At 46.1% G+C, this 1153433-nt stretch overlaps 8 protein-coding genes and 3 pseudogenes across 16 annotated transcripts; 5 read left to right on the top strand and 6 right to left on the bottom strand.

Annotated features, from left to right (window-relative positions):
• Positions 1 to 26438: 26438 nt before the first annotated feature.
• LOC121048697 lies at positions 26439 to 38975 on the bottom strand. Its single transcript, XM_040505330.2, has 2 exons — positions 38207 to 38975; positions 26439 to 26536 (listed from the first exon to the last, which is right to left on the bottom strand). Exons 1-2 carry the CDS (start codon positions 38973 to 38975, stop codon positions 26439 to 26441), a joined length of 867 nt encoding a protein of 288 aa, XP_040361264.2.
• An 80727-nt stretch (positions 38976 to 119702) lies between these two features.
• Positions 119703 to 120469, top strand: LOC115330668 (the record flags this gene model as incomplete). Its single annotated transcript, XM_042292897.1, has 2 exons — positions 119703 to 120344; positions 120458 to 120469. Coding segments are annotated over 2 exons (654 nt in total), but the record flags the coding sequence as incomplete, so codon positions are not given.
• Positions 120470 to 173498: 53029 nt separating this feature from the next.
• On the top strand, positions 173499 to 173933 carry LOC120850126. The gene has a single exon (XM_040222495.1). The coding sequence runs from the start codon at positions 173499 to 173501 to the stop codon at positions 173931 to 173933; it is 435 nt and encodes a 144-aa protein (XP_040078429.1).
• A 28521-nt stretch (positions 173934 to 202454) lies between these two features.
• On the bottom strand, positions 202455 to 298551 carry LOC8043092 (abasic site processing protein HMCES). Of its 2 annotated transcripts, XM_040222284.2 has the most exons (9): positions 298398 to 298551; positions 290009 to 290146; positions 279948 to 280187; positions 268644 to 268839; positions 260784 to 260858; positions 251041 to 251103; positions 240088 to 240197; positions 214462 to 214551; positions 202455 to 202801 (listed from the first exon to the last, which is right to left on the bottom strand). In XM_040222284.2, exons 1-9 carry the CDS (start codon positions 298415 to 298417, stop codon positions 202612 to 202614), a joined length of 1122 nt encoding a protein of 373 aa, XP_040078218.1. In that variant the 5' UTR covers positions 298418 to 298551; the 3' UTR covers positions 202455 to 202611. The 2 variants fall into 2 exon arrangements, with proteins under 2 accessions (XP_040078218.1, XP_029835742.2); XM_029979882.4 differs by lacking the exons at positions 202455 to 202801; positions 214462 to 214551 and adding an exon at positions 232229 to 233889 and having other exon boundaries at positions 298398 to 298532.
• Positions 298552 to 298900: 349 nt separating this feature from the next.
• LOC8043093 lies at positions 298901 to 299556 on the top strand. Its single transcript, XM_002416016.5, has one exon. It carries the CDS (start codon positions 298913 to 298915, stop codon positions 299297 to 299299), a length of 387 nt encoding a protein of 128 aa, XP_002416061.2. The 5' UTR covers positions 298901 to 298912; the 3' UTR covers positions 299300 to 299556.
• Positions 299557 to 312970: 13414 nt separating this feature from the next.
• On the bottom strand, positions 312971 to 414856 carry LOC8027314 (E3 ubiquitin-protein ligase UHRF1). The gene is made up of 16 exons (XM_040222278.3): positions 414516 to 414856; positions 393454 to 393576; positions 370246 to 370299; positions 369943 to 369996; positions 361934 to 362106; positions 359362 to 359574; positions 354521 to 354642; positions 350063 to 350249; positions 345831 to 346062; positions 341101 to 341205; positions 330819 to 330925; positions 325745 to 325907; positions 324209 to 324346; positions 320863 to 320950; positions 319167 to 319414; positions 312971 to 313623 (listed from the first exon to the last, which is right to left on the bottom strand). Exons 1-16 carry the CDS (start codon positions 414666 to 414668, stop codon positions 313477 to 313479), a joined length of 2307 nt encoding a protein of 768 aa, XP_040078212.1. The 5' UTR covers positions 414669 to 414856; the 3' UTR covers positions 312971 to 313476.
• A 7063-nt stretch (positions 414857 to 421919) lies between these two features.
• Positions 421920 to 426705, top strand: LOC121048695 (annotated as a pseudogene).
• Positions 426706 to 516188: 89483 nt separating this feature from the next.
• LOC8043509 (inactive dipeptidyl peptidase 10) lies at positions 516189 to 1062970 on the bottom strand. Of its 7 annotated transcripts, none has more exons than XM_040222260.1 (16): positions 1062559 to 1062886; positions 647655 to 647769; positions 633080 to 633112; positions 630372 to 630470; positions 570243 to 570337; positions 563393 to 563467; positions 563102 to 563154; positions 557605 to 557683; positions 555156 to 555553; positions 547300 to 547650; positions 543746 to 543972; positions 537163 to 537261; positions 528511 to 528781; positions 522106 to 522446; positions 521205 to 521278; positions 516189 to 520882 (listed from the first exon to the last, which is right to left on the bottom strand). In XM_040222260.1, the coding sequence occupies exons 1-16, from the start codon at positions 1062589 to 1062591 to the stop codon at positions 520739 to 520741; spliced, it is 2487 nt and encodes an 828-aa protein (XP_040078194.1). In that variant the 5' UTR covers positions 1062592 to 1062886; the 3' UTR covers positions 516189 to 520738. The 7 variants fall into 7 exon arrangements, with proteins under 7 accessions (XP_040078194.1, XP_040078199.1, XP_040361044.1 ...); XM_040222265.3 differs by lacking the exon at positions 1062559 to 1062886 and adding an exon at positions 986584 to 986934; XM_040505110.1 differs by lacking the exon at positions 633080 to 633112 and having other exon boundaries at positions 630372 to 630467; positions 1062559 to 1062970.
• LOC120849943 (piggyBac transposable element-derived protein 4-like) lies at positions 596811 to 599252 on the top strand. Of its 2 annotated transcripts, none has more exons than XM_040222271.1 (2): positions 596811 to 597082; positions 597323 to 599252. In XM_040222271.1, exon 2 carries the CDS (start codon positions 597424 to 597426, stop codon positions 599113 to 599115), a length of 1692 nt encoding a protein of 563 aa, XP_040078205.1. In that variant the 5' UTR covers positions 596811 to 597082; positions 597323 to 597423; the 3' UTR covers positions 599116 to 599252. The 2 variants fall into 2 exon arrangements, with proteins under 2 accessions (XP_040078205.1, XP_040078201.1); XM_040222267.1 differs by having other exon boundaries at positions 597021 to 597070.
• Positions 1062971 to 1069162: 6192 nt separating the features above from the next.
• Positions 1069163 to 1073331, bottom strand: LOC115329795 (annotated as a pseudogene).
• A 345-nt stretch (positions 1073332 to 1073676) lies between these two features.
• Positions 1073677 to 1074877, bottom strand: LOC115329796 (annotated as a pseudogene).
• Between the last annotated feature and the right edge of the window lie 78556 nt (positions 1074878 to 1153433).

The raw sequence follows: 1153433 nt of genomic DNA, 5'->3' as shown, positions 1-1153433 counted from the left end.
AACGTCCGCTTCTTCGGAGACCGCTTCAGGTAGAGCAGTTAAACTCAAGTCGACTGAAGAGTTATCTTCTGAGTTTTCTGCAAAAGTTGTCGCTGGCCTTCTGCGCAGCTGGTCAACATGGCGACGCCAAGATCGTCTATCTTCGGTTTCAATCCTATAGGATAGTGGACCGGTCACGGCTGTGACTACTCCAGGGGTCCACTTGGCACCGGACAAGTGATCTCTTGCATAAACGTTTTCACCTACTGTAAATAGTCATGTCTTCTTCCCTTCCTGGAGAAACTTGTCCTCTTGTTTCCATGATGAATGGAACTGAGAATCTGGATGCAGGTGATCTAATGCTATTTTCAGACGTCGGTTCATCAATAGTTCCGCAGGACTCCTGCCCGTTGAGGAATGTGGCAGTGTATGTTGGACGGAACAAAAATCGCGCCAAATCGACGTTTACGTCGCCTGAATTTATGTGAGTGAGTGCCTCCTTGGTTTCTCTCACCATTCGTTCGGCCTGGCCATTCGATGAAGGGTGGTAAGGTGCCACTGCCACGTGTCGAATCTGGTTGCGGCTTGTGAATTCCTTGAATTCGTCCGAAACGAAGGCTGTGCCATTATCACTGACAATGACGTCTGGCACTCCGTGCACGGCAAACAACATCCTCAGTTTTTGTACGACGGCTGAGGAAGACGTAGAATTCATAATAAATACATCGAGCCATTTCGAGAATGAATCGACCACGATGAGAAAGATCCTTCCCTTGAAAGGTCCCGCAAAGTCAATGTGTAGACGTGACCAGGGATGTTACGTCGTCTCCCAGGGATGCACTGGTGCCCGTGACATTGATGGTCCGTGTTCTTGGCATGCGGAGCAGCTTGCAGCCTTTTCTTCAATGTCATGGTCGATGCCAGGCCACCAGACTGTACTCCTCGCTAGTGCCTTCATCCTTACAATGCCTGGATGGGCTGTGCGTAAGACGTCGAGTACAGTGGATTGTGCCACTTCGGGAATAACAAGCCGGTTTCCCCAAATGATGCATCCCTTATAAGTTGATAGTTCATCTTTCCTAGTTGTATAGGGATTAAACTGTTCGTGTTGCTTGTCATCTGGCCACCCATGCATGATCCAGCGCTGGACTCGCGCAAGCACGGAATCTTTTCTCGTGGATGCTGCAATTTTCTCGGAGCTCCAAGGCTGTTCTGGAGCGGTCTCTAGCATCCATACGTCTGTGACTGGAATGTCGTCCAGCTTTGTTGCAGGTATAGGCAGTCGACTGAGTGCATCACCGTTTCCTATCTTGCTTCCCGGATGGTACTGCAGATCGTAGTGGTATGCGGCTATCATTAGACCCCACCTGAGAACTCTTGGTGACACCATAGCTGTAATGTCCTTGTGCGGACTCAGCAATCCTAGCAGAGGCTTATGATCTGTGATTATGGTCACCGGGCGGCCATAGATGTACTGGTGAAACATTTTGATACCATATATGATCGCCAGGGCGTCACGATCAGTTTGCGAGTAATTTCGCTCAGCCTTGCTTAGGGTTCTGGACCCGTAAGCTATTGGTGACTCTTGCCCAGAGTCGGCCACGTGACTCAAGACAGCTCCAAGACCATAAGGCGAAGCATCGCAGGTCAATAATAAAGGCTTGCTGATATCGTAGTGACCCAGAACTGCCGTTGACTTGAGCAGTTCTTTCGCCTTGCGATAAGCCTCAGCTTCGAGGACGGTCCATGTCCAGCTCGCCCCCTTATCCAGCAGTCTGTACAACGGCTCCAAGGTGTGAGCAGCTCCCTTGAGGAAACGATGGTAGAAGTTAAGCAAGCCCAGGAATGACTGCAGTTCCGGTTTGTTCTTGGGCTCTGGAGCTTCATGAATGGCCTTGAGCTTGTCTTCAGTTGGTCGCACCCCGTCCTTGTCAATCCTGAATCCCAAAAACACGACTTGCATTGTGTTGAACGTACATTTTTCCTAGGCGTAACCCGTCTTCCTTGAATCGCTGCAGCACAGCTCGCAGGCGTCTATCGTGCTGTTCTTTGGATTCTCCGCCGATAAGGATGTCATCTAAAAAAATTAGTACTCCTTCAATTCCGGCAAGTGACTCCTCCATATAACACTAGAAGATCGCTACGGCGACGGAGACTCCAAATGGAGGACGGTTAACCTTGAAAAGTCCCTTGTGCGTCGTGATGGTGAAAAGCTTTGCTGACTCATCATCGACGGTCAACTGCTGGTAGGCCTGTGCAATGTCAAGCTGTGTAAAGCGACGGCAACCCGCTAAGTTGCTCAGGAGTTGCTCTGGCGTGGGCAATGGGTAAGATTCCCACTTCACTGCCTTGTTTACGGTACTTTTATAGTCTCCGCAAATCCACAATTCACCACTCTTTTTCAGGATTGGAACTATCGGTGTAGCCCAATTTGAGTGTTTTACAGGTTCAAGGATTCCCTGCTGGACCAACTTTTCTAGTTCTTGCTCCACCTTCGGATGTATTGCATAGGGAACTTGCCTTGACTTGCCGAACTTAGGTGCAGCAGATCTGTCGACCTCCACACGGATGGGTGGTCCCCGACTCTTTTTCAGACCAGCGTCGAAGATTTCCTTGAACTCCTCCAGGAATCCGCTACCCTCCTGGGTGTTCCTGAGTTGATGGGCACCTGTGAGGCCGATTCCTAGATGTTTGAACCAGTTTCGTCTAAGAAGGCTTGCGTACTCTCCCTTGACCACCAGAAGTGGCAGAGTTGCCGACCTTTCTTTGTGTTTAACCTCCACGAGTACTCTTCCTAGGACGGTAACAGGCTCCTTCGTATATGTGCGTAGCGCAACAGTAGATGGTTTCAGCCTCTGATTTGGAATATGAAGTCGTGCCATTGTTATCCTGCTTATGACAGAGAACATGCATCCTGAGTCAACCTCCATCGCTGTTGGCTGTCCGTCGATGTCGACGTCTACGAGGATAGCAGGTTTGTTGGACGAGAGGTTGTACAGCTCGTACGTCTTGGTGGTATCACCGTCTAAAAGATCAGCTTGCGCCGTCCCCCGTCTTGCTCTTGGAGGACTTTTCTTAGCCTTCTTTTGAAGACAGGCTTTGACAATATGCCCTTTGCGGCCACAGAACAGGCATGTGGTGCTCTTGAAGTGGCAATCCTGTGGAGAGTGTGCCCCGTTGCATCGATAGCACACGGAAGTCGCTTGCTTCGTTTCAGGCTTCGCATGATGTTGCGCAGGCGGTGACGGTCCAGGTCCATCTTTAGCCACGCTGTGGATTTGGCTGACGTCCTTAGGCGTAGTCCTAATCTCCATGGCATTGTTCTTCGCATATTCCGCTGCTATTGCCAACTTCTCCGCTTGAGCCAACATAAGCTCGGCTTCGCTCAGCAGACGTCGTTGCAAGGCCTCATCTTTAACTCCACAGACAATCTGGTCGCGCAAACTGCTGTCGAGGGCGACTCCGAAGTTGCAGGTAACTGGAATACGGCGTAAGTCCGCGATGAACGTAGCCATGGGTTCGTCGCTGTGCTGTGTCCGCTTATGAAACTTAAAACGTTCCACGATCTCCGAGGGCTTTTGTGCAAAGTGATTTCCCAACTTCTTAATGATGTCAGCGTAGTCTGTCCCTGAAGGTGTCGTTGGCGCGCAGACGGAATGCAGTATTGCATAGGTCTCGGCTCCGCAAACGCTTCAGAACACGACTCGCTTCATCTTGGGTGTATCGATCCCATGGCTTCAAAGTGGAATTCCAGCCGTTGAAGGTATAATGGCCATGTCTCCGGCTTACCTGCCTGGAAAGCTTCAAATGTCAGCGATGTCCTTTCAACCATGATGAGTTGCCGGAGTCTCGCCCGCTTTTTCCGATTTCCTCGTCGCCAAATTTGTTATGTACATTTAATTACATTGAAGCTATGTACGTATATACAGGTCAGGTTCGGGACAGTACATGATGGACTGGCGGTTCGATCAGCGGTCCGAACTGCACGAGCACGAGCACTCACAAACCTTGTCACTCGTCGTCTTCTTCCATTGACGCGAAGGTAAGCTTGCAGTCGCGCCTAGCAAGGTATTCCGCTACCCCCAGGATACCAAGAGCCAGAAACTCACCCGTCTGATACCTGCGCCCCCATGCAGCTAGATAACGACTTTACCAGAGGCGAACTAGATTACGCGCTACGGAAGTGCACGAAGTGCAGCGCTCCTGAACCTGATGGAGTGACATACCAGGCACTGCGAAACTTAGATAAGAGTCACCATGCCGCCCTCCTGGAGGCACTAACCAAGGTGTGGCGCACCGCAGAACTCCCGGCTGTCTGGGAAGTCTCCCATGTGATTCCGATCCCGAAGCCTGGTAAACCTCACGCGTTGCTCTCATCGTACAGGCCTATCGCCTTGACAAGTTGCGTCGGTAAACTCCTTGAACGCCTCGTTTTTCGCCGTCTCACGTGGCAACTTGGCACCAACAAGACACTTCCTGACCAACTGTCTGGTTTCAGGACACATCGCTCTAAGGTCGACGCCATAGGAGAAGTAGCAACATCTTTTGAAGAAGCGCGGGCTGCTGGGAAAACGATGTACTGTGCCTTCTTGGACATCCACAAGGCTTTTGACGCTCTGCCTCATGCCACCATCCTCCACCAACTCACTCTCTTCGGGATCGCAGGTAGAGCTTACGCTTACATCTGTGCATTTCTTCAAAACAGGACCCTTATTGTAAACGTCCGGGGAACAACAAGTGCCCCAAGATATGTGACCCAAGGAGTACCGCAGGGAAGCGTGATATGTCCTTTTCTTTTCAATTTGGCAATGGCGTCACTACCTGCTGTGCTTCCGCCAATGACATATCCACTTACGCCACGGACAAGCATCGCCATTTATGCGGATGATGTCGCAATTTGGACGGTTGGGTTAAGCAACCAGGCACAGATGACAGGGCAAATTCTTCAGTTTGCTTTGGATAAAACAGCAAAAGAAATTTCTTGTCTTGGACTGACATTATCTGCTTCAAAGACCGCTCTCCTCTACACCAACAGGAGCAGGCGACAGACCGGCAAAATTACACTCGACGGCGTAGAAATCGCAAGGAGTAGGTCCCACCTCTACCTGGGCCTTTTAATCGATGACCTCGCGACATGGCGGCCGGCAGTGAAAAGACTTTTAGGACAGTGTCGACAGCTCCTGGGCGTTCTCTGGAGTTTCCGTGCATACGGCCAGAGAGGTATCCCACCGGATTGTTTGCTGACACTCTACAAAGGTCTTCTCCAATCGAAGCTCCTATATGCACTACCATTCGTCAATATCAGGCGACCACAGCTAGACGCGCTCGAACGTTTTCACCGTGTCGCTTTACGACTCTGTTCGGGACTTCCCCCACACGCGAAAAACGTGGCAACGCTCACGGAGGCACAAGAAGAGCCAATCATCCTACGAGAGGAAAGAGTGGCAATGCATTCCCTAGTGCGAATGCACACGACCCCGTCGGCACAGTACATTCTTGCCAACCTGCTGAAACGACCATCGTCGCATCTTGGTCAACTATAGCTGCACAATTTCAGCGTAACATCGGAAGCCCTGGAATTTTACATTCTTCACGTCCCCCACACTCCACACGCCCACCACTAGACGTGCGTGAAACACTTCCAGACCTGCTTCGGAAAAAAGATATTCACCCAACTGTCGCCCGCACAGCTGTCGCAGTGGCTCTCGAAAATGAACACGTTGAACATCTTGAGGTCTACACAGACGGCTCAGTTGACACGAAGAAAGGAACTGCAACCGCGGCATACACGATCCCCGCAATATCAACTGAAAGTGCGGTTCTCTTAAACATCGAGACGTCCTCTACAACAACGTCCTGCAATCGGTAAGGCTGTGATTCTAACCGATTCCCGAAGTGCGCTAGTTCACATCGCCAACCCCGAGCACGCTCCCTTGATCGCCCAGGAGGCTGCACACATAGCAACAAAGCTAGAGGACAACGGTTGGAGACTGGTATTTCAGTGGGTGCCATCCCACAGCGGAATTCTTGGAAATGAACGTGCAGATACCCTGGCAACAAGGGCACATAGCATCTCGACTACCACGCGCAACCTGCGACGCTTCCACGAGGCGCGCCTTCTCATCGCACGCGATCTCAGGAAAAGACACCCTGATCCCGGGACAGCCAATGGAGAAGGTCCTGTACCAGTCCCAACCTCTAAACTGACGCGGAAAGACGCAACGCTTTTGCGTCGTCTCCGAACTAATAGCGCGTTCACGATGAAGACATTGCATCGCTTTGGAAGGATGTCTCAGAGAGGCAGTGCTGACTGCACTGCGTGCGGGGAGGTTGAAGACATCGATCACATACTATGGCAGTGCCCGGAATACGAGAAAGCACGGAAAACATTACTAGCTTCAGTAAGGATGACAGGGGCACAGGTGTCCACAACAATGTTGGGAGCGATTGAGCGACTGTTGGCACTTGTGCGTTTTATCGAACGATTACTTTGAACCATGTTTTAGCCGTGTGTTAGCAACGCTTTGCCCCCCCCCCCCCCTCCCTCTACTCTACAAATGATTTCATTGGCGCTTTCCCCTAGTCACTGCCAAAATATTTTATTCAACCCATCTCAATCCACATCTTTCCTTCCCTCTCCCCTTTTGCTATGCGAGTCTTTTCTGCCTGGAGAATAACATTTCGCATAGCCATTAAACCCCCTTTCCCGTTTTATACACCACATCCCCCCGCGCCTAGCAGGCGCACATCTTACAGTCGACTTCTCATTTTTTTTTGTTATATTCTGGACAGTTAAGTCTGCATTCTTGTCGTAAATCGTTTACCGGTCTGTTGCGCCTCAGTGTGGCAATCTTAACTTCCGTAAAACTACCCCTTTTGTTTGAAGATTTTTTGGCGGAAACTCCAGGAAACAAAAAGCGCCTTTGGGAAGGCGAGGGGGAAACCTTGATTGTACGAACTTTGGGCTGAAATATCAGTCACAATCGGCAAAAAAGCGCTGTTTTTTTCACGAGCTCTACCAAAGTCACTGTAGCTAATCGGAGCTAGCAACATCATTTGGTTGTTCGAAAGAATGTTCACGTTTGCTCGTGCCACGTCCACGCCACTTCGCACCGAAAAACTCGGAAAATGGCGGTATTCAAAAATGAATCTGAGACAATGAGCACAAGATACTCAAAAATGTAATTAAAATAGAGTGTCAAATACTCTTGATCAAAAGTATTTGCAAGATACCAAGATACTTCAAAAAGTAATTGAAATACAGTATCTTAAGTAGGGTATTTGAGACAGGCACAAGCCTCTATATACCCAATTCCCACGGCAGCGTAAAGAGACCTTTATCTTAGGTTTTTTAGCTGAAGGTAATGAAGTAAAAGCCGTTCTGAATCACACGATAAATAAATGGAGCAGTTAGAGCTGATGTCGATTGCATTCCTGCTGAACCGCGAAAGGGGCACGTGATTAACAATTAGTCCTCGAAATAAATTCGACGCGCAGTTTTTGATTATGGTGTGTATGTGCAATATCACATTTAAAACCTGAATATTATGTGTGTTTGCCTTTGCGGCACTTTATTTTTTCTTTCTTCAAAATCTAGGGGCGTATCTAAATGAGCCTTGCTTTAAAAAGTCCGACCGTATGGCCACACTCGCTCTAAATAAACTGCGTTGACGAGTTTCCATTGCGAGGCGGGAGACCTTTTTCTGTTTAGCGGCTCCATTTTTTTTCCGTAAAGTTCTCACTGAAGCAGCTAAATAGTGCCCGGAAGAAATGAACCACGTTGGAGTCTCACGGTTACGCCAGTCATGCCATCGAAAGAGTTGGACGACGACGAGGATAAAAGGTCCTGGGCGGGAGAGTCGGACGACTCATCGACAACCCCGAAAACGAGCTCGCAGTGGTCCATCGCGTTCGGGTTCGCAGCAGACATTGTTTTCCACGTGCCGTCACTGCTACCTGCTAGCTGGAGTATGCGTTCCTTGTTAATGTATTATTTAATGACATTTATGTTCATAATCATTTCATAATTTTCTATTTGTATATATTCAACTTTTTTTTACAATGCAATAAACAAGATATATTTATATATCTGTGATTTTTCTTTTGGCTTCGTGGATCCGAGGCTACTCCCTGTGGCTATAAAGGGAGCTTGGCGAGCTCCGTTTAACACAGGACCTCCCTTAGCAAAAGGGACCTTATGAGCCGTGTGATTAGGATCTCCATCTCCCTTTATTACAGGTGCCTGTGCCAAAGGTGCCTGTAGTAAAGGGAGCTGGAGATCGTGATCACATGGCGCAAAATCACAGACATTTAAATATATCTTCTTCGGTGTATTATAACAAATTGAATACATATAAGTATAAATTTATGAAATTATTGTGAACACAAATGTGATAAAATAATACATTAATGAGGAACGCATACTCCAGCTAACAGGTAGCAGCGGCGGAGCGTGGCAAGAAATGCGTTTGTCTCTTCTCTCTTCCCTCTTCACTGTTTCTTTCTATTTGTGCGCAATATTAACCATGTTCAAAGAAATTTCTGCTACGAACCCGACCGCGATGAACCACTGCGAGCTCTTTTTCGAGGTTGTGGACGGGTCGTCCAACTCTCCCGCCCAGGACCCTTCATCCTCGTCGTCGTCCTTCACTTTCGATTGCGTGACTGGCGTAACCGTAAGACTCCGACATGGTTCTCTTCTGTCGGACACTATTCAGTCTCCAGTGAGAACTTTCCGGAAAAATGGAGCTGCTAAACAGAAAAAGGTCGCCCTCCTCGCAATGGAAACTGGTAAACGCAGATGATTTAGAGCCAGTGTGGCCAGACGGGTCGAACGTTTTAAAGCAATGCTCATTTAGGTGCGCCCTTAGACTTAGAAAAAAATAAAAATAAAGCGCCGCAAAAGCATTCACAAATAATATTTAGGTTTTAAATGTGATATTTCGCACACAATAATCAAAAACTGGGCGTCAAACCGATTTCGATGAATAATTGTTTATCACGTGCTCCTCTCGCAGTTTAGCAGGAATACAATCGACATATTTCTAACTGCTCCGTTCATTTATCGTGTGATGAAGAACGCCATTTACTACAGGTACGTTCAGCTAAGGGACCTAAGCTAAAGGTACCTTTACGCTGCCGTGTGAATTGGGTATTAGTCTTGACTCGATCGGCTGGACATCGATGGCACACGCTAGCAGACAGCGCACCAACTTCCTCAGGAGCCGAAGTACACGATTTTCCTTTCATGAAGAAGGAGAGAAAGAAAGAGAGATTGTAGGTGTATTTTAGAGAGATTGGTTGTCGTTACGAAGGTTCTATGTACACTCTAAAAAAAGTCAGTTCGAAAAAGAACTTTTTGGAGTTCTTCGGCTTGTCCATATTTTGCACCCTAAAAGGTTCTTTTAAGCACCTTATAAAAAAGTTATTCACGAAGAACCTTTAAGGAGTTCTTTTAAGTTTTCTTTTCAATAAAACAATTCTTCGTGAGGAACTTTTAAAAAGTTCTTTTCAGCCCTTCTCTCGCTAAAACAGTTCTTGGTGAAGAACCGCTTAACAGTTCTTTTAAGTTCTCTTTTGAATGGAACAGTTCTTCGTGAGGAACGTTTAAAAAGTTCTTTCCAGCGCTTCTGTCGCTAAAACAGTTATTTTTAGTTCACTCTTGGATGAAACAATTTTCCATCAAGTAACTTTGAAAGGTTCTTATAAGTTCTTTTTTAATTAACCAGTTAATAATATGAAGAACTTTTATTGAGTTATTTTAGGGCCTAAGGAAATAAGTTCTAAATAACCTTTCAAGGGAACTTTTATGTTGGGTGTGCGGATAACCCCCTCGGTTCAAGAAGAGCAGCGATATTTCTAGGTTCAACACTGCAATGAAAATCATTGTGTATAGTGGACTTGTTCAATCTAGAAATATGGCTGCGCTATTTGAACCAAGGGGTATTCGCACACCCCAACAGTAAAGTTCCCTTGAAAGGTTATTTAGAACTGTTATTTCCTTAGACCCTAAAAGAACTCAATAAAGGTTTTTCATGATTAACTGGTCAATTGAAAGAGCTTATAAGAAGCTTCCAAAGGTATTTGATGAAAATTATTCCATCCGAGAGAGAACTAAAAAAAAACTACGAAGGATTTTATTTCAACCACTACTTGCTCACCCCTAACTTTTAAGTTACTTTTCACCGAGAGAGCTTTCTATTATGAACCTTTTCAATGAAAGGTTTTTTGGCAAAGACCACTTTCGAGTTAACTTGAATAACTTATTCGCAAAAAGCGACTTGGGCAGCAATTTTAGGTGTACAGTAGCTCTTCTGTAAACCGATCTTTATCGACGGTCTCGAACTGTTCAAAGAGGCAATATACATCACCTAGACGTTTTGTAAACGTCAACAGACGCGCGAAACAGGCTTTGAACGACAAGGCTCCTTTTCTGGGGCACTACATCTACTGCAGAACAGCTGGCTTGGATGGGTAATCAAGTACACATTCATCATTGATACTCTTGTCAAGACCAAGTATGAGGTATAGGGAATAGAGGTAGAAGAAACAAAAGAGATGCCCTGCAATGTCCAACCTGTCAATGGTGAAATGAAGACAGGATACAGCGGTTCACAAAAAAAAACATACTGACGTTTATTGAACATGACTAGATTGAAACTTAGCACATGAGTAGTATGCTTCTCTGCCTAAAATATAGATCAAATAAAACACGGCCTAGTGGAACGTCATACTTCACAGATTCATTACACATACTGAAAAACTTTCAATGATATTTTCCTGGAACTCCGAAGGCTTTCAAAGAGTGTGCAATGAGTGTGCAAAATGTAACTCCGAGAACTTCCAAACCGTCTGCAATGACTGTGTGCAAAATGTAACGGAAACAAAACTATTCATACAACCAAAATTCTTGAGCGCTGGGTAGGAACATTCCTAAAGATCTAGGACCTCCTTTCAAAGCATAATTTTGCTTTTAGTCTTTGAAAACTATAATTTGTTGCCAATTAGCCACTTTTTAGTACCTCATATATCTATAAGCAAATGGACACAAAAAACTAATTTTTCAAAATGGCCACCGTCAGACCCTGGAGGAAGAAAAAATAAGATGTTTACCGAGAGCTTCTTTCTCAAGTACAATTTGGGGGGGGGGGGGGGGCAGTTTTTGCTTTATAACTCTGCCTCGGTAAAAAGTTATTCGAGAAATTCTCACAGCTTAAACGGTGGGAATAGCGCACACAAGGAAAAACACTGGAGAATGAACAGCAAACAGCGCTAACTTGCAAAGAAAAGTGTATTATCAAGTCAGTGGAATATATACGCCAGCAAACAGTACATAGAAATAAAATATACTCAAAAACCTCATGAATCACTTTCAGGCATTTCTGAAATTGGACAGTTTTAACCTTAAGAAAAGAGTTGCACCTTGCACCTTGGCAGTCCTTGGACAGGTTTCTTCAAACCCCTTCAGTTGTCGAATGTAGTCAGAAGAAGGGTGAAACTTCATTATCCGCTAAAGTAGGCCATCCGTTGCCTGTTCCATTTTTGCTTGTACACTTGAAATGCTGCTGGTCCCCTTCATGAGATCCAGCTCCTGTTGTAGCTGGAAGGTAAATTTTTCTCGGTTTGGTTAACAGAGCAAGGCGTTATTATTTAATTAAGGCCAACCAGCATTAAAGTTACACCCTACTGTGGAAAATATTACAAATGCTAGTTTAAAAGCCCATCAAGCTATAGCTTTGATGAGATCAAATATATTCAACTGCTTGTGAATACCCTAGAGGACTTCCATGAGACACTGAAATTTTGGCCTTGAGAAAATGGAGACAACGTTCTAGATGTCTGATTTCATATGTGGCACATTAGCGAGCTCATATCTATTATTTGACCACTAACAAAAGAAAACAAAAACTGACTTGAAAAAACTTCAAAACCCTTTCTTGTTGAGGTATGCTTTATGGATAAAAATGCTATCTTTGTGGACGAGGCAACCACTCAGGTGTGGAAGCAGGAAAAAGGGTATTGCGGCAAAACAAGACTTCTGGCCCCTTCCTTCTCATGATGCCCCTCTCCAACCACACACTGCGAGGGCGCATGGCACTAACAGGTGTTAAACCCAGACAAAGAGCACAACGGCACTGCAAGTAGGCAGCTGCAAACCAGATTGTTAGCTGAATTTAGACAGTGCCTAAGTCTCTTAGTACCCTTTTTAGGTTTGAAGTAACTCAAAACCAGACAAAACTGATGCACCATTCAGGCTGTCTATTGCTTTGAAAGTTTAGTGGAAAAGGCATTGGAATTACCACTTTGGGAATGCAGAGGGCCGGGTACAGCTAAATAACATTAGTGGTGGTCTTGCCAGCGATGTCTACCCTCCTTGCCTGTGCCGTCTGTGCCATCATTTGAAGTAAGAGCTTCACATCTGGTGCAGCCTTGGAGCATTCAGTAGCCATAATCTCTACGTGGTCTGCACAGTTGTTGGTACCTTCTCCTACGTCATGATGTGGAACCTGAAAAAAAAAAGTTAGTGCCATGCACACAATATGAGATTTGAAAAACAAAGTTGTGTACCAGACGAACTCCAGCAAGCCTTATTTTATGTTATGTAAAAAATTGTAATTTAAACAGTGGGTGCACGGCTCCATACTTATCAAGTTAAATGCACTCTATATTTTAGCTATAATAAGGCAGTTCAATGCAACAAAAGAGATTTAACCGAGAGACAACCAGAGAGTATTTGATATACCTGACAAGCCGTGCAACTGTGACTTTTACAGATTACATTTACAGCAATGTGATTCGTTTGAGTCAGTCTGGAGCACCTGTTGCAGTAGTCAGAAGTCCATTTAGGAGTAGCCAAAAGTACGTTTAGGAGCAGCTAAAAGATGTATTGGCATGTAAGCAAAAACTTCGTCTTTATCCTTACCACTGTGAATATCATCATACGGTTAATGTGTTGGCATGCTCAACTAAAACCCTATATCTACTTTGCCCTCCCACTCCTGTGCAACCTTTTTTTAACATCAATTGCTTGATAAGTTTGATTCTCTCGAACAAAGCACTATCTGATTAGTTGCACATAGAAGCACCAGACATGGCAACAACAGTCTGAGTGATGATTGATAGTATGAACTGCTGTGAATGGTTGTTTTAGGTACGGAATTAAAAGTAAAGTTAACAGTATGTACCACTAAAATAAAATAATGTAAAAATAGAAACATTTTGAGTGCTCGAAGTGATGTTTTGTTACAGTTCTAAAGGTTATAATAAAACAAAGATTTCGTCATTTGATTGTGAATATCAATGTCGTATATTTAAGACTTCATAACAAGAATCTGCACGCGAACAATAAATATGCTTTTTAAAAACAATCAAGCCGAATTTGGTAAGCTCATTCCCAAGCTTCTAACCATTCCTCTGGACGGGCAACTGAAAACTGTATATAATTCCTCTCACTTTGGCAAAATGTAACAGGCTAGGCACTTTGAAGCATATGGTGCAGCAATTACATAACTACATTTAGCTGAATAACTATTTAAGAACAGTTCCCGCTTCCAGGTTAGTTTCATTTCTTTTAATTGCATCAGAACCAGGTTATAACAAACTTACCATGGTCCTTTTGTATTTTTGAATACAGCCACTGCGTTAATGTTCTTCCTTTCGCTTTCGCCCACCACCTTTACCATAGTTTTCCTTGTTTTGCTGAACTTCTGGCAGATGCATAAAAAGCAACCTTTCTTTTTTCATTTTGTTAATAAGGCTGTGTCGCAGTGAATCTTACCGTGAGACTGATGAGTAGCAAGCCTGTTACAATGCAGATAATGAACTTCGATACAAGCATTTCAATTGTCAGAATGAAAACAAGTTCTTGTAAATCTTACGCAGCGTCCAGTGCAGTCGGCCAGGAAGGTGTATGCCGCTTGGAGGACACGCATGACATCATCTAGCTAAGACCGACTTGGCGTTCTGGAAAGAAAAAAACAACAAATGTTAGCCTCTATTTTAAGATATATAAGTGAGGACTTCAAATGCTGCTACTTTCGGAGTTTTGCTCAGAATGTCGTCTGCCAACGCAGCGACCAACTTTGTTCGTGCTTCATTTCGCTGTGGTTGAAAGAACAGTTCACTCTTTTCACCCAGCCTCTGTAACAGTAGCGGGGAAAATTCTGGGAGAGTATATCTCTGTGGCCATACATTCCTCACAACCTCTGTAGACCAAACTGAGGCTGCTGTGTTACTAGCACGAGGGTCCAGGCAAGCTGAAAGATAACAATGTAATTAGTGCATCTTGAATTTCACAAATGGAACGCAAATTTCCAATTGAGTAATGTGCCCTACCTTTCTTTTATGTCTCCTTTTAGCTGTTCAATCAGTTTTAGCAGTTTGACTCGCAGTTTCATAGCAGGGAGCAACTGCTCAATCATTCACACTGACAAGTTTAGTAACGTCTCCCCATCAACCTCTTCTGCATAAAAGAAGATAAAATATTGCACATACAGTATATATCATACATATATGGTATATATGTTAATGACAGAAGTTATACCACATTTTTCTACCCTTTTATTCTGATGGTGTACCCAAATATAGTATAAAGAGAGGAAAGATTGGGGGGGGGGGGACAACCATAAAGCAGTGGCATGCATCACCCCCACACTGCTTCCATTTTCTGGTTCCGCAGCTCCTCCCTCGGCATGTTTATGTTTCATGTGCTTTCTGAAGCTCTCAAATTCAATAAAATATCGTCCAGACAGACAGCACTCACCCAACTTGCAAACAGAATTAGAGTCCGAGTTACCATGAGCTATTTGGACATGATTTATCAGATGACTCCCGATGTGGTAGCACTGCGAAAACTTTGAAGACTCGTATCCGCTCATGCTGAAATCGCGCAAACGACGACAAATCTCACCAATCGCCGAAAGACCCGGAAGCACTTCCTCGCTCACAAAACATGTCCAAATATCCACACTGCACTACAAGTTTCATAACAAAATTTTCGCGTGCACATGAAAGTATGGAAGGATAGCGCCATCGAGACCCTGATCAGCCACCGCTACCGGCGTTACCGGCACTCAACTTGGAAACTGAAAACGCGAGACGAAACCGACGCCACCAACCAACACAAACAAAGAGGACAGAGCATTTTGCTTACCTTCGAATCTCTGGGCCAACTCTCCAAGGTTTTTGCTTTGTCAACCAATCTGACACGTCCTGGGGCTTCCATCTAGACACATCTGTATGTTCTCGCACCGTGACCACATCCATTGAATGCCGCCGACAGATCCAGGTCGAGACAGTAAACACCGAACCCCGAATTGTTGGTCACCGTTACTTTCGCCTTTACAGAATCTCACGCAGGCAAACGGCGCGGCGCAGCGGCACTCCTTCGCGCGCAACCGCTTCTTCAAAAAAAAAAAAAAAGTTATGAAGAATTTTTTTTTTCGGCAAACGTTCTTCATCGCCCGGTCGCCTTTCTGGTGCGCCAGGGGGCGACACTGTTTGAACGAAAACAGTTCTTCGCGAGGTGAAAGAGTTCTTGGGGCGGCGAAGAACCTTTCAAGAACGGATTTTTTTTAGAGTGTAGAGTTATTGCATGCTGGCCAACCATGCTGCCGGTGTGTCGTTCGCCTTTCACTGCTAACTTCTTCCTCATCGTTTCGTAGCACTGAACTTCGTCGTCCTCTTTCGCACTGAGAAGAAATCTTTAACGAGGCTTGTCTTAACTGCAGGACGCCAAACATTTATTAATTTTCCAAACACGGGTTAATTTAGTTTTACCTTACAGATTATTTGTACCACGAGAAACGAAAAGTGTATCTCAAACTCAAATGTATTCCACGCTGCATCACGGAAACCCGGCTGTAAGCGTACTCGGCTCCCCCTTTTTCATAATTGTTTTCCACGTAAGTGACTTATAGAAACTACAACCAGTAGGTGACCCGAGCTGCCACCCTAAAATAAAACACAGAGCTACCGCTCATCCGGCCCTCGTGATACTTAGATAGGTACTTGTACGTATCTAGTAAGGAAGGGCGGTTAACTTTCTCCAGCGGTTAAAGTGAACCAGCTTCGAGCACACGGGCCCCTGGGGGGGGGGGGGGGGGGGGGGGGGGGGGGGGTCTTTTTCGTTCAGATGCCGCATTACGGTGCCGATGTTCTAACCCCCTCTTTTGCCTCATGTTCTCGGGCTCAAAATACAACTGCAAGAGATCCTTCCATGTCAGTGGGATGGATGTTGACGATACAAAGTCCACGAAAAACAGAACTGCCGGGGGCCAGCCCCGGGGGGGGGGGGACCTGGGTTTTAAATATTTTATTGTGTGATTAAAAACCTATAAAGTAATGTTGTTGTTTTATTTCACGTAAATTTTATTATAGCTCGATGATGCACGTGCACTCGTCTCCGGCACAGAAGCCTCCCTTGTCATAGTTCTTTCTGCAGTAGCTGAAGCAGCCCCTGGAGTCATCAGGACAGTCGGCGTAGGGATCTGCGAGCGCCGCATTGTGGTGTTTATAAAAAGACTGATAGTCCTGAAACCGCTGCTTAATAAAGCGCACTCAAAAATTTTTCAGGTAAAGTACACAGACCAGTGGTGTAGGCGTTACCGAAGGAAGTAACCAAAACGTTACTCGGTACTTGGAAATAAAATGAACGCTGTTACCGGCCTACATTATCTCAAAATAAAATGACCGCGTTACAGCTACCACTACCGATAATAAGTAACGCACGTCACATTTGTGTTACTTTTAAGTTATGAAACAACAGGTTTTTGACACTGAGACAAAGCGCGTGGGTGCTATGGTTTTTCTAAAGTTACAGTGTCTGCGTGGAGAAAAAAATAAGTAAAATTTTGATGTATGTGGGATGACTGCAAGAATTCCTGACTTGCCGCCTAGAAATATATAAAAAAGTGAAGTTTTTTTTTTTTTTAACTCCTTGAAAAGATCTAACAAATAACGCTACTACGTTACCCGTTACTCGAAACGAGCAACCCATGTACGCTATCCGTTATTGTTAAAAACACAACGAGAACGTTACTACGTAACCGAACAAAGTAACCCGCTAACGCAACCACCGAGTAAAACATAGCCTAAACATTATGCACTTCAAGCAAAAATATATTGGGTTAAACTGCAGGAGACACGATGCACCCTCAGAGCAATGGGCAAGTGCTCTTTAAGCTTCATTTAATCCGATTTCCGCTTTTTATCGCCATATATATATATATATATAACGGGCATGGGGGGCGGGAGGCCAAAGGCGTGGGTATATAACTGAGAAGAAAAACCTTTAGTGAAAACAGCAACAACGGACGATTTAATCTTCGACGTTTCGGCCGGAGTCCGGCCTTCGTCAGGAAGAACTTTTACAGATGAACGCGGGTGGTATTTATACAATGCTATGGTCGAGTTCAAGTTTCAAAAACGGATATACATATATATACATATATGGTGTTTCAGAGAACGCAGGCCAAATCGCTCCTGCGAAAACTACTCATCGCAACAAAAAAAGGCTTGTCGCGTTGTGGTCCTGGGCCGGGGGCCCATTTTGGAAAATTATTAAAGTCCGGGATAATTAAGTTGTTAATTATTTTTGCGTAATTAACTTTTTTAATATTGTGTTTAAGACCATGGTTTACATTTGAAAATTGCTCAGCATCATCGAAAAACACTAAATCAATAAATTGCAGAACGATAGAAGGCACGCGAAGAATTTTACGGCTTTCTTAAAAAACGCACAAAATTGACGGGTTTTTAAGTTTTGGTTTGCTATCGGAACGCATCTCAGCCCCGGCGGCGCCGCGCCCCGTGGAGAAATAGTGCAACCAGCCTCTGCTGCGTCGCACGATGACAGTTTTCTTTCTTGCCAGCGGTTCACTTGTTCTTGATAGGTTGAGAACGCTGATTCGCGTGAATGACCGTGACTGCCTGCTTATATGTGGCTCCAGGTGACGATGACCTCGGCCTAAACGACGAGCAATGTGATTGATCAAGCCGCTTGTCTATCCGTTTTTCTGAGGTCAGCAATGGCGGTTTTCTTTTTATTTGCCAGTTTCAGAGAGAGCCTCCTCGCTCTGGTTAATTAATGTTGAAGTAACTGTTCAACCAATTTGGTGGATGGAAGCTTCAGCTACTTTCGATGTCACGGGCACCGTTCCCCGCACCGTTCAATTTTGCTGAGTATATGACCGTTTCTAAAATAACTGCGCTTTTCACGAAACACAATACGAGGCTCTGTATGTTTAATAAAACCTGTTTAATCGCGAGGTTGCAGAGGAGAGCTAAAAAATATCGCAGCAAACACCTAACTTCAAGCTGGCTAAAATAAATAAAGAAATATCGCAAATTTTCTCGTGTAATGGGTTTTTATTTGTACTTAAAATTACGCCCGTCAGTGCTTGTTTGGAAGGGCAAGATTGTAAAATTAATTAAATTTTACGCGCGCATACATAACTTTTGTAAGCAATAGTTCGTTTACGGCGTTTACAATTATGCCTATGGGCTACTCTTAAACCAAAATGTTGACTGTATACCTAGCAGTAGGAATAACACGTATGCGCACCTTGCAACGCCGGTACACATGTAAACGTCCGAAAGTATATTGTCGCCTCTGGATTAAGCTCCGAGTTAACAAAAATTTGTATTTTTTCTTCGTGATTTTGAGCTGCGGTGTAGCTCGAAGGCAGATGTCGGTGCAAGTAAGCCAATATGAGGTAAGACTTACCGATACCCGAATCCCCAGCTTTAACGTCGCTCGGTTTGTCTTGAGCATCAGAAGGTGTGACATGGAGAACTGTGAACGAGAAAAAGAGAGAACGAGAAAGTGTGCGTGCGTGCGTGCATGCTGGAGATATTGCCGCGGGCGCAGCTGACCAAGCAGGCAGCGCGCCCATGGCGTTACGGTTATCACGCTTGTCTTCCACGCAGAAAGCCAGGGTTCGACTCCTGGCCACGGGGACGCATTTTTGTTGACTCTAACGTAATATTCTGGTAAATTCGAGAACCATGTTGCTTGTTCGAGGTCAGAATGTTCAAAAAGCTGAACCTTGTACGCCGATTATTACAGAAACCCACGCGTGTACTACAGGGTGAAACAAGGAGACGGCAGGCTCTTTAAATCGACCGGAAAATTCGGTTTCGAAACCTATCGCGCTACGACTTTGTGCAGCGTTGCCCACAGATGGTGCATTTTTTTTTTTGTAAAATTTGCAAAGAGCGAACTTACCTGAGGAAAACGTAAAGAAAGAAAAAGGCTTAGCTCCTATGGAAACGCAGCGACGCCACCGGTCTTCAAAAAGCACGGCGCCGTTTCGCACTCCTGTGCGAAACGGCGCCGTGCTTTTTGAAGATGGCGCAACGAACGCCGCCAACGAACGAGCATACGACGCCGAGAGCCACCGTCTTTAGAAGACAATCTTTTCGACTCAAAAGCGGCGCGCGTTCCGCAGGCGGCGACAGGCGCGGTAACAACAAGGAACTGCAGTTCCTTGTCTCCTAAATACGCCGGCTCTCGGCGTCGTCTGTTCGTTCGTTGGGGGCAGTTGGCGTCGTGACCGCTTGCGCCATCTCTTGTCTCCCGTGCGAAACGGCGCCGTGTTGTTTGACGACCGGTGGCGTCGCTCCGTTTCCATAGGAGCTAAGCCTTTTTCTTTCTTTACTTTTTCCCCAGGTAAGTTCGCTCTTTGCAAATTTTACAAAAAAAATGCACCATCTGTGGGCAACGCTGCACAAAGTCGTAGCGCGATAGGTTAAGAAACCAAATTTTCCGGTCGATTTAAAGAGCCTGCCGTCTCCTTGTTTCACCCGGTACATAAGGGGCTCCGCGTGGCGAGCCGCAGTCAGTTTCGCCCCAGCGTTCGACTCTGCTGTCACGCCAACCTCGACGCCCGCGACCCTCTGTTCTCTTCTGTTTCATTTTTATTTTGGGGCACAAGTTCGCCCCATTAAACGTTTAGTTTCTTCAGCTATTATCGCCTCATCAATTATCATTCGTGACATTTTGGTGGAAGTGCGGGGTATTTGCATTTCCTGCCCGTGAACCGTACCCCTCCGAAAGCACGCCGGCCAAGTGACGTGCTCAGCCCCGAAAGGCTATCCTTCGCAAGAGACCAAACGAAGGCCCGGTGAAGTCGCCGTAACCAAGGCCTAGCGCCGAAACTCGGACCCCTTCCGCAGACATCAAAGAAAAAACATCGCGACGATGACCACTCCACCCGTCGTTGTGCTGCCCGTCGCCCCCCGATCGCCGATGCCCTTTCATGGCGAAACCTATGAAGACATCGAGAACTGGACCCTTCACTATGAGCGCGTGGCTCGCCACAACGAATGGAACGTCGAGCAACGCCTCAAGAACCTATACTTCTCGCTGCAAGGCACCGCGAGGCACTGGCTTGAAAACCACGAGGCTTCGCTCACTTCGTGTGATATCTGCACCACCTAGTTGAAGCGAACTTTCTCGAACCAACAGCGGCGACAGAAGGCGGAGGACCTGCTCCAGACGCGGACTCAAGCCCCCGACGAAAGCGTGACAAGCTTCGTTGAAAACGTGCTACGACTGTGTACACGCGCCGACCCAGAAGCCACCGAGGAGAAGAAGTTGCGCTTCCTCATTAGGGGCGTCAAGAGCGAAATCTTCGGTGGCCTTGTCCGCAGCCCCCCGACGACGGTAGACGGCTTCGTGGCCGAGGCGACCAACATCGAGCAAGCGCTGTCGGCCAGAGATGGGCACTATCAACGACTCGCCAGTGTGTCAACGGTTCCGGCTGTCTCATCACCTCACTCCGATGTCGATTGTGTCGGTATCAAACACCTGCGGCAGATGATCCGCGACGTCGTCCGGGATGAGCTCAAAAAGCTACTGCCGGCTCCCAACCTCCCGGATTCGCTCTCGATTGCCGAGGTGGTTCGAGAGGAAGTACAGCGAGCTTTCCAGCCGGACACTCCCATCATCGTTCCAGCTCCCGAAGAACTGGCGCTGAGCTACGCCGCAATGGCCCGACGACACATGCCTGTTGCGCCGCAGCCGCGACGTGAGCCTTCAGCACCGAGGCAACCGCCGTACGTCCACCCAGAGCAACCTGCGCCGAGGAAGACGGACGTCTGGAGGACCGCCGACCTACGCCCGCTGTGTTACCACTGCGGGGAAGCTAACCATGTGTACCGGCGATGCCCCTACCGGCGGATCAGGCTTCGCGGGTTTGCGCCGGACGCGCGAGAAGCGGAGAACGACCGCGAGACATCGAAGAATATCTGCATCGAGCACCATCTCCAGCGCCCGCTCCCTCCCGAGGATGCCGGTCGCCCTCACCACGACGCCCCGCTTCACCGATGCACAGGCCCCGCCGTGAAAACCTGTCGCCCCTCGCCCCTCGTCGGGGAAACTAAGCGCGGAACCCCTGGAGGTGGTGTTGCCGAAGATAACCGACGCAAACATCCTTCACGAACGTCGGAGGGCCCCTACGCTAACGACGCCGCACGCAAAAACGACGCTTCTGCGACGGTAAAGAATAACCTAAACGTCGTTATCGACGGCCACGACGCGTCGGCCCTCGTCGACACCGGAGCAGACAACTCCGTCCTGAGTGGGAGGCTCTCCCAACGCCTTCGTAAAGTTACGACGCCATGGGATGGTCCACAGATACGAACTGCCGGTGGGCACCTCATCACACCAGTCGGGAGGTGCACCGCTCGCGTCGAGATTTACGGTGAAACATGCCCGGTGAAGTTCATTGTTCTACGAGATTGTGCAAGAGACGTTATACTCGGCATGGACTTTCTCTTCGAATGCGGCGCCGTCATCGACCTGGAAGCCAACCAGCTGACACTGCGGAAACCTTTTATGACGTACGGGGATCAGGAAACAACGTCGGCCGCCTCAGCCACAGTGACATCCGAGCACGTGAACTTGCCACCGCGCTCGAGAGTGCTGGTGCCCATCGGAATCCAAACAGCAATTTACGGAGACGCCCTGCTGGAAGGAAATGTTCCACTGGTCCTAAGCAGAGGAATCGGTGTCGCCAGAGGCGTAACAAAGCTCCAAGATGGACGCACAGGTCCTTGTAACGAACTTCCGACAAGGGGCTCAGCACTTCGTCAGAAGACAAAATGAAGAGCTCCAGTTTTCTTTCTACAGAAAACCGACACATACTGGACGTTATCTCCATTTCTATTCCAATCACCCAGCCTGTCACAAGACATCAGTGGTCAGAACACTCTTATCTAGGTCAAAAAATATCTGCTCATCCGAAGCTGACCGTAAAAAAGACGAACACACCATCTTCGCCGACCTACAACATAACGGTTATACAAGCAGCTTCATCCGCTGCATTGCGCGTGATCAAGCCCGAGATCGCCGACACCTGCAACTCCCAGCAAGTACACAGACCCGTCGTACCTCACGCATCAGCGTTCCTTACATAAAAGATACAAGCGAGGCGCTGGCACGTGTACTGGCCAAAGAAGGGATCCAGGTGGCCCACAAGCCGATGTCTATGCTTGGAAGACTCATGCCCCGTCCAAAGGATCGCCCGCCTAAGGAAAAAGCACAAGGCGTCGTTTATAAAATTCCATCCGCGAACTGTCCGGTCACATACATCGGGGAAACGAAGAACTTTCGGGAGAGAATCCGCCAGCATATGAACGATGTTCGAAAGTTTGACCATGAACGAAGCGTCGTAGCCGAGCACTGCGACGTCAAGGACCACAAAATTGACTTTGCCAACACCAGCATCCTGGCTGTTGAGACCAATCCCGGACATAGACTTTTTATTGAATCTTGGCACATACAAACAACGCCAAAAAACATAAATAGATCCCTCGGCACTCTGCCGACCGGCTACGTGAACGGACTTCGCCACCTCACTGATGCTAAAACGATAGACACTGCCGTAGAAGAAGAAGAAAACAGATTACTGCTCCTCAACGGCCATAGCCGCAGTCAACCCCTGAAGAAGAGACCGCGCTGGTCTCGAAACGTAGGGTTTTGCCTTTATACGAGGATTTGGTTGGTGTATATTTTATTTTTTATTAACCTTGCAAAAGGTACCACCGTGGGACACATCGAGGAGCTCCAGGACACAGCCGCAATCGCCGGAATCTCTGAAGACTCCCCTTCATCGCAACACGAGACAGCGTCATCCTCAGAGCTCGACATCGACCCAATCCTCCCCCCTCCCCCACCGGCGACAGCTGACGGACCTCCTCGACGAGTGCTGTGAGTGCTTTGCCCCGTCATCAAGGGTGCGCCAAACGACGGTTGCGAAACATCGAATTGTTACTGATGACAACGCACTTCCTGTGCATCGGCCACCGTACTGAGTTTCCGTGAAAGAAAGGGAAATCATCCAGAAGCAAGTTCAGGAAATGCTTGATGACGACATCGTCCAACCCTCAAACAGTCCGTGGGCTTCCCGTAATCCTGGTGAAGAAGAAAGACGGAACCCTGAAATTCTGCGTGGACTATCGCCGGCTAAACGCCGTAACAAGAAAGAACGTCTATCTGCTGCCCCGCATCGACGATACCTTGGATCGGCTGCGCCATGCCCGTTACTTTTCGTCGATGGACTTGAAGAGCGAAGAACAGGTACTGGCAGAGAGAGGTCGACGAACGAGATCGCAAGAAGACGGCCTTCGTCACGCCGGACGGACTGTATGAATTTAAAGTAATGCCGTTCGGACTGTGCACAGCGCCAACAACCTTCCAGCGCTATATGGACACCGTCCTTTTCGGCTTGAAATGGCAGAGCTGTCTCGTGTACCTCGACAACGTTGTGGTGTTCGCAAGCGAAATCGGCGAGCACCTGAGACGACTGCGATCCGTGCTGCAGGCTATCAAGACTTCTGGGTTGACAATCAAGCCTTCCAAGTGTCGGCTCGCCTATGGTGAGCTGAAATTCTTGGGACACGTTGTGAGCGCTCAGGGTGTAAGCCCTGGTCCTCCAAAGACGTCCGCTGTCGCCAAATTCCAGAAACCATCAAACAAGAAGGCCGTCCGAAGGTTCCTTGGGCTGTGCGCCTACTACAGACGTTTCGTTCGTGACTTTGCACACATTTCTGCACCGCTGACGGATCTGACGAAGGACGACGTGCAGTTTTAGTGGGGAAAGGAGCAAGAACAAGCGCTCGACGAACTCAAGCCAAGGCTCCAGTCGCCCGCTATCCTCGGGCATTTTGACCAATCTGCGGAGACAGAAATCCACACGGACGCCAGCAATACCGGTCTCGGTGACTCGTTCAGTGACAAGAAGGAGCAGTGAGAGTAATCGCTTACGCAACCCGGGCGCTGTTTAAGGCAGAACAAAATTATTCAACGACTGACAAGGAATGTCTTGCAGTCGTCTGGGCGATAACCAAGTTCCGTCCGCACTTGTACGGGATCCCGTTCCGCGTGGTCACCGACCACGACGCCCTCTGCTGGCTCGCCAACCTCAAGTACCCGTCAGGACGCCTCGCCCGCTGGAGCCTTCGACTGCAAGAATTCTACGTCACCATTGTGCATAAACCCGGCCGCAAGCATAATGACGCTGACTGTTTGTCTAGGGCTCCAGTCGAACCTCCAGTCTCCGGCGCCGACGACGATGACGACGCCCGTTTTTTAGGCGCAGTTAACGCTACCGACTTGAGGGTACTGCAACGCGACGTCACGGAACTCCGCTCCGTGATCGACCACCTCGAAAGTCAAGGAGGCTCTATCCCACGGGTCTTTTCTCGGGACCTAACGAGCTTTGTCCCGCGGCGAGGCGTGCTCTTCAAAAAGAATTTCGGAACCAGTGAAACTCCCTGGCTACTGGTTGTTCCTACCAGCCTCCGAGAAGAGATTTTTCAAGCGTGCCACGACGACCCAACGGCCGGCTATCTCGGCTATACAGCAGGGCCCTTGCCGGGATTCGTGACAAGTACTACGGGCCAAAACTCCTGAAGACTGTTCATCTGTACACACGGTAATGTCACGAGTGCCAACGGCGTAAGACAACTCCGACGAGACCTGCGGGATTCCTGCAGCCGATATTGGCCCCTACTATGCCTTTCCAACAAATTGGAATGGATTTGCTTGGGCCCTTCCAGTCATCAACGTCGGGGAACCGCTGGATAGTCGTTGCCACGAATTACCTTACCCGGTACGCGGAGACGAAAGCCCTTCCGTCGGGGACAGCGGTGGAAGTCGCCAAGTTTTTCGTCGAGTCTATTCTCTTTCGACATGGCGCCCCCAAAGTCTTGATAACCAACCGAGGGTCATCGTTCCTGGCCCAGCTCACGCAAGAGATCCTTCGGCTCAGCCACACCAGCCATCGTCGGACCACCGCGTACCATCCGCAGACCAACGGGGTAACGGAGCGGCTCAACAAGACGATCGCCGACATGAGCTCTATGTACGTCGACGTAAAGCACAAGACGTGGGACGAGGTATTACCATACATCACGTTCGCCTACAACACCGCAGCTCAAGAAATAAACCGGGTTTACACCATTCGAGCAGGTGCATAGCAGAAAATAGACGACCATGCTGGACGCGATGCTGCCCCATGAGCCTGTGGATGACGGATGCGAAGATGCCCATGCGGTGAGTCAGAGAGCAGAAGAGGCACGCCAACTAGCCCGCCTTCGAATGCACGATCAACAGCGTGTCGATGCTCGCCGGTACAATCTTCGTCGCCGCGCCGTCCACTTCCAGCCCGGAAACAGAGTGTGGGTGTGGACACCGATTCGTCGTCGCGGACTCAGCGAAGAACTGCAGAAGCGCTACTTTAGGCCTTACAAGATCATCCGACGCCTCGGAGATCTGAACTACGAAGTTCTTACCGACGGAACACGACCATCAACGAGACGTCAGCCGCAACTCGAGGTGGTGCACGTCGTCCGGCTGAAGCCGTATTACGAACGACAGTACTTTCCACCCTCGTCACCGAGTGAACTGTGAACTGTGGCTCGCGATTCTGCTGTCCTTAAGTTTTGGATTGTTTGTTTTTTTTTCGTTTTGTGCTGCATCGGGACGATGCACTTTTTTTAAAGGGGGCAATAATGCCGCGTGCGCAGCCGACGAAGTAGGGAGCGCGCCCGTGGCATAACGATTATCGCGCTTGTCTTCCACGCAGAAAGCCAGGGTTTGATTCCTGGCCACGGGGACGCATTTTTGTTGACTCTAACGTAATGTTCTGGTAAATTCGAGAACCGTGTTGCTTGTTCGAGGTCAGGATGGTTCTACGTGCCGAAACTTCTACGCCGATTATTCTAGAAGCCCACGCGTGTACATAAGGGGCTCCGCGTGGCGAGCCGCAGTCAGTTTCGCCCCAGCGTTCGACTCTGCCGTCACGCCGACCTCAATGCCCCCGACGGTCTGTTCTCTTCTGTTCCATTTTTATTTTTTATGCACAAGTTCGGGCCACCATTAAACGTTTAGTTTCTTCAGCTATTATCGCCTCATCAATTGTCATTCGTGATAATATATAGATATATGAAAAATATTACTGTCTAACGTAATGAGTCGCGTTGGAGGCATTCAACTCACCCGTGGCGAACACAACGATCAGGGCTGTTAGAAACATTTTTATTAATTTAGGCTCTGAAAATAAGAAGTAAAGAATTAGGAAAAAGCTTGAACCGCAGTTATGCTGCATGATTTATTTAGTTTTCAATTATTGCACATGCTGAGATTATATGAAATCTAATCAGATGTCGGTCTAAGGGCTGTGAGTGCGTGTTTCTTTACCGATTTCTCTACATCTCTCTATACACAACATTACCTATATTTTTATCTCTAAGTTATCTTTAAGAGAATAAAGTTTGATTTTCGGGCACAGGTACAATCGAACTCACGTACGACAAATGTATCAAGAATACACTTTTCCATGTAAAACTTCCGAATTATAAAAACTCCCAAATGCGGGCGTCATACGCATATATGTCTTCCCTGGACATGAGGGATTATATTCAACAAAGTGGAGATTTGGGCCAGTTGGTTCATTGCAAACAAAAATCGCCGAAAAAATACACGGACACAGACGAAGGGAAACAGCGCCTTGTCCTGTTTCCCTTCGTCTGTGTCTCTGTATTTTTCGGCGCTTTTTGTCTGAATTTAGTTCAAAGAAAAAGGTTAATGCGATTGAAAACTTTTGCTCTTTTTATATCATACGTTTCTTCTTTTTTTTTTTCCACAACCAAAATGAATTATCATGAATACACGTAATACCTGCTTTTGACAATGAACGCTCAATGTTTATAGGCCCAGTATGTCTCAAGGACGGTACAGGGGCAACGTGCAAGAACCAGATATCTGAAAAAGCACACTGTGGTTGCTGCATTGAGTAAATAAAGTATGACTTCTCAAATTAGCTTTAAAGCAAAGGCCTGGTGAGAGGCAAGTACTTGTAAAATGACAGTACATTTAACTCTAAAACGCAAGAACAACACTCGTAAGTAATTCATTATAACTAACGGAATTACTTGTAATTCATGATTTTTTAGAAACTTAGTGTTCAATCCACTAATTTTCTAAAAATATCTTTTGTAATGTAATTTCATTACGTTTAGGGGAAGAAATTACTGAACTTGCTTGAAAAACAATCGGACTGCATCAAGCCCCCAAAAAAGCAGAAAACTAATGGCCCATGAAACCGTCGCGAGGGGTTCGTGAGGAGTAGGATAGTGGTGCATAAATCCGCCAGCCCGCGCCCCCCCCCCCCCCCCCCCCCCAATTTTCCACCCCCTTCGCCTTGCCCCTCAAAAACAATCTGCGTTATTTTTTTTTGTCACTCGAATCCGTTCGTTGCTTGTTGGTGTTTCTGCCCACACGCGCCCGCCCCGCAAAGTAGTAGTACTAAGCGTTGTAGGTTAAACATAAGGGCCACCGGAAACAGTTTGTTCTGGCAGCTCACTGTCGACAGTGCTGTAAAAGATAAATACTGGCTGGGTAAACCGGCTATGTACCTTGTGCCAAGTGACTTCGCACTAATGAATAGGCGTAGGCAGAAACACGACGGGTGAGATGAAAGCAGTTCCTGGGAACAGGAAACATGTGGCATCAGCCCTGCTCGTCACTTTCGACAGCAGGCAAGAATGAGCTGGCACGGGAGCACGACGAAAACGGCTTGGGATTTCAAAGCTGCACCTATATTCTTAGAAACTGGAATGCTAGGGTCCTCGTCAGCGAATTGTGCCGGCGGGGACTTAGACCGAAATTATAGGAAAAGAGAAACAGCCCGAGTTTTCTGCGAATAAGCAGTGGCTGACATGAGCACTGAAGTTGAGACTGCGTAAGGCAAGTGTAAACGCGTGAGTCATAGAAACCTACTGATCACTGACAATGGTATTTTCTGAGAATTTCTAAACGGCAAAGTCAATACAACTAAAAGCTTGGGCATTAATATTTCGTGCGAAGTTTTCATTATGATAAGTTTGGCGATAAAGACAGAAGATCAGGTCGGTCATTCGGTCGGATGACAACCTTCATCAAGCAGGAGTCTACTAAATTTATCCCTAAAGCAAGTACCGAATTTTGCGCTCACAGCCACTCATTTTTAGTGGTCAACCAGCCATTATTCGGGCAACACGAAGGAACAATTATAAATCACTTCTTCAAGGGAATCGTGTTCTTTAGTTTTCCGATGCCGAACTAGGATTATTTCTAATGGCATACGTGCCTCCACCGCCCAAATGGATTTTTTGCGTGTTTATGTGATTCAATTCTTTCCCGGTTGGACAGCGCAAGACTCGTTTATCTCGACACATGCTTGACTAGTTCACAAAATTAACCTTCAGTAAAGGGTAGATGTACACAGAGTATTTTATATGCAGTTTATTTTGAATGGGGCAAAATCTTTCGCCCCTCAGACACTCAATAGACATTGTATATATATTGCGTGTTTCTATGGAGTAACGCTAAAAGTAATCCAGAAATGTAACGAACTAATTAATCGATTGCACTTACGGTAATTTATAACGGTAATTCATTACATTTTAGGCCAAGTAATTCTACTTTTAATTATTCACCTTTTAGGTGTTTCAGCACAAACCTGGCACCCCTACCGCGTTAAAAAAAAAAAGAAAACAGGAGGCGATGCATGATTTATTTCAACACTTCTTGAAGAAAAAAAAACCGAGATGGAGGGGAATTTCGACTTATTTTTATCCCGTGAATCTAAATATAACGTTCGTTTTGCTCGAAGATGTAACTAAACGCGACAAAAGACGAAACATCTCCGACCAGTTGTGACGTCGTAGTAGGATCTTTGGGCCGCCGAGAGCATGTCGCTCGCGTGGGCAGCGCATGCGATTACAAGCTTGCCAGGTATATTATCCCGCACTGTCACCAGTCATGACTTTAGTCGTGACCACGGTGTAAGATACACTCTTAAGGTGACGACACGGCGGGGCTGAACGCGCGGCGGGAGGAATCAGATAGTGTTCGTTGGACGGGCATCCGACAGGCTGCATCATTCCGCTGCCACCGTGCCCGCGGCTGACAGTGTCGCCGGCGGTCAAACGGCGAAACTGTGTGAGAGCGGAAAAAAAAAATGATCTCGTTGCCATAACACCCCGGTACACCGTGGTCTTTCTGCACGTGCGATAACCTCGCTGGAGCTCTGCGCGTGTGGTACATGAGGCGGCACGAGCCGTCTTGTACGTGCCCACGGGTCGACGAGTCACCTGCCGGCGCCGCTTGAAACCATAGTGAGAGAGAGTGAAGAGCGAACGTTATCGAGCACCGTCGCGAGGAGCGCGCCAAATACTTTACTAGGAGGAATACCTTCCACTCTGCCCATTTGCATTAGACAGAACGCCTACAGCGCCGAATGACGGAGGAAAGGTCCCCGTCAGTCCACGCGCAAGTGCACGTGGATGTTCGCGGCGGCCGCGGCGGTGTCGTCTCCGATTCCACCTAAAATTCCACCTAAAGCTGCTTCATGTTTCAAAGTAGCGCAAAGTGCGTCGATGCACGAGGCACGTGGAACGTGCAACCTTTGGGAAGATCATGGCGGCACAGCGCAGCAAAGTATTTAGCGCACCCCTGAGCTAGAGTTTAGACGCCATGTTATTCTTAGAAGTGGCGTGCGGCACGTGTCTCGCGCATTTCCACAACAATTAATTTGGTATGCAGAACGGTCAATATCACCATTTACCGCCCGATAGCCGAGACCTCCCCCACGATAAATGGCTCTCGCCAGGCCCAGAAAACCTGTCCGCGCTGAGAGGATTGGAATGTATTCCCCCCAGTAAAGTATTTGAGCGCGCTGTCTTCACCTGAAGAGTATTATCTTACACCGTGGTCGTGACATCTCTCTCTCTCTCTCTGACCTTTTTGAAAATAGCAAGAGTGCGCGTGCACAGCTTTAACAGGCGCTGGGGATACGTGAGAACGCAGATTCCGAAAATCCTAAAATGACATCACGCTCTGGGAAGGAGGGGTTTCAGGGGTACTTTAAAAATTAATATCTGCAGTTTCCATGCACCAAACTTTTAAAAAATAAAATAATCTCGATATTCGTGATCCTGAAAGCCAAATGAAGACAATTTAAGTTTTTTTTCCTCAAATACAAAACCACTTCAGTTTCCCTTTAAGTGGCCCCACAGTTATCTCTCGCTTTTTGGGTGACTACAAGCAGAAATTTCAGGTCCGTAAATGACGCTAGCTCAAACGACGCCGCTGTTTGGAGCTTAATAAAACCAGAGACACGGAAAGGGCGCACACAACACTATCTCAGTCAGCTCAGTAATTTCTCACTGAGACGGTGTGGTGTAGGTCCGTTTCGTTTCCGTGTCACCGATTTCATTCTGTTGCCTACTATTCACCAGCTTAACTGCGCCCTCAATCTTATTTCTGTTAGGAACCTTGTTGGCGTCGGAGTGGTTCACCTCGTTGTAAGAGCGTCAAGTATTTTTACGCCGGAATGAATATCTTTAGCACATAAATAACTCGAAAAGCTAAAATTAAGAAATGCACTCACGTAGTATCGCAGAAAGCCCGTTTGTTGTCGTCGTCGTCTTCTTTGTTTGGAGCTCCGGCATGGTAATACGTAATTGTGAGAATTGGCCCCGCCATCGCCGTGAATGGACACGGGAACGCGACTGACTTTCTTTTTCTTTTCTGTGCGTGTTTCCGTTTGCACGTGTGCCCCTGTGTGTGGGTGGACTGGCGGCGCTCGTGCGGGCTGGCGCGGGGGATTTTTGAGAAAAGAGGAAAAAAGAGCACGTGGGGTGACCTTTTGAAGGATTCGGAAAATAGCTCCGCTTGTAAATAGCGGTGTTGGGTAAAGTATGTGTAAAAGGTACTTCAAGTAAAGTACAAAGTAAATGAGACGAGATGTACTTGAAGTAAAGTACTATAAATACAATGTACTTTAAATGTAAAGTGCAAGTATTTTAACGCAATCTTTCATGATGTCCTTTAATTCTCCTATAGACGATTGCAAGCTGGGCGACTGGCCGCCGCCATGTCTGTGCTCGAGCAGGCACGCCCGTGCGATTACGAGCTTGCCAAAGCTACGTTCACCCGCGCGTTGCACGCTCATGCACGCATGGGGCACCACTTGTGGCGCCATGCTTGCAATTGTCTATACAGTGATTTTTAGCTGGTATGCATTGCCGAGGGGTAATCAGGGGTCACGACCTATTTTCAAAAATAGCGGCAAATATTCGATAAAGTCAAGTGGCCACAGAGTAGTTATTTTCAGGAATGGAGCAAAATTCAGAAGTCCCTCTTCTGAATTGGGCGCCGCTTGCACTGAATTGTTGTACCGATGACGTCAGCCCCGTATCCTCCGCAAGCAATCCTCTCAGAAAAGAGTGTGCTCTCTTTAATGAAACAAAAACAAAAAACAGTGAGTGTGAAAGTGAGCTGCTGATAATTATTCATAACGTGACACCTGAGATTGGGGTGCGAAAAAAATAAAGGGACTTTCAAGTCAAAGAAAAAGAAAAAAGAGAATGTCCCAAAACATAGTTACGTTCTCCGCTGTTGTGTTTCTTCGACTTGAAAGTTTAATTGTTCCGCACCACAGTTTCAGGTGCTAGATTATGATTAATTTTGATCTCCTGATATTTTAAACCTCCTCGCTTGCGCTGAACGACCGAGAAGTCGCCAGAGTTCAAATAGGTACGGGGAAGCTGCCCCCAGAACAAGCGGAGCGATGCATCGTCTGCTCACCTCCCTGGTGAGAGTAGAATATCCCTCCCAGTATTTCTTCGGAGTTGACAAAGCATCATTTCGTGATACAAATTTAACAAAACCAAATTTGGGAATGTACTATGAGGTCGGAAATGGTACTTTCCTCGAAAAGTACCAGAAAAAAAAAACTTTAAGTAAAGTACAAGTACATACTCAGAGAATGTACTTCAAGTAAAGTACAAGTTTTCTAAACCTACTTGAAGTAGTACTTTAACTAGAATGTACTTAAAGTACTTCCCAACACAGATAAACAAACGCGTCTTTTCTTTTTCCCTCCCCGCGGAGTCCTGTCTGGTTTACTCTTCCGTCAGCGACCATCAGCTGCCTCCGTCTTCGGGCCCCGGCGCAATCTCAAAGAAAGAACATCTTTACTGGCGCAGTCGACAGGATTGCGTCAGCGGAACCCGACGGCGTGATCTTCACTGCGGAATCGGCGGACAGCGACTTGACGCGGCATTGGTGGAGCCTTCTAAAGAAAATACTGGACCACCGAGCTCCTTGAAGATTGGACCACCGAGCTTCTACGTGGTGGCAGAGCTACCTCTTACCCGATGCCGTCCCACTCCAGCGAGGAACGCCTGAGTCTACAGCTCGGACATCATTTTCGTGCATCACCATTCTGAGGAGCGGGCTGCGTCTGTGATCCAGCGGCAGTCGTTGACCTTACGGTAAGGTGATTGTTTGACTTGTGCCCGCCATGGATTCAGAGAGCGAAGAGCGGCAGATGCCGGTTCTAACGCCAGAGCAGGATAAGGTTCGGAATAGGGATGTTGACGAGCCAGGTGAATCGTCACTTTCGAGTGGATTAGTGGCAAACTCGCAGACACAAGGGGATGGGAACGGAGGATTCCGATCAGACAGCTTAATCGAAAAGGAGATAGGACTAGTGAAGGAGAGAGAACGGCTAATACGTCTCGAGCTAGAGCTAGTTTGGTGGCGTAGAAAACGTCTTCGAGACATATGAAGTCCTTGAGCGGCTTAGAGGAAATCTTGTGCGACCTTATTTCGCGGGGAGCATGCGTGCACTAGTGAATAGGCTGAACATGGGTGAGAGAAGTGGGTATGGTGGTGGCCAAAGAACGGGTCTTGTTAGAGCTCGGACTGTCGCGAGCTGAGATCTGGAGGCCCTTTATTGAAACCACCACTTCTCTCAAGGAAAAACACGAGAACCCAAGGCAGGGCATCATACCTGAAAATTATCGGTTGAAGTGTTTTAAATGCAAGGAATTGGGGCACCTTTCCCGCGAATATCCCCGGACGAAGACTCCAGACGAAGAACTTCTGTTTCACAAGAAAAGAGTAGACGCCGAGAATGTCACTGTGGAGGAAGATTCCAGCCTTGAGCCGGACAAGGTGACGACCGAGGTGGGCAAGACCGACGGTGACAACTTGGACCACCAAGGTCAGAAGAGGCCTGACCCATCGGTCCGCGAGGCGCCTCAGATTCTGTTACAGGCCGACAACACGAAGCGGTCGTCGAAGAACAATCGCAGCTGCGTGTCTGTGCAGGCGGACGTTGACGACAGAAATGAGTTGAACGTCCAGCATGCCTGGAGGACGTCCCAGCGAGCCGACGTCGACGACGTCGGCTCGCTGGGACGTCCTCCAGGCATGCTGAACGTCGACGACGTTCAGCAGTGAACGTGAACGTCGACGACGAAGAATAACCGAATATCTTGCTTTGGTGGCAAACGTTCGGGCAAGCTGATGACGACCACGGCAAGGACGTGGGTGTCGACAAGAAGTCAGACATCTTGTTAGGACGGCTGACGTCACAGCGGGCCGGTGAAGATGTCAGGGAAAGCGGGGACAGCGACGCGAGGACGCCGTCTTCGAGATGAAGTCGTCCCAGAATATAGCTAGGACGCCGATGAAGACACGATCACCTGCCAGCCGGCCACGTGTGAGAGAGCTGGGAGGTGCAGAAGACATCGACAACGACGACCGCCTGCGAGGCTTATTCCTGATTCGTAAGTCAGGACAGAGTATAAACTGTCGTCGCTCTTGCGCTGGGATATTCCGGAACCGGCTATGCACCGTCCGATTCAAGCCCCGTCGAAATCTGGATGGCTTGAATAACCTGTCGGCAAAGAGGCCGAGGCTAGGAGGCTAGATGCTGCGCTAGTTTGAGCACGAGATTTCTCACTCCTTTGAAGCCTTGGCGGGCACAGTAAGAATCACTTTACTATAGTCGGTTAAAAGCTAAGAAAAAACCGGAAATGCCTCTCAGAGGAAAATGTAATCCTACGCCGAGAAACGCCAGCCAATTGTTTTCATGACGTCACGATTCTGTGGACCAATCGCGATCCTTTTGAAAAAAAAAAAAGCTCAACATGGCTGCTGGCCTTAGCAACGCGATGCTATAGTAGTAATAGTAATAGTAATCTTTAATAACTAATTCTTAGAGTCAGGATCAAGTTCCAGGTCTTGTCAAAGCCTCAAGGGCTTGTGGGACTAGACCCAGCAGTTGCAGCAAGCTTATTGAAAATGTTCACATTGTCACGTACACACACTCACACACACACACGTACAAACACGAATCACACACCGATGACATGTTCTGCTCCAGGCGCAAGTTCACATTTCTGTCGGTCTTGAAAAAGTTCAGGAAAACACGTAGTCTCATCAGAAAATAAACGCACACATACGCAAATACAGTAGCCCGAGAATACAATGAAGACCGTAGTCGTATCGGAAGCAGGAGCAAACTGCCAAGGCCAACTTATTTCCTAAAAAAAAAAAAAAAAAAAAAGGACGCGCGCGTTTTTTTGCAGTATTGTTTTTCTAAGGAAAAAAGAAGCATTTTATACTTTCCAAAAAGAAAAGAATGAAAGATATGCGCAGTCACAGTTACTTTGAAAACTTACTTACACGATTAGTTTCATAAAAAAAAGTTTTTCATGTTTTTTATATTTTCATTAAGAAAAAAAGAAAAAAAAATCCTAGTGAGGTACAAAATATTTCTTACAATCACGTTTTTAATGATAGCTCAAAACGTGTAAACAAAAAAGTGAACTGAGAAGATTACCTTATAAAACTAAGGTAGAAAAAAAGAAGATGGATGGTCACTGTTTTCGCACATCCGAGAACATGCTTCTCAGACATTTTTTCAACATTTTGTTTGAGTTAATGGAAAGCAGAGATTCTGGAAGACCATTAAAAATTTTCGGGACATAAAATGTGCGCAGACTTTCACCATAGTGAGTTCTCACCCTAGGAGTGACGAAACGTGGAACAGATCTGAGTTCACGAGATGGAGTAGACGCGAGTTTGAAATCACTTTCCCAGAAATGGCGCCAAACGACAGTTTGAAGGAAAAGCGAGTAAAAAGACGGCAACTCAAGTGAAATGAAGAGGTTAGCATTGGATGAAAAGTCGCTGTTGTATGCGACACTTTTTAGAATCCCTTTTAAAACTCGGTCAATTCTTAAATGCCAGGATAGTGAACAATTGAAAAAGACAGTTATGCCGTACCTTAGTACGCTGTAAGCTAAGGCGTGCATTATGTTCCTTCTAACTGACAATGGTATAAAACCTTTAATGTGGTACATCATGCACGACACGCTCCTCAACCGTTGACATACGTAAGACATATGAGTGTCCCATGTAAGATCACAATCAAAGTGAATACCTAAGTACTTTACTGAACTAACATATTCGACAGGTCTACAATTACAACATGGACAATTGGAGCTGTGAAGGAATAGTGGAAAAGTCAAACTGACATTTTTTAAAGGATTACGGAAGCAGATCAGTTTTGTTTTCGAAGCATTTACACGTAGCTTGTTTGCCGAAAACCAGTCAATAATTTTGGTTGCGTCTGCCTGAAGCATTTCCATAGCACTCTGGTAAACTAGGTGCCGAGAAAACAAAAGAGTGTCGTCCGCATATTGAAAAATTGTTGAATTTGTCGTTGCCGCAGAAATGTCATTTACGTAGAGGTTGAATAGTAAAGGAGAAAGAATGGAGCCCTGGGGAACTCCAGAAGTAAGGAAAACTTGAGAGCTGCGGACATTGTCTACTGAAACAACCTGTGTACGATTTGAAAGAAAACTCTTGAGCAATGTATGAAATGGTCCCCGAAAGCCGATTCTATAGAGTTTGTCTAAGAGGATGTTGTGGTTCACGGTGTCAAACGCTTTGGCTACATCAACGAAGAGGGCACACACATACATGTTATCGTCGAAGGAAGAGTGCACAATATCTGAGAATTTCTCAAGGAGATTAGTTGTACTACGACCAGCAACAAACCCGTATTGACTTGGCGAGATTAAATTGTATTTGTCGAGAAAACCGGACATAACAATAAAAATATGTTTTTCTAATATCTGTGAAATACAAGATAGTATTGAGATTGGCCTGTAGGATGACACTTGGTTTTGTGCGCCACCTTTGAAAAGAGGAACAACTATGGCCTGTTTTAGGTCATCAGGCACATTACCAGTTTCTATAACATTATTTATAAGAACGAGGAGCACGCTTTTTAAAGAGTCATAATTCCGACACAAGTCTCTAACTGTAAGGCCGTCTACACCCGCCGACCTGAATCGCTTAAATCCAAACAGGTAGGACCGCAACTCAGCTTCTGAGAGAGAAGGAAGGAAAGCAGATTCATAGTGAAACGGAGTTCCGGGTGTCGAATCCACCGCGCTATTAATTGGCACAGTAATAGAGTTAGCGAAAAAATTATTAAACGCGTTGACAGTAGTCGCCATATCAGTCCCAAAGTGTTTGCGTAATGTCTCAGTTACGTTCTTTTTTAGATAGCCACGAAGCTCATTGACGACCGTCCAAGTTTTCCTGGAGTCCGAACGAGCGTCCGATATTTTTTTAGCGAAATAGGTTCTCTTCGTTGACCGAATGAGGGCATTGACTCGATTTCTTTGCATCTTACATTCTAGTTCGAGAGAGGCATTGTTGGGGGACCTCCGAAACTTCTTCCACAGTTTTTCTTTGTGACTTATAGCTTCAAGAATATCTTGGGTGAGCCAGGGCAGTGAGGGCTTGCGTTTTTTAACATATACAACGGTCTTCGATAACTCCCGGAAATTTCTAAGGATGTCTACAAACATTGAGTACAGGTTCGTGCTGTTAACCGAGGATAGGAATTCATTCCAATCATATTCTTTAATTAGTCGATCAAAAGTGTTGAAGTCAACCCGCTCTAAACGACACGCACCTTCGAAATTATTACCTTTTCTGGAGGGAAAAACACATTTACATGCGACAAAATAATGATCTGCAAGCTTTTGTAAAATGACAGCGGAGTGTATGGAAGCATCTGGAGCTCGTACGTTTACATGATCTAGGCAGGATGATACAAGATTTTCATTTAATACTTCTTCGCGGGTCGCACTCTGAATGGTAGGTATGATTCCATGCTCGGCAAGTAGTGATAAATAATCACAAACACAATTTTTGGAAGTTTTCAGGGTGTCAATGTTGATATCTCCCACCAAATATAAATGTGCTTCACTAGACAATTCTCTCAAATTTTCCCTCAGCTCCTCTAAGAAGCCAGAGCAGTTGGACGAAGGAGGTCGGTAAAGAGCAAGCAAGCAAACCGCATAGTTAGAATTAAAAACCTTTAGCATCAAGCTCTCCGAGTGTTGAAATGTAACATCAGTTTGAGTTGTTGACCATGAGTTCTTTATAAATACGCCGATTCCTCCTCCTCTAGTAATTGGCCGTGTATAAAAGAAATTTTGAAATCCTAAAATATTAAACTGTGAGAGATGATCAGCACTGACATTGATTTCTGTTAGCACAATTGCATCAATTTGGTCCCGCATTTGATCAACAACTGTCTTAAATTCATCCCAGTATTTTCGAATACTGCGAATGTTTATGTGTAAGACCATGAAAGAGTCGGTTGAAGAAGAAGAAAACGAGCTATTAAACGAGAGAAAATCGGCGTACTGTAAAAAACTAGCCATGTCGGTTATGTGATTAGGTCCAGGTCACTTCTCTGCTGAATCCGTACCGGAGAAGCGCCCTCATCTTTTTTGGCATAAATTCGAGCATTTTTGACCCACACAAATTTGTAACCGCGTTCTTTTCCAAGAGTACGTGCCTGCCAGAAAAGTTCTCTGTTGGTCTGAGTTAAGCTGTCGTTGAAATACAGTCTTTCGGGTGGATTGTCACGAGAAAATTGCCTGAGCTTGCTGCGAGCTTGCATCCATTTGTCTTTAGTGGCTACAGATGTAAACTTGACCAAAATAGGTGGTTTTATAGATCGTTTGCCTGGTAGCCTGAAAACCGACACGACATCAGCTGGTTGATGTCCCGGAATTCCTAGCTTGTCTGCCAGCCCCGCTAAGATGGAAGGGAGAGCCTCGTCGGGTTTGACGGTCATTCCATGAATTTCCATAATATGTTGGCGACCGCGTTGGTCAGCGTCGTTCATCTCGGTTTGGAGGCTTTGGATAGTATGTGCCTGTTCGCAAACCGTGTCCTTTAGTGAAGCCACTTCCGTACGCAGCTCGTTCATGTCGGTCGCATGAGCAGACACCGTGGCGAGGAGGCTATCGTATTTCTTTCCTAGGAAGGAAATGGAAGTTTGAACCTCCTCCACAGTCACGTTCATGCGATCTATGGTAGGCTTGAGGAGCAAGAGCTCATTCACCTTTGCGGGAAGCTCGAGCAGTAAATTTACGCTAGCCTTCAGAGAAAGTATTGAATCTAGCTTTTCGTTGATGGTCAGGATTTGCGCCGCGAGTGTCGTGGTTTCGCAGGACAAAATCGAGTCAGAGCTAGCATCGACCCCGTCTATATCAGCACGACTGTTCTTAGAACGGCAAACTTTGCACCTCCATTTTTCTTTTTTGTCGGGGCTCATGGCAGTAAACGTGGACTCAGCAATGCCGGAACACGTTTTCCCGAGATGATAGTTATGCTCGCAAACTGAGCATGTCATCAGTCTACCATCAGGCAAAATGCCTTTTTGGCAAGCGTCGCAAACAAAGGACATAATCGTCGAATTAAATGGCATTAAAATAACTAGAAAAAATTTAAGTGCTGTAAGCGCACCTAGGCAGGTTACACCAGCGAAACAGTATATCAAGAGCAGCTTGGCACGGTCACCGAGAAAATGGAACTCCTCAAAGCACTGATGGTCGGTTACCGGCAAGGCTCGTCCGTGGATGTTCGCTGATTGGCCCAGGGTTGATGTTGAGTCGCAGAAAGTCGCCGAACGTCACGGATGGGCATATAGTTTCTCGTGACAATTATTCTGCTTTTTTGCACCGTGTTTTACGTGCCCGAGGTTAAGCCACGAAATCTTGATGGTATCGGCTTGCGTTTGCAGCAGTTTTTGCGCGACAACGTGAGAATCCAGCGACGCTATCGCCAACGAAAATTTCGAAGCGGGCGCCAGGCTTAGCACTGCTGAGAGGTATGTTAGACGGTATGTTAGACAGTATCTTGGACAGAAAATTAATTGTGAAGACGGTACATTGGACATGACTTTCTTTCTTTCTTTACTAAACAGCTATTTCGTTGACAAAAACGTATTCTAACTTATCTAAATGTCCTGATTGAATTAAATAAATATTGTAGTAGTTTAAGACAGGTTTCCTGGAGGAAGAAAAAGCAACGTTGCTAGCGAACTACTTTCTCGACGGCGGAGGCACTTCAGATGGGCGCAATGCGCTTGTGGGTGGAGCTAAAAGATTGTTCTTAGGTTGCATCCGACTATAGCATGTGATTGGCATATTGGTGTAAATTTCTTCTATAGTTTGGATTCTTACGGGTTGAGTCACAAACTCTGTGAAACGTGTGACTGATACGCGTACGCTTTGAGTTTAGATGTTATATATTATTTATGACATTTCGGGTCTAAAAAATATACTTAGTCGGGAGTAGTCGGGAGGTGTGAGAATCGGCCCCGCCGTCGCCGTGAATGGACGCGGGAGCGGGACTCAGTTTCTTTTTCTTTTCTGTGCGTGTTTGCATATGCACGTGTGCCCCTGTGTGTGGGTCAACTGGCGGCGCTCGTGCGGGTTGGCGCGGGGGACTTTTGAGAAAAGAAGAAACAAGGGCACGTGGGGTAACCTTTTGAAGGATTCGGAAAATAGCTCCGCTTGTAAATAGACGCGTCTTTTCTTTTTCCCTATCCGCGGAGTCCTGCCTGGTTTATCCTTCCGTCAGCGACCATCAGCTGCCTCCGTCGTCGGGTCACGGCGCAATCTCAAAGAAAGAACCTCTTTACTGTAATACTGAAAACAAAACTCAAGACAAAAAGGGGAAGCACCAGAGCGCTAATTTTTGTATCCCTCCTTTTTAATTGTTTAATATGATTGTTTATTGTAGGCTCACAGGCGCGTAGTCTCATATTATTGTTATTTACCATCACGTAACTTTACGTAACAATTAAGAAAAAGACGAAAGTGCACGTGCGTAGCTTTCATCAGGCACTTGAGGCATGACAAAGCACGAGTACTTGTAGCCCGTAATGTAGATATTAGAGTTTTAGTAGACCTAGGGTGCCTTCATGTGCGCTTTGCTTAGGGTGGAGACATCTGGCCATTTTGTTCCCACTTTTACATTTATTTTTTGTTCAGAAGCGCGTGAAAGAGCGTGTCCCTGCACCTCGTCTGTGGCGCTGACTGTGCTATGGCGACATTTTGTTTTCGTTAATTTCTTTGTATTTTCCCCGAGAGCGCGTGCTGTCGGCATCGGGTACTACTAAGGGCGGCATCACTCTAAACAGAAGGTCATTGAGGCACCTTAAGTAGACCGTACGCTCTGGAGAGAGAGATTTGGAGCAGAGCCGTATATGTAGAGAGTTTGGTCAATGGGAGGTGCGGGCAGAGCCAGGGCGTGCACCAGATTCGTAAAGAGGGCCTGGCATGCTCTCTTGACCAACCAGAAGCCGAAAAGAATCCCCTAGCGGTGGTAGCGAGAAACCGTTCTGATCAAAGGTCTATGTTCGTAAATGGTTTTAATAAACGCGTAAGAGTGAAGTGTAGTAACTCTTTGTGGTTGAAAATAAGGTGCACGTGTTGTTTTGATTATGATCATGTATAAAGATGTAAGAAACGATTGCGCCGCTCAACTCTGTTTTGCTCGGACAGAGTGTGACCGCTCGGACGGCAGATTCCCGGCCCTCGGCGCTTGGCGTACGGACTATGTCGATCGTTCCGCTAGTCGCACTCTTCCACCATCATTTTGGATGAGCGTGATTGAAACATCACGTGTACCATATTTTCAGTCATCGAGAGTTACTCTAATGCAGTTATCATGTTTGTTTCTCGCGACCACCACCAGGGTATTATTTCCGGCGTCTGGTTGGTCAGATTCGAATTTCTGAAGACGCCCTGGAACACGCCCAGCCCGCTTTCGGCCAATGACGCCTCCTCATTTGTCTCCTATACTTCCCAACGAATGGCCAAACTCTCTACATATACGGCTCTGATTTGGAGTACGGAACCAGCTGAACTTACAGAAAAAAAGTGTGAGGAAAGAGGGACCAGCGGGCGCCTGCTCAATCCATGCTACGAAATTATGGCACGAGCTTCCGCTAGGAAAGCATAACTCTAGAATACGGTCTACTAAAAGTCTCTATTAATCGCTACTGCAGACATTCGCTCGCCCTCTCGCGGACGAACGAAGAACCAGAGGAGCGGGGACGGCGGCGGAAACGGTGGAAAGGACAGTCGGCTTCGGAGCTGCTGTTACCGCATAGTTCAGGTGGCGTGCTCGTGCATCATGAAGCTTTAACAGAAAAATCGACTGTGCTAAAATAGGAATTATTATTTTTTTATTATTTTTTTATTTCCCAATACTATTATTCCCAAACATGGAATATAATAGGATTGGCACAATAATGAAGCACTATACAAGATGCTTGCAATATAAGTGTAGGCCCCCGCCACCAGAATGCCGCGAAAGAAACTCTGAGCTACAATTGATAGCAGTGTGTCGGCAAGTATACACATAGCAGTACATGAACAATTACATAAGAGATTATCTTGCAGACAGTAGCAAATATGACACAAGAGTTTTAACAGTGGAACGCCTTTGACAGTGAGGCGCCGATTGCAAAAAGAAAATCATATTTATTCAGTTGATAACAGTTTCTCGAGAAACGAGGAAACACACTCACAGTTGACTATATCTCGAGGTAGTTTGTTCCAATCGGATACAGTACGCGGAAAAAAGAGTACTTAAACGCATCTACCCGAGAGTGACATTCAATAATTGTTTTCGGGTGTGTGAATCGAGTGTTTGGTCCTTTGGGAAAAAACGATATTTATCTTGAGGTATTCTTATGGCTTCATTCACGATTAGATAAAGCATTTTTAACCGGGCTATCTTTCTTCTGGATGACAGCGATGTTAAATCCGTTTGAAGCATTATTTTGATGGTGAGTTCTTTCTTCCGAATTTGTTAAAGATAAACCTAAGAGCTTTTCTCTGAATCATCTCTAGTTTGTTTACGTTCTTTTGTGGGAAAGGGTCCCAAACGACGCTGGCATATTCAAGAATTGGTCGGATTAAAGTTTTATAAGCAAGCAATTTTGTAGAAGGCGGTGCACCCGGCAAGGTTCGTTTCAGAAACCATAACTTACTGTTGGCTCTCTTTACGATGTAATCAATGTGAAGTTCCCATTTAAGTTCAGAAGAAAAAATGACACCTAGATATTTGAAGATTGTTACCTTGTTTAGTTTGTGACCAGATAACTCATAATTGAAGTCAAGGGGGAGTTTCTTACGTGAAGTGGTCATACACACACATTTGTTTTCATTTAATGTCATTTGCCAATCGCTGCACCACTTGTAAATTTTGTTTAGGTTATTGTTTAGTGCTATCTGGTCGTTGCGCGATTTTACTTTAGAATATAAGACACAGTCATCTGCGAACAATTTTATGCAAACATTTATGTCGGTAATTATATCATTGATGAATATTAAAAACAACATGGGTGCCAGAACTGTCCCTTGAGGTACTCCCGAGGTTACGGGCGATGTAACTGAAGCTTTATTGTTGTATGTTACGAACTGTTGCCTTCCCTTTAGGTAGTGTTCAAACCATTTCAATAATGAGTCAGATTTAAGAACAACGTTTAATTTAGCGAGAGGTTTGTCGTGGGAAACCTTGTCGAATGCCTTCGCGAAGTCTAGAAATATGATATCTACTTGAGAACGTTTATTTATACACTCACTAAATTCATGTGTTGTTTCCAGTAGTTGCGTTACGGTTGAAAGGCCTTTTCTGAAACCATGTTGTTCTTTAGTTAATAACGAGTGGATTTCGAGATGATTAGTAATATGTGAGCATATGATATGTTCTAGAATTTTGCAACACTGTGACGTTAATGAAATTGGTCTATAGTTCGCAACGTCTGTTTCATTTCCGGATTTAAAGATAGCAACGATTCTCGAAACCTTCCAATCATCAGGCAGGCACCCGAGCAATAAAGATTGTTGAAAAATAATGCGAAGGTATTTAGAGATCCACTCCGCGTAGCGTTTTAGGAATGCTGTGGGAATCAAGTCGGGACCGGGGCTTTTCTTTTCATCAAGGTTTAGAAAAAGAGCCAGTATACCTTCTTCAGAAATGTGCAGCTCGGCAATCCTTGGAATATGATCTAAACTTTCGATTGGTGGCAACGAACGATTATCAGAGGTAAAGACTGATACAAAGTTACTATTTGGAGCCTCTGCAATAAGAGACGCTTCTTGGGTGAAATTACCGTGAATTAAAAAGTTATTTGATATTTTCCGTTTAGGTTGAAGGTATCTCCAGAATTTTTTTGGCGAGGATGACAAAAAGGTTGGTAGTGTATAGCTGTAGTATGTTGACTTTGCTGAGGACACCATTTCTTTATGGGTTTGGTTCAATTTGCAAAGAAGTTGTTTATTTGCCAGGGAAGGGTTCCTCTTTGTGTTTTTCCGTAGCCGGGAAATTTTGCGGCCGATATGAATGATCTCACGTGTGATCCGTGTGATCCAGGGGTTCTTCTTGTTTATTTTTTTTTTGTGTTTCGTTGGAACATATTTAGCAACGCAATTCTCAATTATTCCTTTAAATGAGTTCCACAAGTCGTTCATGCACACATTCTGAGTTTCTGAAAGCTGCCGAAATGAATCGAGGGAGAGTTCTAGGTGATCTAATATAGAAACGTCGTCCGCATTAAGAAAGTCATAAACGGGAACAGTACGTGTCGAGTTACGGTACGTCATGTTTAATGGAAGAGAAACGACCACCATCATATGGTCGCTAACACCATCGCAAACATCAGTGGTACTATTTTCAAAGAAGTCGTGGCTCACAAGAACAAGATCCAGTATAAATTGTGAAGAACCCTAAAGTCTTGTGGGTTCATATAGGATTTGATCGAGATCAAAAGTGAAAGCGATATCAAGTAGCGCTTCTGAACTTTCGCCCTCACTCGATCCCGCATGTAGTGCTCTCCAATCGATGTGGGCCAAGTTAAAATCGCCAGCAAGAATTACTTTATTGTGGTTTTTAACGTGAAGCAGAAGGTATTCTTTTATGTCTTCCAAAAAAGTAATGTCAGCGTTTGGGGGACGATAAATTCCACCAACTATTACGCGCATATTGTTAATTTGAATAGTGCACCATACTGATTCATTGTTTTCGATATCGTCCAACCGAACATATTGAATGCCAGATCTTATCACAATGGCAACGCCTCCCCCCCTGCTCGCTCTATCGTTTCTTAGTATGTTATAGTTTGGTGGGATTATTTCACTGTCATTTATCGAGGGATGGAGCCAAGATTCAGTAATAACAACCAGGTCTGGTTTTCTAGTAAGGAGAATATGTTCTAATTCAGCAGTTTTATTAACAATACTTCTTGCGCTCAGGTTAATCAAGTGTAGGTTCGAATGTTCATTCTTTAAATGTCATCGCCCTGAAGATGCTGATAATTCCGACAATCTGTATCTCTCCCCTCGAACTTCGTCCCATGCGTACGTAACTTTGCTTATTATCATCTTGTCCAACCTGAGTTTGATTCGTTCGCCTCTCGATCGTTCAGTCTCAGCGCTTTCCCAAAGACATTGGCGGACGTTTTGAACGCGTTTCGAGAAGTCTTCACTTATTTTGATGCTAGTGTTCTTTAGTTTGTGACAATTTTTGAGTATAAGCATTTTTTTCCTGAAGTCAACGAGTTTTAGTATCACAGGCCGAGTCTTACCCTCCAGTTTTTTTCCCAATCTGCGCAGGCGCTCAATTCTACTAATAGTAATTCCAAGCGTGTCTTTAAACACAGTGTTTTGAACAGCTTCAAGTAAGCTATTTTCGTTTTCACCGTCGGGCTCACTGATTCCACGTATAATGATGTTGTTTCGGCGGCCTCTGTTTTCCAGATCGTCCAGCTTTGTTGTAAGTGTGTGTATAGTTCTTTCAAGTGCTACCACTGTGGTTTCGCATACAAGAGTTTTTGCTTCTATTACATTTATTTTTTCGAGTTTTTCTTCCACTGTGCTTAGCCTTGTGTTGAGAGCAGCGATTGAGCCTTCAGTTTTCCTAAGGTTTTCCTTGATTTTATTGATATCATCTGCTACACTTTTTTGTGATTCCATTATTTTAGCAAACATCTCTTCTACTGTGGGACCGGGGTTGAGTTCGATGTCCCCACACTGAATTAAAGAGTTATACAAAGAGGATAAACTTTCACGAAACGCAGTACTCAGGGTTTGTTGGCTCGGAAACAGCAGCAGACAAAGGTCGTTGCTTCGATAAGAATGACAATGAGAATTTGGACCAACCTGCACCAAAAAGAAGAGCAGTGCTTCAGCAGACATGCTCTGGCTGCTGTCGTCCGGCCAACTGAGGAGAACGGGCGCTTGGTTCTTCTTTATATCTCCTAAGGATGGCTGCGTTGATGACGTCGGAGATGCAGACGTAAGGAGTCCTCCAATGGTGACCCCCGGTGGGTCTGCATGAGGCAGTTGTGCTTCGTCATGCTGTCTTCTGGCGTTCCACGAGGATTCCGGAGCGGTAGCAAAGCACGTGTCGCCGGTGTTGATCGTGCTTCGTTGATCGTGACACAGCAGGGAGACCCACTGCACCAAAAAGAAGAGCAGTGCTTTAGCAGACATGCTCTGGCTGCTGTCGTCCGGCCAACTCTGTTCCCCTTCGCAACTTCCTTAAGTCCACGTGCTCATTTTCCTATCGCAAGTCAACATCTCCGTCATAAGAGATCTTATCCTGCCCTGACAGCTTCGTATGTGTAGTCTAATAAATTAATTTTAGAATACTGAGCTGCGTCAGCGAGCAGGCGCGCATGAAATCCTGGAGAATATATCCCCCGTCTCTTCCGTGCCATCTTCGAACTAGCGCCCAGCCATCTATAGGGCGTTGGATTGGCGAATAGGGGCGGGGGAGTTCCTTGTATTTACCATTATTAAGAATTGGCGGCTACGTTCATCAATTCATAATAGACCTCTTGCAAAATCAAAGCGATCTTAAATGGCGTACTGCTGCGCAAAGCATCTTGGATACCTCCCCACAGGCGGCACCTGCGTGAGTAGGTGTTTAGTCAGTGGTGCCACCACGGACCCCGAGCTACACGCGTTCACCCGCCCAGGTGTGGCCGTTCGTGGCTTTCCCATGTCCGGGGGAAAGGGTATCCTGGGGTGCAATGTTGCGCTTTTTGGACTCCCAGGAGATTAGGGAGAAGGAAGTGACGTCAACCACACAGCAAACGCAGATTGGATGTTGATTTCGTTTTCTTCTGTCAACATCCAATCTGCGTTTGCTGTGTCGTTGACGTCACTACCTTCTCCCTAGCCTCCTGGGAGTCCAAAAAGCGCAACATAGCACCCCTGGTGACTCAGCCTTACCTGAGGTAGGTTTGGACCCTTCGGGGAGGGACCTCCAGGTGGGGCGATACACTACTTCGGACTCCGCTTCTCGTACACGGGAGTCCTGAGAAGGCCCGGCCAGGATCGTTCAGTCAGTCGCCTCTCTTCACCTCTACTATCTTTGCCTTTTCTCTCCTCCTCTTCTTTCCACTTTCGCCTTCTTTGGCGGCAAAAGCTAACCTTGGGTGGCGATGGACCTCTGTCTGGAGTCTGGACCCACACTTTGGGTGTAGTTTCCCGGCAGCACTGTTAGAGTAACGTCTTCAGCGAAGCCGTTTTTGTACGGTGCGTTACCTAACCCCTTCTTCGGTTCCGTGGAGGTCGGTGCACCGCGGATCCCGAACATCCTTGCCTTTTTATGGCTTCTTGTGCTAAAGCGACGCCTCAAAAGGGGCTGCCCCGCTCCTCTTACTTTCGAAAAAGCTAGCCGTAAAACTATACTTGATTACTTGATTTCTTGTAGTTCATTCAACAAGTGACACTGTGCAATTGTCTAAAGTATATCTCTTTTTTACTGGAAAGCACTTAGAACGAGTGATAAAAAAACGCTATAAATAAAAAATAAAAATAAAAACTAGCCGGAGACCTTTTTGTTGAGATAGAAAATAAACCATAGAGAACATCACTCCTGAAGATGACAAGCCTGGGAGATTAGCAGGTTGCTGTGACTCCCCATTGTACCCTGAACACTGTTTGCGGTGTCATCTCTGAACATGACCTTTTCGAATGCAGTGAAGATGAGATCTTCGAAGGTCGTCGCAAGAGTGCTGTTGTAGCTGTTTAACGGATCATTTTCAAACGTGATGCACAAGAGGAACCAACTCGACATCTGATACACTTGAATTTCATGCTCTTCTGCCCACCGGGAAGCCAGGGTACTTAAACAGCAGAGACCGCCCTTTCATTCAAAATCCTCACCTGTGTTTTCACTGCCAATGTTTTGAGCATGGTTTCCAAAAATGCGGTGGCCGAGATACGTGTAAAAAGTGTGGTGGTACTGGCTACGAAGTGTACATCTGTGAAAACGAACCCAAGAGTGCAAACTGCAGTGGAACACACCAAGCTTTCTTTCGCTCATGCTCTAACTGGAAAGAGAAAAAAGAAGTACTGGCTTTTAAAGTGAAACTCAACTTTAGCTACAGGCAGCAAAACAACAACTTGCCTTTCAGGCAAGGGGCTCTTATGCCCGGCAGTGCGGAGGGGACCCCCACTGTCTACGGCATCCGTGGAGACACAGACTTCCCCGGAAGATCTGTCCTCCCCAAAAGGGTCCGCTTTTAAACGTCTCAAGGTTGAACACACTTTGTCACCTTCATGCTCTAAGAAGGGTGATGTGCCCTGCAAGGAGGCTACCACACCTTCCAAAGTTCCAGATGTGCCATGAGTGACACTTGCTGCCCCTTGTGGCCGGGGTCAAGGGCTCCCTCCGTGTACCCCCGCAGCAATTCGAAGCCCGGCCGGATAGAAAAACCTCCCCTGCCCAAGGGTCCAAAGCTCTCGACGGACGAAAAAAATGGACGAGAGCCTACCACTTTCTGAAGATTACCCGTATCTTCCTGGAGCAGAGCCTTTTTCTTTGGTCTCATATGAGGTTGTAAGACGACCAAAGGACACTGCTAGAAAAAAAAACAAGTCCACGTATTGAGGGAGCAAAAGTCCCCTAAATTTATTTTATTGTTTCACTAACCGAAGAGGGAAAACACCGAATCGACATTCCGGTACCAAAGTCTCATTGCTGATATGAGACAGAGTAAAAACGTTGGCTGCAAAAACCACTATTGGTGGTTGTCTATGAATTGCGATAGCACTCGTCATGAGACTCATGACGCAGCTCACTGTGAATACGACGACACATATTGTGAGGAAACAATTTATTTCATGAATGGTTTACGATGCAATCATTGACGTCAGCGCGAGTGCAACCCGCCACTTTGAAATTCAGTGATTGCTTCGTCTCTGTGTGATCGTTTAATCTTTTGTCTCTGTGTAATCGTTTAATGTTCAAGCTCTTTCCCCATCATCATTGCAGCTTCGTGTGTGTGTCTTGTCCTGTCTCTGTGTAATCGTTTAATATTCAAGCTGTTTCATTGCCTTCATTGAACATGTATCAAATATACTCCATCCCACAAGTGTCAGCAGTAAAGATAAAGGCGGTTGAACTTAGCTTAGTAGAATGTTTTTGTTTGTACGATAACTTCATCACAGGAGGCTCTTCCAACCCACGCCCTCGTGCCCATGCCCTTCTCTGCACTGCAGATGTTTGTGAGATGGAGTAGAATTCAACCATAGGCTCCTCTATACTCACAAAGCCTGGCAGTTCGACGACGGAGCCATACATTGCCCGGTCGCAGATTTGGAGCGAGAGGATCTAGTAACACAGAGCTTTTCTCGCAGAGCTTTTGCAGTGACGAGGGCCCGAAACATGATTTACAAACCCGACAAGAAACGAAGCGGTAGCGCGAAAAACGCGAGGGGCCCGAGCGGACATTCCATCGCTCCGGAGAAGTGTGCTTCGGCGTCTCGCCGCAGCGGGGCTCCCGTCACGAGGCTCCTCCTCTTATCCCTTGACTACCGCTCTACCTTTTCAATAGACCTATTGCTATATTACCCAAGCATCAAAGAGAATGCAGGGATTGGTGTTCCACGCGCCACACGCACACGCCTTCCCCGTATAAAAGATTCGAAGTAAATAACCGAAATGAAGCGTTGACGAACGGGCGTGCAAGATGCCATTGGTTTTAGGTATTTGCTTTAGAAACGTTACTACTGCTGATGCCATCACGTCTGGCGCGTGGAACACCAATCCCTGCATTGTCCTTGATGCTTGGGTAATATAGCAATAGATCTATAGACCGATTTCACTAAAAGTTCGGCACATGCGTGATGTCACCACAACTGTAGTTCACAGGAGGCAGACGGCCGTGCGTGCGAGGGAATGTGCCGTCTCGTGCTCTACACGCGCAGCGCTCCAGCGATGTTGTCGCACGTGCAGGAAGACTAAAGTTCCCTCGATGAATGCGGCAGCGGTGGCGTAGTCAAACAGGCTGATGAGATTGGTCTATTTCGGCGGCTGCTTCTCGTAGCGATCTGCCAGGCTTTGTCAGTATATAGGAGGCTATGCTTAACTATAAACTGCGCTTCGATGGCGTTCGAATTTTCGTTGCTTCTTTGTATTTTCCACGTGCTCTCGCGTTCCGCACCAGAGCAGGCACGCTTCTACATGTGTGACAGTGTGAGGAGCTGTAGTTTGTGCTGGCCAAAAAAGTCCTAACAAGTACCTTTTCGCAGCGCCCCATGTGCAACGCAGAAGGCCTAGACTCCTTTCATCACTAAGTTGACAGGGCGGTGGAAGCTGCGGGTTTGTCAAACCATAGCCTCCTCTATATTCACAATGCCTGGCAGTTCGACGACGGAGCCATGGAGTGCACGGTCGCAGATTTGAAGCGTGGAGACGTGGTAGCACAAAGCATCAAAGAGCCATATCTCGGGGAACCTGGACGTCAGCGCGCAGCTTTTTCAGCGGCGAGGACCCGAAACACACTTGTTTGCTCGAGAGAAGTGTGTTTTGGCGTCTCGCCGCAGCAGGGCACCAGTCACGTGGCTCTACTATCATTCGTTGTCTGCCTCTCCACCTTTTCAATTTCGGAGGCCGCTTCTCGTGCCGATCTGCCAGGCCATAGAGTTATTATAGTGTACGCTAGAGGTTCAAGTGGCGCTGTGCTGACGCAAATTGAAGCAGACAGCAACCAGTCGAAAATTGACTTCCGGTAATGCATTTCTATGGGAAAAAGTGAGTGCATTTTCTCCCTGCACACAATCATAAGAGCAAATATCCCAAATAATTCGTACGTACTAGGTAGTTTGGAACATTTCTCAGTCAGGCCGACGAAAGAGTTGGTCAGTTACGGCGTTTTTCTCTTGAATTCATCGCACTAAAAACGGTGCTAAAACGGCTTCGTACTTGTATTTATGTGCACTGTCGGACACTGTTAGCGCGAACGCGGCGTCGGAGATTTCCAGCATGGGGGATATGCATGTCAAACGAACAAAGGACATCTGGAAAATCAAGAGCCACGGCAAGAACTACGCAGCAACACCGGATCAGTAACTCGCAGTGCCTGTACGATCAAAATAAATTGAAGGCCACTTAATCTATTCCAATTTTAAATAAGTGAGTACCGCTTTATTCTTTCTGTCCTGAGCGAAGCTGCGTGTTCTACGTTCAAAATATCACCCGCGCGCTAGACATCTTTGAGAACAAGTGCGCGACAAAAGCTGCCCGGCAGAGAAAACAATACGAAGAGACACCTTTCATATCCCACGGACTTTATTCTCTACGTTGAAGGTTTTTATCCGCTCATGCAATAGGGGATTATTATCATATGGTGACAGGACTGGCATATTATCAATATACAAGCGTCACCGGAATGCTGGCGAGCCTTGAACGTACTCTATATTCGTTTCGGTCGTATTTTTGCTTTGAATCGTCGCTTGTTTGTACACACCTGCTGCGCAACACACGTTTGGGACTGAAATGCAGCGAAGTTAAACATCGCTCACTGATGAAGAAAAATGCGCTAACTAAAGCAATTACACTTTTACAATGTTAATTAAGACACATACTATTCGGTACGACCAAAATAACCAAAGTGTTTCATGTTATTTTCCTGCGGAGAGACTAAATGCACGCGCGTTTTCTTATAGGAATGCACAGGAGCACCGCAAAAGTAGATTTGTTGCTGTCTGCTTCAATTTGCGTCACGGAAGTCGCATAGACACTAGCGCCAGTTGAACCTCTAGCGTACATTATAATAACTCTATGTGCCAGGAATTGTCATTATGTAGGAGGCTATGGTCAAACCCACGACCGGCTTTACAGCGGCGACCAGGTCACTCGATGCAGCGCGAGCGCGCCGTATTTGCTTTTGCTTATTTAGTACTTTCTCTAGTTCGCTGAACCGCCACCGCGCTTTCTGGCGCTATAGCTTTACAAACTAGCAGACGCTTTCGCGTGTGTATTTGTGTGTCCGCTCCACGAGCGGCGACGTTTTGAGGATAATCGGCTGCATTTTGAGGACTTTTCTCATCATTACTGCGATTGTGCGTTTGATAAAGCGCTAGAAACTGATCTAGATAGCATTCTACTCTGGTCAAAAGACAACAAACTTCTTCTAAACTTAAAACAAGTGCACCACCATCCGCATCACTGCCTCGCGCAAACCTTCGACGCCTCCAACACTTTTCCTGAAACGAGTGGAGATCCCAAAAACAACGCATATCCACATCCTAGCTGTCATCATCGACCAATATTTCGATTTCCATCGCTATGTCCAAAACGTTGTTTCCGGGGAAAGGTGACTCTTTGGCTTCGTTATTCGGTCCACAAAAAGAGCCAGTCCCGATGTAACCAGATTGCTGTTCACAGCACTGGTGTTGCCCATCATGGAGTTTTGCTGCTCGGTGTGGGATTCGGCAACCAGACAACTTGTTCCCTCCCTCGAGTCGGTGCAACGTCGCGCTTTCTACCTTATTATGAGGCGCGAACTTGGCCCCTGAACACCATCTTATCGAACACTGTACCTCCTCCGTTCAGTCAGCAGGGACCCGCTTCAACATCGACGTCAAGTAGCGACCACGCGGCTCCCCACTTTTCTGCGACCGGACTCCCCGCTTCTTTTTGTCTCCTCCCTGCGGCGTAATCGCGCTGGTGGACTGCAGCCCCTTTTAACCCGTACGCTTCGTCACTAGAACTCCTTCGCAGCCCGTGCAGTGCAACTTTGAAATCCCCCCTCCCCCCCCCCCCCCCCCCACGCCAGTCACCAGTTCACCACCAATCGACAGTGTCTCACTTCGAACATTCCCCAAGAGCGTCAGGGCCCACCTGCGGAGCATCTAACTCGATCTTTTATTCCGATCACGGGAGTGGGCTCCAGCAGGCGGACTAGATGCGCCATCCTGTACACTCGTACACCCTACTGATGCTTAGCTCACAATACTAACTATTCTGCTCGAGAAAACTATAATATAATGACTCATTTTAGCCTATTCTATGTACACTATGTGCTAGCATTAGCGCCTGCCTATTAAAGGCGACAAAAATCATCTGAAAGCAACGTTATTTCCACACGCTCCCATTGCCTCCCAGGAACCGCTGCGCTCTTGGTGTTGAGCTAGGGCGGCGCCTAGCGGAACACTCGGTCCCTCCAAGCCGTTCACGTAATATTTTTCGGCCCGCGCGCTCCCATAGGGACACGCGGAGCAACCTGGTCGCCTCTAATAAAGCCGGCCGTGGTCAAACCTATCAAACGCCTTTTTTTCATCACTTTACTCCGCCCTCGGCGCGTGGGTAGGGAGCCAAGATTTTAGAGAGGGTCCGTCTCAAACCATGGGTAGTGTTTGCAATAGAATGGCGGACGCCTCTTGCATAGGTTGGCCATAAGTGCGCATGCGCTGCGCTGTCGTTTAGCGAGGAGGAAAACGGGCGAAAAGAGTGAGACGCTTGCAGACGAAGAACGCGTTCGTCACCTCCTCGCAGCTTGTATTGCAAATGCGGTCCCTAAACCACATGACCCTGATCGACCAGCTGAAAACTGTGATAAAGGCATTATACGGGGGGTACGGGCGAGAGCGCAGTCACGTGGCGATCAATCGGCGACTGATTTGCTTAACGAGCACATAGCTTCCACTGGCCCGTCAACTTAGGGATGAACGGAATATAGACATTTTCAGCGCTTATCACCCGGCATAAAATGCTGAGTCACTGAGATCTGGACGCATATGCGGCATCTGATCTACAGCACAACGGAGCTACAGCGTCTTTTTAGCGCTTTTAACGATGGTTCACTACAGTCAACACCAACTAGCCCAAGAGCAAGTTCTTCTGCAGCTCATGCTCAGAAGGCGTTCCCCAGCCCAGCAGACAAAGAAGGCAGCACGCAGAAGACGATCTTTGGAAAGGCCTATAACAACTGTCGCTCTACAAATGGTTGGCTCTCCCCTAAAGAAAGCTGTGATCACCGGCCCAGCGGCCTGCTTGAGAATGTAACGTGACCGCAGTTCTTTAATAATGACCGCCTCCTTGAAAGCTCGCACCAAGCAGCAACACCGCTTAGTAATCCGGTTTTCCAGTGCAGTGGGCGAAAAGCCCGGATATAGCCATTGTAGGATGTTGAAGCAGTATGGAATCGCCTGTATGTCACTTCGACAGGTGTACATTTGTACAAAACGTTTCAAGTCGAAAAGTCAAGTCTGATCGATGCTCCTCGCTCCGGTCGGGCTCACACATCGACGACGCCGCACTCACTATCAGAAATGGGACGGCTTGGACATAAAACCGCCGTATTCATATCAATGAAATGGCCGAAGAATTGGACATTAGTAGTGGTTCGGTGCACTACATTATTTATGATATTCTATATCGAGATGACTCCGATTTCTTGGTATCGAGATGACTCCAATTTCTTTGTTCTTTCCCAATATACTACCCTTTATCAAAACCGCGTTTGTGGGCGTGGCGGTGGTGTTTCGATACTGACTGCTAGTGATGACTTTGAAGTTGTTCCAGAGTATACATGCCTTACAGATGACTATGAAATATTGTCTCTTGAACAAAACCAATTTATGTTTTTTGTTGTCGATCGTCCACCCAGCGGAAATGTCAACCTTTTTCTTGCTTTTTTAGATAAACTGTTGTGCCACGCCAATGAATGCAAGTACTTTATTTTTGTTCGCGGTGACTTAAATATAAATTTGCTGCACGATACTCCAAGCGCCTCGGAGTTACTGATACTACTAACGGCCAATAACTTTTTTTATGTTATAAACCACCCCACGCGCACTACATTGTTTACATCTACATTAATTGATCTATTTATTGCAAATTTTGACAAGGAAAAGGTCAGGGCTGGTGTAGTAAGTTCTGATGTTAGCAATCATTTGCCCATATTTATGCTAGTCGATACAGCACGAGAAGTATGTAAACGCAATTCAGATACTGTGACTGTTCAAAACATTCCTCAAGCTACTCTAGATACATTTAGGCAGAAATTAATGACTACAGATTGGGCCGATGTATTCCACTCTGATGACGTGGAAAGCGCATACAACACGTTTATTAAAAAGTTTAAGCAGCGTTATTCTGACCGTTTTCCAGATAAAACCATTAAACTTGCCAGAAAGGGACGAAAGCCATGGATGACCCCTACACTTTTTAAAAAGACACGTAGGAAATATCAACTTTATCAAATATTTCTTGTAACTCGTGAAAAAACGGCACTTGAACAATTAAAAAATATAGAAATCAATTAACTAGGGAAACTAGAAAATCGACAAAGCTCTATTACTCTAATTTATTTGATGTGGAGTGCCTAAAGAAAGCCGATTTATTATGGAAACATATAAACAGGGTTCTTAATATGTCCTATAAATAAAAAAAAAATTGAAAACAAACTATAACGGCGCAATATTGAGTGGTTCGAAATCGGCAACTGCATTTAACAGCGATTTCGTGAATATAGCTAATAGTTCTTACAATCCTGAAGCGTCAGATCAGATTAGGTCAATCTCGGAATCACTGTTTATCTACCCTACAGATGAAACTAAGGTTTGTTCTTTTATTTTTCTTAATAATAATCACAGCCGTGATGCCGATGACTTGCAAATTAAACATATAAAGTATGTGATAGATATCATTGCTTCATGTCTAACACACATATTCAACCTCGCAATATCATCTGGCACTTTTCCCCAAAAAAAAATGCAAACTGCAAAAGCTTTAGCGTTGTTTAAAGCAGGTAACAAAATGAACTAGGGAACTACCGTCCTATATCTATACTTCCTGTGTTCTCAAAAAGTCTCGAAAAAATAATTCACGCTCGTCTTGTTAATTTTTGTGATAAGCAATCTATAATTACTGATTGTCAATTCGGATTTCAAAAGAATAGGTCAACCGAGACAGCGTTATTGGTTCAAAAAGTAGAAATACTTAAAATTTTCAAAAAAAACCTTAACGCTTGGGATATTTCTAGACTTCAGCAAAGCGTTTGACTGTATAAATCATTCCATTTTGTTAGATAAACTACCCAAGTAGCACAGAAACATTTGAAGGAGATTCCAAGCACATTTGCAAGAACATTTGCAACGTTCTCGGTACGTTTGCGAATGTATCTGAGAACGTTCTCTAAATGCTCTTAGAGCGTAGCATAGAGATTTATCCATCACATCTGGAGAACATTCTCCACGAAATGTTTGCAGAACGTTGAAAGAACATTGAATAAACATTCACAACATTCTAAGAATGTTTCGAAAAGCAGACTAATGTTTGCAGAACATTCTCAGAACAGTAAATCAACATTCATGAAATAATGCGTATGGTAGTTCCAGGTATCTATTCTGAAGAAAAGAAAAACCACAATTGGCCGAATGCAGACTAAGACGTCAGCAAAGGATGTATCATCGACGGAAGTAAGAGGAATGTCAGAACTTCAATTTAGACGGAGAGCGCTATGATTTCAGGTTTCCACGGAACACCATCGAACTTGTTGTTCACAAGGTAATGACGTCACGAAAGGTAACCAAACGAGGGCGCCACCGAAACATCTCGCCGCAGCACCAATGAGCCACACTACATATATGTCATACATGGGTAAATGTAATTTAATTACAATTACAATTACTTTGCTTCAAAAGTAGTTTAACTACAATTACAATTACTACTACGTGAAAAGTAATAAATTACAATTACAAATTACTTTTAAGAAGTAATGCAATGACTTTACAATTACTTATTTCTAAGGGCGACCCGACCTGGGCCATATAACTTTAAACGAGTTTGATAGAATGCAACGTATTTGTTCATTCCTTACTCTGATGTTCACGTATTGTACTTTCTTTTGTCAATTTCGTTAAATTCATGATAGAACTTGACAGTATGGGGAAATTAAGTGCTATGTTCTTATATTTTTAATAAATAATAAAAAACTAGTTCATATGCTGGAAGACGCCAGGTCGCTAAAGAAAAAACTTGGGTTGCCAAATTTTTGTTAGCCAGGCAAATAAAAATGTGACAGTTAGTATCATATGAATATTTTACAAGTGTTAATGTAAAAGTCAAATCCACACACTCTGATACGACCACATTCACATACAAATGTCATAGAATTGTAAATTATCTACATTGAGTTGAAATTATAATGGCTCAGAAATATATAAGTACCGAATCGGGGCTCCCGAATCATTAGTGACAATATTCACAGGTGCGAGGTCTGTCTCCAGAGTGCTTATGGAAATAATATCCGAAGTAAAACCAACAGGAAATAAACTTGAAGATAATACAAAGATATCCACATATGCGACAGTGCTGGAAGAGGGACGTAAAAAAACTGGCAAAAAAATAAGGAAAAATAACTTCATAGACCATTAATATTCTCAACCTCGCTGAAATCTGAAGCTCTTTTTTGTTCTTTCTCATTATGTTGGCATGGTTAAGCTATTGTTTTTTTTCTCGCACCGCAGGCGGCGCTACACGGCACCGGTGAGGTAGGCTCCAAAAAAGATTATCTCTCAGCCCGTAGCGTAAGCAACAAAACAACAAACAATCCGACGCTATCAATGTTGTGCGTGTGTGTCAGTTTGTGCCTGTGTGTGTGTTTCACTTTCAGAGTGGTTCCGTCGGGGTCGTTTGAGATCTTTGCAATTACTGACGCTCGAAAGTAATTAAATTACAATCCTTTCAGCCAAAAGTAATTAATTACAATTACAAATTACCAAGAAAAGTCATTAAATTACAGTAATTGAATTACAATAATTGAATTACTACCCAAGTATGGATGTGGTAAAGCTCCTCGCAGGGCGATCAATATTTTTTAATCGAAAGATATTAGAGAGTTTTAGAATAGGGGCCCCCAAAGAAATAGGGGCTCACCACTGCGCATGCGCACAACCCAAACTCTGTTTGGGGCTTTGGGTTGGCGCTTGGGCCCCTTGCGTCGGCAAACATGGCGGCGCCCTCTCCGCTCGCTTCGGAGCAAATTCGTCATGGTCGCTGCAGTATTAGCCCATTTCAATGCCAATGAATAGTGCAACCGGCTTTCGCTTTGCTTTATCTCGCTCAAATGACAAAGAATAAGCGGTGGGCTCGGCCCATTTTAAAGATCGTCGCCGATTCTTGCCATTTCTAAGCCTAAACATACGCGGTAACCGTTGACATGGCAACGTATTGCTACTCCGTGGCTCCGAGTAGATTTCGTTCGTGGCACGATACCTGCAGCTTGAAAACAAGTATTTCAAGGCTTTAAAGTCGCTCCAGCTTGATCTAAATAGTTCAGCTGCTCGCAGAGTATCCGCGCTCGCGTTCGTCTCAGTTTTGGCATTGTTGAAGGCTTAAATCTTCGGCTGCAGATGGTCAAAGCGCACACGAACGCCCAAAACCTTTGAGAGGGAGCCATGCTTAAAACAGCGCGCAAGCACAGGAGGAAGAAAATAGAACACAGGAAAGAGAGCTTACTTCCAACTTATGTATTGTGAAAGAAAGAGAAAGAGGATGCTTCAGACATGAAGCCAACGCGCACCCACAAGGTAAAAAGAAGAAGGAATAAAAACAGATACCTTACTAAGTTGCAGTAGAAAAGGAGAAAACTGGCATTATAAGGTCACGACGAAAAAAAGAGGAGAAAAAAGAAAGAAAAACTACAACGTGGGTGTAAGTGTAACGTGGGCTTCATATCTGAAGCTTCGTCTTTCTCTTTCTTTTACAATACATAAGTTGGGAGTCGGCGCCCCTTCCTGTGTTTTGTTATCTTCCTCCTGTGCTTGTGTGCTGTTTAGGTATGTCTTCTAAGTACCAGCTAGCTCAACTCTCTATGTTACTACGAGAACAAGCACCAAATTAGAGCGCTACGGATTGGATTGTTCCGGCTACACCCGAAGCGGGATGGCCGAACGAGTCAAGGCCGATCCAAGGCCAGAAGAAAATGGCGGAAGAGAAGGCTCCCGCGCGCGTTCGCTCTCGATGAACGATATAATTTATGTGCTACGCGAAGTGTACGCCACTAACCCATTCCAGGATTCCAGGAAATGGACTTCATTTGCCGAAAGGGTCTCCGAAGCAATCGGAAGAAATTTCTCCACGCGGGCCATCCGCGACCGGGTCGACCTGCTGCTGGCACAGTTTCATACGAAGCACAAATTTCCCGGTGACTTTTCGTAACGTAACGTAAAAAAAAAAAAAAAAAAAAAAAAAAAAAAAAAAAAACGGGTTGTGTGAACGAGCTTTTAGCCACGGAGTAGCAGTACTTTACCATGCATGTCAACAGTTACGACGTATGTTTAGGCTTAGGAACGGCCAGAATCAGGTACGATCTTTAAAATGGGGCGAGCCAACCAGTCATTCCTTGTGACTTGGGCGAGATAAAGCAAAGCGAAAGCCGGTTGCACTATTTATCGGCAATGAAATTGGCTAATACTGCAGTGACCATGACAAATTTGCTCCGAAGCGAGCTAAAAGGGCGTCGCCATGTTTGCCGGCACAACCCGGCCCCAAGCAATATACCCTTTCCGGAATTCAGTCGGGCCACTTTGATCACTATCATCATCATCTGAAAACGGCATATGTGCTATACTAATGGCGGTCTTCTGTTTACTGATGAAGGAAGAAGTTTAAGATGCTTCTGAGCAGATGATTCGAGGCCTATACATTCTAGGTGTTAGCGCGACGTGAAGCAGGAATTGGAAGCAAGAGCTGCGTAAGCGTTCATTTCTAACTCAGTCCCAGTCAATCTGTTAGTAGCACTCAATCGGCTTCAAAGCCTCTTGATGTATAGGACTCTATCAATGCGTCTATGTGGGCTGGCGCTTCGTTCCGACTGGCTGCATTTGTTTCGCCATCGACACTAAAAGAGATTGAAAAATAATTGTAGTGAAGTGAACATTCTCGTTTACCGTTGACCTTTAAGTGACGGTGCCCCATTAAATACTGCAGACCACAGGCTCATTGCCGCCATTAGTATAGTAAAAGATAAACTGCCATTTAAATCACCAGATGGCACTGAATTCCGGAAAGGGTGTACCCCACGCTATTTCTCGAATTTCACGTTGAGGGCGCGCGCCAACCCAAAACCCCCAACGGAGTTTGGGTTCTGCGCATCCGCAGTGCTGAGCCCCTATTTTTTGGGGGCCCCAAAGCTTTGGGACCCCCTATTATAAAACTCCCTATAACTGTCGTGGTGCTTCAGCTACAGGATGAGCTAAAAGCAAGCTACACCTACCAGCGTCGTGCCTGTGACCGGGAAATGGCCCGTTGAGTTCGCAGATAATTCCACTGGCGCACATGATAGCCTGGTATTTCAGGGCGTGCACTCTCTTGTGACCAGAGAGGTAAATCTTCTGATTCAGAGACGGTCGGCAAATGGGTCTTGCTGTGCCGTTCCAACTGGTGTTACCCTCCCTATTATTTGAACCGCAAGCCACAATAAAGTGTCGTTTCAGCGCAAATGTTTTGCGCTTTAAAAATATTTTACTGTTAAGAAGTTCGCTCGTTGTCCACAATGGCGCTGCATGCGAAAAAGGCGAGCGTGCCGCGTTGCGTCGCCACAAACCCTATTCTATAAGCACGCTGCGTGAGGTGTGGTTGCGTTGGGTACCCCAAAGCGTTGGGTTCCCCAAAGCGTTGGGGCCCCCTATTCTAAAAAACTCTATTGTTATGGCAGAAGGCAATTCGAAGGCTTTGTTTCGTCATGTTCGCCGTCAGCCTTTAATGGCGTCCATTTTCTCACTGGCACACTCTAATCTTCTTCTTTCCTCCTGTATTTACAAGTCTTCGTCTTGCACAACACTCTTTACGGTGTGAGTCTTCGTCTTGCACAACACTCTTTACGGTGTGAGTCTTCGTCTTGCACAACACTGCACCCCTCCCTGTAGAGGCTCTCGTCCCGAGGCCCGCATAAGTGTTCACTTAGTGTGGTATGGTGCGAGACGATCCAAATGGACTGTCTGAGGTTTATGGTTGTTAACATGGCGGATCCGGTAGACAACATTGTTCAGTTTCTTGATGATCTCGTAGGGGCCATCCCAGTTTCGATGTAGTTTGGGACTGCGACCTTTGGTTCCTAGTTGGTTTGTATAGCCACACCAAATCTCCAGGTTCCAGTTGGTGGCTGGATGCGCTTCGATTGTAGCGAGTCTCTCTGCATGGCTGCTGCTGAGTTGTAAACGCCTTCGTGCGAAGTCATGGACACATTCCAATTTCTTGCGTAAATGGAGAGCGTGGTCTAAGTGAACATTTTCACGTGTTGCCTCCCGTGGTGGTGGCGCCGGAGTACCGAACATAATGTCCGCTGGTATTCTTAGCTCTCTCCCCATGAGCAACATTGATGGTGTGTACCCTGTTGCTGCGTGAACAGCTGAACGGCAGGCAAGTAAAAAGAGGGGAATCAGTTCGTCCCAGTTGTCCTGGTGCTCGTTGACGAAGAGAGATAGGTATTGCTTAAAGGGATTGTCCGGTCAAAACCGAAAGTACTTAAGTTTTCGCCCGCGTTACGTCGAGGGAGCCTTCATGTAGACAAACAACATTTTTATTTTGATATATGATTTCCCGTTATTAACTAAACCTTTCATGAGCGTATGTACGAAACTGCACCCCGAATTTCGCCAGTGTCATTGGCTGACATCCGTAGCTGCTGCGTGACGCCACAAAACGCAAAGGTTTGTCGGATGGTCGGGATAACAAGCGTTGGTCGATGAATGTCTTGTATTTTGTTTCGAATTATATAGTCTCCTAGGTCAGTTGTTCTCAAATGGGGGTCCGCGAAAGCCTTCTAGGGGTCCCCGAAGCTCTGCCTCATCAGTCAAACCCGGCAATATATTTTTTTTTTCAGGTTGAAAAGAAATGCTTCTTTTCGGGCGAGTTTTTTCGTGTGAACGTCAATAAGAGAGGTCTACCTCACACTAGCCTTTTGCTATATCCCTTTATTAAATTATTATTATATTTAACCTATACCTTTCCTTTCCTCTCACCACGAACGGCATCCTCCATTATCTCCGCCGATTTAGAAGGGGTCCGCGAAACATCGATGGTTGAGAACCATTGTCCAAGGCTGTACCTTACTGAAATGCGGTTCTTTATTTTGCAGTTCCCAAGCGTGTGCCAAAAGAGTCACGCCTTTTAGCAGGACATTACTCTAAAACAGCCATAAGCTTCGAGCAAACGTATGCCGTTTCGCGCAAACACAACTGCGACGGCCACCGATCGAATTAGGAGCGCTTGCAAAGCAAAGGATGCAGATTTCGCCTCTGAAGCGGCAACTGTAGGTACACGAGGCGGTATGTGGGTGCACATATCGGTGGATCCGCTGGATCGTTGATGAGGCTGCGGGTCTTTCCCTCAGAGGCAAGGACCACGGGTCGATGACAACCGGCGAATCGTTCAAATGCATGCCGTCACTTGACTTGGACGAGCTTGGTGAATCGTAGCCACGCTCTATTTGCACATGCGTGTCAAACAGAATTTGGCTGCACGCGTGCTAAATACAACTTCTCGACAACTTCTGGTATCGTTTCCAGATGGTCTAGCTGTTGGTTTCGGTTTCGCTACATAGACAAATTGATTGATCCGATTTGGGCGAGGAGTGGATAGACGTAGTTTAATATCGTTGGCACAGCATCACACGTCAGCTTACGAGCCTTCTGTCCGCTTAAAGCTCAGCTCGTAGCTCTCTTCTGTGAGATGATTGCTGCATAAGCGGGATCTCGATCTTGTCGAAAACCTAGTCCCTACGCACGGCGACGATCCATTCTGCTCGTCACTGCACGTCTCGCGGAAAAGTGTGAAACGTCATATCTTGGCTCGCATTTGCTGCCTGGTGGTTGTGGCACCGAACCGCGCAACAAAAATCTCACCCAACCACGAAATAAGTCGAGCAGAACAACAAGAACGAAGCACGTTGAGGCGTTCACTCGCGGGTAAACGACGAGACAGAAATTCTCGCTTTGTGTTGTGTGACGTCAGAGCTCCCATGTTGCCACCGAAAACAGCGTTTACGCTAAGTGCGATTGGAGCAGTATAAATTTAATTACTCATGCAGAGGGGCATATAAAATTCAGATATTGCGCGCACGATGCGTCTCGAGGCAATAACAAAGATATTCAATTGTTTTCTCAAATACAAAATTTGACCGGACAATCCCTTTAAGGGTCCGGTTGAGCCTCTCCACCATACCGTTCGACTGTGGATGTAATGGTGTTGTTCTAGTTTTCTTTATGCCAAGTGCTGTGCACAAATTCTTGAAGGTCTGCGACTCAAAAGTGCGTCCCTGATCAGAATGGATTTCTAGGGGCACTCCGTACCTCGATACGATGTCTGTAAGCAAGATTCGAGTGATGGTTGCTGCGTCGTATTTACGAACAGGGAAAGCTTCTGGCCACTTTGTGAAGTAGTCTGCAATTACTATTAGATACCGATTTCCTTCTCTTGTTTCTGGTAGTGGCCCTACAACGTCAATGGCTACTCGCTCAAACGGCACGCTAAAGTTGTATGTTCTCATCTGTCCTCGGCAACGAGAGGGAGGTCCTTTGCGCGATGTGCAGTGGTCACAACCTCTGCACCATTCGCGCACGTCACGGCTGGCGCCAACCCAGTAGAATCTTTCACGCACTCTCTGTAGAGTTTTGTGTACCCCAAAATGTCCGCCGGTAGGACTGTCATGGAGTTCCTGCAGCACAGTTTTGACTCGCACTTGAGGCAGGACAAGTTGAAGGGAAACGTTAACTCCATCGTTGTTTTCCCAGCAGCGAAACAGCAGGCCGTTTTGTATGAGGAGAGAATCCCATTGAACCCAGTAGGCTTTGACGACATGGTTGTGTGGTGCAACCAGGTACCAATCCGGCCTTTCGCCTTCTTGCTTCCGCTGTATAACAAGCCGAATATTGTCGTCCTCTCTTTGAAGCGTACGCAAGGTTTCGTCACTCCAGTCAGTGGGATCATTATCGGTTGATGGACGCGTGATCACCGCCTGTCGCGTGACCGTTGACTGAGACGGTGGATCCGTGCTGTTGAGGTCGGAGTGCGCTTCAGCATCAAGGCACGGGTAGCAATCTTTTCGTGAGCAAGGCCTTAGCGAGAGTGCATCGGCGTTCATGTGTTTCCTACCAGCTCGGTGTTGGACATTAAATCGGTACTGTTGTAAACGCTCCAACCACCTTACAACTTGTCCTTCAGGGTTCTTAAAATTCAAAAGCCAGGTGAGGGACGCGTGATCGGTCCTTAAGAGGAAGTGCTCGCCGTACAGATAATGGTGGAAATGTCCTACAGCTTTAACTACGGCCAACAGTTCCTTTCTTGTGACGCGGTAGTTTAGTTCTGCTTTCTTTAATACCTGACTGTAGTACGCAATTACCCGTTCAGTTCCATCCTCTAACTGTGACAAGACTGCACCCACACCAACGTTACTTGCGTCCGTGTCCAGGACGAACTGACGATTCGGATGGGGAAATCCGAGAATAGGAGGTGAAGTAAGGGTATTCTTGAGTTGAAGAAAAGCCTCCTCAGCTTGCATGTTCCAGTGAAATTTCGTGTTCTGTTCTGTCAACGTATAGAGTGGTTTGGCCACGGTAGCAAAGTTCTTGACAAAACGTCGGTAGTAGGTTCATAGGCCTAAGAAACTCTTGAGTTCACGATGACTGTGTGGTTGGGGCCAGTTTCGAATACAGTCCGTCCTTGTCGGGGTCTGTCTCCATCCCATTCTCAGAGACAATGTGGCCTAAGTACCAAACTCTTCTGCAATAGCGAGCATTTTTTGGGAATCAATTTTAGGTTCGCTTGTCTTAGGCGCTCAAAGACGTCTGACAGATGATGAGGAGCAGCTTCAAAAGTCTTTCCGTCCACCAATATGTCATCAAGGTATACGAGACACACATTGAGGGGCAAGCCTTGAAGAACCTTGTCCATGAGGCGCTCGAAAGTCGCTGGCGCGTTGCAAAGGCCAAATGGCATTACCTTGAATTGCCACAAACCATCGCCTGTGGTAAACACTGTCTTCTCACGGTCTGAGGGTTCTACCTCAACTTGCCACTAGCCGCTCCTGAGATCAAGCGTATAAAACCAGGAGGCACCGGCCATTTCATCAAATGTGTCGTTGATCCTAGGAAGAGGGTAGGAGTCCTTTTTCGTGACGTTGTTCAGTCTGCGATAATCCACACAAAACCTCGTGTTCCCATCTTTCTTCTTTACCAATACTACAGGTGAGACCCATGGACTAGATGAGGGCTCATTGATGTCCTGTTTTCGCATATCCTGGATTATTTCAGTGACCTCATTCCTCTTAGCGAGCGGAATTCTCCGAGGTGCCTGCTTGATCGGAATAGCGTCATCAGTATCTATGTGGTGGTGAGCAGCACTCGTGCGCCCGATCTCTGATGGGGAGCAAGCGAAGACATCTCTGTAGACGTTGATTAAATTCAAAAGGGACTCTTGTTGCGGTTGGCTGAAGTGCTGCTTGGAGCGGTCTGCTAGTTCCAGCAAAGACATTGGCAGCCCATCTTGCTTCACGTTGGTACTTTCTCTTCTCAGGCTTCTAAGGCTCACAGCGTGGGACCAAGTCGCCATTCGACAACCTTTCTTGATGTTTATCGCTTTATCTGTTAGGTTGGCAATACGGATAGGGACGCGCTCATTGCTGAAATTCACAAGTGTTTTTCCGACAATGACACCTGGTATGTTGTCACAAGCCTCATCTCATTCAGCGACCGCGATACCTTCAGAACAGCAATTGCCATCAGTTGTCCAAACGATGGTTTCACACTGCGGGGAAACAACAGTTGACTTCGAACAGATTAGGAATCCACCCTTATTTTTCAAGAGCGCTCATCTGCTGCACAGGATGATGCTTTCCTCGCTCAGATTTAGTGTCTGATTCTTTAGATCCATCGAGCAACCGCGTTCCTTCAGAAAGTCGAGGCCCAGGATACATTCTTCAAATATATCAGCGACATAAGTCACGTGTGAAAATTCTTGACTGCCAAAACGGAACATGAGCTTTGATGACGCCGTGACTGGTGCTATAGTGCTATATCGCCTGTGGCTGTACGGAGGGAGCATTCAGCGAGACGTCTGTACGATTCTAGAGATCCCTTTATTCGGTTGAATATATCAGGTCTCACTAGGGTGACGTTTGCCCCAGTGTCCACAAGCATACTACATGCAATACCCTCGAGATGCCCATCTACGAAATGTCCGTCTTTGTCGGCCCGGAATTTATGCACCTGGAATGCAGTTACCGGCTCCTTAGTTTTATGTTCAGCCGAGTTTTGGCCGGTAAGCTCGGCTGACACTAGTTTTCCGTCAAAGAGTCCTCGTTTCCTTGCAGCCGTGTCTCGGTACCATGCCAGTTACAATAGCGCTGTAGGTGACCTTGTCTGCCACAACTCCAGCATGTGGGTGGGGATCTACGACGCGCAAGTGCCACCGATGTCTTGCACTCGTGCCGCAGAGTAGGCTGACGAGATGGCGGGGCGGGTGGGAACTCAACGGCGGCAGATACACGACGGGTAGCTCTGACAGCTCCCCTGGCCACTTCCACCTCCATGGCTCGCGCAACAGCATCGCGCATGCAACCAGGTGACGAAAGCCGCACGAACTGTTGTACCTCAGAGTCAGAAATAGCATCCGCGAAGTGCCCAGCTGCAACCAAATCAAGTGTTGAGGCTGCATAACCTTCATGGGCATGCCGTGCCAGTCTTTCGATGTCTGTCGCGAGTTCTGCCAGGGACTCATTCTTTTGTTGTACACGTGTACGGAGCGTAGCGTGGTATAGTCGCCCCAGATGCTTGTCACTGAAGCGTCCCTGCAGAGCATTCACGAGAGAGTTGTAGTCTCTCTGTATAGTTGCGGGTAGATTTCGTAGTATTTCCAGTGCTGCCCCTCGATGTGCTGACGCCAAGAAAGCTCCTCGTGAATTATTTTTCTATCCATTTATGTCTGCCACTCAGTCGAAGTGCGTCCGGAAGGTACCCCAGGGGTTGCGTCCATCGTATGTGTCAAGTTTGACGATCATCTTTGGGGAGATTTGGCCCTGTATTTCTTGCTGCTGGCTTGCTCCCACAGGGGAAGTCCTTTGCTGCGACGACAGGGGATCTGTTACGACTGCGTGGTCCCCGACATGGTCGATGGGTGAGGTCCGGGAACCGCTGCTGTCATCAGGCATAGTTCCGGCGGCCTCACCAGACGATGGCACTGCTGGCATTACGCCTTGAGATCCCGAAAGCAGCGGTGAAGCTTAAGGTTCACTATGAGTTTGGAGTCGAGCGGCCACCTCTCGTCGCAATTCGGCGAAGGCTTCCCGATGCTCTTCCCGATGGCGAGTGTGTTCTTCGTGGAGACTGTCTAGTGACTCCTTCAAAGCGTTGATGGCTTCCAAAACCTGGTGCTGATTCCCCTGGGCAGTGCTTCGGGTTTCCATGACCCCACTCCTGACACCAATTGTTATGGCAGAAGGCAATTCGAAGGTTTTGTTTCGTCAGGTTCGCCGTCAGCCTTTAATGGCGTCCATTCTCTCACTGGCACACTCTAATCTTCTTCTTTCTTCCTGTATTTACAGGTCTTCGTCTTGCACAACACTCTTTACGGTATGATTCTTCGTCTTGCACAATATTTTACAAGGTGCAGGAACAAGATTCTCGCTTTCCTAGCGCATTAGCCTGAGCATGCACTAACGACAATTTACTCCTATCTGACACTTGTCAACTTATTTCATTCAAAATGTGCTGCATACATAATCGATTACTCACTCCGAGCTTAAGAACAGATACACATGGAATCCCATATTCAACTGCAGGATATAGCAGTTTTCAGAACTCTGAACCCCCATGATAAAAATCGGGTCTATTCAAAACTGCACCTCTACATACGCAGTGAGTGCCAAGTTCATTATCAAGTTTTGAAAACCATTGCTTTTCACCTACACCTTATATCACATTCCTCGGTAGACTCATATAAGATAAAACTGATCCATTATGCTAAGTTTCCAGAAACTCCGCTTAATTTGCATATTTTTGGCACAAAGTGGCATATAGTGGATGGTGTTTCGAACCACAGGCTGCGTGAGAGCTCCGTAAAGTTGGCTTCACCTGCGAAAATTCTAGGCATGTTTGCAAGCGAACATTCAAAGAATGTTGCGCATATGAATGTTCGAAGGCGAATGTTCCGAGAACATTGTGGTCACGAATGTTCGCCAACGAACGTTCCTAGAATGTTGAGCAGCTTACCTTGAAGGGAATGTTCGCATACGAGCGTTTCTAGTACGTTCCGAATGGTGTTTTAACGTCCCTTCAACATTCAGAACACCCAGGGAATGTTCGCACGACATTGGGTGCTACGTGGGTATATGCTTACGGCATTCGTGATCTTCCCCATGCACTAATCAAATCTTATTTAGAATATCGTACTCCGTTTGTGCAAATTAATAATGAGAAATCAATTCCATTAACCATATCAGCTGGAGTGCCCCAAGGAAGTATTCTAGGACCACTTGTTTTTCTGTTATATGTTAATGATATTGTGAACATTGATTCAAACTGAAAATATATAATCTATGCGAATGACACGAGTATATATTTTTCTGATATATCCAAAGAGTGCCTCATAAATAAAGCTAACGCATTTCTTTCAAAGTTAAAAGTATAGCCTCAGTCCAATTGTCTGAATATAAATACTTAAAAAACAAAAGCAATAATGTTTCGCCCACGCGGTTCAAGTAACCGAGTTTATACTCATCTTAATTTCGGGTCTTCAAACATTGAATTTGTAAATAGCGTAAAAACTCTCGGAGTCATTTTTTCCGAAGACATGCTCTGGACCAATCACGTGAAATATCTCTGCTCTAAATTAGGCAAAGCTGCAGGAATTGTAAATAAGCATAGGCACTTCCTTCCAACCAGCGTAAAAAAAGGTTTTGTACAATTCCTTATTTAATTCTCATTTACGTTACTGCACCCTTATCTGGGGTAATGCGTCTTTCTCAAACTTACATATAATACACATTGCAAAAAAAGTGCTAAGAATAACAGGTAATGTTCCCTAGATACATCATACGGGTTCACTGTTCAAATCATACAAGATTATCAATATACACCAAATCTATAACTATCGTTTAACGATGGTCTATAAATATACGGCATTTGATTTAAAAGAAAAAAGCGATTATTATTCATCGAGAAATCACCAGCCCTGGCAAATTCCGAAATGTAGGACCAACTATGGAAAACGAAAAATAATTTATGTCTTACCGTCTATTCTGAGCAAATATTTTCTTAAAAACATAGATCTTGTGCAATTGTCAAACAGCCAGATATTCAATTTGTTCATTTGATTTTCTCTTTTTTGACCACTGTATTATATGTACTCCGTCGTAGCTGCTGATCGGAGGGCCCGGAGCCTCGTCAAGCTGCATTTCTGCAGCTTTTTCTCCGGCCTCCCATTCACCGCTTGTATTTCTGGTGAAAAATAAACTTCGTATCGTACCGTATCGTATAGTACAACAAAGTGTCCACCAGGTGAGTACCAAAAGGGGGGATCGATGGCCGAGTGGGCTAAAGCGCACACCCAGCTCGACGCGCCTGGAGCGAAAGCTCGCGCTGCAGAACCCAGGGATCCCGGGTTCGAGCCCCACCCCTGCCCGTTTCGATCTGGATGAGCATCGTACCGGCGTGCGGTCGTGTACCGCTATTCCGTGGTGCACGTTAAATACCCCGGGCTAGCGGTTGTACAGCACTGGCTAAATTGCTCATCTACAGCGTGTGACTCGTCGCAACTTTAATGGCTGACCAACTACACGCTGTATAAATATCCCCATAACCCAATTTTTTTTGAGTACCAAAACAACTTAAGCCAGACATAAAGGAGCACCGTGTGGGTGTGGGCGAATTGCTTTTAATCTTATTAGAAATAAATTGCGGTTACTTTTTTCACTCTTCCTCGTAGTACACTTCATGTTCTACCCCTTCTATATATCTCAGGACACGACGGTCGATGCTAGAGGCTTTCTATGGAAATACAATCCGGATATGTCTCGACCTGCCGACGAATCAAAGAAAATATTTGCTGCGGGTGATTGCCCTATTTAGCAACAGGCAAACAAAAGGCTCTCTGTCAAATATTCAGACTATATGCCATCGATTCTGCACAACGACCAGTTAAACGAGGTTGGTGCAAAGGGGTGCAAACCTCCCTGGGCGCCGTCAGCTGATCCTAGACCGTGCTGCCCGCACCGCCTCCACTTCGTAAATACAACTGACTAAAATTATCGGCAGAAGCAGTGGAGCTACCTCGGCGACGAACATTTGGGGGACGCTTAAGCTTCGCCTTTAAGGGTGGAACCATAGAGTAATATACACAAGGTAAAGAGCGGACACTGCCATAGGTCCCAGCGGCCCAGATAGACCAGTGACAGGTAGAGCTCCTAGCGGGCGGCATTAAGCATAATCTGATTCCGGTTCCGGTCAAGTTAGTTTTGGTTTCGGTTTGGGCGTTTCTGCTCTGGTTCTCCTGTACCCTTCTCTCTTTCTTTCCTCCCCGCCTCGCTCCTCGCTCGGCTCTCGGGAGCTCCTGGACTCCCGAAGCCGGTGTTTTTTGGTGTTCTTTTTTTCTAATACTGACGCACTTTTATTTTAATTTTTACAATAGAATCCGTGCAAAATGCGCCAAACGGTATTTCAACTTACTTCACGAAACAGAGGTGTATTTCTTGTTCTTTTCCTATTGCAAAAAAACATTGAAGTTACACAATCGCCAGATTGACTCCTGGCTGGTGGAGCATTTTGGGGTCAACAACAGTAAGTGGTTCTAAAACATTTTATTGGACCACATATATGTATACAGGATTTACTTGAGAAGTTCTGTATGTTTTATACGAAACAGATGCTCACAAAACTAAATTAATATGAAGGAGTTCGGAATATCGTACACTTCGTAATGGATTCTTAGCGGAACCAAGTTAACAAAACCTTTCCACAGAGAACATGCTGAATGATCAATTCACTTTCACGTCGACTCGGGCACGGGAAGTAAGTGCAGAAATAAATAAGAGATCGATATCATTACCAGTCATAAGAGTATAATAAGAGTGCGATCGAAGCACAGACCGGATAGTACAAATTCCCAATTTTCGGCTAATATAAAAAACACCAATTTGCATAGCCTCAAACTTACTGCAGGCAAGTTATTACGAAACAATGAGAGCTCTATTCGAAGTTTGACTAGATTCAACGTCTCTGAACATTCCCCTAAATTTTCATGAAAGAAGTATGGCTTCAGAAAAAAGCGGCTAAACAACTATGGACCGCGCATACAAAAGTTGATACATGTTATTTCGAATATTTTTAGCCTCTATTCACTATTTTTTATAGAAATTATGTAGAAAGTGAATAAATATTTTTGTTAGGGAGCCGTGATACACATTTGCTGGAAAAGGGGGAAACAAATGTTAGGAGTGCAAGCAGCACCGCCCAATTAATAAGTAATTTCTGTTTTTGGTTTGGCAACTGCCTCCGTTAATACCCTATTAACAGTTAAACATGTATAGTTGCTTACCAGCCACTGAATAGTGCAACCGAACTTGTCCCAGTTCCGGTTAAGTAATCGAACATGCCAACACAACCGTATTCTGCAAAACATTTTGAAAAGCATTTCGTGGCACTCCTCCGAGCAAAGGCTCAAACCACCCAGACCTCAATGTGTGCGATACAAGGCAGCATACACTCCTCGAACGTGTGCCACACTTTCTTTTATAGGAAGAAAGTGATTTTCTAGTTACTGAATGAAGTTAAAGGCAGCCTGTGATGGTACTACTAAGTCCCCGAAGAGTTTTCCTGGCACGTGGCACGCATTAAGCACAAGAAAGTGCTGGTGAGGCGGGGTCAAGTTATCAGACTCATCCCATAGCAGCTGAGAACAGCCACAGCTGTGGGTTGTCTGTTCAAGCACAAACTTTATGAAATAGCCCCAAACGTAATAAGTGGACGAGTCATCAATCACGTTAGACTTGATGTCTGATGCCAGCTCAGAAATATCCTCTAGTGGCGGGAAGTTATCAATTGGAAGACATTCCACATTGTCGGAAATGTAACTTTCATGATGCTAAGATATTGGCAACTCCTTGAGGAGGTCAACCTTGTCATCCTCTACGTTTACATTGTTCGACAGTTTGAACAGTTTCTTTATCCCTCTGTGTTTTAGTCCTAAGGTGAACTGATGCACATTTGAGTTTGTGTTGCAGCCCAGCATTTGTGCTCCAAAAAGTTTATCAAGTTGGTCTTGCTGCAGTAAAAACTTAAAGTCATGACTGTTTGAAAGCTCATCCCAGAGCATGAGGACACTTTTTATAGCAACGTGCCACCATATGATGGCTTGTGGTTGCCTCCTACTTTGGAACTGCCATGCTGAAATCCATCCGAGTTGCTGGTGAAGGAAATCGAGTATTTTAGATTCTCCCTTCAGAAAGGCATGACGCAACTTCTGCACTGTCTTCTTGAATTGTGAGCTATTTAGACAATCAAATTGTATGTACCTGCTATCACAGAAATAGGCTGTAGCCATGGCTGCCTCAGGAAGCTGCTTGGCATAAACAAGGGATATGATTGCAAGGAAGAGTGCGGCACTCAGTACCTATGCGGCACGATTTACTTCCATGTTACTGAAAGGTTTTTAAAAAATGTGTCCCTCAGTAAGTTTTGGAGCCAATTGCAAGCTCATCTCATGGGTAGAACAATAAAGTTCAACAATATGGGACCACTCAATGACCTCATATCAAATGCAAAGTTTGTGTGATTGGAGATTGCTCTTGGTTGTTTTGGGGAGGCGCGGGACATCAAAGATAAAGTAAACATATTCGTTGTCAAACTTCAAAAAATGGTTTATCAACACACACACCAAGTTGGTTGGCCAAGCTTACGTTCGAAGCCCCCTAATGAGAGACCACAGCCTTTACTGTGAAGCCAACGGTCTTAGGCTCCCGAATGAGAGAACTGAGGAGATTGCGTTTAACAGAAGTTGTTGGAGTGTGCCCAACAGTGTATGCAAATGACCAAGCCCACCCCACCTCCTGGAAATTCCAGAGAGCACAACAACCAAGGCTCTATCTGCGATGTTATAGATCCGTTCAACACCGTCATATGTAAATCCAGTGCAGGGTTGTGATTTAAGTTCTTTTTTAAAACAATCTCATCGAAAATCACGATGCACAAACGATCAAGGGCAGCCCGACAGCCCGGCGGGAACAACAGGGCGAGAAACTCAAACCGATCGGCTCCACAAATTCACGCCAAGCATGCGAGCACGCGGGCTGTCATGCGTCACCTTGTTTGATGCAAAGTCGACCGAACATGATGCAGCAGAGAGCACAGACGGGCGGCACGCACGACACGGGCGAATGACGAACGGACGAGCAGAGGCCAAGCAGAATGATGCATGCAGAGGCGACGGCGTGCCGGCAGGCAGGCCATGGCGGGCGCCATTCATCACGTGGTTTTTGTGGCATATTTGATTAACACTATTTAGTCGTTTTAAATACTTTAAATAATTCTTGAGCATAACAATTTAAAAAATGAATACTTCTCGTAGAAAGAGTTCTAATTAATATTAACCAAATTACAGAAAAGCGCCACGTAGCGGAGGGCATTAAACGCACTATTTGGGCCGCGAATCGGCTTCTGTGTCCTCTCTTTACGTTTACTATATTACTCTATGGTGGAACGCCTTACCCAAACATCGCTCGTTCTAGGGCTGTCAACACGGAAAATCAGAATTTCCCTAGCGGAGGCCTGAAATGTCCCTATTTCTGCCGAAATTTCTCTCGCTTGTCCAAATATTTGTATTATACTAAATATTCGTTGTTTTCTGCATCACTTCCAGTTTTACGATGAGAGATGTATTATATAGCCTTTACGCCTCGCGCTGTACGTTTCGCAGAAATGAGTTTATCGGGGCCAAAACCGCGGCCAAAGCAAATCTGGCGAGGGAAAGTCTTACCGGGAGATTTAAACAGACGAATGAAACCCTATCTTTACCTTAGGCGATATGCACGTCGTCAGAACATGGTACTGCTTTAATAACTTATTTTGCGGTTTTTATAATAGTCAGTCCAAAACAGAAGGTTTAACATCAAATTTACGGAACACGACAAACTGTAAGCATTATTTTTGTGCACGGCACTTAACAGAATATTATTAGTCAGGGTAACTCTGTATCATGGACATGATAAGTGTGTATCTCCAGTCATCGCAGTATTTCTTCGTGTACTCAAGCTTTCTTTTTCGAGAAGGCGCAGCAGCGCTCACGGACGCTTAGAGTTGGCTGGTCCCTGCCCCGATAGTTTTCACGAGGGCGATGAAAACTGATTTTTGGCGAAAATGGTTGTCCGAGTGCTCCTCAGTGTTGCCAGATGGTCGTACAACGAACCGTACAACGGATGCAGGGAATAACCCAAATGTAGCAAAAGCCACTTAAATTCGATGATATCTCGAAAAAAAAAATCATAATTGACTCATGAACTTCCAGATATATACGGTGCCCAAAACTTTCCCTCAAACTAGCAAGATTTCCCTTATTCCCACATAGACCTGAATATTACCTTAATCTGGGAAATTTCCCTCGGGTTGGCAGCCCTGGACCGTTCCCAAGCCGTGTAAACGTCTCTCCGTGGCCTAGTCAGGGGCGTGTTTGCTCGCAACCGAGGGGTTGCGGATTCGAATCCCACTTAAAATTCTTCCAATTTTTTTTTCTTTTAAGGCAAATCAATTACTTCATAAAATTAAATTATTTGAGGCATGCGGTGACCTTTAATTTGCATTCCATGTCATGTTTTAATCACTTGCATTCCACGCATGACGTCACGTTTCACGTGAGCGTTGTGGGCTATTTGAAATTCCCGCGCGAGGTCATGTCGCTCTGACGTCATCACCCTATCGACAAATCAGGATTTTTTCGTCACGTCGCCACCGACGCCGGCTTTTCTGCGACACGAGCTGCTTAACGCTAAAACACTAAATGTTGCAGAGTTAGTGACCGGTAATATTGGCAACGAGGCAGTCAGCACCTACGGAGATGTGCTTCACGTTTACGCAGGGGACGTCAAGTAAGGCGATTCGCCCATAGCAGCATACATAATCCCTGATATGGACTCAAGCTGTAAGGATGGAGTCGGTATCTTCTGCAGCTCAATAACAGCAGATCTAATAGCTGCGTGACTATTGTATTTTCGGAGGTGGTGGCCGGTGTTGGCCCGAGGTGGTTGTCCGAGAGGTGCTGTCGGGTACCGGCGCAGGTCTGCATAAATGGCCTTGAATGCCGTTGGTGGCGATGTCTTGCCTTGTCAATGTCGGGAAAGGAGCGGCAGCCGCTGCTGCAACCGTCGTCGTGGCCGGGGAGTAGACGTCGGGCTCATCCCTCAAAGGGTGACCCGGTAACGGCGGGGGCCCGCGTCTGCGCGGGCCCCGCCGAGGGCGAGAAAGGACACCGCTGACTGCCGACTTGTTTATTCCGAATCCCAGGGCCAACTGTTCCAAAGCGACACTAGCAAGCACGAGCTGAGCACGCGACACTGCGTGTGGGGCACGCGCTTCTCTGGTTCAGAATTCGCGCCGTACGACCGCTCAACTCAGAATACTACATTCTCCCTTCCTTATTAATTTTTTTTTTAACACAAACATAATGGGAGAATAAAAAGCCAAACAAAGAACACAAAGAACTATGAAGCAAGCCCCTATTCCCCTTTCTTAATATTTTAACATTTTCTAAAACAAAAGCTAAGTACTACAAAAACACGACTCTGGTTTCGTAATGAAGACCCAAGAAGTAAAAAATCAAGTCCGGTGAAAAGGAAGTGTCATTTCGATAGGTTCACTCCAATTTGAAGAAAACGCCGGCTCATGCATGCGCATGTTAGTTCGTTGAAAATGTTGAAGCGTTATTGTTCTCAAAACTTTGTTACTTTGATTGTCGAACTCAAAACTCCTTTCAAAAATTAAGCCTATTCCTGGCACCACTCGTCTTGGACGCAAGAGGTGCTAATTCTTCCGCATACGGCAGTGCCAAGGAACGTAGCTGCTCACCAGCAAAAGCGAAGCACAACGCAAGGTGATTTGTCCGAAATCTCTTGGCGCGTGCGGGCGTTCTCTTTCTCTGAAGTTGTGTCGTGAAAGTCATATGCAGCAGAATACCCAGGCTTTGCAGGGGAACCAGGCGCTGCAGGAACATGAGATGCAGCAGAAAACCGGGCCTCACGTGAAGACCAGGCGCTGCACTCTCTCATCTCGGCGAAGTGTCAATAAAGACGGGTGGCCATCTTTCAAACAGTCATGTCGGGAGGCAGGAGCTTGCGGCCATCTTGGGCACTGACTTGGATCGGCGTCGGAGCATCACGACGATAAAAAAAAACAGCTTGAGCATAATTACGCTACACTTCTGAATCCTCCGGACCTCAGCCTTGAGCGTACAACACAAAAACAAATCTCGATTTGAAGAAAGTCCACGTCATCGCAGGGCGGACGGGATGAAGAAAAAAATTGCTGCCTCTGAAGGCCAGCTGCTCGGACAGGGCTTATTTCTCGCCTGGAACATTGATTAAGGAACGCGCTGCGTCCAAAAAAAAAAAAACGAGTAAAGCTAAAAAAAAAAATGAACTCGGCGTTCGAAACGTTAGGCGTACAGGAGTTCCGAGACGCTCTGGTTCGGAGAAACGAGTACAACCTGGCTCGAAGTAGGCCGCACGAAAATAAACAGACAAAAGGAGAAAAACCAAACGCTAGCTCGACTGGCCCGAACAGTCATAACGAAACGCCGCGGCTGCGAAGAAAGAAACGTCCAAGATGCGCCGGTTCATGCCAACTATGCGACCGGGACGCAGTGCTTGCCTTAAAACTGTCGTTGCCCTTTTGGAATCCCATCCTCGTCGCCATATTGTATTTTCGGAGGTGGTGGCCGGTGTTGGCCCGAGGTGGTTGTCCGAGAGGTGCTGTCGGGTACCGGCGCAGGTCTGCATAAATGGCCTTGAATGCCGTTGGTGGCGATGTCTTGCCTTGTCAATGTCGGGAAAGGAGCGGCAGCCGCTGCTGCAACCGTCGTCGTGGCCGGGGAGTAGACGTCGGGCTCATCCCTCAAAGGGTGACCCGGTAACGGCGGGGGCCCGCGTCTGCGCGGGCCCCGCCGAGGGCGAGAAAGGACACCGCTGACTGCCGACTTGTTTATTCCGAATCCCAGGGCCAACTGTTCCAGAGCGACACTAGCAAGCACGAGCTGAGCACGCGACACTGCGTGTGGGGCACGCGCTTCTCTGGTTCAGAATTCGCGCCGTACGACCGCTCAACTCAGAATACTACAGTGACTTGCCCTAAAAGAACTGCCAGGGCACTTTTATTTACTGTATCTCAGACTATTTATTGACTCGAATAGCGCACTAACGGCACCGGCTACACTAAAAGAACTAGTCTTCCGGCAAAAATTTTCCTAATCTATCACAAAAGGCAACCTATACGGTGATCAAAATTTACTTTAAATTACCATCCCACGTAGGAATAGTATGAAAAGGCAGACGATCTTGCGTGAACAGCACAAAAAAGATACCTTCTCAATACTTTTCCTACACAAGCACAACTGCTAAAACTCTTTGATGTATCCAGCACCGAAGAAAAGCCGACCTTGAGCAGCCGTGATTCCTTTTATGGGATGTTAATTGGTCATCTTATTTTAATACAAAAACTCGGCATGTACAGCTCAGCGTGACAAACAACCCAAACAAGTGTTAATTGGTCACCGAAAATGAGGACTAGCGTGCGCCATAAAAGCTTTGTCGACTACGGAAACGCATCGGTATAAAATATTCTTGGAAATGCAAGGTGAAGGAATACTTTAGTTTCTCAATAAAATTGAGACATCTCCCATTCAATTTTTAGGAACTCCGTTCAAATTTCGAGCTGAACTGAGCAAGCAGTGACTTTTGTTTTGTTCCAAAACTTGCTCGAGTGAATCCGAATTACTCCCGCGGGTCATATTACGTCGCAGCACAGACAGAAGAAGGATCAGTGGGTGCGGGTAGTTTTTGGAGTGCCAGGGTACAAACATTTTCTTGTAAAATGGCGGTAGGTAAACTTTAGGAAAGCCAAATTACAGTGGAAATTTCTAGCCTGACTAAAAATTAAGCAAGACTGAAACGTTCAGCCTAATTAATAAACTTAGGCCGAACCGAAAATTAAGCTGAATTTAAGCGTCTTGTGAAATTGAAACTTCTAGCCAAATTGAAGCTTCAGTCAAAATGACACTGCAAGCGGATCAGGATGATACCGTACCCAGCGACCAGTGATTGGTGTGCCCTTCCTTGCGTTTCATTCTTCTTTGTAAATTCACGCTTAAGTTCCCTTCCACAAAAGACATTTCAGTTCTTAAAAATAATACAAGGACTGACGCCATTTGTCCAGCACCGCGTTTATAAAACAAAAAGGTGGATGCATCAACAGAATTACACGATACCCACGTGCCCGAACTAATGCCACGTTTTAAAAGTACTAATTTAAAACGTAGTAAAAGTAAGTAATTTCATTTTACTACATTTTTTTTTGTAAATAATCCTAGCTGTAGCTATATGCGTTGTAAATGAGTCAGCTGTAAATGTATATTATTCGTGCTCAGGTTAGCATAGGTAACTATAATAATTACATTCCAAGCGTGTTTACAGGTTATCCACAATTCGACAGCGTTATATACATTTGAGGAAAGGAGTGCAACGAGCAGCTGAACAGCGCTTCTCTCCAGGGTTCACAGAATCTATCTTTCTGCGTTTCGCCAATTTGTGAGGGCACGACGAGCAGTCCCGACGTGAGTGCGTAAGACGTCCTTATCCCTCTCGCGCCAATAATTACGGCGCTCCGAGCCGCACGGTGCTTTTCTTCCGTCTCGGTGACAGCTCGGTAATTTGGAGAAGGGGGCAGTATGCGCCAAAATCCGAAAGTGTTGCAACAGCGCTCCGCGTGGTCGGCGAGGCCCTCCCGCGCCTTCGACGCACGAACACGCTTCCTCGTGACTTGTTCAACTAGGCCTCGCGGTACGAGGGCTGCGTGGAGCATCCCTCCTGTCAATCAACGCGCGGTTCCCGACGCCCGTGTTTGCAAATGCCTAAATTGTAGGTTAGCCCATCTACAGCGGATGACGCTGATGCTACCCGCACGCGCGTGCACAAACGGGGACTTGGTGATGTTTGCGATCGGAACGGGAAATGGAGGGTTGCGCAACGCCGTGTCCGACTCTGTGTTTACCCGCGCACGCCCCGTGGAGAGGGTCCGACCTCGCGGATCTGTGATTTGGGGGACGGAGTGGCTGTTTTGTTCCGGAGCTCGGTTCTCGTCTCTGTTATGTGTCTGGGTGTGTCTTCGTGATTACAAGGCTGAGCTGCCCAACGCTGACTCTCCGAACGGTTGACTAGGCTTCTGTGCAGCCCTGATCTCAGGTATCAGGCCGGCTCTCGAGCCGCGAAACCTGGTAGTTTAGAAGAGGGGCGCATGTTCGACTAGCTTGGCAAAATATATGCCTCTTTGTTTTAATTTTTATTTCCAAACGCGTGGTGTTTTGTAAGAATCAAGTCGTTTTTTTTTTCTTTCTTTCAATGCTCAGCAACTTTATTCAAGTAATTAATTATTTAGCCTAAAGAACTATTGGGCTTGGAAGTTGCCGTCACAAAATTTCTAGAAAATTGGAAGAAAAAAAAAATACCGCGGTTAAGTGAGATATCTTGACCAAATAAAAAAATGTTTTCAAAATAAAGCTGTGTCTTTTGTTAGTCCCGTGGCCAAAGGGATTTTGTGTCCACCGATCGTGTTTCCATAGAGAAAGAATCATTGAGAAGCACAAAAGCACTCATGAAAAGTCCAGTCGCCACATATTCAACTTAAACATTAAAGTTCCGATGAAGAACATTTTAAATACAGTCAAACTAATCCTCTAAATATTAGGGTCCGCATTGATTGTTCAAGTTTGGGTAAAAATAATTAACAAATTACACCAGATATCGCAGACGTGCTCGAAGCGCTTCTATTGCAGCGTGTATAGAATTTAGGCAAGTTCCGCCGTCTACAGCTTGTTAGACACTAAATTATTTTTATAACTCTCCAATTTCATCCGTCGTAAAGCACTTTTGTCAAAGCACAAAGAGGTGACGGCCTCCTCCTCTTAAAGCGGTACTCCGGCGATTTTTTCGTGCTACACCAACTAACTATATTTTCGGAATCACCGGCCTTTCCCTTTTTTTGGTATTCTATTTAGTATCGCGAAATTCAGAATAGTCATTGTGAAATCGGCAGGTAAACATGATGCCAAAATGAACATTCCAATAATTCTGCGGTTTTCAGTGCCGTGACCCTAGGGGGAAGGCAGACATGCAGGTTGCGCGGGGTGTCTAAAATGTGACTGTGCCGAGCATTTGTGTCGTGCTGCTGCCCGGGTGCCAGAGCGAGCTTCCAAAGCATCCATTTGACAAAATGAGACTGCTTGTAATCAGTTGGGAATAAAGTCTACAGTTCAAAGAGTGAACCTCGGCCTGCCGCCGACTTCACTTTTTCAATGTTGTTAAAGAGAAGTTCACTTTAAAAAAAAAAACGGTGAGGACGAAAATTGTAAATTCGTGAACTTGGGTTCTTCGTCCACAGGTTGCACAGATTAATTTCCGCAGTTGCTTGGCCAAAGTCTAAAAATATTCGCACCGCCCTTATTAAGTGTTTCAAACGCTTGATGTTTTATTTTTATGAATCTTCTAAGCAATTGCTAAAATATAGACTGGCTTATGAGAGCAAAACATAAATAATATATTTCTTCAAAAATATAAAAATAACAAACTGCCTCTTAAAATGAGCCGAATGGAGGCCCCGCCGCACACCACCAAAACATTTAAAGGGGCGGTGCAACGATTTTCGGACTTTGTCCAATTCATTGCGGGGATTAATTTGTGTCACCCATGGAAGAAAGAACAGAAAAACGTATTTTCTTGAGCGAACTAACTTTTATCTGAAAAAAATGAAACAAATCGAAGGTCAAAGTGCCCCTCAACTCTCACGTCGTCTATAGAGTGACGTACTCAGGGAGACCACCCGGTTTCCCGTTGGGTTCTCTCTTCAGAGACCCCAGACGCTTTCTCCGTGATTGTCGACTTGTCAAAGATTAATATGTCGAAGGTGGCGGCAAGCGACCGACACAAAAGACGGTGCGCACGGGGCTGACTGCGAGTGTTGCAGCGTAAGGAGCGTTTTTTTTTGTTTTTTCTTTACTTCAGTGTGTTCCCCAGAGACGTGTCATCGTAGTCCCCTTGACCGCCACACGCGACTGCAAATCAGCAAAAATTTTTTTTTTTTTTTTTTTTTTGCGATTAAGCAGCGGGCTCCAAAGTTCCCAGGGACGTCACAGATGGGGCGGCCGGCTTATGAGATACGTCAGCGCCATTACCAGGTACTTACATAGTTTCGGTTTCGGAATCGTTGCGTTGGCTGCGTCGCTATGGCGTTTGCAGCGCGCACACTGCACGTTCTTTTCTTCTGGTGTACGGTCGCCGTCGCAGTGGTGAAGTCATGCCGATTTGTGCAATGTTCGGCTGCCGAAGCAGAAGCAAGTAATCTACACAGCAGAGTAACGCAGAGCCAAATGTAGGGCTGCACCGTTTGCCAAAGGTGATAACGCGACCGTGTCACGTGTGTGCGTACAAAGCTGCTGTCCGAGAAACGCCGAAACCTCTGGCCTGCTCGCATACATCTGAAGGATCTTAGGGGTATTCACACGAGGGAGAAATCCCGGGGATTTATCCACGGCACGCGCATCCCGCGACGAAAACGTCAGGCTTTGCGATGTGCAAAAGCCTCGCGTTTTCGTCTCGTGATGCGCGCGCGCCGGGGAGAAATCCCCGGGATTTCTCCCTCGTGTGAATACCCTTAACAACCTTAACAACCTGTCTTAATTACCGGTAAGAAATACGTTGCTTTACTGTGCGTGGATTGCTGGAATTGTTGTGTGTATGTTTATACAGCCAGAAGTTAGTCTGCCTCAGTGGGCGTCTGGTGGCTCAGCTGTAGATGAGCAATTTAGCCAGTCCGGTACAACTGCTAACCTGTGGTCTTTAACGTGCACCACGCAGTAGTGATACGCGGCCGCACGCCGGTACGATGCTCATCCAGATCGAAACGGGCAGGGGTGGGGATAGAACCCAGGATGTTGGGTTCTGCAGCGCGAGCTTTCGCTCCACATGCTACGAGCTGGTTTGCGCTAGACCACTTGGCAACCGAGCCCCCTGGATTGCTGATGGTTTCTGTTTGCACGGTGCACCCTATACATATTGCCCTAGCGGCCGAGGCAATGTTTGGTGTCTGGTAGCATCATGCTGCAGGTATTTGTTTTTACCTTTCTCGCAGCGTTTCTGTAATTGTGTGGTGTTTGTAGCACACTTGTGTCGATGGTGTTGCGGGGGCGGTAGGGATATGAAGGGAAAGATCAGTGCCAAAAGGAAAGGAGGGGAACGACGTTTCGATCAAACGGTCTTCTTCAGGTAGAGTAAAAGGGGAGATGACAGATCAGAATATAAATATACCGTATATACAAAAGGCATAGGTAACACGTAACAGATGTGACGTTGTGGAGTCAGAGAGGGAGGAGGAAAGGTCGACAAGTAAGGTGCAAGAGGTTTGAAGTCAACAAGTTGAGGAATTCGGGTGGGGGGGAAGCTTATAGCTCCCACGTGACCAACCAAATTATCAAAAGAAAAAAAATAGAGCGAGAAAGAGAGAGAGGAGTTGACAAAAAGGGAATGTCTAACAGCTGAAAGAAAGTTTCTTGTTTAAACCGGAAGGAAATTCCGTCTTTAAGTTAAAAATTAATATGTTTTCTTCCTTTTTCCGTGAGGTGGATGTATGAAAGCCTGTTGACGCATACTCGCATGTTGAGCTCAGAATAATTAGTAGAGGAGAAGTGTTTAGATCCGTGTGTGGAGAGGTCATGTTTAAGTTGGCCCGCTCTTTCTAGCGTGACAAGACTGCGGTGTTTTTTGAAGCGCTCGTGGAATCGGCGGTCAGTTTGACCGATATATAATAAGGTTGGACAGAGTGTGCAAGAAATGATGTATATCAGACTGGAAGATTTACAGGTGTGATTGTCAGGGATTGTCATTACCGAGTTGTGAGGAGAGTTCACCAAGCTAAGATGCTGCGAATTTTAATGCGGCAAGTACGGGCACATCTCTTCGTTTGCAGACAAACCTTCGGCTCTTCGGCTCTCGTAAAGACGCGCGTTTTATTGTCTGCCAACTCGTCTCGCTCAGTACGACGATGCGCTTCCATGGGAGACTTATCGCTGTCAGACTCTTCACCCATCAACTCCTGAAATAGTTATAGGCATCCAGGGTCTTGAAGGCCTTCATCTGTTGCAGCAAGACATAGTTTGTCTACAATACCAGGTAGTTAATTATGTCCAAGTGCGTCCATGGCTGGCATAACGTCTGCATCCGGATCGACGCCGTCGCACATTTTCACTTTAGACTGATACCGAGCCCGTGTGGGGCCCACGAGCTCTTCGAAATACGAAGCGCAACACTCATGGCGAATGGCTTTCACCATCGCGCTGTACGGGCGATAAAGATTCCGTAGCGAAGTCGCAATCGAGCGGTGCACATGCGGCGGTGGCAGCCTCCGCGTCTGCTGCTCAGTACCTGGTAATGGCGGCCGGCGGGTGAGAGTAAAGGAAGTGACGTCATACGAGAACAATGTATAGCAGTTTTTCAGGGCAAGGTGATGCGTTTTTTGTCACTTGTGCCTAATAAACAATATAAAAATACAAGCTGCAAATTCTTTTAACATTAAAATCGTTCACTACCCCTAAACTATAGGACAATTTATTTGATTTTTACAACTTAATGCTTAAATTGGCACGAACATAACTGACACAAGAAGCTCTTCACTGCAACATCGTTTTTTGTTTGTTTCGAGACATACAACAACCAAAGGGTAACAAGCACGGGGCACGCCAGCTATGCTTGCACTATCTAATAATGTTAAAGCATTCAAGTTGTCGGGAGTTGCCTGAGGCTTGTTTTCCTCCGTTGCCTTCGACAAATAGGTTGCCTGGATTCCTTTGACCAGATTTGAGCACGACCAATTTCTTTTGTTCGTTATACAGACCTCCCCTACACGCTCTACAGGCAGGTAGAGCATGGCTACATGAGTTACTTCATCCGACAGCATCTTTAATATGACAATAATTTAAGGGTGTCATTAAGTTCACCGCTTAAGTCATAAAGACTTGAACAGAACATACGAGGCAGTTCGCGTGCACTACTTAAGTGCAGCCCTCACGTCTTCGGCATTCCATTTTCCTCTCGGGCGGGGATCAGGGGGTGCCAATATATTGCTATTTTTGTGGTCGGAACGTGTGCAATCAAGTGAGTTCTTATGGAAGCCTCGTGTTATCAGCACTTCGCGGATTGAGTAAAAACCGCGTCGTGCAGTGGCATCTCCCGTTTTCACGTCGAAAACACTAGACAGGTGTCCTTTGAGTCATTATTTTAAACTTGTCTACTCTTCAAGTGCGTTACACCTCTTTTGGTGACGAAGGGCTACTCTTCATGCCTCGAGAACACTCAAATATTTCAATAATTTTGTGAAGCCCCCCCCCCCCCCCCCCCCGTCTTTTTTTCCCCCAACTTCTTTTCCGTCGTCTTTTTTTACGCGTCCTCCTTTTGTGTCTTCCTGGAAGATGTTGTATGGCTTTTTGATTCGAAATTACAGAAAAAGCTTACGGCAGTACGTTGGTCACACCTAGCTATGAGCTTGGCTAAAAATTCGCTAAAATTCGGGGTTATCGGAGGTTATTTTTGCTATTTTCCCAATTCTCTCAAATTCGAAGTTTATTCTACTGTGTACTCGAATTATAAAAAATTCCAAAACAAACTAAATAAAGTCCGTGTGCTATGACTTCTAACGCTTTATCAGCAACACTGATTCCACGTCGGCTTTGCAGGGGCAGAGAGTTAGCGAAGGTGTGGACTAAAAGGGGGCAAAGGGTGGGCATGTCTAACTCGGGCTGCCCATGCGGCGCCCCCGTACATCACACGCCGCCTCTTTGGGGGCAAGGTTAGCGTAACATCGGTGTTGGCCTCAAGGAATCAAAGGGTGGGCATTCCCAACTTGGACTGCCTGTGTAATTTCAAAGATGGCATTTTCAGCTGGTATTGTAAATTTTGAGCGCACGTTCATAAAAGATCCGTTTAATCTGTACCAAATCACTTAGGATTGTAAATGAAGGCGTGAGAAAGAAATATTTGGATTGCAAAACTTTATTTCTAGCTTACTACTCGGCCTTTATATAGAAAAGGCCGCTATAGACCGTTTTATCGTGGGTAGCGCCATTTTGAGAGCGAGGGGGAAGAGGGGAAAAGGCTATTTGCGCTTTCCCACTTGCTGGTTCATTAAAAAGAGCGAAAGTCCTGGATGAGAGGCTTCGCCGGTGTTGGGTGTACGCATTGCCCGAACTTCGCTCGCGCTTTCTTCTCTGTTTTAATTTCCAAACTTAATTAGAGACACCGGATTGGATGGCGACAGTCCCCTGGTCATCGGGACACCATCGCTCAAATATAGGGTGCACAAATAACGACAGAAAGCATCCAATACTGACCGAGGACCTATGTAGCTTCCACGGAATTCGGCAAGTGCGGCTGCAATGTCTTGACTAGGGTGCCTCCATGTGCGCTCTGCTTAGGGTGGAGACAACTCGCCATTTTGGTCCCACAAGTTTATCTTTCTTTTTTGTTCAGAAGCGCGTGAAAGAGCGTGTCCCTGCACGCGTTTGTGGCGCTGACTGTGCTATGGCGACATTTTGTTTTCGTTGATTTCTTTGTATTTTCCCCGTGAGCGCGTGCTGTCGGCATCGGGTGCTACAAAGGGTGGCATCACCCTAAACAGAAGGACATCGAGGCACCCTAGTCTTGACGCTCCATCGTTTTCCACATGACACCGATCTCCGGTGGCAGTTGGTTGCGTCCGTAGACCGAAAATAATTTTCCCCAGCACCATCCTCTCGGCTGTGTTGGGAACATTTTGTGAATGGGGAGCGCACTGAACGCGGTACCACCGATGAACATGGGGCACGCTCGCAAGGTGCGTCCAAGCTTTTCTCGTGGTAATTGCTGACTCATCTTCTAACTTTTTGTAAGTAAATATATATTTTATTGATATTTTGAAGTGGTGACAGTCACTTGATTTTATCATCTACAACGCTTAGGTGAAGGATCATTTCCGCCGCCGAATGTGGCTGGAAATTGTCGAAAAGTTAGTTCAATCGGTTTTTCTGAATCGCGATCTCCTGCGCGATACCAGAGAGTCGTGAACCTATGTTAACCGTAACAACGCCACCAGATTATTCTTATTTTCAAGATTAGTACATAATGTAGCTGTAAAGAAAGGAAAAAACGGCAGCTCACTCCGGCTTGAAGGTGTTTATAAACGTTTTATTTGAGGGTCCCGTGTCGACGAGCATGTCTTTTGTCGAGAACTGAAAACAACGAAGTCGAGGTGGGCGTATTGCCGGAGCGAGTCGATCAATGGTTCAACGATTCGAAATTGATGCATGAACATGTTTCAACTTTCAGTGACAGAAATTGAAGGTTACTCTCCAGCTCCTAATTTTGAAAATAAGAATCTAGTCGCGTTGTGACGGTCAACACTAAATATTTTAGTTTAGTTTTAGTAGACCGTTTTCATTTCCCGCTCCGCTCTGACGGTGCCAAACTGCGCATGCGCGCCCTGCTTCGCCGGAATGGATAACGGAGGTCCAAAAACGCGTTTTAGTAGAGCGTTTTTCTTCAGCGTAAGAGCGTTTTGAGCGGGTTCGAAAAATTTGCTTGCGTAGCAGCAAAAGTGGACGTTTATAGTACTAGTAAGATAAAAAAACCTAAGCGTTAACATCAAGAGAGTGAAAGGGAGTGTGTTTGTAGAGGTAGTAAAAACGAAGGCGACAATAATAAACACAAAAGAGTAGGCACACATCCGAAAAAATATTAAGCTATAAAATATAAATATAATCGTTCCACCTTGTGTGCGAGTGAAGCAAATCATGTTGCTCTAAACGGTACTTGCACTGCACGAGCGCGCGTGCTGGTGAAGGACGCTGAAAGGTTGGCATTCGCTCTTGTAGCTTCTGCTCCACTCAAATTAAAAATGAAACAGATTTACTTATTCCAAGTACAAAAATGAAAGAAAAGGACGAAGTTTGCGCATTGCGAGTACATTCTTCTGCGAAGCACGAGTACAGTGTTGCTCAAGGCTAGCAAGGCATCTGCACGATGAATCCCCGCTGTTCTCAAGGAAAGAGACTTCTACTAACTAGATTAAGCTGGCGAGACATCGAATCTATGATTTGTATCCCTCGTGCCATCAAGCGCCGAAGCTTCCTTTCCGAACGCGGTTTGCTGGATATTTCCAACGTAGAAGAGAAACTCTTTAGGAGGCTAACCCGCTTAAAGAAGGACCTGGCTGCTCTGCAAGCGGGCCTCTATAACCCAGCACCCGACAGATCGGCGCATGGTGTTGCCAATCTGGCGAGATGCTTTGCATGGTTCTTTGTCGACTGGCCTATCCCAACCCTCTGTTCGTACTTGGATGGGCGTTCGGACGGAACTAGTCGGTGTTCTTCAGTTTTGTGAACCTCATCATGGGTCACATCAACGAGAGGTTCGGCCACCTGCTCGCTGACATGAACAAACATAGGTGGTTGACCCTGCGAAACAGGAGCTGTGCTCACAGGTGAGACCCTGCATGGTTTGCGTAAATTTCGCGTTTCCATTGTTTCTAGTACAGCTGCTCTGTCTGGTAAAAAGTTAATTTTTTCTATACGCCAATAATTTGAGTCTTTACTTTTGTTTGGGCACAAAAAAAAGAACGACAACAACAACAAGGTGTACATGGGCAATGTCAGGACAAGTCACGGCGAGCGCGTTTGTTACCTGTGAGTTTTCACTTTTATGAGCCCTCTATGTTCTACCTTACGCTCTGCAAGAAGCATAGTCCCCATCGCGCATGCGTGGCCCGCTCTGAGTTGGAACGTATAGTTAGCGGAGTGAGCGTGCGCTCCGCTTCACAAGTTGTAGAGCGGACTGCCCTCAGCGTCCTTAGCGTGATCGCCTGGATCTCAAGCTGGCTGCACTTACTCAATACGCGTCGATGTTTTTCACCGTGACCTCAGCTTGAAAGAGGCCGTATCAAGAAGTAAAGCGTACGCCCCGCGCGTGAAAAGTAAAGCACTCGATTTGAGTTCTATGTAACACAAAACAGCACAATTAAACGAAGTGAACGAGTATGACTTTGCAACCAGCACGGCGTCGATAAAGTGGTCGCGTTTTTTTTGGATGATCTATGACTATGCAGTCAGATGTACGGGAGCGCGTGCTTGAACGCCGATTATACCTGTGCACGTGCCCTCCTGTCGAAAATGCCACTGAAAGCTCACCCCGAGCATAGCGCTCGCAAGCTGCACCAAAGAAACCATTCATCTCAACTTTATTTATTCACATTCGCTCGTAACTTTTGAATTGTTTAAATTTCTTCCGGAAATGTTCGCCTATGATTTCCTTGGTAGATGTAGAAAATAATAGAGGCTTGAATGCAGCCCTTTTAAAAGAATAGAATAAGGCGGCCTCGAAGAATAGCGGCACCCATGGTGCCGCTATTCTTCGAGGCCGCCTTATTTTGGCCAAGTACCAAGGGAGCAAGAGAGCTGCGTCATTGTTTGTCGCGGATGCGAGTCTAAATGTATCAGACACGAATGCTGCGTCAAGACTGGATATGAAATCGGTTCTAGTCAGAAGTCTCGCACTAAAAGCGATGCCCAAAATGTGGCGACCGAATATGTTGCCAGGTGGTGTTTTGAAAAGAGTTACCAATAACAGTCGAAGGAATATTCCACGTCAAGTTTTTGTCTGGTGAAAACCAGACAGGCATAAACAATGCAAAATTTTGCAAACAGAACCACGGACTTCTAAGCAATAGTGGTAGATTAGAACGCTTTTCAGAAGTTTCGTTTTGAATTGCGGCGTAGCGGCCTCGCATGCACAGTTTGACGGCCTCAAAGTTTATCGGAATTAAGGAACAACTATATATATATATATATATATATATATATACATATCTTTTTTTTTATTTACGATACACAGTTTTTCACAACCCTACAATGGCAATACGCTTTATCTTAAAGGGGTACTCCACCGATTTTTTGAGCTACCTCAACTAACTATATTTTCTGACTCCCCGGCCTATACTCTCTCCGGTATGCTATTTAGAATCGCGAAATTCATAATAGTTATTGCGAAATCTGCAAATGAAAATGATGCAAAAACCAACATTCAAATATACGCGCGCTTTACGGGGCCGTGACGTCAGTGGCAGGCAGGCTTGCCAGTGGAGCAAGCAGCCAAAAAATAGAATATGCCAATCATTTGTTCCGTGCTGGAGCGCGGGTAGTGCAGCGAGCTTCCCAAGCATTCATTTGACACCATAAAACTGCTTCGAATCAGTTTAAAACAAAATCTACAGCCCAAAGACTGAACCCCTGCCTTCCACTGACGTCACTTTTTCATTGTTGCCAGTAGAGACTTCGAGCTTGAAAAACACGATGAGGACCAAAACTGTAAATTCAATAACTTCGCGAAAAAACAATATTTTGACCTAATATTTGGGATGCTATTTTCGCGATGTTTGTTGGTTAGTTTAGCAAAATTTCAAGCAAATCGGAGACAATGAAAAAATCGGTGGAGTAGCCCTTTAAGAGGAGTAACAAGTCCCATATCACATGTTTTGGTAGTGTTTAGATACTGCCGTGTTGTAAAAGTGCATTTTTGTTCTTTTTATTAGGCTGTCAAGGACAAGGGAGCACACCTGGGCAACTGTTGGTTTTTTTTTTGACCGCACAGCATGCCCATATGCCGTCCATCAAAGAATCAGAAGAGGACCACAAGAGGGTGCTCGTCGTGATGCACCAGGCAGTGATGTGCGCAGACGGCATAATTTGTCAGCTGGACGAACCCTACAAAGATCATGGGCATGTCGTTTTTTATGTTTAATATTAGAATGCATAAAATTATCACAGTAAATCATTTTCAAGCTTTCGTACTGAGCGAAATACCTGTCCAACTAGGTTGAAAGGCATCTAGAAATACTGTAATAAAAAAAATATTTACCAACGACTCCCATTTTACTTCTCAAATGTGCGTTTGAATATTGCTTCTAACCAAATTACAGTGTTACTGTTGAATTCCGCATGGTAAAAGTAGCCTGTGTTGCGTGGCCTTCTATTGCAAGAAAAGACCGTAGCGCGTGTGAGGCAGAAACTAGGCAGGAGCTTAAGCTGAAAAACGCACTTTCATAGACACACAGAAGAAATAAAAAGAAGCGTATAGTCAAGCAAAATGTTTTCATGTCACCCCCCCCCCCCCCCCCCCCCCCAAAGGCAGATACATACACTGCGCTCCACTGTTATTACGAACACGAAAAAAATCGTTTTTATTTGCAGTTTATTTCTTTGACAGCTATTGAAAAAGCTGGAAATTTGTCGCTCAGATTAGTGCCCCAAACGAGCGCTTTATTCCACACCAATAGGCAAATGTCAGCCCCTCGAATTTAAGGTGAAAAATAAAAACAGGATGTTAAATGCTCCCGCTAACAGTGTCGCGCAGTGTACATAAACACCAAGGCACCCTATCACAAACCGAAGCATACGAAGAAGAAAAGACTAATTTCATTGGGAAAAAACAAGCAGAGATATAAATGGAGCACTCGCTTTCGCTAATTTTCACTGTCTTGCTGCCTGAAGTAACCAAACAAAATATCTGTCCGTTTGCCGACCGCTTTAGTCTTTGGTCTTTAACCTTTAATTTTTGGCTCTGGAGAGCCGCGGCACCGTGGAAAGCAGCAGCCCGGACCACCGAGGCCCGCGGTGCCGCGTCTAGGGAACATGGTAATTGTTATGTACATTTAATTACATTGAAGCTATGTAAATATATACAGGTCAGGTTCGGGACAGTACATGATGGACTGGCGGTTCGATCAGCGGTCCGAACTGCACGAACACGAGCACTCACAAACCTTATCACTCCTCGTCTTCTTCCATTGACGCGAAGGTACGCTCGCAGTCGCGCCTAGCAGGCGCATATCTTACACTCCTCCCTACTAGACTAAGGCACATAGTCGTTAAGATAAGTAGGGCGGCGTGTTGCTCTTTGAGGTCTCGAAGAGTTGCTAGGGAAAACTGTTGTCGAACCAGCTGGTTGGACTGCTGGTGTGGCATCGGCCCTAACGTCAGCTTCTTCGGAGACCGCTTCAGGTAGAGCAGTTAAACTCAAGTCGACTGAAGAGTTATCTTCTGAGTTTTCTGCAGAAGTTGTCGCTGGCCTTCTGCGCAGCTGGTCAACATGGCGACGCCAAGATCGTCCATCTTCGGTGTCAATCCTATAGGATAGTGGACCGGTCACGACTGTGACTACTCCAGGGGTCCACTTGGCACCGGACAAGTAATTTCTTGTATAAACGTTTTCACCTACTGTAAATAGTCGTGTCTTCTTCCCTTCCTGGAGAAACTTGTCCTCTTGTTTCCATGATGAATGGAACTGAGAATCTGGATGCAGGCGATCTAATGCTGTTTTCAGACGTCGGTTCATCAATAGTTCCGCAGGACTCCTGCCCGTTGAGGAATGTGGCAGTGTATATTGACGGAACAAAAATCGCGCCAAATCGACGTTTACGTCGCCTGAATTTATGTGAGTGAGTGCCTCCTTGGTTTTTCTCGCCATTCGTTCGGCCTGGCCATTCGATGAAGGGTGGCAAGGTGCCACTGCCACGTGTCGAATCTGGTTGCGGCTTGTAAATTCCTTGAATTCGGCCGAAACGAAGGCTGTGCCATTATCACTGACAATGACGTCTGGCACTCCATGTACGGCAAACAACATCCTCAGTTTCTGTACGACGGCTGAGGAAGACATAGAATTCATAATAAATACAAAAGGTCCCGCAAAGTCAATGTGTAGACGTGACCAGGGATGTTGCGTTGTCTCCCAAGGATGCACTGGTGCCCGTGGCATTGATGGTCTGTGTTCTTGGCATGCGGAGCAACTTGCAGCCTTTTCTTCAATGTCATGGTCGATGCCAGGCCACCAGACTGTACTCCTCGCTAGTGCCTTCATCCTTACAATGCCTGGATGGGCTGTGTGTGAGACGTCGAGTACAGTGGATTGTGCCACTTTGGGAATAACAAGCCGGCTTCCCCAAATTATGCATCCCTTATAAGTTGATGGTTGATCTTTCCTAGTTGTATAGGGTTTGAACTGTTCGTGCTGCTTGCCATCTGGCCACCCATGCATGATCCAGCGCTGGACTCGCGCAAGCACGGAATCTTTTCTTGTGGATGCTGCAATTTTCTCGGAGTTCCAAGGCTGTTCTGGAGCGGTCTCTAGCATCCATACGTCTGCGACTGGAATGTCGTCCAGCTCTGTTGCAGGTATAGGCAGTCGACTGAGTGCATCAGCGTTTCCTATCTTGCTTCCCGGACGGTACTGCAGATCGTAGTGGTATGCGGCTAGCATTAGACTCCACCTGAGAACTCTTGGTGACACCATAGCTGGAATTTCCTTGTGCGGACTCAGCAATCCTTGCAGAGGCTTGTGATCTGTGATTATATATATGGTCACCGGGCGGCCATAGATGTACTGGTGAAACTTTTTGACACCATATATGATCGTCAGGGCCTCACGATCAGTTTGCGAGTAATTTCGCTCAGCCTTGCTTAGGGTTCTGGACCCGTAAGCTATTGGTGACTCTTGCCCAGAGTCGGCCACGTGACTCAAGACAGCTCCAAGACCATAAGGCGAAGCATCGCAGGTCAATAATAAAGGCTTGCTGACATCGTAGTGAGCCAGAACTGCCGTTGACTTGAGGAGTTCTTTCGCCTTGCGATAAGCCTCAGCTTCGAGGACGGTCCATGTCCAGCTCGCCCCCTTATCCAGCAGTCTGTACAACGGCTCCAAGGTGTGAGCAGCTCCCTTGAGGAAACGATGGTAGAAGTTAAGCAAGCCCAGGAATGACTGTAGTTCCTGTTTGTTCTTTGGCTCTGGAGCTTCATGAATGGCCTTGACCTTGTCTTCAGTTGGTCGCACGCCCTCCTTGTCAATCCTGAATCCCAAGAACACGACTTGCATTGTGTTGAACGTACATTTTGCCTTGATAAGGCGTAACCCGTCTTCCTTGAATCGCTGCAGCACAGCTCGCAGGTGTCTATCGTGCTGTTCTTTTGGATTCTCCGCCGATACGGATGTCATCTAGGAAAATTAGTACTCCTTCAATTCCGGCAAGTAACTCCCCCATATAACGCTGGAAGATCGCTACGGCGACGGATACTCCAAATGGAAGACGGTTAACCTTGAAAAGTCCCTTGTGCGTCGTGATGGTGAAAAGCTTTGCTGACTCATCATCGACGGTCAACTGCTGGTAGGCCTGTGCAAGATCAAGCTGTGTGTAAAGCGACGGCAACCCGCTAAGTTGCTCAGGAGTTGCTCTGGCGTGGGCAATGGGTAAGATCCCCACTTCACAGCCTTGTTTACGGTACTTTTATAGTCACCGTAAATCCGCAATTCACCACTGTTTTTCAGGATTGGAACTATCGGTGTAGCCCAATTTGAGTGTTTTACAGGTTCAAGGATTCCCTGCTGAACCAACTTCTCTAGTTCTTGCTCCACCTTTGGACGCATCGCATAGGGAACTTGCCTTGACTTGCAGAACTTAGGTGTATCTGTCGACCTCCACACGGATGGGTGGTCCCCGACTTTTTCCCAGACCAGCGTCGAAGATTTCCTTGAACTCCTCCAGGAATCCGCTACCCTCCTGGGTGTTCCTAAGTTGATGGACACCTGTGAGGCCGATTCCTAGATTCTTGAACCAGTTTCGTCCAAGAAGGCTTGCGTACTCTCCCTTGACCACCAGAAGTGGCAGAGTTGCCTACCTTTCTTTGTGTTTAACTTCCACGAGTACTCTTCCTAGGTCGATAACAGGCTCCTTCGTATATGTGCGTAGCGCAACAGTAGATGGTTTCAGCCTCTGATTTGGAATATGAAGTCGTGCCATTGTTCTCCTGCTTACGACAGAGAACATGCATCATGAGTCAACCTCCATCGCTGTTGGCTGTCCGTCGATGTTGACGTCTACGAGGATAGCAGGTTCGTTGAACGAGAGGTTGTACAGCTCGTACGTCTTGGTGGTATCGCCGTCTAAAAGATCAGCTTGCGCCGTCCCCCGTCTTGCTCTTGGAGGACTTTTCTTAGCCTTCTTTTGAAGACAGGCTTTGACAATATGCCCTTTGCGGCCACAGAACAGGCATGTGGCGTTCTTGAAGTGGCAATTCTGTGGACAGTGTGAGCCGTTGCATCGATAGCACACGGAAGTCGCTTGCTTGGTTTCAGGCTTCGCATGATGTTGTGCAGGCGGTGACGGTCCAGGTCCATCTTTAGCCACGCTGTGGATTTGGCTGACGTCCTTAGGCGTAGTCCCAACCTCCATGGCATTGTTCTTCGCACATTCCGCTGCTATTGCCAACTTTTACGCTTGAGCCAACGTAAGCTCGGCTTCGCTCAGCAGACGTCGTTGCAAGGCCTCATCTTTAACTCCACAGACAATCTGGTCGCGCAAGCTGCTGTCGAAGGCGTCTCCGAAGTTGCAGGTAACTGCAATACGGCGTAAATCCGTGATGAACGCAGCCATGGGTTCGTCGCTGTGCTTTGCCCGCTTATGAAACTTAAAGCGTTCCACGATCTCGGAGGGCTTTGGTGCAAAGTGATTTCTCAACTTCTTAATGATGTCAGCGTAGTCCGCCTCTGAAGGTGTCGTTGGCGCGCAGAGGGAATGCAGTATTGCATAGGTCTCGGCTCCGCACACGCTGCAGAACACGGCTCGCTTCATCTTGGGTGTATCGATCCCATGGGATTCAAAGTGGAATTCCAGCCGTTGAAGGTATAATGGCCATGTCTCCGGCTTACCTGCCTGAAAAGCTTCAAATGTCAGCGATGTCCTTTCAACCATGGCGAGTTGCCAGAGTCTCGCCCGCTTTTTCCGATTTCCTCGTCGCCAAATTTTTTATGTACAATTCATTACATTGAAGTTATGTACATATATACAGGACAGGTTCGGGACAGTACATGATGGACTGGCGGTTCGATCAGCGGTGCGAACTGCACGAACACGAGCACTCCCAAACCTTGTCACTCATCGTCTTCTTCCATTGACGCGAAGGTATACGCTCGCAGTCGCGCCTAGCAGGCGCATGTCTTTCAGTAATGTGATGAGTATATACGTGCAAGATGACGACGACATGGGTTGTTGGTATTGGGGAGGGTGGCAGTCCGATTCGCAGAAGTCCAGACTTCGTGGAGGCGGGTTGTGCGGGTGAGCAGCGAGCCATGAGACTCTGGCACGCCGTTCGATCAGTGCGTGAGGCAGCACCAGGAACATAATGGCGCTATTGCTCACTGGGGTCCACTGGGGTCAAAGAATCATGCTCCAAGGAGGTAGTCCAGCCGAAGTAGAAGCTGCCGCCTCCGAAGAACCGAGGCCCAGGGCTCAGATTGAGACACCGCCGTCTCCCGGTGTGTCATCTTCTCAATCTCGTCGTCGTCATCTCGCATAGAAAAATCGAGCCCGCTGGCTTAGACAAGGCGGCACCTGTTCCCACCGTTCAGAGGCCGTGAAAGGATTGCGGCCAGCGATTTCTCGAAGCAGCCAGAGGTTCTTGACCACCGTGAAACGTTTTCTGGAGGACGCCTTTTCAAACAAAGTCTGCGCAGCCATCTTAGTGCAGCGAGGTTCATAACGGTCAAGCGCGCTCCCAAGCATGATTTCAAATAGCGAGCACCCACCTTTCCAGAAAAACACCATCTAGTAAACCTTTACTGAGAGTGGAACGTACTTCTTAAAATGGCGACGATAGCGGAGCTGACGCTACACGCTCAAATCCCAGAGCGGGTCGCGCATGCGCGATGGCGACTCCGCTTTCCATAGAGCGGAGCGGGAAAGCGAAAACGGTTTACTAAAACTCTCTAATATTGGGTCCTCAGTTTGCCGTCTTCCACTCTAACTGTGTACGAGTACAGTTTAGCCTGTGTAGTACTGTTACATAGACTGCAATAAATGGTATTTAGATGCTGTATTATTTTTATAGCTGTTATTGTAAGATGTATGTCGAGTCCCAGCAGGGGGCAATGGTACACGAATATACAAATGTCCACATTCCAGTCTTTGTTATATATCTCACATATTATCACTAACTATGGCCAGGAATCCGAGACATTCGCTTTAGTTCCATTGCTCGACGACACATGGCGTCCAAGCCCGAGGGGAATTAAAGACTTCTATCCTGGGAAAAGTGGCGCCATTCATTTTTGTCGAAATTCTGAAGGCACGTGCTGCGCGCCACTGCTGGGAACAACACGGCGTCTGAAATCTAGCTCAGTGGTGCGTTGTGCCGCCATGATCCTCGAAGGGCTGCAGGTTGCACGTGTCTCCTTCATCGGCGCACTTTGCGCTACTTTTAAAACTTGATGGGGCTTTAAAAGGGGGGGGGGGGGGGGGTGCAGCGATTTTAAGATTAAAGGAATTTGCATCTCGTCATTTTTACGTTGTTCACAGCCGCGAGTGGCAGCCGAAGGAACTACAGCGAAAGGCTTACGTGACCTCGCTCAGCTCTAAGCTGCAGCGTAACGCCCGCTAATGTCAGCAGCGAAAGGGAGAGTAAGCGTTCTCCGAGAGAGCATTCGGGAAGCTACACGGCACCCCGAATTATGTCACTAGGTGGGGGACCAAGTGGACCCTGAAGACTGGGAGTGAGTGGAGGGGTGCCAGAAATGCCAATGTTTATCTCTTTTTTTTTTTTTTTTTACACAACAACTAGGACACGCAGGCGAAATCGGTTTTCTGTACTTTACTTTAGAAGTGTCAGAGGGTAACTTCCACAAATGTTTAACCGAAGTCCTGAAATCGTTGCACCCCCCCCCCCTTTTTTTTTAAGCGAAACACGTTTCCAATTTACTATCTGCCTTTTCTTTCCGCCTTCTCCGCGGCTCCGCCAAGCTTCGGATCCGAAGAGAAGGCATCATGTAATATCGCAAGGGCGAACTATGCTAAAGACGGCTCGGGACCTCGGAACCTTCCAAGCTCAGAGCTGAGCGCGCATAGCGCAGAAGCGCTAAATGTTCACTTGCTTCGCGCGCTTGAAATACGAATTCGCTCCTGCGGCCAGTGCGCATTTTAGAGCGAAAAATATACACCATAGAGAATTTCGTCTTATGTACGAGCGAAGTTGAAGCTAGAAGCGCGAGCCGAACGCGCTGGGTGTTCCTACCTCGCACGCCCGCTCGTGCAGGAATTGTTTCACAAAACATGGTTGCGCGTGTAGCTTCAGCTTCGCTCGGCCATAAGGTAAAAACTTCAGTGTACTAGAATTCGAGATAGTCTTGGGAGCGGAGCGGCTCGTGTGAGGCGCGTGGTGTAGATCGCGATAGGTGTTGACACCGGCGCATCGACAGTAATGTCAGTATGATGGTGGTTGTGCGCGTGCACCACGTGCACCTGCACGTGCGGCGGAACGTGCGGACTGCAGCAATACCACCTAAAAGACAAGGCCTGCGCATGACGTTTTGTTAGTAGATCCCCGACCCGCCCCAAGCGGCAAACACCCCGAAGCTTGACGAGAGTAGGGGCCGCGTCGCAACTACGCCGCATTCACTTGCGGCCGCAGCTGTGTGCGTGACTGCTGAGCGCGAGCTGATAGCGAGCTTCCAGTGCATTTGCGACGTGCACGCGAACGCTCCCTCGGCCAGGAGCGCGAGCTAGCACGCGTTCCTGGCTTTGAGACGCGCATTTCTAGCGCGCGCGCTCGTTCTGCGGTAGAGCGTTTCGAAGCAGCTACCCGGGGTATAAACAGCGCCTTCGAAAATGGCGTCCAGTGTCAGCGTCCAGCGTCCAACGAAGGGCTTTTCAGCCCTTCGCGCAGCAGTAAGGCAATTTCGCTCATGCATTTGACGCTCCACGTGAACGTCTAACTTCATCATATGCTATTTGCAAGAGACACTCGGCGTGAGCATCTGTTTCATTATCTGTTAAACTAACCACTGAAGCAGGCGATGGAGCAGACGATGTAGCAGACGATGTTGCTCATCTGGGCTAGCTAGGGGGCGCTGAGGGGATCTACTAGTGATGACGTTTAGAGGAGGAAACGCGCAGGCCTTGTGTTCTAGGTGGTATTGACTGCAGTGACTTTCTGCAGTCCTATTGACTACAGCGCCGCGATTGCTGTCTACGCGCGCAGCCTCACATGCTTCCATTTTCGAGCCGCGCCGGTCCAGACACTATATTCTAGTACACTATAGTAAAACGATGCTAAGGGTGCTTTAATGTGCAGGCGTCTGTTTGAGGCTGGGCTTTCTCAGTGTTATTTTTGGAGTGTGCTAGACAGGGTCTTCTGGATCGAACTGAAGTTCGTCTTACCTAAGCGTTGACTATGTTTATCCATGCATGGTAAAGGCGCAAGCCACTAGCGCAAGCTAGTTGCTTTGGGTCACTCGTCGGTGGCTAAGCGAGCGCTCGTGCAGCGAGGGCCAGTCGGGGAGGCAAATTGTACCTGCTCACACGTGCACAGATTTTGGAGTTAGCCCATGCTGAGATTGGAGGGATCGGTGGCCGACTTCTTCGCCCATGTAATAAAAAGGAAAAAAGGAAAATAAAAAAACGGAGATCGGTGGCTGAGTGTGCTAGAGCACACCAGCTCGGAGTACATGGAGCGAAAGCTCGCGCTGCAGAACCCATGATCATGGGTTAAATCCCCACCCCTCTCCGTTTAGATCTGGATGAGTATCGTACCGGCCTGCGGTCGTTCATCAATACTGCGTGATGCACGTTAAAGACTCAAGGCTAGCGGTTGTACTGCACTGGCTACATTTATCATCTACAGCTGGAAGACGCGTCGCCCGTTGAAGGAGACCGAGTTCTAAGCTGTATAAACATACATACACCCCAATTTGTTTGCCATGCTAGGATGAGGCGAATTATAGCTTTGGCCGTGAAACGGTGGCATAATCGTGTCAGCTATATATTTGTCTGTTTGTAAACAAGTTCACAACTGCCCACTATTGGCAAACCCCTGCGCGTTTTCGGTTTTCATCTTCGTTTAATTATTTTTTTGCGTCCTTTCGTTTCCTGTGGAGCTCGAAACGCAAGTACGTTCAATAAAGGTATAATCCGTAACGCGAAACACGCTTTGCATTGCAGATGAACAAATAAATACATCACCGGAAGTCTACTGGGGCATGAAGCACTCTGGCGCTCTCATAATATAAACTCATGCCGAGCGCGCGGTGAATAATCGGCATTAGGTGGTACTAGAGCCACTCGATATGGCAGCGTAGCTGCCAGAGTAGCGCCACGCTTTTCCCTGTGCCGCCTCTCACCGCGATTGGTCACACGCGGTACCATAGCAACGAGCCGAGCTGGCTCGGTTCCTTAGCAACCGAGTGACTATTCGTCACGTGACCTCGCAAGAACCGTGATGTCATCGGTAAGATGGCAGCGCCCAGACCGGGTGGATTCGAGTTTGTTCGGTGCGCGGTAGTCGTAATGTGCCGCTGCTTGCCGACGATTTCGGACTTCTTCGTGCTCTCTGACGCAGGTATAACGTGAAGATCTGTAAAAATGTGACTTTGTACCTTTTCTGTGCAAGATCGCTCTGGATGTTAGCACCTGTGTGACAGCATCAGTCATATCGCCGTATCGGTGCTCATATTCCTGGATGTGTTCGAGGATCGATAAGACATTTTGCATGCAATTTTCGCACACTCTTAGCCTTGTTTGAACGTTGGAATGTCTGAGAATCAATGCGAAGTGTATGCGTCGCATGTTGGACCTTGGGAAGTTGTTTCAGCCCCAGGTAACCGCGTAATCACAAACTTTTAGCGAGGAAGCTCCTGCGATCTTTGCGTTTTGTGCTAACCAACGATCTTACGATATAGCTTTTAGAATAACATTTTCGCATTTTCTAGCTTCCTTTGAATGTTGGAATTTCTGCAAATCGAAACGAAAGGTATACGTCGTGTGTAGGGCTTAGGGGAAGTTGTCTCAGCCCTCGGTCACCGAATAATCACAGCAACTTTAAGCGAGGAAGCGCCTGCGACCTTTAACCTTTTGTACTAATCGACAATTTTACAAATTGACAGTTCTGAAGATTTTGATATAACATGCTTTTTTAGCAATAGCTTGCATTTGATCGCAGTGTTTTGTTTTTTTAAGTGACAAGCTGGCGTTTGCTCAAATGACGTATATGAAATTTAATAGTGTGTGATGATGCAAGAATGCATCATCACACACTATTAAATGTATATGCTCAGAGGTGTGTTCGTCTTTGTAATTAACAAGTTACAGCCAATTATTTTTTACGAGTGCAATGTTTATTTTCTGTAGCTGGGCCCGTTTTGTACTCATTAATGTCCGTGTGCTATGATGCTATCATCAAGTGTGCATGGTTCTAAATATCCTCTTTGGAATGCCTACAAAAGCCAAAATGACGTCAGCCGACCCCAGCTCATGCATTTGACACGAAAACTGCGTCCCTCGGACGTATGGGCTCGTCAACAATCAATTCGTCAATGGATACAACTCGTCTTCTTTTGCCCCAGCCCCCCAGACCCTTTTTTGTGTCTGAAATAAAAGATACATACATACATACATATTTGAATTCCCGTTCGTGGCCAATGAGTGCACATGAGAGCACTTGCGAATGACAAGTTCTATGGTGTGCTTAAAAAGCACGGTGGAAGCTTGGGGTCATCGCACCGGTGCGCTAGCATGTCACGACCGCGTGATTCACTGTTCTCTTTTGAGTTGAAGATTAAAGCTCAGGAGAAGAAGTTAAAGAATCATTTCATCGCTCCTTTAACACGGGTATGCGTGCTACACCAGATAAAAATATTGACATTTTGCATGCCGGTAAACTTCAGGACGATCACTTGGCCTGTCGGCAAGAACCCCTCATATCCGGCGTCCGTCTCCTTTGATAGCGTTACAATCCTCTGTAGACCACCGTGCTGTCCTTCTTGGTTTAACCCCGTCGACTGTTCATCGCCCAAAACGAGGGTGACACCGTCGTCGACGTCGCTCCCCGCCAGTCGGTGAGATAATCACATCTTGAATGAATGATTGGGCCTTGAAGAGGTATGGTGCTAAGAATACATTCTCTTTCTATGGGGCAGTCGAGCAGCAGTCGTCCTGTCGTGGGCAATCGTCCTGTCGTGGCCGGCGTAATCGGATTTTGTTTCATAGGAGCGAAGCCCGAAAGTACAAGGACGGTACGTTCGTCCCACGAAGCCGCCGCCATCCCGGCGGTGCGGAAGACCACTCGCCTTGTCCGTGCACGCTGCAAATCGTCTTATTTCACTGAAGAACAGGCACCGCTCCTCCAGAGGCCCGTGCCGTACCACCATGCAAAGCGTCTTTTAGGTCTTTTACCACTTTTCAATTAACGAATGGAGATATCAACTAGATACCGGTTGCCGCCCGGTGTCGCTAGCAGTACGGTTACCATAGAAACCCCCCAGGCCCAAAATGGAGATCACTATAGGCGCTTCTGACATCGTGTATCTAGATAATTTTGCGTCGTGTCGCTACTCTGGCAGCTACGCTGCCATATAGAGTGGCTCTAGGTGGTACCAAGGGTTGAACCATACCGAGAAGGCCAGCAGGAGAAGCCCCGCCTCTAGCTCGCGCTTGTCACTCTCTGTGACAAGCAGTGTTGCGAAATGGGCACCCCCATTCCATTCCAATTCCATTCCGGGGAATTAGATTTTTCAATAATTCAATACCTTTCAACTCCTAGGAATGGGGACACTGGGCCCATTCCCACTCCCGGAATGGCTGAATCGTTTCATTCCATTCCTATAATTCCTAAACGTAAAAATTGAAGCTTGATAGCTACACTGTGTTGCCGGCATAAGCGCCATAAAGTTGACATTATCAAATGCATAGACAGTTGCAAAAAAAAAAAAGCAAAACGCCTAAGAAAAGCCCTGATTATACTATGCGGAGCGCTGGTGGCACAAAGTGTTTGTTTAAACTGTACTGCAAATATTGAGAAAGCCCCTTGATATGTCGATACTCGTTTAAAACATCAGTCTTTCGACCACGTGACCCGCAACAAACAGCAAAACTTAAATGCACTAACTGTTTTGCATTTGTTTTCTAGGACATACGCCACCAGCGTGTTTCTTTGGTAAGACTATAAAAATATCCAGTTCGTGCGTGGCGCAGAAATAAGCTATATTACAATATTCTTCAAATACCGGCACAGCAACACGGCTAGTACGCTGCTGGAAGCGACTCCATGCACAGTGGCAAAAACACATCCTCTGAAAAAGTGCAACCTCTACGGCGCAGCAGGAGAGACGGTATAGACCATGTCACGACCCTTTCTGACCCTTTCTGTAGGTCTAGTCAGTTCGGTCACGCGACAAGAGCGGCGACGACAATCTACTTCACCTTACGATGGACCGCAACAGACAGCACGAGAGCCATCGAAACCAATCCAGTGCCTTCTAAGTGTCGCATGACCCTGGGGCGCAGCAACGCGCCGTGTGTGTAGTCCCCCTCACGGTGCTGGATTGCCTGGGGTGACTTCTAGCGTCCGCAGCGATCCATCACAAGGTGAAACGGAGTAGGCAGAGTCTAAAATCAAAGGAAATGAGCGGGAATCCGCTAGCTTGCTTGTAACCCTAACCCACTTGTATGTAAAACATATAACACACAACACAAGCATCGGAACAAAGACCAAGTAAAAGGCGGACTTACACGTAAAAATGCAGTATAAAAAGACAAGCGTCGGAGCAAAGCGCAAGAGGAGAAGAGAGAAGTGAATCTCGCTTTGTTATCATGCCGAAGCAAACCCAGATTTCGCACTTCAAAGGAACGCGCGCGAAAGAACGTGGAAGGCAGCAGGGTTGGCCGCCAGCTAAACAACGCTCCCCGAACCATAAGATAACAATAACTGATCATCTTTCGGCGGCCCGCGAGTCAACAAGTTATCAGAGCTCTGCGAGTTATGAGTCGTCCCCCGCTTCCATATCTCAGTCTGCGCGCGCGTGAATTCTCCATGCCTTCGTTTATTTTGGTGGTGCTTGGTTTCTTCTTTCGCTCGCTCTCGTGTAACGCCAGTAGAGCCCGTCGCCTGCGCGAAAGGCGCCACCCGCCCCCCCCCCCCCCCCTCCCACCTCTCCTCTTTGCTTTGACGCTTGTTTCTTGTATTGCATTTCTTGCGTAAAAGTCAGTTATAGTGCCGCGAGCGCAGCTGACCAAGAAGGCAGCGCGCTCGTGGTCTAACGGTTATCGCGCGTGGTTTCCACGCAGAAAGTCAGGGTTCGATTCCTGGCAGCGGAGGCGCATTTTCGTTGATTCTGTAAAGCAATGTTCTGGTAAATTCGAGAACCATGTTGCTTGTTCGAAGTCAGAATGTTCTATACGCCGAACCTTCTACGCCGATTATTCCAGAAGCCTACACGTGTACATAAGGCGCTCCGCGTGGCGATCTGCAGTCAGTCTCGCCTCTGCGCTCGATCCTGCGGTTTCGCCGACATCGACGCCCGCGACGCTCCGCTGTTATCTTCTGTTTCCTTTTTATTTCTTGGGCACAAGTTCGCCCCATTAAACGTTTTAGTTTCCTCAGTTGCTCTTTGTTTCCTCTTTTGTTCCTTCGTGACATTTTTGTGGAGGTGCTGGGCACCGCATGCCCGTGCAGCGTTCCCCTCCAAGGGCCCGCAGTGCAAGTCCGATTCCAAGCCCGGTGAGGAGACCACTCTACGAGGAACCTACAACTCGGACCAGCCGCCGCACCAAGGGAGAGGATCCAGAGTACGGTTCGCTGCTGGACAAGCCCAAGCCGAACAAGACGACGATGGCCAACCAGCCGCAGACCCCCGCCGCTTCTGCCGTCGTCTACCTGCCTGTCGCTCCTCGGACACCGGCTCCCTTCCACGGCGAAAGCCACGAAGACATCGATGACTGGGTTCAACCGTACGAACGAGTGGCCCGTCATAACGGGTGGACACCAGAACAGTGCCTTCAAAATGCTTACTTTGCCTTGGAAGCAACCGCCCGGAACTGGTTCGAGAACCACGAAGCATCGATCACCTCCTGGGAGCAACTCAAGGCTGAGTTGCGAAGAACATTCTCGAACCAACAACGAAGAGAACACGCGGAAGAGCTTCTTCAAACGAGGATCCAAGGACCCAACGAGAGCGTCGTTAGCTTCGTGGAGGATGTCCTGCGACTCAGCAACCGCGCCGATCCTCAAGCCTCCGAAGCAAAGAAGCTGAGAAGTCTGATGCGAGGTGTCAAGGACAACATCTTCGGCGGCCTTGTGCGAGCCCCGCCAATCACAGTCGAAGGATTCATCATGGAGGGAACAAACATTGAACGTGCCCTTCAAGCACGGGCCTCCCATTACCAGCGACTTCCCGGCGTCGCTGCCCTCTCGACTTCCAGCTGCAACAGCCCGGACCTCCGCGAGATTATCCGGGACGTCGTGCGGGAGGAAATCAGGAAGCTGCTACCTGCTGCCACAAACCCGGCTACGCCCTCAGTCGCCGAGATTGTCCGGGAAGAACTGCAGCAGGCGCTACAGCCAGAAGTTCTCGCCTGCGCCGCTCCTGAACCACCGAAGCTGAGCTACGCCGCAGCTACCCGACGACCACCGCCCCCTGCTCACCCGTATACGGCGCCACCTCGACGTGAACCTCAAGCGCCGCAGTATTCCCGACGCCACGAAGATCGGGCGTACTTCCGCCCAGAACAAGCTGCGCCACGAAGAACCGACGTGTGGAGGACGGCCGATCGACGCCCGCTGTGTTATCACTGCGTTGAAGCCGGCCACATTTACCGTCGATGCCCCTACCGACAACTGGGGCTGCGCGGGTTCCACCCGAACGACCCGCGCCCAAGGTACGACGAACGCCCTCGTGACATCGAGGAGTACCTCCGACGTTCACCATCTTCAACGCTGCTCCGCCGTGAGTCCCGCTCACCGTCGCCCAGACGTTCAGCGTCTCCAGCGCCACGACCCCGCCGAGAGAGCCTGTCGCCCTTGCGTCGCCGGGAAAACTAAGTGCGGCAACGCCTGGAGATGGCGTTGCCGAAGACGACCGAAGTAAAGAGCCTCCAAGAACGCCGGAGCGCTCCCACTCTCTCGACGCTACGCATCACAACGACGTCCCTGCATCGGTGTCCAACAACCTAAACATCATTATCGACGGCCACGACGCATCGGCACTCGTGGACACCGGAGCAGACTACTCAGTCTTGAGTGGGAGGCTCTCTCGCCGCCTGCGAAAAGTGACAACGCCGTGGGAAGGCCCTCAAATACGAACCGCCGGTGGGCACCTCATCACACCAGTCGGGCGATGCACTGCTCGCGTCGAGATCCACGGTGAGACGTGCCCTGTGAAGTTCGTCGTTCTGCAACACTGTTCCAGGGACGTTATCTTCGGAATGGACTTCCTATGCGAGTATGGCGCCGTCATCGACCTCGGAGCAAACCGGTTGACGCTACGAAAACCTGTTTCACCACCGGAGGAACCCATAGCGACGTCGTCTGCGGTCCGAGTCCTCGCAAGCCACGTGAACTTACCGCCGCGGTCGAGTGTTTTCGTACCCGTCGGGATCACCGAAGCTTTCTGCGGCGACGTTCTGCTCGAAGGAAGCCTCCAGTTGCTTCTTGGAAGAGGAATAGGCGTCGCAAGGGGAGTAGCTGAACTTCATGTTGGGCGGACTGTGGCCCTTGTGACGAACTTCCGAAACGAAACGCAGCACCTTACGAAAGCTGCAGCCGTGGGCCACGTAGAGGAACTCCGAAACCCCGCCGAAATCGCCGCGATTACTGACGAATCCTCGCCGCCTCAGCAAGACAGTACGTCACCAGCGCAGCTCGAAATTGACCCTAAGCTTTCGGGCCCGAAACGACGACAGCTCAGTGACCTCCTCACCGAATACCGCGACTGCTTTGCCACGTCGTCAAAAGTGCGCCAAACCACCGTTGCGAAGCACCGCATCGTTACCGAGGACGACGCGCGGCCTGTGCATCGGTCACCGTACAGAGTCTCCGCTAAAGAAAGGGAGGTGATCCAGGAGCAAGTTCAAGAGATGCTGAACGACGACATAATCCAACCTTCAAGCAGTCCCTGGGCCTCTCCAGTCGTACTGGTTAAGAAGAAGGACGGAACGCTTAGGTTCTGCGTGGACTACCGGCAGCTGAACGCGGTGACGTAAAAAGACGTCTTTCCACTCCCCCGCATCGACGACACGTTAGACCGGCTGCGCCACTCCCGATACTTTTCATCGATGGACCTGAAGAGCGGCTACTGGCAGATCGAAGTCGACGAACGGGACCGAGAGAAGACAGCTTTCGTCACGCCAGATGGGCTGTACGAGTTCAAGGTGATGCCCTTCGGACTGTGCACGGCGCCAGCAACTTTTCAGCGTGTCATGGACACCGTACTGGCAGGACTGAAGTGGCAGAGCTGTCTCGTCTGCCTCGACGACGTCGTAGTGTTTTCCAGCGACTTCGACGAGCACCTGCGACGACTACGAGCTGTTCTCCAAGCCATACGAACCGCCGAACTCAACCTGAAGCCGTCAAAGTGTCGGTTCGCCTATGACGAGCTGAAGTTCCTAGGTCACGTGGTCAGTAACGGAGGCGTTCGCCCCGACCCAGAGAAGACTCACGCCGTCGCAGCATTTCCAGCGCCGGCAGACAAGAAGGCCGTGCGAAGGTTTCTTGGGCTATGTGCCTACTATCGGCGCTTCGTTCGGGATTTCGCAAGGATTTCCGCACCGCTCACAGACCTCACAAAGGACGCCGAGAAGTTCGCATGGGCCGAGGAGCAGCAGCAGGCATTCGACGAACTGACGCGACGACTGCAGACTCCTCCTGTGCTAGGACATTTCGATCAAAATGCGGAAACCGAAATTCACACAGACGCAAGTTACGCTGGACTTGGCGCGGTACTGGGAACAAGTTCCGGGAAAGAAAGGCCTATTGCTTTTGCATCCAGGCGTCTAACCGCAGCTGAAAAAAACTACAGCCGACTAGATAAAGGGGCCCTGGCCGTAATATACGGAGTGACAAAGTTAACCAATTCGTGTGGGGTCGACAATTCGACATTTGCACAGACCACAAGCCATTGCTGGGTCTTCTAGGACATGATCGGGGAATCCCACAACAGTGCTCTCCTCGAGTGCTTCGATGGGCATTAATGTTGAGCGCTTACTGCTATTGACTGGTATATCGACCAAAGGTCAATCTAGGAAATGCGGATGGGCTGAGTCGGCTGCCACTGCCTGGATCCTCGTTCAAGGACCACGTGGCTGGGGAAGTGTTCATGCTGGAAAGGACGTTTCCGTCGTTGTTGTCGGCAGCAGCGGTAGCACAGGCTACAAATAAGGACCTTATAGTGTCGACAGTACGAGAGGCTTTGTGGTCTGGGAAGCGTCTGCCGGCATCTGCTGATTGGAGGACGTTCTCATGTCAACCAGAGGAATGTTCAGTGCAGGACGGCTGTGTATTGTGGGGTCGCCGAATAGTAGTACCAACATCACTAAGGCCCGCGGTTTTGAGCGTGCAACATGAGACACATTCGGGTATTGAGAAAATGAAAATGGTCGCTCGGAGCCATGTTTGGTGGCCAGGCATAGACGAGGCTATTGAAAACAAAGTAAATGGTTGTACCATATGCCAAGTTCACCGGCGGGCACCGAGGTCGGTGCAACAAACACCATGGCCATTTCCGGAAAATGCATGGTCACGTCTACATGTTGACTTTAAAGGGCCGTTTCAGGGCATCTATTTCTTGGTGCTAGTTGATGCAATCTCCAAGTGGGTGGAAGTGCACCGGGTGCCCTTACCATCGGCTAAAGCCACAGTGGAGTGCTTGAGATCAATCTTTGCCACGCACGGCCTACCTTATGTGGTCGTCAGTGATAACGGCCCGGCGTTCGTCAGTGCGGAATTCAAAGAATTCCTGGCAAGAAATGGAGTTCGTGCTATCACAAGCAGCTACAGCAGAAGGAGCGAGCGGACAAATCTGCAAGAAGAGACGGATTACCACAGCCTGGTAATCGTGTCTGGGCTCGAAATTTCAGACCAGAAGATCGTTGGGTCCCTGCGATAGCTGAGCATCCCACCAGTGTTGCGGAGTTGCCACTGCGGAGTTGGAATGATTCCGGAATCATTCCGCATTTTCGCGACCCCGGAATGGAATGGAAATGGAATGGCGGCAGCGTTCAGGGGAATGGAATGGGAATGGAATTAGATGCCTTTGGCCCGGAATGGAATGGGAATGGAATGAACCAGATATTTGTATTTTTTTTTTTTTTACGTTCAGCTATACCGAGCCAGTCAGGGAGTCGGTTGTTCAGTAATCAAATTAGCGGGAAACTGCGAACCCGCGTAAGGCCCTAAGACTTATACAAAAAAAAATGCAATACAAAAAACAAGCGTCAAAGCAAAGAACAGAGGGGGGAGGGGGGGGGGCGGTGGCGCCTTTCATCAGTGAAGTTCAGCACATATCCGATTGCGTCTGCGCCTGTAATATTGCACGGCTCAAGGGTACACCATCAGCCGACGTGAACGTGACCCGCTGCTCTGGTGATCCGATACCCAGGAAGGAGGCCAGACGTGGTCTCGCTGTGCGGACCCAGACTTCGTACACCTGCGACTTGTCTCGAGCGCGCAGTTTCTCGGAGAGCTCGCACCTGTGCCGGCCATCTCAGGTCGCAATCCACGAGGTCTCTGTTTGAACGATGCTAGGCGAAACTTGAAGACTGCCATTCATGCGTTGGAGGCGGAGAGTCAGCAGGAAGGACCGTCACAACAGGGATGCCACCGTATCGATTTTTCAACCGTAACAGAAGATAAGACATGTGCTTCAGTTTTCTCGAAAATTTCAAATGCAACTGCCTCCATGGTTTTCAACGAGGTCACCTACAACGAAAGCACGTATTGTCCTTTCATACAGCAGCGTGGGTAAAGTTTCATGTTCAAAGCAACACCTTGAACATGAAAAAAAAAAAACTTCCTCTTCAAACTTAAAGCCTCATCTTAGTTTGCGTCTAAAGAAATTTAAAGAATGGATTGCATTATCAGATTTACATTTCTGCCCTCCCTAATATGTATTCTTGTATTTGCATTTCCAAAGACGTTCTGCCTCTTTTTGAAATGTATTTCCGCTACGTATCGCGATACATTTTTACAGATATATTTCAGACTTAAGAATCAGTATCTTAGCAACTATTTTCATCTATCCCAGCATTTTTGTTTCCAAGTACATTTTTGAATATTTCTGCCCAACCCTGCAACGTAATGCAGCTGTCAAGTGACACTTTTAATGTCTAAGAATTAGAGGAATGGAATGGAACGATTCAGCCATTCCAGGAGTGGGAATGGGCCCAGTGTCCCCATTCCTAGGAGTTGAAAGGAATTGAATTATCGAAAACTCTAATTCCCCGGAATGGAATTGGAATGGAATGGGGGTGCCCATTCCGCAACACTGCATCCCACCAGTGCATCGTCGGCACGAGTGATGCTGGAACAGGGCGGCACCTGGAATCGCCACGGGGATCACCTGAGGCAACGAACACCAGTCCCACCACAAGACGCCTTGGATGTGCAGCAGCCATTGGAGAGTGCACAAGACAACATGGATGTGCAGCCACCATTGGAGAGTGTAGTGAACATGCCTCTTAGACAACAAACTTTCATGCGGCCCGAAGACAGCGTAGCTAGGCAGACGCCATTAGGCAGTGTGGTAAACCTACCTAGTGAGCGTGTGCGTGACATGGGTGGTTCTTGTGAGTCTAGAGCTAATATACAGACCCCAAGTGCGGTGCGGGAACGCTCAGGACAGGATGTGCAGGCGGAACCTGTCAGAAATGAGACTTTGAGACGTTCAACTAGACAGTGCAGACCTCCGATACGGTACTCTCCTTGATTGACACTGTGAGTTGAGGGGGAGGAGTGTGACAGTTGTAACAAGGGAGCTGCAGGTGACTAGGGCGGTAGCCGCACGTGAAGGGACTAGCTGGTGCAGAGCCAGAAGAAGAGAAGGACGACGGGGCTACGAGGGGCTTAGAAAGTGCTGCTGTTCCGGCGAGCTATAAACCATATTTTGTTATCTTAACACAGCTAAACTAGCTTGGCCATTTCAATTTAAAAAAAAAAACACCCTTGTCACTGATTAACAGGCTTGCATGTCTCTCACGCGTTTAGAGTCTCTTTACGCCCAACTTCAGTCTTCATGTCAGCCACGGCTTAAAGGGATACGGAAACGAAATGACGCGAGCTCGAGCTCTCTACCCCTCGCACGCGGCTTCAAGGCATTCAGCTCTCCACCACTGAGCCCAGACAAAACACCAAGCCTGAACCTACCGTACATCTATCCTCTGACGCCGTCGCACCAACCGGGCCAACAAGGAAGAATGGAGGCCCCCTGTCCCCCGCTCCTGTTCCCTAAAACCTTTCACCGCAGCATCTCTTAATGCAAAAAAGTGAAATAAACGTTTCTACCTACCTACCTACCCCTCGTTTCAAAGCAGGCCAGCGACAAGCGCAATGCGTATCGCGTTCGTTGCGTCAATAGTTCATGCACGGCCAAGGGTACTGTCAAATACTTTAGTACTGTTGTCGCGAGCATTCCCTCTTGGTGGCGTCAACGTGACCCTAAAGGCCTGTTCACACATGCAATGGTGCGCAACAAGCATAGCGCTGACCTCGAGCTAAGCGCGTGCTGATAGGAGCGTTCACCAGCTTTGTTTCGCACCGTCAACACTGTTGCTCATGACTGACGATAAGCAGCTCACAACACGTAAGCAGCGCTACATCAGTGTTTCGCTGCATGTGAAAACCGGCCTTTAAGCTGAGACTAAAAGACTAAAAGCGCCTCTTTCAGTGCGAGCTCGCTCGCTTTCGCAGTGCTTTGGTTGCGCCTGCCTGCGCGTTCACACTTGTGTCAACAAGGGCAGAAAGTTCGCGCTGAAGTCGGAGCTTCTAGTCTCAGCTTAAAGGGGTCATGAAACGATTTTCGCACTTCTTCCTCCTTAGCTTTAATCCTCAACTGAAATGCGAATTGTGAAATCACGTCGCCGTGACATTCTTCGGCACCGGTGCGATGACTCCTAGCTTCCACCGTGCTTTTTATGCACACCATAGAACTTGTCATTCCCCAGTGACGATAAGTTCCGTCAGGGCACTCATTGGCCACGAATGCGAATCTGAATATTCGTCGGCGGATTTACTGTTGACGAGCGCATACGTCCGAGTGACGCAGTTCTCGTGTCCAATGCTGAGCCGTGAGCTGGGCTCGGCTGACGTCAGCTTGGCACCGCTGACGCGCTTTGGGAACCGCGGATGTATCATAGTGAAAAGGCGGGGAGCTTTCGAGAGAAAGAAGGTACAAAATAGTCCGCTATGTTTTCAAATGTTAGCACCGAAAAGCTGGCTGTTGACTTTCTACCCTCTTTTTTTTTTTTTTTGCCAACTAAACGATATGCGATTAGTAAAGTCCCAATTTGAAATCATTTATTCCAGCCCAAAATTCCTTTCATGGTCCATTTAAAGGTGAACAAAGCATAGTAGTAATATCCGAGGACTTTCAGTGCCCATACATAGCTTGCCACCGCAGAAGTAGTAACTTGAGGAAACTAGTAAGTAGAAATAACCGTCAGGACTCAGCAATGGCGCAACCTCCAGCCTATGGATGTGAGGTCTTTACTGGGTGCCATATTTGAGCGAGCTATTCACAGCCCTCCGTGGGGTGCTGGGGTATGGTTGGGCTGGCAGAGGTCCCCACGTCCTCAGATCAAGCTTCTACCTAACGTCTGCAAAGAATGGTGATCTTGATGGTGTGGAATGCCCATTGCAAAAGCATGCACTGTGGAAGCTTTAACATTATACTAAGATATTGAGGTGGGCTAGTTGGATATGCATGATGTAAAAATTAAATAGCGCAAAGGTTAGACAAAGGACAAAGGACAGAACATGTAGAGAGAGAGAAAATCGTTTTATTAAAATAATAATGAAATTCGGAGAGGGTTAGTCTAGCCGATTAGCTGACATTGTTCGCTCCGAGAAAGGAAAAAAAATGTTAAAAGAATAGATGAAGAGTGCAAAGAAAGAGAAGAATAAAGAGAAAGGTGAGAGGTGTAAAGTTATTCATCACGAAAGCACTTTCGTATGTTCATAACTTTAGAAAATGCTCTGCTTCTTATAGTTGACCTTGTAGCCCAGTGGCTTGAAGGAAGGTCAGGAATATCCTTTGAAGTAATTTCCTCCGAGCTCGGGTACCAGAAGGGAAAATAATGCTTGCAATGTCTTCCACGACGAAGTGATGTCTTTTTAACTGTGATGCGAGGTCTTTCCTTTCCTTTTCAAATTTCTGGCAGTCTTCTAGGATATGGTTAATATCTTCGGTAACACCGCATACGTTACAGGTGTCTGTATCGCGTTTTTTCCAGCGGTGAAGTAATTTTCCTGTACGCGCACTTCCTGTACGTAGGCGGAAGAGAAGTGTGGCTTCTGCTCGTTGAAGACTTCCTGTTAGACAGGTTTGGATAGGGGAGGAGTGCGCTATTGATAAATCACAGATGTGTTCATTTATAATTTGGTAATATTTTCTGGGATCATCTTGCGTCTTGATGCTAATAGGAAGATTGTGTGCGTTGGAGGCAAGTTGGTCTGCCTTTTCGTTTCCATGTAATCCGACATGAGCCGGTACCCACTGAAATGAAATTTCGAAACCCTCTTCTTCTAGTGATCTTGAAATTGATTTGGTCGCCATTACTACTTGTGACATTTGTCGAGACCTTTGGAGCTGTTGAAGTGCAGCACGAGAATCCGTTAGGAGAATAACTGCCTGTGGTGTTAAGTTTTTTATCATGTGAAGGGCTTCTAGGATTGCATGCATTTCAGCTGTTGTTGATGACACAAACTCATCTAGTCGCCCACTCCATTCGAGCTGTAAAGTAGGCGCATAGTAGGCGGAAGTGCTACTTCTTCGACTTCGATTTACTGATCCGTCCGTGTACACCTCCAGGTGGTTGGCGTATCTTCTCGAAATGTATTCATTAGTTTTTAGTTTTATGACAGTTGAGTTGGCGCTGAACTTGTTGTGTATACCGGGAATGCGGCACTTACATTTCGGGCAGTAAACGTTCCAGGGGGGAGCTGATAAAGAGTTGTCTTTGTCTTGCAGTAACTCTGGTGTCCATCCAAGATGTTGAAGAGTTTGCGTAGAAATAAAAAAGCGAGAGTGTTGCCTGATTCGAAGTCGGCGTAGGAGGCACCTTCCTGCAGACGTAGTGGACAAACGAATTTGTTGGGAAAGAAGGCATTTGGTAGCCATGAGGGGTAAAGTCAGAGCTCGGGCTTCTCGATATACATTTTCGTTCCTCGTTGATCTGGGCACTCCTAGGCAAGTACGCAGGCCTTGTCGATGTATGCGCTCTAGAGTTTGAGAGTCTGTCGGCGATAATCTAATGAAAGGTAATGAATATAGAATACGACTGACAACAAGGGATGAATGGAGACGTATCATAGAGTTTGGCGAGTTTCCCCATGATTGTCCTGCCACTCTACGAATGGCATTTCTTGCTGTCATCGTTGATTTTATCACGTTAGTGGCTTGCGCATGCCAGTTGAGGCGGGAGTTCAGTGTGATTCCCAAGAATTTGTGCTGTCGAACACGGCGCAGGGGGACGTTATAAATAGTCAAAGTAATTTTTGTGCTTCGCCGGTTTTTTCCAGGAAAAAGTATGAACGCAGTTTTCTCTTGTGAGAACTGCAGACCACAATCAAGTAGATAATTGCTCGCTCCCGTAATGGCTGCTTGGGCGGCGTTTCGAAGACCATGATGTCGATGTGCTGAGACCCATATGCAAATGTCATCTGCGTACAGTGATATATTGATGGGGAGAGTGTACTTTGGGAGGGATGTTGGTAGCCTGGCCAAAACGATGTTAAAAAGGATTGGCGAGAGTACGCTTCCTTGTGGTAGTCCTTGAGCACAGCTGCGAGATGTACTAAAAGACGCGCCTAGTCTAACCTTGAAGGTTCGATTCGTGAGGATGCCTTGTACAAACGCCTGGACTTTTTCCGTGATGCCGATGGCTGTCAACCTTTCAAGAACAACTGCTGGATCAACGTTATCATATGCCTTTTTAATGTCAAAAAATACCGCTAATGTCGATTTGTTGTCGTGGTGATTCTGTTCAATTGAACTTAATAGATCTACAATGCCGTCTTGAGAGGATAGCCCACGCCTGAATCCTGTCATCTCGTGTGGTAATAAGTGATTGGTTTCAAGCCACCAGGTGAGTCGAGCGTGTATCATTCTTTCCATGAGCTTCATAACACAAGATGTAAGTGAGATGGGTCGGTAGGACGATGGCGCGTCGCGTGGTTTACCAGGCTTGTGGATTGGAATTACCCAAGCTGTTTTCCAATTTTCTGGTATATCATTTGTTTCCCATGTATAGTTAAGAAACTTGAGAAGTTCTTGTAGGCGTCCATTTGGTATATTTTGCAGCATCTGGTTTGTTATTCCATCCGGTCCTGGAGCGCTTTTTCGTTTACTCTCTTTTAAAGCCGATAGTAGTTCTTCGATGTTGAAGGGAGCATCTAATGGGGACGATGTAGTCACAGCGTCATACGTCCTGACTGTCTTGTTATCGATTAAAGAAAATTGGTCTGCAAATTGTTCTGCGGCGTCCTCTAGACTTGTGCCCAACCGAAACGCCATCGATGCGTGTGATAGGTGGAGATCTCGTTTGCCCATGAAAACATCAAGGATTCGCCAAATTTGGGTTCCAGGTTTATTTGCATCTGCTGATGCACAGTTGTCGTCCCAGTGTTTACGCTTTGTTTTTTTCGCATATCGTGTTGTTGCTGCATTGATTCTGTTTAGATCGGTTTTGTTTGCGCTGGAATACTTCCTTTGGAGTTTTAGTTGGGCCTGTCTTCTTGCTGCATCAAGATTGAGCAACGTGAGATCAGGCTCTGGGTAGTGCTCTGGGAGCTTTATCTTGATGGTGGCCTGATTTGCGCTGGTCAAGACTGCTTGTAATATGGGTTCTGATGATTTTTCCATATGTGCTCGAAATGAATCCCAGTGAGTAACATATCGAATACGCTGTTTAGTTCCACGGAATCCATGCAGATCTAAAAATATCGGATAATGGTCGCTGTTCATGGTATCAGGGTTTCTCGTCCAATTTACGCATAGGTCTGTGGAATGAGCAGTGATGTCGATGGCGCTATACGTATCAGGAGGACGAAAAAAGGTCGGACTGCCGTCGTTTGCAACAGCGAGGTCGCACTCTTCAAAGCATTTTGCCAACGCCCGGCCACGAGTATCGTCTCTGCTAGCTCCCCAAAGGCTGTGGTGTGCGTTCCAATCTCCGCAAAGTAAGATTGGGTCCTCACAGCGCTGGCAAATTTCTTTTACGACTTCAGAAATCTTGATTCCACTCTTTCCAGCACGGACATATATGGATGCCACACACAAACTCCGTCCGGTCAACATGACACGTGCTGCTACCAGTTCAATATCTTGGGTGCACAAATCGCTCGTGTCAATCTGGTGTTGTGGAAGAGCTTTTCGAATATAAAGGGCTGCACTCCCGTCAGGAAAACCGCTCATGGTTGGATTTTTGTAGCAATAATACCCAGAAATGCTGCGGTTATTGGGGAGACCCGCCTCACTTAATGCAAGTATCGGAATAGGGAAGTGTTCTAAGTACAAAGAAAGCTCCGCATGACGATTTTTCAGCCCGGCACAGTTCCACTGCATGAGAATCGGTATATTTCGTCGTTTTATTGCTTTTCGTTGCGGCTGACACTTTGAAGTGTCAATCATGGCTCTGGTCGAAGTTTCGTGTCATTTCTGTAATGGCCGGTTGGAAAAACATGATTGCTTGTAATATGGTCTTGAAATTACCTGACGGTAGGTTGGCAATGAGGTTTGGTAAAACAGAAAATATTAGACTAACTAAATCCCCGATTTTTGAATTCTGAGAAGGTCTTTTTCCAGTGACGATGTCGCTGTATGATCTCTTTCCTCTGGTATTAGTCTTTGAGGTGGCGGTAGTGTCGGTGTCAGCATCTTTTGAGTAATGTGCTTCCACTTCTTGTTCTTTCTCGGAAGAGGTCTGCTTTTTTCCCTCTTTTGTCCCAGCAGCTTTGGCTTTCTTCTTTTTCGCAGTGTCATTCGGAGCCTTAACCCTTGGATTCCTCTCCGCGGTGATTTTGTCATCTTGGCTTGTGGCCTTTAAGCGTGGTGCATCACGTTCCACCTCTGTGCAATCCGCATTTTTGAAAAATTTGGGGCCTCTGATAAAACTCTTCTTCTTCGCTAGAGCTTGAAGTCGAGTTTTGCAGTTGACATAATCGGCTGGATGGTCTCCGCCGCAGTTCGCGCATTTGACGGGTGATTCGCCATTGCAGTCCTTGGTGGCATGTGTTCCTCCACATCTCTTGCAGATCGCGGTGGCACTGCAGTATTTTGCCACATGGCCCAAAGCTTGGCAGTTGAAGCATCTTGGGGGCGCTTCGACATAGTCAGTTACTTCATGTCGTGTGAAGCCGAGATTAACCTTGGCAGGGCGTTCTGTGTTAGGGCGAAAAGTGATCACCACTTTATCTGTCGGCCGCACTGTTTCGTCTGGTTTGCCGTTGCGTTGGTATAGGCGCCGTGCTGCAATGACTCCTACTGGTTCGAGGAATTCAGTCATCTCTGAGTTTGAGTACCAGTCAGGCACTCCTTTGATCAGCCCATTGTTTTGCATATACGCTTTCGGGATGGTGGCCTGAACTAGGATCTCTCCCAGGCAGCGCACCTTCAGGAGCCTGTTGACCGTCGCCGGCTCTGCTACGTCAACGAGTAGACCTCCCCTGGCTGTAAATCGATGGCGTACGAAGGGTGCGCCTGCAGCTGCCCTGACTTCGTCATTTAGCTTGAGCGGGTTTAGCTGCTGTAATCTTCTCCCTTCTTGCGTTGGAGTGAACAGCACAGGTATGCCTGTTGTCCTTTTACGGCGATGTTAGACTAGGATGAATCCCTCGTTGTCTCCCTCTGCTTGGGATGCGTCCATTGAATCGCAGTTGCTGAGGAGCAGTTTGGCTGGTGTGGACTCTTGTGATGTGGAGTCGTCGGTTTTGTCAAATCGTCGCTTAACAGAGGCGTGGGGTCGCTGACTTGGCGGGATAATATGGTAAGCGTGGTCTTTCTCAGCGGTCTCTTCAGTTAGAACCACTGGTTCGATGGCGTCCATTTGGTCAGCCTCCGCGGAGGCCATAGCTGGCCTTGTAGGCACCCAGGTTGCCCCGGTACCTGATGTTCTCCAAGAAGAAGAGTCTAGTTTTGAGACCGTGACCCAAGAAGTGGTGAAAACCGTCGGTGCGGCGTGAAAAACGTCCCAAAACCAGGAGCGGTTTGTAAAACACAAACGGGGTGGGTGACACTTCTTTTTCCTCGACAGAACATGTAGACAGGACAAGCGCTAACTCACAACTGGCGTTTTAATAGAAAAGAAGAGAAGGAAGCAGCATAGAAATACGCCGAACAAGGAAGAAAAAGATTTATAATAAAAGGAAAAGTGAAAGGTATATACAAGAATGAATAAAAGAAAAGAGAAGAAAATGAGAGAAAGGGGAGCTGCGTAACTAAATTAATTCCTGGGAATATATTGAAATTAGGAAAAGGCTGTAGCTTAAAGAAAGAAGAAGTTGAGAAGACTAGAAGTTCCCGCTGAATCAACCTCAAGTTGGCCACCGAAGGTAAGTTAATTCTTTTTCAGTTAAAGCCACTGAAGGTGCACTCACACAGGCTAAAGCCCCTCGATGTGTTTGCGTTCGTCTTGCAAGTAGCGTCAAATGCGCGAGTGCGGGAGGCCCGTGTCTCGAGCGGCCCTTGGGAGCAAATGGCGGCGCAGCACTGAAATGAGCGGGCCTTGGAAGCGAATGGCGGCGGAGCACCCGCTCATGGCACGTGTCTCGAGCGCTTCCACAACAATGGTTGGCGGTACTTGTAAAAAACGCTTTTATCAAGGGGCTTTAACACAGGCGTCTTCCTTGTCTTTGATGGTTAAGGCCTCGTAGATTTCTCTTGAAGTTTTATCGCGGAACCGTCGTAGGATTTTCGTTTTTGTCAGGATCGGTAGGCATTTACAGTCTCTAACATGTACTGCGAGATGTCCCGCTGGAGTTGAATTGAGTGAGGAGGCGTGTTCCCGCAACCTGGTGTTGACGCAGCGGCCTGTCTGCCCGACGTATATCTTGCCACAAGTGAACGGTATTTCATATATTACCTGGCTTTGGCAAGGTACATATAATTGCTTGTGTTTGACGGTGCACGGTACTTCTCGATCTTGCGGATTATTTATCTTTGGACATAGCTTCTTGAGCTTGTTAGGTGCAGAAAATATGACAGGGATGCTATATCTAGACGCCACCTTTTACAGGTTATGCGACACCTGGTGGATATAGGGTATCACTGCAGGACGCTGTCTTGGGGGTTTTGTATTTTCCTTTCCCTTTCGAGGGCGGATCATTCTTTCAACTGCCTCACACAAGATGGTATTTGAATAGCCAGAAGTCGCAAGCCGTTGTAATTGCTCTTCAAAGCTCTGTCCCGCTTTGTGTTCGCACGGGACAGAGCTTTGAAGAGCAATTACAACGGCTTGCGACTTCTGGCTATTCAAATACCATCTTGTGTGAGGCAGTTGAAAGAATGATCCGCCCTCGAAAGGGAAAGGAAAATACAAAACCCCCAAGACAGCGTCCTGCAGTGATACCCTATATCCACCAGGTGTCGCATAACCTGAAAAAGGTGGCGTCTAGATATAGCATCCCTGTCATATTTTCTGCACCTAACAAGCTCAAGAAGCTATGTCCAAAGATAAATAATCCGCAAGATCGAGAAGTACCGTGCACCGTGTAGTGATCTGTGATAAGTGATTTTGCCACCAGATGGCGCAACGTGTGTTCTGTTTAGTATGCTTTGATGGTGAGTTTATCGGGTTGTCTTATCTTGTTGTTATGTGTGTTTATGCATCTATGATGTCACGTGACATATGTTAATAAAAGAGCCGCCGTCCGTCAGCGACGTCAGAGAACTACGGGACACCCAGCAGGCAACATGTCTTTGTCTCATTCTTCGTAAGCCCCGAACGCGCGGGACCGCGGCTTCCTGCCCGGCCACATCATGTGAGTGCTGTTAGCGTCCTCTCCTTTCGTACCGCCGTGTAGAGGAGATTACTACAAATTTTGGCGACGAGGTGGTTAACCGTAGTTCTCTCCGCGTCTCGGTGCACTGGCCGTGAGAGCCGACGCGATTTTTTTTTTTCTTCTTCGATCCATTTCGTTTTACTTGGAACACGTTCCATGGCTAGTCAGAATGGGCCCTGACAGCTGCTTCCCTTCAGCATGCGTCTCGTGACAACGTAAGATGTGAGTTTGCACTGTTTTTGCATCGTTTCCTACAACCTTCTACAACATATATATAATGGATAATGGAACGCAGCCTCCTGTAGCTGCCGGCACGTCAGCGCTCGCGCCGGTTCCATCACCGCCCGACTTCTTGCCAGTTCCGGGCAAGCCCGAACGTGCATGGCCAGCGTGGAAACGTGCTTTCTTGATGTTCCTTGAGGCGTCCGGCTTGGACAGTGTTGCGCCTAGTCGAAAAAAGGCGATCTTGTTTTCCATGCTTGGGGCTGAGGGCCAGAGAATTGTTGACGCTTTTCAGCTCGATGAGACTCCCGCTTCCGAGGAAGGCGATGTTTTTGAAGTCTTTTTGAGTGCTATCGAGAAGCACTTTGAGTTTTCTGGGTGTATCGCGCTGGAACGCCAAAAGCTTCGCGCTCGCGTCCAACGCCCGGGAGAAACCGTCTCGGAGTACTTGACCGCTCTGCGACGCCAAGGGTCTTTTTGTTCTTATGGAGACGCTTTGGAAGAGAGGCTTGCTGAGGTCTTTTTGGAGGGGTTGGACTCTAAGCGGGTCCAAGACCGCATCCTTCGAGAGTGTGTGGGGACGGGGGTACCCACTTTAACCCGTGTCGTTCAGCTCGCGCTGCAGTACGAGCAACTTGCGCGCACCACAGAAAGCTTCCACCTGCGAGCTCCCAGTGCTAGCGGTGCGGCGCCGGCAGCCGTTGAGCGCGTCTTTGCGCACGTGCCCATTGGAACGCCGGACGTCCAAGATGGAGGTCCATGGCCGGCTCCTTCCCGAAGTTGGTGGCAAGATGGCCGGTCCGGCGTCACTTCCAGTCACGTGCCCCGGACTTTACAACACCACCCACCCCAGCGTCTGCGCTACCCTCCTCCTTCAAGGCACGGAGATGAAGGAGTCGGTGTTCCCTGCAACTTCTGTGGTCGACGCGGCCACAACCGCAACGAGTGTCCAGCGTCTGGTGTGGCATGTTTTTTGTGTGGAAAGACGGGCCACTTTGCGGTGGTTTGTCGGAGTCGCCGCCCACCGTCGGTGGCCTTCGTCAGTGACCCGCGGCGAACGTCATTCCCGAGCCGTGGCCAGGGCTCCGGCCGTTACTTCGCCGCCCGACCGTTTTCACGGAATGTGCCGTCAGGAGGTAACGATCCTGTGAACATTGTTGGGCCATCCCTGGTGCCGGAGATGCTGCCGAGCGTCCCCGTTGAGTCGGCCGAGCAAGCAGCAAGAGGTGTTTATCGTCGGGATGCCTTCATGGCCGACATCAAGGTAAATACAACCCCTCTTCGTCTCCTTGTCGACACTGGCTCTTTTGTGTCCATTCTGAATGAACGAAAGTTTAATGAAGTACAACGGAGTTCCGACATTCGACTATGTCCGCCCTCGAAAACTCTTGTTCACTACATGCAAGACACTATCCCTGTGCTTGGATGCTTCACCGCTCAAGTTGTTTTTAAGGATCGTTATGCACCGTTGGAGTTTTTTGTCACCCGGACTGGACGATCGCTACTTGGCGTCGACGCCGTCCGAGCGTTGCGCATGAGATTATCAGGAGATGAAAATGATTATGTTTGTTCGCATGTTGATGCAGCTCAGGGAGGAGGAGTTCCACGGCAGTATGTGAAGTCGGCGGTCCCCCTGCAGCGACGGCCGTTCACCATCACGTCCTGCCAAAACCGCCAACCGGCCGGATCCAGAGATGCAAGGTCCCGGTCATCTTCTTTTGTACCTTCGGGTGCCAACGTGTCTACATCGTCATCGGTCTCGGAAGAGACCACTCCGAAAGTTCCCGCGGACTTTGACCACGATTCGTCGACAGCCGCGATTCCGCGACGCCATCCTGAGAGCCATGGGCTCCATCAACCACATCTTCCTGAAAACACAAGTCCTGAGAATACAAGCCATGAAATCACAGCACAACTGCTACACCATGAAAATACAAATGCATCTCAAGTTTCAAGTCCTTTTCTTCCAGATCAGTCCAAGTTGCCCAAAGGCTTCGAAGAATTTGAACATCTCTTTAGTCCAGGTTTGGGTTTGGTCAAGAATTCCACCCATACTATCAAGCAGCGTTGCAACGTGCCACCGGTACAGTCCAAGCTGCGCCGTCTTCCGATGACCCTGAGGGATGCTGTCTCGGAAGAGATTTTCAGACTAGAGAGAGAAGGTGTGATCGAGAGAGTGGATGCCTCCGAGTGGGTTTCACCTATCGTCGTCGTTCGGCGGACTGACGGACGTATCCGGATGTGTGTTGACCTCCGTGCGCCAAATCAAGCGGTAGTCATCGATTCTTTCCCGCTACCCCACATCGATGAACTACTGGGTTCCTTGCGTGGTGCCAGTTGCTTCTCCAAGCTGGACCTGGCGTCCGCTTACCACCAAGTTCGTCTCGACCCGGTGAGTCGTGATCTCACTGCTTTTATCACGCATGAGGGACTGTTCAGATTCAAGCGCGTTTGTTTCGGGTTGGCTTCGGCACCTGCAGCGTTTCAAAACATCATGTCAAAAATCCTGAAGGATTGCAAAGGAGTCCAGTTTTACCTTGATGATATAATAGTCTACGGTGCTACGCAGGCAGAACACGACGAGAATCTGCGTCAGGTCCTCTCTTGTATCTCCCGAGTCGGGATGAAGCTAAATCGTAAAGGTGTTTTTCGAGTTACAGAACTTTCGTTTCTGGGACACCATCTTTCCGCGGAAGGACTAGCACCCCTTTCCGCTAAGGTAGATGCAGTCCTGAATTTTGAAACCCCTACCGAACCAGCAAAGCTGAAAGCATTTCTGGGACTTGTTGAATATTACAGTAAATTTATCCCTCATTGCTCAACTGTCGTAGAGCCCATGCGTCGTCTTCTCCGTAAAGGAGTTCGCTTTCACGGGTCCCCGGAAGCCGAGGCCAGTTTCCAAAATGTAAAGGCTTCCATAAAAAGTGCTCCGATTTTGTCGATGTTTGATCCAACACTTCCTATCATTTTGGCTACGGATGCATCTAACTATGGTCTTGGGGCCGTGTTACAACAACAGTACGGAAGTCAACTGCGTCCTGTCGCTTTCGCTTCGCGCTCGTTGACTGATGCCGAGCGGAGGTATTCAACAGGTGAAAAGGAGGCGCTGGCCTGTTTGTGGGCCTGTGAGAGGTGGCATGTGTATCTGTGGAGTCGGTCCTTTGTGATACGAACAGACCACCAAGCTCTAGTCGCCCTGCTTTCTAGCAAGGGGTCTGGGATCCGCCCTTTGAGGATCACCCGGTGGACAGCCAGACTGCTTAATTATAATTTCACTATTGAATATCAGAAGGGATATGCGAACCTGGTTGCCGATGCTTTTTCACGGCTACCCGTTAACGACACGGAGAATGGTATGGAATTTACCGAGGAGGTCGTTTCTCTTATCACAGTCCCCATGTCCAAACTCGCATTTCAACAGGCTACGGCTAATGACGCTATCCTTCCATCTGTAATCCGGTACACTACCACGTCCTGGCCGGAGGGTAATGACATCCACACCGACTTGCGACCGTTCTTTCAAGTGCGTGAGCAACTTTCACTGTATGAAGGTATCTTGTATCGTGGAGAAAGGCTCGTGCCGCCATCAACACTCCGTGACAACATCATCCATCTTGCACACGAGACACACCAAGGAATATCACGAACAACAAGCCTCATACGTGAACACTATTGGTGTTCACGTTCACGTTCACGTTCACTAACCAGGAGATCAAAACAAAAGTGGAAAATTGTACGGTGTGTCATTCGACTGATAAACCTGTAAAGGCCGCACCCGCTCCGTTGCAGCCCATAAAGTTCCCCGACCAGCCTTGGGAAAAACTTGCTGTCGATATCGTAGGCCCTATCGACAGGGCGCCACAGAGTCAACGGTTTTTCATTGTCTTGATAGATTATCATTCGAAGTGGCCTGAGGTGCAGTCTGCCGCAGCAGTAACGTCTTCAACTGTCATTTCCTTTTTGAGAAATGTGTTTGCTCATGAAGGACTTCCCTGTGAGCTTGTTACAGACAACGGGGTACAGTTTATGTCCAAAGAATTTCAAGACTTCCTTCGTGAAAATGGCATAAAACATTTGAAAACGTCCTTGTATCATCCACAATGTAACGGTCAGGTGGAGAGATTTAACCGTGTTCTCAAGACGTGCCTTCAGGCAGCTAGAGTTCAAGGCCGTCCTCTTATAGACGCTGTTCGAGACCATCTCGAAGCGTACCGCCGTACGGTACATCCTGCGACGGGGTTTGCCCCTTCACTTTTATTGCATGGCCGGATCCACCGGTCTAAACTAAACCTCCAAGGGATGCCTACAAGGCAGCTTCCTGATTTCGTTTTACAACAACGTGCTCTTCTTCCCGAGAGGGTTCAAAGTTATCAACAAAACATGAAGTCATATTGGGATCACCGGAAGGCTGCCAAACGGCCACAGTTCTCCGCCGGTCAAGCCGTGCGCGTGTTCAAGCCCACACATCGTGGCAAACTTCAATCAAGGTATACACAGTCGAAAAGGGTTGAAGCCCAGCTGGGATCAGCCACGTACAGGCTCGATGATGGAAGGACCTGGAATGCCAGTAAATTGACGAAGGCGTCTGCACGGCCTCGTGAGGGAGATTCCGACATCTACTCGGACGAGGAAGATTTTCGTGAACTCTCCAATAGTATTCCTTCACTTCCACTTCCAAATGTCCTCGCACCATATATAGATCAAAATGATAGTATTCCACACAGTATACCTGAAAGTCATACAGTTCCTGATCCGGGGCCACTGCTCGTCCCCGGTGCTTTTGACCCTGGGCCTCGTCAATCCCCACTGGCTGGCGAGTCTGGGCCGACGCCTGGGCAACCTGGATGTTCCTGGTGGCCCGACACCGAGCCTCCGGCTGCGCTCGGAGATTCCGTGCAGCCTGCTTCCCCAGAGGAACCAAGTCCTGGCGAACCAAGTGGGGCTCCCCAGCAGGTGGACGTACCCTGTGACCCAGTGGTTGTGCAGTGCGACCCTTCAAGCCGTGATTTTTTTTTTTCGTATCCCAGCCGTCAGTGACTTTGGCAACCCCATTGGCTACTAGTACTCCCCTACGACCACAACGAAAGAAACGTCTCCCAGCAAAGTTGAAAGACTATGTCATGTCTTTCATTTCTTCAGATGACTCAAATATGGAAAGTGAACAGAATTCATTTATCGACATTGTTTAACGCATAGTTGTTGTTTTGGAGACTGTTTGGAGTTCCCGTGTGGAGTGTAGTCTTCAGGTCCAAGAGCTTGTTTTTGGAGATGTCTTTCCATGTGTTTCTTATATTCCTCCAAATGTCTTCAATGAGTCTTTGTTTTGCATCCTTACATAACACTATGTCATAGCATGTAATAATGAAAATGCTTTAGGTATCCTTGGCCAAGGTAAAAAGACGTCCATGACAAACACCAACTCTTGACAACACCTAACCACTAACAATTACTAACATACACTACACCTGTGTCATGGACATCAAAACAGGAAAACAAAGGCAAACAAACTTCAGTCCAGATCTGTAGCAACTCGAGGTAGGCTATAGGGAATCGGAGACTGTGTTTGTATCTCATGTAGAAACTGTCTATGGTTTTTGTCATACTGTGGTGACATGGATGAAAAGAGCTACGGTACTGCTCAGCGTCGACCAGACGATCTGCCGTCTCATTGCCAGGAACGCCGCTGTGAGCCGATACCCGGTTCCATATGTTACAATTTTTTTAACAGACAAGGGGAGAGCGTTGTCTTTATTGTGGTGAAATTCGAATTGTGTTTTGTGCTTTGTTTCCCTCCGTTTCTTTTAAAAAATTTTAAGGAGGGCAGTGTGTAGTGATCTGTGATAAGTGATTTTGCCACCAGATGGCGCAACGTGTGTTCTGTTTAGTATGCTTTGATGGTGAGTTTATCGGGTTGTCTTATCTTGTTGTTATGTGTGTTTATGCATCTATGATGTCACGTGACATATGTTAATAAAAGAGCCGCCGTCCGTCAGCGACGTCAGAGAACTACGGGACACCCAGCAGGCAACATGTCTTTGTCTCATTCTTCGTAAGCCCCGAACGCGCGGGGCCGCGGCTTCCTACCCGGCCACATCATGTGAGTGCTGTTAGCGTCCTCTCCTTTCGTACCGCCGTGTAGAGGAGATTACTACACCTTGTTTCCAGTAGTAAATTCAATCTCCTGAAAACCCATTCCTAAATCATCTAAAAAATCCATAATCTATATTAGATAATTCATGGTCACTAAGTTCAGTGTCTGAGTCATTGCCACCATCATCAATAGAGATACCAAAGTCTTTAAACTTGCTGGGAAGTCTTTTCTGACGCGTTGGTCGACCTCGTATGGATGAGGTTCTGTGGGTGGCTCGGAAACTGTGCGTGGTGTGTGAAATTCAGTGGTGACTTTTGCCATAGACTCTTACAGTGGAGGCATGGATGACGGTGTAGTGGAGCGAGACTCCAAAGGACCACTCGTCCTCGGCAATGGGTAAATGATAAGCTCGGCATGGGGGTCTGGGAAAGCTGCCAGGTCGAAGACGGGCCGTTGAACAGGAACAACAGCCTGACCATGAGCAGGCTGTTCAGGCTCGGACGAAGGACCAGGCACAGGCACCAGAACAGGCCTGGGAGTAGATTCAGGAATCGGAGACCTTGGCACAGTAGCGTGGCCAGGCTGCATGGAATGCTCGGGGTCTACAGCGAGACACGGATCATGAGGAACAGGAGACACGACCGCGGCAGGGTGGCAGGACTCCTCAGAGTGCCCCAAGTCCACCGAGGGACCATGGTTAAGACCAGTGGCATCTGTTGCAGGATACTCGAGCGCAGCAGGAGAAGCCGGCTCTTTGGGAGAACCCAGCGCTGCGTGGCGAGGTTCACCTACCGTACGTGCAGCAGAGGAACCGGGTCTCACCAAGAGACCATGACGCTGCACCTGCACTGGAGGCGCTGAAGTAGTTTCAGAGATATGTGCAGGTGCAGGAACCGCAGGAACCGTAGTAGGTATATGTATACCGCCTTCATCATCATCATCCCAGTCTTGGTCAGGAACTTGTATCGGTGGCAGCTGCGTTTTGTCTTTGTGAGCTTCGCTGTGTTCCATCTTCGCCCATCAGCTAGTCGATATGTGGAAGGTTTAAGTTGTCCGCACCCGTGTATACGAGTGCCGACGCGTCGTGGCCGTCGATAACAACGTTGAGGTTTTGGATACCGTTGCGGAATCGTCGCTCCGATGCATGGCGTCGGTCGAGTGGGAGGTCTCCGGCGTTCTTGGAGGCTGTTTACGTCGTCGGTGTACGGCAGCTTTACCTTCAAAGGTTTCCCTGCTTAGTTTTCCCGGCGGGATATGGGAGACAGGCGTTCTCGGCGGGACCCATGGACATGTGATGTAGGACATCGGAGTGAAGGCGAGCGAGCTCCTCGCGATGAAGCGGGCGTACGAGACGGTGGACGGCGAAAATACTCGTCGATGTCTCGTAGGCATTCAACCCACCGTGGGCGCGGGTCGTTCGGGTCGAACGCGCGCAGGCCAAGTTGTCGGTACGGGTGTCAGCGATAAATGTGGTCCGCCTCCCCGCAGTGGTAGCACAACGGGCGTCCGTCGGCCGTCCTCCACACATCGATCCTCCTGGGTGCTAATCGTTCCGAGCGGACGTACTGGACCCGTTCTTCGCAACGTCGGGAGTACTGCGGTGCTGGATGCTCATGGCGTGGAGGCGCCACATACGAGCGAGCAGGTGGAGGTCATCGGAGGGTTACTGCGGCTTAGAACAGCGTCGGTTCCTCGGGGGCTGGCACGTCGACGGGAACCCACGCTGTTCCCCTGCACTTCGTCGCGTACGATCTCGGCGACTGACATCGATGCCGGGTGCTCAGCAGCGGGGAGCAGCTTTCGGAGCTCCTCTCGTACGACGTCCCGGATTATCTCGCGTACGTCCGATGTAGTAAAGCCCAGCTAGGTAGCAGCATGGCGACTAGGGTGCCTGCATGTCTGTCTGTCTCAGGGTGAAGACATTCATTGTTGCCCTGAATGACCCTGCGCGTGGCGCTCTCGCGCACTCGGTGCGTGACTTGGGCGGCAAAATGGCGTCTATGCATTAGCCAAAGCTAAGCGCTCGAGCTGAGTGACATCAGATTGCGCGCACTTCAAAATGCACAAAAAAACGATTGGGCGGAAAAGTGGCTGAGATGTCACCACTCAAGCAAAAGCGCGCGTGTGTATGAAGGCACTCTAATGGCGACGAGAATGCAACGACGCCTGGTAGTCGCTGGTAGTTGGAGGCTGTGCCTGGACAGCACGTGTAGATATTTGTGGCATCAGTAAAGGATTGTTCAACAGTTGACGGTGGCTAGCGTACAAGGCCTCCAAATATGTTCTCCTTTACGCCGCGCATGAGAACCTTCAGCTTCTTTTCTTCCGTCACGTGAGGGGCAGCGCGTGTGCTCAGACGTAGGACGTTTTCAACGTAGCTCGTGACGGCTTCATTGGGGCCCTCCCTACTGAAAAAAACCATTTGGCGCCCATATGAAAATAAACGGGTCCATACCGGTAACCGTTTAACCATACTGGTCACCAGTTTGTCAAAGGGGTCGCCCGTATGGCTCAAAGGGGTCCCCCGTATGAGCCATAACGGTCACCTATTTGGCAAACGGGTCGCTCGTCTGGGCAAATGGGCGACTCGTTTGGGCAAAGTTGTCGCGCGTTTACTCAAACCGGCGACCATGTTGGAAACTGCACCGGTTTAATCAAACGGCTCTCCGGAGCCCGTTTGATATTGAACGTACAGATCGGCGGCGTGGGCACGCCTAGCGTTTCAGCCGTGGCAGCCAATGTTTTCCGGAAAGCTGGGAGCGCCGGTTCATCGATTTCAGATCGTCCGCGTAATGCAAGTAATTATATATCTCAATTGCGCTGATTTTCGATTATACTGCAACTAAAACTAACACCTTTTTTTTTTGTGTTACGTAAACGCGCGACGTTGGTGAGCCGATATTTTTGACAGACCTTCAATACTTTGTCCATCTTTGTTGCCTCAATTTACTTATTCAGCTCGAATCTCTCTCGCAGAAGACGCGACCGCGTGAAAGAATGTATGTCTAGACTCCGTTTCACTTTAATTCAAGACGCAGCGAAGGTAGCACGCGTACACGCGGCTGCAAGAACATCGAGCATTGCGAGAGCACGCCCGCCGTTGCAGCCCTCAAACTACAAGCTTGCGCTGAGTTCTTTCTTCGCTCGGGCGCAATTCGAGCTTCTGGCAGTCCCGCCGCCATTTCCAAAGTTCGAGCGCGCGCGCGCGCGCGCGTTTGTTCTTCGGGACTACAAAAACGCATCTCCCTGGAATGCCTGGGGAGAGGGAGAGGGGCTGTCCCGGTGGTCCCAGCGCCTTGACCTCGCCCCCTCCCTCCTCTCTTGTCACCCCTGTCACGTGACCCACAGCAGCGCGCGAGCTACACGCTGATAAGCATAGAGATCCGGAAGGGCGCGCCTTGCAGCCGCTTTTTTCTTTGTCTGCTTGTTGTCAGTTGCTGCTCGAAGTTCGCTCGTTCTACCTGCTTCAATCTGTCGCCTAACCCTGCGGTCTTATTGGGATGTCTCTCGACAACGTATTGGATGTGCACCAAAGCTATCGGTGTTCGAAAAGACCCACGTGTATGTCGGCAACGAGCGATTCTTCAAAGAAGTCGCAAATTCTCGCGGTTTGGTTGGGTTCGGCAAATGACAGCTTGTGCGCCGCATCGTGTTGAAACTTCCAAGGAGCCGTTCCCTCTCGTTTGTGTTTGTGTGGTTGTCCTGCTTTGACCGTGTCGACAAATATCACGGATTACCTCTTTCAAGTCCGCTATTGTTATGGTAAGTGCACTGCAACCTACGTGTTGGCAACGATTGACCGTTCTTCTACGTGTACTCTTCTTAATTATCTAAAGAATTATGCAGCGCCTATTCGCGCGGCAGCCAGGAGAATAATTTCCCCGAAAGTCTACTTGTATAGTGTTCACAGATCGCTTGCACGTTTGTACTTGTCTACAGAAGAGGTAATAAACTTCGAGGAGAATTGAAAACAATCTTTTGTGTCGGTTTTCCTGTCCACTTACAAGCACCTCCGCGAGTGCAGTTGTTCTACGTGTTTTCTCCATGTTATAAATACGTTTATGAGTTTCGGGACGTCTTGAATATGTTTAAGATAACCAACCTCCCAGACGATACCCATTTAGGGCTAGCGCATAATTTGCCATTTCGAAGGGCACGTTCAAACGTGTGGTCACGTGCCATGTCGAACGGGTACTCGTACCATACGGCACCCGTATCAAACGGGCACCTGTATCAAACGGGTACCGTTTCGAACGGGTACCGTTTCCAAACGGGTACCCGTATCCCATAATCACGTTTGATCCAAACGGATCGACAGGTTTGATTTCAAACGGGCGACCAGTTTGCCACCCGTTTGAATTTCAAATGGTTTTTTTCAGTAGGGTGTGTCCTCGTTAAAAGATGATCCTCGGCTCTCTCCCGTCGGTGCTGGCTGGCGAACGTCCGTCGAAGTTATTCTTTCAGGTGGTCCCATGACGTAAGAGAAGCCTCATGATTCTAAACCCAGTGCTTCGCAGTTCCCTCTAAGGAAAATTAGAGGTTTTTCTGGCACTGTTCAGCTGTCCATCCGTCGTAGCGTGCAACGCGCTCGTAGTGTTGGATCCAGTCCTCGACGTATTCGTAAATATCGCCGTGGAAGGGCGTCGGTGTACGAGGAGCGACGGGCAGGTACACAACGGGGGCGGAGGGAGAGATCTGCGACGACTGGCTGCTCATCGTCGGCTTCGTCGACTGGTGGGTCTTCTCCGGCAGTAGCCCAAATTCTGGGCGCAAACCTTGAACACGGCGGCTTTCTCGGGTCGCGGTGGTTTCCACTGACGGTCTTCTTGAGCCGGAGACTGGGCTGGCGCTGCGAGACCACGGAGGGGTACGTTTGATGGGCTGCGGTACACAGCACCTCCACCAGAAATGTCACGAATGACAGACGAAGATGCAAGCGAAAACGGAATGAACTAAAGATTTAATGGGTTGAACTTGTGCCAGAAACGAAAAAAATAACAGACGTCGAGAATGCAGCACCGAGCGTCGACGGCGGCAGCAGCAAGCGACGGAACGTCGCCGTAACAGCTGCCTATCGCGAGAGAGAATCAGTGAATGAATCGGGAATATGGCGCGCGGCTCTTTATCTACTATGCTTCTCATCCCGAATATTCTACCTAGAATGTTTGGGAAAGAGATAGGGCGAGGCTGACTAGGCGAGGTCATTCTGGCCTCCTTATTGTTTACGCTCGAGGTAAGAGCGTAAGGGAATCTTCTTGATGTACGGAGGAGCGTATCTTCTCGATCATGCACGCGGCCATATAGAGCCTACTTCAGTTTCAGCATGTAGCTGTACGAGACAACACAATAACAATGAAATAATAAGGCAGCGCCAGGGCCTCCTCGTAGACCTCCGTAGAACGAAGCGGAACGCCAAGGCTGAATATGCCTTTTCATCATGGCCTAGCCCTAGAGCCTTAGATGACCGATCAGAATCATCCAATTGTTATTAAAAAAACAAAGTATTGTTGAGATATTTATGCGTTTATTTTAACATTTTACGTGTCTAATAGTGCTTTCTTTACCCATCGTTATTTCCCACGTTTCCGAGTGACACGAATTTTTCCCGTGTGGCACCATGGCCTTCGAAATTCTTGGCGCGCGAAGCTCTAAAGTGGCCCTTTCAAACGCTCGGTGGCCCAGTTGTTCTACAGCGTCTCCAGAGCTCCGCAAAGTAGGACGAGTTCGGGGTCACACCAATATCAAAAAGGTAAAATTTGTGCACGCGGCAAAGAACAGCATGAAAACAAAAACACTGCCAACCCTAGGACACGAGCGGTGTGGCATCTTAACTGCCTAAAAGCGCTGGAACGCCCCGGCTTGGCGGGCTTTTGTTTCAGTTTCTAGTAAGCCGTCCCTGGTCATCTGCAGCAAGGTCATCTGCAGTAACTTCTTCTGCAGCAAGCAGCAAGTATAATTCCCCCAAACGACCGGATTTTCATCTTCCACCCAGGAAACATATACGACTCCCTGCGTGACAGGAGGCCGAAGCGAGCAGACAGGATTAATAAAGTCGGCTCCAGAAACTACTATTGTTGGCTGCCAATTAAATGCAATAGCATTCGTCATGTTGACCTCCTTTTTTTTGTTACGAGGCCATGGACGACGTCAGGAATGGCGTGTAAAACGACTTTGAAAACGACGTCCTAGAGTCCATCGTGAAGAACTACGTCTAGGAGGACCTCAAGGACGACGCCTAGGACGAACTGAAAGACGACATCTAGGACAACGTCTAGTGCCTAGAGCTCTAGAGGTTGATGTGAGATCACGTGACGTCAATTATCCCGCTAATTTTAGCGGGGAAACTGAACAGATTTGTAGGTCCCGTGACGTCAGCTCACATGATATCAAATTTCCCGCTAAATTTAGTGTGAAAACTGAATTGATGTATAGGTCATGTGACGTGAATTTTTCCGTTAAATTTAACGGGGAAACTTAATTGGTTTGTAGGTCCCGGAACGTCAGGTCACGCGACATCAAATCAAGACACATGTGCACTCATGTAGTTTCTGTTGCGAAAGTTGAAGATATTGCCGCGCGCAGGGTCACGAACTTGTAGAAGATTCTTGTTTATTCTTGCTGCGGACATACCTTCTATCGTTTATCCCTGCTTCTGTTGTTCTAGAAAGTGCGCGTTCATTCTCGCCCCGAGCGCGCTACGCTCGAACCTTCTCCGCCGAATCTTCGAGATAGTGACTCACTATAGATAAGAGGCCACCCGCCACCTTGCTGAGTCAGTTTCGCCTCAGCGTTCGATCTCGCTGCTTCGCCGCCTTCGACGCCCGCGACGCTCTGTTGTTATCTTTCTATTTCCTTTTATTTTCGGACACAAGTTCGCCCCATTAAACGTTCAGTTTACTCGGTCATTCGCCGCCTCGTCACTTGTCATCCGTGACATTCTGGTGGAGGTGCGGGGTACCGCATGTCCGTGCAGCGCAGCCCTCCGAGTTCCCGCAGTACAAGTCCGAACCCAAGCTCCCGAGGACCCAACGGAGACCAGATCGAGACTCGATCAAGTCGCCGCACCCAAGGGCTACACCCGGAATACGGACTTCTACCACCCAGGACCAGGCAGCCGACGATGGCCAACCAGTCGCAGACGCAGGCCGCTTCTGCTGTGATCTACCTGCCCGTCGCACCACGGACGGCTGCTCCGTTCCACGGCGAACTCCACGAAGACGTCGAAGATTGGATCGACCAATTCGAACGCGTCGCCCGCCACAATGGCTGGACCAACGAGCAACGGCTGCAAAACGTGTATTTCTCGCTCGAGGGGACTGCCAGGTGCTGGTGCAAAAACCACGAGTCTTCATTGACATCCTGGGACATTTTCAAGAGCCAGCTGAAGGCGACATTTGTGAACCAGCACCGCCGAGAGAGAGCCGAAGACTTACTGCGTACCAGGACTCAAGGCCACAACGAGAGCATCACCGGCTTCGTGGAAGACGTTCTGCGCCTGAGCGCCCGCGCCAACCCTCAGGCTACAGAAGAGAAGAAGGTTAGAATTCTCATGCGGGGCGTGAAAGAAAACATCTTCGGCGGCCTTGTTCGTGACCCTCCGACAACTGTCGAAGGTTTTGTCACCGAGGCGACTAACATCGATAACTTTCAGGGCGCCGAAATACACAAGGACAAGATACAAGAAAGGAGACGTGAACAAGGCGCACTCGCAACTAGCGTTTATGAAAAAACCACTCTCTTATATACTCATGGAAAACAACACAGTCATACTACACAGTTATACTACACAGTCATCCTACACAGTCATACTACACAGTCATACTACACAGTCATACTACGTCCGGTGTAGCCCCCTTCGTAGAAAAGTGTGCTCTTTTGCCGATAGTGACACAGACGTGTCACTAATGCAGTCCTTGCCCTTTTCTTTTATTTCGAAGGCCTCGTGCAGCTCCCTCGATATCCGATCGGCGTATCTGGCCAAAAACCTCCTGTCACTAAATGACGGTGTGCAGGAGCAACGGCTGCAGTGCGTGGCGAGGTGTCCCGACGGGGTAGCCCGTGTAGCCGCAGCATGTTCGCGGGCGCGATCATTAAAGCATCTGCCCGTTTGGCCAATGTACGATGATCCGCATGACATGGGGATTTCGTATATGACGCCCGTAGCACATTCCGTGTACCTGTTGCGGTGCTTCGTATTGCATTAGACTGGCAATCTGGGCTAGTTGATTCATGATAACTTTCAGGGCGCCGAAAATACACAAGGACAAGATACAAGAAAGGAGACGTGAACAATGCGCACTCGCAACTAGCGTTTATGAAAAAACCACTCTCTTATATACTCATGGAAAACAACACAGTCATACTACACAGTCATACTACACAGTCATCCTACACAGTCATACTACACAGTCATACTACGTCCGGTGTAGCCCCCTTCGTAGAAAAGTGTGCTCTTTTGCCGATAGTGACACAGACGTGTCACTAATGCAGTCCTTGCCCTTTTCTTTTATTTCGAAGGCCTCGTGCAGCTCCCTCGATATCCGATATGATATGTATGATATGTGATATGTATCTTGTCCTTGTGTATTTTCGGCGCCCTGAAAGTTATCATGAACCAACTAGCCCAGATTGCCATTCTAAAGACTAACATCCAGCGTGCCCTGCAAGCCCGAGCCAGTCACTACCATCGACCACCCGGCCTCGCTGCCCTTGCGCCGTCTAGCTTCGACCTCGGCTCCAGTCTCCCAGACATTCGCGAGGTAATTCGAGACGTCGTCCGAGAAGAGCTCAGGAAGCTCCAGCCTGCTGCCAACCAACCGGCTTCGCTATCAATAGCCGAAGTTGTCCGCGAAGAAGTTCAGCGGGCAATCCAACCGGAGGCTCCTGCTACCGTAGCGGCACCAGAGGAGCCCGCTGTGAGCTACGCCGCAATGCTCCGCCGAGCACCATCAGCACCGCGTCCGTACATGGCGCCTCCCCGACGTGTGCTTCCAGAGCCGCAGCATCCCCGACGCCAGGAAGATTGGGCGCACGTTCGTCCAGAACAAGTTGCGCCAAGAAAGACCGACGTGTGGAGGACGGCTGATCGACGCCCGTTGTGCTACCACTGCGGGGAAGCCGACCATATCTACCGACGATGCCCCTACCGCCAGCTGGGCCTACGAGGGTTCGCGCCCACCGACCCTCGACCACGTCTTGGAGAGCGACCTCGGGACATCGAGGACTACCTCCGCCGCTCTTCATCTCTTGAGTCGTCTCCCCGCCGAGTATTCCGTTCGCCATCTCCTCGACGCTCGCCATCGCCCTTCCGCCGGTCTCGCCGAGACAGCCTGTCACCGATCGCGTCCCGTGGGGAAAACTAGTTGCGGCAATGCCGGGAGGTGGTGTTGCCGAAGACGAACCATGCCAAGATCCTCGAAGATCGTCGGAGCTCTCCCACTCTAACGCTACAACGCCCCGAAACGACGTTTCTGTAACAGTGTCGAATAACCTCAACGTTATCATCGACGGCCACGACGCGACAGCACTCGTCGACACCGGAGCGGATTACTCCGTTTTGAGTGGGAGACTTTCTCGTCGCCTTCGGGAAGTTACGACGTCGTGGGATGGACCACAGATACGAACCGCCGGCGGACACCTCATCACGCCTGTCGGCAGGTGCACTGCTCGCGTTGAGATCTACGGTGAAACCTGCCCTGTCAAGTTCGTCGTTCTGCAAGACTGTTCGAGAGACGTCATTCTCGGAATGGACTTTTTGTGCGAATACGGCGCCATCATCGACCTTGGGGAGAACAAGCTGACGCTTCGGAAACCTGTTCCCTCGGCGGAAGATCCCAAAGCGACTTTAGCTGCAGTGCGAGTCCTTACCAGCCATGTAAACCTCCTGCCGCTGTCCAGTGTCTTTGTTCCCGTCGGGACCGACGAAGCCACCTGCGGGATAGCACTGCTGGAAGGAAGCGTCCAACTTCTCCTTAGACGAGGGATTGGTATTGCAAGAGGCGTAACCGAGCTCCAGGACGGGCGTACCGCAGCCCTTGTCACCAACTTCCGGCAAGAGTCGCAGCACCTTACAAAGGGCACAGCTGTGGGCTACGTCGAGGAAATTCAGGACTCGGCCGCCATCGCCGTGATCTCAGAAGACGCCTCTCCGACGCACCACAAGGGAACCACGCCATCAAAGCTCGACATCGACCCATCCCTCCCAGCCCCACAACGACGGCAGCTGACTGACGTTCTCGCTGAGTTCAGTGAGTGCTTCGCCACATCGTCAAGGCTACGCCAAACAGCGGTTGCGAAGCATCGAATTGTTACTGACGATGACGTGCCCCCTATTCATCAGTCGCCGTACCGAGTTTCGGTGAAGGAGAGGGAAACCATCCAGAAACAAGTTCAAGAAATGCTTGACGACGATATTATCCAGCCTTCAAGCAGTACGTGGGCCCCTCCAGTCGTGCTGGTGAAGAAGAAGGACGGAACCTTTAGGTTCTGCGTGGACTACAGGCGGCTGAACGCTGTTACAAAGAAAGACGTCTATCCGCTTCCCCGCATAGATGACGCCCTCGACCGTTTACGCCACACCCGATACTTTTCGTCGATGGACTTGAAGAGTGGCTACTGGCAGATTGAGGTCGATGAACGGGACCGCGAGAAGACTGCCTTTGTCACACCCGATAGACTTTACGAGTTCAAGGTGATGCCCTTCGGACTCTGTACGGCGCCGGCGACTTTCCAGCGGGTCATGGATACCGTACTAACGGGACTGAAGTGGCAGAGCTGCCTCGTTTACCTGGATGACGTCGTCGTTTTTTCGCACGACTTCGACGAGCACTTGAAACGGCTTAGGGCCGTGCTCCAAGCCATCAAGACCGCAGGGCTCACACTCAAGCCAACGAAGTGCCGCTTCGCCTACGGCGAACTTAAGTTCCTTGGTCATGTCGTTAGTAGCGAAGGAGTACGCCCTGACCCCGCGAAGACATTCGCCGTAGCCGAATTCCCTCGACCATCGGACAAGAAGGCCATCCGCAGATTCCTGGGGCTGTGCGCGTACTACAGACGCTTCGTTCAAGATTTCGCAAACATTTCGGCGCCCCTCACACATCTTACGAAAGACGCCGTGAAGTTTCACTGGGCAGAAGAACAAGAACGGGCGTTCGACGAACTGAAACGAAGACTTCAGACACCTCCGATCCTCGGACATTTCGACCAGCACGCCGAAACCGAAATTCACACGGACGCAAGTAACTCCGGACTTGGTGCGGTATTGGTACAGCTACAGGAAGGCACGGAGCGAGTCATTGCCTACGCAAGTCGGACACTGTCAAAGGCGGAGAAAATTACTCCACGACGGAAAAAGAATGTCTCGCGGTTGTATGGGCAATCACAAAGTTTCGTCCGTACATAGACGGGAACCCGTTCCGGGTGGTCACAGACCACCACTCGCTCTGTTGGCTTGCAAACCTCAAAGACCCTTCAGGACGCCTGGCTCGATGGAGTCTTCGACTGCAAGAATTTGACATGACCGTAGTCTACAAGTCAGGACGGAAACATAGCGACGCCGACTGCTTGTCCAGAGCCCCCGTCAAAACGTCAGACTGTACCGACGTGGATGACGACGAGTGTTTCCTAGGTGCCGTGGACACCAACGACATGGCAGGACTTCAACGAGACGATCCGGAGCTCCGCGCCCTGATTGAGCATCTAGAAGGACGAGGAAGTACCGTTCCTCGTGTCTTTTCACGAGTCCTGCCGACCTTCGCTATTCGAAGAGGTGTACTTTATAAGAAAAATTTTGGAACCAGTAATTCGCCGTGGCTTCTGGTAGTCCCCACACGCCTTCGAGAAGAAATTTTTCAAGCCTGCTACGACGACCCAACTTCAGGACACCTCGGTTACAGCCGAACACTAGCCCGAATACGTGAAAAATACTACTGGCCCAAGCTGCCGAAGACCGTCCATCTCTACACGCGATCGTGCCATGAGTGCCAGCGACGCAAGGAACCGCCGTCAAAGCCAGCAGGTCGCCTTCAGCCGATTCCCCCACCAACCAAACCGTTCCAGCAAATTGGAATGGATTTACTGGGCCCTTTTCCACCGTCGACCTTGGGAAACCGCTGGATAATCGTTGCCACAGATTATCTTACGCGTTACGCCGAGACGAAAGCCCTTCCGTCGGGGACTGCTGTCGAAGTCGCGAAGTTCTTCATCGAGTCCATCGTCCTCCGGCATGGCGCCCCCGAAGTCATGATCACAGACCGAGGGTCATCGTTCATGGCGCAGTTGACCCAGGAGATACTTCGTCTAAGCCTGACGGACCACCGTCGGACAACTGCATACCATCCGCAGACAAACGGGTTGACGGAGCGGCTCAACAAGACCATCGCTGACATGATCTCCATGTACGTCGACGTGGAGCACAAGACATGGGACGAGCGATTGCCGTACGTCACATTTGCCTACAATACGGCCGCACAAGAGACCACAAGAGTGACGCCCTTCCAGCTGGTGTATGGCCGGAAGGTGACGACTATGCTTGACTCTATGTTGCCGCACGATCCAGTCGACGACGGAAGCGATGACGCCCAGGTGGTTGCTCAACGGGCACAAGAGGTCCGCCAGCTAGCAAGACTACAAATTCAAGACCAGCAACATGTCGACGCCGGCTGATACAATCTTCGCCGGCGTGACGCCCACTATCAACCCGGAGACCGGGTATGGGTGTGGACACCAATACGGCGCCGCGGTCTCAGCGAGAAGCTTCTCAAGCGCTACTTTGTACCCTACAAGGTGCTTCGCCGTCTCGGGGACTTAAACTATGACGTGCTTCCCGACGGAACTCGACCATCAAGACGACTTCGACCGCGACCCGATGTAGTCCACGTCGTACGCCTCAAGCCATATTACGAACGATAGAACTTCGGACTCTCGTCAAACCGTGAACTGTGTCTCGCGATTCTACTGTCCTTTTGTTGTGAATTTGGTGTTTTCGGCTTGTGCTGCATCGGGACGATGCGCTTTTAAAGGGGGGGATAATGCCGCGCGCAGGGTCACGAGCTTGTAGAAGATTCTTGTTTATTCTTGCTGCGGACATACCTTCTATTATTTATCCCCGCTTCTGTTGTTCTAGAAAGTGCGCGTTCATTCTCGCCCCGACCGCGCTACGCTCGAACCTTCTCCGCCGAATCTTCGAGATAGTGACTCACTTTAGATAAGAGGCCACCCGCAACCTTGCCGAGTCAGTTTCGCCTCAGCGTTCGATCTCGCTGCTTCGCCGCCTTCGACGCCCGCGACGCTCTGTTGTTATCTTTCTATTTCCTTTTATTTTCGGGCACAAGTTCGCCCCATTGAACGTTCAGTTTACTCGGTCATTCGCCGCCTCGTCACTTGTCATCCGTGACACTATGCTTGTATACACCAACTCATGTTTACAAACAAACCGGAGCGCCCGGAGCGCCCCAAGCGGACGCCATCGGCGCCGCGCATGCGCGATGGGGGTGTGGGCAAGAAGCTCGCCATCGCCCATAAACAAACCATTGAAATGCGATGTTGTCGGCGTCGGTGTGAGTCCCCGCGCCCTTTCTGGCGTTGGAATTGTTGATTCTACGTCCTCTTAACGATGTCTGACTACTTGAGCATCGTCAGCTAAATTACCGAGGCTCGTTACACTGCAAAACTTCGCGTGAATCATCTGACATGCGGCGATTCATTCCGCGTGGACGCCGCAGAATGTACGCTAAAGCCTGATTCACATGATGAGATTTCGCTCGCAATTTTCAGTAGCGACGTCGCTCGGACTGCAAAAGCGTGAACCGAGATGGTCGACGTCGATACTGAAAATCGCGAGCAAAATCTAACCAAGTGAATCAGGCATAACAAGTCGGTGATGGCCACTGGTAACAATGATCAACATCTCCTTGTGTCTACTGTTTACGTCCAACCTGCTTACCAACCTTCAAACTTTAGTCTTTTGAGGCCTGCACTTACTTCTTATCGCAAGTACTGGGCCCACGTTTGGTCTACAGGCCGGTGTCCTCTAAAAGAGCAGACGACAAGCAGAAACGTTTGAAAGAGCAGACGACAGTTCGAACGATGAGGCGGCCGTTTGAACTTGAAGACGCACTTAACGTAGTCCGCAGGTGGTCCGTACAACTTGACGATTTTGCGGCGCTCATTTCGGAACAAAACAAATAAATTTGATGACCAGAAGTATCCGTGAATTCAACCCAAAATGCTTCCCGCCCAAGCAATCGTGGTCCGACGGCGTCTGGTTTTCCCTTTTCACGGCATATACTCACGTTCTTGGACAAACCGAGCGCATAAAAACTGACGTTCAAATCTTTCTCGGCACTTTTGGTACAGCCCCAGTAGCAGCATTTTGACGAGAAGGCAGGTTTTTGTCGGGTTCCTTTCAAAACAAAGCAGGAATACACGTCTGGCATGGGCACTTCCGCCCACAGCCCCGGACCGGAAGTGCGTCCGACGCGCCACCACCGCGGCGTGGCGTAACAGAGATGAGTTCGTGTATAGAACTTGGGCTGTTTTCTATTGGAAAAAAAAATAAAGCGATCGTTGAGGAATGTGACCCCTGTACTAAATGTCGGTAAATAAATTGTGTTCGTAGAAAAACAACGCTTTAACAACAAATGTGACTGCGCTAAAAGGCCGTCATTATCCCTAAAGGTTGGCTTCAAAATAACTAAAAAGTAAACAAGTAAATATAAAAAAAAAATATAAAAAAGGTCGTAAGCGAAGCTAAGCAAAAGTTTAAAATACGCAACCGAAACTAACGTTAATCGAAATCGAATCTAACTTAGGGCCTCTGCCTACTGCTACGCGTCCTACCTATTCTATAACAATCTGGGCCTCTGGGGCCCATGGCAGTGTCCACTCTTTACGTTTGCTATATTACTCTACGCTAGCGCCAGTTGAACCTCTAGCGTACATCATAATAACTCTACGGTGGCACAGAAACACATGACATTCGGTGGGCTGAAGTGCGCTTGGTTCAACTGCTCTAAATTACCCCGTCCGACAGGGGTATAAGGTCTTGTAGCATGGGACACCCTTATTCTTTGAAGGGTGTAAAATGGTGTAGAAAAACGGTACTGGCGGTGTGCAGTGCGGTGATGCAAAATATTTCGAACAGCTTTATCAGGGGTTGTTTTAACGGTTATGTTGAATAATTACTGCCTGTAGTAATGCTTTTGCTGTAACATAAATTTCTGGCATCCCGAAATGAGTACCTTCCAATTGTCTACCATATAAGGTTCCGGTTTCGTACCTTGGCACTTGTTGTTTCGCTGTTGTTTTTATGGCGTTCTATCTAGAAAGAGCTGATAGTCCTCGAAACGGCTGATTTACAATGATTTTTAAACTTCTTTCTCCCTAGCTTTCCTCAACACAAAAGCGAAATGAAAAATCACGTCGTGATATAGTATTTCATCGGACGCAATCAGAAGTGATGTGAAGTGCCGTCACGGCGCTCATTGGCCACGAACGCGAATCCAAATATTCGTCGACGGGTTGCTTGTTGTCGAGTGCACACAACGACTTACTGCGGTCCTGACCAGTGGCGTAGGCAGAGGGGAAGTTTAGGGGGTTGAACCCCTCCAAAAAAAAAAAATCCTGGCTACGCCACTGGTCTTCACCTGCCCACAGAGGAGTGTCAACGCGTACCTTGTAGTGCAAGCCGCGGCCGCAGCACTTCGTCACGCTATGATTTCGCGGCGCTACACAAAGGTATTTTTGTTTCTTAAGGTATCCGCATATCAATCGAAGGCACGCAAGGCGCGGCGGCGTTATCTGGGGGTGGGTTTAAGGAGGGGTGGGGGAAGGGGATGGCAGATTCATAAGATGTGATGGTCATCTGGGCGGTGTAGGGGCTGGATCTTGCAGCGGCTGGACCTTCAGTGAGTAGACATCGTGGAAGGTGAATTCCGGCAAAGGTGAGAGTATTGCATGTTACTACAACCACCATTTGGCACATATTAAAATAACACGGCTCTCGTTGCTGCTGTTCCACTATGGTAGGACGAGGAGCGCTCATCACACAGCGACCAGCCGGAGCTTCGTCGAGGACCACAGACCCTTCCGGACAGGGCTTCCGACTGGAGGCGACTGCCTCTCACACCTGGGCGGAATCGGCCGCTCTCCGGAAAAGGCGCGCTGTCTGCACTCAGCCCGGGGGCCCCCAGCGCGCTGCTCCGCACGTCCAGAGCTCGGTAATGGCACGGCGGAGTAGCGCCTATGTAAATCGGCGCTCCATTAAGATGAACGCCGCTCATCCGGCGGCGGACCAGTTACCGCGTCGGTGGGTGCACCTCCTCCTCTTCAGCGGCGGGGTCGAACAACTTGCCCCGTCCCTCGGCGTGCTGTCCGAATCCCATTTCAATTTTAATGACGTAATAACAGACTCACCCGCTCGGAGAAAAAAAAAAGAAAGAAAAAAAAAAGAGCTGCCCAGCCTGTCCGGAGGAGGTTCCGCCCTTACCGGGGGAGAGGCTCCTCGTCCTCCTCAGAGCGGGCCGAGCCGAGCCAGGCGAGCGGCGCGGCGGGGCGCTTGAAAGCCGCCGAGGTTCCCGTGGCTGCTTGTTTCGCGCGCTCACGTTGTTGTTGTTTCTGGTGTGGCTTGTTTGTGCCACGTTTTTTCGGCGCTGTTTCGGTGCGGCCGTGCGGGGCGCGCTGTTTCTTTCCCTCGCGCGCCTCGCGTCCTCCCCCCGCCGCTTTTGCTCGGCGGGAGCCCTCCCGCTGGCCAAAACGAATCGGCATTCTTGGGATACCGCGACTTGTTCTGGAACCGTCTCAGATGGAGGGAATGATTAGTTTTTGAGTGAAAAGGGGCCGGCCACCCGTCTGACCAGTCTGCCATATGCCATTGCTCGCTCCCCGGGCCGCCTCGCATGTTCCCCGACCCATCCTTCCCTCCATCTCGCGCTGCGGGCCGTGCATGCGTGCGTGCGTGAGTGATGCGCGGACCCCTCCCGTGGTTTCCTCCTTTCTACTTTTTTGTGTTGGAGATGCGGTTGCTGATGCTGTTCTTGTACGAGTTCGCAGCCGCGAACGTACACGCTCTCCGGCATCTGTTGGAGCTGCGAGCGGTGGCTACGCTCTTTTCGAGGGCCCGCAGCACCGCGTTCGGTTTCGAACGTGCGCGCGCGGTCGGATGTCCGGCTAGATCGCGGGATACGGGATCGACGGTCGGGGCCGTAATAACAGTGTGATCTCGCTCGTGAGCCTGAGCACTTTCGAGTGTTTTTCTCAACGAGTTTAGCTGAAAAGAGACGAATTCTGGTAAGGGCAAATGTTTGATAAACTCACGTACGACCAAGAAACACGGGGAGAATTTCGATATTCATACTTTGCTCACAGTGATCGAACAGCCAACAGTAGGGAATCCATAACTCTCGCGTGGCGCTCGGGCTATTAAAGCCGAGGCCATTTCAGGCCCAAGCAGGCTGAATGAGAAGAGTGATGGAAGAAAAACAATTGTCATGGCGTGCCGCGAACAAGAAAACAAAAAAAGAAAAAAAGAGAGGTCATTCGTGTGCCACTATCAACGAGAATAGAAATTGCTATAGGTATATAAAATTATACTGCGACCTTAAGATGAGTTTATAATATCTGATAAGTATAGAAAGTTTCTTTACTGTGTACCTCTCATTTTTCCGTGAGAAATCTGCTTGAGAAGCCAAAAATAGGATCGTAATAATAATATTAATAATAATGCACGTATTTGATCACACAAAAAAAATCTGGGTGACAAGAGCTTGAGGGGCACAACTCTTTAATAATACATCCCATATATCCGTAACTTTTGAAATCAGTTGTAGAACGATGCACCGTTGTCTTGCAACGATGGAAATCTAACGTTTTTTTTTTTTCGAAAAGTTCGCGATTACAAGTAGTTAAACTGTTTTTTTGATCGTACATTAAAATTTTGCTACGCCTCTAGTTGAGCACGGTGTGCAAGCACCGGTGATAGTGACACGTCGCATGCGTGGACGCATTGAAGTTGACGATATATCTATGTTTTCTAAAGGTTTCCTCAATACAGTTGTAAGTTTGCGCTCGTGTTCGCTTCTCTTTCTTGTGTCCGTGTTTTTTGCGCAAAACCATGTATCCAAACATAAGAAAAATGCTAGGAATGTAAGTTTATGCGCCGCACGCTCTCGTCTTCCCCGCATAAAAGATTTGAAGTAAATAATAAAAATAAGGCGCTGACAAACGCGCGTCCAAGATGAAAAATTTTTCCAGGCTTTTGCTTTAGAACAGTTACTGCAGACGCAAGCATATGCAGCGCGTGCAACTATACACTCCCGGTATGTACCTTGGTGCTTGATTAATTTATCAAAAGGTATAGACCTTTGCAAAAATCGCCTTCTGCGCGCTGCCATCTTTGTCTGCTGAGGTGTGCAACGCTTTCTAAGCATGGGCTGTTGCTCTGCTGTGCGGTATATCAGACGCTGCGCATGCGTCCACAGCTCAGTGACTCAGCATTTTTCGCCCAGTGATAAGCGATGGAAAGGTCTATATAGACCACTGGTCACAACACTTCTCCGGAACGCTATATGGGAGAGCTTGGTGCGCGACCACGCGCGGCGCTGGCGCCAACGAGACGGTACAGCTATTGGGCAGGAGATCGAACTATAAGGAGCGCTTTATCGAGGTTGTTGTCCCCACAGCCCGGTGTTTACTAACACAGCATAACAAGGAAATTGAACCTCGTCACGCACGGCCTGGACACGAGCGCTTCGCTCTGACCAGTGCTTTGGTCGCACGAGAAGCGGTCTTCGAATCGTCATCTTCGATATCGCTGATCAAAAACAAACAAGAAAATTCGGTTTGTTGTCCCCACAGCTGAAGCGTGCCGCTAGAAGCATGACTGTTCGATCTCCTCCCCAATTGCCAGCGGCCAGTCTAGCAAGCACCACTGGGAGTCTGGCAATTAGGAAATGTGTCAGAATGTCGAATTCCCTCCGAACGAGCCACATATCAATCGCAGTGGTCATCGCACTCCAGTGTTGTACACGTTCCTCAAAAAGAGGAACGAAAGGTCGTTCCTCGTTCCTTCAGCTTTTTGGAACGCGTTCCCGTTACAAGTTCCATCTGAGAGAAAGGAACTCGTTCCCGTTACTGTTTAAAAAATGTAACGTATCGTTCCTTATACGTTACATTTCTATTTTTGCTAATTACCATATATAATTAGATCAAACAAAGTTTTTTTTTTATCTCTCCCATCAAATGGCAACATACAAATTTGAATGTCGTGATGGAAGGACACTACGAGACAAAAAAAGCAAAGCAAAGCTGAAGCAAGGTTCTATTTGTTGATTTATTCATCTTTAAAAATCCCAGCGTTTTACCATATTCGTGTTTCTGGTGAGCGATTCAGACGAGCCAAATGTATTGTTAGCCGGGAAATAGGAGCGGGGTCAATTTTATTATTATTTATTAGAGGGTTACCCCACGTTGCACGAGCGTTTTACAATCTTCCACGTTTCAATCTAACAAAGTCCCTTGTCGGAACTTAATAAGAGTTGCTTTTCGATGTTGCTGTCCGCAAGACGTGCCCGCTTTTTTGTCAGCACTTCGTTGGCAACGCTAAACAACCTTTCCACCGAAGCACTTGAAGGCACTGCCGTATTGTACTTGAGGAAAAGGCGGTGCAATCCCTCGAAGCTCTTCATCTGCGACAGCGGGTGGTCGACTGGCACCAGCAGGTACCGCGACAGTTCGTCTTGTGCTTCGGGATGAAGGGTCTGTTGCCCGAACAAGAAAAAATCTTCTGGTGTTGAGGAGACGGCAAAATCTGCCATGGCACCTGAGGTCACCGAAGCTAGCTGTCTTGAGGTAGTTGGACGCTTGGTCACGCATAGAACCATCTTCAATCCACGAGAGCTTGAACCTTGGAATTTAGCATCTGGAGATCACCAGCTCTCTCTTTCCTTTCAAGTGTCCAAACCTGTGATTCCGGACAATTAATTAGACGGGAAACATTTTGAAACACATATTCTGTTTCGCTTACCTCTTCTCAATGCCGGTGAGAACTGAATTTGCGAGGGGACCGCAATATGCAAGTCCTTTCATGGCCTCGTACTTCATTCGTTTTTCAAGGATGGCCAGGGTAGGAAGCAGATAACCAACTGATGAACATGTGCTCCTGTCGCTGAAGGACGTCCAGCGCACAGGAGAGTGGCTTCATGACCTTTTGCGTGATGAACAGTGGAGGGATGCACAATTTCAAAACTCAAGGAAAACATACAAAATACTAACAAAATACCAATATTATCAAACATGCAATATATCGGGACCAACTACTTAGACAATACACTTTCGGCTCGAAAGCCGGCTTTTTCGGCCCCAAAACCGCAAGTTCACGATCGAGTATTCCGGGGTGCTCCCACTTCCTTTTAAATGATCCCATGCAGTGACGACATGGTGCACGAAGTATTTACAAAGTTCTAGGACATATAAGGCACATATTTATAAATAAATTTTACATTTTATGGAACGCAATGCTTTATGACTAGTGTGGGTTTAATGTTGGCACCGTAATCTAAAAAGAAAAAAATAGCAAGACATGTGCACTGGAGTTTCTACGCCATCTAGCTTGGTCGCGCGCGGGGCTCAGTTTATAAACTAGCGGTGTATCAGCGTTCGGATAGAAAATCGAGTTGGAAGATGCAATTAATGCAGATGCCCTGATATATAGGTGACGTTTCTCAGCGTCTACTTTCAGAGGTACTAAAGACAGGCAAGTAGATGCTGCTATCCAAAGATAGCTGCATATGTAGGTTCGCCTGTGTATTTTATAATAAGTGATCAAAATAAAAATAAATTGTAATACCAGCGATATGTTTTACTTATCACACACGTTCCTCTGAAATCGGTGATGAATGAAAGAGGCGTCACTTACATTGCAGTATTCTTCCATAAACTTGTACTCTGTTGGCCGATTGAAAACCTGCGGTTTCAGGTTGCAGAGATGCCGGTCCAGGTCCTTCCCTTCCTCGTGCAGCTTGAGGAGATGTTCCATGGCGTCGTGGAGGGAGTTCCATCTTGTTGTGTTCGGTCGTTGGAGATCAGGGGTTTCCCCAGGAATTGAAATCAGGGGGGGTGTCTAAATTTTGTTTGGGGGGTTAAAGGGGGGGGGGGGGGCATTGCGAATACAGGAGTCGTTGTGGATTAAGGGGGTGCCTTCGGAAAAACGAGGGGGGGTCCTAACCCCCCCTAGGGGGGTCTAGGGAAATCCCTGTTGGAGATAAACACCACAATGACTCTTGATTAAGTCAGCTGCGACGTTCGATTGCCCCTGCTTGCTCCACAGCGCTGCACACTTTCTAAGCACGGATTTTGCGATTCTAGAGTACTGGGCGTCAAGCTCAGCAGCAGCGGCATCTACAGTCGCCACCAAGTTCAATGTGTGCGCTGCACACCTGACGTGCGGAGGTAGTACACAGTCGAATTCGTCAGATGCGTCGAGAATGTCTGCGAGTTCTGATGGTCGCGCCTCACATTTGTCGTGTGTTTCGTTGGTCTCATTTTCGCCGAAAACCCTGAAATGTAAAAGAAAAATAAAACAAGTTGAAGTCCGTATACTAGTACAAAGTAAAAAGTAGCATAACTTTTTATTATCAGGCGATCAGTTTTTAAAGATTTACCTGAATGGCCTTTACGAAGTTCGACACATTGTCTGTAACCACAGAGGTTACTTTGCCCTGGATGTTGTACTCCTCAAACACCGAAGACAATACCTCCGCCAGCTTGTCGTACGTCGCGCGACCGATTACACGCCGGAATGCGAGCGCAGCTGTTTTTCTCTCAAGAGTGCATGGATTCAACCACAAGGCAACAACGCCAATGAAGCTCCTGTAAGAATAGATCAAACAGATTATATACGTCATACACTCACTCCAATAATGATAATACACTATGAAATAAAACACACCTATGAAAGCTTGACCAAAGGTCGGCAGAAACAGAGACGTGATCCACGCTGATCAATTCCAGCGAAAGCTTCTGCTTCATGTCTTCAAAGCGTGCATCAATCCGATCGGTCAACATTCGCCGAGAGAGTGTTTTCCTGGCTGGAGCGAGACTTTCCACAAGATCTTTAAACGCATTTCCTTCGACAATGGAGAACGCGTGCAGGCCCTCCACAACAAACGTCGTGACGAGTTGGTCCAGCTTCTGTTGAAAGACAGGCTGCTTTCCGGAGAACTCCAAACGAGGCTGTTTTTCAGGCTCTTTAGCCGAGGATGTCTCCTCGCCGAGACGTTTCCGCCCCCCTCTTTTCATTAGGCTCTCATATTCCTCGAGCTTGTGAAGATGAGCTCTCTGAAAAAACAGTAAGAAATGATGCTACAAGATGGCTGCTCAATTTATACAGGCTATTATTGAACCCCGGCCAATATAACGCACCGCACCGCACAAAACAAAAAAGTTAATGATGTATGGGATTTTGCGAATTGAACTATTCATAAGGTTACATAGCGCTCGGGATCAGCAAGTTTCAATCAGACACATCAAGGTTACCACCAAAAAAAAGAAAAAAAAGAAAACGGAATTACCTTATTTTAGTAAAATGTTAATCTCGTCATTTCGTGCAAACTTTCCGGTGCACGGATGTTCTGTTCTACGTTTAGGATCCCCCATATTTGAGTAGATATGGTGGTAAATACATGAATCGGTAACAACTGACGTTATCCAGGAGAACCTGATGCTTTAAAAGGGAAAGGAAAGTCTGCACAGCCCAGGCAACAACCCTTTCGCAAGAGCAACGTTCAAAACGTACTTACGCGTTTGAAAATCTAGAACTGGCGAAAACGATACGTGACATGAATGCAAAATAACAAACCATTAACCTAGTCACGGAATGCAGAACTCCCTAGAGTTGCCGAGCATGAAAGAAAAATAAATGAACCTTACCTGGACATGTTTCTTTAAGTTGGCAGCAGATGTCTTAGATGCTCCGATCGTCTTGCTTGACGGTGCACAAGTCAAGCATTGGTATGTTATGTTGCCATTGCCCTTGTCTTGGACAGGTTTGAACATTGTTGACAGCGATGGCCAGGGACAGTCGACTTGGACGTCGGCACTCATTGTGGGAGTTTTCACTTAACCACAGGAGACAGAAGGAGGTCCGTTGATGCACTTCCAAGAATGCACGTCCTTCCACAACTCCCGGGCGCGTATAGTTGCGTCCTCGTGGAGTAAACGCATAGGCGAATCCGGGATCCCTGATTGGCCTTTTTTGAGGCACGTCACAAACGCGCGCTCGCCGACAGCTACCGCTGACTAACACACGTTCCCCCTAGTTTACGCGGTAGAGAGGAAGGGGGGGGGGGGGGGGTTCGCGCCATGGCTAAACGCGCGCCCGTGTTTCGCGCGTAAAAGATGCCGCCTGCTACATAGAGATGCCGCTTCGAGAGATTTGCTTGCTGGCTTTACACGGCCCAACGCTTAGCACTCCACCACGCAGTGTTGGGGTTTGCATTGGACGCCAAACCTAACTGTTGTTTCCCGCCAAATATCGTCAGCCGCACCGCTCGTGTCACTTTGTAAAGTGCCGCCAGAGAGTTCTGCCGCGTAGCGGCGTGAACGCGATTGGCCTTTTTGAAGGATTTCAGAAGTACGCGCCTTGCCGACAACTAGACATGCTACGGCGGGGTCTTCTTTTCTGGATAACACACAATCCAGAGATGCCGCCTCGAGAGATTTGTTTGTTGGCATGGCCCGACGCTTTTAGCGCTCCACCACGCGGTGCTAGGTTTGTATTCGCCGCCAAACCTAACTGTTGCTTACCGCCAAATGTCTTCAGCCGCACCGCTCGTGTCACCTTGTAATGTGCTGCCGCAGATTCTCGCCGCGGAGCTGCGTGAACGCGATTGCCCTTTTTTGAGGCACATTGTGCGCCCCGCCGACAGCAAGACATGCTATGGCGGCGGCTTCTTTTCTGACTAAAACACGCTGCCCCTGGTTTAGGCGGTAGAGAGAGGAGAGGGGGCTCGCGGGGCATGGGTCAACGCGCGCCTGTGTTTCGAGCGCACAAAGATACCGCCCTTTAGACGACCCTTTCGCGCTCGTCGTAGCTCGCCTGCACCCGACTGCTACCAAGCGAGGACGCCGCAACATAAAGCCTAGAATAAGTAACAAAAACATTATCGCGATCCTGCTCTTGGTAAGTATATTGTTGAAATACTTTTTAGAGTTTCGTCCTTAGGAACAAAATAAAAAATACTCCACTGGACAAAAAAGAAAAAAAAGGAACGCCGTTCCCTTTTCCGTTCCCGTAAAAATGTAACGAGTTCCTGTTCCAGTTCCACCAATGAAAAATGAAACGGCGGCGTTCCTTCGTTCCTCCTAAAAGGAACGCGTTCCACGAACGCCGTTTTTGGAAAGCCGTTCCGTACAACACTGTCGCACTCACTGGCAGCGTTTGCCGTTAATGTAAACAAATTCGGCTCTGTACGCTCAATCGACTGCTTAAGCTTTCATGTGTGCAACGACCTCCGAAAAATTACTTTTTATTCCTTTTTCTTGTTTCAACGTGACTTTCCAAAAAACCCCATCATCACCAAACTTCAGCAACGCGAGCAGCACCATCAACTAGAGTCACTGTGAACCCGTATGATCAGTTGCCTGGCTCTTTTTTTGCTCGCAAATGCATCGGTTTTTTCCTCGTTTTCTTTTTTTTTTTTTTTTTTAACAAAAAGAAAAAAAGAACGCTTACTTGGAAGTTCCGCTTTCTTGCTAGAGATGAATAAAAAATTACCGGTGCTCGCACACAGTGCTCAACTGAAGGCGTAACAAAATTTCAGTGTACGAGAGAAAAAAAAAGTTTAACTACTTGTAATCGCGAACTTGCAGTGGAGGGGCCAAGCGAGAACGCCGCTTCAAAGGGGTCGTGAAACGTTTTCCCGAAATTCTGAGCTATATGTCTATCTGGAATCCTTGTCCTTTATTACATAGACCATGTTCATTGTTTCGATCGCTCCGATTCATTTTGATGGCGTAAAAAAGATCATTTCAGTTTTTCGGCGAACTTCCCCCTCAGTACTACAAACACATCACGATAAGTAATCAACAGGAAATTGTGGTTGTTTGCGCAAGATGGCGACGTAAACTTGACTCAATCGGCGCAACCACAGCGTCACATTGCTCCAACAGAGTCCATATCACAAGAGCGAATGACATTTTAGCGAACGGCAACATTTGAGCGAATGGTCGTTTTAGCGAATAACGGGGGCGCGCGTTAACCCATCCGTCGCGCTGCGCTTTACGCCGCTTCGCGGCGACAGTCTGCGGCAACTCATTACAAAAATATGAACTCATTTGGCCCACCCGAAAACGCCGCTTCGCGGCGTCCGACTATTCGCTAAAGTGTCGTTCGATGAAACGTGGGCGTTCGCTAAAATGTCATTCGATCAAGTGAGTGCCTCCCGCTCCAACAGCGGTGCCATAATGAAATCACGCATCCAAGTCAGCGGGGCTGTGTTCCAAATCTTACCTAAATGGATCCGAGTTACTCCCGCGGGTCGTGTCACGGGACAACACAGATCGAAAAACGCCAGACGCGAGTTTATTTTTAAAACCGCAAGGTACAATACCCTTAAAAGGGCCCTGCAATCCTTTTTAAGCGTCTACCTTTTTTGCGGTTTTCACATCTCTTGTGGTTCCGGCAACCCAGCGGGCACGGTGAAAGTAAGTAAATATCAGTGCGTCATATTTTAACCGGACGACGCGGAAGCCTCCTCCACATACGGGGAGCGCCCCGTGATACCGAACGCGCGCGGCTTGTGACGACTTCGTGACGTTGTCGGTCCTGGCCAGCTCCTGCCTTATGACTGGTCAGAACCGCTAAAAGCTTTTTTTAGTCGAAATACAAAATATGAATGGCGCGAACCATTTCAACTATTTATGAAAGTAGTTTTTGTTCAGTATTTTGGATCAGAAAAGGAACAAATGCAGTTTTTAAAGTAGGGAAGCAAGAAATGACTCGTCGACATACCCGCCACCAAGCGGTGCAAAAGGCGGCGCATATTAGAAACGGGTAGAGCCACTACTTATTTAGTGGCACTAGAAAGGGGTACTGGGATCAGGCGCCGACGCGCGCCTCGCATTGCTGTGTAGCGGCGAGCGTCGAAAGGTCCCGGATGTATGCGGCGGCGCTGCGGTCATATGGGCTGGAGGATCCAACCGGTTCCGAGCGTTCCGAAGGCTTTCGGCGAGCAGGTTTGGCTTGCGGCTGGGCCGCTTGGCAGCGCGGAGTGGCTCCCGTTCTGAACTGATCTTTACCCCGTGTTTGCTGTCGTTTGTGGCCAATGAAGTGTCATGCCGAATTAGTGTTTAGTCGCGCAGCCTATCCAGCACATGCTTTAATGGCACCCTCTCGAGCCGTCGACACGGAGTGCGACAGCCGTGACCGCTCGCTGAGCTCACTACCCCTCCTCTAGTACACGGCTACCCAAGCCAGGACCAGGAACGTCATGACGGAGGTTTTTTTGTTTTTGTTTTTTTCCTTGTTTTTGTAATTTTAGTCTGCATATAACTTTTATAATAAAGCGAAATTCGAGAAAAGTTTTACTAAGTTACTACGTTCAGTGCGCTCAGGTTCGGTGGAAATTAAAAACCAATCAAAAAGACGTTGCAGGGCCCCTCTAAGGTTCGTTCACACACCTACGTAAGTTCGACCGAGTGCGACTACAACGGCCGGGTTGCTATGGCAACAGCTGCGTCAGCTCCAACAAAACGGGGTAAAACCCCGTTTTGTTTGAGCTGATGCTCTAACTCACTCGAAGAACGAGTTGCGAAAACCCAAGCTATAGCAGAGGCTTTCCAGCACGCCTCAACCAAAGCGCCTGCAAACAACACACACTTTGCCATTGTCACCGACTCCAAGCAAGTAATACGCAAACTTCAAAACCAAGACACCCACCCCTACTCGATCAACCTCATCAGGGACTCCATTCACTCCCGGTCGGCGCATCTTCTATCTGGACCCCTGGGCACGGGACCCTTGCAGGCAACCTGCGGGCTAATGCATTCTCCCGAGCAGACTATACGCCGGGACCTGCAATCCCATAGCCCACCCGGTACTCCCCCCAAATGCAACGAAAGATCTCCCACCGGAACAGAATCCGACTTCTCGACCAACTATGCGTCAATAGACAAACCCTTCCTGTTGCACACTGCTCGCTATCTTGACAAGACGCCACCACCATCCTGAGAGTCCAGACAATCACCCTACCCTCCCCCTTTTTGATTATTATTTTCGACGTAATCCTGGCCTGCCCATCTGCTCACATTGTGAAGGTCTCCCGAGCTATGCACACATCTAGTGGTCTTTCCCAACAGCGGTCCCCTTCCCTCCTAGTCTTCCATCCCGACCCCATCTTCCTGGAAGGAGTGGTTCGCTCCCTCATTAGACCTGCAAGACGTCAATTTTTAAACCCTCCTCGAACACATCAAGGCAACCCAAGGAACCCCCACCCTGAACGATTCACGTCAAAAAGAGTAACCAGATTGAAAACAACTCTCTTCTCTAATAAAGACGTTTATTATTTACCTCTTCTCCGTTAAGCATGAAGGGGCGGGGTTGGGCAAACACGCTAAAAAACGCATTTGGGAATATGTATTTTAAAACCAAAATACAGACACTGAGATACATTTTTTTTTTATGCAACAGGATATTTCTGAGCACACGTAAAGGAGCGGCAAAGTATCCCGTAATACCCCCCCCCCCCCCTAGAGATACATAAATACATACAAAAATACTGGATTTTTTTCATCCGATACAATTTTTTCTAAAAACAAGGGCCGCGAAAGCTACACAAATGTGGCCTATGCAAAAGAGTTATACTTCGTTATACGGCCAGGCAGACATTACGTTCAAGAGAGAATGCAAGTAAACGATTACTAATTTACGGAAATTCACTCATTACTTTTTTTTAATTAGACGTTTTAGGGCACATGCTTATGTCTAAGAAATGGAGGCAATCAATGTTGAAGGTCAGCCAAGTTCTTAAAAATCTTGAATCAAGCACGCAGTTGGAGCTATTCAATGTCAAATTTTGTTTTGGAGAACTGCCAGATAACGGAAACCAAACGCGCGATGCCCACCGGAAGGACAACCCTCGTTTGACGCCGGCTGGGTCACGTGTTAATGACGAAATTCGCGTCACTATTATGCGTTATAGCGCGCCGTGCTGAATGCAGTCGGTGTTCCGTTGCTGCAGAAAACCAAAGTGATATATTGTCGCTTTAGTTAATTTTCTTCCGAACGCTTTTGTTCACGAACCCCACTGCAATGTTTTTTTAGAACTATCAGTTCACAATCTTCGCGAAAGGGAAGAAGAAGCCGGTCACCGGTACCTACTGTTCGATCGCTCCCGATTTGAACCACCCAGAGACCTGAATTTCTCGCCCCTCAGAGGTGGGACCAGCGTCAAACGACTCCTTTTGAGGAACGGAACCCGTTGAGACCACTTAAGGTTCTGTAAGTCCTCCCCTTCCAAAAATTATCGAGCATCGGGGCTACGAAGCGACCCCCGCCTTGGTAACCCTCAGGGTTTCTTTCTGGAGGTCGCTCTACTAATAATCGCCGCCCGATCGGTATGCGCTCCGCTTGTCACCCAGGGAGTGACATAACACAACCAGAAGACAGCGAATGGGTTTACTGTACCTCCCGGTTGCCCGTCGTCGAGAGCCGGCAGTCCGGGCCCGCCGACCCTTGTTGTCGCCCGTCGATCAGAGCTCGCAGTCGGTGTCCGTGTCCAGGCCTGCAGATCGCCCTTCCCACGCCAGCGCTGCGTAGGCTGGCTGTCCCGGGCTATCACTGCCCGAGTCTCGCTGCGGAACCACCTCGGGATCGTCGTGGCCTAGGCCAGATGGCCAGGGCTCGCCGTTTCCACCGGTCCGGACTTCGAACCTCGCTGGTGGACAGCTCCGGGGTTCGCCATGGGCCAGGCCAGGCAGCCCGGCCCCGTCGTCCCTGTCCAGCTCCAGCCACGCTCAGCACGCACTGTCTCGCGCCAGCTCGTGACTTCTCCGCCGACCGCCTGTAACGTGCCCTCTGCCTCGTCTTTCACCCTCGGCTCTCACACTCTCCCCCCCTCAAGGCCCGGACTTCGGGGGACTTCATGGGCCTCAGGGAGCCACTGGGCTTCATGGGCGGCCGCTGTTGCTGTTGCCGGAGTGGCCACGTTGCAGCGTCCGAAAGCGGCGTAGGTGGTGGTGGGACCCTCGGCGTCGGTCTTTCTTGGTGCCGGCATCAGCTGGCTCGTCTAGCGAAGCCGGCAGACAATGCCGACTTGTCCGTCGCTCGCTGTCCCACTCACCACGATGCAGCAGGGGGAGTGCTCTTAGCTGGTCCGGCCGACACGGACGGACCTGCCCCGTTCCGCTTAGAGGTCGCAGCGGGCTTAGAACTGCCCGCCTGAAACGTTTGTCAGGCCGAACAACTGTCAGCCACCCTGAGCACTTGGGAAAAAGAATGGGCCCGTCTTCCCTCCCAATGGGCTTCCTGGGTTACGCCGTCTATGGCCGTCTTTCCAGGAAGCTATTCTGCGCAGAAAAAAAGCGTTAAAACGATACAAAACGAACAAATACTCTGCCTCAGATTGTGGCAGTGGCCATAGCCTCCACCGCCAAATTGCTTTCCAACGGGTTCGTGTACCATGCGGCTAACTCGGCGAATCCGCATTCCAGAGCTCGCTCCTGGGTCGCCAGGAACAGGGGATTTCCTGTGTCCTCCCGCAACCTCATGTTATACGTCTTTCCTATCGCGACGACGGTAGTATCCTTTCAAGTAAGCGATGTGAACTGGGCAAGCCTCCTCGTTTGTATCTCGCTGAGTAAGCCTAGAAGTAAGACACGACGCTCGCGTCTTTATACCTCGGGTGCTCTTCTCACCTCGGAGCAAGCGATGCGGCAAAACCACTGGCTGCGTTGCTCAACGCGTGTGTTTCCTTCAGAACAGGTAACGATGGTGTAAACCTAGTCCATATTTTGAGCAAGCAAAGGGATCCAAAGCCTGTGGCGAGATAGCCATATAACATACTCGCGTTCCGCAACGGCTACATATACCATTTGCTACTTGATGTAAGCGTCAGCGTCCCGTTCTGTCCACGTGCATACGAGCTCTAGGGACTGATCGGTCCTCGGAGGGGGCGGCAGCTCAGCGAGCCAGCCCGCTTGAATCGTTCACGCCTTAAAGGGGTACTCCGCCGATTTCTTCATGGTCCCCGATTTGCTTGAAATTTTGCTAAACTCGCCAAACAACATCGCCAAAATAGTATCCCAAATATTAGGTCAAAATAATTTTTTTCACGAAGTTATTGAATTTACAATTTTGGTCCTCACCGTGTTTTTCAAACTGAAAGTCTCTACTGGCAACAATGAAAAAGTGACGTCAGTGGAAGTGCAGGGGTTCACTCTTTGGACTGTAGAATTTGTTCCCAACTCATTCGAAGCAGTTTCATGGAGTCAAATGAATGCTTTGGAAGCTCGCTCCAGTCCCCGAGCTCCAACACGGGACAAATGATTGGCATATTCTATTTTTTAGACTGCTCGCCCGACTGGCAAGCTTACCTTCCACTGACGTCACGGCCCTGAAAAGGGCGGGTATATTTGAATGTTTGTTTTTGCATCATTTTCATTTGCCGATTTCGCAATAACTATTATGAATTTCACGATACTAAATAGCATACCAGAAAGGGTAAAGACCGGGGAGTCAGAAAATATAGTTAGTTGAGGTAGCTCAAAAATCGGCGGAGTACCCCTTTAAGGCAAGCTAGACAGCTACAAGCCACCCAAATGTCTACAGCCTCATCCCCGGCCAGGTCGTGACGCGATAACTTATTAAAAGTCTTGTTGTCACTGCCGGAACCGGCCAGAGTGAAGTCGTGAAAGAATCATATAAATCATTTCGTAGCTTTCTTGGAACGACCGCCCTCAAGGGAAAGTCGTCACTCTGCCCTTCGTCCATTGTTGGAATGACGCGAAGCAACTAGCCGTCTTGGCCCAGCAGTTACAAATCATAGCGCTCATTAAAGGGATACTTCAACGAAATTTGAAATATTCCCGTCGTGTTCAAAAATAGGTTGAATATGATCCACAATATCCGTAAATGACAATCGCACGTTTGTATTTTGAGCCTGGTGGCTGTATTTTTCGTTACAAACGGCCCACTCTGGCAAGCGCTCGGAGAAGGCCCAGCGGAGACCACGTGACATCCAACGCAATCGTGACGTAGGTCGTCTCAAGACGAGCAAAGCTACGGCGAGGCTGACGTCGAGAGGATGGCCTAGTCGTTCCAGCCACCGAAGCGGCTGCTTTTGTACAAATTTTGAGTGACGGGTTAATCTTCTATAATCTTGTAGGGGGACAATAGCGACTTCTGTGACACACAAAAGGCATTCTCGGGAAGAGGGGAGTTCCACCTGCCCCTCTTCTCTCGTCGTGGCCGGAGGCGAGACAACCTCCGTCACTAGCTGTCAAGGTTCCTAGACGGGCATTACAAGCGAGGCGTTAGCGACATCCACCCGGTGCTCTTTGCTAATCGTTTAATTCATTTTAAAATTGCTTTTCGTGACTTTTTGAACAAGATATTGGTATGTTCGATGCGATGTTGCTCCTTTGTACACATATAGACCAAAAGATGAGCGCGGAAATTTCGTTGTAGTATCCCTTTAACCCGCCTGCCAGCGTTCCCGGTGTCAACCGCAATTTCCGCCAGTTTACCCGACACCCGCTGACAATCTCGTCCACCAATGTTCCCGGTGGCAACTGCTATTCCCGCAGTCTTTCCGACACTGACAAAAACCCACCTGCACCCCGGGCCTCGACAAGCGCTTACTTGCCTACCGCATCACCTCAAGCGTAAATCTTAAATCTGCAACGAGTCCTGGCTGCTTCCCCTCCTGCCAGCGAACATGCCGTCCCTCTCCTCTGCCTCCAAAGACAACTTTCTTACATCTTAACCACGCTCCTCGTCTTCCCCCCGGTTGCATCTCCTCCTGCCAACCACTATTCTGGGATGCCCGAGAAAGCGCGTCCGCAACCTCGTCATTTGAGCCCTTTAAGTACTCGATTCGAGGCGACACCTGCTGAGCTCTGCTGTGAGACAAGTCGCCAAAATTCCAACATACTTTGTCTCAACCGGCATCGTTAGCGTTAGTGAACAACCCTCTCAACGAATACGTGGGACTCCCTGGGGATGACTAGAAAGACTAGAAGCAGAGGCATACCGAACGGGCCCCACGTTGGATGCGCTATTTTAATGTGGGGTTCCTTTTGGAGGTTGCTCTACTAATAATCGCCGCCCGATCGGTATACGCTCGGCCCGTCACCCAGGGAGTGACATAACACAACGAGAAGACGGCGACTGGGTTTACTGTACCTCCCGGTTGCCCGTCGTCGAGAGCCGGCAGTCCAGGCACGCCGACCCTTGTTGTCACCCGCCGATCAGAGCTCGCAGTCGGAGTCCGTGTCCAGGTCTGCGGATCGCCCTTCCCACCCCAGCGCTGCGTAGGCTGGCTGTCCCGGGCTATCACTGCCTGAGTCTCGCTGCGGAACCACCCCGGGATCGTCGTGGCCTAGGCCAGATGGCCAGGGCTCGCCGCTTCCATCGGTGCGGACTTCGAACCTCGCTGGTGGACCGCTCCGGGGTTCGCCATGGGCCAGGTCAGGCAGCCCGGCCCCGTCGTTCCTGCCCAGCTCCAGCCTCGCTCAGCACGCACTGTCTCGCGCCAGCCGGTGACTTTTCCGCCAACCGCCTGTCACGTGCCCTCTGCCTCGTCTTTTACCCTCGGCTCCCGCAACCCTAAGGCGTGCACGGAGGCCACGTCACACAACATGCCGCGGTGCGACCAGCGGGGCTCGACCTACTTCCCGCTACCCCTTTAAGCCAACTAAGGACCCGCGAGAGGGCGGCGACGGGCCTTCCGACCCCAATGACGAGCGCTACGACGGAAGCCCCGCACCCGCAGACTGGCGAAACTGAAGCGGCAGGCGCGACCGATCCCGGTGAAAGCCTCGGCCTGAGCGACAGCGCTGCACCTCCCAGAAGCGATTCCCCTCGTCATCAACACGAGGGGGAAAATCAATGTTCCTGGACACATCAGCTAAGATTAGCAACTGTACCGTAGCCGACAAGATGGCGGTCTCTAGACCTTTGCAAAAATTGCCTTCTGCGCACTGCAATCTTTGTCTGCTGGGCTCTGAAATGCCTTCTGAGCATGCGCTGTTGCTGTGCGGCATGTCAGACGCTGCGCATACGTCCACAGCTTAGTGACTCAGCATTTTTCGTTCGGGTGATGAGCGATGCACAGGTCTATAGACGTTTCCTGTTTCCTGTCGTTCTCATTCACGTGGGTTCCGTATCTAGTATGCGGGGCGAAAACATAATAAAACATTTCAACCTGGAATATGCCATAAATTATAGGTGAGGCAAAACAAGAATGTGTGACAATCAAGGCATTTTTCGTAAACACCTTCAAGCGGCGTGGAGATATCAAAACGATGTTTTACCGCATACTAGAAGTGACGACATTCAAGATTGCTGCGTTCTTGTGGGAAAGGCGTATAGCTGGGAATCGCACGACGGGCAACATGGTGCCTACCGGGTATCCCCGTCAAGGAACGGGGGTACCCGCCGCCGAGACAGCCCATGCCGCCATGAGGATTCGCCGAGAGCAAATCTGGTCGTCGTGAGTGCCCCGAACATAGATTCCTCTGCCTGTATACAACAGATTTCAGCGCATTTGACACCAATTAGTACGAAGTTACGTAGACACGAGTTGTCGGGAACCTGGAAGTCCCCGACAACTCGTGCAGGGGCATCATGTCTGGTGTTGAACTCGAAACCCAGCCAACGGCCGAGGAACTGACTGAAAACCTACGCGCCTCCGGAATCCACATTCCCTATGCCCAGATTATGAGACAAACCAACACCATTATCCTCAACTTCGAAGGCACCACGCTACGTGTATCTATCGGACGGGGCACTGTTGGCAGGGGTATTCCCCTACCAAAAGTGCCCGCCCAGGCAGCAGGTGTGGGGTGTGTGCTTAGGCTTAGGACACCGCACCGACGTCTGCCCACAACCAGAACAAAACCACTGTACTGCGTGCGGCGCACCCGGCGGAGCCTTGGAATACCGTGAAGCCTACTGCGTTAACGGCGGAGTCGAACAACCGACCCTCAATGCCCGGGTCGTCAAAGGGACCCCTACAACAAGGGACACGTCGCGCGGTAACAGCGGAAGAAAGAGCAGCAACAACGAACTCCACCATCTCTGCCCCCACCGCTATCACACACTGCCTCGGTGAGCCACCACTGGCAGGAACTGCCTACACTCTTAGAAAAAAGGGTATGGATAGTCCTCCCTTAGGGGAGGAACGGTCTTGTAACCTATGTTCCTTTAAAAAGGGTGAAACTTTCGTCCCTGAAGCAGGGGAGCAAAGTTCCTCCGTCGTTTGCATCTCAATATGGCGGCCCCGAATAGAGCAAATCGAGCCCAATAAGGCTTGTCGAGGACGCTACGTCTCTTGTACGGGACGAGAGGAGCAGCAAATAAAAGCGTAACACGAGCTTTCCGCGAACTGTGTTTATTTCCGAAGCCAGATTCCCCCCACAGGTACAGAAACTTGCGTTTCGAAAGCAGTTACTCAGTCTTCTCGTCGACAGCACTGCGATGTTAAGCGGAGACAACCGATACCCAGTTACTTCGCGCACTTTGCGTATTACCTTTGATGTTCCTCGAGTCACAATTCCTTCGTCAACCGCACATCACGGAGAACGGCAAACTCAATTCGCGAAACCAAAAGCCGCTCTCGAAAGAACAAACTCGAAGCCGGTGTTTATCGCGTAGCGTGAAGGAAGGTTAAATCGCTAGCCACCAGATGGCGGGGTCAAACAGAGTAATTGCAAGTAGCTAGGCTAGGTGGTGCTAGGTACCGCCCAATTCATGTTCTACAAAAAATAACTTGATTTCCTCAGGCCACTGTTGCGCTTGGGGATCCTCTAGTATACACACATTACGCTTATGAGAAGCATCAGGTGAACATACATTGAGCATATAGACGGCGCACACAAATATAAATACAACGGAACACCACACCAACCCGAACACTACACCCGTGCTCCGAGTTTTCGTCTTTCATACTGGTCGTTTTGAACGTACGGAATTTTTCGGTGACTGAATAAGCAATAAAAAATATTCCCAGCATGTTGATTTTTTTCCAGCAATGCCATACCTCTGAGAGTATCTTGAATGGCTCAGGGGATTAATCTCTTATTAAAAAGCAAACGCTCGATCATGCCGTAATTATTTGAAAGCCAATAAATCAAGCCGCTCCAATGCGGTTCAAAGCCATGAGTTTGTTTCCCCGCACGGCACGTCGTAGCCTGTATTTCTATTGTAGTGTTTGTTTCTCTATTTGTGTCGTTCGCGCAAAGCTGCAATTGCTGTGTTGAATTCATCTCTGTAGAGCGGATATTCACTCAGCTGGAAGTGATGCTTCACGGGCTGAGAAATCGCTTTTCGATCAACTTGAATGCAGTCAAGGCCGCGACTTGCGGCAGGTGTTAAGTGTACGGAGCTACGCCGTGGCGAGTCCGAAAACTTCTAGCGCTCATCCCAGCGCGCCATTTGGAGGGTAGTTTCTCCAGGAACTGTAGTATATTTAAAGAGCAAAATAAAGGGTAGCTTTTTTTTCGATTTTACCTACTATTGTTTTTTAAATGCTAAAATTCCACACTGTAAATATACGTACTTTCCGTCACGATTTCGTACTGTTGTCCTTTCCCCAGAGCGCAATCGCTCTCGGGGACAAGACAATTCCGACAGTCACATTGGCCACTGTACGATAGGAGCTTATACTGTTCAGACCAGCGTTCCAACATGACTATCCGCACGTTGATCGATTGCACGTAATCCCTCAAGTGGTATTAAACTTTTTAATGCAAAGCGGAATGTCAACCTGCGACACTCCGCCCCCTCTGATAACGGCCCGACCAGCGGCATCAATGCCCGACAGTTTACGATATCATCTTCTTGTTACACCACTGACACGCGAACACACGGTCACATCGGCGATAATTCCAGTCTTCTGTTCACAACCCACAACACTGCCACCACGATGTTGCAGCTATGTTGCTGACACGCACAAATACAGAACCACGTTGAACACCGGTTGCACTCGGCATCGGAAAACAGAACCGAACTCAGCACGGAAGGCACCCAGGCAGCAGACAGCAAAACCTGCCTGTCTTGGACGCAGTTCCTGCGGTTTCCATGCATAACGTCGAAAACGTCGACACAGTTCCGCGTGGTTTCGCTATATACTCTAGCTGCTGTAGCTCCGTGCCGCGCGAGTCCCGCAATCCGGAGACGTCCATAACCCAGTGTACGTGGCGCTGCTGGCACTGCTCCGGAACTTTGCTGTTTCTAGCGGCTTCATTTGCTCGTTCGATAAAATTAGTGATAAAAACGTCAATGCAACGGAAATGTTCTGCACGTTTAGACTAGAAGACGGAATTACAGGCGGCCTTCGCTGCCGCTGAAGCTCAATCAACTCAACAGCTATTTATTAAACAACGTGCGCGACCTGCTAGAAAAACGAAACCGAAAGGAGATGAGTCGGGAGGGCGAAAGCTTTCTCCCGTCTCAAGAAAGAAGGAGAAAAACGTTTCGTTCATCCCCTTTTCTCGTGTCCGCTTGGAGGCGCGTCAGTAGAAGGGAGGAAGACGCGCCATTGCTACTTTTTTCCTCCATTTTTTCTTAGAGTGTAGCTACAACCGCGAGAACCCCGATACACCATCCTGACTACACCATCCCCGCTAACGTGGAAGAGAAGGAATATGATCGCAGTAGCTCAGGTCCTCCAACGGGACACCCGGGCCACACCAAAACGAACGCTACCCCAAAAAAGAACGGCGACACGCGTATACCAAGCGACAATGCCAACCAGAACAAAACCCAGACCCCAACCAGATCGCGGAGCAAACAGAGACAGCATTAATAGCTACGCCGGGCGGACCATCAAAAGGAACCACAGAACAACACCCCTGAGACTGGACACAAGGGCGTAAAAGCGAGCTTGGCAGCGCGGGCTCCTAACTTTTCTTACTCCCTCTGTCCCGCGTGCGTCCCTCCCTTGCAATACAGTGAACGCATTAAGTCCGCGCTCCTTTACTCCTACTCCGACGCTCCAAGTTTCATACTCCGAGCGCAGCAACTAAACGGCGCATGGCGTACAGGAGCGCGACACACCGAAACTACCGAAGAGCCGCACGAGCTCCTTCCGACCGCACGGTTATGACGAATACGGCATCTCCTGAATATGGGTGGGAGAAGCCGAAATTATTTCGAAGATAAATTCATTAGGCCCGTGTGGAGCGGCGGTGTGTAAAGTAAAAGGTACGGCGACGTAATAAAGTTTCTACCGACGTTTTAATATTTCTGAAAGGTTTGAAGACTCGCTTCGAGCATATATATGGAAAGTTACCTTGGCCGATCTATTTATTGACCATGCATATGCATGCTGTTCATATTGAAATTAAAGAACACATTCTTGAACCCGCTTGTCGACGCAGGAAACCCTCAAACTTGTCAAATATTTCGTTGTTCCGTCTTGCAAGGCGAGACGGAAGCTACGCCGATACCGGCACACCGTCGTTCAATAGATAGCACGTCAATTCGTTTTCAGGTGATATGCATGAACAAACCTTTCCCGTAACGCTAACCGATATGTTTCGGCTCTCCAATCAAAGTATCTTGATTCGCTGGGTTAAGCATTCCAAAAACAGCATCGGATTAACTGTCTTCTCAACTTTTCTGACGTGGTGCTGTCGGTACGCTACCCTTCGATAGGTGAATTCATTTTCAGGCGAGATGCATGAACAAACCTTCCCGCAATGCTAAGTGATGCTTCGGCTTACCAGGTCCGACTGTCTTCTCGACAACTCCTCTGTCGCCGAGCTATCGGCACGCTCGTTCGATAGATCAATTCGTTTTCAGGAAAGACGCATCAACAAACCTTTTCCTCGACGCTGACTGATGTTTCGGCTCTCTAATCGAAGTATCTTTATTCGCTGGCTTAAGCATTATAAAAGGGGCAGGGGTTTCAATGACTCATCTCAAATCATTTTGTCGCTGTGCTATCCGCACATTACCGTTTGATAGATGAATCCGTTTTCAGGCGAGATGCATGAACAAACCTTTTCCGGAACGCCAATTGCTGTCTTGGCTTTCAAATAAGATCGTTTTTATCTGCTGGATTAAGTACTAATCAACTGAAAAGGGGCAGAGGTCCGGCTACGCCTTTCGTCTCGACCGCCTCAACAGCAGCGCAGCCATCTAGTTTGTTTACGTGACGTCACGGAGCGCGAAGAAGTCACTCGCGCTCCGAGGAATAGTCGGTGCACGGAGGGCGTGCTCGAGTGTCAGTCTCCTGTTCGTTTAGTGAAAGGAGCGCCAAACTCTCGCGCTCCGGAGCACGGACTTAACGCGCCCACAAACGCGACTATCGCGGAGAGAAAACACCGCCAAAACCTCCCCCCCCCCCCCCCCTAAAACCGTTCACGCAACCGACACACCGGCAACCGAAGGGTCAAAATAAAACACCCCCGCGAATACCCTTCATCGATACGTCCAATCCCTGCAAAAAATTCATGAAGAAAATAAAAAAAAGACACCAAGGAAGATTTTGAACGCTTCCGACAAGAACTTAGAGCTGAGGCCACGCGGCTCATTAAAAAGCTAGGCGAAACGCTCCAAAAACAAGCACGCGATGAGCTGCATACTCTCATAACAGAGGTACTTAAATTAGGGTAAGGGCTATCAATCAATTAAAAATAATATGCCTCTATCGATACCGCCTGGGAAGGCACAACCGGTTTAAAGCCAATTTGAAATAAAAGATAAAGGGGTGCCAAGTCCACCAAATGTAATTTTTGAAAATTAAAAACCAATTGAAGGGAAGAAGAAAACTAAGGGCGTTAAAGCGATACCCTAACTAAGGGAGCGAGCTTGATCAACAACTTGTAGTATGTTTGTACTCTTTTTGCTTTGTTTTTTTTTAATATCGTAATTTTTTCTTGTTCCTTGTGCTTGTACTTGGGTTTTTCTTTTCTTGTATTTGGTCTTGTCCTTTACTTGTTTCTGTAAAAAATAGAAGTTTAATAATGTTAAAAATAATTTTTTTTTCTTTTTTTTTCGGTTTTGTTTGAGGAGTGTCCTCTTTTGAAATTGAAATCATGTAGGTGAAGTACAACCTTTATTTTTTAAGGTAAGAAGTAATAGAATTAGCATATGTAGACTATTTTACTGGGTTTTTCTTTCAGCTTGTGTGTGTTTCCTTATTATTTTTAAGACAGTAAAGAACTATAAGACAAAATCAATTTAAAAAAAACGAAAACCAAAGAAAACTTTATGTATAGGTATGTACATGTATTATTTCATACATTTTTACATTTATTGTTCTTCAGAAGAGGAATAGTTGCTATTTTTCAAGATGTCTTTGGTGCGTCCTTTCATGTTTCCAGGGTATTTATATTTATTTTCTTTTTCTTTCTATTTTTCTTCTATTTTCTAGACAGATTAGAAGGGCAGGTTTTCGTTTTGTCCATGGCCTTTTTCATATCTCCCTAACAGTCTTTTGAGGCGACCGGCCTTTCAGGCGCGGCGGGAGTGGGCACCTCCCAGGTCTGTAGCCTACTCCCAGGTGGGACATTGATATCCACCCCCCCCCCCCCCCCCCGCTCTAGACTCTTCCCCAAAATTATGTTTCGTTAAATTCAATTTTAGATGTTTCGTTGCTTTTGTCTTGGTTTTTTTTTTTTTTTTTTTCCTCTTGAAGGGGTATTGGCGATTCAGTTAGAGGTTGTCGTTTACCTCTTTTCTTCTTTTGGGGGGCATTAGGGAGTAACCTGGTCTCCTCCCCCCTGTGTTTCTCTCACGGTCTTTTGAGACCAACGGCCTTTCTGGTGCGGTAGGAGTGGGCACCTCCCAGGTCTGTAGCCTACTCCCAGGTGGGACATTGATATCCCCCTCCCCCGCTCTAGACTCTTCCCCAAAATTATGTTTCGTTAAATTCAATTTTAGATGTTTCGTTGCTTTTGTCTTGGTTTTTTTTTTTTTTTTCCTCTTGAAGGGGTATTGGCGATTCAGTTAGAGGTTGTCGTTTACTTCTTTTCTTCTTTTGGGGGGCATTAGGGAGTAACCTGGCCTCCTCCCCCCTGTGTTTCTCTCACGGTCTTTTGAGACCAACGGCCTTCCTGGTGCGGTAGGAGTGGGCACCTCCCAGGACTGTGCCATGCTCCCAGGTGGGATACTTATGTCCCCTTCCGCACTCTGGTCTCTTCCCCGTGTGTATTTTATATAATTCTTTGATGTTGTCTGGTTCTTGCCTTGTTTCCTTGTTGCTGATGTTGTTGTTGTTTTTGTTTGGGGTATTTATCGTTTAGTTAGAGGTTGCTTTTTACCTCCTTTCTTCTTAATTTTTTTCTGGGATCGAGGAGTAGCCTGGACTCCTCTCCTAGCAGAGCGTTGCTAGGCCGGAACTGAAGCGTAAGTCTTGTAGGTCTCGTTGTTCTGTCTTCATTTTATTTTTATTCTTTTCCGTAGTTGTGTTTTTTGTTTTGTTTTCTTTTTTATATAAAAATGCATTTTGAGAAGTTTGTGTAAAATACATTTATATTATTTTACTCTTTTTAAACCTGGGGTATGATAGGAGCCACCGTCTCCACCATCCTGGTTAGAATTCTCTTAAACTTTTCATTGCTACAAAGTTTTCTTTTATTTTCTATATTTAAAATTTGACTATTCAAGTTTTTAAGTTATTGTCTACATATATCTGTGTATGGGCATTCTGCATAGTAATGCAAAAAGTCTATAACATTTTTTTCCACAAGGACAGTCTAAATGCTGTATTTTACCAAATTTGAAAAAATAATGCAAAAAGTCTATAGCATTTTTTTCCACAAGGACAGTCTGAATGCCGAATTTGAAAAAATAATAAGGAAAGCGTTCATGGTTAGTGATTACTTGTGTTAGAAAATAATCTGAAAGAACATAATCTGGTATAGCATTTATGTTTGGAATCTATTGAAAAAGATGTGTATCTTTACCATTAGTTTGCCATTGTTCCATTCTGCATTTTTTAGTTTAGACATATTTTGTCTTATATACTTCTTTGAATACTTGCAAGAGAGGGACTCTTCATGTACTCGAGCTTCATTTGTTAGTTTGTCGGCGATGTCATTGCTGTAATTTTCACTATGGCTTTTAAAACGATATAAACATATTATATGTTTTTCTGTTAATTGTTTTAGTATTTGCTTAATTTCGTTTACCTTAGTATTATTATTTATTGGGTTGTCCAGGGCTCATAAAGAGGATAAACTGTCTGTTATTATACTAACCGTATACTTTCCCTCTAATGTTTTAATGTATATAAGTGCTTTATATCTTGCGATTAGTTCTGCATCGTAGATTGTAGCATTATCTGTTAATTTATAGTTTCAAAAAGTTGGTATTTCTTTGTTTGGTTTTAGTCCCACAAATACAGCACCAACAGTGTTGTTGCATACGGATCCATCTGTATATATATCTATGTAGGTGTTAATATTTCTCTCAGTGAACTTGGTAAATGAATTTCGTAGTAATTTGGCGGGATGAATAGCTTTTAGATCTACCGGAATATCTACTTCTTGATACATTATTGTATCTTCAGCAATGGTCAGATGTTTTTGTAGGTTATAAAGAGAAAAAATAGCTATTTCTTTTTCTAAGACTGAGTGGTTTGGAGTTAGATTTGCTAGTATATTAAGGCTTATGCTACTCACTGTGCGGAAGCCTTTTGTTATTTTTAGCAAAGGAATTCATTGGATGGCAGTAAGTTTTCTTCTTTGATAAGAGTTTTTTTATATATATATAATATACGGGACCTGCGTATGTAATCATTTTTTCTATAGATTAATTTACGAAAGATATAATTTACGAGAGTTGGTTGGAGTAAAACCCCAATTTAGACCTCAAAAGTTGCCTAATGCTAATGTAGTTAGTGTAACTTTGCGTTTTATATAACTAAGGTGTGGTAAAAAAGATAATTGACTATCAAAAATAATTCCTAAGAGTCAATTTTTTTGTAATTCTAATGGGTGTATTGCCTAGTTTTATTATTGGTGGTCTTTTTTATATGCATTTCCAAGAAGTAAAACCTGTGATTTTAGAGGGTTAAATCCTACTTTATATTTTATACTCCAAGTGTCGATTATATTCAGAATTTTCCTAGCTCTAACTTCAAATTCCCTTCTCGTCTGCCCCTTGACTAAAATCGTCACGTCGTCAGCGAATGCTCGAATATGCACTCCCTCAGGAAATGTTTCTGTAAGGAGGGTTGAAACCAAAGCATTCCAAATTAAAGGGCTTAAAGGTGAGCCTTGGGGGCATCCCATAGTCATGATCATATTTATGTTTTCTTTAGTTAACGTGTATACTACAGGTCTATTGTAAAATATTTCTTTTAGGAGAAAATAGATGTTACTAGGTTGTTTGACATTTTTGAAGTAAAGAATAATAAAAGGTAGCCATATGGAGTTAAAATCATTTGATATGTCCAAAGATATCAAAATACATTTTTGTTTTCTTGTTGGTAGCGAAGCATTTTTTCTTTAAGATTATATAAAGCTGTAGTTGAAGATTTTCCATGTGTGAATCCGTATTGTAGTGAATGGTGTAAATTATTGTGATGTAAAAAGTAATAGATTCTATTTCTCATCTGTTTCTCGAGAATATGACCAAATATAGAGGAAATACATATAGGCCTATAACTTCTAGGTTCGGTAGTTAACTGATCTTTTTTTGTATTAATATGACTCTTGATGTTTTCCAAATATTTGGATAATAGCTAAATCTTAAACATGCATTGAATATATTTTGGGACTAGTATCTTATGGTTATTAACTATTGCTTTGACAACATTTGTAGTGGCTTTATCTGTGCCCAGTGAAATTCGGGGAGCGAGCTGTGTTATTATTAAATTAAGTTCTGTTTCAGTGAAAGAAAGGTACGTCACCTTCTGTGTTAGTTCCTTCATTTAGTAGAGACAAGGTAGTTTTTTTGTTCTTCTGGGTATGTTTCTATTTTATCCTCTGGGAAGTGATACTCTAAGATGAGTTGTATGGATTCTTCTAGTGTTTGTGTTTCAATTCCATTAGAGTCAGTGATAGGAGAAATTAATATAGGATGTTTCATTTTCTTAGTTGCTATTTTGTATGGTGTATTAAATAAATTTATATATGATACCTCTGTGCAGAAGTTGTGCTAAGATGTCGTTTTTGCTTCTTTTACGTGTTTTTATAATCATGTAATGCAGTTTTGTATCTTACCTCTGGCATATGTCTTGTATTATTTTTACATCTTTGGTATCTTTTACGTAGAGCGCCTACTTTCTTCCGTTCTAATTCTAAATCTTCATTCCATCATGTTAGTGTTTTGAAATGTTTCACTATTTTTGAAATGTTTCACTACTTTACATATAATTGATCTAATATATATATATATTAGTTTTTTCTTTAGTTGTAATAGATGATATTTTAGTTTGAACATCCATCTGTCATCTCTGATGTGTTCAAGTAATTTTATTTCGCCTTTTTTCTTGTAAGTCGTTTTGCTGACATCATGGGTTCGGCGAAACAAGTTGTGAGGATATATTTATGATGGATGTTTACAATCTCCCAATAATATATATCTGAGAAAAGTAAGTCATTGGTTAAGGTTAGATCAATGTAACTATTGCCATTTGTTGAGGAATAAGTTGGACCTTGATCACTGCTATTTATAATGAAAATTGAATGATTTATTGCGAATTGGGCGAGAATATCTTCTGAACTGTCTGAGGATCCTCCCCCTCATGCCTGGTATTTAGCGTTAAAATCCTCAGATGGCTGTTGGTAGATTCTCACGTGTTGTGAGGATCTCTTCTATTGTGTGCAGCATGTTTGTAATATCTTCTGTTGGAGATTTATATATATTAATGATTCTTATTTTGTTTTTATTGTACGTGAAATTATATCTCGGGTTATTGTTTCAGGAAAAAGATCAACTTCCTTGTCCCGTACAATCATTGCTGTGCCTGGTTGTTCAGTGTATTGTATAATGTGGTCTTTTAAACGAAATCCAATTATTTTATTTTTAAAACAATAGGGTTCCTGTATTGCAATTATATTAGGTTGGATTTTGTCTACGGTGATTTTTCGATGTTCTGTAGTTAAAATTGAATGATTTGGGTTTATTTGCAAAATGTGTAACGTTGCAGTCATGTCTGTATAGTAAAGGTGTTCCCTCTTTTTTTTTTTTTAGTGGTATGTGATTTTTGTTTGCAACCCCTCCACTTGGGCGAGGCAGCTTGGACACTGTTGCCAGAGCGGCGAATGTGTAAGGTTTCGCTTTGCAAATATGGCGTTATCTGTACAACTTATGCATCTTTTTATCTGCTCTTGACAGTTTTCCCCCAGATGGTCTCTGCTACAATTGTGGCATCGAGGAGATGCCGTGCAACATGCCAACAAGTGGTCAAAACGCATTTTTTGCAAAAGGTTATATAGAGGTTTTCCTCAAAAGGACACGAAGTCCAGTCAAGGAAGACCCTTCCTTTTCCCTGCAACTCCCTGAACATCCCCGGGCTGAGCTCGAAGATGACTGTGGCCAGCACGTTGCGGTTCGCAAACGTCCGCATAATCTGTGTCTCCTGAGCCTCCTCGATCGTTCCTGTCAGTTTTTTTTTTTTTTTTAGCAGTTTTTCTTTTAGTTGTTCAGAATCAGCTGTCACGATTCCCCCAACCCTAACTTGCGTGTTTCGTCTGAAAGGGGTTTTTACTTTTAGTTCTTCTTTCAGTTGTGGTCTCCCATTAATTGATTTTTCCAGGTTGGTGATTCCTTCCTTGGAAGTACTCAAAATCAGCGCTCCTTTCTTAATAGTCCGAAACTCGGGTGTAATAAGGGCCAACTCTTCAGGGAGGATCGCCGACCTCAGGGTGATTATTACTTGCAGTAGGTTCTTCCCCTTTTGCGATGTCTTTGGGAATACCAGAAGTGCTGCTTTTTTCTGGCTCGCACCTCTTGTTTTCAGGTGTTGTTATTGTCCGTCTTATTTGATTGCTAGTTTGTACTTTATTTGTGTTTTTAGTCACATCAGCATAGCCTCGAGGCGGCTGGAGTGCTCGCTCATTTAGCCTCCCCTGCAAATATGCATTACGTTCGATTAGATCGATAGCGATGTTAGTTAAGTTTTGAACACTTAGTGCCAGAGCCTCGATCTATTCTTTAGTCATTAGTGCTGGCAGTGGGGTAACAGCCTTTATGCACTCCATCTGTGCCTTCCCCAGTCTGTCCCGGAACGACCCCCAAACGGTCGCCCGCGAAGGCCCCTGCGGAAGCACCCGCGGGAACACCCGCAGCAGCACCCGCTAGCACCCGCGGCAGGACCCGCGGAAGCCCCTCCCCCCTCCCCCCTGGAAGCACCCGCAGCGGTCCCCCCAAGCACCTCAGATAGGGCCGGCTCAGGTTGTGTTGTCACCATTGATTCATCTATTTCGTTTGTTGCGTCATTATTGTTTGTCTTTTCCAGATCATCTTCTTGCAAGTTTGTTTGTTTGTTTTTTTGGAAAGGGGGGGGGGGGGGGGCATTCGCTTTCGCGGCCCTTTTCTTCTCCTTTTTCCTTTTCCGTCGCTGACTCTCCATGGAGTCTGCAGAGCATTCGGAAGAGCTGTTTTCTTCTTCTTTTTCTGGTCGTCTTATTAAGGATTTCGAGTTAGGTGTGGAGTTTGTCATTTCGAAAATCAAGTGGTTATTGCATTGACTAATTTTAAAGGAATTAAAATGCTCGCGCCTAAATACAATCACTGTCACGTATTTGTATGTCCCGACAATCTAAAGGGTGTCTTTACCTCTTTTTTGGAGTTTGCGAGTCAAGCAATACAATTTTTCCGGTGTCTACCCCCGCGTGGTTTGAAGCGTCCAAGCTCCCCTAGTAGCAAGAACAACACTCGCGCGGGTGTTAGAGAGCTCAAGGTTGCTAAACTATTTGAATCTGATGGTATATATTTATTAAAGTCACTGGATCCTGGGAAAGTAACGCCAAGCTCCGCGTGTGGTCGCCATCTTGGTCCATGAAATGAGCAATTCCTCCTTGACCCCTTCGTTCTTAGTGAGCCTATCTAGATTCGCTGGTGACGGGTAGCTTTATTGAGTCGTTTTTTGTATACCGAGATTTTGCTAACTACACACCGGCGAAACAGGCGTACACGTTCGTACCACCACCAGTTGCTGTGTCGGTGCTTGGAGGCACTGAAAAATAAGTTTACTGTCTTGAAATGCGCAAGAAGAACAATATAATTGTAAGAGATCCATGGAGATGGGCCTGATTAATAAGTTGATCGCATACGAAGTGCCAAAGACTCTTATATTGAAGAGGAACGCTTCCAGTACGATGATGCTCCATGGTGATCTTGGCGCGACTGGTTTAGAACGACCCCCCGGAAGCTTCGAAGATTTAAATGGACCAAGATGGCGATTTCCATGGCAACGTAGGCCGATTAGCCAATCGCCTTGCGAGGTTTGGGTCGTCTGTATGTTAGTATCCGTTTGTGTCCGGCTAGCAGGTAGGGAAGGCAATGGTGCTACTTCCCTAGGATCCAGTGACTTTAATATTTATAAAATGGGCTTGCCCCGCCCCCCCCCCCCCCGCTACCTTTTCAAGATAGCAGTTCGGAACGCAGTCGGTTCTATCAGACTTTTAGAATAATTTAGGTATTCTAATAAGTTATGTAATTAGTATCAAACTGATCGCTATGTATTTAGGAATCTAATCGAATGCTTGGAATAATTCAAAGAAATCCAATAGTAGAAAAATAGCCAGAATGATACAGAGCTTACTGTTCGATTATCTAGATGGGATCGTCTACTTCCTCCACCCTTCATAACAGAGGTACTACGGGATCTACGGCAGGAGATCAGGAAGGTACAACACCAAGTAATGCAGCAAATTGCGCAGCAGCTCCCCCAACTAGTCTGGGCCACCATCAGCGACCTCCGACGCAATTCCCGCAACCAGAGCAAGACCCCTATCCTACAAATCGACGCACACAGCGAGCACGACTTCCGCGAAACAAGATGGGTGCACCCGTACCATCGCCCAGTCCCTGAACCCACTTCCGCCTCGTCTCCCACCACGCAAGTCAACGTCCCTAAAAACCAACACCACCATGAAGACGGGCAGTAATCAACAAAACACAAACCGTCCCGATTCGTGCCCCTCGCACTCTCTCCCACACAAGCAACAACTCAATCACATCTCCAACCAGACCCCGCACTGAAACCAACCCACAATTTCAATGAACACGATAAATAAGTCACCCAACAGTAGCTTTTGGCAAACACAAACCACAAACAACGCGAATTCAATACGAGTGTGGCAGTGGAACGTCAGGGAGTATCGCCGCAAGAGCGGTAGCCTAACACAGTTCATCGCCACACAGGAACACAAACCAGACGCCGTGTCACTACAGGAAGTGGATTGCGTACCTGCCCTGTCGGGCTACTTTGCGTTGAGACCGGAGCTGGCGGAAGTGGAGGACAAACCTCGCGTCTGCACACTCGTAGCAAAACATATCCCGGTAATTGCACGCACACTCAATAGCCCAGTGCCGCATGTCTTCCTCGAGTTCCTGCCACGGGGGAGTTTCTACTAAACGTTTATAGCCCTCCGAGCAGACCGCGAGACGTGTTCGACGACCTCTTCCGGGACGCGATACGGGCCGCCCGCTAGATGACTGACGACCTCGTGATGGTGGGCGACTTCAATGCAACGCACCCCACGCTCGGCTATGCCAAGACCACAATAAAGAGGAGACGGCTGATGGACGCCATCGATGTCCACGGGCTGACTCTCCGAAACGAGCCCGACCAACCAAATCGGATAGGTACCAGTGTTAGCCGCGGCACTTGTCCGGTCCTCACGCTCGCTAGAATGCACGACGAGTGCACTTGGACGAACCTCGGGGAGAGCCTGGGTTCGGACCACCTCATTCTCGCGACCCAGGTGCCCGTCGCGCTCAACAGCAAGCGGAGCCGGCCGCAACGGCTGGTGAACTGGCACACGTTCCGTCATATCAGCACGACTACATCAACCGCGGACCATACGATCAACAACGACGACGCGCTCGACCAGTGGGTCCAACGGCTACAGGCAAAGAGACGTTGAACGGGCGACCAAAAAGGTCTACGCTACCGACAAGGCACCCATTATCGACCCCCGCCTTCTCCATCTCTGGGAGGCACGTCGCGGTCTGACGAGGAAGTAAAGAAGAAAAAAAAAACACAACCGCGAACTCTGTGCGCGTGTCCCTCGCCTCACACAAGAGGCCGAACAATACGCCGAAGAGCTAACCCCAGCCAATTTGCACACACTTTGTGACCAGCTGCAGGGCACACTGGGCACGAAGAAAACGAGCTTGCTGCGCGTATTGCTCGATCCTTACTACGTCTCGGATCGAGTCGAGCAAGGCCACACTAAACTCCTCCGCTCTCTCCCGAAAAACGCGACCGGCGACCAGCTCTGGACGTAGCGCAGAGACCGCTTCGTCGCGGTCAGACCTCGCCCAGCATACGCTCCGTACCCACATGAGGACAGCGACACACCGTACCCCCTCGACGCGGACATCATCGAGCAGGAGGTCGGGAACGCGCTCCAAAACAACTCGCGTAGCAACGCCCCGGGCGACGACGGCGTCACGTACAGGCTCCTAAAAAGCCTTGACGATGGCTCCATCACGGCTCTCATACCATACTTCCAACTCCGCGTCGTCGAAGCGACGAGACATCACGCTCCTTCCCAAACCGGACAGACCTCTGTCGCTCCAAAACCCCCGCTCCATCTCCCTCACCTAGTGCATCTGTAAACGCATGGAGCACGTGGTGCAACGCCGGCTTCAGCCGCACCTAGAGTCAACGGGCTTTTTCCCAGACTCTATGTTTGTCTTCCGGCCGAACCTCTCCACCCAAGACGTCCTCCTACAACTTAAAGGAGACGTCCTCGACTACACTGGCACGGCCTAGACCAGGGCGGTGCTGGCTCTTGAGTGAGTCTTGACCTCAAGGGCGCTTTAGACAACGTGCCGCACGACGCATATTTCGACGGCTTGTCCCGCGCACGGTGCGGGAGGCGGACGTACAATTACGTGCGTTCGCTCCTCGCGGTCCGAACCGCCCCCCTCGGCCTTCAAGACCAACGACCTGACCTCATCCCAGTCACGGATAGGGGCACCACCCAGGGTACCAGCCTCTAACGTACCCACCCCGTTCAACATCGCGATGGCAGGGCTCCCCACAATACTCAACGCGATCCCAGGCGTCTACCACGCGCTCTACGCGGACGACATCAGCGCCTGGATGAAGAGCTGCTCAGGCGGCGAGGTCCAGGACGCGCCGCGGGAAGCAGCAGAGGCTACCCAACGGTACGCCCGAGCGGCCGCCCTGTTATGCTCAGTGGTCCAGTAAGAGCTTTTATTGATCCGTGGTACAGCCCGGACCAAGATCAACGAGAATATTGAGGTGTCTATTGAAGGCGAACCCGGTCCCGATAGTGGAACGCCTCCAGAATCCTGGGTCTCCAACTGCAACGAGACGGGAATTAGCCACGTACACCATCCAGGTACTGCGCAAGCAGTTCCGACAGAAGACAGATAGCTCACTTGATCCGCCGAGTCACCAACAAGCGCAAGGGGTCTCAAGAAAAGCAACAGCGTCAAGATAGTCCCGGCGCTCCTCCTGAGCCGCCTTATTTATCACCCCCTTCCACAACTTCCGCCGCCGCGACGTCAAAGCGATGGACGCCACGCTCCGCACAGCAGCCAAGGCAGCAGTCGGCCTCACGCAACACGCGTCTACAGAACGCCTCCTTCAATTAGGCCTCCAGAACACGGTCGATGAACTCGTTGAGGTACAGCAGACCGGGCAGAGGAGCCGGCTCTGTCGCACGACGACCGGCATGGCCCTCCTCCCCCGCCTTGGCTACCGAGTCCCGACCACACTACTCGAAGCGGGACGGCAGTAGTTCGCACCACCGACTATCGCAGCAAAGGTACGGGTCGATGCCCACCCCAAGAACATGCATCCGCAGGCGCACGCAGGTAGGCGACTCACGCGCGTCCGCTATCTCCGCAGACGCTATCACCACTACCCGGACGCCCTGTAGACGGACACGGCGTCGTACACCTCGCCCTGAGGTTGCCGCTGCGTCGCAGTGTGTGACTCAAACGGCTGCAACGGAACCGTCACCTCGCTTCGTGGCGCCTCCCACCTGCGCGGAGGCCGAGGAGACCGCAATAGCACTGGCGGCATCGACCACACACGACACCCAAACTTTGATTCGGACACGACCACGGTCACCACCCTGACTGACTCACAGGCCGCGTGCAAGGCCTGGGCTGGAGGCCTGCTCTCCCCCTGAAGCGAAAAAGAAAAAACTCTCCCCATTAGGCTACAACAAACTACCGCTGGTACGGATTGTATGGACCCCCGGCCATGCTTCCCTTCCAGGCAGCGAGGCGGCAGACGCCTTAGCCCGAGACGCGACTCTTCGGGCATTGCCTCGAGAAGGACTACATGACTGGAATCTTGACGACCAAGAGAGGGATTCGACTAGCGACCCACTTAACGCCCCCCCCCCCCCCCCCCCCCATAGATACGCACACCCAGGTTACTGAGCACTAGCGCATGTTGCGCAGAACCTAACCCCCTCCCCACAAATCCCTCATACAACAAGACGCGACAGACTGGAGGAAACTTCAGATCATCTTTTTTCCTATCCTCCTCCACGTTCACCGCTTCTTCCCCGACCGATACCAGTGCGAAGGCCCGGGCTGTCACTCCCCTTTACCATTGCACCTGGGCCTGCCATACTCCGGTCGAAGTGGGGATCCGGCCCATTTACAATGCATCTCAATCCTCTTGGGAGGCCGCTCCCCTCGCTTCATAGCCCTATGCTGCTCGATCGAGCTAGATGGGTAGCTCAAGCCTGCGGGGCCCTGGACGAGGGGAACCGACCACGAGGCTCAATGACACACACCCCATCTAAATAAAGTGTGTCCATTCCATTCCACTTCACGAAAGAGCAGCGTTCGAAATCGGTTTTTCTGTTGCCTACACGCGAGCAGGTGCGGGCGAATAGCGTTATTAACGCTACCGGCGTAAACGCCTCCATGAACAACGAAGAAGGAACATTTTCAAACGGCGCTCTTTTGCGCCGATTTTTGGAGCAAACGTTGTGTTTACCTTAGAAATTTTGATACAATTTCTTTCCACCGCAGGTAATCTGCACTTAACGTTCACTGATTCCGCACCCTATGTACAGTGAACGGGCTGATATAAAGCCCCTCGATGTGTTTGCGTTTGTCTTGCAAGTTGCGTGAAATGTGCCAGTGCACGAGGCCCGTGTCTCGAACGGCCCTTGGAAGAAGATGGCGGCGCAGTACTTGGAGAGGGGGGGGGGGGGGGGGGTTGTATATGACGGGAAAGGGGGATTATCGCTTAACGCCTATGCAGACTGTTATCCTCCAGGCAGGGGAATAACTCGCAGAGGCAAAGGGGAGGGGGAAAGAAAGATGTGGGAGGAGGTGATTTGGCTAACTATTTCGCCGCGAATGCGGAAGCACGCCAATCAAAATATCTGCAGGGGGAAAAGCAAAAAGGGGGAGGTAGTGCGTTGGTAGATGTCGTTAATAGCCGATTCACACGACGGACTGATCCGCGGACGGATTGATCACGTGATGACATATCCGCGGTTCATCCGTCTCCCAAGCGCATCCACACGAGGGAGACGACGAGCAGACGCCAGCGAGGACGGACCGATCCAGCTCGCCACCCCACACACAGTACCGCGAAACTCCAACATCGCACCGTGGCACCGTTGTCCAAGAGAGAAATCGACGTTTGCTACCGCGATTGAGAATCGTACGCTGCTGTTACGCACAGATCGAGACAAAACACCGGGGCAGGCTTCGCACCAAGCGCCACTAACTTTACTAACCCAAAGCATGACAGTGACACAGGCATGGTCCTGCTCGAGAAAGCCTCGGCGTAGACGCGACGAAGTTCTGGGCTCGCGGAGGGGCGTTTGGAGATGCCTTCACGCACTCCACGCTCGTGCACAACACTCAAGCACACCACATTCACGACTTACAAGAGAGGTCTTGCTCGGCGAAATCCTGATCGGACGTGCAAGAATTACCGCGGCGTGCTAGACAAATTTTGACGGGAGCTTCTTGACACGGACCCGGAGGAGTACCGAAACCTGCGTCGCGTCAGCCAGACAAGTTTCTGAAGTTTCTTTCACTCGTGGAACCAAGAATCGCGCGTCAAAATGAACCAACAACGCACAAAACAAAACGATGCGCCATTTTGTTTTGAACGCCCAGAAGCAAAAAACCAAAAAAACAATGTACCGTTGCCAGACTAAACGCTTTCCAAGTCAATCTGCCGCCAAACGTCCGCGAGTGAAAAAGGCGCTCGACTTTATCAGTCCGCGCCTCCGCGGACGAGGCGCGGAACGCAGGAATCGGTGACGTGCCGGTCACGTTGTACACGGTCCGCGGATGAAAATCGCGATTCGGTCCGTCGTGTGAATCGGCTATAAGGCCATGCGAAGAGGTCCCCAGTCAAGAAATGGGAGACGGTACATCCAAAGCGTCTGTCACGCTTGTCTGTCACACATTCGTTCACACAGGTACAGAGCAGTCGGCGCTACTGCTGTCCCATGGCTGGCACCGCTATCACTTGTCACATGTTCATGAACTTTCACCTCGCAGGTAACCACAAGAAGACATTTCATCGGCTGCCGACTTGTTATTGCGTTAAAGACGGTCCGAAAGGTTTGTCTGATAAAAAAAATCTAGTAATGCTCGAAACATTAGCCTCGCTTGTTGCCTGGTGACTGTTGGGATTAATAATCCCTTAGGTGTAGTCACGTGTACGCATATCGTCCGAATTGATGCCATGAGTGTTTTCCGGGCATCGTCGTATTCTGAGCGATGCCAAAAGATGTGGTCAATGTCTTCTACATCTTCGCATGAAGTGCAGTCGGAACTGCTACCTTGATAGGCCCTTCCAAAGCGGTGTAATGTTTTCTTTGTGAAGACGCTATTTGTTCAGTCTATGCAAAAGCGTCGCGCCTCTCCGTGCCAATTTGGCGTCTGGGACTGGTATAAATCTTAGTCCCTTAGCTGCTTCGGGGTCTGAATGCCGCCTTCTGAGGTCCCGCGCATAAAGAAGGTGTGCCTCATGGAATCGGCGCAAGCCGCATGTAGCTGTCGGGAAGTTATGTGCCCCTGCTGTCAGGGTATCTGCGCCCACATTGCCACGAATTCCAGAGTGGGACGGAACCCACTGAAATACGAGTCTCCATCCGCCGTCCTCCAGCTCTCTTACTAGGTGCGCAGTCTATCAGGGGCCGTTCTCGTTATCGGCTATGTGATGCAGTGCACTGCAAGAATCCGTTAAGATAACGGCCTTTCCAGCCACAAGATGTTCCTGTAGAGACTTGAGTGCCAGAAGAATCGCGACCGTCTCAGCTTTCGTAGACGACTTCTCAATGTTCAGGAGAACCGCTTTCTCAGCTGTCAGAGCGGGGATTATGTAAACCGCGGTTGCAGTTCCCCTTTTCACGTCTTCTGAGCCATCAGTGTACATTTCAAGATGTTCAACGCATTCGTCTTCGAGAGCCATGGTAACAGCAGTGTGAACAACAGTTGGGTGAAGATCTTTCTTTCTGTGAAGGTCTGGCAATGATTCACGTACATTCAGTGGTGGGCACGTGGAGTGTGGAGGGTAGAGTCTTCCGGGGCTTCCAATGTTGCGTTGAAACTGTGCTGCTTAGTTGACCAAGCTTTGTTGACGGTCGTGTGAAGAAAATGGAGTTCCTTCATTTTGCCGATGGAATTGTGTGCATTCGCGTTATGGAATGCATCGCCGCTCTTTCAGCTCGAAGAGAGGGGGAGAGAGAGAAAACCTTTATTTTCGCTCCGAGTCCGGAGCTCCTTCAGCTCGAAGAGAGACTAGCTGCTTTTGTGCCTCCATTAGCGTCTCCGCATTTTTAGAGTATGGTGGAAGTCCCAAGCATAGTCGTAGTGCAATTTAATGAAAACGTTCAAGGGCGTCTAGTGTGTGCTATAGAACGACGACAAAACGAATCCCATAAAAAACCTTCGACTTAATGAGGCCCTTGTAGAGCGTTAGTAAACCATCCGGTTGAATACCTTGCTGGCCGTACGCCCGTAAACTGCGGAGGACGCCTAATAGCTGTCGGCACTGCCCGAGAAGCAGACTTGTGCTCGTTACTTGAAAAATGGAATGGATTACAATTACTAATTATCGAGCCTCAAATGCAGCGGATTGCAGTTACAAATTACTTTCGCTGTAAAGTAACGGATTACTTTACTCATTACGTTACACATTACTTTCACGTCACTTTTTTCGTACACGATTCCTTATCCAGAAAACAATAAATACAATTTTGACATTTTTCAAAAAATGTCTGCAGCACTACTTTCGGCGTAAAACTTTGGGTGCGTAGAACATTCGGAACCCGATCAGACGAGAATTTTCTCGAACTTACGAGACGGCCAAGCTGAAAAAATTAATAAAAGGACAGTCAGTTGCCTCGAATCGAACCTAGATCTTCCGCACGACAGTCAAGCGTGGTTACCACTCGGTCACGCGCTTTTTTTTTTTCTTTTTTATTGTCTGTTTGGACAAGAGAATACAAAAGTAATCACAATGTTAAAATCACATGCACGACGTGGGGTGCGCGAGCATGAAAGTTTAAAATTCCTTCACATTCTCCAGAACATCAAGAATGGACACCCAATCAGGAGGGCAGATCATTGTGGCGTACACCAATTTCAGTCTGTGGACACTTTCTATAAAATACGACCGTACAGGGCGCGCGTTAACATCAGCGTGCCGCACAGCCATTCTGCTCTGCCATATTGCATGCAGGCCCAAGAGCATGACCAAATCTACAGGGATAGCATCATGTTTTGCTACAGGAAGGAACCTTATGCCGTGCGGCGATAGGGCCAAGTCTTTTTTAAGAGTTCGCTGGAGAACATCCCAAAAAAGAAAGGCATCCCAGCAGTCTAAGAATACATGTTCCACAGTTTCAGGCTTTTTGCACAGAAAGCAGTGAACACCCCATGGTACAAAAATATTTTTCTGTTCGAGCCAAGTTTTCACTGGAAGCGCGTTTGTGTGTAGCTGAAAGAAAAATGTTTTTATGGAAGGCTGGACGACCATTTTTTTAACCCTGCACAAAATATCATGTCCGGGGCCTGCATGGAACATAGAACGATACACTGGTTCGGGAAAAACACTTTCAATAATGTCACGCGGTAAACGCTTGCGCGTGACAGTAGACAAATATTCCATGGAAAAACGGACACACAAAAAACGGTACGCGTCTACCACTTCGCTCAGAAAACTACCAATTCTACGCTGTTGGTGACAATACGTGGAAATGACAAAAGAAGGAATTTCCTCTGGCAGTCTTGTCTGAATGATAGTGCGAAGAAAAGGATTACTTTGGTCCCTAAGAAACATAAAACGCGAAACTATTTGCTTGATGAACACATGTGATAATGAAAGCCCTCCTTTACTCACGCGACGAAACAGATTATCGCGACATATTCTTTCCCACCCGGACCGCCAGATGAACACAGCAAAGATACGATGTAGTTTTTGCATGTTTACTCGAGCGCATGCCAAAACTTGAAGAACGTACCAAAATTTAGCTACTAAAAAAATATTACAAACAGTGGCGCGCGTAAAGATAGACATCTCCCACCCTCCCCATTTACCAGCCTTCTCGTGCGTTTCCTTAACTACCGTCGACCAATAAGCGTTAGACCTTTTGTAATGTTGTAGTGGAACACCCAGATATTTAGGCGGGATGGTCAGAAAATTTATGTCCTGAAAAACGTCGGGTTTCGTGGCCCATGTACCGTGCCAGAGGCCACAACACTTCTGCCAGTTAACTGCCGCTCCGGTCAGTTCACAGAACGATTTCACCTCCCGCGCAGCTTCGGCAATACTACTCTTATCTTTACAAAATAGAGCAACATCATCTGCGTACGACAAAAGTTTGACCTCGATATTATGAAAGGAAAAACCAATAATCTTACTATTTTTTATTACTTTTCTACAAAACGGCTCCAAATAAATACTAAATAACAATGGAGATAAAGGGCATCCTTGCTTAACTGATGAGTTAACCCCAATACGGGTGGTTGGCTTACCGTTGATTATAAGCTGTGTAGTGCACCCCGTGTATGCCATTTGAACAAAGCTAATTAGAAGTTCGCCTACTCGTACATACTCTAATATTTTGTAAAGTACCTGATGCTGCACACGGTCAAATGCCTTCTTCAGATCAATCTGGAGCATGGCAACCTGGTCTAGATCTTCATCGCAAAGCTCTAATATACTCCTCGCGACGTGAACATTTGTTAAAATGGACCTCCCTTTAATTCCACATGTCTGATGGTCCCCTACGATTTCACTTATGACGTTTTGCAATCGGCGGGCTAATACTTTCATTAATATTTTATAGTCGACATTGCCAAGTGCTATAGGCCTGTAATTCTTTATATTTTTTAGCTTGTATTCGTCATCCTCCTTGGGGATAAGTACCGTATGCGTGTTCATAAATGACGGTGGTAATTGCTTCGTCTCGTATGCCTCGGTTATTACTGCGTGAAGGTGCTTAATGGCGACATGTTTATATTTCTTATAAAAAGCTGCAGTCAAACCGTCAGGACCCGGAGATTTCTTTGCCGGCAGTTCGTCAATCGCTTTCTCGATCTCGGCCACGCTTATTGGCTCTTCCAGTCGCTCCTTTATCTCGTCGCTTAGCCGCGGCATCACCGCAAGATAATCAGCGAGCTGAGAGTCACTCCCGTGCCTTTTGTGCGCGAAGAGGTTGCGATAATACTCAGTAAATGCCTTTTCTATGACATCGGGACGACTGCTCAGCAATCCACCGTGTTCTATTTCTACAATTTGTTTCTTTTTCACATATTTCGCCTCGGCGCTTAATGCCCGTTTGGTTGGTTGTTCACCAAGAATGTATTTCTCAGCGCGAGCACGTATCAGAGTCCCTTTATATTTTTCTGTTTCTAATTGCGCAATATTGTCCTTGACTTGCTTAAGCAGGGCCTCAAACCCTCCCGGATTTTCGCTCTCGAGGTGACATAGTCTACGGAGGTCGTCCCTTAGTAGCCTTTCCTCGGCCCTCTTCCAATAGGCAAGCGTGGCGGAACGTTCCATAGCACATAATTTCACCTCGCGTTTAAACCACTCCCATCGCTCGCTCGCGCTGACACTTACATTCAGCATCCTGCTGATTAAGTTATCCACCATCTCATTAAACAATTCATCTTCGAGGAGGTTGTTGTTAAGTTTCCACAGATCCGATGTGAGCGAGCCCACGTCGTATAGCACGAGCCCCCCTCGATGGGCCCCACGGTCTCCCCACCGCAAGACCGCAACGCCAAACCACCAGCTCACCGCACACACTATACTTCCCAAGCCTTTCCCTCTCGCCCGTACGCTCTCGCCACCGCCATCTCAAGTGTCTCCCCTCCGCATTCCCAGACAACTCTCCCTCGCCTTCTTCGCTGTGTTTTCGTGCCGTGCCCACCGCTTACTTCGCTTTGTGTGACAGACCGCCTTCGCCTCTAGCCCTCTTAACATGTAATCCTCTAAGCTCTTCAATAAAGTCCCTAATCATCACTTCTACGCCTTGCCTCAGCCCTGCCATGCCTCACATCTGGCGCAGTCGACCTCAAGAACTTTAAACTAGCTTTCTAGTATTTTTAAAAGTCTTTCTCGCCCTTGAAACTTGCCGACTCGCCCACTCGCCTCAACCAGCCAACGCCCTGTTCGCCTCTTCTCCCGTCCGCCATGCCGCTCATCAACTGGGAGGAAGCCACTGCCGCAGAGCTCTCCGGCTTCACAGCGGATCTCATCCGTGAAGAACTCGGTCGACGCCAATTGGACAATACTGGCAACAAAGAGGAAATTATTGAGCGTCTTCTAATCAACATCGCCGAGACAAAGCCGCTACCCGAAGCCAACGCCCATGGAGTTCTTCCGTCCGACCCCACTTCAGCGGGGCAGCCAGGCACATCAACCATGCCTACCTTCACAGCCGATCCCGTCCTCAATATGCAGTTGTTGACTGCATACCTACAACAAAGCCTCCATATCCCGGCAAGATCCGTAAACGTGACAACCCTTCCGGATTTGTCTTCTACGATCTCCACGTTCAGCGGAGACGGAGGAATTTCCGCTCGCCGATGGCTGGAAGACCTCGAGCGCACCCAACAACTTGCCTCGTGGGAGCCCTCAACCCTGCTAGCCATCGCGCTGGGAAAACTCCGAGGACCAGCCGCCGATTGGAAAGTCACAACCGGGAAGCAATTCAAGACCTGGCCCGAATGGAAAGAAGCCTTCCAGGCACAATTCGGCGAACAGCTGTCCCTCATTCAGTGGCAGACACGAGTGGCCGCTCGACAACAAGCACAGGGTGAGAGCCTCGTCAATTACACGCTCGCGAAGCTCAAGATCATCGCGAGGTGTCCCGTCACCCTAACCGACCAACAGCGACTCGAGTACGTGATTCAGGGTCTCCGCGATAGGCAAATCGCCACCGCCATCGCGGTTCAGCGTCCAAGCACCGTGCCACTCTTCATGACCATCGTCACGGATCTTGACCGCACCCTGGATCACAATCGAAGCCCTACGACGCCCCCTGCGCCCGGAGCTTCCGCCGCTCCAAACCTGCCCTCGCCTCGACCGCGCCCATCACAGCCTTTCGCCGCCGCGCCCGCGCCTCTAATAAGCCCCGGCACATCGTCAGTCCCGCAGCCCCAGCGACCGCAACGAATCTCGACGCTTCCAGTTGAGCAACAAAATGCTCGATATCGGGACATTGAAGCGAGAAATGGAGCTCCAGCCTTTCGCTCAGGACAGGACTTGGCAACAGCCATTTGTTACAACTGCCAAAACCCTGGCCATCTCGCCAACAAATGCCCCCTGCCTCGAAAATCACGAACCCCAAATCAGGTCACCCCAAGCACACAGCTTAAAGGGCTACTCCACCGATTTTTTCATTGTCTCCGATTTGCTTGAAATTTTGCTAAACTACCTAACAAACATCGCGAAAATAGTATCCCAAATATTAGGTCAAAATATTGTTTTTTCGCGAAGTTATTGAATTTAGAGTTTTGGTCCTCACCGTGTTTTTCAAGCTCGAAGTCTCTACTGGCAACAATGAAAAAGTGACGTCAGTGGAAGGCAGGGGTTCACTCTTTGGGCTGTAGATTTTGTTTTAAACTGATTCGAAACAGTTTCATGGTGTCAAATGAATACTTGGGAAGCTCGCTGCAGTACCCGCGCTCCAGCACGGAACAAATGATTGGCATATTCTATTTTTTGGCTGCTTGCTCGACTGGCAAGCCTGCCTGCCACTGACGTCACGGCCCTGAAAAGCGCGCGTATATTTGAATGTTGGTTTTTGCATCATTTTCATTTGCCGATTTCGCAATAACTATTATGAATTTCGCGATTCTAAATAGCATACCGGAGAGAGTAAAGGCCGGGGAGTCAGAAAATATAGTTAGTTGAGGTAGCTCAAAAAATCGGTGGAGTACCCCTTTAACGCCACAGCCTTCAGCACCTATTCCCCTGAAGAACTCCCCGGCTCTAAATTCGCATGCATGATCGTCCCCGTCACAGTCGCTGGCGTGGGCCCGGTCGATGCATTTCCCGACAGCGGTTCGAAGATGAGCATAATTTCTTTGCGTCTCGTCAGCCACCTGAACTTGCTCCCCTGGAGTAAACCCCCGCTCGTGGTGGTTGGAGGAGGTTCTGTGACCCCGATTGGCTCCGTTTGCATTCGCATCTCCGTCGGACCCATATCCGGACTGGTGGAAGCAGCAGTTTTACCCCAAAACGCCTTGCCATTGATCTTGGGGGAGGACTGGTTCTGTGCGTCACAAGTGGAGCTGCTCGTCCGCCCTCCACTTCCATCGCAGCTTCGCCACCCAGGCAACAACATCATCATCGACTGCCAGGAAAGGCTATTGCCGCGAATGGCCAACGCAGTCTTGCTCGAGAACTCCGCCCTGAGTAAGTCTCGCATGCCCTGTGCTCCTGACGGACTGCAGACTTCCCCAATCTTCCCAGAAGAACAGCCAGCATGGTCACTGTTAGGATTAACTGCCATGCACATTACGCCTTGCCAAGAACCACAGACCAGTGCGATTCTGCCCCAGCCGGCGGTAATCGGCACGCAGCTGCTCCCCGACGAACGCAATCGAGTTCAAGCCATTCTCGAGCGACACGCACTACTCTTCGCCACCAGTGACCATGACCTCGGGCTCTATGACAAGGTAGAGCATACCATCGACCTTGTGCAAGGTGCACAGCCCTACAGCCGTCAGCCGTATCGTTGCACTTCCGACGACCGTTCGTTCATTGAAGAGCAAACAGCGCAGCTCCTTCAAAAGGGAATAATCGTACCGTCGATTGGACCATGGGGATTTCCCGTTGTAGTCGTGACTCGCGAGAACAAGAAGCGCCTTTGCGTAAATTATATACCGCTCAACAAGCTGACCATCAGCGTCGTCCAGCCCCTTCCCCTCGCAGATGATCTCATGAACGACGTTGCCGGATGTTGCTTGTTTGCGTCCCTAGACCTCAAGTGTGCCTATTGGCAAATCGGCCTCCGCCCGCAGGATCAAGACAAAACCGCTTTTGTGACGCATCAGGGAGCCTACAAGTGGACCAGAATGCCATTTGGCTTGAAAAATGCCCCTGCAACCTTCCAGAGGACAATGAACACCATCTTTGAAAGCCTCAAGCCACGTCATCCAAAATGCGGCGCAAGAGTCTACCTCGACGATGTCCTGCTTTTCGCAACGAGCTTCGCCGAGTTCTTGGATCTGCTTGAGGAAGTTCTGACCCCCTTATTGCACAGCGGACTCAAAGTGTCTCTCACCAAGTGCAAGTTTGGAGTCGAATCGATCAGATTCTTGGGATTCATCCTGTCTTCGCAAGGCAAGCTTCCGGACCCCGCGAAAGTGGAGGCCCTGAATCGGATCCCCACGCCTCAGACTCCGAAAGCCGTTCTGTCATGGGTCCAAACAGCTGGATTTTATCGTCGGTTCATCAAGGACTTCGCCAAAGTCACCGCTCCACTTCAGTCGATCATCCGTTCGGGACTGTTCGAGTGGACGCCCGCGTGCGAATCTGCCTTCCAAAAAATTCGCCACAGCCTCACCTCAGCCCCAATCTTGGCGTACTTCGACCCCACAGCACCCACTACGCTGGCCACCGATGCATCTGGGTTTGGCCTTGGTGCTGTACTCACGCAGATGCAGAACGGAAGAGAAGTCGTCATTGAATATGCAAGCCGCACGCTCTCGACCCACGAGCAACCGCTTCACAGCAATGTGTGGGAGTGCATAGCTGTCCACTGGGCAATTACCCAAAAATTTCGCCAGTACCTCATCGGCCTGAAGTTTTGCCTCATCACAGACAACTGGACAGTCGCCTGCCTGACGTCGAGCCTGAAGCCCTCGCGGCGCTTCACTGGCATGCTCATGGACCTTACAGAGTTTGACTTCACGGTGCAACACCGGCCCGGACGTCAGAACGTGGTAGCAGACATGCTATCTCGCCTTTCTTGTGCTACAGTCACACCTACCACTGCGCTTGCTGACATGCAAAGAGAAGACAGTGACTGCTCCGTCATTCGCCAACAACTCACCTCGAGCGGTGATGCCAACGACGAGTACCTCGTCTTAGACGACGTCCTCTACCGCCGCCTTTCCGCTGACCTCAGTGTCATCGTAGTGCCGGCCAAAATGCGTCAACACGTCTTGGAACTTTGTCATGACGGCAGCGGACACATGGACCTCACTAGAACCCTCGCCAAGGTCGAGTGCCGCTACTGGTGGCCACGTATGTCAGCGACCGTCTCGCAATACGTCGAGTCATGCCTCACTTGCCAGCTGAACAACAGGCCTACAACGAAATCGGTCGGACTCATGGGCTCCATGCCAACCACCGAACAGCCTTTCAGCATAATCGCAATGGATCACATATCTATGTGCTCAGCCGACAGTTCCAAGTACATTCTAAATGTTATCGACTTCGCTACTCGGTACATCGTCCCTGCCGCAGTAGCAACAACGTCGGCATCGGAAGTCATACGCCACCTCCACGAAGTACTCCATGTGTATGGCGCCCCTGACCACTGCCTGACTGACCATGGACGTGCGTTTGAGTCCAGGCAGTTCCTGCGCTTCATGGCCCATCATGGAGTCACTATGCACTATTCAGTGGCTTACAGAGCAGCCAGCAATGGCCTCGTTGAGAGGAACAACGCTACCCTCGTCGCCGTGCTAAGAAAGCTTTGTGGCGCTCAGCCGGAAACATGGGAAGGGAAGCTTACGCAGGCTGCCTTCGCAGTGAACACTGCATTCAACGCGTCGTTGCAGTTTTCGCCCTTCGAGCTTCTCTACGGCTATACGCCCAAGCTCCCGCGCCAACGACATTGCCCTGTAAACACAACCAGCCTTGAGGATCGTCTCCTCAACCTCTGCGCGACTAGGTCGCAGGCTTCCGCCAACGCGGAGAGTGCAAGAGATGGTCGTTGCCAGCGGTACAACCGCACACATCGCGAGCAACAGCACTTTCATCCCGGACAGCTTGTTTGGTTACGCCGCCAAGAGCCTGTCACAACCACCTGCGAGAAGATGGCACCCCGTTTTAAAGGGCCCTACCAGATTCTCGAACTGAAGACGCCGACAACGTATCTTGTACAGCGTGTCTCGTACAGCGACGACGGCGTGTCGCGAACGGCAACAGACACGAAAGTCGCCCACGCAAGCCAGATCAAGCCGTTTCATCACCCGTACGTCGACGAAACCCTGCTCGAGCCCTCAGGAGAATCTCCGCCCGACAGCCAAGACGTACTCCACGAACGGGACAGTCAAATGGTTTCCCCCGCGCATCCCGAGGATACGCAAAACGACTCCCACCTAACAAGCCCCGACTCCATTGACCCAGTCGCGGAAGATCAAACGCCTCTAGCGCGCTCAGACCGTGCTCGAAGGCCTCCTTCCTGGCTTCGAGACTTTTTGAGTGACTAATGCTCTCCCAAGTGGACTTGGACAGCTTTGGGAGGGGTGGGATGTGAGCGAGCCCACGTCGTATAGCACGAGCCCCCCTCGATGGGCCCCACGGTCTCCCCACCGCAAGACCGCAACGCCAAACCACCAGCTCACCGCACACACTATGCTTCCCAAGCCTTTCCCTCTCGCCCGTACGCTCTCGCCACCGCCATCTCAAGTGTCTCCCCTCCGCATTCCCAGACAACTCTCCCTCGCCTTCTTCGCTGTGTTTTCGTGCCGTGCCCACCGCTTACTTCGCTTTGTGTGACAGACCGCCTTCGCCTCTAGCCCTCTTAACATGTAATCCTCTAAGCTCTTCAATAAAGTCCCTAATTATCACTTCTACGCCTTGCCTCAGCCCTGCCATGCCTCACACCCAACAGAAACTAGATTTCATCTTTTTCCCTCCCACAACAAAAGACACCAGTGCGTGGTCAGAAAAATAAGCTGGCAACACATTATAATCATCAAATCCAGTTAAAACACAAACTTCAAAACCGTGCAAAAACGGCGTCAGCAGGAGTGCGGTCTCTTCCTCGCCTTCTACCTTGGTCTTCTGAATCGCGAGGACGTCAATGCCATTGTCGATTAGGAGCCTTTTCACGTGGTATTGTTTACGTCGCGAGGCAAAGCCTCGGATGTTGAGCGTTGCTACCTTCAGCTTATCGACAAGGTTAGGCGTCCTCGCGGCTCATGGACTCGCATACTCTAGAGACCCTCACCATATGACTCAGTGCAGCGTCAGCCGGTCGGCTTGTCTGGACCTCTGGGATCGGGCGCAGGGCTTGGTGATGGCTTTAGCGTCGGTTTTCGCCTCTGGGGCACCGTCTTCGCTGGCGGCTCCGAGAAGCTCGAGACACTGCTGCCCTTGGACGAATCTGGGTCCTGCTGTAGTGGCCGCTTTACGGCCAGCGCGCCGGCGTCAGCCATGTGGACCTCGTTGGTTTGCTGCGCCTCAGTTTCCTTCGTTGGCGTCGTCTTGCTTGGCGGCACTGTCACCTCGTCCTTGCTCGAAGTAGCCTCCTTAGGCGTTGTTGCGGTCACTTTGAACGGCGGTGTGCCAGTCGACGTCTGTGGACGCTCTGACGCGGGTCGGACAGCGTCACTCTTTGCCATGCCATCCGATGCCTCGCTGGCGGTAGCCACCCCCTCGTTTGCCGCCTCCGCATCTGCCTCGTCCATGACGAGCTCGGCGTTAGCTTCGCTCCCACCGGGGCCTGTGGCGGTTGCGTACGTCCTCACGCAGTGATCTGCGTCATGACCGAACCGCTTGCAGCTTTCACACTTTGGCACCCGGCACTCACGGCGGATGTGACCGGTCCGCTGGCAACGCAAGCAGAGTGGTGCCCTGCCCGGAGCCACAACTAGCGCCAACCCTCCGGCGATCTTCAGCTGATGAGGCAGGTCATCTAGGCTGACTCCGGGCTTGAGCCGAATGACGGCAGTACGCGTCATCGACCCGCAGCCGGTCACGCCCTGCACCCGCCACTTCTCAGTCCCGACCTCGATGACCTTGCCATAAGGTGAAAGGGCGACCCTCACCTCGTCGTCGGGGACGTGGAAAAGCAGCCAGTGCAGCTTGAGCCGGACGTCTCGGTTGCCTGGATCGATGACTAGGCAGCGCTTCCCCTTCACGACCAGGTCGCCCGCCGCGAGAGCTCTCCGTTTCCCCTCCGATGACTTGAAAGTCACGGCCCAGACGTGGTTCATTTGGTACGCCCCCAAGGCAAGAACCTCGGGGAGCAATACCAGTTGGGCCAGGGTGTCACGGAAGTCCTCGACGCGGTACGGGCGCCCACGGACGTCGGCATGCAGAAAAACGGTGTTCAACACCGCAGGGCCAGTCGGCAGTGGAGGCAGGATTATCTGGTAGTCCGATGTGTCAGCGTCATGCCTATCACTGCGGCCCGGCTGTGCCGCTATCGCCGCTCCGGAGGAGCTCATGATTCGTCGTCCGCTCACTTCGAGTGCCGGAAGAAGAATCCTCGGTCACGCACGCGCTCGCCCGCCGACGCGCGTGGCGATTTCGGACTGCATGTGCGAAATATCTGCAAATAAAAATCAAACCTATTCACAAGAAGATGTTTAGAAAAGTCGGACACAATAGTGAAGAAAATGATCTTGATAACTATATGCAGACAGATTTACGAGTTTTGTGCTTTAGTAATAAATTGAAGTATGCCATAATATTTTTAACCAATAAACATAAAATAGAAACAGTTAAGGAAAAATCTTTACGGCCGAGCAAGATATATGTAGAACCACATATAAAAACGAAATATGGAGAGGCAACAAGAAAATACTACGTGCCTAAACTTTTTAACGAACTGCCCAATGATATAACTCAATGTAAAAACACGCACAAAAAAAGACAACTAAAAATATGATGAATGAGGAGAAAAAAGAAAAGGTAACTAAAAGGCAACACATTATAAAAAAAATCAAAATCAACGAAGCGGACCACCCCTCCGACCGTGTTTAGTATTATAGATATTTTGTTTATTGTGATTTGTTCTACTTTAGATTATAAATAAATGTTCAAATTTTTTGTTTGCTTCTGGTTTAAACTCTTAAAACAAAGTTCAATATGTATACTATAACAATGAAACTACTGGGCATGCCAGAGCCACAAATTTCATTTTAACATGAATGTGTGTTGTGGGATTTCCCTTGCTGCTACCCGTCTCGGAGAATGACACAGCACGCCGGTTCAACAGCACGTAAACATTTAATGAGCGCTATCGCCTGCGCCGCGATCCCAACAGCCCCCGCGCATCCGCTGCGACGGCCTTCTATCAGCGGCGGAGCGCCGCTCGCGTGGCCAGTTGCCCTTGGCCCCCCCGTGGTCAAGATGACCACTTATGATTGTCGGAGGGGCAGCCTGGGCCAACCGCTTGGAATCGTCAGGTTGCCCACAGTGTTTACCTGAGTGTACCTGCCGCGCCCCACGCACAAGCCTTATTGACTTACGTTGGCACAGGTTGTAACATGTTAATAACTGGAAATAAAATGTATGTATGTATGTATGTATGTATGTATGTATGTATGTACGTATGTATGTATGTATGTATGTATCTCGCCCTTACAGTTTATTTCAGGTGAAAATGTCTCCTAAGGTTTGCCTTCATACAGGTGTACTCGTCCATGTCTGCGTGGTAAAAGCGTTGTACTTATACTTTTATCTGTTTGCCAAAATTTAAAGGGAAGTTAAAGAGGTTCTTAAGAAAAACACGAGTTAGAGGTAAATTCTACGTTATTTCTATCCCGTGAGTCTAGATACCACGTTCGTTTTCTCTTAAGATGGAACTAAACGCGAGAAAACACGAAAAACCTCCGACCAGTCGTTATGTCATAAAAAGATCTTTAGGCCACGAAGCGGGTGTCTCTCGTGTGCGCAGCGCGTGCAATTGCAAGCTTGCCAGGTTTTCACCGCGCTGACACCAGTCGTGATGTCCTTTTCTGACCTTTTTGAAAACAGCAAGAGTCCGCGTGCATAGCTTTGATAGAGCGTAGATTCCGAAAACTCCTTTTTCGACGTCACGTTCCGGGAAGGAGGGGCTTCAGCGGTACTTTGAAAACGATTTTCTCCAGCCTTCGTGCACCACGTTGAAAAACAATCTCAATATTCGTGATCCTGGAGGCTTATAAAGACGATTGAAGTGTTTTTACTCAAATACAAAATCGCTTCAACTCCCCTTCAACCTATTAGCCGGTTATAAAAAATCAATCGCGATTAAAGCATTAATCGATTAATCGATCAAACGCCAAGCCCTAAACATGACGTACCAAATTTGTTTATGAGCATGATAAAAGTAAGCATCTGACAAGAAACAAAAATTCCGAGGACACCTGAGCACTTCTTATGAGTTGTGAATGCGAAAGCATAAATGTCGTTCTTCCGCTCCCTTAGTTCGTCTGCGGCGTAGTGGCGTGGACGGCCGACGGCCGAGCGCGCGCTCTCGTGAAGTGGCCGCGCCGCGTTGAGCTCGGCCGTACAGCCTCTGCGGAGTCTGCCCGGGCGGGCTCTGAGTGCGCTGCGCTGCCATGCTGCACTCCATGGCTGGTGGCATTTTTTTTTTGGAACTACGCTGCACGACAGCCAAAGGGAGCCTCGTTCCTTGATGACGCGCGCCAGCCAATGGGAGCCTATCCATCAGAAATCGGCTTCACTTTGCTCTATTGGTAAAGGGGATTTTAGGTGCCTTTTGGTGCGGCTTGAAAGCTGATGACGTCGGTTCGCTCCGTGGGACAGTTAATGTTTTTGCGTAAATAAGCCGAGAAAGATTTAAGCCTACTGTTCCCTATTTCCATTTGATGCACCGAGCTCTGCTGTAGTAATTTTTATGTTTTCAACTTGGCCACATATAACATATTTGGCAATAAATAAATAAATAAATAAATAAATATATATATATATATATATATATATATATATATATATATATATATATATATATATATATATATATATATATATATATATATATATATATATATATATATATATATATATATCAGGGTGTCGAACCGGAACCGAACCGGTATTTTTTCCGGATCTGAACCCGAACCCGAACCGTTATATTGTTATCGCGATAAACCCGAACCGGAACTGAACCGGAAAAAAAATAACGGTTACCGGCTCATGTCAAAACGGTTCGGCCACGCGCTGTTGACAATGAATGTGCTATCAATGCCATTTGCTTTTTAAGTGCCGTCAACTGACACACACCTCGCTTGCATATTTTTCTTGAAAAGACGGTAAGAGTGCAGGCGAGCTGGTGGTAGCTAATCATGTCTTATTACACCTGAGACTGAGGTGGAAGAAATCGGAAGAACTTTCAGAAGAAGGAACAGACACAGAGAACGTTCTCTGTGTCTGTTCCTTCTACTGAAAGTTCTTCCGATTTCTTCCACCGCAGTCTCAGGTGTAATAAGACATTTTTCTTCTCCACTCAGTCTTAGGAATATAAACGCTGCATCCATGAATCTTGACAAACGCTGCATCCATGAATCTTGACATAGGAACCAGTATTGCGCTGGTCGCGGCTTGCACGGCAGAAAAAAAATTAAAAGGCTGTGCAAAAAAAAAAAAAAAAATCGCGTCACGGGATTTCATTTTCCTACAATCTCGTAAATCCTAAATGCTGCTGTGTGCTCATTTCATAACACGTTTCTAGAACGCGCGAGTTCTTGAAGCTTGCTTCCATCGGAATGAGAAAAGAAAAGGCTGTGGAGTTTGATAATAAAGCATCCGGTTTCGTATAGGCCCTTAAAAGCTAACATATTTGTGAGACAGCGAACTCTTCTATTTTAATATTCTGTATCTTGTTTAATGAAAACTTCTTTAAGGGTCTAATTTGAGTTAGCGAAGGCTAGTTCAAATAAAGAAAGCTGTATTTTCTCCCCACTGTTCCTTCAATTGCTTACACGCCGAGGTGGCGGGATAGTTAGCGAGTTCTACTTGTAAGTGGGTTTGTAAGGAGGTCGCGGATTTTACAGCTACTGCGTCGGACCCAATTAGATGAAGTCCGAATGCGTAAACGTCGGTGAGGTAACCTTTGAGTGAACATAAAGAAACCATTCCTGGCAGAAATCCCTGAGCCTTACACGACGATGTATCCCGTTTCGTATGTGCTGATTTCAGATGTTTTATCTGTAATATATTTTGATGTTGCAATTTGTCATTTATAATTTCCGAACCGGTTCGCGAACCGGTTCAGCGCCCCAAACCGGTTCGCGAACCGGTTCGCGGATCGAATTAATCGAACCGGAACTGAACCGGAACAAAATAAATTTACCTGAACCTGAACCGTACCCGAACCCGTATTTTTTTCGGTTCGACACACTGATATATATATATACATAGGGTGATTTCAGATAAGATCGACCAAAGGATGGCTAGTCGACATTTTCAAATCAACTGATGTTTTTATATGTTATTGTCTAGTGTCTGGTATGAACGAATCCAAACTTAGTTTTGACTAGAAAAAATACTTGGGGACAGGAAAAATCGTAAGGCATGAGGTGGTGGACAGTTGCATTAACGCGCACTGATGGAGGGGGCCCGTTTGAGAGTGAATAACTAAAGCGATAACATTAGGAGAACTCTAATACGTTTTAGGCGCAAACTATGGGTATAGCTTGCTTGTAATATAAAGTAATCATATTTATTTAAAATTTATTTATTTTTCTAAAAATTGACAAACATGCCTGCTCGAACGACAAATGGCAAACTTTGGAGGTCTGTATCTCATGAAATAATTTAATCATTATGATATAATTTGCAGATATTATTCTACTAATATATAGCTAATATTTAAAAAATATCTAAGGTATCTGTGTGATACAATAGTTAGGATATATTTAGTCAAACATGGAAAAAAAATCAAACAAAAAAAAATTCCGATACGAATAAAAAAAAAACACCACCCTCGATTTTTTTTTAATTTAGGTAACCTGTTATACTCTATTTCGGCATTCATTTCCATTAAAAACATGTTGCATCATTTTATTGAGAAAGAAGATACAACTCCCCAAAGTAGGGTCCTTTTTCAAAGCCTACACTTAGCAGTGTTTTATACAAGAACTGACTCTGAGTTCCAGTTTCATGAAACCAACACACATCTTTTATATATTTTTATTCAGATGAGGCCAATGATAACTAAAGAAATCGTTCACACACTTAAATTAAGAAGAAACTACTGTGTACAAAGAGGTATCATATTACGGACTAGTGATCCGAGAAAAGATCATGCAGCCATCGGCCACTAGGAACTTTGTTTACTTTATTCTCCTGCGACACTATATGCTATTCCCTCTTCCGCTCTACCTTCATCTCTCTCTCTCTCTCATATATATCCCTGATATATATCCAGAACAAAAACAGTTCAAGCATTCCCTTTCTGCGTGGTAGTGTTCTGTGGCTAGCAAAAATCATTTCCTCGCTAAGCTCACGATTATGGCAAAATAGTTGCCGGAAACCGCAGACGACACTCGTCACTAGTTCTGGCAAAACGGCCGATACAATCTTTTTTTCGCATTTCCCCGCTCGCTGTCAAGGACAAGGGGGTTCGCTTCAACCAGCAAAACATGGCCGCCGACGCCTGTTTACTGAGCAGTCATGCCTGTCGCCATCTCACTCGCTGGCGTCACGGGCGATAATATCAGGCACAAAGGGGCACACCAACCGGCAGCATTATCCCCAAATACTCGAGCCTCGCGTAAATACATAGAGTGTAAACGCTGTCGCCATGTTATCGTAGTAAGACCGCCCCCCTCCCCTCCCCCAACGGGGGACTGCAGTACGCGACGGCGTACTGCAGTCCCCCGTTGGGGACTGCAGTACGCCGTCGCGTACTGCAGTCCCCAACGGTACGCGACATCGCGGGCTCCGAATTTTCCCATAGTTCTACTCCACGGGCATTTCTCGAAACGCTTGATATTGTGTACGCCCGCCCGGAAGGATTTCAGGCGCCTAGTTAAGATAAGGCGGTTCTCCGCGGCAAAAGGAAGCAATTTCACAAAAGCTTAAAAGCGGCGGCGACGCGTGTGCGGTGAACGCTTGTAGTTTTGGTGTAGACAGGGTGTGTGTGTTCTCGTTGTTGACACCAGCCGGCGATAAGGCACTGCAGGCGGTAGCTCAGTACAGCAAGGGCTAATCCGAGTGACCATCAACGTAACCCCACCGCCAACCCCTCGCGAACCGGTCGCCGACATGGCTCAGGCTGTGTCATGAACCACGTGGTAGAAGCTCGGGTGCTTTCATATCAGCGCGTGGAGGGACGACAGTGCGATTCCGGAAAGTCTTTTTCGAAGGCCGCTGACCACAATTTTTTGTCTGGAGACTTTCCCTCTTTCTTCCTTTGACGTGGCCAATCAAGCTTTGCCGACAGCCTCAGTTGTGACCTCTCTTTTCAAATGTACGTTTGCAGTGAGTGAGCTCCTCAGCCTCGGACTTGTCACTTGTGCACCCAGTAGTTCTTTCACTTGGCAATTATATGCCATCAGTTGGGGTTTAATTTCTATTATTTATGTATACATTATGAAGACGTCCTGGAGCTCCGAACGAGTGTTTTGTGCAGATTACTTTTGCAAACACAAAAAGACTATACCAAAGCAGCGGAATTTTCGAAGTGTTGGCGAGTTGGACCTAAACTCGTTGAAGCAAATTCTTCCGCCTGACTGTTCCACCAAAGTGAGTGCGACGGACTACCTGTGCTACCATTGCTTCATGCACATCACTAAGGAGATCTCGATGCGAAGCTCAGAGCAGTGCCCTGACATATTTGTGCCAGCTGAAGAAGCAATTGAAGATCTAAATCGCAGCATACTACCTACAGATGTGTCGCCGCTGAGACAACCAAGCGTCGTAAGAAGTCGGGACAGGCCTGCCTATGTCAAGAGAAAGCAGACAGAACTGGAGCAGGTTGCCGTCAAGAATATACGCTCAAGGCTACGTATTGCGTACGACAGGGACGCACCATCGGGGTCGTCCGAACCAACATGCTCCACATGCACTGAGTGGGTGGACAACTTTCGGCAGGCCTTTGAAACCGCCACCTCTCTCCGGGAACGTTGTCAACTGCTTACACTCCTGCCGTCAACACTGACGAAGAATGAGGTTCAAAAGATGATTCCACAGGCCTCAATGTACCTCATCAGTAAATCCCGAAAACTCAAGGAAAAGCATGGCGTGTAGTATGAGCCGGATCCTTACACGAGGTGCAAGGTGAGCCCTGAGAACCTGTCTGCTGCCCTAGAGTACTTCACGAAAGACGAGCTACAATGTTCGCGCCAAAGTCCCAATCAGAAGGACGTCATCTCTGTCATGCTCAACGGAGAGAAAACGTTCGTGCCAAAGCGCTTCATGACACGCTCAATACGAGAGGCCTTCCGTATATAAAAAGACAAGCATCCCGATTCCGGCGTTGGGCTAACGAAATTTTATTCGTTGCGCCCTAGATGCGTCCACACCAGGAAGTGTGCGTTTGTGTGCGCTGCGCCAATTATTATCTTTGTATTGCCGCTCTAGAGAACGTTACAGGCTCAACATTCAACACTGGTGAAATGAACTCGGCATTTCTGTGCGACCCAGCAACAGAACTGTGCCTTCAAGGAGACTGTGATCACTGCCCAAAAGGCCAGTTTCTTACACTCCAGGAACTTGATATCCCGGAGGATGAAGAGATTGTGCTTGACACATGGGAGTCCGGCGACCTTGTGAAAAAAACTTTGGAACCTGAGACTTTCCTAAAAGTCATCCAAGTGACGGTTGGAAGTTGAGTACTTCACAACCATATCCGGCAAACGCAAGGTAAAGCGATCTACGATGAAAAACAGTGCATGCAACGCGGGAGCATTGTCTTTCATTTTGACTTTGCTGAAAACTGGACCATCGTGCTTCCTGACGAAGTGCAAGCATATCACTGGACAAAAAAACAAGTTTCGATATTTACATGTGTAGTGACGACAAGAAAATCTACAAACAGCTTTGCCATCATCAGTGAGGACCTGTGTCACGACGCCGCTCACGCTTGCTTGGCTCTAGAAAAAGTGAAGGAGTGGGTTGAAGACAACGTTGCGGTATACTCGTACGTGACGTACGTAAGTGACGGCGCCGCCAGTCATTTCAAGAATCGCTACCAGCTTCACCAATTTGCAAAGGACGATTGCCCACAAGCCCAGTGGTTATTTTCTGCATCTGGACATGGGAAAAATGCATCTGACGGAGTTGGCGGACTCGTGAAGCACCAGGCCACGCTGAACAACCTGAGAGAACGTTCAGTAAGCGCAATTCAGACGGCCAGGACAATGGTGAGCGTTCTATCAAAGAAATTGAAAGGCGTGCATCTTGTATATCTGGACGAAAATGAGGTTGTTCGGTATCGTGAACAAAAAAGAAGAAGAGTGGCTGACGGTGCGCGCCTTCCCTGGCATTCAGTCTTGGCACGCGTGGCGGCTCAGCAAGTCATCAACAGAAGGGACCTGTGACGTATATGTAGCACGGACAGTCGGATCTGCTTGGAAGCAACTTTATTAAATGGGTACAGCGAGGAAAACCTTAGCGTAAAGTGCCGAATTTGATTTCCCAAGGACTGCTCATTTTGAATGCAGGGACATCTTATTTATCACATTTTTCTTCACGGGGTATTTAACCTACTGTTTTTGTTGGTGGTTACTAATAATTTTTATCTGATCACTATAAAAAAAATCCCAAAATGTTATCCTTGAGCAGGATAAAATATATCGGCTTGCCACGATTCATTCATACACCGAGAGCATCGAAGCTGCTCCAGTTAGGCACTATGGCATCCGTCACCTGAAATTGTTTGTAATCGTAAATACACAGCCAACCTAAATATCTTACTATTATATCTTTGTTTTTGTGTGTGGAAGTAAAGTTATTTATTTTACTCTAGATGTAAAATATACCGGAAGGTACAACTTCACACTGCATCATCTTTTCTCAAATCATTAGTCTCTAATATGATACCACTTTGTACGCTTATGTAAAATGCTGTATATAGTTTCTCCTCCCTTTTACTTTGTAACCGATCGCTCTTTTTATCAATGACCTCATCTGAATAAATGTATATAAAAGATTTGTGCAAGTTTCATGAAACTGGAACTCAGAGTCACTTCTTGTATAGGACACTGCTAAGTGTAGGCTTTGAAAAAGGACCCTACTTTGGGGAGTTGTTTCTTCTTTCACAGTGCAATGATGCAACATCTTTTTAATAGAAATGAATGCCGAAATAGAGTATAACAGGGTACCCAAATTTAAAAAAAATCGAAGGTGGTGTTTTTTTTTTTATTCGCATTAGAATTTTTCTTTGTTTGATTTTTTTCCCATGTTTGCCTAAATATATTGTAACTATTGTGTCACTCAGATACCTTATTTATTTTTTCAATAATAGCCATATATTAGTAAAATAATGTCTGCAAGTTATGTAATAATGATTAAATTATTTCATGAGATACAGATTTCCAAAGTTTGCCATTTGTCGTTCGAGCAGGCATGTTTGGCAATTTTTAGAAAACTAAATAAATTTTTAATAAATATTATTACTTTATATTACAAGCAAGTTGTACCCATAGTTTGTTTGTAAAAAGTTTTAAAATTCTCCTAATTTTATTGTTTTAATTATTCACTTTCAAACTTGCCCCCTCCATCAGTGCGCGTTATTGCAACTGTCCACCTCTCCCTGCCTTACGATTTTTCTTGTCTCCAAATTTTTTTTTCTGGTCAAAACTAAGTGTGGATTCGTTTATACCAGACACTAGACAATGTCATATAAAAACATCAGTTGATTTAAAAATGTCGACCAGCCACCCTTTGGTCGATCTTATCTGAAATCACCATATATATATATATATATATATATATATATATATATATATATATATATATATATATATATATATATATATATATATATATATATATATATATATATAAAGAACCTTGATTCTTTGATTCATTGGATTAAGTACGGTTCATTCATTTGCACATATTCGTTCATATCCTCCTCGGAGACCACGTACGATGGTGTGAAGTGCCCGTGTTGTATACTCAATAACGTGGCTCTTGATTCTCGCAGATGATGATGATACCGTGTCCCTAAAGCTTATAAACAAAGAATACTACATGTACACGGGGCGAAACAAACAGTGGGAGGATTTCTGGAGCACAAACGAGCACGTATCACGTGACACTAAGCGTCGTACCGCGTTCCACGCGGCGGCGTGTGTTTCCAGAACACCTCCGATTGGATACATTTCGTTTCTTGTGCATTAATAAGACAGGTTGGAAACGCCAGAAAGTTAAGGTGGAGTGGTGTAGTGGTTAGCCCGACCGGACATTGGGAGGCCCAGAGTTCAAACCCTGGCTCCGCCAATTTTTAGCTTTCGGCGGGTTCCTGGAAACTTTGATTCTTTGATTCATTGGATTAAGTACGGTTCATTCATCTGCACATATTCGTTCATATATATATATATATATACATATATTGTGGCGCGCATGGAATTTGTTCCGGCACCTCGCAATAACGTGAGTTCTCGGCGGCGTTTTGACCTTGCGTCAGTGACGTAGGCAGAGGGGGGTTCGGGGTACATGTGTTTCGCGCTTAAAGCGCGAAACACATGTACGACGAAACCGTCCGATCCGACGTCCGACCACGCAATACGACGGTCGGAGGCGAGGGTTTTCAACGCCCTCCGATGCTACGAAAACCCTCGCCCCCCAGGTTCATTCCGGCAGTCCACACGTCGGATCGCAAGGTTTCGTCGTACATGTGTTTCGCGCTTTAACAAGAAAGTTGAACAAGGGCTTGCGATTGACAAGACGCCCGATTTGTCCCGACGCCAAAGTATTTGCCAATCCGATCGTCGGCTTTCCCAGCATTGCTCTTCGTCGCTTCTTTGGTCCGCTTGCTTGCTCGTTGCGCCTGGTTGGTTTTTTTGTAGCGGAGCTGTTAAGGGCTAGTGTCCCCAGAGTCGTGCCCGGTACCAAACAACTGCCGATACCCGTGGTCGACACAACCCTCTGGTTGCTGCCGTCGCTCATAGATGGCGGTAGCTGTCCAGAGTGTTGTGTTTGGCGGTTGTCTGCTTGCCGCCGTCGCTCACAGATGGCGGCAACCTTTCCAGCCTCGGCAACCAGACAACTGGTTGCTGCCGTCACTCATAGATGGCAGCAACAATTCTTCGGAGGAAGAAGGACGGGAACGGAACGAGCGGCGATGCGCGCAGCAGTGCGAACCCTACCGAAAAATCCGGTATAACTTTTCGCTATCCGGATTATGGAACCGGAAATATATCTGGATGCTATCCGGATTCTCTCTGGAATTTAGGTTTTCAGAAATTATTCCTTTGTCTGCAATCTGGATTTCGGGTTTCCAGAAACTAATTTCCGGTTCCATAATCCGGATAGTGAAGTTATACCGGATTTTTCGGTAGGGAATGGTTCCGCAACCGCCGCGAGGCCGCTATCGCCCAAATTTCCACTGCGCCGAGCGCTTCAGATTTCCTTGCGAAAGAAGAGCAGATCGTTCGCCTGGAAAGCCACCACCGAGAACAGAAGCTACTAGCTCCGCTGCTCTTCCTTCTTCACCAGAGTGGAAAGGCTAAAAGTTTTTCTATTTTCTTGTAAACTTTTTTTTTGCACTGTATGCTGATTGGCGGTGTTGATAGTGCATATACAAGTAACGGGCTTTGCTATAGTAAAACATTCTCTCATGAGCATTTTTGTATAAAACAATAAAACTAATTTGAGTTTTGAGTTTTATCTATCCCTTGTGCAGCCGTGCTAGATACGCACAGAAAAATGGACGTTTTTGTTTCCGCTGTTTTTAGCCTTGTGCTCACCCACCGAGACGTGCCCCACCCCACTTTTTTATCAATTTCAGGCGGCAGGGGGGTGAGCGATGACTCGGGATATTACGTACCTTATTCTCCAGCTCTCTACCCAATAACTTGAAGGAAGAGCTAACAACAAGTAACAATTTATTTCAAATGGGATTGCAAGGATGCAGCCTCATGAGCACCCTCTCAAGTGTCCAAACAAAAGGGATTTTCGGAAAAAGAATAAATACAGAGACCTGACATTTACGCCAAAAGCTGAATTTTAGAAACGTGCTTCCGTCCGTTTCAGTCCCTCTTCCGGGAGCCGCTTCGGGAGCGTGACCTTGAGGACCCGCGATGTTCGGATTTTAAACGGCGAGGCGACCGTGACTTTGAACGTGACCTTGAACGCCCCTGGGAGCCCCGGCCAGAGGGAGACTTGGAGCGTTTCCTCGAAGGACCTGGCGATCTGGACCGCGGGGAGCGACTTCTTGACCTGTAGGGACGTGCAATTTATTTAGGCTTGGAAAGGCCCCTTTGGTATCACCCATAAAAACCATAAAACAACCATAAAATTTATAATACTGGTAAATTAACTCGCAGTAATTCAAAGTCTCTTTATTTTGACTTTCGGTTGATTTGAAGGAGGGGTGCGGCCCCGGAACTAACACATTCATATATTATTTATTTATTTGACAATACTGTTAGCCCTCTCTTGAGGACTATTACAGGGAGGGTCCAGATGACTGAAACAGATATGCAAGAATGCAAGAAAAATACATAGTCTGCAATAAATAGGAAAAGGGCTCACGATAATTCGAAACATAACCCCTGGGACTCGTTAATTCAAAAGATTCTTTTTTGTGCATGAGAAGTCCGGCAACTCTGGGAGCATGAAGAAACCTCGCCAGCATACTGCTGTACTGAAAAGACTGTTTAGAATTCGAACTGGTTGCAATGTGGTCGACCTGTTCAGATTACATGGTATTATGGGATATGGGTACCAGCTCGATATGCACATCCATTTGATACGGGTACCCGTGTGATATGGGCACCCATTTGATAGAGGCATCCATTTGATACGGTACCCTTTTGAAGAGGCCACCTGGGTACGAGCAGTCTTGGGCAGAAAAACCCTGTTGCAGGTTAAAAAAAGCAGGACAAGCCTCATCTAACTTACTTTTTTCGGTGAATTTTAACTGTACTGTGTTACGGCTTAGTGGAGATAGTAACCCTATAACAGGGTTAGTATTTTTAGAAGTAACTGTAAAAAGTAATGTTGTGACAGTTACTTTCCAGATTGCGGCTCAAAACTATTCCCAACACGACCACTAAATCGTCTTACAACTCGTGAGAAAGGACACCTTAACAAACTGCCAAAACATTGCCTGGCGCAAGAAAAGAAAAGGAGGAAAAGGAAAAGAAAAACCTAAATTTTGTGTAACCCCGCTTGGCCAAGCTGGTCCCGCCACCGAGGGGAACAAGTACAAGAATGTAGCAGGGCGTTTTCAGATAAGATCGAACAACCATGTCTATAGTCAGTTACAGGTTAAGAAGGTAGCGGCAAATGCCCCTCAAAGGGAATCGGATATCCCTCCGCCACCTCCGCATCCAATAGTGTCCCACCGTTTCCGTGACGTCGCGGCCAACGCGCGAGTAGGGTCTTGCCTTTCTGTACATATTTGTTTTATCTTTCGACTTTTACTTAGCATTGTGGAAGCCACGAGAGGGAGATTAGAGTTCCCCCCACCGACGGAAACAAAAACGACCTTCGGGGATTAGCTTCCCCCCCGATGGATACAAAGGCTGCTTTCAGGGGCTCGGTTCCCTCTTCGATGAATACAAAGGTCGCTTCCTTAAAAAGTGGGATCGGAGACAAGTGGGAATCCATTGAAGCGGAACAAGGAGCGTTTCCAGTGAACTCTTCTTTCGACTGCGGAGAGATTTGAAACGGGCTCATCACACTTGTGGGAGGAGCTTCTCCTACCTTCTTGACTTGTAACCGACTATAGTAACCATTTTTTATTTCGATGAAAAAAAAATATATTTTCCTGGCTCCGTGCCCAGAAAAATAAAACCAATCCTTCTATTGAAAAACGAAAACAAAAAGGCTTTCCGAAAACAATTTGTAAGCACCCTCTCAGTCACGTGCGCGTTTTGCGTATTGCGCAATGTTGGCATTTCAGGCAGCTTCCCCCAACAAATACTGTTCTGGCTACAGGTCTAGAGATATTTGCCGACAAATTAGGCATAAAAAGTATTGACAAAAAGTATTATTCACTGAGTATTAGGGTCGTCATTTTGAGAAACAAAATCGCAAATACAGCACATTGCGCAATAACGCTCTGCATTAAAGATTTTTTTTCCTCCGTAATTATAAAAGCTAAGGTCTTCAAACTGTGCCAGTACCAGTGTCCGCGCCAATTCCAGGGCGCCGCCATGTTTATCTACGCTCGCGCCACTACGCGGAGAGAACTGGCAGGCAGGAGGGGGGGGGGGGGGGGGGGGGGGGGGCTGCGTTGGCGGCGTTGCTTTGGGGAGCTGGATGCGGCAGGCTGTCCGAATTCACCGGCACATCGTGAACGATGTCTTCACCAGAAGCCTCCGCGACCCGTTCTTCAAGAGATAAGATGTCGTGAACATTCGAGAACTCATCTCGATGGAAAAAACAAGAGAAAACCTTTCTTGTCTTAAATGTTCTCGGTGTCTGCTGACCCTTGACATCCGCGAAGCCTCCGCGACCCGTTCTTCAAGAGATAAGATGTCGTGAACATTCGAGAACTCATCTCGATGGAAAAAACAAGAGAAAACCTTTCTTGTCTTAAATGTTCTCGGTGTCTGCTGACCCTTGACATCCGCGTTTCAGTCCGGGTTCATTGCGTAGTAAATATTTCGCTACCGCTTTCTTGTAGCTTTCAAATGCTTGATTGTTGGCTTCTTGTATACGACATTACATTCGTGGCACGTTTGAGACCGATTTTCGCGATCTGCTTGCCTTTCTGCGGCAGCGCGGCTCTGCCGAGCCTAAATAAGTGGGAGGCGTTCACTTGATCGAACGCCGTTTTAGCGAATGAAAACGAGACCACGACGTTTCATCGAATGACTAGCGAATGGGTCTAGTTACATAGACAGCTCGGATTAGCTTTCTTTTGTAATGTGGCATCTTGTCTGCCGCTGCGAAGCGGCGTAAACGAGGGCTCCGAATATGTTAGGACGCGTCCCCCCCCCCCCCCCCCCCCCCTGCCCACACACACACAAACACACACTGCGAGCGTCTGGGTTTGAAACTATTAATTGCCAGTTCTAAAGGATGGTACTTACTTGAAGTGGGAGCTGGAATTCTACGAGGTACCAGGAGACACTTACTATCGGGCAACGAGGCACGGTGCCTGTGGGGGCGGAGTCTAGGAACGCTACTGATTAATATTGTGACAGGCGATCAGTTATGATAGCAGACGAAACTTCGACTCGTTTGTTCAGAAGTTCGCGGTGATATTTTATTAGCCCTCGTTACAGCACACCAAGGATCTTAGGCAGTGAAATTCACATCACGCAGGCTCGTCCGTCGTAGTCAGATGAGCGCAGTCGACGATGAGGTGTAATGAGCTACTAAGCTTCACAAGGAAAATGCGCGTGAGAAAGAGTTTTGAGGAAGTCCAAAACACCGATCCAGCAGACGCACGTACGTACGTTTACTCCGGACTTCATGAACCCGACGGCGCAAGATCAAAGAGCACCGCCGCCATCGCCACCCGGTTTTCTCTGCACTTTGCGCGACGACGGCACTGCAACGGAGGGCACTCGCCTCGGCGTTAACAATCCGCGAAATAGATTAATTTCCCACTCTTGAAGCCATTCCAAATGATAAATGAAAATACCTCGGCGTTGTTGAACATCTCTGACGACACAACCAACACAACTGTGCCGCTGGCTGCGTGAGCCTGACGCAACTGTGCCGAGCGCCTGCTTGGCACCGTTGTTTCTCGTGAAGGCCTGCTTATTTGTAGTTGAGACGATGATTCCACAGTTTTCGTGGTGCTTGCAATAACTTCGAAGGGCAGGGGAACCTTCTCACGTGGACGTTGAAGACACTCAACACCGGAGCCACCAAAGCAATCGCACGAACCGTCGCCATGTTTGCATCTTCTTCGTCACTCGCGGCGCGGTCAACTCGTCGCGAGATGTTTTCTGGCTCGGCTAGATGGAAACCAACAGCGGCAAAGTGGCGTATGAACACACGGCTCTCACATTACGGGCACTATACTCACATACAGCGGTAAACAGGACCGATGCCGGCGAAACGGCAGTCGGCACACCAGCGAAGAAGCCCTCAACGGGAAGCGGCGGGCCAAGCCGACGCAGCCCCCCCTCCCCGTGAGCGTCTGGGTTCGAGATTATTGTTCGCTTTTGCTCCTTGCGGTCGAGGCTAAAAAGAGCACTTCCGGACAAAAGTCTATAGTTGGGTAAAGTATGTGTAAAAGGTACTTCAAGTAAAGTACAAAGTAAATGAGACGATGTACTTGAAGTAAAGTAGTAAGTACCCTGGGTGCAATGTACTTGAAGTAAATTACTATAAATACAATGTACTTTAAAAGTGAAGTACAAGTACTTTAACACAATCTTTCATGATGTCCTTTAATTCCCCTATAGAGTGATTTTTAACTGGTATGCATTGCCCAGGGGTAATAAGGGGTCATGACTTATTTTCAAAAACAGCGGCAAATATTTGATAAAGTCAAGTGGCCAGAGAGTAGTAGTTATTTTCAGGAATAGAGCCAAATTCAGAAGTCCCTCTTCTGAATTGGGTGCTGCTTGCACTGGATTGTTGCACCCATGACGTCAGCCCCATAGCTTCCGCAAGCAATCCTCCCAGAAAGGAGTGTGCTCTCCTTAATGAAAAAAAAAACAAACAACAAAACAGTGAGTGTGAAAGTGAGCTGGTAATAATTATTCATAATGTGACACCTGAGATTGGGGTGCGAAAAACTTAAGGAACTTTCAGGTAGAAGGAAAAGAAAAAAGAGGATGTCTCAAAACATTGCGACGTTCTCCTCTGTTGCCCTTTTCTTCGACTTGAAAGTTTAATGGTTCCGCACCACAGTTTCAGGTGCTAGATTATGATTAATTTTGCTCTCCTAATATATTAAACCTCCTCGCTTGCACTGAACGACCAAGAGGTAGACAGAGTTCAAATAGGTACGGGGAAGCCGCCCCCAGAACAAGCGGAGCGATTCATCGTCTGCTCACATCTCTGGTGAGAGTAGAATATCCCTGGTAGGTATAAGGTTGAAAAGCACAAACAGCTAGGGACAATAGAAAATAACACAAACGACAGGGACAAGGCGATATACCTACCATGGACCAACTAGCCCAAACCAAAGTTTTAAAGGGGTACGGAAACAAAAATTTAAATATTCAGATTTCGTTCGTAAATGAGTCAAGCATGACGGATAATAACCGTAAATGATAATCGCACGTTTGTATTTTGAACGATTGGTTATATTTTTCGTTCCAAACGGCGCACTCGAGCAAGCGCTCGAAGAGAAGCGAACGGAGAGCGCCATGCGTCATGGGATATCCGGCGCAAACAAAAACAGAAAGAAAAGATACCCCGCGTTCGTGACGTAGCAAGGCTGGCGTGATTATGAGCTTTGCCCTTGGTGGCGTTGTCAGCGTTGCGGTGGTGTCAATAGCGTCAGCGCGTTACAACCGAGCCGTTCGAAGTACCCGTGGGGTGACGAGCGTGTGGCTGGCCCAAGGAGCACGTAGCTTCCACAACACTGTCAGCTTAGGGCTGAACGAGGTGGGGAAAGCAACTTTTGTTCGAGTTTTGAGCGACGGGCTAATCTTCTAGGGGGAGAATGGCTGTGTCCGGTTGCACGAACGAGGGTCCGAGAAAGAGGGGAGTCCTTCCTTTCCGTCTTCTTGGACCGTTTGGTACAATGCGCGACTTGTGAGTTGAGGAGGAAAGCTAAGAAGGGAAATGTTGAAATGCCAAAGAGCGGCGCTGCTCCGAAGGAATCTGCTACGTCACGACTACATAGCAGATTCCACAACGTTGCTAGACAACCTCCCAAATAGGATCCGCATGCATCCACCAGGTGCACACTGAAGATTGTTTATTTAGCTTTAAAATTAGTTTTCTTGTGCTTTTCAACGGAAGACTGGTGTTTTTGAGGTTAGGGTGCAACATGCAACACATTAAAGCCAGAAAATGAGCACTGAAATTTCGCTTCCCTACCCCTTTAATGATAATATCCCTCCCAGTATTTCTTCGGAGTTGACAAAGCATCATTTCATGATACAAATCTTCAAGTAAAGTACAAGTTTCCTAAACCTACTTGAAATAGTACTTTAAGTAGAATGTACTTAAAGTACTTCCAACACTGCCCGTATATAGTATATCATTGTATGAAATATTGTTGTCCTGGTTAGCGGGAGAAATTTACAAGACTTCCTCACACATGGGCATTTAACTAAATATGCATTATTTTGAAAATCATTTTTTAAAAAAAAGGCCATCTTTAATATTTTTCAGATTTTCAGAAATTAAACTTTATAATATGTACTAACAGAACCTGCAAAAGCATAATGCAATATTTGTGTGGTTTTAAAGTTATAAAGCGAGAAATATGGCGAAATTGACGTAACGCGGCTGCCATAAATGGGGCCATGCACATACGCAATCTTCACAATTTTATTAATATTAAAAAGCGTAAAAATGCTACGTGGTGGCCAGGAAAAGACAAATTAGCAGCACAGAGGTGGACGGTAGTATTAAAGGTAAAATTCCTAATACATTTTCATACAGCTGACCCAAAATGCCCATGGGCCAGAGCGATCGAGAGGTGCCACCCTATAACATGCTTCGCGGTGCCCGTTTCAACAGCCGGCGTGTAGCGTCCCCGTCTATGTGACGTAAAGGAAGCAACCGTAGTGACTTTGCAAACAGATCAGCCTACAACCTTGGAGGTAACATGATATAGGAAGTAGGGCGCGGCAGAACCTGAACCTGCGCCGCCTGTGGGCGCTAATACAGATCCGCCGCCATGGAGGACCGCACAACGCAAAAAAAAAAAGATTATGCAAAAAAAAATCACTTCTGATTAAGATTGTCTGTACTGGCCATTTTCATATAGGATCGAACGACTATGTCAGGTCTACATTTTTTTAATTTTTACCAAAAGATATATTTATTGCTGTGCACCTGGAAAAACATATTCAAACTTTTTTTGCGGAAAATAAAATTTTTCTTGAGGAACAAAAATCACAAAGTCGCTGTCGGTATATGCATACATTTTTGCGACCTGCTTGAAACCATCCCTTTGGATATTTATAAAAAAAAAAACTTGTAGACTTAGGTTTAATATTTTTTATGCAGAGATTGCACATAAAATAAAAGAGTTAAACATGCAATTCGGAGCTTTTGTGAATCTGGATCTTAAAGGGATACTTCAACAAAATTTGAAATATTCCCGTCGTGTTCAAAAATAGGTTGAATATGATCCACAATATCTGTAAATGTCAATCGCACGTTTGTATTTTGATCCTGGTGGCTGTATTTTTCGTTATAAACGGCCCACTCTGGCAAGCGCTCGGAGAAGGCCCAGCTTAGAGCATGTGACATCCAACGCAATCGTGACGTAGGTCGTCTCAAGACGAGCAAAGCTACGGCGAGGCTGACGTCGAGAGGATGGCCTAGTCGTTCCAGCCACCGAAGCGGCTGCTTTTGTACAAATTTTGAGTGACGGGTTAATCTTCTATAATCTTCTAGGGGGACAATAGCGACTTCTGCGACACACAAAAGGGATTCTCGGGAAGAGGGGAGTTCCTCCTTCCCCCCTTCTCTCGTCGTGGCCGGAGACGAGACAACCTCCGTCACTAGCTGTCAAGGTTCCTAGACGAGCTTTACAAACGAGGCGTTAGCGACATCCACCAGGTGCTCTTTGCTAATCGTTTAATTCGTTTTAAAATTCCTTTTCGAGACTTTTTTAACAAGATATTGGTATGTTCCATGTGATACTGCTTTTTTTAACACATATAGACCAAAAAATGAGCGCCGAAATTTCGTTGTAGTATCCCTTTAAAAGACTGGAAATTTAAATTTCGTAACATGATTTGGACGTTTGTTCAATATTCGCATAAATTGTCACTGAAGTTGAAAACGATAACCTTTTTAAAAACATACACTGAAACGTAGCCAAGTTACCGATTTTGCAATAATTGGAAAATCACTTTAAAATGAAGGCCATCTTAATTTTTCCTCTGCTCTTCACAGACCAAGGCCATAATCTGTCCTATCAGGCCCTTCAAAAATGCTTTGCAATATTTTCGTATTCTTGAATTTACAGAGTGCTAAATATACAGAATTGCCGTAACGGGAGTAGAGAAAGATAGGACTTTACCGATTTCGGACAAGGGCCAGGAAGGGGTAAAAAAATGTATGAAGTCTGTGAAGAGAAAGCACTATGACAGGAGAAAGCACTATGACAGGTGAGTTCGAAGCACAATTCAACAATTTAAATACAGACTTCATGGATCAGTGAACTTCGGAGCCTACCCTTCGTAGGGAGGCTGGGCTGCTGACGACCAGGTTAAAATAGTGGTAAGAAAGAACACACGTGTAAAGTGGTACAATTAAAACAAATTTATGAATCAAGATCCTCTGCGCACATTCGGCGCTTGTCGCAAGCATTTTTTCTGCCGGACGCTGACCTGAGTCGGTCACGGGGCTCTCCTGGCACTCCGAAGAGGAACATTTTTTCCCCGTTTTGCCTGTAGCAATCACTGTTCATTTCTTCTCAGTGGCACCGCAAGCTTGCGACCTTGATCTGATTTTCACAGCCATAGGAGACTTTACTTTCAAAGATACATCTTTTCTGTGCCTACTGTTCTTGCTAAAGCAGCTGTGGTTGCGAAATGTCGGACCGTATACACTGCCACAATTGACAGGACTGAATTCCACGCACAACAGGAACAGAGTTCCTGTTGTGAAAGCAAAGGAACAGAGTTCCTTTGCTTTCATGTCCCTGAACGCTTTGACGTCAGCTTTCGGGAGGTGGATTGGTTTCACATTCGGCAGTTTAGTGTTCAGTGGGGCAACCATCTCTGACGCCGACTTGATCACCGACGTGGTGAGCCGTCGGAGGTTGTAAAATGCTGCCTTGTGCTTGACATGACCCCCGATTCCACCGCAGGCACTCTTGCCATGTCCAGTTGTGGAAAAAATCCACGTCGCAGACGTGTCCTTGTTGCTCTGCAGCTTGTGTAGTTAAAGTGGCTTGCTGCACCATCACTGACATAGGTCACATGAGTATTCCCAAATTGGATTTCACAATTTTCCAAACAGTTCTCATATAAATTAAGTTACAAACAATCTCATTCAATCGCAATGCTTTCTTTTTTTTAAGTATATATATATATATTTTTTTGTTGCGTTGTGTGGCCCTCCACGGCAGCGGATCTATTGACACTGACAGGCGGCTCAGGTTCAGGTTCTGCCGTGCCCTACCTCCTATATCATGTTGCCGCCAAGATTGTAGGCTGACCTTTTTGCAAAGTCGCTCCGGTTGCTTCCTTTACGTGGCATAGACGGAGACGCTATACGCCGGCTGTTGAAACAGGCACTTCGAAGCATGCTACAGGGTGGCGCCCCTTGATTGCTTTGGCCCAGGGGCATTTTTGGGTCGGCTGTACGAAAATGTATTGGGAATTTTCCCTTCAAAACTACCATCCACCTCTGTGCTGCCAGTGTGTTTTTCCTGACCACCCCAAAGCATTTTTACTTTTTAATAATAATGAAATTGTGAAGAATCTGTATGTGAACGGCCCCATTTATGGCAACCGCGTTAGCCTCAATTTGGCCATATTTTTTGCTTTAAAACTTCAAAGCCACACAAATATTGCAATGTGTTTTTGCAGATGCTGTTTGTACATATTATAAACATTAATTTCGGAGAGTTCAAAGAATATTAAAGATGGCCTTTTTTTTTTAAATGATTTTTAAAATAATGCATATTTAGTTAAATGCCCCTGTGTGAGCAATTTTTGTAAATTTCTCTTGCTAACCAGGGCAACAATATTTCATACACACATTAACTATATACAGGGCAACACACGGGCAAAGTTTAAAGACCTTAGCTTTTATAGATACAAAGAAAAAAAAACTTTAACCTAGAGCGTTATTGTGCAATGTGCCATATTTGCGATTTTGTTTCCCAAAATAACGATACTCTTTGATTAATACTTTTTGGCAATCTTTCCTGTTAAGTTTGTAGAAATCCTGCTTATTAGTTAAGGTGATTTTTGTTAGGAAAGTTTATCTTTCCGGAGTTGCGTCGGCATTGTTTTTTTTTTTAGCTTTCTATGTTTGTGTCGGCGGGGCCAGAGCGGCTGCGATGCGGGAGCGGTTCCCCCCGCGGTCGTTAAGAAGCGTCTCGGGTTTCGGCAGCCTGCTCGGACCGGGAGCGGGACAGCCCGCGCCTGGAGAGGCTTGTAGCTTTTAGCCGAATGTGCCTGTACATAGAGGGTTTTGCCGCTTATTGTCAAATTGTCGCTTTTTACCCGATGTAATAATTTAGCTGTTGGCGCCAGCCCGTCTGCTTAAAATGCAGGGGTTGATTCTAGAAAGAATTTGGATTTGGCGGTTGAAAGTGACAGGCTGACAGCTCGCCGACCATTGGAGAACAGTGTACCACGTGGGAGTGGTGAAATTTGAAGGGATTGGTTGGACCCTGAGGGGAAAGGAGGCCCCTACGAGGCTACAAAAGGATCCCCGAGAGGGATCCTGGAAGATTGGCTTCGATTCGATTTTGGGAGACTGGGAACAAAAGTACGGGGTTTAATTTTGGGATTTTAACTCACTGTTGAGGTGTTTTGTTTCATAATAAACATGGTCACACTGGCCACTGTAAAGCCAACCAACGTCGCAATGTGTTCAGCGGGATCGAAAAACCTTTAGTATTTTTTTTTTTATTATCAACTTCCCGGGGGCTGTCATCGGGCGAGCACCGTACGTCATCGGTCGTCACCATCCAGACCAGGAAGCGCCCATCCCCATACCACCAGGTCCAGGCCCTCCCTCGGAAAGTTGACTCTTCCTATGCCTAATTTGTCAATAAATATTTCTAGACCCGTAGCCAGAAGTTTCTTGGGGGAAGCCGCCCGAAAGGCCAACATCACGCGGTTCGCAAAACGCGCACGTGACTGAGAGGCGTGCCTACAAATTGTTTTTGCAAAGACAAAGTTTTTTCTTTCCAAAACAAGGATTGGCTTTATTTTTCTGGGCATTGAGCCAGCAAAATATTTTTTTTTCATCAAAATTAAAAATGGTTTACAGACATGGTTGCTCGATCTTATCTGAAAACACCCTTATCTTATTTACTTACATGTATTTTGAAGTTCTACAAATTTAATGTATTTTCTTGTTTCATTATTTTCCTCCCAAAATAGCACCATAGTCAATGTTGTGAAGACTCTAGAAAATTCTCTCCAGGTCTTTCTTGTTTCTCAAAATCTATGAAGTTGCATGTTATCAAGTGCCGTGAGCTGTGACGTCCCGGCAAAGATGCCTCCCAATGAAATTGAGCACTTGTGAAGTTATGGATCCTCCCACGTGGCCATGTCACAATGAACGGCCTTCGTATGTCTGACCAGCATAGACAGACTGGTCCCAAATGTTAGTCCCCATGACACTTGATAATGTGGATGCTTGGGCTAGTTGGTAATTCATGCTTGGATGGAACAGCGCAGATATACAGTCACACTCACAGGCACACAAGAAGGAAACAGACTCGCAGCACTGTCTAACAACTCAGTCCTATATTTCTTCTTCCTCAAATCTTCAACTTCTTCGGCGAAGGAGAAGTTGAAGATTTGAGGACGAAGAAATATAGGGCTGAGTTGTTAGTCAGCGTTGCGAGTCTGTTTCCTTCTTGTGTGCCTGCGAGTGTGACTGTATATCCACGCTGTTCCATCCAAGCATGAATCCCCATGACACAGTACAGCCCACATCCCTTCCCAAAATGCGAAGCCTCACAGCGGGCTGTGAATGAATAAATGGCTACCACTTTTGGGGACACCCACGCATTAGTACGTCAGGTTCGTCCGGGGACAGGAAGTGGGAAAACGGGAAGGACCCTACTAGTTTAAGCTCACCTCTTGAGTTCCTTTGCCGCCTTGGTGACCGACTTGGGAGAGTTCTTGAGCCACTGCTCCAGGGAGGTCTGCTTCTCTTTCTTCACAGCACTTCTCGGGTGAAGACGGCCAAACATGCAAAAGTGAGCATGGATCTCAGCACTGGAAGATCACAAACACAAACTGGAGGAAACTGTCACACAGATTGGGGAGAGTTGTTTAAAAGTTTAGGGAGAGCGGCATAAAACGTGGGTTTTCAAACGGGTGTATCTCGAAACAACCCATTCTTATTTGAACCCTTCTCGTTTGAACAAATTCGCAAAACTCCCTTCTCGTTTTAACCTTTCGCGTTTCGACCCTTTCTTATTTATACCCGTCTCATTTGAACCCATTCTCATTTGAACCCTTCTCGTCTGAACCCATTCGCAAAACACCCTTCGCGTTTTAACCTTTCGCGTTTCGACCCTTTCTCATTTGAACCCGTTGTCATTTGAACACCGTAGTGAGGTATAGAAAGAAAGAAAAACAGTTGAAGGATGAAGGTTGAAGATGAAGCGAAGCGGCACCATCTCTTGCATAGCACATGAAACAATTTTCCTTATGCCTGCGTGCCATACCGAGTCTGTTGACGTAGCTACGCGGTCACATGGTGACGTGGTTTCAAAAGTGCTAGCGCAGATTCGGTACTTCATTTCTCTTCTGTCACTGTATGTCGTTAAGATGTCGTCGTTTGGAGCGGATGGATCATTGTGCTAGTCGTGTGTTATTGCTTGTAATGGCCAATTCGGATGGTCATTTTCCCTGAAAAAAAGTTTTCCCATATCTTCGGCAAGGGCGTTCGCGTGGTCAAAGGCTGGCGGGTGCAAGCTTTTCGGGTTGCGCTTCTCAGTCGTGTACCGGCAATTTACCAGCAGAAGTTTTCCCGAGCTCCAAAAGGTCGGGCAGCTTGTCTGCCAGACTGTATCCGGTATCATCACATCCGAATCGGGATTGGGAACCAAATGAAACAATGCTCGTTGAGGCGGCAAATAGTGGGTTCGAGTGGCGAACGAAGCCATCGAGACAGGCACCCTTTTGTGCTCCGAGACAAGATAGCAAAAACAACGAAGAGAAAGATAATTTATGTTTCAAAGAAAGTCAACATTTTTGGAAGAATTTATCCAGCCTGAGCAAGGTATGTTTGCTCTGAGACACAGGCTGCATCATACATCACTTTATTTTACAACTCTGTAATAACAAGGTATTACACCGCTGAAAAAAAAAGTATGCATATACTTCGTTTCACCTTATGTGCGAGCGAAGGCAAAGCTGGAAGCGCGAGCACGGAAGCTCCGTGCGTTCAGGCTTTGCTCGAGCGCGCGAGCTGTGGAGAAACGCAAAAAGCGCTGGTCTCGCGCTTCTAGCTTTGGCTTCGCTCGCAGACAAGGTGAAACGAAGTGTAGTGATGCAATTTGAAACTTGAACACGCATTACAATTTCAAGGAGGGTGGGTGCAATGAGAAGACTGAGGATTCCAAAAAAGGTACTAGAGAGTTTGAGTAGATCGTTTCGATACCCCCGACAGCCCCAATAACGATACTATGCATGCGCAAGGGAGGCGGTGGCAGAGTATCGGGTATCGTTATCGGAGTCATGGGAACGATCTACAAAAACTCTCTACTAACAGTAAACAGAGTATGGAAAGCGACGCTGGCAAGCCTCCGTGGCAACAGTTAATCGAAAATCCAAACGAAGTTTATTGAAATTTGACGCGCGTGCGGGCAGCACCACACTGATTTATACATCTGCCCTTTCATTGATTTTATGTTTTAATATTCTGTCAGCTGTACGGACTGTGGTAATGCCAATATTTTGAGAAGTTTTGTGAAGCCGCTTCTGTTTACACACATCTCAAAGAGTCGTAATTTATGTTGTTGGCGTATGCAGCGTGCTCATGGTACCATAGAATGATCAAAGAAGTTAACAGAGCTCACTCGCGACCCAGTCAAATGAAAACGCCAGTTCATTGTGCTTTGCATTCGGGTGGAGACGTGATGCGCCGCTGGCGCGTTTTTGGTCGCCGGTGCCACAGGCAAGGGCTCGAAGGCAATTAATTACCCGAATTCGCCATAAATACCACAGAAAGATTGGGAAATCATGATGTTGGATTAATTTGGGTTCGAAATGAGAGAAGTTAAAATGAGAAAAGTCTTTCTGACAATGGTCAAAACCAGAAAGTATGTTTTGAGAAAATTTGAAATGACAAAGGTTAAAATGAGAAAAGTCGTTTTGAGAAGGGTCAAAACCCGAAAGTTTGTTTTGAGAACGGTTTAAATGAGAAAGGGAGAAACGCGAAAGTTGTTTTGCGCTGGGTTGAAATGAGAAGGTAAAAATGAGAAGGTAGAAATGCGAACGGCTTCAAATGAGAACCACCCTTTTAAACTGGGTTCCCAGGAACACAGAGGTTTTCCAGAGTACCCTCATGGGCTCCCCGAGCTCCCAAATTTTTTCGACCATCCCTGTCCAAAGTGTTTGCCCAGTTTAGACACGCTTCGAGCAGATCTAAGTGACTTGTAGATGCAGAGCAATGAGCCGAACGCTCCCTAGTATGTGCATTTTGCAGAGCGCGTTTGTCTGCTTCTTTTGCAGGGATCGTGGTGACGTCACAACTCCGAGCTTTGATAGGCTCTCAATGAAGGATAGTGGGTAGACCTCAAGGCAGCTTGCCCCTTTGAGGTCTCCCCACTATCCTTCAATCAGAGCCAATCAGAGTTTGGCCTCTTCCTGACGGCACCGCAACTCCTGTGCAAGAAGCAGACGACTTGCTCTCCCCATTGTTTGCAAGCTCTGCAGGATCCTGATCTGCTTCAATGCATAAATTCCGAGACTGGGCGGGGTTCCTTGGCTATCATTTGAGGTAGGTAAAGGTTTCTCGAGATGGAAAAGTTTGACAACTCCTGGTGCAAAGAATGTGGAAGAACGTGTTAAGTTCCAGTCGAGAGCCAATCGAGTTGCACGAGCGAGACCCTGTGCCACCGAGGATTCTGTCGAGCCCGACGTCCACTTGCTGTTTCGCTCAAATTGCTTTTATGATGTGCATGGGCCAGGTGGAGACACTTAGCCCCCAGTTTAGGTAAACACCTGACAACTGTAAACAAGTCTGTTTCTGTGTCCCTGGTTTCTGGACATCCAGGCAAAGACTTATGTTTAAAGGTCCCAGCTTTTGGGTCAAGGGGCAGATCTGCGGAACTTTGGGGGGCAACAGACTGCTGCGAGAAAGAAAGGCTTCTATGCGTTGTGAGAGAACGGAATGTAAACTGGAAGTAAAAAGAAATATTGTTTGCGAGTGCTACTTTCAGTAGTGTCGGACTGATTTGTGGAAACTGTATCCAGTCTATTCGCTTCACATTTTCTTTCAAATTTAATCGTGTCCATGTATTGTACATCTCCACCTCTCCTCACTGTCGATGCCCTCTATTAGCTCAGAGGCTTATTGCTAAAGCTCCGCAACAACTGGCATTTTCAGCTAAACACTCAAACAGTAATGTGGTAAGCTGTCCCCTTTGACAGAACATGCAGTAGAACCTCATCAATACGTTTTTCAGGGAATGGGAAAAATATAACGCAAGATCCGGGAAAATGTAAGAAAGAAGAACGCCATTCGGGGGGTGACAGATAGAATTTATTTTATGCCAAGATTCGTAGGTGTGAACTTAAACACATTAAAAAAAAAACTAGTAATTTCCACCTGGTGCTTTGGGTGACTAAAATGTGGGTGAGCAACGAAGTCCTGGGATTGCGGAGGGGCGTCGGCCAATGCCCTCGTCGGTTCGTCCCCACAAAGTCAAGCACAACTCTTCAGTACACCAAAACTGCAAAAAAAGGTCTTGCTGGAACTCGGGCTGTAGTACGCGTGCAGGAGATAGCGGCGTGCTGGACGAGTTTTGACAGAAGCTTCTTTACATGGTTTCGGAGAAATACCAGAACCTGCAGCGAGTCAGATGGGCGAAGTTCTTGCAGCTTCTCTCATGTGTGTAACCAAGAACTGTGCAACAACAAAGACCAGCAAACTAACAAAAACAAAACACAATGCTCTTAAAAAGAAAACCAAAAATTCCATTGCCAGATTAAATGTATTTGAAGCGTGGTTTAAAGTAAAAAAATCCGCGAGTGAAAAGGCGCTCAGCTTTTTCGGATTGCGTTTTTCACCGATCTTGAGAACATAATCTTTGTGCGCGCAACAATGCTGGAGGGCATCTTGTTGACCACTATAGGTGATGTGGCTGTAAACCTGGCTTGGAATCGACGAAGGTCTTGAAGAAAGCAAAATATAAAACTGAGACAGAGATTATTGAGGCGTTTTTCATCAAAAAGAAAGATGGCAATTGTGTTGGCACACCACCTATCTATTTACTTAAAAAAGAATTGATGTTTCCAGATGGCTCTCTGCAGGAGTGGTGATTGGTTGTGATGCAGGTCGGGCAGAAGAGTGTGTGTATGTGCGATGATGACTTCAAATAAAATTCAGTTGAGGGTTAGCACCTGTCCTGTTGTGTTCATGTCTTGTTAGTCATCATTATGTTTGCACTTTTTAAACCTTTTATTTAGGGGTTTGCGAATACTTAAATTTATGAATACGAACCGAATAGTAAGTTCTCAAATAGTTCGATTCGCGAATTGAATCGTAAGTATTCGGTTACCCGAATATTCAATATATTCGGCGAGCCTGGTTGGGGGGGGGGGGGGGGGGGGGGATATGCAAAGCACATTTTAGTTCTACTGTTCCATCATGGCCTAGCGAACAGGCTCTTGATACAAAAAAGTTTGAAGGACACAAACCCGATAGCACGCAGGTTTTCTTGTGGTCGTCACACAGTCGAATCGTGAAACTAAACTAAAACAGATATTTGTTTGCGCCATTTGCAGAGGCTGCACCACGTCTCATTTCCTTCACAAGCCGAAGTTGTAGATACACTTGACAGGGATCGACGACCGAAATTTGCGAGCACAAAATTAGAGCACATCAACGCAAACCGCGAAACCGCGCACCACGGCGTGCTCTAGTTGCCGCGTGGTGGGCGCTGGTCGGCGCGTGGTAGGTGCTTGTCAGCGCAGGCAGCACTTTCACCACCTCTCAGCCGTAGAACCAACCAATTTCTCTCCTACACTGTCTGCGTCGTCTATCTGCGGCTCTGTCTGCATCATTTTGCTGGGTGATCCGAAACCAGGTTGACCAAGTCCCTCACGATCGGAAACCAAGCCGACGTTTTCTGCTCCCAACGTTCATCTGCGTTATCTGTCGGAAAACGTGGTCCACCGGACCTGCTTTCGGTCAGGGGCAACATGACTGAGCGAACGAAAAGTGCCATCTGTAAACATTTCGTAAAGAACTCGACCCAAGAGGCGACGTGCAAATGGTGTGAAACGAAATTTCGAACGGCACCGAGCACGACAACACCACTTGTGAACCATCTCAAGAACAAGCATTTTTCTTGCACAGTGCGTTTTCGAGAGACAGCGAGAAGCAAGAAAGACTGCACAGTCGCTCATCAAAAGTGCGCTGAAGTTGGGCAAGGGCCTACCGCAGTGCGAGGGAACAGCGATAACCACCAGGATTGCCCGAACGCTGGCGCTCGACCTTCAGCTGTACAGCTGTGTAGAAAATTGAGGTTTCAAAGAGCTGACGAACCACATGCAGCCGTTGTACAAGATACCCAACCGCATGACGTTTTTGAGGGCAATCATCCCGGGGTTATACAGAGACACCATCAAGGCTGTCAAGGAGAGAATACATGCTGACTTCCAGGAAGGCATAGAGTCAATCTCGTTTACAAGTGACATATGAACATCGAGGTCTAACCAAAGTTACATCAGCCTCACCTGCCACTACTTAACTTGCAACTTCGAGATGAAAAGCTTTGCGTTGGACAACCGGCATATGATCGAGAGCCACACTGCTTGCAACATTCTAGAGCACCTGCAAGTAATGATAGATAACTGGGAGCTGCCTATGCAGAAAGTGCTAGTGTATGTGGGGACAGACAATGCACAAAATTTTAGTGCAGCCCTTAGAGGCATTTTTTTGCGTCCCAATGCAGGGTATGGGCCACACACTGCAACTAGCTATAAAAGATGCCAAGGAAGAAACAGCAGGAGTTCTCACCGTTCTCAAGTGTCGCGCTATTGTTGGTCATTATAAACACAGCGTCCAGGCTGCGGCAAGACTGCAGGATTGCCAACGACGGATGGAGCTATCCGTTTTGTAACTTATTCAAGACGTTGAAACAAGGTGGAGCAGTGAGCATGACATGCCTTCGCGTCTTCTGCAGCTGAAAGAAGCAATCTGTTTAGAGCTTGCCACCTCTGAGACACACCCAACCTGACACCACAGGAGTGAAGAGCAGTGGCTGGGCTCGTCAAAGCCCTTGAATCAATTGCGTCGGTGACCATAGACCTTAGTTGCCAGAAGTATGCAACTTCCTCGCCAGTAGTACCATTTCTCTATGGAACACAAATGGTCCTGAAAGACTGCATAGCAGCAGATGATGACACCTCAGCGTTTGCAAGAAACTTGCTGAAGAGCATGAGGACAAAGTTTCCAGGGCAGAACGAGCAAAAGGAGTATGTGTTGGCCACTGCCTGTGAGCCAAGGTTTAAGAACTTCTTTTGTGCTCAGACGTTGCAGGAAACAAGGCCCTTGGAGCTTGCAAGAACTGAGTTGCAGAGCTCTCCAGGAGCAGCATCAAGTGACTGTACTGAACCGTCAATGCGTACAGCTCACAAAGAGCGCATCAGCAGTATCTGGGACAGCATTGAGAAGCTGGCAATGTCATCAGAAAGAAGACACTCCTCCCAAACAGCCAACATCGAGGAGTTTCAGCGGTACCTTCGAGAGCCCACTTGCAGTAAGGACCCTCTAACATTCTGGAAAGAAACAGGCAAGCAACACTCCCCAGGACTGTGCTAGATGGCCATGAAGTACATGGGCAGTTCAGCAATGAGTGTACCTAGCAAAAATTGTTTTCGACGGCTGGCAACATTGCTAGGACCCAGAAGAACAAATTGACCCCTGACAGCAGCTGCTTTTCATGCATGAGAACTTATAAATATTTGAGCTCCAGTTAAATGAATTTGTTATTCAATATTCGCTTCAATATTCAGCCTTTTCTCCTTGATTCGATATTCGATTCAAGACTCACTATTCGGTATCCGCACACCCCTACTTTCAATTGATGTTATTTGAATACAGACGTGCCGGCAGGAGCGACAGGTTTTGGATGAATACAATAAAAAGTATTAAATAAATAAAAACAAAAAATAACTATGAATAAAATAAAGTAAAATAAAAATACAAACTAAAATTTAAATAAATACTTAACAAAACAAAATAACTAAATAACAAAACAAAAACAAAATACATGCAAATACAAAAATTAATTAAGAAACACATAAAAAGAACAAAAAATCTAGCACAAACCACACAGGGAGTGTGGTTTGTTCTATGCTTCCTGGTCTTTGTCAGCACGATTAAGCTTCTCTTTATTTATTTTAGAGTATTACCCTCTTTTTCACCCAGCACTATACCGTGGGCTCGCGATAATTCAAACTCGGATATTTCATACTACCGGTTATTTCAAACAAATTTCAAAATTTTGGTTGGCCCGCTATGTTTTTAGTCTATTCATAAGCTGCTTAATTCAAAAGGCATTTTCGTGTAATTAACACTTTTTTGTTCTTGCGGCCCCGATAAGTGTGCTTCTTTCCGAGCACCAGTGCACTGCAGAGAGGCAACACCCGCAGAGCTTGCTCCCGCCGGTGTTGCTTCTTCGTAGTGCACCGGTGCTCGGTGAGAAGTACACTCAACGGGGCTCAAGCAGGGCACCACGAGCTACGAAAACTGGCACCCCGCGGAAATTTTCATTGCAACTTGAGCGGACGCTGTGACGCAGTGGCATGGCAGAGGCCCACGTCACAGCGTCCGCACCAGTTGCTGTGAAAACTGCCGCGTGGTGCCAGTTTTCATCGCTCATTTGTCCCCTGTTTAATAGTTCACATTATATAACTTCTTGGCCTGATGAAGAAAATTTTGTTTTGAGTTGTCATATCCTGTCTAAACAGTCCACGATAAACAACATTTTTGAGGGATAAATAAACTTATGTCACACTTCACAAATGCTCATGTGTGGCAAACCTGCTTATGATCAGTAGGCCTATGTAGATGAAATCATTAAACATCTGCTTTCTATGAACAGCCATTCATACGGCAAATCACAATTTTATCTTGCATCATATTTAGATGAATTTCTGATAATTCAAACAAAATTTGTGACTTCCTGGGCCCATTTGCTCGAACCGCTAACCGCAGTTAGCATGAGCCACAGTCCCTTGTAGGTACCAAAAGTACCTACTACGAAACTTCAAGGCCGCAGCCTGCGCCACCTTGTGCTCGACAAAAAGAAATAGTTATTTTTTTATATGATACAATGTTTGCTTCATGGGAACAGTTTTTGGCTGAATCTAGTTTTCACTTGCAAGAAACATTTGCACAATTAAAAAGAAAAAGGATAGTTTCTTTTTTGCATCAAAATTCTTTCTTACAAAGTGTGGAAGCGTAGACAAAACACCTAGTCGAAGTGCTTTGCAGTTTGCTGTTCCTGCAAAGTGAGTGCGTCGACCGTCGCTTCCTAGCCTGGCAATGCCGTATGTGCCGTGCCGTTATTCGTGCTGATGCAGGCCATAGAGATTGCCCAGAGGGAGAGGCGTCCACTGTACCTCTGTTTCCTCGACATCAGCAAGGCCTATGACCCAGTCGACCATGAGAAGCTGTGGAGGCAACTAGCAAAGCGGGGGCTCGGAGGGGAGTGGATCAACCTGCTGAAGAAAACCTACAGGGAGACGACTGTGCTGGCACAGTGGCAAGAAGAGATCACTCATCCAGTAGCCATCACCAAGGTCTGAGACAGGGATGCCCACTGTCGCCACTGCTGTTTATGCTCTACATAGCGGGCTTCAAAGAGACTGCAAGACTGCGCCGAGGGCTTCACCCTGGAATATACAAAGGCGGGAACCAGTAGAGAAGAAAAAATCTTTGGGCTAATCTATGCCAACGATATCATCCTGATGGCAGACTCCCTGGAAAGCCTGCAGGCCCTTATAAACGAGTGCAACACAATGGGGGCGGCACTGGGGCTGAGTTTCAGTGCTAAGAAGTCAGCATTGATAGGCGTCGGGGATAGAGGAGACACCAAGGCTGATGACCTGAAAATCCAGAGGGAACAAGTACCGTGGTTATCACAATACAAGTACCTGGGATCCATATACAGGAGGGCCAAAACTACCTTGGAAGACCATAAGACCAGGCTCCAGGCTAAGAGGATATCGACTGCCAGAGCCCTCTGGGGTTACAACCGTTTCAAGATCTCCCGAGCGGTGTGGAAGATGGTAGCAGTGCCAAGCCAAGCCTGTATATGGAGTGCCAAAGGTTGACACTCCATATTCAGGAGTGCCAACCTTTCAAAATGGAGTTTTGTGCCTGTCGTCCTGCACGCGTGAGTGCCTAGAGGTGCACCAGAGAGAAGTGGGACGGGCGGCACTGAGAACCAGCCGAGGAACACCTAACGAGGCAATGCAGAGAGACATGGGGTGGTCCAGCTTCGATACTAGAGGGGCCCGGTCCAAGCTGGGCTTCGAACGACGCCTCTGCCAAATGCAGGAACGGCAGTGGGCAAGACAGGCTTTCAAATACATCCACCTCAAGAGCCTATCGACTAGGTGGGTGCTATGGACACGCCAGCTGGCCCTCCGGTATCGCATAAACAGCCCTCTCCTCTACCCGACTTCAGAACAACAACTGGAAAACATCTGCACGAGAGTTGCCGAGACCAAGACTCAACGATGGGCAGAGAAGGCGGGACAGAAGCCAGCACTTGCCCTGTATACCAGGGAAAAACAGGAAGTGAGGAAGATAGAATTCATGGACAATGGCAGGGGCAGTGGACTTCTGTTCGACGCCCGAGGAGGCATGCTGCGAACGCGCATGCTTCGGGTAAAGTACACAGACACCGACGTGCGATGTACCCTGTGCACATAGGGGGCCGAAGAAACACTGCAGCACGTAATCCTGCTGGAGTGCACGGGCCTGCAGCCGGAGGTGCCGTGCAACGGAGGCATGGCGGTGGCGCTGAGCTTCCGGGAAATGGATGAGGAGGGCAACGACAGAGGCAACGACGGCGCCGACAGTACCGTAGGCCTGCGGCCTATACCGGTGGTGGAATGGACAAAAAGAAGACTGCAACACTGGTGGAAGAAAAACCAAGAAGAAAATAACAAATAATCTTGGCTAGATCCAGTACACTGGGATCCCCCAATACAAAGGGGTTAGCCGTGTTAAATACGAGATGTAGACAATAGAAGGTTGCCTAATCGGTTTATCCTGGGGCTACGTTCCTAGCCTGGTGTTTGTCTGCTCGTGCCGCGTGGCTCTCAAGCGCTCGGTGCAAGCGCAGCCGATGGTCACGAGCCGATGGGCGCCAGCTTGCCAGCCACTACCATAACAAGCCGCATATACAAATCCTAATCCAGTCGCGTGCGCGGCGTTTGTTTGTACAACCGGTTTCGCCTCGTTGCACGCAACGGTTTCTCACTCTCGCTTATCCGAGTTCTCCTGTCTGCGTATTCTGCCCTTTGACCGACCTACCCGCCGACCGACCATGGACTGACTGATAAGATTTGCGGACCGATTTCCGACTTTGCTGCCGGGCAGAATGTCCAATGCAAGGAATCGCCGACACAGAAGAGACCGCACGTATGCAGCGGCAATGATGAGATGACAACGTGTACTGCAGGACCGCCTGAACCTTTTTGAGGATTTCGACGAGGATAGGCTGCAGCAACAGTTTCGATTTGGAGGTGCGGGCATAATGTTTCTCACCGACAGATTGCGTCCGCACTTGGAGGGCCCTACACGTCGCAGCCGCGCCTTCTCTGCAGAGCAGCAAGTGATCATCACCTTGTAGTTTTACGGAACTGGGAACTTTCTGATTACAGCAGGCGAGCACATCCGCGTGCATGTGTCAAGTGCTTTGCGGGCTGTGAGGCAGGTCACTGAAGCACTGGCTTGTCGAGCACAAGACTTCATACAGTAAGGTTCCCTTTTTCCCCTTTTAGCTGTAGCATGCCAGCCGTATTAAAACAAAGTAAATACACTAAAAATATATCTTAATTGCTGGCGATAGGGATGTTTTGCAGATTGTCTTTTTATGGCAGTAAATTATTCTACCTACTCATAACTATAAACCCCTCCCCCAATAGAAAAAAAATTATTACAGCCGTAAACAACCTACTTGTCCGACCTGGAAAGGGCCCGCACACGCCCTTTTCCTGAGAGACCTCAGAAAGTGGCCTATCTGCACTTTTGCTAAGGACTTGCACCGAATGACAATCACTTTATAGGTCTTGGTAACTGAACAAAAATAATAAAAGGGACACTATGAAAACATGTAAACTTCACTATTGAATAGGTGCTACAGTCGAGCCCGGTTATATCACACCCGGGTATTTAGAATTATTGCTTATATCGAACAGTCCAAACATCCCCTTGAAAATCACATGTAATAGTATAGGAGCGTTGTCTTTTTGTATCGAATCCCATGGGCTCCCATGGCGGGGACACTCGATATAGCAAACTAAGCACTAAGCACGGCGGCCCTTCGCTTCTCTTCAGGTCAGATTGCGCCCGCAGAGCACAAGCACAAGCTTGCGTTGCCCGGCTGGCAGACTGCCAAGCCAGCATACGTGCACGGTATCCCCGGGATACTCAAAAAAAAAACAGTTGTAAAAAAAAAAGTGGAGGATGGCAAAAGCAAAGGTAAGGGCACGCGCGTGCGAAGGTAGGGCAGGGAGTGCTCCTTAACCCCAAAATAAAATACGGCAAAAAAAAAAAAAGTCTTCCTCAAGTCGAGTTGTCGACAACGGTTGAGCAATCAAACTTTGAACGCCTTATCTTCGTTTACCTTTCGCCGCTTTTGCTTTGCGCGTTTTTTTTATCTGCCTTTTTTTTTGTTGCTTGAATTTAGTGAGGTTTCCTTTTTGTTTTAACTTTGTTCTATGGATCGAGTGTTTTTTGTTTGTTTTTATACGACTTGCTTTTTCCGTTCTTTCATTTTTTTTAATTCGTGTTTTGTCGCTGGTGATAGGCGGAAGTCGAGGGCGTAAACGATTGCAAACATTGTGGCATAAACGCGGCGGTGTTTGTGATCTTTACCAGCTAAGCTCTACAGTATTTAGCGACCTTTAGTGGCTCTATTTGGTAAGGTCCCGTTTGTCGCGGCCTTCGGTATTAGCAGAGAAGCGCGGAAATTTCAACTGGAGCTCAAGTGAACATATTTTTGTATATCAAATTATCGATATATCAAACTATTTTACGATCCCCTTTGAATTCAATATATCCAAGTTCGACTGTACTGAGGCACTTTACTGCTACCACATACTTGAAGGGCACAGCCAAAGTCCTTAGCATTCCTCATTAAAAAGGTGTTCATGAGCATTGTAGCTGTATGTTTGCTATATGTGGTTTAATTGCTGAAGGGATCAACGATGCAGATGTCCTGACGTAGCGGTCGGTTCAGCCTTGCAGCAGAGGTTCTGCGACATGGCCAGTTTTCCTTTAGTCGTGGGTGCTATTGACGGTACCCATGCTCGGATCCAGGAACCCCATGTGCACGAGGAGGCGTACGTCAACCGCCATGGGTACCATTCTATCAACATACATGTGGTCGTTGATGCCTCTTCTCGCATTCGCAACGTGGTTGGTAGGTGGCCTGGGTGCACCCACGACTCTCGGAGTTTACTGAGAGCACCTTGGCAGTCAAGATGGCCAGTGGAGACTACGACGGCCTGCTGCTTGGTGACAGCGGCTACTCCTGTCAACCACGGCTGATGACGCCCTTCCTGTCGTTGTCATCGGCAGCAGAGGTCACATACAATGCAGCACGCACGACGACAAGAAGCATTGTTGAACGTAAATCTAGGCCATATATTGTGAAGGGCACAGAGATCTTAGTGCAAGGCATTTGGAGACGACTAGCTGTCCCGACGTAATTGTGCAACACGTGCATGCTCCTTACGTCTTCTGCTGTTCTTTGTAACATAAAAATATTCATACAAATTTTGATATTTATCTATTGAAGCATAAGATACCGTGGTTTCATGTAAGCAAGATGAAAGTACCAATATCCTGAGATTAAGAATTAATATGGCTTATAATAGTTGCCAAGGTTTCTGCGGTTTCAGTTTTTATTTTTCTGGAATCGGCATACTTTTTTCGGTAGTTATTGTGAGAACAAAATTTTCAGTTTTTCTAGATGAATGTTTTTAGAGTAGAAAGCTTACTGCATTTTTCTGGTCAATATGTATAGACCGTAAAATCCCGAGAGATAGCTCACCTAAAATCGAGAGCAAATAGGGTGAAAATATGGAGTGGGCGAACTTTCGGTGTATAATCAAGAAAAGTTTAAAAAATTAAATTTTTATGTCATGTGTCCCTTCCAAGCTTGTTATGGTGGCGAGGGGCAACGAAGCAAAGATGACTGTACTTCCCAGCTAGCAATGTTCGCTTATATCCCGCAATAGATAACTAGCTGCATTTAAGTCGAGGTCATCGTTGATCCCAACACTACGATTACTAGGAGTGGGCTATCTTTCGGTGCTTAAAAAAATATAGCAAATCAAGCCAAAATAGGGGTGGGCTATCTTTTGGGGGTGGGGCACCTCTCGGGATTCGACGGTAGTTACACTTTTTTTTCAAGCAGGTTTGTCGAGAATGCAGTAGATTAGGTTCATATCTGAGTTATTTGTCAGGCAACAACACTTGCGGACATGGCAAACATAGCCTTGGTTAAACATGGGCCCTGACAACAAATTCTAGATCGCGAAATTCGCAAACGTAATTCTTGGCACGCTTTTTTGTTCCTCACATTTGGAGGACTATCAAAGCTGCTTTCCTCTAACGAGATAGAAGCTTGAGAGGGGCTGTTTAAACAGCTTTGGGTTTTTTATGCCCCCTACAATAGGAACAGATTGACATTCCATTCCTCTTAGAATGGCTTGACAAACAATGAAAACACTCCAAATCCGGCCAATAGACAACCACAGCGAACTTGGTGGACAAAGACTGAATCACGAAAGGAACGCCGATTGCATCTACAACAAACCCAAATACTTCCTAAAGTGTGCTGCCAACAGAATAGTTCGAAGCCACGGGGATAAGATAGTTCACTACTCGGTCACCTGCTTCAATACTCTGTCTACTCGATCACCACTTTGTCACATGCTCCTATAATTGTCTAAAGTACTGGCCATTTAGGTTTAAAACCAAATTTTCAAAACTTACTTTACCACACTTTATTGGGTTTTATCGCTTGAAACTGAAAATGCAGAACCTCAGTTATGTCTTAGGCCCAGGACTTGCAATAATGGGGAAAAGTACTAAACTCGACTATGGTGCCAGTGCTATGCAAGACAAGGACAGAAGGTGATATTTTGTTAATTGGCTGAAAAGGAGCACTAATGGCAATGAAATTTTTCCTAGACAAAACAGTGGAAGTAACACTGTGCCGTGGAAGTTTCATGTGTCTACTTGTTTAAATGTCAGTTTCGGGCTGGTTAACAGGAACTAACTAAACGTGCTAGATATGTATGTACTCATAGTGAGTGCACAAGTACAGCTAAGCTCATGTGTGCTGGGATGCCTGTGAGCCACAAATAGCGGCACATTGCTGCAAGTCACAAACGATTGTGTGTTGCTGACAGTCTCGACCGATTGGCCAAGAGTACATGTCCTAGCGTGACCTATTCTTCTCTCATCGATGGATTTAAGAGTAGTGCCAAGGCATCATTTTGGACAATGTTGATGTTGAGCATGCAATAACAAGTTTCCACAAATAGTATCTATACATGCCACTGTACACGCCATTCACAACTGATGATGAGTCGCCAGAACCTCGAACGTTCAGGCAAATTTTGCTTGAGATTCCGTCGTGAAAGCGCCATAAAATCCTCTACTGAAACTTTTGCCGTATACGTCAAGGAGCTTCCATCTAAGCCAGAAATGGCGGCGCGTGGACCACTAACTAGTAATAGGAACATGAGCGGCACAATCAAAGGCTAGGAGCACTTGGATAAGTCATTATATTAAGCGCTTTATGTCTTACATCTCCAAGGCTTGCAAGAGGGATTCTTATTGATCAATGACAAGTGTAGATGGGTTGGGCTACCATGGACATCTATTCCTAGATAATGGAAGGGGAAAGCCACAGCCAGACAAGAACCTAGTTCTTTTTCTATTTTCACTCTGTCTCACAAGTAAAATGTACAATGAAATTTTAATGGTACTGTATTTGTTGCAGTATAAAGCTTAGGTACAAGGTAATTCTTACAGCGTCAGCAGTAATCAGGTAGCAGACAACTCTAACATATTGGCCTGTGCATGTGCAGGTGCTTGCTTGGAAACATATTCAAGAACCCTTTGAAGAGAGCGCTTGAATAAAGCTGCACTTTGCTTGTTGCTTTCTATAAAACACATTGCACAGGCTAACGTGACCCCGAATGTGAACGTAGCGTAAAAACAATTCAGAATGAAAATAAAATGGTATGCATAATGCCCAGCTTTCAATATTCTGGAGCAATGGGCTGGAAAAATTAGAAAGTGTGATATCAGGCCCCGCAGTCAATTTGTAATTCGAATTCAGTTGTAAATCTGTCCTTGTTCTGCGTCATCCTCTTGATTATTTGCGTTCCACGCTGTTGCCTGATTTTGCAATTGGGTTTCTGGGAAGGAATAACATGTGGTCTTGATCCATGCGCTCTGTACAGGACAATAGGCCAACTCAAGCGCAGGTTTCACTGCCTTCACGCTGAGCTAAGAATGGCTCCAGAACGGTGCTGCGACATTATTGTTGCATGCTGCGCCCTCCACAACCTGGCCAAGAGGTACCCTTGCAGGACACCCATGGCCACCATCCCCGCTGAGGTTCCCGTTGAGCCCGTAGCAGCCAACCGTGCTGAGAGCAACGAGGCCCGAGACTTCATTGTCGACCATTTCTTCGTCTAAATGTAAGTGTCTGGATAGGTATCTTCAGGCTGTCAATTTCTAATGCAAGATGCTTTGTTAAACACCGATGTGACCGTGGCTATCGTTTTCATCCTTTATCAGGCTTTGCAGATAATTATAAGAAAATTATGTCAGATAGTTGTCTAACTAGATCAAATAATTGCTTTAACCAATGTCTATTGTTTCGCTACTTAAACATCAATTGCAATTTTGGAAACTGCAACAGTTAGGGGCTCAACCTTGCTGTGCAGTTAGCAAGAAGCTAACAGCTTTAAAATAACAATTTAATTTTATTTTAATCTTTTTGTTGTATGATCTAACTGGATGCGAGATTATCATAAGTTCTACTCAAAATAACCCATAAAGGAGTGTAATACATGTGACAATGCTGAAAGCATGTTACCAACATGACGATGACAGTCCAACAACGCGTATATCACTCTTGCACACATCAATTTGGGTAGTGCTTGCAGAAGTCCCAGATAGGTAGAGTTTCGAAATTTGGGTGATAGAAATGTAAAGAATGATTGCTGGAGATCCCACTATACCAGTCGCTTCCACAGCACTACATGTAAATTGCAGCATGGGCCACAAAATAAGTAAAAAAATGTTTTTCTTAATTCCTGCATTATTGTTGCAAAGGCTTTGATAGCATCAAATGTGTCACTTGGGGCACTTATAATTAGCTTGTTGGAAACAGTGTGCTAAAAAAAATCCCTGCCGAAGCCATTGGTCAAACGGGAGTGCAGTGCAAAGTCCAACACTCCTGCAAGTGCACACCGCAGCTCAACCCACCTGCTTGTTACTGCTTTGGTCTCCTCCCCATCAACTCCTGCACACTCTCGCAGAGCTACAGGCGTAAGCACTCATGGGCTCTCTTAAACTAACATATTTTGAATTTGATTTCCGAAGTTCATAACAATGCACTTTTCAAACTTCAGACTAATGACCCGAGGGATGCTTCTTCAAATTTGTGCCCTTCTTCGCAATCTCTGGTGCTCTCTTTTTATACTGTCATTATTTCTTGTAATACACTTCAAACACCGATGGATGCTTTATGGGAAGCGCTGAAGTCAGCCCTATAACAGACTATGAGTGCAAAGTTTATAGTGAGGCAACTGAAGAAGAGAGTTATTTTCCCATTCAATATCTACAAACTGAGAGTATTGAATAGGTACAGGAGCATGAATAGGAGAGTGTAGTGAAAGTGACGTCCATTTGATACCAATTTCAAAGCTATCAGTACATATTATATATACTACCCCATAGAATGTTCACATTGCACTGCATACTCATGGTTACTAGTCATAACACCTTTCACAGATTCTTCCAACCTGCAAAGCTTTTCTGTTATTTTTCACAAACCTCCTAGGGTTAGTTCATATTTTCTTCATCCTGACTGGCATGATAACATCATTTGCAAAACACTTATTTCTAGTAGGCAGTGTCCAGAGAGGAGCTCTATTGTACATACTACAAGCAACAAGTAGATTTCAGCTCTAAAAAAATATTTTTCCCATCAATACTTAAAAAACAAGGTAAGCGGTGACGATTCAAAGTAATAAGAGCCGAAGACTCGGGGCCACAAAAAAGGTGACAGATGCAACATAATGATGTAGTGTGGTGTTTGATCCCTTTTTCTGTTCCCAAGTTTCGGGATCTTATTGGTATGAACTTTTTGTACATAGGCAGCATGCACTTCATAGGTCGCAGGAGCATATCCAAGCTGAAAGAGCCTTTATTTTACAAGCACAAGGAATATTTGCAGATGCAAGTCAGAGATTGTCTGTGGTCCACTCATCAGTTATTGAGACCTTTACTTAAAAGACAGACACTCAACCTTGGTCTTCTGTCGGGAGGCTAATAGTCTTGGCGACCTCCTCTCCCAAAATGTGACGGGGAGCCGCGTTATGGAAGGGAAACATGCGAGAGGATATAAGAGAAAAGAAATTATACAACCGCCTTTGAGCTTAACTTGCATTTTTATTTTAGACATCCATGCGAAATATATGCCGCCTACGAGGCGTCAAAAGCCTGGGTGCCACACTGCCAGTATGATCCTGTGTTGCTTACTTAACCACAGCGTAAAATATTACGATCACAACAACCACGCTGGTCTAGTGTGGTGATAGTTAACGAAAAGGAAAAAGGTGTGCGCGATCTGCCCTTGTAGACAGCCTGCATGAAATAAATAAAGAGTCAAGCATACCGTGTTTGCACGATTCTAACGCGCCTCTGATTTTTACACGGAGGCAAATTTAGCTCCCAGATATTGAAAAATTTAATTGGTGCCCAATTGTACCGTGCACCTAAAATACTGGACTTTGAACACATACCTCATAGAACCAATTTTAGGAAACGCACGCCCAATACGCAAAAATAATTACCGCGCACCAGTCGCCGCTGTCAAAATCTGGCTATGGTTCTTCGCTGTCCACAGACCGCAGAAGGTCTTCCTTGCTTTCGTCTACAACATTTGAGGTGCCGTGCTTCTTGCGCTTGTACAAGTGTGCAACCGTCGCGTACTAGAGGGACGTCTTCCAAACAACACTTCGCGAGCTCGTCGGGTCGCTGGGATTGCGAGGCCACCCAGTATCGCTCCGTTGTTATCGTTTCCTGCCAGTGTGATGATGCTTCGTTCAAATAAAGCCTCCTAGTGGAATTTAGCTATTTTGTTTTTCCATCTTAAAACGGTAGACACGAGTCCGTAAAGGCAAAAGAATGCGCGATACGGATACGAAAATGGCGAATGTAAACGAACGGTCACGAAGGCGATTGGGCTAGCTGCCTTATACCGAGTACTGCGTTTTTCTTTTCAGTTTTGGTTTTCAATTTTGATTGTAATGCGCATGCAATTTTAGGCACCAATTTTGGCGAAAAAAAGTGCGCGTTAGAATCGTGCAAACACAATATATAGTTCAGAAAAAACACAAAATATGTATAAAACTCAATCACAAAAAATGCAAGTAGATTATTACATGAGTTAATCTTGCCCTAATTGTCTTTTTATCAGTTCAATTTGCAGCTGTGCTCGAGTAGTTTCAAGTCTAACGAGTTCTCTTTTCTCCCTGAGCACTTCCTCGCCTAAAGCATAGAAACTCCGTGCAGCATTTGCTGCAGCGAGGGTTGCGTTTGCAGCCTGTATGGCACCATTTCTATACTTTCCCTCAAGGTGTATGTTCTCATCCTCCAAATCCAGCTGTCGCTTGGCCCTTCTCTGGTACTGCTGTGCAGCCTCACAGGTCCAGCGTTGATTGTGCTGCACAACAGGAGAAGCCGGAGTTCTCTGCGCTGCGGCATCTTCAACTGTACTGCTGCCAGATGACGAGGGTGACAGCGACGTCGCCCTTTCCGTGCAGCTGCTGTTGTGACACACACATGAACAGGAAATTGTTTGAAGTTAATGCATACGCCTTTACAACAATTGTCAGCAAACTTAAAATGCTAAGCCGCTGGGCTGTGGATGGTAGCCCGAGGTACAACATCGTCTTGCGTAAAGTTAATGCTCAGGACGTGTTCCGAGCATGTGCAGTGAGGAAAATGGCAGCTCACAGAGGGCTTTTGTGTGGCAGGGGTACACTTGTAAATTTCAGCCTAACTTGGCAAACTGCAAGGGCTACAGCTCCAGAGAGCTGCTCAGAGCACTGAAGCAAAGGATTGTGACAAGACACCATACTGGTGCACGTCCTCTGTGACATGATTCTCTCCGTCCTCTATCTCTCCGAGTGATGGATGAGGGCTGCAGTGCATGACGTTTTTGACATCACCCTGGATCAGGGTACATCAATGTATGGGAGAACTGAGCACGATGCGTGGCAAGCTTAATCCAAATGTGACAGCAACACTTGTCATAATTTTACCACATATGTTGGCGGTCGAACAGACTGGAGTGCCTAACCCCACAACTTCTTTTCATTGGCAGTTGGTAGAGTCGCCATACAGACATTTGTATAAGATTTAAAACAAATAGATGTGGCACACTCACACCAACTGTCATCTGTGATTATTGTGTACTGAAGCACTGTCCGGCTAACTGGGACATTGATACTTTTTCAGATTTTGTTGGCACAGATCAGCATTGAATAAGTCATTGGTGCATTCTCACCTTAACCTCACCAAAAAGAATGGATTTTGGCTACGTTAGCGTGCATGTACGAAGGTCGTGCAAAAACACCTCCACTGACAGTGGAAAAATTTGGGATATTGAGTGATCTCATTTTGAGGAAAATGGGTGATCTCAATTTGAGTGAGACTAACATAACTTTGTTGATTATGATGTAAATATTCCTTTGTAATTTTGGGGCACAGATAGTTTAAAACTGTGAGTTTTACTGCATTTACCCTAATACCGTAAAATACCGTAAGGACACCCATCCGAAATGAAGAGATAAATTGGGAAAAACATGGGGTGGGCTATCTTTGGGGAGGCCACAGCAAAACTTTATCAAAAATTAATGATAAGCGCTGGGGCACCGGCTACAAACCACGTGACGCGGGAACTGATACCGCAGATCGTGGATGCAGCAGATTCAAGTTTCATGGTGCAATAAAGACGCGGGAACCCGCTACAATCTTGCCTGTCACGGAAACAAATACCGCAGACCGTGGACACAACAGAATCGCATTTTACGATGCAATATAGATGCGGGAAAAACTCGCGTGTTACGCAAGCCGATATTGTGCGCAGATCGCAGATAAAAACGCGGGAACCTGCTATGAACTTGCTTCTCGGACACACCGGTACCACCGATCGCGCCCTTGATGCGCGATTCCTGTCGGACATCGCTTGACGTCCAGCAAGAATCAAGGGGTGGGCGATGTTTCGGAATTTTTATGTTACAGATATTTAGCCAGAAAAACGGGATGGGCGATCTCTCGGGGGAGGGCGCTTTTACGGGATTTTACAGTAAGTGGTTCTATTGGCACTTTTTCAGCAGTGCAGAAATGGCTAAAAATGCGAAGGTGGTGTCCTTCTGCTGTGCTCTGTTCTCTAAGGGAAAAGTTTTGACTCGTGCTCCTAATATTGTCATTTTGCTTCATGAAGTTGGTCTCCATGTAAGGGCACGCAGCAGTAGTGTTATGCAACTGACATGTTCGCTTTGAGATGGAAAACCCATGTACTGCTTTTTTTGGTTTGACAGCAAACTCACTTTTGCAGCTTTGTTTACTACAGCTGTCTGTCTGAAATTTCAAGGAGGGGGGGGGTTCTGAAGCCCCCCTGCCCTTGTTCCCACGCTACTCGCCTACATACATTTTTCTTTTGTGTTTATTTGAATGATAGTGTTTACATTGTTTACGGCGGTAAAGACGTTTTTGGCAAGCAATATTTGGAAATAATTTTGAGAAATGACACAGGCCCACTGCATGAAACAAGACCCAAGGTGCTTTGGGGCTATTTCTGTGTAAGTACCACTGAGTTGAAACTTGTGCGAGGAAGAGCTAATTAATCTCCAGGCTTGCCCTTTGATCATATTGAGCGAAATGCTAGTTGTTGGGCATTGAATGGGGTCTTCGGGAATCGGCTGAGATATTTGACCCAAAACTTTGCGAGGCTATATCGTTCTCCAATAAATTTGTACAGTGCACCCAAAATTTGCAATAAAGATTTTACACATACTGCTTTTCTGTTTCGGTAGGGCAAATATTGGAACTTACCTGTCCGTTGGTCATGTTCTTTGTACAATCTGTACAAAGTTTGGCACTTTTTAAGTAATTTTCTCTATGCTTCTCGAAGTTGCGTCACTGAATGCGGAATTTAGTGGCGGCAGGTCATGCAATTGTCAACTTGGTCCCAGGCGCGTCTTTTGGTTTTAGTAGTCACGGTAGGGTCGAATTTCCGCTGGATTTGATATTTTAGAGTTTCAACTTCCCGGATTAATTCTAATTTTTCATCTAGGGTCCAATTCTTTTGACGCAGCAGTGCGGTCCCCTTTGAGGTAGTCACTCGGTTCATTTTCGTTTGCAGAAGAAGCATGATTGTCTGCAACCTTGGTTTATTTATCTACACAATCACAACAACATTCCTGCTAACCGTAAAATAAATTTTAAGAAACAATGCAAAATAACAAACTAGTGCATATCCAACAACTTCAGTCTTGTTTATTTCTCGGTTCTAGAACTTTTGCAGACGGCACAACGGAGTTGATTCGGAAACTCTGCATGTACCGGCTGTCTTGGGGGGCGAGTGAATTGAACGATTGGCAGGTCCCTGGTCTTCTATGGACGGTGTAACATTTCACTGAATCCAGAGAAAGTTCTGCTACTCATCAATAAATATCCATTGTGCCGTTGAGCCGCTGTCCACCGTTTATCTGCAGAACAGTTGATGCTGCAGTTGCACTGTAAGCACAATACGAGGATTTTGTACAAAATGGACACCGTGAACAGAAATTTTCCCGGCGTGACTACTTTCGATAAACCGCAATCGCTGCTCAAAAGGCAACTCTCCGTAATTCTTGCTTTCAATAAACATATTCTGATACTGGTCCTGCTCAAAGTTAGTTTCATAGCACTCAACATAATGTGTGTATGAGGCTGGCCTCATCACAACCCTATCGCGAAATGTTTTGGTACTCACCGTAAAACACTTGTCGTACTTGGCTGTCATGTTCCTTGGAACACGTTCCATATTTTGGCGCTGTTATGCATGATTCTTGCTATGCTTCAATGAGGCCGATACGAAGCTTCGACAAATCGGTGACTCCGAGCCATTGTACTACATTCACCGGTCATTTAGATTGTCGACGGGATGCTGCCGTCGACTTCAGTCGCAGTCCCCTCGAATTGTCAGTTTCTTTAAGGCACAAAAAGAATACTTCTACACTCTTAACTTAGAACACGGAACCTACCGTATTTGCACGAATATAACGCGACCACGAATATAACGCGAGGGCAGTTTTTGATGCCCCCAAAAAGAAAAAAAAATATTATTACTATTATAACGCGAACCGATGCCGCGTCAATTTCTCGCACTCGGGGGCATAGCAGAAGTGAAAAGTCAATGGAAATAGAAGAAATATCAGTTTATGTTTTGACTGCACTCATCCTCACTGCTCAGGTCCTTCCGTTTACAATCCACTTGGCGACTACGCAGGTATGCAGCAGCACGGCACCTGCTTGTCTGGTAGTTTTCTTCCGTGGGAGCTCCTCGGCAGCCCACAATCCAAACAAGGCGCGGAAGCAGAAGCACCAACACACAAACACCAGACCACTCTTGAGCAGAAACTAAACAATGCGCTGGCAGAAAAAAGACTGCTGAACCCGATACACGATCACACTTCTTGTTCTGATCCCTCTTCGTAAACAAATGCCTCGTGTTGCACGATTGGGTAAACGCGGTCTTGGCTTGGCTTGTGTTGACTTGACTTGGCCCGGCTTGGCTTGGCTCGAATTGGCCAGTGCCCGCATTCCCGTATGGCGCGCGCGCGTGCGGCGTGCGCGCGTTGTAAGAACACAAAAGCGATAAAAATGCTTTTTTATGTTTTCTATTCGCCCCTTCACGTGGCCCAATGGCTAGAAAATGCCCCTCCACACCCCCACTTCTTTTTCCATTGGATCTTTTGCATTGAGCCGGAGGGATGACTTTCTCCTCTGGCTTTCTCCAGACTCTCGCGCCTCGTGGCTGAACTCGATTCCGAATATAACGCGAGGTGCGTTTTGGAGCCCGTAATTTCGGAAAAAAACTCGCGTTATATTCGTGCAAATACGGTAAATCATCGCTCTGAAGACAAACACCAATGCGACCGCGAACGTGGAAACTGTGTATGCCTCAGCCATTTTGTCAAACGAAGAGGCGGGGCCTTGCGAGGCTCCCCGCATCCCTACCGAGCCGGTCACGTGATTTCAAAAGCCCTCTCCCAGGTACTGCGGTTAACTTCAGCTGCGGTTAGCGCTTAACCGCGCTTCCAGCAAACCGGCCTGGAGTTTGAATTAATGAGAGTCTACTGTATTAGCCTAGATAAAAGTTCCAAGTATTTCTGTCATGTTGGGCCAAGCTTCAAAGTCGTAATCATTGTTTCTGGGATTAGAAGGTAGACTGATTATACAATGTTTTTGCGTGGTCCCATGAAAGTGGTAGGTATGATGGGAGTTCCACTGTATACACTTTACACAAGCATACTGACAGCAGTGTGAAACAAGTATGCGTGCACTCAATGCCACTGAGTCTGATCAGATGATTCAAGTGAAGAGGGCTCAGTGTAAATTTCTGTAATAAAAATTTATTTTTAATTCATTCATTGTTGCTACATCATTTTAAGAATACAAGCCCACTATATGCTTTTGTCTCTCCTTTGCAAAGCTTTTCTGATATAGCTGAGGGAGACACAGTGCTGATGAAGCAGTAGTGATCACCCCAGAGGGGCTACAATTGAAAGCAGTTCATGGACTAGGTAAATGCGAGAGTTGTGCGAGCACTTGACTTAAAGGGACACTGACAGGGTATTTATGCTCGCTGAGATTTTTAGTTGTATGTGACATATGAGAACCCAACTACCCAGAACAGAATTTGCGGTTCAAAACTCGGTTTCTTTCCGCGCGAAAACCGCCGATCGAGAACTGGCCGGTTTGAGTCGCACTCACTCTCTGCTACGTGATCACAGGCCATTTTCTAAGCTTTAGACACAACCACCAAATTTAATCAAGGTCGTGGGTCATTGAAGGCTCACAACTCAATATTAAAAATATAAAAAAATTGAAACCCATTTTTTGTGGCTTTTAAAAAGCTGGAAATATGTTGATTGAAAAAAAGTTGCACAGAGAACCGGAAACATTTTGTGCATTGTAAATCTCAACATGGCGTCGTTTTGCGTATCGTGGGACTTGCGGGGCCGCTGGATGGCGATGGCAGTGGACGACAGGAGTGGGACCTCTACTTCAAAACCGTCGTTTGTGGTACCGGCGAATTCTGTCTTCCTTTGAAAGAAATTTTGGACCGATCAAAATCGGTATTTATTCCGTACGAAACGCCCGACCACCAAGCCGATTTGCAGGAAGACGTCATTGACCCGTCGCCCCCTTCTCGTGGCTGAAGACATCGCTGGCGCAAACGTCAAGCACGAAGTGCGTACTTCGTGTTGAAAATGCACGCGTACGATTTTTTAACTAGGTGTGAATGTGGCCAATGCATGGTGCTGTCCGACTTCGAGCCGGTAGTGCTTTTGCTAGAGGGAAATCAGCAGCTAACTTTCCAACCTACAGTCGACCAGCTGCATTACCATGAAGAGTTCCTCCAGTAGCCCCAAAACCATAATAAATCACCTGGCAAAAAATGAAAAAACTTTTTGGGGGCTGTCGGTGTCCCTTTAAGCACGGCTATGACCGATGCCTTCGCGGACGTTTAGCTTGTGGCCCTTGTCCAATCGCTGTGGTGACGGGACTAGCCGAACCCAGAAGCCCCCATGAAAAGCAGACATAATCTGTTTTGTAAAAGTGCCTATGGGGAAGCGGATCCGTTTTTTGTCATACAGCAACAGATATGCTTTGTGAGGATCATCCAATCTGTCGCAGCAAGAGCTTGCTCTGCTGAAACAATTCAGACACGCCTTGTGAGGAAGACTCACGTCTTTGAGATGGGCAGGACACACTTGACGCTATTGTTGGTGACTTTGCCGACCTCCGAGGAAACGGGGTGCCACTCGAGGTCTTTGGGGCAGTGCACCGACCGTGTCAGCTGAAATGACAACAAATAATGCGATGGTGTACAGGCTGCGTTACGACGGCAATTGTTCCAAACATCGTCCCAAGAAATGCTTTACAAAAGTGAAATGCACAAATACCGTGTTTGCACGATTCTATCGCACACATTTTCGCCAAAATCGGTGCCCGAAACTACATGCACGTTACAATCGAAACCAAAAACCGAAACTCAAGAAAAATGCAATGCTCGGCCATCGTGACTGATGTTTACGTTTGCCATTTTGGTATCCGTATCATGCGCATTCTCGTGTCTACGGACTTGTGTCTGTCGTTTTAAGATGGAAAAATAAAAATAAATTCCACTCGGAGGTTTTATTTAAACGAAAGGCCATCACGCTGGGGGAAAAAAAGATAACAATGGAACAGCACTGCGTGGCCTCGCAATCCCAACCACCAACAAGCTCGCAAAGTGTTATGAAAGACGACCCTGCCTGAGGCGACGGCTGCACACTTGTACATGCACAAGCACGGCAGTTAAAACGCTTTAGATAAAAGCCAGTATTACTACCTCTGGACAGCGAAGAACCATCGTTGGACTCTTACAACAGCGACTAGAGTGCATGGCATTTATTTTTGTTTTGGCGTGCGTTTCATAAAATCTGCTCTATGAGGTATGTGGTCAATCTTCATTAATTTAAGTGCGCGGTAGAATCGGCAGCAATTTACTTTTGGTTATCTGAAAGCTAAATCTGCCTGCGCATTAGAATTGGGGGCGCGTTAGAATCGTGCAAACACGGTAAATAAAAAACAAATAAAATATGCACATAAAGCAGAACATAGAAAGCGAGTTACTTGAGAAAAGAATCAAAGCTGAATTGAATACACAGTTATATCTTGCTGATATGGACCCTATTATGTCCACTGTATGAACTAAAATTTTCAGGGATGATCCGGGCGAGTATAAAAACAACTCACATAAAATTGTGAGTGTGGCAGTGGCTCAATATGTTCAGAGGTTTAGATTCACTGCAGCCAGATGCGTACAAGTTAAAGGGGGTCATGCAACGAAATCGGGTTGCAATGTTCATGACTCTGCAGAAGCATACTGGTCGTATTCTGGACCAAGTATACTCACAGAGACCGCCACTGATTCAGAAGCTTCTTTGTCGCAGTGAAATCGCGGGGATGAAAGGGGACTATTTCTTTCAGTGTTGCCTTCGCAAAGCTTGACGACGTAACTGTGGGATTGAAACCACCCGCCTGACGACAGTTCAGTGCAACTCATGAATTGGAAATAAGAACTGTGTAAGAACTCGACTTCGACCCGTAACAATTACTGCCTCGGAGGACACTTGGGTAGTGGCTAGTGTCCAACCACAGCGGGGATGAGAATTGCTGAACTCTAACAATGCCTGGAGCTCAGCACACATTTTCTACTTTGCCGACCATAGCGCGTGGCTGTGATTAACGTTGGCGGCATAGGATAGGCAAAAGGCCATGTGGCCGCTTGTCTTGGCTCTGAGTTGAGGGGATGAACGATGCTCATATTTCTCGAATATTCGGTGACTGTCATTACCTAGAAAGAAAAGCTGAGGCAAGTTTATTCAGTTATTAACGTTAGAGAGTGATTCCAAGTAGCGTCGAGACCAGTTACCGTATTTACTTGTATAATGAACTCACTTTTTCCCCGAAAAATTGACACATATTTGGGGGGAGGGGGGTTCATAACACGGGGTAAAATTTTGGTACAGGTTCGTCTGGCGTCGTACTACGCTCGAGGAAGAGAAGGAAAGAAGGAGGGAGAGGAGAAGGAAAGAAGGAGGGAGAGGAGGAAAGGAGAAGGGGTTGAGGAGGAAACTGGGGGAGGGCCCCTGAAAAATTTGTTGGGGAAAAAAAGGAGTTGCAGTCGGGGAGGTCCCCCGGCGATTTTTTTGTGGGTATAGTTTGTTGTGGGGAAGCAGACAATGACTTTCAGAAGCACAAGAGCAATGAGCGTGCGATGTGCGCTCTTCATATTGGGACTATTTCTCAGGTTTTCAAGAACGTACTAGATTAATGGTTTTGATTTCGTAGAGCTGCTTTCTTAGCATTTGGAATTGGGGTTATTTTGTTATTGTATTTCACAACGTGAATTTTAGCTTTTTTTCGGGACTGGGTCAATCCTGGGTAAAAATTTGTTTCCCAAACTTATTTTAAAGGGGCTGTTCGTATACCGCTTACAAATCGCCACGTTGCGCTGTTAGCATTTGGAATTTGGGTTGCATTTCACAACGTGAATTATAGTGTTTTTTTTCGGGACTGAGCCAATCCTGGGTAAAAATTTTTCTCCCAAACTTATTTGACAGGGACTGTCACCATTCCGCTTACAAATCGCCACGGTGCGCTGAGCCAAGGGTATGAAATATATTAACCCAATTAATTATCTGTAACAATAAGCGACCAGCGTTTAGTCAAACATCCAGAAACAGAGTTTCTAAATCTGCTAAAACGCCCTAAGCAAGTGAAAAAAAATATATCGCATTCCAAATCGTCTGCTTCCCAAACAAAAAAAGTACCCACAACAAATCGCCAAAGGACGTCCCCAACCCCATTTTTTTTTTTTTTTTTCACAACAAACTTTTAGGGGGCTTTTTCCCAGTTTCCTTCTCACCCCCTCCTCCTCTCTCTATTCCCCCTCTCCTTCCTTCCTTCCTCCTCTCCGATCTTCCTCTTCCTCCTTCTTTCCTCCTCCTCCTCGAGGAAAGTGCGACGCCAGACGAATCTGTACCAAAATTTTTGCATTTACACACTTTCTGCAAATGTTATATTAGTTGCCAATATGACACGGCAAGGTACTGTGGCACGTCTCCAGTGGTGGAGGCGCACCCAGGGCTGGTCGGGGGCACGCCACAATAACCATGCTTTATAAATTGCAAACCTTTTAGGGCGCTTTCAGGGTGCCTTTTGCCGAAGGAAAAGCGCCCTACAAGCTCACTCAGCACAAAAAGCAACACAATTACAACCGTTCTTAGGCGACATATATTGCTAGTATCCAGCGGGCACGCTCAGGTATAATCCGTGACTACGCGTATAAGAAGTTGTAGGAGTCGCTTGAGTATTTGATCGTTTCCTGGGAACTGAGGTAATCGACCTTCAACCGCTCGGATGGGGGCACCCCGACGGCTCGCCCCGAGGATAGGGGGATGAGCGGCTTGAGCCTTTTTTAATCTTTGGCCCGGGAAGGAGACAGACATTCTTGCCTGTCTCCGCGAGGTAGTGGCACCCTCCCCGGCTTTGTCGTTACGGCGCGTTCCCAGTGACGGCTTGTCTGGTCGGGAGACTGCTACAGCAAGGTTTTAGTGAGGAGGGGCGCCGGCCTGGGTCCATTTGGACTCCATTACGCTTTACTCGCTAACTTCGAAGGACACGGCGTTAATTTGTTTTGACGCGGCGAAGTGGAGGGTCTTTTCTCCGTAAACTAGTAAAGTATCACCCCGATTGGAGAGTTCCCCAAGTGGTTTAGCATTGTTTCTCTTCTTAGAAAAGGGAAATAACGAGTTCTGTTGCCTCTCTGTGATTGGTGGAGGACCCGCCGGCACTGGGGCCAATAGAATTGTATAATCGTCCTGATTGGACAGGCCTTGTGTCAGCGGGGAGTTTTCTCGTCCGCGCTGGCGAGGGAACGTTGAGTTTGAACAAGCCCGCGCGCGGAGCAAGTTATCTCCCGTGGTCCGCCGGTCCGCGTAGCTTTGTCGCGAGCGACGAGCAGTTTCTTTGAGCCTCACCGTGCGCGGTGGGCACTTTGCGCCGAGGCGCGGTTTTTTCTTGTATTTCTACTGCCGTCAGCGGACAGTAGAGTTCTGTAACCAAGTTTGCTGTTGACGTTTTAATATATTTGTTTTTATCAATCGTTGCTCTCGATTTTGAGCGTCTTTCTTCGAGGCTCCGCCACCACCAACAAGCACCGAAGCGACCATCCAGCGCGGCAGTCCACGATCACCCGGCCCTGACCTACGACTTCTAGGAAGGACCGGGACAAAACAACCTGGTGACCCTCAGGGAGGGGCACATTCTTTACTGGCGCAGTCGACAGGATCGTGGACATTGTCAACCGCCTGGAAAGGTTCCAGACGCCTGGGTTGGTGCGGAAAGCGGTGGTGTAAATCGGAAGGAGCCCAGGACCAGCCGAGACAACGAGGAGCGGTCCACAAGCAGCCTGGTACAGCAAGGCACGGCTACGAGCACGCCTGTGTCCGACAGCGGTGGAAGCCAAGAAGCGGACGTCGCGTGGGGCCATCGGCGCCGGTGACCTGCGGGTTCGGCGTCATCGACAACTGCCGTGGGCCTGGGGCCTTCAATGGTGACAAAAGATTCAAGCCGGCGGACGTCAGCGGCTGCAATCGACGCCAGTGGCCTGCGGGGTTGGCGACATCCGATGCGACTGCGCGGACTCTACAGCACCGCCAGGTAAGTGGTCGTTTTCCCTTCCGTCGCCGGCTGACACCCGCGTACTTAGCTGCATGGCGACGTATAACTGGCCCATTGGGGAGAGCCTCAGTAACGGAGGCGACGAATGGTCGGATGGGGAAGCGATTCCGGTGAGTGTTCAGATAGTCCTCGTGAGGAAAAGAACGAAGGAGCTAGACCTGCAGATACAACTCGCAGAGCTCCGGGCGGAGGAGCGGAGGACAAGAGCTCGGCTTCTGGAGGAGCACCGTGAAGAGTTGCAGATTAATGCAGCGGAGGGCGCGGAGCCCGAGGCTCACTGCGTGAGCGAAACAGAACCGGACGCACGGGGCGACCCGGAGACTGCCATGGGGTCCGGGGCCGATTGTGCCGTACAAAAGCCGGATACTGCCATGGAGTCCGAGGGTGATCGCGCTGTCCAGGAACCGGAGACTGCCGGGGGTTCCGAGGCCGATCGTACCGTACAAGGACCGGAGACTGCGGTGGGGTCTGATGCCGACCGCAGTGTCGAGGAACAGGACACTGCCGGGGGGTCCGAGGCTGACCGCGCTGTCCAGGAACCGAACACTGCCAGGGGTTCCGAGGCTAATCGCGCTGTCCAGGAGCCGGAGATTTTCATGGAGTCCGAGGGCGGTCGCGCTGTTCAGGGCCCGGACACTACCGTGGAGTCCAGGGTCGATCGTGCCGTGTAGGGACCAGAAACCACCATGAGGTTCGAGGCCGATCAGGCCACGCGCGAACGAGGGTTCTCCTGCGTCCGGGCAGCTAGAAGGGAGGAGCTCCCGGAGAACCAGGGGTTGGATCCGGCGCTGGGGAGACTAGCGAATGTGGAGGTCGCGAGGGGGGCTGCTGCAGTTGTTCACATCGCTCAGATTGGACTTCGGTGTCCCTACGACGGGCCTAGTGGGGACGGTGTGACACGACAGGTGCCACCAAGTGGGCGGCGCGGAGAGGTGCCGGTGCAGGCGCACGAATCGCCGTGGGGCGACCACCTCGGAGCTAGGAATGAGATGGCGCGCCAGAGGGGCAGAGCTGGTTTAGACCGAGGTGTCCGCGAAGCGAGCACCAAGCACATTTCCGTGTCGAGACCGAGCCGGGCACGCCTTCGAGGGCGTATAGGAAGCTCTGGAGAGCATCGCAATTCCGGCGGCACCCGACATAGCTGTTCGAGAATGGGGCGATTGTATGGTAGCAGGGGAGCGTTTTCTCCCGCTTATGCACGTGGTGTCAGTGGGTGTGCATGTGGGAAGGCGATCACTGCCACGGCAACATGAACATTTGCATGGAAACAATTTTCCGAACAATACTGTGCCACATTTTTGGCTGGTTGCTTAATTTATTTTGGGATCCGGAAATGTTTCATGTGATGTTGTTTTTGCTTTTTTTTGTTGTTTGTTTGTTCTGTGGAAGCTACTGGTTGCGACCTGTTAGCTGTAGAGTGTGGCAGAGTTTCGTGCTGCGTCGCATATTCTTTGTGAGCCTTTTTTTTATTGCTGTAATCCTTTTTGCGCGTTTGTTTTCGGCGCGAGTGGGACGGCTGTACAAAAGTACGGCTGATGCTCAGGATATTTTTTTTTTAGCGTATGTGTTTTGTTGTTGTTCCCTTGCCGTCGTTTTCCGTACGGGGTTTTGCTTGAGTTGAAGTGTTTTTCTTTTTATCTTTCTTTTAATGGTGTCGCGACTGTTCTGTTATAATAACTGCTGGCCAGTCCAGAAGTCCTGGCACAGTTTTCAGGGTGGGCGTGTAGGAGTCGCTTGAGTATTTGATCGTTTCCTGGGAACTGAGGTAATCGACCTTCAACCGCTCGGATGGGGGCACCCCGACGGCTCGCCCCGAGGATAGGGGGATGAGCGGCTTGAGCCTTTTTTAATCTTTGGCCCGGGAAGGAGACAGACATTCTTGCCTGTCTCCGCGAGGTAGTGGCACCCTCCCCGGCTTTGTCGTCACGGCGCGTTCCCAGTGACGGCTTGTCTGGTCGGGAGACTGCTACAGCAAGGTTTTAGCGAGGAGGGGCGCCGGCCTGGGTCCATTTGGACTCCATTACGCTTTACTCGCTAACTTCGAAGGACACGGCGTTAATTTGTTTTGACGCGGCGAAGTGGAGGGTCTTTTCTCCGTAAAGTAGTAAAGTATCGCCCCGATTGGAGAGTTCCCCAAGTGGTTTAGCATTGTTTCTCTTCTTAGAAAAGGGAAATAACGAGTTCCGTGGCCTCTCTGTGATTGGTGGAGGACCAGCCGGCACTGGGGCCAATAGAATTGTATAATCGTCCTGATTGGACAGGCCTTGTGTCAGCGGGGAGTTTTCTCGTCCGCGCTGGCGAGGAAACGTTGAGTTTGAACAAGCCCGCGCGCGGAGCAAGTTATCTCCCGCGGTCCGCCGGTCCGCGTAGCTTTGTCGCGAGCGACGAGCAGTTTCTTTGAGCCTCACCGTGCGCGGTGGGCACTTTGCGCCGAGGCGCGGTTTTTTCTTGTATTTCTACTGCCGTCAGCGGACAGTAGAGTTCTGTAACCAAGTTTGCTGTTGATGTTTTAAGGGGGGACATGGGCCTAAATTTTAAATTTTTTTGGAAACATTCATTTTTTAATTTTGAGGTTTTCAGTTTTAGAAACTAATTATACACCCTTACACCAAATTTGATAACCATATGCCAAATAGTTACGTTGATATAAAATATTTTCAACACATTGTGAGGCAGTAACAAAGTAAAGGAGTTCAATGTTTGAATGCATTTTTCTCAGTTCCACTTTTTGCTGCAAATTTCATATGAAGGAATCTTTTGTTCGAAGGTGAAAGTATTCTGATACCACAATCAAGATGTTTCTGAACTGAAATTTACTCAGGAATCGGGCTATCTACTTTATTTTGTTTTAGGTTGAAGTCCTCAGTGATAAAAAACCAAGTTTTCAAAAATTGACAGAGGACAGATATGCATCTCATAGTTTGAGGTAATAACTCTTCCTGAAATATTTACATTTAAGTTATTAAAACTAGATAGCCCAAGGTCCCATATCCCCCACTTTATATTCAAGCAGTCAAAATGATGCTTAATAGCTTGATTTGCATATCATAGATTTCTTAATGAAAAGCGACACATCATGTTATGAAGGTATGTAAATTTGTCCTAGAGAGCTGAAAGTTAGCACGGTACACCTACATCTGAAGCTAAATCTCCCCTGCAAATTTCATTCCAATCACTTGAGTAGTTAAAAAGTTTGAGCTCTAGCCAGTGTCCCCCCTTAATATATTTGTTTTTATCAATCGTTGCTCTCGATTTTGAGCGTCTTTCTTCGAGGCTCCGCCACCACCAACAAGCACCGAAGCGACCATCCAGCGCGGCAGTCCACGATCACCCGGCCCTGACCTACGACTTCTAGGAAGGACCGGGACAAAACAACCTGGCGACCCTCAGGGAGGGGCACATTCTTTACTGAAGTCGTACGAAGTCCAACTGCCGACTGCCAAAGTCCACTCGCGCGGATCAAGTTTCGTTCATGGAGAGGCTACCAAACATTCTCAGCCTACAGCGCAGCATGCACCTCACTGTGCCGTTCTGTTCTGGAGTGAATAAATGCATTTACCCGGAGTATGTGAAATTAGGCCTAACCACTTTCACGATTTCACTGTCCGAAAGCAGACCACAGACAACAGCTTGATTGTTGACATCAATGCCTTCCGATAGGAGAAGAATGTCCGGGGCTCAGCAATTGCTCGACCCAAGCTTCGTCAAGTGTGCACGACACTCGGTTTCACGGTTAATCACTTCCGTAACTACCGCAACTATGCACTTGAGGCCGTAACGTGAGCCACTGTGATGTGAGCAGCCTGGCTTGACTTGGCCTGACTGCTTGGCGGCAAAAGAAAACTTGCTTGGTGGCTTGCTAAATTGGACGCAACTCGAGACTCGCGGATCCGAAAATTGGAGGTGTGTTGATTACGGGAGGGAAAAAAAAAAAGTCAAAATATTGATGCCCGTTGTGGGGGGTGCGTATATTATGCTAGTGCGTTCATTATGCGAGTAAATACGGTATAACGAAGTCGACGTGAATCGGAAATCACTTCGCTATATCCGGTATTTCGTTATAACTGGCTTTGGTTAACGAAGTGCAAAAGGGAATGGGAAATCGTGATCGCTTCGCTGTAGCCGCTATTTTGTAGTGGCCGACTTCGTTATAACCGGTCTTGACAGTAGTATTTAGCGAAAATAGAAAAATTGTTTCATGATTCTTTTAAGAAAGTGCCAGAGGCTCCTCCCACACCTCTATTACTACCAGCCACCATTCCTCGACCATGCGCAAACAGACCACTACTGAGGCTACAATGTATTGGTATGCTGTACCGATGTCCCATAAGTAACCTGTCAAGGTTACTGTCTTTCCTAGTTGGTCGAAGGAGTGATTCAATGCTGAGGCTGGTATTTGCTGGGGTTTATTTGGCATGCTCTTAACCTGTATCCAAATGCCGTAAAATTACGTAAGGGCACCCTAAGAGATAACCCATCCCGTTTTTCTAGCTAAACATTTGTAACATAAAAATTCAGAAACATCGCTCACCCGTCAAATATCATGCGAGGTGCAACAGGAATCACATCAACCGCGCAATCTGTGGTACCAGTATGTGTGACAAGCGGGTTCGCAGCGGATTCCCGGGTTTTTGTCCGCGATCTGCGCGCACAATATCGGCTCCTGAGAGATGCAAGTTCGTAGAGAGTTCCCGTGTTTTTTTCCCATGATCAGCGCACGTGATATCGGTGTGGCACGCGAGCTGGCAGCCGGTTTTTGTGTTTACCGCACTGTGAAACTCGAATCTGCTCTATCTATAGACTGCAAGATCCTTTCCCAAGACACAGGAGCTAGTAGTGAATTTTCGCGTGTTTATTGCGTTGTGAAATGCTAATTTGCCGTGTCTGCGATCTGCTATATGAGTTTTCATGTCACGTGGTTTGTAGTGGGCGCCCATTGTGTTTATGACAATTGATTATCTCTTCATTGTTTTTCCGTAAAACAAAAAAGTAACATTACTTTTTTAAAGCAATAGCTTTATAGGGCCAACCAAGCTCAGTTGCTGTGTAAGCACAAAATGTGCAGGTCAGTCAGTCCCATAACCACCAAACGATCTTGAAAAAAAAAAAAAACAGCAACCGCTGCCAGGGATTCAACCCTGGTCACCTGTGTGAAAGCCGAGTGCGCTGCTGACTGAGCTATGAACCCAGCACACAGGAATGGGAGGAGCAGATGCAGGTGGTGCGAGAAAGTGCAGAGAGGAGAGGGGTGAAAAGGAGAAGAGAGGAGCAGAAACAGGTGGTGTAGAAAGAGTGCACGAAATGAGAAGTGGAAAGGGCAGGAAAGTGTGTTTCCCCTGTTTTGGTCACCCAGAACATTCAACACAAAGGCCCTGTATCCAAGTGGTGCTGAGGGGAAATGCATGTGTAACATGAAATCGATTAATATTCCCCTAAAAAATTCATAATACCAATACTGTTTGCATCGTGGGGCCCAGAATTGCTTAGTTAAACAGAAATATTTGTTAAACAGGAATTTGTTGTATTAGTCAGAGAAACACATTAAACGCATAGGAGATTGGCCGGGACTTTATTATAGTTCATTAAACGGGCGTTTTCATAGTTAAGGTATTCATAAAGGCATTTGACTGTGCCACTATAGCAACAGTATTATTTTTACATCTGGGAACACATGACTGAAACATAGTTACTCGGTAGCAGGAACATGGCCATGACTACAAAGAGGTGTTTCTGGTATCGCTGTTTGAGCAGCTTTTCTCTGTTACGCTAAACACACACACACTTTTAGGATGCGTTTAGTTATTGAAAATGCTTTTGGGTCGCCTTGGTCTTTGTGTCTTCGTGCCCAAATTCAAGGTATTCAGGATCTATGTCCTTCAAGAGAAACTGTGTGGCAGTACTTTGGTCATACCTGACAGAATCGCCATATGCAGAGTATATTTTTGGGTCGTAAATGTTGGTGCAATGGTTTATGTACCAAGACTCGTTCTGTGACCTCCAATAAGAATGCAACTGATCATCGCTGTGGTCACATGATCGCTTACGCCAGCCAATGGAAGCGATCATAAGGATAAGAATTTTGCATCTCGCTTTTGAGTGTCACAGATGCATCTTACGTTTTCGGAAGTTATCTTCGCCAAAAGCACATTTTATGTACAAAATGCCTGAATAAAAGAGTGAGATGGCAGACCTCTTTAGAATTGGCTGCTGGTTCAAAATCTTACAATTTTCAATGCCCCTCTCAAATATGATAGGATCATACATAAGTGCTCCTCAAGTGGTAAGGAGATTGTGAACTAATCACAGTCTCCCCTACGCATGAAATCTCTTTTCCTGGGTACATTACCATCTCAGAAAAATGTACACTAGATGGACATAACATTCCAAGCACCATAGTCAAAGGAACCAACCTTTTCAAAACTGTTGTTCGGGTCCAACCATTCAGCAACGGCATCTTCTCCACTCAAGATGACCTGTGAGACACCACATCCAAAAATAGCCACCACATTAATATGACTTAAAGTGGTCTTTGCCAAGTGGCAAGACCATTAACAGTTTTTGTGCCAGTGTTAGTGGTCTTGGCCATAACACTAAATCTCGCGTTTCCCAGTCTATATTTACTAATGCGATAACATTATTAAGCTATTACTCAAGATTTTCAGCTATATGGGCATACTGCTTACCAGTCACGGACACAGGTTCCCTGCTAAATTTAGCCAAAGAATTGGCGTCACAACCTATGCACCAATTCAGGTTCCGAGCTAAATCTGGCGGGAAAATTGATGCGTTGCACCACATCACAGGACCTACAGATAAATTCAGGATCTCCGCTAAATTTAGCAGAAAAATTAGCGCCACGATTTATGCACCAATTCAGTTTCCCCGCTAAATTTAGCGAGGAAACCTAAAGAAGCTTTTTGTAAGCTCACAGTTTTGCCGTTTTGAGCTTTTATTTGTGTGTACGACTACTTTGGGCCCACGTTTGATGTCATAACAAGATTTAAAACACCAACCAACTGGCAGTTTTCAATAAAACGCGAGCAAGCACACTGTCCGTGCCCTGTCGCACAATGCACAAGACTCAAAAGGCATGGAAAAAAATATAGCTTCATACGTCAGTTTTTGGTTTCCTGGCGATTTTTATACTAGTATTATAAGGAAATACTGGTATTTTAAAGGTATTTTTTGACACCTAGAAGCCCAATGTCATATCTTTATCTTAAAGAGGCACTGACAGGTCAAACTCATATTTTGTTTTGTTTTTAGTACGAAACGATTGAAAACGATGCCTGGACATTACCCTAAAAATTCGAAACTAGAGAACTCAGTATTTGTGAAGAAAAAAAAACAATTGCCCAAAGCTGATTTTAAAGTTCCCACGCGATCCGCACCAGTGCAGTGATGTCAAAGATTGATTTGTCCCGCAATTCGAGGTTTTCTCACGCCTCCGAACTGTTCCAACCCGAATAGTCGCATTTGCCCGCATCCCGCGATCAACCCGTCTTCTTTGTGCCTGCTGCCTATCGCCGTGAGCAGACGACGCTTCACTTTCGAGTTTAAAGGAGCTGTGCAACGATATTCAGTTGGAATGCTTTTCACTATACACGAGCTTACTGGCACTAGTGGGAGTCAAGGATACTCGCACGCAACTCTGCTGGCCAAGAAACTCCTTTGTTGCGGTGTAATTTCAAGAACAAAAGCGATCATTTTCATTCAATCTCTCTTTTGCAAAATTTCATGACGTAACGTGGGGATCGCAGTACACCCATATGACGATATTTGAATGCTGTTCATAGATTGGACCCGAGCATTGCGTGGGCACTTGATTTGGGCTCGTGATAATTGCCAGCTCGAGAAGCATTCGGGTAGGGGCCCGTGTCCAATCGCTGCAACGACGACAATAGCCGAGCCATAACAATATCTGGAACTCAGCGCGTGCCCTGTGCTTTGCCAACCCCAGCGCGTGGCTATGATCTACATTGGCGGCATATAATCGGCTCCAGATCACGTGGCCGCTTGTTCTGGCTGCGAGTTGAGGGGGTGAACGCTGCTCGTTTTAGATGCGGAGCATCTCTTGCTCGGGTCTATGTCCCGCGGCGTCGTAGTCCGCACTCACACTACGCATGCGCAACTCTCCTCCTTCCCTCTCTCCAACAGCTGCGCGTTACTCTCTCCGCTCTCTCTCTCTACCAGCTGCAAGCACTTCGCGTGCGTTCGCTTCTACTCACACCGCGTGCGCATGCGCAACTCTCCTCCTCTAGTCTCCTCTCCTTCAAGTGTGAATATAAGCAGCGGTAGCGCGCTGCGCGCGTTCAAGGGGAGGAAGCGGCCGAGTGGGCTAACGCGTCTCAGCTCGGAGCGTGGAGCGAAAGCCTGCGCTGGGAACCTCCTGGGTTCAATCCCCGCCGCCCCCGCCCGTTTCTATCTGGATGAGTTTCGTACCGGCACGCGTTCGTGTGATCACTACTGCGTTGGCTAAATTTCTCATCTACGGCTAAGAGACCGATTACCCGTTGAGGCGCATCTCCATCAAGGCTGTATAAACATAAAGAGCAAACCAATTTTCTGCGCGTGTTCAGTTCACCGCTGTTGACTCCACTCCGTTCTTCCGATAAAGTGTGATGGAAGCAACAGTCCCGTCAGTTAGTGGGTTGGCGCAAGCAAGCGTCAGCACCACCCCACAAACTAACAGCAACGCTACGTCCACTGAAGACAAAGCTGCGCAGCGAAGGGCACGCGACGCTGAGCGCAAACGCTTGAAGCGAGTGGCAGACCCTGAACTACGGCAACGAGAAGCGGCGTCCATTCGTCAACGTCGAGTGGCGGATGCTGAACTACGACAACGTGAAGCAGCGGCGGTTCGAGAACGTCGAGCAGCAGAACCTGAGGTTCAGGACCGTGAAGTTCAACGTAAACGTACGAAATGAATGGCGGAACCCGACCTTCGAGAACGGGAAGCCGCGTTGGTTCGTGAACGTCGAGCAGCAGAACCTGAGGTTCAGGACCGTGAAGTTCAAAGTAAACATACGAAGCGAGCGGCGGAACCCGACCTTCGAGAACGGGAAGCCGCGTGTAAACGTCAACAACGAGAGGCTGCTAATAACGATCCGCGATGCTCCGCATCACCCCATGGTTCCCCTCAGGAAGATGGTGTAATTTTTTTTCTTTAATTTTTTCTGGGACTTATATTGCGTGGGGTGAAAAACGAACGCGTGTTTCATAGGTCATTAATGTCACGGATCCATTCTAAGAGGTATTTGCACAAAGTACAAAAATTGTTGCATCGCCCCTTTAAAGTTCTTTTAGGGCCCTTTCAGCAATCTCAAATTCTTTGAAACAGCGCCAAGAACGGAGAGGATGCGCAGTGGACTTTTGTGAGCAATGTGAGGGGACACGTTGCGCTGGTTCTAGTGCAAAAGGCTGCCCCAGCAGAGTCACAAATGAAACTACGGTGCACAGAGACCAAACCCAGTTGTTTTGACCATTTGACTACAGTAAAACCTCGTTATAACAAACTTGAAGAAGTGATCGTAATTATTTCGTTATAACCATTAGTTTGTTATAGCCAATGTCCATTTCTTCCCTATTAGCATGCAAGGGGAATTATGATTGCTTTGTTATATCCATTAGTTTGTTATATCCCATTTTGTTATAACGAGGTTTTACTGTATTTCCTTCTTGAAGTCTGAGGGGTCATCCGGCACCGAAAAGAGAACTTCGTCCGATTCCCCGACTCCCTGGTTATCCTCAGTGCTACACATGCCGAGCACCGTTATGTTTTCCGAGGGAGGATAAAAAGCCAGGAGACGACATCATTTCCAGACTTCGATTTTCAATATTTCTAAATAAGGGGTCTAGTGCGTTTGCAATAGCATTAAGAAACATGTTTTATGAATGCTGTTATTCAATATTATAGAAATGTTGCTTACAAAGCTTCTAAATTTCATAATCGATTATGTCACAAATAAAAATAAGTGAGGAGGTGAGAAGACAGAGAGAAAAACAATAAAAATGAAAAGGAACACGTGCGTGTGAAAAGCATTTTTTTTTTTTGCGTTGCGGTATTTTTTGCGTGTCTATGACTACAACTTGCATCATTTTAGACAAAAAAAAACCTTCAGGGTGTCAGTGTGTCTTTAAGGGGAGACACCCCCTGGAAGGGTCAACTTTTGAGCCCATGGCTTAAAATTAATGAAATTCACAGGGTAGGCTGGTGGTCACGCTAGAGGGTGCATAACAAAATTTCAGGTTTGTCGGTCAAGTGGGAAGGAAATTAGGGCAGCTTCTATCAGCCACACCCCTACATTGTTTAGTTAATCTATTGTCGGAAAACTATCACAATATTCAAGATTTTTATTTGCTAGATATGTAGCAGAATGCCTAGGAGGCACGCCTATGGAAAGTTTTTTGTAAAATGTCATTGATTTCTATCAATTTTCTCTTCTGCAAAATCGGTCAACTTTTTGGTCTTCTGTGTCTCCGATAAAATGTCAACATTTTTTATAAAAGACATCTGTAAAGTGACAAACAAACTCCATAGGCGCATTCCTTATTAAATTTCAGTCAGGAAAAGTGAAGAACAAGCCTTCCCTGTATTGCCATTATCAAACGATAGATTGACTAAAATTTCAATTTAACCAAAAAGTGGAACAGAGAAAAATCTGTTCAATGTGCTCCAAACCCTATCTTTTCATTAGCTTCGGTGGACAGAAAATAATTTATAAAAAATTAACTATGCAGTGTAAAAACTAGTGAAAATTTCTGGGAATACTTTCTGGGTGTAGATGGATGTAAATATGTAATTTTTCAAAATCAATGTTTTTTGCAGAATTTTTTTTTCTCTGGGTAGTGTCATCCTGCTGAACAAGAGTCTGTGTAGCCACCCCCTTGAAAAAAGAGGCCGTGCTTGTAGCCTAGCAGGTGCTATTGCCAATCCGGTTGATTTACACGAGGAAGACAAGCAAATATTTAGACGATGCAATGCTCAGTTCAAAAGAAAATAGACTACTGCAAAATGTGTGAACACATTATATGAGCAGAGCTCTTTTGCTAACGGAAAGGAGTCGACGATGTGAAACTATAATTGTAGTGCTCGAGGCACGGAAACGGGGCATCGCAGCTGTGGGATGCTTGCAGGCTGCGTCCCATACAGTGACGGGCCGCTTGTCTGAGCCCCTGCTAATTACCATTGTTTTATTGAATTCTGAGATGAAACAGACAGAGCCTAATTTATTTATCTAGAGCCTAACTGTAGTCTTAAGTTTAAGTGACGAAGGAAAAAACATATTGAAGAAAAAGTATAAATAAATAGCAACTTTTATTTTAAAAAATCACCGCCAAAACTTTTATTGATACCAGATAAAGACTGGATATAGTATTTTAGCTCTCATTAATTTTGATGCAGTATAGTAGACGATCAGTATTTGTACCCGAAACATATTACAATAGTATAACATATAAACAGTATAATTTCAACTGCAAGTAAATCCCTTAGTTATCTGCAACGTACCTTAAAATTCGCTCCTCCTCACTTAAAACTGCTCCCTATAGAACACTCATCCGCCCCAAACTACAATATGCCGCAGCGATATGGGATCCATACCAAAATTATCTTATCGAAAACTTGGAAGCCATTCAGAATCGGGCTGTAAGATTCGTATAGTCCGACTATTCGTCTTTTACTAGCGTCACCCAACTAAAGAAACATGCAGCTCTGCCTTTGCTAAATCACCGTCGAAGAGTTGCCCGAATGTCAGTGTTTCACCAATATTATCACACATTGTCACCGAACCCTTACATCACGCTCCGTTCGCACTTTTCAAGTCGCATTAATAACACCCAACAAGTGTCATATCCTTGCCCAAACACAGATTGATTTGCGAATTCCTTTTTTATTAAAACAGTCAAAGATTGGAACGATCTTCCTGAAAACATAGTACAGCTTAGGGACTAGGATAAATTTAAAGAAGCTCTTATAGTGCTAGATGAGTCATAGTTTCATAGTGATGAAATTCATGCGTGCATTTGTGTGCTCTCCCTGTCTTTCTTGATATAGATGTGCTCTTTTTGTATTCTTTTGTATTTTGTCCACAGGTTTTTGGAATTTTTGCTGCTTTGCTGTATAATGCCCACCCTTCATGTAATACCCCCCCTCCCGGGGCTTTTGAGAAAAATAAAATAAATAAAATAAATAAATAAATAACTGGGGTTCTGCATCTGGGGACTTTATATTTGGGGTATTGCTATTTCTCAGTTTACTTTCCTTTTATAAATATGGAGTTCATTGGCTTCATGTTATCGAGAGCGAAATTATAAATGTTTCGAGGTTGTATAGCTTCTAAGCTCACATATACTCATTTTGGAGTTATCTAGCTTTGTCACTCTTCACATTTTGAATTTTAGTAAATGAAAGTAATCGGGGATACTAAAATATCATGGAGAAAGTAGGCACGTGTGTAGTTTGTGAATCAGATCTTTAAAGTGGATTTTGCTATTTTATTCAAAAATGGGGAAACATTGCATAGCTTGCTTGCCTTTTGCATTTGCTTCTCTTAATAATACGAATGAAGCCCGTCTTCTTGTATTTTGACAGTATACAAATGGGCATTTGAAAGAATTTTTCAGTTCCTATTGTATAGCCATACTGCCAAACCTGATCCATTATTTAATGACCGATGGCCCTTCTATCAGCGATAAACCATTGGTTCTCGAAATGTTCATGCCCGTTTGCCATTCACGAGAATTCTGCGTCTGGGCAGCGGGAATTAAATCGAGGGTTATCATAATAGTACTTCTGGAGGGACTTCTTACATAAGCTCTTAGAGCTGTAGACTTAAGAATGTTTATGGCAACATTTGTTTGAAAATGTATGAGCCTAATATGTTGCAGAAATGTCGCTGAAATGTGTTGGTTGGGACGCAAGAATATACAAGCACCTTGTTCATCTTTGGCCATTACGTATTTCCGCAGATTGCGAGGAATATTTTTCACTCTGAGACCCACCCCTCTTTAATTAAAGGGCAACTCCGCTTCATTTTTGATATTTAGAAAACTATGTAGCCCTCTTCAGTATCATATAGGAAGACCCCATGTCAAATATTACGATCTAATTCCGTCTATATATTTAATAAACTGGCCAGCGAACCTTCAAGCGAGCCAAGTCGCCGAAATCTGCCAACTCTAGCGTGCGGCGCGAGGCGCAATCATCAGCGCAGTCAATGCCACGGAGTTGGAGCGGCCAACGTTGAACCACTACGTCAGAGGCATGCATACTCCATTCTCACGTTTTGCTTGTTTTTACTTTTCAGAGCGAAATTTAACGATGACGTCATGAGTTTCTCCTCCCGGTGTTGGCTGACGGGGCGTTCACGTGATCACCGCTGCCCTGCGCGCTTATCGGTCTGTTTCTCCGCTCCCCTTCTCCTCTTTCGTCTTCTCCCCTCTCCCCCGGGCCATCACCGTCCACGCCACGCGAAGCAACCTGCCCACGTCCAAAAAAAAAAAAAAAAAAAGGACCTGCGTGCGTCGCGTGTTTTGTTTCTCGCTCCCTCCCGAACGTCACAAGACCACGTGGTTCGACGTGAGGTGCCCATGACTGTGACGACCCGAGACCAATGTTGCCTGACGCAACCGAAGTTTCGGTTTCGGTATCTGCTGATGTTTAAATTAGGATTACACAAATATTATTCCACATTTCGCGAATCCGAAGACGTAGAGTTGTTGAGTATTACTTTGGGAATGTGAATCACATGGAAGCCTAAATTTTTCGAAATTGAGCGGAGTTGCCCTTTAAGAAGTTAAAAGAACGTCGGGTGAAAACTTTTTGCCCTGTCAAGAGGAAATCCTGCCGACGCCCAAGCCTCTGACTCGTGATTCTGGTGCATATGCAATGGATTTTGTTGATGAAAGTGGCCGTAGTAAGTAAGGATAATGTTCTTTACTTGGATTTAAGTTTTGATAGTGGCAGTGAGTCGAACCATTCTGGGCCATCAACATGTACTTGTCAGTATGTTTCGTTTTGTGCCCAAAGCACTTATTGGCTCCGTGAGCTCCTGCAGAGATACTGGTCGTGTACTGAATGCATCATTTTTCATCTGCAGGGTGTCAACACCATAAAGACGTGATTTTATGCCATCACCCGCAAACCGAGTGGAGTTTTCTTAGAAAAGACGAAGATCTCGACCTCGGCAAGTACTACGGAGTAACAAGACACGCTTTGGTTGGAGCTTCGGGGAATGGTAGGCCTACGGTCATTACGGAGGTTAACTTTTATTTCTGCAGAACAAAAAGTTCTGCAAAGGAGGCTTTTCAAACTTGTAGGATTTGTATCTAGAAGGGTAAGATACAAAATAAATATTTGTAATTCTCTGTACTACTAATTCTTTGCAAGGCACATTGAATTAAAAATATAACTTTTGTGTTGGATTCACAAAATTTTGCATTACATTTTTGTTTCTTGTGGTACGTTTTAAATACCTTTCTTGACATTTCCATTGTTGAAAACATAATTCCTTTAGCTACATTTTGATATTCTTTGGTACACCGAGTAGTGTAATTTGCAGCTAAACAATTGTTTTACAGAGACGACCTCACAATTGCATATTTTCCTGGGGTAAAGAAAGATGCTGTTTAATTTCTATAATGTTCAATGTAAATGAACTTGCCCAGTTCTAAACTTTATAACTAATAAAAATATTTCTGTCCCGAATTCTATAACGGATATCTATTTTTCTTAGAAGACAACTTGCGCGCCACGTGTACTGAGAGCTTTCACTTTGATGGCCCTAATTCTCAAAGAGATGTGCATAATATGTCTTTTACCTCCACATTGATAATTGATATTTTTTAGTTTAAAGTAAAAGTAAATATTTTATGTTTTTACATGTGTTTCAGCTGAATTTCAGTTTTATTTCAGGTCGTCTGAGCTGTTTCAAAGCAATGTACAGCATGATCATTCTGCATGTTTGGAATTTGATATTTATATTCAAGCATAATGACGAGTAGGCATGCAAGGCATAAAAAACATTTACTAGTCATGTGAAAATGGTGGATTTTGAGTTTGAAGCGAATTTAAAGCAAATAGCGGTTTTAGCCAAATATTTTCTCATCAAATACTGCATAGTTTCTCCAAACCTTTCACTACCGCATCATGCTTAAACGAAAACCGAACTGAACTCATGAGGGTTGTTCCTGAGCTTCGAATTGTCCACTTTAAGCCCAGTTAATTTTAATATAACTATATGAACTGTGGCATGTAAACGACAACTTCGTCACAGCTATCCTAATCAAGGGGATTTCTAAATTTGCTTGCTATATGAAAATATTTTCTTCAATTTCAAATTTGACGGAAAAAAAGAAAACAAGAACAAATGACGAACAAGGGTTGTCAAGACATTGCTGCCTTGTACATAATCATGGCCAGTTAGCCCTCTTAAATGCACTTCCCACCGAGCACCTGTGCACTGCGGAGAAGCAATACCTGCGAAGTCCACAAGCTCCGTGGGTGTGGCTTCCTTGCAGTGCACAGGTGGTTGGTGAGAAGCGCAATCAATGGGGCTAACCCGCTGCGATGAACACTACAAAAAGTATGAATAATACAGTTCATAAAGTAGTAAGCTGGGCGAGTTGGTAAACGTTGAACATGATCAAAAAACTTTCAGCCTTTCCACTGTGGTGAAGAAGGAAGACCAGAGAAGTTGTACTATGGTGGGAATGAAGTAATGGCCGGTCTCAAGTTGGCAAGCCATAGTGGAAAGGCCCCAAACGTTGCCGCCATCTATGAGCGACGGCAGCAACTGGTTGTCTGGTTGCCGCCGTCGCTCATAGATGGCGGTAGCTGTCCAGAGTTCTGTGTCATCATTTGTTTGCTGACGGAAACGATCCTGGGAAAGCTTGCCCTTAATAACTCCGCTGTAAAATCGCACACAAAGGGACAAGGATAAACGAAGAAGGAACAGAAAACACAGACAGGCGCGTTCATCTCGAAGCGAATATCGTATAGCGTATTTTTCGAAATTACTATTCGAGAATTTGAATATTCGCACTACCCTATTAGAGTGGTACACTTGTTAAGTGCATGCAATCACTTCCTCGAAATTAGGAGTTCTTTTCTTTAGGTACCTAGAAAATTCTAACAGCGTTGAGGTTCACTCACAGGCACTCGGTCGTGAAGCCACTGCAGGTACTTTGGCGAGTTCATTGTGAGAATTGTGAAGCTGTACAGATCCTCCTGTAAGAAAATAAAAAAATAGGAGTTGTGTTGATCATGATTTTCTGCAAAGTTTAGCACAAGGGTCCCGAGTGGACAACATGTACAATATGCGACATTGTTAGTGCGAACATGACGTCGGCACTTTTCCCCATCCTACTTCGAAAGGGTATTAGTGGGCATTCAATTTTACCAATTAGGTAAGTGCTTCAAATCAGCACTTTTCACCACTCTGGCAGTTTTTATGACAGCCCCTACATTCTCAGAGAAGCACACCAAAAAAAATGTTGGTTGCCTATTTGCACTAACACTGCGTTCAGTATACTAGAATAATTATCGCACACTACTGGTCCCACTTGAAAAGTGGTAACAACATACAGAGGCACTAATGAATTGTCAGAACTAACACAAAGTTGGGATACACTCATTACATGGGTTTTAAGTTAAAAGTGCATTCGTTAGGGGAAGTCCTATTGATATTTTCAGCTACCTAGACCAGGAGTTCTCAAAACTGGGTTCCGCAAACTGGTCTCATGGGTTCCGCAAGCACCCAAAATGCGGTGCCCCCCCTTGTTTAATCATCCAAACACTCACATGCCTGCTTGCTGCTCCGTCAAAAGGTGCGCTTATCTGCAGTACACTAGACCGCTCATCGCACAAACGCTACTAATTTTGTGCCTGCAGCATACGAAGCAGACCTGTCCATTCTGCTGTGTGCACGTGCGCTGCCGCACCATCTCGTGCCGCTGTTTTACGACCGCGTCAAGAGAGTGCGCTGCGGATTCCACAAGCGTTTACGTTTGTGCTTGAGTTGCTTCTCAGTTAATAACAGAAGAGTGCCAGGCACGCGCAGGGTGGTAGGAGGCAGGAAGCACCTTGCGAAAAGCAGACGACCCTGCTCGCGCGCTTTTCTGGAGCAGTTTAGTTTAACTTCACTCTCGGCAGATTTACTTTCAACGCAAGATGAGCAAGAAAGCTAAACCAAGAGCATACTTAGACAGTTATCTTCAGTAAGTATTTATAGAAGCTGGAGGAAATCCCCAGTACATTATTTGCATCAAAGTTTTCGCCAATAGCTTCATGAATCAAGCGAAGCTTTCGCATCATCTCGCAGCAAACCACCCAGTATACAAGGACAGTACAACGGGCCTCTTTTCGAAGAAAAAATACTAGCTGGAAGCGCAGAGGTCGAAGTTCAAGTGGTCGAGGTTCAAGTTCCACCAGGTTCGACTTTTTCAAACTTCTTGTGAAAAGTTCGCCAAAGGTTCGACTCAGGTTTGACTGCTATGCGAATGCGCGACAGGCTGGCTAGTTGGCTTCGAATTGGATGGTGATGGCTAAGGGATGAATTAAGGGCAGCACTGATTGGTTATTTCAATTAATACAGTACAAAAAATTAAGTTATTAACTTCTTCAGTGATTAGAATTAGTTTCTTTTAATTGCAACTGTTCATAAAATTAAAATAACCCATTGCATAAAAAAAACATTCCCCGAATCTAAACATGCTTGTATAAAGGTCTGGCCACACTGTTCACGAAGTCGAACCGGTCAAATCTGGTTGAAAGTTTGGAGGCTCGTCGAACCGGTTCAAACCAGTTGAACCCAAAAAGTTCAACCTAAAAATCCGGTCCGACAAAAGTTTGCGACACCCCTAATATTCACCCAGAGAGGTGAGAAAATTTAGCAAGCATTTGAAATGAGAGTTTTGACATCAGCATTTTTGGTTTTTGTTTTAGGAGTCAACACCATTGTTGAACAAAATGAAGGCAACATACTTGCTCAGCTACCGGATTGCAAAGCAACTGAAGCCTCACATGATTTGCGAGGATCTGATCATGTCTTGCATTCAAGATGTAATCAGGACTGGGATCTGAGAGGAGCACTTAAAGAAGGTGCTCCAGGAACCGTGCTCGAATGACACTGTTGGCCGACAGATTCATGAAATGGTGTTGGACGTGGAGAGCCAAGTGATCAAGTGCACCAGAAACTCCCCGAAGTTTGCGATTGCCGTAGACAAGAGTTGTGACATTTCTGGTAGTCCTCAACTGGTGCGTGAGGTACCTCTCAGACGGTGCGATTGTGCAGGAGTTTCTTTCTTGTCTTGTAGTTAAAACTACCACCACGGGAAAGGACATATTGTCACGAATGAAGGTGACGAGAGGACGAACAGTGAACTGAAAATAAAGGTTTAATCAATGAACTTGTGCCAAACAAAAAGGTAAAGAATGAGCGTCAAGGCAGCAGAAAAGCGGTCGGCGATTTAGCAGCAAAACAGCAAGCGAGAGCGAGACTGACTCGACAAGGTCGCGGGCAGCTGCTTACCTACAGTGCGTCACTATCTTGAAAGTTCGGCAAAGAAGGTTTGAGCGTCGCACGCTCAGGGCCAGGATGAACTGGCACTTTCGAGGACAAGAAAGCAGGACGAAAGTTACAACCGGAACCAAAATAAACGTGAATATTCTAGAAGTCAGTGACCGAGCGTCGTTTGCTGAACCCTGAGCGCGGCATTATCCCCCCCTTAAAAAGCGCATCGACCCGATGCAGTGCGAAAGCAAAACAAAAACAGCTAAAAACAAAAAAAGTATGGTGAGACGAAATACAAATGCAGCCCCACATTCCTAACGTGCGTAGAACAACTTGAGTCAAACTATGTGGACCACTTCGGGTCGTGGCTGGCGGCGTTCCGAGGGTCGGGTTCCGTCGGGGAGCACCTCGTAGTTCAAGTCCCCAAGGCGGCGAATCACCTTGTAGGGTCCAAAGTAGCGTACTTAACAGTTTCTCGCTAAGGCCGCGGCGGCAAATGGGCGTCCACACCCACACACTGTCTCCGGGCTGGAACTCCACATCGTGGCGCCGAAGGTTGTAACGGCCAGCATCGACACATTGCTGGTCCTTTAAGCGAAGGCGGGCTAGCTGGCATACCTCTTCTGCTCGTTGGGTGACCAGCTGGGCGTCATCGGTGCCGTCATCCGTCGGGTCGTGGGGCAGCATGGCGTCGAGCATCTTCGTCACCTTTCGTTAATGCACCAGTTGAAAAGGTGTAACCCCAGTGGTTTCTTGAACCGCCGTGTTGTAAGCAAACGAGACGTAGGGCAACACCTAATCCCACATCTTGTGTTCCACTTCCACATACATCGAGATCATGTCAACGATGATCTTGTTTAGTTGCTCCGTCAGGTTTTTGGTCTGCGGCAGTCTTGGGCACGTTACCAGTAAAAAGTAACAGTGTTACAGTTACCTATGGGGAAAAACTAACTCTGTTGCAGTTACAGTTATCGGTTTCAAAAAGTAACGTGTTACAGTTTGTGGGATTTCCCTTGCTGCTACCCGTCTCGGAGAATGACACAGCACACCAGTTCAACAACACGTAAACATTTAATGACCGCTATCGCCTGCGCCGCGATCCCAACCGCCCCCGCGCATCCGCTGCGACGACCTTTTATCAGCGGCGGAGTGCCGCTCGCGTGGCCAGTTGCCCTTGGCCCCCTCGTGGTCAAGATGACCACTTATGATTGTCGGAGGGGCGGCCTGGGCCAACCGCTTGGAATCGCCAGGTTGCCCACAAGTTACAGTTACTGCAAAAACAGTAACCATCATTCGCCATTTCAGCATTTAGATGTGCATAATTTATTTGCAATAATTGTTATAACCTAGAATCAACCGTTTTTCAAAATTGTCATCGGCACGTGTCAGTGAACGTTTTGGTTTATATTTCACTCCGAAACGAATGAGGACAGAGATAGTCACATAATTACCTTACGGGATATACTTGGAAGCAGGCCTAAACATAGCAGGTCAAACAGCTTCGAAAGAATAAAGGGGGAAAGGAGAATTAACTTCTGGTGCTTTACGAGTCTACGGCGACCACCCCGGCGTCTATGTCCGAAACGCCAACTGTAGAAGTCGTGTTCACTCGAGCGGCTCTGACGAGAGCAAATAAGTTAAACAAGCGCCAGTTTTCTGCACAATATGGGGACCGCTTCCTTGGAAACTAATAGGGAAGAGGAAACGGCGAACGGCTGGGTGTAAAAACGACAGCACGGACACAGCCCAGACGGAATACTCGGAGACGTATCACACGACAACCGACACCCGCAGATGGTCCCCACGAAAGAAGAGTGAGCCAAAGTCGGTGAAACAGACATTAGGGAATTGTAGTAAACCGTTTTTCTCCTCCGCTACAGTATGCGCGAAGAAAACTCCGCAGCTGCGTATGCGCGCCGCCAGCTTTCTCTGCATAGTTCAAGGTCTTGTGGCGGATTACGGAGCGCTATCCGGGTGCTTAGCAGGCTGCGGAAACGGTCTACTACAATTCCGCATTGTTTGCCGCCCCTACCACCGCAGGCGCCGCTTCCTTTATCTCTCAGTTTCGTGCTGACTCGTTCTTCGTCCATTCTCGGTCGTGGGCTAAACCAGCCAATTTTTTGTTTGTTTATCGTGTGACCACGCTTCTCTTTATTATTTTTTTTTTGTCATCGAGGAGCTTGGAGAAAAATATTTCAAGATGGAAATTTTTTCATGCCCGCGGTAGTGGGTTCTAATTTATATGGTAAAAAAAAAGTAACTGTAACGGCCTAAACAGTTACAGTTACCCAATAAAAAGTAACAGTGCTACAGTTACAAGTTACCAGTATTAAAGAGTAACGCGTTACAGGCAAAAGTTACCGGAAAAAGTGACTAGTTGCCGGTAACGCGTTACTAGTAACTAGTTACTGCCCAAGACTGGTCTGCGGGTGGTATGCCGTGGTCCGGCGGTGGTCGGTGTGGCTCAGGCGGAGTATCTCGTGTCAGTTGTGCCATGAACGAGGAGCCTCGGTCCGGAATCAGGACTTAAGGAGTGTTGTGTCGGTGGACAATACACCAACTCATGTTTACAAACAAACCGGAGCGCCCCTAGCGGACGCCACCGGCGCCGCGCATGCGCGGTGGGGGTGTGGGCAAGAAGCTTGCCGTCGCCCATAAACAAACCATTGAACTGTGATGTTGTCGGCGTCGGTGTGTCCCCCTGCTCTCTTTCGCGTTCGAATTGTTGATTCTACGTCTTCCTGGCGATGTCTGACTACTTGAGTGGCGTCAGCGAAATTACCGATGCTCGTTACACCGCGAAACTTCGTGTGAATGATGTGTGAATGATGTCACATGTGGCGATTCATTCCGCGGGGACGCCGCAATATGTACGCTAAAACCTGATTCGCATGATGAGATTTCGCTCGCAATTTTCAGTCGCGACGCCTCTCAGGCTGCAAAAGCGTGAACCGTAGCTGAGATAGTCGACGTTGATACTGAAAATCGCAAGCAAAATCGGACCAAGTCAATTAGGCATAGCAAGTCAGTGATAGTCACTGGTAACAATGATCAACATCCCCTTGTATTTACTGTTTACATCGAGCCTGCTTACCAACCTTCAAACGTAAGTCTTTTGAGGCCTGCACTTACTTCTTATCGCAAGTACCCGGCTAACATTTCGTCTACGGGCCGGCGTCGTCTAAGAGAGCAGACGACAAGCAGAAACGTTTGAAAGAGCAGACGACAGTTCGAACGATAAGGCGCTCGCTTGAACTTGAAGACGCACTGAACGTAGTCCGCAGGTGGTCCGCACAACTTGACGGTTTTCTGGCGTTCATGTTGGAACAAAACAAATAAATCTGTTGACCAGAAGTATTTGTGAATTCAACCCAAGGTGCTTCCCGTTCAAGCAATCGTTGTCCGACGGCGTCTGCTTTTCCCTTTTTACGGCACATATCGAGATTCTCGGACGAACCGAGCACGTGAAAACTGACCTTCAAACCTTTCTCGACTCTTTTGGTACGGCCCCAGTCACGGCGTTTTGACGAGAAGGCAGGTTTTTGTCTGGTTCCCTTCAAAACAACGCAGGAATACACGTCTGGCATGGGGACTTCCGCCCACAGCCCCAGACCGGAAGTGCGACGGACGCGCCACCACCGCGCCGTGACGTCACAGAGATGAGTTGGTGTATAGACTCAACGAAGAACTTGGCTATTTCCACGGCGGTTCTTGACGGGAGTGCTTTTGTCTCGGCGTACCTGGTGAGATAATCAGGTGCCACGATTATCGAACGGTTTCCCTGTGTCGACGGCAAGAAAGGTCCAAGGAGATGCATTTCAATCTGCTGGAACGGTCACGTCAAGCCACGTCGAGTTGCTGTACCCAAAGTTTTCTTTCTAGAGAATATCTCGTCGGACAGCGATTCTTGGCAGGGCACGTGAGAAGGCTCGGGGAATAGTATCCCCTCGTCCCTCCAAGTGATCGATTAGTGCGCGAAGTTCAGGATCGTCCCGTTGAAGCGCTGCCATACCGTTAACGCTCACTGCGCCAAGAAAGCGATCGTCGTCGTAGTCTACTTTGGCACATCCAGTAACTGACTTGACGGGGGCTCTGGATGGGCAGTCGGCATCGCTGTGTTTTCGGCCTGACTTGTGGACCACGGTCACGTCATACTCTTGCAGTCGTAGGCTCCATCAAAAGAGGCATTCCGATGGGTCCTTCAGGCTCGCTAACCAGCACGCATAGCGAGTGCTGGTTGGAGACCACTCGAAAAGGACTCCCGTATAAGTACGGGCGGAATTTCGTGATGGCCCAGACGAAGGCCAGACATTCCTTCTCGGTCGTCGAGTAATTGTGTTCCGTGTTCGACAGCGTCCGACAAGCGTATGCGATCATGCGCTCTGCACCCTTTTGTCGTTGGACCAGTACCGCTCCGAGTCCTGTATTGCTGGCGTCCATGTGAACTTCCGTTTCGGCTGATTGGTCGAAGTGGCCGAAAATCAGTGGTGAGTGGAGCCGTCGCTTTAGCTCGTCAAATGTCTGTTGTTGTTCTCCACCCCATTCGAAGTTCATGGCATCTTTCGTGAGGTGCGTGAGCATTAGGTTGTTTAGAGAAAATGGTGACCTAACCTGACTAACCTAGCCTAATGCTAACCTAACCTAACCTAAACTAATATACAGACAATGCACGTTAGCGTGCATAGTCTGTACTTAGTGTCTAGTCTGAATGTAAAAAATTAATATACACAGTACACCTTGACGAATGCCTGCTGTATTAGCTCACAAAGGAGCTCCCTGATTTTTTCTAGACCGGAGGGAGGAAAATGAAACGTGTTTGACCACTCATCCACACTCCGTCTCATAGCCCATACTTTTCAACAAGCACCGAGCATGGGCTAAATGCTAGTGGAAGAGTGAGTCGTAGAAATTGCTGCCACCCACATTGGACATGGTTCAAACCCATCAGCTCCAAAACATGCCAAGCTCTCCGATTGCTGTTCAGGTTGGCAAACACCCTTTCTCGCAATGTTTCGGAGGTTGAGACGCTGCAAGATTTCAGTTTTTCTACGAGATACATCTTTTTCCTCCTCTCATTCGGGAATGTGTTCATGAATACTGATTTTGCCACTTCTTACGATTTATAGGTAACTCACAAACTTCTTAGCTAAGTTGCTACAGCGCAGAAAACTTCTCGTGAATCTCGCTTCCGATTTTTACTTCGATCTCTTCTAGCACGAAATAAAAGGTAGAAACATGCCACCAGAAAACAACCACACATAATGCCCTTAAGCACTTCAGTGAGAGACTATTTGATAGAAGGAACATGGCAGGGAGGTCCTTCAAATTGTCCCGCCTCCAAGTGGACCTTCGATAACACTTGGGCAGCTCGTGAGCCCCCAGCGTGCACGCGCAGCCAAAGCACGCCGAAAAGCAACGAGAGAAGCCCGAAAGAGACACCCTGACATTTTTATCCCGCTGGCGACTACAGTCCAGACCCCTGCCAATTATCTAAAACCTACCTCACACGTGGAGACATCAAAGAGGCCCGCCATGGTGAGGAGCCTGGGCCCTGCCCACTGGCCGCCCTGCATGAGCTGATGGGCGTCCGAGATGTCGTCCCAGGTGCGGACGGCCATCGAGACCGCCTTGGGCTGGCGGAAGTAGACCAGGTAGGGCTGTCGAGACGTCTTGTCTTCCTTGTGCCACTCGAAGAACCTAAAGAGACGACAGAGGCCCACCCGGGTCACTCGGGTTAAGCAAACATTTCCAGAGAAAGGACATAGTATGACGTTCTAGCCAATATTCTCTTTCAAAACTACTTCTTTAATGTTATCCAGCTTTCCCTTATCATTATTTATTTATACCTTTTTTAAGTGACCTAAATGTTTTTTTGTTTTTTTTTCAACGAGTTTTAATCCCCTAGTATCGCAGGTCAAATTTCAAAAGTTTATTATGCAAAAACCGGTATATTTCTGTGTGCACATGAACCTTGTTAGAATTGTGCACATGCACGAAGCATCTTGCACTTCCACATACGCGTTAAGCGTCCTACATCCTCTGGGGTTGCGCGTAAAGAAAAATAGTAAATTAGGGCAGTCCTGTAGATGTTTTTGCGCCGGAACACCAAGTACGGTACAACCACCCTATCCGAGGTTGCAAACTGCCTGGAGGAGTCGCAGTCACCACCACCATTCAAATCATTGTCGTCATTGAATTCACTTGAAGAGCCGAGTTCAGCAACAAAGTCACCATCATCTTCGCATGACGAGCAAGAGTCAACTTCTTCCCAATCGCTTGAGCTTTCTTCAGCAATCACTTTTCTTTTTCGCGATGAAGTTCCACATGCTCCATTGGCTAGCGACACCTTTTTTAAATGACTGTTGCCAGAGTATCTTTTCATTTATCCTACCAATGGTGGCGAAAACAAAATATGTTAACTAGAACAAGTGCTGCCATCTATGATCAGTGCCGCAAACCATTCGGACGAGTGTAGCTTGTCCATGGAATTGAGGGCTACCCAAAAAGCCACTGGACGAGCTGAGCTGGTCGGCGGAATTTTTAGCCCGAAAGCCGCCGATGAGCTCAGCTCACCTAAGCCACTTGAGGGGTTAAATACACAGACCTTTCCTCTACTTTCTCCCTTTGTTTGAATTTGCACCTTTTCCCTTTTTTCGTGCATATTAAGACGTCGGGTGAGAGCTAGCACTTGTCCTGTCTACTCATGCTACACTCCAATTCAGCTTAAAATGAAGGGTGGAAGGCGCTACGAGTTATTGAAGCCAAATTATTCGCCAAGAGCAATTTACGCGGCATTCGTGCAGCGACACGCAGTGCGCGAGGTCACGGATGATTCCCTCTCCACAATGGATTGGCTCCAATGGCTCGTAGTATTCACCACAGTACAACTTAAGGTGAAACAGAGCATAGCCTTTGTCCATAGCCCGCCTGGCAGCCATAAAAAGGGAGCAAGAGAAAGGCCACAAAAGCAGTGCTAGAAAAAGTGCAGTGGCACTTTTCCGATACCAAACAGACTGTATGCCCTCCAGACCAGTGTTGTAGAATAAGCAACTCTCCATTGCATTTCAATTCCATTCCTTTCAACTCCTCAGAATGGAGACACTGGCCCATTTCCACTCCAGGAATTGCCAAACTCCACCATTCCATTTTTTGTAACTTCTGAGGGTGAAAAAATAGGCATTGATAGCTACGTTGCACTACTAAAAAAAGCAGCATAAAGCTGCTGACGTTATTAAATGCAGAGAGGACTACAGAAGTATGCAAAAAGCTACCTTAAAGCACTCGTTCTACTCATACCTCAGCAAACCTCACTCATGAGGGCCCTCACTCACCCTCACCTTCACAGGTGAGGTGAGGGTGAGTGAGTTTCCAAACCAGGAAAACTCATGAGTGTGAGGGTGAGTGAGGGCCGTGAGGGCTGTGAGGACCATGAGTGCGTGAGGGCCATGAGTGCGTGAGGGCCATGAGTGCGTGAGGGCGGTGAGTGCGTGAGGGGCGTGAGGGGTGTGAGGGCCACGAGTGCGTGAGGGGCGTGAGGGCAGTGAGTGCGCGAGGCCCCTTTAATTTCGGACGGAGCAACTTTCTCAACAATTTTGGTGTTGCTGGCAAGTTGTTCCCTAGCTCTCCCAAGATGGACACGAATTGCTGAGATTGGGTCCGGCTCGAAACAAGCGAGCAACTCGGAGCAATTCGAAGACGTTTGAAGCAGCTGCATCCAATCAGGGACGCAATATTTTCATGTGATACCTCGGGCCGGTGATGATGACAACAAAAGACCTGGTTCTGGCTTGAAATTGATCGGTTTTGGAAATAAACTGTTTTAGAAAGATGCATTAGTATTCTCAACAAGATTTAAATGCATAAAAACACCTTTATAGCGTGCAATTGTGTGTCTAAATAGTGCAAGAAAAATAAAATTTCATGATGATGATGGCAAATTGCAGCAATTGGTTGCTGCGTGTGAACGCGGGCGGCCCATGTTGCTGGTGTTGTGCCGTCAAGTTTTTGGGCGAAATTGCCCCGTCTGAAGCGGACCTGAGTGGTGTGAGGGGTATGAGTGCGTGAGTGTGTGAGGTCCATAGGGGCGTGAGGGCTATGAGTGCACAAGGGTCGTGAGTGCGTAAGGTGCGTGAGCCGGGCCACGAGTGCGTGAGGGACGTGAGGGGTATGAGGGCCATGAGTGGCGTGAGGGCCACGAGTGTGTGAGGGCCGTGAAAGTGGTGAGGGGCGTGAGGGCCATGAGTGCACGAGAGGTATGGGTGCGCGAGTGTGTGAGGGGCGTGAGGGTCGTGAGGTTCAGTGAGGGTGAGTGAAGGGCTGAAGGTGACTGTGACTGTTATGGTGAGTGAGGGGCTTAGGTGAGTGTGACTGTGAGGGTGAGGGTGAGCGAGGGGCTTAGGTGAGTGTGGCTGTGAGGGTGAGCCGACCTCCGATTCTACTATGCCGAATGGGTGATCGCAAAAAGCATTTCGTGGTACTTGGTGTCACTGCAAAATACAATTCCATGATCAAGTGTAAACGGCTTGCAACAGACACAAAAGTTTAGAAACCACATATACTATTACAGATACATGGTCAGCATGTTGTTTGTTTGATAGGCCTTAAAAATGCCTAGCTTGTGTGTGGCACAGGAAGACTCTATCATGCTCTTTGCTTCAAATACTTGCACAATATGTAGCACTCCTAGTGCACTGTCGGAAGCGACGCCATGTATACCTGCCCCAAATCTCCATGCACTGCGGCAAGACAGGAAAAACCACTGAAAAAGGGCAATCGGTATATGGCCCCAGCACAAGGGACTGTAGCACCATATTATGGAACCGGCCTTGAAAAGTAAACTTTTATGTTTGCTGTACGTTTTTTGCGATTCCCCAACATATTCAATCCAATTCTTCATTTGCGTTCCAAGCAAACACTAGAAGATTGGCTGAATAAGGGTTCAGAAGCCTTGCATTTTTTTTCCAGTTCAGTTCTGGTTCAGTGATGCTTTCGAAATAATGGTTTAATTACCGTTATTTCATTTCAGGTTCTTTTCAGGTCACTGCGGATATCAATGTGATCAGCCCGCCTCCTGTATTACAATTTCAAAGTGAAATACTTCCGAGGCAGTGACAACAAGGTGGCAGATGTTCTATCAAAGTTGCCATCGCCTGCTGGTCGTGAGGAAGAGGAGGAAATTGTGTCGTTGATGTCATCCTGTATCACGAAGCAAGAACTGCAAGAGGCCATGCACAGAGACCAGATATTGCAGCTGGTGATGAACGTATATTTCCACAAAGTGGTCAGACAGGAGTGGCTTGGATTGCAGCCTACTTCCGTTCTTTCGGGTGCGAGATGAGTTGGCTGTGGTGGACAGTTGCTGTTGCGTGAAGAACACCTGGTCATCCCCGAGTCGTTAATGGGCACCACAACCGATCTGGCACATGAGACCCATCCGGGTGTCAGGACTAAGCAGAGACTCTGCAAAAGGTATCGGCGGCCGAGTCTTGATCATCAGGTGGAGCAAGCCATCAGGAACTGCTGCGAGTGCCAGTCCGCAGATAAATCTGCCAAACCGATGACTGCACCACTTCAGCCGATACCGCTGCCAGAACGGGCCTGGCAGAAGCTGGCAGTGGACATTGTGGGGCCAATGACAAGAACTAAAAACAGACACGAGTATGCTATAACTACGGTGGACTTTTATTCAAAATGGCCAAAGGTGCGCTTTGCATCGGTGGCGACGTCACAGACTGTGATAAACTTCTTACCTTCTACGTTCAGCAGGAAGCGCTACCCGGATGAAGGGTTGATGGATCACGGATCACAGCTCATGTCAGCGACCTTCGAGGACTTCCTGAGGAAATGTCAAATTCGTCATTGCTGCTCGTCTGTCTACTACCCTCAATGCAACGGACAAGTGGAATGGTTCAACAAAGGCTTTAAGGAATTCATTCAACTAACAGCTCTGGAGCATTGACCTCTTGAAGTAGCCACCATTGAGTACCTGAGCATGTACAGGTGCACGCCTCATGCCACTATGCGTGTGCCGCCAGCTCTGTTGCTGCATGGTCGTATTCCTCAATCCTGGTTGGATGTTGTGGGCTTCCCATCGTTCAAGTTCTTTGTGAACCCTGTCCCAGAAATGGCCAACCTTCGAGCACAACTGCAGCAAGAGGGGGGCCAAGGTGCCTATCTTCAAGCCTGGCGACTTTGTCAGGGTCCGCAAGCCCAACATATTAAAGAAGGGGGCATCGGGATACACATAGCTTATGCTTATCAGGGACACACATGAGCCAGGTTCCTATAGTCTGGCCAACAACCGCACTTGGAACGCCTCCAAGCTGGCGGCCTCTGGTGAAGTGGGAGAGCATGTCTGCAGCTTCACAGCAGATGCCCACAACACTCGAGTTGGCTGATGCGGCCGCATTTGTGTCAGTTCCAGTGGCTCCGAAGGACACACAGGGTCAAGGCAACACAAGATCGACCAGATGTCCATCGTAGCGGAGAAGAGCTGCGTGGCTCCAAGGTTTTGTTAACACCATTTTACTTCCTGATCTTGAGTTCCTTGTTTTTGTATGTCAGAAAGAGAAGTTGCGTCACCAACATTGGGTAACATCTGTATATAGCCATACCATCAAAGTAAACAACAATTTCGTTCTGTTACTCAATCGTGTTGTGTCTGCTTCTTTATGGTTGAGTAGTTGAGTATACAATACTACTTGAACCACTAGGTGCATTGACAACAAGCAAAACTGCCCACACTTGCACGCAAGACTAGCAAAATACATAAAAACTAAAACAAGGCTTTGACGTGCAGTTGTCAATGTTTCGGGCTGATTTTACAAATCATTGCTGTCGGAACTAGAATCTGATGATCCAACATCCTACTGTAACTCACTCATGCTAGTGTCATCAACAAATCGACAGCACACGCGCTCGAAGCACGAGATTTCAAAGACCTCTGGGGAGGCGCATCACGCAATGAAGACTCCGCGTTTGCATTGAGGGAGCTGTGAATCTGAACACAATAAATCGCCATCTAGTGGAAAAAAAAAACTACAGTCAAATGTCTACCTATGCGCTCCCTGCAGGAACTATAGGGGGCACTTTGAAAACGCGCATAGCACCACTAGCGGAGGAGCTGGCGTTCGACAGTGAGGCGCGTTCAGCAGCCTGCGGCGCCTTTTCGCATGCGAAGCTGTGGCGGCGGAAGCGCGCACGAACGGAAGTTTTGCTTTTTGAGCCGATACGTTGAGGGTGACGTTGCATGACGACTGGGGAGACCTTAGAAGGACATCTAGCTGTTCTCCGCTTCTTATATTGAGTTTGACTCGTTAATAGGGGTCCTTTCTCTAGTTGCGGTCAAAAAGGGGGTTGGAGCAATTTTCCGAAAGGCAAGATGGCCGCCACCATAACTGCTCTGTGGAAATTTTGTTTGGCTCGTCGCTGTAAACATAGGACTACTGGGACGATGATATTTGGAAGCCAGTGAGATTTTCACTAAAGGAAAGTGTGGAGACTTTACAGGTAGGAAGGGCCAGTGGACTGCACTTCCAATTGGAACAACTTTATGAAAGGTGGTTAAAAAGCCGAGAAAACAAAGTTGTTGGCCAACACACGGTTTGGCTGTCAAAGGCTTTTGCGGTCAGCTGTTGAGTAATAACCTGGTTGTGCAAGTTGCCGATTTTCGGCATACAGGTATACTTGGACATGACCGTAACTTGACACAACACTTATTATACCAAAAGGGGTAGCATAGCAAAACCAGGTGGAAATTTAGTTTGGATGGCGTAACTGAATGGGAACCGTTTCTGACCATCAAAGGCTGTCAAGAGAATACCACTCATCTTGAGATGTGCACACTTTACAGGTAGGAAGGGACCAGTGGACAGGTACTTCTATTTCAAAACAACTTTACAATAAATAACACCAAAGCCGAGAGAAAAAAAAATTGTCGCCTACAGGACTTGGGATGTCGGCATTTCCACATCCAAAAGGACACTGATCAAAAAAAGAAAGCACACTACATAAACTTCCACACTCAAACGTCGATTCTCCAGTGATTCCGAGTTTCATTGTAATTTTCCTTAGATTCATATTTGTCCCTTTTTGTATACGGTCCGAATCTTCCTTCATGAAGTTTAGACTGCATGCCATACTGGTCCGGAAATATCAAAGACACATACGATGGGGACGAAACTTCTTTGGAGGGCATTCCTCCAGCGAAATTGGCACTGCATACCCGCGAGTGTGGGATGACATTTCAGATCGTCCCATCGACTCTAACATATGTGTGCGTTACTGGTACGAAAACAAACGCAGAGCCCAACACGGCGGTGTAGAATATGTCAGAAGTGCCGACACAGTGGCAGGCATGATCGGGAGACCAAATTTCTCGCATCGTGCGGCACAGGTCCATTGTTGTCGCTGTCCCACAAAACATCAGCGAGTTGAAAAACTGGGAACCTTTATCCCCCCCGAGATACAACTCATAACTATTGAAGCACTTAACGATGCAGAAGGTCATGCTGTCAACCCAGCACAACCGCACCGCTACGAATTCAATGCCTACCAATGTATACAGTGTGGTTTCGTTTCGCTGGGCACTGCCTACCTTCGGTAACGGCCGCACGGAGTGTATATAACGAATGCCAATACTAACTAAAGAAAATAAAGTCCCAGCCAATCTCTTATGTGTTTCTCTGACTACAACAAATTCCTGTTTAAGGAGGGACATGGGCCTAAATTTTAAATTTTTTTGGAAACATTCATTTTTTAATTTTGAGGTTTTCAGTTTTAGAAACTAATTATACACCCTTACACCAAATTTGATAACCATATGCCAAATAGTTACGTTGATATAAAATATTTTCAACACATTGTGAGGCAGTAACAAAGTAAAGGAGTTCAATGTTTGAATGCATTTTTCTCAGTTCCACTTTTTGCTGCAAATTTCATATGAAGGAATCTTTTGTTCGAAGGTGAAAGTATTCTGATACCACAATCAAGATGTTTCTGAACTGAAATTTACTCAGGAATCGGGCTATCTACTTTATTTTGTTTTAGGTTGAAGTCCTCAGTGATAAAAAACCAAGTTTTCAAAAATTGACAGAGGACAGATATGCATCTCATAGTTTGAGGTAATAACTCTTCCTGAAATATTTACATTTAAGTTATTAAAACTAGATAGCCCAAGGTCCCATATCCCCCACTTTATATTCAAGCAGTCAAAATGATGCTTAATAGCTTGATTTGCATATCATAGATTTCTTAATGAAAAGCGACACATCATGTTATGAAGGTATGTAAATTTGTCCTAGAGAGCTGAAAGTTAGCACGGTACACCTACATCTGAAGCTAAATCTCCCCTGCAAATTTCATTCCAATCACTTGAGTAGTTAAAAAGTTTGAGCTCTAGCCAGTGTCCCCCCTTAACAAATCAATTTCATCGCCCCATGAAGTAAAAATGTCCGGTATTATGAATTTTCTGGGTAAAAAGTAATTGATTTTCTATAAATTGTCATTCTCAAGTGACGCGCATGAAGAGAAATACTGCCGTGTCGCACTTTCTCGGCTTTGGGTATCAAAAATTTGTTAGTGTACAACTTTGTGCCTAGATGGCGCCATGTGACTATGTTGCCACGCCGTCTAGACACACAGTATCCCTACTAACAAGTTAGTCGGACCAAAAACCAAGAACTCGCAGCATGGCAGTAGCGGAAGCAGCGCGGCTATGGTGCCTGGAGCGCGTCTCCGACCGGCGTGTTTACCGCATCCAAAAATGTGTTCCCTCCATGTCCGACTGACGACGTCATAAAAGCGTCACGCTGTCGCTGGCCACGATGCTGGCGGCATCACAGCAGTGGAGGTAGATGTGGCAGACGCCCGTCCTGCTGTGGGTTGCCTTCCAGCTTAACAGACAATGGAAACTTCAGCAGGCAGGAGTTGGGATGCCGTGACAAAAGCGACACACCCGTTTGCTCGTGCTTTTTGCTGTAACTTTCACGACCAGCCGCCAGGATAGCGACATCCGACAGCATGACACTCCGGTTTCTGCGACATCATTCGTTGCCACTTCAGGACCACTATCGATGCATGGGAGGACTAGGAAGCTGAACACACCATTTTGAGATGCGTCTCAGGAATCGTAACGAGTCAAAGGTGGCGCCGCCGCCCCCACAGCGTGTCACCGTGCCCGCTAGTGTGTACTTTTGTTTCGTTTGTGCCATTGATTATGCACCACTTTACTTCAAGATAAGTGTTTTTTCAACGTTCCGTCCGGCCAATGCCTGCACTCGTTTTCTTGTTTTGTGTGTACGTCAGCGGCAAACGAGAGTATACAAAAAAAAAAGTACTTTCATCGGCAGTCGCAACTTTTTTTATGCTGTCTCAGTATTTGTTAGACCGATGCGACGATCTTCGTCAGGATCCAAGATTCCCAATATTGCTCCATCGGACACCCAAATTGTTCTGCCTTGGAGCGATATTATGCAATAGACCCTTTGCGAAAATCCCAAAAGCCCGCATGCGCCGCGCAACGAATAATGGGAGTCCTCGGTACACCCCTCCCAACATCTCTCCTCCCACTATCACGCGGCATATGCGAGCAGGCGCAGGTTACCACGGCAACAATGTTTGAGGAGCCGAGTCGGACGAGCGACGAGCCAACGGCTGCCCCTTTCTCATCCCTCTCCTTTGTACCGGCTCTGTCGTCTGCTGCACCAACGCTTTGTCGAGCCTGGTCGAAACCTGCCACGGTTGCAATGCATAATAAGTGGATTCGGTGACACTTCAATACATGAAGGTAAGTTACGACGAATAACGTACAGTCGAGTCCACTTATAACGATACAGTTTATAACAATATATCGGTTATAACGATGAACAACGATGGCACCGTCCACTTTTATATGCTTTCAATGGTAAAATAAACCGCTTATTACGATGCTCCAGGGCTGCGATATCGGATATAGCGATTGATTCCGGTTACAGCGTGCGCCAAAAATGCCAGCCGCCGGCTCTCCGCGGCATGCTGCGCTCCGCGCCACGCATCCCTTCCACCCCTCAGAAAACGAGTCGACTGCGCCGCTTACTAGGAAGGAAGCGAGAGGAGGAGCAGCTTTCCTTCCGAACTCCCCTCACGGAGCCGCCGCTTTGGCCTCGTCCGCGTGCCCGGTCGCGCCACCTCGCTCGCTCGCTCGCCTGTTGTGTGCTCGCTGCATTGACTATCTTTCTCCGACGGGGCGTCATGGCCGATCCGCCTGCAGCGCATTCTACGCAAGATCGGGTCTGGACGACTTCCTTCATGCAGACGATGTTGTGGAAACGTCCGAGTGCCTCAGTGATGAGGCGATCGTCGCGCGTGTACGTGCTGCGGACAGCGGTGAGACCGACGACGCGGTTGAGGAGCCTACCCAGGTACTGTCATCGCAGGAGGAACAGTGGATGATACAATCCCTCCGGAACTTTGTTTTCGCGAAGGACCTCCCGCTAAGCTACGTGGAGCGCCTAGATGCCCTAGAAAAAGATGTGCGTCAGCTTCGCGTGAAGCAATCAAAGCTGACAGACTATGGCTTTTCTGCAAACAAGTAGTTGCACTTGCACTACCTTACTTGCCTGCAAATAAAATGTTTTGATCTCTCTCTTGTCTTTTTTTTCTCAACCCGTTTATAACAATTATCGGTTATAACGATGGCATTTTCTTGGCACTTGGATATTGTTATAAGTGGACTAGACTGTATTCAAATAAGTTCACCGGTCACGATGCCTTTACGCTGCCAACGACGTACGACTCGGCGGATGGGCGGGATGGCAGATGGCTGCTAACGGCAGCTGCTGGGATGCGCACGCAGTCGCGGAGGCGCAACGAGAAAGCGCATGATCTGTACCGAGAACTCCCAAAATTCTGCTGTCGTGGCACTGTACGTTTTGCAACAGGTCTATTGAGGAAATGATCTGTGACTCTACCAGTGACGCCAAAATCTAAACGAAATCAGTAGAGCCGCACAGAAAGAAACGCAACCCCCTTCCTGTGCTGGAAAGATCTGAAAAAGAGCTGTCAGCTCAGTTTTGTGCTTCTCCCCATCCTTGCTGTCGCTTGCCGAGTGCATGGTCAATTCTGCCGTACAGCCATGTGCGGCTGTATGCTGCCGCGCCCACTCTTACACCATGTAGTGACTATACATGCAATTGAGAACAGCGCAGCCACTTCAAGAGCCTCCTACGAATGACCTGTGGCAGCGCAAAGCCATCGCCCGATGCAAGAGCACAAATTCGGTTTCGTGTGATCGATTTTTCACACTTAACTACTCCAAAGAAGTTATCTGTACAACGAAAAATTTCACCAGTCGCCACGACTTCATTATAAAGTCCTTTGAAATTATACAGAAACCGAAACTAGTCTAATCTAACCACCAGATGTCATAACTTGTCCAGACACACATCGGAGGCTTTGCAATGGGGCCTGCAAATCGTCACTCGTGGGTGAACTATTTTGACGGGCATGGTACGGAGAGTTAAGGAGGCCACTGAAGGGCACATTTTGATGGTTTTACGAATACGTAAGACCAACAGTTTCACGAGACATCACATGACACTGCAGTATCACAGTACATCACAGAAGACCTAGAAATGCTACACATTTAGAGCATCTTTTATGATGACGTAACGGTGACACTAAAAATCTTTGAGGCTACATCCGCAGACATAAAAACCCTAAAAGCTGGCCCTATAAATGCTAAGCATTTAATATCCTGATGATGTCTCGTATGACCTAGAAATGAAAAAACCCGATAAGACACGTTGCAAGGACGGCGGAACACAGACCCCTCTGCGGGCACTACGCAGCGCCGCCCGGCGGCGATGGCTCCCTTGAAACTGCGGCGCTCCATACACTCCTCCACCCGGCAGTTGACCGTGTTGAAGAGGAAGTTGCGGGGGTCGCTGGTGTGCCACGAGGGGACCAGGCCCCAGCGCATGGAGGTCATGATGACACCTTCGTCCACCCCCTTCTCCTTCTTGACCCTCTTATCACCGGGGGCCAGGCAGCTGTTGAGCAGAACCGGGCTGCACAAACCACAGAAGGAACACAAAGACGGAGTTTAGCAGAGCATTGCAATCGTCTGTGCCAGGCTGTATCTCATCATCTGAGAAGATCCAGAGCCACGTGGGTGAGCCGTACTAGTATTTATCTTTGCAGACAGACAACCTTAGCACTGGTAATATGTGGGTAGACCTGTAGCTAGCTGCTGCATTTGTCTCCACTGCACTCATTGAACAAGTTTGAATGCGAAACCCGAAGGTAGGACGCTGGTGTTCCACGAGCGCAGTGGAGAGAAAGACAGCAAGCTTTAGGTCTATCCACTAATCATTCCAACTAGAGCTCGGCGTTCTGATGTCCCCTCTCCTTTCCTCCCCTCCCTGAGCTTCTCGGAGCATACTTTTCTCCCCATCAGGGCATCAGGGCACTTGTCTCCTCCTCTCATTAGAGAGTTTCAGTAGATCGTTCCGATACCCCCGATAGCCCCGATAACGATACTATGCAAGCGCAAGGGGGGCGGTGGCGGAGTGTCAGGTATCGTTATCGGAGTCATGGGAACGATCTACTAAAACTCTCTACTTTCTTTTCACTTCTCTACGTCCTTCTCACATGCTAAGCGTCTAAGTGGCTTATAACCCCCAAACCTTAAAGGGACACTGACACCCCCCAAAATTTGTTTTTTATGTTTGGCCAGGCGATTCATTATTGTGTCAGAAGACTACCCAATCAATATTTTGCCACAGTGTCACATATATTTTTAATAAAGTAAAAAAACACAGCTGCTCGAAACCGAAACTGAATTGGGGAGGAAGAAGAAATATAGAGGAGGAGAAAATTACCAGAAGTCACATGGCTGTGCAGTTTTTTTTTTTTTTAATTAACGTATTTGCAACATTTTAGAAGCCAGAAAAAATGGGTGCCTTATTTTCACTCTATTTTTAGTATTGAGTGTGTGCCTTCGATGATCCACGACTCTGACTGACTTTGGTGGTTGTGTCTAAATGATAGAAAATGGCTCGTGACCGCGGAAAAGAGTGTGAGCGCGACTCAAAACGGCCAGCTCTCGATCGGTGGTTTTCGGGCGAAAAGAAAACAAATTTTAAGCCGTAAATTGTGTTTTGGGTAGTTGGGCTCTCATATGTCATGTACAAATAAAAACCTTGGCGAGCATAAATACCCTGTCAGTGTCCCTTTAACAGCTGGGATTAGTCACACAAGCGATAGCTATTGCTTGGCTTGGCCAATGACACTGCTCCATCTTTTTTTCTTTTTTTTGTGGATTGCTCTTTCGGCTATTCTGTGACAAGCTCACAAGTTTCTTCTCGGGAAGGACCACGCTCCAATCATCCCTAGGCTGACAGCACGGTGGAAGTGACAGGCTTGTTGGACCAGTCCTACATTTATCCTTAGCCATGTGATTACGCTCCCGCCTACAGACCTTTGCGAAATTCGCCTTTTGCACGCTGCCATCTTTGTCTGCTGGGCTGTGGAACGCCTTCTAAGCATGCGCTGTTCCTCTGCTCTGCGGTATATCAGACGCATGTGTCCACAGCTCAGTGACTCAGCATTTTAGAGCACAGCTCTTAGGCGCCCGTTTTTTGGGCTCAGCGGTGTTGGCGTAACCATGCGCGTTGCATTATGGGACGTCACAGTCTCCCCGCTAAATTTTGCGGGAAACTTAACCCACTAAATTCAGCGGGAAAATTCGCCCGCTAAATTTGGTGGTGAAATTTTTGCAAAATTTCCCACTAAATTAAGCGGTAAAATTTTTGCTAAATGGGAGGTGAGGAGGAGATAAGGAGGGGAGGGTACGGAGGGGTATACCCTCCCCTCTGTACCCTCCCCTTCTCCTACTCAAGAGCTGTGCTTTAATTTTGCATTACAGAGAATTGTAAACATCTCATTCTTTCATTCGGGTGATAAGGGATGCAAAGGTCTACGTGAATCAACAAGGTTGAGGGCTTAGAGCGATAAACTGGTATCCCATTCACCAGGCAAAAGTGACCCCCCTTGGCTGCTGCCATGTTGTACAATTTTGAGCACTAGACACGTGACTGTACCAAATCCTGAGGCACTTAAGCAATACTAAGTTGAGATTTGTATTGCGATTGCTGTAAAAAACATAATATACTATTTTTTCAATACTGTTAGCCCAAGAGATCAGCGTCTAGCTTTGATAAAAACCCAAAATACAGCACCACAGCTGACGGCATCTAGCGGAGGCATTGCAAAGCTGCCCGAGTTGTTATCGTAAAAGCATATTTTGAACTTAAAACAAATAAAACATTACTTATCTCGTCGGAACTATTATTAAAGATCAATAAGCCATCATTTGTGCGCGGTACTTTGCTAAAATGTAGACGTAAAACTACAAGGTCACGTGTTTAGAGGCCAAAAATGTGCAACATGGCGGCGGCCAATTGGGGGTCACTTTCAGCTGCCAGTTTATCGCTCTAAGGCCCTCTACCTCATTGATGTGAATGCACAGAGAGCGATGTCAGGTGATAAAAGGGAAGATGCTGATTGGTCCAGCGAGCATGTAACTCCCCCGCAATGTCAGCTCCAGGCTAGACAGTCTTTTCTTTTTTTATCGGGCCAGCAGCGTTGAGTTGCTGATTGTGTACTCTTATTATTTTTATTATGTACCAAGCGAAGTTTTAGTGGCACGGGGTATGTTCAAGAGTGCAGATGTGTCACCAACGATGACGACAACTAATGTCTTTGTAAGACATTTTTTCGCTTATTGAGCGGTGTGTCTGAGATCAGACACACCGCTCAATGGTGAGGTGATGGACAAGGAGAATGCATGGCGGTGCGTCTGAGATCAGACGCGCGAGGCTTACTACGCAAATAAAAGTTTTAAGTTTTGGTTCGTTACCTGGTCGTCTCCCTCGGCAACACACAAACGACACTACAAGTCTGGCGACGAGAATGGGATGCCGGGGAAGACCGCAAGAAGATCCAGCTCGACAGAACGTCTATAGAAGACGCCAAAAGAGACCCGAGAGCAAGATCACGCCGGTCGAGAGCTGAACAAAGAAGCTGCCCTAAAACCATGGACCTTCGCGTCCCGAGCATTCCTCCGTTCGATCCGCATGCTGATCCAACTTCTGTGTCTCAGCGCTGAATGCAATGGCATGCAAGATTCGAGAATTATCTCATCACCTCCCACGTCACGAACTACGAAAGAAAGCGTGCACTGTCGCTGCACCTCGCGGGAGAAGCCGTTCACGACATTTTCATCACGCTCCCGAACACGGGCACTCTTTACGAGACCGCGGTTGAGAAACTGAAAGCTCACTTCGTGCCAAAGAAGAACGCAGTTTTCGAGAGATATCTGTTTCGGCAAGCGAAGCAAGAGCCGGCAGAGACTATCAACCAGTTTCATGTGCATCTGCGGCAACTAGCCCTAACGTGCGAGTTCGCCGACGTGGACGGAGAAGTCCTGTCACAGATTACAGAAGGCACTGCGTCGACGAAACTGAGAAGAAACGCGCTCCGTGAACCGGACATGAAACTGGAGCAGCTATTGCTCGAAGGGCGCAGCTTCGAAAACGCCGAGAGACAAGCCGCCGACATAGAGAGAAAAGTGTTGGTGCCGGTGAACAGGATACACCAAAGAAGAAACCGTGGCCCCGGAAAACTCTGAAAAAAGAAGTCCCCCAGACGAAGACATGCACGTGTTGCGGGAGAGGTTGGCCACACGACGGAGGCAAGGAGAAGTGTCCAGCATGGGGGTCAACTTGCCACAACTGGAACAAGAAAAACCACTTTGCCAAGATGTGCAGATCGCGCAAACAAGAGCAAGTCAGAACGGTTCAAGAACTGGAACCAACTCGGAGCGAAGACATTTCCGAAGAACTGTACTACGTGCAGCAGAAACAGTCCAAGATCCCCAGCGTGACTGTAGAAACGGAAGGAGTCAAGATCGAAGTCTATGTGGACTCAGGAGCTGGAGTTGACGTAATGGGAGAAACAACTTGGAGGGACAAGCTTAAAGCACCTTTGGAAAAGACCGACATCCGCCTAGTGCCCTACGGAATGAAGCAACCTCTTCCAGTGGTTGGGGTGTTCAAAGCCAAGATGAAAGCTCGAAAGACCACCACCCACACGAGTGTCCACGTCATCAAGGGACATCATGCATCCCTTCTGAGTTACCAGACAGCAACAAGTTTGGGTCTCATTCAAGTGCTCAATAGCATTGAAGAAAAGTCCCAAGTTGATCTTGTCAAGGAGTTCCCCAGCCTCTCCGCTGGATTGGGAAAACTACAGAATTTCCAGGTCAAGCTCCAGATAAAGGAAGATGACAAACCAGTCGCTCGCCCACACAGAAGAATTCCGTTCAAGATGCGAAAAGGAGTTGAAGACGAGCTAAAGAGACTAGAAGAACTGGACATTATTGAGCCAGTCGTAGTACCAAAGCAGAACAACCCCCAAGCGGTGAGGATGTGCGTGGACATGAGAGAGCCCAACGTTGCAATAGAACGAGAGAGGCATATCATGCCTACGGTCGAAGATGTCATTGGTATCCTGAATGGAGCCAAGTACTTCACAAAACTTGACCTGAATGAGGGCTACCATCAGTTGGAGCTCAATGAATCATCAAGGCAGATAACCACGTTCTCAACACACAAAGGACTCAGAAGATACAAGAGACTTCCCTTCGAAGTAAACTCTGCTGCAGAAATCTTTCAAGACGTCATGCGACAAGTTCTTCCTGATGAAGAGGGCATAATCAACATCAGTGATGACATTTTGGTGTTGGGGCGAACAGTAGAAGAACACGACAACAGACTTCGCCTGATTCTAAAGGCCCTCCAGGATGCGGGACTGACCCTCAATGGCAAGAAGTGTGTGATCGGTGCAAGCACTCTAAAGTTCTTTGGACATGCGTTTTCAGCATCGGGCATCACTGTGGACCCAGCCAAGGTAGAAGCAGTCATTCGGATGGCCCCGCTGAGCAATCCATTTGAGGTCCGAAGCCTATTGGGTATGGTAAACTACAGCAGCAGGTTCATTCCAAGACTAGCGCAAATGGCCGAACCTCTTCGAGCACTGACTCATGCCAAGAACGTCTTCAAATGGACCAAAGAGCACCAAGAGGCTCTAGACAAGATCAAGATGGAAATGGCTGCCAGCCATTCGCTCGACTACTATGACGACACCAAAGAGACACATCTCATCACAGATGCCGGTCCAACTGGACTGGGTGCCATGCTTACTCAAGAATCAAGAAAGGGTAAGCTCAGCATTTTGGCCTACTACAGCCGAGCACTCACGCCGACAGAACAACGATATCCCCAGATCGACAAAGAGATGTTGGCAATAGTATCAGCAGTGGAACATTTCAGGGTGTACCTAGCGGGAGGAGTCTTCACAATCAAGACAGACCACAAGCCCCTAGCCTCCATCCTCCAGAATCCAAGTGCGAAACTGTCAGCCAGGTTGGAACGACTGAATCTGAGACTGCAGCAGTACAGCTACAAGGTGAAACACACCCCTGGAAAGGACAACCCCACGAACTACTTGTCAAGACACGTCCGAGACTCTGACTTGGAGTCCAAAGAAAGCAGAGCCACTCGAGAATATGTTTGCTACGTGTGCACCACGGCTGTGCCAAAAGCGATGACAATGGAAGAGGTGGAGAAGGCCTATGATGAAGACCCACTAATGCAGAAACTGAAGAACGCCATCCTAGAAGAGGATAAAAAGGCGTCAGACAAGATGTGGGGAGAAGAGATGCTAAGGCCTTTCGTTCACATCTGTCAAGAGCTCACTGTCACTGACAACGATGTCATCCTGAGAGGCACGAGACTAATACTCCCAGAGGCTCTACATCTGAAAGCGATAGAAATCGCTCACAGAGGACACCAAGATGTCGTGAAGACTAAGCAGCTCATTCGAGAGAAAAACTGGTTCCCTGGGTGGGATAAGAAAGTAGAATCTGTGGTGAAGAACTGCCGAGCCTGTCAGAGCACAGTGTCGAAAGAGAAGCCACCACCACCCAAAATGACGGATCTTCCTGCTGGTCCTTGGCAGGCGTTGGCAGCAGACTTTGCAGGTCCCTTTCAAGGAGGAAAGTATCTCCTGGTCGTAGTGGATGAATACTCACGGTTTCCTCTGGTGACGACGCTGCCATCTCTGAACACTGAAGGAGTAATGTCAAAAATGCAAGAAATGTTTTCCGTCCACGGCCTGCCGCTGAGCATCAAGACTGACAATGGACTGCCGTTCTTCAGTCAAGACTTTGCCAATTTCATGGCCGAAAACGGAATAAAACACCATAGGGTGACACCACTGTGGCCACAGGCTAACGGGGAAGCGGAAAGGTTCATCAAAAACATCAAGAAGACTGTCAAGGCAGCGACAGTTGAGGGGAAAAAGTGGGAACCTGAACTGCAAAAGTACCTGTTGAACTACAGGGCGACGCCACAGGGGACGACAGGTCTCTCTCCAGCAGAACTACTCTACGGGCGGAAAATGAAAACGAAACTCCCTGAAGTCACCGCCACAACGAATGATGGCCAAGTGAGAGAAAGAGATCAGCTCAAGAAGGAACAGATGAAGCTGTATGCCGACCGGAAACGCCACGCTGTGCCTCATAACCTTCAAAATGGAGATCTCGTGCTACTAAAACGGCCCGTGACTCTAACACTTGAGTCCCAATATGACTCAGACCCTTATACGATTACTCGTGTGCAAGGGACAGCTATAACTGCACAAAGAGGTGGCAAGAGAACGATTCGAAACTCGTCATTCTTCAAAAAGATCGAGAAGACTTCTGAAGTTGCAACTGACGATGACTTTGACAATCCAATTAGAGACCATATGCCCACAGATCAAGATGATCGACACGCTGACACGAACGCTCCTGGCGACTCCATTGGTCCGCTTGAAGCAACCCCTCAAGCTCCAGAGAGACGACTGCCGGTCCGATCAACAAGGAACACGAGACCACCCCAGTTAAAGGATTACGCAGTGGGCTTTCGCTGAGAAGGTTTTTTTTTTTAAAAGGCAAGAGAGGAAATGTGGTGTCCAAGAACCAGATGGCGCCACATCCCCGCTGTCCGGCATGCGTTAGAAGAGCCCCAAAGGCGAGGGGGTGACAGACGGGGAGAATGCATGGCGGCGCGTCGGAGATCGGACGCACGAGGCTTACGACGTAAAATAAAGTTTTAAGTTTTGGTTCGTTACCTGGTCGTCTCCCTCGGCAACACACAAACGACACTACAAGCGGTTCTGAGAGGACACCTCTGTGTCTCTGAGAGGCACAGCAGAGCTTTCATGGTAATGGCACTTAGTGAATCATCTTCAATTTCAGCATTTGCTTCTTTTAAAAAAGGGTCGAACGTAAGAGTTTCAGTAGATGCCTCAGGTACCTCCAATAGTGATATGATGCATGTGCTACAGCTTCGGCAGAGTATTGGGTATCGTTATCGGAGTCATCGGGACAATCCACTAAAACTCTATCGTCATGCCAACCTCAGCCAGAAACGATTAAGCTGATGCTGTGCCACATTCTGCTACTTTAACATGTGTATTATTTTGGGTTACCGTCACACATTCTTTTCTTCAATAAGAACACAGAATAAAGGCTCAGAGACCTCAATATTTGTTGTACTGTGAACAACTTTACTTGTGCGGCCACAGAATTTCATGGATTTCGCTAAATATGAATTTCGAGAATATTAAGTAGACACATCATTTTACGTTTGGAAGTGGTTCGGTATGTACTCTCTATGACGAAGCGATGTATTCGCGTGATCAATTTTAACACAGAATGTGTTTATGGGCTGGATTTCACAGAAAAGTGTAATGCATGAGCATGATGAAAAAGTGTTACTCGCACGTCAAGGCAACCTGAAGAATGCATAGCCTATAGCAGGCAGAGTATAAGCATTTAAAGCATATAGAAGGCATAATTAGTCATAACTCATAGATGACCATAACTAGGAACAAACAATCGAAACTAGAGGGATTCGCCAAGGTGCTCAGCGGGAATCGAACCAGGACCATGAAATCTCCAGTCTGACATCTTTACTTGGTGTCGCAAGTAGGAGAGGAACGATAGCACAAGTAACTGAACTAGGATGACTTGATGCCAACGGTCGCCTGTAGTAGCATGCGTCTTTCCGTGTAGATTGATAATTCGCGCAGCATACTCAGTCTGTAGGCGACCATCGGAGGCAACTTATAATTAGCATTCTTAATCAGCCGTCGACCGGTGGTGCCGGGTCATACTTAGTATGCAGGCTACAGGCACTGGTGGGTTATACTTAGTCCAGCACTAATAGGCTATGTACAACAACAAAACATACATTCACCCTCCCAAGTGGCACATTCCCTGTGTGCATGTGCAGTTCGCGTGCACATCTTGCTTTTCAAGGATTGCACTGTTTAGACTGGAAACCTGATAAGTCGCCTTGTCTTTGTAATTATCATTCATTCCTGTCTGCGTACTGAGTGGCGTGACGTGAAGTAATGAAAAGGCATCTTCGGAGCGGCTCAGAACAGCTGCAACGCAAGTGTTTGAAACGCTCTCAACATACAAATGGTGGCTGAGAGTATAGCCAGCCTCAGTGCCCTCGTCTAGTTTTGGAATGCCACTAATAGATGACACAAAATTTGTAGAAAAGTCTTGCAGCCGACTGCGCGAAACCATTGCACATCAGAAAAATGGTAACACGTGACTTCAGGGGGGAGATGAGGGTTCTTAAAAACTTTTCCTAATTTATTAACGTATCTCGCAGACAAAAAAGCACACTGTGTGGGTTTCAGCGTGCAGACATTGCCTTTCTTGCTTTAGCTCACTTCTCTTAACCAACTTTATTTCGCGGCAGATTTTTCACGTACCGGGGTCCCTCTCAAAAGAAGGCCTTCCGAGAGAAACCTAGGCAATCAATTCTTCGACACAGCAGTCTTTGAGCTAGAGGGATTTTTGTAGTAGCGTATTAAACAAGAACAGGAATGTTGATGAACATGCAGCGGTCCTTACGTTTCAGTTTAGAAAGCGAAATATCTGCAGCGACGTGGCGATGGCAACACCCGACGTCGTGCGACCACGGTGACTGGCAGGCAGGGACCAAATATAGTTTTCCCATGGCCGTTGGTTTGAGGAGCGAGTGCTTGAATTCACAAAGTAACTCCCGCCGCACAAAAACGTGGTTTTGTTTCGCAGCTTGACGGCATGGCTAGTCGTACCCAGAAGGCTATCGTCGGAGCGTCTGCACACGCCTGCGCCTATCGTTGAACTTTGTTTTTTTTTAAAGACGCGAGACAATGAGAGCGCAAAACGAGAGACGGCGGGAAAAACCACGCAAGGGGGGGGGGGGGGGGGTACCGGATGAACGATTGATGCAAGGTACTTCGTGTCGGGCGGCCGCTTGCGCCACCTAGCTCACGAGTGCTTAATTACGGTACTCAGTATAGTTTCAGTTTTGAAAGGCAACCAAAATCGGTCTTTGGCACAGCCTTGGCACAGATTACCCATATTTTGGCAAAATGTAGCAGGATGTAGCAGGGTTAGCCCCTTGGCGCAGTTTGGCGCAATTGGCGCAGCAATCACATCACTGAAATAGCTAGAGAAGGAATTTAGCAATCATGTTTTCTGGGGGAGGTACTCTGAACTGTAGATATTTCAAAATTGTGATTTTTACCAAATTTAAAATTACCTAATTAACTGCTGTTGAAGCTCCTATCAATGAAGCAATAAAAAGAATTTCCCAATGCAAGTGGCACAATTTCCAAGGGTGGGCTATTTTCCTGCACTTACTCTAAAGAAAAAATTAAAGGGAAAGCTGGTCTTTCGAATACAAGCTACTTCCCGGGATATCAGCAGGGCACTCACTGGTACGTCCGTGGAGAAATGTTGTAGGAGGGCTTATATTTGCCCTGGCTGTTGAGGTCGACCCACTTCGGACACCGGTACTGGCCGGTGGCGTCTTGGTACTGGCAGGCATGTTGCAGGCAGCCCTTGTTCAGGGCACTGGGGTTGGCATGCAAACAGAAAGAAAGCAATTCAACCCATTTGTGCAAAGGGGGGGAAGGCAACTTACTCCTTGCTGGTACCTTCTTGTCAGATTTATTAGAAAACCTGCATGGTTTTGCACAATTAATTAGGTCTGAATGAACCACACTCAACTTTCTTGATTTGGCCGTGAAAACTATTTGAATGGTGACATGTTTCAGAATGCCTACTGTGCTAGTCCTGACAAGAGCTGCGATGACGTGAAAAGCCAAACTCTAACAATGCCCGAGGCGCAGCATGTGCCTTGTGCATTGCCAACCCCAGCACATCAGTATGATGGAAGTTGAAGGGGTGAAAGCTCTTGGTTTTCGTCCAATTTTTTCTACAACTGCTAGTGGGTAGAGAAAAAACGAATGCACATTTCATAGGTTATGAATGCCAAGGATTTATTCGAAGGGGTATTTACACTCGACGTCAACTTTTCTGAGAAACAATGCCAAGGCTAGAATAAATTTTCGCATTGCTCGGCTGCTGTCAAAGCTACTTGCACGAGTCCATGGCTTCCCCTTTGCACGAGTGTGCGTGAGGACTAGACACAAGATGTGATAGTGCAGCGGCCCTTTGAAAACTACACTGGCCTTGACAACACTGCAGAAAAAAAAAATTTCATGCCCCCTCAACAGCAGTTGTAACAGAATGATTCATGATGTTCAGAGCTCAAGTGTATGACTGAAGCTGCTAAGGCATAGTGGTCTCAAGACTTATCCGGCAATATACTTCAGTGGGTTTTTGGTAGAAAAAGCCCCAAGAATGCAATGAAAATCCTTAGGAGCCACAAAAACGTTTTAATAAGTGCCCTTCTTTAAAACATCACCTACAGCAGTTTGGCTTTTGAATGAGCATGAAGTAAATATGATAAACCGCTATAACCATAGAAGTTTTGAAAAATATTTTGGATGATACGAACGCTGGAGATGCCCTGCTTTGCATTTTAGTTATGTCTGTAAGGTTCCTATGTAAATGAGACTTGTGCATCCAACCTCTACCACAGGAGGTATGTTGTAGAGAAGTACCAGCATCATGTCACATGCGGTTCATTTATACACGTTTGCAAATCCTGTCTCAGGCACCACCATCTTCCTCAGTGGGGTGCGCTTGAGCTCGGCCATAGTCCAATTACGACGCCTTTGCAAGGCTTTGTAATGAGATCATGACGCGTCCAAGCACACCCCAACCGAGCAAGATGGCAGCACCCTGAAACCGGACTTGCAAACAAATATGCATTGTAAAAAAACGCTGAAACATTTTTTTTTTTTTTTTTTAAGTAGTATATTGTAATTATTTAAGTACCCTAGAAATATAGGAACAGGCCCCTATGGGCATGTTTTCATTCTTGAAGCTGTAACGAATAACCTAATGGAAAAAAAAGTGTATTAGCATTATTAAAGTAACAAACTAAATCTCCAGATTTGTAGAGGTTGTCCCTTTATAGCATCGAATTCCAAAGGCATCAAACACTGTAAGAATCGTAAAACACACAAGGAATTGCTTGCATACAAACAGGGTACACAACTGTTACATTCAGCTACATGTTTATACATCTGAGTAATGGTCCTTATCTCTTATACAATGTATAGTCTGCCCGATATAACACAGGCCACAATCAAAGGGCACCTTCTACACAATTCCTGACACACTACACATCTCTTTCCTTGTGATTCTTCACACAACCCGCATTTCTTCAAACTAATCCAGGCCTTTGCTGCAAGGATAGAAAGAATGCACCGAAACTTCCTCTTCATTTTAATAGCTTCCACTCAAAGCATGCAAATGTGGGAATAATTCGGAATCTTGTCAATGTAGAAGTTCAAAAGTCCTGTTTTCATTCAATTAGTTCATCTCTTAATCCTCTTGTACAGCGATTCAGAACTGCAAGTTATCCTGGGGAGTATATCATCTGGTGTCCCCCACAAAAAAGCTTAAGGTACACTAAGCACTTCTTAAGAGTTGTGAATGCGAAAACATAGAAGCCCCTCTGACGATGTGGAGGCTAGAGGCGGCGCCATGTTCATCAGCGTTGAGACGAGCAGAAGCACCGGCGACGATCTGGATGCTAGAGGCGGCGAAACGATAAGAAGCACCGCTGACGATATGGATGATGGAGACTACACCATGTTGGTTGGCGGCGAGACGAGCAGAAGCCTCCGAGCACGCGCCAACATGTCCGTTTTAACCGGCACGGGGCCCGTAGTGGCATGGGGTTGTGGTGGTTAGTTTTATCAGCGCCCTGGTGGCACGGACACACAGCGCCATCTGGCGGCGGTCGTTGAAACTGACGCACGCAGCGACCAATGGGAGCCTCGTCGCCGCACGCCAGCCAATGGGACTTTTGGGATCAGGGAAACTAGGTGCCGTTTTCGCGCTTCAAACTGATGACGTCGGCTCGCTTCATGGGAAAGTTAATTCTTTCGCATTAAAAGGTACCTAAAGTTGAAAAAAGGACTAGACCTAGGAAGGGAGTAGTCCTTTATTATTTTCACAGAATGTCCCACAGCATCAGAGCACTAGCCAACAGGTTTAATGTTTGCGCTTCCTTTTGCATAGATCATAGGCTGAGCCATATGACCTTTGCTTCAACAAATACAGGTTGTGTGAAGAGACACAAAGAAGAAGATATGGAGCGTGTGTGTCTGGAATTGTGTACAAGATACCCTTTGATTGTGGCCTGTGTTATATTGGGCAAACTAGAAGTATAACCGACCGCTTATCAGAACACAAACTTTGTATAAAAAATAAGGACCAATATTCAGAAATGTATAAACATGTAGCTGAACATAACAATAGACCTTTTGTATAATTACCCAAGCGTCAAAAAGAATGCCGAAACGTAGGTACACGCGCTGCGCGTTCTGGCTTCTTCGGCTCTATCTGTTTGAAAGCAAAAATCTAAAACAAATAGCCCTTCGCACGCGTGTTCTACGGGCGTTTTTTTTTGTTATTTACTTCGAATCTTTACTCTGCGGAGTGCAAGTTCGTCTGCTTTTTGCACAGGGGTTGGGATAAAGTTAACATCAAGCTTTCATTGGCAGAATGAAAAAAAACAGTGAGTAGACCTCAAGGCATCTAGCATTGAGGTCTACCCACTATCTTTCAACTCAAAGCCAATCAGAACTTGGCATTGTTCTGATGTCACCATAACTCCCGTGCAAGAGCAGATGAATTGCTCTCCATATTGGGAAGGCGAGCATGTACAGTGCGTGTACCTACGTTACCGACATTTTCTTTGATGCTTGGGTAATTTAGCGGAAGGTCAATCATATACTGCTGTAAGGTTTAACTTCGATAGAACTGTAAGAAAAAAAATTATCACAAGCACTTAATAAAAGAATCATAAATAAAACTAAAACAGAGGAATGTTAACAACCCTCCATTTTGTATAGGCTCTGACTACGACAGTTTCTTGGGGTTTGAATGGGGGTGACCTTGAAGGTTATTTGTTGAAGTAATAGGGGAACTATGGCAATGGCAGAACGTGTAAGGCGTTTGTTGTTCCTGCTCTGACTGAGTCTCACAGATATCGTTCTCGCACATTCTTTCTCAACGGCGTCCATTATGAACTCTCCAGGCACCTGATCAATGGAACAACAGCGTACCAAACTGCTCTGGACGCCCATTTTGCTCTTCAATTACAACCTCCCACCCACACCGGTTCGGTGGCAAGACCTACAAGGCGGTTAGATGCTGTTGGCTCCTTCTGCTTGCTGGGGACGTTGCACGAAATCCTGGCACCCCCCCCCCCCCACCTGTGCCCGCTGCTCAAAGGGTGTCTACGGTACCGTGGCAGCATTACAGCACCACCTATGTGACAGGTGGCATCACCGTAAGTGCAAGCTCCTGTCACTCAGGTCATATCGGCGTATGTCAGTTGCCGCAGTTCGACAAGGTGCTCTCTTCTTTGCCCGAAGCTGATGATGACATCTCGCCACCCCAGTATGGGACACCCCAGTGCACCCTGGAGGACACTCGGCAACGACCCACTGGCGCTCGTAACCCCACTGCGAGCAACTGCTTCAGCAAGTCCGTTACGTTTTGATACACCAATTGCCATAGTGTGAAGAACAAACTGACCGATCTCAAACTTGCCTCAACGGCTCTTCCCGATAGTACTGGGTTTCTTCTCAGAGAGATACGGTTAGACGACGGTGTTCGCGACGCCGAGCTCTTCGGCCAGGCACTCGTCACAGTTCACTAGCGTGATCGTCCATCTCACGGTGGTGGCGTGCTCAATGCCGTGCCGCTCGGTCTCCCGGCAGTCAGATGGGACAACCTCGAGCACCCAAAGTTAGGAGCGATTTTTCTGGAGCTTCATCACCCGAAGGGTAGCGCTCTCCTCGACTGTGCCTACTGTCCACCATCCACCCGGATTATTGCCTACGAGCTACTTGATGCGTCCATCACGAAGGCGTTTACAAAGTCCTATAGGGAGGTGTTTCTGTTTGGAGACTTTAACAGCCACATCGAGTGGTGGAGTTCCGACGCTGCCGCCCCCTTTGGCACAGCTGGCAACACTCTATTGCGCCTGGTGTCAATATCAGGGCTTTCCCAGATCTTCCGCTCTCCCACCTACATCCCAAACTACAGTTTCCTCGACCTTGTATTTGTGTCACGCCCATCCCAGTATTTTATGCAATGTCTACTCTGGTTTGTCTGGGAGTGACCACCTGGCCATTGAGTTCACTTGCGCTCTGGGTCTATTCCGCAGAGGTCACTTCGCTTGTGCCATATGGAAGTTCCACCAGACAGACCAAGATCACATGAACTAACTCGCTCACCTTGCCCCCATGGTGCATGACCACAATGGGCGACAACTGTTTAGCTAACATGGACCTCTGGTGTGATTTGGCACATGCCATTAAGTTGGAGTGTACGCCCCGCATTTCTAGCCGAAGGGGACGTGCTCGTGCCCCTAGGATCACTAAGGATCACATTCATGTTGCTTGTCAAAAGAGAGCTCTTTTCAAGAGCACTGAACAGTCTGCAGTTCACTGAGACACTCGCGTGGGCTAAGGAACTTCAGCATTCCCTTAAAGCTGCCCTGCATGCTGACGAGGTTGCATTTGCCAAGTGTATTGCTCTATGTGCACGTAAGGAACCAAGAGATTTTTGGTGTTATGTCAGTCAGCAAACTATTCAATACAACCCATCTTTCACATCAAATGAAGGTTGTCACCCTCCCTGGGGAGATTGCCAACATGTTTGGGAGCCAGTTTGCTTCCGTTCCCGGCCCTACCTCTGCCCCCGTTTTACTTTGTGACCACGGAGTCGGGGTTGGTTTGCTTCCCAACCCTGATGGTGTCCCGTGTATTTCACTCACCCCGTGACCTGAAGGAGGCCCTTTGTTGTATCAAACCATCCTGCTCAGCTGTTCCTGACGGTATTCCTCCCATCCTACTCAAGATGATCCAACCTCACATTCCCCTGTCCCTTCTCGCCATTTATCAGTCTCTTCTGGACAACTGTCTTTCCTGATAGCTGGTAGCAGGCCCTAGTCACTCAGGTTTTTCAAGGGAAAAGGCAAGTCACCCAGCAACCTAACCAGCTACTGCCCAATGTCAGTTACTTCAATTCTGTACCGTATCCTAGAATGTATGGTCAACAATCACCTACTCTCTCACCGGGATCGTGTCCAGCTACTGCCTTCGTCGCAGCACGGGTTCTGGTACTTCTGCTCCTGTGAGACTGCCCTGGCCACCGTCCCCCATTACATAACCGACAACATAGATGGTCTTGTCCCCACCGACATTGTCCAGTTGGACTTCCGCAACCCCTTCAACACCCTGGATCACGCCTGTATCACCAGGAAGCTGTTCGCCTGTGGGGTGGGCAGTGGCCTATTGCACTGCGTTACTGCCTTCCTAACCGGTCGCAGTTTTAGGGTGACATACGGGGGCTCGGCGTTTCACACTTTCATTGTTCTTTCGAGGGTTCCTCAACCTGCATGTCCAGGATATTCCCCAGTCAGATAGGGTCCTTACAGTCCAATATGCAGATGACACTACGCTGGCTATGGGTGTTCACTCTGCCGTCGACATTGCCATCCTGCAGACTCACCTGGACAAGGTGGCTCTCTGGTCCACGAGTAATAATAGTCTCGGTCACGGCAAGTGCACTGTGATGCAGTTTAGCTCAGCTAGGAACAATGATCTTCCACACCACTTCCTTGGAGGCTTTCTTGTTCCACCCGTACAGGTGCTAAAAATTCTAGGCATTTCTTTCACGCCAACTCTCAATTTTGGTCATCATGTGGCTAGGGTCATTGGTAAGGCTCACAGTTTACTGGGCTTTGTGTAAAGATTCTCTCAGCATTTTGGACGGCATACCCTCAAGACTCTGTACAGTGCCCTAGCACTTCCTCAACTGTAATACTGCTCCTTTATCTGGAGCCCCCACCAAATGCAACACATGAAAAGGCTTAAAGGGGGTTCGGCGCCATGCGACTCGTATGCTGGTCGGTCAGGACCAGTCACTGGACTATGAGGAGCGGCTGCGGTCGATTGGCGCAAGTCCGCCTCCTCGTTGTCGCCTTTAGTCAGCTCATACTTAGCCTCGGTGTCGCGCATCTTCAGCCGAATAGGCCTTCCTCTCCCTGTCCGTGTTCGCACCCGGTGACATAAGGCCTCCCTTTTCCCTTCAGCAATGAGTGCATACTTGTCCTTGCCGGGAAACGTGTGCCCACCCTTGCCCGGCTCTGGTGACGACCTCTGCAACTTCAGTCGGAGCGTGATGCGCACCCTCCGTACACTCTAGAGTCGCTCGATTGGGAACCTTAAAGGCTGGTTCACACATTCGCGCCAAATGCGCAGCGTTGCGTTGCACTGTGTGGCACAGCGCATTCGGCGTGAATGTTTGGGCCAGCCTTAACTCGCTAGTCTCAGGGCCGTACTTTGTCCTTCATGTCTTCTTTGTTCATCTGTGTCTAAAACAATGAATTGTTGTTTGTTTGTTTGTTTTGTGTCTACTTACTCATTAATTCGCTCATGGGGAGTTGGCTTGCAGGCACTTTAGCATACGGGTTTCATGACCTTTCTGGCAGCCGTGCAAGCTTCTTGTGTTCTACTTTCTTTTGCAAATAAAGATTTATTGATCGATTGAGTGCCATGGTCTTTTGTGTTTGTGTTACTGAACAAAGCTGTTCTGGTGTAGGATGAGGTTGTAGCGTTCATTTAGCAGGAGTTTTAGAGGTAAGAGAAGAGGTGGTTGTCGTGACATCTTTTATGTTCTTATGATGATCTCTTAAAGCCCATTCGTTGTGACTCCTTTGAACCTAGTGCCTTTAAACCTCTTAAAATCACACTGACACCATTCATACATTGACCCTGGAACAGCATTTTACCAGAGTGAAGGTTTGGCGGTATTTGCGAGGTCAAAATGTACATACTACTCGAGAAATGCTAGTTTATAACATCTACAAATTTTTCAAGCCAAGAAAAAAGAATGAACTGTGTTTGAGACCTTTTAGTGCGTCTGTCGTTTTTATCCGCAGTCACGGGGTTTTGGTAAAGCTAAATATTCAGCAGCTTGTTTGCGGTCAGCAATGGGACGTGCGCAGTTGTCCGGATGTGGGTACGGGAGAAGACGTGTTTTAAGCCATGTTTTCAATAAAAGTCGTAAGCCGAGTTTGAGACGTGTGTCCTGTCCCCATCCTTTTCGTCGTCTCCGGTCTTAACGATGTGCAACCTAAACCAGCTGCCTGCTTACTAGCTTTATTTATCATCAACTTACATTCAGTTCAGTTAAATCACTTTAGTGTTGCGATTCCGCCTCCAGCGTAATGCTGCGCACTCTGCGCGAGTTTGCGGGCCGCCCTTATTTTGCGAGTCCAATGGTCTTTTTTTGTCCTTCCTGTATTATTTGCTCGTCTGCGTCTAAAACGTCAAACTGTTGTGTGTCGTGTTTTGTTTTGTGTCTCCTTATTAACTCGCGGAAAGTTGGCTGGCAGGCGCCCCAGCGTACGGGTTTGTAATCTTTCTGCCAGCCGCGCACGCTTCCCGTGTTCTTCTATTTCGTGAAAATAAAGATTGATTGATTGATCTAACATGGTTTCTGCGTTCATGCCGTGGCTCTCTCGAACCCTGCAGTCCCTAAATTGATTTTCAAATCAAAACAGCGCCCGTTCGAACGGGCAGTGAAACCAAAACCTGCTTGGAGCTGTGCCACGACATTTGACCGAAAAGATTTCTTAACAACTGAAGTAGAAAGCATTACAAACCATGCCATTCGGCCGCACATGACGACGTTCTTCCGGGCTTGGGTGAAACGGCCGAGTAGAGGTAAATTTTGCTGCCTATCCTGGGACGATCATTATCCGCGGGCCGCGCGGGCTTCGAAGGTGGCGGAAGAGGATGAAGGAGGAGAGGGTGGGCGTGTGAAGCCCATAGATAGGGTATGAAGTGTACATACAAATAGGTGGATAAACGTTGAAGTGGTCAAAAGTATCAGGGCGGACTGCTGCGCCATCTAAACTTGTTTTATACGTTTAAACTAAAAATCTTTGAAGACATAAATAAAGGTTTAGGGTAAATGAGACAATTTCATGTGATTATATTATGTACAGTAGAGCAAATTTCAGCGGTTTTAACCATAAACTCCGAAAACAGTAAGCAGTAACAAAATCGTCGATGAAAATTTGATGCTAGGTGCTGCTAGATGGCACAAGCTGCCGCCTGTTACAAGGGTCGCTGACAGGTACTGGCGGCGCTGTCGGCGCTCGTATGAAAAAACAATATGGCGACTGCTTCGGCGGATTCGGTCCCCGCCGACGCCGTCGACAAAGAAGAGGCCGTCGATGCGGAGGTGACCGATGAACTCGCGGAGCCCGCAGAGCCCGAGACGCTGGAGGGGCGCGCCGCCGTTATCCAGGAGAAACTAGACGCGACGTACCGGCAGATTGTGTTCCTTGACCAACAGATCCGCGACCTGAAGCGACTCTACAGGCGAGCCGAGCAAAACAACAAGTACGCCTTCCGCTACAACATCCGCATGAAGATGTCCATCGCCAGCGGGATCAAAATGATGTTCTACCACTACGCCAACACCAAGGTAACCGAGCTGGAGCGCATCACGGCTCAGATGGAACGGTCGACGGCCAGCGACACCTCGGACGGCGTCTAAACGTCGCCGATTCCTCCGGCTCTGTCACGTCGTCCCGGCGGAGACACCTAAATGTTCTCTATTGTTCGTGAATGCCAGGAGTGTGAATGTCTCGGAACCTTTGTGCGAGTATCCCCCTCCAGCACCCGTCTGAACGAAATTCCTCTGCACCGATAGAGGGGGCGGCTATGTAGATAAAAAGCCCCTCGACTTGTTTTGAGTTTCAAGGGACTTTAGATAATAAATGTGGAATTCAGCTCGCCCATGCTGAAAACCTAGCCCCGTGCCTTTTTTGGTCTCGCCATGCTCTTCATGTGAAACTAACCTAGCAGCTCCCCAGTGAATTAAATGGAAAGAAAAAAAAAAAAGTACTTCAGCTTTGTGTGGAAAAGAATATGAAGGATGCATGCTGATCCACTGGGCAACCTCAACAAGGTGGGGCATGTACTACATGTTGGCAGGGTAGCTGAAAAAGCACTGTCATTGGTTGAAACGGCAGAAAGAAAAGCATGCGAGTGCATCTATGCTTTGTTTCAGCGTAACTTGATGGGGCAAATGCAGGGCACCCGCAAGCCCATTGGAGTGGAGGAGCGAAGCATGCAACACCATTTGCGGATGGAGTTTACTTCGACAGTATGTTGTTGAGTTGCCTCACTCTGATGCCAAGATTGGCTTGTCGGGCTGTAGCTTTCATTCAACAAATTACACAGAAAGCAATATTACTAGAACAACTCAGCTGGGGAATTCCCATAGACGCCTTGCTTGGAGAACTGGCTCCAGCACATACTCTAGCACCGAGCTAGATTCTATTGCACCGCTGCCCTCTCTGCCAGTGACCATTTGGGGAACTACACTCAGACTTGTTCAAGTTACTAAAAACAAGTAAGGAAGTGCATTTTCATTGCACCTGGCTAAATTGTAACTAATTACAATTACCCTTCCATAAAAGTAAGTGACCATTGCCAGAAAAAATAATATGTTACTTTATTGGCATTACTTTCTAACTTGCTGTACTAGGGTAAGACGCAAAAACAAGTTATGGAAGAGTTTCTTTTTGCCACCAGTCACACTTGTGACCTTGAGCAACAGCTAGCTCTCGAAAGTCTAAGTGAAGATATCGTCCGCCGTGCTGAACACCCTTTCAAATGAGGCACTCACGAATGCCTGGTGCACTGCCTTGCATGCTTCTTGGGAAAAATGGAACAGCTCTCTGCCCTGGTGAAAGCGAAGGCATTGTTCTTACAGCCGGTGTTCGACACTTTTAGAATTGCATCGTGAAAGCTATAAAAATTGTAATGAAGATAATGAAACCTCAAATAAAGTCAGTGCATCTGAATTTATTATATAAACATAACTTAGCTGGCAAATATCGCCAAACTGCAGTACAGGAAAATAGCAAGACACGGCAATTGCACATAATTAAATTATAGATTATGTTTTCATATCGATCTTCCATTAGCTTTGAATGGGTACCGGACATTTCATTGAACACCGTTTTATCGAATACGCAGGCATTTCATAGGGTGCCATTTCATAAAATTTCATTTCACCTAATTTTGGAGCAATACTCACTTCTGAATTGTTTTCACCCTGCTGTCAAAGCATGGTCACTTTTCCCAAAAAAGTTTGTGAGCAGCAGCAAAGGGTTAATTTTCTACGTTCCAAGCGGGCTCTGTAAAATAATTATAACTAAACAGAGACTGATATAAGACTTTTGTCGATATAAAAAGAAGAAGATCAAAGGGCAGGGGCTCGCCCTAGGGGAGCCACCGAGTCAGTAAAAAAAAAAGGTTCCCAACCAAGTCAGTTGTCCTGTCTTTCACAAATCGACCTCACAAGGTCACCGGCAAAGTCATCCGTCGACGAATAGAGCGCTTCAATGTGCAACAATTAATGGTACAAGAAACCCGGGACCTTTGGACGTGAGGAATCAACGTGAGGATGGATCGGCTGAAGACGAAGCGGAGTATTATGCACCAACAAGCTCAACTACAGCCCGTTACGAAGCGTAGGGTTCGACGGAGCCAAAACATGAAGATAATTACCGATATCACGACTGCGCTCCAGTCAGCAACCCTTGACATCAACATCCTCAAGAACCTACGAGACAGGCTTATCGCCGGCAACGAGGAACTTCGCAAGGTCAACGAAGAGACTGAGCCGCTAATCACCGATGCCAACCTTGAAGTGGACTATGTTGCTGTGGCAGACTACGAAGATCAAGTAGCAAGAGCCCTCAGCGAGGTACGCAACAAAATCGAGCGTCAACCGGCAGCACCAGCCATTTACCATGTGGGAGACGACGGTGACAGAGTCATACCCCAGGCCATGGGCATGAAACTCCCTAAACTACAACTACTTCAGTATCAAGGTGAGCTTACCCTCTGGCAGCCCTTCTGGGAGCAATTTCAAACTGCCGTTCACCGTAACACCAGACTCACGGAAATTCCAATATCTACGCTCCCTGCTGAGTAGGCCAGCCGCCAGTGCTATTTCCGGGCTACAAGCAATGGCAGAGTGCTACAAGGACGCCATAGAAATACTATCCGAATACTTCGAGAACAAGCAACGCATTCAGCGCGAGTACCTCGAAAGACCATGAAGCCTACCAATGGTGAAGTCAGATCGAGATGTACAAGGACTACGGAATATTTACGACCACGTCCAGACCAACATTCGTGGCATGTGTGCCCTAGGCGTTTCGAGTGCGACATAGTACTCTACTACGATGGTGGACATACTCCTGTCCAACCTCCCAACCAATATAGTGGTCGAGTACCATAGACTCAAAAGATACGGGATAGAGCTTGGAGTTCCAATCAATGGGAGAGAAAGAGCCGGAATGACTGACACTGGACAACTGTTAGACAACGTCTCGCCTTTGTCAACAGATGCAGGTGAGGAGTTGGAGAGACTCTTGCATTTTATGCGCGTGGAGATAGAGAGCAGAGAACAGTCATCAGCACTCGAGCGAAGGCCGACAACCGTGCCAACAGTGGCTCATAATCGGAGGCAAGGCGCCAATCCACCATCAACGTTGGTGTTGCACACTAGCAGAACGGACAACACTGCTTCTTTGCAACTACTGAACTCACTGTACCGGTGATTGCCCATCGGATATCACAGTACCATAGAACGCCGCGCATCCGCCCATACCACACTAAGCACCCATTCCCAAATTTGTACGATCTGAGAAAGTATGCACACTACGTTTAAAAGTAAAATTGATGATTGGACGAGCGCCCATCCCCCATTTTTTCGCGATTATCTCTAAATCTTAAGTGGGCGCTTGCCCGGTATTTTTGCGGTAGATGAGAAAAAGAAAATGCTAGCGCAAAACATGAGATGCTTTCGTTGCACGAAGCGAGGTCACCGACCAAAAGATTGCCGAAGTCAACAGAGATGTACCGGATGCGGGGGAAGACATGTCACCTCAATGTGTAACCCTGCATGGGAGGCTTTATCAACGGTTCGGGAGACTGCCAACGTTCTTACCGCAGGTAGTACCACGACAGAACAGACTTCGACCGTCCTATTACAAACGTTCCGAAGCTGGGTTAGAACCAGCCTGAACCGAGCTTACATCCGCAGCATTATATATGCTGCGGATGTAAGCTGATAAAAGCCAAAAAACTTTTATCAGGGAAGACTTGGCTAGGAAGCTTAATTTGAAGGTTGTCGGAGAACGGATCATGCAACTCGACACCTTTGCTTGCAGTGACTCGAACAGGTGTAAGCAGAAGTTCGCCGTAGTTAGAATCCGAATTAGGGGCCAATATAAGACAACAGATCATGTCTTAGAAGCAGTGGTCGTGCCTTTCATCTGCCAAAACATCATAGAAACTCCAGTAGAGCACACATTTCTCAAGACTATCCCAGGAGGCATCGCCGACAAGTTGATGTCTCCATCGACTCAAGTGGAAGCGGGCATAAGCCTTCTAATTGGAGCGGACCAGATGTGGAAATTGTTGACCGACGAGACACGCTGCTCATCTTCCAACACCGGGCTAGTAGCCATCGCAACGACTTTGGGATGGACCTTTCGGGGTCCGACGAACACAGTGAGTGTCTTATCAAATAGTACCACAAACTTGATGGTGTGCGTGTTGAGTGTGGGACGGGCTGACGAAGAAGATGATGCAACGTTAAAACATTTTGGGGAACTAGAGAGCATTGGAATCGTGGATGAACCTATGGATAAGAAACAACAGGAAGAAAAGGTGTTTGAGCAATTCAAGGAAAACATCAGACAAAAGAACGGTCGGTACAAGGTCGCATTGGGCCATGGAAGGAGACAAAAACAACCCTTGGAGATAATTACATGATTGCCAACACCAGACTCCGAAGTCTAGTGCGCTGTCTCACACAAGATGGCTCTATCACCCAGTATGACAAAGCAATACGTAGTTACTTTACAGATGGACACGCCAAAGAGATAGAAGAAAATGCATCAATCTACAGGCACGTTTATTACATGCCTCATCGAGCAGTAATTCGAGTTAACTCGGAGTCAACTAGACTTAAGAGTAGTATTCGACGCATCTTCCCTTGCAGCAAACACCGGATCTCTCAATGTTCACCTTGAAAAAGGTCCAACGATCAACACGGAGCTTTTGCCCGTCCTACTTAAATTTCGAATGCAGAAGGAGCAGACATACCTACAGGGCGTTTTTACCAATAGTAATCTCGGAGCGTGACAGGGACGCTTTCCGATTTCTTTGGTTTGAAAATACACCCAAACCCAACGAGCCACTGCCTAACATGAAGGAGTGGTGCATGACGAGGGTTCCTTTTGGAACAACTGCCAGTCCCTTCCTACCCGGGCCTACGATACAGCACCACTTGCAAAACGTGAGTGGGCCGAACAACGACATCGCAACTATTTTACTCCGATCCTTTTACGTGGACGACCTGCTAACTAGAGCAGTGAACATCAAGGAGGTGCAGCGACTCGCCGACGGAGCACTAACTTTACTGAGGGAGGCAGGCATGGAACTGCAAAAGTGGAACACCAATTCTTCTCAACTCCAGAAACTCTTTGATCAAAGAGCGGATAACGTCGATCATTCATCCGAGAATAAGCCAATTAAATACCCCGAGGTCACCAAGATATTGGGATTGGTGTGGGATAAAAATGGCGGATGCCTTCAAGTTCTCTGCTGATCATCTCTTGGAGATACTTTCTACAAATTTTAACACTAAGCGCTCCGTACTTGCCTCGGCTAGGATCTTCGATCCTTTCGGTTTCCTCTCGCCGTATGTCATAAGAGTAAAAATTTTATTCCTACGTATGTGGCAATGCGGACTTCGATGGGATGAGGTTCTGACAGAGGCTCCATTGCAAAAGTGGAAATTCTTGTGCGCCGATTTAACGGAATTACCACAAATCACGACGCCGAAATATCTGCTGGGTGTCGAAGGTGAAAGCGAGCTGGAAACTCACATCTTCACCGACGCTAGCCCTCTGGCGTATGGTACCTGCACATATCTCCGTGTAGTGAACAGAAAAGCAGAAGTCAGCGCGAATCTGATATTTGCTAAGGCTAGAGTTGCTCCACTGAGGACGCTAACCCTTCCACGACTAGAAGTGATGGGAGCGCTATTGGGAGCATGCATTGCTACATATCTTGCATTCGCGCAAAAAACCTCTAGACTACATATCTTCGTAGCTCATTGTTAGGCCACACCGTTACATTATGGTACTGGACAGATTCTACGATAACACTAGGCTGGATTAAGGGATTGACAATCGAGTGGCAACCCTTTGTGCGCAATAGAGTGACAGAAATACAAGCACTCAGTGATCCGTCCAGTTGGCACCACTGCCCAGGTTACGATAACCCAGCCGACGCTCTCACTAGAGGGAAGACTCCCTATAGTGCATGCAGCTAGGGACTCAACAGGTATGGTGGTCAGGGCCGGAATGGCTTGCCCTTGAACAGCGAAACTGGCCAGTTAGTACACCTTTAGAGAACCTTGACGACATCGATGGGGAGAGAGAGCAGCAAACCGAAATGCTGCCGACTGTTGTACCTGTACAAACTGCGCTTTTGACGCTAGAAATTTCAGCAGCTACACCAAGATGTTGCGGGTAACTGCTTGGGTTAAAAGATTTGTGCACAAATGTCGCCAGAAGAATGAGTCAGCTGAACTACCACTGACTACACAAGAGATTACGGATGCGGAACTTTTTTGGATTAAAACACGCTCAAAAGGAATGCTTCGATAAGGATGATACAAGAAATAATACAAAGTGGGAGAATTGCTACAAGATCTAAAATAAGTGATCTACAGCCGTTTCTTGATGAAACCGGGAGATCATATATGCGCATACAAGGCAGACTTCATCAAGCTACCTTGACGAAAGACGTAAGACACCCATCCTTTTATCAGGAGACCACCCGTACACTAAGCTGCTGGTCACTGCAACGCACTACAGAACAGTACACGGAGGCCTGCAGGCCACATTGACAGAACTATGTGAAAGATTTTGGCTGCCAGGAGCACGAAGAGTTGTGAAGAAGATCCTCATTCAATGCGGGACCTGTTGGCGGTTCAGCGCAAAGCCAGCCACAGCTCCAGTAGCTCCACTACCACGGGACAGGGTGGAAGTGGGACACCCATTTCAGGTTGTAGGAGTCGACTTCGCAGGGCCGTTATTTGCCAGCTCAAAGGGACAATGTGCTAAAACATACATTGCTCTCTTCACTTAATTGTGAGACTACCCACGCAAAACACCTCGAGCTAGTATCCTCTACGACCACTGCATCGTTTCTCTTGGCTTTGAGGAGATTCGTGGCTAGAAGAGGCATTCCGACCACAACTTATAGAGACAATGCATTAACATTTAAAAGATCAGCGAAGGATCTGAAAGCCCTATGGGAGGCTGTTCACAGTACCGGACCCCAAGACTTCTGCAGTACCGACCAAATAACCTGGAAGTTCATTGTAGAGCAGGCCACCTGGTGCGGCGGCTGGTGGGAAAGAATGGTGCGATTGGTGAAAACGTGCATCAGGAAAGTTCTTGGACGACAAAGTCTGTCTTTTGAAGAGCTATACCTACCGTACTGACCGACATCGAAGCAGTGATCAACTCTAGACCCTTGACCTACTCATGGGACGATTGACAACCCCGGAGCTGCCATACCCGGTCGCATCATCGAGAGATGCGCTTTCACGACGGTGGCAATATCGACAGAAGCTCATGAACAATTTCTGGGTACGCTGGAAGAAAGAATACCTCCTAGAGCTTCAATCAGCTAGCACACCTAGCAACACCTCTTAACAGCCGACCGCCGAAAATCGGAGACGTGGCACTCCTGCACGACGACATTGCCCCGAGACATCTGTGGACTTGGGTTAGTGTCATTGATGTATTACCTGGAAGAGATGGAAATGTGAGGGCATGTACCATAAAGCTGCCATCCGGCTCAGTGACACGAGGACCAGTACAACTGCTGTACTCAATGGAAGCCATTTGAACTTCAATGTATTTTCCTCGCGTTGTGGGGGCGGGGAGGATATATGTAAAATAATTCTAACTAAACAGAGACTGACATTAGACTCAATTGTCGGTATACAAAGAAGAAGATCAAAGGGCAGGGGTTCACGCTAGGGGAGCCATTGAGTCAGTAAAAAAATAAGAAAATTCACTACCAAGTCGGTTGCCGTCTTTCACAAATCGACCTCCCAAGGTCAACAGCAAAGTCATCCGGCAACGAAGAGAGTGCTTCAATGTGCAACAGGCTCTGCTCGTAAACGTCAAAAATAAAGCCTCTACTGCCGCTCACAATTTTTTCTGTCTGTTACTCTCTTGGTGAAGAATTGCTCATTACTTTGGACCAAAAATAGTTTGTTTACTGAATCATAAAACATAAAGCTGGAGTGGGTCTGCGACCTAACGTTTCCAGGCAAGATAAGTGGCTGTACCCACCACATACATTGCTCCCTATTTGTTATAGCATGCAAGGTATATCCGGAAGGGAACATAACTAGTTAGCTGCCGGCTTTTTATTTTGTGTTGATATATTTACTTTTGTTTTCATTCTATACTAGGAGAACAGCTTAATTCCTAAGAACATTGGTTGAAAAGCTGGCAGGTTCACAGTTCTGCCGATTACAAAAAATTAGCAGAGGGGAGACACATCTTTTTTGCTGTTTCGTGCGACGTATCATTACTTCAAGGATGCCTTCGTACTTGAAACAAAACACGTCTCTCCAAGGAAGAAGGTACATCCTTGAAGGGACATACCTTTGTCATTGTACCCGATGATCACAAATCAGTAGCTGTAAAAATAAATTGGAATGGCAGGTGCAACAGAGAAAATCAAGGTTCTCATTAGTTCCCCTCTTTGCAGAAAAAAGGTCTGCTATCCTTCTGGTGTTACAGTAAAAATATTTCCTAAATCAAAAATTTCTACTGTTCAACTAAGCGGCATTCGATGAAATGGTATTCAATAAAATGGCGTTTGATGAAATGGCATTCAATGAAACGGCGTTCGATGAAATGGCGTTCGATGAAATGGCATTCAATGAAATGTCCGGACTCAGCTCTTAACAAATGGCGTGCCTCGGTTAAAGGGGCCCTGCAATCGTATTGAAGCGTCTACCTTTTTTTGCGGTTTTCACGTCTCTTGGGAGTTTGGGCAAGCCAGCGGGCACGGAGAGAGCAACTAGATATTAGTGCATCATATTTTAACCGGACGACGCGGAAACCTCCTTCACCTACGGGGGCGGGGGCGACCTGCGGTGCCGGAAACGCGCAAAGTGTGAAGTCTTTGGTCTTTGGCTTACTACTCGTCAGAGCCACTAAAAGCTTCTTTTTAGTCGAAATACAAAATATAAGTGGCGCAAACTGTTTCAAATACTTATAAAAGTAGTCTTTGTTCAGTATTTTAGATCAGAAAAGAATCAAATGCAGTTTATAAAGTACGACAACAAGAAATGACCCGTCGACATACCCGTCACCAAGTGTAATTTCAATAAAATTTAACCTTACAAAAAAACGAAATATAGGAACAATATTTTTGTTGGTTTTATATTCCCGCTCTTTTTCCCCGTTAATGAACACGTAAAGCAACGCATTACAATCCTTCCTTTACGTAAACAAGTAAGGAAATCACTCTACAAGCGCTTTGTAAAATTTGTAATTATTCCCTTACAAAATTACTGATAAATGTAAGGGATTGAAAGTAATTTCGTTGGTTGTAACAGATTACATACAGGTCTGACTACACATACCAGAACGGAAAAGATGGTACTGTTGCACAGACTTGTGCCTATCTCAAATACTCTATTCAAGATACTGTATCTTAAATACGTTTTGGAGTATCTTGCAAATACTTTTGATGAATAGTATTTAAAACTCTCTTTTAATTACAATTCCGAGTATCTTGTACTCATTATCTTAAATACATTTTTGACATTCCGCCATTTTCCGAGTTTTTCGGTATGAAGTGGGGTGGGCGTGGCACGAGCAAACGTGAACATTCTTACAAGCAACCGAATCCTGTTGCTAGCTCCGATTAGCTACGGTGACTTTAAGTGAGCTCGTGAAAATATAGCTTTTTTGCCGACTGTGGCTCATATTTCAACCCAAAGTTCGTACAATGAAGGTTCTCCCCTTGCCTTCCCAAAGGTGCCTTTTGTTTCTATAGTTTCCCCCCCAAAAAATCCTCAAACCAAAGGTGTGGTTTTACGGAAGTAAAGATGCCACCCGGAGGCACAAGCAGACAGGGAAACGACCTACGAGAACAATGCAGACTTAAGCGTCAAGAAACAACAAATAGAAGAAAATGAGAAGTGGACACACACAAAAAAGTAGGCATTTTTGTTTTGCTTTTTGTATATTCGACCCCTAAAGCAAAACATCGTTTTTTTTCTTTTTTTGTGTTGTCAATCCGGCACTTATTGCTCTCGCGAACACTGTCTGCAAGGGAACATTGATAAGCAGAGAACAGTACAGGAAACAAACTGCGAGCTGGACGACCTTCAAAATCCCAAAAAAGCGCCCCCCAACGCTGAGTGCCTTTCTGAACGCAACCTACTTAAAGGTGCGACCACTGCCGTGGCTATTATGTGGGTTGTCTTTGTTATCCATTCACACATATCCGTGTCCCAAGTTCGTTTATAGTGAATATGGATTGTAGTAAAACGATGCGTCTAAGGTGCGCCGCAGGATGCGATATTCAGCGATGTCACTATTGGCGAAGCGCTCAGACCCGTCTGTCACCCCCCCACACCTCGGTGTTTACCCAGCGCAAGGCCTACGCACATGGCCACAGGCCTTGTGGACATGTTCGTGTCATCTTTTTTTAATAGCGCGCGGGTCCTAGTGTAATGAAAAAAATACCAACAATTAGTGGAGTGACGTTAAGTGCCGGATCTCCCCCAAAAGCAGTCGTCAGAGGATGCGAACTTGAACCACTTGGGCTTTTGTGCTGAGCTGGGCACCCTGCATGCTGCATTGTTCATGCAGGCCGGAATGGTAACAAAAGAGCCCCTCCTCCCCCTCATCGGAGAACACAAACTCCAGCCGAGCGCCGATGCCAGGTTCGGTTAAGTCAGCCGAGCGCTGAGCCATTGTATTTGTTGTCCCCATCCATCTAGTTCTAAAGTTAACCGATTGGGGCACCACGGTCTGATCTCCTCCCCAACAGCTAAAGTGACCTCCTTCTTGTTGTCCCAGACATGTTTTGTAACATCTATCAGTGATATTGCCACGTGCGTTGACCAGCGTGGCCGAATGGTCACTGCGCTTGGCTCTCGCGCGGAGGCTCCAAGTTCGATACCAGAAAGTGGACTTCTCTTTTATTTATTCCTTCAACTTGACATTCTGGCAAGTTCGAGAATTTTGTCGTCTGATTGAGTTACGAATGTTCTACGCGCTGATCTTTCTACGCCGAATGTTACAGAAACCCACGCGGGTACAAAAGGTGCACAGAGTGGCGGTCCGGAGTCAGTCTTGCCCCAGCGGTCGATCCTGCTCTTTCGTCGACATCGACGCTAGCCTTTCCCTTTTGTTTTGGGAACAAGTTCGCCCCATTAAACGTTTAGTTTCTTTAGTTATTCGCCGCCTCATCATTTATCATTCGTGACAATATTTTGCTCTTTATAGTCGGACTGCATAAAATAGCCCTACGATAATTTTTTTTTCCACTTTGTGTTGCTGCGTGCTAATAAACCATTCTGGTAACTCAGATTTGCGTAGCTCCATAATTGTCGTTGTCAACGACGTCGATACAAATTAAGCAATGCGGAAGTACCTTCAAAAGTAACTGAAATGCATTTCGAAGTATTTGTACTCTACTCAAGATACTTTACAGTGAAAGTAACTTGAGTAGTACTTTAAATACTTTAATAATAATAATATCTTTATTCAACCCTGGAGGGTTGCGGCACCACAGAAAGGCCATTGGCCTATACCTGAGGCCTGTGGTGCCGCACTACTACATATTGTGAAAAAGAAACAAATAAATAAATAAATATGACAATGAAGCATGCAAGGTTTTTTCCCATAGAAGATCACTGCTGAAGGAAGTCCGATGCCTCCTTGCACCAGGCTTTAAGGTCCTCCTTCTCCTGGGGTGGACAGTCGGTCAGCGTCTTTGGCAGCGAGCGCCAGAGGGTTACACACTTCACCAAGACAGAGTTCTGGTGACGCACAGTGCGTCACCAGAACTTTATGACGCAGGTATTTAGTAACTTGACTTAACTTTTATAGAGTATTTTGTCCAACACTGCAGTTGCACCACGCTACGGCTTCCAGCCTTCTTGCAAACTGTCCAATCCAGAAAGTCACAAAAGCAGCTTAAAAATAAAACAGTTTTTCCCGTGTCTGCAAAGTGAGCTTTTACTGCCCCCTTGTCAAGACTGATCATGTGCCACCAATTAATCAACAAACCAACCTGAACGCCAAGGGGTGGCATTGTAAACCAAACCTGGCTCACAGTGGCTTCATTCCAGTGAACGCGAGGGGTCCCTATTTCGAGGTTCCCCACCGAGTTCTGGTAACATAGCTGGTACAAAGGATGTACAGCCTTGGAGGGGCGACTGATGCTTCGCTGAGAGGCCACTAGGAGGATCCTTTTCGAATAGTTCTCCCGGGAAATCTGATTAATTGGTCGGACCAGAATGCTAGTGTGTCCGTCTAGAGAAGCTCGCATACATTACAATCACAATCCCGAACATTGCTACAACAGGGCTGGGCTGGAAATGCAGAAATGTAGCAGCATTAGAAGGCAAGGCGAATAATGACCATTCAGCCTGGCAGCTTTCATAGCCGACAAGCCTTTTGTCATTAGTGGAATGAACATTTATTAAAAACGCATCTATTAAAGAAGAGATATTACTTGGCTTCCTCAGCTGCATAAAATGAAAGCTTAATGGGACAAGGAAGAGAAAACTTTATAGTTGAAGAAAGAAGTTCCCGTTTAAGTAGAATTGCACAGCAAGAAGTCAAGGATGCATCAAATCTGAATAAACAGTGAAGGTCTTTCTGACCCTTCCCTAAATGCACAAAATGCACTAGAACCAAATTATGGAACTACCTAAAATAAAGAGATAAATGGTGAAAAACATGGCGTGGGCTAATTGATACCGGAGACTGCTGAAGCCCCAAATTCGTGTTTCAGGTGGCGAGCGCAGCAGATTTTTTGTTTCATGGTGCGAAGGACCTGCGGAAACTCGACGAGACTCGCATCTCACAGGAATGAATTTCATAAATTGCAGACGCAGCAGATTCAAGTTTTATGGTGTAATAAACATGCGGGAACCCACTACAAACTTGCCTGTCTCAGGAACCGATATTGCGCATGCAGATAGCAGACAGAAACACAGGAATCCGCTACAAATTCGTATGTTACGAAAGCAAATATCGCGAACGCAGCAGAATCATATTTTATGATGCAATATACACGTGGGACCAACTCACATAAAATCAAATATGCGCAAGCAGATCGCGGACAAAAATGTGGGAATCTGCTAAACTTTATGTCACGGGAATGGATGCCGCAAATTGTTGCCGCAGCAGATTTGCATTTCCCGTTGCAACATACACGTGGGAAAAAACTCGCATGTTACGGGAACCGATATTGCGTGCACAGGTTGCAGACAAAAACGCAGGTACCCGCAATGAATTCGCTTGTCAGTTGTGCCGGTACAGCAAAATGCACAGTTGATGCGATTCCCGTCGGACATCGCATGACGTCCGACAAGAATTGGGGGGTGGGCAATGTTTCGGAAGTTTTATGTTACAGATATTTAGCCAGAAAAATGGGGTGGGCAATCTCTCAGGGGCGGGCATTCTCTCGGAACTTTACGGTAGACAGCATGTGGTGAGGAAATTGCTTACACATGGCACTTCCATATAGCACATGGTATCCAAGGGCATTCCACAGAGGTGGCCAACATATCACTGAGAAGTTTGGCTCTGGAATAACCACGCTAGTAGAATAATGGCTGTCATTCTGGTGTTTATTGGAGATACCCTGAATTTTCAAATGCTGCAACCTTTCCACCTTGCATTCACTTCCCTCGTAAGAAGTGCCTAAGAAACCTAGTCTGATGCTTTTGCTGCAAGTCAAACAACAGGCATTGAGGTTCTAATTTATAAATATGCTGCAGCAGTCTTTGTCAAGAGTTCTTGAGTAAAACCTAAAACCCAATTATCTAAAATAAAAACACTGAAGGAAGTAAAGCTGCATTAGGGATAACTTTGTTCAGATTCACAGCAAATCACAGCCAACTCACAAAAACTAACAATTGGAATGAGCGAATTTGCAGAACTTGCATATCAAAACACAAGTAGCCTGGACACAAAGATACTACTACTTGGGATTTCGTTTCACATAACTAGAAACGCCACAAAATAGTTGTCTCATCACTATGGAAAATTAATCAAAATATGCATGACTCTTTGATGGTTGAACAGAACATATAAGAAAATGTTTAAACACAAAAAGAAACTAAATGTTTGGAAGAAAGCTTACTTTTCCCCACCCAGGTAAATCACGCTAACAAACGCAATTGCTTGTCACAATTGTTCCACACATAAGACGCCATGGTGCACATATTCATCTGTGATACACTAACAAAAAAAGGACCACTTGTAACACAGAACTGGGAGCACGACCGTAAGAGTCACATTTCAAAGTTCGGCCCAGAAACATGGCGGCCAGTGCCAAGGACACACGTGAAGCTCATCGGCCATTTTCATAGCCAGGAAACAGCGCCTGCAGCACTCCACTAAGCGTCGTGTTCACTTTGAGTTCGTAGTCCTTGCCAAGGTCTTTGCGACAGGTTGGGCAGCAGAACACTTCTGCCTTGAAGGATCTCTTAAGGCATCCCTGAAAAAAGATGGATATTTAATGAGCAATTGCGAGAGATTGCTGTGCCAGCTTAAACCCAAACACGATGAGATTTGCAACAGGTTCACAGTGCTACACTCGGCGACAACTTTTCTTGGCAATGCAGTAGAAAGGAAGAGCCCACGCACAGCTTTATTCAGCGCTCGAAACAGGAGAGAGAATGCATGCCTGTACCCTCCACTGCATTGCCAAGAAAAGTTGTCAAGTGTAGTACGCCGGTGCACTCTATGAGGTACTAGGAAGTCTTAGAACATGGGAGTGCAATTCCAGGGGCCCATAATGGGGCTCACCCCGCGTGTGCGCCAAACCCAAATTGCATTTTGGGTTTGGGTTCGCACTAACCCCTAATGGAGAATTTGGAGAGAAATGGTGTTGGCGAATACGGGTGTGCCCTATCAAGCTTGCTTTAGAACAAATCTATCATGGTCACCACATTATTAGGCAAGTGGCGACCTCATGCGGTCAAGGCTCCCAGCAAGCAGCCATACAGTAAGCAGCAGACGGAGCACGCAGCAGGCAGGGCACGCAACACCGCCTGGTGTAAAGAGTGGGCACGTCAATCGGGTCCGAGGGTCATGTTTCATGCCCTCCGTGCGCAGCCACCTTTGGACGGAGAATAAAACTTAGAATCGTTTCAATACACGAGGGAGTTGGACTGTTATCATCGTCCTTAGCTTAGAACACATACCCACAGGCATAGTCTTGTGCGAATAGTGCATTTTGAGTTCGAAGCGAATTCGAAGCGAATAGTGGTTTTGGCCGAATATTTTCGATTCGAATATCGAATAGTTTTTCCACGCCTTTCACTACCATTGACGAAAACCCAGCTAAACTTGTGAAGGTTGTTCCACTTCTTCATTTATAAGCTAAGTTTAATCTATCTATATTTATGAACTGTGACCTCAGAAGGTCTGGTATCTTGGGATGGCAAGTAAACGACGAATGTGACATGAAATGAATCCTGTAGAGATGGCCAACTATACCCAATGAAGTTAATTTACAAATCTTGCTATATAAAATATTCTTTCTTTAATCTCGAGTTAAAAAAGAATGAATCGTGCATGATGAACGCAGGTTGTAAGGGCATCTCTGCCTAACATAGGTAGTATACTCTTGCATAACAGTTTAATTTTAAAACTTTTACTGCAATGTAGATATACACATTCACAGAGTTTTCATTTATTTTCAAATACAGTCGGCACAGGTGCACCATACCGCTTTGAATGTACGCTTCACTTCCAAGCATGCAATTACAATATTCATACTTTTCAAAGTTTACCGCGGCGGGTTACCCCGTTGAGTGCGCTTCTTACCAAGCACCGGTGCGCTGCGGAGAAGCAACACCCGCGAAGCTCGCTTTCGCGGGTATTGCTTCTCCGCAGCGCACCGGTGCTTGGTAAGAAGCGCACTCAACGGGGCCAACCCGCGGCAATCAACACTTCGAAAAACACGAATAGTGCAGTTCTTCTCGAAGCGAATATCGAATAGTGTATTATTCGGAACTACTAATTGAAATTTCGAATATTCGCACAACCCAACACAGGCACATTCATCTGTAATGAATGGTGCATCAGGGGATCGGTGGCCGAGTGTGTTAGCGCACCTTGGCTCAAAGCACAAAAAGCAGAAGCTCGCGCCGCAAAACCCAGGGATCCTGGGGTCAATCCACACCCCTGCGCATTTGGATCTGGATGAGCGTCATACCAGCATGTGGTCGTTTATCGTCACTCAGTGATGCACGTTAAAGACCCCAGGCTAGCAGACATACTGCACTGGCTAAATTTCTCCTCTACGGCGTAAACCAGCGTTGTGCACCTCAGAGGCAGACTGACCTTACGCCGCATAAATATGAACATCAAATTTGGTTTTGAATGGTGCAGCAGGCTTCCAATTTGCCTTGCCTCGCCTAACCCACCGACTACCGTGCACGGCACGAGCTTCCACGCCATCCAAACAACTTCTGTATCCTTACATTTAGTCTCTGCACAACCGTTTGGCTCGTATAATAAGCTTTTACGGTGAAAATAAAAAAGGAAAAAGAAGGAACATGTTTTCTTACATACTTGAAGACTTTGTGCCAGTTGATAAGTTGCTGAGGAAGGGCAGTTACATACTATTTTGTATGGTATGAAAAATCTCGAAGCACTCGGGCATGTGGAGAATGGAGTATTGAAATGAAACATGTGGCAAAATGCGGCATTTTGAGTTTAGCGCCACCTGTATTTAAATCTTCCAACATAATTAATTGAATAATTTGCCAACATATTCTGGCACTTGTCAGTTTTGCTTCGTAAAAAATTGGATACCTTTGGTGTAAACATTCCAACTATCAAAAAATGTGCAGTTATCGTTCGTGATTGTACAAGCCGCCAGAACGGGTTAAATTCTGCATTTGCATTTTTCTGGAGGCGTGCATGCAGCCGAGTTTGAAAAAATCCTTGTACCAAGCTAAGCCCTCATTTGATTTGTCTTGTCGCGGTGCGAAACGCAACAATAACGCCGTCAACAGGCGTAAATTATTTTACAGCGCTGTTTATGGCTGGGGTTCCGTGGATTTTTCGTTTGCAGTGACTAAAAGCTTTACGCTCGCACCGCCCACACACGCTCGCCTTTCCTGTAAAAAAGATTCAAAGTAAATAGCCAAAATAAAATTGGATGAACGTGCATGCAAGATGCCATTTGTTTTAGGCTTTTGCTTTAGAACAGTTACTACTGCAGAAGCTGGCACGTGCGGTGCATACAGTCAAACCAGTTTATAACGAAAAGCAGGAAATGCTAGGATCAGTTGAATATAGTAGCAAGTAGTTCGATATAGCAAAAAACATTTACAAACAACTTCCAAGATGAGTTTGCTGTAAGGTGAAGACCTTCTCTTTCTTTCTCATCTCTTCACTGCCGCCTTGTAACAATGCGCTGGGATGTTTATTTTTGTTTTGTTTTTTTGCATGCATGCAGTTTGTTCTTTTAGCTTATCTCTACTTCTGAATCGCTTCTCTTTGTGGGCAAACACTTTGGGATCAAAAGATTTTTTTTTTTCTTTTCTGTGCGTGCATGCAGAGTGTATTTTTTTACCTTCCTCTTCTTCTAAATCGCTTCTGTTTGCTCAATTTCATTCGTAACTTGAGCTTCTAAAAATTTCTTTCTTTCCTACTTCTTTTTTGGGGGAAGGGACAGGCTAGAAGACGATTCTTTGCGAGTTTTTGGAAGCCTTCCCTGGGAGAAAGAGTTTGATATAGCCAATATGTTGTTTGTTATAAAACATACTTGTTACATGCATTTTTATTTAAATGTTCCGAGAGTTCGATATCGACAATAATTCGCTGTACGTGGGTTCTTTCTAAATGGGTTTCACTGTAGAAAACCATTTCCTGCATTCTCCTTGATGCTTGGACAATTTAGCAGTAGGTCTATTCAGTAGATAAGTTATCAATAGGCACCATTTTCAAGATCAGCAGACTCTCAGGCAGATAATAAAGGTTTCTCAAAGATTTGCCGCTCTGCGACCCACTCGCACCGCCCTCTTTTTGTCGTCGTTCCAAGCACTTGGTGCCTAGTTTCCTTTCCTTCCGCTCTCCCAGGGTGGCGGTCCCGTGTTGTGTGCTAAACAGCTTCACTTATCATCCACCTTCACAAGGTGGAATGGCTCACAATTTTTTTTTCTAAAACTGCCTATGCAGAGAGCAAGTCGGCTGCTTTTTGCGCAGGAGTGGCGGTGACGTCAGGAAGACGCCGAGCTCCGATTGGCTCCGATTTAAAGATAGTGAGTAGACCTCAAGTCAAGCTGCCTCGAGGTCTACCCACTATCCTTCATTCAGAACCAATGAGAGTTCGGCGTTCTTACGTCACCACAACTCCTGCAAAAGAAGCAGACAAACTTTTCTTCAATTCCTTTTTAATGTCTTACGGTAAAATACTGAGCTGTCGCAATCAGCGGATGCCTTCACTTTCAATAAAAGCGAAAGACATATTAACTTTCTATCCCAGAAAACTTCTGACCCCCCACTGAGCTAACCGAGGCGTTCCTCCAGCGGCAGACGTTTCTCTGAGAAGCCAGTGCAAAGTGATAAAGCTTTATGTGCATCCGCCGATGTGAAGCAAGCTTGACAAGAGCAGTGCGGCTGCTTCGGAAACTAGGATTTCAGCCAGACCCTAAGCTATTCCTATATCGTTCTGACAGATCAAACAAGGGCCAAGCAAGAGCCGGCCCCACCATGTGCCCCGGCTGTCTCGAAACTAACAAGCGCCCATTCCCATTTCTTGTGATTAACTCCAACTTGGGATTTTATGGTGTACATATTGTGAGAGATCTGCTGAGTGAGCAGTCTAGCTCATCCTTGGTGCACTGGTGTTTGGCACTCCAGCTACAGATCAAACTGCTTGAATGGATTGTTGTACGACTCAACATATACGCTGCCAAATTACCTGGCACACAAACAGAGTCAAGCAGCAAAACTATAGCTCTAGATTGAAATGCTTTCCCCGCTATTACACCCATGAAAGCCGGTCTCGTTGAACTCCCATAGGAATATCTGTACACTAAAATGCCTTTGTAATTGACTCTGCTGAACCAGCTAAAGCTTTCTTTGTACAAATTCCTTCATTATAAGGGCCGAGTGCAAAAAATAGAACATAGAAATTGATTGCGAGCCATCATGCAGTGTTGCACCGGCTCGACATAGGGGCCGTTTTTGAGTGGTTCTGTTGCTTAGATTATGGCATTAGGGGAGGGAAGCCGCAGCTCAATGAGAACACTCTCGTCGTAGACCACTGATCTAGACCGGAAGCGGGCAGATTTAGCCGGGAACTTTGGGCTGCATTTCTGCACATCTGGTTCATTTACGGTAGATTCACCGAGCCATCTCTAATCTTCAGAGAAAAAATCTCAGTGCATTTAACTCCAACTGTAAAGTGCCGAGCCGCAGCCTGTAATCGGAAAAAAAAAAAAAAAATGGGTTAAAAATTTGGCAGTATCCAAAAAAAGCTTTGTAAGTGATCACATCTAAACACATCAGTTGAAAATTCACAGACACACCAGTCTCTTCAGTAAATCTAACAGGCCTTCTGCCAAGATGCCCACGCATGAAGGAGAATGCTCAGAGCATAAATATACACAAGCTGCGTGCTACCTACTCGAAAGATTTAAATTAAACACTGAACTAAGGCTTTGACAAAGACACATGCAAAGAGCCATTCGTTTTAGATTTTTTTGCATTTAGGAGTCACTAGTTAGTCCTTAAGAAGAGTCACTAATTATTGGCTGTACTAACAGGACTGCAGCGGAACGGGCATCCGCCACATCTGCCGTCGCTGCTGCGAGGCCGCCAAGATCGCAGCCCACGACGACCCGACGTGTCTACGTCGTCAAGAGACCTCGTTTTAGGATGCAGTGAATGCGCCAGTCGAAGAGACGTTCCGGGCACCTTAGTCTTATGCAGGCTGTTCCCGGCATTTCTTTCAGTGGCACGGATGGCGCCACACGCCCTGCGGTAAGGCCCAGCCCGGGAAGGACTTGTCCGACGTACCTGGCACAGGTTGTGGGAGCAGGGCGTGGTGACCGGCAGGTAGGCGAGCTCCTGGCAGCAGACGCAGGTGAAGAGCTCCTGCACCCGGTCGAGGAATGCCTGGCGCCCCTTGCCCAGGGTCAGGCACTCCTGCCACAGCCGCTCGTTGCAGGCGTCCGCCCGCACTTGCTTGGCCAGGGGGGCCTCCAGGGAGAAGCTGGCCGCACGCTGCTTCTTGGGGGTCGGAGACGACGCCTCCGATGCGCCCCCTGCAATGCCGTACCCTAGAGTCACGGAGTGTCTCCAGAGCACCGCGTTCCATGGCGTCTGCTTTACCAGAAGTTAGAACTAATCGGCTTCCACGTTAGAGGATATCGGAAGCAGACATGGCAAATGTCAACCATATACAGTAGAACCTCGATAATTCTATCTCGGTTTATTCAGAGTCCCAGATAATTTGCAAAATTTCCACGGTCCCGTGACTTCTCATGAAAATATGACCGGATAATATGAGTACTCCATGCATGCCTACCCGGTTAATTCGTCGATTTAGTCTTCCAGGTTCAATTTTTAGTCGCTAGGTGGCACCAGTTGGCATCCAGATTCGGCAGCAAAAACAAAGATGGCGCGCGTCTTCGCTGATCCGTTTCCTGTTTGCTGGTTCATGCGCTTAGTAGTAGTCCCTTTGTATTTTTTCGGCTTGGGCTGGGGGGGGCATTGGGCAGGCTAGTCACTCTTGCCTCAAATGGAGTTCATAATCGGTGTCAGTGCTCGGTATTCTTGGCGCCACGCCGCTGTGGTTCGGGTCGTTACTGAACCACAAGTCAGCGATTTAAACAGTGACGAGAGTCGGCGACAAGCGACGGAGATTTCTCACTGTCGCTCGTCACGTCGCTCAGCGCTTTGGTCGCTTGCTCCCGTCGCTTTCATGATGCTCCCGACGCTTTCACCCTTGATGAAGCATTGTTAAATAAAAACAAACATTGACAAACGCGAGAACCCGCCCCTTCGTATTGCATTTGTCGCTCGCAATGTTTCTGCTGTGATACGCCTTTGCACAGATGTTCTCTGGCGCTACGAGGCAGCACCATCAAAAACAACTCTGACATAATTGTGTATTTGGATTGATAGTGCCAACAAGAGACATTCCATTTAGAAATCGCATCGCACCGAAAATCCCTAAATACGAAATGCACAAAAGGTCAAATAAGATCCTTCAATAAAACAGAGTGCTGGTAGTGATACAAGATAAAGTCTACCTCTTTCGAAAACCTTCTGACCCGTCCCGTTGTTCCTCCTCAATTCCGAGGGAAGGAGACACTGCCAGCCAACTCAATCGTATTCCCTCCTTTTTAGATAGAAGATTCAAAGAAAGTCTGAGCAAAAGATAAAACTCTTTTCATCATTATCCATAAAAAAAAAAAATTTCTTTTGGAATTTTTGTAAACATTTGTACTTCTTGCCATTACACGAGAAACTTCAAGGGACATGGGGAGCATTTGAAGCCAATGCAATGTTGTATGAGCATCATGTGACCTTTGGGAGGGGTGCAGTGATGCGCGGGATTGGCTAGGATGGCTTGAAGGATCCACTGCGGTTTAACGCAAGGTAAAACTAAGTGTAGCAGAAATTATCCCTCTAAACTGGGACACTCTGGCTGAATGTCCCAGCACCCCCTGCAGGCGCCAGAGGGGGTAGCACCAACGGAAGCACTTACCTCGGGAGCGCTTTCCCTTCTTGGCAGGAACTTCATTCTCCGAGTTGTGTTCTTCCCCATTCTGAGGCTCTTGGTACCCCTCGGGATACTGCAACACACAGACCTTCCTTAGCTCCAGAGACACTAAACGGGCAGTCACAGTACAATCTCAATGACGCGGTCACGGTTCATCCGAATTCCAAGATGATACAATTTTTTTTTTAGAAACCTCGACTGAAAAGTTTTATTTGCAATGCGTTACATTTTGGGATAGTGCGAATGCTCTCTTGGGCCGCGGCTGACGATGCGAATACAAGCGCCGCGCTCAAAGTAGTAAGGTCCCTGAATTTTAAAAAATATCGAGGGACAATGAGGTAAACAACACTGTGGCGTTTCCGTCGCTCAGGTGGCAGTAAAAATAATTAATGAAAGAACACCTTGATATTCCATTCTACAACCTGAGACCACATTCCATTAAGCCACAAACAACTCCTTTGCGCAGCCGAGGTAGTCGCGCTTCTAGCTGCCGCGGCGTGAAAAACTGACTGCCACAGGGCCACAGTTGCCGCGGCTAGAGAGATACGGTCAATGGGAGGCACGGGCAGAGACGGGCGCGCACCAGACTCGGAAAGAGGACTTGGCACGCTCTCTTGACCAACCAGAAGCCGAAAAGAATCCCCTAGTGGTGGTAGCGAGAAACAGTTCTGATCAAAGGTATATCTTCACATATAATTTGGATAAGCGCGTAAGTGTAGTTACTCTTTGTGGTTGAAAGTAGGGTGCACGTGATGTTTTGATCATGATCATGCAGAAAGTTGTAAGAAACGAATGCGCCGCTCAACTCTGTTTTGCTCGGACAGAGTGCGACCGCTCGGACGGCAGATTCCCAGCCCTCGGCGCTTGGTGTAAGGATTATGTCGATCGTTCCGCTAGTCGCACTCTTCCACCATCATTCTGGATGAGCGTGATCGAAACATCACGTGCACCATATTTTCAATCACTGAGAGTTACTCCGATGCAGTTATCAGGTTTGTTTCTCACGACCACTGCCAGGGTATTATTTCCGGCTTCTGGTTGGTCACATTCGAATTTCTGAAGACTCCTTGGAACACGCCCAGCCCGCTTTAGGCCAATGGCGCCTCCTGATTTGTCTCCTATACTTCCCAACGAATGGCCAAACTCTCTACATATATGGCTCTGTGCAAGCCCTAACCGAGGCTCTTTAGCCTGGAGGCAGTGCAATATTGGTGGTATTGCACAGCCTCTGGGATCGAAGTAAGTTTCTCACCCAGAGACATCTGTTCTTAACGAAGCTGTATGCATATTTTATTAGAAATTTTATTGCACATATGAAAACACATTAAAAAAAACTTTTCACATAAAAATTACATATTCTTAAAAAACTGAAAAAATTTTGTATTTTTACCTTTTGTTCTGAAATTTAGTGTTGTATCTTCTATATAAAGCACGCTTAAATTAACAATATTATCGTTTTTAAATAGGCTTAGATAAGAGCTTTCATTAGACGTTTCTAATCCCTTACATATTTGTACATCGAAACCTACTTCGATTCAAACTTGGCCCGTTATTGTCAAATGTGCAAGATTCAAGAATTTTTATTTCATAAAATCAAATAAAAACACATTTCTAAAGAACTGGAACCCATGTATACAAAGTTTTAAAAAGCGTATGCACAGGAAAAAACATTTTTAAAACATGATGGATGGAAAAAGATGTTATAATATAAATTTTTATGACATTGTCAAGAAATTTTTCTTAGAGCTATATTTATTTGTAGTTGGCGCCCACGGCAGCTGCCACTAGTCACGTGGTAGACCTGTGCGCCATTGCGCTGTGCCGCTGCTGCCGCAAGATACGCTGGAGCCGTTCAGCGCCGCCGCTGAAGTCCCCAGAACACCCCCGCTGCCACCGTACGCTGAGCATGGCATGCCGCCGGCTGAAGGCGTTTCTCCATGTTGTCGCGAAAAGAAAGCAATCTGGAGGTCGCCGCCATCAATTTCTGACTGGTGCACAGGTCTATCATGTGGTGCTTGCACTTTTTCGCCATCTTTCTATGGTCTCTAAAAGTTACTTATTAATCATCATTTTTTTTTTGTTGAGCCCATAGGAAGCTCCTGAAAAAGTGCAAGCACCACAACCATAGCAGCCATTTTTCCACAGGGTCCCGCGGGAGCCAACTAAAAATTCGTTTCGTGCCATAAATATAGCTCTAAATTTTTTTCCCCATTTTTAAATGATTTTGTTGATACCCTTTTTCCAATTAAGCTGTTTAAAAGAAACCTCTTTTCCTTTGCATATGTTTTATAAAGCAGCAATAAAAGCTATCATTGTTGTGAAAGAAATAACCTAAACGTGGCAAGACTCCAAAATGTGTCACTCGTGAAAACTGCAAAAATGGCGAGACCTGCCTTCTGCCCTTTCAAGACCCAAAACTTAAGAACAAAAATATTTTTGCAGTTTTAATTTGCACTTTTGTTCTAGTCGCAAAGTTTCCGTCAACATGCACAATTTGAGATGAAATCATCCCTATATACTCTCATTCATGGCGCCAGAAAGGCAGCACTACACTTTCTTCCCAAGCATATGTGGAAAAAAAAATGCCACCATAGAAAAAGGCATGTTAGTGGGCTTCAAACTTAAAAAAAAAAAAAAAAAGACTGGCATAGAATTTAATAATATTTCAATTAAGAATCTCTTTAGTGATACTGCACCCACAAAAAAGAAAGGTGAAGGTTTTTCCTTCGCTGTGATGCATCAGTGGATATTAACTATGCCTGTGTACAGAAAATAGAAAAGCAGCTTCCTGGACACTGTCACTTATCGGTGAAATGTTGGCAGGGCTAGCATAGCACCCACTGTACCGTAAACTGAACTGCTGATCGGAGAGGTGTGAAGAGGGCCACACCCTCTAGAAAACAAGGCCATAGCTAAGGATTATCCGTGTCGCCAAGCGGAGGCCAGAGCGGGGCATAGACTGGACAAAAGTGCTGCATCAGTGTTACACCTGGGGCCCATGTTCTAACCAACCCAGCACTGTCAAACAGAAGGGAAGAGGAGAAAAGTCTGTTTGTCTTCCCTATAGTTTTCACCCCCCCCCCCCCCTTTTTTTTACAGCATCAGAGAAACCATGCTGCTACTGTTGCCAACGTAGCGGCAAAAAGTTTATGCAAAGTATGTGGATGGGGAAGAGAAAAAAACTTAAAACAATGAGTGTTCAACTAACTCTTGGCAGTGAGTGCACTGGCAAACCACTGGGCTTTTATGCACCTAGTTTTGGAACCTAGGATTTATTACAAACTCTGTACGAGCAGCCGAACCATCGAAGCCACAGAGAAATGGCCCCCACCTGCATTGTGAGGCCCAGCTCCTCTATGTGCTTCTTGCCAGCGGAAGTCCAAGGGGGAGGGGTGGGGTCGTCCCTCCGGAGCAGGAAACGCCAGACAATGAACCCGGACTTGCCTTTCTCTGGCCAGTACTTCACCACCTGCGCACACGACGGCCGTTGGCTTCGCTGGACTCGTGCTCCTTCGTTCGTACACCGCCACATAGACCTCGTCCGAGTCCACCTTTCCTCAAACGAGGCCTCCGCGTCTGCTTTTCCGTCAAACCTTCGGATGTACAACCGTAGCGATTTCGATGGGAAAGTAGTTAACTAAGAGGTACCGAAAAGACTGAAAACCCGAACACTGGGATTTATTCCAGAATGGTGAGCCGCACTGAGCTTCAGAGTCGGCCACCATTTGTACCAGAGCGTCACCCGTGCTTTGTTGTTTTCAGTCTTGGACAAAAATGACCATGATTAGCTCTCTGTGTGCTCTGCAGGAAAGTGGACGGTCGGGCTTTATTCATAACCAGGGCAAACAATAACTCTAAAAATAGACGAAGGGAAGTCAGTTTACCTCGAAATGACATCCTATGTCTTGCTTCCAGAAAGACAATTTGGAAGATACTACGGATGCTAGGCAATGGCCTTTAGCGTAGATAATGCAGTAGCCATTATACGAGTGACTGCCAGCTTATAAAATCGAGAACAAAAAAAGTCGCCCCTTCGCAGTACTAGCATGGCAAAGGTAGCAGCAACACAGAATGTGGTGTGTCAGTGTTGAGAAACGGTGCATAGATGTGTAGACCGGATGGCGAGAACCGTCCCTGTGTTATGCAAAGTATGTGTGTGAGCGTTCCTTGGATGTCTTACTTGTGGGCGCCATCTTTTGCGGTTGCAGCGTAACTGTGACTTTCTCGCAGCCTGTTGAAGTGTGAGATGCAGTAGACGGAACGTGCGGTAAACAGAACAACTAGAACGCGGCAGCACAGAGCAGAGCTCTGGCACCAGCTTAAAGAAAGAGCCACCAAACACTCAGAAACCCATTGCAACAAGGAACTATTTTTTTGTCTGCTTTTTTTGCGTTCTTTTTCTCTGGGGAAGCCCAGAGCGCACTCGTTTTAAGGAGCAAAGCGCCGCTGTATGTCTGACCATGTGATATTTTACCCCTGCTGTGAGTACCACGGAGGCACTCGAGGAAGAGGTTTGGCTGGCACTCGTATCCAATCAGTGAACTGAGAGACGCATCAGTGCTCCGCTGGCAGTCGGCCTGTCGACTTCTAATGCCTGGTACCTCACCGGATATGGTTAGGTACCAGCCACATAAAATATTCTGCATTAAAACACAATGTATTTCATGGGAGTTGGAGAAGTGCATAAAGGAGCTTTTTAGTGCGCAAATTTCATTAAATTGAGGTTTGAATGCTTTAAAAAGGCAAAGTTTTCTTCAGAGTTCACAGTGAGCAGGTCCAGCTGTTATTGAGACTGAAATTAGCTGGTGTACTAGTTTTGCTACCAGCCCAATTACTGCCACAACCCGATTGAAGATTGACGGCCCACCTTGTAGATGCCGTCGTAGCGGCAGCCTTCTTCTGGGCAGTACTTGGAATGCTTGCGTCCCTTGTAGCTTCGCAGGACTCGCACGGGCTTCCCGGCCCGCCAGTCCTTGGCTTCTGCGCCGTCCTTGGCATTTAACTCAGCCGCACAATTGCGCGCCAGTGACCTGCGCAACACGAGGCCCACAAGCTTGCGTCATCATCAAACAAGATCAGGCAGTAATTCAGCACTTGCTCGTTTCAAGGAAAAACACACCCTAGGAATGGCGATCTTTTAAAAAAATCTCACGCTTTTGGAAAATAGGCGGATCAGCTTTCAGAACTTGTAAAGGATGCTGTCCAAAAGTTTTATTGCTCTAAGTAAAGTATTTACTCCGAAAAAAAGAATTTTCAACGTGCTGGCAGCCGTGCGTGTGTGTTGATGATGCATTTGATCACACAAATTAACTATTTTCAAAGCGCGCTCCCTCCATGTTTTTTAGGATTAGCGTGGACAGGAACCCCTGTTGGAATAAGCATCTCACCCTCTTTCATTCTGTTCAGAGCATTGTTTGTGATATTGTGCTCACAGACCGTAAAACACTGTAGAAAACATGTCTGCGCACGCTCTTATTGGTCACGTTGGCGAAACAAAGAGCTCCATCTCGCTAGGACGAGCCACATGACGTTATAACGGTCTCCTAGCGTGTGATTTCGGTCAGTCGTTCCGTTCACTAGTTGCTCTATGTGCCCTCGACAGACGATCCCAAATCCGATGATCCCGAGAAGCAGCTAGGCCTAACCGAAAGCGAAGAGCTCGACGACTACCGCTTGCTTGACGTGTCCAGCATCAAAGCATTTGTGAGTGCTTTGTTGTGCCCTTAGTGCACGGTATCTTTTCTCGAACTGTCAGAGACCGGGAAGTGCGTCCACCTTACATTTGTTGTCCTGTGGCCAACCTGTAGCACGAGATGTGAAACAAAGAGAGCTTCAATGCCTTGGTGTGGAAGAGGTGCCCCAAGGTGGAGTTTGCCTCCCGTGGAGCTTTGCCGAGGCACTCGCAGTCCTTGAGTTTAACCTGGGGACTCAAAGAATCGAGGAAGCTTTGTCGGAAATGGGCACCCAGCCAACGAGCCACTAATGGTGAATTCCACTCATAGATTCGGAGCACTTTACAAAATTCGCGAGGGAGGCAAAATTCCGCTTCGTGGGACCCGCTCCGAATCGACGAGCGGAGGATAAACTCGCATTCTTAGAGCGACCTCCCCTACACCCCTCCCCACCGCTTCCCCCTCCGCCGTTTAAAATGGCCGCTGATCGAACTTGACAAGCCCACCAACGCCTCAGCCGACTGATCTTTCAGACGCAGAAATAACACGAGACACCAGGCCGGGCAAAGTAATACGTACTATGGCACTCATGTTGCAAATAACGAAGACGTCCACATTCGGCACCGTCGCATACCTTTCGGCTGCGTCGAAGCGGCAGGGGACGGACAGCGATTGCCAGCAGTGGAGTTCAGATTTCTGGTACGACTTTAATAAACACAGAGGTAACAAACCATCACTTGCACGGTTTGCCTAATCTCTTCTTGCTTTATTGCACAGGAAAATGCCGGCAGAATGCAGTGTAAAAAGGTAAACAATCATTGGCTGCAGAATGAACAGGCCTAACCTTGCGTCTGCCTCCGGCTTTTCTGTCGCTCTTTTTCTCGTTCTTCCTCTCACGATCACAGATGTCAGCGCTTACGATTTACCACGCCCCACAGTCCTGGCTTTGTATCCCTGATCTACGCGAGGTGGAAGCGTTCAAGCCGTCACAATCCCACGTAAACAACCGACGCACCCGAACAGATCAAACTCGACGACCCAACCGTGGCCCGACTGGCCCGCCAACCTCGCCGCGCATGTGCACTGCAGATTTAGAAGGAAATGGCGAAGGCGCTCTGTCTACTTCCGGAAAGATCTGTGAAATCCCGCAGAGCAAGTTCGGCAGGGTTTGAGGCGCTCCGTGGAGCGGGCGTTGCGAGAGATCTACGAGGGAAAAATGACCAGCTCGAGCCAGATCTGCGAGCGGAATATGAGCGCTCCAATTTGAGCGCTTTTGGAGCGCTCAAGATTTGCGAGCGGAATTCACCATAAGCATCGTACGGAGAGAGGGCCACCAGGACGAAGGTTGCGAAGGCCCAAGTGAAAGTGCTCGAATCCTCCAAAATGCCCTAAAAAAAAAAAAAAAAAAAAAAAAAGAAGAAGAAGAAGAAAGATAGAAGCCAAGGCTAAGGCACAGAGGGACTATGCAAAGGAAGGATTGACATCTGTCACTGGAGCACTTTAGATGAAATGGCAAGCCCCATCTAAAGTAAAACACTGTGGGAGCTTTCAAACGAGTTTTCTTGGCTTCATGTTCTCACCATTTTTTCACAGCTCAAACTATCGTTCCACAAGTTTAGCACCCCCATGTCTAATGCATGACTTTTCTGGCGTAAAATTTGTCGGAGAACTCGGCTATGTGCTTACGTTTTGCAAATTATTATTTGTTCACACAAAAATTTTGACTCTTGCAAATCAAAAAGAATGAAAAATTGATACCATTATTGAAAGTTCCTTTTTACGTGAAATATGGCCTTAAAAATTATTTCAAGCCTACTACCGATTAGTTTAGCCATTCAGTGTTATATCCCAGCAAAAAATTGTGGCATTTTATTCATATTTTGCAACGATAGTTTTTTCCCTCGGCACTGCTAAATGTACATTTTTTTTTTTTCAACAAAAAAGGCTGTAACTTGTCAGAAAATAGACCTTTTTTGTTAGAAGTTGGTGTACTCTCCCAAGTTTTCATGCTTGATTGACCTGGCAGAAATACTTAAAAGTAGACCCTCCAAGGGAGTGCCTCCCCTTAAAGGGTTACTACTGTTCTTTTCCTTGATTTTGTGGTTACCATGGGTTTTAGTGAAGGAAGTGTCCCTGAATTACGAGGTGTCAGTTTTTTTTTTTTTTTTTTGATGCCTCGTATAGCTTAGTAGATATCTCATCTCAAAGTTTTGTTTAGGGGTCTACAATGAAATCAAAACTACCAGCTCAAGCATATGGTAACCCTTGTGATCAGCTGCATGGCCATCATGCGACGCAAAGCTCATACTGCAATACAGCAAAACATGAGACTGGTTCCGATCAGTCAAGTCAAGAACGGTTCCGATCAGTCAAGTAAGGTGCTACGGCTGTTTTACTGCGTTGCTTCGTAGACATCGAACATCTGTAGTTGCCGGCCAAAAAGCGAGTTCTCCACAATGAACGCAGGCCCAGCACAGGCTAAGAATGAGCCACCACTTATCCCCTGAGAAGAACTACAAACTTAGTGGTATGCAATGCACGTTGCAGAAGCACCGTGGAAGCTAATCGTAAGCTCGTGCTGAGCAGGAACGGACTAAACTAAGACCGCCAGTGAATGCCATCTTCGGCACTACGACACGCTTGAGCCAGCAGGGAGTTGAATGATGAAAATTCCTTATTTGGAAAGGGCTGTCTCCTAGGCCTAATGGGGGGAGTGGGGGGAGGGGGAGGAGATCACATACGACAGTCGATGCCCGCGGCACTTGCAAACCTCCGCGGGGAGAGCAGTGTGTCCAGGGTCTGGTCATCATTACCTGGAGTGGTCCACTCGAGGAAAGTCTGAACGTGTCGCGGGAGGTGCTGCTGCCGGAGATTCTGGTAGCCAGGACAGTCCCACAGCATGTGCTCAACGGTCAGGCGGGCACCCATTGTACACGATGAACACGATACAGCGGGCGCAACCTCTTCGTCCAAGTCAGAGTTCTTTCCGATAAGTCCGCTATTGGGCTAGTATGTCCTCAATTAGCGCAGCCCCTGCGCGGGCCTTGTGGATTAGAACCCGAGCTCCACGTGGCAAGCTTGGCGGCAGCGGGAGATCGTTCGCCGGAACTTGCTCCTTAAGGGTATGTCTTCGTTCTGGCTTGGCTGCACCAAAGCGGGCGGTCGGATGGGGGTCGTAGGGTGCGGGAAGGGCCTGGAGCGCCGGGACGAAGCGTTTGTTTCCTTCTTGCTTACCAAAGCGTGCGTGGCTTCGTTGCCGACGTTCGCTGTGTGTCCCGGTACCCAGTCCACCCTCACCTCCACGCCGTAGTGTCTGAGGAGCATTGAGCTCATGGTCTTGATGTCGCAGGCAAGTGTGCCCATCCTGGGGGTGTTGCCAAGGCGCCTAATCGCCTCTCTGCTGTGGGGGTAGACAACCATACGTTCTCCCGCCTGGCGTGGTCCTTGACGTGCCTCTTCGTGCACCTTGTGGGCCGCACACAGTATCGCAGACAGTTCAAGCAAGGAGTTATTAACCTTCATTCGCAATCAATGAGGAGCACTTCCAAACTACGGCCGCTAAAACATAACATAACAAGCAGAAATCATCCGCTAGGACGGCTGAAAACGCAGCAGAAAAACATGGCGAAAGAAGCGGCGGTACAAACAAGTTACCTCCTTGAGAACAAAAGTAGCAGCATGACATCGAGGCACAAGGTTGCTTGACAAATAGCAAACTTGCTGAGTGTCCACTGAGAAGCTGGTGATAGCATTTTTAATACTGGTTTCAAAGTGGATCGCGGTTTTTCATTAGTGTAATATTTTGGCAGTGCTTGCATTTACCGTAATATCCGGAGATATATAGCCCGCCTAAAATCGATAGCAAATCAGAAGAAAATAAGGGGTGAGCTAACTTTCAATGTGCCATAAAAAAAGGTGAAAAAATTTTAGTTTCAGATTTTGTGACCCTCGAATCTTGCGATCGCAGAAAGGGGCGATGAAGCAAAAACCACTGTCTTTCCGACTCAGCAATGTTCGCTTATTTCTCACCATGGTTAAGTAACACTGTTTTTGCCCAGGTCACCATTGGCCAGGGCCCAGCAATTAGTAAAAATGGGCTATCTTATGGGGGTGGGGCATCTCGGTATATTACAAGATCTGCAGGATTGGCTCCGTCTCCAACACGCGCTCATTGCCTTCTGTCGGGCTTCGGCCATCCTTCTGCGGACGTGATCTTAAGCGGCCCCAGAGTATCCCTGGTGTTTCCACCAAGCAGGCTGGCTCGCTCACTTGTTGTACTTGGTGAGCTCCTGGTTGCAAGACTGCTCGGCTGTACGCTTGTTGCCCGAAAGGTCGCGGCCCCCGCTCCCCGTGTAGAGGAACTCGTCGCCATCATCCTGTATACAAAGACAACGAGAAATAAATAAAATAAAATAAACTCAACCAGAACCCCAAAATCGCCATTTTAGGGGAGAGCTGAAATCTGTCACGAATGATGTCAGTTTTAGACAAGGCAATGGAAGCTGGAACAGTTTTACACTCTATCGGGTAAGCACATTGCACAGGATTACTTTTGATTAATGAAAAGGCAGTGAGTGCGCAGGCAGGCTAGCTGGTGGTAGTTAATCATGATGTTTAAAACCCAAGACTGTGGTGGGAGAAAAAATAGAAAACTTTAAAGTCGAAGGAAAAAGGCGCAGGAGAAGACGTCTTTTTCGGTATTAGTTTGTGGATAACGAGAGGTTTTCTGCATCCTGGCAGTGCAGGCTCTCCAGACCTAGCTGCCTGCTACAGTGTAGACCGCATATAACGTATGTCGCGGGAGTCGCGAAAATCCGCACTATAAGCGGTACCGCACTATAACCAAAACATCAATTTTTCAGGCCAAAATACATGCCATGAGACAACTTACACTTGTGAAAAGAATTTATTTTATGTTAAATGAAAAATAAAGCTTAGTTTGAGGAAAGTCTTTATTTCACCTGACTAGTACAGTTCTGTCTCAAGTTTGTTACACATTTTGAAAGAAATAGCAGCTTTTGCCTGGCGCAGCCTTTTAACGGCGTCGCGGGTTGCGGACGGACGTTGAGAGCGTTCAGGATTGCTAACCCTAATCACTTTTCTCCGGAGGTGAAAACGCGTGAAAATTCGCATCCTTCACACGGTACGCGCCAGTAATACCTTGAACTTGAGCGCACGCATGAAATGCGCCAAATAAGAAATCCGGGCGATGTTCGAGGACACAAATGCTTAGAAATCACCACTGTAGTCGAAGTAAACAAACACGACGACACAGGCGTTTCTGCCGTCTTGAGAGCGCCGCCACGACATCGCCGCACGAGTAGGTGGATCTTCCCTTCTAGCACGTGCTGGGTTATCATAGCGACACACAACGAAAATTCACAGTCAAGGATAGCGCTTTTACGCGGAACGATGAGATGAACGCCGTCTACGACGACGATCACAACCGACGCCGTGCTTGCGGATAGAAGCAGCCGGCCCGCGACCGGCATGTAACGCGCGCAACACTTCTCCTCGACCTGCGATTGGTCTGTCGCTGTGGTTGTTTGTTTCCAACGCAGCGGAGGGACGCATGCACGTGAACGACACGTGCGTGCGTCCCTCCGTCGCTATGGCAACTGAAGCCTTTCGCTTCTTCGAGCAACTCGGCTGTGGAGCAACTGCCACGCGAGTGCCGCTTGCTGCTCCCGCCGTCAGCGCCGTTATCTAGTGTCGCACAGGGAAGCGTGCTCGCTGCTCCGGTCGTCGGCGCGGCCGGCGGGCTGTGCCAGAAACCGCACTATAACCGGTATTTCCCTTCGCGCGCCTGCATTTTAAGCGGTATGTAATTACATAGAGTTCTATGGGAGACGAACCGGTGGTTTAAAAAAACCGCGCTATACCCGGTCCTGCACTATAAGCGGTTACATTGTAAGTGGTCTATACTGTATATAGGAATACTATAAGCAAATTCATCGCTAGCTCAAAAAATCCCTCTTTGTTGGAACCTCTGTTGATTGAACTCTTTCCGTACCACACCCATTGGCCATCAATCCCCCGTGATCAATGGATTTCGCGCACTGCCAGGCTTCAAATTCGGCGCCTTGAACACACTGCGCCATCTCGTGAATAGCCGAAGAACTACAGCTTCAATTTTGATTTTGTTTTATGCTCTCTCCCAGGCTGGTGAGTTATCAGAAATAAATCTTTGCATTGATGGCACCTGTCAAACATGGCATCCTGGTGTCATTAGGGATTGCTACAAAAATAGCCTCATCGCACCATATAGCTACTTTTGCTGCTTGTTTTTTGGACGACAGCGGCAGTGAGGACTGTGGATGATGTCGGATCAATTGACTTGAGCTCCTGCAGCAACATTTCATTTCCGAGCTGCAGAATATCGACGGGTGCTCATTGGAGATTGTCATCCGACGCTACGAGCTGATGGACCAATCTGACAGCGACATAAGTGTGCCATTACGGTGTTTGCCGTGTTTCTGTACCTGTTTTATAACCGCTGAACCAATCATGAACAAAAAAAGCCTGATGACTCGCGTTCTTGATGCTGCTTGATGCGTCTGGACTTAAGCTGAAACAAAGTATAGGCTGTCCTGAGCCAGGGTACACATTTTTTGTGTGCTGCAAGCCATAAAAATACCAGCAGAGGAGTAGCCAGAGCAGTGCTATGAAGAATCAAGGTCTTGTGCAAAAACAAAAGTGTTCTTGAAGACATGCACCCCCGCATGACAGCGTCTTTGAAAGGCATGACGCCACAGATGCACATGTTCCGACAGACGAAAAAGACAGTATCAGCTGGAGCTTTCTAACTTACAGAAGTGATAGTGGTGTGTATTGGACACACTCTGTACTTTAGGACTTTTAAAAGTCATAGTATGATTTAATACAGCCAGGAATGATTAAACTTCTTGTCCTCATTTTTGCACAAATCCAGAGTTCAGTATTTGAATTGAACTTTTTTCAGACATAAATATAAACCTTATTTTCATGTAAAAAGCAGTTTATTGGCCGCACTTTGATGTATCATATTTAGCAACGTGTTTCTTAAAATAAAATCTTTTTACGTCTCTTAAAAATCACCACTTTTCTCCGTAATACGCAAAAAGTTACTGAGCACCCCTTGAAAACATTAAGATTTTATTTGCCTCATTGCAGTCCTGCCGTTTTTGAGTTCACAGCTGGCAGTTATAAAGGATTGTGCTAGGGCCACGAATATCATCTGCAAATGTATAAAACTGGAGTGCAAAGGGCAAAGCAGGAGCATATGTCCTGTGCATTTCACTCTGTTGAGCTTTACTTTTGCCTTTACCGAGCACACGGAACTGTCTCCTCTATACTCTATTTTCTCACAATATTATAAAATACAGTCGCCGGCCAATTATTCGGACTTGGAGGGGACCCCTGAAATGGTCCGAATAATCAAGCAGTCCGAAAAGTCGGTAGATGAAAAAACTTGCCTTTATTACGCCTAAGCAGGCTTCAAAAATCCGTCCATAGCGGTTTGCTTCATGTTACGCCTGCTCGCGATCATGTCTGCTTGCATTTGCGCGAGCATTGTGTTCCCGTTGTAGACATTCAACAGCAATGTTAATCCGTTCGTAATGTCCGCTGTCAATGGTTGCGGGCGGTAGTCGTCGTCAGAGCCTCATTTTCTGCTGATATGAGGAACGAGATGAGAGGCTCAAATCCACGAGTGCAAAATGTCAACTGGCGATGCGAAAGCGAAAGGAAACAAAGCAAAATAATAATAATGATGATGGTGATGACGTGCAGCTAAAAGGAAAAAAAGGGCTAGCATAGCGTCACCGAGCGGTAGGACTCAGGAGTACAGTGTAGACCGCATATAACGTATGTCGCGGGAGTCACGAAAATCCGCACTACAGTACAGACCACTTACAACGTAACCGCTTATAGTGCAGGACCGGGCATAACGCGGCTTTTCTAATCCACCGGTTCGCCTCCCATAGAACTCCATGTAATTACATACCGCTTAAAATGCAGGCATGCGAAGGGAAATTCCGATTATAGTGCGGTTTCAGAAACAGCCCGCCGACCGCGCCAACTGGCGCAGCGAGCACGCTTCTTTGTGCGACACTAGATAACCAAGATAACGGCGCACAACGCTGGCCGCAAGCGGAACTCGCGGGGCGAGGAGGTTGCTCGAAGAAGCGGGGAGAAGCGAAGAGAGAAGCTTCAGTTGCCATAGCGACGGAGGGACGCACGCATGTGTCGTTCACGTGCGTGCGTCGCTCCGCGGGGTTGGAAACCGCAACGACAGACCAATCGCAAGTCGAGAAGTGTTCGCGCTCGTTGCATGCCGGTCCGCGGGGCGACTTCTTCAATCCGCAAACATGGCGTCGGTTGTGATCGTCGACGTAGACGGCGTGGTGGAAGCTTATCATTCCGCGTAAAAGCGCTATCCTTGACTGTGAATTTTCGTTGTGCGTCGCTATGATAACCCAGCACGTTCTAAAGGGAAGATCCACCTACTCGTGCGGCGATGTCATGGCAGCACTCTCAAGACAGCAAAAACGCCCGTGTCATCGTGTTTGTTTACTTTGACTACAGTGGTGCTTTCTAAGCATTTGTGTTTTCGAACATCGCCCAGATTTCTTATTTGGAGCATTTCATGACTGTGCTCAAGTTGAAGGTATTACTGGCGCGTACCGTATAAAGGATGCGATTTTTCACGCGTTTTCATTGCCGGAGAAAAGTGATTAGGGTTAGCAATCCTGAACGCTTGCAACGTCCGTCCGCAACTTGCGACACGCCAAAAATAAAATATGAGATAACTATACTGCTAGGACCCATTGTATATTCCTATAATCCTGCTAAATTTGTTATGAAAATGGCACGGTAATTTTGTGGATAAATCGATTTATATGCAGGTCCTTCGGAGGGGCGGATCCGAGCGGAGCTGGAGGTTGGCCATGTAGCCAGCCTCCAGCGCGGTGTCTCGTTGCACGCACTCACAGACTTGGCTCTCTTGGCGTCTCGAGCCTCAGCTTCCTCGTTTACCTTCCATGTTTCGAGCATGCGGTCTGTGACGACTACGACGTCGCTCGCCTTGTCGAAGTGTTCGACATTGAGCGCAGCATCGATGAGAGCGATTGCTATCAAGAGCTGTTGGAAGCTGTGCATTTTGACTGCGAACTGCTGGCGACCAGCTCCAGTGACGACGAGTTACGGACGAACTTGCCGCGGTCACCGTCGTCCGGGAATATTTCGCAGGCGCATGCAGGGTGGAAGGTCAACAAGCCGGGGGCGAGAGCAAGAATAACGCTCGGGTTGCCGAGTTGAGTGAGCGGTTTTAATCGTGCCGCGGCGAGGAGAGTTTGGGGGATCATGGGGGCGCCTAGAATGAGAGAGCGTTTATGGTCACGTGGTTTATGGACACCATGGTGTGACTAACTTGGGCAGTGTTGCCTGGTCGCCAGATGAAAATGATGAAAATTCGTAAATTGAATATTGCAATTACCAGAGCTCTAAAAATCGCGTAACTTAGTGTATAAACTAAGTAGCCTATGAGCATTTTATTTCAAGAATAATCTATCCGTTTAATTTTCGTGCCATAACCCCTTTAAAAGGCTGCACCAGGCAAAAGCCGCTCATTTCTTTCAAAATGCATGACACGCTTGAGAGAGAAGTGTACTAGTCTGGTGAAATAAAGACTTTCCTCAAACTAAGTTTTATTTTTCATCTAATATAAAATAAATTGTTTTACAAAGGTAAGTTGTCTCATGGCATGTACTTTGGCCTGAAAAATTGATGTTTTGGTTATAGCGCGGTACCGCTTATAGTGCGGATTTTCGCGACTCCCGCGACATACGTTATATGCAGTCTACACTTAAAAGCGGTACCGTGCTATAACCAAAACATAAATTTTTCAGGCCAAAATACATGCCATGAAACAACTTACCTTTGTAAAAGAATTTATTTTATGTTAGATGAAAAATAAAGCTTAGTTTGAGGAAAGTCTTTATTTCACCAGACTAGTAAAGTTCTGTCTCAAGTGTGTCACACATTTTGAAAGAAATGAGCGGCTTTTGCCTGGCGCAGCCTTTTAACGGCGTCGCGGGTTGCGGACGGACGTTGCGAGCGTTCAGGATTGCTAACCCCAATCACTTTTCTCCGGTGATGAAAACGCGTAAAAATTTTCATCTTTCATACGGTACGCGCCAGTAATACCTTCAACTTGAGCACACGCATGAAATGCGCCAAATAAGAAATCCTGGCGATGTTCGAGGACACAAATGCTTAGAAATCACCACTGTAGTCGAAGTAAACAAACACAACGACACGGGCGTTTCTGCTGTCTTGAGAGTGCCGCCACGACATCGCCACACGAGTAGGTGGATCTTCCCTTCTAGTACGTGATGGGTTATGATAGCGACACACAACGAAAATTCACAGTCAAGGATAGCGCTTTTAGGCGGAACGATGAGTTTCCACCACGCTGTCTACGACGACAATCACAACCGACGCCATGTTTGCGGATAGAAGCAGCCGGCCCGTGACCGGCATGCAACGCGCGTGAACACTTCTCCTCGACCTACGATTGGTCTGTTGTTGCGGTTGTTTTCCAACGCAGCGGAGGGACACACGCACGTGAACGACACGTGCGTGCGTCCCTCCGTCGCTATGGCAACTGAAGCCTCTCTCTTCGCTTCTCCCCGCTTCTTCGAGCAACCTCCTTGCCCCTCGAGTGCCGCTTGCGGCTAGCGCCGTCAGCGCCGTTATCTTGTGTCGCACAGGGAAGCATGCTCGCAGCGCCGGTCGTTCCAGAAACCGCACTATAACCGGTATTTCCCTTCGCACGCCCGCATTTTAAGCGGTATGCAGTGATGTGATTGGCCTAAGCCATTTTGGAGCACCTTTCGGAGCAGCCAAAACAGTGTTTTGGAGCAGCAAATGTGGCTTTTGGAGCAGCCAAGACAGTGTTTCGGAGCAGCAAAAGTGGCTTTTGGAGCAGATATTCTTAGAAGAATAAAAATATTCGTTTTAAGTGTGCTTTGACTTCTGTAGTATTCTAATGTGACGTGTTGTGACGAAATTGATGGTATGCTGCGCTGCGTAGTTACGCGGAAGAAGCACTGTTTTTTCCGCGCAACTACGCAGCGCAGCATACCATCAATGTCAAACCAACTAGCCCAACTCCAAGCATTATGTGACGAAAGTTCCTGCTTGTGTTTTTACTAGTGATGGACCGAATCTGCCGAACTTCAGATTCGGCAAGTTCGGCAAATGCCGAACTTATGCAGGAAAGTTCGGCAAAGATTCGGCAAAAATTCGGCAAATGACTTCGCACGCGCGAGAACGCGACGGAGCCTTGGATTGCAAATGGACGCCGTGCAGTCGTGCGGTTAGGCAGTGCAGTACAACCAGCGGTTACGGCGCGGTGCGGGGTAGGCAACACGGTAACTGTGCGTTTGTGAGCGACAGAGTGAGCGAGTGTGCTTCTCTTCAATATCTCCTGCCTCAAGAATAGAAGATCGATCAGCAATTTACGCAGTCCACTGCGCAAGTGACAAATGATGCGGTGCATTCTGAAACATTGGCCGAAAATTATTTTAAAGCCCTCTTCGCAATTATAACAATTTTGTTTTCGGCTCAGGAGTAGTGTGTTCTAAAACAAAATAATATTGCTTTTCAATTAGTGTTATTTCGCGATTTTCATGTATCTGCATAAAACTAAACACGGAACTATAATGCTCTACGTTGCACATCCGACATTCACTCTCCCTATCTTCCGAAACGTTCGTGTGTGTCCTAGCTAACACCAGGAACATGCATTTTAAAGGTTAAAAACGAGACGTTGCGAATATGGGACGCACGCTTTCATGAGAATCTGACGTCAAGTGACTCAAATCCAAGAACATGCATATTTACAATATTATTATTCTCTCTTCTGGTAAAGGCTAAGCAACCGTTGCATTCGTTTTCGCGCACAAAACAGTGACTCCCAGAGAAAGGAAGAACGCAGCGTTACTGCCTGCATTTTAGCAATTTACACACACATGCAGGCTTGCGCTGATCATGCCTCAAAACCGAAACTCTCGTAAGCCGATTCGTGACTCCGCCACGCTCGCTTCTACCTAACCTCGTTGTCACGCCTCTTCTGCAAGGAGTCACTAAAATTGCTAGTAAACACACAAAAACGACATCAATACAATTATCTTGTCGAATATCACCTTATTTAGTAATAACTATGTCAATATGCATTACATGTTGCATTTAAGTTAAGAAAAAAAAAACATAAAACCTTTTTTTCGCCAGAAAAGAAACGAAATATCAACGAGTCTGGTAACAATGTATTTCTGCCGAATCTTTGCCGAATCTTTAGAAACGTTCGGCAAAAGTTCGGCTTTGCCGAATCCCAAGGTTCGGCGCCGAACTTTCGATTCGGCAAAAGTTCGGCCCATCACTAGTTTTTACTGCTGAGACATCCCAGAAGTGTACAGTGCTGCAGGCGTTGCCGAGCATATCCGAAAAAAAAAACCGCTTGCCACCGTTTTACTGGTTCCCGGCGAACCAGAGTTTCGTCTAAAAAAAATGGATTGCAAGCGTCCCGGCTGCTGCCTCTGCCGTGCAATCAAGTTCACGAACACGTGAGGGCAACTTCAGAAGGCTTGCAGTTGCGCGTGCATCGTCGCGCAAGCGGAGACAACGGCTGTTCGATCGAAACCGAAACCATGTCGCTCTGCTACGTCGCCAACTGATTCCCGAAATTGTATGCAAAATGAAACTGTCGAGCATACGACGAAGAACATGCCAGCCACACGTTCTAGTCAGGCAGGCAAACAAGGTACAAGCTAAACACATAAAAAAAGCAAAAAAGAACCAGAACGCATCGACGTAACACATCGCAAGCCAGGGTCAGAAAGTTTTCGGAGCGCTTTTTGCAACGACTGAAGTCGAGACAAACAAGGGCGCTGTGCGGGTTCAGCGTGCATACATTGCCTTCTTTGTTTTAGCTCACTTCGCTTCACCAACTTTCTTTCGCGGCAGATTTTTCACGTAACCGGAATCCCTCTCGGAAGAAAGCCCACCGAGAGAAACAGGTAAGCAAAACTTCGACACAGCAGTCTTTGAGTTAAAGAGGGATTTTTGTAGTAATGTATGATTAAAAGGACAGGAAATGTTGATGAAAATACGGTGGTACTTAGTTTCATTTTAGAAAGCGTCATATCTGCAGCGACGTGGGGACGGCAACACCCGACGTCGCGCGAACACGCTGACTGGAAGGCAGGGACCAAATATAGTTTTCTCAGGACTGTTGCTTTCAGGAGCGAGTGCTTCAGTTCACAAACTAACTTCCGCCGCGCAAAAACGCGGTTTCGTTTCACAGCATGACGGCATGGCGGGAACCCGGTACGTCCCCAAGGGGGTACCCGCGTCCATTGTTGAAAATATATTAAAAAAAAAAAAAGACGCGAGACGAGATCCACGGGACGACGAGAGCGCGAAACGCCAGATGGCGGGAAAACCATGCAGGACCGGATGGACAATTGATGTAGGGTACTTGTGTCGGGCGGCCGCTTGCGCCACGTAACACACGCAAGCTCAATACGGTGCGCTGTTTAGTTTCGGTTTTGAAAGGCGAACGAAGTTGTTTTTTTTTGTTTGTTTTTTTTGGCGCAGGCTTGGCGCAGATTACCCATATTTTGGCAAAATGTAGCAGGATGTAGCAGGGTTAGCCCTTTGGCGCAGTTTGGCGCAATTGGCGCAGCAATCACATCACTGGGTATGTAATTACATGGAGTTCTATGGGAGGCGAACCGGTGGTTTAAAAAAAACTGCGTTATACCCGGTCCTGCACTATAAGCGGTTACGTTGTAAGTGGTCTATAGTGTACTCAAGTTGCGCTGCCAAGCCAAGCCAATCCATCTGCAGCCAACATAGAATTCAAAATGGCCGCTTCTCGGTGGTGTTTCCCGCTGATCGCTCGCAACAATTTTGTCCGAACAATCTAACTTTCGGACTTCAAGCTGTCCGAAACGTTGGTCGTAAATTTACACTACTTCTTCTAAGTCACGGTTTCTTTTTTAGGTTTGAATTATCGAAATCGTCCGAATTATCCGAGTCCGAAAAATCGGTCGGCGACTGTACTCTCTCTTAATAGTCACGCAATTCAAGAAATCTTGAGATATTGAGCCACCATTTTTATTATAAGTTATAATAGTAGAATTCAGTTCATATTGTTTTATATAATATTCCTTTTGTTAAGGGGACACTGCACTCCCCAAAAACATATTTTCGCAAACATAGGGGTTGTGGGGTAAGTGGGAGAAGATAGTGTCTATGACAGGACAAAGAAGAGGGATTTGGAGACATCAGGGCTCTCTGGCTCGAAGCACATTGCCACGAAGCTGCAATACATGCCAAAATGTATGTATAACACGCACCCCTACAGTATGGTATTTGGTAAAATATGATATTTGATAACTTCTCTACATGGACTCGTGAGCTGCACTGCTTTGTCCAGGAATCGAACAAGCCAAACAGAAAGTACGGAGGACAAAGGTCTTCACACAGGGTTCAGGCGGGCACTCACGGCGTCGTCTTCGTAGCCCCCGGAGAGCACGATGGAGTACGCTCCATCGGACTCCCTACCGTGGATGCCGCCAACGGGAGGACGATGACAGCCAGACTCCGACACCTGCACAGTCCAAGCTCCATCGTTGTTGTTTTTTTCCCACATATTTAAGTTCATTAATGCTAAAGAAATGGTAGAGGTTTGAGTACCTTGAATGCATTTTTCTTCAATCCACTTTTTGGCAAAAATCACCTTAATACAACTATTGTTTTAGTATGAAACTATCGAGAGACTTAAAGGGGCGGTGCAACAATTTGCGGACTTTGGCTAATTAATTGCGGGAATTCATCCCGGCCACATATAAAACGAAGGACCGAAAACTATTCTTTCCTGCTTGCCCTAGTTTTCATTAAAAAAAAAACAAAAAAAAATTGGTATCTCTGGCACCCCTCAACTCGACATTGAAGCAGCACCAGCTTCGCCTGTGACGTCATTCGGAGTGGCGTTGGTTTCCGGTAGGGTGCTTCTGGCTTCCGTTTCCCCAGCGCTCGCCGGGCTCGCCGGGCTCGCCGCTCTCCCGCCGATTCCCGACCAACATGGCGGCATGGGCGGATGGCCTGAGCGAGGTCGAGCGCAAGATGCTTGCGTATAGTAAGTCTTGGACTTGTGCGGCGGGCAGTCAACGCGGCAAGCAGTCCAAGTCGAAGTCGAGGTCGAGACACCAGGAACAATAATGATACCACGATACTACGAACCACGACCAACGCACTCCGTCGAGCGAGAGAAAGACAAAACGTTCGGCTTGCTCGTGTAGCCGCCGTAGGCGCCTCGGGCGTTGATGGATGACGGCGACGGCAGGTTTTGTTGACTTGCAGGTAGATGGCGCCACAAATAATTCATACCCTTTTAGCGGCAATATTAGGCTTCTGAAGCGTTTCTGCATGCCTAAACAACAAGATTTTTTTAAACTTAACCTTAAATCAAGCTTACAATTGCCTAACACTATCACTTAAAGGGGCGGTGCAACAATTTGCGGACTTTGGCTAATTAATTGCGGGAATTGATCCCGGCCACATATAAAACGAAGGACCGAAAACTATTCTTTCCTGCTTGCCCTAGTTTTCATTAAAAAAAATAAAAGAAATTGGTATCTCTGGCACCCCTCAACTCAACATTGAAGCGGCACCAGCTTCGCCTGTGACGTCATTCGGAATGGCGTTGGTTTCCGGTTGGGTTCTTCTGGCTTCCGTTTCCCCAGCGCTCGCCGGCTCGCCGCCAAGGAGGATGGAAGGGTAGGAGAGGGCATGACGTCGGCCGCATAGCCTCCACAAGCCATGCTCCCTTGACGCCTCGCCTCTTTCTCATTTTCCTCTTTACTCTCCTCACTTACCATGCCAACGTGACCACATCACGTGACCGTAGCTAGCCTTCGTCTTGCTGTGGGGTACTAGAATACACCACAGTCTAGCCTTCAGTCTGATAAAACCTACCGGACGGAGCGCGCGCAAGCCTGCAAGGAGTCCTTCCAGAATCAACCATCCACCTCACACGTGACATGTCACGCGCACCAATCACCAGAGAGATCTGCGGTCACGCTGGGCACAAAATCGCTTAAACGTTTTATGACTAGGCTTCACCAATATTGCAACATGCCCCCTCCTAGTACTTCTAACCTCCTTGCTCGCCGCTCTCCCGCCGATTCCCGACTAACATGGCGGCATGGGCGGACGCAGGGCGGACGGCCTAAGCGACGTCGAGCGCAAGATGCTTGCGACGCGGCGGGCAGTCGAAGTCGAAGTCGAGGTCGAGACACCAGGAACAATAACGATACCACGATACTACGGACCACGACCAACGCACTCCGTCGAGCGAGGGAAAGACAAAACGTCCGGGTTGCTCGTGTAGCCGCTGTAGGCGCCTCGGGCGTCGACGGATGACGGCGACGGCAAGTTTTGTTGACTTTCGGTAGATGGCGCCACAAATAATTCATACCCTTTTAGCGGCAATATTAGGCTTTTTAAAGCGTTTCTGCATGCCTAAAGAACAAGACTTTTTAAACTTAACCTTAAATCAAGCTTACAATTGCCTAACACTATCACTTACAAAAACCACTCCGAATGACGTCACACCACAGGTTCCATTTGCGGCCACCATGTGGCCGCAGGTTGGGAAAAAAAGTGTTTTTTATTTTACGATTACGCAGCGAAATAAAGGTATTTTGGGGTATGGTGGCACTTTTTCTCTTACTTATGCCGAAGTAAACAATATAAAAAATACAAGCTGCACATTCGTTCAGTGTTAAAATCATTGCACCGCCCCTTTAAAGAACCACTCCGAATGACGTCCCACCACAGGTTCCATTTGCGGCCACCATGTGGCCGCAGGTTGGGAAAAAAAGTGTTTTTTATTTTGCGATTAAGCAGCGAAATTGAGGTATTTTGGGATATGGTGGCACTTTTTCTCTTACTTATGCCGAAGTAAACAATATAAAAAATACAAGCTGCACATTCGTTCAGTGTTAAAATCATTGCGCCGCCCCTTTAAAGGGAAACTGAAGCAGTTCTGTATTTGAGGAAAAACACATAAATCGTCTTCATTTGGCCTCCAGGACCACAAATATTGAGATTGTTTTTTCATTTGGTGCACAAGGGCTGCAGAAATAAATTTTTAAAGTACCGCCGAAGACCCTTTTTTCCGGGGCATGATGTCATACTAGGAGTTTTCGGAATCCCTGCTCTCGAGCAACTTCAGCGCCTGTTAAAGCTATGCACGCGCACTCTGCTATTTTCACAAAGGTCAAAAAGAGACGTCACAACTGGTGTCATTGCGGGAAATATACCTGGCAATGAAGAAAAGAATACCTGGAGAAGGGGAACAAGAGGCACAAAGGTTTGTTGTGCGAGAGCGTTCCTCCAAAGATATAAAAAAGACAAAATTCCGGTATCTTCTCCTCCTCCTCCTCTCCGTGCCCATCCCCCTCTTCCCTTCTTTTTCCAAAAAGGCACCGCCGGCACTCGGGGCTCCTTGTAACAGTAACGTGTCGAATGACACAGGGTAGACCCCCACCTTCTGCCGTGCGCGCATAGCTGCGGGCAGGGCCACATGGCTCACGCTTCTCTCACCCACCACCCTCCCTCTCTACCTCCCCGACGTCCCCCGTCGAGCTTCAGGAGGCGAAGTCAAGCCAGTAAACGTTTTGTAGAAAGTCTAAAGCCTGTGTTGTTCGTTTGTCTTCAATGTCCCTCCTTCGTTATCGTAAACTACAAAAATTGTTATTTTTTTTTTTTTTTTTTTTCATAGCAGTCAAAAGTAAATGTTAGCAATATGGCGATACTTCTTCCAAAACAGGTTTGGGTCCTGAAACACGAACTTAGGAAGTTTGAAAAGAGCGGCTAAACCTAAGTGTTTTGGATAGCTTTACATTGTGTCAAAGTGTTACCAGGCCACAGGGGTGAGCCCGGTGAATGTTGCACCTTTTCGAAATAAAAATCCTAATAGACTGCACCAAATAACAAGAAATTTACCGTATTTGTATAATATAAAACGAGTTTATTTTTCTAAATTACGTGCTCCAAAACACACCTTTACAATATATTCAGAATCGAACTTGGCCACAAGACGCGCGAGTGGGGAAAAAGCTGTTCTTTTAACTGAATGCCCGAAACCAGACGTCCCGTTTTGGCCAGGAAAGTACCGTTTTAAAACAATAAAACAGTGTAAAAAAACTGACGATGGGTCACTTGTCCGACTCCGGAACAATGTGCTCATTGTGACACAATTTCACTTTTGTATCCCCCCCCTTAAATCAAAGTGTCCTGTTTCTACCCCGAGGAATATGGGCACCCTACCGGAGATTGAGTGTGAAAAGATATGGGGGTGCAGGAAGTTATTAGTTACTGCGCCGGCCACATAAAGCAAGGACTAGAGAATGTTGAAAGCATTTTGTCGTTTTCATGTTTCTACAATGCACACGGCCTCAAAAACTCCGGGAGGTGCAGGACACTAGTTAGTCCAAGCCAAGCCAGGCCGAATTGACACAAGCCAAGCCAAAACCGCTGGCCGTGTTTACGCGATCATGAAACAAGTGTTTGTTTATACGGAGGGACAATAGCATGGGCGAGAGCAACGGATTGTGCATCGTCTTCAGAAGTTCTTGTTCTGCCTGCGCATTTTTTTTGTTTCTGCTCGAGTGTTCTGGCATTTCTGCATTGGTGCTTCCGCTTTGTGCACTTGGAAAACCAACTTGCAGACAAGGAGCTCACGTCGAATTAAAAGAAAATATGAGACAAGCATATCTTTTAAAAGGCAAATGCAACAGTGAGAAGGAGCTGGGCAGCAACAATGAGTGTAGTAAGAAAGAACACAATATCTTCCCAATTTTTGTCCCCCTTTTCACTTCTGCTATGCACTCGAGTGTGGTAACTTTATGTTTGCGTCTAATTAGTAATAACTTCTTTTGTTGCGTTGTATTTGTGCCAATACAGTAGTATAAACCTTTCATTCAGAAAAATAAACGTCAGTCAGCAACTTCCTACCATTTTGAGTGTGTGTACATGGGCCACGTAGGACGAAGAGGTTTTTATTTCAGAATCGCTATTCGTGAGCGCCACATTCCACCAATTCTGCTTTGCTGGCATCGCCGGCTTTGCAGACGAAGCCGGAGATGGTGACTCGGGTATACAGGCTTCTCCTCTCCCTCTCACGCGATGGCCTAATTGGGCGTTTAAGGAACAAATAAGTCATCTCGCCTGCAGCCTGAACTTCCAGCAGGAGCCCACGGGGATGTTGGGCAGGGGCCCGTAGTGGTTGGGGGGCACCAGGGTGCATTCCTTGGTGCGCCCCGCACAGGCCATGCCCCGTCCCCAGTCCCTGGCCGCCTTGGGGGCCGCAGACGGCAGCTTGGCCTTGCGCTTCGAGTCCTTCAGCCCCTCCCCGGGCTGCACCACCTCCGACGTGTCGGTCTTGCACTCCGGGCAGAACCTGGGACCCCCAAACTCCCATTTAGACGGGTTTCCCCCGACCGCATTGGCGAGGCCACGCTCCGTTTGCTGCTAAGCCGATGGTGCGGTGGAAGCCACGTGCTCTTTCGTTGCCCGACCCTGCTTTCTGCACGTGGCTATGCGCAGAGAGCACAATCGTGTTGTGCAAGATCGATGGTTAACTGGTTTATGTGGCAGATAGCTTCCACCAGACTGTCAGCACAGTGAATATCCAAGTTTGGCGGAGGAAGCCCATGTAACGCCGCCGATAACGAGAAACAATCACGTTCCATCGTAGGTTCTGCATTCCTCGGTTCAAAGAAAGAATGACAGTAATGTATGAAACATCGAACGATGCATCTAATGATCACCGACTTATTTTCGGTGAAACTGTACCGATATGTCAAGAAGTTGTTCTGGCGTATTCCGAACACATGACGTGGCAATAGCATAAAAAGAACATTTATTTGCAAATTTCCGGGACTCACGCAAGGGTTTGCCCAAGGTACCTAAAGCTTGCTTGACTTTGCTAAACCACGATTTCTTCGTTTTTTTAAATAAGTTTAACTTTTTGTTTTTTTATGGTAAAATAAGTAAATGGTGGAATAGGTAAAATCTTTTTGCTGTAATGAGTTTCTAGGTAATGCTAAGCTAAATATAAGATAACTTAATGTCACAAGTCATTGCCCCCACCACTGCCTGGAATTCATAAAAAAAAAAGGGAAGTGAACAATGTCTCTATGTCCACTAAAAAAACATCCAGACAAAGCTAGAAAACAGTTTTGTGTACACATCTAGCGTGGCTAGAAAGAAGTACAGTCGCCAATCGATGCTTTGGATGGCAGAATTTTGGACATGCTCGATTATCCTGACAATTTTACGGAACCGCCACTCACCCCATAGAGTTAATGTATAACGGCGACTAAAAATCCGGACAATGTACACCTCGTCGCAAAATTTTTCTCACTTTTTAGCGGCGACCATTCTGCCAAAGCGAACCAAATCGCTGCCACATTTTTTTCGGTTTGGACTGCAGCCTCGACACCGCTTTCTATATATGTTTTATGCCAGAAGGCGCTGTCCCCGCGATACAGAAGCTGGACTGATGCTATAATCGAAATCATTGCCTCTTTTTTGGGTTATTGAGGTTGATTTGAGTGGCACTTTTGTTTTGTCCTGTTCATGGAGGGAATGCAGTCGTCTAAAGGTGTGGACACTGTCTGCTGCCATTCTGCACATGTCTCCTGCCAACGTTTCGCAGCGTCAAATTGCGCCGACTGCACGTTCGGCCTCATTATCTGCATGAACGTTCGACTCAGACTTTCGTTTTGCGCTGTGTATCTGGGAAGCCCGTCAAATCCACGGAGAGATTGTGGTCTCTCTGTGGATTTGCCGCTGTTCTTTCATATTTTCGTGTATGCACAATTTGGCCGTCGCTGTCATGACATGCGAGAAGTTCACGAACGTGGACAGTGCACTCCGCGCAGGCCATCATCCAGCCATCCAACGCCGACCGCCAAAACGCAAAACAATGTGATTGCAAAGAGGCGAAAGGCACGTTCAGCAAGCTATAGACCCGTCCCTGCAGCCATTTAGTATATGAAGAGCCAATACAGAAATTTTTTGGTTGAATCCACTTTCTCGGACTGCTCGTTTGTTCTGACTTTTTAAAGATCCCGATCGAATCCAAATAATTGGTCAGTGACTGTACAGTGAACTCAAAACGGTCGCGAAACAATGTTGTACTATCGCACTAAATCTGATGCTTGTGTACACACGATGAACAGCCCCGACACGTTTCGTATTCTCACACTGCCGATAGACTGCCGTAAACCTGAGCCAGCACATATTTGCTAGTGAAGCTGGATGCACATCATGTACACTCATTAAGTCGTTCCCGACACTGCACAGATCGCGCCACTCTGCGCTCGCTCCTTGGGGTTCCATTCCGCAGGTGCCCGCTTGGGTAACTCATTCACCTTATCAGAAATGCATTCAGGGGGGCAACCGAGTAATACCAATAAAGAATCGAGAATTCTAATAATCACGCATACGACATATAAGGGCTCGGGAGTGTGACTGGAAGGGGAAAGGTAACGCCCCATTCGCACGCCCTTATTCCAAAGGCAAGACTGACACCTTGGAAGGAACCCCCCTCTTTCTCCCCTCCTCCCAGCTATTACTCTCGTTATTTAAATTGAAAAAATGAAATTAATGTTTCTCGGCGCGCGGTTCCTTTAAATTACCCGTATTTCGATAAAAAGTAGAAAGTAGAACAGTGAGTGCCACAATACAGTTCAGTGAAAATGCAAGAGTGTTTGGATCACTACACGGGCGACCCGTTCCTCGCAAATCGAGAGTTAATCCAGAACTAATCATCTAGGCGACAAATCCGGGTGCTTTCTAAATCCAGTCTCCACGAAATCGAGTTCCGTCTCCCCAGGATCCCGACGGTTGGTCCCTCCTACGACCAACCGCCGCGACCGTGACGGCATGACACGGTGGTCTCTGTGACGTAGTCCGTAGCCACTCCTGGACCACTTCTAATGCGTGGGCAGTATAGTTAAGCGTGCTAGAGCATGTTGCGCCTTCTCGCGACCACTCACGACGAGAGAACGCCGGGTGGCCCCGGGAGCACTCTCGATCCACGTATATATTTTCATACATACGCATCATTCTTTCAATGTGGGCTTGAAATACTTCCGACAGTGTTACCGAGTGTTTCTCGTCGAGTAGAATTCATCTCCCAAATGCAGCAAAAGTTAGATGGAGGTCAAAGGAATTTCAGGGCAACCCACAGATGGTGCCAGCACGTTCCCGGAGCAGTTACGAGCGAGCGCGACGCACTCAGGCGCACTAAGCACAAATGTATGAATGAGCTTAGATGTCAGATCCAGTAAAAGATGCAGGGTAGAAAATAATAATCAAAATTTAGACCGTAACGTAAATCACAATTTAAATCGGCCCTATTTAACTATCAGGCTCTAAATCAAACCTTTTTCAAAAAAATAACCCAAAAACATTTTGTTTATTTATAGTTTCTCTACTATTATTTCACCATTTCTCTATCTCTACATGCATTTGTTTCTATAGTATTTAAATCAAACTTTCGCTGCGCAAAAAATGACTATAGTGGGCTGAACACGACAAAAAGTGGTGATCTTCTGAGCAAAACAGCGTAATTTTTTCTTCTTCCACGTTCCACTTTATTCTTTGATTATGTAATGTCCCTTTGCAAACAAATCAGAATGCGAAAGAAAAAATAAAAAGTAACTCCTTATGCGAGCTAATCGAAACACGAGAAAAGCAAATAAATGGTGTTAGGTCATAAATGAAGAGGATGGGACAACACTCGTGTAATTCTCCTCTAACACCAAACTTTACCAGCACGTGTCATTTCCAGGAGCACATAAAATGTTTTCACAAACTAAAAAAACTAAGCTGCCTTCGTTTTGGTATGGCGAGGCCTCCATAAATAAAGGCATTAACTAAGCTACGCTTCGAAAGTCCATATTTACAATAATTCTTTCTTCCGCATTGCTTTTAATGATTGGACAAATTGATTAATTAATCTGTTACATTTAGAAATACACATAGTGATAAAGAAACACTTTTTTTGTGGCTACAACAATTTAAATCAAATAAATCTAATTTACTCGCTTAAAAAAAGAAGAGAGATTTCTTTTTTTACTTTTGGTTTACTATTAATTTTGCTTTATGCATCAGAACTGGTCCCAAAGTAGCGACAATGGGCCTCACAGAAGCCAGCGTGTCATGTTGTCCGACGTCGCAATTCTGGCGGTCGATCACAGAAATGCCGGTAAAAAAAGCGAGCAGACGCCTGTCTCGCGTCTGCCTCAGTTCCCATCTCGTGTCTGGTCGGAGAGCAAGATCCGCAGCAGAACGGGCATCCACCTCTGCCGCTGCGCCACCCCGGTGCGTCACATCTAGACGTCTAAGCGCGTCGGTCCAGGACGGGACCCAGGAAACACCCGACCCACCAGGTGTCCTCCTGCGGCAGCTCCTCCAGGGGCGGGTCCAGACAGCCGAGGTGGAAGGCCCTGTCGCACTCGTCACACAGCAGCTGCCTGCTGGGGTCCTCCTTGCCCCCGCACCGGCAGCAGGCGCAGTGGCGGCACTTGCGCTCGGGCCGATCCCCGCAGTGGGTGCAGTCCGGCTGCAGGCGACCTGCCACACGCGCGCGTCCTCGGAGTTGCTGAACGAGCTACGCTCTAGGGCTTCTCAATCTCGAGGAACCCACATCTGCCTTGCACAGTTGATACGGCAACGGTTTTCTTTTTCGGAGTAGGGACGGTCGAAACTCGTGCTCTAGGATAACGACGGTTCGGCCATTTGGGTATGTAGAATCAATGTCGGCAGTTGTCACCAGCTTTTGCAAAATTGCCCGACGGAAGGTGCTAGAAGTGTTCTCCGTCGTCCCGCTTGCTCGAAAGGTTCGCAACACAGTCGCACGACGTCGCATTAATTTACATACCCCGCATGTACCGTTTAAAAGATTGCATTTCACAACTCTAACTGTCGCAAACGATACCTGCACAGCTGCAAGCTTGAGGGTAGCAGCATCCACATACTGCCAAAAAAAAAAATCAGCTGGACGAATGATTGTATTGGCGGCGTCAGACGACAGGGAAATGCCAATACTCAGCGCGTAGCTTTCCAGTGACTCTTGCTAAAGTCATTGATGGGACAACAAGTGCAGGGCACGCACTTTGCAATTCTTCGCCATTCTCGTTGGCTGCGGAGCAAGAATGACGTGCTCGGGACTTGCCATGCCCTGCATTTCTTAAAGCATCGGCAACCGTGGAGAATGTTGTCTGGGGACCGAAACTACCAAGCTTCATTCCAAAACCAAGTCGTGGTACTGCAGTCGACGGCTTCAAAATGGCAGCCCCGTGCAATTTGATTAAATGGGAACACACAGTTAGGCCGGCATTCTCACTTCGCAAGCTAGGTTACAGGTTATCTGATAGAGGAAGATGTCAGCAAAATCCGACCATCCCCTGATTGGCCGTAAATAGGGTTCTGTGATTTCGGAGTTTGTTCTCGTAAAATTCAGGGCGTGCTATTTTAACCCATTCGCTACCAAAGCCAGCGAGTTGCTGGGCTGCATGAATTTGTTGTAAAGAGCCATTCATAGATGGCGCGCTATGTAGACTTGAGGTAGTGTAGTTAGATACATTGGCAACAGATGGCGAGGGTCGTTCTGTTCGCTGTGTTTGTTTGAGCTAGTTCTTTTGCATGTCGTCTTTCCCACTCGATCGCTGCCCGCTTGGAGACGATGGCAGCGTCCAGTGTATGGTGTGGCCTTTGTTACAATGAAATTATAGATATCCTCTTCGACAGTGATGACGACAGGACTTCTGGTGAGGATGGTGAGTTTTCAGAGCGTTCTGTCGATGATGGAAGCGATTCCGACAGCAGTTCTGAGTCCAAATCACGACAAGAGCGCACTGGCTGTGCAACGCCTAAGCGACCAAGGATGAAGTGCTTCGAGATCTTTCACACAAGGAACAATCTGTGAGGGCCTATTGATTTAAAGACTTGAACAAACCACTTAAGTATGTAAATAAACATATTTTCTTGTTTTCTGCAACGAGGTTTACTGTAAAAGTACAAGGAAAACAGTCACGCCTTGTGTGGCCCTGTTTTAGGGGAAATACATGCGGTACGGAAGGCCCGGCAGCTTGCGACACGTGTGGTAGCAAATGGGTTAAGGTAATTTCTTGCCATATGTTCATTTCTGCTAAATTAATGATCCACTGAAATTCAGTTTAATTTTACAACTTCTTGCTTTTCTGAAATTATAAATAACAATAAAAAAAATAATAAGGCCACAATTGTGTGTGTAAATGCAAAGCCCCAACTGTTAAAAAAGAAACTTGGACACTATATCTAGATATGGTTTCCTCCAGCTAGATGTGGCAGTGTGATTGAAGATAACGGTTATATCATCAGACATTGATTATTCAAAACCAACAAGTTTCTGGGAAAGCTTTTCATCTTTCTGAGGTTCTAGGTTCCTTCCATGGAATACCAAAGCCATGTTCCTTTAAAGCTGCTTTGAGGTTCAGAGACCTTGTGGACGACATAAGTTCCATTTTTTCCTGCAGCCGACTTGTCTGCAAAGGAGTCTTGCAGCCTTTAAAAGCCGAGAGAAGCATTTAATCTCAAGACTGTGGTCTCTTGCTTCTCACCAGATCTAGGGCAACCAACATTGCCAGTCATTTGAAGCAGTACTGGCAGCGGAAAAATTGTTTGAATGTGAATTATATGTATTTTCAAAGGAAGAGACAAAGGACAGCGAGTGTGCCATACTGGCTCCGCATGCTTGATCTCCCTTGATTTCTCCTGTGTTTCACGACAATGTGGTATTGTCCGCCATTCTACAGCAATGTCACCAAAGCAAATGTGCCATGCACTAGGATACAGAGTTGGAAAGACTGGAACAAAGAGGTAAGGAAGGTGGTACCGATGCTGGGCAAGGTTTGATTTGATCGAACAGACACTCCCCTCAGATGACATCACTGCTCCAAGTTCATTTGAAAGAAAAAACTGCCCCAATTGCTGTTCATTTCGTGGCACTGAACATGGTTTATGAGTTTCAAATCATTCTTTCACTCTTTTGCAGTTCTAGCAGTTAGAACTGCTAATTTAGTCGACACTGCTAAGAACAAGAAGCACTAGTAGCTAAAACTGCACATTCATATTACATGATAAGCAGTTTCCAGCGGTAAAAAACTGCATTGAAGAAAACGATGAAATATGCTTTAGAAATTCGAGCGGAGTAAGTGTGGAATCTTTTTTAGAGTTACTAGAATGCTATCTTACCTCAACCTTTGTGTCCTTTGGGGATGGCGTTTATGTTCAAAGGCGAGGCATATGTATCGGTTCCCGTGTTGCGCCAGTGCTTTGCGATATATTTTTGGCTGAATGTGATAAGAGAATACGCAATGATATTGAAAAAATGGGGAAGTTCACAATCTGTCGGTATGTCGATGATTTCTTGGTGCTTGCCCCTAAGTCCGTTACTGTTACCATGGACTTAATCAGCGATGTGCTGGAATGTTTTAACTTGAATTCACACGGATTGACGTTCACCCATGAAACTATGACGAGGGGAAGGCTTCAGTTTTTGGATTTGAGCCTCAACTTCGAAGGTGACCATGTTTGTTGGAAATATGAGCCGCGAACTAAGAAAGGGGTTCTGCCCTTCAATTCTGCGCAATCCAAACTCGTAAAAAGGGGAACAGCATTGTGCCTAATGAGAGCCTCCCTTGCAAAATCATGCCACCATGTCGCGGATGAAAGCTTCCTCACGCAGGTGAATCGTCTAAAACGAGGAGGGTACCCCGATCGCTTCTTGGTGGAAGTAGCGGATAACCTTGTTTCCAAGATGAAGAGAAAAGATGATGATCATATTCCTTCCAGACAACTAACAAGACCGGCGGTGATTCCTTATATTCATAACCTTTCGCACAATCTAAAAAAAGTGGCGGCTCATTTTGAAGTGCCAGTGGTGTTTTCAGCGCCGCACAAGCTGTCTCACTTGTGTTCAAAAATAAACAACAAAAAGGGAGAGGGTAAGGTGTGTCAAAAGAAACACGCTAATCAATACGTGGAGTGTGCAACGTCAGTGGTGTATAACATACCATTGAGTTGCGGGAAATCGTATGTCGGCCAAACGGGGCGTTGCATAAATGAAAGGGCCAGAGAACATGCCTGGTCAGTCAAACAGTCCCCGTCGGGCAATCTTGCGGTGCATTGTGATAGGTGCCCATGTGGCCCGGAATTGGAAAAAACAACAGTTCTGGGCAGATACGAAAACAAAACAGCGCGAGAAATACACGAGGCATTCCGCATAAGAGAGCAAGGGGTGAGTCTGTGTATTAGTGCGCCGTCACTGCACTTAACTGATAAAGAGTTTTTCTTTTTAAGCCAACACCCTGATAGACGGTATTAATAGTCAATGTTGTTTTCAATAAACCTTCAGTTGTGAGTGCGCTTCGTCTCTGTCCCCTTCTTCGTCCTTGTTCATTCGGCGCTTTCCATTCAATCATATTACGGAACTGTGCGCTAATATTTGAGACCAGAAAAACAATGTGCAGATGTCACGACTCATTTTTGCTGCCACACAGAGAGTGATGCTAACGAAAACACCGTCACCACTCTCTGGTGGCAACATTGTCAATGCGAGATGACAGCCGAACGCACAACTTGAGAATACCCAGTCACGATTACAGTCCCTTATTAACACACCACAACTCCACTCAAAAAAAGGTCCAGCAGGTGTGAATTATTCCCTGGGCTTTTGGAGTTTGTTCAAGATAATGCTCTGGTAAGCAATAATTTTTTTATGACTGCTAAATTACCACCCACACCAAATTAACAGAAAAGATTGAAGGCAATGCTTCACAGAGAAAGTAGACAAAGGTACTCACGCTTGACGGGCGACTCGGGAAGCTTGTCGCATTCCTCAGAGGTGATGGTAGGATGCCCCTCGATGGCGAAGAGCTCGTCGCAGAACTTTAGGCGACAGTTGTTGAGAGGTGTTCTACTTGCCCTGCATTTATTCCCCGTGTCACGACAGAATGTTGTAAAGGCATTTGTTATTAGCTTTATCGAATGGCATGTGTGTGGCTTAAGAAGAACATTTCCCACAGCAACGCAACAAGAATTTCAGTGCTCGAGCCTGTTGCATCAGCAAATGCACATTTCCAAAGAAAAGATACTGATACTAGCACACTGCAACAAAATATGCACAACTTTGCGCTCACATATTTCCATGTTATGTAGAAGCATTACATGTAGTTAGCCAATGAAGCCTGGTCGGGCAAGTAAAACCACGCTCATAAAATGTTTCCCTCGTATTTTTACCGACGAGTAGGACCACACTCGCACTGATGTATTCGACAACTTGCACACCATGCAAGTTGTCCAATAACTTTGGCTGGTAAAGCTTCCATAAGTTTGGGTTTAACCAGAAAATTTCCATATTTCAAATCACAATTACAAAAAAAAATTGCAAATGGCCACATAATGTGTGCTGCGATTGACAGCGGCAGCTGCTGCATTGTGGAAAGACACGTTGAAGGAGATTTATCTTCAACCAGTGTGCTGTACAATGTTTGCAATGGGTCCTTTGCTTTCAGTGGAATTGATGTAGGAGACGTGTGTGAGGAGATATGCGTTTTGGAAGAACAATTGCGTGAGATGTTGCATGTGTTAAAAATAACGGAGACACACTTTTTTTTTTTTTGGCTGAAACGTTTTTTTAGGACGGGGGTGACTGCGCTTGCAATGGAAGAAGCAAAAGTAGTTACGCAAGCTGTTCTGTAGAGGCGCGGAGAGTATACAAGAACAGAACCTAGGCGGCGGCAGTGGGAAGGCATTCTTACGGGATTTTACAGTAGTGTTTTGCAACACGAGCAACGTCCCAACCAAAAATTAAAAAGTAAAAACACAACATGTGTACCGGAGCACCATTTACGGCGCTGTAACGTCCAGGCATTCCCATGCGTTAGTGCATTCACCCGAGTGTCTTGTAATCACTAACGCTCAATGCACGACGGGTGCCACGATTTATGTAAGTAGGCAAACAGAAACACATACCGATGGAATCGACCTGCCTGGCTCCGCCGCCGACAGTGATCGGTTCCGTTATGCGCTAACAATGATGACAGTTGTGTTGACTTTGTAGCGCTCAAGTTCGTAGCAGTCAACAAAGGCGGTCATGCATGCCGGCCTCAACATTTGGGCGCGTTTAAATCGTGTTAGCGTCGACATATCACTGGACGGACACGAACCCCGGACAGGCAGTGGCGGAAAGGCCGCCTCTGTTTGTTATTAAAAATGCACGTGCTCCGAACCATGCCGAGCTCTCCGATTGGTTGTTCGTGCTGCCAAAGACGCTGTCGCAGGGATGGAACTTGTGAAATGTACTTGGGAGCAGCCATGGGAGCAGCTGAAACAGCTGTTTTGGAGCAGGTTGGGAGCAGCTAAAACTATAATCTGGAGCAGGCTAGGAGCAGCTCAGGTAAGTTTTCATTGCACTTCAGCTTGTGTCTTAGACAAGCACGGGAGCAATTTCAATCGTGCTTAGCAGCACAAATGAACATGAGTGGTTAGAGACCTAAGTTGATGGGATAACAGTGTATCAGATCTGAAAACTTGAAACGTTGCGAGCCTTAATGAAAACCAAAAAGCAAGTACCATATGTTCTTGAAGATAGTGTCCTTGATATTTTCTGAGTGGCTTTCAGCTGCTCAAAATGGAAACCAGCACTGCTTATTGCACAACCCCCACATGCTCGACATAGTAATTATATCTGCGCACCACGTGACGTGCGTAGGCAACGGACGTGCAGTTGCACGGAGAAACAGAGCAACAAATTTCGAGTTTATTTTATTGTGCACCTCAATATCGAAACAGCAGACTACGATTAACGGAGTTCTCGTATTCGAAGCGATAACCTTGAGCAAGGTTAAAGTATGCCGAGTAGATCTAGTGCTCGTGTGAGAGCTGCTGGCCGGCAAAGTTTCGGATCGGACTGCGTTTCAGTTTTATCAAATTACGATTTATCTTGCGGGAATGCGGTTCCAACTTCTAAGGATGAAGTACGAAAAACTTTCAGACTTTCCACTCTCGTGAAGAAAGAAGACCAGCGAAGCTGTACTATGGTAGAAATTTAGTATTTAGAAATGTAAGGATTAATGTTTGATTGGGAAAATGGTTATGTGACAACCGTACTTTCCCCGGTTGTCTTTGTTATACCCCGTCATCCGCCGAAGGCTCATGAACGGGAGTCGAGGCGCCACTAGTCGTTCCTCTACCACGTTCAACCTCGGTAGGTGCTCCGGTACGGGTGGGTACCTGTAGCCGTTCACGGTCGCGAACCGGGGCACCGTGCCTTTGGGCAGGGAATCTCGGCACGTCCTGCACGCCGGTTCTTTGTAAACGTCCGCCGACTCGATACACTGCCGCAACGCGCACGCATCCATTTCCCGCTTCTTCTTGTCCAACTCGCCGCCGATCGTGGATACGTCTCCGGCGAACCTGAGTCGGTCGCACACGGCGCACGTGACGCCAAACGGGTTCTCCACGAACTCCCTCCGGAAACTCGCCGTCGCAACCGGGAACTGTTCAGCCGGCGTGGAGTGCTGTCGTCGCCGGGCCTCGCGCTTGCATTTGGCCTCCGTGGCACGATTATCGTCTGATGTAAATTAGAACTGATGTTCTAATTTACATCAGACATCACTGGTTCTTTTTACATCGTCTGATGTAAAAAGAACCAGTGATGTAAATTGCGCCCGCCGGCGCAATTTACATCACTGGTTCTGTTCTCGGCGGCGGCTTTCCAGGCGAGCGATGTGCTCTTCTTTCGCAAGGGAGTCTGAAGCGGTGGACGCAGTGGAAGTTGATGCGACAGCGGCTTCCCGTCGGTTGTGGACTCACTCGCGCTGCTGCGTACGTCGCCGCTCCTGCCGCTCTTTCCCCGAAATGGAGCGCGGCCGACCCATCCTGAGTCCAAACCGAAATTGACAAGAGCGTAGGAAACAGCGCGCAAAACAGACGAGGACGAAGAAACATACGTGACGAGCGCTGCGTTCGTCACATGTCTTTTACAGCGGAGCAGTTAAGGGCTAGGTTCCCCAGGATTGTGTCCGGTATGTCGACACAAACCTAACTGAACAGCTACCGCCACCTATAAGCGATGGCGGCAAGCACACAACCAGTATGGTTTCTGCCGTCGCTCGTAGATGGCGGCAACCTTTCCAGCTATCATGGAAGAATTGATAGTTGGGCGCATTGGTGGGAATTCATCGTAAGAAACAGCGCGAAAAACAGACGACGACGAAGAAGAAGCACACGTAACGAGCCGCCGAGAACAGAACCAGCGATGTAAAGGGCGCCGGCGGGCCAACGCCACGGACGACAACTGCACTCCACGCCGGCTGAACAGTTCCCGGGTGCGACGGAGTGGTTCCGGAGGGAGTTCGTAAAGAGCCCGTTTGGCATCACGTGCACCGTGTGCGACCGACTCTGGTTCGCCGGAGACGTATCCACGATCGGCGGCGTGTCAGACGAGAAGAAGCGGGAATTAAGCGCTTGAGCGTTGCGGCAGTGTATCGAGTACAGCTCCACTGGTCTTCCTTTCTTCTTCGTCCTAGTCTGTTTTTTGTGCTGTTTCCTACGATGAATTCCCACCAACGCACCCAAGTATCCATTCTTCTATGATAACTGCAAAGGTTGCCGCCATCTACGAGCAACGACGGCAACCAGACTGGTTGTGTGCTTGCCGCAGTCGCTTATAGATGGTGGTAGCTGTCCAGAGGTTTGTGTAGTTTGTGTTGACAGAATTTTGGTACCGGACACAATTCTGGGGAACCTAGCCCTTAACAGCTCCGCTGTAAAAACAATATTTTGCTCATTTGTTTTCAACTGACTGGCGTCCGGATCCCGGGCCGCAGAGCCTCAGGCAATCTGACGCTTAAGGACTCGACCTCACCTCGGCCAACTTGCTTAACCGCTGATGGTTGAAGAATAACAATCCAGTTGCAGGTGGTGTAGCGCTTGGAATCCGACCCTTGAGATTTTTCGCGCACTTCCGACTCGGGATACACAGGGAGAATAAACAGAACAAAGGTTTGCAAGGCCGACCAAGCTAAACGCGCTCATTGTTGCCAATCGAGTCAATATAAACTGAAACCAAGACAAAATACAATTTTTTTGGCGCATATTGTCGCGAACTATTGGCTATGGCACAGTTTCCGCAACATGGCGCAGGATGGCGTAGACAAATGCCTCTGGAGCGAAATGGTGCAAATGGCGCAGCCGTTCCACCACTGCATCGCCATAGCAACACCACCGGAAGTTCTAGTTTTTCCGTACGAGAACGTTGCTTTCCTCCTCTCACCTAAGAACGCGTTCGTGAATACCAATTTCTCCTCGTCATACAGTGTACTTAACTTACCATCTTGTTAGCTAAGTTGTCGTAAATAAGGAAGCTCTTCGTGAATCTGGCCTCTGGATCTTTATATAAAGTTGCAAGAAATGATTTTTCATCCTCCAGCAATGTTAAAACAATCCGCGACCGAGGAGAACAACATCGCCCGATCTTCGAGACACTGCATCCTCGGGAAGTCGCATCTTTTAATCGCGACCGTCGCCAGTTTTGCTAGCTCTTCACCAAGCACCAAGACGGCGGCACCCATAAGAAAACCGGGAAAGGAAGTGCGGACACTCGTAGCTCGTTTGGCGGCTCTAGGCGAGGCGCGCTCACCCGACATAGACGGTGGCCGACAGCTCCCTGGTAGTGCGGGTGGCCCTCTTGGCGGTCACCTCGCAGTCGTACCAGAAGCCCAGCTCATCGGGATCCTCCACATTGTAGTTGGCCATCAGCGCATCCCCCACGGATACGTCAGCAAAGGGAATCAGTCGCCGAGCACGGGGACGGATGCTGCTCAGCGGCACGGTCACCCTCTCGTCCTCGTAGCTGCAATGTCCACGGGGAAGGTGCTGCCATTTCGATCCACTCGTGGGCTGTTTTTGTACGAAATGCGTTTTTTTTAGGAGGAACTGAGGAATGCCAGTGTTCCATCTTTTTTGCGGGGAATCATTTTTTTCTGTTTATCGGCAATTTTACTTGAATTTAATAGCAATTTAGGCTCTTTATCATCGGTTATTTCATTCTCCGACTTTGAGGAAGGGGGAAGCATCAGAGAGACAGTCAAAAACAAAGAACCGGAACAAATGTGATCACGGCAACTCAACACATTGTTTGATGTGGATATTTTCACTTGCTCGCTTTATTTAATCCACAGATTATCCGGCACAATATTTTGTTAAAATTCGCAAATTTAACATTCAAGTAACAACACCTTCAAATCTTAGCAATGTAATGGGAATGCGTCTCCTGAACTTGATACGAGAACTCGTTCCAGGGTTAAAGTGGAACGAGAATCGAGCTTTCATTTCTGTTTTGGAGGACAGTGTATGGAAGCCCTAATCTACACGGCGGGACCGAGGGACCAGGGCATTACCACCCGCTGCGATTGGTCGGCGGTATGCAGCTGGCCAATCGCAGTGGGCAGCAATGTCCCAGACCCTTGGTCCCGCCCTGTAGATTAGGGTCCCAGCACTGTTCTTCGCACGCTGCTCAGGAACACAATTGCACACTTGCACGGTTCCCCATTCGTGCACTGTCAATTTGCCATCAAAATACACCTCATTTCTGTTGCATTTTTTTTTACGCTTGGACTGTCAATTTCTGCTGAAGTTTCACATTGAACTTTCAATGAATAATCAATATTCGCGCATTAGTTTATGCATCGAAATAATTACGGTTTCAGCGCTTTTTTTTCCAGAGGGGATTTACCGAACTGGTCACAATCCTGTAATTACATATAGATTACCATAAAATCCCGTAAGGGTGCCCATCCAAAATGAAGAAATTAATGGTGGAGAACGTGAGGTGGGCTATTATAAGGATGAAACAGAAAACTTTCATCAAAAATTAATAATAAACACGGGGGCACCCGCTGCAAACTAAGCAACACGGGAACTGAAAGCGCAAATCACAGACATGGCAAATTTGCATTTCACAATGTGATAAACACGGGGGAATTCGATATGAACTCCTGTGTCAGCGGAAAGGATACCGCAGACAGCAGGTGCAGCAGATTCGTGTTTCACGGTGCGAAAAACACATGGAAGCTGGCTACGAACTCATCTGTCACAAGAGGAGAACCGATATTGCGCGCACAGATCACGGACAAAAACAAACCCGCTGCGAACTCGCTTGTCACAGGTACCGGTACCGCAGATCGTGCGGTACCGGTACATGTGACCGACTGGAATTGGGGATGAGCAATGTTTCTCAATTTTTATGTTACGGGTATTTAGAAAGAAAAACGGGATGGTAATCCCTCGGGGGAGGGAGACCTTACGTGGTTTTATGGTAGTTATATTTCTGCAGAGCTGTAAGAGTACCTCTTACAGCTCTGCATTAATAGCTGAGGCATCAAAGAAAGCATAAAAGCTCAGAGAAAAGTAATCTAAAACAAAATAGCCATGTTCCAAAATTTACCTACAATCTCGTTCAAGAGCAAGTTTTGCACTTCACTGTTTGAAAACCCACCAGTGTTCATCGTTACTCTATGTGCATTGTGACGCAATGTGATTTACCGGAATAACTTGAATCCGCTCATTAAGATTCCGAACGCAGTCAAAATGACACCCTGTTATATTAAAGTTTGACTCATATTTTAGGAAAGAAAAATTAAGAGAATAATCCGGAATGTCGAGAAGGGGTAAATTCGAGTCTCAGCAGCACACAGAGAGCTCAAAATGTGAAGCCTTGTCTGTCTTATGAAGTTATGTCTGTCTTATGAAATTATGAAGTATATTAAAAGATGGTTGTAATTTATGAAATGAGGCTTACAAAACAGCTGAATTATCACAAAAAGAAACAGCCTTATTGCTTGTAAAATGTGGAGTGAAATGTATATCAGTATTCAAGCACAGCAGATACAGTCGTTACGAGCTTGCCATAACTTTTCTCTACAGCAACCATAACTTTTCTTTACAGCAAAGCTGATTTTAGGTAAACTGGTAAGGCTATACAGCTATTTCAGATACTAAAGAAACAAAAAATACAAAGAAAGTAAAGATCTTTTTTTCGTTTGTATGAATTGCACGTTCGACTGTACTACCTCTGATTGGCAGAGCCATAATGGCTGGGGACAGTTAAAGACGCTCGTGTGAAGCTGACCCTCACTTTGTCGGGTTACTGATTTCTTGAAGCCATTTTATGCTTTGAAATCTCGTTCGTGCAGATTAGAGTGGGAACACACTCATCGAATTGTATGCAGTAGAGGACGTCGTCGTCGTCTTCGGCAGTGCGCCGCGATGCAGACTCTTCCGGGGTCGGCTCTGGCTCAGTAGACTCCTTCCTCACAATGTTGATGATCTTTGCCTCAAACCAGGCACCATGCGTCGAATTGAGCACATCCACCAAACCTCCAACCTGCGAGGCAATAGATAGTAATAATATTTGTAAAAGGAGTTTTTAAGGGGAAAGCCTCCAGTGGACGCTTGACAAGCCTTTAGCCCCATACACCGACAGCTGCAGCCTCACAAAAAAAAAAAGCCACCTGAAGTTCATAGGAAAACTGGGGTGGGTCATGTCTCGATGGGTAAGCACAAAAAGTTTAGAAAAAGCTAAAAAAAAAAAAAAGCCTCTTTCTTTGTAAGTATCTAGCACGGCTGCACAAGAAGTACATTTAACTCAAAACTCGAATTGATTTCATTGTTTTAAAAAAGAAATGCTCACAAACGAAGGGTTTTGTTGTCCCTCAGAGGCAACATTTTGACGATGTTGCACAAAGGTCGTCCGGGATGATGCGAATGAAAATGTTGTCCAGGTGTCACGTCTGGCGCCCTCGTCAAGCGCAACATGTAGTGAAAGAAGGTGTCACGTGTCAGATGGTCTCAAAATGCTCTGCCTAAAGTACCTTTGTTGTCGTGGGGTTGGCCAGCACGTAGATGGGAGAGAGTGCATCTAGACCAGGGGTGGCCAGGCTGACCAGTCCTAAGAGCCGCAAACGAAACCACGAAACTTCTAAGAGCCACGGAGGGGGGGGGGCGCAAGTTTAAATTTTGTTGAGAGCCTGACTGTACGTATGAGTGCACAAGGCTGTACGACAGTACGTATGGAGGTATAAAGCTGCCAAACCGCGAGCCGTACTTCATTCTGCCTGAAATCCCTTCTTTTTTTCCTGGGGAAATGTGTGTTGAGGGGGGGGGGGGGGGGGGGGTTCCCTTACAAGGGATCCGCGAGCCGCACCTGGACCAGCAAAGAGTCGCATGCGGCTCGCGAGCCGCGGTTTGGCCACCCCTGATCTAGACTATGCATACTGAAATCAGCAATGGTTTCTTGTGCTTGTGGATGCTCATTCTAAATGAATTGAAGAGTTTGTGATGAACAGTATCAGTAGTGAGAAGACCATGGAAAAACTGCGTGGTGCATTAGCTGCATACAGGCTAGCTGAAGCTGTGGTAACTGACAACAGACTTCAATTCACATCAAGGATTTTGAACTGCTTTCGACTAGGAATGAGATGCAACACAGCAAGTCTCTGCCTTACCATCACGCCTCCAATGGCAGCGTAGAACGCTCCGTCCAGACCGTAAAAAAGCTTTGCTCAAACAAGTGATAGAACAGCAGAGAAGCGGTCATGCGAAGTCTCTGCAACATCGCAATGACCAGCCCTGTTTAGTTACAGGAACACACCCACCGGGACAACAGACGAAACTCCTGCCCGGCTGCTTCTGTCATGGAGGCCCAGAACAGGACTGAGTTTTTTGCATCCCGACATCGAGCAACAAATGAAAAAAAAACTCAAGCGAACCAAGGAGTCCACGGACTAGAACCGAGGGACCTGGAGAGAGTTCTCTGAAGGTGACCAAGTTATAATAAAGGGCCTACAAGCTGGCGATTCCAAATCGCTGACGGGCACAGTAAGCAAGCATGTGAACGCCGCTACGTATCTGGTTCGTGTAGAGGAGGAAGAGCGGAACCTTCATGCTGACTACCTGCAAGCGAGATCATTTCAGGCTGATCTGAGGACACCCAACCTACTGGAGCCGTCTTCAGTAGGCATGGGCGAATAGAAGATTTTGGGTCCGAATCGAATTCGAAGCGAATAGGGATATTGGCCGAATAATTTCGAATTGAATAGTTCGAATAGTACAAGCAACAAATACCACAAGATATGTTTAAACTATAGTTTTATATTTGCCCTTATTTGGCATTAAAAGTACTGTAATTATTCATTTCAAGTGCATTGAGTTCGGGAGCAAGAAATGGTCAAAATGGTCGCAAGCTTGCACCACCTGGCCGGAAATCCAAGCCAGAGTAAGTCAAACCCGTTTATATAGAACTCGCAAGAAAACGTCTACCAGTTCGATATAGCGGGTAATTCAATATAAAAGTTTAAATGAATTTGACTCTCGAAAATCCACTTTCTGCTGAAATAGTGCACAATGAAGTAGTCTTGCATCTTCTGCTGCTTTTTCTTCATTGCATCCACGATAACAATATTTTTCTACCATATCGACGGACTCCAAAATGCTGAGGCCGCTGCCTTCTATATTCGCGCATTAGCGCCGAACTATGCCAAGAGCACGGAGCACGTCCGAGCGGGAGCACCTTCTCCTACAGAGCGCCGTTTTGCTCTGCAAGTTGGCTTTCCCCTACAACAATGTGGCTGCCTTGGGGGAAGCCAGCTAGCAAAACATGCTGGCTTTTTTTTTTTTTTTTTTTTTTTTTTTCCTGGGTGGTTGTGTTAATTGCTTGGAAGAAAAAAAAATACTCTCTTTTGCGGACAGGGCGGGAAGAGGGAGCACGGAGCGCCCTCTCTCCGCTAGCTATATTTTCTCTTCTAATCAACGCAACTGCCCGGGAAAAAAAAAAAAAGCCAGCGTGCTTTGCAAGTTGGTTTTCTCCCAATGCGGCCGCTCGCGTTGGGGGAAAGCCAGCTTGCAGAGCAAAACGGCGCTCTTGGCAGTTCGATATATCGGTAGCGGCTGCTATTTTTGTTCGATGCAACCATAGTTTTTGCTATATATTATCACTGTAACATTACTGTGCACAAAAAATGTTCGATATAAGGAATGATTCGATGTAAACGGGTTCAATATAGTCGGGTTTGACTGTATTTAGAAAGGTTGAATAATCCTATATTGTCGAATAATTCAATATTGTAAAATACTTAAATTCGATTCGAAGCGAATGCCGCATAGAACAGAATTCGATTGGCTATTCGTAATAACCGAATATTCGCCCATCCCTAGTCTTCAGGCTTCAAGACCGACACGCTACAACTGGCAATGACCCGTCACCAGCAGGGAATGGAGCAGTGACATCACGGACGCTGCCTAACCCAGACTCCAGCCTGCCCAGCACTGTGACTGTTGGTCCCAGTGCTCCACTGTCAGACAACGGGACCTCCAGACCAGAAGCTCCACCGGCTTCTCTGATCCTGCGCACAGCACGGCCAAGCCCACCTCCAAAGCGCTACAAGCCGAAGACTCCCCCTGCAGAGGGGAGTGTATTGTGTCATTGTGGCCAAGCCAAAAGCCATGTGTCGGTGAACTGTGACGTCACTCTTTGCCGTAGATAGCACGGCTGCTATCAGTATAAGCAGCAGCCGCGAGTGGGACCTATGGGCTTGCTATGTTCTTGGAAGCATGGAATAAGTCCGCAACAAGCTAAATTGAGTTCTTCCCTGAAGGATAAAAGAACTTCAATGAACTTCCCTGACCAGTAGAAAAGGGAGAGATTCTGGAAACTGCAAATGTAATAGTAAATAAAGACACACAACAATTTAAAGTAATAAACTAAAATTCTAAGATCCAGAAGTAGAATGCTGACGAGCTGTGTTTGTGCGATTACAAAGAGCTACTGTTGCCTGTTGGGATTATCCTCCATTTGTCTCACACATGTGCTGCTGTGAAAATGGGCTTCACTGTCAATAAAGAGTGTCCTGTGGGAGATGTTATGGAAGAATTTCTGACGGTACAATATGGCGTGTCAGCAGCGAAATGGCATGGCCAAGGATTATCTTGTGCACGGGATCGTGCAAATGATTCATGGTACTAACACAAAGTGGAAAGAGCTACGAAATAAAGGCAAGAAATGGTGGACTCATTAGAAACAGAGAGTCGGTGCTCTTGTAAACGGGCTCTTCAACAAAACGAATGGCTCAGCAATGAGGCCGAATCTGAGGTTTTTTGTGTTCAGAAGAAAGATGACTTTCTGAAACAGAATGCAACATTTCAATCTTAGGAAAAACCTATCTTCCTTGGTTGATAGCTGAGGAACCCCTCAGTAAAGCAGCGCAGTGCCTACAGATCTTGTAAACAGTAATGCACATGCCGCAAAGTGTACGACATGTCATTATACATCAACGGATGACTCAGATCTTCCAATGGAGTGCCTGAAACGGAAGGAAACTTCGCTTAGGGGCGGGGACGGCCGAAGAAATGTGAGAGCTCAGGGAACTCAAGAGGGTACTCTGGGCGACCGCTGGGTTCAAAACCCATTTTGAGGACCCACGCACTAGCGAATTAGTAGGCAGTATACTTTCCGGTTTTAACAAAAAAAACGTCGATAAACATCTGCCGAAGTGGAAAATAAATAATCGGTTAAAACCGAAAAATACAAGGTTTCGAGATATTTTCGTATAAGCAGCAGTTGTTTTTTGTCACCGAAAAAGTCCTATGTACACATTCCTTAAACTCATTAACTCTTTCTTAACAGTGGAGGTGTTAAGGGTTAGTTTCCCCAGGATCGTGTCCCCCGCAAAAAATTGTCGACACAAAACTCTGGGCAGCTACCGCCATCTATGAGCGAAGGCGGCAACCAGACAACCGATTTACCGGCCTCGCTCATAGATGGCGGCAACCTTTCTAGCTTTTCCACTCTGGTTTTCACTAAAGTGGAAAGGCTGAATTTCTCTAGGCGTCGTCCTTGACGAAGTCCTTGATGTTGTCCTCGAGGTTGTTCTTGAGGTCGTCCTAGAAGTCATCCTTGAAGTCGTCCTAGAAGTCGTCCTTGAGGTCGTCCTTGAGGTCGTCCTTGAGGTCGTCCTCGAGATCGTCCTAGAAGTCGTTCTCGAGGTCGTTCTAAACGTCGTCCTCGAGGTCGTGCTAGATGTCGTCCCTGAGGTTGTCCTACACATCGTCCTTGATGTCGTCCTTGAGGTCATCCTAGAAGTCATCTTTGAGGTCGTCCTAGACGTCGTCCTTGAGGTCGTCCTAGACGTCGTCCTTGAGGTCGTCCTAGACGTCAACCTCCAAGTGTCGTCCCTGAGGTCGTCTAAGAAGTCGTCCTTGAAGTCGTCCCACCATAGTACAGCTTCGCTGGTCTTCCTTCTTCACCAGAGTGGAAAGGCTGAAAGTTTTTTTCTTTTTTTAACGGTTGTCGCTTTAGGTTTTTTAAGGTCTAAAAGTAATTGAGGTTTGTTTTTGTCAGTGCTGGTTTCTTTGACCTTCAGTTTATGTCCCCAAAAGTTTGTCCTCATTGTGCCCTTTTGTAGATTGCCTCACTGAAGGTTGCCCTACGTCTTTGTGGACCCTAGTTGAGTGGTTTAAAGTATCTTTCATGTTGTTTGAATAGAAGCGAGTCTCGGAAGCTGCATTCACCAGACTGGCCAGTACTCTCCCAAGCGCCTTTGGACATTTTGGGTCTTCCCCTGTTCAGCACAAATGTAGAGTGTGTGTTGTCGAAATTGCGCATAGTCAACAGGAAGGAGCAGGCGGGAATAGCAGATGCGAACCTTGGAATGTGTGCGTGCATATATTACAATAATGAAGTGTGAACAACATAAAAGTAGAACAGTCTTGATTGCTCGTTTTTATTCGCAATCTTTTCCCGTCGATAAAAGCCGTTTTAAGCATCTGCACAAGACGATTCACCAAAATGTGCCAATACATTGGAAATAAACACCGAAAAACATCCGCTGATTTTTTACATAAATAAACAACGGAAAGTATACGACCTATTTATTAGTATTTTGTATTTGCATCGTGAATTTTAATCCGCTGTTTTACAGTTGCTGCAGTAAATTTACCTGCACCTGTCGCAATGGCTGCAAAATGCCATATTCGATTTACGAGTGCAGCTCATCTGAAAGCATAACCGGAATTACATTGCCCTGCACTCTCCTGCACCGGAGCGGGTAAATCGAATGAGCTGAGAGTGAATGATTATTGTATATCATACTTCAGAAACTGCTTTCATTCACTAAACCTTGTTGCACACTGCCTTCTCGACAGTTCTGTAGCTAGGGTGTGTTGGCGTCTTATTTGCGTGTGTTCAGTGCTCCTGAAACCTAACCCAGTTTGAAAAGACCTCAAGCACCTTGAATAAAGTATGCTGCTGTTTTTAACTCTTTCGAGGTCAATTTTTCCAAAACATCCGGCAAAAGGGTATTGTTTTTTCCAATGGCATAGTAAGAAGCATACGTCAATGCGCAAGTTTTTCAGTTATCTAATGGCAGCAGAGCATCTGCAAACGGTCCAGATTGAGAAACATCGGACGTAAATATTGAAGGCGAGTTTTTCCAACAAGGTTCATTTTGCCACATCCCCCCAATATATTTCAGTGGTCTCATACTCTGAACAGGATGTATTTGACAGAGCTTCTCCATAGAATGACGAGTTCTCATTGTCCGAATTCAATTCAACCACCGCTGGAGCAGCCAGTTTGGAGTGTCTAATTTTGCAACTATAAATAGCCTCAGCAAAGCAAAACATGATAGAAATAAAAGAAGTACAGTTTGTGTGCACGCATTCTTTTACAGTTAATTCAACAGCCGCACATGTCAGAAGACCTGATTATGGAAATGTTAAAACAGCCGTGAAGCCTGAAACTCAAACAAAGAGCTGATCCTGAGAAATATACTAGCTGAGAAGTGGAGTGAATTGAGAGCATTACTCAGGGGTGGAACTCATGAAATGTACTTGGGAGCAGCCACGGGAGCAGCTGAAACAGCTGTTTTGGAGCAGGTTGGGAGCAGCTAAAACCACATTCTGGAGCAGGCTAGGAACAGCTCAGATCAGTGTTCATTGCACTTCAGGTTGTGTCTTAGACGAGCATGGGAGCGATTTCAATTGTGCTTAGCAGCACAGATGAACATGAGTGGTTAGGGACCTAGGTTGATAGGATAACAGTGTAACAGATGCAAAAACTTGAAACTTAGTGAGCCGTAATGAGAACCGAAAAGCAAGTACCATATGTTACTGAAGGCAGTGTCCTTGATATTTTCTGAGTGGCTTTCAGCTGCTCAAAATGCAAGCCAGCACAGCTTATCGCACAACCCACACGTGCTCGGCATAGTAATTATATGTGCCAACCACTTGACGTGCGTAAGCAACGGACGTGCAGCTGCGCAGATGAACAGGGCAACAAATTTCGAGTTTATCCTATTGTGCAACTGAATATCGAAGCAGCAGACTACGATTAACGGAGTTATCATATTCTAAGCGATAAGCAGGAGCAAGGTGAAAGTACGCTGAGCAGATCTACTGCTCGCGTGAGAGCTGCTGGCCGGCAAGGTTTCGGATCGGACCGCGTTTCAGTTCTATCAAATCACAATTTATCTCGCGGGAATGCGGTTCCAACTTCTAATGATGAAGTACTAAAAGGGATCTTTGGCTCCTTTGTTTTCAACTGGTTGACGTCCGGATCCCGAGCCGCAGGGCCTCAGACAATCTGATGCTCAACGACTCGACCTCACATCGGCCGACTTACTTAACCACTGATGTTTGAAGAATAACAATCCAGTTGCAGGTGGTGTAGAGCTTGGAATCCGACTCCCCAGTTTTTTTAGCGTGCTTCCGACTCAGGATACACAGGGAGAATAAACAGAACAAAGGATTGCAAGGCCGACCAAACTAAATGCGCTCATTGTTGCCAATCAAGTAGATAAAAACCGAAACCAAGACAATTTTTTTTTTTTGCGCACGTTTTGCGTTTTGGTGCATAATGGCGCGAGGAATTGGCTGTGGCACAGTTTCCGCAACATGGCGCGGGATGGCGCAGACAAGTGCGTGTGGCGCAAAATGGCGCAGACGTTCCACCCGATTACTGTAAATCCTTAATGTTTGCGAGCACTTAATTTTCGCAAATTGAAAAATTTGCGAAATTTAAGGGCACACAAAAATTTCGGTTTTTAAGAGTTTCAATACAGGCGTCTGGAATGTCCTTCATGACCAATTCGCGAAAAATACGGGCCGCGAAAATAAAAGGTTTTACAGTACGTGGCTTTGAGATTGAATCATTGCATGCACATGGTACCTTGTAGTATTTGCTCCTCGCTCCAGACGATCCTGCAACAGCATTTTCAGGCTCCTGCAGAAAGAGACCAAACGCATGCACTCAGAGGATAGCAGTTGTGCACAAGTCAAAACACACACACACCAACAACTTTAAGTACAAGAATCAATGAAAATTAATACTTCAAGCAGCCCAAACTATAGCTCTGGATATGGAAACATTAAAACAGCTACGGAAGCTGAAAACTCCTGAAAGATAGACTCGCAGTGAACTGGAGTGAATTGAGAGCATTATGTGGCTTTGAAATTGAAACACTGCACATACCTTGTTGCATTCTCTCCCTGCTCCAGACGATCCTGCAACAGCGTTTTCAGGCTCCTGCAGGAAGAGACCAAATGCATGTGCTTAGAGGATAGCAGGGGCACACAATTCAGTACCACAAACATCCTTGAAATTGCGGTACAGCAACGACTGTCATGCTCGTGTTCATTCATTGCAATTACTTTTATTTCATTTACAGAAAACCCTGCATTGCCAAAGCATGACAGCAGGAGGAGTGGATTTTACAGTCGCATTATTACATGAAAACACCAAATTAATATGTATCAACAAAAGCACATCAAAATTATGGCTGGCACAAATCATCAGCACACAGCAACAGCCACAAAAGTATATCAATTATGCTCTGATGATTCCAACAAGGAATGCACTATCAGTTGATGCCATATCTGCCGGCAAATCATTCTTCTCCAGTAGATTTTTTTTTTATTTATTTACAAAGAAGCCTGCATCACCGTGAGGCATTTGAGCAAAAAGTGGATTTACAAACATTTAAACAAAAACAATGGAAGATTTATTAAAATGTATAGAACTAATATAAAAAAGTATTATTAAAACATCATTAGAATAAGATATCTCCCTCTCTCTCTCTCTCTCTCTCTATATATATATATATATATATATATATCAGTGTGTCGAACCGAAAAAAATACGGGTTCGGTTAAGGTTCAGGTTCAGGTAAATTTATTTCGTTCCGGTTCAGTTCCGGTTCGATTAATTCGATCCGCGAACCGGTTCGGGGCGCTGAACCGGTTTGCGAACCGGTTCGGAAATTATAAATGACAAATTGCAACATCAAAATAAATTACAAATAAAACATCTGAAATCAGCACATACGAAACGGGACACATCGTAGTGTAAGGCTCAGGGATTTCTACCAGGAATGGTTTCTTTATGTGCACTCAAAGGTTACCTCACCGACGCATTCGGACTTCATCTAATTGGGTCCGACGCAGTAGCTGTAAAATCCGCGACCTCCTTACAAACCCACTTACAAGTAGAACTCGCTAACTATCCCGCCACCTCGGCGTGTAAGCAATTGAAGGAACAGTGAGGAGAAAATACAGCTTTCTTTATGTGAACTAGCCTTCGGTAACTCAAATTAGACCCTTAAAGAAGTTTTCATTAAACAAGATACGGAATATGAAAAACACTTCACCGAACGCAACGCCAGAAGGACGTAATAGGATAAATATTAAAATAGAAGAGTTCGCTGTCTCACAAATATGTTAGCTTCTAAGTGCCTATAAGAAACCGGATGCATTATTATCGAACTCCACAGCCTTTTCTTTTCTCATTCCGATGGAAGCAAGCTTCAAGAACTCGCGCGTTCTAGAAACGTGTTATGAAATGAGCACACAGCAGCATTTACGATTTACGAGATTGTAGGAAAATAAAATCCCGTGACGCGATTTTTTATTTTTTTTTTGCACAGCTTTCCAATTTTCTTTTTTCCGTGCAAGCCGCGACCAGCGCAATACTGGTTCCTATGCCAAGATTCATGGATGCAGCGTTTGTCAAGATTCATAAATGCAGCGTTTATATTCCTAAAACTGAGTGGAGAAGAAAAATATGTAAGCGAGGTGTGTGTCAGTTGACGGCACTTAAAAAACAAATGGCATTGATAGCACATTCATTGTCAACAGCGCGTGGCCGAACCGTTTTGACATGAGCCGGTAACCGTTATTTTTTTTCCGGTTCAGTTCCGGTTCGGGTTCATCGCAATAACAATATAACGGTTCGGGTTCAGTTCCAGAAAAAGTACCGGTTCGGTTCCAGTTTTCGGTTCGGTTCCGGTTCGACACCCTGATATATATATATTTATATACCTATATATATATAGTTCACGTGATGTCACATTACGTGACCTAGGTGTGTAAACCAAAAACAACTGTGTAACCAATTTTGGCAACTAGTCTTGAGGAAGGCCTGTCTCAGGCCGAAACGTCGACTCACTAATTGCTTTAAAACACCAACAATGCTCCGAAGTGTGACTTCATTTCTTTACACTCTTCGGCATCCTACGCTATATTTAGAGAAAAAGAGAGAGAGAGAGTGATTATTCAATATTTTACATCGAAGTTAGGGGAAGGGAACTCTCTACCTTCTTCCTTTACTATATAGTAGATATATCTGTGATGTGATTGGCTTAATCCATTTTGGAGCACTTTTCGGAGCATCCAAAACAGTGTTTCGGAGCAGCAAATGTGGCTTTTGGAGCAACCAAAACAGTGTTTTCGAGCAGCAAAAATGGCTTTGGGAGCAGCCAATACAGTGTTTCGGAACAGCAAAAGTGGCTTTTGGAGCCGATATTCTTAGAAAAATAAAAATAGTTGTTTTAGGTGCTGTATAAACGAAGGGCACTTTGTGTTGTGTTCTGATATGACATGTTGTGACGGAACTTGCTGCTTGTGTTTTTGCTGCTGAGACATCCCAAAAGTGTACAGTGCTGTAGGCATCGCCGAGCAATTCCGAAAAACCGCTTGCCACCGTTTCACTGGTTCCCGACGTGCCAGATTTTCATCAAAACTAAGCAAACGTAAAACAATGAATTGCAAGTGTCCCGGCTGGTGCCTCTGTTGTGCAGTCATGTTCACATGCACGTGAGGGCAACTTCGGCAGGCTTGCAGTTGTCGTCGCGCAAGCGGAGACAATGGCTGTTCGATTGAAACTACGGTGAGGGTCTCAGACTACTGAAGCATACTCAGTGTGTGTTCAAGAGCACATAAAACAAACTGATGATGATGACTCTTCCAGGTTATGCATAGATAGCATAACACCACAGTACTTTAGATATGAGCTAACTTTAATTACTTCATTATTAAGCATCCATACAGAAGTAATAGGGCTCTTTGTTCGTAAATCTAGTGGGAATGCACTTTTAAATGTTTAAAACCATTCTCCATTTGTCACAAACATCAGCAATTTTGTTAATATCACTCTAAAATATCAATATTTGTGGAATCATTGATTGTTCTATAAATAATGCAGTCATCTCGAAACAGCAGTTATATTATTCATGTAGATCACGGAAAGCAGAGGACCCAGAACAGATCCCTGGGAATATTGGAAGTGAAATTGACATAATCAAAATTTTTACCATTAACAACAATGAATTGCATTTTCCCACTTAGATACTCCCTCAACCAAGCCAATATGTTGCCATCAAGTGACAATGAGTTAAGTTCATAAAATAACAATTCATAGTCCACAAAGCCAAAAGCTTTCCTGAAATCTAGAAACAAACAGCCCACATCGTTACCAGAATCACTGGCACCAGAAATGAAGTAAAAAACATCAACAGAGACAGTACTACAAGATGCTCTAGAATGTAATCCGTGGTGACTGTGTTGTCAGTCTCACAAACTCAGATCTCAGGCCAGCATCCGTCGAGAACCAGCCATTTAATAAGAATGTCTCGAGCTTCCCCCCTCTTAGTTGTCTTCTTTCCCACCCTGCGATAACCATAGCTCCTAGCACAATGGTCTCGGATAAGAAAGCGTTCTACATTCAGGTGAGCAATGAGGTTACTATAAATCACACGTTACATGAGATTGCAGCTTACGAACATTAAAGAAACTGGCCTATACTTTTCCACACAGTTTTTAGCTCCCAACTTGTGTTCCGGCACCACATTTGTCATTTTTAATTCTGTTGGAAGCTTTTGATCTCTTAATGATTTATTAAAGAGCGCATGTAAATAGTTTGCCATATCCTCCGAACAGCTGTTCAATGTAATAGTAGAAGTCTTATCTAGTCCAGTTGATTTCTACACATCGAATTCTCACAATAACAAAGCTATTCCATTATATGTTGTTTCTATCGGCGATATAACGCATTTCATCACTGGTTGTGCATTTGGGAAAAAGTCAGTGGTAGTAGGTTTAAGAAATGCAGATTAAAAAAAGATAACTGAGACCAGCAGTCTTCATCTTTTCATCAGAGATACGTTGGTTATTTATTAATATCTTGGAAAAACAATAACTTCGAACAGACATTTCACAATCACCTTATACAGGGTGTCTAATATAAGACAGAAAACCTTCAGGAAAAAAAGAACACTGGAAATAAAAATATCATTCCTGCAAAATAACGTTATCGGCCACGGCGGCTGTCAGGGCAAGAGTATAAAGAAACAATTAGTGGCTCAATTAACTAAAATGTTCTAATTAATTTTTCAAGAGTTCCTTTTAGCTGGCATATTTTAATTGGAGATCTGCAACCTGTCATTATTATAAGTCAGATCAGTTGTTAGATTTTAGGAAAACAATCCTACTTCGAGTTGTGTCATGGCAAATTTTGACAGCTGCGGCAGTACAAAATCGAAACGAAAAGGATAAGAGCGTAACAAGCTCGAAAACACCGCCCTCGAAGGCGAAGCAGTGTGCAGCAGCACATGACCAAAAGTTTTCAATCCTTGCATGATAGACTCGCGGCCTGCTACCGCAACGGCCTCACTGTCGCAGGTTTAACTGAACAGGTATTGCGTGTCGGACATTAGCGGCGCTCCCAAAAGCGCTCAAATTTATTGATTTCATCAAAGGGGGGACCCGCCGACAGAAACAGGGCTCACCCGCGGGCCGTGGAAGCCTAAATCGCTGCGAAGGTCCCGATGGCTGCGTATACTAAGTGGGGTCTCCCCCTAATGTACGTTGTTCGCGTATTGTGGAACACACTCCCGCCCCGCGGAACAAGAGGGCCTGTCACTTTTCACGTGGCGAGTTCCAGCGGGTACAGCAGTTGCACTGGACGTCTAAGGATCGTTCCGTTGGGAAGGCGCACCAAACACGAGCGCACATGACCGTCCCGTCCCCTTTGCACCCCCTCAATTCGCCTTACTCTCCACTGTATTCGCGGTGCCTTTTCCTCATGCACCAAGACCACATCTCCGTCTTTCAGGCTGTTGATCTGCGTCTCTGTCGATTGGTGCGCTGAGCGTAATTGCAGCAGATACTCTTTTTTCCACCTTCTCCAAAATCTGTCCATCACTTTATGACGATGCCGCCAACGTCTGGAGAGTTCACCCTTTGTTGACTCTCCTATTCTGTCTAGGCTTTTTGACGGCAAGGTTGTCGGTCGCCTGCCCGACAGGAAGTGCGCCGGAGTCAAGATCGGTTGGTCTGGCAGATCGTCGTGGATTGTTGCCAGTGGTCGGGACTTCACGACGGCCTCTACCTAGTGCAAAATAGTGGTCAATTCTTCAAAGCCGAGCCGATTTTTTCCGAGTATGATGCACAGGCTTCGCTTGACGGTTTGAACCATCCGTTCCCAGAAGCCGCCCACCACGCTGCTCTTTCGGCAATGAATTTCCATTTGATTCGATCTTGTGAACAATGATCTTGAAATCGATCACTTCTCAAGATCGGCCAAATACCGGACAGGTCCTTCGAGACTCTTTTAAACGTAAGAGCATTGTCTGAATAGATGACACCGGGCAGTCCTCTTCGGGCAGTGAAGCGCTGGAAAGCCATGATGAAGGCCTCTGTCGATAGGCTAGAGACCAGCTCCAGATGCACAGCTTGAGTTACCGCACAGGTGAAAAGCGCGATGTACGACTTCTCGTCAGAATTAGCAGTCTTCACCATTAGCAGACCAGCGAAGTCGATGCCGACCACCTCAAAAGGGTCCGCCTGATTCACGCGATCCTGCGGCAACGGTGCAGTTGGAGCAGTAGCCGGTTTCAGTCGACCGAGTCGACAAGCGTTGCACCGATTTATGATCTTTTTGGTCAGCTGTCGCGCCTGTGGTACCCAGTAGCGCTCACGGACTTGGCTTAAAGTATCTTGAAGCCCGCCGTGCAGTGTTCGCTGATGACAGTCTCGCACCAGCAGCTCTGTGAAATGGTGTTCGGGTGGGAGCAGGAGCGGGTGCCTGACTTCGACCGTCTCGTTCAGCTGCTGAAGTCATCCCCCGACGCGCAAAAGCTGATCAGGGTCGATGAACGGGGTGAGGGAGACGAGACTGGATCGGCTATCCAGTTTCTTGTCCTTGATTAGCACTGTCAGTTCTTGTGGATAAGCCTCTTGTTGCGTTCTTGCGATCCACCAAGTCTCAGCTCGTCCCAGTTCTTCAGCCGTCAGTGGTCCTTTCCGCTGACCGCGTTGCTCTCTGCAGTTCTTGGCAAATCGCATAATCCATGCCGTAATCCTGAGGACTTGTTCCAGTGTGTCGTACCGCTCCAGTTCCAACAGCGGTGCAGTTGTCTCGGTCGTAGTCTGCAACGCATGATATTCCCGCTTTTCTTCCTCTTCAACCAGGGAACCCGGAACGTCCTCGAAGATGGTGAAGTTTGGCCACGCCTTTTCAGCCTTGACAAGCCAAGTTGGACCCCTCCACCATAGTTCACTTGTTTGAAGGTCTTCCGCGCTGATTCCCCGCATCATCAAATCCGCAGGATTTTCCAGCCCAGGGCAATGTTTCCATGTGGAAGGCCCCTCTCCAGCCTGTATGTCGATCACTCGGTTTGCCACGAATGGTTTCCATTTTGCCGCCGACCCTCGAATCCAGTGGAGCGTGATCATGCTGTCTGTCCAGTAGAACACCTCTTGAATGTTCATGACCTCCCCGAGGTACTGGCCTACTCGTCTTCCAATCACCGCCGCCATCAGCTCGAGTCGAGGGAGTGTCAGTCGCTTTATAGGCGCCACATGACATTTTGAGAACACCAAGTTTACCTCGACCGTCCCTTCTTTTCCTTCCACTCTCAGATAGGCACAGGTGCCGTACGCCACCGGACTTGCGCCACAGAAGATATGTAGTTGTAGAGAACTCACAATCTCTCTTGGCTCCTTCATGACGCAGCGACGAATCAGCACCGTCTGAATCTGCGGGAGTTCGGCACTCCATCGTCGCCATTCCACTAGCAGCTCGTCGGTCAAATCGTCGTCCCAGCCGAGCCCGCATTCCCAGATTCGCTGGAACAAAACCTTCACTCGTATCACGAAAGGTGCCAGGAGTCCCAACGGGTCGAAAACTCTAGCCGCCGCATGGAGCACATAGCGCTTCGTCCTTCCGCTGCACGTAACGAAGTTGAGTACCCTCTCCACTGGAACAGCCAGCGTGTCCGTGTCCCGTCGCCATAACAGCCCAAGCACTCCCTTCGGCTCCGAAAAGGCGGATGTCGTCGAACCCCCATCAAACGAATTTTGCAGCTCTGTAGCGTTGGTATTCATGTTACAAGGCGCAAAAACACGGACACAAGAGAGAAAGAGACAAACAGGCGCCTGTTTGTCTCTTTCTCTCTTGTGTCCGTGTTTTTGCGCCTTGTAACATGAATACCAACGTTTACCAACTAGCCCAACTACAAGTTCTTCTACTGTAGCGTTGGTTGACCATTTTCGTAGTTTCATCCCTGCATCTGCTAATATCCGAATGGCTTGGTCCTGTAGTAGCGCTGCTTCTTCGATCGTTGAGGCCCCAACCAGCAAGTCGTCGACGTAAAACGACTTTCGAAGCAGCTCTGCAGTTGATTTGAGGTCTCCATTTACGCCAATTAGGTGATGCACAAGCGTGGCGGTCAACAGAAAAGGGCTGGCAGAAGTCCCAAACGGCACTCTAGTCATTCTCTATTCCTCGACGCGTGATTCTGAACTCTCTGTCATCGGATCTCTCTGAGCCCATAGGAAGCGGAGTGCGTCTCTATCTTGTGGTCGGACACCGATCGGGTGCATACGAAAGCGCACCAAGATCCCGACGAGGTGTGCGTTCAGGTTCGGTCCCTTGTCCAGGTGTTCGTTAAGTGAAGCAGCTCCAGGTAGATGTGAAGAAGCATCGAAGACGACTCATAGTTTTGTTGTCTCCGATTCGTTCCGAATGACCGGTTGGTGCGGCATGTAATACGTCCGGTAGCGTGACGACTCGGCGTCTGGAGAGTTTGTTGGAACCCTCTCAGCGTGTCCTGCTGTTATGTAGCTGCCGATGGCGTTGTCATACTCAATCGAGAGTGATTCATTCCATGAAAGTCTTTTCGTCAAACGCCCGAGACGTTTCAACGCCAGCGTACTGTTTTCTTTCAGGTTTCCGGTGCTGGCTTTCCATGGCAAGCCTACCTCGTACCGTCCATCAACTTTCTTGATTGTCTCGCTGAACTCGGTCAGTACCTCGTTGTGCTCCTCTGTCTTGCTAAATGGCCGATCAGCGATGCCGATGCTTTCCAGCTCCCAAAACCCGCGCAGCACGTCTCCGACGTCCTCCTTCTCCGCGGGTCCGACCCTCAAAATGCACACCATGCTGTTGGCGTTGCCGGTGAGAGAGTTGTGGTGGGACACGGGGCCCTGAAAGGTCCACCCAAAAATGGTGCTGATGGCAACCAGTTTTTGATTTTCTTCGCACCGCAGCACTTGGTCTCCGGTGACCCTCCACAGCTGATCGGATCTGACTAGCAGAGATATGCCTTCCTCCGCCGGAACTCCAGGAAACAGGAGCGCATCCGCAATGCGGCGTCCGTCTTCCTTTACTCGGCAAACAAACACGTGATCGGCGGGTACCCGACCGACGTCTCTGTAAATGAAGGATACCTCGACAGCCTCGACAACGCATTCTTCTTGGCCGTACTGACTGCGCAGTCGTACCTCGACCAGCCGTCGTCGTTGTGGTCGTGTCGAGCAGTGGCCAAATGTATTCAGTCAGAGGCTGGTTTCTCCTAGAACCTTGAGGCCGAGCTTGCGCGAAACATCCTCTCGGATAAAGGTACGTTGACTGCCTCCGTCGACGATGGCCCGCACGTAGCCGCGTCGTTCCCCCTCTACCGCCCAGGCCCAGAATGTCTGAAGCAGGACTTCGGAATCCAATAGATCGGCGGCAGCACTTTGGACGCTAGTCAGCGGGGCATCTCGATCCGGTTTTCTCAGCGCGGGCTTCCAGTCGGGGTCACACATTGATGTAGCATGCCGACCGGAACATCTTCCGCATGACACTTTCCGCCGACACTCTCTTGCTCGGTGCCCCCCCAGTGTGCATCGGAAGCATCGGGAGCCTTCTGCCAGCTTTCTTTTCTTTAGGTCGAGTTTGAGGTCAGAAGTGCATAGTTCGGCTGAATGTTTGGTTGAGCCACAAAAGAAGCACTGGCCAGTGACGCCTGCGTGCAACAGTGCCGCAGCTGGCATTCTTGATCCATCGATCCTAGTCTTCCGCGTTGGGTCATACCGCTCGGCCACGTACCCGGCTCTCTCTCTGCTCTCGACCTCGACACGAAGAAATCCAAGAATCTCGGCGAGCTCACCTTCGGCATCGGCGGATTGCAACGGCGAGGGACAGATCCGTGCAGATGAGAGCGAGTCAATTGAGTGGCCGGCGTTTTGTCTTGTTGCATTCAGCGACGTTGGATCTCTCTCCGACGTCCCGGACGCCCAGTAGGCGGTGTTGCCCGACTGCCACCGGTGGTAGTCCAGCACAATCTCCTTCGGCAGGGCCCTGAGAAGAATGTCCGACATCATTGTGCAGTAAGTTGACGATCCCATGCCGAGACCTCTTAGCCCTCGGATGTTGGTCTGCACATGGTCGTAGATCCTCCTCAGCCCCCTTGTGTCCTTCGCGGACGCCACCGGCGGCAGAGATCGGAGCTTCGCCAGGTGATCTTGCTCAATTCTTAGCCTGTCGCCGAACCGCTGCGTCAGGATGTGGACGGCATCGTCGTAGCAGGCCTCCGTGGCCTGAAGTCCTGCGATTGCGGCAGCAACTGGTCCGGTGACGAGTGTGCGAAGGTAGTGGAACTTTTCCGATCGTGTGATGCTGTCGTTGTTGTGAACAGCACCACTGAACTGTTCCCAAAAGCTCTGCCAACCGCTGACATCTCCGTTGAAGGTCAGGAGTCGCAACTTCGGGAGCTTCACTCCGCTTGTCCTGTTGGAAGGAGGTACTGAAGCTGTCGCCGATGTGGTCTCGTTCAAGGGCGTCGGCGTTGCCAGTTCCTTTTGTTGTAGCGATGCAATCCTGCAGCCCAGTAGCGCTAGAACTCGGGTGGCGTCGTCGTCGTATTCGGATACAGTCGTGTATTCCGTGACGAGATCCTCTAGTGGCACTTGGTCCTCGATCTCTGCATTTAGAGACCTGAGCGTCTGGTTGCACGCGTTGATTCGTTCTCGCCAGGCAGTCACCGTGGCCAGATCCGCTGTCTCCAGTCCCGCCGACGCCTCGCTGATGAGTCTTGTGGTTTGCTTCCGTTTGATTCCACGTTTTCCTTTAAGCCGCTCCATCGTTTGCCGTTCACGAACACGCAAACAGCTCTTTCACAGCGTTCCAGTGAGGCGGTCACAAAGATCAAAACCGCTCACCTCGTTTGATGTTCTTTCCCGGGTTTCGGCACCATAGTTTCTGTGGCAGAAGCTGCGCGCGGTTCTGTACTAATTAAACGAATTCACAAATAAACAAGACAACTATATTAGATCAACTCGATTACAGAAATATGCTATACACAGTCATTGTTCAGGTCAGCGTCGCCACGATCTTGTCTGTTCGAGTTCCTCCGTTCAACTGACGCCACACTCATCTCCCCCCCACACACACAGACACTCGCCTAAGCCCTCCCGTCCCGAAACCTGTCCCCCACTTCCCCCCGGCTCCTCCTCAGCGGGCCCCCTCCGCCGCCAGAGCGTCTGGCTCGCAGCTGCAAGTCATCAAAGGGGGGACCCGCCGACCGCGAAGAAACAGGGCTCACCCGCGGGCCGTGGAAGCGTAAATCGCTGCGAAGGTCCCGATGGCTGCGTATAAGTGGGGTCTCTCCCTAATGTACGTTGTTCGCGTATTGTGGAACAGCAGATCCCCAAGGGGTCCCCGACACATCCATGTTTGAGAACCACTGATCTAGTATAGCACTCTTTACATGTTCTTCTTACTTAAACAGCTCGGTGGCAAGTCAGTACAAACCAAGAATATAGCATCAAACACGTAAGCCTATTTTCGGCCGATATTGGGGCAAGCCGTCTATGCTTCTTTGTGGAGGGCACAACGTGCCTGGGAGTTTCCGCACTTTGTTGCAATTAGCTTTTACAGTGAAACATCGTTAATTCAACCCCCGCTAATTCGGAAATTCTGATAATTTGAACTGCCGATCCGGTCCCGTCAAACATATGTATTAGTCAATGGCAGCAAACGCTCATTAATTCGGAGGGAATGCGGCTCACTACGGTTAATTCGGACGAATTCGGCAGGTGGCGTTAGCTACTGTCCGTTCCAAAGGGTGTGACAGCTATCCATCCGAGGTGCACACGTGGTTTTTCCGATTTTCCCATGGTTCTTCGCACTTCCGGTTCTTCATGTTTCGCACCTGTGTTTCACACCAGTTTTGCTCTGGATTGCCGTGCTTCAGCGCGTTACTCTCCTAACATGGAAGCGGCAGAAGCATAGCTGCAACTGAAAAAGGGTAGCACAAGTGACCGACGATCGGAATGGCAAAATTGCGACACGCGGGGCTATTGTTCCCGAGCATGGCAATAGCAAGAGTGACAGTCACGTTTTATGCCTCAACGCGGGGATCCTAAAGCCCGCCATTTTAACAGCTATCTTATCCCTTAATTTTTCGCTAGCCACATCCGCATTGAAAAATGCAACGTGACTGGCACTCTCGCTGTCGGCGCGCTCGGGTGAAATAGCGCCGGGTGTCGCGATTTCGCCGCTCCGATTACTGGTTAGTTGTGCTACTCGTTTTCCGTTGCAGCTGTGCTAGGCTAAGAATTTAGCTACGAAAGTGGAAATACTGAGGGCCTTGAAGGACGGCGTCTCTCGACAAGTGATGGAAAGTTGCGACGTCAAGAGAAGCAGTTTGGCCACGTACATTAAAATTGTGGCCGACATCCTACGGGCTTTCGAAAACGAGAAGTTAGGCGAAAAGAAAGCGGCCTTGGAAGGTGGTGCACCAGAAACTAGAAGAGGTCTTGCTGTGCTATATTGTCAGCGTACGGGATGCGTAGCTCCGACAGTGCGAGCGCGGTGGAGCACCTGACCGCGCTAAGGAAAGTTGCAGTCTCCGCCCAAGTGTCGTCCAGAAAGCAGGCGGTAATAACGGATTTCTTCTCAAAATAAAGGTATGTCACAGGGAAACGTTTTCGCGCAGTTTTCTTTGTCCTTTCGATATTTCGACTTCCGGATAATTCGGACATTTTTTCCGGTCCCATGAGATCCGAATTAACGAGGTTTTACTGTATTTTCAATTTCTTCTGGAGGCAAACATGGCAATGGTGAAGCTTTTGCTCCGAAAGCACCTTCCATACCGACAGACAGGCCGAGAGCATATATCGTGAGGACTCAGACCTTTTGGTTCAAGGATGAGACGAGCAGCACTTGTCAAATTCACATGACACACTGCTCTGCCTTTGGGGGTGGTCTTCTTCGGGTTCATAGTGCTCGTGTTACTGCAGTTTCGGTTTCGCACTGCCGCAGCTGTCAAAATTTGCCGTGACATAACTCGAAGTAAAAAAAGAAAAAAAAAAATTCTGCAAAAAAAGTTGATTTTGAAGAATGCCATATTTACATCCATCAACATCTACAGAGTATTTACAAAAAGTTGTGTGTTTACACATCATAGTTATTTTTTAATAATTTTTTTCGGGGGTCAACCAATGCTGAAGAAAGAGTAGAGGTTTGAGCACTTTGAACACAATTTTTCCTGTTTCACTTTTTTGGCATAAATTTTACTTTAGGTAACCTATCGTTTGGCAGTGGGACAAAGGGAAAGGTTCACTGATTGTTTTTCTTAAGTGGAATTTAATGGGCAGTGCAGCTGTGGCATTGTTTTTTTTTTTTTTTTTTACTCTTTGGATGTCTTTTAAAATATGTTAAGATTTTGTCGACAAGATAAAAGGGAAGAAATCTATTTGATTTTTCGGCATCATGTTAGCATAAAATAAATTACTTTTTGGAAACTGTTTTTACAGTTGCACTCTCTAGGCATTTTTTTGCATATCTAGTGAAGAAAAATGTTAGTTATTACATTAGTTTTATAATGATAGTTTTCCTAAACAATGTCAGTGTGTTCCGAAAAAAAAAACTAATTTATTTTGCAATTTATGAACACAGATGCAACTTTGCACTACATTCTGCCTCGTAAGTGCCAGTATATACTGTAAATTTCATTCATATGAAGCCAAAGGTTTAAAAGTTGACCCTTTTGGGTAGTGTCCTCGCTTAAAACATGCCAGCTAAAAGGAACAGTTAAAAACTGAATAAACAGGTTTTAGTTAATTAAGCCACTAATTGCTTGTTTATATTTGTGCCCCGACGCCCGCCGTGGTGAACATTATTTTGCAGAAATAATATTTTTATTTCCAGTGTCCTTTTTTCTTTAATATTTTCCGTCTTAGAAGAAACACCGTGTACTTTGGCCCTTTTTCCATCTCCGTTCAATTGTTTGTATTTGTTAAATAATTGAACCACTCCTCCCCATAATGCCCTAGGGCCCTAAGGAAATAATAAATAATATAACATAAAATTTGGGAAATCTTGAGTCTCCAAATGCTTTGACTTTACTACTTTTGCAAAACTCAACAAATTTGTGCGAAGAAAGAGGTGCAAAACTGGCTATAAAAACCATAATAGCAATGCAGGGTTCTATATCCCTCTTTGTGTGTTTTGGTAAGGCTTGGTAACATTTTTGGTTAGAGTAAGGATCCAAACTTATCTGCACATTCAGAAGCTAAAGGCAAGACACCCCAGCAGTATGCAAAAGACAATGTGCAGGCAAGCTTAAAATTTCCAGATTTCCTTGGCACGGTCTACATCCTAGCAAAGGTAGTACCTGAAACTTTCCCCGACTTTCCAAAGGTCAATAAACCTGACATTTTAATGTGAAGCGCAGGTTTGTCTGTTTCCTGCACAGGGCTTGCAATGATGTCAGAAAGCTGAGCTCTTATTGGCTGATTGAAAAAAAAATAGTGGGTAGGCCTAAAAAGCATCTAGCATTGAGGTCTACCCACTATTCTTTCAATCAAAGCCAATTGGAGCTTGGCGTCGTTCTGACGTCACCGCGACTCCCACGCAAGAAGCAGACGACTTGCTCAACGCATACACAGTCAATGGGCAGCCTAGTTACCTGCAGCTGGCACAATCATAAACCCGGCGAGTGAGCAGAAATGCCCGACGATAAGAAATAGTCACCGACAATACCACCAAGGCCAAATCCCTTGACGTGTTTGTCTTGCAAGTAGCGTCAAATGTGCCAATGCACGAGGTGCAAGCCTCATGCTCCAATTAGAAGTGAATGGTGGAGCAGCACTGATATGAGCGGCCCTAGGAAGGGAATAGCGGCGCAGCACCCGCTCGTGGCATGTATCATGCGTGTTGGGGGAACAATGGTTGGAGGTACTTGAAAAAAAAATGCCAAGCATGAATTTTTAAGGGGCTTCAGGCCAAGTGAGTGTGTAACAGGGAAGGCCTGAAGTACTATCTAACAACAGAAAGCTGAACCATGACCAGGCCTAATGCTGGTGCTCGAAATGTCCAGCCATTGTACAACTCCCGTTGCACGTCCCCACCAACTGCCAAACCAGCATGTCGATGATGAGTCAATGCCGACAGCATCACTCATTTCTGAGTGAACAAGCGGCATTCGCCAACAAAAGCGGAAAGGGGGTACGACCGGACCGGCCCGTTTAACCTGGCCTCCAATTGACTATTGCGTCTAGGTGATCACTTTAGAGTGACTGGATAATCATGGAGAATGCTCTAAACAGGCACTTCCTGGCTGCCCAAATACTAGTGTAATGCAGTTACGTCTTTTCAGTTGGTCAGTAATCTCATTGCTCTCTCAGGTACGTAGAAGTCGACACGAAACTCAGCGCCCGGTCAAGAAAAAGTTGTCCGGTCGACATTTGCCGGTTAAATCACTTCTGTGTGTCGAGGACAAAAATTGGACGCCGGCTGAACTGTTATATTTGCGGGCCAAGCCTGGTCGCAGCTCAGCTTCCACCAGTTGGACAGCACTGCAGGTTCCCCCCGCTAGGCGCTCGCTTCGCCTTCATTGTCATCAATTGTCATGAATGACAATTGATGAGGTGATGAAATTTGAAGTAAACTAAACATTTACAGTGATGTGATTGGCCAAAGCCATTTTGGAGCACCTTTTGGAGCAGCCAAAACAGTGTTTTGGATGGCCTGTAGCTGAGCCGGTTGGTTATCCATGCTTACTGATTACCAGCTGAACGTTAGGAAAGCGACGAAGAGAGAGAGAAAGAAAGAAACACACTGCTGGACTATCAACCCTTTTTTTTATATACACTTCCTTTTCCTCAACCCAATCCTTAAAAGGGTAGCTTCTTCTTCTTCTTTCAAAGCTTATACTGAAACTTCCTTTTTCTTCTCACAGACCGTGGTGTTCTCCACCTCTTCGACTTTCCCCATCCCAAAGGGTAGCTTCTACTACTTCAGTCGGAGCTTAGACAGAAACTTCCTTTTTTTCTCACGATCCGTGGAGTTTTTGTCTTCTTCGACTTTCGGATCTTGAAAAATGTCTTTCTTTTTGTCTTTTATATTTCCGGTGGTGTCACCCTCGTTTTTTTCTCGGTCGGATCTTGGAGTCACAGGGTCCCAACTTGGTTTATCCGAGGTGCCGCTCTCTTCAGATACATTTTTTCTTTGGGCAAGAGCGCAATGGAGGCAACACTGACGCATTCTCCCTCCCCCTCCTCAATGGCCAACGCCTCAAGGAGCTCCCTTCCAAGCTGCTTTCGGTGTTTTGCTAAAACGGTGACGCTTGTGAAATCAGGAGCACATTTGCAGGCCCGACAATGTGCCGAGAGGTGGCCCGCCGACGTTAGTGCGGTCACAGAGGCTGCATGTTCTCTGGTGCGGTCGTTGATGCACCTCCCCGTCTGTCCTATGTAGCTTTTGCCACATGACATAGGGATCTTGTAAACCACTCCTTTTTCGCATCGGGCGTAGGGTGTTCGATGCGCAGTGCTGCAGGTCGTCGTCCCGTTCTGGGCGGTTTTCCGGTTCACCCTACGGCACATGGCGTAGGCCTTGTTGGGGGCGGAGCACACAACGTGGACGCCTTGTCGGCCGGCGATCTTTTTTAATCGATGAGTAATGCCGTGAACATACGGGACCACTGCGAAAGGCGTTGGGGGCTTCTTTTGAGTTGTTTGATTCTTCTCAGGATTTTGACGTACTTGCCTACAAAGCTTTTCACATACCGGTACGAGGAGGGTACTCGAGTACCCAGAATCCTGGAGTCGACCCAGCTGTCCTTGAAAGCAGCGCCCCACCTTATGAGGGCAGGACTTCTGTAGCGCCGAGGCTAAAGCTCTGGTGGCCAACCCCCGTTTTACGTTTTTGGAATGTTCCGAGGTACACGGAAGGAACCCCTTACATGAACGGGGTTCATAACTCCAGCACACGTGGGAAGGTTGAAACTCCAATGAGAGGTCTAAAAACCGTATGGAATTGTTGACGGGAAGTTCATGGGTAAAAGCCAATCCGTGGCAGCTATGTTCGAAGCTGCGCATGACCACGTCTAAGCACCCGTTACTCTCCTCATCTGCATCAGAGTTGCTTAGTATGAGGAAGTCGTCAACATACCGAAAGATGGCCTCGATGCGTTGATCCTTTAACTGGTGTTGAATGTTCCTCCCGCACGCTGCTAGGAATAAATCGCTCAAGTAGGGGGCCACTCGAGACCCGATGCACACACCGCTTCTTTGTAAAAATAGCTGATCCTGGTGTGACACCACCGTTGCAGAAAGATATGCCGTCAGGAGCTCCAAGAAGCTGTCAAGGTTCATCCCTGTTGAATTTTGAAACCCTTGAAGACCCTGCTCCTCTATGGTTTCTCGGAGGACCTTGAGGAGAGCCGCATGGGGAATGGAATAGTAGAGGTCTTGGATGTCCAAGGAAAAACCTGATACAATATCAGAACCCTTCTCCTGAAGAAGGCGAATCACTGCCTCGGAGTTTGGTATCCGGAAAGGATCCTTTACTTCAACTTGTGATAGGTTTTTCGCCAACCAAAGTGAAACTTGCTCTTGCCAGGTGTGTTGCTCTGAGACAATCGGATCGTGAGAAAAAAAAGGAAGTTTCTGTCTAAGCTCCGACTGAAGTAGTAGAAGCTACCCTTTGGGATGGGAAAAGTCGAAGAGGTGGAGAACACCACGGTCTGTGAGAAGAAAAAGGAAGTTTCAGTATAAGCTATAAGCTTTGAAAGAAGAAGAAGAAGCTACCCTTTTAAGGATTGGGTTGAGGAAAAGGAAGTGTATATAAAAAAAAGGGTTGATAGTCCAGCAGTGTGTTTCTTTCTCTCTCTCTTCGTCGCTTTCCTAACGTTCAGCTGGTAATCAGTAAGCATGGATAACCAACCGGCTCAGCTACAGGCCATCACTACTTACCTTTCTAGTTCTCTGAGCGCAGTTTTTCCTTATTTTCACCTCCTCACCCCGCGGGAACTTTGTCAGCTCATTGCCACCAACACCTGCCGAGCGAGGTTGCTCGCCCGCAGCATTAGAAAGAAGATTCTTCTTGACGAGGTACGGTTCTTCTTCGGCTACATTGCACCATCAGCAGGTCATGCCCAGCGGGTCTCGAAGATCGTGAAGTCCGAGGCCTGGCGGCAAGTTCGAATTCTGACTGATTTTCTGAGGGCCAAGTGCCTCAGTTATAACGCCTTTTCATTCCACATGAACGTAGCAAGGTCCCCCACAGAGCACCTGTGGAAGATTTATTTTCTCCCAATTTGGAAACACCATCTCGCGCGAAGGGTTAGAACAGAACCCAAAAGCACGCCACTCCAGATCATCGGAGATGTGTCCCTTTCAGCATCAGCCCGGAGGGTGCTTGAGCAGGGTCCGAAGTTCGCCCTTCCACCAAGGCTAAGTGATATCGATAAGGTCCTAATGGTACGAGAAATCGCATCTAAGGCGCCTCAGGAAGCAACCTCACAAATCATCAACGAGGGTCTTGAGTGCTTGGCAGGCATAAAGAGCTTGAGACCTCCACGGATGAGTTTTGCCTCAACGGTGGAGGAATTGCGTCGCAAGGACCTTCGATTGTGTCTCTCGGACAAGGAGGGAGGGTTTGTAGTTCTGGACTCTGGGTCGTATGGAGACAGAGCAACAAAAACTTTAGCCAAGAACTTCAAACAAGTGATTCAAGTTCAAGTCAAACCAGCAAAACGAGCCATACTCAAGATACTCGAAAAAGAACAAAGCCGTGGGCTAGTGACAAAAATCAGAGGAGCCCAACGAGGGGACCTAAGTGTGTTCTTCTCGGCAAAGACACATAAAGAAGGGGTCCCTTTTCGTGCCATTGTCTCAGAGCAACACACCTGGCAAGAGCAAGTTTCACTTTGGTTGGCGAAAAACCTATCACAAGTTGAAGTAAAGGATCCTTTCCGGATACCAAACTCCGAGGCAGTGATTCGCCTTCTTCAGGAGAAGGGTTCTGATATTGTATCAGGTTTTTCCTTGGACATCCAAGACCTCTACTATTCCATTCCCCATGCGGCTCTCCTCAAGGTCCTCCGAGAAACCATAGAGGAGCAGGGTCTTCAAGGGTTTCAAAATTCAACAGGGATGAACCTTGACAGCTTCTTGGAGCTCCTGACGGCATATCTTTCTGCAACGGTGGTGTCACACCAGGATCAGCTATTTTTACAAAGAAGCGGTGTGTGCATCGGGTCTCGAGTGGCCCCCTACTTGAGCGATTTATTCCTAGCAGCGTGCGGGAGGAACATTCAACACCAGTTAAAGGATCAACGCATCGAGGCCATCTTTCGGTATGTTGACGACTTCCTCATACTAAGCAACTCTGATGCAGATGAGGAGAGTAACGGGTGCTTAGACGTGGTCATGCGCAGCTTCGAACATAGCTGCCACGGATTGGCTTTTACCCATGAACTTCCCGTCAACAATTCCATACGGTTTTTAGACCTCTCATTGGAGTTTCAACCTTCCCACGTGTGCTGGAGTTATGAACCCCGTTCATGTAAGGGGTTCCTTCCGTGTACCTCGGAACATTCCAAAAACGTAAAACGGGGGTTGGCCACCAGAGCTTTAGCCTCGGCGCTACAGAAGTCCTGCCCTCATAAGGTGGGGCGCTGCTTTCAAGGACAGCTGGGTCGACTCCAGGATTCTGGGTACTCGAGTACCCTCCTCGTACCGGTATGTGAAAAGCTTTGTAGGCAAGTACGTCAAAATCCTGAGAAGAATCAAACAACTCAAAAGAAGCCCCCAACGCCTTTCGCAGTGGTCCCGTATGTTCACGGCATTACTCATCGATTAAAAAAGATCGCCGGCCGACAAGGCGTCCACGTTGTGTGCTCCGCCCCCAACAAGGCCTACGCCATGTGCCGTAGGGTGAACCGGAAAACCGCCCAGAACGGGACGACGACCTGCAGCACTGCGCATCGAACACCCTACGCCCGATGCGAAAAAGGAGTGGTTTACAAGATCCCTATGTCATGTGGCAAAAGCTACATAGGACAGACGGGGAGGTGCATCAACGACCGCACCAGAGAACATGCAGCCTCTGTGACCGCACTAACGTCGGCGGGCCACCTCTCGGCACATTGTCGGGCCTGCAAATGTGCTCCTGATTTCACAAGCGTCACCGTTTTAGCAAAACACCGAAAGCAGCTTGGAAGGGAGCTCCTTGAGGCGTTGGCCATTGAGGAGGGGGAGGGAGAATGCGTCAGTGTTGCCTCCATTGCGCTCTTGCCCAAAGAAAAAATGTATCTGAAGAGAGCGGCACCTCGGATAAACCAAGTTGGGACCCTGTGACTCCAAGATCCGACCGAGAAAAAAACGAGGGTGACACCACCGGAAATATAAAAGACAAAAAGAAAGACATTTTTCAAGATCCGAAAGTCGAAGAAGACAAAAACTCCACGGATCGTGAGAAAAAAAGGAAGTTTCTGTCTAAGCTCCGACTGAAGTAGTAGAAGCTACCCTTTGGGATGGGGAAAGTCGAAGAGGTGGAGAACACCACGGTCTGTGAGAAGAAAAAGGAAGTTTCAGTATAAGCTTTGAAAGAAGAAGAAGAAGCTACCCTTTTAAGGATTGGGTTGAGGAAAAGGAAGTGTATATAAAAAAAAAGGGTTGATAGTCCAGCAGTGTGTTTCTTTCTCTCTCTCTTCGTCGCTTTCCTAACGTTCAGCTGGTAATCAGTAAGCAGTGTTTTGGAGCAGCAAATGTGGCCTTTGGAGCAGCAAAAGTGGCTTTTGGAGCAGCCAAAACAGTGCTTCGGAGCAGAAAAAGTGACTTTTGGAGCATATATTCTTAGAAAAATAAATATTTGTTTTAAGTGCTGGACAAACGAAGGGCACTATGTGTTGTGTTGTGATGTGACGTGTTGGGGCGGAACTCGCTGCTTGTGTTTTTGCTGCTGAGACATCCCACAAGTATACAGTGCTGTAGGTGTTACTAGAGCCCTATATAGCTCCTACGGAACAGAGTAGCGCAGTCTTTTGATCCGCGTGTATTGCCGACAACATGGCCGACAGAGCAGCTCCGCAGCTCGGCGCGAGTCACGTGGTACTCAGGGTTCCAGGAGGCGGCCCGCCCTATGGGAGAACACATGGAGATCGACGCAACACGGCTGATTAAAAAGTAAACGCCAAGTTCACACTTTTCGAAACTAGTCTGTCGTGAAGTTGGTAAAGCACTAAACACTTTATCAAAGTTTTCATATTATCCGATGCGTGTGAAAATTTTGAGAAGGCAATTTCCAAGGCAATGGCGTTTGAAGCAGGCGATTTTTGTGCGCAGCGGAGAGGAACTTTCTGGGTTGGCCGGAGCGGGTCACGGGGACGGTGCGACGTCGCCGCGTCGTCTGTTGCATGATGCCGTTCAGGCAATTAAAAAAAAAAAAGTTACGTCCTTACATGGCACGCAACTTAGCGCAAATTATTCTAAAATGTTCCTTTATTATGTCAAAAACTATTGACGTTCCGTTCATCCCCCCGATATTGAAGAAACAATGATTTTCTCACGTTCCCCATGCATTTCTGATCGGAGTTGGAGCCCCCGGGCGTTCGCCGCTAGTCGCCGGGAGATGGCGTTCTAGATTGCGCTACTCTGCTCCGAAGGAGCTATATAGTGCTCTAAGCGTTGCCAAACAATTCCAAAAAAAAAAAAAAAAAAAAAAAAAAACACTTGCTATTGTTTTACTAGTTCCCGACGTGGCAGATTTTTATAAAAAGTAAGCAAATGTAAAACAATGAATTGCAAGCGTCCCGGCTGGTGCCTCTCGTGCAATCATGTTCACATGCACGTGAAGGCAACTTCGGCAGGTTTGCAGTTACACGTGCTTCGTCGCACGAGCGGAGACAACGGCTGTTCGATCGAAACCGAAACCCTGCCACTCCGCTCCGTCGTCAACTGGCTCCCAAAATAGTATGCAAAATGTAACTGTCCAGCATACGACAATAAACAGTTCAGCGGCGCGTGCTTGCCAGGCCGGCAGGCGAGGTACAGGCTAAATGCACAGAAAAAAAGAACCTGAGCGTATCGATGCAAGACATTGCGAATCAGAGTCAAAAAGTTCTTGGACCGCTTTGTGCAACGACTGAACTCGACACAAACAAGCGCGGTGTGCGGGTTCAGCGGGCAGACTTCTTTGCTTTAGTTCACTTCTCGTCATCAACTTTTTTCGCGGCAGATTTTTCACGTACCGGGGTCCCTCTCGAAAGAAAGCTTATCGAGAGAAACTTAGGTAATCAAAACTTCGCCAAGCAGTCATTGAGTTGAAGAGAGATCTTTATAGCAGCGTATGATTTAAACAAGAGCAGGAATGTCGATGTGTTTCAGTTTAGAAAGCGCCATATCTGCAGCGACGTGGGGACGGCAACACACGACGTCGCGCAACCACGGCGACTGTGGTCGCGGGAGCGCTTCAGCTCACAAAGTAACTCTCGCCGCGCAAGTAACTCTCGCCGCGCGGCATGTCTGGCAGTCGGCACACTAACATCGGAGCGTCCGCACATGCCCGCGTCTATCGCTAAAAAAAATAAATAAAAAAAGTAAAAAAGACACGAGGCGAGATTCCCGAGACGACGAGAGCGTGAAACGCGAGACGACGTGAAAAATCATGCAAGACCGAATAGACGATTGATGCAGGGTACTTTGTGTCCGGCGGCGTCTTTTGTGCCACCAAGCTCATGCATGCTCAGTTACGGTTCTTCTTAGTTTAGTTTCGTTTTTGAAAGGCGACCAAAATTGATCCTTTGGCGCACGCTTGGCGCAGATTAGCCATATTTTGGCGAAATGTAGCAGGATGTAGCAGGGTTAGCCCCTTGGCGCAGTTTGGCGCAATTGGCGCAGCAATCACATCACTGCATTTAATGGGGTGAAGTTGTGTCCAAAATAAAATAGAAAAAGGCTAGCGTAGCAGGCGTTGATGGCGGCGAAACAGCAGGATGGAAAGCTGGGGCGAGACAGACTATGGCTCGCCACGTGGAGCCCCTTATGTGCACGCAAGGGCTTCTGGAACCATCAGTGTAGATGGTTCAGTGCGTAGAATATTCTAACCTTGAATAGGCTGCAGGGTTCTTGAATTTGCCAGAACGCAACATTTACAGAAACAACAAAAAGGTGCATTCGCAGCCAGGAATCAAACCTCAGATCTTTGCGTGGGAGCCGAGCTCGATAACCGCTTGGCCACGGGCGCGCTGCCTACTTGGCCAGCTGCGCCCGCAGCAATATCATTGCCAACTACAGATGGAAGCCAAGATACATTCATTCGTGAATTATTTATTATATATTAAACGATGATGTACCATTGCAGAGTAACAATATATACTGTAAACGATTTATTGTTCGCGGGCTCAATATTTCGTGTTTTTGGTCAAGGCTGAAGTTTTGAAATAACTTGCGGGTTCTAATTTTCGCGACGCGGTGGAATCTCAATATAGATTCCAATGTGTTTACATTTTACCAGAATTGTTCGCGGGACCTATTTATTGCAAATTGTAGACGATTTGCAAAAATTAGGTCCCTGGGAAAATTAAGTTGTTTACAATATGCTGTAAAATGTAACAATGCAAAAGAATGACAGTCACTAAAGCAATCACTAGATTAAATGATCTATTGCCATTAACAGATAATATGTTTAATTTTAAGACGTACAAAAGACTTGTAACATAACTGATAATGGCAGTTACTACAACGAAAAATACTGTATAAACATGACGACAAACAAACATTAAAACAGTTCCACTAATTCAAAAAAATAATAATTGGGGAAGATATAGCCAGATGCTGATTTTCAGCTCACCTGTTTGGGCTGTTCCTCCTTAGGTACAGGGGCAGCCGGTTCTGGAAGCGCCTGCCTGGCCAGCAGTTGGATGATGTCGTTGAGGCCCACATCGTAGTCGAACAGTGTGTAGCCATCTTCCAACTGAAACAGATAGCTAAATGTGTCACCAATCCACTTATGCCCTCAACATAACTACTTAAAGACAAATGGAGACATTTTCGAAAAATAATGGTTGCCTCGTCTTCAGGGGGCTCAGTGTGTTCAGCTATTTTTTTCAACACTCCACTAAGGATATTTCTTTTCATTTGCATACAAAAACTTACAAGGGCTGCTAAAGGTTAAACTGAAACTTCTCAGTAAAATCCGAGAAACAGCAGGTGCAACATCACTGCTGCTCATGGCATGGGCGACTGGCAACAGACATGCAGAATGCCTGCTACCGGTATGATAAATTCATTCAGTGGGTAACACAGGGGAGGCGGGGTCATTATAGAAACAGCACAAATTTTTGCTTGGGTTGGTGTGCGCGTGGTTTTCAGATTTCCTAAATCTGTCAGTAATTGCCGCTGGCTGCGATTAGCAATACTTTGGTATTCCACGAGTGAAATGGGTCCGGGCTAGAGAATATGCCCTTGTGTTGGTCTTACATCTACACATAATTTAAAATAAACAGAAAATACCAATGCTCTAACGGTATAGCTAGGCTGCAGACTTTCCGGTTTTACAGTAAAATGGCTAAGTGGGCTAGTTCGTACATGTTTAGCTGGGAAAGAACCTCGAAAATATGTGGACACAAGAAAGAAAGGACAGGACCAAGCGTTTGGTCCTGTCCCTTCTTTGTTGTGCCCACACATTTTTTAGGTGCTTTTCAAGTTTCCGGTTTTAACTGAAAAAAACAAAACAAAAAAACTAATAGACATCTGCCAGTTTCAACAATACAAAATCAGATGAACGGAAGTACAGCGATTTCTGGAAATTTTCACTCTGAACGAAAACTACTCTCTGTTCAGAACTTTCACATTCTTAGATACTAGTAGGATCCGTAATTCTACTCAAAATCAAGCACCTTGCAACCTCCCCTTCAGGAATCACTGACCTTGGAGGACAGTGTCAGGAGAGTTAGGTCAGTCAGTTGGTCATCACGGATGGCCACAACGTCTTTGCTCTATTCACGTCAGAACTAGACAACGGTGCTTGAAACTATGGGGATTGTGCAACACCTGAAAGGGTTGCCCCGCTCCGCCTCGGCAGCTTGTTGGCAGTGCCACCAACGACAGAGTATGCGGTATGTCGCAAGAAACGTTACATTGTTATAAAATGTGGCTAGTAAAGTGCTGCCCGCTCCGTGGACAGCACTTTCTTGATCTCGCGCCGGAGTAAATGTTCCACATCTTGACATCAAAAACCTCCCCGCAACCATTGTTGCTCTCTGTGTCCATATGTCACTCAACCCGCAGAAGTTGTTCGAAGCTCAGGTTGAATCGTGTCCCCCGCAGTTGCAAGCGGCAAGGTCAGCAACGTGTTTTTCTCTTATCTGCACCGAAAATGCTTCTGCAAATAACTTGTGCATTTGACGGTCCAGAAACTATTACGGGACGACATACACCAGTGCCAGTGATTTTACATGAGAAGTATTCTTCGCTCCGCAATCATCAGATTGCTCTTCACTCGCTGGCGGATCGAGTGGACATCATGGAAATGAGATGATTGCATCTGTTTTTGCTATCACACAAAAGGGGTTTGTGTTCTCAATTTCCATCCGTAGCACAAATGAAGGAAGCACCGAATGTTGCCTCAAACATTTTTTATAGTTGGGTGGCCACTAGACCTACTGCTTATGCAAAATGCTTCTGCTAGAAATCGTGCCATGGCGACACTGTCTTGTTGCACGCTTCCAATACCAGTGGTTGTTACCAGTTGAATCTTGCTCAAGAAGCAAGAGCAACTTAAGCTCAAAATTGTGGAAACAATTAGCCTGAGAGCACTTTGATTTTTGTCAGCTCACGGAGCAGAACGGCAGCAGCATAAGAATAGAAAAGCCCCGGGCAATTATCTCAAAGCGGCGATGCAAACCTTTTTTGTACTTTGTGCAAATACCGCTTAGAATGAATCCCCAATGTTAATGACCCATGAAACATGCATTTGTTTTTGACCACACGCAATAAAAGTTGCGGAAACTTTTTTTTTTTAACGAGCAGCGTTTAATTCTTTAGCTTGCAGCCAGAACAAGCTGCCACGTGATCTGCAGCCGATAATATGCCGCCAATGTTGATCATAGCCACGCGTTGGGGTTGGCAAAGCACAGGACACGCACTGACTTCCAGACATTGTTATGGTTCGGCTGTTGTCGTCATTGCAGCAATTGAACACAGGCCACTACCCGGATGCTTGTCGAGCTACTGATTATCACGAGCTCGAATCGAGTGCTAACGCAATGCTCGGGTCCAATTCTATGAGGCATATTCAAATATCACTGGGGGGTACTGCAACCCCCCCGCCACGTCAAGTTTTGCAAAGGAAAGAATGAAAGAAAACGCTCGCTTTTGTCCTTGAAATTATACCGCAACAAAGGAGTTTCTTGGTCAATGGCGTTGCGTGCAAGTATACTTGGTACCAATAGTGCCAGTAAGCTCGTGTAAAGTGAAAAAACCTTCCAAGCGAATATCGTTGCATGGCCCCTTTAAAGACCCAGACTCTGAACTATGACTTGTTTGTCATTTGCAGACACTGTCGCATTATTTATTTATTCCCTTAATCCCATCGCCTGATGGCATTACAGTGGGGGGATGCATACAACTAGATTATATGCAACAGCAGAACAAGAAAAATTAGCATCTCAGAAACCACACATGCATACACCTAAAAATGTGTAAATCTTTAATTATTTGTCTTTTTAAATGTGTATGCATGTTTTTTTCCACTCCTGCGATGACCTCATCAGGGTCGCAGTATTTTGAGATAAATAAATGAAATATATAAATAAATAAAAAGCACAAACAAAGGACACTAAAAAACAAAAGAAACATCACAATGCCATTAAAAAAGCTGCACTGTAAGATGCAGCTTTTCTTGCATCTTTCAGAGCTTTTTTAAAGCAGCAAAAAATGCTGCACCTTACAATACGGCTTTTTTTCGCAGCTTTGACCTCATGCTGCTGCGGTGGCGCTGTTGTAGGCGTGGTGCATGTATGGTGCCCAGACCTTGAGTTGGAAAACGCGGACTCGTTTGTAAACAGTGTGTTGGTCTATTGTAAAGGTGGTTCAGTCACTCACACTGGTGCGTGATAGATAGCATTACGGCTTCTGGCGTTCCACTACGACATGTTGCATGGACCTCAGTTGCCATAGACACAACCTAGCTGTGAGTGGTCATAATGTACTTGCTCACACCCAAGTGCCTGAACCAGCCTTAAGTATGAAGCATTATAAGGCTGTGTTCAGATTTGCTTTTCAATGGCTGTAAAAGAGTGCCACAAACTCAGTCAAATTTGCGCTTTGTTTTTATTAGTGCTAGTGGACAAGGGTTACCAAAATTGATGTAAGCGTGCTATCACCATTGAGAAGTCGATGTAGGGTACTCCCAATGTAACTCTTTATATAAAAAAGCGAGGTATCACAAGACACGAAAATCTGCATTTTCTAGACCTCGTACCTCCAAAAAGACAACATGCTTTGTGACAAACGTTTTATTTGTGATGGCACTTCCGGACAATCTTTCCCTGTGTAAACATTTAGCGTCTAGATGGCTTTGCTTTCCCTCTGCCGTGATTGCAATTTAGCTGTCCAAGAATTCGATCTAGTACAAAAAAACTTATTTAATAAAAATATTCCGAGTTCCACACAGTTTCAAGGTGTTTATTGGCACAGCTTCCACACAGCGGAGTGCCTGAGGCAGCCAAAAAGGCAGAAGCCCGTACAACCAAGTGCTGGTTGCATCCTCGGGAAGGGCAATCAACAATACGGATCGTTGGACATGAAAAAAAAAGCAACACTTCGCAACAAAGAAATCTTGACCAAGCATGCTAAAGAAAAAGGAACCATGTGCTAGCAAATTTCTACAGAGCAGTTGCACGCTTCTTAACAAGTGCATGCAGAAAAAAAATAATTATCGCACTTGTACATTTTAAGTAGCGCACTCCGAAATGCTCTCAAAACTTAATTAATTGTGCAGCACTGGGGCCTGATGGTAAAATTGGTGTGAAACAATGCCACGGAGCTGGAAACCTGGTTGAATGGACCTTTTCCACATACCGACGGCACCAGGCGGTGGCTGCACGAACTAAAAATCGAGGAAGTGACCTACCTGCGCTACCAATCGATAATGGGAGCTACGCTACCAGTTTCTTCGTTTTCTGAGCAGCGGCGCCTGCCCAACGCGACTTTAAAGAGGAGCATCCATGGCGTCCACCAAAACGTTGTGTTTTCCTTTCCGCCGACGTTCTTTTTTTGTGTAACACAATTATATATATGCTGCAGTTACGTGTTCTACTCGCTGATATACAGCCTCCTTCCGAATTTCCTCGATTTTTCGTTCCGACTTCCGCCGCTTGGCATCAGGCGCTCGCGCGTGCGCAGAACGCTTCTCGGAAAAGGTCTATTGTGATGGCTAAACCGCACTGAGTTCCCACAGTTGCCAGATGAAAACAAAACTCTTCCAAAAATATATTCATTCACGGATAAATGGTTTGGGGCAGTTTTTTTCTTTGGGTTCAGCAAGACACAAACAAGTGAGAATTTAGCAAAATGGTGTAGTTGGACCACTCCTGCTTGTATGATAATACAAACTGTGTCAGCGAGGGGCTGACGGAACACAGTTAAAGGGGCCCTGCAAGGACTTTCAGGGTGTCTAGCAAATTATTATTTTGAAACTCCCCCACTTTTCCAAATTTTCCCTGACAATTTCAGGTGAGATTCCCCAACCACTCTAGCGGCACTTAAATATTTAAGACCATTACAACACAAGGAGTTGAGCATTAAGCACTGTGATGATAATTTTGCACGGGCTTAATTCTACTTGCATATTCCGAAATATGCAGGTTTGTTCAGTCTGAATTAAGCAAGCACTTTCTTGCCGCCGACATCGTCAGTGAAGAGGCCATTTCCGGAAGAACAATGAAAACACGACGCTCAACATGGCAGCATGGCCACATGGCCGCCAGATGCCAAGGAGGTTAGAAGTACTAGGAGAGGGCACGTTGCAATATTAATGAAGCCTAGTCATAAAAAGTTTAAACGATGTTGTGGCCAACGTGACCGTAGATCTCTCTGGTAATTGGTGCACGTGACATGTCACGTGTGAGATGGATGGTCGATTGTACAAGGACTCCTTGCAGGCTTGCGCGCGCTCCGTCCGGTAGGTTTGATCAGATCGAAGGCTAGACTGTGGTGTATTCTAGTACCCCATAGCTAGACGAAGGCTAGCTACGGTCATGTGATGTGATCACGTTGGCATGGTAAGTGAGGAGAGTAAGGGGGAAAATGAGAAAGAGGCGTGGCGTCAAGGGAGTGTGGCTTGTGGAGGCTACGCAGCTGCCGTCATGCCCTCTCCTACCCTTCTATCCTCCTTGGCCAGATGCACACTTTCGGTTACTTTCGGCTTGGATTGGATTGGGGTCTGCGGCTTTTCCATTTGTTACTAAATCGGGTAGCCTTAGCTGGATCTAGCCTAGTGTCGCGCCCTCAATCCAATCCAATCCAAGGCTTGGACTGTTCTATTTCCATCGGGTAGCACACTCTACATCGGGTGAGCAGAGCCCGCGCTTCGCTCTAAGCAGAATTTATCGCCTATTTCTCTGCCCCCCAGTCCTCAAGTCTTTGCTCAGGGCACAGAATGGCCTTTCCGGCTCATTTTCCCCGACTAGGCTCGTTTTTTGACAATAACCCTGACAATTCCTGGTCGCAATACACTCAGACTTATTTTACTGGTTTTTAATTTGCACCGAACCTGAGCGCACAGAACGTAGTAACTTAATTAAGCTTTTCTTTTCTCGAATTTCACTTTATTTTAAAAGTTATAGGCAAATTAAGATTACAAAAAAGGGGCAACAAATAACCTCCTTCACGACGTCCTTGGTTGCTTGAGTGGCCGTGAACTAGAGGAGGGGAGTGAGCTCAGCGAACGCTCACGACTGCCGCACTCCGTGTCGACGGCGCGAGAGGGTGCTACTAAAGCATGTTCTGGATAGGCTGTATGCAGCGGGCAGCCAGAGCGGCTCTCATTGCATTTGCTTCGCAAGTAAACACTGATTCGGCATGACACTTCATTGGCCACAAACGACAGCAAACACGGGGTAAAGATCAGTTCAGAACGGGATCCACTTCGCGCTGCCATACCACAAAACGGCTAAACCGCAAGACAAAGCTGCTCGCCGAAGGCCTTCGGAACGCTCGGAGCCAGTCGGATCCTCCAGTCGATACGACCGCAGTGCCGCCGCGTACATCCGGGACCTTTCCGTGTCGGTGCCTGATCCCACCACCCCTTTCTAGTAGGCGCCGCCTTTTCCACCGCTTGGGGGTGGGTATGCCAACGGGTCTTTCTTTTTTCCGTACTTTATAATAAACTGCATTTGTTTCTTTCCCGATTTAAAATACTGAACAAAAACTACTTTTATAAATAATTGAAACGGTTCACACCACTTATACTTTGTATTTCGACTAAAAAGAAGCCTTTAGCGGCTCTGACCAGTAGTAAGCCCAGGACCAGAGACGTCCCATATCGCGCGCTTTCGGTACTGCAGGTGGCCCCGTCGGTGAAGGAGGTTTCCGTGTCGTCCGGTTAAAATATGATGCACTGATATTTAGTTACTCTCTCCATGCCCGCAGGCTTACCCGAACCCCAAGAGACGTGGAAACCACAAAAAAGGTGGACGCTTAAATATGATTGCAGGGCCCCTTTAAAGGAGCTGTGCAACAGTTTCAGTGCTTTGCTAATATAATTTGGGAGTTAGTGTCTCGACCTTTCTGAAGTAAAGAGCAAAAAACCGCTTTTGCCTACATGCCCTAGGTTTTATTTTAAAAATGGACAAAGATTGAGCTTTTCGGCAGCTCTCAATTCCTTCACCGTCTTCCAAGTCATGTCCGTAGTGACGTCGATGGGGTAGGGGCGGGGTTCCCGTGAGCCATCAGTGAGCAGCGAGAACTCATCCGCTTGCGACCGCGTGATCACGTGCTGGCGGGCGCAGCGCGAAGAATATGGTGAAAGGAAGAAAGTATCATCCGGGTCCAACCATACCGATCACTATCCGGCTCTGTCCTCCTCCCCCTCAGCTTCTGGCGGCTGTTCGCGGTAGCAGATAGAGCGGAGGGTTTTGTGGGCCTAGGATAGATAGCGCCGCTAAAACTCTGTATAATAAAAGTTTTGCCGATGATACCAGGTTTGTGACGCATTTATATTTATGTTGGCTCGACAAGATTTATAGAAAAGTTACCTTTTATCGAGCAGGAATTCGCACAACTTGCTATCTTTCTACAAGACCCCCCATTGACGTCACGCTGTGTGTTTCTCATGGCCGCCGCTCGTGGCTGCAGGTCGGGGAATATTCTAATTTTTGCCTCGCGATTACGCGGCGGAATCGCAACATTTTGAAGGAAGGAGGTGTGTTTTCTGTCCTTTGTGACAAGGTGAACAATGTCAAAAATAGAAGATGCCAATTCTTTCAACGTTGAAATCGTTGCACAACTCCTTTGGATGTGATTGACCCGAGTCATTTTGTAGCAGCAGAAAGTCCATTGTGGAGCTACAAAAAGTACTTTTGAAGCACATGCACACACTTCACTTTTATTCATACCACAGTGAATATATATGTTAAAATTCGTGTGTTGGCCTATCCAACTAAAAAACATGCATACTTTGCCTTCACACTTCTGTGCTACGGTACGCTTGATTTCCTCAAACAAAGAACTAGTAATGAAGCAATGGTGAGGGTGCAGGCTAGCTGGTGTAAATTGAGCGTAGTTGTAACCCGAGACTGGGGATACGGACAAGGGACAAAACACAGAACGACAGGGACGAAGTCTCAAACGCAGCTACAAACTTTATTTCACAGGACAAACATATATGTCACTCGCCACCCTCGTCCCCCTCTTTTTCCCTTCCTTTTCCCAAAACTCCACCCCTTCCCTCTTCCTTTTCCCAAGCCCCCGTACATTCCAGTCAAAAACAATTTTGATGGCGCCAACTCCAAGTTGCCGACAGATCCCGTGTCAACAGCCCACACCGCGACATCCCGAGGTCACTCCGGCTCTCCCAAACACAGTCGCAAAGACGCCGACAGAACCCCTGTCCCCCCACACACACCGTGAAACCCCGAGGTCATCCCGGTTCTCTCAAACCAGTCAGCCGCAAAAATTTTTCGGCTTCCGAACTTAAGTGGACGGACGTGTGACTGATGCATTCGGGAGACGTCTTTATTCTAATGGTCTCTCTCACTAATCTTTTCATGTCGTTGTTTTCTTTTTCTACAATCTTTACGTCTCCCCAGGCTGGAGTGCAGTCGGCACATTCATTCAAATGTTTAGCTATTTCCGAATTCGTATCATTGTTTTTTACATTTCTTTTATGTTCCGATAATCTGTCATTCACACATCTTTTGGTTTGACCTACATAAATGACACCACATTTCATTGGTATCTCGTACACTACACCGATCGCGCATACTGTAGACTTCTCTCTGTGCGCCCTTTTACACTGGTTGGGTGTTCTCAAAAATGGGGTCAACCGGTCCAATCTGAAATCCCTCTCAAAAACTACGTCGGCGCCGAACTTCTTTGCGCACGCCTTTAAAGGGGCGGTGCAATGATTTTAACACTGAACGAATGTGCAACTTGTATTTTTGATATTGTTTACTTCGGCATAAGAGAAAAAGTACCACCATACCCCAAAATACCTCTATTTCGCTGCGTAATCGTAAAATAAAAAACGCTTTTTTTCCCAACCTGCGGCCACATGGTGGCCGCAAATGGAACCTGGGGTGTGACGTCATTCGGAGTGGTTTATGTGAGTGATAGTGTTAGGCAATTCTAAGCTTGATTTAAAGTTAAGTTTAAAAAATCTTGTTGTTTAGGCATGCAAAAACGCTTCAAAAGCCTAATATTGCCGCTAAAAGGGTATGAATTATTTGTGGCGCCATCTACCGCAAGTCAACAAAACCTGCCGTCGCCGTCATCCGTCGACGCCCGAGGCGCCTACGGCGGCTACACGAGCAACCCGGACGTTTTGTCTTTCCCTCGCTCGACGGAGTGCGTTGGTCGTGGTCCGTAGTATCGTTATTGTTCCTGGTGTCTCGACTTCGACTGCCCGCCGCGTCGCAAGCATCTTGCGCTCGACGTCGCTCAGGCCGTCCGCCCATGCCGCCATGTTGGTCGGGAATCGGCGGGAGAGCGGCGAGCCTGGCGAGCCGGCGAGCGCTGGGGAAACGGAAGCCAGAAGAACCCAACCGGAAACCAACGCCACTCCGAATGACGTCACAGGCGAAGCTGGTGCTGCTTCAATGTTGAGTTGAGGGGTGCCTAGAGATATAAATTTTTTTCATTTTTTTTAATGAAAACTAGGGCAAGTACGAAACAATGGTTTTCGGTCCTTCGTTTCATATGTGGCCGGGATCAATTCCCGCAATTAATTAGCGAAAGTTCGCAAATTGTTGCACCGCCCCTTTAAGTTGTGTGAGATGTCATGGTGGTACGGGATAACCGCCCAACGACCCCGCCGGGGCTCTAGACTTCCTTTATTTCCCGAAACTATCTTTTTTATCTGTCCAATTATGCTATCACCCGAAAACCCAGCATTCCTCAGTCCACACATCTGCTTCTCCACTGCCTTACTAACGTAGTGTGTGCAAGATCGGTTTAAGGCATTGCCTAATAATGATCTAATAATGCCGCATTTAACTGTCCTGGAGTGGCAACTCGAGCGCGGCAGGATAGGTTTCGGCATGAGTTTTCCGTACTCCCAGCATATACCATTTTTCACGTGAATCTGCAAAGACTGGTTTGAGAGAACCGGGATGACCTCGGGGTTTCACGGTGTGTGTGGGGGGACAGGGGTTCTGTCGGCGTCTTTGCGACTGTGTTTGGGAGAGCCGGAGTGACCTCGGGATGTCGCGGTGTGGGCTGTTGACACGGGATCTGTCGGCAACTTGGAGTTGGCGCCATCAAAATTGTTTTTGACTGGAATGTACGGGGGCTTGGGAAAAGGAAGAGGGAAGGGGTGGAGTTTTGGGAAAAGGAAGGGAAAAAGAGGGGGACGAGGGTGGCGAGTGACATATATGTTTGTCCTGTGAAATAAAGTTTGTAGCTGCGTTTGAGACTTCGTCCCTGTCGTTCTGTGTTTTGTCCCTTGTCCGTATCCCCAGTCTCGGGTTACAACTATGCTCAAAGAACTAGTTATGCAATAAAACTTTGGTTGGGGCTAGTTGGTTCCTATCGATTAAAAGGATATAAGGCGCAAACAAACAGGACGAAAAAAGACACACGTACGACACGGGCAGGCGCCATGCGAACAAACAGGACGAAGAAAGACACACATACGACACGTCCGTGTCGTACGTGTGTCTTTTTTCGTCCTGTTTGTTCGCGCCTTTTAACCTTTAAAGAACTAGTTGTTCAGTTGCATATAGAAGCACTAGGCATGGCAACAAGATGCTGATCAATGAAGGACAGCACGGACTGCTGTGAATGGTCATTTTAGGTACAAAACATAATGTAAAGCAAATAGTATATTCCACTAAAATAATGTTAGAATAAGCTTGAGCACAGAAATTGATGTATAAGTCCAAGTTCTAGAGGTGGTTGTAATAAAACTAAAATTCTCAATCCAGATTTAAAAACAAAAAAATAGTTTTTGTCATTAAATTATTCAAATCAAGTACCTTTTGTACGTAGAATCTCATAAAAACAGAGATCGGCATGAGAACGATAGGTAAGCCTTCTTAAAACAATCCAGCCAAAGTCCTTAAAGGGCCCATGAAACGAATTTTGGGCTGGTATAAATCACTTTATATTGAGATTTTACTAATAGCACATCGTTCAGTGGGCCAAAAGAAAAAAGGTAGAAAGTCAAAAGCCTGACTTTCAGTGCGAAAATCTGAAAACACAGCGGACTATTTCGAACCTCCTCCCCTTCGTAAGCTCTCTGCCTTTTCACTGCGATACATCCGCGGTTCCCAAAGCGCGTCACCTGGTCCAAATGCACGTCACATGATACCGGACATCCCTTATTCCCTTCCCCCCTAAGCTGACATTGTGGTGGAAGCTATACGCTTGCCCGACCAATCAGTCGCCTCCCTTTCATCACCTGACCTTATTCTCTGCGTGTGGGTATGCACAAGAGAGCGTGATTATGTGGCAAAAGTGTAGCTGGCCCAACGAGCAAGTAGCTTCCCCAGCACTGTCAGCTTCAGGGTGAACGGGGTGGGGAAAGCAACTTTTGTCTGAATTTTGAGCGACGAGCTAATCGTCTAGGGTGACAATATCTCTGTCCGGGTATACAAACGAGATTCCGAGCAAGAGGGGTCTCCCCTCTTTTCGTCTTCTTGAACTGTTTGGTAGATGCATGGTAATAAAACCCGAGACTCAGGAACACAGAAGGGGACAAACACAACACAACGTCTCAACTAGAATGCGCGATTTATGAGTTGAGTAGGAAGGCTAAACAGGAAAAGTTGGAAAAGCGTTTCATGACCCCTTGAAGGCTATTCTCAAGCTCCCCTACTGCTTCATTTAATTGAGTTTTCATTTATTCTACCGACTGTACCTTGAATGGATAAAACATATATAAAGGTGACAAATAAAGAATGAAGTTCAAATAAAAATAAACCTAGGGAGCAGTTCATATAAATTTTCTTGCAAGTACCCTCGCTAAGTCCAGAATTTGAAAAAGATATCGGCGGAATAGGGCAATCTACCATAAATAATAGCCGCGGTTTAATTCAGAAATTTTTACTGCAACTAAGTTACATTAACACTCACGAAGTTGCTTTTTAATTATACCCAATGTTTCACGTTTCACATCCCGCTCTGGGGAAATGCTTTCCCTTTAGCACTCCGATGCACTGCGGCAAAGTAAGATAAGCAAAAATTTCCATGTTTACTTTGCGGTTGCCGCTTCACCGCAGTACAAGAGCATGGTGAGAAACATACTCAACAAAGCTAACTTACATGCAAGAGCAGACTAGGAATATAAGGGATATTGAGAAAATTCCGAGTACTGCCAGTGTTTGACACTCACAGTGAGATCAAATAGAATAGTATGTTATTCGCACCTAAAACCAAAAGTCCTCAAAATTCGCACAAGCCTGCCACAACAATCCGGACTTAAGTGGAGCCCGAGCCATATTTTCAGTATTCATAAAGGGAAATAAAGTTTTGTTGCAATGTTGGAGCAAGTTCCTCACAGTTGGGCTAAATGTCGCTGGATGTAGCAGGGTAAGCCCTGCACACTTTGAATAAGCATGACTTGGGCTAAACACTTTTTGACTGCACTCTAGACACGTATAAATAAACACAAGAAAATATGTCAGTTTGTGAAACATTTGGGTCTTCTCTTTAATAATTCAGCCCTACCTAAAGCCATTAGGGCCTAGAACTGCCTTCCTGAGGATGTCCTTGCCATCACTGATTTCAACATATTCCGGGATCACTTAATAAACCTTTTTGAATAACGCCTTCGCCTTCTCCGACCAGTGATCCTCGTGATTTCGAGTGACACAATAGTGTCACTCTAAATGACCGTAGTTTCCTGTGCTAAAGCCAATTTTGTGGGGTTTTTTTTGTTTTTCTTCTGGAGTCGTGAACATTCACAAATGTCTACTAAATTACTTGTGTTTTTGGTAGTTTGATAATTTAGACCCATGTTACAGATTAAAAAAACAGGGCACAGGATGGCCAAAAAAAAAAACACTTTTTGTGTCGTCAAATTATGAGGTGCTCAGGGGTGGAACTCATGAAATGTACTTGGGAGCAGCCACGGGAGCAGCTGAAACAGCTGTTTTGGAGCAGGTTGGGAGCAGCTAAAACTACATTCTGGAGCAGGCTAGGTGCAGCTCAAATCAGTTTTCATTGCACTTCAGCTTGCATCTTAGACGAGCATGGGAGCAATTTCAATTGTGCTTAGCAGCACAGATGAACATGAGTGGTTAGGGAATAAGTAGATGGGATAACAGTGTAACGGATGCGAAAACTTGGCCTTAGTGAGAACCGAAAAGCAAGCACCATATGTATCCAAAGGTAGTGTCCTTGATATTTTCTGAGTGGCTTTCAGCTGCTTAAAATACAAACCAGCACTGCTTATAGCACAACCCACACATGCTCGACATAGTAATTATATGTGCGAACCACGTGACTTGGTAAGCAACGGATGTGCAGTTGCGCAGAGGAACAGGGCAACAAATTTCGAGTTTATCCTATTGTACAACTCAATATCAAAGCAGTAGACTACGATTAACGAAGTTATCAGAGTCTACGATAACTTTGAAGCCATACCTAAAGCCTTAGGTACCTAGGTATGGCTGGATTCGAAGCGATGAGCCGGAGCAAGATTTAAAGTATGCCGAGCAGATCTACTGCTCGCGTGAGAGCTGCTGGCCGGCAGGGTTTCGGATCGGACCGCGTTTCAGTTCAATCAAATTACGATTTATCTTGCAGGAATGCGGTTCCAACTTCTAATGATGAAGCACTGAAAGGAATCTTTTGCTAATGTGCTTTCAACTGGCTGACTTCGGGAACCCGGGCCGCAGAGCCTCAGGCAATCCGAGGCTTCACAACTCAACCTCACCTCGGCTGACTTGCTTAACCGTTTATGGTTGAAGAATAAGAATCCAGTCGCAGGTGATGTAGCGCTTGGAATCCGACCCCCAAGTTTTTTCCCGTGCTTCCGACTTGTTATACACAGGAAATAAACGGAACAAAAAATTGCAAGACCGACCAAGCTAAATGCGCTCATTGTTGTCAATTGAGCCAATAATAACCGAAACCAAGACAAAATATAACTTTTTTTTGGCAGCTGTGCGATTTGGAGCAGAATGGTGCAAGGTATTGGCTGTGGCGCAGTTTCCGCAAAATGGTGCAGGATGGCGCAGACAAATGCATCTGGCGCAAAAAGGCGCAAATGGTGCAGCCGTTCCACTCCTGGGTGCTGGAGAATACTGGCCTTCTGTGTTAAAGGGATGCTGAGCCGAAATCTGTATTTCACAAAACACGGCACGGCGGCAGAAGCGTGCAACGGGATGCTTCAAACACCAAAACATCTCATACAGCAATATCTTAAACGGATGACCATATTTTTCTAAAAAAAAAAGGGGGCGCATTTGACACGTATGTTGACGTCCTGTTTCTCCGAGAAGAGTCGAGAAGGAGAGGAAACAGCCTTGTATCATCTCCGCCTCGCAGCCTTGAGGAGTCAAAGCGAAAAGAGGACAAAACGAGATAGGTTTACAACATGCGCCTCGTTCAATCTCGACCTTTTTTTCCAAAAATACGCCCGTCCGTTCGAGATATTGCCTTGAGAGAGGTGTTATAGGGATATTCAGAGTCCCGCCAACCGGTCCTGCATTGAATCCTGAAATTCAAACTTCGGTTCACCATCCCTTTAAGTCCTTATATCAAGCTCTTTCGTTTCCGTTTCATGCATTGAAAAGCTTGCGGAAAGCGCCTCAGCACACACCTCGCATTGCTGCGCAGCATTATTCTTCTCCAGCATAAAGGACGCCTGCTTTCATTGCCGTCACCACGGCAACGAACGCTGAATTACTTTTCGGATGGCGCCTGTATCACTAGGGAGCGAGCTAACCCACCCCCCCACCTGCGTTCACGGCGCTTCGTGCTGACAGTCTGGCGACTGCTCATTACAAAACTATTAAACTTTGGCTAGCAGACGGCATTCGGGAAATGGTGTCAGCTGTTGCTGGCTTCACGCTGTGGTACCAGGCACGCTTGTATTTATTCGGCGTTCGTTGCCTTGGTGACAGTGATGAAAGCAGACGGCCTCTATGGTGCGGAAAAACACTGCAAAGCAGCGGTACAAGCTGCGCTGACGTGCTCCCCGCATGCTGTTCAATGGGCGGAACGCAAACAAAAAGTTTGAAATAAGGACTTAATGCAGAAGGCTAATTTTCTCCAGCAGCTCATAATTTGACAAGCCTTGCACGAAATTAAAACTTGTGTTTGGGCGAGTTGGTTCATACTGATTTAAAAGGTTAAAAAGCGCAACACCACAAGGACAATAAAGACACGAAGACGACAGGACGGGCGCTAACTCACAACTGATTTTATTAGAAACAACACTGTCACTTTTATACACAAGATCGTATGCCAAACCCACACTGCAACCAATCACCACTCTCACAAGCAACTATCTAGAAACATTACTTCTTTCTGAAGCAAAAAGAGAGAAGGCGCGCTAACGCATTTGGCTGAAACAAAATTTTTAAAGAAATCAAAAGATAAGACCGAGAGAGAGATTATAGAGGCGTTTTATATCAAAAAGAAAGATGACAAATGCGTTAGCGCGCCTTCTCTCTTTTTGCTTCAGAAAGAAGTAATGTTTCTAGATAGTTGCTTGTGAGAGTGGTGATTGGTTGCAGTGTGGGTTTGGCATACGATCTTGTGTATAAAAGTGACAGTGTTGTTTCTAATAAAATCAGTTGTGAGTTAGCGCCCGTCCTGTCGTCTTCGTGTCTTTATTGTGAGGTAATTATTGTGAGGTAATTCACCTCTCGTATCGGTTTGGCCGACACGAGGGAAGAGGAAGAAGTGAATAAAGGGCTTTTCGCGTGCCTGACTCCATGTTGAAAGCTTGCCCTTTTCCCACATCGAACATGGTGTCAGAAGTGGGATCGGAATACTACCTGTTTTAACCCGTCAGCTCGCGAAGCAACCGGCTCCTCTTCAGACGCCGAAGCGACCGCTAAAGCAGCTGCTACGGGCAATATCTCGGGTCAAGCTCAAGGTACGAAATCGGACACCAGGTACGCCATGGCATCGTTCCAGATAGATCCGCCTGAGCCTTTTTCCTTCGCCACTCCTAATGAATGGCCCTCATGGAAGAAACGTTTTCTTCGGTACCGCACAGCCTCTGGATTGCAAGATGCAGCCGAAGAAAGACAAGTTGACACGCTCGTCTATTTGATGGGCACTCAAGCAGAAGATATCTTCAACACTTTCAAGCTAAGTACAGAAAATGCCAAGAAGTTCGATGTCGTGCTAGCCCACTACGAAGCCTACTTTTTTCCAAAACGCAACATAATCTATGAAAGAGCACGATTCAACACCCGAACTCAAGGGGAGAGTGAATCAGTGGAGGAATTTTCAACGGCCCTGCACACGTTAGCCGACACGTGCAACTTCGGCGAACTCAGAGAAGAACTAATCAGAGACCGCTTGGTAGTAGGCCTGCAGGACAAGAAAGTTTCAGAAAAGCTACAGTTGGACTCTTCGTTAGACTTGATGAAGGCGCTCATGATCGCCCGTCAACATGAAACAGTTCGAATACAACAGAAAGAGCTACGTCCCACAGAAAGCCCAGAGTCAGTACACCAGGTTCGCACTAGCAGATCATTTACAGTGCCACAAAAGGCTGCGGTCGTTTGGGATAGGACTTTGTCAAAACGTCACCAGCATGACGCCAAAAATCCAGAACGATCCTGCACCTGGTGCGGACATGCAACACACTCTCGGGCAAGTTGTCCAGCAAAAGACGCGGTGTGCAGAGGTTGTGGAAAAAGAGGACACTTTATGACAGTTTGTCGGTCGACGTCTTCTCTCAGAAATGTCACCGAGCAAGAAGAAGGATTTTTCTCAAAGGGACATTTGATGACGGCCTCAGGTCCAGCTACCCAAACAAGAAACGACGGTCAAGAGCCAGGATTCCTCGGCACAACGTCAAACACCCAAACTTCAAAGTGGGAACTAATGATACTGGTTGAGAACCACCCAGTACTATTCAAGGTAGACACCGGGGCAGACGAAACAGTAGTCCCCGAAGACCTTTTTAGGAGTCTCTTCAAAGACCCTACTCTAAACCCGCCGAGGCGCCAGCTTCAGGGGCCCGACGGAAGACGACTTCACGTCTTGGGCGTCGTAAACCTGAACCTCTCATTCAAAAACTACACGAACGAAGAGGAAGTTTACGTCCTCCGAGGCCTCAAAACACCGCTTCTTGGAAGGCCAGCTATAGAAAAGCTCAAGGTTCTCTCAGAGATTTGCCAGGTGCGGAGCCTCTGCCCCGAGGAGGAGTTTCCCTGTCTTTTTGAAGGGCTCGGCACTATGAAAGGAGACTACGAGATAAAGCTAGCACCTGATGCAACGGCCTTTGCCCTGACATCGCCTCGCAGGGTGCCCCTGCCTCTTTTCAACAAGACAAAGATGGAGCTGGAGAGGATGCAACAACTCGGAGTAATTTCACCAGTGACAGAACCAGTGGCGTGGTGTGCACCGATGGTAGTGGTTCCTAAGCCCTCAGGAGCCATACGTATCTGCGTTGACTTTACGCAACTGAACAAGTACGTCCAGAGGGAATGGCATCCGATTCCATCTGTAGAACACACTTTGGGAATGCTCCAGAAAGCAACCGTTTTCTCGAAGATTGACGCCAACTCAGGGTTTTGGCAAATACCTTTAAGCGAGGACAGTAAAACCCTGACGACCTTTATAACACCTTTTGGCAGGTTCTGTTTTAACAGGCTGCCGTTCGGAATTTCTTCGGCGCCAGAACATTTTCAAAGGAGGATGGCCGATGTTCTTTTAGGGCTGGAAGGAGTTGCATGCCATATGGACGACGTCCTAATCTGGGGGTCCACACAAGATCAACACGATGGTCGTCTAAGAACAGTACTGGAGCGCCTCACTCAAGCTGGGATCACGCTAAACAAAGAGAAATGTCTCTTCAGCGTTACGAAGATTTCCTTTTTAGGACACCTGATCGAGAACAATCTGGTTCGTCCGGATCCAGCAAAGCTGTCTGCTATTCTGCAAATGCCAAGTCCCACATCAAAAAAGGAGTTACGCCGCATCATGGGAATGGCTACGTATCTTGCACGTTTTGTCCCCAATGGTGCACAGGTCTTGGAACCACTGTCATCGATGTTAAGCACAAAACATGAATTTGTGTGGAACCAACCCCAACAGCTTGCATTTGACCAGTGGAAAGCTATGCTTTCTTCAGACCCAGTTTTGGGTATCTACGATCTCATGAAAGAAACCGTTGTAAGTGCAGACGCATCAGCATACGGACTAGGTGCTGTCTTGCGCCAGAAGGAGGGACAGCGGTTCAAGGTAATTGCCTACGCGTCAAGGCTTATGACAGAGACCGAACGTCGATATGCACAAATAGAAAAAGAAGGCTTATCACTCGTGTGGGCCGGTGAAAAGTTTCGAGACTACCTCGTAGGAAGAGTCTTCACTCTCGAAACTGATCACAAGCCTCTCATCTCACTTTTTGGGTCCAAAGCACTCGATGACTTGACACCAAGGTTACAAAGAATGCGCATGCGACTCATGCGTTTCACGTATGCCATCGTCTACGTCCCCGGCAAGGATCTAACGGCAGCCGACGCTCTGTCAAGGTCTCCTATTTCACAATCGGAACCTTTCGACCTCGAAAATGAGATCGATGGCTACATCAAACACATTGTCTCCTCTATGCCGCTGACATCATACAGTGTTCAGCAGGTCGCCAGTGAACAACAGAAAGACGGAGTATGCGCGCGGCTTCGTCAACTCATTCTAACAGGGTGGCCAAGAAGAAGAGATCTCGAGCAGGAGCTCAAACCCTATTGGGAAGATAAAGACAACATCTCACTCGTTGACGACGTAATAGTTCGTACCTCTAGAGTGATAATCCCTGAGAAAATGCGCGACACCGTCCTTCGCCAACTTCATGAAGGTCATTTCGGGATAGACAAATGCAAAGGACGAGCAAGGGATTCTGTTTGGTGGCCTGGAATTGACTCTGATATTGAGCGGCTCATCAAAAACTGTCACGTATGCCTCAAACAGAGTGTCAACCGCAAAATGCCTCTTCTGCAAACAGAATTCCCACAGCGTCCCTGGGAAAGAATAGCGATGGATTTGTTCTTCTGGGACGGAGCCTGGTGGCTAATCATAACTGACTATTTTTCACGGTACCCAGAACTGGTCCGCCTTGGTGGTCTCTCATCGGGAACTGTGATCACCCATTGCAAGTCTATTTTTGCGAGGCATGGGATACCGGACGTGGTGGTATCCGACAACGGACCCCAGTTCGCTAATCGCGAATTTGATGAATTCGCAAAGGATTATGGTTTTCGCCACATCACTTCCAGTCCAAGGTACCCTCAAAGCAATGGAATGGCAGAAGCCGTGGTCAAAATAATAAAGTCGTCTCTGAAGAAAACAGAAGACCCGTACAAGACCCTACTCGCTTATAGAACGAGTCCATTGAAAAATGGATACAGTCCGGCAGAACTTCTGATGGGCAGGAGGTTACGAACAAATCTCCCAGTCTCGTCTAGCCGCCTCGTTCCCTGCCTTCCAGATCTCAACGTCAGAAAATTTGAAATGACTCAGCGACGAAAACAAAAAGAAGACTTCGACCACCGGCATGGCGTCCGAGACTTAGTCGACTTGGACGAAGGAACTGACGTGTGGGTAGTCGACCTGCAACGACAAGGAGTCGTCCAAAGCAGTGCAAATGAACCCAGATCATACTGGATCGACACTGACGCCGGAGACTCTATCCGCAGAAACAGAACACACCTGATTCCCTTACCCAGTCAGGCTTCTGGATCAGAACTACAGGTACCCGAGAATGTGCAAGAAGACGGTGCTGATTCACCAGAGGCTGGGCCTCATTGCGCCGATGGCGGCCACGCTCACACAAAAAGTGGAAGATGTGTTCGAGCACCAAAGAGGTATCAAGAACAATGAACGATGCAGGTGTGACTTAGAGGGAGAAAGGTGTGAGTGTTTGTTGTGAGACTTAGGAGGGGAGATGTGTGATTGGTTGTTGGTGTGAGACTTAGTAGGGGAGATGTGTGAGGTAATTCACCTCTCGTATCGGTTTGGCCGACACGAGGGAAGAGGAAGAAGTGAATAAAGGGCTTTTTGCGTGCCTGACTCCATGTTGAAAGCTTGCCCTTTTCCCACATCGAACAAGAGAAGGCGCGCTAACGCATTTGGCTGAAACAAAATTTTTAAAGAAATCAAAAGATAAGACCGAGAGAGAGATTATAGAGGCGTTTTATATCAAAAAGAAAGATGACAAATGCGTTAGCGCGCCTTCTCTCTTTTTGCTTCAGAAAGAAGTAATGTTTCTAGATAGTTGCTTGTGAGAGTGGTGATTGGTTGCAGTGTGGGTTTGGCATACGATCTTGTGTATAAAAGTGACAGTGTTGTTTCTAATAAAATCAGTTGTGAGTTAGCGCCCGTCCTGTCGTCTTCGTGTCTTTATTGTCCTTGTGGTGTTGCGCTTTTTAACCTTTTAAAACTTGCACGAAACACATGCCTTTAGACCCGAACCTGGAGACAGCCTTTTTTTACAACACGGGTCTAAAATATCAATGTGCCGTCGGTGTTTTGTATCTGCCCGGTTGGCACAACATGTACGTGCCTGACGTGTACATGCACAGTATTTTTCCCTGCTCACCGGCACACAAAGCCGCACCATGAGCTAAGAAGCGCAATATATACTATCTCTACCATTTACTGACGTGTCCCTCTCAGTTTTCATATTTCATGTCATTTCTATTATCCGCTTCCATGTCCATGTCACATTTTGAGTGATCACTTGAACAGCTCCCAGTTGCGTAATATGCAGCAATGAGCCTTTAAAAGCCACAGACGATGACAACCCGTCTGGCGGGTGCCGTGCTAGCCCGGGTTCTCTAATGTGCAACATACAGCGCGAGTGCGAACTCCATACGGGGCCAGATTATTAAGCGAGCTTGCTCTTTGTGTTAACACGCACAGACACCGACACCCCTAAAAGGGGGTGAAGCCTGAAAAAATTAAAACCAACAACAAAGGAAACAGCCTGCCGAATAGCGAGAGGTGCCGACATGACCTCCTCGCGCAACCGAGCTAATCTCAAAGTGCCGTAGAGAAAGCCTTCACCTGTTTTCCCCTGTAGAAGAGCCTCTGCAGCGGAGTGTCCACTTCAAAATCGTCCCGAACGCGAAGTCGAAGCTCCTCGATCTTTGTGAGCTTGGACAGCCCGTCGATCCGCGAGGACTTGGCGCCGTCCATCGTTCGCACCTGGATCCACATCTTGGCCGCAGAACTCGCCGAGTCTTTGAGGAGGACAGACAAGGAGGAGATACTGATACGCGGCACGTTACGTGCTCACTAATGAACTTACGAGCGCTGACAACGAGTTGCGGAAAATGCTGACAGCTAGTTTCGGTAATTTCGGCGCCAAAACTTTCCCTTTTGCCGCTATTCGATACAATGTTGCTATCTTTAGCTATCTCATTGGACTAAAAGTAGCGCCACTACCGCGTCCAAAATCAGTCCAAACAATGACTGCACGTAAATGAAGAACAGATATAAATGTCCTAATAATATAGACATGTGTATATTAAATAAGTATAAATATTGTAATCTATAAACCTGGTTTGCGAGCATTCAAAATCCAAATGAAGACGAGACTTCAGAGCCAATCCGTAAGTCAAATAAGCCACGGCACCCTCGGCGGATTTTTTGAAACGTTGGGTTGGCGTTGTTGACTTTAGCGAGACAAAATTCTTACCCACTGTGTTCTTACAAGCTTATTTATGCCGTCCGTATCATCAGAGCCCTCTGCCAATATACAACTAGTGAGCTACGTCGGATGGTAAGCGAGCTTTCTTTTCTCCGTGTTATGACGAAGGCGCAACGTCCAAAACCACGTGATTCAGTGACCCGTCGGCACGCGGATCCGGCATGTAGGTAGGGTCACGCACTTTCGTTTCATGGACTATGGACACGAACTCCAGACATAGCGGCACACCAATAAATCGGCCGTTCATTTTATATTTCGGCCTACATTACTTCAGTGGCGACGAGCGAAGGATCCACGACGGCTACGGAAGAGAATCGTGAACGCATGGCGACTTTCCATAGTCTGCCGCAGTGCAACTGGACCAGGCACGTAGCCAGGATTTTGATTCGAGGGGGGGGGGGGGGGGGCGCCGCCCATGACAAAATGCTGTACAAGGGAGAGGGGGGAGAGAAGGCCCCAGCAATATAAAATATTTCGGGGGCGGGGGGGGGGGGGGCATGCCCCCCCCCCCCCCCCCTCCCTTGGATACGTGCCTGAACTGGACACTGGGGCCCCAGTGTCGATCTTTACGTGGCCCACCCATATCAAACATCGGGACAACTGGCCAAAGTTGCACGAGACGTCACTACAGCTTTCCTCCTTCTTGGGAAAACAATTTGCGAGGGCGACTGGAAGTTCAAGTTTCCTTCCAAGGTCAGACCAAAGCATGTTCACTGATCGTCCTGGGGTGTCCAGGTCCGAATTTGTGTGGGTGGGATCTCATCCAGGCGTTTCATTCGGAGGAAGTGCCCATCTAGAACGTTAACATTTATCCAGGTGAACCTTATGTTCCTGTATGCCCGAAAGACAACTTCAACATCCGAGGATTACTCGCGGAACTTTCGGAGTTATTCGAGCCGGGCCTGTGGTTCATCAACGAACCACCCGTTAGGCTACAAGTGCGGGAAGATGCATCGCTGCTTTTTCTCAAGGCTCGCAAAGTGCCCTACGCGCTGCGCACTAAGGCGGACGAAGAACTCGATATACGCTGGTGAGCGTTGGAGTCTTCTCGCCCGTTACTAGTTCAGAGTGGGCTGCACGTTTCGTTCCCGTGATTATTGAAAGCGGGATCATCAGGCTGTGTGGCAATATTAAAGTCGCCTTGAGCTCCGCGTGCAGGCAAGAGCAGTGCCTGCTGCCCATAATTTAAGACAATTTCGCCAACCTGAAACCGGAAAAGTCTTCAATACCTATTAGTAAAAAAAAAAGAAAGAAAAAAAAATTCCCAAGTGCGCAGGCGAGCTGGTGATAGCTAATTGTTTAACACCGTCGACCTGAAAGATCCCTACAACGAGCTCCCACTGACAACGCCAGGCAGCTAAATGTGGTGAAGACGCAGAAAGGCCTGTTCTGTTCTGAAGTCCTCTGGGGTCACCTCTGGCCTGCGATTTTCCAGCGTTGAATGTAAGTATTCCTACAGGGACGTTGTCGTCGCAGATAACAGAGGAAACAGCGACTTACTACGAAAGGTTCCACAGAAACTCCGTGAGTTCCGGTTAAGCTGAACCCAGGAAAGTGAACATTCCGACAGGCCGCGGTAGATTTATCTGGACACCGCATCGACGCAAGAGGTTTGCATTTCAAGAGAGAGAACATTGACGCGGTTCTTCAGATACCTCGTCCGAGGTGCGACGCCGAGTTTGGATCATCCCTGAGACTCGTGTCGTACTATACCAATACCACAGGTTCTTGCCGAGAATTGCAACCATGCACCTTGTCGGTTTTCTATGTTCTCCTCAACAAGGGTGTCCCTTGGAAGTGAAATAGAAAAGAGGAACAATCTTTCATTCGGGTGAAGGACTTCCTAGAAAAGGACGACTTAATGTCTCACTACGATCTTAAGACGCCCATGTATCTTGAGTGTGGCGCGTCTCCTTGAGGCATCGGCCACAAGGAGACGCGTCTTTGTTGTATCATCGAGTTGACGGCGCAGATCGGCCTATCGGATTCAGATCCCGCGTCTGTCGGCGGCAGAAAAGGACGGCTTGCAGCTCGAGCGGGAAGCCCTCGCTCTGGTTTTTGGTGTTACCAAGTTTCGCGAGCACCTTCTAAATCAAAGGTTTGCGCTGTTAACCGACCATAAACCCCTGGTTTGACTGTTTCACCCTGATAACGCAATACTAGCGATGGCGGTAGCGAGAGTTAAACGTACGTTGGACACTGTTGCTCAGCGCGTACGCCTATCAAGATAATGCAATAAATGCAGAGGTGCAAGCGAGCTGGACAAGAATGACGAAAATAATACTTGGGAAAGGGAAACAAGGGGGACAAAGGACAAACACAACTAGGTGACTGGTGCGCGACCCAAAAAATCCGCCCGGTCCATGGTATCGAACTAGGGACCTCTCCATTTCCAGTGGAGCGCTCTACCAACTAAACTAACCAGAAGTTAGACGTCAGTACACCAAGCAGGTTTTATCAGCTGCCACCAGTCTAACACTAACTAGGATGAACGGCCTGCATTTTAAGGTTATGATGATAACGCAATTAATGGAAAGGTGCAAGCGAGCTGGACAAGAATTACGAAAATAATTCCTGGAGAAGGGGAACAAGGGGACAAAGGTGTTAGACTGGTGGCAGCTGACAAAAGCCGTTTCCAAGGAGGAACCCTTGCCTGCCATGTACATAGCTTTCACGGACTTCACTGACGGGGCTTCTGAAATATTTCGACGCCATCACCAGGTACTGACATAGTTTCGGTTTCGGGCCAACGCTGGCAACGCTGGCCGCTGCGGCATCGTTTTCGGGGCGCGTTTCTTTCGTGTTTTGTGCACTTGCGGTCATAGTACAATGTACTAGAATACTTTGGTAGTGTTGGGACCGGAGGGGCTCGCCTGAAGCGCGTGGTATTGATCGCCACAGGTGTCGACACCGGTGCGTTATCCAGAAGGTGTGCGCATGCGCGGCTGCACACGCGAAAATATGAATCTTTGGTACCGCTTTGGGTACAATTAGGTAGTACAATGTACTATAGAATACTTGGGTAGTGTTGGGACCGGAGCGGCTCGGCAACGGGAGCTCGTGAGGGCGCGTGTATTGACAGTTCGCAACGGCGCTGTAGTCGAGTAATACGGAAAAAATCGCGCAGCCCGCCTTTTTTTTTCACTTTGAGCGGTGCACGTGTCGGTACCACGATTTTATACACTCCGTTTCACCTTATGTTGTACCGTAGTGAAGGCTGGAAGCGCGAGCTCATAACGTTGGCAGTAGAGTCACTAAATGAGCTAAATAAGCGTAGCTTATTTAGTGGCACTAGTTGGCAGCTGCCCTTGGTGCACGAGAGCTTGTGCCGCCGAGATGTGCCCTAGAGCAAAGAGCTCACGCTTGTAGCCTTTCCTGCGGTACGACGGGTACGACACAAGGTGAAACAGAGTATAGTTCCGTGTGTTTTTCACTTCGAGCGGTGCGCGTGTCAGGGCCACGATTTCATAGTTCCGTGTGTTCGATCGTAATATGCTTGAATCTTGTGTTCTGATTTTGCGGATGGTGAACGCGTAAGGGTAGTGCCGAAATGCCGTCGGCGAAACAGCGACAGGTCCCGATAGGGACTGCTGCTTTCAAGCGACAAGTCCCGATAGGAACGACGGGCTTGGCTCCGAATCTTCTGCTCTGGGCGATCGCTGCGTCATCGTCGAGCCTGTCGTGCCCCTCATCAGCGAGTCTTCGTTTGTGTCGACATCGGTGACGTCCCATCACGTGGTTCGCCTGAAAGCTACAAGAGCGCCAGCGACACCGGACTCTCTCAGTGGGCTTGGCGGCAGCACAACCGGCAGCATGCTCAGCAACCCATTTTGTTTCCTGGTACAGGTCGTATCAGTTCTACTCGGACACCAAACGGCATCGTATGGCTGCTTTCAAGCGACAAGTCCCGATAGGAACGACGGGCTTGGCTCCGAATCTTCTGCTCTGGGCGATCGCTGCGTCATCGTCGGGCCTATCGTGCCCCTCATCAGCGAGTCTTGGTTTGTGTCGACATCGGTGACGTCCCATCACGTGGTTCGCCTGAAAGCTACAAGAGCGCCAGCGACACCGGACTCTCTCAGTGGGCTTGGCGGCAGCACAACCGGCAGCATGCTCAGCAACCATTTTGTTTCCTGGTACAGGTCGTATCAGTTCTACTCGGACACCAAACGGCATCGTATGGCTGCTTTCAAGCGACAAGTCCCGATAGGAACGACGGGCTTGGCTCCGAATCTTCTGCTCTGGGCGATCGCTGCGTCATCGTCGAGCCTGTCGTGCCCCTCATCAGCGAGTCTTGGTTTGTGTCGACATCGGTGTCGTCCCATCACGTGGTTCGCCTGAAAGCTACAAGAGCGCCAGCGACACCGCACTCTCTCAGTGGGCTTGGCGGCAGCACAACCGGCAGCATGCTCAGCAACCCATTTTGTTTCCTGGTACAGGTCGTATCAGTTCTACTCGGACACCAAACGGCATCGTATGGCTGCTTTCAAGCGACAAGTCCCGATAGGAACGACGGGCTTGGCTCCGAATCTTCTGCTCTGGGCGATCGCTGCGTCATCGTCGAGCCTGTCGTGCCCCTCATCAGCGAGTCTTGGTTTGTGTCGACATCGGTGACGTCCCATCACGTGGTTCACCTGAAAGCTACAAGAGCGCCAGCGACACCGGACTCTCTCAGTGGGCTTGGCGGCAGCACAACCGGCAGCATGCTCAGCAACCCATTTTGTTTCCTGGTACAGGTCGTATCAGTTCTACTCGGATACCAAACGGCATCGTATGGCTGCTTTCAAGCGACAAGTCCCGATAGGAATGACGGGCTTGGCTCCGAATCTTCTGCTCTGGGCGATCGCTGCGTCATCGTCGAGCCTGTCGTGCCCCTCATCAGCGAGTCTTGGTTTGTGTCGACATCGGTGTCGTCCCATCACGTGGTTCGCCTGAAAGCTACAAGAGCGCCAGCGACACCGCACTCTCTCAGTGGGCTTGGCGGCAGCACAACCGGCAGCATGCTCAGCAACCCATTTTGTTTCCTGGTACAGGTCGTATCAGTTCTACTCGGATACCAAACGGGATCGTATGGCTGCTTTCAAGCGACAAGTCCCGATAGGAACGACGGGCTTGGCTCCGAATCTTCTGCTCTGGGCGATCGCTGCGTCATCGTCGAGCCTGTCGTGCCCCTCATCAGCGAGTCTTGGTTTGTGTCGACATCGGTGTCGTCCCATCACGTGGTTCGCCTGAAAGCTACAAGAGCGCCAGCGACACCGCACTCTCTCAGTGGGCTTGGCGGCAGCACAACCGGCAGCATGCCCAGCAACCCATTTTGTTTCCTGGTACAGGTCGTATCAGTTCTACTCGGATACCAAACGGCATCGTATGGCTGCTTTCAAGCGACAAGTCCCGATAGGAATGACGGGCTTGGCTCCGAATCTTCTGCTCTGGGCGATCGCTGCGTCATCGTCGAGCCTGTCGTGCCCCTCATCAGCGAGTCTTCGTTTGTGTCGACATCGGTGACGTCCCATCACGTGGTTCGCCTGAAAGCTACAAGAGCGCCAGCGACACCGCACTCTCTCAGTGGGCTTGGCGGCAGCACAACCGGCAGCATGCTCAGCAACCCATTTTGTTTCCTGGTACAGGTCGTATCAGTTCTACTCGGATACCAAACGGCATCGTATGGCTGCTTTCAAGCGACAAGTCCCGATAGGAACGACGGGCTTGGCTCCGAATCTTCTGCTCTGGGCGATCGCTGCGTCATCGTCGAGCCTGTCGTGCCCCTCATCAGCGAGTCTTGGTTTGTGTCGACATCGGTGTCGTCCCATCACGTGGTTCGCCTGAAAGCTACAAGAGCGCCAGCGACACCGCACTCTCTCAGTGGGCTTGGCGGCAGCACAACCGGCAGCATGCTCAGCAACCCATTTTGTTTCCTGGTACAGGTCGTATCAGTTCTACTCGGATACCAAACGGCATCGTATGGCTGCTTTCAAGCGACAAGTCCCGATAGGAACGACGGGCTTGGCTCTGAATCTTCTGCTCTGGGCGATCGCTGCGTCATCGTCGAGCCTGTCGTGCCCCTCATCAGCGAGTCTTGGTTTGTGTCGACATCGGTGACGTCCCATCACGTGGTTCGCCTGAAAGCTACAAGAGCGCCAGCGACACCGCACTCTCTCAGTGGGCTTGGCGGCAGCACAACCGGCAGCATGCTCAGCAACCCATTTTGTTTCCTGGTACAGGTCGTGTCAGTTCTACTCGGATACCAAACGGCATCGTATGGCTGCTTTCAAGCGACAAGTCCCGACAGGAATGACGGGCTTGGCTCCGAATCTTCTGCTCTGGGCGATCGCTGCGTCATCGTCGAGCCTGTCGTGCCCCTCATCAGCGAGTCTTCGTTTGTGTCGACATCGGTGACGTCCCATCACGTGGTTCGCCTGAAAGCTACAAGAGCGCCAGCGACACCGCACTCTCTCAGTGGGCTTGGCGGCAGCACAACCGGCAGCATGCTCAGCAACCCATTTTGTTTCCTGGTACAGGTCGTATCAGTTCTACTCGGATACCAAACGGCATCGTATGGCTGCTTTCAAGCGACAAGTCCCGATAGGAACGACGGGCTTGGCTCCGGATCTTCTGCTCTGGGCGATCGCTGCGTCATCGTCGAGCCTGTCGTGCCCCTCATCAGCGAGTCTTGGTTTTTGTCGACATCGGTGACGTCCCATCACGTGGTTCACCTGAAAGCTACAAGAGCGCCAGCGACACCGGACTCTCTTAGTGGGCTTGGCAGCAGCACAACCGGCAGCATGCTCAGCAACCCATTTTGTTTCCTGGTACAGGTCGTATCAGTTCTACTCGGATACCAAACGGCATCGTATGGCTGCTTTCAAGCGACAAATCCCGATAGGAACGACGGGCTTGGCTCCGAATCTTCTGCTCTGGGCGATCGCTGCGTCATCGTCGAGCCTGTCGTGCCCCTCATCAGCGAGTCTTCGTTTGTGTCGACATCGGTGACGTCCCATCACGTGGTTCGCCTGAAAGCTACAAGAGCGCCAGCGACACCGGACTCTCTCAGTGGGCTTGGCGGCAGCACAACCGGCAGCATGCTCAGCAACCCATTTTGTTTCCTGGTGCAGGTCGTATCAGTTCTACTCGGACACCAAACGGCATCGTATGGCTGCTTTCAAGCGACAAGTCCCGGTAGGAACGACGGGCTTGGCTCCGAATCTTCTGCTCTGGGCGATCGCTGCGTCATCGTCGAGCCTGTCGTGCCCCTCATCAGCGAGTCTTCGTTTGTGTCGACATCGGTGACGTCCCATCACGTGGTTCGCCTGAAAGCTACAAGAGCGCCCGCGACACCGGACTCTCTCAGTGGGCTTGGCGGCAGCACAACCGGCAGCATGCTCAGCAACCCATTTTGTTTCCTGGTACAGGTCGTATCAGTTCTACTCGGACACCAAACGGCATCGTATGGCTGCTTTCAAGCGACAAGTCCCGATAGGAACGACGGGCTTCGCTCCGAATGTTCTGCTCTGGGCGATCGCTGCGTCATCGTCGAGCCTGTCGTGCCCCTCATCAGCGAGTCTTGGTTTTTGTCGACATCGCTGACGTCCCATCACGTGGTTCACCTGAAAGCTACAAGAGCGCCAGCGACACCGGACTCTCTTAGTGGGCTTGGCGGCAGCACAACCGGCAGCATGCTCAGCAACCCATTTTGTTTCCTGGTACAGGTCGTATCAGTTCTACTCGGATACCAAACGGCATCGTATGGCTGCTTTCAAGCGACAAATCCCGATAGGAACGACGGGCTTGGCTCCGAATCTTCTGCTCTGGGCGATCGCTGCGTCATCGTCGAGCCTGTCGTGCCCCTCATCAGCGAGTCTTGGTTTGTGTCGACATCGGTGTCGTCCCATCACGTGGTTCGCCTGAAAGCTACAAGAGCGCCAGCGACACCGGACTCTCTCAGTGGGCTTGGCGGCAGCACAACCGGCAGCATGCTCAGCCCCCCATTTTGTTTCCTGGTACAGGTCGTATCAGTTCTACTCGGACACCAAACGGCATCGTATGGCTGCTTTCAAGCGACAAGTCCCGATAGGAACGACGGGCTTCGCTCCGAATCTTCTGCTCTGGGCGATCGCTGCGTCATCGTCGAGCCTGTCGTGCCCCTCATCAGCGAGTCTTGGTTTTTGTCGACATCGGTGACGTCCCATCACGTGGTTCACCTGAAAGCTACAAGAGCGCCAGCGACACCGGACTCTCTTAGTGGGCTTGGCAGCAGCACAACCGGCAGCATGCTCAGCAACCCATTTTGTTTCCTGGTACAGGTCGTATCAGTTCTACTCGGATACCAAACGGCATCGTATGGCTGCTTTCAAGCGACAAATCCCGATAGGAACGACGGGCTTGGCTCCGAATCTTCTGCTCTGGGCGATCGCTGCGTCATCGTCGAGCCTGTCGTGCCCCTCATCAGCGAGTCTTCGTTTGTGTCGACATCGGTGACGTCCCATCACGTGGTTGGCCTGAAAGCTACAAGAGCGCCAGCGACACCGGACTCTCTCAGTGGGCTTGGATGCAGCACAACCGGCAGCATGCTCAGCAACCCATTTTGTTTCCTGGTACAGATCGTATCAGTTCTACTCGGATACCAAACGGCATCGTATGTCTGCTTTCAAGCGACAAGTCCCGATAGGAACGACGGGCTTGGCTCCGAATCTTCTGCTCTGGGCGATCGCTGCGTCATCGTCGAGCCTGTCGTGCCCCTCATCAGCGAGTCTTGGTTTGTGTCGACATCGGTTTCGTCCCATCACGTGGTTCGCCTGAAAGCTACAAGAGCGCCAGCGACACCGGACTCTCTCAGTGGGCTTGGCGGCAGCACAACCGGCAGCATGCTCAGGAACCCATTTTGTTTCCTGGTACAGGTCGTATCAGTTCTACTCGGATACCAAACGGCATCGTATGGCTGCTTTCAAGCGACAAGTCCCGATAGGAACGACGGGCTTGGCTCCGAATCTTCTGCTCTGGGCGATCGCTGCGTCTTCGTCGAGCCTGTCGTGCCCCTCATCAGCGAGTCTTCGTTTGTGTCGACATCGGTGACGTCCCATCACGTGGTTCGCCTGAAAGCTACAAGAGCGCCAGCGACACCGGACTCTCTCAGTGGGCTTGGCGGCAGCACAACCGGCAGCATGCTCAGCAACCCATTTTGTTTCCTGGTACAGGTCGTATCAGTTCTACTCGGACACCAAACGGCATCGTATGGCTGCTTTCAAGCGACAAGTCCCGATATAAACGACGGGCTTGGCTCCGAATCTTCTGCTCTGGGCGATCGCTGCGTCATCGTCGAGCCTGTCGTGCCCCTCATCAGCGAGTCTTCGTTTGTGTCGACATCGGTGACGTCCCATCACGTGGTTCGCCTGAAAGCTACAAGAGCGCCAGCGACACCGGACTCTCTCAGTGGGCTTGGCGGCAGCACAACCGGCAGCATGCTCAGCAACCCATTTTGTTTCCTGGTGCAGGTCGTATCAGTTCTACTCGGACACCAAACGGCATCGTATGGCTGCTTTCAAGCGACAAGTCCCGGTAGGAACGACGGGCTTGGCTCCGAATCTTCTGCTCTGGGCGATCGCTGCGTCATCGTCGAGCCTGTCGTGCCCCTCATCAGCGAGTCTTCGTTTGTGTCGACATCGGTGACGTCCCATCACGTGGTTCGCCTGAAAGCTACAAGAGCGCCAGCGACACCGGACTCTCTCAGTGGGCTTGGCGGCAGCACAACCGGCAGCATGCTCAGCAACCCATTTTGTTTCCTGGTACAAGTCGTATCAGTTCTACTCGGACACCAAACGGCATCGTATGGCTGCTTTCAAGCGACAAGCCCCGATATAAACGACGGGCTTGGCTCCGAATCTTCTGCTCTGGGCGATCGCTGCGTCATCGTCGAGCCTGTCGTGCCCCTCATCAGCGAGTCTTCGTTTGTGTCGACATCGGTGACGTCCCATCACGTGGTTCGCCTGAAAGCTACAAGAGCGCCAGCGACACCGGACTCTCTCAGTGGGCTTGGCGGCAGCACAACCGGCAGCATGCTCAGCAACCCATTTTGTTTCCTGGTACAGGTCGTATCAGTTCTACTCGGACACCAAACGGCATCGTATGGCTGCTTTCAAGCGACAAGTCCCGATATAAACGACGGGCTTGGCTCCGAATCTTCTGCTCTGGGCGATCGCTGCGTCATCGTCGAGCCTGTCGTGCCCCTCATCTTCGAGTCTTCGTTTGTGTCGACATCGGTGACGTCCCATCACGTGGTTCACCTGAAAGCTACAAGAGCGCCAGCGACACCGGACTCTCTCAGTGAACTTGGCGGCAGCACAACCGGCAGCATGCTCAGAAACCCATTTTGTTTCCTGGTACAGGTCGTATCAGTTCTACTCGGACACCAAACGGCATCGTATGGCTGCTTTCAAGCGACAAGTCCCGATAGGAACGACGGGCTTGACTCCGAATCTTCTGCTCTGGGCGATCGCTGCGTCATCGTCGAGCCTGTCGTGCCCCTCATCAGCGAGTCTTCGTTTGTGTCGACATCGGATGACGTCCCATCAAGTGGTTCACCTGAAAGCTACAAGAGCGCCAGCGACACCGGACTCTCTCAGTGGGCTTGGCGGCAGCACAACCGGCAGCATGCTCAGCAACCCATTTTGTTTCCTGGTACAGGTTAGTGAATATTTACCTTGTGGTGGTTATCGAAGTGATAACCGTTTTTTAGTGCTGCTGCCTTGCCAACCTGGCCAACTTACTGTAAAACGTTTGATAAATTTTGCTACTTCTGTTATTTTTTGGCCGCGAAATTTGTTGGTCTGTGGTGATGTGGAGGCAAATCCAGGGCCCACCGACAGAGAGCTTTTGTTGGAACTTCTTGCCGGCCAGAGCAAGATGAATGATACTGTTCTAAATGTTCTTGCCTCTCAAGATGAAATTAACAAAAAAATGACTGCGTTAACTGAACGAATTGATGGGCTGGAGCGACAGGTAACCGGTTTAAACACGGTGACCAAGGAAATAAGACATGGAAGCAGCAGTATCAGGATTTGACGCACAATTATCTTCACTCAATGCTAAAGTGGATGATTTAGAAAACAGAAGCCGCAGAAATAATTTGATAATTTATGGTATATACGAGTCTAATACTGAGACTGTTGAAGAGCTTGAAGAGAAGGTAAAAAACGAGGTTTTTCTACAAAAACTAGGAATAACAATCACCGGAATTGAGAGATGCCATAGGCTTGGCCGAAAAGTTGAAAACAAGCCCCGTCCAACTATCCTCAAGTTCATCGATTACCGGGAAAAATTAGCAATATTAAGGTCATCTTATAAATTAAAAGGCACTAAGGTATCAATATCTGAGGATTTCTCAATCAGAGTTCGCGAAATTGGAAGCAATTATGGAAAAGTGCGGCTAAAGAGAAAGAAAACGGAGCAAAAGTTGAACTAGTTTATGATAAGCTGAATGTGGACGGTATGCTGTTTGGATGGGATGAAGGGAAGGGTTCACGCTCCAAGATAAGCAAAACAGATAAATGACGGTGTAGAAGTGCTTCTCGGTCATTGCGCTTGTTGAATGTCAATTGTAGAAGCGTCCTTAACAAGGCCACAGAGTTGGAAGGAATTTTGCTCTGTCATGATCCTGATATCGCCGTTCTGACTGGGACTTGGTTAAATGCTACGATATATGACAGTGAATTTGTCCCTGCTGGGCTACAGTGCACTCAGGAAAGACCGTGGTAGTAAGGGTGGTGGTGTCTGTATTCTTTTTAAGAACTTCCTAAATATAGTGAGCATGCCTGAAATACCTGATACCGAATGTATTTTTTGCAAAGCGTACGATGGTAAATGTAAATACATTATTGGGGCATTTTATAGACCCCCTGCATGTTCTACGGCTGTTCTTGATAATTTAGAAATGTATCTTGATACACATGTGAAGCCTGGCGATCGAGTTATTTTGGTAGGAGATTTTAATTTGGCAAACGTTGACTGGTTAAATTTTTCACTGAAACATCAAAATGATAAGTTAGGCGAAGCAATGTTAGACATGGCCTTTAAATTTGACTTACTGCAGGTCGTCGAGGATTTCAGGAGAATCCAAGGAAACTCTGCATCTATAGTTGACCTTGTTTTTTTTAAGCGGTACAATTTCGTCTAAATCTAGATGTGAAGTAATCCCTGGTATTTCTGATCACAAAGCAGTATTGTTAACCTTAGAAGATGTTTCTGTAAATAGAAAAACAAAGTCGAAGTGTTATCCAAATTTTTCTCGTGCAGATGATGTCTCTATTATAGATATGCTTTCATTTAATTTAGACGATTTCGTAAACAGTACTGGTAATGTAAATGATCTTTGGAATTTGTTTAAAGTTATTGTAAGTGAATGTATTGACCGTTTTATGCCAGTAATTGTAAAAAAAGTAGAATGAAAAGAACCCCTGGATTTCTAGAAAGGCCTTACAGTTAAAAAGACAATTGAAACGATTGAAAAAGAAAATGAAAACAAGCGCCGACTCGTGTGGACTGACTGAAAAATTTCTTGATCTTTCTTTGCAACTTAAAACCCAAGTTACAGTTGATAAAAGTCGGTATTTCGGCGAATCTTTGCCAAACTTCATATCTACTTCACCGGAGAAATTTTGGCGATTAATATCTCCACATTCTACAGATTGTGAGGTTTTCGAAATTGGTGGTAGCTTAACCCATGAAGAAAAAATAATTTCAAACGCATTTAATAAACATTTTAAATCGGTATTTACTCAAGACGATGATGTGTTACCAAATTTTGACGCTGACTATCTGCCTATGCCTGATATTGTAATTAGTGAATGTGGTATATTGAATATGCTTTTGAAATTGGGTGTAAAAAAATCCCCTGGGCCTTATGGTATCCCCAACGCATTTTTGTCCAGGTATGCTGAATGGGTCTCAAAATATTTGTTTGTTCTGTTTTCACGATCGCTGTCCGAAGGTCAGGTTCCAGACGACGGGAGAACGGCCAGAGTCAAACCATTTCATAAGAACGGAAACAAGCACTGCATTCAAAATTACCGTCCAATTTCATTGACTTCAACTACCTGTAAACTTCTTGAACATATAATATATAATCATTTATCAAAATTCCTAGACGAACACATCTTGACTAAAAATCGGCATGGATTTCGAAAAGGTTTTTCAACATGTACTCAATTAATTGAAACTGTTCACGATTTCTCGTGGGCAATAAACAATAGAAAACAAATTGATGCTATTTTTATGGATTTTTCGAAGGCATTCGATAAGGTCTCGCACAAAAAGTTACTATACAAATTGAAAAAATATGTAAGAACACACAGTTAGTTAAATGGATTTCAGCATACCTTTCAAATCGTCGACAATTTGTAGTTTATGGTGAATATTGCTCTGAACGACTTTCGGTTGACTCTGGCGTTCCCCAGGGCTCTGTGCTCGGACCTCTCCTTTTCTTGTTGTTTATTAATGATATAGTAAGATGTTCCGGTAAAAATCAGGTTATACGCTGATGATTGTATAATTTACTCAGAAATAGCTAGTACTTCCGACCAGCTATTGTTGAATAGAGCGTTTTGAAAAATCAGGGAATGGTGTACGCAGTGGCAAATGACTGTTAACTTTGAAAAAACTGTATTTATGAGAATTACTCACAAAAGAAATCCTTTGAAATTTGTTTACAATACTAATAATATTCTTCTATCTGAAGTAACACAATATAAATACCTTGGACTATGGATCACTCATAATCTTACTTGGACAAAACAGCTTGATTACGTAACATCAAATGCTCTTCGAAAGTTATTCTTTCTTAGAAGGACTCTAAGACTTTCTACCCCTTCCTTGCGTCTTCTAACATATAAAGCCATAGTCTTGCCAACATTAGATTACGCGGCTATCATTTGGGATCCCTTCACCAAACTAAACATTAACAAGCTGGATCGTGTGCAGAAAAAGGCAGTTCGCTACATTTACTATAGCTTTGGACGTACCTCTATAATCGAACTTTTAACCAGAGCTAACTTAAAGTCATTATCTCTCAGAAATCAGCATTCTCGACTAAAATTTTTGTATCAATTAATAAACGGACATTATAGGATAGATCTGTCCCACTTAATAAACTTCTCATCAGGCTACGCTACTCGACAGAGGCATGTGCTAACAATAACTCCTTTTCGATCGCATAATAATTGCTTCAAGTACTCTTTTTTTCCCGTGAACAGTAACTGATTGGAATAGCCTTTCTGAAAGTGTCGTTATGCAGCCATCATTGTCTTTATTTGAATCCCTTCTAAACTAGTTTTATACCTCTGAAAAATATTTGTTCTTTTGTTTCTGCGACTTGTTTGCTATTTTGTATGCCTGCATGTCTTGTCAATCAAGTGTATACCCACCTTCTAAAATCCCTTTCAGGGATTGCAGTATCAATAAATAAATTAAATAAACAAATAAAGGAGTGAAAACGGCCTCCCTTTTCGGCGTTCCAAAGGATAGAGCCAAAAGAGATCTTTGGGAGAAGAATCTGCAGCGATCGGAAAGCGTCTTGTAGAAACAAGCACTGTCTGCGAGGTGCACTTCGAAACTACGTCCACATCATCGGCGGAAAGGAAGTGAGGATCCTTCGTGGACACCTAGCGCTTACGCCAGACGCGGTACCGACTCTGCTTCCAAGTGTACCCCAGGACCTCAGTGGTGACCCTCCCGCAGGATGACACGAAAGGAAGCGGAAGGCAAGTCCACCAAAGCCCAGCGTTGCAGAGCGTTCGGGGCTCGCTCGGAAAACTGATCCGTTGTCAAAGTGGTGAACAGCAAAGCTCCTGCCGTGATTCCACAAGGCATCGATCGCGACGCACTAGGCTCCCTGAATAGGCCAACTTTCTACTGGGCTGTTCACAAGTTCAGCAACTTCCACGGTGTTGCTTATTTGGAGACTGCTCTTGAGCGGAAGTCTAACAAGATCAGCATCGAAAGCGTGGTGTTCATTTGTTTTGACAACTTACCTGAGGTGGTATGCCAAGTATACCTTCAGGCTCATGTATGCGCTGCACATTGTAACCATGTATTTCAATGCCGTGCTGTGAGCTATTACAACTTTTACCTTGCCTTATTTACGTGTGCTGTCGTTTCCTGCTCTAAATAAAGTGAAATAGTTGCTTGCTTTCTTCTTTGAATCTTATAAACCATTACTTTTTCAGCCCACGTTGTCTCAGTTTTTGGACGTAAGTTCAATGTTAAAAAACGTGATAAAAATTGTCACGGCTTATAAAAAAATCGTAAGGGTGCAGGCAAGCTGGTGAATATTAACCATGTTTAATTAACCTGAGACTGGGGTAGAGAAGAAACATCCAAACGTAGAAGGGACAGAAAATAGACAGGGCGACGTCTCAAACTCACCTAACTGGTTTATTTAGTCCACTTCCTTATATAGTCTCAATCTCAAGGCCATCTCCACCAACACAAAAGGACGAAGTCTATACAGTTCAAGCGTCACAGTCTCCACCACACAATGCAAGAACGTTGACAACCTTTACAGGTCGACGCGATAAGGCATCATCCATTGACCTTCAAACTTGAACAAATAGGATCTCTTCCCCTACTATTCCACACACAGTTCATACTTCTGAATCATAACTCGCCCTCTCCACATCAAAAAAAAAAAAGAACACACGCACACACTGAAACGGTAGTTGGGCCAATACACGTAAGAACCACACAAAGCAAAAAAATCACAAGCAGGTCGCACTTCAAACAACTTAAATAAAAAAAAAATTACATTTTTAGAAAGCCTTTTGAATTGCTTCCAAACTGTAGTGAAGCCTGACTTATGCAGTTGCCTAGAGACTTTATCCGCACTGTCTCCCTTACTACTCTATTTACATCATTCTTCTCTTTGTGTATTATTTCCGTCTCCTACCAGAGCGCCGTGCAGTTGTTACATTCATGAATATGTTTTGCTATTTCCGAGTTTTTGCATTGTTCTTTACATTTCTTTTATGTTCGTTTAATCTATCATTTATGCAGCGTGACGTCTGTCCTACATACTTAAATCCACACTCCAATGGTATCTCATACACAACACCAGTCTCGCAACAAACCGACTTTTCCCGATGAGCCTTTTTGCACTCACTCACACCTGTTTGAAATGGCGTCAGTTTACTTAATCTAAAATCTGAACACAGGTGTGAGTGAGTGCAAAAAGGTGATAATATTAAGGGATGAGTAAACTTTTGATTTGGGCGGAATGTAACAAAGTGGTCTCATAGACGAAAATAATTGTCCGTTTTGTGCTTTATTTTGAGTCCTCGAAGGCACCAATTTTATTGCGAGATGCTTCAATTCGTGAAGCGCTGTACGTGGGGCCTTCTTCCTCTCTGAAAAAAGTAGTGTTCAAACAAGACGTTAGATGGATTCCTCTTTGTACCCTGTACTCCATTTTATAGATGATTTGTTCAATAAGCATATGAGAACGTATAGAAATTATGTAATGGTGTGCAGGGTTGTAAAAGTTAGTTAAAATATACATAAGATACAGTTGCAGTTACTCATACGAAAAGGTATACCTAGGTATGCTTGCTTAAAAATGTACCTAGGTAGAGGTACAGTTAATTCCAAGATATTTTCTTTATTTATTTTCCCCAAATTTGTCAGAATATATTAGAAGGAAAGCTTTTTATACTAAGGATACCCACAAAAACGAGCTCGATAAGTGTGCTTTATTAGTGTCAATGCAATGGCCACATGGGGGTTGAGTCCTCATGTGCCTTATTCCCACGCTACAAATGGTTCACTGAGGCCACAGCTTCCACTGTTTACCACGTCACGCCGAAACTCGCTTGTTAACGTTTTTGCCCTCAAAGCTGGCGCTGACGTCGACGGGCCCAGAGACGTCGGCCGCATGAAGAAACGCATGAGTCGAGTGCATATGCACCTCACCTTCGCGACGTCGAGCGAAAGGCTTCAAGCTTCATCGTTTTTTATTTCTTCTTTCGTTAGTCAGAAGAAAAATCAGCTTTTCTTTCTGAACTTTTTTAGTATTGATTGCAAAATTTGTGTCGGATTGATTGAGTGGAAACTGTATCATATACGTGATGCTACATTACTTTCCGATTATAATTATAATTTACTTTTAATTATATTTTATATTCTATTTATGGCAGAAGAGAGACACGACCAGGACAAGATACAGACAACAGAAACTGCGCACATCTTTCGAGTTATCTTCTCCCTTGTATAGCTGTCAGAGGAGCTTCAAACACGCAATGAAGTCGATTTCGGTTTGAGATGAAGGAAGCAAGTCGTTATTTTTCCTAAACGGAGTTCCGAAGCGATTTGATAAATTGGTGTTGCTAGCACGGCATCGCTAATCCATCGTTCACTCAAATGAACACCGCCATTCGTTAAAGTGTCGTTTGCTAAAACGTCGTTCGATCAAGTCAGTAGGGACTTGTAGTAGACCGTTTTTCTCCTCCACTACGGTATCCGCCAAGTAAACGCCGCAGCTGCGCAGCCGCGCCGCCAGCCTTATCTGCATGGTTCAACATCTTGTGGCGGATTACGGAGCGCTATCCGGGTGCTTAGCGGGCAGCGGAAACGGTCTACTACAATTCCCCAATGCCTCCCAGGTCGTGTCCAACTCAACATTAATCACGGCGCATGGTAGTGTGTTAAAACTTCAAGATTTATAGTTTCTACCAATTTGACGAATTGAATAGAAAAAGTACCCGTAGAAAGTAACTTCACTTAGTTACAAGTTACTGGAAAATGTACCTAAGATACAGATACAAAAAACGAGAAATGAAAGTACTTCAGGTACAACAAAAGTACCTAGATACCGATTTCCAGCTACTTGTACCTAGGTACTTTACAATTCTGATGGTGTGTATAAGCTCTTGGATCTTCTATGTTTTCATGTGCTTAACTAACAGGTATTTATATAATATTTCTTCACTTGGGTATATCGGTATAGTAAAAGCCGCACTTAACTTTCTAAACCTCAAGTACAGGTATCCTACCGGCATTGATCAACCAGAGACGAATTCCTTGATCCACAATCCTCCGAAAAGGGCGTATCTGACGTCAGACGTAAAATCCCGCACTGCACACGTCTGTTTAGAAAACAGAAACAAAAAAGTGAAAGCCGTTTACAACTCCCTGTAACGCCGAATTGGAGCGCAGCTCTTGAGGAGGAGGAGGGAAGGGTACTGAGGGGAGGGTAGACCCCTCCTCCTCCTCCCCTCATGCTTTAATATGCTCCGGGGGGTCACCTGACCTCGGGGGAGGGGGTCACGTGACCTCGGGGGGAGGGGTGTCGCGTGACTTCGGGGGGGGAGGGGGGTCACGTGACCTTGGGGAGGGGGGTCACGTGACTTTGGGAGGGGTCACGTGACCTTGGGGGGTCACGTGCCATTGGGAGGGTCACGTGACCTTGTGAGGGGTCACGTGACCTTGCGAGAGGTCACGTGACGAGGGGGTCACGTGACCTTGGGGTGACCTTGGTTACGCCGACGGCGACGCCGCTCAAGCGGGAAACGGGCGCCTAAGAGCTGCGCTCTAAAACGTGTTTTCACGACGATAAAAGCATACAATCGGCGTCCAGCATCAAACAGACGGCGCCTCCACGCTTTGCCGCTCACCATCGTCTACCGCCGCGTTTTTACGCTCGTAGGGTTAGATTTTGGTCAAAGTGAGAGCGAAGAGCGTTCTCGGCTGCTAGCGTCCATCAGACACGACCGCTTAGTGCTCACGTGAAGCGGCGCCCTGTGGCGTCTCATCATGCATGATCCACGATCATAAACTACCGTAGTCCCGTCAGTGTCCCGTAGCGTCTTTCTCCGGGCACGCACAGCGCGTTTGAAAGGACACACATGACGCACAACAAAAACGCGACTTAAATTGACCGATTTTACTCGCCAGGGGCGCTGCTAAGAACTCTTTAGCTGCATCTCTATTTATCAACAAGCTGAACTTTTAACTGTTATTGAAAATAAAGCGGGGCTTGTCAATGGCTTCCAACGCGAGATAGCAGTCGATCACAAATTCAACCCGCGTCTGATCTCCCTTCGCCGGGAAGTCGGTTTGCTGCAGACAATACACTTTTTGTCGCTCTGTTAGCAGACAGCGCACGGTGTTTTCATTTTTCTTTCCGTCTGCGAATAATGCTTCGCAGAAGACGAACCGCGTTTTCCGCTTGCGTTAGCAGTTGAGCCGTCTACGAACGCTACCTTCGCTCGCTCGGCAAGAGGCAAATTAGATCTCGCGCTCGCTCTCGCGGTGACCAAGATCGGACCCTGGGGCGGTCACAAACCCAACGCCCGACGGCGCCACCAGTGTCATGAAAGCTTCAGGTCCCACTTAATAATATTTATAGACATGGTAACCCTGGAGCGAAAGGACACAAAAGGACGGACAGACAGGAAACTCCGAGATACCATGTCTATCCTTAAAGGGAAATTGACACCCTCCAAGAAATTTGCTTCATTTTTTGCCAGGCGATTCAGTATTGTGTCAAAATACTACCCAATTATTATTTTGCTACATAGTCACGTACATTTTTAATAAAGCCAACAAACGCAACTGCTCGAAACCGACACCGAAACCTGCGCACGGAGGTCAGAGGAATATAGAGGATCACAGTGGTGACGGAAATCACGTGGCTACACCTTACCACGTTTTTTGTTTTCTGATTTTTTTTTTTTTTGCAGACGACATTACAGCGTTGCGGGTACCGTTTGCCGTGCGACTGCTTTGCATTTATGTTTGTTCCGCTCGCTGTTCTGCCCTTCAAGATGAGCTGTTTTGTACATTGAAGAGTTGGTAATGAGTAGTGAGTGCCCGTGGTGAATGCCCGTGATCGGCTCCGAAAAGAATGACCCCAAGATGTTGCATGAAGAGCTGCCTCACAGGTTCTGCATCTAAAAAGGGCATTGTGCGGCAGAGTCTGCACAAGTTTCCGAAAGATCAAAGGGATCTGAACTAATGTCTGGTTGCAATTCCTTCAGAACAGTTACGGGCACCTTGAAAAGCGGACGTTACCTGATTTATATGCTGCTTGCATTTTTGTGGAAAGTGACTACATTGAGTTCGCAGGTGTTAAAAAGGGAGTCCCATACCATTTAGTTAAGCAACGTTTCGTCCACAACATTCTTTTTTTCTTTTCAATGATAATTGAAAAAAAAAAAACTCGCAAAATGTTAAAAATAAAAATACCCAGGTTTTGGATTGAACCTGGGTCCGCACGCTTTCCTTTTTCAATGATAATTGCAAAAAAAAAAAAAATCGCAAAATGTAAAAAAACAAACAAAAAAAAAAAAAACAGGCTTTTGACTGAACCTGGGTCCGCTGCGTGCGAAGCGGACACCTTTCCACTGAGCTACTTTACAATTTTACATAGTCGTTTTGACAATTTTACATAGTCGTTTTTGACAAAAAAGGGGCAGCGACTCGGCGACGTCCTCGTGCAAATCGGCTTGGTGGCCGGGCGTGTTCTCTTTCGAAGGAAGACAAATTCGCCGGTACCGCGAACGACAGTTCCCAAGTGGAGGTCCCACTCCCGTCTTCCGCCGTCGTCACCGTCCATCCCGCGAGTCACACGATACGCGATACGACGCCATGTTGAAAGTTACGCAGTGAACGCACAGAATGCTTCCGGTTCTCTGTGTAACTTTTTTTTTTTCAATCCACGTATTAACAGCTTTTCAGAAGCCAGACAAAAAGGGTTTCATCTTTTTTTTTTTAATTTTTAATATTGAGTGCGCGCCTTCAATGACCCACGACTTTGATTAAATTTGATGGCTCTGTCCAAACCTTAGAAAACGGCCCGTGACCACGGAGAAGAGAGTGAGCGCGACTCAAACCGGCCAGTTCTCGATCGGCGGTTTTTGGGCGGAAGGAAACCGAATTTCGAGCCGCAAATTGTGTTCTGTGTAGTTGGGCTCTCATATGTTACGTACAGCTAAAAACCTCGGCGAGCATAAATACCCTGTCAGTGTCCCTTCAACCATGCAGATCGCCTGCCTACTTGCTTTAACTTCAATAATATTGAAAAATTTTAGTTACATGAAAATTAAATGAGCCGTCGTGTCGCTTGACCGCAGTCATCGGAGACGGTATGTGGAGAGAAAAGGACGGAGTGAAATAAATAGAGAGTGGGGGAAAGTTTTTGTCCAGGGGAAGGGTCGGCGTCCACACGAAAACAAGCAACTAGAAATATGTTTCCGATGGTCGCGTGGCTTTGTGGAATGTGAACATGTCCAGTCTGTATAAGTGCTGGATGGACAAATGTGCAGTATGTATAACTGAGGGACTGTGGTTCGCTAAGATTGAAACAAGGTGTGCGTTCCTGTGTGCGCAGTGCACAGGGCAGTCCCAGCTGGGGGGAATCGGTGGTCCAGTGTGTCACCCCAGCTCGTAGCTCTTGGAGTGAAATATCGCGCTGCAGGATCTAGGAATCCAGGATACAATCACCACCCCTGCCCGTTTCCATCTGAATGAGCATTGTACCGGCGTACGGTCGTGTACCACTGCTATGTTATGCACGCTGAAGGCTATAGGCTAGCAGTTCTACGACATTGGCGAAAATTTATTATCTATGGCTGAGACACCAGACACCCAATGGGTGTCTGGTGCCTCAGCTGCACTAGCGGCAGGGAGGGCAAGGACCCATATTATCCGGGGAGGTGTGGCGAGAAAATTTGTACACCCACACTGGTGTCAAGGTGTTTAGTTTCTTGCCAAAGGCGAGAGGTACCGACGGACCCGCGACACCCCGCGACACCCCCTCAGGGGGCGGGGCGGCATCTGGATCCGGGCCGCCACTGTTTTAACCCCAGCGTCGGGCACGCCTCACTTCCCAGCGACTTTCAGACCGGGACACTGTTTACGCATTCCTGGGAGCGTCTTTCCGCCTGCTCTGGGTGTTGCACGCTGGAATTCTCTAGTCTAGATCTGGAAGCGGAGGGAAAAGGACTTTCCAACAACACCCTCCTAACCACGCCCGGCAACAAGTGCGCCGATATCCTCCGGCACTTTATTCCTTATAAACTCTATTGAAAGTATTTATTTTATTATATTATTTTATTCATCTCGAACGTCTTAGTAGTTTGGTGGTCTGCCGCGAGGTCACAGCTGCGAGCAGAATTGCTAGACGTCCGGAGGCTCATCAAGGAGCGATGCCCAGTGACGACACATACATGGTCAACAACATCAAAAAGAACCTTTACTGCGCCTAGGTCGCGTTTAGTACAAACTCTTTTGGCGTTTAGTACAAACTCTTTTGACCGCAACCCTACACGACATGGAAGAAGAAGACACGTTACTTTTCAATGCTATTTAAGAGACCGATCTAACAGCCAATTTCATTACGCCACCGTTGCCGCCCGGCATCGTGAACTATTTATTGCCTACACACGCAACAACCCCGCTGTTGAGGGAGCAGAGCACGAGGCGGCACGAGCTGTCTTGTGAACTGGCGGCTGCCTCCTAGGAACTACAGTTATGGCGGCGTCACGCAGGCGTGAACGCTTAGTCAAATCGGTCTACTCGGATCAACACGGCTATTGAACAACGTTTGAATGATCACACCTGTGTAATCCCTCTCTTCCGCTCAAAACATCGCCCTTGCATTAGCACCTGCTGTCTCATGAACTGTTTGTTCCCAAAGAGCTCGCTACTCTAACAAGCTTACGGTAATGTTTCGGCGGTGGGCGTTCATCCGAAAAGGACATGTCTTGGCATACTCTTGCACTATTAAGGCCGTTGAATTATTGCCGCCGGGCAGCACAACGGTATTCTGAAACCTTGGCGCCAGAGGACCAACTATACCTTGTCTCACCCTACAATGGACTAAAGGCCAAAGCCACGGGCCGTCAGGTTCAATCACGTTCCGCGCTATACTATGGCACGCTTAACACTGATTAGGGGTGGACGAATAATGCTCAAATCCAAAAGCGCCCCATCATTGCTACAGCTTCGACGCTGCAAAAGAGCCTATATTTCGTGGCTTTCTTTGTGATGTAAAACTGTTGAGTCACTGAGTCCTCTTCGATTCGAATCACTGCCCACCCGTCCCCTCACAGTGATCCGAGACGCGGGCACCGACACGTGCATCGAAGCGAAAGACCGCACAATTTCTAAGTGGCTCGTGATTGGATCTGGCGGTCCGTAGTTTTTACCTTTAGTCCATCGTAGGGTGAGACGAAGTTTTTGTAGAAAGTTCTTATAATTACCGTGAACGAGAAAACCATTCGAAAAACGCAAAACAAACAATGTTTCGTTATATTGTACCGTTGAGCATGTAAACTTTGTTTATGACTGCGGTTAGGACTACGTTAAATTAAACGCTGTGTCTGTCACTTTGACTTTAGCAGATTATTGTGGTTTCAGACTCCGCGTTCGGCTATGCGTGCATTCAGGAGATGCTTGGTTGCTATGGTGACGATTATCGCAGCGTTGAAGGAGGCGGCGGTGGAGACGGACATTGAGCCTTCTTCGGCAGCCGCGCATTTGAATAAGGGAAGAGTGGAAAAAAAAAGTTAAGAATAGGGATTCAACGCAGATTGTTATCTTCCGAAGCGCCCATTATTTTGTCCATTATTACGCAAACGCTATGCCGTTATTTTTTTTTTTTTTTTGTCAGCCAGCGGCTGGTATTTTTATTGAGATTTCACAGCCACTTGCAACACAGTTTTTTCTTTCTTTGTTTTCGTGATTGCGTACTACAGACATCAACTACTGAAAATGTGACACTATCTTAAATACGGAAACAGCCACCCGCGATATTTTAACGTCTAGACGGGTCTGGAGGTACGGTGCAGTGTGCCACGCTTTTATTTCTCGTACAAATACGTGTACACCTTACTTTTTAAATTAAATTTTGGTGTCTAAATTTGATGCAATTAGTAACAAGGACTATGCGACAAAGCTGTTTGCGCTTTCTAACCCCTAGCTGTATGCTTGAAAAAAAGCCTAATGTATAATCTATTTTAATTTGTGTTGCGCCAATATATTTTACGTATAATACCGAAGATAAAATCGGTGGTAACAGAGTGTATGAAAGTTTGTATAGATGTTAGGAGAACGAAAAAAAAGTTTTAAGGAACTGATGTTGAACCTTTTATACATTGCTTAGGGAAGAAAGTTTCACATTAAACACCTCAAAGCATAATATACACTATATATTAATTTACCATAACAAAACCCTCTATAAGAGTATCTAAACAAACGGTGCATAGCAGCTGTCTGATTAAAAAGAGATGAAATGATAGGGGTCTAAGGAGATGTGTTTCGGCCTAGAGGCTGCTTTATCGTATAAAACTGCACAAGGAAACGTGCACCGAAATGGCTATTTGCGCCAGCCCTCGTTTTTTTAAAAAATAGCCCCACCCCCTCCCCACCCACCCAACCTCCTGGTCTTTCCTTTTCTTTCAACATGAGAAACTTGAATTTAAGATAGTGCCCGAGTACGAATGAACCAAACATCCATATATGTATGTTGATCGATCCCATGTTCCTTGCACGGTCCGACTGTTCGCGTAGGTACACTTACCTTGATCGCTTGGAACAGTGCCGTTACGTTGACATTGTAGCCTGTTGCAATCCCCTGCAGGAAAACATTTTTTGTCCTTTCTTAGTTGCCCGAATAGAAAGTTCAGGTGCGTACGTGCCCTGACCTCGTACTCCGTTTAAATGAGGGCAACACGCATGTGCGCCCAATTTGTTGATTGCAACCGCAGCGCCAGAACCTGCGTGTCAGCTTAAAATTCATCTCCATTCGACCATAGAACGGTTTTTCCGATTAAGCGAGTACGATTGCGGGCGGAAAGACTCAGCAATGCGGGAACGATCGAAGACGATTATAAATATTTTACTGGTAGAATACATTATATTGCGTTCATTTACATCAGACAGTGCGCCTACGGCACCGAATCTTAACCTAGCGTAGGCGACAGCCCGCGTCAAGGGGAACGCTTCGCGCTGTCCACGCTATCGCGCTTTCATGCTGCGCTGAGGGAGAGGGCTGCTGCCAATCCACCGAGATACCGGATCCGCCAAGACAGCAGACAGCTGCCAACGCTGTCTCCAATGCTGTTCTCGACGATAGATGGCGGCACCCACCCCTTTCGATTCAAAGAGGAAAACACCCGAGGCTGCTCGCGTCCAGCCGTTCAAACTAGGCAAACACTGTCGGTGCTAAGGTCATTGGAATTTTGCGGAGTAAGATGTATTCTCTACAATGCGACGATCGACTCTTTCGTTTCCTCCTCGCAGCTCGTGCCGCAAAACGGGATCATAAACCAGGTGACCTTACTGCACCAGTTGGAAACGCTCTCAAATCTAAGCACACGAACTCAACGTTGCGCCGGAGTTGACTTGCAGAACCCAGGGATCGCGGGTTCAATACCCACCCCTGCCAGTCGATCCGCGTGCGCATCGTACCGGCGCGCGGTCGATCGTGTATCACTATTGCGTGGTTCAAGTTAAAGGCCTCTTGCCGGTGGTTACTGCACTAGCAAAATTTATTATCTACAACTGAGAAACAAGTAGCCCATTGAGGCTCACAGACTTCAGGCTTTCTTCAACATACATACAACACATTACTTATCAGAGTTTGAACTTCTCTCAGGCAAGGAACGACGCCGCGCGCAGAAATTAATTTTGTGTTACTTTGTGGCACAAGTTCGCCTCACTGTACACAGTTTATCCTTAAGTTCGACCTCAGTCAGCATTGCCATCCGATGGAGATAATCAAATAGTGCCAAAAGTGTGACCCTCACGTCCGCTCGTTGTCTTTGTGTGTTTGAGGTCGCAGGGTAAACAAATCAAGCGGAGAAAAAAGCGCAGATCCCTGCGTATTCGCTGTGACGATTGGTTTAGTTCACGAAGACGATGAGCGTCGTGACACTGTATTTTTGGAGCTGCTTGTTTGGCACAATTGGATCAAAGCGTCGGCTGCGCTCAGGCAGGAAGCGACACGAAGTACGGGTTTTGCTGCTTTTAGCGACCAAGGCCGGGCTCTGTCGGTCGGAATATCGGCTTTGCTTATCACTGGCGCGCGGCTGCGCTCGGTCACCGCAACCGGTTGTTTTTTAGCCCATTTTTGGAAGGCAGGCAGAAAATTCTCCTCGTTAAGCTGTTTATCTCAGGTCACTTTTTACTCGGGACAATGAAAGCTGGCCGTGGCCACCCCTTCCCACGTTTTAACCACAGTGCGAGATGCACATTTAGGTGATGCAACTCTCGGCTTACCACTGGAGAAACACGGACAGATAATGTTCGGAGCTAGCCTCGAAGCAGGACTGAACCTACAGAGGGCGCTATGAAGAAATTCCCGGTTCCTTGCCGTGTTCTTGAAAGGAACTGCGGGAACAGCCGATGGGGCTATAGACTCTGCTGCACAGAGACTAGACACAACCCCTCTGTACACTAACCGTGGGGACATCTGACGTCACAGGATGACGTGTCTCACTGGCACCGCCAGCCTTGACAGGACGATATCGAGCGACTCCACAGTGTCCGTGATGCCTCACTGTCACGTGACGTCATGGTCCACGTGACACTTCGCGATACCATGACGCTAGCCGAAGAAACATTCCCGTTAGATTTAGTGAAAAGCTTTTCTGCTGCATTTAGCGAAATAAGTTTTCCGCCACATGTAGGGGTGAAATTGTCCAGCCCCGACCTCAACGATACAGATCCCTGGAGCCGCTGCGTGATGGAGGAAGTGTGCGTGACGGAGAAACAAATGGTTCGTTTCACCATCACACACGCCGTATTTTAACCGGACATTAAACCATCAATTAACTTCTCTATTCAATTAGTTATTCAAAAAGGGTGTTGACATTGAGGCAATGATACCGGCGGAGGTAGGGGCATTTTTGTACATTTTGTTTTACTTTTATGCTTAGGTAGGAAACTATATTGGTCATAAATAGTTATCCTATGTAGCATAATACTTTGTTCAATATTGTTTCGATATTGCTTGAGATACATGATAGTTTTGCTCGACCTTTTTTTTTGTTGTTGTTGTCTAGTAAGAGTGATGTACCATTTTTTTTTCCTCTTTTTTAATTGTAATATATTTTGGTGTGTTTTTGGAATCGTTTGCTTTTTGTGGAGAGGGAAGGGGCATGGACCACCAAAAAATGAAGATTATTATTAAACCTGTCCAATAACGACTGTCACCGTGAAACGCAGCCCCATCGTTGCGCACGCGGAGGAAGCGTGCACTGCTATTTAAACATCCGGATGAGATAGCACAGCGAGCATGTTATCATAATAATAATAATAATAAAAAACGCAGTTCAAGGACAAAAAACACAGCTATATTTGTTTGCAAGGCCCTATAATGTATGGAATAAGTTCTTAGCAAGCGCTTTTTTAGGTTTGCGTATAAGGCATTAAATAGTCATTTGGGGAGTTGAGAAGAACCTATATTTATATCAATTTTCGGGCCGATGGCCAAGTGCACAAGCGCACTGCGGCTCGGAGCACGGGGAGCGAAAGCTCGGGCTGCAGAACCCAGGGATCCTGCGGTTCTATATTCAGCCCTGCCCGTTTCGATCTGGATGAGCATCGTTCCGGCGTGAGGTCGTGTATCGCTACTGCATGGTGCACGTTAAAGACCCCAGGCTAACAGCGGTATTGCAATGGCAAAAGTTCGCATCTACAACTGTGGCACCAAGACGCCCATAGAGGCTGACTACCTTCCGCCTTCTAAGCATACGCACAGCACAGTTATTATTATTATTATTATTTATATTTAGCTGAGAAACTGATTTGGTCCGTAGGTCACTCGACATCGATTTTCCCGCTAAAGTTAGCTCTGAGCATTGGCCGCTAGGTCACGTGGGGTCATGTGACGCCAAGTCACGTGGAACTAATTTTCCCGTTATTTCGGCGGAGAAATGCATGGCCGAACGGACAGACAAACGATCTTTTGGAGAAAAAAAAATGGTCAAAGTGCAGGAGAGCTGGTGTGCTTTAATCACGATGTTTAAATCCCAAAGCGTGAAACAAATGGGAGCAAGAATCGCGTCGCGTCCCATCGTCAAGTGGCGTAACCATATGAATTGCCAATGCACCGACTTCGAGCTTCGAAGCATTTGACGTTACTTGCAAGACAAACACAAACACATGTGCACCAAGGGGCCCCAGGGGTCCTGGATTCAATCCCCACCACTGCCCGTTTGGTCTGGATGAGCATTCTACCGCGTCGTGCGCTCGTGCGTCACTACAGTGTGGTGCACGTTAAAGACCCCAGGCTAGAGGTTGCACCGCACTGGCTAAATTTCTCATCCATAGCTGAGACACCAGATGCCCATTAAGGCTCACTAACTTCCGGCCGTCTAAACAAACACGCAACACAATTATTATCCAAGGGATCTATCCTGCAACTGTGCGCAGCGTCTTGGCTGCCACCTGAGTTGATTTGCAACACATGGCAAGGAAAGGGACATTTTTTGGACTCCTTTCTTTTTCATCCAGGTGCCAGGACTGCTCAGCATTCTGTCATATCCGTCCATCGATTGAAAAGGCAGCATTTTACTTTTTGGGAAGCTGTTGCTCACATATGTTTGCGTGAAAGGCAGAAACTGGTTGATAAAAAAATCTGATCTTGTCTCGTTGTTTTATAGATGCTCGCACTCACCGGGTAGAGGGAGGCGATGCCCATGGCAAGCCGTTCTTCGCACTCGTACACCGTGTTCCGAAACAAGGTAGCATTCTTCAAGAAAAAAAAAAAAAGAGTCATACATTAGTCTTCTTTACTACGATAACAAAAGAGGGACATTGAAGACAAACGGACAAGACAGCTTGTCTTGTCGGTTTGTCTTCAACGTCCCTTTTTTCTTATCGTAATTTAGAAACCAACACGCTCAACCATCTACACTAGTCTTCTTGCTTGTTGGTTCCGTTCACTAACCCAGAATAGTAACGGATATTAACACACTATGTTTCATATCAGTCGAATTCTAGAGAAAACCATCATGAAGAACCTTCATGAAGAATTGTGATGTCAGGTGACCCTGGTGTGACAGAGTAAAATGACGTGAAAGTATCACATGACTTCATAATGTCACTGTGCCATATGATATCATGTCACGTGAAAGCGTAAAGTGACGTCACATGACACCCTGACGGCACGTGTCGTCATGTTAGGTTATCGAACATTATGATGTCACGTGACATCACATCACGTGATACCATGACGTCGCCTGACGTCATGAGGCCTGTGACATTACGACGCCACGTGTGTCCATATGAAGTGGCACCGTAAGGTCATGTCATATCGTGACGTCGTGCGAGGTCACAGTGCTGTGACCTCATTACGCCACGTGACGTCACACACTCACCTTGCATGTGCCCAGCTCATTCACGGCAGCTCCCCGGGCTTGATTGATTGATTGAGGTACTTTTTTGACACAGATGTTAAGGAGGTTAAGACAAAAGGTGAGTGAAATCACCTGACCGGGTCTCAACCACCAATACAGTACACAGGCTGCAAATTTGACATAAAAGAACGTACACACGGCGCAAATTTGTTACTGCTCTATATAACAGCTTAACAGGTAAGTCTTAACATATTTAAAAAAAGAAAAGAAACGCGGAAGAGATTTTATGACTGAATTATAACTGCAAATATGTTTATTGAGGATATCCTGGATATGATATGTTAATTTTTCAGTACTGTAATTAGTTTTAACTTTGGGGTTTTAGAAATCGGTGGTGTCTCAGGCTGTAGTTTGCTTGCTTAGATAGATATGTGTCATAAAAACTATTACAATCAGTGTTAATTTCAAAATGTATACTGAAATCGCGACCTTCAAACAGGAAAGTTCTCCCAATGTTAACATTTCATGTTCGATAAAATACGGGGTGGATGATCCTGGAAAAACTAGATTATCAATTAACAGAACTACTCGTTTTTGCAATGTATTCAAATTTTTAGAGTTTGTTTTTGTTGTCGATCCCCAAACCAACAAGCAATATTGCAGCTTCGAGTGAATCAGCGACGTATACAGTTGTTGTTTTAACCACCCTGTAAGAAGACATCTTAACTAAAGAAATTATGCCAATTGATTGAGAAATCTCTCTCTTGAGATCGTTCACATCTGCTTTCCAGCTTAAATTTTTGAAGAAATAAAGAAACAAACATCAAGGACGTTAAATTATTCCACGCTTTAAATACTAGAAAAATAAAAATAAAATATATTAATTTTTTTTAATAAGTTTGTTTTTGCCCCAAAATTATAAATTTAGTTTTTGACGTAGTTAAATGGAGCTGATTAAAATATAACCACAAGTGCAGTTGATTTAGCCAAATATTCGCCCCTCTTTATAGAGGGGCAAATATATGCTGGCGTTTACTGGAGAAAAATACGTTCGTATCATCTGCGTGTAGAATTATATCAAGTGTTTGCGGGATATTTGCAGTGTCATTAATGTAATTCATCATCATGGTCGAGTTAATGTACTTTCTTTGAGTTTCAATTCGTTCATCTACATAGGACTGGACGTTTTTATCTAATTCTTGGATATATTTCTCAAATAGAAGGCGTTAAGCAGGGTTACAATTTCTTTAAACAAGTCTTGTAGAATGCCGGGTTTTGTTTAACCAATAAAAATGATTTGTAAAAACTTTAGAGGGATTAGGGGAGTCCAGGGGGACCCTGGACTCCCCTAAAGGGAGTCACTGCGACTTCTTTTTTTTTTTTTTAGAGTTCACTGTAAGGGGGCCGAGGGCTTGTCAAGCTGCCTGCGGGTAGCTTTTTCACTCGGTCTCCGCCATCAATGAATGAAAATAAAATGATCTATTATTATTATTAATTATTATATTTAAAAGTGGAAGCTCTCGTAATCCGTGTACTAAGTTAATATTAACGGAATAAAAGTCGAAAATCTGCACTCACCTTCTTGAATTCCTCCGCATAAGCGTAGCAGAGCCGAACAAGCGCGCAAATTCTCTTATATTCCTGCGGGTTGCAACGCATCAGCATGATATTCCTTTAGTACTTGAGTACGGGGTGTGCCTAAACAATTGTGCAGCGCTTCCTTCGCAGATCAAATAAACTACGCATTGCCACATGCTCAGCCTCGGCCCATACGTAGCGCCAGCTTCCTGGACCAGATGCAAAAGTTTCAGACGTCCGTAACCGTTGTCTTACCTTAGTCTAAAAACGGAGGTCGACGACGCCCACAAATACGTGAAACTGAACGGCGTCAACTGCCGGTAATTCATCCATTTGTTTTTAAATAAATGTTTAGATAATCCTTTGTAATTTTTGAATAAGTTGCCGGTTAATTCTGAAACTTCGGCATCTTATTCGGACCGCTAGGGGTACATTTCGGCAAAGAGTGAGCGTTCGGAGATGAATAGTTTATTTTGGCGGTTAAAAAGCACCGTAAATTGGTCCAAGCACACGCTGTTGCATCATAGCTGCGTGTTGGCGGAAGAACTGACGTAATCGTTTTAAAACGTAAGGTTGGCAATGATTTATATATTTGCCATGTCGCAGAGTAGCTAAGGTTGGGAAGCAGAGTAATACTCGATATGCATGTGCAAACACGCCGCCGCAATATCGAGTATATATTTATCAGAACCAAAGGGAAGATGTCAAAACTTGGAAATATGCAGTTCAGCACTTACCACTGAAAAAAAAAAAGAAAGAAAAGTTCAGTAGGGCTTACCGTATAGACACTTTACACACGCGCCAAATTACAGCCGCCATTGCTGACCTTCTCTTGTCTTACCGAGATGCCGAGCAACTGAAACGGTAGTTGGCGATCCTCCACAAAGGCCGATGCTTTAGAAAAGTACACAGTTGAGTCTAATATGGCAATAACCTGGCCGGCTATGGTAATGATGAAGTGAAATAAGAGGAAACAAAAACTGAAGGTCAGTTATGGCGGCGTCCATACACAGCTGCTGCAAAGCGTCTATAGTCCCGCAAATATGCGAGCTTTTCAAGCGGAAAACCCGCGCGTCTGCTTTCCTGAACGGCTCGCGGGTTGGCCTGCTTTTTAAGACTCTGAAAGCTAATGAAGAGGCGCTAAAGGTTTTATGTGTCAAAAATGCGACTTGCACTGCGGTGTAGCGCAACCGCATCTCGTGCTTAGTGCCTCGGAACAGATCACCTTTTCAATAGTTAGCAACACCTTAACAAAATCATGTTCACATTTCTTCATTCGTCCCATCAAATTATCTCTCCAAAACCAACGAAATTGCGTCATTATTGCCGATAAGAATGAGGAGGAATACCAAACAAGATACGTGAACATGATACACCAAGCCCATCATTCTTTTCCGGAACATTCATCTCTCCGTACTGAGGCCGAGTTTCTTCGGGAATTTATGGGTCGAGTCTCTCCGACACGCTTTGCAAAAGGGGTGTTACAAGTGGCAATATTGAAGGGTGTTCATCTGCCCTTCATATATTTACTTATATGTACATTCGATCTCGGTCGGCAGTTCGTGATGGCGTGTCTCGAGCTCTGTCTCTCAAGCCCCCGGTTCTTTTTCTTCTCCTTCTTGCTGGCCCTACATTACTCCCTCCTCCGGGAGGGGCCAGGCACGGTTTGTCAATGCACATGTCGGCAAATTGATGACTTGGTCGGAAGTCGTGGAGGGTGTCGCAATGATGATTTCAATGGTCTCTGGTGCGAAACCTGTACACTCTTAATGTACGCGGGTTTCAGTCGATCAACAGACACCATGTCGTGTCTGTCTCCTAGGTCTAAAAGGAAAGCCTTGGGGCTTCGTTGAATGACGGAAAACGGTCCGTCATAAGGGGCCTGCAGAGGTGTCTGCACTGCGTCTCTGCGAACAAAAACGTGTGTACACGTATCTAAGTCTTTTCTCATGAAAACTTTCCTGTTAAGCGGTTGTCGTGTAGGTTGTGGACGCAAAGCTTTCATCGTCGTCTTGAGTCTTGATAAATAGTTCTGCATGTCTGGCACCGCATCTTCTTCGAGAGTATGGAAAAACTCGCCTGGCAGCCTTAGGGTCGTACCATAAACGAGTTCAGCCGGTGTGGAGAGGACTGCTTTGTAGACCGCACGAAGACCCAGTAGAACACGTGGGAGTGCTTCTGACCAGTTTGTCGGATTTTTGCAGGCCTTTAGCGATGTCTTCAGTTGCCGATGAAACCGTTCCACTAGACCGTTTGAGGCCGGGTGATAGGACGTGGTGCGGATTTGCGTTGCTCCTAAAATCCGTAGGAGTTGTGCAAAAAGGCGGGACTCAAACTGTCAGCCTCTGTCAGTTGTGATTTTGTCTGGTACGCCGAAGCGTGAGACCCATGTTGTCATGAAGGCTTGGGCGTCCTCTTCAGCTGTGATATTGGTTAGCGGTGTTGCTTCTGGCCAGCGTGTAAATCGATCAACGCACGTGAGAACGTACGTAAATCCATTAGAAGGTGGTAATGTTCCAACAAGGTCGATATGAACTTCGGAAAATCTGGTATCCAGGAGCTTGAACCTGGCGACTGGCGCAACGGTATGGCGATTAATCTTTGCCTTTTGGCACTGCTGACAAGTTCGTGTCCATGTGCGAACATCGACATTGATTTTGGGCCAGACGAATTGTGATGTGACTAGGCCTTGTAAGGCCCGAATGCCAGGATGTGCGAGTGAGTGCAGAGCCGTGAAGGTTTGACGACGGAACTGCTGAGGAACAAACGGCCGTGGTGTGCCTGTAGAGATGTCGCACGTTAAAGTGGCACTGCACCATGGAAGATGAAGATCTTCGAACCTGAGCGCGGTGTGTCCAGAGCGTAGATTTTGAAGTTCTTGGTCTGACTGTGGGGACCGCGCCATCTGATGAAAATCGACGGTACTCAAGAAGGTTCCTTCCAACGAATGTATATCTGCGCGGGAGAGAGCGTCGGTTGCGTTGTTGCGAGAACCTTTGACGTATCTGATATCGGTTATGAATTCTATAATGAACGCCATTTGCCTGATTTCTCGAGGAGATTATGTATGTCCACTGGATGTTAAGGCATAAGTCAAGGGCTTGTGATCGGTGACTATGTGAAAGGAGCGTCCTTCGAGGAAGTATGGAAAATGTTTCAGTGCGAGATGTATTGCCAAGAGTTCTCTTCCAAAAGTACTATACTTCTTTTCTGATGGGCGTAGTGTCTGAGAAAAGAAGGAGAGATGTATTGCCAAGAGTTCTCTTCCAAAAGTACTATACTTCTTTTCTGATGGGCGTAGTGTCTGAGAAAAGAAGGAGAGAAGTTGCCATTGCTGCTCGATGTTCTGTTGTAAAACAGCCCCGACGCCTTCTTCGGACGCATCGGTCATGACACGCGTTGGAGCGTTAGACACCGGGTGAACCAACATCGTGGCACTCGCGAGGTCGTCCTTAATCCTCTCAAATGCGAGGACTCTGCGATCCGTCCAGATGATGTCATGGTCTTTGCTGTTCTTAGGAGACAGGGCCTCTGTAAGAGGCTGGATAGTAGTAGCACAGTTAGGAAGGAAACGCCGAAAAAAATTATGAATCCCAGGAATTCTCTCAATTTCTTGAGGTTCTGGAGCTTCGGAAAACTAATAATCGTATCTACTTTATCCGGTAGTGGTCTAATGCCGTTGGTGTCAAGGCGATACCCAAGGAAAATAAATTCCTGAATGCCGAACTGGCATTTGTTTAGGTCGATGATGACGCCGTTCTCCTCCAGACGTGTCATGAGAAGGCGGAAGTGCTCCAGGTGTTCTTCTTGATTTCTGCTTGCAAGGTGGGCAAAACAAAAATCGAGTCCTCTCGTCACCTGGTCAATAAATCGCTGAAACGTTTGTGCGGCGTTTCGAAGTCCAAATGGCATACGGATAAATTCGTAAAGTCCAAATGGAGTGGTAATAGCCGTTTTGGGAATGTCACTTTGTTCGATGAAAATTTGGTGGTAAGCCTTGATTAAATCTATTTTAGAGAACACTTTCATCCCGTGGAGATTGCTTGAAAAGTCTTGACTGTGAGGCACGGGGTCCGTAGGTACGGCGGTACCAGCAAACTGGTGGTGTGTCTGCTCAGCCTTTTGAAAAAGAGCGTCTCATGTGATGTGGTTCAGGCAGGTCAGGACGATTTTGTCGAAGAGCAGCCACCTCAGTTGTCAAATGGGCTACGTCATCGTGCAGCCTTTGAAAATCAAAGGGAGACGCCTCTGTCGCAGGCAGCGGGTGGCCACTTGTGGGGTAAGTGGTCGCCTGAATCATGGGTGGGGTCCTATCTAGAGTCTTGTCGGCGAGTTCGGCGAGGTCGTCGAGAGGAATATTGCTGGATGTTGCCAGGATCTTGCGGACATCCGAAGGCAGACGCTGTAAAAAGAGTTCTCGTAGAAGGGAAGAATCCCGCAAGGAGGCTTGACTGCCGAAAAGTTGTGCCATGCGTCGTAGGAGCTGCGACGGCTTGCGGTCTCCAAGTTCCTCAGCCGTGAGCAATTGTTGCAGGCGTCGCTGTTCAGACGCGGTGGTTCTCCGGATCAACTCTCGCTTGAGGTGTTCATAGGGCTCTTGGTCTGGTGGAGAAATGACAATGTCTTTTACTTCCATTGCCTCTGCAGACGACAAGGACGTGACGACCTCACGAAATTTTGTCATTTGTGCGGTGATGTTTCTACGGGCAAACTCCTGCTCTACTTGCGCGAACCACAATTCCGGGTCCGTAGGCCAGAATGTGGGTAGTCGGCGGCTGACAGTGCCGAGTTGGTGGACCAGTTGTTCGGTGGTCGGCTGTTCACCTCCGGCGTTAGCGTCATCCATGTCGGGCTACTGTGGGAAGAGCTGTGAGGGGAAAACGACGGTGACTTGCCGTTGCGTAGTCCTGTCAGGTGTGGATTTCAGTTTGCTGAGGTCGCGATCACGTCCGGGTCACCATATGAAGGGTGTTCATCTGCCCTTCATATATTTACTTATATGTACATTCGATCTCGGTCGGCAGTTCGTGATGGTGTCCTCGGTCTCGAGCTCTGTCTCTCAATCTCTCAAGCCCCCGGTTCTTCTTCTTCTCCTTCTTGCTGGCCCTACAATATCATCAGTGTTGAAATAGGTGTTTCTGCGCCGTAAGGTCGTCAAATTACTTTACGTGCTGGGCAGGTGGCAGTCCAAGTACACGTGTACGTCAAGAAGGTGTACGCCAGAAATTATTGGGGCCATATATGGCGGGCAAGTGTTCACAAATGCGCCTTTCGAGCATTAGAATGCAAGGAGCGGTACGCCAATTAATGGGCGCAATAGGGGACGTTCAGGGAAGGCGCGATGACGGGGCATGGCAATCGAGCGCCGTCATTGGTAAAGACCGGGGGTGTGTAGGGGGGGGGGGGGGAGGCTAAACAATCACACGAGGTTCGCAAAGAGCCGACGAGCTTGCACGCCGTATGCCAATTAAGTTATATTATTCTGATGCTGTAATATTGTGGTTTAATGAAATTTAGAAAAATATTTTTGGTGATCGTATTTTTGGACCTGTGTTTCGTGAAAAATATATATTTTTTTAGTCGAACCATGCATTTTTCTTGACAGGTAAACTTTTAGTTGAGGTGGTAGGCGAATAGGTCTCAGCCTACCTTTATCAGTCCGGGCTTGATGTTCAGCCTGATAATGCTGTCCTTGCACTTATAAAAGGCGGTGGCGGCGAATCTCGAAGCCCTGGCTGTGTCGACGGGGTCTACGAAGGTAGCGGTAATTTAATTTAGAATATGACGATTATAAAAAAAGCAATACATAAATATTTCTCAGCAATGTAGATCAGATCCCTTTTTAAGTAATTGATTTTTTCTTGGCAATGAATTGACATTGTGTTTCCTACAATGGGGAGAGAGCATGAACGGACGAAGAGACACGGCTCCCAACTGGCAACAATACATTGACACTGGGTTCGAGAAATTTTTCATTCCGTGGAAAAAAAAAGTATTTCTTTTTTTTTTTTTTTGTATTGAAGGCACATAATTTCTTAACATATTCGTTGACTTCCTTATTGCTTGTCAGCTTTTCCCCTCCAAAAATCGGTCAATATGCTTCAAGGTGACGAAAAGTCAAAATTCTAGAAGACGCCATTCAGGTGTATGTATGATCGAGAGATAACAGTCCGCTTCGATTCCTGTACTGCCTCTATTTTGTGAGAAGCTGTTGGCGACCGAACATCGTAAATGAACGATATCAAAACCAAAGCCAAACTAAACGTTATTGTCAAAACTGCAGCTTGGGCGAGTTGGTTAAAAATGTTACCGACTTCGCGGCGCACAATTTGCACACAGAGAGCTGACAAATATAACATGCACAAAACACAACATACACACCCCGCTAAACTCGCAACTCTATATTTTGTATTTTGTGTACTAATTCTGAGCTGTGTGTGTGCTAATTGTGCGCCGTGAATTCGGTAGCGTTTTTGATTAGACAGCTGAAGGTCAGTCGTTTTTAAGTATGAGTACGCTGGTCTACGCTGTAGATAAAACAAATAGCCAGTTCAGTACTACTGCTAGCCTGGAGTCTTTAATGTACATCACGCACCAGTGGTACACGACCGCATGCCGGTACGATTCTCAAGGCTCCTACGCACAGCTGTGTCTGCGTTGGACTGCGTTGCGGCTGCGAGAAGCCAGTAATCCTTGCTTATGTCGCGTGCCAAGATGATTTCTTGAATAGACCTCTCAGGAAAGTAGCGCACGCGCTCATACGGAGTGCGTGAGGCATTATGGGAACAGTGAGGGTCGCTGCTCAGTCGTCTGCTGCTACCACCGTACCGTTTGTGAGAAAAAGGTTGCCTACGTTCATCTAGTACCCCTGTGTACGGCAGACGGCAATCTTTGCAGCGCCATGTGCTGCGCTGCCTTGCCCACAGGAGGAGAGAAACCCTCAATCACAGCACGTCTGTCCACTGCCCTTTTTTGCGTGGGCCATCGTTCTGGATGGGCCAACCGGCTAACCCCTCTTTTTTAAATGGGCCATCGCGCTTTGACCAAGCGCCGAAGGAGCGAGGTATCAATCACGCATCAAACGTTTTTTTTTCTTTTTTTAATTTGGCTTCGGGAGTTTATTAAGATAGTTGGTACATTTTATTTTTCTTCGCCAAAAAAAACAAACAGAAACAACGCAGCGGATCCCAGCAATGTTCGAAGACCGTTAGCTTGCCTGGATACATGAATGGACCAAGAGGGAAGCTGCAGTTCGGGTGGTAGCGTGCGCCACCGAGCATGCAAGAGCTCTACTAGGCTAGACTCGAGTTGGCTAAACCTCACAGCTCCCATATTGCCTCGGAGCGCTCACTGGTGGCGCTGGTGTTTCCAGAAAGGCGAAGGGCGCCACGAGAGCGCACGACACGAGAGCGCCGACGGGAGAGCGCACTAGAGTAACTGTATAGGCTCTGCTTGCAGAGCCAGAGTATCGCGTTCCTTTTCCTTTCGCCGCCATCTCCGTATTGGCGGAGGGGTGGTCACGTGCGCAGAACTGGAGCCGACCTTCGTGCGGGAAAGCGGCCTTCCAGAGCGCCGAGTTTCGGGGGGAACATATTTTCCGCTTTGCATTCGCAAAATATCGATCCTAGTCCAAAATCGAACGAACCGAAAGCTTCCTAAGTCATTGAACATCATGTGTATCAACTGGGTACAGTACAATCCCGTTTTTTATAACGCGAGCGATGTTTGGGGACGTTCGTTTTCAGAGTATGTGAAGCAGACGACACGGACGGCGATCGCGTTCCCCGCGTCTGCGGCTCTCGCGGAGTGATACGCGGAACCGATGCGCGACCGGTACATCCGGCCATCCTGGCGAGTCGGGGAGCTCTCGTTTGAAAGCGGGGAGACGGCGTTTTCGTCAGCCGCTACGTCGTTTACCGCATTAAATTTTGCATGCGCGTAGAAAGAGCCCCGTGAAAATGACAGGCTGTAGTGTTACCAAGTGCACGAATCGCGCAGACAGCGGCAAGAGCTTGTACTGGATTCCAACGGCGAGATACGATGTGAGACGCCGCCTCGTCTGGCTTTTTCGTATGGGAAGGAGATCATTTTTAATCATTGTCTGCTTTTTTGCAATACCCCAAAAGATTTATGCAGGCAGTTGTGTGGATAAACATGTTTTAGAGACTGTTAGTGCTGTGCCTGTTCGCAATTTCTTCAAGGGACCATGTCGGTGGTTGTAAAACAGTTTAACAGGTTGAGCAAAATGTTCAAAATAGAAGAGAAAGCGAGATGTAGGTTGGTGCCACACTCTGAAAGTAGACATAGCTCTATCGCCCTATTCTCGGGGCGGAATATACTGGTCAATAGGAAAACAGTCAATCTCGGCATCATTCTGGTCCCTGCCAGAAATTGGACTGCATTTTCAATGACTTATCCGCAATGAAAATGGAACGTCGGTGGACTTTTTTTTATATTAGGCAGTTTGCACCTTGCGGCATCTCCCAAACTTTGGAGCACCGTCTAACATTTATTATTCGCGAACCCCTAATGTTTGCGATTCAAGCGAATTCAAAATTTAGCCCAACTGGAAAGCATGCGAAAATTCCGGTCTCCAAAAGCTCTCAGTCGGGCGTCTCGAATTCGTGAAATAGCAAAAACTTCGGATAAAAAAGAAAAAAAAAAAGTTGTACACTATTTTAGCATGACAGGGGGGGGGGGGGGGGGGTGCTCGGCATTCCTCAGATTCGCATATAATTGAAACGCACGAAGGTAAAGCACTGAATTCTGTCTACATAATATCAAGTAAACTGTCTGCTGAAAAAAAGGTCACAGGCTGAGCAGCGGCACTTGCTCTTCGATTGAACACAAGAGGAAAATAAACAGGCCTGCGTTTTTTTGCTGCTTTCGATTGCTCGAGGGGAACGGTCCTCCAAAAGTTGGGCAGACAGCGGGCTCACAACGCTATCTGCATCCCAGCAACGGCGACATGACGACTTCACTTCACACGCGACCCGCACGACCCGCGGGAGCGTACACGGGTACGCTTTTTCCGAGAGGGAGACAGGAAACGACGGGAAAACGATCACGGGGCACGCGCATCTCGTCGCCCCACACCGCACTATTTTCCTTCCGCAGCGCGCGCAACACGTCGCCCCTGCAGAAACCGCCCGTGGCTTCCCGCAGTGCTTGGCTCCAGAATGGCACCATTGCGGTACTCTGCTCCGCAAGCGGAGCATATACAGTTACTCTAGAGCGCACGACAGGAGAGCGCCGCGACACGAGAGCGCGTGCCATTAGAGCGCGCGTCATGAGAGCGCACGTACGCGCTTTGGGAATGATCGATATTGGAGTCTTAACAAACACATGTTTTCTCGGATAGCGCAGTTTTTAGCACGTAAGTTAGTTGCCTAATATATTATAAATTATATGCAACATACAGGGCATTTTTTTTTCTTTTATCAAAACATTATTTGCTTAAAGTAGGGCTTTGTGCTTTGTGGATGTTGTCTTCGATATGTGCTGTTCAAGGTTGGTGGACATTGGAAGTACCAATTTACGGTAAAATATGTACGTGTCCAATGAGGACCACCAATCACGCCGAGTCCTGGCACAATGCATCCTAGAAGTCTTTTGGGCTGCATCATCAGGAAACGTACAAGCTATAGTAACCGCATTTCTAAAGGAGCAGAGCTTGACAGAGCAGAAGCTGGCGGATGTACTCCGTGGAGAGCCTCAAAGGAGCAGCAAGGTCACCTACGTTCGCGTAGCGAAGAATCTGAGCAAGCTAGTTGAAGAGTACGACCAAAGGTGCCTGCTAGACTACCTCCGCGGTTTCGCGCAGTCATTCAGTCTTTTATTTTTTTTTTATTTTTTTTTTTTATTATGAAAGGCCAATTGATAAGCAACTATACTTCCGAAACTCTGTATCTTGCTTCTTCATTTCGAGTATGCGAAAATGGTATTTTTTAGACTTGCCACAGGTCTGCGTACTCAACCAATAAAATGACGTAAAACGTTCACTCCGAAAAAATATGTGTTTGGAGGCTCCAATCAATCATTACCAAGGCGCGCACATGCGCTCTTGTGACGTGCGCTCTCCCGTCGTGCGCTCTTTTGTCGTGGCGCTCTGTCTGTCTATGCTGGAAAAAGCGATGAAGAAACTTCATCGTGACGTCGCCGGTGGGAGGAGCCTAATCTCAATCGGCGGCGAACTCAACTGGCAGGGAACTTCATCGCGGCGCGTTGATGACGTCGACGGAGAGTGGCGATTGAGTTGAAACTTCATCGGGATTTGTCCCCAAAATATGTCCCTAGAGGGAAATGCGCAAGGCCGCATCGAAGGGTCTTGTAAAAGCAACATTTTTAACTTCTGAAAATGTATAATGCGGTACAATCTAAATATAATTACCGGTGTCAAGTCTAGGTCGCATGAATCATGTCTTTTTACGTAAGTGAAACAATTTAGATGATCGCAATGCGTGAGCTGCATCGCGATCGTGATGAATCGTCATGGCCGACGGTGGATGTCGCACGAAAAGTGCTCGTGTGTCTGTACGAAGATTTGCCTCACTTCTGGAATTTTTGCTGTCAAGTCGGGCTTTTTCACGTCGCGGTTACCACTCGGCGGTCTGGTGGGGGACCTGAACCAAGTGTCCTCGCTGAACTCGAGGAGTAGGACAGAATCTTGGCCCATATGAGAAAGGTTCCTCGCTAAGACACGGAAGAAGGCGCATGATTTCGAGGGCGGACGCGCCTCGTCCGTCGCCACTCGGCATCTCGGCTGCAGTGTCGGTAAGTAAGTGCATTGCATCTCAATGGGCGGTTTTAGCGTACCGTTGCCGTGCGCAGCGAAATTGCTACTGGGAGCTCGCGCTGTAACTTTGAAGCATGCTTTTCAGCGCGCTTAAAGCCTTACCAGCCGCACCGTGGCCACCGCAGAACACGGTAACGGTCTCCTAAAACTTGCTACTTGTAGTAAACAGACACTGTGTTGTTTTTGGTCTTATTGACTTTGCACGAGTGTGCTGCCTCGTGATGTTTCTTTGAAAGCTCGGATCGTAGCGCTCAAGCTGACGAGTTAATTTCTCTAGAGCTGTGCATGAGGCACTCCGATACCTGAATTCTAAAGTGTAGGCAATTGGGCATTACATCAACGCGGAACCAGAAAGGCTGCCAATTTGTTGTGCGTTAACCTGTGTTTGATTGGATGATGCAGGACTCATCTGCTGTGGCCAAAGGTGCTAGTGAGGACCCAGCATAGATGGCAGCTCCACCACCACCAAATGGTAGGTATAAAAAACAGTCTGGATTCATCTCCATAATACGTGGTTTGCGCCTGTGTCAGGACATGTATTATGCATGAGTGCCCTCGGTAGCCTCATGCTGGTGGCCATTGATGTTGTGGGGTTGCAGCTTTGCTACACTGTGATCATGGTGAACTGCGCTGGCTCCAGTGGCCCAAAGTGACAGCTTTTGTACCCATCTCAGCAATTGCACAGAAATGTGAACATGACCTGCACTGTGCATAACTATGTAGAAGATGCTGTCATTAACATATTGTGCCTGGTCGGTAACTCCCAAGGCAACTGTATGTCCAACCGTGATGTTTCTAGCAAGGTGACACCTCAGCAAGACTTACAAAAACTTAAGTGTACACATGGTGCAGAGACAATCCACACATGGTTACTTGAGTTTTGTGTCGGACAAGACACAGATCCAATTAATGAGACTGTGTCAGGAAAAAGACGGTGCCTCCGGTCCTGTTTCCCAACAGCAACCTGCTTCCACCGAACATTCCCGGCAGCACCACATCTACCCACTGCCCTGAAATTGACAAGGGAATGACACTAAGACAAAACTGGCGCACCAATTCCAACACCGGTGTCTGCTATTTATATAAAAAGTCCACTTCTAAAAGTATTTGCGGCAAAGGGCTGTGGAAGCAGGACGCACCTGGCTGGGCATTGCCTGTCAAACTCGGCAAAATCATCGGCGAAAGAAAACCTGTGTCATATGGCACTAATGAATTATTCCAGGCCAAGTTTCTTCGTCCTTGCTTTATTGAGTTACACCCTGAGCAGCTTGGGCTCACAGTCTTTGTTGTTTGCTCAATGCAATGCAGAAGAGCTGGACTTCCACAGCACGAAAAACATTGACGGGAACAACAGTTAACTTGTCATTGGGAATCAGTTATGACAGACAGTTGTAGCATAAAGGAAAGTGAACGCAGAACTCTTCTGTTTTCGCCCCTTTTCATTTTCGGACCTTGTGTTGTGTTTCAAAGTGAGTGATTTCCAACTTTTCGCTTTCTATTTTTCATGTGATGGACGGAGCAGGCCTGTCTGCTGCAAAGCAATTGGATCATGCTAGGTGCACATTGCTCAAGGCTGCTTGCTTCATAGGTTGCGTATGTACTGGAAGACCCACAGCATGAGCTTGCTGGTCTGAGCAGTTCCTTGGTTAGGAAGGTGCCCGCATAAACAAAATGTCTTTCAGGAGTCTCGCATTCTTGATATTTCCAGCACTGCATCAGAGTTCTAAAAGAAGATAAAAGCAGTGGTATGCCATACACTACTGCTCACCACACCCCTGGGATTCTCTCGTTTTATGCAATTTCTGTAACATAGTCTTTAAAAATGCTTGTTTTTAAAAACATTCACCCTTTTCGTGTACTTTGTTTGCAGGCTGTGGAGGGACAAGCAGCTGCAGATAGCCAGCAGTCGTCCTTCACTGACCACACTCGTGCTGCCCCTCATGGGGGTGCAGAATTTCCATGCACAATAAAACATGCTCCCTAGGCACCATTTTGCGTCTGTCATGATTTCAGTATAGCATGGAAAAAAGGTTTGCAGCACTACCTTGGTCATACCCGACAAAATTGTCATACATCGAATACAAATTTTGGGTCAGGAAATCTCGGTGCAATTGTTTATGTGCCGGGACTCGTATCTCGACTTCAGATGTTGATGTATATTTCATATACAGGAAACCAGAAATTTCACAAATAACGGTGACAAGGCGGTGCAAGTTCAATCGTCCAGATACCAGCAACCACAGTTAATTCTTCACCTTTTCTTCCTCTATGCTTGGAACAATGTACTGTTAGAGCCAGAATGCCTATGCAGTCAATGGGAAACAAGATGCCACCCACGAGGAGGCCCTCTTTTGTTCTCTATTCTAATGCCTCGACGTTTCACTTATGCGGTTTGCATTTTTGCACGGTTAACCTGCGAAAGCATTGTGTTAAAAAGCTTTTTCAGAAACATCACCTTATTACAAACTTCCATTTTTAGGTGCCATACCAAAACTCCGCTTGAACTGTCTTTTAGGTGGACCACTCTGCAGCCAAAGGGACTTACCGTGTCTACTTGATTTGGCAAGTTACAAAGTATGACAAAACATTGCAAGCGGATACACACAAGTATATTTCGCAGATGTGACGAGAGACAAAGCTCGTAGTAGCCTCAACAGCTGCCAGGCTTCAAGTTTGAGCAGGGAGACCCTGGTAGGCAGCACATACTGGCAGAGGTGGCCACCTCTCAGATTTTCAGCAGACCCTGGTAGGCAGCACATACTGGCAGAGGTGGCCACCTCTCAGATTTTCAGCACTGCACAGCGAGTCCTCTGCTGTCGAAGCTTACACCGTCCTCGGGGTCGAACTCTTGGGGCTTAAGGGAGAGGCCCCAAAATAGAGCTATACAAGCCCGCATTGTGCAGAAAGTCAAATGATGTTGCTGTGCCTAGCACCTTTGCAACCACCGGAACCTGCTTTTCAGCATCCTATTCACTGCTCTACGACAGAATCCTAAGCAATGCTTTTTGTTAAGCTTGGCCTCAGAACAGCAGAGCATCCATTGGGGTTGCGAGGAATCGGTGTGCAAGCATGGCTTCAGGGTTTTGTCGCTGTCACCTGCACACAACAGTGAGGCGGTATCTGACATGAATGTTTCATAACCTTTTCAGTTGTCCAAAAGCACATCAAGACTAGATAGAAATTCTATATGCTAATGCAGCCTCTACTTGGAGATAGTAGTTGCATAGCATCCCAAAAAGGCTAAAAATGTAATAATAAAAAAGTTTTAAAAAATTGGAGATATTCCACTTGTCTTGCACAATACCCACAATTATGCCTTCAGAGCAAAGAGGTGTCAATTGAGTTTATAATCTCTTTATTTTCCTTTATATACAAAGGTGGGAGATGGGACATATAATGTCAAACGTCAAGCTGCATGGCTTGCAGCTTGACGAGGCGCCCTACCCGGTGTGGCAGAAAAGCAGCAGAAACGTTTCAGACAACACAAGCAAAGAACAAGATACTGTACCAGTTTGAACCTGCAATCGTAAAATGAAAACGTACACAACGTGCTGCAGCAGAACGATTTCCAGATGTTGAGGCCCGAGACATTTGGATGATACACATGCAATCACGAGTAAGCTTGAATCCTTGCGACTATCTCACACGACACTCATCACGGTGAACGAGGCACCCGTTTTCTAGAGCTCTCGTGCAAGCGCATTGAGAAAATGTGTATTGAGCACTTACCGACAACACCGCTGAATTCGCATCGCTGAACTTCTTGGTCGTCGTCTTTCCGTCTTCACTTGGCGCGCGAAGCCCACCCACCTTCAGCCCCGGGTTATCGATTATCGCCTCTGTAGCATCCAAAGAATACGACTCGCAGCACACCGACGCACGGTGACGTCTTCGTCGCAGCAAAATGTGCCGCCAGCAACGCTCAAAGAGAGCACTTGCTGCTCGGCGGTCACCATATAGGGCCCCTCGCGACGCCGCCGAAGCTTCCACGGCAAATGTCAGCACCAGCGAGTGTCGGGCAGTATTCCCCGATTACGTCCCTGACGAACCTTGAACGGCGAACACATAAAAACGTAGCGATAGTCCGCTTTGGTCCGCCCCGTCCGCGAGCTTGAACGTCGCCATCTTCATTGACTTTGGCAACTTTTGCTGCCCGACTACTACAAAGTTATCTCCATCGCCAAACTCAATCGTGACGACATTTTGACGTCACCGCGAACTTCATTATTTCAACAGCATAGCTCGAACTTCATCGGAATCCGTAGGGAAAAACTCAATCGCAACGTCACATCACGTGACCAAAAGGGCAGCCAATCAGCGACCGATTGAGTTAACTTCATCGTTGAGTTTGCGATCTAGCATAGACAGACTGCTCTCGTGCGCTCTCGTGTCGCAGCGCTCTCCTGTCGCGCGCTCTCCCGTCGGCGCTCTCGCGTCGTGCGCTCTTGTGTCGTACAGCCCCAGAAAGGTACGTTGATTTCCACGCTTCATACAAAGCACAGAGGTACCGGTGACCCGCTTTTTTTTTGTTTCTGGACGTTACTTGTTTCTCGACGCAACGCCGTCAAACGCACTCAAACGCTCTCAAACGCAACTGTGCATAGGAGCATCCAGGTTAGAACGGGCGGCGTCGGGGAATGAACCCAGTATCCCTGGGTTCCGCAGCGCGAGCTTTGGCTTCAATCGTGGTTGTTCTGCTTCGAATAAGTATAACTCAATATACAAATTCCTAGCCCCACAAAATTTCCCTGCTCTATTGTGAATTCGCGCCTATGGATGATTTTTGATGACTGGGCCTCTTCATTGGCAAATAACTTACTAATAAAGCGTTCTTACGCAATTTCTCGGGACACTTTTGTTGTGTTTGTCTCTTGTACCGATGTTCCGCTAGCACATCAAGAACTGATTCAAGAGCACACGAAGTCCAGATTAAAGCAGGTTGAAAACCACTCCTGAGCCTGTTTTATTATTTGGGCGTGAGGTTTATGCTGTGCCTAAAATTTAAATGCTCCTGGTCAAATCTTTGACCCTTTCTGACATGGTACACATAGTACAGCATGTCACAAGTGCTGATTTGCTTAGTTAAGAGATGGATTGCTCGAAACGAGCTGCCTCTTCCATAAATTGTAGGTGAGTATTCCGCTAGATTTTGTTTTGGTTTCTTTCGATAGTATTATGTCCGGACGTAGGGGAAGTCGAACAAGGTGTTAGTTACCACAAACAACCCGAGACTGACAAACACATATATGAGTAGAAACATTGGGCTTTCATTTGTGACTGGCACAAGGGTAGCTTTTTTTTTTTTTAAATCAAAATAAAACGTCATTGGTTCGATTAAATTTTATGTATCATCTCAATTGTTGGCTCCCATATTATTCAAAGTTCATTCGTCTGGTAATATTATGACTGCGATAATTCATTTACTGGTTCGGTACTTTTAAGGAGCCGATGAAGTGTCAAGAAATATGCCATCATGAATTAACATGTACCGCACTTCGAACGACTCTCAAATAATCACTTTTGAAGTTTGCAGCAATAGAAATCGCAGTCGTGTAAACAAAATGGAAAAATCAACGTGCGTGTAAGAGGTTCTGTTGCGATGAAATAGTAAAACGCAGCTGAATAAGGAGAAATTCTTTTTAAAACCATAGATAAATTGCAAATATAGTCACTATCCTGAAAACTTGGGCAACTGCGGACTAAAGACGCGGACACGCTGCTGATGCATCATACAAAATGCAGTCTGCAAACACTCTTAGGCGTGCTTCTTTCTTGCATGGCCAGATTAGGCATACAAAAACTGCCTGCAGACAAATTTGAAGCACATATGGGCAAACATGCTTTGAACGTGCTTGCAGCCTGTGTGCAGAGACCGCTGTCATTGTTTTCAAGTTTTCTTTTGTATTTAGAAATGATACAATCGCAAATCTTTCATTTTGTGCTGTGTCGTTACCTGCAAAATGTTTGTTATTCCGCTACTTTGCATGACGCAATTTGTTCCTAAATAACGTTGTCCAAAGTACATAACCATTGAACTCATAACTGATTCAAAAAGGATTTAGCTAGATGCAAGTGTCAGAAAGGTTTGTATTTCGTCGGCCCTCGGGACGTTTGGCAACAGTGTGCATTTTTACTTCCGCGCCTTATGTCAGGGCTGACATCACAACCACAAAAAAAATCATCTATACTTGGCGTCAACACTTATTTCGCACTATGTTCTTCAGACTAGCGTAGTTTACGCGATGCTCTGGACAGTTCTTGCGTAACTGCGAGCATAAATGTGCCCGGCAAACCAAACACACGTGCCCCCCCCCCCCCCCCCCTCCCCGCCCCCCCAGAATGCTGCGCGAGTCCACAGCCTCACGGAAACCGCCTACAGCCTATTTTCCATGACATCGTCTCGACTGTGAAAAGCTGTGGAAACCCGCGAATACTGGGTTCTTACAAGAGAAATGAGCTGAGCTAGTTGGTTATCTAATTTGGGCGAATCCAGTTTGACTAGCTTCCACAGGCGATGTATTCGACTCGGTAGACTGCAGAACGTAGCACAAAAAATAATCGCAGAGTATGATTGATTTTTAGCAACCACACATGTAAACTCACTGCGAACAAACAGTAAACTCTGCTCGTAAAGGAGATAAACAGTACCTACTACTCAGATATCTGCTTTTAATTAGCGTAGCATCTGCGAATGCTTCGTTTTGCAGTAAGCTCTGCATCTTGGCCCTTGGCACGCGCCGTATGAGCACTCACACTGCACAGACACCATACAGAAAACACGGTGACGCTGCACAGCCATGTTCGAAGCAAGTTTGCTTCATGCATGTGTACGCTTCGAACATATCTGCAGAGAGTTTTGGTATGTTACCTATGTGACAAATACGTCATAAAAAATACGCCTCACAAGGTGTTTGAAGACGGATTGAAAGCATGTAAACATCAATATAAAAGAATGTAAAGCAAACAAAAAAGTCAGTAAACCTGCGGTCACACTGCTAATACATTACGCAAAAAAAATATTCTTCAGACACTTTGTGAGCCGTATTTTTTTGCGTTATGTATTAACAGTGTGACCGTAGGTTGACTGACTTTTTTGCTTACTTTACGTTCTTTTGTGTCGATGTTTACATGCTTTTTGCCCGGCTTTCTTAAAGTGCAACTCCTCATTTTGAAAATTAAGAAGATAATTCGGTTCTCTTTAGAATTGCCTAAAAATGAAAGACGTTTACAATTTTCTGTAACGCCGAATTAGAGCGCAGCTCTTGAGGATTGAGAGAGGAGGGCACGGAGGGGAGTGTATGCCCCTCCTCCCTCTCCGTACCTTCCCCTCCTCCTCTCCTGCTCCGCTTCCATTTAACGGGAAATTTTCGCTAAATTTCGCGCTACATATGGCGAAAATTTCCCCGCTAGATTTAGCGAAAAATTGTGCTAAAATGTCTCTGTTAAATAGAGTGGGGAAATTTTGCTAAATTTCCCGCTAAATTTAGCGGAAACGTTTTTCTCTAAATTTAGCAGAACAATTTCCAGATAAATTTAGAATTTTCCACTAAATTAAGCAGAAAGCTTTGCCCGCTAAATTTAGGTGGGGAATTTTCCCATAATGCAACGCGCGGTTACGCCCGCTGGCATTATTCCGATATTGCAACGCACGCGGTTACGCCGAAGCCGACGGCGACGCCGCGAAACCCGGAAATGGGCGCTAAAGAGCTGCGCTCTAAAAGACCACGCACCCCTCCTCCTTCTCAAGAGCTGCGCTCTAATTCGGTAATACAGGCTATTGTAAACGTCTTTAATTTTTTAAAGTTTTTTTTTTTTTACTTCAAATTTAGTTTTGTTTACGGATAATTAATCTCTGAAGATCGGAAATGTATATTTAGGTAGTATGATATTCCACCCTCTAGTATGACCGACGTGCCAAGGGTGTTTGAAATGCATATATAATAATGTCTCATTATAAACATAACATAGTAAAGCTTACCCATCTTCGCAAACTTGAGCTCCCAAATTCATGAGGGCAATAAAACCCCGTGAGCTCCCTCATTGCGTAGCCGTCGCGTATTCATACACTCTAAAACAAGTATTTGAAATTGGGGGCAGCCAATCAGTGCGAGAAATAGAGGAATCCGTCGCGAATGAGGAAGCCCCGACTGCAATTATATGTTAAAATGCGATCTACGCAGGGGTCTTGAGCAAGTGAAACGTCATGCTCTTTGTTCCTACACACATTGCATATTTTAGGTAAAACCAGGACCAACTTGAATAGGGGGAGACCTGTCTATAGCGCGCCCTTCCTATGGGAGAGCTACTGGAGCTCTAGTTAACGTTGCGGCTACGAAACGGCGCGCAGAGCCGTCGCAACCCCCCCTTCCCCCTCCCCCGCCGTTTTGAATGGGGAAGGCTGCGCGAGTCATTGTGCGATATTGAAACCTGTGATTTTGTCTTACAGGCGTCTAGTAAACCATGTAATTATTGAACACTGGTGTTTATGAGCGTACAAATTTCCTTTTGTTGGATTCACACAGTAATACATAGGTATATACAACAGTTTTTACACTTCTTACAAAAGCTTCAATGCATGCTTCTCGTAGAAGTCCTACACATTCAAAATCTTTCGGGAAGTTGGTTTTTCTTTTATGACTTTCTTTGCCTGGAGCTTCTCTGCGATGTTAAAGGCTTAATGAACTATTTACGACGAGTGTTGCCAGGGCGGTTCTGTGATCCTGTGAGTCGTTGACTTCACAGGCAAGTAGTGGGTTGCACGCAATTGCCGGCAGAACCTTTTGAACAAACGTCAGCAGAGGCTTCCTCAGCGCTAATAACTCCGTCTGGGCAGAATTGGCTACGCTCTCGAGCGTTCTCAAAAAGTTGACGAAGCGGGGGCTGGGATAGCACAGCCCCCCACAACCCAGGTTGTGTACTATCGCAACGGTTGCGCTGTTGTGTGTGTGTGGGGGGAGGGGGGGGGGGGGGTCTTGAGCTGGTGCAGAGACCCGTCGCAGGCAATATTGTCTTCAACCGCCCTCACGATGAACCTCCTAATGAGTGCCACCGTGCTAATTTGCAGTCCTGGAGCTTGAAAACCTACCAAGAAAGTAGATTTTGCGTTTTTCTTTTTGCTAGTTCTAAATTTTTTAAACAATCAAATTGTTCCTTACCTCGGAACGTCTAAAGTTCCGTTAAGAAGGGTTGCAATATCTTCTCCAGATTTCGAGGCGAAGGAGCAGGCTGCAGCGCTGGCTTTTGCAGCAGCGCACCGAATGCGAACTTTGAGTGTCGAGTGTTTGTGTGAGGAGACGGCTTCACTATCCCGGTCACAAGAATTTTGAGCAGAGAGGACAGGGCACCGTAGGAATTCGTTCGGTCATTGGAGCCGTTCAGCTGCCTTACCGCAGAAAAGAGCGACTCTACTCTGTCTGACTAGAACTTGAACATTAAAACGTACTTAAAGCCCTGGTCCAACAAGTGACCGGTGCACAACACAGTAGACAGCGTTGTGACTGCCAAGGCTTCGTGAGTCTCGGACTAGTGTCGTGATGTGGGCGAGTTGGTTCATGGTAACGGAAATAAACAGCGCGCAAAAAATACACAAGGACGTAAGGAAGGTGCGAACGACACAATCGCTGAACTCACAACTAAACATTTATTGAAAAAACACCAACGAAGTAAACCGCACTATCGCTTCAGCACGTGTCAAGATAGGCAATTTCTTTTTTGTGAAGAAAAACCGATGTTTGGCTGACGCATGCATCTTGCCCCTCTTTTGTTATTGCATACGCTTCCAATAATTCCCTGGTAGTTTTATCTGTGCCCCTCCCGATGATGGTGATGTTAGTGAATTGAGGCTGGCATTTACAAGCAGCACAATGCAGAGGCAAGTGACCCCCGCGGTCGACCGGAGTGTCCAGTCATGCTCACGTGCCCTGTCATTAATGCATCGGCCAGTTTGGCCGATGTACACTCTTCTGCAGCTTAGTGGTATCATGTAAACCACCCCCCCCCCCCCCACACACACACAATCAACATACTGTTCCTGTGCCTTACGGCACATTGGCTCCTGCCCCCAGCCTTATCCGCAATTCTAGGGCAGAGTTCCGCCAACTTTCGTGGCGCCGAAAAAACAACAGGGACGTCAAAGTCTCGGACGTTAGAAATGCGCTGACCGACGGAGCCGTCCTCTTCCAGTTGTTCACATACTCGAGGAATGTCTTCTCAAGCCAAGATAGCCTAAAAGCACAAAACGTGTGACGTTAACAATGTTGCATGACACTTAATGAAAACCGTAATGGTATCTTTCGCCATCGATTGAGTAGAACGGCATCCTGTTAGCATCTCTACTGAATATGTGAAATGTTGTAATCTTGATGTTATGTGGGGTGAACCACTTTAAGGAGGTTTCAAAGAACCCGATCGTCGGTTCACTGCCCTCAAAGGCGTAGATCCCCAGGCGCAGGCCATATTCCCCCAGGGTCGTCTGCACCGACGTCACCTGAAAAACAATATAATAAACTTTCAAATAACATTCAGCTTAAAAAGCATCCGTGTACTGAATATAAAGCTTTTTTCTTAAAGATAAAACGTGCATTTTTTTGTTGAGGAAATACTACATTCAACACAAAATATTAATTGTCAAGCGCTCACTGTATTTAAGAGACATACACTTTACACTTACTTTAAGTTTAAAGCATCAAAACATTTTGATACCTCTGGCTTGAAGATGTCCACGGCGCGCTTAACGTTCGTCTTCTCGAAGCTCGTGGGATACAGATGTTTCCTCGTCATGTTGCTCACTAGTTTGAAGCCCTTTTGCTTTTGCTGAATGTCCAGAATGCTCCGAAGATACGTTGGGTCAATTGCTTTTCCTTCGTTCACGAACCAGCGAGTTTTTACCAGGAACTGTGATCTTACGTTTTTGATTATGTGGCAATAATCGAAAGAAAGGAACCCTTAGCGAAAAGTCGTTCAAAATCAGTACACTCGAAGTGTACTGAAGTATACTTAAAGTATACTTTCAGTGCGGTCTTTGTACTGATTGTATACTTTAAGTGTATTTAAAGTATGCTTCCAGTAAAAATGGCGGTGGACTGAAAGTATACTGGTCCGTACAAAACTAGTACATGTAGTAGAATCGTCGTGTCCGCGGCAAAAAGTAGTTCAAAATCAGTATACCGAAAGTGCACTTAAGTAAACTAAAGGTCTACTTTCAGTGCTTGCAGTTGGTGTACTCAAATTATAATAACGGGTATATATAATTATATATAGTGCGATTTTTAACATCAACACACTAAAAACGCGATAGATAGGCCGATGCCGTTTTCACAAAATATTTGCGGGGCTCGGTGGACATTAGATGAGTAAATAAACGTCACAGTACGTTGTCTAATTAGCTTTTTTAATTGACATTGTAATTGACCATGTTGAATTTTCAATTTTAAAGGGGCTATGAATAAACTCTAGCCCAACTGAAACAATTTACGAAAAGGTGACGAGTTTTAGGTTATTCATAGCTAAAACTCTGCCTTTCGTCGCCTGATTAAAAACAGCGCACTGGACAGAGCGCAGGATGCTATTCTTCATTATTCCCTTCAGTCGAACCGTTGGAAGTATGATGCTGGAGCATCCACCAAAGGCACGCTTTCAAAAGAGTGCAACTTCGTTCATGCTGAATGCGACAGCACTTTATGAGGGTTGTAACTTCACTAGAAAATTAAATAATGCATAGAACTCCAGTATGAGAAGTTCTCGCTAACACAAACAAACATGCCATCACCGAAATGCCATGTCAGAACCGCTAATTTCACTCTCCACTTTGCCCGCCCCTGCCGCGCGTGGTTCTTGAATCGAAGGAAAAAGTGCGAAATTTTATAAATAAATATCTTAAAGCTCCTTGCTGTTTCGTGAATAGTTTTGATTGTGTTAGGCTCTAATAACGACCGCCTCTAAAACAGCAATAATAATAAAAAAGTAAATTTACGGATTTTAATTACTTAAAAAATATGTTGCCACGGTTATTCACCCATGTAATGTCCGCCGAGTCGCACGACACACATGAAGAGTGCATTAACATGACATACGCTGTTTCAGATATCTGCATCCACAGCAATCAATAGGACAGGAGGCAGAAGAAACCACGGCTAATAATGGGGACATAAGATTCTCCACCTTGCATGGTCGCATGCAGCGCAAATCAGCTTCCGAACCGCATAAGTGAAGTGTTAGTATGAATGGAAGCTCGCTCTGAAATTGGCTGGAGAAATCGGCGCCTTTATGTAACAACCTCAAGCTTTCACCGAAAGTGTTTAATGGTGTAGATTTATCTTGCAAAACTCTAAGACATCTCAAGTAACGTGAAAAGAGATCTACAACTGCAACAACCAACAACACCGTCGGTCGACATTTCCACACTGTAAAAAATCGACGTAAATTTAACGTGTCTTTCCCTCGTCAAAAAAGACGGACACGCTCATTGTTTCAAAACACGAGGTTGCCCTCATTATTTATGTGCCGCGAGAGCCGATCCTTCCAGAAAAGCCGAAATACCAACGGTGCAAGCATGCGCTGATGAATCAAAATAGCCTTGGCGACAAGGGAGAAATTGCTTGAGATAGTTTCGGTTTTACATTGAAAAACTAAACCGAAAGTTTAGAGAAAACCTAAGATAGACTAAACGTTTTGTTAATTTTTTACGAATATAATAAAGTGACATTATTATTATTAATATATTAATTTGCTTAGTTTTGTCTTTAAAAAAAAAAAGAACAAAAAGAAGAGACTCTTGAAAACTGCGCAAGACCATCGCTATTGCAATCAGCTTCCATTCGCCCGCCGTTGGAGTTTCGGAGTGTTCGAGCAACGCTTCCCTTTTACGTTTTAGCCGTTTTTGCGGATATTTTAGATATCTTACTTACGAATACCGTGTTCAAGAATAGGAAGCGATTGCTGAGAGCTGTGAGACACAGCGTCGCAAGTGGCGGACAGTCATGGCCGACTGGTGCAAGCGAAGGTGAGGAAGTTCCTTTTGTTTCTGCCGAAGTGCGCCGCTGTTTCAAACTTTGTCTTGTACCGTGTGCTTGCTAAGCTATGCTTGACTCTCACTATGCTCTACCCGGTTTTATTTCGTTATTTGAAAAAAGCGTATCTTCAAAATTTATGGCTCTCTCCGCAGAGTGAGAAAGATTCGCGTGCTGCGGAACCGAGGGCCAGCCGTGGGCCTGTCCTGGTCGCCGTCCCTACGACGGTTGCCCGACGACGCTTTTGCGGAGTGTTCAAGTACAGTCTGACGGCAGTTCAAGCAATCACAGGTCATGCTAGTTCTGACGTGTGGTTCCAACAGTCTCTCGTCAACGATTTGTTTCATAAAGCGGGAGCGTGAAAAACGTTACAAGAGCGAGCAGCATGATTTCTTGCCCGTGCTGATGCCTGTGCCGTAGAGGCGGACGATCTCTTTGCGTATGCCGAAGCGGCACGCTTTCCAAGTTTGCGATTTTGTGTTGTGAATAAAGTTAGTTTGGATGTCACGTTTTTTAGTGGCGGCGAAAGCCGCTACAAAAGGCAGAGCAGTTAGAAAAAGCAAAAGCATGAAAAAAATATTAAAAGAACCTGAATATTCGATGGAGTTGAAAGACTACCAATGTACCAACTCGCCCAGTTATTCTTTGTCAAAGAATAATAGCCAATACTAATAAATTAAAATGATGCCAACTTTTAAATGGTTAGAAATTTAAAATTGATGCAGTACAGCCCTACCCTGCTCTAGTGCTTTTATGATATCAGATAATGTGTAAATATATAGGATAGTTCATAGCAACCATTTATGTCCGACCCATTATATTGAATCTTTTCTATAAAAGCTGTAAGTTATATAAAAAAAAGTACTTATCATAAATTAAGCCGCACCACTGAATGTGTGATAGCGTATGACTTGTATGTGCGTTCACAGCAAAAGAAAAGGAGGCATTAAGAAAATGCCAATCATTTTGTTACCTCTGTGTTAGAGCTTCTTTCAGGTATCAGGTTTTCAGAATCGATATTGTCCGATTTTCCTTGCCCTTTTGTCAGGATGAAGTTGTTACTATCTTGCCTTCCTCACATAGTGTTCCTTTGAGCGAATTATGTGATGTTATATCATAGAGTGGCATAGGGTAATTTTCTCTTCTCTTTTTACGCAGGATGTAATGGCATTCCATCCTCACAAAGGAGAGTGTACAGCGAGGCAGGCTCGGAAACTTGAATAAAGTGATAAGTAGGGTTTCAATTTCTGTCTTGTCAATTACGCGAAGAACACTGATCATAATGTTTGTATGCTACACATACATACTTTCAGTTGAAAAATGCAATGCACCTCTTCTTTGTGGCTTTTCTCAGACAGTTTCAGAAGACGCCAGTACGTCATTTTCACGAGGAATAGAGCTGCCATAGATTTCCTCGTTAATTTCCTGACTCATTTTTAAGAGTGCATCTCCCGATGGTGGCGCCTCTGTATTATTATCATCAATTGAGTTGTCAACGGCGTTTCTTAACATTTCACGAGAATGGAGCTGTATGAGATGAAATTTCACAGGTTGGAATATAGCCGTTCAAAGAAACACCTTTGAAAAGTCAGCTTTTTAAATGCAGGCGCCAATTTTTCTGGTCAATTTGAGAGCGTTCTTTCCATTCAGAACGCCCGACATACACGGCGTCCCAGATAACTTGCACCATACTTAAAAAAACACCAGAGGGCTCTGCAGGAGTGAAATCAACTGTCGTTAGCAAGTGTCTTGAGAAAGTGCACAGATTTTTTTAATGCGCCTGGTTATGTAAATAACTAAGATTAATGAGCTAACCTTTCAAATATTCTTTTAAGGGCCAAGATGTCAATTCTAAAGTTGCAGGGCGCATTGAGAAACACCCAATTAAAGTGTTTGGAACATAATACGTTTTCGTGCTTTTTTTCCGCCTTCAAAGAACGCACATTCGCGGCGCGCTCGCACGCCGTGATTGGTGAAGCGAGTTGTCACGGGGTATTTTTTTGTATTTCGCGGGCGTTTTTTTTTTTTTGAAGGCTAGGGAAAAGGAGCATGCAAAGTGCACCTTGTTGAAAATGGTTTAATTGAGTGTTTCTTAATGCGCTCTACAATTTTCCCTTTCACACCTCGGCTTTTAAACGAAGAATTCAAAAGTGAGCTTGTTACTCTTAATTAAATAAATAGGCGCACTAAAACAATTTCGTGCACTTTCACAAGAGACTTTCTAACAGTGTACAGTTGGTTTCACTACCGCAGAATGCTCCGTTTTTTTTAAATTTTTTTTTAAAGTTTGGTGCATGTTATTTGGGACACTCCGCCTATATGTACTGGTAGTGTACATTTAATACACTAAAAGCATAGACAAAGTGTACTAAACGTGCACTTGTAGTATGCTAGAAGTACACTCGAGGTGCACTTATGGTATACTACACGTGTACTTGGGGTGCGCTAAAGGTATACTATTTTGTTTCATAAAAGTGTGAAACTAGTACGATTTCAGTACATACCCTAAGTTCACTATTAGTATACTTTCAGTATACTGATTTTGAACGACTTTTCGCTAAGGGAACAGCCACCAAGTTGCGTTGAGGGAATACCTGGTGCGTCACAAATACAGGATTAGTACACTGCGGACATCACAAAAGAATAATATTTTAACAAACACAATCACGTACTCGACAACTGGGAGGATCAAGCCGTTGGAAAGCATCGAGAACCACTTCCTGTTTAGTTGCGTGGTTGTCTGCGACGACTCGCACGACTACGAACCTTGCCTGCCCTATACTTCTGAGAACAAACATGGTGATCTGGTGCAGCTGTGTTCCCGTCAACGCCCGCGTGAAGAAGTATCCGACAGGCAGCTTATGTGACAAAAAGAAAAAAAGAAATCAAATTAGCATCTTATGCAAACAAAAAAAAAAAAATATATATATATATATGTGTGTGTATTACCTGTACTGCGTTAACATCCCCACAAACACAAAACAAAGCAGGTGTCTGGCGACTTCCATTTCACCGCTCTCTGCGCATTCTTCGGAAACAAGTCCGTGTACCTCATCTGCTTGGCGTTGGTAAAACGTCGAAGGACGGACGGAGATCTCATCCAATAGCAAAGAGCCTGAGCGCGCCTGCTAACAGGAGGAAAGCAAAAAGCAAAAAAAAAAAAAAAATAAAGATGATAAGATTGAGAAAGGTTGTTCTCAGTATTTGGGCACGCGTGCTAAACCTGTTCACATTTGTGAATCCGGGTTTGCTTTCGGAGTCTATGTTTGATAAGTAAAGTTACCACTGCGCTTGAGCAGGCTCCAAGGTACCGTTTCAGAGATGATCGGCTCGGCAATTTGAAGAGCCCTGAGGCGCGAACAAGCCTGTACGCTGAAGGTGACTTTGCATACAGTATGCAAAGACAAGAAGGTATCGCAGTATGCAATACCTTTTTGTCTGCTCTGTCCATCTCGGCTTTTTTGATCGAATGCTTTTCAGCTGTTGCTGAAGAAACACGGCCCTCTTGTTTTCTTCAGCTGTCATACACTGAAATTATAACAACACCAGTATATCCTACAAGGAAACGAGAGGGGAATAACAATTTTACCACCAGAGTGGTGACGTTGTTTTCTCGAAGTAGTTGAGAGGTTTTCTTCTTGTCTTTTAAGGATGGCGACTTCACCACGAAGCTTTTCAAAGCTACTTGTTGCTTCCTGCACTTTATGGTTAGCGTGTCCATTTTTGTAGGATATACCTCTATCCTCTTTCCAATCATGTTAGTCTGGACGGAGATATGTCGTGATGACTTCGGCTTATCGTCGTCAGTTGCAGTCTGACGTTGCTGTAATCGCTGTATGGAGAGATCCATCGGCTCCACCTCGGCCCCTCCAAGGCAGCATCCCTCTCGTTCACTGGGCTCGACGTCCGTAGCAGATGAAAGCCTAGTGTCGTCATGTATAACTTTTGCCAATCTTCGGCGAAATGAGTTCAGTGAAACGCAAAAAAATAATGAATGCATATCTTCTTCGTTTGTGCGGGGGTGGTGCGGGAGCCCGACGTGTCGCCGGAGGTTTTCTATTATGCTTTGAGTGACACTGTTTGTGGATCGGATAATTCTCGAGCACTGTTGGCACCACTGTCGTTCTGAGTTTTTTCTTTATTTTCACATTCTCTTTAGTCATCTGCTGTGAAATACAGCGACCATAGGATAGTACGCCCGCTGTCACTTGGGCGCCACAAAGAGCTCTTTTCACCTTTAAAAGAAAAAAAAATTAAAACTTGTCCTAGCTGCTTTTTTTTTTCTATTACAATATGACGCTATTCTTACACTCCAAAATAACCAAAAGAAAAAAAAAATCGGCACGTACCCGTTTTTGAGATTCTTGTGATCCATTCTTCGCGGAGACTCGATGATAGAAATTCGTGAAATGAAATTCCACTGCCTTTTTTTGCTCTTTGAGGTACACAGCGGCACGCAACAGTGTACAATTTCTCCACAATTAGAGTTGAAACTCAAACTTTCATCTCGTAACACACAAATTATAACGGCGTATCCACCTCGCTCCGGTGTTCCCCAAGGTTTCCCGGACTGGATCCGGTAGGGAAGAATGGGGGGACTCCAAGCGCCACCACTAGCGTTTCTGAGGAATGCGCGTACTTCTAAGCCGGCGCTGAGCCACCGTTCAGGAAACAGGTCTCCCCCTATTTAAGTTCGTCTTGGTTAAAGCCCGTTTCGTCATTTTCCGTGTACCATCTGTTGTTTGTCGCGATTAGCGGTCTCCATGTTCTCCAAGAACATGGACTCTGGAATGTTGTAAAATTGCACATGTGCAAAGAAATGAAAACCCGAAGAAGCCGATCGGCACTGGTGATATATGCTAATGCCACCCAGATTTTCATGAAACTAAGGTTGCGGTGAGCTTTAAAACAAAACTAGAGCGTGAAATACAGAAGCCTTTGTGATCGTTAATTGATTCGCATAGATCGACTGTCGGTCAGCGCTCCTTGTTTACTCTTTTCCCGTACGAAAGAGGCCTTTATCAGCGAAACTTTAGTCGCTCACCAGTCTCGTCCGGCTTCTTCGGGTTTTTAATCTAGCTGTATCCTTTTAGAGCAGATGGGAAGTTTTAATAATTTTTGATATGTGCATTCTAATAAATTGCAATTGGCACTTACACTCTACTTTGCCTTGTGTGCCAGTGATATTCTTGTCTGCATATTTTTGGCGTATATCCCTATTTCGAATCAAAACCAACTAGCTCAACTCGCAGTCTTGAGGCAATAGATCACTTGGCCACATGTTCTAGCTTCGGTTTGATAAGGTGATCACTACAAGCTTTTCTAATTTTTTACCCTGCAGCCAACATTGCGTGTAAATAAAAAAAAAATAAAAACTCGCCTGTTTTATTTTGTTTATTAACGCCATGAAGTAAGAGTACAAAGAAAAATTATAAAAATTGTTTTCCGTCTCTTCAAGATAAAGCTCGGCACGAAGCCTTCACCGACAAAAATTTGTGGCAGTTTCTAAAACAGTGCGATAAACGTTACAGAACTTGCAACCCATCATTGAAAACTTTCAGAGTACTTCTAGTGCAGCTCTGCCTTTACAGAATAAAATCACGAGACGATTGAACTTACTCATCGGCGCCCCGCACCATCTCATTGGCTGGGAGTTCGAATTGAACGCGTCCGCCAGAACGAGAGTCGAGAAAATTGCGAACACCAAGGGAGACATTGTCAGCGTTCAGCGTCGAAAATAATTCCCATGCATGGGGACCTGACTGTTTATATCGCAGTCGCAGACGTGCGGGCTACACCATCCATCTGCTACGCTGTGTGCCGGTGTCCCGTTGTAACTCACGAAGGATCAACAAAAGAAAGACGTGTTATTCGAAGTCTGTGCTGATTTATATATATATATATATATATATATATATATATATATATATATATATATATATATATATATACGCATCATGCGCTGCTACGTACATCTTATATTTTTATTAATTGTTCTTCTGTCTGTTCCAATATTTGTTCGCGCCTTTGCTTCTTCCAATTTCTTTTGGGGTGTTTGATTTTTACGAGTGCACATGCCCCACGGGGACAGGGTCGAGCCATAATGGATGTCGTCTGCTCTCGTGATAGGGACGTCAATTGACCCCGTCGCAGACAAGTCAAGGCTTCTAGGTGCAATAGCGGCATTTGTTCAGTCGCACATTATTTCGTTTACATTCAAGTTGTTCTGGAATGCGTTCTTTAACCTTGTACCACTTGTGTCACGTGTGTATCACTTGCGAAAGATCTTGGCATGTGTGTTGATAGTGATTTAACTTTTGATTTTATTTAATTTTACTTATTGTTTTCTTAAAGGCCTTTTTGCAAGGGCAATTACAAAGAAGAGGGTTGACAGGAAGTAAATTCACACAAAAAAAAAAAAAACATACAGCAAACAACTAAAAAAATCGCACACCCGCGAGTAACAATATAAAAAGCAATAAACGATGCAGGTTCAAAATAATTTTAGCTTTTGGTTTTTTTTATTCTTCCCCTCCTTTTTTTTCCTTTTTTAGGCGCCGAGAACAAATCTAGAAATAGGATACATACTCATATGTTACACCAGAATGGGACACGGCAAAATTTGATTGCGTCCAACAAAATTAGGAATAATTGAATTTCTAGAAACCTCGGGGTCGGTTATAAACAATATATAACTGGGAAGATCATTTCAGTCCAACAATAGTGAGCTGTAAAAGGGATTTATTATACCTTTTCGGGCACTACATAGGGGGGGGGGGGGGGGGGGGAGGCAATCATAGAAAAAGGTAGTGTACTTAGTGACAAAATGATGACGACGTTGGCGCAACATTTTCCTATTTTTTTTCAGGTACAGAAATAGAAGACCTTGTTAACGAAATGAATGCTTCACTAGAGAAGCAACATGATTGGAGTGAAGTTAACTCATTAATAATCAACACGAGCAAAAGCAAGGCTGTCCTTTTTACACTTAAGAACAGGCGTGTTTCTTTTTATTTTAATATTATCTTGGGCCCCTCTGTAATAGAAATTGTCCCGAACTTCAAAACGCCCGGAGTCTATTTAATGAACAGATGTCTTGGGATTCTCACGTTAATAATGTTGGTAAAAAGATATAAGAGTGCTTGGTAAACTATGTAAATTCAGACATTTATTGCCTCGCCACATACAAATGCTTAAATACAAGGCCCTTTTGTACCCAATATGAAGTACTGTCATTTCGTGTGGTGTTGTACCACATCTCTATCAAATGCTAACAAATTACGCCTTCTTAAAAAAAAAGGCTGCTCGCACAATACTCGATGTTCCTTTCGATACACATACAGCTGCATCATTTAAAGAACTATGTCTAATAACTGTCCCTAACCTATATGAGTATACTCTACTGACACGATATAGACCTGACCTCCGTTCTAACGAGCCGTTCCTTGGACATATTTCAAACGTAACACCAAATATCAGCGTATATGACGTTCTCGAGGGGAAACATTGGAAAATACCAATAGATCGTACAAATTACGGGTTCCAAATGCTAAAATATAATCTTACATTTGTTCTAAACTTCGGAAGCATAATTTGTCAGATATCGAGAGACTGAATTTCAGTACAATTAGAAATGTTTTCTTTTTTTTTTTGCATTAAAATTTTGCTTGCATTGTGGGGTCGTGCGTTCTGTATGTTTCAATTATCCTTGAGGCAGGGCTGGGCAGAAATACTCAAAATTGTATTTGGAAATACAAAGACTGGGATACATTGAAATAGTGGCTAAAATATTGATACTAAAATATATCTGCAAAAATTTATCGCGATACGTATCGGAAATACATTTTAAATAGAGGCAAAAAGTCTTTGGAAATACAAATACAGGAATACATTTTAGGGAGGGCAGAAATACAAATACAAAAATACTGATACTGCCATACGTTTTTCAAATTTGTTTGAGACGCCAACTGAGATGAAGCTTGAAGTTTGAAGTGGAAGTTTTTGATCCCGAAATTACCGTCCCGTAGGCTTGGCACTTTGCCTTGAAGGTAGTGGTTCCGGACGTCAAGGAGTCTTCAATGGGCTCAAAAAAACGTTCCATCAAGGACAGATCATGGTCCCTTCCCTGACATCCTGTCTGTCCGACGAGGGATGCGAGAAGACTTCGAGCTCTAAATAAATTCAAATGTCACCCTAAACCTAATCAAAACGTCACCAGCCCCTGTCTAATAAGGACGCCCCTGTCAACAATGATCACATGACGTCACGGTGGAATGAACTGGTATTCTTTATGTGTATCCCTTAGCAAAAAGAGGCCGTACTTCAAACGAAGTTGAAATATATTTAGTACGAATATTCATTTTGTATTTATTCTGTATTATTTTGGCCGCATTCCAAATACGCGTGTAAGGTATTCAAAATACATTATAAATATGTATCAAAAAATATTTTAAATATACCAAAAATATTATCCCTTCATACTCAAGATGCCATTTGTGCATTAAAAACCGGTTACACAATTTTTTTTTTATTTTTGATTTTGTCAGTAAGTGGTGTCCCTGTGGTATTTGAAGGCACAACTAAATACATCTGACAAAGCTACATTAGAAACGAACACAAACACAAACACCATGACGCATTGAACAGCTCATTCACAGTCCCGATGACTGCTCTAGAGCCTTATATAGCCTACATATTGATGGTAAACATTTTTTCGGTGACCACCTCTGCGCTTATTAAGGTTCCAAGTATTCGATCTTCTCCTCGGGAGTCTGTCAAAGGGGTAACAGTGTTTTGAAGTTCGTGGACGATATCTCTTAAGGCCCTGTCACACTGAGGCAACACTTGGACAACTCTATCCGGCAACACGGGAAAGTCGTGTTGCCGTCGACCCTGTCACATCGCGGCAACAACAACAGTCGGGCAACATGTTGCTGCCGCCCGGCAACTGTGTTGCCCGATTTGTTGTCCGACAACCCTGTCACACCGCGCTGACGGCGAGGACAACACGGGGAACACTCCGCCATCTTGGTTGTTTACCTTCGTTCGTGTGCGGCGCGGAATCGCTGGAAATGTGACTCTACAAAGTGCTAGTGAGTTCGAAGGGCCGGGAATTACCACGGTACGACATCAACTAGTGACTGTGATTAGAAAACTTGACACAGGGAGTATTTTTCGCTCTTTATTTTATCGAAATGTTCTTCATTCGCTGACAAAGCAGATAGCCCTAACCGAGGAAAGGGACATCGCTGATGTATGTTCGGGATTTACGCCACCGTATGAAGTGATTCTGTCCGATTCTTTCATGCAATTTCTATTTCTACTGTAAAATTGCGTTAGCACCGGCAGTACCCCAAAGCGTCTTTTGTAGCGTGGTGTTGAGCTGAACTGACAGTGCTTCAAAACTGCGACACCGACACCATCGGCCTTCATAACAATCGGTGAAATAAATATTTTTCAACGCTGTCTACTGGCCTACCGCTGCTACGTGATCGCTTCATTCGCCCAAAACGTCCTGGGTATTTTTTAAACAAATCAGGTGTCTGGTAGCGGCTGTTTCCAAGTTCCAAGCATCAACAATCATGATCAGAGTGGTCGTTTTATGCTTCGACTTTTTAATCTTAGGTTTTCTGGATTATTTTTATTATACTTTATTAGTGGGTGAGTAGGCATGCCATTTTATTTCACTATCCGTAGTGTGCGCTGGACCCTCGGGAGATCTAATTTCAAAACCAGTCTGAACGTTCACGACCGTAGCTGTGACCATTTGGAAAATCGCTTTCCGTAACTGCGCAGCAAAAAACATTAATCGAAAATATTTTAGCTGCACGCCAGCCCTAATTATTGTTAAATAACGTTTTCCAAGCCTTTGTTTGAGTAAGACTTTATTGATAGGGGACTAGCTCTACCATCGAAGCTATCTATGTTGTCGTGTTGCCGGCCCGAAATTCGCTCAGCCAGCGATCAGGGCAACGCTCGTTGTCCAACACAAATTGCTGCTGTTTTTGTTGCCGAAAGCTGTCATACCGAGGCAACATTTTAGTTGTCGTCCATGTTGTCGTGCTGTTGCCGCGGTGTGACAGCTTTGTCGGACAACACGGGGAGCGAGCAACAAGTTGCCCGACTGTTGGACAACGTGTTGTGTTGCTGTTGCCGTCGTGTTGCCTCAGTGTGACAGGGCCTTTAGTAAAAGGCATTGGTACAACTAATAACAATTCGGCGCAGTCCTTAAAACAATATCCACACAAACGGCTCATAAAATACATGTTATTGCTTCTCTGCGTAGCAACACTCAGGACGAAGCGAATCAAGGCAGTATCTTCACTTTGAAATACTGTAAACGACTTTATTTTCGTGAGGACCTAATTCTCGCAAAGTTCGCGAATCGCCTACAATTCCGAAAAATAGGTCCCGTGAACAATTCCGGCAAAATGTAAAAACATTAAAATCTATATTGCGATCCCAGCGCGTCGCGAAAATGAGAATTTGCGAATTATTCCGAAACTCCAACTTTGACCTAAATCGCGAAATATTGAGCCCGCGAAAAAAAAAAAAAATTACAGTAGTTGTTTTGCCTTTTCATTTTAGTAGTTGACTATTTAATATGGTAGTTAATATCACTATATTAAAGTCACTATTCGCATCACGTACAATGGTGAGTATACACGTTCAGTGAACTAACATTGTGCTAACAAAACCACGCTAAACGTATCTGTTCACAGCACCTGCTGAAGCTTTCCAGCATCAGCAAATGTTGTGGTTGTAGTTCCCGAACCCCGTTTGTGATTGGTGTGCAAGGAACTGATCAGGTGTGTTCTTGATAGAAAAAAGGAAACAATAACATAAACTAGGCTGATTTATCAGTGCGATGCTCCGCAATTCAGTTGACAAACTAATCAAATGTTCTATTTAGGCGCTTCAGTGTACTCCATATCTGCTTGAAGTGAACTTCTAGTTCACTTCAAGTATTTTGGTAGTTTAAGTCAAACTGCCAAAGTATTGCAGTCAAAAGGTACTTAGATTATAACACAACAGTATTTACGATTTTCAGGTATTTTAAGAGTATTCTGCACATAGTTTTGATTGCTCCATTTTTCTAGGGTTGGAGTATATTTTGCATGAATTAAATAAACATTTCAAGAAATATATGTGAAAGGTATTTTGTGCCTATTAATTTAGTATTTACATATTTCAAAGCGCATGAAGGGAACTTCAAATGTAGTTTAAGTAAAGGTATTTTAAAATTATTTTTAGAAGTATATTTTAGTACTAAGTGAAAAAAAGAAGTTTATATTTACGGTCTATTTTTCGTGTACTTAAAATTATGAACTGTATTTCAAATACACTCAAATTAGAATGTGGTATATTTCAAACGTATTAGTTTTCGCTAAGGGTAGGTGTGGCCTTGAACAAGGAACTTTACCATGCTGCTGTATGAAAGGACAATACGTATTTTCGTTGTAGGTTACCCCGTTAAAGATCGTGCAGGCAGTGTGTTCTGGAATTTTTGAAAATAGTGGGCCACCTGAAGCATCCTGGAACACATATCTTCTGTTACGGTTGAAGAAACGATAGGGTGGCATCCTTGTTGTGAAGGTCCTTCTTGCCGACCCTCCGCCAACGACGCATGAATTGCAGTCCTCAATTTTCGCCTAGCATCATCTAAACAGAGACATCGTCGATTGCGACCTGATATTGCCGGCACGGGTGCGAGCTCTGCGAGAAACAGCGCGCTCGAGACGAGTCGCAGGTGTACGAACTCTGGGCCGGCACAGTGAGGCCACGCCTGGCCTTCTTCCTGGGTTTCGGATCACCAGAGCAGCGGGTCACGTTCACGTCGGCTGATGACGTACCCTCGAGCCGTGCAATATTACGGGCGCATCCGCAGACGCATTCGTATATGTAACTTCACTGCGTGAGTCATGCTACTCTTTCAAGTCAACCACCACCAGGCTCGTGCTGCAACGGACTGTGACTCAGCTTGGCCGGCTGGTGTACTATGTGCGTTAAGGCAAGAGAGACAGTTAGCAGTGGGCATTGGATGCCAGCAAACAATGACTTAAAAAATTCCTACGTAAGGACCTGCGGCAGAAGATGCTCTGACTCCACCCCTGGCACGCCACCTGGTTCGAGTCCCCGACTACGCAACACTTCTCAGAAGAGAGAAGAGGACGCATAAAAAAATAGTCTGGAGAATCGAAAGGGACCTTGTCTAGCATAGTAACAATGCCCCAGCATCGCCTTGACCCTGGTGCCCTCAAAAGTAAAAAATAAATGCGTTTGAACTTTTTTTTTTTTTTTTTGGGGGGGGGGGGGGGGGGGGGGAAGATATGCCTCAAGAAATGTAACGAAATACATTTCATCCTGATTGTATCGCGATACAAAGAAACATTCCAAATGTATTTAGATACAGGAATACAGATACTGGTGAAAAAAATGTATCGTCGCGACGCAGAAATACAGATACGAAATGTATTTATGAAGTACTATCGCGATACGTTTGTATCGCGATACTGCCGAACCCTGCCTTGAGGTAATACGATTATTATGTTTACAGTATTGTGATGTACCTAAATATGTTGTCATGTGCCTAACACCCCCCCCCCCCCCCACATATATATATATATATATATATATAATCGTTTTTTATTTGCTATCTTTGATAGTGTGATTAATTGATGCTCTTCTTTTTTTATTGCTTAATGTTAAAAGCTAAAAACTAAATATTAATACTTGATGTGTAGTAAGTCGCCGTGTGCCAATTGTAAGGCTGCAGAGGCCTTGTCAAGTCAAGCTTCTAACTTTTTGCCCCTGCAACCGACATCAGTTTCTGATGTGAAATAAAAGATTGATTGATTGATTGATTGATTGATGTATTAACCAAAAAAAATGCTCACAGAAAACTAGGTAAGGAAAAACTACATACATTGTTATACATTGGTCAGGGCGTTGGTAAACATCTGGGCTGAGGTGATCGACAAAATATCGCTGGGTAGGCTGTTCCAATCGGAGCCAGCGAGGAGGAGAGGGGAGTTTTTTTAATAAGTTCGTGGCGAGCAAAAATGTGGCGTACTTCGAAGGGGTGGTCTACGCGGGATGAGACATGATGAGGAGGCTGGATGTATGAATCTCTGAAAGCAGATGAACCATGGTATAGCTTTTGGAAGAAGGACATGCGGGAAATATATCTTCGACAATGAAGTGGCGAAAGGTTGAGGGAATGTTTTGTTTTAGTCACACTTAAATATCTGGAGTAATTCTTAGCTATGAACCTGGCGGCTTTATTTTGAAGTGCCTCAATATTATTGGTCAGATACATCTGGTGAGGGTGCCCGAAAAATGGACGCGTACTCCAACTGCGATTTTACGAGAGAGGTATACGCAGTGGCGTCACGAGGGTCAGCAGCATCCGGGGCGGTAGCCCGCCGCGACCCCCCCCCCCCCCCCCCCCCCCCGTTCTCGTGGCCCCTCGTGATGCCCCCCTGAGCGCTGCACGGTCCGCCCGCTCCCCCCCCCCCCCCCCCTAGTGACGCCACTGGGTATACGCAAGACGTTTAGTTGCTTTATTAGCCTGGTAAGATGAACATTTAAGAAATCCTAGAGTTTTAGACGCTTTGCTAATGATATGCTCAGTATGAAGGTTGCGTGATAGGTTAGCTGAAAGGGGGACGCCGAGATATTTGATTGATGTGAACTTTTCAATCTGGTTCTCTCTAATTACGTACGCGGGGTGATCAACATTTAATTTGGTGGTGAAAATGAGACACCATTGAATGATTATTTTACACATCTAGAGGAGTGGATATGTGGCGATAAATGACGCAATAATTTGCGAAAAGGCGTATGGTGAACTGAATGTTAGCTGAAAGGTAATTTATATAGAGAAGGAACAATATCGGATCAAGAACTGAACCTTGTGGGACGCCAGACTTTGCCGGTGTGGGAGAGGAGACATGTTTATTAATCACGACAGATTGAGACCGATTTAATAAAAAGCTCGTTATTCATTCAATAACGAATTCGTTTATGTTAATAGTGCCCAACTTATATATAAACCTGTTGTGGGGGACCCGGTCAAAAGCTTTCGCGAAATCAATAAACACAGCATGATCGGGACGTGAGGAACGAACAGAAATATGAAAGTCATGAATTAATTCAAACAGCTGGGTTTCAGAAGAATACTCGCTTTGGAAGTCATGCTGGTTCGGAAAGATAAGGTTGTTACTGGGTAGATGAGTCATAATCTGGGATGAAAGTATATGTTCCATGAATTTTCATGCCACGCAGGTTAGCGAAATAGGCGTGTAGTTGTTGAGAGGATTCTTATCACCAGACTTGAAAATGGGGATGACGTGGGCGAGTTTCTAGTCGTCAGGTATTTCGCCAGAGGAGATGGATTGTTGAAACAGCCTACCCAGTAGAACCCCAGATACGTGTTTGGTTGATTTCAAGAGTTTGGTTGGTATTCCACCAGTGCCCGGGCTGAAGTTAGCGTTCAAACAATCACTGGCACACTCGACCCCGTGACTGGCGATAACAATGTCCTGCATTATACATTCAGCATGAAATGGCAGAGCGACTGTCTGAGGGAAGTCATTCTCCTCAGTGAAAACACTGGTAAAAAAGGTGTTAAACCCAGCGGCCAATTGGCGTGGGCCCAAAAAATACCCATCACAAGAAACGCTTGGCAATACTGGTGAAGGTTTAGGATTAATTACTATCCAATTTTTTTTTTTGCATCAGATCTAAGCATGTTTGAGACATCCTCGTCATAAAATATTTGTTTGACGGTTTTTATTTACTTTTACACATCACTGGATAAGCATAATAAACGGTCCAGGCGCGAGTCTGAGTGAAGGGCACACCTGTACAAACGTTTTTTTTTTTTTTAATAGCTATTTTAATAGCAGTTGAAAACCAGGGCTTGTGCAGCTTTGACCGATTTGTAAAGTCGGAACACATACAGATTGAACCTCCAATAGTTTTTCCCGAAAAAGGACCCAATTTTCATTCACTGACCTTTTCATCAAATCCACTTGAAGTGTACTGGAAAATTCGCGTAGAATACTCTAAAGTTGACGAATTAGCTCTTTTATAGTCAAATATTTCTTTCTTTATTCAGTCCCGCCTATTAAAAACCAAATAGAAGTCACAATGTCGAGCATAATGATGGCTAATTTGGTCGATTAATTTTACACTAGCGTGTTCTGGGTGAGTTGTGAAGACAAAGTCTAAAACAGCATCTCCACGAGTAGGAGCGGTAATTATTTGTTTCATATTAAAGTTATTTACCATATCAAGTAACTTGCGGCACGCACTTTTCTTTGCACATTTATGAGGTACAACACAGGAGCCTCAGTCAATGCCAGGATAGTCGAAATCTCCGGCCAATATGAGAGGAAAGTTAGGGAATCTTCATTGGACCTCGTCGATAACTTCTGTGAGGCCCTCACCAAAGTCGGCCGGAGAGCTCGGAGGGCGGTAGCACACGCCAACTACGCACGTCTGAAATTCCAGCTTTATGGTGACCCACAAAATTTCAAGCGTGCTGTTAAGGGAGATGGAATACGGCCCATTTGCCACATGTCGATTCGTCATAGGGCAACTGGTAACAGGCCCGTTCGTCACAGCGGAACATTCGTCATAGGATGATTCGTCACGCTGGCAGTTCGTCACACAATGACCTCAAGATCGTTAAACGTTTTTATTTTTCTATTTTGTTTTCTTAGGAAATTGACGAAAGGGGATCACCCACAAGGTCGGTGAGTTTGACTATTCTACGAACGGAAACAAAAGTATATCGCAATGACCCCAAGCTAAGGCAACATGCAGCCTTTAGTTTGCATGTTGTAACCGGGTCACCTTACTAACAAAAGAACTTCGAGAACATAAAGTTCACAATAAAAAAAAAAAAAAAACACTAAACCCGATTCTTTTTTTTTTTTTTGTGCGCCGCTTTAGGGTTTATTATGCCGGTTGCTCCCGGATTATAAAAGACGGATCAGTTTTGATTCCCATCTCACTCTCGATTTCTAAATGGAGGTAGTTACTACGAAGAGAGGTAACGATATGCTTCTTCACGAAGGACATTCCTACACTTGCATTAAGGTTAACGAAACTACGTTGTGTTGGGCCTGCCGGCGAAGAGGAGTTTGTAAAACTAAAATAGTCACCGATCGAGCCAAGACTCGAGTAATCTCTTTTTCCAGTGACCATACACATGATAATGTAGTGAGTGCGCAGGCGAGCTGGTGGATGTTAACCATTTTGTTCTTAGTTCTTTTGTTCTTTTCCTGCCTCAGTCTCAGGATAAGAACAAAACGGTTACCATACACATGCTGGTGACCCCACCGAGATAAACGTGCTTCGGGTTCGTCATCAGATGAAGGAAAAGCCTGGTACGTACCGCAATATGTTCCTGCTCCTATATTCCCAAAACAAGTTCACTAACGTCCTTCTTCATTCCAGTGGAAGCCTTGAAGGCCGTCTAGCACCGCACCAAATACTTCTGAATGCGGCTGCCTGTGTCAGCGACGACACTGCATGCATCGCAGATTCCCGCACCGACAACACTTCGGCGCACAATCCGCAAGCAAAGGCAGCGGGCGAATTTCGAGTACAGCGTACCATCTCCCAGAGCCGACGTACGAATGCCCACAGAGTTTAAGGTAAAGTGTATTGCAGCGCAAAATCTCAGTGCGCGGCATATTATGATAATGAGTTTACTACGGTTGATCGAACGCCATTTCGTCGAAGCACGTTTTAGAGAATGGGCACGTTTTATCGAAGCACGCTTTAAAGAAAGCAGAGCCTCAGCTTAGAGAAATTCCGTACGCGCGGGACGCTATTTAAAAAAGGCTTTTCTACTTCGCGCGTGTATCACTGGTGCGCGTGTTAACTCAGGCCCCCTGCTGCGTTCCTGCCGCTTCGCGGCGGCAGTCTGCGGCGGCTCATTACAAAAATGTTAACTCACATGACCCATCCGTACACGCCGCTTCGCGACGGCCGCATTCGCTAAAAGGAGGCTCATCGCCATTTTTTTTTTCTAAACTGGGTTTCTCTATAAAGGGGTTCGATAAACTGGGGTCGGTAAAACGGCGTTCGCTAAAACGAACTTCTTTGAACCGTATGCCTCCGCACGGTGCATGCCACAGTCAATAGCGTGGTAGTGCCAATGGTTTATGGCTTGCTGCCCAACAAATCTGAAGCTACCTACTGAAGGTAAGCATTCAAGAGCTCTGATAACCGTATAAAATAAAACGCTCGGTAGCCCTATTATCGCATATGTGTTGAAACACTTCAAAATATGTTCGCTCTTCTTAAGGTTTTTCGACGTCGTGCTGAGTCACATGGGGGCCAACTGCCTTGAGGTGGCTTACACGGACGTCGAGATAGCGGCCATCAACGCGATACAAGCCATGATTCCCGGCGCTAGGATACAGGGATGCTTTTTTTACTTATCCCAGGCGGTGTACAGGAAGGTGTGCTCTAGTGGTCACCAGAGTCGCTACAATTCAGATGGAAAAGTTTGCTGTTCTGGTATGCGGCATTCTATTTACAGGATGAAACAAGGAGATGCCAGGCTCTTTAAATCGACCGGAAAATTCGGTTTCTTAACCTATCGCGCTACGACTTTGCACAGCGTTGCCCACAGAGGGTGCATTTTTTTTGTAAAATTTGCAAAGGGCGAACTTTCCTGAGGAAAAAGTAAAGAAAGAAAAAGGCCCAGCTCGTATGGAAACGCAGCGACGCCACCGGTCTTCAAACAACACGGCGCCGCTTCGCACGGGAGACAAGAGATGGCGCAACGAACGTCGCCAACGAACGAGCATACGGCGCCGAGGGCCAGCATCTTTAGCAGACAATCTTTTCGACTCAAAAGCGGCGCGCGTTCCGCAGGCGGCGACAGTCGCAGAAACAAAAACAGTCGCGGTAACAACGAGGAACTGCGGCGTCGTCTGCTCGTTCGTTGACGGCAGTTGGCGTCGCGACCGCTTGCGCCATCTCTTGTCTCCCGTGCGAAACGGCGCCGTGTTGTTTGTCACCCTGTATGTCTTATTGTTGTCTTCAGTTAAACCAATCCGTTACTTTATTTCTTGTGAATTTTCAGATGACAATGCTTCCAGCATTGGCCTTCTTGCCAATCGCCGACATTTCCGAGGCCTTCCAAGATCTTCTCGAGGTTTTTCCCTCCGATGCCTCACTCCTGGCGTACTACTTCGAGGATGTGTATATCGAGAAACCCCGTCGAAGCGGCTTGTCGTCGGCCACCTTCCCTCCTCTGGTTTGGTCAGTCAGAGAATGAACACTGGCAGAAATGCCAAGAACGAACAACAGCATCGAAGCGTGGCACCGGGGACACTGCAGCTAAGAACTGGCCTAATCTTCTAAGAACTTAGAAGTTTTCTGTAGCATATTTTTGCATTTGTGGCTCAAAATTTCAGTACGGTGCCCACTCAAAAAGCTTTGTCCACGAGTGTGTGTGTTCCTTTTCTTTTTTATGCCAGAGGAACGTGGGCTGCTGTTCTCCCAATATCTGGGCGTTCGTGGGCTGCATCAAAAGATGGCAGTCCTTGGCAGAGATGAAGCTGGTTCAAGCAGGCGGCACGACATCTTCGAGGGTGTCAAAGAAGCACGCCGACTGCAACCGGCGTCTTCAGATCATTGTAAGCCGCTACGATGGTCGCAATCGTCTTGAAACCTTGAGGGCGGCAGCTCGAATATCGCTTTTTAATTTTTTATTTCGCTCAATAAACCTGTTGTTTTCTAAGTACAACGATGACTTGTTTGGATGTTCCCTCTCTTCGGCAAAAATGACATATAACGTACTAATCTTTATTGCATGCAAAGCCAAGTGAATATAAGTTGGGCAAATTCGAATATCCGGTTCGCACGGGCGGCGGAGAAAAGCTCACCGGAGAAAACCTCACCGGAGAAAAGCTCACCGGAGATAAGCTCACCGGAAAAAAGCTCACCGCAAAACCGGCAGATGCGGAGAAAAGCTCACCGGCCTTTGAGTGGATGCGGAAAGAAGCTCACCAATTTTTTTTTTTTAAACTTAGCGGATTCTGCGTCAAACGTGGCAATTTAACGCCATTCGAATTCATCACTTCATTAAAAAAAAAATAACCTTTCTTGTAATATTCTTGAAGTTCATTGTGCATATTTACTAATTTCTCAGAATTTAGTAATCTCTGATTCTGTATATTAATGAAGCCGCAAGTATAAAATCAGAACATCGTACACCGGTTAAAGAGACAACAATTTATTGACAGCTGACAGTGCGCCGTCGCTAGCTCTGTCAGATAAAGAGGTTCGTTTTTTGCGAGCTAATAGAGAGTTTTAGTAGATCGTTCCCATGACTCCGATAACGATACCCGATACTCCGCCACCGCCTCCCTTGCGCATGCATAGTATCGTTATCGGGGCTATCGGAGGTATCGGAACGATCTACTAAAACTCTACTATGAACAGCGGTGTGTGAACCGTTTCAGCTCCAAATATTGTGTAGTGCCTAATGTATAAGTAGGTGTTTGTTGATGTAATAGGTGGCGGCTACGCTGTTCTCTTTCTGTTAATTTGACTAACAAACCTTTAGTTTTGAGAACAGCTTCGTCCTGTCGTGTTTGTTGTCTTCACTACGCCGTCGTCGTTTGAGCGGTTTTCCTCATGTATAACGCTTACCAACTCGCCCTATTCGCTACCTTACAGAAGACTAGTTCTTAAATAGGTCACGAGTAACAACGGTGCCAGTGTGCAGCTCTGAAGGCCATGGGTGGTTCACTGTAGAAGGCCACTATCACACAAAGGCAACGTTTGGAAACACCCGCACGAACGGCTAGAAAACGGTCATGTCCGTGGAAGAAAGAAGCCTCGATATCCTACTGACTGTTTTATCCTGTTTTCAAAGGTTAACAAAAACTTCAAAAAGAATTTCAGGCACAGTGTTGTTACGTATGCACTTTAAAATTTCGGGCATTTACAGTTTTGATTTTTAGGTATTGGGCAGACATTATTAAGTTTTCGAACTTTTTCCTGTTCTTCAAGTTTATAAAGTTTTCAGTTAGGCCACTTCTTGGCAACTTAAAGTTGCCAAGAAGTGGCCTAACTGAAAACACTTACCCGCAATAATTAATTGGGGAGCAGTATACCTGAAAAGTTTAACAAATATTATAGAAAATGACATTTTCTTTTTTACAAAGCTGACGAATTTTAATGACAATAAATTGATTTATGTTACGCATAATCACGCAGCCTCCATATAAAATGAAGAAAAAATATCGGTGAGCTTTCCTCCGCATATACTCAAGGCCGGTGAGCTTTTCTCCGCATCCGCCGGTTTTGCGGTGAGCTTTTCCGGTGAGCTTATCTCCGGTGAGCTCTTCTCCGGTGAGCTTTTCTCCGTTGAGCTTTTCTCCGGTGAGCTTTTCTCCGGGATTCGGTTCGCACAGTGCCAAACTTTCCTAGTGACGAATTCCCCTATGACGAATGTTCCGCTGTGACGAACGGGCCTATTACCAGTTGGCCTATGACGAATGCGCACATGACAAAGGGGCCTACACCCAAGGGACATAACAGTAGATGAGATGCTGTTTCTAATAGCTACTATAACTCCGCCTCCCCTAGCACCGGTTCGATCCTTGCGATAAGCAGTGAACAAATTAGAAAAATTCAACTCTGAGTCTGCAATATTCAAAGAAAGCCAGGTTTCGGCTTCTAACAAGACATCGAAAGAGCATGCGTCGATGCAAGTAAGCAGTACGTCCTGCTTTGGAAGCAGACTTTGAAAGTTGGTAATAAGAAAGCAGAGGGAACCAATCTTTGTGGCCCAGCATGAACTGGATTAATTTTTTTTTTGTCACGTGCTGATATCGCGCAGATTATCTCTGGGTATACAAACAAATTGATCAGTATTTACATCGTAAGCGTAAGCAACATCGTTTAGTATGAGCTTATCGTATGATAGCCGAAATTTTCTCGCACCTCGACTTACGTTTTTGCGGAATCACGAAGTTTCTTGCGGTCAAGTTGCAGTCGAGGTGAAAAGTCGTCTTTATTCCAGACTTTCGGCGACTCCAAAGTTTTTAGGTTGAGCCTTTTGCTGAACTTCGGACTTGCTTTTAAAGTTAAGAAATTTTATAACTATAGGGTGAGGTGTTCCAGCCTTTTGCTGGCGGATGCGGTGCGCGCGCTCAATTTCGCCGGGGTTAACATTTAAGTGGGTTGGAAATAATTTTCTGATCTTGTTTTTTGTGTCGTTCCAGGTATCACGCTCAAGTTCAGGTAGCCCCTTCACTATAACATTGTTTCTTCGTAGACGATTGTTGAAGTCGTCGACAACATCAATAACACTTTTTACGTTGCCTGTAGATGAAGGCCCCCATTTCAGTTGCAAGACTGGAAACAGTCTGGTGAAAGGACTTCATGTCTTCTCTGAGCTTGGTAACCTCGCGAAGAGATTCCGCCAAAATCGACACGTGTCGATTCTGCCTTGAGATGCCAGTTATTCTTGCATTGATGACAGCAAGTACAGCTAAAGTTTCCTTCTGATACGTTTCGTTCGAAGTCATGACCTGATTAAGATTCGCAGTAATTTTGTCGATCTTATCTGGTTTCAACATCTTTTGCACAAAGTAACAGTTGGGCGCGGCACAAGGACATTAAAAGTATTTTCGCGCTAGGACACAGGAATTTCCCAAGGAGGAATTCGCGACTTCGATGGCTGAAGGCATGACAACTTTTACGCGAAAAAATGCAGCCAACGCGTATCCTGTACGTATACACAAACCTACGCAGTAGGTAAGTGTATACGCTTAAAATAATGGTTGCCAGCTACCTGAAGTTTTATCTGAAATCACAGGAAACACTTTTCCGTCCTCCATAAATGTTTATACAGTTGGCGACAGAGCAATGCAATTTCATGTGAGCTTACCCTTACAAAAATTTATATCTGGCCAGATCTGAAGACTTCAGATATGACCCATATAAGCAAATTTGACAGATATATCCTCATATGGTATATCTGCCAGATATAGCCTTATAATGCCAGGTATTGTCTAATATCCATGGCGAGGTATGGAAACCCCAGAACTGGCTAAGCAAGGAAATTCCAGATCTGGCCAGGCGCATCAAAAGAAGCACACAAGCCCGAAATCAGTACTTTATATATTTTTATTGTCTACAATAGATTATTTGTTAAATTGCCCAAGTGCCCCGCCCCGCACTCGAGAAATCATGAAAACGGTGTTCCTTCAGCTTTGAAGAAAAATTTTATTCACGTTTGGTACAGTGTCACGAAGGGTACAGTGACAGGCCGAAAACAGGCACAAGGACGGGGGGACGAGGCTGTCTCAGAAAAACGCGACGCGACACCAGGGTCGCTAAACTCGTCAAGCACAACTTTGTGCCCGAAGTTTGCGGAACGCGCTAATTGGACTCTCGCAACGCTGACGTCACACCGAGCGAGGTGTCAATCATTCGAACGCTCATTTCTTTGAGAGAGGCAGAATGTAGCAAAGTTCATCGAGGCGCGCGTGCGGCACGTGAGGGGCGCGAGGAGCCCGCTGATTGAACGGCTTCGCCGATAACGTAGCGCCCCTTTGTCCCTACATCCCTACGCCAAGCTAAAATTAATGCTTCGCAGATTGTCCCTAGGCGACCTGCTGACGTTCAAAATCTCTCCGAAGTTTGTGTAAAAAAGAAACCTCGTTTGTCGAAGTTGTCGCTGACGTCAAAGTGATGTTTCCGAACTTTGCGAGAGCCGTGGTTTGAGCTCGAGATCTTCGCTTCGGATCGAGGCGAACTTTGTCAACATGACGGTGCCGTACGCTGCGCCTGAGCTTATCTTCCGCCACCGTCGGCGTCGATACTGAGACCACCGGGGACGCCTTTCAACCCCCCGACGACTTTCGGCGACAGTACCGGCTATCGAAAGCCGTTGTGCGTTGACTCTGCGGAGAGCTTCGTTCGGCGCCCGGACTTCGAGGCGGCGGACAATCGCGTCTACCATGACCGTGGAACAACAAGTTCTCTGCGCGCTCCGGTTCTTCGGAACCGGTAGCTTTCAAGGCATGGTGGCGACTGACGAGCACCTGTCAGTCTCCCACATGACTGTGAGCCGGGCTGTCAGAGTTTTTGCTGCTGCAATCGTTTTTATTTTTTTTTGTAATATTTGAAGAGGTACTAATAAACTGGTATACAATTCAGAATGTTGGGAAACAAACAAGAACCGGGGTAATTCTTGGGTAGGGTCGAGTCTCCCAGCAGCCGGCAGAATTATTTCCCCGAAATTCTACTTGCAGTCGTCACTCATTAGCGGTCAAATCAGTTCATCGAACGACGTGTCATCGACAGATCGTTTCATCGGCACGCGATGGAATCACATGAAAGAGATTTTCTTCCGTTAGAGGTATATACACATTAAACATCTTCACACATTTATACATATAAGTGGGGTGTCCCACAACTAACAGCCTAATAAGTGTAGCGATGGACCTTATAAAAGAAATGTAAACCTCACACCTTTAAAAATGTGTGATTTTTTAAACACGTTTCAAAACGTGTGATAATGCACTACACCTGTAGGAGTCGCTTGAGTATCTGATCGTTTCCTGGAAACTGAGGTAATCGACCTTCAACCGTTCGGATGGGGGCACCCCGACGGCTCCCCCCGAGGATAGGGGGATGAGCGGCTTGAGCCCTTTTTAATCTTTGGCCGGCGAAGGAGACAGACATTCTTGCCTGTCGCCGCGAGGTAGTGGCACCCTCCCCGACTTTGTCGTCACGGCGCGTTCACAGTGACGGCTTGTGCCGTCGGGAGACTGCTACAGCAAGGTTTTAGCGATGAGGGGCGCCGGTCTGGGTCCACTTGGACTCCATTAAGCTTAACTCGCTAACTTCGAAGGACACGGCGCTAATTTGTTTTGACGCCGCGAAGTGAGGGGGGGGGGGGGGTTTCCCCCTTAAAGTAGTTAAGTATCGCCCGATTGGAAGAGTTCCCCTAGGGGTTTAGCATTGTTTCTCCTCTTAGAAAAGGGAAATAACGAGTTCTCTGGCCTCTCTGTGATTGGTGGAGGACCCGCTGGCACTTAGGCCAATAGAATTGTTTAATCGTCCTGATTGGACAGGCCCTCTGTCAGCGGGGAGTTTTCTCGTCCGCGCTGGCGAGAAAACGTTGAGTTTGAACAAGCCCGTGCGCGGAGCAAGTTATCTCCCGCGGTCCGCCGGTTCGCGTAGCTTTGTCGCGAGCGACGAGCAGTTTCTTTGAGCCTCACCGTGCGCGGTGGGCACTTTGCGCCGAGGCGCGTGTTTTTCGCCTTTCTACTGCCGTGAGCGGACAGTAGAGTCCTGTAACCAAGTTTGCCGTTGTCGTTTTGATATATTTGTTTTCATCAATCGTTGCTCTCGACTTTGAGCGTCTTTCCTCGAGGCTCCGCCACCACCAACAAGCACCGAAGCAACCATCCAGCGCGGCAGTCCACGATCGCCCGGCCCTGACTTAGGACTTCTAGGAAGGACCGGGACAAAACAACCTGACCCTCAGGGAGGGGCAATTCTTTACTACACCTTTTTATAAAGGTCTAAAACTACAATACCCCTTCTCGTCAGGCACGTCGCCAGGGTGGTGGGGAGCCATAAGGCCCGCCCCCCCCCCCCCCGAAATCTTCCATTTTGCTGGGGCCTCCTCTCCCCCCTCCCCCTCATAAAGCACTTTGTCCTGGGCGCCCCCCCCCCCCCCCCATAAAGAAAATTCTGGCTACGTGCCTGCTTCTCGTCAAGGTGTAATCACCACAGTACATTTTTTTTGGCGTGTACACAGTGGCCCGGGACCCAATAATATGACTGAACAAATAAATTACATAAACGAGTCGCCGAAACAGCACGTTGCTTCTTGGCGAGTGTCGAGGCAATTTCGGCCGAAAACCGGCTTCAATATTGGCCGGATGTACGGTTTTGCGCCTCGTCCCGGCATCCGGCAGGTATGGGTGTACCGATGCAAATAAACGATTTATGTCTAATAGTACTGGCACCACTGATTTCTTAGGAGGCTAGATCGCGGATAGAGGCCTGTATTGCTGGGGTCGAGCGGCACCGCCGGCAGTCATCGCTTGATACGATCTAATGCATGCTATAGGAGCAACGGGAAAACTCAATTTTATTACGTTAGTAGGTTGTTCTCTACCATGAAACTTCTATCGTGTTTCCGCAAATAACAGTCTATATTGTGGGCAAGAATATTAAACGCGTTAGAATACCAATCTTGTTTAATTAAATGTTGTGTGGTTCAGGGTCGAGGGCGACTTTGTTGGGCGTTAACTGTGATGTGTTTCATGAAACAAGGGCTATACCGAAAGTTATTGTGGAGTCATTTGTGATTTTGGTGTCATCAAAGCTCAGCAAACGATAAGTAAGAAGGCCTTTACTGGGGACATTCGCATCGTTTTTACCGCTTGTACATAGTACTTCATGGTGAAAGCTTTTTCTTTAAACTGCTGTGAGGGCTTCCGTGACAAAGTGAAACTCGGAGCGTGCCGTTCAGTCGCAAAACGTGCCATTTATTTAGCAACCGAAGCAAGCGACGTCGGTAAAGTCAATGGTGCTCCGGCCGATTTTTTAGAGCGCAGCTCTTAGGCGCCCGTTTCCGGCTTGAGCGGCGTCGCCGTCGCCGTCGGCGTAACCAAGGTCGCCCAAGGTCACGTGACCCCCAAGTCATGTGACGCCCCAAAGTCACGTGATCCCTCCCAAGGTCACGTGACCCCCAAGGTCACGTGACCCTCCCAAGGTCACGTGACCCTCCCAAGGTCACGTGACCCCCAAGGTCACGTGACCCCTGAGGTCATGTTGCCCCTGGAGGTCATGTGACTCCCCTCCGAGGTCACGTGAACCCCCCTCCCCGAGGTCACGTGACCAACCGAAGTCACGTGACTCCCCTGAGGTCACATGACCCCCGCCGAGGCCACGTGACCCCCGATGACGTCATCGTCACTGATGACGTCACCGGCATCCGCATAGTCATCGTCATCATCACTGATGACGTCATCGCCACCGATGACGTCACCGGCATCCGCAATGTCATCGTCATCATCACTGATGACATCAGTGACGTCACTGATGACGTCACTGGCATCCGCATCGTCATCGTCATCATCGCTGATGACGTCACTGATGACGTCACCGGCATCCGCATCGTCATCATCACTGGTGATGTTATCATTGACGTCACTAATGACGTCATTGGTATCCGCATCATCTTCACTGATGACGTCATCAGTGACGTCACTGATGACATCATCGGCATTGTCATCGTCACGTGACCCCCCAAGGTCACGTGACTCCCCCCCCTCCGGTCAGTTGTCCCCCCCCCGTACCCTTCCCTCCTCCTCCTCAAGAGCTGCGCTCTAATTCGGCGTTACAGGAAGTTGTAAACGGCTTTCACTTTTTTAGAGCGCAGCTCTTAGGCGCCCGTTTCCGGCTTGAGCGGCGTCGCCGTCGCCGTCGGCGTTACCGCGCGGTGCATTATGGGTAAATTTCCCCGCTAAATCTAGCGGAAACATTTCCCCGCTAAATTTAGCTGAAAAATTTCTCCGCTAAATCTAGCAGAAAAATTTCCCCCTAAATCCAGCGGAAAAACTTCCCCGCTAAACTAGCGGAAAAATTTCCCCACTAAATTTAGCTGAAAAATTTCCCTGCTAAATGTAGCGAAAAAATTTCCCCGCTAAATCTAGCGGAAAATTTCCCCGCTAAATCTGGCGGAAAAATTTTCCGGCTAAATCTAGCGGATAAATTTCCCCGCTAAATTTAGCGGAAAAAATTTCCCCGCTAAATCTAGCGAAAACTTTTTCTGGGGTTCACGTGACCCCCGTGGTTACGTGACACCCCCGGGTCACGTGACCTTGGGGAGGGGGTCATGTGAGCCCATCAAGGTCACTTGACCCCCTCCCCCCAAAAAACACGTGAACCTCAGTACCCTCCCCTCCTCCTCCTCAAGAGCTGCGCTCTAATTCGGCGTTACAGGGAGTTGTAAACGGCTTTCATTTTTAATCGATGTTCAAACGCTTGACGAATCTCGATTTGATCTCCAAGAACCCGACATAATCATCGCAGCACGTCATAAAAAGCTCGCCCTCGAGCACCGCGTACAAGCTTCCAATTTTTGCGTGTTTCTCCCTTAGACTTGCGTGTATTGCCTCATGGTGTTATAGGCCAAAACAACAAGGACGAAAGCGAAGGGAGAACTAGACAGGACACGGCGTATTGCCTGTCGTCAAGCAATGGCCGCCCATAGAGATCGTACATACTAACTCTAGAGGAAAAGGTCCGCCATTTTCCCATGTATTCTGGCTGCCGCAAGCGGCGGAGTATGCAGGCAGACCCTCGGGGTCCCACATGGTTACCAACTGCCTTCGATTTCACAAATATATCATCAGAGCAGTATCATGGACTTCAACAATCCACGAACTTACCGGTGGAAAGATATTCGCGTTCCTTTCAAAGCTTTCTTTTTGCATAGCGCGCACATGTACGGCCTCGAGTCAACGCTAAACTAAACCAGATACCCAGCTTCGCCGGAGGGGCGCGGGGGGGCGCGATTGAGTAATACGAAACCGCGCAACCACCAGATTTCAGAGATTTCGACAGAAGGGAAATTAATGCAGCGTAATGACTATATTGCTTTTTATAAGCGTTAGAATAGCTCAGAATTTAGTTTACAACGTTAAATTATCACTGCTAATATTGCTGAGAGTTTTCAGTCTTCACGTTTACCATTGCGACTGTCGTTCTTCAGCTGGCAACGTTGTTTTCTTTCTCTCGTGTTCTGTCGCTCTCTTTCGCGATCGTTCACTCGGGACCCAGGATGTCGGCGCACGGGGTTTGCCACTCCTCCTCACCCACCTTTACCCCCCTGTGGCCGCCGGTGAGGTCAGTGACGGGCTCCCGATTCGCGATCCAGACTTGCACTGTGAGAGTTCTAATGCAGTACACCCGCGGAGTGCTGCACGGAGAACAGGCCCCGAACGAACTTGCCGAATGCACCGAGTGCAGACTGATGCTGTCGCCATAGATGTTGTAGAAAAGTACCGACCTCAAACCGAAACTAGCGCCTTTTGTTCGACGTGATGGGTGGGAATGCGAGAGTGCAGTCGATGCCATTGTTTATCTATAAACGTTGGTTGCTGCAACGTGGAACTTACATTTGCGATGACTTCCAATTAAGCAACTCGGCTGTCAGAGATATCTACAGGCGGCGTAACTTTCCGAAACCAGCTGACTACAAAACAGCATACACTTGAGGAAATTGATGGCACTGTTCGCGCAAGAGCTCGCTTCGTTTCAAGCATAGTATTATGAGTGAACCACTGAAAGGATACGGCTTAAATCTTGCTCTTTGGAACATCTAGCATTACGTTTCGTAAGACTTTTTATTTCCCTGGTGAGGGCATTGAGAACGAGAGCTTTCTCAAAACAAAATGTGACGGGGCAAGACAGCTGCCGTTCAAATATACCTTTGATTGAGTCTCGGGCAACGTCTCCATGTTTAGCCCTCCCGGACGCTGAGTGAATGCGTCACAGGTTTCTGCTGTGGGAGCTTTTGTCGAAAAATGGTCCACTTTTCACTCATACACAAATGATGCTAAATCTCGCGGCCTCTGTGCTTGTCCTGGACCTTTCATTGCACACTGGTAGGTTTCAGCGTCTGTACGTCTACAAAACGACTCAAATCTTACAAATAAAACACGGGCCGTCGATTCCTCTGTTCATGAAATATCAGACGCTTACAATTCAAGCTCGCGTTTGAGTTTGTGGCCCGCGGAACGCGATTTCGAGCAGAAAACCAACTTTTTCTTTCAGTTCCGCTGTGCGAATGCCGCATCGTAGCAGACGAACTCTCGTCGTCTGCTCTCGCTTCTTGCCTGGGCGAAGCATGACGGGATTGTCGGCTCTAGAGAGCTCAAAGACAACGTACAGCGAGCGGCGTGAACGCTCGCCTCCCCGCGCTGTCTCGTGCTCTCTTGCACCACCTAGGGATCGTGGGGGATTTTTCGTCAAAAGTTGCGAAGTTGAGCAGGCGCAGGGAGGAGGAAACTTTGCGGCGTTCTTTTGGTCACTCCCCCCGCTACGTCAAAAAGCGAAGAATGTTTTGATCCACGAGTTTAGCTACGCAGGAAGCTGCTACAAAACCACTGGTATTCCACCGGACAAAGGGAAAAAATGAAAGGTCAAAATAAAACCGCCGTCACAAGGGCGCGTAGTCCACTCACACTTGGGCGAGGAGAGCAAACCATAAGCAAATGCGGCCGTGGACTAATACCCGTGCCACACGGGCAACTCGAAAGCCATTTACAACGGATGACATTTGTGTGATCAACGAATCGGCTCGCGATCTGTCACGCGTGGAACGCCCCACGCTCAGAGTGTCGCGCGCTGATTGGCCGATCGTTCAAATGTCATTTGTTGTAAATGGCATTCGAGTTGCCCGTGTGGTACGGGTATTAAGTAACGTAGCGGCAGGAACACCTGCGCAAGAACTCACGATCGCCTAACCAGAAGAGTTCGGAGGCGAGGTGGCGGAGCAAGGCTCCACGGAGCTGGGACGGGAGAGGCCACATGGCACGGGTGCGCCGCTGTTGGCCCATCGCGGCACAGCGATTCCGCCAAAGAACGAAGTGTCCAAAGGCCAGGAGAAGCAAATTCAGGCCACCCCAAGGTTACCAGCCACCGAGAGCAAAGTGGCGGACTCCCAAGGAGCGAAAGCCGTGGTGAATGAGGCGCGATAAAGTTTGCGCTACCGGACATTCTTGGAAGATATGTGAAACAGGGTGTCGAACCGGAACCGAACCGAACCGGTATTTTTTCCGGAACTGAACCCGAACCCGAACCGTTATATTGTTATCGCGATGAACCCGAACCGGAACTGAACCGGAAAAAAAAAATAACGGTTACCGGCTCATGTCAAAACGGTTCGGCCACGCGCTGTTGACAATGAATGTGCTATCAATGCCATTTGTTTTTTAAGTGTCGTCAACTGACACACACCTCGCTTACATATTTTTCTTCTCCACCCAGTCTTAGGAATATAAACGCTGCATCCATGAATCTTGACAAACACTGTATCCATGAATCTTGACATAGGAACCAGTATTCCGCTGGTCGCGGCTTGCACGGAAGAAAAAGAATTAAAAAACTGTGCAAAAAAAAAAAATCGCGTCACGGGATTTTATTTTCCTACAATCTCGTAAATCCTAAATGCTGCTGTGTGCTCATTTCATAACACGTTTCTAGAATGTGATGTTGCAATATTTTTTTTTTATTTTGATGTTATTTTGATGTTATTTTGATTTTGTTATTTTGATGTTGCAATTTGTCATTTATAATTTCCGACCGGTTCGCGAACCGGTTCAGTGCCCCGAACCGGTTCGCGAACCAGTTCGCGGATCGAATTAATCGAACCGGAACTGAACCGGAACAAAATAAATTTACCTGAACCTGAACCGCAACCGAACCCGTATTTTTTTCGGTTCGACACACTGGTGTGAAACAGTCTCTACTTCTCCGCAGTTGGGAAACGGGGGTCGGGGACCAAGTCCCAGCGGTGGAGGCTTGGCTTCGTGGACAGGATTTTCCACCCCCGACGCCACCCAAAATCGTCCACAGGCCCAGGCAGACGGCGGGACACCAATGAAGACCACGAGAAGGCGGTCGCCCTTCGGCGCTCCTCGGGAGTGACGCGCTGAACGCAAAATTTTTGGACAACACGGGCAGGGGCCATGTCCCTCACCACAAGGTTTGGGAACGCACGCAGTAGTTCGTTACGGAGGCTCACCACCACCTGGTAGAACGGCGGAGTGGGCTCGACGCTAGGGTAGAAATTACCCAAAGCGCGAGGAACGAGCGCACGACGCGAAGGTCCCAGGTAACAAAGGGCAAGGGAACGCGCAGGGTGCTCTGTGTTCTTTAGTACCCTCAAAACGGTACGAAGGGCCAACAAACGGGTCATGGTGTCTACACACGGAGTGCCTCTGCCACCGAGGGACGAGGGGAGACGAAGCACCGCCCGGGTGACATGCTCGGAGCCCCCGCTCCAATAAAAGCGGAAGAGACAAGATGTGACGCGGTGAATGAAACGGGTTGGAGGGATGGTGACGTGAGCGGCGAAAAAGAGAGGGCCGCAGAAAACGGCTGTAACAAGGTAAGCACGGTCTCGAAGAGACAACGTTAACGCTTCGGCAGCAAGAGACCTGCCGTTCGAGGTTGGTGGATGCAAGCTCCCAGGTGCAGGACGCCACGCCACGACAGTCGAAAAATAAGCCAAAGATGAGAAGCTCGGTGACGACCTGGATATCCACCGGCAAGGTTGGAGGGGAGGCGCCGCGGAACAGAAGTGCCTCGCACTTGGAGCAGTTTAACTGTGCGCCCGAAAGGACGCCATACTCAGAAAAGAGTCGCAAGGCAGCCTGAAGGCTCTCCGAATCCCGAATGAACAAACCGACGTCGTCAGCGTAGGCACTGACGCTAACGCAGTCTAGGCCGGGCAACGGGAAGCCTCGTATGTCCAAGTAGGACGCCAAACGTCTCAAAAGAGGATCGAGGCTCAAACAGAGAGCAAGGGAGATAAAGGGCAGCCCTGCCGTACTTCCCGAGTGGGGGGAAATAGAGCAAGGAGCCATCTATTGACGAGGAGACGGCTGGTCAAGCCGCTGTACAGTGACCGCAGGAGGGCAACGGACCTATCAGGAAAGCCGAAGGTGCCCAAGACCTCGAACAAGAACTGGTGCTCGTCGCGGTCAAAAGCCTTCGTCTAATCTAGTAAGACGATGGCTCCTGATAAGTTGGTGAAGTGCGCGTACGTAGAGGTCGCGGGTAAGACATAGGGAGGAGAAGATGTTCCTCCCGGGCACAGAACTCGTCTGGGCCGGGCTCACAACGTAGGGCAGGAGCGGTCCGAGACGCGAAACAAACAGAGACGCCACAAGTTTTTAGTCCACGTTAAGAAGTGTGATAGGCCACCAAGCTGCGGGGTCCGCCGGGAACCATCTCTGGGTAGAAGGACGACCCGACCGTGTCGGAAGGAAGGAGGGACCTCCCCAGTCTCCAGGAAATGGTTCACAAGGTGGACTAGAGGGTCCGCGAGGACGTCCCAAAAGGCCACGTAAAATTCGGCAGGCAAACCGTGGTGCCCGGTGGCAGACCCGACCTTCATCGCACCGAGAAGGTAAAAAAGTTGGTCATGAGTGGTGGGACGTACAGGAGAAGGACCCTCAAAGTCGGGGCAAGCCGGGAGGTCACCACAAAATAGGCGAACTCGCTCGGCAATGTTCAAAGCGGACACCGCAGGGTTCGTACGAAAAAGGGACAAGAACTCGTAGAACACCGCGCTAATGTCGCGGGGGTCGGCCGAAAGGCCGCCACTTGCGAGGCGGACATCCGGGACGCACGAGGGTTCATCTCTCCCTGTACGAGAGGCGCGAAGGCACTGAAACACTTCTGGGTCGTCCACGGGCTGACCTCGCAGTTGCTGCGCAACGGTGGGTCGAGACGACGAGTGAAGCAGACGCTGGTAGCGGTGGCGAAGAAGCGCCAAGTACTCCGACATGAAGTAGGTGCGCGTGCCGGCACGCTGCACGATACGGATGCGGCGGATCGTTTCATTGAGGGCCTCAGTCACGCGGCGTCGAAGCAACTTCCCCGCTGTCGTCGCGTAAAACCGGCAGTCGGACTTGATGACCTGCCAGCGGGCGGGAGACAGCGGAGCAACCGACGGCGACATGTGAATCGAGTGGCTGGAAAGGGCCTGCTCGTCTCGCAACAGCGTGTTGTCCAAACGCCACGTGTCGCCCCGAGGATGCAGAAAACTCGAGAGGTCCAAAACGACAGACACCGGGCGGTGGTCGGAAACGTAGCCGGCAGCGACGGGAAATGAGAGACCAGCGCAACGCAGGAAGCGCGGCACGAGACCGGGAGGGAGATACCCGATCGAGGCGGCTCGACGAGGAGCCGCGCGACCACTTGCGTGCGTTCAAACAACCGTGCAGCTCGAGTCAAGCGTCGCGGAGGTTGTAGATTCCGAGCAGCCGGGCCAACTCACGAGCGTTCAAAATGCCACGCCCTCGTCCTGGTCCGCGAGCATCGCCGACAGAATCCAGAACGCAATTGAAATCTCCACAAAGAAAGAAAAAACCGTCCGGAGGCACATGCTGCAAAAGGCTATTGAAAAAGGGCGGAGACGTTGAAGGACGCATGGGCGCGTAAACGCTTATCGCACGGAATTTGGCGTTACCAGCAAAAAACTGATGAACCGGTACACGACCGTCTGGGTCGCAGACGGAAAAAGCGCCTGGCAAAAGAGCGCTGCGACAGATTAAAACACCGACGCCGCAGGAGCGTGACGAGGCAAGAGAAAAATAGCAAGGGATCAGAAACCGGGCTTTAGACTATCACATGTTGCACGGAAAAGAAATTGGTCTCCTGCAAAAAAATCAAGTCACAATGCTGGGACTGTGCAAAATGAATAACTTCGTGCTGTTTAGTGGGACAACGAAAACCTTTCACATTAAGAGTCAGAACTTGCAGGCCCAGAGTAAAAGGAAAAAAAAACGCAATAGGGACATCAGACAGGTTAAAATTCCAGCGGGTCGGAGCTGTCGGAGTCCTTCATGTGGAGTTCAGGACTCTGCAGATGGTCGGAGATGTCCGAGTTGTCTTGGAGCAGTCCACGACGCTCCTTATAGAACAGTCAAAACGTGGGGGGCGTCCGAGCTGCTGCTTGTCGTCGAGAGGCCACGCTTGGCATCTAGACGAGCAGAGGGCACGTCGACGTCTTCGGCGGACGACTCGCACGTGGGTGACGACGTCAGAAGGGTGACGGCGGCCTGGTCTGCGATGACGAGGCGGTTGGAGTACGAGCTCAGACAGTCGTTGTCGACAGCGGGAGCGTCCTACGCACCGGCCGTGGGTAAGGAAGCCTCGGGGACTGGGGTCGCGGGAGCCTCCTGGGACGAGGGGGCTGGGTGGTCGACCGGCGGGGGGTGATCCAGCCGTAGGATTGGGGGCCAGAGGAGTCATCTTCAGGTTGGTTGGCCGGATGAGGGGCACCAGGGACGGGGTAGGGCTCCGGGGGAAGGGGCGGAGGGCCGCGGGGCAGAAGCGTGGCCTCCGCGTAAGTCTTGCGCTGCGTACAGTCGGTCGTGGCGTGCGCATGACCACAGAGAAGGCAGGGCGCCGTGCAGCCAGAGGTGGGATGCCCGAACACGGCGCACCGGTCGCACCGAGGGGTCTGGCAGGCGGGACCGATGTGTCCTTCTTGCCCGCACCTCCGGCACAGACGACGAAGGCCTCGATAGTCCACCATCACACGATGCCCGTGCACGGTAATAAAGTTCGGGATGGGTTTAACCATCTCTACTTTCACCACTCGGCCGCCGGTCCGGACGTCGGGGCGGTCACGGAAGGTCGTGTAAGTAATTGCTTTGACCTTATCGTACGGGCTGAGCGCCTGGACAAGGGCCTCCTCCGAGACATACAGGGGAAGGCGATAGACGGACACGTGAATGACGTGGCCGCCTACGGGTCCGAGGGGGACCTCGACATCGCGAAGTACAAGGAAAGCACGTGGTACCAGGCGGTTGGCCCCAGCCATGCTGCTGACAGCCGCCAAAATATTTACACCACCGTGGTGTTGAAGGTACTGTAAACCGCTGGTACCGGCGGCTACTTGAAAAGCGTCCATGATCTGATCGACAGCCGTGTCGGCGGGAACGCTAAACGAAAAACACTGCGCCTTCGACAGGAGGGCCAAAGACGCCATGGCGCAGCCGACAAAACTGCCCCGGGGACCGCGATAAATACGGAAACCCAGGGACACGCTGAATCGAAAAACCGTGAGTAACGCACTACAGCTGCTTGGTGATTGGTAATTTCGAGCAATTCCATGGTCACACAGATTTTATTGTAATTCGGAGTTACCCTGGACAAGCGTCCTATAAAGCCCAAGGACCTGTCATGTCACTTTTAAAATTTTCGCCAATGCCAGCGTTTATGATAATGCGCATGTGGTCTACCTTTCAACCTGGCTGAGCCGCAGAAATCTCTTACTATATTATCATTCTCGTGATTGTTGTTTTAGCGAAAATTGCTTAAAAAGTCGAGAAATCACAGCAACCAAAACTAGAATTTAGCTCGGAGTCAGCGGGGCTGTTTATAGCACTTTCAGGGTTTCTAACTTAATATCAGCGTCTTTGAAGCTGCACGAGAATGATAATGATGTAAGACATGTCTGCAGCTCATCCAGTTTGAGGGGGGGGGGGGACAACATGCACAGTATCAAAAACGCTGACAATGACGAGCAATTTTAGAAGTGATATGACAGGTCCTTAAGGATCTATACGACGCTTGTTGAAGGTGACTCTGAATTGCACTCAAACCTGTGTAACCATGGAATTCGCCGAAATTACCATTCACTAGGGAGTCGAAGGAACACCATTTCCCATGATTCCTTGAGTACCGGCCGGGGCACTGTGGGGATTTAGCAGATGGTCTAATGTTCACACTTCGAAATAATTATCCTACATTTTGAAATCCTCGTGAAAATTAGCACATATAATCCCAAACTTAAGCTTGACAAGGCTGAAGTTTAAGATTATTTGGGCTAATATTTAGCTCGCGAACAATGAGTCATGTACAGTTTGCACACAAAGCATGTTTTTATTATTATTTGTTTACCTTTTTCATATATTGAAAACCGGCCGCCATATAAGGCTGTTATACGCCCGATAATATATCTCAGATAAGGCTGTATATATGCCAAATAAGGCTGCTTATATTCCAGGCAAGGCTCTATATTCACAAGATAAGTCTGTATATAGCCCAGATAAGACTGTATATGGACCGTGTATAATCATAATGTTTGATATGGACAGATATGCCCCAGATGTAAGTTTTTCATACGGGTCCTAACACCGAATCTAATGTTGAAGAAGTCGCACTTTCGAAGCATGACGATCGGAAGTTGCGTCTGCTCTGCACACGCACCCAAGATGGCGAATACAATAACAATATCGGGGAACAGAGTGGCGATACATTAAGCGTAGCTTATCTAGTGGCTCTAAAGCAGTCAATCCAGCGGGAAGAACGTCCCGTACGAAGAAGTCATATATGGCCCAGTTATATTTTATATATGGCCATATATAATAATATAAGGAGTCAAATATGGCCATAGACCGCCATATATGGGAGCAAATAGTGCTACATATCGCCTTATAAGTGGGAGAAGTTTGCCATATGTGGCCATATAAGTCCGTAAATACGGCCTTATTTCGCCATATACGCGTGCAAATACGGCCATACATCGCTGTATAAAAGGTCAAATACTTTCAATTTAATTCATCTTTATTGACTCCAGTTTGGAGATGGAGACAGGGAAACAACTACATTGCGCAGTTTGACAGGTCCCTGCCTCCCATACATACTTGAGCAGATTAGTTGGCACTTGCAAAAACAAGAGAAAAAAACATACAAAACATGATACAGCTTTTGATATCATGAACGGCACAGAACTTTTAAAATATTATTTATTGTTAAAATACAATATCTAATTTGGTTATTTGACATATTTTCTCTGTGAGTATCGTTTTTAATGAGTTCATTAATGGTAGATGGTACAGTATACAGGAGCATTTGAAATCTGTAATTTGTTCTAGGATGTGGCACTCTGGACTCTGGACTACGCCCATGATAAAACGAAGAGTTTTTATCCCGCGAAGTTAAGTGAAGGAATGATTTGTTATTGAAAGAAATACTATCTTTATATATCTGGAATAATGTCTGTGTATATAAGTCAAAAACACGTGCTACCTTAAACTTTGAAAAATAAAATATCGGCATGACTATTATATGGCACATTAGCTGTTAAACGTAGGATCTTTTTTGTGTGGTGTATAATCTGTCTAGGTTTAATTTTGTCGTATTGCCCCATACAACCTGGCAGTACTTTAAATGTGAAGCAAGCAATGTGTTATAAAAATATTCTTGACCTTTTCTGGTAAACAAAAACCATGTTTATAAATAATACCCATTACTTTTGATAATTTAGACATAACATGTTCTACGTGCTCGTTCCATCTCATGTATTGGTTAAAAAACACCCCTAGTATTTTTACCATTAGAACAACTTGTATGGTCGATATGTCTAACTTAAGTGGTACAGCTATTTGACACAGAGAAATTTTAGGGCGAAATAGAACGGCCTTTGTTTTATTGCTATTGATTTTTAACGAATTTACTAGTGCCCACGAACTAAGCACATTGAGGAAACTATTCACTTGAGATGAAATGATATTTATGTCCGTTCCTTGAAAAAATATGCTCGTATCATTTGCATAGGTTGCTATCTTGGCATTATGTGAAGTATTTATGATGTCGTTAATATATAGGTTGTATAAAATAGGTTCCAGCACACTTCCTTCGGGTACACCTGCCTGTAGTTGTTTTCGATCAGAGGAGTGGCCATTGACGTGAATGCTCTAAAAATGAAAGCGAAAGCCGCCACCACGTCTAGTAGAGCGATTTAAATAAAATGTTTTGTAGTTCTCTAAGTGTATAACGTCACTTTCTTCATGATACCAGATTTCCGAGAACATTTGAATGTCAAAGGTAAACCCGACGTTCTTTAGTAAAACACTAAGTTCATTCTCTTTACTACGTGCAGATTGTAGGTTAAGAGTGAATACACCATATATGTCAGGTTTAGTTGTGTTGAATATTTTCCTAACATGTTCTGGCAGCAAGCAATTTTCGTCAGTCATTTTAACACAAACTCAATTACGAGACACGATTCAACACTTATTTAATCTTCTCAAGGTCGTCCGCGTGCGTGACTTCCGGTATAGGGGCGTTCTCCGTTTTCCTGGCAAAGATCCTGCCGTTCCAGACCCACACAAACTTCCATTTATGTTCATGTGTTTTTGCGACTGACATCCCAAGCTGTCGTTTCAAGGTGTTCGTTTACGTAGATTGGTGCGGTACTATAGTAAGTTACAGGTTAAGAAGGTAGCGGCAAATGCCCCTCAAAGGGAATCATATATCCCTCCGCCACCTCGGCATCCAATAGCGTCCCATCGTTTCCGCGACGTCGCGGCCAGCGCGCGAGGAGGGTCTTGCCTTTTTGTACATATTTGCTTTATCTTTCGACTTTGACTTAGCACTGTGGAAGCCACGAAAGGGAGATAAGAGTTTTCCCCCTCCGATGGAAACAAATACGACTTTCGGGGATTAGCTTCCCCCTCCGGTGGATACAAAGGCTGCTTTCTGGGGCTCGCTTCCCCCTCCAATGATTACAAAGGTCCTTTCATAAAAAGTGGGGGTCGAAGACAAGTTAGCACCACTCTGTGGCAGACTTGTACCGTACGCATTACAAGTAATCAAATTACTTGTAATCAATTACTTTTTGGAGTAATTTTGTAATCAGTTGATTACTTTTATTAGGCAGTAATCACAAGAGTAATCTGATTACGTTTTGAAGTAATAAAATTACTTGTAACCGTTACAATTTGTCCACGGGACCCCTCCCCCCCCCCCCCCCCCCCCGGGCACACGCTTTTTTTTTATGAAATGACAAAAAGAAAATTTGTTTTTTTTTTTAAATAGAAAAAAGAAAGATTTTTGCGGAGCTGTAGGAAACGAGGTCAATCTCTTTCTATGTACAGTTTCTGTGGAATGTCCGTTTTTTTTTTTCGAGCTGGGACTGGGAGTGGGAAGCCCTAGGGAAGCCACAGTGCGTCTCAAAGGCTATTCAGGGCGAAGTTTGAGGAAGGAGAATGTAGCTTTGTGAGTCCTTCGTTCAAAGTAGCCCCCTCACGCACACACACACAGAAATAAATTTTTTTTTTTTTTAAATCCTGTTTAGGGTATTTACTCGCAGCCCGCAGGAGAACCAGAACCGAAGAATACCTAAAGCGGATGCAAAATATAACAAAGGCAATTGAAATATTTCCCCATTTCCCCTACGTGGTCTTTGTGACAAGCAATGTTTCGAGATGAGAAGTGGTCGGGGCGATCTCTTCCGCTAATGGATACTACACATGATCCGTTTCAAATCCTGGAGCTGCTGCTCTTCTGTATAACATGCGAGCTCATCCACATGTGAATAATAAAATGAGCGACGCAAACTTTGAGCGAAAACCCTTGCTCAAGCTTAACAAAATCTGGAACCCCCCCCCCCCCACACACACACACACACACTGGCGAACGCCCAAATCATTAAACATCTTCAAACGAATTCTATGCTTGTGTCCGCATTGTGAAGGTGCAACGGCCACGAAGAGGGAGGAAGTTTTTCTTCAATACTTGTGCAAATTTGAAATATAGGTTGGAAGTAGTTCATTGTTATGAGCGCTAAAGATGTATCTTCACACAATAAAGTAATCGGAAAAGTAACGATTCCTTCTTTAAGTAATGTCCAATTACTTTTGCCGTCGAGTAATCAAGTAATCTAATCGAATACTTTTTAGCCAAGAGTAATAGTAATTGTAATCGATTACTTTTTTTTAGTAACGTGTACAAGACTGCTCTGTGGCCATTATCTATCCATTGCAGCGGAACAAGGAGCGTTTCCAGTGAACTCTTCTTTCGACTGTGGAGAGATTTGAAACGGGCGCACCACGCTTGTGGGAAGAGCTTTCCCTACCTTCTTGGACTTGTAACCGACTATAGTGGACCCGATATCTTTGTTTGTTTTACGCTTCCTTTTTTTGCAGCTTCCAGAACAGCGCCTCGTCGCGTCCGGCTTCAGAATTGAATTATATTTCTTTCCTTATTTCGTGTCGGCACGCGTTGACAGACTTATATCTCATTCACTGCTATCGGCGACCAGATAAGGTCGCCGATCTTCTGTACAGTATCTGTCACATTTTCATTTTCTTGTTTCGGAATTCCTTTTATCTCTAGGTCTGCGTTCCTCGAGTGCTGTTCACAGTGAACGAGACGCACTTCTGTTTCTTTGATCGCCTGCAGCAGCGTTTCATGGGATTGATGCAGACTGGCATTTACCCGCTTAAGCTCTGCGTTTTCTTTTGAGAGCGCCTCAAAGTCTTTCTTTATATCTTCGAATGCCTTGTTTATGAAATCCATTCCTTTTTTTCACTTCCCTCACATTAGTTCTTAGTTCGCGAATCTCTGTTCTAAGCTCCCTTTAGAGCGATTCCTTGAAAGTCTTAATTCATGTTTAAGTCCTCCTTCAATTGATAGCACACTTTAATAATGTCCTTAGCCATGTTCACAACCAGAAGATGCTTGGCAGCAGCGACAGCTAGTACACTAAATAATTTTGTAAATGTCTTCGTACTAACCGCTAAGGGTTTGCGTGCGATTAGGACCGTGCCGTGCCGCCGCTATTGCCAATGCCCAACCGTTGCTTCGTCGTCCTTTTTATAAGTGAGCAGTGGTTGTGACGCATGAGGCGCTGGCCAATCTGCGCTGATGTCCTGTAGTGTCGCGCTGGACGTTCTGCAGGCATTAGCCACTGTTCCCCGCGTGGCATGTCCTCTTCGCGTGACGTGCCTTCTTTGCCTGCTGAACTTCGCTGGCTGTGGGGGCAATGCAGCACTGGGTGTCTGGTCAGCGCGAATCACCTGTAAGGGTTTGCGTGCGATTAGGACCGTGCCGTGCCACCGCTACTGCCAAGTAGCCGCGGCACTGCCATATATTGCCCCTTCACGACATATAAGGGTAAAAATATATCCCCTGATAATGAGATATGGGCCCGGTTCGGTCGTGCCAGCAAAAAAGTCATATGTACTGGCGAAGACACTAGTTGATTGATCTATATTGCATGAGTTTCATATAATTGGCCAGCTATTGTTAACATCCTTAAAGTGAAGTTATTCTAGATATCTTGACCAATTAATCAATTGCGCATTTTGAAGATTAAAAGACAAATGAAATTTGGCTATATGTTTGACGTGTGACAATATGACGAAGTGCGTGAGACCGGAAAGCGAGTTAATCAAATAATGAATTTTAGATCACAGCTCTTAAGCGCCCGTTTCCGCGTTAAGCGGTGTCGGCGTCGCCGTCGGGATCGGTGTAACCGCCCCGCTATATCTAGCAGGAAATTGAATTGGTGTTTATGTCACCTGATGTCAAGTTTCGCGCTAAATCTGGCAGTGAAACTAATTTTGTTCACGTTTCTTCGCTAAATTTATTGGGGAAACATGAACCGTTAGCTTACTGAAGATGCAAGACGGTGCTTCGTCATCGCAAATCCTTTTCCCTCCGAACGGCTGCGAAGCCGTTGCGCCCATAGTACCCTACGCAGCATCTTTCAAAAACCGTTTGCGAGCGTCGGTGATTCATCGTGTGTTGAAAGTCCGAAGTTGTGCTGTCCGTGGCGTCTTTTACGAATAACTCGCTCGTAAAAAAAACAAAAAAAAACAAAACAAAAAAACAATGAAACACGCGAACCTAGCAGTGTACACATAATATTAAATTTATTGTTAAAATATATTTATTTATCTATTAATATGTGTACATCGTGCACAAAAAATAGTCGCGCTTAGTTTTTCCTTTAAAATTATAATGTGGGTTATACGGCGTAAAACATAGTATCTTCAAACTTGCATCCTTTTGGGTCAATTTTGGGCTGGACAGCTTCTTTGAAAGTTCAGCAGCTGGACTTCATAGAGCTGTCCTGTTCACTCGGTATTGACAGCAGGGTAGACGTTATGCGTGTTTTAGACCAATCGTGTCCCCGGTTAGGGTCACGTGACTACAGTCTAGAAGCTGGTGATAAGGCAGAACACGGCACCTGCCTGAATGAAGCCCAAGGCCCACACATAGCATTCACTGCACTATCAACCTTGGTTACAAGTGACAAATTCTCTCGTTGTGTTCATTGTTGGGATGCCCCTGATGATAAGCTTTTTGTGTGGGCACTCCCGTTTTGGCCTTGAAAGAGTTGCTGCCTTTCTAACTTTTTCTCCTTTTCTCTCTCTCCCTAAGCTGAAAGCGTGGTAGAAGGCACGCACTTGCCGAACCAATCAGCCGTAGACTTTTTATTGCTTGACTTCGCTCTCTGTGCGCGGGAAATGGCAGAAGCTTGGTGGGCACATTGATACTTTAGACCCATGTTGTAAGAAAAACTATCTCCAGACTCCGGTATAAAAACAGGCTTTCCGTGCAAGGCTCGTCAAATTATGAGGCGCTGGAGAAATGCAGCCTTCTGCGTTAAGTCCTTCTTTCGAACTTTTTTCGTTCGCCTTCCGCCCATCGAAAAGCATGCGGGAAGGGCCTTAGAACCAGACATGTACAAATTACTCAAAAAAGGTAGTTTGAAATGGATTTGCTTGAGCCCTTCCCGCCGTCGACATTGAGGAACCGCTGGTTGCTCGTTGCAACAAATTACCTCACCCGGTACTCGGAGACGAAAGCCCTTCCGTCGGAAACAGTTGTGGAGTTTGCCAAGTTTTCCGTCGAGTCTATTCTTCTTCGACATGGCGCCCCCGAAGTCTTGATAACCGACCGAGGGTCATCGTTCTTGACCCAACTGACGTAAGAGATCCTTCGGCTCAGCCACATCAGCCATTGTCGGACCACCACGTATTATACGCAGACCAACGAGCTAACGGAGCGGCTCAGCAATACGATCGTTGACATGATCTCCATGTACGTCGACGTATAGTACACAGGACGTGAGAAGAGGTATTACCATACGTCAGGTTTGCCCGCAACACCGCAGCTCAAGAAACAACCGGTTTTACGCCATTCGAGCTGGTGCATGGTAGAAAAGTGACGATCATGTTCGACGCGATGCTGCCCCATAAGCTAGCGGATGACGGATGCGACGATGCCCATGCCGTCAGTCAGGGAGAAGAAGAGGCACGACAACAAGCCCGCCTTCGAATGCACGATCAACAGCGTGTCGACGCTCGCCGGTACCATCTTCGCACCCATGCCGTCCACGTCCAGCCCGGAGACAGAGTGTGGGTGTGGACGCAGATTCGTCGCCGCGGTCTCAGCGAAAAACTGCTGAAGCGCTATTTTAGACCTACAAGATCATCCGAAGCATCGGAGATCTAAACTACGAAGTTCTTCCCGACGGAACATGACCATCAACAAGACGTCAGCCGCGACCCGAGGTTTTGCACGTGGTCCGTCTCAAGCCGTACTACGATAGATAGGACTGTGAACTGCTTGAACTGTAACTCTGTTACCTGCCGTGTTTCTTTTTTGCGTATTTTGCTGTGTAGTGTTTATTTCCACGCTGCATCGGGACGATGCGTCTTTTAATTGGGGTGAAGGGGGGGGGGGGGGAGTAATTCCCACGAGCGTGGCCGAGTGCTTAACGCACTTGGCTGCTACTCAACGTGTCCCAGGTTCGATGCCTGGGAGCCGCATATCAAGTTTGTTAATTTGTTGGAAAGTGTTTCTAGTTTATTCGAGCAGCTTTTCGATTGTTCTCGTTAGTTCCGGGTGAAATTGTTCTAGGGCCGAACATTCTATTTCGCGACACTACCCTTCTCGATAAAACGTGGTCGGCATGGTTGTAGGCTCTCAGTCTTTCGCCAGCATTTGATCTTGCCACTTCGCCGTCATCGACGCTCGCCTTCAACGCCTGTTATTACTATTTTCTATTGGCACAAGTTTGCCTTTTTAAACGTTTAGTTTCTACCTCCGTCCCCGTCTCGTCAATCCATCGGTGACAATATTTCAAGGTGTCGATCACTTTCAAGAACCGGCTCCCCTGGTGGAAGGCATGAGTTTTCGTGATCCCACTTATATAAGACTAGTAATTGTCACTGGTTTCTACAAACGCTCTTGTTCAGTTAGGTTCCGTACTCAAGTTTTAAAGACAGTGGCGTTGTTGCCCTTAAATTCTCGGAGCATGCCCAAGTAAGGAATTAGCCAAGGACTAGTGTGGTACTTAAAATGAAGGTCGCTAAATTATTAGAATGTTTTAGTAAATATTGTGCCTTAAAATTGGAAAGCCCTAGGAGCTTAATAGCTTGAATTCCACAATATAATTGTGGATGATTGATCAAAAGCTTTAATGTGACCCCCCCCCCCCCCCCCTAAAAAGAGCTGCTTCAAATGAAAATACTATTTGCGCGGTGAGAGGAATGCCAAACATTGTGAATGGTCGCTCCAAATAACGAAGGCGGTAACGCATAAATCTACAGCAAGATAAAAAGGAGTGCTGCATAGATTCTTAAGGCTCCAACGCAGTCAAAGTGATCTGACAGAAAAATTTTGTTTCGTTCGAGCTAGAAGAAACAGGTCCGCCCGGGATTCTACATCGCATACCCGTTAGTGCTTTCCTTTTTACGCTGCCGGGCATCACAATAATTGGTATTAGAAAAATATTCAAGATGTGTGCAATCAGGCATAGTAAAGGGAGTGTCATTTCGGCTGTAGATGAGGAGGACTTATCGGTGGAAATAGGCACTCGGCTGAAATGAAAAGGAAGGGATATAGTCAGCAAGAAAACAATTCAATAAAGAGAGATACCTCATTTCAAAGAATGGCAGCATGGCTATAGACCCAAATAATTTAACATGAGTAATGTGCGTCGGCACAAGAACAGGAAAGTACTTGAGATAAAGATGATCGCCACCTCCAATCACTAAAAGCATGAAAGTGATATTACAACATTCCTGAAATCATAGGTGGAGACGTTTATACGAACGGTAGAATAGGACCTTAGTAATTCTAATCACTTTGGTTGTAGCGTATCCAGCAGCTAAAAAGAGACCACTGAAATTATTGAAAGGCGTTCGAACGGCTAGCTATGGAAGCGAAATAAGAGATGCGAAATCGCAGTCAAAGGGAAAGTACATTGTTTGCGATACATTGCGGAATACCTAGGCATTATCGATGTGATATTGTTTGTGGTTGAACTAGCAATATAATTTTATAATCAGGTTGACTTGCAAACGTTACACAGCTAAATGCTAGTATTGAGCTTACGTACCCCGCAACCAAAGTGTACAAAGTGACACCGATATCGCATTCCAGTCCTAGTTCGGACCACAACCATTTAAAAAACTGGCAGGAACGCCATAGAAGTGTGAAGGACTGCTCCAGCTCCTATTATCCGCGATAGTACTTCTTGTACGATAGAACAGCACGCCGACACAATCTCGTTCGCCTATTGCATTTTGGAATAAATGTCCTATTGCCACTTTGAATACCTGGTCGGTGTGCTCTTTCCGGGTTAATGTGTTTTGTATATTATGGGCCAAATACCTTAGGCTGTTAACCTGAGGTTTCAACTGGGTGTCAGTATGCAATCGAATTTATAAGTCACAATTAACTAGAAAGACTAAAATATCACTATTTGTCGCATTAATCAAGAGAGGGACATCTGTTAACCAAGTCAGTATAGTGCATGGAGATACGTCAATTCAAGATTGAAGCTCGTATGTTGAAGAGCAGAGGGAATACGACTGATCTAGTGCCACTAAATAACCTACGCTGCAGAGTAACGACACTTGGCCATATTGTGTCTTAATATCACGGTTGCCAGTTATCTGAAGCTTTATCTGAAATCACAGGAAACGCTTTTCTGCCTTCCACAAATGTTTAAACACTTCGCGAAAGAGCAAAGCAATATTACATAACCTTCCTAACACTGAATCATATGCCGAGGAAGTCGCGCTTTTGTATCATGACGGTCGGCAGTTGCGTCTGCTCTGCATACGAGCCAAAATGGCGGCGCCCACAACAATGTCGGGGAACGAAGTGCCGATACTCTAAGCGCAGCTCATTTAGTGGCTCTAGACTGATCCTTGGGGCACTCACGTGTTCGTTGAAATTTAGTCCCGATTATTTTTATTGCAAACAAAAAGCGTTTCTGTAACAGAAAAATTCTTTTAAAGTGGAGGTTTTGTTTTTAAAAGATTTTCCAACACTCCTACTCCAGCTTTCTCGTCTTTCCCTTTCTTTGTTAGAGCCAGGCTTCGTTCTTCAAAAGGTTATTTTTGGTGAAGTGGCTATAAGTAGAGTTTTCTTTCTCCCTTTTGCCCTGAAAATGTCAGCTGAAATGTTAGCATTTTAGAAAAAAAAAAGTAATTAGAGTTTAAGGTACGTTAAGGTAGTCAACATACTTTCCTAATTTTGCAACTTAAATATTACTCTAAATGCTTTAAGAAGCCGGCGTCAACTATCTAGTAACTTATTAAATTTCCTCGTTGAGAGTTTCTTACAACACCAGTTCTGTGCCACCAGGATTAAAAGGCACGTTCCCGTCCCTTCCAACGCTGGAAATGACCCCGGGTATTGAGTAGAGGATAGAGAAAAATCAACTGCACGGAGACAAACTTCTGTAACCAGTCATTGTTTATTGCCAACAAAGGGTAATCACGTGGCAAAGTGCAATTCGTCCCGAAAAGCGAAAAAGCAAACAAGAAAAACGTGTATATAACAAGTTCAAGAACTGCATTCTATCACTACAGAGCGACCACACTGCTCGACGCTCTGCTGCGACCTAAATGTGTAGAATATATGGTATAGCGCTGTGTCTAGTCAAGATTTCTTAATCTGAATAAGTGCGATATGGTAGACGCTAAATCTAATTGAAGACTGTAAAGCTTAGGCTTGATTAACGCATTGCTTATGACGCTGCGTATTAATAGATTCCAGAAAGTTGTAGATCCATGTGAAAGAACCTCGGAAAAGGGCGGCATTATGATCGACTTCTTTTTTTTTTTCTGTGCCGCGTACTATGACATAGGCGACAGCCGTGCTAAGTAATCATGATTTCAGCTGCAGTGCACATGGTGTGACCTTTGACACCAGGAAACAAATACCACGAATGGGGTTTCTCGTTATTAGATAGAGTACTGTTATAATATTTCTTCGGCGCTCGCGCTCGGAATCGAAGACGACCATCATGAATTATTCCTATTATCATTCTTATATGATATCGAGTTCGTTTCCAATCTCTCGCTGGTGTCGGAAATATTCGGGTGCCGCAGCTGCGTGAATTATATTGTGGGTTTCAGCCATAGTCAGCAAAAATCTGCGCCTGCCGGCAGCACCAGGTTATTGTTTTTGTGTTTTTTTTCTTTTCAAGCCGAAGAGTCAGCATATTGTACTGATGATTTCGTCTCCATCGTTCTTTTATTCTAGCCAGCCGCGGCTCGCTTGGAAGAATGATATCGGAGTGGTTCGTTTTGATGGCTGTACTCGGCGAGTGATCGAGGTAATGTTAACGAGTGTTCCACAGCGCCCTCTCAGCCTTTTGAGCAGTTGTCGGGGTTGTCTCCGACGGAGCACCTTCGAATCCTACAATCTACTGACCGACGCGAGGGAAGCTCTCCATCCGACCTCCCAGAGGGCCCACTCCGCGGGGGAAGAGAACGAAAACAACGCGCGAGAAGAACACACTCGCCTGCTTCGACTCTCTCGGGTTGGGCTAAGGCTTCAAGACGGACCCTAGATACACACTCTCGTAGTCCTAGCTGTAGTGGAAAAAGAGAACGTAACAATTGCTTAAAAAGGCTGCGTCCGCTAGACAAAGTACTAGATGACGTCGGTGTTTGTAGTAGGTCGTATTTAATCGAAGTGACGGCACGAGCACGCAGGATTGTTGGTGATGATGATGACGGGTGAATCGCGGAAGTTTGGGACGGGGGCGAGGGGTTTCGCGCTAGCCTTGGACCGCGGTGAACGACGGGGGCGGGGAGTCCTAAAAGAAAGCGTCAACGGAAGGCCTACCTCCGCAGGCAACCCTCAGTGTATTCGTTCAGCTGCTTTTCCTGCGGTAACAAAACAGGGAGGAACTGAGATAAAAAAGGACAGGTTGCTAGCAAGGATATGCCTGTCCTCGTTGGGCTGGAGAGGGGAGGGGAGTTGGCCCGCCAGTTCCTTTAAGCACGTTTCCTGCGTTTCCTTTGCTCAAAATTGGTAGTATTTAGAAACTACTGCATAGATGTCTGCTGCGAGGTAACTGGAACACGACTTACTAGAGGGGAATTTATATATATATATGATTATATGTATATACATATATATGTATATATGTACACGCGGTCATACTAGAAAACAGGAAACAAATGAAGAACAAGAGTATCACAAATCTCGGCTATCGCATTGCTGTCTCCTTGGCCCTTGGCGACAACCCGTTCCCTCGGAGGGATGATAAATGCGCACTTCAGAAGATGCTATCTAAGAACCGAAGAGTGGTCAGGAGCAATTCAAGATCGTCTCTGGATCCCTTCAAGCAGAGGGGACCGAAACACCGTTCGATATCAGTGAATTGTGCGCTCGACAAATACCGAATGATGATTGAAAAGTTCATCGGGTCGTAGTGGCGGAACCATTGCGCGAATTCTCCAATGAAATATTACTATCTACTGGTGGAAATGCTGCCGAAACATTTAGCGGAGGCTTCGCATTACGAGAGGTTTTAGCTGCCGAATTTGATTTATCATGAAATTACTGAGTATGCGGTGTCACGAATACATGGTGCCATGTCATTAAGTTGCAGTTTTTGTGCATTCGCCTTTTGTATAATCTCCATTGATTACGCTTTTAAAAACTATCTAGCAATTTCTTTGTGTCTAACCAAGGCACAGCCCAATAAATGCTTCAACGCCTGTCTAACGATTAAACATGACATTAAAAAAAATGAAGCATACATGTTCAATTTATTTTGGTGTGCAAATATTTATATTCATGTTATATTTTCTCTAACTTTATTGCTCTAAACATGCATACTGTCGGATAACTATGAAAAGTAACCTTTTAGATCACGTCTTATATCATTGTGTTTTTTTTAAAGCTAGAGCTATTAAAAACTCTTGCTGTGTAGCACCATTTACGCCGCCGCGCAGGCATGCTCAAGCCCGAATCACATGGTGTGATTTTGCTTGTAAATTCACAGCTGCGAAGTTAAGCGCCACAACTTCCCCCCGTTTTTTTTTTTTTTTTTTTTGCCGCATGACCAATGTTGCAATTGCAAAATCGTAAGTAAAACCGCATCATGTGAATGAAGCTTAAGGCGTAACGCAATTTTCTGTATAGAATACCGTGTTCGAAGGCAGTACTCACTACTACTCTCCTGCAGTTGTTTTTAGAGCTTCCAATTGAGTATATTTTATGACCAAATGAAGGTTTCATAGTTTGAATATTATATTATAACTTAATTAAAAAAAGTAACGTTCAAACTCTGGGGATTACCAGTGAATTGTTGTTAAGCATTGAGTGCATCTTTTCTCTGTGAGAAATTAGTCATGCGATTCCGAGCTTCTGCAATGGGTACTCAAGGTTAGGATGGTAGCAACGTCAGAATAGTTGTCCACAGTCGTAAATATATCGTGATAAGTTCGTCACACAATTTAAGTTATGAGGAATGCGTTGTGCATTAAACGCCGGATACACAAAAATTTTAATAAATAATCCGTGTTCGATTTTTGTCTTCTGAGAGCGCCACAGGGCGAAAACGTAAATCGAGTTTAATAGCGTTTAGCTCGTTTCTGTTTTTTTTATCCTGAAGAAGATTTACTCGCACTACACTTCGAACAGTGGTCACTTAGTTTTTTGTTTTTCTATCACTCGCGCCACCAGCAACCAGCAGTCGGGCAGTAGCCTGATCGAAAAATTCCCGTAAACGAGAAGGAATTTCGCAATTCGCCGTCTAACACAATTTGAGTGAGTGCCTTTCATCTAATTTTTGTGTCACGTCCGACTTGACTCGATGGATGCCAGAGATAAATTTGTGCACTATAAGAAGTGAAAAGAATGGCGCGTCACCCTTGCAATGCTTAAAATGGCGCTACCGTTCGGGCGGGATTCCCTAGCAAAAATATTTAAACCAGTCCGCAGTGGACTGAGTGACTAGGGACCTATTTATCACTCCTACTCTATATGTACACCGCACATGTTGGCGTATGTCTTCTCCCAAAACTTCTAGATGGAACTACATGAAAAGGAATGATGTTTTTGTTTTTGTTTGCTTCGACTTGTTAATGTATATGACGTACTGGAAGTATACAGTATGTGAAGGGAAGTCATTTGAATGTATTGTCAACGTTAACATGGAGGCGATCGTCTTGGATATGGCTGGGTGTGCGAGAGAAGGCCGTCTCAGCTGCAGCGCAGTGCCGGGGCCTCAAAGGCGTCGAGCCAAAGGTGTCATTCAAAGAAACTTTGGCCGACCTTGGGTTCCGTTGGCACGAAGTGGAAATGAGAAACTAACTGCTGCTCATTGTTCCGTCAGATGACTTCAGGTGGCGGTGCTGACCTATTTGCCATATCATCTATACAGTGAACGCTACACCAGACGTACCCCAGAATGTTCATTGCGGTCACCTACGCACTGCGTCAAGAGTCTTAAGACTCCGCTGTATTAGTGTTATGGGCACACACCTTGTATACCAAACCAAACGTAGATTTTCTTGTTGCTCTGTGCTCTGCCGTTGGCCTAAATAGTTACTCCGCTTATTCAAACTAGTACTAAACCCAACATTACAAACTGAAATACGCGTCTGGATCCCACTGAATCTTTCTCCTAACTGGCAAGACATGTTCTGCGTTCAAGCGACCTCGTTATGACAATTTCACGCTGCTACCAAACACGTTGAGTTGTCGGGCCAAGCTTGACACAGGCACAAGGTTGCTAGTCGGCAGCGGTGGATCACAGCACGACGCTTCCACTACGGGTGACACTGCTGGCCCACTCCTCTGCGCATGACGACACTGCACGGCGCTGGACGACTTCCTCGACGTGACACTCATAGTTCCGTTCATCTTGCCAGGAGGGCAGCTCGACCCGCCGGCAGCCAGGCCAAAAGACGCCTTGACTGTCTGTTGCTGCTGCACTTTGGGGGAAGGCCTCCATTGGTTGGTTGGTTGGTGGGGGGGCGTGGTTATCGGGACGCCTTGACCTGCATGAGCCCGACTTCCTCGACAGCGTGATCAGAGCCCTCGAAGCACTCATCAAGGAACTCTTCCATTGCTTGGTATAGGTGGAGGGTCACCTGACCCAGCGAGTGTTTCTGGTCCGGGTAAACCTAAAGAATGCAAAACAGAAATTAGGAAATATTCCCTTTAACTCTGTATGAAGGCCATTATTACTACAACAAGAAAAAAAAAAGTATAATGGGAATCCAGCGCCCAATGTCCTGATGCGGCTTCTTGTGCTAGTGCCCATAGGAAACCATAGCCTTCACTGCGTCTTTGGAGTGAAATGAAGCTCTCCTAAATCGGAGCCCAACGTGGTAGACTGTGATCGATAGTTATTATAGCTTTCGTACAAAATAGTCTCTGTTGAGCTATACATATTAAGGTGATCGATGCTGACAGAATCCTACATAAGAGGCAATTCGCACTCACCTGCGTTCGATACATTATTCCATTATTGGTCAGCTCCTTTGCAAGCATCATGGAGTGTTGAAAGTGGACATTGTCTACAGGAAAAAAAAAATTTAGAAACAAATATTGAATTGTTTTAAAATTTTTAATTCGGTCTCACATATTGATTTTTAAACGAAACCTAATGATCTTTTTTTCTCTTTCAATGGACGCAGTGACCAAAAAGCACACATGATATTATGAAAATCTGATACTGGGGGGAGAAATAACGATTTTTTATGTTACTTGGTGGGTGACGTTGAATTCCTTCTAATTTATGCGTTATAATAGATCGAAAGGTATCGTTTTTTTTAGATGGCCGAGAGCAATCAGTTTGGCTCTGCTCTAGACTTATATGTTTACCTACTCCAGAGCGACTGTCCATTATCCGGTGCAATGCTTCATTCGGTCTAAAAAGTCCTAAACATTCTTATGAGGGGCAGATATTGCTGGAAAGTAGTTTTTTTCCTCAAGATTTTGTGCATGAAGACATCGTGCAAAGCTGCAGTATCGCGCCTGTCATCGATAAAAATGAATACAACGAGTGATAAGCTCTAATGCCGCTCATTACATAATATGCTTGACCGTATTAGACATGACAATGTGCTGCATGGCGTATTAGATGTAGAACTAATTAGCTGCAAGTTACATTTACGTTTTCTGAGGTAGGCTTGCCCCTAGATTTCCTGCCCCAATTGTTTGAGAAGAAGTTTCCTTGAAGCAACCGCCGGTGCTTTCGCCTAGGGCTTGTTCGCGGCGCAGCCCTTTTGCGAAACGTTGGCTGGCCCCTTGATGTTTTCAGGAGGCTCTTTTTTAGACTGTTTTCTACCAGCGACGCCTATCTACGCCTGTTGCGTGCACCAATTATGAATGGCCTACTGACCGTCGGCCGTCCCGTGCACGAGGAAGAACTTCTTGCCCTTGAGGTTTGCGGCGACGCGGATGAGGTCGGCGCGCTCGTAGCCGGCCAGGTTGTCGCTGGGCAGCCCCATGTAGCGCTCCGTGTAGGCCGAGTCGTAGAACAGCCAGCTGGTGACAGGCGCCACCGAGATGCCGCACTGGAAGACCGGCAGCAGCGAGTCCTCGCCGCCGTGCGGGGTGCCGTTGCCGGGGGCCCCCGAGCCGCCGTTGGCCAGGGCCATGGCCGCCACGTAGCCACCGTACGACCAGCCCCAGATGGCGGTGTGCTCGGCGCTGATGAACGGCAGCTCGTTCTTCAGGTACCTGCAACACGCGTCGCCAAGCGTCTCGGTTTCGATTCTGGCTTTTTCATCCAGGTAAAAGAAAAGGTTACGCGATCTCAGTGAAATCTGAGACGAAGCACAGGCGTGGCTGTAGAGCAGGAGATCGATTTACAGGGAGCCCTTTATCGAGCATGTTGTCGCCACAGCCCGGTGTTTACTAACACAGCACAACAATAAAATTAAAGCTCGCCTAGCACGGTCTTCGCACGAGAGCTTCGCTCTGACCAGTGCTTTGGTAGCACGAAGGAAGGGAAGGGCCTTCGAGTTGTCATCTTCGAAATCTGTTCAAGAACAAACAAGAAAATTCAGATTGTTGTCCCCACAGCTGAAGCGTACCGCTAGAGGCGTGACTGTTCGATCTCCCCCCCCCCCCCCCCCCCCAATAGTGCACGAGCCCATGACGCCCATAAAGACACAAGTCTCCACGTGGCCCTCTGTTTGGCTCATTTTTTTAGAGGAGTTCGCTGTGAAGGACATCGGGAAGTTTCGCTTCATATTTAGTGCACAACGCCGTCATAGCTAAAGTGGCGATGCAGGAGTCGGTTCATGGCCTAGTTAAGGGAAATATAGCGCACAAAAAGACGCAAATGGAGAGAAGAACACGGGGAAAGCGTTGCACTGACAACTGAACTTCTATCAAAAAAAAAAAAAGAACGCCTTGAGCAAAAAAAAAATAATTACAAAAAAGCAAGCTAAATTGACCAAGCTCACGCCAGCGTCAACAGTTCTCAATAAAGTAAACTTCCTCTTTATGAAAGATTGAGGGCTGACTTGATTATATTGACACGTATTAACGCTGACGTCTCTTTTGGTAATTCATGTTGGCTTTTGAGGTTTTTTCGCCTGAGCCGCTCTTTTGATAAAAGTTCAGTTCTTAGTACGACACTGTTCTTGTGTCTTTCTTCCGTCTTCCTGTTTCTTCGCGCTGTATTTACCGTAACCTGTCAAAGCTGCTCGTTCGGGCCGGTGTTTTGTTATAGCATTTGATTTACACGCGCTCTTGTGGGAATGAGACGCCATACTCTGTTGCCGGTTAAAGGACCACTAATAGGGTTCGGGAGATCGTCTATTTATGTTCATAACTCAATCAAAGGGCTCTAAGAATTCGGAAACAAAGTTTAGATTGATACACGTCCGATTCCTCTATTAAAAGAAAAAACAAAAATCACGACACGCCTGTATTTTTGTTTTGTTTTTCTTTTTTTGCGATTCGACGCAGGACTCATAAGGTGCCATGGACGTGCGACAGCCAATCGCGAGTGATCGCTTCCCTAGCGCGAATTACGCACACTCGAGAATCAACCCGTCGTCGTTCGGCCTCCCCGCTGCGCGGGAAGCGATCACTCGCGTTTGGCCGTCGCACGCTCGACAGTACCCCCTAGCTCTTGATCCGAACCGCAGAAAAACAAACCTGTGGCGATCTTTGACCCAGTTTTAATGGGACAATTAAACGTGTATTAATTCTAGTCATGTTTTTTAGATTGTTTAGAGCCGTAGGTTGAGTTACGACCCTAAGCACACGGTCTCAGAAAGCACTTTAGCGGCCTATTAAGAAAAGCAGGGCAAGCTGCTCCCGCAAGGCCCCCCCTGCAAGTTTTAGCAACGCTGGAGAGGAGTCTATCGCCTCCTCTCTAGTGTTCGCTCGCTAAAGCGCAAAGGGTGCTGGGCTCTGCGGGAGGAGATCGTCCTGCATTTTTTAACCCGCAACAGAGTGTAGAGGAAGGCGTGCTGCCTTGTCAGTGACTTGACAAAATTGTACACCAACTATGAAGCGAAGTCATCGGAGGGTCTTCGGTATGTCCCATGGGTCGTTTCCGTGCGACCGGTTTCATGTTTGATTGTGACCAAACTTGTACACTACACTTACAAGTAATCAAGTTACTTGTAATTTACTACTTTTTGGAATAATTTTGTATTGATCTGATTACTTTCTTTTGGTAGAAAACACACTGAGAGTAATTTGACTACGTGTAATGCTAATAAAATTATATTCGACGATTACATTTCTTTTTAAACTCCAGCCCCCCGCCCCCTTTTCCTTTACTTTTCGTTGTCCAAATTCCGTCTGAAACTGCTGCGGTATGTCCGCTTTAGCAGCGTCTAAATCTTGCGAACTACATAGAATTCAGCGATTTTTGCCGAAGTGTCACGACTAGAGGTCAGGCTTTTTGTCTAATCGATTTACAAAGTTTTTTTTTTTTTTTTTTTTTTTTTGAGCTGGCATTGTGATGTCTGGGTTTTCGATAAAAGGTTCTCAGTACGAAGAACAAAGAAGTACGAAGCGTGATGGGTAATGTAGCAGGTGCGTCTTCTTTTGCCATTTAAACAATGCCCCCCCCTGCTCTTGGAAAAAACAAATTCTTCATTTTAATGCTTATTTTTAAAAACAACTAGAACCATGTAATGTCCCGGCCCAAATGTGACACAAAACGTTATCTCTTTGTGAAGTGCAAGAGCAGCAGTCAGCGTTCCAGAAGATTCAGTCATTTCTCGAATTAAGTTTTGTGTGTTCTTTTTTGTAAAGTTTCGCGAAGCGTGGCACTAGCGAGTGCGAACGTTCTTTTGAGCAAAAAAGCTATACTTTTTTTTTTTGGCCTAAGTCTATGACGCAACGACGCTACGATCTAATGGCACCAATCAAACGGCGGCGAAAGCAAGTCACTAGGAATTGTTTTGTTTATGATTGGTTCAGGGATGATAGAACACGTACAGAAACACTAAACATGAAGCGAGGTAGAGTCACTTCGGAAGGTCTCCGGTGTCTCCTATGGGTGGTTTTCGTATTATAAAGATAAATGAAGCCGTGCACTCGCGTCAGCGACTTGACAACATTGTACACTAGGTATGCAGCGAAGTAGAGTCACTGCACATTGGATGCTGTGTGATTGGCCCCATGAGCTCGTAACTTCGGCTGTGTCAGGACTTAAGGCAAAATGATCTATACGGTGTTCAACTTCGTTTGATCCTTGCGTACCTCCTGCGTTTGCTCGACCCCAAGCGCGTCCGTTTGCGTTTGTTTCCGCCCGACTTTAAGCAAGGACGGCGCGCGCTTGGCTTTCTCGTCAACGCGCGGTCCGTGGGCGTTGACTATGTTGCCTTTCGATTAGCATGCCACTCCTTGCGCCATGATGTCCCAAAGACGCGTTTCGGAACACTTGCTGGCCCGTAGAGATCTCGTTTGTTCTTCTTAGCCACGGTGACCTAGATTTAGCTCTCATAGCATCGCTTCTTCGCCCATTATGGCTTAGATCTCGCCCCCAGTTCCCACCAGGAAGTTTTCCCCCCCTTGTTCTGATGTACCCCTTGTTCCTACAAGTTCCCTCCTGGGAAATCATGGAACCAAGCCCTGACAGGGGGATGGTCTACCTAAAGTGGTGGATGATTAAGAAGATGAATGATTTGTTATGCAGCGATTCTAATACATTATTGGGCAGTATGAAAAGCCCGTTTTCAAACCGACAGAAAAGAGACTGCCGTTTTGAACATCTAAAGTAATCGGAAATGTAACGGCTACTTTTTCAGGTAATGATCAAGTGCTTTTCCTCTGAAGTAACCTAAGTAAATACTTCTTAATCAAAAGCAGTTTACTCGATTACGTTCTTTGAGTGACATTTACAAGACTGATGGTTACATAGATGAGGTAGAGTTGTGAAGAGCGGTTTGCTTAATTGCTTCGGCTCAAAACGTGTAAATTTTAAGCGTCGCTGATACTCACTACCGTATTCCATTTTTTTAGTTTTTATTTGCTTTCATTATGTTCATTTTGTTCCCGTCGCCGATTCCTATTGGCTCCCTGAGGCTACTCTTTTACGACAGCGAAGGCGAATCATACCGTAGGCATTAGAGGCTTGTCTGCCCGTAAGAAATCGGGGGACACAAACGCAACAAGGTTGGCGCCGCCGGCTCATAGAATAAGGTTTTCGCAACGTAGCGCGGCGCGCTTGTGCTTGCCGGTTGCAGCGCCAATGCGGCTACCGAGCGCAATAATAATAATAAAAAATATATATATATGAAAAAAACGTAAATCATATGCGCTTAACAAGTACTTTCTGTTCGCAAATAATAGTTGAGGTAATGCCAAATCAACCAGGATAAACCAAAAGACAGTCTAAAATCAGCATAAATATTCTTAGCTGTTTTCAGCCAAATCAGTCCAATCCGTAGATCTCTAATTTGGCGTCCTTCTCGGATAGGTTTTGGCGTTCGTGTGCCGCGTTGACCGTCTGTCGCCAAAGACTTAAGCCTTCACCTATGGCGAAACTGAGACGAACGCGGGCGAACATACTCCGCGAGCAGCTGGCTTATTCAAATCTTAGCTGAGTTGAAGGCCTTGGAAGACTTGTTCCTTTAATGTACAGGTAACATGCTAGAGACGCTCGGCCGATGGAGCCAAAAAAAAAAATCACTTGGAGTCTCGGAATAGCGAGAAGTTGCCATGTTAACGGTTACCGCGTCGCTTTAGGTTTACGAACGGACAGAATCAGAAGGCGATCGTTACAAGCGATCTGATCGCGCATCCTTTGTGATTTAAGAAAAGTGAACCGAAGCTAAAGCCGGTTGCACCATTCACTGGCAATGAACGTGGCTAATACGGCATTGAGCATGACGGATTTTCTCCAAAGCAAGCGAAAAGAGCGCCGCCATTTTTTTCAATGCAATCCGACCCCGAGGAAATCCCGATGCTATTTCTCGAATTTTGCGTTAGGGGCGAGGGTCAACTCAAAACCCAAAACGCAGTTTGGGCTCGGTGCTTCCACAGTCGTGAGCCCATATTCCTTGGGGGCCCTCAAGTTTTCGGGCCCACTATTCTAAACTCTCTAATATCTATGCCATCGGCACCTGTACCAGTTAGCGGAAAGCTCGTGTAACGTCTCTTCAAGAAAGATATAATTTCCCACCACAAGAACGTGACTTTGTTGCTGCTTACGCAATTCTGTTTGTGCGTTTCTAAGTCTAGAGGCGCTTCGGAGTAGCGGTGCATGCATGGGCGCCGCCATAACCGACCATCAATGCATGTTTCCTCTCATTACGTCTATTTTACTTCAGTTTGACTGCATCACGGTGTCCTTCTCCCCAGCAGTGGCATTTGTGGAAGACCGTGAATGCCCGCTTCACTGGGTCGGAAGACGAGAACAGGTCAGCCATGGCGGCTGTAATTTGTCGCCTGTGCAAAACGTCTACAAAAAAACACACTGTTGACAAACGAGCCCGCCTCTACCCCACAGCACGTGTGGGAACTGCGCCTGCGCGGAAACCCGAGTCAAGTGACACGTCTGCGCATGCGTCGACAGCAACGCCACCGCAGCTGCGTGACGTCAGAGCCGCGTGTTGGTTTTTAGTAGAGGTTTCCTAGGTAAGGGCTGCTTCTAAGCACCACTTGTACGGTGTACTGGTAGGAATAGACATGTCGCGAACCTCGCGCAGAGGCTTGGTTCGCAACTTACAGCTTGGAGTCAATCTTTCAGAAGGTTGGTCGAGCTTTGATTTTTTCAATAGCTCTATCGAAGATGGTGCATTTTTTTTTAAAGGCAGGGTGTAATGAGTATTTTGTCAAGACAATCAGATTGGTGTCCGATAAAAAAAAGCCGACTCAAGAATAAGACAAGCTTTTCTCAAGCAGTATTTAAAGCACAATGCAAGCTTGGTAAAAAAAAAATGGCAGAAATTAGTAAGTACTCAAAAAAGGTCAAATAGCTTTATATCGATGCAAGTTTTGGAGGCTAAGCCTAGTAACATAAAATTGACTTTCAAATCGCACATTCTAGGCTTAGTTCAAAGTTCCTCGAGCTTTTCAACTTCGCATGTCTATTTCGCCGAATCAGTAGCGAAAATATACCGAAATTTTAAATACTGTCCAAACCTCCACCTAACCACATAAAAGAATTGAAACAAAAAATTCGAATTTTCCAACGGCCTATGCTCTGCAAAAAATAAAAAAAAGGAAGAATGGCGCGACGGGAGTTTGTTTTCGGGGCTTCACGTATAATTCTCAATCTGGAGTAGGGCTTTCGGGGACTTTTTGCCGACGACAGCGACTCGCGTACCTGGTGACGCGCAGCTGGTCCTCGACCTCGACGGTGCCCAGCCTGCGGTAGACCTGGTGCAGGCGGCGGTCCCCCTGGAAGCCCGAGCCCCGGCCATCCACCATGCCGTACACGACGCCCTTGCGGCTTGCCAGGAAGTGGCCCCAGTTGATGCGGAATTTCTCCGTCACCTGCTGGGACCCGGGACCCCCGTACACGTCCAGCAGGAACGGGTACTTGAGCACCTCTTCGTCGCGCAGCCCGGGCGGCAGCAGCAGCCGCACCGTCGCGTCTGTAAAGGTCGGTCGGAGGTCATACACTCATCAGCCAAGACGTTAGGACCCCCCCTACACTGTGGGAATGAGTGCGCCTAGCTGCCGCGCCCTCTGCGTCATATACCACCTGGTGATGCGGACTTTAGCTAAAGACTGCCGGGGCTGTAATGACCCGACGGCTCGGAATAAGCATCTGGGAAACTGCAAAGCTCATCGGGCGTTCGCGTAGCCGCCGTCGTTAGCACTTATCAAAATGGAAGAACGACGGTGAAACCGTTAATATACGCCGAGACGTTGCACTCAAACTCATTATCACAGAATGTGGATGTCGGAGGCTTTCCCGCTTGATGAAGATAGCTAGATGCAATGCAGGTAAAAGTGCACGTGTCTCTGAGCACACAGCTCCTCGGACTCTGTTGAGTATGGGACTCCGCAGCAGACGACCCTGCAACTGATTGGCGCGCCAAAGGTGGATAATTAAGACGGTTGTAGGTTGGAGGTCATGATGTTTCGACTGATTAGCGTATGGTTGAGGGCGCCACCACCACGTCAGCCCCCGGCCATGGTCAATAGGAACGGCGTTTAGGCCAAAGAAAGCTATCGCCGTAGCTTTTTATGGAAGGATATTACAGCATGAACGGCTTTTCCTGCTGTACAAAGTGTGCGCAAAAAAACTAATAAAAATACAGCGTTTTTTTTATGGCAGAAGTGAACTGCGTATTGTCTAAGTTTCAGTTGCCGCCAGAATGAAGTTTGCCATATGGTCTGAACCAGATACCAAAGGTCCAGAGCTTTCCGTTATTTTAATCGGAAAAAACTCTCGATTTAAAAAAAAAGAGTTAAATGAGAAAATGGGTCTCGTTCCCTGTAACCGACGCTACTCATCTCCATTCGGGTTTCGTTGGCTGCCATTTTCCCAGTGAAAATGTTTGAAAATCGCTTCTAGACAATGAAATACGGCACGCTCCGAAGCTATCCGCTATCGCTACGTTTGGGCGGCGCAGTCTGAGAGTTCGGGGACGCGTAATTTAGTTTTGCTGCGAATAACAAACCAGAAACGATGTAAATATTTTTTCGCGGGTACCTTGTCGCCTCAATCTTCGGTGTCACCAAAAGTAAAAAAAGAAGAAGAAAAAAAAGCGTCTCAAAAACGGGAGCTGCCGCAGAGTTGGGCAGCCGCCGAGTTGATTTCGCTTGTCGGTCCAGCTGCGTCATGGCGGGCTATCAAGGCCGCGCTTTCTCGTAGCGCGTTAACACGCCTCTTGCTCCAGCTGCGTCGATAGCAGCGCCGGAAACACTAACGTCCTAGCTCGGGATGGCTGTGACTTTTTAGATTAAAGCCCTTCATGCTTTCGGTCTAACTTGGTATCCGAGAACGGACCGTTAAGTTTGGAGAATGGCGGCGCTTGTTTTGTACAGCGGTGGTCATGTTTGCAGTTTCATCATAGTGGCGATCTGGCCGGAAGCGAGAACTAACCGTTGGTCGACCTATGGGTTATTTCGGAAACGAAAGGGTTACACCCTCAAAAGCACAACTGTCAGCCGTTCCACGGTTCACGAAAAAACATGAAGGAATGTATCCTCAAAGCACAGATAAAGAGCGGACCACAAAATACTTTATTACACCTTGATTAGAAGGAAGTAGAAAAATATTAGAGATGTTATTGAGTTCTGGTTTAATTGGCACTGAGTACCAATTTAAATGAAATGGCCTATATTGAACATAAGTAAAAAGTGGCAGTCGAAAACGCAGTTGCGTTGAACATGGTTAAAATTGCGCACAAAGAGACGAGGACAAACGAGGAAGGAACACAGAACACAGACAGGCGCGCACTCACAACTCTAGTATATTAAGTGAAGAAGAGAAAGATGAAGCACTATTTTTTACAGGGGACAACGTTACCAGGGGGAAACAGATCAATCGCAGTCAAATGATCGCAAGAAGGCAACTTCTTTTTCGCTCAAAGCTACCGACGGCTGGCTAACGCAGCGATCGGTCAGGCTCAAGATGGTGAACGCCTCGAGCACCTCGCGCGTTTGTTTTTCTTTAAAGCGGCCAATGATTGATGTTTTTTCTAAAGATGGTGTGCACATACAGGTTTTACAGTGCACCGAAAGGTGATCTCCTACATTGGATGTTAAAGAAAGTTTATGCTCTCGTAGGCGGTCATTCAGACACCGTCCCGTCTGTCCAACATAGCATCTTCCACATGAAAGAGGAATGCTATATACAACGCCCGATGAACAGGGAACAAATGGCCGCACATGTTCTTTTGTGGCACGTGTTTTTTGATAATTTTTCCGCCTTTTCACGAACCTTAGAACAAATTTGTCGCATTTTCTTAGGGGCTGATAGTACTACGGGCACACCATACCTGCTGGCCCCTTGTTTTAGGTTATGCGATATATTGTGTAGGTATGGCATAACCACAACCCGGTTTTTTTCACGGGCCGCCTAGTTTTTCACCCCCTTTTACATTCTTTACCAGCGTTCCTATCATTTCGATTAAGACCTGAATCGGGAACCTTGAAGATTTTAGTCTATCGATCTGGCCCAAGAAACTCCGATGAATGGCATGGAAATATGACTTTTTTGGGGGCTGAGGTGAGGCAAGAGATAGCAATGCCTCTCTTCACCACCTTGGAGTGCGAGGATGTGTAGTGAACAATACCTTTTTTGGAACGTGGTGAGAATGCCCAGCACAGGTGATCGGCGTGCAATGAGAGGAAAAGGTCTAAGAATTGCAACGCCCCTTCGTTAGGCTTCTCAAAAATAAAGGTGAGCCCAAAATACGTATGAAAAATGTCCATAATCGTAGTAACTAAATCTTGATCCGCAGTCTTTTTGTACAGTAAAAGAAAATCATCTACATATCTGAACACGTTGGTGACAGGCGTGGACTTAATAGCTAAAGCAATGGCACGGTCGATTCTCGCAAGAAAAATATCACTTAAGACTGGCGCGACACAAGACCCAATACACACCCCCGATTTTTGTAAAAATACCCCGTTTTGCCATCCGACGAAGGTGGAATTTAAATGAAACTGCAGTAGTTCAAGAAAACTGTCTGTAGTCACTCCACTTGAGTTCCGGAAAGCGATTTCGTCTTGGGATTCAATGCAGGCCCTAACTGAGCTAAGTAAAGGGTCATCAGGAAGGGAATAGAAAAGGTCTTGTACATCTATGCTAAATGCACTGTGATTGGAAAATGCATTTGTCTTTAAGGTTTGACCAACAGTTTCAGAATTCTTAACCAAGAAGGGATCCTCAATCCGCAAAGCGGAGAGATGTTTTTGGGGAAAGGCCGACATTTGCCGTTGCCACGTACCCCTCTCAGTGACTATAGCTCGAAAAGGACAGGCTTCCTTGTGCGTCTTTGCACTGAAAAAGACCTCCAGGTGCAGTCCTACGGCTTTTTTTATGTTGGCACCCGCGCTACCCTACCGTAGTATGTGCAGATGCCAGTTCTTATGGTTTGGGAGCCGTGCTGCTTCAAGAGCAGCCTTCGGGGACTCGGCGGGCTCTCGTTTTTGCTTCCAGATCCCTCACTCCCACGTAGGGTCGCTACAGTCAAACGGAGAAGGAGTCATTAGCCGTAACGTGGGCCGTCTTGCGATTCGACCAGTATATTCGTGGTCTGAACTTCGAGGTCGAGACAGATCACCTTCCTCTTGTCGCCCTTCTCGGGGGAACGGACCTCGAGCTTCTGCCACTGCGGGTGCAACGCATGCGAATCAAGCTGATGCGTTATCAGTACAACGTGAAGTATGTACCGGGAAAGCTCTTGGTGACTGCCGACACACTCTCACGAGCACCTTGTGACGCGCCAGCTTCGCAAGAAGTAGGGAGTGTGGAACTCTTCATTGGCGAAGTCTTCAAAGACCTGCCGGCAGCGGTGGCGAGTCGACTGGAAGACGTCCGCCAGCACCAAACGCAAGATGGGGAGTGTTCCATGGTAGTAACTTACTGTGGAAGAGGTTGGCCCAGCAAAAACAAAGTGGCAGCTCACATTGCTCCGTATTGGAAGGAGAGGGAAGGATTGAGCGTCTACAAAAGCGTACTACTTCTAGATCGCCGCATCGTCATTCCGTACGCTCTCCGACAGAGCATCCTGGCCTTACTGCACGAAGGGCACCAGGGCGTTCGCCGCTGTCAAGAACGCGCCAGAAAAAGCGTTTGGTGGCCGAACTGCAATTTACACATCGAACATCTTGTAGCCGAGTGTGCCAAATGTGCCGAAACTCGTGTGGTACACTCTGAGCCGATGATGCAGACTCCAACGCCAGAAAGACCGTGGCAGCGCCTCGGGGTAGACCTTTTCCAGCTAAAAGGACGTGATTACATTCTGATTGTAGACTACTACTCAAGGTTTCCTGAGGTCATCTCTCTCGGATCTACATCTACGCAAGCGGTCATCTCGGCTGTCAAGAGTTGCATGGCTCGCTATGGGATCCCGGACGTCGTGCGGTCAGATAACGGACCGCAGTTTGCATCTCACGAGTTTGCAAACTTTGCTCAGGCGTACGGATTTCGCCATGAGACTAGCAGCCCGCGGTACCCCCAGAGTAACGGCGAAGTAGAGCGTATGGTGCGTACCGTGAAGGACTTGTTTGCAAAAAGCTCTGATCTGTACCTGGCTCTCCTAGCTTACCGAGACACACCTGGTGTCAATGGCGTGTCTCCTGCACAGTTGTTAATGGGAAGAAAACTCCAAACTCGACTTCCTGGTTTACCCGAACGACTTGAGCCAGCATTGCCCAGCCATCAGAACTTCAAGGCGAGAGATGCCGCAAACAAGTTACAGCAGGCAAAGAACTACAATCGCCGGCATAGTTCAAGTCCTCTGACTCCCTTGAAGTTGGGGGAGGACGTGTGGGTTAAGGACGTCAATTGCCGAGGCCGTATACTCAGCCCCGCTCAGCGACCACGGTCATATATGGTGGAAACGCCCAGGGGCACTCTGCAGCGAAACCGTCAGCATCTTGTCCCCTTCTCAAACGGCCAAGCAGCAGAAGAACCGTCGGCTAGTTCACAGAAGTTTATGCCTGTTGAGGGTCAACGAGTATCATCGCAAGAGCCTCAGGACTTCGGCTGAGACGCACACGTTGCGGTCGTGAGATTCGACCGCCAAGGCGATTGGACTTATAGATCTTAAGAGGGGAGATGTAGTGGGCGCTACTGAAGTGACGGTGTTTTTTCTTATTGCTTACCAGAGGACGCCATCATTTATAGAAGATTATATAAGGAGTGGCGCGTGAGATTAAAAGAGGCTTTTTGGTTGTGGTCACGAGCTGGGCTGCTGTCACTTGGCCGTCGTCCGTTCCAAACGTTCCGAACATGGAGTTTGTTGGGCCAGATCGATAGACTAAAATCTTCAGGGTTCCCGAATCAGATCTTAATCGAAATGATAGGAACGCTGGCAAAGAATGTAAAAGGGGGTGAAAAAACTAGGCGGCCCGTGGAAAAAAACCGGGTGGTGGTTATGCCATACCTACAAAAAATATCGGATAACCTAAAACAAGTGGCCAGCAGGTATGGTGTGCCCGTAGTACTATCAGCCCCTAAAAAAATGCGACAAATCTGTTCTAAGGTTCGTGAAAAGTCGGAAAAATTATAAAAAAACGCGTGGTACAAAAAACATGTGCGGCCATTTGTTCCCTGTTCATCGGGCGTTGTATATAGCATTCTTCTTTCATGTGGAAGATGCTATGTTGGACAGACGGGACGGTGTCTGAATGACCGCCTACGAGAGCATAAACTTTCTTTAACATCCAATGTAGGACGTCACCTTTCGGTGCACTGTAAAACCTGCATGTGCACACCATCTTCAGAAAATACATCAATCATTGGCCGCTTTAAAGAAAAACAAACGCGCGAGGTGCTAGAGACGTTCACCATCTTGAGCCTGACCGATCGCTGCGTTAGCCAGCCGTCGGTCGGTAGCTCTGAGCAAAAAAGAAGCTGCCTTATTGCGATCATTTGACTGCGGATGATGTTTCCCCCTGGTGACGTTGTCTCCTGTAAACAATAGTGCTTCATCTTTCTCTTCTTCACTTAATATACTAGAGTTGTGAGTGCGCGCCTGCCTGTGTTCTGTGTTCCTTACTCGTTTGTCTTCGTCTCTTTGTGCGCGATTTTAACCACGTTCAACGCTTACCAACTCGCCCAACTTACTACTCTTCTGCAGTTGCGTCTTGCAGGACTCTCTTTGCGCTAGTGGTAGTGCCGTAAACAAAACGACTCCGCTTTCTTTGATGCACATATCTTTGTTTTCGTCGGTACACTTGCCACGGTTAATAACGCAATTAAATGCAAAGGTAGAAGCGAGCTGGAAAAGAATGACGAAAATAATTCCTGGAGATGGGGAACAAGAGGGACAAAGGACAAACACAGATCTCCAAACACAGCTAGGTGTCTGGTGCGCTTCCCGGACCAGGCGGATTGTTTCGGTCGCGCACTAGTCACCCAGCTGTGTTTGGAGATTTGTGTTTGTCCTTTGGCCCTCTTGTTTCCCTGCTCCAGGGATTGTTTTCGTCATACTTGCCACCACGCATACTTTAGAGGAAACCGCTATTACAGGCAAGCGAGGTCAATTTGAACAGAGTTGTCGTGTCCTTTGCTTTTTTTCTCCGACTATACTTGGCGACTGTAGCGAAAAGTTTAATATTAGTTTAACTTCCAAAACATGACGTTTGTTCTCATTAAAAAAATAAAGGTAAGTAGGGTACAGATAAATATATATATAATTGCAAAACAATGCGAGAGGTGCACGCTGCGCAAGAAATTTTGGGGCCTGAGTAAAACAGTGGATAACCTTCCAAGAAGCAACGTTTTTTTTTGTTTTTGTTTTTCCCTGGGATATCATGTTATGTCTAGTATCGCGACAAATAAGGCGGGCCCAGTCATCTACCACCCTTTTTCTTATGAGCGATAGCAGATAAAAGGAGCGTGTTCATTGAGCCGATCCTCAAAAACCTTTTGCTGTTGGCGATTTTAATGCCGCGCCAGATACAGACGAATTCGGTTTTCCTATTTAATATTATTTCACTCAGAGACGCTGACGACTTCTTCAGTTTTAATAACCCTAACTGGCGGATGAAATTTTTTTTTTAAATATATTTTGGTTGCTATATTAGCTTTACGTGCATCGTATTGTATAAAATGCCCTGCACGTTTGCACTGTCCACACGAAGATTGAGTGGTCACACAATTGAGAATCAGATTTATCATGGAGGGAGTGCTCTGAATTAAAGTCCCTTAATACTAATGTTTACAACTAACGACAGCCAATACGAATGACGAAGCACAATCCGCTGGAACAAAATGGCGTCCCACGGTTCAGTTCTCTGCTGGCGCCACGATTCGCTTCCTAAAACCTGCACCGTCACGCAGTCGGCGCTTCAAAGAATGTCGCTAATTGTTGCAAGCACTTATCTAGGAACTTTACTCTGAATGATTGCAGAAACAAATGAATGGATCATGAACAGGTATCGGAAATTGAAACGAAACATAAGTATCCCTTTAATATAATGGACAGCATTTATTCGACTCAGAAACTCGATCACGCAAAGAGCCAGGCACGTCTGGCGCCTGGTTCTAGCACATTGGGTCATTTATTAACAAAACTCATTTTTGTATCAACTAGATTAAACGGAAGAAAAAAAAAAAAAAAAAACGCCATCGAAATTAGTTAAAAATACAGTCTGAAAACGTCACCTTTCTTCATTGAGGAACGCGGGAAGTAGTAATTAAGCTCGGGGATAACGTTAACTCTTATTTGATGCTTCGGAGAAATCGATAAATTCTAAAATAAAAGGAACGTAAGAAATTATCCCGGCTGGAGTGATGGAAGGTAAGGACGTGTTCTGTAATGAAACGTATCGATCGACGATCCTCTGCGAGCCACGTCGGATGGAGAACGAAATTGATCTTTGAGCGACCATCTTTTTTCTTCTAAACTGTCGCATCGCGGCGCAACTTGGCAACACGGCTTTGATATGAAGCTGGCCGGCACTCAGATCAAGTATTACATCGCGAAGTAGAAGTATAAAATTTGTACCCGCATTGCAACCTCCCAGAATGTCGCTTCCAATAGCAAGTAACTATACGCTCGCTATGACGATTCTCAATTTTCGCTATCGAGCGCATTTTTAACAGATCATTTCTCTATCTCCGGTCAACAACCCAGTGAACAACCACTCCAACAGAACACATGATCCCGAGGATGTCCCGAGGACGTTACAGCGTCTCATGGATGTTTCTTGTATGTGCATAAGACCATCTGTGTTGTCTGGAAAGAAATGACGCTTGCAGCCTTGTAGAGATTTTTGATGCCTCATAGATTTGAGCACCTTGGTGAGGGGCACGAAAGCAAGTCAGGACTCAGGAGGCACTTACTGTATCCGTCGGCCAATGGAGCGTAGAAGTTGCGTACTTGGGGAAGGGCCCGCTGTTCTAGCAGCTCTCTCAGCTCTTCGTTGGTTTCCAACATGTCCACTGGAATAACATAATTGAAAGATGGTGAACGTAGGCCAGAGAAAAGCAAACTTCTATCATTTTCTGGTCACAGCACTAGCCCAATTGTTTCGCCCGACATTCGGAGGTGCTCCGATTTTATTACTGTGATATCGATTTATTTTTATTTTAAATATGTTTTCAAATACTATAAAGGCATTTACTGGGAACATAATAAAAAAAGGACTACTGTACATCTTTTATAGTGCATATAAGAAACACTCCGTTTACACTGAATATGGGAAATCATAAAGTGCTATTCAACTCCGCTCTTCAAAACATTACCCATAAAAAAAATGAAAGTTTATAAGTAACTATTATATTGCAATTTCCTTAATTGTATTACCAGAATTACAGGTTGTTGCATCACTTTGCTGAAGATGTTAATGACAACTTAGTCCCTTTTTTTAGGCTACGGTGTTCGACAATGTGAGAAAAAAATCATATAAAACGAAATTTGGCACCTTTATTATTCTGAATGTGTTTATTCCTAATATTTATTGTTATGTTATTTAAGGTGGAGGCAGAATATATCTAACCCACTTATAATAAATCTCAGAAATCAGCTTTGCATGCTCCGACACCTTGTTTTTTCAAGAAGGTGCGGCAAGTTAGTTGATTTGTTTCTGGAAAACATTAAAAATAAAACTTGACTTCGTGAAAATTTACAACTATAATTGTAAACTTTTTGAGAACCAACCTAAGTTTCAGCCTTTTCGTGCCAATGAAAACTAACGTTGTTGTGGGTCCTTCGGCCATTCGATTTAACAAAAAATAAAGCAAAAAGAGTGAAGAGAAACCTTTATAACCTTGCTCTCGTTCCCTGATTTTAATAAAATTCCCCAATGGCCCACACGAACTCGTATTTCACTTACTCTGATCGAAAGAGTCTTAACTCTTTAAAGAGTCACATCAAAATTTCGGATTTTGTTTGTAACTTTTGATTGGCACAAGGCTTTTTGTTGATATTTTTACAAAGCGTATTCACCATATAGCCGCACTTTAACGATGCGCTACAGTGTGGCGGTATTCATAGGTGATTTTTGTGAATTATTCAAATGAAGTTAGATGCGTTGCGCTTACGCTGTAAACTTATTTATGCAAACGTAAAGATTTCCCAGACAAAAAAAAAAATATTTGGAGAATTCAGTTAGGCTGCCAATGTGACGAGCTGCATATGCGATGCTTGCACATTCTTAAGTCTATGAGACAAGGTAAATTTAGAGAAACATGTCCGTCATCCTTCCCTGCCTTTCAGCCAGCGGATACGGTGCATGGGGCTTGGAATGCCGCCTGGTGTGGACCCGCAGTGATCCTTTCGCGACATGGCTGTAGTTGAAACCTGAGTGAGTGTTTTGCTTTTTGTGCGTTTGGAAGCTTGAGCGACAGTTTTTTCGAGTGCGCTCTAACGTCGACCCATCATGAAACCTTCGTGTTAACAAAACTATTTTGATAATAAGTATTAATAAGGTATTATTATTATTATTATTATTATTATTATTATTATTATTATTATTATTATTATTATTATTATTATTATTATTATTATTATTATTATTATTATTATTATTATTAATGAATATCCCTCAGATATTCAATTCTTTACCTTCCGAATTCTTCGACTTCACATCCAAAAAGAAATTGAAAAAAGCGCTTCGCCACCTTTTATCTACCAACGAGGCCCTTTATTTCCATCACAATTTTATTTCACAATCCCTTTTCAGTTCTATAAAGAATGTTGAACACCAGATTTTTATTATATTTATTTTATTTGGTTTATGTTTGAGCAAATCAACACGACTTACACCACCGAGTCTTTCTGCTTCAAGAACCACAACACCAAGAACATAACATCTATCAAGACCTTCTTCATTGGTGACAATGACCGGCTTGCTTGTTTGTGGATATGTGTAGGTGTGTGTATACGTGCTTTCCCTTGAGTCTAAGTGTAATAAGTGTCACAAATGTTATTGGAACTTACTCAAACTTTTTTTTTAGTACGTGGCATAGTTATTTTTGAGGCCACTGCAGATAGGTTCAGTCATACAAGCCCTGGATGGCTTTGATGAACCTGACTTGTGACGTGGACATGCTAGTTTTATTAAATAAATGTATTATTATTATTATTATTATTATTATTATTATTATTATTATTATTATTATTATTATTATTATTATGTGTTTGGAGGTGTCGGTGGGTCAGAATTAAGAACGCAGTTATTCCTGTGCACCCAATAAATATTGACTGATTATTATAAATATTAATATTATTACTGAGCCAAAAACGCGAACGTCGTCAACAAGCATTAGGGCTGACAATATTTTCAAGATGCCGCTGTAAAACAAACGCAAAAGCAAACTTTAATCTGCTAATGCAAAAGGCAACATTTAAAATATGTGTATATATAGGAGTGTCTTCTAAATACACTAAACTTTTGCTTTAAATGTTATAATTTTGTGTTTACCTATGCGAATTTTACTTTTCAATTGCCGTACCTACGATGGGCTATATACCTAAAAGTGGAGGGCATAAGGCCCGAGCAAAAACTACTCAGACGCCACGCGGTTTCTAATTCCGACGTGCCTACCGGTGTGCGGAGGCACGCACACTGTCGCAGACGCCAGAGCAACACAAAACCTGATTTGTAACTGACTTGTGCTTGGAACCTTGCAATCCGTAGCTTTGGCTGAGAACCATTGTAGTGCCAGGCGTAGTATGGAAACCTTGTGCCTTCTTTACCAGAGCCGTGTATAGAGAGAGTTTGGTCAATGGGAGGCGCGGGCAGAGCCAGGCCGTGCACTAAACGCAGAAAGCGGGCTTGGCATGCTCTCTTCGCCAACCAGAAGCCGAAAAGAATCCCCTAGCGGTGGTAGCGAGAAACAGTTTTAATCGTTTCAATAAGCGCGTAAGAGTTAAATGTAGTAACCCTTCATGGTTGAAAATGCGGTGCATGTGGTGTTTCGATTATGATTATGCAGAAAGGTGTAAGAAACGAATGTGCCGCTCAAGTTTGTTTTGCTTGGACAGAGTGTGACCGCTCGGACGGCATATTTCCGGCCCCCCAACACTTCGCGTACTGATTATGTCGATCGTTCCGCTAGTCGCACCTTTCCGCCATGATTTTTGATGACCGTGATTGATACATCACGTGCAGCATATTTTCAGTCACCGAGAGTTACTCCGAGGCACTTATTAAGTTTGTTTCTTGCGACCACCACTAGGGTATTGTTTCCGGCTTCTGGTTAGCCAGATTAGAATTCGTGAAGACGCCCTGGAACACGCCAAACCAGCTTTGGGCCAATGGCACCTCTCATTTGTCTCCTATACTTCCCAACAAATGGCCAAACTCTCTACAGATACAACGTTGGTCTTTACGCCTTTTTTTATCGCTCCCTTGAAATCGCAGGACTACGCTAGCGCTCCCGATCTACCATGTTTTTTTACTTTCTAACCCAAGTCCCCTTGTAATAAAATGTAGCAAAGTTTTTTTTTTCGGTACATTTTTTATAGCACGCAACCCCCCCCCCCCCCCTTTCAGAAAAAGAAATCTCTTTCCAAATGTCCTTTGGCTGAATGACGCTTCACACATTCCAAATTACTTTACCATAAGAATACATTCTCCTCTACACATTTGCATTAGACAGCGCGCTTTTAGCACCGAATCCTCCCCTAGCGGCGTGAGCACTCCGACGAACGCGCATCCACGCTATTGTACTTTCCCGCTGTGCCTAGTGAGAGGGCTGCCGTCGGCACATCGAGATCCCGGATTCCAAGACATCGGCACGAGTGCCACTGAAAATACCTCGCACGCCTCACTGCTTTTTGACGTAAGCCTTCTAAATCATTTCAGAGGTTTCTGTTTTAGATTTGCCAAGTTTGACGTAAAAGTGATGTTCGCCCTCGCTTTGGTTTGAACTCTATGGAAAGATCGCCCTTATGTTCGTGTACATGGTCAGACGAACCCGTGTTGCGCAGCTACAAATTTTCACAGACGACGCTTTTTGGTATAACGAGACACAAAGGTCCCTTCCTTCGACTGCTGCGTGCGTACCACTGTGCTGCCATCTTTTTTACGCTAGAAAATCAGCCCAGGAACTTTTTGATCACACCTCGTATGTGTTGGAGCCTTCCACTGCGCTCTGACTTATAATGAAATACCGTATGGTAGCACATTTAAACTTCCAACTTTCTAGTTCTTTTTTGTATTTTTTTTGTGCAAAACTTTTATGGTTTCCAAAGAGGGCACACTTTTGGAACCGGTTTATAGACCCTCTCTGAAATTCAGTCTGTTCCAGTTCAACCACCATCATGATCTGAGTGTACATACATGCAATGGCGACTTTCTCATGGCGGATGAAGAAATAGGCTGAAAACGTGCACCGAAGCTGTCAGCACGAAGCATGTCCTTCGAGACTACCGGTGCGCGCCGGAAGTCTCGGATTTCATGCACAAAGCTTGTGCATTATAGATGTTACCAGATTGCGGTTCCTAAATAGACATTTTGGTAAATTAATATGCTTGCTACGAGTATGCATCCTGGAACCCGTCCCCGTCTGGTGTTTTTTTAGCGTCGTATCTCGCCCATGATCAAATGTGGTCCAGAAGTGGCAACAAATGACGTCACAGGCTGTGTTCCTAATCTTACTCAGCTGGATCCAAGTTACTCCGGTGGGTCGTGTCACGTGACAGCACAGATTGAAAAGTGCTAGAAGGGGGTAGGTTTTGGAAAGCCGAGGTACAAAACCCTTACCCTGGAGTAAGATCGAATAAATATTGGAACACGGCCACCGAAGCAGCCGGAGTATCGTGCTCTCGGATATGGCGATCCTGGCGGCTAATCGTAGAAATGCTGCCGAAAATCACGAGCGAACGAAAGTGTCGCTGTCGTCGCGGCATCCAAAATTCTAGCTGACGAAACTTCCGTGGTCTGTTTGTTACCCTGGAGATCGACCTGCAGCAGAACAGGCGTCTGCCACACACAACACCGCTGCTGAGACACGGCCAGGATCGCGAACGGCGACAGCATGAAACTTCTATGATGTCATTACGCGGAAATCGAGGGAGCACCTTTTTTTGGACACGGTAAACATACCAGTCGTAGACGCTTTCCAGGTACCATACTACGAGCGGAGTTACATGCGCTGCACGTGCTGTCGTTTGCAGCAGTGACTGTTCTAAAGCAAAAGTCCAAAACAAATGTCATCTTGCACACGCGTTCATCAACGTATTGGTTGGGTTATTTACTTCGAATCTTTTTATACCGAGAAGGCGAGCGCGTACGGCGCGTAGATATACATTTCTGGCAATCTCGTTGATGCTTGGGTAATTTAGCAATAGGTTTTTGCGGAGCGCAAGTTCATCTGCTTCTTGCACAGGGGTAGCGAGGATGCCAGAACGCCGAGCTCTGAATGGCTGATTGAAAAAGATAATGGGCATTTAGATTTGAGGTCTACCCACTATCCTTTCAATCAAAGCCAATCAGAGCTCTGCGTCGTTCTGACGTTACCGCAACTGCTGCGCAAGAAATAGACGAATTGCCCTCCGCATTGAGGTCATCTTACATTTGGCGGACACTTGATCCACAAAAGCTTCTTGATGTGGTGAGTTTTATGGGTTATTTTACCAGGGTCAACGTTTCTTAGAGTTCGGTAGTTCTTTTGTTTCCATCAAGAATTAAATGGCCAAAAACATATGTTTGGTGAAAAACGCATATCTGCCCCTGTCTGCCAATGACTAAAAAAATTGACGGTGCCCGATAAAATACTTCGTGTTCGTCGACGTTAGCCTGCGGAAAGTTGCGCTCATGTGTGAGCCACTAGACAGTACTAAAGTCGCTGGATCCCGAGCGTTATTGCCTTCCCTGCCTGCTAGATGGTCGCAAACATATACTAACATACAGACGACCAAACCTCGCAAAGTGATTGGCTGATCAGTATGAGTTGCCATAGCAATCGCCATTATTTAAATCATCGAAGCTCAGAAAGGGCCGTCCTGAACTTCTGAACCAGTCGGTGCAAGATCGCTATGGAGCATCATCGTACTAAAAGCGTTCCTCGCCATTATAAACATATTTGACACTGCGCATGCACTCCACTTATTAATCATGTTTAGCTCCGCATATCTCTCACAATGTTTTTGTTGTTCTTACGTATTTGAATGCGAGAGATGTATGTCTCAATGCCGCCAAGCCCTGACACTGCATGTGGCGGTAGTGCCTGTTTCGCTAGTGCATGCATAAGAAAAATTTCGGTATTCAAAAAATGTCTTTATAAAACAACCTGCCACCGGGAATTTGAATCGGCTCACCGAGAATCGAGAGGTGAAGAAACAGCTCATTCCATGAAAAAAAAAAAAAAGTCAATTGCCATGTGCCAGAATCCAGTAACATTCGATAGCGCTTAATTTGTGAAAAGAGTGTATTCTTCCGCCAACTCCATTGTCACCCTCCATAGCTCCGGTACGCACCCTGCTTGTGGTCCGCGGTAGAGTAGAGGGCGACCCAGGGTACCCCAGGGCCCAGGCACTCGAGCACGTAGTAGTCGGCGCCGCCCGGCGAGAACACGGCATTGTTGTAGAGGCACTGGTCACCCAGCTCGCACGTCAGGCACTCCGGCTGCACCCCGGGCTCGTCCAGGGGCACCCGGTACACGTGCGACTCCCCGGGTCGGCCCTCCCTCGTGCTCCGGAACATCCTGCGTCCGTCAAAGATAAAGGAGTCCGCATCATTCGGGGGAGCCTGTTCCGTGGAGGGCGCATCTCCACTCTCGCCGCATTGTGGAGACGAATAAGGGACATGTACGAGGGGCATTTGAGAGATGAGGTCTCGCAATCGTTTTCACTAGAATGTGAGCGGGTAGAAGTATGAGAGACATCTTACAATATGCGTGATTTTATTGGCAGTGAGCGCAAAACTCAGGCACAACGTAAATAAATTGAAATGCTGATGGCGCACCTGGCCACAAGAATGTTGCAGACACAAAGAAAACGACGATCACCATCGGAGACCAGCACGTACCAATATATTTTGTGCCTCTGGGTGAAATCAGGCGATTTTGTCGCACGATAATCATAAAGAGTGGCTTCATTTAATTCCTTGTAACAATGAACGAGATATAAATGATGTTTTTTAATCCTGAAACCATATGACTGCACGACAATGGAGGTACTGAGACACCCGATACAGAAGAGGTTTTGCGTTACCACCGGTACGGAGAAAATGGGGGTTGGTATGCTCTTAGGCATTTCCACCCACTGCATCCTGAACAGAGCAATGGCGACGGCTGCTTCCTGCGGAGACACTATGAAAATTTGTTTTAGGTAAAAGATTGTCCGAGAGCTGCACGAGAACGCTCCGTCTCATCGAGAGACGCGTACTCAATCACTTTCTTTATGAAAACTACCTTCTACTGGTTCCTCAAGTTCCCTGGCCCCTTAACCTTGCGCCCAACAATTTTTGGCTGTTTTCGACCATCAAAGACGCAAACCGTGGTTGGTTGTTTTAGAGCGCAGCTCTTAGGCGCCCGTTTCCGGCTTGAGCGGCGTCGCCGTCGCCGTCAACGTAACCGCGCGTTGCATGCAACTTAGGTTGCATGCAACCCGCGGTGCATACAACCTGCCGGCATCGGTGTAACCACGCGATGTGTGCAACCCAGGTTGCATTTAGTCCAAGTTGCATGCGACCCGCGTTGCATGCAACCCGCCGGAGTCGCCGGGTGGCAAGCAACCCGGCGACGCCCCCAGGTCACGTGACCGGGGGGCGTAATCAGGAATATTTTTAGGGAACTGGGAAGGGAGACAGATGGTTGGGATGCCCAGGACAAGAGGAACTTTAAGGGCGTAATGTAGTTGTGTATCAAAGAGTCGGCTGGATTTCGGGAGAAAGGTGATGGTAAAACGTCACTGAGGGGGGTCACATGACCTCGGGGAACGGTCACGTGACCTTCTACTCACGTGACCTAGGCTAATCACGTGCAATCCGCCGGAGTCGCCGGGTTGCAGCCCGGGGGGGGGGGTCATGTGACCCCCCCCCCCCCTGAGGTCACGTGACCCCCCAAGTCAGGTGACGCCCCGAGGTCACGTGACCGTTCCCCGAGGTCATGTGACCCCCCTCAGTGACGTTTTACCATTACCTTTCTCCCGAAATCCAGCCGACTCTTTGATATACAACTACATTACGTCCTTAAAGTTCCTCTAGTCCTGGGCATGCCAACCATCTCAGTATCCCTTCCCAGTTCCCTAAAAATATTCCTGATTACGCCATTGAGACACCCTAAACATGATGAGATAAAACTGACCCCCCCCCCCCCCGAGGTCACGTGACCCCCCAAGTCAGGTGACGCCCCGAGGTCACGTGAGCGTTCCCCGCGGTCATGTGACCCCCCTCAGTGACGTTTTACCATTACCTTTCTCCCGAAATCCAGCCGACTCTTTGATATACAACTACATTACGTCCTTAAAGTTCCTCTAGTCCTGGGCATGCCAACCATCTCAGTATCCCTTCCCAGTTCCCTAAAGATATTCCTGATTACGCCATTGAGACACCCTAAACATGATGAGATAAAACAGCGCAAAATGGTACAAAAGGAAGAGACAATCAGGACAGGACCGAGCGCTCTGTCCTGTCCGGTTTGTTTCTTCCTTTTGTATTATTTTGCGCTGTTTTATCTCATCATGCTTAACAACTATTTACTAACCCAGTTCTCAACCTTATTACAGACAGCCTAAAATCCAAACACGTCACAACAATTAGTTATGGAAAAATACGTCAGCACGTCGCTTATAAAAAAAAAGTCACATGTTTCTTTATAGTGCTTTATGGAGTCTGGACGATAATGCGACTAAGTACGGCCACTATGAATCCGGTGCTCGATTACCACTAGTCGTTGAGACAAAAATTCTCCAACGGTAATTGACATCAACATAGACATGGTTAAACATTCATTCTTTTAACTTATTACATTATAAGGCAAAAAGGTTTTGCAGATTATGCATTATCGTTTTCCAGAAGTTCATTGAGCGAACTTTAGAAAAAAAAGGAATTTAAGACCATAATTTTTTTAATTGCCGCACAAATCTTGCATAGTTTTAACTTTCTCGATATTAATAAAAATTCTAAGCAGAATGCAAAAAAGAAAAACATTTGCAATTGTAGAACGTTAAATATTTTGTCAAAAATGCAAAAAGCATGAAATTCGCTGTAAAAACGTTTCAGCTTATGAACTTACTTTTGTCTTAAAAATTCGCCGAAAATGCCTTAGTATAATATAGTCGCGCAAGAAACAAAGTTTGTTATTTCATTCTCTTTAACTATAAGCTTATACAAAAAAATTTACACGATTTATTGAGATAAAATTTGCGTGTGCTACTCATAAAATCTTTGCGCTGAAGTAAGTTGTATTTTGTATTCCTGCTGTCTTGGAGTCTGCGTTTACGTGCAGTTGGGAAAGTCGTAGACCGACCTCCTCTCAGACACGACTTTTTCTCACAAAAACAAGAAAGTGCCTCGCAAAATTAAGGTTCATTCCGTTGTGGTGGCATGTTTTGATACTTTATATGACAATTTAATTCGAGCGAAAAAAAATAGGCATAGCAGCCCTATGACTATCCTTACATAAAAACACATCGGAACCCTCCATGGGCTTTGCCTTTCTCGTGCCATAGCATCCTATATACTGACGAAGCCTGGCAGATCGCCACGAGAAGCGGCCACCGAATTGAAAAAGGCAGACAAAGGATGAGAGGAGAGCCACGTGACTGGCGCCCCGCTGCGGCGAGGCGCCGAAACGCACTTTTCCCGAGCGAACAAGTGTGTTTCGGGTCCTCGCCGCTGCAAAAGCTTTGCGCTGACGTCCAGGTTCCGCAAGAAATAGCTCTTTGATGCTCTGTGCTAGCAGATCCTCGCGCTCCAGATCTGCGACGGGGCAGTCAATGGCTCCGTCGTCAAACTGCCCGGCTTTGTGAGTCTAGAGGAGGCTACTCTGGTCGTACCGTAAAGGGGAGGGGATTGTTGGCTTACTCACACGTGCTTAGAGCGGGCGTGGTAAGCGAGCAGGCCGAGCGTGTCGTACGGCCCGTGGGTGAGGAAGGTCTTGCGGCGGTCCCTGAACTCTGCCACGTGTCGGAAGCTTCCCCGCTGGGCGTCCTGCACGGGCAGCCGTAGGAAGAAGGCGCCCTGGGGCGCGTCTGCGACGACGGGAGGCTCGCTGAGCTCGATCCAGCCGCCCGAGACCGCCTCCTGGGCCTGCTTGGCACAGGCCCAGGCAGAGGCGGCCTCCCGGCACACCGACAACAGCGTCCAGTTCTGCGTCCGAGACAGCCAGTTCACCAGCAGCGACTCTTCGTCCAGGAACGACACCAGCGTCACGTAGTACCTGCGACAGCTTTCTCTTAGATGCTTTTCCTGCGATTAGCTGCCTGCGCAGCGTCTGATATTCTCAAACACCGCGCACGCATCAGTACCTAGCTTCATTTTTTTTTTGTAACAAAGTAACGACCTAGTGACATTTTTTAGAGAAGGAACAGGTAAGGGCATTTAGTTACTTCTGGAGGGGAACAACACAAGTACCCAAACTATAGCTCTCGCCCCGGCTCACCCAATGAAAGATAAGCCGTTAAGGGTTACCTTAACAAAAATAGTTGGTTACCGCACTTCTGAACAAATTGACCAATAATGAGGTCACAAACGACAGGGGCAGTGCAGTCAAGAACCGAGAAAACGAAACGTTTAATATGGACCACCTGCACTCTAAACAAATCCGTTTTTGAAAGGTTCTTCGACGTCTCAAAAACGTTTTCAGCTCATGAAGAACGGTTTCATCTCATGCACCATCCCCCTGGCGCACTAGAAAGGCAACTGGCGATGAAGTACTCTTTCACACAAAAAAGGTGCTTAAAAAAACCCCGTATAGGTTTTTCACAAGGAACCATTTTAGCGGGTGCTCAAAATAACTTTTTAGGGCGCAAAATATTGCAGCGCGAGTAGCTCACCAAGGAGACAGCGCGGCCGTGGCCTAACGCTTATCGTGCTTGCCTCCCACGTGAAGAGCCAAGGTTCGATTCCCGGGAGTTACGCTTCCTTTTATTTAGTCTTGTAGTTTGATGTTCTCGTGAATTCGAGAACTCGGTTGCTTGTTCGAGGTACGAATGTTCTAGTCGCCGAACCTTCCAGGTCGATTGTTCCAGAAGCCAGCGCGTGTACATAAGAAGCTCCGCGTGGCGATCTGCAGTCAGTCTCGCCCCAGCGTTCGACTCTGCTGTTACGCCGACTTCGGCGCCCGCGACGCTCTCCTGTTATCTTTTGTTTCCTTCTCATTTTTTGGGCACAAGTTCGCCACATTAAACGTTTATTTCTTCCTGTTTATTTACTGTTTTTTTGGTCACCACCCGTGACAATATAATTAGCCAAATAACCACTAAAAGGTATTTTAAAGACCATATATTGTTTAGTGTGTGTGCCAGGTATACAGAATACAAAAAATTAAATTATTACACCCAAGACTGCTGATGTGTAGGAATCGTTGATCATTTGCACGCCTTCTCGCGCGAACAAAACCATAGATGAAGCCACGCGCTCGCGCCAGTAGCTTTGACAGCGTTGCACGCTAAGTATGAAACAGAGTATAGTGGACGACGTCTAGGACGCCCTCGAGAACGGCGCCTATACACGTTTGCAAGTCCGGCTTCAGGGCGCTGCCATCTTGCCTGTCTGGGGTGCGCTTGAACCAGTCATAATCCGATTACGAAGCCTTGCTAAGGCGTCGTAATCGGATTATGGCCGCTCCCGAGAGCGCACCCCACTGAGGAAGATGGCGGCGCCCTGAGACCGGACTTGCAAACGTGTATAGGAGGGCACTTAAGGATTCTGCGGCGTATTAGGGGCGAAGCTCCTTAGGGTCTAGCCTTGTCCGTCCGGCGTCCGTGCTCACATCGATCTTGCTGATGCTCGTGCTCATGAGCTCACGTGCTCACGAGCACGTGAGCACCTGCTCACGTGCTCGTGTAGGGCAAAAAAAAAAGTAATAAAAAAAATGATGAAAAAAAATGTTTGCGCAGTCGACAAGATCCGAACCTGTGCGGGAGACCCCAATGGATTTCTAGTCCATCGCCTTAACCACTCGGCCACGACTGCGGGACGAGTAGGGGGCTCTGAGCAGTGGTAGTAACTCAAGAGCTGGGGATGTCATGGATGAAACGTTGCATGTAGCCGCTCAACGTCTATACAGGAGAGGGCGCTGCGGTCAAATGCGTATATAATCGCGTTAAACTTTGCGTGCATTGGCTCAGTGTTTATAGACGAGAAGGCGCTGCGGTCAAATGCTCAAATGCCTATATAACCACGTTCCATACCACACGTTCTCTTTCTGACATGGATGAAAACGAACGAAAGACTCGGCATGTTGCGGCTCAGCGTCTACGCAGACAAGCACCACCAGAGCTTCGCCCCAATCAACATCATTCACCACGTGGAGATGCGGTCAATTTTTTGTGAGGACGGCCCCGTTTGCCTGCGGAAGCCGCAGTAGATGTTGACACTGCTGCCGATGTCGAGGCCGTAGATGTAGACTCGGCCGCCTCACAGTCCATCGCACGAAGCACACAACGATCACAGATGATGTTCGAAGCGCACCTTTTGCACACGGTGCTCCGTCGGTGACATCACGCTGATGACGTATGATGAAGCTTGATGACATCACGCTGATGACGTTTGATGACGTATTTTTATGGCCATCTTTCGGTCACAATGTTGATGGACGTCGTTTGTTTTTAACGTGCTGTGAAAAGTGAGGTCGTTCTAAAAGTCGTCCGAGACTTCTAGGACGACCGCAAGGGCAAGGGTCGTCCTTAAGCATACGATTGAGCGGCGCGTGCCCCTAAATCACATTTTTATGGCCATTTACTCCGATTTGTCGCTCAATGAGACAGGTAAGGCCTTCACCTTAATAACTGGAGTCGTAGTCGACGGTGTCGGCGGGACAGCAGGATGAAACGGTGGCGGAAATCTGACCTGACGCAGCACGCTACGGTGTTTTTGAGGCAGGGTGTAATAGTGAAGAGCTCCCGCCCGCTACCGCGGCGCACACTTCCGGTCGTGATACCGCTCTAGGTAGTAGTCTACGGTAAGGCTATAGTCACTAAACAAGCTACGCGTCAGTGTAATAACACTTACCCACCTTGGGTAAGTGTTACTTGTTTACCCATCTTGGGTGAGCGAGTAACGACATTTATCCATCTTGGGGCTTAAAATCATGGCTGCAAGTTATCTGAAACTTTTCCTGAAATCACCAAAAACGCTTTTCTGCCCTCCACAAAAGCTTAAACCGTTCGTGACATAGCAAAGCAATATTACACGAGCTTCCTAACACCGAATTTAATGCTGAGGAGGTCGAACTTTTGAATCACGACGATCGGCAGTTAGGTCTACTCTGCAGTAAGCACCAAGACGGCGTCGCCCACAACAATGCCGGGTAACAGACTGCCCATAATCTAAGCGTAGCTCATTTAGTGGATCTAGGTGAGGCTATGCTAACACTACCTATTGTCTGAATACGAGTTTGGACAAAAACACGGAATAACCGATGAGATTGACCTGGAACGTTCCAGAAATTCCGCGAAAATTAAAAGTGAAAAACCTGCAGTGCGGGGATCGAACACCGCACTTCTGCGTGTGAGCCGCGCGCTTAGCGAATTCGGCCATGCACGCGGCCATATAGACACTAAAGATGCGGAAATGTGCTTTCATACGAATGCCGTGGCGGTTTGGGTATGAAAGAGTCGATGTGGGCAGGGGACAGGTATGTATTTCGATTTTCAGCGAATAGTCAATAGGAGGTCAATATACACAGAAGGAAGAAGGAACTTATGTGTGCGTGTGTGTGTGTGGGGGGGGGGGGGGGGTGGAGGGGGTTGTCAGAGCTTTACCGGAGACTAACTTGTAAACGCTCCTTGAGAGCAGGGCTACAGGAATACATTTTATGAAAAAGACGGGATATATTTTGCTACGTCAAGAAAGGAAAATAAATAGGTTGGCTTTCGGGACGAGACACTGACCGTGCGATATTATGTAAGTTCCGCACCGCGAGGTTGGATGTTCCCGAGGTTGGACACGAGTATCGTGCGACCGGGATTTTAGATTGATGCAGCGTATTTTCGTTTTGTGCTTAGGGTCCTATATAAAAATACTTTTAGTAGCTCAGAAGGTAACTTAAAATTTTGTCATAGGTACTCGGGCATAAAGCGGGCTTTAGCACTGATGCGATCAACGCGAATTTGCAATGGTAAAGGTGACACAAATACTAATATGTTCATAAGAAGTCATGACCTGTAAGGGGGCGGTGCATAGATAGTATGATGTTCGAAGGTTTTACCGAAAGATTTACGAAAGCAACGTCGGGAAAATGAAAACTAATAAATACAACTTACAATTTGCGAGTAACTAATATACTACACATGTTTAGGGTGTAGTAACGAAAGAGTGTATTTATGAGCATTATGCTCATCCCCTTATTTATGAAGCAAAATTCCCTTCCCTTTTTTCAATCATTGGGAGGAGTGCCAAAGATGAACCAATGACCCTTGCGATGGATGACTCACATCCCCATTTGTGATGCAGACATCGATGAAATGCATCTATAGTCGGCGGCAGGTCAAAACCCGCGTAGAGGCTCTGACTTCAGCACGCGCTCATTGCCTTCCTCCAGATTCTGGCAGCGCGCACGAGACGGAGCATCCACTGGGATCTTAACCGTTCATCCACGACAGTGGGAACTACAGTAATAAACTAACTAAAAAAAATAAGAAAATAAAACGTACTGTGAATGTGGGGGGAGGGGGGGTGTCCGGCTGCATTTTTTTATAGGACGGAAAGGTGTTTATGGCCTAGCTTGTGCATCGTCAGCAACACTAAAAGCGCCAGGGAACAAGGGTACGAACAGTAGACTGGTCGCCTCCTTTTTACTATTAGTTATGTTTTCGTAGCTTTACTCCCACAAAAAACAACACAAAATGGCAATAAATACAGTGATTTCCGTACGCATTATATGTGATCACTGTATGAAATGTTTTCTTGGCGTTTTTAGCATTCTTGCTCGTTCGTAGTTTTAATGCCTTCTTTTTTTTTTCGCAAACAACACAGCCACAGGGGCGCAAGCATGGCAAACGCACGTTGTAAGACAAACGTGTTTTTTTGTTTTGTTTTTTTTTACGCTTCGCATTAATACGACGGCAGTAGAAGCTTCGGAAGGAGGCTGTATTGGTGAATAATGCTGGGATCGGCCGAACTCCTTTTTGTTTGTCGGTGAGCGGTGTTGTTTATTTTCTTTTCTCGTCGGACTAGGTCACAAAACAATCTAGAAGACCTTCGTCCAGCGAGAGCGAACATAGCAGCTCCCAGAGCTCGAGTGTGAGCGTGCGCCGTCTTGACGCGCGTTCTCACGTGTATTCTGAGCCACCCCGATAATAGCAGCGGCAGGCACAAAAACAGCTCTCTGCCCGAAACAAACAGAGGCAAAGAACGTCCCCGCTGAGCTATGTTTGGCCGCGTTGTCCCCCAAATAAGCTTACTTTCATTAGAACCTTTCGCAGGTCACCACTCTTGGCACCTTCCATGGCCAACATTCGTCAAATATTCGTTTTGCGAATGCTCATTGGGACTCTTTTTTTTAAAGTAATGATTATCGATGACTCCACGTACCGAAAGCTAACGTCTCAAAGGCTACGAAAATGTAAATTACAGGAATCGTGTTTCATTCAAAACTTATAGAAATGTAGTACATTACGAATCATAACCACAGTTACGTGCAATTATAAGTATTATTAAATCGCCGTTGCTAAAACTGGGTAAACAATCATCTTAACGAGAAATATGACGCGAAAAAGCCATGTTTTGCAACGTTTCATTGAGACAAGTTCATACTCCAGATGTTTCTACAAGCATGTAGTATCTAATATTTGAGGTTCTTCTAAACACCATGCACTGGTCCATCCGGTCAACACTGAATTCTGTCACATATATAGGGTGCAGATTTTTTAACTTCTAAATTCTGAGAAGTTAATCAAACAAGGCGGTGCGGTACAGAGTAACCGTATCAGAGAACCAGCCTGCGAGAAAGGATCTCGTGTTTAGACTTTGCTCCGTCAAGCAGGACGTTGTCTTCCCCACATTGCAAGTGTACCGACGGCGAAGCCAGCTTGCGGGGCGAGGCGCTCTGCGACAGCGCTGCCTTTCACTCTCGTGATGGGTGTAATACTCGTCACAAACGTGAAATGTAATTCACTCCGTGATGTTGCAGAGCGCCTCACCCATCATGTCTTATTTATTTATTTATACTTTATACTATATCTATCTATACTACTTTGTTTTGTAAAATACAGCAGCAGCATTTCGGCCGTTTTACACCTCCATCGTGTTTTATGTTTCGCGAGATACACGCGACCAGTAATCTCTGGACGGGATTGCGTAACTTCGAATTTGACGGCCACCGTGGGCCCACCACTGCAATGAGTGACAATACCAACACATGCACTACATCGGCCAGTGACCAGGGCCTGAAGCGGCTGCGGAGACTTTCGGTTTGCTGCTGGGGTCTGTTCCTTCGCCCGATCTGCCTGTCTTGGATTGGATTGTGGCGCCTTAACCTTTTGTAACGGGCGACCACGGTATGGAAACTATAGATGTCGCATACCTGCTGGCGTTCGAGTTCGACCAGGCTCTACGTTTTTGAACTTTCAAGGTAAAGTTCAACAAAAGTTAGACTGAAATTCTGATGTCACCACCTGGTGGAGGGGGGCATAGCATTCGTGGGATATATTGTTTTAGATTAGCGCAATCATGGGTCGGCAACCTTTCGCAGCGGCTGGCCGAGTCGTCACGAAGCCGACACGGAGGGGGGCGGACGTCGAAGAAAAGGCAAAAAGGAAGTGGAGATGTTCTCTGCCTAAGTATGGAGATCATCATCATCATTATCATTTATTAAAGCTTGAAGGCGCTTACAAGGTGGGGGGTACTCGCTGAATAAACATTAAAAAAAGGAACAAACAAAAAGTGGGTTACATGAAGGACAATACCAATTCGAACTGCTTCTTGTTCCGCTCTAACCAGATTTGAGGTCAAGACCGCCGTGTGGCCCTCGAGCCTGTGTGAGGGGGGCTGCGTAAAGGCCGGTTCTCACATGCAGCGAAGCGCTGATGTAGCGCTACTCACGTGTCGTCGGCTACTTATCGTCTGCCATGAGCAACAGTTTTGACGGTGCGATACAACGCAGGTAAACGCTACCGTGAGCACGCGCTTAGCGCGAGGTCAGCGCTATGTTTGTAGCGCTCCGCTGTATGTGTGAACAGGCCTTAAAACTGCCTCGCGGGCCTCGGGTTGCCGACCCCTGCTCTAGGCAATTAAGATACATTATGACTACTTTGATATTTTGTACATATTGATAATTCTTGTTTTTATTTAGGGCGTGCTGTTCTATAAGTTATTTTTGACAAAAAGCTTAAAATATTTCTGCTACAGAAGTCGAGAAAAATTGTTCAAGAAGTCAAACTTCTGATTTTCTCAAAATTTCGAAGGTTCACTTGAATTGAATTGAATTGGTTTTATTTAGACACTAGAGCTAGGGTAACAGGGCAAAAGGCAGATTAATTCTGCCTGACATGGCTCTATCACCCGTTCGACGGGTTCGGCAAACCTGAGGTTCGCCGAACTCTTCGAACCTCAGGTTTGGGAGAAGTTCGCGACATCCATAATATAAACTGGAGTGGTTCCTGGATGAATGGATATCAACTGCGGTACTTTTTATAACGGGCGATAGATCGCGCCCGTAGCTTAAGCAAAAATAAGGAAAAGCCACTGTGTGCCAGCGAGCATACAGAAGAGCACACTGACTCTTTCGTTTTGTCCAGCAACTCCTGCGGCGGCTGCACCAGCTTGGAGACGGGGGCCCCCGCGCCGTCGGCCGAGGCCAGGCTCACGACCCGGAGCTCAACGAGCGGGTTGGGCGAGCCGGCCTTGGGGTAGCGCAGCTCGTGGGTCTCGGGGTACTGGCCCCGGTACACCGGCAGCGAGATGGTCTTGACGCCGCTGTCGTTGAAGGTGGCGTAGCAGAGGCTGCGGCCCCGCGGAGACCACCAGAGCGCCGACGAGGAGGCCAGCACCTCTTCCTCGTAGAGCCAGTCGGCGATGCCGTTGAAAACCACGCCGGGCACGCCGCTGTCCGTGAGCCGGACGGGCGACGACTCGCCCACGCTCGGGATCAGGTACAGGTCGTTGTTGAACACGTACACCTGCGCGCGGGTGGGGCCGAGAAGAAGGCGTCATGTTAGGCGGCAAAACGAGCGCGTTCAAGAGCCGGCTTGAATGCGCCCGCCACTACCGGCTTCGCCTGACCAAAATAAAACCTGTTTTTTTTTTTATCGGTCAGAAGAAATAAACAACGCAGTACAGAAAGCTGTAATTCAATCAAACTATGATGCTAGTGGTAGGGATAGGATGCGAAAATTTATCATGTTATCTGGAACAAAAGATATAGGAGAAAGACGAAATGTTTCTACGCGCCGACGTCGACTTAAGCGTAATTTCGTCATAAAGGAAATGCCACTGTGGCCGGCTATGGCAGTCGTTTTGATAAAAACATTTGTTTTTCAGCAAGAAAGACGATATTCCTGTCTTCCTTGCTGACAATTTTGTTTTACTCAAATGAATACCGCAGGCGCGCACAATGTCATTTATTGTTTTGACTAAATTAGGTTTCAGTGGACGTTGACTACTCGTAAAGAACTTCTTCCATTTCCTTTGATATTTTGTTGCGGTAACGTCGTGTCCTCAAGCTTTCGCATCCTAGCCCAACCACTAGAATCATAATCTCATGGAGTTTCAGATATTTGAAATGCGTAGTTTATTTATGCGAGCCGATTTCCTGGCTTCGAAGTTCTCGATCAAACTTCGCAAATTTTAAGAAAGATGTCTAACAGTTCCTTTAATCAGAGAGCCCCACGTTTCGATTCTTAAGCTCTGAGAATGTAGGGCTTGATTGTACTTTTTTCTTTAAATTTTGTGTCCCAAACAAGACACATTTGTATAAAATGGTCACGTTAAATGTAATAACAATTCTTAAGTAAAAAAAAATTAAAATTATTTTACAATACTGAGGGAAGCTCTGGGCGGCTGCCGTGTGCTTGCGCGCCTGAACTAAAACTACGCATGTGCATTTCTGACTTATTCGAGATTATCAGAGGCACCTGTCCCAGAGTATAAAGTAGTAGTCACGCGCAAGAGATGCAGGAGATGCAGAGACACCACTTCAAAAGTTTGCGAGAAGCAGTAACAACATTATTCAGGAAAAAAAACAAAAACGATGTGCGTTTTTTGTTGCTTGAAACAATTGCTGAGATTAAAGTTACGTTTCTTTCAGAAATCTGTCAATGATCTACTGTACTACTCGCGAAAGCCAAGTAGGAGTAATTGGGACAGAATAAGAATAGACCTGCTGTAAAATCATCGATAGACCTTTTCTTAAATTTCGCCAGGCCTGTGGGTGATCACACATTGCACGAGCGGCGTTGGCAACTGTAAGGTTTTTTCGACGTACGCTTGGTCCGACATGTACGCTCCACACACACTGGAAGCGGCGTGGTCTTCCCTCTCTCGCAATTGTGAGCCCAGGACGAACACAGAACAATGTCGATGCCTACCTTGTTGTTTTATCGTACTGCCTGTTTTGCGTTCCAATATCTAAAAACACTAAACCAACGTGAAGCTCTTCGTCTATTCGCGAGTACTCCTTTCCGCCCTTCGTATCAGGTTGGCGTAATGCGTCAAGGAGACGGGGCGTGCTGCATATTTTCCGGGATGGTCGATGGGTAAAACAAGAAAGGCGCGTTTTGAGAGGCTTGATGCGAACGCGTGTTGGCCGCGCTGGTGCGTCCCGTCCCAGAAGCACCGTTTGCTCGAGGGCTCCTCGCAAACGCGCGAATGCGCCGAGAAGACAAGACACCACGTTTGCCTCTGCGCGTTCTTGGACTTACGAGGGAAGTCTTCCGAGCGAAAGAAAGCTGTACACGACGCCTTTCTTGCCGTTGTCGTGCTGCCTGTCTCATATAGCTATTCGGGCAAACGTTTCGGAAGAAAGAGATAAGTGAAGCGTTGGAAACGTTGAACGAAAGGTAAAGGAAAGGATAGACGTGCGAAATGGAACGAACGAAAGAAAGTTGAGATGGAGACACAGAGAGACAGGAAACAAAAATGAGGAAGGGATACGAGCAAGAATAGTAAGAAGGGATAAAGGATTCAAGAGACAGAACGAGGAAGAAAGAATGGGGAGACAGTTTATACGCACCAGGTGGCTTCCCGTCCTGCCCCAGCCGGCGTACTGTAGTTCTTCTTGGTTCGAGCTGTGCTTCAGCGGAAACACTTCTCTGCGAAAAATCATGAAAAAACAAAACAAAACACCGCGCATGTCCCGTTAGAGTTGAGGAAATCTAAAAAATCAAAGCTGTCCCCCGGGTACAAAAAACAACAAAAATAAATGACGAGAAAGAAACAAAAGTAAGCAGCCGCTCTATCAAAGAAACACCAGTGTGTGGCCCCAAGGTTTTTTTTTTTTTTTTTTTTCGGAAAAAAAAGGTAGGGCTTCTTCCTTTTCGGGTCGATTAAGATTTGCACTTTTTGTCGAGGCGAATCGGGGCGGCGAGAAAGACCTGCTTATTCAATTCCCCGTTCGAAAACAAAAAAACAAAACAAAAGCGTTTCCCTGTTTTCCCATGCGTAGAATTCCGCGCTTGCACGAAAAGCTGAGGAATGCGACACGGCGCCGAACGAAGGCAGCTTCGGGGTTGACAACCGCACTAGTGTAACCTACGAGCGTGGACCACCTCTATAGTCTGCGTCTACTATTTCGTGCTACGTTGTCAAGACTAGCGCGGCCTGCGAAGAGCTCTAACACTGCCGAATCTACGTGTGCGAGCGCGGGGCTTCATAACGCGCATCCTTTGCAAGATAGCGCGTGCGAATGAAAGACAAGAAGAAGCTGGGCACTCTCGCAGCAGTGCGGCGCTGCAGCACTGTAAAGGTAACGGTAGCCTTGACAACGTAGCGCAAAATAGTTGACGCCAAGTATTGGCGACGTGAGCGATCGAAAACGTGGCTGCGGTCCGCGACGCTTTCGTAAGGAGAAGGTAAGTCGAGGAAATAATGAAGCAAAAATTTGCAAATCAATGCTGTTTTTGGTTTTTATTTTGAATCGAGAAAAAAATGCTTTACGAAAACCTTATTTGGCATCTTCGCGTTGCGGCTGGTAGACTTGATTGGACTCGAGTTAGTGCAACTATAACATATTAGTTAATAACAAAAAGTCACAAATATCTCATTTTGTCGCTATACCCGTGACAAAACAAAACAGCTAGTGGGACAAAAAATACACGTAAAAAAAATACAGATCAGTTGTCGCACTCGGAACATTTGAAGTCTACGCCGTGCACTAATTCCACACAAAACGGCAGCTGTTCTGATTCGTAATGTTTTGCACAACAGGCACTGGCAGTCACATTTGGCGCTCGTCACACGGTTTGCAGAACGCTTCGTGCTTTACCGCTGAAAGTACCAGCCACGCTCGAAGAAAGCGGTTTTGCCTTTCTCCTCTGCCCATTTCCAAAGTAGTCAAACGAGGCATTCCGTCGTCATTGATGAAAGCTTCTCTGATAAGTCGTGCAATCATGCTATGGGCGACAGCTTTTTTGATCAGGTGGGCCGCCTTAAATTAGTAGGCTATTCAAAACGTTTCTCGGGAAAAGTTGCAGAAACCCTCGTTTCAAAGTAGAAAGAAAGAAAGAGATAAGAAAGAGTAACCCATAAAAACCAAAACAATAAAGGGACCCATTCATAGACTGTCCCACAACTTCAAGAAGGTTGCCGCACACCTTGAAGTGCCTGTGGTGTTCTCTGCCCCGTCTAAATTGTCTATTGCTCAAGGTTCAACAACAAAACAGAAAAAAAAAACAGAGGCATGTTCTAAGAGCACGCAGCACAGCACGGTGATTGTGCAACGTCAATTGTCGATGAAACACCCATGACTTGCAATAGAGTGTACGGTGGGAAAACGGGAAGGTGTACAATATAAACGACAGGGCACGCGAGCATTCCCTATCTGTCAGAAGCTCCCCATCGGGAAAATCTCGCCATTCACTGTGATTGGTGCCCTTGTGTGCCTAATCTTGAAGATACGAAAATTTTAGGAAAACTTAAAAATAAAACTGGAAGAGACATATTTCAGGCGCATTGCATAAGAGTGAAGGGAGAGGATAGCTGCGTAAGTGCACCGTTAGTATGCTAAACTGAGAAAAATGTTGTCTTTTTTTCGTCGGGAGCTTGATTCGGTGTAGAAGTAGTGAGTGTGTTTTCAATGAGCGTTCAGTTGTAATTTGCGCTTGGTCCTGTCGCCTCAGTTCAAGTCCAAATATTTTTGATGCTCTTTTCTAGCTAAACAGGAACCAACTAGCCCACTAAGCCATTTTACTGATTTACAGGCTAGTTTACTGATTAAGGGGTTTGCAGGCTATTTCCTTCATCCTAAATAATATTCCTCCTTTTTTATATTTGGTTCATGGTAAGTGCAATAATCTATCCTCAGCAAAACATTGTACGTGAACGCAAAAATAGACTTCTTCATGCACACAATATGCTCAACGGGCATAGATATACATTTTTTTATCTTTTTTTTTTTCTTTTGCTGGTCGGCAGTGATTTGTCGGTAGGATCGTAACTGACGTTTATAAAGTATTTACTTTTTACATACTTTGAGTTTTCGTGCACGCCTTTGGAGTACATCTTTAGATTGCCGAAGGATTTCGCTGAAGTGCGAGTATACTGATGCTGCTAAAGCGCACTTTCGAAAGGTTTCTTTATGTCCTCTTATCACCATCAATCCCTGACTGTTTTTGTACACCCGGACTATCCCAGACAGTAAAAAAAAACACCTAAAGCTTAAAAAATCATTTATTCCGTAAAAACTATTTTACGTTATTTGATGGCGTTATTGTCGCGTTTTGCACCTTGAATATGCTCGTATTTAAACATTTTTACTGTATTAGCCATCAAAACATAGAGCAATAAAACTTAATCCCGCGTCAGCTACCGAGACAGACAAACAAAATAAGGGCTTAGCTTGGTACAGGGATTTTTTTAAACTCAGCTTCACGCCTCCAGAAAGATGTGAGTGCCGAATTTAACTCATTTTGGCGGCTCGTACAGCCACGAACGAAAACTGCGCACTTTTTAGTCAAAATGTGTATACCATGATGTATAAAATTTTTATGAAGCAAAACGGACAAGTGCCGGAACATGTCGGCAAATTGTACAATTAGTTGCATTGAAAAATTCTAATACAGGTGGCGCTAAAACTCAAAATACCGCATTTTGCCCCATGTTTCAGTTCGCTCCGCCTTACCCTGACTCAAAGGATCGATACAGGAATGCACACATCGCTTTATGACGCTTCGTTCGCACTCGTTTCGCAGTGAGACGCATGTTAGCACATGGACACATAATAACATGGGCTGCATCTCCACAAATGAGTCTAAAAAATGCATATAAATCTAGTGAGCGGGTTATATCGTATAAGTACCATCGCTACCAGATACACGCACACTTGTGAGTCGCGGTTGTCGCGCGACGCCTTCTTGGTGGCAGAGTGACGTTCGCTGTCGAAAAAGCAACCGGTTTCGTACAGTCGCTCTCTGGGCGATCTTTTCCAGTCCGGTCGCCGCGCTATTTAGCCGCAGGGGAAACCAGCGGCCTTCCGGAAAGTTCGCGTCGTCCATGTTTACGTCTGGCACAGGTTTGTTTACGTTTACTTTCATCCGGCACAAGGAAGTTGCCCGCGGCAGCTGCCATGGAGTTGTCCGACGCACCTGGATTCCGAAGAGAGCTCGAAATCCGGGTTTTCGGCACTGTGAAAACATGGCTCCTTTAAACTATTTCACGTACGCCTGCTTTTTTTCTTCTTTTACATTATGTAACTATTTTCTTAACCTGACATTTTGAGAATTTTTAATGTACGTTTGGTGTTTTCAATATCGGGGCCTGTCGTCGACATGACGTATAGACGTCGTTTCCGTCTTAAAACGCACATCATGAGCAGAACTGTTAGCGTATTGCTTCTATAGATGCCGTTTACAAACACAAGGGGATGGCTGGCGCAGCGCGTGCCCAGAAACATGATCGGCGCGAAGCTTTTACGCATAGCCGGGCCGCTAACAGCGCCACCACCGAGGCGTGACGTCAGGGTGTTGCGTTAGTGTACAAAGTGTGCGCGCTTTTCATTTAACATTTTCACGCAACATGTCATTGCACAATCCTCGGGATAATAACGGCGGCAAATATCGCTTTAAATGACAAACATAATCGCATTCAAATGTACAGCGTGAATAAGCATTCTCGCTAATCGACCAAACTTTCTTTGCAGTTTCAGGTGCTGCGAGGTGAATACTTTACGATGTAAGATGGTAATAAAAGGTTTTTAGTCTTGTTTAATACTCTCGTTGTTTCCACTGTTTATCAGTCCTCAAAAACGACTTCGAGATAAATATTTTGCAGAAACCGCGGTGTTGCGGGGTATAATTATGCATATTTTATTCGAAAATGAAGTAATGAAGCGCCGCTAACTTCGAGTAATGAAGCGCCGCTAACTGTGAAGTAATGAAGCGCCGCTAACTACGGCTTTATGAGGCATCCTAAGCGAACTGGGTGAAAGCATGAGTGTCACTTGTCATTTTTCATTCCATGTTTCTTTAAACAAATCGGCCGTGAAAGACATACGCCAGGAATTATAGTCATGAACATTATATATGCTCAAATAAACATTCCTACCACTTCTTTCTTTCCTTATATATATTAAAGGTAAGCATGTGTTTTGTCAACAGCACGTAGGCAGAAGGCTGCAGCTCTGGACTCTCCACTTCAAGTCGAGAGGCCAGTGCCGGGCACAAATCGGACGCGAGGCCTGCGTCCGCGTTCGGGGCTCGTCAGAAAGACTCGCATCCGAGTTCTCGGGCAGCTGTCGTCTGCAATCCCGTGCTGGTCCCTTTAGGTGACGTAGAAAAAACGGCGCTGCGGCCTTCTCTCTAGGCGCTTTGTGTTTTCTTTATTTTAAGGACGTTGAAGAGGAAATAAAAACGACTGAGCGATTGGTCTACGGTTGCAAAGTCCCGCGAGTTACCGAAGGTCAACGAGCAGTACGCTCAAACCCTGGCTGTCTGCCCAACTTTTGCCCTGTCAGTGACTCCATTCAGCCAAACTCCAGAGTTACCAAATCGCCGAACACTAGCCGTAATTGCGACTAAGACTTTATAGTTAATGTTGCTAAAATGTGTTTATATTACAAATAGATTACATTGAACTAAAAGTAGAGGATTAAATAAACAAATCATCACGAAAATATCTAAATTGCAGTAACTAGATTGCTGTGACGGAATTACCACTTAAGTACTTGAGGTATATATGCCAGTTTGCCAAGACACACGTTACACATTCCGAGTTTATTACGATTAAAAGAGAAGGGCGCGAAGAAGATAGCTTCGTGTCAGTTCCCTCGCAGAGCGCGGGCACTTTATTTGCGCACCGGGCTCGAGACGTCACGTCCATTATTTACAGCAAAAGACGTATCACTTCGAATGTGCATTGTTTTTGTGGCATTCGCTATGAACACCACCAGAATTACTCTACAAATATATGAAGGTGATTTGTTTACAAAGGACGTGTTAGTCATAATAGACAAAACCAAAATAACATGTTCCAAAAGAAACAACGCGATATGCAAGAAGAACGGAGAGTGCACTTACTTGTTCGAGAAATCATAGATCTTGTACTTTGCGGTGGACGAATGTCGAAACACCTATCGAAACAAACAAAATGAAAAGGAGGAAATCAGTACTGTACATGTTCCGGAAGCATTTGCTCCGAAGTGAACGCTATAGAAACACGCAGACATAGACGCACTTACATTTAGCAACAAACACGCTCACACGCATACGAACGCTGACTCTGAGGCACGCGTATTCACGTACACAGATAAACATGTACACAACCAGTAAGCTCAGACTTAATAAAACAAAATATTGGATTCTACTTACTGGCACAACATCGTGGACGAGCAGCAAAAAGTTGAGATCGGGCGACATGTAGTACTTCCTTACGTCATACTGTCGCTGCAAAAAACAGAAAGAGTGACCGGCGAATGAGAGAAGCCAGGAGACGAGCATCGTGTGTCTCAAGTGGCGTGTTACTCTATTCTTGACAACGTGCCTGCGCCATTACGTACGGGGAACAGGGAAAGTGGATAACCACTCCCCGAGGTATTCAGAAGAGCATTGTTTCGCGAGTGGATAGTGTAAACGAAATTCGATTTTCTTTTGAAAAAGTGACTATACAATTTTTTTTTTTCAAGTTCCCTATCTTAGATGACTTATTGGAGCGAAGCTGTTTTGTTTCAGGTTTGGCTATTCGCTGCGTCCCGTGGAGTGTAACGTATAACGTTTCGAGCGTTTTGCGAACACGAGGACGCACGCGTCTTGTTTAGTATCGCTTGGTTCACTAATTACCAGCGGCAAACACGTTATTATTAATTTGAAAAAGAAGCGGCGAGACGCTTGTCGCTTGCTGCTGACTCCTGATTATTCTTATTATGTGAGGCTGTGAGCTCATAAAGGCTATGATAGGGTTTGACCACACTCTGTCGTCCTTAGGCCGTCAATGACTACAGGCCCTTTTAAGATAGGAGAGTCTAACGGTCCAGCAGTGTCATAAATATTACGACGGCAAACCGTCTAAAAAATTTGTCAACGGTCTTGTAATAGCGAATAAGTCAACCATCTCAAACAGGAGTCGGGAAGAACAAAAGAAGCGATGTCTATCGTCCAATTGAGGGTCATTAATTCGGGGGGGGGGGGGGGGGGGTACACTTTGAAAAACGTTTGTGCGTCTACTTTCACGCACGACCCTCAGAGAGCCAATCACCGGAACTTACGGAGGCAGCTCAGCGAATTACAATGCCGAAACATATGTTTAGACAAAAAACGCAGTCTGAGTTGTGACATTAAGCAATGCAAAACGTCACGCTTGCATTGCTTAATGTCACAACTCAGACTGCGTTTTTTGGTATAAACATATGTTTCGGCATTGTCATTCGCTGAGCTGCCTCCGTAAGTTGCGGTGATTAGTTCTCCGAGTGTTCTGCGGGAAAGCAGACGCACGGGCTTTTTTTAGGGTGTAACGCTGAGGCAGCAGGCGAGAGTTCTGCAGTGTGTGGGACGCACGAGTGGCACTTCAGAAATAATCTACAGAAATCCAGTATGGGTTTTTCACCTCAACCAGGGGTGGTGGTGTAAAGTTAGCAAGGTGGGCAAGCGATTTGTATTCACCCTGGACGTTTTACGGGCCGCTGCAAGACGGAAGGGCGCAGTGGAGTTAAAGGCTGGGTATGTTCGTGCTTTGACTATTCCACGTCGGTCAGACCGGGAATGCTGGCTGTTCGTTATGAAAGCTGATTTCCCTGCTTTGACATCATGAATATAGCTGTTGCTGTTCTTGAACCTAAAATGAAACGAAACTTTCACCTAATTTAGAAGGGTGCGTGCTTGTTGAACCTCGTGACGAATGAACAATCGCTCTCGCCACAAAATATTCACAGCCCAGACGTACACAATGACTACAATAGGAAGTTTTAGCAAGTCGTTTCCGCACGAACGGTTCGCCCTAGAACGCATCGGCGACGCCACTGCGCATGCGCGCGTGAATCGTTCGGGGCGTCGAGAGGCTCTTGTCGTTTGTTTCTCCCATTCCGGCCGCTGGAGTCGTCCCCGCAATGCAGCCGGCACCATTCACGACTCGGGTAAAAAAAAAAAAAAAGATGGCGGTTGGTTTGGCGACTGACTCCGCCGACCCAGCCGAGCGTTAGGCTTAGGACAGCGAAAGGCGATTTGCCATCCTGTTACCCTGCTGCATTCGAGAGGTTGAACCAAATCATCTCGAGGACTGCTCGCTAAGGTAAGCGATCGTGAAAGCTGAAAACTGCGCATGATAGTAAATTTTTGCGATCTGCGGGAAGACTAGCTGCCGTGATGACCACAAGCAGACGAAATGATTTGGTTCGACGGCACGCAGCGTGAACGATCGTTCAATTTCAAAATGACGGAGGCACACCACATAGCTTTACGGTCGTTCAAATACTTTTTACTCTATCTAGCTTCGTAGTTCCTGAAATTTGGACAGGCAAATGTTGCGTGGGCCGTCTTGTTTACATGAGGTGCATGCCTGAAACACGAGCCGCCACGGATTTACACGTTGCAGAATGTTTCATATGTTTACTAGAAGATGGCACCACCGGTCAAACAGAATCATCATCATCGTTTATATGGTTGCGCCAGTTTGACGATTCACTAAAATAAGTCAAATTTCGCGTACGGTTTCACGTAAGTGACCAGCTGCACTGTTCGTGATTTCGGAATTGTAGGCTCGAAAAACGACTTGCTAAAACTCCCTAATGACTCTCAGGCGATCGCGCAGTTTCCACAGAAATATTGCAATGAATGTGGTCAGCAAAGTTTTCTGTAGATGTTTATGTTCTGGGGAAACAAATAGATCCGAGTGCACCTTTTCTTGGCAAAGTAATGACCCTCGAGTAAGAGCTCATAAGACTTTCCGATTATTTCACTGCAAAAATAGTAGATGATGCGCGTTTTAAACCCGATACTGGTGCAAGTCGGCAGAAATGTGCAGTTTTGGTCTCGCAAGCTAAACATTGTCTTTCATTTTTCTTTTTTTCTTTGATTGGACAGTATTCTTGTATCGCACAGGAAAATTCTTAGATTTGAAAGTGTCCCTCTAAGATGGAGACCTTGATTCGACCATCGCGCTTGCTTGATAGGTCATCCGTCTTCCGTCTTCCGCGAAGCGTCGCTGTAGGGTCTTGCAGGTTAAATAGGCCACAAAATGAATTTTGGGGCTATGATCAATTATTTAATATTGGGAGTTTAGTAAGCGCATATCATATGGTGGGCCAAAGAAAAAAAAAAGAGTGTAAAACGGCAAAAACCTACTTTTGCGTTCGAAACTTAGAAAATGTAGTGGACTATTTCGTACCTCCCTTTCTTTCGAAAGCTTTCCGCCTTTTCACTGTGATACATCCGCGGCCCACAAAACAGGTCAGCCGAGCCCAGCTCAAGCATTGGACACAAGAACTGCGTCACTCGGACGTATGCGCTCGTCAACAATCATTCCGTCTACGAATATTTGAATTCGCGGTTGAGGATGATAAGTGCCGTGACGGCACTTATCATCACTTGTAAATGCCAAATTCAATGGTGTGCTTAAAAAGCACGCTGGAAGCTTGTAGTCATCGCATCCCTGTGAAATACTTCGTCGCGAGCACGTGGTCTCTCCTTTCGCTTGATAGTTGAGGGGGAAGTTAGAAGGAAAAAGTTGATATATCATTGCATAACTTAAAAAAAAAACCTGAAAAAAAAATTTTTTTGAGCAGTTTGGTGGGACACGCGTGTAAAAAATATAATTTTACGCTAAATAAAAAATTTTTTACAGCAATATTGACGGTGGGAGATTTATTTCAAATTTTATGGGCAAAGTCCATGACGTCACGGATTGGTCATCTGTTCGACCTCTCCTCCACGTCCCCGAAATGTCGAGAGAGAAAATAAGTGAAAAGGAAGTGACTATCGACGAAATCGCGACTCGCGCCGTCAATATGGCACTAAAACATTTTTTTACGCGTAAAATTAATATCTGGACACGGGTGTCCGACCCAGACTGTTAAAAAAAAACTTTTTTTTTTCAGGTTTTTAAGGGCACAGAGAAAAAAAATAAAAAAAATATTAAGATTTCTTTTTTTTTTTTGCATTTTGAAAAGTTTATTTTTTCCTGTACAATTTTTATTGTCACACTGTTCTTAGAAAGTCATATTTCGAGCCGAAAAACATATTTTCCGAAAGCAAGTAACGTGTGACCACGTCATACTTTGGGATACGCCTACTGCTTATCAATTAATTTCCAAAAAAAAAAAGATCAACACCAAATCTGAGCGTATGTCCGCAATGAGCTACATCTTAAATATTAACTGACAACTATTTCATAACTTTTTTAACAAAGACAATCCCGAGACGCCGTGCATGTTTGTTCCACGTGTGAACTTTCAAGCGCTCGTGTTTTTAAACGACAAAATGGCGACATTGGATGCTGTTCCCTCGTTCAATGCGCTACAATCGCACGAGAAAACATTTTGACGTCCTCTGGATTGAACCCTGAATGATAAACCATCGAGTGGCTGAGGGAACTTGACCGCACTCGAATATACTTCGCGCTTGAGCGACACGACAGGTTACAAAAGAGAACCACCAAGCAAGGCAATAAGCCGCGAAGCGAAGACATGACTCTAACAATGATTATCGGGTACACGTAGCAGAGCGCGTTGGATGGAGTACAGTTCACACTGATGCCCATTACACTATGATGAACCAAAGTGGTTCATCATAGTGTAATGGGCATCATTTAAATGTAGCTGCTTGTTGAAAGAACTGCGTACGTCTGTCCCTAATATATTTTCTGTGTTTTCATTCTTTCCGTGTGAACTGAAATGATTATCATGCTGTTGGTTATTGAAGAAATGACTCCGGGGGTCTTGGTGCCAATAGCAATTTGTTATTCTTATGTTTTTTTTTCATTTTGACTAAATTATCTCAAAACAGTGTTTTTCAGTACATAGGTACTATTATATACTTAACCCGCCATTATTGAGGGTTGGTTTCTAATTCCTGCCACCTACATAGGTACTTTGATACTACCATTATATACTACAATTATACTAGGTACTAGGTACTGCCATTATATACTTAACCTGCCATTATTGAGGGTTGGTTTCTAATTCCTGCCACCTACATAGGAAGTACTGAACTAGAATTAAAAATACGTGCCACACAGTTTTTGGGTTACAGAATTTTAACACAGTGGGAGAGCTAAATTTTCAGTATTAAAAACATTTATAAAAATGTAATTTTCACTTGGTTTAAATATTTCTAGTTGAGTGAAAAAAAAACACTTGTGGATCAAATGATATATATATACGCATATATATGATAAAAATTGTCCTAATAACTACCGAGACCTAGAGCAATTTCCTCAACATGGCATAGAACACGGAGAGAATAGGACATACCCTGGGGGGCTTGAGAATAATAGGACAAGCTCCACCCACAAAGCCATTCACTTTTTCTAGTTTGGCAGAGCGAATGCTGGACAGGCGGCCAGCGCGATAGAGGAAACTGCCAGTCATGACGAACGGATACCTTTTGCTGGAAAATGCTTGTTCTGCTCTCCTAAACCTTCCACAGACTACAGCGTCCAATTAGCGTCGGTTAGAGACGTTCTACAAGTCACGCGAAGTAACCGAGGGCAGCATCGTGTCACCATACCCGTCCTGTCGCTGCGGCGCCAGGCGCAGTCGGGGTCGTCTGAGGTCCGCTTCCCCCTCTGCTTTGTTACCCACACCAACATTAGGGATAACGGTCTGTTTCCAATCCCGTTAGCGCTGCGAGCGAAGATCCGTCGGCGGCCACCACGAGGCCCTTCCGCCCGCGCATTGTGATGTAAAAGATACTCGGTCAGCGAGCGGCACGCAAAGGCTCGGCCGTAAAGGAGTTTACGGTCTGAGATGCCACAGGCATGGAAGAGATCTCCCCAGCGGCTGGACGAAGAACAGACCGGACAGTACTTTTGTTATTTTGTACATGACTCCATGTAGGTTTTACTTATCCTTTCTTTTTGGTTCGCTCGTTTCGAGCATGTTATGACCCTTTTCCGCTTATTGGATGTGTCCAAGGCGTAAAGTCGTATGTGAGCGACGGCTCAACGGGAGAAAGGAAAGAGAAAAAAACGATTACATGGTAAACAAGAAATAAAAAAGCTTATACGCGTAAGGAATAGCAAATTTTATCCAGCTCTCGTTTTTGGTCGTAAAAGTTTTGTGTGGCCATTGTCGTCTGACTCGCTTACGGAGGGCAACAAATACCACCGTAGGGTAAAATGTGTCATGAAAGGCCATGAGAATATTTGGTTGTTTTCTTGCGACGAAGTACTTAAAATTTAACCTTGCAGCTCGTTGCGGCGATACTTGTCTAACTCGCTATCTTAACGGCGCTCGTTGCTGCTGAGTTTTCGCTTTTCGTCTACAAAGAACAAGCTCGCGGTTGTAAACCGCGTGTAGTGCAAGCACCGTGCACGTTTGTTTGTGCAGCATCGAGCGTAACTAAAGTAAGCAATTCTAGCAGTGAAAACAAAGTGCTTGTTTCTACCAGGAAACTCCGCTTTTATGGGTCAAGGCAAGTTCGGCCACGCACACGGCATTAATAAAGCATGCAAAGGTTTTTAACTGAACCCCGAATCCCAAAAGTCTATCCGTCCGTTCGTCAGTCCGCTTATGCATTTTCCCGCTAAATTTAGCGGGAAAATGAACGTCCCGTTATGTCAAGGTACCAAGTGACACCACGAATTGACACCTTGATGTCCTATCACATAGCCACGTCACGCGACGTGGGGTATCACGAGACACCAGGCACAAAACCATGACGTCATGTGACATCAAGTCACGTAAATTCATGGCATCTCGGATAGGATGACTTAAAACGGTAATCTCAGGACAAGTGGCGTCAGTCTCCTTGTTGAAGTTAGTAGAGAAATCAATAAAACATATTTATTTATTGCCAGAAACGAGGGTTAATGTCTTCTAGACATATTTAAACGACCGCGTCTTAACTACTGAATTCCACGCATTAGAGGACATCGAAGCCAAAAGTCACAGGTATTTTGTCTTTTCGTCAGCGAATCGTTCACTCTATTGATGTGATCAAAGCAGCAGTAGCGATTCAAAGGTCGTCCGATCTCTACGTCCACTCCGATCAAGGGAAGGCGTTTGCTCACGAAGGTGGTGTTGTGCAGCAGCGTCCTCTTCTCCCTGTTCTGGGCGTTGTAAAGCACCAGGGCGCCATCCGAGTCCCTGTACACGAACTCGGAACCTGCACGGAAGGGGAAAAAAACAAGCACGACCTTAGGAACGGTAACAAGTCTGTCAAGAAGGAAAACAACAAATGTACACAAACTCCCACGCTCCGCGCGATTTCATCTCGAATTCACAATGAGTCATTCATTGGCAACAACCTTTCAAGTATACCCAAGCGTCTAATGTTCCGGCGTAAATTCCGAACGACAATCTCTGCCCTCTACGGAGGAAGCTTGCCGAACCACGGGGACAGAAGTATGTTTCAATCTAGGTATAGGTGTGTACAATGGGGTCATTGAACCGCCAATCATCGCATCACGACCTCGTCATTCGCCCATTGCCGTCCGTGTTTTACAGTGATTGGCTCCTCGAGCTTCGGCAGCGATCCGCGTTCCGTCAGGGCATGCTGGTGGAAGGCGTTGCCTGGATAACGGATCCGGTTAGAAATGTATATGAAATGACCTGCTGAGTGTCCCAGTGACGTCTACATAATTGCTGTGTCCATTTCGTTTTCTAGGAACGTAAGTTTATAGCTCACCCTGTGTGCTGTAGGGAAATAAGAACACGGAGAGCGGATCGCTGGAGTCTACAAAATAAGGGAAAATAACGCTAAGACTAGCAAGCATTTCGATCCTCCAATTTTATTCATACTGGAAAACTCAACATGTTTCTTTTTCATTGGAAAGTAGAAACATGATAAATTATTTAATGGGAGGAAATGCTCAATTAACACGTAGTAAAACATTTTAGAAATTTATTTACCTTGATACCTGGAATAAAGTTTTGTGCTCAAAGAATAAGTTGGTTTCGCTCGTTTCCCCTCCCTACCGCGGTTTTTTAATGCGAAAGCATTAACTGTCCCACGGAGCGCAGCCGGCGTTGTCTGTGACCGGGAAGAACGGGCAACTGAAGGCAGTTAAAATGGCTGCGACGTCCATGGAGCGCAGTCGGCGTTGTGTGTGACCGCGAAAAACAGGCAACTAAATAACGGCAGTTAAAATGGCCGCGACGCGTCATAGTTCCATAGAACGCCACCGCACAGAGAAGCTCTCTCCTCTGGCGCTGCCGCCTGTGAGCTTATAAAAGGGAGACGGTGGCGCGCGCGCGCCCGCCGCGCTAGGCGTGGCCGGACGGGGAAGGGGGGGAGTTGGGGGGGGGGGGGGAGCTACAAGTTCAGGTTCCGTCTGCTAGGCGCAACGCCGCACGCCCTGCCGGTGCTGCGACCCCTTCTACTCCTCCCGGCGGCAAGGAACATCGCGGCTCCTGAGTAATATTTATATCGTCGGCGGCCACTACCTCGGCAGTAGCCAACCGTGGCAGTCCACGCCAGCGCTCAACGGCGTTCAATTGGACATCAATGCATTCGCATTCAGAACTCATAAAAAGTGCTTCTGTTTCCTCCGAAATGCATTTATATATTTTTCGTGACGTGAAATTACGTGGCATAGTAATAGGACACGGCAGCGCGGTTCCCCTCACGCTTCTCTAAAATAACTATCGCTTCACAATTCTCCTCCCTGACACAGTCGTTTGAAGTTGGGCTCAGAATCTTGGGCTCCTAGATTCGATTCTCGTTAGGCACGTTTGGAGCTTCGTTCTTTGTTGTCAATTTATGACTATTTTATGTCATCTAAATTATAAGTGGGATCAAAAGGAATGAATGGTCGAGTGTGCTCCGAGCTTCAGCGCGTTCTTGGATTCAATCCCCGCCCCCCTGCCCGTCTCGATGTGGATGAACATCGTACCGGCGTGCTGCGTGCACTGCCGCTTGATGCACGTTCAAAGACCCCCGCGTAGCCGTGCTACCGCACCGGCTAAATTTATCATGTACAGCGGAGGCACCTGTCGCCCATCTGGGGCTAACGAAGGTTCTGCTCTCTAAGCACACACACAACACAGTTACCTCATGTCAATTATATGTTATTGTTTTTCGATTTTCCCACGAATTCCCAGCACATATATTGTGACGCTTTTTAGTTGCTTTACGTTACACTTTCCTAGGAGCTTCTAGCCGTTGAACATAATCTGTATTAAAAACCTTTCAGCCTTTCCACTCCGGTGAAGAAGGAAGACCAGCGGAGCTGTACAACGGAAAGTAATGGGCGGCCGCAAGTCGGCAAGCCAGATTGGAAAGGCTGCCGCCATCTATGAGCGACAGCGGCAACCAGATACCTGGCTTGCCGCCGTCGCTCATAGATGGCGGTAGGTGTCCAGAGTTCGGTGTCTTCATTTCTTTGCGAGGGACACGATCCTGGGGAAACTGACCCTTAACAGCTCCGCTGTAAAAATCAAAGGCACCACACATCCATATCACAGAGTGTGAGAATTTTAGGTATCGGAGAAGGGCAGAGATTGAAACATAAAAAGGGAGAAAGAGAGGAGCAGAAAAGGTAAAGCACGGGGATATGCTATCAAAGTTTCAAGGCTATCATTTACACCCTCAATGATACTAAACTGATTTACAGCGTTCGGTGTCAAGGCGGTCGCAAATTAAATCTCTCGGACAAAATCTAGGACTCCATCTAACTGATTGTATTAGGCCGAAACCCCGTTCAAAGGTTTTCCGGACGAGCGCTTCACGCGTCATTTTTTTCTGCTCGGCTTAATTGAATTACATATTTATTGGGTTTAGTGGAGCGCACAACGTCATTATTCAAGATTCGTCGTGCGATACACTTTTCACTATATTCAACGCTGATCTGATTTGGCTCGCTGAATACAGATAAAACATATTTAAAGCCCGACACTAATACCATTACGTATCTTCCAAGAGCGAGGTTCCACATGGCTCAATTGACCAATCGTCAAGGATAAAATTAAGTACTTTCCTCACATAATTGACGTGGCGACACAGTGCAAGAACAACGATACAAACGGATTCAGAAGATTCAACACACCAGGCGCTCCATCGTACTCAATGTTTTAGGTATTATTTTAGTGTAAAGCGCCGTCGGTAACGACCCGTACATGGCATATGGCATATATGGCTATATGAAGAATTTGGTAAGTAAGGTCATATATAGCGATATATCTATGAGTAATACCTTTTGGCGGGCTAGTGGGTTCCCGTATAGGAAAATAAATCAAATGCGCTAAGGACGAGGAAGAGGCAGTAACAAGTACGACACACAGAGGCCGGCCTTATATACTCACTATCTCATACAGCCATATATGGCATTCATGTACAGATACCGAGAACTGCTGTGTGCGTCTGTATGTGTGTGTGTATGTGTGTGCGCACCGGTTCATTTATTTTATTTATTTACTCATACTGCTCGCCTCGTGGAGGCTGTCGGACGAGTGGAATAGACCCACAAAAAGTACAAATAAATAAGAAAGTGCTATCGCAAGAAAGAAATATATCGGCAGCGCTCTGCTGCATTACAATGCATACCACACTTTGAGTAAAGACAAGGTGCTGTGTCATCAGCACCCACGGAAAAACGGAAGTCCAGCAAAACCCCGTCTTCATAACTAACAGATAACATAGAAAAACAAAATCAATCACAACACTGATAAAATAAAATAAAAAAAAACAATGTAGAAGAAAACTTCAACGTGTTAACTATTGGCGAGGAGATCGGACAGTCCAGCGCTACACTTCACCTCCAGCGGTACGCTTCAGCTATGGGGACAACAAACCGAATTTTCTTGTTTGTTTTTCATCAGAGAAATCGAAGATGACGATTCGAAGACCGTTTTTCGTGCGACCAAAGCACTGGTCAAAGCGAGGCGCTCGTGCCCAGACCGTGCTAGGCGAGCTTCCATTTCATTGTTGTGCTGTGTTAGTGAACACCCGGCTACACTGTAACCCGGCTGTGGGGAGAACAAGACAAGTAAAGCCCCTCTATCCTGGGAAAAGTGGAACCATTCATTGTTGTGTAAACGCTTGAGACACGGGCCGCGCGCCACTTCTGGGAAGAACATGGCGTCTGAAATATAGCCCAGTGCTGCGCTGTGCCGCCATGATCTTCCCAAGGGCTGCACGTTTCACGTGTCTCGTTCATCGACGCACCTTGCGCTACTTTTGCAACATAAAGGGGCTTAAGGCGGCAGTTCCACGGCCCCAACCGTAATAGACCCGTTGCTCTCGGCAGGGGGCGCGAGCGCGTCCGCAAAACGCGACCATGTTATGCTGTCAGCACTATCCAGGCGGTGCTATGACGTTCGATTTTGCACGTGCAACGTTCGAATGCAAGCATCTGTCAGCATCTGTAGACGCGCGATAACAAAACGTCTAAAAAGAGAAAAACTAAAATAACAAAAAGAATTATGGAACTCGTGGACTCAGCGTCCCATTCAGCTTTATTAGTCTATTGTGTTCTTTCATAGCTTCCGCAAGCCCGTACGCTTCACTTTACGTGATAGCGAAGCTGAAGCTGCTTGCAAAAACATGTTTCCCTGAACGATGCTCGCAGTGCACGAGCGCGCGCGCTTGGAAGGGACACTGCAAGCTCGGAGCTCGCTCTCGTAGGCTCTGCTACGCTAGCGGTTGTAATGGAACGGAGTAGAAAAAAAGTGTAGTGGGGAAGCGTGATGACACGCGTTCGAAACGCGAGCCAAATATTCTATTTTGCTCGCCTGGAGCGCTGCTCAAAACTTGAGAGCTACGGGCCTATACCGGTGGTAGCTGTTTGCGGTGCAAATGTCGCGTCTGTGCGCGTGCCACCTATTTCGTTCTTTTTGCAACTAAATTTTCAATTTATCGTCATTCTTTTAGTGTGAAATGTGATACTCATTTTTCAAAACTTAACGTACAATAAAACAACAAAAAGTGCAAGTTTTAATATTTTCATAGATAATTCTGATATTTTCTATGCATTCCGAGTTTGTAGACTTGTAATGCATTCAAGACGCATTCTTATTTTTTTATTGAATAGAAAAAGGACCCGTCTAGTTCCTTGAATGCGTGTTTTTCTAATTATCGTACTCACATTTTTTAATATTTATTCAAAAAGAGCCTTTTTTATGCTATTTTGAAGTGTCGTAACTCAGTTTCACGTCATAAGGCAGTCACGACATTTAAGGGAATGCTCCTGGTAAACATAGGAAATCAGCATAAAAAAATATTAGAAGTGCAAATCAAGCAGTGTTTTTATAAACACCACTTGATTGTGATAACATTTCAAAGCATTCCATTAACACGTTCTTGGTTTTCTCAGATATCGTTCTGGCACCTGATCTAACTTTTTTTTTATTGTATGCTAGAGAAACTGGGCTGGTTCTTTGTAAGGCTGGTTTTGTTGTATTTATATTCAGACTCGTTTTAAAAAAAATTCAAATCTTGGGACCATTTTCAAACTCTACTCTGTGCGCAAGAAACCTGTTTCAGAGAAGAGAACAGCAATTTAAGCAATGATTTTTAAATTAGAGCGTTTCTTTTTCTAATTAAAGTAACTTTCTCTGATTTTAATTTTTTAAGGCCTACCAATTGTCTGAAATATTAAAAAAGGACTTATGTTGCAGCAGACGGCGGGCACTTGCGCCATATTTTGAAAGGTGTCTGAAATTCGAGGTTGAGAAGTTCAGAAAAAGTGGCGCTGATTTTGTCCCTGACGCAGAGGATTCTCGTCTCAAATATTTCCTCGCAACTCTTCCTCGTTCTTGCAATAAAATAATTAGTCTTGCGAGAAGAAAGAAAAAAAAAAAAAACGAGAAGCGCGTCGGAATGGTTACAATGGGTTATGTCTAAAACTCAGCAAGTTCTCGAAAACATCGTGTGTCAAAAAAGGGATTCAATGCTGCCCGCCATGTTCCGACACAACGAAAGGTGCAAGTATTGAACTACATATGATAGCGACGACGTAGGAGAATTTCGGTCCCTTCACTTTAAGATAAATGAACAGACATTTTTTTTAAGGTTCCAGCGTTTTAACCGCGTCAATTTTGTTTTGTTCGCCATTGTGCAGGGATTTGAGATTTTCAGTTTTAACGTACGTTACTGTACTCGTCGACAACTCACGGAGAGTGTTATGTCCAAACCGCAGTGACTGGGCCTCACGGTAAGGCAACAAACAGCTGCTAATAATGGCTCAAACCTGAGGCTCAGGAAAAGGGTCTAATAAACCACTTTTCCATAAAGTACGCTATCAAAAGCGTTGCACATGGGCGAAACCCTCACTAGGTCGTCTTTCTTTGGATTACTTTTTATTTCATTTATTGAAGTAAGAATAATGTTAGACGATCAATTTTCACGGTGATGGTTTAATAATGCAACAACTCCAAGCTTCCACTCTGCGCTTTACACCAACCAGGACTCTTGCGCTTTGACACTAATGTTAAGCAGCCAGGGCCAACTTCCTAGAAACAGCGCCGGTTCTGTTCTGTCCGCCATCGTGCAAGGATTCTTCAGCGTCCAACCTTACACTACCCGTACACAACTGGCGCAGAGTGTTATGTCTAAACCTCAGTGACCGGGCGTCATGGTATGACAAAAAAGCCAGCCATCATGGCTCATACTTGGCACTCAGAAAAATGGTAGAAGAAACCGCTTTCCCGCGACGTACGCTAAATATAGGCCAAACGCTCATTGTGCCGTTTTCCTGCTGACTAATTTTTGTTTCTTTGATTTAAATAACCGCAGTATCGCTTTTATAGCTACAATTGCTTCGGGGAAACTTGACCCTCTAGGTCTTGCAAGCGCTGCTTGGTGCTCCCGAATATTCAATTCTAAAGAAATCTCTCGCTGTACACCTGGGTGACCAACTCAATAGACGTTTTCTGAAACTTAACCTCACAGGCATGCCGATTCGGTGGCACTAACAGAACAATATTTCTGTGAGTTTGGAAGCCTCAGTTGAAGTGAAAAAGTAATGGATTACTAGTAACTCATTACTCGAAAAAGTGTCTGAATTACAGAATCGTTACAGCACAAGAATGAAATGGAGGCGTTACAAAATATCTATAAAATGTTAAACGACTACAAGTAACTTGTAACGCGTTGCGAACAAGTCTGACAGTAATCCACACCGCGTGATCTACGAAAAAATCCTAATAGGGTCTCTTCGTAGACCATAAACTGCAGAATGGGGCCCTAGCGAACGTGTACTCAATCTGCACTCAATATTATGGCACGAGCTCCGGCTGGTTCCCGCTAGCATCGTACAGCTTTTGTGAATGGCCTAAAGATTCCTAATGGTGATTCTGCTCGTTATCTTCAGTTTCTCGAGCTGCAAAATAATTGTAGACGGAAACTGCAGAGCTCGACGTCGAAACTGATCATTCCAAGCAGAATTGGGTTATGTAAATCAGACATAACAACTCGGCGTTTTCTATCGGTCACAATATTCAATATCACCCTGTATCTCCTGTTCACACTGAGTCGATTGAGTCTGAACCCCCATTAGGTTTATAAGTATTTAGAGGCTGATTATTATTTTATATCGCAATTATCGTGAAGGCAGCGTGCATATACCTTCATGTGGTTGTCTACGGTTCGTTGTCATTTGAAAAGGGTATAGATGGTCCGGTGTTTTGCCATTTGAATGCGAACGTGCAGACGGCCATAGGAACGTGAAGTCACACTGTACTTTTTGGATGATCCGGACCGCTTGGCAGTTCTCCCGTATACATGTTGTAAAAATACAAATAAATATTTCAACAACAAGTATGCTTGAGTTAAAAATAATAATAATCGTTATTTCTAGACATGCATGTTTCTGGCGGGACGCGGCAAGAGAACACAAAAGAAAATTCGGCACAGGCAGATTAGACTCCTTACGTGTGGGAATGCGAAATCATTGTAGTCTCTTTAGTGAAATGTTTTCGATTTATGTTTTCGACTTGCATCAAAGTTCTTTCTGCTGATTCGGTGTGTGACGCGCGGGAGGCAGCGCGCTCATTTTACGCACTCATGATATGGCTGGCGCCAAATCCTCCCCATTGGCTGCGCTGTCACGTGCCCAATGACTCACGCACAAGGCAACACCTTTAGTCAGCTTAATGGCTGCGACGTGACGTGTGCAATGACGCACACACTATGTACACCTATAGGAACCCAGAACAGTTAGAGCCGACGTGGTTTTGGGTGAACTGTGCCCGTCTGGCACCCCGGGGGCCCGGGTTCGATTCCCACCCTAACCGAAATGTACCAAAGTTTCTTTCCAAAGCCATTCATTCATTTTGTTTACAGAAACCTCCCTGAGAAATTTAATCTCAATCCGAACATTTTTTGCGTATTTTGCTCTTTGCGCCGTCGGCCATTCTTGGTACCATCGTTCGGTCACGCCGCCAACGACGCCGGACTTCGGCGCAATGGGGGAAATAATCTTTTCATATTTAAAGTCTTCTAACGATGCCATCAGCCCGTTTTTACGGCAGTCAACGGTGTGCAGGACCAGTGTGATCATAAAAATCAATTATACAAAAAAAAGTTCAAATTTACATTAGCTAAACATCGTAATCACAATAACGAATATCGACGTCATCGAAAGTTTCAAATAGAAATCATTCACATTGACAATATTGAGATAACATTCATTAACGCACAGTGTCAGCGTTAATGTAAAATTCTTCATCTCTGTTGTATTGAAACAGAAAATATATATAAAGATATGCGAACGACATTGGTACATTCTTATCAACATCAAATTATTAATAGAATTAATTATTAATAAAAATATCAAAAACACCAGTGAAAAAAAGAAAAACTTCGGCTTTTGCTATTTGCTTGTGGAACAATTTTTAAGTTTAGGTCACTGGGGCTAAAAATACGCTTTTATACTCTTTTCTTGAACATGCGTATTCTTCGACTTTGGTGTACTATTTCAACAATATTAGGGTGGTTATTTATAAGGTCAGATAATTGATAATCATGTTTATTAAAACTATTATCAAGATTATGAGTTACATAGAGCGCCTCTAAACACACGTCTTGAAAAAAAAATTTTTTTTATTGTTTGTTTTATCATAAATCAAAATGCAGTCAAAGCCAACAAGGTACACAAGCCCAAACACGCATACAAAAAGCGCATGGCCACGCCGCCACGGTGCGTCGTTGGCGCTCGATTGATTTAATCGGTAAAAGGAACCGGCACGCTTGCCGACATGCAGCTCATGTCACTGTTACTGATGCAGGTTTTCTTCGTGCTCGGAACGACGGTCTTGCTCGGCGTGGGCAACGAAACAACAGCCGCCCCGTACCTTCCCGATGCTTCTTCGAGTACGACAACTGGATGGCACGTGTCGACGGGCATCAGCGTTATCGGACTGCCAGTCATCACCGATTGCAAGCTCCCCTTGGATAAGCCGTTCGACGATGGCGCTCTGCCGGTCTTCGAGGAACCATGTGACCACAACGGAGGCTATATAGACGCGCGGCACAATGGCTTCGTGGGATTCGGAGCCGGCACGCTTGCCGATACGCAGCTCATGTCACTGTTACTGATGCAGGTTTTCTTCGTGCTCGGAACGACGGTCTTGCTCGGCGTGGGCAACGAAACAACAGCAGCCCCGTACCTTCCCGATGCTTCTTCGAGTACGACAACTGGATGGCACGTGTCGACGGGCATCAGCGTTATCGGACTGCCAGTCATCACCGATTGCAAGCTCCCCTTGGATAAGCCGTTCGACGATGGCGCTCTGCCGGTCTTCGAGGAACCATGTGACCACAACGGAGGCTATATAGACGCGCGGCACAATGGCTTCGTGGGATTCGGAGCCGGCACGCTTGCCGATACGCAGCTCATGTCACTGTTACTGATGCAGGTTTTCTTCGTGCTCGGAACGACGGTCTTGCTCGGCGTGGGCAACGAAACAACAGCAGCCCCGTACCTTCCCGATGCTTCTTCGAGTACGACAACTGGATGGCACGTGTCGACGGGCATCAGCGTTATCGGACTGCCAGTCATCACCGATTGCAAGCTCCCCTTGGATAAGCCGTTCGACGATGGCGCTCTGCCGGTCTTCGAGGAACCATGTGACCACAACGGAGGCTATATAGACGCGCGGCACAATGGCTTCGTGGGATTCGGAGCCGGCACGCTTGCCGACATGCAGCTCATGTCACTGTTACTGATGCAGGTTAGTGACTGCTATCCTATTCATGTTCGAAAACTGCCCTGTGCGTTGCCGGCTCCTCCCATGCCAAGTGTCGGTACCGATTGTTGTAGGCGAACCAATGTGCAATTGTCGAGCAGACGATTTCGCCTTTTCGCAAACCGCGTACTATGCCTGATTATTTTGTTGTTGCTATCCGGGGATATAGAACTGAATCCGGGTCCTCTTACTTCTGTAGAAGTAGATTTACTGAAAAGTCTACAGAGTGGTCAGGCAGACATTATGAAAAAACTTGACTCTATAGAAAACAGGTTCACCAAGCACGAAACTATGATAGCCGAAATAAACAATAAACTTGGAGTCGCAGAGGGACAGGTCGAAGCCGTTAACAAACTGGTATCTGAACAAGCTAATTCTATCAAATATTTAGCCCAACAAGTTAAGGACTTGAAAGACAAGGGCGTAGACTTGGAAAATAGAACTCGCCGACAAAATCTTGTTTTCTATAGTGTAGAGGACAACCACTCAGAGACGTGGGATCAATCCGAAAAAATAATCGAGTGCATTTGTAAAACCAGCCTGGGTATCGAATTGACATCGGTACAAAGGGCGCATCGGATTGGTCGTTACAGTCACGAGAAAAAAAGGCCGATTATTGTAAATTTTGCGTCTTACAAAGAAAAGCAGGACATTATGTCGAACGCTAAAAAGTTTAAGGGTACAACCTACAGCGTAGACCAGGACTACTCACCCGAAACTTGAGACATCCGCAGGCGACTATGGGAATTTGCAAAAATTAAAAAGGCAGATAGAGACAATCCGGTAAAATTAAATTTTGACAAACTAATTGTTAATGGTAAGGTGTTCACTTGGGACAAAGAAAAAAAGGAAGTTGTTCCTGTCCCGAAACATTGAGGGCCCCACTAAAAAAAAGGAAACAGTTCGTCGTGATTTAGTTGCTATTCTTGTAAATTGTAGAAGTGTAGTAAATAAAGTCGATGAATTTGCAGGATTAATCGCGTCCGTCAAGGCTGATATTGTGTTTGGGACTGAATCTTGGCTGAATCCCTCTATCAGCGATAGTGAAGTATTTCCGAAGGAATTTATTGCTTATCGGAAGGATAGGCCCCGCCTCAGTGGAGGGGTCTTTTTGCTAATTCATTCTTCACTAACGTCATCTGTATTCGATCTTGGTCACGACGCCGTCGAGTCAATCTTGTGCAGTCACTTTAACTGATCATTCTTCATGTGTTGTTGGGGCGTTTTACCGACCACCAAACTCGGATGTTGGCACATTGCAGCTACTGTACGATATTGTCTCCGAGGCCTCTGGCTAAACTATTTTGCTAGCGGGAGATTTTAACTTGCCAGACCTAGACTGGCAAGACGGCACTTGTGTAAACAAGGTTAATAGCCGCGTCAACCTTGAAATGAAAAGTATAGCAGACACTTTCGGATTGTTACAGTACGTGAAAGATCCAATTCGGGATAATCATATTTTAGACCTCTTTTTTTGTAGCTCACCAAATCTCGTTAGTTCGGTAGACGTCATTCCGGGTATTAGTGATCATCTCGCGGTCGTTGCAAGCCTAAACACTAAAACTAATCGGTCGAAGTCGTGTGCATCAAGAAGAGTCTTTTTCTTTGAGAAAGGTGATTACAGTAGTATTTCCAGTGAACTTCTTGACCACTTACCTGTTTTTGAGTGCCTGTCTGAGGATTATGATATACACGCATTATGGTCGGTTTTTAAAAAGAACTTACTTAAACTTACGAATAAGTATATCCCAAGCATAGATTCGGCAATGCTTAAAAAACGAAAAAAACAATGGGTGACTTCACGTGTCCTTGGAATAATTAAAAAAAACGTAGGCGAGCGTTTGTTAGATTTAAAAAAAAAAGTAACAACCACTTAGAGAAACTTGCTGAGGTAACTCGGGAATACAAGTTGAATATAAAAAGTGACAAGGAAAATTATTTTTGTAGACTAAATGATAGGATGAAAACGAATTCTAAAATGTTTTGGCAATACTTAAAGGGATGCGGCACCAATTTTGCTGGAATAAACGAAATTACCTATAATCAGCAGGTAATTGTAGATGATGCAGAAAAAGCTTCGTGTCTAAATAATTACTTTAAATCTGTTTTCTTACCCAAATACGACTGTAATTGTTTTTCACCCGTGAGCACTGTCCCAATAATGCAGCCTGTGGAACTAAGCGTGAGTGGTATCGAAGTGCTACTAAAGAGTATCGACGAAACTAAGGCTAATGGCCCAGATGGCATATCTCCTCGTGTGCTTAAGCGCTGTGCTCATCCGATTTCACTCTATTTTTATTTAATTTATGCGAAGCCGCTATCTGTGGGTCTCTTGCCAAACGACTGGAAGATCGCTCACATAGTCCCTATTCACAAAGGTGGTTCTAGGAAAGATGTCGAAAACTACAGGCCTATTTCATTAACCTCCATCTCATGCAAGGTCATAGAACATATTTTATACACTGAAATAATAAATCATATGGCAAAAAACAATCTATTATCTAAACAACAGCACGGTTTCCGTAAAGGCTTATTTTGCACCACGCAACTTGTCGAATTTTATCATGACTTGTCATCTGATGTTGATGAGGGAGGCCAAACAGATTGTATATTCCTAGATTTTCGCAAGGCTTTCGATACTGTTTCGCATTCACTTCTGCTAAATAAACTTAAGATGTTAAATATAGACTTAACGGTATTAAGATGGATTGAAAATTATTTGCTAGAGCGTTGTCAGTGTGTATTAGTGAATGGTAAAAGTTCGACATACGTTAATGTTACATCGGGAGTCCCACAGGACTCTGTCTTAGGGCCGCTTTTGTTCCTAATATATATCAATTATATTTCCTTGGGTATTTCATCTTGTGTTCGGTTGTTTGCCGATGATTACGTGTTGTACAGCAAAATTAGTAACAAAGATGATGCCACCCAGTTACAAATAGATTTAGAATGCATTACTACGTGGTTCTCTACTTGGAAGATGACTTTAAATCCCAAAAAGTGTGTACATTTATATTTTGCTAAAAAGAAGCAGAAAATTGAAACCCAATCTTATATAAATAACAATATAGTAAACAAGGACTCCAAGTATAAATACTTAGGTGTCACGTTATCAACTGACTGTTCGTGGAATTCACATGTGGATGACGTGATTGTAAAGGCTGGCAGGGCGCTGAACTTTATTCAACGAAGCCTGAAATGTTCACTCCCTAACTTAAAGGAAACCGCGTATTTGACATGTGTTAGGCCAATTTTGGAATATGCTTGCGCCGTCTGGGACCCGGAACAAAAAACATTAGTAGAGAAACTTGAAAAAATACAAAATAGAGCTGCTAGGTTTGTTCTGGGACGGTACGGGCGGAGAGACAGCTGTACTCAAATGAAGACTGAACTGAATTGGGAACATCTCTCAGTTCGCCGTAAAAAATTGTGTTTAAAGTTTATGTTTTTGTTATGTAAAAATAATACTGGAATTAACAGTGAAACTTACTTAAAAGAACCATATTATATTTCTAAACGGAACGATCACGCTTTCAAAATTAGAGAGTTCCGCGCCAGGACGAGCATGTACGCCAACTCTTTTTTTGTTAAAACGATACGGGAGTGGAATGGGCTGTCGGAGCTGCAAGTGTGCAGTGAAAGTGAAGATGTGTTTTTTTCAGCATTGTAACCCCCCTGCTGTAACGCCCTCGGGCACTGCGGGGTAATCTCTGAATAAAGGATAAAGAATAAAGTAACAACAAACGCCCTAAAGACGTAGAGCTCTGCGACGTAGTGTTTTTGGCTCTGCTTGACTGGCCTCATTGAACTGTTATGTCGGCTGCGCTCTGACTTACAACGAAAATGAATTTAAAAGTTTATGTCGTGCAAAAGCTCTTTCGTACACGAAATGCTGACAAGGCATGTCTTATAGTCTTCTTTATCGTTTGATAACATTCTTCACTGATTGATTTAATGTGTTTTTAATTCTTGAATAGTTAAAACGTTAGCTACTGGCTCGTGAGCCTCTAACGAAATAGCTTTGGCAGCCCTGCAGCGTGGAACAAAGCTAGTATCAAAGAACAAAATTTGCCCAACTTGGCACTCTTGCTCGGGCAGATGAGCTAGCTGGGCTCCGCTTCTGGGCGAACTGGGCACTGCTAGCAACACTGGCACGTTTGCTGGCAGATGTATCAGCGAGAGCCCGCGCTGAGCGCTGAACGTGCGTGGGCGAGGAGCAGAAAGGAGGAATTTAAGGAGGAGGAACATCAGTGGCACGAACCACTTTTCTGGCCACACACTTGAGTGACGCCATCTAGTGGTTCAGCTAATGGCTTCTTCAAGATGGCCGCCGTGGGACCGCCGCCTTAAAGGAGCTGTGAAACAATTTTAACGTCGAAAGAATTGGCATCTTCTGCTTTTGATATTGTTCACCTGGTCAAAAATGACAGAAAACACACCTCCTTTCATAGAAACGTTGCGATTCCGCCGCGTAATAGCGAGGAAAAACTTAGAACATTCCCCAACCTGCAGCCGCGAGCGGCTGCCATGAGAAACACGCGGCATTACGTCAATGGGGAATCTTGTAGAAAGATAGCAAGTTGTGCGAATACCTGCTCGATAAAAGGTAACTTTTCTATAAATCTTGTCGTTCCAACATATATATAAATGCTTCAAAAATCTGGTGTCATCGACAAAACTGTTATTATACGGAGTTTTAGTGGCGCCATCTCTCCTAGGTCTACAAAACCGTCAGCTCTATCTGCCACCGCGAACAGCCGCCAAAAGCCAAAGGGAGAGGAGGGACAGTGCCGGACGGGTATGGCCGGACCCGGAAGAGACTTTCCTCCTTTCACCATATTGTTCGCGCGGTCGCGAGCGGATGAGTTCTCGCTGCTCGCTGATGGCTCTAAAGAGTGAACTTTACCGGAACCCCGCGCCTACCCTATCAACGTCACTGCGTACGTGACCCGGAAGGCGATGTACCAGTTGAGAGGCAGCAAAAACCTGGATCTTTTTCATTTTTTTAAAAATAAAGACTAGGGTATCCAGGCAAAATTTCTTTTCTGTAGTTCATTTCAGAAGTGTCAGGTATCAACTTCCACAATTATTTAAGCAAAGCCCTGAAATTGTTGCACAGCTCCTTTAAAGACAAGCTCTATAAAGCGCCCCCTATAGTTAGATCTCTTGCCCAATACAATCTAACAGTCATTTTTTATTCAATCTGAGTTAAGAATAAAGGCAGAGAAGCACTGGCGACAGCGTCAACCGGCACTCAGTTCCATTCTCGAATAGTTCGCGGAACAAATGACTGGTGGCGCGCATTATTCGCAGCAGCAAACTCCCTAATTGACAAATGATGTGATCTTCTTGTTACCCGTGGTTCTAAAAAAAAAAAAAACGAAATGTTTTTGTTCTTATTAATTGTTAGGTTTCATTGACAGTTAGTTATAAGAATGCAAGTATATTCTTCCGACATCTAGCGTCGAGGCACTCAAGGTTGACATTCTGCGGGAGCTGCCTGGGTGAGGCAGACACTCTGTAAGAGGTATAAATAAACCGAGCAGCCTTTTTTTATAATTTCCACAAGTTATTTTCATTTCTTTTTGAGTGTGAGGATTCCAAGCTACTGCTGCATATTTTAGGATCTTATAAGCAAGCAACTATGTTAATGGACTGGAGCGCCCCAGGGACCGTCTTAGAAAGTCGAGCTTCTGACACGAGCGTTGTGATATATAGTTAATGTGGTTGTTCCATCGGAGAACAGATGAGATCATGATTCCCATGTATTTGAAAAATTCAACTTTTGCAATGGCACACCGTCTATGGAATAGGGTAATTGTTGAATGTTTTTTTCCCGCGTGATACTCATAAATACAGATTGTTTCGCATTAAGAATCGGTCATCATTTTTTACACCATGAATTTATTTTTGCCAGAGAGAGGTCAATAAGAGATGTCCGTTATGGCTAGAGATTTCGCTGTAAATAACGCAATCATCGGCCTAAGGATTAATCTGATTTAAAATGTCATGTAAAATGTCGTTAATAAATATGTCCCCTAAATTGTACACTTTAGACTGATGTACACTTTAGACAGCTTACGTGTAGGAGGCGAAAGCATTATAGTCCCGAGGGAGAAATATTTTCTTTTTGGTAATGTTTTTAGGTAATGTTTCTACACGTATTACAGTTTAAAATGACGTATAGGACGGCCTGGAGGACGACTTCCTAGAGATCGACGCCAAGTACGGCGCCTAGGACGACCTCTCGTACAACGTCTAGGGTAACTTCTTGCACGACCTCTATGACGACCTTTAAGAAGGACGCCTAGATGATGACGTATAGGACGACCTCTAGGATGACGTGAAGAATGACGTCTATGACGACCTCTAGGACCTCTACGACGACGTCAAGAACGAGGTCTAGGAAGACTTCTAGGACGACCTTAACGACGACGTCTAGGACGGCGCTTAGAGGACGACGTGTGGGAGGACGTAGAGAACGACGCCTAGAGGAGGACACTTAAGGAGGCTGTGGCGTATTTGCGTGGGCTGCTACGTTTGCCAGCGGAAGCCGCCGTAGATGTAGACGCTGCTGCTGATGTCGAGGCTGTAGATGTAGCCGCGGTAGCGTCACAGTTCATCGCACGAAGCACACAACGAGCACAGATGGTGTCCGAAGTGCACCTTTTGCACACGGCGCTCCGGCACTGACATCACGCTGATGAAGAATGATGACGCGTGATAACATCACGCTGACGACGCATGATGATGTATTTGTATGGCCATCTTTCGGGCACAACAACGCCACCGACGCCCCTTCTATTTCACGTATTGAAAAACGTGTGGTCGTCCTAGAGGTCTAGGACCTCTAGGACGACCACAAGGACAACGCCAATCTAATGGGACAAGTAGAATCGCCCACTGATCGGCGCGAGCCGCTCAACCGTATTTGTATTGGTTTATACGACGCTTTTTTGCTCAATGGGACAAGTAATCCTTTTGCCTTAATAATAAAAAAAAACATGGTCTGAGAACAGAAATCTGCGGCACTCCAGGGTCAACTGAACCGGGTCCGAGTTGCTAGAAACAGCGTTTCAGCTGAGACCAGAGGAAAGAAAGCACTGCCAAAGCCGGTACACCAGTTGAGCGGGACTCAAGCAGCGTCTCAAGACGCTCGCGCGCCCCAGCCTTTGCAGTGTTTTCATTCGCCCAATCACACCTGAGACGCTGTTCTAGCAAGCCGGCAAAGGACCGCGAATTTATTCACCGATAGCGACAGCCGGGCGGCGAGAGGTCAGGTACTCACTATTCCAATTTATTGCATATAATGTTTAAGGATTGACTTCAGTGTCGTTAATAACTTCGAGTGAGAAACCTAGTCGAAAGCCTCCCAGAAGTCCAAGGAGATCACATCTACCTGTCCGTGTCAATTTGAAACTTCCGAAAAATAATGAACTGTTTCTACCTACTGAGTGGAAGTGGACAGGGCTCTGGGGGGGGGGGGGGGGGGGGGTCTGGGGGGGGGGAAGGGGGGCGAAAAACGAGTTGCCGATGACTAAGGAAGTTATTAGATTTTAAATATAAAGAAATATACGAATATATGACATGCTCCAGTATTTTCCTTTGGCACACAACGAATTTCGTCAGTAGTCTGTTACAAGGTGGCTATATTCAGCCTTAAAAACATGAATAATTTTGGCGTACTTCCACTCTGTTGGTGTTTTGCAACTTGCCATGTATTTACAAAAAATTACAGTGAAATACTTGGCACACCACTCAACGTAACGGTGAAGAAAAGCATTTGGGATGTTTTCTGTTCCTGTAGACTTTTTAATGTCAAGGTCAAGAAGCAGGGCACAGATATACCTTCTTCAAAGATTGTTGAGTCGTCCAATGGCGGGGTGTTCTCCGTTACGTCAAAGCTTGGAAACATGTTATCATCCGTTACCAAAGCCGATCTCAAAAAAGTGATTGAAACAGCTAGCCATCTTTACAGTGTCACTTATCTTTTTCCCGGCAACTTTAAGGCCAGTGGCAGTTTGTTTACGCGGAGAAAGATGTCTCCAGAATTAGGCTGGTGTGTTACGTCTATTTAGCTTGCGCTAGATAGATGTAGCCTTGTTCTGAAGTATTAAGTGCTCTCTTTCGACGACTATGTTCCCCGAATTCGTTTGCTAGAATAAAGACATTTCCTGTGGGGCAAAAACTTTTAGATATAAAATATTTTCGTAGTCCTGACCGCCCCTTTTGGAACGCAAGGGTTTCGATGCTTGGGTTGGATAAGATTTACTAGCGACCCCTTTGTTTACGGGGGGCCGCTCACCGGAACATCTAGTGAGGGCCTGCCAAAAACTAGCTTGGCTGGTCCCGCCAAGTGCCCAGCCAAGTATAGCCGAGTTCTTCATCTGTTGGATCGGTTGGGGCCGTTGGGTCGGCGTGCGTCGGTCCCAAGATATTGGCTCGTACCTGAGGCGTCTGGAGTTTGTCCGGGCCAGTTCGTGTCCTCCACAACCACCAGAAAGACTCATACCACTGCTCCAGTTTGTGTTTGGTGGTCTCTACGCGCTTTATGTGTCCCTTGTTGTCGTCCTCAATCCCCATCGTCCAAAAACTCAATGCCTCCGTCAGCCCGTCTGCATGGGCTGAGGGCCTCACACGCCAGTACCAGGTGTTCGGTTGTCTCGTCTGCTGCTCCGCAGACGACGCAGGTGGATGGCGATCTGGTGTCAAAGCGTGACCTCACTACTTTTTTTTCAAAGTTTCCCTGCGGGCCTCGAAAAGAAGGTCGCTGTCTTGAGAATAGTCGTGTAGCTGCTACCGCTTGATGGTTAACTTCGCTGACGCGCACATCGCCATTGACGGATGGCTTGCAGCCGACTCCGCCCCGCTGCTAGCCCCCACCTGATGTACGTGTTTCCTCAAGTCCGTCACGCCGTCCCGAAGCGGTCGTCGATCAAGCAGGTTTGACGGTAGCTCGTACTTCCCCGCGAGCTTGGCTACTCGCCTGGTAAGGCGCGTGTTCGTACTCTTGTACACGTGGCGCTTTAAAAGTTTCCTGGCTCAACGCTCCACCCGGAGGTTGCAAAGTCACCTTTCGTAGGCCAGTTTGGCCACCGCCTTCCTTGTTTCAAATGCAGACCACCCGAGGTCTCCCTGTGCACCCTCGTTCGGCATTCCTCTGTATGCCCCGAGAGCCCTCCGCCCCGCTTTCCGCTGACGTACTTCAAGATACTTCCGAGTCTGGGCTAACGCGCACACCACCCGATTCACGAACATCAGACCGGACGATGAGAGCTGCCTCAGAGCGTTCGAAAGCCCACATGGACATTGCCGCCAGCACTCCCTTACCCCTCAGGCCTTTTGACTGGACGGCGGATTGTGTTCTGAAGGATGCTGTGCATTTCCACTTTAGTAGCTGCTTGTTCTACCAAGTCCGAGTCTTCCGAAGTCTTTTCTTCCGCGTTTTTATTCCGGCTCAGCCCTCCCTCTCCTGTACAAGTTGTTGTTTCATCCTGTCCTTCCAGGTGCACATCCCCTTGGAGCAGCTTAGCTATCGTCTGAGTCACCAAGTTGAGGCACTGCCTACCTTTGGTGGTTTCCTTGGTGTGTGGACTCTTTAGACTGCTGCATTTTTGTTGATTGCCTTCCTATGAGCTTCATCTCCCTCCAAATATTTTCCGTGCTGCTCTCCCGCTTCGTTCCCATGTTCTGAAGTGTCCGCCGACTCACTGCCCTTCTTATCATATGGACCATTTTTGATTTTGTTATTTGTTTCAAAGAGTCATTGAGCGGAATGTTAACAGAACCGCCTCAGGAAAAGAATACATTTGCGTTTCATCACTTGCATCTGATAATTCCACTGCCCTAAAGTACCCCCTCCCACACACACACACAAACACACAAGCACACCTCCCAGTAACATATAATTTCGCTACTACACTAGAAACAAAACACCGTCGCAGAAAAGGTATTCGCTGTGGCGGTATTTGCACAGAGAGACGCGCAAAGAGAGGCCATTTTAGTACTTCCACCTATGTAAATATATCATCACCTGTACAGCAGCAAGGCTGCAGGTACAAGTTTCTCGCCCAAGGACGCAATTCGTTTGTGCAAGCTCGCGGAACAGGAGCGATTGATAAGGCTATGCGCTCGGGCTTCTAGTCTTCGCTGCGGTCTATCTTGAGGCTAGACTTTATTGACCGAATATGCTGCAAAATGCGCAAAATATTGCGCTACCAAGGCGATCGTCACGCTGATGTTACATAACCCGTTATGAATACGGCCTTTTCTGGTTAGTTCGGTGCCGTGGCTGGAAGGTGGTGGTGTGTATTTGGCCCATTTTTACCTTGGATTAGTGGCTGTTGCACCGCGATTAAAGGCCGGATGATGTCCATCGGTTGTTTTCCGCGCATTCACTCCATGGAGGCTACTCTTTAAAGTGAAAAGTAAGGAATTCGTTATATGGATGTTTCGTGAGCGTTAAGTTAGTCTGTTCCAGGGATATCTGGTGTTTCCGGTATGGACTAGAAATTTATCTAGTACAGTGCGACTGTTAGTGCGGGCTTTTTAACGTACGCTGTACAGTGCTAAGGGATGAACACACACGGTTGATGCTCGTCCAGATTGAAATCGTCAGGGGCAAAGGTCGAACCCAGAATCCCTTCGTTCTACAGCGCAAGTTTTCATTTCATCCGTTCCAAGCTGCAGTGTACTAACGCACTGTGCCACCGAACACCCCTCTGATCAAACAGAGTAGAGAAATAATGAGATAAGGGTGAACTTATTACATCACGGACACAATGAAACATGCCGCCTATTTCTAATCGGGGGATCCAAGGGATCCCCCGATCAACATCAGATCAAATTTATTTATAAAACACTCGCTTTGATCACAAGACAGAATTATCAAATGCATGGTAACATGCACACTTGTGCCTATCTTTAATCCTCTCCTCAAGATACTGGTATAAGAATAAAATATACTCTTTTATTCTTATATTACCTGATTGGAACATACCTGCCAAGTACTTTCGAATGTAATTCAATTGCTTTTACAAAGTATCTGGACTCCCAAAGATAGATCGTACGAAAATTAACTTGAATACTATTCTAAAAACATTTTCAAAAGGGTATTTAGTATCTTAATTCCCTTTTTGAGTATTCTGCGCAATACTGGTAGCGTGTAATGCGACGATAGTGGCAGAATTATGCCAGATATTCTTTTTAGCATGGAACGACCCCTTTCATTGTTTGAATTGCTGCGTATCTTTTAAAGCGGCGCAATATGGATATTTGTGCGCTGGAACAATGCATAAGCACAATTTCAAGGAACATATTTGAAAATACCCCATGTGCAGACTTGTACCGTACGCATTACAAGTAATCAAATTACTTGTAATCGATTACTTTTTGGAGTAAATTTGTAATCAGTTGATTACTTTTATTAGGCAGTAATCACAAGAGTAATCTGATTACTTTTTGAAGTAATAAAAATTACTCCTAACCGTTACTATTTGTCCTCGGGACCCCCCCCCCCCCCCCCCACCCCCCCCCGGCCACACGCCTTTTTTCTATGAAATGGCAAAATGAAATTTGCTTTTTCTTTTCGAAGGGAAAAAAGAAAGATTTTTGCGGAGCTGTAGAAAACGAGGTCAATCTCTTTCTATGTACAGTTTCTGTGGAGTGTCCGTTTTTCTTTTTTTCGAGCTGGGACTGGGGGAGTGGTAAGCTCCAGGGAAGCCACAGTGACAAAGGCCATTCAGGGCGAAGTTTGAGGAAGCAGAATGTAGCTTTGTGAGTCCTCCGTTCAAACTAGCCCCCTCACGCACACACACACAGAAAAACAAATCCTCCTTAGGGTACTTACTCGCAGCCCGTAGGAGAACTAGAACCGAAGAATGCCTAAAGCGGATGCAAAATATAACAAAGGCAGTTGAAATAATTCCCCATTTCCCCTACGTGGTCTTTGTGACAACCAATGTTTCGAGTTTAGAAGTGGTCGGGGCGATGCCTTCCGCTAATGGATACTACACATGATCCGTTTCAAATCCTGGAGCTGCTGCTCTTTTGTATAACATGCGAGCTCATCCACATGTGAATTGAGCGACGCAAACTTTGAGCGACAACCCTTGCTCAAGCTTAACAAGATCTAGAACCCCCTCCGCTCCCCCCCCCCCCTCCCCCCCACACACACACACATACTGGCGAACGCCCCAATAATTAAACGTCTTCAAACGAAGTCTATGCCTGTGTCCGCATTGTGAAGGTGCAACGACCACGAAGGGGGAGCCAGTTTTTCTTCTTCAATACTTGTGGAAATGTGAAATATAGGTTGGAAGTAGTTCATTGTTATGAGCGCTAAAGATGTGTCTTCACACAATAAAGTAATCCGAAAAGTAATGATTACTTCTTTAAGTAATGTCCAATTACTTTTTCCGTCGAGTAATCAAGTAATCTAATCGAATACTTTTTAGCCAAGAGTAATAGTAATTGTAATCGATTGCTTTTTTTTAGTAACGTGTACAAGACTGCCCATGTGTCAGTTATACTCCTTTTCGGAAGTTCGCTTTTGTATCAATTGTAGCGTAATTCATTCACTTGCCGGTTAACACTTCATGCGCAAAAAAAGGAATGCCAAGAATGTTTTGTATGCAAATTAACAAAACGAACAACAAGAAATTCGAAAACATCTTAAAATGCGAGAAAAGCTACCGAAACAAATATGTAGAAAACTATGATCACTGCTGACACATCGGGAGCCCTTTTTACGATTCTAAAAATAAACATATATTACTAAGTAGAAACATTTGAAATACTATAATATGGGACTGCCTTTAGTGCAACATTACTCACAACTTCAGAAACCAAGGCTTACCATGTTCTCGCTTCGTTCTTTGGTGCTTTTATTGGCTGGCATATCATTGACTGCGAAACGATGATAAGATGGGCACGCCTCGCACTGCCTTTCTCAGGCTGCCAGTGATCATAGAATGTTTCGGTATCTATAACACTACACTTTTCATTGTGTTGCTTGGCAGACCTACACACTAATGACTCATTCACACTGGAAGCGGATCCGCGTTCGCAAAGCAGTTTCGGATCCGCTTCCAGTGTGTGTCGGAACAGGGTTCGCGAGCGACCCCGTTCAGACACACCAAGAGGCGGTTGGCGGTTGGCGGTTGGCGAGAGGCGATTGGCGGTTTCTCGGCGATCACGCGTGATCTTTTGAGAGTTACGTTTGGCAACCCTGTTTTTCAAGTCAAAATCCACTTCAATCCACAATCCGAAGTCAAACATTTGCTATTTCGGCACTCAGGAGATTTTTCTTCGATATGTTCGCACGCATCACGAGTTCAGGCAGCGTAAAAAGAGACAGGGACCCGCGAAACTTGCCTGCGATTGCCTCGACTTCGCCCACAAGCAAAGCCCAGTTAGCCGCGCCTTGCTGACTCGCAAGAGGATGCCCCCGACCTTTTCTTCGAAGTGGACCCTTCCCGCATGAATATGCTGACCTTGTTTTCGGGATAGAGGGCCAGTTTTCCCCCCTCGTTGTTCGCTCTTATCATTTTCGAAGTTGTGAGCGGTTGGTTGGACCGTGGTGTGGTGGAATGTGTTCGGTGCTAGCCGGTCGTGGCTTCGTTGGTGGCGGACTTCCCTCTCGCCACTGGCACGTTGATCGAGTTTACTGTTTGTTTGGCATTAAGCTCAAATGAACACCGTATGAATCGCCTCTGCGTCGTCTGGTACGTATACTTTATTTCTTGAGTATGCTCCCTTTATTTCTTTCGGTAGCAGTAAACGTTACAAATCGAGCTAGCGCAGGTACCCTGCTCATCCCGTGGTAGTGCGCTGGCTACGGAATTAGGCTCAGGGCGTCTCTATCGGCTTTCATGGTGGTCATGCACGGTGCCGAAAGCTTTCAGTAGTTCACGCGACTGTCTTGTGGGTACAAACGCTGACATTTCGGTCGATCAGGGGCGGGTTCCGACGTTCTACGAGCAGAGACTAACAAGGCAGCGAGCTTCGGGCTGTGGCACCCGGAATAATAAACAAACTCTTACCCGAACCGAATCACCGGTGCGAACCCCGTTAAGATTACGAGTCAATTTTTTTCGCGGCGGATTCAAGTGACGGACGCGAATATCACGTTTCTCCGATCGTTGCTCCGTTGATCTGTCTGCTGTAACGCTAGGACTACAGCGCCTTGGACGCCTCACCAGCGGCAGGTGACATCTTATTTCGAAAAGCACTGACGTCACATCAACGTCGCGTTGCGATTGGTTGCCGTTTCGCGCATCGCGAAAGTGGTTTGGGGCAAATCGGTCCCGAAGCGGTTGTCAAAAACGCCCTCCAACCGCTCGATAATGCAGCCGCTTTGCGGTTGAGAAAGCGCGGATCCGCTTCGCGTTTGCGGATCCATATCCAGTGTGAACGCGCCATAAGAAAGCGTTTAACTTCTGCTCACAAACTCAGAGCACTTGGGAATGATTAACACGTGCGGAGGGTGCAGGGCGAACGACGAGGCTGATAGTATGGCCTAGAAACCCAGTCTGGGGTGTGGCTCGGGGTAAATTGTTGTGTCCAATGTCACATATGTCTTCACACAGCCTGGTCATTCGCCGAACTTCCACCGGAAAATTCAGCGGTTAGCCCTCCAAACTGCTTTGCAAAAAAAAAAAAAATAAATAAACGCTCCAGATAAAAAAAAAAAGTAGCTGCTTTGGAGCGTGTCGCATCAATGAGTGTCTGCTGCAATCAATTACTTCAATTATGCCATTCATAAATCGATTCCCAGTTGGATCGATAAAGCGTTCTTAATTCGTTACAGGATTTCATAGTGAAAAACAGCGCGACTGGGATCAGGACAAAGCAGAGAGATACACTAAACAAGCTTGTCCAGTTAGGTCAAGCGCTGTCTTGCTATGTCGGAGTTGGTAAAAATTAATATATAAGTATAGGGGCACTATATATAGTGATACTTATATATATACTTATAGATTACATCTAAGTATATATATCTAAGTATAAGCATATATAACTATAAGTTGAAGTTCCTATATTACTATAAGTACGAGTACATATACAACTATAAGTACATATATAAGTAAAATTCAGACATGTACAAATTACTCAAAAAAAGTAGTTAAGTTAAGTTACTGAGTATCGACGCCAAAAGTAGTTGGAGTAGAGTAGAAATTACGCAACGGTAATAGTAATTGAGTAAACTACTAACTACTGTAAAAAAGTAGCGAATTACTTTGAAGTTACCTTCGAAGTTACTTTTTATGTTTTTGTGGCAGCAAAATGAACAGAAGTTTTGATCTGTTAAAACCCCTGCAAGCCGGAAATAAATGCAGTCATTTTATGACTTCCAAGATAGTTTATTCGCTCGCCGAAGCAATTGTCTTTCAAAGTTATTATCGGAGAGTTTTCCTCTTCTCCTTCTAATGACGTCCTCGGTCAAGCTAAAAAGACGTTCCACCGTGGCGCTGGATGCAAAGACAGCGTTCAATTTCAGAAGCAGGCTGTGCAGGGTCGGGTAAGCGAGTGTCGGCATCTCTTGGTTTCCGTAACGAAACATGTGAAGCTTGCCTCGGCTAGAGGGTCTTTTATAACAAGCTCTCTTCTTTTCTTCTCCTTTCTTCGGCAAGTTGAGATTGTTATGACTGGCCCCTCTTTAATCTCACGACGTTCGGAGATTTCGCCAAGCGAGTGCACCTGACCGTCAAAGGTTGAAGTCTCGCGCCACGACGATGAGATCCTCCGGACGACTGCGCGTCTCGCTACAGTGTTATAGCTGCGCCACTAAAAAAAAGATTTCTTTTCGCCGTTGACGTTAGGTCAAACAAAAGGATCTCCCAAGGGTGACTAAAAATCCTCGCCGGCGACTACGGTATCCTGACCCGCCTGACAAGTAAAACGTTTTCAACAAAGAGGAGGTCTCCCTGGCGTGGAAGGTCGGAAGGACGCGAAGGATTACGTGAACAAGCATCGGCGCTCGTACAGTTGCAGCTGGAAGCGGGAACGTGCTCCCATGAACGGATTATCCTTGTCTGCGTTTGTGCGCGGGGGAGTCCGGCTTTGCAAGGGAGTATGCGCTGACGACGAGGCGACCATGGGAACAGGCGCCCAGCTGCGAGGTCATTGCAGTGGCGCCTACCGTGGATCCTACCACTTGAGTCAGAACTCACTAAAGGCACACAACATGAAAACAACAACAACCCTCGGAGTGTCCCCGTCTTTCACGGTTGCAGCTGGAGGCGCGACGCTTGCGTGCATTACCGGATTAGGTCAACACCCGACCAAGGCTTGTTAAGCATCTCTGCCTACGTTCGCGCGCCGGTGTTAAGTTTTGGCTGCTCGTCGCCACCTTGGCCCAAGGACGCCTGTGATGCAGTTTCTAGGGCTGCCGAGTGTAAGTGCGTGGGAACAGAATGTGAGGGGGACCCTTGTTTGTGAATACCACTTAACCCTTTGTGAGACAGTGGGACACATATGTCCCACCTGTGAGAAGTGGTTCAGTCGAGTCTCTTCGGGATCGTGGGACACTGGCGTCCCATTTTTTCCTCTAGCGCCACCTATGAATGTCAAATGAAACTTTTCCTTAGTTCTCTTTTCTTTCACGAGAGGGCCGAAGGTTGAAAACATGTGCTTGCTTTGGCCATCGGTTTTCGAAGCACGGATCCGCAGGGGCTCATTTTTCAGAAGACACTACTTGGTCCCAAAATGTCAAGTAAGTTGCCCTGTACGTTCTACGTCTTCCTAAGCATGTAAGGAGTAGGTGAGGGTAGTATTAGCCCGTTTTAGATGGCACATGGGTTTATATTGTTCATGATGTACAAGCAGGTGTGAATTGGTTAGGCTTAGCAACACAGCCAATGTTCTTAGGGGGTTCGTCATTCTTGCAGTTGCGATTTTTTGTTTTCAATAGCTGCCATAGCTTTTATTTAATGTCAGAAAATATATTAGTGCTTTCCCTTTCCAGGAAAAAGAAAACTCACTGACGAGGAGGCTTTAGAACTGTTCTTTAGCCTTCCGGACGACTCGGCGAGTGACGCGTCCGGCGACTCGGATGACGATTTTCAAATGCCCTCAACATCAGCTTTGGCTCCAGCAGAGTCATCAGAGAGCGATGATACGAACGAACAAGCACCGAAGAGGCCAAAAAAGACGTACAAGCGAAAAAGACGTAGCAAGAAGACGCCTGTCCAGCCTGAAGCAGATGCTAGTCAGAACGGCGAAGTGAATGGGATACCATCACCGTCCATGGACTGGATAGCTGGAAAACCTCAAGACATTCCTGAAAAGGTCACTGAAAAACCTCCAACATGCTCTCCTAACCTAAGCGCAGATAGCAGTGCATTTGACGCGTTTACTCTTTATTTTGATGAAGAAGTCTGGACAATCATTGTCACAGAGACAAACCGGTACGCTGATCAGGTAGGAAAAGCGAACTGGGAGCCACTCTCAGTGAGTGAGCTCAAAGCCTACATAGGCATGCTCATTCTTATGAGTATTCATCCCTTGCCCCAAGTCTACCTGTACTGGAGCTCAGATCAGCTCTTCAATGTGAAGGAAATCTCTCGAGTGATGACCTTCAAGCGGTATCAACAAATCACAAGCTGTTTACACCTGAATGACAACACGCAGCAACCAGAGCGGACCTCGCCAGGATATGACAGGTGCTATAAAGTGCGACCTCTTATCGAAGCCCTCAACAAGAATTTCCGAAAAGAATACAGCCCGTCCTCTCATGTCGCGGTTGATGAGTCGATGATTCTTTTCAAGGGTCGATCGGCAATGAAACAATACATGCCGATGAAACCGAAAATCAAGCGGGGGTACAAAGTCTGGAGCCTCGCCGACAGTGAGACTGGTTATCTCTGCCGATTCGAAGTATATCAAGGACGCAACGGAGAAAGGCCCACTGATCAGACTCTTGGGGAACACGTCGTCCTTTCGCTGACGGAGGATATAGTGGAGGAAGGATCCCAAGTTTTTTTTGACAATTTTTTTTCTTCAACCAAACTGCTCCTGCAAATTCGAGAACGAGGAGTGTTTGCCTGTGGCACATTCAGGACCAACAAACGAGACCTGCCCCCAGAAGTCAAAATTGACAACAAGCTTTCTCGTGGAGAGTACCTCTACCGATCAAAAGGGCCAGTGTCGGCTTACCAATGGCGAGACACAAAAAATGTTCACATGATGTCGAATTTTCATGACCCTGAAGAGCAAGCTTCGATGGAAAGGAAGCTTCCCTGCGGAAAAAAAGTTCAAGTTACATGCCCGATGTCCGTCAAGGACTACAACCGCTGGATGGGGGGCGTAGACTGTTTCGACCAAAAGCGCAATGCCTATCCGGTTGATCGACGGTCCAAGAAGTGGTGGCATCGTATTTTTTACTTTCTTGTCGATGCAGCAATCGTCAATGCCTTTGTGCAACACAAGGCATATCACAGTGACGACGATGTGGCTTTGCTTCACTTCAAGGTGCTTCTCGGGCGACAACTGATCAAGAGACATACTTTTCGCACTGCTAGAAAGTCGCAAGTGCATTTCCAGAGAAAACAGGGACGCCGCCGTGGGTCTCTGATTACTGGAGTGCCGAGCGAAATTCGTCTTGAAGGAAGAGACCACTTTCCCCAAGAGAATGCAAAGAGGAGAAGGTGTCGGTGGTGCTCTACGAAGAGCAAGGAAGCCCGCACAAGATATGTGTGCAGCAGCTGCGACGTTCCTTTGTGTGTTGGGTGCTTCTCCTCCTTTCACTTGCCCAAGTGAACGCAAATAGAGGGCACTCGTTATTTTTTGTCAATGTCCCTCATGGGCAATGGGACATAGGCTGTCCCACTTTTGTTTGTGGTGCTCAGAGGGTAGTGGGACATATGTTGTCCCACCAACTGTGCCTCCAAATTTTGTTGCACAACTATGTAAATTAGTTTAAACATTCTCTTTCTTGTTTAATAAAGCATTTTTGATATAAAAATAAGTGAACTAATAAAAGTCTGCTCGCGCCTTATAAAGGGTTAAAGTGCCAGCGTCTCATTCATTTCTGCACTCAAACTTTTCTGATGAAAAAAATATGATTATATTCCGAAAGTAATTAGTAATTTGAGTAGAAGTTACCTGAGAAACGTAGTTAAATTAAACTACTAATTACCCAAATAAATTTATAATTTAAAGTTACCAAGTTACTCGGAAAAGTAGTTAAACTACCGTAGTTTGAGTAGAGTAGTTAAACTACGTCCAAGTCTGGTAAAATTATTGTGGTAACACGAGTTCCTAGGCCGAGCACATGCAGGCAGTGGGGACCGCCACGGCGGCGGCTTTGCGGACACGAGGCGAGGCCGCATTCCTCGAAGAGGGCGGTGCATCTCTCGCCCTTCTGGGTTAATCTGCCGCTGGCACACCCTTTGGAGGGATTGTGGACGCGACCCATCCCTGGGCTAAGCCACACCATCTACCTTTGGGCGCGTCCATTTCCCGCAGGCTTTATAAGCCTGCCCCAAACCCCCAAAAGAGAGAAACGGGGGGGGGGGGGGGGGGGGGGGGGGGCGGGGGTAGCCGGGGAGACTCTCACTGGGAAAGGTCTTGTTCTCGGAGTCTCTACTTTCTTTTGGCAGCTTCCCCTCTCCCATGATTCTGCATAGTATGGCAGCGTGGGCCCCTCCAGGTGAATTTGCCTAGTAAGGCAGCACCGCCCTTAGGCTTTTAGTTTCTTTTCTTTGTTGGCCGACGGTCAAACGTGCTAGCGTATTCGTCAATAAGCAGGTGATTCTACAAACCCAGAAACATCGTCTAGTACTATGTGGTACCCCGACAAAAGGGAAACCCAGAGTATAAGTCAGAGTTCCTATATAACTGTAAGCACATATATAAGTATAAGTTCATATGTATATATAGGAGTTGATATAAAAGTAGAAGTTGGTTGGTTGGAGTTCATAGTGAAAAAAAAAAAAAAAAAAAAACAGGGCGACTGGACTGGGACGCAGAAGAGAGGCACACTGGACTAGGGCGCACATGAAGGCTCCCTACGCTGGACAAGCAGCGCTTGCTGAGTGTATCTCTATTTGTCCTCGCCCTCCTGCTATTTTCACTATGAACTCCAACCAACTCGTCCAAATGTCCACCCTAATTACGGAAATAGCCCGCGCTGCTTTTTGGTAAAAAATAATTCCAAAATATGGAAGCCCAGTAACCTTTCCACTCTAGGATATACATTTTGCCTACAAGTTTGCAATGCTTACGGAGAATGGAATTGGAAAATTCGAGCCGTAGCTAAAAATGCATTAATACAAACGAGTCGAGGAGTTAATTATCGTTCGCTAGCTTTATTAAAAGAGGTATTGCCAAGCATACGCCGTTTAAGAGCATCAAAGATATATTTTCATAACACATCGTATTGCCAGAGTACCGAAGAGGAACGATGGAATTACCAAAACTTATTTTGTTCTCAAACTTTTCAACCATTACCCCTAACACAATTATTTAAAGTTTGGGACGAGTTTGCGCTTTTGAATTGGCCATGTTTCCAATTTAAGCTTTGGGATTCGCAGGCGTCTGATTATCTTTCCAAACTTTGAGACGATTTGTGTTCTACACCTTTTGTTGGGGTGGATGGGTAGGAATAAACCACGCGCCGCTACTTGGCTTGGAATAAAAATAAAACATTTCGCACAACGGTCAAAGCGGTAAAGTAATACTGAAGTGACTGCTTCATCATGAGCCAGTAATGCCAGGCAAATTGTTCTACGCTGTAATATATTGGATTTATTTAAACGCTACCGGCGATTATTGCAATCACAAACATTTTCAAACATGTGGTTAAGTTTCTCAATATCGTGAATGAAAAAAACCAAAATATTCATTTGTGTGCGAAAAAAAAAAAAAGTTTGTCATTAATTCTACGTTTTTAAATCTGAACAGCCCACTAATTGGTGGCATTCAAAAAATAAAATATTCTCAAAGCTGTCTTTCTTTCGTTTTTGTCGTAATGAAGTTTTAACAAATACGACAACTCATAAAATAAAATGTAGGACATGAAAACCAGACGAAAATGCAACGCTCAGCTGATATAGAACTTTAGGCTGCATTCTCGTTTCCTGATTTGTCACGGCACTCCGATAAAAACGGCAGCGTAGTAGAAATGAGTTGTAGACTTTGTCTTACCCAACAATAAAAAAACTACGGGACGCCAGTTCCGATCATGAACCAGTTAGAAACCACAGCGTGTTTTTCGACGTGCATTCGACTTGCGTACGCATATCAGAGAGCGGCTCGAAAGTCGCTCTCTGATACGTTGTCTGGATAGTATGCGAGACATTGCGTCGCAGAATTTTGTTGTTAATGTGCAAAGCAGATAATTTCCAGCCATTCTATATTGGCACAGTGCACTTTGTAGTCAATAGAAGAAAGAAGTGTGGTCTATGAGCGCTTTTTATTGGCTAAATTATGCACAGCTCGTGAGAGTTTATATACGCCTTGTCATAAAACACTAGGCATGGAACTGAAAATAGCAGCCGATTGGAGAAACGAGGCGCGTTCGATGGTATCGAAGAGGACGAAGGTTGCGGTCCTGGTTCTGGCACTACCGGTGGCCAGCTGACCGACTTCCTCGAGGTTGGCCCTCGATTCGACGGCAGCGGGACACATGGGCGTAAAGAAAACGATAGCCAGGCTGGAGGACGCCCTCTCCAAAGTGGACCAGCTCCGCGAGGAAGCCAGGGAGACGACCACGGAACTGGAGGACTTTTGGGCCACGTGCAAGATATCCGAAAAACGTATTCGGAGCCTAAACGCAGCCCAGGCAAACCTGGCAGACGACTTTGAGGTGGTATACGAAATTCTATAGGGGAGAGGGAACAGGAACTCCAGGATCTGAAGCACGAGGCAGAGACAGGCGTGCACAGGTTCCACCAGCACATGGAGGAGGTCAATGCCTGCACGCACAGGGGCGGTAAACACTCTGGCAGGAGGGCGTGAAGCTCAGGGACCACATGCTTGAAAGCATGCCTCGAGGCGCAGCCACGGCAGCGCTGAACAAGGCAGTCGCCGTCGAGCGAGAGAACCAGCAGACGAAGCACCACGAGGAGATCTGTCTGCTCATAGACACATGGAGAGGGCCGGCTAGATGCGAAGCGACAGTGCCTCCAGCGCGATCAACACCAAAAGCAGACAGACCTGGAACGCAAGCACCAACCGCACGTCTGGGAGCACTCGTAAAACAGGACCGACTTCGAGAAGACGTCCGCTCGGGTGGTTCTCATTTGAACCCGTTAGCATTTGTACCTTCTCGTTTTTACCTTCTCATTTCAACCCAGCGCAAAACAACTTTCGCGTTTTTCCCTTTCTCATTTAAACCGTTCTCAAAACAAACTTTCAGGTTTTGACCCTTCTCAAAACGACTTTTCTCATTTTAACCTTTCTCATTTCAAAGTTTCTCAAAACATACTTTCTGGTTTTGACCATTGTCAGAAAGACTATTTTCATTTTAACCTCTCTCATTTCGAACCCAAATTAATCCAGCATCATGATTTCGCAATCTTTCTGCGGTATTTATGGCGAATTCGGGTAATTAATTGCCTTCGAGCCCTTGCCTGTGGCACCGGCGACCAAAAACGCGCCAGCGGCGCATCCCGTGACCCTCTCCACCCGAATGCAGAGCACAATGAACTGGCGTTTTTATTTGACTGAGTCGCGAGTGAGCTCTGTTAACTTCTTCTTCGATCATTCTATGGTACCATGAGCACGCTGCATACGCCAACAACATAAATTACGACTCTTTGAGATGTGTGTAAACAGAAGCGGCTTCACAAAACTTTTCAAAATATTGGCATTACCACAGTCTGTACAGCTGACAGAATATTAAAATATAAAATCAATGAAAGGGCAGATGTATAAATCAGTGTGGTGCTGCCCGCACGCGCGTCAAATTTCAATAAACTTCGTTTGGATTTTCGATTAACTGTTGCCACGGAGGCTTGCCAGCGTCGCTTTCCATACTCTGTTTACTGTTAGTACCTTTTTTGGAATCCTAGCTCAGTCTTCTCATTGCACCCACCCTCCTTGAAATTGTAATGCGTGTTCAAGTTTCAAACTGCATCACTATGCATACTTTTTTTTCAGCGGTGTAATAACTTGTCATTACAGAGTTATAAAATAAAGTGATGTATGATGCAGCCCGTGTCTCAGAGCAAACATACCTTGCTCAGGCTGGATAAATTCTTCCAAAAATGTTGACTTTCTTTGAAACATAAATTATCTTTCTCTTCGTTGCTTTTGCTATATTGTCTCAAAGCACAAAAGGGTGCCTGTCTCGATGGCTTCGTTTGCCACTCGAACCCGCTATTTGCCGCCTCAGCGAGCATTGTTTCGTTTGGTTCCCTATCCCGATTCGGATGTGACGATACCGGATACAGTCTGGCAGACAAGCCGCCCGACCTCTTGGAGCTCGGGAAAACTTCTGCTGGTAAATTGCCGGTACATGCCTGAGAAGCGCAACCCGAAAAGCTTGCACCCGCCAGCCTTTGACCACGCGAACGCTCTTGCCGAAGATATGGGAAAACTTTTTTTTCTGGGAAAATGACCACCCGAATTGGCCATTACAAGCAATAACACACGACTAGCACAATGATCCATCCGCTCCACACGACGACATCTTAACGACATACAGCGACAGAAGAGAAATGAAGTACCGAATCTGCGCTAGCACTTTTGAAACCACGTCACCCTGTGACCACGTAGCTACGTCAACAGTCTCGAGGTGGCACGCAGGCATAAGGAAAATTGTTTCATGTGCTATGCAAGAGATGGTGCCGCTTCGCTTCATTTTCAACCTTCATCCTTCGACTGTTTTTCCTTTTTTCTATACCTCACTACGGTGTTCAAATGACAACGGGTTCAAATGAGAAAGGGTCGAAACGCGAAAGGTTAAAACGCGAAGGGCGTTTTGCGAATGGGTTCAGACGAGAAGGGTTCAAATGAGAATGGGTTCAAATGAGACGGGTATAAATAAGAAAGGGTCGAAACGCGAAAGGTTAAAACAAGAAGGGCGTTTTGCGAATGGGTTCAAATGAGAAGGGTTCAAATAAGAATGGGTTGTTTCGAGATACACCCGTCCGCTTAGCTAGAGCACGAGATGGCGGCGTTCCACGTGCAGCTCCAGGACGCGATGGAGGGTGCCCGCAAGCGGAAGAACTGCAGCGTTGCTTTGAGCAGCTGACAGCGCCGCTGACAAAGTGTATGTACGTTATCGAGTGTATCATAGCTAAAGAAAACATGCCGATGGCTGTCACTGTTCATGTCATTGCAAGCGTGCTTGAATTCCCAGCGAAGTACAGCGACCAGCACGCGCAAATCTTTCTATCAGCAAGAAAGATATTCTCTCTCTTTGTTTTACATGTCATGCAGTTCAAACGGGCGTGGTTTCTTTTCTGCTACATCAGTTCACTAGTTTAAGCAAATGTTGACGTTTTGTTTGTGTGCTTAACTCAGATGTGCGCCTATCTGAAATACTCTACTCAGGATACGGTACTTCAAATACTTTTGGTGATATTTTGGTACAATCCAAATACACGTAGTCCAGAATATTTGCCACCGTACCTTAATTACATTTCTCGCTATCTTGTACTTAGTATCTGAAATTCATTGTGCAGCATTGAAAAAAATATTGCGCCGGAAGTATCTACGGAATTAGGGATCTTCAGACTGCAGGATAAAGCTGAACCCAATGCAAACCTGTAGCCAAGCGACCAAACACAAAACAGAAAACAAAGCACGAGTAAAACGCAGTCTCCAAATGCCAAACATAAAAAAAAAGATAAAACGAACAGCACCAAGTACGCCCACCCCTTTGTGTCATCTTGTCCTCTTGTGCACTTTCCTTTTTTTAAAAGCTGTTTTTGAACGGCACCCCACTTTTGGAGCTAGCAAAGTGCTGGGGACGTCTTCCGGATTTTACACTCAGACCCCACCATTTGTCTGGAACTAGAGTGGTTCCGTCAGCGGAGGATTGTGACGCCAACGCTTGGTACGAGCACAATGAACTTTTTTGGGAAATCGCCGGTTCAGGGGGTTCCAGCACGAAAATGTGCATCCCTCAGTCAAAGAAGCTACATTTTGCTGGCTTTATCAAGCTGGAATAGCCTAGATTGGGATTCCCTAAATCTCCTTGTGTACCTGTTGTGGCTTAACCTTTGCTCCAAATCTTGTCCGAAGGCGTTTCTTTCATCTTCTTCTGAATGCGCGCATTATTTGATACTCAAAATCCTTTGAAACCAGTTTTCCGCTGGGTAGAGTCATTTATCTTGACCATATTGACCCCGATGCGTCAAGAATGGTTTGAACTGGCGCAGAAGGGAATATGGGAGGGGGGTCTAGAGGCGGTTTTGAGGACACTCTCCTGTGTTTCCCTCTTAACCTTCCTATTTTTTTTTTTTCTAGAGTTCGAAGGTACGGGTGCTCCTTTTCGCTTTAGACTGAGGGGAAAGGGGGGAGGGGTGCAGCGAAAGATGCTACTGTCCTCGAATTCGATGCATCTTCTGAGCGTGCAAGTATGTCGTTCACTCGCGCACTCATCATCAAGCCTGGCTGCCTGATCAACCTCTAGTTAGGCCCTTATGGATATGCAATGGCGGACAACATGTCAAGTCCCACTAATCTAGGCCGGACATATTGCGAACTTATTGCGGAATGGGTCATTAGCCGAACCTGCCATCAGACTGAAGTACGGCAAGGGCCATGTCTACAATACGTGAGTCCCGTTTGTTTCTAAAATATGTCGGCTCGCATAATGTTGTACATACGGAATTATTTCGGAGTAAGCTTCAGTTGCAGCAGCTCGGGCGCACCTTGGAGGTCATTAAGATTACAGCATATGTGATTTTCAGAGAAGTCGTCAAAAATAGAGCAACACTTTTTGACTTTTTATTCTTATATTACCGGCCTGCAAAACATGCCAAGTATCTTTGAATGTAATCCAATTACTTTTTGAAAAAATTTGTACTGTTCTCAAGATAGTTTGTACTAAACGTAACTTCAATACTACTCTAAATACATTTTCAAATGGGTATATCGTATCCTATCTTAAATAAATTTGTAGAGTGTTTGGCACAATCTGTATTCGCTGTTTCGAGGAGTTTTTTTTTAATTTTTTAGGGAAGAGTTAGTGTTAGCAGTCTACTAGCGCCACCTACACGCGCCGTCAACGTAGTGGCAACGAGTGAGACTACTATGATTAGGAGGCGGATTAAGAGCAGTGCGATGTATGGGGAGACAGTGATTGCGATCCGACTTTTCTTTAAGCTCCCCACACAAGTTACAGTTAGCTAATCAGCCGTTGATCCTTGTATATTTGACATTTCAGTTATTTCATGCAGAATTGCATTTAACGGAGGCTAGGTCAGATTTCACGTTCGTCTGGAGAGTGTGTGGCACGTCACGTGAGAGAACGGTGTCAACAGCGTTATCGGATCTAATAACGTGTTCAGTCAAGTCGCGGTGGAATGTGACGCCCGGTCACGTGACCGCGTCGTGTGACGTCCTGCAACGTGAAGCCATGGGGTCACGTGACACATTAGCACGCCACGTTACCACTTTGCGTGACTTCAAGTCACGCTACATTACGTCGTCAAGTGGTGTGTCGCAACCTGCATGACGTCGCTTGACAACATGACTTGACACCGGGGCGTCACTTGACCCGGTCACGCAACCTCTGGTTCCGAGACGTTATTACGTGACGTGTCACTGTATCACGTTACGCGACGTCCATCGACACCATGAGTTGATACTGTGACGTCACGGGACCACGGCGCATCACGCCACGTTGTTAATACATAAGCCCCCCCCCCCAAAAAAAAATAAATAAATAAAAAAAAAACATCTCGAAAATCTTCTTTTCCTTTTACGTTTCAATTCTGCCCATTGCAGTTTGGTCAACAAATCAAAATGCAGCTCTCAATATTTTTCTTAGTTTGTTCGCTTTATCCCTCAAGTGTTTTAATATTTTACACACCCTAGCCATCATCGGGTCAAAAAAAAATATTCAAAACACATGTATCTACCTAACGTGCATATGGAGGCAAGTAAAGTAATGCCTTTGAGCGCGTTACCTCTAGAGAATCAAGGAAACGCAAGCCCTGCATTATAGTGCTTCTGATGAATAATAAACCCCCCAGAATTCATAAGTAGATTTGCATGAGTGCACCTGTACAATGTAAAACATGGACAAAAAAAAGAAGAAAAAAAAATGGCCTACCAAAATTATTGAATAAAAAAAGTACGCCATCCACCCTGGATACGTTTTTAGTTTTCTTGTGTTTGGCAAGGTTAGTGCAATCTTTCTCCAGCGGTCTGCTCTACGCCCGAACGCAATGCGGTGCCCGAGCAGATGCACCTGCCGCCCAGCGAAGCCCCGCCGCCGGACAGGTGCAGGCGCCGTCTCCCCTTCTCCCGTTCCCGACGTCCCGAAATAGCCAAGGAGAGCTGCGCCCACGCAGTGGTCGAGAACCAGACGTGCTCCCGAGGATTCCTCACCGGGAGCGCCGGTATCGATCGGCGCTGATCCCGTCGCCTCATAATCGTCGGCGTTGATTGAGGACGTCACGTAGACTCTCGCTCCTTCCCGTTTTCCCACGGGAATTAAGCCGCGCGCAAATGAAGTCGCCCCCTTCGCGCTTCCTTCGGTTTCCGGTTGTGCGCGAAGAGCGCCTGGCGGTGAACGCGGCACGGAAATTGTCCGGAATAACCGGAACGGAAGCGGACAATCTGGCGGGCGTCTTTACTGGTGCGGTCTGCACGCGGGTCCGGGATGAAGACGAGAGTTGAAATACGAGAGCTTACTGGCCCTCGTGTGGCGTGCGACGCGTTCTTCCAAAGGGATTACATTTTTTTCCTCTCGCGGTGCGCGGAAGCTTATCGCCAGGTGCCCTAGCAGATTGAGCGTGCAAGGGATGGATTCGTGGAGCGTGTACATAAGGTCTAATAACGGGAGAGGACTGGAAAAGCCTCCGGTTATGACGAGGTGTGAAACATGGCCTGGGAGGGTTGGACGGGGGCCTCCACGTCCGGCTCATGGACATAGTCCATGAGCGTGCCAGTGAAAGAGGATTTCATCTTTACGTAAGGGCTTCTCCAGACGTCCACGGGATGGAGTGTACTGCGTACCACAGGGGCGCAGCCACTGGGCTGTGGGGCTTATGGTGAATTCCGCTCGCAGATCTCGAGCGCTCCAAAAGCGCTCCATTTGGAGCGCGCATATTCCGCTCGCAGATCTGGCTCAAGTTGGTCATCTTCCGCTCGTAGATCTCTGGCAGCGCCCGCTCCACGGAGCGCCCAAAACTCCGCCGAACTTGCTCTGCGGGATTTCATGGATCTCTCCGGAAATTGACAGAGCGGCCCACGTGATTTCCGTCTAAATCGGCGGTGCGCATGCGCGGCGAGGTTGGAGAGATCGGCCAGATCGGCGGGCCGGTCGGTGGAGTTGGATCTGTTCGGGTGCGTCGGTTGTTTACTCTGGACTGTGACGGCTCGAACGCTTCTACCTCGCGTAGATCAGGGATAAAAAGCCGAGAATGTGGAGCGTGGCAAATCGTAAGCGCTGACATCTGTGATCACCGAGGAAGAACGACAGAAAAGCCGGAGGCAGACGCAAGGTTAGGCCTATTCATTCTGCAGCCAGTGATTGTTTACCTTTTTACACTGCACTCCATCGGCGTTTTCCCGTGAAATAAAGCAAGATGTGGTTAGGCAACGACCGCGCAAGTGATGGTTTGTTACCTCTGTGTTTATTAAAGTCGTACTAGCAATCTGAACTCCACCGCTGGCAATCGCTGTCCGTGCCCCGCCGCTTCGAGGCGGCCGAAAGGTATGTGACGGTGCCGAACGCGGACGTCTTCGCTATTTGTGACATGGGCGTCGTGGTACGTATAATTCCGCCCGGCCTGTGTCGCGTGTTACTTCTGCAGCTAAGCAGTGACAGTCGTCACTGGTCGTCGGAAAGATCAGCCGGCTGAGGCGTTGGTGGGCTGGTCAAGTTCGAGCAGCGGCCATTTTGAACGGCGGAAGGAGAAGGGGTGGGGAGGGGTGTGGGGGAGGTCGCTCCGAAAATGCAAGTTTATCTTCCCCTCGTCGATACGGAGCGGGTCCCACGGAGCGGAATTTTGCCTCCCTCGCGGATTTTGGAAAGCGCTCCAGATCTACGAGTGGAATTCACCATTAGTTTATTGAGACTTGAGCCCAGTGTTGCAGAGATAATCGACAAAAAATTTAAGATAAGTTGCTATGTACCTGCTTTATAGTGTATTTAGAGTACTACTCAAGTTACTTTCACTGCAGAGTATCTTCAGCAGGCTGCAAATACTTAGCAACGTAGTTCAATTGCTTTTGAAGATACTTCCGCATTGCGCAATTTGTATCCACTTTTGTGACGTCCCTAGAATGATTTATTTGCAATGAAAAGAAGCGAGCAAATCCGCGGTGTTACTTTATGCTGTCCCAGTACAACGAACAGTATCTTTGGTACATCTTTAAGATTACCTTTTTAAGACGCCAGAAATCCCTTATTGGGATGGTTTTATGATGCGCACCTTGAACGCGTCGTTTTACTTAGCGCCATAGCCGCTATATCTGACGTTCACATCAAATTTTTAATACACAAAATAATTAATTAATAACACTGCGCTTGCCGGGTGCTCTTTGGCTATGTTGTTCATACGCTGCATGAGAGATAGCTACACTTCGAAAAGAAAGCCACAAGCCACACGCGGACACGGAGAAGCACTGCTGTCTTTCTCGCGGTTGTCCTTTTCTTTATTTTTGCCTAATACTAAGCTCTAGAAGTGCGTTCACAGAAGAGGACATGATTTTAAGAGGACGCTTCGTATTCCTTTTGAGAACAGAACCCATCCTTCTCGTAGCCTGTTTCATGCATTGTGGAAATCTTTGTCTTCATTACTCAGGGTCGAGGTATCACCTTTCCCCACAGACAGCATTTCAGATAGTACCAGAATGGCAAGAAAGCGACATAATTGCCGTAGCGAAAGCAAACATAAAAAACCACCCACAGAACATTTTTTTCCAAGTGTCAACTCCCCCAGTTCTTTCTGTTTTTGTTTTTCTCTGTAAGCAATTCACATGTGCATATTTGCATCTGGCTTTTTTCTTGTTGTATCTTCGGTCGTTTCCACATCAAGTTTGTGATCGGTTGAACTTTGAGGTGGGGTGTGCCGACTCCTATTCCAGTAAAATATTGATTGCGACAAGTTTTTCTTAAGGATTGAAAAATGTATTTGAGATAATGAGCGCAAGATACTCAGAAATGAAAATAAGATAAAATACCAATTACTCTTAATCATAAGTATCTGCAAGATACCAAATGACCAGCAAAAGTAATTGAAATCCAGTATCTTGGGTAGAGTATTTGAGATAGTCTGCCAGCCCCCGCCCCCAAAAATATTCACGCCGTCTTGTTATTTTTCTGCGCTTTTAAGGTTTTCATTTTTTCTAAGAGAGCGAAAATTTTTCCATGGTACGAAATTGTAGAACTACAAAAACTAGCGTCGATTTTGAAGAAATGTTTATGGATCTCATATTTTTGTTGAAATCAAAATAATCACAAAGAAAAACAGACGAAGTAGCCCATTATCAAGATTTTGCGGCGAATCAGAAGTGTCAAATGGAAAATAATACGTTTCGACATGCAAACAAAATAAATAAAAAGACATTAAAGTTTAAAAGTAAAACATTTTGTTTCGTGCGTTCTTGCGAGTGGCGGCAAGGCCTGGGATTGGCTGCAAGTGCAATGACCGCAGTCTCTATACGTCCCAATTCACGATGATGAAACACTTGTCAGCGCTTTGTGTTATCTAGTTCCCTCAGTCGTCCTCGTCTCAAGGGGTACCACACTTTTGAGTAGCTAATGCCAACTCGCCCAACAATCTGCACTAAAAGAAGCCCACTTATTCGGGGAATTTCCGCTCCGTTTATAAACCAGGCTCCCGGACGTACGCAGTTTTTTAGAAGCACGCGTCCAGCAAACAGGAGCAATCTAGTGAATGAGGCAGTGTTGTGCCAGATGATCAACAAAAGTATTTAAAATGAGATACAAAATACCCATTAGAAAATGTAATTAGACTAGTAATTTTAAGTCACATTTAGTACACACTATTTTGAGTAAAGCCCAAATACTTCGAAGAAAGTAATTGAATTACATTCGAAGATACTCGGCAAAGACGTTACAAGTTGATAACATAAGAATGTAAAAAGGGAATGCTCTAGTTGTGATGACTTCTCTCAAAATAAATATTTGCTGTAATCATTATGACTTTAAAGAAGCGACTTAGCTGCTACAATCTTGTGAAATATTTAAGGATATGCAACATAATCGGTACCAAAAGATTTTGGGAACAAGGGCGTTTCACGTGTTGTGGGCATGGCAATGGCGTGCTTTAGTTCGACGCCCGGTTCAGACTCATGACGCATTCCACAATAACTTCGCAATATGCCTTGATGCGATTCGGCGGACGTGACACAGTCCAGCATTGAATATACCTTACAGCTGAACTAGAAGTTGATCAGGCAGTCAGACTTGATGATAAGTACCCGAGTAAACGTCAGACGTGAACGCTCAAAAACAAAAGAAAAAAAACAAAAAACAAAAAAAAACAGAAGAAACATCGTCTATAAAAATTTAAAAAAAAAATCAGCAGCAGCCATTGTTGCTGATCAACGATCAAGAGCGAGTATTTAGTCTTCCCAGCCAAGGCCGGGGAGGAGCGCCTGTGCTTTCACACTGTCCAAAGAATGTTAGGAAGGTCAAGAGGGAAACACAAGTGACACAAGAAAGTGTCCACAAAACCGCTTTCAATCCTTGGCTTCGTCCGACGGAAAACTGGGTGGGGGGGGGGGGGGGGGGGGAGTGGGGGGGGGGGAGATTCTGAGAATGAAACATTGTGCGCATTCGGGAGGAGGTAAGGTAAACGATTTTGAACGAGCTTAGGAAGAGGCTTGGGGGAAGACCAATCTAGGTCTCTGCAGCTCAATAAAGCCAGCAAGATCTAGCTTCCTTGGCTGAGGGAATGTTTGCGCTCACTTCAAAAAGAGCTCGCGCCTTGTCGTACCAATAACACCTGAACCGGTGATTCCTGAAAATGTTCCATTCTGACCATACCGAGCGTTAGCGCCACAATGGGGAATTTTCGTAGATTGTTTACGCCGTCCCGCAACGCTCTTCGCAACCCGCTGCGATACCCGGAACTCTATCAAGGCCACCGGCGCGCAGGCGCAGTAGTGGCCTCTTCGTTGCAGATGGCTTGGCAGAGGGGGAAACGTGGTCCACGGAAACTCTTCCGCTGACGGAGCCACTCTAGCTTTAGGGATAGGTGTAAAATCAAGATGACGTCACCAGCACTTTGTTAGTAGCAAGCATGACTTACCATTCAAAAACAACTTGGATAAGCAAAAAACGGAGATGAGGATAAATAAAGGCGGGCGTACTTGGGGCTATTCATTGGGGTTTTTTGTTGCTATTTGAAGCCTGTGTTTTTCTCGTGCTTTGTTTACTGTTCCGTGTTTGGTCACTTGCCTCCAAGTCTGCAATCGGTTCTGCTTTGCCCTGAAGTCTGACGATCCCTAGTTCCGCAGGTTGTACCGGCGACAAATATTTTCGAAGGGGGAAAAATGTTTTTGGGATACTGAGTACAAGATAGTGAGAAATGTAATTTAGATAAAGTAGCACATACTCTAGACAAAATCTATTTGCAAGCTACCGAAATACTACCGTAATTATTTGAAATACAGTATTTTGAGCAGAGCATTTAAGATAGGCACAAGTCTGGTGAGACAATAGAGGTTACACGATGCCCGAAATATTTTTTGTTTTACCAAACTTTGTAAATATGAATTGGTTTCTTAGTACGTAACACGTTGCGTTTAGTGCCATGGGGTCAAGGTGGGCGGGGCAGGAAACGGGTCTACTGCAGAGAGAGGTGATGCCACAGAGGAATGTGACCTCTTGAGCCAAGCATTGTCGAGGTATATTTTGTTGACCTCAAAATTTTTATTTTACACGATACCAAAAACAAAAACAAAAAAGAGATCTAGTGTATGTCTGTTTTATATATAAAGTTTTTGTTGTTTTTTTTCTGGGGGGGAGGGCTTACATGCTGCCCCCTCCCCCCCCTCCCCCCCCCCCCTTTAAATCCGCCACTACCGTGCAGTAGCAGTCTCGACTGATTTCCCGGAGAACACCGGAATGCAAACGACTGATGTTTGTTTACGGAGGGAACCCGGCGAACGACGAAGCGGGAAAGAAAATGAAGACGACGAGGGCGAGAGTGAATTCAAAGCCCAATACTACCCGTCGCCTTGCTCTTCCACAACACTCATCAAGAAGACAACAAAACACGGAGCATGCGACGCAACGATAATCCTTACGTTTCACGCGCTCACGATACGCTCAGTGTTGCATCGCAGACTTCGTATTCAGTTTGAAGCATTGTCTAAGCTATTTCTCTGAGCACTTTTCGTAGGTCGCACAGACGGGCTTTCGAAAGCGTAAAAACTGAAAAACGTACGAAAGTTAAAAAACAAAAAATATAGGAAGAAGCTTGTGCAGCAGAAAAGCCGGCGTCGGTAGTATGAGACGGCAAAAGCCTGATTGGTCGATAGACTTATAACGTCACAGCCACACGACCTCGCAGGGAAATTGCAAACAACATACTCACGTGCACGTGACACGTGACGTCACGTGACGTGAATGAAAGTGATCAAAACATACCATGTAACGCGAATTAAAGGTGGCCGATTTCACTTTATAAGGTCATTCATTGGCCGTGAAGAAACAATTCGAAGAATTTTGGGCGGATGCGGGATTCGAACTCATGTTCGTGTTTAGGTATGTGTCACGACTTTTCGTTTGCGAGCCGGACACGCTACCCACTAGGCCGCGTGTCCGCGCGCCTTCTGAAGGCGCGGACACGCGCCCGCGCCTTGGGAACGAGCGGCGGATTGCAAGTTTAGCTATCGCGTTCCACTTTTAAAAGCGAAGCTTAAGCGTCCTCCTGTAAATTTTATTACGAGCGCTTTTGTTTGCTTGGTTCGTTCCGAGGATTCTAACGGTACGAGGGAGGAGGAGCCTCACGATCATAGAGCGTACAAATTCTTCTAATAAAAACGATGTGTCTTTGTGAAATGCAAGAGATTAAAAAAAGAGCAATAACCGAATATATCGCAAAAAAAGTAAGTAGGACAAACAGTACTTGGATCTTTTCACTGCCTCTCCCTCCAAATTCGGATTTGCTTTACGATGACACACTGCCGTATTCGAGTGCTGTAAGACCAGAACCGCCGCCAGTACGCCAAAAAGTGATGCGGTCGTTTTTTTGGGCGCTGAAAATTGATCCCAACTGTATTATTTATTTTTCTAGAAGGTTCACCCCAGGAGGCGGGGTGTATTTGAGTACGCGAAACGCAATCGGAGAAGAGCCGTTTCGTCAGGGACTTCACCGCTGGATCTGCAGATCGAGGAAGATCTTCTTTGATGTAAGCAGCTTAAAAGTCGGTTCAGCGTTGTTTTCTCAAAACATGCTCCTTTTGTTGCACGCTAGAGATAGTCTCAAATTACTTTTATAATGAAAGCCTCGAGTGCGGTGCGCCCTCCAAACAAATGACAATAATTACAGCTCCCCTGCTTTTAAAGCTACCACAAAGAAGTATGCATACAAAACTGCCATTTTTTTTTTAAATGAAAAATGCGGTGGTTTGAGGCCTCGAGTTAGCCTAGGCAAAAGTAAGACACTCAATTAAGACTCCAAGTTGGGCTAGTTTGTTCTGATTTATAGTAGGTTTCTTCGCCCAAATCACAAAGGTAAAAAGTGAGAGGCAACATAGTACAAGGCGTAGTTTCAGCGAACATTTTATTAGACGTCGTGTAATAAAATTTTAGTTATATCAAAGTACGCCCTGTCCTGTGCTGCCTCTCAGTCTTTGACGTCGTGTTTTTCAGCGTAATCCCTCAGTATCAGATACTTAACGTATACTACATCATGTATACTAACGTTTTGAACCTTTAGATGGTTCACAAAAAATGGCTTTTCAACGTATCGCGCTGCAATTTAATATACTGGTGCGACAAGGTGGTGTAAACTGGGAGTCAAAGCATCAACAAACGGACTTACCCTGTTAAAAAAAAAAAAAAGTTTTCGGGTTCTTTGTTGCGGTATTTGCAGACGGCGCTATGATTGGGCTCGGATAGCTGTATTCGTCGCCGACAGATGTAAGAAGTGTCGAGCGCGCCAGCATAGAGCTCAGCAGACGATCTTAGGAAGCCTTTCATTCTGCCCGCGCGTGTCACTCTAATGTTCAGTTCTCAAAGTGCGAAAATGCATTCATTACAGAAATGAATTTAATAAAAAAACAGGAATTTATATCCGTCATGGTTCTCCATTTTTGTTACAAAAATTATCGGTCGAGGCGCTGCACTACTTTCGTGTACGACGTTGCGCCATCTTTCGGCAGCCAATACAACCAAACGAACCCGGCAAAGACGCCGACTGCGAATGTTGCAGCAGATAACCTGAAACAAGTTTTTTTTTAATTTTTTTATTAAGGTTGATGTTTATTGTTTGTTGATGTTTTCGCTCCATGATTTTACCGCCTAGCCGCACTTCTGTAGAAAATCGCAGCGCGATACGTTGAGAGACCGATTTTTGCGGACCATCTCGAGTGGGTTCGAAGCGTCAGTCTACATGCCGTATTGGCAGCAGCCAACGACCAGGCGGCGCCAGCAGAGTGAGAGCCCACGGTTATACTCTGTCTCGTTTTAACTCGGCAGAGGCTGAACGCTACGCCCTGCACTGCGTTCCGACTGCCTCCGATATGTGCTACGTATACGAGCACAACGAACATATATTGGAGCATGACACAGCAAAAAGCCTTCTCCGCCGTAAAAGCGCACTCCGGCATTACACGTTCCCGTGCCTCACTCCGAAGTTCCGATTGGCCCGCAGGAGTCTTAGCTTCCGTTGTATCGACATGTTACATGCCCTCTGCTTTCTGACCTACCCGGCATTTCTCGCTTCGGACACTAGGCTAAGCAACGCCACCAAAGTGTAATAGCTCACGTTTGAACGATGCAGCCACCACTTCCAGAAATACCCAATATGTTTCTTGCTTCAATCGCTAGATAGCGCCAAACCAAACAGCATTGCAGGTTGCCGATATACACCGTTCCAATATTGACGAGTCGTCAGCCCGGCGTCCGATCTCGTCAGCCCACCTGGCGCATGTTTGTCGCTTCGCAAAGCGAGCAATCATGGGCCATGCGCACAAACACTGAAAATTGAACCGGCCAGGAGTTTTCTTTTTTTTTTTTTGGAAAGGTCTATAGACACTTTTCCAAATTGTGAAATGATTGCGCACATAATCAACGCATCATTTCTAAATTTCGAAAAGGGTCTCTTTCGACGCCGCGATCCGTCCAAGTCCGTCGAGGAGCGCCGAAAAAAGTGCCTCGGCACTCGCCGCCTTTGCATGTTTGCCGTTCCCGGCTAAACCAACCTCGAGTAGAGAATGCGTCATGATCCTGCTCTTTTTTTGAGGTAGAACTACGTGTTTCTCCGCGCTTGAAAGGGGGTGCCAAGTTGCGAGGTTCATGTCACGAAAACGTGGTCACGGAAGTGACGTCAAACCAACGAGGTAGGGGCCTAAGAGCGATAAACTGGCAGCTGAAAGTGACCCCCGCCCGGCCGCGGCAACGGTGCACATCTTTGACCACTAAACACGTGACCTTATAGTTTTACGTCTAGATTTTACACAAAGTACCGCGCACAGATAATTTATCATTTATCTTTACTAACAGTTCCGACGGGATAAGTCATGTTTCGTTTGTTTTAAGTTTAAAATGGTGCTTTTATGACAAGAACTCGGGCAGCTTCGCAATGGCTCCGAGATGCCATCAGCCACGGTGCTGTATTTTGGGTTTTTATCGGAGCTAGGTACTAATCTCTGGGGCTAACAGTTAAAAAAAATATATATATATTTCAGCATGTTTTTGTTTTACAGCGATCGCAATACAAATCTCAGCTTAGTTTTGCATAAAAGCCTTAGGAATTGGTACGGTCACGTGTCTAGTGGTCAAAATTGTACGACATGGTGGCAGCCAGAGGGGGATCACTTTCGCCTCGTGAACAGGATACCAGTTTATCGCTCTAAGCCCCTCTACCTCGTTGCGCCACACAGACGGCCCTCTGTTGTCGAGAACCGCGCAGTACGCACGTGCGCACTTTCTTACCTGCTAGCTCGTACGTTCGCTCGCTTCAGAGCGACGCGCCCCTGTCTGATTGAAAGGGCGATAGACGCCCCTACGGCAGCGGCGATTCCTCTATCTTCGCTCATTGCTCCGAACAGCGGCCGGGCGGCCGAACTCGCTCGCTCCGCGGCACGAGCAGTTCACGCGACTCTCCCGCGCGACTCTGCGATGCGTTAAAGGGATGGTGAACCGAAATTTGGATTTCAGAAAACGATGCAGGAAATGTAGGCGGGACGCTACAGTCCCTACTACACTGCTCGTAAGGCGACATCTGGAATGGACGGCCGTATTTCTGGAAAAAGAGGTCGAGATTGAACGAGGCTGACGAGGCGCGTGAGGTCAACATAACTCGTTTCTTCCACTCTTCGCTTCGCCCCCTCAAGGCGGCGAGGCGGAGAAGACGCGAGGCCGTTCCCCCGTTCCCTCTCCTTCTCGGCTCTTCTCGGAGAAACGACGTCAACATATCTGTCAAATGCGCCTCTTTTTTTTTTTTTTTTTAGAAAAATACGGTCATCCGTTCGAGATATCGGTGATTGAGTGGTGTTTTTTTTGTTTGTAGCGTCCCGTTGCACGCTTCTGCCATCGTGTTTTGTGGAATCCAGATTTCGGTTCAGCATCCCTTCGAAGACAATCGCGCGCGATTCCGCGTATGATCCCAAAATATGGCGGCGCGGGGACCGGCATATTTGCCTCTATCGGACTCCGAACCACGGACATTCGCTTTTTGCGCACCCGACGTCGTCGGGCTGCAGGTGCCCGGTAACGTTTCTTCAGCTGCGGCCGTAGCTCTACGGAAATTTGGGCGGCGTAATAATTCCTCTGCAGCGACCAATTTTTTTTTTTCAGGGCGTGATTTGTTTAGACGGCAATAGGAAACGCGCAAAGACGACTAGCTCCATGACGGTGCACTTTTGGCGGTAGTTGATTGGCTCCGTCCGATCTTACCGTCGGCTGTGGTCGGGCTTAGTGTGAAGTAGACCAGGGTCGCTAAATTCGTAAAACGCAAAGTTGGAGCCGAAGTTGACGGAGCGTACCGACTGGCCTATCACGACGATGACTTCGGACTTTTTTCGCTGACGTCCAATCGGGGCACTCTGCGAACTTTCAGCTCCAACTTTGTGTTTCACGAGTTTAGGGCCCCAGGGGCCCTAAACTCGGCAATCACAAAGTTGGGGCCGAAGTTGACGGAGCGCACCGATTGGACTATCACGATGATGACATGGCACTTTTGTCGCCAGCGTCCAATCGGCGCTCTTCGCGAACTTTGGGCTGAAACTTGTGCCTGAGGAGTTTATAGGGCACCTGGGGCCCTAAACTCGTCAGATACAAAGTTGTAGCCGAAAGTTCGCGGAGCGCGCCGATTGGATGTCGACGAGAAAAACGCGAAGTCATTGTCGTGATTGTCCAATCGGCGCGCTCCGTCAACTTTGCCTCCAACTTTGTATTTGACGAGTTTAGGGCCCCTGCGCGCTTTCTTCGTACCAGAGAGTACACTTAAATTGAATGGCCAAGCGCAGAGGCGAAACGCTGTCTGCACAAACAAACAATCGCCAGATTTCGCCATTTTTTTTTTTTTTTTTTTTTAATTTTTGGGTAGCTGAAAAGTTCTCATCGGAGCTACTTGTGCGGCGGAAGGCGCTAATTTGGGGCTCCAACGTGGGCGATGACAGTCGGTGTTCCTCTATACCCCGTAGGCTCGAAAGGCGACAAAACCCCGACGCCACTTCCACCCTAAACTCTGTCGCGCAGTCTACTTCCGTTAGGCTGAGAAAAACTTATAAAGTTTAAAAAGTTTCAGATTTAGTTTTTTTTTTTTTTTAAATTCAATGTACGTTTCTTTCTTTGCTTTTATCTCGCAAAAAAACCGGCTGGTTTTTTAAATAATATTTTACGTATGAAGCTTTGTCTTGTTTGTGTGATACGTGATGTATTGTCCTTCAATCCAGGACCATTAAATGATCTTCGAGTTGCTTGCGCTTTTTGAACGCGGGAATAGTACTACCGCTAGGGGTGTTTGACCTGTTGCTGTCTTGGGAGTTTGCAACTGCCAAACGAAGGGGTGACACTCCATAAGCTATCTAAGTAGGCCTAAAGAGAACACTGTAAGCTTTCCATTTTATAATGTTATTGCGCGCCCATTCTTGTTTGCTTATAAATTATAAGTATCAGTTTTTGGAAACGCCCTCTCGCTATGTACAACGACCACGCGAAGCTGCACGTTTGTACGAGGGACTTGGTATTTCGACTCGACACTGTCTAACTGCTAGGGTGGAGTGCTCCAGTGGCCAAATCTGGCCAATCAGTGAAATGTAAGCGCCGAGCGTCGAGGGACGACGGTTACCGCGTTTTGAAGCAAAGTATACTTCATGTACCCACGGAGTTACAATACTCCTGCAACTCTCAAGTTACGACAGCGCCTCCGACGAGCAAAACTGAATATTTCTCAATCGCCTTTTTGATTGTATGTCATTGCGCTTTTACACGTTGCTCGAGGAAGCTAAGCTGGCAGAATTTTACTGGTGGATATAGATGTACAAAATAAAACAAGATATGTTAGAAAACATAGAGTTATTATAATGTACGCTAGATGTTCAAGTGGCGCTAGTGTGCTGACGCAAATTGAAGCAGACAGCAACCAGTCGAAAATTGGCTTCCGGTAATGCATTTCTATGGGAAAAAGTGAGTGCATTTTCTCTCTGCGCTCGATCATAAGAGCAAATATCCCGAATAATTCGTACGTACTAGGTAGCTTGGAACATTTCTCAGTCAGGCCGACGAAATAATTGGTCAGTTACGGTGTTTTTCTTTCAAATTCATCGCATTAAAAACGGTGCTAAAACAGCTTCGTACGTGTATTTATGTGCACTGTCGGACACTGTTAACGCGAACACGACGTCGGCGCTTTTCAGCGTGGGGGATATACGTGCCAAACGAACGAAGAACATCTGAAAAATTAAGAAAGACGGCAAGAACTACGCAGTAACACCGGATCAGTAACTACACGTGCATATACGATCAAAATTAATCGAAGGCCACGTAATCTATTCCTATTTTAAATAAGTAAGTACCGTTTTATTCTTTCTGCTCTGAGCGAAGCTGCTTGTTCTACGTTCAAAATATCACTCGCACGCTCGAAATCTTTGAGAACAAGTGCCCGATAAAAGCTGCTCGGCAGAGAAAACAATACGAAGAGACAACGTTTATAGCCCACGGACTTTATTCTCTACGTTTTGAATGTTTTTATCCGCTCATGCACGACGGGGTCATTTTCATACAGTGACAGGACTGGCATATTATCAATATATAAGCGTCACCGGATTGCTGGCGAGCCTTGAACACACTCTACATTCCTTTCGATTGTAATGTTGCTTCGAATCGTCGCTTGTTTCTACACACCTGCTGCGGAACACACGTTTGGGAATGAAATGTAGCGAAGTTAAAGATCGGTCACTGATGAAGAAAAATGCGCTAACTAAAGCAATTACACTTTTACAGTGTTAATCAAGGTACATACTATTCGGTACGACCCAAATAACCAAAGTGTTCCGTGTTATTTTCCTGCGAAGAGACAAAATGCACGCGCGCTTTCCCATAGGAATACACAGGAAGACTGGAAAAGTAGACTGGTTGCTGTCTGCTTCAATTTGCGTCACGGAAGTCGCGTAGACACTAGCGCCAGTTGAACCTCTAGCGTACATTATAATAACTCTATGTTAGAAAAGCATTATTTTTATTTTGATTGGACACTAAAAGCGCAAGTTGCATTTTTTTTTATAGTTTTCTATTTTTTTAAACGCTTTCTCACTGCGCACAGATAGATGCTGATTTATGCTCGTAAACGACGCTGCATGATCGAGCGCAGCAGGGCCGCTTTGTGCTCGATCGGAGCCTTACAAGTTCGCGTTTACAATCGCGCTCGCACCACAGGACCGAGTTAAACGGATCTATACGTAAATTTCGTCATTGGATTTGATAGAAACCTTAAAAATGCCCGCATACAACTCAAGTTTGCGGGACTTTCGAGAAAAAAAAAACATCAAACCGCATGTTTGGACGACAGGGCACACAAAACCCGATTACAAAGGAGAACCAGGATTTAACCGCACAGGGCAAGCCCGAACAATATACATCCAAAAGTGTGTGACACCTATTTACAATCTTTCGAGTGCCGACTGCGTGACCGTGCAGGTTTTAGGAAGCAAATGGCGGGTCACAGCACCAGACCGGACTGATGTTCCCAGGAAATGTGCTTCGTCATACATGTTGGTTGTGGCTATATTAGCTGAGAGTTTAAAATACGCACACCTGGACGTGTCGTAAGCATCACTCCGCATGCAATTTGATGGCCGCACAAAATAACGCCGCAGAACAAATCACTAAAGTCACGTGAAGATCATAGGTTACGCCTCCGCGCTTCTTCACATTCCAGAGACTACTCTTGTGAAAGTATCAATGGACCACTTCTATTGCTCCCTTTTGCGGTGAGCTCTGTTTCCGGAGCTCTAGCCAGCTCCTGGCCACGCGTACGTTTTTCGCAAGCGGTGGTAGCTGCCATCAATTTTTTATGCCATACTTTTAACTGTACGCGTGGCTGATCTCCAAGACCCTTAGGCTCTACCTTTCTTCCGAGGCATCGCGTAGATGCGAGGCGAGCAGACCTCGAGGAGATTGCGGTCGGGTCATCGGCGGCAATGGTGCGTGCCAAATTTATGGAAGGTCCTATACGGCGAAGCGATAGGTTTTACCAGCCGCTATGGCTAGTCGAGTCTGGGGATTTCGGGAATGAATATTGTTTTTGTAAACGAAAAAATAAGGAAGCTCGTTATGTAAAGCAATGGCGTCACACTTACAGGGCGCTGTTCCCTTAGCCCGAACGCCCGATAGGTCACGGGGATCAAAGGCTTAGCGTGTCGTAGTGTCTCCACGTTATGGTGTCCGGCTTTGAAAACAAAGCAGGCGTGATTTTGTTCCTTTCAAGTCACGCAGAAATCAAGCGATTTCGACGTGTGGTGGGCGCCCAATGGACTAGGTAGCCCAAAAAATTGCTCCTTCGAAAAGTTGCTAGCCATGAATCGAAAAGTGAGGCAATGTGTAAGGATTACCGCTCCTCTAAAGATTACAAAAGTTTTCTCAAAATCACATAAAAAAAACTCACTGAACAAAACATTATGTATATATTTGAGATTAGAAGATGTTGGGCATGTTTCGACGCCATCATTTCGTTGTTTTGTTTTTCTTTTTCAATAACGGGCATTACAGGATCTCTCCTTATGTACCGTCCAGCACTTAGCTCAAGCCCGCGCGCTCAAAATTCCTTAATCTCACACATTCGAATGTCAACCTGAAATATTCAAGATACTCCGTTGATTTCCGACGGTGCACTCGAGCCAAGCCTCCTTGCTTTTCGCCCGTACACTGCCTCTTTCGCCGTCGACTCCTGACATAATTTATGCATGGCGCCTAATTAGGTTACACGAAAGGAACAAGAAACAAAAATAAAACTCTCGGCGCACGACGCGGTATTTACTTAAGGCAGCGGACGGAGAAGCACACGGAAAACAAAACGTGGAAGAGGACAGGAGAGAGGCGGGATTTTATTGCTCGTTTCTACGCGTCGAGGTATGCCGGAATAGAAAAAAAAAATACTGCTCGAAAAAATAAAGATACTCCCCGCGTTTAATGTACCTCTTAACTCTTGCCATTTGACTATCATTTAGAACTTGCTCATTTCCAGATTTGGACGCCCTGGGCAGCTGGCATTTTTAGAACATTACTAATGAACGTGTGTACCGTTGGACAGTTAAGCGTGAAACCAAACACTGCATGAAAACTGGCGTTATAATGTAATCTGTCGAAGTTAACGACGTTTCTCTAACTGTTCTTTTTTATGAAGCGGAAAAAAAGTAAAAGGTAATTTAGGGTTAGGATAAATGTGACCCATTTGATAGCTTTTGAATATGACGTAAGGGTAACCAAGTGTGTAATCTCAAAGTGCAAATATCCGAACAGTCCATTTGGGAATAGAAATATTAAGCACTACCCTGCAGGGGCGAATTTCGGCAGAGAACCGTTTCCCTGGATATACCCCGGTTCACGCTTAAACTGAGACTAGAAGCCCCGCCCGCAGCGCGAGCTTTCTGCCCTCACTAACACAAGTGTGAACGCGCAGGAACGCGCAACCAAAGCACAGGAGAAGCCAGCGAGGTCGCTCTGAAGGCGGAACTTCTAGCCTGAGCGTAAGGGCCAGCGGAGTATAGTGAATAGTGCACAGCCGGTGCATAATCTGAGCGTAAAACCTTTGATGCACATCAAATTAAAAAATGTCGGCTTGATTAGCGGACAAAGAAGCTTGTATCATACAGAAAACATTATTGACGTGATCTCTCATTCATAAAACAATCCGTCTCGTTGTAATGATCGATCTTGGAAAACAAAATCCTCGCATGGTCCGCACTGCGTAAAACTTCAACTTTTAAAAATGCATAGACGGCGGATAGTAGAGCGGAAAGTTCTGAATTAGTTTCCAGCCTGTCGGTCGAACATTCCGAGAACCGTTCGACCAAGCCCACCCCGTCAATCCCTGGCTGTTCCCTTTCCCAAGTTCTTGGGGCGTCGCTCTATGCGAGGAAATTTGAGCCACATGTTCTGACGTCATGTCACATGACACTGTGAGGTTACGGTGTCGTTCTAGTGCCACGGGATACCATGACATTACGTGACGTCATGTCGCGTGACGTCGGTCACGTGACGTCAATTTGCTCGCTAAATGTAACGCGGGTAAAAGAATAAACGACTGTTGAATGTCTCCTAAACAATATTTTAAAAAAAACTGCAACAATTTTTTTACTTATAAAAAATAACGCTTTGTGTTAAGCTTTGTCGTCCATTACCTACATAACACGCGTTTTTGTTTTTTTAAAGCGCAATGGCAGTCGCTGGAAACATTAAAGAAAAACGAGCAGAGTTCACCCCGTCAACTCTCAGCCCGAACAAGCGGCCACGCTATTTGGTGCCACCTATATGCCGCCAATGTTCATCATAGCCACGCGTGAAGGTTGCAAAGCACCGGCCACACGCTGACCTTCGGTCATAGAAAGAGTTCGGCTACTCCCATCATTGGCCACTGGACTCAAAATACTAACCGAATGCTCGTCAAGACAACGATTGTCATGAGCCCAAGCAGCACCATCTAGAATAACGAAGGCCTCTGAACGCCCGACTCTTATTGCATGGAATGTCATCAATGTCCGATAAAGCCGACTCATGAATTGGCCCCGAGACTGATGCCGAGCGTCCTTGGACGCTCTGATTGGGCACGAGGCTAGGCCGAACACTGACGCAGCACTCGTATCCAATCGGCGTCTTCGCTCGATTTCGCTCTCACGACGTCAAAATTCTGGTGCACAGGCTTTGATTATCTAGGTGATGTTGGCCCAAGTCCAGTGCTCACGCAGTGCTTGGGTCCAATGTAAGAGCTGCATTCGAATACCGTCACCGCGGGTGCCCCACATCAACAATATATCTCACGACTACTTCATCAAGTTTTCCGAAGTAGAAACTGAAAGCTAAGGAGGCAGTCCGCTTTTAACCTTGAAATTATAACACGATCGAGAAGTTTCTTGGTCAGCGGGGTCGCCTACAGGGATACTTAGGCCCCACTAGTGCCAGTAAAGGAGTGTAAGATGAAGATACATCGCAATCGAACATTGTTGTACTGTCGCTTCGAGCGATCGCTCATATAATACTGCATTGATTGCCTTATAGGACTTCGAAAAGAAGGGTTGCTGGTCTTCCTTCTCTTCTCCATGCCTCTATACCACTCCAAAAAAGATTCAAGCACACTAAAGCAGTAGGAATTACAGCAACCCTACAAAGCGCACGTCGAAAAAAAAGAAAGAGTTGGAACAACAGAAAAGGCTGAATTGGAAAAACGTTCCGGATACCTTCGTCTAATAAAACTTCTCCAGCTGTTCAGACTTTTCACTAGGTTTCTAACTTTCTCAGTGAAAATATTTGTCAGAGAATCCAGTAAAAGGGAAGGCCCAAAAAAAAGAAAGTCTAGCAGACAAGCGCCTTCTGCACGAGGGTAATAGGAATGAAGTTTCGCGCATATTGCGTTTGTCGAGTACAACCGTGTTTTGCGTGTCGCCTTTCGCTGAGCGCGCTCTGCGGAACGCAGTGATTGGCCTTCCGCGTGCGCTGTGGGAAAGCAGCCTCACAGGCATATTGCGGAGCCTGGCTGGTTTTTATACGAGCTTTGTTTATAAAGCATGAAGTGGTTTTAACGGAGCCCCCCGCTTTCTTATGCCCTCCAATATCATGATTTTGTTCGCCCGTCCGTTCATTTACCGCGAAATTCGGCGGGGGAAACGAATGCCACGTCGTAACCTAAACACTAATCCAGTTTCACGTGATTTTACGTGACCTTACGTCATGAGAGCTACAAGCCATCTCAACCCCCCCCCCCCCCCCCCCCTAAATTGAGCGAAACAATTTGCGTCACGTGACCTAAGCACCAATTCAGTTTCCCCGCTAAATTTTGTGGAAAAACTGATGTCACGTAACCTTCCCACCAAGTTAGTTTCCCTGCTACATTTGGCGTGGGAATTAACAAAGATATGGGTTCTTCACCCTCTGAAACAACTGTTCTTCTTAACAAATTTTAACGATCGCTCCTTGAACACAATATTTCATGCCTATATAACTTCGAAGATGAAGGTCGCTGTCAATTTTTCCAACTATCACTCGATAATTCTTGGACCTATTTCCTCAGGACGATGTAGCAACGGCGCGTAGGCAGTTGAAAGGAGGGGCCTAGTTGAATAAAACGCTAGAAACGGAGCCAGAGAAAAATCAAGAACGAGAAATAGAGAGCTATTGTGGATACCACGGCTTTTTAATTATACCCCTCTCTACTGCAAATGTCTGCCAGAAAAAATAAAAAAAAATAACGGCCACCATTAGCGCGGCGCGTATTAGCCCATTTAAAACGTATACTATGTACATGCAGAACTTTGCGAATAGGTAATGTATATTTCTGTTTGTTTTCAATTTTTACTACCAGCGTCTATTACCGTGCCTGTTGTCTATTTTATATCTGTAAAATGAGGCATGAAAAGGGTAGCATTTTGAAAATATTGGTTTTGAAAGAGAAGCACAAAGCCATTAATCGAATAAATCCATTGTTCAAGGTTCTTCAATTTCGGATGGGCAGCAATGTAGCAAAATGGTTCGAGGGAAACAGGCATACACGTTTCAGCAAAACATGCAATAAAATTTGAAAACATTGAATCTTCGTAAAGACCAGGTTAAGTAAAACAAAACATCACAAGAAAATACCCACGATGAAAGGCAGCAGACAATACAACCACTCGCGGGAAACAGAGCATTCACTAGTGAAATGTAACCAGGTAAGCTATACTATCATAAGAATGCCCAGAAACAAAAACCGATAAAGCTACTATTTGTGAATAAAATGTAATTTATAATGCCCCCTCCCCCCCTCCTCCCCCTCCCCCCCCCTCCCCCCCCCCCCCCCCCAAAAAAAAATGTAGTCCCGTCGACGCATCTATTGACCGCTGCAGTGTAAGACATTGTTCCTCTAACACTTTAATATGTTCAATTGTTTGGGGCTGTTTTATTATAATTCAAGAATTCAAATAAAAAGAAATCGGTAATCATTTTTTTTATTATATTAAGCGCATATGCCGGGCTCCTAGAAAAGGCGCGACAAAGCCATGTGATCATTGACACCATTCTGGTATTGTTAAGGCTGGTGGTGTGAAAAAGCGGATGATAAGAATTCGCAACATTCAGCGATGGTCGCGCGTAGGTGTTTCAATCACGCTCCCCAGATCATGCATGATCGATCTCTGAATAAAGGGGCTCACTTACACCTTCCTAGAGTGGAAGTATGAGATATAGTTCTTATACGTATAAGCTCGTATTTCGAAAATTACAGTTACTTACGCGTCGCACACCCAACCTCGATCTACTGTTCTGCTAACAGTCAACTCCAAGTTGACTACAAAAATGAAGAAATCTCATAAAGTCTTTGTGTTTTTTAGATCCTCTTTGGACTCAATGTGGCGTCTTTCAATGTTTAAATTTTATTATAAGCTAGGGTATGTTATTAGGTAATTACGCGTCCACTCCAATTTGTGTAATACGCAACCAATTTTTCGCAATATCTTTTTTTAACTACACGGATTTTATGCAAATTGCAGAAATTTAAAGCTTAAGATCGGCAAAAATAAAAGGTATATTTTTTTTGCAGAAGTTTTTTTTTAAGTTTGGAGGTTTATTTATATAATGTTTTTTTGTACATATTCCAGACACGAAAAAATTGTCGCGTCTCCTTTGGCGTGGAATGACCCTACCATAATGCCGGCGTATAAGAAATGGAAAGTGGTGTTGCGCAACATTTTTGAAAATATCAAAATTGTTTCTATCGTTTCCTTGACAAGTGTACGGGATATCTAACGTGCAAGTAATTGGTGTATAGTAACGAGTACAGATATCCGTTACTTTTCAGCGAAAATAATTGTAGCGGTAGTTCATCACATTTAAGGCTCGGTAATTTGGAATTCAAATTCATTGTGTTTTTCGAGTAAGTTGCCCAAATCTGCATAAGCCTCCCCCCACTGCAATCAACACCCCCCCCCCCCCCCCCCCCCCTTTACGAAGAAGGATCATCGCAAGCCCGTCGTGCAGTGTCTCGGAACGAGCGTGACGCTGGCAGGTGAAGATGCCACGACGGACGCTTCTTCCACTTTTCGGTTACTCCCGTCCAGCTCCAACGTGTTTGCCGCTTGAGCCGGGATCCACTAACGATGACGTAATGTGCAGGCCTCGTATCCTAGGAGGTATCGCCGGAACACGTGGCTGCGTTCTTTCTTCAGCACCCTTAATTCGACCGAATAACATTTTTCAATCGTAAAATAGGGTGATTGTTGCGTGGAACACCCTTCATTTTTGAAGGGTGTAAAACGGATTTCAAAATTGCGGAAAGCTGAAGTGAGACGAACATTTTTTGGAAGGGTGTTTGCCGAAGTGATACGTGCTCACGCCGAAGTTGTTTTATGGTCGATGCTTGCACCTATACTCTTTACTCGGAGATGCGATCCTTGGACCTGTCTATATGTTATGCATTACGCGAAATATTGACAAAAACAAACCAACGTACGTGTAAGCTTTGTAATTGCGGAAACGGACACCTGCGCTTCAGTATCTTTGAACTATCAAGTATTTAAGACCGTGAAGCAGGTCATGAATCCTCTCGTGCGTGGTCCATTGCGTTTGTATTTGCAGTCTTTACATTCTTGATCCGGTACCACTTAGGTTTCAGTTAAGTTCCGCATAAGGCTGGCGTAGTGCATGTGGGAACTGCGTGGTCGCTAGTGAACTTGGTGCTCGTCATAATGCACCTAGGAGGCTGCTAATACTTCCAACATCATACAGACTTAGGGTATTAGCCCTGTAAAAGATTATGTTAACACTTAAGGGTGTAGTAAAAGTTTTCAGTCTGCATATAGCCAACGAAGAGGCAGCCGTGCATTAACTTTGAGTAGGACTTAGCGTGCACCGTGTTGCATAGGACGGTTGTTGGCGAAGGTCACAGAGGACGCGACACGGCCACTGGACAAGTTGCAGTCACTGACAGAACGAGAATGGCTGGGCGTGTTGTTCGAACGCCTCCAGCCCATGCCTTCTTGTGCGCTTCGTTATAGCCTGCTCTATACCCACAAAGTCTGACAGTTTGACGACGGAGCCATAGAGTGCCCGGTCGCTGATTTGGAGCGCGAGGATCTGCTAGCACAGAGGATCAAAGAGCCATTTCTCGGGGAACCTGGACGTCAGAGCATAGCTCTTGCAGCGGCGAGGACCCGAAACACACTTGTTCGCTCGGGAGAAGCGTGTTTCGGCGTTTCGCCGCAGCGGGGCGCCAGTCACCTGGCTCTCCTCTCATTTGTTGTCTGCTGCTCCACATTTTCCATTTCGGCGGCCGATTCTCGTGGCGATCTGGCAGGCTTTGTCAGTATATAGGAGGCGACGGTTTTGGCTGCGCGTGCACGCTCCACGAGCCCGAAAGGTCGAAGCGTCGTCGAGGGTAAGAAGCTCGCCCTGGAAGCGGAACAACCTAAGCTCCTCCCTGCCGCTTTCCCCTTGTCCGTGGCTATAGCTGAGAATCAGAGGGAGAGGAGGAGACGTCAGTATGCCGAGCTTGGGGGACCTATGCTACACATGGCGGTACCAAGTGGGGACCGGGACAATGCCGTCTGCAGCGATTGGTCAGCGCCGCGCCGCTCACCGATCGCAGCAGGCGGCTTTGTGCCGATCTCTTGGTCTCGCTTGGTCCCGCCGTGTAGTAAAGGGACCCTGGTGGGAATGATTAGTGGGCACAGGCAAAGCTAGCTGCCTCGTCCCAACTCACACTTCGAACGCATAGGATTGCCAAACGCAGGCGTCCAACGTTCCGCATTGGCATTCGAAACGTGTTCGAATAGTGAGTAGGGACAGAGACAGGTAATTTCACGTCTACCATCTAATCATTACAGTCAGAGGTGGGCGTTCTGACGTCCCTCAGGTTTTCGGCGTATAATTAAGTAGACAGTAGAACATAAATTCGGATGCGTGATGCAGTTTCTTTTTTTTTTGTGATTCGAGAGTAAACAAAAAAAAAACAAAAAAACAACAACATTTGATTGAGTGATTGAGGGAAAGTGGCACTTACCCGAGACCCAGGACCCGTTGAACTTCCTCGGGTTGAAGGCGCCGAAGAGCACGTCCTGCTGCGTTATCCGGGCCTGCTTCACGCGGGGTCCCTTGTCTCCTGAAACACAGCACACACTCAAGGCACGGCTGGACAAGACACGCGGACGCCGCCGACATAACGGGCAACAACAGTACAACAGTCCACAAGAACCTCCTTCCGTGGCGGCCTTCCTGCAAGCATCCAAATACGACCTAGTACTTTCGAAGTTTCGCTGTTAACTTGGGTGGGGAAAACACATATCTACACGAATTGTGCCTGGCTCCGTCATACAGGTGCAGTCTCAAAGACTGCCTAGCTTCGAGAGCAAAATTACCGGCTTTTGCCTTGTTTTTTTAAACATCAATTCCAAGAATAAAGAATTATACGCCTTAAATGTTCTGGCAAATAATGTAAAAAAAAACAAAAAACCTCATACGTCTCCTGCAACATGAATGACATTGTTGTATGTGCTCGCTGATGAGCTAGCTGATGAACGAAAGTTTCCCGTCTAATTTTAGAAAGTACTCGGACGCAGCGATTCACCACGGCCCCAGGAGCTACCCAAGAATTAAGTACGCGTAGCAGAGCGCGTTGGATAAACTAAAGTTCATATAAAAAAAAAATGGACAAGGGTCAGGCACTCACAGTTCGTTCGACGAGCAACGACACATTTATAGGATGCCCATCACTCTACCAAAACCACTTTGCTCACAGAGGGATTCAGAAAAAGAGCTGAATTTAACTCCCTGAAAAAGATGAATAAAATTGAAGGAGGCTTTTTCTATGATAACCCTAGCGCTAGGAATTCCAGATCTTTTGTCGATAACGACAACGAAAGTTCTGAAACATTGTCTGTGGCATCCTTGATCTGAAATGCTTCAATTATTTCTTCTAGTCTATACTTGTCCTTGTGTGAGCCAAGCGCTGTAGTGTTTTCATAGCTGAGAGTGGAAATATGTCAGGTGCGGGCGTGCACGACAATTTGATGGTATAAGAGTCAGATGACGCCTTGTTGACTTCTAGAATGTGCTTCCTAAGGTTCAGGCATCACCCGCCTGGTCGATCCATTTGGCTGCCACAGCTCAGCGGAATGAAACATATTGGGTTTTCTTGACATATAACATATCTTTGGAGTGCTTGATGGTGCATTCTGGTGGACGACATTCCTTATTCACCCTTTGCCACATTTGTCTTAACTTAATTGTACACGCGAAGACCACCCTCGTGACAAACCAAGCAGAACTGTGAGAACTGTGAGTGTCCGTCCCTCGTCCATTTCAGGGTTTTATCATTTTTTCTGCGTGAGCTACCCAAGAAAATTATTAAAAAACACCAAAAAACAATGAAGACAATCTGCGCTTGAGTGTGGGGGCTTGAACTGACATACTAAGTATCGCCACACCCATAGCACTTTCCTGTGAAAAGATTACGGTTGCCTTTTTATTCGTTCTTTCTTTCTTAAATACAGATATTTGGTGATACACCTAATTTGCGGGAATGCACAAGCGCAGGTCTTGCTCCTTAACAGTGCCGCTGCTTGCCAAGTAGACAAATCGTGCTAAATTTCTACAGTTGGCTATAGCAACTCGAGAACCTGAATCGCATCTGGGCCACCAGATATTCCTGGGATGCAACATTACACGGTGACTACTGAGGGAAAAGGCGGAGGTGACCGATATCTGTCGCTTAATGCCAGATAAATGCCGGGTCATTTTGCCTCTAAACGAGGCTAATGGGATGCTACATTGTGCAAGATGTGACCATGGAAAGCGCGGTGCGAAGTGCCACGTCGCCGAATATATTTTAAAACGAAAACATTTTTTCGGCACACCCTTTGCCGCACTGCCTCCATAGGCCACTGTGACGTGTACTCAAGTTTTGTTTTATAATTTTTTTATAGAAATGATGACGCACTGGAACGTTTTCATTAAAGAGTTGGTAACCATACAACAATGCTCAAGCAACATTGGCACGGAACAATAGCTGACGCGCTTCTTTTTCGATCATACTGTCAAAGACACTGAGGCACGTCCCACTACTTTATCGCTGACGGTGCCAACATAATAACTTTCATTTAAGCTACCAAGTCGGACGCTTTACCAACGTCATTACTCAGAGCTGTCTGAACACCTTTAACTTTTCACGGTCACCAATACAAGAACAGTGTTGTTAATACCAAATACGGAACGCACGGAATGCAACGTTCTTTCCATGAAACAAGTTCGCAGAATTGAGTTGAGTCATGCTCACGTCATAAAGGAATTATACTCTTTAGTGAAGGTGCCTGGCCAAGTTGCCTTTGGTTCTCATACTCCCAGCCGTAGGATGCGCTTTATATTTTATTGCGAGGAATTCAGGTTATTTAGTTTTGCAGTTATGTTTTACGGAGCTGAAGGCAAGATTTTTGGACTGAAAATTTAGTGAGACCTGATTATTTATTCACATGACAAACTTCACTCTCATGTGCGTTGCCACAGACGTTCACTAGACGCGCCAGTGATTCCAAGCGAGGGATATAGTTTTCCCCTCATCGGTCTGCACTCGCCTCTGCAAGCCTTCGCCTTCAGCCTTGCCTACGTGTTAACAGGTGATCGGCACATTGAAACAGTACACAAATATTCACAGTTTTTCACGAATACAATAATAGGTATGTCACGAACACAAATGGGTTTACAGTATGTCCTTACTTTCATCATTGGGTCGCAGCATGAAGTTGTTCTCTGAAAGGAAAAAGCAATACGGTCGTTGTTTACGTTAACCGTAAATGTATTCAAAGCTATGCTGGCACACCGTGCGTAGAGTGAAAAAGCCTAAGATGGTGAGGTAACAAACCCTTTATTTCGAGTGTGGTCGTTAGATAATACGGTCATTTCCGCCTCCGTATAACGTGCTAACAAAGCTGCGCGTTGAGTGCAACCGCTTCGTTTAACGAACCAAGTTTTGCAACAGTAAGTGCGATTGCGCTTTACAGATGCAGTTGACTAGAGTTAGTGACTGGGCTAATAAAAAAACCACAGTAAAGCCAATAGCGAAAAAAACTCGTACTTGTTGATGTTTTGTTTTTCTGTCTGCTTTACCGTGCTTCCTACGGCTCCTTCGTGACAGAAAGCACCACGAGCCATCACTGTGATTAACAGTAGCTCTCAGACGAATGACAACGGCCAAAAAACGTCCCAGCTCTGATTTTGTTATCCCGCACTCTCCTTGCCTGAGCGTATCGTGCCTGCTTCATAACTCTGTTTTTTTTTTTTCTTCCTCCGCTGGGAAGTAGAAGAGCGGGCATTTCTTAGCACTACAATAATTGATGGCGTTGTTTTCTAAAAAAAAAGAAAAAATATGACTATGTTTTGTTGGAGGAAAAGATGGCAGTAGAGGCTCCGCCGAGCAAAAACTTCGCTCAAAGCCCAATGTGCCTAAGGTAACCTAGAGTCTGGGCATGAGCCAGCTTTGTCTCTGTTCTTATTGGCCGCAATCTAACAAGTTGCCGAGCGACAGGCGATCGCCACACCATACGTTTCTTAAGTTGTTCGTTGCTACACTCTAAGAAATGCCTGCGCGTCTACTAACTCCCAAAACACTCAAAGAGCCAATCTCTGCGATCTAGGAAATCAGATGAGTGAATGATGAGGCGGAACATCCGTTTAGACCTAAAAATGAAGTCTGCACTGTGGCACTACGCAATGGAAAGCGTCATGCTTGCATTGCGTAATAGCACAGCGCAGACTTAATTTTGAGGCCTAAACAGGTGTTCCGCCTCATCATTCGCTGGGCTGAATTCGTAAATCGCAGAGAATAGCTCTTTGAGTGTTTGGCGGGTGAGCAGACGGGCATGCGTTTCTTCGAGTGTAGGGCAGAAAGGGCCCTTTAATCAAGTAACCAACAATTTATTTTTTAATGCGCACTTATGGTAATTGTTTTGTTTTTTTTTGTGCGTCGTCAGAAAGATGGTAGGTTCTAATCAAATAATATTCTTGCGCATCTGCATATGCATATGCTTCCAGTGGCGTACAGTGGCACAAGTTATCTCCAGGAATTCAAGGTTGATACTATCCTGCAGTTTTTACGTTCCAGCAAACTAAACCTCCGCGTCGTAAACGCTAAGACACTGCCAAATGTTTTACTAACCAGCTCTGATCAGGGAAATACTTGCATCTGAACGCCGGAAGCCACGGGAAAAGAGAAGTTCGGGAGGAGCAAATGAAAGTGACGCTGATTAGCGTATTCACTCGAGTAATATACGCAAAGTTTATAAACGAAGCATCGTCCATCTTCCCATGGAGCACATGGCTAGCCAATCATTGCAATTGATTTTGGCTCCCGCCCAAAGTCTTCACGATGTCTTCCATTGGCCCGCTGCCGGGGTAACGCCGACTAGATTTGACCAGAAAAATCGGCGACTCCCTCGCCGGGAAGAAGAGGCAAGAGGTGATGTCTTAAGAATTTTTTTTGTTTGCCCGATCCCATAAAGATCATTCTGGTGATATTACACATGAGAGTAATAGTTACGAAATTCCAGAAGGTACGCATATTGGCGAAGGAAAGGAATCATACTTTTGGTTGTTAATTTTTATGCTAGATGGCGCAAGCTACCGCCCGTTATTAAAGGTACAGCCGTTAGCATTCCTTCATCCATTCATCCGACTCGCGGAAAAGAAGACTATCTCCGAAAGTTGCAGAGGCGAATAATAATTTTCTCGACATCATTATTTGCTAAGATTTCTACGGTGAACGCGTGCCCTTAATCAAAGTATGTGCCCGTCACTTGTTCATAAACAGTGCCTGCTATCATCTTTCTAGATTGAAAATTACGACTTTTTGATGTGGCTTAAGAGTCATGACCGAACATTAAAAATGAGCGTGGCACAAAATTGCCGGTAGTGAATTTTGACACATATATTACCTTAACGAGCTATCATATTGCACGTAACTAAAAATAATAAAATACACAAGAAACAAGCGCCGGAGACGCATAAAAAACCGTAATATACATGATTTAGGTTACACCATATAGTGTTAACGATTTTCGAGCTTTTCCGGTTTCGTTGCAGTAACACGAAAGTTTCCTGCATTTCCTTTTTCTATCTCTTTTTTTTTTGCTACGTAAATAAAATATGTTTAGCTCAGTTATGTACCTGAAGTTGATACCGTAGTGATTGGGGGAAGTGTCAAATTCCCTGTCGAGGCAGTGCAAAAAACAAAAAGTTAGGACTTTTTTTTTTTCTTTTTTTTTTTTTAAGTTCTTAATGAGAGGTGCCCTTCGATAAAATAACCATTGCTACAAAACAGAAAATGTTTGACACATAGATCAATATAATGTGCGACAACAAGAGACAACGTAAAACTAGCGCTGCGGGAAAACAATCCAGTGAGATTTGCACAGCACAGCACGATAACAAGACATTTAAAACCAGAGAAGAGATTGTGCGCCGTTCTGTTTGTACTACTATCCAGACCAATTATAACGAAGTCGGTTATAAGGAAATGGCGGCTACAGCGAAGCGATCACGATTTCCCATTATCCATTGCACTTTGTTATAACCAAAATCGGTTCTAACGAAATACCGGATATAGCGAAGTGATTTCTGATTCCTGTTGAGTTCTTTAGAACCAGTCTTGACATAGTGTGTTAGATTGTTTCTTAATATAACATATGACGCTGCACATCTATATCTTGATTTCCCCTCTTGTTCCACAAGAAAAGTATACACCATCTTTTGTTTTAAATAGTTAATTCTATACCATACCTAATTTTTGCTGCCGCGCTCACAGGAATCATTTCTGTAAAATCCTGAAATTCGCAGAACTAGCCATGTTACTGACAGCTTCAAAAGCGCAGGGTGTGCGTTATTATATTTGCGTTCCTTGCCGGCTAATTCTGATGGACTGCGGAAGGGTATGCTGCCCTACGTCCCTAAGTTGTCGGTGGCTCTAGAGCCCATGTTAATGAAGGCGGACAGATCTGCAATGGGAAGAGACCGGAGAAGAGCAGATACGAAAGGGCAAATAAATTACGGCACATTTGTAATTTATCCTCGTTTCGATTACCTCCTCGTTACCTTTCGAGAAGAGGTGCCGATGGAATGAGCGTCGGGGCGCCTTAGATTCGATACCGCACCAAGTCTGCAAACTGCGCAGTATTTGCTATCGCGATACTTCTCGTATAGTCAGGTTAGAATCCAAGACACGCAATGATATAGCACATGCGTGTGTTTTGAGTAGTTATAATTAAATTAAGCAAAGTTTTGATAGTTTACGCGAGTGGGCAAATAACATCATTTTATCAATCTTAGAAACGATGAACAATGCAGTCATGTCTTTATAGCACGAAACATTCCACTTTATTTGAACGGTAAGTTAGTAGTTTAGTTTTCGACCTGACGGTATGAGTAAATTCCAAGTTACATTATACAGTGTTTTTACAAGGTGGTGTAATTTCAGGTTGAACAACCACAAAGATGACGTTGAGAAATTACCCTCTTAAAGAAAGCAGACACTCACTTGAATTTTTAGATATATTTATAGCGTTAGGTTTGGTGGCTAATGCCACAAATGTAGTACATAATTATGAGTCGGTTATTCTAAGAACATTTTTTTGGTAATTTTAACAAAAAGTATTGAAATCGTCATTAGAATAATGTTTCCTTAAAGGAATTTATACTTACTAAATTTTCGGATTCACATTAATACTTCGTAACTGATCTTATTTGCAACTTACGAAAAATCGGGTCTCCAAGGAAGATCGCATCTGGAAAGCATGCGTCAGTTTAGGTCAGTTTTTCTTTTTACACAGCGTGAGACAGTCAGCGCAAACACGGCATCGGTGCTTTTTCTCCCCTTAATTAACTCGTGCAAGCTATCGATGGGCACCTAAATGTCACCAAAGAATGTGCAGCACATATGTAGTTCTGATGTGCCCAATAAGATTTCCTTCCAACAAAAATAAATAAGGAAAGACGTTTACAGATCTCTGTAATGCGAAATTAGATCACAGCTCTTGAGCAGGAGGAGGGGAGGGTACGGAGGTGAGGGTATGGCCAACTCCTCCTTTTCCGCACCCTCTCTCCTCCTCTCGTCCGGTCCTCCTCCACTCCTTTTCTCCTCACCCTCCTCCTCCTTTCCTCCTCCTCCCCCCTCTTCCGTACCCTCCTCTACTCCTCCTCCATAACCTCCCCTCCTCCCAGGGTTCCTTGTTGAATTTAACTGGACAGATGACGCCATGTGACCTCAACATCAATTCAGTTTCTCCGCTAAATTTAGCAGGGAAAAGGACGTCACATGACTTCGTGTCACGTCACCCATTAACCAATTCAGTTTCTCTGCTAGATTTAGAGGGAACATTAACGTCACGTGACCTCAACACCAATTCAATTTCTAGCTAAATTTAGCGGGGCGGTTACGACAACGACGACGCCGCTATACGTGGAAACGGGCGTCTAAAATTGCTCGCGCTCTAATATTGCTGCGATCTAAAATTGCTGCGCTTTAGAATTGAAGGACGTTTATCAATCCCTGTAATGCGAAATTAGAGCGCAGCTCTTGAGGTATTTGGATTTTGCGATATACCGTGGCTGGAGGGTACGCAGGAAGAGGAGGGGAGGGTACGAAGGAGGGGGAGGGTACAGTGGAGGAGGAGGGGAGGGTATGGAGGACCCTCCCCTCGTCCTCCATAACGTATCCACCTCTCACAGTTTTCCCGCTAAATTTAGCTGGAAAATTGACGCTGAATTCAGCGAGGACAATGACGTCACATGACTTCGTGTCACGTCAACTATGAACAAATTCAGCTTCTTCGCTGGATTTAGCGGGAACACTTACGTCACGTGACCTCAACACCAATTCAATTCCCCGCTAAATTTAGCGGGGAGACTGAATTGGTGTTAAGGTCATATGAGGTTAGTTTTACCGCTAAATTTATCGGGGAAACTGACTGCGCAGTGCTGCATCATGGGACGTCACGGACCTGCACACCAATTCAGTTTCTTCGCTAAATTTAGCGGGGAATCGAATTGGTGTCTAGGTCTGTGGCGTCCCATAATGGAACCCGCGCGGTTACGCCAACGGTGACGGCGACGCCGCGAAACAGCTGCGCTCTGAAACAGGCGATCGCTCGTTCGTGTTAGCTGCGTCAAGCTATGATATCCCAAAGGGATTTCCTTCGACAGGTGGTGCTATAATGGAAGATCCAAACGAAGATATACACGGTCAACGTGCACATTGAGTGTAGCATAAACGAGCTAACTACCAAAAAGCTGAATCTTGGATGACCTTTAGGTGTGTCTATTACAGCTCGCAGAGCTTGTCCCGGTTTGTTTCTGACGCAATTGTATTAGAGAAAGACCAGTTCGTAGGCTCTAGTACGAGACACTTAAATGAGCACGTACCACAAGCTCGCAGTTTTTAGGCTTTACAAATTTCACGCGAACTCGCTGTATTTTGCGGAAATAGTTGACTAATATCCACCCAGAAATAAAAGGCGAATGTTACGGTTCTCCGTTAATGCGATCACCCGATTCAGAGGTACGGCTTAAGCGTTGGTTTTCTAGCGCGGCATGGTATGTCGACAATTAACGAGGCTGTGAATTCTGTTGTGCGTGGCTGCCTGTTGAACTGGCGTTGCGCCTCGTTTTTTTTTTTAGATTTTGTTTTTTACACAAACTGTCTCAACACGAGTCATTTCGCTCTTCGCATCCGGCATGTATGTTCTTTATTCAGGGATGCATACAATAATCAAAGAACACAATATTTCTACCAGAGAAGAAACAGTGAGAGTGCAGGAAAGTTGTCGGAAGTTTACCATTAAGTTAAGAAACCACTTAAAAAATAAAACTTAAACATTTGAGCATAAAAGAAAAGCGAGAAATGAAGACAGTCACACAGCGTTTTAATTCTGAAGAAATAAAAAATCGGAAATATTCGACCATGTTTCAAATGTCTGTTGGCCACGAATGGAACGCATTCTCTACATTATTAGGTGTTTCCTCATTTATGAATAAGAATCGCGAGCCCACTTTCGCCATTCGTGCAAAATCAGTCAATTATGGCAAGTTGAGAAACCTCCGCGTATGAGTCACTGGCACACGATCATAACCCGGTGCTGATCTTTTTGTCTAAAACCATCTCTTTCTGGGTATTGCCGCCCGTAGTCTGAAAAGATGGGGGATGGGCTTGAACAAACGAGCGTCGTTCATAAACATTGGGCATAGTATTCCGATAGGTCCAATCAACAAATCATACAAGTACACCTTAATAAAAATGTTACAAATTGTAGTAAAACGACTACGCCAAAAAAGAAAAACAATTAGGTACATATAAAGTGCCTCCATGAGTAAAAAAAATATGAATCGACCTCGCGAAGATGTTTCTATTATTTTATTTCGATTTGTTACCTGGGTTTAGCTCAGCAGAAATAATTCGAAGTTCCATCTTGTGTCGGCGACCGTGATGAAACGCGCTAAAATAGTTACGAGACCGCAAACACAGTGTTGGGGAAATTGCTGTTGCGCAATCGATCGATTTCCGCGCCTTATTCACGACGAAACAAGAACGGGCAAACCTGCGTGACTCGCTTTCTCGTTGTTTTTACCGACCGGAAAACACACACGTTACTTTTACCCCGTTAGTTGTTTTGCTTTCGAGATTGGCGCGTCGAACTTTATTTTATTTTCGTGAGCTTCGTCTCGTTTGAAAGACATAAGGTAGCCAAATGCTTCGCGTACCCAAGGAATAGCGTCGTTGCAACCGCTCATGCGAGGAATTCAAACGGCGGTCTGGGTTTTGGGTGCGCACGCAATTCTTCGAAATAGCCTGGCTGTCAAGCTCGCGTCGAAGCCTTTGCGGTGCTCTTGCGAGGTGCGAGGAGTTCCGAGAGGGCTACAGCCAAGACGAGTCGCGATCGCAGCCTGAATCAAGTGTTTGAACGCTGGCTCCCAGGGCTTTGGCCGCCGCGACCGCGACGTCGGCAGTGTTCTCGCTGCTTCGATTTTCAATACAGATCGACATTGCAGGCCTACAAAAGGTGCACGAAACAGAAGAGTTCTAAAGGCTCAGTAAGGCTGACAACGACCCTCGGCACCTTGCGCCTTGCGACTCAGTCTCAGTCGTATGCATCCATTTATTCGTTCATCCGATCCCACCAACAATAGCGCGTCTGCTAGTCGCTTGGTGCCGTATTTAGGTGAAAAAGATGGATTATTCTTAGTCTTTAATGTGCCCCTCACTTTTTATAAGGTATTCTTAATAGGAGAGAACGAAAGAAGTCGTTCACTTCTGAAAACAATTCTCCGTGTTTGCGATGAATGAAGATAATCTGAAAAAAAAAAAAAAAAGGACTGACAGAATATTAAAACAAACTAAGCTTTACCAGACCCACTGCCCGAAGTGCTTGTGTACATATATATTATTATAAGTCACACATTGCACTAGGACCCACGGTCAAAAGATCGAAATAAATTTAAAACGCCAGAAAACTGAAATATTAGTCACCGATATTTGAAAGTAGGTGACACAAGCAAAAAAACTTGAACCCAATATCTCGTCGGCGGCACGTACGGACCACATGTTGCTCATTGCCTGACGTCCCTTTGTCGCAGGGCCACACCTCGGAAACGCGTGCCGTATACGAAAGCGCCTGTCGCCAATTTTCTTCGTGTTCCTTCGCTCACAACGAGAAACAAAACTACGTTCGAACGGCTGTGCTGCTTCTCCACTGCGATAACCTTGCAGTGATTCTCGGCCGTTCGAGAGGGGGAGGGCAAACTGCGCTGTTCCGGAGCATCGGCAAGCGAAGCTCGACGTTCCATCAATGTCAGCGACAGCGCGCGCGTAATTTTCTTTTCAGTCCAATATTTCCGACGGAACAGTCACCGCGTTTCTTCTCCCACGCTGAAATGATAAAAAAAGCAAATATCTCCTAGACCAAACACTCAAAATTTGTTTGCAAAAAAAAAAAAAAAAAATTACGATCTGTGTCGCAACCTCGACGCCCTATGTTCGAGACCGTGTCCGTTGTCAACCCATCCGCGACGCGAGCCCCCTTTTTTTTTTCTTCTCTACTTGTACATCGACAAACTTGCTTGCTGTTTTTTAATTTTTGGTTCCTCGGAAAACTTTGGTGTTTATGATTCCCGGTTGGCGGCGTCGACGACGCGGGCTCCACACTAAAAAGAAAAAAAAAAAAAAGATACAAGGACACGAAAGCAGGACGATGTATTGTCGCCGACGGAAACATTGCTGCACAGTGTGCAACGCCGAGAGGGCTGCCTTGTCACGAGGGAAGCCCCGCTGAAATGACTCCACGAGGCGGCATTCCTCGCCCAGATTGCGTGTCGTGCGCATTCGTTCTGATTGTTCGCGAGATTACCCGAGCCCCGACACATCCGTAAACAGTGCCGCGAGTTTCAGTTGACACACTGAGCGCGCTGGTTCGCCCCTGCTCTCTGTCCGCCGTGCAGCCACGTGTTAGGTCGGGGAGTTTTTTCTTTTTGACGGGAAAGAAACGCAATATGATAATTACGATAGTGTTCCAATAGCATTACAAAAAAAAATGCTTTACTGTAGAAATGACATAATAAAACTCATAGGAAAAAAAAAAAAAACTCTTCTTTGTGACCCTGGCGTTGTCGTACTCACTATAAGGTATGTTTCGCGCGTCTATTCTATTTTGAAAGTGAAAGTTGAAGTTAAGGCGAAAGTAATGTAATTTTCTCAATCCGACAAAGGAGACAAATGTGCATCAAGAGCTCCGGGAGAGAACACATTAATACACTTACCGTAAAATCCTGAAAGACACCCCATTTACGAAAGGTAACCCACCGCAAGTTTTGGCTTGATTTGTTGTTTTCTTTTGAACACCGAAAGATAGTCCACTACTAAGTAATCATAGCGTTTAGATCAAGGGTGAGACTATTTTGCCGGCAGCCGGCAAAACATCCCGGGGGAAAGAATGCCGGCAGTTTCGGACGGCGCGTGTATCACTGGGGAGCTCGTTAACACTAAAGACTTTAGTTAGCACATCCCCCCGCCTGCGTTCACTCCGCTTCGCGGCGACAGTCTGCGGCTGGTCATTAGAAAAATATTGACCCAATTGGCCTACCGGTACACGCGGCTTCGCGGCGGCCCTCCGGCGGCGCAAGCCCCGCTGTCCTCCATTCACCCCCGGAAAGGGAGTCCGTAGCGAAGTTTCGTCGACAACATTCGTTTTATTTATTTACTATTTCTTTTCAGTGTTAATCCTAAAAAAGAAGATATGTCGGAAATACCGCCAAATGCCTCTACAAAACAGAACAAACTTTCAACAAAAAAAAAAAAAAAGAGGACACGGTGGATCGAACCAGGGTCCTGCTTCGTACGAGGCAAGCACCTTACCACTGAGCTACTCTGCACCTTCAGAGAGCCGTGTTCGCAGTTCGTTTTGTACGAGACCCAATGGGGCACAACTGTCGGCACTTTTTTTCCCCGGGCTATTGTGCCGGTTGCCGGCAGAATATCCACTTCCTTAGATCAATGATTACCTCGGCGTAAATGTGTCTAGTTAGCTATGGCGGGATATAAGCGAACATTAATGACTGTAAAGTGCAGTCATCTTTGCTTCACAGCCCCTGGCAGCGATAACAAGTTTGGCAGAAACACATTACATAAATATATAATTCTTTTAATCTTTCTTCATTGAAACTGAAAGTTAGCCCACTCCTTCTTTTCCCCCAAATTACCTCTCAATTTTAGGTGGGCTACCTCTCGGGATATTACGGTCGGTTACTCCGCTGCGGAAGATGCTTTAACGAGAATCCATAGCGAAGGAGGAAAAGGACACTCTACTGTGATCCTCAAGTTTTGAAAGGGCTTTTGAATGACAGGGCAGATGGTGTCATAGAAGTAATAAGAATAATGTCCTCGCTCCTCTAGAGCGCTCACTTTCTTGTCTTGCCATGTCAGTGCTCAAAAGAATTAAATAGGACGTAAAACATTAACTAAAAAGTGTGTATTTGCTGAATGAAAGTTTTGTGAAATTTGTATATACTTCGCCAACACGCTCTCTTATTCGGTTTGAAGGGAGTATGAAAGATAGAAGAGACAGAGAAAGCATGCCATCGGGCGCTATAGACCCCTAATCAAAAAGAAAAAAAAATGTTTTTCCTGTTCATACTCTTTAAAATGTAGTCGCATAGCTTTATAACTTCATTCCCCGTCAAGAAAGGAGCAAAGGTAGAAAAAAACTGTAGGAAAGAGACGGATATCTACAAAGCGCCAGTTCATGGCGTTCGTGATTTATACTTATCCTCACCCTGTTTGCGTTTTTGTAATATTATACCTAGAAGGGGTTTGGATACGAATATTAATTGAATTGAAGGCGCGAAGATCCTGCGACAATTGTCAAATAAAGTTTCCGGCACTATTTTATATGTCTCTACGTATAAGACGCGTGAAAAGAAAGATAATTATCTCGAATGCACCACGAAAAACAATGCGCCAGCGTTTTAATCTCAAAAGCGTAAATATATCAGGGTTGGTATCTAAGGCAAACAGGCCTTAGGAATGCGAAAGAGGCCATGAATATTTAGGAACAACCAACGGGTGTATGTGGCCTCCAGCTACATTCGGCAGCACCCGTTCCTGCGATCAACTGCCTCACTGTTCTTATTCGGGGTACACAATGAATTTTTGTGGACGATTTCTCTATTGGTGGGCTTCCACGCGCAAGGTAAATTTTCTGGGCGTTCTTTTAACCTACTGCTGTAACTCGACAATAAGGTTCTTTAATGACCATCAAGAAAAACTATTTTGTAAATATTGTGAAGCTTTTTTCTATAATTTATTGTGAAGTAGTTTTAATTTGATTTATTTTTTCCAAAAACGACAAAGCCATTCGCATTGCTTTTGTCGTCATTTGGTAAACCTACACTAAAGAAAGGATGGCATTTTGACACTTCAGCCTCATGTTCCAGCGAGAAAAAACCAGCCATTGGATGGCCAAAAAAAAAGAAAATATTACTGTCGTGTAAGGCTCATTTTGTCATCTGCGTTAAATCTATTTTGAACTCTTTTCGTTCACGTTGGGCGCATGAAAAAGCATGGTGAAAGATCCCAAGTACGCACCTCATCTCGTCACACCACTCTCTCATTCCGCACAGTAATGTCCGTCTACTACGATCGTCGAGTGTCAATAGACGCACACGCGAACGCAGCTTCTGAAGCCGGGTGTACAGCCGCGCCAATTTCCGGGTGCCGTCTGCTACCAACGAGCCAGCGCTAGCTCGGTCTACAAGCTAAGCTTCCAACTGCGCGCGGTCACCGCTCGCTTCACACCGCATCACTCGGGGAAACTTCATCGTAATCTCAGGCCCGAGCGTGCGCCAAGCCTCGTCGGCGAACGCCAAGGGTTCGCCAGGCGACCGCTTTCGGCTCTCAGCATCGACCTCTACAGCGGCGAGTATGACTTCGGCTAGAGTTGCTGCGTTTTCTCTTTAGCAAGCGACATTCGGAAGATGGCGCCTGCTGTTGCTGGATTGATACGCTGCGTTCGCGCGTTCTTACAAGAGACTAAGAGTCTATATAACATAGAGCTTCCAACAGCTCGATCAAGATCAGGAGGTTCGTAGGCCGTTTTTGCAAAACGAGCTACGAAGGGGTGACAAAAGCATTGATCGTCTCCAAGCGTCTGAATGTGAACGAGACTGAACGTCGGACGTGTTATGTTTAACACGTCTGAACCTTTCCGCCCTCGTTCCTCCTCGCCACTTGACAATCTGGGAATGCGCAGTTGCGACCAGTTGGCGCAGGAGGCGTCCACCGTTACATAGCGGATGCTCCCCATGTCTTGAGTTGTACCCTCTCTTCAATAAGTTCAATGTAGGCGCTCTAGTTCCTACGTAAAAAATACGCTTGGTTGCCGTGGTCATTTTGACCACAGCAGACGAACGTTTTTGTGTGGAAGAAGGCGGTGGGGTGGCGAGATGAGGTAAGTGCATGGGCTCTTTCGCCGCGCTTTCCAATAGGCAGAACGTGAACAAAAATTGTTTGAAATGAGGACTTAACACAGATTGTTTATTTTCTCCAGCGCCTAGAATATTTTGACCAGTCTTACACGAAAAGTATCTTGTTAGATCGTAATTTGGACTAAGAATTTCGTACTGCAACATGGGCTGAACTACCGATATGCCGGAAGGATTTCCGACGTTGCATTTGGTGTTACGTTGGTCACCAGAATCTTAATTGATTTTTTCGTGTTTCCATCCACGAACAAGCTCTAGCGCACGAGGGTAAATGCATAATTCCGGTGTCATCTCAGGATAACCGAAGATTAGGCGCACCACACTAGGCTGGAATGAGGGGCACTTAGTGAGAAACATAGACTCGTAAAAACTGGACAAGTTAAGTCGATCGCGGTTGAGGGAATGGACCCTTTGCAAAAGTCTCAAAAGCCCGCGAGCGCCGCGCGGCGAATAATGAGAGTCATCGGTACGCCCCCCTCCCATCGTCTTTCCTCCCGCTACCACATGACATACGCGAACAGGCACCGGTTACCAGGGCAACAACGTTCGAGCAGCCGAGTCGGGCAAACGACGAGTGCAAAGAAATGGGGGAGAGGACATCGCGTTGGCCATCTTGCGAGTCTGCCCCTTTCTCATTCTTAAATAATAATAAATACATTTTATTTGCCATCCCTTTATATTCGTGATGGAAAGAGACCGAGAAAAAAGAGCTGCATAAATGAGGCTTGACCAGTTCTCGCCCCCCCCCCCCCCCCCTGCTAAAGTCAGCAGCAGTGGCAGCAAAGAACACAAAATGAACAAAAAGCATATCTGTCAAAACACAAGCAGAGCAGGCGGGTGCAGCAAACGCCTGCTCTGCTTTAGGTCGCTCTGCCACCGAACATTCGACAGAAACCAGAGCAGGCCCGAGACGGGGCGCCGCGACGACAGCGATCCTTGCGTCCGCTCGCCTTTCTCACCACCGTTCCTGAGACCAAGCGCCAAGATCGTGATATCCAAAAGCATAACATACCGGCTTCTGTGACGAAATTTGTTGCCACCTATAGGGAGGACTTCGGATGCAAGGTGGGAATAGGACGCTGAACTCACCAGTTAAAGACTCGTTCGCGTTGCAGGCGCCAAATCTCGCTACGGATTGTGAGACGACTTGAAATGGCCGAAACCTTCTCGAAAATTGCGTATCCGCTATAGTGGAGTTCAACGACTCGCTCTCAACAACACGTCCACCTCTCGTTTCCTTCTGACTATTGATCGGCTGCTCAAGGGCTCTCGGGTAGTCTTTATTGGAGGTTTTCAGACATGCGCGAATAGAATATTCCAACAGTTCTCAGAGAACCACCTTTTCTTGCTTTTTTTTATATTCTTAAATCCGACTCGTGATGATACAACATTTACTGAGCATCAAGAAACGTTGAAATTCGGCATAAACTATGATTTGCGCAAAGCAATATAGAAACCATTATAGCAAAGTTCTAATGCGTTTTACGCGCCAGAATTGGAATCAATTTTAGCTTTCATTCTTCCATTGAATCTTCTGTTTGGTGCGCTCAACTCGGTTGTGATGAAGTGTAGGAGTAAACCCTCCGTAAATATTTCTGGCGCTTCTGCGACTTCTGTTTTACGTTTACGATTTCTCTCGTATATTGCTGTTGATAATAACCGCGTTTCGTTTGTGTATTTGTTTGGGTTAAGGGGTATTTAAAACGAAGCAACCGAGGGAGGCCCCCTGCTTTCTTTTGAACGCATTCGATAACCATGACAAGTAGCTACCGGTTAAACTAACTTGTTTTTTCAAGCACTATAATTTTGTAGCTACCGTATCACTGTGTCGGCGTCTGTTTAATGCTAGGACAATACGCGAATTCGTGAACGTTAACTCGAAATATTAATAAAACGCCATTGACATACAAAAGAAAGGCGTATTTTCCTTCGAGTGGCTGATTAAGTTGAAGGCAATCCGTCGCATTGCCCTGTTCAGCCGAGTTCACCTATAATCCCCTCTCTCTCTCTCTGTCCCACCTGGTGGAAGTTCATGATTTTTAGTTGGAGTCAAACGGTTCGTGGGACAATATTTTATTTATTTGTTCAAAGGGGGTGATGGAGGAGCTCGCATTTTGTTACCTTTTAAAATTTAGTGGTATACATTTAGCAACAAAGGCCGTAAATATTGTCGTATAATACGCCTAAATATAGCAATGCCTGACGCGCATCGAAAGATATGATACGTTTGGTTCATTTTCAAGGCGCTCGTAGTTTTGGGAGGCCGGAGTCTCACCGGGCGTGAGCAAGATGACGGCGGTGACGATGAGGGCACAGACCCCCGCGATGACCAGCAGCGCAATGCCGATGCCACGCCAGTTGCGGCTGTCCGGCGCTGACGACACCAGCTCCTGAAAGAGCAAGACGAGAACATCAGCGGAAGAACTCTCAACACCGAGCTCGGCAGTTTTCACGCGAAATTCGCGCTGATACTGAGTTTAAATTTAAAAAGAAAAAGAATGAAAAAGATCGAGACCGCGCGTTTCCCAAACTGGCGCAACACACGCGCTGTGCTCAGTATCGTGAACACGTTGCTCGAAAAAAGTAATCGATTACAATTACAAGTACTCTCGGTTAAATTTATTCAATTAGATTGCTCGATTACTCGAGAGGAAAAGTGGTGGTTACTTGAAAAAAACATCCATCACTACTCAAGTTACTTCAGATTAAAATAAAAAAAAAAATTACAGATTTTTTTGTTTGTTTGAAAACAGGACTGTCCATGATTGTGTGAGAATTACCGAACCATAAATCACTTTCTTTCTTAGTCTATTAATTTTGGTAAGCCATGATCTCGTCCGAAATTTGGTTCGAGGATTCCTTAGTAGGGAAATTGTACATACAAAAGGGGTCCATTAGGAAGGAGGGGGAAATGGTGAAAGTTACGAGTAATTTTAGAGCTTCCAAAATGAATCAAATTATTCTCGGGATTACTTAAAAAATGTACTAAAATATTAGGAAATTACTTCAAAAAGTTATCGATTACGAGTGATTTGATTACTGGTAATGAGTGCCTTACAAGTCTGGCTTTGCTGGACTCGGGAAGGGGAGGGGGGGGGGGGGGGGCGGTGAAGTTGGTGGACTTTTATGAAGGCAGCCTTCGAGCTGCGCCGCATTAATGTTCATTTTACGGGAAACTAACGCGGTTCGGTTTGTGAGAGGAAACAAAAGCACGTAAAGGAAAGCTGAAGACGTTCTCGAAAACAACGAGTTAGATGTAAATTTTGACGTATTTTTGTTCCGTGAATTTGAACCTCACGAGCATTTGACCCGAACGTATCGATAGACGCGAGAGAAACTAAAAACCCAACTCCTGGGTCTGACGTCCCGCTGTCTTTCTTGTTTTCGGGACTTGAACGGCAGCGCAGGCCTCGAGCAATTGACTGACAGCCAACAGGGCGTGTGAGTGGCTGTCCGGACCCACGTGATGAGCGTGCTTTAGGCCTCCGTGAAGAGGAAAAACGGATATGGCGGAGAGAAACAACCCCCCACCCCCTAGGCAAAAAAAAAAAAAAAAAAAAATCGGATGCGGTTTATTGTACCTAATATGGCGGCGAAGTGTCGCTTTACGCGTGCTTGAAGTGACCTGTTTGGACAGGATCGAAACTTGAAATATCCCCGGAACACTTCGAAACGGGTGAAATATGACCAATGATATTCGTAAGTGATAATCACACGCTTGTACTTTCGGCAGATGGCCATATTTTTTGTTTCAACCCACGGATTTTGACGAATGCTTCAAAATCAGCCATCAAGGCGGCGCGTTGCGTCTCGAGATATTTGCCCCTTGACGTCACGCTCACAACGTTATAAACGACCGAGGGTAACGTAATTACGATCGTCGCAACTAGGTCAGCTTTATCGTCAAGGCGTTCCAATCCCGCCAAGTACCCGAGGTACGGCGTACTAGAACTGAGAGGTGCTAAGGTGTCCCCTGGCGCCTCCATCGCCGCGCCGTGACGCTGCTCCCGATGCGCCCATGACGTGATACATTCCAACGAAGCTCGGCCCCTTAAGTACCAGGTGATATCGTTTTATTCGTTTTAAAATTGCTTTTCTCGCGTTTACGGACGCTAGACTGCTGTTTGTAAGCTGCTGTCATAAAGGAGACTACGTCTACACAAAGAAATATTTCGGTTCCGTACCATTTTAAGGCTTGCGAAAAGCGCAGAAATACTTAGCTTTCTGTATACTACGTCATGATTCGCTCTTCGCACGGAACGCGACGGAAAAGATGGCCTCTCTATCGAAAAAAAAAAATAATAAGTTTCGCTAGTCTGCAAACTGGACTTCAGGTTTCCAGGAAGCAATCCAGTTATATTTCCTGTTCCATAATCCAGTTAGCGAAAAATTATACTGTTTTTTTTTTTTTTTGGTAGGGCTCAAACGCTATCTTGAAAGCGCTGTTTGTCTACTTGACGCATCAATCTGAAATATAATTGTGATATTCGTAATACTGAAGTCAAAATAAAAGAGATTTACGTGTTTTTTTCTAGAATAAAACGAAAAAAAAAAACGCTTCAGTTTTCATTTTAATCCCCTTCATTTGGCCTTCAGGATCAGGAATACAAAAGATAAATTTAATATTGACGGTCCAAGTAGCCGCAACGGCACTTTCAAAATAGCGCCGAAGCCTCTTCTTCTCGACGCGTTCGGTTGGAGGAGAAAATTGTGACGTAATATACAGAAATCTCAATATTTTCGCGGTTTCCGCAAGCCTTACCCGAACAATCGAAAACGCCGCACGCGTTCCCTCACAAGCAGCAAGCGCGAGGCAGTTGAAACCTCTGGGTATGACGGTTTTTCTCGTGCCTATTGATCGGTTCGGGTCAAATGCTCGGTGATATTCAAATTTACAAGACAAAAACTCTCTAAAATTCCCTTCTAACTTGTTTTTGTTCTTTAATGAGGTATTCAGACGGAGGAGAAATCCGTTGAGAGATGTGGGTGACGTCGACAGCAGACACGAGTCCCTCGTCAGCTTCGTCCTTCACATCGACGAGATACAAGGTGGAGAGATGTCAGCGCTTGCAGATCAATTTGGCGGTTTCTGTTCTTTACACCACAACAGACGAATTTCGCGGTCTCTATATTTGACACAAAAGCGTTTAATGACAAACTAATGTTAAAAACAAACTGATCCGCCGCCGAACGGGGATTGTTTGTACCGCCCCAGCCTCCCTCCCGCTTTCCGCCGCGAAGCCGACGTCACAGCACCGCATCGCGAAAGCCTGATGTTTTTGTTGCGTGAACCACACGCCGGGGAGAAATCGCGGGATTTCTCCCTCGCATGAATACAGCTTTCGCGAAGTGTGATCACCCGCCTCCGGCATTTACCTGAACCATCGTGCTTGGAAGACGTTTTATGGCTCTTAATTTTGAACTAGTAAAGGATCCGATAGTTACAACATGTTTAAGGAGTGGAAGATTGCGCACGATATTACCCGTCCTCTATTACATGTATTTATAACGCAAGTAATCAGACAGGAATTCATAAGTCTACTATTATCTGCGCATCATTCTGTCTAGCACAATGCTTTGTAGGAGACTTCATGCGGACATTATTCACACTTTAATGTGATTTTCGAATTTGGGAGAATTAAACAACGCCGCGAGATGGTTAATGTGCTGAGATTTATTGCGTTGGGTGTTCGCCAATGTTCAGGAACTGAGAGATGCACCAACAAAGAGTGTCGAGTGGAAAGCGATTTCTTTCAACAAACTTGAGAAGCATAGGGAATGATGAGGATCTATGAGGGTTTCTATTAGATAAAATCAAGTGACAAATCAGCCTGAAAAGCGCGTCTCCTATCGCTTGTTCACGAAGTCTACGAATTGTGGGACACTGAGAACTCGAGACGGAGCCTCAAAGGCCCAGTTATTTTCAGAAAACACGTCAGTTATATATTTGCCTGCTTCTGTCACAACAGACGGTGATGGGTGGTTTGCGTAATTGGCTGGAAGTGTACTTTTCTTCATATAGTCATACCCAATTACGCTTAACAGCTTCACACTAGAAAATAAGTTTACGTCTTTTCTGAATTCAGTGTTCGTCGGTGGTCACGAAGAGAATGATACATTACAAAGATTGAGCATAAGATATATGTACTAAAATACATGACGTGTCAAACTAGAATTCTGTAGAAGTAGGACTATTGATTATTGTCGTAGTTTTTACATCACCTGTGTTTGAGGGAACATTTCAGAAAGTGGGCTACGCTCAAGCACCAACGAGAAATGGAGCATGAATAATGCATCCTTTTCTACTTAATAAAAGTCACCAACATTTGCCCTCGCTATGCGGGCACACTTAACTGCAGTTACGCTAAGCTACAGTTGCCATAAAATACTTGGGGCCACCATTTTGCGGCTATGCAGTCGGAGCTATGGGCACACCTGCGTTTGAGCATTTCGAGCATCCATGAAAGCAGTACACGTGCATTCTTCACTTCTTCTGATGTAGATATTGGAGCGTATAGTGCGGTAATTCTGGTGACGCGTAACAGCAGTTAAAGGTGAGGTAACTGCGGTTAAGGGTGCCGGTGTAACACCAGTATAACAAAGCGCCTCTTGTTCGCACTGTAGTCTTCTATTTCATTTTTTTAGCGAGGCATTCTGGCAAGTTGCCATGGCACGAGCAAAGAACGCCCGGCGAGCCCAACTATATTCGTCCAGAGACGGAACCACATTCTTGATCAAATTGAAACAGCGGGGCGGTTTCACAGGGAACTGAATTAGTCGACTCTTGAAGCGCTGGGCTAAGGCCTCGGTACAGAATAAGCGCGACCTACGTTCTGCGAATAAGCGGGGCTAAAGCATTATAACCACGTTAACAGTAATTCTCGCCCGGCATTTCGGAACTGCATTGTGCCTGACGCCAACTGTCCCCACTAGGCGGACTTTTGATCAATCCCCTACAGCGCCTGTCAATAGAGAAGGAGAAGCGATGGCTGACCCCGGTTTATTGTTAAGCCGCCAGCGGAATCGAAGAATTTGATAACTTCGGCTGGTCACCAATTGAAGACACCGATGATTTGTTCAGTATATTTACAGGAAGCCATATACCGAGATAATATATATATACATATATTTCGGAGCTTGTCGCTGGCATCATTCTTCTCCTCGAGTTCCTCGCTGTGCCATTCTTGTCATTTTTTCTCGCGCACAGTATGCTCGTCCGCTACACGTTACCTTAGAGCAATCAGGAAGGAATCGCGAAAGGCACCTATCTTTAGGATTGTCTACGTGCAGACGTTCGGAGTCTGAGGAAGTAGAACAGGCGCATAGCCATTGTGTCGTCAGTGGCACGTAATGGGTGCGTCCTGCTTGGCAATTCTTTCTATATCTTTTTTTTTTGTTTGCTTAGCTAAAACGTTTTAAAGTTTAGAACATGGACATGTCATCGAAGTTTAAAGTTGCGTGATATTTCCGTGTGCACTGGCAAATTAACCACGCACCTATCTCTCCCCCCCCCCCCCCCCCCCCAAAACCCGTTTTTTTTTGTTTTTTTTTTTTCTGGCGTAAATGAATAAGTTTCAACTCCTGCCACAGATCTTTCTTCTTCATCCTTTCTTAGTCTGAGTGGAATGTTCCAACACAGTCACGTATTTGCCGTCAGTTCTGGACTGCACCCCGTTTCCCCTTACCACGAACTCCCGCAATTGAAGGGCCATATTAGCATATCTAGAGCTCCACGCGTGCCAAATGACTTCACGCTTCCCGCGCCGTTTCTCACAACTAGAAGGTCACGTGACACATCCAGCTGTGGATTGGCTCCAGTGGCCCACAGCGTCCGTTACGGTACATCGCAAGATAAGCGTTCGAATAATTACCTCCTGCGCACTGCATTTTTGCCTACTCGGCTTTTATCTTGTCCGAGCACGCGCAGTAATTCTCCTCTGCGGAATATCAGTCAGCGCGCGTCTGCCCACAGCCCAGTCAAACCGGATGATCAGAGCACGAAAGGTGTCTAGAACGGTCAAAGCCTTGAGGCGCCATATAAGAAGCCGTAGACCGCTGCATCCAGTCAACCTTCTGCTAGAGTCACTAATGGAGGAACAACAACAGGATGTCTCGCTCGAATACAGTGCCACCTGCAGGCACTTGTTTTCATTTGTCGCGCTTTGACTTCACGTGTGTATTCAGAGCTAACAAGACACCGAAGCGTTGTCGAAGATATGAAACTTACGTTTGGAGGCGGGACAACAGAAAAACCTCCCGGGCGTTTGCATCCTTTCAGTTACTAGACTAGGTTTACCCATAAGCTAAAGTATTTGCATAAACTAAGACTAGAAGCTCCGCCTTCAGCGCGAGCTTTCTGCCCTTACTAACACAAGCTTGCACGCGCAAGCACGCGCAACCAAAGCACTGCGGAAGCCAGTAAGCTCGCGCTGAAGGCGGAGCTTCTAGTTTAGGCTTAAGGGTGAACGGAATATATAGTGTTGCAACCTACTATTACACTGATAGCGATGCCCTTGACGCAAGCTATCTCCTTTTGTCTTGGATGTAAAATGTTTTGATTTGGATGCAGAAAACGGACAAAAGCTCGCCTGATTACGGATTTAATACACAGTTCGTTAAAGCCTCGTCAATGTTTTGAGACAGCGCCTTCAATGTCACCTTGCACACTTTAATATTTTTTTTTACATATTCTTCCTCGGTCGCTCAGATTTTTATGCCTATTGCAGTAAGCGGATTCCAAAGCGCTGAGTGAGGAATTCCAAAAATTCCCGCGCGTTTGATCTCCCCGCGCAGCGCACGGTAAACAATCCAATATAAGCGATCGATACATGCGAGGAGCGAACTGGATGACGAAGCTCAGGCTGCAGGTTTTGACTCGGAAATGAGGTCTGCGCATTTACGCAGACCTTTGAAGAAGTCAAGTGTTTGGCGAGGAGATTTTCAAATATTTTGGAATCAGGTAGTTTTCTGTGCTTCTGTGCTCAGCAAACGTTTTTCTGTCGATCTGCGAGACAGCAGATCTGTGGATCTTTCTGGAGAGTTCAGACAGATGCTAATTTTTCGTTTAGTTTGTCCCAGAAGCTAAAAGAGCGAGCTCCACGCTTTCAGCATCCTGCCAAGCATATGCGCGCGTACAGTTCATACATCGTCTGGGGCAACATGCTCGTGGCTGTAGGCTTCAATTACATTGGCATTTGACGTAGCGGCTCAGCTAACGCCTATCATTTGGGCTCTGTGCTCTTCACGTTGTCATTCAGCATAAGTAGTGCAGAAATTTACCAACAATGCAAAAGGGTTCGATTACTGCGCCTTCCAGACCTCGCTGATTACCAGTAAACTCCTAAAATGGCAGGGAGGTAAAATACAACCTTCCAGGTCCATGGCTAATTTCCTCTCTCAAAAACTCCCCGAAATAACAACCATTTCCTATAGGGGCTCCGGGAGCCGGATCTCAACTACCCTATCGTTCTCCCTCGCGTGCATGGCTGCAAGACTGCGAGGATGAAGAAACCCAAGGTACCAAGCGAGTGCAATGGCAATTACGGCAGCGTCCAAAAACGCTCAATGGGAAAGGCAACTAATTGATTATTACGTGCCGAAGCGCCCCCCCCCCCCCCCCCCCCAAGGCCCTAATTAAACTCTCCACAGCTGGAACCTACTATCCATAGCCAACTGCCTAGACCTAAATAGTCACTCGGGAAGCTTGGCGTAGACTATATTTCGCCCTCCGCCACCTCAAGGCGGCGAGGCGGAGAAGACACGAAGCCGTTCCCTCTCCTTCTCGACTTTTCTCGGAGAAACAAGACGTCAACATATCTGTCAAATGCGCCTCTGTTTTTAGAAAAATATGGTCAATCGTTCGAGATGTCGCTGTATGAGTGATGTTTTGGTGTTTGTAGCGTCCCGTTGCACACTTTTACCGCCGTGTTTTGTGGAATCCAGATTTCGGTTAAGCATCCCATTAAGGTAAAAAAGAAAAAAAAAAGCCTTAGTTTCTGTGATTCTCATTCAACAGATGGCGATAGGATCGCCTTCCAGGCCTCTAAATCACCGAAATAAATCGTCCGTGGTGGCGCATGTATACAATCTGCAGGGATGCAAGTGCCGTGCCATTTGCGCCCGGATTGCGCCAAATTGCGCCATGATTGAAAGTATGCTACATCTTGTGCCAAAATGTCATTTTTGCTAAGAATTGCGCCAAAGCTGCGTCAAGATACGCTTTAGCAAAGCAAAACATAAACATATTTTATCACTGATCAACACTATTATTGAGAGAATCAGCGAAGAAAGGAAAATGGTACCAATCAGTGTTGCGGAGTTGCCACTCCGGAGTTGGAATGATTCCGGAATCATTCCACATTTTCACGACCCCGGAATGGAATGGGAATGGAATGGAGGCAACGTTGAGGGGAATGGAATGGGAATGGAATTAGATGCATTTTGCCCGGAATGGAATGGGAATGGAATGGGGGGTCCGGTTCTTTATATATTTTTTTTATTCATTTCTTTTTTTTTTACGTTTAGCGATACCGAGTTAGTCAGCGAGTCAGTTGTTCAGAAATAACATGAGCGGGAAACTGCAAACCCGCAAGGAGCCCTAACAGACGTATACGCAAAAAAAAAATAATAATAAATAAACGCAATACAAAAAACAAGCGTCAAAGCAAACAACAAAGGGGGAGAGAAAGGGGCGGCGGTGGCGTCTTTCACCAGTGAAGTTCAACAGAAATCCGAATGCGTCTGCGCCTGTTGCACGGCTCAAGGGTACGTCATCCGTCGACGTGAACGTGACCTGCTGCTCTGGTGATCCGATACCCAGGAAGAAGGCCAGACGTGGCCTCGCTGTGCCGACGCAGACTTCGTACACCTGCGACTCGTCTTGAGCGCGCTGTTTTTCGGAGAGCTCGCACCCGTACGGGGCGATATCACGTCGCAATCCACGGGTCTCTGTTTGGATGATGCTAGCCGAAACTTGATGACTGCCATTCATGCGTTGGAGGCGGAAGGTCGGCAGGTAGGACCGTCACAATGGGGATGCCACCGTATCGATTTTTCAACCGTAACAGAAGATAAGACGTCTGCTCCAGGATGCTTAAGGTGGTCCACCCTATTCTCGAAAATTCCAAATGCAACTGCCTGCATGGTCTTCAATGAGATAATTCAGAACAAAAGTACATACTGTCCTTTCACATAGCAGCGTGAGTAAAGTTTCATGTTCAAGGCAACACCTACCAATACAAGAATACTAGCTCATTCCGCCGTGACATCATGTGATCAGTGTTGACAGGGGCGTCCTTATTGGACAGGGAAGTGATGATGTTTTGATGAAATTTATTTAGAGGTCGAAGTCTTTTCGCATCACTGGTCAGACAGACAAGATGCCAGGGAAGGGACCGCGGTCAATCCTTGATTGAACGTTTTTTGAACCTATTGAAGATTCCTCTTCGTCCGGAACTACTATACTCGCGGTCAACTTTCTGTGGCAATCCGAAGAGAGGAGGAAAGCGCGTGTACGGCGGTTGGTGCACTCTCTCCCCGAGCATTGATGGCATTGACACAAAGCTGACAGCGAGTATACCTTTAAGGCGAAGCGCCAAGCCTGCGGGAAAATAATTTCGGGATAAAAAAAACAAAACAAAAAAACTTCCACTTCAAACTTAAAGCCTCATCTCAGTCGGCGTCTCAAAGAAATTTGAAAAATGTATTGCATTATCAGTATGAATATTTCTGCCCTCCCTAAAATGTATTCCTGTATCTAATTTTACAAAGACTTTTTGACTCTTTTTAAAATGTATTTCCAATACGTATAGCGATACATTTTTACAGATATATTTGAGTTTCAGTATTTTAGCTACTATTTTCATCTATCCCAGTATTTGCATTTTCAAATATATTTTTGACTATTTCTGCCCAACCCTGCAATGTAATGCAGCTGTTAAGTGCCAATTTTTACGTTTAAGAATGAGAGGAATGGAATGGAACGGTTCAGCCATTCCAGGAGTGGGAATGGGCCCAGTGTCTCCATTCCTAGGAATTGAAAGCAATTGAATTATCGAAAACTCCAATTCTCCGGAATGGAATTGGAATGGAATGGGGGTGCCCATTCCGCAACACTGGCCATGAGGGCCATGAGGGCGGTGAGGGGTATGAGGGCCATGAGTGCGTGAGGGGCATGAGGGCGGTGAGTGGCGTGAGGGCCATGAGTGCGTGAGTGGTGTGAGGGCGGTGAGGGGTGTGAGGGCCATGAGTGCATGAGGGCAGTGAGTGGCATGAGAGGCGTGAGGGCCGTGAGGGCCATGAGGGCGGTGACTGCATGAGGTGGTGTGAGGGCGGTGAGTGCGTGAGGGCGGTGAGTGCGTGAGGCTCCTTTCAGATCGAGCATCTTTCTCAGCAATTTTGGTGTTAATGGCGGGTTGTTCTCTAGCTTTCCCTAGATCGACACGAATTGCTAAGATCGGGTCCGGCTCGACATAAGCAAGCAACTCGGAGCAATTCGCATACGTTTGAAGCGGCTGCATCCAATCAGGGACGCAAAATTTTCACGTGATACCTCGTGCTGGTGATGATGACACCAAAAGACTTGGTTCTGGTTTGAAATCGATCGTTTTTTTTTTGGAAATAAACTGTTTCAGAAAGGTGCATTAGTATTCTTAACGCAGCACGCAGCAATTGGTTGCTGCGTGTGATCGCGGGCGGCCCGTGTTGCTGGTGTTGCGACGTAAAGTTTCTGGGCGAAATTGCCCCATCTGAAGCTGGCCTGAGTGGCGTGAGGGCCATGAGTGCGTGAGGGGTGTGAATTGCCGCAAGGGCGGTGAGGGGCGTGAGGGCGGTGAGTGGCGTGAGGGCGGTGAGTGGCGTGAGGGCGGTGAGTGGCGTGAGTTCGGTGAGTGGCGTGAGGGCGGTGAGTGGCGTGGGGGCCGGGGCGGTGAGTGGCGTGAGGGCTATGAGTGCGTGAGGGCCGTGAGGGCGGTGAGGGCCGTGAGGGCCGTGAGGGCGGTGAGGGCGGTGAGGGCCGTGAGGGCGGTGAGTGGCGTGAGGGCGGTGAGTGGCGTGAGGGCCGTGAGGGCGGTGAGGGGCGTGAGGGCGGTGAGGGCCGTGAGGGCGGTGAGTGCGTGAGGGCCGTGAGGTTCAGTGAGAGTGAGTGAAGGGCTGAAGGTGAGTGTGACTGTGAGGATGAGGGTGAGTGAGGGGCTGAAGGTGAGTGTAGCTGTGAGGGTGAGGGTGAGTGAGGGGCTTAGGTGAGTGTGGCTGTGAGGGTGAGGGTGAGTGAGGGCGACCTAAAATGCCGACCTCTGGTTATATGTTTTAGTGGATTGGGGTAACAAGCAAGCTAGCGGATTCCCGCTCATTTCCTTTGACTTTAGTTTCTGCATACTTCGTTTCACCTTGCGATGAACCGCTGCGGACGCTACAAGTCACCCTAGGCAATCCAGCACCGTGAGCGAGACTGCGGGGTCACGCGACACTCAGAAAGCACTGGATTGGTTTCAATGGCTCTCCTGCTGTCTGTTGAGGTCCATCGTAAGGTGAAGTAGACTATCGTCACCGCTCTTAGTGTGACCGAACTGACTAGACCTGCAGAAAGATCGTCCCGCGCCAAACAAGGCGCGACCGTTGCTGTGAGGGAGACTGAGAAGGAGAGCTGGGTGCTATATTATAGCTGCCACCGAGGTTTTGGCTTCCGCGCGTCTCGGCTGTCCGGTCTGCATTCGTGCTCCTTGTACTGGACCCTATTTGAGGCGGTGAGAAGTCAGTCCGACGGTGTTGTTGAAGAAACACGGGGAATGTCAATTTGAACGGTGCGGTATTACCTCGTTAATTGTATCCTGATGTGAAGGGCTTTGTCAACGCTGACTGCCCGACTTGTCGCCACAACGCGAACAACCGACACCGAGGTAGAAGAATGAATCGGTTGGTACCGTCTGCTGCCTGAACCCGCCACTCCATCGGCGCGAAGAGGAACATCACAATTCGGACGAGAAGACAAGATAAATACAGATCGAGTCATGGCATCGACATATTTCTACATTAGTCGCGAAGAAAATAAACAAGCTGCACGCAGAAAGTTGTGGAACGAAACTATAAACGGTGCAGTCGGCGTATATCATGGAAGGCTTTATTCGCCGTCTGAAGAGGAAACACGAGAATCAGTATGCGAAGGGTGGAAAAGGGCCGGCGAACCAGCCAAAAATTTAATTGAATATAATAAGAAATATCGAGATTCGTAAAGCCAGCGTGAACTTATGCGTTTTAGAACAGGTTTCGTGACATGGTCTTTTTGCGGTCCCTCGTGCTGCGCCGCAGAGGTTGCACTTTGTCAGAGGATGTGTTCTTGCCGCTGTGCATGGAGTCGCTTCCAGCAGTGCACTAGCCATGTTGCTGTACTTGAAGAATACAGTAATATAGCTTATTCCTGCGCCACGCACGAACTGGATATTTTTAAGGTCTTATCAAACAAACACTCTGGCCGCGTATGTCTTAAAAGTCAAATGCAAAAAAGTTAAAAAAAGAAAAGAAAATGAGTGGATTTAACTGTTTGCTGTTTGTTGCGAACCACGTGGTCGCGAGACCGATGTCTTAAACAAGCATCGACATATCAAGGGGCTTTCTCGATGTGTGCAGTTCGTTGTAAATAAACACTTTCTGCCACCAGCGGTCCGCTTAGTAAAAATCTGTGTTTTTTTGAGGAATTTAGCTTTTTTTTTTTTTGCAATCGTCTCTGCATTTGATGATGTCAGCTTTATAGTGCTTATGCCGGCAACAAAATGTAGCTGTCAAGTGCCAATTTTTACATTTAGGAATTAAAGGAATGGAATGGAACGATTCAGCCATTCCAGGAGTGGGAATGGGCTCAGTGTCTCCATTCCTAGGAATTGAAAGGAATTGAATTATCGAAAACTCTAATTCCCCGGAATGGAATTGGAATGGAATGGGGGTGCCCATTCCGCAACACTGGTACCAATATATATTTCACAGTCTCTCTGTTCACCTACTCAGCGTATAGTTTGTTTCATCTTAGTAAGGTCAGAGCACTGCTGAAGACCAACGCATAAAACCACGAACACGTATACTAAAAGCGCGTCACGGGGCATTCACTCCATTCGATTGTTTTAACCGACGGAGGAACACGCACAGGAAGATGAATTAATGCCCTGATGTCACGCTTTGACGCTGTTTGGTTAGTCCTACTGACTCGTATTGCCAGCTGCGCTTTGAATTAAAGTGAAAAACAGGTTGCTTGTCAACCGCTGTAACCGGTTGATGCGCTGGCGGGTTGATCGCCGACATCGTGTACATTACGAGACCATGTCGGTGATGTCAGGAGCGAAAAGTCGCGAGAAAACATTGCAAATTAATTAGTTTCTGCGATTGATAAAGAAACATTCAATTGTGGCAAACCGGGCGGAATCGCAACCGTTGGAATCTCTTTCATGGCGTTCATTCGGCATTGAGACCGATGCACAATGGAACGCGCGCAAAAGCAGCTGTTGTCCTCCCGCAGCCCCGCGCTTCTTGTTCTAACATCTGACTCGCTTGCTGCGGGCATTCAGGCATCTGACACTCAAATATCTCACACCGTTTCTGTCTCACGTAAAATTCCAAGCGGTACGCGACGAAAAATGCGCAAATGCAGATCAAACCGTTCTCGAACACGTGTCGCCATCGGTACTGAATATGAAAGAAAACTGCAAGTTGACCTTAAACTGAATGAGAAAAGTTTGATGTAGAATACTGAACTTCACGTCTAGTCTGTCGATATGCAAGTTCTGGGAAGTGTAATATTGAAAGATGGCTCTTAATCTAGTCTATCATAATTGTCATTATTTGTCGTGCTGCAGCCTTTAAAGCACAAGGAAATAATTTAATTTTAAACTTAATTTCTTATCTTAAATTATACATTATATGTACCGTTGATTGCTTACTTTCGAATTTGTTATTGTTTACAAACCGTTCACATAAATTATTGTAAAAATTGGAACGTTATAACTCGAGAAATATTTTTCTATCTCTGAGACTGGTTAATTAGAAGCTAAAAACGTAATATTACAACATTAAAGTATAGTTAAATAATGGCTTTTATTTTTACATTAAATTTATGACGGCAGAAAAATATATAAAGAAACTTATAAACCGTCAAAAAGAAAGCAGAAAGGCATGAACAATGGGGTTGCACCCCCCGTTAAAGGGACACTAACATCCCCCAAACAATATTTTTAATATTTTGCCAGGCACTTTATAATGGTGTCAGGAGGCTACCCAATTCATATTTTGCTACAGAGTGACGTATATTTTTATATAGTAAAAACAAAAATTAACTGCTCGGAACCGAAGCCGAAACATGAGCACGGAAGCTCATGGTCGTGACATGTGGTCGATGTGTACCCAATAGGAGGAAGAAATGTAGAAGAGGAGAGGGTTGCGGAAGTCACGTGGCTACACTCGACCACTTTTTTTTCCCCCGATTATCCGGCTGGTGAAGCAGATGACGACGACGAGGAAGTTGTGTGCACCGTTTGTCGTGCGACTGTTTCACACTTATACCCCTTCCGCTCGATATTATCCGCTTGAAGATCGATTAGCCGGTACCACGAACAATAGTCACGAAGTAGCGGCCCCGCGTCCGCTCGATGTTCTGCGCTTGAAGGTCGATTGGCCGGTACCACGAACAACAGTTACGAAGGAACGGTCTCACTTCCGTGGCAACGTTAGTCTGTCGTGCTCCGCCATCGCGCGCTATCGACTCCTCCTCTCCCTTACTTTCTCGGCGCATAGGTTCAAGCCGACCGCTCTACGCGCGATCACCCTTCGCTTCGCTCGGGAATTCTTTAGAGGGGTCATGAAACGATATCGGGTTGGAATATTCGTGACTTTGCAGAGACGCATTGGTCCTAGTCTGGCGCAAGTATACTCGCAGAGACATCCTCTGATTCGGAAGCTTCTTTGTCGCGGTGAAATGGCGAGGAGAAAAGGGGACTATTTCTTTCAGTCTTGCCTTCGCGAAGCTTGATGACGTAATTGTGGGATCGAAACCACCCGAAATACGCTCCTTAGTGTTCCGTTGCTTTCGTGCGTTGCACACGCGGTTTTTCGTCGAAAGAGACCACAATACGTCCATGCCAACTTTTTCGGTAATGGCCGTTTCCTTCCTTATAGTCCGTGGAATTATTGTAGTGTCTTCGTAGGACGCGCTTCGACAAAGAAACTGCTCATCGGAGACAGCGAGGATTTCGTTGAATGAAAACTCTACCTGAAAGTATTGTTAGGAATAAAAAGTACAAATTCTCGAGGTTCAAGTTATATTAATTATTATGGTAAAATGCCCGTCAATAATGTTTTCGTTAAAGGTCACGATTTCTACGGCTGTTCAACTGCAATGCAGTTTGTGTTATTGCATTTGTTTACAGCGAAGTTTTGAAAACTATCGACAATAGCGCTAAGCAGTAACTCAGCAAGGCCGTAAGATGGGCTAATCGGTACTACGATTTGAAACAAAGCGAGGCAGCGAAAAATAAGACAGGGGGCACGAGAAACAGTACACGCACGAGGCGCTGCAGAACGAGCACCATGGCAGTGTCTCGTGCGTGAAATCTCTTCCTCAAATTCATCGTGCACTTTTAGAGGTGTCTTGCCGCGTTTGAATTAGTAACGACCACGAAGAGCGAATCGGCGTAAGTGCAGAAGTCTCGAAAGTGAAGCAGCCGCATCAACATCGCTCCCACGCGTCGTCGAGTTGTGAAAAAAAAAGCGAAATAAAAAAAAAAAAAAAAAAAAAAAAAAAATAAAAAACGAACATTAATGCGGCGAAACCCGAACGCAGAAACAAAGCAACATCAGCAGCTTTCACATGACAGCTCGGAATAAACGCGGCGAAGGATGTCAGAAAGAGATGACAGGCGCGCTTACTACCGCGTCCATCAAGTTGTGTCTTTCGGATGAGACGGCTGACCGAGCCGCGGCCAAAGGTCACGTGATCGCTCTCCTCTCGATCGAAACCCAAGCCACTGTGCCGCGCTCCGTAGTGGCGGGGATCAGCGACGAATGTCAGTCAACGCGAAAGACGAAGCGAATATACTGTCGCGTCAGCGGACGATGCATCCATCCAAAGCATGCCTCGGTCTTCTTTCGCTTCGTCGATCCTTCCAAGAGGCATTTTGAGAACGGGGCCTCGATCCAGGCTTACACTCCGTTTAAGTCCGGCCGCAGCTAACACTACGATCCTATGCGAAGGAAGTCAAGCAGAACCCAAGGTGCACCGTCATGGCGCTAGTGGTGCACGCCTTTGCTATCAATGCGGCTAAGCCTATATTACGCGCAGTGAATGGGCGTCATTCTGTGCATTTTTGTGCGCGTTATCGGTTTAGCTGGTCACATGCAACACGCAAAGACGACGGGTGCCATCATATCTGTCTCATACAAAGACTCGGGTCGTTTTGAGGCGCGAAGAACCGAGTAAATAAATTACGTACATTGGCCGCCTCTCGATTGGTTACATTGAATTGTAGCGTCGGCTGCGTTCGGACTTAACGTGAAACGTGGAGTGTGGCATTGTTGCGCGAGAACTCCGACACGGTTGGCTGCCCAGGAAGGAATGGAAAGTTGGAGGTGGCCTTAATTCTGGTGAACCTACATCTGTCGATGAGGATATGCCCTCGAATCTTTAGTCATCGTGCAGGTGCTTCAGGCTTCTGACGATTTACTAGAATGCAATTAACAGTTTCCTGATTCTACTTTTTTGAAAAGCCTTATATGTCCCATTACGTGAAAAGGCGTCGGCGTTGTCCCCCAAAGATGGCCATAAAAACACGTCATTAAGCACGCGCTGCTCAACGTCAAAGCGGGCGCGCCTCAGATATAAAACACAAAGAAAAGAATGGCAACGCAGATCCGTCGTCACGGATGCCGTGAAGCCGGCGGGGGCGCCGCGTCTGCGCAGTGGGGGAGTGTGACGTCACCGCCGGAGCTCCGTGCGCAAAAGGAAGACGTGGCGCGCTGCTTGTAGGAATGCGCTGCGTGTAGGAATGCTATAGTATTCTTACACGTAAGCAATCTTAAGTGGCTTCGGCGTGTTTTTCTTTGGCAATATTTCTACTTGGCTGCATGCGTGTTTTTTTTCTTCTTTTGTTTGTTTTAAAGTTTAAACTATTTTAATGGACCCCTAATTATCTTAATTTGATTGTCCGTCCCTTCGTCCGTCCGTGCGTTTCTCCGCGAATTCTAGCGGGGATATTGATGTCACGTGACCCGATGTCAACCGACCTATACACAAATTCAGTTTCCCCTGAGAAAGTTAGCAAGAAGGTTTATAGAGATTAGGCTAGTATACTCTCTCCGACACTATTGCACGCCATGCATTGTACATCTTAAATATAAAACTCGCTCCCAATGTTTTTGTTTTTTCTCTTAAATTAAGCTTCAGCGTGAGCTACTACTGCAATCAGGGTATTTCAGATTTAGAAACGATTATTTTCTTACGGATAATTCTTTGTTTATATTCAACTAGAAAAACCCCGTCCAGAGCTGTCACAATGTTTTGCTTAAAAAAGAAAAACAACTGTCGTTTAACAAAGCTTGACAGGTTGACATCCCCGCCGTACCGGACATCCCCGCCGTACCGTGGCTTTATAAAAATAATCGTTTGTGCGATCTACAATGTGCGCTTTTTATTTGAGTTTTGATTCAAATATACCCAATGGAATGCTTCCCTTTAAGAAATTGCTATTTTTTATTATACAGGCTGTTTTTTCGAGCTTAACAGATTTGTTTAAAAAAAAATCCGTGCAAGCTACACGAATGCCGCTTGTGCAGGTGAGTTAGACGGCCAGAAAGAAATAATATAAGAAGCAAATCGTTAAGATAAATCGAAAATTTAACTTAAATGTGTTAATCAACTTTTTAATTAGTTGTGATAGACATGCTTAAAATTAGAAACTTATTGAGCGTCACCAAAAACTACTAAATCAGTAATTTTTTTTAATTACTTTAAGCGCATGGGAAGAGTGCACGCGGGCGAGTGATCACGCCGGTAGTCTTGCTACGGCTGCACCAGTGTTGACTTCAGCACTCCATCGTGCTTTGCACGTACTCCATGTCTTACAAAAGTTGATTGATTTAGGGGTTTTAAGTGACGCTCCGCAGATCTCTAATTATAGCCATGAGTTCATTTTCAATAATTATAGCGATAATTAACCGATATTAGTTAATTAGCCGACTGATTGTTATGATTAGACCCCTATACCAAGTCCCCCTGGCTGTAGAACTCACCTGCAAAAACCGCATTGGTGTGGATTTCACGCTTTTTTTTTACTCTTCCCTGACCACGGGAAAAGTAGTTTCTTTCAAAGGATTCGTACAAACGCTTTTATTTTCCTAATTTCCGTATGGAGCAGTATGACACATCAAAATGTGGCCAAATAGTTGTTCGTTCAAAAGAAGCTGAGGTTGGTATTATGTGGGAAATATATTTTGATGTGTTTTTGTTGAAAATATAATTTAATGGCGGAAGGCGTAGAAATGCCGACACTTCAACAGCTATTCAAATTTTACGACAAAATAAAAGTTCAAAATACACGAAATGTGTCCCACACCCAGGGCTATTACTTCTGAAAGTTTGTTTACTCTAAAGGTGCGTTCACACCGCGGCGATGCGATCTAGTCGCGCGATAGGTTTAGTCTCAAAAGCGACCATCGCGTAAACAATGCGACGTGATTTGAGCAGTCGCTAGCTGACCCGACGTTTTGCGATGCGATCTAGTCGCGGATTGGCTGAGCCAATCAGCGGCGTTCGAGAGTTTTCGAGGAGCGACTCGCTCTTTGCGCACGCGAGTGTGACCACCTGATTTTTTTTTTTTTTATTTGCTGTGCGATCTAGTCGCATCGCGCGACTGCTTTACATTCCCGGTGTGAACGCGCCTTAACTGACGTTGTCTATTTTTGGTTCGTCGGAGAGTTAGCCTCCATAACGCGTGCGCTTTTCGACGAAGGAATTCTTATATTGGGAAAACAAAGATAGTACGCCTCGGCGATAACCCTAGCAGAATGCTTTCTTTTTGTTTTACCTTTGTTTTGTCATAGCCTCGATTGCAGTTCCTTCGTATTTAGCATTTTTGTCCACCTTACTGGGAAGAGAAAACGAGCAAGCCGGCTTAGAACATTATAGGAATTATGGTGATGCTTATCGACAACCATCTTTTAAACGACGCCTATAACATCATTTACGGTGTCCACAGAGCTTTGGGGGTAAGTAAAACATGCTACAATAAAGTTGAACTATGTGAGTAATGCCATCTTTCTTACGCAGACTGCCGCAAGCAGTTAGCCATGTTAGACAAGCGCAACAACTGTTCCCAGGATTATGTTTTACAGCCCACCAGCTTGTGATAAAGCTCAAACCTACATTGAAATTGAAACTACAGTTTTTCGGCTATCCATGAGACTCTGGAATATATGCTTCTCCGCATTACAATTAATTTCTCGATAGCGCTTGAAAACCATCGATCACCAGAGATCGGCGGCTTATGGGAGTGGTCAGGATAAAATTAATCAAATCTGTAAAGTTAAAAAAAAAAACACCTTGTATTTTTGTAAAGGTTCTACTGCGGACGCACACGCGATGTGTGCGTTAGTACTATTTCTTTGGGAGTATACTCCCAAAGAAATACTACTAACGCACACATCGCGTGTGATCTGCTTATGTTTGTCTGTGTGTATGTTTGTGTTCGTGTGCGCGTCGTGCATTTCTGTGTGTGCGTCTCTGTGTGCTTGTGTGTGTGCATGCGTGCGTCTGTATGTTCGACCGTGTGTGTCTGTGCGTGCGTGCGTGCCTGTGTGTTCCAGAGGGTCTCCAAGTTACCGAAGATGTTCGTCATTTCTCAATTTTATTAGGAAAGACCGCGCACGCTGATATTTTCGCAAACCGGCACCCATCAAGTAATTAGATCGTGGAGTACAGTAGACCTTTTGCCGAATAATTACCCAAACATCAAAGAGAATGCCGGGAACGTAGGTACACGCGCTGCGCGGACCGGCGTCTGCGGCTGAAACTGCACGAAAGCAAACATCTAAAATCAAAATAACGCGTTTTACAAGCGCCTTAGTTTGGTTATTTAACTTGGAATCTTTCGTTTGGAAAAGGCGAGCGCGTGCAGGGCGTGTACCTACGTTCGCAGCATTCCCCTCGATGTTCGGCTAATTTAGCGAGAGATCTATTAGAGCACGAAGCCCATCCAACCGACGGCAGCTTGGTCTTGGTGCGGGCTGCTCCGCTTACGCGAGGAGGGCACTGGGCCCCCCTTGGCCTCGTCCCATTGTCGCGGGGTACAGGCGCAACAGCAAGAAAACGCGCGGCACGCAGCGAAAGCGTATGCAGGCTGGAAAGAAGCGGGCAGTGACGAAACTAAAATAACCCCGGCGGAGCGACGGCGGGGGCAGCCTCGGCGGCCGAGAAAATCAATTTCCGAAGAGTTCCGGTGGCAGCGGCCCGCTTCCCTTCGCTGCGCAGGGGGATAACAAATCGCGCTCGAATCGCGGAGGAGGCGTCCATACGTCACGTCCCTCCCCTTTCTTTCTCTTCTCTTCCTCCTCCCTCGGCAGATGTTCTAGGTACGGGCAATGAGCGATCTGATCGCTTGTAGACGATAACCTTCCCTACTGAATAGTCCGTAGAGGCACATTTCGGACGCCAAAAAGGTTTCTCTTTAGAGATCTGTCGTTACAGGTCCATAGCCCGCAGCTGGTACTAGTACGCGCCCAAAAATTATTATACACGGTACACCTCGAAACATGCCCGCTTTATTAGCTCACGAAGAAGCTTGTATGATACTGAAATTATCATTATCACATTTTCTCATAAAAAGAAACAAAGAAAAACATGTCACGTGTTGTAGACAGTTATCACCGCTTAAAACTTCAGATTTCAAAGATGTATGGTACGCGGACAATAGATCGGAAAATACGCTGCTCTGATTCAGTACGTAGTTACGATCCAGTTTGCGTGAAGCTTTCGGCGTATATGACGTCTCGCCGCTACAGTGGCGCTGCCGTCGGCGCGGCACTTGCGCCGACGCGAATGTTGTTCACGCGAAGTGGCCACACCATAGGGCCCTAATCTGGACACTTGGCGAAAATGTCGTCGAGAAATCCGGCGGCTATGATTGGCCGGCGCCAAGGTGAAGTGCGGCATTGGCCAATCACGTTTTCGCCGGTGAAGTGCCCAGGTTAGGGCCTCTGGTGCGGCCAAACGCAGGCTAGACCGTGCGTTCAAGAACACGAAGGAAAGGTGCTGCTCTGAGAGTCATCCGCACTCTTCTCCTCTCGTTCGTTTATTCGTACCCTTTTCGTACGTGTCGAGGTAGTTGAATTGCCTTCATGTTCTCCCATGGAACGCCTAGATAACGGCTTCCTTAAAATTACGCAAAAAAAAACAACAACAGTATTCTTCATTTAAATTTTTTATGCAGTTTCTTCTACCACGTGTATGTAAAAACGAAGAAACATAAAAGTATAGTCCGATTGAGAAAAAAAAAAAAAACATTAAGAGAAAACTGAGCTACACATGGTACGTTTGCTCAAATATAAACTCAAACTGTGACACGTGAAGTCGTCGAGTAGTTGTGAAGAGTAAAACATACTTTTTGAAGTGACGTGAAATTCCTGTTGGTGGCTCGATAATCATTTCATCGAATACAATAATTTTTAAGTGCTCAAAACACAGCAAGCCTCCGTCGAAAAAAAAAAATTGCTGGAAAAATTGGGATTGGTCGAAGAAATACGTGCGGCGAGAGCTCCCCCTCCGTATGGAACCTTTCCACATTAGTTAGGTCACACTGTCACAGGTATCTTTCTAGAGCAATGTTTCCATTCCTGAATATCGATGTCCCGCGGAAGTTTCTCCTCTCATTGCGTGTGAATGCCAAGATGAACAGAGTTAACCCAGCCTTTGACACCGACAACAGGATGAATGTTCGAATTGTATGCGCCACCGAGAGGGAGTTGGCGCTGCACTTACTTGCGACACCTCCCTCCCGGGAGAGCCTAGGGGGCACGGCCCGGAGAACGTTGAACCCGCCTTTTATTATTTCTTTCCGTTACTTCCTTTATATATATATATATATAAAAAAAAAAAGTTTGGCGGATGTAGGCGGCCAGGTCAATTGCCTCCTCCAAGCTTTCAAAGCCAAGTCTTTCTCCCACAGCTGAGAAGTTGAACTCGTGAAAGCAACCGACCACAACGAGAAAGAAGCGAGCGAGAAGAGGTGGGTAGCAGAATGAAGGGACTTCTCTAACATCAGAAGGGAATTGTTGGTAGAGTCACGAGAAGGCAGGAGACGACAACCAACGCTGAAAAGGGGCACGTTAAACCGCTGCCAGTGCCCTCCGGGGCATCGAGCGACCGATGCGAGCGGGAATGCCTCGCTGCAAGACGCGGCTCGCAATAACCCGGCACGCTGCAGTGGCCGCGCTTCTTCGCGGCCCTCGGCTGTTGGCCCGAGAGGACAGAGTAAATACTACTGAAATTGTATTTTTTCCTCATCCCCACTCTTTAGGCGACAGGCCAGTTCTCTCGTGTTTACAGAGGTCATGTAGACAGGACAACGGTGTAATAATGACTCCAGCGAAATCGACGCCGCGTAGCGGCAACGCAGAGAAGCTCAAGAGAGGAGGTCGTCTCGAGTCTGTCGTCTGCTATCACTGCTTGGTTCTCGCAGACAGCATAGAAACAAACATCGTTTCCAGTAATTATTTATATGCTACCGCCGTGTCATTCCTACGCACCGACTAGAAGAAGGTCTCTAGCGTCGAAAAATTGCTTTGCTTTCATACGTAACACCGAGTTTACGCTGGAGTGCAAGAAATTTATAAGGGTCCGCGTGTTGAACGACGAAAACGACCTCCTTTTGTCTGCCACTTTGCCTGACCTGCGCGCCCCCTATAGTTCGCTGGAGTCGCGAAGGGTCTCGGCTGTATCTCTTTCCCAATTGCATTTAGCAGACTCGTGTTTTGGCCGTCAGGTGATACGACATTTCATCTCTGTCACGGCTGAACCGCCGCATCCTCACTCACATATTCTTAATGATAATATAATTTACTCCTCCTGAGAAAAACCGCGACGACACGGAGAGGCTAGTGGCCAGACGCATCTGTCGATGCAGGGTATTTATACATATAGACCTTTTTTTTTTTTTTTTGTGAGACAGTTGCCTTGTGGATATATGACGTAGTTTGGTTGGGCGGCAAAAGCTAAAGTAAATAGTTTAAGCATAACTACAATAAAATGTGTAACCACGAGAAAAGTAGGACTATTGGCACGAACCCCTTGAATTCTAGCACCTTCCCATCGGCCAATAGAGTGATTTACTCTTTTGGTCCAACTCAGCTAAGTAAATATTGAGCATGGACGAAGAAACGGTGACGAAGGTAATCCCTGGAGAAGGGGAACAAGGGGGACAAAGGACAAACACAAATCTCCAAACACAGCTAGGTGACTGGGGCGCGAACGAAACCATCCGCCTAAAAGGGCGAAGAGCGTCCTTTTAGTTGCTTGCCGTTTATTCTTATGTGACATTTTACATAATTTAGTTTGGCAATCGGCGATTATCAGCAACTGTCAGTGTTGGGAAATTAAACGCAGTAAAATTATACCTGCATTCCGCAAACTTAGATGCACTCTATTGCTCAGTAACTCCAGAAAGGTGAAACTTGGTGTATTGCCTTCAGTATCACTACTTAGGACCAAGAACAATCTACCCTTCTGAAATGCAACACGAAATCTTTGCAAAGTGCATATTAAATCGTGACTTCTAGTCAGGGGCGGATTCATGGGTCAGGCTTGGGTGCGGAAAGATCTGACGACACGGGCGGAGCATTGCTCAAATCTTTTCTGTTGACCGAATAATTTCCGCTTCACCAAAAGATAAACATTTCCCGACGAAAAAAAAAAAAAATAAAGCTGATGAATGTCTTTTTTTTTTTCATAAACCAAGTCGCTTTTGAGAGGCGTGCAGCAGGCGGTCGCCACTTCCCCTCTCTAAAATCCGTCCTTGGTTCTGGCACAAGCAGAGCAGCACGTGAGTGTAACGAGCTCGATGCTCTATTTACCGCTGTTTAGAATTCACTGCGGGCTATTTCAGTCCTTCGCTCCTGCGGGAAACGTTTAAACTTCATCCTGATGGGCCTTTGTTCCCAAATGGTAACCTGCCCGTACAAAAACTCGACAGTGGTATGAAATTGATGTGGCGACGAGGAGGTCCACATCGCTCGACTTTCTTCGATGATTTCTGTAACCGTTTGCGCGTTGAGGCAAAGCCCACCACATGTTACGTATTACAAACTTCCGAAAGTGTGCGCATAAAATATTTGGCGACCCGAAAAAAGGGCTCATCCCGCTTCCGACAAAATTTGGTGATTGGATTGGAATTAAGTTGACTTCTTATACTAGAATAATGTAGATAGTTTGAGGAACAATAAATAACTAGTGCGGGTAAATTCCAGAAATAAAGATGGCCATTTCTTTCGCAAAAGGGTTCATAACTCAAACGATCTAATATCGCAAAAATCGGAGGTTCACAGGGGCACTGCGAGGATTGACAGACGAAAAGCCATCGGTAAGGCTGACGGAGTCTCGGTCCCCCTGCATGGCAGAGAGCAGGAAAGTGCAGCGAATCCAGGTTATTGGCTGCACGTCAAACCCAAATATGATTTGAGTAGAAGCACATTCGCAATTTCTGCACGACCAATATGGTTTCGATAGAAACATATTTGGGGATTTCTGAACAACAAATATGCAGCTCCCCAACCGTTACGCACACGGGGCAGGTATCGCTGGACGCGCTACAAGTGCTCTTTATCTACTAGTCAAGCCCGTCGCGAGTCTCCAACGAGGAAGGTAGAACTGCGATAGGCTCCCCAAGGAGGCCGAGCTGTCCGCCTCCCGAAGCACGCACGGCCGCCGTTGGCTCCGTACGGCTTTACGCGCGTGACTCCGAGGTCCGGAACACGATGCATTCTATCCGGCGGGAGCCGTTCGGGCACGAGGGCCGACGGGGGGCTACGTGCTCGCCGGGATAACCCCGAGCGACGGCAGCCGCAGCACAGTCTTCCCTGAGCAGCGCTTCATCCATCTTTGATGCGACGGCGCCAATCGATGGCGAGCGCGCGCTCCGAGGCGAGGCACACCGACGCGCGCGCACGCGGCGGGCTTCGGAATTCGGGACGATTGCTCTTAGGTTCCGGGCTGCTCTGCCCTCATGGCCATCGCCCAGAACATTCAGCGGCCGTGGGCGCTGCAGTGGCCGCTGGAATGGGTCTTCTACGCAGATGTCCGACCTCATGTATCCGGATATCAGAAAGCTGTTTTGGATGGTCTTCTACAAAAAAAATAAACTTGTCTCGATCATTTTGATAGACCGGAGAAGCACAGAAGGCGTCGTGCACGCATTATAGATTCTCGTTAAAATGACTTTATAAAGAAAAACAGTAAAGGCGAACACATCTCCGGATCTTGATAAATATCGTCTTACAAGACGGTTCACATGCATTATGGGTGCGTGCTCATTTGTTATGCATGATCGCGGGATGCTTTGGGTGGTATCGAATGCGTTGCATGCACACGAAAGCACTCCCCGGCCTTATCAAAATGATCGAGAGAAGCTTAATGTATCCAGGATCCGTGAGGTCAAGTGAGAAGCTACGCTTTGTTATCCGGAAGTCAACTACTTACGCCGACGGACACCTACTACCGCAGGATCCCCCGGGTCATACTTAGTCCCCAGCTGCTTCCGCTCGCTTTGATCTGGACACTCGGCCTAAGAGTCGGCGAGGAATTCGACTGGCATGATTGGATGGCACCTAAAGTCAAGCGCGGCGCCGGCCAATCATGGCTGCCGGATTCCTCGCCGACGTTTTCACCGAGTGTCGAGATTGGAGTCACTGTTCGCCTTCTTCACGGTGCCGAGCAAAGGTGTCGTCAGTGTTGTACGGAACGAAGTTACAAGGAACGGCGTTCCTGGAATGCGTTCCTTCTAGGCGGAACGAAGGAACGCCGAAATTCCATTTTGCATCGGTGCAACTGGGACGGGAGCTCGTTACATTTATAGTGAAACGGCATAAGGAACGGCGTTCCTTTTTTTTTTTTTTTTGTCCAGTGGGGCTATCTTCATTTTATTTCTAAAAGGGAAATTCTAAAAAGTATAAAAACGATATCATTACGAAGAGCACGGTCTCTGTAACGTTTTGTTACTTATCACATACCCTTGTTACACGTCCAAACTTAACTTTAGTTGTCCACACAATACATGCGGACAACATTCTGCGGCTATGCAGTCAAAGCTATGGGCGAATGTGCGCTTGAGCATCTTGAGCACCCATTTAAGCAGTGCACGGGTGCTCTTCACTTCAGAAAAGGCTCTCCTACACTCTAAGAACTGCCTGCGCGTCTACTTACCCGCAATACACTCAAAGAGCCAATCTCTGCGATCTAGGAAATCAGCTCAGCGAATGATGAGGCGAAGCATCCGTTTAGACCTAAAAATGAAGTCTGCGCTGTGGCATTACGCAATGCAAAGCGTCATGATTGCATTGCGTAATGCTACAGCGCAGACTTCATTTTTAGGTCTAAACAGATGCTTCGCCTCATCATTCGCTGAGCTGATTTCCTAGATCGCAGAGATTGGCTCTTTGAGTGTTTTGCGGGTAAGTAGACGCGCAGGCATTTCTTAGAGTGTAGAGTATAGTGCGGCAACTGTGGTCCCGCGTAGCAGCAGTTAAAGCTGAGTTCACCGCGGTTAACGGTGAACGTGTAACAGGGGTATCAGGGTTTATATTGTGGGGTTCTTGCTTTGTAACAGTTGGGCGCAGGAGATCTAGTGCACATTGGTTCTTTTTTCAGTGCCCAAGACCGCGGTACAAAAAGCAAAACTTTTACTGGAAGGAAAAAACACAAAAAGAGGGACGTCTCAAGCTCAGCTACTTTCTTTGCTTCCACAAACCCCCATACACCCAGTAATCAAGGCGGACTACAGTCATCACTGAACGTCCACTAAGAAACCTACAGTTACAACAAACGAACAGGATATCAGACATCGAACGCACCCTTGTACCACAAAAATTAACCTTCCTTCCCTCTCCTCTTGACTCACATTGCTAGGCTCCGGTAATCTTGATGATACGGAAGGCACGTAGCGAATCAACTGTGGAAGCTCGCCGTCAGCACGCGCTCACACTCTAAAAAAAGTCTGTGCGTCTGCTTTCCCGCACAACACTCGGAGAACCAATCAGCACAACTTACGGAGCCAGCTCAGCGAATGACGATGCCGAAACATCTGTTTAGACTTAAAAACGCAGACTGAGTTATGACACTAAGCGATGCAAGCGTGACGTTTTGCATTGCTTAATGTCACAACTCAGACTGTGTTTTTTGGTCTAAACATATGTTTCGGCATCGTCATTCGCTGAGCTGCCTCTGTAAGTTGCAGTGATTGGCTCTCCGTGTGTTGTGCGTGAAAGTAGACGCACAGACTTTTTTTAGAGTGCATCACTTACGCACACAGCTATGGCCGCCAGTGAACGCTTCCTATTGGCGACGTGCGCGACCGAAAGCGTCACGGTGGTCGGCCTTCCACGATTGGCCGAATGCTGACTATGAAGTCAGCAAAGGAGTTCTCATGGACGGAAATAAGAGCAATGTGAGGACTTCAATTTTGAAGGTGTTGGCAGTGTTGGTTCAAGAACGCTATGATTTCAAGCTTCCGCCATGCTAATACAAACACCTTCGAACTTGTTGTTCGTAAGGTAATGACGTCACGAAAGGTAACCATACGAGGGCGCCACCGAAACATCTCGCCGCTACCAAAGCTGTGTATGCGACTGCTGAGCGCGTGCTGGTGGCGAGCTTCCGCAATTCTTTTGCAAGGTGCATTCTGCACCATCAAGATCGCCGGTCTCAGCAGGCTATTAATGTGAGCTAGTTTTGGGCATGAGCTCTAAACATCGCCCTCATATATGGCGTCTGGTATTCACTGGACGCCATATTTGAGGGCGCTGTTTAGAGCGCATGCTCAGAACGAGCTCAGATTAATAGGTTGATAAGACCGGCAATCTTGATGGTGTGGAATGCACGTTGCAAGAGAACTGTGGAAGCTCAACATCAGCACGCGCTCAGCATTCGCGCACATAGCTATGGCCGCCAGTGAAAACTTCCTGCAGGCCCGTAGCTCTCAAGTAGAGTGCCTTCATACACACGCGCGCTTTTGCTTGAGTGGTGACATCTCAGCCATTTTTCCGCCCAGTCGTTTTTTTATGCATTTTGAAGTGCGCGCAATCTGGTGTCAGTCAGCTCGAGCGCGTTGCTTTGGCTAACGCATAGACGCCATTTTACCGCCCAAGTCACGCACCGAGCGCTCGAGAGCGTCACGCGCTGACACATCCAGGGCAACAATGGATGTCTTCACCCTGAGACAGACAGACATGTAGGCACCCTACTCTCAAGTTTTGAGCAGCGCTCCAGGCGAGAAAAATGGAATATTTGGCTCGCGTTTCGAACATGCATCAATACGCTTCCCCACTAGAGTTTTTTCTACTCCGTTCCATTTTAAGTGCCAGCGTAGCAGAGGCTACAAGAGCAAGCTGCGAGCTTTCAGCGTCCCTGCCAAGCGCGCGCGCTCGTGCAGTGCGAGCATCGTTCAGGAAGACGCGCTTTTGAGAGTAGCTTCGGCTTCGCTATCACGTAAAGTGAAATATGCGTGCTCACGGAAGCTATGAAAGAAAGCAAAGATGAAATGAATGTTTATTGGGACGCTGCGGCCGCAAACTGCAGAATTCCGTTTTTTTTTTTTTTTTTTTCTTTTTTTTAGACGTTTTGTTACCGCGTATCTGCTGACAGCTGCTTGTATTCGAACGTGGCACGTGCAAAATCGAATGTTACAGCGCCACACAGAAGATGCAGCCAGCATAACATGGTCGCGTCTTGCGTAAGTCTTCCGGACGCCCTCGCGCCCCCTGCCCCAGAGCAACGGACCTATATAAGCTTTCGGGCAGTTGTGAATGGGTGCAAACATAAATGGCTGCCTTCGTTGTATTATTATCATTTTACATCAGCGCATTGGTCGCAACAGTAGATGTTACCTTTTAGACACCCTTGGGGTTATGCCACCAATACCCTCACTTGCTTAGCTTCATCATCGGCAGCTTTATTGGCTTTGCATCTCAGTGAACAATGGCGAAGCTGACTTCGCAATCCTAACAAATCAGCTGAAAAAAAAAGAAGAAAAACTGAAAGGCCACGCGCGATGCGAGCAACGAATTACGGGGACGTTCTTTACGCTCCACACGGGATGTTTCCATATTTTGTTGCACGTTTCGCGCCTGGAGTTTCACTGAAGATAATAAAGTGCACTCTCCCTCCCTCTCTCGCTGAAAGGATTGAGAAAGAGAGAGCGAGAGAGATAGGGAGGTTGGTACCGTCGCGCGCCTGCCCTCGCTTACTAGCCTGCCTTTCCTCCGTTGCCTCTAAAAGACAACACCCCAAGGTTACCTCAGTCTTCTCCCACGGCAGTTTCTATACAGCCAGTTCCCAATATTTATTTTGGCTACGTGTAAGATACCAGATGTGTTACAACAAGGTTATACGACGTATACTGAAACTGCGTGACTGATGACCTATTTTCTGCCGAGTATGATGCAGCTGAAGCGCAAAGCTGCCTGCTGAAAGTGCAGCTTTGGTGTGCAGCGCGGTAGCTTCTACAGGCCTGTCCTGTGTACGGCACCAGCGGGCATGGTACAGGGCTGCACGGTACCTGCATGATACAGGTGCAGTATACAGAACGACAGCAGCGTTTTCACCCTGTACCGAGATTCATGGAGACGAGGCAACTTTTCTACCCATTAACGACCACTTCTCGGTCCCCTCTGTCGAAATGCAACGTCTTAATTCAGCCCGCTCACGTCCTATGTTATAGATGCCGCGAACGTTTCTCGAACCAAGTGGTTCGAAAGGTTCGAAAATGTTGAAAAATGTAGAACTGATCAAATAAAATATTCGACGATTTTCAAACTTTCAAATGTTGGCGCTAAGAAATTCGATTGTTTTCGTACTTCCGAATTTTTCGCGCTATGGAATTTGACAATTTTCTAATTTTCGAACTTATACGCTACGAAATTCGACGATTATCGAACTTTCGAGTTAACAAGCTAAAAAGATCGACGAACTTCGACTTCTGAACAAAGGTTCGACGAAGTTCGAACAAAGTTCAGCCCCATAGGTTCAAGGCAACACATATCAATAACCATTGCCTCCTCTATACTCACAAAGCCTGACAGTTCGACGACGGAGCCATAGAGTGCCAGGTCGCAGATTTGTAGCACGAGGATCTGGTAGCACAAAGCATCAAAGGGCAATTTCTCGAAGAACCTGGACGCCAGCACACAGCTTTTGCAGCAGCGAGGACCCGAAACACACTTGTTCGCTCGGGAGAAGTGTGTTTCGGCGTCTCGCCGCAGCGGGGCGCAAGTCACGTGGCTCTCCTCTCATCCGTTGTCTGCCGCTCCACCTTTTCCATTTCGGCGGCCGCTTTTTGCGGTGATCTGCCAGGCTTGGTCAGTATATAGGAGACTATAAAATACCACATGGTGTCAATGTGCGAAGTGGAGTGGAAGTTCCACTGGAGTTTTACTTAGCTGATCGTGTCACAAACGACTCGCTTTTAAAGCGCTGAGTCATCTCCTTGTGGTGGTCTCGTCCTCGTAGCTCGCACCTTTTTCTTTCGACTTCCGCAAAGTGTCTCTTCCGCGCAAACCCCCGTAGATTGCCCCTAGGTTACCTGCAGATCCCTGACCCCTGCATATTTTTGAAGCCTGCAGATCCCTGATCTCCAGGCTTGAAATTCAACGGAGGCGCTTCGCTGGGGGCGTCCTTTATAGTTGTTTTGAAACGAAGGTCCCGCGATCTCCTCGAGTAAGTAACGGGTCGGTGAAAGGCGCGCGCGGACCGCTACACCGATGCTCTCTAGCCAACGCAGTGTATGCGCGTACCTCATTATCATTAATAACCACCTGGTTACTATTGAGGAAGAAAAGTTCTGGGCCGCGGCAATGTGGTTAGCCCAATGACAACCGGTGTATTTATTTATTTATTTATTTACTTCTTTTTTTTTTTGGGCGGGGGGGGGGGGGCGGAGGGGGGGGGGGGGGCTTGTCTTCTATTCTAGTTTGGTGTCCTTCTACTCAACCTTGTCTTGTGTCGAGTGTTGTGACTGTGTCCAGAGTTTCTATCATTCCGCGGCTCATCCAACCAGAAATAAACGCTCATAGCAACTTAAACATATCGGGAAGCCTGGCTGTCTTTATGTGCCTGCGTTATCCTGTATATTTAGCTGTGTTATGCCAGCATCGCATTTAGGCGATGTTTGATCGGAATCCTACTAGTTCGCAAAAACATGAGAAGAACGCTCATCAGAACGCCTCGGGGCTCTTCGATGAACCGTTGAACCAGTTCAACACTTGTTTCACAAGTTACGACAAAGAAGGAGTAATGCAGATAGTATGCTTAGTATAGCACTCAGAAGGAATAAGTATGTTCACGGCATAAGAGAAATGTGCAACGCTTTCAGTAAAACTTGGAGCACATTTCGCGAGTTTTTTGAGCGCAGCTCCTAGGCGTCCGTTTTCGCGTTTCGCGGCGTCGGCGTAACCGCGCTAAATTTAGCGGGAGAATGGACTTCACGTCACCTCAACACCAATTCAATTCCCCGCTAAATTTTGCGGAGAAATTTAGTTTCTCCGCTAGATTTAGCGGACTCTCCGATTCAGACTCTCCGATAAATTTAGGGGAATAGTTGACGTCACGTCACCTCAGCGCGAATTCGATTCCCCGCTAAATTTAGCTGGGAATTGAATTGGGGTTGAGATTACGTGACGTAAATTATCCCACTAAATCTAGCGGAGAAACTGAATTTGTTCATAGGTGACGTGACACCAAGTCATGTGACGTCATTTTCCCCGCTAAATATAGGGGGTAAACTAAATTGGAAGAGAAGGAGAAGGAGGTGGCGAGGAGGGGAGGAGGAGGGGGTACGGAGGACGAGGAAGGGCATGCCCTCCCCTCCGTACCCACTCCTCCTCCTCCTTAAAAGCTGCCCCATAATTTCGGATTGGAGAGTTTCGTAATGCCTTCCTTATTTTTCTTCAGATGAATCAATAAAAAACTTTATCCGAAACTGCTGAATTCGGTCTCTGTTCTCTGTCATGAAATTCAGACTTCAATCTTAAAATTAAAACTTTAAAAATTTCTAGACCTGTACTTCGAAGAAATTATAAATCTCAGATTTTTCCAAGTTGAAAATTAAATAAAATTTGAAATGCTCAAATTTTTCGAACATCTGCAAGAAAATTGGAAATATTCGAACTTTTAGCTATAAGAAAAATTTACAACTTTTTTTTTTAATTTGAATTTTCACGGGGCTTTACAGTTTCGAACTTTTTGAATTCGACCCATGACGAGGTTCGAAATTTTCTAAATCTTTCGAACTCGGACTTCAGGAATTTCGCGGCATCCCTGTTAGACGTCTCGCTCTCATAGAATAGGCTTTGAATGTCGCCATGAGAGCCACGGGTTCATCTGAGGACCGAGTGATTCGACTGCCTTTTGGAAAGGGTTATCGGCGTCTCTCATGACGCCTCTCGGCTGTCGCTCAGCCTGGCTTTCTCCCGCTCCGACCCAGAAATAGTCACGATGCCGCATCGAGAAGGGGGGCACTTGCGGACCCAACGCCGTGGGCGCCTCTGTGCGCGCCCGAAAGTCGGCGCTTGTCATCGTCGGGGGACCTTCCTCCGGGTGACGGGTCAATGGACCAACGGCAAAACAGCCACTCGTCGCCCCGGCTTGGAGTCGATTCACCGGTGAAGCGGGGATGCCGTATTTTCAGAAGTGCAACGATGATGCTTTGTTTGCGCGTAAAACGTAACGCCCTATTTGACTCTTGGAAGTAGTTCATTTCGGAAAGTTGTAGAATATCATAATCGGATGCTGCTTTATACAAACCGAGACTCTTACTATGGGTCGTCTTTATCCATTTTTTTATTGTGTGTCGTGTAAAGAGCATGCAGCCTTTTTTTTTTTTTTAATAACATCGTTATTTTATTGTTTTTAACCCAACGTAAGGTTTTGCATTCTGGTCATAGGCACAGCTTTCTTGTAAGCCCTCGTCAATTATATTAGGCACAGAGGCGAGCGTTCCTGAAAGGCCTGCCGCAACGGATGGATAGCCGGGAATGACTAGTCGCCGATAATGTTTAAAAATCGAAAATACAAAACAAACCATTTGCTCTGGGTACCTGGAAGTAGTATGGTTGGCTTTTCCGATTAATTGTGCGATTAGGGTATTTTTCACTGTATTCAATTGAGAAACAACGCATGTTTAAATGTTTTTCTTGATTTTTCTGAGACCTGAGGGCAGACGTGCACGTAACGCTTTACTAGTAACGAGTAACTCCTACCTAGTTACCTTTTTGTGTAACGAGTAACGCATTTAGTTATATTTCTAGAAAAAAAGAACGAGTAACGTGCTTAGTTACTTCTGCGGCCGAGTAACAATTAACGATATTTCCTTACTTTCGAGGAGTAAAGTGTACAACACCGTTTAAACATCCTCGTTTTAATTCTAACCTCAGTATGCGTCTGTTGCGACCAAGGCAGATGGGCAACCCGAAAAACAACGAAACATTTTGACAGTACAGCAACGTTTATCTCTGAACACGTCCGTCGAACTCTACAGCTGAAAATGTCCTTCACCCAGCGAACACAAGAAGGTTCCTTGGTTGAACCTCCTGGAATTGTGTACAGACCGAATGTAAACCCGGATGTTGCCAACACGGGAAAGTACAGAAAGCATTGGTAACTTGGAGCTTTAGAAGCAGAAGGGACAAAGGAGAGGTGAATCCCAGATTCAGCAACCCTTCCAGAAGGACAACACTGCCGTTCTTTCGAGCGCGTCAGTAGAACGACTCTTCAGCGTCACCGGAAATGCATTTTCGAGGAAACGAGGAAACATAACTGATGAAAACTTCGAGAGGCAGCTACTGCTTAAGTGCCCGACTACTGAAAAGAAAACAATAAACCATACAACAAAATCACTTCTGTATTTATTTGGTGATCAAAATTAACGAGAAACGTAACTCCCTACCTTTGAGATAAAGTAACGCGTTCCTTTTGATGATCGGTAACGAGCAATGTATTTAGTTACCTTTTGAGCGAGTAACGAGTAACGGAATTTAGTTAATTTTTCTGGGTAACTTGTAGATGTCTGGCTGACGGTCACTCAATTTTCATCGCATGATATATCGCATATTTTAAAATGGTTATTTAATGTTCCGCAACAACCATCCTTGTCAATGTATGTCCCACTGCCGCGGATTTGCGAAAGAACGGTTCAGACCGTCAAATATTCGGGGCCTCACCCCCCTACACGGACACAGAGCGCTACGATTCGAGTATGTGAGGAGTGCGTGGGTCCCGTAACAGCATTCACTTCGCGTCAAATCGGGCAACGTTAAGTCATTCCTGTTTTTTTTTTCATAAATGGAAGAAGTGGGGCTCCTGCATGGATGGCACTCCCTCCCTGCCCGACACGAAGTACATGCGTGAGTCTTTGCTCACTGAAACCTTGCACAATCAATGGAAGGATCCAGAACCTTCAGGATATTCCGCTAATGTACCGCATAGTAAGATCATCATTAACACAATGGGAGTTTGCTCTCGATTTCGTGGTTGTGAAATCCACCGTGCTTTTGTTTTTCCCGCACGATCATCGCGGCAACGACGAAAGCACGAGTAAAATTTTCTTATTTGAATCAGGCTTAGGAAACGCCCAATGCGTCAGAGCGTTTATTCGCACGCACGCGAAACTCGTCGGAGCGAACAATCGCACGATCCTCGCTCCCCGTGAACCCAGGGTCCTGCCAGGGCGCTTCGGCCCGACCGGGTGTTGGCCCCAGGTGAGCCGGCAACCTGCAATTAACCGTTCTACTCGCCGCGCTCGGGCACGGGCCTCACGCCCATCGATCCTCTTTTGTTACGTGCCTTTTCGCACCGTTTTAGAATCGCCGAGTTCCGAAGTAACCGCCCTCGGGGCGTCGCCATTGTTCCGCTCGAGTGATGCACACCCGGAGTTGCCAGAGTTTCCCCAGGGAAAAAAGCGCCCCTTTTGAGAGTGAACAATGTAAGACAACGTTTCCTTTTCGAAGCATTGTTTTTCATTCTTGTTAAAGCGGCGATGATAATGGTAGACCTGTGCAGACTCGTGAGAGCTTTAACGTGGGGGGTCTAGCTAGATTCAACTATGGACCAACACGTGGTTTACAAACAAGTCCGCGTTTGCTCCCCCCCCCCCCCCCTTTCATAAAGGCGAGGATACCACGCATGCCCAGATAGAAAGTTAGCGCGAAATTCACACAAACTTTTGTCCCTGCCTTTCTTCGGCGCATGTCAACGATCATGAACCAACTGGCCCAGATTTCCACATTAATGCGAAGTAAAGCGTTAGCGCACGTGCCCCGCCGACTGCACCGCTGCTGCATCGGCAAGCGGGTTGATCCACAGCTTTATTGCCGCCAGTCACCCATCCCCGTCATGCGCAAAAAGTCCGCTATCGAGGATATCAGGTATTCATACGCCGCCCTGACGTCACGGAAATCGTCATGGCTGCTGCCTTTCCCCGCAGGTCCATGAAGCGATACGATTGTGGCTGTTACCTGATGACGAATATATATAGCGCACTCTTCATTATAGGGTTCGAATATTGATTTCGATTATTTTCGTCCCTCTCTCTCTCTCTCTCTCTCGAGCTGTAAGTGGCACCCTCGAGAGCTCGTCTAGTCCGGCCGTTCCCCACTCCATCGAAGAGCAGGGCAGATAGCCTTCCTCAAAGTTCCTCGAGTTGCACATTATCCGAGGCCGGGGGGACTCCAATCAAAGTGCCGCTGCCGCTGTACAGGTGGCCGAGCAAGCACTCTACCATCCCGCTCGTCCCTAAGCTGACAGTGGAGGGGAGCTACGGCCTCGCAGCTGGACCAATCCACCGCCTCCCTTCAATCACCTGACCCCAGTCTCTGCGCGTGGGTAAAGGCGGGAGCCTGATAACGGGACAAAGAAACAGACGTACGGGTGGTACTACGAGCACATAACTTCCACCGCACTGTCAAGTTAGTGATGAACGGAGTAAACTGCACCGCGGCGCCGGTTGATTAAGCGACTGGCCCAGAGCGGGCTTTGCGAAACGCTCATGCACGGGCCGAGCCGCAGTTTCCGGCCGCAGGCTGCCCCGACGCCCAGCTGACGGGCGTTGCGGCCGTCACGCGGTCGAACGAGGCGGCGCAGGCGTCTGAGGTTTTGCGGCACGGGTGCTCGACAGGCTCTCGGGTTCGCAGCTGCGAGTTCTCACGCATAATTTACGGAATGGCCTGAGGCTCGGTTGCGGCCACGGGGGCTGTTTAAAAAAAAACATGAGACGCGTATCGAGTCGTCGGAACTCGTGCCCTAGCCGGCGTATCTCACGAGCTCCGCACTAAGAAGAGAATTGAATCTGGCTAAGATTAAGAACCGGCCCCTATTTTATTGTTATGCAAGTTTAATGTGTCTTTAATGATTCTCAAAAGTTGAGGAGTTGGCAGGGATAGAAAATGACTGCTCAGATTCGGTCTGCAAAACTGTTGCGTTCTTTATGGCAATATGTCACCGTGCGCTAAAAATTGATGTTTTTTTCTCTTCTTTTTTTTTTGAAAGAAGCTATTCGCAGATTTTTCTGTCATTGAAATATGAATTACTGTTTGTTTGACGGTTTATTATGCAGCCGTTGCTAAAATAATACTCGAGCCATGTCTCGCTTATGATAAGCACCAAATGTTTCAGTCCAGTTGGTCCAACTGACACTAAAGAATTCAGGAAGCCAAGCAGGTGCTATAGCACAACGAACATCTGAAGAACTCAACGACTAGAATTCTCTTCTTGCAATGTTATTTCTTCACGCAAATTGAAAAGGAAGGTGGAGGTATTTGCCTACTCGGCAGTAGCGCCTCTGAGTTCTGATAAACACCATAGAGCGAAGGAAAGAAAATCTTCGAGATCTTATGGCGTAGTGGACAAATTTGCAAGACCTATATAGGCGCCATTCCGTGGCGCGCAGTAAATATTTTCTAAAGCTCATTTTGCGTTAAAAAAAAATAAGAAAAAAACAACAAAAAAACAACAACAAGGGTTTCATTGAGTTCCGTTTTCAACGTTCGTACGTCTGGTACGCGAGATAATTCCTCCCGTCTCCAGGGACGCGAACTTCTGCAAACTGGACCGTGTAATGTATGCGCTGGCCCACGGCCGGGTGAACACCGCAACGGTCATCGCGCAGCAGGCATCGATTAACAACGAGCGTTCCTTGGCGCTCGGCAGTTCCCGTACCTGTCTCCGCTGGCGCACATTACTCAAGGCCGGTCTGGAGAGTGTCGACGCCCGGCCGATGCCAAAGCAGTGCTCTGCCGTTGGTTGCCATGGCAACCCTGGCCAGTCACTGGCGGCCGCCTCGCTCGGTCCGAAGCGAGAGGCGACCAGCGCAAGCTATGCGGGGTGCAAGTCCGTCCGCTTCTTTAGCAGGTTTTGCGGGGACGTCAGAAAGGCACCGCCGAGTTCTGAATGGCTCCGATTGAAGGATAGTGGGTAGGCCTCAACAGGGATGGGCAGTATTTCAAATACAAGTATTTGAAATACGTATTTCAAATACTTTGTGTATTTTGTATTTGTATTTAATTACAAATTGGGTAATGTATTTGACGTGCGTATTTAAATACTGAAATGTGGGTATTTCAAATACAATTGTAATTAAATACAATTTTGTGGGTGAAAATACATCTTGTTTTTATGCACGTGGTTGTAAGATAAAGTCTTCATCCTTTATTTGGCCATGGGGCTTTTTTTTTCTTCTCCGCCCGCTTTATTTTAAAGGCACTGCTCAGAGCAGGAAGAAAACTACGTTCCGCACCGAATACAGTGTCCAGTGATGTGATTGCTGCGCCAATTGCGCCAAACTGCGCCAAAGCGCTAACCCTGCTACATCCTGCTACATTTTGCCAAAATACGGGTGATCTGCGCCAAGCCGGGGCAAAAAAATCAATTTCGGTCGCCTTTCAATACCGAAACGAAACTGAGTACCGTAATTGAGCATGCGCGTGTATATGGCGCTTTCTAAAATGAAACTAAGTACCGCCGCATGTTCACCGAAATTCCTGTTCTTGTTTAAATTATTCGTTACTACAATATCCCTCTTTAACTCAAAGACTGCTCTGTCGAAGTATAGATTACCTAGGTTTCTCTCGGTAGGCTTTCTTTCGAGAAGGAACCAGGTACGAGAAAAATCTGCCACGAACGAAAGTTCGTGAGGAGAGGCGAGCTAAAGCACAAAAGGCAATGTCTCCATGCTGTACCCGCACAGCGCGCTTGTTTGTCTCGAGTTCAGTCGTTGCCGTGGTCGTTGTGCACAAAGCGCTCCGCGAACTTTTTGATCCTGGCTCGCAATGTCTTGCATCGATCCGCTCATGCTCTTTTTTTTTTGTGTGTTTGTGTGTGTGTGTGTGTGTGTGTGTGTGTGTGTGTGTGTGTGTGTGTGTGTGTGTGTGTGCGTGTGTGTGCGTGCGTGTGTGTGTTTTTGTGTGTGTGTTTAGCTTGTACCTGGTTCGCCGGCATGGCAAACATGCACCGCTGAACTGTTTTGTTGTATGCTCGACAGTTACACTTTGCAAACAATTTTGGGAATCGTTTGGCGACGAAGCGGAGTGGTATGGTTTCGGTTTCGATCGAACAGCCGTGCACTCGCGCGACGAAGCACATGGAACTGCAAGCCTGTCAAAGTTGCCCTCAGGTGCACGCGAACATGATTACACGATAGAGGCATCAGCCGGGACGCTTGCAATCCATTGTTTTATGTTTGCTTACTTTTGACGAAAATCTGGCACGTCAGGAACCAGTGAAACGTAGAGCCACTATGCAGTAAAGTCTTCTCTCTACCTTGTGCGCTAAATACCTCAATATGGTAGATAGTGAAACGGTGGCAAGCGGTTTTTCGGAATTGCTCGGCAACGCCTGCAGCACTCTACACTTGTGGGGAGCTTCAGCAGCACGGTGCTCAGCAGTGAAAACACAAGCAGGGAGTTCCGTCACAACACGTCACATCAGAACACCACATAACAGAAAGTGCCCTTTGTTTGTACAGCACTAAAAACCAATATTTTTATTTTTCTAAGAATATCTTCTCCAAAAGCCACGTTTGCTGCTCCGAAACACTCTTCTGGCTGCTCGAAAAGCCACTTTATTGCTCCAAAATGCTCTTTTGGTTGCTCCAAAGGCCACATTTGCTGCTCCAAAACACTGTTTTTGTTGCTCCGAAAGGTGCTCCAAAATATATTCGGCCAATCACATCACTGAGTGTCTCTCAATCAAGCACAAGCGTTTAGTGACTTTGTGATCACGGTGCTAGTCCAGGGCAAGAATAGTGACGAAATCGACGGCCACAGGCAGACTGGCTAAATAAGTGCCTGTGAAACTTGTGATGCTTTCCAGCCTGATTTCCATCCATATTTTTGCCTGGAACATTCTAAATGCGCGGGTGGTCCAGATTTTCGTAACTGGTGCGAGTTGCAACAATAAAAAATTCTCTAGCTAGTGCTGCGCGTCTTGGTCGTCCCGGTTCTTTGTTGGTCTATACCAGGGGTGGCCAAACCGCGGCTCGCGAGCCGCATGCGGCTCTTTGCTGGTTCAAGTGCGGCTCGCCTTGTACTCCTATACGTACAGTCGTACAGCCTTGTGCGCCCATAGGTACAATCAGACTCTAAACAAAAGTTAAGTTTGCCCCCCCCCCCCCCCCCCCCACGGCTCTTAGAAGTTTGCAGATCTTAGGCCAGGCCAGCCTGGCCACCCCTGGTCTATACCAAAATGTAATCGACAAAAAAAGCTGCTTAAAGCTCTGCAGTTTTTTCACCTATTACGTCCAAGCTGATTACATTTTTTTGTGATTATATTTCAATTACGCTACTAGAGCCTCGCACACTAACTCCCGCGTGTGCGATGCAAATTAAAATGAGATACCCAGAAACCCGTTGTGCCCTGAAGTCGCTGACGCAAATTTTGAGGAATGTATTTGCAAAAGTATTTGGAGGGGACCAAATACATTGGGTTGTATTTGTATCTTGTATTTAAATGCTTTTTCGGAAATGTAATTAGATTTGTAATTAAATACATTTTTTACGAAGTATTTTGTATTTGTATTTCGATACATATTTGCATGCATTTTGCCCATCCCTGGGCCTCAAGGCAACGTTCTTTGAGGTGTACCCACTATCCTTCAATCAGAGCCCATCTGAGCTCGGCGTTCGGACGTCACCACATGTCCTGGAGAAGAAGCAGACGAACTTGCCCTCCGCATACTCCGTTTAACCTGATGGTGGACCGCGTCGGACGTGACGAGTCATCGTAGCCAATTGAATCCCGTGTGAGTAACACGTGATCTTAGGGCTGGGCGCTTAGCCACGCGATTCGTCTCCATACTCTCTGTCCGATAGCGGCTAATGACACGCCTACAGAGGATCTAGGCGTGACATACGCTATAATCTGGCATTACAAGTGACATTTCACGTGACAGGAGCCGTGCACATACTGGCATTTCCGCATCTCCTTAGATCACTTAGGCTTCGCAAGGGCGCACGCAGCCGTGACAGTAGGAGCTCCGCACTCTATTGGTGCGTGACAGCTGTTTGTCACGCTGAAAATCTAACACCTTTAAAATGAGTAGCGGCTAAAATCACAACACAAAGAATAATAGCCTTAAAGCTCTAATGTTGGAGTCGCGCCGGGGCTAGTGAAAGGAAGTCGGAAGGATCCACTTTAGCTTAACGCTTAGACAAAGGGGCGGAAGGACGTGCATATTCGTAGAAGGTGGGTCGACGGTAACGTTATGATTGGCCGACGGCTTCTCTTTTTGCCCCAAGAAGGCGCGCGATGGAGTCTCGGACCGGGTTTCTCGTCATTATTACCAAATCATCGAAGAGGAAGTGAGAGGTTTTTTTGTTATTCATGTTTCCGACTTGACTTTGACCACTCAGAGAGTCCTGCGCTCGTTTGAATCCGGAGATACGCGAGATTGTACGCGGTCGTCGGTGTCATGAAGCTATTGTCTTTACAGAGTTCATGATGGAACTGAAAATATGAAATCGACATTTGGATGGTGCTTACACGGTGAATAGACGCATTCCAGCCATGGATGGCTAGATACTTTTTGGATAAGCCTTCGACTGTTTCTGAAATGAAAACTATTGCTTTTATCGAGAATCAAACCACAAGACTGGTGAATGGACTGCAGTTTGTTTACATGGTGTATAACACTCTGACAATCATATCAGCCTTGTTAGTTCCTCAAAAGATTTTACGCTTTGTACATTGCGTCGATAAAGCGGTAAAATCTTGTGGGACCCAATTTCGGCTTACCTAAACGAAATGAATGTAATTGAAACTTGAAATTTTTAAACATGTGCAATAAACTGTGTATTTAAACACTCCACTCCATTTGCGTCGAACGCTTGGTTCTTGTCTAACTTTGCTCTGATTTTGTTCACAGAGTACCGAATTCCATTCAGTCCGCTTACCGAAAGTAAATCCCGTAGAATACAGTTCTGACTGGCTGGTTTATCCCGTGGTTGAAGTTACCAGTCGGCCATTTTGTGGATCGGCCCAAAACAACAAAAAACGTATATAAAATGTTTCCTTGTTACCACGGCTACGGCGGGTACAGAGTTGTGACGTAAAGCAATACATTAAGTTCTGAGTTGTGACATTAAGCGATGCAAAACGTCACGCTTGCATTGCTTAATGTCACAACTCAGAGTGCGTTTTTTGGTCGAAACATGTTTCAGCATCGTCATTCGCTGAGCTGCCTTCGTAAGTTGCGCCGATTGACTCTCCGAGTTTTGTGCGGGAAAGTAGACGCACGAACGTTCTTTTAGAGTGTAATGCTAATCATATAAGATCGCGCTAGTAACATCATTATAAGATGTCGACTACAAGTTAGAAAAAATTTCCTCCAAGATCAGATTTGTACATTTGCCCCCAATGAAGCCGTACGTACGGTGTGCGATTCGCATGTATACGTATATAGTAGAGAACTGAACTATTCAGCGACAGGAAAAACATTTTCCGAGAAAATGTCTCTAAAATGCAATACAAACGAGATAGGGCGGTAATTTTTTTCCATACTCGCAAAACCCTTTCAGTATGGAGAATAAGGGATCCGTCTGAGCTAATAGGGACTCTTGTACGGCCAGCCCTCTTAAACCGGCTTTGTCGCGGAGGGAGCAAAGAAAAAGGAAGCGGCTTTCTGGATCGTCACTCGTCTGTCCTGACTCCAAAGGGTCTGCTTAGCGCTCTCCTTTGCAAGCCAGTCATCGCTTTCATCCTACCGCACTTTCACTGATGTTTTTCTCTCATTCCAAAACACGCAGCAAAATAATAATAATAATAAATAAATAAAGAAAGAAAGCATATTTAGAACGTTTTGGCCTTCTCGGAGAAAGGTTGGAAAGAGCTCGCGACCGCCCGATATCGATGGGCGCGCACCAAAGTCCGGACCCGCAGAGTCCCCCATTAATAATGCATGGCCGCCTCATTAGCGAAAGCCTCCCATAAAGACGGAGGAATTTGTCAAAAAAAAAAAAAAATACGACCTCTCTTCCGTCGCTCGTAATTGGCGGAGTAGCCTTTTTTTCTGCCCCTCGCGTCTTCCGCCGTGGTCGTCGTCACGGCGACGTGCGAAGATCAACGTGCGGGGCCCGATCGTCAACGGGGACGGCGGTTTCTCATTTCCAGGATGTTCCGTTGCTTTTCGGCGCCCATTCGTTCCGCTAAAATCCGGCCCGGGGAATTATTATTCCGGTTGTCACCTCTCGTTGCGCGACGGGGAATGGGGGAACGCAAATGAAAGTTGCTCGGAGAAAAAGGCGTTGACAAAGAGAAATTGCGGCGACGAGAATTTACGTCGCCCTTTCGAGCTGAATATTCGCGCCCACCTAGATTGGGAAGAGATGGGAATTACATATCGCTTATTGAAAGAGGAAAGCAAGGCGGCTACGAGCGACGCAAAAGCTTTTTCTTTGTTTTGTTTTGTTTTGTTTTGTTTAAGCAATACCTTTACATCTAATCTCTTTTTTTTTTGCGCGCGCTCGTTTTTAGATAATATGGAACTTTTTTTTTAACGCAACATTTTTTAGTAGGCTTCGCAAAAAGCGAGACCGCCTCTCAGCTTGTTTTATGAAAAACTAGGCACAATATTGAAATCCACTGGAGTAAAAAGTTAAATTAAAAATTCTACTCAGACTTCACCTAACAGATGCGGCATCCAGTTTAATAACATCTTGCTCCCCCTACAAAGAGAAATCTCATTAGTGATATTTTCGTGCAAACAACAATATTTGTTTCCCAAGTTTCTAAGATCTGCCGCAGTATTTCCTCCAAAGCAAGAAAATAGGACGTATGTTTTAGCATCAAAAAATCAGATAAAATATTTTAACGTTTATGAGCGTATTCACACAAGCGCAGGTTGTCCCGAAAAGTGTCCCGCTGTTTTGGCATTTCTTAACTACAATTTGTCCCGATTTTGTCCCAAATGCAGTAATAGTTGTTGTCCCGGTATTCCTCACAATGACACGAGTCCGCGGGCACAGCGCTGTCACTTCAACAGTATAAAGAGACGGCTGTACCAAGGGTGATGACCTGACTGAGCGTAGGAGATGAACTTCATCGACAGCCTATCATTGGGCGCACCGTCGTAGAGCATATATCCACGTCACGTGAAGATGGAGGACCAGCGAAGCTGTTATCTTTACGACAAATTTACGACCAGTGTATGACAACTATACGACGTCTTTACGATTTATATATGATAGCAATGGAGACACGTACACGAATTCGTTGTTTGATTATATTTATTTCATTCCTAGTGACTAAAGTGATCATTGCCTTGAGGTCACTAGGGTAAACCACCATTGGTTGTATTTTGACTTCGGATGCGTTCTCGCTAAACGTGAGGTCGATACACGTTCTGTTGTTGGTCGTTGGTATACGTATAAAAAAGTTGGTATACGACTGTTTTAGGTTTTACAGCGACTTGGGCTCTTTATCAGCGATGCTGCTAAGGAGCCCAAGTCTCTTTATCAGCATCGCGGAAGCGAAAGAAAAGAAGGTTAGATCGGCGCGTCCTGCCCTCAGCCTCGTCACAGCGCACTCTTAGCTAAGTTGGTGACCGTCGATCATAACAAGGAATCAGGACGCACGAGGACACAGCGCACCCGTAACAAACACTCAACGTTCACAGTCACACCAAAAGAAAGGGACACTTACACAGCGCCGACTTCAACTCTTTGTATATTCCCGCCTTTTCTCTTCTTTCACGTCTAATGCATAACCTAGGCCTCATCTTTTTCTTTCTTTGCTAACGGTTAACTGCAAAAGTTTTAAGCCAGAAATTGAAAATTAAAATTTAAAATTTAAAAATTAAATGGAAAAATGAAATGAAAATTAAAATTGAAATTACTGTAGATCAATGATGCAAAGCTAAGTAATCCAGCTCTTTTTGTGACAGCGCTATAGATGGATTACTAATACACCTGCCGTTTTGTCTGGCAATGTTCTCCGCTTCTATTATTTCCCTTGTGAGCTGGTCTCGACTCCTTGCCAACACCACACACTTGTCAAGTTCCGCTGTGCACCCACAGTCCCGAATGTGTATGCCAACATGTCCAGAGTTCTTGTTGATGGTGGACAGGTTGTGTTCTCTTAGGCGGTGGTTTAAACACCTACCCGTCTGTCCGATATATGTTCTTCCACAGGACAGGGGGAAGGAGTATACCACATTTTCCGTGCATCGAACGAACTTATTTCTGTGATTCGTTGTGCAGGACGTCGGTGTTCTTGAAGGAGTATTTACCCTCTTACACAGGCTGTAGAGCTTGTTCGGAGCGGAGAAAATAACGTCCGTGCCTACTTTGTTTGCTATTTTCTTGAGGCCATGAGAAAAATGATGGAGATATGGCACAATCACTGGTCTTTTTGCCCTGTCCCGATGACTTTTCTTAATTCGCTTAATTCGATCAATGATGCAAAGCTAAGTAATCCAGCTCTTTTTGTGACAGCGCTATAGATGGATTACTAATACACCTGCCGTTTTGTCTGGCAATGTTCTCCGCTTCTATTATTTCCCTTGTGAGCTGGTCTCGACTCCTTGCCAACACCACACACTTGTCAAGTTCCGCTGTGCACCCACAGTCCCGAATGTGTATGCCAACATGTCCAGAGTTCTTGTTGATGGTGGACAGGTTGTGTTCTCTTAGGCGGTGGTTTAAACACCTACCCGTCTGTCCGATATATGTTCTTCCACAGGACAGGGGGAAGGAGTATACCACATTTTCCGTGCATCGAACGAACTGTGGGTGCACAGCGGAACTTGACAAGTGTGTGGTGTTGGCAAGGAGTCGAGACCAGCTCACAAGGGAAATAATAGAAGCGGAGAACATTGCCAGACAAAACGGCAGGTGTATTAGTAATCCATCTATAGCGCTGTCACAAAAAGAGCTGGATTACTTAGCTTTGCATCATTGATCTACAGTAATTTCAATTTTAATTTTCATTTCATTTTTCCATTTAATTTTTAAATTTTAAATTTTAATTTTCAATTTCTGGCTTAAAACTTTTGCAGTTAACCGTTAGCAAAGAAAGAAAAAGATGAGGCCTAGGTTATGCATTAGACGTGAAAGAAGAGAAAAGGCGGGAATATACAAAGAGTTGAAGTCAGCGCTGTGTAAGTGTCCCTTTCTTTTGGTGTGACTGTGAACGTTGAGTGTTTGTTACGGGTGCGCTGTGTCCTCGTGCGTCATGAACTACCAACTCGCCCGAACTTCTGTTTTAACAAGGAATCAGGACCTCACTATCAAATAATGCCCAGGAAGGCTGACTCATAGCGGTTGCATCCTTTTTTTTATTTATACTGGCCACGACTAATCGGAACGAAAAAGCGCAGTTTAAACGGGAGGTTGTTTTTTTGTTGTTAATTTCAGTGGACGCATATTTTTTCCAGATCCTAGCACACAACAGCTTCGCTGTAAAAGAGTGTCACATTGTTTCCACTTTCATCGCCGACTCGCCATTGAAGGAAAGGAGATCACATGATCAAAATCGCACCCAATCATCGCGTGGAAACTGCCTTGCAGAGCGCCGAGTTTCGGGCAGAACTGTTTCAGCGAAGACTTTCAAAAATCACCACACAAATGACGGTTGAGGGGAAAAGAATTCTCTTTTCTAGAACAAACTGACAGCCACGGCGTACGTCAGGGATTGCAAAAAAAAAAAATTACTACTTAGCTCTTCAAAGAAGTAAAATTTAATAGTTAATATTTTATTCGTAAAAATAAGGTTTAAATTCGAAAGATAGTGAGCATCCTCGAAAACCACTAAATCAATTAAGGTTAGAAAGATACGAGTATAAGGTAGGTAGCTTTCGATAGTTTTTTTATTTATAAGTTATTCATTTATGTTATAATTTACATATATTTTAGAGATAACTACGTGTTGGCCACACAGCGACAGTTGCAAGAGCAACTGTCGCTTCCCGCAAGACTTGGATCGAAAGAGGAAGAACTTTGCGATGCTCTACTCCAGGGGTCTCCAAATGTTTTCGCTAAGGGGTTAGATTGGGCATCTGTCGAAGTCTCGAGGGCGGGAACATAAACGAGAAAATGAAAGTTAGCAAATATTATATAGTAAGCCTAAAAAAAACATCTAAATAATAAAATTTAAATTATAGTACAAATAAAAAGTAAGCTGGACGAATACATAAACATTAAATTTAAATTCAATATGTTGATAATCATTATATTACGAAAAAATCGTAACCCAGAAACTCACCAGGCATAAATGAAAGTGCATAGAAACATTGGCATATTCACACAGGGCAGAATACTAATGAGACTGGTAGGCCTGATGATGACAACACGCAATCGATATGACGCATCATTTAACAGCTTTATTACATAACAACTACACAGACGTGAAACACGAGAGTAGGAATAGCGACGCTGGTGATAACAATGTTCGATGAATAATATGTCGAAAAAACCCGTCTTTAGAAGATATATGCTTTCTCGTTCTTTCTGATACATTCGTTTGCGCCTTTGGTGCGCGTCTGGGCGCTATTGTTTGGCACGCTAATTGGTGACTCCCGCGAAATCGACGCCGCGTAGCGGCAACGCCGAGAAGCTCAAGAAAGGAGGTCGCTTCGACTTTATCGTCTGCTATCGCTGCTTGGTTCTCGTAGCATAGAAACAAACAACGTTTCCAGAAATTATTTTTGTGCTTCCGCGTGTCATTCCTACGCACCGACTACAAGAAGGTCTCTACCGTCGAAAAATACGCTTTGCTTTTATATGTAACACCAATTTTACGCTGCGGTGCAAGAAATTTATAATGGTCCGCGTGCTGGAAGACAAAAACAACCTCTTTTCGTCCGCCATTTTGCCTGACCAGCGCGCCCCCCTATAGTTCGCTGGAGTCGCCAGTTTTTGCATTGGCAGCAGTGGGCCGCGGGCCGGTCATTACTGAAAAGACGACGGCTCTACGCGGGCTAGCCGGAAGACGGACCGCGGATTTGGCCCGCGGGCAGAGGTTAAGAGAACCCTGGTCTACTCCACGAGCGAGGAGTCGACTCTTAGCAGATTGTTTCCGCCCTGCAGCAACGCTCTATAGTAGATTCGGAGCTCGGCAGACGAGACTAGCGGCGCGCATGCGCAGTAGCGGCTTCCTCGTTGCGGAGAGAGTAGCGGAGGGGTGAACGCGGTCTGCCAAAATTCCCCAATACAGTTACTGTAACCAGTGATGCCCTGACGGACGATGACCGCGTCACCACGGACGGTGCCCTGATCCAGATGTTACTGGAGCATTGCACAGAGGGGACAAGCGGCGACCGGCGCAGGTGTTCGACCGTCGAGCCCCAGGTGATACGAAAGCGTCCGACGTACCCTGCCGCGTCAGACCGCAAGCCTGACGGCCGCGGCACGCGCATCGACCCAGGGCTGCGCACTCGAACACTGCAATCGCGCCGGCGGTCCAACGGCGAGGGCGTCCCTGCCATTGGCTGGGACGCCCTCGCTCAACCCCGCGTGCGCCAACCCCGCGCGACGCGGACGTGAAAACGGGACTTCCGGAACCGGAGGTTGGAGCCCGTAGCGCAGCGTCAAAGGGGCCCTCCGACTCGCTCTCTTCATCGATCTCGCCGCGTCTGAACTTGACGTGCGGAAGCGCATTTTCATTAATGGAGGACTCTAGCAGTTTAGATGCTGAACTGGTAACCCGCAAGAAACAGACTTTGAGATTAATTAATGCTTTTCAAACGTCCGGGTTTTTTTTTTCTGTTTTTATTTTTTCGCCGTGCGGAAACTGAAATGGTTTGCCTTTAAGCTTATTGAACAGCATTAATTAAAAGACGAACGTTTTGAAGTCTTCCAGAAATTTCGTCCACTGAAATGTATAGGTCCGTTTGTTATGAAGCGCCGCAATAAATAAAACTAATAATCATTGTAATTTAGCAGAAAGATTAATGGCATCCCCCTAAAGAAAAGTGCTACACCTAAAACAAAACAAAAAAAAAAAGAAGGAAAAAAAGGAACGAGGATGCAAGTAAGCTGGTGTACGCAGCACATGCATTTCCTGGGGAGTATTGGTAGGCATCGCTCTTTCAGCTTGAAGGTCTCTACAGCGCGGTTGTAAGTTGTGGCGATCTGGACAAATTCAACAATACAACGTCAAATACTAGCGTAATACATAAAAAGAAACAGAAAAACGTGTAGCATCGCGAGTTTACGATTATTTCCTAATGCAAAAAAAAAAAAAAAAAACACTATAAATGACATTTTAAATTTGACGAAATTGATGTTGAACTTAAATTTCCGTAAAGAAATATCATAACTTCTTTTTATATATAAGCAGAGTATCTTTTATAACATCATAACGAACGTTTCCGGGTTCGTTTTTCTACGTATTATCTGAAAAGCGTCAAAACCGGCATACCATTATGTATTGTCGGCAAACAGAGATGTATTCGAACTAGATCAGAAAATCATAACAACAATGAATCAACGCACAAAACACAAACAAGTGTATTTCTTGTTACAGTCTTTTTCTAACACGGTTAAAATCACAAACGCGCTTGGGTCTACGGACAATCGGCTGTTCACCATTTTTTTTTTTTATATTTTCATCTATATTTTTTTTTTGTACGGTGCTATAGTGTTAGCAGCATTGCTGACGCTCGTGCCTAGACACCTCATTAGACAGCTGCCACTCTGAGCGCCCAACTAGACCTAGTGGATTGTATGTTTTTATGCAGGATATACCGCTTCCCGTCGGCCTGCTCTTCTGCAGCACCGCTTGATTCTCAACGTAATGGTTACCGGACATTTCATCAAACGCCGTGTCATCGAAAAAAACAAAAAAGACATTTTATCGAACGTCGTTTTATCCCACCTCTGACGGCCGTTTCATGGAATATTTTTATCGCTAGTTTTTTAGGTGTGATATGGCTGTGAAAACATATAGGGTGTCTTCCTACAAGTGTCTTTTGCCGGTTGGTGAAAACTCTTACGTTTTATCGCCCATTCTTTATCTGTGCTGTTCAACGCATATGACGTTTGCCTAATTAAAAGATTGCACTTTCTTTGTATTTCATATTTTGTTTAGATAATTTTTAATTTGTTCTAAGTAAAAAAAAAAGTACAACCATGCTTATCGCTGAACTTGTGAACCAATGCATTCCTATTCCGGATGGTTTATCCCCGCCCGCCTTCAGCAGGCGAAATCGTCCTATATTCCCTGTCGTGTAGATCTCTATTAATGCGAAAACATTAACTTTCCCATAGAGCGAGCCGACGTCATCAGCTCTGAAGCGGCGCCAAACGGCACCTTAAATACTTTCTCCAAGGGAAGCCAGCTCCCAGCTATGAAACCACGCGAAAAGCCTAGACAACGGCACCTAGTTTCCCCGATCCCAAAAGAGCGGAGTAAAGCTGATGAATTTCGGCTTCGGTCCCATTGGCTGGCGCGTGTCGACGAGGTTCCCATTGGCCGCTGCGCGCCAGTTTCAACGACCGTCACCCCATGGCGCTGCGTGTCCGCGAGGCAGCGGCTCCACCACTCCACGCCCAAGGTCAGCGCGCCGACAACAGCGCGCGCGCTCGACCGTCGACGCAAGTAAGGCGCAGACGAAAGAAGGGAGCGGAAGAGCGACGTGCATGCTTTGGCATTCCCAACTCATAAGAAGTTAGGTGTACCTCGAGCTGTTTTTTAACGCGAAAACATTAACTGTTCTATGGAGCGAACCGACGTCATCAGCTTTGAAATCACGCCAAACGTTGGCCAAACGGCACCTAAAATCCCTTTTCCGGAGTGAAGAGGATTCCTGATAACCCATTGGCTGGCGCGCGTCATCAAGGAAAGAGGCTGATATTGGCTCTTGTGTGGCGTAATTTAAAAAAAAGCCACCAGAGAAACCGTCTCCATGGCGGCGCAGCACACGTAGCGGCGTACAGCCGGTAAGAGGAGGGAGAGGTGGCGGCAGAGCCAGAGGCCAGAGCAGCCAGAGCCCGTCCGAGCAGAGTGCGGAGTGGTCGCACGGCCGAGCTCGGCGCGGCCACTTCACGAAAGCGAGCGCTCGGCCGTCCGCCGGTGAAACGTAGCCGTCTACGCCACTACGCCGCAGACGAACTAAGGGAGCAGGAGAACGACATTCATGCTTTCGCATTCACAACTCATAGGAAGTGCTTGGGTGACCTCGGACTTTTGTTCTTTATTACTTATTTGAACTTGAACGTGCGGGTTGGTGCCTCTTTCGGACAAGATCGTTCCAATTGAACTACATTCCCCGTACACTTCGCATTTCCAGCAGAATCTATCGTCGAATCGCTTATCAACTGCATAAGCGTAGCCACTAGAATAGAGCTTCGGCTTTCCTCGTGCTGTCTCTCGAATCTCCACGGCGGATTACTGGCAACTGATGAGGGTGTTCATCTTATATAGGGTAAACTAAACAATTTGTGTGATATTACACTCGGGAAATCGGGAAAAAAGTTTACGAAGTGCTCGGTTGCTCTCTCTTCCGGTATGGAATCACTGTGTATAGCTCCTGTTCTTCGCACCGAAAACAAAAATTAAATAAACTAATTTATAAAATTGCAACTAGCATTGCTTAAGGTTCGAAATATGAAAACCTTGATAAAGCAGAAAAATTGGCCTCCCTCCCAATATTGCAAATTGAGGAATTAAGGAAATTTGTTGTTCTAATAAAATATTATTATTTAAATAATTACAAGCACAGAGTCACCAGACAAAAGACCCTAAGACATTCGGAAACCTTTTCTATCCCTATGGTATACACAAATTACAAACGACGTCTGAAAAAATACTATGTTCCCTCCGACTTTAATAAACTTCCTCAAGATTTATGCGACTTACCATCTTTAAAAGAAGCAAAAGAGAAACTCAAGGAATGGTGTTGTCGGTTTGAATTATAAACGTTATCAATTCTCTTGTATTATCAATTTACCCAGCGGACTCGTCACCAGGATTTTAACATTGTGTAAACTTGTTTTAGGCAAGATGTGACTGCCATCATTTACTTTTGTTTTGAGCGAGATGTATGAACTGTTTGAGTGCGTTGCTGGGTTGCCATGGTTCCGCACACAAGTGCTTGTGCGCTTATGCGGGCCATCGATTTCACTGTACAAAAGACTGTACAATAAAGGATTTATTATTATTATTAAAAAAACTGAAAAAAGAGAGGAGTGCATCTACAGTGTCATTCCAAATGATAAATATATCATCAAATAACGAAGATATATGGCAGGAATTTTGGCGTAAGTCGACACAAAGGTCTCCTCAAACTTGAACATAAAACCATAAACTTGCCCATATTCTCTTGAGCAGCCACCCACGTGTGACATTTCTGGTGTCCATTTACACACACTTCGTGCTTATTTATGACCTTCGTTTCCTTGGGCGTTATACTGGCTTGGGCTCACTCGACTTGACCCCGGTATGTTGTTATTTTATTTTATATTTCTGGATCCGGAGCTCTAACTCTAACGTGACGGAGGCCGTTGCCTGTGATGTATTTTCTTGGTCTCGCTAACGAGTGCTGCGACCGTGCCCCCTTAGTACTACTACTTTTTTTGTATGTGTGTTTTGTTGGAATGTAGTTTTTTCATGCTTAAGTGTTTTTACTGTACTGTTATATATATGATTTTTTCTTTCGCTTTCTCTAATGTTCCTTCTCTCCTGTGGTCTCTCTAAAACGCTTTGCAACTGTATTTTCTGCACACTTGAAGAAGGGAAGTCTCTTCCCGAAACATCGCGTAATAAAGCCTCTACTGCTTTTCAAACCTCTTTCTACATTTACGAATTTCTTAGTGAAGACTTTGTTTATTAATACAGTTAATCGCGTTTATTTCATTTAGGCTCTCACGTTTTGTATATGTTTTCACTATTGTGTGAATCGCATCAATGTGCTACTTAACTTGTATAGCGTTAGTTTGCTTTTGTAATTTGTCTTCCATATATGTAGTATACAAGTCACTTTTTTATATAATTTCTTTGGTGACTGCATCGCGACGGCTGGTTTAATTGACTCGTTGCTCGCCAAGCTGTTTTTCACAAAATTTTTCCCTTGTCACCTTTTCAACACTGTTTTTGTTTAAAAAAAATAAAGGTATTATTATTTGTTTTATTACTCATCCTTTTGTGCGTGATCTATCACCGACAAAACCAACCAAGAACAGGGTGTGCACGCGGATTCATTAAGCTTTGGTAACTTCATTGAAACATTTATCAGCGTGGAAACCGGACATAATATAGCCATGTGTGCACACACCGAATAAAAAAAAAAAACAATAAATTGTTTATATAGATGGAATTGAAAAACAAGAATCCATAAAAAAAAGAAAAGAAACATTACACTTCGCAACACTGAGGGTATGAAAAATGCCACGCGAGTTTATCGTTGCGTAGTTAAACTTGTGCAAACTATTTTACTTCAAATAAACCATTCGGTGAAACGACGTTCGATGCAATGTCCGGTCCCATAACGTAATATATTTTGGCGACGCTATTTAAAAATGGATAGCGGTAAAAGTCAAATTCGTCATCGTAGAAGAAACACATAAAGCTCTCAGAAACGAGGAGCCAGAAATTGGGTTCTCTGCGCCTAATTGGTGGCTCCATCAATAGAGGAAGAGAACAACCCCCCCCCCCCCCCCGACCCTCCCCACCAAAAAAAAAACAACAAAAAAACAACACACACACTAAAAACTTTTTGTTGTTTTTGTTGGCGGTGCGGATTGGGACAGACTATACGAAAGGGCTTATACATAACTACCACCGATCGACACAGAGCGTAACCCTAATGGGAAGTCCGAAGTCGACGCTATTGATGCTTTCAGACCATTTTTTTTAAGAAAAAAAAAAGGGTTAATGGAGCGTCTATTAAGACCATTTTTGGAAGAAGTGCCCTTCAGTTGATCGCTACCGCGATGCTCTCAAGGTCGTCGTAAAATCGACCAGTTTCCTCCGTGCGCCAAACATTTCCCAGACAAGAAATGGAAAGGGGAACAAACGCCGAAGCAGGAGGAAGCGGATTTCGATGTTTTATTGTACTCGTGACGCGCCCAACACGGAAAGGAGTGTCCGCCTCTATAGAAGGGTTATCGCTAGATCTGAGGCTCAAATCTCTAACGAAATTATTTTTTGACCAAATGAAGGCGGAATAGGCCTTTCACCAAAGGGGGTTCCGGAAGAAACGTCGCCGGAAAAAACTTCCCCGGAAAAAATGTCCCCGGACAAAGAGTCCCCGGAAAATATGTCCCCGGAAAAAAAAAGCCCCACGTGGAGTAGGAAAAAATGTCCCCAGAGGGTTCTCTATCGCTGGGTTTTCCCCGATTCTCATGGCCTTCGGGCGGTCCTGTCATTACCCGGTCACAAATGACCTGACTCACCTAAACGTAGAAAGGGAGACTGGAAGTCACACGAAGCAACCAAAGTAATCTATTGTGGGCTATTTTGAAAACCAAATTATCGTGTTTGCCGAAGCCAAATATTGTACTTTTGTGTTTTTTTTTCTATTGTGAAATAAACATTTATAACACGTTTAGCCAAAACCAAATTATTGTGTTTGGGGAAATTTGAGAGGTACTTTTGTACCATTTCAAAGTAGGTAAAACCCGCGACACTGTTAGCTGGAACATGCGATCGCTAGTTATTTTTTCTCTATTTCTCGTAGAAACGAAAGGTTGTCATCAAAGTTATCACAGGTACTGAAATTGCTGATTTGGGGATATAATGCATTGCAGACGGTAAAATATCGTTCCCACTAATACTCTTCCTAAGTAAAATGTCAAAAGGCGCCGATGTCATGTTCGCGCTAAGAGTGTCGCGATGTGTACTTTGGGGAATTGTATATTTCCTTATTTGCAGGGGACGTTTCTTCCTACTTGCCACAGGGTGCCTTTTTTCCCAAGGACATATGACTGGACGGCTCGAAGGCCACGAGGATTCGGGAAACCCAGATATAGAAAATCTTTTGGGGACATTTTTTTCCTACTTCCCGCCTGGGGCCTTTTTTTCCGGGGACATTTTGTCCCGGGACTTTTTTTCCGGGACATTTTTTCCGGGACGTTTTTTCCTACACCCCACCAAAGGTCGGGTTAACGTTTGTCCTTGTTTGAATTTCCGTGTTGCTTTCTGCGCGACGTTGGTAAGTGACGTACCGGGAGAAAAGCGGTGTTGGAGAACACGCATTTCTGATTTTGGTAAGTCGTGATTCCTTGTCTGCCATTTCTGAAGACGGAACTCGACTCTTTTGCAAGTCTCGGTGTAAAACGTGAACCAGAGTTTTCGCCCTCGGAAGTACGGGAAAATGGGAACCTGGGAACGAAGAATCTATTAACTGTAGCAAACACAACTTTTTTTTTTAAAGATTTAATGACATCGTGTTGGCTGAAATACAAACAGAAGGTACGCGGCCATACGCCTCTGAATTTTTTCGTAGCACGCCTCTCGTGCCAGATTCTGGCACCAGACCAAACTTACGCCCGAGCTCCATAACCCGGCTATACTAAAACGCAATAGACCAATCCCTTTATGTTTTAAAAGAAGCGCAAGGTGCGTCGATGCACGAGGCACGTGGGAAGATCGTGGCGGCACGTGGGAAGATCATGGCGGCACGTGGAAAGATCATGGCGGCACAACGCAGCACTGAGCTAGATTTCAGACGCCTTGTTCTTCCCAGAATAGGAGCGCGGCACGTGTCTCGAGCATTTCCACAGCAATGAATGGCGCCACCTTTCCCAGGAGAGAGGGGCTTTAGCCAGCTTAACTACGCCCCCGCTGCCGCAATGCATTAGGGAACTTTAGTCTTTTTGTGTGCGTGAGACAACCTCGCTGGAGCACTGCGTGTGTAGAGCACGAGACGGCACGAACCGCCTCGCGCACAGCAGCCTGCTCCTGAGAACTAAAGGCATGGCTAGGGTGGAACATTGAGGTACCCTAGGTATGGCAATGTCAGGCATGGGCGAGCGCTTGGAGAGGTCGGTCTATTGCGGCACTACTTTGGCCACACATGACAAAATCGTCACACGTCAGTGTGTTGACGTTATACATGATGGGGAAAACAGCTAAAAAACACGGACTACGAAGAGGAAGAAACACAACAGGACAAAACACGACAGCATCGTCCTGTCGTGTTTGTTCCTCTTCGTAGTCCGCGTTTTCTGAGCTGTTTTCCCCATCACGCGTGGTATGCTTCTTTGGTTCGATAATCTCGGTGACACTTCGTACAGAAACTTTGGGCGAGAAGGGCACTGTGTTGTCGCTGTTGACGCATGATTGCACGCCAGCAAATGGGAGTTAGACGAAATTGACGAGCATACTCTGCTTCGGCGGCGACGCTAGCTCCCTGACCACCAAAGATTGAATTTCACCAACCCCCCCCCCAAAAAAAAAAAAAAAAAAGAATTACTAAACATGGCGTGCGACCAGTTGCTGGCCGAATTCAACGAACGGTGTTTAGTTCACAGTGGTCTCGCAACCAGGCCTTGCGACGTGGTCCCGCGACGACGATGGGTTTTGCGTTAAATTTAGCTCGAGTCTCATAAGCCGTTAAATTTAGGGATTGTTAGTGTGACACTATTCATTCCTTATAGGTTATACCACATTCTTGTCAAAAAATAACAATCCCCGGCTAAAAGGAGAAAATAACCGCAAAACAACAATCATCATGCGCGAAACAGGCACATTCGAACTTTAAGTTTATACCGATTTCGTGGATTTGTGTTGAACCATTGCTTCAATCCAAGCATACTCACTTCTGGTTCTCCTATAGATACAACACGGATTCACGTGGGACAGAAGACGCACGCTAACGTTACGGTCTGGTCATCTCTAGAGATTGACGAGCATATGAAAGCGACCCCGTGCCAGTACACGTAAAATCGGGATTGGGTTCGGTGCACTTCCGTGCGAAAATCGAATGAGACGGATGTGTAATACAATAAAGTACTTTCTATACACATTTCCGTACTGCGGAAGGAGAATATATGCAGTTTTGGACGCGAGCACACTCTTTCATCTGCTTCTTTTTATGACGTCGTTTTATTCCTGCAAACAACAGTCGTCTTTAGCCGTGCAGAGGTTGAAGTGAGCTGTCATACTCTTAATCATAACCGTTCGGACAATGCTGCAAACGATAAGACTGGCATTCGCCGCGACAACCCGACGACCGACTAATCTCTCTCGCATTTCACTCGTGTCGTCAGGATAATGTGGATGTCCTCCAACGAAGTCTCAACGCAGGAACGTTTTCAGGCAGCTGACGGTTGACTGCGCGCTCTGAAAGCTGCACGCGGAGTCCACCCCGATACAATAGAGTCGGGTTATAGACTCACTGCCATCCTTGCGTGCCGACGATATTATGTTAAGCAAATTTTGGATACGACTTGTTTGTTCTTTTTCTCTTCTACTTGTAGTTCCAGGGCAGTAAACAGAAGGCGCCTCGGTCGTCTGCTTGTCGGCTCGGCTCGTGACCTTAAAGGAGCTGTGCAACGATATTCAATTGGAATGTTTTTTTCTCTACACGAGCTTACTGGCACACCTGGGACTCAAGGATACTCGCGCGCAACGCCATTGGCCAAGAAACTCCTTTGTTGCGGTGTAATTTCAAGGACAAAAGCGATCATTTTCATTCAATCTCTCCTTTGCAAAATTTGATGACGTAACTCGGGGTTCGCAGTACACCCAAGTGACGATATTTGAATGCGGTTCATAGATTGGACCCGAGCATTGCGTGGGCGCTCGACTTGGGCTCGTGATAATTACTAGCTCGAGAAGCATTCGGGTAGTGGCCCGTGTCCAATCGCTGCAACGACGACAACAGCCGAGCCATAACAATGTCTGGAACTCAGCGCGTGCCCTGTGCTTTGCCAACCCCAGCGCGTGGCTATGATCAACACTGGCGGCATATAATCGGCTCCAGATCACGTGGCCGCTTGTTCTGGCGGCGAGTTGAGGGGGTGAACGCTGCTCGTTTTTCTTAAATTTTTTTCTGGTACTTCTATTGCGTGGGGTGAAAAACGAACATGTGTTTCATAGGTCATTAACGTTAGGGATCCGTTTTAAGCGGTATTTGTGCACAGTACAAAAATTGTTGCACAGCTCCTTTAAAAGGAAACTTTGGACAGGCCGTGTCACTGGACGATTGAGCACGAGCACTGCGTAACGGTTTAGGCGCTCGGACGTTCAAGTTCAAGACCTGATGCTGGTATAATTTTTGTCATCCTTAATGACTAGTGGGTTCCGGATGTTGACCCAGGAAACAATGTATTTTGACTTTACGAATGGCGTCCGTTTGCACCAACGTTACTAAAACCCACATTTGGGAAGCTCACCCTTGAAACAGGGACTGCTGGCGTCCACCGAGACCGAGCTAAATACGATAACAGCGCCACCCTTTAGCGACGAGTTGAAACATGAAAGTTGCTTTACATAGCTACTGCGAGATGGCGCCACCGGCCCTTGCCCGACTCGACGTGCACCCGTGCAGTTCCCGGAGTGAACGCTGCGGGAGAAATGGCGGCGTTGCGATCGCCATTAGCTCGGTTCTCGGGTACGAATCGGAGCCACTTTTTTAAAGGGGTCATGAAACAAATTTTGGGCTGAAATAATTTATTTTAAATTGGCACTTTACTAATCGCATGTCGTTTAGTTGTCCAAAAGAAAAAGGGTAAAAAGTCAAAAGCCAGCTTTTCGGTACGAACATTTGAAAATATAGCCGACTATTTTGTACCTTCTTTCCTTTGAAAGCTCTCCGCCTTTTCACTATGATACATCCGCGGATCCCAAAGCGCGTCAGCAGTGCGAACGTGACGTCAGCCGAGCCCAGCTCACGCATCGGACACGAGAACTGCGTCACTCGGACGTATGCGCTCGTCAACAATCAATCCATCGACGAATATTTGGATTCGCGTTCGTGGCCAATGAGTGCCCTGACGGAACTTATCGTCACTGGGGAGTGACAAGTTGTATGGTTTGCATAAAAAGCACGGTGTAAGCTAGGAGTCATCGCACCGGTGCCGAAGAATGTCACGACGACGTGATTTCACAATTCGCATTTGAGTTGAGGATTAAAGCTAAGGAGGAAGAAGTAGAAAATCGTTTCATGACCCCTTTAAGGCAGGCTGTATGGCAGTTTCCCAACTGAGGGGTTTTACTAACGTTGGTTTGCACTCAATGCACCTCGGAACCGCGACTGCTTGATGCCTGCCGAATGCATCCTCTGTGCGCGTCTATACTTTGATGGGCCGCTTGATTGCTCGCGTGACACTCTACGTAATATAATAGACACATCGCAATGGCACAACTCGAGAGTTTGCTTACAGAAAGCAAACCCATGACAACCAACATTACTACCGATCGCTCCCTCGTGGAAATTTGAAGTACAATGGGAAGAAAGTGAATTGAATAAAAATCGGCAATAGGAAAATTAGCGAGTGAGCCTAGTACAATGTTTTAGTGATATTTCCTGCTGCTAGTTCGAGTTCTTTTTTTTTCTTTTTTTGTTAACACTATTGTGTAAAGGAATAAATAAAAAGTTCGATGGGCACAGGGAACACGTGGAATTCCAGTTATTGTTAATACTGGCGAAAGGAAGCAAGGAACTGAGGTGGACCCCGTAGTCTTTCACTCAGTTTGACCATGGCTTTAGAAAATGCGCACGAGAATAGGTACTTTAGCTCAGACTTGTACGTAATCCGTTACAAGTAACGAAATTACTTGTAATCCCTTACATTTATCAGTAATTTAGTAACGGAATAATTACATATTTTCTAGAGTAATTTTAAAGTAATTCCATTACATTTTTTAGGTATCGGATTCCTTGTAATCCGTTACATTTTTTTTCAGGACCAACCACGCTCCCCCCACTTCTAAAGAAAGAGTTGTTTTCATTTTGGTAAAGTCGAGGTGCAGTGACACAACGCAAAGGGAGGCTTGGCGCTGTTCAGTTCCGCAAAGCCTTTTTTTTTTTTTTTCAACACCAAGCTCCTGAATCAATTTTTTAGACCCTAACAACAATGTAAAATAATCCAAACAAGCATTTCTACAAAAAAAAAAAAAGAAAAAAAGGCGGTCTCTTTGTATTTTCTTTGCGATCGAAGACGGGGAAAAGGAGGACAGCAAGTGATTGTTTGCCTGTTCGGGAAGCTCGATGTGGTTAAGTCAAATACTTGACTAGTATTTGACTTAATTACTTTTAGTATTTACTAGTGCACAGAAAGAATTAACAATGTCCTTCTCGGTTATAGGGACTACGACCATTTTGCTGCACACTTATCATCTTCTCTTAGAAAACAGGATGTATTTTTTCTGCTTCTTTCACATTATTTCACCCTGTTTTAAAAGCCTACTTACTTTTTTGTAGTCCGATTTCTAGGGTCGGCCCACTTTATTTGTAAATTTCAGCCAGGCTATCTACATCTCAGTTACCCTTTTTGTGAGTCAGCTTTTGGCGAGCACTTCGAATATGGTAATAATCTTCCTTTCTTCTTCTTCCTGTTTTGCCCCAGCAGGACGCATCTTATCTCAAGCAGACATTTTTACAAATAAAACATAATGGTGGCTGACTTAGACTTGATATTCTGGGCTTGAGGAGAGAGTGAAACTCATGCGTGGGGCCATAGCTTGCCTTACTGAGGTCGGTGACAGGTCAAGAACGAAGCGGAAGCTTCTCCCATCCCTTTCCACTTCAGCCGAGCGAACAGTGGAGGGGAGGTCGCCTCCTCTCCGCCGTTCGTTCCACTAAAGTGGAAAGGGGTGGGAGGAGCTTTCACTTCGTCGTCTATCTGGAGAAAAGTGAAGTAAACTGCAGTCGGTTCGTGCTCCGTGCGTTTTTGAACGGCACCAAGAAATACACACGGCAAGCGTGCGTTTACACTTCCTTGTTTTAACCGACGTTCTAATTCATTGTTGTTATGAGTGAGTATATTATATATTGAAAACGCTTTCTTATTTGCCGACGTCTCAACCGAGGCTCGACCTGTTCAAAACCAAAGGAAGAAGAATGTCGAGCCAAACCTTCTTTATTATTTAATTATCGCCTTACTGTTACAACTATGTTTTGCTATTGTCTGCCTATATATGTCGGTATAGTAAGATGGACTTAAATCCATTCTTATTCTAGTTTTGCATAGATGAATGATGACTTCACCAGCTTCGCGATTTAGACAATGGACAATTTTAGTAGATCGGTCTGATGACTCCGATAACGATACCCGATACCCCACCGCCGCCTTTGCGCATGCATCGTATCGTTATCGGGGGCATCGGAGGTATCGGAACGATCTACTAAAACTCTCGAATACCAGGCAACGGCTGCAACGACGAAGCTTTGCTCTATCTTCGAGGTAAATAGTAGTTCCCTTGCTTCGCTGAAAAAGCTTAATGAAGCATTCGTGAGGAACAATATGGCACTCCCATCCACTGCCTCAGTTCAGAAGGTGTTCAGTGTAGTAGTCGCCATCTTCATTAAGGAATGACGCAAAATGTGTGACGAGACTTTCGAGAGCCAGCTGTTGTTCAACATACTCAAGGTCATTAAATGAAACAGGTTGCAACAATAAGAACTTGAATAAACCTCTTTCCTTTCTTTCTTACTTCAGGACAACAATGTTGAAAGTAACGCCATGAAAGTAACGGATTACTTTTTGGGATAACGGCCAGTTACTTTCATGGGAGGGTAATTGTAATTGTAATAAATTACAATTTAGCCTCGAGTAATTGTAAGTGTAATTCCTTTTTCAGTAACGTGTACAAGTCTGCTCCAGCTGACCTAAGAAAAGCCGGTATCATGGGGAAAACGTCGCCTGGACCTCATAGAGGTTTGATCGCACGAATCGACTCTCTACGTTCTTCATTGAGTCTAGTTTAGTGAGAGCAGAAAATGCGACCCATCATTGCCGATTGGATCTTCTATATTGCCAGGAGAAGTGTCCAAGGCTGCTGATATATTGAATCATCACACTCCATTGAAGCGTGTCTGCTGGCTTTCATGATATTGACATGCGACTTTTTGCGGTACTGTGGTCCCCCTTGTCCAAAAGAACTGACTATAGTTAAAGCACCAACTGTGGTCGAAGCATCGCTTAACAGTGACTGGCGATACCAGGCCTCACACCATAATATAGTGTGTTATTTTCCCTGCTTTGTAAAATGGCTCAGAACCTATTCCCGAACACAAAACTGATTAATATTTACCTAATCAGCACGTGCAATTGCATTTCATGCAAGTATAAATCACGAAATATCTTAAAAAATAAGTTACATCGACGAAAGCACGAGGGATATTTGTCATTACTTCAGAAGTTAGTTTACCCAGTGAAGCGGACATCCACCGTTAACCCACCTTAATCAAGCAGTGTGACTGCGAAGATTTTCTGCGGGTACAGTGCGCGGCACAGTGGACACGTATAAAAGATCTCCAACATTACCCGTTTTTGCTTAGAAACTAATGGCTGTCATGAAAGTTACTAGAGTGGTGGAAAGTGTCTTTTTCCATGGCACCAACGGTACAGTGTGCTACTTACCAACGTTATGTATCTGTGAAATGTGAAACATTTACAGTGCCGTGCTCGCGCTAACTGTGTCGCACAGCGAGCTTTCAGCTAAGTGCCTTTTGCCCTCGTGTGTCATATGTACCGTACTATACTTCTAATTTAGAAAGAACACCAGCGCCAAATAGTCTTCCAACGTACTCAAAAGTAGGAACATTGTTCCTAAAGAAACAAATCTAAAAAAAGGCAACGCAATGTTGTTGTTTTTTTCCACAGTGACCACAGGCTGCGAGCCTGCCTTCCTTTCATTCTTCTGAATATTCAGCAGTAGACGTTTGTTTACTTACACTGCAGTCTGCCAGTCACCGTCACGTCAGAGAGAGGAGCCAAAAAGTTGACCGAACCCACACTGGAACCCTGAGTTTTCAGAAGCCCGTTAGACGGATCTATATTCAGAATGTGGCCTAGAAGCCTTCTCGGTGTCTCATTTCGATGACATAAACGACTTTTAAAATGAAGAAATAGTTTTCCAGTCAGCCTAAAAATGACACTAAGAGCACTATGCGCCTCTTGGTTTCTGCATCCGCCCGTATTGATAAAGCTCCAAGCTTGAAATAGGAACCGAGAGAAGCCTAGTTTGGTTTTGTCGGTTTCACGCTTCCCGTAGCATTTGAGGAACGAAGCTTTTCTTGACGGCCTGAAGAAAACAGAGCTCATTTTCTTCGAAGAAATAAACAACGTTTTAAACGTTTTCCCGCTTCGTTGGCGACGTGTTTGTGTTTGTGGCAGTATGGATATCAATATTCTTTATGCCTCACACAAATAACATTAAGGTCCATACCGTGCTCGAAATATATATATTTTTTGCTTGATGGTCGAGTATTGTGATTAAAGGAACTGTACCGTTTCCACAAAGCGAAGCGCAAAAAAATTGGCGCGATCAAAAGCGCGAATTTCAAGCTTTCTTCGATCTTCTATTAAATCGCAGCACCTCCCCTTCAGATTCCTTCGCTGCAGATCGGGGCATGGGACAAGCCTTGACTAAGGTCCTCTGCACACCTCTGAAACTTTGATGTATTAATCGTAAACGGCAGTTAATAAATTGACATTTTGTATTACGGGAACCTTTTCTACGCGTCCAGAATTTGAGACACCACAACTCCCGAAATTTCGAATCACTGCGGAAGTTTAGTAAAGTAAACGCTAAAATCTAGTTCACTGGTAACCGGGACACATATTATCGCCCCAGTATCAATTGTGTCGGTTACCATCAAATTAAAGGGAGCTAATGCAAAACGGGCGAATCTAAAAAAAAAAAAAATATTTCGATCTGTAATTTTTTTTTAAATCTTAATTTGTTTTCTGGTGAAACAAAAATCCCAGCAATTTAAGTACGCCTAGACGTTCTTCATATCTCAAAAATAGTAAGAAATAACCTTCCTTGATAATGAATAGAAACGCTCTATCTCATAGTTGATAACTTGATCAATACGCCACTCTTGACTCTTGCCTTCTAATTTGTGACCAATTTTAGCCTCGTAAAGATAAGCGACAAAACTTGTCCAAAGAAGGAATAGCTACTGTCTCGTTTTATGTAGGGGGCCTTCATGGCACCCTAGTTTTATGACAACAGGAGCTCGCGACGTTTCCATCTTATGTTCGTGCCTCCAACAAACAACATTCGGGTCCGGTCTTATAAATACTAAGGAGGCTTTTAAAGCACGTTCTAAAGACTGACGCGGGTCTAGTTACTTCGCCATATAGCACGCGGAAAACCGGTCACTGAGATCAACGAGAACACAATCAAATGATGGTGCCTAAAAACAGATTGTGTTGAGAGAAAGAGAGAAAGCTAGGCGCGCGCTGCGCTGGATCGATACTTCCCTGACACTGTGCACTGTCTTTTAAATGCAACATCATCTCATAAAGCAGCCCCCAATCTTCTCCTCCTACATCGAGCAAAGGGCGCTGACGATTTATGACGGGTGATGGGTGTTCGGGCGTTCCGGTATTTAGGTAGCGTAGTTTCAGTGTCCAGGCTAGAATGTTCATGAGAGACTGATCATCTCCCGCTAATGTCAGTGATTGACTTTCTGGCCGACAACAAAACGACGATCGCGTGAGTTCTAGCGATGTTGGGAGACAGTAGGGAATGGGCGACGAGCACGACCGAAAGCGTCACTGTGGTCGGCCTTCCACGATGGGCCAAACGCTGACTATGACGGCAGAAAAGGATTTATCATGCATCGACGGAAATAAGAGGAATGAAAGAACTTTAATTTTTACGGTGTTGGCAGTGTTCCTTTGAGAGCGCAATGATTTCAAGCTTCCACCATGCTATTTACAAACACCATCGAACTTGTTGTTGGCAAGGTAATGACGTCACAAGGGGGAACCGTAGGAGGGCGCCACCAAAACGTCTCGCCGCTAATTGTAGTAGACCGTTTTTCTCCTCCGCTACGGTATCCCGAAGAAAACGCTGCAGCTGAGCATGCGCGCCGCCAGCTTTGTCTGCATAGTTCAAGGTCTTGTCGTGGATTACGGAGCGCTATCGGGGTGCTTAGCGGCTACGGAAACGGACTACTACAGTTCCCCATTGCTTTTGTTTATGTTCCGGCGGAGCGTGCCGCCCGCTGCGCAACTCTCTATAACGCCATGCTTGCGGGCTCAACCATCCTCCCGGAGTTCATGGGCAGGCGCGCGGGTTGAGACAACGCGAACATTCTTGGCTTGTTATTCGAGGGCGTCCTTGCGCGCCGTCTGTTTCCGGTATCCCGTGAGAACCGCACAGATGGCTGGTTTCCCTCTTTGCTCTCGTTCGCTTCGTCTCCCGAAACCTCGCAGGTACGGGTACTCCAGTGCCTGCCTACCGGAGTTGGGCAGCGGAAGAGAAAACGAACTCGAGAGCTGCCCTGCGTGCGTACATCAAAAGCACGACATACGCGGGTTCCCGGGTGCACGGATAGGCACAGAAAAGGAACTATCGGAAAGTCGGTTGTTAAACTCCGCGTGCAATGCGCGCCGTTCTGTTCATTAATTTTGCTTTGGAAATACAATCTCGCGAAACTTCGCGATTTACTCTTTGCTAAATTACCCGAGCTCAAGGAGCGTGCATGAGTGTAGTTACACGCGATTCACGTACAGCCTTCTGCAGGAGTAACGGTTTTAAAGTAAAAATCCCAAACGAATGGCACTTCGCTGGCGCACTCATCAACGCGCAAATTTGGTTATTTAATATGAATGTTTAATATAGATAAGGCGAACGGGTGCTGCGCATGTACATAATTTTCCAGTATTCTTATTGATGTTTGGATAATTTAGCAAAGGGTATATTGCAAGCAGAAATGGTCGTGTTTGATTTTTTTTTTCTTTTAGTTGTACAACATATAATTGGTAGTAAAGCCAGCACTCTATGTGCGATGTAGCATTTATTGAAAGGGACTATAATAACGTTGCGAGCTTACATTGAAGAGGGAACAATGATTATTTTTGGACGTTAACCGAAGTACACGATCAAAACAATTTTCGATTGCATTATTGTGTGTGAATAAATTATCAGGGCTTAAACATTCTTATGCTTTTTTTTAGGTTTATTCGGACCGATTGGTCTGCTGCACAAAGAAATTGGATGAGACGTTGTTTGACTACCCGGGGGCTTTGTATACTGCTCAAATAGCGCATTCAATCTAAGCAACAAAAAAAAAAAAGAAGAAGAAGAAAAAGAGAGAGAGAGAGAAGGTATTGTTTAATTTTATTTTTGTTTGTTTGTTTTGTTTTGGAATGGGGGACGCTTATTGCGGCGTGTACGAGGGGGGTCGCTTTATCCGCTGACTGTGCCGCTCTGGTTCTTTCCATTTCTCTTTCTGCCTGTCTCTCTCAAACACATTGTTACGTGGGTGTAAAGTTTACTTACGGACTAAAAACTTTTATTTTCAATGAAATCTAGCGGTGAAAGAAGACTGCTTTGCTGCAATTACAGCTGCCGCCGAATACATATTTCTGTCATGCATTTCCAAGTTATCCTAGTCTTTAGAGAAAGCAACCGCAAAGGTGCCAAAATGATACGCGCAAGTAGAAGTTTATTTTATATATTTTTTTTGTCTGCATTTGGAGGATAACTTACTCTTCGCCAGGTGAAGAGCGCTCGTTGGTAAAATAGTTGAAATTTAATCTTATTAAATTTCAGCTAATAAACGGAACAATTTTGAGTCCGTCCATATTATGCTTTAGTAAAATGTAAAATAATACCCGGCAGTCTTATGTTCGCCTTACCTTTGCAGCGCAGTGTACACCACTGCAAGAGAGGAGTCTAGGTTATGCTTTGTCAATTTCGAGAATATAGATTTGTGTTGCTCTGTACATGAAGAAAAAAAATGAAAGCCACATATTATCTGTATTGTGACGCATTTTTATCGTAATGTTCGCCTCGCATCAGGTTCGTCCAGGTGTGTTTGCGTCATTTCGCTTTGAAAGGTCCGTAGCACTCAAGTTTTAATAATAGAAAAAAACTTTCAGCCTTTCCACTCTGGAGAAGAAGGAAGACCAGCGAAGCTGTACTATGGTGGGAATGAAGTAATGGCCGGCCGCAAGTCGGCAAGCCAGAGTGGAAAGGCTGGAAAGATTGCCGCCATCTATGAGCGGCGACGGCAACCAGACAACCGACAAGCCGGTTGTCTGGTTGCCACCATCGCTCGTAGATGGCGGTAGCTGTCCAGAGTTCTGTGTCATCACTCTTTTGCTGACGGAAACGATCCTGAAGAAACTAGCCCTTAATAGCTCCGCCGTAATAATAATAAACAGTTTATTTTCATTATACACATTACAGGTAATGATGGGGCCGAGAATAAAAACCGCGATAGACGGCTCGACAACCTCTCGGCCCCAGCGACATTCTGCAGCAGTCACAGGGAACATTTACATAAGACACAAAACTATGCGTTCGTCTGCTTCTTGCCCAGGATTGCCGATGATGTCAGAACGCCATATCTTACTGGCTGATTGAAAAAGAAAAGAATATTGGGTAGACCCCCAAGTATTCAGGTGTATACCCACTATTCTCCTAATCAAAGCCAATCAAAACTCGGCGTCATTCTGACGTCACTGCAACCCCTGCGCAAGAAACAGACGACTTTCTCTCCGCATTCGATCCCAGAGCAGGCACAGCCAACCGATATCAATGACTCTGTCAATTTTCGAAGCAATATAAATATACCAGATTTAGGATGACATAACATATACCCATGCACATGAGGAGGAATTACCAGATTAACACTTTACCGAGAACATATAACTACAACATGCCAATATATACGGAACCAAATATTTGTACACTATGTCAAAGCTATAGATAACAGTACGTAATTCAATGAAACTCAATTTATCTATATCAATATTGTGAAAAATGAGTAGATTGAGAAGTTTTGGGGCGAGGTAGGCTAACATTTTTTTGCCGACATTCAATCGACGCATTAATACTTGCTAATAATCGGGGTTACGAGTTTGATACGTTACAACATGTTTTTTTTTCAAATTTCACAAACTTACCAAGGAGGAGGTGTTATGTTGAAGTTCTTTTTTAAGCCCTGTCGATCGTCTATAGTTATCTAGATCTTGGATACTAAGTAATTTGTGAATTTTGAAAAAGTTTTCTTTATGCGACAAATAAGGCGCATTTGCAATTGTTCTCAGCATTCTTTTTTAAATTAAGTGTGCTTTCTCCAAGTTTGTTATTATAGTTTTACTCCAGAGTAAAGAACAGTAATTTAAATGAGAAAATAATAACGATTTATATGACATGAGCTTAATTAATGTTGGAAGTATACAACGGTGCCAACATATCAGCACTACAACCTTAGATAGCTTTTCATTCATTATGATGGTCCCAGGTCATATTATGAGAAAACACTCACCAAGTGTTTTAAAATTATCAACCGATTCGATACCAATTGAGTTTAAGGTCATCCTACATATTAATGGCAGATTTTTATGTTTTATCCGAAATATAACAGCTTTAGTTTTGCTGGTATTTATTTTTAAATAGTTCCTGTCGGTCCATGATGGTATTTTATCTAGCACTAAATTAATTTTTTGACACGAGCACTTCAATATTGTCAGCAGCATAAAGAAGTGTTGTATCATCTGCCTACATTATATATTTTGCATACAATATAGATTATCAGCAGTGGATGTGGCTTCCTACAGCGAATATTTTAAGGTCGCATTTTTATTCTGCGCCATGTCACTCACCCACCCTGCTCGCGTACGTTATGCAGGACAGCAAGAACATAAAGACTGAAAAGAGTGTATATTTCTTTTGTTGATTTTTTTAGCCCTTCCGGTCGCTTTTTATCGCACATTCAGAGACGCTGACAGACGCTTCCTTTGGACCGTGGCTCGTGCATGATGGAACGCTAGGACGCCGCTTTTATGGTTTCGTCCTGCAAGCGTTGCAGACGCTTTTAGGTGAGGGCGGAATACTGAGCGCAAGTTTCTCTGCTTCTTGCACAAAGAGTTATAGCGTGGAAAACTGTCCGATTCCTCCTTACTCTCTCCTACAATATTATTGTGTGTGTGAGTGCTCGCTTTCTGCCTATTGTACTCTTGCAAACACTTAGAGTTTTTCAGTCTTCAAGCTGCGCCCGTCCATGATCATGAGTTACCTAATGCTTTTTCTTTTATTCTTCGACCCCTACACTTTTTTAAAAGTTGTATCTTTTGTAAACAAAACGTTTCGCCTCGTTTCTTCAGGTGCACAAAATGAGCCTAAAGAAAAACGTAATTACAGATTTTGGTTAAAATTACTGCCCCCGATTAATTTATTACTTTACTAATTTATCTACGCGAGAAAATAGTGAATGGCATTACTCATTTCTGCCAAAAGTAATTAAATTACAGCAATTACAATATAGAAAATTCATTACTGCCACCTCTGGTGGCAGTAATGACTCCGCTGTAAGCAGTCGCAAGTGGTCCTATCGCGGTTGGTCACAGTCAAACGCAAATGTGCGAACCAGCCATTAAGTGCAGCGGGTCCTCAATACCAGATCAAAGGATACTCATTTTTTCACCCTTGCAGTTCCAAGAGCACTCCATCTTGATCGCGTATGAGAAGCAAAATGCCATTTGCGAGAAAAAAGCAAAAAGCGGATTCGCCCTTCCCTTTACTCTCATTATCGGATCAGGCGAAATCGGCGCTCGGCGGGTCTCGGCGGTTTTCGTCGAGGAATGTTGGCGTTCGCGGCAGCCCATGGCGTTGCCAAATCTTCGCACTCAGTGCGGGAAAGAGTCGAAAAATGGTTCGTGCGTTTTTTCGGGCGTTCTGTCGATCAAAGCCAGAACCAGCGGCCGCACGGTCAACGTGTCATCCGGAGTTTTGGGGCAGCTATGCACGGACAAGGTTCTCGTTGATCAAATAAACCCCATTATCCTACACTCACAAAAAAAAAGTGTTTTTGAAAGTTTTTTTTTTATGTTACAAGAACTCTTTTAGCTCATGAAGAACAGCTTCGTCTCGAGCCCTATCGCCCCCTGGCGCACTAAAAATGCAACTTGGAGATGAAGAACTCTTTCGCATCCAAAAAGGAGCTTAAAAGATGACCTTATAGGTTCTTCACAAAGCACCCTTTTAGGGCGTGCTTAGAATAACATTTAGAGTGCAAATTATGGACAAGCCGAAGAACCCCTAAGAATTCTCTTACGGCCCGGTTTTTGTGAAAGTGTAGTTTCTCTTTTCTTTTGTGACAGTGAAACGTGTTTTTTTTTTTAATATTATGTACAAAACTCAAAAGCGTCGACGTTTAACGTTTATTAATTTTGTTATATATTTAATTATTTCCAGTATATAAGCGAGGTCTTTGTTAAGTACGTAATGGAACCTGCCACATCCATTTTTTTGGCGCTTCTCAGAAACGACTAATTTGGATAGTAGTATTATTTCCTTCACACAACTTCAATGACTGGCAATCAGCCTGACACATCCAGAGCTCACCACGCGCGTTTAAAACCTGTTTCAGATGCTTGTAATTCATAGTTCGTTCGTGTCTCCACCATCCGGTTAAAATACACGTGCAAACAAAAATAACCAAAACTGGCATAAAAGTTTCGACATAGGAACATGGTTTTATATACCAAATCGCTCGTAAGTATTTATAATAAAAAATACACGTATATCTTTACCACATTCATAGTTATTATTGCGCGGAACACTTTTTGGCACTTTTCGAATTTCGTGACATTTCGGTAAGCTTTTTGGCATATGCAGCAGAATGAAGACGCTTGCGAACGTGAAAGCAGATAACACGAAAGGTGAACATTCCATCCTGTAAAAGGTGCTCTTTAATATTAAACGCCGGGTGGAAAGCGCCAGCCAACCTAACGACACGTCTCGGTCTCAGAACCCTAACGGTCACGCGTTCTCCTCGAACTGAATGGAACTTCTATACACCGCTTTATGTGACGACGTTCCGCAACGGACGCGCGTCAGGTTAGACAATCCAGCGTTCCACGCGTGCCACGTGACTTTCACCATCCGCGCGTCACTCCGACCAACCGGAAGGTCACGTGATACATCAAATTGAGAGCCAATTTGACCCTTTCCTGCACTCCGATAGCGAGGCCGTACTGCTGGATTTTCTGAGGGTCAAGGCGGGGCGCGATTGGACGCGAGATCCGCGTCAGCATTCGGATTACATTCGTGTTCCATCAATCAGAGCATGAGTCCAAGCCGAACAATGACGCAGCACTAGAGTCCCAGCTGCGACTCGCTTTAGCCTGCAGTACGTGACAGATGATTCACTGGCTTTCAATATGTGTGGTATTGCTGGTTCGTTGCGGTATCTTCGAGGGTCGATCAAGGTTGACGGGGACTTCTATCGATAAAAAATCGCGAATCAGGTGTGAATAGTGAAACTTGAGGAAGGACGTTCATGAATATCCCTTGGCCGGCATGACGGATTTGATGTAGGCGCAGCAGTTCAGTTATCCTGGCGGCCAGCAATGTGCTGCGAGAAAGTTGAACCAGCTGAAATTTCGACACAATATGAGGAACTGAATATTTTACGGACAAGAAAGCCTTCACACGCTTTCAAGAGTTTGGTAAAAAATGACAACCGGTGACAACCGCACGAACACGTTCTGTTGCAGTCACGCGTCTCCTCTCACGCAAAATAAAGCTGCCAAACAACGGCAGAGATGCCTGTCCGCGCACGTTGAATGCTTCGAAAAACGGACAAAATTTCGGGCTTGTCGCGTTTTCCATATCGCATGCGGGAATGAAAGTCCCGATCACCCTCGAGCGGCCCTCGGACACCAGAGTGAGGGGAATGCGGCTCTTCCTTCCCGATCTCCGCAAGAGCGCGATCCGGTGCGGGAAGGGGGCGTTGAAAAACGGGCTTGCCCGCGCTCCGTCGGCCGCTCCGTCGTGGATCGAAGCCAGCACCCCTCTCCACTGCCGCACGGCGGGCAGCGGGTAATCAGATGAGCGAGGCAACGGTCCGCCGACGCGACTCTGGGCCAAATGCCCCCGAAGCGCCTTCCGCGGGCAGCTCTAATGGAATCCGCCGGGGAAGACTCCGAGGCTTGCGCACGGGACGACGCCACGCAAGACGTCCGTCCGGTGCTTGCTGCCCTGCGCCGATAAACCTCTTCCCGGTAAAGGACGGGGGAGGCGATCTCTGCCGTGACGACGCTTTGTAACGCTTTATAACGATGAAGGGAGGAAATAATGAGCGCTTCGGAAATGGAAGTCGGTACCGCTGCTTCCTTCTTTGCTCGTTCAAAGCGCAATTTGGAAAGTTTCTCTTGCGATTCGAGAATTCCTCAAATACGGTAAAAGGCTCGTATTTTCTCTTCTTTAGTGCCTTTTTCTAAAGAAGGGGGAGGCTGCCTCAGGCGATTTGGAGGGCGCAAAAATTGGGGAAAGCTTTGTCCGGTTTCATCGCGTATGAAGAAAACAGATGGACCGATCGACCTTCGTGGTATGCTGCACGTCGGCCTCATGAATCGTACATACATTACCGGGTAAGGATAAAACAAAGTAACTACCAACCAATCCCTAAATGTGAGGGGACCCGACCAACGTTGGTCCGCGTCAGGTTTAGGAATTCGTTGTTATTTACTTTATTATCGCAACTTTAACCTACTATTCGTGTTTTTGTCGAATACGTTGGCGTTTAATTGTTTTTTTTTTTTCAGGGGAATTATGTCTTTTGGTCAATATGTTGGTGCAATCAAACACCACCGCGCGCAAATAATTTTTCGACACTAACTTATCTACCAAGTGACCAACACAATCCTTACACGATCTCTAAATCCTCCGGGCATAAACAAAGCTTGCTATAACCATCGCCACCCACATACTGACAAAGCCTGGCAGATCGCGACGAGAAGCGGCCGCCGAAATGGAAAAGGTGGAGCGGTAGACAATTGATGAGACGAGAGTCACGTGACTGGCACCCCACTGCGGCGAAACGCCGAAATACACTTCTCCCGAGAGAACAAGTGTGCTTCGGCTCCTAGCCGCTGCAAAAGCTGTGCGCTGACGTCCAGGTTCTCCGAGAAAGGGCTCTTTGATGCTCTGTGCTAGCAGATCCTCGCGCTCCAAATCTGCGACCGGGCACTCTATGGCTCCGTCGTCGAACGGCCAGGTTTTGTGGGTATAGAGGAGGCTATGGTAGAGCGCAACTGTACGGCACTACTCTGCGTCTGGACGCACCTTAAGTCCAGACGAAGCCGACGCTACGAGCTAATGGGGCGATTCAAACAGGGCCAAAAACGCACTATCCTGGTATTTATTCGTCATCTTCGTGTACGCTTTCTATCATCGCTGAACCAATAATATAGAGTGAAACGCCTATACATGGCTTGCACGTGACGTCATTCAAAGAGCGTTCCGATGAGCACCAGAGAAGAGGGGAAGAAGGAGCTCCGCTATTAGCGGCGAGATGTTTTGGTGGCGCCCTCCTACGGTTCCCCCTTGTGACGTCATTACCTCGCGAACAACAAGTTCGATGGTGTTTGTAAATAGCATGGTGGAAGCCTGAAATCATTGCGCTCTCAAAGCAACACTGACAACACCGTCGAAATCAAAGTTCTTTCATTCCTCTTATTTCCGTCGATGGCATACCCTTTCCGACGTCATAGTCAGCTTTTGGGCCAATCGTGGAAGGCCGACCACAGCGACGCTTTCGGTCGCGCACGTCGCCAATAAGGAGTATTCACTGGGCGCCATATGTGTGGGTGCTGTCTAGAGCGTATGGTCACAACGAGCCCACATTAACAGGCTACTAAAACCGGCAATCTTGAGGGTGCGGAATGCACGTTACAAAAGAACTGTGGAAGCTCGCCATCAGCACGCGCTCAGCAGTCGCGCCCACAGCTATGGCCGCCAGTGAATACTTCCTATACCAGGATCCTCTTTTGTGCCTCCCGGATTTGCACAGACGTCGCTATTTTCCTGCCAAAAGATTATAGACGATTGACTCGTCACTCAATATTTTTACAAAAACAGCTTCCCCCTCCTCCTCTTACACTGGGGTCAAAAGTATGCGATGTGACGTCAGCGCAAGCCATGTATACCTGGTTTCATCTAAAGTCCAGACGCAGGGACGCTACGTGCTGATGGGACTAACCAGACAGCGTCAAAAGCACGCCATCATGGTGTTCATCATGTTTATGGATGTCTTCTCTCATTTCTAGACTAACCATGTACACCCGTGAGCGATATGAAGGTGAAAAACCCTCTTCTTGTTATTGAAGCTCCTGCAAGTTTTGGAACAAGCTCAGTTCCAGAAGAGGGCTAGAACGGAAAGTTTAGACCTCCAAGCCACGTATCATTTGAGCCGTTGAGGGTTAATATAGCTTTAGGGAGCCGTAAAACAGGCAAGAATTCAGGTAAGGTGTTCACCTTCATATTGCCGGCGGGTGTTCGGGGAAGGGCTAGTGACGTGCGCTTTGAACGCCAATTGTTTGGTCCCAGTATCTCGTAAAGTCGGCCGCGTCTAGACTCAAGCTGCAACAAAGCATAGAGTGGCAAAGGCAGTGGTAGCACGCAATCTGATGTATTAGTGTGGAGAAACTCTGTACACAGAAAGATTGGATGGCGCGAAGCGGCTCTGCACGACACCAAGCCGCTTTGTGTACAGGTGTACACAGCTTCTTTGACGTCTTACTTGTGGGTGCTGTCTTCTGCTGTTGCAGTGTTAATGCGACTTTCTCAAAGCCTGTTGGCGTGTGAGACGCAGTAGAAGAAGCGTGCGGAAAACAGAACAATGGACCTTTTACCGAATCGCACAAGCATCAAAAAGTATGCCGGGAACGTAGGTACACGCGCTGCGCGTGCTGGCGTCTTCAGCTCTAACTGTTTAAAAGCGAAAATCTAAAACAAATGGCACTCCGCACTCGAGTTCTATGAACGGTTTATTTTGGTTATTTACTTCGAATCTTTTCTATAGGGAAGGCGAGCACGTGCAGAGCGTGTACCTACGTTCCGAACATTCTCTTTGATGCTTGGGTAATTAAGCGAAAGGACTATTGAAACGCGGCTGTACCGAGCAGAGCCCTGACACCAGCTCGCGGCAAAAGAGAACCGTCGTGGAAAGGAGTTAAAGTGCTACTTTTTGTTTTGTTTTTCTCTCTGCTTCGTGGTCGCTTTTCTTTTTTCTTTCCTTGTTTTTTTTTTGTGCACTTTTTGTTTATGGTGAAGCCCGGAGCGCGGGCTTTTCACGGAGCTGAGCGCCGATGTATGTCTGAAGACGTGATGTTATACCCATGCCGGCAGCAACACGGAGGCACTCGAGAAAGAGGTTCTGCTGGCAGTGTGCCAGTCAACTTTGCGTTGCTGGCACATAACCGGATATGGTTACGTGTCAGCCGTATAACACGTTCTGCGTTAAAAGGTCTGCCTTAGAGGTCGGTATACCTTCAGGGCTGGGAAAATGGCATAATTATTAAGCAGTGTCGAATTTTTATGTCAGGTGAAACTTGCTCCACCTAACACAGCCAAATGTACCGCTCAAGGACACGTTTCGCGATAGGTAGCTGAACGAAAATGGGGACATACCAGGGCTGTCTTGGGTTCCACTTAATTCGGATAGCGTCCAATACGAAACCTCGCTGACTACGATGCTAAGATGTTTTAATAGGAGAGCTTTACCGCTAGTTCCGCGTAGAGTTCCTGTATAGGCTGCTCACGGGACACAGAGTTGCGCGTCGGTTTTCTACGCGCCGCCGCGCCGCTATTCGTCGAGATCGATCACGTGAGAAGCGAAGAATCCTTACGCAGTGCAGGAAAGTCGCTGCGCCGAAGTTGCACGCTCCCCTGCGTACGTTGCCCTGATTTTGCATCTTTCTCCTCTTTTCCGAATTTCCATGCGCGGTTGCGCGCGCGGCGCCGCTATTCGCCGCATTCAGTCACGTGGCCGGCGAGGAGTGGATTTCCCGCATAACTTAGGATTTATAGATGGCTGAACGAGCTACCCTGGCTCCCATAGGGTAACTATACATGAACTGAAGCTCCGCGTAAAGCCCCCTCATGTTTTAAATGTAATTAACGCAAGGTGCGTCGATGCAAGAGACACGTGCAACGTGCAGCCCTTGGGAAGATCATGACGGCACAGTGTGCGCTCATGTAGATTTCTGACGCCATGTTCTTCGCAGAAGTTGCGCGTGTCACGAGTTTCAAGGATTTCCACGACAATGAATGAAGCCACCTTACCCAGGATGAGGGGCTTCAGCTCCGCGGACGCGGCAACACTCCTGAGGTCCGAGTTTGGTTACCGCGGGGGCCAGAGCGAGATCTAAATTTCCTCTCGCAAATTGAGCGAAGATAGTAGGGAGGTTTAGTAGATCGTGTAGACGATTGCATGCATGGTGCCTCACTGGTGCCCTATGCGTGCAAGCATGTGCAGTGTGCGCGTGACGGTGCTTTTGGCAAGTTTGTAAATGCACGAGCTCGCCAGCAGAAGCAGAGACACGGCGGCTGCCAGATGCCCTGGGGGGCTAAGCTCGGCGCGGCGAGATCGAGGCGAGTTCTCCGCCAAACTCGCCGACCGCCGCGATTGGTCGGCGCCGTGCATGACGACACGCGCCGACACTCCCTAGATCGTGACGTTAAACGGAGGGTTTGAGGCGGTCGGAGAGTTGCATATTCGGAACTCGCGATGAGATGCGGTGACGTCATTGTGACGTGGCAGAAGCCGCCGCAGATGGGAAAAGCTTGCCGGCTCCGACCTAGGCGAGTTTGGGCGAGTTGGGCGCGAGATCAGGGAGAAGCGTCCAAAATGGCAGCTTTTTCGTTCGTGTTTTGCCGTCGGCATAGGTATTTAAACCACGCCAATGTGTTGGACATGGACGACGTTCATTTTCAACAACACTATCGCCTCTCGAAAGACGTGGTAAGGTGGCTGTGCGATGAACTGCGTGGCGAACCGGGCTTGAGGCGATGGAGCCGTGAATGGACCGTCGTCCCCGTCGTGAATCCCACATCCAAATTCTACGAAGTGAATCCTAGAAACAAATCTGTTTTTACGGCAATCTGCAACCAGGAAAGCAATTTACCATTACCTACAGGCTTTTACAATTATTTTGATGGGTTGCTGTGCTGCGTAGATGCAAAATAAACGCGCTTGATAAAATTGAAACTAAAACAGATGATAGAAGAAAAGCAATGAACATGAATGGCGCAGACTAACAACTCTGTAATTTCTTTCTCATCTTTCTCCCTCCACACCGTATTTTAAAAAACAAATTGGCCGTTAGTTGTTTATACAGCAGGAGAACATGCCAGAACATTGCGACATTGTCACCTACTGTAGATAAGCAATTTAGCCAGTGCAGTATGACTGCTAGCCTAGGGTCTTTAACGTGCACCACGTAGTAGTGATACACGACCGCATGCCGGTACGATGCTCATCAACATCGAAAAGGGCAGGGGTGGGGGTGAATCCACGATCCTGGGTTCTGCAGCGCGAGCTTTCGCTCCACGTGCACCCTATTCTGAAAAAAAAAAAAAAAAATATTGTAGCTGTGTGGAGGTGTGGGGGGAGAAAGATGAGAAAGAAATTACACAGTTGTTAGTCTGCGCCATTCCTGTATGTTGTTTTTCGTCTATACTCTGCTTTAGTTTCTATCTTTATCAAGAGCGTTTTTCTTGCATCTACGTGGCGCAGTAAACCATCACAATGTCTAGTCAACTAGCCCATATCCAAGAAATGTTTGTATAATTAGCATCCCTGCTGTTATCTATTCTTATTTGTCATTTACGATTTAAATTTAAAAAAAAATTGGGCTTTATGTATGTTGATACTACCTAAAACTTGGTCTGCCTCAACGGGGAAGATTCTCCCAGCTGTAGATGAGAAATTTAGTCATGCAGTGCCGTACAACCGCTAGCCTAAGGTCTTTAACGTCCATCCCGCAGTAGTGTTACACGACTGCACGCCGGTACGATGCTCATCAACATCGAAACGGGCCGGGGTGGGGATTGAACCCAGCATCCTGGGTTCTGCAGCGGACCTTTCGCTCGACGTGCTCCGAGCTGGTGTGCGCTAGCCCAGCCGGCCACCGATCCCCCGATTTAAATAAAATAAAAACCCTTCCCTGCGGAGCGTAGGGAAAAATCGTAGCTACGCTGGGGAACTCGCCGCCGCCGGGGGGGGGGGTCGGAAATGTAAGAGGGGGAGTGGGAAACTCGCTGGGGCGGAGTCAAAAGAAGCACCTCCCCCTCCCTCGTGACGTGGTATCGGAGAGATTCCCGCCGGAGGCGAGCTTAGCCCCCCTGCTTGCATTTCGTCTATTCACTTTCCGCTCCGCTCCGAGCCGGCTACGAGCCGGCTCAGAGCAGCCGCGCATGCGCAGTGGCGATTGGGCCGCACCGTAGAGCGGAGCTGGCGAACGAAAGCGGTCTAGAAAAGCTCGCTATTGTTGGTAGACGGTTCGTCCGCGAGCGAAGAACCCGGTTCGTCTGCTACGAAGCGCCATTCGCAGATGTGAATAAAACACGAAAACCCCATACGTCTTCCGCTAACAGACCGAAAATAAACTTGATCTTCTACTAGAAATCGAGCATTACGGCTAAGTGAGATCGGGGGCAGGCCGACATTCTGATTGTCTGTTTTACCACGTTTAAAGCTATTGACAACTCGCGCTTCGTTTTCGAGTCTCAAGTTGTTCAGCTGCCGTATACACAAGCCGACATCTCGCGGTGGACGAAGGAGTACTAAGGACAAGCACATGAAAGTTTCCGAGGTCTCTGCCGCTATTTGTGTGCTGGTGCACGAGGCGTTTTCACCAATATATTGCACGAACTCGCAGCGGGTCCAACGTGTCTCATTAGTTGGTTAGGCGGAGCTATGGCGCAACGACCAATCAGCAGCCGAGAACGCCCACGCTCTCACCTTGATCGAAATGGGATCCCTACAACCCGCTAAAGGGAGTGCTGGGTGCTCTTCGAAGTGACAGCGCGAGCTCTCGGCAGCAATGCGGCTCTTGGCGATGCGGTGCGCAAGTTCGTCTGCTTCTTGCTCGGGGCTTGCGACGATGTCAAAACGCCAAGCTCTTATTGGCAATTTGAAAAAACAAAAACAAATAGTGCGTAGACCTAAAGGCCCCTGGCATTGAGCTATACCCGCTATTCTTTCAATCAGACGACTTCCTCTCCGCGTAGTTTGCGGCATGCCTGCAGTAACGCTACGTTAAACCAGTCTGATGTCGCGGGGAATCGGGGGACGAATGCGTTAGTACAGTCTCAACTCAAAATTGAAAAGTAAAGACCAAAAAAAAAAAGGTTTTGTTTAAATATCATTGACTAGATTTATTTTATTTAAACGAAATGTATTATTAAAACGGATTTATTTGGTTTAAGTTATATTAGTTTGATTTAAATCTCTGTAGCTAAAGATACTTTACCATTAGATGTATTTTTCAACATGGCAGAATGATCGATCAACTCCTCCGATCACTGATAAAAATGCGCATTATATTGGTGCAGTCCCCGCCGTAATACAAAATATACAATGCAATTTTTTTAGTTAGATAGAAATACTTTGATTTTTCTTGCCAGTTCTGATTTGATTGCAAGATGGTCTTGGTTCTCTAGTATTTATATTTGTACTTTGGTTTTCGATTTTCTTTTCAATACATGTTACGTGTTAACGAACAGGGTGGAAGTTTTAAATCAAGCTCAACTCTCTCCTTTTTTTTTTTTTTTTTTTTTTCAGAAGAACGTTTTCTTTTGCTCCTGCATTGCCTGATATACTTTTTTCCTCGATGATTTTTTTTTAAATTCAAATACAAAGAAATGCATTCACAAAACATCAAATAATAGGAAGTGGTGAATTGTAAATATGTATTCAAGACTAGCTTAGCTAGAACCGCCTGATTTAAATTTAAATCACGGTTGAAACCCTGGTCACCCTGGTCGCGCTTCTGCCAAGGATGGAGTCCGATCAGGTTCGACTTTTTCGAACTTCTAACACGATGGTGGACAAAGGTTCCACTTTACTGCGCATGGGCAAAAAATTTAAATCTGGTTTACGTCTCCTGGTGGACGAAAGTCGTAATATTCGTTGGGTATATTGCTTCATTATTTTACATATAGACTAACCACTGCATTAAAGTACGAATTTTTGCTTTCATGGTGTTCAAACATTTTTAATTATTTCATAAAACATAAACTATTTTTCAAACGTATTTGTTTGCGGAAATTCTCAATTTTCGCTAGATATGACAGGCAGCTGTCCATGTCGAACTTTGTCGAACTTATCCCAAAGTTCGAAGGTGCGCCGAAGCAGTCGAACCTCGGGTTCGCCTAAAGTTGGCGACATTTCTAACTCGAAGCAGGCGGGGCGAAAACTCACGCTGCGGAACTTTGGGATTCTATATGGCCTCGAGTCCAGCCCCTGCCGCTTCGATCTGGATGAGCATCGTTTCGGCGTGCAGTCGCCCATTTCGTACTGTGAGGTGCAAATAAATCGAACAAAAGATAGTGGCCGAGGAGCGTTTGTTTCTTGCTTGTCCCATTGGTCATACAAAGGCTGTCTTCTAGACATTATTGGAACAGAGGTGCGAAGCAAAGACGCTACGAAGATGTTTCGTGCGCAGATAATCCTCTCATCAAGTGTGCGCCGAACTCCGTACATTTTGCCCGAAGAACGATCAGTTTGACTGTGGCTTTCTATATACTGTCGAGACCGGTTCTAACGAAGTCAACGGGAATCGGAAATCACTTCGCTATATCCGCTATTTTGTTATAACTGACTTCGTTATAACCGGTCTCGATAGTACACTTCAAGAAACAAGTTAGTTAATACATAACAACTGCAGCATCTACTACCTCGAAATGGCCGCGACTTCCTTTCCCTCGCTGGCTGTTTCACCTCAAATACACCGCGGACTGTAAAGCCGGTGTCACTCTGCTCAGACACCATAGCAACAGCAGTCTGCGAACGCGAGGCACAGCAGTATCTGTAGTTTGAATGCCGAGTGCCAAGTTTCTCCTTGAACTGCATGCAGAATTCGAAGCACTGGTCTCGCGGTAACTCGCTTTCGAATCTGTATACAGACTGTCTTTTGCACGATGTATAAGCAGTTTGATTGCGGCTTTAAGGCGGTTTCCACTGCCAAGAAACTCGGGATAGTACTCTTACTTTTGTTTTATCGCTATGCATTCAAAGACGTGGGCGCTCGAGCACCTTGAACGCCAATCGAAGTTGTGAACGAGAACTATTAGCTCATAAAATGTCACAAAAATGCGTAGCTACGAGGAGAAGCGGAAACAACGTTTTATGAAGTGCCGAGGAGCAAGCTACCTTTATCTAACGTTCCAAAAAATTATGGCCTTAATGGTTCCTTTTTTACTAAGAGATTCATCCCTTAGGACATTCAATGTAAATTTTTGAGAACTACATCAGCGAAAAAAAGACAGGATTCTCTTAAAATTATTTATCGCTGAGGTGATCACATGAGGAAAGGCGTGCTGTCAAAAAGGGGGGTATAAAAGGGGCAAGAGGAATCGACGGAGCCATTTATTGGTTCAGCGAACTTCCACGTTTATGTTTTTGTGTGCTCAGTTTGTTTATCTGATCCCTTCAAGCGATCGGTTCAGCCGATTGAGGACGAATGTAAAGTGGGTGGAATGTAAAGCGTCGGAGATGCAATGCGAAGCGCGCGAGGAATGCAGATATCTTTCGGCCTTTGAGTTGAGGAATAGCTAGCGCCATCTTGCTTCTTGAAAAGGGTGGCGACTAGATTTCTCGCGGCATTTATTATCCGCTTCTACATCAATGCAGTAGCTTCTACAAGGTCTGGTGGATAAGGTTAGTTCCTGTCACTAACTTCCTTTGCTAGTAACTGTAACGAACACGCACGTCGGAAATTGCACTTATTAAAACGTTAGTAATATATGTGACAAGCAATTACAAACCTAAAATCAGTAATACAACCTTTTATCTAACAATGCAATGCATTGGCTAGAAAAAAGCAAGCCTATCTTCACTAGAGCTACAGACCATGCGCCGTTTTAGGGCGGACTTGCTTCTCGTTGTGCAAGTCTCCAGACGACAAATTTCACTTTGATTTGAGATGGATTAGTGCCAACGCTTTGACCAGACGGCTGTAAATTTCGACCGTGCTCGTTGAACTTTTTTGAGCGTTTTAGCGTAAAGTATATTATGCTTGAAATCGCGCAGGAATAAATTTATGAAATGTTTAGCAAATGTGTGCCAAAGCGCGGAAGCAGTGTTTTACCTCTCGCTCGAGTCCTTTCACGTTATAACCACGTGCGTCTGTCAGAATACTCGGGGACATCGAGAAGAATCCGGCGGAACACATATTGCACACATATCTGCCCTTATTCAGAGTTAAGTTGAACCGGCAAGGCGCTAAAAAGGTTCTTGATAAAAAAAGAAAAAAAAAAGAAAAGAAAATGAGTTGAAGGTGATTTCTAGCGTATTTTTGTGCCGTGAATATAAATATAATCTTGAAGCATTTGACCCGAACGTCTGAATAGACACGAAAGAAGGTTTCGACAACCTCGCGCGTGCCGTTTGTTAGTGAACGCTTAGAGCGTTTTGAACTGCAGCTCTTAGGCACCCGTTTCCGACCTGAGCGGCGTCGCCGTCGCCGCCGGCGTAACCGCGCGTTGCATTATAGGTAGGGTGTGTACTTTCCGGTGCTTATTTGTGAGAAAAATCGGCGGATGTTTTTCGGTGTTTATTTATTTTCGAAACACCGGTGTATTTCGGTGGAACGTCTCACGACGAGGCTAAAATCGGTGATTATCGGTGGAAAAAAATGCAATTGATCACAGACAGATAGTTCCAATTTTATGCATTTATTTCATACACTTCTCGAGGAAGCATATATTTTTCACACTTGGTTATTATAGTAGATGTAAGCATACTTCGAGAGGCTTGCATCCGTCATGGCAGCACGTTCCTTGCGGTTCACAACCCGAAATTTTGAAAACGCACGCTCCACATTTGCGCTGGACAGAAGAAGTCCCAACATGTCCAGCGAGGCTTGGGACAGTAGTGGTCAGTGAGGTAAATGAAGTTTCCAAAATAACACTGGATCAACGGTGCTAGTCACAGCATACTGGCGGTAACAAAGAAACTCTGATTCTAGGTCACTCAGCTAGCTCTCGTCTCGGAGGACCAGCCGATAGATACTTTCATAAGGCACAAATCCCCCTGGCAGCTCCACGTTTATGCACGGATTAACAATTGGCACGCGGAACCAGAACGACGATTCATCCATGAAATCTGTAGCGTAGTCATCCGGAGCTTTCCGCTTACTTCCCATCCTGGTGGCCTTCTACTCCGCGTGACGACGAAGGGAAGCAAGTCTCACGTTGAGAAAACCCGCAGACGCGGGACGGACGCGCCTTCTCAAACACGACTGCAAATTTTTGTACAGAACGGTTCTTTTATATACAGCCGAAAAACTCTCCCGCCAACAAAACCCTTTTTCCGTTTCCCCAAAAGCCCATGGAAACTAAACAGATAACAAGGAACACACCTCAGTTCTGAAGGGTCAGTAGCCCTGTACGACACGGATGTTGGCAGTGTCTTGCAGGAACCACAGCAACCTCTGAATACATGACTTGCACCGACATTACTTGGCCAGACACAATGGGGAAAGGGCACGTGAGAGCGTACCCTCCACTGCGCTAATTTTTCCACAAAAGGGGGCCATGGGCGACACAGTGGGGGAAAGGCGTGTGAGAGCTTAGCTTCCACTGCGTTAACTAGACGCTTTTGACCCCCAGAAAGGAGAACGGACTGACGCCACGTGCAAGCGATGTATGGACACTGGAAGAATGCAGGATCCACGAAATAACACATTTGACGAACGTCTACGGGGAAAGGGTTTCGCTAGGTCGGAAACGTGCAACGACCGGTGTTTTTCGGTTTTAACCAGGGCGAAAATTTCCAACTACCGGTGTTTTTCGGTTTTAACCGATTTTGTATTTTCGTCACCGACTGATGTTTATCGGTGTTTTTCGGTTAAAACCGGAAAATACACACCCTAATTATAGGACGTTTCCCATAATGACGTCACTCGTGACGCCACGTGTGACGTCATGAGGGTCACGAGTGACGTCACGTTTTACGTCACTCTCGTGACGTCACACGACGCCTAAATTTTGCGGATAATTTTCCCGCCAAACTTAGCGGGGAAATTCCGGAAAATTGTCTTACAATTTCCCCGAAAATTCCCCTCCGCACCCTTCCCTCCCCTTCGTGCCCTTCCCTCCTCCTCCTCAAGAGCTGCGCTCAATTGGGCATTGCAGAAAATTTTGTTTATTCTTTTTCTCTTAAATATGGACGCGCTTCAGTTTCTCTTTAAGCAGTTGGATCATGGGGAATCAAAATGATCCCGGCAAATTCCACAGTACAGACTTTAAAACAAAACCGATTAAGCATCGCTTATGGCACCCAAATATGTCCCCGTCATATTCTTTACTCCTGACGTCGACGTGGCAACTCGCCATGCTTCAGCAGTTTACCAACATCCAAGACGGCGCTGGTAATATCTTAGCGCGTACGTGGAAACTCATGGAGGAAATTGCGCAAGCGGTTTACCAGCGTGATCGAGCACGGCTAACTGGAAGCGAAAAGACGCCGTAAAACCAGGACATGGGAAAATTTAGAGAAACTATCGATCGAACTTGCACATCCACGGCCGCTGCCACATCTCACAAGTGGCGCGCTTGCTATCAAGGACACGGGAGCCTCAGCGTTGATCTCTGCAACGCCGGTTTGCACGAGCTGTCGCTATAACGGTTGTTTGAATTGGAAGCAGTGGACTCGCATCCCAAGCAGACTGCGCTCAACTCTTCGGACGAATAGTATTAAGCGCTGGTTAGTCGTATATTCTGTATACCGAGCGTTCTGGAGCGCTTGGTACGGCGCGCGAGCGCTCTGGGTCACGAACGCTTCGAAGGTCAGACGTGCCAATATCACCGACAAGACGAGGCTCGACTGCCTTTCTTCCCCAGTCGTCGTCAATAACGGATTCGCGCAGCGCTGTCTATACCTCACGTCAGAATCGCCGCCAGGGCGTTTGCAACTCTCGTCCAACTCCGGTGTGTTTGTCCCTCGAGGCTGGTCGGGATTCGATAGCGGTGACATCAGGCGCAGCCCTCGTCTTCTGAATAGTATTGGATATGCTTGGGGAGATCCGCGACGCCATTTCAAGGTAACTCGCCGGATTACCTGCCAGTCCTCGTCTTCGCAGTACAAATCGATCACCCCGCACGAAATCGATTTTGCGCGGTGGCATTATTTGTTATCGACTCTTAGAAAAACAAAGATACGGTGGAACCGTTATTGAACCACTCGAAATCGATGACACCGCAAAAACGACCGCCGCGGCGTATAGGTGCTGCACCGCCGCCGCGCTCGCGCGTTATTCGCGTCCGAGTGTTCGAGACACACCGAGAATAAACCCAATTATGCGACGGGGTACGGAAGACTCGACGCTCTGTACGCGCAGCTCGATATGGCGCAGCACCCGGCGCATAAGGAACGCATTAGTCGCCCCGAGATACGCTCCCATTCAATCCTGCGGTGCTCCAGTATTGAACGAAAAACCCCGAGGGTCCAGATCTTCAAATGCTGCGCGGATCATTTCCTCGGTTTCATCATGCCACGAACCGCACAGCGAACCCGTCATCTCAACCAATCCAACGTCGCGCTCTAACTCCCGACAGGACGCGAAGGGAGGAGCTTCGGTTTGTCCCGCCTCCGGTGCGAGCTTCCTACCTTCGGTAGCGCTTCGGCGTCTCGTCGTCTCGTGCGCCTCGAGCCTAAACACGGAGCCAAAGTGCGACAGACATCAGCGAGCGCGGGCTGGAGGCTGGGCGTTCAAAGGAGGCGCCCCGCCGCTCTCCGCTTGGCACCGGCTTTACGGCGAGCAAGTGCTCCAAAAGGCGTCTTCCCGCATCGCGACGCGAGGAGGGGCACGCCAATCAAGAACGCGCGATGACGAGGCAGCGAAACGCGCGGGGAGGGGGGAAGCAAAAGCACGTAGGCGCATTTGGCGGGAAATCAAACGCGCGAGGGGCGCGACGCCTAGCAGACAGAATGCGACCTCCGGAAGGAGGCAGCGACGCGATGGGGGGCGTGCAGTCACGCGATACGCTAACGATGCTGGATTGGCCGACCTCTAGCGTCGGCTAGCGGTGGTGAAAAAAAGTCATAGCGGAGCATAGCCCGGATCGTCCGCGTGGTAGTGAGTCCCGCAAGCGTCGATTACATAGGCTCGATCGGCGTCTGGCCCGAGCTCTGAGCGTACCTCGACGATTCGGGGACGCGGTCGCAGCGGGACAAGGGCTGCAAGGATCGACCGCCGACGGCCCGCGGCGCTGCATCGATCCGAGGAACGAAACAATCGACGAACAGTGCCCGATCGGAGCGCAGATCGGGACGAATAATTAATGGCCGTGGCCTCGTATACCGCCGAGATAGCCGGCCACTGCCTCTGGTGCACCGTCTTCCCTTCTGTACCGGACCTGGCTATGACGCAGGAATAGGTTGGAAACGTCGTTCCACATGCGGACGCTCGATCACGACGGTTCACTTAATACCCTATGGCAGGTTTCCGCGATAGGAAGCCACTGCCTCGACGCCAGTCCAAGTTTTATGAGGTATTTGTGAACGTGCAACACTGATGGGGCCTCCCCTGTACCGTAACAAAATCTTGCGCTTTTTTTTTTTTAGGGCAAGAATTATTAATGATTTTGAACGGGAAAAGGTTGCGTCGGCGTTGTGCCCGAAAAAAGGTCATAAAAATACGTCACCAAGCACGCGCCGCTCAAGGTCAAAGCGGACGGGCCTCAAAAATAAAGCACGAAAAAAAGCGCAGCAATGCAGATGCTTCGTCAGTGGGGGAGCGTGATGTCATCACCGGAGCGCCGTATGCAAAAGGAAGACGTGGCGCGCTGGCTCCGGCGCTTCAGTTGCGCTTCTGACCTCAGCTGTGTTCGTTGTGTGCTTCGTGCGATGGATTGTGAGGCGACTGCGTCTACATCTACGGCCTCCTTTAATACGCGTAGAAAGAAGCATTACCCGAAAACATTCCACCCGCGGGACTATAATGCCTTCGCATTCCTACACGTAAGAAATCTTAAGTGTCTTCGGCGTGCTTTTTTTCTCTCTTAAAACTGGCTACGTGTAGGAATGCGAAAGCATTCCTGCTTGCAGCGCATTCCTGCGAGCAGCGCGCCACGTGTTCCTATCGCACAAGGCGCTCTGGCGGTGACGTCAGGCTTCCCCACTACGCAGGCGCGGTGCCGGCTTCACGACGGCTTCCGTGACAAAGCATTGCGTTGCTGTGCTTTTCGTCGTGTTTTAATTCCGAAGAGCGCCCGCTGTGACCTTGACCGCTCCCGCCGGCTTCCGAGACGAGGCATCTGCGTTGCTGCGCTTTTCTTCGTGTTTTATTGGAAATGGGCCAGTGGGAATTTAGCTGCCGTTTTTCGCCGGCTTCACTGCATAAAACAATTATAACTTTCGCATAAAAAAAAAAAGGTCTCTGTTGTGGCACTGAGCGCACCGTTCCACCATGGTCAGTGCCACAACCGAGGAGGGGTTTCTTTTAAATCTTGACATCTTTTGAGTCGCGTCGTTCGCCGAGCTCCCTCCAATAAATGCGGGCATTGGCTCTTCCAACTAATGAGACGCTCGGAAACCGTGTACTCTTTCTGAAAGTCTCCTTAGACGGGCACGGGAAAGTCTTTGAGATGAGGAAACGACTTTCGACACCCCACGATAGAGCAGCGCCTCTGTACAGCCATAGCAGGAGGCTATGGTACAGCCTTTGTCGGGTCTAGAAAACGTCTCTTTGGAGCCGACGACGTGCGGCCAAGCCCCAATAACGAAGATAAGCTGTCTCGATTGGAGTGAAGATCTTTCTTTTTTTTTCTTTTTCTCTTTGGGAGGTCATATGTACTTCAATGTTTTGTCATCACAAGTTACTTCGAGACGCTGCGGATGTTTATTGAGAGATTAAAAATATTGGCCCCCAATTTTGACACTTTTAGAGAAAAAAGTTGCGTTTCTGGATTAGTAATTCATTTAGTGTAAAGGCCAAGTGCATATTTTTATAGATTACTAAAATGCGCGTCAAAATGCCATTTCTTTTTTTAATTACGCCACTTTTTTAAAAGTAATTTGTTGGTAACTGTTTTGTGAATCTGTCTCTAAAACCTTGTATACTTGCCGTAGCTTTTTTTATTTTGCATAGAAGCTTTATTTCGTAGCGTTTAATTTTCTTCGTACATGCCGTACACCTTTCATAAAATAACTAGAACAAAATATTATTACGTTCCCGTTCCGGTGTAAAACGTACGGATGTGGAAAATCCCAAAGTAGATCGTCAATATCCACGTCTCAGGCTTTGAATTTCATATCTCCGGAAGAAAATGAGCTACAATGTTCAAATATAGCTGAGTGCTCTTTCCAATAATATTATTTTCACATATAGTTGTTACAAATAGATATAAAAAAATATAACCCGGACCATCATTGTGCGATCTGTGGTGGATACACGTATAGCACATGTCTTTGAGACTACGTTCAAAAGCGAGTTCACAAAGACCTCGAATATATTAAACCGGAGCTGATGACCGTTTGTTGTTTGGAAGCGTGGAAAGGATCGTCCGCAGAGGCCACGATGTTGCCGACGTTTGGTCGAGACAGTACACGCCGGAGCAAAACACGCGCGATCCCTTTACTCAGTTCAGCTTTAAACTGAGACTGTAGCCGATACTTCAAGCACGAGAACTCGAGGTCGTTGCTTTGAAGCGTTCTTCCACAGAACGAGCAGTCGCGCTAGAAATGCAGGTCTCGAAGTCAGCAGCGCGGGCAAGCTAGCGCTTGTAGATTTGGCTGCAGCCTCTGAGCCTAAAAAAACACTGCGAGGAAAAAAATATTTTTTTTTTTAAGAGGCATAAATCGAACACGCATTTTCTTAAATAATTTTTCCACAAAAAAAAACAACAACAAACAATTTGTGTTATATCTACGCTGTTAAGACAATTTGGGTGCAGAAGGTGGAGGTCGCAGCCCACTAAGCCCCGCCCCGTGCTTACAAGGTGCCTACACCTCTCATAAGCTGGATAGATGATTGACGTGTGAAAGTTGTTTGTAAATTTGTATCTTCGTGCCGTAACAGTATTTTAATAGACTATTTATTTCATGTTTGAGAAGCAAATAATCGAGATGAAGTCAGTATTGTTTTTAAAAGTATTCTGAGATGGCTTCTCCCGCTTTGATTTAAAAAGTAACAAACATAGCGGCCGGCGTGGAGTGGTGAACGAGCGAAATTCGTTGTGATCGTCAATTTTCATGAGTGCGAGTGGTTTTGAGTTTACAGAGGCATTTCGAGGAAGATCTCCTCAACCGACGTAATTTTCACAAACAATTTCCGCAAGTTCGGTCCTTAGGAAGTGCTGTGCGGATGCTTGTACTCGTAGTGGGACTGGACTAAGCCTAAATAGCGTCTAACGGCGTAAGTATCACGCAAACAAATTTTGTTTTCGAGGAAAAAATTATTTAGAAAAATACGTGTCCCAACTATGCCCTTTAAAAAAAAAAAAGACTTTTTTTCTTGGAGTGTGCCTTTAAAGGCTTAATTACACATGCAGCGGAGCGCTAATGTATAGCGCTGACCCCACGCTAAGACTAGTCATCCGGCGTGTAGTCTGTCGTCTGTCAACGCCTGCTGGTTGTGCGAGCAGACGCTCTGCAGCCTCCGGCATCGTCCGCTTATATCACCACGATCTATCGTCGTCTACCATGCCCGACGGACGCGGACACGAACGCTGGTCGTCGGCGTCCGTTTTCACCTTCGTCCGTCTGCTATTCCGCCTCACGTCTAAAAACTTTTATAACGCTCGCAAGATTCGACCATAAAAGCGGCGTTCTAGCGTTCCATCATGCGCGAGCGACGGTCGAATACACGCGTCTGTCGGCGTCTGTTGATACGCGGTAAAACGACACCGAGGCGACTACAAAAAAAAAAAAAAAAAAAAAAAAAAACAGCAAAATAAACATGCTGTCATTCCATCCTTTGTTTTCTTGTTATTTTTTTCGCCTGGCATCCGCGAGCGAGGTGAGTGAGCGTCATGACGCACAATAGGCCGATGTCACCAAGCTTTCCACGGATGCGTGACACCACCATAAATCGCCAGTTCACGAGAGAGCTCGTGCCGCCTCGTGCTCTGCTCGGGCAGACCTCCAGCGGGGTTGTCGCGCGTGCAGAAAGACTACAGCTCCCACGATGCATGGCGGCAGCGGTGGCGTACTCAAACTAGCTGGTGAGATCGGTCTATTAAAGCGTGACCTAAAATTATTCACTTTGGCAGGCCAGGTGCACTGCAAAACTTGGGCTACTTGCCTTTCGAAGCGAAATGACGGGAACGTGCCTGGACTAGCTTGAGGGAAGCCGAACGCTCGATGGCCTCCAGCCACTCGACTCACAAATTCTCACCTGCGTACGTATCTTCTCGGTATCGAAACCATGGTCAGAATCACCGCGGTTGCACAATTAACAGAACACCGGACCGCTCTTACGGGAACCAACATCTTTATTCAGCATGAACGAGCGCAAAGAAAAAAATCAAGCCAGATCAATCAAAACAGTGAATGTGGGACGCTATAGGCTTAGGACAGTCCCGCTATGAAAACAAGCATCCGCACAACGCTTCCGTGGGCGCGTCCTTACGACAGCTGTTTGCTCTAAACTATGTCAGTTTATGAGATCTTCCTTTAAAATAAAATAAAAAAAAAACAAAAAAACACTCGTTAAAACTGGCAAACTCAACGAGCTACGCTCGTTCAGCACTCCGCAGACGCCGGCTGCAATGTTTGTTAGCATTCAAAACTGAAGCGGAAAGGCATGATCTATGGATATTTCTGAAAGTCATATTGACTCAATCTGGATTAGTCGTTTCTCAAACATAAAAAAAATAGCCGATTAAAATACAATTAAGGCGAGGAGATACAAATTTACAACCAAACTTTCACACATCTGTCATCTCTCCAGCCAATGAGAGATGTAAGCACCTTGTAAGCACGGGGAAGGAGTTAGCGGGCTGTGACCTCCACGTTCTGCACCTAAATTGCGTCTAGCGGCGTAAACATTGCTTAAAAAAAGTTTTTTTTTTGTAACTTTGTGCAATATACGTGTCCCTTTAGGAAACAGAAATCAGTGCAGTGTCTCTTTAAAGGGGTTCGTCCCGGAGACCTTTAACGTGTCCGTCTCACAAGGCCATGCACCTGTCAGTGAGTCTGTATCTATGTAAGTCTGTTCCTCCTTTCTTATGTCCAGCTCGTTTTGAAACAGTTTGTTACGGATGTGATCACTGTGATGTAGCTTTACCGACACTGCAACTACAAAGGCCAATTAGGCGGCATAGTCTTGAAAGAACCGACTGAAATGCCTCGGTCGTTCCTTCGAGAACGTTCTAACACAGTGTGCTACGAAAACGCGCCATTCAGTGCGCCAACGAGTTTTACGCGCGTCAAAACTAGGGATGAACACTATTTCAAATACTTACAAGTATTTAAAATATGTACCTGAAATACTTTGAGTGTTTTGTATATCGTATTTCATTACATAATGGATAATGTATATGGTCGACCGCCACAATGAAAAGCTCAGGCAGGGCTTTCCCGGTGCAAGCATGCCGTCTACAAGATTTGGACTTCTCGTGAACTTCGAGCGTGCTCGCGAGGTCAAAGCACATTGGAAGAGAGGGCCTGCTGGGAGCCCGGCATCGGAAAGGCACGCCGTTTTCGAGCCGGCGACCGTTCTTCAGTAGGGCTCTTGCACCTGGCGTTAGTTCAGAGAAAACTACAAGTAAGCCGTCTGCGGCTATGTCGGGGAAACGCAATTTTCTCCGTTTGTTCGTAAGTAAGCGATGATGTATTGGTGTTCTCTTCGGTATTGGTAAAACGCAGAAGCAAGCGGGTGACTCCGTCGACGATAGAGCACAGAAAGTGCGATCAAGGAACGTATTTGGGACGCTTAAACCCAAGCTTACTCCGTCTTTTCCCTCTTCAGAGTCGCCTGGCGGCGTCTGCTGGGTCCATTTTGCCCGCCGACGTACGGACTTCTCGAGTGCCGGCTCGTATTAAACAGATGTGTACGCAACGAGTTACGTTTTATTGTAACTTTTTAACGCTTCAATTACTTTTTTTTTCTGTAACGTTCGCGGTAATTCAATTACTAGTTTTTAATTAATTACCAATTATATGTTTCCTAAAAAGGTAAAATCATTGAGTTTTTTGGTTTTTTTTTGCGTAAAACATCGTTTTTTCTGCCGGTGCGTCGCTCGCCTATGTTGCACCTGCGTTGAACACTTTTTGTGACTCCTAAACAACTAAAAAAAGATACCAAGATACCAGAATGATTGGAATGTCAACGGGATCAGTGATGTTTTGATTGTCGAGCTGCCTAGAGTGCCTCATTTCATGTGTACGGGTGGTTACGATCATACAATTTTTAATTTCATAATAAGAGTTTAAGAAGGTAACGTGAAAAGTAATCAATTACATCCTGGTAATTTTGTAAGTACTTTCTGGTGGAGTGACTGATTTCCGTAATCAGTTACATTTTTCAATAAAGTAATTGTAATTGTAATCGGTTACTTTTTTCAATAACGCGTGCAAGACTGGACTCTTAACGAAGACTAAAGAGCAGCAAGTATCAAACTCGAGTATCAGCCCATGCGCCTTTATCTTCCCGATTTCCCTGGCTGGTATATTAGATTATGACGAGAAAGAGCTCGAGCGATCTGGAAAACCCTGCCTTCGGTGCGTCCGCGCACAGAAACACATAATAAGAAAGCAGACGAAAGGGACCGACATATAGACCTTTCCAATGTTTACAAATCCACAGCTCAGCGTGCGATCTCCACAGCTCAGCACGCGCGAGTGCGTCGCTTCGGAAAGCGAGCAGATCACTTGCGATACGCACGAACACTGAAAATGAAACCGGCCAGCAGCCGTTTTCTGGAAAGGTCTATAGATTCCGGCGGAGATTTCGATCCGGAAGTAAGAATCGTGGTCTTTTGCAAGCATGCTATAAGTTTTTTTTTCTCTTTACAAGCGTTAGAATTTATTGCGAAACGAAAGACGGCTTGCAGAAGTTTTTCGTAAGGACAGTCATGGTTAGAACGGGACTGGCTTCGTGAGGTCGATGCGCGGTTCCCGCCGTGTTCTTTCGCATACAATTTAAACGTGAGTCACCGCCAGATCCGTGCTTCGAATGCCCCATGGCAATAAGTTCAAGGAGGAAACTGGACACGCGGCATTCGAACCACCGAAATTGCGATGACTCGTGTTTTCAGACTGTATTTTGTATGATGGTATGATGTATGTGGGACCGGGGCTTTAGAAGATGGGAATAGTCTTCTGGCACCGATGGTCAACTTCCTAAAACATTGTGTGGAATAAAAAGAAAAAGAAAAGACGTTTTCGGGGAAATATAAAAATTCTAATCAGTTTGCGTTCTATGATCCCCAGGATATTACAGACCTCGGGAAAATTACGATCTTCTGTCAAGGCAAGCAAAATTTTACAGTTTTGTGAACATGACCAATGGAATCAATGCAAACAATAGTTTTGTTAGATCCGCGGATTAAAAACTATACTCGTTCGAACGTTTAATTACAACGTAATAATGTTTTAGGACTGTCACCTAAAACACTTCCGGTGAACCCTGCGATGTTTGTAGTAGTTCAGTTGAAATTCTAATCGTAGTGGATTCGCCGAGGTGGTCCTGTCCAAGAAAGTTGGGGATGACTTCCGATGAAGCGCCTCGGGAGCTGGAGAGGAGGGGATCGAGCAGACTTGTGCCTGTTACTCCAAAAAAGTAATTGATTACAATTACAATTACTTGGCCTAAAAAGTAGTGGATTACCGTTACAAATTACTACCCGTAAAAAGTAACTGATTATTTACTTCGTTACATTACTCAATTACTTTTGCGTTATTTTAAAGAAACGCAAAATACCTGCAGTATATACTGCGTATTTGTGGGGGGAATTTCGGGCCCCATCAAAAATAAAACAGATTCAGTACTATATCTACCGATTATTTTATTATAATAATTTTACGACGATGAATCTATAAAGCTGTAAAGGACTGAAACAGGTGTTCGATATAAACGAATCTAGCGCTGTCCACCGGGACAGAACTGAATCCCATGAGCATGCGACGAATGCACATGGATGGCGGAGGCACGCACACCATTCGAAATATGGCATCGCCAAACTTCAGAACACGACTCTCCCGAAGATTTGGTTTTTCTACGATTGATATATATGGCCTCAATAGAGGCTGGTTTAGCCACTAAAACCAACTGGCTGTAAGACCTACATGCGGTACTTGCGTTTGGGCAGATTTCAGACTACCGCTTGTTGAAGGTTGTTATCCGGCCTTGACCTACTTGATCTTTTTTCTTGATCATCAAACTAATCAAAACCGAAACTTAACACGAAATATTCATCCACAATCTTTCAGCTGCGCTGATTTTTCCGTTTAGAAAATATTAAAAAGCACAATTGCCAGTGAACAGCAGGCTTCAATGTATCTCACGCGTTTACAACCGCCTTACGCTGCCTTAACGCCTGTGTAGGCACCCTACTGTGTCCAAGTCAGCCACTGTTTATTCTCAGAAAACTCGGGCTGTGTTCCCTTTCCCTAAAATGTCTGAGTAAGTTCCCGTAGGCACAATCCGGTGATGAGAACCCCAACATTCTCGTTTCTAGGAGTATGGGTTCGGCTGCGAAGTCCCAAGCCATCTTGGCTGTGCTCCCCGGCCACCTTATCGCCTGCTGTCCAAAGTTACTGTTTGAACTGACAGTAGTGTTGATGCTACATTTTTTTCTGTTCCAATGAGCTGCTGCCATCGGTTCCCTTATGTTTGTGCCTTACGCATCCGCTAGTGCGAAGTCAAGTGACAGAAACCACAAAACTGGTTGGTCCAGCCAGTATTTAGGTTTCACAGCGCTGTCAAAGATGAACAGGGTCAAGGTCTTGTTACAATTTTTTTTTGTCTGCAGGGTGTGTAGGCAGAACATCGACAAGCAAAGGACGGTTGCGAGTGACAAAAAAAATGCTGATTGGTTTTTGGGGGACAACACGCAGGGAGTGGGGCGGAAAAGAGGGGGGGGGGGGGGGGGGCGAGCGGACATCTGCACCACGGTCACAGTGTCCACCTTCGTACTCTTCACGAATCCCACTCGACGGTTTTATGGGCCATTAGTTTTCTGCTCTTGTGTGCGCTCGAAGCAGTCCGTTCGTTTTCCAAGTCGAAGCTTGTTGCCTTCATGTAGACCAGTGGTTCTCAAATGAGAGTCCGCGGACCCTCAGGGGCCCGCGAAGGCATTCTAGGGTCCCGCGAAGCCCTGCCCATCAGTCATGCCCGACAATGCAAATTGTCTTTTTTCAGATAGAGAAGGACTTTTTCAATTTTCGGGCTAGTTTTCTCGTGTGTATGTCAATAAGAGAAATCCACTTTACACTAGCCCTTAGTTAAATTTATTTATTATGTCATTATTATATTTCACTTATACATTCACCCTCCCCTCACCTCGAAAGGGGCCCTCCATCATCTCCGCCGATCCACAAGGGGTCCGCGAAACATCGACGGTTGTGAACCAATAATGTAGACAGTCGAATCCTCCCAGCCTGACTAACCGTACGAACAATTGCAGAAACGGGCTCTGGCTGGGCTGTCGTGGTTTCATTGAATTCCTTTCCTTCGCCAGCACTATATCTCTTCGTGAGCGAACCCCCGTCTTGTGTTACCATGCTAAAAGCGCGAAGGCCCTTGCATCGCCCTTCTTCCTCTCTATTTTTCTCTGTGACGGGGCGGAAGACTTGTAACGAGTAATTTCAGAAACGCGTTACTGAAAAAGGAATAAAACTATATTACAAATTACATTTTCAAAAAAGTAACGGATTAATTACAAAATTACTAGAAAAGTAATTAATTACAATTAATTCCGTTACTTGTAACGGATCACTTCCAAGTCTGGGATCGAGCGGCCGTGGCAGCGGCACACACCGTACGCGACAACGTAAAACCAAGGTAAAGCGACGACGCCGTTTGCGCTACGCCGCCGACACCTGGAAGGAAAGATTGACTCTTCGAGGAAGACAGCATTTGAACCGTAAACTGATATCAACAAAAACTGCGGTGGCTGCGTCCGAAACCGTCGACGTCCGGGAGAGCAGACTGGCTCTCCGAAGACAACACTTAGGCCTCATTCACACAGCCGTTTTTCCTCCCGGCCCGGCGAAAACGCCTGCCGTCTTTTGCACCGGGGAAGAGGGTGTTGGGACCGGTTTCCGGCCGAAATCGGGGCGCTGGACCTGTAAAGGGCCCTACGAGGATGTTCAACGTCCCCGGCACCGGCGAGATACCGGGAACGCCGGCGCCTCGCCGCATCGAGGGACGGCCAATCACAAAATAGGAAACTGTCGCTGAATCTGGCGGATTCGCAAAAGTTGGGTGACCATGGGCACGGCTGCGGGAGGGAGGGTTGACCGTACTGTGCCCTAACGCCCTAACGACGAAGCCAAAAAAGCTCTTTGCAGGAAGGATGGAGGCCAGCGAGACTACGGGCGCGTTGTGTGATGTTTACGGCTCTTGAACAACGGGCATACAGAGATTTGGATTTACCGCTGAGCTGCTGCTCGAAATGGTGAGACCACATCGGTTCCTTTGCGATAGACGTAAGTGCGATTTTAAGGAAGAACCAGCCGAGGAAATAAAATACGGTCGTCGATCATCGGGGACGAAATGCGGCGCAAGGAGTGATTGATGTGAAACGTGCTCGCGGTGGGCCTTGTCGTTTTTGTTTCGAAACGTGGAGAGCAATAAAATTTGACACATGCAAGATCGTCATCGGCGACCCAAACGCAAGCTCCGAAGAACAAAACAGTTGGGTCGCCCGTCGACGCCGATCGTCCGCTACATTTGGTGGTCCACGCCGCCACAAAGCAGCCACAAATACGGGATTACAAGATTGGTAATAGATATCGAGGGAAGTGTGTAATTGCGCACGAAATAGGTTATATCGGTTATACAGTTTTACGGGATAAAAACGTTCAAAGCGGACTTTGTAAGGTGCACGAAGATTTCTAAGCTAGGTGACGCAAGCTACCGCCCAATATAAGAGGGCACAGCCGCCAGCATCGCCGGCAGCTCCGCCGCCGCTGGTTCGAGCACTCCTCCGTCCCCGCACCGTCCCGTTTTCGGCACGGCGCCCACGGCGCTTTCGCCGGGACGGGGCGAGACGCCGGCTGTGTGAATAAGGCCTTAGCGGACCGTTCTTTGCAAGGATGGAGTTCCCATGCATCCTTCGCCGAGCCGGAATCCCCCCAGCTAAACGCTAACGCATTTCGTCGAGAATCAGCGTGGTGAAAGCGGCACTGAATTTCTGCATCATTTTAAATTCAATGCGAGCTTTATGGGTGGAGTTAAATTGTACGCGTAGAATGCGAGCTTCTCCGAGTCGGACGGCGTTGTCTCTGGCCGAAGAGGACCCCCATTGTCCGAGAGCGGCCTAGCGGCATCCACGCGTCCCGAAAGCGGTCTCTCTCTGAGCCAGCCCTGAATGAGTCGCGCTTGTCACGCGAGAGCGTTCACTCAACACTCCGGCGCGGCTCCACTTCCGCCCAAGCTCCCCGAACAGGCGGCGTTTCCGAACAGACAGCCCGGTCACCGGATCAGCGCCGACAAAAGTCGGCCGCCGCGTCCCTAGCAGCGATGGCAGTATCTCCCGAAAACCCGCCCCACCCACACTCGTCCACGTTTGCGAGAACGCGGAGGTGCACGTTTCTGACAGGAAAGCGATGCGAGGCGCGGTCCAACAAATAATAATAGTAATAGTATTAATACTTTATTCAAATAACAAATTGCAAAGACAACAGTGCTGACCTACAAAAGCAGTGTCTTGCGAATGCGTAATGCCCGACAACTAGCAAAAGTACATGTACAGGTGAGCTCGATGTAAACTAGTAAATACAACGAATGCATGCTCGATGCAAACAAACAGACAGAACGAATGTATGCTCGATTTTAAGGAAAGCAAATACAACGAATATTAACACACAAAAAACAGAATTCCGCGTTGAAGGGAAAGAACATTTCAAGGAGACACTCAGGTACATACACACTAGGCTAACAAGTCAGTCAAGAGCAATAATAGAAAAACCATGCACTTCGCAATAAATTCCTCTCACAATTTGAAGGAATATAGAAGTGGCACCACTTCCTTAGTTATTTTTAAGCATTCTTAAGGAGCGTAGGTACATGAAAGACTCCTGCAGTTTATTGAATAAGGAAGGTATATCATAATCTCTACAACTTTGTTCCGTATTGTGTATACACTCTGGGGATCTTAATCCTCTCCGTTCGCCGTATGTCTTTTTCCTCACGAACTTCAAGTTTAAAAGTAAAATCATAAGAAAAATTTATAAGCTTAACAAAAACAAAATCTGTAGTCTTTTCGCTTTCTCTTCTAGTTCTAACGTTTCGTAAGATGTTCCCTATCCAGTGTTGTTTATCATATGCTTCAAAATTCTGTCTATTGCTTAAGTTCTGTATAGCGAACAGGGCCTATATAAAGTAATCCTATTTCGTGGTATAGATTCCGCTAAAGATCTGGAAACTAGTAATCTTATCTTCATACTATACATACTTCTTACCTTAAATAAATAAGATGAAACGTCGGGCAGTTTTTTAGTTACATATTTAACATGTGGATTCCACGACAAGTGTTCGTTAACATATAAATTTAAATAATTTACAATTTTATCATGAGGCAAAAGTTCACAATGACGATTCTTACACTGATACGAATGAAGTAAAAGTTTAATTTTCAATAAAATTGGTTTGTGAGTATTTCGGAAGCACATCAGGTTACTTTCAACAACGTGAATTTGAATAACATTTCAATTAAACCATTTGCTTAACGTATTTATATATCTTTCAAAAATTTAAATTGCACCATTATAGTTACCGCGCACGGTAAACTAGCACTGCGTCATCAGCATACTGATATAACTTAAGACAGCAACGGCAAAATTATCATTTACGTAAATATTAAACAACGTTGGCCCCAAAGTGCTTCCCTGTGGCACACCGCATTCACTTTAGCTGTAGTGCTTACATTATTAATCATTTTAAATTATTGCAAACTATCCTTAATATAGTCCTTAAAAATGAAACCTGCTTTGTCAAGCTTATTTACCACTAGAGAGTGATGAATAGTATCGAAAGCCTTCGATCGAGCTATTAACAGTGCTAGCGCAATCTTATTTTTGTCCAGTGCTTCGTTAACGCAATCTGCAAAAGGTTCTAAGAGTATAATAGTCCTTCATTGTTGTCGGAAACTATATTGAGTATTACTTAATAAAGGAAACGTATCGCAGAAGCTAGTCATCGAAATTTCTACACATTTCTTTAAAGTATGAATTAAGACGGTAGAATAGGAATTGGTCGGAAACTCTCAAACTCCTGATGTTTTCCATTTTCATAGATAGGATGTATAATCGAGATCTTTAGGCTCTTGAGAATACTTCCGGTATAGAGGATGTCATTAATAATTTTTTGTAAGATCTGCTTCAGCCTATCAAAATTATATCTAATATCTCGGATTCTAAAGTTGTAAAACCCTGGAGGCTAAGCTATTGACATTGAATAAATGATTTGCAAAAGGTAATCTCCTGTTATATAGGGATAGGGCCCACAAGCTCAATAATTGCTCTAGATTTGTGGGGTGCACAGGAATGTGAATAACCTGTGTCATTTTATTTTTTTTTATTTTTTGCCGAGTCAACCAAATATTTGGTAAAAGGCTCTGCTGACGCCGCATAAAAACTTGACCCCAAAAAATTGTTTCTCAATTGTGTCATCCAGAGTATTTTTAGTTTTCCTCAATTAACTGATTTACTAAGCTCCAGGTCTCCTTCGAATTTTTTCTTGACTGAATAAACCTATTTAAAGGTCTCCTTTTGCCAAGCGTATTTTTGCAGTCACTCTAGCTGTTACGAATTTCACAAAATTAATTTCTCAGCAGGATGTTTCCTGGACTCTGCTTACATCTATTCCAAAGCCCTTCCTTATAATAACAAAATTTTAAAATTTCCTCGTTTACCCCAATATTCTCAGGCCTCCATTTCGTCAACTTTACTCTTCTGGTACTATTGGAATAAGTTTTCTAAAAGGTTTCCAGAAGTTTATCATAAGCTGTAGTATAATCGTACTGTAAGAGAGAATTCCAGTTAAACATTTAAATTAAGTTATAAATGTTTTGTCCTCCAGTATCACTTTGTATTTCATTTTTGTATCTGGATTTTCAACAAGCTCTCTTAGTATTAAAAAAATAGTATTGTAATGATCAGCTATCTTTTTATTAACAACTCTGGATCATATTTTTAAATTACTGATTCTCGTGGCTATATAATTTATTCATGATTTCGTAATTTTATTACTATAGTATACTATAGTATTGGTCCCGCGTATAGCTATTAATTATATTTGCTACTGCAAAATAAGAGAGGGTGTCAAGATAGTGCGATACTCCCTGCTTTGTCTCATTTCAAATATCAATATTGAAATCTCCAGCAAGAGCTATGTATTTATTGCTATTGAACATGTGAAGTAACTGGCACAACTCATCACAGAATATGTTTATATTCGAACTAGGTGGTCTGTGAACCGCGCACACTACGTACCAAACATTCATTTTATTAACAGTCGCCAAGCGCACCTCTGCGTTCTAGAATGAAACACATTTTGTTTCAAAGAATCCATGGTCATTTATAAACATCATAATACCACCTCCTTTCCTGCCTTCCCGGCATAAGCAGTAAAAATGAAAGCCTCATAAGGAAAATATATTGCAAGCTGCATAGTCAACATTCGCTAACTTAAACTAGGCAGACCTGAAAATGGAAGTCGCTCACCTAATAATAGTGGTAACTGATCCCAATGCTCATGAATGCTTCTAACTGTTATATAAATTAAATTTAACTTAGTGTAAAGGTTACCTTACACCTTCGAACCGTCGATGTATGCGATTCAGTCATGAAATGAGTTAAAATACAATTCCATGTTCACCTGATTTTATTTATGTCTCGTTCACCCTCGATTTGAATAGCTGCCGCTCCTTCTTTTTGTCTCAAGAATTTGTTTTTCATTTTTGATCCAAGTAAACTCTATCCCTTCTTTATTTTATATTAAAAAAATAAAAAAAAAAACATGAAAGACAAACAGACAGCACATGCTTTGTCTTCCATGTTCCTCTTTCGTTATCGTAAGTTAGAAACCAGCACGCTCAACCATCTACTGTATCCTCCTCTTTAGCACAAGTCTTGTTCGACCACAGCAAGCTCTTCCGTGCCCCAGTCAAATTTTCATTTATGTAAATGTTCTCGTTTCTAAGGGCAGTTCTATTTCTTGCCCACAGGTCCCTCGTGCGCCTCTCGGTGAACCTTACTATACTCGGCGACAACTTTTCTTGGCAATGCAGTGGAAGGTACAGGCCCGCGTCCCCTCTCCCATTTTGAGTGTGCGCAGGCTCTCCTCCTCCCCCATTTCTGGGGAGAGGAGGAGGGCCCGTGCACACTCAAAATGGGAGAGGGGACGCGGGCCTGTACCTTCCACTGCATTGCCAAGAAAAGTGGTCGCGGAGAATAAGATAAGTGCTGCTCTTTCTTTTTTAGTTTTAAGCCTAGGGGCAGCTTCGACGCCTGTCTCAGTCAGTTTTGTAGGCACTCTGTTAATAACTGACATTATGTTTTCCTTTGGCTGTTGATTAATGCCGTGGATTTCAATTTTCTGAGGCCTAGAGTAAAGCTCTGCATCGTCAGCTGCCTTTCTTAGTTCTCAGATTTCTTTGTATCTTTTGAGTACTATTTCTCTCGAGTTTGCCGATTTTTTCGTTGAACTCATTTACTGTTTAGTTTTGGGTATCCAATCGAGCAATGAGATCATCGTACCTTTATAACTGTTAATTCACGGATGCTTTAGGGAATTCAAAAACAATTAATTTTAAGCATTCATTTTTTTTTTCTGATATTTAAATTGCGCTTACATCTGATTGTTATTTTCGTTTTTTTGTAGTTCGAACATATATCTGAGGAATAACAGGTACTTTAATATGGATACTGAAGTTCCATAACACATTTAATACATCAGCTATGTCAGGATAGGAGACACTAGAGAAACGAAATAAGCTACGCTTTAAAGTACCGACCCTTAATTCAGTCATCTTGGGGCTTAAAATGATGATGGCCAGTTATCTGAAGATTTACCTGAAATCGCAGGAAACGCTTTTCCATCCTCCAGAAGTGTTAAAATAGTTCGCGACAGAGGAGAACGGTGTCTCCAGAGCACGGAAGGACTAAACAATTGGCTGAGTAGGCCGCTGTCTAGGATGGCAGAATTTTGGTAGTGGCCAATTTGTGGCCGCCACCAAATTAATTGGCTTTTGTTTTAAATCAAGGTCCAAATTTAACTACTTTCGGAATTCTAGCTCCAAATCTAGCTACTTTAAAATAATTTTGCTCCAAACTTAGCTACTTCCACGCGGGAGTTAGGGCGGCAAAATGCTAAGTCCGCCTCCGCACCTGAGCTTCCTAGCACCGCTTTTAAACCTGAGGAAGACGCATTATTAAATTGTGGCGATCAATCTGTTACGTCTGCTTAGCACTAAGCGCAAAGATGGCGGCGCCCACTATCAGATCGGAGAACGGAGTGCCGTTACTCTAAGTGTAGCTCATTGAGTGGCTTTGGACACCTGTGCCACAAAATATCCCCCTCCCCTTCACCCCCCCCCCCCTTCCCCCCCCCCCCCCCCCCCCCGCAAAAAAAAAAAAGAATAGCAGGCAATATTGCCATATTTACGCCACGAGACTCATCTTAACATATCTATATGTTGAGACATCGACCCTAAAATAGAAACATATGTTTCGGAATCGCTCTAAAAAGTCTAGCAACAGAAATGTGGCGCTAAAACATTTTCTCAAGAAGAATTCATTTTCTGAAATACGGGTCGGGTCTTATCCAGGCACTTTAAATATATATATATATATATATATATATATATATATATATATTACTCTGAGAGCTCGGTATTTTTTTAAAAGCTTCCTGGAGGATTAGGTTACTCAATCGCACCATTAGGAAGAAAACACATAGACGGAAAGAAGGCGCATTTGTAGCGGGTGCGAGCCTTTTTCCGTTTGAGGAAAAGTACTTAGGAGAGAGTATTTGTTGGTGCGGAATAACCGCCTTCTTTTCGAAAGGAGCGTTCTTCAGGCGTGCGATAACTTTTTCTCCGTGACGGATAGCCGCGCGTCACCACGCCGCCCCCAACGAACGATGCCACAGAGAAGGGCGTCGAGGGTTTGCGTCATGCGAGTCACCCGCGGGAGCTTCCCCGTAGCATTCCGCATCTGACGTTTTTTTTTTCTCGCCGAGTACCTTCTCATTTCTTTCTCATGGTTACGCAAGAGGTTCTGTAACTTTTGCTTCCGTATGTTTACGGCGGAACGAACGGAAACAAAAAGGAATGGGCAACAAATACATTTTTTTAAACGCAATTTTCTGTTAGCCACAGCGATTCGCACCAGTGTGCTTTGAGATAGGCCTGCGGTGCTCCGATTAACGGTCCGTCGTAGTTACCAAGAATAACAATGAAGGATGCCGCGCAACGTTGCGAGGATGCCATTTTTTTTTTTTTTTTTTCGTGGCACTACTCTGGGATTTGCTACGAGCGACTCTAGAGTCTACACATCGCAAAAGTTCCGTGAGTTTGCTCTCCCGCAGATCACAAAACGACGAGTCACGGCGAACCATAGAAGGATCTCAACGAATGGCGATGCTCATAATACGATTAAATATGAAAAATGCGGCGTGCCCGCGGAAGATTAGCGAGTGAATCGACACACGCACAGTCCCTGCTCAGATTGCTTTTTTTTTTTCTTTTTGCTTAATTGAAATAGTAGTTTTCTCACACGCTCTGATTTTTCTACGGTTCGCCGTGATTACGTAGTTTTCGAATATCGTTTTCGCCGTCCCGCCAACGCTCTCCGCAAGCCGATACTATACCCGAAACTCTACAGTCAAAGGCATAGGCGCGCAGTCGCAGTAGCGGCTTCTTCGTTGCGGAGGGCTTAGCGGAGGGGGAAACGCGGTCAACGAAAGCACCCTATTCTCTGTCTTCTGTTCTGCGGGGAAACGCAGTCACAGACATATTTCTGAGAGTGTATGAGCGATGCCCCGAGGGACCCGTACAGCGGTGGTGGCGAGACTTAATCACTTTTCGCCTCATTTAATTATTTACTCCCATAACCGAAGCAGTAACGGGGTCATCCGATACATTTTTACGACCGTCCTCGCCGGAGGACCTGGAGGGCTCGGAAGCCCCGGTATCTGGAGAATTTTTTTAGCGCGGAGTCCGAATGCGAGATGAGGATACAGTGTCACGGTGGGTCGGACTCCTCCGGTTGTGGTCCGCATCCTTTGTCTGGCACTCATTTTAAGGAAGGGCTAATCCCGTCCAAAGGAGAAGGCCCGGATACGAAGTTAGGCTCCCCAATAAGCACCTCTCGCCGAGGAGGCCCTCCGGCTGATTTGTTCGTCTCGCTCGGGGTACCCTAAACGTAAGTGTGTTGAGGTCCTGGCATGATTTAATTGATTGTGGCAAATCCCAAAGCCAGGCTCACACTGCTAATACAAAGGACAGTCTCCCGACAGTGTCTCAGGCCTTTATTTTATGTCATTCGGTGTGCAGACATGTTATGAGGCAAACCTTCTTGGAACTTGCTCGAGATAATTCGCTCATCATGTCCGCGGCCAACTCGTTCGTGCGATACATGCGCAGTGCGACTGCAGCGTAAAAATAAAGCAAAATTGCTTTACAGGTCACGTGATCGTATACGGTAAAGAGAAAGTATCAGAATATTTCGGTCCACTCGAGCATTTATCGGAAATGCGCTCGTATGCGTGGACAGCTACCTACATCCAACTAAGAAAGGAGGTTTGTAATATTGCGGGCTTCTGAACAAAAGTTGCATCACGTATGATTCTGCCGACGTTTTCGCAATTTCCGAACGTTCCATGGCTCTCCCGTATACGTGCCGAGGTCACCGATCCTGCCTGGTACATTATTTCAGACATAAAAACTTTCCTTTCATTGTGCCAAAAAAAAAATGGAAATCTATTTTATGTTATTAGGCTGTAATCGGGCACTACGGGATCCCTCGCACGACTGACAGAGCGGAGCGCATCTATGCTCCGAGATGTGTTTTTCATAGGACGCCCATCGCCACATTAACCTAAACATTTAACCTGTCAACGTGCTAAAAACTAAACAACTAAAAACTGCAGCCAATCGCAAAGAGGCAAATCAACGTTTCACGTTTTCGAACGTTTAGCGTACTCGCAGTGTGTAGCATATTGGAGGCTGACTACATTATCGAAAAAAGATCTCGGGTTGCCGGTTACTTAAGGTAACCACAGAAGCGAAAGGAATGGTATTCCAGAGTGTTACCGAATATAGTATAACGTGTAAAGTTTTATTGTTGCTAGAAGGGACTTGCGCAAATAAGAGCGCAAAAATTTAATTAAGAACAAACAGAGAGCATGTGGCCGGCTATTAAATTTATGAGATGCAGAAAGCAACAGGAACTGAAGATTTGTTTTTTTTTTCCCGTATTTGAAAAAGGTGTATTGCTATGTTCCGTTTTAGTTCCTCGTCTGAGATTTTTCGCAGCAAATTTGTGCGATAAGTGCCAAATAGCCCAGCCTAATGCAACTTTATTACCACGTCGTAGCTCGCTGTAAATTCCCAAAATCACCGTATGTGGTGCCTCAAAATGCATCGCAAAAAAAAAAGAATTCGTTTTTTAGTACATTTATGAGGTAGGGAGATCATATTAAAAATTTCGTTTATCTAAAATAATAAATATCCGTCGCAAAATCTTCGTTAACCGAAAAAGAAAGTTACATCTTTCGAGTAAATATACATAAAACAATGATACAAGCGACCCGAGAAGAATAAAAAAAATCTTACAAATATATATCACAGCCCCCCCCCCCCCCCCCCTCCCCGTACACACACACGGACACCCCTTTAAAAGAAAAGCAAGAAAACGCCACTTTGAGGAAGTAATTTAGGTGCTTAGGTTTTTTGCCGAAGTGCCACAGGCAAAAGATATGGGCGCACCGTTTCACCGATTCTTTTCCGACGTTGCAACTTGCTCCACAAACGAAAAGAAAAAATCTATAAAAACGTTGGCAGCCTGCCACCACAACGAGAGGAAAAAAGAAAATACTGAAAAAATAAATGTTCTGAAGAGCCTCTCCATCAGCGACGCAGTCGGAGGAACGGTAGTCGGTCGAAAAGACGAGCAGCATGCAAACCGCCACCGGAAAAACGATCGACTCGCGCAGCGCCGCGTTGTTTGTTTCGTCGTCACCTCTCGAGACATGCGTCCCGGAAGGACCGTGGCTATGTCGGTCGGCCGTCTCGGGATTGCCACTCCTTCCCTCCGCAAAATGACGGAAGACGTCTCGCGGTTCGAACCCTGGCCTCGTAGTTCGGAGCGGTGATAACCAACCCGCGTTGTCAACATCAGATCAACTAGTTCTCAGACGATGCTTTCGGTGAGACTTATGCTTTGGGGCTTCGTCGAGATGCCCGGTTACTCAAAATGGCCACGATAACCAAATAGAAAAAGCCTGCGTTGCATCCAAGAACGGCAGAGTGTTTAAAAGGCAATAGACCTCACGTGTGTTGACTGAGAAGGAACGGTGCGAATGAGAATGTTCCCAACTGCTCGATATCGGCGTCCCTTGGTTTCTGGGGGCAGCGTTTGAGATACGAGGGGCGAGGAGGAGGCGTCAGCAAATATTCTCTTAGGCAATACAGCTTACTCTGCCGGAATCCAATGTCATTGGCGTCGACAGCTTTTTTTGTTGTTGAAACGTCTGGACGCGCGCGCGCAGCCTCGGGGTTTTCTCCTTTGAATTGGGAGGCCTGGCTTACGCCATCTATCCCACAAGCTAATTTACGCAACAGTCGATGATTTTTGGGTCTGCTTGGTTTTGTTTGTTTGTCTTCTCTATTCCTTTTTTTTATAAATAGGATTTCCCAAGCGAATGTTTTACTGGTTGTTACCTGGTTCATTTATTTTCAATCGGACTACGTCTGCGAAGCAAACGCGGGATTAGGCCTTTTATTTTTCATTCCTTTACGGGCATCCCCTCAATTACATCTCCCGCCGTCTAGGGACGTGGGAAGCGCTCAAGACAGCAGAGGCGGTCGGCCCTGCTCTTTCGGCGATCGCTGACGGTGTGAAATGCATGCGTTCTCTCGCAAGCGGTGTTTCAACCCCCCCAGCGGAGCATTTGGCGCAGTAGGTGCCCTGTCTAATGCAAATGGGCGGAGTAGAAGGTATTCTCCAAACGAAGCATTTGGCGTAAGCGTGGATTGTCTGCTAGCACTACCAGGCTTTGCTCAGCCTCTCCGCCAATAAGACACCTTGTGCGCATGAGCAACCATTCTGCGCAGAAGGGGTCCGCCATTAAAATGCAAACTCTTTCCAAGGTTCGAGTTGCTCGTTCTTACGTACTACGCTCTCTACGGAAGAGGTCCAAGAGTCACACCCCTAGCGACTAAGTTGAGAACTGAACCGCTGAGGGCGACAACAACGTGGATTATTCGTTTGTGTTTGTGACGCAGCGCTCGGCTGACGTAGTCGAACGCTTCGTCAGCGTTCGAAAGGGGTTCGTGTCCAATCAGTGAGCCAGCGACTGAGTCGCAGTCAAAAGTGTCACTCGTGCTAAATTTCTGGTTATTTAAAGAAGATGATGTCAAACAATCCAGTCAGGCCTTGTGTTGAGTAAACATCGAGCTCTGTGGAAAACAATCTAGACAAAACACCCCCTATAGTTTAACAACAAACAAAATTGAAATGAAGTGAAGCAAACGACATTACACGTGATTCTACACCGGAGCTGAACGAATGACAAGGGGACAAGCACATGCGCATGTTTGCCCCCTTGTTGTCCGTTCGCCTCCGGTTTAGAATTATGTGCGACGTCAATCAGCTTGCCAGTTTCATAACTGTGTATTCTATAAACGACATTAGACGAAATAAGAATTCAGAAACAATAATGGCTGCCTCCATGCAGCGTCTTTAACCGTCGTTTTTCTCGGGAGTACTACGCAGCGTTGTGGGAAGCATGCACACTAATACGTGGTTAGAAAAACGTAATTGCTCGTGTGATTTTTCGCGCGAGGTTACCGAAGTAAAATTATCTTGCGCCCGTGTCTTTGAGAGCATTTCGCGTGACTGTTCACTAACGTGACTTGTAAATTATGTCACGTGAACGTGAACAATGTATATCCAACGCGCTTCCCACAAGCAACGTCAAACTTAAAGGATGACCAATGCTCGTTATTTTTTTTATTGAAAAAATATCCCGAAGAGTTTGATACTCCAAGTATGCAAGACGAAAAGATGTAGGCCCATTTGACTCGTACCTCGTAAGCGAAAAAAAAAAGTGAATCGTTCATTAAGTTTATGAACGAAGCCAAAGTATTCAGGCAATCTGGTTAGAAAACATCATAACCTAAACCTTCACACACGGAGAAGCATTATTAACGAACAAGACGACAGAAAATAAAAGTGAGGAACAATACAGACTGCGTGTCTTAATAATGCGAAAGCATTAACTGTCCCATGAAGCGAGCCGACGTCATCAGCTTTAAAGCCGCACTAAAGGGCAGCTAAAGTTCCCTCTCCCAATGGAGCCAAGTGAAGCCGCGATCTGAAGCCTCCTAGCTTTGAAGCGACGCAAAAAGCCACGCAAAACGGCAGCTAAATTCACCTCTCCACAAGGAGCTAAGTGAAGTCGAAATCTGATAGATTTAGGCTTCATTTCCCATTGGCTGGCGCACGTCATAGTTTCAAGGAACGAGGCTCCCATTGGCCGGCGCGCGTGAGTTTTAAGGAGAGCTACCCCATGGCTCTACATTCCGGCGCCGGGAAAAGGAAGCGGTTGCCGATGCTAGCGCGGCGCGGCCACTTCATGAGAGCGGGCGCAAGAACGAAATTCATGATTTCGCATTCACAACTCATAAGAAGTGCTTGGGTGTACATTGAGTCTTTTTTATTGTAGTATTAAAAAAAAAAAGAAAATGATTTGTGTTATGCTGCTTTTTTTTCAGTAGCTCAGAGGTTAGAGTGCGCGCTCCGCGATCGGAGGGTACGACGGAACTGGAGTACGTTCTGTATGACGCGGACGTTCCCCAAACATGTCATTTTCCAAAAATCAAAAGCATCCCTTACAAAAAATTTATATCTGGCCAGATCTGAAGATTTCAGATATGGCCATATCAAAAATTGGCCACATATAACCTGATATGGTATATCTGCCAGATATAGCCTCATAACGCCAGATATAGCCTGATACCTCTGGCGAGGTATAGAAATCCCAGATCTGGCTAAGTAAGGAAATTCCAGATCTGGCCAGGCGTTTCAAAAGTACAAAAGACTGAAATCAGCACTTTATATCTTTTTATTGCCTACAATTCTCCCAGGTGCCCGGCCCGCACTTGAGGAGTTATGGAAACGGTGATCCTTCAGCTCCATAGTGATCGCTACTTTTGACCAATTCCATGGTTACACAGTTTTGAGTGTAATTCGTAGTCACCCTGAACAAGCCTCCCATAGGGCTGAAGTACCTGTCATATCACTTTTAAATTTTCTCGTCAATGGCAGCGTTTAGGATACTGTACATTCTGTCCAAACTTCAACCAGGCTGAGCCGCCGAAATCTCTTACTATATTATCATCCTCGTGATTGTTGTTTTAGCAGGAATTACTTAAAAGCCGAGAAATCACATCAACCAAAACCGGGATTTAGCTCTGATTCAGCGAAGCTGTTTATGACATTTTTAGCGTTTCTAACTTAATATCAGCGTCTTTGAAGTTGTACGAGAACCGTAATAATGTAAGAGGTATGTCTGCGGCTCACCCAGGTTGAAGTTTGGACGGAATGCACAGTACTGACATTGGCGGGACATTTTAAGTGGCATGGCAGGTACTTGGGTTCTGTACGGCACGTGTTCGGGGTGACTCCGAATTAAACTCAAATCTGTGTAACCATAGAATTGCTCAAAAATTTTCGATCAGTAGACAGCTGAAGAAACACAGTCCCCATGATTCCTCGAGTACGTGCCGAGGCGCTTACGGGATTTAGCAAATTGTCTATTCGGGCGTAATGTTAACACTTTGAAATAATTAAGCTACATTGAAATCCTCGTGAAAACTAGCACAAATAATCTCAAACTTAAGCTTGTCTAAGCTGAAGTTTGGAATTATTTGTGCTGATATTTAGCTTGCGAACAATAAGTCATTCAGAGTTTTCTTACAAAGAATTTTATTTAACTTGTTTTAACTTTTTAATATATTGAAAACCGGCCGCCAGATAAGTCTGCATATACGCCATATCAGGCTGTATATATGCCAGATAAGTCTGTATATACGCCAGATAAGTCTGTATATACGCCATATCAGGCTGTATATACGCCAGATAAGGCTGTATATAGGCCGTATATAATCATATAATGTTTGATATGGCCAGATATGGCCCAGATATAAGATTTCCATACGGGATAGTTAAACACACACAAATCAATGATCAAAATCTCACACTAAATCGATGAATAAAACGGCGTTCGCCAATACACTCAGGCATTCACATGCAGGTCACGGTCGCGCCGGTAACTTTTCTGTTATCGTTTAAGCCCAGAGCTTTTCTGAAGCTTTGGATGTTGTGACTGTAAACCGAGACGAATTTTATTTTCTCGGAGGTCTCTCCATCGGCCAGAGACTCAGTTTTAGTGAAAACACAAATTTATTTAGTAATAGCTCGTGATATCCTCATCGCTACGTCAATTGAGAACAAACAATTTCATGAATGCTCGCAGCATTTTAACAACTCGTTAGCCATCCGCGCAAGTTCATATTATCGAATTTAATTCTGTTCGCTACCAGACGAGTGGTACGGGAATAGGCGACCGAAATAAAATTCAATAATCTGGAAGATTGAATGATCATAACATATATACTTAAATAGAACGTACGGCGGCTGCGTGTTCAATCCCTTTCAATATACTCAATAAAGCCAATAACTGTTTCTGCACACCCCTTCATATGCAAACATGTCAACATAAATAACGACGCTCACGCGAGAACAGCATAATGTAATATTGTTTATGACCTTTGTTGCAGTCGAACTACAGAGGTTTATCCTTTGAGAGCTAGCATTCTTTCCTAGATATTCAAATTTCGAACCTCTTTGTGTCCTTCAAAGCTCGAGGCTAAGCGATGTGCAAGACAGCTGTCTGGAGAGAAAATACACTAATAAACACCGCTTTAAAAAAAAAAAAAGCTAAAAAACGCTGGCCATTTTTTTTACAATAAAATGTTTCCCTGCATCAGATTTTTTTTTTTTTTTGTTCACACAAAAAAAAAGTTATGGGCACCGATATTCACGCCCTAACACCTCTACTCCGTATTGCCGGGCTGATTTGTTTTTCCGTTAACGAAATTTCCAGTGTAATACTTCCTTGCAGGCCCTCAAGTAGGCAAGTAGTAGATGTAAAATGCAATTCTAAATGTTAAAAAAAGTTCAGCCCTCACAGTACAGCGCTTTTGAGTAGGCATCTCCAACCCTTTCGCACGCCATTTTGCGCGGTAAAAGATGCTACGGTCTGTTCAAGTTTAAGGGACACAAATTTATTCATAAGTTATTTCTACACCAGCGCTGGCTTGTGCCGGGATTGAAGAGTAGGGAAGTTAATAATTGGTGCTTGTAGGACAAACGACGAAACGGCTGAGCACGCAGTACCACCCTGAGTGACCGAAGAGCCGAACACTGATGTCTGAATTCCACATGGCCCTTTGTAGAGCTCTGTACAGTCCAGTTTCGTAGTCTCAATGCCTTTTTCATCCAGTTGCTTCCCCGTAAAGTAAAGTAAAAACATGAACACCACGAGAATCCAGAGTACCAGCAGCACTAGACTTCAAAGAGCTTACTGATTTGTTTGTCTTTCTCCGTGGAACGTGAGCACAACGACGATGTCTTGCAGTGTGCACATATCAAACTCGCCACGTGACACTGAACAAGAAAATTATGAGAACTCATTCGGATTTAAATGCGCATGCAGCACTTGTATTTAGTACGTGATGTGTCGAAACTAGAGTCGTACAGAACACACAACGAAGGTGTTTAAGATAACATACTAAATACCTCCCTCTAGCGTATTGAAGGTGGTACTTCGTTTAGAATCATATTCTGAGATAATTTTAAGATGCGAACTTCCACATCTTCACACATGCTGACCTAGAATCCCCGTCGTAGGTTTTTAGGGAGCTGATTTCAAAATAATTTGTAGCCGGTCTTGATTTTATACACGTTGGGGTCACGTTTTTAGCTCGTGGCGTACCTGTGACGCACTATGAATGGCGGCATCATATGCCACGGTCTATGAGACTTCACTGATCATTAGGTGCAACGAGAGAGTACTTTTTTTGGTTAACTACTAGCAAACTGAAACGATCTCTAGTATCGAATTGGCTAAAACGTACAAGATACTTTTTTATGCTCTTTCTGTTTTTGGGGAGCAATCAAATAAATAGTTTAGTCTGTTTTGCTGGAAAACTACAGTTTTTTCTCCTTTTCCTTCCCAATGTCTGAGTGCGTACGTCCAGGATAGTTTTTATACTTATATACATATATTGTTCTTAGTTTTCATGTAGATTTTATGCACAAATAAAGCTTTCGCATGTTAATTTTTGTACAAAATAATGAAAAAAAAGCAACAACTCTAGCTCAGTCCTGTCCCACAATACGTGTGCCAGAATTTTGGCAACAGTTGCAAAACACGCGTTATAAGCGATCTCTTTGTGGTCATCCATAGAGAACGCAAATAAAGAGGGACTAGTTTGCTTTTGCAACCACAAACTTCCTTATTACAGTTACTGGCTCTGGCCCACGCATCATAAATGTCAAGCGGTTGCTACGAAATGAACGCCGTTATTTTTTTGTTCGGAATGCTCTGAAGAGTGTTCCATTACAATGAAGCATGGGTTTGGAAAACCAGACCCAAGGTCAGAGGCTAAAAGGGAAGCCCCCGAAGGGCATGACATTTGAGACAGCGCAATTTAATAACGTGTTATTTGAAGAATTTGCAAGCGTTGGCCATTTTTCGGGCTGTCAACCGATGAACTAGGAATATCTGTCAGGCAGCATTACGATGAAGGAGAGGGTTAGGGCAGATGGCATTTAAACTAAAATCACAAAACGGTAAAAAAAAAAAGGACGGATGTGCAGTTTACAAGATTTACGTTTGTAACTTATCGCTTCCTTCTTCGCATTCATTTTTTTTATTCAATATTTTGGCCTTGGATGCATATAATAAATCTCTATAAGTGTAACTATTTTGTTTTGTTTCATATCCTAAAGCTTATGATCGCCACACTTGTTTTTTGGCAAAAAATAACATAATGTGGCATCAAGAATTTATTGACATTCGGAACAAACTAACATTTTTGGTAAACATTTGTTGGGGATCAATTCTGTTAGCTAAAGAACAGGAACCCACACAGGCATATTTGTTTGATATCTCCGGAGAAAATCAACTGCTCATTCGCACATGTTTTTCTCATTAAAGGAAAACAAAACAATCAAGAGCAACGAACTTTTAGAGTAGAGAACACAAATTTTCAAGTCAAGATACAGTTGCTTTAACTATTCCAACATAACTGACTCAAACAACCGCACTTTTCAGTAGCCTACTCTTCGAACTAAGCATGGAAGTGCAGGCAGATTCTGACCGCCATTCACATTCTACGCATGATTGTTTTGTCAGGTATGATCATAGTACCACCTTTATCAAAATAGTCGATATTCGACAAAAACGAGTGCCGTTTTTTAAGCTGCAGTACTACCTGCTAAAAAGAAATCCTGACTGCGTTATTGTCTTTCAGATGAGATAATAGCGTCAGGAAGTACGTTACGGAAGAGGTGCAACTGAACAGTGTTTTCACGAAGAATGCCTACCATCCCGGCGACCGCTTCTTAAAAAGGCGTGGCGAAGCCGGAACTGCGGATAGTTGGGACTAAATAGCCTCAATAAGCACAATGTAGCTTCGTTACGCTCGGCGCTATTATTGCCAGTCGCTGCTTCACTGCCGAGAACCCGCCGTAACGCGACCATTACTCTCCCGCGCAACACCCAAGTGAGGCGGGAGAGCCGACTTTCCGGTGCGCCTCACGTCGACGTTTTGAACGTCGATCCGCGCGATGCTCTCTTCTCTTGAGAGTATCACACTCCAAACAGTTCTTCCTCCCCCAATAAACCCACACACAGAGACATTTCTCTCGCCATTAACTAAGAGGATTCGCGCCGGAAACAACGAGCCTAGCATCAGCGACAGCCGGCCAGTCGAATACTCTGGGAATACAGAAAGGCAGATCGCGGTCAAACGTTAAATCCCGTTTAATCCCGCTCAGTTCCCGTTCCGGTTAGGCCCAGTTCCGATACCCAACGTAAACAAACTGAACAAAACCGAGACCGAATGTCAGGCGACATCGCGGAACAGTGAGCCCCTCTCGCGTCTCAACAAACAGCACGTGAATAGGAGCCCCGGAAGTCCGGATCGCGTGTCTCTCCTCTCGGTGTTCGGGGTTCCGAACGAAGAGTGCTACCGCCGCGTGTGCACAGGCAAAGAAAGGGGCAGAGGCCCTAGGAAAGGCGTATTCACCGCATTGGGGTCCGGCGGCGCCGCGGTGGAGGGCTTCTTTTTGGGCTGCTGCTGCTCGGCGGACGAAGTCATGCTCACCCTCCAACATGTCCGCGCCGTCTCCCCTGGCCGCGCTCCGCGGGCGGAGACGGCAGCCGCTCGGGGCCGCGCAAGCGCACTCGGGGTTCGCGCCACAGGTCCCACGGAGACCGCGCCCTGGCGGCCGAGGCGCGAATTATCGCTAGCCGTCGTTGGCACCACGCGTCGGCCCGGCCTACCTGCCTGCCCGATTCGTTTTTATTTATTTATTTATTTTTTTTCTCAAGGGGCGCGGACATGAAGTTGGCGGAGGGGAAACCCTCTCGTGCCTGTAAGCGGCTTACCGGGGATTTCGAGCTCGATGCACATACTTGACTCGTGAGTGGAGCAGGCGGCTAGCGTACGCTCCAGCGTCGTCACCGGAGCGGAAGCTCCGGCGTTCCATGTTTGTCGGTGTATTTTCATCAACAAACGCACGAAAAAGAGACCTCGACGTTGTTGCGATTTTCACGCGAAGAGTTCATTTATCTGGTGAGCTACTTAGGTCGAAACGCGCGAGCGAGTCTATACCTCACGAACGACCTTATAGACAGAGAACCCGGAAATGTACATACGAAAGAACACGCGACTCGCCTTAGATCGAAGGAGCTGATCCCAGCGAGGCTCTTTGAGCGTCTTATTCTTAGATATATATATATATAGGCATTTAGGTGAGCGCTAGACGAATATTTAATGTCTGGGATTTTTTTGTTTTGTTTGATGGCTCTAAACATCTAAGCACCCTTTTGAAACACGCATGTAATATTTAAGTAAGAAGCGTCTGAAAAAATCACTGAAAAAACAAAGATCCCTACCTACAGGATTTCGCGACGTTTCTGAAAGGTCAGCACTCGAGCTTACAAAAAAAGACGTGAAATTCGTTACCTACGAACCATGTCTCAGACAGGTAAAGCACCCATGGCTGCGATTGGATGTTCCATTCAGGTAACGGGTCATGTAGAGGACCCGACAAGTAACGTGGCCCTATTGCCGAAAGGCATAACACACCATTACTTATACGAGTCGACTTTATACGGACTTTACACGTCCCGGAAACTATTGCTCCCAACAACCATCTCCTTACTTGCTGGACCATAGAGCACCGCGCAGCACAGCAATTGACGACTCGATATCAATTTCAATTATTTAAATTTATTTACTCCCAGGGTATATTGCCATAACTACTTCATAGGCACCAATAGAACATAAACGTAGAATATCTGACCTTTAGTTTAATTAGTTTAGAAAAAAATAACTATTATTAGCAATATATAATATTCTTTGTATTTAATTTAAAAACGTGTAATATACTATTATTATTATTATTACTATTATTATCATTGATAAATGAATTACGGGGAATCCCTTCCAAACGACTACAAGGGAATGCATTCAGAGCTTCTTTTGGACCTGATCGATTGGCTACGGCTCGTGCCTTCAACAATGTTTTCGCAACATTTTCAGGCGAAGCCCGAGAAAGTGACTCATCAGCTCCTCATCTCCCTAAGTTAAATATGGCGTCGGCATTTCTTCCACAAATGACCCTTTTTGACCTTGAGACAATAACTTTTAGTCTGAAATCGAACAAGTCCCTAGGATACGATGGGATGCGCCTCGGCGATCTTCGTAGAAATTTCAACTATATAAAATACACACTTCTTGCTATCTTCAACAAAAGAATCCTAACTGGTTCAATTCCTATCGAACTCAAAACCGCCATTGTTAAACCTCTTTTCAAAGGAGGACAACGAGACCGAATAGAAAACTATAGGCCAATATCTATTCTGCCATGTTTGGTTAAGATATTAGAAAAATTTATTTATATAACGATGGCTTCCTTTGTGGATAAATACAACATCATATCTCCCACCCAGTACGGATTTATTCCGGGGTGTGGTACTCAACATTTTCTCGAAGCTTTCTCAGACAACATAAATTTAGGTTTCGAATCTAACCTTTTTACATGTGCATGTTTTCTCGACGTCTCCAAGGCGTTCTACACTGTAAACCATTCCATTTTAATACAAAAGCTCTCAGCGGTTGGTTTCCGAGGGCCTTTTTTGGCCCTGTTAAAAAATTTTCTACAAGATCGAACACAAATGGTTTCAATAGAAGGAATATGTAGCAACAAAATTTCCCTAAAAGCAGGTGTGCCTCAGGGTTCGATTCTATCACCTCTGCTCTTTAATATATAAGTCAACGACATGTATACCTCCATCTCAAACTGTACCATCTATCAATATGCTGATGACACTCTTCTGCTAACGAGTCACCTTTCTTTTCCTATAGCGATGAAAATGCTACAGAAATGCTCCATCGAATTAATAGACTGGTTTGGCAAAAATCTAATCGACATAAACGTCTCAAAAACAAGATTAGTTTGCTTTCACAATCCACTTAAGACTATCGTTTTAGACATTCCTTCTTCTGCTTCACACATCACAATGCGTCGCCTGCCACTGTGCTCCCATTCCTTATTCGAACACCGTAAAATACTTAGGAATTCTTTTTGACTCGGACCTTTCGTGGAACTCACATTTCATAAAACTATGCTCAAAATTAAGGGGTGTTTCCTGCTTATTTTACAACATCAAGCCCTTCCTGCCATTTGGTATCCGAAAGCTTATAGCTAACTCGTTAGCATATAGCATACTCCGCCATGGCATAACAGTTTTTGGCAACTGCTCCGGGTTATGGCACAAAAAAGTCAACAGTATCTTAAAAGGAATCCTACGTCATGTACTTTACAAACCCACGACATCTTGTCCCGATCCTTTTCAAGCCCTCTTCATGCCTAATTTTCAGTCTCTCTTGTTTGAAACGATCGTGCTCACTCATTACTGGAATGACGAATTCAAAACACCCCGTCCAACATCCTGTCAACTACGACTAGACACTCGATTTTATGTTCCCACGTGTTATACACGTTATGGCAAACACATGCGATGTTACTATGTTCCTCAAATTTTTAACTCGTTACCATCCAACTTTGAAGACCTGACTTCAAAAAAGAAACCAAGGAAAGCTCTACGTCATTATACTTCCTTAAACGAAACCCCTTGAAAGGCCTGTTCTTTTTGTTTGTTTTTTTGCGGTTCTTTTTGTGTTTGAAAGACCAAACGTCCCAGCTTTTCTTTTGCAACATTTTTTTAACATTTCTTTAAATTTGTATTTATGGTGCACATTGTATTTTTTTTTACATTTTACTTTTTTCTAACTTTGTAAAGTTAATGTGATTTAAAAGGACCGAAGACTGATAGATATGCATATACCAGAGCTAATTGATAATACTGATTGGTGCTTCAGTGTACATACTGTTTGTATGTAAAACATTTGACATTCTGTGTCCCAGTACCAACCTCTGAAACTTCACGAACTTTTCTCAAGACTGTGACAAAGCTGACTTTTTTTTTCATTTGTACACTTACTGTTACTGCGACGCTCAAGCTTTTTGTGTTCTTTTCTTCACTTGATACCGATGCGATGCTCCAGCTTTTTTTTTCTAATACTTTTCTTGATGCTACTGTGATGCTTAACATTTCTGTTCTTAATACTTCACTCCATGTCACTTCAACTTAGGTTCTGTCCCACAAGCCCTCGATGGCTTTGACGAACCTGCATTCATTCCGACTAGTATCAAAGAGGAGCAATAAACTTTATTATTATTATTATTATTATTATTATTATTATTATTATTATTATTATTATTATTATTATTATTATTATTATTATTATTATTATTATCGTCTTAGTTTTTGCTATCCGTTCGCTGCCGCCAGAGGGATGCGCGAACTGATCGGGGACGACAAAAGGAAACTAACATTATTTTGCTTCAGGATATATTTCTTTATCGAACGGAAAACTTCGCTTGTTTCTAAATCTGAACTAAAACTGCATCATCCCTCATTTATTTTGTTAAAATAATTATTTATCGCGGTTATCCTTGTTATCGTTCTCAGTGTTTTTTGCGTCCACCGGGCCGAGTGGGAGCACGGTTGCAAGCCAGTATGCAGATGAATAGCAAGCCGGTATAGGACGTATAAAAAGCACGGCCGCCATTTTTTACTCTATTTTTTAATGAGCTCTCTGTTGAGCTCTAAACACATAGTCATAAAAGTTTTTTTGCGAGGCGGCATTTGCATGCGCAGTCAGTATGGACGTTTAGAATTCGAATTTGGTAAGACAGCGTCAAATGTACTGGTTCTTAAGGTCGCACTCTACGTACACCAGGAATCTATAGACGCCCTTAATATAGAGAAATTAAACGCGGGCGGCTATAAACAAGTTTCAATGACGGAGTAAGACTTAATTGACGGATGTGTGTATTCCTAAGGATTACGGATTTGCCCACGGAAAAAATATTAGGAACAAGATATGCTCATATTTTTCGTGTCAGCCACGCCAGGTGGATGCCTACCATTCGAGTTTCATCAAGCTTCTTTACTAGTAGGAGACGCATACAAGAACAAAAAAGAAAAGAACTAGGTGCTCTGCGAAGCACCTCGGTGCAACATTGAAGCTGGAAGTAAATCTGCCAATGAGGTTATGCCAAACAGCTGCGAGTATTTAAAGAAACCAATATTGCACAAACTATCAGACGTTGGCACCTCGTAGCTGCCAGCCACACGCCACATTCTCCCCCTTTTCTCCCCCCCTATTTCCGAGATGGGAAATATAGTCTGGGTCGTTCATCTTGACGACTGTAAAATGAGCCGTGAAAATCCCCGCCGGTGCATAACGCGGTGCAATTTTCCGCAATGCGTAATTTATTAGGTGTCTTCTCGCGCAAAAAAAGTTGGGAGTGTAACTCTAGTCTTATGTAAACTAAACACAAAACTACAAAAATCTGAAATAGCACCTAAAACGCACGAGAGTAGGTTATATCGCAGTTCTTATCCACAGGTAGCATTAAATGCATCCGACCTTCATCTGATTAGTGAGCCAACGTTCTTAAGTTAGCAATCAAAAGCTTTCAGTGTGGTGAGATGCCGAGAACTGCACCAACAAAACTGTTTATCAGAGCCACCAGCAAATGCAAGTAAGCCGTCGAAATTAAAATATATGTGCAATCCTTATAAAAAAAAAAGAGGACCTTTTCCGTATGCCACGTTGTTTACAGTTGTGTTACTTACACCCTCAGCTTTACTCCATCCGTTTAGTTGAAAGAAAGCTCGATCATACAAAAATTATATCCTACAGCATGTACACCAGGGGTCTCGAAACCCCTTCCAATGATGCCCGGCCCGCTTCGAGCACCCCCGCTGCTTCCGGCGCAAAATGTAGTGCATTTAAAGAAACGGCGCGGCAACGCGCTCTAAATCCGCAGACCAAAATACCGGAAAGAACGAGAGAAACTTCATTTTATAGCGCGGGCCCTCTCGCTATAATATTAATTCAAGATTGTCATCCCCGGCGTCACCATTCTTAGACCCCTGCCTCATGTCTCTGTAACTATGCTAAAATAAACCAGCCTTCTCACGTACATTTTGCTTAGTGTCCTTTGTCACACGTATTGCATATTGTCAGCATTAGTTTTATCATTCTCTCTAGTCTTTGCACAGAGCGAATGGGCCAAATTTCCCATGCGCTTAAATTTATGTCAGGTGAATTTGCTTGGTCACAATTCTTGCGTAAAATCATAATTAGCTAAATATTAAATTTCAAATTGAAGTATCGAAGTATACGCATTCAGGCCACCTGTTTTGATACTTGCTCTGGCAATAATCTATTTGTGTTGAAATGGTTATGTAAAATTGTTTATTCTGTTTTCCTCTCTAATAAGTACTATTGTTTTTCCCGCCCTCGAGACTGGAACAGATCCCTAATCCGGCCCCTGAGTCAAAACGTCTGGAGACCCTCGTGTAAACTAACGGTTATAAGTAGGGTTTTGTGTTCTTGGGAAATACTGATAAACCCCTAAAATTAACCCCCGACTCTGTTTGATCAAAATCGGGGAAAACCGATGAACCTAAAATTGAAACTGTCCTTGACGTAGAAAAACTCAACCTTCACGTGAAGAACTTTGTGTGTACCGCTTTATTTCCTGTTCACCCGGAACACAACCCCCAATGAACCGCCCTCGAAGTTGCCATTTTCTTCGGAACCACACACATTATTTTGTTTTCTTCTATTGTCAATACAGGGACGTTTTCCAAGTATTCGGGTCACCTGTATGTTCGTTGAAGGTTGGGGAATTCTATGTCCGTGCACTATTTTATTAAATATAAACCCCGATAATCTCGGATATATTTGGGGCACCAAAAATGAAAACCCAAACGCCCCGAGTTCTTGTGAAAAAAATAAACCACAAAAAAAGACCCCGAATTCGAAGAAGTAAATACTGAAAACACAGAACCTTAGTCACTTTACTTGACCCGCAAAAATCGACTTTTCAACGTATGACGCTGTAATTTACTACAGAAGAGCAAGAATGTAGTGGTAGTTTGCATTAAAAAAATCAAGGAATTAACTCGTTCCAAAGAAAAAAAAAAGCAAAAACCTGTTCTGAGCAATCTACGCCGCCACTTCGCAGACGCGTAGAAATGTGCTGCCGACAGATGGCGCAAGCCGCGTCGAGGGAGCGCCTGCCGATTCGGGTGCTTTTGCGAAATCGTCTGCTAATAATTAACTTGAATCGGCCGGCGCTCCTTCGACGCGGCGTACGCCATCTGTCGGCAGCATTTCTCTTTACGTGTGCATCGTCTCCGAAGTGACGGCGTAGATTGCAGAGAATAGATTTTTTTTTCTACAACGAGGTAAGGTAATTTAATTATTTTTTTCACTGTAAACGTTCACCAATGGCTTTGACCTCTGCAGTAAATTGCAGCGCGATACGTTGAGAAACCGCTTCTTGTGGGCCGTGTAAACTGGCTTAAAAGCGTTTGCTTACATACTGCATATCATTCTCCCGGCCTTCACAGCATTTTCCGTGCGTGTCCTTTCTTTCTCTCTGGCGAAGGGAGAGAGAGAGAGAATTGAAACTGCACGTGGCGTGATCTTCCGAAAGCAGCAGCCGTCATGCACTCAGCCGTCTGTGTTTCTAGCTGTTATTAAAGTTTCCAGGAATGTAACTTTTCTCATATTTTATATGCAAAGAGCTGGGGAGCTTGAACTTCAGAGCAGAGTTGTATCGTTTTCTTTACAGAAAACCTTGTTTTCGGGGGATGACGCAGCTTCTGTGCGATCACTTGTGTACGAACCAATAAACCAATGAACTACTCCTGAGCAGGGCTATGTAGTGTAGCAATCTAACCAATCGAAAGCAAACGTATGGAACATTCAAGTGCGCCATCTAGGATTACGTTAATACGTAATCTTTAATAGCGTAACAACCAACCAACAAAGTACATAAAATTAGGCCTCACTGCATGAAGTTCTTTTCAGAATCAAAAAGTGCCGTTTAAATTTTTCTGCTACAATTTGATCGCCGCAAAGTAGCGTGTTCGGCTCTTGCGCAAATACATATAACGTGCTTCAAACTCGTACCACTAATGACCACACTAAAGGAAACGCCCGACCTCGCATAAATCACTCTGCAGGGATGTCTGCATACATACACACAAGCATCTTTGTGTAGCAGTTCAGGCCTGGTAATCACAGCGACCGCTGCATGGTTACGTTTCCCACTAATATCTTTAAAATATTAAGAACCTGATGCGAGGTTGCTACTTCGAAAGAGATTAGCGCCCGTTTTACGAAGCTGTATTATAAAAGGTAAGCTCGCTTGGTGCGAGAGCACTCCGCGAAATGAGTCAGGCCACTGATTATCGATTGAACGTAATTTCGTAAGTTTTATGATCACCAGGCAGTTACCTAACAAAGTAGGAACATATTTTGAACCGCGTTTCTTTGCGGGGCAGCCAAGTTTTAGTCCTTCTATAGGTAGTGAGGAACGCGCAATGCACCTTCGTTGCCATCCATTCGAGAGGCGCTACATTAGTTAGTTTTTTTTTTTTTTTTTTTAAGAATTTCAACTAGTCTTATTTGAACGTCAGAGCTCTGCGCATCGTGCCTGTTGTAGTCAACTACTCCACACAAAAAGTGTATATTTTGACGCACTCATAATTTTGTTCTATGCTGTCGCAAAGGACTTAAAGAAATCTTGCGTATGGTCACGTTTTCACGCGACGCCCGAGAGAAAACAGTTAATTTAAATGACGGGAAGAAAAATAATAAAAGTAATATTCGTGCCACATGCAAACGACGTTTGCCAGAAATGCAGCTGGGGGTGTAAAAATTTTCCGGCTGTTAAACGAGCCGGAAAAATAGGCTTCTACGCAGAGAAAGCTTAAGATTTTACAGAATGTGCATTTAGGTAGAGCACTTTGCCTAGGGATAATTCAGGCCGCGGGTCCTCTTCCGTTAAAAATGAAACCAGATAACTTTCCAGGGTCAATGGCGGACGTGTTCGCAGACGATCAAGTTCGCGATGGTTCTAAATTGTGGCGCCATTTGCCGATAGGCGCAGAGAGTAGACGACAGAGTGCGTCGCCTACTCACCTGCGACTGTCGGAAGTTTGCGCCACGATTTAAAACGATCGCTTACTCGGTTGTTTGCCAACACGTCTGCCGTTGATCGTGGCAAGTTTGTTTGTAACAATCGTTTTACAGAAAAAAAAAGGCAGTGCCTCGAAATCTCACCAGGTAAAGTGCAGCGCCTAAATGCACATGCGGTGAAAGTTAGAGCTTCCTATGTGAAGGCGTCGATTTTTCCGGCCCGTTTTACAGCGCCAAGATCTATTGGAAAGACCCGAAATTATTGATCATGCGTCGGGAGCACCCTGCACCCATCTGAAAAATTAAACAAATATTTCGCCTTACAGAACAATAAAACATAAAATAACTTTAAAAAAATATACAAATCTGGGCTTGTAATTCCCGACCGTGAAGGCATCCACTTGGCGGAGAACCTTTAAGCTTTCAACTGGAAATAGTCCTTCTATCGCCTACGAGATAAACTTGAACTATGTGATGCATGGAGGTAGGAATAAGCGGAGGCGACATACCGGTTCAAACCAACCAAATGGGTAAATCCCAAGTGAAGAGGGTTGGCGGTCGGTGAGAAGGCCACCAAGGGTGTCCAAGTCCGCCCAATAGCGTCTTTCGGTTCTGGTCATCGTTGGGGGTTTATCCCTCCAAACCGGGCGTCTGCCCCAGATTTATTTCTGGTGGCGTCATGTCACCTCCACAAGCTTCCTACCTCCATGATGTGATGTGACCATGTACATAACACTTTACGACATATGTCCAACAGACCCCGTCCGAAACAGCTTGAAGCAAAATAAGGACAGAAAAGATCTTTCTTATATTTTTGTTTCATGCACTGCACGAAGTTTTTTTGTTTTTTTTTCCAAACCCGACTCGGGTGTCACCATCGAGTTAATTTATCTAGCTAGTTTATGAAAATGTATTCCTCACCTTAAATGTAATCGTAAATTACCCTAAAGTGGATTTTGTGCCTTCTTATGGTGCATTCTCGACGTAAACGCCCTGTGCTTCCAAAAAATTAAAATCACGCATGCAATTTTTATTTGTTACAAGCGCTTGAAAACTGAACGATACGCCCCTTTCCCGTGAGCATCCTAGAAAACGCGAAAAGAAAAGAATATAAATATAACGCGACCTTTTTGTATTAAAAGCGACACCAAACATCTCGTCACGCCCCTGTTTTTAGATATATCACAGGAAAAGAGACGTGTTGCAATGTTAGCTTGCGTTTTTATTCAGGAAAAAAGCCACGTATGATTGTAATTGGGAGTTATTTTTGGGATGCTTAGTGCCCGTAGATTGAGTTCTTCTTTGTCGTAAAAAGACAATCTCAATCTCCCTTTTAGTTCCACTTTATGGGGGCGGCAAATTCTATAAGCTTTCATAACCATAAAAATAGTGTACTGTTGAGTACCGTGACCTCCTATAAACTAATAAAAATCAGCAGCAAAAAGAAGACCAGATTGGTTTTTATAGCTAAAAAAAATCACGTCTTTCATTTTTTTTTTTGCCTTAAGGCAATTTGTTTTGAGGAACTCATTGATTAAAAACCGGACGCATGGTTATAAATGTCTTGTTCTTTGATTTTTTAATATATGATCACATTTTCCATCGTTTCATTAAGGTTCCATTTATAATGTTCACTTCGTATTTCTATGATAACTTACGTATCATCGATCAAGCAACCGACGCAACTCTACGTTTTTTTTGTTTTTTTTATACGCCAAGTTAACAGAAGAGCTTACGACACACTAGTAATCTTTTAATTCCTATAATATTTGTGTAACTCTACCAAGGCGATATAAATTCTCCTAAAATACAAAACGCTTTGTGGCAAATTCTAAGAGTTCAGGAACGCAGAAGTGTACTCGCGCGAACTGCCAAGGGGCTTCAAAAGCAGCGTGGAACACAGGCACAGCTGGACAGAGAAACTCACCTGCAAAGAAAACGAGAGAATCATTAAGCACCGCAGACTACCTCCATACCTCGACCAATGTGTTGGACGAGAACATAAATAAACCATTCAGGAATTACACAGCGTCCATCGTGTTTTCATCCCATCATGGCAATCCAATCTACGGAAAATGAAAAAAATGCTCACAAAGAGAAGAAGCGGTGCATGTTTGTTTAGGATAATGCAATTTTAGATTGCAAAAAAAAAAAAAGACAAGATACGCTTTGGTGATGTGTTTGCTGTTGTCTTTGTGATGTCAACTCGTAAGAAAGACGCAGCAATTTCCAGGATGTAGGTGTGTTCAAGTAAACCCGGTTACTGATGCCCCGGCAGGCTTTTAAGACGTGCCACTGCTGCGTATATGCGATTCTAACACTGAAATATTAAATTTGTCATAACACAAACGATAGAATTTATGAATGCAGTTCCTTTACTTCTATGAAGGATTATGACAGCTCTAGATTTATTTCCACTATACTAACGGAAAGTAAAGATGACAGCAGCGCGAACTTTGGGGCAGGAAAAGTATTTTCTGCGGCTTTTTTTGTTTTTATGTGATGTCTCAAGCGACATTCTTGATGGTCTGCAAGTCCGGCTTAAAGACATCCAAAATATTACGTTGCTTCCTTTTGATCAGCGACAAACTCTCTGAGTGAATGAATGCACATGTAAAATAAACGCCATAGCACTAATTTATGCCTGCGTGTGTATCAGACACATTATTTGTTATTTTACTTATATATACGGATAAATATGTTCCTTGCATAGCTTCTGGAAAGCTAAAAAAACGAAGGAAACCATGGGTAACTTCAAGTACTCTTGGGATAATTAAAACGCGAAGGAGAGCATTTGATAGATTTAAGAAGACCAAAAGTAATAATCACCTTGAGAAACTGGCTGAGCTGACGCGTGTATATAAACACTCAACGACAGGATAAAAACAAACCCCAAGCTTTTCTGGAAGTATTTAATGGATGTGGGACAGACAGAGTTGGAATTAGTGAAATTAGATATATTCAACAGACAGTTTCGGATGATACAGAAAATGCAACGTGCTTAAATAATTACTTTCGGCCTGTATTTTTGCCCAAACACAACTATGTTGATCCACTTACTGTTAGCATGGTGGAATTAATGCAACCAGTTGAACTTAGCGTGAGAGGTATAGAGACGACGTTAAAAAAACATAGATGAGACAAAAGCCACTGGACCAGATGGCATTTCTCCGCGTGTAAAGCGCTGTGCTTACCCAATTTTGGTCTACCTTTATCTATTTCATTCTAAGTCACTAATCACAGGACTTTTGCCTGATGACTGGAAGGTACCCCATGTCGTCCCTATCCAAAAAGGCGAGTCATTAAAAGTTGTCGTAAATTATAGGCCCATTTCATTAACTTCCGCCTCATGCAAAATCATCGAACATATTTTATATTCAGAGGTAATTGGTAATATGAAAACAAACAACTTAATGTATAAAGAACATCATGGTTTTTTTAAGGGGTTCTCTTGTACTACGCAACCTGTTGAATTTTATTATGATCCTGCATCTGATGTTGACAGGGAGGGCAAATAGATTGCATATTCCTGGATTTTCGAAAGGCGTTCGACACGGTTTCACACTCACTTCTTCTCAATAAACTGAGAATGTTAAACCTAGACTCGGCTGTGCGTAGATGGATAGAAAATTACTTGTTCCAGCGTCGTCAATACCGTATTTACTCGAGTAATAGCCGCTCTATTATGAACAGGGTCTTTACGTCTGCTTTCCCACAGAGCACATATACAGCCAATCATTGCGTTGTGCATAAATAACATAGCGAATAACCAGATCGAGAACACGATTCTCCATACAAATGCAATCTATACAGATGGCATCTTCTCACGAAAACGTTATCTCTGTCTTGTAAACAGCTGAACTCACGCTGTAGATAGGTGTGATTGGCAATCTGCGTGCTCCGTGGAAAAGCGAACACTCGAGTTTTTTCATAAATAGTGCGGCTATTACTTGAGTAATTACGGTATGTAGTACTGAACGGCAAGAAATCCGATAATGTTGATGTAACATTAGGAGCACCACAGTGCTCCGTCCTGGGTCCTCTTGTATTCGGTTGTTTGCCGATGATTGTGTAGTGTATAGATAGATTAAGAGTTCAGATGGTGCCCCCCAGTTGCAAGTAGACCTTGATCTTATTCATAGTTGGTGTTCAACGTGGAAAATAAATTTAAATCATTAAAAGTGTGTTAATCTTTGTTTTACAAAAAAAAACAAAAACATTTGAGTCTCAGTATTTTATAAACCCTATAACCCTATAAAAAAGGAGCTCACGTACAAATATTTATGTGTCATATTGTCATCTGCATGACTGTTTGTGGAATGCCCACATTTATTATTTATTTATTATTTCAAAATACTGGCAATCACTGAAGGGATTATTGCAGGCATTGGTACATAATAAAAAGATACATGTGAGGCATTTAACAACGAATGAACAACATTTCTCGTCATTCAAAACATCTAATAATTACGAAAAAAAGTTCATCTTCGACTGCATCGATAAATGATTTAACAGTGCCGTGACTGAACACGTGTGGATCAAGGCTATTCCAGATTCTAATGGCAGAGGGAAAAAAATGAGTGTTTAAAAGTGTTATTATAAAACCAATAGTCAACAAGTGTATGGCTGTGCTTGTGTCTAGTCGGTCTTGTGTTAGACAATTGAACGTACTTGGATGAGTCAATCTTAAAGGCGCCTTGTAAAAGAATTTAGAGAAATTTCAGACGATTTAATGTTGCGCGGTCAGTAATGGTTTGTAAACCTGCTCTTTTCAGAAGCTCTGTGAGAAAGTTAAAACGACCATACTTATAATAAACAAACCTAACTGGGAATTAAAAACAGCGCGGGAAAACGAGGACCAGACAAAGAAGTGACACGGGCGAGTTGGTACATACTTAATTCCTAAGAATGTACCAACTCGCCCAAGCCTCAACTTCAGAAACCTAATTGCCTTTCTCTGAAGGCTTTCAAGTGTGTTTATGTTTATCTTCGTGTGAGGAAACCAGGCAATATTTGCGTATTCAAGCACTGGACGTATAAGGGTTTTATATGCAAGGAGTTTTGTTTCACAGCACGAAGTACTTCTAAAAGCTGGCAGGACAATGAATTTCATTCAACGTTACTTAAATGCTTACAGCCTAACCTAAAGACAACTGCTTATTTAACATGTGTTAGACCCATTTTAGAGTATGCATGTGCTGTCTGGGACCCAGCCCAGAAAAGGTTGATTGATAATCTGGAGAAAATACAAAACAGGGCGGATAGGTTCGTTCTCGGACGATACGGGAGGAAAAAATCTGTACAGAAATGAAAAAAAAAAAAAAATGTTAAACTGGGAACCACTTTCCGTACGTCAGGAAAAACTGCGACGAAAGTTTTTATTCTCAATAGCTGAAAACAAAACAGGAATAAACAATGAGACTTACTTAAAGCAACTCTATTATGTTTCTAGTCGTAATGATCATAGTCTTAAAATTAGAAAGTACCGCGCTAGGACATGCATGTTTACGAATTCATTTTTTGTTCGAACGATTGTACAGTTGAATCGGCTGTCTGAAGAGTAAGTGTGCTGTTTGAATGAAGATGTGTCCTTTTCAGCTTTGTAAACCCCCCTGCTTTAACGCCCTTGGGCACTGCGGGGTAATTATTGAATAAAGACGAATAAAGAATACGCCTAAAAATTGGTCGAAGGTTGTTTTTTGTTAGAGCTTCGAGATGAGACTGCCGAGGTTCCGGTACCAAACCTGGCAATCAAGTCAGGATATCTTTTGCTGTGTCGCTACTCGGTAGTTTTACGGTATCAAAAACGCATCAAACATGATTTCAGTGGTCGGGCCTCGGTACCGCTGCAGTATAAGTATGTTAAAAACACATTTCTTTAAAACAAATTTCTACAAATATGTCCGATCAAGATGGGAATAAAAAATGTCGGATCTATAAACTAAATTGTACGTATCAGAATTCGGGCGCGAACGAATATTAGATTTAATTTGAGACGGCTAATTATTTCTCATTGATTAATTTTTTCCCAATTTCAAATTTAGTGTTAATTAAGCCTTTTCAATCCGGTCTTACCTTTGTCCAGGGCCCCATACGAAACCTGGCCCTTTGGCTCCAGTGGTAGATTATGATAGATTCATCGCCGCAATCGAAGCAATGTGACGATACAGGCGAGTTAGTGCATTTTTACAACTTAGTAGTCTAGTGCGCAATAAACAAGGACAGATAAAGATGTAGACAAATTGAGCGCTGTACCCGTCCTGTCTTCTTCTCCATATGTCCTCGTATTTTGCGAACTGTATCACCAAGTTGCAATCGGAATGCAAAATTCTTGGAAATCTTTTAATACGCACTGGTGATACACACTGGATGCTTCGACATTGTAAACAAAATCAAGACAAGTCGGCACTACATTTAGGCTCATCAAACACAGGCGCGACACTTTTCTCGCGGCAAGTCAGTTAATAATAGCGACAAAGCTTTTATTTTTTTTTACCGCTTTGAAATTTGATAAAATTACCCTGTTAATTTTGAAATTACAAAAATATAGAAAAAGACACAAGTGATTTCTTTCTAATTATCCGCAATGTATTATGCGGTTATATACAAGCCACACTAATTCCTCCCAAAAGTGCGTTAAAATGAAACTACTCTGTTGACCGCAAATAAAGCGGCGAAACACGCTTAAACACTTCACGCCTTGAAGAGATCCTAAGGCGAATAACCATGCCAATGGCGGTTTAAGCACCGCGGCGATTGTGGTAAAAAACTGACAGGAACAGATCGATTAAACATAAGGAAGATACATAGAAAGAAAGGGGCGGGCAACAATGACTTCCAGTCATTGCTGTCCGTCCCCCCTTTCTATGCATCTTCCTCGTGTTTAAATGCTGTTACCAACCCGGCCGTTTTGTACTTAAGGGGGATCGGTGGCCGAGTGGGCCAGCGGACACCAGCTCGGAGCACGTGGAGCGAAAGCTTGCGCTGCAGAACCCAGGGATCCTGGGCTCAACCCCCACCCCTGCCCGTTCCGATCTGGATGAGCATCGTACCGCCTTGCGGTCGTGTACCACTATTCCGTGGTGCACGTTAAAGACCCCAGGCTAGCGATTGTGCTGCACTGGCTAAATTGCTTACCTACAGCGCGTGACTCTTTGCATCTTTAAAATGGCTAACCATCTACACGCTGTATGAATATCCACGCAACCCCCCAATTAATATTTGTGCTTAACAGAGCGAACATCCGTTGCCAAAAGATTCGTCGGGTAAAGCGGGTACTTACGATTAGAACAGGAAACTCCTGACATGTAATCCGCGATCGCTGAGATAAAACAGCAAAATCGCAAGTGAAGCTGTTAGAAATACCTAACGTCGAGCAGCACAAACTTGTCATGCACCACAGTCGCCCAGCACAAATGCCAAGTCGGTGGATCATCGCATCCACAAAACGGAACGACCAAAACCGCCACAACTGTCGGCGCGCCCGCAGACACAAGGCATGATGCGGCAGGTTCCTCACCCTGTAACAATGCGCGACAACCGCATTTAAAACTATCGAACCGGTCGAACCATACCACGGGAACTCCTAATCGAAACAAGGGACTTCACTGGAACTACTTTCTTAGTTGTGGGAAGGACGTGGTCATCAAGTTAATTTTTCTTATGTGTTTTGCTGCTCTTGCCGGAGCCTCTCTGAACGCTGGACGCCTCCTTTTGTCTCCATTCGTTTTTGGTTTATTTCTCTCGTTTTTACTCGACGTGCGCAGATTTGTCGCCAAAAGATTCTAACTGGAACGCGACAAAAGTAAAAAGAGCAAGACAATACACTATCCGGAGGCTTTAACTGGAACACACTGACGCGAAAGTGCAGCAGGGTAAGTGGAATAACAGTCTCATCAGCATAACACCTACGGGTTCCACATAAAAGTAAAAAAGTGAATAGAACTGGCGTTCCACATATATTACCCGATCCACAGAATATTCTGACTTGTTCTAGAAAAAATATGTGGAACGTTAATTTGACTGGAACCCATGTGGAACCAGATAAAGAGTGTACCCTGGCGGTGGTCGCGAGAAAGGAAATGAAAGAGTTCGTTGAAGTAATCTTTGGCAACTAAAAGTATGGTGTACGTGGTGTTTCGATCACGGCACGTAACCCGTCCAGGTGCCGAGGACCGGGCATCTGCCGTCCGAGTGGTCGGACTCCGTCTGACTCCGTCTTCCATCATTTTGGACGATCATAATCGAAACATCACGTGCAACATATGTTCAACTATGAAGAGTTACCACATTTACTCTTACGCGTTTATTAAAGTTTATTTCGGTTTCTGGTTAACCAAGAGAGCATGTACAGGTTACTAACTGCGTCTGTTGCGCGCCCTCGGTCTGCCCGCTACTCCCAGTGACCAAATTCTCTCGATATAGACCTTTTCACCCTCTGTCGCATGGGCGCTGCCACTTTGGAATCACGTGGCGCGGCCGCCATAAGGTGGCTTCAAATCGTCGCTCTTCTGTCCCCTCCGCGCCTTGGCGAAGGCGTTGTATTCGTTTTTTTTTTTGTAGCGTTTTGCCGCGATGTTTTGTCTTGTTTCGTGAATTGTCGTCTGATACTTATTCTAGAGCGCAGCTTTTAGGCTCCCGTTTCCGGCTTGAGCGGCGTCGGCGTAGGCGTAACCGCGCGTTGCATTATGGGACGTTTCCCATAATGACGTCAGACGTGACGTCATGTGCGACGTCGCGAAGGTCACGAGTGACGTCACAGCGCGTTGCATTATAGGTAAAGTTTTCCGCTAAACTTTCCGGAAATATTTCCCCGCTAAGTTTAGCGGTATCATTTCCCCGCTAAATTTAGCAGAAAGATTTCCCGCTAAATTTAGCGTAAAAAAATTCTCCACTAACTTCAGCGGGAAACTTTCCCCACTAAATTTAGCGGAAAAACGTCCTTGCTATATGTAGCGGAAAAAAATTCCCCCTAAATTTAGCGGAAAAGTTTTCCCGGTAAATTTAGCGGGGAATTTTTTTCACTAAATTTAGCAATTTTTCTGCTAAACTTAGTGGGAAATTTAGCGAAAACTTCCCGCTATATGGGACGGGAGCAGGAGAGGGGGAGGGAGGGCACGAATGTGGAAGAGGGGCATAACCCCCTCTCCCGTACCTTCCCCTCGTCTTCCTCAAGAGCTGAGCTCTAATTCGATCGACGTTACAGTCGATTGTAAACATCTTTCTTTTTTTTTAACACCTAACTGCATGCCGTCGTTATGTGTACAGGTTCTGCACTCTATTTTATAACAGTTGATGACTATTTGCACTGTCGGCGTATACGGTTGCGTGTGAGGAACGTAATCAAAGTAAGCACTTGCGCATGTTGAGCATGTAGATGTCTCCAACAGAAGCGAAGGGTTGGAAGGTCAATTATTTATGGTAGCGCCAATTTGCTCAAGTAATAGTGGTTAAGTGTTAGTGGCGCAATAAGAAGCGCAATGTATATTTGTGATAACTCATTTATCATCTTAAAGAAGAGGGAAAATATAGTCAACGCATCTACTCACTATGTGTGTTTCATGAAAGCATCGTGCTCTGCCTTTTTGAAAAATGCTAAACAGTTGCTCTTGATTATATAGGGGAATTCTTCTTGCGGTATGAATATTCGCTTGATTTGCTTATAAATTTAAATAAACTATACACTGTGCTCGGTCTCATGTCTCCAGTCATTCAATTTTCTTAAGATATTCAATTAATCTATGTAGACACAAAAGGTTGGCTTCCCGGGTAAGAAACGTGTCAAACACAGTTTGTGAGTGCCTGACAGAAGCGCCTGACGCGCGCATGTTGGGACGCCGAAAATGAGCCATCTGCATGGAAACCACTCGGGTGCAGCCTTGGCGATGCCGCATGTACTCTGGACACCGCTGAGTGTAAAACGCCGTATTCCTTCAAACAAATAAAGTATTTCTACACAAATCCATCAAGTGTTGCCTGGCATTTGACTTGAGCCGAGCTTGCTGGAGGTCAATTCTCTTGCGCCATTTAATTGTACCTCGCAAATTATAGGGAATACAGACGTCAGACTTTAATTGCCGGTTTCGTCCCTTATCTGATACTCTCAGTACGTTGTAAGAAAGTGTCTGTATAACGACTAGTTTCCTAAGGTCGACATTGTAAACTACTGCTAATGAGCACTTTATAAGGGCTGATAAGGCTCGTTCACACAGACCCGTTTTCTTACGTTACGTTACGAAAAGTCACCGGGAAATCTCTGCTTCGTATTAAGCGTGGCTACCATTTCAAGGAGATAACCCGGCATGCGACATTCGAGACACGAATGTTTCGGTGACTTAGACGTAACGTAAGAAAACGGTGCTGTGTGAAAAGTTGAACCGAGCTCAACTCCTTACGTTACGTTACGAGGAGCCTTGTGTCCTTGGTTGCCACGGTAACTGACCATCCTAGCTTGTCGTCACCTTAACATTCGTGTCTCGAATGTCGCGTGCCAGGCTATCTCCATGAATTGGTCGCCACGCTTAATACGAAGCACAGATTTCCCGGTGACTTTTTGTAATGAAACGTAAGAAAACGGGTCTGTGTTAACGACCCTATAGGGAGTATTCACTGGCGGCCATATCTGTGTGCGTGGTTGCTGAACGCGTGCTGATGGCGAGCTTCCACAGTTCTTTTGCAACGCGCATTCCGCACCATCAAGATTGCCGGTCTTAGCAGGCTATTAATGTAAGCTCGTTCTGAGCATGCGCCCTAAACATCGCCCTCAAACATGGCGCCCAGTGAATGCCCCTTATTGGCGACGTGCGCGATCGAAAGCGTCGCTGTGGTCGGCCCGCCATGATTGGCCGAATGCTGACTATGACGTCAGGAAAGGATTTCTCATCGACGAAAATAAGAGTATTACAAGAGCTTGAATTTTGATGGTGCTGGCAGTGTCGCTTTGAGAGGGTAATCATTTCAAGCTTCCGCCATGCTCTTTACAAACTCCATCGAGCTTGTTGTTCGCAAGGGAATGACGTCACGAGAGGGAGCCATGGGAGGGCGCCACCAAAACATCTCGCCACTAGTAGTTGAAAAACTTCCCTACTCGGCCGGGGACGGACCATCAAAACATCTCTCAAGGACTTAATTCCTTTAAAGAAACCGATGGAAATCATATCGCTTTTTTTTTGCATTCCATGCTTCATTATACAGGAATTTCCCGGTCGGTAATTTTCCCAAAATGTTGGTGTCCTCAAAAACCGAACAGTGAGCACTAAACTTGCGAGCTCATCTGTTTTCTGCGATTAAGCACATTGTTAGTCAAGTCGTCGACTTGATTTTTCACTGTGCCTCCAAGCATTAGTCTCTTCAACAGTTTATTTTTAGAGAAACTAGTATCGGCACCATTTTGTTCTTAGCCCGAGACTGAGGCAGGAAAAGAGGAAAGTTTCAAAGTAGAGGAAAAATGAACAGTCAAGGACACGTCTCTAGTTTCCTCTTTCCTCTTTTCCTGCCTTAGTCTCGGGCTAAGAACTAAATGGTTAACATCCACCAGCTCGCCTGCGCACGCACTACATTATCATAGTATCGGCAGTCACGTCCAGTACGACCGTAGACATCCGTGAACCTCCCAGGCGTCACTTTAGTCGTTTCGCCGCCGAACCTGGCCGAACGAAGAACATGATCCGTTGAAGGTGTTCCTAAAAATATACTCAATTTAGGCTCGTAACTGCATCGTAGTTCTCAAGGCGGTCCGTTATCACTGTATCATTGGTTCTGTACCAGAAGGTTCTGTGCCACGATACATTTATATCACAAAACTATAAGCGAAAACGACATGACACACCAACACAGCCGCGAGCCGGCTGAAACCGGCACCAGCCAAATCGAAGCCACCTTTTGGCGTGGCGTGTGTCAGCGCCCTCTGTCCACCGACCAGATAACTACCGGGATAAAAAAAAGTATATACGGGCCTGGCCTTTCATAAAATCCCTCGGCGTGTTTGCGTTTGTCTTGCGAGTAGCGTCAAATGCAAAAAATGTGCGACGCCCGTGTCTCGAGGGGCCTTCAGAAGCAAATGGCGGCGCAGTACTAAAACAGCGTTACTAGAGGGGGTCAGTGTGGAAACTCTCTTCGCGGTGTGGCACCATTTTGTTGAGCATCCAGTAAATGGTTCCTCTCCAGCACGTGCGCGTTGCGCTCCGCCGGACTCTGGTTGCACGTGTGACGAGGTGTTACTACACTGTGGTGTTACCAAAGGCGCTCGTTCTGCAGGCGAAGCGTCTACTGGCTCCTTTCTCTTAAAGTTCCCGAATCCTGGGAAAGTGGACCCAAGCTCCCTGTATGGTCGCTATTTTGGTTCGTGGAATGTGCACTTTCCCCTTGACCATTTCATTCTTGGTGAGCCGACCTTAATTCGTTGGTGGCGGGTAGCCTTATAGAGACGTTTCTTGTCTACCGAGATTTTGCTATTCACACACAGGCGAAACGAGCGCACACCTTGGTACCGTTATCTCATGTGGTGCCGGCGCTTGGAGGCATTGGAAAACAATTTTCATGTCTTCACACAAGCAAAAAGAGAACTGTTATTATAAGAGATTCACCGAAAAAAGCACGATTAGCAAGTTGGTTGCATACAGAGTGCAAAAGACGCTTATGTTGGCGAGTATTGCGTGCAGTATACGATGAAGCATTAGGGAGATCTTCACGCGACTGGTTTAAAACGACCCTTTCGAAGTTTCGAAGATCTGAATGGACTGAAATGGGGATTGCCATGGCAGCTGAGACAAATCAGCCAATTACTTTCAGAAATTTGGCAATTCGTATGTTTTTTTTTTTCTTTTTTGTCTTGTGTGTGTCCGGTTAGCAGGCAGGGAAGGCAATAGCGCCACTTTCCCTGGATCCAGTGGCTTTACTTTTCCTGTCACCGGCTACAGCTTGACACAGGCCGTCGGCTGGGCGGCGTTACACTTGACATTGTGTAACGCAGCCTAGCACAGCCCAGAAATGCCTACAATCCTACGTAGTTCAAAATAACCGAACGCAGCGTGGCACAGCGTTACCGGGAAGCAAAATGTTACACATCAGATCGCAGCTTAATAAGCCGCTATACGAGATTTGTTAGGGCGGAAGGCCGTGCAATACGGTGACGCGACAAGCCGGGAGCGAGCAATGTACACCATTACTTAACCGTCGCGTGGGCGCGGGCCTCTATCCTGAGCTCTGATCACATTAAGGGGACCCCCACCGAATGTGCCCCCCGGGAGAAGTTCTCTCACGGTCCAACAAATCCCTCCGCACAAAAAAAAAAACAAAAACAAAAAAAAAAAGAAGAAATAAAAATATCTCGAAACAAGTAGAAGTGGTCTCACTACGATCATTTGCCCACCCGCTCGCGAGATTAGACCTCGTGTGAAACAATAACAGCATCGTAAACACTTTTTTTTTTGGTTGCTTTTATGTCGCTTTTTGCCGTATTGAATTGCGAAACCTTACGCATGGGTAAAAACATTATTTTGCTCTAGGTGCTTTTGTTTTCGGCGTAAATATCAATCGCTCTTGTTTTACCATAACCCGTTATTTCTGTGTGTGTGTATGTGTTGTTGTTTGTTTTTTTTTTGTTTTTTTTAGTGATTCAGATTTTTGGTTATTTTGCATCCCTCATACACTATGCTGAACCAATTCGCAGGGATAAAAGTAGGAAAAATCTCCATCTCCAAATGCGCAGTTCACACATCCGGTAAGAGGGGGAAAGGGGGGGGGGGAATAACTACAGGGTATTACACTCTGGAAGAAACAAACAAATATATAAGAGTCCGAATAAGAATAATGGACAGTCCTGATTAAAACGTGAACACCTTCCAGCGGGTTGGTGAGAGGAAAACGATGTTTTCCCGCATACCCCGGATGTTCCACGATTCAAAACAGGACATCCGCGTGACAAAGGTTAATAGTATAATACACCATGCACCTTTTTTCAGAAATTTCCCGTTCGAGAAGTTTGGGCAGAAAACTCGTATATACACAACGAGCGCTGGCACGGGCCTCTTGCTCGAAACCCTTACATGGTTTCTCCTGAGTTCATGCAACGGAAACATGTTCAACATTCCGGAATTTCTAAAATCTCGATAAAAGGCGGATGGCAAGGCCAGCTCCCGGCTAGTGCCACAAACATCCAAGCACGGGCAGGATGTGCGTGAAAATTACGTTGCCATGCTTCCAAATACACGTGCTTGCTCAGACAACTAGGGGCATGGCGATGACCCGACGCTTACCTTCGAATAAAGATCGATATGTTTGAAGATCGGTTAGCGTCAGATGCTTTTTTATGTTATCGACTAATCTGTCAGGCACAGTGGACCACAGTGCCGGTCAACTCGAGAAAGCTAAAAAACACTGCCTTTACGCAGAAAAAATGGGGATGCCGCGAACTTTTCTCAAACCTTGAGGTTTGACCGGTTCTCCGAACCTTCGACCTTTGAAAAAATTCGCCGAAGTTCGACACTTCATTAATGTTGCCCGACTTCACCACAAAAAGTCCAAATATGAAAAGAAAAAGACATTTTTTTATGTATAATGTAATACTAATTTGAGAATGTATAATGATCAATGTTAACAGAATATGAAACGAAATCTATATTCTTCGAATAATCTAGTTATTTTGTTACCTTCCTCCTTTCGGCATCGTTAGCGCGCTCTCAATTTCCGCGCGCATAATAGTGAACTTGAGCGGAGCCTAAGTGCAACCCGGTCGAACTCAAACTTCCGGCAGGTTCCCGGCATCACTAACTTGGGGAAGCGTCCCAGCACAGGCTGCGGTGCCAGCTTGAAAGGGAAGATACGTCGCGCGAAACACGCTCCATACACGCGTGGTGGCAACAGCATGGCCCTTCCGGACGGGAATGCGTCGATTAGCCATTGCCCGCTCGTTAACGACATCGGCGGGCTGCTCGTAAACACGAGTTGTCGCATTGCTCTCTGGCGCGTCGTGTGACCAGCTCGTTTCACCGCTATCCCCGCTGATCTCTACGTGCGAGCGAGGTGCGGTCATCCCGCTCTCTCGCTCGGATTGATTTACAGCCTCCCCGTGCTTACACGCCTGCGGCAGGCCGTTAGCGTAGCCCGAGCGGTCGGGCGCCCTGCCTCGGGGAACGCTAATTACCGCGGGGTTGGCCTCCAAAGCGGGCAACTCGATGCCTGCCCAGATCGCAGTTAGGAGAGGGGGATGGTGCTCGAGAGAGCGCCACAACCTCAACTTTAATATTTACGGGAAGTTCACACAAGATGGGTGGGTTTCGCGTTGCGGCGTGCGTTTCCTAGCGGAGCCTTCGCCATCTTAGAGCAAAATACGGAGTTCTATATTGAGATACTAAAATGCGCAGGAATTACAGCTTTAGGCCAGCGCACTGTTTAGAAAAGAAGCCCGCTTTTGACCACCACAGATCAAACAAAGTTGGCACGAAGTGAGACGTCGGTACATGTGCCCAGTCAGCAACAGCGCCATCCAGTGGCGTAACAACAGGATTGTACCGTGGTTGTGCTATGCCCGATACTTAGCGGTGAACACACGAGCTCAAGGTTGGAAGAACGGAATTGTCACGAGGTTGTTCGAAACGGCGAGTCTAAAAAAGTATCAGCTTTTCCGCTCTGGTGAAGAAGGAAGACCACACTGTAAAAAATGTGTGTGAAATTAGAACCATTTTTAGAAACATTTTCTGTTTCATAGAGAAAATATTTGTTAATGGTCTTTAACCGAAACTTGTTTAAGAAAAAAAAAAAGATACTTTATGTTTTTACTCCTTTGGATAATTAATTCTCAACTTCAAGAAAAGCGGTTCTGAAAACGTATTTAACACATTAAAGGGATACTACAACGAAATTTCGGAGCTCATTTTTTGGTCTATATGTGTTCAAAAGAGCAGTATCACATGGAACATACCAATATCTTGTTAAAAAAGTCTCGAAAAGAAGTTTTAAAAGGAATTAAACGAATAGCAAAGAGCACCTGGTGGATGTCGCTAACGCCTCGTTTGTAATGCTCGTCTAGGAACCTTGACAGCTAGTGACGGAGGTTGTCTCGTCTCCGGCCACGACGAGAGAAGGGGGGAAGGAGGAACTCCCCTCTTCCCGAGAATCCCTTTCGTGTGTCGCAGAAGTCGCTATTGTCCCCCTAGAAGATTATAGGAGATTAACCCGTCACTCAAAATTAGTACAAAAGCAGCCGCTTCGGTGGCTGGAACGACTAGGCCATCCTCTCGACGTCAGCCTCGCCGTAGCTTTGCTCGTCTTGAGACGACCTACGTCACGATTGCGTTGGATGTCACGTGCTCTAAGCTGGGCCTTCTCCGAGCGCTTGCCAGAGTGGGCCGTTTATAACGAAAAATACAGCCACCAGGATCAAAACACAAACGTGCGATTGTCATTTACGGATTTTGTGGATCATATTCAACCTATTTTTGAACACGACGGGAATATTTCAAATTTTGTTGAAGTATCCCTTTAATATTTTGTTTCTGTATTTAAAAAATAAAATTATATTTATGTGTAATTTTAACGTGAAGATTAACGCGCGCAGTGTCTTCTTCGGTCTTAATTTTGGTGCAGAGCTTATTTCTCAAGATGGATGCCGGGTAGCGGTTGTTTGTGAACGTTGGTTTTCCCGTTTGGATCATTTCTGACGTAATATTGTTGTGATCTCCCGGCTGTACGTGCGTAGCCCATTAACTTTCCAACTCAATAGCGGATTCCAGTTCAGTGGCAGTGTAGTAACTGGCTTTTAATAGATAGTTGCGTCGTCAGGGATGCTATTTGTGCGGTTACAAGCGCCAGCCCGAGCCCGAACTGTCGCCTCTTTCGCCGTTCGTGTTCTTCAGTCTTGATGTTCTGCTCTGTGATTCATTAAGCCTAAACCTAAAAGTCAATCACCTCTGCCTCGTCTCTTGTCAGGGCGCCCCACAGCCCGGCCGCTTTACCGGCCCTTCCTAGATGTCTCTCCTGCCGCCAAGTAGCAGCCCGATTGTCCAACCACCAACATCGTCGCCTTTCCATCGGAGAATCACTATATTTTTGTGCGTCAGCTACCAGCCTTCTGTTGTCCACAGAAAACTGAGATTTAAAATAGTTTGATAGGGGTGTATATGTTCTCTGAATGCAGCACATATAATATATATATATATATATATATATATAATTGTACTCCAAGACGTTTTTTTTACATAAGTGCTTGATATTTAATTTAGGGGCTTTTAAATTTGAGCGAGTAGGTCACGCGACCAACACGGGAAAGCGTGCCGCCAACATTTGCCCGCTACAATTAAGTCACCTATTCTGTAGTAATGAATTTAAAGGAAAAAATAACGAATTGAACAACACAAGACTAAGAATTATGATACCTTTAGCCGATTACTGACTGGGAATGCAGATATTGCATCCTGTGTTGCTATTACACGCGCGAAATGAGGATGGGGCAACACGCCTTGAGTAAGCTTATCACTGCGTAAATATGTAAACCGAAACCAACGTTACTAAAACGCTCAGTTGGGAAACTCGCCGTCGAAACCTGGGCCGCTGGCGTCCACCGAGATCGAGGTAAATGCGACAACAGCGCCACTCTTTATCGTTTGTCTGTACTGTGGTCACCTTGGGCTTTTTGAAAGCCTGTTTTTGCGTAAAAACAAACGAAAAAGACTCTTTTTGTATGAAATTTATTGGAGTTTAGTACAAAAAGAGGGGCGCGTTATGTTTTTAAAATCTTTAGTTTGCAGGGTTTTGCGGCACAATTAATATTGTTTTTATACAACCATGCCTCAGCGGGCCTTTCAGGTAGCGCGTCCCGACCTAGGTGCATTTTAACTTCGGTAGTTCGACGCGGCGCGTCCGCCGGGGAGACGGGGGTGGCACCCCTGTAACCTCTTCCGCTGTATCTGTTCTGAATGCCAAAATAGAAGTCACGTGCAGTTCCTCGAGTGGCCGCTGCGGGAGAAATGGTGGCGTTGTGTTCGTCGTTAGCTCGGTGATGGGAGACAAATTGGGGCCGCTTTTTCAAAGCTGTCTCTATGGGAGTTTCCCAACTGAGTGTTTTAGTAACGTTGACCGAAACTGACCGCGGGCATGCCGTGCGGTGTTACTTTGACTGATTACGTTCATATCATGTTGCACATCGAAACCCTAGATTAAGAGAGGTTTCTTGCCTGCCAATTTAAATACACAGATGACTTGTATACCAATAATACTTGCAAACACTCTTTGTATTCATCTAGTAAACAGCGGCACTCACTTGCCGAATGGTTCTCAGAAAACGGTGGAGTACATATACGAATCGGGTCGGTAGTGTGGTTAGAGTAGAGAGTCGCGGAGGTGTTGTGTTGGAGTTGTTTGTGCCTGTAACAGTGTTCAGTACTGGTTGGTGTTCGTGCTTTGTGTGTGCTGGTGTATATGAGCAATTGATATGAGCGGTTGTCCCGTAAAATCTGGAATAAACAGAGTTTTTTTTAGCGCATTTAGCGGTCACTACTACACTTCCTAGGTGGCGCAAGCTGCCGCCTAATTTAATCAGCTAAGTGTTGAGCAGTTTGCCAGCACCAATGTTTCTTTTTCGGGGACCCTTTATTTTACAAAAAATGTATGCTAAATAACAGAAAAATTAAAAACAGAGAACAGAGCTTTACAGAACTTTTCTGGCAAGCCGGCTGCCAGACAATTTCTGTTTTTTTTTTTTTTTTACACAACTTTTTTTTAGGGCGCAGCGAAGCTGTATTATGGTGGGATTGAAGTAATGGCCGGCCGCAAGTCGGCAACTAGACAACCGGCTTGCCTGTCGTCTGGTTGCCGCGTCGCTTATAGGTGATGTAGCTGTCCGGAGTGTTATGTCGACATTTATTTGCTGGCGGACACGATCCTGAGGAAACTAGCCCTTAACAGCTCCGCTGTAAAATAGCCCAGTCAAGGCTTGCGCTCTGGCGGGAGCGGATATTGCTTCTTAAGCGCTCACGCCTTCCTCTCTTGGGCCTGCTTGTGCTATAATAATGGAGTGTACCTATTCCGCCTTTCCCCGTTTCGTTCCCGTGTTACCGAGAACGGTAACGCGTTACCTTTCTCGGTAACATAGTAGAGTACTCGCTACGCTTTCAAAACGAGGCCGAGAGAGTGCTCGCGCACGCGAATAAAAAGTAGACGAGAAGGACGCGCTACCTTCGCGAACATTCCTTTACAATACGCGACGGTGGCGATTATGAAGGTTCCAAAAATACCTAACGACTGCAGGAACAACGTAATTCGTCTCACAAAGCAAAGCACGCATCGCCTTTCTGAACAAGTAGAGAGGGGTTGCGCTTTACGCTGCAGTGTGGGATCTCATTGCTTTCACTAAAGTTTCCGTCTGAACGTTCGAGAGTGCCCAAATAGTAGACCAAGCGTCTTGGCTCGGATACTTTTGTCGTCAAAGCTTGCGTAGTCTCGGCAGTGCAACAGACCCGCGAACTGCTGCGCGAGTGGGTGGCTTCGTCTTGCCAAATCCCCTCGATGTGTGTGTACGTCTTACAGTAGCGTCAAAGGCGCAAAAAGCACGAGGCCTGTGCCACGTGTAGCCCTTGCAAGGAAATGGCGGCCAGTGTTGGTGGCAACGCCTTACAAGTAACGGCGTTCCAGGTAACGCGTTACCTTTCTCGGTATTATAGTAAAGTACTCGATATGTTTTCATAATGGTAACAAAGGGAGGAAACAGGGACAGGCAGAATAGGTACGTACACTTACGCTACTTATTTGGAATGACGGATAACCTATTGTCGTTACTCATTAAATTTCCTCCCAAAGCTTAACTTAACGACGGTACTATTTGTTTTTCTAGGCGCCAAATCATATGGATTTTTCGGCTCATTCCACATACCTTCAAAATGTTGTTTAAGGTAAAGTAACGTGCGTTACTTTTTATCGGCAACGATAACGGTAATGCGTTCCTTTTATTTGCAAGTAATGAGTAGGGCATTTCTTTATTTTTTTTTGGTAACACCTAAAACACTGAAGCACCACTGAAATGAGCGGTATTTGAAAGCGATGGCGGCGGAGCACTCGCTCGAGACACGTGTCTTGCACGTTCGCACAACCATGGTTGTCGATACTTGTAAGAAGCGTGAAATTTATTAAGGGACTTCGCGTCTTGCGCCGTATTGATTGATCACGTGCATTTATATATGAAAAGGTTCGGCCTCCCTACGGCTTGGTTGTCCTGAGGCCGGAGGGATTGGGGTTGAGGTTCGATTGCCAAACACCGTTGTCACGTGTACCGCGTTTGAACACTGAGTAGACAGAGGTAGCTAGCCTTATGTTTACCCACTAATCATTCCAGTCAGAGCTCACATTCTGACGTCCCCTCTCGTCTCCTGTTGCCCTTCAGTGTCCCGGCGCCTAGCCCCGACAACGTGGCACGAAAGAGTCGACGCTAAGTATTGTCGACGTGCGCGACCAAAAAGGTTGCTATAGTCGCCTTTCCACAATTAGCCAAATGCTCCCTGCGACGCTCCGAGTAAAATTAAATTTTGCTTTCATCGACGGATATGAGAGTAAAGGCTGGTTCACGCAGCCCCGATTCCTTACGTTACGTTACGTAAGCTTACGTACAAGCCAAAGGGATATCTGTGCTTCATATCAAGCGTGGCTACCAATTCGAGGAGGTATACCTGGCACGCGACATTCGAAACACGAAAGACGTAACGTAAGAAAACGATGCTGCATGAAAAGTTGAACCGAGCTCAACTCTTTACGTTAGGACGAGCCTTGAGTCCCTGGTTGCCACGGTACCTCACCGTCCTAGCTTGTAGTCACCGACACATTCGTGTTTAAAATGTCGCCTGCCAGACTATCTCCTTGAATTGATAGCCAAGCTCAATACGAAGCACAGATTTCGCAGTGAATTGGACATAAGCTTTCGTAACGTAGCATGATGTAACATAACAAACTGGGTCTGTGTGAACCTGCCTTAAGATCACTGTCAACGTTGACGGGATCAACTAAGACGGAACGCCCGAGACACGTGCCACGAGCGAGTACATCCGTCGACATTTGGTTCCAGGAACAACACGAGGCATATGCCTCGTGGTTCTGAATTGGCGCATTTCCACTGGAAGGACAAACAGAACTAACCGACACCGACAAGCCTCAAACACGGGCGGCATGCGCGCGAAGTATACCTTTGGCCGCCTCGCAGTCTCTCGGAGCTCGCGAAGTGCGCACGAGTGATTGCAAGCCCGCCAAAGATACCTTTACGTGCTTCATCATAGCCTCCTCTATACTCACAGAGCTTAGCAGTTCGACGACGGAGCCATAGAGTGCCCGGTCGCAGATTTGGAGTGCGAGTCTCTGGTTGCACAGAGCATCAAAGAGCCATTTCTCGGGGAACATGGACGTCGATCAGCACGCAGCTTTTGCAGCGACGAGAACCCGAAACACACTTGTTCGCTCGGGAGAAGTGTGTTTCGTCGTCCCGCTGCAGCGGGGCGCCAATCACGTGGCTCTCTTCTCATCCGTTGTCTGTCGCTCCACCTTTTCCATTTCGGCGGCCGCTTCTCGTGGCAATCTTCCAGGCTTTGTCAGTATATAGGAGGCTATGGCTTGATAGATCTGCTCGCGGCACGTCGGTGTCGGTTGTTTCTCTTTCTCGCTGTAGGACCCGGGCATGAGACAAGCAACAAACACATCGAGGGGATTCACTTAATGAGAGGCACAGTCGCCGTCCCTCGAGCGAGTGTAAACGAAGCGTTTCGCGGAGCTACTCTGTCGTGAAGATGCATTCGACAAGTCGTGCAAGCCACGCCTCGAGCGGATCGCGGACGCAAACGCGGAGCTGCCGAAACACTGGATAAGAAAACGCTTCCTGCGCGGCACCCAAATCACATCCGGCGAACGTGCCTCGCATCGCCCGTCGTCGTTCGGGGAGACTCCGCGCACGCTCAACGAAAACAATACGGCCCAGACGACACGCCGTCGGTAATCGATGGCCCACTCGCACACCAGCGCGCGTCTCCGAACTTACGATGGAGCGTAGCGGACGGTGCACGAACCATCCACACCAATCCAGCGCTCTGAACGTGTCGCCTAACTACACGCGCCCCGCCTCCCCAGGTCACGTGACACTCGCGCGGATTGCCTTCGACGGCTCGTGGCATCCTCGGCGCTCCGTCGTCGCGTCGAACGGAGTCCAAGCGGTCGCCGGTCCGACTGTCGACAGCACCGCACTCGAGGAGTGTCCGCGCCCAGGCGGAAACGGGGAGGAACGACTCCAAACGAGCACAAATGCCGAGCGAGCCAGCTGTAATTAACCAGGCGACTGCCCGCGGCATTGTCACGAGGTAGGCCGAAGAGTCGGCCCGGTCAGCCAGCTAGTACGACCTAATGGCTGCTCATGTTTCTTTAATGGACAACTGGCTCTCGAGGGGAGGACCGTCTGCCTCTTGTCCGGGTGGGGTGCCGAAGGAATGCTTCGCACGACGAACAAAACATCGGACGCCCCCCCCCCCCCCCCCCCCCCAAAAAAAAAAAAAAAAGTGTATATATATATATATATATATATATATATATATATATATCCAGACGGGCTGTGTTTTGCGGGGACAAGCGTCTGCTTACGTTGAATTTTCCAAAAGGGCGCTCTTTTGTAGAATAAAGCGCATAAACTTGCGCGTATGAACCGAGCAAAGCTTACTGTATAATTTCGGCCTCTAGCATTAAGAAAAAAAAAAAAAAGATGCCCACTATTATAGATATGCCGGATATTATAGAGTTTTGATATATCGTTCTTATAATACTGCCAGCTAAACGCGTACTTCGCCGGAGCCTTTGCGTGTGTGTCGTACCGTTATTGCTAGGTTTCCGTGCTTTCTGGGGGTTTATTTTTCATGAAATTCAAAGGCTGTTTTTCATAAGTTATTTTTTCGGCAGAAATTCGGTATTTAACCGCAATTATTCTTTTTTTCGGTTCCCAATTTTCTGAAATTCGAAGTTCAATTTTACTGCGTCTCCAATTTCTAAACATGCCCAATAAGAATAAAGTATGCCCGGACAAAAGCCTACCCTTTATTAAAAAAACTGAATGGTATAGAAAATAATGTCTGCAGCTGTATTTGGCAGTGGCAGTCCTAACTGTCCCACGGAAAATCTTGACACAAGTGTTACTTAAGAAAAAGAAACTGAGTATTTTAAAATTTTAAACTGAAACTGAGTATTTTAAAGCTCCGTCCAACTCATGGACGGAGCTTTTGAAAAGCATAAAGGCTTTGGCCGTCCTTTCTCACATAAAATCTAAAAGTTCATATATTTCATTGCTATAAAAGTACAACCCATTATCTAAGAAGCCCAAGTAGTATGGTCCAACCTTGAAACAGGAGCAGTGGCTTTTGTCGTGGCCCAGAAATACATTGACCCGTTGTCCTGAACAGAGCTTAACGAGGAAAACGGGAAGTTCCCTTTTTTTCAAGACCATTGAGCCCCGGATCGGACAAAATTTACACCCAAATAACCGTCTCACTTGTTTTTGATTTTGCCGTCGAGGCGTCGATATACTTAGAGTTTTTTTTTTTTTGACAAACCTCAATTGACAAAAGTTTACCGGCGAGTGTTTTCCGGAGTTTTTCAGATTTATAACGCGGAATCCTTCTTATCGGCTGTAGCACTGTCGGAGAACAAGAAAAAAAGATACTAAAACTTTCTTGTATTTTGAGCGGTAAATATAGGAAAATATGCACCGAGAATTTAATTGGCTACACCAGGGGTGGCCAGGCTGACCCGGCCTAAGATCCGCAAACATAACCTCGAAACTTCGAAGAGCCGCGGGGAGGGGGGGGGGCAAACTTGTCGAGAAAAATAAACGAAGCTTGAACAACTATCAATCTATCCAAGTCAAAAGCAGTCCCACTGTATGTAAGGTAGCCAGTAGGACAAGACTACCAAACCGCAACTTGCGACTTACAACGCGTTCCATTTCTCTTTTTGGAGAAGCGCTCGTGTGATCGGGAGGGAGGGAGTGTGTGTGTGTGTGTGTGTGTGGGGGGGGGGGGGGTGGACAGCCGCGAGCCGCACTTTTAAGGCCCGTTCACACACTTGCGTTCGGAGCGACCACTATGCTTACGAACGAACGCAATCGCTGCGACTTCAACGACAACTGTGCGCGACGTGTACACACACATGCAACCGCATGCAACCATACGAAGCAACAGCCAATGAGAAACGAGCTTCAGCTCTTGCTCCTAGCCAATAGTAAGCAACCCAGATACGCTTAAAACATGGCGGACGGTTTCCTGCCCGACGCGAGGTCCTCAGACCCCTCACCGGAGCAGCCGGAGGTTTCGGCTACGGCGAGCAGTCACGACGATCCGCTGTGCGCCTACAATAGCTGTGTAAAGGCTGGTTCTGACACCCACGACTGCGTCCGTTGTAACCAGAGCGACCGGAACGACCGCTCTGCGCCGCGCGTACACTCCTGCAACCACTGCCACAAGCGCAGCGGGTCGGCAGCACGGCGACCGCCTCTCCGCCGCCGTCAGCTGTTTCAGCGGTGCCTCTAAGAAGAAAAAGACGCTCTGCCACTCACTTGCGTAACAGAAAATAGACAGGCCGTCTTCTATGACCTAAACTTTATTTATTTTCTTTCAGGATACGCATGCAGGGTAGCGCATTAAAAAAAAAGGAAACGATGCAGTACGCCGTCTTGCACGATCACGACTTTAATACATGACTTTGCCAACAGTACAAATCTCGCCACACGCCTTTTCTACGATCATAAAAAACGATGTAATTTTAGCAGCGATATAGCAACGCAGAAATATAATTTCGTGATCAGATAGACGTTGCGAGCGTTCAGGATTGTTAACACTAATCACCTTTTTCGGGTGATGAAAACACGTACAAACTCGCATCCTTTATACGGTACGCACCAGTAATACCTTGAACTTGAGCACACGTATGGATTGCGCCAAAAAAGAAATCCGGGCGATGTTCGAGGACACAAATGCTAAGAAAGCACCACTGTAGTCGAAGTAAAGAAACACGACGGCACGGGCGTTTCTGCTGTCTTGAGAGTGCCGCCACGACGTCGCCGCACGAGTAGGTGGATCTTCCCCTCTAGTACGTGCTGGGTTATCATAACGACACACGACGAAAATTCACAGTCAAGGATAGCGCTTTTACGGGGAACGATGAGCGTCCACCACGCCGTCCACGTCGACGATCACCACCGACGCCATTTTCGCAAATAGAAGGAGCCTGGCACGACCTGCATGCAACGCGCGCGACCGAGCTCTCCCCGACCTGTGATTGGTCTGTCGCTCCCGTCGTTCCCGAACGTAACGAAAAAGTTCAGCCCGGCTCAACTCCTTGCGTTGCGAACGAACACGAACGAAACGACCGTTAGGCGCTTCGTTGCTATGGTAACTCGTCGTTCTGACCGGTTGCATTCGTTCGTAAGCGTAGTGGTCGCTCCGAACGCAACTGTGTGAACGGGCCTTTACACTCGAAGAGCCGCATTCGGCTCGCGAGCCGCAGTTTGACCACCCCTGGGCTATACATAATTAGTGTCATTGCATTCCTGGGGCTAACCGTTCGTCCACGGAGTTCATCGGTGCTTTTTCGCGTTTTAATCAGACAGAATATTGATGATGATCGAACTTCTGTTGGTGACCCAAATCAGTACTTGCCAACACACAAGTACTCCGATAAAGACCAGTGACCTCTAAGACGAAAAAAAAAAAAAAAAATCCTAAGAAAGCGGCGCTTTCTTTTTTGTGCTAACAGTGTCGCGCTCCGAACACTGCCGCACATTCGCTCAATCGACGCGGGCAGTCATTCGTTTATTCGTGAAATTTTGGCGTTTAGATTTTATCGGTTTATGTTGCACCTGTACAGCATAGAAAGCGCTCAAAGCTAGATTTGATTTTTATACAATGGGTCCCAACATATCATGCGGTATCATATTAGCAACCGAGGCCATGAAGCAGTAACATTATTAACATATTCCAGGCGAAGGTATCAGAAAAGAAGAAAACGGACGCTACCTCTTCCACCCCGCTCAGCTCGTTTTCTGTTTACTGTAAAACCCTTAATGTTCGCGAGCCCTCAATTTTCGCGAATTTCCCGAATTGAAGAATTCGCGAAATTTAAAGGCGCGCGAAAATTTCGGTCCTTAAGATTTTTAATGCAGGCGTTTGGAATTCGCGAAATTTAGTGGTCGCGATTATGTCATCTGTGACCGATTCGCGAAAAATAGGGGCCGCGAAAATAAAGGGTTTTGCAGTATTTGTTTTTATTTATACGCGCTACCATTTTGCTGTGTGTGGCATGCCACCCACCAAGACGGTGTATTTCAGTCCGGCTTATCTGTGACCTATCAACGAATCACCGTGATTTAGTGAAGGACACTGGCGAAAGCGGAGGTACGATTTGGACGCAAAACAACAAGCTGAGGACGGGGTTGTTAAAAAGGATGTTTACGTGATCAGAATCTCAATGATTCTGCTCACGCGTCTTGGTGAACAAAATAACTAAGTTCGTGTTTGTGTCTTGTGATATTACTTGTATTCGACCAGTGTGCTGTTCCTTTAAACGTGCTTTATTATAATCCGCACACGAAGGTTGTTGGCCCCGCTTGGCATGGAGGGTGGGCGGAGATGGAGAGTGACGTGGCGTGACGATAATTAAAGGAGCCTCCCAGCGCCGGGAGCACCCTAAGAATATGAGGAGTGATGAGTACAGCAGCCTTCAATAACTGAGTATTGTCGTTGCTGGTCTAGCCCCTTGCCTGTTTTGGACGACACAGGCTCGTTTAGAATTTAGTTTGAGGCACTGCTCAAAAATGGCGAATAAAACCTGGAGAAACAAAAAAGATTGAGGGGCATGTTTGTTTAAATATGTGAGTGACGGGAGTTAAGTCTCAACCAGCGTATGCGTGTTCTTTTATCATTTTATACCTCGCTTGTGGTAAGAATCCACTAGAGAGCGGTTCCTAATGATTAAAATAACCACTTGTCTGAAAAAGAACAATAAGGTAATCACCAGTTTCCCAAACGAGAGAATTCCCATTACCTAATTATTCATATTTTTGAATGGGTGTCTAGAGCTCCACCTATAGAACGGTGCAGATGGCCGAAAGGAGAAATAAAAGGACGGAAGGACGTCGACCAGTTTTCCACTTTCAAATTAGTTTAACAGTGATGTTCCGTAACGTGAAACAGCCGTAGTGCATTAGGACTGATTTCATTTTGGAATTCGCGAAGATCTTTCCTGCCACAAATCACAAATTAAGTTTTCCCTTCAACGTACGACACCGTTTACAATCGGCGTTCTCGTCTGTTCCATTGAGTTGCAGCTAGATTTAATTACCTCAGACTTTTTTGTTTTCTCTTTCCCTCATTTAAAATTTTAACTCGCGACAAGTTCGAATGCAAAGTCGGTGCTTTGAGGAAACAAAGTGTCACTGATTTTCCGCACTCCGCAATATCCGAGCTGGTGTTCATTATTTTTCAACAATTTAGCTAAAATGGTGACGTCACGTAGCAATAAATTTCGGGTATATCTAACATAGAAATTTAGCCACTAAATTTAGTGGAAAGCGTTTAACGTTATGTTACAGCGTCACGTGACGTGACGTCACTGGACGTGACTGCCCTACGCGAAACACACACATGGGATCTGTAGCGGTACCTCGCCAATAGGTCTCCTGCTTTGCCCAGAGAGTGCTGCGAAAACCGACTTGTATTGGGAAGTAAAACTTGCGCATCTCGAACTGTTGCACGGGTAGAAAGATAAGAGTCAAGACAACCCTCCACCCCCCCCCCCCCCCCCAAAAAAAAAATAGAAAGAAACAGAAGGAAAAAGAAGACTGTCAGCCTTTCCACTCTGGTGAAGAAGGAAGAGCAGCGGAGCTGTAGTTTCTGTTCTCGGCGGTGGCTTTTCAGTAGGGCTGGGCGTCGATTAAAAATTTTAACCCGATTAATCGCCACCCTTTAATCGATTAATTAATCGATTAATCGGTTGCGTCGATTTTTATAAATAATATATTAAAATTGAATGCAACAATTCGTCTTGCCTTTGAAGACTTATTTTGCTCTCTGTTACACGGCGCAAAGGACATTTAGAAGTGAGGTTACATTAGTTCAACGATTCAAAGACTCGCATATTTTTGCTCCAGCTCCGAAGAAAACGAAGTTTCTCCGCATTATCCGACAGGAAGACAAGAAGTCAGGGCTTGGGCAATGTCTTCTTCTTTTTTCAGAGATAGGGGCCTCGATGAGAAGACGTTGATTGTTGTCTGCGTTTTGGCGGATGGTCCTTGCTGCAGCGGAGTACATGGGTGGTTCGCTCGTAGGTGATACTAAAGCGAACTTAAGCTTCCACTGTACGAAAACGGCTTTTTGCAGATGATGCAGTGAACTTCCTTCGAGTTAAAAACTTCACCCTCTGGAGTTTACTTTAAACCCAAACTTTCCAGCGAGATTGCCTTTCATACTCGTGAACTCGTCCATTTTTGCGGGCCGAATACTGGAACAAGTAACCATGGCGTTGTTAGCTTCCCCGCTTGTTTTTCTGCTTGTTTGTCTTGCCTGGGCAGGATGTGTAATAGATCCTCAACACGTGAAGTTTCGCGGTCGCGCGGGGATCAGTAGCGGGCCCGGCTTTTTCTTCTGGCCTCGGCAGAACTGTAATGTATATCCTCGAACATGTGACGCTTTGCGAGAGCGATAAATGAACCTTGCTCATAGCACCTGGCTGGGAACGGAAAACCGCTCTGGACAGAACGACCGGATCGGGGGGGGGGGGGGGGGGGGGGGCACGAGTCATTCCTAGTTCGGGCAGGTCGTCCAGGATAGAGCCATGCGTCCGTCCAGTTCTTTTTGAGTACCGATTAAAAAACCGATTAACCGGTTATAATATTTGATCGCGATTAAAGACTTAAAGCCCGACGACCAGTTCGCGCTTTCCACTTTTCTCCCGCGTCCTCCTCTCCCCCCCTCTACCTTGTCTACCGTTGCCGGTTTCCTCCTCCCCCATGGTGAGGAGGACCTTCTGCCTTGCAGAATATCGGGTCTGGTCGTCGGCCTTTAATCGATTAATCGGAAGGTTAATCGATTAATTGCCCAGTCCTACTTTTCAGGCGTGCGATCTGCTCTTTCACATGGGAATCTGAAGCGCTCGACGCAGTGAAACTTTAGCCGATAGCGGCTTTGCGGCGGTTGCGGAACCATTCGCGCTGCTGCGCGCATCGCCGCTCGTTCCGTTCCCGCTCTTCTTTCTCCGAAGAACTGTTGCCGCCATCTATGAGCGACGGTGACAAGCAGACAACCGGCGAACACAACACTCTGGACAGCTACCGCCATCTATGAGCGACGGCGGCAACCAGAGTGTCCACATTTGCCCAAATTTGTGTGTCCACATTTGTTTGGTACCGGACACGATCCTGGGGAAACTAGCCCTTAACAGTTCCGCTATAAAATCGAAAACCGTTGTAGCACAGGTCAAAAGCGAGACGCAAAGAGCGTGAGTGAACGATACTAGAACAACTCATTAGTTGGGAAACTGCCATAGGAGGCTGCTTTGAAAAAATGGTTCCGATCCGTACTCGAAAACCCAAATCAACGCGATTGCAACGCCTCTATTTCCCCAAAGCGGTCGCTCGGGAAGTGCACGGCTGCACATATCGGTTCATGTCGAGCCGTGCAAGGGTCGGTGGCACCATCTCGCCGTGCCATCTCACAGTAGCTATATAAAGCAACTTTCACGTTTTAACTAGCCGCTAAAAAGGCGGCGCTGCAATAGTATCCAGTTCGGTCCCGGTGGACGCGAGCGGCCCGGATTTCAAGGGTGTTTCCCAACAGAGTGTTTTAGTAACTTTGGCGTGATCTTTGAAACTTTGAAACACCTGAAACAGTGTGTTCCACGTGTTTCAAAGCAATAAAAGAAAAAAAATAGAAAGAAATGTCGCGACGCAAGGTATTCTGACGTACCACCCAGGGTTAGGAGACGCGTACGCTATAGTGTTGGTAGCGCGCATCCCCCAGTTTCGATTGCTCTACGGCACAAAATCTAGCAGACTTCGGACGCCAAGAGGTGTTTCATTGTCCTTTAACCATACCTCGGCAAACCTCACTCATGAGGGCCCTCACTCACCCTCACTCACCCTCATCTTCACAGGTGAGGTGAGGGTGAGTGAGTTTCTGAACCAGGAAAATTCATGAGTGTGAGGGTGAGTGAGGGCCGTGAGGGCTGTGAGGGCGGTGAGGGCGGTGTGGGCCGTGAGGGCTGTGAGGGCGGTGAGGGCCGTGAGGGCGGTGAGGGCCGTGAGGGCCGTGAGGGCGGTGAGGGCCGTGAGGGCCGTGAGGGCCATGAGCGCTATGAGGGCGGTGAGGGCGGTAAGGGGTATGAGGGCCATGAGTGCGTGAGTGGTGTGAGGGCGGTGAGTGCGTGAGGGGTGTGGGGGCCATGAGTGCGTGAGGGCAGTGAGTGGCATGAGAGGCGTGAGGGCCGTGAGGGCCGTGAGGGAGGTGAGTGCATGAGATGTGTGAAGGCCATGAGTGCGTGAGGGCGGTGAGTGCGTGAGGCCCCCTTCAGATCGAGCATCTTTCTCAGCAATTGTGGTGTTAACGACGGGTTGTTCTGTAGCTTTCCCTAGATCGACACGAATTGCTGAGATCGGGTCCGGCTCCAAATAAGCAAGCAACTCGGAGCAATTCGAATACGTTTGAAGCGGCCGCATCCAATCAGGGACGCAAATTTTTCACGTGATACCTCGTGCCGGTGATGATGACACCGAAAGACTTGGTTCTGGTTTGAAATCGATCGTTTTTTTTTTAAATAAACTGTTTCAGAAAGGTGCATTAGTATTCTTAACGAGATTTAAATGCATAAAAACACGTTTATAACGCGTAATTGTGTCTAAATAGTGCAAGAAGAATAAAATTTTATGATGACGATGGCAAATTGCAGATATTGGTTGCTGCGTGTGATCGCGGGCGGCCCGTGTTGCTGGTGTTGCGACGTAAAGTTTCTGGGCGAAATTGCCCCATCTGAAGCTGCCCTGAGTGGCGTGAGGGCCATCAGTGCGTGAGGGGTGTGAGGGCCGCAAGGGCGGTGAGGGGCGTGAGGGCGGTGAGTGGCGTGAGGGCCGTGAGGGCCGTGAGGGCGGTGAGTGGCGTGAGGGCTATGAGTGCGTGAGGGCCGTGAGGGCGGTGAGGGCCGTGAGGGCGGCGAGGGCGGTGAGGGCCGTGAGGGCGGTGAGTTGCGTGAGGGCGGTGAGTGGCGTGAGGGCCATGAGTGAGTGAGGGGCGTGAGGGCCGTGAGGGCGGTGAGGGGTGTGAGGGCCGTGAGGGGCGTGAGGGCCGTGAGGGCGGTGAGTGCGTGAGGGCCGTGAGGGTGAGTGAAGGGCTGAAGGTGAGTGTGACTGTGAGGGTGAGGGTGAGTGAGGGCGACCTAAAATGCCGACGTCTGCCTTTAACACTACAGATGAAAAGTAAAAAAAGGGCATCGAGGGCCTTACAAGTAGTGCGAGGCCCCACCAAGTGAGCTTGTACTAGCCAAAGAAAGGGCGCCAAAGATTGTTCAAAGATTCAGCGCAGGAGCCCTTTAGGCCTTTGGCTGAATTACCCAAAAAACCAAGGAGAATGCTGGGAATGTGTACTCTGTTCGATACTTAGCGTACAACCCTGTCAGAGCTGCTGGCACGAACATGGGGTTTGATCTCGCTGATCATTTGCACGCGTTTTCGCGCGAACCAAACCATAGGCCTCCCGCGTTGCCCAGGGGCGCTGCGAAAGAGGCTTGTTGGAACTTGTTTAGGTAGTTCAAACTTGGCGACGACAATACTTTGTTTTGCCGTCACCACGCCAGTCGAAAACACTTAGGTTATAAGCGTAACCATCGCACGTTATCGTTTTGCCTCCCCCTTATTTTTTGACTGGTTACAGGTTGAAACATTTTAGTATTTTTTCGTCGCCTATACCGGATACGCCTATTAGGCGGCTGGGGACGAGAGCACACAGAAAAGGTCTATACCAAGTATGAAACGGAGTAGAGGTACTACTCGCGCTGAACCGGCTGTCGTCGGCGGAGGGTTTACAAACATGAACTTCCGCTTGCGCCCCAACCGATTTCCGCTAGCTTCGTCTTTGCAAGCCTGTCGAGCTTGCTTATGTCACCAGTGCCAGAAAGCATATATTCTACACGGACAACAAAGCTGGGGATTTAACGAGGGCCTTCGGCCGTATGATTTAACTTCTTGGAGGAGGCAAAGCGGTTTAGAGGTATATTTGAAAATGTTTAACATATCCCGCGCTTCTTCGTTCTCTTGGCGCTCACCTGAAGAATTGCTGGTTAAACGATTCATCGACATTTCAAAGAGCGGTGTTAGGATGAGTTCTGTTGATTGTTTTTATGAACCGAGAGTTCCCTAAGACGTCGAAGAGTGGAGCGCCGCCTGGTGGCGCTTGTCATGAAAAGGTTCTATACTCGGCTTCGTCAATTATATTGTGCTACGTTGTCAAAGCTAGCCTCGTTTCCACAGTGCTACGAATCTGTCCAAAATAGCTATTTGCGCGAGCGCATGCAAATGGGGCGCAAAAGACAAAGACACGTGCTCTCGCAGCAGAGTGTAAGCTACGCTAGCTTTGACAATGTAGCACACTCCGACTGGTGTGCTTAGCATCCTATTTCGCCCATGCATCCAAATTGGTCCCGAAGTGACAACAAACGACATTAGAGAAGCCGGAATGTCATGCTGTCGGAAATCGCGATCCTGGCGGTGGTTTGTGGAAATGCTGGCGAGAAGCACGAGCCACAAGGCGAGTGTCACTGCCGTCGAGCGTCTTACCAGATGGCTGCCGAAGCTTCCGTGGACTGTCACACTGGAGAGCAACGTTCAGCAGAACGGGCGTCAGCCACATGCACCACCACATGCTGGGACACCGACAGGATCGCGTCCTGTGACAGCATGACACTTTTATGACGTCACCAGACGAAAATCGAGGGACCATCTTTTCGCGGTAAACACACAAGAAGTGTTGTAAGTTCGGCGAGTTGGTATGATGACATAGTGAACAGTAGGGTGCCTTCATGTGTGCTCTGCTTAGGGTGATAACATCTGGCCATTTTATTTCGAACGTTTATTGTTCTTTTTTGTTCTGAGGCGCGTGAAAGAGCGTGTCCTTGCACGCGCTCTTGGAGCTGACTATGCTACGGCGACATTTTGTTTTCGTCAATTCCTTTGTAGTTTCCCTGTGATCGCGTGCTGTCGGCATCGGGTATTACCACGGCCGGACTGGAAGCGCGCGCTCTCTTTCTCTTCTTACTGCCTTGGCAATCGCCCGGGAGTCAATGGCACTTTTTCTCCGTATGTAGTTCACTTGCTTGCCGCCAGGGGCGCAACCACCTCAACCCACTTCACCCCACTCGGAAAGTCCCTTCGAGCTGCTTTGCGCTGGTGTTCGAGCTTCGTAGGTTGTTGTTTTGGCAACGATTCCTCAGAATACTTCCGATTAACCATGCAAAGACGGTCACGGACAGAAACAAAAAATCAGCTGGATATGTGCACAAGCCCTCGAGGAAGCACTTTAGGCTGTAACATGCACTGTGCGAAAATCGTACAGACTGCTACACCCTCGTATAGAGTAGCTGACCGACTTCATGTGCGACCTATGAAATGATAATGCAGACCACGGCAATAGATAGATTGGACCTGCTTACATTTCACGAGAGTGTACGAATTATTTGTCATTTAAAGTTCCTCCACGTGGAAAGGGTCCGTCTCCTCCTGTTCTTGAGTTGCAACAGAAGTCCTGGAGGTAAAGACGAGTATAGTTTTCCCGCACTTGCATTCGCTGTCTCTTCTTACTACTTTTTACTCCCAAATATCTCGGAGATGTGCGTCAAGTATTCACCGTTTTGGGCTCACCAGAAGCGCATTAGATAGTGGCTGAGGGTCTAAACGTAAGGATCAGTTGTGAAAGGCCATAAAAATCTCGGCCGGAAGTTGCGACAGCGCTGAGATACACTGTCAGTCGCGCTCTGTGTAAACGGCAAAGGGTAACCCAGGGGTGAGGTGACAGCGCCCCCCGCGAATAGCGGCGGGAGGTGGCGATTGCCCCAATTGCTAAGGCCGTAAGAAGAGAAAGAGAGCGCGCGTTTCCAGTCCGGCCGTGGTATTACAAAGGGTAGCATCACCCTAAATAGAAAGACATTGAGGCACCCTAGTGGACAGAACAGCGCACAAAAAGACAAGGACAGAGAGCTTGTGTGTGGTGTACGTTCCTTCTCTAGGTCCTTGTATTTTTGTGCTCTGTTCTGTTCACCATGTAAACACACCAGTCGGAGACGCGTTCCAGTCACCACCATAGTATGCGCAGCGCAACTTCGTCTGCTTGTTGCACGGGGGTTGCGATGATGTCAGAACGCCGAGCTCTTATTGGTTCATAAAAAAATAGTGGGTAGACCTCAAGGCATCTACCATTGAGGCCTACTCACTATCCTTTCCCTCAAAGCCAATCAGATCTTGGCGTCGTTCTGACGTCACCGCAACTCCTCCGCAAGAAGCAGGCGACTTGCTCTCCGCATAGGGTAAAGGTTCTGTACCTTGGCGTTCGAAAACCTACCCGCGTCCAGCGTTGCTCTGTTTTTCTCCGCTAGAGTAACTCGGATCCAGTCGAGTGAGATTTGGAACATAGCCTTAATTCTTGTTGTTTACTTCGAATCTTCTGTTCGGAGAAGGCGAGCGCGAGCAGCGTATGTACCCGGCAATCCCCTTGGCGCCTGAGCACCTTAGCGGAAGGTCTATAGACCGGTTTTGTTTCGTCTGCAGTACCTTTTTTAATACTGCTGCACCTTCTGGAGTGCGTCGGATTCTGCGGCCGTGCTGAGATGTGGCGGGAGTTGACCATTTCCATCTGCCATTGACTTGCAAAAGTGAGGGTGTCCGATGAAATACAATTTCACGAACATCATTAATTGAATCAGTTTTTCTTCTTTTTTTTTAGCCACCACATGACACTAAATTTTGAAAGTACCCCGAAGTGCCCCAATGATGCCCCGATGCTCAGGCATTTGGTGACATCAAATCTATAAAAATAAAATAAAAGAAACGTTTAAAAAAGATAACAGAAAGAACGAGCGACCGCAAGGAATTAGTGCGACACGCATCCAGTTGGCTAATCCAGGTCTTTCTCTCGTTTGCCCCAGCCCAGTAAGAAGGAAAGCGCACAACAGACCTTTACCATTTTTCTCTCGCCCTCTTTCTGTAATTTAACTTATAACAAAAACACCGAAAACAAACGAAAAAAAAAAACAAAAAACGCCGCAGTCTGTCTACGTTGCAATTCGGATGACATTGACTGGGTTTACATGAATTCGATCGTAGCGAATCGAATCGAATCGAGCCAATCATACGCATCCCGTCTTTTTACTTCTCTTTCTTCTACTAATCTTGTACCAATAAAAATATTGAAACCACGATGTGACGCGCTACGGTCGCATCCATGTAAACACAGCCATTGTACACATAAAGACGGCGCCCCGTGGGCAATGAAATTTTCGGCGCTGGTCTCGCGAAAGCTTGGGTTTTGTTAACCATGTTGAATAAACCTGAGACTGGGGCAGAAATGAACATAAAAGTTGAAGGAACAGAAAGGTACAGGGCGACGTTTGAGACGTCGTCGTGTCCCTTTCTGTTCCTTCGCCTTTTATGTTCATTTCTGCCACAGTCCCAGGTTTATTCAACATAGTGTTCGAGGCGGGGTTTAGGCCGCACGTCCGGAGGCTTCCTGTCTCGTGACGACGTCCAATCCCCGAAGTGAAGAACCCAGGGGTTCAGTGGAGGTGGGAGACTTGGTAACGTAACGAACGGTTTAATTACATGGTAGCGATACAGTCGTCAAATCCGAGAGAACAACGGAGCAGCCTCGCGCTCCGCCTTATATAGGGTCCGTTTCTCCCTCACTTCCCGCCAGGGCAGCCAGTGCGATGCAGCAAAGTCCGCCGTCCAGTGCGACGTAGCCAAAGTTCTCCGCAGTTAGGCCATGCCTCTCTCCCTTTCCCGAGCGCACCAACCACCACGCACACACACATGTCCCGCTAACGTCACGGGCGCGTTGAGACTTGTTGCCGCAGGCCCCGACAAGCGGGCGACGGTCCCGGACTCGTCTTGACTCGTTTCCGCAGCGTTGAAACTCGGAAGAAGGTCGCCGAAGGTTCCATTCTTAACAATAGTTAACATTCACCAGCTCGCGTGCACCCTTACTATTTTATCTTCGATTTTGTGTTCAACAACTTCAACTGCAACAACCGATATCGCCGCTGCGGTCGACTTTTACGATTGGCCAAAGAGCTCACTATGGCCTTTTCGGGACTCATTTTGCTTGTATGAGTGAAAATAAAGGCAATGTTAGAAAGTCGAGCTCGACGATGTTGAAGTTGACCGTGCGAGGATCACGAGCTTTCATGGGATCTTCTTCCCAGCTATTTTTACTGAAATTCACGCGCTCGCTTTAAAAATAGTTGTAGGTATTCTGGGCACTATAAAGATGCCTTTGACAATATGTTTAATGAAATACTACATTTTAGTTGTTCGGATGTTTTACTAAAAATAAAACACCGAAGTGTTTTTTTGAATGTTAAACTGGAGCTTGCCAGTTCGTTACAAACCATGAGTTTAGGAAATAAAGGATTCCCTCATACCGCCCAGAGGCTTTTTATCTTGTATTTTAATATTTCCTGCGTACCTTCGGCCTTAAGGATAGGTTTAATATTTAGAGCTTTTTATCATTTTCTCTAAAGACACGAATATGACAAGTCGACATCATTTTCCCTAGAAAGAGGACCCATCTTGGAAATATTACAAATTATTCAAGTTCTCATAAAAAAGTGAGAGGTGATCGATATGGAGACATCTATTTTGTGTGTGTGTATTTGGAGTACCCTCTATAAATGCGCAAAGCGTAAAAAATGAATGCGAATCACTTTCTCCACGCAGGGCACGTTCGGCCAACCACCGAGAGAGCGCGTGCAGCGAATGACGATACCTACTAAACGATTTAGATGAAAAACGCAAATATCGAGCAGACGACAGATATTCCAAAAAGTGCTACTAATCTAAGTAAACAATGTTATAAGAAACAAAAGCAACATGCTTCACTATCGTCGTAAGTGCGATTGCATATACCAAAATACCAAGACTCACGAAACAGTAAAGAAGCTTGGGACCCCATTGTCTACAATGCCGCCACAACTGTCAAGTACTGATAAAACAAAAAACAGTTTTGTAGAAGCGGGAAGCGCTGTCTAGCATGAAGTTTCACCGTATGTACTCTCCGACATACTTGTGCTTGCTCCCGTTCGGCGGGTGTGGCAGCGTGATTCCATCTGTTCATTTCGCACCATGACAGCTACAATTTTTGATGTAAAGAAAGTTATTTCACGAGACGCAGAGGTTGCGCCACTCGCCACACATGAATGCCCCTTATGACCTTCCAGTGTTTACAAATAAGCTCAGCTAGCGATAAAAACAACCTAGCCACACCTCGGCAAGCCAAAAAAGCACACATGAAACAGATTGAGAATATCTAGGGCGGAAGCTAGAACACGTTTGCGTTTTGTGGTGAGACGAAGGCAAGAAATAATGACCGGAGACCGGAGCTGTCGGCAAGCATCGGAACCATATCTGGGAACGATCTTCATATCTCTCGCGTGCACCCAGCCCGGTTCACGAGCTTTTCCCCTAGACTGGTTCTTCATGCCTGGTCTCTGGCTCAACATCTCGCCAGACGTGTTGTTATTTATATGACAGTACATTCTACTGAAATCTTCAGTTCGTTACTGCAGGTCAACTGTATGGCCGCGGAAATTTAATGTATTTAACTTTCCGTTTTTAGAAACCGTCACCCCAGTTACTATAGTTACTGAACCTCTCTCACTTGTTTCTGACGTCAGTAAGCTCTATGGATTTATCAGAAATCAGGGGGAATACCGACAACACGTATTTATCGTCCACCGCAAACCTCAACTTAATTTCGGCGTCCTTTTAGAGCATGTCCAGCCGTACGGGGCAGCGTTTTTTTTTTCTTTTTTTTTTTTGTTTTGCCCATGGCATTCAACCAAGTGCGACCAAGACTTCATACGTCATGGAAAAAAAAATATATATATATAAAAATAGGGATACCAGCAACTTTCAATTACATTTGTTGTGTTTTTGTTTCGAAGAGCCTTTCGGTGAGAACCTTTGCGCGGCTTTTAGGGGGCGCCCTAGGGCTGCGCTCGAGGGGTCCGATGGCCATCGAAGAACGGAGGCTCCAGGGCCCCGATGGGAGCCTGGGACACTGGCGTGATCAGCAATTGTCCGCGTCGTCTTGGCGATGGGGATCCCCGCTGCTCAATCTCTTCCGGCTGCGAACGGCCTAGTTTCGTCCCGCGGCGAGACGAGGGCTCCGTGCACGCTCGTCGGGTCCCGACAAATGGGCCCCTGGCGTGACGGCCGGGGCTCGTCGTCGTGGGAAGGCGGGAACTGCGACCTCCGTGCGGGCTCTCCGCGACAACATCGATCCGGAGGCTGCTACGGCTCCCTCTCATCTTGCGATGGATCGGAGCGGACACCACGATGCCATCCCAGCCAATCCAACGCTCTGTACGCATCACGTGACTACACTCCCCGCGCATTGCTACACCCCACCCGAATGGCGCGTGACACAGACGCGGCATTGGATGAGCTTCGATGGCTCTTCCGCGCTCCATCGCGACGTGAAACGGGCAGCAGGGCGATCGCGACTCGGCAAGGAGAAGGGCCGAGAGCTGTCTTTTCGAGGGGGAATCATCTTTTGGAAGCGGTGGAGCTCTCGAACGTGTTTTGTACCGAATTGAGACTGGCAGTCGCCGATACAAAAAACGGTCTGGTAAGCGTGCACGCTCTCCTGATATTCCGGGACTAGCGCTCTGCCGAGGCAAAGCAAAATCAAGCTGTTCAGCCGCTTTTCTTCTTTTTTAAGGAGTGGCGGTTGTCCCAGAAGCTTTTTTTTTTTTTTTTTTTTTTTTTTTTTCCGTCGGCGACGCTTGAAGACGAAGGGCGTAGTGAGTTCCGACCTCCGAGACTCTCTTAGGATCTTCGGAGCTCTAAAATGGTGGGCGAAGAGGGCACAATGGGACCACCAGGGACGCATCCACGAACCCCTTCTTATTACTCGCACAGGTCACGCTGTGGACTGCACTTGACTGCGCATCATGATGCAATGCGCCAGGCAAGTTCGCTGCGTTCATCACCGAGCAATACCACGTGGAAACAGAAGCGGGACGTGGCTTGATGACTCATCCACCCTTCCAAGCTTCGACTGCAGCATTATCTTCAACGGGGCATATGGCCACGCACGATCTTCAAGGCTTCGCGGGCACGGCGGGACCACCACGGACACATCCATGAACGCCTTCTTATTCGCACAGGTTCGTAGGAACTATCGAAAATGTTTTCGTAGTAATAATAGGAGTATTAATGTCCTGCCGTGCCTAACAAAGTGTTTTTCGATGTTTGATGAAGCTCAAAGTGTCCTCATACTGCTTGCCGGTGACGCTGAGCGAAATCCCGGTCCTGAGGTTAAGCAACTTCTTCAGGAAATGCGTTCAGCTCTACAAGCTTCAATTGACAAAGTTTCTTCGCAACAGTCCACAATGAAAAAAAAAACAATGAAAACTAGGTTTGCTTAGTTAAACGACTCGCTTAAGGTCATAACCCAGCATATTGAAGAGATTAATCACTTAAAGTCAGAAGTAAAATGGAAGATGTTGAAGATAGAGGTCGCCGCCGAAACCTAGTAACCTTTGACCTCCCATAAATGGAAAGTGGAATCCCCGTTCGTTTAAGCAACACGTGTTGGAGGATATTTTTTGTACTAAATTGGGTGTTACAGTCAAATAAGTAGAAAGGGTGCACAGAATCGGCGTAAAAAGAGCCGATAAGACAAGACCCGTCATGCTAAATTTGTTTAACTACAACGAGAAAATGCATGTTTTGCAGCATTGTCCTAAACTAAAAGGTTCAAATATATCTATTAGTCACGATTACTGCAGATCTACACTTAACAAGCGGTATAACGTGTGGCAACATGGCAAAGAGTTCAAAGCCCAGGGCCGTAAGGTGATTCTGGACAACGACCGCCTTATGGTGGACGACGCGGTTTATATTTGGGACGAAGTTAACTCGTGTTTAAAACAGGTTGACCCTACCAATCTCCGTCCGAAACAAGTTCGCCAATCTGACTCTGCTCAAGCATCTTCTTGAAGCGAGTATAAGACGCTTCCGATAAGTGTGCTGAACGGAACAAGCATTGCTAACAAACGCCAACAATTGGAAGAAGTTCTCGTGCTCTACTGCCCTCACCTACTTGCGGTTACAGAGACATGGCTTTCACGAAATATTAATGATTCCAAAATTATACTCCCCTCACATAAAATAGTCAGACGGGATCGTGAAGGACGAGTTGGTGGCGTAGTATTAATAGCAGGGAAAGAAGTTGATATCGTTAAGCTTGAAAACATTTCGGAACACGAAAGCATTTGGTGCGAAATATCGGAATATTTCTACTATATTTGGCGTCGTTTACAGACCGCCCAATAGTCATCTATCATATATTGAATTGATAACGAACTACCGTGATCGCATGCTCGCGCGTAATAAAAAAAAAATATGTGCTTACTGGCGACTTCAACCTACCTGGTATTGACTGGAATGCGTTAGCTATCTCGGTCTCTCATGACGTCGTCTGAGTTGTCTCATGACAAAGAAAACTCAGTCAATCCTAGACCGTATTTTGGTGAAAGGTTTTCCCGGTGAATGTACAGTGTCTACCGCAGATGGAATTGCCAATCACAAACTTGTTATACTAAATTTGATTATTCAGAAAACAAAACGACCCCTCCCCCCCCCCCCCCCCCCCACACTTAAAACTTTCATCGATTTTTCAGCTGCAGGCGATGAATCAGTTCTTGATCGTTTACAATTTTCTTTCACAAATTTTGAGCGTAAGGATGGCGTCTCTTTTCTATAGGACACGTTCAAAAGCCTTGTCACGTACTGTATCAAAAAGTTTGTTTCGATCCGTCGAAAACCAACCAGAAGAAACAGTCCACGGATCAACCGTGAGATAATTCATCTTAAGAGGCGTGTTAAGCGCAAACGAAAGGCAAAAATTAAAAGTACCTCAGACCTAAACGTCCTCAGTGAAGAATTACTCAGTAAAATACGCATCACATGTCACAAATTTTATGGGCAAACTCACTTCTTTTCCCATAGAATCACCTCAAAAGTTTTGGCGCTTTTTATATGGTACTATGAACGAGCTGAACAACTAAGAATTGATGGTGTTGTGTCCACTAACGGTAAAGAAATTGCAAATGAGTTCAATGCCAGTTTTCACAGATCTTTCACTACACCCGATTCCTTTTTGATTCAGAATGATAATTATGTGTGCCAGATGTGGTGCTCAGTCGTGAGAGCATATTTTCGCTCTTGTTGAATATCAATGTAAGGAAAGCATGCCTTGCTGATGTCATATTTAATTCTTTTCATCATCGCTACTCGGAGACAGTTTCCGAGTACCTTTACGTGCTTTTCAGTGCCTCACTTGAGTATTCCTTACCAACAGATTGGTCAACCGCTAGAGTAGTTCCTGTATTTAAATCAGGTGACAAATTAGATGCCGGGAACTACAAACATATTTCTTTAATAAGCACATGTTGTAAGTCCTTGAGCACATAATCGCTAACCATGTATCTCGTTACCTAGAGTCAACCAACTTTTTGGACAAAAACCAACGGGGATTTCGTAGAAACGTTTCCACAACGACTCAGCTACTATCTATAGTCCACGATTTTGCCGCCGCGATCGACAATCGTCACCAAATCGACGCAATTTTTTTAGGTCTCTCTATGGCATTCGATCGCGTGCCTCATAATCTGCTTATTGATAGATTGAAAGAAGCAGGACTTCCTGATAGGCTGGTTCGTTGGATACAGGCCTATCTACAAAACCGCTTTCAATTCGTTGAACGTGATTGCTCAAGGTCTGGTAATCTACAGGTCTTGTCTGGTGTACCACAGGGCTCCGTGCTCGCACCGTTACTTTTTTTTATCTATATTAACAACATTTCTAAAAATATTGACGAATGTGTTAGTGTAAAATTGTTCGCGGATGACTGCGTAATGTATACTCTCGTAAAAATTTTTTCCTGTCAGACTACATTGAACGAAAACTTTTGTAAACTTGCGGACTGGTGCTACCTTCAGAAAATAATAATTAACTTCTAAAAAAAAACCGTCTCAGTGACACTGACTACAAAAAAAAAAAAATCACTATTCCTACATTTACCATATTGGCAATCGGTGCATTCAAGAGGTTTCCTCCGTGAAATACTTACGTCTAACAATGAAAAACAGCCTCAAATGGGACCAGCACATCAACAACATATGTGCCAAAGCGTTCAGAAAGCTATGCTTTCTTCGAAGAAAACTCAAAGGGTGTCACTCGGCTGTGAAACTTCCTCTCTACGCCCAGTCCTAGAGTACGCCTCTATTGTGTGGAACCCGTATTTTGTGAAAGACACTGCGGAGGTGGAGCGGATCCAACGTCTTGCTGCAAGATTCATCCTATCAGACTACTGCACTTCATCATCACTAACTAGCTTGTTAAAGCAGCTTGAGCTTGAACCGCTCCACGTTCGCGGACAAATCTCTAGGGTGAAGTTTCTTTACTTTCTTTATAACAATTCATCTGGTCTATCAAGTGACACTTATCTTCCCCCTGTGCCACAGAGATCAGCTCGACTAAATCACTCCAAAGTCATATGCCCATACTTTGCCAGATCTAACCTCTTTCAGAAGTCATATTTTCCTAACACAATTGAACAATGGAACTGCTCGCCGCCATTGCTTGTGAAATGTACTGATGTCAACCAATTCGAACATCTATTGACTAAACTCCTTTCGTAGCCCTCTCCTGCTTGGACAGCGCTGCTACCTGCAGTCTATGTAAATAAATAAATAAAAGTCAAAGCAAAAAATGCGAGCGTTTTTGTCATGAAACGTGTGCCACCGGCTGACATTTTCTTCCAGCAGCAAGTTCTTGAGACTTCCTCGTGAAATCTAATGAAATAAAACCTCCATAACTGCCTCATGGCATTACTTGAGCTCTATGAATACGAGACAATGATTATAAATGAGCGTTTCACGGGCATCGATTGGCGACATTTGTTCAATCCAAGTGACTGTCAATTCACGCTCTCTGCCATGAAATGCTTGTTAAAATATCTAAATAAAACGTGCGACTTTTCTCCGCGTCTCCCAAATAACTAAAAAAAAGTTGTTGTTGTTTTTTTTGTTTTTTCTTAGCTTTTTTAGAAGGCGCGAGCGGCGCTCTACTCTTGGCAGAAGACGGCGCTTACGGCGCAGGGGCCTGCGGACGTTCCGGTGGTACGCCGCAGTACGTGCAACCTATACGATTTGATTATGATGCAACTAAATGCAAAGGTGCAAGCGAGCTGGGCAAGAATGACGAATTGTGTTTGTCCGTTGTCCTTCTTGTTCCTCTGCTCCAGAGATTATTTTCGCTATACGATATCTTTGGGCGTGCCGTTTGTTTTTTTCGTCGTGTGCCGTTTTGACACCGGATGGGTCAGTCACCGCCGGCGAAAATGTCTGCTAAACCGCCGATCCAACGAGAACGGCTCCTCATTCGGCAAAATATGGCCGCGGGCTAAGACGTCCAAAATTCTGGTCTATAATTCACTGAATTTTTCGAATAATTTTCCTTGGTTAAAGTCAGTCTATATTTTCAGACGAGAATTGACGGACTCGCAGTCATTCTCAGCTCAAATACCACAGGAAGGTCACAATTATTTTGGCATTTGCTATACTCTGTTTCACCTTGTGTTGTACCGCAGGAAAGGCTACAAGCGCGAGCTCCTTGCTCTATGGCACACCTCGGCGGCACAAGCTCTCGTGCACACGGGCAGCTGCCAACGCTATGAGCTCGCGCTTCTAGCCTTCGCTGCGGTACAACATAAGGTGAAACGGAGTATAATCTGTCACTATGGTACGTTTCTCTTTACGTCCGAGCGGAGGCAATGCTACAAGCACGAGCGTGTTGCTATGAACGATGCTTGCACTGCACAAGCGCGTGTCCATGAGAGGAGCGCTGAAATCCCGGTGTTCGCTGGCGCCTCAAGTAAAACGGACTATAGCCCTTGTTCGTGGGCTATGTTACCATCTCGCAGAAATGCTCAGTGAAAATGAGGCGATTCGGCGAGATGCTCCCGGCTCAGTTCTTTGTAAGCTTGAAGCGAGATGAGAAAGAGAAGAGAAAGCGTAGGCAGGAGAACTTATCGGTTCATGCTCCCACGCTGCAGCTTACCTTGGCGCTGTTGCAACATCGTGCAAATGGTGTCTCGGTATGCGACGTAATCACCGCGATCGCCAGCCAGCACAGCCTGAGAAGCGAATCTAAGTTCCAAGAAAACTCAGCCAACCGGAGCCCGATCAGCCTGCTGGCCAGACTGCTAGTACGGGCCGGCACCGGCATAGCAGCGCGCTCGATGTGCTGGTCCGGCACCAGAGTTTGCTGAGGGCACGGTGCCCTGTTGTCCAACTAAGCGCGTTACAACTGTGAACACTGATCCGCATCGATATATAGTGTTTCACGTTAGGTGCAGTGGACTCTGCGAGCCCTCCCGTGGGTCACGTGATACGCGCACGGTATTGAATTGGATTGGACGGCTCGTAGCGTCCTCTGCGGTACATAGCAAGGTGCCAGCAGGTCTAGACGAGCGGATCAATTGCCGCCAGGCTGGTCACAGAGGAGACAGCCCCCAAGGAATCTCATACCAAACACCAGCGGGGAAAGCCAGACAATGTATATATTTTGACGGCTTCAATAACAAAGAAACATCCCTCCTTGACGTGAAAAAGTACATCCTGTAAGCGGGGTTCCCCACTCTTTGACTGGCGACAAGAGAGCATGTTTCTGAAGAATCGAGACTCTCCAAGGTCCTGTTACTACGGCAGCTATACTTTGGTTACTATATCGACGAACAGTTCGGTTGCTTCTTCGCTCGGTAAACGTGTAACAAGGTCGTAACGAAGTAAACGAGAGTGTATACTTTCAAACATAAACATTCGATACACAATTCTCCCGATAGCACCGAGAATGCATTCATGTAATGTAACTTAAGGGGAGCTTCTCTACTCCGTTTCAGTGTAAGTGCGAGCGAAGAAGCTAAGAAAGCGAACGCAGCAATGTAAGTGTGTTTGCTCTGGCTTTTATCGTACATACGGGGAAACAGGGTGAAGCACATCGATATCCCCCCCCCCCCCCCCCCCCTCGGATATGAGTGCCTCACAGTTATCTGTGAACCCCCGTGTACTGACAGGCGTGTCCAAAGCGGCACGAGGGCTGCAACAACCCGTCTCCTCGGCAGTCATTGAACGTCCAACACCAAAAAGACGCGGGCCTACGAAACCGTCTGCTGAAAATGGACGTATAAACTCCGAAAATAAATCTCATCAGGTTCCAGCATATGTTGCGTGCGGTTTTACGCGAGGCATATGGCAAATGAATGAAAAATATTACGTTCCTAGTCACATGAAACAAAGAAAAAAAAAACTGGTAAGCTGACTTATTACATAGGGCTAGCATTAGCTATACTCCCGCGTAATATTATTAATAATAATCAGTATATTATTAATTAGTAATTATCGCAGCAACAAAACATCGCAGTGAAGTTAGCTCCGCTCTTGACATGCAGAGGCAGCGACAGGGGGAGACGGTCTTGATTCGCGGACGACCTGAATAGTTCATATTCGCGCATAAGAAAAGAGTAGCCCGCCACGAACAAAGCAGGCCGCACCAAGTTTGATAATGGAAGCAAAGAAAAAAAAAAGTGCATCAGGGAGGATGAAAACTATTTTGGGAAGACATCGACACGGAATGAAACAAAGCTGACACAAATGACTACTCAATAAGTTGTTGCGTACGAAATAAAAAAAAAAAAAAAAAAGCCTAGGTGAGCGCGTGGCTCCAAGAGCCTCCCGTGCTATCTAGCGGAAGAAAGCTGAGTTATCACCAAAGTTACTACGTGAACGAGCCATTTCAGCTGCAGTTTGATTTTTGTGCCTTCTTATCACTTGGTTGGCGAACGATTGCTGAGTCAACACCGGTGGCAGTGGTGCTCAGTTAAATAAAAACCCTATTATCAAACGGCCACAAAATTGATTGCTCAATTTGACGACCCCGGATTCAGCCAAGCTGGATTTTGCCCTCTTGGCGCGGAACACCTCTGCATTCGGCCAAATCAGCATTAACTCAGCGATAACTATCGTCGATCGGAGTGTGACAACATAAATTTAACAGTTCCTAAATTGAGTTTTCTGCTGATCAATAGGCAACCTGCAATGCTGTTTGGTTTGGCGCCATCTAGCGACTGAAGCAAGAAATATTGGGTACCCCTGGGAGTGGCGGCTGCATTGTTCAAACGTGAGCTTTTACACTGGTGGCGCCGCTTAGCCTAGTGTCTGAAGCAAGAACAACGAGGTAGAGTGGCTTAGAGCGATAAACCGGGGTTCCGGTCTGCACTCGAAAGTGACCCCCCTAAGGCGGCTGCCATTGTACGCAAATTTGACCACACGTCACATGACCAAACCAAATACGTGACGTCACAGGAAAGATGGCAGCGCCCATGCAGCGGCTGGCCCCAGCTGGGCCGGAGCTTGTCGGATGCTTTGTTGGTTGTCGTTCGTCTCGGCGAGTTGATTTCAGACGCGGAAGCCGTCATATGAAGCCGGTCGAAAGCGAGTTCAGAGTTCAGCGTGGTGTTTGACGTAGGTATAACGTGAAAATACGGAGGAACGGTGTGCATTTCGCTGGTGACCGACCGGGATATTGCCACGGAAGAGACAATCTGACCTACGTTGCTCGGACCTCGGATTGATTCGGATACCGCTAGGATAACATTTAAGGCGACGTTTCTGTGCTCTCGTTGACCATCGGAATCTTCGAGGTTTGCAGTGAAGCGTGTGCAATATATTTGGATACACAGTTTAGCGACGGAAGTTGCGTGAGTCGTGCTTGGCGGTGTGCAATCGCGGTGCAGCTTCGATCAAATGACCGAGGGCTCACTTCGATTGTGCGGCGCACCGGAAGGCTGCCTTGAAGCTGGTAGTTCCCGTGCCGTGCTGAATGATGCTGTGCTGCTTACAAATTGTTCCGGCGTAGAAGTGCACTTTCACGGAGCACAGGTGTGCGGCGCACCGAAGAGCTGCCTTCAAGCTGGTAGTTCCTGTGCCATGCTTTAGGTGATGCTGTGCTGCTTCCGAAATTGTTCCGGCGTAGACGTGCACTTTCACGGAGCACAGGTGTTGCAGTTGGTATTGATCCCGCTGGTCTGTCGCACGTTTCGTCAACACAAACGTTTAATTCATCCACACTCGTTACGCGAATTGCAAGCTGTCCGGACATTTCATCGAGCGTGTTACGTACCCAGCTCACGCCGCTTTGTGGCAACAGTCTGCAGTGGCTCATTACCAGAAAAGTGGTCCCAGATCCATTGCAGTTCAGTTCGTCCACGGCAGTCGCCAAACCCCGAAGGAGGGGATTTATTCGGACAGAATGCCACTAAAGAAATGCAGCTTCTTCAGTGGTCAGGATAGATTCTCTTCTGCGAGTATTGTTATACTGTCACGGATCCTTGTTCCAGTCCTATCTTCTATCAATATTCACTATTCTGGGACACTGCAGGTCATGCTCAGCTGTAATCGTATATTCTGGTGGAGGTGCTGGGCACCCATAGCCCTTCACTCTGTGTGAACCCGGCGGCTCTTCAGCCGAGTTACTCGATAATGGGACACGGCTGGCGGACTATCCTGCGTCTTATACCCCCGTCAAGCCGTAAGCAAAGTCCTGACCCGAGCCTGGCAGAACAACCGCAAGACGACCGAATACCACAAGGAGTAACCTCGGAAATACACCACAAAGCACCTGAAATCCGAGCCAGTTGCTGCTACCAGGAAAAACCACCGGAATTCTATCTCCTGTCAGAAAATCCGAAGCTGACGAAGCCAACAATGACAAACCTGTAGCAGCAAACCGTGTCCCCTCCCACCAATGTTTGCATGCCTGTCGCAAATCACACTCCGACGCTTTTTCACGCAAGCTGTATGAAGACGTCAAGGACTGGATTGAACAATATGACAGTGTCGTCCGCCACATTGGGTGGACAGACAACCAGCTCCTGCAGAACCTATACTTCTCGTGGAAGAAACTGCCGGCGCTGGTCTGAGAACCATGGATCCTCCTTAACGTCATGGGAAGTTTGCAAGATCGAGCTGAAGCGCGCATTCGTCAGCCACCATCAACGAGAGAGAGCTGCATTCTTGATTCTGTCCAGGACACTGCCCCAACGAGAGCGCCACCGCACTCGTGGAGGATGTTTTGCGCTTGATCGAGCGCCCACGCCCACGCCGACCTTGATGCTACAGAAGACAAGAACCTAAGAATCCCATGCCCCTCACGTGAGGGACAACACCTTCGGCAGCCTTGTCCGCAACCCCCAACAACAGTGAAGTGTTCATATCACCGAGGCTTCCAACATGGAATGTGCACTGCATGCCCGAGCCTGCCACTATGAACAACTTCCCGGCGTCTCGACACTCAAATTGTCTGCAGCTACTACTTCGACGCCAGCCTCCCTGGCATCCACGACATCATCCACGACGTTGTCTGGGAGGAGATCAGGAAGCTACTTCCTGCCATCAGTTGCCCGGCTTTTATTTTGATTGCCGAGATTGTTTCGGAACAAGTTTGACAGGTATTTCAACCGAGACTTCTGCGAGCGAAGCGGCATCTGACAAACCAAGGGCAACTTACGCCACAATGGCACGACGACCGCCACCGGCTGCCCCTTAGTATTCAATGCCAATTCAATGAGACACTCTAACGCCGAATCATTCCCGACATTGTGTGTAGGTCTGTGCTCAACAAAGTACACCGAGGAAAACGTAGGTGATGCGAATGTGCGACCGAAAACCACTTTGCTACCACTGCATGAAGCCGACCATGTCTACCAAAGCAGCCCGTACGAATGAATTGGTCTGCGAGGGTGCGTGCCAAACGACCCTCGATTACGTCTCGAGGAGCGACCACGGGAGATTAAGGATTACCTTCGGCGACCTTTGTCCCTGATGCCGAAGGTGCTGAATCGAAGATTCTGAATCCCTGATTACCCCGAAGCTCCTCATGTCCATTACCTCAACAAGAGGTAAGCACGACAAAGCAGGTGAGCGGCGGTGCAGTGACAGTGGATTTAGTGTCGGTTGTCGTCCAAGGACAATACCTAAAAATTTGCTGACATCAATTTTCTGTGTGCACTCCACGAAACACACAATTTCCAACTTTGAGGGAGAATGCCCCTGAGTGACTTGAAGGAATAGAATGGTTGGTTGCTCTCAAAAGTGAACTGCAAGCATCACCAGACTTGGATAGCAAACAAAACTTGTTGCCAGCTATCAAGTCAACGGTACAGCAAAAGGCACAGCCACGTAAGCAATACATGCCCGAGCTTGCTGCATTGATGCCGAAAACTACCAGGAAAATTTTCGGACTAGAAGCCAGCCCTGCAGCTTCAGTGCATCAGACGTCAGTGGCCGCACATGACGTATGATTACAAGACAGCATCAGTCGGTCAAAGTTGCCACTCGACCAAACTGAACACTGACGTGCCAGGAGCGTCATCCGACAACAAGGTCCACAGGTACTACGACTGAACGCCTGACACGAGACTGTCGCAGAAAGAACTCGTTATGAAACCATTTCCTAAGAATCAATAGTTATGTAATCAAGTGGAAATAAACATATTTGATACACTAACCAGATAAACATATTTCCGCTTGCCTTCATGCCTTGAGAGTCTACACACCGAGAATTGTGTCCACTGCACGCTCTAGACCTTACGAGGACACTCGCATCTCTGACCCTTCAATATTAATTAAGGGGTCATACCAGACTGGCAGACTTCTTGCAAGGGGCTGCACTCGTTCAACCTTTCCTGAACATGTGGTGCATCCGAAAACCAACTCCAGTGATGTGAAGATGTTATTTATTAATTTATTCCTTCCAGGGGCCTTCGTAGGCATTGCAGAGAGGATACTTCAAACTACACACATGATAATAGCATTAAAGCACACTGCTGTAACTTGTTAATTGGAAAAACAAACACACCTCTGAGCATATAGTTTAATAGTATGTGTTGATGCATTGTTATATAGCATGACACTTCCTATATGTATGACACAATAGACCCTTTGCAGAACCTTATCAAGCAACACAACTGTCACCATTTTTTTCGGCGTAAAGCACATGAATGGGCCCCAGTTCACGTCGAATGCTGATGCAGCATTCGAGTCCAATACGTGCTGAGCCGAATTCACAGGGATGGTGGACATAACATTCTTGTCGAACAAATGCCCAAAGTCTAAAAGCTTGGGGTAATTACAGTAGTAGCTACTGTAATTTGTTTCATCAGAATTTGGCAGACGGCAAAGGCTACGGTCTCGGTGAGTCAATACACACATTGGAGAGAGGCACATGATAACATATCACCAGAGTGCTCGTCTGCACAGATTTGTCACACACCTTCGCTACGTCTCTCTGATTGGCTCGAGGGGGCTGTGGCGGTTGGCCTTTTCCAAGTTACGGTGATGCGAAATATAGACAGCCCACACTTTTAAAAAGAGTCTATTGAAGAGACCGAAAGGAATGGTAGTCAACATTTTTCAACAAGACTGCTCTCCAGCAAGGGATGAACACATTTATGAATCATCTTATCCAGGTAATTAGAACAATTAAATAATTGACCGACTAATACAATGCACTCTTGATGAAAAAGAGTATAGCTGCAATAAATCCTACAAAACAGAAAAAATGCGCAGTTAATCTATGCATGCACCAAAACAGTTGTTCTTATGAATAGCTTTGAAGCAGGTGCCTGCAACGATTTATTCTTCCCCATACTCAATAAAACGCCATCCTCGTAGCTGAAAATAAGGGTGCACTTTGCACTCACACACGCAAAAAAAGGAAGAAAAGCGATCGAATGTAGAATCGTGGATTAGCACAAAAAATTCGCAGGAGCTTCCTCGCTAAAAGTTGCTATGGTTGTTCGGTTACGGAGGGCTGAAACAACTTCCCTTAGGCCCTAACGCGACGTATACATTTCGCGTAGATTCTCAGATATTTCAACGTTCAAACAAAGCTAAGAGAATTCGAAAATTTCATGTTAAAAGCACTCAAAGTTCTATCGGTCCTCGGACACATCCCGGAATCCGAGCACCGGTACGGCGATGCAGAGCTGATGCTGTCTCACAGGCGTTAATATCAAGATGATCCAGAGCAATCTTGCGCAAAAACGGTATAAAGTCTCATTCCTTCATATTTTCACATTATACCTGCGTCAGCGAGCACGAAGAAGCCCGAAGTCGTCGGAAAGCAGCTGCACATCACGGCTACCGCGCACCGAACAAACTCGCATTCGCCAGCTCTGGGCGCTGCCATCTTACCTGTGACGTCACGGCTCTTGGGAGGTCACGTGACGAGTGGTCACATTTGCGTAAAATATGGCGGCAACCGGGGGGGTGCCACTTCCGAACTTCCGGTTTATCACTCTAAGCCCCTCTACCTCGTTGAGCAAGAAATACTCGGTATCCCAGGAAGCCGTGATCGCGTGACGTGCCAGTAGAGCGGAAGCTACGGCCCTGGCGGGCCAATCGGAACGTGACTGCGTATCACCGGAGCGCGTCTCAACTCCGAAGAAGTATCAGGCTTTTCGCCGCGTCATGCTCAGATATGTGTGCGTTCCGCTCGTATACGTCGCGCATTTCGAAACCTTCGGCACGCAATGTGGGGCTTATCGTTCACCCTTTGCCAAGTTACAACGAGACAGGGTATAACCGTGCGCTCTCACCCTGCTGGTGCCGCCTGGCCGTTGCCGGCTGGCTATAGCGAGGCAGGTCTTGTAAGCAACGCACTCTCCTGGGCTTTTCCGTATCGTCCGCGACTGTGCTGTTCTTGGAAGGTGCCCGGGAACGATTACACCATATGAATATGTTACACAAATATTGTCCATACATTTCTCGTGATAGAGCATATTACAGAATCGCAAATTTGTTCTAGGGCAAAAAACCAGTGATGTAGGCGTTCCCTAAAACAGTAACGAAACGCGTTACTCGTTATTTACAAATAAATGGAACGCGTTACCGACCTACATTACCTCAAAATAAAAGGAACGCGTTAATGTTATTGTTACAGATCAAATGTAACGCACGTTACTTTTGAGTTACTCTTTTCATTACAAATTAAAATGTTTTACTGTTTTGACCTTACAGGTAGCATGCATAAGCGCCATATTTCAAGAAACACTACGTCTCTGCAGAAACTGAACATAAGTACCTTATCTTTTTTACGGATTCACCTAAATACGAACAAAAAACGCAAAGAAGAGCGCAAAGAACTAAAACTATCACATGACTCGGCAAAAACACGAAGAGTGGAAGAGTCATTTTTTTTTAGGTATTGGGAAGAATATGTAGCGAATAAGGTAACTACGTGACATGCGACTCGAAATAAGTAACATAGGTACGTTACCCGTTCCGGTTTTAAAAAACGTAAAGAGCAGTTTACGAGTCACAGAAACGCGTTACCGACAACGCCGTTACTTGTCAAGCGTTACCGTCACAAGTGGTTACAGCGTACGAAACTCCGTTTGATACTGGATAAAAGATTAAAAAAAAAAACAACACGTAATGTTGTTCAGGGTGAAGCCATATTCTGCAATAAAGGGTCAGAAACGTTAACGGCTGATGTAACGTGCTGAAGTGAAGAAGTTTTGGAGACTGATTAGAAATTTGCCCCAAAACGTTCTTATTTTAGGGAAACGGGTGTCAGCCTTTCGTGGACCCTATGGCCGGCTTCAGACGGAGCAATTTTACCCAACAACTTGACGTCTTGAATATGCTCAGTTGAACAATCACAAATTAGAAAACCGTGAGAGGAAAGACATACACACCGCTGACTATCAACTTGCTGCCTTTAATACTTCGTCTTCCTTTTTTTCTCTTTACTACACCTAGTGATGAAAGCCATCTCCCATGTCCACGCGATGCCCCCATTAGGGTGTTATGCGGATCGTGCCACGTCCCAAGTATTGTTTTTCTTTCGGGTGGATTGTGATAGACGGGGTGCTCACGCACAGTTGAGCACTGTCTTCGATGGCCAGGGCTTCAATTACTTCACGCGCATATGCGTTCCGGTGCCGCTCTATAACGGTGATGTTGTTAAAATTAGGAGTGCACTTGCAGGATCGGCAATGTGCAGAAGGATGTCCTGCTGATGTTCCTTTAACAGAAGCCGCGTGCTCCCTAGTTCGATCGTTCACACACCGCCCCGTTTGTCCTATGTAGAACCTGCCACAGGAAAGCGGTATGTTGTACACAACGCCTGCAAGTGCACTCCTAATTTTAACAACATCACCATTATAGGGCGGCACCGGAACGCATATGCACGTGAAGTAATTGAAGCCCTGGCCATCGAAGACAGTGCTCAACTGTGCGTGAGCACCCCGTCTATCACAATCCACCCGAAAGAAAAACAATACTTGGGACGTGGCACGATCCGCATAACACCCTAATGGGTGCATCGCGTGTACATGGGAGATGGCTTTCATCACTAGGTGTAGTAAAGAGAAAAAAGGAAGACGAAGCACTAAAGGCAGCAAGTTGATAGTCAGCGGTGTGTATGTCTTTCCTCTCACGGTTTTCTAATTTGTAATTCTTCAGCTGACCATATTCAAGTATGTACCAACTTGCTCAAGTAAAACCTGTAGTACAAACTTGACGTCGCAACACCAGAAACACGGGCCGCCCGCGTTCACACGCAGCAACCGAATTGCCATGACTTGCCATCATCATCATGAAATTTTATTTTTCTAGCATTATTTAGACACACAGTTACATGCTAAAAACATGTTTTTGTATCTTTAAATTGCGTTGAGAATACTAACTCATCTTTCTGAAAAGGTTTATTTCCATAAACGATCCATTTCAAACCAGAACCAAGTCTTTAGCTGTCATCATCCCCACCACAGGGGTGTCACGTGAAAATATTGCGTCCATGATTGGCTGCTGCCGCTTCCAACCTCTTCGAGTTGTTCGAGTTGCTCGTCCGTTTCAAGCCGGACCCGATCTCAGCAATTCGCGTCAAGCTAGGGAAAGGTAGGGAACAACGCGCCAGCAACCTCAAGATTGCTGGAAAAGTTGCCCCGTCTAAAGCGGGCCTTAGAGAGCGGTCGTGGTCGTCTAAACTTATGTTTGCACGTTCACTGCCAGGATTGGATTACACCCATGAGTGAAACATACCCTTGTGTAAATCGGGAATTGACTCGAATCGTTTTGTATAGTAAGGGCTTGAGTTTTGCGTAGAAAGCAGGGGCTGCTAAATCGTGTGCCCTTATGTTTGAAAGACTCCATGAAGTCCAGAGATCGCTTTCTGATCACGGCCAATTACGCTTCCGATATTACTGGTAATTTGAGATAACCAGAACAACGAATGTATACCAATGACTTAATTTACATTTATATCCCACTAACGACTATTTTAGCAACAGAAAACTTGAGCGATAGTATAATGTAATCGTTTTGTAAAAAGAGACTCTAAATGTACGTTATTTTTATTCCCCTTTATAGCGGAGCTGTTAAGGGCTAGTTTCCCCAGGATCATGTCCGGTACCAAACAAGTGTCGACACCCGTGGCCGGCACAGCTCTCTGGTTGCCGCTGTCGCTCATAGATGGCGGTACCTGTCCAGAGTGTTGTGTTTGCCGGTTGTCTGCTTGCCGCCGTCGCTCATAGATGGCGGCAACATTTCTTCGGAGGAAGAAGAGCGGGAAAGGAGCGAACGACGATGTGCGCAGCAGCGCGAGTGGTTTCGCAAACGCCGCTTGGCCGCTAAGTTAAACTGCGTCGGCGATGTGCGCAGCAGCGCGAGTGGTTTCGCAAACGCCGCTTGGCCGCTAAGTTAAACTGAGTTGAGTGCTTCAGATTAGGGATGCCGCGAACTTTTTTCGATTCGAAAGTTCGATGATCGAATCAAGCGGTTCGAAAGGTTCGAAAGATTTCGATTTTCGAACTTTCCATATTGAGAATTTCGACGGAAGTCGAATTTTCGACCTCGCTAAAGTAAGAAGTTCGACGCTTTTCAAAATTTCGAGCTTATTACGCTGCAAAATTCGATGTTTGTCGAAATTTCGACCTTGATAGACTAAAAAATTCGATGACTTTCGAACTTTCGAATTTTTTGCACTAAAAAGTGCGAAGCTTTTCGAACTTTCGAACTTCCTGCGCTAAGAAATTCGATATTTTTCGAACTTTCGAACTTACTAATCTAAAGAATGCGAAAATTGTCGCACTTCCGATTTCTGAAAAGTCAAAAGTTCGACGAACTTCGAACTTTTAGGGTAAAAGTTCGAAGTCCGTTGAACTTCGAAAGAGGGGCGGGCGGTTTTATTTGGATTGAAACTGTGAGGTATACTCGTAATTTTTTTTCTCGCATTTTTACACGTGGCATTGTCTTTCGCCTTACTTGCGAAAGACAATGCCGTTTATTTCAATCGTCTGGCATGCTTGGTTTTAAAGAAATAGATTCCCGAAGGAGCGAGGAAGGACGACGGGTTTTTGACAATTGTCGTTTGTGCCATATTTGAAGCGCGCTATAGCCGAAGATATTTATGGTAGAGATGTTAAACTTTTTAAGAAGGATCTATGTATAGCCTAGGTAAGTGTAGTCTTAAGATATAATTACTATTCCCCAAGACGAGTTTCGAAAAAATATCCAAACATGTATCTATGGGCAATTATGCCCTAAACTTGGTATTTTTTTTTTCGTCGAAATTGTTTGAGGTATCACATTTAAATTAACACCACGGACGGTACAAATCATTAACATCTGCAGAATAGAAATGAATGTATATATTGTTATTTTCATGTTGAGGAATAAATTAACTCAGGGAAAAAGATTTCTAATATTGTGCAAACTCGGCACGTCATATATATATATATATATATTATTTTTTTTATTTTTTCATTTTACGTTTTTGGGACATGCTTCTTTTAGCCTGTCCACATTTCGGTAGAAGAAACTTGTTTCGTAGTTCTGGGCCTGCGAATATGCGAAAATACAACACTTCCGGTTAATTCTTGAGTTTTTTTTTTTCCAGCTTTTTATTTTTTGCATTTATTGTTATGTTTATTTAGTTATTAGTTTTTACCAATCGCACAGTTATTTAGGTCGAAAAGACATAGCTTTGAACTTCCCAACCACCGAGCATGTGACGAGTAGCGCCTTCTGACAATGCGTTTCTAACAATGACCATCTACGCGACCTTCTATGCAGTGAAGAGCGACAGTAGCTATACATATGCATAAATAATTTTAGATTAAAATAAGCTCGACCATGCCCTCTTTCCCCGTATTGTTTTCTTTAACAGTCCGAAATATCTGGGGGGGAGGGGGGGAGGGAGAGAGAGAGAGGCTGGAGCCCTCCCCATCCCCCTTCTCCCCGTTTTTCCTCTTCCGACGCTACTGGTGTGGTAGAACGCTCCTCGACCTCAAGTGTTGTCAGCTGCTGAGCTTTTTGCTCGGCGTTTCTTCCGTCTCGGAAAATAAACTTCCAAAGCAATCACAAACTAAAGAATTGTCAAGGTGCAGGCGAGCTGGTGTATGTTGATCATGATGCAAACTCCCTTGCAGGCGAGCTAGTGTATGTTGATCATGATGCAAAATCCCGAGACTGGGAATGAAATTCGAAAGAAATAGTGTAAGAAGAAAGAGAAAAGGGGACAGGACAACGTCTCAAACTCAGCTGAGTTGAGTTCGAGACGCTGTCCTGAGCCGCGTTTTCAGCTGAGTTGAGTTTGAGACGTTGTCGTGAGCTGAGTTTGAGACGTTGTCCTGTCCCCTTTTTTTTTGTCTTCTACACTTTTTCTTTAAAATTTCATTCCCAGTATCAGGATTTCGAATCATGTACAAACTAAACTTACTATATGCCAGCATCACTCGGGCGGCGTTCGAGCGGATTACTACCAGCGTGCGGGGGGGGGGGGGGGGGGGGGGATGGCAGGGAGGCAGCTTGCCAGATCGTTGCAAGGTTTTTCTGAGCCTCAACCACCTGCCTGCCCCTGGCCGTTTCGAACTGGATGAGTTCCGTTAAACAGTGCGTTCGTGTGATCACTACTGCGTGATGAACGTTAACCCCCCCCCCCCACCGGGCTGGCGGTCACAATGGACCTTTTCCGAAAAGCGTTCTGCGCACGCGCGAGCGCCCGATGCGCAGCGGCGGAAGTCGGAACGAAAAATCGAGGAAATTCGGAAGGAGGCTGCAGCATATATATTATTGTGTTACACAAAAAAAGAACGTCGACGGAAAGGAAAACACGACGTTTGGTTGGACGCCACGGATGCCCCTCTTTAAAGTCGCGTTGGGCAGGCGCCGCTGCTCAGAGAGCGAAGAAACTGGTAGCGTAGCTCCCATTATCGATTGGTAGCGCAGGTAGGTCACTTCCTCGATTTTTAGTTCGTGCAGCCACCGCCTGGTGCCGTCGGTATTGGAAAAGGTCCATTACTGATCTGCACATGTCACTCTGCACTGGCGAATAATCCAGAACATCCGGGACACTCGTCGTCCCCTTTAATTGCCTGACCAACTTCGCGCAGTCTAAATATCACACCCGAACATTTCTAAACCTGATTTTGTGAAAACCAGAGACCAGACCAGTTTTTAAGCATTTGGCGACTTATTAGGATTGGATGCGCTGCAGCGGAGCTGGTCCTAAGAGATCGCAAGAGGCTTAAAATCTGGTCTGGTCTCTCTCGGTCTTACCAGGTCGCAAGAGTGTGAACGGGCCTTTATTTGAAACTGAAACTGTGGCGGAACATGAAAACCGGACTTCGAACTTTGCTCACTTGGACTTAAAAGAAATTCGAAAACCTAAGTTTTTTTGTTTTTTTTTTTCAAATTTAGCACAAAAAGAGAATCGAAACCTTCGAACTATTTGAACTTTATGTAGAAAGAAGTTCGAAATATTCGATTTATCGAACTTTATGTCTATAAGAATTCGAAACGTTCGAATTTTTCGAATTTCAGATCCAAATAAATTCGAAACATTCGAATCTCTCGATATTTCAAGTTAGGGAAAGTTCGAAATCTTCGAATTTCTCGAACCTCAAGTAAAAAAATATCCGAAATAATCGAACCCGAACTTTTAGAAACCGTGAAAGCTTCGAACTTTTCGAATCGAAACTCCACGATTTTTGAAAGTTGCGAATTTTTCGAATTCGAATCTCCGTACGGTCGAAAATATCCAAACCTTTCGAATTCGAACATCAGTTCTGGTCGAAAATATCGAAACCTTTTGAAATCGAACTTCGGGAGGTTCGCGGCATCCCTAGTTCAGATTCTCTTGCGAAAGAAGAGCAGATCGCTCCCCTGGAAAGTCACCGTCGAGAACAGAAGCTACAGGTCCGCTGCTCTTCCTTCTTCACCAGAGTGGAAAGGGTGAAAGTTTTTTTTTTTGTTTTCATTTCGGCCGACGTCGGCGGACAGAGACGTACAAATATCACTGAAATACTACGTGGAAACTTTAACATACTAGATAATTCGGCGATTTGGTAGGTATTTATCGGGAGACAGCGCGACTAGACACCGATGAAGAGAGAGACTGGACGAAACGAACCAGCGTTCATATCACCCAGTCTCTCTCTCTCTCTTCGTCCGTGTCTAGTTGCGCTGTTTCAAGATGAGTACGTGGAAAGTGCAGGGAAAAAATATGGCGACAAACTGGCTCCCATTCGTTTCACAACACGGGTGGTGCTTTGACGAAAGCTTCCGGAGCAAGCGTTTTCCCGGCGGCACCTCCGAATAACGCGAGGCTTTGGACACTAGCCAAGTATCATGAAGGAGATGGACAGGCAGTCCCGGGAGTGCGTGAACCATCACTAATCAAGCTCCTCTCAGTATCGCGACAAAGAAATCGCTTTCCACTCCATAAACGCCCTAAAAAAAGACCGCCAAGGAAGGAAGGAAGGTCTCTGAGGATTACAACTGTTCGGTTCTCCGGACGCTCTGCAGGGAAGTAGATACCACGTTCATCTTTCGATACCTTCAATCTTTCAATACTTTCTCTACCTATCGAAACCAACAAAATGCGTGTGGATGTCATGTGACCTTCGGAAAGGATGCAGCAAGGCGGGGAGAGGGGGGAGAGGGTATAGTCAGGCGACACTTTCATGGCGCTGAACGGGCTAAGATGGCTTGTAGCGTCCTCTGTCGCTTATCCTGATGTGAAACAGGGTATGGCGCGTTCAGCCCAGCAGTCGTGGCCCCTCAGGGGCCATGGGCAGCGACGTGGCATTGACTGTAGCCTGGTGCTCGTCACGGGGCTAATGGGGCGAGGCTCCGACGGGAAGGCTACCTCGGTTCGAAGAAGGTCGCGCGGCCGCCCAGCGCGAGGTTCTGGATTTTCTTCGACCATTGTTTGCAATTATTTTGAGAAAAAAAGACCCGAACTATAGTATCGATCTTCGTCAGCGCCACGCTGGCGCGTCGGCACACGACAGCCGCGGGACCCATGATTGCGGAACGTCGTTAATCAGGGCTTGACCGAGTACCGGGACCAAACTTCCGCGCGAAAATTAGCGTCCACAACGTGGGGCAGCCGCTTTTCAATATGTCGGAGCACTTTGCGTCGTCGCAATCAGCGCACGTCATCAGCATATATATAGAAAGCGGCATGTGACGGGACATTGTTTATCCAACGGCGGTGTTCGGAGGTACGAAAAGGCGAACGTGCCTGCTCGCGGCAGAGTGCGTCCACTACGCCCGCTACGATCACTAGCGACGCAATAGGGGGTTTTCGTAGATAGTTTCCGCTGTCCCGCAACGCTCTACCCAACCAGCTACGCTATCCGAAACTCTACAGTCAAGGCCGTCGGCGCGCCGTAGCAGTAGCGGCTGCTTCGTTGCGGAGGGCTTAGCGGAGGGAAAAGCGCGCGGTCTACGAAAACTGCCTATTGAGATTTGAAGAGTACGCTTCTCTGGTGCAACTCATGTAAAGCGGATTATAGGCAGATGATTTACCAGGAATGATTTTACTATGCTATACTAGGATTTTTTTTTAGACGATCAGTAACATGCTTGTGAGGGCTACGGTGATTGAATCTGAAGCATCTGGACTATTACAAACAACGTAAACCAAAACCAAACGGCTACAAAAAAAAGAAAAAAAAAGAAACTAAGAACAAACGACACAGTAATCCTATATAGCCATAAAAACGATCTACAAGAAAAACCCTAGCCGAGTTGTAAAAATACGTGAATCAATAAAAGCAGACGTAGTCTACCGAAACTTAACCATAGGTCTGCTCTACCAGCTCCGAAACGAAACTAGGATGCCACCGCTCCAAAATTTGTTATATTTTTTCTTCAGACTACGGATATTTTTACAATGCCAAGAAGTTTGTGGTAACCATTGTACGTCTGCGATCGGTCTAGACGCGTCCGGATACGATCGCTAAATGACGTGCCGGAAACGCTTCCTCGCTTCGATCACAAAAATGTGACTCCCCTCGCAGAAACCGGACGGAGGGCCGGAAATTTCGAAATGAAACGCCTTTGCGTTTCATTTCGGCGTTCTTGTTGCCGAGAAAAACTGTAATAAACAGAAATAAAGTAAAAACCAGAACGTCCGAGGCCTAGATTTGCTAAACAGGTTTATATTATACCCCTGATATCAAAGAAGCGTGTAACATACTTAAATCATGATTACGTGCTCTGTCATTCACACGATCCGTCACAGTTCTTCAGATCTAACAATATAGAAGAACGAATTCTCCGATAGCCCGCATAGTGTAAACTTTGACCTTTTAAACATGCATAGTCTCCGGACTATAACCCGAAGAATAGGGCGATTTCGCGGAAGGTCTATTGTTCGAGGTCCGTATACACCTCGAACAGCTGAATCCTGGCGATGGAGTCTCTGCCAACAACCCCGTTATTGTGAAGATTTCTTGCGCGGTCCGACGCCAAGCTGAGTAGAGGCCTCTTCCGACTGAATCAAGCTCGCCACTCCTCCGACGAAATGCGCGAATCCGGGGCACCCCTTCCCGTGAACACGGGCCTCTCAAAAAGGGGCGCCGCTGCGATAACCGGGTTTTCGAGCTACACCTGCGTCCCTCGTTGAACGAGCTTCATACAGCGAGTTAGCGGGGTCCGTCGAAGGCAGACGCCCGGAGTACACAAACAAGAGCGTTCGCTGCCACGGGCTTGGAACCGGCGATCCAGCTGTAGAAAACCCTTCGCGGATTCTCATCTGCGTGGCGAATCTATTATGTTGACTGTGTTTTCGAGTTATTCCTTCTATGTTATTTTCTATATTTTTTAGTAGATAATCGATATGTTTTGGTAACCCTGTTTGTGTTTTACGAGTTTGGTAAAAAGAGCTGGTGTGTGCGCTGTTAGTCTTGTGCTGCAATGCTCAGCCTCTTTTGGATTATATCTATGATGAGTTTCTAAGCAAACGTTTTCTCTAGATAATCCCGATAATTCCACAACTATACCGTGGCTATGGAGCAAGACCGGTGAACACAAGGTTCGTAAATATTCTAGAATCGAAAGTAAACCCAGGGTAACCGATCACATCTCAAATTGTGTTGTGTGCATGTTTAAACAGCAGCAAGGTAGTCAGCCCTAATGGATCTCTGATGTCTCAGCCGTTGGTGAAAAATTTAACCAGTGTAATACGACTGCTAAAACACTGTTTTTTGTGTATTAATTACTTGCGATGCATGACCTCACGCCCATCCAATGATTCAGATCGAAGCGGGCAGGGTGGGGGACGAGCCAGGGACCCCACCCCATGTTCTGCAACCTGGGCTTTCGCTCCACGTGCTCCGAGCTGTGGCGCGCTAACGTACTCTCCCCCAATACCCCCGCCCCCCCCCCCCCCCCCCGTTAAATATCTAGGCTTTAATTGTTTTCAAACCATTTCCTAGTACATGTATAGTGCAACTAGAATCAGATCCTCCAACTAAATAGGTTCCCGTTGGACAAACATTACTTCGTTAAAAAAAGACAAAATATCTTTTTTAACAAATCACAAAAAACGATTTTGCCTGTCATATTTATGATTCGTGCCACATTCTCTAAGCAACTGCCACCTCCAGTATGGAAAGCAATCTTAAGACGACTTACATTTTACATCAAAAGTCTGCTTTGAAACTTTTGAAAATATTCGTATTATTAAGCACTGCGGAATGGCGTCACTTTTAAGATATATGCACAACGAAACTTCAAATCCATCGTTTAGGTAATTAAGCAGACGAGACACCTAGAAGTCCTGGTGCAGAAAGGCGACAAAAACGCCCATCTGGGCATCATAATCAGAATAATTCCTTAATCAATATTTGTGCACGAAGCCAACTCTCAGTCGTGTGATCCTGTACGAAGTTGGTTCTGTCCGTTTTTGGCTAGGGGTATCGAAAACACATCCTCAACCACTAAAATCAGTGACTTAACACCTAGAGTAGAGGTATCAAGGTCAACCCTGCGTAAACTGCTCCAGGTTCTGGGGAAGACGCGATCGACTGTATGGAGAGAAACGGCCGCAGTGATTGCCTTTCTGCAGCAACGTATTTTCAACAACAAAGGAAATATCAGTGCTCGCGTAGAGATCGCATCACCTCAAGTTACCTTTTTTGTGTCGCTGCCCGGCTTCCTTAATCCGGTCATCGCGGGGCCATGGCATGCCCACCCACAGTCTTCAGACTAACACCCAACCCAACGAGAAGGAAAAACAACGCCAACCACAGAAACGTCTTCTTGCTTCTTCGTTTTCTGTTTCAGAGAATTCATGCTATGGTTCGTTTCACGGATTCACGTGATGTACGAGCGAAGCCGAGGCTAGAAGTACCAAGATGATCTGTTGGCCGAGTTTGTTATACCTAATAAACACTGAATTTACAAGTTATACGAGATATACGGGTTAACCACAATAAACACTTAAGCTACGAACAGGAACAGGGGGATCAGTCGCCGTGTATGTTAGCGCACCGCAGCTCGGAGCACTTATGCCCGAGTCCCACTAGAGTGACAAACAGAAACAAACGACAGCGACAAGCCTTAAACACATGCAGCATGCTCGCGATGGTACCTTTGGCAGGCGTTTAGTCGTTCGGTGCTCGTGAAGTAAGCACGAGTGATTGCAAGGCTGCTAAAGCAACGCCTCCTGTACTAAGATGCCTGTCAGGTGGCTCGCACTCCCATTGTGGCCTGTCTGCCATCGTGTTGTAGTCAAACGCCACAAGGTGGCGCTCGCCTCTGACAGCTGCGACCAATACGTCGTTACCAAGGAACTTTGGAAGGCCGTCGCGGTACCCGGGCTGACTTTTGGAAACTCTGTCATTGGCATACCCAGCGAGCTTCGTGAGTATCTTGAACGACGCCAAAGAGATGTCGGACGTCAAGCGCTGGGATGCCATGGACAAGTGGCCAACCAGCTTGTTGAAGGAGACGTCGGATGGTCATCTTTCGAGGCACGAGAAGCCTGCAGCAAGCTAGAGTACTACGCGCGACTCCGGCATATGGACGAAGACCGCTGGGCACGGTGACTTTTCACATACATTCACCTCAAGAACATCCGTTCGACGTGGAGGAATCGTGTCACCCGCCTCGGCACAAAGTTTGGAGCCTTTTGCATGAGTGATGAGCCTCAAGCTGAAAAAGATTGGGTGCGTAAAGTGCGAACGCAGATAAAGGCTGTCGAAAGGGAGCGCTGGATATTGGGAATGCAACAGCATACTAGCATGCATTTGTATGCATCTTTCAAGACCGAGATCGCTCCAGTAACGTTCTGCAAGAACACGCTGGGAAGTCGCCTACTCATCGAGGCCCGCGGTGGTGCCCTGCGCACCAGACAGTACCGTCGAAAGTTTGACAGTAACGTGACGGACATAACATGCAGCGCCTGTGGAGAAGACGAAGAGACCACCGAGCATTTGCTGCTCACGTGCCAGAAGCTCCTGCCAGCGCCCATTGGGGATTCCCGCATCGAGCAGGCACTCGGCTTCACGAACGAACATGACCACGTGGCCTGTTCTAGGCAAAGCCTGGAGGCGTGGTGGAAAGTGCGACGGTGATTTGCGCACCGAGAAGTCAGCGCGTACCGATCGGACCACCGTGATCGTGTAGCTGTTACCCTCCGCCCACCAGGGGTCATCGACGACAGATGGTGGGCCCTGACGACCTCCCCCCTTCTCTCCCCCTTTTTTTCTTTTCTTTTCTTTCCTTTTTTCTTTTTTAACTTTTTTGGCGTGTCGAACTTCGACTCTCGTTTCAAAGAGATTGCGCCGCAGAATACAATACCATATAATACAATACGGGCTCTTCAATCTACAAGGAGCGCGTAGAGAGCAGAAGTGGCAAGAACTCTTCCAAGAAATGGAGGCTGTAAATATGTTACTGTTCGGAGTGGCGGAAACTCATATGAGAGATTTTGAGGAACCTCCTGCACACCCCGATTGGCGCTCGGCAGGATGCAATCGTGTATCCTGCCGGTTTCCACTCGATCAAGACCTTTGTCGGTAATGATGAGGGAATTTAACTCAAAACAACTTCTCGACCAATCCAGTGGGGGAAAGGGGGGGGGGGGGGGAAGGGTAGCCATAGCTACCATCAGTATTTTCCTATTATTTTTTTCTTTTAATTATGGATTTTAGTTTAGCTAGCTTCAGCATGCATTCTGTTACGTGGATTGCGAATAGTACTCATCACTGAAACTGACTCTTGTAGCTCGTAAAAAGCAAAAGCGGGCGTCATGACGCGATTTTTTTTTTTTGGGGGGGGGGGGGGGGGGCGGGGGAAGTCGAGTTGCGGAGTTTAGTAAGCACTGACATAGGCAATCAATTCCTTTATAACCAAGCGACAATAAGTGAAAGGGTCAAGGAGGTTTGAAATTATTTCCGCAGAGAGAGGTGAAGAGCGCGCTCGAGGTTGCTACATATGAGTGCTGTTTTGTCGCTGTGCTGTTTTAACGCCGTGCTGTTTTGACACGTGTTCTTATGTCACTGTGCCGTTTTGACGCTGTGCTGTTTCGTCGCGTGCTATTTTGACGCGTGCTGTTTTGTCGCCGTGCTGTTTTGACGCTGCGCTGTTTTGACACATGCTGTTTTGACCGTGCAGTTTTGTCGCGTGCTGTTTTGTCGTGTGCTGTTCTGTCGCGTTCCCATACGTACACCAACATCCTGAAATAGCTTTTCATTTAACTTTACATCTACAGTACGATGGACGTAAAAGAAGTTGAAAGAAGAGCCGACGATGATGATGTCTCCCGTATGCCTTGGACGAAGAAGTCGGCAGAACCAGCGCTTCGGATGAAGAGAAGGGAGGGGCAAGCGTTGGATTGCTGGTAGCTAGTCGGATGTTCCTATGCCGCACTGATGGTGTCTCCCGCATAGGAGACGAAACGTCTTATAAATTGTTGGTATTGTTATGAAAGTCGGAGGTATTTGTTTTTAATCAGGAATCCCGGCTTTTGGAAAATTTTTGCAAAGATACCCTCGCATGCATGGCGCTCGTGTTTGAGCATAGCCTTCTTTATTTCACAAAGCCTGTAAAATCGGCAAGAGACTCTGGTTTAAAGCTTGTCGCTGTCGTTTGTTTCTGTTTGTCGCTCTAGCGCATATCCTCTAGCGAGACTCGTGCATTAGAGCGAAAGCTCGCGCTGCAGAACCCAGGGATTCCGTGTTCAAACTCCACCCTGCCCGTTTCGATCTATATGAGCATCGTACCGGCGTGCGTTCGTGTATGACTACTGCGTGATGCACGTAAAAACCCCAAGCTGGCATTGGTACTGCGTTGCCCAAAAATTTCATCTTCTTGCTCTACAAAAATACACACACCACAATTACAATGCGCACATAAAACAAGAACGATCGATTGGTAGGAAAGGAAACGTATTGAAGCCTGAGCTCACCGCAAATATTGGAAGGCACAATATTTTCAACAATTCTTAAAGCCTCTATAAAATCGTGTCAAGAATAAGCGCCGGAATTCGGAAACTCTTGGCTAAACTAAGGTTACCTTAGGCTGACCTTCGCCAAAAAGAAGCGCGGGAGACTATTAAAGTGTCTGGCTGGAAGACCAGCAACTCTGTTGGGCGATGGCGCGGCCTTTGAACAAAGAAAACGTGGGGCAGAAGTACAAAGGAGGCGACGGAAGGCACGCGTGGATGTCTGGCGCGTCCGAGGAGGACGCCAACGCTGCGGCAAAGGCAATTCGCCGACAGTTTGCTCACCGCCATGCGCGCAGCACCAGCGCACCAAAGAACACTCCCCTCCCTCCCACACACACACACACACACACTATTATTACGTGGATTTTGGGACTTCCTTCGCCATTGTTGCCGGACGACGAAGCCACGCGAGGTGATAAGGAAACAACGTGGCCTCGCTTTAGAAAAAAGGGTCGAGAGGGGAGCATTCCGCCCCTGGCAATACCGATCCCGGGAAGCCAGCTCCGGCCGGAATGTTCGCTTCAGCCATAACCGCCATATTGCGCTTCTTATATCCAAGCGCCCCGCGTACGACGCCATCCTCCGACTTGCTGCACTTCGCTACAAAAAGCAATTTCAACATGAGGGTCAAAAAATAGACATTTGGGTTTAGACAGCGCATGGTCAATCAGCCTTTGTGGTATGGCGATACTGCCTTACGCTGTAGATAAGATATTTAGCCAAGGCAATACGACTGCGTGCCTGGTGTCTTTAAATATGGACCATGTAATTCATTTTCGGTTGGGATAAATTGGGATTTTATTTATCGCAAATCGTTGAGTGCGGCAAAATAAAACTAGTGCACGAGCGTAGAAAGCCTAAGGCCTTTTTTTTTTTCGCGTGAAAATGTGAAAATATAACGGACAATTTCGTACCTCCTTTCCTTCGAAAGTTCCAAACCTTTTCACTGTGATGCATCCGCGGTGCCAAAGCACGCCAGCCGAACCCAAGTGACGCAGTGGACACGAGCACTGCGTAACTCGGACGTATTTGCTCGTCAGAAATCAGTCCGTTGACAAATATTTGAATAGACCTTTCCGGAAATATGTGGCGCCCCCAGCGTCTGCTTGACGCATTGTGACGTTCCGATGTACGGCATGTAAGATTATCCGGGTACTAAGAAGAAGTAGACGTTGGTTTAGCGTTTTATAATCTCAGAACTCAGAGAAGGAAGGAGGAAAACCAAACAGAGTATATGTGATTACCTCCTCTTGTATGCGCTTCATTTTTCGTGCGTTCTGAGCTCCCATTGACATGAAAGAGTAAATCGTGCCCTTTTCTCGATATACGAAGTGTTAGAGTCGACACGAGAGTAGGTAACATCTGAGCAGCCCCACAATTTCCTTCGCCATGAGGTCTCCTGGGAGTATCCGGAAAGGTCTATTCGCGTTCGAGGCCAATGAGTGCCGTACGTACGTGACGGCACTTATCGTCGCTTGAGAATGACAAGTTCCGTGGTGTGCTTAAAAAGCGCGGTGGAAGCTTGGAGCCATCACCTCCGGTGCCCAAGCACGTCACGGCACATTTCGCTTTTTAGGAAGAAGGAGCTCAAAAATCGTTTTAAACCCTTTAACGTGCATCGGGCAGCAGTGACTCACAACCTGACGCCGGTACGAGGCTCATCCAGATCGAAACGAGCAGTGGTGGAGATTGAGTCCAGGATCCCTGGGTTTTGTAGAGTGAGCTTTCACTGCCAACGACCTTTCCCGTTTTAGGCTGAGGGATGGTTTTGGACGAAGGAGAAATATAAATATTCGCTATCTTACAAGATGCGTGCAGTGCTATCAAGAGCATGGCAATGAAAGCAGGGTCTCGTGCAAAGCTTGCTTAGCCCGATTTCTAGCGCAAGAATAACTCTTTCTGCAAAGTCACGCGCGCGCGAGCGCTTGCCTCCCAGAGGGTTAAGCCTGGTTCAGACAATTGCGTTTGACTGCGTTGCGGCAGCGAGAAACCGGGACATCCCTGCTGCTTATATCGCGTGCCAAGATGATTTCATGAATTGGATTCCACGCTTCATACGAAGCAGAGATGTGCCGGTGACTCGCATTCGATTCTCGACGCACCGCAGTCAAACGCACTCAAACGCAAGTGTCTGAACCGACCTTTATACAGGAATTCTGAGATAAAATACTGGCGGGGAGATTAGAGAAGTTTTAGTGGTTCTCCCTTGTAGTTCCTATTTTTCGAACTCGGAAATATGTAACTAGTTGAAACCTGAATGGTTCTAGCTAGTTTGTTTTGTTCAGCGCTGTTTTTAGCTTTTATAGCAGGCCGCGAGATTGATCTAACACAAATATCTGAATCAGCGTTTAAAATAAAAAATTGTAAGGTTTACATGTCAAACCAACTAAGGATATCTGGCACGCACAGTGGAAGATGAAAGAATGACCATACATCCAGTGACATGCGACCAAAAGCTCTGTTAGACGGGGCCTTCAGCGCAATAAGCCTAAGTCATAATGCGGGAGCTTAGGCCGCGGTTCAAACCCGCCAACCGAGGATTCATATGCCGGCACTTTGCCTAAGCCCACTAAGGGGGTTAAATCATTGTTGACTAAGCAACAGTTAATTGGCAAAACAAAAAGCGACAGAACAAAAAAAAAAAAAAAAAAAGACAGCCATTGAAGTTTTGCACATGCGCAGATTCCACCTGTTAGACAGCACTGGAGGTTCTCAAAGCAACGAGCTCGTATGACCTGTATTATATCGTCGGCTACTGCCTTACTTTTCGGGTAGTGTTCTTATGCATTTCGTCATTTTTCGCTCATGCTATTCTGAGATATTGGTCAGCTGGAACGAACGAAACACTAACGGTATGCAGTTGTCTTGGCACCATCATTAAGTTTATATCGCTGTCTACTCTTCAGAAAGCCAGCAGATTCGAAAACCATTGACAGATCGTCCTGCACAAGATATACTTCTGCCAGATGCCTCCCCGGTATGGCAGGCATGGAATATAAGTAACAGCTCGAGTTTTCTCTTAAGATATAATATTTTGCACTACGCGACACAGGTAGCGGACACCAGCTCGGAACACGTGGAGCGAGAGCTCGCGCTACAGAAAACAGGGATCCTGAATTCAATCCCACCCCTGCCCGTATCGATCTGGATGAGAATCGTACCGGCGTGCGGTCGTGTAGCACTACTGTGTGGTGCACGTTAAAGGCCCCAGGCTAGTGGTTGCACTGCACTGGCTAAACGTCTCACCTAGAGCTGAGACACCAGACGCCCACTGAGGTAGACGAACTTGCATCTATAAAACATACACCCACCAATAATTTGTGTGTGCGTGTGTGCGTATGACTGTGATTTGCGCTAAGGAAAAAAAAAACACGCGTATTTGATGGGTTCTGAAAGTAAATAATTGACTGAGAGCGGTATTTACTGAAAGTACCAGAAATGTTTGCATCGCCCTTTTAAGTGCAATATAATAACTGCCTTGGGGGTCTCTGTGAGACAAAACATGCAGTAACGCAGTAAGTCTGTAAAAGACGCGTTTATTGACTCGTACTGCCAACACATTTCGTCCCTCAGCAAAGTCCGCACCACTCGGACTTTCGCGCTGCCGTATTCGCGGAAAAGGGAAGATCCACAACAAAAAGAACAGAGCTCCATGGCGCAAGGCCCACCCACAATATGTCGTTTCGCTTCAAGTTCAGACGCAACCGCGCTACGAGCTGGCGCGATTAATCAGACACCGTCAAAAGCGCACGATCATAATTATCGCCATGTTTTCGTTCGAGGGCTATCATCGCTGAGCCAATCATAAAGAGCAAAGGCCAAGTGACTTGCGTTTTGGACACTGCTTAATTTGTCCTATTAGCCCGTTTAGTCCGTTGCGTCTAGGCGCAAGCTGAAACGATGTATAGAGTCCCCGGTCACTGTATGAGCCGGCTTTTGTAGCCTGCGGGAAAATATGGCGCGTCCGGGGTGTCGCTAATAGGTTTGTTTTTCTTGACGTGTCCAAGTAAGAATGTTCCCAAAGGGTGTGCCGCTGGCAGGTCACTCTAGACGAGAAAAGCGTTCACAGGGGCATACGGTCTCGTCTCGCTTTCGGGTCGCCTGCCCCGTCATGGCGAAGTCGCACGACCTTTATGAGCTAGGCCTAGATAGGGGCGCGTGGAACACAAGCGGCAGCTTTCAATTAAAAGGGTGTTAGTTTTAGAAAAGCCAAATAATAAATAGATAACTTCCATTGATACTTTTAATCAAACATTCGAGCGCTTCTTTTTTTATGCAGGCACACCACTGCTCCAGTGCCGTGCTTCAAAGATGTCATACTTCGAAGCACCTATAGCGTTTTTAGAATGAGAGGTCACTGCATATATACCCTCGCACAAAAATTAAATTTGATAAGACCCCCATTCGTTATCAGACATCTCACAGTCTAACATGTAGCAGTAACTTGAACAGAAACATTTCGTAAATGGTGAAAGAAAAAAAGAAGTGAAGAGCTTATGTTGGGTAAGTCTTTGTACGGCTGTGCCATATATTTTCCCAAAGCTGACAATCGATTCAAGTGGACTGTGAACAACCTTTCTTAAGCGCAACTTCGCCAGCATTTCTTCGAGTCATTAAATGCAGTTATCGTGCCAAGTGCGAGCGCTAAAGTATTCTCGAGGACCCAACGATCAACATATTCCAGAAGCGATATAAATTCCGCGCAGCAGGTAACAAAGAGTTTCGCATAACGAAGTTTTCGGAGTTTCGGCAAATGCCGCGCGGTTCAGGAAATCGCTACGTCGATTTTCCTGGCGCGCGCGTGCCCGGTCACCGCGCGTTTTTCTTTAGACACTACAACCCGAACGATTCTCAGATAAAATGTACAAAAAAAAAAAAAAAAAAGACGGGAGAATGAGTTTGAAACAAATTTTGATGCCGTATCATCGTCTCGTTGGAATTCGTTTAAATCGCCTCATAAAAAATAATAATAATAAAAAAAATAACGGGCGCCGACGACCGGCCGAGATCCCTCGTGAATGTTTCAGCGAGCAGCGTGCGCGCTCCATTGAGAGCCTAGGTTTGAGAGAGGGAGCAACTTCATCCACGGGGAGCGTGTAACTCAGGGATGGGCAGTATTTCAAATACAAGTATTTGAAATACGTAATTCAAATGCTTCGTGTATTTTGCATTTGTAATTAATTACAAATTGGGTAATGTATTTGACGTGTGTATTTAAATACTAAAACGTGGGTATTTCAAATATATTTGTAATTAAATACAATTTTGTGGGCGAAAATACATCTCTCAAATTTATTGTCACTGTCCAGAGCAGGAAGAAAACTACGTTCTGCACCGAATGCAGTGTCTCTCAATCAAGCACAAGCGTGTAGTGACTTTGTGATTACGGTGCTAGTCCAGGGCAAGAATACTGACGAAATCGACGTACACAGGCAAACTGGCTATATAAGTGCCTGTGACAACTTGTGATGCTTTCCAGCCTGATTTCCATCCATATTTTTGCCTGGAACATTCTAAATGCGCCGGTCTTCCAGATTTTCGTAACTGGTGCGAGTTGCAACAATAAAAAATTTTCTAGCTAGTGCTGCGCGTCTTGGTCGTCTCGGTTTTTTGTTGGTCTGTACCCAAATGTAATCGACAAAAAAAGCTGCTTGAAGCTCTGTACCTTTTCCACCTATTACGTCCAAGCTGATAACATTTTTTTTTGTGATTATATTTCTATTACATTACTAGAGCCTCGCACACTGACTGCCGAGTGTGCGATGCAAAATTAAAATGAGATACCCAAAAACCCGTTGCAGGTGCCCTGAAGTCGCTGACGCAAATTTTGAGGAATGTATTTGGGAAAGTATTTGGAGGAGACCAAATACATTTGGTTGTATTTGTATCTTGTACTCAAATGTTTTTTTGCAAATGTAATTAGATTTGTAATTAAATACATTTTTGACAAAGTATTTTGTATTTGTATTTCGATGAATATTTGCATGTATTTTGCCCATCCCTGGTGTAACTTAATGGCCTCCTACGCAGATGGGCCGCTCGTGCACATGCCTGCGTTGCCGCGGGGCAGAGAGGAGGGCAGGCGAAGAGGCTTAGCAAAACTTGGGGACTCGGATCATCGACGCCCTATCGTATGAGCCCAACCAGATGAGACGTTTTTGTCGCGTTTCGCCCGCGTCAGCGTCACATGGGGTCGCCGCGCGTCGCTGCGTGGCGATGTCTATCCCGGCCAGACCTCGGTGTCGGCCCCTTCGTCGCGTTGTTGTGGGGGACCTCGAGTGACGCGCGTCGACGCTGACGCGGGCGTGAGAGAAAAACGCCCCAAGCGGCTCGCGCTTTTCGTAGAAATACACCTTTCTCCGCGAAAATCCAATGGCCCTGACGCCTACGGCGTTTGCTTCCGTGGGAACGGCTGGACGCGCGCAGCCTCGGCGTTTCATCCTTTGAATAAGGAGTGGCGGCTGCCGCATATCGCCGTGCAAACCCGCCGAGACGGCGACGGTCGACAGCCGTTTAGGTTCTCGGCGAATCCGGTATCTTTGTGCGTCGGCTGCAGCCCCCTCCCTCGGCGCGGTGCGGAAGCGCGACAGCGTTGGACAGTGCAACGGGCGGGCACGCATGCGTTCTCTCGTAAGCGTTCTCTCCACCGCTAGAGAAGAATTTGGTGCTGGTGGCGCCCGATCGAGAAGTTGTAACCACTCATAAATCTAGGCACATTAGTGCTCGAATGGCGTCGGCCGAGACGCCTGGCGCCGCCTGCGAGAGGCACCTCCGCCGCAGAGCTACAACGTCGGGGCTCGAGGACCGGAATCCCCAATTAGGAAGGGAAACCGACTCGGTCCCGAAGCACTCCCACCCGACCTTAATTGGAAGCGCGGACTGCATTCCGTTTCGCCTTACGATGTTGGGCTGCAGCGGACCGTCCGAGTCATCCCTGCCAGTACAGCTGTGCAAACACGCACCACGGGACTATACGCGCCCTGAGCGCCTTTCCTCGAGGTCACGTGACGATAAAACGGCATAGGATTGGTCTCGATGACTCGTAGCATCTTTTACGATCCATTGTGAAGGAGCAACGGAGTACGCCGCTCCCGCCCACACTTCCGTAGTCGTTAGTTGTTTTCGCTGCTACGCCGGTTCCGTACGCTGCGTCACATTCCGGTGTCAAGGAGTGTTCTTTCCAAGCCTTACTTAAACGAGTGCTCTGCCGAATTTTCTAGTTACCCGAACTAACTGTAGTTTCGGAATGCCGGGGTTTTCTTTATTTCGGGTTACGCAATTTAGTATCCCTAAATTCAGAACGGTGGACCTCATTGCTTCGCAAGTGCCTGCTTCTCTCTCAAAATTCAGAATATTAGTTGAAGTGACGGCAAATAAAGAAGATACCAAAAACGACATTTCAAATCTTCCACGCTTTCCAGTGACGTGACGTCACTGGCGGACACAAACAGGCTGTGCTAAAAACGGAATATCGTGCGCATTTGGTTTCCTGCTGAAGAACGAGTGTTGAAATGAGACTTTACGGCGGTTTTCTTTTTATTTTATTTCAGATCATCAAACTTCTTGCAATCAATCGAAAACGTTCCCGTAAATGTGTGCCCATTTTATGACCGCGCCCTTTCTTGGCGTGTTACAGCGGCGTTCCCACAGAAGCCCGCGTTTTAAACATACACATTTGGCAATAACACCGAAACGTTGCGCATTGAACAATTTGCCACGCAACTACTTCATTCTATTACTATGTGCCGCCATTCTTGTGCAAACGTTTAAAGATGATGACGTGTAAACTGCAGGTCCCTCAGTCGAATACAGTGTTTGATGTATTGGAACTACGGATAGTATCCAAGTAAATAGAAGTGAACCGTTTATTCTTGGGTATAAGAAACTTGTTACAATTGAATACATTAAACATAATTCCTCTTTAAGATTATGACTTTCTTTAATATATGTATTACGTCCGTAGAAAAATATATCTCCTAGGCAGCATCAAGCAAATTTTGACAAACAGCGAAGTTTACACGAGCACAATTTAAAAATAGAACAAAAGGCAAGATTTGCCCCTTGACTGCAATAAAACCAAGAGGATCAATATTGAGATGGGAACCACATTGATTTTTAAAAAAAAAAATTTGTTCCCAAGACCGGTTTTCGAATAAGGTAAATTCGTACTTGTTCAATTAAACGTTTATAATAATTCTAAATATTCTGCTACCGACATAAAATAATAATAATAAATGGCTGTTTTATATTACGAATATTTAAAACAAAAAAAAAAGTTTTAGAAATAGTCTTCAAAGCTATTTTTATTGAGTGGTAAAGGAGCACTGCAGTGAATAATCTTGCTATATGAGGATGATTGTGTTTATGAACTTAATATGTACATGCCAAAGGTATTTTAGCAGACATTTATTGTTTAAATTTAATTAATTATCCCTATTGCCCGGGCATAACCAGCCCCCCCCCCCCCCCCCCAAAAAAAAAAGAAAAGGAAAATGGGAGAAGAGAGTATTGAAATATTAGGTTCGTCGAAGAGAGCTAAAGACAAAGGTTTTTCAATAGTTTCAGCTTGAAGTCGACGAACTTCAATTGTATATTTCGTCGCCAGCTGCGACCTGGTTGTTCTGAAAATTGTCCTCGGACAAGGCGCGGGTGTCTAAATTCGAAGGAATAGAACGATACTCGAAAACAGCCGAAGTATGCCCCGCTCGAAACAAATTTTCTCAAAGACGGCTCATTTTCCAGGATCGCTATAGAAGAATCTTGAAGTTGAGGGAATTTAGTTTTGTATTTCGTCACCAGTATAGAGCGGGGTCCATCTCAAAAATTTCTCTGGCGAGGCGCCTGTGTCCAAATTTAAAAAAAAAAAAAAAAAGAACGAATGCCTAGGAACGGTCGAACCATCACTTCGAGACCGGTTGTTTCAAAAAGGACCCATTTTGAGGCATTTCACACAGTATCAGGATGTGCTCGAGGGCTTTACATTTCATACTCCGACCTTAGATACGAACTGGGTTCTCAAAAAATTTCCTGGTGATGCGTGGGTGCTCAAATTTTAAAATACAAACGAATGCGTAAAAAGGGCCGAAGCATCTCCCCGTTGAGGCGATGTTTCTCGGAAGTAAGTGGTTTCCGGGGATTGTCCAGAATCCCTGCTTGAAGTGGGAGCCCTTACACCTCATATCCGTCCTTAGTTAGGGACTGGGTTGTTCTCGGAAAGTGCCGTGACAATCGCGTATAGGCAAATTAGAAATGACAGTCGAATATGTTAAATTGGCTCAAGCGTATTCACCCTAAAATTGTAAAAGAAAGTAGTCAAGAGCCTAGAGCTTTTTAGTTTGGCATTCGTTTGCTAAAACGGCGAAAGCCTTTAGAAGAAGGCAAGTAAGAATTAGAAGGCTGTGTCTGGCCTATTGCGCAACGCAAGCGTGTTCGATGGTTTCTCGTTCTCTCAGGCTTATGCGTACATTAGGCACTGCTGCTGTTCTATTATTACCAGATCATAATTTCCCCGATATTTTACACCGATTCGGTGCAAGTTCCGCTTTGTTAGTATAGTTTGTAATAGATACAATACCTGTTTTTCCATACAGGTTTGTAAATACACTTGTTCAGGCAGTAAAGTGTTTTGCTGTCTCATATTTGTTTTCTTTGTGTTAGTCCATAATATACTGAAAGACTTTTATGCATGAAACCATCGACTGTTTTATTAATTCGATTTTTATTGGAATGCACGATGAGTAGGTTTTTCATTATCAGGGATATACAAAATGCCGTTTCAGTGAAATTAATATATGCGTATGGGTAACCGTTCCACTCGAATTAATTTTGAAAATTGTAGCAATTATTAAAGTCATGTAGCCGGCTTATGTTTTAGTAATTGTATCAGTAGACATTACCTTTTGTGGCTCGCTTAGCTGGGCGATGTAGTGGAGGAAATAAAACATTCACGGGATTAGGTGTTTAATGAACGTAGTACTTTATTTTTTAATTGTGTTCAAATTATAGCCCATAATTTGACTCAACACCCAATGCGCTTGTATGCGCATTAGAATTTGTTTTTTAATGTTATTACTAAACAAAAAAAAAAACTTTCAAACTTTCTACTCTGGTGAGGAAGAAACACCAAAGAAGCAGTACTATGGTGGGAATGAACTAAAGTCCTGGCCTCAAGTCGGCAAGCCAGACTGGAAAGGCTGGAAAGGTTACCGCGATATATGAGCGACGGCGCAGTTAGATAACCGGCAAACGCAACACTCTGGACAGCTACCGCCATCTATGAGCGACGGCGGCAACCAGAGTGTTGTGTCGACATTTCTTTGCTCACGGACACGATCCTGGGGAAACTAGCCCTTGACAGCTCTGCTGTAAAACAGTGCGTAGAAATGGTCGTCTTTTTTGTGTCTGCATAAAAATTGTGCGTGCATGCTAATTGAAGTAGTGACGCCATTTCTCTCTGGGTATCGGGGGACGGAGCATGCCCTGAAGTTTTTACGCTTCAATAAAGACTTACAGGCCTTGGAATGGGTGTTTCGCTGGTTATTCGTCAGCAGTACCCTTGCTGGTGCGATTATGTTGTTATTGTTCGTACACGGTTTAACGCCATGCTCGGGTCTATGCTTATACTCACACTAGCCACATCAAAGGATTCAAATAGAGTTTAAATTTGTTCCGCATAGGGTTAGATTCTACTGGCATACCCAAATCCGCGACCTTTATGAGACAACTTCTGAAAATACACTTTACGTTAAAGAGAAACTGAAGCAGTTTTGTATTGGAGACAAAACACATAAATCTTCTTTATTTGGCCCCCAGGATCACGAATATAAAATGTTATTTCGTATTGATGCGCCAAGTAGCCACGAGAGTGCTATACAAATTGCGCTAAAGCCCCTCCTTCTTGGCGTGTTCGTTGGCAGGTGGGAATCGTGAATCATTATCAGTGTTATAGGCGTTACCGAAAAAAAAAGTAAGAAAATAAGATATTCGTTACTTGGAAATAAAAGAAACTCGTTACCGGCCTACGTTACCTCGAAATGAGAGAAACGAGTTACCGATAAGATGTAACGCACGCTACTTTTTCGTTACTTCTCTAAATACAAATGAACACGTTGTACTGTTTCGACGTTAGAGGCATGCATAACTGCCATATTTCAACAAACTTTATGTCCACGAAGAAACTGAACATAATTACTTTATATTGTTTTAACGGTTTCACCCGAATACTCAAGGAAAAAAAAAACGCAAAAAAGAAAGCAAAAAAAAAAAAAACTGCGTGGCTTGGCGATTAGAAACACAAAACAAGTTGAAGTATAATTTTTCTTTTTTAGAGCCTTGGGAAAAATATGTAACGAGTAAAAATAAAACAAAGAAAAAAACAACAAAAAACGTTACCCTCTCCTCGGAATAATTAACGTATGTCCGTTACTCGTTACTGTTTAGTAAATGTAACGAGCATGTTACACGTTACAGAAAAAAAGTTACGCGTTATCGTGATATCTAATTATGCTTTTTTATTGTGCGCTTTCATTCGCAAAGCAGCTTGAAAAACAACCGTTATCTAAAAAAAAGCAAGTAATCGCAAAAAAAAAAAAAAACATAAACGGGATGTAAGTCATTTTCTGAACCGCAAAGCAAGATCACATGCACTTTTTGACAGGAAGTGTCCCTGATGCCCTTTATTCGCTGGGTGCGGTGCACCTATGGCGGCAAGAGTCGGCCAAGATGCCAGCTGTCTGTATTGATTAATCCTGCGAAGTGGGTCGGGCTACGCTTAAAAGCGATCCGCACTGAGGCCCCTCAAGGGCAGCATTTCGCCATCTCTGATCTAGTCTACTCTGCACCAGGCGGAGAGAGGGCATCAATCAACACGTAGAAAATACTGCGTTTTACACACATATTCCAACAATTCCTTTTAGATGCGTCCTTTAGGCAGTTCTCTTTGAAGGTACAGTCGCAATCAAACTTAACTGCAAACAAACATTATTTTTCTTTTTATGGGGCGTTGGGTAGCGGCAGCAGATGGAATCAATTGGTCACGTAGCGGCGGGCCAATATCAGAGCCGGAGGGGGGGAAGGGGGGGGGGGGGGGGGGGCACGGGTAGTTTCTGGCAGTTTCATTATTTATTATTTTATTTTATTTTTTGCATGCTGCAGGCTTTGATTAGGACCTTGCTGGTGGGGGTACAGATCCAAAGGATGCAAATAATAGAAGCAAACATAAAACACATTTCCTAATTTCAACCATCCTTTTACATAACTAATAATAGTTAAAGTAGCAATCATTGTTGGAATAAACAATCAACGCACTGATCCAAAAGATGCGAAGATAGAAAACGAAAGATGTCCGTTCTTGTCCGTCCTTTTTTTTTATTCTTTCTGTAACAAGTTAAAAACATTTCAACATTCCAACTATCGTTTTACATAACTAACAGGAGGAAGAAGAGCAATGACTGCCGGAATAATCAATCTACGCCCGGGCTCGGGCGTTCATTAGCGAGTTTTAGTAGACCCTGCTTCCCCCTCCGCTAAGCTCCTCCGCTACCCGGAACTGACAGCCAAGGCTATTGGCGCGCAGACGCAGTGGCGGTTTCTTCGTAGCGGAGGGCTAGCAGAGGGAGAAACACGGTCTGCTATAACTCCCTATTAGGGAGCTTTAGTAGACCGTGTTTCCCCCACCGCTAACCCACCGCTACGAAGAAACCGCCACTGCGCCTGCGCGCCGATGGCCTTGGCTGTAGAGTTCCGGATAGCGGAGGGGCTTAGCGGAGGGGGAAGCAGGGTCTACTAAAACTCGCTATTGTTAAGGGCCGTTTATACTCCGATGTTCAGTGCAGTGAATACAGCGTAGCGCAGAACGCGCGTCTTTCCTTGGCCGGCAACCAGAAACTCGATATCTGCGACCAATCATTATCTGTGCGCGCTGCGCTACGCCACGCCCGTCGACGTTACGTTGGAGTATAAACGTACCTTTAAGCTGTATAAAAAATCTGCAATAATCAACGCGGTTTTATTTTATCTTTATTTTTGTTTTGCGTCGAGATATAAGGTGTGTAATGCAAGGTTCAAAATAAAAATACGAGAAAAAAATTTAAATAAAAAAACAAGCGACGCATGGCATTTTTTTTTCCGTTTGAGCTTTGGGATTAGAATTTACCGCGCTCCCCCGCGCTCTGGGATGAGCCCGCCGTCACGTGACCAATTGGTACCAATCCGCGGCGAGCTAACCGGCTGCCGCCAAGCTAGCTCCCCGCGGAAAAAGACGCGGGGTCGAGCGTCCCAGTTGAGTTTGATTTCGACTGCACCTAATCAAATCACTCGTCAACACCGCTAAAGGGGGTGTCGAAATTCTAGTTTTTCCAGCAAATTATATCGAAAGTCCAGCGTTCTCCCTTGGATCGCGGCATTGCATACAATAGAAGAGGATAATGATAACGTTATCAGTACAATGCAATCGGAAAGCACTCATTATATCACTCGTTTTTTTTATTTTTTTTTCTGAATTTACTGTTTTATTTATGCGGTACACACTCCGCCTTGGGAAAATTTGCGCAGGGCGTAAAACTGAAACGTGAGTACGACACGTGGCGACAAATGAGTGAACTAGAAGCGCTCATGACAAATGCCTGGCCATGCAAGTTTCACTGTCCAAAGAGTAAACCTGTCCCGTGCTGTCTCTGTTGCCAGGAGAGTTGTCAGCTTGAAAAAAAAAAAAAAAAACGGCGAGGACCGAGAATGAAAGTTCAATAAATTGAATAATTACTTCGACGTACTACTTGAAATGCGCTACGACGTGATGTAGCCAATCAACGCGTAGCGAGCAACTGAATACTGCCAAAGTGGGATTTCGCATAACGCGAGTAATGTTTGAAAACGAGTCTTTCGAGCAGACGACACGATAATCCTCCATTCGCGCAATTCTTGGCGGGACGCCAGGGCTGCCCGCTTCGCTCGCTTTCTGCGGAACGCCGAACGAGACGCGGGAAGTACAAACTTCCCTCTCCCCGCAACAACAACAACAACAACAACAAAGTATTTGTTTTTGTTTTTTCTTGCGCGCGCGGCGATTATTAGGTATGAGGACGAAATTTCCGCGAAGTGTCGCCCATAAAGTAAAAAAAAAAAAAAAAATTATGATTGGAGTTTCCTTTTAAAGTTCCCTCGAAGAGCTCCGGCAGCGATGGCGTAGCCAAGCCTTGCAAAAGTCCGATCGGACTTTTGCAAGGTCGGCCGCCACAAGCCTCCCAGCGGCGTCATCTACGTCATGAATCACGTGATCGCTCTAAGCCACCATACCTGCAACACCCCGACGCCGTTGCCGTTGACGGTTCTCCGTTGTGCCGGCGCATGCGCACGGCCGTGCAAGATCGGCAACTCCTCTCCTTCTCCGGCGCTTGCTCTCGAAGTCGGGGCGGGAACAAAAGCCCGTGGGCTCATTTGGCGGGTAAACAGGTGCATGACGTGCGAAAAGAACAGACGAACTTGCTCGCCGTAATGCTATGCCTCGAAAAGTCCGTGGAGGGCCCGAACGACGCAACTTTTAGGTGCGGAGCACCGAAGAGGCTCGTCGCAGACAGAGTAGAAATCACGAGCGGGAGCGGAGTCGAAAACAGAAGTGAGAATGGCGTCGCAACACTCAGAAATGTACTCAGGAGGGGACGCAGAAACGACTACGACGCCGCAACAATAGCGAATTACGCGAGCGCCGGGCTGCAGCGGAATGCCCACCTGGACAAGCGAGCAGCACAAGACGCAGCGAAATTTACTGCCGTGCGTAAATATATGTCGCTGCGACACACCTTACGCGGTGGCGTAAATGGGCCCTGATTTTCTATGAGTTCTTCGATAACTGAACGACTCAATGCTCGAATGAAGCGTGGAGCTGAACTTTCTGCGTGTAAACTGCATTTGATTTAGACCCTTTAAAGTGCGAAAGAGGTCTACAAGTGCTATCAATTCTAGCCCCCCCCCCCCCCCTCCCCTTTTCCCCATTTTCCTCTGTGAATTTGTGCGATCAAGGCAAACTACGTAAGCTTTCAAACCACACCCAGGCCGCCTAGTCGGAGCTAGCAACGTCTTTGTATCTTCGTAGAACCCTCACTCGCGCAAGACCACTTTATTCCGGACGACCTGAAGGTCAGCAAGTTTTTTTTTAATAGCTGGAGACGCAGGGATCAACGTTGTCATCCGAGGAACGGCTTGCGCTCGCTCCCGATTTGGGAGATTAATTAGCGCCTTCAATTATTTCGTTCTGGGGCGTACGCCGCTTGCATTCAGGCGAGATTACTTCTTGAGGTACATCGTGGCTCGTTAATTCGAGGCTCGAGCCGATCCGCAAGTAGGCGCACATCAACCGCACCCCCAGAAATTCAAAGGCAGGCAAAGTCCCTCGTTCATAATTTTGCTGCTTTTTGCTCGTTGCATTATGCACGAGCACAAAATTATGCTCGTGCATAATTTTGTTGCCATTTTGCTAAAGTCCCTCGTGCGCTACAACATCTTATGTTGTAGTGCTAGGACATTTCCCAATTTCAATTTGTAAGTTAGTGATTTTCGTATTTTCTAATACCCCGACAGCTAGAAGATCTCATTTTCAAAAGAATAACCTCCATTTGTTTTGTATTGACCGAGCGCAGATTGGTCTCTTCACCCGCAGTTAAAAAAATAGAGGCAAAATCCTAATTTTCTGCCATATTAAAGCATGTAAGTTATAGGGTCTAACCTTTATTTAAGGGGCGTACCTTTTCGAGACAGTTGTAAATATGTTTTACCAGAACCACAATTTAAAACGTCTTATCATATCCCCTAATGGCAATACAAAAACAAACAAAAATATCCATTTCTATTTGCGGCTTTGGTGGAAACGAACGCAAGTCGCGATACCACAGGACACACCAACGCGCGGCAAGTGCTCTCTCCCTGATCCAATATACCGCAGCAAGATAGTTTGCGCTCGCAAGAGAGTTAGTTTCCCAAGAGAACAAGCTCCGGAGTGGAACAAACAGAACAGAAGACGAGACTGGGCAAGGATAAACGATGACGGTGTAGCTGCAGTGGACAAATTAGTTGCCCAGGCAAGCAAAACACCGCTAGGAATGAATTCAAATGGGAAAATTTCCCAGAAACAATCGGACACTGTCTCCAACATATGGCCCTCGCAGTAACCGTTTCTTTTCTTTTGCTTCGCAACGATGAGCTCCCAAGAGCCTGGAGTCGAGGCAGTCTAGGACAGCTGCCTGGCGCAGTGGACGAACGCGTGCGCCTTTTGTACAAGCTAGCTTCGTTTAAGGTCAGGTTCCCCAACGTGCACGCTTGACAGGTCTGTCTCTATACAGACTGCATTTTGTTTTTACCTCTCCCCCCCCCGTCTCTCCGGCGAACAAATTAGCGCCTCGGGTTTGCGCTTAAACAAACGGGGCCAATTATTGAAAAATGAAATTCAACACGAGAACGCTTGACGGCCCTTCAGGTACATAGGGTGACCCAAGTCACCAAGCTCGATCTGGAATGGATCGTAAAAATCGACGCCTGCTCGTAGCAATCCAAACTTTTCGTCAATACGAACGCCGAACACACCCCGCTACTGGAGTTGGTCCTCTGAATCGGCGCCCGTCGTAGACCCTGGCATGTTTCTTGGCCCTATTTTTTTTACAGAAAGAGAGATACGCTATGTAATTTTCCAAGAAAAAACCAACCTGTGGAATACACCTTCGACGAAAAGTTTAGATTGCTACGTGCAGGAGTCGATTTTTACGGTCCATTGTAGATCGAGCCTGGTGACTTGGGTCACCCTATCTTACCGAGTGCGCAGCTAGTCAAGTAGGCAGCGCGCCCAATGGTTATCGTGCTTGGCTTCCACGCAAAGGGCCGAGGTTTGATGCCTGGGAACGGCCGTACCTTTTTGTTATTGCTGTAAATGTCACTTTCTAGTGTATTAGAAAATTATGTTACTCATTTGAAGGTCCGAATATTCTACGCGCCAGACCTTCTCCGCCGATTGTTCAGAAACCCACGCGTGTACAAAAGGGCTCCGGTTGCGCGCCGGAGTCGGTCTCGCCCCAGCGGACGATCCAGCTGTTTCGCCGACATCAACGCCTGCAAAGCTAAACTTTTTCTATTTTGTTTTGGGCACAAGTTCGCCCCATTAAACGTTTATTTTTCGCCAATCATTAACCGCCTTGTCATTTGTCGTTTGGGACAATATTTCATATGCCGACCTGCCCGACTCACGTGTTTATGCTGTTTAATTACAAACACACACACACAAAACAAAAACTGAACAGTTATTTTGTTTTGTGATATATGCGCTATTTTGAAAACAAACCAGTGATTCCACTTCTTCACAGAAACGCGAGAAAAAAACAAAAAACATTCTGCCTAAATCTTTATTTTCCAGACTGCTTCCAATAAGATAAAAAATATTGTTTTTAAAACGCCTTCTATTGAATCCTGATTTCACAAATGGTGTTTCGGGAAACACGCATTCGAAATCTCTCAGAGGCGTCTTGGACAATAAGAGGTTTGAACCGATTAGATTTTTGCAGCCCTCTCCACTTCTATACCGAAGAAGAGTGCTGCGGCGACGAACGAGAACAAGACGTTGTTTATTTGATACAATTGGTTCTTTATTTTAGTAATTACACCCATTCTGTTCAAATGATAGCTACCGGCTTGCGGGATGATCCCTCAGCACTTCGAGGGAACAGATTTCTATAACGCATCGCCCAGACTACGCCGCCGGATTGAAAGACTTGTTGAGACATTTCCGTCCGAGTGGGATCGGCTGCGTAACGCCTTTTTGTGCTCCACTACAACGCTTTGCGCGGACCTCGATTGGCATGGAAGCTATCGCCTCATAGGCGATTATGTGCGGTTGTAACGTTGTCGGTCGCAATTGAAAGCAGACAACCAGTCGTAAGCCTTGATTCCCCAATGCCCTCTGTACAAATAGCATTGCACACGCTCGCACACTCACGTATATGCAAATGCGCACAATAATGCCACTATGGTTGGGATACTACGTTCCTTAAAACTTCACGTGAGCTTTCCCAGCGTTGGCCACATGTCTTAATTCAAAGGCTTTGTTTTCCTCATTATTTCACACTCTTTCAAGTACACCAGTCTTCGGGACAATTTCCTTTGCCAATATAATGACTCTAAAGACCTAGAAAACCAAGCTAGAACCAAACTCAACATTCTTTTACCAGTCTCGGTATTTTGCCCCTAAATTGCCAACCGAGTCCCCAAGTCAGGCTTCTATGCTAGTTGTTCGGTTTATGCAAGGTATCTTAGGCTCGTGTCTGCTACTTTGGCAATTATGTGGCGAACCAGCCTTGGAGCAAAACTTTTTCCGGTCCAAGTTAGGCCCCTAGTATTACCGAACTCAAGCCAAGTTAGTGGTCTCTGGGTGCTGACTGGGCTCTTTTTAAAAATTTCAGTGACCGTCCTTCTCACGTATACAGAGGAGACATACAGGCTCTGGCCCCACACACACAAAAAAAGGTTCGAACAACGTTACGATGAATAAGAAATAGCGGTCCGCAACGGCAAAGATCGGACAGAATGCAAACACGTGAACATCCGTCCCTTAAGTTGACACATGGCGTTCTGTGCAAAAAAAAAAAAAAAAAGTAACTGGCTAGCTCTCATACAGAGAAGCTAATAGAGGGGCCTGCACCTGCGCTGGAAGTTCCATTCCGGCTACGTGTTGACCAGCGGGGCTCGGTCGGCCAGAGCCCGCCTACGGGAGACACTATAGCGGCCTTTGGAAGGACAAGCTCCACTCCCGAGCGAATGCCGTCCACAAAGGAGGAACGCGTCTCTGGGTAAATAGACGGCCGCTGCAGCGAGCTTCCGCCGCGAGTGGTGTGTGCCGAGGCCGACGCAGCTCAGAGCCAACTGAAAGCAAGAGTCGCTTCCGGGGCTCCCGTGCAACGGACATGAATAAATCTTAGAAAGGCAGCACGTGGCAGACAAGAACCAAGTATAGATAAAGTCTCCCGACGAAGCCCTCATATTTATTTGTCGTAGCGTCTTGGAATCGACTGCGTCTCTTCTTCAGAAACAATGGTAAAAAATGAAAGACATTTACAATTCTCTGTAATGCCGATTTAGAGCGCAGCTCTTGAGGAGGAGGAGGGGAAGGCACGGAGGTGAGGTTATGCCCGTCTGACGTCACCCTCGTGACGTCACAGGTGGCCCTCGTGACCCTCGTGACTTCACTCGTGACATCAGTCGTGACCATCGGGACCCTCGTGACGTCACGCGTGACGTCACGTGTGACGTCAATATAAGAAACTTCCCACAATGCAACGCGCGGTTATGGCGACGGCGACGCCGCTCAACCCGAAAACGGGCGTCTATGAGCTGCGCTCTAGAAAAGTCCAATTTGTGGTGACGTGTTTAGACAGTGTGGGGTAAATCTGCATAGGCTTTTGGCGACATCGTCACACGCCGTAGCTGAGAAATTTCGCTGTGCAATATGACTGCTACCCTGAGGTCATAGCAGTGATACAGTAATAATACACAAACTTGGGGCGAGTTGCATCTTACGTTTTCAGCTCCTTCGTCCGTGTGTGCTGTTTCCCTCTATATGATTCACGACTGCACGTCGGTACGAAGCTTATCCAGATCGAAACGGGCAGGAGGGGGTGTAGAACACAGGAATCCTATGTTCAATCCCCCCACCGTTACCAGTGAGAAGCAGTAGTATCTTTTTCTTATTTGCTTTTACGGTGGAGGTTATTTTCTTTTGCTTCGTGACAGGGCGAAGCCTGTTGATGCATACTGCAGACGGATAGTAAAGCGCCGGAGCTAAAGCTCGCGCTGCAGACCTCCACGATCCTTGGTTCAATCCCCAGCCCTGCCTACTTCGATCTGGATGAGCATCGTACCGGCGTAAGGTCATTTATCACTATTGCGCAGAGTGTCGAACCGGAAAAGAACAGAACCGAAGCAAAGACCGAAACCGAACTGTTATTTTCAGCCGAACCGGAGCTAAACCGCACCGAAATCTTTGCCGCCATCTTGGAACAGCACCGGAACTGAACCGGAAAAAAAAACATGACGGTTCACGGTAATTTTTATTATCTTTTGTTAGTATCACGAAAGAAATATTGGAGAACAACGATTGGCAGCTGTATTTTTAAGCATTGATCAAATCGTAATATACAGAATCGCAATGCATAATAAGAAAAAGCAGTGAGTACGCAGGCCAGCTGGTAGAAGTTGATCATGATGTAGACTACCCGAGACTGTGGCAAAAGCTGGGAAACTTGGTCGAAGAAAAAACACTGGGGAAAAGAGCGGCTCTCTTGAGACGTTCTTTTCCCCTGTCTTTTTTCTTCGACCAAGTTTCCCAACTTTTACCAGGGTCTCGGGTAGTCTACATCAGGAATGTATAATAAAGTGAGGGTTTTCGTGGCGCTTTTCTATTGACACTACGATTAACCATGTGTTAATGGGCACGTGACGTCATGTAGTCAAGACAGGCTGTAAAGTAATATCACGTCACGTGGGCTCTTCACCTCACGTGACGTTGTCACGTTACTCACTGCGCCAAGTCGGTTTAAATTGAGAACGTCACTAGATTCACGTCACGTCACTAGGGAAGCTGAAACGCTTCTTTAAATGTTACATAGTAGCTGGGCAAAGCAGGCCCCTCAGAGGCAATCACTTAGGCCAGTATCAACTAGATACGGCAAATAATGATACATATAAATACTCCTTTTTCCAAGAACTATATAACACTGGAACAACCTACCTCAAAAATTAAAAGCAGCAAATACACTATTTTGTTTTAAAGAGGCGCCTATTGAACCTTTTTTATAATAATTAACCCGTCACTAGTGTTTCATATTCATGTAAAATCATTAGATTTCTTCTTTTTTTCCTCTGTGATGATATTGTGTGCATCCTTGTTTTGTGACCTTTTGAAGATTTATGAATTCAGTGTTGTATGTGTATTTGTGTAGTGTATTTCTATAGACGTATCAAACACCTGTCCCACTATTTCATTTTCGTGTTTGTCTAGGGACATTTTTTTTGTGTATTCTCGTATGTTTTTGCCTGTATGTATTCAACTCTTGTTGCCATAGTGTCTCTGTTTTGTTTATTTTATCGAATGCATTCTTATGCTTTGTGTACTCCTGTAACAGCCTTAAGAGATTAAAATATGCATAAATAAAAAAAAAGAAGTTAGAGGTGAATTCTGAGTTCTGATCTACTTTTTTTTTATCATGTGAACCTGAATAGCACGTTAGTTTTTTACGAAGATGTAACTAAACGCGAGAAAACACACAAAAAACCTCCGACCAGTCGTTACCTCATAAAAGGACATTTCGGCCACCAAACGGGTGTCGCTCGTGCGGGCAGCGCGAGCAATTGCAAGCTTGCCAGGTATATTCCACCGCACTGACACCAGTCGTGATGTCTTTTTCGGACCTTTTCAAAAATATATTAGAGTGCGCATGCATAGCTTTGAAAGGCGCTGAAGATGTGCTACAGGGAAGATTCCAAGAACTCATAATATGACGTCACGCTCCGGGAAGAAGGGGCTTTAACCGTACTTGAAAATGACGTACCGCAACACTAATGCACCAAATTGAAAAAAAAAAATTCTATATTTTTGTGAGCCTGGGGGCAAAATGAAGACGACATAAGTGGTTTTAGGCGAATACAAAATTGCTTCAGCTTTCCTATAACGTTGTTGACACCGTGACTTCACATGACATCCCGACTTCGTACCGCGAGTGATGTGACACCGTGACATGAGGGCGACATGCCCCACCGTGCCTTAGGGTGTCCTCCAGAACACGAACTTTGTAAGTACCATTGTTTGGAACGACACTTCTTAGTCAACCAAGTTAATACTGACGAAATCTTGGAGGCAATCCAAAGAATTAAAACCAAAGCGATCCGTTGGTGCAGATGTAATACCTAGTTTTACTGTTAAAGTTTGTGCTGATACACTCTTAGAAAAAAGGGTCAGTATAGTCCTCCCTATAGGGAGGAACGCTCTTGACACATATGTTCCTTCAGAAAGGGAGAAACTTTCGTCCCTTAAGCAGGGGAGGAAAAGTTCCTCCGTCGACTGCATCTCATTATGGCGGCCACGAATCGAGCAAATCGAGCTCGGTAAGGCTTAACGAGAACACTAAGTCTATTGCACGAAGCGAGAGGAGCAGGAAATAAAAACGTAACACGAGCTTTCCGCGAACTGTATTTATTTCCGAAGTTTCTTTACCCCTGCAGGTAAAGAAACTTACGTTTCGAAAGCATGCAGTCACTCAGTCTTCTCATCGTCAGCACTGCGATGTTCAACGGAGACAACCGGCACTCAGTTCGCGCACTTTATGTCCTACCTTTGCTATTCCTCGAGCCACAATTCCTTCGTCAACCGTAGCGTCAACCGCACATCACGGAGGAGTGAAAATCATTCGCCCGCAAAACCAAAAGCCGCTCTCAAAAAAAAGCAAATCTGAAGCAACCTCTTGGCTTATCTCAGCACGGTAACACGAAATTATGGCGTAGCCGCGTAGCGTAAAAGGATGTTAAATCGCTTGCCACCAGATGGCAGGGTCAAGCAGAGTAATCGCACGTAGCTAGGCTAGGTGGCGCTAGGTACCGCCCAATTCATGTTTTACAAAAAAATTTTCTTATTTTCTTACGCCACAATTGCGTTTCCTTTTCTTCGGAATCTCTAACACATGTAGACACGTTGCGCCCACTACAAACATCAGGTCAACATATATTGAACGCATACACAGGCATCGCACATACAAACATCAATACAACAGCACACTACCCCGATCACTACTAGCGAGCCCTGCGTTTCCGTCTTTTATAGTGGTCGTTTTGAACGTGCGGAATTTCTCGGTGACTCCCTAAGCAAAAAAAAAATATTCCGAACATGTTCATTTTTTTCCAGCAATGTCATACATCTGAGGCTATTTTTAATGGCTCAGGGGATGAATCTCTTATTAAAAAGAAGACGCTCAATCATGCCATAATTATTTGAAAGCCAATAAATCGAGCCGCTCCAATGTGGTTCCAAGCCATGAGTTTGTTTTCCCGCATGGCCCTTCGTAGCCAGTATTTATATTGTAGTGTTCGTTTTTCTATTTGTGCTGTTCGCGCAAAGCTGCAATTGCTGTCTTGAATTAATCTCTGTAGAGCGGATATCCACTCAGCTGGAAGTGATGCTTCACGGGCACAGAAATCGCTTTTCGATCAACTTGAATGCAGTCAAAGCCGCGACTTCCGACAACTGTTAAGTGTACGGAGCTGCGCCGTTGCGAGCTCGAAAACTTCTAGCGCTCATCCCAGCGCGCCACTTAGAGGGCAGTTTCTACAGGAACCGTAATATATTTAAACAGTAAAATAAAGGATAGCGTTTTTTTTTTCGATTTTGTCTGTCTTTTTTTTTTATGCTAAACTTCCATTATAAATATACGTACTTTCCGTCATACTTTCGTAGTGTTGTCTTTTCCCCAGAGCGCAATCGGTCTCGGGGACCGACAGTCACATTGGCCACTGTACGATAGGAGCTTACCGTTCAGACCAGCGTTCCAACATGACTATCCACACGTCGATCGACTGCACCTAATCCCTCAAGTGGTTTTAAACTCTTTAATGTAAAGCGGAATGTCATCCTGCGACACCCCGGCCCCTCCGATAACGGCCCGACCAGCGGCATCAATGCCCGACAGTTTACGTCATCTCATCTTGTTGTTACACCACTGATACGCGAACACACGGTCAGATCGGCGATAATTCGAGTCTTCTGTTCACAACCCACAACACTGCCATCACGATGTCGCTGACACGAAGAAATACAGAACCACGTTGACGATGTTGCTGACACGCAGAAGAATCACGTTGAACGCCGGTTGGCACTCGGCACGGGACAACGGAACCGAACTCAGCACGGAAGGCACCCAGGCAGCCGGCAGGAAAACCTGCCTTCCTTGGACGCAGTTCCCACGATTTCCATAACGTCGAAAACGTCGACACAGTTCCTCGTGGTTTCGCTGCTGTAGTTCCGCGTGTGTCCCGCAAATTGGAGACGGCCGTCTTACCCAGTGTATGTAGCGCTGCTGGCACTGCTCCGGAACTTCGCTGTTTCTAGCGGCTTCCTTAGCTCGTTTGATAAAATTAGTGGTAAAAACGTCAATGCAACCGAAATGTTCTGCACGTTTGGACTAGAAGACGGAATTACAGGCGGCCTTCGCTGCCGCTGAAGCTCAATCAACTCAACATTAATTTATTAAACAACGTGCGCGATGTGCTGGAAAAACGAAACCGAAAGAAGATGGGTCGGGAGGGCGAAAGCTTTCTCCGGTCTGCCTGGAGGAGGAAAACGTCTCGGAGAATAATAAGGACTTTAATTTTCCTTTCATCGGTCTGGGTTTGTTTATGTGTGTTTTGGTAAACAAAAATAAAAAAAAAAACTTTACAAAAAAAAAAAAAAACACGTTTCTGGGGATCGAACCGTTGACCACTTGGTCAGTAGCGCGATGTTCTACCCCTGCGCCAACTGAACAAGGAGGAACTCTCCCTCCTCCTTTCATCTGAACTGCCGTTCCTCCCTTCTCTGGGCAACTTGTCCGCAACAAGGAGGAACAGTCGCTTTTGCTACCTTTCTCCTCCCTTTTTTCTTAGAGTGTATGTTTGCCCCCTCACTAAAGATGTATTTATTATTTCGCTTAGAAAATATTTTTTTTCAAAGTCCGTGGAAAAGGTCTGTTGTTGTACCAATGCACAAAGATAGCGACGTGTCTAAGGTAGAGAACTACCACCCTGTATCGTTACTGTGTACTCTTTCCAACGATTTTTGAAATACTGCTCTATACCCGTGTTTATTTTCATTTATTTGAGAAACTGAGCACCATTCACCATGAATTTGTAAAATGTCGTTCGGTAGAGACAAGCCTTTTTCACTACTCAATTACACTGCGGCGTTTGTTGTTGCGCGAGGGCAAGTCAGTATTGTTTATTTTGATTTATTGTCGGCCTTCGATAAGGGAACTAAGAAATTGTTTCTGGATAAACTGTCTTTATATGGTGCGTCACCGCTAGTTTTATTGTAGTTCATTAGTTATTTGAATGATCTTCAGGGCAACGTACGTGTCTCGAATAGCTTATAAGACGCTTTTGTACCAACTTCGGACGAACCTCAAGGGACAAAACTGGGGCCGTTTCTTTTTCTTTCATGTATTAGTGATATTGAATATTGTGTAAGGAATGCACAGTTGCTCTTATTTTCAAAAAAAAAAAATCTTTATTTAGGAATTTAGTCGACGAGTGAGTGTGTTACTTTACAAGATGACATTCCCGCACCTCAGGCTGGTGTTTTGGTACCTTATTAGTGCTCAAGATAAAACCAAAATTCTGACGACGTGTAGAAAACGCGAAATCATTACTTATCCGTGTCTACTTTACAATACTTCTACTGAACATGTTGAGAAAATCCGTGAGCTAGGTGTTTATTCTGACAGCCAACTTTATTTTTCATACCGCATAACCCAAATCGTTACCTCTGCTTCTCGAATGCTAGGGAGCAGATCTGGCGTTGACGCGTGACTTTTTTCATCCTGTGTATGTTCTTCGCTTGTTTTGCTATTTGGTTTCTATTAGGTTCCAGTTTCTTAGTGCCGTATGGAATTCATTGATGGTAACTGACGTAGAAAGGATCGAAAGAGTTCAGAGACAGTTCATTCGCATTTTGAATAACAAATATTTAAAGTTTTTTTTTTAATTATGAATACATTTTTAAAGAGCTTTATTTACGCAACCTGTCGAAAAGAAGAATTGCTCGTGATCCTTTATTTTCGGAAAAAGCGGTTTATGGCCGCGTAGATAGTGATTTTTCGTCATCATTAGAATTTCACGTGTCGGCTCGTGTTTCTAGATCTTCATGTATTTTTTGCCCATCTATTGTGGCAAAATGGTCACCATACATTAAGATATACATTAGTAAGAATGCAGAACTGTTTGAATAACCCGTCTCTACATGTTGAAGTATTTTCAGAATTGTTTGCTTTTAAAGGGGAGCTTGGAGTTGTATCTTTGTGGCTCTTAATCTGCATGACATTATTAACCTGGACGGTCTTTTGGTTTTGATTTATGTGCCACCATATTTTGACTGGCTGGTTGTTACGGGGCATCAAAAAAATAAATCATTATTATTAATATTGTTATTATTATTAATATTGAAACTTCATTATCATGAGCCCGAGTCGAGTGCTCGGGTTCGTGACAATCAGCATCGCAAAACATTCGGGTAATGGCTCTTGTTCAATCAAAGATGAAAATAGACGGACTCTAACAATGTCTGAAGCTCAGCCCACGCTCTATGCTTTGCCAACCTCAGCGAGTGCACACGACGAACACAAACGGTAATAGGGAGTTTTAGTAAATCGTTCCGATAACCCCGATAACGATAACCGATACTGCGCCGACGACCTTGAGCAAGCATTGTATCGTTATCGGGGATCGTTATCAGAGATATCGTAGCGAACTACTAAAAGTCCCTATTAATTAGATTCAGATCACGTTCCTACTTGTTCTAATTGAGAGTTGAGGGGAAAAACTGTTTCTTTCTTATGTTTTTTATACGTCTACCATTGCGCGGAGAGGAAAACTAATGGGTGCTTTGACAAGTTATGAATGTCAGGGATTAGTTTCAGCGGTATTTAGTGAAAGTACGAAAATTGTGACAGGACCGATTTTACATATACAGATCAGTGCCTCAGAAACCTGTCCCCAAGAATAGAGGCATTGAAAGGACTAAGTGTGACTTATCATTGCGACGTTACATAGACCTGCAAGTGTGATCGGGAAAAATACCTGAAAAGAAATCTTTATAATGTCTTCAGAGGCGCAGCCGAACTTTGGGCAGTCGCTTTAGGTCTCACAGAATTGTTGTGAGACCTAAGTTTAAACTTTATAGTTTTTGAATGAAAAATAAATGCAATAGAGGAGTAGTGTTAGTGGCACAAATATAATTCTCGGATTAACACCCCGAAATGGAGGAAGGAGTCCTTCAGCAATAAAATGTATTCTCTGGAGGAACAACGAAAAAAAAATATGAGAAAAAGAAAGGGGGGGGGGGGAGAATTTGAACATTTATTAAAAAAACAAACCAAAAGACATTGTGTTATAAAGGGTTCTCTGCGCCACATCTTCGGCACGGACGAGGAAGCGAAACCTCGGAAATTACTTAGTTTTCAAAAATACGCTTGCCAGGAAGCACGTTTTCGTGGTACTAGACGCTCACGCCGTTCCTCGCGACGCTGCTCCCAGCAAGAATAATTTGTGCCTCTCAAATAGATGTAGGGTGACCACCTTCTTGCCGGTGAAATGCGGGACACCCTGACCGGGGGGGGGGGGGGGGAAGGGGGGGGAGGGAGTAAGTAAGAGGAGGACGGCATTTTCACGACTCAAGAAATAAGTATTAAGGGAAATTCACCAACGCGCACACCCCGAAATCCCGTGCTGTTTGAAAGCGTATTATACACCTGAAAATTGTACGCGGCAATTAAAGGGGGGGTGCAACGATTTCCGTACTTCGTTTAAAAATTTCTGGAAGTTGCCCTCTGACACTTCTGGAGTAAAGAACAGAAAACCGATTTCGCCTGCGTGTCCTAGTTGCGTAAAAAAAGGATAAATATTGGCATTTCGGGCACCCCTCAACTCACTCCCAGTCTTCAGGGTCACACCTGGTCCCCCTCCTAGTGACGTCATTCGGCGTGCCGTGTAGCTTCCCGTGTGCTATCTCGGAGGACGCTTCCTCTCCCTCTCTCTGCTGACATTAGCGGGCGTTATCCTGCAGCTTAGAGCCGAGCGAGGTCACGTAATCTTTTCGCCGTAGTTCCTTCGGCTGCCACTTGGGGCTGCAGGTGGGGGGAAAAGCTCGACTTTTGCTTTGCGATTACGCAGCGGAATCGCGACATTTTTAATGAAAAAGGTGTTTTCTTTATCCTCCGGGACACGATAAACAATGTAAAAATGACGAGATGCAAATTCTTTCAATCATAAAATCGTTGCACCGCCCCTTTAAACTAAAATATGTTTCACTCACAGTGATATATTTTTGTTTATTTGTAATGGTAAATATTTTATTAAAAGTATCTAAGTTGAAAACATGAAGATCGACTGCACCAAACCCCAATGCATGAAAAGGAAATAAAAAACAGTAAATATTTTTCGGCTTATTGTTTCCTTTCGATACTTACTCTTATATTAACATGCTCCTACACAAAAATAAAACCTTATGTTGTTGTTTTTTGACCGTTGTGAGTTGCAGGTTTTTCGCCTTGTGTGGCCGTCTTCACAAAAAAAAAAAAAAAGCTTTCCACAACAATCCTTTCGCATGATACAGTAGGATTTGCAACTAATTACAATAGCTTATTTTTCAGCTTTAGGAAAGCAATGATTGCTTGCAATATTTTGCCATCAAGGGGAGAGGCACAACGGCGCATGCGCGTCAGTCTCCTGCAAGAACGACGGTTATTCCCGCAGTGCTTGGCAAGAAAATGGCATACCATCGAGATTCACACATTTATCAGCGACCTCCGCGGTTCCCCGTAGACCGTTGTTCGGAAGCGCCATAATTTGCGAAATGAATTTTACGCCAGTGTGAAATGCGGGACATTTTGAAGATTTTGGAATTTCTTGCGGGACGCGGGACACGAGCCCTCAATGCGGGACAGTCCCGCGAGTCGCGGGACGGGTGGTCACCCTAAATAGATGGCTTTTACGGAGCGCCAACGTTCTGTAGCGTGCATTTTGCACCACAAGATTTGATTTTCTCAACAAGAACAAAATGTAATGACCACCAGCACAGAGTGCGATGTTGTCACGTGCAGACCATGTTAAACAGTTCAGTCTTCCGATGAAATGCGATGCTCGCGACACTAGCAAAAGTGGATATCCAAATTGTAAGTCTCTGCAGTATATAGACCTTTCCAATGTTTACAAATCCACAGCTCAGCGTGCGATCTCCACAGCTCAGCACGCGCGTGTGCGTCGCTTCGGAAAGCGAGCAAATCATGCGCCATACGCACGAACACTGAAAATGAAACCGGCCAGCAGCCCTTTTCTGGAAAGGTCTATATGGCACTCTCGCGATAAAATGTGGCAGCCTAATAGCGTGTTAAAGCGCATGAATGATAAAGCACAGAGTTGTAAAGTAAGGGCATAAGGCAAGAGCACGTACAACCTAACGTGACAGTCGCCTGCTGAGGCAGTATTCGCAAAGTTTCGAGTACATGCAAGCTGATGCCTAAATGTCGGGGTCATTCCATGTTAAACGTCCCAGACGTTGCACTCGGCCCCTTCCGATTCCTAAAAAAAAAATCATGGCCTTTTGCCGCAATGTCCGTAGCCGTGCCCTAAAATATTTCTGGCGAAAAAAAAAACAATTTTGATGACGTGAGCGCGGTTTTAACTTTTAAAATTGATGACGTGAGCGCGGTTTTAACTTTTAAAAACAGCGTGAAGCCAGGCATCATTCAATAATTGATGAAAAATAAGCTTTTCAGTGAAACACCCACAAATATTTTTTCTTAAATTTGCACGGATTTTGACTTACAATGTGGTTGGGCTTGTGAAGGTTTGTTTAATTTAAATATTAAAAAAAAACTAAACAATTTTGGAAATTTTAACATCTTTGTTATTTTATCAAAAACTATTTAATTGCTCCCAGGACTTAATAGAACTTTTTACCGGCTGGCCTGCAGGTATATATTCTATAAAAATGTTTAAAACCGCTCAATGAAATATCTCGCAGTAAACAAAAATCCTGAAGTTGCACAAAAGAGCGTTTTGACGCATAAACAGCCGTTTATTTCACCCTGAGGTGGTCCAAGTAAAAATAAAAAAATATGATGGATTTGGAAGAACAATCGATAATCTTTTTGAGTCTGAAGTTTGATCAAAGTAATTTTTGTTTAAAGCGAGAAAAAAAAATTTGAAGTTGAATTCTCGCACCACAGCCCGGCGTCGCTTCTTAACGCCTCTTCGCCGCACAACACACCACCTGCGACGATAGCTGACACGACTAGGTCCAAAGAAAGGAGTTTTCTGCCGCTTCCCCTTGTCCGTCTTTCCGGCTGCAAGGGAAGAAACGGCAGGTATCGTGTAATAATCGGAGGTGCCGCCAGCGCGTAGCAGGCCCGTTGTGCCCTTCCCAAGGGCGGCTCGAAACGCGATGCCTAAATGACGGGAGGCATCAAGTGTCCATGACTTCTCCATGCCATGCCAAAGGTCCCACGGCTACCTCCGATTCCTAAAATAAAATTGAGGGCTCTTCACCTTAACGTTTGTGGTGTCTGTCTATCATATTTTTCGACGAAAAACAAATTTCATGAGGCGATGGCGGTTTGAAGTCGTAAAAAGGGAGTGGAACTAGGAGTCAATTCATAATTGATGAAAAGTACGATTTTTTACGGAACACTGGAATATTTTTGCCTGAAAACCATACGGTATTTGGATTGCTATTTAATAAGGATCATGGTCATGGAATTTGGTATGCTCGAAGCAGTTTTAAAATATAAGGAATATATGCGCATTTTAGCATATTTTTAGTTTTGTTACAAACTATGGCTTTGCTGCATGCGACTGTAAATACTCTTGTTGACAGCCCTGTAGGTATACTGTACACAAGAAAAGGTTTCAGGCCGTAAAACTAAATATCTTGCAGAAAACAAACAAAAAACTAAGTGCAAATTTTCGTTTTGCCGTTTAAAGAGCCGTCAACTCTGCTTTAAAGTAAGCAAAAAAAAAAAAAAAAAAAAAAAAAACGTACTATGAAGACTTTTACAATAGAGTTTATTTTCTTTTGGTCTTGAAAGTTTAATTAAAATAATTTTGTTCTAAAGAGGAAAAAAACAACATTTTGAAGTTGGGCTTTCGCGCCGCAACCTAGCGTCGTTCCTTGCGCCTCCTCTTTGCACAGCACGCCACCGTCGAGCCCGGCAAAGCGTGCGACGGTGTCACGGTGTGCGCACGCAGGTAGACGGCAGGACCTGGAGTTGTCGGGTACATCTGGAAAGGAAGCGGCTTTTTTCTACTCTTGTTGATTTATGGCTTCTCCTATTTCGACCGTTTTTCGCGGCTGTGTCCTCCTGTGGTCTTCCACTGTCTTGATGTCAGCAAATGCTTAGTGCTGCCAGCAAGAGCATCCACTAGGAAGCTAGCTGTTTTTTACGTACACATCGCAATCATTCTCTCTTCTCGACGTCAGGACAGATGTAAACAGCAACACGAAAGCCCCGCGAACGGGCAATTTCAAACGACGAGGCGATGTGGTGTTAACAAATGCGCGCAGTTGGAGGCTCACGCCTCGTTTGTGTTTAAATCGGCTTTGAAACGGCAAATTCTTGCGTCACTGAATAGCTCCGCTTTTCACCGCAGTGTGCGTGACAGCTAGATTTCGCGGCGATATTATCTCGTTTCCCTTTTGGGAGAAGTCCACGTCAGCTGATGTCGCCCGTATTAGGCATCGCGTTTGTGAGGGTAAAAGCGCTAAAAACAACGGACGAGTAAAAGAAACGAACAACACAGAGCGCTCTGTGCTGTTCGTTTCTTTTACTCGTCCGTTATTTTTAACGCTTTTTACACTCACAAACATGGATCACCAACTAGCCCAAGCGCATACCCTTCTATAGGCATCGCGTTTCGAGCCGCCCTCAGGTACAAAGGGCACAACGGGCCTGCTATTGCTACGCACTGGCGGCACCTCCGATTATTACACGATACCTGCCGTTTCTTCTCTTGCAGCCGGAACGACGGACAATGGGAAGCGACAGAAAACTCCTTTCGGACCTAATCGTGTCAGCTATCGTCGCAGGTGGCGTGCTGTGCGGCGAAGAGGCGCTAAGAAGCGACGCCGGATTCTGGTGCGAGAGTTCAACTTCAAAAATTGTTTTCTCGCTTTAAACAAAAATCACTTTGATTAAACTTTGAGAATCAAAAGATTATCGATTGCTGTTCCAAACCCACCATATTTTATATTTTTACTTCGACCACCTCAGGGTGAAATAAACGGCCGTTTATACGTCAAAACGCACTTTTTTCAACTTCAGAGTTTTTGTTTACTGCGAGATATTTAATTGAGCGGTTTTAGACATTTTTTTATAGATTATATACCTGCAGGACAGCCGGTAAAAGGTTTTATTAAGTCCCAGGAGCAATTAGATATTTTTTGATAAAATAACAAAATTGTTAAAATTAAAAAAAATAGTTTTTTTAATATTTAAATTAAACAAAACTTCACAAGCCCAACCACATTGCAAGTCGAAAGCCGCGCAAATTTAAGAAAAATATTGTTGGTTGTTTTACTAAAAAGCTGCTTTTTCATCAATTATTGAGTGATACCTAGTTTCACGTTGTTCTTGTAAGTTAAAACAGCGCTCACGTCATCAAAAAAATGTTTTCGCCGAAACTATTTCAGTGCATGGCTACGGACATTGCGGCAAAAGGCCATGAATTTTTTTTAGAAATCGGAAGGGGTCGAGCGGCAATGTCTGGGACGTTTGACATGGAATGACCCATCTAGGTTAGGATTATAAGGATGTTCGTCTGTCCTTCGCGGACTATTTCTGCGTAATTGTGAATATAATTGCATCTCTATGTCTCTCTTTTTGCGGAAAGGCATCGTGTATCGGATTCTTTTAAATAATACCATTTATTATCTCTCTCTTTCAGCATATTTCGTGGATTTTCCTAAAAATCAGCGAAAATAAACCGGGCGTTTTCCCAGATCAGCTAAAAAAATTGGCGTATTTTGATGTATCGCACTCCCGTGTCGGTCGGAAGCGGTTAAGTGAACTTGATACATTCAAATTTATTGATGATAATAAAAATATATTTAATTACCGAGTGAAGATTTGGTAACGTAAATAAAGATATACATCTTTATTTACCTTAAAGATATACATTAAAGATATAAAAATTTACCTTAAAGATATGCATCATAAGTACATGCACCACCAACTTATCTGAAGCATGTTCTGCAAATATTTTCCGTCATTTTTATCCTCGACAGACCTGTAAAAGTAATTACGAAAAGCCCGAAAGAAATTTCTGATCTTGAAGTTAATTTAAGTAACTATATGTCCCTGACAAACATATAACTTCTCAAACATATAGATGTCTGGTAGTGTCTCTTTTGTGTGATAAACGGCACTTTTATGTGCCTTTGGGCGGGTGGCTTAAATATGATGATTGCGTACGCAGACCGTCAAAAAGTGACCAATTAAGTAGCTGACATGTCGAGAAGACTATAAAATAGTTTGTTTTTTTTAACAAAAATCATCAATTAGCAAACTTGAGGCTTATTTGCAAAATGAATTTACCTCGCATCTTGTCAAGAAGAAACCTCGAAGGCCAGGCTATGCCAGTCTATTCTGTATAAGAAAATGTTTACTGGGTACGTGCTATTTTAAGCCAGATTAAATCTAAGTGCGAAGGTGCGAATAGATTAGAGTGAACAATTTTTATCTTTTCTTTCTCCGTGATTCTTCTCCTATGTGTCTAGAACATGTCTGAGGGTAAGCAACGTTGGTCGGGAAAACAAGCATTGTGATTGTTGCTCAGTGTTTCTTTCAAAGATAGGCTAAAATGGCTTGTCCTAAAACTTTTCGAACATTTTTAAGATAAAGCTTTTACCTCAGTTGCGTCGTCATCATATATGTTGCGAAACGCATTTCGTAAACTATATTTCACGATATATATGGCGACGATGTGCGTATTTTATGATTTAATGCACCGTAATTATAACCTTATTTCAGGAGCACACCTACGATTCAACTTCTAAAACAGTGACGCAAAGTTGTTCCAATCACGGATATTTTTGGCAACCTACTTCACTTTATGGCGACATTTGGGTTCAGGTAATATACACGTGTCTGAGCTAAACAAATTGATGTTGAGTCGTATAAACACAGCGTTTTTTTATATTAATCAATATTCTGTAACTATTAGGTCGAAATTAAATAACGCAATTTTTTTTTAAATTTTTGGTACCTGAAAATAAAAGTGAATTGTACGAGCGATAGATACCTACACCGCACAGTTTCTCGTTTCACGGTGAAAATAGTGCCAGTAGCAAAAGCAACGCAAAAAATGTATGATCAATTTAGCGATTTAAACCGGTTTGATCCGTTCCTTTGGTACCCGGAACTGAACTGAAACTTAACCGAAAGCTTAAGCCTAATAAAAACCGTACCGATAACATTTTGGTTCGACACTGTGCTACTGCGTGATGCACGTTAAATACACCGGGCTAGCAGTTATCTGCACGAGCTAAAATACCCTGGACGACTACAATTACGTTGCCTAAACTATACAAAAAACCATCTTCACTTACTTAACACAACCGCCTAAACATTTTGAAGTTACAGTGAGCATGCGAATGTTTTCTTGCGCTTTAATTATCCGTGTACATAAACGGTCCCTACCCCGTGAGAAAAAAAAAATATGTATAAAAAACAGTGGAAAAAAAATTAGGTTTGAACTAAAGGCCACATTTTGTGAGTGTTCCGCGCTTCTCCACTGTTATGACTGAGGTGAAAAAAAGAAGATATTTTAAGTACCCTTACGTATATTTACCGATGCATCAAAATAGTCCCCGACCAGGCATACTTACTTGCAATTTATGACTCTGCTCGTTGAATACTGATTTGATTATATAAATTGCATGCGCGTATAAAAAAAGCAGCAAACACTGACCGATTTTAGTTCGTTTGTTTATTTGTTTATTGAGGGTGGCCACGAACACGACCATGCCTTTACAGTTGAACATCATTGTAACACATCGAAAAACTTGCACCACATCGCGCAGCCAATGAAATGAACAAAATTATTCTTTTATATTATGCAAGCGCAGATCAGACAGCAGTTTGACAATGATAGAATAGATCCTTCCTAAATTCTGTAATTCACCTTCCTGTGAGCATCTAGATGTTTTTTCTACGCTCCAAAAGCATTTTCTAATATTGCGATGTGTACACGAACTTTGCCGTCCATTCCAAACTGTCTATAGACGCCTTTTTTATTTTGTTTTTTGCATCATATTTCAGTTATTACATCTGGAGTGGTGAGGCCTTTCAATCAGGGGGAAAACAATTTTGTTCTCAGTTTTTTGCGCACAAACTGAAATGATCATCGTTAATAAATTATTGAACCAATTAACCGATTAATTACTCAATTCAATAATTAATTCAATATTAAATTAATTTATCCTTTTGTTTAATAAATAACTTTTGCATTCTGGTTACTTCATGCTGTGCGATGTCGGCTTCATACAGCAGCAACTTTGTTTCGAAAGTCGTTAAACTCAGGTACCTCAGTTATTGTAATTCGATGAAGGAAGTGCGGGCTTTTAAAATACATTCGATTAGTTATGTCTCGTGATTGTTGAAAGAACTCAAAGCTAAATGGAATAATTTTTACGTTTTGTCTCTAGAGGTCGTTGAAGCGAGATGGAACCATTTTTACGTTTCGCCTCTAGAGATTTTTGAAGAGGCTTAAAGGGGCACTGACACATCAAAATCATATTTTTTTTTTATTATCCGAAACGATTGAAAACGATGCCGGGACATTACCCTCAAAATTCACAACTTGGGAATTCAGTATTTGTGAAGTAAAAAAACAATTTCCAAATACCGAATTCGAAGTTCCCGCGCTGCCCGCGCCGGTGCGTTGACGTCAAATATTGCGGAGTCCTGAGAGTCCACTTTCTCTCGCGACCCCCTGCTGTTGCCATGGCGACCCAAAGCGAGGAGGAAAGGAGCGAGCGCCGGTAGCGCCGGCGGACCGGTTTTGAGCGCTGTCGCCTGTTTTCCGTTGGAGGATACACATCCAGGAGAAGGCACCACAACGGACTCCGATTTTTGGTATTTCAAAAAGAAGGGCCGTAGTGCGTTCGCAGTTGCGTTAAAAAACATATTTTAGGATTGCCGTTATTAAATGTTATAGAGATGTCACCTACAAAGCTTCTAAATTTCATGATTCTTGACGTCACGAATCAAAAGAAGCGAGGAGGCGAGAGGCGGGAGAATCAAACGCCACAAATAAAAAGGCGCGTGCGCGCGCGGGAAATTTTTTTTTCGCGATGCGGTTTTTTTTTTGCGTGTCTATGACTGCAATTTGCATCGTTCTAGACAATAAAAAAAATATACGACCTTTGGGGTGTCAGTGCCCCCTTAAAGCGAGATTGAATAATTTTTACGCTTTTCCTCCGGAGTTTGCTGAATAAACTCAAAGCAAGATAGAATAAGTTTCACGTTTTTCCTCCGGAGATTGTTGAAGAAACTCAAACTGAGAGGAAATCATTTTCACACTCGTCATTTTTTTAATTACATTTTTTTTGTCATTTGGCATAGAATCGAAGTAAGAGGGAATTCTCGTTTCCTGGATTCTCCAGAAGGGAGCGATGGTGCGGGCCATGTGTCCAACGCTAAAAGTTTGTCTGCCGGTAAAAATAAAGCCCCCCCCCCCACCCCCCCCCCCCCCCGCCCCCACCCCGCTTTGCCCCCTCTCCGGGCTAAAACTGATTGAACGTTTGAAGGCAAAGGAGGTGCTCGAGATCCGCTTCCCGGACCGGCACGGAAAGACGAGACAGCAGGTAGATGCCGTGGTCTGCCCTTATTAAGGTGTACTAGAATGGGGAGGGTATGCCGTCTGGCGGTCGTGCGAGTGCCGCGATGTGCAAGCACGCCGCTGAGGACGCTGTGGGGCAGAGCGCGGTCATCCGACGGCTGACAGGGGCCTGGCTGTCGCCGCAGAGGTGCTTTACTAGGCGTGAAGATGGTCGTACTATTCTTTTGTCTTTGCCTGATTGGTTGTAGGGAGGAATACGCTTTCGCTTATATCACAAAATGCCGCTTGGGAGTGGTCAGTTACTTACGCAGGCTGGCTTTTTTCAATCTTTTTTTTTTTCCGTTTTGCTGTTATAGAATAATTGTCTATCTAACCTGACACACTATTAAGAAAGCGAAGTTTGAGTATTATATGATATGCAATGCTTCCCTCTCCACTTTAGTGTCAAAGCACTTTTAATTTTTTTTTTCGGCAGCTGTACATTTTGCACATTTAAATACCTAATTTGTGTTCTGATGTTATACTTATATATATATTTCTTTTGTGTACCATGGATTATTCAGAGATAACTTTTCCTGACTTTTCCCCCCCTCAGATTGTTGAGTTATACGGCGAAACAGTTGCAGCATGATGGAAGCTTGCTTTCGCGCGGTGCGAAGCCTGGGCCACGCGGAACCACAGGAAGATAGAATCATATTAATTTTTTTTTTTAATTTTGTGCAAACTTTAGTTATTAAAAAACGAATAGTTTCAATGGCCGTATTATGAATGATCGCCCCCAATTCCACAATCTCTGAGGGTGTCGAATGTTGCTGGGGGTCGCTCTTTCCGGAGGAAAAGCGACACGAAGACAACAGCAACGACAGCCATCAAAACGAGTTTCTTTCTTCAAGATTCTTTTCTCCTTGTTCAAATGCATGTATGCATTCGTGTATTTATTTACTATTTTACAGGCGTCATAAACACACGAGTACGGGGGCCCTGCGATCCTCTCTGGTGCACTTGTTCGGGGCGAATTTGTCACTGACTCGCGCGGTAAAAGGGGCGCGTGTTCTGTGTCCCGCGCAACACGCTTAACGTTACCAAAGCAACCTGTGCGAAACTCCAACAAAACTCGGCGACGTAATGCAGGAGTTCCCGAGCGTTTGGGCCGTGCCGGGCCCGAGCCCGCGTGCTCTCCACGAGCCCACCATCCATCCCCCGGGGTCCGCCCCGGAGAATCCCCGGACGCATCTATGTTTCTCTCGCCCTGCACCGCGCCTAGCAGAAACGTTTTTGTGTGCCTCGTGTTCGTTGCGCGTCAACCAGGCGATCGACCGACGGACGGAAAAACGCGCGTCGGGTCGAGCGTGCCGCCCGGTGCCCGGACACACGGGAAAGCGGGAAAACAAGACTACGCGCTTCATTTTTCCACGAGGAGCATCATTTACTCACTCATATGGGGCAAGCAAAGCAACCCAAGCAGCGTGTACGATATAAGCTGAGGTAATATATGGAGAGAAATTAGAAAGAGGTCAGAAAGATGAAGACGGAAGCAACTTTTCGTAGATAAAAAGCAGATAATAAAAAAGGACGGTTTAGCTTAGGCTTAATTACGCGAATATGTTTCGTGGCAGGGTTGCCTTGCTGCATGCCCATCCGGGAGGAAGAGCACGAAGCCGGGGTTTCCATAACAAGAAGCTACATTTATTAGAGTAACAGAAATGGGTTGTTAGTACTGTTCAGTATAACATTGCCGCAGCGTTCGATCCACACGCCTCCGTGACCTCGGTCCGTCTCTGCCCTTCTGTGGGCGTGTCCCCTCTTTTATAGGCTCTAGAGCCTATCCTTCATGCGCTGTTGCGTGCCTGGGACTTTGTCCACTTTGGGCTGTCGGCAGCGGCCTCTGGGCGTGGTGGCAGACCCTCGCTCCCACAGTTTAAAGGGGTGGCAGCTTGGAAGGCGAGAAATCGCATGCGTTAGTCCTTCCGTCAAATGTAACGAAGGTGCGGCAGCACTAATACGCAGTTCCTACCATACTCCTGGTTCCTATGCACCAGAACGACTGGAAGGAGGGGGTCATATTCACCTTCCTGCATAAGCTCAGAAGCTTTTTCGGTGCAGAAAAGGCTACGCTAACAAAAACCTACTTTACAATGCCAGCGCACCGTAAAGTTGTTTGTACAAGGAAGCACCATAAGAGCTTTGTTACTTGCATTGAGAGAGTAGCTTATTCTATTCCTCTCATGTGGCAGAGAATATGTTGCACAAACCGGCAGCTGTTTAAATGATGGATTAAGAAAGTACTCCTATAACAACCACAAAGCCGTTTCAGGAGACCTCGGCATACACTGTAGGAATTGTGGATGCGTTGTGAATTTTGAAAATTGTTCTGTAATACGAAGATGTCGGGACCAGCTGACCAGAGAGATAATGCAAGCTAAAAAAAGATATCCCTTCTCGATGGCAACTGTGTTAGTGTCCGTCCTTAACACTGTCTCAAAAAGAGCTCGAATTTTTATCCTGATAATTGCGGTGAGGAGTGAGAAGCATATTTAGAAGCGTTTCCCGTATTTCGGCTATTGTGTTGGTCATCGAGATTTAAAGAGGCAAACCAATAAAGAGAACAAAGAAGTAGCAGAATACAAAAAGAGTTGTAAGTCAGCGCGTGTGCTTGTCCTCCAGGGCGTCGGTTTGTGTAATTGATCTTGCGGTGTTTCCTTAAGGTATGAATCACCAACTCGCCCAAGTTTTCATTTTATCAACATTCATCCTGACACCATTCCCAATGGAAAACTACATCCATCTTTACTCTAGGGCAATCTGGTTCAACGATAGATATTTTGACTCGACGGACGTTTTGACTGGACTGATGTTGTGACTCGGATGGGTGTTTTGACTCAGATGGATGTTCTGACTCTATAGATATTTTGACTCTTTGTATGTTTTGACGCGGATGGATGTTTTGACTTGTTGGACCTTTCGACTCGATGGGTGTTTTGACTCGGATAGATGTTTTGACACGATGGATGTTCTGACTCTGCTGTCATCTGACCTAATGGATATTTAGACTCGACTGATGTTCTGACCTGATGGATGTTTTGACCACAAGCGGACGCCTTTGGGAGGTGAACAAACGTACGAGGTGCGCAAGAAGCAGAACAACCTGCGCGCCGTATAAAGTATATCAGTTACCGCACGCTCCTCCCCCCCCCCCCCCACACACACACACACATTTCACCACACCGCGAGGTACAACGCCATTCGTCACAGGCAGTGTTGTAGGTGTTACCGATAAGAAAGTAAGGAAATACGTTATTCGTTACTTGCAAGTAAAAGGAACGCGTTACCGACCTACGTTACCTTAACATAAAAGAAACTCGTCACCGTTACTGCTACGAATAAAAAGTAAGGTGCGTCACTTCTGCGTTATGTTTTTAATTATGAATTGACATGTTTTACTGTTTTCACGGCACAGGTATGCAGAAGCGCCCTATATCAAGAAACATTATGTTCATGCAGAAACTGAACATTATTAGTTAATATTTTTTACGGTTTCACCTGAATACACACAAAAAAAGCAAAGAAAAACGCAAAAGCTCAAAAATTCACATGGCTTGACGCTTAAAAACACAAAAAAATATTGAAGTGTAATTTTTTAAGTATTGCGAATAATAAGTAACGATTGACGTAACTACGTTACTCGTAAGTACGTTTCCCGTTACTGTTTTGAAAAAGTAACAAGTACGATACAACATTATCGGAATATGTAACGCGTTAACGGTAACGCAGTAGCTAGCATGCTAACGGTAACGCAGCAACTTGTAACGTGTTACCGGTGACGAAGTAACTTGTAACGCGTTACCGGTGACACAGTAAGTTGGAACACGTTACCGGTAACGCAGTAACTTGTAAAGCGTTACCGGTGACACAGTAACTTGAAACACGTTACCGGTAACGGAGTAACTTATCCCGCGTTACCGCCAACACTGATCACAGGCTCTATGACGTCAAGCTATGGTGCCTGGAACGCGTGTTCGACTGGTGTGTTTACATCGTCGAAAGAAGTTGTCCCTTGATATTTTATTTATTTATTTATTTATTTAAAATACTGCCGGCCCTGAGGCCTAAGCCGGAGGGTAAACCGTAGAGTACAACAGCATCCTCATGCACTTATGATCACACAGATTGCCAGAGCATCACAGATATCACAGATATAAGAACAAACAATCTAAAAAATCAGAGACATTCACACTATTTACAACGTTCGTTGGTAGGCAGTTCCAGTAATCAATGGGTTTAACGAATAAATAGTCCTTAGAATAGTCTGTGTTAAAGCGATACGGGGTAATGCACTTGGTGTGTTTTTTTCTTTATTCATCATTGTCCTGCAGCGCCATCAGGCATTATCGCAGGGGGCGAATAAACTCTGAAAAAACATTTCTGAATTCGCGGCACACACAATCGCACTGGGCAAGGCATTCCACTCCTTAATTGTTTTAACAAAAAAAGAATTTTTGCCCAATTCCGTCCTGGTGCGGTATTCTCTAATCTTATGAATGTGGTCTTTTCTTTTTGAGATATAATTTGGTGGTAATAAGTAAAATGAGCTATTAATGCCAGTTTTATTGTTATAAATGTTGTATAAAAACTTCAAGCGCAAATTTCTTCGTCTTAATGCCAATGTAGACCATCCCAGTTCTTTTATCATGTCGGTTACACTCTCAAAGCGGCCGTACCGCACCAAAACGAAACGAGCGGCACAACTCTGAATTCTTTCTAAAGCAACAATGTGGTTTTGCTGAGAAGGATCCCAAACGGTGCAGGCGTACTGTAGCACTGGGCGCACATAAGATAGATAGGCGAGCTCTTTTATAGATTTAGTTGATTTTCTTAAATTTCGTTTTAAAAATCCAAGCGCTCTGCCGGCCCTCATAACAACGTCGTTAATGTGTGCGTTCCAGGTGCAGTCAGCTGACAGAGTGACGCCAAGATATTTAACTGTTTGCTGTTTTGTTACGGTTTCATTATTCAGTTGGTAACATGTTTCAACTTTTGTTTTGGTTTTGCGGGTAAAACTAACATGGGCACATTTTTTAACGTTTAACTCCATCTTCCACTTTTTACACCATTGCTCTATTCGATTCAGATCACACTGCAGCCGCAGTGTGATCTGAATCACACTGCAGCCGCAGTGTGATCTGATCTGATCCTGATTCTGTTCTAGTAACAGAATCAGGATTCAATAGGGTACATATTTGTGTATATTCGTAACATATTGAACATGCAGCAAGTTGAAGAATAATTCCATCCAGCTCAACATCATTTCAATGCTAACAGGAAGGAAGTTTGCAGCGGATTTCAAATGGGGGACATACTCTGTAGATATGTAGCAATAAAAAATAAAACGAACCGCTTTACTTCGGATGCTTTCGAATTTATGGATGTTCTTTTTTTGTGTGAATAGCTCCCAGACTGAGCTTACATATTCCAGCGTTTGCAAGATTACTGCTTTATATGCAGGTAATTTTAACTCCGAAGTAGCGAAAGAACCCCCTTTGCTGTAGTCGAATAGTTGAGGTATTGTTTTCCGCGGTGTTGCATTGACGTAAACCGTTTTGTTTTTCTTAATTTTCATTTGTTTTTGACCAGTTGGTCAATTTATGTAGGCGCTCATTTATTTCTTCTGGCCCTTGTATGCTCGTCTTTTTCAATATATAATTGTATTGCCGGCAAAATATTCAATTTTGATTTCAGTTTCAAATCCCCGGCTCATGTCACTGGTGTACAAAATGAACAGTAGTTGCCCTAGAACAGCTCCTTGAGGTGCTCCTGATATTAATGACAGGTCGTCCGGCGTTACATTATTCAATTGCACAAGCTGTTATTGCCAAAAAGGATGAGGCTCAAGCTATGTTAAAATTTGATCACGGTTCAGTACGTACTTGAATTTATGAAGTATACCTTTGAATTTAACACGTGGTCAAAGGGCTTAACAAAATCCAAGGACACCATATTAACTTGTCCGCCACTGACAATAGATAAAATGATGTCATGAGTCACCTCTATCAACTGCGTAACAGTAGAGCACCCTCGTCCACATTCATATTGGTGACTTCCTATGAGGTTATTTTTCTCAACGGTGGTTATAACGTGTTTGGCAAGGACGTGTTGAAGAATTTTAACAACATGGTACCTGTGAGTGAAATGAGACGTTGATTTTGCAAATTTGTTATTTCTCCTGACTTCGGTATAGGAATAATGTTTCTAGATTTCCAGTATCGTAAAAGGCTTCCACAACACGGTAATTTTCTTTATAAAAGGCTGCCAAGCAAAGAGCACTATTTAAAGGGAAACTGAAGCGCTTTTGTGTTTAAGAAAAACTCTTAAATCGTCCTCATTTGGCCTCAGGATCACGAATATCAAAAACATTTTTTTTTTCAATTTGGTGCATGGAGGCTGAAGAAAATATTTTTTTTTTAAAGTACCGTTGAAGTCCCTCTTTCCAGGAGCGTGTCGTTACATACAGTGTTTTCAGAATGTCCGCTCTCGCGCTTCTTCAGCGCCTTTCAAAGCTATGTACGCGGCCTCTTGTTATTTTCAAAATGGTGAGAAAAATAGGTCACGACCGCTGTCAGTGCGAGCAAATAGAACTGCCACGCTTGAAATATCACACGCTGTTCACATGAGCGACACGCGCTTGGTGGCCGAAAAGATCATCGTATGACGTAACGACTGGACGGAGGGTCTTCGCGTTTTCTCCCGTTTAGCTAAGTCTTCGGGAAAAAAATGAAAGTGATATTCAAAATAAAGAGATCAAAATACTCAAGAATTCACCTCTAATATTGTTTTTTCAAGAACCTTTTTATGCTTCTCTTCAACGCATATGTTTAAAAATATGTTTGGCACTCCATCAGCTTCGGGTGATCGTTTGACACTCAAGTTTAAAAGCAGATCAAATATACCTCTGCGATTAATGCGTACGTCGTCAATACCAGGAAGAGGTAATTTATGAAGTTCATAAGGGGGAATAATCATGTTATCACGCGTATGAACCGACTAGAAATAATTGTTAAACAAAGTACACATATTTCTTACATCGGTGACAATTTCTTCTTCGACAATCCGGCTAGAAGTACCCTTTTTGTGTTCTTGGTGACGAACATGTACAGAACTTTTCACGGGTAGATAGATATAAGAAAACTGTGAAGTGTTAGATTAATGTAATCTGCTTTTTTTTGCATTTAGTATGTCCTTTTTAAGCTCCTGGAAAGCGCCATAGTTTCACCGTGCTGCTCAGGAGACCTTATCTTACTGAGTTGCTCTCTTCGTCGTTTTATGCGGTGTTTCAGTTGTATAATATTACGGGTGATCCACGGGTTCTCAGGATCTTTTTATAAGTAGAACAAAGCGCTCTGCTGTACTTTATATTATCATTTGAAAAGCATCCCATGCTTGCTCTACGGTTGTGGTCTCTGATAAAACAAATTCTTCCAAGTCTGTGTAATGTGAATCCAAAGTGTCAAGAACGTTCTCATCACCAGCCCTTGTAAAATCTCTGAATGTTGTCTCGGCTGGTTATCGCGAGGTATGAACGTGCAATGGGAACAGAAAGATTACTGCATCATGGTCTAAGATGCCATCTTCCACTTTGCATAAATATCTCCGTTGAGCTAAATATTTACTGACAAAAACTAAGTCAATCATTGATCATGAATCATTTTATCTTCTAGTATCCTCTCTGGCAACTTGTGTGAGGAATAGTCGTTGACTACATCAAGGAGGGCTTCCAGACGCGGTAAAGTCAGCTGATTTCCCCCTGACAACGCCACAGAAGTCTCATGCTGTCGCCATTTTCGATCCTGGCGGCGCTCCAACAGCGGTGGTGGATCTGGCAGACTCCTGTTCAGCTGCAGATCACTCCCACGGAAGTTTCGGTGGCCAGAAGTTGGAACACCGCGACGACGGCGATTCTTGCGTTTTCACGTGCTATTGCCAGCATTTCTACGCGCAACCGCCAAGATCGCGACATCCGACAGCATCTCACTGTGTCTTCTTGGACGTCATTTGTTGTTACTTTGGGACCACTTTTGATGTATGGACGAGATAGGACGCTAAACTGATCAGTGTGACACACGCTCCAGGCACCATAGTCAAGCCAACAGCTGCGCCTATTGCTGATACTCTCTGCCATGACCTTGTAATGGCGACCGACGCCAACACGAGCAGGCAAGGTTCGTGCGGCAGACCCATACAAAGCTATATCAAAAAAAAAAAAAGCGAGGTGACTTGAAAGTTGAAAGCCAATGAATCAAAGGTCAAACACACACCGCGGTGGATACTCTGACTATTGTTATGGATACACGACAAATAAAGTAACGTAGGCACGTTAAACAGGACGCATAATACCACACTTTTTCAGCTCCAGATTGTGTGTTTAGGGAACGAGGGCTCTTGGAATAAAAAAAAAAAAACATGCATCCACCGAAGCTATATGCTAGCAGCTGTAGAATTTCTTGCAGCCGCTGATTTTTTTTTCATGTTCTTAAAGCGCACGGATTTTACGATCGCGCAAAAAATGGCCGACTTTCATTTCCTTTCAAATACTCGAGAGACACCGACCGAACAAATGACTACCGAAATACGACAATATTTATTTATTTGAATAACCTCAGCTACAAAGGGGCGGGCAAGATGTGTTATCAAAAAATTCAGAATTAAATGTAGCAGCAGTGTTACAACTCAACAACATGCATAATAAATCTTTGTTCGGTTTTTGCTGTCATAAAAAATTAGACACTCCAAAGAGGTGGCTTAACCCTGATCTAGTTTGGTTAGGATATAACAGAACGAAAAACACAACATATTAATTCGTTTTGATGTGTCAGCATTATAGGACCCACATGACAAGAAAAAGCCGTAGGCATCCGTCTGTGGACAAAAACTGTGGAAAGGGAAGCGACGCGTAGAGAGGAGGAGAGAAGTGAAGGACAAAGGCGAGAGGGAGGTGACGTCACGGGGCGGAAGCCAATGCGCGCGCGGATGCTGCTGCCAGCCTGAACTTGCAGGTGTACGGAGCGCGTATGCCTTGGTTCGTGCTAGGGATGCCGCGAACTTTTTTTCGACCTGAAGTTTCGTTGATAGAATCAAGCGATTCGAAAGTTTCGAAAGATTTCGAATTTTCGAACGAAAGAAGTCAAATTTTGAACTTGTTAAACTACGAAGTTCAACGCTTTTCGAAATTTCGGCCTTGCACATTCAGAAATGAAATGTTTTTCGTACATTCAAAATTAATACGCTAAAAAATCCGATCCCCATGGAACTTTCGAACTTATAGCACTGCGAAATTCGATGCTTGTCGTACTTTCAAACTTGACAGACCAAGAAATTTTATGATTTTCGAACTTTCGCATTTCTTGCACTAAAACGTTCGAAACTTTTCGAACTTTCAAATTTCCTACGCTAAGGAGTTCGATAATTTTTTAACTTTCGAACTTATTTATCTAGAGAATTTAAAAAGTTTCGAATCCTGAGAAATAAAAAGTTCGACGAACTTCGACCTTTTAGGGTAAAAGTTCTAAGTTCGTCGAACTTTGAAAGACCGGCGGACGGTTTCATTTGAATTGAAGTGTCAAGTACATTCTTAATTTTTTTTTCGCAAATTCTTACATGTGGTGCCACGTTCCTTGCGAAAGACAATGTCGTTTATTTCAATGTTGTGGCGTGCTTAGTTTTAAAGAAATAAATACCCCAAGTAGCGAGGAAGGACGACGGGACTCTGACGATTGTCGTTCGTGCCATATTTGAAGCGCGCTATAGCCGAAGCTATTTATGGTAGAGATGTTAAACTTTTTAAGAATGATCTATGTATAGCCTAGGTGAGTGTCGTCTTAAGATATAATTATTGTTGTTCAAGACGAGTTTCTAACAAATGTCCAAACATGTATCTACGGGCAATTATGCCCTAAACTTGGTAATTTTTTTCGTCTAAATTATTTGAGGTATCGCACTTAAATTACCATCACAGACAGTACATATCATTGCCATCTGCAGAATACAACATAATGTATTTATTGTTTTTTCACGTTGAGGAATAAATTAACTCATGGGGGAAGATTTCTAATATTGTTCAAATTTAGCACGTCATAAAAAGTTTTTTTTTCGTTTAATGTTTCTGGGGCGTGTACCTTTTAGCCTGCAAACATTTTGGTAGGAGAAACTTGTTTTGAAGTTTTGAGCCTCTTAATATACAAAAATACAACACTTTCGGTGGGTTTTTGATAGTTTTGTTTTTTCTCCAGCTTCTTATCCCCGCATTTATTGTTACGTCTTCTTTTATTATTTATTTATTTTTTTTTTACCAGTGGCACAGTTATTTAGGTCGAAAAGACATAGCTTTGATTTCCGAAGCACTAAGCATGTGACAAGTGCCTTCTGACAACAAGTTTTCGAGAATGACCATCTACGCAATCTTTTATGCAGTGCCAGAGCGACAGTCGCTATAGATATGCATAAATAATTTCAGATTAAAATAAGGTGAACCACGCCCTCGTTCCCAGTATTGTTTTCTTTAGGAGTCCGAAATAACTGAAAAAAAGGGGGGAGGGGGGTGTTAAGTTCGTTTGGCTTAAGCTTCACCGTGCACGTGGGTGCGTTGCTGTATTATGCCGTTTTGGTTTAATTTTATCGTACAAACGTGCTCCTAGTAGCACACAACCAATGAAACAAAACAGAAACTTAACTGCTCCACAAGGAGGATCATAATTGCCTACGGTAGTACCCGCTGATACTAGATTCCAGCAAAATTGACAAGTAAAAAGCCTGATTTATATATACTTAGCAAAAAAGCAGGTTCACAACTTTATTAATATGTAGAATCGCGAAGAACAGATAAACTCGGAAGTTTACTGCTCAGTGTTCGGCTTTCGTGGACTCAACTTTTTGTGAACTGCGGAGATCAGAGGAGTTTTTCATGTCGCAAAGGATGTACAAAGAAGTGATATCATATGAGTTTGTTTCCTTCAAATGCATTAGTTATTTTAGAAATATTTTGATAGTCCTACTTATTCTGAGTAGGAACTTTCACAATCAATTGGCTGCGCTACAGTACTCATTAACAACGTTTCACAAAATTAGCCTTGGTAATAAACTATTCGGTATTTGAATCGTTTGCATACGACGCTAAGATATTGGATGAGTGACAGATAAATGACAAACGAAGTCTGACATTTGTCTTCCGTAAAACAGGCCAAATGAGCATAGTTGTAACCCGAGACTGGGGATACGGACAAGGGACAAAACACAGAATCCTGTGCTTTGTCCCTTGTCCGTATCCCCAGTCTCGGGTTACAACTATGCTCAATTTACACCAGCTAGCCTGCACCCTCACCATTGCTTCAGGCCAAATGAAATGAATGGGCGTCAGAGAAGCGACCTTCGGTAAGTTTGTCTGAAGTCGAACGCCAGGCGCCACTCGCTGAACCTGTGTAGAGCACCCAGGTTGACGAGATGAGGGACTTTCTGAGAGGAACGTTTGTACGCTAGATACGTTTGTTTTTCGAGTTGTGAGATTTCTCAATATTACACTCTACCTTCCAGAAGCGTCCCGGATAATGACAATGTTGTTTTTAGGAAAATTCCCTTTAAGGTTATCTACAATTTCAGCAAAGACAACTTGGCCACCCAAAATGCTTTGTTTGCACAAAGTGTGCACTTCTGCAACAATCAAAATAACTAAAAATACTATAATAAAATTTCCAGACTTCTGTATCAAGAAATCCTAGAAAAGCTGCGCATGCAATCAATTTCATAGGAGGATCGGTGGCCCGTGTTACCGCACTGCAGCTTGGATAACGGGGAGCGAAAGCTCGCACCGCAGTAGTCAAGAATCCTGTGCTCAATCAAACCCCTGGCCGTTTAGATGTGGAAGAGAATCGCGCTGGCATGAGGTCGTGTGTCATCACTGCGCGACGCACATTAAAGACCCGAGGCTCGTACGTACTGAACGGGCTCCATTTGTCATCTACAGTTCAGAAACCAGACGCCCACTAGGGCTGAATAACTTCCCGCTGTCTCAACACATACACATCACAATTATTATCTACCGAAAGCCAGAGGCTCGCGTATCCCCCGAGCCGACTTCTAAAACCTCGGACTGAAGATTTGAATCCGTGAGCTTGTTCGAGACATGCATCCGAGTCGAGCACCAGCCTGAGCCTAGCGCCAAAGTTTAGTTGAACGAGCTGAGAACGAACCGCTTGAACGTGAAGCTTAAATTTGCAGCACTCACGCCGCTTTCAATTCATGATCTACTGAGACGCACGCCGATTCGTTGATTCATTGCCCTCCTATCTCGGGGCGGCAGCACGCGATGAATCTATGGCGTTGTCTTGAAGCTTCTCAATTAGCCTAAGCGAGATTCCGGACTCAGGGAGAGGACTCGTCAGCTCGGAGATACCGTAGATAAATTAGCGAGAGCCTTTAATGTAAAATAAAACTAAAATCCGCGAAATACCGTGGGCTGTTGAGCAGGACAATAGTGCGTATTAATTGGACATCCTCGAACACATCCCGCGTTATAAAAGAAGCTCGTTTATTATAACGTAAAGTACCAATTGAAATTGAGTTTACCGAATTATAGTGTAATGAACTTGTACTGTGACTCCTTTGTCCCAAAAACTAGCTTTAACTGGAACCACATTCCTGCCACCGTCGTTTCCATCACCGGCCTTTTTGCTTTCGTATTTTGCACTTTGTAATAATTTGTTACAACAGCTCTTTTCAGACATGTTGTTTCAATGCTCTTTCAACACCTCTCCTCTGTTATGCATAACGGTCCTAAAAAAAAGAAAAAAAAGAAACGGATATTAAACAGTGTGTGTCATAACTATAGGGTGTGTATTTTCCGGTTTTAACCGAAAAACACCGATAAACATCCGTCGGTGACGAAAATATAAAATCGGTTAAAACCGAAAAACACCGGTGGTTGGATTTTTTCGTTCTGGTTAAAACCGAAAAACACCGGTCGTGGCATGATTCCGACCTAGCGAAACCTTTTCCCCGTAGAGGTTCGTCAAACGTGTTATCTCGTGGATCCTGCATCCTTCCAGTGTTTATACATGGCTTGCACTTGGCGTCAGTGCGCCCTCCTTTCTGGGGGTCAAAAGCGTTTAGTGAACGCAGTGGAAGCTAAGCTCTCACACGCCTTCCCTCTATTGTGTCTCCCATGGCCCCCTTTTGTGGAAAAATTAACGCGGTGGAGGGTAGGCTCTCTCGTGCCTTTTCCCCATTGTGTCTAGCCAAGTGATGTCGGTGCAAGCCATGTATTCAGAGGTTGCTGTGGTTCCTGGAAGACACTGCCAACGTCCGTGTCATAGAGGACCGTGCGTTTTCATAATTGTGGGTTGTGAACCGCAAGGAACGTGCTGCCATGACGGATGCAAGCCTCTCAAGGTATGCTTGCATCTACTATAATAACCAAGTGTGAGACATAAATGCTTCCTAAAAAAGAAGTGTATGAAATATGTGAATATAATTGGAACTCTCTGTCTGTGATCAATCGCATTTTTTTCCACCGATAATCACCGATTTTAGCCTCGTCGTGAGACGTTCCACCGAAATACACCGGTGTTTTGAAAATAAATAAACAACGAAAAACATCCGCCGATTTTTCTCACAAATAAACACCGGAAAGTACACACCCTAGTCATAACCGCATGTCTGAAATTCAACAGGTTCGTCTAGGCAATTGCATATTCATGTTTTTGGTATACATATATATATATATATATATATAGGTCAGAGATCCGTACTTGCGGAGTTGCTATGCTAGGAGTTTATTGTATGTATTACGACAGTTTCGCCGAGGGGCTCGGCTTTGTTGGGATATGGCATACATGCAGTCTTGTACACGTTACTAAGAAAAAGTTATCGATTGCAATTACTATTACTCTTGGCTAAAAAGTATTCGATTAGAATACTTGATTACTCGACGGCAAAAGTAATTGGACATTACTTAAAGAAGTAATCGTTGCTTTTCCGATTATTTTATTGTGTGAACACATCTTTAGCGCTAATAACAATGAACTACTTCCAACCTATATTTCACATTCGCACAAGTATTGAAGAAAAACTGGCTCCCTCTTCGTGGTCGTTGCACCTTCAGAATGCGGACACAAGCATAGAGTTCGTTTGAAGACTTTAATGATTTGGGCGTTCGCCAGTGTGTGTGTGTGGGGGGGGGGGGGGGGGGGGAGCGGAGGGGGAGTTGGCGTCGCTCATTTTATTATTCACATGTGCATGAGCTCGCATGTTATACAAAAGAGCAGGATTTGAAACGGATCCTGTGTAGTATCCATTAGCGGAAGAGATCGCCCCGACCACTTCTCAACTCAAAACATTGCTTGTCACAAAGACCACGTAGGGGAAATGGGGAAATATTTCAACTGCCTTTGTTATATTTTGCATCCGCTTTAGGCATTCTTCGGTTCTGGTTCTCCTACGGGCTGCGAGTACGTACCCTAAGCAGGATTTTTTTTTTCATTTTTTATTTCTGTGTGTGTTTGCGTGAACGGGCTAGTTTGAACAAAGGACTCACAAAGCTAAATTCTGCTTCCTCGAACTTCGCCCTGAATGGCCTTTGTCACGCACTGTGGCTTTCCTGGGGCTTCCCACCCACAGTCCCAGCTCGAAAAAAAAAAAAAGAAAAAAAGGCCATTCTTTAGAGATTGTACATAGAAAGAGATGGACCTCGTTTCCTACAGCTCCGCAAGAATCTTTCTTTTTTTCCGTTCAAAAATAAAAGAAGCAAATTTTATATTTGTCACTTCCTAAAAAAAGGCGTGTGCCCGGGGGGGGGGGGGGGGGGGGGGGTCCCGTGGACAAATTGTAACGGTTACAAGTGATTTTATTACTTCAAAAAGTAATCAGATTACTCTTGTGATTACTGCCTAATAAAAGAAATGAACTGATTACAAAATTACTCCAAAAAGTAATCGATTGCAAGTAATTTGATTACTTGTAATGCGTACGGTACAATTCACGATAAGGAAAGAGGGACATTTAAGACAAACAGACAAGACAAGACAGGAAAGCCTGTCTTGTCTGTTTGTCTTAAATGTCCCTCTTTCCTTATCGTGAATTAATAACCAACACGCTCAACCATCTACACCGTACGGTACAAGTCTGCATACATGTGAGGGCATCAGACTGCGCAGAGAAGGAAGCGGCCAATGGGGCGAGAAGGACGTGACGTCGGGAAATGTAAATGTAAAAAGATATATAAACGAAAGCAAATATATCGAAACAAAATCAAACGCCAAATAAAAAAAAAAAAAGTTTGACTTGAGCGCTTTCTTACGGTAGGGCGGCGGGTTTCAAAGCTAAAGAGGCCTGTATGAGATTTCCGACGCTGCGGTGGGTACTATAGGTCATAAACGGACGGCACAGGCTCTGGAACGACATCTTCGGTACTAATTGCCCGTGAGGCTACGCCGATGTGGGCGGCCTCTCTCCACGGTGATCACCCCGCCTCCCCTCGGGCGCCGCACGCCGCGGAAGACAGGGGAGAGGGGAGCAAGGAGCAGATCGCGAGGAAGGAGGGCGCGGGGAAGGGGGGGGGGGGGGGGGGGGATCGCAACAGGATAGTTGCAAAGACGTCGTGGTACCGGATAGTAAATTAAAAATACAAACTCAAAAAATAAAACATTAAAATTAAAATAAATACAGATGCATAGGGTCAAGACCGAGTAACGTTGTGTGCAGCAGGACAACATGGTGCGGAAGGCACAGATTGGCATCGCGTTTCAATATAAAAAAATATAGTATTAACGGATCTCGCATATGATTCATTGGATTAAGTACGGTTCATTCGTCTGCATATGTTCGTGTATACCCTCCTCGGAGACCACGTACGATGGTGTGAAGTGCCCGTGTTATATATATATATATATACAGGGAGTTTTTTATTACGCTTAACAGGTTTGTTTAAAAAAAGCCGTGAAAGGTACACTTATGCCGCTTGAGGAGGTTAGTTATACGGCCAGGGGGACGTATTATAGGGGGCTAATCGTAACGATCAGTCGGCTAATTAATTCAAATTTGTTAATTAACTTTTTAATTAATGAAAATAGACATATGGTTTCAATTAGAAACTTGCTCAGCGTCATCGAAAACCACTAAATCAGTCGTTTTCAGAAAGACTTTGAGCGCGTGAGAAGCGTAGTAGTGCACTAAAGTTAGCGCTCTTTGAGCAGGTATAAAGCTAGCGGTTGCGATAAGGCGCCCCGCGCGATTTTTCTGTCTCTTATCTAGCCCCAGCCTTGTACCTGCTCCACGAGTGGTAACTTTAGTACAATACTATGCTTCTCACGCGTCGAAAGTTTTTCTGAAAATGACTGATTTAGTGGTTTTCGATGACGCTGAGCAAGTTTCTAATTGGAACCATATGTTTATTTTTATTAATTAAAAAGTTAATTAACGAATTATAATTAATTAGACGACTGATCGTTACGATTAGCACCCTATAATATGTCCCCCTGGCCGTATAACTCACTTCCACAAGCGGCATAAGTGTAACTTTCACGCTTTTTATAAACAAATCTGTTAAGCTTAAAAAAAAAAAAACACCCTGTATATATATTGAAGTGAAAAACTCCCAGTGAGGAATAAGAAATAGCGGAAGATTAATGAACTGTTTAGCCGAGAAACTCGGCTTTGTCAGGGGGTGAGTTGCAAATGGTTTCATAGCGCTGCGGCCAAGATGGTGAGAATTGGGTAAGAAGAGCGTGACGACCCAAATGCAAAAAAAAAAGTGAAGGAAAAAAAAAAAAAAGTGAAAACAATTTTAACAATAATGCACGGTTTCCTACATAGCAATAAACTTGACTAAATCCCGCTCCTCCTGCGGGGCGGCGAAATAGTAAGTGTGCTTGAACGCTGCCGCAGTGGCTACGATAGGCCGTAAACGGGCGACTCCCAGCGAGCCGATGCATCCCCACGACGGTCGCCCCGTCTTGCCTGGGGCGCCGCGCCTGTCAAGGTAACCGAAAAAAGCAATATCTAAATGAATAAAAAATAATATGAAAATGTATATGTGGTGCGCGCTTTCCAAAAAGGTTATAATCGAAAACATACAGATAATTGAACCGTACTGAATCGAATGATTCAAAGCTTCCGAAGCGGCCGGAAGACAAAATATTTGGCGGAGCCAGGGATCGTACTCTGGACTTCCCTCTGTCCGATAGGATGTGCTAACCACTTCACCGCTCCTCCTTGCTTTTCTGGAGTTACCTAAGTGACCTATTGATTCCTAGAAACGAAATGTATCCAATCAGAGGTGTCCTGGAAGCACAGGGTTTTGGAAATTTGATTTCGGGTCAGCTGCACTTCCATAGGATTCCCGGCCGTTCGGAGATCTCGGGCAACAAGGTTGTCCATGACGATGCCAGGGAGGCTTCAAGCAGTTTCCCCTCTGACCAAGGCGATGAGCGAAAGCCCCACAATTACCCTGAATAGGGTAATATACACAGGAGGAGAAGGACCTCGCTCGCCTAGAGCGCCATGCCTACCCCCAGGCCCTCGTCCCCGAAGGGGAATTTGCGATTCCAAGCGACTACGACCGTTGGTCAGCGGCCCGACTGTGGAGTCTCCGTGCCGGCAAGGCAATCACACCGACCGAAGTGGTTTTCTTTCGGCGCCAAAAAGAATACCGACCGGACAAGACCGGAGAGGGAACGTGCTGATGGTGCCCCGCCAACGTCGGCACGACCTGCTCCTACATTATTTAGGACTGCCGGGCCTCCGTCCTCACAGGGACACAAGCCTCGGTAGGTTCCCTCAGTCGACCAGATGCACGAGGAATGAATTCTTCCCAGAGGTACCCTACAGCACCCAGAAGCGATATTAGATACGCTTGTTGAGTTTACATTCGGGAAGAGATGCTCCACAAAATCATTTAGCTTTATCGCACTTAACCCTATAGCAACGCCTCTCATCAACGCCCCTCTAGATACTATATCTACCCTTCCCTTCGCTCCATCGTACCATATTAAGTACGAGGGCGTACGATAAAGCTTAAAGGGACCCTGAAATGACGTTTTTGCTTTTGCCACATAACTTTTACATTAAACCTTCAACGTTCACTGAATGCGGAACAGGCATCCGTTTTCGTCTCGGTTTATTAACTTCTACACAAAAAATTAATGAGATATCGACTTTTTCTTTCTCTCCAACTGACCGCAAAACAAGTTGCGCCGTAATTTTGACGGTCGGGACGTACCCTGGGACAGGAACCGGAAGTTCTCTCGGCAGTAGGAGAATGGGAGCGTTAGCGGCGGCGGGTTGAGGGTGCGCCGGCAGGTTACTGCCCTGATGGCGCTGATGTCACCGACGTATTTTCTGAATCGGCGCCTCTCATCCCCGCGATAGCCACGGACGCCCCGCAGCTGAGCGGAATTCTATGAGAAATGTTGCGCTACAGCGACAGCATGCGACTAGTCCCATACGCCGGTTTGCCGGTTGGGAAGTGCGGCGAGTCTTCCGGTGAAGACTCCACAGAAGTCAACCCAACTGTCATTGTTGGTAAAAGGCGGTCCGTGTCAGTCGTTTGCAAAGCGACGTAGATGGAATCAAATTGCCGCGGCGTTTTTCGCGGCCTCGGAGATGCAGGAGCGAGCCGACGTTAAAAAAAAAGATACGTTTGAACTACGACAGTGTCAGCGAGAGCCACGTAAATACCTGTTCACACTCGAAGCAGACGCGCGCGTTTGATGGAAGTGCTGTATTTGCGCTGTTGGTAAGCGCTTCGAGACCGATCTTTTTCGACTGCAACTCGATACTGACGTGACACTCGGCAAAGGGAGGTTGGACCGGCATTGCACGTAGCTCTCACGAACTGTTATAGCTCGACAGTGATGTGCAGTCGTGTCAGAATGAAAATGGCATACTAATAACAAAGTGTACATACCGTGTTAGGAAGGTAATCCATGCGACGTTTATTTCAGCTCTTTATCACACAAAACAAGAAGATAGAATCGACGAGAGTCCCTTTCCGACGAGTGTTCGTCAACACCGCCTCAGAAAACAAGGGGAAGAGATTGACCTCACCTCTTAATCTAAAATTGAGGTCTGCGACCAAACTATAATACGGGAAGGGTCCACAAGGGTCGCGTGGGCATATTCCATTCAGCACGCCAACCGGTCGTGGGCAGACGGTCTTGGCCAAGTGCCGTTGAAGCAACGCTGCGCCGAGTCGGAGTGCCTGCTAGGCCTAGTTTTCTGCCGAGCTCGCTCGGGGTCGGTGGATTCGTGGACGTTGTAGCTTTTCTCGGGAGTTTGTGGATCCAGCGTTCTTGTCCGTCGTGGTCTGTTTCAAGTGCTTTTTACTTTTTTCTTGCTGCTTGAAGTCGAGACGTGCGAGAAGAACACGTAGAAAAATAAACGTTCGTTGGTCGTCGCAACAAGTAACAGCCAACTGAGCGACACAGTAGGGTCTTTCTCTTGCTTCGTTTACCGCACGATAGATGGCGCTTGACTCTCAGCATTATCAAATTTGGCAATTTTCGCCACACATCTCTAATTATGCTGCAAAATGTGGATCTGAATATTATTTAACAAATCTTTTAGGAAACATTCGCTGGCTATTTATTGTTTATGATCGCGGTGCTGGTGGGGTAGGCTCTTACCCAATAGGTGACGTGGATTCGGCTGACGTGCTGCAGTTCCGCGGATGCATCTCAGTGAAAAGGCAGAGAGCTTTCGAAGGAAAGAAGGCGCAAAAGAGCCCAGTTTTCTTTTAAAAGTTCTATAGCGAAGAATTTTTTTCGGCTCTTTATTTTTGTGTTTTTTTTTTGTTTCTTTTCACACCTTTTACGATGATCGATGGATGAAATTCGATTTCAGAATCGTTTCATGGTCCCTTTATTAAATACAATATACCTCGCTCATTCTCCCCTTTCCTGATCTTTTCAACGCTCTACAAAAAAAAAAAAAAAAAAAACAATGCCCAGAACTTTGTCGTACCTGACCAAATAGTCGTACGTAGGATACGCACGGCGGTCACGTGGTTCGTGTAATTATGTTTCACGTGATCACGAGGATGGCGTCACAATGTGTTACGTGTTCACGTGGCGCCATGACATGATGCCAGGTCTAGCGATGTAACCGTGCTATCTGATTTTACGTCCTGCTGAATTGAGGGGCAGCTAACCCCGCAAAATGTAGCGGGAAATTTTGCTTTTTCCTTTTTTCAGCTCTTCCGCACTTTGATGAATTGGGTAAAAAACGCATTTTATTACTTTAAAAGATGTACTGTACCGTTCACTCGGACGGAAGAGATTCGCTAAACATATATAACAAATTAACGCGTGTCTTACGCAAAAAGAAAAAAAGAGAAGAAAAGACGATAAAAAGAAATGGACGTAACGCATTTGTAGAGAAAGTAAACTTCTTTGTGTGGAGCGCTGCTGAAATCGCCAAGCCCCTTGGGTGACGTCGGTACTTAACCAGTTTTCTGTCACTAGCAGAAGCGTCATTAGCAACTCGGGACATTTGTTAACGTTGTCCTCAGCCGAAACTAATACATGTACAACGTGGACGACGACTGACGTTGCATCAGCTCTCCGTGCCCAACCATTAGTGCGGACGGGCGCTGCAATAAACGCGGAGACTCGGGAGCTCGTAGCGTTCTTGGCGGTTCAGTTCGGGGCAAAGAGAGGACACTCAATGCGTCGCCAACTTGAACGAAAGAACGGCTGCCGATTCACGGAAAACATCCCAAATGTAAAGCAAAAAAAAAAAAAAAAAAGAGCTAGCGGTTAACGTTACTTTTAGGAGGGCGTTATTCCCAGTTGCCACGACCGTCAGTCGGGCGCGACCATCTTACGTGAGGTCTGCGAGAGACCGGTAATGACGCGGTGCGTGGCAAGAACAGCGCGCAGTTCCGTCGATTGCCCAACCAGCGGCGTGATCGAAGAGCCGTATAAAACACGCGGCGAACAGCTGTGTTTGTGTAACCGGCTGTAGGAAACTAGGAATGACCTTCGCACCAGGCCTTTTTTGTTTGTCATGTTTAGCTACTTAAAATTAAAACAAGAAACGAACTAAAAGGGAAACCCGAGTTTGGGGGGGGGGGGGGGGGGGGGATGTCAGTTAAAAAAGGGAATATCAGCGAAGATTGTGAGTCTTGGACAGAGCCCCATTAACCCGCATTCTGGGAGCTGCCACTACAAACAGAACAAGGTGGGTTATTGAAGTGGCGTTGCTTTAGTCGCTTACCAAACTTCAGTCAAACTTTACTCAGTGAATCAGTTGAACTGAAGTAGTAAACTTCAGTTGAGAGTTCCGCTCTGTAGACTTCGTCATTCATTTACCTGCCCGTCGTTGTTAGCGCTCTTATTTTGAAAGAAACAACCAGGGGGGGGGGGGGGGGGGGGAGGGGGAAGTGGAAACTGAGGAGACTGAAGAACCACCGAAAGAGGCACAAGGAGGAGGTCCTACTTCCATAATAAGCCTCGAGTGCCACGAGTCACGAGTGTATCGAGATCTGCTCTTGTTTGTTTACTGTCATCTTTGGGCCACGTGCCTGTTTTCTCACGCGACTCGCATTGACCGGAAGACCAGACGCACACATCATCTTTTCCGCCTACTCTCGCCCCCGACCGCCAAGTAGGCATATCCGCTATGGGCGACAAAAAATATTAAAAGTTTCAACTTATAAATAGTAAACAAATAGAGGGGAGACAAAACGAGAACGGGGGTGGTTACGCTTATCTCCTAAATGCAATCTATTGGCGTGTCGACGGCAAAACAATGTTTTCGCCCATACTGGAAGTAACGATTTTCAAGATGGCGGCGCCCTTGTGAAAAAGGCCTATAGCCGCCGATAATTTTTGAAGTCGCGATCTGGTGGATTTTTCTCGCAACCCAAATTGCTTTTACTGCTCCAGTCAAGCACGAGACACGTGTAATGTCAGTTATGAAAAATATCTCCGTACACACGTGTTTTGTATAGAGAGAGGAAGAGTAGACCCACCCCTACGTTTCTCACACGAGGCGTAAGTACGTCTGGCATTAACGCTGTGATCCGAGGATGATTGAAAGGGTGGTCCAGACGGGCCGGCCGCAGAAAGAAGGGACAAGAAGAGCTAATAAGTAGAGCCGATGCTTTAAGCTGGTCGCATGAGTGAAGCGGAAATAGTTAAGTTTTGAATCTAATTCAACAAAACTTGTTTTTGGTCTAGTTAGTGCATAATGCTGCCCAGGAAACCTGCAAGCCTAAATAGTGGAATCCCGGAGAAAAGCTCACCGGAGAAAAGCTCACCGGAGAAAAGCTCACCGGAGATAAGCTCACCGGAGAAAAGCTCACCGCAAAACCGGCGGATGCGGAGAAAAGCTCACCGATTTTTGTTTCTTTTTACATGGAGGCTGTTGGATCATGCGTAACATTTATCAATTTATTATAATTAAAATTCGCCAGCTTTGTAAAAAAGAAAATGTCGTTTTTTGTATTATTTGTTAAGGTTATTTGGTATATTGCTCCCAAATTAATAATTGCGGGCGTGTGTTTTCTGTGGCTTACTCTGTAGGCAACAAAAGCCCAACTAAAAACTTTATGAACTTAAAGAAGAGGAAAAAGTTCGAAAACAGAATGATGTCTGCCTAAAACGGATCAAAACTGCAAATGTCAAAATCCAAAGTGCATGCGAAACAACATTGTGCCTGAAATTCTCTTTGAAGCTTTTGTTAACCTTTGAAAACAGGATAAAACAGTCAGTAGGATATCGAGGCTTCTTTCTTCCACGGACATGAACGTTTTCTAGCCGTTCGTGGTGGTGTTTTCACACGTTGCCTTTGTGTGATAGTGCCCTTTTACAGCGAACCACCCATGACCTTCAAAGGTGCACACTGGCACCGTTGTTACTCGTGACCTATATAAGTACTCTTCTGTAAGGTAGCGAATAGGGCGAGTTGGTAAACGTTATACATGATCAAAACCACTCAAACGACGACGACGAAGTGAAGATAACAAACACGACAGGACGAATCTGTTCTCGCAGCTAAAGTTTGGCTAGTGAAATTAACAGAAAGAAAACAGCGTAGCCGACACCGATTACATTAACAAACACATACTTATCTATTAGGCAGTACACAATATTTGGAACTGAAACGGTTCCCACACCGCTATTCACGTTAGCTCGCAAAGGAAAAACCTCTTTAGTTGACAGAACTATACCGACGGCACACTGCCAGTTGACAGTAAATTGTTGTCTTTTTTTACCGATGTACGATGTTCTGATATTATACTTGAAGCTTCATTAATATACAAACAGGGTGATTACTGATTTCTGATGAATTAGTAAATATGTCCAATAAACTTCAAGACTATTACAAAAAAGTGGTCATATTTTTAATCAAGTGACGATTGCGAATTATGTTAGATTGCAACGTTTAACGCAAAATCCGCTAAGTTAAACAAAAAAAAAATCGGTGAGCTTTTCTCCGCATCCGCTCAAAGGCCGGTGAGCTTTTCTCCGGTGAGCTTTTCTCCGGTGAGCTTTTCTCCGGTGAGCTTTTCTCCGCCGCCCAAATAGTGACACGAAGAAACCCTTGTCCATGCCCCATTTCTCCTTCCTGTCTGTTGGCGAAGCTACGAATCCAGTAGCTTTGTATTGAAGATATGCAATATTATCTGTCCGATATGCTTCATGACGCTGCCAAATGGACTGATTCATGACGCAGTTAAAAGCTCACGAGTGCATGGTAAGCACGAAACTTCGTTTTCGTCTTTGCTTCAAACAGAGTTTGTTTGAGGAAGCCAAGAGCTTTCGGTGCATTTTTAGTATAGGGAGTTATGTGAAATCCTGGACTCTGCAGAGAAGGCTAGCGGCGCGCTTGTGCAAGAGCGGCGTCTTCGTTGCTAAGGGCCTAGCGGAGGGCAAAAAACGGTGTGCGAAAAATTCTTAAAATACGTCAAAAGAGAAAACGCCAAGAATGTTTAAGTTATCACGATGAATACCGCCATCTTGGATGAAGTATGTGCGAGGAAGCGAATATCTTTCTATGGTGTCTTTTGTTTTATCAGTGTTCATCTTGATCAATCTGCGCAAGGATTTCATTGAGGCAAGGACCTATTTTGAACACGACGAATTTATGCCAGCGTCACGTGCATCCAACGTTGAGGCGTTCACTAAACAATACAAAGAGACGCTCACACACGCACTGTATAGTACAACGAGGCGTGCAAATAAAAAAAAAAAGCGGAAATTTGATTTACAAAGATATAAAAAAAAAAAAAGAAGAGAATAAGTATGCCGCTTTATTTGTTTTATTTACTCCAAGACTATAATATCCGGCTGCCGACTAGTTGCGACATTTCTGTCATATGATCTGCCTGCGGTGCCGGGCCGCCCGTCTTGCGCCTGTATAGAATTGAAACAAACAAAAAATACGAAAACCTTGTTCAAAACGCAAATAAAAAAACGCAATCTGCAGAACCTATCGCGGTTGTCAAAATAGGTTTTCTTCCGGTTGATGTGAGAGGAATGTTTGCACTTCAACCTTCGCAACAAGGCTGGTGCGCCTAGACGACCTTAGGAAAATGAGTTCTCTCGGGGTCGTATGAGACCCCGCGTGTCTCAACTTCCATGCTATTTCTATCCAATAAGCCCCGCAACCACTGGCAGCTCGCGCGCCACTAACACTCTTAACCAGTAGCGCAACTAAGCGTATCGTAAAGATATCGTAACACTAAAACGAAATACCGTCCAGGCACCCATAATAAATAATTGTCTCTTACAGTTCCATACCCGCGCTTAATACATTCAAATAAAAAAAAATAAAAACATTAAGAATTGAGGCAACATTTACCGAATTCTTAACCTGTCACGGACTGTAGCAAATATTCCTCAGACTTTTACGCAAGGCGTTACTTGTGCGTAGCTATTTTTTTTTCGATAACGAAGTAACGGCTTAGTTACCTTCTAAAAGGAGAAAAAAATAACGGATATTGGTTAACTTTTTGATGAAGCAAACAATAACGGTATTTGTGGTTACTTCTGGAAGGAAACGTGTGCAACACGAGTGTTCAACGTAGTTCTCACCCCAGCGCGCGCATGTAATTTGTACGACGGCAAGACGGTAGGCAAGTCACAATAAAGGTGTACAGAAGGTCTATCAATATGCGGAGCGCATGCAAGTTTGTCTGCTCCGTTTGCAGGGGTTACGAAGACCTCAGAAAGATGCGGAGCTCTGATTGGCTCTGATCTGATGCATCGTCGGTAGACCTCAGGGCAGCTAGAATTGAGGTCTACCCGCTATCCTTCAATCAGAGCCAATCAGAGTTCGGCATCTTTCTGACGTCACCCCAGCCTCTGCAAAAGCAGACGAACTTGCCCTCCGCATAGCCGCAGTTACCCCCGAATGAACGCGTTAAAAGGCAAATAATTATTGACGGCAAATATTGGAAGTGGATACTGCTTCATACAACGCGCACATTCGGAGTAACGAGAATATAACGCGTTACTCTTAAGCAGAGGTAACGCGTACCATTTGAATCGCAGTAGCGAGTAACGTAATTAGTTACTCTTTCAGTATGTGGCGAGTAAGAACACTTAGTTACTTTATTTCGGTAGTGTGCACGTGCCTGCTGTTGCCCAATTTGTTTTCCAGGTTTCGCGCATGTCGGCTCCGCCAGTGCTGCCTGGCCACACCGCGATGCCGAAGTGACGTCTCTCGGAGAAAGTCGTAGGGAACACCAGCGCATCCAAAAAGGAGCTCACTTGGGCTTAAGAATCCATTAAGAGAGAGAGCGGTCGACCGTCACTTGAGCCTGCACGCGAACGCGGCGCACTTTCCGAGATTCAAAACAAAGACAGAAACAAGCACAGATGCGGCGATCCATTCAGGGGATCGGGCTAATCCTCCGAGCGGACGGTACGGCTGCTGACCCCAAAAGTCGGTTCCAGACCTCGGTCAGAGAGAGCTTAACGTCTCTCGCCGACGCTATTTGGGCGACGGCGACTGCTTTGTGTGGGACGCTAGCGTTAAGAGAAACTTCCAGTACGCATAACTAAAAGTCAACCTCCACCTTTCCACCAAAAGCAAAAAAAAGAAAAAAAAGAAAAAGATTCATTGTTTTCTAAATTAATCCGACTGAAGAAGTATCATATCTCTAAGTATGATCAGAATTTTTACTCCCGAACGCTACAAGACTGCACTGTTTGATGCCGAAAAACAAAACAAAAAGAAATCACTTGACAAATCTCAAACAGCGGTACGGACAAGAGCGAGAATAACAAGGAACCATGACAAACGCTAATTATAAACTCACGATGTGATGCACAAGAAAAAAAAAGAAGAAGAAGAAGAAACGTTTGTTACTAGAGGTCCTAGTCTTTTCCTAATGAAAGAAAACGTCGGTTGCAAGTTAGGGCTTGTCGTATGCTAACGCATTCTATGTGTTCTTGTCCGTCGCGCTATTAGTGTTCTCGCTATGTTTACCCAACGAACCCTGCAGTTCTTTTTTAGGATAGTACATCCGAACAGCATTAGAAAGTTCGTAGAATTCGCAACTCTCGCGACCTATGGTGGGCACACAAGGAGCCTGCCAAAATGGCTGTCATCTTGAGGATCGTCGTAGAACAACAGTACGATATTGAGTCTGCGACTCGTAAGCAATTCTAGTTAAGTGAAATAGGAGCGAGATTAGGGCCTTACATCTTACACCCACGTCAAGAAGGTGTAAGCAAGCACGCACTTTCTTAAGGCGTCGCCTTAAGAAAAAGGCGATCATACAGGAGCTAGGCAGCGCGATTCTCATACCGGAATACCACCCTCGCTGGAAGTTGCGAATAAGCGGTTACTTACTTCACGTGTTCGGTAGGTTTGTTGATCTTCTTTCGCTCGGATACATTATATATATATTGTTTAATCCACCACTTTTTCCTACTTAGTTTGAGCTCACATTGGGCTGCAGAGGGCGCTGCGAGCCATCCCATCCTAGAGTTCCTGTATAGGCTCCCTACGGGAGCCAGAGTTGCGCATTAATGCCCGTAGCGCCGTCTTTGCTGCGCGGCATGTTGATCCTGCTCCTCACGTGACTGAATTCGGCGCATAGCGGCGCCGCGCGTTCGAGGCGCGCGCCGCGCTCAAAAGCACGGGAACGTACGCCGGGGCGCGCACAACGTCTACTTTCCTGCACGGCATTTGATCCGGCTCCTCACGTGATCGGATCTTTGCGAATAGCGGCGCGGCGGCACGTGGAGAACAGACGCGTAACTCCCATCCAGGGATGGGCAAAATACATGCAAATATGTATCGAAATACAAATACAAAATGCTTCGTCAAAAATGTATTTAATTACAAATCTAATTACATTTCCAAAAAAGCATTTAAGTACAAGATACAAATACAACCAAATGTATTTGGTCTGCTCCAAATACTTTTCCAAATACATTCCTCAAAATTTTCGTCAGCGACTTCAAGGCACCAACGGGTTTCTGGGCATCTCATTTTAATTTTGCATCGCACACTCGGGAGTTAGTATGCGAGGCTCTAGTAACGAAATAGAAATATAATCACAAAAAATGTAATCAGCTTGGACGTAATATGTGAAAAAAGTAAAGGCCAGATTCATAAAAAACCTCTTACCTACGACAACTTAGCTACGAAGTTCGTAAAGTTACGATCATCGTAAGATGAGCCAAGAACGGTATTCACAAACGCGTTCTTAAGTGAGAGGAGGAAAGTTACGACCTCTTACGGAGAAACGATGACTTCCGGTGCTGTTGCTATGGCAACGGCGTCTTCGGCAAAACGAACAACCAATTAGAGAGCTAGGCATAGTCCGGAGCACGTGGATTTTTAATAACAAACACAGGCTAACCACTCGTTGATAGACAGCTCTGTGTATGTCCTGTCCTGTCTGTGTGTAAATGTTTAGTGTTCAAGCTGCTTCTCATAAACACGGGCGGCCTTTCCACCACCGCTTGTCTGGGGTTCGTGTCCGTGCAGTGGTATATCGACGCTAACACGATTTAAAAGCTTCGTTGACTGCTACAAACTCGATCGCTACGAAGTCAACACAACTGTCATCGTTGGTAAAAGCCCCGTGCCAGTCGTTTGCAAAGCGACGTAGATGAAAACAAACCGCCGCGGCGTTTCTCGCGGCCTCGGAAATGCAGGAGTGAGCCGACGTTAAAAAAGATACGTTTGAACTGTTTGAACTACGAGAGTGTCCAGCAAGAGTCACGCAAATACCTGTTCACGCTCGGAGCGGACGCGTGCGTTTGATCGAAGTGCTGGATTGAGACTGCGTTTCGGTAAGCGCTTCGAAACCGATCTTCTACGATTGCAACTCGATACTGACGTGACACTCGGCAAAGAAAGTTTGGACCGGCATCGTGTAGCTCCCACAAACTGATATAGCTCGACAGCTAAAAATGGCATACTAATAACAAAGTGTACATACCGTGTTGCGAAGGTAATCCATACGGCGTTTATTTGAGCTCTATATCACACAAAACAAGGAGATAGAATCGAGGAGTCCCTTTTCGACGACAGCGTTCGTCACCGCTGCCTCGGAAAATAAGGTGATCGAGATGATAAGGGGAATCGGTTGACCTCTGAAATTTAGTTCAGCTATCAAACTATTCATACGGGGAGGGTCCACAAGGGTCGCGCGGGCATATTCCATTCAGCAAGCCAGCCGGTCGTGGGCAGACGGTCTTGGCCAAGGACGGTCTGAGCAATGCTGCGCCGGAACGGGTCGGAGTGCCTGCTAGGCCTATATATTCTGCCGAGCTCGCTTGGTCGGTGGGATCGTCGCCTTTGTTGTCTTTTCCGGGTGTCTGTGGATCCAGCGTTCATGTTCGTCGTGGTCGGTTTCAAGTACTTCTTCATTTTTTCTTGCTGCTTGAAGTCGGGACGCGCAAGAAGAGCAGGTAGAAAAATAAATGTCCGTTGGGTCGTCGCGACCGAGCAACTGAGCGACGTTGTCGGCCATGTTAATTTGGTCGTAGAAAGTGCGTAAGACAGCTTCGGAGCTGTCGTAGGATTTTGTCGTAACCTGCGCAAAAGTTACGACAATTTCGTTTCGAGAATACGGATTTTCTCTCAAATTTGTTGTACGCATTTTTTTCGTCGTAAGTTCGCTTTGAGAATCCGGCCTCAGAGCTTCAAGCAGCTTCTTTTGTCGATTACATTTTGGCAGGGCCGTAACCAGGGGGGGGGGATAGGGGGTTCTGACCCCCCCCGAAATTTTTTTCTGGGTACGGCCCTGGTCGGTGCACTTGCAGCCAGCCGATTTTAATCTCCGCCTCTGCGCACGCGCAGTGGCGCCGGTCGGCTACCGGGTACCAAACCGGGACCGGTTCTTCGGTTTGCTATAACTCTCCATTATATGCCACCGATGCACATGATTCATAGGCGAAAATAAGACAAAATGGCCGCCGTTGTCCTCGAAAACCCCCCCCGAAATTTTTTTCTGGGTACGGCCCTGCATTTTGGTATAGACCAACAAAGAACCGAGACGACCAAGACGCGCAGCACAAGCTAGAGAATTTTTTATTGTTGGAACTCGGACCAGTTACGAAAATCTGGACGACCCGCGCATTTAGAATGTTCCAGGCAAAAATATGGATGGAAATCAGGCTGGAAAGCATCACAAGTTGTCACAGGCACTTATTTAGCCAGTCTGCCTGTGAACGTCGATTTCGTCGCTATTCTTGCCCTGGACTAGCACCGTAATCACAAAGTCACTAAACGCTTGTGCTTGATTGAGAGACATTGCATTCGGTGCAGTACGTAGTTTTCTTCCTGCTCTGGACAGTGACAATAAATTTGAGGGACGTATTTTTGCCCACAAAATTGTATTTAATTACAATTGTATTTGAAATACCCACGTTTTAGTATTTAAATACACACGTCAAATACATTACCCAATTTGTAATTAAATACAAATGCAAGATACACAAAGTATTTGAAAATACGTATTTCAAATACTTGTATTTGAAATACTGCCCATCCCTGCTCCCAACCAATCCAGCGCTGTTAACGTACCGTTCCTGTAGTCTACCCCAAGGTCACGTGACCCTCGCACGGCGTTGGATGGGCTGGGACTGTTTGTGGTGTCCACTGCGGTCCATCGTAAGTTGAAAGGGGGCTGCATTCATTGGTACAGGGCAATGGAGAAAACGCCGGTCACGTTCCGAACCGCGACACACACGTCGTGTGCAAAGTCCCTAGATACGAGCTTCCTACAAGTAGCGACATTCTTTGAAGCGCCGACCACGTGACGGTGCGGGTCTTAGGAAGCGAATGGCGGCGCACAAGAGAGGTTTGAATTGAATGCCGCCATTTGTTTCCCGTGGAGTGGGCTTCGTCATTTGTATTGGTTGTCGTTACTCGTAAAAGAGGTATCACGGGACTTTAGTCGTGCGGAGGGTGCTGCCTTTAAGGAGATACCGTGGAGAGTTTCGAGCGTTGGTCGTCACCGTTGTTGGATGGAGATAGATCTGGGGGCCTAAGCTGGACGCTTGGCGAAAACGACGGCGAGAAATCTGGCGGCCGCGATTGGCCAACGCCACACTTGACTTTGGCGCCGGCCAATCATAGCCCCCGAATTTCTCGCCGACTTTTCCGCCAAGCGTTCAGATTAGGGCACCTGGGCGGCGATGCAGCGTTTTTGACTGACGCTGTCGCAGACTTTCATGGCGACTTTGTGGACGCTATGCGCCGAGAAAGTGGGGGAGAGGAGGATACGAGAGAGGTAGGTCAAAACGCCGAGCTCTGGTTCGAAGGATTAGTCCTAACAGCGCGTTTACTCTTGCGGATTCGCGGGTGGATTGGCGTAGGCGGAAAGTGAAAATTAGGAGCCGGAAGCCGAAATCGACTCGTCGCTGGCGAAAAATTTTGATATATGGGTCCCGGACTGATCCAGATTTTCCGCCAGCGAACTAGTCGATTTCGCTCCCCGGCTCGAAAATTCACTTACGTACTGCCATGTGACCTAACGATCGAAGGGCCCCCTGCACGAGAGGATAACTCGGAGCTCCCCCTCGCATCTGGGGAGATCTCCATCGCCTTTCTCTTCATTCTCAACCAAGATCCGGCGAAAACAAAAGAAAACCTATTTGTAGACTTTCATTGAAAAAGGAATAACGCTTGACTTGAGCTTTCTCAGTAGGGGAGGAGAGTGCGCGCACAGCTTTAATTGGCGCGCAGTACTACACCCGGTGTCCCCACTGGGCGCGCCAAAATTGGCAAAGGGGGACGTTGCCGGAGACTTTCGGTTGCTAGGTGTTACATCGCGGCGTCGCTCCCTGTAGCCAGTCAATCCTCAATAAAATATTAAGGCTTACGCCTTAATACTTTAATCCGAGGAAACAACAAGGTGACATCAGCTGCGCAGAGGGATCATGCCGTTTTTAATAAAAAGCTGCTGGACAATCAGAGCGGTGTGGGCAGAATAACAAACCGAGTGGTTCGGAGAGTGATTCGTTCACCATGATAACGCGCCTGCCTACACCGCGCTGAGTGTTAAGCAGGTTTTGACCAAGACCGGTATAATTCTCGTTCCCCACACTCCCTATATATCCAACCTCGCCCCATGTGACATTTGTGTTCGTTTCCCCAAATGAAGCAAAGTTTTCAAGGAGAAACGGTTCGTCGACCTAGAAGATGGGAAACAAAAAGTGGCTGAAGCACTGAAAGACATCGAAATCGACGAGTTTAAAGCGACTTTTAATCCCTGAAAGAAACATCTTGACAAGTGCCTTGCCTCAGTCGGAAAGTACTTTGAACATAACTGAAATTATAGCGTGTAAACAAAATACACGGTTTTCTAAATATAAATTTTGGTTTCTTTAGGTCTTCCCTAGCAGAATAAAAAAACAACAACACAAAGATCTTAAGAAAATCGGACGTTCTTTGATTGCTCCGCAAAATCCTTATTTTTCAGTTTCGTTTAACGAAGTGCTCGTGGTTATTCACTGCATAATAGTGCTGAATATGTTTTGAACAAAATCATACCCGGGGCTTACGTACAATAAAAAATAAATAAACTTTCTACTTAAAACTATGCATAAAGCAATTTTAGAAGGATCGGAATTTCGTGGGATCTTCCATTTGACTTAACCGCAGGTCCTCCAGCTTTTAATGCCATTGGAAATTGTGAAAAATACCAAGTAGGCTGGTTTTTGTTTCAGAAGTTTCAAGAGCAGAGTGTTTTTTCAAGTTATTTCAATGGACAAAATACGAAAAGAAACAATACAGTCACATTGTTCTCATCCTCGACTGCATTCGAACCCAATGAAAATCATCACTCGATTGAAGCTTGTTAGCGTAGAGCACTGCAGAGCACTTGCAGCGAAAGCTAGAGCTGCGGTGCCTAGGGCTTGTCAATACAATCCCCACTCCTGCCCTTATAGGACTGGTTAATTATCATACAGGCCTGCGATCGTGTATCACAACCACACGATGCACACCAAAAGCACCCCGCAAGCGGATTAACTACACTGGCTAAATTTCTTATCTATACCGCGTGTACTAGTATCGCCATAGGCCCGTTGCTCCAGGGAAAGGGGTGCGGGCGCGTCCGCAAGACACAACCAAGCAAGGCTGACTGCACCATCCACGCGATACGACCATAAAAGCGGCACTGTAATGCCCAATTATGCACGAGCCACGTTCGAATACTAGCGCCTGTGAGCATCTCTCTATGAGCGATCGCAAAGCGTAAAAAAAAATATGCAGCTTCTCTATATTATCTGTATATACGATTGCAAGCAGGGCATCTAGCCGCCGCCATGTGTCTGCTCGTGCGGGAAAGTGCGTACAAAATCCTAGCTTCCTCTGTAATGACAAAGCGTGGCATATCGCCACGAGACGCGGCCTCCGAAATTGAAAAAAGTAGAGCGACAGACAACGGCTGAGAGGAGAACCAGGTGACGGGCGCCCCGCTGCGGCGAGACGCCGAAACACACTTCTCCCGAGCGATGGAATGACCGCTCGTGCTCCTCGCGTTCCTCGCGCTACCACTTCTGTTCTCGTCGGGTTTGAAAACCATGTTTCGGGTCCTTGCCGCTGCGAAAGCTGGGCCCCGAATACCAGGTTCCCCGAGAAATGCTCTGTGCTACCAGATCCTTGCGCTCCAAATCTGCGACCGGCCACTCTATGGCTCCGTCGTCAAACTGCCAGGCTTTGCGAGTATAGAGGAGGTTATGGCAAAATACAAACTTGCCAAAGCTACATTCACGCGCACGCTGCACATGCTTACACGTATGGGGCACCTGTGAGGCGCCATGCTCGCAATATACCTTTTGCTAAATATACCGATCTCACCAAGCGTTCGGCGCTTGCGCGAGGCAGCCATAACTTTAGTTCACAGGAGGCAATCGGCAGTGCACGCGAATGTTTGTGCCCTGCACACGCAGAGCTCCAGTGAGGTTGTCGCCCGCGCAGAAAGACTACAGTTCCCTCGATGCATTGCGGCAGTGGTGGCGTAGTCAATTTGGCTGGTGAGATCACGGCCGAACTGGAAGCGCGCGCTCTCTTAGAAAGAGAGCGCGCGCTTCCTGTCCGGCCGTGGTGAGATCGGTCTATTCCCGAAGCATCAAGGAGAATGTTGGAAACGTAGGTAGACGCCCTGGACGTGCTCGCTTTCCCTATAGAAAAAAAAATCGAAGTAAACAACCAAAATAAACCGTCTGTGGAACTCGCGTCCAGAGTGCCATTAGTTTTTGATTTTTGCTTTAGAATAGTTAGAGCTGAAGACGCCAGCATGCCAGCGTGCGTACCTACTTTCCCGACATTATACTTGATGCTTGCGTAATTCGGCAAAAGTTGTATTGTCGATAGACCCTTTTGCTGTTTACAAACATGAACTGCTGTTTGCGTCCCAAGCGACTGACGGTCGCTCCGTCTTTGCAAGCCTGTTGAGCTTGCTTATGTCACCACGGACAACAAAGTTAGAAATTTAGCGAGGGCCTTGGGCTGATACGCTGTAACGTCTTGCAGGGCACAAGTTGGTTTACAAGAATATTCGAAAAATTTAAACGGATCTCGAGGTTTTCGGTTTTTTGGACGCTCATCTGGGGAATCGGTGGTTAAATGCTTCATTGACGCTTTATTTTCAAGCAGCGGTTTTGAAGGGGTGCTTTGTTTGCTCTTTTTATAAACTGGAAGTTCGCTGGAACGTCAAAGACTGGAGCACCGCTTTGTGTCGTTTGCGAAGGAAAGGGTATAAAGCCTGCATGAGCAAGTATGCTTCATTTTACGTGATGGCAAAGCCGAAGCTACGTGTAAAAGCCTCTTCCCCTGAACGATGTGCGCACTGAACGAGCGCGCCTGCTTATCAGCGGATACTGAAAGCTCGCAGCTCATTGTTGTAACCTCTGCTACGCTGGCACTTATAATAAAAAAAAAAAAAAAAAATCTGTAGTAGGGAAGCGTTTTAACACATGTTTAAAAGGCGAACTACAAATATTATATTTTGCTCTCCTGGAGCGCTGTTCAAAACTTGAGAACTACCGGCCAATACTCTGGCAGACCAAGGTCACGATTTATAAACACCGAACGTCTGATTTCCTCGTGTTTACTCCGCAATCGAGCGATCTTTGCAGAACATTATGCGACAAGAAAGTAGGCGAACCAGCACCTAGTTACACCGCGACTATAGTACGTGAAACCAGTGCACTCCTCCGAGCTGCATGCCCGCACCTGTGTCCCTGCGTGCTTGAAAAGAACATTTTTTTTCGAAAATCGCCGGTTGGAGCTGATTCGGGAGACAACGCGCGTGCACACCACGAGCGCTGGAATGAGCCTTTCGCTTGAAAGCTGGCATGGTCGCTTCTGAATTCACGGAACCCGACAATGTGTTTTCACGCCAGAACCTTTGGAATCACTGACTTAAAACAGGTGGATTGCGCCTGAAGTGTCTTTTATTTATTTTGTTTTAATGCGAAAGCATTTGTTGTGTTATGGAGCGAAACGGAGTTATCAGCTCTTGAACCCGCGCCAAAGAGAGCATAAACCCTCCTGTCCCAATGAAGCCAAGCCTGTCGTCTTTGGCAGCGATCTGAAGGGTAGGCTTCCATTGGCTTGCTCGCGTCATAGTTTGAAAGAAAGAGGCCCCCATTGGCTATTGCGCGGCGTAATTCCAAGGACCGCAACCAGAGAAGCCCTCACCATGGCGCCGCATGCGGCCGGGCCGTGAGTAATTTCTAATGTCTACAATTCACTCCGTTGTCACCACACTTTTAATGCGAAAGCATTAACTGTCATGGAGCGAGCTGACGTCATCAGTTTGAAGCGCGAAAACGGCACCTAGTGTCCGCGATTCCAATAGAAGCGAAGTAAAGCTGATGGATTTCGCCTTCGGTTCCACTGGCTGGCGCGCGTCGACGGGGCTCCCATGGGCCGCTACGCTCGTCAGTTTGCACGACCGCTCACCCCATGGCGCTGCGTATCCATCTGCGCGCCGTTAACACGGAGCGTTCAAGGTCAGCGTGCCCAGGGGAGCACGCGCGCTGACCGGCGACGAAAAGTACGCAGCAGAGGAAAAAGGGAGCGGACGAGCGGCTTGCATGCTTTCGTATGAACAACTCATAAGAAGTGCTTAGGTGTACCTCGAGCTTTATTTTCTAGGGGCGAAGCTCCTTAAGGGGTATTCACACGAGGGAGAAATTCCAGGGATTTCTCCCCGACACACGCGCATCACGAGATGAAAACGCGAGGCTTTTGCACATCGCGAAGCCTGACGTTTTCGTCGTGGGATGCGCGTGCCGGGGAGAAATCCCCGGGATTTCTCCCTCGTGTGAATACCCCTTTAGATTCTAGCCTTGTCCGTCCGGCGTCCGTGCTCACATCCATCTGCTGGTGCTCGTGCTCGTGAGCTCTCGTGTTCGTGTAAAGCAAACAGTAAAAAAAAAAAAAAAATTTTGCGCAGTCGACAGGATTTGAACCTCTGCGGGGAGACCCCAATGGATTTCTAGTCCACTCGGCCACGACTGCGGGACGAGTAGGGGGGGCTCAGAGATGTGGTAGTAACTCAAGAGCTGGGGATGCAATGGATGAAGCGTTGCATGTAGCCTCTCAACGTCGATACAGTAGAGGGCGCTGCGGTCAAATGCGTATATAATCGCGTTAAACTTTGCATGCATTGGCTCAACGTTTATAGACGAGACGGCGCTGCGGTCAAATGCTCAAATGCGTATATAACCACGTTCCATACCACACGTTCTCTTTCTGACATGGATAGAAACGAACGAAAGGCTCGGCATGCCGCGGCTCAGCGTCCACGCAGACAAGCACCCCCAGAGCTTCGCCCCAATCAACATCATTCACCACGTGGGGATGCGGTGAATTTTTAGAGCGCAGCTCTTAGGGGCCCGTTTCCGGCTTGAGCGGCGTCGGCGTCGCCGTCGGCATCGGCGTAACCGCGAGGTCACGTGACACCCCCGAGGTCACGTGACCCCCCGAGGTCACGTGACCTCCCTGAGGTCACGTGACCCCCTAAGGTCACGTGACCCCCTAAGGTCATGTGACCCCTTCAGGTCACGTGACCCCCTGAGGTCACGTGACCCCCTGAAGTCACGCGACCCCCTGAAGTCACGTGACCCCCTTGAGGTCACGCGACCTCAAGGAGTCACGTGACCCCCTTGAGGTCACGTGACCTCAAGGAGTCACCTATCCCTCAGTACGCTTCCATCTTCCTCCTCAAGAGCTGCGCTCTAACCGGCGTTACAGGGAATTGTAAACGGCTTTCATTTTTATCCCTCTTTCAGATTCACATGGAGCGACGTAGCAAGTATTTATTACTAATCTTATATTTGTTGAGGGACGCCAGCTCGGAGTCTCGGACGCGTAACTGCGGAGCAGCTCTGGAAGTAAACAGTCAACTAAGAGTCAGTCAAACTGCAAACTCCGAATTCACTATCCGCATTCATTGCGAAATCGGTCCCATGGTAACGTTCACCCCTCGGACAGTGTCAGCAACCCTTCACTCTTGGACGGACCCCAGCCACGTAGTACCACGTCCACATCACCGCGGCCGCCGACTCCATCCCGACGCCCAACGACTGCGCCATTCCGTTAAAATCTGCTATCGAAAAAAAAAAAAAAAATCTCGAGAGAAGCGGCGTGCAAAAACGAGCTTTTGGAGTGCGGCCGCCGCGGCTATTGATCGGGCGACCCCATCGAGGCGGTGTTGCCCGAATGCGAGAGGCTGGGAGGACGCAGGCTCCGACGGCGATGAATGACTGCGGTATGACGGCTCCATCTCGTGACGCTCCCTCCAAGCCCGAATCCTACGCGCGAAGTTTAAGCTGCTGCTCAGCGGCGGGCGAATTTAGACGACATCACCGTTTGGATAGCTATCATTATCATCGTGCTCCGGGAGACGCGCCGTTATGATAGGGTTTGCGGTCATCTTGCTCATCTTGCTTCCTTGTTTAGTGTTGCGTGACCAATTGAGTTGCGTCGCTTTCACCAAGATTTGAGTTTCTTAACTGTTGTTGTTCATCGTTGCGTCGGCGTCCGGCTGGTCTCGCGACCTCTTTAAGTTGCCAGAGCTACCTGGTGGCTTCGTAGACGCCTACTACGAGTCAAAGACGACCTCGGAGGGGCACAAGAATGGCAGCTACAATTGTAAGACGGATTCGTATGTGAACTTGCTATCGCTACGAACCACGCGACTTACAGAGTGAGCGCCAGGACTGAATCCTACCCTTATTCTGCTATGTTGAAAAACGCCGCAACCCCCTAAGCAGTTGTGTGCGGAGCCTGGGGGAGGCATGAACCTCTAAAGAAATTCGTGTTGTGCAAGCGCTGACCTTCCGCACTTGCTTTTGTGCCTGTTCCATGCCGCATTCAGCCTCCGAGAGGCAATATAGTTGAGTGCATCAGCGAGCGAGCAGCACAGAGTAACCTTCGCGTGTTCCTCGGTTTGATGTTGGTAGCTTTAAACGAATATGTGTCTTTGCGGTTGTGAGGCTTTACGTGCTTTGTTGGTTTTTGCTTGATCATGAAAAATGTGAAAAGGAGAAGGTATAGAGGCGCTGCAAACATTATCTACTCGTTGGCGCTCTCGTTACGAGACGGAAAGCATGCAGCCTGCTGATCGTCGTAAGTTACTGAAATACACTCCATCATAGTTATAACAATTGACTTCACATATGCTTCCAAACGCTCTCTACGTTTAGAGTCTTTAAAACCAGGGAACTATAACTTTGTTTCCTAAAAAAGCCTCTTCTATATCCGTGGGTTGTCAGTTCAAGATTGTAGGCTCTGCGTGCAAACAAAACCAAGAATAACAGAACTGCTCCAGTGACTCGCAGTTAGGATGGCCTTTCGTTTTTGTATGGTATCCTCAACCCCGTCTTGTGATATTTCTGCAACACGTCTGTCTTGGTCAGGTGTTTCTGTTTCTGAGACAGGAAGCAGACGACGTCAGAGCCGTACGAAATGACTTTGCGGTTCATCGCCGCGCCACGCCCCCAGAATGGACGGTGCACTTGCCCTACAGGCGGTGCAGGTTACTGCAACCACCTGATGGCCGCCTTGGAAAATCTGGATCTTCTACAGAACGGGGACTGCAGAGGCGCCTCAGAGCAGCTCGCTTCAACGGAACTACCACAGCAGTGGAGACGTCCACGACAAGCCACGGCACCGGAACTGGTGAGGGACGTAAATTGCCGGATGGTCGCAAACGGTCGACCTCACAGTCTCCCAAACTGTCGTCTTTACGACACACGCAAAGGGGCTGGGACTGAGAGCGAGAAGCGAGAGGCAGCTGCAAAGCTTAGACGGTTCATTGTGGAGTTCAACGTCCCCAAAAGCTTCGTGGACAGCTTGCTGGAGGTCACCACCTGTACCTATGGACACTTTGTTTCGTCGGGCAGTACGCAAATCGGTCATGGAGGTACAACTGGCCCTGCATCCAAGCAGCTACAAGACACTAGTCTCCCTGGAGAGCTGCAAACGTGGGCGCTTGGTTGCATCTACACCTCTCTGCCTCTTTGGCGGTGTGGACCAGTGGAGCCCAGGCCCGGACAACTACGTGGAATTTGTACAAGTAAGAGGCATCTCTGCTCTACAATGTTTACTAAAGGGTGTCAGCGATGACGTCCTTATCTCCTTGCTGCTATTCATAATTTATTGCTCTGGGTGCAGTAAAAATGATAAAAGAAGGGCTCCGAACATTGTGGGCCTCTGGTTGTCAAGCAAAGTATTATCAAACAAATATATTGCAACCTTGACTACAACTTATAGATCGATAACATGGTAATGGCTGAAAATGTTCAAATTAATGGAACCCCCATGACTCCTCGTAACACAGAATTTTGCGATATGTCTTAAGAAGTGACATAGGTACACCTAGAGTTCCTGTATAGGCTCCCTACGGGAGCCAGAGTTGCGGGTTAATCTCCGTAGCGCCGTCTTTCCTGCACGGCATGTTGATCCCGCTCGTCACTTGACTGAATTCGGCGAATAGCGGCGCCGCGCTCAAAAGCAGGGGAACGTACGCCGGGGCGCGTGCAACGTATACTTTCCAGCATGGCACTTGATCCGGCTCCTCACGTAATCGGATCTCTGCGAATAGCGGCGCGGCGGCACGTGGAAAACAGACGCGCAACTCTGGCTCCCGTAGGAAGCCTATACAGGAAATCTAGATACACCTAATTCGTTTATTTTGTCATGTTCCTAAAAACATAAACATCCCTAATGACTGCGACTTTATTATGAAAACTTATGCAGGCCCCCATAGCAAAAGTACTGCGCCATTAAGGGGACCCTAACATGCTTTTTGATATCCTTGTTTTATTGTCATAACTTTTTCTACAATCGGTAAGCATCCTAAAAAAAAAAAATACATTCATGCGCGGCCAATTTTCGTATTTATAAAAGTTATATAAGATCGCGACACCTACTGTTGGCGCAGAACGATAGATGGTGCTACCGAACCATGCTGAGTATGGACGAGCTGGATGAACTATTCGCCGCTCGTCGACGCTAGGATAATTTGTTGCTGCAGTTATATCGCTTACGCGTCATGAAATTATTCTAAAAAAAAAAAAGACTTTCACTATGAAAAGAAGCTCCTTGTGAGGCGCTGGGCCACTTTCAATTCCGACATTTATTTCGATACGGGAATTTGCAAAATGTACAGGCTAAACTATACATGGGCGGTTTCATTTGGATTCAGGCAACGAGGGGCAGTCGTATTTTTTATTTTGCTTCCAATTTTTATATTTCGTGGCTCATGTTCCAAGAAGAACAATCCTTTTAATCTTAATGTCCTGACATGTTTAGTTTCTGAGAAAAAGAAATCTGAATGAAGCGGGAACATCGACGAGGTTTTGACGATTGTCGGGTGTGGCGCCTTTGAAGCACTCTCAATCTGAAAGTATTCAAAAGAGAGCGTCTATATTTTTAGTGTGATATATATGTAAGTAGGAAAACGACATTATAATTACTATTTATTATTCGTCACTCCAATCTTTGTAAAAATCCCCAAACATGCCTCCGCGAGCAACCGGGTGCGGATTTGTTTTTGAGTAGACCATGTTTAGTATCGCTTTTAAAATAATAGCAAGTGTAGAACCTTTCATTGCCTTCCAAGTTAAACAAAGTTTGTGTTTTTATCTTGTACGAGTACTGAGAAATAAATTATCAAAAAGAGAGGGTTTTCACTTTTGTTTTAATTTCAGCACGCTGTATAAAAAGAAAAAAAAATTTAATTTCTTTTTTTTGTCGCGTCCCGTTTTTTCACACCCTTCTTTTAACCATAATACATTCCGTCAGAGGTATTTGTCTTGGCTCTGAGTTTTAAGCCTCTAAATATGCTAAAAATGAGCAAGTGCCGATGGTGGGTTTTGACGATTTTCGTGTGTGGCGTTTTTGAACCGCTCTCAATCTCAAAGTATTCAAAAGAGATCTTCTATATTTTTTATTGTGATATATATGCAAGTCGGTAAAACGTCATTTCAACTACTATATATTATTCGTCGATCCAATCTTTGTAAAACTCCCCAAACATGCCTCCGCGAACAACTGTGACCTAAACTGCGGATTGTTTTTTAGTCGTCTATGTTAAGTTTTGTTTTTGAAATAATACCACGTGTAGAATTTTTCATTGCCTTCCACATTATGTAAAGTTTGCGTCTTAATCTTCTACGAGTACTGAGAAATAAATTATGAAACAGAGAAGGTTTTTTTTTTCGTTCAATTCAGCACGCTGTATAAAAAAAAAAGAAAATTTTTTTTTTTGTTGTATTGCGTTTTTTTTTTTACATTTTTTCACCCAAAATACATTCCGGTAGAGGTGTATGCACCGGTTTTGAATATTAAGCCTCTAAATATGCTTAAATAGTATTCTTTTCTGTTATCAACATGAATTTCGCATTAAAAATATAAAATTTTGCATATAAAAATCTAGGTTTGTAAGAGGAAGTGTATTTTACTCTAATGTTCTACAATATTATACTTTGATATTTCTAACGTAGTATAGATTATGTAGTGCATAGCGTTTCGGCTTGAAGTCTCTCTAGTCATGGCACCGGCGGAAATCGTCTGAAAACCCGCTTTTGGCAGTTGCGATTTTATAATGTTTAGACGTTTGGAATTGCAAACGTGTTATTATACGCCTAATGACATTAATGTATTTTATATGAGTATTTATTCAACGTTCCTTAGATTATTGTAATAAAGAATAAAATATATAGCCATAACCCATAAGCCCACCATCAGCATTTTTTTGGCATATTTAGAGGCCTAAAACTAAAAAGCTATGCTTGGGAGAAGAGCGTGTTGGTTTAAGTCACGGATGAAGAAAGAATAAAACAATTAAAAGAGTGTTGTCCCTGTTTTAATTGTTTTATTCTTTCTTCATCCATAACTAAAAAGCTAGTGCATATACCTCTAACGGAATCAAAAGAAAACTAAAAAAAAACAAAAAAAGAAAAACGCGACGCAAAAAAATTAAAAGAAAAGATTTTTTTTTTTACAGCGTGCTGAAATTGAACTAAAATTTAAAACTTTTTTTTGTTTCCTAATTTAGTTCTGAGTACTCGTACGTGATTAAGGCACAAACTTTACATTATGTGGAAGGCAATGAAAGGTTCTACACGTGGTATTGTTTTAAAAACAAAACTAAGCATAGTTGACTAAAAACAAATTCCGCAGTTCAGGTCGCAGTTATTCGCGGAGGCATGTTTGGGGATTTTTACAAAGATTGGATCAACGAATAATAAATAGTTGTTGGAATGTCGTTTTACCGACTTGCATATATATTACAACAAAAAAATATAGAAGCTCTCGTGTGAATACTTTGAGATTCAGTGGTTCAAAAACGCCACACACGAAAATCGTCAAAACCCGCAATCGGCATTTACTCTTTTTTAAGCATATTTAGAGGCTTAAAAATCAAAACAAAGGCATATACCTCTAACGGAATGTATTCTGGGTAAAAGAAGGGTGTAAGGAGAGCGCGACAAAAAAAAAAAAAGGATTAATTTTTTTTTATGTTGCGTGCTGAAATTGAACGGAAATTGAAAACCCTCTCAGTTTTATAATATATCTGTCAGTACTCGTACATAATAAAAGCATAAACTTTGCTTAACGTGGAAGGCAATCACAGGTTCTACACGTGGTAATATTCTAAAAACAATACTTCCACTCAAAAAAAAAAAAAAAAAAAATCAGCAATTTAGGTCACAGTTGTTCGCGGAGGCATGTTTGGGGATTTTTACAAAGATTGGAGCGACGAATAATGAATAGTAGTTACAATGTCGTTCTACCTACTTGCATATATATCACACTAAGGGCCGGTTGCACCAACGCCGCTTAGCGCAAAGCGGAGCTTAGCCGGGAACCTAAGCTTAGTTTCGGTTTCGTCCGGTTGCACCAAACTCGCTTATCGCTAAACCTAGCACTAAACTACGCTTAACTTAAGCGCTCAACATTGGGCGCTTTGTTTTTGGTTGTTTCCAACGTTACTAAAACACTCAGTTGGGAAACTCGCCGTCGAAACCTGGGCCGCTGGCGTCCACCGAGACCGAGCTAAATTAGAGTTCCTGTATAGCTAGCTACCTACGGTAGCAGAGTTGCGCATTCAGCCTCGGAGCGTGGCCGTAGCGCCGGCTTTCCCGCACGAGCTGGATGCTTCGCTCCTCACGTGACTAAATTTGGCGAATAGCGGCGCCGCGCGAGCCGCCGCGCATGGAAAACAGGAGAGGAGGAAAAGGAGGCGGAAAGCAGGGGAACATACGCCGGGGCAAGAGAAACGTCGGCGGAGCGACCGTAAAGGTGGCTTTCTTGCACGCCACCGGATGCTTTCCTCCCCACGTGATGGATCTCGGCGAATAGCGGCGTGGCGGCGCGGGGAAAACAAATGCGCAACTCTGGCTCCCGTAGGGAGCCTATACAGGAACTCTAAGCTAAAGCGCGAAACACATGTACGACGAAACCGTCCGATCCGACGTCCGACCGCGCAATACGACGGTCGTAGGCGAGGGTTTTCAACGCTCTCCGATGCTACGAAAACCCTCTCCCCCCAAGGTCATTCCGGCAGTCCGCACGTCGGATCGGAAGATTTCGTCGCACATGTGTTTCGCGCTTAAATGCGACAACAGCGCCACTCTTTATCGTTTGTCTGTACTGTGGTCACCTTGAGCTTTTTGAAAGCCTGTTTTTGCGTAAAAGCAAACGGAAAAGACTTTTTGTATGGAATTTATTGGAGTTTAGTACCAAATGATGGGCGCGTGATGTTTTTATCATCTTTAGTTCGCAAGGTTTTGCGGAACAATTAATATTGTTTTCATACAACCATGCCTCAGCGGGCCTTTCAGGTAGCACGTCCTGACCTAGGTGCATTTTAACGTCAATCGTTGAACGCGGCGCGTCCGCCGGGGAGACGGGGGTGGCACCCCTGTTACCTCTACCGCTGTATCTGTTCTTAAGCCAAAATAGAAGTCACGTGCAGTTCTTCGAGAGGCCGCTGCGGGAGAAATGGTGGCGTTGTCTTCTTCATTAGCTCGGAGACAGATTGGGGCCACTTTTTCAAAGCTGTCTCTATGGGAGTTTCCCAACTGAGTGTTTTAGTAACGTTGGTTGTTTCTTAATCCTGGATTAAAAACATGGCGGCTGGTTTGTCGCGGTGGACGAAATTGCTTGTGCAAAGTGTTTTAGGCTACATCAGCGTGAAAGTCTCGACAAAATGACCTTCGATTGTGACAAGGATGCAAAATATTGTTGCGTGAAGTGTTTATCGACCCCAGTTTTCAAGTTGGCTCTCCACTCTCAGGGCGTGTTAGCCCTAACCGAGACACGTACGGAGCTGTGGGACTGTGGGGCTCACGGGGCTCACGTCTGTCTTCCCGTTGGTTCGTCTGTCAACGAGCTTATTCGTATGTACTTACTAATTTTCGCATAACCGTAACGTATTGTTATTTACCACCTTGTTTATTTACACTTGCAGCGCGTATCCTTCAATTCGATCAGGGCGTTGAATAGTGGCAGTACATGATCTCGGCGATCAGCTGATTGTCGACACCTCTGCCGTTCTCATTAGATTGCGGCGCTTTTAAGTAATAAAACAACGAAAATTCAATTTCTTTCGTTTTCTGAGTTTTGAGACAATCTTCGGTGAATTTTCCTAACCTCGCGAGTAGAATCTTGGCTTCAGAAAACTGTATCGTTTCATAACCATAACTTTTTTGGTGATCGCGATTTTTTAGGAATATTTTTGCTTTATATCTTTCATTCGTGGCGACGACAAATCGTAACGACTACTATGCTAGATTCGTTCATTGCTGCATCGGGGCAGGCTGGGGCAGGCGATGCGAAGAGACGACTGTTCTTATCGGCACGATGTGATGTACTAGTGGGAGTATTTTTTTTTTTCTGAACTCGACAGTGTGAAACTGAAGTCCGTTTGAGGCTGCAGCGGATGTTCAACGACGGTACAGTGCAGTTCTGTCACCTTGCTGATAGCAACGAGTACCGTCGATGCAAGGTCTCGTGACCTGACCTCCCGACGACTTCTATTCGACGATTTCCGGGCATTTTCGCAGCTGCCGTGGCGAGTTCGTCACTGTTTTGAACTTCATCGGTCTCAGGCTTGACTTGATTTTAGTAGACATCTTACCTGCCTACTTATATCGATGATGTTTTGTCTTCAGCGATGTAGCGAGTAGAGTCCCTGATGGCTCCTTCACCTCAAAATGTGAGCACGAAAACTACTACCACTGCCAAAATATACTGTTATCAACCGATATTAAACACACAATCGCAGATGTAAAGAGCATTCGTGTTTATTTGAAGCTTTGACTTCTGTTATTGAAAGTGAAACGAAAAAATGATTGAATTTGGAGACCTTTAATTTGTTACTCACCGAAGAAATACAGCGAAAAGCAGACGCCGACGACGACTACTACTACGGCAGTTTTTTTTTTTTTTTTTACATCACGTGATTCCTCTTTGCCCATCGTATTCGTCCCTCTAAGCGTTCCCTAGTTCACTCTTTTTGTCCCTAGATTCCCTACGCAAATCTAGCGTTTAGCTAGGGGCGCGTCTGTAAAGCCGGCTTAACGTTGGTGCAACCGGAATTTAAACCCGTGCTTACCTGAGCACGGTTTAGGGCGCTAAGCCGGCTTAGGAAAGTGCCGCTTTGGGTTAAGGCATAGCCTCCTCTATACGGAGAAAGCCTGGCACATCGACGACGGAGCCATAGGGCGCGCGGCCGCAGGAAAGAGGAGAGGAGGAGCGCGCCGAACGGTGACCAATATGGTAGCGCAGAGCAGAAAGGGCAGACCTAGACAGCGAGCGCTTGGGTCATGAGCGGCCGCTCCCCGAACCACGCTTGTTTTTGTGTTTTCGTCACCGTCGTTTTCGTACTCCGGGAGAAACGGGCGCAGGGAGAAACGGGAAAGGGTAGACGTTGAGTTTCTCCTCTCCACGATAGCGACAAGAAAAGAGAGAAAAAAAAAAAAAGATTGTTTCTGCGTTTGGCCGCTCGCTCTTTTGTGGCGCTAGCGGGCAAGGTTCTCTCCGCTCCCGTTTCTCCGCCCCTCCTTTCCCATTTACGGCGGCCGTCTTTTCACGCGACGCGCCAGGCTTTCTCCGTATTGGGGAGGAGGACAGACCGTGACGCCCCAAGCGGTTAACCTAACAACTACACGGATGGGGACAACAAATACAATGACGCAGCATTCGGCCGACATAACCGAACGCGGCGTCAGCGTTCGGCTGGAGTTCGTGTTCTCCGGCGAGGAGGAGGAGGGGCTCTTTTGTTTCCACTCGGCCTGCATGAACAATGCAGCATGCGCGATCCAGCTCAGCACAAAAGTCGCGAAGTGGGTCAAGCTCGCATTCTCTGAGGATAGATCCGGCACTTAACGTTGCTTCGTCGATTGTTAGTATTTTTTACATTAAACTGCGCCCCGCGCTCTATTGTAGAAGATGACATGGCCATGCCCATAAGGTCTGTCGGCATGTGCACAGGCCTTGTGTTGAGTAAACACCAAGCGTGGGGAAAACAAACGGGCCAGAGCGCCCCCTATAGTTCGATCTCCTGCCCAATAGAGGAGGCTATGGTTAAGGTAAACGGCGTTGGTTCAACCAGCCCTAAAAAATATAGACGCTCTCTTTTGAATACTTCGAGATTGAGAGTGATTCAAAAACGCGACACACGACAATCGTCAAAACCTCGTCGTTCTTTCCGGCTTCTTTGAGATTTTTTCCTCAGAAACTAAGCATGTGCAGACATTAAAATAAAAAGGGATTGTTCTTCTTGGAACATGCGGCACGAAATATAAAAAAAATTGAAGCAAGATAAAAAAAATACGACTCGTTGCCTGAATCAAGATGAAACCGCCCACATACGTGCGTATAATCGCTGTGCTCTAATATTGTCAATACAACATATCAATATGTCGTCCCAAGGTTAACCGTTACTCAGAATTCAAGTGGTTGTAATGCACAAACAGCCTGCTTGTAACTAACATGCAAATAACGCACTAAAAAGAATGTCGTTACGTTTGGCGCGTTTTCGTCGGAAACGAAGTAATGCCAACTTTCTGCTGAAGGAAATGTCAGAATTAAATCTATTAGAATATATAGCTAGTTACGTTTCTGGCACTTTATGGCAGTTGGGCCACACTGATCCATGGTCACTTGAAATTGCAATGCGAGAGTTTCGTTACGCCACGCCTTCGGCAGAAAAGAGGAGGGCAAAGTGAAAGCAAGCAAAGCATCTCTAGTGAGAAAAAAATGAAGAAAACTTTGTCTTTCCACTGTGGTGAAGAAGGAAGACCAGCGAAGCAGTACTACAGTGGGAATGAAGTAATGTTCTGCCGCAAGTCGGCAAGCCAGAATGGAAAGGCTCGAGAGGTTGCGCCATCTATGAGTGACGGCGGCAGGCGGGCAACCGGCAAACACAACAGTCTGGACAGCTACCGCCATCTATGAGCGACGGCGGCAACCAGAGTTTTGCGTCGACATTTCTTTGCGGTGGACACGATCCTGGGGTAACTAGCCCTTAACTGCTCCACTGTGAAAGCTGTGAGAACTAATAACAAAACGAGGCCGAAATTGCTGCGGTCGCTATGCTGATTCTTGTGGGAATGCGTTAGCATTTAGCCCAGGGTTTTTGACTCCGCGAAGGATCAGAATTACCACCCTCGCAACGATCCTTGTACTGCTGTATTGAACCATGGTTAAAAGCGCTAAAAAATACGTGCACAATATAGAAGACAAACACGGGTGCTACTCACAACTGTATTTTATGCTCTTCTACTTCGCGCATGAGTAGCCTGGGTGACGATAAGGGTATCAGATATATACAGGGTGTTTCAGAGAACGCAGGCCAAATCGCTCCTGCGAAAACTACTCATCGCAACGAAAAAAGGCTTGTGGCGTTGTGGTCCTGGGCCAGGGGCCATTTAATAAAATTCTGAAAGTCCGGGATAATTAACTTGTTAATTATTTTGCCTAATTAACTTTTTTATTATTGTGTTTAAGGGCATGGTTTAAATTAGAAAATTGCTCAGCATCATCGAAAACCGCTAAACCAACAAATTGCAGAACGATACAAGGCACGCGAAGCATTTTACCGCTTTCTGAAAAACCGCACAAATTCGGCGGGTTTTGAAGTTTCGGTTTTTATCGGAGCGGATCTCGGCCCCGGCAGCACCACGACCCGTGGAGAGATAGTGCAACCAGACTCTGCTGCGTCGCGCGATGACAGCGCAGCAGAGGTTGGTAGCACTATCTCTTCGCGGGGCGCGGTGCCGTCGGGGCGGAGATGCGCTCCGATAACAAACCGAAACTTAAACGCCCGTCGAAAATGTGTCCTGTTTTTCAGAAAGCCGTAAAATGCTTCGTGTGCCTTCTATCGTTCTGCAATTTGTTGATTTAGTGGTTTTCGATGATGCTGAGCAATTTTCTAATTTAAACCATGCCCTTAAAAACAATAATAAAAAAGTTAATTAGGCAAAAATAATGAACAAATTAATTATCATGGTTTTCATAATTTTCTTAAATGGACCCCTGGCCCAGGACCAAAACGCCGCAAGCCTTTTTTCGTTGTGATAAGTAGTTTTTGCAGGAGCGATTTGGCCTGCGTTCTCTGAAACACCCTGTATATATCTGATACCCTTATCGTCACCCAGGCTACTCATGCGCGAAGTAGAAGAGCATAAAATACAGTTGTGAGTAGCGCCCGTGTTTGTCTTCTATCTTGTGTACGTCTTTTTTTTTTTTAGCGCTTTTAACCATGGTTCAATACAGTCATCACCAACTAGCCCAACAACAAGTTCTTTTATCGTACTACTGTGTTCGGAAAGCCTGTCTGTTCTCCAGGCCGTCGGCGGTTTTTGGGTGCATCCGCCATAGCGTTCCTCGATCGCTGACTACGGTCCGCATACTGCTGTCTTCGAAAAGCCAATCATTCCTCTCGGGTGTCGGCAGTTTCGCGCAAACGGCGGCGTCGCTGCGCCTCAGGTTTCCGTTGTCCCGTACGTTGTGCCACCGCCACGGCCGCTCGATCCCCTCCTCTCCCGCTCACGCGGCGCGTCATTGGAGGCGCGCCAGAAGACTCTTTCTTTCTTGTAAGAGGGAAAGTGAATGGCGAGCAAACGACTCCAGCGAAAGAGCACGACGGGGGCCTTACACCGCGCCCCGGCCTGACGAAACCAGTCTAGTGTAATCCAGGTCAGTTCACTCCAAACCAGTCCAAACCAAAGCACAACCATTTAAACGATAGACGGCAACATGCATCGGGGCAATAAATGCTAAAGTATTTAAAAGTTTGGGGACGCCGTGGTATACTCGCGTGAAATCCCAAGTGGCTTGAAGCTCAGCATGGGACACAGGCACCGTACGAGAGAGAAACTCACCTGCAAAAAGAAAAATAAAATTGTTAAGCATCACAGACAATCTTCATACTTTAATGTATGCCAAAATATGGCAGCCGAGATTGTCAACAGAGCAGCACTATTGGGGAGTGCGCACTTTTTAAGACTGTATAGACTATTGACATAGACAGATATTCATATCCATATAGCAATTTCTGCAATCTGTTTTGCAGCGCCCGTAAGAATAATGTTGAGTATTATTATTAGGCAAGCGTTCATCATTCGAAGATGCGGCTCCATGTAGTCTTAAAATTTTATAAATTCCTCAAAATGCAGACATGTACACGTTACCCCAAAAAGTAACTAGATACGTTACTCATTACCTCGCTCAGAAGGTAACTAAATATGTTACTCGTTACCAATTCTCAAAACGGAGCTTTAGACACTGTCAAATAATTATCGCCTGTTTCAAGGTTTTATAGTTGGAGATCCAAGTCACCAGGCATTAGAAACCAGAATTCGTATAAATTATTGGCGAGAGAAACGGGTCAAACTTGTAATCTTTTTATCTTCTGGAGTGGTCAGCGTTCAAATGATTGCCTTTCAAGTGGAGGGTCCATGGAGCGGTCAACACTAGTGAATTATTAGTATTTTGAGTGTTCCGTTGCATGTGTATTTGTAATGTCTGTGTATGTGCACAAGGCAAGTGACAGTGAATGTTTCCGTGACTGCATTATGGCAAATGTAAAATTAATAATCGCTTTCTTCGCAAAAAAAAAAAACCGGTCAATTGAAGGCGATTGAACCGTTGTTAGAATGTCTATACGTGTTTTATATAATTAAACTAAGTTCCGTAGAAAGTATGCAGAAAAAGCTATCAAAAAGCTATATACAGTAGATTAAAAGCGGATATATTTTCTTGATAATATCTATAACCTCTATACGTTCATTTGTATAGAAATTCTTTAGAAAGTGGATAAATATTTTTGCAAGGAATATGTACCACCGCAGTGGCTAGTGCGTTTTTAACTGGTGAGAATGTAATTGGAGAAACAGTGCCATCGCTGAAAATACGAATCACAACACAAAGGGAGCGACCCCCCCCCCCCCCCCCCCCCTCCCGGCCAATAAAATACAGAATGTAGAAGTTTATTCTAAAGCGACCAATGACGAAAGAAAACAAGAAACGGCAACATTACGAGTGTGAGTGCTTTTTACTAATGAGTTTTAGTAGACCATTCCGATAACTCCGATAGCGATACCAAATATTTCGTCGACAAACTTGCGCATTTATCGGATTGTTATCGGGTAGGGTTATGGAGGTATCCGGACAGCCTACTAAAACTCTCCACTATAAAGAGAAGTACCTCGCTCCTTCTGACGGTCGGCTACAAAGGGATCTGTGAGTATCAAACGTACGTGACTGTGATTTCCGCCTTGTACTTTGCCACGGTCTTCAAAAATCAAAACGAAAAGAAGACAAACATAGAAGAGAATTATAGGACGCCTCAGGCGGAACGAGCAAACCCCGGCAGGACGCACCGTTTCCTAATGGATGTCCTGCGGGCATCCGGAAGTCTGTTCGAAGGCTCGAGGGCGGGACCAGTCCCTGCCGTAAAGTGACTGAATGACCGACGAGAGAGACTCCCACTACCTAAATTGAAGAGTGACAATGAGGTGATAAATGTGACTGCCGGTTTTGGGCCAATTCTAGATGATTGAATGCCAAGGCAATTTAACGGGAGAGGCGTATGGGTCATGGAAGTTACGGCTCGTTTGTGGTCAATTCATCCATAGAGTTCTGCTGATTCTAAGTGCCGCATTATACAAGTTTGGAGACTACACGTAGAAATAATGTCTCTCTCTCTCTATATATATATATATTTTTTTTTCCGAAATTGCTACGCAGGTTGTAGTTGAAATTCGATAGCGTTTTGCGCCGTCTTGTTCTGTGTCGCTGCGGGTCAGACGTCGCCGTTACCGATGCCGAGGCTCATTTTGCACGAGGGCGACGCCACGAACCTGTCTACCGAACCATCGGACAACGCCGTTGGAAGCAGTCCCCCGAAGCGGTCTTTCGTACGATGACGTCCGACTTTTAACCACTGGCAGTGCTGGCGCTAACGCGTTACAAGTAACGGCGTTACCAGTAACGCATTACTCCTTTCCGGTAGTGGTGTAACATACACGTAACATTTTCAAAACGGTGACGGGTAACGTACTTAACGTTGCTTCTTTCGTGTAACGTGGTTCCGTTACTTGTTACATATTCTTCCCAACACTTAAAAAAGTTACGCTTAAATTTTTTTCGTGTTTCTAGGCGCCAAGTTACTTAAATTTGTGAGTTTTGTTTTGCGTTTTTTTGCGTTATTTTGTTAGTATTTAAAAGGAACCGTAAAGAAAGCAGTTATATTCAGTTTCTGGATGGAGATAATGTTTCTTGAAATATAGCATTTATGGATGCCTATAACGGGAAAATAGTAAAAGTTGTTAAGTCCTCTAATTAAAAAAGCAACGCAAAAGTAACGTGCGCTACTTTTTAACAGTAACGCGTTCCTTTTATTTTGAAGTAACGTAGGTCGGTAACGTGTTCCAATTGTCCGCAAGCAACTAGTGATGTATTTCGTTAGTTCTTTTCCGGTAACGCCTACAGCGCAGACCACAGGCAATCACGCACGCTGCACATCACGTCAAACGAATCGTTGAGGAAATACTCCTCGGTACTTGTTGACAAACACGCAGGTTTGTAATCGCTGGTCCTTGCGCCGTTCCATTGCCGATGCTCATTTCGCCTTCTTGGCACCGCGCCTACCTTTTAGCCAGAGTTACCTCGCTTTGTCTGTTTAGCGAAACGTCACGCCTACTTGACTTCTAGCTTGCGTTGCGGCCGAAGTTGCCGATCTTGGTTCGTTTCGCGCTCTTCGCAAAACGTATCTCGCGATTTTCCTGTCTCCACGGCAGGACGCTGCCGCTCTTCGCCATGATTGCGCATGGTTCCAACAACTGAGAAGCTCCTCTACCGCGGAGTGGTGGTGCTCCGGGTCAGGTGGCCTCTCCGCAACAGTCAACGACGGCTTCGTTGGTTAAAAGCAGAAGGACGGGTACGCAAGAGCTGAAGGTTAGCACGGAAATGCTTTTGCATTTGAAAAAAAAAAAAAAAAACTATAGTTGAAAAAGTACAACATTTTGATGTTCTGTCTGGCACTTGTAATGACAAAGAGAGAGAGAGAGAGAGAAATAGAGAGAGATCTAGCGGAATCGGCAAATAAGCCTGGTCTGTTTAACATTCGTTACACCACTATTTCGTATGAATGTGAGCAGTACTAAAGCGCTGAAATATTTATTGATTTCGTTCACGAGCCCGCCCGCAAGAAAGACGCTTTGGGGCCTACACGAATACTTTAGTAGAACAATACATACTACCCCGCTCATTTGAGGAGTAGCGCCCCTGCAGCGCCAATTTCTCTCCCTTCAGTGTGGACACCTCGCGTCCCAGAGAACGCAGGCGCATGGCGCTATCCACGCTGTCGCGCTTTCGCGCTGCGCCGAGGGAAAGGGTTGTCGCCGACGCACCGAGATATTTGATTTGATGCGACAGCTGAGACTGCTGTCTTCGCCGTCTTGACGGGTTTCCACGATGACAGATGGCGCCAATACCCCTTCCCAGTTCAAGAGACCCATAGGCTGCGCGCGTCCAGCCGTTCCAACTACGCGAAGCCTATCGGCGCCGAGGTCATTGCATTTTCGCGGAGTCGAGTGCATTACCTTAGTATAGTATTTGTCTACTCCAGAGATAGAGTGGCCTCGAAATCAATTTTTAGAGCCTAAACTGACGCTGTAGATTGGTGCGTATACTGCACCACAGTAATAGTTAGGACGGCAGCCTTACCGCTCATTCACACTGGAAGCGGATCCGCGTTCGCAAAGCGGTTGCGAACACGGTTGTATAAAGATCCAATACAATTGTACGCGCACTTGATGTCATCGAGTGCGCGTGCAATTGTACTGGATCTTTATACAACCGCGTTCGCAACCGCTTTGCGAACGCGGATCCGCTTCCAGTGTGAATGAGCGGTTATAGCAAACGAGGCGAAAGAACCAGGTGGCGACACGTTCGGGCTAATTATTTCTGCCGCAAACTAAAGAAAGATGAAAATTAAAAAAAAAGATATCCGTCTATACTTTGTTTCAGCATAGGTCCAAACGCAGTTGACGCTACACGGTAATAGGACCGATCAAGTAGCGTAAGAAGCGCAAGTCATTAGGCTTTTTGTTTGTGATTGGTTCAGCGATGGTACCACTCGTACAGAACCATGACGAACACGATGATGGTGCTATTTTGATGTTCTCTGATTGGTCAAATCTGCTCGTAGCGTCGGCTGCGTCTAGTCTTAAGGTGAAACAAAGTTTCGAACGTTGTAAACAAAGAAGAGAAACAACAATTTAAAGCTCAAACAGGTGGAAGTTCAACTATTTTTGATACACCATCTCACTAACGGTCCCACGCATGCGTGACGCCACCATAACTATAGTCCGTTGCAGCTCAAGATGGTAAGGCGAAGGAAAGGAAGGCCGGGGAGGACGAAGCATGGCGGAAAGCTCGAGAGAAGAGGAGAGTTTCTCCCTCTCTTCCAAAGCGTTTCGTCTGCTCCCTCCCCCCGGCCTTCGTTTCCCTCGCCCTACAAGCTTGAGTTGCAACGGACTATTAGCCCCGAGAAGTTCGCGTGGCGCCCCCTTACGGCGAACCGGGGTGACGTCACGGCGAGGAGAGAATTTTTCCCCGACTCGCCCCGCTCTGCCTGTGGAGGCTGTGACGACGCTAGCTGTCGGCGCGCTCGTTTCTATTTCATTTTTTTGGGCGTGTTTTTTGTAGGAACTGTAAATTTTTATATGTGCCTTTATTAAGGTATGGCCTGTAGCCACAGGTAAAACTTCAACCAACATTTTAAGCATGCTTGACAGGGCAGGCAACGCATGAATCGCAGCTGGTATATGAAAATAAAGAAATATGGCCACAATTGCAGGAGCATCATTATAGATTCACATCTCGCACAATAAATGCTGTTGATGGTCTGAATGAATTGGCAGGTTATGCATACTATTTTTTTTTGTATCTCTGCTTTTAAACAAGTTCGCTGAAGCAGAAAAGCTGCATGCTCCTCGAGCAACATGCTAAATTCAGTCTGGGCCATGGTTAGAGAATCACAAGTAAGACAGCCCAAGTGCAGGAGTAAAGTAAAAAAACAAGGAACATTTATTATATACATTGCTCGCATTTAACCTTTGCTGGATTCGGATTGTATTTCAAAGGACTACACGGGTGGTATTTGTGGACTTGTTTAGCGAAGATGTCTAGCTCGTTATTAGTCCCTTAAGCCCTAACATTGAGACTTAAATCGAACTGCCCTGAAGCTAAAATACCAGAAGCTTTTCTCACACAGACTGTAGCCCTTCACAGGTTCCACATTTTCTGCCACTAGTGCTGCATCTACCGCTGGACAGACGTTCGAATGCTTGCTTATACTCCTGTTTTCCTCTGTTGTCAGAGAGTCCAGCTATAGGGAGTTTGGAGGCTGAGGAAGCTTTTGGGGACCTGCAGCAGTCTCTTTTAATTGGAAATGACTATTCAGACTAAACGGTGTATTTTTTTTAATACCCAAGGCTGGAATAAAGAATGTCAGGGAAAAGTATAAACATTCCAAATTACGGCACCATTGCTGTGCATATTTTGGGCAGTTCAATACATATCATACAGGCAACTGGGGGCAATTCGGCCGTTTTTGCTGCTACCATAAAAAACTAATTTTCATTAATGTTGCATCTTTAAGAAATATGCCTGCATACGTGTATAAACTATATAATTAATTCACGAAGAAGCTACATTTACGTAAAACAGCCCTGTTCCACGAGCACTTCAAAGATCATCAGATGCAGGGTCTTTAAAACATCTGCGAACCAGCGCATGCAGAGTGGAAGCGCAGAGTCGGGGTCACGAGCTAATTTGCCGACCACCCAAAGGCCCTTGATATAAATGCCACTTCAAATGCCTTGAAAAGGGATGTAATATCGTCCTAAATCATGAACAGGCAAGGAACAGAATTGCAGCATCTGAAACGCTTGCGCACGTACCGCTTCACCGACCCTTCGCAAGATTGCCTTGTGTCGTGTGGACGGACGGGAAGGTTAATCGGCGGAATTGCCTCCTCCGATACTTTCGGGATTTGTAACCCAATTTTAAAGGTAAAAAGGGCAAGGAGGCTTATAAAATGTACGGAAGCACGTCAATATCGGCCTAACTCAACGTCTTGTACATTGGGTACACGAAGTCCAGCTCCTCGAAGAGCTTCCGGGACACAACGCCAAACCAGGAAACCGGTGCTGGGAAGCGAGCCGATGCGAGATCGCGGAGCGGAGTCCCCTCCCTGACGTCACGGTACACCTCACCCAATCAGGGCGCGGCGACCGCAGCGACGCTTGTGTTCGCTCTCGGGGCTAATAGTCCAGAGCGGAGTCGTATATGTAGAGAGTCTGTCCATTCGTTGGGAAGTATATATATAGGAGACAAATGGGGAGGCGCTATTGGCCGAAAGCGGGCTGGGCGTGTTCCAGGGCGTATCCAGATATTCGAATGTGGACAACCAGAAGCCGGAAATAATACCCTGGCGGTGGTCGAGAGAAACAAACTTGATAAGTGCATCGGAGTAATTCGGTGACTGAAAATATGGTGCACGTGATGTTTAGATCATGGCCATCTAACATCATGGTGGAAGAGTGCGACTAGCGCAACGATCGACATAATCCGTACGCCAAGCGCCGAGGGCCGAGAATCTGCCGTCCGCGTGGGGTCAAACTCTGTCCTAGCAAAACAGAGTTGAGCGGCACATTCGTTTCTTACATCTTTCTTCATGATTATGATCGAAACATCACGTGCACCCTATTTTGAACCACGAACTACACTCCACTCTTACGCGCTTATTAAAACGATATACGTATTTATACCTTTGATTAATACAGTTTCTCGGCACCACCACTAGGGGATTCTTTCAGGCTTTTGGTTGGCCAAGACAGCATGCCAAGCCCACTTTGTGCGTCTGGTGCGCGCCCTGGCTCTGCCCGCGCCTCCCATTGACCAAACTCTTTGTATACACAACACTGGTCCAGAGGAAGCAAACTCTAGTGAACGAGACAGCCTCGCGCCGTCTCGCGTTCTGCTCGCGCAGACCCTCAGTGGGCTTGTCGCGCGCGTAACAGGAACACAGTTCCCACAATGCATGCCGGCAGCGGCTGCGTATAGAAACTGGCTGGTGAGATCGATCGATTGGGTGTATTAACTTTTGCCTTATCGACGAGGCATCATAAACAGGCAGAGCTTTGATTGCACAGGCGTTGCGGCCATTCATTGTGCACTAAGGAAGTTGGTAGGAAAAAAAAAATTTGCCCGATAGAACACTTTTAGTGCTCGTTTTAAACTTTATTTTAATAACAGATAAACGAATTGAACAAAATATTAAAATAATGAAAATATTTAACGACAAAAATTGTATATTCTAAATTATGCCTAGAACTCGAAATTGGAACTATTTTACGCGCCAAGAGGTAATGGCGATTGGGAGGACAACAGTCATAGCGAAAGGCCAGATCGAATATTGAAGTTCATGTTGCGTGAAGGTGAATATTTTTGTTCACAAATGCGAGCAGGCTGTCTCTCCCCGCCACCATGAGCTTAGAATCGCCCAAAGGATCACTTTCTGCGTGAATGTAGCATCAGCGATTGGGATAAAGGAGTCCAGTTTCAGAGATTAACGTGATGTGATTCGAAAAATGAAAATAACGTCTTCAAGGTCTTAATAATTTTGAGTAAAGAGACCGATCTAGATAAGAAGGTGACGACGCTAGGTTTCAGGATACCTACAAGCCGCTAGCGCCAGGCACAAATCGAGCACCAGTCTCACGCTGAACGCTGACGTAAAACGCGCGTTAAATCTCGCTCCTTCAGTTTTCTACGAGTCCTTTGTCATTGGCGCTAAATGTTCTTCCGATGCTTAACCAACTAGGACTATATTGTTTCGGTCTTTGCCCCGTGCTGGTAGCTTGTAGGTGACGTAGAAACTCGAGCAATATGGCCTTGCTACCTAGGAAGTATGCACGGAGCTAAACGTTTCGACCAAAATATATTTTGCGCCGTCATTGTAAACCCACCAAAAGATGTGATTTTCAGCGGGGTGACTATAGGCAGAGTGATTTATCTTTATTAATTTGCCTTCATAAAATATTTATCGTAGAACTTGCATCAGCAATGCTACAACTAGGACTGCACACAATAGCACTACGATTTTGTCTTATTTGTTTCCGTTGCTCGCAAATAAAGCATTCTCGTGTCGATGAAGTCGATATAAATTATGCAATGCGAACGTATTTTCGAAAGCAATTTAATTACGTTTCTTAATGTTTAAACTCCAGTCGAGTTATTTTTCGGAGAAAGTAACTCGAGGTAGTACTCCAAAAACTCTATGAAGGCGGCATTTCGTAGCATATCTGAAATACTTTCTTTCAAGTGTCTTGTCCAACCCTGGCATAATGTCAGCGTGTGAAAGGTCATTCTTAATCTGAAAGCTAAATTATTTCTATTGGTCGACAGATATTTTTTTTAAACCTCGTCATTCACCGAGATCTATTAGAACGGTGCCTGTAGTGCGTCTCCGACGTTTGTGTTTAGCGTTTAGTCCGCTTGAGTTGACCCCCGAAGTAGCGACAAATGACGTCACCAAAAGTCGGAGTGTGATGCTTGTCGGATCTCGCTATCCTGGTGGTTGGCTGTACAAGTTCCCGCAAAGAGCACATCCAAACGCCAGCGTCGCTGTCGTAGCAGCGTCCCAACTCCCGGCTTCCGAAGCTACCGTGGACTGTCAAGCTGGAAAGCGACCTAGCAGTGAACAGGCGTCGACCAGATCCATTTCGCTGTTGGGACGCCGCCAGGATCGCGCCCTGCGACGGCGTGACACTTGTATGACGTCATCAGACGGAAACTGAGGTACCACTTTTTGGGACGCGCTAAACACACCATTCCGAGAAACGCAAAAACTTTTTTTTTTTTTTTTGAATGCGCACACGAATAGCGTCTGCTCATTGAAAATGTTCGGAAATGTTTCTAAGAAAGTGTTCACGATCACGTTCGGAAAGTTCTGTTTATACCTTCGAACCGCTAACAGTACATTCTGGAAGAATCGAACCGCCGAAAAACTCACGTTTTCTGTTATAGCAATAAGAAAAGCACTGTTCGCATTTCCCGGCATACGGCATGCTCAATAGGTGTTTACGGGGTTTTACACAAATAAATACCACATTTTTCCGTCAAACTTACTCCCCAGTGCCGTTTATGAAATTAAAAACTAAACTTCAATTCTAAAAAAAAAAAAAAAAAAGAGAAGAAATTTGCGGCAAGCTTAACATAGAACGTAAATTTAGCGCTCATGGCAGCATTTTCGAGATTATTGCGACAGCAAACCGCTCTGTGTAGGCGCGATGACCGAAAGGAGGAGGATGGGGGACAAAACGACTTGAATCGAAAGGGCAACAACAAATTTCCAAGTACGGCTGTTTCGCAATATATTAGGCCGTAAGATTCGCGATTAGTGAACGAAGTTTATTCAGGGAACTAAACTTGTTTACAATAAACATTGCTGTTATGTCCTACACTATGTAGCGGCGTTGCTAGATCAAAGTTTACGTTTACCATAGCATGACCCCTTGAATAAGTTACTCGTGCCAAGCATCTATTTTATGCAAGCGAGGTGATTAGTTACAATACATCGTATGGGAGAATAAAAATTTTCTCTTTTTGAATCAGAGATCGAAACAGGTCATAATTTGATTTTTAATTTTGTGTTTCATACGATGTTTACTGAAGTTGAAATAACAAGAAAACCTAAACGTATTGAAGTAAGATCCAAATTCTTCATCAAATTAAAAAGAAACAACACCCCGGTTGTAATTTTTTATACGGAAAACATTAAATCGTGAATACAGCCTACGCGAAAATCGAGATACATCGCGTGCATTTGCGAAAACCAAACGGAAACATCGAGACATGGTTATGCTTGTTACCTTGTTCCCTATGCCAGAACTGATTTTACAGGTCAACAGCAAACGGGTTCGGCAGTCGGGAGTGAACAGTTTTGGATATGTGATAGAAACACTCGTATGGGAATTGCAAGTAAGAGCCCGGATGTTTTTCTATTCTTAACAACTTCGCGCCGTCTTGCTGTCAAACCTACCAACAATGAATTACTGTTTGTAGGCGTTAGGCAGCACTATACGACGACACAGTGATCGTTCAATGTCAGTGCGACAGATAGACTAACATCCAGCGAGCACTGGGCTATCTAGCATATGGATAACAGGAACCAAGTACTCATACGACATAACATAAGCTCATAATATCGTACTCAAAACTGCGCAAGAACCGCACAAACGACCGAACAACTCGCACGGGCGATGATTTTAAAGCATATCTCGCGGTGTGAACGATGACGCGGTCATCATTCACGTTTAATGAACAGTTGAACGACGACTGTGACCGCAGCCCACACTCAACCAACCGAGACGCGCCGCCGAAGCCTTTCGCGTCCCAAGGTCAGCTGGACCTAGACGCGGGTCCCACATATACCCTCGGTCCTGGTATAGCGCCCAGTGTAGACCCGTACTCGAAGCTGCCTAGACATGCACCGTCCGTCTGCCAAGTGTATGCGTAGCTATCGGCTCGCCGACGAGCGCCGCAGGGCCCGTGGCCATCGAGGCGCGAGGATGGACGTACCTGCTCCAGAGCGTACTCCATGACGGCGGCGGCCAAGTGCGCGGGCCTCGAGGGCAGCGTGTCGGCCACTGGGCCGGAACCGCCTGCCCGGCCACAACAGACAGGTTGCCACGGCAACGCGGCACCATGTTCGGACATGTCCTCACCATTGCCGCCTCACTGTTCCACGCGGGAATATGCCACTTGCCACGTGACTAGGCATCGTCGTATACAAGATTTGCGACCCCCCTTTGAATGGACAGTTCAAAGTAAGGCCATAACAGGGTTTCATAGGCGAGTCTTGCTTCACCAAAGGGGTTTTGGGTTATTTTTATCTTATTACGATAGTTTAAACTCGTCCTCCGTAAATATATATATATATATATATATATACACGCTATAACACTACACTGTTTATTAAATACGACGTGCGCGTAGCCCACCGCCTTGCAGAGTCTTAGTGTCTGGATTTAGTAAGGCACAAACCCTCAGTGTAAACAAAGAGCTGACCGCTCCGCGCGCACGTGACCGGCTTGCGTCTGTTCGCAGACACCCGCGCGAGCCTGTCTAAACAAAGCGCCCATGCTCCAGCAAAGCTGACGTGGGATATATTTGAGGCTTTATTGTGCAAGAATGGTGGCAGGGGATGTTTACAGGCCGAGAGTCGATGGAATGAGCGAGGACACGGATTGAGTACGGAAAGCGTTTCCCTGAGGTCGGTTGTCAAGTTCTTCTGTACACGACCTCATTTCAACGACATAATCGAAGGACGAGAGCGAGGACGCTTCAAGAGCGTAATATTTTGATTTGACAACGAGGTTTCAAAACCTGAGGATGGATCGGCTGAAGAAGTGAAGTTGAGATTAGTTACCCTTGACGTCAACCCCTTCGGAATACTAGGAGACATACTGAGAGCCAGCAAGAATGACTTTGCGAAGTCACTGAGAAGATTCAGCTGCACATCAACCATGCTGACTTGGAAGCGGTCTATATCGTTTTTGTAGGCTTTGAAGACAAAGGGTCTACATCCCTTAGATATCTGCGCAATAAAATCGCATGTCATCAGGCGACCACGAACGCGCCCCATTCAGGAGTCAACGGCGGCAAGATTCATTCCTCAAAAACCAATGTATTGAAGCTACCGAAGCTACAACTCTTGCTGTACTGTGGGGAGCTCATCAGTGTCAGTCCTTCTGGGACCTGTTCGATGCCGCACAGTAGCGTAATGCCAGCTTTCTGAAACAAAGAAATTTAATTACCTACGTTTTCTACTGATTGCGCCTGCTGTCAGTGCGTCTCTTGACTACAACCAACGGGAGCGTGCTACAGCTACAACGTCAAAGTCAAAACAAGAAATTAAAAAAAAAAGCTATAGAATATTTATAATCGCGCCCAGACCAATAATCAAGGCCGTTACATTCCATAGGAATTTCTACTTAAACGCACGTCACCATGATGCTGGGCCCGCTATCGACCAACCTTCCAACCTACATCGTAATGAATTACGACAAACTAAAAAGCTGTAAAACACACCTCTATAAGGAAGGAATGTTCTGGCATGACGGACAATGGAACTGTCCTGGACACCGTCTCTGCCTCGCCAACGGAAGTAGATGAAAACCCGGGACTACGGTAGGAGAACAAGCTTACACTCGCGATATGTCAATATGTGACTTCCGTTCGTTCGGGCTCTTAAATAAAACTCTAAAGGGGCAATGCTTATACAATGCAGACGTCATGGATGCGATGACAAAACAGTTGTAGGAGCAACCACAATCGTTTTTCGCGGACGGTATCCGCCACCTCCCCAAGCAGTGGCACGCGTATCTGAATGCGTACGGCGACTTCTTCAGAGGAAGCCTGATGCAAATCTTGTTTCCCACCTGCTGATTTATGATTTTCCAACCTGCTGATGTATCTTCTTTGTTTGTTCTAGTAAAACCGCACGTACGGGTTAGATTTAATCACGCCGTGTGCATGCAGTTTAGTCTCATTATTATGCATGACTCACATTATAGATAACTCTGGGGGAACGGGGTTGTTCGTATTAACGAGTTATGGCTGTAGCCTACACTTTTCAGGGCCGACAATAACACTGCGTGACGTGTCAAGTGAGCGTAGTTGTGATTCGTGCCGCTGCCAGCTGTACAACGATCAGATCCGACGCCTGCCGAGAATATGAATTCTCCGTGCACCACACCTTGCCCACCAGGTACTGTCACAATGGATATGGCCTGAAACATCGCATTCAGCCTTTTTTCTGCATCTGCGGTGGGCACAAGCTCTATTATTTCAAAATTTGTCATAGTACGAAGTAATGGAACCTCAACCTCCCATTCCATTCCTAGTTTAGACCACAGTTATCTTAATAACTGCCAGCTACGCTAAAGTAGCACGAAGGACTCTTTAAGCTCATATTGCACGAAATTGTACACTAACAGATTGCACCCAGAGCGCACCATGTGACTGCAGTGGAGCCTGCTCTGGGACCTAATCTGCCTAATCATCTCCCAGTGGAAGATGATTAGGCAGATTAGGAGCATTCCCTACAGCACACCGGATGCCGCCGGACGCGCCTGCAGAGGGAGCGAGATTGCATAAGCCTCGAGGAGCACTGAGGCCTTACCACGGGTAACGACAAACCCTCTGAGACGAAGACTGTAAGCTACTGATCTCGCGGGCCACGCAAAAGGCACCTAGAGTGATCGAAGGACCGCAAAAGAGAATAAACCTGGCTGTGGAAGGCCACTGGCGACGACAGTGTTTGGTAGGACTGAGACAACACCCAGATGACCATGGGACAGCCGCGCTCTTCGGAAGCTTTTTAAAACCTTCGCTTTAAGCTTCTCACCTTGTGAGGGTGAATGAGGGTGTGGAATAGTTAATTACGAATAGCGACTGTATGTAGTCTAGTCTGCTAATTCGCTTTCCTGAAGTACGTGAGGAGACAGCCAGTAACGATGAACAACAGAGGGTTCCCAGCGAACAAGAAACTTTAAAATACAGCTTATATAGTAAAAAAAAAAAAGACGTATTAAGGGGCATTGGGCAAGACCTGTAACTTGCTCATCGCCCCTAGTGACATAGCAACTTTTAAATCTGCCCATGGCGGGGCCATGTTTGACTGGCAGGGTTTCAGAGAAAGGCTCCTGACCGTTGCAAGGTATACCAGTAAACCATGACAAGCGATGTCGGCAGCCTTTAAGCAAGACGAGTATCCTGTCTGAGCGCCGCTGGGGTTGAAGGTTTCGTATACTTATTCTGACTGATACGCCGTACACCGAAGATAGACGTTACTTGTCGCGGAAAAAATGGTATGGAAAGATGACGAGCGAAAGACAGCAGTTTCTTTTATACTTATAGTAACATGCTCGTTAATAATATAATACATTTTGAGCCCTTATGTCTACGCCCTAAAAAAGTATGGATGAGTTCATTCGGCAAACGTTCCAAAAGCGGAGTTTATTTAAACGTTTTTGTATAGCCTTTGACCTTATATCAGGCCGCCTTGGTTGCGGGACTGTACAATCAAATCACGATTAAATTCACTCGCATAGTGTGTCCTTTCAAGGATAGTGGTTCTACGGATCCCTCCGTTCCTCAAAATATTCGAACTTTCGGTGTGCAGCTAAGCGGGAACGAGTTAAGGCAGTACACCAAAGCGAGTGTCCCGATCGGCTGACTTGCGGTAGTATGTTTGGAAGAAAGTTTTCCCGAATACTGCGCAGCTAGCCAAGTAGGCAGCGCGATTGACTCTCACGGCCGGGGTTCGAATCCCGCCACCGCTTGTCGCTTTTTCTCTACTTATGCAAGTAGAAGACTCGATAACGTTGGAAAGCCGTATAGGTTATTCATGCTCAGAATGCATGCTTCCACAAAGAACGAGGTAGAATGTTCTAGGCTTCCAGGGAAGGCTCAAAAGAAGCCGCGCCGCGCTTACGGGTTCAGTCTTTTGCCGGCGCTCGATCCTGCGGCTACGCCGACATCGACGCGCGCGACCCCCCAGTTATCGTACCTTTTATTTTGGCCCAAATTTGTTCCCATTCAACTTTTAGCTCATTGTTTAGTTTCCCCCTCCGTCATCGTCTGTCATTCGTGACAATATTTGGCAGATCGCACGTTCTGGAATCGTTTCTAAACATCAGAGTTTCAACATATGGCTTTTTACAACATTCTTTATAGTGTGTTGTATAGCTTATAATTAGGGTTCCTTTTTCTCGGAGTTAATGTTTTTTTTTTTTTCATTTTTATTTGGGGGTGTTTGTTTCTTCCCATAAATTCAGTGTTTTTCGGTGTACTCTCTTTACGTCGTACAAAAAGAAAACATTTGTTTTTATAGACGCTTTTCTTGAAGAAAACAAGGCACATATATCGGTTCCTCGAGCTCCACGCAGCATGTGCGTAACTCAAATACTAAAAAAAAAAAAAGCTTAGGTGCAGATAAAAAAAAAAAAAGAAAAAAAAAAAAAAGACACAGTGAGCGTGGTTGCAGATGAAAGTAGCTGCCTTGCCGGCAGTTCAGTATGGGAGTGCTGAGTGAGCATAGAGCATAGAGTAGAGCTCCAGATAAAGATTTGTTTCCGTGAAGCCTGGGTATTTCTTACTCAAGGTCAGCTTCAGTTCGGGGTTTTCGGTTTTCTCTGAATTGAATAGAACGGGTTCGGGGTTTCATTTTCGGGGTTTGTCGATATTTACCGCAAAAACGGAACCCTACTAATAAGTAGGGTTTCGTGTTTTCGAATAAATCCGCTAAAATCCGAAAAACCCTCACCAATAAATAGTTGTCAAGTCAATTAAAAAAAATTTAGTTTTAATGTCAGGATTGCAAGAAAACTATTAAAAACATGCTATATTCTACACGTAAGCATAGTAAGAGCATTGAGTCAGTGGTCCCGAGGAAATATCTCCCAAGTTTCTTTTTGCTAATCTTGAACTATTTACAACAAGACAGTTCATCATTTATCCCGTATCGTTCTAGTTTCCAGTTTGAACTTCTTAGAGGAAAGCGGGGTTGTGTTTTTATAACAGTAAAAGATGAGAGATCATAGCAGGGGAAGGGGCAAGCTAGAAGTTCTCCCTCACCACTCCACCGCGCACAGCCGCATGGTAGAGCGGTGAATGAGATGGGAAGATAACGTGCGTTTTCGAGGCTATCTCAATCATTTCAGTGATTTTGAAGTATCGGTGTTTATTAAAGCAACACTTGTTCGCAAAGTTTTGCAGTGCTACACTTCGGCAAGGGCAAAAATGACCCATCCAGCTGAGAAAATATCATTTGATACAAGTGAGTGTTTCTGAATTTAGGGAAGGTTTGTGTCCCGGTAGTATTTGCTCCTATACTGAATTTTAAAAACATTTACTACAAAGCAAACTGAAACTTCACATTTCGGTAAATCGGGAATTTATTGTGATCAAACTCCGATAAATTCCGAATTTCCAGCAAAAAATAAACTGCGAAAAAAAAAAAAACCCAACAGATTTCACGAGAAATAAACTGCGAAAGCACGGAATGCTACTTATAAGCTTCGCCTCCAGTGCGATCTTTTTAGTTTTGACAACACGCTGGCGTCTCTTGAGTACCTATGTTCAAAGCACGACGGAAGGCAGTGATAATGTGGGTGAGGAGGAACGTCCCCTACATATCTTATGCTGCAAGGGGCTATAATGACTGGGAACTTTTAGCAATATGTAGAAAACCATAAGGTCAAATCCTGAACGTAACACTACCTTCAGCGAAAAAGTTAAACAGTAAGCGGCCAATTAGAAATGGAGGTGCAGTCAAGAGAACGTGACACACTTACAAACACGAGAGTTCCGGGTTTATGTTGTCGTTCATTTCTTCTCTCTCAGTTGAAATCATGTCATCAAAACAACTACTGCTGTCAAATGTGCTGTGTGGCGCTACAACCACGATTGTTTAAGTTAGTTGTTTAAGACTTGGCTGCGTAAGTGAACACAAAAAACCCTAAATGTTTTTCGCTAAGAAAGCTTACACTAGCCGAAAACACAACAGGAAATAGTCGGATGATATTTTTCAAAGACTAAAATTTCCTTCGCGCGTATTCAAGCTTACAACCACCTCCTGTTTTGAAACCGTGAATACCTTTTGAGTCACGTGTAGATGTTGCAACGCATTGGGAAACCCCTTTATCGGCAATGGTGTATACAAGATTCTTCGATGCGCGGGCACGTTCTCGGTCTTGTAACACTCAAAGAAAACTGCGTTCTATGGACGACGTTCTTCCGGTGTCTTGTTTACAACCCTAATTTTTATTTCTTTTTATTTCAGCTTTGAAGGTAATCTAGAAACGGGTTTTATCTGTTTAAAGCCATGGTAATTCGGGCCATTAAGGTCTTTGTTTTAATCATCAATAAGTAGATAAGAAATGAATAATTCGAGTCTGTTTACTTCTCAGAACGTTCCTTGAATATCAGAAGGTTCTTCAGAATGGAAGATAATTCACTTAGTATAAAGGATTTGCTTCTCCATTGGTGAGCGTTTTTAGTTCACAGTGTTATTTTCATCAAGGAGTGTTCAGAAAATATAAAGCCAGAGCCTTGATTACCGCGGCATAAACAGACGAATCTGTTCTCCCACCGTTTTTAATGAGCCAATGGGGGTATTATTTGGCACCACACTAGTCTGTGAAAATTACGCCAATCCACACGTTTCATATTCATACCATTGCGAATGATAGGAACGCGAGCCATTAGCTTTAGTGGCTGCTTCCAGAACACATAGCTAGTGCCATGTCAAACCTTGGCTTCACGTTCCTAGCTTTCGCTGAGCTCGGTACCGATTTCAATCGGAGAATGGTTAAAGGGACCGTAGCACGATACTGCGAGTGAATGTTACGCGCCTTACACAGGTATACTTACACAAGTATTACACACAAGTATGTCTCACTTGGTAACGCAATTTGTTTTTTATTATTTACATAGAGACCTGCATCGCCTTTCGGCATTATAGCAGGGGTGAGTACATGAGATACATTAAATTCTACGAAAACATCGAAACAGAAGCAAACTTGTATATAAGTTAAACACATCCTTGAATAGCCAACCTATCCCATTCTTCTATAGTTTTTGGAAAAAAAGAAAACGCAAAAAAAATCTGTACGGCAAAAGTAGGGTCGGATTTTCCCTTCCCGATATATAAAAAGGTTCGTGTAAAAACATTTCTCGACTGATTAAGTGGTGACTGTTATATATAGCATGCAAAAATTTCAACCTAAACATTTTTCTGCGTTCAACCAGTGATTCCCACTTAAATTATTCTTCATGATGGTGACACTTGCCCCGCGTTGGTAATCGTTTAAAAAAAATCTAGCACACTGATTTTGAATTTTTTCCAGTTTTTCTATTAGGTTATTGTGACGGCAATCCCACACAACTGCTGCATATTCGATACAGGGGCGAATAAACGTAATGTACAAAGTATCTTTAATTTTGCATAAACCCTGTCGAATATTTCGTCGTATAAAATTAAGCATTCGTATAACCTTCAGAGTTATCGTTTCTACACGAGCTTTCCACGTTAAATCGCTGGACAGATTTACACCCAAGTATTTTACGCTTGAGGTAGCCTGAATTATTTCATTATTTGTTATGTAGGTTGAACCAATGGAGCTTTTCTTTCGAGTAAATCTCACGTGAGCACATTTTTTAACGTTCAAATTCATTTTCCAATTGTTGCACCAGATTGAAATATTGTCGAAATCAGCCTGTAAGAAATTTACATAATTCAAATCATTAATTACTCTATAAATAATACAGTCGTCTGCAAATAGTCTTATATTTGATTGTATTCCATTAATAATATCATTTATATATACCAGGGAAAGCAAAGGCCCCAGAACAGAACCCTGGGGGACACCAGATGTAACACCAACGTGATCGGACTTCTCACCAATTAGCACATTGTTACTGCTTTCGTTCTCTCAGGTAGTCCTAAAGCCAACCTAAAACATTATTATCAGTGGCAAGTAAGGTAAGTTTGTAATTTAACAATTCATGGTTTACGAGATCAAAGGCTTTTTTGAAGTCTAAAAACAAATAGTCTACTTCATGTCCAGTATCCATGGCGCCCGCCAAAAAGGGAAAAACGTCAACCGACAGTGACACAGGATGCTCCAGATCGAAACCCATGCGGATCTCAGATAAGGAAACTATATATGTTTCAGTGTGTAATAAGATTACTACAAATCACGTGCTCCATGAGTTTTCAGCATATGCATGTTAGAGAAATAGGTCGGTTTATTTTCTACGCAGTTCTTGGATCCTGATTTGTCAATTGGTACGACATTTGCGATTTTTCAGTCTGCTGGAAGCTTTTGATCCCTTAATGATTTGTTTTAGAGGACACATGAATAGTTTGCTATCTCCACGGAACAATTTTTTAATATAAGTGGACAAATATTATCAGGCCCGGATGATTTCTTTACATCAAGATCTCTTAGTAATACAACTATACTGTTGTACGTAATCTCTACGGGTGACATCGCGTGTTCCATACAGATCGCACAGTAGGGTAGCAGATCGTTTTAGTAGCCTTCGAAAAAACTGATTCAAAGTAATTATTTAGATAAGTAACTTTGTTTTGTTCGTCCACTATCAGCTGGTCATTTAATAGAAGCCCGAAGCTTTATTGCCGTGGTTGAATTTTAAGGTTACGAACGTACTGTTTGTCTCGCAAAGATTGGGAACGGGGACCGGGGGTCACGATGTTGACGTAGTCCCTAAAACATCCTCTGGGCGACAAGGGTCCAATGGCGCTGAGGGTGATGGGCTACGAGCACAGTGCGAGCACACCGCTTGGGCTCGGTTCCAATCGATGCCTTAACGAACGTCCGAGGAGACGCTAGGGCGGAGCTGCTCTCTTTGCAGAAATAGCCAAATCATAAAGATGTTTAGACCACAGTTTGAGCTATACGTGAATCACAGGCTCTTGATTGTAGCTATAATGAGCATTGGCGGCATCTTATTGGCACGGACGTGATCACATGACTGCTTGATACCATGAGTTGAGGCTTACAAACGCCTCTCTTCTTTCTAAACTTTCTTCTTTTTTTTTTTTGTGGTAGTGCGTGAGAAAAACAAATTCGTGCCTTTTCGATCATGAGAAAACAACGATTCATTCTGAAAGTTATTAAGCGAAATAGAATGAATCTTAACATTGCTCTATGAAGATATAAGAGCCCGGGATGTTAGAGAGTTGTAGCAATTAGAGCCCTTTAATTTAACTAATGCCCCGTAAATAATAATAAAAAACAATAGGTGCCTTTAGAAATCTGTGTATGTATGCAGCTTTAATTCATCTTTAAAAAAATACCTTACTGAATGAATGACCGGATTTGTTTATGCTTTCAATTCTAGACACTAAAGCGTTCCTGTCATATAAACAGGTTTCCTGATGATTTGTCGTCGTCCATCTGAGCGGTGTTAGACTTAAGTAAGGAGATTGGAGAGTCAACGGTGGCAGCCCTGATTTGAAGCGGGCTAGTTGTTCACCGCGCTATCAAAGGCATATACACGAGAGCGCAGCTCGGCAAAATTATCCACTTCCATGCACACTCGCGCGACGAATATGCTAAAGCATTCCTTAATACGCGCGAGCTCCCAAGATAAAGATTTAGCTTGCCACCATCCCCGCGCTCCTTCGGAAGCCATACGAAAAAAAAGGTTCGAAATGTTCGTAGCCTAAGTATAGCCGTTTCTTCGAGTGCGGGGGCTCGGAGGAAACGTAAAGCCCGGGCGTCCTGACGATAAGCGCCGTTTCCGGCTGTCGCGGGGACTTCCAGTTGACCCGCAATGCCTCTCGGAAGCCCCTGGCCGCCATAGAGCCCATCCAGGATCCACGCTATACTCCGTTCAGCCCTTAGCTGACAGTGCTGTGGGGGATGCGTGCTCGCCCGACCAATCAGCCGCCCCCCTTTCATCACCTGATTCCGCTCTCTGCGCATGGTTCTGCGCAGGAGAGTGATCACGTGGGGAAAGATAGGCGTGTGACTGGTTCAACAACTACGTTGCTTCCACCGCACTTTCAGCTTAGGGGCGAACGGAGCGGAGCCGAGGCGCAGAGAACGAAAAAATCTCATCTGAAGAGGAGAACCCATTTCGAGTTGAAGCTCGGACATTGAGCGAAGCTTAGTGTTTTCGTCGCTTCCGTGTGTTTGTTTTTCTCTGATGGGACATCCGACGTAGTAAATAACCTTGTTTCTGCCGCGTTCAAACATTTCGACGCTTGTCTTTTCTTTTCCACCGCAATCGAACGTCGCGGACAAATGCCAGAAAGGAAATGGACACCGTAGCCGGTCGAGAACATGGCAAAATAAATCGCATCAAGCGTAAACAGTTGAGAAGTTTCTGCCACTGTCTCTTTCCTTTATTTTTGCTTATTCTATAAGGCTGTCTAGATTTCTTAGTTGTACAAAAGGATCTGTACGATTCAGAGCGGCTTACTAAAATAAAAATGCAACCCCAGGAGAATGGCCGATCGAATTGTTTGCCTGGTTAATCCGAAGTACTGGTAAAAGCCGAGCGAGTTGAACATGAATACTTAAAATCGAAAGAATAAGACACGGAGGACGGACACAGGGCAACCACCTTCTTTCGTAGAGAACCAAGAACGTGGTTGTCCTGTGCCTGTCCTCCGTGTTTTATTCTTTCGATTTTAAAGGGATACTGAAGCGAAACTTGAAATACACCTATTATGGTCAGAAATAGGTTCAATATGATCAATGATATTCATAAATCATAATCGCGCGTTTGTATTTTGAACGGACGGCTATATTTTTCACCCTGATGGGCCCGATTGGGCGCGCGCTCAAAAATCGGCCATCGGAGAGCGCGATGCGTCTTGGGATATTGGGCGCATTCGTGACGTCACTTGTGCCGGTCGGGAAAGGCTACGGCGTGAATGTTGTGGTTACGAGCGTTGCCACTTGGTGGCGCGTCGACGATTTACGACCTGTGACAACGTGGCCGTTTGAGATGTGCAAGGGCTGCACGCACGCTGCACCACGGGACCACGGCAAGTCGGCAACCACGGCAGCACTGACAAAACCAGCTCTGAGGCCGGATTCTCAAAGCGAATTCACGACGAAAAAAGTGCGTACGACAAATTTGAGAGAAAACCCGTGCTCTCGAAACGAAATTGTCGTAACCTTTGCGCAGGTTACGACAGAATCCTACGACAGCTCCGAAGCTGTCTTACGCACTTTTTACGATCAAATCAACAAGGCCGACAGCGTCGCTCAGTTACTTGGTATCGGCCACCAACGGACATTTATTTTTCTTCGTGCTCTTCTCGTGCGTCCCGACTTCAACCAGCAAGAAAAAAGGAAGGAGTACTTAAAATAGACCACGACGATCAAGAACGCAGCTAGGATCCACAAACACACGAGAAGAGCTACAACAGCCACGATTCTGCCGATCGAGCGAGCTCGGCAGAATATAGTAGGCCTAGCAGCAACATCGACTCGACGCACCGTTGCTCCGGCGGTCCTTGGCCAAGACCGTCTGTCCATGACCGGCTGGCCTGCTGAATGGAATATGCCCGCGCGACCCTTGTGGACCCTTACCGGATGAGTAGTTTGATCCCTGAACTAAATTTCAGAGGTCAATATTTTCCCCTTGTCATCTCGATCTCCTTGTTTTCCGAGACAGCGGTGACGAACGCTGTCGCCGAAAAGGGACTCTCATTGATTCTATCTCCCTGTTTTGTGTGATATAGAGCTCAAATAAACGCCATACGGATTACCTTGGCAACTCGGTATGTACACTCTGTTATTAGTATGCCATTTTTATTCTGACTCGACGTTACGTCAGTGTCGAGCTATAGCAGTTCGTGGGAGCTACGCGATGTCGGTCTAACCTTTCTTTGCCGAGTGTCATGTCAGTATCGAGTTGCAATCGTAAAAGATCGGTCCAGAAGCGCTTACCGAAACGCGGTCTAACAGAGCGAATCCAGCACTTCGATCAAACGCGTGTGTCCGCTCCGAGTGTGAACAGGTATTTGGCATTTGCGTGGCTCTTGCTGACACCCTCGTAGTTCAAACATATCCTTTTTAACGTCGGCTTGCAGCTCGCGAGTCGCAGCAACTAATACCGGCCGTGCCAGAAGCATGCTCGGGCCGTGTCGTGCAAAGAGCCGCAACGAGAACGAGCTCACTGTGGCCAACTACGCTTTGGCTTTCTCCGCCAAGGCTTTGCAAACGCGTTCAGGCCTAGGCGAATTCTGCCGGCACGCCGTATTGCCGCAGAACGGCGCTGCTATTTTGGCACAAGTGATGTCACGAGAACTTCCCCCCATCCACCAGATGAGAATTTGAAATCGTTTAATTATGTTTAAAATTAGTTCTCCTGTGTTTTACAGCGCAATATTTATATTTCCGAGGTGGTGCCTGTCCCTAGCCCATATTTATGCAACAAGATCGGCGCTAAAATTTCGTTTCACCACCCCTTTAAGTAATCCGAAGGTTCACCATTATTACACAAATAGAAAGCCACAAATATTTTCCTCGCTTAAAATGTTAGCATACAATATCGTGATGTTGTCAGTACCCAAACTGCTTTCACTAATAGTGAGTAAATTGTACGCCAGGTAAACACTACCCCGATAGCACAATATTAGCAAACAAATAAGTGTGAACATGTTAGCAACGTGCGTCTTATTCAATTCGGATATCACGCGAAACATACAACCGTTTGATGGCATGTAAAATGTTAGAATATTTTTTTCGTGATATTGTCAGTAGCCAAAATGTTTTCACCATTAGCGAGGAAAATTGTACGCCAGATAAATGAACCCTAAAAAAAATCTGTGCATGTACTTTTACGCACAACACTCGGAGAGCCAATCACCGCAACTCAAGGAGGCAGCTCAGCGAATGACGATGCCGAAACATATGATTAGACCAAAAAGCGCAGTCTGAATTGTGACATTAGGCAATGCAAAACGTCACGCTTGCATTGCTTAATGTAACAACTCGGACTGCTTTTTTTGGTCTAAACATGCGTTTCGTCATCGTCATTCGCCAAGCTGCCTCCGTAAGTTGCGGTGATTGGCTGTCCGAGTGTTGTGCGGGAGAGTAGTCGCACAGACGTTTTTTAGAGTGTGCTACCCCAATAGCGCAATAACAGCTTACAAATAACTGTGAACATGTTATCAACATGAATCTTATTCGGTTAGAATGTCTCACGAGACACAAACGATTTGATTATGGAGAAATAGCCGATTAAGGCGTGTTGAACGATTGTAATCAAAACTCGGTTGATTTGTTAGGAATTAAATCAGTTACGCCATCTAAGTGGAAAATAAAATTCGGAAAGAGAACAACACGGTGGAAAAAAATATTGAATTCCAAGACAACCTCGCGTTCTTGCAATACCGGAACAAAATCAGCCAGACAGTGCTGTCCGCCGTCAAACCCGGTAGCATACGCGAGGAATATAACGGTCACAAAATCATTGAAGGTTCTGAAATAAAAATGACTGGATCGAATGCTCGCTCTCATCACGAGCTCAATCATCGGAAAGGATACAAAAAGGGCCCACAAGCGCTGCAATAAAAGAACATTCGATTCTCCTTTGAATGCCCGTTCACTCGATATGCGAAGCATCCTGCGCTGGGGTGTTTGCATTCAAAGCTGTAACAAAAGCGCCAGCCGCCGCGCCACAGCAGAACCACCCACGCTATCCGGACAGCGGTCATTATACTCTTCTAGCATCGTGTGGAAGAATCAAAATGCGACGAGGAAATAATAAAAATAATGATAAAAATGTTTCGGGACAGAGGAGCGCACATATTGTAGCAAACGCGACGAATGGCCCATTTCAAAGCCCGTTGAAACGCGCGGACCACCATTATACGGCGCTGCTGCAATAGGAACTGCTTCTTAGTTTTGTCCCGAAGCCCCCACATAAATGAGCGGAGCACGGTGAACGCGTGTGAATTCCGCTCGAAAACCCGTGGGTTTAAAGAGGATCGCGAGGAACACGAGCAGATTTTTTTGTTCTTCCATGCGTCTTCTGCATTGTCGCGGCCTCAGTTTGATTCCGACGTGTGACCGCACAACGCGGCTGCTAATTGTTCTGTGGGGTGAGACAGCCGGTATTAATGAGAAAACATTAACTTTCCCATACTTATTGAAAAATCTCATTTGTATGAGAAATTTCTGTGTCCAATAAACACATATGAATCAGAAAAGATATATAAGAACCATACCAGACCTATATAAGAACTATATAAGATATATAAGAAAATGTGAGAACCATATAAGAAACTTGTGAGAAGTTTCTTATATGTCTCTTATATGGTTCTTATCTGTTCTCATAAATCTTATATAGTTCTTATATGGTTTTTATATGTTCTTATATATTGTATGGTTCATATATGTTAATCGGACACGAGAGATTTCTCATAAAAATGGCTTTTTCACAAGGGATAAAGGGTAAACCCGGTGCATGTAGCAGCGAAACGGCACCTAAATTCTCATTGGCTGTGACGCGTCATATCAGATGCTTCGTCACGGAAGCCGGCGGAGCCGCTCAAGGTCGAATCGGAGGCGCCTCGGAAATAAAGCGCAAAGAAAAGCACAGCAAAGCGGATGCCTCGTCACGGAAGCCATCGTGCAGCTTGCGGGGTTCGCAGCGCCTGCGCAATGGTGGAGCGCGATGTCACCCCCGGAGCGTCGTGTGAAAAAGGAAGATGTCTCGCGCTGCTTCTAGGAATGCGCTGCGTGTAGGAATGCTTCAGCGTTCCTACACGTAAGCAGCCTTAAATTATCCATGCAAAGGAACAAAACATCTTTTGTAAGCAGCCTGGATGGGAAAGGGAAGTCATAAAACAAATTTACAACGAGAAAGGAAAAAAATTTTAGAGCCAGATTTACGGCGCGATATGAATTTGTAGATGGCGCCCGCAGGCGCTGCGGAAAAGGGGCCGCTATTTATCACGTTACTGGCCGCTATTAGTCACGGGGTGCTTGCGCTCTTTCGGGAGATTTTAATGATCTCTAAAAGTTACTTCTTCATCTTCGTTTAAAGTGCAACAAAAAACGAAGATTAATAAGTTATGTTTGGAGCCCAAACGAAGCTCCTGAAAGAGCGCAAGCACCACGTGATAGACCCATGCGCCGGTCAGAAATTGACGGCGGCGGCGCGCCGGAGTGTTCTCTTCTGGCAGCGGCGTCGGCGGCGGCGTGGAGAAACACGTTGAACCGGCGGCACACCCAAGGAGGTTGCATATGACTCGTAAGTAAGTAATAATAATAATAAATCAATAATAGTTTTATTTTTCGTGCCGACAAACAGCCTCTCTGTTTACAGTATGGTGCACTAAGCATACATGGAGTAAAACCTAAAAATACAGGGAGCAACAAAGTTAAATCAATAAATTCATGCACCTTGATCATAATTCAAAGATTGATTTTTGATTAGTTGGCAGTCATCCAGCCACGTAGATTTAACATAAACTCATGAGTGGGTGAAAAGATGTCGAGGTTAAATTAGAGTGAATCATAAGCAATTTATATCCTTGACAATGGGATCACAGCGGACAAGCAAGATGGATAAAAAGTTGAAATGTTTCCGCTCGGGCGAGAGGGAATATAAAACTCAATAGTTTGTAATAAAGCCGCCAAGTTTACCCTGCCATGAACAACTTTGTGACGCAATTGAAAATTTCTGTACTGCCTTCTCGCGGCCAGTTTACGCAGCGAAAATGTACGAAACAATGTTTCATAATGATACAAATATCTCCTTCCTATGTAGCCGTCATATACAGTTCTCACCATTCGTGTTTGCACATTTTCAATAGCTAGCTCTTGCGACATACTCTATTAATTCCACATGACTGAGGAACCTTCCAGTCGCGATCGAACTAGAGACTTAAATTAGAGTAACAAGCTACACGGAGATGAAAGCTGACGACAAATTCTTGAAATCATTCCTAACGTCCTCAACGCTGCATTTACTGTAGCGAAGATATGATTGTTCAAAGAAAGTGAGCTGTCAATATATACTCCAAGGTGTCTGTTAAAGAAGGCTGGAGGAACTAATAGGCCAACTAGGTAATATGCAAAACAAATAACATCACGCTTCCTGGATTACGGCATTGACTTGGATTTCAAGGGGTTAAGTAACAAGCTGTTTCTATACACCATTTCGAAACTCGATGTAAATCAGCTTGGAGAAGAAAGCAGTCGGTTAGTGACTTCACACTAAGGAATAACTTAACATCGTTAGACAACAGAAGGATGTTAGCATTGCTAACGCAATAAGCAATGTCATTTACAAACAACAGGAATACAAACGGGCCAAAAATTGAGCCCTGCAGCACGCCAGACGTTGAAATAAACTGTTCGGAGAAGATGCCATTGACACGAACAGAATTGCGAGGATCACACAAGTAGCTGTGAAACCATCTACACAAATGCGGGCTGAAACCATGTGAGGCCAGCTTGCGCAACAATAAATCGTGCCTAACGCATTCAAATGCTTTAGACATGTCTAGGTAGATGGCGTCAACTTTACCTCTACTAGTTACTGTTGGTGCGGTATAGCTTAAAAACGAACACAAACCGGACCCTACAGACCTATTTCTTAAAGAACCATATTGTTAATCAGATATCACAGTGTTCAGGTAAAACGAAACACGCCTATGAACTACTTTCTCCAAAACCTTTTCAAATCCACATGATAATGAAGCCGGACAATAATTACTAGCTAAACAAGAACCACCTCCTTTTAATACAAGGACAACAACGGCGAACTTCCAGAGCTCAGGAAACAGTCCCTGTTTAAGAGGTGAGTTGAAAATATGACACAGAACAGGGGTAAATATAGCACAGCAGCTTTTGATAATAAAAGTGGGTGCGCCATCAATATCCGTAGAAAATTCCGGTTTCATTTGATCTATTGCTTCGATTATATCTTCAATGTCGACAGTAAAAGAACACAAAATGTCATAATATTCTACACTCAAAGTATAAATATTATCCAATTGCTGAGGCAAGTAGCAATAACTAAAAAAGTAAGCAAAACAATTTGCTACTTCAGTTTCTTCAGGCAAATGTTCAAATTCTTTTCCCGAAGGTGTTGTTTCGCGTCTCTCCAAACTTCTTATGGATTTTTAGACAAACTACTTTCAAGTTTATTAAGGAGCATACGCCTGTCCTGTTTATGCAGCTGTTTAACCAGGCGTCGATAAATACTGAACTTCTGATAACGAACCTCTAGTCCTGTCCTTTTATATAATCGACGATAGTGGAGTTTTTTCCGTGAGAAAATTTTTAAATCTCTAAAAAACCAGCTAGAATAGTGGGCGGGGCACGTCAGCCGTTTTGGAACAAAGACATTAAGTGCGTTTTTAACAATGGAACTTAATCTTTCAGTAGCTGAGTCGACTATTTCATCAGTTAAGACAAGTACTATTCAAGGAATCTGTATAAACCAAGATAATCTCCCCGGGAATAACAAAAAGCGACTGAACTAATAGCGGCGGCGGCGGCGGCGCACAGGTCAGGTCTACCACGTGATCAGAGGCGACTCCCGCGGGCGCCAACTACAAATTTGTTTCGCGATAAATATATACTTCGTTTCAGCTTCGGTCCAGACGCAGCCGATGCTACAAGCGCGAGCATGTGGTCCAGAACAGTGCTTGCACTGCACGAGCGCGCGTGCCTGGCAGGGATGCTGAAAGCCCGGAGCTCGCGCTTGTAGCTTTAGCTGCGTCTGGACCGAAGCTGAAACGAAGTATAGCTCTTAATTTTTTTGTTCGTTGCAAATTCGTTTTATGACATTATTTTCCGGTCTAAACTGTTAAAAAAAATGCTCTTCTTTTCTCTCACATTGTCCTTTCGATCTCTGACGCGGACCTCGCGTCCAATCGTTCAGACGTTAGGCCTTCTCAAAGTTGCCCATTTTGGCCAGTAGCCGCGCTGACAAGCAGCCGACCGAGGCGTCACCTGCTCACTGTCCTGGGGCTGTACGAAATAAAGGCTGGAACGGTAGCATTGTACTCTGAATTTAATGCAAAGCGCGAGTTCGTCCGCTTTTTTTTTTTTTGTGATGACGTAGGAACGCCAAGCTCCGATCGGCTCTGATTGAAGGATAGTGGGTAGACCTCGAAGCAAGCTGCCTCGAGGTCTTCCCAGTATCCTTTAATCAGAGCCAATCACAGCTCGGCGTTCTGAAGTCACCGCGACCCCCGCAAAAGAAGCGGACAAACTTGCGCTCCGCTTAGCGCTGACGCGTTCCAATCTCCTGATGAGGAACGATCAGGCCACAAGGTCAGGTTCGTCGGTGCGCAGCACACGCTATGAATGTCGTCGGGACGATTGGTAATTTTTCATCCGCGATAACTCGAGCTCTAGCGGAATTTCGCATTTGATTCGCATTGGGCACTCGCTCGCACGCGGAAACGGAGACGTCGTGGCCCGCAGTCCTTAGAACCAGTCCGCTTTCGGAGAGACATTCTTCTAGAACTCTGCGTGCTATTAGTAGCCGGTCTCAGTCAGCTTTGCCACTATACTGCGCTTCGGTTCATCATACTATGTGATGGACCGAAGCGGACGCTACGAGCCATAGGAGCCAATCATACGCCGTGTGAGAGTCGTGTGCCCTTCGGGAGGAGCGCAGTGATGCGCGAGGTACGTAGTCACGTGATTTCTTCATAGCTCTGGATTGGCTGGAATGGCTCCTAGTCTGCGCTGCGGTCCCTCGTAAGTTCAAAAGTTATATTGTATGGTGGCCTTTCCACTTTACCGCGGAGCATTCCAGTGCCCACTGTAGCGATTAACGGAAGGAACTAGCGACTTTGCGGGATAACATAACGAACTCACGGAAAAATGCTGTCAGCGCGAATGGCATTTTCGGGGACATTTGCTTCCTCGTACTCCTCATTCGCTCCGTTTGTTACGTAAAATGCGATGACTGGTTGCGCGTGTGTTTTGTGGGAAAGTAGACTCGCAGGCCCTGTTCGTGAGCTCGAGTACCGTATTTACTCGAGTAAAGCCGCACTGTTTATACAGAAAACCTGAGTGCACGCTGATTGCCAATCACCGCGATCGACGACATGACTCCAGCGGTTTACAGGACAGAGATAACGTCTTCGCGGGAAACTATATACCATCTGTGAAGATTGCATTCGTATGGAAAATCGTGTTCTCGATCTAATTATTCCCTATGTTATTTATGCGCAACGCGATGATTGGCTGTATTATGTGCTTTGCGGGAAAGTAGAAGCAAAGGCCTTGTTCATAAATAGTGCGGCTGTTACTCGAGTAAATACGGTAAATAAGCTGTCACGTTGACGGATGGCATATACTGTTCCACAATTTTTTGTTCTCCGTCTAGCTGCGACGCATGAAAAATACACGCGGTTTTGAGGTTGGCCACTCTTGGCCGCCGTTGATATGTCGAGAGTGTTTGAAGCCCTAACGTTTCTGCCGCTGCACTGACGCTACTCAGAATTAGGTTTCCATTGCTTCCTTTCGGGTCACTCTTGTACGCAGACGGGATTGAACGATAGCAACGAAAAATAAAAGTGTGTGAAATCATGTTTGATGAATCAGTCTTAACAACGCGATCCTACAGCTTTGAGGAGCGAAGAAATTCGCATGCGAACCGCACATACGCACGGAAATCTATAGGATGCACTACTTCGTGGTGACAAATGTTCGTGGGACATGACTGAAAATGTGCACTGTACAGTGTAGCTTGCCTACCGTTGCTGTGGCAACTCAACCTCAGAGAGCTGCCTGCACGTACACACTTCTACCTTTTACTTGTGTTTTTGCTTCAACGACGATATTGCCAGGCGCAGGAATAAATGTTATCAGCGTGAGACCACTTTAGCGTGGGTTTAATTCTATCGAACCCTGGTCTACGGTTTTCTCCGTCCCAGTTTCCCCGTTCGCTTTCCGAGAGATACTTGAGCGCAAACAATGCACGACTGACGTAAAAAGCGACAAAGGCCAGCACTTTCGTTACCAAAGGCACAAAATGATCCGTACACGCTACGCAAACTATGAAAACAATGAATGTGCGTCACTCATAGTAATTGCTAACTTCGTGGCTTTACCCACGAAGAAATATTCCGTCTTAACCGACGACGGCTCTCAGTGACGATTTTCTTTTTCGCTCCGCCTCTCATTTACAGTCGCCTGTTTTTAATACGGTTAAGTACTCGCTAACTTCGTTTATTATTAAGTGATTGTTAATTGCACATATCACTGACAGCTGCCTTACTCGCACTCGCTACGGTGGCTGCAGAGAGAATCATCGCGGTGCAGCCCGTAAACCGTGTCACGTGTTGTATTCTCCGGCATTTTCAAACACCGCGGGTCAAGGTTGCTAACACTAACTTCGAAAAGGGTCTATGGTCCTTTTTTAGTGTAAAAATGTGTGTATAATAATTGTAATCATAATCATAATTTATTTACCAACGTCAGAATAATATAATAATAATAATAATAATAATAATAATAATAATAATAATAATAATAATAATAATAATAATAATAATAATAATAATAATAATAATAATAAAAGTTTACTTTAACACACATCGGAATTCAAATAGAAAATAGGGCATATCAAAGCCAGCGGAGGGCTTTTATGAGGACGCACACAAAAAATAAAAAACACGTTATCATCATTCGAAAATGTGAGACAGAAAGTCGAACTATAAAGAAAAAAAAAGTACGAAAGGTGTTAAGCGAAAATGAAGTAGGAGGAGAAAAGAGAAAGGCTAAACTAAGTAAAAATTAACGTGACTAATCACAGTTAAGGGTCGAAACATGCAGACACAGCAAAGAGGCGCTAAATGAAATCGAAGTAGCACACGTGATTTTTCTTCAGTTGCTTCAAAGGATGAAATGTCACTGGAAATGTCAGGGAGGGCTCTGAACAAACAAGGGACGTTGTAATACCGAGTGCATTTACCGTATCTGGTCGAACATATTCGGCATTAGAAAACGTGAAACGCGACGAAGCATTCGTGAAGACTGAAATATATATATATATATATATATATATATATATATATATATATATATATATATATATATATATATATATATATATATTTCAGTCTTCACGAATGCTTCGTCGCGTTTCTCGTTTTATATATATATATATATATATATATATATATATATATATAAACGAATTTGTGCAGATGAATGAACCGTACTTAATCCAATGAATTAAAGAATCCAAGTTTTCAGGAACCCGCCGAAAGCCAAAAATAAAAAAAAAAAATATATATATATATATATATATATATATATATATATATATATATATATATATATATATTAAAAAGCTCCGGAGCATTACGTTTGAACAGGAAAAGAACGCAAATGAGGTAATTGAAGACTTCGAAAAATATCGATGTTGCTGGAGAAATGAGAATTATATCTAACGCTTGTCAGGATTCCTATCAATAAAAAATTAACTTTAGACCGCAAGCGACCCGAACCGCTGCCAAACACCGTAACGCCGTTTCGACGTATACGGTAGGCAAGCGCGTGGACGAGTATTATTCAGACACCGACTGGAATACAAACTTCAGTGTTCTAAAGCATACCAGACACAGTTCGTAATTTGATACTAACAAATAATATATGTGTGTTCCGCGACGTATCGAAATCAAAATGTACACCCACGTATTTCACGTAATCGACAGACTCGATTGATACACAGTTGCAGTGAGCATAACTGGAAGGGTGAATAATAAACCTCACTAGAGCCTGGTGTCTTTTAGGACGGTTATGAAAACAGTCTTGCCTTGTTTTAGAACGGTTTATATCTAGAAAGTTGTCAGCGAACCAATTCATTAAATGAGGGGCGTTTGTTTCGAGAGAGTGGAGGGAATCAAACAAATTATAATGACGTGACACAAGAGGAGCATCATTTGCACATTGGTAAATTTTAAACCCTTTGATAACTTGGGTCATGTCGCTTACGAAAATATTGAAAAGCAAAGGAGAAAGAACAGAACACTAAGGCACTCCCGCCGTTAAAGAAAGCCGATAACTTTTGAATTTTCCAATTAGGACGAACTGGGACGTTTTAGATAGAAAGGTTTCCAGTAAAGTACAAAAAAGGCCGCAATAACCAAGGCGATATAATTTTGCTATGAGCAACTGATGGCTGGCAGTGACAAAAACCTTAGACACCTCAAGAAAAAGAACACATTCAAACATATTACTCTCGATTGTTGAATATTCGTAATCATAAATATCATGAAGAGCCGACTGCGTGTCTTTCCCAGTAATGAACCCGTACTGGGTAAAATAAAAGATTTCGTTCTTATAAAAAAAAAAGCTCATTGTCAGAAAGAAAGGTTTCTTAATATTGTGCTCTGCAGATCCTAGTTGTCTAAGAAAGTAAGGATAGCCGACGTTAAACATTTATCACTCAGTGGGGAAGGGTTCACATCACAACAGTGGTTCTTGGTACGCCAGAGTATTTAGCAAAGAAGTCGTTAAAGTCGTCTGCTTAAGTTTAGATAAGTGACCCAAACCTTTGTTCGAGAGTTGGGTCAATAGAAGTTTCAGGACAAGTGCATCGGAATTGATTAGTCAGTTGCAATATTTTGGCGGAACAAAACCTGGATTTTTCGAGTTTTGATCTGAAAAAACTGGCGCTTTGCAGAACGAATGACAGCGTGTACTTTATTCCTCTTTGCCTAAATTCATTGTGTAAATATTTGTTGTTTGGAGATTTCCGACGCCTACTCCATAGGACCTCTTTCTCTTTAATCCTCTTGAAAATATTATTGTTACGCCATTTATATCAAGGTCTGTGCTTTTTCAACGGAACAGTTCGACTGTCAGCAACGATAAGCGAGTAAAACAACTTGCACAGAACTTAAGTATAGATTCGCATTGTTAACTGTACCCAAAAACGCCTGCCAATCATGAGAGGGAACTGACTTGTGGAATGCGACACTATCAATAAACAGGATAGCTGGGAGAGTTGGTATGTATTCATAATGGAACAGCGCGAATTTTACAAGGAACTGGACAGGACGCTGTTTCATAATGGAACAGCGTCCTGTCCAGTTCCATCCTCTGTCCCTGTAAAGTTCGCGCTGTTCCATTATGAGGACTGTCAATAACTTGTTCAAGTTTTGAGGACTGTCAATAACTTGTTCACGCTGCTGTGGGTGTTAGTCGAGACCCCACGAAGTGCTAATTGGCTATTTTTTCCTGAATCACAGCAGATTCCACATAGACGCTTGGCGTTTGTATTAAAATTGGTCAATGCAGAAAGTGACTAACCTTGTTCGTAATTTTGTTTTCTAGGGTTTGGGCAGAAACAACGCATTCTAAGGGGAATTTTGACAGAATGTTTTGTTAGTCGTATACGAGAGTATTTGCTGAGTTCATTATGTTTATTATAAAGTCACCCACCAAACAAAGTTGCTGCACGGAAGATAATGTAGAGAGAGTTGACTGCACCTCATTTAGAAACATTCTAGCATTTTCTGATAGAGGCATTCTCATGCTTGATAGATAGATTTTCCACGCGAGAAAAATCTAGATGAGGAGGAGAAACTTGCCACATTTGATGAACAAAACCCGCAATGCCTCCTCAGCTACTAATTGAACGCGTGACAAAAACTTGTAGTCATTGATAGTGAATTGACACAGCATAGATTCCGAGACATTAATTTCCGTACGTAAAAATGCATCGACATGAAACATCATATTACGAACCATTACGAGAAAATGGTCTCAATATTTTTAAAGGCTCCGCTTCTTTACATGCAAACATGTAAAAGTGGCACCTTTGGGTTTCTGTAGCAAGGTTTGAAAAAACTGAAGTTATTACACTCTGCATAAGTGGCGCTTCTAGTTTAAACGATTTTTTCAATATTCCCTACAGAGTTAATTTGTAGGAGAGGTGAGCCTTCCCTTTTCCTTGCGGAGATGTGTCATGCCTAACCAAGGTATACATGTAATGGCTTTCTTCTACCTTTGCTCCTCGCCATCCAGAAAAGCTAATGGTTGGAACGAGTGAGGTTGTCAATAAAGAACAGCGTGGGCTGACTGCCGACGTTGTTGAGCTCTCTTAGTCGCCCGCGGCAACTCGACCATTGCTCCTTGAGGGCAACCGATGCAAACCTGACCAATATTAATGGGGAAGTGCTTGGTTTGTCTGCCTTTTTCGGGGGTAGACGGCGGACGAAAATAACATCTGACTGCTTAAACGGCGAGAGGTGAGTTTTCGAGGCAAGGTCACAGAGAACCATGAGCAAGATCTCCTTTGGGGTGTAAGGCATGCCCTGAATTTCCATATTTGGTAACCGACGTTGTTGCTCGTTCTCATTCAGCTCTACCTGAAGCAGGTGAATAGCGTTTGGCTGCTCCTTCACAAAGGTTTAGAGTGACTCGACTTGCGCCCCAAGGTCCTCGGTTACTTTTGTTTGCCCAGTGATCTCAGTTAGGACCGACTTGTACGGAGCATTCAGGAAGGTAACGGACTCCTGGACCTCTTGTACCGTTGTCAGCAACTCAACTGCGGGTTCTAAGGCCAACAAGGCAGTGACCTTCGCTGGAAGCGTGAGAAGAGGGTCAACGGTATGCTTTAACGACAGCATCATGTATAGCTTTTCGTTATCAGATGCTAGCTGCGCGGAGAATGGTGTTTGTCCTGAGAGCTAGTCTTCACGTTTCCAGCGCTCATGCGGCTGTCGCTGCTGATACAGGTCTCGCAGCGCTAACTTTCTCGTTTAGCTGCTCCCATCGTCATGAAAGTAGCCTCGGCAATCCCGTCACACTTATTAAAGTGAAGAAAAATGTGGAACTTCATGCACTTTTTACATCTACCATCCGTCGGCACACACACACCGCACACACCGCAGGCAGAAGGTGTTGAACTAATGGAGACCGGAAGGCCCAGTTTACGAGAGAGACCGAGGAGGAAGAATATGCAAAGGCTGGAATGTAAAAGTACGGGCTCACACGAAGAAACTTGAAGGCACACCCCTACACATATAGAGAACACAACACATGTATTGACGAAGGCGCCGACAATGATGAGTAGAAGTCTGAACGAAGAGAAGAAATTCGATGGAGAGTCCTATGTGTTTTAGACCGCAAGTGGTCTCGTCAAGATAAGACCGGCCATCGGAAAAATAGCGGTGACCTTGCAGTCGACTGAGTGGTCACCCCAGACGATCTCCCCACCTTGTGAAGATGGAAGAATGTCGCCAGGAACCTCAACTCGACAAAGCCATAGAAAGCCGAGGCAAATATTTCACACGATAAAACGGCCTTCCGAACCAACCGAACCAAAATCTTCGCTTCCATCTCGGAACTGACCCGGAACTGAGCCGAAAACAAAAATGACGGTAACCGGTTCAGAACGGTTTACAACAATTTGTTATAAAAAAAAAAAATGCTTGAAATTAAAAATTGGCAGCTGTATTTATGTGTAGTGATCAAATTGTCATTTAACGAAGTGAAATGTATGAAACATTGTTGGCTATCGCGGCGCTCTTATATCGTCACTATGATTAATCATGTGTCACGTGGTCCCCTGTTTTCATGGCATCAAGACATGCTACGTAATTACGTGACTCACTGCGTCGTCTTAAATTGAGAAGGTCACTAGATTTAGTAGCGTTGTTGACACCGTGACGTCACAGGCATCACAACTTCTCCCCGCGAGTCACGTGACACCGTGACGTACTCCATCGTCATGAGCCGGAGTCGAGTGCTCGGGTTCATGACAATCAGCGTCGCCAAATATTCGGGTGACGGCTCGTGTTAATTCGAAGATGTGAGCAGACGAACTCTAACAGCGCCTAAAACCCAACCCATGCTTTATTCTTTGCAGAACCCAGCGCATGACTATGATGAGCACTGACGGCATATAATTAGCGTCAGGTCACCTGGCCGCTTGTTCTAATAGCGAGTTGAGGAGGAGAAAGCTCTTTCTTTTATTTTTTTCTGCATCTGCCATTGAGCTGCAAAAAAAAAACTAATGAGTGTTTTTTGTAATTTATACACGTCATGGATTAGATTTACTAGAATTACAGAAATTCTTGCATAACCCATTTTACTTATACACACCATTGAGGCAACCAAACTTGTTTTCGTTGTTGCTTAACTGTTTCAGAAAGTTTCCTGTCCCCGAGAATAAAAGCATTCAGAGGACTAAATCTTACCTAATAATCGGACGATAAATAGAACTAGAAGTGTGTACTGGAGGGATACCTGTAAAGATCGTCTTGAGGGTCAGCCGAACGTTGGTAGCCGCTCTACATCTCACAGGAGTGTCGTTCTCCAGTTCTTCCGCAAACATTGACAACCTCCGTGTCTTGTTTAAACTTCACAGTTTTTTGAGCGCAAAATAAAAGAAATAGAGGATTACTGTTATCAAATGACAGAAGTATAATTGTTGAATTAACACCCCCAAACGGAGGAGGGGGTCCATGAGGAATAATAAATTTTCTCCGGTTGTAAAAACATAACGTGTTGTAAAGGTTCCTCTGCTCCGCATCATCGGCACAGATCAAAAAGCGGGCTCCCGGAAACTACTTTGTTTGCAAAAACACCGCTGCCAGAAATCGCGTTTTCGTGGCGTCAGACACTCGCGCCGTTCCTCACGACGCTGCACCAAGCAAGAATAATTAGTGTCTCCCGCATACATGACTTGCACTGGGCGCGAACCTTATGCAGTATGAATCGTGCACCACCGAATAGGATTTTCTCAGCAAGAACAAATCTCAATGACTATCAGCATATAGTGCGGTGACGTCACGTGCAAACCATGTAATACCCCATTCACACGATCATTAAGGTCGTGTGACTAAGGGACTAAGGCTAAGGGACCTTTATTGCCAGCGGCGAATCAGTTCGCGATCCTCCGCGCGTGGCATGTGCTCGCGACCGACCAGCGCGGGCTGATTCGCCAATTGCAAAGGGACCTATGTTAAAGGTACCTTTATGCTGGTCGTGTGAATGGGGTATTAAACATTTTAACTCTCTCGTGAAATGCGATGATCTCCACCCAAGCAAAACTGGATATCCAAACTGTAAAGTTGTGAAGCATATATAGCAGTCTCGCAACGATATACGACAACCTGAATAAATGTTAGGGTGAGCATGACTGATAAAGCACAGAGTTGTAAAGTGAGGGAAAAATAAAGTTCACGTAAAACCAAATATAGAATTTGCCCCCTGAGACAGTATTTTGCAACGTTTCGAGCACGTGCAAGCCGATGTTAAAATGTGATTTATGGTATTAGAAATATGTCGTCTGTCCATCGCGCTATTTCTGTCTAATTAGGAATATCATTGCATGCATCTCTACATATTTATTTTCGCAATAAAGCGCTGTTTATACTACTTAGAAGAGTTCCATAGTATCTTTCTTTCTCCACATTTCGTGTATTTGCCTTCATATTCATTTTCTGAGCACACAGTGCTTTTTGGCATACCCCGCGACCCTGTATTTCCCACTGCCAATGAGCGAACAAAATTTCATGTTTCCGCAGACTCAGGAGCTGGCGTTTTCGAGTATCGTCCTCCTGTGTCGATCTCAAACCGTTATGTGAACTTCATACAGTCAAATTTATTGATGACAATAAAAATATATTTCATTATTGCCCGGTAGATTTGAATATATAAATACATGGCCCGATCACCTTATAGATATACATCACAGCTAAATGCACCCTAAAATTATCTTAAATATGCTCTGCAAATCTTCTCTGGCGTTTTCATACTCGCTATTAGTGGTTTGGGAGAATTTTGAACAATATTCCAATTTTGAAGCTGCTTTAAAGTTTTTCAGTTCCTGACACATATTGAACTGCTCAAACATAGAGAAGTATTTTTCCGCCTTATTTATGTGATGAACATAAATTTTATGCGTCTGTGCAGGGCAAAAACAATAAACACGGGCTCGCGGCGGAACTATGACGATTGCGCACGCAGACCGACAGAGAGTGACCAACTAAATAGCTGCAATTGCGAGTAGAGTATGAAATATTACTTTGTTCTATTTAACAAAAAAATTCACCAATTACCAAGGGTGATGTTCTGTGCAAATTGAATTGTCCTACATTTCGTCAAGAACGAACCTGCAGTGCCAAGCAATCCCGAAAAGGTTCACTTGGGTAGGCGCCATTTTAGGCCCGACCGATCTGAGTACGAAGAGTACGCAGGTGCGTATAGATTAGAGTGAACCATTTTGATAACTCTTTTCTGCATGATTATTCGCCTGGATCATGGTGCTGAGTGTAAACATTCTTGGCCAGGAAAACAAGCCTTGTGATTGCTGTTCAGTGTTTCTATAAACGATAGACTGCATAGGCTTTTCATGGAACTTTCGTGGCATTCTGAAAATATTATTTCTTTTAGGTCAGTTGCGTCATCATATATATTTTAAAACGTATTTTGTAAACTATATTTCACGATATATATAGTAAGGACGTGCCCATTTCGTGCTTTTATGCACTGTAATTAATTCCTAGGCTTAAGAGCAGGACTAGGCTTCAATTTGTTTTTTACTGTGTTCCAAAGTTGTACCAATCACGGGTATTTTAGGCGATCCACCAGTCTGATAACCATTGAATTCGGGTAAAATATATGTGACTAAAGTAAACAAATAGATATTGAGTCCTATAACCACGACGTTTTCTATGTTGAGCTATCTTTTCTTTTGCTGTATCGTTGAAATTAAATAACGCAATTTCTTATGTTTTGTATTTGAAAATAAAAGTGGATTAGTGCCTACTGCCAAAACACGGCAAAAATATAATCACAATTTAGCGGTTAAACTTGGTTTCAACCAGTTCGGACCGGTTCGCACCATTATTTTTGCTTTTCGGAACTGAACCGGAACTGAACCAAATGCCGTGAACCCGAAACTGCCCTCCAGGAGAACGCATATCAGCTAGGAAGCTCACGAATTAAAGAATTACCACTAAAAAGAGTGAGAGTAAAAGTGGTACATTTAGTGATTGTTCGGCTGCGAAGCACGCCGCAGGCCGTTTGCTCTCGTCGATGTGGCCTCTGTTTATCGAATTAGCCGTTCGTCGACGGAACTCCACTCGCAAGAGAAACCTCGGTGGACCGCTCCACCGCAGAGGCATATCCCGCCGGGACTGCCACAATCAAGATTCAGTCGTTCTCACGGAAAGCACAAAAAAGGAAGTAAAATAAAATAAATAGAAATTAAGAAAAAAAGAATCCTGCTTCCTTGCTGTGTCCCGCAAATGAACTGCGGCGATAGCCGAGGCGCTGCGCACTGCTGCAGAGACTGCCGTGTTTAGATTTGGCTGACTTAGGGCTCGCTAAATGGCACGGCGTTGATGGGGAAAGAGCGCCTCCAGAGCGCTAAACGGGTCTATGGGTGGCTTGTAGCAGTGCAACACATGTTCCTTAGTGGCGACATCAACCACGTGCAGCAAAACATTCGCGCGGCACCCTAGAAATATGGCCCCATCCGACAATAGTCTCTAATACCCCTGTCAGACGGGCACGTTAAATGACATTTAAGCAAAATGACATTACAGCTCGGCCAATCCGCACGCTTCAAACGCCACGCCGCGCGTGCACGCGCCACGTGCAGAACCAGGATCACGAGCTGATTCGCCGAGCGGTGAATGGCATTCGAGCAAAATGACATTTACTTCCCCGTCTGACAGGGGCGTAAGATTCGTCTGCAATTCTACCGGGGACCGTGCACTTTTTACGGGATCATTTTGAGCGGGATTTTGTTTTCTTCACCTTACCCGTGCCGCGACAAAGTTAGTAGGTTGGGCTGTTAAATTGGGCCATTTATTTGTAGTCAGCGTGGAAATGTATGGTGATGGCCATGGCCTAAAAGCATTTTGAATTGTCACTTGGAATCGGCAGGAAATACTCCCTAAATCAAGTTCGGATGGTAAGAATAAACGCCAAGATTTATTTCAATATACAAGATATCAACAAACCCACAACACAGTTTCTAAAAAAAAGCACGGGATTGTTTTAAAAGAACACCTCTTGAATGCCACCTTTTTGTATCGCTCGAGACTTTCCACATCGCACAGATGCACTTTCGTGACGTGCACTCAACTTGTTATGCACTCTCGTGTCACGGCGCTCTCACGCCGCGTGCCGTTACGTTGGCGCTCTCATTAGCGGGAAGAGTTTCTCGCAAAATGATGACGTTCCGTGCCGCTGTGAGGTAACAATGAAATGACACTGTGGCTCGCCCACTAAATTTATCGAATGTATCTTCCCGCTATATTTGGAGGCTCACGCCGTACATGAAACACACAAAGGATTCGCTGCGAAACCTGGCCAATAAAGGCTATCGCCGTAAACAAAATAACTTGCGAGAGAAAGCGGCCTTCTTTTTCCAGTCAATCCTGCTTACCGCTGCTCTCCCACCTGCTCGCCCCGGCATCGCCCCTCTTTTCCCATCCGAACGCGCCTTGCTCTCGTAGAAGTAAGAGAGCGGGCGAGTGGGTTCCGAAGGCGGCAGCGGTGTTCTCAGCCACGCATGGCTTCCCCGCCTGGCTGACCCCGTTCCCTCGGCGGCGGAGCCGAATTCTGCCGGGCTCGGAGAGTGTGCGCACGAGGCCGACACGGTACACGGTTCTCCACGACGGCTGTCGGCGGCTGGCTGGGCGTTTTCACTCTTGCAAGTGAAGACTAAGTTTCGAGACCGAAGTCTCCGTTCGGGTACATCGTCCGGGCATCGACGTTTGCCTCCTTACATGTACTTGCACTACAGCGACGCTTTTCTTGTTTTTCCTCTTCGGTACTTCACATGGCTGATGATGGAAATAAACAATGTTAAAAAATATTACTTCCTTCATTAGTCGTGAAAGATCCCCGATTCTGCAGGTAAGAAAAGGACGACGCACACACGAGAAAAGTTTGAGACTTTGTAGTATCGGGGTTGTGCTACGTCTGATCTGTACCTGCCCGTTTGCGCCCTGGCTTTCTGTTCATTACTTCATGCACTTTTTTACGTCCAATACGTCCTAAAAAGTTTGCTAAGAACAGTCAGCTCAAAAAAAGTTGTGTACTTCCCCTTGACTTTTCTAGCGCAAAAAGGGCCCGACGAACAATGCAGACTTGGCAGGCACCGGTGTCACTTTAGCCTTTTACTTGTTTAAGAAAAAGCTAGAACAAGCCCCTTCCACAAATCTACAAAGCTCTCTACTCGCCTTGATTGGCGGTTTCATCCTCTCTCTTCACCTCTCCAGCGTTCGCTCTGCTAGATTAGAAAGACAGGAGGGGGGGGGGGGGGGGGGGGGGGAGTGTTTCTGGGAGCAGCTTGTCCTGCTTTTCTTAATGATTCTTTTTTAATATTGTTTAGTCCGCACTACTGCGGTGCCTATCTGAACTCACCTTCAGGGGTGTTACAAGTGCGCAACTCGGGAATAAAAAGTATTAAAAAAAAAACTGGGAAGCAGTTTAACAAATGCCTAGTCTAAAGCTTCTGACAAAACTACCCAGCAGTGGAGGTGTTACGATTTTATTTCCCCTATTGCATTTCACCAATTGGGTGCCGAGACGCATTCCAGGTAATACGCCAGAGACAGGCCTAGCTTGGCGCAAACTTAGCAATCCTAAGGGCTTAACTTGGGCATAATACGGTTTTGCTCCAAGGCGTTAGCTAGCGCCATAGTTCTTTTCTGTAGCGTTTCTATGGACCTTTCCTGGCTCGCTTCATAATTGCCAAAGTGCCAGTCTTGAGCCAAAGATGCTACGTATGAACTGAAGATCCTTCTGGAGATTCTGTCACTTGTTTGGCCATGTAGGCCTAAAGTTGCCGCATGAAAACCGAACAGCCAGAAGTGAAGCCTAACCCTCGCACCTTTTGGCGATTTCGACCGAATGGTGCCAGGTGACAGGCATACTACTCACAGTGGAGCCTAATTTTGGCACTTGTTTGGCGTATTAGGGTTGAGATACCTAGACTCTGTCCGAACAAGGTCAAGTTTGACTCCACCTTGGCTTCTTCGGTCTTTCTAAAACCCTAAATTTCCAAACACAGACTCACACACAAAAAAAAAGGGAAAATAAATTGGTCCCAGAGAACTGCGCTACCTGGGGTGTGCGTGTTCTTATCAACTTCTCCACTGGAAAATTAATATTTAAAAACACTGCAATATTTTCATATCGCATCACATATGTTTTAAAACGAATCTTTAGCCGTCCGTTGGGGGAAACGTCGCATCTGTCTCAGTTTGAACCATTATATTCCGAACCACAACTACCGTAGCGTGTATATCCGATTAACATGAATCTGCGTCTACTTTTCAGCAAAACATATAAAGGCATGATGACTGCAAATCTGAGGCTTTGCCATTCGCTAGACAAGTGCGGAAGACCACAGCGGTTGGCCTTCCGTCGGATCTATAGACGAGTTTATTTGTAGATATTTTTAGAGCTGAATGTGGCACCAGGCTTGCTGTACGAAGTCCAAGAAGAACCCTTTTAACTGAGCCGCCTCCTCACCCCCAAGTCCCAAACGTTTTTCCGTCTCTACGCGCGCCCGTGCATTTCCCGCTAAATATAGCGGGGAAAATCGACAGGACGTGACCTAAACACGAATAAAGTTTTCCCGCTAAATTTAGCGGGGAAATAAATGTCACGTTACCAATACGTCACGTGATCTGTACATAATTCAGTTTCACCGCTAAAGTTAGCAGGAAAGTTGATGTCATGTTATCTGCCGTTACGAGACGTATGCATCAGGCCCATTTCCCTACTAAAGTTAAAAGGGAAATTGACGTCACGTGACCTGATGTCACGGACGTACCCACAAAACCAGTCTCCCCTCTACATTTGGCGGAAGATGTCAATTGTACGTATGCCCCTTATCAGTTTCCCGGCTAAATTGCTTAAAGATATGTTCTGCACTCCTGAAACGACTGTTCAATGCCTTTAATAAGTTTAAACGATTGCTCCGTAAATGCTGCATTTGGTGCCCGTTATGCCCGCGTCCCACTAGAGCGACAGACAGAGACAAAAGACAGCGACAAGCCTCAAACCAATGCAGCATGCTCGTGATGGTACAATGGACCTTTTCCGAGAAGCGTTCTGCGCACGCGCGAGCGCCCGATGCCAAGCGGTGGAAGTCGGCACGAAAAAATCGAGGAAATTCGGAATGAGGCTGTAAATCGACGAGTAGAACACGTAATTGCAGCATATATATAATTGTGTTACACAAAAAAAGAAAGTGGACGGAAAGAAAAACACGACGTTTGGGTGGACGCTACGGATTTCCTTCTTTAAAGTCGCGCTAGGCCTACCTCGTTGCGTTGGGCACGCGACGCTGCTCAGAGAGCGAAGCAACTGGTAACGTAGCTCCCATTATCGATGGTAGCGCAGGTAGGTCACTTCCGCGATTTTTAGTTCGTGCAGCCACCGCCTGGTGCCGTCGGTATTTGGAAAAGGTCCATTGGCAGGCGTTTAGTCGTTCGGTGCTCACGAAGTAAGCACGAGCGATTGCAAGCCTGCCAAAGACGCTCTCGCGTGCATTATGCTCGTGTTGGAGCATAGCCTCCGTTACTGTACAAAGCGTCTCAAATCGCGAAAGACTCTGGTTTGAGGCTTGTCTTTGTCTTTTGTTTCTGTATGTCGCTCTAGTGGGACACGGGTATTAGGATTTGGAGAAACAGGTCGCTGCCATTATTTGTTTTCATAGCACAATTTGCACCTCTAATATAAATCGTGTTGGCTAGATCTCAAGAGGTTTTCTTTTTCAGTCAGTCCTGCATGGTACATATCCAAGCAATATCGTTACTATTCCATCGTTGTTATAAATATTGCGATAAAAAAAAAAGTCAAAAAAGAAGAATTATTTTCTTTCCATTTTGTTTTCTAATGCACACACAATATGGATGTTTATCGAGAACTTATATTTATCGATGCGTGATTTGATGTACATAACCGAGCTAATGTGTTTTTTTTAAGTAACAGCAAATGGCAAGCTACAGCTAAGGCGTCGCGCAATGGTCAATGACCACAAATACAGATAAAAACAGTACAATTTTGAAATCCTAATACGAGGCATTATTATTTTGGCCGCTTTTTCGTGTGTTCTTGTGACTTTATAACCAATAGCCTGAATGCGATAAACTCACACTTACTTTCTTGGTTTTTCATTTTGCTAAAGTCATATTTATTTATATAAATATAAAACAAGGCCAAGGAACATCCGTACGTTCCTCTCTTGTGGTGCCTCAATTTATGGTCGAAAAAATGCTTATAACCATGATCTAAACACAAAGATCCTTTGCCAATGCCTACTTGCGGTAAGCGGACTACCGCGAAATATAACAAAATAAAAATGTTTGGCTGTCACCACCCTGGACAAACGCGTACTCAGCGAAACACCGCTAATCCAACGCCTTGAAGGCGCAGCAGCTATTCGGCGTTGATGCGTTGAAAACAGTGAGAAGAGGTTCTACGACGTCACAGCCCTACAATGGCAGAATACGGGTCCCCCTTGCCCCACCATGGCATCCCGAACAAATGCGCCAATTTCGGAGCCTTCAAACCCGAGTACAATACGAGGGAACGTGGCGCTCGCAAGTGAAGCGTACTGACGTCACGGCCTCCCGAGAAACGAGCGTTGCACTCTCCGTGTCACGAGAAAAACCGGTTAGGCTCGCACATTGCCGGCCGACTCTAGGAATAGTTTATTTTCAGCGTGGATCCATCAACGGAGACGTTTCTCTGGCTTCGCGTGAAAGGGCAGACTCGCCTGTCAACGGGTTGTTGGGACACGCAGTTGGTGCCAGCTCTGCTTGCGGGCCCGGATGCCCTTTAGTCCACGCTAGGGTGCCTTCATGTGCGCTTTGCTTAGGGTGGAGACATCTGGTCATTTTGTCTCAGACGTTTATTTTTTATTTTTTGTTCAGAAGCGCGTGAAAGAGCGTGTCCCTGCACGCGTTTGTGGCACTGACAGTGCTGTGATGGCATTTTGTTTTCGTCGATTGTTTTGGATTTTCCCCATGAGCGCGTGCTGTCGGCATCGGGTACTACAATGGGTGGCATCACCCTAAACAAAAAGACATTAAGGCACCCTAGTCCACGCATCTGTACTGAACGTAGAAGGCGCAATCCTTCCAACAAGAACGACAAAATATAAAGGCGCCCGGCAATGGTTGTAGACTAGGTCAATAATGTTGCTAAGTACCAATTTTAAGTATTCTTGTTTTTTTTTCGCTTTTTTTTTTTAATGCGCACGATTTTGATTAGTCAGTCTTCCATACGTCGTCCGACATATTTCCGGTAGGACGCTTTTGGAGACTTAATTGACTGTAAAAGGAGCACAATTACGAGTTAGTATTGTTTTCTTTTTCTGGATGAGTGTTACCGCCATTCTAGTGTCATCAGGGATTAAGTTGCAGCTCGCACAAAATTATTATTTGAACGAGTGTGTTGCGATTGTTCTAGCCTAAAATATAAATTTGAAAGTAAATAGAGATAAAAAAGAAAAGTTTGCGGCACCTATTTGAGAAGAAAATGTTTCGAATTCCTGAATTTTTGAAGCTTTTGAGCGTTCGCTATCACACAAAATTATAAGAACGAGTTTTAATGCTCTTTCAGGCAGCTGTGCATGGGCGCCGCCATAGCCGACCTTCAGTTTTTATTTCCTCTTATTCCGTTCGCCTCACTTCATCGTTGCCACAGAAAGACAGGTTATTGCCACTTCAGGCGCTATAGTACTGTGTCCTTCTCCCCGGCATAGGCCTTTGTGGAGGCTCGTCAACGCCCGCTTCAGTGGCTCGGCATCTCGATGAGACCAGAGCCACTAAATGAGCTGCGCTTAGAGTATCGGCACTCTGTTCCCCGACATTGTTGTGGGCGCCGCCATTTTGGCCATTGTGCAGAGCAGAATCAACTGATAATCGTCATGATTCAAAGGCGCGACTTCTTCAGCATTCGATTCGCTGTTAGAAAGCTCATGTAATAGTGATTTTCTCTGTTGCAAACTGTTTAATGATTTGTGGAGGGCGGAAAGCGTTTCCTATGATTTCAGATAAAGTTTAAAATAACTGGCAACCATGAGTTTAATCCGCTATATGGGCAAGTGTCGTTACTTTGGAGCGTAGCTTATTTAGTGGCACTAGGTGAGACAAGAGAATCTCGGCAGTGGCGGCTAAATCTGGCGCGCGTTGAAAGCGTCTATATCTGTCCGATCGGAGCACGTGCGACTCGAAAAAAAATTGGGTTGCGTATATGTTTGTACAGCCTTGAACTTGGTTTGCCTCAACGGGCGACGAGTCTCCCAGCTGTAGATGAGCAATTTAGCCAGAGCAGTACAACCGCTAGCCTGGGGTCTTTAACGTGCACCACGCAGTAGTGATACACGACCGTGCGACTCGAAGATGGCGAACAAACTGTGCGCGAGGTTTCCGCATGGTAGCGCCGTCTAAGAAAGCGTATCTGTGGTGAAGACAACCCTCCACCTCTCACGCTTGGCTGTGGGGGCCAGGGACGTAGGCCGCCTTTGGACGCTCCAGTATTCTTCTGTTTATGGTAATGACGTTATTTGTTGTATCTGATACGGACAGCATGGGCTCACAGAGAAAATAAAAGAAATCGCCGGAAACAAAATGCTGCCGTAGTACTGTCTACTCCAAGAGCGCGTGCTAGGAGTGCTCTTCCACGCACGACAAAAAGAAAAAGAAAAATAAGCGTCAGGAACAAAATGGTAAAATGTCCTCACCCTAAGCAAGGAGCACATAAAGGCACACTAGGCCGCTCTTGCTGGCGCTGCAACCTTGGTTATCTTCGCACGGAGCACCCCCGCTCTGCACCTGTCTTTACGGTGTTTCTGCAACCGAATGATTTCAACGAGAATTCTAGAATTTCCTGGAACACCAATGCCACCAGGAAGACAGGTGTTTGTAGTTGAAAAGCGTTTACAGAAAAAAAAAGTTAAGTTCAAAAGTTTATATCCAAGCAGCAACAGTTCTTATAATGCTTCTTGAAGCTACACACTCTCAAAAGGAAACTTTCACCGACTTTCGGGCTGTGGTGCTTTCTGACACGGTAAACGCCGCTGTCATTGAGGACAGTTTATTTTATTTTGTCTCTGTTTCGCTCCGCCTTGTTATCATCTTTTTTAGAATTCCATCTTGGCGACCACATGGGCGAGGTTGGCACAGCCATGGGCGAATTCTCTCCTCTACAAAAACTGCTAAGTATGAGTGCAAATCCGGAGGCTGATTAGGCAATACACGCGGTGACGTTGGACTGCGTGTCTTCTACGATTAACGTCGACTCCCTCAATTCAGCCCTGGGAACCTTGTTTGCAAGTTGGTAGCCGAAACTAATCGAGCTGACCGTAACCGTACGCTAGGACGCGCGGCATGATTTTCGGTTCGGCTTTGTTTAGTCGCCGGTTAGTGACGCAACAGCAGCACATTTGGTGCTTCGAGGAGAATCACCAAATGTGTTTCATGGGCTCGCGGTGCGGAATTGACAGACACAGCGGAAGCTATATGAAATGTTGCAAGCATATGACCCGTCTCAAGCATAAAGGCCCAGAAGGATAAAACATCCAAGGTGAGGTTTGCAAAATGTTCGAAAAAGAAAAAAAGGGCCAGCCTTCAGGCCCGAGAAGTCATGACCGGGGAGCAATTCGTGAAGGGTATACAACGATATACGATTTCTTTAGTCAGAATAATAATTTCATAATTTCATAATTTATTTGTGATGGAGGAGCATATCCACAAAACAACGCAGGTTCGTCAAAGCCTTCATGGGCTTGTGTGACTAAACCGAGGTTGCAAAGATATCAAAATAATTATCACAAAAGAAGAAAGAAAAAGGAGAAATATAAAAAAAATTGTGAACTTGACCAGAATTAGCTATAGTTCCAGTTGAAGCTTAGGCTTCCGAAACACAAGAAAATATAAAATTCAATAAAAATAAAAAGAAAGTCAGGTTATGTCACTAGAAAAGAATCACAGAATCATTCCTTGAAGAGTTGCACGATGCAGGGTACGTCCAGGTGAAGATTGAGATTCTCAGTGGATGAGAACAGTCACAAAACGAGTCATGAAAACAAAACAAAACAAAAAATATGACGCAGAATTTGACACAAGCAAAATTGAGTTATATCACAAATACACCATATTGAGGACAGCACCATATTTGTGTCATTAATAGTAACCATAAATAAAAGCACTATTTTAATCAATCACCTTGGACTATACGCAAGATGCACCAATCAAAAGACACATACTTGGTGGCAATACTAGTGGGGACAAAAATAATAATAATATTAATAATAATAATGTTTGCTTTTAGTTAAAAAAAATGGCGGAGCGGCAAGAAACAACCTTTCAATACGAATCTAATTCTTCGCATTTGCCAATGCTAAGAGTGTGAGAAATCTGAACATATATTAATTGTTCACATATTAGGTCAGGGAAAACAGTTGAGCTCTAGTTTTAATGAGAGAGAGCTAACTTCTTTTGAACAAGGCCTACGTTCCATTCCCGACGTACCGTCCGGCTCATGTCTCGCGACCGGATTTCGCGAGAGGACTAGACTGGTGACGGGTGCTTGAAGTGCGGTAGGCACGTCGGTGCCCGGGGCTGGAACCAGTCATTTCTCCCACGAAGGGTTGTGGGATATGGATGGGGGAAGGGTGGGTGTGTTACAAGACCGGTATCCTTCGTGTTTGGGGCAGGTGTAACCTTTTACTGATATGCCGTACTGAAATTTCTCTTGCTGCTAGTTACGCAGGGAAGCACGGTGGTGCATCGTGTCTTTTACGAGCATGCACGAAGCGCTTCCACTGCAAAACGTTTTGCAAGTCCAGGTGGACAAAACCCAAAACTTGGTTAGAAGGCTGTTGTATTAAATGCAAATCAAATTGATTTTTTTTTTGCCATCGCGTACATTTTAGCACAAACAGCTTTATGGTTGCACCAAACATTCCACCCCGCCTGCAAAAATTACATTTCGCGCCCAGTCATCATTGGACTAACTGTAGTTTCAACTCTACGACAGTTACTTTGCCTGGTGAATTTGAAAACACAGTCGTTATTAGATACAGAGCGAATTTGATTTAAAATAGTGGATAGTTGGACGAGTTGTTAGGACTTCATGGTGGAAAAAGCGCGAAAACACGAGGACATAGAAGAAACACACGGTGACTCAGCACTTGTCCTCTGTGTTTCTTCTACGTCCTGGTGTTTTCGCGCTGTTTCCACTATAAATTTAAATTTTTACAGGGTAGCGAGTCATCCAAAGACTTCAAGGAAACGTGAGTAAAGCAGAAGCCAGTTTATCAAGCTCCCCGTTTCCTTTTAAGAGCTCTCCTGCCAGTCACGCGCGTTCCTGAAGTAGAATCTTCGTACAGCGAAACATGGGCACGCTTGTGGGTCGGGCATCGCTCGGATGTACGTCCACGGGATCTGACCGTTGCCGGTGCTATGATGAAAAGGTATCTACGCTTCATTTTAAGCTTACTCAAGGCACACCGAATTCTACGGGCACAAATTCAAAGCGTGAAATGCGCTGAGTCACCGTGCTTGCTCGCGTACTTGGAGCAGCTTGTAAAGGTTGAAATTTCGTTTCCCCTACACTCGGGTGCGTCCAACATATTCAACGCGAATACGTTGAATATGTGTTGAATATGTTCTGCTCCAACGGCTGTGTTGGCAAGACAAACTTGCCACCTGACCCTTGGTGAACCGTGGGATGAGCAAAAGCACGTGTCCGCATAAAATACCATATAGGAAGTATTCACTGGCGGCCATAGTTGTGTGCGCGACTGGTGAGCGCGTGCTGACGGCTAGCCTCCACGGTTCTTTTGCAACGTGCATTCCACACCATCAAGATTGCTGGTCTTAGCAGCCTATTAATCTGGGCTCGTTCTGAGCGTGCGCTCTAGACAGCACCCACAAACATGGCGCCCAGTGAATACTCGGTTGGTGCTAATGACGTGCTGATGACGAGCCTGCCACAACGTCGCTGCAACGTGCATTCTAGACCAGTAAAATTGTCAATCTTAACAGAAGTTACGTATGAGATCGTCTTGAGAGACACTGTGATGACCGCGCCGTATTAGCGGCAAAATGTTTGGGTGTCGCACTCCTATGACCCTCTCTCGCGACGTCATTACCTTGCGAACAACAAGTTCTATGGTGTTTGTAATTAGCACGATTAAAGCTTGAAACTATTGGACTCACAAAGCAACACTGCCAACACCGTCAAAATTCAAGCTCTTACATTCCTCTTATTTTGTCAGTGAGAAATCCTTCGCTGACGTCGTAGTCAGCACTCGGCTATTCGTGGCCAGCCGACCACAGCGGCGCTTTCGATCGTGCACGTCGGCAATAGTTCCTGCACTCCTGGTTCATCAGCTCGCGTGAGGCTGCACCCAACACCAACGAGACAACGAAGATAACCAGTACCAAAATGTGGCCTGTAAAGAACACTGCACGGGCACGGACGCCCGGGCGTCATCGTTAATGGCGCCTTCGGTCTTTATATAAGAGCAGCAATTATGACGTGGTTTGGCCCCGAATGAAGCTAGCGGGAAAAACTCGGGACCAAATGGAGCCGCTCGGGCATGCAAAAGTTTGTCGCGACGCCTCACGTACCGCTCGCCCATTAGCCGTTTCCCGCGCCCGAATTCTTTTTTATTTATTTTTTTTTCTTCTGGTCGTTGCAGGCCGTTAGCGCTAATATTCTGGGCACGCCGGGCTCCGGTGCCGGTGGATTAGTCACTGTCGTAGATATCGTTAGGTAAAGCGGACAATGCTTTTAGTACCGTATCCGATCTAGCAAACTTAACGCTGGTTAATGCGCGCATTCAACATCGAGTAACCGTGCCTCCTAAATAATCTTATATTCAGGCGGTTATTTCTGTAAGCTGGGAAGAGTCCTACAGGTAAAATTACGCGTATCGTAATTCTACGGGCAAAGGCGTGTGGCAAAGGGTGTGCATGGGAAGAACGCGTATATTTCTCCTCTTAGAATTATTTCATTATCGTTATTCATTAACATTAATCAAGGAGCCGACGGCTCGCTAAATTTAGCGAAACGTAAGTAAGCTGCGTTTTACAGCGGCGTATGACAGTTTTTCGTTACCCGGTTTTGTAACATTCGGCTCCCCTCACGGAAGCCAATACAAAAAACGTTTTTTCCGTAGAGCCATGTCGGCCGCAGATGACGTCAGCGAATGACTGTAGCGTGATCATTAGGGACGTAATGACCCGAAATTTTCTAATTATTCTTCTATATATAACACTTAAGAAGCACCTCTGAAATAAAGTTACGCATCCTCTCGTTAAATCGTAGAGCTGGAAATCACAAAGCTTGATTTGCAGTAGTTAGTGGGGATTTCGAGCCCTGGAAGCGCACGATACCGAAACTAAGGGACGAAGAGGAGTCGGAAATAAAGCTGTTTTACAGTCTTTAGAGTAGATATTTAATAATACCCGTACCACAGGGAAAAAGTATATCAGTTTCATTGAATGACATTCAAACAATAAACCAATCAGCGGCGCTCGTCGTCAGGATTAGCAGATGATCACACAGGTTTACTTCGATGGCACTGGTTAACTTTGATGAAATGCAACTAATGCAAAGGTGCCCGTGTGGCAGGGTGTCAGATAGGAAAAGTTCGCGACCCTCCTTCCTCGAATCCCTACTTTGCCCCTAAAGGGCCGCAGGACATGACGTGCATCTTATGCAATGTGTTCGTGGCGAATACGCGTGACCTTCTGCCACCAGACCCGCTTCTGGTGCCTCTTTGGAGTGAGTCTTTGAGAGTGAAATGAAAAACTTTAAATTGCAATAACAACTCGAACTGGGGAGTCGTTGTGTCGTAAGTTGGAAGCCTTTTTTTCTTATATTTAAACGAATGTCTAACAGCGTAAACACAGTGAAAACGTCCTGCATGACGTTACTGTAGAAGCGAAAAAATGGCCACCCCACTGGAGTCATGCACAACGTAAGAGCGGCGCTCTGTTTTTTTCGTCAAAGTAGTGAAGGATTGAAAACAATTCAAATTTATCGAAAAATGAAGTTTCACTATGGTGATGCATTTCTGTTATGTTAGCAAGGGTACGAATAAACTAGAAAGTTAAAAAAAAGCGTCAGCTCTGTAACTGACTTTCCTGGACCGGTCAGGCCTGCGAAGTGGTGAGACCAGTGTCCATTGCAGCAGTCGAAGGCTTCATAAAAAAAAAGTTAGAGCGGATGAAATAGCAGCACTTGTCAACGACAGCCATGGTCCTCGCCCCATATATCTGAACCGGTCAAGGATCAATGGGTGGGAAGCGTTTCTGGACCAATAAAAAGGTGGAGCAGCCGGTGCATGGGTGGCTTCGCACGCGATCGAGACAATTATATTCTAAACTAATTGAAGCATCGAGCGGAATGAAGACTACGTTGAAAAATAATACCGACATGTACCGGCATGTTTAATGAATTTCGAGTAATAAATAATTTAGACTTTTTATTTGACTGACTCTCCTATCTTTTTTTCTATTTGCCGTATCACTAACTCCCCTCGAGGGACCGCGATATGATTTATTTTGAGATCAAGTAAATACCTCGTCGAATTCATTTTTGACGTGCATAACCTATAAAATATTAGATTTCCTCCCAACTCGATAGTAACCGCAAAAAGAAAAGAAAAAAAGAAAGAACCACACAAGGTCTAATGCGATTGACAGCGGTAGCTGTTGCATTCTTGAAAATTTTGCTTTAAGAGATTTGCTTTTTAGACAAGTTCTTCACTTTGCCCTTTTGCCAGGCAGACTTACGGGACAAGGAGATTTTCAAACTACACAAGGGGCACTAACAGGTACCGCTGTAAAGACTCGAGAAACAATAGTAGAATAAACCTGCCTAAACTTGCAGCCACGACAGGCGGACACGTGAATTGGTGTGGGAGAAATTGACGATTTTTTTCGCGTGTTTTCGAACCTACTTTCACGGCTTCGTCTTTTGACCACCAGGCGCCGTGAATATCTGGTTTGCTTGAGAACGCTGGAGAGCAAACCTGCCTCTACAACTTTCTTTTCTAACAGCTTGTTGTCGTAGATTTCGTTGGAGTCACCGACTGTATCGGAGATTTCGTTGGAGGCGGTTAAATTTTGCCGTGGTTAAAGTTAACCGGCTTCGCGCATACGGGCCCCGTCGGTGGCCAGAAGTGGACGTATACGGTGCGAAAATAAAGTTTATTTTTTAAATTGTTGGTTTTTGTTTTATTTTTGCGTTATTTAGTAATTTCGGCTGTCATACGAGTAAAAAAAAGCCAAACAATATTCGGACGAGGTGTTAGGAAAAAAACATTTCTGACTGAGTCGCGGTGAGTCGAAAACTCGCAAATTTACAAGAATATCCGCCATTTTCGAGAGGCTGTCTCTCGAGATAGCAGCACGGTCTACGCTTCTCCGATTACATTTTCGATAAACAACACAAACGCGCGATTTTCACGTTTGGAATTCAGAAGCAAGCGCGAGTTTCAAGAGCGCGGCGCGAACGGAAGTGGGGAACGTGAGGGGAGGAATTTTATAGCGGCCTGCTAAGCCTAACCACGGTAGCGCCGACTGTTCCCACGTAATTGATGCTTCGTTCACGGTTACCAGTGCTACAGAAAAAGAAAGAAAAAAGAACGCGTTCTTTGAGAACAAATACAGAACGCGTAGCTATGGCTCTGCGAGTTCAGTGATGTGCGACATCGGCGCGTTGACGATACTTGCGAGTGGTGCGATATCGGCCCCGCTTACCACGAGTGCAGATTATCTTCCCGTCTTAGAGTGGGCTGGAAAAGGCGAAGGATTTTCATCTTCCCTCAAACTACACTAAGAGCAAGTGCCCCTAGTGAGTTTTTCTTTCAGACGTGGTCGTCGAAGATCTATGACAGCGAAGCTCGCACGAGTTTGGCCGCCAACTTGAAAGCCGTAAGCTTCTGCGATTCTGCGGAATTTTTAGCCTGTTAGCCGTAATTCTCCACAAGACTTACACTGGCAAGGAAGTTCACGCCGATGCCGTGAAAGCTGCCAACCAACATCTCGGGAAGAGGTAAATGTAGCGGATGTCTGACGGCACATCGTACAAGAGGGGCCAGAAAAGTCGCAGCATACAATGTGGGACGGTTTTATCGACTATGGATGTTTTCTTGATACCCTGCCTATGTTGTAGCCATATTGTACGTAACTGATGCCAATATTTAGAGAAATTACATATCTTATACTTTCAAATTCCATTTTTTTCTTTTTGCAAATTTGGGTTGTCTTTACAGCTTTGCAGTCAGTTTTCGGTCCTTATAATATTCCAATCATCATGATGCCATCTTCAGGACATGCGAAGTGTCGATATCTATTTGAAATTGCAATATTTGATTGAATTATGATCTTGCTAATTTTAACTAACTCCTAAAGGGCTTCTAGACAGGAGGATTTATTACGTCCTCGTTTTTCTTTTATAAATAAAAAAAAAGAGTACCCAGCTTTTGGCCAGATACTGGCACCCTCCACTTCACGGGGAGCAAAATGAGCAATAGCACCGTGCTTCTTATAAAGTAATTAGTGTGCCTATAGTTGGTGACGAGTTAAGAGTTCAGCGAAGACCCCTCCCACATCTTTCAATTTTAGCAGAGCTAACGCTGGAGGGGAGGTCGCCTCCTCTCCAACGTTCGCTCGGCTAAATTGGAAAGGGATGGAAAAGGTTTCCCCTGAACTCTTAACAACCTGCCGACTATAGGAGTTCGAGCCACAGACCCTTTTTATGTAATTGTTTCGGCCTCTGAGCACAAGAACGATACAATCTACATCAAACTAACGATTGTTTTTAAAAAGAGAAGACAAATCATCGTGATTAGCTGAAGTGTCACTATCCTAGAAAATTATATTAGGGAAAAAAACAGAGTTTTTAGCCCGCATCTTCCGTGAGGAGACAAGAGCACAAGAGGATGGAGAACACCGAGCTCTTATTGGAACGATCAATTGGTAGACGCAAAGCTAGCCGCCTTTGTTTCTATTCACTCTTGGAACACGTTCGAGCGGCGAACGCCGGCGTCCGCAGTTCGGCGTTCAAACAGTGATTGGAGAAAAGGACAGTCAGTGCTTCACCCTCTGGCTTCCTCGCGGCTTCTCATCTTCTCCTTTTCCTCAGTTTCGAGGCACATAGCCATGCGAATAGTTCGTTGATCAGAACTCTGCACAACAAACGCGCAAGTGCATACGTGTGTAAGTACCTACTTCTTGTTTCGCGACTTCGTTCGGCTCGACTTGAAAGTACGTGGGCAGCATAAATGGGAGACTTCCCGGAATATTTTTTATGTGGTTTTGTACCGTATGACCGTCGCGAACGTCGGGATTCCTTTATGAAGAAGGTAATTCGAATAGGTCCGCAAAGGTCGGCAAAGGTGGTGTGCAGAAACAAAAATAAAGAAGGGTACGAAAGCAGCTACACAGTGGAAGCGGAAGGACGTAGTGCTCGTGCAAAATGTATTTGTTTAGAAATATATAATGGTTAAGAAACACGCCGTTATTTATTTTATAACAATGGGGCTGCACAAGCGTAGAAATCGAAACTGAAAAAAAAGTAGCTCATGATGATGTGTAATCTAACGCATAAGACGCACGAGAAAACAACTGACAATAATGACTTACATTGAATGCAATAGACGAGGAATTACTCTGCTATGGCGCGAAACAAGCAGAATGCACCTTCTTGTTAGAAACCCTCGAACTACTCGAAGAGAATCTCAAAGCAAAGCGTCGCCTGATGCGCGAAGCAATTATTGAAAAACTCGCAGTATATACATCAAGATTAATCTGAGTCACTATGAACATTGCACACTTCACACGTTTTGCCTATGAGTGCAGTGTCATCGGTCACCTTCAATTTTCTTCCCGTCTTTTGCAGAAAAAAAGTCCGACACCTTCACTCGCATTTCGGTATGTGACCTGAAACGTCGCGATTCGACATTTCTTTGTCTCACATTTTTTGTTTCTGTCAATTAATATTTTGGCATTTTGATATTTTGGAATTCTGATTTTTCCCTGTTCTTTCAGTTTTGGCCTTTTTTTAAATTTTGTCCCAATAATTCTGCATTCCAGTCATCGGCGTTTTAGAAACTTCCCTTTTAAGTGATTGGTTCTATTTTATTGCACTTTTATAAGTGCAATTTGTGAGAGGAGCGGAAGTGGGGGAGTCTTTGAGGTACAAACTATAATATACTTGTTTTCAGAATAAAAATACACATATATTAAATAAAATTGTTTAGTCATTTAACCTCATGATACGAGGTGGCTAGGAAAATGATAGGGCTCATGCATTAGAGCCGGAGGGACTCTAAATTATATTTTTTTTCTCAATTATACGTCGTAGGGTGGTATTCAGTTATCTAGTCTGAACAGTGACGGGATGTGGGAATAAACAGAAATAGATGTAGCTGTGCTTGTTGTCGACGTTTTTCAAAAGTACGGGGTGTTACAAAAGAAAATTTACAGTTTTTTTTTTACGCAAAACTAAACTAGGCATCGCCGAACGCTCATTCTCTGCCCAAAGGTAGCGCTAGAGGTCACAACCAGATGCCACAGTTTCAGCCCGATCCGATACCTTATTCAAAAGTTATAAGTGATTTTCTGAAGACTTCGGTGGGAAAATGACGGCTGACGGTGTTTTCGAATACATGGGGCTCTATGGGCACCAGAAACTGAAAACGGGCAAAAATGGGCTCTATTTTCCCATTGACATTTCCAGAAAATCGCCTATAACTCTTGAATAAGGTATCAGATTGGGGCTGAAACTTTGGCATCTGATTGTGACCTTTGGGCGAAGAATGAACGTTCAGCGATGCCTAGTTTATTTTTGCGGTAAAAAAAAAAAAAAACCTATAAATTTCTTTTGTGACACGCTGTAGATAAGCCAAGTTAGTTTCTTCTCTTAGTTTTTTTGATGGCACAGTATTTAAAGGAGAGTAGATATACAAAGTAAAACACGCTAGATATTTGCAAAATGTTCAAGTTTATAAAATACTGACGTTTGATGGGAGGTCCAGATGCCTATAGCGCGTTCTCATCGTGAGAGTACCAGGCCATAGGCGAGTAGTTCAGTGATAGAGGGGCAAAATATTAGTTATTTTTAAAACATCTAAACATTTTATTGCCGCTCGCAGTGATGGGATGTGGGTGCTGAGACTAATGTATTGTTTTTATAAAGTCAAGAACTAAGTATTTGTACTCGCGCATTTTGTCAAGGTTAGGTACGGTTCAGTAGACAAAGGCAATCGGAGGTGGCGACCTGGCTGGGACGCTTTCAGCTTGTTCGTCAACAGGCATTTGGGGAGAGCCGGCGGTTGCGGAGTTCCAGGTCGAGGGGAAGAGAGGTTGAGGAATGCGCCTGTAACAGTGTATTACGTGAAAAGAATGGTATATTATAAGAGCGCAAAATTAGATAGTTGTTGCTTCCGAAGGGCTATTTGGTTCCTGACAAAGGCCCCAGTACTTCTGTTCTTCGCTGCCCTCCTTTTTTATATTATCGTAGAAATATATTTAATTTTTTTATAACGGTTAAATTTAGATTCTTACCAACATCATTAGTCATAAGTCAAGCCGTTTGTAAAATTGAAAATCCCGTCATAAACCCCACGCAATATTAAGGGGACCCGAGTATAACAAAATGCCCTATATATGATGCAACTATCGGCTGTTGAAAAACATCGTACATCTCTGCCAAAAGTCGCGGTCGTATTGGACCAGAGGTAAAAGCAACTGCAGTTCCGAGCGACAAACACGCGATCGCATTTGGCGCTGATATCGCAAGATGTTTGTGAAATGTTTTTCTCTGGTACGACGACCGGCTTCCGTGCGATTCGCGCGGAAGCCGGTGGTCGTATCCAGAGAAAAACATTTCACAAATGTCTTGCGAAATCAGCGACAAAATAAAATGAACACGTGACTTAAGGCATCATGCACGCGCTGGGAATATAGAAATGTACGTTGTTTACCGGAAGGCAACTCCGGAAGCGTTTTTCTGCTCAGAGGTTTCTTCGCGGAGTCGAATTTTGGAAATATGATGTTTGAATATTCTAGAATGTTTGATGACGTAAAAATTACAAAACAAACGCTTAAAAATAATCCCGTGATACTTGCGAATGTGTACGCACGCTATGACAATGTAATTTAAATAAGAACATGTCATTGTGTGATAGAGTAACAAAAATAATTAGTTTTTTTCAACCATTCAACCACCAAAGGGCAGTCATGATAAGTATAAATGAGCGCTTATAACGGCCACCTTCTTCGTGTTTCTAAATAAACAACTCCTGTTTGTGTATATTTGCAGATATTGAAGGGTTGTAACAGGTAATGGATGCGCGATACGTACTCTCGAAAATGACCAACGCGCCCTCTTTTCTGCAAAGCAAGGGGAAAACCAATCAATGCAATTTACGAACAAATCGAACGGAACAAGAAGCAAGTATGAAACGTCTTTTGTGTAGACATAACCCAAAAGCGTGGGGAGGAACAAAACCTCTCATTTCCCACGCTCGATTCAGATCCAGATTATCACTGAACAGCAGAAGAGTTCGTTGGAGGAGCCTCCTATAGATATCTGAAAATTAGAGCCACGAAACTAATCGATAAACACACCAATTAATTGAATATTACATTGGGCACCAAATATTTTTTTAACAAAATAATATTTCGAACGTGATATCGCTATGGGGCAGTCATGAGCATCATCTTCGCCGCTGTCACACTCGATATCAAAATGATGTGTTAGTGTCTGCTTGACAACATGTGTTTAAAGAATATAAATACATTTGTCGATAAACTTTAGAACATTTGCTGCTTGTCTTCCTGACGGACTGGCGTTGTGTTCCGTTTTTTTCTGTTGCTACTGCCAACTCAAGGGAGATGACAAACCACCTAATCACCGCACTGGCGTTTTTTTACAAGTTTATTGACTTATATTTTAACCAAAATATTCATATTTAAAAGAAATATTATATATCACACCTCTCAGTTACACATCTAGTAGCTGGTAGAAGATAACTTGACGCCAGTAAAAATTGATAATATTTAATTTTGTCAACTTTTCCATTTTAGCCGTCTGCCCATGGCACGTGTGTAGACAAATAAAAATATAAAAGGAAACGTCTTTATTTAGGACGCATAGTTGGTGCATCGTTAAGACTATACGAATTCCAGTAATTATGACTATTGAATGAGTAAAAGCCTATGCTGTCTTTGATAGACCTTAATAATTATCATATTAAGGTTACTTATGAATCATTTGAAACAATTTAATTGCTGCACAGCCCCCGTGAGAGCCGTTTAAGATCATGAGTCACGGACTTTTCCTGTAATTGCGCTTATATATACTACGCCAGCGCAACTTATTAATCAACCCCCCCCCCCCCCCCCCCGTCCCTAGCATGGGCCATGAAATCATGGTGGCCTGTTCCAACCTCTTTCCCAAAAACTGAGCGCCTTAGACGTAATTTCTTCGGGACTTTTAGCGCTCCAGTCAACGCCCCATTCCTACAGCTCACTTTAGTCTAACAGCGTGTTATCCAACTACGAAAATGCATACTTTCTTGATCTGTTGCTATTACTTCCCATTGAAAGGAAATACAGTACTAAAAAAATACAAATAAGAAAAACGGTTGTGCTGGGGCTGAATGTCGTGTCAATTTTTAGCGAATTTTTACCCGCGAGAATAATGTCCCTTTTTTTCAGGAACGTGCTTTCTTAGTATGCCCTTTGTGCAAGGTAGGCAATATTATCTTTTAAGTAGGAATACCGTTAAATCTTGTAGTCCCACTTCGTTCCCTTCATAACACTTCTACCGATAAAAGTAACTGATTTGCGTGATGAGAAAATTCGCGCAAACATTAATCGTGTCCTTTTTTTACCAAAACAACAACAACAACAAAAAAAAATCAAAGTTACGCTTGCCGGGTCGGACAGCCGGGGATACATATAACTTTTTCTAGTGAAATTTACATGCCCGGCTACGAGAAAACTGTCTGGAACTCGAGAGTTACCTGACGGGTTTTCTAGAGTACAGGTCGTGTGCCGAACCTTGTATAATTTGTCCGTATGTGTTAAGGACGCTGGTATAAAGCTTGCGTTGCGCCAAGTGAGGGTGCACGAGGCGTGTCCCGTACATTTCCCACGTACGCACACGGAGCCTTTCTCTCCGAAGTTCTGTGTATAGCGCTGTGCGGTCGAGTCTACGTATTTGGCTGTGCGCCGCAAACAGCTTTAGAGGAGCTTACAGGACGCATTTAGAAGAGTGTCTTTAGACACCCACTTCGGCACAGAAACACCGGTTCAAGTCGGATCATTGCTTGAGCATCTAATCAAAGAGAAGAACGAGCGCCATGGCGGAGAAGTGCTAGATGAGTCCGACCAAATTGGCGATCTTCATCGCGTGTTTCTGCAGCTACTTTCAAGGTTTCGTCCATGGACCACCAGGCTTTGTGAATATCTGATTCTCTCGAGGAGGTCGGAGAGCAAGCCTAACCACACTTTCTGTTCTAGCCGCTAGGTGCCGTCGATTTCGCTGGAGTCGCCATATATTAGGTGGGTTGAAACATATTATAAGAGAACAAATTATACATGCTTTGTCATGTTGACAAAGACCGGGAATCACAGAATTGATGGAAGACAACCACCTGGCACAACCATGTCGCAAAAATCAACGCCATATGACCTGAGGTCATGTGTGCTCACGTGACTTCAGTTTCTCGCTAAATTTAGCGAAAACATTTACGTTAGGTAACATTAATTTCAACGCTAAATGTAGAGGCGAAATGAACAAAGCGGTCCATCTTAAGGTCCTCCGTGATGGTTCTTCGTGACGTTTGTTCGTGACGGTTATTCATGACGGTATCCTCTTGGAATTTGGCTAATAAAACACGTTCTGTGCTAATGAAAACACCTTAGACGTTATTGATATATACTTCGTAGCTCGTTCTTTCTTTGAGGAATGACAGCAGTTGTTAACGCTGTGGGGAGATATTTAGGCAGGGGAATACGAATCCTAGCCGTCCCGACACAGTAGCGATGCGCGACTATTTGCCTGTACGATGCTACGTCCAGATTGAAAGGCAGAGGTGGGGATTGCGAGCAGGAGCTCTTGGTTCTTCAGCGCGAGCTTCAGCTCCGCGTGCACAGAGCTTCTGTTCATTAATATAGGCTAGCAATAATCCGTGTCAAATCGCGAAGTAAGTGCAGGGGGGGGGGGGGGGGGGCGACAGATGAGAACAAAACACCGCGCCTTGTTCAGAACGCTCTTTGGGATTTCAAAGGACTGCAGCGCGACTCGCAAGGGTGGTCGGGGAAGACCCACCAAGCCGTGATTTGCAGACCTGAGGGCAACAACTGTAACGGAGCACACACCTCTCGGGCCACGCACGCCACGAGGAAAAGCCTGGACGCCGAGTAACCGGCCACGCTCTCGCGGCGATTTAATGAAGGAAAAAAAAAACAGTGCCGAAACGAGACCGCGTGGTCACGACGCGGCTTTTACGATGCGGCGGCACGGAGACGCAAACAACATGGCGGCGCCCAGGCTGAAGGGCGACCCAGATAGCAACTTTAAGGTTGCCATTCCTCGATATTGATTATTCCTGATACCGCGCGTTTATCCGCTCCTGTCACGATAGTTTCGACAGCTGCACATACACTGCATGCATAACTACATAGTAAATAAATCCAGCCACAGTTTCCCGCTTGAAGCTATCATGTTTCGGGGTAAAAGTATTTTCATATCGTGCGCCGCGTGAAGCCACTATCCGTCCTTCATCCCTCGTCGATAAAAATTGAAAAAAAAAAAAAACCTACGTTTTGTTAGTTAAACAAAAAAAAGAAAACTTTATATCTTCACTACATGCACTTCATTGGGTCATAGGTTCGCCAATATACACTTGAAGGAAATAACAGTGAGTGCTATTCTACTTGAAGGTTAATTATTTTTTCCTCAACACAGTTTCTAGTTTTAAACGATATATGATACACTTGAAGTCGAAATGCTGATCTTTCAAAAACTTCCTAGTAGAATTCAGTTGTCATAGAGTACACGAGCGATACAATTGGAGATTGGGATGGAATAACAACAGTCAACAATGCGTGACCACACGCAAGGGCCGCTCACCTTTTGATGGGTGGGCATGGCGAGAGAAGGATGAGACAGCCGTGATAACAAAAACGCTATAAGGTTGTCGGCGTCGTAGTGCTAAGGTATGTTTGGCAGCGAAGGTTACGCGACCGAGAGCCACACTTCTGAAACTTTCTTTGAACCTGCGATGAGAAACCGGACGAGTAGATGTGTTCTGTACGCCGACGCCACGAGACGCGAGGCACAAGGACATCCCCGACAAGTTTAGACTTCCCGGAATCGGCGCAGGGACGTCAAAATCGTAGCAGGTTGACACCAACGGAGATAAGGTGCACGCGTCATCACTACATTACTCTACAACAAATGCTATGGCGAAAATTAAGGAGAAATAAAATCTACATTACATTTCACATTAAAATATAATTACATTTTGTTGCAAGGAAAAAAAGTAAACTGGTCATCTTGAGGGACGCAAAACAATCAAGAAACAGGAGCTTTGGAAAAGCGGTTTTCAACCCCAGTTATTTTCGTTCGTGTAGTCAGTCACCCATTGATAATGGAGTAAGAGCGAGTTATTCTGGCAATAAGTCAACGCTTAATCTGTTCAGCGGACTGAAGACTGGAGTGACAACGGCCCAGCTCATCTTGCCGAACACCGGACTGAGAGTTCTCCTTAATAATTCAAGATTAACTCAGTTCACGTGCATCCACAACCGTAACGGGAACAGAGAAATAAATACAGCGGAAAAATGAACACAGGGAGAAGTAGGACACACAGACATACTTATCCTTGTATTCTTTTTTGCGCCGTTTTTATTTCTCCGATAATGCACCGACTTGAGAATATTCACACCTTACTACCGTAACGGGAAGCACACTGTTAAGGAGGACGTGTAGAAGAATGTTTTGCACAGGCACCAACGTTAGATGTCACGAATCCGCGCGCGATCAAGGGTGTTCTCGAGGGACAACTTTCTGTGGCGTTACGAAGAGGAGGAGGAGTGACCGTGCACGGCTCGAACCGGCGCTATAAGAGCACGAGCTCACGCACTCCTCTACCATTGACTACACTGCCACGGACAGTTGTCCCCGGGTCGAGAGCGTTATTCGGGGCAAAGTGTCCTCCTACCATGCCAGCGGCGTTCTCCTCGAGCAGCGGCACTCGCAGCTCCTCGTCCGGCGAGCCGCTGACTCCGGGCTCCTCCAGTGTAACGCCAGACGGGGAGCGACGTCGATGGGGAACGCCGGCGAGGACGTGCTTCGCCCCCGGCACCAACCGGTTTGTGCGACTGATGCTGCCGCTGTAGCAACACCGCGTCACGGGCGCTCACGTGACGTGGACGTCCGCACCCGGAAGAAGACGTCGGCGTGCGAAGCAGTCGCGCTGCGCGAGCCACGGCAGGACCGACTCGCGGCCGAGGAAGTCTTCCAAGGAGGGAAGGTTGGATCCGGTAGGAGCGTGGAAGCGGCCTCTGATGTGACGGCGACGAAGACGGGGCACGCGACCGACCTTTCGGCTGAACAGCTGGAGGCGTAACGAGGCGGCAGCGGGAGCGAGAACTCGGCCAATGCCAAGGACGCGACGAGCAGCTTCTCGGAGGACTGAGCGAAGGATCGCGTTCAGTGTACGGTGGCCCTCTATACTAATGGCGTCTGTAGGGTCGAGGCAAACTCACGCAACGAAATGATGCCTGGCGCAGTGACTGGCGTTCGATTGTGTTGAAGCACGTGCAACGTACCCTGGAAGGTGATGTTTCCAAAAGTGCAGTAGCACGTGATTTACAGTACGAGCATGTGTAAGCATTGCAGCGGAGGAGTCTTGCCGAATGCGCTAATCGAAATGGATGTATATTGTGCACGCGTATGTTCCCTGTGACGTAAATAACCAGAGATCACCCGACTGGAATTTCTCACGTGTGGGTTGCGATTTGGGCGTGAAGCGGAATGTGGTGTTCAAGTCTCTCTTCTCCGCGTGCATCTCACACTTCAGCTCAAGTACGATAACACTTCCCTTTTCCATCCCGGTCCAACGAAGGTGCATGCCTGGCTGCATTAGGGATAATTGAGAAAGTTAGGGAACCCAACTCTTTGGGTGCTCCAAGCTGCTCGTGGGACGCAAAGTGCTGGGGCCCCTTATTTAGAACTTCGCACATTCCGCAAGTTCGCGGTGCTATCCGGTAATTGTTTTGACCCGGTGAATATTCAGTCAATTTTGAGATCTCGTCCTGAGTAAAAAAAGAAGCAAAATAAAAACTAATACTAATATTTAAATGTTTCGTTTTATTTTACTGGCTGTTCTCTACAAAGCACTAGAACATTCGCTAAAACTTAACAACTCGGCGTGTGATGAAGAAAACACAAGCACGCTGTGCGAGCTCGCCAGTTCACCATAAGAACACAGCACGCGCCAAACACACTGACATTTAGGGGCTCCTTCCGTCAGAGACACCCTGTTATGGCGTGGCCACGAACACGTCGCTAGCTAGACAGCTATCGAGTGGAGGCTAAACGATTCTACCGGTGGATTTGGAGGTGCTCGGGTGTGACACCGCAGCAAATGGGTCATACGCCGCGTATAAACGCCAGAATAACAAAATAGTAACGCAACTCTGAGAGAGCATGACACCACGTTTTGGCACACCCCATGCGGCATATCTACTTCTTCGGTCCGTGCTGCCTACAGCTCAACTCGTACTGCCGTCCATCGTACTTTCGTAGAAGCACCCGACTGCCGCTTGTCTCCACTCATGGATAGCTTAAGAAAGACAGCGCGTGGCGGATCCCGAGCAACGCACTATCGCTCGGGGGCCAATGAGATTGCTGCATTTGCCGATCACAACGCCCGAGAACCAATCCCGAACAAAGAAGCGCCAACATGATGCGCACTGTGTTTTTTAAAGTGGTCGGCGACTAGATTCTTTCGGCGGAAATAGACGCGCCCCCCGGCTCCTAAACGTGCGTCGCACTCAGCATCCGCACCGGCGGGCAGCAGGGACGGACATTGCGCGGAAATTTGTGCCGGCCTGGATATTCGCTCTACTTTCCACAGTGCAGTTCAGATACATTCTCCAACGTCTCCTGGCGCTTTGTTATTGTTATGCGTCCTCTCGGCTGGCGTCCGTGACTCTGAACAGCAGCTGCGACGATGAGTGACTCGGTTTTGCAGCTTTTCGCACAACGCTTGAGCTTGTGTTGTCGCTATCCCTACGGTCGGCAGATGGTACGCTGAGAGATACCAAACATTTCCAGGGAATTTAAAAGTCAGTCCCGTGGCCTCTGGAAAGTGGAAGTTTAAGTGCTGAACTTTCCAACCGGCACCAAGATTGTCAGCGTGTAATCGTCGTTTTTCGCGGACATTTGGCGCTTTCTGCCTTCTATGGTACTTTAACGATGATTAGACCTGCACCGCTGTTGCGAACGACGGCGGAAAAAAAATTACGCCGAGTGGCAATTAAAACGCCGGGTTTTCCTTGTTCTGATACCCCTGACCATTCTGATCGTCACGATACCCATGACAAGGATACCCGACAACGACACAATACACGCGCAAAGGCGTCAGCGGAGTGTCGGGTATCGTTATCGGAGTTACCGGAACCATTCACTGAATTCCGTAGCGTTAGTCGCTGGCGATTCCGTCCCATAAGAGCCTTCATAAATAGTCGAAGCCGCGTCTCCAATCGCTGCGCATGCGCGAGGAAAACCCTAGAAAAATGCCGATTTGTATGTCCCTTGTCTTGTCAGGGACTCCCGCTAGTGCAGCTGAGTCACTTATCGAAGCATGGTTGTCTTCAGAGCGAGGCGCTAGCGATAGTTTTGAAAAAAAAAAAAAAAAAAAAAAAACCGCCAGCGTTGGGCTTCAGCGACGCTCACAGGCTCACATTGAAGGAACCGCCGTCACTTTACCCCACCCTAACAGGTACGCGTTCTCTCCACACGTCGATGTACTGGTTCACTCGGTGCCTACAACCCTGGTCGCAAATTCGCATGGTGCCTCGAAGGTCCCTTACTGCGGTGTTTTGACAGAAGTGCACCACATGGCGACTCCGATACAGATGGGTGTCAAAAGTATTAGTATTGGAGGCTCGTGCTAGATGCTTCTTTGTTTATGGTTCATTGTCGCGCGAAAAGTTAGCACTTTCATGACTGTACATTCGGTGAAACAAGTTAGCGTTCGTAGATTGTTGCAAGAGGAACTTTTCCCGACTTACTTTTACAGCGTTGTGTTTAGACCATGAGGTGGTAAGAAAATGTGGTCCGGTTAAGAAAAAACAACAGCTGCACCTTCTCTCACATCTTTCTGATTTGACACATGAAAGTGCATGGACTAAAGAACAGAGCAAACTAGGCACAGACGTTAAATCGTGAGAAAAAAATAAAATTCAGAGCCTTTCTTTTTATAACAGTGGTGACTGAAAGAAACTTCGGCGAAGTTGTCCATAGAGTCTTTGTCCAGGCTGACATTAGACCGAGCTGCCGTTCCAAACGTTCTCCTAAGCAAAGAAGTAGCTCTACCCACAGCTTGAATGTACGGTGAAATAAAGTGTGGTTGAACTTAACACCATGGTGTAGTGATGTAGATTTTATGTTTGCGCGTGATCACCGTATATAGGGGCGGCGACGAAGAAGAGGAGGTAGAATAAAGCCAGTGAATGGGAATGGCTGCCCGATTCTTATTCTGCCCGCCGCGGTAGCGCTCTGTTTGTTCAGCACACTTGCAACGCTACATTGGCGACGAGGATGTGTTAGGCAGTCTTCAGCTACTGTTCTGGCAAGTGTCCACCCTCTACGACCTCGCAGCGCGCCGCCGCTGTATCACAAGCCGCTAGCTTCACAGCCAAGCCTACTGTTCTCCACTAATGATGACCCTCATTCCAACCTCACTGCCCCCTTTTGACTTGGATGCCACTGACCCAACTAATATCGGCACCGAATGGCGAAAGTGGATCACTCGCTTTGAAAACTTCCTCATCGCTTTCGATGTGAAGAATGACGCACGCAAACGTTCTCTCCTGCTCCACTATGCGGGGGAACGTGTCCATGAACTCTGCGATACCCTTCCTGACCAGCAGAGTGGTCCCACTTCAAGTACGACGCCAGATGCTGATACACCCTCAGTAACGACCAGAAACTCATACCAATCTCTCAAAGAGAAGCTTGACGCATACTTCAATCCCCGCATGAACACCACTTTCGAGATCTTTCAGTTTCGTCAGGCAAAGCAACTCGAGGGCGAATCTGTCGGCCAATTCTCGATAAGGCTTCGACTGCTTGCCCGCAATTGCGGTTTCGCGAACGCCGACGAGGAAATCAAGAACCAGATCATATTTGCAACGACATCTTCACGCCTACGACGAGTAGCCCTAAGGCAAGACCTTAACCTTCCATCACTTTGGAATCAGGCTCGACTCCTCGAGGATGTCAACCGAGCAACGACTGCCATGGAAGGGTCGTCAACAACCACCACGGTTCAAGCAATCTCTGGACAGCCTCGCTACGGCCATGCAGGCACATCCAGAAATGCCCAACAACCTCGCTGCTTCTCTTCCCGTCTGAAATATGGAGGCAGCGCACAACAACGCACCCACGTCTCGCCTCCCCAGTGTTTCCACTGTGGTGCTCCCTGGCCCCACGAGGGAGGACAAGTAAACTGCCCCGCCAAATTTGCCTCTTGCAAAGCATGTGGCAGAAAAGGACACTATGGCAAGGTGTGCCAATCAGCACACAAGCCTATCTTCCAGATTTCTCATGATTCTGACTCCGACGAGAGCGTTTATGCTGTCGGAACTATATCACAAGTATCGCACCAAAACCTCCCAGAGGTTCATCTGCAGGTTAACAACACCCCTATAACATTTCTTATCGACACAGGTGCTTCAGTATCGGTCATTGGAACCTCTACCCTTAACAAGCTTGGAGCACTCACAAAACTCCAACAAGCAGGCACGCGTATTTACGCCTATGGATCGGATGCTCCGCTACCAATCATAGGAAAGCTCAGTGTCACGCTGAAGTACAGGGACAGCGACACAACAGAAGACGTGTTCGTAATAGAGGGAACCGTGAAGTCACTGCTGAGCTTCGCTGCTGCAAATAGACTGGGCCTAATCCAAATTACTTACGCCATCCAAGGACACTCACAAAAAGATGCACGCTCGAATGGAGAGGTGCCCCCAAATTTGCTCGAGACCCCACTCGCTGCTTTTCCCGAGTTGTGTGCGGGTGTAGGCAAACTAAAAAACCTCCAAGTACACCTCCACATTGACAAAGCCATTGCCCCGGTTGCTCAGCCCCATCGCAGAATCCCTTTTGCAGTGCGAAGCAAAGTAGAAGAGAAGATAAGCCAGCTCTTGGCCCTTGATATCATCGAAGAAGCAACCGGACCTACCCCATGGGTTTCACCAGTCGTAATTGTGCCAAAGCCGCACAATCCAGAGGACATTCGCCTATGCATCGACATGAAATGTGCGAATAGGGCCATTCTTCGCGAGAGGCACGTCTGCCCTACCATCGACGACGTGATCACAGCGCTGAACGGATCAACACTCTTCACGAAGCTTGATCTAAAAGATGGGTACCACCAACTAGAACTTGATAATGAATCAAGAACAATCACAACATTTGCAACACACAACAAATTGTACCGCTACAAACGACTTATGTTTGGAATTAACGCAGCTGCCGAGGTTTTCCAGGAAACCATCCGTCAAGTACTCAACGGCATACCTCACGTCCTCAACATCAGTGATGATATACTTGTGTTTGGCAAGACAAAGGATGAGCATGATCAGGCTCTCCAGGCAACTCTCGAAAGGTTGACAGAGAACGGCCTCACAGTTAATCCCAAAAAATGTCTCTTCGCACAGAAAGAACTCTGTTTTTTCGGTCACATTTTCTCTGCTTCTGGAATCAGAACAGACCCCCAGAAAATCGCAGCACTAAAAAAAATGCCGGCCCCTGCCAACGCTCATGAAGTTCGAAGTCTGCTTGGTACAGTAAATTACAGCGGACGCTTCCTACCTAACCTTGCTGATATAACGTACCCTCTTCGGCTTCTCACAAAAAAGAACACCAAGTGGGTGTGGGGACCAGAAGAGCAAGGTGCTTTGGATACGCTGAAAGAAAAGCTGTCTGAGATCCCCAACCTTGTCTTTTTTGATGGTACAAAAGAAATAATTCTCACGGTCGACGCGTCGCCTGTTGGCCTTGGTGCCATACTAGCACAGAAGGAAGGCAACAACACCGAGATTGTCGCATATGCTAGTCGGGCTTTGACCCCCACTGAAGCACGGTACTCTCAGATTGAACGTGAGTTGCTTGCAGTTGTCTGGGGGACAGAGCACTTTCATCTGTATCTTTACGGTAACAACTTTCTCATTCGCACAGACCACAAACCCCTTGTCTCCATCCTCACCAACCCACGGGCGTGTCCGTCTGCACGAATTGAACGCCTCGTGTTGAGAATCCAACAATACAACTTCAGAGTGGAGCACACGTGTGGAATCAACAACCCCTCGGATTACCTGTCTCGCCATCCCATGCCGAGCTCCCCTGCTGACGCCCGCCTGGCTCATAGCACTAATGCATATGTCAACTTCATTGCCCACCACAACATTCCCAAAGCCATGACTCGTGCAGAAGTAGCTGCCGCCACTCTAAACGACCCTCATATGCAAAAGGTGATCGCTGCCCTCAGCAATCCTGCCAGGTGGAACGACCCAGCACTCAGAGAGTTTATATCCGTACAGCACGAGCTCTCTCTGACGGACAGCGGCCTACTACTGAAAGGCAATTGCCTCGTTCTACCGGCTGCTCTCCAGCAACAGGCGATATGTCTCGCTCACATTGGGCACCAGGGCATCTCCAAAACAAAAGCGCTCATGAAGCGAAAAGTATGGTTTCCCCACCTAGACAGCATGGTACAAACTACTCTTAAAAACTGTATGGCGTGTCAGGCAACCATCCAACATCAACACTCTGACCCCGTCGCGATTCCATCGAAGCCAAATCAACCTTGGGAGGCGCTCTCACTTGACTTCGCGGGGCCTTTCCCTAACGGCAAATACATAATGGTCCTAATGGATGATACGTCACGTTACCCTCTCGTGGCGGTATTATCATCGTTAGCGGCCCCAACGGTCATCACCAACCTTATGAAGATCTTCAGCACCTTCGGGATTCCTAAGGTCGTCAAAACGGATAACGGGCCTCCATTCCAAAGCCTTGACTTCAAAAACTTCGCTGACTCGCTAGGATTTCGCCATCAGCGCATCACGCCTTGCTGGCCGCAAGCGAACGGTGAGGTCGAACGATTCATGCGCACACTTAAACGGTTTCTACAGGCGACAACGTTGGAAAACTCTACGTGGACTTCCGAATTGAGCAAATTTCTAATGGCCTATAGGGCGACACCTCACTCAACGACAGGGAAAACGCCCTTCGAACTACTCTTTGGAAGACCTATGGGCTACCTCCTTCCCGATTCCGCAGACACTAACAACGTGCCACAGGAGTGGCAACACAAGGATTACGAAAATCGAAAGAAGCACAAGATTTACGCAGATGAACACAGACATGCGAGAGCCCACAACTTCGAAGTCGGAGATCGGGTACTGTGTAGACAGCCTCCGTCGAACAAGCTCACTCCCCCTTATGACCCGCAGCCATATAAAGTGATCGAAATCAAAGGGACGCAGGTAACTGCTCAGAGAGATCAGAAAATTATCACAAGGAACTCAAGTTTCTTCAAACTTCTTCCCACGAGTGCGAAGCTCAGAGCACATAATGAATTGATCAATGCGGATGATGCTGAGGAAGAAAACGCCATGAACACGTGTCAGACTCACCCTCACCAGGAAGCTCAACAACACATCGACGTGGGGGAGAGACGAGACCTGCAACCCAACGAAGCTCAAAGATCCAGTGAAGGACCACGTCCGACTCCGGAATTTGAACAACAGCTCGACGTGGAGGAGGACGAAAGAAACCAGCGATTCCTTGAAGCCCCTGGCCCTGATTTATCAGGAACAGCACGACCGGTCCGTACAAGGTACCCTCCTACAAGACTCAGGGACTACGTCTGCTCCTGAAAAGCGTTTCGCTCTGTTCATTTCTTTGCTCCTCGGGGGAAGTGATGTAGTGATGTAGATTTTATGTTTGCGCGTGATCACCGTATATAGGGGCGGCGACGAAGAAGAGGAGGTAGAATAAAGCCAGTGAATGGGAATGGCTGCCCGATTCTTATTCTGCCCGCCGCGGTAGCGCTCTGTTTGTTCAGCACACTTGCAACGCTACACATGGGAATATGTTTCTTTTCTTGGTTTATATAGAAATTACGACGGCATCTTAGTGCACACGAACAGAAACTTTTTTAATATATTTTATATCAGATTTAGAGGCAAAATATATTTTTAAAAGGGCACACACACACACGCACACACGTACGCACACGCAATCACACAGACGCGCACACTGATACACACACACACACACATGCACACACACAGACACACAGAGGAAAAAGCAACAGGGAGGTCAACCTACAAAGTATGCCCCGGTTGGCTACTCTTAGAGTCCAGCGTCTTCGTGGCTTATTTTTCTTTGAATTCAGGGTTGTTTTTTGGTGAGGGGAGGGGGATATTTCTTACAAAATATTCGTTTTGTTTTGTTTATCAGTATGTGGTGTCCGACGAGAAAGCGGGGTTGATTGGGGCTTATGTTGGAGAGACTAGGACAGGGGCATTGGATTGCCCAATCTCCAGGGAGCTTACGAGCGACCCTAATGCGGGAAAAACGTGCCTATACCGAAAATAAAAAGAAACGAGATAATACGCATAGTTCCCAGGTCAGAGGAAGCCTCGCGGACAGTTCCCTGGGTTCCAAGTTCCTCCCATAACAAAGCTCTTGAATTATCTTAGGTTCTTTGTTGTTTCTGCCCCGTCTAGTTTTTATTCAGTCAGCAAACTGTGCACATAAAGGCGGTCAAAGCTAGAATCGGGGCAGAATTATCCCGTACAAAATGGCCCTGGACGAAATGGCGTTCAAACGCAAAGACGGGAAAAATGGTCACAGGTAAATTTTTGGCATAGTTTTCTTGCTCTTTGGAGGTTAGTCGTAGAGCCACTAGTTAGTCGATGTTCAGTAGTTGATGCACATTGAGCAGAGAAAAAGGAAATGTTCTACTGAAAACTTAAGTTATGAAACGTGAGCCATTCTAAAGTTCATAAAGGGTGTTTGATTTTTATTCGAACATATTTAAAAAGGAGAGAATAAGGGTCGCAAGAATGCCATCTTCAGCATTTATTTAATATCAGGGGCGGCGGACATTAGAGGAGGGGATAATAAACATGGTAAGTCGGCTCACCAAATATTACCTATTGGTTTTAGGGGTTATGCTGCAACTTCTATATTGACGGCAATTACAATTCAAGGCCAGACCAATGGAAAGAATTTGCGAAACGTAATAGTTTTTTTCGGTATTCAGCAAAGACGACGAAGTTTCTTAAGGTAGGAGCTCTTAATCTTTGAACTCCAGAGTTTTTGCCCAATTTTGCCTGTTTCGGGGGCTTATGGCCCCCCAAAGGACGACGACGGAGCACGGGAACCCTCCCGGCACCGGAGCCAAGCATCCTCTGGTGGTTGGGACCAGAGCAGCAAGGCAGAGAACCGGAAAGAAGGCCTTGCCAAACGCAACCGCACCGACAGCCAAGCGAAGCCTAATGGAAGCAGCTGGCGCGACCAATGCAGCGACAGGGGTGAATCCACTCTACACGTTGAGAAAAGGCCTTTCGCTGACGAAGACTGCACTCACCCTGGACCAGAAATCCCGGGAAGACGATCATAACACCACAAGGGCTCCAAGCGACCCGACAACCAATGACGCCGAGCAACAGCAGTTATGCCTGGTGAAGGCGATGCCGACGCTCGGTGAGGCGGCGAAAGCCGACGATCACCACATTCAACTTGATGCGTCGGGACACCCGGCACTCCAAAATTCGGATCCTCCGAGCGCTGCCGATATGAATAGTCACCAAGCTTCGTGGAGCTCACGTGACCCATCAGGTGATGACGAGATGGACCAAGCTGCATGGTCAACCGTCGTCTCTAGAGGCGCCCGGAAGAAAGCGATAGCGCCGACACCCATGAAGAAACAGCCGGGAGGTGATGGTGACAAACACGACACAGTCATTTTACGACCGCGTGAGCGAGTGCGTGTGACAGAGTTGTCGCCAAAAGATCTGAAGACTGCCCTAGCAAAATCTATTGACAACCATTCCAAGTACGAAAGGTGCTATCGAATTAGGATTCAAGAGGTCACTAATACCATTGCGGTGGACACCTGGTTGCCACACCTTGCGGAACACTTCTAAAAGCTGAAGACGATACGAACGCCAGACAAGGAAATTCCAGTTTCCACATACCTCGCCCTGAATGGAAACCAGGTCAGAGGGGTAATTTACGGAATCGACTCAACCGACGACCCAGAAAACCTGCTACCGAACCTGGTCAGCACTACACACTGGATCCTGGAAGCAAGACCGATGGGCAAGAACAGTAAGACAGCCCTAATCACATTCGAGGGTAGGAAAACCCCAAGATATGTCACATACTACGATTGCATGAGGCAAGTATGTGCATACAGACCCCGCGCGGTTGTGTGCACGCATTGTCATGCTATCGGACACAAAGCGGACATCTGCCCTAACGAAGAAGAGCAGAGATGCCCGGACTGCGGAAGGGAACACATGCACGGAGAAGATGGGTGCATGGACACCTCCCCGCAGTGGAAGAACTGCAAGGGGGCCCACCTGGCCACGGATTCTTCCTGCCCCAAATGGAGGGAGGCCAACGAACAACTTCGACAGAAGGGAAAAACGAGGGCGAAACCCAGACGCGACAGACGTCAGGCACCTTGATCAAGACGGTCTTCGGACGCTGGGCCGAAGGATGAAAGCACGCCACGGGACCGTGCTGCGCAACTACCCAAGGGAGAAGAGATTCCCACGCCAACCCCGCCGCCAAAGACGGAGGGACACTTCCCAGCGCTTCCAAAGACGGCGATAGCACCCGCAACAAGTACAATAGAAGAGAGAGAGGACGAAGATATTCCACGCATGGTTCAAGCCATGAAAGCAGCTCTCATGGGGTCCAGGTCACGAGTACCGACTCGAGGGCAGATGGAAACAACAACCCAACGGCATTCCGAGCCACTACAACACCAAGCCACATACACGGCGACAAACATATCCCAGGCAAGCTCAGAGAGAGAGCAAGCATTGGTAACACGGGCGGAATTCAAGGCCTCTATGGAGGGAATGATCGCCAGCATCAAGGCCGATCTCCAGAACACCATCATGAGCGTGGTCAGAGAGATCGTGCAAAAGGAGCTTAAAGCCATGATAACACCAACTCTGCATGAGGCTGTCCGCTCATTGTTCCAAGGACAAGAAAATAGTAGCAAACCAAACTCGTCAAGCACCAACACGATGAGCCACGACAGTCAAGATGACTTCAACTAATAAAAGGCCTTCAAATCGGGGCCAAGCCCCGAGGCCGCCATGTGTTGTTCAATGGAACTGTCACGGACTTGCGGGAAAAGTGAGTGAACTGAACAAACGTGTTTTAACTATAGAGAAACCAGTAGCCTTCCTGCTGCAGGAGGTAGGGGGTGTAGAAAAAACAATAGCGGGGTATAACGTATATATGACTCCGACCATACGGTACAAGAAACGGAGAAGACCGCGCAGGGGGTCTGATACGCCGAACGTGCCGGTAGCTAAAGGACAAGCAGCAGTGTTCGTAGATGATAAACTACCGCAAGACTAGATCGACATGTCGCAATGGTGCAACGAATATCACGAAATTGTGGCAGTGCTGGTGAAAATCGGTGCTCGTTGGTTAGTGGTGGTGTCGGTTTATGAGCGCCCGGGATATAACGTACGCAGTAACGCGACCGCTTGGATCCCCCACCTGAAACTTGCAGCAGGGAAGGTACCAATCATCGTGGGTGGGGACTTCAATGCGACGCACACCATGTGGGGATACTCCCGTGACTCACCCAAAGGCGAGGAAATAGCTGAAGCAATGACACTGAACTGTTTTAGACTCGCGAACGACGTAGATATGCCTACGCGAATAGGTATGAACGCAAAGCAGAAGGACACCACACCCGACCTCACCTGGGCAACTCGGAACAGCGAACTCGAGTGGCAACTTTCAAAAGACTGTATGGGCAGTGACCATCTACCAATCACCGTAAGACTGACCCATTTCTCAACCGGCGTAAAAAAGCGAGTACACAAACGAGTGAAATGGGACAAATTCAGGGAAGCTTTAACTCAAGGGCTGACCGAGAGCGGGTTCACAGAAAGATTACAGGCAGCCCTCAAGGAAGCCACACAGGACATAAAGGTCAAGGAAGGCGACCCGACACCGGATTCGCACCTTCTCAACCTATGGGCCTCCCGAATTGAAGCCCTGGAAAGATATAAAAATGAGGGCAAACCGCCAGCATTGAGGGCAAAGCTCAATCTGGCGACGGCGACAGCGAAGAGGTACGCCAACCAACTTGCTAGGCAGCAATGGCAAGACCACTGTGACTCCTTCAACAGTAGGACGGGCCTTGACAAGATGTGGAGGACGTTCCAAGCTATGCAAGGCAGAAAAAAAAGCAGGACTGCAGCACAAAACATCGCGGTGGCCCTGCGAGTTTCAGAAGACCAAGTGGCAGCAGAAGCCGGACAACTCTTCTTCCCACAACCCGCAACACCCGCCCCACAAGAGACTTACAAGTGTCAATACTATGCTCCAGGGGATCCTGCCAGCGCCCCCTTTACTATGGGGGAGCTGATCTCGGTCCCAAGGCAATGCTAAACCAAGAGCACACCAGGCCCAGATGGCATTACCTATGCTCTCCTTAGGAACCTGCCAGACGAGCATTCAGAGGAGCTCTTAACATGGATCAACCAAATCTGGACCACAGGTCAAGTTCCAGAAGAGTGGAAGACGTCCTGGGTCATCCCGATTCCGAAACCAGGCAAGCCCACAACGTCGCTTGCTAACATGAGGCCCATTTCACTCACCTAGAATTTATGCAAGCTCGCAGAAAGAATGGCATTATACAGAATTCAGCACATTCTAGAGAACAATGGCACATTTCACTACACGCAAACAGGCTTCCGAAGACACCTCGGATCTCAAGATAGTCTTTTGATGATTTACACGGATGTGCTGGAAACACCTTCCAAAGTTGATCCAAGCATCGTTGTAGCAGTAGACGTCAAAAAAGCGTTTGACTCCGTACCACACAAGTCAATAATCGACAGCGCAGTGGCCCATGGTATCCAAGGAGCACCACTCAACTTCATAAAATCCTTCTTGGAGGGACGGAAATTTGCAGTCAAAGTGGGAAACACCGCAGGTCCAGAAACATCGAATGGGGTCGGAGTCCCTCAAGGCGCAGTCCTTTCACCTACGCTGTTCAACCTAGTCATGGCCGATCTCCCGCCTCGCCTGGCCCGAATCGAAGACCTCTGCTTCACTATCTATGCAGATGATATCACAATCTGGACCAAAGGCGGAGCGGTCGGAAGACAAGAAGAGGTACTACAGGAGGCACTGGACACCATCGTAGAGTTTCTGGATTCCGCAGGCCTGTCTGCACCACCCAATAACACCTCATACATAGTGGTGGGCAACCGACACATTCAATCCCAGACAGAAACACAGAACATACGCCTTACCATGAAGGGAGATGAAATAGAGAGAGTTGAAAGTTTGAGGATTCTCGGACTATTCCTCGATCAAGACGGAAGGCCTCATACCTGGATAAAGAGGGTAACGAAAACCTGGAAGAGCACGCTGCACTTAATCAGAAGAGTGGCCACGAAGAAAGGGGGAGCCACAGAAAGGGTAACACGTACCCTAGCCCTGGCGCTTCTGACTTCGAAAGCGCTCTATGCATATAATTACAATAGACTTACGCAAACACAAGTCCTAAAACTTGAAAGGCTCAACAGGGAAGCTATGAGAGCAATTAGCGGACTTCCGAAATTCGCAAAAATTGAAGACCTGCACATGCACTCTAAGCTCAATACTCTCAAGGAGCGGGCAGACGCACTCAAGGACGCGCAACTGGACCGACTCAAGACCACAGAAGCGGGAAGAGCCATATTGCGACATATTGGTTACGCAACGGATCACCTTCCGACGCTCCCAAACCGAAACCTCGAAGATACAACCATGCAGCTTACTACATTTGCCCCACTGGCTCGCAACATGGGGAAGGACCACGAAAAGCGGCGGTTCCAAAGAGGCATGGACCATATCGACTTTGTTCGAGAGTACAGCAGAGATTTTACCAACCTGTACGTATACACAGATGCTGCACTACGAGGAGACGGACAAGGAGCCATTGGATGGTTCATGTTAAACTCCCAGATGACATGCAGCCAAGTACTTAAGAGTGAATGTAGCCTCAAGGAAGCCGAGCTACAAGCTATACTGGCAGGAGCCAAACAAGCGGCCACACACTGCAACAAGACAGAAGCCCTTTACAAACACGTATGGGTATTCACTGATAGTAGGGAGGCACACGCAGAATGCGACAAGGTTGACACCTATAGCAACACCGTCCGACAGCTGCGAGAATTAGGCCAGCAATTTGCAGATGAAGGACGCGTCCTTCGAATTGGATGGGTACCGGGACGCTCCGGCATATATGGCAACGAAGAGGCCGACAATGCTGCCAGAACGGCGCTTGAAGCTGCGCCTGCGAGACCAGACCAGGAGCAACAGGAACAAAGTCAAGAAGGTGAAATTAATGTCCTCCCCTTCGACCCCGACGAGTTCCTGTCCCTGGGAAGGACGAAGAGGCGCAAGACACTGAAAGATCTGGTCCCTCAAGATCCGGACGGCGAATTACCTGCCGAATACAGCCGGAGCGACCGCGTTATTCTGCGCCGGATCCGCACCAACACGGCAATAACGCCTGCCCTGCAGGCTAAGCTGGACAGAGCCAGGCGAGCCCGACATCCCGATGACCCCGGGCCGGTTATCGACGGTGACTGCACTCGATGCGGGAGCAAGAGTCCAGCAACTATAATACATCTTCTCTGGGAATGCAGAGCGACTGTACGCTCAAGGCGGGCCACCATATACAACCTCCCCGCTTGTCATCGACTTAAAACTTTCGTAGAGTGGACGCGACCAGGGGGCGACATACAGCACTGACGCGACCAGGGGGCGACATACAGCACAGGAAGATTGTGCTGGACTCTCTGCTTAAGTTCATTCGAGAAGCCGGTATCCGGCACTATTTTTAAACATTTCATCCTCATCGTATTCCCCATCTCTCACCCCTCATCTTCCCCACAAATGACGTAAGGTCAAGGTGGTGGAAAAATCATTAAAATACGTCTTAAACAAACAAAAGATATTCAGCAGAATTACCCCGTAAATAATGGCCCTGGACGAAATGGTGTTCAAACGCGAAGACTGAAAAATGGTCACAAGTAAATGTTTGGCATAGTTTCTTGCTCTTTGGAGGTTAGTCGATGTCCGGTAGTTGATGCACATTGAGCAGAAAAAAAAGGAAATGTTTTACTGAATACTTAAGTTATGAAACGTGAACCATTCTAAAGTTCATAAAGGGTGTTTGATTTTTATTCGAACACAATTAAAAATTAGAGAATAAGGGTTAGAAGAATGCCATCTTCAGCATTTATTTAATATCAGGGGCGGCGGACATTAGAGGAGGGGATAATAAACATGGTAAGTCGGCTCACCAAATATTACCTATTGGTTTTAGGGGTCATGCTGCAACTTCTATATCGACGGCAATTACAATTGAAGGCCAGACCAATGGAAAGAATTTGCGGAAATGTAATAGTTTGTTTAGACATTCATTTATGAATTGTCACGTCTTTTAGTCTGGTCTTAAAATTGCGCGCAAAGGTAACGCTGCAAGTACTGCCCACAATGACGCTTCAAAAAGTAACATCTCGTTTCCATATTGTTGTCACTATCTCGGCAGCGTGTCCTTGGTGTGCGCCCACGGCACAAGAAACGACGTGTCTGGAACGTATACGTATTTCTTTATACGTCATTATAAGGAATGTTCGCGACATTCTTTTTGCCTGCAATTTTTAAATCGGGATAAAAATGTGAAAAATTATCAACTAATATTTGGAGGGCACATTACATTTTCGCAAATTATGTTAATTGGTCTGGCCTCTATAGTAATTGCCATCAACACTGCAATGGTAACTTTGCCCATAAAATCAAAAATTAAAAATTTAATTAACAGCTTTAGTTCATTTCCCAACTCACCATGCCAATTATCTCTTCATCTAATATCAGCCGAGCCTGATAAATACACCGTAAAGACACCCTTTTGAAAAAAAATGTTAAATTAAAAGTAAACACGTAGATATGTTCAATTTAAAGCCGATTGCATGTCAGTAGCTGAGCCAAAAAGAAAGGTATTGTATAAAAATAATGTATAAGAACATGTTTGAAATAATATACCCTTAACCTTAACATATGACACTACCAGAAAAAAAAGGTTGTTTCATAGCACGCCCTCACACGTTATAATATGTATTTGATTCATCATGCATACGCGTTTTTATGCAGTTTATTGCGCTAGTTCGTACGTTTAGGAAATAATTTCTCAATATTTGACAATTTGTATCCCGCACCTATCCTACGTCTCAGCCGACGCTACGAGCTGTTAGGATCGGTCAAGAGCTTCTAAGATAGAAACGCGCTAATGGTAATCGTTGACATTTTGTGTACATGATATGACCGGCTAGTTCAACCAACCGCAAAGAGTGCGTCGCGACCTCGCACTTTTAATCTGGGCATATGTATTTGTGTGGTGGTTTTCAGGCTCCAGCTTTGTATGGTGCTCTGACTTATGCGAATGGGAGCTATATCGCCGAATGAGCAGTAATACAATTTTAATTAAGTACTGGGCTTCGTTAGCTCCTTCCTAAAATGTATTATATGTCTATAATGCATTAAAATATAACTTCCAAGTTTGCTGAATAAAGCTTTAGAGTAGCAGTTAACTAACATATCAAAGCGCCTTCAAAATGTCAAAAATCACTTAAGACCATTCTGTCCGGGTTTACTTTCGGGACCATTTTGTCCGGGACCCTTTTGACCGGGATCATTCAGTCCGGGGGCCATATTGTCTTACACCCGTCAAAACTAGGTCAAAGACAAAGCGCAGGCAAACTTGTGCAAGGTAGTCAACCTACAACAGTTTGACTAGAAAAATTGGGGATAGAGGAGGCAATCACAAGTACAAAGCTTCTTGTGTATGATTATTTTTGTCTACACGCCAAAAGGATCGTTCCTAATTCTTTTTGTACTGTGCACCAAGCAATGGCGAGGTGCATCCTCGCACTCCTGTACAACGCAGACGAGATAAATGAAACTCAGCAAGCACACTGGCACGCTTTTGTTGCCGATCAGTGCACTCTGAATGAAGCTTGCGGAATTCATGCTCAAGGAGATCTCACCAAGAAAAGAGCGTTTCCATTTCTTTAGAAAAAAAAAAAAAAAGCGTAGAGAGCACGGCGGGCATTGTTTTCGTGCATCAGTAATACTTCCCCAGACGCCTCCGTTGCCTCACCTGTACTCGCGAATTTGGAGTCTTAGACCGTTTCATTTAAGAAGCTTACTGTGCTAAAACATACAAATAACTGCGTTAGAAACCGGTTCGTACACCAAAGTTAGTGATCTGTTTTTTTCACAGTCATGTTTTTACGTACTAATATAACGGGTGTTTTTAACCGCAGCAAATCTATTCCTCAGTGATTCTTCCAACCAAACTATCGCATAATGTGGGAATTTAGTATAACTGCCATTCCTGTGTATTTTTATGCTGCCGGAGGGAAGTTAATCAGCTCCGATGAGCGTGTGCGGCCTCCAATGTATATAAAGAAATATAAACAAGCCCATTACTACTGCTAGCTTGGGGTCTTCAACGTGCATCACGCGGTAGTAATACACGACCACACTCCGGTACGATGCTCATCCATATCGAAGAGGGGCCGCCTTGGGCAATAATGCCAGGGTGCTGGGCTTTGCGGAGCAAGCTCTTTCATCGGTCCTCAATTATTATGCGAACGAATGCGTTTGAAAAGTGAGGCATTGTTTACGACTCGAAATATTGAAAATTTATTTTCGCTTTAAGAAAACGTCACATTCAAAGTAATGAGAAAGTAACTCCTCACATTTGAGCTGAAGTTACGCGATTACCTTATAATCTCAGTAAAGAGTAATCAGTAATGTACAGAGAGTTCCCGGTGAAACCGAACCGTATTTCTCGACCCGGGTAAATAAACTATGCCCCGCAGAAATATTAAACTTCGTGAGAATCTGACGCGAGCGGTTTGGATAGAACGCGGAAGTTTGAAAACATGACGTTACCGGGACAAAAAGATATTTGAAAAAAAAAAAACGAAATTTCTCCATGAACTGATTTACATTTAAGTCTAATATCGTCAAAACCAGGACTGACACCGCGGACGCTTGTTTGATCTATATAAGTGCAAAACACTCGTCAGCAAGAAAGATAATATTGCTCCCTTTCTCGGGGAGAAGGTTCTTTGTTTTGTTTTTTCACGGAGTGTCATTTTTCGTTTTGGTGCATGGACGTTGGCTCATGGAGAAGTTTTGCTTTTCTCAATTATCTTCCGCTCAAGATAACGTCATCTCAACCTTTCGCGTTCCGACCCAACCACTAGCGTCTACTTCTAGCGGAGTTTCAGGTTTCTGCGGTGCATAGTTTATTTACCCGGGTCAAGACACACGTCTTTTTTTTTTTTCTCGGGAGCTCCCGGTACTTTGTTCCTTTTCGAACAGCTAACAATTAACGGCATTTAGTTACATTTGTCAGTAAGGTGCACATGTTTCGTCGAATGTCTACAACGCGAGTAAAGCTCAGGAACAGCGCTGATCGCACGGCGAAATTTATCTTCATCCACAAATGAAACTCCCGGCGCGATTCTAAAAAGACGCACAAAGTTGGCTTTCTAACCTCAAACCCGAAACCGACGATCTCACCGTTAATACCTCATAGAAAGGCCAGCGTGCATACACCGTTTGAGGTGTGTTCCTTCCTTGTATGGGGATTCTGTCTCATGGGTCATGCAAAAAGTGTATTATCTTCTCAGCACGTACACGTGTGCGACGCAATCATGCTCAGAATATGCCTGAGGTGTGTCTGCAAATTATTCGGTCGACATGTCTCCAGCGAGCACAACGTCCCTTGTATCATGAGCTGAGTTAGTGCTGCTTTAAGCTATACGGAAGGCAAGTCGTCTGCTTGTTGAGCAGGAGCGGCGGTGACGTCAGAACGACGCCGAGCCTTTATTGGCTGATTAAAAAAAAAATAGTGGGCAGACCTCAAGGCATCTAGCATTGAGGTGTACCCGCTATTTTTTCAGTCATAGCCATGGCGATACGTTGTCTGAGAAAAACTTGAGACAAAAAGCAAAAAAGACAAAACAGAAACGATGGAGAAATATAAACAATCAGAACGATATCACGAAAAAAATAATACAACTTGAAGTAGGTGATGAGACCAAAAAACTAAGGTCCCTAACAAAAAACAACAAAAAACCTCCTACCTTCTACCTAGTGTCAGAATCAGCACGGGGATAATGAGCGTGGCGTTGAGCCGTGCTCAGTCTCGAAAGAAAGACAAGGTATTTTTTGGTGTAAAACTTTATTGAAACTCGTAATTGACTTGCCTCCATTTTTCCAACGCAGTGATTGGGTGCCAGTTTGTTTGAAAGCAGTTCATTATTCTACGCCTTTGGCGGTTTTGAAAGGGCAACACCAGAATTTAGGACTACCGCCTCCTGGAAGAAGTAATATATATGTTGTGGTGAGGGACAACGATTGTAATTAGCTCGAAGGAGTGTAGTTTTACCATCGGGTCAGCAAACGCCGCTCCCCGCCTGCCCAGGCTCCCAAGCTCTACAAGCAAGCGAGATGTTAAGCATGATGATGATGATTTGCGTACGTTGCTCAGTAACTAGTGCCACCGAGCGACACAAATGGCCGCGAGCTATACCCTTTTTTTTTTTCTCTATATTGGTTTTTTCCGGCGAATGCAACGGTCGGAGGAGAGATTTGCGCGCCAAGAATCTCGGAGGCCATGATACAATGTATAACATATAAAAAAAGGTACTCGTGTGTAGGAGAAGTTTATACGAGTTGAACGTTTTGTGATTACAGAATGAAAAAAAGGCGGGAGTGTGGACGAACAAACAGAGTTGTACTGACCTTCTTTATGTTCATTTCGTTTGTGCAAGTTATCAGCTTCCAGTGATAAGACAACAGGAATCGTGCCGCTCTCAGATTATGCGAAGTGTTCGAATCGATCCCAGCGTTCATCGGACCCGCCCCACAACTCCTGGCGTCGCGCGTAAAAATGTGGTATAATCGCGAGGTATCGTGGGATTTTCCGCTAAGGTCTGTTGAGCTCTCCGTGGTCTATGACCAATTTGCGTTTAAAAATGTCGCTGAGAAATGGTTGCATACAGCGTGTCCCCAAAAATAATTGCAATTGTTTTCCCGCAAAAATAAAATCTTATTTTTCTGCACTGTGTACTGCTAGCGGGACGGACCAGCCGTCAAAGTATCAAAACTATCGTTATCTTATAAAAAAAGTATAGGTGATTTTCCGAAACTTTCAACGCCAAAATGGAGCCTGTTCGCTGTACTTTGCGCATTCAGCCCCGTATATCCGAGGAAGTTGTTGGCCAGCATTTTACTATTGAAAATTGTCGAAAATTGTATATAACTTTTTGCATAAAATAACAATTTGTTTTGAAACTTCGGCATTTGGTTTGGACAGCTAGCGCTACATTTGGCAAAAACTCAGCGTTCGAACAGCATACAAATTGGCGGCACAAACCACTATTGTCAAATACGATATAGCTTCGCCAATACTGGAAACTCCTCCGGAAACCTATGGGAGCGGCGGCGAACGTGACAGTGGCGCCTCTAGCGGACTCGGAGTCTACGGAAGCTGACGACGCAATGGAAAAGTATAGGCTCCGCGACGTCCTGGAGTTTTGCGTGCCCCGTTTCGTCACCCCAACAGCAGAAACAATTAATTACGGTCGTACCGCTTGCAAAGCGGAATCCACTGATCGCAACTGCAACGACAATCAAATAACAACGCTCGCATAAACAAAGATAGAGCAGTTTATTTAGAGGTCTCAAACGCCACTCAGGGGCGTTTGCTGTAACAACTCCCACGCTTTTGAACCGCATGGGAAGCGCAAATAATAATAAAAAAGGCGTTTAGCTACTCGAACTACGTCGTAAGAGGTTACTGATTATCCGTTGCAAACTGCGTTGTCACAATTTCGTACCTGAATACGTGAGTATTAAAACGAGCGCAAACGACCTGTTAAAATTATCAGAGCAAGCGCACCAGCTTCTGCAGCATTACCAAAACAAAAAGTAACGAGAAAAATGACCCCACCAACACTTTCCGAACTTTGCAGAAAAGTTGGGGTCCCCATCCCGGACGAAAATAAAAAGAAATGGGGTACAGTCGCGAACAACGGCGAATGAAACAAAAAAGTTGGCAGACGATACAAAGATACAAACCACCCAGCAAGGACCTCCTTCAGTTCACAACAAACAAAGCGAAAGCAACACAACGAAACTATTAATAAAAAAAAAGCCTTCACTTTTTTTTAAATGCGCGTTACTTGTTTTGTTTTTCGTTTTTTTTTTCTTTCGAGGCGTTGGTAGGAACTAAGAACAAAAGACAGGGGAAAGGAATAGCGTAGTCTAGCTCACACTGCGCGCTAATTAAGAGTCGCAGCGTTGCACGCTACAATCTGCTTCATGCTAGCAGTGAGCGACTTTTTTTTCTTTGCTTTCGCATTTCTTTTCCCAGTGACTTTGGCAGGTTGTTTGTTTGCTCGCTTGGCGCAGCTGTTCATAAGTACATTCCAGTACTTGTTGGCGTACATGTCCAGGCAATCCTTGGTCTGCGTGCCTTTGTTTTAAGTGTTAATCAGCGGCCTCAAGTGCGTTTTCAGCTGAACTCTTGGTTGGCAAAATATTCTTGTGTTGAAGCATCAGTGGCGATTCTAAAGCCAGAATTGTATAACTCTTCCAGTTTAATTTGAAGTAACTTAATTACTCACGTTTGTTCGGTCTTCGGGAAGCGGAAAAGGGATTTTCCACAACATCACAAAAACCTGTTTTTGCAGTTGAGATGGCAGGCACATGGCATGCCTGCCGTCTCCAAGTATGGGCTGGTGTATGCCCGAAGGCTGCCGGTTTATCAACCAACGATGACCCCTAGCAGTTTTGACCGCGTACTCAAATAAAATCCGAATAGAAATGTATAACGAGCTTACACTTCTTAATATATTTATTATCAAAAATTGCATATGAAGATTTCGGATCGGAAACTCAATCGAAGGCGAACATAGGAGGTTACCACAGACGACAGTGGAAGAACAACAACAACAAAGTTGCAGACGGCCCTCCAAATGTAAGGGCATAGCGTAGCAGACGAACCGGTGGCAGTAAGCGACGAAGCGAAGGAAAGAAAGTAAAAACCAAGCCGACCCTATTGAAAAAACCAGCTTAAGCTGGTCCCAGCTTCAAGCTGGGTTATTGCCCCAGCATGCCCAGCTTGGCATGCTGGTCATGCTGGTTGATCTGGTCATACTGGTCATGATGGTTGATCTGGTCCCAGCTTCAAGCTGGGTTATTGCCCCAGCATGCCCAGTTTGGCATGCTGGTCATGCTGTTAAACTGGTCATGCTGGTGAACTTCCCAACCAGTTTAACCTGTTTAAATTAATACACAGAATAAAAAAGCCAAGCTCGTCAGAAAAGCCAACTCGGCATCCAATTTATTATTTTCGTACTTGCGGCAGCCTCACATGAACTCAAATGCTACACATCCTCGGCGCTGACACAGTACTAACCGACGCACAGATTCTCGGTGCAAATTGTCTACAATGTTAATAAAACCAGATTGCTTATCTCTCAACACGAAAAAAATACTAGACACAGGCCAAAAACAGGCAATAGCAGACGAAAATACTACACGGACGAGAGAAGCGAACCTGGGTCCCGCCAGCGATGGGGGCGAAGCGGCAACTTGCGTGGTCGGCAGAGGCGAGGAAATCCGTGTGGCTTGGATGGCATTGGCGATACTCCTCGGCACCGCCGTCATTCTTGGGCACACACACGTTCGAAGACACGAAGCGACGCCGCAGTCGGGACGTCTGACATCTTCCCGCACTGAACGGACTGCCGCTCGCTGTCTTCTCAAAACCCGCTTCGCACGCACCGTCGTTCAACTAGTCTCCAAACAACGCGCACACAGCCGTCCCTTCGATCTGCCCTCTGCCCAAGCTATCCAAACGCGTCTTCGCGATTCTCCGTTTCTACCACTCTCTCTCTCTCTCTCTCTTTTCTCGCACACAAAGGTAGCTTGCAGCGCGCCTGACGCGCCCGGTGGTCTACCAAAAACGAGAGGACAAAGAACAGGACGTGGCCTCGTTCCAGCAGCCGACCTTGTCGCGCGCGCTCCCAGCAATGCCAGTTCGGCTATCTCTAGCCGACCTTGGCGTGCGCGCTCCCAGCATGACCAGCTTGACCACCACGATTATTATTTCGACCAGATTCACCAGCTTGTCTCCCAGCATGACCAGCTCGTCTCCCAGCTTGACCACATTGGCTCCATGGAAAACCAGTTTGACCAGTTAAGACCAGACTGGCTCCCAGCTACACCAGATTGAATCTAAAACCAGATTCGAGTGAGACCATGCTGGTTTTTACTTAGACCAGACTGACCAGCTTAAATTCCAGCTTGCCCAGCTTAAACCAGCTTGATTGCCAGCTAAACCAGTTTAATTACCACATTGACCAGTTTGACCACCTTGATTACCAGCTTGACCACCTTAATTACCAGCTTGACCAGTTTGATTTTCATGCTGGTTTTTCCAATAGGGGAACAAGGCAAAGCAAAATACGCGATGGTTCGAACACAAGTAAACACAAAAAAAAAAGAGAACGCAGGAGGAAGAAAGACTGCAGCGGCGTAGCGTAGAGCCTTAGACATAAAAAGAAAGTAAACTGTGAAAAATGGAAGGAGGTCACGACCGTCCATTGGGTGTTCTTTTTTGTTAACTCAGCCTTTATTAGTGTCAGTAATAGCGTAAGATTTGCATGTTCACGGTCGTCTTTTTCCAGAGCATACTGACATTGCAGTAACGTACGTGGTTCGAAACCACGTACGTTACTGCAATGGTCACCTCGCATGGAGACAGGCAAAACCAATGCGCTGTGGAGAATTCGTCTGTTAGAGGAGACCCCGAGCTCGCCGGGGGCGCTGCGATCACTTTTCGCCCGCGATCCGCGGGAGTTGCCAGTATTGGCTTACATGGTATTTGCTATTGTTAATTGTTTATGAATTGCAATAGCCTTTGTCAAGTTTACCTCCTTTTTTTTTTTTTTTTTTTGTTACGAGGCCAAAGACGCCGTCAAGGACGGTGTCTAGCACGACGTTGAGGACGACGTCCCAGAGGACGACATTAAGAACGAAGTCTAGGACGACCTCAAAGACGGCGTCTAGGGCGACCTCTAGGTCAACCTTTTCGATTATGCGAGGATATGACGATGACGATCGATTGACATTTCGCCGATCGTGCGTCATACGCTAATATCGGAGGGACGTTCTAAGCGGTACTTGCGTAAAGTACAAAAATTGTTGCATCGCACTTTTAAGGTCGTGATGTGTTTTCCTGCCACATTTAGCGGGGAAACTGGATCGGTGCATAGGTCACGTGATGTCAATTTTTCTTCTAAATTTAGCGGAAATTTAGCACAGGAGGTAAGAAAGGAGGCCAGAAAAATACACGAAATCGGGTCGGTTGGTTATGGCGGGTTACTAAAGATTGCTATCGCATTAAAACGCCTAAAAGACAACTGGCATATTAATTAGGACGACGAACACCACATAGTGCTACTTGCTCTGTGGTGTTGGTCGTACTTTTAGCGCTTTTACTCTTTACAGTGGATCACCGACTAGTATTCACTGGACGCCATATTTGAGAGCAATGTTTAGAGCGCATGCCCATAACGAGCTCACATTAATAGCCTGCTAAGACCGGCAACCTTGATGGTGCTAAATGCACGCTCCAAAAGGACTGCGGAAGCTCGCCGTCAGCACGCGCTCAGCAGCCGCGCACACAGATATAGCCGCCAGTGAATACTCCATATACTCCGTACACCCTTACGCTGAGACTAGAAGCTCCGCCCTCAGCGCGAGCCTACCGCCCTTGCTAACAGAAGTGTGAACGAGCAGGCACGCGCAACCAAAGCACTGGCGAAACCAGCGAGGTCGCGCTGAAGGCGGAGCTCCTATTCTCAGCTTAAAGACCGACGACCACTTCCTTCTTTCCACTTTTCCCTCGCTTCCTCCTCTCCCCCCTCTCCCCTGTCGACTGTTGCCTGTTTTCTTCGTCCCCATGGTGAGGAGAATGTTCTACCTCGCAGCATCTCAAGTCAAGTCGGCCTTTATGGGTGAACGGACTACAGCCAAAGTACGTACCTCTTTATGCGGCGAGAAGAGATGAGGAGACGAGAGCGCTTGGGGGCATCAGAACGCCGAACTCTGATTGAAATAATTAGCCTTAAAACTCAAAGCTAGCTACCGTTGTCTGGACTGCACTCGTTGAAAGCGTTCGAATGCGAGAGACAAACGCCGTACGCTGACGTTGCACATTCTAATAGGTCTCTTGCGCTGAAGCTTTGAACAAGCTGTGGCGTCCTCATTTCGGGTAGTACAAGCGCACCTGATTGGGTCTCGCACTACTTAAGGCACCTTCGCTGATCTTTCTGTGTAGTGATGAGAAACGGAAAAACACCTTTTGACGTCCGAAATTGGCTAGTTTCAACGCCGCAAGGCAATCGAAAGTGGCAGACTCATGCCACGACCGCCAGGGTACGCGTCTCTTATATCTGCGTGGTGACGCCATAACATCTGGCCGTCCCGACGCTTTCTTTCTTCTTTTTGTTTTACCCTTTTTCTTTTGGAACGCGTGAAACAGCGTCTCAACGCTCACGCTTTTAGCATCTTAGCATTAACCTGGGCTTCGACGGCGTTCGAATTTTCGTTGTTTTTTGGTATTTTCCTCGTGATCTCGCGTTCCGTAACAGAGCAGGTACGCTTCTACATGTGTAACAGTTTGAGACGCTCGAGTTCGTACTACACAAAACAAGTCCTAACAAGTCCCTTTCCGCAGCGCTCCCTGAGCAAAGCAGGAGGCCTATGCGTTCGACGAGTGCAGTAGGCACAAAGCCTTCTAGCTTAAAGTCCGCCCACTAATCATTCCAACCAAAGCTCGGCGTTCTGACGTCCTCGCGCGCTTTCGTTTCCTCCTCTCCCTCAGTTTATCGGCGCATAAAATGTTAAATAATGCGTAATTCATTTTTGCACTAAAAAAAAAAAAAAACTTTTTTTTTTGGGGGGGGGGGGGGGGGGGGGGTGGGGACATTTTGTAGAATAGTTGAAAAGGTACACTGTGAAGATATCTCATCTGAACACATATTCGGGAATCTAAAAGACGTCGCCCTTCACTGTACTGAAAGCAAATTGTTGTGCGTATGTTTATACAGCCGGAAGTTAGTCTGCCTCAGTGGGCGTCTTGTGTCTCATCTGTAGATGAGCAATTTAGCCAGTGCGGTACAACCGCTAACCTGGGGTCTTTAACGTGCACCAAGCAGTAGTGATACACTCTAAGAAAAAAGGGAGTAGTACTTCCTCCCTTAAAGGAGGAACTCGCGTGTATCATATATTGCTCTACAAAGGGAGGAAATTTGCTCCTACAAAACGGGAGGAAATTTCCTCCCCTAGGAAGGAAGGAAAGTTGCCACCTATTTTTGCTCGTGGACAAAACGTTCCTCCCCTAAGAAGGGAGGAAAATCGTCACCTTTTTTCGCCCAATGGAGGAAACTTTCTCCCCTCGTGTAATTCATATAGCTTCCACCAGATGGCGCTCAAAACAGAAAAAAATGTTGGTGAAGTGCCAATTTGTTTTCCAATGTCCCACACCCTCGACCGCGGCATGGTATATACACATACAACACTGAACACACACAATACACGAAACACAAGCAGAACACCCCACAACAACAACAATGCAGCGACACCGAACCCCCACCCTGCACCACGTACGCTAAGTTTGCACTCTCTCTATATATGGCAGTCTTATTTTTGGATTCGATTTGGCCGGTGACTGCCATCATTTGTCGCATAAACACGGAGAGACGGAGCAAATATTACTCGTTCTTCATACATTATTTCAATTGTCTCTTGGAATAGTTCCCATCTCTTAATTCAACACCCTGATCAAAGCAAATGTCGATCATTAGGCTAATTAACTAAAATTTAATGATTATTTTTTTAATAAGTTCGAAGGATCATGTTGGCAATGCAGTGTTGAAATGCAGTACACTGGTGCTGAAACTTGCCACCGAGCTATTGCTTGATTGGAGTGTTCAGTGCCAGTGTAATCTATTTTAAGTTTTGACGGGGGAATAATTATTTTTAATTTTTGCACAAGAATTTCAATGAATTTTTAAAACAAAAAATATTACTGGCTTTAACGAGACTCGTTGCAAGAGCAGAGGACATATCTTGGGTCATGCTTTGACTCCCGTATTAGAGAAATTTAATATTGTTTTAATTCTCTAACCTGCAGCGTTTTTATCATAAAAAGTAAGTGCTGGGAGCGATAAGGACCCACGAACCATGACTTTGGTATCGCAACCGCTTAAAAACATCACGTTGTCCAAGTCCGTTAGAAAGTTAAAAAGCCCATATTGAGAGTTCTAGATCGTTCAGTCACTTCCGCAACTCTATAAGCAACCCGTTATGGGTATGGCCTCTGCTATGGATACCGTAGCGGAGCCGTGCTTTCATGTTTTAAAGAACGTTTGCAACCCGTTGCAGAATATAGCGTTACGAGAGCTAACGCAATGCAACTATTTCCGACACTAAAGCTAAAATAAAAGGTTGTACAGCAATTGTTAGTAATACTCTATTCATGTCGCTATCTAAATAGAACGTTAATTTATTATCGAGTAAGCTTATGTTCACCCTTACTTCTTTTAAAAGTACGTCCAGTATATTTGCGACGAGTAGTTTTGAGATCCACATTGTTGACGCCGGGTCGGCTTGGTCGTGTATGCGGTCGACTGGCGGCCAGCCAGCGCTTGTTTCGCGACACGAGAGAAACCGCGCGATGAGGGACTAAGTCGGCCGCATAAAAGAAAACAAAAGTGCGGCGGAATTATTTGTTCACTTTACTTTTTTTTTGTTGCGAGTGCGTTATTTGATATGCAGCACACAGTACCAGGAGATGCCGCACAAACTAACAAAGCGGCGGTGAACCGTTGGCTGTGGTGGATCATCCGTTCCTTCAAGACCGCGAATCCGGCCTCCCTCCCCCCCCCCCTCCCCCCCCCCTCCCCCCCCCCCCCCCCTTCGCCGCGCAACGAGAATGGAATGTCTGTACTACCCTTTCTTCCAAGTGGACTCTTCCCGAATGAACGGTTGACCTTGTTTCCTGGATCGGCTGCTTCGTTCCTTCGCCGAATCGTCATTTCAGTGTCATTTCTTGTGCAAAGCTCAGGTTTTTGAAAAAAAGAAATCGCCTTTCTCTGCAAGCCGGTCGTGATCCCGATGTTGACGGACTACAGCGTGTGTCGGACGAAGTCGCTCGCCACAACGCAGTGCTCGTTCCTATCGACTGGATATGCTGTTCTGTTTTACACAGAACTGAAATAAACGCCGCACGGATTACCTTTCGCTGTATTGTACGTACGCTTTATTTCAAGAGTATATGTTTCTCGCGGAGGTGACGGGGCTAGGAACGTATAGACGTGTCGACTCGAATAGAGCAGTGATCTTAGCAACTACAAAATTCAGCAAAAAAAAAAAAAATCAACGCTTATGCCGATTATTTCTTGTGCGCCCTACTTGTTACTAAAGTCAAAGCAAATAGGCAGGCGAGCCTGTTAAGGTTCGCCTGCCTCTTTGCTTCTGTCTGTCCGTCCTTTTTTTGTTCCCTCACTCCGGGGTCACTATGTCCACTTGTCATGTAGCAACTAACGCGATGAAAGCGGTCGTACTTGCCATGCCAGTGACAGTCTTGTACACGTTACTAAAAAAAAGTAATCGATTACAATTACTATTACTCTTGGCTAAAAAGTATTCGATTAGATTACTTGATTACTCGACGGCAAAAGTAATTAGACATTACTTAAAGAAGTAATCGTTACTTTTCCGATTACTTTATTGTGTGAAGACACATCTTTAGCGCTCATAACAATGAACTACTTCCAACCTATATTTCACATTTGCACAAGTATTGAAGAAAGAAAACTGGCTCCCTCTTCGTGGTCGTTGCACGGACACAAGCATAGAATTCGTTTGAAGACGTTTAATGATTTGGGCGTTCGCCAGTGTGTGTGTGTGTGGGGAGGGGGGGGGGGGGGAAGCGGAGGGGGTTCTAGATCTTGTTAAGCTTGAGCAAGGGTTGTCGCTCAAAGTTTGCGTCGCTCATTTTATTATTCACACGTGGATGAGCTCGCATGTTATACAAAAGAGCAGCAGCTCCAGGATTTAAAACGGATCATGTGTAGTGACCATTAGCGGAAGAGATCGCCCCGACCACTTCTCAACTCGAAACATTGCTTGTCACAAAGACCACGTAGGGGAAATGGGGAAATATTTCAACTGCCTTTGTTTTATTTTGCATCCGCTTTAGGCATTCTTCGGTTCTGGTTCTCCTACGGGCTGCGAGTAGGTACCCTAAGCAGGATTTTTTTATTTTTTTATTTCTCTGTGTGTGTGCGTGAGGGGGCTGGTTTGAACGAAGGACTCACAAAGCTACATTCTACTTCCTCAAACTTCGCCCTGAATGGCCTTTGTCATGCACTGTGGCTTCCCACTCTCAGTCCCAGCTCGAAAAAAAAACGGACATTCGACAGAAACTGTACATAGAAAGAGATTGACCTCGTTTCCTACAGCTCCGCAAAAATCTTTGTTTCTTCCGTTCGAAAAAAAAAAAAGCAAATTTTATTTTTGTCATTTAATAAAAAAAAAGGCGTGTGCCCGGGGGGGGGGGGGGGGGGGGGGTTCGTGGACAAATTGTAACGGTTACAAGTAATTTTATTACTTCAAAAAGTAATCAGATTACTCTTCTGATTACTGCCTAATAAAAGTAATCAACTGATTACAAAATTACTCCAAAAAATAATCGATTACAAGTAATTTGATTACTTGTAATGCGTACGGTACAAGTCTGGCCAGTGATAAGTCGCCACCTGTACTTATCGCAGCTGCAAGGTTTCATCCACAATGAATAAGCGCCATCTCGAAGCGGGCACATACGGCGTGATTCATGCGAGACGCACGCCGTTTTTTTTTTTTGTTTTTTTGTTTGTTAAATTAGTGTACCTCCGCTAGCCCCCGCAGCTCCGCTTTTTCCCTCCTAGCACCGCGCATGGGCAGTAGTGGGATTGCTCTAGGTGACGGTAAACAATCCCTCAAGTTGCCGTCACCGCCATTGAACATGTTCGCGGCGGTAGCGGCGGTTCGACCGCCGCTGCCGCCGGGAGCATGGGGGAGGAATTTTCGTCCCTTTTTCAAACGCCACCAGGTGGCGCTGCATCCAAATCGGTGAAATGGAGGAACGGGTGCGATTTCCTCCCTTCCGTAGGTGACAGGGAGGAACATCGCTTTTTCCTCCATTTCTTTTCCCTTTTTTTTTAGAGTGTACACGACCGCACGCCGGTACGATGCTCATCAAGATCGAAACAGGCAGGGGTGGGGATTGAACCCAGGTTCCCTGAGTTCTGCAGCGCGAGCTTTCGCTCCACGTATATGTGGCAAAAGTAGTGGTAACACAGAATGTGATGTGTTAGCGTAGAGAAACTGTGTACATAGGTGGAGACTGGATGCTGCGAATCGGCCCTGCGTCGTGCAAGGAAATCGCGTGAGCGCTCCGTAGATGTTTTATTTGTGGGTGCCATATTCCCCGGTTGCAGTGTCAAATGGACTGTTAGAGTGTGAGACGCAGTGAACGGAGCGTGCGGTAAACAGAACAATTGGAACGCGAAAGAGCCGAGCAGATCCAACACCACATAGATGCAAGGCCTTGGTACTGTTACCTCCCCAAAACACTGAACGTAACCCTATGTTAACCCTAAGTTCTTCTGCTTATCGCACAGGGGTGGCGATGACGTCAGAACACCGAATTCTTATTGGCCGATGGAACAAAAATAGTAAGTAGACCTCAAGGCATCTAGCATCGATGTCTAACCACTATCGTTTATTCAAAGCCAATCAGTGCTCGGCGTCGTTCAGACGTCACCGCTACTCCTACACATGTCCGGACGCCGCTGACCATTGGTCGTGCCAACGCGGTCACACAAATGTGATAGCAGGTGTAAGAGAGGGAGCGAATCAACGGTAGCCCTGTCCGTTATCAGACCTTTAGTTTTACGTTGTAGAGAGTAAGCAGGCCTTTTCTGTATCTATAGGTAGTGTTTGCAGGGCCCTGGTACCAGCTCGCGACAAAAGAACCAAACGGAACTCCCTCAACCCGTTGCTACAAAGGAGTAGTTTTTTGTTTCGCTGCTTTTCTGTTTCTTTTTTGCCTTCTTTCTTTGGGGAGGAGCGCTAGTTTCACAGAGCAGGGCATTGCTGTAAGTCTGACCATGTGATGTTTTACCCCCGCTGGGAGTAACACGGAGGCGCTCGAGGAAGAGGTTTGGCTGGCACTGGTGTCAAATCAGTGCATTAAGAAACAAGCACTGCGTCAGCGACCCGCTGGCAGTCGGCCCGTCGACTTCCGGTGCTGGCACCTGATCGGATATGGTTAGTTGCCTGCCATGTAACATATTCTGCGTAATTTTTGATTTCTTTTTATTTCAATAGTTTAGTTGTAGAAATACAGTTTACACGGAAATAATAAAAACACAGAAAATATACGAGGGACAGACACACACTGTTCTTTCCGTCCCTCGTATATTTTCTGTGTTTTTATTCTTTCCGTGTGAACTGTACTCGATCCAACGCGCTCTGCTACGTGTACCTAGTTGTAGAAACCCGGACGCTTTAAATGCAGTACAACTTACTTGAACAGTGCTGTTTCTTATGGCCTGTTGAAAGGTTTGCGTTGAATGCATTACCCCCGACTGCGGCATTCGCGAACACTCCGACTTTAACAAACACCGTGCGCTGCAGCACGTGCACACTGGTGAATCCTGACACACTGAGGTTTGTAGCACGACAGCTGCATTTCCGCCGCCGTCAGCTCTCCCTGCCGTGCCTAAGTAGTATAAAGTCACCGGACGCGGTGTCTTTCTGTAGAATAAAAGCGACCGAGCAACCAATGTTATTTTTTATAGACAAGAGCCGTATTTATTTTTATCTCGAGGCTGTAAAAGCCGAGCGACAAAGAGAAAAGCGACAGCTTGTCAAGGGACGACGTCGACTTGAACAATAGACGGTCTTACTGAGCAAGATTACGAGTGTCGCCTCGTATATTTTCTCGAATAACAGACGCAATGTCATTTTAGCCGCGATAGAGATGCAGAAATATATAATTTTGAGATACGCACCCTGCTCCATTGATGGTAATTTCTGAAACTTCCATATTTCAAACACAGCTGTCTTTCGAGTTGCACCTTGAACATAAGCGAACGCATGAAACACGCGACAACAAAAGCAATGCACAAGAAAAAAAAAGTGGCCGCACCAGTATAATCGATACAAGCAAATTTGGAGGCGCACGGTTTTCTGCTTTCTAAAAACTGTGGCTACGACGTCGCCACGTGAATGGGTGAGTCTTCTTACCACGGACATCTCCCTTTCGAGCATGCCTGAGCCCAGATGGTGATGAACTTTCATCATCATCGTACTCCACATGAATATTTTAACTTTAACCATGACAGCCAGGCCAACACCTATTCACGGCGAAACGTTTAACAACTGATCACAAAATTGTGATCGGCATATGATGCACGCGCCCGCCCTCTCCTTTACACGTGACTGGTTATCTGCAACTGAATATGAATTATTGCTTCCCTTTGCGACGGAGAGCTAAACTTCATCCAACTTCATGCCCAGCTTAGGACTCAGAAGCTTCGATTCTACGTTGCCATCGCATGTCGGTGTTGCAAGCGCTCGATATCACCCAGGACGCAGGTGTGTGAAGTGATCTTTTCGATACCCGAGCAACATACGCCGCTTCTAAAATATTACCATTAGTCGCCTCATATCAGTGGGAATATCTTAAAATTCGAGTCTTTAAAGCCTGGAATGCTCTTTGACGTTAGGCCCTACTCCCTAAAATTTATCCCTTCTTGGCTAGGTTTGAAAATCGGGATAGGTAGTCCATAGCAGCAAATTCAGTGCAAAAGGCGACGCTGTGCTTGGAGAGTCTCCGTGTTTGTGCCTATTCTTATCCTCGTATTTTGCGTTGACTTTGCTGTCATACCTCGTAATCTACCCGATATATTTTCTCTCTACATTTAGGGCAATAATTGAATTAAAGTATAATGATGCTCCAATTTAGGTAGCGTCATCGTGTAACATAATCTGACGACGCGCGAAGTGATCACGTGGCGCTATTGGCCACGCACGCGAAAAGCTGTTCACCGCTACATTTAGTGGGGAAGACTGAGTTGGTTCTATTGTATATTGAACATATACAATTTATTATTCTTTATTCCCCGAAACGAGTGCTCAAGGGCTTCAACACGAACGTAAACTATCGCTGCTTAACTACTGCATTATGTGCATTTATTTTTATATATTTACGCATTTATTTACCGACACCCTTCAGGGTCCGAAGGCGTTGGTGGGCAAAGCAACAGTATACAAACAAAACAAATTCAGTTAACAAGCGAGTTAAACAAGATAAAAATGAGTATATGCAACATTTCTAAAATTGGAGCTCTCGGCTATCTCGAGTACCGCTGCGCGAAGGCGATTCGAGTGCAGAAACGTTTTGGGGAAAAGAGACCGAAGAAAACGTGATGTGGTGACAGTGAGCAATGTCCTCTTTATTGATATTGTAGGGAGTGCGCAGGCCAGCTGGTGGAAATGAACCATTCTGATGTTAGCCTGAGACTGAGGCAGGAAAAGAGGAAGTTTCAAAGTAGAAGAAAAAGGAACAGTCGAGGATACGTCTTTAACACAGCTAAAGACAAGTTTATTCGGTCACCCTCTTATATACACTCCACAATCTTCACCACAGAACCTTCGCGACCTCCAAAGCTTTGGAGGTCGCGAAGGTTCTGTGGTGAAGATTGTGGAGTGTATATAAGAGGGTGACCGAATAAACTTGTCTTTAGCTGTGTTAGAGACGTATCCTCGACTGTTCCTTTTTCTTCTACTTTGAAACTTCCTCTTTTCCTGCCTCAGTCTCAGGCTAACATCAGAATGGGTCATCTTTATGTCGACGGTCAACGCACTATGAGATATATGATGGTTGTATTATTAAAAACTGATGCACTGACGTGTTAAGAAAATAAATATTGTGAAATAAGCGTCAGCGTGACACTTTCCTGCGGAGAGAGAGGTCAGGTAAACGCGGATTAGATTTCATAGCTGAAACAGAGGATGCTCAGTGTCAGTTATGTAGTATGAATCGATCAGACCTCTTTTGAAGGGATTCAAGTGTTGATGCAAGTGTTATACTGGGTTGCCAGAGAGCTGTGGCATATTCAAGTTTACTGCGGACCAAATGCTTATAAAGAAGTACTTTTAAAGAGGTGGAAGTAAGAGAGAAGTTTTTTTTTTATGCTAACCGCCTGACATGCGATTAGCAATATTGATTCCATATTGAATGTGAGTATCCCAGGAGAGGTTATTTGTTATATGAATACCAATATATTTATATGATTTACAGATTCTCCGACAACGCTACTAATATTGTAAGAGTGACACGTGCAAATATATGTGTTAATGTTATTGGTTTACATTTGTTAATGCTGAGTTTCATATGCCATGCGTCACACCACCGGGAAAAGCTGTCAAGATCTGACTGAAAAGCTGAGTTTCAGAATCATTGGTTATCCTCCTGAAGATGACACAGTCATCTGGAAAAAAATGGATGGATGAAAAAACATAAGTGGGGAGATCTTTCATATAAATAAGGAACAGAAGTCGACCTAGTGCGGAACCTTGAGCAACGCCTGATGTCAATGGGGAGTGGCCTGAGTTGAAGTAGTTGACGTGGACACATTGTGAGCTGTTAGTGAAAAATGAAACAATTCAACCTAAAACATGGAATTCTATGTTAAGGATACTGGGGATACTGGGTTTATGAAGAGGGGGCCTGTGTAAAACATCGCCAAATGCAAATGCTTTTGAGAAACTTAAAAATACACAAACTACAACAAAAAAATGAACAAGAGCGACACGAAGATTGTGAGTAAAACAGTTGACATTTGCTCTAGACTAGTTTCCTAAATCAGTGTTGAGCAGAGGTGAAAAAAGAAAAACAAGAATTAAGGAAAACAACAAGATGATAGTAAATTATCTGTTCCGAAAGTTTCCAGGAGATGCTCGTTAATCCGACCTTGAAAATAGATGTCACTGCCAATTTTATAGTGGTGTATCTTCCTTCGAGAAATTAGTGGCCCAGCATTATATCGCGGTATAGTCTGAGGCATCAATGTTGACAGGGCTTTGTATTAAAACAATATTTCGAACATACATATATCAAACTGGTGGCCGACATTTCAAAAAGTTTCTTAGCGAGACGTGGGCTTATACTATGAGGTTTTCACGGCGATCCTGCTTAAGTTATTCGTTTCAGCCCCTCGTGCTTTTCATGCAGCGATGATGTACTCTTCTTTGTTTCGGAAATGGGGTAATATAAACCACTTCTTTATGTTAAACATGGAAATGAATCAGATCACTAAAATTAAAACTTCTTATTCGTAATTTCCAGTCGTTTATTACATCATATATTAATCATACACGCAACAATAAACCGTCTGATGCTCGCTAGCTTGAGAGACAATTCAGATCACCTCTTAGCAATAATTGTGCTTTGCAGTTTGCTTCATTTTTCACAACTAATTCTTCCGACTGTGCAGAAACATAAGTAAGCTGTATCAGAATCAGGAATAAACGCGTGAAAATAGGACAGGTGTTTATCACAATGTTGAAACAATCTATCGAGGCCTTATAACGTGACGCAACTAGACCACGAACGATGTTGCATAAACCAAGCGGTGCAGAGACAAACCCTCGACATAACCCACTGGTAGCAAGGCGGAAACATCGCATACACGTGGGCAGTGTCATCGAAAGCAGAAAACAGACGGCACAGCTGCCAGAAGTAGCGGCAAAGCAACAGTTTTTCACGACGTGTTTGCTTTTATTTTGTTAGAATGAAGGGTTGACACAATTTTGCATTTTTAACTTCCGACAGTAGTTGCACTACACAAACCGCCTCAGTAAGGGTATTTCTCAAGGCTGACCTGGGACGCGACGTTACGGAACACGGCTATCAGCCGTCTCTGGGTCAAGCGTTCAACTGTAACGCGATAGAGTTTAAAGGGATACTGAATCGAAACTTAAAATATACAGGAAACACCTAGAGATAAGTCAAATGGGATCAGATAAACCTGTTATTGATAATCGCATAGTCATATTTCAAGCGGATGGCTGTATTTTTTGTTCTAAATGCCTGGATTTCGGCGAGCGCTTCAAAATCAGCCGTCGAAGAGCGCGATGCATCTCGGGAGATCCGGCGCGGTTTTGACGTCATCATGCCTCGGAGGGCCAAGCGTACCGTAGTTATGAGTCTTGCCACTTGGTGGCGTCAGCGTGTTACAACCTCGCATAGTCGAAGTACCCGAGGGCTGTAGTAGCATATTGCGGAGTTGGCGGAGCGGCTTCAAGTGAATGGTCGCCGACCAACGCGACGAGAGCGGTGGGTAGATGACATAAATAAGGACGAAGATGCCGCCACGCCGCTACATCACCAGGCCATGATGGCCGAGAAGCGATTCTGCCTAGAGTCGTATTTGTACGACCCATCTGTCTTGTCTTCGTCGTCCGCAACAGGTAACAGAGCTTATTCATAAAACGATCTTACAGCAAAACCTAAGAAAAGTTCCGAATCCACGAAGCGAAATTATTGCCAGTTTTTCGCACGCTACGATGAGATCGTATACGACCACGCCTACGACAGCTACAAAGCTTTACGCACCTTTTGTGATCAAATTTACATCGCCGGCCACATCGCACGCTTACGTCGTCGCGACGACCAACATGCATTTCTATGTGCTCTCTGTGCGCGTCCCAACGAGAGAAAAGAATAAAAAAAAAAGTAATTGAAACTGAACGCCGTGGCGGAGACAAACGCAAGAACCACGGGTACCTGAAAAAGCTACAACGACAAGGACCCACCGACCAAGCGACCACCGAAGACGCTAGGCTTAGCAAAACACTTCGACGATCCGGGGCGAGACCACCTGCACACGACCGGCTGGCTTGATGAATGGAATACGCCCACGTGACCTTTGTGGACCCTCCTCGTATGAATAGTTTGATCCCTGACCTCTAATTTAGGGTAAGAAGGTCAGTCTTTCCCCTCGTCGTCCCTAGCTTGTTTTCAAATTAGCGGTGACGAACGTTTCATCGAAAAAGGAGACACTCCTATAAATTCTATCTCCTTTTTTTTTGCGTTATAGAGCTCAAATAAACGCCATGTGAATTGCCTTCGCAACATAAGTACGTACACTCTTGTTTAGATGTCCTTTTTATTTCGACATGATACGCCAACACATGTCGAGTTTTTGGGAGCGACTCAATGCCGGTCTAATCTTTCTCTGCCGAGCGTCTCGTCAGCACCGAGTTGCGATTGTCGAGGCCCAGCGGTTTATAAAATCGGTTGTAAAAAACCGTTCCCGAAGCGGCTACCAAGAATGCTGCCACACTTTTACTCGAAACGTATCTTCCTGAACGTTGACTCTCCCGCATCCCCGAAAAGCGCCGCAGGGATTTGTTTACATGCGCGCCGCTTGCAGAGCCGTACGGGCCATCTCCTTTTAGCGACGATGGTAGTTGTGTTGACTTCTGAGCGATCGAGTTCGTTATCAGTTGCGGTCGACGAAGGCAGCTATCTCGTGATCAGGAAAGGTGGGCATGCGGGCCCGTTTCAACAGACATTTCGTAGCGTGAATATTACATCGCACGTACGCAATCTCCAAACCACCCCAAAGAAGCGTTGCCGGAAAGACCACCCGATACTAAAACGAACGGTGGCCAACTCTGCTGTTGCTTTCTTCACCAAAGCGCCTCAGTACTACGTTCAGGCCTAAGTAATGCCTATGAGTGACCGTACTTCCCGTCGTGGCGCTGCTCTTACGGGCATGTTGTCGTCACGACATTCCATCGAAGCTTCACAGACATCCACGAGGTGGTTTTTGGATATCGTTTTATTCAGTTTAAAATTCGTTTTCTCGCGTTATCCTACGGAATATTGGTATTGGTGAAGTCCTATTTTAACCCTCTTTATGTTCAAGCAAAGAGATGGGCTCTAGAATTTGGTTTCCGTACCGCTTTAAGAGCTCGTGTCGCACAAAATCCGGCCCCAAAGTCGGCGTCGGCGGAACCAACAAATACCGGCATGCACCTGGTGACGTCACACGTGACATGAAGTGCGATTCACGAGGATTCAATTGTCCCGCTAGATATTGCGGGAAAACGTTCCGCTAAATTTGGCGGGAACAATTTGTGCTGAATTTAACGGGTCGATAGGGTCATGTGGTCACAGCCACGTGCGACTTCACGCCACATGACCTCGCGTGCGAACTTCAAGCAACCCACAACGCTCACGTGTGACGTCACGTGACACGTGAGGCTACCGACTAGACCATGCACACACGCTTGCACGCCTTGGGAACGGGCGCGCGTTTATATGAAAAGGCTTTGCGAATGGGGCCCGATACTGCTATAACGTTCCACTCTTAAAGGCGAAGCTTAAGCGGTGCAGGAGGTGCAGGTAAGGTGGTGTCTAAACAGGATACTACAAAACGCACGACTCTGAAAAATCGTGCTGCGCTCCGCTTCTGGTTGTTTTTCTTTGCCGGGGGGAAGTTTCCCCCCGGCAAAGAAAGACGACCGGAAGCGGAGCGCCGCACGATTTGTCGGAGTCGTGCGTTTTGTAGTATCCTGTTTGGACACCACTTTAATCGAACGAAGGTAGTGGCTCCTAAATTTCCGCCTGATGACGTCATAAAAATGTTACGCTGTCGTCGGCCGCGATTCTGGCGGTTTCACAGCGGCGATGTTGAATGTGGCTGTCGTGTACTGGTCTGTGGTGGCATGCCGGCCGCGAGGCAGTGCGGCGGTCCACGCGAGCGCCGGCAGCTGCGCGAGCCGGGCCTCCTTCCGCGTGCCCCCGTTCGGTTACGGCTGCTCGACCTAGAGCACCACATACAACGTACATGTACAAATAAACCCTTGGTCCTCCGTGCCTGACGCACCCGACGCCTCGAGTGGACTACATTACAGTGGCAAACGCCTGTTTGGTACAAATGGTTCTCCAGCTAGACAGTCAACGGAAGATTCAGCAGCCAGGAGTTACTGTGACTCCGCGGCAGCATCGACACTGAAGTCGTCGCGGAGGTCGAGGCTGGCCTTTAGATGCGCATGTCGTTTCGACTACGAGAAACGTGTAATTTTATAGAAGTAGTCGACAAAGCCTTCCCTGGAACAAACCGAAACGTCAATGTGAAACTGACCCTAGTGTGGCGGGGGTTATTGTCACCTTTGTTAAGTTAGTTTTCTAAAGTTAATAATGCAAAAGGGTGCTAAAACAACGGCGTTTCTTGATCCGAAGTTTTTGCTTCATTGCTGCAGAGGATTATGATTGTTTGATTCTGACGAGCACCAAGAAAGCGCGCGAACGTTTGCAAGAAGCGAAAGTATTAGCGATGTGCGCGACCAAAAGCGTCGCTGCGGTCAGCTTTCCACGATTGGCCAAACAGTGGGCATATGAGCATTGTTAGATTGTCAACTTTGACGGTGTTAGTTTCGGATTGCGATGGCTCCTAGCTTCCACTTTGCTTTTTAAGCACACCACCGAACTCGTCGTCGCACCTGATGGTAAGTAGCCAGTAAGACGTCACGGCGAGGCAAATCCCAGTCGTGACGTCACGGATGGAAACCATAAGAGGGCGCCACCGAAACATCTCGGCGCTAATACAGCGCGACCAGGTTACGAAACATCGTAGTCTAATCCTTGAGCCTCAGGGTTTAGATTATGAAGCGTTAACTTGCCTCCAAATTCACCCTTCTTGAGTTCAACTCAGAAATACTTCGCAAATAAATGAGCTCGTTTTTGTTTTGTTTTCTTTATAACGCGAGTGTAGACTGGTTGCTTCACAATAAAAAAAAAATCTTAATAAAATATTGACCATAATTTCTCATACAAACTATTTTACTTCAGATTTATCGATATAATATTTTCCATAATAAAAAAAATTATATTAGTAAAACAAAAGTGTTTACAACAAGATAAAAATGCACAAAAACTAAATCGATCTGAAAGTGGTTCGGTTCCTTAGTTCTATGCGGGCATCAACTGAGCGAGAGTGATTGGTGTTTAGAGAAAAACTAAATGCCTCTCTCTCTACTGACCGTTTGAACACGCTACACCACGAACGTTGAACGCCTGCCACCGGCGGTCGGCGTTCGAACGTCGTCCAAAAACTAATCATTCCAACCAATGCTGGGTGCTCCGAGTCACCGCGCGCTCTCATCTCTTCGTCTCCCTCAGTTTATACCCCTAGAAGTTTACTTCGTGGTTAAATATTTGTTTCCTTTGATTGATTTTATGTCTAACGAATGAATGTGTTCCATTTGATATCTGTGTTTCGTTTCGTTAATTCCGTCACTTACGAATATTTGTTTTACATTGGATACGTGCGTTTCATTTCACAAAACGCCGTGGTGATGCACTTTTCACACAGCTTGACTGGCTGCATCGGTCCGTCGGCTGCTTTCCGGCTTCGAGCGAAGCGCAAAACAGACCGCAGGCTTCTGTCGGCGCGCGCCGCCGGTTCCAGACAAAGTCTTGAGACATCGGGGGCGTATCATAAATTCTTACCGAGCAGAGCCGTACATTGGGAGAATTTGTCCAATATCGGCCCCCGCCATCACCGAACTTTCCCCTGCGGTTATAGCGTAAACTAAAAGTGCGACACAGCGTCGACCCATCAGCAGACCTCGACGTCACAATAGTGGAATTCAGAAACAACATTTAAAGCGTGGAATAGAAGCGTTCAATCATACAGCAGCAATGATCGCAACTACGCAGTTTGCTCTGGTTCGAAACGCGCGTTCGTTTATTTTACCGGTGAATATGGACGTGACGAACACCTCACATGCGGCAAGTTTTCAGACACCAAGAGTACACCTTTTTACTCTAGTGACGCTAAAGCCGAAAAAAGGAGTCGAGTCGCATTTTAGAGCTCACTACCCGGGCTGTTTGGCGGCCTGTGATTGGCCACAAGACTCTCGCCTATTCGAACCAATGAATGGTCAAACTCTCCCGATACACAGCTCTGGCACCGAGGGACAGAACGGCGGGCGTATGACGTCACAACTTGGCACGATAAGCGTCCTCCCCTCGTGATTACTTCAGTTACCATCGAGGGTCTTCTTACAATCCAGGTGCACTAAAAATCAAGGCCCTACATGCACCCACCGAAGAAACAAGACCCACGAAAAACTTCTAATTAAAACATGCTCGCGACACGCTTTACACAGAAACAAGGGGGCGTAGATTCTTACGCCCCCTTGTTACATATAATACAAACCAAAGCTTTCGTTGGACGTACAGCGCTCTGACGTTGGACCAACGGGCTTTCACGAGCGGCGGGTTAGCCGAGTTGTACAACTTACTAAAATAACTAATAAAGGTGTGACGAACTACAAAACAAAGTAATTGTGTTTTTTTTTGGCCCTACAGCAATACCTTTGTGTTCCCTTTTTTTTTTTTGTAGTCCTTAATATGTAGTTTAGTTGTTTAATGTGTTACATCCTCTCTTCAAAGTTGGGGCCATCAGGTCGACGTCAGTGCGCTGTACGTGAAACTGAAGTTTTGGGGTGTCGTATTTATGACAAGGGGTGCAAGGGCAACACCTTTTCTTTAGTGTTTACTCTACTTTACGGGTTTATATCAATTATTGAGGCAAGTTTAATCTTTCACTTTCAGTTTTGATATAAAGAAATCTACCGTATGTTTTTGAGTGTTTTTCGCGAAATATATTTTTTTACTCCTTACCGCATTGCGACTTTGAAGGACGTGATTGTCCCAGCCCATTTCCTTCGGCTAAGAGGGCTCCCTCCCCCCCCAAAAAAGGAAGCTCTCCATGCGTGTCAGTCGGCAGTTGAGCGGGGCGCTTGAATTCTCCGAGCTCGACGTGGCTGTTTACGCGCTGTACCGGTGCCTGGCGGGGAAGCGGCAGGGCGAGGCCGGTCAACGTCGAGGCGTCGGCCGCCGCCTCGACGACAATAATCGATGACTGCAGCGGCGGTGGCGGTGCCGGGACTCCCTCGCAGGGTGGGAACACAGCCGCCTCGCTCGTTCTCGTCCGTGGTTACTTCGCTCGTTTTCGGGCGTGAAGGACTGCGACAGCGGGCGCGTTGGGATTCTGCCGCTCGGGATGCGAAACCAGGAACTCGGATGTGTCAACATCGGAAAAACGCGTACCTTGTTTACTACGTTGGCTTTTTTCTCGCGGAGTCCACCCGGCGATAACGTGAATTTGGAGAGAAGAAAGGGATCAGACCCCGACATCCGGGCATCCTCGGCATAATCAGTGGGACTGACTATCCGTCTGGCTGTTTTTTTTAGAAGTCATTCCTAATGATGGTATCTTTAAAAAAAAAAAAAAAAGGTTAACCCGAAGCGAACGGTACGTTAAAATATCATTCTATTTCTACCCTGGGTCGCTAAACTCGTGGAACACAAACCTTTCCGTTCTGACGTAGCGGGGCGTGTGAACGAAAGAACGCCCGCGAAGTTTCCTTCTCCCTCATATTCGAAGGCGCGCTGAACTTCGCAAGTTTTGACTTTGGAGGAACGAGAAATCCCCCGCGATGATGAGGCGGTGCACGAGAGCACGATACAGCGCGGGGAGGCGAGCGTTGACGCCACCGCTCGCTGTGCGTTGTCTTTGAGCTTCGTAGCGCCGTCAATCCCGTCATGCCTCGCTCAGGCCAGGAGCGAGAGCAGACGACGGGAGTTCGCCTGCTACAATGCGGCATTGGTACAGCGGAATTGAAAGAAAAAGTAGATTTTCTGCAAGAAATCTCGTCCCGTGGGCCACAAACTGAAACGTGAGCTTGAATTGTAAGCGTCCGATATTCCACAAAGGGAGCAATCGACGACCCGTGCTTTATCTCCAAAATTTGAGTCGATATGTTGCTGTACACCCGCTGCAACCTACCAGTGTGCAATGAAAGGCTCAGGACAAACACATCAAAGGCCGCGTCATCTCACATCGTCCGAGTGCGGGTGAAAAGTGGAACATCTGTCGAGAAAGCTCCCACGGCAGAAACCTGTGATACATTCACTCAGCGTCCGGGAAAGCTAGAACATAGAAACCCGAGGCCTGAGCAAAATCATAATTGAACATCAGCTATATTGCCCCGTCGTGTTTTGTTTGAGAAAGCTCTCGTTCTCCACGCCCTCACCAAGGAAATAAAGTCTGACTAAACGTATTTCCAGATATTCCAACAACTAGATTTAAGCGGTATCCTTTCAGTGGTTCATTCATAATATCATGCTTAAAACGGAGCAAGCTTTTGCGCGTACAGCGTCATCAACTTTATCTAGTGTATGCTGTTTTGTGGTCAGCTGGTTTCGGAAACTGACGCCGTCTGTAAATATCTCTTACAGCCGAGTTGCTTAATTGGAAGTCATCGAGAATATGAGTTTCACGTTGCAGCAACCAACGTTAATAGATAAACGTTGGAAGCGACTACACTCTCCCATTGCCATCCATTACGTCGAACAGAAATGCGCTAGTTTCGGTTTGAGGTCGGTACTCTTCTACAAGGTCTATGGCGACAGCATCAGACTGCACTCGGTACTTTCGGCAAGTTTGTTCGCGGCCGATTCTCCGTGCAACATTCCGCGGGTGCGATGCATAAGAACTCTCACTGTACAAGTCCGGATCGCGGATCGGGAACCCGTCGGTGGCATCACCATTGGCGATTGCTTGACAACAGGCAATACACGCAAGTCTAAGGAAGAAACGCGCAAAAGTAGGAATATTGAAGCTTGTACGTGGTGCTCAAAGGCGAGTGTTTTGTGATGTGTTGCGATCATTATATCGGGTGCTTGGAGATCAAATCGACATTCATCAAGCGTTCGAACGTTGATCTTTAAAAAAAAATGGGCCGGAGCACCACCGACTCTATTGACGTCCCTTGCTTCGATTGCTAAATAAATGACACGTTCAGCGACTGAACGGCACGCTGCGCGCGAGTTTCAATTTGTCGCGGAAGTTCTCACAGCAATTTAAAGAAAAAAGCTCTCACCAGAAGTAGTATGAACAAGCGGTTAAAACGATGCGAATGTCCCCAGTAAAGGCCTTCTAACTTATCGTTTGCTAAGGTCTGATGATCTCGATATCACGAATGACTCCACAATAACTCTCGGTAACCCTTGTCTTATTTAACACATCACAGTTAACGCCCAACAAAGTCGCCCACGACCCTCAACCACACAACATTTTAAAAAGATTGGTATTCTAACGCGTTTGATATCTCTGCAAACAATCTTAACTGTTATTTGCGGAAAACACGATAGAAGATTCATGGTCGAAAACAACCTACTAACGTAATAAAATTGAGTTTTCCCGTTTCTCCTATAGCATGCATTAGATCGTGTCAAGCGATGACTGCCGGTGTTGCCGCTCGACACCAGCAATACAGGCCTCCATCCGCGATCCAGCCTACTGAGAGATCAGTGGTGCCAGTGCTATTAGACATAAATCGTTTATTTGCATCGGTACGCTCATACCTGCCGGATGTCGGGACGAGGCGCAAAACCGTACATCCGGCCGATATTGGAGCCGGTTTTGGGCCGCAATTGCCTCGTCACTGGCCAAGTAGCGACGTGCAGTTTCGGTGACTCGTATGTGTCATTTATTCGTTCAGTCATTTTATTGGATCCCGGGCCACATGTGTACACCCTAAAAAAGAAGTGTACTGTGGTAATTACACCTTTACGGGAAGGGGTATTGTAGTTTTACATCTTTATAAAAGGGTGTAGTGCATTATCACACGTTTCAAGAAACGTGTTTAAAAATCACACATTTTTAAGGGTGTGAGGTTTACATTTTGATAAGGTCGATCGCTACACTTATTAGGGTGCTAGTTATGCGACACCCCACTTACATGTATAAAGTGTGTGAAAATGTTTAATGTGTATACACCTCTAACTGAAGAAAATCTCCTTCATATGATTACATCACGTGCCGATGAAACGATATGTTGATGACCAGTCGTTCGATAAACTGATTTGACAGCCAATGAGTGACGACTGCCAGTAGAATTGCGGGGAAATAATTCAGCCGGATGCCGCGAAACTCGACCCTACCCAAGAATTACCCCGATTCTTTTTTGCTCTCCAACATTCTGAATTGTATACCATCTTAGTAGTACCTTTTGAGATAATACAAATAAAAACGATGGCAGCCGCAAAAACTCTGACAGCCCGGCTTACAGTCATGTAGGAGACAGACAGGTGCTCGTCAGTCGCCATCATACCCTGAAAGCTATCGGTTCCAAAGAACCGGAGCGCGCAGAGAACTTTTTGTTCCACGGTCATGGTAGACGCGACTGTCCGCCGCCTTAAAGTCCGGGTGCCGAACGAAAGTCGTCATCGGGAAGTTGCGTCCCGGTGGTCTCGGTAGCGACGCCGACGGTGGCGGAAGACAAGCTCGGCAGCAGCGTACGGCAGCGCCATGTTTACAAAGTTTAACTTCGCCTCGATCCAAGGCGAAGATTTCGGGCTCAAACCGCGGCTCTCGCAAAGTTTTGAAACGTCACGTTGACATCAGCGACAACTTCGACAAACGAGGTTTCTAATTACTTTTTTTTTTTTCGCACAAACTTTGGAGGGATTTTGAGCGTCAGCAGGTCGCCTAGGGACAATCTGCAAAGCATTATTTTCGCTTGGCGTATGAATGTAGGGACAAACGGGCGCTACGTCATCGGCGAAGCCGCTCAACCAGCGGGCTCCTCGCGCCCCTCGTACGCGCTGCACGCGCGCCTCAATGAACTTTGCTACATTCTGCCGCTCTCAAAGAAATGAGCGTTCTAATGATTGACACCTCGCTCGGCGCCACGTCAGCGTCACGAGAGTCCAATTAGCGCGTTCCGCAAACTTCGGGCACAAAGTTTTGCTCGACGAGTTTAGCGACCCTGGTGTATAAACGCTTCGATTAAACGGCTCGCATTCGTGAAGAACAAGTATCAAGTTCTATATGCGCGTTCGTTGTCGCAAACGGAAATTAACCGTGACTCGCATTTCTTTTCTTTCTCACCCACCCATTTACACTCAAGCGAATGGTAACGGCTTCTGGGAAAAAAAATATTTTATCTTCTAGCTGATCGCGCTTGTCATGAGTAAAACACAATGGTGCCTCATGCCTTAGAGAGAGAACCAGAAAAAGAAACGTGGCCGCCAGTCTTCGGACTTGATGGCGTAAAAAAAAGGTCCCGGTTTTGATGACGTGCACGATCGAAAGCGTCGCTGTGGTCGGCCTTCCACGATTTGCTGAGTGCTGACTATGACGTCAGCAAAGGATTTCTCGTCGACGGAAATAAACGGATTAAGAGCATAAAATTTGACGGGTGTTGGCAGTGTTCGTTCCAGACGACAATGATTTAAAGCTTCCACTATGCTAATTACTGAAGCATCGAACTTGCTGTTAGCAAGATAATTTCGTCGCGAGAGGGAACCACATGAGGGCTACACCGAAATATCTAACAGCCCCCTGTATCGTTGCACGAAATGTTCGCGTATGAAAAAAGAATCATCACTCGTTTTCAACAGTCACTGAATCGTGGGAAGGTAGCACCAAGTTCCCTCTATGGTCGTCATTTTAGTAAATTGAATGAGCATTTTCTCCTAGACCTTTCCATTCTTGGTGAGCCGATTGAAATACCAGGAGATAAGACAGTTTGCTTTATAAAGACCTTTCTTGACTACCACAAGTTTATTATGCGCACACCGGTGAAACTCGCACATCTTCGCAACGTCGCCACATGCGGCGTCGGTGTTTGGCAACATTAAAATAAGTAATGCGCGATATATTTGCGCAGTAACGAGTGCGTACCCGGCGGTGTGCCAAGCAAAGCAAAGAGGTAAAAATGCTTACGCGAATGCGCAAGCTCGCCCACCGCCGAGTACTTTAAGTAAACAAGGTGAACGCACAAAAATAATTCTCGTGTCTTGAAACACGGAAATACAATAGTACCGATCTGAGAGATATTTGGAGAGAAGCATGATCAATACGTTGATTGCACGCACAATGCCAAAGACGCCTATATTGGCCAGGATCTTTTTTGAGTACGATGATGTTCCATAGCGATACGGTGGCTAGAGGGAGAGTTGTCAGAATTGGCGAGCGAGAGAAGCAGCAGCCGGTCAGGATGCAGCGGGGGCGCTGTTGTCGACACTGAGATGCGTCGTCCGCTCGCCTCCGCTGCGATTCGGGTGCTTTCTTGCTCCGCGAGTACCGCGCGCGATATGCGCCCCTTAAAATACTTCTGAAAGTTAAACTATGTTGATTTTGGACACGTGGCTAACGTAACGAAAGACTAAGCTGCTGATGCTTTTGTCGTCGTCGCCGTCGTCGTCGGGAATGGCAGAAACGTACCCTCTGGCGCATTCGGGAGCAATGTAGTGTGTTCACGGGGGATTGGGGAGGAGATCGAACAGTAACTTCTCTAGCGGTACGGTTCAGATGCGGGGACAAAAAACCAAACTTTCTTGTTTGTTTTTGTATCAGTGAAATCGAAGATGACGATTCGAAGCCCGCACCTCGTGCGACCAAAGCCCCAGTCAGAGCGAAGCGCTCGTGCCCAGGCTGTTCTAGGCGAGTTTCAATTTCATTGTTGTGCTGTGTTAAGGTCTGTTCACACGAGGCATCTTTTTGGCGCGCAACAGTTTCGCGACTCTCAAGTTTCGCGAAATGTGCTCGTTCACACGTACCCCTTCACGTGCAACAACGATGACGTTCAGACTCGCGAAAATAGTTTCGGTGTTGACCGTAAAGTGGCGCTTCAGTTGAAGGCCAACATCATCATCATCACCATTAGCCATTCAGCGTCGTGTCATTTACTTTCATTTACTTAATTTACTCTTAAATTGTCATTTACTAGTTGAATTGTCATTTACTGCCATTTACTTTATTTACTGTTGAATATGCATAATTTGGGTGGAGGTTGACAAAGAAGAAGACTGTTGTGGAAGTAAATGAGAGCTGTACGCTGTGCTGGTTTTGAGACGGTACTGTGTACGTCCCTTTTTGTTTCCTTGTCTCAAGGTTTTATTTCTTAATTATGACTAAAAATAGACGCGGATTATCATCATCACCAATTACGTCTTCGTCCATCGCTGGATTTGTTTCCGATATGCTACTCATTTTTCCTTCAGTGGTGCTTGACGTGCTTGCGGAAGCGCCGGCAGTATCCATCGTTCGTGGTTTCGGTTTTTTGGATTTGGCTCGGCTACAACAGCGGCAGTGAAGTGGTCTTCTCAAACAGCTCGCTCCCCCCTCAAAGGCCACGTGAGAGCGTTTCTGAGCGGCCATTGGCGGCGCCCTCAGAGTGATTGACAGGATTCGGCAAAGTTTCAGCAAAAGCTCGCTCCAGAAGCGAGGTGTGCGCGCAACGTTTTTTAGATGCGCGCGTCCTTTTCGGACTCGTTCAGACGGCGCGACCATTTCGCGAAACTACGTTTCGCGACACTAGATGCGCTAGAAAGATGCATCGTGTGAACGGGCCTTTAGTAAACAGCGGGCTGTGGGGACAACAAGCTCGATGAAGCGCCCTCTATAGTTCGATCTCCTACCCAATAAGTGGCTTAGTGGGCCACACTAGATTAACTGTATATTCTCCGCCTTGCAGAGAAGAGTATCGCAATGGTGCGTTCAGGCCGGCCGTGTTGGATCTAAGACCGCACTACAGTGCTCTAGAACACTGTAGCCACATTGCGCGAAGCGACCGTCGCTTCTGCAAGAGCCCTGGATGCGCGAGCTACGCGATCGTGCTCCGTTTCGTCTTCTTCCCAGACTTTGAATACATGTTTTGAAACATCGCTCGCGTTATAAAACAACGCGATTACACTGTATCCAGTGGCTACACATTGTCGAGGAACCTTCCAGTTCTTTATATTTTAGTGTAGAATGTGTATTTCGCAAACGCAATGCGAGAAACATGACCCGCCCGAAACTCGGCCCCTGCAAGGTCACTTTAGCGAACGAAGTTCGGATCCAGCTTGGTGCACGTGACCGCTTCTCCGCCAATGCGCAGTTGGCGGCGCGAAGAAAAGGAACGCGATACTCTGGCTCTGCAAGCAGAGACTTTACAGTTACTCTAGCACACACCAGCTCGGAGCACATTTAGCGAAAGCTCGCGCCTCAGAACACAGGGATCCTGAGTTCAATCCCCACCGTATTGAAAAAAACAAAAAAAAAGTGAGGCTTACTAGGATTTCCTGCGAGGGTTTTAGAGGTCATTTAGGATATCCTGAGATGTCTAATGGGCCGTCCAGGCTCCTCCAGTAGGTCTGTGGGGCCCATATAGATATTTCTCTGAGAGGTGCGCGTTCTTTCAGGTTGACTTTAAAAGATCTAGGTGTCCTTCGAGGTCCACACAGACCTTTTAGGTATTGATATAACTGTGGATATACTTTATAATTCTTTTACTGTAGGATTAGCCGCAGCGTTTTATACCTTGGGCCTTTTTTTTTTTTCGGTGTTCATGTCGTGGGACGATCACATTAATTATATTATGTCAAAAATATCCAGTATAGTTCTCTAAACAGATTGCTGCTGGCATATTCTGACACCTAAAATAATTTTCAGAATGTATAATTTATTATTTTATTTGCATATCAATCATAGCCACCTAGTACGGGAACAAATACTGAAACTTATCTAAAACAATATACATTACAGAAAACGATACTGAGAAGCATTCGCTATAATGCAACTGAATGTCCAACCGAAATTTTTTTTTTTTAATCGACTAAGTTTAATGAAAATTTATGATTTGTACAAATGACGCTTATGTGCTAGGCAAAAAAGTTCAAAGAATTATCAGCAGTCGCTTTTTCGAAAATTTAGCTAATTTAAAAGAAAAAGTGTATACATATCGGATACGAAATATGGAACCGCGCGATCTACCATTTATTAGAACAAATTATTTCCATCACACATTAGAGGATAACTGACACCCCAAAGTTGGTTTTTGCTTGTCTAAAAAAAGAAAAAAAAAAACGAAATTTTACGCGCGCACGCGCCTTTTTATTTTTGGCGTTTTTGTCTCCCTTTTGCCGCCTCCACGCTTCGTTTTATCTGTACGTAATCGAATATGAAATTTAGGAGCTTTGTAAGCGGCATTTCTATAATATTTTTAACGGAATTCATAAAACATGTTTTTTGTTTTGTTTTTTTTTGTTTGTTTTTTAACGCTATTGCGAACACATTATGCTCTTCTTTTGAAATATCGAAAATCGGAATCTGGAAGCTATGTCGCCTCCTGGCTTTTTATCCTTCCTCGTAAAAGATGGCGGAGCTCGGCCCTGTAGCGGTGAGGATGATCGTGGAGTCGGGGAATCGGTCCTAGTTCCTTATGTTTAATAGACTTACATCTGGCCTTGGACTTTTCGCTACCTGCTGCGGGAAGTTCGTCGGAACGACGCCCCGACTCAGCCGAGCTGCCAAGGTACCTTTTGAACCCCCCAACGCTCTAGAGAAGCTCGGGCCAATCTCATAATCCTCGTCGACAAGCTGCCCCGAACAAACAAAGCACTTCGATCTAAAACCCTTCAGGAACTGCAGCTAGCCAGGCCGCCTTCTCTGTCGCATTTTTCGGGAACCTGCGCTGTGTACTTTCGGTTGTGTCGAATGGTCCCTCACGTCACTCACTTTGGGAACCTGTGCGCGTCCTCTTCGAACTGACACCGTTTCAAAGAGTTTGAGATTGCTGAAAGGGCATTAAAAGAACTTCAAACTCGAAAGCGAAGCGTCGTCTGCTCATAGCAATAGGCGGCAAGCGCGGTTGCGGGCTAACACGGCACTTACGGTTCAGACGTCTTGACTCGAGTTTCAAAGCGACTCAATCTTTGACGTCCCTGCACTGACGCAGACCGCGCGAAAGCTTCAAAATCGTCTTCGAGATGTTTTTTTACTTCAGAAATACTGAGTTCCCAAGCTTCCAATTTTGAGCGTAATGTCCAGGCATCGTATTCAATCTTTGAAGATAATAAAATAAATATGATTTTGACTCTCAGTGCCCCTTTCATACACACCCTTCCGATCATTCTGAACCAGCTTAGCGTAAAAAAATATTGAACTTCACAAAATATCGGTAGGCATCTTACGCAATTGTTTTTTGAACCCTATCTTCTAATTTCAATGGCAACTGGTAATATCCAATTTTTTTTCTTTAAATGTGTGGATAGGTAGAGTGGTATTTTTGTACAGAAAAGTTTATCCTTTCTTTGTTACCCGCTAAATCTATGTTTGCATTTCAAAACTTGCTTCACTGTTGCTGCTTTTTTTTGGAAAAGGGGGGGGGGGGGAGGGGGAGGGGGAGGGGGTGGCTGGAAGCAGTCAAACTGTTTGTAAACAGCTTTTTTCTTTTGTCTCCCCGAGATTCTGTTTGTTGGAAAAAAAAAATAAAAAAAAAAAATTATTACATTTGAGTTGAGAGTTTTAGTAGATTGTTCCGATGGCCTCTGACACCTGCGATAATGATACCCGATAGCGATAAGGTGAATGCGCAAAGACGAAGGCGGAGTATCGGTATCGTTATCAGACTCATCGGAACGATCAAGTAAAACTCTCTAGTGAAGCAATACCCTTTTTCATAGGATACTCAAGAGGGGATCGCCGTCGTCCCTTGTTTTGCTGCGTGGAAGTGTATGCCGGCAAACAAATACTTGTCATTCTGTATAAGAAATATTTCATTTTGGGAAGCAGGGAGGGGGGGGCGGGGGAGATACCCGATGAACTTGGTAAACTGGAGACTGACAACATGGACGTGCTTTTCGTGTGACCGTTTTAAAGACGGCTCCGATTAAATCCACAGTCAGCTGCTGTAATTGCTCAATAGCACACGCACTGTGCACGATAGCTTCTAGTCTTTTGCCGTTGACAGCAGGAGTGAACGTAGCGAAGAATATCTGCCCTCCTTCTTGACACTGCTGCCTTCCAATTCCTGCGCTAAACGACATTGGCATCAGCATAGGGCCACCCATCATCGCTGGGCGTCTGTCGGCAGACGAGTGGAACATGACCCGGTTGGTAGGGAAGGCACCAAAGCGCGCTGAACCAAGTCACGGCTTAGCTAGAAGTGAGCGAAGTCAAAGGATCCAAGTCAATTCGGACCCATTTCACAGGGTCGAGTGCTATAGTCGGTGAAGTTGGGAGTGTGATGACGCCCGCTGAAGTTATGTGGCTGGTCACACCGAAATACGTGAGCCACATTCCAAGTCAATGCAGCGTGCGGCTCAAGCTTTGCACGCAAGTCCGCAGGCGTTGGTCTGCATTGGCGCTATGACGCAACGAACAGTCATTTCTAAAACGGTCTCAGAATGAACAGCTGTTCGTGAATTGGGTTTCCGGAGGGGTAAACCTGTCGTTTCTAAAACAATGCAATTAATTATTGCACTCGATTGCAAATCGCGCGAAGCAATTATGACGTCACATTATGCTAAGCTGATTGTGGGCCTTTGTTCTCGAGAGAAAGACAGCGTAGGGCAAGGCCTAACGAACTCACAATAGAAAATGTGAATCTAGTAGGCGTTTCATTTAGAGCACTGGCACCGGGTCTCTGTTTCCTACCGCGAAGTTCGGAATTTTTCGAGCGCGCCACAAATTAATATTGGATGAACAATGAGCACGACTGTTGGGTATTTACACTGCTGAAAGAAGTTTCTGCCCGGAAAGCTTTTAAAAAAGTTGAAACCCATGTGGGAACCATAAGTGTTGCTATAAATACTCGGTCATTTCAAATTTGTCAAACTCTGTCAGACCTGATCAACTTCGACATGTAGGAATGAAGTTGACAATACAAGGTCTACAACACGTAGTGTCATCATAGTTACTCCTGTTTCTCAATGAAATATATGAAAATACGCGCTATGTTACGAAGCATGGCCCATAAAATGAGTTGTAAGGATCAGTGTGTATAAATATAGAGACATTAACTGTTTCCCAAAAGTAAGTGAAATCAGGTTGGACATACAAAGACTACAGCCCTTCTGCCATTGCTTCCCTTTCGGTGTGGCTTTGAAGATTGCCGGTGTTTTACGCATCAGGATTCTTGGATTCACGCACAGAGTATCAGCAATTATGCATTTGCATATTTGGTGATATTATGTTTATCCGGACTATTAGCAAAGATAGATATAAAGCTAAAACAAAACAAAACTAGCACATTACCGCGGTACTTCAACGAAATATGTCAATGCTCTTGTTATATACCATCCCAATCTTGACATGTCCCTGAACCCTGCACGCGCCTGTACGTAGCACCCCTGAATTTCTTTTCATAAATTTTCCACGTATTGTGTGTTCGTTCAATTAATTCATCAAAATAACGTTCAACGTTGAGGAAACGACCTGTAACGATATAACATTAAAATGAGCAGTGACATTTATTTTCATAGTCCTATAATGCACAAAATGCAGTATTTATGGTGGGATAGTTCATAATTGTTTAGAAGCCATTAACCCGTCGTGTCGGGGAGCCGAAGAACGACCTTTATTTTATCAATTTCCCGGTAACATCGGGCAGGGAAACTGGTTGCACAGATCACGTGGCGTCAATTTCCCAGAGGGAGAAACTAAGTTGGTGTATAGGTCAAGTAACGTGAATATTTCTTGAAGCTTTATTGAGGAAAGTTTCTTAGTGTGTTAGTGTCATCAGGTCACGTGGCGTTAATTCTCCCCTCAATTTAGCGGGGATACTGAAGGTGTTTAAATCACATGACATACATTTTCCCGCGAAATATAGAGGGGAAGCTGGATTGGTGTATTAGTCACCTGACCTCAGATCACGTAACGCAAATTTCTTTCGCTAAATTTAGCGGGGAAACTAAATTGGTGCATAAGTCCCGTGACGTAAAGTCTCTTGACATCAAATTTACGGCCAGATTTAGGGAGGAAGGTGAATTGGTTTTTAGGGCACGTGACGTCAGACCACTGTACGTCAATTTTCATGCTAAATTTGGCGGGGAAACTGAATTGGTACATACAGCCACGTGACGTCGGGTCACCTGACATCAATGTTCCCGCCAACTTTGACGGGGAAACTTGCTTAATTTGTGGATAGATATGAATTTACGTCACGTGACCTAAACACCAATCTAGTTTCCCCGCCAAATTTAGCGGGAAATGAACGGACGGATGAACGGACGGACGAAAGGACAAATGTTTCGGATGTGGGGTTCCGTTGAAAAACACTTAAAAAACAAAAACTGCATACGGTGATACGGACACACAAAAACAAAACGAAAAGTGCCAGAACAGAAGTTTCATGATGGAGTACTGACAACCCTGGAATAAAATTCGTTTCTCTCCCTCATATAGACGCTTTCAGGCAGCTGTGGATGGGCGCCGCCATGACCAAACTTCAGTTCTTGTTTCCTCTTACTGCGTTCGCTTCACTTCATCATTGCCACGGCAGGGCAGGTTATTTCCACTTCACGTGCTACTGTGTCCTTTCCTTAAGCATAGACCTTTGCGGAGGCTTGTCAACGCCCGCTTCAGTGGCTCGGTATTTCGGTAAGATAAGAAAAGGTAGGCAATAAAAACCGTTTTCACGAAACAATAGCAATAAGTGAAAAAAAAAAAACAAAAAAAAAAACAACGCTGCGAGGTAATTAGGGAAGCGTTTCTAGCGTTTTTATTTAAATCATACCATTCCTCGAAATAAAAATCTAACAAATCATTCTACTGCAATGTTTTATACAGTATATAGTATCGCTTCACACTGAAGAGTACAAACATATATAAGCCTTTATCTTCGTTGATAAACTGCGTAATATAGTCCATGAAACAACGCCCATACATAAGAAATGCGGAGGATAGAAGGTGGCTTAGCTGGAAGGGCGTTTGACCTACCGCAATAGTCATCAATTAAACAAATCATCTAAACCCGAAGCCAACTTATGACATTGTAGGAGCAGCTCATGATCATCTAGAATCAGAGCGTAAGACTGCAGTGGATCCCTGGTCCTAGCTGCGCAGATGTAGAGCCAAATTAGTCTTAACGCGCAATGTAACCAAGTTTCTAATTAGTTTCCCGAAAAATCTCGAGGATCATTTTTATTACAATACTAATTACAATATAGCAACAGGAAGGCAATACAAATATATTACTTCTTCAGATAAATGACACCAGTTATATTGCTATGTCATTACTTCCCACAGCAAAAAGGCGGCGCAATTTTTTTTAGTAACAACGCCCGTTGAGCAAAACTGCTAAGGCCTTATTTCGCCAATAAGCAGATCTCACGTCGTAATGTTTTTCGTTTTTTCCACATCCATGAATTTTGCTGTGAATGCATCCTCCCGCCACGTAGAATTTAAATATGCCGTCTTCCCTATTTATTATTGGCCTCACATCGTAATCCTTACTCTATTAAAGGATTATAGGATTCTTTCTATACTTCGTTCCACCTAAAGTCCAGGCGCAGCGGACGCTATGAGGTGATGTTACCAATGAGACAGCTTCAAAAACGCAACATCACGGTGTTCGTCATGCTTCCGTTACGCGTTCCAACATTGCTGGATTAATCCTAATCAGAGAAGGCCCGATGGCTTGTGATGTTGATACTGCTTCATTGGCCCCATTTCCACGTAGCGTCGGCTGCGTCTGAACTTAAGCTGAAACGAAGTATAGTTCCAATTTATTCTTTATCATGTCTCTTCGCTCACAAATTTATATATGCGAGAGCCGATTAAAATGCAATGAGACCATTTTTTTTTAATGCATGTACCTAGAATGCGAGCAACCAATGTGGCTTATATCGCATCCCGGGCTCGATTTTGTTTATGAGAGTGTTTTCCTGCTTGCTTGTGTTTCGCTGTTTTTTTTAGTACATATGCACGAGTGTATTTCTACCTTCGCGACACGTACCCGTACCCCCCCCCCCCCCCCCCCCTTTTGCAATAATGCCTTCGGGCGCTGCGGGGTAAGTAACCCGAAATAAATCAAAATAAATAAATTCAGAATTAAGCGACTCCACGGGCTCTCATGTTTTTTTGTTTTTTTTCGTTTCCCAAAGTAAAATTTTTTAAGTTTAATATATTGGTTAGAATATTTTAAAAGTAATTCAAAGATATGCAAAATAACGTTTGTGACATTGCTTGCAGCGTTGCAGCCGCCACTTTGGTCCCTTTATTGTATAAAAATACTTCGTTCCGTGCTTTTTGTTCTAACTTATTTTGTGTTGAAAACGTTTAGAATTTACACTGCAATAACTCCGGGTAATATATAAAGTGTTACACTGCAATTTTTATTATTTGATGGTTAACGCACATTTTAATCACGCTCCTCTGCCATACTCTCACAAGCATGTTTACGTCACCCGCCATAACGACAAGGATGATGAGCCCTCGCTCGCTGAGACAAAACGTAGAAAGCTATGACGGTTCAAGTGCAGGTTCAGGCGTGTAAAACTATCAATTTCAGAAACATGAGGACAACACTGCCCATCTACCTTCTTGTAAAAATTGAAATAAAAAAAATCTTGCAGTTTTATTAGTTTTAATCAGCCCGCGTAAACGCTGCTTTCTTTATCGGTTGAGAATAACAAAACGTAAACAGATAATTTAAATACAGTACTTCATTGGGCTCTGAGTTGCACCGTTCACATATTACTCTATTATATTACGCCTTTATAAAGAAACAAACAAAAAACAACTAAATGTCATTACAACAACGTCTATTGATGCTTCCCTGGAAATGCAAAATATGAATATTTGGCCAGACGTGTCCACATATTTGGTGTGGTCAGAGTTCCATGTTTTCCGAGTTTATTTGACGTCTGATTCGGAGGGCATTTCTCGGAGTTTAGTTTTTACCGAAGGAACTGATCGGGGTTTACTTTTGTTTCCTTCCAAATTCTCCAATATTCGAAGTTTAATTTCGCAGTGTTTCCCATTAAAGATAAATAAAAAAATAATAATAATAAATAATATCCTGGTGTAAACGTATGCTGGACAAAAAAGTAAAACGTGCTGCTATCTGTTAATATTTCTTCAACTGGATTTGGCGTTGGTGTCATTGCCATTGGCAATACACTATAATTCAATATTTTTGGCACTATAATTAGGGTTCCGCGTCCAAAGACGCGGAACCCTAATTATAGTGCCAAAAATATTGAATTTGTTTACACATATATTTCTTAAAGCTTTAGTCACATTTGTAGGGATTAAAACATTTGTACTTGACAGGAACAAAAACGGGAACCTTCACCACGCGGAATCCAGTCTATTGTTTCCATTTCAAAACTACGATTGCCAAGAAATCGCAAATAATATTATGTCAACACCGCCTGTTTGTAGATTACATAAGAAAGCTTCGGTACAAAACAATATGATATAGTCCTCTTACGTTTGCGGGAACAAAAATTAAACAAACGACACCACTGGCACAGGAGCTGCGCATTGATTTTCTTCGTTTTGACCAGATTGAATGACAATCGAAAGTACAATTGAATAATATTCACATCACACAATTTTTTTATTAAAAAGATAAGTATTCAAACATTGAATCAAGCATAGCTTAGTGAAACAAACTTTAATCGAAATGAGACAAAAGTTAGAAGAACGTGACAGTTTATTACTAATTCTTGATTTAAATATGCCTTTGATGAAGTCCTTGGGAAAGACAGCGCTGCTACTTGGATATGCGCTGGATCTGTGTTTCCAAGAGTTGTTACATGTATTTTTGAAACTATGGAATAAAAGATCCTGCAGGTCTGCTTAACAACATTGAAAACAAGGTTCTAAATACCACTTAATGTAGACTCATCCTTTGTTGCAATGTGAGTAGCTGATAAATGTTTAAATCTAGAAAAAAACTATACAAGTTCGATATTGCATAATTTGAAGAAATGGTTAAAATGCATGTTTAGGTCGTAGAAGCCAAACGTAATGTGTTAGAATGCAGCACAAGATACGTAAGAGTTCCTGAGAACTAATAAAATTACACTTTCGTCGGGATAGTTTCATAGAAATGCAGGGGTATAAGCGGATTGTGAGTGGGTTCCTTCATAGACTACGTGAATATTCTTAGTGCATATGAAGTCCAATATGCTTACGTTCCCCTAGGCAAATTGAAATTTTTTAAAAATAGTGCTAACAACAAAATTATGTAATTAGCGGAGTTAATTTAAAAATAATATAATTTTCTTAAAGATAAAAACAAAACCGCAGAGCATTCAGTTACTTTTCTTGTAGATTACGGAGTTCACTTTTAATCGAGGGTATATCGCCTGAAACGCTACAATTTCAATAAAACAGTTAAAAATCCCCCCCCCTTCCCCCTCCAAAAAGAAAGAAAAGAAAAGACAAAAAGTTGCAGTGATAGAAAATATACTAATGCGCAGTTAGCAACGCAGTTAGATCAGGAAACGAGATCTATGCTTTCCAACATTTTATTTCTACAGGTCTGTGGCAAACACCGGGAATTTTAAAAACTACACTGGTAGCGCGCCAGTCGCGGCTTGAAAATGGTCCTTGTTCGTGACACACTACACCAGTTTGTCAAGAACCGCCTACTGGATTATTGACTGCCCAAAACTAGCAAGCTACACTAACCGATTTAATATGGCTTTGGGGAATAAGATACGAAAAAAAATTCGAAGTAAAATAATTATTCCTAACGTACTCTTATAGTTACCTCACAGTACTGTTAACAAAATGTTATAATAAGGCGAATGTTCTACTATAAAGGTAATCGCTAGAATTTTATCTTTTTTTTTTTCTCCATGGGGGATGGGAGGGTAGCGAGGGTTTGCGTGCTTACATCGCTATAGAAATTTAGCCAAATTATCTAAGTATCAAGGAGAATGCAGGGAATGTAGGTACACGCGCTGCGCGCGATCTGCTTATCTCTATAAGAAAATTGAAGTAAATAAACAAAACAAGGCTTTGATGAACTTGCGCGCACAGTGCCGTTTACTTTAAATGTTTTCTTAGGACAATTACTGCTCCTGACGCCAACACCCGCAGCGCGTGTAGGTACAGACTCGCGCGCGCAATTTTGTATTTCGGTAATTCAGAAAAAAAAAGTTTTTTTAGTAAACCTCCTATTGTTATTTCACTCAAAGAAAAGTGAACGCATAAATTCAATGACCAGTGACCGCGCCAATTGCTACTTTCGGTAGGACGTGCCTTGCCGAACAAAAGACCTGGCAAGCGCACGTACTGCCGTCACAACAAAAAGTGGGACGGCCACCTACTGCATTCCGAAGAGCTAGCCGGCTCCCAGATCGAAGCCCTGTGTTGCGGACTACGACGATCGATAACAGTTGCCGCAGCTCGCCCGCGTGAGTGTGGCTTCCGTTGTCGGGAGTTCGCTTCACTGTGCTCCTCCGGCCGAACCCATCGGTTGAAGTTCCGCGCGGCCGAGTAACGCGGATGTCGCAAACATGTCTCTGCGCCTTCTCGGTGCCAACCAGCGTACTTAGTACACAAGTACCGAAGTAGATGAAAAAGTACTCAAAATAAAATCTCCGGGGGAGCGGTAGCAGCAGACGTTTCGCTCTCCTAATCGGCAATGTACTCGACCAAAGCCGTCGCTGCGGTTGGCCGTCTGCGATTGGTCAAACGCTCACTATGACGCCTTGAGTATGATCTATTTTACTTCCATGAATGCAAACCTGAAGAATGTCAGGCTTCTAACTTTTACAGTGTTGGTTTCGGGACGTGGTGACTAAAGATTCCACCGCGCTTTTTGAGCACTCCATCGAACTCGTCACATGAAAGCAATAGTCATAATCGTGACGTCACAGATAGTAACTACAAGAAGTAGCCACCAAAACATCTCGTAATGAATGACACCTTGAGTGTATTATTCTGCGTTTATCAACATTAATTAGAAAATTGACAGGCTGTCCACTTCGACGGTGTTGACTAAATAATGTGATACCCCAAGCTTCCACGGCTGTATTTACACACACTATCGAACTGGCAAGAAGTTTAGTTTAGTTGAGTTTATTAGCTTTTGAAGGCACAATGGTGTGCAATATATGAGGGGGCAGAGCAATCATCATTAAACAGTGAGAGTTACCGAATAACAGTCTGGTTAATTATTAACAAAATACATACCGTGCACGAAATATAAAACACAAACATTAAATATACAGTAAATGCAACCGATTAATCGTTTTGAGCACTGAAGAACATTTTAGGTGTGTTCTGTAAGATCACTGAGTTCACCCTGATTAGTTTCAAGTACTATTGTTTCAGGGAGTTAATTTCCATTTTCAATGACTAAAAAAAGCGGGAAATTTTGAAATTGATTTGTTCTCGCGTATAGAGTGCTTACCTTTAGGTTGTATCCACGACAAAAATAATGAGGGCTTACAGTTATGGTATCTAAAAAAATAATGTAAGTAGTAGATTTGTTGAAAAATGACAAGACGTGCAAGTTTATTTCTTTCTTTCAATGGCCAAAAATCTAGATTAGATTTTATTGAAATTAAGCTTAACCTCCGTGAGCAGCAAGAGGATATGAATCGAGATGCTTTGTTTCGAACCTCTTTAAGTTTTGTGTTGAGATATGCTTGTTGTGGCCACAAAATGATGTTACTAGTCTAAATCAGATCTCAGTAAAGATTTATAAGCAGTTTGTTTAACACAATGTGGAGTAACGTATCGGTTTTGCTTAACATATCCTAAAGATTTACCAGCGCAATCTACCATTGCTGCAGAATGGGTTCCCACATTCCATTCCAATTCCATTCCGGTGAACTAGAGTTTTCGAAAATTTCCTTTATTTCAACTCTTAAGAATGAAGACACTGGGCTCATTCCCACTCCTGGAATGACAAACCTCTACAATTACATTTCTCTGATTTTTCAAGTGTGGAAAAATTTCTATTTACAGCTACAATCGATTTTATAAAAAAAAAGTGTGTAAAGCTTCTGACGTTATCAAACGCAAAGACAGCTGAAAAAGTGTCCAAACCGCTTCTTCAAAGCACTCATGCTAATTTTCTTCGCAAGTGGACCATATGCCTTCCCAAATACATAATGAGCACGTGGTTTGGTGGAAAATGTAATAAAAACCCAATGTTCGTGCGTATCGCAAAAATAAGCTATCTTGATCTCTGCTTCCTTTACTTGCTCTACAGCAGCGCTAGTGCGCTGTCAGAAGGGACGCCGCGTATACACCTTTGAAAGTAATATCATGACTTAACCTCGAACCCCGCCCCGATGTGAGGCGGACCTACTCTCTAGCCAGGACGTTCGCTGCTTGTCCGTACGATGCCGTCAAGCGTATATTGCTGAAGCATACACAATATACTAAAATTAGTTATAATACATACAGGTGTTTGCGACCACGAAGGAGCACAAGCAATGGAATAAAATATATATACCAGCAACGAGTCGGAAAAAAAAATAGTCCCAAAGCGCTTATGGCCATTGCACTCAAGGCGCAATGGCCACGCGAAAGAAGCCGCATGCCCATTGCATAAGCGATGGCTGCAGTCGCGGCGGCTCTGGCTTCCCCAAAGTGCTCGAACAAAGGCTGCGATAGGTGTAAAAATATTTCGAACCCTTAAAAATGGCCCCTCCTACAATATTTGATGCTACGATTCTGTGTGGATACCTCTTCCTGCGTTTCGAAACACTAAGCGCGTCGCTAATGCCTCGTTCACACTTGTGAACCGGCGGCTGGATCCGCAGGAATTCTGACGCCCGACGACGAAAGCAGGCAGATTTTCCGGCGGAGAGCAAGATCGCTCTGGGACCAATTTGGAACGCCGGAAAAACGTTTTTTCTCGCCGCAAGCCAAACAGAACGCACGGGGGAAGTCGCGCTTGCTGACGTCAGATCCCCGCTGACGAGCTGGCGGTAATGGCGACGAGACGCGCGAGGGCAAGGGGGAGGTTTGGGAGCTTTCGTCAGCTCTCGTCTGTTCCGGAAACTGCGAGACGCTCGCTCCGCGTACTCCGCAGGCGGCAACAAATGTGAACGGCCCGATCTTTCTTCGGTGATCGAATCTAGTCGGCGGCGAGTGCTTATTTCGCAAGTGTGAACGAGCCATAAGGCTGGCCGTCGGCGATACTGCAGACGTCGCCATTTTGTCCTCACGCAGCCCAGTGACGTGTCCCTGCCGGACCATAACATGGTGAAAACGTTACGCGCCGCCAGCATTGCTAAGAATGGCAGCGCACAGGAACCTTTCTTGCAAACGTGTATACCAAAATCTCTCTGCACAAAGACGAGAATATTAAACCGCTGAAGAAGTGTAATAGCTTAGGTAAAAGCGTAAAGGACTCTAACGCCATGTTATACAATCTGCTTTAAAAAGTAATCTTTTAGGTTTGCTGTACGATCATTGCAATTTTTTACCATATTCAATCTAAGGCTTTATTTGTGTTTCGCGCAAACATTAGAAGGTCGGCTGGCTTAAAGGCTACATGTTTTTCGCTCATGGTTACGACAGCCGCTTTGTCGCGTCTCGCGGCGCCGGGAACGACATCTTGTCCGAATACAACTTTTAGGGGCGAAGATCCTTAGGGTCTAGCCTTGTCCGTCCGTCCGTCCGTCCGTCCGGCTGGCCGGCGTCCGTGCTCACATAAAAAGAAAAAAAAAAATGTTTGCGCAGTCGACAGGATTCGAACCTGTGCATGCAGACCCCAATGGATTTCTAGTCCATCACCTTAACCACTCGGCCACGACTGCGGGACGAGTAGGGGGCTCTGAGATGTGGTAGTAACTCAAGAGCTGGGGTTTCTGTCATGGATGAAACGTTGCATGTAGCCGCTCAACGTCCATGCCGGAGAGGGCGTTGTGGTCAAATGCGTATATAATCGCGTTAAACTTTGCATGCATTGACTCAACGTTTATAGACGAGAGGGCGCTGGGGTCAAATGCTCAAATCCGTATATAACCACGTTCCATACCACACATTCTCCCTCTGACATTGACCGTTGGCTTAAGCGGTGGAGATGCGTTCCCACGGCTTCTAGCGGATCCAAGCTGATCCGCTAGAAGAACCACTGGCTCTGCAATTCACCGACCATAAAGCAGTAATAATGAAGTCTAAACGCAACCCGAAACTCAGCACTACCTATGAGCAATAAAAAAAATCAGCACCATCAGCACTACCTATGAACAATAAAGTCAGTATCATCAGCACCACTAGAGCTTCACCCCAATCAACATCATTCACCACGTGGAGATGTGTTCATTTTTTTGTTTTGTTTTAGTTTTGCTTGCTTCGCTGGTGGCGGGTAATTTTCACCCTCGAAGGAGCATAAACCAGTGAAAGAATGAAACCGTCTGTCACCTTGAGTGCGATTATGTTTTTTCAAGAGCCACTTTTACAGTGCTCTAGCAAATCGAGCCATCACCCGGTAGGTCCTAGATGAAGATCGACACAGCTAACATAAAAACCGAGCCCATATTATTCTCACTTCATTCCGCGCAAAACCATTCCCCTTTTCCCAGTGCTGCCGACATTCCCGGGGTCGTGAAAGTGCGGAAAGATTGCGGAATGATTCTAGCGCTGGAGTGGCAACTCCGTAACACTTCACTCCACTATGGTGCCTATATAAATATTCCAGGTAAGTTTGTCAGACATTTTTAACCTAAACAGTTGTAGCTTCTCACTTCTTCAAGATACAGCGTTCGGTCATATTACATGATTTTTCGCAGGATAACCAGGATTGCAGGATAACTAGGATCCCGTATGGTGACATCACAGCGAGACAAATCCCGGTTGTGTCGTCAAGAAAATGAACTTAAGAGGGTGCCACCGATACACCTAGGTGCTAAAAAACCTTCCGCCAAAGTGCCTTACCGCGAAATGCAATCTGGGAACACAGGTACACGGATTCCGCATGCTCGCCTTCTCTCTAAGAAGTCGAAGTCAAGAACAGAAATAAGGCGTTGATAAACACACGTGAAAAGTGACGTTCGTATTGATTTTTTGTTTTTAATATAGTTACTACTACACTCCCAGCATGCTCCTTGGTGCGTGGGAACTTCGCAAAAATGTATTGAAAACGCGGAAAATAGAAGTGATAAAAAAAAAAAAAAACTTTGCACACGCCTTGCAGTGGTGTGATTGAACCGAGACCTCTCGGTCTCGGTTGCAAGTGTGTGAGAAGCGCTGAACACGATACATCAATCTACCAGGAATACAGTTAAAAATGCATTTTTAGATACAGAATTGCAAAATACACTTAAAAATTGCATCATAATACAGAAATATATATGCAAAATCTCATTTGTAAATCCATTACGCCATATATTTGTATCGCAATACTGCCTGCCTCTGGTTGTGAGATACCTAAACAAAAGATGTTAAAACTGATTGTTTCCTGATTCCAAGGTGACATTAGCTTTGTCCAGATTAACTAGAAAATTTAAGAAAACTACAAATATCAGTGCAATACCGTGAGGGAATTTGCGACTTCCATTGGTGTTTTTTGTCTGCTTTCTATTCTTTCCGAGCGACTTCCGTCTTGTTGTGAATTAATATGCTTCACCTCTCTGGAACTGTGTTGGAGTAACTACGTCAAGTGTAACTGAGCGTGTTCATGTAAAGGCTCATTCGTGCATTGTTTAATCGTCATTTTCACCCGAATTATTTCTACAGTTACAAAATTATTTGCGACCTCTTAAAATTGGACACGTTGCACAGTAGGACCAAAAACACAATGAACAGGAATAAATAAACCTTTAATAGGAAGAACTTGTGTCCAAAACAAAAAGGAAATTCAAGATAACAACAGGGTTTCACGTGCGTCGAAGTCGGCGTAACAGCAGGATCGAACGGTGGGCGAGACTGACTCCGGCTCGCCACGCGGAGTACCTTTTGTAGGGGCGTGGGCCTCTGGAACATTCGGCCTAGAACGTTCGGTGCGTAGGACATTCGGGACTCGTTCAGACGAGAAAGTTCTCGAACTTGCGAGAACGACAAGTAGAAAGAATAAATAAGAGAACATTCCACTACCTGCAATCGAACCCAGATCTTCCTTCCGCACGACAGTCAAGCGCGATAACCACGCGACAGTCAAGCGCGTGGCGATAAAACTGGTTCATCAGCGCTACTAAGTCACGTCTACTTGCGCGTTCCTCGTAGGTATAGTAGACTTTATTATTTCTTTTAGCCATCTGATTTATATCACACAGCCCCCATGACACGCCTTCAATTGACTTATAATCATTTAGAATAAATTTGTGGAAATGTTAGCCAATATATATTTTTACCAAGATAAATCTAGAAAGTGTTGCCATCATTGATTTGTCAAAAAGTTTCATTTTTTATTGCGTCCGAACAATTATACTACTATCTGGCATTGATAAGTGAACCAGTAAGGAGGCGTCAAAGTGTTTGTCAGTCCCTAGAAATAAATAAATAAATTAATTAAAACCATACATACGAGCAACTCGACTGACCAATGCAGTCCTAGCTCTTTCTATGAAACAGGTTCTTAGCTGCTTCTGATGGATTCGTCCGCTCTTTGTTTACGTGTTTAATGTTTTTGTGCTTAGCAAATACAACGTCATTGCTCTGTAGAAAAGATCAGACGTAGATAAAGATTTTCTTTTTCTAAGGTCTAATTACATGCTCTTTACGGGGCATACGAAAAGCTCCTCGGATACACCAATTGTCTTGGTTCTAAGCAATTCAAACTAAAAATTGTGGGTCTACCTTTTTACAGACGACGAAGACAGCAAACCTCAGCGAATAATAGCTGGATTTATTTCCAGCGATTAAAAAAGCCCAGAGGGCGATTACACCAACTAAATGCAATGTACGCTTGGACAATGAGCATTTGCTAAGGCGAGGCTTTGCTAAAAAGATTGAAAAATAAAAATGCCTCAATCGGTACCGCCTCGACGGCACACCCGATTTAAAGCCAATTCAAATAAAAATGAATTGGATCGTATGATCAAGTGGGAATTTTCAGGAAAAGCCAATTGGAGTTAAGTGGGGATAAATGAAACCAACTATTGTAACAGCCAGTGGAACGGCCCGGGAAAACCAACCGGGACTAAAAGTACCCACGTGCTTGACTCACTGTTCAGCTCCGCTATTAAGACACGAGTGCGTCTCACAGCGGGTCCGACGGTCACTGAATGACAACCATGAACCACCCAGCCCCGTGGCAGTGATCACTTTTATATCCCTTGGCTCCCCTGGAGACCACCCCCGTAATACTGCGGGGTGACCAAGCCCGCCATGCTGCGGGGGCGTCTCCCTACCTGGGAAGATACGAGAGGCACCACCTTTATGACAGCCTTCCCCTTGTATGGATGCCTCGTCTCGGATCACCACGCAGCGTCACACGTACTGCGTCACACATCCCGGCTCACGTCATCCACTCCACGTCCTACTCCCCAGATGTCAACACGCTTCACGTCACACTTCCATCCCTTTTCAGTTCAGGTCGTCACACGTCATGCGTCCACACATCTGGGTTGTTCCACGTCATGCGGACTCGCGTCGTCCCCACGTCCCACGTCTCACGTCACACGCTGCGCTCCCCGCCCCAGGGACTCCGTCCTCCATTGGGGTAAGCTAGGGTTTCCAGGCCTTTTTTGTCCCACCCCCGTCCACATAAGGAACCCCAGTGCTAGGGTTCCCCATCCCAGGTGGGGGGGTATGGACAATGAGCAAGCGAAACGTCACACTCATTGCCTCCGAGAGGTGTTCAGGTTTAATCTTATTCTTCTTCATTGATTGAGATTTTTTTATTGCTTGCCATGACTCAATGCTTTCGTGTTTTGCAGGAGAGTAAACCGACGGGCGATTGTTGAAGTGTACATTTAGAAGAGATATGCTACCTTTTGTGAGAAAAGTGGCGTAACGGAAATTTTAGCGGCGAAATGAAGCTAATTCAGATCACTCCTGCCATTAAAAAAACAACAACAACAACAAAAAAAAAAAAAAACACACGAAAAAAAAGAAAACAATGTGAGTGGAGCATGGTGACCTTTTCAGCGACGAGGTACATCACCGAAGAAAATGGGCCCCCAATCTAGATTTACGTCATGGCCGATTGACTTGCCGCTTGTTTCTTTGATTCGCACGACACACGCCGATCTGCGAATCTCGAAATCGATCTGGTGGAGCATGAAGCCACCGCAGGGCTACTCGCGTAAGAGGGCCATCGAGGCTACGATCTCGCCTTCGAGAAGTCCTTCCCTGGTATGGCTGAAAAAATGCACAAACGTATGAAATTGAAACTGCCCAAGAGTGGCGTCACCGAATGCGCGGTTCACGTTGACGTCCGACACAATGATCGAAGGGAGGCTTCCGGACGGCGTTTTACCGGCAGTACAAAGTCTCCAGGAAGCAAAAACAACAATTAAAAACTATAACATCCACCAGAAAAAAAAAAAAAAAAAAACTGCACTTTCAGGGAATGATTGTTCTGGTTCGAGAGTTTATTTTGTGAACCAATAGTTTACCAAAAAGAATCGCGGACGCAAGGAAATAACGTCGTTGCCACCAGCCAATCCAAAACGTGGTTTGGGCTCAGCGCATGCGCATCGGCGACGACGCTCTTTTTTACGTTCGCAAAGCCTTTGAGGAGGCTATTCTAAAACTTGCCGAATTCCGTTTCATACCAAGGGCCCTAATCTCGACGCTCGGCCAAAAGGTCGGCGAGAAATCTGGCAGCCGTGGTTGGCCAACGCCGCACTTGACTCTGGCGCCGGCCAATCATGGCCGCCGAATTTCTCGCCGACTTTCTCGCCGAGTGTTCAGATTAGGGCCCCAAGTACTAGAGCAGCCGAGGCTCCAATCGGATGGAGCTAATTAGGCATCGGCCAAAGGGTATCGTGACGTCGCTCGCCGTGTTTGAGCGTTTGCTATCGCTCGCCACTCCTATCGGGCACGGAGAAAAGCGCAGGAGCATGCTGCATTCACTGCGCCTGACTTGATGAGACGCTGATAGAAAACGCGCAAAGACAACTAGCGCTGCGACACTTCTGCTGCTGCTCGATTCGCTTCGACGGGTCGTAACAACGTCCGCGCTCGGAGTTGTGAAACGGAACATACGTGGTACCAGAACTAAGATCATGTGACGGGCTAGTTTGTTATACACTACACAATTAAAGGTAGTGGTAATGACGAGGACAAGTAGAAGACACAGACACGGACAAGAGCTGACTCACAGCAGATTTTTAGGGAAGAATCAAAGGAAGGTAAAGCAGAAGTGCAAGGACACATACGAAATGAGAAAAAAGACGAACCAAGACAAAAGAATGCCACACTTATATTTCCAATCGATTTTGTTTTATATACTTTTTGTTTAATTAGTGTAAAGCTTCAATTTTTCACCCCGCTTCTTGTTTATTTCTTAATTTTGAAATCGAAGATAATTGCTGCTTTCATTCGTCTTAATCAGTCTCCTTTCCCATTTTGTATATGCCCTTGCACTTCTGCTTTATCTTACTTTGATTCTTCACTAAATATCAGTTGTGAGTCTGCGCTTCTCTGTGTCTGTGTCTTTCACTTGGCGTCGTCCTGGACAAATCCTTCGGGTGCTCGAACGATGTGTACGACCACTTGCTGTTTCTGAAAGATCCGAGACTCTCGCCATCCAAGCGCGTCTCCGTTCGAGTTCAAAAGTTCCCCGGGAAATCTGTAATCCCGAGGCCTGCGCGACACTTACGTCTTTCTCACAAACGATTCGAATGCTGCGCCAGTCTTCTGGGAGCTAATCTTCTAAAGTAGATATTTTAAAGACGCAGCAGAAAGCGCTACTCAGCACACCTCACTTCGTCTGGTATCTTCGACGTTGTTTTAGAAAAGAATGGTTAATCGCGAGTATATGTTACTGAAACAAACACCGCCGAAGCAGTCTTAGAGTTTTGTATTACGTAATAAAATATCTACATTTCACATTCTTCTTCCACTACGCTCTAACATGTTTGTATTTAATTATATTATGTCATTTCGAAATTGGTTTATGGTGGCGAGACCTTGTCTCGATATTTTCACGAACGTCATCCCATTCTTGCCAAGGGCCAAACTCAAAAAAACATCACAACAGAAATCACGTAGATATATACACGGTTTGTATAGTCGACAGCAGCGCAGAAAGAATCTTGACGTCCAAACCATGCAGACTGGGCAAAATAATCCCGGTGACTCCAGTAACAAATATTTGTTTAGAAGAACTCCAAGTTTTTTCTTACGTTTGAAATTTATTCGTGTAATGTATGTCCACCCACAAGCAGGTATGCACCACTCACACTATAAATACACACTAGAGCATCGTGTCCCATGCAAGAGTTCTTAATTTATCGGTGGAGCCGCAGGTTGCGTAAATTCTCCTGCGGATTGTTGCACTCTGAGCTGTCCTTCTGAATTCATTTCTAGGTCGTTACTACTGCTCGTACACTTTCTTATCTCAGATATAGTACATTATAATAGGACGTTAGAATAGTTCCGTAATCATGGCGAAGGGCAAAACCACGCCTTGAGCTGGGTCGCTTTCCTTGGGCGTTAAGAAATCACTTATGTGAGAGATGCGATCGCCGGATGTCCCCATCACTAGCTGCCTTCCCGGATTGCCATGGGGAAGACTTCCGCGTCTACTACTTTTATTTTATTAGACGTTCACATATCTACAAGAGAAATATGGCACCTTACATTATCTTATAATCGATCAACTTTGCTAATAAAGCATGTGCTTTTGCTAACCGCAGCAGTTGTGATTGCACAACATACCGCTGACTTAAAACGCTTTGTTTCTAGCTATACCGAGAATATCTGCTTTCAGGTAGTATCCGCGCAAACTTATAAAAATGCGCCAAATAGTGAGATACATTTATGTTAATATTTTCTGTCATCGCGTATACAATAGCATAAAGGTCTGCATAACTATTACTTTTATTTAAGTGGCGCAGGCAGTATGTTCACCCGCGTCTCATTTGCACACCATACATATCATGTTATTTATGTGCAGGGTGTCCCAAAAAAAAACAATTACAAGGTTTCTTCACATCAAAAATGAAGTACACATCGCGGAACGCTTGTTCTCCACGCAGATGTAGCGCTAGAGGTTCGAATCAGATGCCAAAGTTTGAGCACTAGCCATTATCTTATTCCAAAGTTATGTGGTTGTTTTAAAGTTTCAATCGGAAAAAAGCGGCCGTCAGCGCTCTCTAATACAAGAACCTCTACGGTGCCAGTAAGCGAAAACAGGCGAAACTGAGCCCCATTTTCCGATTGAAAATATTAGAAAATCACTTATCTTTCGAATAAGATAAGAATTATTGTCGAAACTTTGGCATCTGGCTCGGGCATTTATCGCTAAAATTGGGCTGCAAATGAGTGTACGGGAATGCATATTTAATTCTTGTGGTTACAAAAAAATTGTTTTAGGAGGATGATGTGCTGGTGCGGCAATATGAGCGGGAACCCAGCTGCGTTCTAGCCGAGGCAGAAGACATACGGGTACCCCCGGGTAGGTTAAGATGTTAAAACTTAAAAGTGAGGCGGAACCAACTGCCACATTTCCTTTTGTCTCGGCGTGGCGGGCCCTTTTAGAGCTTAGCACACTGACCGTACCTTTCGGCTTTCACTGATGCGGGCTGTGCATCACCTGTTTGTTTTTCGCACATTCTTTGTTGCTTTTCGATATCACCGTAGCGTATAGTAGTATCAGAATTATGCTTTTGCGTTGAGTAACCCGCAAGACTGCATCATCGCTGATGCTTATGGTCTGGCACATATCACTTTTACTACGATACACAAAAAAATGTTTTCCACATGCAAGGCTAGGAGTGTCGATTGGGTTGAAAAAGACGTATTCATTGCGCTGCACTCCAAGCGTCCTTAGATATAGTAATTGTAAAGCAAGCGGAAAATGATAGGGCGCCAAGTGTCGTCTTGTGGCAAAAGCAGAAGGCCGTGCTTTGTTGTCGCACACGTTTTTTTCTTCCGATGGGGGTTTTCGGCAGAGGGGAAAACGTATATTCCGGGGATGGACATCTCCACACGCGGCACCTCGTCCGGGGCATTCACTTCGAGGATGGGAAGGGTGCCTTGTTTGGCAACGGGTCTTAGAAATATATTACTTTGGGCATCTGATGTCGGATTGTCATTTTAATTGAAATGATGCTACGTGGGGTATTACTTGAAAGCAGATAGCTGAATGTTTGTACACTCAAGAAGAGAAGCGGGAAGAAAGCTCGCTGGCCATATAAGGCTATGAAAGAGTGCGCTGCATCGGCCTACCTCCTGTTTCGAATGCTTCGCCATCCACGCCCGATGCTGATGAGTACAGATCGAATATATATTTGATCTTTCACATACGTATATGCATTAAGGCGTTCTCGTATGCCATAAACTAGAAAATTATTTTGCGCATAATATTGTTTTTGTGACAGCTTTTACTATCGTGAACCAATATTTGGAATCGAATATTGTAACTTATTTGTATCATATCTCAGATCTTGTCAACGTCAGAACTTTGATTTTCTTACTCAAACCAAACAAGTTATCGATACTTGTTCGATTGTTTCAATCAGCCGCGCTTTGACTAAACGTTAGCCTCCTGCGACGTGCACAGTTAGTCTAAAAATACGTAAAGGGTGATTTCATCTCAAATCGGGCAAGAAATAGGGTGGTTCATCAGAAAACTTAGAAAAAGATACATGCTAGTGGAAAATGTGTGACCGCACAAAAATTGCAAATTAGAAATACGGAAATTTATTGGTGCTTGAGTTTTAGGCTTTGAAATGGGGAAGGTAGGTCTTACGATATTTGCAGTTTCACGGGTGACACATTTCGAGTCTCGCATCGTTCATATTCTTTTTTTTTTCATAACAGTTATAACCTTTTTTTTACTACTGTAAGACTTTTTATAGAAGGGTTGAATATCTCTAGAAGTGTGCTTTAAATGTAATTTTGGGAAATACGTGTTCTTGAATCTTGCAGCTTTGACAATTATGGGCCAAGTTTGAATCGAGCTAGTTTTTCATGTTGAATTGTTTAAGGCATAAAAAACATTTGAAATTAAAGCTTGTATATATACCTATTTCAAAATGATAATATCGTTTTTATGTATAGTTTATAAAGAAATAACAATACTGTAAACTTGAGAAGCAAAACTAAAAGCATAAAAATCAACATCATGCTACAATAAAACGTTTATTTTACCTTTTTTCATTTTTTATATAAAAAGCTTTTTTTTATGTGTTTAAGTATACAATAAAAATGTTCTCACATATATGGTTTCGTGATATTTAGCAGTGAGCTTGAAAACAATATATATTTATCCCTCCATTCTAATATGAAAAGATATGGGCCGTTTTGAAATCTTTGACGTAAATATTATGTATATAAGGACCTTAGCATTTGTGATATTTAAGCTCATGTACCATGTAGTAAAAATGATGCGTGACAGGCATGTTATGATAATTTAAACAAAAAATGTATGCATATGTCCAGTTTACTTATAAAATCTCAAGATACACTTTTCCTCATATAAACTTACTGAAACCTTTGTTTATTTATTTAACAAGTATAAAATTAAGTTCTAAAAGCGTTTATGTCAGGCAATTAATTCCCTGACATTAGCGTTCTTTTTTTTTAAACCTGGCCATTATATTGGCCAGGCCATTATATTGGCTGATTCGATTTTCAAATTTAGAATCTCGAAAAGCTTGAGACGAAGAGTATGAACTTTACTGCGCCTAATATAACATATTAAAAAAAAAAGAACGATCGATTTAATCGGCCACGTTGAGACATGGCCATATCAAGCATGCCCACTATTCAGAAATGTTGTCACGTTCCTTACTGATGATTATAATACGTAACACACAACAACAAAAAACAACATAAAAATTCAGGAAGTCCAGTATTTATATTTAAACTGGGTCAGATATTAAATCCTTCAATTTAGGTCCCAGATAATTTCAAGTCCACAAGCTCGTCAATTCCGTTCCTGTGCAACTCTAGCTTATACCAAGACTTGATAACTGTCCTTGTAATAATTTATATGTGTAGTTTTGTGTCACAACTGAGGCGTTAAATGTGTATGTGAATGTGATTTTCAGTTTTCTTCGCTGTTTTTGAATTTCCTCCTTAATATTTTTTTTAATTTCTAACAAAGTTTCAAAACAGGTTTTGAAGGCAGTTTCTCTTCTTCGTGTATGTGCAGACAAATGTTCTACTTGTTAAGTGTTTTAGCGAAACCATTAACTGTCTCCTGGAGTTAAGCCGGAGGCTCTGTCTGTAACCGTCTGTAGCAGAAAAACGGCACCCACAAGCGGAATTCCCATTGGCCGCAACTTGTCAGATTAGATGCTTCGTCAGAGAAGCCGGCTTGGCACTCAAGGGCAAAGCCCTCAGAAGTAAAACACGAAGAGAAGCACAGCAACGCAGGTGCATCTTCACGGAAGCCGTGGAGCCGGAGGGGCCGCCGCGCCTGCGCAGTGGGGGGCACGATGTCACCGCCGGAGCTCCGTGTGCAAAAGGAAGACGTGGCGCGCTGCTCGTAGGAATGCGCTGCGTGTAGGAATGTTACGGCATTCCTACACGTAAGCAGTCTTAAGTGTCTCTGCCGAATCGTTTTTAATCTTCATATCTAATTTTTTTTAAATACTTTGCTGATAAGTTTGGTAAATATTAATATGGTGTTAACTTTTATGATGTTTTAATGCACAGAGATTAGATGATAGATTCAAAGCCTCTCATTCAAATTCGTGTTCAAAATGCAAAATCAAACTGTCATGAAACGCTTTGTGGCAATCAGACAGCAAGGCCCACAATGTATTCATTGTTTTATCTAGAGACGTGAACTTAAATTAGTAGAAAAGAAATGAAAGGCAAGATGCAGCATAAGTCTTAAAGATAATGTTTACAAGTAAGATCTGGACGTACATAACAAATAGTTTTTGTTCCATCTAGTACATACTTTTAGTCATGGTATTTATTTAAAAATATAGTAACAAGACCGAACAATGTGCACCCTTTTGCATTTTAAAGGTAGTATGTGCAATTTATGCCTGATAACGTGCTAACCTTACCGTGCTTGAATGTAATATAAAATTTTACGAGTGTCCGTTCCAAACAAGCAAGAAGTATGCACGTTTAATCTAGAGCCTGCAATTTCCTTCAGATTACCTTTCACTATATAAAGTGCGACCTACGTTTCAGTGGCATACAGCGCGTACATCGCAACATTATTAGAGCTAGCAAGACACGGAATGTGACACACATATTCTGTAAGAACATTTTGTGCCATTGTAGCAATAATATACGCTATAAAGGTATGAAATCTAGGTGTTTCATCTGGTCTCAAGCTAAGGGTGCTAAAATAACTGAATGATGCACATTCCGATAGTTATTGAGACCTCTCGTTTAAATAGACAGTGAATTCTTGATCTCGAACAAAATTTATTCCAGAGAGTAAGCTTAGGTGAACTTAAGCTTAGTAAGCTTAAGTACCCCATGTCAATGTAACTACGCCGGAGATGAAAAAAGTCACGAAATAATATTTATTTAGTTATAATTATTCGGAAACCACCATTCGCAATGACACCACTATTGGTCACAATATACGATTCTTTATTACTATTTAATATTTTTTCCGGGCCAAGGAACAAGTTCTGAACGTCGGTGATTGTGCCACATAAATTGTGAGACTCACAGCAAGTATGAGTAGGACAGAATTGCTATAGAAAACATTGAGCTTGTATAATGAATCACATCATATTTGTTTTCTGCACCCCTCCGCCTCCTTTCCCGAATATTTACGTGGTAGCAATAGCCACGCCTCATTCATTTTCTACCATCCTCTCAAAGTTTCTCAGGTACGTTAATTGCCAAGCGATTTCAAACGGTCGAGTGTAAGAAGGCAGTAAAAAAAATCAAATCCCGCTGACCTTCGCTTGTTCCACGAGAAGCCCTATTCACGCTGAACCGAAGACCCGAAAAAGAGGAGCGCGGCAGCCTGTGACGTTGACACGGCGCGCGTTCATCGGTCGTCGTGAGCCCTCAAAACACGGCCCCCCATCGCGATGACATGACCGCAAGCAAGATGGCGCTCTGAAAAGCACGTGGGTCGTTTCGCCGCTTTAAATTGATGGACGGCCCGGGGGAGCACAATCCCTTCGGAGCGCGTTCACGCATCGGGGATCGCCGTTACGAGCTACCGCTCCGAATCGAAGACGCAGCCCATTGAGACAGCCTTCCGGACACTCGAACGGGAAGAGACGTCTGCCCGTAGAGCGAAAAGCGGCAATGCGGGTTCTCGGCGGCTCTTTTTTTGCAGAGCCGCGCGGCCCGCAGTTCTGGTAGATTTCAGGGGTTGCCAAACCGGACATGAGGGGGTTTCATGGACGTGACAACGGGTTGGATTGAGCGGGCGTAAACTAATTAGGCACAGAACGGCAACAAGGGTAGCACCAAAACAATGACGACACCGAACGATCAACCGCGACGGCGACACTGACAGGTCTCTTTTTTTGAGACAGCGAGTGCCACCCCCACGACATCGACGCGGTAATAAAGCAAGTCCTCACCTCGTCGTCGTAGATCGGGTAGGGATCCGTCATGGGGAGGACTCAACCGACGTGCCCGTGAAGCAGGCTCCGGCCTAGACAGCCACGAAAGCAAGGCACGAGCGCGCCTACATCGTCCGTCGGACACGGTCAGCGGCACTCCGAGGGTCGGACGAAGCTTCGCTCGGCAGACAAGGACGACTCGCGGTTCATTCCCAGGTCGTCCCTCTGGCGGGGGGTCTCGGACGGAGTGGCGGACCGTCGGAGGTGCCCTTAGGACCGGACGGAGGTCGGCGGCGTCCAGGCTGGGGCGACCGAGCTGGCGGCCATGGGGACTCCGGTTCCGGACTCTGACATTTTCGGGGACCGAGGGCAAGCGCCCAGGGTTCCGCCACGGCGCACGCGCGCCCCGCCAATCGATGGGGCGCCGGGCATCGGGACGACTCCGGCTCTCCGGTGAACGGACGACGGGCGCGAACCCCAGAGAGCGCCCGGCGGAGCCTCTATTTTAGGAGGGTCCCGTATCTGTTTCGGACGCGGTCTCGGGCACGCGCCGAGGGGCGAGGGGCTCCTCTGTCCGAACGGCTTGCTTCGGGAATGCATCCTTCTCCCTTTCCCGAGCTGGGGTTACAGACCCATGTCACGGCGAAAAGGGCCGACGGTGTCGGTTACGCGCTCGCTTTTCTTTGGGGCGAACAGCGCGGTGGCGAGAAAATTCGAGAAGCTCGCCCTTTTGTGGCTCGAGGAGGAGGATTGGGTTTCGCGCCTGGAACAATAAAACTTGTGCGAAGTTACGGACACTGGCACCACCTGCCGCTTATGTCAATCTGCGGGGAGTGTGGTTCGATGAGATGAAATAATTATGTAGATGTATTCGTGTTTTTATTAAAATGTGGTGTATATTTAATGTTAGAGGAGTCTACAACCAATGTGCGATTTGCACTTTAAACTCCCCAGTACAGCGTTTCACCTGTTCCACTTTATAACACACTTGGCAAGTTGTATAGACAATAGACCAATCTCACCAGCCAGCTTGGCTACGCCACCGCTGCCGCAATGCATCGAGGGAACTTTAGTCTTTTTGCACGTGCGACAACCTCGCCGGAGCTCTTCGCGTGTAGAGCACGAGAAGGCACGAGCCCTCGCGTGCACGGCCGTCTAGCTCCTGTGAACTAAATTTATGGCGGCTTTACGCATGCGCCCAACGCTTAGTGAGATCGGTCTATTGCAAGCATAGCTCCCTGACTGGAGCCCCATGCGTGCAAGTACGTGAAGCTTGCGCGTGAGCATAGCTTTGGGAAGCTTGCGATTGCACGGGCTTGTCCTCCCGAGCAGAGACATGGCTGCGGCCGGTCGCCCTGCTTCCCGTTGCTCTCGGGCAGGTGGCGCGAGCCCGTCCGCAAGGCGCGACCATCTTAAGGCCGGTTCAGACACTTGCGTTTGAGTGCGTTTGACTGCGTTGCGTCGAGTGCGGAAAGCTAGTCACCGGCACATCTGTGCTTCGTATGAAGCGTGGAATCCAATCCAAGGAATCATCTTGGCACGCGATATAAGCAGCAGGGATGTCCTGGTTTCTCGCTGCCGCAACGCAGTCAAACGCAGTCAAACGCAACTGTCTGAACCAGGCTTTATGCTGGCTGCACCATTTACGCGATACGTCCATAAAAGCGGCGCTGTAATGTCTTATTACGCACGTGCAACGTTTGAATACAAACATCTGTTAGCATGAGTAGATGCGCAGTAACAAAATCTATAAACAGTCATGAGCCATACGACTCTATGAAGGTGGATGACCAGCGAAGATGTTTAGCACACGACACAGACGTGACACAGAATTTTGAGCAAAGGTATGAAGACATTTATGCACGATCTTCATCGGCGGTCTTTGCCGCGCGCCACCACTGCTGACATTCAATTGCCGTTCCCGCCGTTGCTCTTCGTAGGCGCGTTGCTGTTCGCGAGTCCGGACTATACCCGGCCTCCGCATAATGACGAGAGAACAGAAGTCAAATTGTAAATGGATTCCAATGCTTGAAAGAGTAAAACATCGAGGACGAGGACGGAAACAGGACTTCCTGCATTGAGGAACAGAACATAGAATGGCACAAACCATAAAACCGCCCCCACCCCCAAAGGGTTCAACGTTCTCGGAGAAGGAAAGGAGAAAATTGTTAAAAGGAAACGGACTTTACTATAAATATAAAAGTGTAAAAAGCGTTGGCGTCACGACGACGTATCAATAATCTACTTATCTCTGGTGCAAGTAATTCGAATTTTGTCTTTGTCAATGAAAATGCAGAAGATTTTTGATAGTCCCACAGGGAAATGTACCATATAAAAGTTTAAAAAGCACTAGCGTCACGACGAGGAGTCAGTAATCTAGTCATTTCTGGTCTATAAGGAGAATGGAGAACGGCAACTTGTCTTTCTGGTTTTTTATATACATACGCGTGGACGACTATCGCATCCCCGAGGAGCCGGGGGAAACTAGACAGGCGTGACGGGACCGCCCCCCGGCGGAAAGTAGACACGCGCGACGGTACCGCCACCCCGGGAGAGCGGAAGGAAACTAGGCGACGCGATCGCTTGGAACGACGACAAAGATACAAAGGGCACTGCGAGTTTTTGCTGGCGCTCATGAAAAATCCATGGAGCCCTAGCCTTAAGCAGCTTAGCTGTAAAAAGGATTATGCAGCTAGCGGCCTCAGCGTCCCATAAAACGTTTATTTCCGCTTTATTATTCATATTCCTTTCTTTCAGAGACTCCATGAGTACGCATATTTCACTTTACGTGATAGCGAAGCCGAAGCCAGTTGCAAAAGCTTGTTCCCCTGAACGATGTTCGCACCGCACGAGCACGTGTGCGTGGCAGCGCACCGAAAGTTCGGAGCTCGGTCTTATTGTGGTTGTTGTATTGTGAATTACGACAAAGGGGGAAATGCCCGTGCGTAAATATAATTCTCCCATGATGGGGGAAAGACTCGCACGGACGGTGAAGGAACGCGTTAAAGAGGAGAGGTGGTGGGTGAGTGAGAAAGGTTTTGGCAATGCGTGTAAGGGACTTTTAATAACTAACTACATTGGTTTGTTGTTGTAGCCTCTGCTACGCTGTCACTTAGAATAGAACTGAGTACGGAAAAACAGCAGTGGGAAATCGTAATGACGGATGTTTGAAGAGCGAGCCACAAATATTATATTTTGTTCACCTGAAGCGGTGCTTGGATCTTGAGAGCTACGGGCCTATCGCGGTGCTAAGGTATTAATTGACGTTCTGCAAAAGCGCTTCATTTAGCCCCGCACCCGCGCAGGGTGCAGGTTGAAGGCACGTTTGTACTTGTGCCTGCTAGTTACTGAGTGCTGAACTCTGCAACGGGATTTGGTTAAAGATAGCTCAGAGATTACCAGGTAGTCTCGAACCAAGAACAGATCACGGATTAGCCAGGGTATTTATTCTCGCTAAGGTTTTTATTTGTACAGGACATACGAGAGCCCAAATACCCTGAACACAGTAGACCCTTTCCGATATTCAGTCTGCTCACTTTGATCACTATCATCACCATCTGAGGAATGACATAGTATCGTACTAATGTGGCGGCCTTCTGGTTCCTGAATATGGAAGAAGTTAAAGATCCTCTGTAGAAGATGATGCTATAGGCCTATACGTTCGAGACGTTTGGTACGATGCGACGCAGGTGTTGGATACAAGAGCATGCGTAAGCGTTCCTTTCTAACTCGGGTCCAGTCGGTCTTTTGGCGGCACATCATAATTGGGATTACAGTCCTCTTGATGTTTAGCATTTTTATCGCAGTTTCGAAGTTGGTCGCTGCTTCGCCCTTACCGGTTCTATATTTGTCACCATCGAAACTGAGATATCCAAAAATATTTTTGACTGCTGTTGACTAGCGAAAGGGATGATGCCCGGCAAAGGTACTACAAAGTGCAGGTAGATTACCCTCACTTGTACAGAAAAAAGGTAAACTGTTACTTGAGCCACCATATGACACTGAATTTCAAACAGAGTCTATTGGCAGCTCAAAATTCGGTTTCTTTCGGCCCAAAAAACGCCGATCGAGGACTGGCCAGTTTGAGTCGCGCTCACTCTTTTCTCTGTTGTTACGTGCCATTGTTTATGGTTTAGGCACCTATACAAAATATAATCAAAGTCGTGGATCATCGAACGCACACTCAATAATAACAATATAAACGAAATATGATATCCATATGATATTCACTTCATTAAAAATATATATCTAATAAAAATATGTTTATTCCGAGAGACATAGGTGTACTGATGGTTAGGGTTTCTGGGTTTCTCAACTGCAAATGGCGCAAACCCGCTGATGTCAACTACTCAATGTCAAAAACTTGTTTGAATCTCAAATCAGGAGACAAAGAAATGTCTGTCAAGCTACAAACCTCAAGTGCATGTTCAGTGACTAAGCTCAAAATAATGAATGACAAAAATCTAACGTGTAAACTTTAAATAAGCAATATTGAGCCTAAGTAACTTCAGAATAATCGATATTGTGTTTCTTATTACCAAAAGCATTTGCTCTCCTGAGTAAATTCAATAGAATCGATATTAAGTTTCTTATGACCAAACTCAACTGCACTCCTAATAAGTAAATTCGATAAAATCGATATTGAGTTTTTTATGAGCAAACTCAATTGCATTCCTACTGAGCAAATTCAATAGAATTGATATTAAGTTTCTTATGATCAAAACTCATTAGACGTTGAGTTTGTATTGAGTTTCTGTTGAGTCTACAGGAATACATTAGAAACTCAATTGAAACTCATTGATCATTTTGGTAAGGGGGCTGCAAGCAGGTGCAGCTTGCCCGGGAACACAGCTTTGGCAAGCTTCAAATTGCACGGTCTTGTCCTCACGAAAAGAAACATGGCGGTGGCCAGTGGTCTTGCTTGCAGTCGTCTATATAAGTGGCGCACTAAGGACGACACGCGGAGTCACGTACCGTCACCGAACTGTCGAAAGGCCAAAGCGCGTGTGCTCCGCCATTCCTACTGCGTCGTAAATGACAATACTGCCTGCATCTTGCGCTGTTCAAGGGGCACGGCAAAGGGACGATGAATGCCAAAATGCTGCTTCGGAGGACTTGCCCATCAGTGTGAAACAAGAGCGTTCAGCCGCGACATTGGTGTAAAGCGTCGGATAATGACCAAATGAAATTCTAGAGGTAGGACTGGTTGAATAGGTGTCCGTGAATCTTTCTGATTCATTGAAGAGCGTGATTCTTTGCCTAAAACACCCGTAAATCGGTGTGGCGCTCACAAAAGATTGCGCATGGTTGTTCCACACTCCGGTCGTTTCGGTTTTCCGTTGGTACAGGTCAAGGACGTCATCAACGATAGGAAATTTGCAAAAAACTCTTAACTTCTTTCAACTATTATGTTCAAAATACATAAGATTTCTTCGTTATTTTATTTTAATCTCTTGCTGGAGCCTCACTCACTAGTTAGAGCGAACGCGATGCAAATCGAATAATGTCCAGAAACGCTTTGCAGAGCAATATGAAAAAAAAAAAAAAATGAAACTCGCGCCGTTGTATAAGACGCTCCGACAGAAATTTTAGAAAAAAGAACGCAATTCCTATACCGGGAAATACTTTAATTCAATTAATTAACTGAATTACTGTAATTCAATTATATGTAGCAGTACTTTTTAATTCTAATTTATTACTGTTGACCAATGGCTAGTGCAGTTTCAAAAATGTCAGTTACAATATCCCCTTTTCGGTACACCATCAAGCAACGTTGGCGGTCGTCGCTTTCTTGGGCACGAAGCTGTAATTTGATCGGAGTCCTGGCCGAGGGTTGACGCAGCCTTCGTGTCCAACCCGTGTTCAGAGCACGTGCCCAGACAATGCAGGAATCGTAGAACTGATGTAGCGGATGGCGCGCACTTCTCAAAAGGGTCTACTATAACAACTTTTTCCGCTATTCCTTTTATGTCTACTAGCACCAATATATCCTCTGTACTTTGAACTGCCGTTATAAAAAAAGAATACTAGCAATGTTGACATTGTTTTAAAATAAAACAACGTACTCGTATGTTACTCAGAAGTCAGCTCCCATGTTGCTTCATTATAAAGTAGGTGACAAACGGCACAGAGAGTTCGCGAACATAAAACATCATATATATTATGAATTCTCAAGGGTGGCATAACAAATGGAAAGTACGTCTTAGGGCTGATAGATGTTATCATAATATTGAAATGGGATAGCCCTCGAGGTTTACTATCCTGCATAAATTTCCGTAGAACTACGGTTGCAGCTGAAGAAATGTCCACGGGCTCTTGCAGCGCGACGGCGTCGGGTGTGCAAGAAGCGATTGCCCGAGGTTCGGAGTCCGGTAGAGGCAAATGCGCAGCTCTCCGCGGCGCCATCGCCGAGGCGCATATGCGGAATTGCGTGCGATTGTTTTGAACGTTTCGCTAAATTGCGCGAGAGAGTCGCGTGAAGTGCCCGTGCCGTAGACACGGTTGCCGCAGAGCACGCAAGCTTGGCCGCGCGGCCGCTATCCGGAGCGATAATTGAAGAATCATTTTCATTTCCTTCAGAAACTTTATTGAAGCAAACATCATGGGGGATGGCTCGAGTTAATTATGGGGGTTGGGGAGGGAGGAGGTTTCGTCTTGTCTTCAGCCGCTCTCGAAGCCGGTCTTCTATGACTTGAGTGCGTGTGATGATCGTCAGCTGGACTTCGTAATCTTCTGCCGCTAGGAGTTGTTCCCAGGCCGGTAGATCTTCTTCCCCGATATCGGAGGTGGTCGCCGTCAGGGTTGGTGGCAGCGGGTTCCTGGATCACGTCTAGTAGACGTGGCTCCAGGATCCCCCCGCCAGGCCGCAGTCTTCACACCGTCCGGAAAACAGGTCCGCCCAGGATCTTCTCAGGATTCTGGGAGTCAGGGTGTTCTTCGCTTGAAGCTTTCTCCAGGTAGACTCTTGAGCCCTGGAGAGTTTCTTTTGAGGCATGCCCAACGTTTTACGTTGGTGGCGGAATTTTCTGAGAGTTTCATCATAAGTTACAGGGCCCTGCTGGTAAGGCGAGGCCCCGTAGCTATGATCACACTGAGTCGTGGGAAGGCCAGTTTTACTCGTGGCTCGGTAGTTGAGAGCTCGTGCCACGAGAGAGTGGGCCGTCTCGTTGCCTTGGTGCCCCGTGTGGCCGGGGACCCAGGTCAACGTGTGTCTTATTTCTGCATCTGGGAGTCTTCTTCCGGAGTAACTTGGCTGCAGTCAGTCCGATTTTTCCTCGACACATGTTTAGGATTGTCGTTTTAGAGTCTGTAGTAATAGTGACTGTTGTCTGTTTCTGTCGTAGGGCTTGTAATCTTGCAAGTGCGACTGCGGCCTCTTCTGCCTCGTCAATATTCTTGGCTTTAACGGTAGCTGTTACGTCTTGTTTCGAGTTGTGTACCGCTATGGCGTATGCTCCAGTACGTACACGATACGGTCCTGCGTCCGCATGAAAAATGTGTTGGCGGCTCCTGTGCTGCTTGTTCAGCGCACGTGCTGTGGCCTCTCTTCTTTCTTGATTCCTTGATTGCGTTCTGTGTTCATGTTCTCCGGTAGAGGCGCGCAGTACATTGAGTTGGCCCATTCCCTTGGTATATCTTTTTTCTCGTTCTCTTTTTTCTGTGTGCCTCCTCCAACGTCTCGCAGGACTTGTCTTCCTGTCGCTGTTTTGGAGAGTCTCGTGACTTATGCTTCGTGTTGTGCTCTTGTCATTTCTTTGAAGCCATTGTGGATTCCAAATTGGCCCAAGACTTTGTTCGAGGTCGTTTGTGGGATGCCCAACGCCGTCTTGAAAGACTTGCGTATGGTTGCGTCAATCGCGTCTTTCGAAGTTCTGCTGAGGTTCATGTACGGGGCAGCACACATGATCCTGCTCAGCGTGAAAGCTTGTACCAGTCTGCAGGTACCATTTTCTTTGAGTCCGTAGTTGCGTCTCGAAACTGTTCTGATGAGCCTGGCCGTATTGTCTGCATTTTGCCGAATACTTCTTATGGCGTCGCACTGTCTACTGCTGATCGAGATTTCCAGTCCGAGTGCCCGTGTCTGGTTGACTCTCGGTACGCCGATGTTCTGTAATTTTAGGTAAAATTTCATATCGACCTTGTGTTTACGGTTCTGCGTGGATCTCATGAGTAGGGCCGATTTTTCTGCCGCACCTTCTAATCCCATGTTCTTGGCTTCTTCTTTGACCACTTCGACTCCTGCCTTAATGGTGTTGCCCATATGGGGAGATGGAAGTGATGTCCATATCGTAATGTCATTCGCGCATACCGCGTGATGTAGCCCTCCAATTTCTTGTAGCCTTCGGGATAGGGGAATCATGGCAATGTTGAAAATAAGCAGGGAGATGACCACCCCTTGTGGGGTGCCGCTTCCATCATTCACCTTGAATTCTGTGTATGTGTCGCCTTCCATTTGTATCCGGGCCGTTCTTGCGGACAGAAAGTCCTTAATGTAATGGAAAGCCTTCTCTCCAAGTCCCAAATGAGCTACTTGCTTCAGTACAGCTTCGTGTGAGACCCGATCGAAAGCTTTCCTCAAGCCGAAAGCTGCCAATGGGGTCCATTTCTTGGTGTCTTCACTTTCCTTCAGTTGAATGAAGACATCCTGTGTGGACAAATGCTTTCTAAATCCGAACATTTGGTCCGTGAATAGTCTATGTTCCTCCATGTACTCTTGTATTCTGGTTTGAATGATACGTTCGAGCAGTTTGCCCACACAAGATGTGAGCGAAATGAGCTTGAGATTCTCCAGTTTAAGTTGCTTCCCGGGCTTTGGAATAAAGCACACTATGGCATGCTTGACATATCTTGGTAGCTTGCCCGTGTTCCAGATTTGGTTGAAGTACAAGGCAAGTGCTCTGACCGATTCGTTGACCAGGTTTCTGAGCGTCTTATTTGTCACCTTGTCGGCCCCTGGTGCTGACGATGTCTTGAGTCCTATCATGGCTTTTTTCGTCTCATGCTCCATGATGGGAGCGTCAAGTCACTCGTTTCTTTCACCGGTGTACTGCTTGAGGCGTCCTTGTGGGGTGTCAAGGTATATTTCCTTGAGTTTCCAAAGATGCTTTTCATGTCTCCGTCATGATCTCGCACAATCTTGGTTAAGAGCTTCCTCTTTTCGACCTTCGTGTCTTCCGGAGCCAGTAGTCGTCTGAACAGGGACCACGGGTTCTTGATGTGCAGTTGACGTTGGAGTTCATCCCACAGCTGTTGCCCCTGTTGTTGGTTAAGTTGCTGTGCGTAATGTTCGATTTCCTTGCACAACTTGGCTGCTCTTTTGAGGAGTTTGGGGTACTGCTTGCCGGTCCTCTGCCACCTTCCGTAAATGGATTTGTAGGCTTCGAGCATTCCTCTCAGTCTCTCATCCATGGATCTTGCTTGCTAGGGATTTTCAACTTCACGGGTGACCGCACGTTGATCTTCTACTATACTTGCAGTCCATTCTTCTATGTCTTCGGAGAGGTCTACCTTTCTCTTCCCTGAGGCTGCGGAAGGCGTCCCAGTTTGTGCGCATTTGTTGGGGGGTAGCTCTTCTACACTACCCTTCCAGCATTAGTTCGACGTGTATGATGAAGTGATCGCTTCCGAGATTTTCTTTGCTGTTCGTCTAGCAGTAGTCTTCTATGTTCATGCCAAACGTAAGGTCCGGGTTGGTGTTTCTCTGCACACTGTTTCCGATCCTTGTGTATCCGGCTGTATCGTTCATCAGGATGGCATTGTGTATGTCGGCTTGCTCAGCGACTTCCTTTCCCTTGTAAGAGTCCCGGGGGTATCCCTACATACTATTCTCGGCATTGAAGTCCCCCATGATGAAGATGTGATTTTGTCCCGCAATGCTTTCCGCTTCTTGAAATATAGTGGCAATGGAGTCAGAAGTACCCCTCGGACTGGAATATGCGTTACATACGAATAGGCTCTACAGATTTTTCTTTTTCGGCATGATTTCGGTGACTACAGTTTTGCTTTCATCATCCAGGGGGATGTCGCGCTGTTTGACTGAAGATTTCTTACGAAAGTGTGCACGATTTTTCCTCCCCCTCCGCCAATCTCTTTATACCTTGTGGGTTTCCCCTTTTATGGGGCTACCACTTAGAAACACAGAAGGTTCCTTGGGTCCGGATAAAGACGTGTTTATTTGACTTAGATGCTACACGCTTGCCCGAAGGCCAACAATGTTGGAGATGACGGCGCTGTCTCTTTTGACAGGATCGCCAGTCGGAGTCCGCGCTGCCGCTATTGACAGTATCACGGAGGGGGAGGATCAGATAAGGATATGAAGGCTCCGTCGAGCACAGCCTCCTCCAGCGAGAGTCCCGCCCATTGGATTAGGGCCGTCTTATATAGCCTGCGGGAATGGACGCGCCCGGGGTGGGTCGGATGTAGGTGGCTCCCCGGAGGGGCGGACGCGTCCAAGTCATGATCCCGAAGGGTGTGCCTATAGGCAAATCACCCGAGAGGGGCGAGGGAAAGCCGTCCACCAGGGAAAACGGCTTCGCCCTCGCATCCGGGTAGCGCCCCCACGTGGCGACGCCCGACGGCCTGCCTGATCTAGGCCTAGATAGGGATGCGGGGAACACGTCGTTCCCACAACCTGTGGTAGCCAGGGATGGTACATTTTTCGTTAGATTCTTGTATGCCAATTATGTCTGGTTGCCTGGCCGCACCGAGAATGAGCACTTTAAGCGCTTTGATCTTGGTGCCGAGACCATAGCTGTTCCATTGCGACACGTGGATGGAATTGTTGTCCGCCATTGTGTTTGTATGCGTTTGCCGGTCCGCTGCGTTCATGTCCCTGTTGGACCAAAATACTCCTCTATTCGCCGGAATCTTTCCTCCGAAGCTTGCATGAATGCTTGAAGCGTCTTTGTGGTAGAAACCAGCACTTCCCGCATCTCTTGCATTGTCTTAGCTATTGCTTCGAACTTAGCGTCAATGTCTGCGTGGAGCACAGTCGGCCCGCTTTGACAGATTCCACATCCGTGACCGATGCTTCTGTTCCCTCAGAGTCTGACCTTTGTCTTCTTTTTCTCAAGACTTTTCTGGTTTGTGTAGTTTCGTGCTCTTCGTCTTGCTCCATCTGTCCATAGTGCTGTGACGTCAGCGGCGGAGCCGGAAGGGCGGCTCTGCGGGGGCCTGTTTTCTTCCATTGTTACCGCCGTCATTCTGTAGCCTTTGTTTGAGGTCGTTGCTTTCCTTTTGAAAGGCTGCTCCTTTCTCCTTCTGCTGCCTCTCCAAGGCTGCTCTCTCCTCCCTTAGCTGTTTTTCGAAAGCTGCTCGTTCTTCTTTTATAGCCTTCTTTAGGGTTGCGATTTCCGCCATTGCCGGGTTATCGTCCTGTTTCTCTTGCGAGGATGCTTGCTTCTTGTTGCTTAGAGCTTGCGAGTAGCTTCGCCCTTGTTCGTTCATTGGCTCATCCTCTTTTTGGGGCGAGATCTCGACGAAATCTTTCTTCTTGGGAGGAGCTTTTTTCGGTAGGTTCTTGGGTTCTTGGTACGGCTTGAATCTCCCCTTGCAGTCCCTGCGGCCTGTGTAATGCTGTCCTCCACAAATCAGGCACCTAGGGGTGCACGTGTACTCGGTCCTCACTCCACGTACTTTTGGCGGGTGGTCGTGGATTTCCCCGCAGTTCGAGCATCTTCCGGTGTCCGGCGCTGGACAGGTGTCCATTGCGATGACCCATCTTCCAGCATCTCATACACACCTGTTTCTTCTCCAATTAGTCGTGGAAGCGAAATAGACCGCACAGGAACTTAATAACTCCCGGCGGCTTATGAGTTCCCAATGTTATGAGCACAAATGGCGTTCTCCCCATTCTTTTGGCGTTCACGATTACCGTATGCGGATTACATTTCACTAAGTGTTCCAGGAGCTCACCTTCGTCGACTTCAGTTTCTGGGTTCAAGACCTTGGGCTCCACTATTCGCCGAAATCTGTCCGGCGTCGTGCCGTGACCGTAGACGTCCACCCTCTTATCTTGAACATGAAAGCTTCAAACTTCGGCATATCGCTGGGCTCTCTCTTGATCGTTGGTAAGAACGGAGATCGTGTTACTCTTGGCGTTAATACGTATGCTATCTTCCACGTGGGCCATGGTCAACGGAACTCCGGCCGCCTTGACGATGCCTGTTAGTAGCTGGTGACGCGTGATTCTCTTCACCTCGGAATCTCGTATCCGAATGACGACCACGTGTGTCCTGGCTTCCTTTCTAACGGCGGTCGAGTACTCCTTCTCGAGTTTCTTCTGTGGTTTGTTGCCGCGACCGTTTGCCATTTTTCCTCCTTCGTTGAAGGGCTTTCGTCTTCGATGAGGTTTCCCTCCTGCGCCTTCCTCACCAGCTCGCTCAGAAAATTGCGAAGGTTGTCGTCATGCAGCCGCTCCCTTCCATCTCTCTCCGGGTCCGCCATGCTCGCCGGAGAACAACGTGGCGACGGTAGGCTTAACGTTAGGCCTAGCGCCAGCACGCCTTCCCGGGACTACAAATTGACTTCGCCGGTGAAACTGTCCTTTACAGCACCTCTCGGAACGTAGCGGAGACAATTATGCGAAGCCCACCCCAAAAAGGTCCGTATCCCGGGCACTTGTACCGGAAAGCACGGAGTTCGTCGGAGACACGTCCGGACACGTCGGCCCCTACCGAAGAGTCCTGATGGAAGATTGTGGAATCATGGCTGCTGGAGCGGCGTCTATCGCCGTTTTAATCAGACGAAAGCGCGTCGCGTTGTAGCGAGCAAACGAGCGAGCCTGCAGATAAGAAGGACGCATGTGCGCACTGCGCGGCGGGTTCTTTCTTTTATCTGTGTGACGTCACTTCCGCGACCAAGTTTTCGTGACATCGACCTCCCGAATTTGCACCCCTTTACAAACGTGGAGAAAGACGTAGTTCTACGTCAAGAAGGAATGCGGCTCAAACTCGCTGGACGTGAAAACGCTGACCTTCTTTATGCGTTTGGAGAATAGAAAAGCAGATATTTAAAGTTGGCAAGGCTTTTATACATTGCGGAATAGCCAGGTTAAACGTAACAATACAAAAATCTAGTTGCACTTATGTATGTGTCAAGCTGTCAGCTTTTCGAGGGCAGCCAATAAAAAAAAAAAAATGCTCTACTTTGCCCTACAAGTCTAGTCGGCTGTTCAGAAAACGCAATTCGGCGAAGCGCGCGCATGAGGCGCCATCTTCACGCGGAGATCAGAACCGAAGCTGTCTGAAAATAAAAGCGCGGTGGAGGTAGCGCTTTCTTTTCCCTGGTGCGAGGCGCGTGGAACCGTATTTTCTCTCAGCCAGTTTCCTCGCGACGCCCATAGATGGCGGAAGCGGGAGGCTCGGTACCAAATCTGCAGATGCGGAACCATTTTAAAGGTCAATGTCAATGACCTCGGAAGGAGGCTCTCGCCTCGCCCTTTCCCTCGAGCTCCACTTTTCCCTTTCTTCTGTCTTCATTTCGCGTTCGCTCTGTCCGCCCCGCGGAGATTCTTCTTCGTATCGGTCAGCTGTCGCTCGAGATAATGGCCGCCCTAATTGCTGAGTCGGAGGATTCTGCAGCGGACTCGTCGCCGTTGTGTCCACAGAGATAATGGGGTGTGATACTCGGGGATTTCGTGTTTTCACAGTGTTGGGCTGGAGACGGGCCCCGGAATTCGGCAAGAAAGCGTGTGGGGCGGGAAAGGGGGGGGGGGGGGGGTGCTCTTCGCTGCTGCCCTCTAAGTGTAGTCGCTGCGGTGTCGCTCGGCACGCATTTCGGGATAATGTGGACGAAAGTCGACTCGAACTAAAACGCGTGAAAACATTCCTAGGCTCTCTTATGTTATCCTTAAGACGACTTGAAGCCGAAAGCCCAAGAGCCGATGTATTAAAGACATACACATGATTTATTTTATTTCACGTTCTCTTTCTTCACGTTCTCTTTTTTTATATTCTCTTTATCTCTTTTATATGTCATTTCCAGTTTTCACGCACAAAATCCTCGTTGTCCTTTTCATTGTTTTTAATTCCTCTTCATTCATTTTAGTTCCTCTTAATTAACTTTGATTCCTCTTATTTCGCTTTATGGTCCTTCTTAATTCCCATTGATTACTCTTATTTCTCTTTAATTACTCTTAATTCTCTTTCATTTCTCTTAATTCAATTTGATTCCTCTTAATTCGCTCGGTCGTCATCCTTAATTTCATCGCCTCTAAATCGCCTGAGTAATCACGTTAATGTTTTGGTACCTTTCGTGTTACCGACATGTTTTCACTCAAGGACTTTGAAGATTGACCGAACTATGAGACATATGAGGCTTTAGCCTTAATAAATTACAATATGTGGCAGTCTTGGGAGTAACGTATCAACGTTTGCGTAAATGCCCCTCTTTAAAGGGGCTCTGCTACTCCGATACTGAGTTGAAATATTTCCCACTTTACGCTAGCCGAGTGGCACTAGCGGAACCCAAACATACTCCTGTGCGACGCCACAGTCCAAGAAGCTTTGTCGTGGTGTAGTTTCAAGAACAAAAGCGGACTTCCTCCTTCAGCTTCTCCTCGTGGAGTTGCATAGCTTACGTGGGACACCCGTGGTGATGACATTTAGATGCGGCTCATACGGTGGACATAAGCCCTCGTAAGGACTCGATTGGGACGTGTAAGATTCAATGCATCGACGAGCATTCGGGTAGAGGGTCGAGTCTAGCTATTCGCTAAAACGACAGAAATAGCTAAACCCTAACATTGTCTGGGAGTCAGCACGTGCCCTTAGCTTTGCCGAACCCCGTGCTGACCACGATGAACATTTCTGGCGAACAATTGGCACAAGCTCACGTGACCACTTCCTCTAGCTGCGAGATAAAGATGTTAACGCTGCTCATTTAAAAAAGAAAAAAATCTGCGACATTTGTTGTCCAGGTAGAAAAAACTAACGCCTATTTCGAAAGTAACGAACGTCAACGATGAACCCTAAGCGGTGCCTACTGGAAGTACAAAAATTGTTGCCCCCGCCCCTAAAATAAAATAATTAGCGCTCGGGGGAGCAAACCGAGGAATATTTGTCTGGGTATTCATTCGAACGATGTAACATTGAATAACACAGACCAATATTGTTATTATTATGCTTTACTCATCTTTCCAAGAAAAGGAAGAAAAATGAGTTCGCTCTGCTGTACTTGGACTCATGCGCACATTTCTGATCAAAGTTGGTGCTATGGTTACAGCTAGTTAGGAAGAAAAAGTAATTTTAGTTGTTTTATAATTATATTTATAAAATGGAAGTAACCTTTTACAGCTATATTGCTCACAAAAATGTAACAAAACTACTTCTCCTTCAGTCTAGGAAAAAGGTTCCCAAAAATATTCAAATAGGGCCTCTTTTAGTAGGCATTTTAAGAGCCACGAAATTTTTATAACCCATTTTTTCGTTCACAGCAATGAATAAATTTTTTTTATAAAGGCTGTTGTTTCTTTTTAGATTCTATTTCGTGTTTGGTACTTGATATCCCTTTGTCGACGACAAAATAGCTACATGAAAAAGGTCGAAATTTAAAGCACTACATATTTGGTTAAATACACTAAGTGACCCATCATCGATTAAGTATCTCACGCGTTACGATTTGAAAATGTTACAAATTACCATAATCATCTGAAATGCGGCTCGTCCCACTTAAAAAAAAATATATATATATCAGCGAGTGGCAGGCATGAAACAATCAGGGTATTGTAGGTCTTTATATGCTTATTACAAAGCCAATTTTACCCCAACCCTTACGTTTACAAGCTATCACGTAATAAAACAAGATTGCTGCTCGATTGAACGTGTTCTCAGCCATTTCCAAACTGTCTAGCATACGCCCAAGAATACATAGGAAGAAAGCGAGGGTTACGCATGTAGAATGTCTGACATCGGTATTGCATCCCATGCCGACGACTTAAGGACCTATCTACGTCAGACAAACAGGAACATGTTTGAATATCAAGTGCGAGAGCAAAAACTACCAGTGACGCGTTCCTCATCGGGTCGTTTGGCGATCCACTGTGATAGATGCTGTAGATTACTCAAGGAAAATAAAAAAAAAAGAAACGTGTACACTTTACGTAAATGTAAAAGCAGGTAAAGCAAATAATAATTTTGATGTCTTGGACATCAAGGCAGAGGATGGCAGCAACTGCACCAATGCGCCGTCATTGCACCCTACACATAAGACCGCTAAATTCGTCGTGTAACCATAGCAAAACAATGTAGGGCTATAGACTCGAAAGAAAAATCTGTTTTTCCAAGGGTCTTAGGCACCCCAAGAACTCTCTCAGCCCGTGAATGATGGGGTCGCCTCAAACATTATTCGGCCCTGGCGCACTAGAATATGAACTTGACGAGGAAGAACTCTTTTACCCTTTAAAGCACCCTTTTATGGGGTTCTTAAAGGGACTCGTAAGGGTGCAAAATATGGACGAGCCGAAGAACCCCAAGAGGCCTATTACGACCAGATTTGTTTTAAACACTGTGTTTCTTGAAATGCAGACTAAATTGCGCCTGCAAAAAGTACGCGTCGCAAGTAAAAAAATGTTGATGTCCCATTGGTTTCTATTAGAGTGCCCTTTAGGAAAATTAATAACGTTTGGTATAACATTTTCCTATTTATTTTACAATAATTAACTTTTTACAGAGGTGGGGAGTAATCCGTTATAAGTAATGGATTACTTGTGATCCATTAGGTTTTTAAGTAATTTTGTAATTGCCACGTTACTTTTTGCGAAAGTAATTTGTAATGTAATGTTGCTACAATATATTGGTAACGGACCACTTTTATTTCTTTTTAGTGTTTGAACATATGAGCACAATACAGAACTGGAGCAATATGAGCAGAAAATTCAGCAGCACAAAGATAGAGCAAGTACAACAAAATAGAACACATCGTGAAGAGAAGAATGACCAAAATAAAAACACGATTTTTCATGAGCGGTCACTAGAACCAGATTTGTGCCTATCTCAAATACTGTACTCAAGATACTGTATCTAATTAAGTACTTTTTGAAGTATCTTGGTATCTTGCAAATACCTTTGATCGAGAGTATTTGATACTCTATTTTAATTACAATTCCGAGTATCTTGTACTCGTTATCTTAAATACATTTTTGACATTCCGCCATTCTCCGAGTTCTTCGGGATGAAGTGGCGTGGGCGTGGCACGAGCAAACGTGAACATTCTTTGGAGCAACCAAATCCAGTTGCTAGCTCCGATTAGTTACGGTGACTTTGACTGAGCTCGTGAAAACATCGCTTTTTTGCCCTTTGTGACTCATATTTCAGCCCAAAGTTTGTACAATGAAGGTTCTCCTCTCGGCCACCCCAAAGGCGCCGTTTGTTTCTATAGACCCTTTCAGGCAACATTTCATGGGCGCCGCCATCTTGACGTCACGTGACCCCGCCGCCATAGCCGCCCTTCAGTTTCTCGCCGTTCCTCCGCGTTGTGTGCTGCACCAGCCATTACCGGAGCTTTGTTTCGCGTTCTTTTACGTTCCGCGTTGAAATCGTGTGTTTTCATTAGGTCTTTTCGATATTTCGGGCTTTCATTTAATCATTTGATATCTATATTTCAACATTAGCTCTTGTATTTTCTTATTTATGAAATGGAATCGGACAGCGAATGGATCGACGATACAAGATTATGGCTTCAGGGACCATATAAGTTCATCCCATTCTAACGTTTTTCTCGCTAATAAAGGGCATTCAACACTATTGCGACATATGTAAATTGCAACTAACGCAGTAAGGCTATCCAGTCGTGCTTCTCGCTGCATGTGCGCGCTCGTTCCCGTAAAGCCGACCCGCACCAGACAAGCGACGGCGACAACGACGAGAGTCAGCAGCGAAGATTTCTCACTGTCGCCTGTTGCATCGCTCGGGATTTTGGGTTTCGTCGCTTACCGTCTTGGTCGCTTGCTCCCGTCGCTTCCATGCGGTTTGCCTCGTCGCGCGACTGCCCGAGCGACAGCGAAGCGGGTCATCGTCGCTTGTCTCGTCGCTCACCGAATCGCTTGCATGTGATTTATACCTAATATCGAGGCGCCAATGGTTCAATGCTGTGTGCATCGAAATTAATTGAGTATAAACCGCATGTAAGCGGTTTGGCGAGCGACCAGATAAGCGACGGCGACCCGCTTCGCTGTTGCTCAGTCAGTCGCGCGACGAGGCAAACCGCATGAAAGCGACGGAGCAAGCGACCAAGACGGTGAGCGACGTTTTCTAGAAATCCAAGAACCGAGCGATGCGACGGGCGACAGTGAGAAGTCTCCATCGCTCGTCTCGTCGCACGCTAAATCGCTTACATGCGGGTCGGCTTTACAGAAACGAGCGCGCACATGCAGCGAGAAGCACGACTGTGATAGCCTTACTGCGTCACTTGCAATTTATATATGTCGCAATAGTGTTGGCTGCCTTTATTAGCGACAAAAACGTAAGGATGGTCAGGGCCGTACCCAGAAAAAAATTTCGGGGGGGGGGGGGGGGGTTTTCGAGGACAACGGCGGCCATTTTGTCTTATTTTCGCCTATGAATCATGTGCATCGGTGGCATATAATGGAGAGTTATAGCAAACCGAAGAACCGGTCCCGGTTTGGTACCCGGTAGCCGACCGGTGCCACTGCGCGTGCGCAGAGGCGGAGATTAAAATCGGCTTGCTGCAAGTGCACCGACCAGGGCCGTACACAGAAAAAAATTTCGGGGGGGGGGGGGGGGGGGGGGTCAGAACCTCCTATCCCCCCCCTGGTTACGGCCCTGGATGGCATGAACTTACATGGTCATTGAAGCCTCATAATCTTGTATCGCCGACCCATTCGCTGTCCGATTCCATTCCATAAATAAGAAAATACAAGAGCTATGTCAAAATATAAATATCAAATGATTAAATGAAAGTCCTAAATATCGAAAAGTTCTAAAGAAAATACAAGATTTCAACGCGGAACGTAAAAGAACACGAAAACGAAGCTCCGGTAGTGACCTGTGCAGCACACAACGCGGAGCAGCGGCGCAAAACTGAAGGTCGGCTATGGCGGCCCCGAAAGCGCGCGAAGGGCGCGCCGACTGGTGGCAGCTCGAGTAACTGACTCGCTGAAAGCGTCTATAGAGTTTCCCCCCAAAAATCCTCAAACAAAAGGTGTGGTTTTATGGAAGTCAAGATGCCACCCTGAAGCGCAACGCGGACCTGGAAACGACCTACGACAAAAGAATGCAGGCTTGTGTCAAGAAAATAACATAGAAGAAAATGAGAAGTGGACACGCACAAAAAAGTAGACATTTTTGTTTTGCTTTTTGTATATTTGACCCCGCTAAAGCAAAATGTCGAGGTTTTTTTTTCTTTTTTCTTCTTTGTGTTGTCTGTTTGGCACATATTGCTCTCGCGAACACTGTCTGTAAGGGAACATTGATAAGCAGAGAACAGTACAGGAAACGAACTGCGAGCTGGACGACCTCTCAAAATTCCAACGAAGTGTCCCCCAGCGCTGAGTGCCTTTCTGAACGCAACCTACTTAAAGAAGGTGCGACCACTGCCGTGACTATTATGTGGGTTCTCTTTGTTATCAATTCACTCACATCCCTGTCCCAAGTTTGTTTATAGTGAACTCCCCATACGGATTGTAGTTAAACGATGCGTCTAAGGTGCGCCGCAGGACGTGATATTCAGCGATGTCACTATTGGCAAAGCGCTCTGACCCATTTGTCGCCCCCACACCTCGGTGTTTTGTTTAGCCAACACAAGGCCTGTGCACATGCCCACAGGCCTTGTGGGCATGTTCGTGTCATCGTTTTTAATAGAGCGCAGGGCACAGTGTAATGAAGAAACACCAACTATTAGTTCAGTGACGTTAAGTGCCGGATCTCTCTCGAAAGTAGTTGTCAGATGATGCGAGCTTGACCCACTTGGGCTTTTGTGCTGAGCTGGGCACCCTGCATGCTGCATTCTTCATGCAGGCCGGAGTGGTAACAAGAGTCCCTCCTCTCCCTCACAGGAGAACACGAACTCCAGCCGAACGCTGACGCCGCGTTCGGTTAAGTCAGCCAAGCGCTGAGCCATTGCATTTGTTGTACCCATCCCTCTGGTTTTAAAGTTAACCGCTTGAGGCGCCACGGTTTGATCTCCTCCCCGTAAAGCGACCTCTTTCTTGTTTTCCCAGAAATATTTTGTAACATCTATCAGTGATATTGCCACGCGTGTGGCCCAGCGAGCCCGTGGCCGAATGGTTCCCGGGCTTGGCTCTCGCGCGAGGCTCTCGCGTGGAGGCTCCGGGTTCGATACCAGGGAGCGGACTTCTCTTATATTTATTCTTTCAACTTGACATTCTCGTACGTTCGAGAACCTTGTCGTCTGATCAAGTTACGAATGTTCTACGCGCCGAACTTCCTACGCCCGAATGCTCCAGAAACACACGCGGGTACAAATGATGCTCCGAGTGGCGGTCCGGAGTCAGTCTCGCCCCAGCGGTCGGTCCTGCTGTTTCGCCGACATCGACGCTAGCCTTTGTCTATTCTGTTTTGGACACAAGTTCGCCCCATTAAACTTTTAGTTTGTTCAGTTATTCGCCGCCTCATGATTTGCCATTCGTGACGATATTTTTGCTCCTTATAGTGGGACTGCATAAAATAGCCCTACGATACTTTTTGTTTCCGTTTTGTGTTGTTGCGTGCTAATAAGCCATTCTGGTAACCCAGATTTGCGAAGCTGTATAATTGCCGTTGTCACTGACGTTGATACAAATTACGCAATGCGGAAGTATCTTGAAAACTAATTGAATTATATTTCTAAGTATCTGTACTCTACTCAAGATACTTTACAGTAAACGTAACTTGAGTAGTATTTTAAATAGTTTATGAAGCAGGTATTTAGTAACTTAACTTAAATACCTTTATCGAGTATTTTTTCCAACACTGACTAGAACCACTAGAAACACGTTCAAGGCATATACAAATATCCAGGGGAAAAGATCAAGACGACCACGCCGAATAGGCCCTGCCTCTTTCCACCGCCTTCCAATTGTGCTTTACTTCTCCTGGGCAGGAGAAATCTCTTCGTATATATTTGTTTTTGACTTCTACACCGTTTCACCCTTTCCAACTTCTTCGATGTCTCTCGCCACCTGCTGAAAGCTACAGGCACTAGACCGCCGCTTTAAGACGTTGCGCTCACGCTCGAAAGGCCAGTTTCAAAACGGAGCTTTCGTAGTCGCTTCTTTAGCTCCGAATCTCGAAGCGGAGGGAGACGCTGCTACTGAGCATGCGCACTGCTAGCTTTGTCTTCAGAATTCCAGGGATCATTTCTGGTCGCCGTAAGTTATCGGGTTGTGGGTGTGGCTGCAGCTTTCGGTGCCTTGCCAGCATACAGGTGAACGGAGTGCACCTACACTATTTCTCTTTAATAAAGTATTTTAGTTTTACAAGGACTACCGTAATGCGGGCGTTCGAGAAATGGAAAGTACCGTTACAGGACATTAGTGAAAACATCGAAATTGTTTCTAATGTTTTCGTGATAGATGTACGGGAGAAGTAACGTGAAAGTGATTTGTAATGTAACGAGTAAAGTAATCAGTTACTTTTCAGCCAAAATAATTGGTAACGGTAATCCATTATACTTGAGGCTCGGTAATTTGTAATTGTAATCTATTACATTTTTCAAGTAACGGGCACAAGTCTGCCGTTTAAAATATTATATTTAACGGTATGGTTTCAATTAAAAGCTTTTCTGGGTATCATGGAAAACCACTAAATCAGTGCACGTACTTTACGAAAATATAAGAAGTGCGCAGCATTTTATGGAGCTAAAAAAAAAAGAACCACATTTAGACGCGTTTCTAGATTTTTGTTTCCTTTCAGAGCGCCAACGGTGGCCAAAGCGCCAACTACACCCTCGCCTTCCTCATAGAAAAGAACAAAGTGCTTTTCAAATGACGATACACGAATAAGATTTTATTTTCGGGTTTACCTCCGTCCTGGGAAAAATGCGTGGCGGGGCACGTTAGTGGAGCGCTTTAGCTAAGGAGGAACAGGACCGCCGGATTGCCTATGTATTTCTATAAAAAAAAAAAAAAAACGAAACTTCAAAACGCGTCTAAATATGTGTTTTTAAGAACACCGCAAAATTATGCGTGCGCGTTATATTTCTGTGAAGTTCCCTGATTTAGTGGTGTTCTTTAACGCTTAAAAAGTTTGAGATAAATACCGTTTCTTTAGAGTCTACAAATTAAAAATATGCTTAGTCAAAATATATTAGGAACCTTATTATATCTACTATTTCTCCCCCTCCTAAGGAGGCCCCTCGGTAGACCGATATGACATCAAACTTATTTCTTTGCTATGCGTACCTTTTGTAGGAGAAAATTGTACCGCATTATGAGGAACACCCTCTATAATACGTATATGGCGAAGAAAGGTAAAAAAAAAAACACAGGCGAGCTGTTGAATGATATCCATAGTAACCCTGAGGCGTAGGAACAATAAAATCGGACAGAACAACGATGTCTCACTTAAACTTCGTTGTACTGTCCGTTTTTTTAAAAATTATTGTTGTTCCTACGTTTCAGGGTTACTATGGGCTGTATAATATATGTTTCTTTCCTTAAAAAAAAACAATGAAAGCCGTTTACACCTTCCTGTAACGCCGAATTAGAGCGCAGCTCTTGAGGAGGAAGGGGAAGGGTACTGAGGGGAAGGTATATCCATCCTCCCTCCCCCTCACGTCCTCATCCTGTCTGCTACTCCTCCCTCCGAGCGGTGTCGCCGTCGCCTCACGAGGTCACGTGACCTCGCAGGGATCGTGTGACGTCACCGGGGTCACGTGACTTTACGGGGGTCACGTGACCCCTATGAGGTCACGTGACGATGACGATAATGTCATCAGTGACGTCACCAGTGACGTCACTTTTGACGCCATCATCAATAGTGACGTCAATGTTGACGTCATCATCACTAGTGACGTCATCAGTACCGTCATCAGTGACTATGACGACGACGATGTGAATGACGATGACGTCATCAGTGACGTCACTGATTACGTAATCAGTGGCGATGCCGATCCCGATGACGTCATCAGTGACGTCACTGGTGACGTCATTAGTGGCAATGACGATGCAAATGCCGATGACGTCCCTGATGACGTCATCAGTGACGATGCCTATGCCTATGACGTCATCAATGACGTCACTGATGGCATCACCAGTGACGATGACGATGCCAATGACGTCACTGATGGCGTCATCAGTGACGATGACGATGGCGATGACGATGACATCACTGATGACGTCATCAGTGACGTCACGTGGCGCATAATGCACCGCGCGGTTACGCCGACGGCGACGGCGACGCCGACGCCGACGCCGCTGAAGCCGGAAGCGGGCGCCTAAGAGCTTCGCTCTAAAAATAAAGTTCCGTTGGTAGTGCGGTTTTATGTTGGATCTTTACGTTCGTGTCCTTTTGTACTTTATATTATGGAAGTATAGTCTGCAGGCTTCATAATAACAGTGAAACAGTTCTTAAGGCGTGGAGCTGCAATAATGGTCGTGTCACTAAACGCAGAGCTGCTGGTTCCCATTGTTATGTCTGTTGAAGTGCTTTGAGAATTAAAATTGTTTCAAGCCATTGTTAAGTTAACCCCAAATGCTGGCAATTTATTAGGCGATAATCGACGTGCCGGACTGATATTTCACGTAAATTTCAATCATTCGACCTTAGAACGGATCCGAACCTGATCGAGTTTCCGGCATCACAGAAGTGCAGAATTTTGAATTACATATACCTAGGTCTCGTGCTTTTAATTTTATGTTTGTTTTAATTCCCCAAATTAGTTTCAGCAGGCCATTCAGCGTCAATTCGCAAAACACCTTCGCCGTATTCTAATCTTCATTCTCATTGCTTGTTCAGAGTCATATACACTAATCTCGTTTAATGCATATAAAATTAGACTAAAAGCATACTAGGGGCAAGGAATAAACAAAGTACCCGGAAACCAAAACAATCATTTTGCCTTTAAAAAAAATTACACCGTTATACACAAATTATAGATTTTCATGACGCAACCCGGCTTTGTTCTGATTGAATTAACCAAAGCTATTTTGTGAAACAAAACGATATATATATTTTTTATGAGCCATGCACCTTCCTTTGTGAGGGAAACGCTCTTCTGGGATGACAGTGAATACCAACAGAAAACGTCCGATCTTTGTACTAAATTGCAGCTGCCAAAGAGGGGTCATCGATCTAACGCGATGCGAGCTAAAGGGGAAGGAAGGAAACCCGGGAGAAGTCGAATACCCTATGCTGATCTCCTTGTAATTAGGGCTGCTCGTGTTCTTGAGATGTAGTCGCACTCGTCTTTTCCTATAGTCGTGATTTTTCTACCATTAGAGAGATCTACACGGCTATCTAGCTAATGCTTTTATTTTTTGCAATTTTTTTATATGGAAGGCGTCTAATGCTTGAATTTAATCCCCCATTCAATTTTCTTTGATTTCTTTTTCATTGATCTGAATACCTAACAGTTTACAAGCGTCGAGCCCCATTCATCCAGGTTTTCTAGAGTTGTAAATTTAACGAGATAGACCATAGTTACCTCGGCTCTTTTGTTTCATGAAGGGAAAATGTACGTGTTTGTTTCTCTAAAATTTGAGAACTCCACAAAATTTTCCGTAAAAATTGTAAAAAATCTTTTCATTTTCTTTCGGTGGTGTCCTGTTTACAACGCATGGCCTTTCTGTGTCTGAGGTATTGCGGTTTGAAATTTCCCAGGACGAATCTTACCATTTAATACGTTTCCAGACAGATCAGCTGACAGCAAGGCGTAACACTAGCGGACGAAGATATAGCAGCGTCCACCTTGTGCCTTACTCAGCTCTCAATTTGACGGTGTTGCTTGTGGCGCTCAGGCTTGCTGACGAGGGCTGCTTTGTTAAAGGGGTACTACTATAATATTTAAGCGCCTACCTTTTTCGCGGTTTCCACGTCCCTTGAGGTTCGGGCAAGCCAGCGGGCACAGAGAGAGAAGCTAAGTATCAGTGCGTCATATTTTAACTGGACGACGCGGAAACCTCCTCCACCTACGTGGGCGACCAGCGGTGCCAAAAGCGCGCAAAATGTGAAGTCTTTGGTCCTGGGCTTACTACTGGTCAGAACCGCTCAAAGCTTCTTTTCAGTCGAAATACAAAATGTAAGTGGCGCGAACCATTTCAATTATTCATAAAAGTCGTTTTTGTGTAGTATTTTTAGTCAGAAAAGAAACAAACGCAGTTTATAAAGTACGGAAACAAGAGATGACCCGTCGACATACCCGCCATCCAGCGGTGGAAAAGGGGGCGCATAGTAGAAAGGGGTAGTAGGATCAGGCACCGACGAGCGGCGAGCGTAGAAAGGTCCCGGATGTACGCGGCGGCGCTGCGGTCGAGGATCGGACCGGTTCCGAGCTTTCCGAAGGCCTTCGGCGAGAAGGTTTGGCTTGCGGTTTGGCCGTTTGGCGGTATGGCAGCGAGAAGTTTCTCCCGTTCTGAACTGATCTTTACCCCGTGTTAGCTCTCGTTTGTGGCCAAAGAAGTGGCATGCCGAATTAGTGTTTGATCGCGCAGCAAATGCAACGCGAGCCAGATGGCTTCCCGCTTCATACTGCCTATGCAGAACATGCATTAGTGGCGCCCTCTTGAGCTGTGGACACGGAGTACGGCAGCCGTGAGCGCTCGCTGAGGTCACTACCCCTCTTCTAGTTCACGGCACCTCAAGTGGCCAAAAACGTCACGAAGGAGGTTATTTTTTGTTTGTTTTTGTAATTTTAATTGGCCTTTAACTTTTAAAATAAAGCGAAATTCGAGAAACGAAGAAAGAAGACGACGAAGCTGCTGAACGGTACGTTCGTGGTTTTGTTACTCCTCGATTTTCGTGAAATAGACAACATTAACAAAACACAGCATCGCATCGTTCCAAACGATACCTTTTGGAGTACTTCGCCGTACCCCCACCCGCTAATCTGAGCTGCAAGAAGCGCACCTCGGCGGGCGGCGGGCTGACAGCGCAAGATGTCGGCCCACCGACAACGAGGTACCAACTGCCAACCGCTTTCAACTCCTCCCGGAAGAACAAGGCGAATCTACTACCTCTTTACAAGGACCTGGAACCTTAATTGAAAGCAGACAAACTACAGTCACTGCAGACAACGCCGAGGCTCAGGACATTCCAACCAAAAGACCACGGGTAAATATATCACACAAACACATGAAGACATCAACGAGCGACCCTTCATCTGAAGGTGCTACTTCCACGTACGAGCTGAATGAAGACATGATTGAAGATGACGACACCGGATTCATCCAGGTGACTTACAAGAAGAACAGGTCGACAGGAATACCAATTATATTTCACACGACCTCCAAGGAGTTCTCGTTCTGGAAAGTAAATCCGAACTCACTGGCTAATGAGGTGCTTGGAATCGCACAAGAAAAAATTCTGTCCCACAAAATCACTAAGGATGGTAGTGTCGCAGTGAGTGTCGCTTCACTACCTGCAGCTAATAAATTGCTAGCGACAACTTCTCTCATGGGATTCGAAGTAAAACCATCCACGCCGAAGTCATATTCAGAGAACATGAGGAAAATTAAAGGAGTTCCACTACAGTACACAGACAACGATCTTCTGGAGTATTTACAAGATGCAGGTGTTACGTACGTCCAAAGGCAGGTCGCATACAGGAGACAAGTGGACGGTAACTCAACGCCTCACCCCAAGGACAGCGTGATTCTTCGTTTTATACAAGACCGTCCGATGCCAAATCGTGTGTATTTAGGTTTCACGAGCCACCCTGTGGAGGAATACTTTGGCGCCCCAATTCAATGCTACCAATGCCAACGGTTTGGACCCATCGCACAAAACTGCCGGAGCGCAAGACGTTGCAAGATCTGTGCCGGTCCACAACACCACAAGGGCTGCAACTATCGCTCTGAACCTAACTGCGCAAACTGCGGATGCTCTCATGCAGCAACATATGCCGGATGCTCCAGCAAGAAAGCTGCCACCGCGCTAAGGAAACAGGAAATACTGAACGGTCGCGTCCCCAATCGTAGATCGCCACCTTCGAATCCAGAGACTGTACACCAGCCTGAAACACCAAGTCAAAGAGAAACATCAACGCCTTAGAGAGACCGGACGTACTCACGCGTTTTGCAACGACCGTCGGAAAAACAGGCAAATACCACAAGTGATTCAGCTCAGTGTGATCCAAAGACCTATGCACCACTTTCACAGAGATCATCTCAACCGTCAGGGTCACCGGTGCCTACTGCATCTGTCGCCGGCAGAGATTCAAGACCCCCAACTTCCCATGCAAAAACGTCGACCACTTGTGACACAGACATCAGCGGTGCTGGCACATCGGCCACCCCACCATATCAAGGGATCGATCAGCAATTGCTTCTCCAACTGGTCTTTCTGGCAGTGAAGGCAATCATCAAATCACTTCCCGATGCACTGAACATCTCCGAGGTAAAAACACTTCTAGCTATGGAGCCTCTTTTACTGGCTTCGAATAGGTCGATATAAATGAATGAAGAATATCGCCGAACAACAATATATCATTGGAACGCCAATTCTCTTCGCACAAAAATGGGTGACTTCCGTAAGCTCGTCGCCGAATTTAATTTTCCTGTTATTACAATATCTGAAGGACACACGGATGACCAATTCAGACTCGCTGGATATGTCTCATACTTTTCAAAACGTCCACGTGGTCCAAGTCGAGCCCTGATTTGTGTGAACAAACAATACGATTCGACCTTTTTATGCACATCTTCATCTGATGGACCAGAATATGTTGCATGCAAAGTCAGGTTTGGCGAGAATGTATTGAGCGTAATTAGCATTTATATTGAACCAGCCATAGCTATTACCGAAAAAGATATCACTTCCATCTTAGATGCTGTTAGCAGTCCGTTCGTTATGTGTGGAGATTTTAACGCACATAATACACTGTGGGGAGGTATGCAATGTGACAAACGCGGTAAAATGATAGAAAACATAATTGAGAAAAAAAATCTATGTGTGTTAAACGATGGCTCACAAACCTTCATTCGGGGATGCAGTTATTCGAGCGTTCTGGACCTAACAATTTGCTCACAAGATACATTTTCTGATATGGTTTGGCACATCGACGTTGAAACGCACGGGAGTGACCACCTTCCCATTCTTATACAGTATTCAAAAGCAAAGTCTTTAAACCGGAAACAAAGAAAGATCAATATGACAAATTGGCGTAGCTTCCGGCGACTGAATACAATGCACTGCAAAAATATGGATACGTTAGAAGAGTTTACCTCGATTGTGAAGGCAAATTTTGATCGTGTAACTCGATCAATATCTGCCCCCGAAGGGTATGCGGGAATAGATGCATCATATGAAAAACTTAGGGCGATACGTCGTAGAGCAGAAAGAAAATATCGAAGGTCGGGGATGATAGAGGAATATAGAAAAGCTCAGCACGTCCACGACCTTATCCGCCGCAAGCTGAAACAGCTATCCAGGCATCGATGGCGACAACTCTGTGCCAAGATGGCAGCTGTGACAGATCTCACAAGGCAATGGAACATAGTCAAAACACTCCGTTCACCAGTAATACAGAGGTATCCTCTTCGCGCAATGGCGTTATCAAGAGGAGTATCAGAATTGGTACTCGCAGAGCAATATTGTGAATTACTGGTAAACTCTAGCAATGCAGCTCAGACTTTAATGTACCGTGCACCGTGTGTAATAGCCCAAAACGCCATTGACTGCGATTTACATGGCTCCGATACACAAATGGATCGCCCTTTACTGCTTCGAGAAATGCAATGCGCCCTACAATCAACTCGCAAACGGAAGTCACCCGGTCCCGACTTGATAACATGGGAAATACTGGCGAATCTCGGTCCGGCTGCAACTAGCAACCTTCTCAAAATGTTTAACTCTATCTGGATTGGCGAAGATGTGCCTGAACAGTGGAGGACAGCCAAAGTCACGGCTCTTCTGAAACCAGGAAAGACTCCGATAGAACTAACTTCGTTCCGGCCAGTCAGCCTCACTAGCTGCGTTGGTAAACTGTTTGAAAAAATAGTTAATCAACGCTTACAATGGTGGCTTGAAACTACCAAAGCCTTCCGGATTCATTAGCCGGGTTTCGTTCAAAACGCTGCACAATGGACTGCATTCTAGACTTAGTCACTTCGGTGGAACACGAACGTAAGCTTGGAAAAATTACAGTTGCCGTATTTTTAGATATTAAGCGAGCATACGACACTGTTAGTCATATACACGTTATACACAGTCTTCTGAAGCTCGGAGTTAGAGGCCGTATTTTACGATGGATTCAAAACTTCATTACAAATAGGACTATATTTATGCAGACAACAAATGGAGAGACCAGAAGACACGTTCTCAAACATGGTGTTCCGCAGGGAAGTGTTCTCAGTCCAACATTATTTAATACAGTCATGGCTGAACTACCAAGTCGTCTTCCATCACCGATTAACGTCACAATACATGCAGATGATATTTGTATATGGATTTCAGATACTTGTGTCGAAACATTGCGAAGACAACTTCAAACTGGACTCAAAATCATTGAGCAATACTTAAATGAACGAGGATTGGACATAGCCCCTACCAAATCAGTGATGCTCCCTTTCACCAGGGAACACCTTAAAGGACTTAAAGTCTCAATGAAGGGGCAGACACTTCAGCGTGTAAAATGCCACGGATTCCTTGGTGTAATCATGGATCAATGTCTTACATGGGTCAAACATGTGGACATGTTGGTCGACAAAATAAAAAGAACAATAAACATCATTCGTCATTTTGCTGGGCAAAATTGGGGAGGCTCAACAGAGTCCCAGTTAATTTTACACTCAGCTCTGGTACGACAAACAATTGCTTACTCAATCCCAGCACTATCTGGTTTATCAGCTACACAAGAGAATAAACTACATTTCATGCTGGCTCGAAGTTTGCGAGTTTGTCTCGGCGTACCACGTCCGACGTCGGGAACCCTTGTATTATCAGAGGCCAAGCAATTACCAGTATCATCATTACGTGAACGGGAACTACTGCGTAATTTCCTACGAGTATTGACGCAGCACTGTAACCACCCACTTGCTGACGCATTATTGACTCGAAGCGAATCCTGCACTAGCTATGCGCTTGCAACATCAACTTTTCATCTACCCGACTACACGGTGTGGGTGCAACAACCTAACAAACCACCTTGGATATACCAGACTCCAGAAATCAAAATAGATCTACCAGACTTCAAATCAAGAGCAACAACGACCGCATTGGTCATTGCTCAAAGCGCCCTTACATATATAGAGGAAGCATATCCTGATCATATACATGTATACACCGATGGATCCACAAAGGAAAACGGATCAACAGCGGCATATATCATACCAACACTTCAAGTCCAAAACTCATACCGACTCTCCCACAGAACATCATCAACAACGGCAGAGCTACACGCTATCCTCTCTTCAGTAGAGCATATAAGAGAGACAAGCGGTTCAAACAAATGGCTCATATGTACAGATTCACAGGCAGCACTTAAAACTATCAATGCAATGAACCCTCAAAGCCCAAACTCATCACTCGTTTATAGAATTATAGAAGCTATCAATGACTGCCTAAATTCTGGACAAACAATAAAATTACAATGGATTCCAGGCCATAGCGGCATCCAAGGAAATATGGAGGCGGACAAGCTTGCTACAAACGCACACACTTGTGACAGGGTCCGAAGGATACCTTATGCAAGTACCGACATAAAATCTATGATAGAGAATCACTCCAAAGAGATATCATGGGATATATGGTTTAATGATCGAGGTAGAAACTCTATATTATATCAAGTAGACCCAAATATTCTTTTTCCAGTTCAAAATGGCTTTCCAAGAAAGATCGAAAAATTAATACACCGCTTACGTTTGGGAGTAGCATACACGAATGAATTTTTGTATAAAATTAACCGAATAAATGACCCTAGCTGTGATTGTGGGCACGCGACAGAAACAATAGAACCTCTTTTCATCGATTGCCCTCGGTTCGACCAGAATCGATCACGACTGAAAGTACGACTGGACATCATTAACAACCGACCATTTTCTCTCAACAAAACTAGGACCGTGGCCTAACCATAGATCAGAGAAACAAGCATTTTCGTCAATCAGACAATTCCTGGAAGAGACTGATATTGTAAATAATTACTAAAGTTGGATGTATTATATAATGCAATACATATGTATATCTGTTCAAGTGATAGATATTGAATAACTTTCCATGCTTGTTGAAAATTGTGGTGTGATAAGGAATGTGACATGTAAAAGACCGAACTTGTTTGACTGATCGTGTGACATTTCAAGTGGACTCAATTTAACCAAATAATTGACTGTTTTTTGTTCGCGGGAAAACACTTGTGTGTGTGTGGGGGGCGGGGGGGGGGGGGGAGGGGGGAGGGGGGGAGGGGGCAGAATGTATACGGGGCAGTCTTGGGTAAGTTACTTTTAAAAAGTAATTCGTTACAGTTACAGTTACTTTCAGAAAAAAGTAGCGAAGTTACCGTTACAGTTACCGCAACAAAAGAGTAACTCGTTACAGTTACAGTTACTTTTAAAAAGTAACGACGTTACTTTTCAGTTACTTTTCTATAACACAAAAAAGTAGGAAAAACTAGAAAACGCCCTTCACCAAGTTTTATTGCATAAAATTAAAAGTACGCTTTTTACTTCATATTGTAACTTGGTAAAAGTTGATTGTCGAAATTAGTGTTTGAAAATTTCCACGCCAGAGTAGTTGTGCAAGTCAAAATGCGAAACATGCGCAGTGCCCTCCGCGTGCAAAAGAAAAACCACAACGTAGATAGTGCTTCAAGACACTAAGATGTAAAGGCTTGTACACACAGAAGGCTGGATCACACAGACCCGTTCTCTTACGTTACGTTACGAAACGTCATGGGAAACTCTGTGATTCGTATTAAGCGTGGCTACCAACTCAAGGAGATAGCCTGGCACGCGACATTCGACACAAATTTTTCGGTGACGACGAGCTACGATGGTGAGTTACCGTGGCAACCAAGGACACAAGGCTCGTCGTAACTAGGGTGCCTCAATGTCGTAACGTAACGTAAGGAATTGAGCTTGCTTCAACTTTCCACACAGCACCGTTTTCTTACGTAACATCTAAGTCACCGAAACATTCGCGTCTCGAATGTCGCGTGCCAGGCTATTTCCTTGAACTGGTAGCCACGCTTAATACGAAGCACACATTTTCCGGTGACTTTTCGTAGCGCAAACGTAAGAAAATGGGTCTGTGTGAACGAGCCTTAAGGCTGCGGTCCCACGGCAGCCATCTTGAACAAGGCGTTAGTTGAACCGATAGATGGCGACACGCACCCGTGGGGTGGCCGAAACATTGGTTCACAGTGGGATGGCTCGAGCACCATCACGTTCCCCTCGTGGCCTTGCTCGCGCCGCTGCTAGCTGTGCTCAGATAGCTCAAGTAGCGTGGCCCAGCAAACGGATGTATGCGAGAATGTCAGGCTGGGTATAAATTGTTCTCTGATATAGGGAGATGCGGTTCGGCGGTTGTAACGGGCTTTCGCAATAAATCTTACCAAGAAGGAATCAAATGTTGATTGACGTGTCAATATTCTATCAATGAAAATTTCCTCTCTACAGGAATGCACGCTTAGTAAACTCAACCAGTGGAAGCGGACGTCAAGTAAACTGCTTCGCGATTTACGGTACTTACCTCACCATTTTAATGACGACTAAAATAACGTCACGAAATATTGTATTTCACGGGGTCCGGAAGATGTTGTAAAGGTTGTTACATTATAGTTCCCTGAAAACAAACGCCGTTGCAATATTTTCGGAAGTACCGACACATATAATGTTGTAAGTACAGCTTAGGAAAACCATCAGAAGAAATAGGAAGACGTTTATTTGCAATGAAGACGCTATGAATGAACGGCGTTTAGCGACGCCAAGTTATGAGCGTTCGGGAATTTATAAGTTGACGTGATTGCTAACTATGGACATGCGAACAATGAAGACCAGTTTTGTCGGGAGATGGTGTTGCGGTGATGACCTGATATCGGACGACTCATGGCAGACGAACAAGCAAGTTTCTTCTCAGCGAATGGTAAGTGTCCAGTGTCAAGCACAACACGTGGCTACTAACGTTGTCGACGTTTCGAACACTTGCCGCTCTTGACAAAAGTCCTGGCACCTGGGCTAACTTTGTGGAAAGACTCGAAGTCTTCCTTGAATCCAACGCCATCATGAACAGTAACTGAAAACGATCCACTATTCAGTCGGTGGGTGGCCAAACGTATCCATCTACGGAGTCATGGGCGATGCGTGCTCTAAGTGACTGGAAGTTTACACGATGCCTGCCACGACGTCCAAACACGTCATTGACGTTCTACGGTCTCTTTTACCTACTTTTGCCCTACCGAAAATACTTTTCTCTAATAACGCGCAAAATTCTGCTTCAAATAAAATAAACAAGGTTTTGAAGAAAAAAAAAACCGGCATGAGGCATCACATTAGCGCACCATACCATCCTGCAACTAACGGGCAAGCAGAGCAGATGATGTGCGAAACGGAAAAAAGCCCTTTTGAAGCTTACGGAAGAAGCAACTCAGTGAAGAATCGCCAGGTTCTTGTTCCGGCAGCATGCGACGGTCTCATCTTACACGAAAAAAACCCGCCGAAGCGATATTCGGCGGACGAAGAGCCACACCCCTCGATCTCATATTACTGTAGCCTACGAACAAAGATCGAGAGATTCCCAAATAGAGAGTAATGGCAGTTTAATCGGTCGGACAACTCGTCTACGTGAAGAATTTCAGCGGAAGTGGGGCCTTCCATGTAAAACTTGAGTAGAAAAGGCTCTATGTTGGTTGACCAGGAGGTGTCATCTTTCTGAATACGTTGGATATCAATGACCTTCAGTGTAAATATAACTAAATCACAAAACTCTTTTTGTGTATTGTTTAACTGTCCTTGTATTTGATAGTAGAAGCTATAGTGGTGATATGGACCTTTCACACCAGGCTCCTTTTTCTTATTTTTCGCCTCATACTCCTTTGCGGTTTAAGTATGCTTCAAGAATCTTTTGGAACGGGAACACTTTACGTCAACGAGGCCATTTGTTCCAAGTAGTCAATCAGGGAATGCTGCTAGAAACCCCTCCCTCATATTAACGAATAAGCCGCACTTCTGCACAGTGCAGTTGTCCTGTTCAACGTACAGTTGTAAAGCAGCATCCTCATTGATTCTACCTTACACTGTTGCGGGTGAAGAAAGACTTTGGGTACACGATACTTGAAACAAGTCTGGCACTGTACGTTGTGGTTCGACACCCACTAATGTCGCCGTCCTTATGGAGCCTCATCAATTAATAATTACCTCGTCACCTCATATTGCTCTTCATCAACAGTAAGTACAATAGGCTACCGCCATATTACAATCCAAGAATTGAAAAATTTAGTCGTTCAGTCCTTCAACAAGTTTATTATTTATACATTGTTATTACGTTACATTACCTCGAGACGATCGACGTCCATCGTCGATCTTCAAATACTTATACCTGTATATAAATTAGACGCACAAGAAGGGGAAGGGGGGGGGGGGGGGGGTCGGTGGCCGAGTGCATGGTCTAGCGCACACCAGCTCGGAGCACTTGGAGCGAAAGCGCGCCCTGCAGAACCCACCCCGCCCCTGCCCGTTTCGATCTGGAAGAGCATCGTACCGGCGTGCGGTCGTGTATCACTATTGCGTGGTGCACGTTAAAGACCCCAGGTTTGCGGCTGTACCGCACTGGCTAAATTGTTCATCTACAGCTGAGACACCAGACGCCCACTAAGGCAGACTAACTTCCGGCTGTATAAACATACACACAACAATTCGCAATTAGACGCATAATAACAAAGAACACAGCGTGCCGCATCTTTTCTTTTGGTGCCTTTATTTTTTTTAAACCAGCGCAAGGTCGTGCGTTCTTTCTTTTGAGACGGTTGGAACGGTCGCACATAAAACCCTCGTTTCTCCTACCCGCCCGCTTCCTCCTCTCATTGCGTGTATTTTTTTATAACTAAATAAGCTATAATGATGGTGTATTATTCATATTTACTTTCAGTTTCAGTCAGGGAAAAGGAGTTTCGCGGGAACTATATAGAGCCAATAAATGAGCTGCGCTTAGAGTATCGGCACTCTCTTCCCCGACAGTGCTGTGAACGGCGCCATTTTGTTGCTTGTGCAGAGCAGGCGCAACTGGCGATCGTCGTGATTCAAAAGTGCGACGTCCTCAGCATTAGATTCGGTGTTAGGAAGCTCATGTAATGTTGCTTTGCTTTGTCGAAAACTGTTTAAAGTGGAGGACGGAAAAGCGTTTCTTGTGATTTCAGACAAAGCTTCAAATAACTGGCAACCATGATTTTAAGCCACAATAAGGTCAAGTGTCGCTACTCTGAAGCGTAGCTTATTTAATGACACTATTCATGCTCTTGTTCAAGAGGCTCGTAATACCTGGAGGGGCCATGACGTAAGCCCCGTGGATTCCACAAGCCACTACCTTTTGACACCTGCCTCTTCGTCATTGTTCCCGCTTGTGCCAGTAAATAAGCTGCGGTTCCGAGTAACGACACTTGGCTTAAAATTGTGGCTTAAAATCATGGTTGCCAGTTATATGGAGCTTTATCTAAAATCACAGGAAACGCTTTTCCGTCCCTCACAAATGTTTAAACAACCCGCGACAGAGCATTTCAATATTGCATCAGCTTCCTAGCACCGCATCTAATGCTGAGGAAGTCGTACTTTTGGATCATGATGATCGGCAGTTGCGTTTGCTCTGAGCAAGACCCAAAATGGCGGCGCCCAAACCAATTTTGGGGAACTGAGTGCCGATACTTTAAAGCTCATGTAGTGACTCAAGGCATAAAGTGAACTCGGGTGTATTATTTTCCTCTTCGTCTTTATTGTTTATTGATTTCAATCATATCGAATAATGAACGCAATATATCACGCTACGCTTGTGTAATTATTTGTCTTAGATTTATTAGCCTGACCCAATACTTAAACCATTCATTTATCGATAGTAAATCTTCCAATATATTTTTTTAAATGTGAAGGTAAAAAGACACGGAGATTGATGATGATACAGATGCCAACGCCGCCCTCGGAAATATTTTGAACACTAGAAATCAGCAGTTTGTCTACCATCCGCCAGGTAGCGCAACAAAACACCCAAACAGTTTTAATTGGTTTTAAAATTAGCTAAGCTCTACACCTATTAAGAAACCGAAGCAAGATCATTGTGAAAATTTAATACATCGCAATGTATATCTATTCCAAACAATAAATGTTATTAAATGCCAATAAATCTGTTTGATGTCCAAAACAGATATGCGTCAAAAACAGGTAAGTTTGAAGGGCTCCTGGAGCGTTATGACTTTGAAAATGAAAAAAAGCCATCGTCCACCTCTTGGGCAACCATTGTAGCTCTAAATGTTATAAAAGATTTTATCATAGTTGAATTATTTCTTCAGCGGCATTTGAACTACCATGTGTCGAAGCACAAAAAAGTGCTACGTTTGATATAAAATATCTAAACAAAAAAATTTTACACAACATTAAATTTGTTTTTGCATATTACCGATTATAAGCACTACATCTGTAGCTAATTTCATTGCCCTAGCGCTTGTCATTAAAAACATATTTGTGCTGAAAAATGTCAATTTTAGGGCAATATTTGGAGGGATGAAAAAAACAAAGTAGTGCAAATATCAAAAACGTGGATCGTTAGATTCTGCTCCGAAATCATCTTAACAAAAGTGCTATATTGGAACCGTGCTATCTTTAATGGATCGTTCAAAAAACATGAACTAGCGGAGCAAGTGAGGGTCCGCGCCATCATATTCGCAACACTACAAACGCGCATGAACAGTAAACACCAACATATACATAGTATCAAATAAAAGAGGATTGCATTGCCTCTCGAATGACATCAATCCCACAAAACAGTATTTAAAAGGAGATGAGTAATGGCCTGCCAAAAAGTACCTAAACTGCCACATTCAGTGGGACCGTGGCCTTAAGTGTTCAGTTACAAAGTTCAAGCGCATGCGTAATGATAACTAGATTTTTTTGTTCATGAAGTCTGCACGTGGCTATATGCGGGTCGTGACTCGTGAGAAAGGACGTATTCACAAGTTTGTGCAAGGTAAACTTGACACTCGAAATGTCGGAATAGACGTTTTGAAAAGTGCAAGGAAAATCTGAATTGTACGTCGAGTCTCGTTCAGTGATATATTGTTCATAAAACACTGGAAAGTAACGACAAAAGTAACGTCGTTACTTTCATCGTTATCTCAGGAAAAAGTAATAGAACTACAGTTACAAGTTACATTTTCAAAAAGTAACTCGTTCCAGTTACAAGTTACCAAAAAAGTAACGAAATTACAGTAACGCGTTACAAGTAACGCGTTACTACCCAAGACTGATACGGGGTCATGTGGGATGTTCTAATTTTTTTTTCTGACCAAGTAACTGAATGTGGAGTAGCCGGCCACGCCTTCACGGCAGCCAACATCTCCAATTCCTTTTTTTTTGCCATTTAATAAAGAAAGAAAAGAGAAACGAAAAGTTTCATAAAATTACTACGTTCAGTGCGCTCAGATTCGCTGCAAATTAAAAACCAGTAAAAAAGTCCTTGTGGAGTCCCCTTAAAGCATGAAAGGCTCTTTGAGGGCAACCTCCAATCACACAATTTGGTCCTTTCGTCTGTCCGTGCATTGCCCGCTAAATTTCGCGGGTAAATCGACGTGACATCACCTAACCTGACGTCACCTGTACGCTGTGGGTAAATTGACATCAAACGACTTATACATCAATTGAGTCTCCCCACTAAATCGAGCAGAAAAATCCACGTCTCGTGACCTAAGAACCAATTCAATTTCTATATTAAATTTAGAGGGGGGAAGTTGACGTCACGGGGCCTAAACACCATTAGTTTCCCCGCTAAATATACCGAATAAAACCGTCGTCACGTGACCTCATGTCACATAACCTATAAAATACAGCTTTCCCACTAAATTTAGCGGGGAAATACGTCACGTCACGCACCAATTCTCTCTCCCCTCTCATCCCACTTACCACCAACTCCCACTCCCTCCTAATTCCTCCCCATACTTCTACAGTACCCTCCGTCTCCCTGCTTGGTCAGGTAACACATAGTTTCCCTCTTCTCCCCTTTTCTTCATTTCCCATTTGCCTACCCTTCTCTGTGCCCCCTAAAGGTGTATCTACCCGACGGACCGGGCCGCGGACCGACTGATCACGTGATGCGCGGCCCGCGGGCCGCCCGGCTGCCATGAGCATCCACACGGCGGACCAAAAGAGCAGACGACAGAGCGAACGGGCCGGTCTAACCCTCGACCTCGCAGCTCCGCCAAACGCATACAGCGAGCTGCTTTGGGGCTGTTTGTAAGGAGCCAAGATGGAGGTTGAACGAAAGAACGAAAAAGACGTTTGGCCGCGGTGGTCCTGGCGTTGACTATTGAGGACGAGGAGGACTTACGTGAACCGAAAAAAAAAAAACATGGGGATATCTTTAGATAATTATTTGAATAGTCGACGCGACTATTGTCCCACAGAGCGGGGAATTGCTCCATGAGCGCGATGAAGTAAAAAGTTGCATCGTCTCACAACAAAAGGTTCCTCTTCTTCGTCTTCAACACTTGGCGCTAAAAGAAAACGACTTTTGCTTTGGATTCCAATCCAAACAACAAAAGTCAGCTTGTTGCCAGACTTAGCGCTTCAATTATACTAAAAACGCCGCGATCCGCCGCCAAGGTCCGAGCGAGAAAGTCGCTTGGCATTTCTCAGAAGCGCGGGCCGCGGACCGCCGGCGGACCTTAAAGAACGGTGACGTAAGATCACGTGATGCGCGACCCGCGGACCAAAACAACGATTTGGTCCGTCGTATGGATACACCTTAAGAAATCTTCCCCACCTGCGTTCTTTCTTCCTACCTCCCCTCTTCCCATCCGTCCCCCATTTTGCTATGGTTCACTCCTATGCAGGTTCCGATGAAATGTATTAGATGCACATAAAATAAAACCCACTGCTGACTCTGTCCCCACCGTACCTGCAACCCTAAAACTGCTAATTCCCAAATGTCACATCCCTGAAAACAAGCTATTTTATTGCAAGATATGATCTAGATTTCAGTAATGCTGGGGCTGTGGAGGAGAGTCTCAGACCATCCGTTAAAATCTGTGGCGGGTCCGAGACCCCCTGAGACACCCCAGACTTTAAGCCCTACCCATCCCTCTTTTTTTTTTCCTTTCCCTACCTCTTCCAGTAGCTCTCCTCGCCATCCTATCGCGCTCTCTTTCCTTCCTCTCTCCTTTCTCTCGTCTTCTCCCTTACGACAGTGCCCTCCCCCCTCCCTCCACACTTACCTTCCTTCCCCTACCACGTGACACACCAATTGAGTTTCTTCAGCATTGGTAAAAATATAGATTCTTGCCTCCCGCAACAACTATTTGTCTTCCAAACAATTGAAGCAACCGTTCCTAAATACTGCATTTCATGCACTGTACATAGCTTGCAAGCATCGTCATTGCTGCGTACTGACAGTTATTCCTACCTACTGGATTCTTCGAACTACATCTGCGGTATGAAACATGTGTGGTGCCAAATACTTAAAATTATTTAAGATAAGATACTAGATACTCATTTGAAAATGGATTTCGAGTAGTATTCAAGTTTCTTTTAGTACAAACTATCCTGAGAAGAATACAGATTATTTCAAAAAGTAATTGAATTACATTCGAAGATTCTTGGCAAGTTCTGAAAGCTGGCACTATCAGAATAAAACGTCGGTAAGGGCTGCTCTATTTGGGATGATTTCTCTGAAAATCACATTTTGATGCGATCTTTATAAACTCCAATAAGTGCTTTAGCTGCTGCATTGAAGTTTAGTCTGAAATAATTATGGATATGCAACATAATGCGTACCGGAATATTTTAGAAACAAAGGGGCTCATCTGTTGTAGATATGCCACCTGCCGTGATTTAGTTCGACGGCAGGCTCGGCTCATGACGCATTCCGCAATCAGTTCGTAATATGCCCGGCCGCAATTCGGGGGACTTGACGTGTGATCCGGCATTGCAAATTCATTACGGCCGAACTAGAAGTTGATCAGGCTGCCAGACTTGTTGATGAATGGACGAGTGGAGGACACAGGTGCACGCTCAGTAGAAACATCTACCCGAAGACAGCAGCCTCTGTCGCTGGTTAATGACCAAGTGCGAGTACTTCGTCCAACAATCAAAGCGAGAAAATGTACCTGCAGCTTTTACCCGTCAAAAAATAAATGTTAGGAAGGTCAAGAGGGATACACAGGAGAAAGTCCACAAAACCGCTTCTAAACCCTCTTCTTCTGCCCCCTTCTGCGCCAGTACAAACCATTTTTGACGCACTGAGGTCAATATGGTAAAGATTCCGGAATCAGAATTCGCTAGTTTATAAATTACTCCACCTGGTGATAAGCTTGTTTTTGAAGATTTTTTGGATGAATCGATGCGCGCTTTTGAAAGGAGATAAAAAAAAAATCTTTTGAGCGAGTTTTGGAGCAAAAGTTAAGCCACAGAAGCGTTGGGGAAGCCCGGTCTATGTCACCACAGCTCAACAAAGCCAGCAGGATCTTGCTTCTTCGGCCGAGGGAGTGCCTGCGCTCATATGAAAACGTGTTTGCGCATTTTCATACTGAAACTTTCTGAACCTGTGATTTCCGAAAATGTTTCATTGTGATCGTACCGAGCGCTGGCGTCACAATCCCTCGCTGACGGAACCACTCTAGCTCCAGGCAAAGGGTGGGGTCTGAGTGTAAAATCCAGTTGACATCACCAGCACTTTGCTAGTTCCAAGCGTGACGTGCCGTTCAAAGACAAATTGAAAAAAAAGAAAAAAAGGGGAGTGGACAAGAGTAGAAGGGGACACTTAAAGGAGCTGTGCAACAATTTTAACGTTGAAAGAATTGGCATCTTCTACTTTTGACATTGTTCATCTTGTCACAAAGGACACAAAACACACCACCTTTCTTCAAAATGTTGCGATTCCGCCGCGTAATCGCGAGACAAAAAATCAAAATATTCCCCGACCTACAGCCGCGAGCGGTGGCCATGAGAAACACGTGGCATGACGTCAATGGGGGTCTTGTGGAAAGATAGCAAGTTGTACGAATACCTGCTCGATAAAAGGTAACTTTTCTATAAATCTTGTCGTTCCAACATAAATATAAATGCGTCAAAAACCTGGTATCATTGACAAAACAGTACCGCGAACAGCCGCCAGCAGCCGGAGAGAGAGGGGGACAGAACCGGAGGGGTATGGCCGGACCCGGATGAGACTTTCCTCCTTTCTCCATATTGTTCGCGCTGCGCTGCTGGCTGTGCACGCCAGCACGTGGTCACGCGGTCGCGAGTGGATGAGTTCTCGCTGCTCACTGATGGCTCTAGAGAGAGAGCTTCACCGGAACCCCACGCGACCCCCATTGACGTCACAGCGCACGTGGCTCGGAATATGGTGAAGGAGTTGAGAGGTGCCGAAAACCTCAATATTTGTCCCTTTTTTAAAATAAAAACTGGGACACGCAGGCAACAGCGTTTTTTTTTTATTTACTTCAGAAAGGTCAAGACTCCAACTCCCAAATTATTTAAAGGGGTACTCCGGCGATTTTTTCATGGTCGCTGATTTGCCTCAAAATAAGCTCAACACACCGATAGACATGGCTCTACGAGTTCCCCACGTATTGTATGAAAAGAAAAAAATATTCGCGAAGTTATTGAATTTTCGAATTTCGTTTTCATCGCGTTTCTGAAACCGGAGCCCCAGCTGGCAACATTGAAGTGTAACGAGAGATATGGTACAAAGTCTCCAGTAAGCCATGTTCCCAACTGATTACAAGACGTTTGATGGTGGGAAAAGAATGTTTGGTAACTGATTCACTGAGAAGCACGCAAAAAACACTCGAGACACTCTGTTTAAGACTACATGCACGACCTGAAAGTCTGTACCATGTGTGACGTCACACCACTGAAGAGTGCGCGACAATTTGAATGCTGGTTTCGGCATCATCTTCATTTACGGTTTTCTTAATTGCTATCTTAAATTTCGAGAAAATAATTAGCATAACGTCACGACTGAAGTCCGGGTAGTCAGGAAATGCAATTTGTTTAGGTAGCTCAAAAAACGGCCGGAGTGCCCCTTTAAGTGAAGCGCTGAAACTGTTGCAAAGCTACTTTAAAGGCGTGCGTACTTGAGGCTATCCATTTGGTCTTTTGTTGGCATTTGGACACTGCATTTTGTTCGTGCCTTGTTTCCTGTTCTATGTTCTGTAGCTTGGTTCCAAGTTTGCGATCGTTCAGCTTTGCTCTGGATTTTGACGATCCCTAATACTCTAGATTGTTTCGGCTAAATATGTTTACCAAGCTGCAAAATGTATTTGAGATACTGAATACAATATATTGAAAAATGTAATTAAGATAGAGAGCAAATACTTTAGACTAAATGTATTTGCAAGATACCAAAATACAACCAAATTATTTGAAACACTGCATCTTGAGTAAAGTATTTGAGATAGGCAGAAGTCTGTGTGAAACTAACACGGCAAACTGGACGCTAATGGCGCATAAAATACTAGGACGGCCGCAAATGACGTCACATGCAAGCTACGTATAGGATAGGACTTTAAAGAAAAGCTAAAGAAGTTTTTGAAAGAAAAAAACAAAACAAATTAGTGGTGAAATATACAGTATTTTATCTCGTGCATCTGAATATTATGTTCCCTTTCCCCGAAGATGTAACTAAACGCGAGAAAACACGTAAAACCTCCGATTAGTTGTTACGTCATACTAGAATATTTCGGCCGTCGAGCGCGTGTTGCTCGCGTGGGCAGCCCGTGCAATTGCGAGCTTGGCCAGTACATTCCCCGCACTGACACCAGTCATAAAGTCTTTTTTACCTCTTTGAATACTGCAAGAGTGCGCGTGCACATCTTTGACAGGCGCTGAAATTGCGCGAGAGCGGAGATTTCGAAAATTCCTTTTGTAACGTCACGCTCAGGGAAGGAGGTGCTACGACGGTACTCTCAAAATTATTTTCGGCAGCCTGCGTGCACCAGATCGAAAAAATTATCTCGATATTCGTGAATCTGGAGGTCAAATGAAGACGACTTAAGTGTTTTTGCTCACAAACAGAACCGCTTCAGTTTCCCTTTAAATAAAAAAGATCGCTGACAATGTTTTGTTAAATTAGAAGCGCATACACGGCGTCCTTTATAAACGTTTTTGTCCCATGCACCCGTAACACCGACGGTTTAGAAGTTTGCCTCATTCGCACGGGGTCATTTTCAGCAGTCTCAGCGCTACAGGCCTCCTGGTGCCGGGTTTATGCCTTTTTCCTGGGTCCCGATTTTACTAAGCCAAATAATTATCACACGTTGACATTCATTTTTCGTTGTGTCAGGCAACCGGTCGATATTTTTCGTTTTGCAAGATAACTACGCTTTTAGTTGGTTTGGCGAGGGAAAATATTTGCGATCGATCGGATGCTCCACAAAAGCCACGTTGGAACATATTTTAAGCATAGGCTGACAAATTCGTTCAATGGTAAGCGAATCACAAGTATGCTTTGTACACCTATGCAGTCATAACTTCAGTTCACATTGAAGAACTGTTAGAAAAGAACCATGAGTATATATGTTTTATTTACTGCCTGATACAGTTTGTGTTTTCTATGAACTCACGTAAATTGTGTATATAAATTAAAAAAAATAGTCTCCAACATGATGAATCACCAAATAGCTCAATGTAAAGTTGTTTCTATATTGCGTTAGCTGTGATAAGTCAAGAAAGCCTTGACTAATTTTCGATGCATCTGTTATGTGTCGTTATTAAAGGGATAGTTCAACGAAATTTGAAATATACCCGTCGTGTTCACATATCGGCTGAATATGATTCACAATATTCGTAAATGACAAACGCACATTTGTATTTTGAGCCTGATGGCTGTAGTTTTCGTTATAAACGGCCCACTCAAGCAAACGCTCGTAGAGCAGCCAGCGTAGAGCACGTCACATCCGCCGCAATCGTGACGTAGTTTGTCTCGGTACCTTACGTCCGGACGCAGCGGACGCTGTGAGCTGTCCCAGCCGATCCCGCTCTGTGGACGTAGCACGCGTGATACGCTTTCCGCGCGTCGCTGTGCCCCCCTTTCAATATCACGTGACATTCACACGGCCTTGGATAGGCCCCGATGGCTCGTAGCATCCGCTGAAAGCAGCCGAAGCACACCAGCGACCGGGCCACAGCAAGTAACCCCAAAGCTGTCTTTGTACGAATTTTGAGTGATGGGTTAATCTTCTATAATCTTGTAGACCGACAATAGCGACTTCTGGGGCACACAAACGAGAGTCTCGGGGAGAAGGTAGTTCTTTCTTCAGCTCTTCTCTCGTCGTGGCCGGAGGCCAGACAGGTACCCTGTCAAGGTTCCTAGACGGTCATTACAAACGAGGCGTTAGCGACATCCACCGGGTGCTCTTTGCTAATAGTTTAGTTCACTTAAAAAATCATTTTCTTGCCTTTTTCAACAACAGATTGGTGTGTCTGATGTGATAATGCTCCACTAAACACGAATAGACCAAGAAATAGGCGCCGAAATTTCGTTTAAATTATTGTGCATAAGCAAACAAAATAAAATATCGAATGAATAAATAAATAAATACAATTAAAGGAAGATCCATTGTTGGATTCTTAGAGAATGCGTTAGCATGCCCCTTATGAAACGCCACACACCCCTTTTTGGGAAACGCCTAGGGTATCCCTTCACTTTTCTCTTTTGGCTTTCCCTTTTGCTCCCTCCATTTATTGCTGTCTCTTTATGGATTGGTAATGTGGTCAGTGTTAGCCTTTCCCAGGGGCCTTGCTAACGCGTTCTCTAAAGACTCACCCGTCGACCTTCCCTTAATTTTTTTGGCCGTCTACTTAGTTTAGCGCTAGTACTGGGTTCACACTCAATTTTTTAGCACGTGCAAGTTCAGACTTGGCCCAGCATCCGCACACGCATTGGCTTCCGCCGCGTGACGTCGCCTCACTCTCGCCTTTGTCCTTTACTAGTCTCATTCTTTCTACTGGACGCACTTCAGTTTCCACTGTTTTGTCCACAGAAGGACGGCGTAAACTTCTTCTTGTCACGTGGGTGCTAAGTCTAACGCATTAAAAAAACTAGACACGCGTATAAATGATTTAGTGGGAGACACAATCTTGTCAAACCGCTCAAGTACTGAAGTTTTGCACTAATGCACTTTTGATTTATTTCGCTTCATTATTGGTAAACTGTTTACCTAAGAATTATTCATGATTTACCCGAGATTTACTTTTAATGGTTAAAAGTAAAAATAAAAACGACTGGGAGACAAAGGCTGGTGTTCACCAGGCAGATTGTTCGATGTTAGAAGTTGTTATGAATCGAATGTTTTTACGCCATGCTTTGGGACATATGTGTCCTTTAATAATGTAAGCAATATATTTAAACTGCAAACCATCATATCAAGGGTAGATTTTTATGCCATAAAGCAGGCATAGCAAACAAACTACGAGAAGCTGTAGCTTACTAGTTCAACTAGCCGCCAGAAAATAATTAAGCGCTTAGGTTCTACATCTAGCAGGATAATCTCTACACTTCTCACCAAACCAGGTGCATTGAATTGACCTTAATATGAAATGAGTACCGTACAATCCTTCACAATTAATTATGTCGTGGTATCCTCGACCCATTAAGGACCTTTAGCAAACCGTCGCCGTGCTCCGCGCCCGGGTGGTACCGTGACCGCGGGGCGCGCGATTAAAAGCACGCTTCAAAGGCTCCGGTGTAGTGCGGTACGCGGAGCACGGTAGCGGCTTGCCAAAGGTGTTTGTAGGGGAGACCAAGAGATGGTGCCAGGAGCGCATCGTGATCTAGATAAGCGCGTGCGCCGCGAGACGCGGGGGACTTTTCGCCACTTGATGCTAGGGTAATAAACGTTGTGGGTCTGCTTCGTCTACCCTCGTCTGCTGCGTCTGCCCGGCTGGCGCGTCGCGCCCAGAGCACACAAGCTCTGAACAGTGCCTATTTTCAAGTTCGCGTCCTTCTGAACGTTTGCGCCGGCCGCTAATACCGTCGCTTCTACAAAGGGGAGAAAGCCTTCTTATTTCTGCTGACTGCTTCCATAATTTCGTACTTGCGTTACAAATAAAAATAAAAACATTTTCCCGCGCCAGATGAGGCCCCAAGTGTCCGTCTAAAACCACGTGACGTAAATGCGGCACTGCCATTGGCTGCCGCCCTGACGCACCATACAGTGAAGCTAGTGCATCGATTCCGGTCGAATCTCATCGCACGTTGTTTTAAACGGGAACTAAGTTTTCTGTTCGTCTATCGAGAGTTTTTTTTAAGATAAGTGGCGTCGAGAAACGAAACTTTGGAATCCAGACAAGCCGGTGACTGTGCCCGTTCAAAAAAAAAAAAAAAGCGCGAGGAAAATCACAGAAGTGCAACGAATGCGACGGACCCACTCGTGGACCTACCATCACTACCACTCCAGCAGAATGGCGACGAGTCTTCGAGCTCTTCGAGCACCGCAAGCGCTGAGCAACGGAGCGCTTCAGAGCTCATCGGCGACGTCTCAAACTTCGTGAGTGCATCAGAAAAGGAGCTGATAACATTTCACGACAATGAAACCGTTGAGAAGGGAAGCGGCAAAGACGCCGCTATCTGGGAAAGTGAACCTTTGACATTACTTATGAGTGACGCGATGTGGCAAGTGCGATCTCTCCGTTGTGGAAGTTGAGAACAAACGGAAGGGTTTTGCAAATTTGCTGGAGCTCAAGTGCACAAACGTTGCGTGCCCTTCTGAAGTTATTCGGCTGCGTAGACATTGCATCGTGATGCCGCCGCCGGCCGTGAAATGTGTGACTCGGAACAATGCAGCGGAAGCGCCCGTGACAGTTTGGCGGTCAACGTGAACGCTGTACTCGCAGGGCGCGGGATTGGCGTCGGTCACGACCAGCAGGTTAGATCTTGTGGCATCTTCGGTCTACCAAAACCGCTTCATCACAAGACGTTCTACAACATGAAAGTCCACGCCGCTTCTACCAAGGCCGTTTTCAACAACCTTGCAGAAGCAAGACGAGCAACAGGTGAAGCATGCACGTGAAGACGACTCGAACCACAAAGACCGTGGGGGCAGTAACTTAGGCTGCGGGAGAGTTCTAGTCTGGGGCTTCCGAGACAGGCATTAGGGACTATATCATTCCCAAGTTTTAGCTTGTTTGAGTTAGGGTTTTGGTATCCCGCACAAAAAGTAAATTACAAACGCGCTTTTCTCAAGTTGGTGTTTTTGCCCGTTTCCAGAGATGAGCAAACTATTCTTCCCTCTTGCATTTGTCGAATCACAATGAAATCTTACACAGCTGTTCGTGAGCGTGTACTGAGTGTGCAAAACTTGTTAATTACAAGATAAATACTACAGCCCTAAGAAAATAGAAAACGAAATTGAAATATTGAAAAAAATTATACAAATGTTCTTTTTATATAAAAATGTTAGGTACTGCTGATTCAGATAGCTATGCACACTCTAAAGTTCATTGGGAACCAAGCTGGCTATTTAGGCTGCTCTATCTTTATAATTAGCATGACAAGTTTTGTGCAAAAGACGGGTGTTTTTTTTTTTTTTTTTTTTTACAAGATACTGCAAGCCAATGATCCGGCCCAAGCCAGGAGTGGATGCGGTTTTTCTTCACATGATACCCAGAAATTGTATATAAAAAGAAAAGGAGAGGGGAATATATTTACATAAACCAGATAAAACACAAATTACACTTCAAAAAGGTGTTCAATTGATCGTAGAACTTTGTCCACAGTAAAAATATGGGGAGGCAAGGAGTTCCAATCTGATACACTTCTGGGGATAAAGCTGTATTTAAAAGCAATGTGCAAGCGAGTATGAAAGGTTTTTTTTTTCTTTTTTTTTTGTATGGTCATGTTTAGTTTGTTTAGTAGATTATGGCTGAATGTAGGATGAATACTCAAAGCGAAGTGATATCACAGCTGAAAAATTAATTTTAATCTAACTAGCTTTCTGCGGAATTCAAGGAATGATGTTGTTAGTTCTAATTCATTTAGTTGGAGAGTTATGCCGGCAATAACGATTATATGTAAAACAAACTGCTAGTCTCTGGACCTGCTCAAACCTGTTAATGTCTCTCTTCGTAACAGGATCCCATACAGTGTAAGTTTAATCCAACCGAGACCTTATTAGTGTGTTATAGGCCAGAAGTTTGACATGAGAAGATACGTATCTATGCTTGTGCCTCACTAGGCGTAGTTTACGACGTGCAGATAAACAGAATAGTTCAATGTGTGAGGATCAAGAGAGGTAGTTAGTAATCGTAACGCCAAAGTACTTAAAATTGTCTGCTTGAAAACAAAATTGTATTATTATAATGAAACTTATTCAAGAAGTCTGTTTATGCGTATAATCAACAAAAAATGCCCCCATGTGTTTGATTATTCTAATCAGACACTTTTTCTTGGTTATACGCATAAACAGATTTGCCTTGATTAAGTTTTATTTCCCAGAGATCGTGCCAGTTAGAAATTGCATTCAGACTCTTATTCAGCACAGCCTGGTCACTAACAGCGTTAATTACCTTGAACAGTAATCAGTCATCTGCAAATATTCTGCATGCCATGCAGCACCGATATTGAACTAGAGCATCTATTATTTGAGAGCCATAATTTGTTCGCTGCGTGACCATCTTCCATTTCTCTGGGTTACGGGTAGGATACGGAGGAGAAGTTTTCCTCAGCGACGCAAGGTTTTCCAAAAGACATGTACCTCTTGTTTTTTCCCACTTTTATAACTAGTAGAAAGCCGATACTGATATAACTTGTGAATAGTGATTATTTGAAAGTTCTTAAATTAATCAGCGGTATGAAAGTCGCGTGGCAAGTTACATATACATCTCAATATTTTCTTTTGCAACAAAAAAAAAAAAACGTTTTTCTCAATATTGGTAAATGTTGACGTTCCCCAAACAAGGTGGCAATACGTTAAGTGGGAGAAAAATAATGATTTATAAAGCAATAATTTAACATTTGTTGGTAACACAGATCTCTATTGATTTATAATCCCAAACAATTCGAGCTAGCTTTGGGATAAGATAATTTATATGGCTATCCCAAGACATAGCCTCACTAAAAATGACTCCAAGAGTTTTAAAACAACTAACGATTTCGATTGGAGTAGAGCTGAAATTGAGTACTTTAGACAACACCACAGGCCTGTTTTTTTCGACAAAAGATCACAGCTTTTGTTTTATGAATATTGATTTTCAAGGAGTTGCTATCTTCCCAACTTTTTATCTTTGATAAGGTCAGATTTGCCATATCGATTAAATCGTCGCAAGTATCGGAAGAAAAAAATACGCTCGTATCATCCGCGTAGATCACGAATTTTGCGTGCTTATTTACGGTAACGACATCATTAATCTATAAATAAAAGAGAAAAGGTCCCAATATGCTCCCCTGTGGGACCCCTGACGTGATGAACCTTACAGTGGATGAATAACTGTTTACATTTATATACTGTTGGCGATATTCTAGGTAGGACTGTAAAAGCAGCAAAGCTTGCCCGCGGATGCCATACGCTTCAAGCTTTTTAAGTAGAACCACATGACTAAGGCAGTCAAACGCCTTTGTAAAGTGTAGAAAGACCCCTAAAACAAATTTTTTGTTCCCAAAATTTTCCAAAATATACTCGTTTTTTTTATTAAGAAGTGCAGTTTCAGTTGAACAGTTCTTCCCGAAACCAAGCTGCATGAAGTTACGAGGTCTCCCTTATTTGAAAAATCTACTAGACGTTGATAAACTATCTCCTCCAAAGCTTTAGAGGAAACAGGCATTATAGAATTAGGCCTATAGTTACATAACTCGTTTTTGTCACCGTTTTTTACATAGAACAGTTACTTTTGCTATTTGCATTCTTTTGGGAAACACACACGTTTCCAAAGACAGATTAAAAATATAACTTAACACTGAAAGGACACGCTTCCCTTCCTCAGCACCACCGTGTCGGCTGCGACTGCGGCTGCGAAGTCTCAGCGGTTCCAGGCTTGCGCTGCGGCGTCGTTCTCGGTAACACGGTCTTGAGCGGGTTTCCTCTCCCTTGGCGGCGTACCCGGCGGTCTCGTTGATGACGAGGCGTTCCTCGTCTGAGCCCTCCGTGAGGCCGGACTGAAATTCCGGCGCGGTCGGAGACTCGAGTTGCACTGGCGCTTCCTCGGAGGGGGAGCTCGTGGGAATGGAACGCTGGTCTTAGCGTCGTTCAAAAATGTGGTTGCCGGCGCGTTCGAAAGCATGGCTGCTGGCGGGTTCGAATCTTCACTTGTGGCCATGGCGGTAGCCGGCGTGGGCTGCGGTGTCGTCGCATTGAGCTCAGGCGAGGTTGTCTCGGTGGACATCGGACGGGGAGGGCACTGTAGACTCGATGGGGCCGACGGCAGGTGTTGGGGCGGGTGCGTTTGACGCTGCAAGTGAAGGGGTGGCAGGGGGTCCATCCCGAGGGGTCGATGCCAGGTCCGGGAACTCGTTCAGGCTTTGGCCGGCCACGGATGAGTAGATGCGACGTTGGGTGCAGTCCACCGTCGCGTGGGCCACCCCGCAACGTCCGCAACCGGCCGCGCATCCGGCGGAGTCGTGGCCGAAGCGGCGCAGCGGGTACAGTAGGGCACATTGCAGGCCCCCATGATGTGGCCCTCCCGCTGGCACCGTCGGCATACGCGTCGGAGGCCGCAGTAGTCAAAGGTTGCCAGATGGCCGGAGACGCGGAGGAAGTTCGGGACGGGTGTCGTCTCTTTCATCTCGATGCGTATGTAGCGCGTGCCTGTCCGCACGGTATACGGTGGTCTTGATACACTCCAAAGCGGATGTCCAGGACCTTCCCGTAAGGTGCCAGAGCAGCGGCGAGTGCTTCGCTATTGACGTAGGCCGGCAAGACGAGGTATGTTACGGCTGTGGCTTGCGGTCCAACGGGGACGATTGGAACGAGGGTTCCACCGATGCTCAGGGCGCCGGCGTTGACGATGCGGCTCATGGCCGACGACTGTACAAAAACAATTCGGTGGTGCCGACAATGATCATGGACGCGTCAAAGATGGAATCCACAGACGCGCCTGGCGGGCAGGAGACATCGAAGGTCAGAGCATTCGTTGGCTGAGGGGGGGGGGGGGGGGGGGGGGGCGCTGGGTGCATGACGCACCTGAAGCAACCCTGGCCAGAGAGGTGCGGTCCACGGTTGTAGACGAAAAGAACGTTGTACCGAGAACTGATAGAATCTAGTTAGAAAATTTTATTTACAACAGTGGTGTCATGACAGTCTACGTTGCCATGGAAATCGCCATTTTGGTACATTCAAATCTTCCACGACAAGCTTCCAGAGGGTCGTCCTAAACTAGTCGCGCCAAGATCATCATGGAGCATCCTCGTACTGGAAGCGTTAGTTGCCAATATAAGCGTCTTCGGCACTGTGTATGCAATGGACTTATCAATCATGCCCATCTCGACGGACCTTTTACACTTATAGTGTTCCTTCGTATTTTAAAACAGTAAACGTATCTTTCGGTGCCTCGAAGCACCGACACAGCATGTAGTTGTGGTATGAAGATGTACGCTTGTTTCGTCGGTGTGTGGATAGCGAAATACCGGTATACAAGAAAAGTCTCTATAAAGCTACCCGTCATCAGAGCATTTAGATCGGCTCACAAAGAACGGAAGGGTCAAGGAGAACTTTCTCATTTCACGGACAAAAATGGCGATCATATGGGGAGCTCGGTGCTACTTTCCCCAGACCCAGGACTTTACGCGCGCCCAGCCCTTTTTTTGATTGGGGAAGCTTTAAGGCCTGTTCACACACACAGCGAAGCGCTAATTTAGCGCCACGTCAGCGCTTTGTTAGCGCTTCAGTAGCGCTTTTGTTAGCGTTTCCGTAGCGCCTTGTTAGCGCTTCTTGTACCGCGGTTACTGCTGCGGATTAGCGCGTGCACTGCGGTTCCGATTCTTGTTCTTGGGTGAATCAGCAACACTATGGGGGACATGTGGGATACTGAAATAGAAACGCGACAAATGCTCTTACATACGCAATTAGAACAATGTGTGCAGACGGCTTAACGCCCAGAAGAGCCTTCTTGGGTGCGCGAAATCTTTCACCACCGAGATACCGACGGGTACCCGGCGAACCTTGTTGGGCTGAGGGACCGAGACACAGAGCTCTTTTGAAGACGATTATTTTTAACTGTGTGTCTTTGAAACCAGGATCACGCATATCGAATAGAAAGCGATAAGGTCGTACCCAATCAATTAGTCGCTTAGAGCAACGTTGGGATCGCCTGCCCGACCCTTTGCTTGGAAAGCGGCTCTTTTACTTCCTCTTCTTTCAATGCCAAAGTAAAAACAACAACAAAGGAATTGCCTTGTACGCGCTGTTCCGCAGCAGCAAGCACGACACAAGGAGCGTGAGAGCGCTAACAGAGCGCTAACCGAGCGCTACTTCACGCGCTAGGAAGCGCCACATGAGCGCTCCTTCGAGCGCTCACGTAGCGCTAACCTAGCGCTCCGCTGCATGTGTGAACCGGCCTTTAATGTAGTCTCAGGCCCAAGCGTGCACCAAGCCTTTTGGGAACCGCCATGGGTTCGACAGGCGACCGCTTTCCACTCCCAGCGTCGACCTCCACAACGGCGCCTCCGGCTTTCGCAAGCGTTGCGGCGTTCATGTCAGCAGACGACCTTCGAAGGATGGCGCCTCCCGTGCTGACCTCATGACAAATTCCACTTGGCGTTTTGGAGCGCGCCGGGATCAGTTGACCAGATCCGGAGTGGAGCACACGATCCGAACGGGGTTGCGCCGCCTACGGATCCTCAGTGGAATATGAGCACTGCTCCGGGATCGGCGGATGCCTTCCTGTCATTCACCTGCCCGAGAATCCCCTTTCCGCGGCCGCCACGGTCGATTCGAAGACGTTTTCGCAATCGCGACGCTAACACGTGTTTGACGCACGAGCGGCAGGAATGGCTCAGGAGCTTATAAGAAATATGGCCGGAATGCCGGAAGCTGCTCAAACAACTTGACGACGAACTGTCGTCAGCAGCAGCAGCAGCAGTAAGGCGGGCGGTACAGGCGGCACCTCCCGAGCGGCCATTACGAATTCTTCTGAAGCGAGATGGGCGAGATCAGCCGAGATGCCCCACGAGAAAGGAAGTCACGTGTGTGCGCCGAGGTCAGGCCCGACTGACTTCCGGTTGAATCCGCCGAAATCGGCGGAGCGACTTTTCTCGGATCCAGATCCAGATCTGGAGCGGGAGCTAATCCAAAATGATCAGTTGAACAGGTCCGCTTCGATCCCGATCGCCCTGTGAAACAGGATCGCTCCAGAAAATTCAATCCCGGCGCGCTCCAAAACGACTTGCGGAATTCACCATTAGACGCTGCGTTAGCGTGTTTCTCTATATTGAAGAAGCGCCGTTGCGATGGTGACCTTGACCGTAACCAATGACCAAAACAGACGGATTTTATTGTGCGGAAGGAGACGGCGGGGTCGCGAGATAAGGTGTGTACTTGAACCATTTGGCCGAGCTTGGGCGGAACGTGAAATAAAAAGTTGGAATTAAGGACTCCACTCAGATGGCTGATTTTTTCCAGCGCCTAATATTTTGACGAGCTTTTTATGAAAAGTAGGTTTTTACCTTGCCATTCGCACGAAGCTTCTTGCACGACAAGATGTGGATAAAATACCAATGATCCGCAGCTCTGGCACTACAAAAGCCAGTCGTTCGTCTTGAAGACTGGCGACTTACACCGCATGTGATTTTATTTAAGCCCTTCAAAAACAAGACGATTTTACTTAGAGGCTTACTTGCGTGTGCACTAATAGCGCGTCCAACGCCAAGAGAACTATTAGTTTCGTTTGGTGGAGTAAAGCCACCGTACTAAAAAGAGTTCTCACATAATTTGTTCGATAAATATGTCAGAACTGAGTGATACAAAGGGTCCAAGTTCGACAAAAGTTAATATAACTTACCGAATAACCTTAAATGCTTATTGGACTCATTCATATACTTCTCATTAGGGTGATGTAAAAGCTTTTATATTACTATGAATATACGTCTGGAAGCAGGTCCCCCAAAAGCCGCCATGTCTCTTCTTGTGCGTGCAACCATGTGTCACCGCAATCCTGCCAAGGTTACATCCATGAACATGCTGTATGTACTTGCACGGATGGGAACATGCCCTGCTGCAAGTATGTTGACCCAGCTAATGTTCATGCCTTCAAGCACGTGCAGCGTACGCGTAAAGGTGGCTTCGGGCAGGTTTGCAAGTTCTCGTCCTTCCTCACACGAGCAAGAACATAACGGCGGCTAGATTCCCTCTTCGCAATCGTCTGTAGACGCTTTGCAGCAGCCGTGCATGCAGCCTTCCTAACCAACCTTCAGTTTTCTTTTCCCTCTTATTTTGTTTCTTTCACTTCAAGATTACCATAACAGGCCACATTATTGTAATTTAACGTTCGATTGTGTTCTTCTTCCCAGCATTGACCGTTGTGGAGGCTCGTCATCGCCCGTTTCAGTGGCTCGCTATCTCGGTAAAACAAGAGAAGGTCAGCAATGGCGACTGTAATCTAGCGCGTGTGTACAGCGTCTGTACGATCGAGCCTGACTGCCTACCTTAGTTCAGCCAGTTTCTAACACGCGCTTTATGGATGCTGGTATTCTTCAGGAAAGGCAGCCCTCTCCCGTCCTTAGTTTAGAGTATAATTAGGTAGATAACGTCCGAAAGAGCGCCTCCACAAAATTTCCCTGAAATACAAACTACGGTTATTATCAATAGCGTTAGGCTTCGCATAATGCTCTGGAGTCTGGAAAGTTTACCAATGCTGCAGTGGAAATGTAGCACTCGGCCATTAGAGTGAGAGCACTTGCGGCGAAGAGTCTTCTTACTTACATCTCGCTAATAAAAGGCCCTGTTTCTTTTAATTTTTTTAGTCTGAGGGTTGGCGCTCAGCGATATGCTCGTTATTTCCGCTCTTTAATGTGGTGCATCTCTTTTTGTTCTTTTGATAATGTAAGCACCGATATGACTCTAGCTAAACGAACGGCGAAATTCCCTTCTCTTTCGAAACACCGCGAGGCATTTGTTCGTGACCTCGACAATAAAACGTAATGCTACAACGCAAGAAAACAAAAACAAAACAAAAACAGACACGACTTTTATTGAAGGCTTATCGTTCGGTGCTCTACACTTATGTCATACTTTGTAGTAATCAACACATTATATGTTATTTATGGCCATGACCCTGTAATCAAATAAATGCCCAGATATTCAAGCGCCTCCATTTTAGAGGGCATCCTCTTTCTTCTACGCGTTTTACCGTCAATGAGAGCACACATTTTATTAAAAGCCGGTCACAGTTTAGTATTTATTTATTTAATTACACTCTTAGCCCGTTTGGGGCTCTTATAGGAGTGTAAGAGAGACTACATCTACTTTTAGTGCATACGGTCTTTTTCATCAACTCCGTCTTAAAAAATAACAGTAAAACCTTCATATGCTTTATGTTAGACGTTGTCTATGGTTCAATATGATTTTAAAGAGTAACTCCTGAACTTTTTTCTGGATTTTATGGTTACGATTGTTTTTAGTTCAGGAAGTGTCCCTGAATTACGAGGTGTAATTTTTTTTTTTTGTGTACCCCCTGCAGTTTGGTAGATATCTTACATCGAAGTTCTTTTTCGAGGGTCTTTGAATTACGAACCGTAATTTAGTTTTCATTCTTCGTGTAGTTTAGTAGATACTTTGAGAAGATGATAACCCTAATGGTCCTCGCGTGACGCAATGTTTGTACCGCGGTACTGAAAAACGCACCACTGGCCTAGAGATTAGTCGCAAGAAAAATTCCGATCATTCAGGTAAAATACTAAGGCTGCTTTACTGTTCTGCTTCCTGGATATGAAACACCTGTATCAAACATTAATAAACACTACTGACGGAAAAGCGAGGACGCCGCGGTAAATAGGTGTTATTCACTGGGCGCCATAATTGGCGGCGGTGTTCGCAACACAGGCCGACAACGCGCCCCCACTTATCGTGTGGGAAAAATGACAATCTTGGTGGTGTCCAAAGCAAGATGAAGAAGAGTTATGGAACCTTATCGTAAAGTTCGCACTGAGTAGGAACGATCTGATCTTGTGAAGATTCCGGTTTCCACGGCCTTCCAGAATCTCTTCGACAAAAGGCGTCGACCCACACCTTCCTGAACTTTGCGTTTTCGGGCAAGTTATATAAACGAACGTCCGGGGTGTTTTAAGGTAGCAATTTGGGCCAGTTGGTCCATGATCACCTAAAGAAGCACAAAAATACAAGGACGAGGAAGTAAACAGTGAAGAGCGCACTCGCAACTGGTTTTTATTTCTGAAAACAATCATATATATTGCTCGAAGTTCGAAGCTACATATATGATTGTTTTCACAAATAAAAACCAGTTGCGAGTGCGCCCTTGTCTGTTTAATTCCTCGTCCTTGTATTTTTCGCGCATCTTTAGGCGGTCCGGGGTGTGCAGCAAGTTGTTTGCGCTACCCCCAGCACAGCAAGGTGTGCTCGGGATCGCACAACAATGCCAGTATCTTGGCCTCCTTGCCCTTCAGCATCACGACAAGCTTGAGCGCCTAGAATTATTAGAATAAACGCTAGAGGCTCAGCTGGTGCTAGTGTCTACGGGACTTCCGGTTGCAAATTGAAGCAGACAGCAAGCAGTCTACTTTTCCAGCCTACCTGTGTATTCCTATGGGAAAACGTACGCGATATTTTTCTCTTCGCCAGGGAATAAGAACAATCAGCGTAGTTTCTTTACTCGTACCGGATGCTATGTACCATCATTCACATTATATAAGTGTAATTTAATTAGTTAATTCGTTTCTTTTTATTACTGAGCGATGTTTAAATTAGCAAGAATTGAGGCCCAGGTTTGTGTTGTGCAGCGTGATATGTCAATACAATCTACCAATTCAAGCAAAAAACACGAAATACGTTCACAATTCTCTGTAATGGCACATTTAGGGAGCCTTCATGTGCGCTTTGCTGCATTCACACTGGAAGCGGATCCGCCTTCGCGAAGCGGTTGCGGATGCGATTTGCGAGCGACCCCGTTCAGACACACCGAGAGGCGGTTGGCGGTTTTACGGCGATCACGCGTGATCTTTCGAGACTTGCGTTTGGCAACCCTGTTTTACAATCCAAAATCCACTTTAATTCACGATCCAAAGCCAAAATTTTGCTGTTTCGGCGCTCGGAAGATTTTTCTTCGGGATGTGCGCACGCACTACGAGTTCAGGCAGCGAAAAAAGAGACATGGGCCCGCGAGACCTGCCTGCGATTCCCTGGACTTCGCCCACAAGCAGTGCCCAGCTAGGTGCGCCTTGCTGACTCACAAGAGGGCGTCCCCGACCTTTTCTTGGAAGTGGACCCTTCCCGCATGAATAGGCTGACCTTGTTTTCGGGATAGAGGGCCAGCTTTCCCCTCTCGTTGTTCGCTCTTATTATTTTTGAAGATAAGAGTGGTGGCGTGGACCGTGGTGCGGGGGAATGTGTTCGGTGCTAGCCGGTCATGGCTTCGTTGGTGGCGGACTCTCCTCTCGTCACTTGCACGTCGATCGAGTCTACTGTTTGTTTAAGATTAAGCTCAAATAAACGCCGTGTGGATTACCTAGCATCGTCTGGTACGCGCACTTTATTCCTTGAGTATGTTCCCTTTATTTATTTTGTTAGTAGTAAACGTTACAGGTCGAGCTAGCGCAAGTACCCCGCCCGCTCCGCGGTAGTGCGTTGGCTACGCAATCAGGCTCACGACGTCTCTATCGGCCTTCGTGGTGGTCATGCACGGTGTCGAAAGCTTTCAATAGTTCACGCGACTGTTTCAGCGGGTACAAAAGCTGACATTTCGGTCGATCAGGGGCGGGTTCCGACGTTCTAGGGGCAGAGACTAACAAGGCAGTGAGCTTAGGGCTGTGGCACCAGAATTGTAAAGAAACTGTTGCTCGAACCAAATCACTGGTGCGAAGCCCATTAAGATTACCAGTCAAATCGTTTCGCGGCGGATTCAAGTGACGGACGCGAACATCACGCTTTTCCGTTGATTTGTCTGCAGTAGCGCTACGACTACAGCGCCTTGGACGCCTCACCAGTGACAGGTGCTATCTTGTTTCGAAAGTCACTGACGTCACGTCAGCGTCGCGTTATGATTGGTTTCCGATTCGCGGTTCGTGAATGCGCTTGGGAGTAAGCGGTCCCGAAGTGGTTTACAAAAACGCTCTCCTGGAGCATTCACACTGGAAGCGGATCCGCGTTCGCGAAACGGTTGAGGATGCGGTTCGCGAGCGACCCCGTTCAGACACACCCAGAGGCGGCTGGCAGTTGGCGAGAGGCGGTTATTCAGCGATCACGCGTGATCTTTTGAAGCTTGCGTTTTGCAACCCTGTCTTAAAATCCAAAATTCACTTTAATCCACGATCCAAAAGCCAACATTTTGCTATTTTGGCACTCTGAAGGTTTTTCTTCGGGATATTTACGCGCATCAGGAGTTCAGGCAGCGAGGCATGGACCCGCAAAACTCGCATCTGATTCCTTCGACTTCGCCCACAAACAACTTTTCTTGGCAATGCAGTGGAAGGTACAGGCCCGCGTCCCCTCTCCCATTTTGAGTGTACGCAGGCTCTCCTCCTCCCCCATTTCCGGGGAGAGGAGGAGAGCCCGCGCACACTCAAAATGGGAGAGTCGGGGAGAGGAGGAGAGCCCGCGCACACTCAAAATGGGAGAGGGGACGCGGGCCTGTACCTTCCACTGCATTGCCAAGAAAAGTTGTCGCGGAGTATAGGCGCGTCTTGCTGACTCAGAACAGGATGCCACCGACTTTTTTTTTTCGAAGTAAATCCTTCCCGCATGAATGGCTGACCTTGTTGTCAGGATAGAGGGCCAGTTTTCCCCGCTTGTTGTTCTTGTTCGCTCTTTTCATTTTCGAAGTTGTTTATTTATTTATTTATTTATTACAATACCCTCAGGGCCAAAAGGCATTACAGAGGGGGTGGGGCAACCAAAAAATGAAAAAAAAGGGTACAAAAAGAGAGCAAACACAGCCGAGAATAAACATCAACAGCTCGAAACACAGCACTCTGGTCAAAAAATAAACAAAAGGACAATCACGACAAAAGGTGAGCAGATAAGGTTTTTTTAAATAAATCAATTGAAGGTATATTAACAAACGAAGCGGGAAGGTGGTTCCACTCAAGAGATGTTTTTGGAATAAACGCGTTCAAAAAGGCTGATGTGTTACAATGAGGGACACCAACTTTGAATGGATGATCAAAACGCGGAGAAATGAATGGGGGCTCAAGGAATAGTTTATCTTTCAATGACGTGTTAGAATGATAGATCTTGTAAAAGAGGCACAAGCGCGATATTTTGCGACGTAAAGAGAGGGAGGGTAGGGATAGACTGAGTTTCATGGAGGAAACGCTTGCTGTACGATGATAGTTAGAAAGTATGAAACGAACTCCGCGATTTTGCATGGCTTCCAGGTTAGTTATAAGTGTCGAGTGACCGGGATCCCAGATTGCAGCAGCGTATTCTAATTTTGACCGGACCAGGGAGTTATAAAGCAGTAATTTCAAAGAAACGGGGGGCCAGTGTAAAATTTCTTTTTAGAAAACCGAGCATAGAGTTAGCGTTAGCAATAATGTGGTCAATGTGGGTTTTCCATGACATGTTATAGGTAATATGGACACCCAGGTATTTGTAACAGGTCACAGACTGAAGTTGAGTGTTACAAATTGAGAGAGGTGGAAGAACCGTGTGACGACGAGAAACTCTCATAGACTTGCACTTGTTAATGTTAAGGGACATCTGCCACAATTCACACCATTGGGATACAGCACACAAATCATTTTGGAGGAGGAGTGAATCGGATTCATTAGTAACTTCACGATATATCACACAGTCGTCGGCAAATAAGCTAATAGAAGAGGATACACACGTAGGTAAGTCGTTAATGTAAATAAGAAACAATAAGGGCCCCAGAACGGACCCTTGGGGGACACCGGAAGTGACTGGACTTAGAGAAGAGTTAGCATCATTAGTATACACAAACTGAGAACGATTAGTAAGAAAACATTCAATCCAAGACAAAATATTAGGATCAACATGCAAGTGACTGAGCTTGAAAAGTAAAAGTTTGTGAGAGACTTTATCGAATGCCTTACAGAAATCTAGAAAGACGCAATCAACCTGGGAACCACGGTCGAGGATGGAAAGTAGGTCATTAGTGAAAGTGATACGCTGGGTTTCGCAGGACAGTGATTTGCGAAAACCGTGTTGTGATGCAGTAAAAAAAGAATTTGAATCAAGAAAGTTAGCAAGATGTGAGTAAATTACGTGCTCTAAAATTTTGCAGGGAGTACTGATAAGGGAAATGGGTCGATAATTGGAAGGGTTATGTTTACTGCCTGATTTGTGAAGCGGAATCACCTTCCCAATTTTCCAGTCGTCTGGTAAAACGCCAAGGTTAACAGATTGTTGAAATATTTTGCAAAGAAAAATGGAAATGTAATTTTTAGTTCTCTTAAGAAATTTCGGTGTGATATTGTCAACGCCACAGGAGGAAGATGGTTTTAAATCATCAATAAGTTTTATAATTCCGTCATAGTCAAAAGCAAGTGGATCCATTTGAAAAAAACCATATCTCGGGAAAGTACCAGGGTAAACAGGAACAACATCACTAGCGAATTCTTTGACAAAATATTCATTAAAAACGGAAGCACAACTTTGACTAGGAACTACCACGCCATCATCACATGTCAGCGAAAGCACTGTATTTTTAGACCCGCTATACATATTCCAAAATTGTTTAGGACTGTTAGTTAGCATAGAGGGGAGGGTTACAGAAAAAAATGTTCGCTTGGCCTCCGCGATAGCGGTCTTATAGGAACAAGCTGCTGCGCTATAAGCTTCCCATCGTTCAAAAAGTCCAGTAAGCTTGGCAGTCCGGAAAAGACGTTTCTTTTTATTAGAAAGACGCTTAACAGATCTGTTGAACCAGGGCGATAAGTGGTTAGAAATGATAGGCCTACATGGGATAAAAGAGGTAATTAAAGAGCTTACTTTGGTTTTAAACATATTCCAATTGGTATCAACTGTGCGGTGTGAGAAATTAAAAAGGAACTCATCGAGAAAAGCAGCTAGTTCGCTATTAATGGTATCGAAGTTAGCTTTATCATAATCGAGAAAATGTTTCGTGGTTTTCTTTTCAAAATAAGCTGGAAGTTGCAAATAAAAGTGCAAAATCGAGTGATCGCTAATTCCCGGTAAGTAAGTTATGGATGAGACAAGGTCTGGGTCAGTAGATAGAATAAGGTCTAATATATTGGCCGTTGTACTGGTAACTCGGGTGGGTTCGGTAACAAGTTGTGAAAAGGAAAAATCGGCACAAAGGTTCAAGAACTCGGTGTAGTCGGAAGAGCCCCCAGATGCAATCGGGAACGCTCCGGACCAATCAATTAGCGGAAGGTTAAAATCGCCTAGTAATAACAAAGGGGCACGAGGAAATCTAGAAGAGATAACGTTCAGCGCGTCATACAGATCAGAAGTAAAATTTGCAGGGGCATTAGGGGGGCGGTAGCAGACACACATGATAATATATCTGTGCAGGCATCGCAAACGCACACAAACAAGTTCAAGTGGGGTGACAATATCGACATGAAAACATTCCATACTATCGTTTACTGCGATTAAAACCCCGCCACCCCGCCACCCCGCCTATCACTCCTATTATGCCTAAAAAACCTATACCCCTTGGAACAATGAAAAATCTCGCTGTCACGAACACCGCTCGAAAGCCAAGTTTCTGTTAAAACAACAATATCACTAGATGACGCATCAACAATTGATGACAAATCGTCTCGGTTGTGAATGACGCTTCTTATGTTAGTGAAAAGAACAGAAACGTTATTTGGAAAGGAAGTGCAGCAACGTGCTTCACCAGATAAAATTTCCCCTAATTCCGAGGCAGCAGGTCTGTTCCCACTACGTCTAGTTAGTTATGTGGCAGCTTCGTAAACATGGCTTGTGGCATAATTAAAATGAAGTTGCTTATCACCAATAACCAGTTTGTCGAACCGGAGTTTAAAAGGACTACCTTGAGTACGGGCAAATTCCAAGAGCTTCTTCCTCGCGAATTGTACATTTTTAGCATAGTCTTCACTGACCGAAACACCTGTATCTTTTAGTTTGTAACACGACCTTATAACAGCCTCCTTCTGCTTAAAAAAAGAAAACTTCACAACAATGGGCCTGTTTTTAGAAGGATTAAATCTCCCAATCCGATGGGCCCGCTCAATTGTTTCAGGGTCAACCCTTATACCAAGTTTCTCGTTACAGACTTCAAGAATCAGCCTTTCGGACTCCGCCCATGTTTCCCTCGCAGCGTCCTTCAGGCCGAAGAACAGTAAGTTAGATCGCCGCGAACGGCTCTCAGCGTCATCAGTTTGCCGCTTAAGTTGAGCGATTTCGGTTAGAGCGGACACAACTTTCGCCTCAATTTCTTTTGTAGTATTAACAGTGGATTTACATAGTGCGAGGTCACTTTCAATGATAACGACACGAGCGGTCAGTGCGGAAATCGAGTCATTCGTGCGCTTTTGTTCCTCGGTGATTTCTCTTAATTGGCTCACGATTCCTGCCTGGCCGTCGTATAACTGCGAGACAATCGACTCAATTTTCGCCAATGACTGAGCCTCGTCTTTAGTCATGGGACCAGGGTTTCGTTCAACATCGCCACAGAGTAGCAATAACAAGTCTAGAAAGCGCTTAAGACAATACCGTGGGCACGGCAGAACTACAAGACAAAGGTTATTGCTTCTTATAGAGCAGGAAAGGTTTTCCGTACTAACCTACACGATAAACAGAAGCGGAACATTAGCCATCATAGCTGTGGCTTGCTTGCCGTGCCCACTGGTCGAAAGATCCTGGAACGATGCTTTTGAAGGAAGGTAGCTTGCCGTCGATGACCATGGGGCTGTCGATTCAAACAGCAGCGGCGGGGGTAGGTGTTGACCAGTGTTGTAGTAATCATCCCCGAGCATGTCTGAAGACAGCGGAGCATTGGCGTCATGCGATAGGACCAGCAGCTGCACGATAAACAGAAGCGGAACATTAGCCATCATAGCTGTGGCTTGCTTGCCGTGCCCACTGGTCGAAAGATCCTGGAACGATGCTTTTGAAGGAAGGTAGCTTGCCGTCGATGACCATGGGGCTGTCGATTCAAACAGCAGCGGCGGGGGTAGGTGTTGACCAGTGTTGTAGTAATCATCCCCGAGCATGTCTGAAGATAGCGGAGCATTGGCGTCATGCGATAGGACCAGCAGCTGCACGATAAACAGAAGCGGAACATTAGCCATCATAGCTGTGGCTTGCTTGCCGTGTTAGCGGTGAGGTGAATCGTGGTGCGGGGGATTGTGTTTGGTGCCAGCCATTCGTGGCTTCGTTGGTGGTGGACTCTCATCTCGTCACTCGCACGTCGATCGAATCTACTGTTTGTTTGACATTAAGCTCAAATAAACGCCGTATGGTTTACCTCTGCATCGTCTGGTACGTACACCTTATTTCTTGAGTTTGTTCCCTTTAGTTTTCTTTTGTTAGTAGTAAACGTTACAGGTCGAACTAGCGCAGGTAACCTGCACGCTCCGTAGTAGTGCGTTGGCTACACAATCAGGCTCACAACGTCTCTATCGCCCTTCGTTTTGGTCATGCATGGTATCGAAAGCTTTCAATAGTTCACGTGACTATCGTGGGTATAGGAAAGTTCACGTTTCAGTCGATCAGGGGCGGGCTCCGACGTTCTACGGGCAGAGACTAACAAGTCAGCGAGCTTGGGGCTGTGGCACCCAGAATAATAAACAAACTCTTACCCGAACCAAATCACCGGTGCGAAGCCCGTTAAAATTACGAGTCCATTCTTTTCGCGGCGGATACAAGTGACGGACAGGAACATCACGTTTCTGCGTTGATTTCTCTGCTGTAAGGCTAGGACTACAGCGCCTTTAACGCCTCACTAGCGACAGGTGCCATCTTGTTTCGAAAGTCACTGACGTGACATCAGCGCCGCGTTGTGATTGGTTGCCGCTTTGCGGTTTGTGAAAGCGGTTGAGAGAAATCGATCTTGAAGCTGTTGGCAAAGACGCGCTCCAACCGCTCAATCCTAGCGGCTTTGCGGTCGAGAACGCGCGGATCCGCTTCGCGTTTGCGGATCAGCTTCCAGTGTGAAAGCGCCATCCAACAGCTCGATCCCAGCCGCTTTGAGGTTGAGAAAGCGCGGATCCGCTTCGCGTTTGCAGGTCCGCTTCCAGTGTGAACGCGCCATGAAGTCGAATTGAAGCGCAGCTCTTGAGGAGGAGGAGGGTAAGGTGCGGAGGGAAGTGTATGCGCCTGATCCTTCCCCGCTAAATTTAGCGGGAATATTTGAAATGTTAGATGCGTGGACGTCACGCGACCTCACACGTGGCTTCCCGACGGTAACGTTTTGACGTTATCCTCGTGGCCCTCACGGGGGTTACCCTCACGATGGTTACCCCCACGGCGGTAACCCTCACGAGGGTTACCCTTACGAAGGTTACCCTCAAGGGGCCAACCCTCACGAGGGCTACCCTTACGAGCGTTACCCTCACGAGGGTTACCATTACGGGGTAAACCCTCGTGAGGATAACCCTCTTAAACGTTACCCTCATGAGGGTTACCCTCGTAAGGACAACCCCCATGAGGATTACCCCCGTGAAGGTAACCCTTATGGTGGTCACACTCACGAGGGTAACCCCTGTGACGGCACGTGTGACGTCACTCTTTCAATAGTTCAACGCGTGGTTACGCCGACGCCGACGGCGACGCCGACGCTGCTGAACTCGGAAACGCGCACCTAAAAGCTGCGCACTAAAAGAACAATTAAAAAGTGCGTAGGGTTTATTCAAGCTATAATATCATTCAGATGACGTAAACGCAGTTTGTTACTAATGCACAGTTTATTACTAATCCAATGCGTGTTCTTCGTTCAATAACTCCATGCTTCGTTCTTGTTGTCTGTTTTGATTGTTTGATTTGGCATATATTAGCATCATATTGGTGTTTTGTAAAGCGAATTCACTTTGTGTGCTTCATAGCATTAACTATATGCGTAAATACGTGCCCTATAATAGCAGTCGGCAACGTCAACACGTATTATACATGTGCAATTGAAAACGAGCGTGTTGGTTAATAGATACAAAACTTGAAAGTATATAACAGAGAGGACGAGGACGGGAACAGGACATCTTTCAAGGAAAGATGTCCTGTTCCCGTCCTCGTCCTCTCTGTTTTATACTTTCAAGTTTTGTATTATACATGTGCATTGGGGTATTTCAGCGGAATGTTAAACGCCATGAATTCATAAAAAAAAAAGTTCTGACACCTAATTTTGTACATTTGATTGTAAAACGTTCCAAACTTTTTATTTTGTCGCAACATTGAGCAAAATTCGCTCTTTTAATCGAGAGCGAAGAGAAAACGCATTTGCGTTTTCCCATAGGAATGCATTACCGGAAGTCAAATTTAGACTGCCTGCTATCTGCTTCAAATTGCCACAGCACACTAGTGCCACCTGTACCTCTTGTGTTTATAGTAATAACTCTATGCTTGAGAGAGCAGGGAGTCAATAATCTTTGTGCGCGATCGGAGCGAAGCACTTATGAAGGACGGCCGATAAAATACAACCATATTAAGCAAAACTATTCCCCTAAGACAGCTGAAAACAAACCAGAAAAGCAGGGCAAAAGAAGTGGCAGTAAGATCAAGTAACTTCCTTGGCTATGAACATGACATTGAGGCACGAGATTGTTTGACAAATACACAATCAGCTGAATGTCCGCTGAGAAGTTGGTGGTAGAATTTTTAAGATCGGTATTAGGGTAGTTCGGAGTTTCCCATTACTGTAATGTTTTGGTGCAGTGCTTCTATTCTGTCTCTGTGAATCAATATAAGTCATATGCTTTGGTGCGAGTTTGGACCGGAGTTGCCCTTTAATAATTAAATCGGCCACGTTTTTTTTTTTGTTTTTTGTTTTTTTATGCCTGCCACTACAAACAGTGAAACTACAAGGCTGTAAGTCCGGTACGCTGATATAAACATAAAACCTTCACTCACAGGATCCAAAACAAACATTTTTGGAATTACCTTTGTAAAACACATATTGGCACTTTGAAAGTGTTCTTTGAGGTGAACGCATCGGGCGGAAGACCAACCAAACAAAAACTAAACATATCTTAAATTACGAGTACAAGATGGCAGCATTCGATTAGTTATGGTTACTCTGAAGCTGGGGTCACATTGCTCAGACATCTTACAAAAGACAGTTTGCAAAGTCGAGTCAGCGCAATATCCCTGGTTCGAATGCCGTGTGCCAAGCTTTCTCCTCGAACTCGTTGCCATGCTCCATTCGAGCATGGCAACGAGTCTGTATGTAACCTGTCTTTTGTATGATGTATAAGCAATGTGACTCCGACTTAAAGCATGACATCTTTTCTATCGTTAGCCTACGTCGAGCATCAGCGTGTGGCATATGAACTTTTGACAGACAGCGAGGAGATTCAAAAGGAAAATAACCGAAGAAAATTACGTCTGTATAAGACAAGGAACCACAGGTAAAATAATGCATTGTATTCAAGCAAAATATGCGTGCGAATGCGATGTCAGTTCAATCTGACACTGCATCTTTAAAATTTGTATAAGTATAAAGTAGAAAGAGAACTGTAAAGTGATTTATTGCGATAAATGCTTTTGAAGGCATATTTTGTTTTCTTTAATCTAGCAAACACCGGATTCAGTTAACAGATGTATTTAGGAAAAGAAGTTAAGACGCACGTGTTGATGAGTTCTCTTATTAAACACGTGTTTTGTTTTTCTATATTCAGCAACACAAAGCCTTTAGGATGTCGTCACAGTCCTCTTTTCATAAGCGACCACATACAAATAGATTTTTGGCAACGACATCAAGAAAGTGTGTTAACAGTAACCGATTAAGTTCGAGTATAGTGAAAAAATGGAGATGGTCAAATGGACATCACTCTTCAAAAACCGTGTGTGTACACCCCATATTTTCTACGTTGTCAATTTTCATCTGGCATCATTAGCGCGCAATAGACGATATATAAACAATAGCTATCAAAGTATAGTTAAACGACCGTAATCAATTCATCCAAATTACAGTTTATGAAATAGCCCTCGAAAAATAAGACGTTTATGCGGCATGAAGAAATCGTGTACGAGTGCCACTTCCCGCGGCAAAGGTTTCTCGGCGGCGTGTTCGAAAAGGCGGACAGGGGTTTAATAGCCTCGTAACTTACCATCACAATAAAACCACAACAAAAGCTTCTTATCTTAAAGACTGGGTCATGGGAGTACGTGTAGTATCGAGGCTTGCAAAGATATAGGACTCTATACAATATTATCAGGATCGACCTCAAAAACGCTTTCTCTTGTCAATTTTATTTGTGATAAGCACTTGCGTAGTGCAAATGTCCCTGAAACGTAATTAGCTGCTACGGTTCCTGAAATAGTCTATGTACTAACTACTCATGGTCTCACAGCCCCGGTGCGAAACCCATTTATGTGTAAAGGTCACATTAGACTCCGCGACGACATTGTGATGCCTCGCTCTTACCCAGGTGACGCGGCAGAGAAAAGCCTATTATGGCACAACTTCGGCAATCCCAGGGGCCTAACTTGGGACTAATACGGTTTCGCGCCAAGCGTCCGTTAAAGCCAAACTACTTTTCTTTAGCATTTCTCTGTCCTTTCTCTGGCTCGCCACGTAAATTTCGAATATCAGCTTTGAGATTTAAGTTGTTACGTATTAACCGAAAAACCAGCACTGAAGCCTAAAGCTGACAATTTAGTCATAAAGTCATGTCAACATTTTCTTCTCGTGACGTGAACGGTTATCATTTGACGTAGAGCACAACTATGATTGCGTATAGCTGTTTGCGTGGCACTGATTGAAAATAAAGCACTTGAATGATTGAATAAAAGTTGCCACATGGAGATCGAGCACCAGAAAGTGAAGCTGAACTCTGGGACTTGATTAAAGATTTAGAGCCCGAAGGCTGAGTGCCAAATGTTCAGCAGTGAGGACTAACTTGCACACTTGTTTGGCGCACTAGGGCCAAGGTGCCCAGACTCTGGAAAAAGGTCAAGTTTGATTCTAGCTCAACTGATTCGGGCTTGGCCCTCAATTCCCGAACAAAAGCCAAATTTTGGTTAAAAATATTATGCTATTCGAGTTGTTTTCTAGTAGCCCCTTGATTTAACTCCCTATCAGCGTAAACCGTAGGCGTCTATGAAGAAAGTTGGGTTAATAGAGCAGCAAGGAGATGGCAATAGCAGCGGACGTACCGCAGCCATAGCCACATTTTCCGCCGCGGTTGTAGGAGGAACTACACGTAACAGACGCATTCAATTACTCGTGTCACTGGCATGAAAAGACTGAAAGCTGCAAAATGAAGTTTTAATCAGACTTGGAGAACAAGCTGGTAGGTTCACCTGCACTGAATAATTTCCCATAAACTCCAACAAAGTTACAACGCAGAGACTCACTGGGGATTAGGGATTTTGCTCGCCAACGCCACTATGGGATTGTTCGCGGTTGTCGTTTACCAGGTTATATATGTGCGAACAAGATGAACCCTCACTCAGCCAACGGCATTCTCGTTTGTTTGTTTGTCCGGGCCACCTCAATAATGGTCAAAAAACTTTTAACACGCGGTTCCCGTTGGCCAAGGTGAGAGCAGGAGCGCTCTCGTATGCTAATTGAATGTTTTGCCTCCGCTGGCACGTGATCAACAAATAACACATTTTTGACCCGTTCGCGGTTTGAAAATCCGGAAAAAATTTGGTAAGAGCGTCTCACGGCCTTTGATGTGCTTGTCCTTGGTACTCCTTCATCTTCTGGTCGATCTCAGTTTGTGTACGGCAGCAAAACAACTTGAGGCTTGCAAAATAATCGCGGGCTGTCAATGGCTTCCAACATGAAAAACCAAGCGATCGAAATTTCGGCCCGCTTAGGATCTCACACCGCTGTGGCGCTGGGTTCGTAGCAGACGATCAAATGTTTTTTTCTGGCATGAAGGTAGGAAGTTTTTGGAGGCGACATGACGCCCCCAAAGGTTAATCCGGGGGAGACTTCTGGTTTAAAAAGACACCCCCATCGATGGCCAATACGAAGATACGCTCTTGGACAAATAGGAGAGCTGACTTGACGCCAACACCTGTTTTTGTCGCCCTTGGGGACGGTCCCACCGACCGCGTCCTCTACTTGTGGCTTCCATTGTGATTTTCTCGTTTGCCCGGCTTGAGTCTGTATGTCGCCTTTTTCTTATTCCTATGTTTTCCGGTCTGTTAGCAGACGACGTTCTGTGCTTTCCGGTCTGCGAATGCGCTTCGTAGCGGACGAACCGCCTTCTTCGATCTGGTTAGCGGACGAGCCGTCTACGAACGCTGTCTTCGCTCCCTCCACAAATGGCAAAATAGATCTCGCTCTGGCTCTCCTGGTGACCAAAATTGAACCCCAGGGCTCCAAATTTCATCAAAAGGAGAGCGAGAGAGTTCTCGGCTACTGATTGGACGTGGCACCCTAGCTTGCGCAAAATCGACAAAGAAGACATTTTTGCCCTGTTCGCGTGTTCACAATCGGTCAGTATTTTGATGAGAACATCTCACCTGCAAACGTGTATATATATATATAGAGGGATCGCTGCCTCTCATATACGTGTCTTTAATATTAATTCATCGGTTTATATCAGCTTGTGTGCGGCAGCAGAACAACTAGAGATTTGCAAACAAAGCGCGAGTTGTCAATGGCTTCCAACATAAAATAGCCGATGATCTCAGCTTGTCGCGGTGCCCGGCTCATTGCAAACGGTAAACGGTTTTCCCACTCTGTTAGCAGACGCCGTACGGTGTTTTCTTGTTTTATCGTTGTCTGCGAATGAAGCTTTCTACAGAAGTACCGCGTTCTTCCCTCGAGTTAGCAGTCGAACCCTCTACGAACGTTGTCTGCTCTTGCTCAGCGAGAGGAACATTAGATCTCGCTTTCGTGGTGACCAAGATTGGACCCCTGGAATGCGTAAATATTTGTGTGTCTGTGAGAACAACCCTTATCTCTGAATAACACGTTAGAGAGTTTTAGAGTAAGGGGCCCGAACTCTTTGGGTGCAATATTGTGATATGGTAGAAAGTTGGGCGAGTTGCTGGGTGCCCTGAGCGGCTTGGGTATAGCACGGCTCTTGCGCACAGTGTTGTACACGTTCCTCAAAAAAAGGAACGAAAGCTCGTTCCTCGTTCCTTCTGATTTTTGGAACGCGTTCCCGTTACAAGTTCCATCTGGGAGAAAGGAACTCGTTCCCGTTACAGTTTAAAAAATGGAACGTGTCGTTACATATACGTTACATTTGTATTTTTTTGCTAATCACCATATCTAGTTAAATCAAGCAGAGTTTTTTTTTTTTTTTTTTATCTATCCCATTAATGGTCAGCATACGAGTTTGTATGTCGTAATGGAAGGGCACCAGGAGAAGAAAACACGCGGAAGCAGGGTTTCATTTGTTGATATATTAATGTTAAACATCTCAGCTATTAACGATGTCCATGTTTGTAGTGGACAATTCAGACGAGCCAAATTACCCCAGATTGCACGAGCGTTTTACAACAACCTCACGCGCTTCAATTTAACAGAGTCCCGTGTTAGAACTTAACAACAATTGCTTCTCGATGTTGCTGTCCGCAAGACAAGCGAGTTAACAAGAGGGTGGGGCTTTTGGAAAGTCAGTCTTGAAACCCACAAATACTTCGTTGTGAAGGTTGGATTTGTTGTTCAGTGTGAAGGTGGGGGACAAGAGAAGGAATAAAGGTTATTTTTTGTGTATCTTTTAAGTGAATATTGTTCAAAATACAAGGGTGAGTCCGATATCTGGATATCTGTGATCTTGTTGTAATTGTAGCTCTCGTTATTGAAGTTCAAAAATGGCTGGAGTCGGAATAAGATTTCTGTGTGTATGAGGATTTGTAAAACCAAACGAAGTAGCTGAGTTTAAAACAACCCTCTTTCTTTGTCTTTTCCTACGACTAAACGTTTTACTTTTTGTACCGCAGTTTCGGGCACTCAAAAAGTATCAATGCCCACCAGCTCTCCTGCACCCGAAACTGTTAGCAAGCGAGGACCACACAAAATAATCCATAAAATTAGTAGCCAAAAAGTTAGAGATCCTGCACTTCGTAAAGATATTGTTTTTGTACTTTTATACTTTCCCTGTTAGAAATAAAATAAAAATTACCCCACTGGACAAAAAAAGGAACGCCGTTACTCTTTCCGTTCCAGTAAAAATGTAACGCGTTCCCGTTCCAGTTCCAGCGATGCAAAATGGAACGGCGGCGTTCCTTCGTTCCTCCTAAAAGGAACGCGTTCCAGGAACGCCGTTCCTTGGAACGCCGTTCCTTGGAACGCCGTTCCGTACAACACTGCTTGCGCAGAAGTTCTGCGCATGCGCAGTGTGACGCCTCAAGCACTTTGGGGCCCCTAGACTTTGGGGCTCCTTATGCGGAGCGCCTGTTCGTCTGCGTTTTGCACACGGGCTGCGATGATGTCAGCACGCCGAGCGCTTATCGGCTGATTAAAAACAAACAGTGGGTAGACCTCAAGGCATCTAGCGTTTATGAACTACCCACTATCCTTTGAATCAAAACGAATCAGAGCTGGGCTTCGTTCTGGCGTCACTATAATCTATGCGCAAGAAACAGACGACTTGCTCTCCGCATAAACCTGATGCGTTCTCCAAGGGGAGCTGCGAAAATAGACTCGCTATGCTCCGTTCACCCTCAAGCTGAGACTGCAGCCAAAGCTACAAGTGCGAGCTAGCCCGTGCTCCTGGCTTTGAAACATGCATTTGTATACTTTGTCTCACCTTAGCATGGACTATAGGGAGTATTCATTGGCGGCCATATCCGTGTGCACTGCTGCTGAGCACGTGCTGACGGCAAGGTTCCGCAGTCCTTTTGGAGCGTGCATTTAGTACCATCAAGGTTGCCGGTCTTAGCAGGCTATTAATGGGAGCTCGTTCTGAGCATGCGCTCTGAACATCGCCCTCAAATACGGCGTCCAGTGAATACCTCCTATTGTTAGCCGCATATGCTAAAAGCGCGAGCTATTTGCTTTGGATCACGCTTGGGCTGCTGCACAAGCGCTCGTGCAGTGGGTGCTTCAGTCAAGTCAGTCGAGGCTACCCTCTCGTGCTTGTACTTCGCAGTTAGTCCATGCTAAAGTGAGAAGAAGTATAGCGCGGGCGCTCGTTTTGTGGAAGAACGCTTTAAAGCAGCGACCTCGAGCTTTTGTGCTTGTTGCATTGGATGCAGTCAAAATCTAGTAGCGAAAGTTGTCTTAGCTTAAAGGGCCCATGAAACGAATTTTGGGTTGGAATGAATGAGTTTAAATTGAGACTTTACTAATCGCATATCGTTTTGTTGGCCAAAAGAAAGAGGCTAGAAAGTCAAAAGCCAGCTTTTCGGTACGAACATTTGAAAATATAGCGGACTATTTTGTACCTTCTTGCCTTCGAAAGCTCTCCGCCTTTTCACTATGATACATCCGCGGTTCCAAAAGCGCGTCACCGGCGCCAAACTGATGTCAGCAGAGCCCAGCTCACGCATTGGACACGAGAACTGCGTCACTCGGACGTATGCGCTCGTCAACAATCAATTCGTTGACGAATATTTGGATTCGCGTTCGTGGCCAATGAGTGCCCTGACGGAACTTATCGTCACTGGGGAATGACAAGTTCTATGGTGTGCATAAAAAGCACGGTGGAAGCTAGGAGTCATCGCACCGGTGCCGAAGGAATGTCACGACCACGTGATTTCACAATTCGCATTTGAGTTGAGGATTAAAGCTAAGGAGGAAGAAGTAGGAAAATCGTTTCATGACCCCTTTAAGGGTGAACGGAGTATACACCATTCCATTATTTACAAGTTTTCAGCCTAGCGTGAGATTTGCTCAGCACGGCAGGCGAATGTTCGTCGCTTCAGAAAGCGAGAAAATCGCGCGCCATACGCACGAAAACTGAAAGTGGAACCGGCTGGCCGGTAGTACAAACTTGAGCTACTCGCACTGTCACACATGTAGAATCGTGCCTGCTCTGGTGCGCGACGCAAGATCAAGAGGAAACTACAAAGAAACAACACAAAATCGAACGCCGTCGAAGCATAGGTCAAAAATCAAAGACGCTAAGAGCGTAAGCCAAAAAGACCGTTTCAAGCGTAAAAAAAAAAAACGAGTCCAGACGTTATATACTTGACGTCACAAAGGAGAGATAGGAGACGCGTACCCTAGCAGTGATCATGGTTAAAATCGCGCACAAAGAGACGAGGACAAACGAGGAAAGAACACAGAACACAGAAAGGCGCGCTTCTGTGTTCCTTCCTGTTCTGTGTTCCTTCCTCGTTTGTCCTCGTCTCTTTGTGCGCGATTTTAACCATGTTCAACGTTTACCAACTCGCCCAACTTACTACTCTTCTAGCAGTGATGGCATGAATCTAGCCATAGCCCTCACAAAGCATGGCAGTTCGACGTCGAAGCCATGGGGTGTCCGGTCTCAGATTCAGAGCGCGAGGATCTAGTAGCACAGGGCATTAAAGAGCCATTTCTCGGGGAACTTGGACGTCAGCCCACAGCTTTTGCCGCGGCGAAGACTCGAAACAGTTGCTGGCTCGGGAGAAGTGTGTTCCGGCGTCTCGCTGCAGCGTGGCGCAAGTCAGGTGGCTCTCCTCTCATCCGTTGTCTGCCGCTCCACCTTTTACATTTCGCCGGTATCGTCTCGTGGAGATCTGCCAGGCTTTATCTGTATATAGGGAGTATTCACTGGCGGCCATATCCGTGTGCGCTACTGCTGAGCGCGTGCTGACGGCGAGCTTCCGCAGTCCTTTTGGAGCGTGCATTTAGCACCATCAAGGTTGCCGGTCTTATCAGGCTATTAATGTGAGCTCGTTCTGAGCATGCGCTCTAAACAGCACCCACAAATATGGCGTCCAGTGAATACCTCCTATTGGAGGCTATAATCTGACACTTTTGGTAGTCTTCCGGCGTTGAATTTAGCGATTTCAAACATCGAAAACTGTTTCCCCGTTCTTCAGCACTTGTAATACAGAATGAAAAAAGCTCAGCGAACGTTCCATAATTAACGCGATGCCCAATCAGGTGAGCTTGTACTACACATAACGAGGGCGCCCCAGTTTGTGTAGAGCTTCAGCGCAGGACGCCCGTTCTAGAACTGCCTGTCCCCTACCTTGTGAATTATTTGCCTCACCGTGCCGAGAAGCTGAGGCAGAAAAGGAGGCGAGACCGCGCGGGGACATTAGAACGCCGAGCTGTGATTCTAGCTGTCGTTCTCTCCAATGCACTGGCCGAACGCGTTCGAGTGCGAAAGCCAAACGCCGTACCCCGCCTTTCCACGTTCTAACGAGTTCGACGAGCGCAGTCGAGGCAAGGGCACGTGTCTTTAGGTCTACCCACTAATCATTCCAACCAAAGCTCGGCTTTCCGATGTCCTCGCTCGCTCTCGTCTCGTCCTCTGTTCCAGGATTCTCGTCGGATAGTCCAAAGGAAACTAAACGAGTCCAGAAAACTTAAATATTCAGGACCCGGCATGACGTCATGTTCAGCGATGCCGGAAAACGAGCTCAATCCTAGACTCCCTCGCGCACCGACGATGCTTTTATCTTGTGCTCACCGCTCGGTCATCTCGGACCAACGTTACTAGATTACCTCAGCTGTGGAACTCCCGCGGAGGGAGGTACCTGCTTCACTCACTTCAGTTCGCCTCCCGTCGTTCAAAGCGCAACTACATTTTCGTTTCATAACCGTGCGATCCATTGAACTAGAGTTCCTGTATAGGCTCCCTACCCGCTCATTCACACTGGACGCGGATCCGCGTTCGCAAAGCGGTTGCGAACGCGGTTGTATAAAGATCCAGTGCAATTGCACGCGCACTTGATGTCATCGGGTGCGCGTGCAATTGTACTGGATCTTCATACAACCGCGTTCGCAACCGCTTTGCGAACGCGGATCCGCTTCCAGTGTGAATGAGCGGTACGGGAGCCAGAGTGGCGCGTCTGTTTTCCACGTGCCGCCGCGCCGCTATTCGCCGAGATCCGATCACGTGAGGAGCCGGATCAAGTGCCGCGAAGGAAAGTAGACGTTGCACGCGTCCCGGCGTACGTTCCCTGGCTTTTGAGCGCGCCGCGCGCCTAGAAAGCGCGGCGCCGCTATTCACCGATTTCAGTCACGTGACGAGTGGGATCAACATGCCGTGCAGGAAAGTCGGCGCTACGGAGATGAACGCGCAACCCTTAGCGCCATCTATACACTGTGCTTTGAAACGTACGTATTCCATAGAACAGCGGTTCTCAACCATTGATGTTGCGGGGACCCCTTTTAGATCGGGGGAGATGATGGAGGACCCCGTTTATGACGAGGGGAAGGGAAATGTATAGGTTTATTGTGATAATGATTTAATAAATGGATATAAATAAGGGTAGTGTGAAGTAGACATCTCTCATAGATAAACACACAGGAAAATTAATTCGAAAACTGTGACGTTTCTTCTCAATCTGAAAAAAAAAAATATAACTTTTATTGCCGGGATTCAGGGCTTCGCGGACCCCTAGGATGCCTTCGCGGACCCCCATTTGAGAACTACTGCCATAGAATACACTGCAGTTACCATAGCAGCCGTCCGGCGCGCCGAACGACGGGAGGCGAGTTTTGGTGAGTGAAGGTGGGTACTGCTCGTGCACGCAGCGTCTATGCGCAGTTCCGTGACTTAGCAAATCTAATAGCGTTGGCTCGGACGGCTACCTTAGGCTTATGCTCCGTCTGCTACCTATACTGACAGTCTGTTTCGCCCACCCGCTATGGCGGCTGTCTTTCAATACGATTGGCGCACCCCAAGAAGTTTCAATCCGCGTGCACACTCCGAGCACGACGGTAGGCGACGCACACGGGCTGGGAGTGGAGCTTACGGGACATTTTCGACCTGGCGCCATTCTCAGAGTTCTTGTTTACGACTCCCGATTGCTCGCTTTTAAAAAGCGTGCTTCGACGATTCGCTTCAGAGGACGCTCTCGGCGCGCTATCTAGCGTCCGCCACACGCAAACTTCCTGCTGGCCAGGCAAGCAATCGACGCATGTTCAGTGACACTACCATGTAAATATGTGAGAGAAAAAAGCCGTGTTGCCACATCAATACCATGGCAACGCGTTTGTTTTCCGCATATTGACATGGCGGTGCCCATAAACCGAGATTTTCTTTTGGCAGAAAACAAAGGCACATTTCTTGGCCTCGACTACTTCCTCTACACTTCCCTCCACATGTGCAGAATACCGGCGCCCTGCGCATCATAACCTTACTGGAACGATTAATCACGATATCATGATGACCGCGCCGTTGTATCCACCTTAGGAAGCCGCTCATCGTCGAAAACAGGATGGTCGCTTTTCTACCCTCAAGTCGCCAAGAGAGATGAATTCAACCCGACCTCGGAAAAGCAGTCGCTTGTCTAATCAGTTGTGAACGCGGCAGCAGTTCCCACGGTAAAGTGATAAGAGTGTGTTCGACGATAATTCATTTGGGGTCAGTCGAATGACTCCCGATTGTCTCAGTGATAGCACAGTCAGTGTCATTCGCTCAAAAATATAGTTAATGCCGAAATACTAGTTCAATCCATTTGTAAAGGGCCTTCAGCTCTGTCCTTTCAGGGCACGTTTTGCGTCAAGTAGGAACAATGAATTATTCCGGTAAAGCGCTGGCTGTCTTGGCTTATTCAAGTACCGCCATCGTTTGATCGTACCGCGGGCGCTCCTATTGGACGCCGGCGACGGGACGCCATTTTTGGCAAATAGCGCGTTCCACACTGAGACGCGCACGCTCCTATTCGCCTGCTGTGGCCGCTAGTGACGCGCCGCCGTTTGGGAGCGCGCTCCTATTGGTCTTTTTGTAGATGCCGGCGCCGCGCCGCCGCGCCGAACTAGATAGGCGGCAACGCTTCGCCATTTTTGGCTCAGGTGCGTACCAGCATGCACCAGCTTGGCGGTACTTTTTTTTATAAAATTAAAATTCATCCAGTGCTTTATATTCCGGAGATATGAGGCGCCTCCCATGTGTGCGTGACGGATTACATCAATCCTATATACGGGATAGGGGAGAGTACCCATAAATAGATGTTCATGTTGCTGTATTAAAAAAAAAATGTACAGATTCCCTTTTATGGGACGTTTTCTATAATAAAATCGGCATGACCGAGAGTCATGAACGAGAGTCATGAAAGACCATCATGAACGAGCATCATGAGCGAACGACACGCTGGGAGCTTTGCACAATCCGGTTTGCCTGCTAAATTTAGCGGGGAAATTTACAATGTGACGATGTCAAGTGGCTTCAACGCCAATGTAACTTCTCCGCTTAATTTAGTGAGGCAGATAAACGTTGCGTGACCTGATTTAACGTGACCTTATGCCACGTGAACAAAAGATCATCCAATTTCGTCTTTAAATTTAGCGTGAAAATTGACGTCACGTGAACAGTCTCCCCGCTAAATGTAGCGAGGGAAATCGACGTCACGCGACCAATTAAATATGAGGTGTGATCAAAAATTTCCGAGACTGATTTTGTTGCGCAAAAAGAGAGGGCACCACAGTGATGCGCACAACAGTCAAAGGATGGGACCTTCATGTCTCCTCATTCCGAAGGGCGTCGCCCTGTGAACGTTAGGAGCTGCACTACACGAGTTTGCTTGATCACATGCACGAGCATAATGGCGACCGTTCCATAGACTGGAAACCAAAGCGAAAGCGAACATCAATTTTACGTCAAAATCGGCAAAACTAAAACAGACACATCTGAAATGATTTAGATAGCGTATGTGAAAAAGCTGTGAGATGTGCGAGGTTAGATTTGTTTTAGATTTTTCCGATTCTGACGTAAAGTTACCATCATAGGGCAGCATCGAAACCGGTATGCACGTGAGGTTTTAGAAGCTTTAAACAGAGAACAGAAAGGCAACATGTGTCTTAGTTCATTATCTGTGACCAAAGAAGAGATGACCTTCTCGCGAGGTGGAAATTCTGGCCACAAGTAGCCAGACGAGCAGTATGCCCTAATTTAAAAATGAGAAAAAAAAATGAAGAAGTGAAGCAAGCCATGTTTTGATTGATCTTAGCCTGTCGATGAAGATGAAGTGTATCATTTAACGCAGTTGGTATCCGCTACGAAAGACAGACGGGCGAGAATATAGACATGCCTTGGCGGGTCCGGGAGAAGCTTACCATCCCGAACCTGCCGCGTCACATGCACCCTGTGCACCATGTGGAGCGACGAACGGCGAGGGCCAAGGCTTTTCGAAGACTTCTACTAGAGAAGAAAGAGGGCGTCTACTACATGAACGCTGCGAGGTACGACAGGGACGCCATGGCCGCGGCCGTGGCTGACAAGCAAGGGAAGATCGTTGAGAGCTGCACTGTCTGGATGACAGAACCGAAAGTAGCCGAGGAAGTGGCCATCGCTCTGGCACTCAAGCTACAAGACGCCAAGATCGTTGTCAGCGATTCACAGATGGCGATTTGCCAATACGCCAAGGGACGGATCTTGCCGGTTACGCTTCGCGTACTGGGTGATCCTGAAAAGGCTGCGAAGGTGAAGCTGCTCTGGACTCCAGCACACCCATCACCCCCCGGCAACGAGGAGGCTCACGGTGCGGCCCGAGGTCTCACTCGCCAGGCCGGAGTAACGTCGGACTTCTCCATCGAATCATTGACGGGGTCGACAGACTGGTCACGTTCCGAGACATCCTCGATTATTACGCCGACAAAAGGCCGCGTTACCCTTCGGCGCATCCCTCGCTGAACAAAATACAAGCGGTAGCGTTGGGGGCGACTACAAACAGGCACCTACCCCAGTCCTGCCCAGCTCAGCCGATGGTATCCGGATCGCTACAAGGGAGACTGCCAGCTATGCGGTGCATGAGCGACTCTTCGCCACATGGTTTGAGAATGCAGCCGGCTCGACCGCAAAGCCCAACCGCGGCTAAAAAAGATCACCAACCAAGAGAGCTGGGAAGCTCTTCTCTGCCCCGACCTTAAAGGGACACTGACACCCCCCGAAATTTTTCATTGTTTGCCAGGCGATTTATTATGGTTGTCGGAATACTACCCAATTAATATTTTGTTATAGAGTCAAGTATTTTTTAATAAAGCCAAAAAACGCAACTGCGTTTTTTGGCTTTATTAAAGCTGCCGATTTCGCCGATTTCCCTCCAGTACATGCACTCCCGGCTTGACGTCGGGCAGCACCACCCCTTGGACATGTTCACACCTAGTAAAGAAACAGTACGCGAGCGTATTCAACTCGAAGTAGGCACTTAGTGCTTGACGTTTGAGCGAGCGCTGCCTTCAGCCACGAGAAGGGACGACGGCTCGGCGTTGTTTTCGTGCAATCGGCTTGCTGGTCGGGCGTGTCGTACGGGATGAATAGCAATTCTTTTGATCGGTCAAAAACTTCTCTTTCGAAGGAAGACAGAATTCGCCGGTACCGTGAACGAAAGTTCTGAAATAGAGGTCCCACCCCCGTCGTCCGCTGCTACCCGCGAGTCTCACGAAACGCGAAACGACGCCATGTTGAGAATTATGCAGCGAACGCACAGAATGCTTCCGGCTGTCTGTGCACCCTTTTTTTTTTCAATCAACGTATTTGCAGTTTTTTGGAAGCCACAAAAAATGGGTTTCATATTTTTTTTTCTATGTTTAATATTGAGTTTGTGCCTTCAGTGACCAACGACTTTGAATAAAGTTGGTGGTCGGGTCGAAACATTAGAAAACGGCCCGTGACCACAGAGAAGAGAGTGAGCGCGACTGAAACCGGCCAGTTCTCGATGGGCGGTTTTTGGGCGGAAAGAAACCGAATTTCGAGGCGCAAATTCCGTTCTGGGTAGTTGGGCTCTCATATGTCACGTACAACTAAAAACCTCTCGAGCCTAAATACCCTGTCAGTGTCCCTTTAAGGTGAGGAACAAGTCGTCCGACTGGCCGAGGACGCCGCTGGAGTCCAAGGGATTCTGGTCGCCGCCTAAGGGTGATTGGGAGGGGATTCCTAGATGGGCCTCCGACCAATCGGTTAGTCGTTCCGGGCGCTATTAAAGGTTGCCTACTGCTACTCTCCAAATACTTTACTAGGGGAATACAGGACACTCTCCTCATTAGTATTAGACAGAACGACGGCCGTGCCATGTACCACCCTGGTGGAGTGGGATATTTGGCGACGCCACTTTCCCCCATCTCTCTCCTGTCGTCGCCAGAGGACGTGAAGGCGACGCCTCGGAATGCGATGAGGTTCGCGGGGGTCGCGGATGCGAAGAAGGTACCGCTGCCGCCGTCAAGCGTGTTCCGCGGATCTTCGTTGTCGTTTTTTACGACGCATTTTCGGGGAGTGTGCTGTATTCCCCTAGTAAAGCATTTGGCGTCTCTCTCGTTCTCCTCTCATTTGTATGGTTGGTTTGTTCAGCTGCTTTCTCCTAAATATGTGCGAGGTGTTCTGAGTGGCACTCGTGCCTCAAGAATGACGGAACGTCACTGAAGTCGAGGAGAGGTCGGATAAGGTCGCCCTACCGTTCTTTGTTATCCAGCATGTTCAGTCGTTCCTGAGCCGCGAGTGCCACTTAAGGGCTTCGCAAACTTCACTGCTTTTTGACACAAGCATCATGAATCATTTCGAAGGTCTTTGTTTTATATTTGCCAAGTTTTGACGCAGAATTGATGTTCGCTCTCGGTCTGCACTGTAAGAAAAAATGGAAGATAAAGGTAACAAAGGCGCGTTTTCTTCGCCCATACTAACGCTCCCCCAAGCGGACACGAGAAGAAGGGAGGAACGAGACGTTTTTTTTCTTTTTTTTTCTTCTCCAGGCAGACGAAAGGAAGCTTCCACCTTCCCGCTTCATCTTCTTTTGGTTTCGTTTTTTGAACATGTCGCGCACGTTGGTTAATAAATGCTGTTGAGATGATTGAGCTTCAGCTGCAAGGAAAGCCGCCTGTAATTCTATCTCCCAGACCAAACGTGCAGAACATTTCGGTTGCATTGACATTTTTACCACTAATTTTATCAAACGAGCAAACGAAGCCGCTAGAAAAAACGACATTCTCGAGCAGTGCCAGCAGCGCTACATACACTAGGCCAAGATGGCCGTCCCCGTATAGCGAAGCCCACGTGGAACCACGCAGACCACGCGGAACGATCTGTCGATGTTGAGGACGTTATGAAAATCGCGAAAATTGCGTCCAAGACAAGCAGGTTTTGCTGCCAGGTGCCTGGGTGCCTTCTGTGCTGAGCTCGGTTCTGTTTTCCTATGCCGAGTGTCAACCGGCAATCAACGTGGTTGCGTATTTTTGCGTGTCAGCATCATAGCAGCCACATCGCAATGGCAGTGTTCTGGTTTGTGAACAGAATACTTGAATTATCGCCGATGTGACCGTGTGTTCGCGTATCAGTGCTGTGACAAGATGAGATGACGTAAACTGTAGGGCATTGATGCCGCCGGTCTGGCCTGATCAGGGGGGGGGGGGGGGAGGGAGGGGGGAGGGGGGAGTGGGGCTGTCCCACGTTGACAATGTGATTTGAATTAAAGAGCTTAAGACCACTTGAGGAATTACGATGCAGTCGATCAACCTGCGGATAGTCATGTTGTAACGCTGGTCTGAACCGTAGCTCCTATCGTACAGTGGCCAAAGTGAGTGTCGTCTGCGATGTCCTGTGGTCTCCTCACCGAGGGCGATTGCAGTCTGGGCAAAGGACTCAACAGTATGGAAATAGGGCCGAAAGTACGTATATTTACAGTTTGGAGTTTTAGCATTAATAAAAAATAATAGTAAAATCAACAAAAAAAAATAAAATGAAGCTGTCTTTTATGTTCCTGTTTAAGTATAGTACGGTTCTTGGAGAAACTGCCCTCTAAGTGGCGCGCTAGGTTGAGCGCTAGAAGTTTTCGAGCGCGCCACGGCGTAGCTCCGTACACTAACACCTGCCGCAAGTCGCTGGTTTGAATGCATTCAAGATGATCGAAAAGCGATCTCTGTGCCATGCTTCGCTTCCACCTCAGTGAATACTCCCTCTACACAGATTAATTTAAGACGACAATTGCAGCCGCACGGAAACAGCACAAATAGAAAAACAAACACTACAATAGAAATAGTGGCTACGACGTGCCGTGCGGGGAAGGAAACACATGACTTGGAACCGCATGGGAGCGGCTTGATTTAGTGGCTTTCAAATAATTACGGCGTGGGCGCTTACTTTTTATTACGAGATTTATCCCGTGAGCCGCTCAAAATACTATCAGAAGTTTGACGTTGCTGAAAAACAAAAAAACAAACGAAATGCTGGGAATATTTTTTATTGCTTATTTGGTCACCGAGAAAATACGTACATTTAAAACGACCAGGATAAAAGGCGGAAACGCAGAGCACAGTCATAGTGATTGTGTTCATGTGCTGTTGTATTGATGTTAGTATTTGCCGTGTATGTGTATGCGTTTAATGTATATGTTTAGCTGATGCTAGTGGTATGCTTAATGTATCTAGATGTGTGTATAATAAAGCCTCCCGAACGCCACTGAAGAGCAATGGTGGCGTGAGTAAATATATATATATTTTTTTGTAGAACATGTATTGGGTGGTACCTAGCGCCACCTAGCCTTGCTACTCGCAATTGCTCTGCTTGACCTTGCCATCTGGTGGCAAGCGATTTAACCTTCTTTCACGCCTCGCGATAATTTCTGATTACCGTGCACCAGCTGCTTCGCATTTGCTCTTTTAAGAGCAGCTTTCCGTTTCGCGAATAGTTTACCTCTCATCCGTGATGTGCGGTTGACGAAGGAGTTGTGGCTCGAGAAATAGCAGAGGTACGACGCAAAGTGCGCGAAGTAACTGGGGGTCGGTGGTCGCCGTTTAACATCGCAGTGCTGACGGCGAGAGGCTGAGTGACTGCTTTTGAAACGCAAGTTTCTTTACCTGCGGAAATAAAGAATCTTATTCATCTTCGTTTGAAGTGCAACAAAAAAAAAAGGAAGTTTAATAAGCAACTTTTAGAACACAAAGGAAGCTCCTGAAAGAGCGCAAGCACCGGAGTGCTTCCTTCCGGCGGCGGCGTCGAGAAACGCGTTCAATGAATCGTCGGTGCCCCACGCTCAGCGTGCGGCGGCGGCGTGAATTTGCAATTGCGTGACTTTACGGCGGCCGCGCTGCAGCGCAGCGCGGCCGCCGTAAAGAAAGACACAGACGTGTGTTTTTTTGTATTTTTTTTTGGTCTGAAACACTTTCAGAACGGGGGTGGCCGTGACCGCGCCTGCGGTTTAAGAAGAGAAAGCATGTTCGCGAGCTGCTGTGTAGAGGTGCAGAGAGCACACGATCATGGGACCTGGGAGACGGTAGTGGGGAGGCGTCGAGCGTGTCCGCACATCGCGACCACGTGGGCATTTCACAAAGGCGGTCACCGAAGGAGTGGGCGGAGGGGGGGGGGGGGGGGGGGGAGGGTGGTGGGGGAAGTTAGAGGTTCCCCCCGCGATCACGTGGGTTTGTCGAAACAGCGGCGCCCTACAGCGTGAGAGCCTTGCCGTGTGTGAGGAACGACGGGGAAAGGTAGAGCAGTGGTAATGCTGTGGATTGGGGTTTTCCGTTCGTATATGGCATTTTTGGCCGAGAAGAAAGAACAACCCGACATATAATTTTTTATCATTTCTGACATTCAGAATAACGCGAAGTTAGTTCGAGGCCTTCCCAAAAACGAATTCCAAGAACGTTTCCGATGGCACCTATACCTAACGGCGTTTATAGTTTCACAAGGAGAGCGTATTGGAAAGGACAACATCCCCTAGTGCTAAGTGAGCAAACTTTGTTTTCACGCCGTGCAGTGAATATAGAAGGTACAGACTGAACAAAAAAAAAAAAACGTGTAATAAATAACGAATGAATTTCGCGAAACTAAAAAGAAAGCGCGCATAAAAAGTACGTCCGCTATGTTGCTACAGTCTTAGAATATTAAACATTGCGGTGCTCACCGCTCAAGAAAAAAAGTCAGAAAATATTATAATTTCTTTAGTAGTTCATTGCCCCGCAAACAAAAATCTTCCGCTCAGGTCCTTCGACTCGCCGTCTTAACTCTTTTCGCCCCGGAAAGCTTTCTACAGCAATGTTGACCGTTCGAAAAAGTGAGTACTAAAAAGAAAATCCCCTCCGTTTGACTTTTTATTACGGCAGGCCTTATCTCGTCCCTTCAGGAGCGTGCTGGTTTGTTTCTTTTTGTTGCGCTCTGCTCTTTTCGGCCGGATATTTGTTTTTTTTTTCTTTATAGGGAGTACGTGAGGCGAAAGCTTTTTGTGTCCGCGCGGAGCATACCGCATTATTCGAATGCTCGGCTCCAGCACTGCGGGCGTCGAATATTTCATCGCCGGGTCTGCAGTCGAATGTGCCGCTGAAAATTGAAGCACCGCGCTGGCTCGGGCCGCTTCTGTTGATGAGAGCAGACAGCCGACGACGGGGGAGGTGTGCTGCCCGTAGATGAGCTCAGGCGTTGGCATTTTATGCGAAATTACTCAAGTCTGGCTGCGATGAGTGAGCATCCGAAATTCACCGGGGGTTCTTGAGGGTCATTTGAATATTATTCATTTTACAGGCGCTAAACGAATATACTAAACGAAGAAGGGGCTGAAGGCACCTAAACACGTACAAATTGGCGTAAACCGTGGATTTTCGAGTAAGCTTAATATCACTGATGAATTAAAGAAACATGAAGAAACACATTCGAGAGCGCTGTACGTCTGTTGTTTAAAAACGAATATTTTTACTAGCATTCTCAGTTTTAATGAAAACCGATGTAGACGGCAAAAAGACACGGACCAACGTTTTGTAAGGTGAGTAATATGGAAAGATTGATATGCTCTCTCTGCATAAGCAAACATATTTATTTTGCTCCTCATCCAACCGTTCTTTTTTCCAATTTGTAACTCTTTCCCGGCCAAGAATATTAGCGAAACCCCCCGCAGTAGCTTCCAAAGAACGGCCTGATGGCTACAAAGTCCCAATCACCATCTTGGGATTTAGCAAGCACTTTTGGCAAGATGTACCCTCTGAACAAGAGCCTCAAGCGACCACGTCAGTAAGCCCGGTTCAATAATTTCACGGAAGGAAGTGCAGAATTAACCTCAAATTGAGATTACTACTAAAGGTCCTGCTTCATCTTAAACCTCAGTGGCTAGAGAAAATATTTGTCAATTTTTATCAGACCGTCGTATTAGATGAGTAGGTCAACTGGAATCCAGGTAACGTTCAAAGCGAACTCACTAGGATTGTCTTTGTAGAATGCCAGTCATCATTTGATTGCCAATGACATTGATGGAGCCACTCAGAAAAAGACAATATCGCACAAGATAAACAACGACAGAAACCTCTTGGTGAACGTGACATGCCTTATGTGAGCAAACAAATTACTGGCTGCACGGTCCTTAGGGAACACTGAACTCTTCGCAAGCGTGGCCCAGAAATATTCAAGTACTGCTTATGTGGCCAACCAGAACAAATACGCTAACACTCTCAACTAAGGAACTGACGTGTACACAACGTAATAAATCAACTGGCACAATTTAAGACACGTTGGAATATTGGGGAAATTTAAGAAAGATAATGCATCTAAGAAAACTAGTAAATTTAATGAAGATTATTAGAGCATTTCAACAGAATACTTTTTGAATAGTTTATTGACACCGGCGCGCATTCTTGTAACGGCAAATGTGTATAATCGAAAGTACGATGGCAGCATACAATCACGACCACTTTAAAGCATTCCTTTCGCATTTCGTGCAGACTGCCCGATGTCCTTGCTAGTCGTCTCTGCCTTTAAGACTCACCCGGTCGAAAATTATTCTGGACCACCCGTTCAGTGTTTTAAATGCTAAAGATGTAAACGTGTTGCCGAATACTGCTAAATTTTATGGTGTTTCGCAGGATACACCACAAAAAAAAAAAAACAAAAAAACTCCAACCTAAACAAGAAGCAAAATGTGCCCGTTATGGTAGCAAACACCCCTCATCTTTTTCTGGCTGTCTACGCAAGTGGGCAGCGACCGCAGCAACACGTACGAGTATCATAAGTAATAGAGGCACTAGACTTTATGCGGCTTCACCTATTAAAAAACGGTTCGTCTCTCGGCACCGCTGTAAGCTCGACGAAAAACATCAGCCAGACCTTCCGCATGTCAGTAAAGTAAAACGTCGTTCAGAAGCACGCGACGCATCTATGGCTTCGGCGAAACTGAGCAACGCTCTCTCACACTTACACTTTCCCACTGAACACACTCCCAAGAACGGGAATAAATGAAATTTCATTGAAATACGTTGTTTTTTGCTTCACCTTGACGCGCAACAATACATTCTTGGTCCTCGACACACCTTCGGTCATTCATTTTCAGGAATACGTGCATGTGCCAGAATTCACGCATCTCAAGCAAGCATTACTAGTCAGGCGCAAGCTGCCAGTGTTCTTCGTAGTCACAAGGAGTATTGCACAAGAACCACGTGGGGCTAACAATTTGCCGAGAGTAAGGGCACTTCTCGTCATCGAGCACGTTCTGTTGCCTTCCATTGATTCTGGAACGATTCAACCATTCCGTATAACCACTAGAGATGGTTCTCCCACGTCACATCGCGCAGCGCGGTGAGTAGTAGAGCTGTTCCGATGCATGTTTTCTTATCCTCGTGCATCCTCTGCGTTCTGATATCACGAGAGGTTAAACCAACCTGAACTTTTTCTAGACTTGAGTACTTTTTCATATGCCGTACATCGCATAGTCTTGATGCGCCAAGCAGACGGTTGAGGCGCGACATGTTTCCGCAGTGCTTTATTAAAAAAGAAATATTTCGCGGGATAAAATGTAATTAAAAAGGGCAGCGAGATTTTCAAATAATGCAACAGTGTTAAGGTACCGCTTGCCCATTTTTTAGAAAACTAGCTATGAAGTAAAAGCATTAATGCTATATTATCAGGGATGAAAAATTATAATCTAATGTAAAACCGAATTCGGTCGTATATTGAGGCGAACTTGTGCCTACAAAATGATGAGAGGCATACCAGGTATCGTGCGTCGGCGACGGAGGGGCGACTGACCAGAAGCTGCGCGTTACCGCTGCGTTTGACGCACTGTACGTACAGGAATGTTCCGATACGGAACATTCGACAAGCGCCGAGAGGAGTAATGAAACTATCAGATGAGTACAAAGCATAGGCGTAGACTACGGGGGGGGGGGGGGGGGGGCGGGGGGGAAGGGCACTAGGGCTCGTGCCCCCCCCCCCCCCCCCCCGCCCCGGGCCCGCGCCATGATCCTTATCGAGACGCTGTTTACGTGCCTTGTAACGAGCTTCTAGTTGTGGCATGTAAACAAAATAACGGCCACTTTTCCTGTATTGACAAAATACATGGGAAATTGACTACCAGCGTGCCTTTCGTTAGCTTCAATCTCCAGTTCTGGCGAAAAGTGTTTTAATGTGTCGCCATGAAGTTTTAATGTGTGGATTGAGAATTGGACATTCACGTGTGACCCGTCGACATCTTCTTTGTGGTGAGGACACCCCAGTCTGTAGCATTGCGGTGAATTGCTAACTATACCGCATATTCTATGGCACTGCGAATTTTGTGATCAAGAACGCCGAACAAGTTTTCCTTCACTTTCCAGATATCTTCCATTTCATCCAGCCTTGTTGCTCGGAGATGAACCTTTAGTTTCTTTTGGTCACATTTTAGATTTTCTTAAAAAAACTGGCTACCTGCACCAGTTATAGGTATTTTGCATAGTAATTCCTTCGGTTTACTATAGACTCTTTTAATTACTTCTTTGGCGCAGCATGGCCTATGTTGCTTTTTGCCACATTAAACACCTAATAATCAATCAATAATAGTCAACCGATTTTCAAAATTAAAAGAAAATCAAAACTGATAGGGGTCCTAATTTTTCTCTCTAACAATATCATTTATTCAGAGCACTTGAATTTTCAACCAAATGTGACAAAAATCCCACATGTCGGTTCTTTACATCTCCCATCAAGTGTGTAGCTACGCCAGAATGTCGTCCCTTACGTATCTTTGTTGCCGCGCCAGCTATTGAAGCATGCATGAAGAAAGTTTTCACTCTATGCGAATTGAATGCCACTCTCGCATATGCAAAACCTAGCTCTTGCCCAGATCCCAACTTAAAAATAGGCCCCGTCAACCCGCACGGACCCCGATGCTTTCAATTTGTTTTCTTACAAACTGACTGGAACATTCTGACACACCCGAATAGCTTTTCAGTTTTTTTATTCACATTTTTTCTGGTGATATACGGTATGAAGTGCGACGCCGATCCTTCTAAGAAATTACATCCCAGCAGGGTGTAAAACATGATGTAATAAATGTGATTTATGCTTTTTTAATACTTTAGTACGTGGCTCCAAACAATGCAGCTGTAGAAAAATCTCCCATCCCTCGCCTAATTAAGTCAAGGGCGGGTGTAATACAGAACGTATTGTGCATTGCTTGGCGGTGACGTTGCACAAATAAACATGGTGCGCATGTTGTGCCCGCACAGCGCGGACATTGTCGCGCGTGGCGTCTCTGGAGGAAAACTCTGGCTGAGGCTAACTCTAGCGGCGGGAGTGGAACGCGAAGTTCGCGTCTCTTGGTGTCGCACACAGATTTAGATTGTGATGTTTCGTGTCTGTTTCCTCCGAAGCACTTGCTTAATCTCACCCTCCACGTGTCTCGTACACTCTTCCACCACAGGTGCGCTCTCTCGACACCTCTTATATTTAACGAGGCAGTAGTGCCAGAGTTTACCTTCCAAAGGTTCGGCTGGGACTCGCATTCGATCAGAAGTGGCACGAATTGCATTCCAACGCTGAACCAATAAATATACGTGGAACTCTTTCCTGTCACAAAAATCCCCAATGAAAAACGCACCAGGCAATCGTGGTTTGACATCACAAGATCTGGTCTGCCCAACAGCCCTGCTGGTGTATCGAGCACACCAGCCTAGTGTGCCCACCAAAAATGCTGGTGTACACACACACCAGCTTGGTGGGCACATCAACAGAGTCTGGCGTCACACCACACGGGCTCGTGTGCCCACAGGCAGCCTCGTGTGCACACCACGCAGTTTGATGTGACACCAGTGTTTTCTTTTTGTCGGCTTTTCACCCCGTCTGCGATCGCGTTTTTGATTAGTTTCTGTGACGCCCCTTCCCCCGACATGGTGCCTCGTTTCCTGCCGTCTTGGTGGTCACCGGAAACTCCACGGCGGGCTCCTTTGTGTTCAAGAATTGTCCCCCTCGTCCGCATCACTTTCCCGGGCGGCTTTGAGCAGCTTGGGGCGCTCGCCTCTCCGGGGGTTTTCCTTTCCCTTTCCGCCAGTATTCTTGTTGCAGTTTGAGAAAATAAAATACTATTCTCTATGAGTCGAAGCCGAAAAGATGTGTGTTGGTGCAATTTCCTGACATCCGACGAGCTAAATATAGTTAAACGTGCTCTGGTAGAAAAAAAAGAAAGCTAGTAATTATTACAGTTTTTGGTGCTGAAAGCCGACAATTAACGGCCAGATCATGCCTACTACGAGCCAGGAGAGCGTCGACCCCTGAAGCGAAAGAGGACTACCCTGCGAGCCGCCACAACAAAGATCATCAACGAGATTGGCGTCCTGCTGGCCACGAACCCAACAGACATCGGTGAGCTCGAAGAAAGATTTGATATTCTTGTATTGAAGGAGGCTTTCCTGAAACAGCTGGACAAGGAAATTGAGCCATTTGTCGAAAATGATGCCTTAGATGAGGAGATAACTGGCGGGGAGGGGTACGCGGAACGGATCAGCGTAACTAAGCCACGGGTCAGCCGCAAGCTGAAAGGCCAAAAATTTCAGAAGGACATGACGTCCGGTTCCTCGACGCAGGGCAGTCGCTTCGGACAAGCTCCAGTTGACCACGGCCAACTCCCTACAACAGTAAAGCTTGCGAAGCTTTACTGTTGTGCTTTTTTGTTTTTTTGAATCAAGTAATTATGACATCAGCGTTATTGTCAAACTTATCATTGTACCCTTTTTTTGTGAGTAAAGCAACACCACAACAAAACTTGATGTCACAACAGACCACCAGATTGCTGGTGTCACACCAGGACACCACATTGCTGGTGTAACACCAGCACACCAGATTTCTGGTGTCACACCAGAACCCCAGACTGCTGGTGTGAAAATGTCCCAAATCATAACTGTGAAAAAGTCTGGTGTCCCATCAAGTCACACCAGCCTTCGGCCTGGTGTATTTTTCACTAGGGATATACAATAAAGAAAACTACTGAGAAAGCCATATAACACACTCGGTCACACCAGGACACCACATTGCTGGTGTAACACCAGCACACCAGATTTCTGGTGTCACACCAGAACCCCAGACTGCTGGTGTGAAAATGTCCCAAATCATAACTGTGAAAAAGTCTGGTGTCCCATCAAGTCACACCAGCCTTCG

This window comes from Ixodes scapularis, unplaced genomic scaffold, assembly GCF_016920785.2.
Source record: "Ixodes scapularis isolate PalLabHiFi unplaced genomic scaffold, ASM1692078v2 PGA_scaffold3__209_contigs__length_174095766, whole genome shotgun sequence".
Classification (NCBI taxonomy): Eukaryota; Metazoa; Arthropoda; class Arachnida; order Ixodida; family Ixodidae; genus Ixodes; species Ixodes scapularis.
This window is presented reverse-complemented; position numbering and strand designations above follow the sequence as displayed.

What these genes read in the sequence shown, in the direction of transcription:
- LOC121048697 (XM_040505330.2), bottom strand. Translation starts at nt 38,975, where the DNA reads ATGAGCCCCGACAAAAAAGAAAAATGGAGGTGCAAAGTTTGCCGTTCT. An exon ending in AGAACTTTTCTGGCAGGCAC is followed by an intron (nt 26,537 to 38,206) that starts GTACTCTTGGAA and finishes TCTTATTTTCAG; the next exon opens with AGCCTAAATTAATAAAAATG.
- LOC8043092 (XM_029979882.4), bottom strand. Translation starts at nt 298,417, where the DNA reads ATGTGCGGCCGAATGGCATG. An exon ending in TGCGTAGTGCCCGCAGAGGG is followed by an intron (nt 268,840 to 279,947) that starts GTCTGTGTTCCG and finishes TCGTCTCTTTAG; the next exon opens with GTTCTTCGAGTGGCACAAGG. An exon ending in TTGATGTCTCCACGTGTGAG is followed by an intron (nt 260,859 to 268,643) that starts GTAGGTTTTAGA and finishes ATTTTCTTACAG; the next exon opens with GAGGATCTGTACAGCTTCAC.
- LOC120850126 (XM_040222495.1), top strand. Translation starts at nt 173,499, where the DNA reads ATGACTGACGACCTCGTGATGGTGGGCGACTTCAATGCAACGCACCCC.
- LOC8043509 (XM_029979887.4), bottom strand. Translation starts at nt 762,020, where the DNA reads ATGACTTCGTCCGCCGAGCAGCAGCAGCCCAAAAAGAAGCCCTCCACC. An exon ending in TCGTCCACGATGTTGTGCCA is followed by an intron (nt 563,155 to 563,392) that starts GTAAGTAGAATC and finishes TTGTTTCGATAG; the next exon opens with GTGTTTCGACATTCGTCCAC. An exon ending in GCAGGACGGGAAGCCACCTG is followed by an intron (nt 555,554 to 557,604) that starts GTGCGTATAAAC and finishes ACCCGCGCGCAG; the next exon opens with GTGTACGTGTTCAACAACGA.
- LOC8027314 (XM_040222278.3), bottom strand. Translation starts at nt 414,668, where the DNA reads ATGTGGATCCAGGTGCGAACGATGGACGGCGCCAAGTCCTCGCGGATC. An exon ending in TCGGCCACCGTCTATGTCGG is followed by an intron (nt 354,643 to 359,361) that starts GTGAGCGCGCCT and finishes GAATAAATGCAG; the next exon opens with GGCAAGTAGAACACCTCTCA. An exon ending in GCTCCCACAACCTGTGCCAG is followed by an intron (nt 313,624 to 319,166) that starts GTACGTCGGACA and finishes ATCTTTTTTCAG; the next exon opens with GGATGCCTTAAGAGATCCTT.
- LOC8043093 (XM_002416016.5), top strand. Translation starts at nt 298,913, where the DNA reads ATGGCGACTGCTTCGGCGGATTCGGTCCCCGCCGACGCCGTCGACAAA.